Source organism: Amblyomma mixtum, chromosome 2 (genome assembly GCF_055824585.1).
Source record: "Amblyomma mixtum isolate Tamu chromosome 2, ASM5582458v1, whole genome shotgun sequence".
Lineage (NCBI taxonomy): Eukaryota > Metazoa > Arthropoda > Arachnida > Ixodida > Ixodidae > Amblyomma > Amblyomma mixtum.
In genome coordinates this window covers 66,747,113-67,900,545 of record NC_143013.1, presented here as the reverse complement: position 1 = coordinate 67,900,545, position 1,153,433 = coordinate 66,747,113, and the positions used below count along the sequence as shown (strand labels likewise).

General features: G+C 47.7%; 19 protein-coding genes, 2 long non-coding RNA genes, 2 other non-coding genes and 4 pseudogenes across 31 annotated transcripts in view; 15 read left to right on the top strand and 12 right to left on the bottom strand.

Moving 5' to 3' along the window:
- LOC149359643 (hepatocyte growth factor receptor-like) overlaps positions 1-27,017 on the top strand; it is a 46,861-nt gene extending 19,844 nt beyond the window's left edge. Inside the window, exons 9-22 of the mRNA XM_089571782.1 lie at positions 119-230; positions 1,397-1,636; positions 2,998-3,134; positions 6,802-6,990; positions 12,456-12,567; positions 15,695-15,919; positions 17,377-17,584; positions 18,329-18,469; positions 20,337-20,423; positions 21,567-21,751; positions 23,893-24,002; positions 24,076-24,238; positions 24,338-24,474; positions 24,590-27,017. Coding sequence (XP_089427908.1) covers positions 119-230; positions 1,397-1,636; positions 2,998-3,134; positions 6,802-6,990; positions 12,456-12,567; positions 15,695-15,919; positions 17,377-17,584; positions 18,329-18,469; positions 20,337-20,423; positions 21,567-21,751; positions 23,893-24,002; positions 24,076-24,238; positions 24,338-24,474; positions 24,590-24,761 — 2,218 coding nt within the window. The 3' untranslated portion in view covers positions 24,762-27,017. The remainder of the gene's footprint in view (positions 1-118; positions 231-1,396; positions 1,637-2,997; positions 3,135-6,801; positions 6,991-12,455; positions 12,568-15,694; positions 15,920-17,376; positions 17,585-18,328; positions 18,470-20,336; positions 20,424-21,566; positions 21,752-23,892; positions 24,003-24,075; positions 24,239-24,337; positions 24,475-24,589) is intronic.
- Positions 27,018-31,882: 4,865 nt separating this feature from the next.
- On the bottom strand, positions 31,883-33,959 carry LOC149359642 (peroxisome assembly protein 10-B-like). The gene has a single exon (XM_089571781.1). It carries the CDS (start codon positions 33,733-33,735, stop codon positions 32,935-32,937), a length of 801 nt encoding a protein of 266 aa, XP_089427907.1. The 5' UTR covers positions 33,736-33,959; the 3' UTR covers positions 31,883-32,934.
- Positions 33,960-36,679: 2,720 nt separating this feature from the next.
- LOC149359641 (histone acetyltransferase KAT8-like) lies at positions 36,680-52,799 on the top strand. The gene is made up of 9 exons (XM_089571779.1): positions 36,680-36,874; positions 36,976-37,053; positions 37,160-37,329; positions 37,425-37,478; positions 37,665-37,829; positions 38,836-38,925; positions 43,003-43,237; positions 48,407-48,557; positions 52,152-52,799. The coding sequence occupies exons 1-9, from the start codon at positions 36,685-36,687 to the stop codon at positions 52,369-52,371; spliced, it is 1,353 nt and encodes a 450-aa protein (XP_089427905.1). The 5' UTR covers positions 36,680-36,684; the 3' UTR covers positions 52,372-52,799.
- Positions 52,800-58,830: 6,031 nt separating this feature from the next.
- Positions 58,831-117,807, bottom strand: LOC149359638 (hepatocyte growth factor receptor-like; annotated as a pseudogene).
- Positions 103,054-104,574, top strand: LOC149359640 (uncharacterized; annotated as a pseudogene).
- LOC149359639 (uncharacterized) lies at positions 104,950-105,749 on the top strand. The gene is made up of 2 exons (XR_016288792.1): positions 104,950-105,169; positions 105,493-105,749. It is a non-coding gene; the product is annotated as an uncharacterized LOC149359639 (long non-coding RNA).
- A 16,088-nt stretch (positions 117,808-133,895) lies between the features above and the next one.
- On the bottom strand, positions 133,896-175,448 carry LOC149359637 (hepatocyte growth factor receptor-like). The gene is made up of 20 exons (XM_089571784.1): positions 174,999-175,448; positions 171,858-173,052; positions 168,151-168,343; positions 164,988-165,119; positions 160,503-160,676; positions 157,982-158,130; positions 157,135-157,285; positions 156,673-156,809; positions 151,445-151,636; positions 149,634-149,745; positions 148,183-148,452; positions 147,327-147,482; positions 143,539-143,782; positions 141,379-141,513; positions 138,931-139,017; positions 137,032-137,216; positions 135,771-135,880; positions 135,528-135,687; positions 135,283-135,419; positions 133,896-134,385 (listed from the first exon to the last, which is right to left on the bottom strand). Exons 2-20 carry the CDS (start codon positions 172,955-172,957, stop codon positions 134,157-134,159), a joined length of 4,053 nt encoding a protein of 1,350 aa, XP_089427910.1. The 5' UTR covers positions 172,958-173,052; positions 174,999-175,448; the 3' UTR covers positions 133,896-134,156.
- Positions 175,449-193,219: 17,771 nt separating this feature from the next.
- LOC149359636 (histone acetyltransferase KAT8-like) lies at positions 193,220-197,461 on the top strand. Its single transcript, XM_089567717.1, has 3 exons — positions 193,220-193,286; positions 193,621-193,771; positions 197,242-197,461. The coding sequence occupies exons 1-3, from the start codon at positions 193,220-193,222 to the stop codon at positions 197,459-197,461; spliced, it is 438 nt and encodes a 145-aa protein (XP_089423843.1).
- A 4,812-nt stretch (positions 197,462-202,273) lies between these two features.
- Positions 202,274-252,760, bottom strand: LOC149359634 (hepatocyte growth factor receptor-like). The gene is given in 22 exon segments (XM_089567716.1): positions 202,274-202,544; positions 202,614-202,750; positions 202,889-203,048; positions 203,128-203,237; positions 206,543-206,727; positions 208,263-208,349; positions 211,454-211,600; positions 213,942-214,155; positions 218,785-218,940; positions 220,121-220,155; positions 220,158-220,380; positions 223,813-223,924; positions 224,322-224,513; positions 225,434-225,570; positions 226,785-226,923; positions 228,684-228,832; positions 242,238-242,414; positions 245,640-245,771; positions 249,701-249,875; positions 250,434-250,444; positions 251,384-251,388; positions 251,635-252,760. Coding segments are annotated over 22 exon segments (4,080 nt in total).
- On the top strand, positions 239,642-240,711 carry LOC149359635 (uncharacterized; annotated as a pseudogene).
- A 17,540-nt stretch (positions 252,761-270,300) lies between the features above and the next one.
- On the bottom strand, positions 270,301-313,789 carry LOC149359633 (hepatocyte growth factor receptor-like). Its single transcript, XM_089571783.1, is given in 20 exon segments — positions 270,301-270,751; positions 270,851-270,987; positions 271,096-271,255; positions 271,339-271,448; positions 272,646-272,830; positions 274,823-274,909; positions 277,671-277,805; positions 279,832-280,075; positions 283,944-284,099; positions 284,801-285,070; positions 285,641-285,752; positions 287,452-287,643; positions 293,648-293,784; positions 294,110-294,260; positions 294,960-295,108; positions 297,475-297,648; positions 301,951-302,082; positions 305,110-305,289; positions 309,125-310,320; positions 312,264-313,789. Coding segments are annotated over 19 exon segments (4,041 nt in total). The 5' UTR covers positions 310,226-310,320; positions 312,264-313,789; the 3' UTR covers positions 270,301-270,522.
- Positions 313,790-333,628: 19,839 nt separating this feature from the next.
- Positions 333,629-368,044, top strand: LOC149359632 (hepatocyte growth factor receptor-like). Its single transcript, XM_089571786.1, has 18 exons — positions 333,629-333,728; positions 339,132-339,332; positions 340,461-340,634; positions 344,054-344,202; positions 344,792-344,939; positions 346,952-347,088; positions 348,705-348,896; positions 350,664-350,772; positions 351,603-351,863; positions 352,921-353,076; positions 356,334-356,583; positions 359,232-359,378; positions 359,948-360,034; positions 364,392-364,576; positions 365,061-365,164; positions 365,240-365,402; positions 365,505-365,641; positions 365,733-368,044. Exons 2-18 carry the CDS (start codon positions 339,174-339,176, stop codon positions 365,923-365,925), a joined length of 2,751 nt encoding a protein of 916 aa, XP_089427912.1. The 5' UTR covers positions 333,629-333,728; positions 339,132-339,173; the 3' UTR covers positions 365,926-368,044.
- Positions 368,045-397,504: 29,460 nt separating this feature from the next.
- LOC149359630 (cathepsin L-like peptidase) lies at positions 397,505-414,877 on the top strand. Its single transcript, XM_089571778.1, has 7 exons — positions 397,505-397,607; positions 398,164-398,306; positions 401,240-401,431; positions 403,290-403,481; positions 404,256-404,421; positions 409,770-409,875; positions 414,778-414,877. Exons 1-7 carry the CDS (start codon positions 397,505-397,507, stop codon positions 414,875-414,877), a joined length of 1,002 nt encoding a protein of 333 aa, XP_089427904.1.
- LOC149359631 (uncharacterized) lies at positions 405,788-407,686 on the bottom strand. The gene is made up of 2 exons (XR_016288791.1): positions 407,257-407,686; positions 405,788-406,429 (listed from the first exon to the last, which is right to left on the bottom strand). It is a non-coding gene; the product is annotated as an uncharacterized LOC149359631 (long non-coding RNA).
- A 3,592-nt stretch (positions 414,878-418,469) lies between the features above and the next one.
- On the bottom strand, positions 418,470-442,992 carry LOC149359629 (uncharacterized). Of its 6 annotated transcripts, XM_089571773.1 has the most exons (6): positions 442,864-442,928; positions 437,150-437,316; positions 430,392-430,459; positions 429,612-429,844; positions 427,319-427,387; positions 418,470-418,657 (listed from the first exon to the last, which is right to left on the bottom strand). In XM_089571773.1, exons 3-6 carry the CDS (start codon positions 430,450-430,452, stop codon positions 418,565-418,567), a joined length of 456 nt encoding a protein of 151 aa, XP_089427899.1. In that variant the 5' UTR covers positions 430,453-430,459; positions 437,150-437,316; positions 442,864-442,928; the 3' UTR covers positions 418,470-418,564. The 6 variants fall into 6 exon arrangements, with proteins under 6 accessions (XP_089427899.1, XP_089427898.1, XP_089427901.1 ...); XM_089571772.1 differs by lacking the exon at positions 437,150-437,316 and having other exon boundaries at positions 442,864-442,992; XM_089571775.1 differs by lacking the exons at positions 437,150-437,316; positions 442,864-442,928 and adding an exon at positions 441,015-441,436.
- A 17,871-nt stretch (positions 442,993-460,863) lies between these two features.
- On the top strand, positions 460,864-474,496 carry LOC149359628 (acetyl-CoA acetyltransferase A, mitochondrial-like). Its single transcript, XM_089569093.1, has 10 exons — positions 460,864-460,959; positions 463,022-463,122; positions 464,578-464,670; positions 467,171-467,221; positions 468,671-468,772; positions 469,999-470,146; positions 471,093-471,206; positions 472,047-472,111; positions 473,536-473,693; positions 474,362-474,496. The coding sequence occupies exons 1-10, from the start codon at positions 460,896-460,898 to the stop codon at positions 474,480-474,482; spliced, it is 1,017 nt and encodes a 338-aa protein (XP_089425219.1). The 5' UTR covers positions 460,864-460,895; the 3' UTR covers positions 474,483-474,496.
- A 2,653-nt stretch (positions 474,497-477,149) lies between these two features.
- Positions 477,150-500,873, top strand: LOC149359627 (acetyl-CoA acetyltransferase A, mitochondrial-like). The gene is made up of 13 exons (XM_089569092.1): positions 477,150-477,273; positions 483,290-483,351; positions 485,147-485,264; positions 485,405-485,500; positions 486,431-486,531; positions 487,869-487,961; positions 489,717-489,767; positions 490,555-490,656; positions 492,826-492,973; positions 496,275-496,388; positions 497,320-497,384; positions 498,190-498,347; positions 500,753-500,873. The coding sequence occupies exons 2-13, from the start codon at positions 483,316-483,318 to the stop codon at positions 500,871-500,873; spliced, it is 1,203 nt and encodes a 400-aa protein (XP_089425218.1). The 5' UTR covers positions 477,150-477,273; positions 483,290-483,315.
- Positions 500,874-521,839: 20,966 nt separating this feature from the next.
- Positions 521,840-522,901, top strand: LOC149359626 (MIF4G domain-containing protein-like). The gene has a single exon (XM_089569091.1). It carries the CDS (start codon positions 521,985-521,987, stop codon positions 522,816-522,818), a length of 834 nt encoding a protein of 277 aa, XP_089425217.1. The 5' UTR covers positions 521,840-521,984; the 3' UTR covers positions 522,819-522,901.
- Positions 522,902-527,185: 4,284 nt separating this feature from the next.
- On the top strand, positions 527,186-963,465 carry Acat1 (Acetyl-CoA acetyltransferase 1). Of its 4 annotated transcripts, none has more exons than XM_089571767.1 (14): positions 527,186-527,302; positions 539,168-539,224; positions 540,210-540,327; positions 541,124-541,219; positions 542,042-542,142; positions 543,535-543,627; positions 545,730-545,780; positions 545,978-546,079; positions 549,336-549,483; positions 552,792-552,905; positions 554,285-554,349; positions 557,297-557,454; positions 558,689-558,805; positions 561,355-561,686. In XM_089571767.1, exons 1-14 carry the CDS (start codon positions 527,264-527,266, stop codon positions 561,635-561,637), a joined length of 1,542 nt encoding a protein of 513 aa, XP_089427893.1. In that variant the 5' UTR covers positions 527,186-527,263; the 3' UTR covers positions 561,638-561,686. The 4 variants fall into 4 exon arrangements, with proteins under 4 accessions (XP_089427893.1, XP_089427895.1, XP_089427896.1 ...); XM_089571770.1 differs by lacking the exon at positions 527,186-527,302 and adding an exon at positions 527,712-527,810; XM_089571768.1 differs by lacking the exon at positions 527,186-527,302 and adding an exon at positions 537,704-537,966.
- LOC149359624 (chitotriosidase-1-like) lies at positions 561,962-576,562 on the bottom strand. The gene is made up of 5 exons (XM_089575291.1): positions 576,004-576,562; positions 575,105-575,466; positions 566,400-566,717; positions 565,492-565,667; positions 561,962-562,503 (listed from the first exon to the last, which is right to left on the bottom strand). The coding sequence occupies exons 1-5, from the start codon at positions 576,560-576,562 to the stop codon at positions 561,999-562,001; spliced, it is 1,920 nt and encodes a 639-aa protein (XP_089431417.1). The 3' UTR covers positions 561,962-561,998.
- Positions 564,115-564,187, top strand: TRNAF-GAA (transfer RNA phenylalanine (anticodon GAA)). Its single transcript has one exon. It is a non-coding gene; the product is annotated as a tRNA-Phe (tRNA).
- On the bottom strand, positions 624,560-626,680 carry LOC149359623 (scoloptoxin SSD14-like). The gene has a single exon (XM_089575290.1). It carries the CDS (start codon positions 626,678-626,680, stop codon positions 624,560-624,562), a length of 2,121 nt encoding a protein of 706 aa, XP_089431416.1.
- On the top strand, positions 878,012-885,654 carry LOC149359622 (uncharacterized; annotated as a pseudogene).
- A 2,965-nt stretch (positions 963,466-966,430) lies between the features above and the next one.
- LOC149359619 (chitotriosidase-1-like) lies at positions 966,431-977,766 on the bottom strand. Its single transcript, XM_089567715.1, has 5 exons — positions 977,208-977,766; positions 976,361-976,722; positions 974,366-974,683; positions 973,413-973,588; positions 966,431-966,935 (listed from the first exon to the last, which is right to left on the bottom strand). The coding sequence occupies exons 1-5, from the start codon at positions 977,764-977,766 to the stop codon at positions 966,431-966,433; spliced, it is 1,920 nt and encodes a 639-aa protein (XP_089423841.1).
- On the top strand, positions 970,281-970,353 carry TRNAF-GAA (transfer RNA phenylalanine (anticodon GAA)). The gene has a single exon. It is a non-coding gene; the product is annotated as a tRNA-Phe (tRNA).
- Positions 977,767-1,031,799: 54,033 nt separating the features above from the next.
- Positions 1,031,800-1,033,920, bottom strand: LOC149359618 (scoloptoxin SSD14-like). Its single transcript, XM_089567714.1, has one exon. It carries the CDS (start codon positions 1,033,918-1,033,920, stop codon positions 1,031,800-1,031,802), a length of 2,121 nt encoding a protein of 706 aa, XP_089423840.1.
- A 56,772-nt stretch (positions 1,033,921-1,090,692) lies between these two features.
- On the bottom strand, positions 1,090,693-1,096,601 carry LOC149359617 (uncharacterized). The gene is made up of 2 exons (XM_089567713.1): positions 1,096,535-1,096,601; positions 1,090,693-1,092,029 (listed from the first exon to the last, which is right to left on the bottom strand). The coding sequence occupies exons 1-2, from the start codon at positions 1,096,599-1,096,601 to the stop codon at positions 1,090,693-1,090,695; spliced, it is 1,404 nt and encodes a 467-aa protein (XP_089423839.1).
- Positions 1,096,602-1,153,433: the final 56,832 nt, after the last annotated feature.

The following is a 1,153,433-nucleotide window of genomic DNA, read 5'->3' as shown; positions in this document are numbered from 1 at the left end:
CCACAGATGTTCCAGCTAGGGGTGGCCCTATAGATGTTTCGATTTTAAAACATATATAGGAACATTGCAAGGACATCTCAATTATTTTACTTATTACAAAACTTTGTGATTTTTGCAGCGAGCAACCCGCTATTGTGGCGAACGGCATCCATTTGCACAGTGTCTCCAGACCGATGATGACGACTCGAGTTATTTCCATCGACAAGCAGGAACAGCAGTCCATTATAAAAGTAAGGAAAAGATTTCGCGGCTACTAACTTTGAATTTTCCCAGTGAACTTCTTTTCTAGCCATTTTATGGAATATAGAGAGGTCTATTTTATGGAAGAGAGGTATAGCAGCGGCAGATCTGCAGATATATAATGATTGTTGTAGTAAAATATTGCTATATATTAAAAAAATACGCTCATAAACTCTTTTCTGTCCAAAAAATTATTTTGTCCAGAATCGTTAGGCATGCATATGCATACATAATAAACATTTTATACTGTAACTCAAATCCACTTGCATGATTCACTTTTGCTAGCGAGAGTAAATTAATCAATTGCTGGAGAAGAAGCTTAACACAAGGAATCAAGTACGTGGTATTTTTAAACAAACAAAAACAAGCAACAAGGACTTCGTAAATGGTGTCGAGATACTACACAGCTGCGCTCACTAGCAATAAACCTTAAAAAAAATAACTGTGCGACACAGCTCGTGTAACGCAAACATAGAAAACACTGCAAAACATGTTGAAATTCGTGCACATGTGGAAGCCGCGGTTCCGGCGCTACTAAGCAGACATACCTTGTGTGGTGAAAAAAAAAATTGTTCCAAAATAAGGGACTGCTCAGAAAAATTGGGGAAGGCGGGTAGGGGCGGTAAATCACTGTACACGCTGCTTAAAGATTCCCCCTCGTAGTCATGACCCCGTCCCTGACTCGGTCAAGGCTGCTGTATTCTGTCTTGTCCAGCAGTGTTGACAATTCGCGAGACAGAATAAACCCACATTTCCGGCATACAATCCGCGCATAGGCATGTTTAAAAGTAGAAATCTTCTGCTTCCCCATCTGTCTATGGGTGCGGAATATAAAGTATTTTTTCTCAATATCCCTGAGTATGACATGGAATTCCCGATGCTAATTTTATTACGATGCATTGCGACATTTCCGCTGTGCGCGCACATGCTTTATTTCTTGCTGATTGCATACCTGGCTCCTGCGGGCTATACTCCGGGTGTGGATAGTCTACTACGGGCCTTAGTTTTTTTTCAGCAAAAATTGCGCCCGGCGGACTCCACGCTAGTGCGGACTGTATAGCAGAAATTACGGTTGACGTGCGTCCAATATAAAGTCTAGCTAGTATGAAGGCCTCACAAATTCTTTTTATCTCACTACCAAGCGCTTCTCTTAAAGGCATGTCGTGTCATGGAGCGCGGTCGGCGGTTGCTGTGTCCTGGGCCATCACTGACGGAGTTTTCCGTGATCAGCAGTGACGAGCTGCGCAGGCACCAGAGCAACATACTGGCGCAAGTCAGCCTTCAAATGGACGGCCTGCACCTGCCACCACACAGCACAGGCTCCGAAGGATACTTCACCTTAATCTACCGACCACCGCCGGCATCTTACATCCCTAGGAATAGAACTGGGACCAAGGTCGGTGTGTGTTCTCTACTTGGCATTTTCATGCCTCCATTATCGTACTTAGCCTGTCGCTGAGCACTATCTAAATTTTCATGATTGAAATGATTTCTGAAGAAGCGCTGCTGTTGATCTGCTAGTGTTTGCTGTTACCATTTTTGTTTTTCTTTCATTTTTGTACATTATTTTCTGAGTTGTTGCTTCCGGAGTGAATTTAAAATTATCGCGAAGATACAAATGAAAGGTATTGGGGTTTAAAACAATGTTTTCATTGGTGTACGTACACATTCCAAAAAAACCTCCAATTTGTCTGGCAACGACAAGCGTAAAATAGCTAGAAATAGTATTTTAACCGTCAACTGCGATAATCACCATATCCACTACTCAACAATAAAATGCACTCAGTGCTCCTTCATCAGGCATCTTAGCACCCAATTGTCAAAAAGAGAAAACAGCTGCCTGTTCGAACGAAGACTGCAGATTTTGTGTTTATTTTTTTTAATTGGCCGACGTTACATCTAGTAGCACAGACTACTATTTCCACCATATATCGCCATCAACAACATTTTGGGCATTGAAGCGAGCCACACTGATGAGATGAGCGCTGTGACAATCATGCTCTATTCGTTCAAATGGGTGCTTGCTTATTTGTATGTACAAAACTAAAGTATCAACGCATTGCTAAAAAATTTTATGACACTTTTTTTGTACTTTTTGGCTTCATCTAAATTTTTTAGAGCTTGGATAAGAGCATGCAAACATGTCTCATGTTCCGGTGCTGCACAGGCCTGGGGCTCATTTTCGCCCTCCTAAGCACAAAGAAAAATTTAGGCAAAGATTTTTGTAAAAAAAAATTATGGTTACTCGCCGTTATTTCTGTCAAAATATAAAGTCAGACAACTGCATCTATATTTTAGGCGCATGCATTCATCAAGGCAGTTCAAATTAAGCAGCAATTATTTTTTCAATGCATATAAGATGTTAAATGAATGCAAAAATGTTTCCTCAAATAATGAAGTCTTGAAGAAACGCACGGTGGGCCCCTCAGTTAAGGCAGGATAAGGAACTACACTTCTTAAAGTATAAAGCTTTCAAATATGCATTAGCAAGGAAAATAAACCAGAACTAGAAAATTTAAGGTTATTTCATGGCACAGTCTGTCTTGTCTCTATCAGTACTTTTTTTTTTGAAGTTTTCATTTGTAACCATTACGAATAGTGGACAAATAACTTACCACTATGCGACACACTCACCTTGCATATTAGCGAGATTAAGAAGAGAATAAGAATATTTTAACGATATATTTCTTTGCCAATGTACTGTCGGATACTTCTGTTCTACGAGGCTGGTCTCATATTAGAGTGTTCTTTTTCTAGACTGCGAAAATCACAGGTCTCGTGCCACGTTGGGGGCCAGTAGCCGGAGGAACCAGCCTGACTCTTCTCGGGATGAACTTAGACTCGGGTTCGCAAAGAATTGTGACTGTCGGTGACAGCATTTGCAGCATAAACAGGTACGGACCACGGACAGAAATAGGATGCAACCACCCACATAGTACGTGGTTTTTAAGTGCGAAGTTTTTAACATACCTTTTCGCGAAAACCCCCTGCAAAATGAGAAAATTATCGCTCATTAAGCAATTAGGATTGAACGAATTAAGGATGAGATTGGCACACGAGCAATTAAATTGTTTAGGCAAGAGCAACAAATCTCTCCATAACTGTTCGGACCTAATGTACGAATTTCATTGCCTGAATTAATATTGTTGTGCCAACTGCATACCTGCTCCAGTTTAATTGTTGGGCCGCCGCGGTGGCTCAGTGGTTCTGGCGCTCAGCCACTCACCTGAAAGACGTGGGTTCGATCCAGGCCGCGGCGGTCGAATTTTGATGGAGGCCCGTGTACTGTGCGATGTCAGTGGACGTTAAAGAGCCCCAGGTGGTCAAAGTTTCCGAAGCCCTTCACTATGGCGTCCCTCATAGCCTGAGTCGCATTTGGACGTTAAACCCCCAAAAAACCTATAAACCAAACCAGTTTAAAATTTGCACTAGCTTTATTCGCTTTATTTCTAAATCACATCTTTGAACACAAGAACGAGCAACTTCTTTTCGTTCTCGACTATGAGTCGCACTGAAGTTCGATAGTTCTAACCAAGCCATTATCATTGGTAGGGTAGATTCCACATCCAAGAACAGTAGTAGACCTCAGAACCAAAACCATGTCAGAGATACCATCGATGGTGTATAGTATACCCAGCAAATCTGGACAAAAGTCTTGACCGGGAAAGAGTTTATGAACATAGATTTTTCATATAATGTAAGATTTCACTATAACAATCAATATATCTGCAATCTCCATTCGGTAGACTTGCATTTTTTTTGCTTTTTAAAGTTTTCGCTATCGTGAAAAATGTTTCCCATTGCTTTTCCATGGTAGTCTTAACTTCTCATTGCAAGCTACTGGTAAAAGAAAGAAGTTGCTGTGAACGGAGGAATAGACCATTGCTTCAATATTTAGGTAACAATAGCTTACAATATTCTAATTTCCAAAATTTTTGTCCAAGAATGCTGCGATTCAGCTAGTGTGGTCGGGAATTCGAAAAGATGAGGAAGCCAGAGACGATCAGGGTTCAGGCAGCGTAGACGGAAAACTTTGTACGCATTATTTACATCGCAGTGAGTTTTAATAAAAAATGACTATAGTAAGGCGAGAGAGGCATACGTAACACAATTCATTTTTCTGTTCTTCGAAAGTGCTCCTTGTTCCCAGGTCCCCGGACACTCTAGGTCTAAAAATTTTCCCGTAACTTTCGGCTGCTGCGAGATCAGTCTTCGCTCACTTCAGAAGTTGTGACGAACACACAGCTTTGTGAGAAGAGAGAAAACCAGCGCCTGTCTGTGCGCTTCCCAAGAAGCCTGACACTCAATGTTCAAGGGAGATGGGGCTATGGATACGGGAGCGCGCGGAGACGTGATGGCGACGCTGATGGAGTAGACTGTGTGGCAAAGCGCAGTTAGCAAAGGTCACTCTGCATAACTTGGGCAGGTTGCGGCGCCTTCGTCCTTCACGAAGAGGGAGCAAGCAACTGCCATTCCTTCAACAGTAGTATCACCTGGTCTACGCAGCAGCCTGCGAAAGCAGTGGCCACAAGAGTGGCAATATATACTCATAACAGCTGGAACACACGCATATTGTACAGTGATAAATCATATCAGTGACACCTTCAACCAGATCAGGCTCTAGGGTTTGGTACTGAAGAAAGCTGAGCTTTGTTATAATCCACCGTGGAGTTGTCTGATTTAAACAGCTTTGTGGCCATGGGAATGGTCTCCTCATACTTTTCTTCTCCGCCGCCGCGGTGGCTCAGCGGCTATGGTGCTCGGCTGCTGACCCAAAAGACGCGGGTTCGATCCCGGCCGCGGCGGCTAGAATTTCTTTGGAGGAGAAATTCTAGAGGCCCGTGTACTGTGCGATGTCAGTGCACGTTAAAGAACCCCAGGTGGTCGAAATTTCCGGAGCCCTCCACTACGGCGTCTCTCATAGCCTTAGTCGCTTTGGGACGTTAAACCCCATAAACCAAACCAAACCAAACTTTTCTTCTCCCAGTACGAAGTGTCGGTGGTCATAATGTACCTTTCTTCGGCGCAGACATGCGTGGAAAGCCTGAATTCATAAATAACAAGCTAAACTAAGAGTTTGAAGTTGTTTCGTTGTCAGGTATTATCTTAGTTTCTTGAATTGGTTCTTGCGCGTAAAGAAAACTTGAGCCAAGAAAAAGTCGCCTTCTAGAGCTCAAGGTAATGCATGCAAAGGCCATTCATTACCTTCAACACTAGTCTTAGAGGCAGCGCTAAAAAACGGGGAAGAACAAATTAAAAGTGAAGATAAGCGATTTTGTTCTCATGGCAACTGATTTGTTACAAAGCCAACCAAATAAGAATATCATAAAATACACGTCATCAGAGAACAATCTCTTGCAATGGATCTTCCCTATCAACACAATGCTGTGCTTTAAATTCTGATATTCCAGTGATTTTCATGACACTGCGCAGATTGCCTAACCCTTATTGTTGCAGCCACACTTTAGTTTCAATGTAGGAGAACACTGCAAAAGCAAAGACACATCGCAATACACAGATTCGGCTGTGCCGCTCGAGAACCAAACAGCTACATCCTCTACGAGTAAAACTGTCTCGGTGCTTGCCATCACGTCGCTCGTTACTGGGCAGTGTTTAATATTATTCATAATAAGCTTAATTTCACACTCAGCTTTGAGCATGACCCCTTTGCCAAAAGTAACCGATCAACAGGTTTTTGCTTCTCAACCGTACAAACGGAGCCGTTAGCGCACCCGTTAAGACCGAAAGGTGTCAGAATATGAGGACAAGGGCTCACCTTACTATACCCAGATTCAGAGCTTAAGGGATGCCATAAGTGCTTCGCTACGTGGCTAAGAAAAAACCACCTGTGCCCGGTTACTTTTGGCAAAGATGGTACAAACAACAGGAGCCTGTCTAAATCCACAAAAATTGTACAGCACAGGCGAGAAGTGGGCAAACGAGACTCTTTGACAACACTGAACTCAACACGACGTAAGGTCTGATTATTAACATGTTGCGAATAAACATGAAGTGAATGTTACAAAGTGCACTGCAGCTAAAAATAGAGACTGAAAGAGAGAAAACATGCCTGTATCTTATTAAAAATAATAATTCATGCAAGGCCAGAAAAGGAGCTTTGAATCTTTCTACTATGGTGGTCACTTGAACCGCACCAGCAAGGAAGAGTGGAGGGATAAAAAGGGAGAGAAGTAGAGACGGCACAGTACAGGCCGGTGGATTAATTAGACCTCCTGCACTCCTTTGACCCCTTCGACTTTTAGCATTTTAGCATTTAGCATACACTGAAGTGCGATTGCTGAGGTCAGAATTTGGCCCCGCTGCCTGGACTGCTCAGCAGTCGAACCTCATTGCAACTCAGCCACCATTGAAGACAAAGGCAGTCCTTAGCATTATATTTGCTTTAGGACTGCATGGAAAGTTCATACCAAGCATGCCCCCTTTTTTTCTTGGCGCTTGCTGAGCAAAGAATGCAGGCAGAGCGTGAAGCATGGCATAGCGAATTATTCAGGAGCCAGCTAGCATAACCCTGAGCCTGTGTATTCACTGCTCTCATTACAGGGTCGAAAGTGCCTTCCTGGACTGCACAACGAGTGCCATGACCAGAGACCATGAGCACCAGGAGATGCGAGTCACTCTGAAGATAGACGGTGTTAATGTTCCGGTCATCACGACAGAAAATTTCACATCTACATTCATTTACAAACCAGACCCTATGATTTTTGGAATTTCACCAATGGAGGCTCACAGGCAAGTCTTTAACGACGTATATGTCTTGTTTTGTTGCTTTTCTTGCGTGGGGGTAATAAACAGAGGAGATTATCACCTAAAGTATATGAGTAAAAATGCGAACACGACAAAAAAATTGGCACCCAATTTACCTCGTCAAGCTAAATTTGACTTAAGGTGCACTAGCACGTTTGCCCTTGTTTAGCTTTGTTTACCTTAGTTTTGCTTTTTATAAGCTTGAAAACGCGGGTTGCACTCAAATTTTCTTGCAGCCGTTCCTAGGCTTTTCCCTTGCGATAAGTCACCTTAGCTGCTCGTTACGATTCGAGTCGTCGTTCTCTCTGTTCGGCATTCTCTGAACCACCTGTACTCTGTGCTCTACTGCACATTACTCTGGCGATTAATCATTCGCCTCTTCTTCCTCGCTCTTCGCGTTTCTCATTCTTCATCTGCTTCCGCAAACCGTTTAGCAAGGTTCTAGTGTCTTCGCCACTCTGCTCTAGCTTCCGTCCTCATTATATCCCCTTCATCTGTTGACACACATTGGCTGTCTCTTCTTTTGCGCTGCTGTTTAGCTCGCCGTGCACGTCATTCGCCTTGGAATCTGTCGAAGGACCGGCTTTATGCTTTACCGTTTACTGCACTGCGCCTGCCTCTGGCGAGTTCATCATTCGCCTTTTCTTTCTGGCATTTATCTGCATGTACACACAACCACGCTCCAGGTACTATCGCGCTCAATATGAGTTGCAACGCGCGGTCATCGACCGGGGATCGTTCCGTGGTGTGCCTCCTCCAAACAGTCGCTCGGAATTCTGGGAGAAACTTTTTCCAGAGCGGGGGTGCTGTTGTTTCCTGGAACAGTAGTTTCTCCCAGAATTCCGAGCGACTGTTTAGAGGAGGCACACCACGGAACGAGCCCCGGTCGATGACCGCGCGTTGCAACTCATATTGAGCGCGATAGTACGTTCCTCGCTCTTCATCTTCACACCTGCTCTCCACTCGGCTGCAGCTGGCGCGACACTCCTTCGAGCTACTCGAGTTACTTATAGGCTTCAATTGCACATCATGGCTTTTGTAGTGTGAGCTACGTTGGTCACAGTCTCGCCGTTTCGCGTGCTCTCTTGCTCGACCATACTGCGTATACGCGAGGAACGTCACTACGAACAGCTGGCGTACCTCGCCGTGCGCGCTCAGCGTCCACTGACCCAGGGAGCCATTATGCATACTTCCTTTCCTTAAAATGACCGGAGTGTAAAACATTGTCAACGCCAACGCCAATGAACACAACGAACGCCGACGGCCTATGGCTTGAGCGCCGCATTTCTGGCACAATGTTGTCAATGCCAACGCATGCAGAGCACACCTGTCACTACCACCACTGAGCTTAAAGCAGGATTGAGGTGTCCACTGTTCCAAGAATGCAGTTATGCGCCTTCCCTCTGGTTCAGGTGACATCTCGCCGCTCGCCGCAGAGGGCTACTGCGCATGCGCGATGAGATTGCGCCGTGTGTATAAATGTGGAGGGATGCACAGCTACTGCGCTGTGTTCCATGGAGGAAAAAGAGAGTCGGGCTGCTGCTGAGCGGCGCAGCTAGGAGATTTGAAAAACTCGGTTCATCGGACCCCGAGATTGTCCCGAGGCAGTTAGCCATTGAGCGTAGGAAAAATGACACCAATCTGCCAATTTCACTGCCAATGACAACTGATACTGCACATTGTGTTGTCTTTAATTCAGTCATAGTTGTACGCACCGGATTTTCAAGGTTTAACAGGGGGAAAAATAACAACAAGCTTAACTAAGATATACCAATACCTCACGCTAGGTATAACCTGGCATAGCAGAGCTAAGCCACTGCCAATTTTTTTTGCTATTGCCCCATTTAGTGCTGGTGCACTAAAAAAATTTAGGTTCCTTGCCGTATTCTTCAAAAAAAAACAGCAGCGGTAGCAGTCATATAATGCTCTGCTGTAAGCTGTGGAGCACACACAGTTATACTGCTAGACCACATACTTCGACGCTCTTAAAAATTTGTCTCTCCACTTAATAGGTATGAGATAAGTGAAGTGTGTCAACAAATTTAGACCACTGGCACCAGAAAGTCCTTTAGGCGATTGGTCGTGGTTGCAGCTGTGTCAGCATTGTACATGTGCCTCCAAGCTCGCTATGGCCATGCCAACGCCTTCACTGGCATGCACCTATTGAGCACGAGGACACGCGATGAAATCTGGCCGGCTGTCTTCTCGCCACCATGGTGGCCGCATTTAAAGGGAGGCTCAATGAAAAACACACCCATGTGCTGGGCGATGTCACCGCATGTTACAGAAACCAAACAGGGTCGAAATTATTCTGATGTCTTCCACTACAGCGCCTTTTGCTTCGCAGACACCCTCCTACATCCTTTCTTCAAAGTATATAGTTGAGATACTTTGAGTGAAGCCATTCACTCAAAGCCAAGAGTGAAGCCATTCCTTCGTCTTTCCTGATAACCAATTAACCAATTACCTTAGTCTTCCCTCTTCGCAATTATCTTCTCCCTTCGCACCTCTCTTCCTCACAAATAGCGGATAATCCTCTGCAAGCACACACTCATCCGCTTGGTGCGCTCATCTTTGCCGGCTGTCGTCTGAAAAGAAAAAGTCAGTGGGGCCATTGAAATCGCCAAACAGATGAACCGTGTCGAATTGAGGCTACTCAAGATTGCAATTCTATCATACTGTGCCGTTATTCGGTCTCTGCACCTTTTTATGACCATTACATAGGCTGCGTATGTTATGAAAAGCGTTCCTCAGAGTGTCGGAAGGACTGATGGATTTCGTCCTTCTATAGTGGATATATCAGTGATTCAAGGGAAAGTAACAAAGAAATCAAGAAACAAAAATTATTTGCTTGCACTATAGTTCACAAAGTAACTATTTTAACTGCCAGAGCCCAGTTTTTTGCTTAAGGAACATTTATTTTTATGCTTTTAATGTCATCAATTTAGTAATCATAGTTTGTGCTGGCGTTTATCTTGTCAGCTCACAGTACGCTGCTCCTAGATGGTAGGAATTAGTGAGAAAAGTAGAAAAAAAAAGGAACTTTGCCAGATTTTCAAATATTTTTGGTTAATATGTGCCCTTAAATTTCTTGTGCCAATTATTGTGCTTACAGCTACAATAAACTTAATCTAAAATAATGAGAAAACCAATCATAAGTCAGCAAAATCCGGAAACCGAAGGAGAAATTCAGTTTAGACCTGTGAAATGTCAGGATAGACCAACTATTGACATCACTGATACAGACAGTAAACTTATGTGCGCTTCATTGGTAAAAGTACCTGTGGCTATGAGTCATTGCTTTAATCATTATTTGTCAAAAATTCCCCCCCCTAAAAGTTCGCTTTTTTGGGGGGATCTCGGGCACACGTAGAAGACTAAGTGCACAGGTCACACACACTAGGCAGCCCTCAAACGCCGCTCTTAGTGAGATCATGGAACGGCAGATTTTAAAACTCATTCAAGCAGAAAAATAAAATGCCGCCCCGTTTCCAAATTTGGAGCATAAGATCAGAGGACTGATGAAACGCTGCCGTAAAAGTTTCAGTGAAGTGCGTGGACGTCAAAAAATAAGTGCTGGAGTTGCCGTTTATCGACACAGTACATGCTTATGTGGACTTGAGGAGTATGGATCAATGTGCTTTAGTAGGTAAGAAAACATTTAGGGGCGATTAATTGGATTGATGCAGATTAAATGCGACAGCATTTTTCTTTCACTCGCCAATCTATTCCAGTTGTTTCTTTTCTAATCTTTACTTGATTTACCTTTCTTTCTCCAATATATTCATATACTGATTGTACTCCAATTATGATTCTATTCTTATTCTATTTCTATTCGTAGTCGCTTTTTCTATTCATTTTATTGAGTCACGACAGTCATTACCTTTTTTGCTAATACAATCTTAACAAGTAGTCTTCCTCACTACCATACAAACGGAGAGGGGAAAGTTGGCACATGGCAAGTGGAGGCAATTGCATTGCAGTATTCACGGACAAAAACACTGAAAGAGATGACAAATGCCCATTTCACCTTCCGGTCTACTCAACGCGCTGCTTGCAATAGTAGCTTTGAATATAAACGAACTGAAGAAGGTTAGTAAAATAGCCTTTAAGATCCATTTTTGCTTTTGAAAAGAGTGCATGTTTACTACTCTTCGATGTTCTTGTGTGTGAAAGCGAATTCATATCATTATAATTAGTTCGAGAGATTCCGTGATGCGCTGTGTAAAATGCACATGCCAATAGCGATTGTGAACGTACTAATGTGCCAAAATTTTCGGACTGTAAGAGCTTCAAACGAAACTTTTATTTTGTTAGCTTCAGAACAATATTTCTCTCATTGGCCTAATGGAGGCAGGAATTGATGTGTGCGGACAATTATGCACGTGAAAATGCTTGCACCCTGCATTTTTGTGCTAAGCTTGCCAAAGCATATCTGGAATTGCGTCATTGTCATTCTCTGTCATTCATCAAGTTTGCAACCGGGTGCAAAAAGTTTTAACTTCAGTATGTCGGTGATCATTTCAATTGGCACTCAGTAAATTTTGATAAAAATAGTGCAGCAGATAGGTATAACAAGCATTAACTGTATTCCGACGTTTTGTGTCCAAAAATACTGCCTCCGCGGCTTGTATTGTCCTCTTGATTCCAGTGTCATCATTGGTGAAGTGTGTTTCATCATTATGATGTTCTAAATGCGAGTATATTTTAGTCATAAAACTTCAGTTTTCATAATTGTGAAGGCTGAGAAAGATTCCACACCAGCAGTCATATCTGTTGCTGTCATTTTGGTACCGATTTTTGCCCTTCATATTGCCACACACTGCAGGTGTCACTTTGATAAACAGCGATATAACGAATATAACAGTAAACTAGGTCAAAATTGCCGCCATTGTAAGAAAAGTATTGCCCTACAGGAGGTCACACTTTTATTCAACCAGTTTTTGTGCCTAGAAAATCTAAAACACAGGTTAAATACTATAGTGCCACAGGTGAAATTTTGGGCCAAGTGTGCAGCTACGTATAGATTACTCTTTACAGGTATTCAAAAATAGGCCTGTGTTTGTGGTTGCTTGTGTGCTCCACCGCACAAGAAAAACTTTGCTTCCCTATAGTAGGACACAACTTAAAAAAACAGCAGTTGCTAACAATGGGCCGTGGTCCGGGGCTTCCTGTATTACTGCACTGGCCAATCGCAACTGTAAACGAAATCAACTTTTTAATGTTTCGCTACAATAAACAATCCATGTATCAAAATTCTAGAGCTCGTAATTCTCTTTCTTGTGATAAGCGTCTTGTTTATGTAACAAGAAGAGTAAAACCAGCGGACTACTTTTTCGTCGTGGAGGAATTCTGTGTGCGGAGGCTGAATGTGGGCGGAGCTTCACTGCAGACTTACGTTGCATACGACTACAGTGTTGACAAAATTCTTTACATTTCTTTTTTTGCAGTAATACTTCCGTCATTGACATTCGAGGCAAGCACCTGGACAGTGTTGCCAAGCCTGTAATGGTGACTCGAGTGACCTCTCTTAAAAACAGTGACCAAGATTCTATTACGGGGGTAATGCACCTTTGCTACTTTATCCACTTGATTGGTGTCGTGATAGTTAGCGCTGAAAAATATTTTTCATGTACATGTGCGGCCAAAATGTTACGCAGCACGCTTCGGCGTTTGAAATTTTCTCATGCGCTTCATAGAGAATGCATAATGGTTTATTCAGTTTATGCTACAGCACAGCAGCGGCATGTGGTAACATACTTATACAGTATTTCCTAATGCAGCAATGTAAAGCGAGGCAAGAGATTGATCGCCGATGCTTGCCCCGTAATATTATGGTCGCGACTCTACGTACAGTATTGTGCATTTTTATCATGAATATTTTTTAAAATTTTCCCGCCTCAACCACTAGTTCGTTTGCGGTGAGACTGCACACAGAGCTTGCGTATTATGGTAACTTTTATATTGTAGCAAGTTTTACAACGGTACTTACTTAGTTGAGCCATGCATGATGCGAAAACGTATCGTCTGCGTAGAGGTCGGTAAACCAAAACCCGCAAATGCAGTTTTTTTCGCTGAAGGGCGACGGTGGCGCCATCTGTTTCCTGCAGTGGAAAGCGTCACGACAAGGTGCCAAGGCGAGCGTTGTAAACAATATCCTTTGAATGGTAAAGACTCGTTAAATCAGTTATGATATATTTTTCTGCTCAGTTAGCCGAAAATGTTGGAAGTGCTACGGTTGAAACAGACTCAAATGCTGGAACGGCATATTCAAAGGGTCCGCGCATCTTGCAACGCTCGCCTCGGTGCCTTGTCGTGACGCTTTCCACTGCAGGAAACAGATGGCGCCACTGTTGCCCTTCAGCAAAAACACTGCGTTTGCAGGTTTTGGTTCATCGATCTCTACGCAGACGATTACGTTTTCGCATCATGCATGGCTCAACTAAGTAAGCACTGTTGTAAAACTTGCTACGATACAAAAGTTGTCATAATATGCAAGCTCTGTGTGCAGTTTCACCGCAAACGAGCTAGCGGTTGAGGCGGGAAAATTTTTTTTAATATTCACGATAAAAATGTACAATACCGTATATGGCAGCATCAAGACATAAAAAATATATTTGGACTGACACTCTGAAACCTAACTTTTGCTTTGGTCTGATGAAGCTATTTCATTTACTTGAGAGAAAAAAGTTACTACTGCAATAGTATTTATACAACTATTATTATTATCATGTTTACTGTTTAGTCTGCAGGAAATTTCAAAGAAATGCCGTCAACTTTCGTCATTGTGCGCTACCAAAAAACCTGCCCCCCCCCCCCCCCCGCTCCAAACCTCTCCTCCCTCCAGTTATCTAAAACAATATGTACAATTTTCACTGCATCGTTCGTTACATTTAACAAGAGCGGATATTTGGGCAAGTCAGTAATCCACGACATACGAGGATAGGGTATAAAATACGAAGGACAAAAGAACCTGGACGCGCACAGCAGACGCAAACTTCCGGCTACCTTATTTCCAAGAGAGTCATGGTGAACGTGACATGTACGTGTCAACATCGTTCGCCATGGTTGTCTTGGAAGTAAACCAGTCGGAAGTTAGCTCCAGCTGTGTGCGTCTCGGTTCTTCGTCCTTTGTATTTTTTGCGCTACACCCTTATTCGCTGAGCAAAACTGCAGCAAGTATGACGCAAACTGGGCACATTGCGTGAGCAATGTTTTTTCCCAAGTGATCTTTCTGAATACAATGCACTACCTTACTCGCACTACACACCAATTAAGCCCTAGATGAAATAAAAACTGGTATGGCGCAAGAAACGGGGACACAGAAGGCACACAAAACACAGGACTGTGCCTTCTGTGTCCCCGTTTCTTGCGCCATACCAGTTTTTATTTCATCATGGACCAACTCGCCCAAACTAGAGTTTTACTTAAGCCCTAGATGTTTGAGCTCCTGCACGAGTGTAATTGTGTGTGCGGTCACTGTTCCCTTCCTTTGTCCACTCTCCTTCTTTAATGCAGCCGCTCTCAGGGTGCCTAGAGGTGGCATATTGCCAAGAACCTGAATTTATTTCCCAGATGTAAATTCCGGTGCCGACACATCTGCTTAGAAACATTTTCGGCTTCTGACATCGCATGGAGTTTTCATTCGCCTGCCGATGGGCAAATCTGGGCAGAAAAGGTTGTCAATGCAGCCGTCAAAAACATACAGAAAAAGCGGGGACGAAGAAATGCCGAGGATAAAATTATAGCTCCTTGAAAGCCGTCGTCACCTCTAGTCACTTCTGACTGCTCTTAACTCCCAAGTCGTACACTTTTGAGAGTTGTTTCTGCTGTTAATTTCCGCCTTTTTTGAGCGAGTAAAGGCAGCTCATTGGTAGCAAAGGCTATGGAGGAGCATTTCACAAGCAGTTGGGCCCCTCATTTCGGGCCTTCATTTACTGGCACCAAAACGCTTTTTACAGATGCCGCACCAATCGCTGTACAAATTACATGCGAACAAGGCACATAAATTTGCAAACACACGCCCATATTCATTCATTTAAAATTATCGCTCTCTCTCAGATTAAAAAAGTTACAGCTCGAGAATCAAACACCAAAGGTCGACTTGCATTTTAAGAGCATTAGGTCCCACGCCCACTTTTACAGCGACTAGAAAGGTGACATTCTCCACAGCTACAAATGCATCACCCACATGTCACTTAAATGAACATGGGCCTTATCCAAGTTGGTCTGTATCGACGGAACATTGCGTCCTAAAGACAAATATGCTACTTTTACTCAAACCGATTTTTTCCTAAGCTAGAAGAGCTTACAAATGAAATGCAGGCGACGTCACCTTCAGCCATTTTAGCAGCAAAAATTCTGTTTTTCTCTGGGAAGACACCTGAAAGCAATCTACACTGCCGTTTTCGTTCATACGATGCTCAAGGAGTTCTTTTAGGGTCATTAAAAATTACGTCCTTGAATCAAGCAGCGCAAAAGCTGCAGTTCTACCAGCTGTGTCGTTTTCTCCCGAACAACCAACAATTGCCTGAGGGGGCCATATTTTCGATATTTGATCCAAACAAAAAGTGGATGAAATTTTCCTCAGTGCCCCTTCAAGACTCAACTCTGCCCAGACGATGCTGTAAGAGTGTAAGCGAATAAGGTGTTCGTTCATTCAACATAACACAGTCGTTTATTTATGCAGGCCTGCCGAGTTTCACCGGGTGGCCTAAAGATGCAGTGCTCCCAGGCGTCTCTCATGGAGTTGTCTGCCATCGGCAACACCGACCTGGGACAGCACAATCTTCCCATCATGGTGCAGATCAGCTTCCGAATGGACGGGCTACATCTGCCACTAAACAGCGCTGGCGAGAAGGGCTACTTCAACTTCACATACCTGCCTGAGCGAGGTCCCGTAGTACCTTCCAAGGTAGTCACTATTAACTGTCTCTATAGCAGGTCGCATATTTCCTTGACATGGGTAGAAATGCGGTTGTGTAACAGAGAACGTTTTTTCCTGAACTCACAATCCTTTTGCAGAAACAGCAGTTGGAAAAGATTGGCAATAGGGTACTTCTTTTCCATTTCATTGTTTTGTTCTCTTCTGCGGTAGCGAAGTCAGCTCCAGACAAAGTTTCCGACATAGGATTCTGCAAGGCAGCAAGCTCGTTCTGGAACAATAAGTTTTCCCGCTATAACAGTAGAACTCACTACAAACACCTTTTATACACCCAGTGTATGTGTGCTGCACTCGGGGATGGCAATTATGATGTTATCATTACCAAAAAAAAAGATGGGAGCTGCCAGCGGCTACGGATGGCAAAGACTGAAACCATCTGGAATGCCATTGGTGAAAACACACAAATAGTTTATTAGCAGTTACCTTGCCCAAAAGTTGAAGAAAAACGAACATTTGGTATCTAACGAGGTGAGAGAGCGGTTTGTGTAAAGTAATAGAGAGGTTTTATAGCAATGTAAATCAAACAGCCAGGAATTTCAGCGTCGACACTATTGTCACGTTATACTGTTGTATTTGATAACGAGATCTAGATGAGTGTGGCAGCCCTCGAACTAGTGTGACGCTGAGTAAACGTTTGCATAAGTTTTTCTTTGTTTCTTTCGATGCCAAAATAAGCATATCATGCGATGCTTTACTATGATAAAACCATGTTACCAGCGTCGACAATTGTCAATACTAGACGCAATCGATATCAGATGTGATCACATTAGTCAGAAAATCCTGGCCTGCTTCATGAGCACTCAACAAGAGGCAGCAAATGGTGTCATGTACTTGTTGTCTGTTCTTTGTTTTTGGCAGCGCTGAGCAGTCAATGCAAGTTGCATGAGAGCAGCTAACTGCAAAGTTTTTCGAACAGTCGGAGTGCTGTATCCGCATGCATAGGCCTCATAAGAAGATTCCATGTAGCAAAACCAGCAAAAGGCGCAAGTGGAGGATGTAACAAGAGCTTGAGGAGGTATATAGCGAATTCCTTTCTGTAATCTCGTGATATCCATCGCCTAGAAATAACGATTGCGAGCTGGGTGAGTTACTCTCACCGCCATTTTTGTGGTAGCAGTGCTACAAATAAATCTTAAATGGCACGTCCGCGAATAGGCCACACATGTCACTAACGTACATGCACGACGCTGCAGTATTGAAATTTCGGTTGGAAATCTGCAACGAGGCCTCTACAGGCTGTAGTCACATGTCGCACTCATTCGGTGAATGTAGTAAGTTCTCTTTTCTCTTGTTACGGATCTTAGTATCACGCAAAGCATCATGCGAATATGGAAACTCAATTTCATATGCAGGAACCATCAGGTATTCTTTGAAATTATCTTTCATCCGGAGCCTTATTCAATAATGGCCATTCCCTTTGCTTCTAGCAGCCGGCGTCCAAAGAGGACGTATTCAAGCTGCATCCCGCCATCATCATCGCAGCCGCGTCACTCCTCGCTACAGTGCTCACTTCTGTTCTCGGTGTGTGGATTTCCTACCGACGTTGCCAGACTAGAAAGTCGAAGCTGCCCAAGTGCGATGAGAGTCTTGACCTCATGAGAGCCGACAATGGAGTGCGCACTGGCCAGGGGCCAGGTAAGTGAAAGTGCCTCGTAATTTAGGTGTGAGATTCACTCATAAAAATGTGACTCGTGGGAATGCTACCCTCAAGTTTCTATTGTACTGCCCTGAATAGAAAGCGGTTAGCAATCACCAAGCGAACATACGTAGGAAAAGAGACCTAACTCGCAAGAGGTGCGTTTTTATTACTTTTGCTTTATACCAATTGACATAACTTCAAAAACAGCTTATAGATGAAGCTTAGACTGTTCTATTGTACATGCCAAAAAAGTTGTACATGTCAGTTTATTTATTTGTTTATTTATTTATTTATTTAGGTACCCCAATTGCCCAGCTGAGCATTACAAATGACTTTCAGCTGATAAATCTTCTCACATAACCCCGTACACACACGCATTCCATTCGCAATAATTGTGAGCCAAGTAATATAGGTAGCTGGTAGAGACTATGGGAAAATTGGCTTTCACACATGAACGTAAGGAAACACAGGTCTTCGAAATTCCTGGCTCGTAGGATACGATGTCCCTGCACACTGGTTATCTCTATGAACATTGTGTTCTCAGATATCGCGTCATACAAGGCTGCGAGCTTGCGAATAGAAGCTCTGGGCTGATCTCCCCCGCCCCTTCTACACAGTGCAGCAGCTGCATGCACCCGGAGCACTTCACCTGCTACCATATGCGGTCCCCTTAAACACTGTTACTCCCTCTGCGACCTTTGAAATGGTTGACCGTGTCTTTTTTATTCATTTATTGTCAGGAGACACTCAGTGTACAAACGACTCTGAAGGACAGGCCCTCATAGTATCTGCCTTCCAAGAAGACACAAAGGCTGTGCTCGAAAAGAAGAGACTGCTAATCGATAGAGAAGCTATCTCATTGGGTCCCATCATTGGCAAAGGTAAGGCACTTCGTACAGGCTTTTCGAAGACGTGCACTGTGTTATGCTTCGCACTATGCGCATGCTTAGTTATCATTGTTAGTAGCACGGCCATTATAAATTTTGTGTCACAGTCAGTACGTTTCACATGAGAAAGTCTTATAATGTAAATAACCCCTTTACAGTTCCAGAATGCACTTGGGACATATTCACAGAATAACAGCGCAACGGCTCCAGGCCAAAGAAGATAAACAGAAGGAAGGGCAGAAAGGACAAACACAGCACTGCGTTCATCCTTTCCGCCCTTCCTTCTGTGTCTCTTCTGTGGCCTGTAGCCGTTGCGCTGTTATTCTATGAATATTTCCCAACTAAATTATCAACTGGCCCAACAATTAGCATTTCTGAAGTACTTCCAGAATGCACTTGTGCTGTTTCCCTTGCCTGCTTGCCATCCTCGATTGTAAAGTGTAGAGCTGTAATGTGTAACTTGCTCTATAATATCTCAGCTTTTCATGCATTCCACTTTAATACACAATCGCTGTTTCTGCTAAACATTGCAGTTTTTGATCCAGCCACCCACTGGACTGAATTCAAAATGTAGTTCATTAAAGCCTATTTCACTTGCATTGTTTTGCTGTAAAAATTTGATGGAACATTTTTTTTTACTTTTTTATTTATTAGTCCTCAGAGGCTTCTTGCAGAACATTACATGAAGGGTGGGCATAACACATTAAATATAACTGTACATTATTTAAAATGTTTTGCGCTCTGTGCTGTTTCATTCAAACACTCAGCCCCGTCAAAAAAAACATTGGAACCAATTGGATTTCCAACTGATTCCAGATGGGCTAGATGAGTTTCCAAGTGGTTCCAATTGGAATAGTGTTCCAATTGGACCACAAGTTTCCAACTGGTGGGCCCAATTGGTCTTACCCATTGCATCCAATTGGACCACCCAACTGCACCCAATTTCTCCAATGAATGTTTGCATATTTGACAAAAAAGGTAAAACTAATATGGTTCTTACAATAAGAGCTATTAGCAGGTTAACCTACTAAATTGTATTCATCTACACCACCACTGCAGCTGAAATTAAATTAAATAACTGCACTCAATGGGCAAGCACCACTGGCCCCAGCATGAGAGCATCATAAATTGGGTATATAAGTTGGCGCAGAAGTATGTTCTCTGGATGTACATATTGAGCTAATATATGCTACTAGTGCCTGAATGTGCAGTGTTGTGTTGTGTGGGATGTATGTGTGCCTGTTGGCTTTGATTTCCATAAAAACATGTTAATTTCAATTCCATAGAAAAATGTTGATTGGCACTAGGTACAGCATCTCTCTGCAGTCCTCAAAAATTAGTTTTCCTTTCGCACATTATAATATGTTAAGTTGTAGAAATATTTATCCAAGATTCTAGAGCATATTATTCACAAACATTTAGCTACCTCTCTCAATGAACATAACATATTTTGTGAATATTTTCTGGGTGAAATAACTGCCTGGCCAAATGGGTCCAATTGGCCAGTCCTGTTGGGTCCAATTGGTCGGGTGACTAAAAACACAACTGGAACCAATTGGTTCCAACTTAAACCAATGGGAATGTCCAATTGGTACCAATGGTGTTTTTTTTACTGGGAATGGCCAACCTATAATGTGTGCCTGTCAAGCACACCTACAGATCGGGAGTATTTTAAAGTACTTCGCCACAGCAAAATACCATTTAAGAACTCAATGCAGATCTGCTTACAGAACTTTGGGAAATAGAGTAGAGTTAGCGATGGGCCCCATAAATGAAGAAATCTGAGCACTGTGTATTGAGCAATATTTGTACTATTTCTATTACTCTTTATCACTGAAATGTGCTTTTCTTTTTGCTTCAGGGCACTTTGGTTGTGTCTACCAAGGTGTTCTACAGCTCGAACCAGAGGGGGATGCCATCATGGTTGCAGTGAAGACATTGCGCCAGAGTGAGTGCCAGGCATGCCTACAACTTGGGCAGGGTCACATGTCTTGCATTTTAGCCGACTTAACAGAGAAAATGTTGTGCTTAAGAAGAACTTCTTGTTGGGCGAGTTGATGCATACTGTTGTAGGTACGAATTGCGCACAAAAGACACACACAGGAAAAGAAACACGAGGGAGACTGAAAGAGCACAAACTATCAACTGGTGTTTATTCGATTCAGTGTCGCTTTATAGGCAGTGTGCACATGTGCCTACAAAGAGGGGAAAGAGAGGATAAGGAGGCAAATCAAACCCTGCGCGACAATCCATCAAAAACGCTCCAAAAAATTCTTTTCCGCATTGTACAATGAAACGGAGGTGTCACTCACACAGTTATCACCTTTATAAAGCGGCACTGAATCGAATAAACACCAGTTGATAGTTTGCGCTCTTTCAGTCTCCCTCGTGTTTTTTTTCCTGTGTGTCTTTTGTGCGCAATTCGTACCTACAACAAAATGTTGTGCATTTTTCGAAATCTGCGCTGATGGCTTATTATGTGATTGCTTTTCTATATTTATTGAGCATTTGCAAAAGAATTCTTTGAGAGATTTCGACACTCAGGAGTAAGAAGATATAGCAACGTGCCATTCAAATGTAAAGGCTGTCTTTATCCCCGTGGGTCCTATGCTCGCCGTTCTGTCCACCACATGGACTCTATATTAGACACCAAATAGATGGCCAGAACAAGGGATGAGATGCGTCAAGCTTATTCAGTGCCGGAGATTCATTTCTTCTTCTGTTTTCTATACTGGATGAGTTTTGTCTCATACATGCCAATGGGTGCTTTGATCACCCAAATGTACACAACTCAATCGAGTCACCATTAAATAAAATCAGCGTCCAAGTTTCTTTTCTCAGTTCAAGTCCCGATGCCATTATCACGCGACCAATCGCTGCAACACTGCTTACATAGGAAGCGCAACATAATCCTCAGTAACTTCTCACCTCATCGAGCTGAAATATTGTGATAAATACAGTTTCACACCTTATGAAATGAGGCAGAACAAGGCCCAGTGCTGTAACGGTGTGCTGTTAGTAATGAAAAAAGTGCTTGAGGAGTTTCACGCAATGGTGTAACATGGTTTTCTATGCTACCATGGTTTTTCAGGTTATGCGGTCAGGGAAACTGGCCAAAAAACTTTCCTCGAAGAGGCACTGATCATGAAGGACTTCTGTCATCCGAATGTGCTTCATCTTCTTGGGTTGACTATAGACGAAAAAAATGGACTCATGTTGATCACACCTTATATGAAACACGGCGATCTCCACACCTACGTACAAGACGAAAGAAATGTGAGAACCATTATGAAATCATATTCCTTCCTGTAGCACTAAAGAAATTAGTGTATGTCCGTGACAGCACGCTGGGTCTAAGGGTACTACAATCTGTGATGATTTTGTGGCCTGTGATAATTATATTTGGTGGTTTTTCTTTTTGAGGAAAAAAAACGCATGAAAGTCCTCGCAGTCCAGAGCATCGCATTATTTTGAGTATACCAAGCTTATTTCCGAGGGATGCTAACACTACCAAACTTATGTTGCTTGCAAAACGCGCTGCTTGGCTATCTCTTGGCGCTTTCTTATCTTCCCGGCCACAAAATACGCGTTTATTGCTTGGAATTTTCTTTTGCGATTCATTACTCACCACTCTAATTGAATCTCGGGCTGTTCTGGAGACGCCGAAAATGCTGACTTACTTCTGGCAGACAAGCGGTGTGTTTTAGTTGCAGCCAATACGAAGGTTGCTGACACGTGTGCTTTGCAGATGTGAATGAGTCGTTACGACTCCTATAACTTTTGAACCTCACTGGCATCACTCTCCAGCACGCTTTCGATACAGACTCCAGAGTCTTCGCGAGAAACTCGGGACTGAACTCCACCGAACTATATCCTAGAGATTGCGCGATGCTTTTGAGCACTGAAGCGGCTGAAGTTTTATGACTGATACGAATATCGTCCAAACTAGATCTTGCCGATATGTCACCTCATTGGAGTTAATACGTTTTCGCGCTTTGATATTCGTTGTTTTAGCAGTCGGCATAATTGTCTGCCCAGATGCAGTAGAATACTCATGGATCGATGGATGGAAGATAGGAGCATCCTTTTTTGAAACGGGTAGTGGCAGCTGCCACCATGCTCAGCTTTTTTTTTCTTTATATTAGTTTAACTGTGCTGTAAATTGTCACTAAAATTCGCCATTTTCTTTCAGCACGTTTTCCTACACTTCTAACCTTATGGCAACTCTGTTTTTAAGCCCCCTAATCTTCCAATCGCAGAAGTGCTCTCGTCGCCCTCTACTGGCAGCTGCTGTTCACTTGGTACAGGCAGTACGGATAGAACAGTGCTTGGTATGTTCTGCGAAGCTTTTAGGGAATTAAAAAAAAAAAATAGCTGAAGGCTGTATTAGATACGTTGTCTTACGAACAATAATGGAGAAAGCACAGTTACGCATACGGCAATATCCCACATTTCAGATTTCACAATGGCATAGCTATCAAACCATTCATCTGTCAAAGCTCATCTGCTTCCACTTCGTAATAATCCCCTAGACACTAGCAATGCTAGTGCCCTACGCTGGGAAACATACGGTAAAAATAATCAAAAAGAACGGTTTGCAGCAGCAACCTGAGGGATGCACGTCATCCAAGGAGCACTTTAAGAAAGTCTTGGATCTCTAATTCTCCCCTGCAGTTGAAACTACAGTCACGTCAGAAATGGAACTACTACTCGACTATGTGAAGCGCACATCTTGAGCGCTGAAACGGAACTGAGAGCATGGGGCGCCGTGTAGCGTAGGTTTTATTTGGCTTCCACCATTTAGGTTATCTGCATTTCTCCTCCCTTTTGTGATAAAAGTGCACTAGCGGTTAAGAAACAAAACTTGCTTCTATGTTCATAACCGTAACATTCATGCACATACGTCATCCTCGACGATGTGTTCAAAATTCATGAAGGACGCCTGCAATTCACCTCTTGCTGTTTTCTGCCTTATATGTCCGCTGCTTTCAGTAAAAAGATTTTTTTTGCAATTGTGAAAAGGCAATCAATCGATTCTAACTAATCACAACTTATCCCCATTTCCTTTAACTTACACTGACACCGCTCACCTCCTCAGTTGTCCTTTATATTTCGCCTGCACCGAAATGCAGCCGCAGAGGCAGGCGTTTGGTCTGGCCATTGCGTGCCCAGCATCCGAACGCCATAATCAGTGTCTCACTCCAGCGGGCCTTTGAAATACGTTTATAATTAAAGCCATAGCCCAATATATGGCACAAATCATTATTTGAAACCCATGTAATAATTGCACTAGATCTTGAGAGATCGAGCACTTAATGCAACTAAATGGGCCCATGCAAAACAAATATTGCAACAAGAGGTAATTTCCATTATTTCAAATTTGTTGACATACTTATGTTTATATTTTATTATTTCAGGATATAAAGCTACTACAGGCTATAACGTTTAGCAGACACGTGGCCGAAGGTATGAGATATCTTGCAGAAATGAAGTTCGTGCACCGAGACCTCGCTGCTCGGAACTGCATGTGAGTTCAGTACACACCTCTTCCTCTGAGGTTGTGGTCAACATCATTCCATTAAACACAGCTACCTTTCCAGGCTCAGCGAGGATCTCGTCGTACGCGTTGCAGACTTCGGACTCTCGCGTGACGTCTACGGAAAGGAGTACTACAGCAACCGAAACAACAGGACTAAGCTTCCTATACGATGGATGGCCCCGGAAAGTTTGGAGAAGGGCATCTACAATTACAAGACTGATGTGGTGAGCCTGATAGGCAATACATTTAATTGATGATAGGCAGGTTTCATTTAAGTTGCATCGTAGGCCTTCATGCCATGCACTTAATCTCCTGTCACTCAGTGGGCTTACGGCGTCCTGCTGTGGGAGGTGATGACGCGGGGAGCGATACCATACCCGGCGATGAACGACTGGGACGTCCCAAAATTTCTGAACCAAGGGCTTCGTTTACACCAACCGAAATCCTGTCCACCTGAGCTGTGAGTGTCTTTGAGCTTTTTTGCCTTACAATCGTGATTTCAATCACGCAAGTAATGGTAAGCAAGTTCTTTCTACTGCTGTCTGAAACATAGCCTGCATTTTTCTCAACCACAGATATCAGATTATGCTCCAGTGCTGGCACCAAGACCCAGCAGAACGACCTCCCTTTTCTAAGCTTGTCACCGATATCACTGCCTGCACCAGCTCTTTAAGGAAAAGAACAAGAAACAGCACAGTCAGCTTGAATGCTGGCTATCTAATACCCAGGCAGTGCAGCCCAAGATGAAATTATGCCGTAGAAAGAACCAAGCACATTTAGCGGTGTTTACCATTACCTATACGACCAACTTCTGCTTTGGCATAGATCTAAAAGCTGGTCTAAGCTCATAGTTTATATGTACAGAGTTCTAAACATGCAGTCGCAACTACTTACGTGCTGTGAATGCGAAAGCATGCACGCGGGGTGTTTGGCTCAGCCGATGACATACTACTACAATGTGTTGGCCAGCGAAGCTGATCTGTTCGTGTCACCCTAATGGAAATTTATGAAAATAATGATGCACAAACCCAGAGCGAAGTACTGGCAGTTTAGCGGCCCGAATTTTCGATACCATATTTGCCACAGTCATCTACCAAAAGTTTTATTGTCTTAACACCAAAAACCAACAATAAGGAAAAACTATGATTTGTAGGTGGCAGCAGACCTGTCACACTTTCTAATGTCGATTACGAAATTTTTGCTAACATCCTTTGACATCGGCTACAGTGTGCAATGTCTACTTTGATTGGACCTCATCAAACGTGTAGTTTGAGGAGATGGTCAATGCAGTCTAACCTACATGAAGCGTGCGGTATTATAGTATTGCAGCGACATTCGTCAACAATTGGCACTGCTACAGGTTGACCTAGCAAAGACGTTCGATCCAGGGTCCCATTCATTCCTTTTTTCTCTTTTAAATCGAGTCAATCTTGGTTCAATGCTTCCTGCTGGAATACATCTTTGTTGTAGAACTGCTGCACGGGCGTGACTCTGTATGGCTGTTATTCACAACTCGTCGGTATTCCGTCCTCTATAGAAAGGGTTGCCCATTGTCCCACTCCTGTTCGCACTATAGTTGGAGCCACTTTGCATGGGTGTTAGAAACAGTAGAGCCCGTCAGTGGTTTACGCATTGTGCGTCACGAACTGTTGGCATGATGATATGCAGATGACCTAGCGTCCAACGTCCAACGGGTCTTAGGCTCAGTGTCAGGAGCTCGGATTAATCGTTTTAACAATTAAGTCTGGTTTGGTATGTGGGGGCGACCGCAAGTAATCTGTCTCTCACCACAAAAATTTATTATGAGCTCCAAACTATTTATTGCACAAGTTTTTATATCCAGAGCTTTCACAAAGTTTTTGCCCCTTTTGTACGTGATTCGTCTTTTGAATCAATAAGGCATGATAACCTTTTCCAGCCTGTAAGCACTGGTGGCCTTCGTTTAGTCCACCCCTATGTCCAACAGATCGTTTCGCGTTTCATGTTTTTCCGGGATAATTTACACCCCTTACTGAGTACATTCTTGCAAGCCAATTTAGGCCATTTTTTACCGAGCCTCACTGTGCCTTCTGCAATTTCTGATCATCCGTGTTTTTTGGGGGATTAAGGCACGAGGTCTATTTCTATTTGGCCGTTCGTTTCCTACGTGTTCATTTTTCCTCGGAGTTCCCGTTTTCAGTGTCGAGGAAGCGTTTGTACAAGAATTTGTAACCTCTTCCCTCCACCAAAGTAACAGTCTGTGTATTGTTCTGGTTTACCGGGATATGATGCACTCAAGACAGTATATAAAATGAACCTCTCGCCGAGTACAAAGATATTTTTCTATATGATTCACAGAGACCCTACCCATTAAAACACGGTTAGAGAAAAATTGTATTTTTGTGTCTGCAGTAAACTGCTGCCTTTGTGATGATCCCGAAACAATTCAGCATTGTTTCAAAAATTCATGCAGTATCATGAAATGAACATAAAAACAAGACTTAATTTGACATCACATTCTGTACGATATCTCACTGCGCTGCCGTTTGTTGATGAACCCTTAGACATGTTTTTTTTTTTAATTGAGTTACACAGCCTCTTGAAAACAGTCATGATTGAATGACATCGTAAATCTGTTGTTTCTGCAAAAGAGCACTACCTGGTTGTAGCACTAAAAGAAGTGTAACCGCACATCGAGCTCGAAAAGGAGTTGCGCTCACTCTTGGTGCTGTGCCCTTCATCGCATTTTTTTAGTGCTTTTTGCTTATTTGTGTCGTGTCATGGATCGTTTTGGTTTCCCACTGTTTTCCTACTATTTGTACATAGTTCATGTTCATCCTATATTTGTACATAGTTCATATACATTGTATTGCATCACTGTAATAAATACCATGTTGAAAGAAGAAAAGCTGGCGCAGTGCTTTATTTGAAGTAGCCAGTGAAGCTGACCTATTCGCCCTGGCTGAGGTTCAAACCTACTTCGGGATAAATTTTATTTTTGTTCCTTTTATAATGATGTAGGTAGTGCCGATGTCGTCATGAGGTCATGTGGGTTTTTTGTCTCACAAGTCATTTAATGCTTTCACATTAAAAAGGAAGATCATGACTCACTCCTTATGTCGACTGTTCACGTTTGCCTCTGACCGCCTTCATCATGTGAACATTTATAACTACCAAGGAATTTTCAGGATATTGGCGCCAGATAATCACAATAACCTCTTGGTGCATACACAACCATATATGTATTGTGTGCTCGTATGCTATACCTATGTATTCTGTTATTCATGGGTAAACTTTTTATTACCTTATGCCACATAAGCAACTATCAATACTGTGTTCATATCCTTTACGCTGTTCTTTCATGATATTTATTGTATGCATCGTTTCTGTATAACTCATTTGGCAGTCTTGCATTTCTTCTTTTGCTGTTCCTTACACAATGCTGTTTTCTACAGCTCCTTCATTGTGTTTACTATTTGTATACGTCACAGCTTTATCGCATTTCCGCTTTATATTCTTTGCTGTTTAACATTGTTCAGCTACCCATGCAATAATCCCAAATGGGGTAAAAAATACGTGCAAATAAATTAGTAAATAAGGACATGGATGGTATTTGAGGTTATTCAAAATATCCCCCAGTGCAGACGCTAAAATTTCACCACGAAGTGTGGACGCAAAAAAAAAGGTAAAAAACTGATGTGGATCGAAACTAGGTTCACTGCAACGTTTACTGGGATCAATCGTTGCGAGCAAACCTGTACGCACCAGGGAGTCGGCGCGAGTACATAAGCTCATACTGGCCGCTTGTCGGCACTTCGTTCATCAGCATCTAACAATCTGTTCACTTAATTACGAGTCTTAGTAAATCTACATTCTGAATTTCTACTCAGACTTTGTGAAAATTCATTAAGTACCACAAATCAGACATGCCAAATTGCCATCTGCCGCCGTCTACTAGTCGTCACCTGTGCGGTAACATCGCCGACCTGGAAGTCCTGCAGCTCATGCATAGAACAAAACTCGTGCTATCAGGTGATAGTAAATTGATCTCAAGGTACTGTAGCGAACAAAAAATATTCTATTTTTATCATGAACTTTGGTCTGTACCAATATGAGTGTTATTTGTATTTCTTTCCGATGCCGGAAGCAGCTATTACTCAACGCTTCCAAGGGCCGTTTCTGATCAGTAAGTTTGATTCTCTGCCTCCACAATCAGTCAAAAGTCACTGAAGCAGGAAAGGAAAGGCAGTACTTTCTCCTGGCTGCAGTGCGGGCACCATATTAGGGCGTTAGCATCAGGAGCCTCATCCTGAAGAAAAAGCGTCGTCCAGAGTTATGCTGTGTACTCCTGCCGCATTTGGAAGGTGGCAAATTGGAGAAAGTGAAAATCCCCTCTCCGGTTCTAGGGAAGATGGCCGCCACGGGAAGAACTCCTAAAAACAAAGGATTCGTTACACTGATGCTGACTAGTAAAATAGAAAATATGCAAGAAAATGCGAGATATATGAGAACATTATACAAGAAAATAAGAAGACAAAGCAAGAATAAGAGAACCAATTAAAAGCAAGGAGAAGATCTAATACTAAAGCATTGTTGTCACATAATGATTAGTAAGTATAGGAACCTTACGGCACCCTTCACCTAATTGAGGGAGGGTACATAAGACAACTGTACTGTCTCCCAAATTGTTTAATGCGGTGAATAAGCATCTAAATTTCCCGCTCTCATAAATGCACATAAAACACACCACCTTCGAGGGCAGTGTCACTCTTTGGCATTAAACAGACACACCTGCTCAGAACATCCTCCAGCAAGAAGCTAACACAACCTAACCTACAGCCCACCGACCACACTAACTGGTTCTTAGCAAACAGTGTATATTTTTGTCTGACAGGCGGGGCTCCATGGGTTATGGACTGCAAGCTGACTGCGTCATGCCTAACCAGTCAATCGCTTCCAATTTGCCACCACATTCTAATTTTGAGGTGCTGGTTAAAATAGTAGCAAATAGGATGCGGACTCAGAATTACTCTAGCAAATTCATGAAACCTGATGTGCTGCTCCAACTCAGGGGACGGCATCATGGAACATGACAGAATTATCGCTCCACGAAAACCTTCATTTTTTTTCGCGCCCACAACGAGCTTCAGGTAAGCCATCCAAAAAAGACTGAGCAATGAATCTAGAATGACGCCTCCAAAGATGCCACCGGACCGCGTTGGTGTAACCCAGCTTCGCTGGGTCTCTTCAGCCTGCTAGAAGACAGAAGCAATGCACTCCTAAGTGCAATCTCAGAAAAACTGTCTCCAGGCATAGCGCCATGGTAAGATAAAGTACAATGAAAAACTGGAATATTTAGTCAATACCTTGTTCAAAAATAAAAACAATATTTGTTTTAATGGCTGCTTACTATAGGAGGCATTCATAATGTGTCATTCACAAGGGGCGCTAACAGCCGGCACAGCATTCGACATGTTTGCGCTTGCCTGCGCGGCTGCCGCAGCCAGCCCCAGCATTTTACCCCTGCTGATCTTCAACTGTGTCTTTCGTGTCTCAACATAGATAATTTCTGTCCCACCTGGTCTGTCAAACTGTGTGACTGAATGGCTGTGCCATGAACTGCACGAAACTGAGAAGAGCAGGCAGGCTGAAAATGTTCCACTTTTTGAAAACCTCGACCTGTACTGCTACAGAGGTGCTGGAGCAGTGTGCGATGCACAGGACTGTGGCTGTGCGTTGAATTCACCAACAGTGATGCCTGTTTTGTGAATGGCTTAAATGTGGCGATAGGCGAAGAAATTAAAGCGTACAAACCTATGACAGGGTGCAACTGCTTGACAAATGGGCAAGCCGGCAAGAGCCGTGCATTAGGGTTCCGACAAGAGTGCCATGATTGGAAAGGTGAATAACTTGACGTGTCTGTTCTCTTAGCTAGCTTAATTTGGCATCTCTATTTACCGAAAGCAACATGTTGCTACTGAACCTAGCTGAATCACTGCATATGGCGTTTCTGTGAACCTAGATTCCAACCTAGATTCCAAGTCTTTGGCATTTGTAGCAGCTTCCAGACAACATCAAACGTCCTGAAGACGACCAATTGGTCAGAACATCCTCATCCCGAATAGGACAGTCTGAGTACATTTTGAGTGCTTGGTTTGGTTTATTGGGGTTTAACGTCCCAATGCAGCTCAGGCTATGGGGGACGCAGTAGTGAAGGGCTCCGGAGATTTCGACCACCTGGGGATCTTTAACGTGCACTGACACCGCACAGTACACGGGTCTCGAGAGTTTCGCCTTCATCGAAATTCGGCCGCCGCGACCGGGATCGAACCCACGTCTTTCGGGTCAGCAGCCGAGCGCCGTAACCACTGAGCCACCGCACCGAGGCCATTTCGAGTGCATCATGGCTAAATGTCCTCATGAGGATATCCTCGGTTTGTACATTGCTGAACTGCTGAACGACTTGAGGATGAAAATTCTTCAAATGTCCTAAAATCGTCCCATCACAAGACAATATTGTGGAATTTAACCAAGTTCAAAGCAGCTTTATATCTCGCACACTGCTCTCATTGCTTAAAAACCACAGGTTTATTAAAAGATTTGTGTGTACAACACTGATGCAATCGAGGGAACCACTGTGACACCAAAAATTACGTCTTGAGAGGATATCAAGATATTTTTGCTTTTAAACCTTGTTCCATGTACGACCTGCTTCTGGTGGGGTCGAACTATTTCGATTTTTACGTCACTTGTCTTTCCATTTAGGCAACAGAATTTATAGCCCAGAAAGCTATAGCTCTCTGTGGCTCTGGGCATGGTAAACCCGTGCTGGGCCTCTTCTTTTTGCTTATTCTGGTTAGCTTCTGTTACATTAGCTATGAATATGGCATTCCTATGGAGAAAAAAAGAGTTTTAATGTTGTTAAACAGGCAATGTGTAAAAGTACTTGGTTTCGAATTAGCTTGACTATTGCCTACACTTGTCCCTCGAATTTGCTCACTCTTGCCTAGACATTGCCTTACGTTGTCTTCCAAGACAATTTATTTTAAACTTTCCTAACACGTGACCTTCCCCTAGCCCGCAGCCACATCGTGTTCACCTCATTGCATCTCAAGGGTCAAAGGTCGAGGCTTCAGAGACCCATCGGCTATTTCAGGACCATGAGTAGTGTTTTCGCACTAAAAAGCTCTTGATGCAGATCCTGAAGTAGTACTGAAAATTGCCCCAAACATGATCCTCAAGACATTCAGAGTATGTATGCGCAACGGACGGACAAATAGATCCCAGCTGGACTGCTTGAGGCCCAGTTGGAGACAACCTGAGGACGCCTGGACATCCTGACATGGGCATTCTGAGATCATGTGCCTTTGCGTTGTCTGGGGCGCTATGTTTATATACAACGAAAACTGCAAAACATTCTCGCTGGGTCTGCAATTCCTGCTGAGAGCCCATGACAGTATTGCTCAGCCACTCTGTTGCATAAATAAGGCAGCTATGATGCTTTCCCTCTCTGCTGAAACAGTGTCTGTGTAGCTACAGCAGCTCGCAGACTACTGATGCTGGAAATATCGGTTCGCAGTGCCAGTTTTAGAATTGGGCAATTAATCATGCACTGTTTACCTAGGCTTTATACCGGATCATATGAAAGCCTGCAAGCCGTGTATATTGGTGCGTGCAGTGCAGCCAGCCAGTTTCGCTGTCAAGTTTGCGGCACAAGCTAACTGCAACACTGAACAGGCAGCATGGTTATATCACAGCACAGAATTCTGCTGCAAACTTCATGCACACGAAGCATTTCACAAAGAAAAGTGGACGTCGATGCATTTAACAACGCGCAAAAATGTCTGCAGTCAAGTTGAACTGGTCAGACCGAAAAAAAATTCAGCATAGACACTTCAGATCTGTTTATGTGTGAGAATGTGAAAGCATTATATGTAGAAGTGCAGAAGGTAAACGGACAGATTAGTGTTTCGCATGCTTCTGATGCTGCCACGCCCAATGACTGCGAAGCAAGCACTAAGCTCGTTTATAGCTTGATTGCACTGTATTGGCCACCTGGACTCCAGGTGCACAGTACTCTGTGCATGTTGACAAAGAGTGATAATTCAGGCACCGCTACGGGCTGCATACTGGCGGGCGAAACTCATGATCCACACGTCCAAGCAATGCATGGTGGTCATGCACAGACACACTGGCCAAGATGAAGCAGCACCGAAATGAAATTTGGCGCCGCGTCAAAAGACGTTCCGATATCTTCCAAATTCCATGTCATAGACAGCGGAAGCTGGCTTTTGTGCTAATGGGAAATAATGCTTCCATATTAATAACAAATTTTATGAACCAGTCTTATAAAACAGTTTACTAAAGCTCAGAAAATTTATATACTGAGCACGTTAAATTTGACAGCATTTTCTCTTTAGCCACAGATTGCTGACATAATAAAGGAGTAAAACTCATTAACATCCACCCGAGCACAGCCATACGGCTACAAAGGAAAGCTATACAGCTTGATCAACATTGATCAAGACTGATCAACACTTTGATCAACACTGTTCCCACTTCGAGTTATTGATCAATTCGCTCTCGCCCTACCATAAGCTTGCCGTCCCGGTTAGCTCAGTTGGTAGAGTGACTGCTCCGGTGAAGCGGTGGTCCCGGGTTCGAACCCCGGACCAGAACGAATTTTTCTTTAACTACGAAGTTTCTGAGAAAGCTGTACAGCTTTCCTTTGTAGCCGTATGGCTGCGCTCGGGTGGGTGTCAATGAGTAATTACTCCTTTATTACAACTCTACTCCACCTTGGGGGTTTCCCCTAAAACATTTGATCATGATTGCTGACATGTTCAGAAACCTGAAAAAAAAAAAAAAAGAATTCCTACCACCTAGTCTGGAAACTGGTTCCAGGCTGGACTGTTTATGTTACGTAGTGTGGACAAAATAATTAAACATTCTGAAGCAGCACAGTCTGCTGAGGTTCGCAGGGCGTCCTACACAGCGGGCAGTGCCTGTTAGTTCTTAACCAGTCTGTAATGCAATACCAGCAGTAGATGTGGCCGCACGGGATCGCGGACGCATTTTTCGCACTGTCCACGCACATTGAGCAGGTGTACTTTGACGACTCGACGTCGGTGTCTTCGCGGATTCCCGACGGTTTCAGTGACCGAACCGCCGACTGAAGAGACACACCAAACTCTATAAGTGAAAGCCAGCCTAACAGCTTGTAGTACCTGGCGACGTCTGGCGTGGAAAGCCAGTTCCTTATCAGCACGTATCTGATTCCCGCCACCCGCTTGGCAGGACTGTAGTAGCCGCCGAGAAGATAAAACAGTATTACGTGCAGTTGCAATGCTCTGGCAAAGAGCGTGGCCAGCGTTGCACTGTCAACGTTGCGTTGCTTTCTGAAAAGCTTCAGAGCGCCGCTAATAAGATTACCACCACACGATTGGAGAACGACGAATGTCAGCCTCTGTGCAAGCGTCGGAACGTTCTTGAGGGATCGGTTCAGCTGCACAATGTGCACATATTCCTCGCCCAAAGTCTGGAATCCGCTCAGCGTTGTGGCGCAGTAGTAGACGAGGCTGGAGACTGCGTCGACTTGTAAACGCCATCGCATCCATCGCTGAATTCCTAGAACTGCTCGGACGATTTCCGAAACGTCTTTCTGCAACGATGCGATGTGTTGTTCGTCCTTCTGATGGGCGCGCAAGATTTCTGGCTGTAGAGCAGGCTTGAATCGAGGCATTTTCACTCACCTCACTTCGCCTTTCTGCTCTAAAGCCACAACGAGACACAGTTTCTGATGCACATGACACGGACACAAAGCCACTTGATATGTTTTTCGCTACGTGAATCCTTTCACGAGTCCTCCACCCTGGCATCAAACGTCGAGCATTTCCTTGTTCTACGCATTTTTCCTCCATGAAATCATTCTCCAGCTGATTAGCCACAAGCCACAAGTGGTCGCAAGTCACAAGGATCACAAGTCGGCACAAGTCATAAATAGCACAACGTTGCTCTATGGCGTTGATGCTTTTGTTTTGTTTCTGCATGAATGTTTTAAAACATTAATAAATTATAAAAAGTCTTGTTTTGTAAGTAATATGGGGTTTGATTAGTTTCTTCAAAATCCTGTTAGCGCACATTAAAAATTAGTTCGAGCCATCAGTAGGCCTAGCCAGCCTAGCCGAGCCAAGCATGAGCCAAGTATCATGTCTATAGTGAACTAGAATACTATCCTAGTGGCGCGAACGGAAGGGCGCGGGCGTGCTCTTTGGCGTAGAAGCCACCAGGTGGCGCCACTGCAACTTTTTCCAGCGGCGTCGTCGCGGCTCCGTTTGGAGCTTGTGTATGTTCGTTTTGTCGGTGTGGTGCTCTAATACGCCTGTAGTTAATAAACATGCATGCCATTTGCTTCAAAGTAACCTGATAGGCACTTTTTTTTTCCCCCGCCGTGCCCCTTTGATCAAGCAGTTCGGCGATGATGAAAAACCGCGTCGTTGCATGCCGTATGCTACTGAGAACGGGCAATGAGAGAGGCTCACGGTTTTGCCGGTGGGCGTTAGTTGTCTAGATGCATCGCTTACCAGGCTCATTTTGTTTACCTGTGATTATAGTTTGGTACTATGGGGTTTAATGTCCCAAAGCAACTCAGGCTATTAGAGATGTCGTAGTCGAGGGCTCCGGATAATTTCGACCACCTGAGGTTCTTTAAAGTGCACTGACATCGCACAGCACACGGGCCTCTAGCATATCGCCTCCGACGAAATTCAATCGGCGCAGCTGGGATCGAACCGGCCTCTTTCGGGTCAGCAGCCGAGCACCATAACCACTGAGCCACCACGGCGGCTTACAGTCATAGAAAACTACATTGCTCATTCATCTGTCCGCGCGCCAACGTGTCATCTAGTTTACGGAAATCAGTTTTTTTCTGAGGCGGTTAAGCGGCCTCAGAAACATATTTTGTTCACTGAATGTTACTTACGATTGAAAATATTTCCACCCCAATTTGCGGCAAGTCTTGCAATGTATGCATGACATATGCCAAGTTGAGAAGACACGGGAGGCGAGCATTATACCTTTATTGGCAAGTGCAGACATGTGAAAGAAAAATTGAAGTGAATATTTGTTTGATGGGAGGCACATTATTGGCGTAATCAGGCGAAATTAGGTTACATAGCAATGTCATCCGCGGAATCAAGGCTGGGCTTGTAGCTTTTCTAACAAGGTGCTTCGGAGATCTAAGTGCAACGACTCATTTTCAGGTACTTAGAAGCTTGGCGCTTCCGGTTGTTGCTGCTATTGAAGCTTTTCATAAAAAAGTTGGTTGGTTTGCTTTGAAGTACTTGTATTTGGGCGTGTTGGTTCTTAACTTTTCAGGAGGACACAGGGGCGCAATAAAAGACACGGACAGAGACGTAGACAGGGACGAGCGCATACTATCAACAGGCTTTATTCGACGTAGACCATTAATATACGGTCTACGTTGAATAAAGCCTGTTGATAGTAAGCGCCCTGTCTACTTCTCTGTCCGTGTCTTTTATTGCGCCCCTGTGTCCTCCTGAAAATGGTTTGCTTTGGTTTATGGGGTTTAACGTCCGAAAGACGCCGTAGTGCAGGGCTCCGGAAATTGAAGGCGGGTTGTTATATAAAAAGCAGTGAGCTCTGCTGCCTCATTCTCACAGTGGTCAGGACAGCCAAGCCGAAGCTCTGTTTTTGCCTTAACCACCTGTACAATATCAACGATACTGTCTGCATGTAGTTCTAGGAGGCTAAAACATGTCGTGAAGGCATTTTTTAGGTCAGCTACAAATTTGTAGAGGGGAGCAGCGGGATACAGAAGACCACCGTTGTCTTTCATGCGAGTGAACGGGGCTAGGTTTTAGTTCCCAGCCGCCTCTTTGGTCAGCAAAAGCAAATTCAGGCAGCTTTCACAGCCCGTCTTCAGGACACATTTTCTGGCGACATAACCAGCTATATAAAATATTAACATTATGTACAGCGCGAAAAACTAAGACAGGGGAAGAAACACGCAAACAAACAAGCGCTGACTATCAACTGAAATGTTGAACGTTCACCAACTCGCCCAGTTTTCGGTTCTGCATAAAATATTAGCCGGCTGTCACTTGATGCCACAGTGCAGGTGACACCCTCTGAACCTCAAAACTGTTTGGGTTGGTGTGGCTAGATGTGATCCCGTACAGGTCTTGTAATGCAACATTTTTGCCATGTAGAGCAATGGCTCTACGGACACTTTCCAGTTACACCTGAAATGTAGAAAATATACTACACAGATGTTCTCTTCCTGGTAAAAATACTGTGCGGGGAACAAAGATGCCTTAGGAGCTCCCGGATAACTGCTCCGACAGCCCGGAGCAAAGCAATGGGAGTCCATCTTCCTTTTCGGCATCATGCCTCTCTGTAGTATATAGCACCAACTTCGCACATGCAATACGATTTCCTCCAGATCACTCACATCTCAAGGAGTTACACCGAAACGTAAAACGCACACAAAACACTTCGGTTTAGCGCCCGGAGAGCCGTTCTGAACGTGAGAAGCAGCACGGCAGCGGCAGCGCAGGCTGGCGCAGGGCTAGTAAAAGGCGCAGTGGCGCCCCTTGCGGCGAGGAGCGGCGTTTTGCTTCAGCCGCTACGCTGCCGCGCGCCTCCGTTCGCGCCACTAGATGATGTCAAAATGTCGGTGGACGGTCGTACCTCAGTCGCTCAAACAAAAGATGCGCGTTTTCAGTCGGAAAACACGAACCCGAACAAAACACACGGAACATCTGAAAGAAGCCGTAATAGGCAAAACGCGGAACAGATCATGGAAGGAGCACCTAAAATAGGCGAACACTACATGGTGCGCCGTAGCGACGACACTTGGCGTAAGTTTGACGGTTTCAAAAGTTCATGCGTGTCATGCAGTCATCTTTGACGAATAATGGTTCAGAAGTAACGCGTTACTGTGGTACCTTGTGACATGCAGACCCTGCCGAGATTATTCAAGTTCGTCAATGCGATCAAGACGAAAGGAAGTGGGAGTACTATGTTCACTACGAAGGATGTAAGTATCGCGTCGCCTGTCGGAGCGTACTGTGAGATTGATTTTCACCTCGAACTGTCGCTGATTACGTATTTTTGGCACTGTCTCTATGTGTTCGTTTATGCAGATAACAGGCGCCTTGATGAGTGGGTTGACAGGGACAGGTTCAACTTGACGTCTTCGCAAACCGAAGAAATGAAGAACCCAATGACGCAGACGGACTGCATAGAACAGTCGGATCGAAAGATTACGCGCAACCAGAAGCGGAGACACGATGAGATCAATCATATTCAGAAGGTAGTTATTCTCCCGCTAATATATGCTGTTTACGCTGGCAACAAACGTTGCAATTTAGCAGGAAATGATTGAGCTTTGCATTGTTCCCGTTTCAGACTTACGCCGAAATGGACCCGACAACTGCTGCGCTTGAAAAAGAACACGAGGCAGTAAGTTCCGTACCCCATTGTATCTTTAATTTTGCAGATTAACAGAGTATCAAAGCGCTTGTTTCTTGCGTACCACCACTTGGGCACCTGTTGATTTGGGAGATTTAAGTGCTTTTGTTATCTTTTTTTCTGCACATGGGTTAACTCAGTTATTTATGGTTCTTTTTCTCCATTCCTAATCAACAGATCACAAAAGTCAAATATGTTGACAGAATCCAGTTTGGCAAGTATGAAATAGATGCCTGGTATTTCTCGCCTTTCCCTGATGAATATGGAAAAGTGCCAAAGCTGTGGATTTGTGAATTCTGCCTGAAGTACATGAAGCTTGAGAAGACCTACCGATACCATCAGGTAAATAAATAGAGGGCTGCCATGTTAATGCTATCACATACAGCTTATCTGTGAAAGAGGCAGATGTCAAATTTCCGTCAGGTGCTCTAAGATCCCTTCAGTTGTGAATGGATATGCGCAGTAAGTAGGCTCAGTGCCATGGCACTTGCTGACGTTTCCTTGGGACAAGAATATGAAGGCTTTGGATGACTAATGCATTTGTTGCTGCAAGTTACTCTGAACGAGGACTTATCTCCTTAAGACTGTAATTATTATCCAGTGGAAGAAAACTTTCAGAAGTTTTTAAGCAGCGTGCAAAGTTTCATAGGGGTTGCAGCAGAAAGGTTATGACGACAACTCAGAAAGGAATGAACATATAGACGTGGATACAACTGCTTTTCTTTCTGCTGCAACCACCATGAAATATGAACAGACTAGCTCAGTTGAACACCCTTTTAACATGCCAGGACTGCACAGAAAATATTTCTACCTTTCCCAGTGACTAATTACGCAATTTCTGTTGGGTCTTCCTATGTCTGCAGCATTACTCAAGCCAGCTTTCAAGGTTTCAGTTATACTTTTTTTTTTTTTCTCATTCCTGTCATACGAAGTCTTTATGTAAAGATGCCAGAAAAATTTATGGACTCACTGCAATCATACCAGAGAGACTAGTAGACACGGAGGTGTCTATTTTAAAAACAACTTTCTTCGTCCATTTCACGTTCCTGGCTTGATATTTTTGTGCATTTGATTTTTTCATCTTTCAGCACATTTTATTGCCTCCACATATGTGGCCATCATACCTTGTACACTAGGATTTGATAGTGTTGAGGTTACAGCTACAAATGTGCCATCCCCTGGCCTGGAGAAGGCTGAAGAGCGTAATCCAGTGCATGAAAGCCAGCATTGTGTTTGTAGTTGTTTAGCAGGGTTTGATTCTGCCATCCTTCTCCAGATTTGTGTAATATGTCTGATGGTTTCGCTATTGTGCTGATGTGTCATGCTTGGTGTCACTTTTTTTCCCCAGAGCGAGTGCACGTGGAGGCAGCCTCCTGGCAAGGAGATCTACAGGCAAGGCACTGTCTGCCTGTGGGAGGTCGATGGCAGAGATCACAAGGTAATGAGGCAACATTCTGTCCTGGCATTATAGCCTAGTTATATCAAAATGTGGCCGTAAAGCTTCATATTGAACTTGAGATTATCAGTGGTGTTTGGTGCATAGAAGGTGCTGGTTAGATACAAATTCATTTACAAAACTTTTTCTCGGGAATCTAAACATGCGGCAGTCCAAGTAGCACCGCATATAAGTCGACTCCAAATAATTAATGTTAACCCCAACCCCCCCGCCAACTCACACTCCTCGCTTGTCAAAACAAAAATGAACTCCAAGTGCAAGTCGATAGCCCTCTTCTCCCCGTTTGCAGCTCCAGATATTAAAAAATTAAGAATTTTGTGTATTATGACGTGCTTCTCAGAGAAGCAGCTGTTTGCACTTTCATTCTTACTTGCCATTCTCCTTGCCATTGATTTTCCTCTTATTTGCAGACTTTTCTTCAGTGCTTTGGCAAACATATTTCCCGTGGGATGACATCATAGTGTGCATGTGATACGGTAGAACCCATCGATAGTAAAGTCATTCAGACTAGCAAAAATTTTTGCTATGTCAGTGTCTTCACTATATCCGTTTTTTTGTGATGGCATGGCTCTGAAAAGCCGTCTGTTAATTGAATGGCTGCTTATTAACTCAATGTGCCATACTACTATGCACATAGTGTCGGTTTATGAAGAAACACTCAGGAATACCATCCATCCTTCTTTTATCATTCCTTTAGGTAATACAGTCAAGCCCACTTATAACAATATTCAAGTGCCATGGAAATACCATTGTTATAACCAATAATTGTTATAACAGGGTTGTGCCGAAAAAAAGAAAGGATGACAAACTTCAGAGCATTTATTGACAGTAAATACCCAGAGGGGTTTGATTGTTCTAATGCCTGTAAAAGCTCGTTAAATTGAACTTCAGGGAACCGGAACAATGTTCACCGTTCACCGATGACCAAAGCACCGCCATCACTGCGCCACCGGGAGCTTTGCGCACCTCCACGTCACAGGAATCAAGCCAGCTTTTTGGAAGCTATTCTTATGGGAAATTCAAGAAGCATGCAGAACCAAGGGTGCGGTGACAGCTGACAAGAGAAAAACCGCGCTGGCTGCATGCACGCGCGCTGCGCTGACTGATTAGGGGTACGCATGGCGTGCGTAGCCAATGCAGCAATGCAGCAGCTCTCCTGACACGATGACGCCTGCCTCTTTTGCTTTCGTGGTGTTGCTGCGCCAGCTTAGTCCATTGGTCGGCCCCACACATGCACGCTTTCAATGTGTTGTAAGCATGGTTTTGCTGGTGTGGTTGTAGCATTTCTTTTCTTTTTCTGTAATGGTTGACACTCAAGTACCAGATTTAATTGTTATAACCAATAATGTGCCTTGACAGCATTGCTATAAGCAGTTTATTTTACCATAGAACACATGGCAAAGCTGATGGTGCCATGACCGACCATTGTTATATCCGATACATTGTTATAACCAGTATTGTTATAAGTGGACTTGACTGTAACTAATTTCCAGTTATTACATTTCATGTTATCATGTTTTCAATTTTGTTTACATCGTGTGGAAATATTGCATTTTCACAAATACAATGTGGCTACGAGTATATGGTTCCATGTGAAAATGAAAGCTTTGCGTGAACAGAGTGTTGTCTTCCACAGCCTCGGTGGGGCAGTAGTAGTTGAGAAACTCTCGTGACACAATCAAGTGCGGCAAAACCATCCCTGCAGTGCCGCCACATCTCCGCTTTGTGTCGCCACCGTGTCGTGCATTGTGCTGCTCAGTGCTGTATGCCCTGTTCTTCTCTTTCCTACTTCTCACTGCATTTTTACTGTCTCTCATATCTCAGTGGCCCGTGCCGCTTATGTGTTCATAGCCAGCTTGACTTTTTTTTTGTGCACCTCAAGCGCTTTACCTCACGGCCCCTACGCCATTGAAAAGTTGGTTTCCCCTCTTAGCTCACAAGCCTGGTGGCTAAGCCATCTAAAAAAAAAAAAAACAAACCGTTTGGTCCTTGCAAATGTTGGCCTCGAAATCCTATACTGCGCGTGTGCCGCAATGTCATCAATCCGCGGAAAGTGTGCCGCCAGGCCCACATCATTTCTTGCAGATCTCTTCGCTGTAATTGAAAAAAAAAAAACGAACAAACAAACTGCATTCGTTTGTGGAAGGTGAAATACATAAGCTCTCTTGAACAAAAAGAGCAAATCTGTCTTCAGCGAAGCATTTGCAGTTTTAGTAAATTTTTCGCTGTGAATGGTTCATCTATGTTCTCCATTATCGTCAGCCAGATAGTATTCTTCCGCCTCTTCAGGGGTCAGGGAATTTTGGTTGAAGTAGTCTGAGAAAACGTGGAAAATTAGGGAATTTGAAAATAAAAAAACTCTTAGGTTTGACACCCTGTAACAGCGTCTGGTTAGGCTCATCTTGAACAAAACAAAAGCTGAGAAGAAGCACTGCCTCTCTTTCCTGGAGTTGCACCAGATTCACCAATTACCTTATTCTTAGGGAGGTAAAATTAATATTAATTCATAATTGCTGCACATAGGGGCCTTCAGTTGGGAACACACTTATACACCTAGGGGGAAAAGCCCGAAGTATTACCTGATCATATCGGACAGGCCGCCTTGACTCATTAGGATTGGTGTTCGATCTCAGCCATGGTGGTCTGATTTTGACGGAGGTGAAATTCTAGAGGCCCGTGTACTGTGCGATGTCAGGGCACGCTAAAGATTTAACCCCAGTGGGTCGAAATTTTCGGAGCCCTTCACTACGGTGTCCCTCATAGCCTGAGTCGCTTTGGGACATTAAACTCCCATAAACCATGAATCATTAGGATTGGTGGTTTCATTTTGATTGCAAAAGCGCTAACCCGGAGGTGCAGAGCCTAGCAAAATCGTCTCGTGTATGTTTGTGCACCTCGGGGAGCATAGAAAAAAAGAGGTAGGAAAAAAAAGCACATCAAGCGGTGCAAACAGATCAGCTTGAAAAGCCGCTGTGCGAGACCACTAGGCCATCGCCACAGCCGAACACACCTCGTGTTAAACTGCACCAAAATCTGGCACTGCGCATTGCTGAGCGTCGTCTTCATCAACTTCCATCTACTCCGTCCCGCGGCACTACCCGCTCATTGTTGTCTTCTATGTAGCACAAATCCATGCTTTTGCACTGATTCGATTGTAGTGAACATTCTCTCTAGTTTTTTTTACTTCAGGTGTTAAATGCTCTCTTGGAAAAATGTTGACTGCTAGCTTCGGTCACTGGCATCTCAGATTCATAACCTGCAGTCCATTTCACTGCAGTTTTTGAAGAGATTTTGGCTTTGTTCAACCCACTGTTGTAAAGGCTGCTGTTTCACCACTGGAAGTTTTCTATCAGGACATCAACAGATGGAGAACTGAGAGTAACCTTGTTATTGGAGGTTGAGCAGCCTCTTCTGGTGAGAAACTTTGTGTGTGAAATCAAGAGTTCCTTTTCTTTTCTCTATTATTTCATTGCCTCTCTGAACAACAACTAGCATTAGCATCTTCATCACCGCCACCTTGCAACAGCCTTTCTGTAGAATTCTTCTGACCCTTAAGAACTTCATTATGGGCAGTTATATTTTGTCAAGAGTAAGTCTGCATTAATCATGTGTTCTACATGCTGTACTTTTACGTCACTTGCAACCTGTACAAGAAGATTGCGAAACTTATTCTAATGCTTTTTCATAATTCTGAAATTCTTACAACAGTCCATGCACTCAGCTGCTCTTAGCAAATGCTTTTGAAATTACAAGCATTGTATTCAGCGCCATCTCCTTTGGGTTGTGTTCCTGTCAAAAGAACAGAAGGTTGTCCAGTTATTCGCTATGTTAAACTGAATGAAGTTTAATAATCATGACATGCCAACGTTAAGCACTGGTTCTGGTGCCTTGCCCAATGGAAAATCTATAGTGAAGTAGTGTAAACAGTTAACGGTGAGTCAGCATTTGGTTCAAGTTTATTCATAGCCTTGTGTACGAAGTTGATAGACAGTACTGCTCTTTGTTAGTTGCTCCAGTCACATGGCTACCTTGACTGGTCGGGTGCGTGTGTGTGTGCAGATCTACTGCCAGAACCTATGCCTGCTGGCCAAGCTGTTCCTGGACCACAAGACGCTGTACTTTGACGTGGAGCCGTTCATCTTCTACGTGCTGTGTGAGGTTGACAAGCACGGGGCCCACCTGGTGGGTTACTTCTCCAAGGAGAAGGAGTCGCCCGATGGCAACAACGTGGCCTGCATCCTCACCATGCCCCCCTACCAGCGCAAGGGATACGGGAAGTTCCTCATTGCTTTCAGTGAGTGGACACCTTTACATAGCACGACCTGTGCTTGAGGGCCCCTTGGATCTTTTTATGCGAAGCATACTACTTTAGCTACCACTTCAGCCCTTCACCGTGGTTATGCGCCTCCAAATCACGTGATACATGACGTCACACCACGTGACACGATGACGTCACGACAGTAGAGGAACGGGGGCCCACCTCGCGCCGTCGCTGTGGTTGTGCGCCTCCAAATCACGTGACACGATGTCACACCACGTGACACGATGACGTCACGACAACGACGTCACACCACGTGACACGATGACGTCACGACAGTGGAGAAACGGGGGCCCACCTCGCGCCGTCGCTGTGGTTGTGCGCCTCCAAATTACGCGACACGATGATGCTTCGCATTCTCCAGGCTTAACCAAGTTAAGCCTCAGCCATTTTTTCTTTCTTTCTTTATAATGTTCTTGGCATTTGTCTGGTTTCGGGAGACATACACCAGTGTCATTGTACGCAGTTTGTGTGGTACGTAGAACACTTTCTATCAAAAGAGCTAGAATTTGAAAAGCCCCGAGCCCTGACGGCTCCAGCTCTACTTGAGGCATTCATGCAACAAGTGGGGGGCTTCTGGTGACTAGAAAAGATCAAGGGTAGATGATTAACCCTTTGAAGGTTTTTGCCGTATATGTACGGCGGTGGTTTTCTGTCCCGCAAGGTCTTTGCCGTATGGGTACGGTTTCGATCTTCCGTTTGAAATTTTGCGCCAAAAGAACAATGCGTGCTCACTGGGGGGTGCTGCCACCTCTTAGGACTTACAAGAAGTGTTTGAATTTTGTGCTGCCTTCTTACGGAGATAAGCAGAACTTATGTCTAGCTTTAGCGCGGCGGCACAGACTGCGGCAACACCCCTTTTGTAGTTTTGGTTTCGCCGCGTGATCGCAACGGAGTCGCGCGAAATTTGAGTTTTCTTTTTGTCAGCACTATCTTGCAGGGGCTGCCGAAGTTGATTTCTATCTTTATTGGCGCTGCTCTTGGCTTGCTTATCACCGTTGCTATTCTATTCTATCGAACATTTCCCAGTTGTGAGTGATGCTGTCACCAAAGTACTGTTCCTAATTTTTTTTTACTATTTATTCTCGATTATATACATTTTGTAGATTCAAGATCCGCAATAAAGTAATTTGACCACCTGGGAAAGTTTTCTTCAAAATAATTCGACCCTCAAAGGGTTAAGTGGTGTGTTTGTTGGTCCTTTAGCTTTTCTTTGTCCGTGTTCTTGTTCTGAATCTCCAAGTTCGTTGGCATAATGCAGTGGAGCCTACTTATAATGGTGGCATTTGATGAACACGCCTGTTATGAACAGAAGCGGTGTTACCGTCGCAGTATGTACAAAGCAATGGCGCTGCGTCTTGGGTAAAACAAACAACTATAGCCGCAACACTCAGTTAAAGTGAACTAGGAGGCACTGTAAACTTACGCCGTAGTCGAAAAATGCGCTTCCCTCGAAGACAGAGGCCAGAAGCGTCTCCCAGCACCTGTGACAACCCTGTGCCTCCCCCTGAAAGGATGTGGCAAGCATAATAGAAATCAAAACGGCCATTGAGGCTGCTGGCAGCCACTTCTCTAAAGTACCTTGTCAGCACCGTGTACCTTGGTAAGAAGCAGTGACCACTCTGGAGAACTTAGAAAGCATCGTGGTAGTCTGCAGATATGTATACCAGACATTCTTTAATTCAGACACAATAGTATGTTTCTGCTTTTGATTGCTTTAATATAAATTGTATGTGTTTAAGGTTGGACATTGGTCTTGAAAAAAAATTTTTTATTAATGAAGTCACAGTTATGAAATCTTCAGGGAATATGTATTTTTGTGTGCTGATTCTAAATATGTCATTTAAATTCATGTAAAACAATTCCTTGAGCACTTATGCACTTTTTATGCTAGTATTTTGTGGAGAGTTTTGAAGAAAATTTGCTGCGGGAAACTCGCTGAAATGTATGCCATTGGGTTCTCTTGACACCAAGGAATACAATAAGGGTGAAAATGTCTTCCTGCCTATCATAGAACTTAAGTTATAGAGTTTTGAAGTTGTCGCTTCAGAAATAAGAAGGAAAGTGTGTATTCCTGTTTCTGAAGTGGCAGCTTCAGTACCCTATTAGTCGAGTTCTATGACAGCCAGGATTATAATTTTACCCTTATTGTATTCATTGGTGTCAAGAGAACCCAATGGCATACATTTCAGCGAGTTTCCTGCAGCAAATTTTTTTCAAAACTCTCCGCAAAATAGTTGCATAAAATGTGCATAAGTGCTCAAGGAATTGTTTTACATGAAATTAAATGACATACCTAGAATCAGCGCACAAAAATACATGTGCCCTGAAAATGTAATCACTATGACTAAATTAATGAAATTTTCTTTTCAAGACCAGTGTCCCCCCTTAAAAGTGCAAGTTTTGTAATGTTCACGTTAGCACTACAATCATTGACGCATTACTGATTGCATTTTGAGTCAAAATAATGTTAGGCAGGATAGTTGTCATCATGTAGCCATTACTTCTGCATTTAGTGCTGTAATCATTCAGCGTCAACTAAAATGAAAATGCCCAATTATATATAGACCCTGATGCTTATGTGGATTGCGCTTTTTGTATACAGTGTTTATAGTCAGTGGGCCTCCCATATTAGAGCCAAAAATGCAAAGTCAGACACAACTGATGTTTATTTCATAGAAGCAGTGGGAGCATAGCTATGCAACTGACGTGATTCAAGAAGGCACCCAATTTAATTCACACCCATTTAGACATTTCAACTTTGTGGGCACTTCCAGAATATGCGCCCAAGTTCGTTATAAGTGAGCTTGACTGTTGTACCCCTTGTATACTTGCTACTGTAGTTTTGGAATAGGTGGCAACATTTTAGTTTACGGTGTGTGTAGGTGATGGAAAGTGGAATTGGCTAAGGTCATGTCTATTTCAATTTTTGCTTTTTTATGAGCCACGTGTACAGTCAAACCTGGATGTAACGAACCTCCATGCAGCAAATTCCTCGATATTACGAATTTTCTCGATTCCCCCACACCGCACCCATTGAAGCTTGAGTATTTGTGAACTCCATGTAATGAAGGCGTTGAACTGGATGACCCTGATATAGCGAACTCACTCACCGGCTGCATATGAACTACTGCTGTGTTGTTCGAAATTTAGCGAACCACGCAATAATTTCATGATATGAAGCATGAACTGCCATGATCAGGAGTATCTGCAATGGCAGTGAAGGAACACAGTGAACGCCTTGCGCCGCGAAACCTTAGTATACTTAAAGGGACACTGAGGAGAGCTCTATTAATGTTTTTTTTATAGCAAAATCCGATAGCTCGGCATTTCATGGCTTTTTTGCCACTTGGCTGGCAGGGAAAGATGCGTTTATTTTTAAGAAATTTGGATTCGAAGTTGAAAAAGTTTTTCCCGCCGCTCTGATTCAAACTTGGGATTCTCCTATGACGACATAGGACTAAGTGACGTGAAACATGACGTAACGCAGACTCCGTGATTTCTGGCAGCCAGCAGTGCGGCCTCGCAGCAGCTGGAAAGAAAGCTATCGCCGGCCGCACGTTGAAGGCATCTATCGGCTATTGGGGCCGTCGCTACCGTCGCTTCGTTTACGTTTGCGCCGGCGTTTTGCCAGCGTTACGATGGATCCCGTTCTTGAAGTCGTCAACGAAGTTCTCGCTAATAGACACCTTTAGCATACCGGGTACCTTGTTACCATTAGCGGAATACCGGGATCCCGCCTAACACCGGTGACCAGGCGCTGATTGGTCCCGATGCTGCAAGCGCGCGCGTAGCTGCCGGGTACCTGGCGCCATCTGGCGACGTCAAGGAGATTTGCGCATGCATTTGCTGCGCCTCAGTGATTCGTGGCTTCTCGTGTCCTAGTGTTGCTAGAACTATTGGTTCTAGCAACACTGTTTTGTCCTATGACGTCAGCACTCTTGTACTTGCGAGTTTGGCCTGTGGCGGCGATACCAGTATTTTGGTTCTTGCTCTTTTCTACGTTACAGGAGTCAGTATGAGTGGCGTTTTTGTAATCAGGAGCTGGTATTCTGTCGATACAAGCCAACTTCAATATCTCCTCAGTGTCCCTTTAACTGGCACGAGCCAGCAGGCTTTTTTTTAAATTCTTTTTAGTAAGTCCCATTATACTAAAACCAACACACCGTCAGTGCATCTACGTGGTAAATGTGGCACTACAACTGTTCACGCTCACAAGCTGCGGAAGGTGCCCTAGAGGTCAGAAGCTGCAAAAAACATCAGAACATAGCAAAGAATACACAGGACGAGCAGTGCATTCCCATAGCCGCCACTCGGTTGCTCGCGTGATTCCAACACCGATAGCACATGCACGCCAGGAACGCGGGTAGTGGAGGGCTTTGACGACGTGAGGTGAAGAGTCCGTCTCCAGGAAGGCAGAGCGAGAGAGGGGACCTGTGGGAATAGGCAGGTGCCTCTGTCCGCTCCACCTCCCCCACTCTTTCCATGCCATGCATAACAAGAAGATGGTGTATTTGGTGTATTTGGGTTTAATGTCCCAAAGCCACTCAGGCTATGAGAGACGTCCTAGTGAAGGGCTCCGGAAATTTCGACCGCCCGGGGTTCTTTAACGTGCACTGACATCGCACAGCACACGGGCCTCTAGAATTTCGCCTTCAAGAAATTCAGCCGCCGCGGCCGGGATTAACCCGCGTCTTTCGGGTCAGCAGCCGAGCGCCGTAACCACTGAGCCACTGCGGCGGGGCGCATAACAAGAGTAGTAGTATTGTGACAGCCATGGCGGAGATAGTGGCGGCTGTTGCCGTGGTTGCATTATGATCACGAAATGTTTTTTCGCATTTATGACTTCAAGTACTTACGGGGATTTACTGTGAACATTTTCAAGGTGACTGCCCCTACATTTATTCCTCATTTTGGTTCCCATTCTGCGTTGTCTTTTCAAGACTTTGCACGAAATCTGCATGTCGCATCATCGCATCCAGGTTTTACTGTAATACAAGAGTGGTGCCAGCAGGGCACATTGTTCAGTTTTCGTTGTGAAACTGGTATGAAGTCGGTCCCCATTGCTGGCCAGGCATTCATGCGCTTGGTTGTGATGATCCATGCTAGTTTCTACTTTTGCTGCACCTTCTTCTTCCCAACCAGGCTATGAGTTGTCCAAGCTGGAAGGCACAGTGGGATCTCCCGAGAAGCCCCTCTCAGACCTTGGCAAGCTCAGCTACCGCAGCTACTGGTCCTGGGTGCTGCTGGAAATCCTGAGGGATGTCCGTGGTGCCTTGTCCATCAAGGACCTCAGGTGAGACCAGCAATTCCCTCCGCCACTACCTTTTTCCTTGGCCTCAACATGAGGTCAACACAAAAGGCAAACTAGCAACACAGACGTCAGGTGCTGTAACGACACGCCAGTCTGCCTAGCAACCCTACCTGCTGTGCTTTCTTGACAGCCACCAGCATCACTGGCGAGTGCGTGTGGGTGTGGTGCGAGTTGAAAATGCATTTTGTCCCACGTTTGAAACATGAAAAGCACCACACCACTGTTGCTGCTCCAGTGCAGTGATTTCAAACGAGAGGAATTGGGAAACATTTGGAAAGCAGCTTAGCATAAATACGTGGGACAAGGAACATGCCATGATCACTCTTGGCAATGTTTCTCTCTCTTTGTCCTGTCTGTTTGTACTAAGCTGTTTGCCAAGCTGGACCAACAATTCTACACTTTTGCAAATTGTTATGTTATGCATAGTTGCATAACAAATTGTTTGCATAGTTGCAATTTTTGCAAATTGTTGATGTTATGTATACTGTTTAGGCATCTCAATTTTTTTGCAATGAATGCCGTTCATTTAGCTGCATTTTGATGCATGTTGTAGTGCATCAAATTGAGGTAGTGCAGCAAATTGGTAGTGCAGCAAATTGAGTGAATAAAAAATATTTTTTAACATGTATCAGAATTCCCTTTTTCTCAGGCGGTCCATTATTTTCTGATGTCTGCCAGAGCACGCATTATTGTGCCGCAAAAGCTGCCTTCATACCTCAAAGAGCCTATTTGTAAATGTTCTGGTTCATCTTCACTGAGACACCTGGTGTACCGTATTTACTCGCATAATAGACGCTCTCGCATAATAGGCGCACCCCTAGTTTAGGCCCGAAAAATCGGATTTTTTTTATTGCCGCGCATAATAGGCGCACCCTGAACTTGGCTCTGTGATCAATACTGTATTCACACGATTGCAAGCCGACGTCTCGCCGCCCCCCGCCCCCAGTCTTTAATTTAACAAAGTTTTTGCTGAACTCACTACTAGTCCTCACTAGTGCTGCTGCCGTCACAGCTGCTGCGGACCCACAGCATGTACAACGACATAGCGTAGAACAGCCGCACTTCGTTTTCAGGGATGCTCACTTTAAACGACTGTTTGGAAAGCTTCATCTCCAGCTGGAAACGTTCCCGACTTAGGCCCGCGAAAACCTCGGCGCCTGGAGTCGCGTACGAAAATTTAGGCACGCCGCAGTCGCAACTGCCGCACTTCTCGGCCACGTCGAATTTCCGACCTGCCGCACGCTCGCCGTGTTCGAGAGCAAACTCCCAGCCGTGTAGCTATTAAGGTGTTTGCCCGTCGAGCTGAAACAGCAACGCTCGACGATAAAGTCGCAAGCCACGATGAACTAACGCACTAGCGCAGATCCCGGCGCTTGACAGCAACAAAAAAAAAAAACTGGAGCTGGTGATGCTGATGGCGATATGAATAGTGAAAGCTCGCAGCGGAGGAAAACGTTGATGATGATGATGAGCGTGACCTCGGGCGCCCTCCGTGCGCGGCGTCTGGAAGCTCCTGTGCGCGTGTGTGGCCTCCGCGATCAAGCGCCTGCCGGAGCTGATCGCGGAGGCCACGGCGCATGCATTTCGAAGGCTATTCCCGCGTGGGTCGTAGAAAGTTTCGGTACGGCCCTTACATAGATTTTTTTAAAAATATTTTCTTCGGGAAAACGGGGTGCGGCCCGTACCTGAGTGCGTTTATGCGGTATGTTCAGTTTCGCGAGTCGTAAAATTTCCGGAAATTTTACCTCGCGTAATAGGCGCACCCCGAACTTTGAGCCGGATTTTCTGGAAAAAAAGTGCGCCTATTATGCGAGTAAATACGGTATTAGCAAGTCAGGACTAAGTGCCAAAAGCACTGTCATAACTGTGTTTAAACAGACACTGAGGACAGCTCCATTGTTGTTGTTCTCAGTAAAAAATTCTTGTCCTCAGTAAAAATGAATTCTCTGTCTCATTCTGGATGAGTTGTTTTTTTTTGCAGCAGAAGGCACTTTTATGGCCAAGAAAATTGAGTTTAAAAATCTTCCCACCAGTCGATTCAAACTCGTGACGTCCTTGTCGAAAAGGACGGGTTGTCGCCGTTTTGAAGTGATTGGCGGTTTGCCGTACCCTCTGGGTTCCGCGCCCAAAACTGTTTTCAATGCACAAAATTGGCCAGTGGTGGCGACACCTGCATTTTGTTTTTAGGAGCGGTAGCTCTTACTCACCACGTTTCGAGATTTCGTGGGGTCTGCTACCACCCTGAGATCACAGCTCCATCTGTGGCAGCAACTAGAAAACAGCACATCTCGCATTGAGACTTGTAGCGCCATCTACAATAGCATTGTAGAAACAACCACCTGCAAGTGAAATGTTTGTGAGTGTGTTTATCATATGGGGAAATAAACGTACAAATTCGTATTCCCATTGGTGTACCTCCCTTTAGTCTCATGCATATCATTTCTAGTAAACCAAACAGGTAATGTTCGTTACTTCGTCTTCTAGACAGTGGTGGCCTTTTTTGACCTTTTCTACCTTATGAAAGCTCCGTTTTTCGTGAAGTGGTCTCTTCGTAATTAGTATCGGTACAGGTCAACTTCTATTTGTCCTCAGTGTTCCGCAAGGGAGCCAGGCGAGAGGTTGCAGTGGCAGCTGTCATGCAGCCCCACACTGCTGCGTTCGAGACAAGCTGCTGCACTGTTATGCTTTGTTAACTGCCTGGCTCTTTCAGATTAATCGTTGCTATGCTCATTCATTTTAATCACTGGCCATTTTTGCCACTGCAATAGTACATGTGATCTTGTCGGAACTGAAGCATCAGTTCGAATGAGCCAGAGGTTTGGAACAAGCAAGCATAAATTGATAAGATAGAACTGCATTGCCATCCCAGCTGATTCCTGAGTAAGTTTGAGAATGCTTTTAGAGAGATTGCTACACGAAAAGATGGCAGTATTTATGAGGTGCGGCCTACCTCGGGATGTGAGAAGTCACCCTTGGATGTGTTCATGTGTCTTAATGGCTGATTGGAAACATTCCCTACCATTTGTTAAAACCTGTAAGCAATATCATTCATATGTGTTCATTAGTTTTTGGGGGTACTATCTTACCATTTCACACTTTCCAGTAACCCTTTGATAACAAAAAATCAAATGTCTCGCAGCACTTTCCTATCCTCTGCCAACTCTGTTAGAAGTTGGCAGTCATGGTGATTCCTGGCTTACGCCATCATGTCCCATGGTGATTTTGTTTGCATTCTATCCTGTGTTCACTTCCTCTTCAATATTATTTTATTGGCTGAAGCACCACCCCTCTCAGTGGCAACACAGGCTCTTGTGTTGCTTGAGCCAGTGAGAAAGCAAAAAAGATAGCAGTCAGATGAAATTTGAATAGAATCTTTCCATTCTGCTGGCTCATAACTACCAGCAGGACAAAGCAGATGCCCTGTACTTTGTTAGTGAAAGTTGGGCAGAAAATTGGAACAAAGTGTTGGTGGTTCTAAAGCCTGTACTCTGTAAAGTTGTGCTTTGGTGTGACATATCTATGCTCACCGTGCCATTTTTTTTGTACTTAATGGTTTCGGTGTGGATCTCATTTCAGCCAGATGACCAGCATCACGCAGAGTGACATAGTGACCACGCTGCAGAGCCTCAACATGGTCAAGTACTGGAAGGGCCAGCACGTGATCTGCGTGACGCCAAAGCTTGTGGAAGAACACCTGAAGAGTGCCCAGTACAAGAGGCCTCGGCTTGAAGTCGACTCCGCGTGCCTCCGATGGACGCCTCCTAAGAAGAGGCCCAAACAGGGAAAGAAAGTCTAGGGAGTGCATGCCTCTACACTGGCCTGCACGAATCTGTGCACTGGGAGAGGCTGGTGCTCATGGCTTAAGCATTTCTTAGCAATGCATGTAGGCCACATCCTATTGCAGGCGCTGGCAGAAGCAGTCAAGCTCCATATAGGAGACATCATGGACTGTCAAGAAGCAACATGCAAGAGCTAATTATAGTTGCTCGGGAAGAATATCCTGCTCATTTCTTTGAGTTCAGTGCTCACTCATTTAGTCGTGTCCACATGTGGCCAGTTTTTATTCTGAAGAACTTGTGGAGCACAAAATGCTTTGCGAAACACTGCGCTCAGCTCGTCATTTTTTTTTCCTCATTATTTAATAGTCATCGTCATTCCTGCAATGGGAGTTGTATTATCTTGTAATATAGTGAAAATAAAGTTTAAGGATGTTTATTACAAGCAGTGCAGTGTGAAGTTTTGGGGACGCATCAGTGCTACAAAAGCCTAAGGGGACAACAAGGGGACAACACTACCCTGAAAAGTGAATTTTGAACCGCTTTCTCGATTTCATTGAAACTTGTGAATATCACTGCTGGGACCACCCCTGCCAAATTTTATTATTCAGCGGGGGGTTTGTCTTGAACATTGTAGTGCTTAAAATAAAATGGGATGATTTTCAATCATGTGACTCTATTTTTCTCATCTCTTGTTTCTTCAGTAAACTGTCAGCTTAGAGAAACTATCATTCCAATATTCCAATATTACTTGATAATATTGGTATTGTAGCAAGTTTTCTGGAGCGAAATTTTGTGAGGAACACAACTGTGTGCTCAGTTTGTCTATTTTCTCCCTCTTTTCACACTAAAAAAAAGGCTTTAAAAAATTGATGCAAAATGAAAATCTAATGTCATTCTTTATATTATCAGTCTTTCAAAATATAGGATAACTAAGCAAAATAATTCCACAGTTGTGTGCTCTGGACATTCCCAATGCCACATAACACAAAAAATTGAAAAAATTACACTTATTTTTCAAACAGTAGTTTTCCTAAGCAATCATAGTCATCCTTGGCATGAAGGTTGCATAGCCTGCTTCATACTTATTCTAGAATAATTAAATCTGGCAGATGTGGTCCCACCAGTAGTATAAACTAGCCCCACAAGTTTCAATGAAATCGAGCAAGTGGTTCAAAAGTTCACTGTTTAGGGTAGTGTCCCCCTTAAGTTGTCTTAAGAGTGGAATGCGATAGCTGTAGATTTCACATTTATTGCAGCTTCTTTTGAAACTTCTTGTGTGTTTGCTTCAGTTTCTTTGAAATTTTTGGTCCATCAACCGCCATATTCGGACTGCTAGCTGCTGTAGCAGTGTTCGCTGTGCTGTGATGGTGCTGACGTTGCTTCGTTTCTGATTTCGACTATCTAGGTTGCTGTCTAAAAAATGGGTTGCTCACAGTTTTAATGTGCAGGTTTCAATGACATCACAAGGTCACGTGACCTCTTTTAACCAATCACGGTGGTCCATCATGGCGGGTTGTGACAATGGCACAAGGTCACGTGACCTCTCTTGGCCAATCAGTGAAGTTCGTCTCGGACAAGATACTGTATCAAAAAGATGACACGTGCAGTCTGTGGTAAATTTGTAGAAACAATTGTACCTCTTATACTAGAATGGGGTGGCATCCATCCTGATGTCAATGCAGGCACAGTCACTCATCCTAAGGGCCTAGGGATTAGAGATAATGATCATATGAATGACTCGGCAGTAGAAGATAGCGAAAAGAAATTGGAAGATTCGTGGCTCAAAAGGGGGGGGGGATTTGTTTAAAGAAAATGGCGAATTTATAGACCGATTTATTGCGCAGTTAAAAAAAATTAAAGTAAAAAAAAGCCAAGCGTGGTGGCAACTACCACCACCCCATTTCAAAAGGGGCTCTCCTATCGTCCATCCATCCACTGCTCCAACCATCCACGAGATACCCAGACTGGCAGGGTACAAATATCTCGGGGTTTGGATAAACGCCTGTAGTATGGGCAAGCGCCTCTGTTTCCTTGGCAGAAATTTGTTGCGAAGTCGAAATTTCTCAGGATATGACTCAAAGGGACGCCTGAATGTAGGACCCTCTCTTCAAACCCCATCCTTGTACTGCCTGAATTTTGCATGCCATTCAAACTCTGCACTGACACCTCGCAGTACGGAACGGGAGCGGTCTTATGTTGCCAAGGTGAGACATGTGCCTCATGGCCTCCTTGGCTCATCGCTGAAGGCTGTGTGGTTGGCCTGTTTCGGCGTACGCGTCTTTGTCTTCTTCCAGGTGCGAGCAAGTGCTTCCACATGCAGCACTATGGCAGTACTTCGTTATAGCCCGAAAATGGCAAAAATCAGTCGAAGGGCGGCAGGTTTGCTCTGCGATCATCTGCTGTACACTGATTTGAGTTGGGCTGACATCGAAGATCTATTTCTGCCGTTGCCAGAAGCGATTTACTGACGACATGGCCGGTGGCAGGATACGTCTCGCAAAGGATGGCTTGACGTCGAAAGCATTGAAGACTGCGTCTTTCGGAGAATGTGACGTTTTGAGAAGGAAAACATTGATGAATTGTCATCTGCTCTCTTAATTCTCTCTCCTGGCTATCTTGCAACTTCTCGTCACTTGCGAGGGTGACCCAAGACGGCTTGGGGGCCCACGCTAGTTATCGATTTTTGGGTCTTGGGTTAACGTGAACGCAAAAGCCCAAGACTGGATTGGGTTCTGCGTATGCACACTTGCGGCCGGCAATTCTCTTGGGGTCCCAAGCCGCTTGGGCCTCCAGTTCTAAAACTCTCTTTTATATCCATTACTTCTTTATAAACCATTTCTTTATAACGAGGTTCGACTGTATTGTGAAAATTTTTGAGACTGCTTACGTAGTAGGCGCCACAGTGACAGAGGAATCGGTACCACGCAAAATCTTTACTTTTATTTTTGTTTAGTATGTCGAGTATTTTATTGTTCAGGGTTTTCACAAGGTTTGTTTATGAACAATCACCCGAGCCCAGCTGACAGCTCACGCCCACAGGCACAATTGGACCCCTCCCTGACGAACCAACATCCACCTCTTTTATCTGAGCAATAGAGTTTACTCTCCTCTCTCGCAAAATTCATATGTAATGTGAACGTTAGACTGTTTGGATGCTTAAACTTCAGAAAAGCATCAAATACCACTAATGAACACTGGCCAGGAGGGAAGGCTCAGTTCACTAGCCAACGTCTCCAAAGAGGACTTGTCTTCCTCTGAGCCAGAAGAGGACAAGTGTTCTTGTCAATACACTGGCTAATGGGAGGAAGCCCCCCTCTCGACTGTTGTTCATTTTTTTACTATTTTATATAAATTGTGTGTAGCAACCGTTTGTCATAACAGGTGGGACTTAAGATCCTACCATAAAATTCCGAACAAGCGCCCCCACCCATGCAAGGGCCCCCCTCTAACATCCCTGTCAATTTCACATTTCCGCGCCGTTCCGGGAAAGCGCCCCCTCCCCCGGACCCAGTAACCCAGCCAACAGGACAAACAACGTGGTCGGCGAAGGCACCATACGGATTAGTGCACTGCACGGGCTCGGGCCGGCCCGAAAGCCCGGGCCCGGCCCGGCCCGCGGGCCGGGCCGGGCCGAGACATGATCTGTTTTGCCGGGCCTGGGCCGGGCCCGGGCCTGAAGTTGCGGGCCCGGGCCGGGCCCGGGCTTAAAGCTGCGGACGCGAGTGGGGCTTGGGTCCGTACAGAAACGGCTGGTGTCCGACTATTCATTCACTATTGCAGAGTGAAGTACACAACTGCGACATTGGAGCAGCGACACGGATGAGCTATGGGTTATAGTAAGCGCTGAGAAAAAAACTAAACTTTATTCATTGACTTATTTATTTCCTTATTTCCACGCCGTGGTGGCTTAGTGGTCAAGGCGCTTGATTACTGAGCCGGGGAACCAGGGTTTGCTCCTATCCTCAGCGGCTGCATTTCTATTTAGGCGGCTAGCATGACAGCCATGTACTTTGTAGTATCATTGCTCGTTGAGGAAACCCAGGTGGTCGAAATGATCCGGAGCCCTTTGCTTCGGTATCTCTCACAGCCTGACTCCCCTTGGGCCCTTAAGCCCCAAAAACATAGCTTTAATTGTATAGCTAAATTTTTCTCATGTGAGAAAATTCACAAACTAAAGCGCGTTTGGTTTTCTTTTTGATGAGCTGTCCGGAACGTCTCGTAAATGCCACAAAGCTCGCAAATAGCCACAAAAGCTCGCGAGAGTTTGTAAATCTCATCGAATAAGCACATCTATCTCTCCTCGCTTCTTCAGCCTGGTTGTCATGACAAGGGTTTTGCCCTGTTATCACGTCGTTCGCACGTTATCTTCTGCTCCACCAGTAAGAGTAAAATTCAACCGGCCTTAATTGGCCATTGATCATTCGTCATCCCAAAGTTTAGGACGCTTATAGTCTTCAAAACACACACCATGAAATACTCAAGTCTTTTAGCTTTTCGTTTCTGCTGAAAGGCGACCAGTTCGGCTACGATTTTAACCTGTGAGATCGCGTTCACTAAAAAAATGTCATCCCACTGCTTGCTAAGCAGCTTTATTGTTCATTCTACGGGGCGGCAAAATATAACGGATTAAAATCATGGGGGAATGCAAGGTAGTCTATTACGCGCGTATGCAGCCCTTTTTATTTCGCTTTCGGAACTTCCGAGTTTATCTAATTTGCGCACCTACACGAGATCACTGTCCAAAAGAGGGCCTGGCGAGCACGACTCTTAATCACTTCCTTCTGGGTTAAAAAGAACCAACTTCCTGCAAACCAAACTGTGGTTTCAGAACCTTTGTCGGCCAGTTCCTTATCGGTATAGTAGCAGTCTACTTGCTCAGAGTGAGCACTGTACCTCAAGCGTTACTGTGTAACTGGCCGGGCCGGGCCCGGGCTGGGCTTCATTGCGGGATTCACGGGCCGGGCCGGGCTCTCTGGAGCGATAATTTAGCGGGCCTGGGCCGGGCTCGGGCTTCAAGTCTCGGGCCCGGGCCGGGCTCGGGCCCCAGATTGAGTCCCGTGCAGTGCTCTAATACGGATCGCAAACACAATGTGCCCGACGGGGCTTCACGGTTTGCCTAGCCGCACGCGCCACCGGCCACAAGCTCCCGGCCTTCGTTATTTTCAAGGAACAAACCGGGAAAATTCCAGCCAGGGTCTTCGCGAGCCTTCGCTACCAGGTGAGAATGATTCTTTTTTTTCAATGGGGCGAGGAATCACGATGTCGCTCAGTTCGTTCTATCAAAACGCTGATTTTTTTTTTCTTTTATTCGTAGCAAATGTTCGTCTCACCGCCACAAAAAATGGCTGGATGACATCAGAAAAGATGCAGGATTGGCTGTCAAGAATCGGGCTCAAACGTCGATGACGTGCGCCGCTTACTGGTACTGGACCAGGCGCCCACTCATAAAACAAACTGCCAAGAATGCTTTCGAGGAGCGCGTTACCGACGTGCTCTATGTGCCTGCGGGGTGCACGAGCATCCTGCAGCCGGCTGACGTCTAGTGGAACAAGCCTTTCAAGTCCACCCTACGGAGTTTGTGGGAAGAGTATATGCGCTAAGAAGAGAGGACGCCCAAAGGAAACCTGAAGAAGCCGTCGCGCCAGCATGCTCTTGATTTTGTTGCCGAGGCATGGGCTGCTGTACCTGAGGCGACTGTGGCACGCTCCTTCAAGGGATGCGGAATTACTAACGCACTCGATGGCTCGGAGGACGGCGACCTGCATGGCGGACTGGCAGACGTTGGGGCCGTGGCACCAGAAGACCGGGGTGCGCTTCAAGCGGAATGTTGTGAACTTTTTTTGCGACTGACTCGGAGGATTCTTTTGATGGTCTCGAGAGTAATCGACATAGCAATCTTTCGCTCAATAAAGTTCATGTTTCTAGAGCTAAATAAAATTTTAAATCCATGTGCACTGCGCTTTTTTTTTTCCTGGCGGGAAAATGTCGCCGCCATCTTGAATTTCGGCGCTGTTCCGGGATAGCAACCCCCCCCCCCCCCACCCTCCTCCCCTACTTTGCCAGTGATTTCGACTTGCTGGGGGGGGGGGGGGGGGGGGGGCGCTTGCTCGGAGTTTTGCGGTAATTATGCTTTCAAAGCTATGCGCATATGTAAAACTTGTCACACTGAGGTCGCATATTAATAGCTCATATTTTGTTTCGAACTCTCTTAACAAGAAGGACGAGGTTACGCTGGCTCCACACGGAATCAGGAAGTTATTCTAAGACCAACTGTCATAACAGTAGTCCTTATCATAGTCCTGCGTTAAATCGAGACGTGTTCTAGAGGCCAGTTTACTGTGCGATGTCAGTGCATGTAAAGAACCCCAGGTGATTGAAATTTCTGGAACCCTTCATTACGGCGTCCCTCATAGCCTGAGTCGCTTTGGGATGTTAAACCCCCATAAACCAAACCTATTTCTTACGAGTGAATTAGCTCATAAGACACTCTCGTGAACCTGAGGAAACTCTGTGCCACCTCCGTCGGCAGTGGAACTGACTGAAAGAAGGTACGATATGACTGGTGGCTCGGCAGCGTTGGTAAGGTCCAGACGTTTGCTGCTGACGTAATCGACGTCCAAGTTGGCTCTCTTTTCTCTTTCTCTCGTCTCAAGGGTGACAATTACGCTTGCTACTTCTGTGACGAGCTTCTTGAACGGAGGCTGCATTTTGGGGTTGTTGTGCCAACACTGCAGCATGATGCTGTACCTGTGTTTAAGGAAGGAGCAATTAGGGCAGTGTGGGCCGATATGCTATAAAATAGGGCATCAGGGTTGAATGCTTTCCATAAAAAAAAACAAAGAATAAAACTAACAGCTCCCTTGGACAGAAATCTGGTCTCTGCATTCGGCGCCCTCGCTTCAGGAAGTCGACAATTTCAAAATGGTCCACATCCGGATACGGCGTCACACCACGCGTTATCAGCTCCCAGAGCAGGACACCGTACGACCACTGGGAAAAATAACCACGTGAACTATTTAACACGTTTTCATAAAACTAAGTTTTAAAAAAATTTTGAAGATTTCTACGCTTGTGCTAAACCTAAGGAAGGTTGTTAATGAAGCAGCTGGTATGCCGCATCTTGTGCAAGACTCACGACATCCGTCTTGTGGCTGTAGATGCCTTTCTCCAAGCTCTCTGGAGCCATCCATTTTACCGGAAGCTTGGTCTTGTTATCGCTGCTGTAGTAGTCCTTCTCGTAGATGTCACGAGAAAGACCGAAGTCGGCCACACGTACGACGAAATCCTCGCTCAACCTGTAATCAGTTAGATAAGTGAATCCACTGCGTATGACACCGGCCGCATAAATCCGGACGAAAATGTCGCTCCACTCACATGCAGTTGCGAGCCGCAAGATCTCTGTGCACGAACCTTATATCGGCCAAGTACTTCATGCCTTCTGCCACGTGGATGCCAAATGTTATGAGCTGTTTCACTGTTGGTTGCTGGAGAATAGCGAATGCAAATATGGGAGATTTTTAAATGACCTTTGAAGGCTGATCTAAATCTGTCAGGTTGCGAGTAAATAAATGCTGTGAAAAAGATTTGCTGTTGTTGCGATTGATAAATATTTTTCTTGGCTGTCGAATTGCTCTACCGGCCTTCACTTGCACTGAAGATCAGGTTACACGCAGGCAAATAATCAATAGGTAAGTTGCAGATCTCATAAATATATGGACAGTTTATCTCGCCGAGCAGATTACACGTAAGGATGAAATGCATTGTATAGGAAAGGTGTAGAACATACTAAGACGTCTCATAGGTCCGCACTCGAGTCTTTGCCTCCGTCTTCAGTTTTCTAAGCTAGCAAGCGCGCTCGGCGTCATTCGCCACTTATATGTACCGACCTCCGTAACCAGTGCCGGATTACCGAAAAAAAGGATGTGGCGGCACCACGCGCTATGCAAAACACTGGGACCTTCGCCTCAGCCGGGCTCTGGCTTCGCCGCTCTGTCGACCGCCACGTCGACTCAATTACAATAGATGCGCAGTTGACTGCAGTCGTGCAGTCAACCCCGACTTTGACCTGGAATGTGTGCTAGGGTCAGCTCCTCTTCTTCAGCACGAGCCGGAGCTGGTCACGTGGGTGGTCACACGTACTCTAATTGCCGCCGCTTCTGTTTGTGGTGCTCGGAAGCGCGTTAAACATCTGTTGCTGAATTATTCAGGCTAATTTTGAACTGCCATATATCTCTCGCCCGCTCTCGAGGTCCAGAACGAACGCACGCAAGATAATGAAGACGACAACATCCAACGCATTGCGCGAAGAACTATCATTTACAAAATGCAGCGCGAGAGGTTCCGGTGATAGTCGATTCTGTATATACCATAATTTCCGGTATGCAGTCCGCACCCTGTGCATGGACCACGGGCCTCAGTTTTTGCTGAAAAAAAAAAACCAGATTGTCCGCACCCGTTACATAACCAGCAGGAGCAAGGTGTGCCACCATCGCATAGAATTATTTCTATATGCGCTGCGCAACTGCCACAACACTTGGTATCGACTAAAGGTTGGGAATTTCGTGCCCTATTCGGCGACATAAAAAAAATAAATACTGGATAGTACGCACCTACATGTATTGCACGAAGAGCAAATTTCCAACTTTTATACATGTATAGCTCGTGCACTTTATGCCGAAGGTTACGGTGCCGGAAGTTACTCGGCCATCAACGCAGCCTTTTGCGGGAAGTCTGAAGCAGCAAGACAGACGTCTTGAGTCTGATGGACCGCATTGTACTGAAAGTCCATTAGACACAGTTGGCTGCCAAGGGACACGACAACCATGATCTTTTACTTCTGTGCTGTGTTCTTGTGCGAACTCAAGCAACAACAACAAAAAAATAACAGCGATGCCCGAGTTGTTTAAGGCGTCGGGGAAACAAAACATTTTCTGTTCGCTGCACCTACGGTTGGAATGGTGCTGGGGGTCAGCTTTCTTTTTTTTTTTTTGCTGGATACCATTAGGACAAAAAGTTTCGGAATATTTTGAATGAGTACTGCTTCAGGTTCGCTCTCATGTGCGGCGTCAGGCTCGTCCACATGTAGACCTCAGTGTCCCTCGGTTTCCGAACGATGCTGGGAGATATGCTTTAAAACTTCTGGTGCTCTATATATGTAGAGAACCCTGAAGGCTCAAAGTGCCCATGCATGGTAACATATATTACCATGCACGGGCACTTTGGGCCTTCAGGGTTCTCGATATATATAGAGCACCAGAAGTTTTAAAGCATAGCTCCCAGCATCGTCCGGAAACCGAGGGACACTGAGGCCTAGTTGGTATTGTTTAGCCACTGTATTCTGTACGGTTTATGCCTGTCAGATCATCTGCTTTACTGTAGCAAAGCAGCAATTAAGTTGGGCGACTTGGAACTGGCTCATGATTGAAAGAATATTACAGTGTTAGTCCTTATCTTTGTTGTAGCGCCGTAACGTTCTTTCAATCACCTGCTTTACAATGACAGCAGCGCGCAGCCCTCGTTCAGCGGTCATCCATGATTTGGTGAGCTACGGCGGGCGCCCACATTACTTCACTATGGCTGCGGTGCCCCATTGTGCTTTCTGTTAACCACAGCGACGCGACGTAGGTCAGCTGGTGTTTATCAAGTAATCCGTTTTACAAACGAGCAGCGCGGATATGCCCATTTCTATGGTTATTCCTGATCTGGGACTCTCCATCTGGCGTCCTGTGTTGTCCGCCTGGGCTGCGGCATCGCGCGGCATCTGCACACAGCCTCCGCGGCGTCATGTAAGTTCCGCGCCACCCTTCATGACCAACCTAAGCTAGAAGTGGAGGGAAGGGCAAGAGAGAAAAGCATGCACTAAAGGGCTTGATTGGCAATTTTAGTGGCATGACAGCCATTGAAAATAGATAAGGTGATGGCTGAAAACAGGAGTACTATCAAGATCTCTTGATTTTTGAAAGGGAAGCCCTAAACTTTTAGTCATCCAGCATGTCCTGTGTTTTTATTGGCATATGAGCTCATCATTGAAGAGCGCGAACTGCTTGGTACCGAAGAATTCTGGCCTGGAGGGTGAGCTTACGTTCTGCTCGTCCCGTATGTAGGAGAGCAGGTCCCCGTGCTTCATGTATGGTGTGATCACCATGAGGCCGTCTCTCTCGTCCATGGTCAAGCCAATGAGGGGAAGCACGTTGGTGTGGTGGAATTCCTTCATGATGAGCGCCTCCGAGAGGAACGACTGGCTGTCATCGTCGCCACTCCGAGAGTCTGCAGAGTCCCGTTAGAGAGACGTAGAAAGGTAAGACTAGGGCATTCCAAGTGAATTTAGCATCTCTTTTGACACAAACAGAAATGAATTATTCATGCGGAAGTAAAATAAAGGCGCACAGCCCTATAGGCGTGGATGCAAGTTCATAAAGACGAAGATATCCAAAGCACAGCGTGATAGGCTGGCAGTATAACACGTGGGTGGAAAGGCTGCGCCGATGTCCGATTGGTCTAAAGCAGCAGCCAGTGAACCGCATTCGATACCCGCTTGAGGCCATCAGTACGGTAAGTTTTTTTTTTTTTCTGCTTTCTCGGAGGGTGATCACCCACAGACGGCGACCGTTTGTTTTTCGTTCGCATAAACATTCTAATACGAACGCATTAATACCGTCTTCCAGGTGGTAGGTACGGACTTCTGGCACGTCTCTGGTTCTTCTTGCACTGCTATCGCTCTGAAAGCACTGCATCTGAGTTGTATATGCAAAAAAAAAAAATGCATACTGCATGGCAAGCGCCTCTTTGCAAGGTGACAGAAGTACAAGTAAAATATGCTCCAAAGTTCAACTACTTAATTACAAATGGATCACCGCCCCTCATATTTTCTCCCTTAGCGTGGACCATACAGTGCGCAGGGTACATGGGTGTCACCGTACAGCCGAACGTTCAGCTCGAGCTTTGCGATGAATTTAAGTCACGACAAACAAATATAGCTGAGATGCAGTACGGTGCTTCACATAGAGCTTAGTCGGTGAATCAGCACGTTCCTGTTGCTTGGCCATACACAGCATCTGCACCGGTCTGTTGCTTATAACTCTTGCCGAGAAACGGGCGCCGACTGCATTAGTGTGCCAGCCTTGTTACGACATGTGGAACACTGAAGATGCTGCCGAGGATCTACGCGCAATCAAAATCACGCCTTATTTTTTGCAATGTCGTCAAATATTGAAGGAGCTTTTGATGAAAACTTGAAGAGCTGAAAGCGATTGATCAGAAACGCAAGAATTGTGAAGCATTTAACACGAGCATAGAAAAAGCACAATAATAACGACCGCCATGCTGAGTTGTCAGAACACTAGATGAGACGCCTTCTCGTGGTTCGTACAGCAAATACAAGTTATAGTAAAGTGAAATTTCTTATGACGCCACTAAAATGCAAATCTGCAAGTCACTTCCTTGTTGCTCTTTCACGAAAAAAACAAACAAAAAACATTGCACTCTTTTCGTAATTTACCCACCACGAGCCAACATAAATCTACTGTAGTGCTTAATTGTTCCTATTTTGGCAAAAACGGTTACAAAACAAGGATAGTGACATCTTTGCGTGCTGTTAAACACTGAATGCATCATTCTTAATCAGAGTTAAATGTACCTCACCTTAAAAACTGGACAATTTTCCCACTACGATCTGAAACTGCACTGAATGCTGCGCTAAACCAGGTCTTACAAGTCTACTCCAGATATTTGGAATGAGTTTCAACATTAATTTCATTAATCGACACATAGCTACTTAAAGTGAAGGGTTATATATACGCACTGTTGCGGAGAGTTTTCACAGCAACTTCCTGGTCTTCTTCTCTCCCTTCCACCTTCAAGGTACCGATGTAAACACAACCAAAGTGACCTTTTGGCGGAGGGAAAGATAATGCGAAAAACGTGAAGTTAACACTCGAAAGCGGCTTAAAGAAACTCTGAGCCAGATCTTGAGCTTTGCGCGGGAACAAATTCAGAGTAGACCACCCTGCATATAAAAACCAGTCTAGCCTAGGTCTACACTATGACTTCCAGAAAATCTAATGTGGTCTTGTCCACTTTATTCTTTGTCGAAAGGGCACTCAGGAATAAGCAACACAATTATTTTCTCAAGAATCCTGGACCAAGCTATTTGTTTATTTGGATGCTTTGAACCAGAAAGTAACACGTGGGAGATGCAGATTCTAATGGCCTTCCATCAAGTTACCTCGCCCACATCGTCGGGAGGTGTGAGCCAATTCATGAGGGATATAAGGGGAGCGACCAGATTGGCTTGCAGAGATGGCTGGCTATGCTGGCAGTCTCAAGGGCACATACATAGGAGAAGGGCCATTGGGTATGCTAGAGAAGTGTGTGCGGATGATTGTGAAGCGTTAGCCAAAATGGGGAATGTGAAGTGACTTTCGTTACAAGCCTTTAGTACAATGCGCTCGTGGCAGCTGTAGTCCGAGTTAAGTACTGCACTATACTAATGGTGACGTTTATGAATGAAACACGGATCTTGCTTTGTCTGCCACTGGTTGTTCGTCCGATAGTCACTGTACAAAGTCTTGCAAAATGTTCTTAATTGTAGAAACTCTGCCGAAATTATGCACAAGGTTATTTCCATTCAAAAAGAACCGTGGTTGCAGATGATGCTCACGCCTGCTCCGATATAACCGCGTTTATTCTGAACCTTGTTGTCTACTTCTGGCTGATCAAATGCATAGCTGTTTATTCGCTTTCCAGTGTTGGCTTAGTAAGAAACAGTTTCATAATGTTCGGGGTTGCATTTACTCTGACGTCACAGATTGGCGGCGTGTGTGGTGCGTCGGGGCGCGTGGCTCGCTAGCGTGCCGTCACTCAATAGCCCGCTGCCGTGGCAGAGATTGGTCGCCCGAAGCAGCACTCGGTAGAATTTCGCGACGATCGCTATGAAGGTGAGCGGAAATAAGAAGTACGTAGAGATGTGGAGCGAAACAGTCACCGGCAAGGTAACTCTGACGGGAGAGCTAGTGATGTCTGGACGATGAGACAATGGCGCCAAGATCAGAATGCGCGCGCCCCCGAGAAGCGGAAGCTACCTGACGCAAGAGACGGGCGAACCACGATGGTGTCACTAGGGTGTTCAATCGTCAATTTAGAGCCAGCGTGGTCCAGATTACGGGCTAAGTGTGCGAAAGAGTTTCAATGGGTTTACGAATTTGAGCTGTAGCCATCCGCTTAATCGCTTCATTCATCAGGAACAGCATAGTAAGACGTAGTTAAGCGACCGGCAGGCGCTGAAATTCACCGCATCTTGATGGTTACCAGGCGCTGTTTTCCTTTTTGTGCACTCAGTGTGCAGCCATCAGTATTACGGTAACTACCGCTGCTGCCACTGCTGAAAAAAAAAATGCACATGTGGTACCATGGGACAAATGGGTGAGGAAAGTAGGGTTCTTCTTGGCAACTATGACCGGATCCGGGCTTTGGTAGCGCTACTGCTACGTTAATGGTGCATGTCAGTAGAGAAACAGTACATAAGGTTCAGAGATATGTCGAATGCTAAATGCTGCATCCTGAATTTGGTGAACCTAAAGTCAAACCTCGATATAACGAACACGGATATTACGAATTATTGGCTATATCGAACTCTTCGTAAATATTTTTGATTAATTCATGCAATTTCTACTTTATATTGTCGCGAGTGGAAGAAAAAGACGAGGAGTGTTTGCCGCGCGCCGACGACGACGTTGCTGCTGGTGGACCTCCCTGTTTTTCTGTGCTCCCTGTCTTCACCCGTTCTCGCCGCCGGCCTGTACGTCAAGCCGTGACATTTGGTGGAGGTGCTGGGTAACGCATCTCATGCAGCGCACCCCGCCTCGTAGTTCGAGCCCCGTCCTAAGGCCTGGCCGTCGAGTTTTCTTGGAGGAGCCCTCGGCGGAAACTGAGACTCGCGCTAGCCGACGCCAGCAAGGCCAAGCGCCGGAATTCGGACTCTTGCCCGAGGGATCGCGGACATCTAGGACAGCCAACGTCACCATGGCGTCCCAGTCACAACAAACCGACCCCGCGATTGCATCGAGGATCGTCTACGTGCCTCTCACTCCAAGATCTGTCGTGCCGTTCCGTGGCGATGGCCTTGACGATGTTGAAGACTGGGTCCAAAACTATGAAAGAGTAGCGCGACATAACGGGTGGACTCCAGACCAATGCCTGCAAAACCTGTACTTCTCCCTGGAAGCCACAGCGAAGTATTGGTTTGAGAACCATGAGGCTTCGTTAACATCATGGGAGACGTGCAAGAGCGAACTGGTACGCACGTTCGCGAACCAGCACCGGCGACAGCAAGCTGAAGATCTGCTCCACGCTTGCATCCAGGGACCTACCGAAAGCGTCAGGAGCTTCGTCGAAGACGTGCTGCGTCTGAGTCCCCGCGCCGACCCGCGGGCTACTGAGGAGAAAAAGGTACGGGCGTTGATGAGGGGTGTCCGGAATGACATCTTTGGAGGCCTCATCCGCAATCCTCCGACCACAGTGGCCGGATTCGTCGCCGAAGCTACCAACATCGAGCAGGCATTGGCGACAAGAACCAGTCACTTTCAGAGACTGAGCGCCCTTCCTGTCGTCTCAAGTCTTGCCTCGTCTGACCTGGGCGGAGTTGGTCTCGCCGATGTTCGAGAAATAATTCGCGACGTCATCCGCGAGGAGCTGAAAAAGCTCTTCCCTACTCCTGAGCAGCCCGCCTCTGTCTCCATCGCGTCGGCCGTTCGCGAAGAACTGCGACATGCGCTGGCGCCAGAAGACGTCCCAATTGTAGCTGCAGCCGACCCACCAGCTCTGAGCTACGCCGCCGCAGTTCGTCGTCCTCCTCCCGCCCATCGCCAGGACCAGAGCGCTCCCGATTCCGGCCTTCGACGCCGTGAGTTCCTGCACTCGTCTGATGCACGCCTGGGACCGCCGAGACGCAGGAAGACCGACATCTGGAGGACTGCGGACCGGCGCCCACTGTGTTTTCACTGCGGTGAGCCTGATCACATGTATCGCTCCTGTCCATACCGCGAACTCGGCCTAAGGGGTTTTCACCGGGCCGATCCGTGCCCCCGCTACGGTGAGCAGCCCCGCGACATATAAGACTACCTTCGACGTTCTCCATCACCGGTTACAGCTGCTCCTCGCACCTCTCGGTCGCCACCACCTCGCCGCCCACCATCCCCTTCTCGCGGGTCTCGCCGTGAGAGCCTTTCGCCACTTCGGGAAAACTGAGTACGGCGACGCCTGGAGGTGGCGTTGCCGGAGTCGCACGAAGCAAAGAACCTCCGTCTACGTTAGTGTGTCCCAGCTCGACCGATGGTATCCTTGGAAACGCAAACCGTTTTGTAACCTCTAGCAATGTGAACATTCTGATCGACGGGCGCGACGTAACGGCGCTTGTGGACACCGGCGCTGATTACTCGGTCTTCAGCGGCAGTTTCTCTCGGCGTCTTCGCAAGGTTACCACCCAGTGGGACGGACCGCCCATATGTACCGCGGGCGGCCACATCGTAAACCCTGTTGGCAAGTGCACTGCCCGCGTCGAGATGCACGGTGAGACGTGCCCCGCCACTTTCGTGATATTGGAGAATTGCTCTAAAGATGTTATTCTGGGCATGGACTTTCTCCGTGAATATGGCGCCGTAATCGACATAGGGCAGAACAGGTTAACCCTCCGCGCACGTTCTTCATCGCCAGTACCGCCCCGGGCCACAGGCTTTGCGATGAAAGTTGATGCCGACCATGTCCACTTGCCGCCGTTGTCGACAGTTTTCCTGCCGGTCCGAGCCGATACAACAGCATGTGGAGAAGGCGTTCTGGAAGGCAGTGTCCAGATGTTACTTACGCGCGGCATTGGTGTTGCGCGAGGGGTCGCAAATGTTCAACGAGGGCGAGCCAACATCTTCGTGACCAACTTCAGGAACGAGCCGCAGCACCTGACGAAAGGGTCAGTAATAGCCCAAATGGAAGAGCTTAGCGACGTTCGTGAAGCAGTTGCGCTGCCTAAGGAGGCGGCCCCGCCCGGGTCACGAGACCCTACAACGTTGCCCCTGGATATCGATCCCAAACTTGAGCCTTCCCAAACACGCGAACTGCTCTCCCTTTTGCATCGGTACAACGACTGTTTCGCGACGACATCCCGAGTTAGACAGACGCCAGTCGCCAAGCATCGAATTATTGTCGACACCGCAACGCACCCGATTCGCCAACCGCCGTACCGCGTTTCCTTGAAGGAAAGGGAAACCATCCAGGAGCAAGTGCGCGAAATGATACGCGACGACGTCACCCAGCCATCCAACAGTCCGTGGTCCGCACCTGTAGTGCTGGTCAAGAAAAAAGACGGGACCCTTCGATTTTGCGTTGACTACCGGCGACTCAATAAGGTGACCAAGAAGGACGTGTATCCACTCCCACGCATCGACGACACCCTCGACCGTCTTCGTCATGCCCGCTATTTTTCGTCCATCGACTTGAAGAGTGGATACTGGCAAATTGAAGTGGATGAGCGCGACCGCGAGAAGACCGGATTTATAACCCCGGATGGCCTCTACGAGTTTAAGGTGATGCCTTTTGGCCTGTGTACAGCGCCCGCGACATTTCAACGAGTCATGGATACTGTGCTAGCCGGTCTGAAGTGGCAGACATGTGTCGTGTATCTAGATGACGTTGTCATCTTCTCAAGCACTTTCAGAGACCATCTGGTGCGTCTTGAAGCAGTTCTTCAAGCTCTTCTGAACGCCGGACTTACGCTCAAGCCTTCGAAGTGCCGCTTCGCATACAGTGAACTGAAGTTCCTTGGTCATATCGTCAGCCAAGTGGGTGTGAAGCCAGATCCCGAGAAAACGGCTGCCGTTGCATCCTTCCCTCCACCGTCGGACAAGAAGACCGTCAGAAGCTTTCTCGGTCTTCGCGCATACTTCAGGCGTTTCGTTCGAAACTTGCCCAGATCGCGGCGCCACTTTACCGCCTTACGAAGGATAGCGTTGTCTTTGAGTGGAACGAGGAGCAACAATTAGAATTCCGCCAATTAAAACACGCCCTTGCAACATCCCCCATACTAGGCCATTTTGATCAAGACGCCGACACTGAACTCCACACGGACGCCAGAAACAAAGGACTAGGAGCAGTGCTTGTGCAATTCCAGGATGGCGCTGAGAGGGTTATTGCGTATGCCAGCCGAGCTCTTTCGCAGGCGGAGGGCAATTACTCGACAACTGAAAAAGAGTGCCTCGCTGTCATCTGGGCCATCACCAAATTCCGGCCCTATCTGTACGGTCGCCCTTTTCGTGTCGTCACCGACCACCATTCGCTGTGCTGGCTCGCCAATATTAAGGATCCTGCAGGCCGCCTTGCTCGGTGGAGCCTTCGGCTACAGGAGTACGACGTCACCATCACCTACAAGTCCGGCCGCAAACATCATGATGCTGACTGCTTGTCTCGAGCCCCTGTGGAGCCGGCACCGGGAGGCGAAAATGACGAAGAGGACGGCTTTCTTGGGGCATTGGACACAGCAGATATGGCTGCTCGGCAACGCAGTGATCCTCAGATTGGTCAGCTGATGGCGCACTTGGAAGGCCACGAAGCTGCGGTGCCTCGCGTTTTCCAGCGCATGCTGCCGACGTTCAAGATAATGCACGGCGTATTGTAGAAGCAGAACTTCGACAGCAGCCCGAGGTCGTGGCTCCTTGTTGTGCCGGAGGACCTGCGCTCCGAGGTCGCCCAAGCTTGCCACGACGATCCTACAGCTGGTCACCTTGGCTACAGCCGAACGCTTTCACGTATTCGAGAACGGTACTACTGGCCGACACTTCCTAAGTACGTGCGTCACTACGTAAGAACTTGTCGAGAGTGTCAAAGGCGCAAAACACCACCCATACGACCAGCTGGTCTTCTCCAACCACTCGAACCACCGCTTGTTCCGTTCCACACCGTCGGAATGGATTTTCTTGGTCCATTTCCGACGTCGCAGTCGGGCAACAGGTACATTATTATAGCGACGGACTACCTAACGCGATAGCACTTCCGTCTGCGACAGCTGTTGAGGCAGCCAAATTTTTTATTGAGTGCATTGTGCTCCGTCACGGTGCCCCTGCCGTTTTTATCACTGACCGGGGTGCCGCGTTTCTGGCCAAGCTCACACAGGAGATCCTCCGTCTCAGCTGCACCAGCCACCGCCGAACTACTGCGTACCATCCGCAAACGAATGGGCTGACGGAGCGGCTGAACAAGACCATGGCCGACATGATCGCCATGTACGTGGATGTCGCCCATCGCAGTTGGGACTCGGTACTGCCCTACGTTACATTCGCTTATAATACCGCTGTCCAGGAGACGGGGGGGGGGGGGGGGGGGGAATCTGACTGTGCAGCCTGCTCGTGGCCCCCCCCCCCGCCACCGGATACGGGCCGGTGTAGTTTCGGCTACTAGGCTTTGTTTCGGTGCAATGCCAGCAGTGGGGATGGGATGGCCGGGACCCATCCTATGGGGATGCAAACCCCCAATGGGAGTGGCAGCGACTCCCAGACGACTGTGAGGGCCAGTCGTGCACGTGAGGTCCGATGCCTGAGCGGAGGCAGGATTGGGTTTATACTCAGGTTGGACCCACGAAATCCAGCCCGGAAGGCATGTCAAAACGCCAAAAGGTTTTCAAATACATGCTACCTTCCTCTGCGCGCGGGGGCGTGCAAGTCTGGCTACCGACGCGTCGGTTTCTGGTTACGGAGAAACCAGGTCCGCGCGGGGGTTCATAGTGGCCAGGCTCTGAGGACCGCCGCCTCGGGGAAGCGGCCTTACGGTCGGCCGCAGGCTTAACCGCCTGCGGGATGCCGGGGGATGAGAGCCTAGTACTTCCTCGTAAGAGTCTGGCGAAAACCGAAGATGTGTGGAGTACCGGTGGAGTAGGCCCGGGTCATCCCATCCTAAGCCACGTTCTTGGTTAGTGGCCCGGTCGCCCAGCCTTGAACACTCTCTCCTCAGTAGGAGAAGAGCAAGCTAGGAGAGGAAATAAGTGCATGGATGGTTGGAGGAAGCACAGATGTGTCCCCCCGGAGCGACCAGTTCTGAGGCCGCGAGGCCGTTGACGTTCTGGACCTCTACTGGCCGGGACTATCACACATACTTCCGGAGTCTGAAAAACCGCGAAAAACCTTCGACGGCTAGTAGCCGGCAGGTGGGAAAAGCCCTCTAGCGAGCGAAGAGGAGTCCCAGGTAGCTACTGACCCCGTGTTAGGTTTTCCTGTCTCCGACGGTCGGAGCCCGTTGCGTTTGGTGGGTGGTCGGGCATCCCGTGAGTGGGGCCGCACCATTGGGCAATCTCGATGCTCTCCCTGCCCTGGCCAGGCAGGCCAGTAATGGAGTCGAGATAATTGAAGGATCAGAGCAAAAAACTCGCTGTCCCCATTCCCTTCCCACGTCCCATTTCCCTTTCCGCTACTTCCCAGGGAAGGTCAGGGGAGCCTCCCCGGGCCCGCTCTCTCGGCTGTGGGTCGCTACAGTAGCTTTTCCCTTTTATTTTACTTTTCCACCTACGGGTGGTCAAATTACAACTTGCCTACGGGCCTCCTCTTTTATTTTTCAATTGGGTTAAGCCTGTTGTGTGTAAGCGGTGCAGGCAGGGGCCTATTATTTTTATTTACTTTTTGGTTGCCCCAACCTATTCAATGTCCAGGAGACGACCGGTATGACCCCTTTCCAGCTGGTCCACGGCAGACAGGTCACCACGATGCTTGATGCTATGCTACCGCACGAGCCGCCTGTCGACGTAGACGATGGTGCCCGAATAGTATGCGAGCGCGCGGAAGAAGCTCGGCGACTCGCTAGACTCCGCATCCAACACCAACAGCATGCCGACGCTCGTCGGTACGATCTCCGTCGACGCGACGTACATTTTTACCCTGGAGACAAGGTCTGGGTGTGGACGCCAGTACGCCGTCGAGGTCTCTCCGACAAACTCATAAAGCGGTACTTTGGCCCGTATACAGTTCTTCGCCGCATCGGTGAACTTAACTACGAGGTGCTGCCCGAAGGAACACGACCGTCATCACGTCGTTCACCCCGCCCTGAAATTGTGCACGTAGTGCGGCTTAAGCCGTATTACGCGCGATGATCGTCTGCCCCGACCTGATTTTCCCACCTCCTTCTACACTGGCCAGCAGGAGTTTTTGTGCGCATGTGCGGTTTTCCGCCCTGTGCCTTTGTTTTCGTGTTAGCATCGGGACGATGCTTCTTTATAGGGGGAGGTAGTGTCGCGAGTGGAAGAAAAAGACGAGGAGTGTTTGCCGCGCGCCGACGACGACGTTGCTGCTGGTGGACCTCCCTGTTTTTCTGTGCTCCCTGTCTTCACCTGTTCTCGCCGCCGGCCTGTATGTCAAGCCGTGACAATATATCGAACGCGGTTGACCCATGAAACGGGTATATCGAACTCCCCGGCGCCAAACTGCCCGTTCGGATGGCAGGCGGCAGGCTTCGCCGCACTGCACAAGTGACTGGTAGTGATGCGGCACGCGTTCGCACCAAGGTTTTCACTTTAATCTCGCTCTCGCCAACAGCGGCGTGTAGGGTTGCAGTCCGGTAGTCAGCACGCGTTCACGCCTCTGGCGTCTGTCGACAGCGCCATGGAAGCAGCACCGGTGGTTGTGAGCTTGCAGTAACAATCCTGCGCTCATGTCGGCTGTCGCGGAGGTGGTGAAAACGGCGACAGCTTTTGCTTTGACGTACCGCTTTCTACGCGACACAACTGTAACGCGGAGAAGCCACAGTAGCCGGCGCTTACCTGCGCTTGTGGTGCTGTGCGAGGGAGCCAACCTAACTGGCGGTCTTCCTAATAGCCGCGAGCGTCTTCGAAACGCCACCAATACCTGGGAAAACATCTATCCGCTTCTCTTGTAAGGATCGCCAGAATTTCTGTCCTTTCAATGACTAAATTGCGCCGTTATTGCGCTTGTTTTGGACGAAATGTTATGTTACGAATTTCGGCTATAGCAAACTGTTTTACGATTTTTTACTAGTTCGCTATAACGAGGTTTCACTTATTTCTGCACTAGACGAAATGCTCTCCACACAGCATCATTGGCAAGCGCTGTGCTCACCCCGAGGCGCTCCATAGGCGTGGTACATATATTGTTGTCTTATAGCCCCTTTTCACATATCTTCAGGGTAAAAGGGCAGCAATATGTAATGGGATGCAGCTGGCCATGAATTCCTATGCTTTGCTGTGCCACATCCGTCAGGTTGATTTCATTTCTTGTACACTGAATATCATAATCAAATACAGGAGTGAGATCTGATGCGGGAAATCTTGCACAAATCACAATAAATGTTAAATTAGGTTGTACACTGTGAAACCAGCGCACGTGAGCATTAATGCTAAAGGAAATACACAGGAATGAATAAGCAATCAAGAACAGTGCATTCCAGTAAAAGGGAATCCACGAAGAAACCTAAGTTTCGTATTGGGGATGTCGAAAGGGGGGAATGAGGATCCTGTTTTAGCGGAATATTACATTCGGTGCCCGCTTAGCGGTGCACATGCGAAGTTTTAAACCACCGTCATAAAGCAACGCTTTCTAAATAGAGCGTTATACGCCATTTTAATACTCTGCACCTTATGCCTCTAATTTCACGGGTATCATAATTCTTTCTTTATACTTAGTATCGTGAGTAATGACTAAATTTATCTGTTTAAGGTACCTTGACCGATGACCGGACCCAGTTGCAAGAGCTCTCTCTTGAAGAGAAGCTTTTCGGCTTCAAGTATGGCTTTAGTTTCCTCATCAATTTCAAAAGCAGGTTCTATTTGAGGCTGCTGGGCGGCAGAGTTGCTTGCTTGCAGGGAATCTGTGGGAAAGGAGAATGAAAAAGACTGAGCAACTTTCATCTGGCACCAACGAGAGTACTTTAGGCCTGGCTCACTAGGTCCTACTGGTCACCTAGAAGGTTCCAGGCGTTCCGTGAGGAAAGAATGGGCAAATGGAAAGCGTTCGTTCAGAATAGTTACGAGGCAGGAATGGCCTCCAGGTTAGCTTCTAGGTTTCCGCCCAGCGGGCAGTTTACTACTGGTAAGATGCAACTATTATACACTCTCCTATTGAGGGATATATTGGTAGCCTGTTAATGACCTAAGACTACCTGCCAAATGCAGTTCACCTCGTTCTTATCCTCCTAACTACTTCACTATCGTGGCCTGGGCCACTATTGTGGTCTCGAGTTAGGGACTGAAGTCCTTAACTGCCCTTAGCAGACTTGTACATTGCCTGAGTTTTTTTGTCAGTAATCAGTTTATAAACATTAATATTTATCTCCAGCCTAGATCCGTCCACTAGACGTCCCTTAAAATAATTAGCCGGGCAATGTCACCAGTGAATAGACTACTAATGTATTCTTTTATTAACTTTTATAGTGAACCCTTTCCTGTCCAGTTCTCTGAATGGCTCGTATGAAAACGGGAACGGGATGCATATCAGTGGGAGATTGTGATTTCCTGCCTGCCGCCTTTCCTGATTTGGATTTTATTGCTTTCGTTGTGGATGACTGTGGTCGGTGTGCAGTCCCGATAGATATTTCCCAACAATATTGTATGTGCCCTGTCTACACACTGGTTCCGTAGTATCTGCATAACTGCTTGTGCTCCAACTAAATGGTTTCTCGTAAGCTATATGCAGACTATATATAAAATGTTTTCTTCACATTTTTACATCGCTTGTTTGATGGTTCATAAATGGTGCACTGTTGAGTATCCTTTACGGAAGCCAACCTAGAACCTTTGCTGTCTGGAGTCTAAGCATGCCCTGATTCTATTAGCGATTATCTTAGTAAATTGGTCTCTAATATTTCAGAGCCTTGATACCTCTTTCTTATGGATTAGTATAAGGCTAGTGTTCTTCCAAGCAGGTGGTATGAGCGATGCCGTGAGGCAGTGCGTATTCAGGCTGCGAACTTTTTGTAGCACAGTTTCATCGTCTTTAACAAATTTGCCCTTCGTTGATCGCCACCTGTGGGCTGTTTGATTTGAATTGAATTGCCTGTAAGCCATTTTTGACTTCCTCTTTCGTTACTGGCAGGATATCCAGTACCTCGACACCTTTGCCTTTGTCATTAGCGCCGGGGTATCCGGCTATTGTGAAAACCTGTGTAGGATTCCTCGGTGACCTTGCTTATCTTTTACATGTTCGTAAAGACATTTCGAATTCCCTCCTTGTTTCTTAGAGCGTAAGTGACTCGAGCCTTCATTTATATTGACCGATCATCTATTTTTTTAATGCGGAATAATTAGATGGCTCATATCGACACGAAAACTCGATGTCCTCCAAAGAGCGGCAGCTTTACAAAGCTCGCGATTGGTCGAAACGATGTGACTTCATGAAAGGGCGAAAATACAAAGTGTTAATCAGTAATAGCCAGTACTAGTACTTACCACTGCACCAACTATAAAGGAATAAAACAGAATTGGAGTGGAATGAAAACCGAATTAAAATAAAATAGGAGTATAATTAAAATAGAATTAGAACAGAATTTGAATAGAATCGGAAAAGCATTGGAGTAGAATTGCAATGTCTTCACTTTAGTCGCACGTAAGTTTCTTAAGTGCCCCGGCAATTTTTATTTATCGCACTCCAGCTATCCTTTTTGCGCATCCTTATGACAAAGACGGCAATTAATAGTCTTAAATTATACTCATCGATGATTGTATTCAATATGCCGTAGTACCAAACCTTGTCTGTAGGATAGAGCAACCTTAGTAGCTTTCCAAACGCCTAGCACTGACGCAGAACCTTCGGCGCGGATTTTGCTACAGAAAGTGTGCGTGTGCATCTATCTACCCGTCTATCCGTCCGTCCATCTCTTCATTTCTCCGTCCCTCCGTCCGTCTCTCTGTCTGTATTCCACCTGAATAAAAAGCTAGCATATCAAATTTACTCATTGATTCCTTCATCGGCACCTTTATTTTAGAGGGATTCATCGGTACCGCTCACTCTCTTAACTCTTTATTTTATTGACTTAATTTAAAGCTCTTAATAAGGTTAATTTATGCGCCACTAAGGCATTAAATCATGTTCCGTTTTCTATATTTCTTCTCGTGCCACGTCCCTGTAGTGGTAACGGGTTTCTCAGACTGACAGCTCATTTGCTGGCTCAACGAAAGACGTAAGGATAATGGGAAGTAGATAAGTGCTCTCACTATTGCTTGCGCTGTGCCGAGAAATGTTCTCGTGGATACGGCAAGGCGGCGAAGTCCTTCTGGACTTTAGTACCCTTAGGATAAAGCAGCATATGGGTAATATTAGTATCCCCAACATTGCGATGGGTACTAGAGCGATGGTGGGAAGAGTGCCAGACTCTTTGTCCAACAGGGTCAGTTTTCCCATCGGGTAGCTTTGTCCGGCGTACACCACCTGCGGAGGAGAGCGATGGGTACGGATCAAACAGAACAACTCTTTTTAGAAATGTCATACGAGAAACATCGCCTTGAAGTGCAAGGCGAACACAAAAACGCAAGAATATATTTGGTGCTGGAGAGGAAATACAGGGGAGGCTCATTAACACACTGAAATACCAGTCCTCGCGCCTTCGAGATGGAACTCAAGTTCAGTAGTTTTCGGTGTCCCTTATTTAAGACCTTGTTTTGCTGTTCATTTTATTGCGAAAGCAACGGCCTCTCGCGTAGTGGCGGCGACTTGGCACGTTTGACCTTCAGAGTGACCCCTGACGTCATACCATACCTAGCGACGTCACAACATGACGTCATACCAGGAGCGAGAGACGGGCTACCAACTCCGCTCGTCCGGTAACGACGGTCGCTTGGTACGGCACGCGCCGCGCTCCTCCCGCTAGAGGCGCTGCATATGCCGTATAAAACACATGCTTTCGCAACCTACCAGGCTTGACCAAAGCTAAGCCCCCGCCAATTTTTTCGTTGCTCACGCGTAATCTGGTGCGCACTGTATGCGTACAGTTGAGTGAAAAATTTATTGGATCTTTCAAGGGTTTCGCGGGTGTGAAGTCTCCGTCGTCTTCTCTGGCGCTGGCGACTTGAGGCTTCTCGTCAGCAAGGGTGGGCCCCTATTCCAAGGCTCCACTGAGTCGTGCTGCATCAGTCGCGTGCTGCACGAAGGCCCTTTGGGTCGCGAGCTCGCCGCTGGTGAGCCGACTCTCCCATTGCTCCGCACTCGGGTGTTCGTGTTGGTGGTATAGCGCCCGGCGACGCTATAAAGCGCCCTATAAAGAGGGCGCATTCTGACGATGGTCGACCGCTTCACCCGTTGGCCCGAAGCCGTGCCCATTCCGGACATTACTGCGGAAACAGTTGCCAGAGCCTTCGTTTCGACGTGGGTTTCCCGCTTCGGCTGCCCCGGCATTGTTACCACGGATCGCGGCCGCCAGTTCGAATGCGCCCTTTTCACTTCGCTCACTCGGCACTAAACACTGCCGCACCACATCGTACCATCCCTGTGCCAACGGCATGGTCGAGCGGTTCCATCGCCAGCTCAAGGCTGCCCTTACTGCGCGCCTAGATCGCGAGCACTGGGTAGATCACCTCCCTATGGTGCTCCTAGGCCTTCGCGCCGTCCTGAGTCGTGACCTTGGCTGTTCGGCGGCCGAACTCGTCTTCGGTACCTCCCTGCGGCTTCCCGGAGACTTGTTCGTACCTTCGGCTCCCTCGTCCCAACCCCTGCAATACCTTCACCGCCTACAGGACTGTCTCCAGCACCTGCGCCCAGTGCCGCCTCGCTCAACTGCCCATCAAGTCTTTGTGCACCCGGACCTTGCTTCCTCGACGCACGTTTTTCTCAGGCGAGACGCTGTAAAGGCGCCTCTTACCCCTTCATACGATGGCCCGTACCGCGTCCTCACCCGGACGACAAAGTCAGCGACAATCCTGCTTGATGGTCGTCAAGAGGTCGTCTCCCTCGACCGACTCAAACCAGCGTACCTCGAGACACCTCCCCAGGAGCTCTCCTCAGATGTTGCCGGCCCACCTGCAGACCTGCTTGCCGCTGTGGCTAATCCATCTCTGCCCCGTCGGCGCGTACATTTCGCCGTTCCGTCTAGGCGGGGGGCCCTATAGCGCCCGGCGACGCTATAAAGCGCCGGCGCTAAGATCGGCGTTACAGCGCGCGCTAGGAAGAGAATAAAGATGGACCGCGCGTGCTCGGGGCGCACGCCCGGCACGAGCAGTCCGGAACTAGAAGCCTGCCACGCTGGTCGTCTCTGTCTGGTGCTCCGCTGCGACCCCGCTAATACCTCAACAGTGGAATGCTTTGTTGCGTTCGCATTCCCACGTGATATGATAAAGTGTAGGTGTGGCATCGCCCTAAGGGCAGGTGGCTCTGTATTGTGTCGGGAACATCTTATTAAGTATGTGTAGGTTAGGAAAGGAGTTGGTCTGTAATCTGCGCCAGCCGGTCGCTTCCTCCTTTGTTAGGGCTTTGTGTGGTGGTGGATATCTAATTCTAGCTCCCCTATGCAAGTGCAAGGTCTCTGCGTATCTCCCCTCGCAAGCCTGTAGGCGGAGCTCCGGAGCATTTGACTGCCCTGCTCGGAATGCGTTACGTGGGACCATTGCCGAAAAACATGCGTACAGTTGAAGAAAATGGGATGTAAGAACTGCTCATAATCTTTTTTTCTGGGGGGGATATTCACACGTGACCTGTGACAAACGTAAAAGATTTGTATAATACTTCAGCTATGTGTTATGAGATGCAAGAATTCCCCTTAAATTTTTGGAGTCATACTATTACGTGATCCATGATAAATCTAGAAGCCATGCATAATATTTTGACTGTCAGTTTGGCTATTATAACGAGGGAGCAGTTTGGCTATTATATGCCAAGTATACCGTTAAAGAGCATGTTGAGTGCGCGATGCCTGGAGGCATTAGCAGTGGAGGTAGCGTGGAAGGAACGACATAGCACAGCATAGACAGTGAATATCACGCAAGATGTGTTTTGATTACCAGTCTGCTGATGCAGTTGAATCATGGAAGTAAAACAAAAAAAAAACAAAAAAAAACGTGACAGCTTTGAAGCCCACTCATAAAAAAATAGAAGAGAGAAAGTCGCACCCCATGTGTGAAGGTATGGCGCGTTCTGTTGTCGAAGGCTGGGTCTCGGGTTTCAGATCAGGCCAGCTTTGGCGTGCTTCGAGAGAGAAAGGGAAAAGGAAACTGTTTGAAGAGCATTTGGGTTGCGGGGGCTGACTGCACGACGCGACACTCTTTCCTGAGTTTCTTTCCCAGACAACACCAAACGTACTGAGGACGTCCTCAAATGTTCAGAACGTCCTCATCCTGAACAGGACATTCTGGGTACTTTTTGAGTGCATCACGACCAAACATCCTCATGAGGATGTCCTCAGTTTGTACTTTGCTGAACGACTCGAGAATAGAAATTCCTCAAATGTCCTACAAACGTCCTATCGCAGGACAATATTGTGGCATACTGAACTGAGATAAAACAAGCTTAATCCCTCACACTCTGCTTTCGTTGATTAAAAATTGCAGGTGTATTCAAAATAAATTTGCGTACAAATATATTGATGGAAACCGTTATGTCTAAGTATGTGCCTTCAGGAGGTATCAAGATATTTTGGCTTTTAAACCTGTTCTTATGTACTGCATGCTTCTGGTGGGGTTAGACTGTTTTGAATTTGGGGTATTCTTCCAAGTGGCTTTTGCACTGAATTGGCAGAGTTCAACTCCTGAAGGAGTTGTAGTCATCGCTGTATGAACATATTTCACGAAGAACAACCTGTATGTACCAGCAAACGCAGTAAACAAACCAGTGCAGAACATGGCGAAACATTTGCAAGATTTGTTTGCTAAAATCCAAGACAAATGAAGCAAAATGAAGCTGTTTCACAATCCCTGTGCACACTTCGTCCAATCATTAAGCAAATAATGACCCACATTCCCTGGGCTAAAACGTCCTCTGATGTCCTGAAAACATACTAAGAAGCCCCTTCAGAGGAAATTTGAGTATGAGGACATACTCAGGCCGAACAACAGGACTATGTGAGGACTTGTTGAGGACCAGTAGAGGCCGTCCTCAGGACAATGAAATGTACTCAAAAATTAGTCCTCAGGACGTCCTGAGGATGATTTTTGTTGTCTGGGTTTTGTCCTCCATTATTTTAATGGCTCCCAACGAGGAGAGCGGGGCATGATTGCTTTTAGAGCGCAACTCTTATGCGCCCGTTCGTGGGTTTAGCCGCGTCGCCGTTGGTATAAACGAGCGCGAGGGGAGGGAAGGAGGGCGAGGGAAGCGCACCCGCGCTTCCCTCGAGACGAGTTGTGCCGAGCGAACGAAAGTACCGCCACACGCTCCCCCTCCCCCCCTCCTCCCACTCGTCCCAAACACTGTAGTCATGTGCCTCACACGGCGGCGCCCCGCGATGACTACAAGCACGCCCACTGTGACCGACGCGGCGGCCGCTCCTCTTTCCCTGAACACTGCAGTGGGCCAAAAAGGTTAAAAAAGTGTGTCTCTTGTTCGCACCCAGTCAGCCCTGGTGAAGGTGCCGATACGGTGCCGAAACATCGGTTTTCTCATGAGCCTTTGGTCGGAGTGTCCTTTTTCTCCCCTGCAAATCTGACCACGCCTTCCTTGGTCCGTGGATGCACAGCTTTACAGTCTGGTTTGCTTTGGTTGATGGGGTTTAACGACCCAAAGCGACTCAGGCTATGAGAGACGCCGTAGTGCAGGGCTCCGGAAATTTCGACCACCTGGGGTTCTTTAACGTGCACTGACATCGCACAATACACGGGCATCCAGAATTTCTCCTCCATCGAAATTCGACCGCCGCGGCCGGGATCGAACACGCGTCTTTCGGGCCAGCAGCCGAGCACCGTAGCCACTGAGCCACCACGGCGCCTCGCTTCACAGTCTACCAGAACATGTTTAGTGTTTGCTACACTTTTCTCGCATGCTACACAAATGTCACCTCCCTGTTCGTGCTTACTTCTGTGTTGTATCGTTCTAAAAAAAAAAAAAGGAGCCTACCGCTTCTTGAATTATTATACAGCGTTCACTTGCGGATTCCGCTCTTTCCGGCTCTGAATCCACGCTATAATTCTTAGTATTGATTTTCACTGTTTCGCATTATCTTTTTTTTGCGAACTTTCTTTTCTGTGTTCCTGGTAACTGCCTATTTCTTGTTGTCTTGTAGCCTGTCGTAAGCTTTGTAGTCGTTTTATTCCATGACGTGTCCATGTTTTCACTGAATCACCAACCATCATCATCATCCGCCTGACCACGCCCACCTCAGGCTAAAGGCCTCTCCCATATCAGCACACATCGCCTTTTACGGCTTTTTTGTCGTTCTATTAGCGCCTAGAGGCAATTGTTCTCTAATGTGTAGTATTTATAGCACCTCTGAGATTTCAAATAGAGTATCGCGTTTGCAAGTTTCAGGTCAGGAGTCATTGCACCGTTCTAGAGCTCTCGTACTACTTCATACCTGTTGAATTCCCATAGTGATCTATGCTTTATTATGGCCATGTTCCTCTTTCATTTTGTCTTGAAATGTTCCTTGTGGATATTTAAATATTCTATTTCTTCATTAATCCACTCTCCCAGAGATCCGTACTTCTCTGCACGCAGTATTTCTCTTCTCTATTCAAGTACTGTTCCAGTACACCTATAATTTAATACAGTTGCGCCAGTTGTTCCAACGCTGAATTCCAAACGAATGTTTGCAGGCTAAATATTTTCTTCGGATTGTACTGTTCCAGCACACCTATAAGTTAATACAGTTGCGCCAGATGTTTCAACGCTGAATTCCAAACGAATGTTTGAAGACTAAATATTTTCTTCGGATTGTACTGTTCCAGTACACCTATAAGTTAATACAGTTGCGCCAGATGTTTCAACGCTGAATTCCAAACGAATGTTTGCAGACTAAATATTTTCTTCGGATTGTACTGTTCCAGTACACCTATAAGTTAATACAGTTGCGCCAGATGTTTCAACGCTGAATTCCAAACGAATGTTTGCAGACTAAATATTTTCTTCGGATTGTACTGTTCCAGTACACCTATAAGTTAATACAGTTGCGCCAGATGTTTCAACGCTGAATTCCAAACGAATGTTTGCAGACTAAATATTTTCTTCGGATTGTACTGTTCCAGTATACCTATAAGTTAATACAGTTGCGCCAGACGTTTCAACGCTGAATTTCAAACGAATGTTTGCAGACTAAATATTTTCTTCGGATTGTACTGTTCCAGTACACCTATAAGTTAATACAGTTGCGCCAGATGTTTCAATGGTGAATTCCAAACGAATGTTTGCAGACTAAATATTTTCTTCGGATTGTACTGTTCCAGTACACCTATAAGTTAATACAGTTGCGCCAGATGTTTCAACGCTGAATTCCAAACGAATGTTTGCAGACTAAATATTTTCTTCGGATTGTACTGTTCCAGTACACCTATAAGTTAATACAGTTGCGCCAGATGTTTCAACGCTGAATTCCAAACGAATGTTTGCAGACTAAATATTTTCTTCGGATTGTACTGTTCCAGCACACATATAAGTTAATACAGGTGCGCCAGATGTTTCAACGCTGAATTCCAAACGAATGTTTGCAGACTAAATATTTTCTTCGGATTGTACTGTTCCAGTACACCTATAAGTTAATACAGTTGCGCCAGATGTTTCAACGCTGAATTCCAAACGAATGTTTGCAGACTAAATATTTTCTTCGGATTGTACTGTTGCAGTACACCTATAAGTTAATACAGTTGCGCCAGATGTTTCAACGCTGAATTCCAAACGAATGTTTGCAGACTAAATATTTTCTTCGGATTGTACTGTTCCAGTACACCTATAAGTTAATACAGTTGCGCCAGATGTTTCAACGCTGAATTCCAAACGAATGTTTGCAGACTAAATATTTTCTTCGGATTGTACTGTTCCAGTACACCTATAAGTTAATACAGTTGCGCCAGATGTTTCAACGCTGAATTCCAAACGAATGTTTGCAGACTAAATATTTTCTTCGGATTGTACTGTTCCAGTACACCTATAAGTTAATACAGTTGCGCCAGATGTTTCAACGCTGAATTCCAAACGAATGTTTGCAGACTAAATATTTTCTTCGGATTGTACTGTTCCAGTACACCTATAAGTTAATACAGTTGCGCCAGATGTTTCAACGCTGAATTCCAAACGAATGTTTGCAGACTAAATATTTTCTTCGGATTGTACTGTTCCAGTACACCTATAAGTTAATACAGTTGCGCCAGATGTTTCAACGCTGAATTCCAAACGAATGTTTGCAGACTAAATATTTTCTTCGGATTGTACTGTTCCAGTACACCTATAAGTTAATACAGTTGCGCCAGATGTTTCAACGCTGAATTCCAAACGAATGTTTGCAGACTAAATATTTTCTTCGGATTGTACTGTTCCAGTACACCTATAAGTTAATACAGTTGCGCCAGATGTTTCAACGCTGAATTCCAAACGAATGTTTGCAGACTAAATATTTTCTTCGGATTGTACTGTTCCAGTACACCTATAAGTTAATACAGTTGCGCCAGATGTTTCAACGCTGAATTCCAAACGAATGTTTGCAGACTAAATATTTTCTTCGGATTGTACTGTTCCAGTACACCTATAAGTTAATACAGTTGCGCCAGATGTTTCAACGCTGAATTCCAAACGAATGTTTGCAGACTAAATATTTTCTTCGGATTGTACTGTCCCAGTACACCTATAAGTTAATACAGTTGCGCCAGATGTTTCAACGCTGAATTTCAAACGAATGTTTGCAGACTAAATATTTTATTCGGATTGTACTGTTACAGTACACCTATAAGTTAATACAGTTGCGCCAGATGTTTCAATGCTGAATTCCAAACGAATGTTTGCAGACTAAATATTTTCTTCGGATTGTACTGTTACAGTACACCTATAAGTTAATACAGTTGCGCCAGATGTTTCAACGCTGAATTCCAAACGAATGTTTGCAGACTAAATATTTTCTTCGGATTGTACTGTTCCAGTACACCTATAAGTTAATACAGTTGCGCCAGATGTTTCAACGCTGAATTCCAAACGAATGTTTGCAGACTAAATATTTTCTTCGGATTGTACTGTTCCAGCACACATATAAGTTAATACAGGTGCGCCAGATGTTTCAACGCTGAATTCCAAACGAATGTTTGCAGACTAAATATTTTCTTCGGATTGTACTGTTCCAGTACACCTATAAGTTAATACAGTTGCGCCAGATGTTTCAACGCTGAATTCCAAACGAATGTTTGCAGACTAAATATTTTCTTCGGATTGTACTGTTCCAGTACACCTATAAGTTAATACAGTTGCGCCAGATGTTTCAACGCTGAATTCCAAACGAATGTTTGCAGACTAAATATTTTCTTCGGATTGTACTGTTCCAGTACACCTATAAGTTAATACAGTTGCGCCAGATGTTTCAACGCTGAATTCCAAACGAATGTTTGCAGACTAAATATTTTCTTCGGATTGTACTGTTCCAGTACACCTATAAGTTAATACAGTTGCGCCAGATGTTTCAACGCTGAATTCCAAACGAATGTTTGCAGACTAAATATTTTCTTCGGATTGTACTGTCCCAGTACACCTATAAGTTAATACAGTTGCGCCAGATGTTTCAACGCTGAATTTCAAACGAATGTTTGCAGACTAAATATTTTATTCGGATTGTACTGTTACAGTACACCTATAAGTTAATACAGTTGCGCCAGATGTTTCAATGCTGAATTCCAAACGAATGTTTGCAGACTAAATATTTTCTTCGGATTGTACTGTTACAGTACACCTATAAGTTAATACAGTTGCGCCAGATGTTTCAACGCTGAATTCCAAACGAATGTTTGCAGACTAAATATTTTCTTCGGATTGTACTGTTCCAGTACACCTATAAGTTAATACAGTTGCGCCAGATGTTTCAACGCTGAATTCCAAACGAATGTTTGCAGACTAAATATTTTCTTCGGATTGTACTGTTCCAGCACACCTATAAGTTAATACAGTTGCGCCAGATGTTTCAACGCTGAATTCCAAACGAATGTTTGCAGACTAAATATTTTCTTCGGATTGTACTGTTCCAGTATACCTATAAGTTAATACAGTTGCGCCAGACGTTTCAACGCTGAATTTCAAACGAATGTTTGCAGACTAAATATTTTCTTCGGATTGTACTGTTCCAGTACACCTATAAGTTAATACAGTTGCGCCAGATGTTTCAATGCTGAATTCCAAACGAATGTTTGCAGACTAAATATTTTCTTCGGATTGTACTGTTCCAGTACACCTATAAGTTAATACAGTTGCGCCAGATGTTTCAACGCTGAATTCCAAACGAATGTTTGCAGACTAAATATTTTCTTCGGATTGTACTGTTCCAGTACACCTATAAGTTAATACAGTTGCGCCAGATGTTTCAACGCTGAATTCCAAACGAATGTTTGCAGACTAAATATTTTCTTCGGATTGTACTGTTCCAGCACACATATAAGTTAATACAGGTGCGCCAGATGTTTCAACGCTGAATTCCAAACGAATGTTTGCAGACTAAATATTTTCTTCGGATTGTACTGTTCCAGTACACCTATAAGTTAATACAGTTGCGCCAGATGTTTCAACGCTGAATTCCAAACGAATGTTTGCAGACTAAATATTTTCTTCGGATTGTACTGTTCCAGTACACCTATAAGTTAATACAGTTGCGCCAGATGTTTCAACGCTGAATTCCAAACGAATGTTTGCAGACTAAATATTTTCTTCGGATTGTACTGTTCCAGTACACCTATAAGTTAATACAGTTGCGCCAGATGTTTCAACGCTGAATTCCAAACGAATGTTTGCAGACTAAATATTTTCTTCGGATTGTACTGTTCCAGTACACCTATAAGTTAATACAGTTGCGCCAGATGTTTCAACGCTGAATTCCAAACGAATGTTTGCAGACTAAATATTTTCTTCGGATTGTACTGTTCCAGTACACCTATAAGTTAATACAGTTGCGCCAGATGTTTCAACGCTGAATTCCAAACGAATGTTTGCAGACTAAATATTTTCTTCGGATTGTACTGTTCCAGTACACCTATAAGTTAATACAGTTGCGCCAGATGTTTCAACGCTGAATTCCAAACGAATGTTTGCAGACTAAATATTTTCTTCGGATTGTACTGTTCCAGTACACCTATAAGTTAATACAGTTGCGCCAGATGTTTCAACGCTGAATTCCAAACGAATGTTTGCAGACTAAATATTTTCTTCGGATTGTACTGTTCCAGTACACCTATAAGTTAATACAGTTGCGCCAGATGTTTCAACGCTGAATTCCAAACGAATGTTTGCAGACTAAATATTTTCTTCGGATTGTACTGTTCCAGTACACCTATAAGTTAATACAGTTGCGCCAGATGTTTCAACGCTGAATTCGAAACGAATGTTTGCAGACTAAATATTTTCTTCGGATTGTACTGTTCCAGTACACCTATAAGTTAATACAGTTGCGCCAGATGTTTCAACGCTGAATTCCAAACGAATGTTTGCAGACTAAATATTTTCTTCGTATTGTACTGTTCCAGTACACCTATAAGTTAATACAGTTGCGCCAGATGTTTCAACGCTGAATTCCAAACGAATGTTTGCAGACTAAATATTTTCTTCGGATTGTACTGTTCCAGTACACCTATAAGTTAATACAGTTGCGCCAGATGTTTCAACGCTGAATTCCAAACGAATGTTTGCAGACTAAATATTTTCTTCGCATTGTACTGTTCCAGTACACCTATAAGTTAATACAGTTGCGCCAGATGTTTCAACGCTGAATTCCAAACGAATGTTTGCAGACTAAATATTTTCTTCGGATTGTACTGTTCCAGTACACCTATAAGTTAATACAGTTGCGCCAGATGTTTCAACGCTGAATTCCAAACGAATGTTTGCAGACTAAATATTTTCTTCGGATTGTACTGTTCCAGTACACCTATAAGTTAATACAGTTGCGCCAGATGTTTCAACGCTGAATTCCAAACGAATGTTTGCAGACTAAATATTTTCTTCGGATTGTACTGTTCCAGTACACCTATAAGTTAATACAGTTGCGCCAGATGTTTCAACGCTGAATTCCAAACGAATGTTTGCAGACTAAATATTTTCTTCGGATTGTACTGTTCCAGTACACCTATAAGTTAATACAGTTGCGCCAGATGTTGCAACGCTGAATTCCAAACGAATGTTTGCAGACTAAATATTTTCTTCGGATTGTACTGTTCCAGTACACCTATAAGTTAATACAGTTGCGCCAGATGTTTCAACGCTGAATTCCAAACGAATGTTTGCAGACTAAATATTTTCTTCGGATTGTACTGTTCCAGTACACCTATAAGTTAATACAGTTGCGCCAGATGTTTCAACGCTGAATTCCAAACGAATGTTTGCAGACTAAATATTTTCTTCGGATTGATTCGGCGATGCACAGATTACTCGAGGTCTACCAAGGAGACAAAGAGAGAGAATATTGTGCTGCTACCTGATATGAAATTAATAACGTTTATCTTCGTGACGTTGCCACTGTATTAAAGTTGTACCGGTACTTTATTGCTTTCAGTTGACCTCAACAAGGGGAATTTCTCTAAGCAGTGAGAAAATATGTGTTAATTGTTATCACATGCCGCTTTAACTCTTCGACACGAAAGATCAGGGACAACTCGAAATCAACGACTTTACAGTGCGTGGAATTCAAACAGCAACTAGGTCGTTGTTGTGCTAGAGGCATCTTTACGATGAGAAAATTACAGGTATGCTCTTTTTGAGGATTGATGCTTACCTCAAATGTGTTAGATGAACCAGGGACTAAAAGGTCACTGCTAAGCCGGCAGACCACTGTGCGAGGAGTTATCTTGGTGAATATACATTCGTGATCGACGCCATTCACACGAACGGGAAGCTTGTCACTACCAGTAAAAATGTCCAAGTTCTTTCCCTAAAAAAGAGTGCATGCGGCAGCGTGAGCAACACGGGAACAGGTACTGCAGGCAGAAAAATATACAAGCTTATTACATGACTACTTTGTCAGACATTAGGGGCACACAAAATCGAGGTGTAGACCACGATTTACTGATTAGGCTTCTGAGATAAAAGATGAGTCATTTTCACCGAAAACATGAGCTTCGAAAATGTAGAAAATGCCTTAAAGGTATTGTACTGGTAGCGAAAAGAAAGTTGAATTCCGGCATCGCTCACAGGAATTCTTCGCGGGTCAAGATTCGCCGAGGCTGCTTAGGTGCTTTGTGAAAGTTCTGTTCCATAAATCTGCTCTTCTTCTCGCTACAAGGAAGTGCCACTTGCGTGTAGCAGGCACAGACAAAGAGACAGACAACGTGTTTTCGCCGAAAGTTGACAATACTGCTAGCGCAGTAAAACAAAAGGATATGGACTTCACTAATACAATGTTCAACCTGGAAATTAACATGCAGAAAACCAAAGTAATGTTCAACAGCCTGGCAAGGGAACAGGTGTTCATAATTGGAAGCCAGGTGCTGGAAGTAGTAAGAGAATATGTCTATTTAGGGCAGGTAGTGACAGCTGGTCCGGATCATGAGAGGGAAATAACTAGAAGAATAAGAATGGGGTGGAGCGCATATGGCAGGTTCTCTCAGATCATGAATGGCAGTTTGCCAATATCCCTCAAGAGAAAAGTATGCAACAGCTGTATCTTACCGGTACTCACCTATGGGGCAGAAACGTGGAGGCTAACAAAGAGGGTTCAGCTTAAGTTAAGGACAACGTAGCGAGCTATGGAAAGAAAAATGATAGGTGTAACGTTAAGAGATCGGAAGCGGGCAGAATGGGTGAGGGAACAAATGCGAGTTAATTACATCCTATTTGAAATCAAGAGGAAGAAATGGGCTTGCGCAGGGCATGTAATGCGAGGGCAAGATAACCGCTCGTTCTTAAGGGTAACGGAGTGGATTCCAAGAGAAGGCAAGCGTAACAGAGGGCGGCAGAAAGTTAGGTGGGCGGATGAGATTAAGAAATTTGCGGGAATACGTTGGCCGCGGCTAGCGAAGGACAGGGTCAGTTCGAGAGACATCGGAGAGGCCTTTGCCTTGCAGTGGGCGTAGTCAGGCTGATGATGACGATTGAAGGAGTCAGTGTCCACACCTTGATTTCAATTGATGGATCGCTGAGGTTGACGCTCTTTACTCCCTCAGGAAAAGAGTGAAATTGAGGCGGGGGCAGATAGACGAAATCAAAGTGTCGCCTCTCTCCTAATGGCAGATGCAGCTCGTCCATACGAAAGCTAATCTGAGCCAGAATGTGTAGATCATTTGCTTCCAGCTCGTCATTGCTGATTACAGAGAACTCCACCAGTGGTGTTCCAGGGCACATCATCTTCTGGCCGTTCTCCATGGCTTGGCATACCTACAAGGCAAAAGAGGAGTGGACATATTTTCGAAGGACGGCGAGTGTTTTGTGTGCATCATGTGTAGTTATATTTGAGGTGTGCAGTTACAACCGCGCATATTCAAGGTCCGATAATCCACCGTCAGAGAAGTATGGCGGTATATAAAGTAGAAAGCTTGCAGCGTTGCTAATGGCAAAGTCAGGAATGGAAGCTCGAGGCTGATAGTGGTGAATGTACTCTTGAACGTTCACTGCTATCCAAAATTCGCTCTCCTTTATTGCTGATACATTTAACGATATACGATTGACAGCAGCTGTATATACGAAAATAGGGCTCTCCTTCTCTAAGCGATTTTTTCACTGTTAATAAGTATGCTGTGGGAAAAGCCTGTTAAAAAGTCGGATCTTCTCTCGCCAGTGTATTTCTGGATGAAGAAAGTGCGCTGAGGCCTCAAATCTTCCTGTCTTTCACTGGAGCTTACTTAAAGTCGCGATGAAGTTGTCACTTAGACTGCGAACGCACCCCGCCTCGTAAATTTTGCCTCATAAAAGACAGCCACACAATATGACTAACTATTCTTTTTTGTCATGTTCTGGCTGTATCTTCTGTATCTTAATGAACACAAGGAGTGTAATTATTAAATGGGCGTGTCCTTAAAGATAAATACTCTTGAATAGGAAGCAGGTTTTCTTCAGATGGGGATCTGAGTTTCACAGGAAGCGCGGTCGACGGCTGCAGAGGTGGGACAGGGTTGCAGAGTTAGGAAGTTTCTTAGGATAGGATGGGAGAGGCTGCTTTGAGACACGCAGTTATTGAGATTAATGAGAAAGTTCTTTATTTTTATCATGCTTAGCTTCGTTGATAATGGCGACTATGAATAATGTTTCCTTTCTGTCCTTTGCGGGAAATAGGCCACAAGGACGGCCGGTATACTGTAAAATACCTGGCGAAAGAAATACCGCCGTGATAGTCCACAGGAAGAATATTTTGAATCTGATCCCTGTAGGATATCGGCAAAGCAGTCTTTTGAAACGGGAGATCTTATTTTGTACAATAATTTTTTTTCAGCATCAACGAGTCAATGCGCATCGATACAAATCCTTCTAGCTTTCCGTGACGCATATCCCACCCTGAGTTCAAGGTTCTTTCTGGATGGTGGTAACGGTCCATGTCTTGAATTTGTTTCAAGAGGAGTGCGCCACATAAGATGCCATTATTTTAATCATACGTAGCCGGATATGGATGACTGTTCCCTGAAGCGTCTGCGAACCGGATCCATTTCTGTAATCTCCGGCGTAGAACTGGCGGACCATAAATGATTAAAAGTTAAAATGCCGTGCTTTGCGGACTATCAAAATATGTTGACTTCCATCATTTTAATTTAAAAAAAATGTCATACAGCATTCTCTCCAACACGATCTTGGTTGTTTCAATGTTTTTTTGTTTTTTTTTTACGACCAATCTTTCGCTGTGCTTCTGTCACCATCGCGCAGCCTACTGCTTGCACGCGTGCTGAGTGGCATCTACTGCCATCTTGATTACGCAGAATATGGTCTCCCACATTGTCATTCAAACGCAAATATCGGCCATGGCTAATCGAAGCATCTGACTTGCATAACGAATATATTTCTCAGACTTTCATACTGCAGGAAGGAAGGTAGAAAAAGAATATGCGTGCAGATAAGTCTCGATGCCTGTGAAAAGAGAAGCGTTCAATGTGCTGTGCACACCTTATTACTAACGCAGTTCACATATTCATTGTGGTGAGCTCTATGGATTACAGGCTAGGTGCGGACATTCTAGAATATTTTGTTTTATTTGGCAGAATCCAGTCTTTCGGACTTTGGGACGTGTGTGGACTGTAGTATGAAACTAAAGGCATTTTCGAATTGCAATGAGTACATTGATAACGAAGATTGATTAGTTTAGAGGGACATCATGTGAAATCCAAAGCAGATGAAGGTTGCAAGGGCAATGTAGATATGCTGAGCCAGGGAGCTTATCTTGTGGGCGGGAGCAGCCTCCTCAAGATAAGGACAAATGAAGATCAGCGAGAAGGTCTTGGTTCTGTATTAGACGTGCTTGGATGATGCTTAATATGATTACTATTGCGCCCTTTGAGAGGATAGGCAGCAAAGAATGTATTGGTTCTTTGGCCGAGAAGGCCGAGAACATGAAAATAAATCGGCGCGTCCATTTTGACGCGTGAACTCTTCCATTAGTATCATGCACAGATTCTTAACTGCCGAATAGGCAAATGCCAAGCATACATAAATGAAATTCAGAAGCGTGTTGCCCTGTTCTAGACAAGAAAGCAACCGTGACCGCTGTGCTGCCTGTTTTCACGTTATAACCCGCACAGTAAAACGGACAGCCCACCGTCCTAGTCCCCAATCATTTTGGAGAAAGTAATAACGTAATTCGGCAGGGTTATGTCATTGAGGTTTCGGTTTGCGACAGGGATAATACAAGCTATTACTATCACCATCAGCAGTTCTATTACTGTTACTCCAACACTTCCGCTCTTGCAACTGCGTTTACTAGCGCTAGAATTTGTGATGCTGCTAGTATTACTACTACAACCGCTGCTTCTTGTAATATATCCCAAAAACTTCAACTACTGCGCTGCGAATTGTACTGTGATATTAAGCACTTTACAGGAGGAGGAGGTTGTAGAAGAGGAAAGGCAGGGAGGTTAACCGGAAGAATAATCGGTTTGCTACCCTACGATGGGGGAAGGGGTGAGGGGATAAAAAAATTAAAAAGAAAGGAGGGTAACAGAAAATTGAAGCCACGTGAAAGTTAGCATTCGTGAAGTCACAGCCTATCATGCAGGCCAGAAGTCCGCAAGAAGCGGAGCAGTGCCTTGGAGGCCATCACCGCCTACGACTGCCGCGGCCAGTGGCCGGGAATCTTCATTTCTGTCAGTGGGCATGGATCTAGACGCCCCAGCGCACGGCTGAGAGGCTGCCTTTCGATGCCGTAGGCAGGGCAGTTACAAAGAATGTGGGATATAGCCTCATCATACCTGCAGATGGCACATGCAGGGCTATCAGCCATACCGATCAAGAAAGAGTAATCGTTCGTGAGAGCTACACCAAGTCACAGGCAAAACAGTAAAGTTTTTTCGCGTCGTGGTAGGCCGGATGGAAGCCGGAGCTTCAGATCTGCGTGCAAGGATTTTAAACGTGAATTGGAAAATTGGCCGGAATTCCACGCAAGCACTTTACACATTCTGACAAAACTATCATTGCAAGTGAAACCTACTGATATTACTTTCTATTTTATTACGAGAAACCTTGCGGCTTCACATTGCTCGCAGTTGAATCTGCCTGTGGCCAGTGTAAGCATCTACGAAGGTCTTCTCCACAAGGTTGCTTGAACTACCTCTTACCTTACAAACTCACGATTTCTGAACTTCCTGCCTTCCCGTTCAAAGAAACCAACTCACCTTTTTGATCTCTTCTTGCTTCGTACCATTCAAAGAGCTGATTCGAGTTACAATAACGAGATTAGAGATGCTGTCAAGGTGGGCGCCCTTCACAGCAACAGTGAAGCGTCCGCTGCAAACGCGGTACAGCACTTTTTACAGTGACAAAATGGAAGAACGCTCAAACACTTAGAAGAAGTCACTCCTTAGTAGCCTTGAAGCAGTATTCACCGCATATGCATTTTACGCACAGTTCCAGAATGAAGACATCAAAACTGCTTTGGAGAAAATATATCGTGCTTTCATCTAAGTAGTTGAACTCCCCACTGCTTGAAATTTGTTATTAAGCAATTTGAAAGTTCTAGAGCTCTGTTTATTCAAACAGTTACCTAGCTGCCATATGCCCACGGTCGACTTAAAAGTGTCTCTGACTGCTTGGAACAAAATGTTCGCTTCTGTTGAAGCCTAATGGAACTTTGTTTGAGGAGCTGGTTTTTTAAATCAAATTAGCATGGGTCGATTGTTTGCCACTTGCCTGTAGGTTGACCTCTTGGGTGCAATGTCGTTCACCATAACGTTCGGCTTGAAGGTGGATTTGTTGCCGATATTTACTGCCTCTACGAAGGGAACCCGGACGTCATCTATTGTCACGGTGACAGGAGCCTCCTGCTCCACTTCGTCTCCAGCCACAGCACTTGTTGAACATTCCAAAAACGTGGCGTTTATCCTGTTTCAGGCAAATCAAACTTTATCTAGACCGAGCTGGCAGTTCAGGGTAATTTCGCAGCGCTTTATTAAAATGTACGCGCTTTATCTTCTTCAGCTCCAAGTACTGCGAAAATGGGAGTCACCGGCGACAATGAGGCAACATTAGCGCTTGCATTCAGCTCTTTGCCAGATTTTACCCAATGGTTCAGGCCAACTTTCGCTCTTCATGCCACTTTGGACCCGCCTCAGATGTCGCTTAAGCTGATTTTGCGAGCGTGCACATGAGAGATTTTTGTCGTTTAAATTTTACGGCCAACGTAGCTGAGAACCGGTTTTGTTACGTACAGCAGAACCCTGCTGTCCAATTATTGAACATTGCTGCAAATGTGAGCATGCCGACAACAAAGATCCGTCGCTGCAGAAGGCAATGCAAATTTTACGTTTGCTTTGCCATCCTTAACCAAGATGATGCAACGATGGCTCTGGATAGCCTTTGTCAAAAGTTACAAGCCAACTGGTTTGTGACAAAAAAAAAAAAAAAAAAACTTCGGGCGGCGTCCCCTAGAAGCCATAGGCGCTAACGGATAGATGATAATTGCTAATTGCTTTCGTAAGCGCAGATACTTTGGCAGAGTAGGCGATGAAAAATTAAGCAGCGCATCACGGCACACATAAGAACACGGGAGCCTCAAAGCAGAAACACGTCGGGACAAAGAGAATGAGTAAAAACGCTTTGACAGAGCGACGCCAGTGATCCCTTGTCTCCTCTCCGGCACTGAAAGCCCGTACACGACTTTCAGTTCGTAACGGGGATACACAGGCTATGGAGGAAGTAGCGATAGCCCTAGCCGCAACGCACTCCGCATCGAAATACATAGTTACAGATTCCCAGGCTGCTTATAGAAACTATATGCGTGGCAGAATCACGCCGCTAGCCTGCAAAATTCTTAGTCAATGTAGGACTTCAGCTGAACGGAAGGAATTAATATGGGTACCAGGTCACCAGGGAGTTGAAGGAAACGAGCACGCACACGGTTCGGCCCGAGCTTTTCTTCACCGGAATCCTTCTACGTCCTCCCTTACTGATTCAGGCTCCCCCTCTCCGTTAACAACATATTCAGAAATGTTACAACATTTGCGCCTTGAAAGGCAGACACTCTCGAGGCCCGCTAAGGGTCTTAGTAAATCAGAAGAATGTCACCTTCGCAGGCTACAAACAATGTCTTTCAATAATCCACCTACGCTTCACGCCATTGAGCCCGAGTCCTTTTCGGCACAGTGCAAATTTTGTGGCCAGAAGGCAAACTTGTACCATATGGTATGGGCTTGTCAGGCAAGTAACAGTATTGACATCATAAATCAGCCAACGCGGGAGGGCTGGGAGGCGGCTCTGTCCAGCTCAGACCTCGAGGAATAACGAGCCCTCGTCGCCAGAGCACGGGCAGCGGCTTTTGCCAACGGCGTCCCGGACTAGGGACCCGATCAGCCTTCCCTTCAACTAAGACATTGTGGCTTTAATAAACGTTTTCATCATCATCTCCGGCACTGAACAAAAACTATAATAGAAAGTTGAAAAGACACGTGCGCATTCCGGCTACAGTGGGTTCAATGTCTGCTAAATGCTCCAGAAACAGCAAGCCCTAATCATGGTGTACGTTCGCAGGTTCAGAATAAGCCCGCCTTACATGCCAGAAAAAAAAAGACATGGGTACCTGTCTATGCGGCACACACTTTTGCCGATTTTCACGGAGCGCTGTGACCCTAAGTCGAGATTAAAGCCGCTTATAGCGACTTTTGTCTTCCCGGATACTGGGTCATAAATTGGCGTCACATTAGTCAAACTAGCGGCCTAGAAAAAGAAAAGAAGAAATTAAGACGTTAAAAAATGCTGAACGCAGGCAAATAAAGAAAATCCTCCAAAATTATGTTAATTCAACCAAGTGAACTGCCTGTGCTTTTGCAGCAAAATGAATGGACAGGCAGCGTTATGCATATTAAAGGGGCTCTGAAACACCTTGTGAGGATAGAACAATAACTGGCTTGATCACTACAATCTCTCGCCATGAATACTTGAGCCAAATAGACTTGTACACACAGCACAGAACCCACAATCTCGCGCAAAAGTGGGCGAGTCTTTTCGGGCGACCTTTAAGTGCTTGTGCCCTCCGCCGTCGCTCGTTCCTGCATGCGTAATTCTGTTCAAAGATGGCGTTAGATTCTTTCGGGTGTCACGCAGCTACCATGGCCGCGGCCAGTGAGCAGCATCGCTCGGGCGGGTCAGGAAGCTGCGTCTTCGGGGAATTCGCCCCCGGGGGATTACCGCACTCGTCTGAGGTGGGGCCGGCGGAGGATCGCCGACTTTTGAACGCGGAAAAGGTGAGAGAAGAGGGAAAGGCGCGAAGATGCTAAAATTCAAATTTTGAATGCAGGCAACTCAGCGCCTACAAAACGCGTTGAAAAAATTTCTGCTGTAGCATATTTGTGTAGCGGCGTCATTTAGCATCCCATGCACACCGCACCCTTAAGGAAAGTCCGTTTCAGAGCCTCGTTAAGGATTCGCTACATTGTAACAAGAAATATGCGTTTCTTTGTTAGACGATAACAGAAGATAATAACGTCTTTCTTAAGACTGACTTCAGCATATGTGCACTTATGTCTCAAGCAGAGAAGGACACTTAGGATTTAAGCAAAGCCGAAAGTTGGGCAAGTTGGATAACGTTCATGATGTAAAAATAGCGCAAAAGGAATAAGAGGGACGGAAATGAAACATTTCCGTTCCGTCCCTTGTGTTCCTTGTGCGCTATTTTTTCATCATGACACTTAGGATTTTACATGCTCTAGTTGTTGGCCAGGTCACTACGAGTCTTTGACCAAGCTTTCTGCTAGCTTATTTATTTTCATACATTAATTATGCCTAGCCTTAATTATGTTCTCTTATCCTTTGTCCAGACTACAGCGACTTGGGTTAATTAACGACTTTAGTCTCAATTAACTTTTGCCCTTAGTTATTTCAGCGATCATTTTGCAACTGGAATCACCAAACTCCAGGAAAGTGAAGTCAAGACTATACATATAATGAGTCTGTCTGGTTGTACAAGCTCAATTTGGTATTTGGCGTAAGGCCTACGAGTGTACTAGTCATGAAACTTAAGCCACGTCACACAAAGGAACCGGCATTAGCATGCACCATTAAAATGCAAACAGTTAAGCTCTTCGCCACGCGTACCTTGTACTCGAAGCCAGTATGAATGGTGCGAGTTTCCAGCACATCGTACATTTTGGTGGAGTTCCTGTACATGTCGTTTACTGTTAGAACTATGTCCACTTTCGAGTTGTTTCGTCCAGGTGGAGTTGTGCACATCACTCTGAAAGAGGGAAAGTGAATCCATTTACTAGCTTTTTTTGAATAAATACAAGAAACGAAAGAAACAAATATGAGTCATATCGATCATCATCATCATCATCTTCCTAACTACGCCGAATGCACGGCAAAGGCCTCTCTTATATCTCTCTAATCAACCCTGTATTGTGCCAGCTATGGCCACCTTATTCCCGCAGACTTCCTAATCTCATCCGCCCAATTAGCTTTCTGCCGCCCCATGCTACGCTTTCCTCCTCTTGGAATCCAGTCTGTTACCCCTAAGCTGGTTGTTAATCCGGGGCTAATCACTGCTAAATGGATGACTACTAGCTGTATTGTAAGTTTTTTTGCATAACATTGAATTGAATGTAAAAGTTACGAATGCCGCATCATTTTTATCTTCTGTTCGCGTCACCTGCAAGAGTGCAGCTTCTAGTTTATGGGCGTAGACAAAATCTGTTTCCTGAGCGTAGAGCACGTACTATGGAACCCTAGCCAGAGAAACGGGACGCCTGCGGGACTCATTTAGTCTCGAGTTCGAAACTGACGTGTCATGGCTCGGACATCAGCTCTCATAAATTGCCGTTCTTCGTAGTGCTTTTTGTGCAAGAAAAGCCACAGGAGTTCTTAGAAAAGCTCTCCTTGGAGCTGAGATATAATACATAAATGCGATTCTTTCATTATTAGCTAAACATTAGTCTAGCCGCTATCTGTCATTTTGGCGCTAAAAAACAATGCATGGTAATTCATGAAGTGCGAGGATCTGGCACACGAAGAAGGCGCTCTTGTCACGTTGGCTAAGTACACATTTAGCATATGGCCAGTCCGGAGTTTCCGCTTTGTAGTACGCGGCCTTTAATGTCGGCATTTTTTAATAATCATATAGGCGTTCTGACGTTCTAACATTGCACGGACGACTACCCCACGGCCTCTTTGTGCACTTAGGCTAAAGCCCAGACATGAACCTATATAAACTCGTGCCTGCTGGTGTTAACTGAAGTTCTGATAGCAGAGTGAGTTGAAGATGGATGCATTTTTTTTTTGCAGCTCCTTTAAACCAGGATGGTGGCAAGCCCCAGTTTCTCTAGAAAGTTAGATGCTCTGTTTATTTAGCGCTTTTAATGCTCCAATGCTGTTCTATCTTTTATTTTTTTGCCAGTTCAAGCTTCTTTCTTCGGAGACACGAGAGAACAGTGCAAAAAATAGATCTCGGCCGTGGCGGTCGAATTTCGATGGAGGTGAAACTCTAGAAGCCCGTGTGCTGTGTGATGTCAGTGCAAGTTAAAGAACCTCAGGTGGTCGAAATTTCCAGAGCCCTTCACTACGGCTTCCCTCATAGCCTCAGTCGCTTTGGGACGTTGAACCGCCATAAGCCATAAACCACAGCGGCTATAGAAAAGGTACTCGCGTCTCTTCAAGTGCAACACGATTTATCGCAAATGAGACAAGTTGGATGTGCTCCACCAGCTATCAATTAGGATATGTACCGCAAGATTGGTGTATGGTTGGCGTGCATGTATACTGACCGTTTTGAAGTCCAATGCACGATGTCGCACTCTTTGCCACCTACCAGGATCACAATGCTGCTGTCAGGCTCGTGCTCCGCTGCTCCAAGATTTTCGCCCTCTATCGTTAAAGGAGTGCCGCCAAATATAGACCCGTTCACTGGACGCACCTGAAATGAAGGCCGGCTGTACAAGCTCCAGAGCACCTCCGTTTATGACGCCGCAGTTTTAGCTCTAAGCTCTTGATTAGCAGGTATATAGTAAGCGTTAATATACTTTAAACATTTTGTTTGTTGCAAGAAAGACAAGTTACGGTCACGTTTTCTCGAAATAATTTTGATGCTGAATAATTAGCTTCTTATAAAGTGTCGCCTTGCGACGTAAGTTACGGTGAAGCGGTGGTCCCGGGTTCGAACCCTGGACCAGGACGAATTTTTCTTTAAGTTTCTGAGAAAGCTGTATAGCTTTCCTTTGTAGCCGTATGGCTGCGCTCGGGTGGACGTCAATGAGTAATTACTCCCTTATTACAAATCTACTCCACCTTGGGGGATTCCCCTAAAACATTTTGGTCAACACTGTTCCCACTTCGAGTTATTGATCAATTCGCTCTCGCCCTACCATAAGCTTGCCGTCCCGGTTAGCTCAATTGGTAGGGCGACTGCTCCGGTGATGCGGTGGTCCCGGGTTCGAACCCTGGACCAGGACGAATTTTTCTTTAGGTACGAAGTTTCTGAGAAAGCTGTATAGCTTTCCTTTGTAGCCGTATGGCTGCGCTCGGGTGGACGTCAATGAGTACTTACTTCCCTATTATAAGTTATCCTCGCATATTATCGTCGCTTTACCGGCGCGCACTTTATGATTTCTTTTCCTCTGTCTGATTACTTCCGCTGCCATTATATCCCTGCTTTCTGTCATGGTGCCTTCGAGTTCCACGCTTGCAGGAATTAGTGTCAGGTCTTAGCGTTAGCTGAGAGGTACAATGAATATTGCCGAAGTTATATTTAGTAAATTCGTGTGGAATTGGTTTCTGAAACAGGTTGCGGCCTTGCAGTAGAAATGTTGTAGGCAGTGCGTCACGGAAAGACCCTGGAAAAGCCGAGATTAGGAAAAGAATATATCTGTTAATGGTACGGACCTAGACCAGCGTGCACTCATGACTCTCACTGAATGCGTATTGTTAAAAATGATTGGCATGCAATATTTTTGTTCAAAAATTAATAATTCCTGCACATGCTCAAAGCCTGACAGGATGCAGGGGGGGGGGGGGGGGGTGAACTGTATGTGGTACTGGTAAACTAAGTTCTTTTTTTTCGCTTCCGTCGAAACGCGGCCGCCGCGTTTCGATGGACGCGAAACGTAAAAGGCGCCCGTGTGCTGTGTGATATTGTCACGTTGTAGTGACGGCAGTCCAGCGGTCGGGAAGACACCAAGAAGACTTGGAAACGAAGCTCTTAATTTGGGCTGACTTGCGCCCGCAAAAGAATTGAATCACTCGGCGGCGGCGTAAGCAACAAACGTGCTCCTCGGTCGCCGAACTACGAACGCCCGCTGCTCGCGCATCGTTCAATTTAAAGGCGGCAAGGAAACTTCGAGATAACAGGTCGAAATCATCTAGAATAATCTGGAAACAAGTAGATGCCGCTGTTCATGGCTGTGAACAATCGAGATTAGTCCGGTCGCTTCTCGCGTTAGGAACAAAAATGATAACACCCCTTTTCTGCGGCCTTGCGCGAACGAAGGGACGCTACAATGATACGTGGCATTACCCCCCTCCCAAAGAAGCATCGTCTCGATGCTTTAAAGGGACACTGAGGAGAAATTGAAGTTGGCTTGTATCGACAGAATACCAGCTCCTGATTACAAAAACGCCACTCATACTGACAACAAAGCTCTTGTAACGTAGAAAAGAGCAAGAACCAAAATACAGGTATCGCCGCCACAGGCCAAACTCGCAAGTACAAGCGTCATGACGTCATATAACAAAACAGTGTTGCTGGAACCAATGGTTCTAGCAACGCTAGGACACGAGAAGCACAAATCACTGAGGCGCAGCCAATGCATGCGCAAATCTTCTTGACGTCGCCAGATGGCGCCACGTGCCGGGCAGCTACGCGCTCGCCTGAAGCATCGGGACCAATCAGCGCCTGCTCGCCGGCGTTAGGCGGGCTCCCGGCATTCCGCTAGCGGTATCAAGGTACACGGTATGCTAAAGGTGTCTATTTGCGAGAACTTCGTTGACGACTTCGAGAACGAGATCCATCGTAACGCTCGCAAAACGCCGGTGCAAACGTAAGCGAAGCGACTGTAGCGACGGCCGCAATAGCCGATAGATGCCTTCAACCTGCGGCCGGCGGTAGCTTTCTTTTCGGCTGCTGCTAGGCCGCACTGCTGGCAGCCAGAAATCACGGAGTCTGCGTTACGTCATGTTTCACGTCACTTAGTCCTGTGTCGTCATAGCCGAATCCCAAGTTTGAATCACAGCGGCGGGAAAAACCTTTTCAACTTCGAATCCAAATCTCTTAGAAATAAATGCATTTTTCGCTGCCGGCCAAGTGGCAACAAAGCCATGACATGCTGAACTATCGGATTTTGCTATAAAAAAATATATTAATAGTGCTCTCCTCAGTGTCCCTTTAAAACGAAAATAAACATGGAGAATGCTAACTTCGAGTCCTTTAGCGTTCATAGTAAGGTTTAAGTGCAGCGGTAAAAGCTTCAAGTCTGGCAGTGTCGTCGTCGTCGGTGTTGTCGAAGTTTTCGTCGTCGTAGTTGTCGTCGTCGTCGTCGTAGTTGTCGTCGTCGTCGTAGTGGTCGTCGTCGTCGTAGGGGTCGTCGTCGTCGTAGGGGTCGTCGTCGTCGTAGGGGTCGTCGTCGTCGTAGGGGTCGTCGTCGTCGTAGGGGTCGTCGTCGTCGTAGGGGTCGTCGTAGTTGGGGCATAGTCTTGTGTTTTCCTCGATGGAGGATCGTAGTTCTTGCGCTCAGAAGCAACCTCACCTCCAGAGGCTGCTTTACTCAGTTTAACCATTGGGGGCTGGGGGAGCGTCCCCGCACTGCGTAGCCTCGGCTAGGAGATACATAGCGCGGTGACAATGGCGACGGGGAACGTGATAGGCGGCTCGGTGATGAGTATTCTTCCCGACGCAAAAACTCCTCGATTTTGGCTGGTCGCTGGCCGCGTCGGGGTCGTGGGGCGGCGTAAGAGAACCCTCGGATTCTCCTGTATGGGCAGTACCGGAGAATGTGACCGGCTTCTCCGCAGTGGAAGCATAGTGGGCGGCGCTGGTCGGGTGTTCTCCATTAGTCGCATTTCCTAGGCAGTGTGCGACGCTCGTAGGACGGGCGAGTTGGGGCGAGAGGGCGGCGCTCCAGCGCAGCTGGCTCTCGTCGTCGAGGCGCAGGACTGAGCACTGCTGCGGCGTAAGACATGGCTGGAGGCTCCAGAGGCTGCGTGGTATACTGAAGTCAGGTCCTCCGGTGAATGACTCAGAGGGCTGGCGTCACGACTTGTAGGGGTGTCCGGAACATGGAAGGCTACCCCGCACCTCCACCAGATGTCACGTTGTAGTGACGGCAGTCCAGCGGTCGGGAAGACACCAAGAAGACTTGGAAACGAAGCTCTTAATTTGGGCTGACTTGCGCCCGCAAAAGAATTGAATCACTCGGCGGCGGCGTAAGCAACAAACGTGCTCCTCGGTCGCCGAACTACGAACGCCCGCTGCTCGCGCATCGTTCAATTTAAAGGCGGCAAGGAAACTTCGAGATAACAGGTCGAAATCATCTAGAATAATCTGGAAACAAGCAGATGCCGCTGTTCATGGCTGTGAACAATCGAGATTAGTCCGGTCGCTTCTCGCGTTAGGAACAAAAATGATAACACCCCTTTTCTGCGGCCTTGCGCGAACGAAGGGACGCTACAATGATACGTGGCAATATCAAAGATCTCCAGGTGGTCCAAATTTCCAAAGAAAACAATGGTCATATAGAAGAAACTCTTCAAATGGCCATAGAAGTTGAAAAGTATATGTAAAGGACAGGGGACTTAGATACTCCTCGCAAAAATCAGAAATGATTTTATATCAACCCAAAAGTAAATCGCGGTCGGATTCCCCGCAGATATCCCTGAAGGTTCAGGGACTTGATATCCCGAAGGTGGACAGGATTAGAGTCTTAGGGCTGTACATTTAAAGCAACGGTTTCAATGGGGATACATTAAAGAAATTGGATATATATTCGCGAACAGACTATGCGACTCATTCGCAGAATCTCAAATATGCGATATGGAATGAAAGAAACTAATCTAATGGGATTAGTTCAAGCCTTCGTAATAAGCAGGACACCTTACATAGCTCCCTTCCTTAATCTCAAGGCGGCAGAGAAGACAAGCTTGAAGGGATCATCCGCAGAAGTGTCAAGCAGGCTCTGGGTTCACCCATTCACACCCCCACCGTAAAACTACCACAACTAGGCCTCCACAACACCCTGGATTAAATTGTAGAAGCCGTACAAATCTCGCAGTATGAGAAGCTGTCGGGAAGCGTCTCAGGCAGGAAGATCCTAGTGAGACTAGAAATAAACTACGAGAGTCAGCGAGGCCACGAAGTGGACTTGATTAAAAGCGTGCTTGATAGGCTAATGATCCCGCCACTACCAAAAAACATGCATCCCGTCAACGACAAGGATTGCAGAGAGAAACGGACTGAAGCCCTCGGCAGGCATTTCAAAAACTATCCGATAGAATACGTGGCTTACGTGGACGCAGCTAATTGTGGGAAGGGGAAAATGGTGATAGCGGTCGCTAGCGCCGCAGCACATCTCCGAGTCGGCGCCTCGATCACGTCGGGCAGTCACGAAATTTCGGAAGAAGACGCCATCGCGCTCGCGATAGCGGGCACAGGGGCGTCAACGATAGTCAGCGACTCCAAGGTTGCAGTGATGAACTTTGCCAGGGCGAGGGTCCCCCCCTGACGGACGAACGAAATCCTGCGTACCGCAACAGACGACAGCAAAATTCCCATAGTCCGGACATCTGCACACGCATCTCTGGCTGGAAATGAAGCAGCTCACGAACTGGCTCGAGGTCTCGCTTTCCGAGCCAGTGGGCCTACCGAGGGCTTCACAGACAGGGATCGCCTTGTTTGTTACAGAGAGATCACACAACATTACAAACTCAATAGAGCTAAGTACACCCCGGCTGATAAATCATTGACAAAGAGTCAGGCCACGTAGCTCTTGGCGCCGTCTCTAAACCCATGCATTCCCGAACCTGGTTATGTGTAGTCTTTATTATCCGGGACAATATTGAAATGAGTGCAAGCTATGTAACGACAAAGCGGAACTCAATCTTTTTGGAAATGCCCTCTTACCCCCCGGGAGGGGGAAAATAAATAAAGTCGTTTGATCAATGGGATCTACTCAGCTCCGATCCGGAGACTCAGACAAAGGTCGTCCAACTGGCCAAAGATGCCGCCAGGAGCCGAGACCTTCTGGCTGTTGTTAAAGCGAGGGGCCTCAAGCCCTTCGAACTGTTGGAAACAGGGACTCCGGAACCGGGGGAGCAGGGGGGGGGGGGGGGGGGGGGGTTGGCGGCCGCCGATGGCGGCGCCCCCCCATGGATCTTTTCTGATAGCTGATGCGGTTCGCCCGATCGGCGGTGCTCACCGCTTCGGTCTAAGCCTGCGACATCCCACCCCTGTCGCACGCTAGCCCCAAGGGTAGCGTTGACCTGGCGGTCCGGTGTCCCGCGGAGAGCAGCGGCAGGTTCCGGCAAAGGACAATGGCGTCGTGTAACAAGAACCTGGTCTAATACTGCACCTCGTACGAATGACAAGATAAGCTGGCTACAGAGAGAAATCTGACACGCCCACATAGCAAGTGTCTCGACGGCGACATAGCGGCGGGAGCGTCCTTCAGAGGGAAAGGAGGAAGGTTCCGAAGACGCGCACGTGCCGAACCAGCGGTCATGTTCATGGCAAGCGTCGCTGGCTCAGACCCGGCGGCGCCGTGATCCGGATCCATCCGGCCCGGGGCGAAAATTCTCTCCACGACCGCCGTGCTCTCACAAGCGTTTGCACACACGCACGCACGCACACGACGACACGTGGCAAGTGGATCTGTCTGGACACGATTCCCGAGACGGCTGTGGGCGCCAGACGGCCAAGTGAATTGTCCGTAGCTCGGAATGATACTCCTGCGTCCACTGCAGCCACGTTGATCTCGCACGGCGGTGGCGATACGTAACACGGTCTACTTGCACGTCTCTAATCCCTTGAGTGTATATTTTAATAACTACAGATTTGCAATGTCGTTGCCTCGGAAGATATCTGGGTCTCAAAAGAAGATCAACAACTCCTTCGTGCCTGAGACGAAACGTTTAGGCCATGGAAGCGAGGTTGCACAAGGTACATTGCGTCACATTTTTTGTCACCACTTTGATTATTGATGTGTTTCTAATGCCCCTTCGTATTTGTATTATGGCTGACAGCGGGAAGCACCTCTCATAAAAGTCAACCAGATGAACGTGCAATAGGAGCTGCAAATATTGACGGTACGTTTTTGCAATGTTTTATTTCCATCATGCTCTTCATTTGCCTTTCATGAACTTTTTTGCGTGTCATGCATGTTTTGCATATCTTGCTATATTTCTTTTTTTGAAGGAATAAGTCAAAATAGGATTCATACAGTGTTGATCGGCTAATAATCCCTTTTATCTCACTTATTACAGAGATCCCAGCAACCGTAGCACAACGTGGAAGCCCCTCTTGGCAACAGACTGGGCTTCGATGGAAAGCGCAAGCCATGACGACACGCCCCTGGATGTTCGATCACTGCCGCCAGAGAGCTACAAATTGCAACAAACCAGACCGGAAGGTCCTGTAATTATGCATGGTTTGAGAAATTCACGTGGCTGTCGTACGACTACGAACGCGACGTCGTGTTTTGCAATTTGTGTAGCTTTCAAGGAAAGAGGAGAAAACGTTACAGCAGTGGAACTGTGCTTCATTCACAACGGGCTCAGTAATTGGAAAAAGGCTGTTGAAAAATTTCAGTGCCATGAGAAGAGCCAATTTCACTGCGTTTCCACCAGCCGCCAACTGTCGAAAGAAAAAGGAATGCGTGTACTGCAGCTATTACCGCAACGCAGCAGCAGACAGCAGGAGGAAGCCAGTCAGGTACTGCGTGCAATAGCGAGTTCGGTGCGTTACCTATGCCGCACAGGTCAAGCTTTACAAGGGCAAACGAAGGGCAAAGGCAACCTCCTTGATCTGCTAGATGAACGATCGCAAGACGTGCCTGCTTTAAAGAAATGGCTGGAGAAGCGAGAGAGGTGGCTGAGCAGCGACATACAGATTGAGCTGATAGAAATTATGGCGCACAGCGTTCAGCGAGGCATCACCAACGACATCAGATGCAGTCCGTTTTATGGAATCATTGCTGACGGTACCACCGACGTAACAGGCAATCAGCAGTTCACATTTTGTGTGCGTTGGGTAGACGGGATGGCACTGGAATTTCGCGAGGAATTTCTTGGCATGTACAATGCACCAGACAGCAGAGCCGATACGTTGTGTAAAACCTTGAGAGACATGATTTTGCGCCTGGGACTGGACTTTCAGAACCTAAGGGGGCACTGTTTTGACGGGGCCGCGAACATGGCAGGCAGATTTACTGGCGTGCAGCAAAGGATTACAGAATCTGAACCACGGTCAATATTTGTGCACTGCAGTAACCACTGCCTAGACTTGGCACTCCAGGAGGTCGCAAGGAATTGCGATGTCATCGACGACGCTCGCAACATTGTAAAGGATGTTTCCAATGCAATACTCGACTTGAAGAACAGGAAGACTGCTTATTCGAGCTTTGTACTTCCCCCGGGTAATGATGCCGGTGAGCAAGATTGTTTTAGGCAGAACACCCTACTGCTACCACTGTGTCCAACGAGGTGGACAGTAAGAGTGAAATCAATGGAAAGGTTCGTTGAGAACTTTGAAAAGGTGCAGGCAACTTTGCAGGAACTGGTGCAAGCTCAAAGCTCTCTCACTGGCACCGGCAAGACAGCGTTAAAAGGATATGAGAAAGTAATAAAGAAGTTCGAATCTTTATTGGGGCATCAACCTTTCTCTGTTTGGCCCGTGCGAGGAATTAGCCAGGATGCTTCAACGCCCAGTTTACCGCGCTGCAGGAGCAAAAGAAGCAGCAGAGGCTCTTTGTGACCGCTTGTTAGGGCTACGGTCTGACGCCTCATTTGACGTCCTGTGGCAGCAGACGAACTCAAGAGCAACAGAGTTAGGTCTAAAGGAACCTCGAGCGCCCAGAGTTTCGCAGCCGCCCTGAAGGCTTCAATTCACAGACAAGCCTGAGGAGCTTGTAGCGCTTGACGGCAAGCCATTACAGAGAAAGGAGTTTTTTGCCACTATCGATCGTATTACCACTGAGATCCGACGGCGATTTGAACAGCCTGGCATGGAGCAGCTGATTAGCCTCGAGCGCATTTTGACTGACGCCCCTGAAGGTAGGAACTTCGCGTCAAACGACCTAAATGAGCTTTTAGGAGCACACGCTACAGATTTTGACATCAGCAGGCTTTCAGCGCAACTCGTGCTGCTCCCAACGCTCCTGCGTGACGAGGGTCCGGTCGCAAGTGAATGCATTTTACAAATTCTGCAGGGGAAGTCTGCAGACATGCGTAATATGATGTACCAGGTTGTCCGGTATCTGCAACTCGTGTTTTCAGTGCCTGCGTCAGCTGCTCAATCGAATGACGCAGAGGAGGCTGAAACACCTTCTCCTCCTCCACGAGCACAAGAAGAGAGTTGCGGACCTGCATTTGAATGCCGTTATGAAAGAGTTCGTATCTAGAACGGCGGTACGAACAGCAACCTTCGGCCTCTTTTGAAAACCTCTCCTGCCCAACGTCCTCTTGTCATGCTAGCCTTGAAGCTCGTCAGTCTGCGATACTATAGCTTTGTACCGAGTGCCTACTTTCATGTCTACTTGCATGAATATATCAGTTCACATTTGCTTCAGTGCGAGCGCGAATTCAGGAATTTTTAGTGTTTTTTTTCGCAGCTTTCGAATTCGTTTACTCCCTTGCGCGTTATGTTCAGGTTTCAGTAATTATGAAATTTCCAACTATTTTCAAAGTGTATATACCCATGTAAAATAAGCGAGGATGCAATTATGTAAAATGGAAACGGCTACAATGAATTGATACATTAATAATTAATAAGAATAAAAAATTTGCAGGAATCAAGTGGATGCAGCTAGCACAGGACCAGGTTAATTGGAGGATTATGGGAGCGGCCTTTGCCCTGCAGTGGGTCTAGTCCGGCTGGTGATGATGATGAAGCAAAGACAATACTTCCCCCCCCCCCCCCCCCTTCCAAACACGTTCCGGAGTCCCTGGTTGGAAATAAAAGTTTTACAATCCAAATCCGGGGACCTCCACTACGGCACCTCTTTCTTCCTTTCTACTTTCACCCCCTCCTTTATCTCTTCCCTTACGGCGTAGTTCGAGTGTCCACCGAGATATGTGAGACAGCTACTGGGTCATTTCCTTTCCTCAGAACCAAAACCGACCACAACCGATCTCCAGCGGTGGTTCGAATTCTGCTCAGAATTCCGCCCAGTTGGCCTCTCTCTGGCCGCTCTGGAAAGAAGTGGTGATGACGTCTAGACTGGCAGGACAATGCTATACAAAGGGAGTTGCCAATCCCTGTGTCTTCTTCTATCATTCCATCATTTTGTTAGCTATTCCCAGCTATATGGCAACTGTTGAGTGAAAACAACGTTACGTTTCACCCGGGAGTTACGTTAATTATTGCTGTAGTCGTTTGTGGTATAGAGCGGGCAGAAGATGTGTTTCTTGACCACACAAAATCAACAAGGGAGGGGGTAGCCTCAGGGTGCTTAGCCAATGTTTCGGAAAGAGGACTTCGTAACTGTGACACATACAAGCGCCATTTTCCTTACGCACAACCACAGCTGGCTGACATCAGGTGCTGGTTATTCATTGTACGGTGTCTATACTTTCGGGTAATGATATGAAATCTAATTTGTCCTCTTATGCGTATATTTATCTTTCGATTTAAATAAATGTCACAGCATGTAGCAATTCTGAAATCTTAGTACAGGTTTTCTGTGTGTCCTCAGCCAGAACAAGAAGAATCTCACAAATACGGCTATTGAAACAAATCTGAAAAACGTAATTCCGGACCATTGGTACATCACCCACATCTGTATCGTACAGGCGCAATATGTAGTTATATCTCTACGCTCTTATCTTCAGACAAAGGAAGAGTTTACGTATTTATTGAGATAAAATTAACCAGGATGACTTTTGAGGAATATTATGTCTAACAGTAACATAGAACGAAAAAATGAAACAAACATGAATGGTACTTACATGCGTAATTTTTATAGGGCAGCGGTCCATGGAAAATTGTTGACGATGCGGGCATTCCGCGAAATGGGCACAGTGATCTTCACACCAACCGCACTCAAGCGGGTCATCGAGGCTATGTTGCATGCATTGTGAACAGTGGTCGTATATGGTGCACGAGCCAACAGGAACTCGCACGACCTGCGCACAAAACAAAAAAACACTTGTGTTGTATATGGCCAGCTTTCCTGGACGTCAACGGCCGCCAATAACAAACCCTGCGTACCTCACGGGAGGGGGGGAAGGGGGGGGGGTACGACTTTTCCTCCGAGCTGAAAAATGTGCCAATAAAATGCTTCTTCCGCGCACACCGCTTAGTTATGACGGATGCAGAAAATCAGTCGGATTTGTCGAACATTATAAAAAACTTATGGGGTGTAGTCAAGTTTCCTTACGTGCGAAAATGCGAAAGCTGTGTGCTGTCCGCCACTTGGGCCATCTTGTGGGCCAGCGCCGTACACTTCGAGGGGCGATTTCAGTGGGTGCCGCATGATGGCGCTACGAGTGCACGCCAAGCACGGGGGAAATTTACCGGAAACGGAATAAATTGGTTACTCGCGTGATTGCGACATCTCTAGTTAACACGCTCATAATTACTCCTGTCGACCGGAGTGTATATCTCGAAGACATTTTTAAGAACTGTGCATTCACTAGACGCGCCTTTATTCAGCCTCAAGCGCCGGGGCGTCGTGGCGGAGTGACAGCGTTTAAGTACAGTGGCCAGTACGCCTCTTTAGAACGGTCGAACCGCGCGATTCTTAAGGCACAGACGTCTGATTATATGCCTGGCTTCAGAGAGCCTGCATGCGAGCATGTGCTGCCAAATTGATGGGACTTCCGTCATCTTTTTTGTATTGCCGGTTCGCAGCTTCGATCGCCTTCGATCGTAGGAGAAAGCGCTGCAGGACCGCAGAACAAAAGTGGAGATAGCAAGTCCCGGCGCGCTCTGTCCTGAAATTTTTGCGCGCAGTAACTTAGACGCAAAGCAATCACTGCCTTCCCTGTTATGGCAACCTCTTATAATTGTTCTGTGTGCACGGAGCGTTTGCTTTCGGAACTCACCGTATTTACTCGATAGTAACGCGCCTTCGACTGCTTGACACACTCGTTTTCAAGGTCAGAGCAAAAATGCAGTAACTACGATTGCAACGCGCATTAGATTTTCATTTTTAAAGAAATACTCACGTGAGGCCGCCAGATTGCCACTTGCCTCTGTACACTGATCACCTTATTTTAATAAAGCGTTTTCTTTTCTTAGCCCGTTCCTGCGCGTCATCGTCGGCATGCGCGGTGTAGACCTTGGCAGTGCCCAGATGCTGCGCTTCGATATCATGACTCGTTTATCCTTGCACGGAAGCTCCGGTGGTGGTGGCGCGCTCGGCGTACTCGGCGAGAGCCAAGACGCATCTGCGCCCAGGACAGCGTTCTACAAGCTTATTGTCTCTAAACACGTAACATTCGCTGTAATGATCACTATTATCGGATGCCTTACGCTGTTCGGCGTAGTCAGTGATGTCGGCTCAAAGCACACTAGGCGACAAAGTACAGTGTCAGCAGCGATGAACAATTAACAAGCTTGGTGCAGGAAGCAATTACGCGGTGGCCGCAGAATAGTAATCTCCGAACAGTAATCGAATAGTAATCGCTGTGATCGCCGGTGGTCACAGGACATCGCAGCTCCTGGCAGGCAAGGCGAAAAAGGTGCAGGCAATCCCACCAGTGTGGCTGCGCATGCTCACAACGCAGGCTATATCAGGCCAGGCCTTATTCGCAGATTTCGTGGGTGCATCCCAAATCACGCTGTTCGTTAGCAGTACTGTCCTGTACTTACTGCGCGACAACTATGCCAGTGAAAGCTACCATATTAACTTAAATTAACCCTTGAAAGTGAAGATATAGCGGCACAAGGCTATCTTTCGTATAATGTTATCGTATTTCTGCCGGAAGCTAGCAACTTTATCAACGTAAAAAATAATTTATTATCGCTGCTCCGCCAGCTCCGTCGTGCTAGTAGACATGTCTTATTTATTGCAGTATATTAGTCCAGCTTTCGAGCAGTTTTATAGCGTTCGCCGGACCCGCGAGGTATGTCACCTGCTTGTGGTCAGTTCGGCACTCTAGATAGCGTTAATTATACATCAACTAAGCAGTTCCGTGGTAACAAAATAACCTTGCTTTATTATATATTTGGATAACAGTAACTTCCGTCTTTTAACGCACACATTGAGTTTCTAGCTATTATATTTTATTGTTATACCTACATCTTAGACGGAGGAGGTGCAAACGTCCTTTTGGCCTCTTTAGCATGTGCATCTTTACTTCCGTGCGAGCTGCATCCGGAAAGTAATCGGACTTATGGTTAAAACGCTCGGCTTGAAAAGAATCTGTGCTCTGGTTATCTGTGCCCGTCGAAATAAGGCTGCTAGTAATACGCAAAACTCTCAGTGCTTATATAATTTTTGATAGCCTTGCTGAAAGTTAATCTTGTGACCGTCTCATGGAGCCGATATTTTGGTATTTGGACATTGATGCTGAGTGCAAAGAGTATCTTTCGAATGGGGCTATTAGTTTAAAAAAACAACAGGAGATTCATATAGCCTATTCAAGATATTAAAATAGGTTTCGAACCATCGAGATTGACTTTCTAGCCAAAAGCTGGGCCATCTAGTGAAGTGGGAGTCGATGCGCCATAATGAGCAAAGATGCATGGAATTATGATGTAATCCAGATTACGCAGCACTCATTTAACACAACATATAGAACTTTCGATCAAAACTATTTATTTGTTACACCGGCTTACAAAAGCACTGTGGACGACTTCTCAAGGACATAAGACAGTTCACGACGACAGTTAATTCTTCTTCTTTAAGGCTAGAATTAATTTAAATACAATCACGTGCTGCTGCGATGCCGAGGTGCATTTCGAGAAGTCATTAAAGAAGCGACAATGACATCCGCAAGTTGTCAGCGTAGCGGCGTTATAAGTTACCTCTTGAGTTGCTGTGTGATGAATTACCTTGTCGCCTATCAAGAAATAGCCATGGACTCCCCTTTCGTCAATGGCTGTGCTGGGTCGTACTCCCTTACTGCCGATCCTGGAAAGGTTCAGTGATGCGAGCAGATCGGCTGACTCATCCCACAACGCAACCTGCATCAAATGAGTAAAAAGACACACAGTTTCAGGACAACCCCCAAGCATATACCTCCAATGCCGCAAGAGACGCACGCAACGCTCAAGATCATCAGCTATAATTTTCACTCAACCTTTTTGAATTTTTCCTAACCTGTCCACGAGGAGCGAACATACCGAAGTCCGGTATTCCCATAATGCTTATTATATCTCTTAATTTTCATTAGCTAAGCCATCCCAGCAAGAAAAAAAATGATTAACTTCTTATTTCACTTCTTCATGCAATAACTGTCCTTAACAGCCGTTCCAATGGCTTCGGCTCTGAGAATATTAACAAATTTTTTATGTTTATTGTTTCTTTTCTTTTCTGTTATGCAAAACTCTTTTTTTATTATTATTTGTTATTATTGTACTTCGTATTGAATTAAGCCAATTAAGCTCAGAGGCACGGGCCGGGGCACTTTTTCATTCAAATCGTTTTCTTAGCTCAATCATAGTATTAAGTCTTGTCCGGCTCGCGTTTGTGCAACACAAATTTCCGCAGCTGGACTTCAGAATAGGCGCATTAGAGTTTACTCGGAGCTCTTTTTGAGGAACAAAGAGCAATGTTACTACGATGCTCGAGCCTTATTGGTTGGCCTAATTTTCAAAGGTATTTACAGAATCACGACACTTTAATCACAGCAAGTACTTTCCTTTCACGACGGTATTGCATAGGAAGCATCCGTATTATTTAAGAAGAAAGTTTTGAAAGCCAGCGCAGCCTCGGAGTTTTAGCAATGAATTGTAGCTAATCTATTATCTCCTCGCTGCCGCGCACGAATCCAGTGTCCGCGCCATTTACAAAGCGGCTTCGAGGGGTTTAAGGCAGAATGCTGCGGTTCTAGCACTCTCCAGTGTAGTCCAGCAATTGAAAAAATGTATGCTGTTCATCGGTGCTTTTTATTCGATCAGTTCATCAAAATGTAAGTTCCAAAGCACAGAACGTGACATTTCATTTGGAACACTGAAGTTCATGAATATAACCAAAACAAGAAGATAGCACCAAGAGTTAATGTCATCTTCGACGGCACCATTTCAAATTATTTCGTGACGTTTTTATCTTAGTTTGCCTTTAACTCTATGGTGAGCTGGAAAACAGAAATAACTCGGCGTGAACATTGCACCCTTTCAACCTACGCCTCTGTCCGCTAAACGTCTCCAGGGAAGGCTAGGAGTCATTAATTAAAGTTTGCTCTGGATATGGTTTATCTCGATTCAAGATGTTAGCCGCCACAAGGTAGTAAGTTAGCTAATTTGAGGCTTTATAGCTCGTCTAAGCATGAGAGACTAGTTCGTATTGAGTTCAGTGATATTGTCAAGCAACATAACAAGGCACCACGCAAGCTTACTGTGTGCTTGTCACGTGTGGGTCGTGCTCGCACAACAGGGGAAAACACGATTGCTCAATGAGCAGCAGACCATACAAGCAGTACGCGTATGTTTCTTTACTGCGAGAAATTACTCGGCCCGAGTGGTATTATTACAAATTATCTCACTCTCGCGCCTTCCACTCAGTTTGGCAGTGAAGATGTCAAGCTCACTGATGTTTTTTTCTCGTAATCTCGTACTCGGCCTTATCCAAAAGTGTCCAAGAAAGTAGGAAGAAAGTTTCTTGATAATAACTGAGTAGTAATGAGCAAATGTTACGCAGTGTGAAGCCCCATTTTACGCTCGACTGCTCTTGCTATTCTCGACATCAGCTATGTGGCGTCTATCCTGACGATGCACATAAACATTCACTGTGCTCACCAGCTACTTAGTTTTCCTATCAGCTTTACTTACTCCCAACCACACCCGCAAACATCCTCCTTCCACAACACGTCTATCTTTCCTGGAACAGCTGAGCCGCTTCAGCTACGAGACGCTGCCTAACGTTATGGCCGATGTAGGTAATCCGCATTACCTACGTGCTATGCACTCACCATCCCAAACGTTAGCCTCATCAGCCCGACTGCTTTATTTGAGTTTTGTAATGTTTTCGCTCTCTCAAGTGCATGTAGCTCCCTGCAAGTGTAATATCATTTGTGCATGAAATAGGCCCTGACATACCTTTTTAGAGGTGACTATAGTACATAAACGGCCAAAGAAAGACCATATCCGTGCTTAAATAACTTTTTCATCCTTTGAGACAACCATTGCTTGCTCGCAGTTTTGTCGGCAAGTCAAGGTTTCGATGAATGGCTATCACCAAAATTAAAAAAAAAATGGCAATAATCCACCTACCTTGTGAAGAAATCCCTGGCTGTCGCCCAGCCAGGCAACGACGGTGCCCTTTTGCTGCATGACGGTGAGGGAAGATACCGTCCTCCCCGCTAAAGTCAGTTTCGCACGCTCGGTGAGCGGAAGCAAGCTTTCGATATAGATGTTTTCGCCTGTTGATGTGCACGCGATGTCGCCGCTTGGTTGCTAAAACACAAAGCAAAAAAAAAATCACTGTCCATCTGGTTGCCGAGAGAAAATGTAAGCATGAAACGCAATGCAGGAAAAGCGCAGCGCATTCTAGGATCGCTCATAGGTGGTGGTGGTGAAAAACATTTATAGTCTATTAAACTTACACAGAAAGGTGATTGAGGTAGGACCCTATTGGCCCTTTCTCCTCATAATACTAGGTGGAGCCCCTATTCGCCCCATTGGCAAGCAACGCCGCCCGCGTCCGGTGAACCAAGGCCTTTTGGGTCTTTAGGTTTTGACAACCGAGCAGGGCCGCCTCCCAGTCCTCTCTGGTGGGGTTGGGATTGGGGGGGGGGGGGGGGGGGGGGGGGATAGATGGGTTTGATTGACACGCCCAAACCATGTGAAAGGTGTCAGCCACCTCCCCACAGAACTGGAACGCGCCATTAAAGGATGTATTGAAATGTTTAAGCACCGCCGGGCACAGTACAGTGTTAGTAAGAATTTTTATGAGGAGGCGCTCGTCAGCGCGATCCAGTCCTTTACAAAAGGGGCCGAGTAGCGCCGGTGCTCCTCCTTGTAGTAATCGGTGATTTGATTGAATGTAAGGGCCAGATTGTCTGATTGGGAGTACCCTTTCAAGGACAGGGAGATAGCCTGGGGAGGGAGTGCGCGGGCGGCCTGATCGGCCTGCTCGTTTCCCTGGAGTCCCTGGTGACCGGGGGCCCAAATCAGGTTGTGTGGAGTTGGATCTTCGCTTCGGCAGCTATGTTACAGTACGCGCAGTCAACCAATACACGCGGGCGTCTCATAGGTGGTGGTAGCCTCACTAGAGTCTTGACGAGCCTCCATCGTCCACCGCTTTCTTTTCTTAGCTTTTTCTAGCACTCGGCCACCTTCGCTGCTTTTGGTGTGGGGCGACCAACGTGACCGGCGTTGGCCACGTGCCGAAGAGGAGGTGGCGTCAGCACGTGTTACGGACAAAGTACGCTGGGACATTCACCTCGGCCGAACGTCGCCGCCGCCTACTTGTTCATCTCTATACGTCGACGGAACTGTAGCGTGTGTTGACGGCACCTCCATTTCTTCGCCACGTGGTCGGCGCTGGTTCCACGTGTCGCCACTGTTGCTTTAAGTGTCGCTGAGCTAGGCTCTTTCTATTTTTGTGCTAGGCAGTGTGTTCAACATCTCTCGCTGCATTCTTTAGGTTCCTGTCGCTGTTTGAAGCTTCGTAACGTTCATTCGCTCTGCAGCGGCACCCGCCGCTGTGGCTTAGTAGTAACGCGTTCGGCGGCTCAACCGGAGGACGCAGCGTGAATTACCGGTCGCGGCGGCCACGTTTCGGTGGAAGCGAAGTGCAAAAGGGGCATATGTAACGCTACATTCGGCTTCAGCAGTTTGCGGGATCCTCTGCGTTGCCCCTCGGCTATCGGGGCACTGGCACATCGAGGAAAAATGATCGGTTTGGTTTGGTTTATTGGGGTTTAACGTCCCAAAGCAACTTGGGCTATGAGGGACGCCGTAGTGAAGGGCTCCGGAAATTTCGACCACCTGGGGTTCTTTAACGTGCACTGACATCGCATAGCACACGAGGAAAAATGAGAGTAAAAGTATCGACGTTTCGGAGCCGCCACAAGCCCTTGTTCACAATACGAGACGAAAACTCATCGGCTGTTTCATACCGCATCGCGAGAAGTATGGACCGCCCGCTATTGCGAAGAAGAAACAACGGCCCATTAGTTTTCCTTTTTTGTGAACAAGGCACGCGCAGGGGTGCCGAAAAGGTTATGCTGTTATCCTTATTTTTCTTCGATGAACTTGGCGGGTGCTTGTTTTTCCTCATGCGTATTGAATTCCCCCACCGCACTGGTTCCCGTCAAACTAAGAAATAAAGAAAGTTCAATTCCACTTACGTGACGTTTGCACGCTAATTCATCCTGTTTCTCGTGGTAGAGAGACGAGAGAGTGGCGTTTGTCTTGCCCATGTTGCATTCTTCAATAACCTCTCTGAACGCATCCTCGACGTTAGCCATGTCAAAGAAGCATAACGCAGAGCCCGGGTCCCACTTCATTTGATTCGTTCGGTTCCTGACGAATGTCATAAAAGCGACAGCGAGGATCTTACTCATTTTACTGCTGGCTTTGCCACCGGCGTCTGATGGTCCCGCCGAAGCGCTCATTGCGATAAGGGATGGCACGCCGTCCTTACTGGTACACTGAATGGACACCTCCATGTACGTGCGGAAGGACTTGTCGCTCTCTCACACACGAGCCAGCCGTGTCCTGACGGTGTCCGGAGATGTGACATTTGTGCGCAATGTGACGAAGTAGGCGAAGCCATTGTGACTGAAGCCGTACAGGTAGAATATTTGGTGAGACATCTTTAGTCGGTCAACCACGTCCACGAAAGACTTCTCCGCGTCCGTGGAAGAGAAGAGCCTGAAGTGTCCCGAATTATTCAGCACCCTGGCGGACACGGCATAAGGTTGGAACTCAAGAGGTCGACCGTCGTAAGTTGACGCGACGAAAAGGACGTTCTCGTTGATTCACGTGCCAAAGAAAGCAACAGTGCCATGTTTCGAAGCAACGTAGTTGTCCTTGAGTTCCTTGTCCATCTGTGTTGTAACATTCAAGTCCTGAAGGAGGTCATGAATTGAACACATGCCTTGTGACGTAGTTCCGCAAGCCAGAACAACGGGATCCGCGCCTAACTGCAGCAGGACCCGGTTGTAGTTGTCCGTTGCCGTCCTGTTGTAATCGTAGTCGCATTCCACGGGGTACGGTGGGCACAGCACGCTGTCATTTTCGGGGCCTGTTTTGTAAATGGCCGTGGGCGACAAATCGTCAGGGGACAGCATGTAGAGGGCGTTTGTCCCACCCACGACAACCGCGCCGCCATTGTGAGAGAGATTAAGGTAGATGACATTTTGTGCCGGTCCATCGGAAGTCTTGAATGTCTTGATGGTGAAGCCACTTGAAAAATGCACAGCCGCTAAAAGCGCCGATGCTCGCATCACTGTAGTTGGCATGTGCATCGCGATAACCTTCCGCCTTCGCCGATGACAGTTTAGCGCCTTCTGGTTTTATCAGACGTCCTAATGCAGCGGCGATGACAGGGAAAGGCAAAACAGCCCCTAGAAGAGATATGATACGCTCAGTACAAGGCTTGAAAAGATTTTTGTTGACCTGGACAGCACAACACTCCACGGCGTTTTTTTCTTTTTTGGCCACTTTTGCATTTCCAGAATCCGACGATGGTGGTGTTATGCTTCAGACACATTTATTTCTTTAAAGCTGGCTTTTTCCGCGTTAGGAAATATGCTACGACAGGAGCGCAGTGAGGCGACTCGTCACTGATGAATATTTTCTGTAGTTAGTTAAAAGTGCTTCTTTAAAATCAACCGCTACGAGATGACCCCACAGCATTGCAAAAAAGCTACGACTATAATCACAGCGGATTTAAATTAATGTGTTGTTGGCTCTTTGTCTTGATGTTTCTTCCAAGAGAAATGTGCGGTCACCCATGCGTTCGACTTGGATTCACTAGATTCGCATCTAGCGGAAGGAGTTAATGCGCAGTTTTTGCAAAAAAATAAATGTTACCTATCTTATACCTGCACTGTGCTGTCTAAGGAATAACACTATGTAAGCACGCAAAGCGACAGCGCGCTTGTAGCGTACTAATGTTAAATGTGTGGGCTGCTGTACACTCATGACTGTAGAATAGAAGCAAGAACAGCAGTTATTACAAATTGAAAAAAAAAAAACGCAGCCTCCCCTCTCTATCAAGGCGATGAATAGTTTCGGCATAATGACTACAGAGACACTCAAAGTCAAGGCCATGATAGGTGGATCCATAGATTCGTAAATTAACGTAAAAAGACAACACCGCAGACAAGGCCGCAGTATAAAGAAGACCCGCACTGAGCATTTTACCTCAGAGGAATATAATAATATGCTGACCAGAACCAAACATAGCATTCAAGCCGCTTGTAGAGATCAACATGTAAAAAAGCAGCCTGCGGAAGTCCAACTGACGCAGATGCGTCTGAAAAAAACAACTTTGTATTACGGCATCGTCCAGAAGTTTTTTTTCTTTCAGAATAGCTGGAATGATGGCAGAAGAATGCAGATACTTGACGCGGTTATCTTATGTTATTAATGGCCTTATTAAAAAAATAATTTCGCATGGATACAGCATAAACAATACAGCAACTGAAGATGTGCAAGTATCACTATTTTAATTTTTATTGATCAATATGCAAACGAATCCTAGACCACAAATACGACTTCTATCAGTATTATACGGTAAACCACGTTTTAAAGACAGCTAGGGAAAGAAGTGCGTCCAAAGAAATGATTGATAACTCTTAACGCTTTTTTGAAATACTTTTAGTTGTGAAATTGACATTGTATGACCTCGGATGATTACATCATAGTTCAAGGGTGGTCGAACGGCCGCTTTAGAGGCACGAAACTTCCGTAAGAAGTGCAGATATAAAAGTGCGCCCCGACAATTTTGCAATAAGTGTTAGTTGATACAATAGAACATGTGTTCTCCAGGAAACATCATTTATAGCCCAGAAGCAGAGAGAGAGAGAGAGAGAGAGAGAGGATCTTTATTCTTTTGCTTCTTAGGGGTCCTCTTAATTCACACCTAGCGCATGCTGCGATGACACGTATACAGCGGACCAGCAAGTATTGGTGCCCGGTCAATAGAAGGGCACAGAATAGAAGGTAAATAGAAGGTCTCACAGTGTTACTGTGAGACTTGGAGCGGCCTGATCGCGGTTAAGGGGCACTCTCGCATTCCCAGAACATGTGATGGAGGTGGGGGGTTCACGTAAAAGCTACAGGTTTTTTATTTATTTATTTATTTATTTTCACAATACTGCAGACCCTCACTTGGATCCAGGCAGGGAGGGCAGAAAAACACATTCACACAACACTGTAGCACAGATACAATCTAAAATAGCTCACAAAGTGCATTGTCCAAATCAACAGCCGATATCACTTGTAGAGGTAGGGCGCTCCATTCGTCAATAGGTCTCGGGAAAAAAGAAAATTTAAAAGCGTTAGTATGCGCGAAGTACGGTGCTAAAGTGTGATTATGATGACGACGAGTTCTACGCGTTTCAGAAAACTGCACATGGGGGGTTGGAGAGATGCCTAGTTTTCCATGGATTAGTTGGTGAAGGAAGGATAGGCGGGCTATCTTGCGTCTGACGTGGAGAGGTTTAATATCATTTGCTGCCATTAACGAAGATGGGGAATCAGTTCTCTTGTACTTATTAATAAAACGTACTGCGTGCCTCTGTTGGACATGTGTAAAAGAGGGGGATTTTCATGTCGGGTTTGGGGATAAAAATGTTTAGTCTATGCGTAGATATCGACACAGGGCAGCTTCCTCTCTGGATAGAGTGGGATGTAAGGGGAGCGGTTAAAATGCGACCACCGTCGCTGCTTACGCGCAAGTACTCCGCATAGAAGTGCGCACTCTACCACTGCCGCGCGGCCGCCGCCCCTGCTCACTTAGGGGTGCGCCCTTAACAAGTCCCAAGGCAACCTTGTTCCGTGCTTATTCCAAGGCAACGTGTTCGGGCTTGTCGTGGACAGCCGAGTGCTCAGGCACCTAGGTGATACTGTATCCTGCACTGTTCCTAGAAGTCCGTAAGAATGGTTACCGTCTTGTGAGTACTGTTGAGTGTGTGGTGTGAGTGGCGCGTTATATGTGGCTCTATATCTTTGGTGAACTCCTCGAAGTCCGCGCCAACGCTGGCGCGTGAAGTGGCTACGCGTACTGGGGAGGTGGTGGGAATTCTGCGCCAGCAATTGCTCTTGACCTGTGCACTCGAAGCAGGGAGCGTCTGTGCACGGTACGCACTCACGTATGCCTGTCTCTTAGGAATTATCTCTTTTGAATTAAGCCTGCGCAAAGTTGTCTTGAAGCCTGGTGTCCACCTGGGTGCATATTTTCGAGAGGCCGAGATACTTGTGAGTTGTTACCTCCGAAAGTCAGCACATTGGTAAAGAGGATTATTTCGAGTTTTTTTTAAAACAAATACTGTTTTGCTAATCTTATTACCATTTCTAACATTTCACATCAACTCACCATCTGATGACATCTTGAAAATCATAATTTAACCTAACTTGATACTTAATGAATATATTGCCGCTCATCTTGTCTTCAGGAGATTTTATGGTCAGACGAATGAACTAGAGAAATTACTATCACCAGTCGACGACCCGACTGCTAAGTTAAGGGAAAATATGAAAAGAAAAAAGAATAAAACGTATTTTGGGAGGAATGCGCGCGTTAGCATTTTAGGCGAAAATTTTGAAAAGGAACTCTAGAAGTCGGCGCGGCATCCGAGAGAACTAAAGCATGGCCCAGAAATGAAAGTTTGAGGTGCAGTGCCGCTAACACTACGAATTCCCAATTACTCATGCAATTTTCGGCACTTCACAACAGTGTGCATACGGAAAAAAATTCATATTATCTTACTATTGGGGTGATGATGGTAATTATGACCTAATACTGATGATTATCGTAGGTTCGGGAGCAAAAAGAAATCTTAGATATCTGGGATATCTAAACGAAAGCACTAGAATAAGCTGTTAGACCATGCTGTAAGTTAAAGCCACGCTTCCAGGTCTTCAAATGTTAGGTAAAGGACATGTGTACCAGGTCTGTTCGAAGATATCATGAGTACTTTTTCTTCAGCGCAGAAACCGACGTATTTAAAGACTTTGTATCACTATCACATCTAGGCATGCATCTCATCCTGAGATTAGGACCTTGAAACACGCAGATTAATGTGAATAATCTGAATGGAGGTTGCAAAACAATAGTCGTGGTTGCAAGTGAACGCAATGAAGTATGCAAAAATGAGGACACCGTGGCGTGCGTTTAGAGCAAGGAATCAGCGAAGCAGGCTGAGCCTCCCTAACAAAAGCTCACATGAGAGGATGCGGGGCTAAAGCATGTAGATTAGGAACGGCGAGCACTGTCATAGAGCTGATTAGCACATGTGAGCCCGTCTTCTCTTCAGGCTTCATAATGAATATCGTAGGCTACTTTTACATAGAACGCTAAACTGTTCCTTCGTAACATTGTGTCATCTCCATGTTCAACAGGCACAAGTTGGTGTCCTCAGCACAAAGCGGCGAAATATCATATTATCTCCAACTACGTCCCTCAAAGGCAACAGATAAAGATAATTTTATCGCAGTGGACAGGATGGGCGGGCGGATAAGACAAAATCCGTGCTACGTAAAAAAAAGTCAAATATTCGATGCAGCATGCGTTCTCTATCGCAGGGGTTTGGCACAAATTGAATGTGTGTGTCAGAGGATGATTTATGTCTGTGTACCTAGTCTAATGCATTCAAATGCATTAGGAATGCATTCAGGCTGCATTCCGTGCAAAAATGGCTGATTGTATTCGGGTAAAGGTCGATCTAACCTAATTCTATCACCTAGAGTAGAGTTTTAATCATCAAGCTAATGCCAATTTCTTCTCGTAAATGAATAAAAAAAAACGTGTAGTTTCTCTCTGAACAATGTGAAAACCCCGCACGGATTTTAGAGGATGTAGTTTACTCGATTTTTGCGGGCTAATTTTGGGTTAGCTGAAGATTATTTTTAACTTATGTTAGGGCTTATTCACGGCATGGTTAACTCTGTGAATAAGCTCGTACAGTACGTTTAATAAGCGATAAACCACCAAACAGGAACCAACGGAGCGTTTAATTGGCATGATCCTATCAAGCGTTGCCCAGGCTAAGACTGTTGGGCGTTTCAAGTCGCCGCTGTAATCTTTGAAGTTTTTGCAATGTACCGAGGGAGAAAAGATCAGCAAAGAGATCAAGGATAGCGATCTACGTGACGGAATAGTTGTAATCACGAAAGAAAAGAAATGCTTGACTAGACTTGAGAGAAATTTCCTGCTGCAGCCTGCCATTTCTAGACAGCGTTTGAAAGTATTGAGCGGAAACAGCAATGTTCATGTTCCGGATAACAATGTGCACTAATAGTCGCTTATTTCTTTTGAAAGAAAAAAAAAGCTAAAAATCTCGCATTTTGTAAAACTTTGCTGCATAACGCGATTTGCACCCGAAAAAAAACATAAGAACAATAAATACCTGCGCAAAAGGGACGAGACAAGAGAGAAGCACACAGGACGAGCGCAGACGAACTGGTTTATCGCACCAACGCCTCCTTGCTTCAACAACAAAGCGCATGCGCAACAACAAGACAATGTCAAGAAACTGTAATCATCTCGTCAACCCTAGAAATTCCAACTCCTTGCGGTACAAGTTGTGCCAAATTTATACCCCCAGAATTGAATATAGACCCCAAACAAAGGGTCATACGAATAAAGTGCCTTGAATCAAGATCATTTTCAATGTGATCATAAGGAGGCAGGTTTAGGGCCTCATATTATGAGAGCATTAGACTGATTTAAAATGCAGGGAATGACCTGCTACGTTCCCGACCGCACACGAATACTTCCCTTTCAAAGAAATACTGGGATGTCATGAAGAGCTATTTCAGGGTGCAAAGCAGCATAATCTCATTACGAGGTCAATGCGGAGGTAAAGCCTAATGATATCTTGCATTGTAAATGGAGGAAGCCTTTTTCCCGCTCACTTTCTCCCACTGGATGTCCCATTCCGTATTGCATTTAGGATTACCATATCGAAACTTACCCTGGTGAAGTTAGATCCCAGAGGCAGCAAAGTGTTCCAGGGCGAAGAGGCAGCACAGTTGCGTATGGTGGCGTTGCACCGGAGAGACGCATCGAAGGGAAGGGGGAGTGGGCGCTTCCGGTTGGTAGATGTCCAAGAAAAGGAGTCCCCCATGTATCTCGGAGATAGGCTCGAAGAAGCATAATGAGTCATTTTCACTTTGCCCGACAAGGAGAGAGTACAATGCACCGTAGTCGAAGATTCCTGACCAGCGATGTGTAGAAAAATTAAAATTGGTTTTTGAAGAAAGAAAATGGCAGAGCAACTGTCGTCTCACTTCTCAGCGAAAACCTCAGTCGTGCCGTGGAGAAATGGAGGAAGGAGGGAGTGTGAAAGAAGAAAGAGGTGCCGTAGTGGAGGGCTCCGGAATAATTGCGACCACCGTGGGATCTTTAACGTGCACTGACATCGCACATAACACGGAAGCCTTTTTGCGTTTCGCCTCCATCGCAATGCGGCTGCCGCGGCCGGGTTCAAACCCATGTATTCCGGCTCAGTAGCCGAGCGTCCCAACCACTCAGCCACTGCGGCGGGTACGATATACCGGCTGTTTTTTTTTACATTCTCCGAAAGTGCAAGAAAACTTAACTTGCTTTAGATTTATTATTGCTCTGGAGCTGTATTAGGATCTACGGCGGGCACCAGGTAAGAAGCAGAAGGCTTCAATTTGTTCATTGGTTAACCAAATATGGTAATTAACTTTTCTATTCTTATATTAGGTGGTATGTTGTATGTGCACAATTATAGACGTCCTCCAAACAGTCTAGACAAGGGAAAAAAATTCATGCACACATTTTTAGCGCGCGCTACGAGGCGAGGGAAAGACACTGTGGTTGGCAGCTTCACGCCGTAACTAAGCGACAGTGAGCGCCTGTGACTTCACCGCTCCGCACTGCGCTTTACATCATACTGTTGACGCCACCTGAGGTGCAGACGGGCGGGTCGGTGATATCGCTTCTATCAGCTTCGCTCTGCGGTTTCGTGGATTGCGGCCGCGTCGGAACCCGATGCACGCTGTCATTGCGCTTGCAAAATGACCTCAGTGCGACTGCATGGCCATTGACGTTTGGGGAAGCGGCAGAAAGGCTCATGCCATTTCCGCTTGTGGCGTGTGACAACATTGGCCTCGGAATGGCGTCGTGAAGTGAAGGAAGGTTATCCACAAAAGAATAAGTGGACACGGTTTTCGCATATGCAACCATGAGGAAGAACAAGAGACTGGAGGCCCATTTCTACGCTTCCAAGCACGCGGGACGCCGGCTTCAGGAGGAGACTTCATTTGTGAGGATTTTCAACAAATTTGCTTCTACGGGTTCTGTGGCGTCAACGAAGCCTATAGCATATGTTCTGGACGAAGTCTTTTAATCGGCGTGCTTGATTTCGTAAGAGCCAACCAAGAGATCAACATTCGACAAATAACCCAGTGTGCCAGTGAAAACATGTCAGTGGGAGAGTCCTTGTCAAGCAATGCATATGTCCTTTTCATGTGAGTCTGCGCCTGCAGCTGAGTGCGACAGACTTTGAACAAAGGCAGGATTTCTGTAACTGGACCATGATTCAGTTAGAGATCCTGGCTTTTTGCAGAAAGTGAGTGTGACGGATGAGGCACAGTTCAGTAGCAATTCGTCTGTCTGTTTGTTTATGGGGTTTAACGACCCAAAGCAACTGAGGCTATGAGAGACGCCGTAGTGAAGGCTCCGGAAATTTCGACCACCTGGGGTTCTTTAACGTGCATTGACATCGCACAGTACATGGGCCTCTATTATTTCGCCTCCATAGAAATTCGGCTACCGCAGCCGGGATCGAACCCGTGTCTTTCGGGTCAGCAGCCGAGCACGATAACCACTGAGCCAATGCGGCGGCAGCAATTCGTCTGTGAACCTGCACAATGCCCATAACTGGGCTGATGTAAATATTCACTGGCTTCGAGAGCACAAACACCGACAAAGGTGGGCAGTGAATGTTCGGTGCGGCATTTTGAACGACCGAATCGTTAGCCACTACTTTTCATTTATGAAGAGTCACCGACTGGAAAAAAGTAGTGCAGAGAACTTCTGGAAGGGGAAGTTGAAGATTTTGTTGCGGACCTACCTCTCAAAGTGTCCACGGAAGCGTGGTACCAGGGCAATATGGAGCGCCAGCGTTTTCTTCTAGACGTGCTGCGAAGCATCTCCATGTAAGTTTTCTACTGCGATGGATAAATTGAAACTACCTCGTCCCATAGCCGCTAAGGTCTCTAGACTTGACCTCCTTAGACTTCTTTCCGTGGGGTTACAGACGTTTACATAGATGAACCAGCCAGTGCAGAATTCCTTAAGGCGATTATCATCACAGCACGCTCTGCAGTGGGGCCTGTAATGTTGAGGGGGTACTTGGTTCTGTGCGCGAGCGATATATGTTGTATGTTTCTGCGGAGAGACAGTACTTCGAGCGTTTTTTGTAAAAGTTCTGTGCGCTTCTCGCACCACTTCCTAGTTTGCATGTCAGTCCGCAAATTGTAATTTTTCTACTAAAAAATGCTTCAATAAAGTGTTTCCGTCAAACCTCGACATGTCGCTTAACTGCTGGAGGCAAACAATCATTTTTTTTTTGCCTTTATAATCCCAGGTTTGAAATTTTATTTGTTGAATATATTCAATGTCGGAAGATTGCTTCCTATCAACCATGTTAGGTATGATTGCTTCTAAAAAAACTTGCGCTAAGTATGTTTTTAAAATAGGCAAGTTTACTGTAGGACGCGATTAAGAAAAATTTTTTCACGATTGAAATTTATCAGGCACTGAACGTTACATGTGCTCTTAACAAGTTACTCGTTAGCCCCTAAAGGTCACTTTGAACACCATCTTGTCCGCTAACATCGGAGGACAGCTCAGTTATCGAGATTTCGCATTTACTTTGCCTCGAGTGGAATATCTTCCTTGAACAGAAATTATCTTCCGCGAAAAGGTCAGCTTCGCAGGCCGCTGCGCGAGATCTGTATGCTATCGCCAGAGCCGATAACGCCTCGTGTTGAACTGCAACACATTCTCGCGCTGTGCATTGCACATTGTACTCTGTCTTTTCATCTGCGGCGCGAACAGATCAGACCAGCTTAAGCTCGATCAGAGCTTAGCCTTCCTTTCTTCTGTGCTCATCCAGAAAAATGTAGCACTTAATAAGCATCAGCATCATTAATGGCTTCCGGGAAATCAAAACTGACAGAAAACTTCCTTGCTTTCGCTTTCTCAAGGTGCTTTATCATCGCGAAAGCTTGCCTCGGTATTGCGTATCTCCGCCGCCTGTTCACTTCATTTAGGACGCCTGGATTAGATTCAAATGGTGGCAGTTGTTGCTGTGGTTGTTATGGTCAATTGGAGAGACATGGGAGAGGCCTTTGCCTTGCAGTGGGCGTAGTCGGTTTCATGATGATGATAATGAAACGCCGCATGCCCACGGCCGGGCATCGCCATTCATAGCACGCAGACTATCTTCTTCAGCGGTGCAAACGAGTGACACCCGGAACTCCTGTATTTTACTCCGCACCGCTAATACGGCACACCCTTCATCAGTTCTTTACCTTGTTCTCCTTTAAAATATACGCTTATGGAGATCTTACGGTTGCATGATTGCCGCCTTGTATTTTATTGTTTAGCCATGAGAGAGCCCTAGTAGAAAAAGGGGCTGCATCACCTATATGTATACACTGCCTGCTACTACAAATACAAGTTTTTGGACTTTGGCACTCGTCTAATGAGTCTTGTAACACATGCTAACGCCCGTACGACCATTTCGCTGGCTGTAAAAATAACGGTCATCAAAACATCTACATCATGCGCAATGCCGAGATCAGCAAACATTGCGACGCTCATATGATTTTTAGTTTCGGCATTAGGCTTCTCCATGTCTATTTACTTTCGTCGCGGTCGTCAAATAAGGTATTCGATATCCTCAAAGCAGTTCTTTTGGCCTTCTCTGGTAATATTTTTCACCTGTAATACCTGAGAAATATCCTTTACTTTCTTGCAGCCAGGCCACCTTTTTACTCGCAAAAAAACTTTGTATTGAAAGCGTGCAAGATGTAAAATGAAATGCACACCAGAAACTCCTAAAAATTGGAAAAACTGCTTAAAAAACACCCGAAAGTAATACAATTACCGCATTTTCAACATTCAGTTAGCGTATTTATCCGCGCAGGACGTTTTTAACACTTTACGACTGTTCTCGAGTGGCCGCGCGCTCTCGCGAGTGGTGCATGAGCGTTACGTCACATGCAGCGCTCCCAAACGGAGTCCGCTGCTGCTCTTATCGATCGGCATTGGTTGTGCGGATATGACTTGTACATGTGGATGACGTGGACGCTTGCGCCCTCTTAAGTGGGAGTGTAAGCAAAGATGGTGATTCAGTTTCTTCACGAGCATGCAAGATAAAAGGGTTGTTATTACTGCCGAACGAGAAGAATGACGAGGTTTGCCGCTCCCTGCTACTGATTTATCCTGCTTCGCCGGTGAATAGCAAGGTACGTCAAAGTCGAATGCAAGACACTCCAGGCGTGAGAGATGCCATAAATAGATGCCCTTATCTCTGTGTCAGCTGCGTGAAGATTGACACCGACGTAGTGGCAAGAAGTGCATGTCTTAGATAGACAGTGGTATATCAGCCGTTGCCGGCGCCGAGGAGTTATCCTGAACGCCACTGCTGGATGCAGGGCCGCAGCCAGCGAGGGTGTTTCGGTGTCAAACCCCCCCCCCCCCCCCCCCCCCCCCCCGAAATTTTCTGAGTGCTTTATTTTCCCCACGTTCTCCTTCTGGCCTTTTTTCACTGGGCTATTCACACTGCATCTATATATTAAACTGTAAAAACTAAAATAAGCAACGCATCGGTTTGTTGACGCAATAGTTCCTATCCTAATAGGAAGCAGACGTTAGTGTAGAAAATAACTCTTCGCCATCGCACGATGTATGGTATGGTTTAGTTTATGCGGGTTTAACGTCCCAAGGCGACTTAGGTTAGGAGGGACGCCGTAGTGAAGAGCTCCGGAAATTTCGACCACCGGGGGATAACGTGCACTGATATCGCACAGTATAGACGGGCCTCTAGAATTTCGCCTCCATTGAAATTTGACTGCCGCGGCCGAATCAAACCCGCGTCTTTTGGGCCAGAAGCCGATGTATGGCACTCCCTTTAATTGTAAGTTCATCCAATAAAACATACCTTTTCAGGCTAGCCTACTTTCCTATCCTTTACATTGTCTTTAAAGGATCATTAACTAGCGCGAAAATAAAAAAGTGAATTTTTTTAAAGAGCTTCTGCATCCTGGCGCAAGTTCACATGCATGGGGAAGAAGTTTTGATAAATGCCATTCGTTCGCAGCTGCTGACATTCGGAAATTTCGAACACCTGAGGTTCTTTAACGTGCACTGACATCGCACAGCACACGGGCCTCTACAATTTCGCCTCCATCGAAATTTGACTGCCGCGGCCGAATCAAACCCGCGTCTTTTGGGCCAGAAGCCGATGTATGGCACTCCCTTTAATTGTAAGTTCACCCAATAAAACATACCTTTTCAGGCTAGCCTACTTTCCTATCCTTTACATTGTCTTTAAAGGATCATTAACTAGCGCGAAAATAAAAAAAGTGAATTTTTTTAATGAGCTTCTGCATCCTGGCGCAAGTTCACATGCATGGGGAAGAAGTTTTGATAAATGCCATTCGTTCGCAGCTGCTGACATTCGGAAATTTCGAACACCTGAGGTTCTTTAACGTGCACTGACATCGCACAGCACACGGGCCTCTACAATTTCGCCTCCATCGAAATTTGACTGCCGCGGCCGGGATCGAACCCGAGAGAAAATGTCACGAAGGAAGCCTCTCTGAGAACTTAGTTCATTTCCTTGCTTTTATCGCTATGCATACTTACGGCGATATTCTCAAATGAGGAAAACTATATGCTCTTGCTGCTGCATGTTTTTGTAAGTATTATCTCTAAGGTGTTGAGTATTGCTTTAGGCCACTACAAAAGAGCACTGCGCGTGCTCCTAATCGCTTTTCAAAGGAATAAAGAACGATGGGGAGAACCTTTTGCAGCAGAACATCAGTCAGTTGCAATTATTCAGCTGCTATACATCGGCAATCTAATAGCAAGCGACTAAGCTGTCCCTTAGCTTTCCTTACGGTATCTTTCTCGAGCGGCAAAACGAAAATAAAAAAAGAACCAAGTGGTATATAAAATAGTATGTAGTTGCATGAGAATAACTCACAGAAACTTAATAGTGCTATGATTCTGGGCATTTTCTAACTTGCATCTGGTGCTCAAAACAGGACTTTGCTGAATTTTCTGAAAACAAGCCATCAGATGTACACGTAAGCAGTTTTCGCACGCAAGTGGGGCGAACAGGCCCATAAAAAGTTAGAGGATAATTGTCACCGCCAAGCTCGTAATCAAATATAATAATAAATGTTGTGGCCACTGCAGCTAGCGTGGATATAAAAATTGAAAGGCAGTCGCATTTCTAGACCACTCTGTCAGATCCTTCTAACTCGGGTGTCCAAACATATTCAAGTCCCAGGTTTGAACTCAATTCGCATATTTCGTGTGCAAGGCGCTGGTTATCTACGCGGAACTCCTCCTCAGCGTTACGCAGCTGTTGTGTATGGCATTTCTTCAGTTTCGCTAGATGAGAGTGACAGAGAACCAGAAAATGATAATTTTCCATGAGATACGCCGCAATGGCTGACTTTACTAGGGACAATGTTTATGGCGCCACCATTGCACGCAGGAACGGAAATCGCATCAAAAGGAAGAAGTAGGGCAGAGAAAACGAAAAGTTACAGCTGTACACTCTTGACCTGGTTGTACGTAGGTTCCAGCTAGTAAACGGAAGTTATATCGCAGTTTTTGAAAAAGCTATATCTAAATAAATGGAACCGCGTTAAAGATACAGACAGTTGTGAAACGTTGTTTCAATTTAATTAAGAAGTTTTAGGTGGCTCAATGTTTCATATACTCGTATCTGGAACGCTGTTCCGGCTACATTTCGAATACGGCTACGCAGAACCGCGTCCCACTTGCGGTCTGCTTGGAGGGGCGAAACCAGCAGGCAAGGTTTCTTTTAAAAATTGGCCTCTACCACTGATCTGCGTGCGTACGCATCCTCTTTTGCAGCTTACCAGTTTTACATCGTTCTTGCGACTCAGTACTGTTGGGCAGGACTTAACTCAATATAACTCTATCTAGAAATCGACGATTTACCATGATTGGTAACACCTCGGTCCAATTAGTATTGGCAACCCCAGTGTTCCACCCAAATGAGTCTCCTTAAATGAATTATCACGTCCCTGTGGCGAAACATTTGAGGCCAAACGCGAGAACGCGCGTGTGCTCTGTGAGGTAAGCGCATGTTGAAGAACCCTAGGAGGTCGAAGTTAATTTAGAGTCCTCCAGTAGACCGTCTTTCATGACCCCCCGCGTCGTTTCACCGCGTTGGGCCCCAGACATTAATACTATTATTAGAAAATAAAGGCTGCATAAACCATAAACTGCTTCAGCTTTCTTTTTGAGAACCCGGACATTATTCTTTGCAAGCAACGGAAATAAGGAAGGAAACACGGGCTTGTTTGAGCCGGAGTACCCGGGTTGGAACCCGCGTTTCGATGGAGGCGGAACGCAAAAGGCCCCCGTGTGCTGTGCGATATGTCAGTGCACGGTAAAGATCCCCAGGTGGTCTAAATTATTCCGGAGACCACTACGGCACCTCTTTCTTTCCTCTTTCACTTCCACTGTCCTCTCTTCTCTTACAGCGCAGTTCAGGTTTCCACCGAGATTTGGGACAGATACTGCGCCATTTCCGTTCCTCAAAAACCAAACAACTAATTTAAAGACTGGCTTGTCGTAGAACGACGCAAACAAATTGAATAGCCATTGCACAAAGGTATCATGCGAAAATACGTATGTTCGCTGGCGTATGTATAAATCATTAAGTAGAGAAGGAGTCTTTCAAAATGAATTGTAACTAAGAAGAAATCATTTCATACTATGCCGACACGCTTAAATGGTGCTGCCTATAAAAGAAATGAGATGCCAAGCGCTTGCGGGCGGTTTCGTCACGCTGTTCTCGAACTGATGGAGACTGATTTTTTTGTTTTGTCTTGCGTATTTTACATGCCTCTCGCTTTCGCACTTCGGGTTCTTGGTGTCTGAGACTAGCGGCCTATGCTTATTGGCGTTTTTCTTGAACGCTTGGGCGACAGCACTTGTGGAGCATTCAAAGCCCACTTCGGCTGCTTTGAATCAAATGTCTTAAGCCATTAGCCTTACTTGCCCCATTGAGCGAAAACCCGTCTCTGTATGTGCATTGACACTCGATGGTACCCATAAAAGATGGCATCCTCGTGCAACCTGGCAGGTGGCTGTTAAATTAATTATTGGCCGCGCGAGGTTGCACAGGAACAGCAATCTGTGTCTCACAAGCCCCACCGATGGTGGTGGTGGTGAAAAACATATATCGCCTATTAAATTTACACAGAAAGGTGATTGGGGTAGGATCCTATTGGCCCTTTCCCCTCACAATACTAGGTGGAGCTCCTATTCCGGGGCCCCATTAGCAATCAACGCCGCCCGCGTCCGCTGAACCAAGGCCTTTTGGGTCTTTAGGTCTTGACAGCCGAGCAGGGCCGCCTCCCAGTCCTCTCTGTTGTAGTTGGGGTTGGAGGGACAGATGGGTTTGACTGACACGCCCAAACAATGTGGAAGGTGTCAGCCACCTCCCCACAGAACTGGCACGCGCCATCAAATGATGTATTGAAATGTTTAAGCACCGCCGGGCACAGTACAGTGTTAGTGAGAGTTTTGATGAGGAGGCGCTCGTCAGCGCGATCCAGACCCTTACAAGTGGCCGGGTAGCGCCGGTGCTCCTCCTTGTAGTAATCGGTGATTTGTTTGAATGTAAGGGCCAGATTGTCTGACTGAGAGTAGGCTTCCAAGTGCAGGGAGATAGCCCGGGGAGAAAGTGCGCGGGCGGCCTGATCGGCTTGTTCGTTTCCCTGGAGTCCCTGGTGACTGGGGGCCCAAATCAGATGGCAGCGCCTGCCATCGCAGGGCAGTGGCGCATCTCTTAACCACTGCACCACTGCGCCAGAAAGGTGTGCGGATTTACCAGCGATTTATAAATGCAAAGTGGAAATTTGCGGGGATAGGGTGGGCGCTGCTGGCACAAGACAGGGTTAATTGGGAGAGGCTGAAGTGAGCGTAATCAGGCTGATTGTGGTGGTGGTGGTGATGATGATGAATTTGGCATATATGGGCACTAAACCATTAACGCTTTCACATTATGCCCTTAGCAGGGAGCTTAAGTTTGATTTTGCTGATCGTTGTCTGAAGACTGCCAGGCCTTGAAATGACGTCCTCTGACCAAAACCGAAGTGAAAACCAGAGTGCTAGTGCAAAAAATTAGCATTTGATCTAACCAAGCTCAATCGTCCGTCCTTTTTTTAAAAATCAAAATGCGCGTTCGAGAAAATAGAAATGCTGCAAAGCACGAGAGCAATAAGCTTACGAACAGACTTCTGGCAGTATTCGAGATGTAAACGGTACGGAAATCCTGACTTGTTTGCCATGCATGCATGATTTGGAGCCCTTTAATAGACCCTTTCGCAAAGAGTGCTCAGCGGCGTGTGTAAATAGGCTCCCGTATAGAGCTTACGAGTAGCTCAAGCAGCGTCAGTGTAGCGAACGGCGAAGCGGCTCATGAAACGCGTTGCTTCAAAGGACATAGATGAAGTCAAGGTAAAGGCGTAGATTGGAACGCTGTATGTACGCCGAGGATAAAATTACGGAAACGACCGGTCAATCAAGTGCAAGAAGAATACGCTGAAAACACATCCCACAAAGGCTCTACGAGAAAAAATATGCCAGTCCGTGCCAAGGCATTTTTGAGACCAAAGGGTACTAATTGTAAACCCCGATAATATAAATAAGGTAAATCTTCGTGTCATTACGCTTAACGTAATCATCACGGTAAACATTTCGGCAACAAGCTTGCGCTGATAGCTTGTGGAATCCATGAAGCTTGTTAACTCCTCTAGACAGATAGCCGTTCCTCTGTGGATCACATACAGAGCGTATTCATCCAACAACATGAATTTTTCTGATCATAGGATTTTAAGCGGTACGGCGACTACGGCTATTGCCACACACATTCTTAAGGCCAAGGTTCCTAGACGTTTTAATCTGATACTAGCACTTGTTGAAGCAGCGAGTCCTTCATTTCTTATGTGTTTTATTTGCGCAATGTGCTAGACGCACCACAACGATGCCGCATTTGCTCAGCATAAACTCTTACCACGCTTTACCGCTCATTTTGTCCTAAACAGTGCGGCTTTTTTCTTGCGCTTGAGGTAGGGTTTTATTCATTTATTTACAATACTGCAAGCCCTTCGCGGGCTGTTACAGGGTGGGAAAAAAGAAAATGCAATGTAAAAACACATTGCTACATGAAGCACAATTCCAGTTTCTTTTCAAAACTCACAGGTCAATTAGTAAGTGAATTCGTAAGTGAATTCGTAAGCCTCTTCGTAAGTCTCTTAGACCTAGAGCGTCTCTGGATAACGACCGCTTTCGCAATCCACCCTGGCACGACTTCGCCAGTTCAGCACTGTCTCAAAAAGATGTCGATTGCTCCGAAAGGGGATGCAGTTCGGCGGATGTTCCGGCAGCACTGCTGATGTCCAGAGGCGAGCAGTTGACGTAAGTCACGTTCAAGCTGACTCTCCTGTCTCTGCTTCTCTTCTCAGCAATGGCGATTATGTTCGCGACTTCTGTGACGAGTTTCTCGAACGAAGGTCGCATCTTGGGGTCGTTCTGCCAGCACTGGAGCATGACCATGTACCTGGGTTGAAACCAGGATGTACGAAAAGATGGTTATTCTAAAAATGCGCCACATAAAATGCGCCAAATGCGTCTATAAAATGCGCAAAATACATTACCAATGACTTCTCATGGAAAACGCATATCGAACACATAACTAACAATGCTAATCGCATGCTTGGTTTCCTTCGCCGTAACTTTTCACTTGCTCCGGTTAGTTTAAAACTACTACTGTATAAAACGGTCGTCCGATCTAAAATAGAATACGCGTCTTCTGTATGGGACCCTAACATTAAGTAACTGATTAACACTTTAGAATCAGTTCAGAATCGTTCAGCCCGTTTTATTTGGTCTAACAACTCGCGTTTCTCTAGCGTCACACTCATGAAGAGAACTCTAGACCTTCCAGATCTTTCACTCCGGCGTCATCTTTCTAGACTTTTCACTTTCCAGAAAATACATTACACAAATCAATCGCTAAAACAAAGTCTTTTCGCTGTTCCAAGTTATGTATCATCTCGCATTGATCACCGACTCAAAGTGAGTGTTCCAAGTTGCAGAACTAACCAGTATTTTTATTCTTTCCTGCCCAAGACCAGCTCAGACTGGAACCACCTGCCCGCCAGCATCGTCTCCATCTCTGAACCAGAAGTTTTTAGATCTGCTCTTCTTCATCGCCTAAGTTAACTACTCTCCTTATTGTATTTTATTTGTATAAGTATACTTACCACTACTATCTGTAAAGCCTCAACGGCCCTGATAGTACCGAAATAAATAAATAAATAAATAAATAAATAAATAAATAAATAAATAAATAAATAAATAAATAAATAAATAAATAAATAAATAAATAAATAAATAAATAAATAAACTCAGTTTGAACGTTTTTCTTTTAAAGAAAACACGGAAGCAAACCAACAGTTCTTTGGGGCAGAAATCAGGCTGCTGCAATCGACGCCCTTGCTTGAGGAAGTTAATGATGTCCCAGTTATCCACATCCGGATACGGCGTGACACCACGAGTTATGAGCTCCCAAAGCAGGACACCATATGACCACTGAAAAAAGAAAGCAAAAACGCATGTGCATCTTTGAAGCTGCTAGCAAAACCGAAGCAGAAATGCTTATTGTAATCGCCGGAAAACTGCATCACATGCGACACTCACAACGTCTGTCTTGTGGCTGTAGACGCCTTTCTCCAGGGTCTCTGGAGCCATCCATCTCACCGGAAGCTTGGTTTTGTTATCGCTGCTGTAGTAGTCCTTCTCGTAAACGTCACGAGAAAGACCAAAATCGGCGACACGTACCACCATGTCTCCACTCAGCCTGAAATAAGAACGTCAACGGAACGCATTGTGTATGGAACTGAGCAGGTAACATAAATTTTGGAGAAAAACAGTTCCACTTACATGCAGTTGCGAGCAGCGAGATCTCTGTGTACGAACTTTACATCAGCCAAGTACTTCATGCCTTCGGCCACGTGGATGCCAAATGTTATCAGCTGGTTAACTGTTGGGTTCTGGCGAAGGGAAATTCGATTTGTAAGAATAAAAAAAAAACATCCTGAAGACAAAAAATGGCAGTGGCGGCTGCTTCCCGCTAACGCACCCTACACTCTTGCTCCAGCGCGGCCCTCCTAGCACGAACCTCGTCCTAGATGGCAGCGGGGTGCCGCTCGCGATCGCTGCCCCCGTATGGCCGTTTTCACCGGTAGCACAGCAGCTTGAGATTCAGATTTTTTCTCTCCTTTCTGTTTCTCTCTCCTCAACAGCTTCGCTTCATTTTCCACCCTTCTTGTCTTCTTTCTTTCTTGGCCGGTCTTCTTGTTCAATTGTTTCACTCTCCTTTATCTCTTTTGAACAGCGTTTTTTTTTAAATCTTCCTCCTACCTCTCTTGGCAGCACACATTCCTTCCATTTTTTTCTCCCTACTTCCCTTCTTCCTCCCATCGCAGCCTCTCTCTTTGTTCTGTCATCTTTCTCTCCTTGCCGCTTTGATCGGCTGCCTTGGACGCATATCATGCACACGAAGGCTCACTCGGTAAAAAAGCATCTATAAAGCCTAAAAGGAAGGAATGCCTCTCATTCTACCACTAAATGGATGTCCCCCCGAAAAAGGTGCTTTACTGTCATTGTTGTTCGAGACCTGTTGTGCAATGCATTAACGTGAACACTGCTGTGGAGATCCCGATTTGGGGAAAATATTCACTCATACCAAGAACGTATCCAAGGGGAAGATGGTGAGGGAGGGGGTCGGAGGGGGCCCGGCATGCCCCCCCCCCCCCCCCCCCCCTCAACTCTTTTAAGCATGTACTGCCCAGCACTTCCCCCTCCCTCTCGATATAAGACGTTACCTCTGGTCACTTCCGAAAAAAGATAAATGGCTGAGTGCATGGCTCACATTCAAGAACAAAATTAGCTAGGCTGGCTAGTGGTGCCACACAACCTCTGTCTCACTGGCTGTGCCAAACATTGGAGGGTAGAAGTGCTCATACTTGTCATCAAAGATAGTACGGCAGACCACAAAGGCACTCAGCAGTTTTGCTTTAGGAGCTATGAATCTCCTGAAGGACAAAGAATCCCCTTTTTATTTTTACGCACTTGTGAGCGCCGCGTTGGAGAGCGGGAACTACTGGGCACTGAATAACGTTTGTTAGAAGGGCGACCTTACGTTATTTTCGTCCCGAATGTAGGACAGGACGTCCCCGTACTTCATAAACGGCGTGATCACCATGAGGCCGTCTCTCTCGTCGATGGTCAATCCAATGAGCTGAAGAACATTGACGTGGTGGAAGTCCTTCATGATAAGCGCCTCCTCGAGGAATGACCGGCTGTCGAGTTCACCACCGCGAGAGTCTGCAACATCACATTAGGGAAGGCAGCACACATCAATTAAGCGCAATCGTTCAACGCCGATAGAAATAATTGGCCTCATTTCTATAAAGTAGTAACTCTGAAGTTAAAGGCAGTCACCCTACCCTTCTTTTGATTTCTAGCATAAAACCTACTGACACCACCGTTGTGAGCGTGGATGTCGGGAGATGCCAGCTTAACACTGTTTTTTTGCAGCCGAGATTCAGAACTGCACCCTATACACCGACTGCAGACTCTATACCGGAAATTAAGGTACCAGAATGTGTCGAGTTGGTGAATGTTCAGCATTTTATTTTAGTGCAACGGTACAAAAAGGACAAGCAAACGTAGCTCTGCAACCCAACTCTGAGGCGATGACCGGCGGAGCGCTTGAAAGCGTTGGCGTTTTCCGTTGGTGCTTATTTTGTTGTAGCTAATGCTCATACCTGCCAAATTGTTCGTTTTATACTTTGCATTCATATATCGCGGGCAGTCCTCATACGACTCTTGGCGAAGTAACGCAGTGGTGCAGCGGTTAAGCGATGCGCCACTACCCCGCCAGGTGGCTGTTTCAAACACAGCGCAAGCTTGTGAGACCCAGGTTGCTCTTCCCGAGCATCATATCTCAACTAATCGTTAATTAGCTGCTACCTGCAATGGTGGGAAGTTCTCTCACACTCTGTGGGGCAGGTTGCTGCCTACCACGGTGAGCAGGTTTTGATGACGTCAGAAAGTCACGCGCTGCGGCGGTTGCCATTTCAGGGCGGAGACCCTTTTAATGCTACCGCATTATTGAAATCGACCTTTCCCAACTGGCACATTTTTTGAACTGTTGAACTTTATTACTGGTTCGCTCTTTTTTACGTTTTACTTTCTTTCTGCACATTACGACGTCAAAGGCGGATCTCATGACACGTCGGACAAAAGTCGTTGAGAGCTAGGAAGGGTTCTTAAGAGGGAGCTTCGTTTGGCTACATGTACAACATTTTGCTACTAGTAACCTTCGCTGGAAAGCCTGCACCAATTGCTGTGGTACTGCGCATGAAAAAGTGCAGATGTTTTGGGGACGTACGCGAAAGTAACATTGGTCGTTAATTTATAATTATTCAAAATGATCTGACAGGCAGAACTTAAATTCAGAGAGCTTTAAGTTTTCCCCATTACGTTTAAAACTTCTTTAGAAAAAATACCGTAATAGCGACTTTCCGTGGCTGCCTCAGACGAGCATATTAATACTATTTTGTCTTGTCTGCACAAAATACGTATTATTGTAATGTGGAGTGTAGCTTATGCCAGTGGAACGTAAAGCTGCAACTAATTTCCATATTTATCGTTAAAGTAAAAAAAAAAAGCATTGCGTTCTTGTCACATATGCGCCACAAGGCAACATTATCTTACTGTAATGCTTTTGTGTATTGTCCAACTTTTTGGGGAAAAAACTACACGAAGGTTTCACTTTTACCAGCTGTTCAACTCTGACTGCTGTGTACCTATTTTCGTGTTAAGTGTCCGCGACGTGAAAAATTATGACCATACTTTCAATCTGCTTTAACGCTGGAGACACTGTTGCACAAAGGGAGGAATATCATGCTCCACTAAGTTCTATCATTGCAATAAGTTCTATCATTAATTTAACTGTAAAACAGGGAAAAATTTACCCCCCTCCCCCCATCCCCAAACACACACATCTAAAAGTGGGAGGTGAAGAATTACTCACTGTTGCGGAGAGTTTTGACAGCAACATTCTGACCGTGGTCTCTCTCTGACGACTTCAAAACACCCCAGTAGACGCAACCAAAGTGACCTGTTGTTGGAGGGAAGATAATGCAGTAAATGTCACACTGAAACTCGGAAGCGTCCCGATGAAGCGCTACAATACCAATGGAGCATTGGGAGGACACACAGGAACTTTATGAAGAAATGCAGTGGTCATGTCGGCATGGTAAAAAATAAAACAAAGAAAAAGGCATTCGTTACTCAGAGGGCCTAGACGTTTGCAAGTGTGTGCTCAAAATTAGGATCTTTTTAGCTTCATAGTCGGCCGGTGGTTGTTCCAATTTTAAGCAAGGAATATTGATCAAAATACATGAAATCTTTAAAAAGAACTGATAAATGTACAAAATCCTTCAAAATCTGATACATGTACTTTTTTTCTATTAAAAAGAAAGCGAACCTGATTGTTCATTTGCACCTTTCGCTCTGTTATCTGCGCCCTCTGGTGGATGTGTTGTGTAGTTAGTCTCGTGCTTTCCACTTTAGCTTTAGTAGGTCGCTTTTACAAAAATAGGTGTACGCGGGAAGGCACACTGATTTCACGATGTTCTGCACATCCTTCACTATTACGTCACGTGCCCATAGCCTGCGTGGCTTGTGCCTCTGAATGGGGACACAGCTGCGCCACTTGGATGTTTTAGGATAATTCGGCGACAGCCAATCTTCATTACGAGCCAAGTCTGTGTGTACTCTCAATGGCTTTGCGAATTCCTGCACTAAATGTACGCGTAACCGCCTCATTCATCAGGGACATTGTAATGAGTCGCGGTTAAGTGACCGGCTGTCACTGAAATTCCTAGACAACATGATGGCTGCCTCGCAAATTTTTTTCTCTCTTCAGGCATCCCGAGTGAAGCCATCAGGCTAACAATAACTGCCTTTCCTGCTTATGAAAAAAAGGTAGTTTGGTACAATCGTGCACCTGAGTACAGATGGCAGAGGAGCGTTCCTGTATAAAACTAGCGCGGCTTGCTACTTTGTTCGGTACCGGTTCGCTACTTGTAGCGCAGCCGAAAAAAAAGAGATGTCGAGAATGCCCGTTTAAGGGCTGCCAAAGGTTAAACTCCTCTTGATATTTTTCGCTATGACTCACGACTCTTCAGGATCACAACAGGAACAGTGATGCAACAGGATCACAGTTGCACAACATGCCCATCCCAACACGTGTTGCAAACCCTCTTAAGCGTATCTTGGGAGGAGAATACACTGATGTAGGATAAGCTATAGCTGGTTATAAATTGTTCACTTGGTGCGCTAGTTTCGAAATGCAAGAAAAATTTGTTTTCTGGAAAAGATATGACGCACAACTGTCTCACTTATCTCGGTGGACGCCCGAACCGCGCTGTAAGGAAAGGGTTAAAGGAGGGAGTGAAAGAAGAAAGAAGTGCCGTAGTGGAGGTCTCCAGAATAATTTCAACCACCTGGGGATCTTTAAAGTTCATTGACATCGCACAGCACACTCGTGCCTTTGCGTTTCGCCTCCACAGAAACGCGGCCACCATGGTCGGATTCGAACCCGGGTACTCCAGCTCAGTAGACGAACGCCTTAACCACTGAGCCACCGCGGCGGGTTTTCAAGATAAGCTCCGCTTCATTTAAGCCCTGTTTTATTTTTTGGGGGGTGAACTTCACCATATAGACAACGAATGGGGTTGCACTCAGCAAATGTTACGCAGGGCACATTAAAGGTTGGTATCAGAGAGATTAATACTCTGTAAAGACTACCAACTCAAGAATCACGCAGCCACATGAATATGATCTTACAAGGAATATGGAGAAACCGAACTTTGCCACTGGGAGGCCTGCATGCTTTAAAGATACGGCCCACGTTCATCTCTTTCCTGTTCACATAAAAGGTATTATATGACATGAAGAGCTATAATGCATTCGCAATGTAGCGCATTTGGCAAGTAAGTTTACCAATATCCCTCAAGGGAAAAGGATATAACAGCTGTATCTTACGTGTACTCACCTATGGGGCAGACACGTGGAGGATAACAAAAAGGGGTTCAACTTACGTTAACTTAGTTTAGTGAAGATAAGCGATGGTCGTAAGAGTAACGGAGCGGATTCCAAGGGAAGGCAAGCGTAGCAGGGGGCGGCAGAAAGGTGGGCAGATGAGATTGAGAAGTTTACTAGGATGGCGTGGCTACGGCTGGCGCAAGACAGGGTTAATTGGAGGAATACGGGAGTGTCTTGCCGTGCTGTGGGCGTAGTGAGGCTGCTGCTGCTGATGATGATAATATTATGGGAGACGCATTTGCCCTGTACGAGTTGTAGCTAGGATGAAGTTGATGATATTCGCCTCCGATTCCACGCCTGCCATGACGGCTTATTCTATTAAAAATGAAAAAAAAAAATGCTGTCTTATCACTGTGACTTTATGAGATACCTTGTCCGATGACACGCCCTAGATGAAGGCGTTCTCTCTTCAAGAGGAGCTTTTCACTTTCGAGCATGGCTGTTGTCTCTTCATCAAGTTGAAAAGCTGGCTCCTGGGCAGCAGGGTCACTTCTTTGCACGTAATCTGTCGGGGAGAAAAAAAAAAGAGAAGGAGGAACAGTGTAGCAGAGCACCAGGGTGCAGGTGATGATGTCTCTAGTTCACCGGGGCACCTAATCGCACGGCCATTCTCAGGAAAGCCAACCGTCCCATGTACGAGGGGCGAGGAGGCGAGAGCGGGTGAAGCGAGAATGGGCGCAGTGAAGAAGAGGGACGAGAGAAAACAGGAATGCTCGAGAGTCAGGCGGGAATACCGACAGCTAGTACATGATAATAAGGGGTGCTATCCGCTTAAATGAAATCGTTTAGTATTAGGAAAGTGTTGAAGTACGTTTTTCTCAGCATTCTGTTCTGGAAGGGTTGAAAAGGAGGGGTTGGAAAGCCGATGAGCTGCGTTTCGATTATGTGGTCATAAAATCGGCTCCAGCCTCCCAACAATGAAGCGACATGTTGAGGTTGAGGCACATGGCCGAGAAGTGTCACATGAGAGAGTATGAGGCAGAATCTGGCTACTAAAGGGCGCGGGATAAGTCGAACTTTGAGCAGCCGCTACCTCCAATGTCTGGAGGAAAGAGACTGAAAACCATTTCTACATCATGCTGGAATAGATGCACGAGCTGCCGTGTATATCTCGCAGTTATATCTGCGAAGACCCGCTGAGTTAGCGCTCCATGTGGCGTCTGAGGGTCAGGAGGATATACATATATTCAGAACTTCTCATTGTTAGCCACCTCCTCGGAGCCCAAAGGATTATAGAAAGATGGTAGTGACAACTAAACAATGAAAAACAGGTATTCCTTCACAGTCGTCTGCACAGGTATTAATGTGTTAGCATTACAAGGGTCTATGCAGTTCGATATGGCGACCGCCGTCTATCAGCAGTCAGTGACAGGTGGGTCCCCTGTAAGTTGGGCAGGTGGAAAGCTGCACACAGGTCTACGAACCAACTTATTATAATACCTATACGAACTTGGTATACTTCCTCGTATAAAACCAAACAGCATGTCATGTGTGTGTCAACTACGGATATAACGATCTTTAGTATGTTAACCTCAGGTGCATCGATTCTAAGTATGCCACCAGACCTATGGAACTTTCGTGTGTTGCATCCGATATAACGTAGTTCTGTGTGTTAGCATCAGATATAGAGGACTTTTGTGTGTTACCTTGGTTATAATAAACATAAGTATGCAAACTCGGATGAAATGAACTTTCGTGTCTGGACGTAGGATGTAAAGAGCTTAGAGTGTTAACACCGATGATCTATCGAGCCTAAATGCATACCCACCTCGTATATAGCGAACTTTAAGGAGTCAACCTCGGATATGAAGAACATTTAGCCGCTAACAGATTGAAACGATCCACTGAGGATCAACTAAGTGATTTATTTTCAAAAGCTGCATTTAATACTTCATGTTGCTAGCGAATATAATGATTTTATAAGTAGAGCCGATTCCTATCCGCTTGCACTGTGTGGCTAGCCTTAAATTTAGATGAAGTACCCGCATCACCGTTTATATTATTACAAAATTATTTCTTTTTTCGAGCCTTCATTTCGTTCTTTTAAAAGGAAAATTTTTCTATTCATGCAGTAAATGCATTACTCCCGACCGCAAATACAATGTCGCCTAAGGGGTAGCTTAACTTGAGTTGCGCTAGCGCTGCCAGGCATTGATGTCATTTGAATGACTGCGGCGTCTTATCAAGACAGCACGTGTGCATTTGAGCTGTGTATAGGTTTATGTGTGTGTAATTGTCAGTGCCATCAACGGGAAACGGGGGGCGTGTAAGCTTTCTTCGACTGTTTCCTTGTTTATTTTATCTTGATTGTTTTTAGCATATCTGTATTCACTTACGGTATTTTTTCTTATATGATTATGTTCAGTGCATCTCATACTGGTGACTCAAAACGACCGTAAAGGGTGCATCAATTCGAGTCCTAGTTATCTTTCTCCTAATCTATCTTTCTTGCATATTTATCACGCGGGAATCTTGCGTAGAGATTGAAAGAGGCACGTTAGGCTAATGAAAGGAGAAAAAACGCTCTCACTGTTGCAATTACCGCTACGGGTGTCGCTCCTGAGGCGCAAGTCATTGAAATCGGAGAGGTAGGTAGGCTGAAAAACGTTTTTGGCACGACTGCATCGTCGGAAAAGCAAGAATATCCCGACTCCGAAGAGCACCAACAGGACGGAGGCGACCACTGCGGCTGAGACGAGACGCCAATCAAGGCTGGTGTCTTGGGCCACCTGCATCACTTTGCCCAAGGGGTAGCTTTGTCCAGCATACACCACCTGTTGAGGTAAGCGCAGGAGGGGAACTAAGCACACAGTAGTGCAAAAAAGATATACATGTACAGCACGGTCCACTGTTAAAGGGAACATGCAATCGCGCGGCCTCCGCACTTCACGGAGCGCTGCTGCCGAGAACTTGAGAGAATTGTCGGCACAAGAGGCATGCGCAGTAAGCATGGTGGCTGGTCGTTCCGCGCATGCGCCTGATGCCGCCTATCCTCGCCGCATCTGGACGGCAGTGTTTCGTGAAGCGCGGAGGGCACGCGATCACTTGTTCTCTTTAACAATGGACCGTACTGTACGTAACGCGCAGTATTTAAATACATGTGCTAATAAACGTAATAGTCAACTAAGAGAAGTGGCCATCTCTTTGAACTAGGTTTCCGAGAAGAACTTTTCCGTAAAGCCGATATTAAAGATCTCGGTTAGTGTGTTGGCCTAGATATTGCGAAGGTGCGCAGTTGGGATGGGCTGAACCCTAATAAAGATTGGAGGGGACACTCAAGCTCCGCCTTGAAGGTATGACGCGATAGCTTTCGTTGGCGCATCGTTCTCGACAAACCCGATGCCACGAACGCCAGCATAGATTCCGCGGCGAACGAACGGGCAGCAAGCCGCAAGCTTCGCGGTGAACGCGCCTTGGATGCGCTCTGCGTTGTTCGCCGCTCACCGCGCGATTTCCGAATCCCCGCACGGCCCCACTGCACCCGAACGAGATGAGCGGAGGGCGCTGCCGTCGCGCGCTATCTGCCGGGGCACTGGCGTACATTGCGAGGTGGAGGAGGAGGGAAAGGTTTTAGAGGGCGCCGCCTGATGGCGCTATGTGCGCGCCAAGTGAAGAGGAAAAGTAGCGTAAACGTACTTTGCTATTCGCTTAACAGCGACTTTTGTAACTTTCGTGCTCATAATTACTAGTATACACTACAGTAAGCGTTTCTAAAGCACCATTCGAAGACAGCACCGTATTCACTAGACACGCCATTGTTCATTCCAAACCATCGAGCTGGCGTGGCGGAATCGCGTCATTGCACTTTTGTTTTGGGATGTGCTGCAGGGGATACTACGGAAAGATTTTCTTCTAAACTCCTACAGTGTGCGCTGCCTTGTTGTTTCCAAACCTGACTCGAAACCCTGAGACATGATTCTTAGATTGGACTTCATAGCCTTTGGAAAACTCTCATGCAAGACCGCAACGTTGAACCTGTTGTTTCGCCCAGAATTCATTTTAGCCGAATGTTTCTTCAGGTAGCGGACATTTCCGAGAGATTGGACTTTTTACCGGATTGGATTCCTTTCCTGATGCGCTGTATATCATTGCTGACCTTTTAGTTGTATTATGTTTTTATCAATCTATCAAGCTTGTGCCGTAGTGCCTATCTAGGTGCTCTGTAAATAGTTTTGTTTTTGTGTGTATACACGCACCCATATATATATATATATATAATTATATATATATATATATATATATATATATATATATATATATATATATATATATATATTCTTGAAAAAGACCAGTCCCTGGTCGAAACGTTGAATAAATCTGTTAAGTTTTTCAATGTGACTTCCCCAACTTATTATATATATATATATATATATATATATATATATATATATATATATATATATATATAAAGACAACACCGGCTTTTCTGCGACACGGGGCCCTTAACGCTTTCGCGTTAAAAGGGCTATGCACACGGCAATGTACACCAGGCGGGGCAATAAAAATCGTTACATTTCCGTCGAAGACAGGCAGAAGAGACAGCTGTCAAAGATGTTTCAAATGTGTTCTTAACTGGCATGTGGGTCCGGAATGGTTTGGAAGTGGCCGCTTGTGAGAAAGACCTGTTTGCAAATATGTATCACATACGATTTGTTGATTGCTTCTCTTTGGGAAACAGTGCGCGACGGCAGCTTATCTTAGCATTCCTGCCGGACGGCAGATTATATTAACATTTCTTGGATTACATGGTATTACCCATGGAATGCGCTTTATCAACCCAGGTGTCGTCGCTTCTGCAAATTCTACCTTATCAGTGACACGGGACACCTACGGTGCCGAAGCGTACGGAAACACGCTTTGGAAACCATATAACAGGTCCGCGCTTTTTTTGAAAATGAACAATATCTTTGCCTCGCTGCAGTTAACCGTTTTCCCGCTTATTCTCTGCTTTAAGCTACCCTTCAAGCTGTTTCAACCGCAGAAGAAGGGAGAGCAAGACACCACTGGGCGTAAATAAACCTAGGCAGCCAAAAATAAATCGCACGAGCTTTCTGAAACCTGTCCACCAGACTAAACAGTTTGAATGATCTGACAGCACAGTTTCAGCTGCGACTAGACGATTTACCGTTGCTGATGTCTTCTCTCAGCGGGAAGCGCATTTCAAGGACAAAGCATAGCATTATATGCGGATGAAATATTTTGTGTCATGTTGAGCTCGGAGCCAAAATGCTTTCTCAAAGCTTTAGAGATTTAGAGGCCAGACGTATTTCATGAGTTATTCAATGAAATAAGCGTCAAATATTGTGAGTAATATTTAAATAATATCTATTGAAAAACTGAAGCGCAATTAAAAGCAATTAAAAAATGCTGAGAAGATTGCAATCATAAGCATTTCAGAAGTATCTCCCAGCGTTGAAAATTTCAAAGCAGTCAAGTATAGTAGAGGCCGCAAGCGTACGCAGCAGAAGGAAACGATACGGGTGCGGCCATGTTGTACTGACTATATCTAGGCTGAAAAGCTTGGTCAGAGACGCTTTTTAATGACCTCTTCGTTTTGGTTGAAAACTTGCATCCTATTAAATTTTCTGGATTGGAGGTTAGAATTTTGCTCGCAGGTGACCATTTCGATGACTACAGCCCTCCCAGGTTCGATGCATTGCGCAGGGTATGTCTATATAAGCTTGTCATCCCGTGAGGAGATACACTTTTCAGGCTAAGTGTTCGAAACTGATAAACCCCACAAAACATGTAAATAAGCTAGGTGCACTTGAGCAGCACAAACGAAATTTTCTGGCTTTAACTGGTCTTAAATGAATAATGTTATGCTTCATCGAATAATTGAGGGGATCCATGATGGAGGAGTTAGCATCCACCCGCGCTGAACCATACGCCTGCAAAGAAATCTCGTATTTGAAGAAAGACTGGCGTGGTCTGAGAATCGAATCCGAGAATGCTGCGAACAAACCAGGGTAGCTGGCAGATATTAGGGCCAGCGCGAACAACTTGAATTGGAAGTGGTGCCTGTCCAGTGTTTAGGGGAACTCTCCAAGTTGAAGCAGGTTTGCGATTAAGGTATGCTTCAGGCCACCGGATCTATGTGGTTTGTGTTCGTGCTTTCTGCTCACGTTGATACCGAAAACTCTACTGAAAACCGAAAATTTGTTCCCCTTTCACAACATTGTACCTCCTCGTTGCAAACACGCAGGAGTGACACAAGGCTTAACAATATCCAGCCACCAGCTCACAACACGAGGATTATTGTGTTATAAAGAGCAAAACTTCTGTAATAGCATGTTTCACTCGGCAGCTCTTCCTTACCTCAAATGCCTGAGGTGAACCATTGGCAAGGATGTCGCTTCTGATCTTGCAAATAATTGAGTGAGAAGTCATGTTTGTGACATTACACGCCTGATCCACGCCACTCACGCGAACGGAAAGGTGATCGCTGCCTACCAGAGGTTGAAAGCGCTTCCCCTGAAAAAGAGTAGATGCCGCAGCGTCAGCAACATCCAGAGAAGTAATACACACCGTAAAATGGGAGGCGCAGAAAGCGAAACCAGTTTTCCAGACTTTAAACGGAAAGTGATGGTCAGTCCATTCAATTTTTGTTCCTTCCAAGTATAAATTCTACTCTTATTTCTTGCTGTACTGACGTTTTTTCGGTGGCAAAAGGCATTCATTGTTGAGAATATTTGAGTTTACAATTTTCCCGCCAATCCTACAGCTATCAATGCTACAGTTCTGCTACTTCATCCATAACCACTTGAAAAGTGAGCTAACCAAGTGCCTGCCGAGGCGCAGTCGTCCAAGCGCATCTCTTTGCACGCCTGGAAGTAGAACTAACCCCACGGGTTGACGATCAACCTGGGGAATACTGCAGTACAGCTGAGGAAACGCCACTTGATATTAGTTTTATAACTATACTAGGCCTCTCATGTTCTTGTCTCGGAGGCATCTGTAATTATTGCTGTGGTCACCGCGTACAAGAAGTTTTTAAGTAGAAGGAAAAATGATTAAGTTAAATTGGGAGTTAGCCTACAAACAAAACTAGCTCTATGTTGCTTCAGACAAATAACGGGTGTAAAATCTCCCCCCCCCCCCAAAAAAAAAAGAAAAAAAAAACTCAGAAAGGATTGCTCCAGACAGGACGTGGGAAGCTTATGTAAGTACGTGCCGTTATTTCAAGTGAAGGTTCGTTGAGGTCAACTTTCTGTACTCCTTCCGGAAAGCGGTCAAATTCTGGTGGCGGCTCGTAGACCAATGTGAAGTGTCTCCTCTCACCAAACCGGTCCAAAGGCAGGTATAGCTCGTCCATTTGAAAGCTGATCTGCGCTACAATGTGAAAATTGTTCGCCTCCAACTCAGCACCAGTGATAACAGAGAACTCCGTCAGCGGTGTTCCTGGGCACCGCATTTTCTTCCCGTCCTCCGTCGCTTGGCATACCTGCATGTAAAGAGAGGTTCCCGGAACATTTTAATGAGTGGCTGGAAAGCTATGAACGTTATATAGGATACGAGACAACACCTCTGTTGTTACGACAAGGCTGCGTTCAAGGTCCAAGTATTTTACTAGAGAACACGCCTGTACATGCGATAGGCATCATTGTTCAGAAGTGCAGCCTCTCCTGTGAGAGTGGTGAATGAATTCTTGAAGGGTCACATCTGTCGAAAAATCACTCCCTTTCCTTAATCTATCATATACCTAACACAACTTTCTTTAATGAATTCTATACCTCAAGAAAGAAAAAATAACAGAAGTGACACCGGGAAGAAGTGATCTTTTTTGCAATGTTTATTGATTCAAGCATAAAAGGGAGTGCTCATATAAATGGAAAAATTTTGCTGATCTAGTGATGTTCGAAATATACTTATTATTAATGTATTAAAGGTGCACTGAAGAGGAATCTGAACTCGTCTTTTTGCCGCGGGAACTCAATCTGCACGTTCCGAGCATTCTTAGAAACTTCGATTTATTGCCCTGTGTGGCTGATTTTCCTAATTAAATCGAATTAACGTCCGGCTCCCGCCTTTTTTTTTAAATTCTCCCTCGTACGGTGGGCGGAGTCGACCAACGCGTGGAGTGCTTTTCAGCCAGTCACGCGGCGGCTTGCCGCTCTGCCATCGGCGGAGTAATACGTAGTAGTCCGTAGAAGGAAATAGTCCGCGCGTATTTTTATTTCTGCGGGCTTATTTTGCGGCTATATTATCTGCGAATGAAACTATTTATTCACGGAAACCTAAAAAACAAAATAAAGCGAAAGCAAAGCCTCCACGGAGCTGGCTGCAAGGCACTTTATGCGTTGGTCGACTCCGCCCACCGTACGAGGGAGAATTGAAAAAAAAAAGGCGGGAGCCCGACGTTAATTCGATTTAATTAGAAAAATCAGCCACACAGGGCAATAAATCGAAGCTTCTAAGAATGCTCAGAACGTGTAGATCGGAATCCCGCTGCAAAAAGACGAGTTAAGATTCCTCTTCAGTGCACCTTTAACATACACGTACCCCATACGCCCCAAGCCCTCTGGGGGCGTACCCCACATGGTTGCAGAAACTTTATCTTATCTTAAAGAGACATCAATTAACTCTAAAGTATTTCCGTTATATCTTTCTGGGAAATCAACTCACCTTCTTAATCTCCTCGTGCTTCGAGCCGTCCAGAGAGGTGACTCGAGTCACAATGACGGGATTGGAGACGCTGTCAAAGTGAGCGCCCTTCACAGCAATAGTGAAGCGTCCACTGCAATGCGCGAAAGCACAGTTTCATCAAAACACTTGTGCATAGCTGTGAGGCGCTGCTCAATGACCACAGCCAGTGGGACCTGGGATCCTACACACTTCTGCATTCTTAGTTTTCAAGCAGTATTTTAAGCAGGTGCATTCTTACGTGTAAAATGTTTTCAAACTGCTTCGAAGACTAACTCTGCTCCTGTTATAATAATGAATCTCTTTACCACATTAAATTCGATTTTAGGCGTTTGAAATTTTTTAAGAGCGTTTTAATGATCCAGTATTTTGCAAAACTTCTGATAAATGATTACTCGCACCCTCGCCAAAGAGAAACTTACGGTAGCAATACAGTAAAATAATTCAAAAATATGTATATATCTGGTCTCTGCCTTCCGGTTCCCACGATCTCTATTTTGCCATCTTGCCATAGTGCTGTCATGTAACGGCATTAATTATCTGAAACGGCGTTTCACTGTCGTGCGGAAGATGAAAAAGTGATAAGGTGAAGCTGGGTTTAAAATGAAGACCTTGCTGCCGAAATTGAGATGAAATTCGGAAGGTGAAATTGAGAAAAATTGCCTCGACATTTAGTCTTCAGGTCATACAGATTTCACCGACTGCTGTGGTCGGGCGAAATGCTAATGCCAATCGGAGTACCGTATTTTCAAAGCGGAGACAAAGACCAAGAACAAGCTCTTGTCCCGTCCAGTTCTATTATCCTTTGCAGTTATCTGCGCTTTCAGAATTTGATATGCTATACCAACTAGCCCAGTAGACAAATTTGATAAGCAATTCGGAGTGTTTATTAACTCAAGGTGCAGGAGTCTTTTTGCTGAGAGCGTTAGAGTAGCCAGGTGCTGTAACCTGTCATATGTGTGCAGGTTAATGTGAGGAGTGGATGTGGCGGTAAAGTATGGTGCATGTGTGCATGCGTGCGTCACGCATGCAAAGGCACTTTATGCAGGGTCATGCATGCTCATTTCTTCATTCTTATTCATTGGCATACAGCGCGCATCGGCGTGATAAGTTCAGCAAGGGACAGAGGTGGAAATAGGAAGAGGGGGTCTCGTGACGTCACAAGTGTCGTACGAACTATGTTCCGATCAAAGAGCGTAGCCTGTTGCCGTGACGTCAGGTTCCATAACGCTAAGTAAAGCGACACTGCAAAAGCAAGAATGTTTGCTTGACAGCTGTGCTGTAAAACAAAGAAAAATTTAAGCAATACATTATTGCAACCAGCGGCCTGCAAATGACACCAGGCGACACCTATATGCCACAGCTCATGTGTGGTGTATGATACAGACCTCTGCTGTAGATTCATCCTTGGCCTTGAAGAGGGGAGAAAGAGAAATGTCGCGTGCGGACAGAAGCCCTTTGTCATGCTGAAGAAATTTTATACGGAAGAGAATGGCAGGGAAAGCGCGGCAGACCTTCATGACTGCCACGCCTGTAATTTCTTACTGCAATTTTCCTGAAGTAGTCATCGCTGGCGTGCATTACTTAAAGAGTAGCCCGAAATTTGCGGAGCAAATTTTTGACGAGAAAAGGTCCGAATATACCTCATTCAAATCACATCTCTGAAAGCAATGAGAAGCTCAGTTGTACTATGGGCGAGTACGGCCAGGTTCGAGCCTTAGATTCATGCAGCAAAATGTCTTGTTACATTAAATCATACGGAATGAAGCACAAGTCAATTCTGTGCCACTTGCCGGTAGGTTGATCTCTTGGGCTCAATGTCGTCGACCACGGGTTTCGCCTTAATAGTGGGCTTCGAGCCGGGATTTGCGGCAGCGACGAAAGGAACCTGGGCGCCGTCTATCGTCAGGAAGACTTGCATTCCTTGTGGCACTTGATCTCCAGCCACATTGTTCGTTGAGCATTCCAGGAATGTAGCGTTTATCCTGTCACATGAAGGCAGATGCAGATTGGTCGGGGGCAGGCCAATTAATGGTAATATTTGCTGCTCACGCTAATCTAACCAAACATAAACAAAACTGAAATATTTTGCTCAAGCAATTCCTGCAGTTTGTAACGTATGAGCCTTACGGATAGTTCTGAATACATGACGGGCCAGCCGTATAAAAGAAAAAAACGCCTGAAAAAAGAAAAGGCCCAGGCTTAGCTTGGTTAAGCCAAGAATGCGTTGCATATTGCGCGGTCTTTTTGGGCGTGGTATTGCTTGGCGGCAGTCGATTTTCTCAGCAGCTTTTCCTCCGTGACGTATGGATGGATGGATGGATGGATGGATAGGAGCGCCTCCTTTGAAACGGGGCGGTGGCAACCGCCACCATGCTCAGCCGTCCTTTCTTTTTTATTTTTTTGTGTGTTTTTCCTTTTTTTCTTTTTCTCTTTTTCTTTTTTTACGTGGTTTGGTGACGTCACGTCACCAAACCACGTGACGTCACGTCACGTGGTTTGGTGGCTGCCCGGCCGCGCCCAAGGGCTGAACTGAGTGATTGCAATATGCTACGCATAAAAAAAGAGAACGTTTACGGAGCCCTGAAATCTATCCTGGGTCAAAAGTGCCTTACCCAATGAGGGCTTGCATATTTTAGGGCACAGCGGCGGAAAGGCTAACAGAGCCGAATTTTAGGCAAAGCTTATAGGGGAGTATTAAAATTCTGAAGCAGTGGAAATGGTAGAATCTTTTTGGTACGTGCCTAATAGTAGCTCTTTCCTGGCTGTCATGTAGGAACCGCGGGATTGCAGCTCAAAGCACACAGGCTGAAAAAGTTCACGAGTTGTCCTTCTCCACATTCTAGCATCATGAACTGAACGTTGGTGGGGACATAACACAAATGGAGCGGCGAAAAGGAAATCCGCGTGTATTGCCCAATCACAGTGCAACCGATTGGCGACCGAGCCTCTGAAGGCAAACTGAGAAACACCCAACGACTGCTGATGTACGGCAGTGAAGACCGGAGGCAATCGACGGTTTTGAAACCAGCGTATAAGTAGCTAACAGTATCTTTCGCTTGCGCTTCCTGTTTGTCCGCCACTTCATTATCCCCCCCCCCCCCTTCCCCGTATTGTGCCCCGTGAGGAAACATGTGAGCATAAGATAGACCGCAGCAGCCTTCGTGCCTACCAGTGGGAACTTTGTAGAGGCGCCGATTACTGTGCCGCCGTGATATTGCCGCATCCTGAGCAAGTTTGTATCCTGACCGCCGCCGTCATCGGCGCGGAAGTCGCGTGAAAGAAAGATAAGGTACCGCTTCGCAGCTGCAGCTCACCACAGGCTGCTTTCCAATTCAGCCATTTGCCGTATCCTTTCGGCTTTCATCGCAATGGCAGTAAGCGTGGCCAATTTTTGAGGTTGCTCTAGAAACCTTAAAAGCCAACACAAATACATAGTAAAGAGAAATCCGATCGGAAGTGCATGTGTGAGAAGCATTTTCTTACTGATTTGATTCCCTGTGTCGATCTTCACTTTGTTCTGCTCTCTTATAAAAAAGCTAACTGGAGGATAAATTTGCGCCTGCCGCGGTGGCTCAGTGGTTAAGGCGCTCGTCTACCGAGCTGGAGTACCCGGGTTCGAACCGACCGCGTCGGCCGCGTTTCGATGGAGGCGGAACGCAAGGCGCCCATGTGCTGTGGGTGGTGGTGAGAACATTTATTTAGAAGGGGCAGAAGGTATGTTTGGATCAGCCCCTAAGGAACCGATCCTTACAAACACAAGGTGGAGGTCCCAAGTTTTGAACACCAGTGGCGGTGGCCGCCGCCCGGGCGCGCCCGACTAAGACTTGTTGGTCCTGTAAGTAGTGGCAGCCGAGCAGGGTCTGCGATGTCAGTGCACGTTAAAGCTACCCAGGTGGTCGGAATTACTCCGAAGACCTCCATATGGCACCTCTTTCTCTCTCTTCTTTCACTCGCACCTTCCTCCCTTCCCTTACGGCTCGGTTCAGGTGAGACAGATAGTGCGCCATTTCCTTTGCTCAAAAACCAAATTAATAATATTATTATTATTATAATTATTATAAGTCTGCATTGCACCAGAGACAAGGCAAACGCACAAAAAATCTGAGGGTACTTAAATCTGCTTACGTGGAGGAATGCGATTGGTAAATTGGTAAATTGGTTTTTTGATGAAAGGAAATGACGCAGTATCTGATGTCTCACATATCTCGGCGGACACCTGAAACGCGCTGTAAGGGAAGGGAGGAAGGTGGGAGTGAAAGAAGAAAGAGAGAAAGAGGCGCCGTAGTGGAGGTCTCCGGAATAATTTCGACCACCTGGGGATCTTAACGTGCTCTGACATCGCACAGCACACGGGCGCCTCTTGCGCTTCGCCTCCATGGAAACGCGGCCGCCGCGGTCGGGTTCAAACCCGGGTACTCCGGCTCGGTAGACGAGCGCCTTACCACTGAGCCACTCGAAGCATGCGTTTTGAGGAAATGCAAGGGCGAAGTAGCTCTCAAATCTCGACATCTCGGCGAACACAACCGCGCCTTAAAGCATGCAACTGAAGGTGCATGTGTCAGCGGTCCGAACCCGTGCCGTAAGCTAGCTTTCAGCTTCATATCTCGACATATCGGTGAACACCACAACCGCATCTTAAAAGGAAATGTTTTCTCACAAAGCATGAAATCGAAGGTGCATATGTCATGGCTCCGAACCCTTATCGCAGGCTAGCCCCTAACCTGACGAAAACATTTAAGCTATATGCAAAGAGAAATGCTTTGACACCACTTGGAATGCTGTGTGACGAACGGTTGCTGAAGATTTTGGTGAATGTATTCGAGAACATTGCCACCACATTAAGGTCAATCAGTGATGACATCGCTGGGATTTCGTTGGCTCCTGCGATATCTATTGCGCAAACCAGCGTCGTCGCTTCGGCGGACCCGGTTTTGCGCTGCGCGAGAGACAGCCGCGCTGGCTGGGTTGCAATCTGATTCCAGAGGCAGGCCCAAAAGGAAGCTGATTTCTGCGGAGCCGAACGTATAGTTTACAGTTACACGTTGACATTTAATTACGAAGATCTATTGTGACTCCGGACAGCCTTTGGCAAAAGAATGCAGGTGAGTTTGTTTTATTAAGTCACAGTGCGAGGGTTGTTGCAGCACAGCTGGAACCCATAGGCCCTGGCGAAAGAAGGGGATAGCTCCGTTCATCATGAAGAAATTTCAAGCCTTCGTGATGCAGAAATGAGGTGAAATAGATGGCAGAGAAAAAGAAATATTTCGGGCCTTAATCAAGTGAGCTGATGCATGAGAAGCGATGGAGATTGTTTGGTTTGGTTTATTGGGGTTTAACGTCCCAGATGAACTCAGGCTATGAGGGACGCCGTAGCGGAGGGCTCCGGAAATTTCGACCACCTGGGGTTCTTTAACGTGCACTGACATCGCACAGTACACGAACCTCTAGAATTTCTCCTCCATTGACATCCGACCGCCGCGGCCGGGATCGAACCCGCGTCTTTCGGGTCAGCAGCCGAGCTCCATAACCGCTGATCCACCGTAGCGGTCCAGAAGAGAAGGAAAGGAAACACGCAATACAGACAGTCGCTGCATGCGCTTTCTTGCCTTCAGTTTTCGCGTTGCTTAACTCCAATAAAAAGTCGTTTATATAACATCGAAAAGTCCACATAAGACATATACTAGATATCCTGTATGTTTTTGGTTAAACCTGCAGAGCATGGAGGACGTAGCTTCATTCGAAGACACCCGGAGATACGAGTGTGCTGCGATTCGTCTCAACCGCACTCTATGCCTGCGGGTTGATGGGCTATACGCCTGAAGGTGTGGGTAACTAGGTGCGCATCTGATGCTGCTGGTCTAAATGCGCGGAATGTCACCCACCCAAGCAGCACTGGAAATCGGCCCAGTATTGGTAACGTATTGGCAAATAAAGGTCCTACGTATTGCCAATACGACCAGATTGGTTTATTGGTATATTGGAGTTTAACGTCCCAAAGCAACTCAGGCTGTGAGTGATGCCGTGGTGAAAGGCTCCGGAATTTCGACCACCTGGGGTTCTTACGACCAGAGTGAAATCATCTATTTGCAGTATTGGGCTGATTACCTGTGCTGTTTGGGCAGTGGTACCAGCAAGCTTCATAGCATGGGAAAACTGGGAGCATACGCAGGGGGAAAGAGTCTGAACAGGAAGAATCATGGCGAGCATGTGGCGCTCCCTTCACAATGAAATCCGACTGCGGCGCACCTTCCACACACCCATATTACGCTTCCAAATGCCGCAATCGCTTCTTCCCTTTCCTCGCCTCCGGAGAGTTGTTTGTTTTAAAAGGAAGACTCTCACGCCACGCTGACGGCTTGCGTAGAGGAGTGAGGTTGGGAACGCCCGTGTGATATCCTCAGCCAGGCACTCAGGTTCTTGGTCGCAAAAACAAAGAGAGGAAAGAAACGCTGCGAGATTCTCATAAGCAATTGGTAGCAGAGTAGCCTGATTTTTATTTTCGTTTGGTACACCTGTAACGATGAACAAACACTTCTCGTTTAACCCACCATCTCAAAGCAAACTATATATTTCGAAAGAAAAACAGCATTTTATGCATATTTGTGACATTCACGTGCTTCAAGAAATTCACCTATTTTTTATAGTGTTGCCTATATCATGCAGCATAATGATTCATGGGTTCTAAAATATCTTAATTTCTCTCATTTTATTTTTACCTTGAAGACAGTAATGCTCGACCTGAAATTTATTAGCAATAATTAATTGCCTACTGTATCATCTCTTTCCGTTAGCGTATTGAGTTATTAGTATTCGCTGTACTAGAAAACCTATACAGAGAGCAGTTTACAAGGCTGGCGTGAGTTGGGACATACAACTACAAGATGACCTTGTTCTTGTCCCAGGCTAAATATCTTATGCATGACAAGCTTAAATAGTGGCCTCAGAAGCAGTGTTCGCATGATTCAGAGAAGGATCAGACGCATATTCCAGAAGCAGCAAAAAAAAGTATCCTAGTTACCTTTCAATTCCGCATATACTTTTGCCGATTTTCACAACCTGTTGAGACCCTATGTTGAGATTAGCGCCGGTGATAGTGACGTGCGTAGTGCCGGATGCTGGGTCATAAACTGGAGTGATGCTACTGAACCCCGCCACCTGGAAAAAGAAGTTAGCAATGCCTTAAACACGTGCCAAGAACAGGCAAATACAGAACTCCTCCCCAGAATGAGTCGCTGCTGCCTTCGCATCAGTGGAACTCATCAGTCAGGGTTATGGATATTGACGTTTTGCTGATTAGCATCGCAACAATGTATTTAAAGTGCTGCAGTAATAAAAATAAAGCTGGAATGCAAATTTCATAAAAGTGGAGACAAAGAGACATGAACATCTGTCACAAGGAACAAACAGTTGGGATTGCTCAGGCATTCATCGGCTGAACGTTAAATCCCATAAAGCAAAGACCAATCTTTATCACACTTACCTTGTACTCGAAGCCAGATCTAATGGTGCGAGTTTCTACCACGTCGTATGTCTTGACCGCGCTCTTTAGCGGGTCTCTTACACTGTCGCTTACTCTTATAACAATGTCTACTTTCGAGGTGTCCCGTCCAGCTGGAGTTGTACACAACACTCTGAAAGATTGAAATGAAAACCCTGTACATGCTTTCTGTCTGAAATTCAATAAAAAAGAGTGAAAAATATCAGCAATATGCATGCCAGTGGTTAACCGGTCTCTAATAGGTAAGAAGGTAAACACTACATCTCGTATATACAGCTCACCGTATAGCTATGAAAGAGAAAAACCTTAAAACTTGTATCCTTTTCTTTCTTTACGTCACGGGCAATAGAGGAACTTTTCTGAACCTTGTCATTTACAGGGACCAACATAAACCGTCTCCTGAGGGCGTTACATATAGTACCTAGCACTCGGCCAAGAAACTTGTCGATTCCGGTTCAGGCGCAGCTTTGACCACGTTATCTTTGCTCATTATTCAACTTACGTATTGTTGCAATCCTAGGATCATGTCGATTCTATGTAAGTACAGTGGGAATAGGTCTTACAAAACGCCCGCTTTTAGCTTAAAAATATTACACCGCGATTTTATTTTATAAGGAAAAAATCCGGAAAAATGCGAGAGCTTGAGCTGCAATAAGCAGTAACTTCCTTTATGCAGATCAGCTACACGCTGCACGTATTATTGGCGATTGAGTGCACTGATGACAGATTTCGTGAGTGGCCACTTTCTGGACGTGCCGCCTTGCCGGACGCCAGACACTAAATGATGTAACACAAGCTTTGTGCACGCTTTGTGCGCATTCATACTGACCGCTTGGAGCTCCACTGTACGATGTCGCACACTTTGCCGCCAACTCGGATCTCAATGCTGCTGTGAGGTTTGTACTGCGGCGATCCGAGATTGTCGCCCTCTATTGTTAAGGGGGTGCCGCCAAATAGGGACCCATTCACGGGATGCATCTGTAACAATTGCACAAAAGGCAAGGGCTAGGCAGTTCCAGCTTATGAAACCAGAGTATTTGTTACAAGTTGTTGAAAAGCTGTCAATGAATAAGGGAGACAATTAAATAACATTTAATGTGCCGTAAATAAAGAAAACATGTACTGAAACTTGTGAACACTTTTGGTGCAGTATTAGGCACTTTGTAATGAGTGGTGAGTGAATTACTTTATTAGAAAGCGTGCTTTTCTCTTAGCCTTGGTCACTTGCCTGCTTATCCACTGTATAGAGGTTATGTCGTTGTATCCTTTCATTCGAGCACTACACATTCACAGGTAAATGCTACAGAAAATGCACCAAATTCTCTGCTATTATGATACCACAGATTACAAAGCTTGGCTGCTTTTCGAAGTAATGGCCGTACCTTTTTTAACTTGGACTACAGTCTAAATAACGTCCCGCATGTTTCAATAAGACTGACTGAAGGTCCACTGCTTTGTCTGTTCAGCTGTCATCCTGATCCAGATATTTTTTTTAGGCTTAAAATGTACCCGGAAACAGAAGCAATCCTATAATTCATAATCTTTAGTGAAGTATATTGCACTGAGATGATTGTGTGCAAAATTGTGTGCACCAGTTGCGGTGACTGCAGGGAACCACTCAAACAGTGAGGCTATTCGTTCGAGTTAACCGTTTTCATACGACCCCGCCGTAGATATGGGGAAGAAATCTACCGTAACGTGGGTGTGGTCCCGTGCGCGTCCCCATTCATAGCCCTGGCTCTCTTCCATCAGTGATCTCAGTAGCGCGGCAAGCGAGCCAGAAAGTTCTAGTAGGCTCTTAAAGACTCGTAGAAAGAGAGGCTTCTTCACACGGGTTGTAATGTACTGGAGACTCCCCATTGCAAGTAGCCCCAAAGACGCCGGCGGGTTCGTAAGTTTCTCGGCTGTTCTTGTCCTGTTAGAGCCCTCATGACTATGAGATCGCTCACCTCAGCAGCACGCGGAGAACTATTGTTTACTAGAGTAAATTGCTTGGCTAGTTTGCTCTGTTGTGTGTGCCTCTTTGTTCTTGCCCAGCGTCTGCTTCGCTGGTTCCACTATTGCGCAACCATTGTTTCGGCGGGTGCGGCACATCGATATGGCTAAGAAGCTGCGGTGCCTGCCAGCCTGGAAGTGATTCCAACATCAAGGTTGCACTAGAGTGAACGTCATCGTCACGCCGAACGAACAGACATTGCGGATCTCTTAGGGAAAGGCGCTTCGCTCCGCTACTCCTGCTTTGTGCCACCGCCGCTAAATGTGTCGAACCAGGGTAGGAAAGCGTGCCACTCTGCAAGTCAACGTGTATGGAAAGCAGACATAATATATTGTGCAACATCCCTCCTGCGAGATCTTTCGTGTAGCACCTGCTCTCGACGACGATAGAGGCTATAATTTTAACCACATAGCATTAATGTACCCGTCCCCCAGAAAACCCAGTGTCGGCATTGTGATCGAAAAATGACCGGCATGACTGTGGCATGTGGCCCCCAAAAGCAACCTAGGAGGCAGTGGGCCACCTAGTTCCCGTGACCTTGCCGAGTCATCTCAGCCTGCCCACCGGATAGTGAGCAAACTGGTCGCCGATGCAGGTGGCAGTTAATTATCTGTCGCTCGGGAAGAGCAACCTGGGCATTACAGGGCCCATTGCTAGGAACACCTGCCATCGCAGGGCAGTGGCACTTCGCTTAACCGCTGCACCACTGCGCCAGGAGGGGTATGAGGGCTGCCAGGGATCTATGAATGTAAAGTAGAGGGTCATCTTTTGCATATTTGGGAATTAACCCATTACACTCTCGCGTCATACCCGTAAGGAGAAACTTAAGTGGCCCCTCCAATATTTTGGAAGGCTTCGGAGACTAAGGTAGATGCCCCCTTCCTTCCACCCCCCCCCCCCCCCCCCCCCCATGGGAATTCGCGACTTTGGTGAGCTGTTTTAGCTGAGCGTGAAGTTTCTATTACTATAGGGCGAACTTTAGGGATTGGATTAGAATAGATTACATTAGATTACATTAGATTACATTGGATTGGGTTGCATTGGATTGAATTGGATTGTGTAACAGATGCATCGCCACAAGTCTAACCACAAGCACCACCACCAGCTACACTACCAGCTGAACCATGGCGTAGGTACGGATATTGCTTTCGCAATTACGGGGCTTAACCAAGCTAAGCCACAGCGAATTTTTCTTTTATGAAGTTATTTTATAACGTTTAGTTCCTGTGCTTTCTGTATGTCAGCCCTTCCTCGTGATCACGTGCAGGTTGCCGGCTGCGCAGTCCAGAGCCAGATCACATCAGCCTGAAGGAAGTGAGGCGAAGAAAGAAGCTTAAACAGTATTGGTACTCACCTGGGAAACCTCTATGGGGCAACGACCTAAAGAGAATTTTTCGCGATGAGGGCATTCAGCGAAGTGTGCACAATGATCTCCGCACCAGCCGCACCGAAGCGGGTCCCCACGACTTCGCATGCACTGTGAGCAGCTGCCGTATACTCTGCACGAACCAACAGGAATCTGCGCGACCTGCGCCCCGAGAGAGAATAGCAGATACACCTTAGAAGAGTTACGGAAACTGGGTTAAATATTCCGTCGAAAGTGCGTCTGGGGCTCTTCAGACGCACTTTCGACGTCAGCAGAATGTCAGCATATCAGCACTAAAAGCAGAGGCAGGATTAACATCCCTGGCTTGTAGGCGTCGTATTACTAGTATGTGCTTGTTTCACAAATTTTATTTCAGCTCACTTCGTCGTCCTCCCTACATCAATCCGCCGGCACGCATTTCCCTCCGCATTGGTCATCCCCTTCAAGTAGCCCGGCCATGTACGCGTACAACTACATTTGCATCGTCATTCTTTCCACGCTCAGCCAAAGACTGGAACAGCCTTCCACACGACATCGCCGCAATCACCTGCCCATCAACATTTGCGAACTGTTTAACTGCTACCTTTAACAGCGAATAATATTTGTATCTTACGTTTTTTCTTTGTTTATTTAATCTGATTTTTCAATGTAACCCACCCCTTATGTAATACCCCCAATCCTGGGGGCCTTTAAGGTAATAAAGTGAAGTGAAGTGAAGTGGAAGTGAATCTGATTTTTCCTGAAATGCACGTGAAACCGAAACGTAACGTTTCTTACTGGATTTCCTTCTCTGTGGAAACCTCAGTTGCGCAACAGCGTTGTTTTTTACTGTTTTTTTCGAAGAGATAGCGTGCATGAATGCATACTGGAGCAAAATTTCAGTACTGCAAGAGATGTTTAAAAAGAACACTGAGTGCGCAAGAACCAGCCGCTGCTGCGATTCAGGGAAATTATAACGCATTTTAGCGACATCCACCGCCTTTTCCCGGCCCCTGAAAAGGGGCTGAGTAAGACGGAGGAGCGAACTTTAAGGCGCCTGCAGACAGGGACTCTACTCTGTCCTGCAATCTTAAAGCATTACGATCCTAACACGGACGGGCGATGCCCGCACTGTGGGGAGACCTGTGATATCTTCCACATGGTGTGGGCATGTACTCAAAATCCCCACCTCCCCCCTTCCCCTACCCCTTCCAAAGAGGCATGGGAGACTGCCCTCGTCAACTGCTCCTCGCTTGAGTCCCAAAGGGCTCTGGTGAAACGGGCGAGAGACGGGGCATTGTCATGCGGTGTCCCGGACTAGGGACGCCGACCATGTAGCGGGGCCACTCTGTGGCTCCCAAACTCTATTTCAGTAATTAAAAGTTTTCTCCACCACCGCAAGAACAAACGCGCGTTAATGGTATCCTAGTTGAAATCAAGAGGAAGAAGTGGGCTTGGGCAGGGCATGCAATGCGAAGGCAAGATAACCGCTGGTCCTTAAGGGTAGCGGAGTGGATTCCGAGAGAAGGCAAGCGTAACAGGGGGCGTCAGAAAGTTAGGTGGGCGGATGAGATTAAGAAATTTGAGGGAATACGGTGGCCGTAACTGGCGAAGGACAGGGTTAATGGAGAAACATGGGAGAGGCCTTTGCCCTGCAGTGGGCGTAATCATGCTGATGATGATGATGATGCAGTCACCCCTTGTATTTTTCAGCCGGTGGTTCGAATTTTGATGTTTTATGGACGCCCGCTCATTGCCTCCTCAAAAGCGATTCCGACACCTTGACGCTACAACACCCACTTTAGACAGCTAGCAGGCCGCGGTTATTTAAGGCGAGCAGTCGTACAGCTGTATAGCATAAAACCTATGTTTGGGGGCTGCGGAATTCATTACACCATGGATAATTATGTCTCTGCAGATAGGGACACTTTACATAAATTAAAAGAAAAAAACTAAAGGGGCTGACCGCTATGAACAATAGAGTTTTTAAATATTGTCAGGAGAGAAAGCTGGCGCCACTGTGAATGCGAGTTTCTTAAAGAGCACTTCATCCACCGCTGGAATGCCGGTAAGACAAGGTTTCTTACTTAGCTTTGCTGTTGTTTGCTCCAAAACACTACTGAGACTGCAGAAATTCAAGTTTTCTCAAAAAACGGATGGCAAGAAAACTTTGTTATACGATAAAAATGTATAGCAAGATCTGTTAACTGTAATTTGGAATAAATGAGCACCAAAGCAGATAGGTGTAAACGAGCACCGAATTTGTGCACTGTGAGAGAGTGTCCTGTCTTCATATCACCGAACATAGCTAACAGTTGAAACCATTTTTGAGGCAAACGCTTCGCTATGCTATCTGCGGAGCCTTTCGCCGGGTCGGGCGCAGGGCCACATATGCTATCTGCGGAGCCTTTCACTGGATCGGGCGCAAGGCCACATCTGCGCATGTTCCGTCTCCATCGCAAGCGATTGCGCTGAGCCACAGGTGTTCGCCTCGCGCTGTCACTTCGCCGCTGCGCCGGTCTCCTCCGCGTAGCCGCGCGTGACGTCACTACTAAGCTACGTTATCATTCACCTATGCGCCTCACTGCGCTTGGGCTACTACTCTGACCATAGAAGTGTCTTCGTAGCGATTACCAGCGAAACCAATGCTGTTGAACAAAACAACTTTACCATGTGTAACCATGTGTGAGAAGCTTTCGCGTACACACTAGGTTCAACCAAGCTAAACCATCAGCAATTTTTTTTGTTGCATTCACAAATATTCTTTCCAAAAAAACTGTTGCGCTTAAAATAGCCCCCTTTAGGAGGTTCAATTTTGCTTTATGAAAAAAAAAGGAAAGGTTCGCGCCATGAGAAACTTGCCCGAACCCTCATCCCAGTATGAGAAACGTGTTTGCGGTCGCAGTGTCCCGGTATTTATCATGTCCTGTCGATTGACACGCGGATTTTTAAAAGAGAAACATGAAATGGGCAGGAAACCTATGGTACGAGGGCTGTGTCTATGCTGACAATTGCGGCATGCGGCAATTTTCATTAATAATTCACGAAGTGAAAGTCGCTTCTCCGCGAAATGCACAGCCACTGCCGAACTTCGAAATCAAGAAAATTCAATCATCGACGAGAGCTGTTAATATAAATAGCGCTTGGCAAAATTATTTACCCTTCCATCGGATAAATGTCTTCGACACTCCCGACGAGAGGTGTGCAGAGTAGTCACTATAGCAGGCTGCTTGGTTTTAAGTTATCAATAAACCTTTCTCCTTCTTTCAGCTTTCGATACCCAGGTTCGCTGAGTTGGTATAAAGAACATTCGCATTTTTTTTTTTTCGAAAAGAGACAACTCTACGAAGTTTTCCCAGCAGCTGCCATTATTTATGACGTAATCAATGAAAAGTTTCGTCAACGTCACTAGTTCCTCACTGAAGTGCGCGCCAAAGCGAAACAAAAGATTATTTCCATTTCTCGATCATACAATCAGAAATGCAAGAGAGGCGGGTAAGCTCATGCGCAACTTACTTCACTTCAAAAGATCGTTGCTCTTCACAGTGAAAGCAGATTACATGTGTGAATTTTACCACGAAGAAGCACAGTTACTCTACTTGCTCATTCTTTACTTTGTCAGTGTCCGTTGCAGTGCAGTTATTGCAGCCTTCGGATACTGCGAATCTGAAATGAACTGCGTTCGTAGCTCGAGAACTACAACACCACCGAGAGCACAAATATGAACGAAAACGAAACTCAACCAAAACTCCAATCAATAGAACAATCGACAAGCCACCAGATGTCAGCAGGAAGCCACGTATTCCCGGCTTGCCTAGAGCGTCATAGGTGGATGAAGGGTAGCACAACCAACTTTCCCTATGATTACAATTTAGAAAATGTATGGTACGAGCTTTCTGAGTCGAGCCATACGGAACAATCAGGAGTACAGAACATGCCGGTTAGGCAGTCGTGGGGAAGCAGTATCGCATACTTAGTGCACAATGACAGCCATAGTCAAAACAATATTACGAAGGATGTTAAGGACTCGAGATAGCGAGCGAAGTCGAGATAGAGAAATAGTCGTTGCGGTTCAGTCGAAGCGGCAGTCAACCGCTCTTCACCGAATTGACCAAACAAGTTGGAAGGATGGCATTCTAGCGCTGTCACTGCAAATACATCGCGTAAAGACAGTGTGCTTGATGCGTCTACTGAAGGCTTTGGAAGGAACAGGGCTAGTTCAACGGAATCCACGCTCAATTAAAATCGCTTCAGAACAAAGAAAATAAACGCAAAAAACAACGTAACAGCAAAGCTTTCTAGCATAGGGCAACGGGTTCAAGGAAACATTTGATTTCTGTTTGCTTAAAGTTCAATAAATTTGAAGAGCGTTCTGTTCTTTTGAGGTGGAAGAACGATCGTTTCAAGAAAGCAGTAAAGAAGGGACAATGAGAGCAGCGAATTCTAAGTATGGCAACCTGTGAAGGATCATGAGTGCAAAAACTTGGGGGTTACCTTTTCACCAATCAAAAAGTAGCCATATGTTCTGTTGTCGTCAATCGCTGTGCTCCGCTGTATTCCCGTTTTCCCGAGATTGGAAAGGTTCAGCGATACCAGATAATGGGCCGTGTCGTTTAGTAACAAAACCTGCAAAATTGATTGGAAAGAAAGTCACGCATTATACGTGGAATGCGTATGCCTGCAAAACTGCTGACAGTAAGCGCGTTGTTTTTTTAAGGCGAAAGCCTTTAATGCCTCATCGTTGTATACAGAAGGTTGTCAGCGGAGGTGTCACGTTTTTTCTGGGCAGACCAGAAAAAGAACTCTTTGTGAACGATGGGATTCGATCCACCATCCATCCGTTCCGCAGCCGAGCGTGCTAATGGCTACGCCACTTCCTGCCAACGCATATGTAGTTCTCCTTGTATAGGACGCCGGAGAGTGTTTGCAGAAAGGCGCCGAATCAGACGTGCTTCCCAAACGCCCTCCAGTGTCTCCAGCATTTAAGATTCACAAACAATTGCGTACTTAATTAACATCTTAACCACACATCAGTGACACAAGCAGGAACACCGCGCTAAAGGCTTTCGCCTCAGAGCACTTTAAGTCAGCAAAGTGCCCCCTATAAATTTTTTTCGGTGCATACTTTGAGGAATAACGAGGAGGAATGCTGGGATGATCCAACTAATATTTTTCTTGAAAGGTTTAAAAAAAGCTCGCTCTTTTGAAGACCACACTGGTTTCTCCGACCACATAGTATGCACATAAACTATTTGAAAACAAAAATGCACTCTTTGGGAGCACAGTCTAGGAATAATTAGCAGAGCAGCGCAGATAGCAATGTGTAATAGGTCCTTCCTTTGCTACGTAATACTGTATAATGATGCTGCAATATTTTAAACTTCATGCGCTCATTATTACAGGAAAAACCTGCTCAGCATTGTTCTTTGGTATCACTTTGCAACCGCCTCCACACTCCCCTTTCGAATGTTCTCTGCATGAGCCTTGAGGGGACTTGAAGTAAAACAATAAATAGATAATTTATCATGCTTTCTGTTATCACCATTAAGCAGGAAACCTGTGTCTTCGTAGTTTTAAAATATTATCGGCTCTGTAAGAAAACATGCTCGATGATAGCCTTGGTTGTTAGTCCCGTCCAGTGACTGAGAACCTTCATAATGTTCATCGGGGATTTTTTGATCATTTGGCGAAATTGAAAGCGAAACCTCTAGAACAGAGCGATCATAGTCAAATACAGAAATGTAACATATATTAACAGATACCCTATCCATATTTAGATAATCCAAGGCATACAAAGTACTCCATCAAAGTGCCATTTTAAGTTGTTTCATTATTTTGAGCTGACATACAGAAATCAGTGTGCAAGAACAGTACACCTTTCCGGCCTTTTGATATTGGTGCCCAAAACTAAAACTATAAAGAAGGTAAGCGGCGAATAAAAAAAAATCTTTTTGGGGCAAAGTTCCTATACCTGTTGATGGAAGCTGGTATTTTCCGCGGGCAAGTCAATGAACTACGCTTTGGCCTTGGTTCACAGTATTAGGATTAAGACGCTACTTCGGACTGATTAGAAGACCTTGACAGTCAAGGTAACGTTAGAAAAAGTGGCAAAACAATTTTGTGTTTCTTACGCATCGCCGAAGCTTCGGGAACATACGATATACATAACCGCACAAGTGACAGTATTAAATCTACGAAATATAATAATTCCATGCGAAAACTTATCCGTCTGAAAGAATTTAACATCTGCTGTGTTCAAAAATTACCTCCAACGCTATGCCGACAGTTCAGCTGCTAAGGTTAACTCAGCACAGCGATGGTGTAAGCCGATAAGCCTAACTCTCGGCATGTACTAAACACTGTCCACGAGTTGATTCAGATAGTCCAAAGACAACTGCGTTATAATACCTGGGGGCTTTAGCTAAGCGCGCCGGCGAGCAGAATAATTCATAACTAGAACAGACACCAAACAAAGGACAGATGTTATTTTATTGAGCAGAGAGACCTCCTGGCTCGTGTCGCATGATTAGTATCGCTTCGTCATCTTCTAGCCGTTACGGAGCCAGTGGTGCAACAAGCAGCTCCTAATGTGATGCCCCACCACATACCAAACCACACAGGCCACTAACGATTTCCAGTATGATGCGCATAACTTTACGACGGCCAAAATCCCGCACTTCGGCCGCAACTGTGGCTCAGTGTTTATGGCGGTTGGCTGCTGACCCGAACGACGCAGGCTCGATCCCGGCCGCAGGGAACGAATTTAAAGAGAGGCTAAATTCTAGAGGCCCGGGTACTGTGCGATGTCAGTGCAAGTTAAGGAACCCCAGGTGGTCAGTATTTCCAGAGCCCTTCACTACGGCACCCCTCATGCACTAAGTCGCTTTGGGACATTAAACCTTCATAAACCAAACCCTCCCACGATCCAACCACTCAGCCCCAGCCCGTCTCTTCTCAGGCCGCCGGGGTGGCTCAATGGTTGTGGTGCTCGGATGCTGACCCGAAAGACACAGGTTCAATCCCGGCCTTGGCGATCGAATTTCGGTGGAGGCGAAATTCTAGTGGCCCGTGTGCTGTGCGATGTCGGTGCACGTTAAAGAACCCCAGGTGGTTGAAATTTCCGGAGCCCTTCACTACGGCGTCTCTCACAGCCTGGGTCGTTTTGGGACGATAAACCTCGTAAGCCAACCTCCCATCTCTTTACAATGTCTTTACCTTTCAGCTTCCTCTCAATATTCTCCCACACGAAGTCTTTTTCAAGCTGAGTTGTGCTGATCCACATTCAAAAGCCCCGCCCAAGGCTATGGCTACTCTAGCTAGCCCCATAAACCACGTGCTTAATACCATCATACCTCCTCATAGGCAAAGCCTGTCAATACACCTGCTTATTTTAATGATCTGTACCTGGTGCGTTCAATGAAGTTTCTTCACTTACGCCATGGCGTTCTGTGGATATAATAACAGCTAATCATAAAATGTAGGGTTTATATAGCTTCAACAAAATAAACATCGCTCACAAAGATGTGTACAGAGAAACAGTGCCCCGGCTCGATGTTTTTCCCCCCTTTTCGACATCTCTCATACACAGAAATTTCGCATAAACTCACAGTTGGTGCGGCAGCCGCGCCGATTCTAAAAGAGATCATATTGTACCCACCTTGTGAAGGGAGCCCTGCTTGTCGCCCACCCATACAACGGTGGCGCCATTTTGCTGCATAACCGTGAGTGAAGTAGCCAATTTTCGCGCCAAAGACATCTGCGTCCACCCATTTAACGGAACCAAGCTTTCAATGTAGCTGTTTTTGCCAGGTGTGCAAGAGATGTCCCCTTCGGGTTCCTGAAAAATTATCAGAAAAATGCGTCAGATATACGTCGCGCCTGCCTTACGACAGCGTCTCTTCTGCACTAGTTCGGAAGTTTCTTCTATCAACTACGTGTATCGAAAATAAGTGAACAATTCAAACTTTTCTTGCACTGTATGTGTATATTGCGGTATTAATTTACTCCTAGCAGTGCTCCTCGAGAAACTAAAGGTATCGATGGGATGTCGTAGGGCTTAGTGAGGTGAGGGTAGATGTGTGGTATGCAGTACTGAGGGGCGGGCATGTACTGCGCTATCGTGGATTAGCGGTCAGACGAGAACAAGGTGACGATCAGGAGATTGCTGGCAATATAGAGAAGCTCTGTAGTATCAATGATCTTGGAAAGCAAAGGAAAGCCTCATAACTGCCCCCTTGGAACAGTGGACACCTCAGTCGTGCTTTAAGCTATACGTGGCGGTAGTGATAGATTTTCGCTGCGTGCGTTGGCATTGACAACGTTGTGCCATTTTAAGGAAAGGAAGTGCGCATAACTGGCTCCCTGGGTCTGTGGTCGCCAGAATCGCGCTTATAGGTACGTAGGGTGATGAGAGAGAGATGTGGGCTGCAGGCATTGACAACGTTGTGCCAGAAACGTGGCGCTTACACTCCGCACAGCGTTTACACTCCGATCATTTTAAGGAAAAGAAGCACTTATGCGGCAGCCCGTTCCTCTCGCTCACTTTCAAAGCCTACAGCGCAACACACGCGGAGGAGATTGCCATTGCTCTTGCTCTCACTACTCCCAAGTCGAAACACATCATCACCGACTCGCGAGGGGCCTGTCGGAACTACGAGTTGGGCTGGGCTCCCCCGCTTGCCTGGCGCATACTGGAATATAGCTGTCGATCTGAAGATCCAACTCCACGCAACCTGATTTGGGCCCCCGGTCACCAGGGACTCCAGGGAAACGAACAGGCCGATCAGGCCGCCCGCGCACTCTCTCCCCGGGCTCTCTCCCTGTCCTTGGAAGGGTACTCCCAATCAGACAATCTGGCCATTACATTCGAACAAATCACCGATTACTACAAGGAGGAGCACCGGCGCTACCCGGCCCCTTGTAAGGGTCTGGATCGCGCTGACGAGCGCCTCCTCATCAAAATTCTTACTAACACTGTACTGTGTCCGGCGGTGCTTAAACATTTCAATACATCCTTTGATGGCGCGTGCCAGTTCTGTGGGGAGGTGGCTGACACCTTCCACATGGTTTGGGCGTGTCAGTCAAACCCATCTATCCCCCCCAACCCCAACCCCACCAGAGAGGACTGGGAGGCGGCCCTGCTCGGCTGTCAGGACCTAAAGACCCAAAAGGCCTTGGTTCACCGGACGCGGGCGGCGTTGCTTGCCAATGGGGCCCCGGAATAGGAGCTCCACCTAGTATTGTTAGGGGAAAGGGCCAATAGGGCCTACCCCAATCACCTCTCTGTAAATATTTATTGCATTATAAATGTTTTTCACCACCACCGCTCGTAACGCCTTGCACCGCTGTGACAACCTCTTGAAATACTTGCACAGACCTCGTCTTTGGTGGTGGTGAAAAACATTTATAATGCAATAAATATTTACAGAGAGGTGATTGGGGTAGGCCCTATTGGCCCTTTCCCCTAACAATACTAGGTGGAGCCCCTATTCCGGGGCCCCATTGGCAAGCAACGCCGCCCGCGTCCGGTGAACCAAGGCCTTTTGGGTCTTTAGGTCCTGACAGCCGAGCAGGGCCGCCTCCCAGTCCTCTCTGGTGGGGTTGGGGTTGGGGGGATAGATGGGTTTGATTGACACGCCCAAACCATGTGGAAGGTGTCAGCCACCTCCCCACAGAACTGGCACGTGCCATCAAAGGATGCGTTGAAATGTTTAAGCACCGCCGGGCACAGTACAGTGTTAGTAAGAATTTTGATGAGGAGGCGCTCGTCAGCGCGATCCAGTCCCTTACAAGGGGCCGGGTAGCGCCGGTGCTCCTCCTTGTAGTAATCGGTGATGTCTTTGAGAACCAAGCATTGGCGCAACAAGTCGAGCATATATCCATCTATTTCTCCGACCTCTAAGCTTCCTTCATGACAAGACCTGTTAGTGGACTGTTTCTTGAAGAAGAAAAAATGGGTGAAAAATAACAATTTGTCTGCAATTGTACATACGTGTCTTGCTCGAATTCTTTGCCTCAATATATCGAAAAGCTGGAACAGCTGATGAGCTGCGCTCAAATTTCGCAGTAGGAAGAAACGCAATTGTCGGCAATTTCTTTTCTCACTATTGGCTACAATTGTGAGTTTCCAAATTTTAGACACCTTATTCAGTGTGTCCCTGATGATAAGCGCTTTATTACACAAACCGATAAGGGTAGCCAAAATTAATTATTTAGCTCTCCATTTAGCTCATCCCTTGAATGCACAATATTGATAATTATGGTGCTTGGATGCTGGCCCGAAAGATGCGGGTGCGATCCCCGCCGCGGCGGTCGCATTTCGATGGAGGCGAAATGCTATAGGACCGTGTACTCTGCGATGTCAAGAACCCTAGGCAGTCGAGATGATCCGGAGCCCTCCATTACAGCGTCGCTTATAGCCGGAGCTGCTTTGGGATCTTAAAGCCTAAAATACCAATCAAAGGCCTCGTTGCGCTATTTTAAAATATGCTATGTTATGGTACGGTTTGATATGATGTGATATGTGCTAGGATATAGCGTACCATGGCATTTTGTGGTACGCCTGGGTATGGTGTTCATACTGGTGAACAGCGAAAAAAGGCGGGACAACGACAAGACAAGCGCTGTTCCCGCCTTTTTGCGCTGTTCACCAGTATGAATGCATACCAACTCGCCCAGATCTCAGCTTTACTAAATGGGTATGGTGTGTTTTACGTCCCAAAGCTGCTCATGATCTTTCAGACACACCGCAGTGGAGGGCACTGGGTCACGTTCGAATAACTGAGATCTAAACGCTCACTGACATCACACAGCGCTCGTTTACACCAGCGTTTTTGCATATTTCTCCACTGAATTTCACCGCCGCGACCAGAATTTGATCGCGCGTCTTTGTACTCAGCACGTCAACTCCTTAGCCACTAAGCAACGGCGGTGGATGCTACACTGCTACCTGGGCACATATGCAATCGCCATATGAGACTACTAAGGCATTACAACGAACATAGAGCACTGCATTTTAGCCACACTGCTCCATTCAGACGCCTCTTTCTACGAGCGTGGAAGCATTTTTGTTTTCCTCGTATTGAGGGAATAATTACTCTTTGATATCCACCCAAGCGCAGTCATATGGCCGCAAAGGAAATCTTGCGTGGATATCAGTGTGTAATTACGGCCTTATTACAAATATACTCTACGTAGGGGATTCCCCTTAACATTTGGCCAACACTTCTATTTACTTTTGCTATCACAAAATCGCAAATTAAACAGCCAGTGGCAGAGGCTTGAGATATTAGACGTTACATAGCTACCTGAACCTCTAGTTTTGAAAGCCAGAGTTATTATAGAGTAGGATTAAATCTACTCACGGCAGGTTTGCAAGCCAGATCAGAGGGATTTTTGTGGTAGAGAGGTGACAAAATCGCGCTTGACTTTCCCATACTGCATCTTGCGACAACATTCGTGAACGCATTCTCGACGCTTGCCATGTCGAAGAAGCATAATACAGAACTTGAGTACGAATTCCACACTCTTCTTTCGCTTGTGAAAGCCACGGCGAGAACTCTACTGCTGGCGTTGCTTTCGACCCCTGGCGGTCCCACAGACGCGCTGGTTGCAATGAGATATGATCGATCACGGGGACATTGAATGGGCATCTCCATGTAAGTACGGAAGGACTTGTCACTCTCGCAGACACGAGCCAGCCACGTTCTGATGACTCCCCGGGATTTGGCGTCTCTACGTACAGTGACGAAATAGGCGAAACCATTGTGACTGAAGCCGTATAAGTAAAATATTCGGTGGGAAGTCTTCAGCCGCTCAACTACGTCCACGAAAGATGTCTTTGTGCCATTGGAAGATAAGATGCTGAAGAATCCTGAAGAATTCAGCATCCTGGCGGACACGGCATAGGGCTGGAACCCAAGAGGACGGCCGTCATAGGCTGACGCGGAGAAAAGAACATTCTCGTTCATTCCGGTTCCAAAGAAGGCAACGGTGCTTTGCTTCGAAGCCACGTAGTTGTCTTTGAGTCGCCTGTTCATATTTGTTGTTAGGTTCAAGTCATGTTGGAGGTCATGGATTGAGCAGATGCCTTGTGATGTAGTTCCGCAAGCCAGTAGAATGGGATCGGAGCCCACCTGTAGAAGAACCCTATTGTAGGTATCCTCTGTCGTTCTGTTCCTATCGTGATCACATTCTACTGGGTACGGTGGGCACAACACACTGTCTATTACGGGACCCGTTTTGTAAATGGCCTTGGTCGACAAATCGTTCGCCGAGAGCATGTAGAGAGCGTTTCGTCCACCCACAATGAGGATAGCGCCTCCATTGTGAGGAAGGTTAACGTAGAGGAGATTTTGTGCAGGTCCTTCGGGAGACCGGAAGGTCTTGATGACAAAGCTTTTTTCAGATGACAGTTTCCCTGAAAACGTCAACACTAGCACGAATGCTACTGAAAATTGCATCATGCTGTTCTTGCGCTGATACTTGTCACGGTTCAATGCTTTCCGTTTTCACCGCACTCATAATCCAACGATGGCACCCGGAGAAGACGCATCAGCTCCTGGAAGAAGTGCGGGACATGCAAATGAAGGCTGGAACAGATTATTGGTGATTACACGAGCAGGAAAATGCACGCATAATCTTATGGGCAGGTTTTTGTTCTCAGAATACAGAACTGTTGCTTAGCGTAACTCGCAATTGTTTTGGTTATTTTGCCTACGGCACCTTCTCCAAAATAGACAACGCAGGGGTGTCACTTAAAAACAATAATTGAGGATTGAATGTGTTTTTCAATTCGTTTTTACGTGCAATAAATGAAACACATATTTGACCTATTGGACCGTGAAGCAGTCCTTAAGAAGAAAACATTACGAACAGTTTGAGCGGACGTTGAATCAAGATGTTGCCTTTAACGTTTGCCTGGCAGTAAAGGCTAAAGTACAGTCGCGATCAGAATGACGTGCAACGCTCTGGCGACCACCTTCTCCTGGTTGGCGTTCGATAGAAAATGAATACGCTGCGCTGCACAGTACCACGCACGTAAACATGCTGCTCGGCTCATATTTACGCAACATTGCAGCAGCGCCCAACTCGCATTGGTTCGGGACATCAGCTTGTACCACCTGATGCGTGTTTCAAGTCATACTGTGCACAAAAGTACGTCTATCTTTTTCCTCTGTGAAGAGTGTTGTTCATAATAGCGTCCTAGTTTGGAAGGTTCTTTTTCATGCTAGTGTTATTGATGTGTTATTTCAAAATTTATTACCATGTGTAGCATACAACAGCAGTTTACAGCCTTTCTTGTGTCCTTATTTACTCTAACTGCACCTTCAATGCACATAAAGGGGCAGTCTACTTATTTTATTGACAAATTTTTTTTAGGGGTGGGGGGGGGGGGGGGAGGGGAGAATCGAAAGCCTTATTCCGAATTAAAAAATATCCGGTTATGACGCTCGGAAATTCAGGAGTCAAATTAAAAGGTAGTTTTTCTGATATGTTAATGTCGCTTTTTAATCGTGGACGCCGTCTGGAAACCATGGCTTTTTGGACGCAAAATACAGTGAGTGAACTGACATTATGCAAATAAATGAGCACGAGGACTGCCAGGTCACGTAGGTGGCGTGCAATGACAATGCTGAGCCTGAAAGTTAAATAAAAATGCTTTCAGGATTTATTGAAACTACAGTTGAGCGTACTAAGGAGGTTTTAAGAATACTTTACAAAGAGTAATTCGGGTGGTATCGATCACAGATGCTAGAAAACACCTTCCCCGCAGCAAAATAGCCGACAGCAGTGCCGTAGCAAGTATAACAGCGGCGTCAGTTGTGTGATTTTTACAGTTACCGTTGTTTGGTGCAAAATGTTTTTCGAAAACGTTATAAAAGGCAATCAAAAGAAGCTAAAAGAAAAAAGAAGCTGTAATGTTTTCAACGACCGACTATTAGGCTGTCTTCAGCTGATATAGACAAAAACTACCTGCCTGACTATGGCGCATAGTCAAGAAATGTAGTATATTCGCACCAAGAGACTTGCAAGTTATCTGCAAGGAGAGAACACAGCGTGGCGCTACCATCCGCTTAGATCTGACTTACTTTGCAAACTTAAAATATCAATTGCTGCCTAAGTAATGAGTTCAGCCCTCGTTATTGACACATTCTGGTGAAGTCAGCAAGAATAAGCCAATACTTTTATACTCTTCTCCGACAGTGGAATGCATTTTAATTGTTGTCCATTTAGTTTTCAAAGAAACTCTCAGCAAAAAAAGTGGCATGAATCAAAAGGCCGGGTCATTGGTGAAGAGAAAAGAGAACAAAAATCTTTTTGCGTGAATTGCGCGCATTAGAGTTGGCGGCAAGTGTACAGATTAATGCTAGAAGGCGGTGGACCTTAGGGAAGAGCTAAAGCATTGTGTTATGGTGCGGGCAGCATGCCAAAATGTACGTTCTTTTTTTATTATTATGCAAAATGCGGGTAATATTTACGTAATGATAGTACTTTTCTCCTTACCCTTGAGCCTCGTCTCCATGTCCAGCTGTGACAACTCGATGTGTCCAGCGCAGAGCGACGGCGTTTCCGCTTCTTCGCTCCAAGACGATCTATACGACAACGTTCACCGTGGAACAACGCATGTGCAGACAGATTGCACCGAACCCGTGCTTCGTGACGAACAAAAAATAACCGATCAAGAGCGCGTTCTTTATCCGAAGGGCTGCACTCTAGTGGCGTATATATTCTCAGCGACGCCTCAGATGCGAGACGCGGAACATGTGACTTTTCCTGCTTTCAACTCCGTTCGAAGACGCGATTGCGAGAGTCGATGGGTGAAAGGATGCGATACGTACTGCTATCCGTTTAAACATTAAACGAATTCATGTTCCGACTTTTCGCCGGTTGCAGACATGGATCTTAAGTTAGCTGCCATTGCCAGCTTTCTCTGTTCCGCTTTCGCTCGATGGTTTGTCGTGTCGGCACCCAGCGCGCTTGCTGTTTCTGTTGAACTTCGACGGTTACGTAATCGTCTGTTTGCATGGCCATTCTACAATGCGCGCTAACTTGCTTTAAATCATTCGTCGCATAACTGGAGCTTTCTTTTATGATAAGCATTTGACTGCTGTGCCGGTGCTCAAAAAAATTAAAAAAAAAAGAAATAGAAGCGAGAATTCTAAACCGGATATTCGGTATTGTTTCTCCCCAATATGCCAGGCTGCACGCGCATTCTCCGATAAAGAACGACGGGATTATACTTTACTTAAATAATCCCAGGTGAATGCATTCGAAAACAATGAAACTAAGAACTGAGGGCTTCCAGACCACCGAAGGTCCAGAAAATTAGGCAGCGTTTAACCATTGTTTATACTCAAAAGGTCTAGTGATAGCATATTTACAATGGGCCGAGTCAAATTTGGGGGTCGCAGTCGGGTAAGGCATGCTTAGTTATGGCTGGACATCGTTTATGGCCGAAATCGGCCAAGGTCAAATTTTGGGGCAGGGCTGGGCCAAATTTTACAATTACGGAAGGTAAAGAGATTGTTTACTACATTCGAATCAGTGCGAAAGCACGGATTTGTGCTAAGTAGAAGACGACGATGAGCGAACAGTACCGCTGGACAGAGCAGACGGAAGTTAATGAAGACACTCTGCAATGGACGGCGCGAGTGAGTGGTGCAGTTTAACATTAGGTGTGTTCGGCTGCGGCGGTAGCCTAGTGGCCTCGCGGAGCGTCCTGGGAAGCTGATCTGTTCTCGCCGCTGAGGGTTGAACTCTCAGTCGTGGATGTGACTAGTTTCTCTGTCTTTTTTCTGTCTAGGGGCATTTTGACCTTGGCCAGGCTACAGTGAACTAGAAGTATTGGGTAGTGGAAAAAGCGGCGGCCGCGGCGCGAAGCATATTGTGTAGAAGCTCGCCAGGTGGCGCGCGCGCTCACTTCCCGAGCACAGCTGCGGCGAGCGGCTGACGCGGCTCGCGAGCAATACGCAGTGAGGAGATCGGCGGCGCGGGCTTTTATAACTCCGCTTTAAATTTTTCTTCAGGCAGAATATGTCAGTGTAACATTAATGTAAATATTATCAGGATTCGGAGACCAGAGTATGCAGCGCTTTGCATTTACTTGTAACTTTTTTTTTCGTAACTATCGCCGTTCGTCCAGCATATTTTTTTGCAGCGGCAAACCGCGCTTTGAAATTAAATTGATGTTTTCTTTTTTACTCTGCTGAACCAGATCCGAGGCATGTTGGAAACAGAACAGGTCGATGGCCCAAAAGCATGCATAATGCTGTATTTCTCCAGCAACATGATTGAAGCACGCGATGAACATGCGCATTTAGGAAGGATGAGCCTTCTGCAGACAGATGTTTATTCAAAGTCTCAATAAAAATTTTAAAAAATACTGCAAGAGAAGAGCTCCATGGCAAAGTGTACACAATACTATATGCATACTTATGTGCAGCGGCTCAACTTCAAATATTTTGAAGTATCCCGACTCTTATTTTTGGACCGGTTTAGGGACTTCACAAAGAAGTGCAGCCTTGTGGTAACATAAAAAGCTACAACCTGCGCTGTCAATGATTGTGCATGGCTGCCGCATCCTATCCTGTCTTGCTGATTGCTCTTAATAAGAGCGAGAACATCCATCACGCTCTCATGATGCAGCTCTTGTGTGCTGAATGTGGTGGTGAAAAGGTTTTCCAACCTTCGAATAAACCTAAAAAGCCATCCGGTTGGGTACAGCAGGCCACCATTGTCACGTAGCCTGGTGTATTGAGCTGCATCAAGACGACTCACATCCTCCTTCTGAGTAAGAAGCAATTTGTGACATTCATCACACTCTAACTTCGGCAGAAACTTTCTGGCCACATAACCACAAATGTAGAAAATTAGCCGATCGTCGCTTCTTGCAGACACATATGAAGTGTGGTCTAGTAGAGGGATCTGCTCTTGATGTGTGCTAGGAATGTCCTGATCATTAAGAATGCTCTCAACCATATCAGTCTTGCCTGTCTTGGAGCCTTCAATCATGTCTGGCTCAAGGAGGGCTGTGAGAATACCAGGCTCAGCATTTCCACTGCTAACTGATCTCGCAAGTCCGTAAAAACTTAAACAGGATACAGTAATTGCAAACTGCTGGGATGTCGGGTGGGTATTGCAGCCGCTTGACTGCCTCACTATACCGAACAGATTTTCGATTGGATCCTGACTCAGCTTTGAAGTCATCAGCTCTTGAAATTAACATTCTTTGTCAGATAAGTCAGCAAAGAGAGAGTGCTTGCGACCGTTACTCTCAAGCCAACTGCAGTAGAAGCAGAAAGGAAGCCGCCTCAACCCCCTGCATGGAGCTCCCATTCGGTGATGTACGTCAAGAACGAGAGCAGCTTTTCTTCTGAAGCTGAATCTGGCCGCAGGGCTTGGCTGGGGAATCTGGATGTCATTATTTCGATGACGTCTCGGATCATCCTGCAACAATAAAGCACAAAGAAGGCATTTATTTTCTTATATCTACTTTATACCCAAATAAACAGCGATGTAATTTTTACAGGTATGAGATGGTTCCGCCTAAGAAAAAGTTGCGAGCTTAAACTTACCCAAAGAAGATGAGCACTGCTTGAATGCTTCCACAGTAGCGTTCCAGCTCCGTCTCATAGAGTCGAAGGCCACTCAGCACCTTGTCACTGAACAGTTGGAACGCGTAAGTCACTCTCATCTTCTCAAAATTATTCGGGTTGGTATGGCGACTTGTTATTCCCGGCATGGCTTGGAGAGTGACATTGCAGCCGTCAAGCTCTAGTGCCTTACGCAGTGGACGGAGGGAGACCTGTAGCAGAAACATACAGACAAAATAATCGATGGTTTTACCTTACACTAATACAAACCTATGCATGTAAAGAAGAGCTGCTAGCAAAATGTGAAATGCAAAGAAAAAGTTGAGCTATGTTACCTCGCCTGCTGGTGTGTTGAAGCTACTCTTCATGAGCCCATTTCTCAGACACTTGATGAGGTGCGGAAAGTCAGACACAAAATGAAGTGAGCGGCTTGCATCAACTGGATGCTGCACTTTGCACTTTGTGAGTGAAGGAGATGCTCCAATGCCCATCAAAGACCACATGTTTCTATTCCAGGTCGCCCCATCACTTGTGATGAAGTCGACAAATAATCCTGCATTTTCTGCCAGGATAACTGCCTCTGTCATAATTTTTGCAAGCAAGCTGCCTTTTACATTTCCATGAGTGGCAAATACAGCCAGGATCTGTGTCCACTTCCCAACAAATGGCACAAAACAAATGACCATCCCATGGTCACATATAACGTGCTTATCAGTTCTTGGTGTAAACTGGCCTAGGTCGACAAATCCTTTAATCAGTGCACCGGATGTAACTGCAAGGTTTTCTGAAAGCTTCATCTCATCAACAAGCAATCCACCATGCCTTTTAAAAGGATCCATCGTGCTTGTTTTTTCCTTGAGTACTCTGAAAATTTTGGTGTTAAATCCAAATCCGGTCCTATAAGATTTTAAGTAATTGGACAATGTTGTTCTTGTTGGGAGAGCAAGAATATTTTGCTTGCGCATGTGCTCATAGAGTTTGGGGCCTTTCATCTTCATAATTATGCATTCTAAGACCCAGCTCTTTGTATAGCTCATTCCCTGCATGCCTTTACGTTTAGCTGCTGCAAACATATGAATAGCAGCCTCTTTCTGTTTTGATGACAGTGTTTGAAGTTTGTTCTCAAGGGCTTCTTTACTGATTTTTGAGCTTTCAGTTTTCATCTTGGAAACCATCTGTTGAAGGGTGCTCACATGTGAGCCCAGACGCTTCGTCCTTTGCCGGGCAAGCTTCAAGTGCTTTGAAATATTCCTCTTCAGAGGCTTTCTTGCCTTGAGCCCGGCACTGTCTTGATTGTAGGCTTTTCCTTAGATAGCGGCATGGCACACAGGTGGCACCTAAAACACAAAGAAAAAATTAGAAGGGGCTAGTCATTCTGTTTCAGAACAGTTACGCACCGTCCACTACAATACTCAAAAAATAAAATGACACAGCAGACAAGGCCACAAGCCAAGATTTTATATTTGCTTGTGGCATTGGAACATCATTTTTACAATCCAAACATATATATCACTTACAACCTTTAATAATGAAAATCACAGGCAACATTGTTGAATTCGAATGGGCAGTTCCCTGTTAGTGCTGTAAACAGCTTGTGAGAGTATATTCCTAGTTTGTACTTGGATAGGCAGAATGGCTTTATGATGTGATATTCATGGGAATTGCTGATATAAATGATGAGCCTTAAAGACAGGTGAAGTTTGGATATGAATGGCAGCTGCCCTACAAGAAAGTTGAGAGTGGTTTTTTTCAAATGTTTCAAAGCATGCGTTATTCCACAGACGAAAAAGATCAATTGCACACTGTCACAGTGCTAATTGATTTCTTACTAGTGAACGAGTGCTTACCTTCTTTGCTTACTAGTCCCGAGCAAGATCGGCTGAAAACAGTGCCTTGTGCAATGTCAACAGATTGCTTGAGGTGGCATGTGATGTCCCTACTGTGGTTGTTCTCAAACTCTTCTCGGTCCATTGCACCCTTGCAGGGAATAGCAGTATCTGCGTCTTTAAACATCTCTTCCGCCTCCTTTATCGATCGTACAGTAACATCCTTGCTTTCTTTGCCATGTAAGTAAAAGCGGGCGGTAACAGCGTTTGCGCAGTCACTTGTGAACATCAACACTCTTTCGTGAAAAAGCGCAAATGGATTTCTGCTCACGCTTGTCGTGGCAAAGAGAACTCCATCGAAGTCCGCTGCGTCCATTCTTGACCACCTATTTGGGACGCTCACACTGTTTGCGATCGTTTGGAGATCAGCATGCTCGGCTACTGTCACATCGAGGCTGTCGTTGTCATCTGAAATAACACCTGCCGGCGTCGACTCGTGGACATCAGAACGAGACAACCGCGCCTTCTCTGTGCGTGCTGTTGGGCACACAGCAACGCGTTTTCTCTCCGGTCTTTTCTGGCGCATTTCCTTTGAGAGATAGGACGGCAAATCGGGCAGGAGCGTGGGCACCGCGTCGTCGGTTAGCGTAGGTTTACCACGAGGTATTCTTACCTCCTGACCATTAATAAAATGCACATAGTCGCGCAAAATAAAATGCGCTTCAAAGTGCCTCTCGCATACGGCTGACGTCTCGGAGAGTGGCTTATCTTTGCGGTGAAGGTTCCTCTCCCATTGTTTCCGCCGATCATTGTCTTTAGGTACTCCAAAAAGCGACAATGTGCGCCCGTCTGATTCTCGAAAACCGGGATACCCGCTCTTGCATCCGGGCGCATAGCAATGCGTATCAACTTTCTTCCTCTTCTTTTCCATGATCCAAAATAGAAGAGAGAAATGGTCACACTCGGCGCTTTCGATAACTTCACTTGTGGAAATCTGCAAAGCACAACACGCTGACTCGTAGCACCAACCGCGAAGAACGATGCGACAAGGCACTATCGGCTATGCAGAAACGTCAGGATCTCGCGCGGTCTCCTCGGGCATGTCCTCGGGAAGAGCACGCCAGCGCCCCTAGCGGCAGTCTGCGCTCGCGGCTTCACGCGGCCAGTGCGCCCACCCCTCCGCTTTTTCCACTACCCAATACTTCTAGTTCACTGTAGCCAGGCTGAACGTCAAATTCAGACAGCGAACAGGTCACGTGGTGTTCAGCGGAGTTGGCGCATCGAATAGAGCTATCGATCTAAAAAAATTACTAACGGAAACTTAACTGCATAATAGCGCTTCTTACAGAGAAAAGCTGGCATTGCTCCGCGGACGCATTTGTCGTCGTCTATGGGTCATTGGTGCTAGGTGGCGCCAGGTAACAACTGCGACGCTCCATCACCCGCTTTCTTGATCACTGACGGGCCAGGCATGGCCAGAGCGTCTGGCCGCTGTCGCTTCCAGCGTTCATCCCTCAAGTATCGGCCACGCTCGGTCCGGTCTCAGCGACGAGTAGCTGCACGTTAAGCGGTACGCGGCAATGGCTTGCCGGCTGCGCCTTTGTCTTTATCGCTGATGAGCGCGATGGTAATCGGGCGTCTTAAACTGGCGCTGCTGGGATGAGCATCTGCCTTGACAGAGTGCGTTCTCAGCGACGTTGTTGGCACGCGCCGACTGCAGCGCCGGTGGGTGTTAGCCATGCTAAGGAGCTACTGTGGCCGACTGATTACAGAAGGTCATCGCGGATGAGGTCCCCATATGGTCTTCTATCTGCAAACACAAAAGCAAACAAGCAGCAACCAGTTAGCGACGGCCATGGCAACAAAAGCAAAAATACATCCAAGGGCGTCCATATTACATGCTGGCTGTATAGCCCTAACGACGTTTAGCCTCTGAATAGACTACACAGGTGGCGGGAAACATTATTTCCAGCAGGTATGGAGGAGCGACCCGATGTCGTCCCCCGCTTAAACGACGGCCGCTATCTCTTGGGCAGCGGCGGCGTCTTCAGCCAGCTGGAGGAGGACAACACAGGAGAAAACCTACTGGATTGTCAGTCACCTGACGGTACAGTTCTACCAAGGCAGCACGATTTACCCTCGGCAGTTTGATACTTTTACTCGAAAGAACGCTGTTACTGTAAGCCGAGGCTTAACAAGCGCGTCAAAATTTTTTCTGGGGTGGAGGTGGGCAGTGGTGGAACCAGCGAGTGGTAGGTGGGTAGGCAGCCCCTTAGCTGGGGATGGGTGGGAAGGTGGCGCAAGGATGGAGCTTCTGTAATGAGTGAGTGAAAATATATAATGGAAACTCTTTAGGCGGTTGTAGCGGTGGTTTGAGTTCTCAGTCCGGAACCCCATTGGCATATACGCTGCTGTCCGTGATCATTCGGCGAGTTCTTTTTGACTCGTTTCACCCGAGCTGGTCAGAGCTGCCTCCCACCACTCCTACGTTGGGTGGCTATTAATACTCATAGTCTGATTTCGTTGGCAGGCCCGTGTCCCCGCAGAAATGGCATTGCGGGGTCAATTGACTCCGGATCTATTGTGTGCAGTTTTCGTGGGTTGCTGCAAGTGTTGGTCTGTAGCTTGCAGAGTTCCTCCCCTTTGCCTGTTGCCTCAGCCGGTGGAGGGTAGACCCGAAGGGGTAGTTGTAAGTGATAAAGTATGTCGGTGTTAGTTAGTAGTGGGTTCCACGACATCCGTATTGGGTGTGCGGGTGAGAAATGCTGAGGCTGGCTTGTGCTTCTGGAAGGAAGCTGGCTTTTACACTTAGTATTCTGATTTTTTTTTCGCCATTTCTTTTTCTTTCCGCTGCTACGTGGGCTTCTAAGGCTCGGAGACCTGGAGGGGGTAGGCGGATTGGTTTCGGCAGGTACTTCTGGAGGGTAGAGTTGGGTGGCGGAGGTATGGTGGGTGGTTGATCGAGGGTGGCTTGGCTAGAGGGACCGGTGGGTAAAGGCTTAATGGGTGGTGCATCTGAAGGGTCGTGGTGCAATGCGCATGCTCCTCACTTTGGCTAGAGGCTTTACTTCAACAGACACCCGATTACCGGGGGGTTACAAAAGCAATTCTTTCGTAGGAAAATAAAGACTTCATGCCTTCCTCCCTCTCTCCATCTCGAGGCAGGAAAAGTTTAAGTGCGATACTACTTATAGTGGCCATATACCCGTATTTATCCATTGGATTTGTTTTTTATTTGCTTGTTTGTCGGAAGCCTGCTTTGTGGAAGGTTGCTCGTTTTCCCAGAGGGTTGCGGGAAGCCTTCATAAAGCAAATGTTTTCCGCTTAAGGAAAAATGTAAAGAATTTTAATTCTGACACGAACCTGTGCTATTTCGGTTAAGAATCATTATCCTTGCTCCCAGACCAAGCAAGCTCGCTTGTACGGCTTAGGTACAAGAGGGCCTTGTAGTATGTGTGTCGTGTGGTCTTTAATGTAAAATTGTAGCTTTCGACTGCATGCTAATGAGTATTTTATGATTATTAAGAGGTTATAATTATGAAGTTGTAATTAAGGGAGAAGCAAAATATGTGTTGGAGTTTCATGTAGTCGTTGCTTGACGCGGAACAGTGGTCCTGGCATACGGCGGCCATGGAGAAACCCTGACGATCTGATGTACGCCGTCTCCCTAATAGATGGCGCGCGAGCAGCATAAAGTCTTCGAGAGCGGAACCTGTATCTAAAAGAGCATTGTCCTTGTCTGTGAAGTGATATGCAAGGACGAACGCAGGCTGCTGAAGGGACCCATTCACGCTATTGCGTCCTGTCTTTAAAGCAGCTGGAGATCAAGGGTCCCCAGAATTTTTTCGTGTAACGTCGACTAGAAAAGTTAGAACGTCGCTGTTCTACCAAGAATGCCTGCGAGATTTCGTTTACGCTTGATAAAAGCTGGCCAGTCGGTCTGGAGACGTGACATTGCAAATTTCCCTCCTGCCAATAGTTGACCATTCGCACATGCTGCGAAACCAGATGGCCAACATCTTTCATTCCTTGTAAGCTTATCTGCCTGTACTTCGTCGCATTTTATCGGAATTTGCTGAAGGCCGCTTCATAAAGGGAACAATCAGTAGAAACTTGACGAAATTCTCTTTACACAGTGCCTCCACCACAAGGGGCTCGGCAGCCGTGTACTTTTAATGCAGAAATCTATTGTTCGGCAACACTGACACTTTACATTTACGGCGTCCGGGTTATAAACTCACCCACTTGACTGTGCCTACTAGGGTGCTTCAATTTGAGCGCCACCTTTGAATTGTGATTTGAAATAACGTTCGATTCCAGGCTCCAGTATTAAAAGGTTCCATGCTTCAAAGAAACGAAAATTCTGTTCTCTGCAAACATATTTTGGTGTTGATAAGTTTAGCCCCTGGCCCAGAATGTCTTGCCTATTCAGGTGGCTTAGCGGTTAGTGCGTACTTTGTTGGGGAGATGGCTTGAGGGCGGGCATGCAGGTATCTGGGGAGTTAAGTGTTTTATCATGTCTGTCCGGAAAGGGACAGCGTGTTGTGTGTAACATAAGTGACATTGTTTCGATAAATTTTCCTCGAATCTGGATTTGGCCTCAGCAAATCTTGTCGCTGCAATGCAGGTGGCCGCGGTTCGTTTCTGTTCTTCTTTTTTTCTCACGTCTTGATCTTTTCAATTGCCTATAAGTACAGGTTAATTATAGCAGCCTTTTTAGTGGTAATCGACAGGCTCAGTCACTTTCATTTCCTTTTCCTAGATTGCATACACACACGCATCTCGCGGGCTCGGCTGCTGAGCCGCAAGGTACCGCTGATGCGGGCGAAATGAAAAAATATCCAGGATCCATTCCTGAGCCTTTCACTAGAGCGCCTCTTTCTTTCTTTCTTTCTTTCTTCCTTTCTTTCTTTCTTTCTTTCTTTCTTTCTTTCTTTCTTTCTTTCTTTCTTTCTTTCTTTCTTTCTTTCTTTCTTTCTTTCTTTCTTTCTCTCTTCCTTTCTTTCTTTCTTTCTTTCCTTCTTTCTTCCCTTCTTTCTTTCCTTCTTTCTTTCTTTCTTTCTCTCTCTCTTTCTTTCTTTCTTTCTTTCTTCTTTCATTCATTCTCTCTTTCTTTCTCTCTTTTTTCTTTCTTTCCTTTTCTCTTTCTTCCTTCCCTTCTATCTTTCCTTCTTTCTTCCTTCCTTCCTTCCTTTCTTTCTTTCTTTCTTTCTTTCTTCCCTTCTTTCTTTCTTTCTTTCTTTCTTTCTTTCTTTCTGCCTTGCTTCCTTCTTTTCTTTCTTTCTTTCTTTCTTTCTTCCTTTCTTTCTTTCTTTCTGTTTTTCTTTCTTTTTTATTTATTTCTCCCTTTCCTTCTTTCGTGCTTCCTTTCTTTCTTTCTTTCTTTCTTTCTTTCTTTCTTTCTTTCTTTCTTTCTTTCTTTCTTTCTTTCTTTCTTTCATTCTTTCTTTCTTTTTTTCTTTCTTTTCTGCTTCATTTCTTTCTCTCTTCCTTTCTTTCTTTCGTTATTTCTTTCCTTCTTTTCTGCTTTCTTTATTCCTTTCCTGAATAGCACTCGGTGTAGCTGGTAAGAAACGGTTTAATAGCTACCTATTGTAAAAATTTCCCAAGTTGTTTAAACGAGATGCTACGTCGTTACTCTTGCTCTTATAAGTGTTCTTTTTAAATGCAAAAAAATGAATTCATGAAGTCTGCCTCAGGCTTTATGAGCTTGCCCCGTCGAAATGGGCGCGTGAAGACGACGCCAAGTGCCTGTAAACGCCTCTGGAACGGTGTGCGGGCATCTACATAAACGACATTAGTTAAATAAATTGTAAATTGTGTGGTTTAACCTTCCGCAGGGACACGTGAACTATAGGGAAGCCGTAGCGGAGGGCTGCGGAATAATTAGACCGCCTCGCATTCGCTCAGCATATCCGCCGCTGCTCGTATTTCGCCTCCATTGAAAGTCGCCCGCAGGCGATTGACATCGACGCTTTCACACTGTAGTAGCACCGCAAGATGATGTATACTTCGACTCATGCTTCGCGGCCAATCACGATGCTTTACAGGGATTTGGCAGTATTGTGTTCCTCGAACTGGAGCATCGCCCACTTCTAGGGAGCGCTTTTCTTCGGAAGGTGGCTTCGTACCACATTTACGCAACTCCCGAAGGACATAAAATATTTTAAATTAGCGACTTCACTACAAATGGCGACAGCTACAAGATAGCCCCCTCTGACACTGTGCACAACTGCACTCCTTAGCCGAAAGGCACTTACTGAGAATCTTTGCTGGAATATATCACTTTTTAGGACTGCCCATAAGGAGACCACTTCATTTATGTTGAGCGGATTCAGCGACGGATCACAAATGTCGATATAGCTCCGCTGCCTGAAACAAGCAAAGTAAGTAAACATCTTCCAGCTCCTTTTTTCCCGTGGAGAGAGTGCGCTGAAACTTCCAATCTCAGCCGAAGTTCACTGCTCAGGGGATATGGGCTGCCTAAACTGCTTCTATAGAGAGTGCAGTAGCCGGTCTAATGTTTCGGATAGAGTAGCAGTTCTCCGAGTTTAACTGAAAGCTCCCGTTTAGCGCTGAACAAGTTGAACCTAGTTTCCGTGCCCTGCACAGTCTCCATGCACACGGACACACAAAAAAGCGACAAAGTTCAGGAGAAAATGCATGGCGGCTATCTACTGACGCGCGCAGAACTCAGATTGCTGAAGGAACCAAAGGAGCAAGCGGAATCTTTGGCGAACAAGGCAGCGGCAAGAGTTGAATAAATAGGATTGCGCCACGCTTGCAGCAACGGGCGACCAGGGCACAAACCGGCGAAAAGGAGGAACATACACTATAAGAAGAAACAAGATGCCGGTAGGAGTCGCGCCATCACGCTTATCGGCTCGCGCACTTGTTCGACGAGTGCATGGAGGAAAAAAAACTGAGGAGGGAGCGTCCGGCGACAGCCTTGAATTCAGTCATAAAAAGTAAAAATAAAAAGGAGAAAGTCGGTCCCCCCGTGATCACGCCACGTTATAGCGTGCGGTAATATCTAGCTCCGTTGCGCGCGCGCATGTGCGGACTAGCGCGGCAAACTAACTAGATCGTGTAAATCACCCTCTTTGTTGTAGACGCCCGCTCGAAGTGCCGCGTACGCTAAAACATACCAGAACCAAAACATAAAGGACTGACTGGGAGAGCGAAAAACGGAGGATTGAGCGGCTTCATGAGCAATTGGCTTGCGAAAGCTGGCCGCTTGGCGTCGCGCTCCCTTCTCAGTTTTTTTTCCTCTATGGACGAGTGGCACTGATACTACGAAAAACCATGCGTTCCTTTTTTGGCGTTTGAGGCGCCGCTTGCAGGACGTAGGAAGAGGCTCAGGAAGCGCAGAACTTCTCGGTTTTTAAGACCACATTCTATAGAAAGTGTTGGGTAATACGATGATGTGTTTGCGCCTGATTGCACGAACAAAGCTTGGAACCCCCCGTAATGAGAGCATTGGCTTGATTTTCACCGCAGTGAACAACAATAACACTCTATTTTGAGCAGGTAGTGATCGCAGATGCAGACGGCGATAGTGAAATAACTAGGACAATAAGAATGGGATGCTGTGGATATGGCAGTCCCATTTAGGTGACGGTGACGTACAATAGTTTCGCAGTGTCCTTAAGGAGGAATGTGTATGGCAGGTGCATGTTACCGGCACTCGCCTGTCAGGCGGAAACTTCGAAGCTAACGAAAAGGGTTCAACTTAAATTTAGGTCAACGCAGCGAGCTGGCACATGAATCGCAGGGATATTGGAGAGGCTTTTCTCTTGCAGCGGACGTTGTTAACTGATGATGATGATGAACAATATTCTCTATCGCATACAAACGACACCACTTTCAACAGATAGCACATCCTGCCACCAATCCATCTAACTTCACCATGTCTTCAACCGCTAGAATCCTACGTAGCAGCGGAATGAAAAAGAAACAGCGAAAAAAATGAAAATAAGTGGAAAAAACAGCTTCCCACCAGAATCACAAGAAAGCCCGAGATTTTTTCCCCAGCCCACACAATACAGATGTCGTGGAACCAACTACTAACTTACACCGACATACTTTAGCACTTACGACTATCCCGTCGAGTCTACCCTCCACCGTCTGAGACACTGGACAAAGGGTAGGAACTGCGACTCTGCAAGCTACAGACCAACGCTTGAAACAACGCACGAAAATAGCACGCAATACAGACGGAGTCATTTAACTCGCAATTCAAATTCTTTGGTGATGCGGGCCTGCCCACGAAGTCGGAGTATCAGTATTCATAACTAGCCAATGCACTAGGGTTGTGAGGTAGCTCTGACTAGCTCAGACTAAACGAGTCAAAAATAAATCGTCGAAAGATCACAGACCGCAGTGTATACTCCAATAGGGATCCGGACTGAGAACTCCGACCACCGCTACAACCTCCTAAATAGTTTCAACTATATATTTTCACCCACTCACCCCAGGAGCCCAACCGTCTAGCCATCTTCCCACGCATCCCTTAGCTAAGGGGCTGCCTACCCACCCACCACTCGCTTGTCCCACCATTGCCCACCTCCACGCCAGAAAAAACTATGACGGGCTTGTTAAGCCACGGCTTACAGTAACAGAATTTTTTAGAGGAAAAGTATGAAAGGGTAAAAATGTCACCGAGGGTAAATCGAACTGCCTTCGTATAATTGTCGCGTCACATGACTAAACATCAGTAAATTTTCTCCTGTCTAGTCCATTGAGTGGTTAAACTTCGTTAGGGTTATACAGCCAGCAGGTAATATGGACGCCCCAGATGTATTTTTGCTTTTGATGTCATGGCCAACTGGGTGCTGCTAGTTTGCTTTTGTGTTTGCAGGTAGAAGATCATATGGGGACCTCATCCGCGATGCCCTCCAGTAATCAGTCGGCCGCAGTATAGCTGCTTAGCGTGCCTAGCACGCTAAGCAGCTCGTCACGGTCCGCGTGCCTAGCACGCGGACCGTGACGATCGCAGTAAATAAAAGCATGATTGGGCATGTCTTACGTTCACGTAACGGCCGCTTTCTATTCAGTTGTGTTGGGACTGGTAGAAAAATAGAAATTGGTCAAATGTTAGCAATCCTTGAAGCTGCGTGTTTGCGGCGACATGCGTGTTTACATCTCAAATGAGCTATTTTAAGTGTCACTGCGTAAACTTAGAAACCTTTAAAACGTATTCTTTTTCTTTGCCTCTTTATTTGGGTGTTTCAGCTTAATAGGGAGTTTTAGAATAGGGGGCCCCAACGCTTGGGGGCCCCAAGGAAATAGCGGGCCCCAGCGCTACGTACGAGTGCGCCGGTGAGTTTTAGAATAGGGGTCTCCCCTACGCAGCGGAGCCAGGCTTGCGTTTATCGACTGCAGCGCCACTACGGCAAACCAAAAAGATACTCTTAAAAAAGATTTTAAAATATGCGTTCATTTCATCGTCAGAAACTGTTATTATTGCAGACATACGATTTAAGAGTAAAAATTATAAGTGTGTTTTTACTGAGTCGAAGAACTCCATTCGAACGTCCCACCAAGTCATCTCTACGGCAACCAAACGATGCGTACTCGCTTAGCCTAGCAGCTTTGTAAACACAGAAGCAATCTGAAAATATAGGGCATTTCATCGCTAAAATTTTGCGGTGAGGGCATCATCAGACAAAGCGATAGCTTCGTGTGACTTTTGTTTGCCGTTAACTTAATACACAGAGTAGCGGCGACAACGAATCGGTGGTGAAGCGGAAGGCCCCGCTTCGACGGGTGCCGCCATGTTGCCTGTACATACGTAGAGCGGCGTTGGGGCTCACGCCTGTTTGAACCTCGCGCGCTCTCTGACGTCAAACGACGTATACTCGCTAAGCCTAGCAGCAATGTAAACACAGAAGCAATCTGAAAATCTGGGGTGTTTTATCGCTAAAACTTTGTGGTGAGGGCATCATCAGACAAAGCGATAGCTTCGTGTGCATTTCGTTTGCCGTGAACGTGGGGCACAGCGCAGCGACAACAACGAATCGGTGGTGTAGTGAGAGGCTCCGCTTCGACGGGCGCCGCCATGTTGCCTGAACGCAGAGCAGCGTTGGGGCGCACGCTATTTTGGCTAAATAGCGTTCGCCGCTAACGTTAACCCAAGACGCAGGGCGGGGCTTGCGTTCTGCGCATGCGCACTTCAACGCCCCAAACTTCTTGGGGCCCCCAAAGCTTGGGGCCCCCTATTCTAAAACTCCCTATTATTACAGCTATATTCCATGTTTTTCTTGTTCCACATATTTGAAACAGGGCTTCACTCGAAAAAGCCCTGGGAGCCTCCTAGGGCAGCCCAGCATTCTGGTGACCATCATCGCTCTTCTAACTGTACAACAAACATTTGCAGGACCACTTTTGCGCTGAAGACTTCGAGAAGCCTAGAGTGGATGGGAAGAAGAAGCTAATGTCAAGTATTTTCGTCCTGCTTGAACTAGACGGCGGTCCCATGGCGGTCCACGATGATCACTGCCCAAAAGCACGAGCTTGTCTCTTTGCTGCTCGGAGTGGCGAAATGTTTCCTTCGTAGCTTGCTCCGCGGAAGGGGAAAAAGAGGCGTGCACAAGCTCCCGATAGCAGCGCTAAGATGCTGCTCACAATCATAGTACAATTCCTGCAGTAAACGCAACCGCGGAGTAAAACAACCGCCGACTGCATTACTTCGCACAAAATAACAATATTTTTTTCTCTTCTGATTAACCATTGTCTCCGAGCACGAAGTATTTGCGCTTCAGTGAACACTTAACCCGATATGTCACCGAATATCAAGCTCTTTCAACACGGCGACCTTCCTGCGACGCAGTCGGCTTGGAAGGTAAATGGCAGTGGCCGCTCAGTGTTGCCAGTCAAATTCCGACCTTTGCGGTACTCTGAAATTTTTTCCAGTGACTCTAGGCAGTGTACGAGCAAACCGGAAACCGCCGGAGACGGAAACCGGAGAGGTGACGAGGGGAGGAGGAGGAGGAGGGGAGCATTGATGCGTACCGCGATGGCACTGCGCTTGTCCAACTAGTTGCGGTTTCGAGTTTTTCGGTTCCGTTAACGCGGTGGTCGCAAAATTTGAGTTCCGATTAACGAGATTTTTTTTACATTGGCTTAATACAAAACCAACCAATCGCGAGGCGTTTGTTCCGTTTAAGCGGTAGTTCCGTTTAACCGATTTCCGTTTATCGAGATTCTACTGTATATATAGACCCTGATGCTTATGTGGATTGCGCTTTTTGTATAAACAAAGTTTATAGTCAGTGGGCTTCCCATATTAGAGCCAAAAATGCAAAGTCAGACACAAACAACTGATGTTTATTTCATATAGGCAGTGGGAGCTTCTATGCAACTGACGTGATTCGAGAAGGCACCGAATTTAATTCACACCCATTAAGACATTTCAACTTTGTGGGCACTTCCAGAATATGCGGCCAAGTTCGTTATAAGTGAGCTTGACAGTTGTACCCCTTGTATACTTGCTACCGTAGTTTTGCCATAGGTGGCAACATTTTACTTTACGGTGTGTGTAGGTGATGGCAACTGTAATTGGCTAAGATCATGTCTATTGAATTTATGCTTTTTATCAGCCACGTGTACAGTCAAATCTGGATGTAATGAACCTCCATGCAGCAAATTCCTCGATATTACGAATTTTCTCGATTCCCCCACACCGCACCCATTGAAGCTTGAGTATTTGTGAACTCCATGTAATGAAGGCGTTGAACTGGATGACCCTGATATAGCAAACTCACTCACCGGCTGCATATGAACTACTGCTGTGTTGTTCGGAATTTAGCGAACCACGCAATAATTTCATGATATGAAGCATGAACTGCCATGATCAGGAGTATCTGCCATGGCAGTGAAGGAACACAGTGAACGCGTTGCGCCGTGAAACCTTAGTATACTTAACTGGCATGAGCCAGCAGGCTTTTTTTTAAGGGGGGACCCTGGTCTTGAAAAGAAAATTTTATTTATCTAGATATAGTAATGAAATTTTCAGGCCACATGTATTTTGTGTGCTGTTTTTGAATATATCATTTAATTTCGAGTAAAACAATTCCTTGAGCACTTGTGCAATTTTTATGCAAGTCTTTTGGAGCGAGCATGTAAGAAAATTTGCTGCAGGAAACTCACTGGAATGCATGCCATTGGGCTCTCTTGACACCAAGGATTGCAATAAGGGTAAAATTATCATCCTGGCTATCATAGAACTTGAGTTATAGGGTACCGAAGCTGCCAATTCAGGAACAGGAATACAAACTTTTCTTCTCATTTCTGAAGTGACAACTTCAAAACACTATAACTCAAGTTCTATGATAGCCAGGATGATAATATTACCCTTATTGCATTCCTTGGTGTCAAGAGAACCCAATGGCTTGCATTTAAGCGAGTTTCCTGCAGCAAATTTTCTGCAAAACTTTTCCCAAAATACTTGCATAAAAATTGCACAAGTGCTCAAGGAATTGTTTTACACGAAATTAAATGACATATCCAGAATCAGCGCACAAAAGTACATGTGGCCTGGAAATTTCATAACTGTGATTTCATTAATAAAAATTTTTTTTCAAAGACCAGGGCCCCCCTTAAATTCTTTTTAGCAAGTCCCATTATACTAAAACAAAACAACACACCGTCGGTGCATCTGCTATGTGGTAAATGTGGCACCCTCTGCAGTGTTCTCTTTTCCAACGTCACTCCAAATGGCACTACAACTGTTCATGCTCAAAAGCTGCGGAAGATGCCCTAGAGGTCAGAAGCTGCAGAAGACATGAGGACATAGCAAAGAATACACAGGACGAGCAGTGCATTCCCATAGCCGCCACTCGGTTGCTCACGTGATTCCAGCGCCGAGAGCAGACGCGTGCCAGGAACACAGGTAGCGGAGAGCGTTGGCGACGCGAAGTGAAGAGTCCGTCTCTAGGCAGACAGACCGAGAGAGGGGACCTCCCCCACTCTTTCCACGCCACGCATAGTAATAACAGTATTGTGAAAGCCACGGTGGAGATGGTGGTGGCTGCTGCCCTGGTCGCATTATGATCACGAAATGTTTTTTCGCATTTATGACTTCAAGTACTAACGGGGATTTACTCTGAACATTTTCAAGGTGACTGCACCTACATTTATTCCTCATTTTGGTTCCCATTCTGCGTTGTCTTTTCACGACTTTGCATGAAATCTGCATGTAATGAAAAATCGCTGACTTTTCTCAGTTTCGTCGCATCCAGGTTTTACTGTAATACACGAGTGGTGCCAGCAGGGCACATTGTTCAGTTTTCATTGTGAAACTGGTATGAAGTCGGTCCCCATTGCTGGCCAGGCATTCATGCGCTTGGTTGTGGTGCGCGGAAGCGGGCAGAGTGGGTGAGAGTACAAACGTGGGTTAATGATATCCTAGTTGAAATCAAGAGGAAGAAGTGGGCTTGGGCAGGGAATGTAATGCGAAGGCAAGATAACCACTGGTCCTTAAGGGTAACGGAGTGGATTCCAAGAGAAGGCAAGCGTAGCAGGGGGCAGCAGAAAATTAGGTGGGCAGATGAGATTAAGAAATTTGCGGGAATATGGTGGCCGCGGCTGGCAAAGGACAGGGTTAATCGGAGAGTTATGGGAGAGGCCTTTGCCCTGCAGTGGGTGTAGTCAGGCTGATGATGATGATGCTAATGTCTACTTTTGCTGCACCTTCTTCCCGCCCAGGCTATGAGTTGTCCAAGCTGGAAGGCACAGTGGGATCTCCCGAGAAGCCCCTCTCCGACCTCGGCAAGCTCAGCTACCGCAGCTACTGGTCCTGGGTGCTCCTGGAAATCCTGAGGGATGTCCGTGGTGCCCTGTCCATCAAGGACCTCAGGTGAGACCAGCAATTCCCTCCGCCACAACTTTTTTCCTTGGCCTCGACATGAGGTCAACACGAAAAGAAAACTAGCAACACAACACAGCCCTGCCGTGGTGGCTCAGTGGTTATGGCGCTTGGCTGCTTACCCGAAAGACGCGGGATCGATCCTGGCCGCGGCGGCTGAATTTCGATGGAGGCGAAATTCTAGAGGCCCGTGTACTGTGCGATGTCAGTGCACGTTAAAGAACCCCAGGTGGTCGAAATTTCCGGAGCCCTCCACTACGGCGTCCCTCATATATAGCCTGAGTCGCTTTGGGACGTTAGACCCCAATAAACCTGAACCAAACTAGCAACACAGACATCGGGTGTTGTAACGGCACGTGAGTCTGCCTAGCAACACTACCTGCTGTGCTTTCTTCACAGCCACCAGCATCACTGGCGAGTGCGTGAGCATGTGGCATGAGTTGAAAGTGCATTTTGTCCCACGTTTGAAATATGAAAAGCACCACACCACTGTTGCTGCTCCAGTGCAGTGATTTCAAACGAGAGGAATCGGGAAACGTTTGGAAAGCAGCTTAGCGTAAATACGTGGGACAAGGAACATGCCATGATCACTCTTGGCAATGTTTCTCTCTCTTTGTCCTGTGTGTTTGTACTAAGCTGTTTGCCAAGCTGGACCAACAATTCTACACTTTTGCAAATTGTTATGTTATGCATAGGTGCATAACAAATTGTTTGCATAGTTGCAATTTTTACAAATTGTTGATGTTATGTATACTGTTTAGGCATCTCAATTTTTTTGCAATGAATGCCCTTCATTTAGCTGCATTTTGATACATGTTATAGCAAGGTAGTGCAGCAAATTGAATGAATAAAAAATATTTTTTAACATGTATCAGAATTCCCTTTTTTTCAGGCAGTCCAGCCAACTAAACATTATTTTCTGATGTCCGCCAGAGCACGCATTATTGTGCCGCAAAAGCCGCCTTCATACCTCAAAGAGCCTATTTGTAAAAATTCTGGTTCACCTTCGCTGAGACACCTGGTATATTAGCAAGCCAGGACTAAGTGCCAAAAGCACTGTCATAACTGTGTTTAAACAGACAATGTGGACAGCTCCATTGTTGTTCTCAGTAAAAATGGATTCTCTGTCTCTTTCTGGCTAAGTTGGTGTCTTTCCAGCAACAAAAGGCGCATTTATGGCCAAGAAAATAGGGTTTAAAAATTTTCCCACCAGTCGATTCAAACTCATGACGTCCTTTCCGAAAAGGACGGGTTGTCACCGTTTTGAAGTGATTGGCAATTTGCCGTACCCTCTGGGTTCCGCGCCCAAAACTGTTTTCAATGCACACATATTATGTGCAATATCGGGCAGTGGTGGCGACACCTGCATTTTGTTTTTAGGAGCGGTAGCTCTTACTCACCACGTTTCGAGATTTCGTGGGGTCTGCTACCACCCTGAGATCACAGCTCCATCTGTGGCAGCAACTAGAAAACAGCACATCTCGCATTGAGACTTGTAGCGCCATCTACAATAGCATTGTAGAAACAACCACCTGCAAGTGAAATGTTTGTGAGTGTGTTTATCATATGGGGAAATAAACGTACAAATTCGTATTCCCATTGGTGTACCTCTCTTTAGTCTCATGCATATCATTTCTAGTAAACCAAACAGCTAACGTTCGTTACTTTGTCTTCTAGACGGTGGCGGCCTTTTTTGACTTTTTCTACCTTATGAAAGCTCCGTTTTTCGTGAAATGGTCTCTTTGTAATTAGTATCGGTACAGGCCAACTTCCATTTGTCCTCAGTGTTCCTCAAGGGAGCCAGGCGTGAGGTTGCAGTGGCAGCTGTCATGCAGCCCCGCACTGCTGCGTTCGAGACAAGCTTCTGCACTGTTATGCTTTGTTAATCGTTGCTATGCTGATTCATTTTAATCACTGGCCATTTTTGCCCCTGCAATAGTACATGTGATTTTGTCGGAACTGAAGCATCAGTTCGAATGAGCCAGAGGTTTGGAACAAGCAAGCATAAATTGATAAGATAGAACTGCATTGCCATCCCAGCTGATTCCTGTGTAAGTTTGAGAACGCTTTTAGAGAGATTGCTGCACGAAAAGATGGCAGTACAGTAGACTCCCGTTAAGACGAACTTGCTTAAGATGAACCCTTGGTTAAGATGAACAGTGGTGGTCATTTGTTTGGTTTCCCATAGAGTCAATACAAAAAAAATCTGCTTAAGATGTACACTGCACACGTGCTAATTGGTTAAGATGAAATTTCACGACCAGCCGTGCCCAAGCCATGCAGCTTTACTCGACCATTCGAGCTGTATTTCAGCGGAAGGAAAGAAAAAAAAGCTAAAAAATTGAAAGCTTTTTTGCACCGCCGACGATCCATGCGACGCGGGGAGGCACAGAGACCTAACCACGTCTCCGTTGAAAGGGCGATTCTGTGAAAGCAGAACTGTCGCTGCTCCTCCCCTGTGAGGGCACTGAAGGATATCTTGAAAGGTTAAGTGATATGCTTACGCTTGTAGCAAGCAGACGATTTTCTCGACAGACACAAAAAAAAATAAGACTGGGCAACACTCAACAGTGCCTGATGCACTGTACTAGTAGTGCAATAAATGCTTATGTTGCAATTATTTTTTCCTAAAAGACTATTTCATGGCTTTGTTCACATATACGAAGTATTTGGACACACACTGCATGCTCGAACATCATTTTAAGAAGCACTCCTAATTAGATGAACTTCTGATAAGATGAACAGTCTTCATGGTCCCTTGGAGTTCATCTTAAAGGGAGTCTACTGTATTTATGAGGTGCGGCCTACCTCGGGATGTGAGAAGTCTCCCTTGGATGTGTTCATGTGTCTTAATGGCTGATTGGAAACATTCCCTACCATTTGTTAAAACCTGGAAGCAATATCATTCATATGTATTCATTAGTTTTTGGGGGTACTATCTTACCATTTCACATTTTCCAGTAACCCTTTGATAACAAAAAATCAAATGTCTCGCAGCACTTTTTTATCCTCTGCCAACTCTGTTAGAAGTTGGCAGTCATGGTGATTCTTGGCTTACGCCATCATGTCCCATGGTGATTGTGTTTGCATTCTATCCTGCGTTCACTTCCTCTTCACTATTATTTTATTGGCTGAAGCACCACCCCTCTCAGTGGCAACACAGGCTCTTGTGTTGCTTGAGCTAGTGAGAAAGCAAAAAAGATAGCAGTCAGATGAAATTTGAATAGAATCTTTCCATGCTGCTGGCTCATAACTACCAGCAGGACAAAGCGGATGCCCTGTACTTTGTTAGTGAAAGTTGAGCAGAAAATTGGAACAAAGTGTCAGCTTCTAAACATATATTACAAGTGTTGGTGGTTCTAAAGCCTGTACTCTGTAAAGTTGTGCTTTGGTGTGACATATCTATGCTCACCGTGCCATTTTTTTTGTACTTAATGGTTTCGGTGTGGATCTCATTTCAGCCAGATGACCAGCATCACGCCGAGTGACATAGTGACCACGCTGCAGAGCCTCAACATGGTCAAATACTGGAAGGGCCAGCACGTGATCTGCGTGACGCCAAAGCTTGTGGAAGAACACCTGAAGAGTGCCCAGTACAAGAGGCCTCGGCTTGAAGTCGACTCCGCGTGCCTCCGATGGACGCCTCCTAAGAAGAGGCCCAAACAGGGAAAGAAAGTCTAGGGAGTGCATGCCTCTACACTGGCCTGCACGAATCTGTGCACTAGGAGAGGCTGGTGCTCATGGCTTAAGCATTTCTTAGCAATGCATGTAGGCCACATTCTATTGCAGGCGCTGGCGGAAGCAGTCAAGCTCCATATAGGAGACATCATGGACTGTCAAGAAGCAACATGCAAGAGCTAAATACAGTTGCTCGGGAAGAATATCCTGCTCATTTCTTTGAGTTCAGTGCTCACTCATTTAGTCGTGTGCACATGTGGCCAGTTTTTATTCTGAAGAACTTGTGGAGCACAAAATGCTTTGCGAAACACTGCGCTCAGCTCGTCATTTTTTTTCCTCATTATTTAATAGTCATCGTCATTCCTGCAATGGGAGTTGTATTATCTTGTAATATAGTGAAAATAAAGTTTAAGGATGTTTATTACAAGCAGTGCGGTGTGAAGTTTTGGGGACGTAGCAGTGCTACAAAAGCTGAAGGGGACACTTAAGTTGTCTTAAGAGTGAAATGCAATAGCTGTAGATTTCACATTTGTTGCAGCTTCTTTTGAAACTTCTTTGTGTGTTTGCTTCAGTTTCTTTGAAATTTTTGGTCCATCAACTGCCGTATTCGGACTGCTAGCTGCCGTAGCAGTATCCGCTGTGCTGTGATGGAGCTGACATTGCTTCGTTTTTGATTTCAACTATCTAGGTTGCTGTCTAGAAAATGGTTCCTCACAGTTTTGATGCGCAGGTTTCGATGACATCACAAAATTGCATGACCTCTCTCAACCAATCAGGGTGGTTCATCATGGCAGGTTGTTAGGACGGCACAAAGTCACGTGACCTCTCTTGACCAATCAGTGAATTTTGTCTCAGACAAGGTACTTAACCAAAAAGACGACACGTGCAGTCTGTGGTAAATTTGTAGAAACAATTGACCCTCTTCTACTAGAATGTGGCGGCATCTATCCTGATGTCAATGCAGGCAGAGTCACTCATCCTAAGGGCCTAGGGATTAGAGATAATGATCATACTATTAATGACTCGGCAGTAGAAGATAGCGAAAAGAAATTGAAAGATTCGTGGCTCAAAAGTGGGGGGGTGGGGGGGAATTGTGTTTAAAGAAAATGGCGAATTTATAGACCGATTCATTGCGCAGTTAAAAGAAATTAAAGTAAAAAAAAAGCCAAGCGTGGTGGCAACTACCACCACCCCATTTCAAAAGGGGCTCTCCTATCTTCCATCCATCCATCCACGAGATACCCAGACTGGCAGGGTATGAATATCTCGGGGTTTGGATAAACGCCTGTAGTATGGGTAAGCGCCTCTGTTTCCTTGGCAGAAATTTGTTGCGAAGTCGAAATTTCTCAGGATATGACTCAAAGGGACGCCTGAATGTAGGACCCTCTCTTCAAACCCCATCCTTGTACTGCCTGAATTTTGCATGCCATTCAAACTCTGCGCTGACACCTCGCAGTACGGAACGGGAGCGGTCTTATGTTGCCAAGGTGAGACATGTTCCTCATGGCCTCCTTGGCTCATCGCTGAAGGCTGTGTGGTTGGCCTGTTTCGGCGTACGCGTCTTTGTCTTCTTCCAGGTGCGAGCAAGTGCTTCCACATGCAGCACTATGGCAGTACTTCGTTATAGCCCGAAAATGGCAAAAATCAATCGAAGGGCGGCAGGTTTGCTCTGCGATCATCTGCTGTACACTGATTTGAGTTGGGCTGACATCGAAGATCTATTTCTGCCGTTGCCAGAAGCGATTTACTGATGACATGGCCGGCGGCAGTATAAGTCTCGCAAAGGATGGCTTGACGTTGGAAGCATTGAAGACACGGCGTCTTTCGGAGAATGTCACGTTTTGAGAAGGAAAACATTGATGAATTGTCATCTGCTCTCTTAATTCTCTCTCCTGGCTATCTTGCAACTTCTCGTCACTCGCGAGGGTGACCCAAGACGGCTTGGGGGCCCATGATAGTTATCGATTTTTGGGACTTGGGTTAACGCGAACGCAAAAGCCCAAGACTGGATTGGGTTCTGCGTATGCACACTTGCAGCCGGCAATTCTCTTGGGGCCCCAATTCTAAACCTCTTTTATATCCATTACTTCTTTATAAACCATTTCTTTATAACGAGGTTCGACTGTATTGTGAAAATTTTTGAGACTGCTTACGTAGTAGGCGCCACAGTGACAGAGGAATCGGTACCACATAAAATCTTCACTTTTATTTTGTTTAGTATGTCTTAAGTATTTCATATTGTTCAGGGTTTTCACAAGGTTTACTTATGAACAATCACCCGAGCCCAGCTGACAGCTCACGCTCACAGGCGCAATTGGACCCCTCCCTGACGACCCAGCATCCACCTCTTTCATCTGAGCAATAGAGTTTACTCTCCTTCTCTCTCGCAAAATTCATATGTAATGTGAGCGTTAAATAGACTCTTTGGATGCTTAAACTTCAGAAAAGCATCAAATACCACATATGAACACGAGCCAGGAGGGAAGGCTCAGTTCAATAGCCAACGTCTCCAAAGAGGACTTGTCTTCGGCTGAGCCAGAAGAGGACAAGTGTTCTTGTCAATATGCTGGCTAATGGACTGAGGCCCCCCCTCTTGACGTTGTTCATTTTTTTACTATTTTATATAAATTGTGTAGCAACCGTTTGTCGTACCAGGTGGGACTTAAGATCCTACCGTAAAATTCCGGACAAGCGCCCCCACCCATGCAAGCCCCCCCCCCCCCCCCCCCCCCCCTAACATCACTCTCATTTTCACATTTCCGCGCCGTTCCGGGAAAGCGCCCCCTCCCCCGGACCCAGCAACCCAGCCAACAGGACAAACAACGTGGTCGGCGAAGGCACCATACGGATCGCAAACACAATGTGCCCGACGAGGCTTCACGGTTTGCTTAGCCGCACGCGCCACCGGCCACAAGCTCCCGGCCTTCGTTATTTTCAAGGAACAAACCGGGAAAATTCCAGCCAGCGTCTTCGCGAGCCTTCGCGTACCAGGTGAGAATGATTCTTTTTTTTCAATGGGGAGAGGAATCACGATGTCGCTCAGTTCGTTCTATCAAAACGCTGATTTTTTTTTATGCGAAGCATATTACTAGAGGTACACTACAGCCCTTCGCCGTGGTTACGCGCCATGTAGTTCTTTCCTTCCTCCATGTTACGCGCCGTGCACACCACGTGACACATGACGTCACGACAGAGGAGGAAGAAGGTCCACCTCGCGTCGTCGCTGTGGTTGCGCGCCGTGCAGACCACGTGGTACAGTGACGACACACCACGTGACACATGACGTCACGACAGATCGCCGTTACGCGCTGGGAGAGGGAGAACGATGCCATCGCCCAGACACCGGAATGTCCTCGAGCGGCATTCCCGCGCATTTCGAACGCGCGTTCACACTCGGTGTAGGTGAAACGCTCGCCCCACCGGGCAGGCGGACGCGGCTTCCGTGGCAATCCAGGCGCCCACCCAACGCGCGTCTCGGGGTTAGTCGGCGTTCCGCTGTAGCCATGCCGTTGTCTTCCCCCGCGACGAAGGCTTCTAGTGGTTGTATTAAAATGATCAAGTATTCAACCAAGGAAAGCCATGTATTACCAAGCCTAGCCATCAATATGCTTCGCATCTGACCAGGGTTAACCAAGTTAAGCCTCAGCCATTTTTTTGTTTTATTCGTAGCAAATGTTCGTCTCACCGCCACAAAAAATGGCTGGATGACATCAGAAAAGATGTAGGATTGGCTGTAAAGAATCTGGGGCTCAAACGTCGATGACGTGCGCCGCTTACTGGTACTGGACCAGGCGCCCATCCATAAAACAAGCTGCCAAGAATGCTTTCGAGGAGCGCGTTACCGATGTGCTCTATGGGCCTGCGGGGTGCACGAGCATCCTGCAGTCGGCTGACGTCTAGTGGAACAAGCCTTTCAAGTCCACCCTACGGCGTTTGTGGGAAGGGTATATGCGCGAAGAAAGGACGCCCAAAGGAAACCTGAAGAAGCCGTCGCGCCAGCATGCTCTTGATTTTGTTGCCGAGTCATGGGCTGCTGTACCTGAGGCGACTGTGGCACGCTCCTTCAAGGGATGCGGAATTACTAACGCACTCGATGGCTCGGAGGACGGCGACCTGCATGGCGGATTGGCAGACGTTGGGGCCGAGGCACCAGAAGACCGGGGTGCGCTTCAAGCGGAATGTTGTGAACTTTTTTTTTGCGACTGACTCGGAGGATTCTTTTGATGATCTCGAGAGTAATTGACATAGCAATCTTTCGCTCAATAAAGTTCATGTTGCTAGAGCTAAATGAAATTTTAAATCCATGTGCACTGCGCTTTTTTTCCCTGGCGGGAACATGTCGCCGCCATCTTGAAATTTGGCGCTGTTCCGCGATAGCGCCCCCCCCCCCCCCCCCCCTACTTTGCCAGTGATTTCGACTTGCAGGGGGGGGGGGGGGGCGCTTGCTCGGAGTTTTACGATAATTATGCTTTCAAAACTATGCGCATATGTAAAACTTGTCACACTGAGGTCGCATATTAATAGCTCATATTTTGTTTCGAACTCTCTCAACAAGAAGGACGAGGTTACGCAGGCTCCACACGGAATCAGGAAGTTATTCTAAGACCAACTGTCATAACAGTAGTCCTTATCATAGTCCTGCGTTAAATCGAGACGTGTCCTAGAGGCCAGTTTACTGTGCGATGTCAGTGCACGTAAAGAACCCCAGGTGGTTGAAATTTGTGGAACCCTTCATTACGGCGTCCCTCATAGCCTGAGTCGCTTTGGGACGTTAAACCCCCATAAACCAAACCTATTTCTTACGAGTGAATTAGCTCATAAGACACTCTCGTGAACCTGAGGAAACTCGGTGCCACCTCCGTCGGCAGTGGAACTGACTGACAGAAGGTACGATATGACTGGTGGCTCGGCAGCGTTGGTAAGGTCTAGATGTTTGCTGCTGACGTAATCCACGTCCATGTTGGCTCTCTTTTCTCTTTCTCTCGTCTCAAGGGTGACAATTACGCTTGCTACTTCTGTGACGAGCTTCTTGAACGGAGGCCGCATTTTGGGGTTGTTGTGCCAACACTGCAGCATGATGCTGTACCTGGGTTTAAAAATAGGGCATCAGGGTTGAATGCTTTCCATAAAAAAAAAAACGCAGAATAAAACTAACAGCTCCCTTGGACAGAAATCTGGTCTCTGCATTCGGCGCCCTTGCTTCAGGAAGTCGACGATTTCAAAATGGTCCACATCCGGATACGGCGTCACACCACGCGTTATCAGCTCCCAGAGCAGGACACCGTACGACCACTGGGAAAAATAACCACGTGAACCATTTAACACGCTTTCATAAAAATAAGTTTTAAAAATTTTGAACAGTACGCTTGTGCTACACCTAAGGAAGGTTGTTTGAAGCAGCCGGTATGCCGCATCGCGTGCAAGACTCACGACATCCGACTTGTGGCTGTAGATGCCTTTCTCCAAGCTCTCTGGAGCCATCCATTTTACCGGAAGCTTGGTCTTGTTATCGCTGCTGTAGTAGTCCTTCTCGTAGATGTCACGAGAAAGACCGAAGTCGGCAACACGTACGACGAAATCCTCGCTCAACCTGTAATCAGTTAGATAAGTGAATCCATTGCGTATGAAACCGGCAGCATAAATCGGGACGAAAATGTCGCTGCACTCACATGCAGTTGCGAGCCGCAAGGTCTCTGTGCACGAACCTTATATCGGCCAAGTACTTCATGCCTTCTGCCACGTGGATGCCAAATGTTATGAGTTGTTTCACTGTTGGTTGCTGGAGAATAGCGAATGCAAATATAAGAGTTTTTAAAATGACCTTTTAAGGCTGATCTAAATCTGTCAGGTTGCGAGTAAATAAATGCTGTGAAAAGAAGAGATTTGCTGTTGTTGCGATTCATAAATATTTTTCTTGGCTGTCGAATTGCTCTGCCGGCCATTACTTGCACTGGAGATCAGGCTACACGCAGGCAAATAATCAATAGGTAAGCTCAGGTCTCATAAATATATTGACTTTATCTCGCCGAGAAGATTACATGTAAGGATGAAATGCATTGTATGAAAGGCGTAGAACATACTAAGACGTCTCATAGGTCCGCACTCGAGTCTTTGCCTCCGTCTTCAGTTTTCTAAGCTAGCAAGCGCGCTTGGCGTCATTCGCCGCTTCTGATATGTACCGACCCCCGTAACCAGTGCCGGATTACCGAAAAAAAAAAAGGATGTAGCGGCACCACGCGCTATGCAAAACACTGGGACCTTCGCCTCAGCCGGGCTCTGGCTCTGCCGCTCCGTCAACCGCCACGTCGACTCGATTACAATAAGTGTGCAGTTGACTGCAACCGTGCAGTCTTTGCAGACTTTGCCGTGCAGACTTTGACCTGGAATGTGTGCTAGGGTCAGCTCCTCTTCTTCAGCACGAGCCGGCGCTGGTCACGTGGGTGGTTACACGTACTCTAATTGCCGCCGCTTCTGTTTGTGGCGCTCGGAAGCGCGTTAAACGACTGTTGCTGCATTATTAATATAGCTGTTTTAAGTGCCATATAGCTCTCGCCCACTCTCGAGGCGCAGAACGCACGCACGCAATCAAGACAACATCCAACGCAATGCGCGAAAAACTATCATTTACAAAATGCAGCGCGAGAGGTTCCGGTGATAGTCGATTCTGCATATACCATAATTTCCTGCATACAGTCCGCACCCTGTGCATGGACCGCGGGCCTCAATTTTGGCTGAAAAAAAATACCAGATTGTCCGCACCCGTCACATAGCCAGCAGGAGCAAGGTGTGCCACCATCGCATAGATTTATTTGTATATGCGCCGCGCAACTGCCACAACACTTGGTATCGACTAAAGGTTGGGAATTTCGTGCCCTATTCGGCGACATCAAAAAATAGATACTGGATAGTACGCACCTACAGATATTGCACGAAGAGCAAATTTACAACTTTTTTACATGTATAGCTCGCGCACTTTATAACGAAGGTTACGGTGCTGGAAGTTACTCGGCCATCAACGCAGCCTTTTGCGGGAGGTCTAAAGCAGCAAGACTGATGTCTTGAGTCTGATGGACCACATTGTTGTACTGAAAATCCATTAGACACAGTTGGCTGCCAAGAGACACGACAACCATGATCTTTTACTCGTGTGCTGTGTTCTTATGCGAACTCAAGCAATAAAAAAATAACAGCGATGCCCGAATTGTTTAAGGCGTCGGGGAAACAAAGCATTCTCTGTTCGCTCTACCTGCGGTTGGAATGGCGCTGAGGTCAGCTTTATTTTTTTTTTCTGGATACCATTAGGACAAAAAGTTTCGGAATATTTTGAATGAGTACTGCTTCAGGTTCGCTCTCATGTGCGGCGTCAGGCTCGTCCACATGTAGACCTCAGTGTCCCTCGGTTTCCGAACGATGCTGGGAGCTGTGCTTTAAAACTTCTGGTGCTCTATATACCGGGTGTTTTTTTTAGAAGGTCCAACATTTTTAAAGAAAGGTAAATTCCTTTAGATTTATTTTAACCCTGGGGCTATACTGAGGGCTACGGCGGACACCAGGTAAGAGGCAAACTACTTTAATTAGTTCGCTGATTAACTGAATACGTTAATTAACTTTTATAATTTTTATTTTAGGGGATATGTTGTAGTAGCAGAATTGGAGATCGTCTTCCAAACAGTCCAGCCAAAAAAAAAAGATTTTCATGAAAAAATTTTTTGCGCGCGTAACGAAGCGAGAAAAAGTCACCCTGGTAGGCAGCTTCACACTGCAACACAGCGTCTGTGAGCGCCTGTGACGTAGCTCGCTCCGCCCTGCACTTTGTGTCAATGCGTTTTTGTTCCAGCGCGGTATTCCGTGAGGCCGCGGAGCGAAGCGAGATAAGCAGCGATAGCGCAGGCCGTCAGTCCGGGACGCGTGACACAAAGCGCAGGACGGAGTGATCTACGTCAGAGGCGCTCCCGCCGCTGCGTTACGGTGTGAAGATGCCTACCAGGGTGACTTTTTCGCTCCTCGTAACGTGCGTGAAAAAATTTTAATTAAAACTGTTTTTTCTCGGTTGGACTGTTTAGAGGACGATCTCCAATTTTGCTAATACAACATATCCCCTAAAACAAAAATTAGAAAAGTTAATTAACATATTTAGTTAATCAGCAAACTAATTAAAGCAGTTTTCCTCTTGCATGGCGCCCGCCGTAGCCTCCAGTATAGCCCCAGTGCTAAAATAAATCTAAAGCCATTTACTTTTTTTTTTAAATTTTGGACCTTCTAAAAAAAAAAACACCCGGTATGTAGACTCAAAGTGCCCATGAATGGTAACATAGTTGGTATGGTTTAGCCACTGTATTCTGTACGGTTTATGCCTGTCAGATCATCTGCTTTACTGTAGTAAACCAGCAAGTTGGGCGACTTAGTACTGGCTCATGATTGAAAGGATGTTGCAGCGTTAGTCCTTATCTCTGTTGTAGCGCAGTAACGTTCTTTCAATCACCTGCTTTACAATGACAGCAGCGCGTAGCCCTCGTTCAGCGGTCATCCGTGATTTGGTGGGCTACGGCGGGCGCCCACATTGCTTCACTCAGGCTGCGGTGCCCCATTGTGCTTCCTATTAACCACAGCGACGCGACGTAGGCCAGCTGGTGTTTATCAAGTCATCTGTTTTACAAACGAGCAGCACGGATATGTCCATTTCTATGGTTATTCCTGATCTGGGACTCTCCACCAGGCGCCCTGTGTTACGCCGCCCGGGCTGCGGCATCGCGCGGCATTTGCACACAGCCTCCGCGGTGTCATGTAAGTTCCACGCCGCCCTTCACGACCAACCTAAGCTAGAAGTGGAGGGAAGGGCAAGAGAGAGGAGCACGCACTAAAGGGCTTGATTTGCCATTTTCTAGTGATATGACAGCCATTGAAAATAGATAAGGTGATGGCTGAACACAGGGGTATACTATCACGATCTCTTGATTTTTGAGATGGAAGCCCTTAGCACTCAGTCATCCAGCATGTCCTGTGTTTTTATTTACATATGAGCTCATCACTGAAGAGCGCGAACTGTTTGGTACTGAAGAATTCTGGCCTGGAGGGTGAGCTTACGTTCTGCTCGTCCCGTATGTAGGAGAGCAGGTCCCCGTGCATCATGTATGGTGTGATCACCATGAGGCCGTCTCTCTCGTCCATGGTCAAGCCAATGAGGGGAAGCACGTTGGTGTGGTGGAATTCCTTCATGATGAGCGCCTCCGAGAGGAACGACTGGCTGTCATCGTCGCCACTCCAAGAGTCTGCAGAGTCCCGTTAGAGAGACGTAGAAAGGTAAGACTAGGGCATTCCAAGTGAATTTAGCATCTCTTTTGACACAAACAGAAATGAATTATTCATGCGGAAGTAAAATAAAGGCGCACAGCCCTATAGGCGTGGATGCAAGTTCATAAAGACGAAGATATCCAAAGCACAGCGTGATAGGCTGGCAGTATAACACGTGGGTGGAAAGGCTGCGCCGATGTCCGATTGGTCTAAAGCAGCAGCCAGTGAACCGCATTCGATACCCGCTTGAGGCCATCAGTACGGTAAGTTTTTTTTTTTTTCTGCTTTCTCGGAGGGTGATCACCCACAGATGGCGACCGTTTGTTTTTCGTTCGCATAAACATTCTAATACGAACGCATTAATACCGTCTTCCAGGTGGTAGGTACGGACTTCTGGCACGTCTTTGGTTCTTCTTGCACTGCTATCGCTCTGAAAGCACTGCATCTGAGTTGTATATGCAAAAAAAAAAAAATGCATACTGCATGGCAAGCGCCTCTTTGCAAGGTGACAGAAGTACAAGTAAAATATGCTCCAAAGTTCAACTACTTAATTACAAATCGATCACCGCCCCTCATATTTTCTCCCCTAGCGTGGACCATACAGTGCGCAGGGTACATGGGTGTCACCGTACAGCCGAACGTTCAGCTCGAGCTTTGCGATGAATTTAAGTCACGACAAACAAATATAGCTGAGATGCAGTACGGTGCTTCACATAGAGCTTAGTCGGTGAATCAGCACGTTCCTGTTGCTTGGCCATACACAGCATCTGCACCGGTCTGTTGCTTATTACTCTTGCCGAGAAACGGGCGCCGACTGCATTAGTGTGCCAGCCTTGTTACGACATGTGGAACACTGAAGATGCTGCCGAGGATCTACGCGCAATCAAAATCACGCCTTATTTTTTGCAATGTCGTCAAATATTGAAGGAGCTTTTGATGAAAACTTGAAGAGCTGAAAGCGATTGATCAGAAACGCAAGAATTGTGAAGCATTTAACACGAGCATAGAAAAAGCACAATAATAACGACCGCCATGCTGAGTTGTCAGAACACTAGATGAGACGCCTTCTCGTGGTTCGTAGAGCAAATACAAGTTATAGTAAAGTGAAATTTCTTATGACGCCACTAAAATGCAAATCTGCAAGTCACTTCCTTGTTGCTCTTTCACGAAAAAAAAAAACAAAAAACATTGCACTCTTTTCGTAATTTACCCACCACGAGCCAACATAAATCTACTGTAGTGCTTAATTGTTCCTATTTTGGCAAAAACGGTTACAAAACAAGGATAGTGACATCTTTGCGTGCTGTTAAACACTGAATGCATCATTCTTAATAAGAGTTAAATGTACCTCACCTTAAAAACTGGACAATTTTCCCACTACGATCTGAAACTGCACTGAATGCTGCGCTAAACCAGGTCTTACAAGTCTACGCCAGATATTTGGAATGAGTTTCAACATTAATTTCATTAATCGACACATAGCTACTTAAAGTGAAGGGTTATATATACGCACTGTTGCGGAGAGTTTTAACAGCAACTTCCTGGTCTTCTTCTCTCCCTTCCACCTTCAAGGTACCGATGTAAACACAACCAAAGTGACCTTTTGGCGGAGGGAAAAATAATGCGAAAAACGTGAAGTTAACACTCGAAAGCGGCTTAAAGAAACTCTGAGCCAGATCTTGAGCTTTGCGCGGGAACAAATTCAGAGTAGACCACCCTGCATATAAAAACCAGTCTAGCCTAGGTCTACACTATGACTTCCAGAAAATCTAATGTGGTCTTGTCCACTTTATTCTTTGTCGAAAGGGCACTCAGGAATAAGCAACACAATTATTTTCTCAAGAATCCTGGACCAAGCTATTTGTTTATTTGGATGCTTTGAACCAGAAAGTAACACGTGGGAGATGCAGATTCTAATGGCCTTCCATCAAGTTACCTCGCCCACATCGTCGGGAGGTGTGAGCCAATTCGTGAGGGATATAAGGGGAGCGACCAGATTGGCTTGCAGAGATGGCTGGCTATGCTGGCAGTCTCAAGGACACATACATAGGAGAGGGGCCATTGGGTATGCTAGAGAAGTGTGTGCGGATGATTGTGAAGCGTTAGCCAAAATGGGGAATGTGAAGTGACTTTCGTTACAAGCCTTTAGTGCAATGCGCTCGTGGCAGCTGTAGTCCGAGTTAAGTATACTAATGGTGACGTTTATGAATGAAACACGGATCTTGCTTTGTCTGCCACTGGTTGTTCGTCCGATAGTCACTGTACAAAGTCTTGCAAAATGTCCTTAATTGTAGGAAATCTGCCGAAATTATACACAAGGTTATTTCCATTCAAAAAGAACCGTGGTTGCAGATGATGCTCACGCCTGCTCCGATATAACCGTGTTTATTTTGAACCTTGTTGTCTACTTCTGGCTGATCAAATGCATAACTGTTTATTCGCTTCCCAGTGTTGGCTTAGTAAGAAACAGTTTCATAATGTTCGGGGTTGCATTTACTCTGACGTCACAGATTGGCGGCGTGTGTGGTGCGTCGGGGCGCGTGGCTCGCTATCGTGCCGTCACTCAATAGCCCGCTGCCGTGGCAGAGATTGGTCGCCCGAAGCAGCACTCGGTAGAATTTCGCGACGATCGCTATGAAGGTGAGCGGAAATAAGAAGTACGTAGAGATGTGGAGCGAAACAGTCACCGGCAAGGTAACTCTGACGGGAGAGCTAGTGATGTCTGGACGATGAGACAATGGCGCCAAGATCAGAATGCGCGCGCCCCCGAGAAGCGGAAGCTACCTGACGCAAGAGACGGGCGAACCACGATGGTGTCACTAGGGTGTTCAATCGTCAATTTAGAGCCAGCGTGGTCCAGATTACGGGCTCAGTGTGCGAAAGAGTTTCAATGGGTTTACGAATTTGAGCGATAGCCATCCGCTTAATCGCTTCATTCATCAGGAACAGCATAGTAAGACGTAGTTAAGCGACCAGCAGGCGCTGAAATTCACCGCATCTTGATGGTTAACAGGCGCTGTTTTCCTTTTTGTGCACTCAGTGTGCAGCCATCAGTATTACGGTAACTACCGCTGCTGCCACTGCTGAAAAAAAAAAAACAATGCACATGTGTTACCATTGGACAAATGGGTGAGGAAAGTAGGGTTCTTCTTGGCAACTATGACCGGATCCGGGCTTTGGTAGCGCTACTGCTACGTTAATGGTGCATGTCAGTAGAGAAACAGTATATAAGGTTCAGAGATATGTCGAATGCTAAATGCTGCATCCTGAATTTGGTGAACCTAAGTCAAACCTCGATATAACGAACACGGATATTACGAATTATTGGCTATATCGAACTCTTCGTAAATATTTTTGACTAATTCATGCAATTTCTACTTTATATATCGAACGCGGTTGACCCATGAAACGGGTATATCGAACTCCCCGGTGCCAAACTGCCCGTTCGGATGGCAGGCAGCAGGCGTCGCCGCACTGCACAAGTGACTGGTAGTGATGCGGCACGCGTTCGCACCAAGGTTTTCACTTTCATCTCGCTCTCGCCAACAGCGGCGTGTAGGGTTGCAGTCCGGTAGTCAGCACGCGTTCACGCCTCTAGCGTCTGTCGACAGCGCCATGGAAGCAGCACCGGTGGTTGTAAGCTTGCAGTAACAATCCTGCGCTCATGTCGTCTGTCGCGGAGGTGGTGAAAACAGCGACAGCTTTTGCTCTGACGTACCGCTTTCTACGCGACACAACTGTAATGCGGAGAAACCACAGTAGCCGGCGCTTAACCTGCGCTTTTGGTGCTGTGCGAGGGAGCCAACCTAACTGGCGCTCGGTTTTCGCGGTCTTCGGAATAGCCGCGAGCGTCTTCGAAACGCCACCAATACCTGGGAAAACATCTATCCGCTTCTCTTGTAAGGATCGCCAGAATTTCTGTCCTTTCAATGACTAAATTGCGCCGTTATTGCGCGTGTTTTGGACGAAATTTTATATTACGAATTTCGGCTGTAGCAAAATGTTTTACGATTTTTTACTAGTTCGCTATAACGAGGTATCACTTATTTCCGCACTAGACGAAATGCTCTCCACACAGCATCATTGGCAAGCGCTGTGCTCACCCCGAGGCGCTCCATAGGCGTGGTACATATATTGTTGTCTTATAGCCCCTTTTCACATATCTTCAGGGTAAAAGGGCAGCAATATGTAATGGGATGCAGCTGGCCATGAATTCCTATGCTTTGCTGTGCCACATCCGTCAGGTTGATTTCATTTCTTGTACACTGAATATCATAATCAAATACAGGAGTGAGATCTGATGCGGGAAATCTTACACAAATCACAATAAATGTTAAATTAGGTTGTACACTGTGAAACCAGCGCACGTGAGCATTAATGCTAAAGGAAATACACAGGAATGAATAAGCACTCAAGAACAGTGCATTCCAGTAAAAGGGAATCCACGAAGAAACCTAAGTTTCGTATTGGGGATGTCGAAAGGGGGGAATGAGGATCCTGTTTTAGCGGAATATTACATTCGGTGCCCGCTTAGCGGTGCACATGCGAAGTTTTAAACCACCGTCATAAAGCAACGCTTTCTAAATAGAGCGTTATACGCCATTTTAATACTCTGCACCTTATGCCTCTAATTTCACGGGTATCATAATTGTTTCTTTATACTTAGTATCGTGAGTAATGACTAAATTTATCTGTTTAAGGTACCTTGACCGATGACCGGACCCAGTTGCAAGAGCTCTCTCTTGAAGAGAAGCTTTTCGGCTTCAAGTATGGCTTTAGTTTCCTCATCAATTTCAAAAGCAGGTTCTATTTGAGGCTGCTGGGCGGCAGAGTTGCTTGCTTGCAGGGAATCTGTGGGAAAGGAGAATGAAAAAGACTGAGCAACTTTCATCTGGCACCAACGAGAGTACTTTAGGCCTGGCTCACTAGGTCCTACTGGTCACCTAGAAGGTTCCAGGCGTTCCGTGAGGAAAGAATGGGCAAATGGAAAGCGTTCGTTCAGAATAGTTACGAGGCAGGAATGGCCTCCAGGTTAGCTTCTAGGTTTCCGCCCAGCGGGCAGTTTATTACTGGTAAGATGCAACTATTATACACTCTCCTATTGAGGGATATATTGGTAGCCTGTTAATGACCTAAGACTACCTGCCAAATGCAGTTCACCTCGTTCTTATCCTCCTAACTGCTTCACTATCGTGGCCTGGGCCACTATTGTGGTCTCGAGTTAGGGACTGAAGTCCTTAACTGCCCTTAGCAGACTTGTACATTGCCCGAGTTTTTTTGTCAGTAATTAGTTTATAAACATTAATATTTATCTCCAGCCTAGATCCGTCCACTAGACGTCCCTTAAAATAATTAGCCGGGCAATGTCTCCAGTGAATAGACTACTAATGTATTCGTTTATTAACTTTTATCGTGAACCCTTTCCTGTCCAGTTCTCTGAATGGCTCGTATGAAAACGGGAACGGGATGCATATCAGTGGGAGATTGTGATTTCCTGCCTACCGCCTTTCCTGATTTGGATTTTATTGCTTTCGTTGTGGATGACTGTGGTCGGTGTGCAGTCCCGATAGATATTTCCCAACAATATTGTATGTGCCCTGTCTACACACTGGTTCCGTAGTATCTGCATAACTGCTTGTGCTCCAACTAAATGGTTTCTCGTAAGCTATATGCAGACTATATATAAAATGTTTTCTTCACATTTTTACATCGCTTGTTTGATGGTGCATAAATGGTGCACTGTTGAGTATCCTTTACGGAAGCCAACCTAGAACCTTTGCTGTCTGAAGTCTAAGCATGCCCTGATTCTATTAGCGATTATCTTAGTAAATTGGTCTCTAATATTTCAGAGCCTTGATACCTCTTTCTTATGGATTAGTATAAGGCTAGTGTTCTTCCAAGCAGGTGGTATGAGCGATGCCGTGAGGCAGTGCGTATGCAGGCTGCGAAGTTTTTGTAGCACAGTTTCATCGTCTTTAACAAATTTGCCCTTCGTTGATCGCCACCTGTGGGCTGTTTGATTTGAATTGAATTGCCTGTAAGCCATTTTTGACTTCCTCTTTCGTTACTGGCAGGATATCCAGTACCTCGACACCTTTGCCTTTGTCATTAGCGCCGGGGTATCCGGCTATTGTGAAAACCTGTGTAGGATTCCTCGGTGACCTTGCTTATCTTTTACATGTTCGTAAAGACATTTCGAATTCCCTCCTTGTTTCTTAGAGCGTAAGTGACTCGAGCCTTCATTTATATTGGCCGATCATCTATTTTTTTAATGCGGAATAATTAGATGGCTCATATCGACACGAAAACTCGATGTCGTCCAAAGAGCGGCAGCTTTACAAAGCTCGCGATTGGTCGAAACGATGTGACTTCATGAAAGGCCGAAAATACAAAGTGTTAATCAGTAATAGCCAGTACTAGTACTTACCACTGCACCAACTATAAAGGAATAAAACAGAATTGGAGTGGAATGAAAACCGAATTAAAATAAAATAGGAGTATAATTAAAATAGAATTAGAACAGAATTTGAATAGAATCGGAAAAGCATTGGAGTAGAATTGCAATGTCTTCACTTTAGTCGCACGTAAGTTCCTTAAGTGCCCCGGCAATTTTTATTTATCGCATTCCAGCTATCCTTTTTGCGCATCCTTATGACAAAGACGGCAATTAATAGTCTAAAATTATACTCATCGATGATTGTATTCAATATGCCGTAGTACCAAACCTTGTCTGTAGGATAGAGCAACCTTAGCAGCTTTCCAAACGCCTAGCACTGACGCAGAACCTTCGGCGCGGATTTTGCTACAGAAAGTGTGCGTGTGCATCTATCTACCCGTCTATCCGTCCGTCCATCTCTTCATTTCTCCGTCCCTCCGTCCGTCTCTCTGTCTGTATTCCACCTGAATAAAAAGCTAGCATATCAAATTTACTCATTGATTCCTTCACCGGCACCTTTACTTTAGAGGGATTCATCGGTACCGCTCACTCTTTTAACTCTTTATTTTATTGACTTAATTTAAAGCTCTTAATAAGGTTAATTTATGCGCCACTAAGGCATTAAATCATGTTCCGTTTCCCATATTTCTTCTCGTGCCACGTCCCTGTAGTGGTAACGGGTTTCTCAGACTGACAGCTCATTTGCTGGCTCAACGAAAGACGTAAGGATAATGGGAAGTAGATAAGTGCTCTCACTATTGCTTGCGCTGTGCCGAGAAATGTTCTCGTGGATACGGCAAGGCGGCGAAGTCCTTCTGGACTTTAGTACCCTTAGGATAAAGCAGCATATGGGTAATATTAGTATCCCCAACATTGCGATGGCTACTAGAGCGATGGTGGGAAGAGTGCCAGACTCTTTGTCCAACAGGGTCAGTTTACCCATCGGGTAGCTTTGTCCGGCGTACACCACCTGCGGAAGAGAGCGATGGGTACGGATCAAACAGAACAACTCTTTTTAGAAATGCCATACGAGAAACATCGCCGTGAAGTGCAAGGCAAACACAAAAACGCAAAAAATATATTTGGTGCTGGAGAGGAAATACAGGGGAGGCTCATTAACACACTGAAATACTGGTCCTCGCACCTTTGAAATGAAACTCAAGTTCAGTAGTATTCGGTGTCCCTTATTTAAGACCTTGTTTTGCTGTTCATTTTATTGCGAAAGCAACGGCCTCTCGCGTAGTGGCGGCCACTTGGCACGTTTGACCTTTAGAGTGACCCCTGACGTCATACCATACCTAGCGACGTCACAGCATGACGTCATACCAGGAGCGAGAGACGGGCTACCAACTCCGCTCGTCCGGTAACGACGGTCGCTTGGCACGGCACGCGCCGCGCTCCTCCCGCTAGAGGCGCTGCATATGCCGTATAAAACACCTGCTTTCGCAACCTACCAGGCTTGACCAAAGCTAAGCCCCCGCCAATTTTTTCGTTGCTCACGCGTAATCTGGTGCGCACTGTATGCGTACAGTTGAGTGAAAAATTTATTGGATCTTTCAAGGGTTTCGCGGGTGTGAAGTCTCCGTCGTCTTCTCTGGCGCTGGCGACTTGAGGCTTCTCGTCAGCATGGGTGGGCCCCTATTCCAAGGCTCCACTGAGTCGTGCTGCATCAGTCGCGTGCTGCACGAAGGCCCTTTGGGTCGCGAGCTCGCCGCTGGTGAGCCGACTCTCCCATTGCTCCGCACTCGGGTATTCGTGTTGGTGGAATGCTTTGTGTCGTTCGCATTCCCACGTGATATGATAAAGTGTAGGTGTGGCATCGCACCAAGGGCAGGTGGCTCTGTATTGTGTCGGGAACATCTTATTAAGTATGTGTAGGTTAGGAAAGGAGTTGGTCTGTAATCTACGCCAGCCGGTCGCTTCCTCCTTTGTTAGGGCTTTGTGTGGTGGTGGATATCTAATTCTAGCTCCCCTATGCAAGTGCAAGGTCTCTGCGTATCTCCCCTCGCAAGCCTGTAGGCGGAGCTCCGGAGCATTTGACTGCCCTGCTCGGAATGCGTTACGTGGGACCATTGCCGAAAAACATGCGTACAGTTGAAGAAAATGGGATGTAAGAACTGCTCATAATCTTTTTTTCTGGGGGGGGATATTGACACGTGACCTGTGACAAACGTAAAAGATTTGTATAATACTTCAGCTATGTGTTATGAGATGCAAGAATTCCCCTTAAATTTTTGGAGTCATACTATTACGTGATCCATGATAAATCTAGAAGCTATGCATAATATTTTGACTGTCAGTTTGGCTATTATAACGAGGGAGCAGTTTGGCTATTATATGCCAAGTATACCGTTAAAGAGCATGTTGAGTGCGCGATGCCTGGAGGCATTAGCAGTGGAGGTAGCGTGGAAGGAACGACATAGCACAGCATAGACAGTGAATATCACGCAAGATGTGTTTTGATTACCAGTCTGCTGATGCAGTTGAATCATGGAAGTAAAACAAAAAAAAACAAAAAAACGTGACAGCTTTGAAGCCCACTCATAAAAAAATAGAAGAGAGAAAGTCGCACCCCATGTGCGAAGGTATGGCGCGTTCTGTTGTCGAAGGCTGGGTCTCGGGTTTCAGATGAGGCCAGCTTTGGCGTGCTTCGAGAGAGAAAGGGAAAAGGAAACTGTTTGAAGAGCATTTGGGTTGCGGGGGCTGACTGCACGACGCGACACTCTTTCCTGAGTTTCTTTCCCAGACAACACCAAACGTACTGAGGACGTCCTCAAATGTTCAGAACGTCCTCATCCTGAACAGGACATTCTGGGTACTTTTTGAGTGCATCACGACCAAACATCCTCATGAGGATGTCCTCAGTTTGTACTTTGCTGAACGATTCGAGAATAGAAATTCCTCAAATGTCCTACAAACGTCCTATCGCAGGACAATATTGTGGCATACTGAACTGAGATAAAACAAGCTTTATCCCTCACACTCTGCTTTCGTTGATTAAAAATTGCAGGTGTATTCAAAATAAATTTGCGTACAAATATATTGATGGAAACCGTTGTGTCTAAATATGTGCCTTCAGGAGGTATCAAGATATTTTGGCTTTTAAACCTGTTCTTATGTACTGCATGCTTCTGGTGGGGTTGGACTGTTTTGATTTTGGGGTATTCTTCCAAGTGGCTTTTGCACTGAATTGGCAGAGTTCAACTCCTGAAGGAGTTGTAGTCATCGCTGTATGAACATATTTCACGAAGAACAACCTGTATGTACCAGCAAATGCAGTAAAGAAACCAGTGCAGAACATGGCGAAACATTTGCAAGATTTGTTTGCTAAAATCCAAGACAAATGAAGCAAAATAAAGCTGTTTCACAATCCCTGTGCACACTTCGTCCAATCATTAAGCAAATAATGACCCACATTCCCTGGGCTAAAACGTCCTCTGATGTCCTGAAAACATACTAAGAAGCCCCTTCAGAGGAAATTTGAGTATGAGGACATACTCAGGCCGAACAACAGGACTATGTGAGGACTTGTTGAGGACCAGTAGAGGCCGTCCTCAGGACAATGAAATGTACTCAAAAATTAGTCCTCAGGACGTCCTGAGGATGATTTTTGTTGTCTGGGTTTTGTCCTCCATTATTTTAATGGCTCCTAACGAGGAGAGCGGGGCATGATTGCTTTTAGAGCGCAACTCTTATGCGCCCGTTCGTGGGTTTAGCCGCGTCGCCGTTGGTGTAAACGAGCGCGAGGGGAGGGAAGGAGGGCGAGGGAAGCGCACCCGCGCTTCCCTCGAGACGAGTTGTGCCGAGCGAACGAAAGTACCGCCACACGCTCCCCCCCCCCCCCCCCCCCCCCTCCTCCCACTCGTCCCAAACACTGTAGTCATGTGCCTCACACGGCGGCGCCCCGCGATGACTACAAGCACGCCCACTGTGACCGACGCGGCGGCCACTCCTCTTTCCCTGAACACTGCAGTGGGCCAAAAAGGTTAAAAAAATGTGTCTCTTGTTCGCACCCAGTCAAACCTGGTGAAGGTGCCGATACGGTGCCGAAACATCGGTTTTCTCATAAGCCTTTGGTCGGAGTGTCCTTTTTCTCTCCTGCAAATTTGACCACGCCTTCCTTGGTCCGTGGATGCACAGCTTTACAGTCTGGTTTGCTTTGGTTGATGGGGTTTAACGACCCAAAGCGACTCAGGCTATGAGAGACGCCGTAGTGCAGGGCTCCGGAAATTTCGACCACCTGGGGTTCTTTAACGTGCACTGACATCGCACAATACACGGGCATCCAGAATTTCTCCTCCATCGAAATTCGACCGCCGCGGCCGAGATCGAACACGCGTCTTTCGGGCCAGCAGCCGAGCACCGTAGCCACTGAGCCACCACGGCGCCTCGCTTTACAGTCTACCAGAACATGTTTAGTGTTTGCTACACTTTTCACGCATGCTACACAAATGTCACCTCCCTGTTCGTGCTTACTTCTGTGTTGTATCGTTCTAAAAAAAAAAAAAAGGAGCCCACCGCCTCTTGAATTATTATACAGCGTTCACTTGCGGATTCCGCTCTTTCCAGCTCTGAATCCACGCTATAATTCTTTAGTATTGATTTTCACTGTTTCGCATTATCTTTTTTTTGCGAACTTTCTTTTCTGTGTTCCTGGTAACTGCCTATTTCTTGTTGTCTTGTAGCCTGTCGTAAGCTTTGTAGTCGTTTTATTCCATGACGTGTCCATGTTTTCACTGAATCACCAACCATCATCATCATCCGCCTGACCACGCCCACCTCAGGCTAAAGGCCTCTCCCATATCAGCACACATCGCCTTTTACGGCTTTTTTGTCGTTCTATTAGCGCCTAGAGGCAATTGTTCTCTAATGTCTAGTATTTATAGCACCTCTGAGATTTCAAATAGAGTATCGCGTTTGCAAGTTTCAGGTCAGGAGTCATTGCACCGTTCCAGAGCTCTCGTACTACTTCATACCTGTTGAATTCCCATATTGATCTAGGCTTTATTATGGCCATGTTCCTCTTTCATTTTGTCTTGAAATGTTCCTTGTGGATATTTAAATATTCTCTTTCTTCATTAATCCACTCTCCCAGAGATCCGTACTTCTCTGCACGCAGTATTTCTCTTCCCTGTACAAGTACTGTTCCAGTACACCTCTAATTTAATACAGTTGCGCCAGTTGTTTCAACGCTGAATTCCAAACGAATGTTTGCAGACTAAGCATTTTCTTCGCATTGATTCGGCGATGCACAGATTACTCGAGATCCACCAAGAAGACAGAGACAATATTGTGCTGCTACCTGATATGAAATGAATAACGTTTATCTTCGTGACGTTGCCACTGTATTAAAGTTGTACCGGTACTTTATTGCTTTCAGTTGACCTCAACAAGGGGAATTTCTCTAAGCAGTGAGAAAATATGTGTTAATTGTTATCACATGCCGCTTTAACTCTTCGAAACGAAAGATCAGGGACAACTCGAAATCAACGACTTTACAGTGCGTGGAATTCAAACAGCAACTAGGCCGTTGTTGTGCTAGAGGCATCTTTACGATGAGAAAATTACAGGTATGCTCTTTTTGAGGATTGATGCTTACCTCAAATGTGTTAGATGAACCAGGGACTAAAAGGTCACTGCTAAGCCGGCAGACCACTGTGCGAGGAGTTATCTTGGTGAATATACATTCGTGATCGACACCATTCACACGGACGGGAAGCTTGTCACTACCAGTAAAAATGTCCAAGTTCTTTCCCTAAAAAAGAGTGCATGCGGCAGCGTGAGCAACACGGGAACAGGTACTGCAGGCAGAAAAATATACAAGCTTAAGACATGACTACTTTGTCAGACATTAGGGGCACACAAAATCGAGGTGTAGACCACGATTTACTGATTAGGCTTCTGAGATAAAAGATGAGTCATTTTCACCGAAAACATGAGCTTCGAAAATGTAGAAAATGCCTTAAAGGTATTGTACTGGTAGCGAAAAGAAAGTTGAATTCCGGCATCGCTCACAGGAATTCTTCGCGGGTCAAGATTCGCCGAGGCTGCTTAGGTGCTTTGTGAAAGTTCTGTTCCATAAATCTGCTCTTCTTCTCGCTACAAGGAAGTGCCACTTGCGCGTAGCAGGCACAGACAAAGAGACAGACAACGTGTTTTCGCCGAAAGTTGACAATACTGCTAGCGCATGAAACAAAAGGATATGGACTTCAGTAATACAATGTTCAACCTGGAAATTAACATGCAGAAAACCAAAGTAATGTTCAACAGCCTGGCAAGGGAACAGGTGTTCATAATTGGAAGCCAGGTGCTGGAAGTAGTAAGAGAATATGTCTATTTAGGGCAGGTAGTGACAGCTGGTCCGGATCATGAGAGGGAAATAACTAGAAGAATAAGAATGGGGTGGAGCGCATATGGCAGGTTCTCTCAGATCATGAATGGCAGTTCGCCAATATCCCTCAAGAGAAAAGTATGCAACAGCTGTATCTTACCGGTACTCACCTATGGGGCAGAAACGTGGAGGCTAACAAAGAGGGTTCAGCTTAAGTTAAGGACAACGTAGCGAGCTATGGAAAGAAAAATGATAGGTGTAACGTTAAGGGATCGGAAGCGGGCAGAATGGGTGAGGGAACAAATGCGGGTTAATTACATCCTAGTTGAAATCAAGAGGAAGAAATGGGCTTGCGCAGGGCATGTAATGCGAGGGCAAGATAACCGCTGGTTCTTAAGGGTAACGGAGTGGATTCCAAGAGAAGGCAAGCGTAGCAGAGGGCGGCAGAAAGTTAGGTGGGCGGATGAGATTAAGAAATTTGCGGGAATACGTTGCCCGCGGCTAGCGAAGGACAGGGTCAGTTGGAGAGACATGGGAGAGGCCTTTGCCCTGCAGTGGGCGTAGTCAGGCTGATGATGACGATTGAAGGAGTCAGTGTCCACACCTTGATTTCAATTGATGGATCGCTGAGGTTGACGTCTTTACTCCCTCAGGAAAAGAATGAAATTGAGGCGGGGGCAGATAGACGAAATCAAAGTGTCGCCTCTCTCCTAATGGCAGATGCAGCTCGTCCATACGAAAGCTAATCTGAGCCAGAATGTGTAGATCATTTGCTTCCAGCTCGTCATTGCTGATTACAGAGAACTCCACCAGTGGTGTTCCAGGGCACATCATCTTCTGGCCGTTCTCCATGGCTTGGCATACCTACAAGGCAAAAGAGGAGTGGACATATTTTCGAAGGACGGCGAGTGTTTTGTGTGCATCATGTGTAGTTATATTTGAGGTGTGCAGTTACAACCGCGCATATTCAAGGTCCGATAATCCACCGTCAGAGAAGTATGGCGGTATATAAAGTAGAAAGCTTGCAGCGTTGCTAATGGCAAAGTCAGGAATGGAAGCTCGAGGCTGATAGTGGTGAATGTACTTTTGAACGTTCACTGCTATCCAAAATTCGCTCTGCTTTATTGCTGATACTTTTAACGCTACACGATTGACAGCAGCTGTATATACGAAAATAGGGCTCTCCTTCTCTAAGCGATTTTTTCACTCTTAATAAGTATGCTGTGGGAAAAGCCTGTTAAAAAGTCGGATATTCTCTCGCCAGTGTATTTCTGGATGAAGAAAGTGCGCTGAGGCCTCAAATCTTCCTGTCTTTCACTGGAGCTTACTTAACGTCGCGATGAAGTTGTCACTTAGACTGCGAACGCACCCCGCCTCGTAAATTTTGCCTCATAAAAGACAGCCACACAATATGACTATTTATTCTTTTTTGTCATGTTCTGGCTGTATCTTCTGTATCTTAATGAACACAAGGAGTGTAATTATTAAATGGGCGTGTCCTTAAATATAAATAGTCTTGAATAGGAAGCAGGTTTTCTTCAGATGGGGATCTGAGTTTCACAGGAAGCGCGGTCGACGGCTGCAGAGGTGGGACAGGGTTGCAGAGTTAGGAAGTTTCTTAGGATAGGATGGGAGAGGCTGCTTTGAGACACGCAGTTATTGAGATTAATGAGAAAGTTCTTTATTTTTATCATGCTTAGCTTCGTTGATAATGGCGACTATGAATAATGTTTCCTTTCTGTCCTTTGCGGGAAATAGGCCACAAGGACGGCCGGTATACTGTAAAATACCTGGCGAAAGAAATACCGCCGTGATAGTCCACAGGAAGAATATTTTGAATCTGATCCCTGTAGGATATCGGCAAAGCAGTGTTTTGAAACGGGAGATCTTATTTTGTACAATAATTTTTTTTTCAGCATCAACGAGTCAATGCTCATCGATACAAATCCTTCTAGCTTTCCCTGACGCATACCCCACCCTGAGTTCAAGGTTCTTTCTGGATGGTGGTAACGGTCCATGTCTTGAATTTGTTTCAAGAGGAGTGCGCCACATAAGATGCCATTATTTTAATCATACGTAGCCAGATATGGATGATTGTTCCCTGAAGCGTCTGCGAACCGGATCCATTTCTGTAATCTCCGGCGTAGAACTGGCGGACCATAAATGATTAAAAGTTAAAATGCCGTGCTTTGCGGACTATCAAAATATGTTGACTTCCATGATTTTAATTAAAAAAAATGTCATACAGCATTCTCTCCAACACGATCTTGGTTGTTTCAATGTTGTTGTTTTTTTACGGCCAATCTTTCGCTGTGCTTCTGTCACCATCGCGCAGCCTACTGCTTGCACGCGTGCTGAGTGGCATCTACTGCCATCTTGATTTTGCAGAATATGGTCTCCCACATTGTCATTCAAACGCAAATATCGGCCATGGCTAATCGAAGCATCTGACTTGCATAACGAATATATTTCTCAGACTTTCATACTGCAGGAAGGAAGGTAGAAAAAGAATATGCGTGCAGATAAGTCTCGATGTCTGTGAAAAGAAAAGCGTTCAATGTGCTGTGCACACCTGATTACTAACGCAATTCACATATTCATTGTGGTGAGCTCTATGGATTACAGGCTAGGTGCGGACATTCTAGAATATTTTGTTTTATTTGGCAGAATTAAGTCTTTCAGACTTTGGGACGTGTGTGGACTGTAGTATGAAATTAACAGCACTTTCGAATTGCAATGAGTACATCGATAACGAAGATTGATTACTTTAGAGGGACATCATGTGAAATCCAAAGCAGTTGAAGGTTGCAAGGGCAATGTAGATATGCTGAGCCAGGGAGCTTATTCTTTGGGCGGGAGCAGCCTCCTCAAGATAAGGACAAATGAAGATCAGCGAGAAGGTCTTGGTTCTGTATTAGACGTGCTTGGATGATGCTGAATATGATTACTATTGCGCCCTTTGAGAGGATAGGCAGCAAAGAATGTATTGGTTCTTTGGCCGAGAAGGCCGAGAACATGAAAATAAATCGGCGCGTCCATTTTGACGCGTGAACTCTTCCATTAGTATCATGCACAGATTCTTAACTGCCGAATTGGCAAATGCCAAGCATACATAAATGAAATTCAGAAGCGTGTTGCCCTGTTCTAGACAAGAAAGCAACCGTGACCGCTGTGCTGCCTGCTTTCACGTTATACCCCGCACAGTAAAACGGACAGCCCACCGTCCTAGTCCCCAATCATTTTTGGAGAAAGTATTAACGTAATTCGGCAGGGTTATGTCATTGAGGTTTCGGTTTGCGACAGGGATAATACAAGCTATTACTATCACCATCAGCAGTTCTATTACTGTTACTCCAACACTTCCGCTCTTGCAACTGCGTTTACTAGAGCTAGAATTTGTGATGCTGCTAGTATTACTACTACAACCGCTGCTTCTTGTAATATATCACTAAAACTTCAACTACTGCGCTGCGAATTGTACTGTGATATTAAGCGCTTTACAGGAGGAGGAGGAGGAATAAGAGGAAAGGCAGGAAGGTTAACCGGAAGAATAATCGGTTTGCTACCCTACACGAGGGGAAAGGCGTGAGGGGATAAAAAAATTAAAAAGAAAGGAGAGTAACAGAAAATTGAAGCCACATGAAAGTTAGCATTCGTGAAGTCACAGCCTATCATGCAGGCCAGAAGTCCGCAAGAAGCGGAGCAGTGCCTTGGAGGCCATCACCGCCTACGACCGCGGCGGCCAGTGGCCGAGAATCTTCATTTCCGTCAGTGGGCGTGCATCTAGACGCCCCAGCGCACGGCTGAGAGGCTGACTTTCGATGCCGTAGGCAGGGCAGTTACAAAGAATGTGGGATATAGCCTCCTCATACCTGCAGATGGCACATGCAGGGCTATCAGCCATACCGATCAAGAAAGAGTAATCGTTCGTGAGAGCTACACCAAGTCACAGGCAAAACAGTAAAGTTTTTTCGCATCGTGGTAGGCCGGATGGAAGCCGGAGCTTCAGATCTGCGTGCAAGGATTTTAAACGTGAATTGGAAAATTGGCCGGAATTCCACGCAAGCACTTTACACATTCTGACAAAACTATCATTGCAAATGAAACTTACTGATATTACTTTCTATTTTATTACGAGAAACCTTGCGGCTTCACATTGCTCGCAGTTGAATCAGTCTGTGGCCAGTGTAAGCATCTACAAGGCCTTCTCCACAAGGTTGCTTGAACTACCTTTTACCTTACAAACTCACTAACTCTGAACTTCCTGCCTTCCCGTTCAAAGATATATCAACTCACCTTTTTGATCTCTTCTTGCTTCGTACCATTCAAAGAGGTGACTCGAGTCACAATAACGGCATTAGAGACGCTGTCAAGGTGGCTGCCCTTCACAGTAACAGTGAAGCTTCCACTGCAAACGCGGGACAGCACTTTTTACAGTGACAAATTGGAAGAACGCTCAAACACTGAGAAGAAGCCACTCCTTTGTAGTCTTCAAGCAGTATTCACCGCATGTGCATCTTACGCGCAGTTCCAGAATGAATGTGTCGAAGCTGCTTTCGAGACGATATATCGCGCTGTAAGCTAAGTAGTCTGTCTCTCCACTCCATGAAATTCGATTTTGAGCAGTTTGAAAGTTCTCAAGCTCAGTTTATTAAAAGTTTAACCTGCCATACGCACACGGTCGACTTAAAAACGTCTCTGGCTGCTTTCAACAAAATGTCCATTTGTATTGAAACCTAATGAAACTTGTTTGAGGAGCTGGTTTTTATAATCAAATTAGTATGGGTCGATTGTGTGCCACTTGCCTGTACATTGACCTCTTGGGTGCAATGTCGTTCACCACGACGTTCGACTTGAAGGTGGATTTGATGCCGATGTTGACTGCTTCTACGAAGGGAACCCGGACGTCATCTATTGTCACGGTGACAGGAGCCCCCTGCTCCACTTCGTCTCCAGCCACAGCGCTCGTTGAGCATTCCAAAAACGTGGCGTTTATCCTGTTTCCGACAAATCAAACTTTATCTGGACCGAGCTGGAAGTTCAGGGTAATTTCGCAGCGCTTTATTAAAATGTACGCGCTTTATCTTCTTCAGCTCCAAATACTGCGAAAATGGGAGTCACCGGCGACAATGAGGCAACATTAGCGCTTGCATTCAGCTCTCTGCCAGATTTTACCTAATGGTTCAGGCCAACTTTCGCTCTTCATGCAACTTCGGACCCGCCTCAGATGTCGTGGAACTTAAGCTGATTTTGCAAGCGTGCCTATGAGAGATTTTTGTCTTTTAAATTTCACGGCCAACGTAGCTGAGAACCGGTTTTGTTACGTACAGCAGAACCCTGCTGTCCAATTATTGAACATTGCTGCAAATGTGGGCATGCCAACAACAAAAATCCGTTGCTCCAGAAGGCAATGCGAATTTTACGTTTGCATTGTCATCTTTAATCACGAGCCTGCAACAATGGCTCTGGATAGCCTTTGTCAAAAGTATACAAGCCAGCTGGTTTGTGACAAGAAAAAACTGTGGGCGGCGTCCCCTAGAAGCCATAGGCGCTAACGGATAGATGATAATTGCTTTCGTAAGCGTACAGACTTTTGCAGTGCCGGCGATAAAAATTAAGCAGCGCTTCACGGCACAGATAAGAACACGGGAGCCTCAAAGCAGAAACACGTCGTAAGTGACAAAGAGAATGAGTAAAAACGCTTTGACAGAGCGACGCCAGTGATCCCTCGTCTCCTCTCCGGCACTGAACAAAAACTATAACAGAAAGTTGAGAAGACATGTGCGCATTCCGGCTACAGTGGGTTCATTGTCTGCTATAAATGCTCCAGAAACAGCAAGCCGTAATCAAGGTGTACGTTCGAACGTTCAGAATAAGCCCGCCTTACATGCCAAAAAAAAAAAAAATACAAGGGTACCTGTCTATGCGGCACACACTTTTGCCGATTTTCACGGAGCGTTGTGACCCTATGTCGAGATTAAAGCCGCTTACAGCGACTTTTGTCTTCCCGGATACTGGGTCATAAACTGGCGTCACATTAGTCAAACTAGCGGCCTAGAAGAAGAAAGGAAGACATTAAAACGTTAAACCAATGCTGAACGCAGGAAAATATAGAAAATCCTCCAAAATTATGTTAATTCAACCATTTTGCCTGTGCTTTTGCAGCAAAATGAATGGTGAGGCAGCGTTATGCGTGTTAAAGGGGCTCTGAAACACCTTGTGAGGATAGAACAATAACTGGCTTGATCACTACACTCTCTCGCCATGAATACCTGAGCCAAATAGACTTCTACACACAGCACAGAACCCACAATCACGCGCATAAGTGGGCGAGTCTTTTCGGGCGACCTTTTCGTGCTTGTGCCCTCCGCCATCGCACGTTCCTGCATGCTAATTCTGTTCAAAGATGGCGTTAGATTCTTTCGGGTGTCACGCAGCTACCATGGCCGGGGCCAGTGAGCAGCATCGCTCGGGCGGGTCAGGAAGGTCCGTCCCCGGGAAATCCCTCCCCCCCCCCCGGGGGGGGGATTACCGCACTCGTATGAGGTGGGGCCGGCGGAGGAGCGCTGACCTTTGAGCGTGGAAAAAGTTAGACAAGAGGGAAAGGCGCGAAGATGCTGAAATTCAAATTTTGACTACAGGTAACTCAGCGCCTACAAAACGCCTTAAAAAAATTTCTGCTGCAGGATACTTGTGTAGCGGCGTCATTTAGTATCCCAGGAACACCGCACCGTTAGGGAGAGTCCCTTTCAGAGCCTCTTTAAGCGTTCGCTACATTGGAACAAGAAATATGCGTTTCAGTGTTAGATGATTACTGAAGGATACTGACTTAAGCATATGTGCACTTGTGTCTCAAGCAGAGGAGGACACTTAATATTTTACATGCCCTAGTTGTTGGCCAGCTCACTGCGCGTCTCCGACCAAGCTTTCTGCTAGCTTATTTTTTTTCATAGACTAATTATGCCTAGCCTTAAATATGTTCTGCTATCCTTTTTTCAGACTACAGTGATTTGGGTCGCTTATCGTCACAATTAACTTTTGCGCTTAGTTATTTCAGCTATCTTTTGCAACTGGGATCACCAAACTCCAGGAAAGTGAAGTCAGAACTATACATACAATAAATCTGTCAGGTTATACAAACTCAATTTGGTATTCGGTGTAAGGCCTGCGAGTGTACTTGTCATGAAACTAAAGCCACGACACGCAAAGGAACCGGCATTAGCATGCACCATTAAAATGCAAAAAGTTAGGCTTTTCACCACGCTTACCTTGTACTCGAAGCCAGAAGGAATGGTGCGAGTTTCCAGCACATCGTACATTTTGGCGGAGTTCCTGTACATGTCGTTTACTGTTAGAACTATGTCCACTTTCGAGTTGTTTCGTCCTGGTGGAGTTGTGCACATCACTCTGAAAGAGGGAAAGTGAAACTATTCACAAGCTTTTTTTTTAGTGAATACAAGAAACGAAAGAAACAAATCTTAGTCATCTCGATCATCATCATCATCTTCCTAACTACGCCGAATGCACGGCAAACGCCTCTTTCATATCTCTCTAATCAACCCTGTCCTGTGTCAGCTATGACCACCTTATTCCCGCAGACTTCCTAATCTCATCCGCCCACTTAGCTTTCTGCCGCCTCCCGGTACGCTTTCCTCCTCTTGGAATCCAGTCTGTTACTCTTAAGCTGGTAGTTAATCCGATGCTAATCACTGCTAAATGGATGACTACTAGCTGTATTGTAAGTTTTTTTGCATAACATTGACTGTAAAAGTTACGCATGCCGCATAAGTTTTATCTTCTGTTCGCGTCACCTGCAAGAGATAATTTAATGTGCAGCTTCTCGTTTATGGGCGTAGACAAAATCTGTTTCCTGAGCGTAGAGCACGTACTATGAACCCTAGCCAGAGAAACGGGACGCTTGCGGGACTCATTTAGCCTCGAGTTCGAAACTGACGTGTCATGGCTCGGACATGAGCTCTCATAAATTGCCGTTCTTCATAGGTGTTTTTTTTTTTGTGCAAGAAAAGCCACAGGAGTTCTTAGAAAAGCTCACTTTGGAGCTGAGATATAATACATAAATGCGATTCTTTTATTATGAACCAAACATTAGTCTAGCCGCTATTTGTCATTTTGGCGCTAAAAGACAATGCATGGTAACTCATGAAGTGCGATTATCTGGCACACGATGAAGGCGCTCTTGTCACGTTGGCTAAGTACACATTTAGCATATGGCCAGAGTCCGGAGTTTCCGCTTTGTAGTACGCGGCCTTTAATGTCGGGGTTTTCCGCGGTAGCTCAGTGGTTATGGTGCTCGGCTGTTGACACCAAAGACGCGCGTTCGATCCCGGCCGCGGCGGTTGAATTTCTTTGGAGGAGAAATTCTAGAGACCCGTGTACTGTGCGATGTCAGTGCACGTTAAAGAACCCCAGGTGGTCGAAATTTCAGGAGCCCTCCACTACGGCGTCTCTCATAGCCTTAGTCGCTTCGGGACGTTAAACCCCATAAACCAACCAACCAATAATCATATAGGCGTTCTGATGTTCTAACATTGCACGGACGACCACCCCACGGCCTCTTTGTGCACCTAGGCTAAAGCCCAGACATGAACCTATATAGACTCGTGCCTGCTGGTCATAACTGAAGTTCTGATAGCCGAGCGAGTTGAAGACGGATGCATTTTTTTTTTTGCAGCTCCTTTAAACCAGGATGGTGGCAAGCCCCAGTTTCTCTAGAAAGTTAGATGCTCTGTTTATTTAGCGCTTTTAATGCTCCAATTCTGTTCTATTTTTTTTTTTCCCAGTTCAAGCTTCTTTATTCGGAGACACGAGAGAACAGTGCAAAAACAGATCTCGGCCGTGGCGGTCGAATTTCTTTGGAGGAGAAATTCCAGAGGCCCGTGTACTGTGCGATGTCAGTGCACGTTAAAGAACCCCAGGTGGCCGAAATTTCCGGAGCTCTTCACTACGACGTCCCTCATAGCCTCAGTCGCTTTGGGACGTTGAACCGCCATAAGCCATAAACCACAGCGGCTATAGAAAAGGTATTCGCGTCTCTTCAAGTGCAGCGCGATTGATCACAAATGCGGCAAGTTGGATGTGCTCCACCAGCTATCAATTAGGATATGTACCGCAATATTGGTTCAAGGTTGGCGCGCATGTATACTGACCGTTTCGAAGTCCAATGTACGATGTCGCACTCTTTGCCACCTATCAGGATCACAATGCTGCTGTCAGGCTCGTGCTCCGCTGCTCCAAGATTTTCGCCCTCTATCGTTAAAGGAGTGCCGCCAAATACAGACCCATTCACTGGACGTACCTGAAATGATGGCCGGCTGTACAAGCTCCAGAGCACCTCCGTTTATGACGCCGCAGTTTTAGTTCTAAACTCTTGGTTAGTAGGTATATAGTAAGCGTTAATATACTTTAAACATTTTGTTTGTTGCAAGAAAGACAAGTTACGGCCACGTTTTCCCGAAATAATTTTGACGCTGAATAATTAGCGTCTTATAAAGTGTCGCCTTGCGACGCAAGTTATCCTCGAATATTATCGTCGCTTTACCGGCCCGCACTTTATGATTTCTTTTCCGCTCTGTGTGATTGCTTACGCTGCCATTATATCCCTGCTTTCTGTTATGGTGTGTTCGACTTCGACGCTTGCAGGAATTAGTGGTAGGTCTTAGCGTTAGCTGAGAGGGACAATCAATATTGCCTAAGTTATATTTAGTAACTCTGTGTGGAATTGGTTTCTGAAACAGGTTACGGCCTTGCAGTAGAAATGTTGTAGGCAGTGCGTCACGGAAACACCTTGGAAAAGTCGAGCTTCGGAAAAGAATATATCTAGTAATGGTACAGACCTAGACCAGCGCGCACTCACGACTCGCACTGAATGCGTATTGTTAAAAATGATTGGCACGCGATATTTTTGTTTAAAAATGAATAATTCCTGCACATGCTCAAAGCATGAGAGGACGTAGGGGGGGGGGGGGGGGGGGGGGGGGGGAGGGGAGCGAACTGCATGTGGTACTGGTAAACTAAGTTTTTTTTTTTTTCGCCTCCGTCGAAACGCGGCCGCCGCGTTTCGATGGACGCGAAACTTAAAAGGCGCCCGTGTGCTGTGCGATGTCAAAACATGCATCCCGTCAACGACAAGGATTGCAGAGAGAAACGGTCTGAAGCCCTCGGCAGGCGTTTTAAAAACTATCCGATAGAAGACGTGGCCTACGTGGATGCAGCTAACTGCGGCAAGGGGAAAATGGTGATAACGGTAGCTAGCGCCGCAGCACATCTCCGAGTCGGCGCTGTTATATTTGTCGATGCTAGTTGCGTGTCCCACCAGGCATCGGGTACAGGATCACCGCCTCAGTGCCGAAGGAGGAAGGAACGTGGGCCGGAGACGGGGAGTAGGGGAAGTGAAGGAAAAACTGTATTCACATAATTACATTATTTACATAGAGCGGGACTGAGAATGGCTCTCAGTGGAAGGGGAACGTCTTCGTCAACCGTAGTCGACTGGAGCTAGCAGGCTTTTTTCAGCCACACTCACGGCCGAGTTAAATATCGTTCGGTTTCCCCAGATCCCTGGCTGGGGAATAATGGTCGACGAGCACTGTCCAATCCGATGGACCGAAGGGGACGTTCTTGTTACCGCCCACGGCTGGGCAGGTGCGAGCTTTTCCACTCTCCCGCAGCTGGGTCGATGAGAGGAGGAGATGCCGACTCATCCAGCCCTGCGGGAAAGGAATCTCCCGAAGACCTCCAGCAGGTGAATGAACTTGCTTCCCCGCCGATTGCCCAGAACGCGAGTCGGAGACACAGAATTCTTCAATTATCCGCCAGCGTGACCGGCGCCGGCCCGTCGCCTCCTCTGTGGTCGCTCGTACAATACCTCCGGCATTCCTGCTACACTAATCCGCTCAAGGAATTTCGCTGGGGTTATTGCTGACAATGGCCCCTGGCATTCTTGCTACACTAATCCGCTGAGGCTCGGAGGGGCATTCCAAGCATCCCACTTGCCATGGTCGTCGCGAGGTTGTCGACCTTGGTGATTGTTCACGGTAGCGTACTGATATATTTTGCCGTGCTAGTGGCGTGTCCCACCAGGCATCGGATCCAGGAGCACCGCCGCAGTGCCGAAGGAAGAAGGAAACGTGGGCCGGAGACGGGGAGTAGGGGAAGTGAAGGAAAAACTGTATTTACATTGTTACATGATTAATTACATTATTTACATACAGCAGGACTGAGAATGGCTCTCAGTGGAAGGGGAACGTCTTCGTCAACCGTAGTCGACTGGAGCTAGCAGGCTTCTCTCGGCCACACTCACGGCCGAGTTAAATATCGTTCGGTTTCCCCAGATCCCTGGCTGGGAAATAATGGTCGACGAACACTGTCCAATCGGATGGACCGAAGGGGACGTTCTTGTTACCGCCCACGGCTGGGCAGGTGCGGGTTTTTCCACTCTCTCGCAGCTGGTTGATGAGAGGAGGAGATGCTGACTCATCCAGCGCTGCGGGATAGGAATCTCCCGAAGTCCTCCAGCAAGTGAATAAACTTGCTTCCCCGCCGAATGCCCAGAACGCGAGTCGGGGACACAGAATTCTTCAATTATCCGCCAGCGTGACCGGCGCCGGCTCGTCGCCTTGGTGTGGTCGCTCGGACAATAACTCCGGCGCGTTCCCGGCCTTCGCCTCTATAGTGGTCACCTCCGCTCAAGGAATTTCGCTGGGGTTATTGCTGACAATGGCCCCTGGCATTCTTGCTACACTAATCCGCTGAGGCTCGGAGGGGCATTCCAAGCATCCCACTTCCCATGGTCGTCGCGAGGTTGTCGACCTTGGTGATTGTTCACGGTAGCTGCTTGATCGGGCCCACGTGGTCCGAAGTACAGTCACAACAGCACGTCCGCCGCCCGAAGAGGTCTCGTAGTGGTTGCAGCCAACGCTGCTGCGCGCAGAGACCTGGAGTTGTGTCCGTTCGGCTTTTGGTCACAGCTGGGCCCAAAGGTTCTTCTTGCTTCGTTGACAACTGTAACGGTCTCAACCAGCAAGGTACACAGCCCAACAAGCAGAAAGCGCCAAACCGACTTTAAGAACTGCCAAGCTGTTTTCGGTCGACAAAGTCTGTTTAGAGAAAATGAGCTGTCGCGTGAAATTTACGTCCTCCTCCGAAAGTTTCCAAGTTTGACCAAACCAGAATACACAGAGCTTGTTTAGCCAAAAGGGAAAAATTTCGTAAAATTTTGGAGGGGTGCCGTAGCACGATTGATGTCACAGAAAGCCACCGCCCGTGAGAGCACAAAGGGAAGGTGGAGCTGCTGAACACACATACAAAACAGACAAAAATGATTCCCGCTAAAGCAAAAAAAAAACAAAATACAAATTTGCATAGCGGATTAACGTCCGGGGAGTCAGGAAAGGGCATTACACGGGAAAGCTTCGGCTGAGGCCATCAGCGTTGCCATTACTCGCACCTTTCGGCAACGCATGTGACTGAGTCCCGCAATGCCAAGCTCCGAAATTTCGCTCTCATTTCGCATAGGAGAGTGCAATGAACAAAAGACAAAAAACAAGCATTAAACTCAATATGAGATTATGCGTCATATCCGCCCCTTGCGCGGCAGCGGTCCGACAGCTGCCTTAGCAGATGAGACATTACATAATGCTAGGAATTTCAGCTTGCATTTCTGTACAGGCGAGTTAAATGAACAAAAAGAAACAAGCAATAAACCGAACAGGATTATTCCTTGAAACCGTCCAGAAACAGCGTTACGATTCGAGGAATTTACTGGTTCCTATTCTTCAGCCGCCCCCTGCGCGGCCGCGGTCCGATAGCTACTCTAGCAGGTGCAAAATGACACAAGGCTAGGAATTTCAGCTTGGGACCCTTAACTGTTCCTCGTCCAAGTCTCGCGGTTCTGAAGTTTGGCTGACGCTCAGAAAGCAGAATGCGAGAAGGGAACGAACGGGTGCGAATGCCGTGCCAGCGTATCCGTCTCTCTCGGATCGGGTTCGCGCGTTGCGTTCTCTTGGCTTGTGTTCCCACGGGGCGGGTGCGAACTCTTGAGCACCGAGGTGCCAAATTGGGGCGGCCACGCGGTTCGGATTTCAGTCGAGCAGTCAACAAGAGCCGCACTTTCCCCTTAATTAACTCTTCCCGTTTGGCCACCTCTTTACGCTGCCGCTCCGTGGAAACCCTCGCTGTTGGTTTGCGGGGCGCGTCACTAGCCATCGCGGAACCGTCACAGGTTAAGTCGTCGGCGTTCGCCTCATTTCCAATTTGTGATCCAGCCTGCTCTGGCTCACTACCGTGAGAGTTTATAAGGGTTACAGGGTCACGTTTGCCCTCTTCACCCGCGTGCTCTGCTGGCGCTGCGAATTCTGGAGCCTTCGAACTGGTGAAGACCTGCGCAGCGTTATCTCCAAGACTAAGGCCCTTTTCTTTGGGCAGCCTATCCAAGCGATTTGGGAAAATCGAGGGATGCTGCATAGGCAGGTCTTGGGAGACGGCTGCCTCGGTCAGACGCAGCTCGAGCGGGCTCTCGATCGCAACACGGGCAGTAAGTTGGTCGTGTTGGATACCTTTCCTATCCTTATACTGGCGGTACAGCAGGCCAGAACGGAGCTGGAAAGGTATGTTCTTCCGTGACACACATATGTCACTTTGGTGACTCAAGTTGCGTAGAGATTTGTCTTTCTCTTGCTCAGCGGTGAACGTTTCCCTGTCCACACGAAGGAGTTCGAGAAAGCCATCTGAGTGGGGCAACACTAGATTGGTATTCAATTCCTCACCTAGCCCCAGCTCATCACTCGTGCCTGATTCGGAAGACTCACTATAGCTTGCACTACTGTCGGTACTCTTTACCCCTGTGCTAGCAGTGAGTAAGTCCTGGGCTGGCTCGTCATTAGGTAGCGCGGAGCCGTCACGGCTTAAGTCGCCGGCGTTCGTCTCATCGTCAGTTTGTAACAAAGCCTCCTCTAGCTCATCACCGTGAGAATTTACAGGCTTCGGGCTTACAGGTTGAGGTTTGCCCTCTTCAACCACGTGCTCTGCTGGCGCCGCGAATTCACGAGCCTTCGAAATGGTAAGGACCTGCGCAGCGTTATCTCCAAAACAAAGGCCCTTTTCTTTGGGCAGCATATCCAAGCGATTTGAGAAAATCGAGGGTTGCTGCTTAGGCAGGTTTTGGGAGACGGCTGCCTCGGTCAGACGCACCCCGAGCGGGCTCTCGATCGCGACGCGGGCAATAGGCAAAGACACACTGGTTTCATTGGAGCATAACTCAATTTCGGGTGTTTGGTCGCGAGCGGCTGCAGTTCCCTGATCGTTGAACTGATCATTGTTTCGAGGCAGCGCTGAGGCGCATTCCTCGCTTACAATAGAACTTGCAGCTGTCGCTTTCAGCGCGCGACTGCTTTCTGGAGGACTACATCTCGGCGCTGCGCCTACACCTTTCTGGGTTGCAAGTGCAATCTCTGCGGCATCCCGCTTTTCAGCCAACGCTGCGCTTTGGCTTGGAGCGCCATAGTCGCTGTCAGGTGACTGACAACGACGCTCCGTGCCGCAGATTATCACATCAGCTTCCCGACTGCCACTGTTCTTCTGAGCAACTACAATGTGCGTAGCTGACCAAGCGGGGCTCTTTGGCTGGTCGCTGACGCACTGATGGGAGCGCTGCCCGCTGCTAGCACTTCGGCTTTTAGATTCGGTCTGTACACGAATTCCGAAGTATCGGAAGAGGGCACTTTTCGCTTTGTCGTAGTTGCTGGCATCCTCATCGGACAGTCGCGCTAATACGGCGCTGACATCGCAAGGAAGGATGGCCAGCAACATCATTGACCATTCGCCCTGATCTAGCTCCTCTTCCGTACATATCTGTTCAAAATTCGCGAGGAAAGTTCTGAAGCTCTCGCCTCTCTGAAAAGTCCTCAACCGATCTCGGGCCCTTTTCCGTCTGAGAAATTGAGTCGTACGTATGAGCTCCTGCTGCTCTCGTTTACGTAGTTCCTCGAGCTCAGCGCGTCTCTTACGGCATTGCTCCTGCCATTCTTTTTCAACCCTGTCGGCCTTCTCCTTGCGTTCCTTTTTAACCCTGTCGGCCTCCTCCTTTGCGGCTTCCTTGCGGTAAAGGCGTTCTCTTTCAACCCTGATGGCCTTCTCCTTGCGTTCCTTTTCAACCCTGTCGGCCTCCTCCTTAGCGTTCCTGATTCCCTCCTGAATGACTTCCCAGGTCTCCCAAATTTTGTCACCCTCCTCCTTAGCACCACATTCCCTAATAGCCTCAATCAGCTGCGGCTTTCTGTGACTTTTCCTGGCCTCAATACCCAGCTTTTCACACAGCAACATCAACTCTGGCTTCTTTAGCTTGCTCAAATCCATGGCAACTTCCGAACGAGGACTTTCATAAAATAAGCTGCTACGTGAAATGCTTAAGCGAGCACGTGCAGAAAAACAATCTACAGGTAGTGATAAATTTCCAGAGTTATCAAGCCTGGCAGATTCTTAAAGAAAGTCAAGCGCTCACCACTGCTGAAGCCAAGACCAAGCGTGGAAGATCCCACCGCTGCCACCATTTGATATATTTTGCCGTGCTAGTGGCGTGTCCCACCAGGCATCGGATCCAGGAGCACCGCCGCAGTGCCGAAGGAAGAAGGAAACGTGGGCCGGAGACGGGGAGTAGGGGAAGTGAAGGAAAAACTGTATTTACATTGTTACATGATTAATTACATTATTTACATAGAGCGGGACTGAGAATGGCTCCCAGTGGAAGGGGAACGTCTTCGTCAACCGTAGTCGACTGGAGCTAGCAGGCTTCTCTCGGCCACACTCACGGCCGAGTTAAATATCGTTCGGTTTCCCCAGATCCCTGGCTGGGGAATAATGGTCGACGAACACTGTCCAATCGGATGGACCGAAGGGGACGTTCTTGTTACCGCCCACGGCTGGGCAGGTGCGGGTTTTTCCACTCTCTCGCAGCTGGTTGATGAGAGGAGGAGATGCTGACTCATCCAGCGCTGCGGGATAGGAATCTCCCGAAGTCCTCCAGCAGGTGAATAAACTTGCTTCCCCGCCGAATGCCCAGAACGCGAGTCGGGGACACAGAATTCTTCAATTATCCGCCAGCGTGACCGGCGCCGGCTCGTCGCCTTGGTGTGGTCGCTCGGACAATAACTCCGGCGCGTCCCCGGCCTTCGCCTCTATAGTGGTCACCTCCGCTCAAGGAATTTCGCTGGGGTTATTGCTGACAATGGCCCCTGGCATTCTTGCTACACTAATCCGCTGAGGCTCGGAGGGGCATTCCAAGCATCCCACTTCCCATGGTCGTCGCGAGGTTGTCGACCTTGGTGATTGTTCACGGTAGCTGCTTGATCGGGCCCACGTGGTCCGAAGTACAGTCACAACAGCGCCTCGATCACGTCGGGCAGTCCCGAAATTGCGGAAGGCGTCGCCATCGTGCTCCCAATAGCGGGCACAGGGGCATCAATGATAGTCAGTGACGAAAATTAACCTACATATCTATAACTCGTTATTCTTGTCTCAACCAAACTACTGTTTCCTTGTATGGGGTACAACTACACAAACAAATTTAAATCGAATATGTGCACTACAAAAAAAAGACTATTCGCCATATAGCTGGAAAAGACTACTGCACTCTTACCGCGCCGTTTTTTAAGAATTTTAAAATAATGTCAGTACACTATCTCTACTCGTATAACTTGGCAGTTCGCTACAAACAGCACATATATATCTGTGAGAGTACAATGCTTACGATCGCCAATTTAACAACACTTACACGAGCATATCCTTCGCGTTCTGCTCATAACTGGACGGTACCTTTCGTACGAACGACGTTTGGCCAGCAAATGCTCGCCCATACTCTGCCCACTCTGTTAAACTCATCATCATCATCATCAGCCTGACTACATCTACTGCAGGGCAAAGGACTCTCCCATGTCTCTCCAATTATTCCTTTCCTTTGTCAGTTGCGGCCACTGTATCCCCGCAAACTTCTTAATCTCATTTGCCCACCTAACTTTCTGCGGTCCCCTGCTAGGTTTGCTTTCTCTTGGAATCCACTCCGTTACCCTTAAGGACCAGCGGTTATCTTGCCTTCGCATTACATGCCGAGCCCAAGCCCATTTCTTCCTCTTGATTTCAACTAAGATATCATTAATCCGCGTTTGTTCCCTCACCCACTCCACCCTCTTCCGATCTCTTAACGTTACACCTATCATTTTCCTTTCCATAGCTCGCTGCGTTGTTCTTAACTTAAGCTGAACCCTCTTTGTTAGCCTCCACGTTTCTGCCCCATAGGTGAGTACCGGTAGGATACAGCTGTTGTATACATTTCTCTTCAGGGATATAGCTACCATTCATGATCTGAGAGAACCTGCCATATGCGCTCCACCCCATTCTTATTCTTCTAGTTATTTCCCTCTCATGATCCGGATCTGCGGTCACTACCTGCCCTAAGTAGACATATTCTCTTACTACTTCCAGCACCTCGCTACCAATTGCGAACTGCTGTTCCCTTGCTAGGCTGTTGAACATTACTTTGGTTTTCTGCATGTTAATTCATAGCCCCACCGTTCTGCTCTGCCTGTCTAACTGATTGATCATGCTTTGGAGTTCTTGTCCTGAGTGGCTTAGCAAGGTAATGTCATCAGCGAATCGCAAATTACTCAGGTATTCTCCATTAACTCTTATCCCCAACTGTTCCCATTCCAGTCCCCGGAATACCTCCTGTAAGCAGGCAGTGAAGAGCATTGGCGAGATCGTGTCTCCCTGTCTGACACCTTTCCGTATTGGAATTTTATTGCTGAATTTATGGAGAACTATAGTAGCTGTGCAATCGTTATAAATGTCTTCCAATATTTTCACATAACACTCTTCTACACCCTGATTCCGCAATGCCCGCATGACAGCTGAGGTTTCCACTGAGTCATATGCTTTCTCGTAATCAATGAAGGCTATATATAGGGGTTGGTTATATTCTGCTCCTTTCTCTATCACCTGATTGATAGTGTGAATGTGGTCTATTGTCTGTTAAACTATTTTCGCCAAAATAAAGTTAATATTGAAAATTTTAATAAAAAATCAATACGTCCATTATTTCTCTCGCAAATGAATTTTTTTCCTGGTTTCCTGCAGTGCGTTCCTCCAATGTCTTTTAGTATTTTTGCGGGTTTGTTGCTATGCACAATTGCTGTTATTCGCTCATCATGTTTATCATTCACATTGTGCCTTTATCCTTAACACACACACACACACACACACACACACACACACACACACACACACACACACACACACACACACACACACGCGCACACACACACACACACACACACACACACGCACGCACGCACGCACACACACGCGCACACACACACACACACACACACACACACACAAAACTGAACTATGTGTAGTAAGAGCTACAATGTCTGGTAAATGTACTGGTATAGCTGTTATTACCGACACCTCGCTGTTTTGCTATGTAATGGGGCCCGAGCACCGTCAAGTGAATTAACGTTCACTTTTTATCTCGGGTTCCTCATTTCTTGCTGAAATAAAAATAAACTTCAACTCCAAGGCTGCAGTGATGAACTTTGCAAGGGCGAGGGTCCCCCCCTGACGAACTAAATCCTGCGTACCGCAACGGACGACAGCAAAATTCACATAGTCTGGACACCTGCACACGCATCCCCGGCTGGATATGAAGCAGCTCACGAACTGGCTCGAGGTCTCGCTTTCCGAGCCAGTAGTTCTACCGAGGGCTTCACAGACAGGGATCGTCTTGCTTGTTACAGAGAGATCACACAACATTACAAACTCAATAGAGCTAAGTACCCCACGGCCGATAAATCATTGACAAAGAGTCAGGCCACGCAGCTCTATAGGCGCCGTCTCTAAACCCATGCATTCCCGAACCTGATTATGTGTAGTCTTTATTATCCGGGACAATATCCGGGCCGAACACTCTATCCACGAGCGCCGTGCTCTCACAAGCGTTTGCACACACGCACGCACACGATGACACGCGGCAAGTGGATCTGTCTGGACACGATTCCCGAGACGGCTCTGGGCGGCAGTCGGCCAAGCGAATTGTCCGTTGCTCGGAATGATACTCCTGCGTCCACTGCAACCGCGTTGATCTCGCACGGCGGTGGAGAAACGTAACACGGTCTACTTGTACGTCTCTCATCCATTGAGTGTATTTTTTAATAACTGCTGATTTACAATGTCATTGCCTCGGAAGATATCTGGGTCTCAGAAGAAGATCAACAACTCCTTCGTGCCTGGGACGAAACGTTTAGGCCATGGAAGCGAGGTTGCACAGGGTATATTGCGTCACATTTTTTGTCACCACTTTCATTATTGATGTGTTTCTAATGCCCCTTCGTATTTGTATTTTGGCTGGCAGCGGGTAGCACCTCTCATAAAAGTCAACCAGGTGAACCTGCGATAGGAGCAGCAAATATTGACGGTACTTTTTGCAGTGTTTTATTCACCGTGCTCTTCATGTGTCTTTCATGAACTTTTTTGCGTGTCATGCATGTTTTGCATTTCTTGATATAATTCTTTTTTTTTGAAGGAATATAGTCAAAATAGGATTCATAAAGTGTTGATCGGCTAATAATCCCTTTTATCTCACTTATTACAGAGATCCCAGCAACTGTAGCACAAGGTGGAGTGCCCTCTTGGCAACAGACTGTGCTCCGATGGAAATCGCAAGCCATGACGACACGCCCCCGGATGTTCGATCACTGCCGCCAGAGAGCTACAAACTGCAACGAACCAGACGGGAAGGTCCTATAAATATGCATGGTTTGAGAAATTCACGTGGCTTTCGTGAATTTCTCCGTGACGGGGAATTCCGTGACGGGGCCGCGAACATGGCAGGCAGATTTACTGGCGTGCAGAAAAGGATTACGGAATCTGAACTACGGTCAATATTTGTGCACTGCAGTAACCACTGCCTATAGACTTGGCACTCCAGGAGGTCGCAAAGAACTGCGATGTCATTGGCGACGCTCGCAACATTGTAAAGGATGTTTCCAATGCAATACTCGAATCGAAGAACAGGAAGACTGTTTATTCGAGCGTTGTACTTCCCACCCGGGTAATGATGCCGGTGAGCAAGATTGTTCTATGCAGAACACCCTACTGCTACCACTTTGTCCAACGAGGTGGACAGTAAGAGTGAAATCAATGGAAAGGTTCGTTGAGAATTATGAAAGGGCACAGGCAACTTTGCAGAAACTGGTGCAAGCTCAAACCTCTCTCAGTGGCACCGGCAGAGAGCCTTAAAAGGATATGAAAAAGCAATAAAGAAGTTCGAAACTTTATTGGGCATCAACCTTTCTATAGCCCTGCTTGGCCCGTGCCAGGAATTAGCGAGGATGCTTCAACGCCCAGTTTACCGCGCTGCAGGAGCAAAAGAAGCAGCAGAGGCTCTTCGTGACCGCTTGTTAGGGCTGCGGTTTGACGCCTCATTTGACGTCTTGTGACAGCGGACGAACTCAAGAGCAACAGAGTTAGGTCTGATGGAACCTCGAGCGCCTAGAGTTTCGCAGCTGTCCTGAAGGCTTCAATTCACAGACAAGCCTGAGGAGCTTGTAGCGCTTGACGGCAAGTCATTACAGAGAAAAGAGTTTTTTGCCACTATCGATTGTATTACCACTGAAATCCGACGGCGATTTGAACAGCCTGGCGTGGAGCAGCTGATTAGCCTTGAGCGCATTTTGACTGATGCGGCTGAAGGTCGAAACTTCGCGTCAAACGACCTAAATGAGTTTTTAGGAGCACACGCTGCAGATTTTGACATAAGCAGGCTTTCAGCGCAACTCGTGCTTCTCGCAACGCTCCCGCGTGACGAGGGTCCGGACGCAAGTGAACGCATTTTACGAATTCTGCAGGGGAAGTCTGCAGAGATGCGTAATATCATGGACCAGGTTGTCCGGTATATGCAACTCGTGTTTTCTGTGCCAGCGTCAGCTGCTTCAGGAGAGCGATCTTTCAGTGCTCTCAGGAGAGTAAAAAACATTTCTGCGCAATCGAATGACGCACAGGAGGCTGAAACACCTTCTCCTCCTCCACGTGCACAAGAAGAAAATTGCGAACCTGCATTTGGATGCCGTTATAAAAGAGTTCGTTTCTAGAACAGCAGTACGAACAGCAACTTTCGGCCTCCTTTGAAAACCTCTCCTGCCCAACGTCCTCTTGTCATGCTGGCCTTGAAGCTCGTCAGTCTGCGATACTATTGCTTTGTACCTAGTGCCTACTTTCATGTATACTTGCATGAATATATCAGGAATTCAGGAATTCAGGAATTCAGGAATTTTTAAAGTGTTTTTTTCTTCGCAGCTTTCGAATCCGTTTACTCACTTGCGCGGTCTGTGCAGGTTTCAGTAAGTATGAAATTTCCAACCATTTTCAAAGTGTATATAGCAATGTAAAATAAGCGAGGATGCAATTATGTAAACTTGAAACGGCTACAATGAATTAAAACATTAATAATTAATATGAATTAAAAGTTTGCAGGAGTCAAGTGGATGCAGCTAGCACAGGACCGCGTTAATTGGATGAATATGGGAGCGGCCTTTGCCCTGCAGTGGTCTAGTCCGGCTGATGATGATGAAGCAAAGACAATACTTGGCCCCCCCTCCCCCCCCCCCCCCCCCTTCCCGCACTTCCAAAAACGTTCCGGAGTCCTCCCTGGTTGGAAATAAAAGTTTTACAATCCAAATCCGGGGACCTCCACTACGGCACCTCTTTATTCCTTTCTTCTTTCATTCCCTCCTTTATCTCTTCCCTTACGGCGTGGTTCGAGTGTCCACCGAGATATGGGAGACAGCTACTAGGTCATTTCCTTTCCTCAGAACCAAAACCGACCACAACCGATCCCCAGCGGTGGTTCGAATTCTGCTCAGAATTCCGCCCAGTTGGCCTTTCTCTGGCCGCTCTGGAAAGAAGTGGTGATGACGTCTAGATTGGCAGGACAATGCTATATAAAGGCAATTTCCAATCCCTGTCTTCTTCTATCATTCCATAATTTTGTTGGCTATTCCCAGCTATATGGCAACTGTTGAGTGAAAACAACGTCTCGTTTCACCCGGGAGTTACATTAATTATTACTGTAGTGGTTCGTGGTATAGAGCGGGCAGAAGATGAGTTTCTTGATCACACAAAATGAACAAGGGAGGGGGAAGCCTCAGGCTGCTTAGCCAATGTTTCGACAAGAGGACTTCGTAACTGTGACACATACTGGCGCCATTTTCCTTACGCACAACCACAGCTCACTAACATCAGGTGCTGGTTATTCAATGCACGGTGTCTATACTTTCGGGTACTGATATGAAATCTAATTTGTCCTCTTATGCGTACATTTACCTTTCCTTTCGATTTAAATAAATGTCGCAGCATGCAGCAATTCTGAATTCTTAGTATAGGTTTTCTGTGTGTCCTCAGCCAGAAAAAGAAGAATCTCAAAAATACGGCTATTGCACCAGATCTGAAAAACGTAATTCCGCACCATTGGTACATCACCCATATCTGCATCGTACGGGCGCAATATGTAGTTATATCTCTTCGCTCTTATCTTCTGACAAAGGAAGAGTTTACATATTTATTCAGATACAGTTCACTAGGATGACTTTTGAGGAATATTATGTCTAACAGTAACATAGAATGCAAAAAATGAAACAAACACGAATGGTACTTACATGCGTAATTTTTATAGGGCAACGGTCCATGGAAAATTGTTGACGATGCGGGCATTCCGCGAAATGGGCACAGTGATCTGCGCACCAACCGCACTCAAGCGGGTCATCGAGGCTATGTTGCATGCATTGTGAACAGTGGTCATATATGGTGCACGAGCCAACAGGAACTCGCACGACCTGCGCACAAAACAACAAGCACTTGTGTTGTACATGGGCAACTTTCCTGGACGACAACGGCCGCCAGTAACAAACCCTGCGTAGCTCACGGGAGGGGGGGGGGGGGGGCACGACTTTTCCTCCGAGCTGAAAAATGGGCCAATAAAATGCTTCTTCCGCGAACATCGCCCAGTTATGACGGATACAGAAAATCAGTCGGATGTGTCGAACATTATAAGAAAACTTATGGGGTGCACTCAAGTTTCCTTACGTGCGAAAATGCGAAAGCTGTGTGCTGCCCACCACTTGCGCCATCTTGTGGGCCAGCGTCGTACATTGCGAGAGGTGTTTTCAGTGGGTGCTGTATGATGGCGCTACGAGTGCACGCCAAGAACGGAGGAAATTGGTTACTCGCTTGATTGCGACATCTATAGTTAACATGCTCATAATTACTCATGTTGGCCTGAGTGCATATCTGAAAGACATTTTTAAGAACTGTGCATTCACTATACGCGCCTTTATTCAGCCTCAAGCGTCGGGGTGTCGTGGGCGGAGTGACAGCGTTTAAGTACAGTTGCCAGGACGCCTTTGTAGACCGCTCGAGCCGCGCGATTCTTACGGCACAGACGTCTGATTATCGCCTGGCTTGAGAGAGCCAGAATGCGAGCATGCGCTGCCATATTGATGGGACTTCCGTCATCTTTTTTGTATTGCCGGTTCGCAGCTGCGATCGCCTTCGATCGTAGGAGAAAGCGCTGGAGGACCTCAGATCAAAAGTGGAGATAACAAGTCCCGGCGCGCTCTGTCCTGAAATTTTTGCGCGCAGTAACTTAGACGCACAGCAGTCACTGCCTTCCCTGTTATGACAACCTATTATAATTGCTCTGTGTGCACGGAGCGTTTGATTTCGGAACTCACCGTATTTACACGATTGTAACGCGCCGTCGATTGTAGCGCACTCATTTTTCAAGGTCAGAGCAAAAATGCAGTGACTACGATTGCAACGCGCATTAGATTTTCATTTTTAAAAAAATACTCATGTGAGGCCGCCAGATTGCCACTTGCCTCTGCACATTGACCACCTTATTTTAAAGCGTTTGCTTTTCTTAGCCCGTTCCTGCCCGTTCCGTCATCGTCGGCATGCGTGGTGTAGACCTTGGCAGTGCGCCCAAATGCTACGCTTCGATAACATAATGGCGCGTTTATCCTACCACAGAAGCTCCGGGGGTTGCGGCGTGCTCGGCGAATTCGGCAGAGAGCCAAGACGTATCTGCGCCCAGGATTCGTTCCATGAGCTTATTGTCTCTAAACACGGTACATGAACCGTAATGATAATGATTATCGGATGCCTTACGCTATTCGGAGTAGTCAGTGACGTTGGCTCAAGGTATGTGAGGTAGCGCAAAACGGGACAAGGGACAGAGAAAGACGTGCACAACACAGGCGCTGTGTTGTTTTGCGCTAACTCACATACCATGAATCACAGTTACCGACTCGCCCAAGTTTCTACCCTCGTGAATCATACTTCGGCTCAAAGCACGGTAGGCGACAAAGTCCAGCGTCAGCAACAATGACCAATTACCAAGCTCGCGGCCGAAAGCAAGAACGCGGTGGCCGCAGAATAGTAGTCGCCGAACAGTAATCTGATAGTAATCTCTGTGATCGCCGTCGATCACAGGCGATCGCTGCTCCTGGCAGGCAAGGCGAAAAAGGTGCAGGCAATCCCATCAGTGTGGCTGCGCATGCTCAGACGCAGGCTATCTCAGGCCAGGCCTTATTGGCAGATTTCGTGGGTGCAGCCCAAAGCACGCTGTTCGACAGCAGTACTGTCCTGTAGACTGCGCGACAACTATGCCAGTGACAGCTACCATTTTAGCCTAAATTAACACTTGAAAGTGAATAAATAGCTGCTCAAGCCTATCGTGCGTATAATGTTATCGTATATGCCGGAGGCTAGCAATTTTATCAACGCAAAACATAATTTATTATCGCTGCTCCGGCAGCTCCGTCGGGCTGGTAGCCATGTATTATTTATTGCAGTATATTCGTCCAGCTTTCGAGAAGTTTTATAGCGTTCGCCGGACCTGCGAGGTATTGTCATCTGCTTGTGATCAGTTCGGTACTCGAGATAGCATTAATTATACTTCAGCTAAGCAGTTCCGTGGTAAGAAAATATCCTTGCTTTATTATATATTTTGATAAAAGTAACTTCTGTCTTTAACGCACACATTGACTTTCTAGCTATTATATTGTATTGTTTTACCTACTCCTTAAACGGAGGAGGTGTAAACGTCCTTTTGGTCTCTTTAGCATGTGCATCTTTACTTCTGTACGAGCTGCATCCGGAAAGTAATCGGAATTATGCTTCAAACGCTCGGCCTGAAAAGAATCTGTGCTCTGATTTTCTGTGCCCGTCGAAATAAGGCTCTTGGTAATACGCAAAAATCTCAGTGCTTATATAATTTTTGATAGCCTTGCTGAAAGTTAATCTTGTGACCGTCTCATGGAGCCAATATTTTGGTATTTGGACATTGATGCCGAGTGTAAACAGTCCTCTTTAGAATGGCGCTAGCAACTTAAAAAACGACATGAAATTCAAATAGGCTATTCGGGATATAAGTAGGTTTCGAACAATCGAGATTGACTTTCTAGCCGAAAGCTCGGTCATCTAGTGAAGTGGGAGTCGATGCTTCATCATGAGTAAAGATGCATAGAATTGTGATGTAATGCAGATTGCGCAGCACTCTTTTTCACATCATATAGAGCTTTCTATCAAAACTGTTTATTTGTTACACGGGTTTACAAACTCCCTGTGGACGACTTCTGGTTGGTTTATTGGGGTTTAACGTTCCAAAGCGGCTGAGGCTATGAGAGACACCGTAGTGAAGGGCTCCGGAAATTTCGACCACCTGGGGTTCCTTAACGTGCGCTGACAACGCACTGTACACGGGCCTCTAGAATTTCGCCTTCATCGAAATTCAGCCGCCGTGGCCGGGATCGAACCCGCGTCTTTCGGGCCAGCAGCCGAGCGCCGTAACCACTGAGCCACCGCGGCGGGGGACGACTTCTCAAGGACATAAGACAGTTCACGGCGACAGTTAATTCTTCTTCTTTAAATACGATCACCTGCTGCTGCGACGCTGAGGTGCGTTTCGAGAAGTCATTAAAGAAGCGACAATGACATCCGCAAGTTGTCAGCGAAGCGGCGTTATAGGTTACCTCTTGAGTTGCTGTGTGAAGAATTACCTTGTCGCCTATCAAGAAATAGCCATGCGCTCCCCTTTCGTCAATGGCTGTGCTGGGTCGTACTCCCTTACTGCCGATCCTGGAAAGGTTCAGTGATGCGAGCAGATCGGCTGACTCATCCCACAACGCAACCTGCATGAAATGAGTAAAAAGACACACAGTTTCAGGACAACCCCCAAGCATATACCTCCAATGCCGCAAGAGACGCACGCAACGCTCAAGATCATCAGCTATAACTTTCACTCAACCTTTTTTTAAATTTTTCCTAACCTGTCCACCAGGAGCGAACATACCGAAGTCCGGTATTCCCATAATGCTTATTATATCTCTTAATTTTCATTAGCTAAGCCATCCCAGCAAGAAAAAAAATCATTAACTTCTTATTTCACTTCTTCATGCAATAACTCTCCTTAACAGACGTTCTAATGGCTTCGGCTCTGAGAATATAAACATTTTTTTTATTTTTATTGTTTCTTTTCTTTCCTGCTATGCAAAATTCTTTTTTTAATATTATTTGTTATTATTCTACTTCGTATTGGACTAATCCAATTAAGCTCAGTGGCACGGGCCGAGGCACTTTTTCATTCAGATCGTTTTCTTAGCTCCATCATAGTATTGTCACGTTGACGTTGTAGTGACGGCAGTCCAGCGGTCAGGAAGACACCAGAAAGACTTGTAAACGAAGCTCTTTATTTGGGCTGACTTGCACCCTCAAAAGAACTGAATCACTCGGGGGCGGCGTAAGCAACAGGCGTGCTCGGCGGTCGTCGAACTACGAATGCCCGCCGCTCGCGGCATCGCTCAATTTAAAGCCGGCAAGGAAACTTCCAGATAACAGGTCAAGATCATCTACGGTAATCCGGAAAAACCTAGATGCAGCCTTTCATGGCTGCGAACAATCGAGATTAGTCTGGTCGCTTCTCGCGTCACGAACAAAAGTGATAACGACCCTTTCCTGCTGCCTTGAGCGTGAACGAACAAACACTGCAATGATACGTGGCATTATTAAGTCTTGTCCGGCTCGCGTTTGTGCAACACACCTTTCCGCAGCTGGACTTCAGAATAGGCGCATCAGAGTTTGCACGGAGCCCTTTTTCAGGAACAAAGAGCAGTATTACTACGATGCTCGAGCCTTATTGGTTGGCCTAATTTTGAAAGGTATTTACAGAATCTCGACACTTTAATCACAGCAAGTACTTTCCATTCACAATGGTATTGCATAGGAAGCATCCGTATTATTAAGGCGGAAGCCTTTAATGCCTCATCGTTGTAAGGAGCAGTTGTCGACAGAAATGTCACGCTTTTCAATTGGTCGAAATGGTCGTGACGTCACAGTGCGCGAATTTCAAATGGGGCCAATTGTACTTTGGCTAGTAACCATGCAACCAATTAAAGGGATGGTATAGTGTTGCTCCAAGTAAGTGGGAATGAGTTTAGTTAATAGCTTAATCATCTAATTAGCCTAATTAACCTTTCTAATCAGGCCAGATAAATAAATAAAACCGGACAGTAAATTGGTCGAGTTCGGCAATCGAACCCCGGTCGCCGGAGTGCGAGACGAGCATGGACGCCATCGCCCACTCCGCCATTCCAGCTCGATGGTTTGGAATGAAAAAAAAAAATGGCTGAGGCTTAGCTAAGGTTAAGCTAAGCCCAGCCTAGCTAGATGCGAAGCATATTGATGGCTAGGCTTGGTAATACATGGCTTTCCTTGGTTGACGTTCATCCCGCTCTTCATCGGTCTCTGTGGCACGCTGAAGCTTTCGCTTCTCGTTCAAATCAGCCCTGCTTCTAGGCGGCATCCCAACACCTGGCCGCCTCGTAAGTGCCCGGAGATGTTGTTGTTGTGACTGAGAGAAGGATGAAAAGGAAATTACACGAGGCAAGCTCAGCTTTATACCGCTGCTGTAGCGTCACGTGGTCAGCTGCAGCGCCTCTGATGTGGAGCCTCCACCGCCGCGGCCGACCGCGCGAGCCGGCAGCCCATCTCTCCTCTGCTGTGACGTCATGTTGTCACGTGGTCAGCCGCCGCGCCACTGATGTGGAGCCTCCACCGCCGCGGCCGACCGCGCGAGCCGGCAGCCCATCTCTCCTCTGCTGTGACGTCATGTTGTCACGTGGTGTCACGTGGTCACGCTAAAGCAATGGTAGCTCGACCGCCGCGCTCGACGGGCTGTAGTGTAGCTCTAGTAATATGCTTCGCATAAAAGGCGCGTCTAGTGAATACGGTGTCTTCGTTCACTCCCATCTTCCTCCCTTCCCGTTACGGCTAGGTTCAGGTGTACACCGAGGTATGCGAGAGCGATACATTTCCTTTCCTCAAAAACCAATTTACCGACGAGCAAGGCGTAGAACCGAACGGGCGATGGCGTCCAATGGACTCCCTGGTAGCGTTGCAGGACGTTGTCGCGTTTCACTCTTAGCGGCGAAGCTTAACATCTTAACAACACATCAGTGACACAAGCAGCAACACCGCGCTTAAGGCTTTCGCCTCACCGCACTTTAGGTCAACAAGGCGCGCCCCTGAATTATTTAAGAAGGTTTTGATAACCAGCGCAGCCTCGGAATTTTAGCGATGAATTGTAGCTAATCTATTATCCCTTCGCTGCCGCGCACGAAGCCAGTGTCCGCGCCATTTACAAAGCGGCTTTGAGGGGTTTAAGGCAGAATGCTGAGGTTCAAGCACTCGCCAGTGCAATCCAGCAATTGAAAAAAATGTTTGCTGTTCATAGGTGCTTTTTATTCGATCAGTTTATCAAAATGTAAGTTCCAAAGCAGACAACGTGACATTTAACTTGGAACACTGAAGTTCATGAATATAACCAAAACAAGAAGATAGCACCAAGAGTTAATGTCGTCTTTAACGGCACCATTTCAAGTTATTTCGGGACGTTTTTATCTTAGTTTGCATTTAGCTCCATGGTGAGGTGGAAAATAGAAATAACTCGGCATGAACACTGTACCCTTCCAACCTACGCCTCGGTTCGCTGAACGTCTCCAGGGAGGCTAGGAGTCATTAATTGGAGTTTACTCTGGATACGGTTTTTCTTGATTCAAGATGTTAGCTGCCACAAGCGGGTAAGTTAGCTTATTTGAGGCTTTTTTACAGCTCGTCTAAGCATGAGAGACTAGTTCGCGTTCAGTTCAGTGACATTGACTAGCAACATAACAAGGCGCCACGCAAGCTTACTGTGCGCTTGTCACGTGTAAGCCCTGCTCGCACAACAGGGGAAAACACGATTGCTCAATGAACAGCAGACCATACAAGCGGTATGTTTCTTTACTGCGAGAAATTACTCGGCCCGACTGGTATTATCTCAAATTATTTCACTTTCGAGCCGTCCACCCAGTTTGGCAGTGAAGATGTCAAAATAGCTCATGATGTTTTTCGCCGTAATCTCGTACTTGGCCTTCTCCAAAAGTGTCCAAGAAAGTAGGAAGAAAGTTTATTAATAATCGCTAAGTAGTAGTGAGCAAATGTTACGCAGTGTAAAGCCCCATTTTACGCTCGACTGCTCTTGCTGTTCTCGATACCGGCTATGTGGCGTCTATCCTGACAATGCACATACACATTCACCGTGCCCACCAGCTACTTAGTTTTCCTATCAGCTTTTCTTACTCCCAACCACACCCGCAAACATCCTCCACCCGCAACACGTCCATTTTTCCTGGAAGAGCTGAGCCGCTTCAGCTACGAGAAGCTGCCTAACGTTATGGCCGATGAAAGTAACCGCATTACCTACGTGCTATGCACTCACCATCCCAAACGTTAGCCTCATCAGCCCGACTGCTTTATTTGACAGTTTTGTAAAGTTTTAGCTCTCTCAAGTGCATGTAGCTCCGTGCAAGTGTAATATCATTTGTACATGAAATAGGCCTTGACGTGCCTTTCACGAGGCGACTATCGTACATAAACGGCCCAAGAAATACCATATACGTGCTTAAATAATTTTTCACCCTTTGAGACAACCATTGCTTGCTCGCAGTTTTGCCTGCAAGTGATAGTTTCGATGCAAGGCTATCACCAAAATTAAAAAAATAAATTGCTATAATCCACCTACCTTGTGAAGAAAGCCCTGGCTGTCTCCCACCCAGGCAACGACGGTGCCCTTTTGCTGCATGACGGTGAGGGAAGATACCATCCTCCCCGCTAAAGTCAGTTTCGCACGCTCGGTGAGCGGAAGCAAGCTTTCGATATAGATGTTTTCGCCTGTGGATGTGCACGTGATGTCGCCGCTTGGTTGCTAAAACACAAAGCAAAAAGAAAATCACTGTCCATCTGGTTGTCGAGAGAAGGTGTAAGCATGAAACGCAATGCAGGAAAAGCGCAGCGCATTCTAGGATCGCTCATAGGTGGTGGTGGTGAAAAACAGTTATAGTCTATTAAACTTACACAGAAAGGTGATTGAGGTAGGACCATATTGGCCCTTTCCCCTCACAATACTAGGTGGAGCCCCTATTCCGGTGCCCCATTGGCATGCAACGCCGCCCGCGTCCGTTGAATCAAGGCCTTTTGGCTCTTTAGGTCCTGACAGCAGAGCAGGGCCGCCTCCCAGTCCTCTCTGGTGGGGTTGGGATTGGGGGGGGGGGGGGGGGGGGGATAGATGGGTTTGATTGACACGCCCAAACCATGTGGAAGGTGTCAGCCACCTCCCCACAGAACTGGAACGCGCCATTAAAGGATGTATTGAAATGTTTAAGCACCGCCGGGCACAGTACAGTGTTAGTAAGAATTTTGATGAGGAGGCGCTCGTCAGCGCGATCCAGTCCTTTACAAAAGGGGCCGAGTAGCGCCGGTGCTCCTCCTTGTAGTAATCGGTGATTTGTTTGAATGTAAGGGCCAGATTGTCTGATTGGGAGTACCCTTTCAAGGACAGGGAGATAGCCTGGGGAGGGAGTGCGCGGGCGGCCTGATCGGCCTGTTCGTTTCCCTGGAGTCCCTGGTGACCGGGGGCCCAAATCAGGTTGTGTGGAGTTGGATCTTCGCTTCGGCAGCTATGTTACAGTACGCGCAGTCAACCAATACACGCGGACGTCTCATAGGTGGTGGTAGCCTCACTAGAGTCTTGACGAGCCTCCATCGTCCACCGCTTTCTTTTCTTAGCTTTTTTTAGCACTCGGCCACCTTCGCTGCTTTTGGTGTGGGGCGACCAACGTGACCGGCGTTGGCCACGTGCCGAAGAGGAGGTGGCGTCAGCACGTGCTACGGACAAAGTACGCTGGGACATTCACCTCGGCCGAACGTCGCCGCCGCCTACTTGTTCATCTCTATACGTCGACGAAACTGTAGCGTGTGTTGACGGCACCTCCATTTCTTCGCCACGTGGTCGGCGCTGGTTCCACGTGTCGCCACTGTTGCTTTAAGTGTCGCTGAGCTAGGCTCTTTCTATTTTTGTGCTAGGCAGTGTGTTCAACATCTCTCGCTGCATTCTTTAGGTTCCTGTCGCTGTTTGAAGCTTCGTAACGTTCATTCGCTCTGCAGCGGCACCCGCCGCTGTGGCTTAGTAGTAACGCGTTCGGCGGCTCAACCGGAGGACGCAGCGTGAATTACCGGTCGCGGCGGCCACGTTTCGGTGGAAGCGAAGTGCAAAAGGGGCCTATGTAACGCGACATTCGGCATCAGCAGTTTGCGGGATCCTGTGGATTGCCCCTCGGCTATCGGGGCACTGGCACATCGACGAAAAATAAGAGTAAAAGTATAGACGTTTCGGAGCCGCCACAAGCCCTTGCTCACAATACGAGACGAAAACTCATCGGCTGTCTCATATCGCATCGCGAGAAGTATGGACGGCTTGCTATTGCGAAGAAGAAACAACGGCCCATCAGTTTTCCTCTTTTGTGCACAAGGCACGCGCAGGGGCGCCGAAAAGGCTATGCTGTTATCCCTATTTTTCTTCGATGGACTTGGCGGGTGCTTGTTTTTCCTCATGCGTATTGAATTCCCCCACCGCACTGGTTCCCGTCAAACTAAGAAATAAAGAAAGTTCAATTCCACTTACGTGACGTTTGCACGCTAATTCATCCTGTTTCTCGTGGTAGAGAGACGAGAGAGTGGCGTTTGTCTTGCCCATGTTGCATTCTTCGATAACCTCTCTGAACGCATGCTCGACGTTAGCCATGTCAAAGAAGCATAACACAGAGCCCGGGTCCCACTTCGTTTGATTCGTTCGGTTCCTGACGAGTGTCATAAAAGCCACAGCGAGGATCTTACTCATTTTACTACTGGCTTTGCCACCGGTGTCCGGTGGCCCAGCCGAAGCGCTCATTGCGATAAGGGATGGCACGCCGTCCTTACTGGTACACTGAATGGGCACCTCCATGTAGGTGCGGAAGGACTTGTCGCTCTCACACACACGAGCCAGCCGTGTCCTGACGGCGTCGGGAGATGTGACACTTGTGCGCAATGTGACGAAGTAGGCGAAGCCATTGTGACTGAAGCCGTACAGGTTGAATATTTGGTGAGACATCTTTAGTCGGTCAACCACGTCCACGAAAGACTTCTCCGCATCCGTGGAAGAGAGGAGCCTGAAGTATCCCGAATTATTCAGCACCCTGGCGGACACGGCATAAGGTTGGAACTCAAGAGGTCGACCGTCGTAAGTTGACGCGACGAAAAGGACGTTCTCGTTGATTCCCGTGCCAAAGAAAGCAACAGTGCCATGTTTCGAAGCAACGTAGTTGTCCTTGAGTTCCTTGTCCATCTGTGTTGTAACATTCAAGTCCTGAAGGAGGTCATGAATTGAGCACATGCCTTGTGACGTAGTTCCGCAAGCCAGAACAACGGGATCCGCGCCTAACTGCAGCAGAACCCGGTTGTAGTTGTCCGTTGCCGTCCTGTTGTAATCGTAGTCGCACGCCATGGGATACGGTGGGCATAGCACGCTGTCATTTTCGGGGCCCGTTTTATAAATGGCCGTGGGCAACAAATCGTCAGGGGACAGCATGTATAGAGCGTTTGTCCAACCCACGACAACCGCGCCGCCATTGTGAGAGAGATTAAGGTAGATGACATTTTGTGCCGGTCCATCGGAAGTCTTGAATGTCTTGATGGTGAAGCCACTTGAAAAATGCACAGCCGCTAAAAGCGCCGATGCTCGCATCACTGTAGTTGGCATGTGCATCGCGATAACCTTCCGCCTTCGCCGATGACAGTTTAGCGCCTTCTGGTTTTATCAGACGTCCTAATGCAGCGGCGATGACAGGGAAAGGCAAAACAGCCCCTAGAAGAGATATGATACGCTCAGTATAAGGCTTGAAAAGATTTTGTTGACCTGGACAGCACAACACTCCACGGCATTTTTTTCTTTTTTGGCCACTTTTGCATTTCCAGAATCCGACGATGGTGGTGTTATGCTTCAGACACATTTATTTCTTTAAAGCTGGCTTTTTCCGCGTTAGGAAATATGCTACGACAGTAGCGCAGTGAGGCGACTCGTCACTGATGAATATTTTCTGTAGTTAGTTAAAAGTGCTTCTTTAAAATCAACCGCTACGAGATGACCCCACAGCATTGCAAAAAAGCTACGACTATAATCACAGCGGATTTAAATTAATGTGTTGTTGGCTCTTTGTCTTGATGTTTCTTCCAAGAGAAATGTGCGGTCACCCATGCGTTCGACTTGGATTCACTAGATTCGCATCTAGCGGAAGGAGTTAATGCGCAGTTTTTGCAAAAAAATAAATGTTACTTATCTTATACCTGCACTGTGCTGTCTAAGGAATAACACTATGTAAGCACGCAAAGCGATAGCGCGCTTGTAGCGTACTAATGTTAAATGTGTGGGCTGCTGTACACTCATGACTGTAGAATAGAAGCAAGAACAGCAGTTATTACAAATTGAAAAGAACAAACAAACGCAGCCTCCCCTCTCTATCAAGGCGATGAATAGTTTCGGCATAATGACTACAGAGACACTCAAAGACAAGGCCATGATAGGTGGATCCATAGATTCGTAAATTAACGTAAAAAGACAACACCGCAGACAAGGCCGCCGTATAAGGAAGACCCGCACTGAGCATTTTACCTCAGAGGAACATAATAATATGCTGACCAGAACCTACCATAGCATTCAAGCCGCTTGTAGAGATCAACATGTAAAAAAGCAGCCTGCGGAAGTCCAACTGACGCAGATGCGTCTGAAAAAAACAACAACTTTGTATTACGGCATCGTCCAGAAGTTTTTTTCTTTCAGAATGGCTGGAATGATGGCAGAAGAATGCAGATACTTGACGCGGTTATCTTATGTTATTAATGGCCTTATTAAAAAAATAATTTCGCATGGATACAGCATAAACAATACAGCAACTGAAGATGTGCAAGTATCACTATTTTAATTTTTATTGATCAATATGCAAACGAATCCTAGACCACAAATACGATTTCTATCAGTATTATACGGTAAACCACGTTTTAAAGACAGCTAGGGAAAGAAGTGCGTCCAAAGAAATTATTGATAACTCTTAACGCTTTTTTGAAATACTTTTAGTTGTGAAAATTGACATTGTATGACCTCGGATGATTACATCATAGTTCAAGGGTGGTCGAACGGCCGCTTTAGAGGCACAAAACTTCCGTAAGAAGTGCAGATATAAAAGTGCGCCCCGACAATTTTGCAATAAGTGTTAGTTGATACAATAGAACATGTGTTCTCCAGGAAACATCATTTATAGCCCAGAAGCAGAGAGAGAGAGAGAGAGGATCTTTATTCTTTTGCTTCTTAGGGGTCCTCTTAACTCAGGCCTAGCGCATGCTGCGATGACACGCATACAGCGGACCAGCAAGTATTGGTGCCCGGTCAATAGAAGGGACAGCCAGTGTTACCGCGAGACTTGGAGCGGCGTGATCGCGGTTAGGGGGCACTCGCGCATTCCCAGAACATGTGATGGAGGTGGGGGGTTCACGCAAAAGCTACAGGTTTTTTTATTTATTTATTTATTTTCACAATACTGGAGACCCTCACTTGGATCCAGGCAGGGAGGGCAGAAAAACACATTCACACAACACTGTAGCACAGATACAATCTAAAATAGCTCACAAAGTGCATTGTCCAAATCAACAGCCGATATCACTTGTAGAGGTAGGGCGCTCCATTCGTCAATAGGTCTCGGGAAAAAAGAAAATTTAAAAGCGTTAGTATGCGCGAAGTACGGTGCTAAAGTGTTATTATGATGACGACGAGTTCTACGCGTTTCAGAAAACTGCACATATGGGGTTGGAGAGATGCCTAGTTTTCCATGGATTAGTTGGTGAAGGAAGGATAGGCGGGCTATCTTGCGTCTGACGTGGAGAGGTTTAATATCATTTGCTGCCATTAACGAAGATGGGGAATCAGTTCTGTTGTACTTATTAATAAAACGAACTGCGTGCCTCTGTTGGACATGTGTAAAAGAGGGGGATTTCCATGTCGGGTTTGGGGATAAAAATGTTTAGTCTATGCGTAGATGTCGACACAGGGCAGCTTCCTCTCTGGATAGAGTGGGATGTAAGGGGAGCGGTTAAAATGCGACCACCGTCGCTGCTTATGCGCAAGTACTCCGCATAGAAGTGCGCACTCTACCACTGCCGCGCGGCCGCCGCCCCTGCTCACTTAGGGATGCGCCCTTAACAAGTCCCAAGGCAACCTTGTTCCGTGCTTATTCCAAGGCAACGTGTTCGGGCTTGTCGTGGACAGCCGAGTGCTCAGGCACCTAGGTGATACTGTATCCTGCACTGTTCCTAGAAGTCCGTAAGAATGGTTACCGTCTTGTGAGTACTGTTGAGTGTGTGGTGTGAGTGGCGCGTTATATGTGGCTCTATATCTTTGGTGAACTCCTCGAAGTCCGCGCCAACGCTGGCGCGTGAAGTGGCTACGCGTACTGGGGAGGTGGTGGGAATTCTGCGCCAGCAATTGCTCTTGACCTGTGCACTCGAAGCAGGGAGCGTCTGTGCACGGTACGCACTCACGTATGCCTGTCTCTTAAGACTTATCGCTTTTGAATGAAGCGTGCGCATAGTTGTCTTGAAGCCTGGTGTCCACCTGGGTGCATATTTCCGAGAGGCCGAGATACTTGTGGCATGTTACCTCCGAAAGTCAGCACATTGGTAAAGAGGATTATTTCTAGTTTTTTTTAAAACAAATACTGTCTTTGCTAATCTTATTACCATTTCTAACATTTCACATCAACTCACCATCTGATGACATCTTGAAAATCATAATTTAACCTAACTTGATACTTAATGAATATATTGCCGCTCATCTTGTCTTCAGGAGATTTTGTGGTCAGACGAATGAACTAGAGAAATTACTATCACCAGTCGACGACCCCACTGCTAAGTTAAGGGAAAATATGAAAAGAAAAAGGAATAAAACGTATTTTGGGAGGAAGGCGCGCATTAGAATTCAGGCGAGAATCTTGAATAGGAACGCTAGAAGTCGGCGCGGCATCCGAGAGAACTAAAGCATGGCACAGGAATGAAAGTTTGAGGTGCAGTTCCGCTAACACTACGAATTCCTAATTACTCATACAATGTTCGGCAATCCACACCAGTGCGCATACGGAAAAAATCCTTATTATCTTACTATTGTGGTGATGATGGTAATTATGACCTAATACTGACGATCATCATAGGTTCGAGAGCAAAAAAAAAATCTTAGATATCTGGGATATCTGAACGAAAGCACTATAGTAAGCTATTAGACCATGCTATAAGTTAAAGCCACGCCTTCAGGTCTTCAAATGTTAGGTAAAGGACATGTGTACCAGGTCTGTTCGAAGATATCATGAGGACTTGTCTTCAGCGCGGAAACCACCGTATTTAAAGACTGCATCACTATCAAATCTAGGCATGCATCTCATCCTGAGATTAGGACCAAACAAATAGTCACCTTGAAACACGCAGAGTAATGTGAATAATCCAAATGGAGGTTGCAAAACAATAGTCACGGTTGCAAGTGAACGCACTGAAGTATGAAAAAATGAGGACACCTTGGCGTGCTTTTAGAGCAAGGAATCAGCGAAACAGGTTGAGCCTCCTTAACAAAGAGCTCACATAACATGACGGGGAACTAAAGCAAGCAATTAACTGTAGCAAAGCAGACATTTGGGCTAGTTGGTGTGTAATTCATGGTGGAAAAACAGCGCAAACTAAGGCAGAGAACACAGAACAAGAGGGGAGACACTACAAGCGGTACAAGGGGAGACACTCAGCGCTTGTAGTGTCTCCCCTCTTGTTCTGTTCTCTGTCTTAGTTTGCGCTGTTTTTCCACCATGAACTAAAGCAAGTAGATTAGGAACAGCGAACACTGCCATAGAGCTGATTAGCATGTGAGCCCGTCTTCTCTTCAGGCTTCATAATGAATAACGCAGGCTACATTTACATACAACGTTAAACTGTTTCTTCGAAACGTTGCCTCATCTCCATCTTCAACCGGCACAAGTTGGTGTCCTTAGCACAAAGCGGCGGAATATCATATTATCTCCAACTGCGTCGCCCAAAGGCAAAAGATACAGGGAATTTTATCGCAGTAGACAGCATAGGCGGGCGGATATGACAAAATCCGCGCTACGTAAAAAAATGTCAAATAATCGACAAAGCATGCGTTCGCTATCGCAGGGGTTTGGCACAAATTGAATGTGTGTGTCAGAGGATGTTTTATATATGTGTACCTAGTCGCATTCAGGCTGCATTGAGTGTAAAAATGGCTGATTGTATTCGGGTAAAGGCCGATTTAACCTAATTCTATCACCTACAGTTGAGTTTTAATTATCAAGCTAATGCCAATTTCTTCTCGCAAATGAATCATAAAAAACGTGTAGTTTCTTTGTGAACAATTTGAAAAACCCCGCGCGGATTTTAGAGGATGTATTTTACTCGATTTTAGCGGGCAAATTTTCGGTTAGCTGAGGATCATTTGTAACTTACTTTAAGGCTTTTTCACGGCATGGTCAACTCTGTGAATAAGCTCGTAGAGTACGTTCAATAAGCGATAAACCACCAAACAGGAACCAACGGGGCATTTAACTGGCATTATTCTATCAAGCGTTGCTCAGGCTAAGGCTGTTGGGAGTTTCAAGTCCCTGCTGTAATCTTTGAAGTTTTTGCAATGTACCGAGGGAAAAAAGACCAGCAAAGAGATCAAAGACAAAGTCTAGCAAGAATAGCCATCCACGTGACTGATTAGCTGTAATAACGAAAGAAAAGAAATGCTTGACTAGTCTTGAGAGAAGTTTTCTGCTGCAGCCTGCCATTTCTAGACAGCGTTTGAAAGCATTGAGCGGAAACAGCAATGTTCATGTTCCGGATTACAATGTGCCCGAATAGTCACTTACTTCTTTTGAAAGAAAAAAAGCTAAAACTCTCGAATTTTGTAAAACTTTGCTGCATATAACGCGATTTCCACTCGAAAAAAAATATATGAACAATAAATAACTGCTCAAAAGGGACGGTACAAGAGAGAAAAAGCACACTGGACGAGCGCAAACTTGTTTATCGCACCAATGCCTCCTTCCTTGAACAACAAAGCGCATGCTCACCAACAAGACGAAATCAAGAAACTGAAATCATCTCGTCAACCCAAGAAATTCCAACTCCTTGCGGTACAAGTGGTGCCAAATTTATACCCTCAGAATTAAATATAGACCCCAAACAGAGGGTCCTACGAATAAAGTGCCATGAATCAAGATCATTTTCAATGTGATTATAAGGAGGCAAGTTTAGGGCCTGAGAGCATTAGGATGATTTAAAATGCAGGGAATGACCTGCGACGTTCTCGATAGCACACGAATGACTTCCCTTTCAAAGAAATACGGGGATGTCATGAAGAGCTATTTCAGGGTGCGAAGCAGCATAGTCTCATTGCGAGATCAATGCGGAGGTAAGGCCTTATGATGTCTTTTCGTTCGCACTGTAAATGGAGGAAGCCTTTTTCCAGCTCATTTTCTCCCACTGGATGTGCCATTCCGTATTGCATTTAGGATTACGATATCGAAACTTACCCTGGTGAAGTTAGATCCCAGAGCAAGCGAAGCGTTCCAGGGCGAAGGGGCAGCACAGTTGCGTATGGTGGCGTTGCACTGGGGAGACGCATCGAGGGGAAGGGGGAGTGGGCGCTTCCGGTTGGTAAATGTCCAAGAAAAGGAGTCCCCCATGTATCTCGGAGATAGGCTCGAAGAAGCGTAATGAGTCATTTTCACTTTGCCCGACAAGGAGTGAGTACAATGCACAATAGTCAAAGATTTATGACCAGCGATATGTAGAAAAATTAATATTGGTTTTTGAAGAAAGTAAATGGGTTAGCAACTGTCGTCTCACTTCTCAGCGAAAACCTCAGTCGTGCCGCGGAGAAATGGAGGGAGGAGGGAGTGTGAAAGAAGAAAGAGGTGCCGTAGTGGAGGGCTCCGGAATAATTGCGACCACCGTGGGATCTTTAACGTGCACTGACATCGCACATAACACGGAAGCCTTTTTGCGTTTCGCCTCCATCGAAATGCGGCTGCCGCGGCCGGGTTCAAACCCATGCATTCCGGCTCAGTAGCCGAGCGTCCCAACCACTCAGCCACTGCGGCGGGTACGATATACCGGCTGTTTTTTTTTACATTCTCCGAAAGTGCAAGAAAACTTAACTTGCTTTAGATTTATTATTGCTCTGGAGCTGTATTAGGATCTACGGCGGGCACCAGGTAAGAAGCAGAAGGCTTCAATTTGTTCATTGGTTAACCAAATATGGTAATTAACTTTTCTATTCTTATATTAGGTGGTATGTTGTATGTGCACAATTATAGATGTCCTCCAAACAGTCTAGACAAGGGAAAAAATTCATGCACACATTTTTAGCGCGTGCTACGAGGCGAGGGAAAGACACTGTGGTTGGCAGCTTCACGCCGTAACTAAGCGACAGTGAGCGCCTGTGACTTCATCGCTCCGCAGTGCGCTTTACATCGTACTGTTGACGCCACCTGAGGTGCAGACGGGCGGGTCGGTGATATCGCTTCTATCAGCTTCGCTCTGCGCTTTCGTGGATTGCGGCCGCGTCGGAACCCGATGCACGCTGTCATTGCGCTTGCAAAATGACCTCAGTGCGACTGCATGGCCATTGACGTTTGTGGAAGCGGCAGAAAGGCTCATGCCATTTCCGCTTGTGGCGTGTGACAACATTGGCCTCGGAATGACGTCGTGAAGTGAAGGAAGGTTATCCACAAAAGAATAAGTGGACACGGTTTTCGCACATGCAACCATGAGGAAGAACAAGAGACTGGAGGCCCATTTCTACGCTTCCAAGCACGCGGGACGCCGGCTTCAGGAGGAGACTACATTTGTGAGGATTTTCAACAAATTTGCTTCTACGGGTTCTGTGGCGTCAACGAAGCCTATAGCATATGTTCTGGACGAAGTCTTTTAATCGGCGTGCTTGATTTCGTAAGAGCCAACCAAGAGGTCAACATTCGACAAATAACCCAGTGTGCCAGTGAAAACATGTCAGTGGGAGAGTCCTTGTCAAGCAATGCATATGTCCTTTTCATGTGAGTCTGCGCCAGCAGCTGAGTGCGACAGACTTTGAACAAAGGCAGGATTTCTGTAACTGGACCATGATTCAGTTAGAGATCCTGGCTTTTTGCAGAAAGTGAGTGTGACGGATGAGGCACAGTTCAGTAGCAATTCGTCTGTCTGTTTGTTTATGGGGTTTAACGACCCAAAGCAACTGAGGCTATGAGAGACGCCGTAGTGAAGGGCTCCGGAAATTTCGACCACCTGGGGTTCTTTAACGTGCATTGACATCGCACAGTACATGGGCCTCTATTATTTCGCCTCCATCGAAATTCGGCTACCGCAGCCGGGATCGAACCCGTGTCTTTCGGGTCAGCAGCCGAGCACGATAACCACTGAGCCAATGCGGCGGCAGCAATTCGTCTGTGAACCTGCACAATGCCCATAACTGGGCTGATGTAAATATTCACTGGCTTCGAGAGCACAAACACCCACAAAGGTGGGCAGTGAATGTTCGGTGCGGCATTTTGAACGACCGAATCGTTAGCCACTACTTTTCATTTATGAAGAGTCACCGACTGGAAAAAAGTAGTGCAGAGAACTTCTGGAAGGGGAAATTGAAGATTTTGTTGCGGACCTACCTCTCAAAGTGTCCACGGAAGCGTGGTACCAGGGCAATATGGAGCGCCAGCGTTTTCTTCTAGGCGTGCTGCGAAGCATCTCCATGTAAGTTTTCTACTGCGATGGATAAATTGAAACTACCTCGTCCCATAGCCGCTAAGGTCTCTAGACTTGACCTCCTTAGACTTCTTTCCGTGGGGTTACAGACGTTTACATAGATGAACCAGCCAGTGCAGAATTCCTTAATCATCACAGCACGCTCTGCAGTGGGGCCTGTAATGTTGAGGGGGTACTTGGTTCTGTGCGCGAGCGATATATGTTGTATGTTTCTGCGGAGAGACAGTACTTCGAGCGTTTTGTGTAAAAGTTCTGTGCGCTTCTCGCACCACTTCCTAGTTTGCATGTCAGTCCGCAAATTGTAATTTTTCTACTAAAAAAATGCTTCAATAAAGTGTTTCCGTCAAACCTCGACATGTCGCTTAACTGCTGGAGGCAAACAATCATTTTCTTTTTGCCTTTATAATCCCAGGTTTGAAATTTTATTTGTTGAATATATTCAATGTCGGAAGATTGCTTCCTATCAACCATGTTAGGTATGATTGCTTCTAAAAAAACTTGCGCTAAGTATGTTTTTAAAATAGGCAAGTTTACTGTAGGACGCGATTAAGAAAAATTTTTTCACGATTGAAATTTATCAGGCACTGAACGTTACATGTGCTCTTAACAAGTTACTCGTTAGCCCCTAAAGGTCACTTTGAGCACCATCTTGTCCGCTAACATCGGAGGACAGCTCAGTTATCGAGATTTCGCATTTACTTTGCCTCGAGTGGAATATCTTCCTTGAACAGAAATTATCTTCCGCGAAAAGGTCAGCTTCGCAGGCCGCTGCGCGAGATCTGTATGCTATCGCCAGAGCCGATAACGCCTCGTGTTGAACTGCAACACATTCTCGCGCTGTGCATTGCACATTGTACTCTGTCTTTTCATCTGCGGCGCGAACAGATAAGATCAGCTTAAGCTCGATCAGAGCTTAGCCTTCCTTTCTTCTGTGTTCCTCCAGAAAAATGTAGCACTTAATAAGCATCAGCATCATTAATGGCTTCCGGGAAATCAAAACTGACAGAAAACTTCCTTGCTTTCGCTTTCTCAAGGTGCTTTATCATCGCGAAAGCTTGCCTCGGTATTGCGTATCTCCGCCGCCTGTTCACTTCATTTATGACGCCTGGATTAGATTCAAATGGTGGCAGTTGTTGCTGTGGTTGTTATGGTCAATTGGAGAGACATGGGAGAGGCCTTTGCCTTGCAGTGGGCGTAGTCGGTTTCATGATGATGATGATAATGAAACGCCGCATGGCCACGGCCGGGCATCGCCATTCATAGCACGCAGACTATCTTCTTCAGCGGTGCAAACGAGTGACACCCGGAACTCCTGTATTTTACTCCGCACCGCTAATACGGCACACCCTTCATCAGTTCTTTACCTTGTTCTCCTTCAAAATATACGCTTATGGAGATCTTACGGTTGCATGATTGCCGCCTTGTATTTTATTGTTTAGCCATGAGAGAGCCCTAGTAGAAAAAGGGGCTGCATCACCTATATGTATACACTGCCTGCTACTACAAATACAAATTTTTGGACGTTGGCACTCGTCTAATGAGTCTTGTAACACATGCTAACGCCCGTACGACCATTTCGCTGGCTGTAAAAATAACGGTCATCAAAACATCTACATCATGCGCAATGCCGAGATCAGCAAACATTGCGACGCTCATATGATTTTTTGTTTCGGCATTAGGCTTCTCCATGTCCATTTACTTTCGTCGCGGTCGTCAAATAAGGTATTCGAAATCCTCAAAGCAGTTCTTTTGGCCTTCTCTGGTAATATTTTTCACCTGTAATACCTGAGAAATATCCTTTACTTTCTTACAGCCAGGCCACCTTCTTACTCGTAAAAAAATATCGTATTGAAAGCGAGCAAGATGTAAAATGAAATTCATATAAGAAACTCCTAAAAAGTAGAAAAACTGCTTAAAAAACACCCGAAAGCAATACAATTACTGCATTTTTCAACATTCAGTTAGCGTATTTATCCGCACAGGACGTTTTTAACACTTCACGACTGTTCTCGAGTGGCCGCGCGCTCTCGCGAGTGGTGCATGAGCGTTACGTCACATGCAGCGCTCCCAAACGGAGTCCGCTGCTGCTCTTATCGATCGGCATTGGTTGTGCGGATATGACTTGTACATGTGGATGACGTGGACGCTTGCGCCCTCTTAAGTGGGAGTGTAAGCAAAGATGGTGATTCAGTTTCTTCACGGGCATGCGAGATAAAAGGGTTGTTATTACTGCCGAACGAGAAGAATGACGAGGTTTGCCGCTCCCTGCTACTGATTTATCCGTCTTCGCCGGTGAATAGCAAGGTACGTCAAAGTCGAATGCAAGACACTCCACGCGTGAGAGATGCCATAAATAGATGCCCTTATCTGTGTGTCAGCTGCGTGAAGATTGACACCGACGTAGTGACAAGAAGTGCATGTCTTAGATAGACAGTGGTACGAGGGGCGTTCAATAAAGATTTCCCCTGACTCACTTCTACTTATTGCAGGATGCTGAAACTGCGCATGTGTAATGACTTAAGTCCCTATAAGTCATGTGCTAATATGCAACTTTTAACTAATAACGGTCTTCCTTTCACAGGTGCTGAAGTGGTGTGAGGTGTGATAATGGATGCAGTGGAATACAAAGCAGTCATCAAGTTCCTGTACTTGAAAGGCCGCACTCCAAGGGATATTTTCGATGTGACAAAACAAGTTTATGGGGAGGATTCCCCATCATATGGTGTAGTAAAGAACTGGCATCGTCAATTCAAATGTGGTCGGACTTTGGTGGAAACAGCTCCGATTGCAGGGCGACCTCACTCCATTATCGATGAACACACCATCCAGCAAGTAGAGGCCGCCATTTTATAAATTCGCCGCGTAACCGTTCGAGACCTAGCCTAAAATATCAAGATTAGTGTGGGGTCCGTGGAAAAAATCATTCAGAACCATCTTCGCATGCGTAAGGTATCCTCTCGCTGGGTTCCCCGGCTGCTCACACCTTTCCGAAAGCAGGAACGAGTCGAATGCTCCCAGGCTCTTTTGACCATGTGTCATGGAAACGAGGAGGACTTTAACAAACTGATTGCACAGTATGAAAGCTGAGTCCATTACTATGATCCGGAAACTAGTGTCCAGTCGGTGCAATCGAAGCACTTGGACTCACCGCCTACAAAGAAGTCACGCGCCCAGCCCTCGGCGGGCAAGGTCTTGCTCAAAGTCTTTTGGGACCAGCACGGAGTAGTCTTGATGGATTTCCTAGCAAATGGTGCCACGATTACTAGGGCATACTATGCTTCACTGCGGCGGAAATTGCGGGAGTGCATCAAAAGCAAAAGACGTGGCATGCTCACGAAAGGTGTCCGCCTTCTGAAAGACAATGCCTCAGTTCACAACTCTCATGTTGCCCAGATGGAAGCACGCTGCTGCGGCTTTGAAATTCTACCGCATCCCCCTTATTCACCCGACCTCGCACCATCGGACTGCCTCCTCTTTCGAACAATGAAGTCATATTTGAAGGGCAAGCATTTTCCAGATGATGAGACTCTGATTTCCGAAGTCACAACATGGCTTTTGGAGCTACGTGTTGACTTCTACAAGCAAGGAGTTTACAGATGCATAAAAAAATGGGAAAAGTGCGTGTCCTTGGGTGGCACATATGTACAGAAGGACTAATAAATCTGCAAAGTTTCGTTGCTCTCCGTCCAAAGAAAGTGGGTCAGGGGAAATCTTTATTGAACGACCCTCGTATATCAGCCGTTGCCGGCGCCGAGGAGTTATCCAGAACGCCACTGCTGGATGCAGGGCCGCAGCCAGCGAGGATGTTTCGGTGTCAAAACACCCCCCCCCCCCCCCCCCCGAAATTTTCTGAGTGCTTTATTTTCCCCTACGTTCTCCTTCTGGCCTTTTTTCACTGGGCTATTCACACTGCATCTATATATTAAACTGTAAAAACTAAAATAAGCAACACATCGGTTTGTTGACGCAATAGTTCCTATTCTAATAGGAAGCAGACGTTAGTGTAGAAAATAACTCTTCGCCATCGCACGATGTATGGTATGGTTTAGTTTATGGGGGTTTAACGTCCCAAGGCGACTTAGGTTAGGAGGGACGCCGTAGTGAAGAGCTCCGGAAATTTCGACCACCGGGGGATAACGTGCACTGATATCGCACAGTATAGACGGGCCTCTAGAATTTCGCCTCCATTGAAATTTGACTGCCGCGGCCGAATCAAACCCGCGTCTTTTGGGCCAGAAGCCGATGTATGGCACTCCCTTTAATTGTAAGTTCACCCAATAAAACATACCTTTTCAGGCTAGTCTACTTTCCTATCCTTTACATTGTCTTTAAAGGATCATTACTAGCGCGAAAATAAAAAAAGTGAATTTTTTTAATGAGCTTCTGCATCCTGGCGCAAGTTCACATGCATGGGGAAGAAGTTTTGATAAATGCCATTCGTTCGCAGTTGCTGACATTCGGAAATTTCGACCACCTGAGGTTCTTTAACGTGCACTGACATCGCACAGCACACGGGCCTCTACAATTTCGCCTCCATCGAAATTTGACTGCTGCGGCCGAATCAAACCCGCGTCTTTTGGGCCAGAAGCCGATGTATGGCACTCCCTTTAATTGTAAGTTCATCCAATAAAACATACCTTTTCAGGCTAGCCTACTTTCCTATCCTTTACATTGTCTTTAAATGATCATTAACTAGCGCGAAAATAAAAAAAGTGAATTTTTTTTAAGAGCTTCTGCATCCTGGCGCAAGTTCACATGCATGGGGAAGAAGTTTTGATAAATGCCATTCGTTCGCAGTTGCTGACATTCGGAAATTTCGACCACCTGAGGTTCTTTAACGTGCACTGACATCGCACAGCACACGGGCCTCTACAATTTCGCCTCCATCGAAATTTGACTGCCGCGGCCGAATCAAACCCGCGTCTTTTGGGCCAGAAGCCGATGTATGGCACTCCCTTTAATTGTAAGTTCATCCAATAAAACATACCTTTTCAGGCTAGCCTACTTTCCTATCCTTTACATTGTCTTTAAATGATCATTAACTAGCGCGAAAATAAAAAAGTGAATTTTTTTAAAGAGCTTCTGCATCCTGGCGCAAGTTCACATGCATGGGGAAGAAGTTTTGATAAATGCCATTCGTTCGCAGTTGCTGACATTCGGAAATTTCGACCACCTGGGGTTCTTTAACGTGCACTGACATCGCACAGTACACGGGCCTCTACAATTTCGCCTCGATAGAAATCCGACCGCCGCGGCCGGGATCGAACCCGAGAGAAAATGTCACGAAGGAAGCCTCTCTGAGAACTTAGTTCATTTCCTTGCTTTTATCGCTATGCATACTTACGGCGATATTCTCAAATGAGGAAAACTATATGCTCTTGCTGCTGCATGTTTTTGTAAGTATTATCTCTAAGGTGTTGAGTATTGCTTTAGGCCACTACAAAAGAGCACTGCGCGTGCTCCTAATCGCTTTTCAAAGGAATAAAGAACGATGGGGAGAACCTTTTGCAGCAGAACATCAGTCAGTTGCAATTATTCAGCTGCTATACATCGGCAATCTAATAGCAAGCGACTAAGCTGTCCCCTAGCTTTCCTTACGGTATCTTTCTCGAGCGGCAAAACGAAAATAAAAAAAGAACCAAGTGGTATATAAAATAGTATGTAGTTGCATGAGAATAACTCACAGAAACTTAATAGTGCTATGATTCTGGGCATTTTCTAACTTGCATCTGGTGCTCAAAATAGGACTTTGCTGAATTTTCTGAAAACAAGCCATCAGATGTACACGTAAGCAGTTTTCGCACGCAAGTGGGGCGAACAGGCCCATAAAAAGAGGATAATTGTCACCGCCAAGCTCGTAATCAAATATAATAATAAATGTTGTGGCCACTGCCGCTAGCGTGGATATAAAAATTGAAAGACAGTCGCATTTCTAGACCACTCTGTCAGATCCTTCTAACTCGGGTGTCCAAACATATTCAAGTCCCAGGTTTGAACTCAATTCGCATATTTCGTGTGCAAGGCGCTGGTTATCTACGCGGAACTCCTCCTCAGCGTTACGCAGCTGTTGTGTATGGCATTTCTTCAGTTTCGCGAGATGAGAGTGACAGAGAACCAGAAAATGATAATTTTCCATGAGATACGCCGCAATGGCTGACTTTACTAGGGACAATGTTTATGGCGCCACCATTGCACGCAGGAACGGAAATCGCATCAAAAGGAAGAAGTAGGGCAGAGAAAACGAAAAGTTACAGCAGTACACTCTTGACCTGGTTGTACGTAGGTTCCAGCTAGTAAACGGAAGTTATATCGCAGTTTTTGAAAAAGCTATATCTAAATAAATGGAACCGCGTTAAAGATACAGACAGTAGTGAAACGTTGTTTCAATTTAATTGAGAAGTTTTAGGTGGCTCAATGTTTCATATACTCGTATCTGGAACGCTGTTCCGGCTACATTTCGAATACGGCTACGCAGAACCGCGTCCCACTTGCGGTCTGCTTGGAGGGGCGAAACCAGCAGGCAAGGTTTCTTTTAAAAATTGGCCTCTACCACTGATCTGCGTGCGTACGCATCCTCTTTTGCAGCTTACCAGTTTTACATCGTTCTTGCGACTCAGTACTGTTGGGCAGGACTTAACTCAATATAACTCTATCTAGAAATCGACGATTTACCATGATTGGTAACACCTCGGTCCAATTAGTATTGGCAACCCCAGTGTTCCACCCAAATGAGTCTCCTTAAATGAATTATCACGTCCCTGTGGCGAAACATTTGAGGCCAAACGCGAGAACGCGCGTGTGCTCTGTGAGGTAAGCGCATGTTGAAGAACCCTAGGAGGTCGAAGTTAATTTAGAGTCCTCCAGTAGACCGTCTTTCATGACCCCCGCGTCGTTTCACCGCGTTGGGCCCCAGACATTAATACTATTATTAGAAAATAAAGGCTGCATAAACCATAAACTGCTTCAGCTTTCTTTTTCAGAACCCAGACATTATTCTTTGCAAGCAACGGAAATAAGGAAGGAAACACGGGCTTGTTTGAGCCGGAGTACCCGGGTTGGAACCCGCGTTTCGATGGAGGCGGAACGCAAAAGGCCGCCGTGTGCTGTGCGATATGTCAGTGCACGGTAGGAAGGAAGGAAGGAAAAACTTTATTTTACTCTAGTCCTTTTTCCTGCGGTTTGGGAGCATCTTCAGAGACGTTTTCTCCTTGATTTTACCCCCAGGAGTCTTCTCTGTCGAAGTCGTCCGCCTCTAATCAGTGGTCGGTTGCCCTCAGTCCAGGGCTCCGCTGGCCACTGCCGCCCGTTGAGCTCGGTAAAGATCCCCAGGTGGTCTAAATTATTCCGGAGACCCCTACGGCACCTCTTTCTTTCCTCTTTCACTTCCACTGTCCTCTCTTCTCTTACAGCGCAGTTCAGGTTTCCACCGAGATGTGGGACAGATACTGCGCCATTTCCTTTCCTCAAAAACCAAACAACTAGTTTAAAGACTGGCTTGTCGTAGCGGTAGAAGGACGTAAACAAATTCAATAGCCATTGCACAAAGGTGTAATGCGAAAATACGTATGCTCGCTGGCGTATGCAATAATCATTAAGTATAGAAGGAGGCTTTTAAAATGAATTGTAACTAAGATGAAATCATTTTATAGTATGCCGACACGCTTAAATAGTGCTGCCTAAAAATAGAATCAGATGCCAATCGTTTGCGGGAGGTTTCGGCACGCTGTTCTCGAACTGATGGAGACTGATTTTTTTGTTTTGTCTTGCGTCTTTTATATGTCTCTCCCTTTCGCACTTCGGGTTCTTGGTGGCTGAGACGAGCGGCGTATGCTTATTGACGTTTTTCTGGAACGCTTGGGCGACAGCACTTGTGGTGCATTCAGAGCCCACTTCGGCTGCTTTGAATCACATGTCTTAAGCCATTAGCCTTACTTGCCCCATTGAGCGAAAACCAGTCTCTGTATGTGCGTTGACACTCGATGGTATCCATAAAAGATGGCGTCCTCGTGCAACCAGGCAGGTGATGGTTAAATTAATCATTGGCCGCGCGAGGTTGCACAGGAACAGCAATCTGCTTCGCACAAGCTTCATCGGTGCCAGCGCCTGCCGTCGCTGGGCAGTGGCGCATCTCTTAACCGCTGCACCACTGCGCCAGAAAGGAATGAGGATTTCCCAGAGATCTATGAATGCAAAGTGGAAATTTGCGGGGACAGGGTGGGCGCTGCTGGCACAGGAGAGGGTTAATTGGCAGAGGCCTTTGAGCTGCAGTGAGCGTAATCAGGCTGATTGTGGTGGTGGTGATGGTGATGAATTTGGCATTTATGGGCACTAAACCAGTAACGCTTTCGCATTATGCCCTTAGCACGGAGCTTAAGTTTGATTTTGCCGATCGTTGTTTGAAGTCTGCCAGGCCTTGAAATGCGGTACTCTGACCAAAACCGAAGTGAAAACCAGTGTGCTAGCGCACAAAATTAGCATTTGGTCTAACGAAGCTAAATCGTCCGTTCTTTTTTTTTTTAAATACAAATGCGCGTTCGAGAAAATATAAATACTGCAAACAACGATAGCAATAGGCTTACGAATAGACTTCTGGCAGCATTCGATAGCTATACGGTGCGGAACTCCTGACTTCTTTGCCATGCATGCATGCTTTGGAGCCCTTTAATAGACTCTGTCGCAAAGAGTGCCCAGCGGCGTGTGGAAAATAGGCTCCCGTATGGAGCTTACGAGTAGCTCAAGCAGCGTCAGTGTAGCGAACGGCTAAGCGGCGTATGAAACGCGTTGCTTCATAGGACATAGATGCAGCCAAGGTAAAGGCGTAGATCGGAACGCTGTATGTATGCCGGGGATAAAATCACGGAAACGACCGGTGAATCAAATGCAAGGAGAATAGGCTGAGAACACTTCCCGCAAAGGCGCTACGAGACAAAATATTCCAGTCTGTGCCCAGGCATTTTTGAGACCAAAGGGTACTAATTGTAAACCCCGATAATACAAATAAGGTGAATCTTCGTGTCATTACGCTTAACGTAGTCATCACGGTAACCATTTCGCCAATCAGCTTGCGCTGATAGCATGTTGAATCCATGGGACAAGCTTGTTAACTCCTCTAGACAGCTAGACGCTCCTCTGTGGACCACCTACGGAGCATAATCATCCCACAGCGTGAATTTTCTGATCATATGATTTTAAGCGGTACCGTGACTACGGCTCTTTCCATACACATTCTTAAAGCCTAAGTTCCTAGACGCAAACAACAATAGCTTTTAATCCGATTCTAGCGCTTGTTAAAGCAGTGAGTCCTTCTTTTTTATGTGTTTTATTTGTGTAATGTGCTGAACGACGATGCCGCAATTGTTCAGCACAAACCCTTACCGCGCTTTACCGTTCAATTTAACCTAAACACTTTGGCGTTTTTCTTGTGCTTGAGTCAGGGTTTTATTTATTTATTTACAATACTGGAAGCCCTTCGTGGGCTGTTACAGGGTGAGAAAAAATAAAATACAATGTAAGAAAAACATTTCTACATGAAGCACAATTCCAGTTTCTTTTCAGAACTCTCAGGTGAATTCGTAAGTGAATTCGTAAGCCTCTTCGTAAGTCTCTTAGACCTAGAGTGTCTCTGGATAACGACCGCTTTCACAATTCGCCCTGGCACGACTTAGCCAGCTCAACACTGTCTCAAACAGATGTCGATTGCTCCGAAAGGGGATGCAGTTCGGCGGATGTCCCGGCAGCATTGCTGATGTCCAGAGGCAAGCAGTTCACGTAAGTCACGTTCAAGCTGACTCTCCTGTCTTTCTTTCTCTTCTCAACAATGGCGATGATGTTCGCGACTTCTGTGACGAGTTTCTCGAACGAAGGCCGCATCTTGGGGTCGTTCTGCCAGCACTGAAGCATGACCATGTACCTGGGTTGAAACAAAGATGTACGAAAAGAGGGTTATTCTATAAAATAAGCCACTTAGTTTGAACGTTTTTCTTTAAAGAAAACACGGAAGCAAACCAACAGTTCTTTGGGGCAGAAATCAGGTTGCTGCAATCGACGCCCTTGCTTGAGGAAGTTAATGATGTCCCAGTTATCCACATCCGGATATGGCGTGATACCACGAGTTATGAGCTCCCAAAGCAGGACACCATATGACCACTGAAAAAAGAAAACAAAAACGCCTGTGTTTCTTTGGAGCTGCTAGTAAAACCAAAGCAGAAATGCTTATTGTAATCGCTGGAAAACTGCATCACATGCGACACTCACAACGTCTGTCTTGTGGCTGTAGACGCCTTTCTCCAGGCTCTCTGGAGCCATCCATCTCACGGGAAGCTTGGTTTTGTTATCGCTACTGTAGTAGTCCTTCTCGTAAACGTCACGAGAAAGACCAAAATCGGCGACACGTACCACCATGTCTCCACTCAGCCTGAAATAAGAGCGTCAACGGAACGCATTGCGTATGGAACTCAACAGGTAACATAAATTTTGGCGAAAAATAGTTCCACTTACATGCAGTTGCGAGCAGCGAGATCTCTGTGTACGAACTTTACATCAGCCAAGTACTTCATGCCTTCGGCCACGTGGATGCCAAATGTTATCAGTTGGTTCACTGTTGGCTTCTGGCGAATGGAAATTGGATTTGTAAGAATAAAAGAAAACAGCCTGAAGACAAAAAATGGCAGTGGCGGCTGCTTCCCGCCAACGCACCCTACACTCATACTCCAGCGGGGCCCTCCTAGCATGAACCTCGTCAGAGATGGCAGCGGGGTGCCGCTCGCGATCGCTGCCCGTGTATGGCCGTTTTCACAGCTAGCACAGCAGCTTGAGGTTCAGATTTTTTTTGCTCCTTTCTGTTTCTCTCCCCTCAACAGCTTTCCTTCATTTTCCACCCTTCTTGTCTTCTTTCTTTCTTGGCCGGTCTTCTTGTTCAATTGCTTCACTCTCCTTTATCTCTCCTCAACAGCGTTTTTTTTTTAATCTTCCTTCTACCTCTCTTGCCGGCACAGCATCCCTCCATTTTTTCCTCGCTGCTTCCCTTCGTCCTCCCATCGCAGCCTCTCTCTTTGCTCTGTCATCTTTCTCTCCTTGCCGCTTTGATCGGCTGCCTTGGACGCACATCATGCGCACGAAGGCTCACGATGGGCTCCGTAAAACGACTCACTCTGTAAAAAAGTATATCTAAAACCTAAAAGGAAGGAATACCTCTCATTCGACCACTAAATGGAAGCCCCCCCCCCCCCCCCCCAAAAAAAAAGAAAGAAAGAAGGTGATTTTCTGTCATTGTTATTCGAGACCTGTTGTGCAATGCATTAATGTGAACACTGCTGTGGAGGTCCTAATTTGGGGAAAATATTCGCTCACACCAAGAACGTATCCAAGGGAAAGATGGTGAGGGAAGGGGCCCGGCATGCCCCCCCCCCCCCCCTTCCCTCAACTCTTTTTAAGCATGTACTGCCGACCACTTCCCCCTCCCTCTCGATATAATTAATTACCTGTTGTCACTTCCGAAAAAAGATAAATGGCTAAGTGCATGGCTCACATTCAGGAACAAAATTAGCTAGGTAGGCAGGGGGTGCCACACAACTTCTGTCTCGCTGGCTGTGCCGAACATTGGAGGGTAGAAGTACTCATACGTGCCATCAAAGACAGTACGGCAGAGCACAAAGGTACTAGCACTAAGCAGTTTTGCTTTGGAAGCTATGAATCTCCTTAAGGACAAAAGAATTCTCTTTTTATTTTTACGCACTTGTGAGCGCCGCGTTGGAGAGCGGGAACTACTGGGCACCGAATAACGTTTGTTAGAAGGGCGACCTTACGTTATTTTCGTCCCGAATGTAGGACAGGACGTCCCCGTACTTCATAAACGGCGTGATCACCATGAGGCCGTCTCTCTCGTCGATGGTCAATCCAATGAGCTGAAGAACATTGACGTGGTGGAAGTCCTTCATGATAAGCGCCTCCTCGAGGAATGACCGGCTGTCGAGTTCACCACCGCGAGAGTCTGCAACATCACATTAGGGAAAGCAGCACACATCAATTAAGCGCAATCGTTCAACGCCGATAGAAATAATTGGTCTCATTTCTATAAAGTAGTAGCTATGAAGTTAGTCAAATGTTTAGGGGAATCTCCCAAGGTGGAGTATATTTGTAATAAGGGAGTAATTACTCATTGACGTCCACCCGAGCGCAGCCATACGGCTACAAAGGAAAGTTATACAGCTTTCTCAGAAACTTCGTAGTTAAAGAAAAAGAAAGTTAAAGAAATTTTTCTTTGACGACGAAGTTTCTGAGAAAGCTGTATAGCTTTCCTTTGTAGCCGTATGGCTGCGCTCAGGTGGACGTCAGTGAGTAATTACTCCCTTATTATAACTCTTAAGTTAAAGGCAGTCACACTACCCTTCTTTTGATTTCTAGCATAGAACCTACTGACACCACCGTTGTGAGCGTGGATGTCGACAGATGCCAGCTTAACATTGTTTTTTTTTTTTTTGCAGCCGAGATTCAGAACTGCACCCTATACACCGACTGCAGACTCTATACTGGAAATTAAGGTACCAGAATGTCGCGAGTTGGTGAATGTTCGGCATTTTATTTTAGTGCAACGGTGCAAAAAGGACGAGCAAACGTCGCTCTGCAACCCAACTCTGAGGCGATGACCGGCGGAGCGCTTGAAAGCGTTGGCGTTTTCCGTTGGTGCTTATTTTGTTGTAGCTAATGCTCATACCTGCCGAATTGTTCGTTTTATACTTTGCATTCATATATCGCGGGCAGTCCTCATACGACTCTTGGCGAAGTAACGCAGTGGTGCAGCGGTTAAGCGATGCGCCACTACCCCGCCAGGTGGCTGTTTCAAACACAGCGCAAGCTTGTGAGACCCAGGTTGCTCTTCCCGAGCATCATATCTCAACGAATCGTTAATTAGCTGCTACCTGCAATGGTGGGCTGTTCTCTCACACTCTGTGGGGCAGGTTGCTACTTACCATGGTGAGCAGGTTTTGATGACGTCAGAAAGTCACGCGCTGCGGCGGTTGCCATTTCAGGGCAGAGACCCTTTTAATGCTAGCGCATTATTAAAATCGACCTTTCCCAACTGGCACATTTTTTTGAACTGTTCAACTTTATTACTTGTTCGCTGTTTTTTTACGTTTTACTTTCTTTCTGCACATTACGAAGTCAGAGGCGGATCTCATGACACGTCGGACAAAAGTAGTTGAGAGCTAGGAAGGGTTCTTAAGATTGAGCTTCGTTTGGCTACATGTACAACATTTCGCTACTAGTAACCTTCGCTGGAAAGCCTGCACCAATTGCTGTGGTACTGCACATGAAACACTGCAGATGTTTAGGGGACGTACGCGAAAGTAACATTGGTCGTTAATTTAAAATTATTCAAAATGGTCTGACAGGCTGAACTTAAATTTAGAGAGCTTTAAGTTTTCCCCATTATGTTTAAGACTTCTTTAGAAAAAACACCGTAAATACGACTTTCCACAGCTGCCTCAGACGAGCATATGAATACTATTTTGTCTTGTCTGCACAAAATACGTATTATTGTAATGTGGAGTGTAGCTTATTCCAGTGGAACGTAAAGCTGCAACTAATTTCCATATTTATCTTTAAAGTAAAAAAAAAGCATTGCGTTCTTGTCACATATGCGCCACAAGGCAACATTATCTTAATGTAATGCTTTTGTGTATTGTCCAACTTTTGGGGAAAAAACTGCACGAAGCTTTCACTTTTACCAGCTGTTCAACTCTGACTGCTGTGTACCTATTTTCGTGTTAAGTGTCTGCGACGTGAAAAATTATGACCATACTTTCAATCTGCTTTAACGCTGGAGACACTGTTGCACAAAGGGAGGAATATCATGCTCCACTAAGTTCTATCATTGCAATAAGTTCTATCATTAATTTAACTGTAAAACAGGGAAAAATTTACCCCCCTCCCCCATCCCCAAACACACACATCTAAAAGTGGGAGGTGAAGAATTACTCACTGTTGCGGAGAGTTTTGACAGCAACATTCTGACCGTGGTCTTTCTCTGACGACTTCAACACACCCTAGTAGACGCAACCAAAGTGACCTGTTGGTGGAGGGAAGATAATGCAGTAAATGTCACACTGAAACTCGGAAGCGTCCCGATGAAGCGCTGCAATACCCATGGAGCATTGGGAGGACACACCTTGGTACGCAGGAACTTTATGAAGAAATGCAGTGGCCATGTCGTCATGGTAAAAAATAAAACAAAGAAAAACACATTCGTTACTCAGAAGGCCTAGACGTTTACAAGTGTGTGCTCACAAATTAGGATTTTTTTAGCTTCATAGTCGGCCGGTGGTGGTTGTTCCAATTTTAAGCAACGAATATTGTCACGTTGTAGTGACGGCAATCCAGCAGTCAGGAAGAGAGCAACAGAACTTGGGAAACGAAGCTCTTTATTTGGGCTGACTTGCGCCCGCAAAAGAACTGAATCACTCGGCGGCGGCGTAAGCAACAAACGTGCTCGTCAGTCGTCGAACTACGAATGCCCGCTGCTCGCAGCATCGTTCAATTTAAAGCCGGCAAGCAAACTTCGAGATAACAGGTCGAGATCATCTAGAGTTATCTGGAAACACGTAGACGCAGCTCTTCATGGCTGTGATCAATCGAGATTAGTCCGGTCGCTTCTCGCGTTACGAACAAAAATGATAACACCCATTTCCTGCTGCCTTGAGCACGAACGAACGGGCACTACAATGATACGTGGCAATATTGATCAGAATACACGAAATCTTTGAAAAGAACGGATAAATGTACAAAATCCTTCAAAATCTGATACGTGCACATTTTTTATATTGAAAGAAAGCGAACCTGACTTTCCATTTGCACCTTTCGCTCTGTTCTCTCTGCCCTCTAGTGGGTGTGTTGAATAGTTAGTCTCGTGCTTTCCACTTTAGCTATAGTAGGACTTTTTTTACAAAAATATGTGTACGCGGGACGGCACACTGCTTTCACGATGTTCTGCATATCCTTTACTCTTACGTCACGTGCTCATGGCCTGCGTGGCTTGTGCCTCTGAAGGGGACAAGAGCTGTGCCACTTGGATGTTTTAGGATAATTCGGCGACAGCCAATCTTCATTACGAGCCAAGTCTGTGTGTACTCTCAATGGCTTTGCGAATTCCTGCACTAAATGTACGCGTAACCGCCTCATTCATCAGGGACATTGTAATGAGTCGCGGTTAAGTGACCGGCTGTCACTGAAATTCCTAGACAACATGATGGCTGCCTCGCAAATTTTTTTCTCTCTTCAGGCATCCCGAGTGAAGCCATCAGGCTAACAATAACTGCCTTTCCTGCTTATGAAAAAAAGGTAGTTTGGTACAATCGTGCGCCTGAGTACAGATGGCAGAGGAGCGTTCCTGTATAAAACTAGCGCGGCTTGCGACTTTGTTCGATACCGGTTCGCTACTTGTAGCGCAGCCGAAAAAAAAGAGATGTCGAGAATGCCCGTTTAAGGGCTGCCAAAGGTTAAACTCCTCTTGATATTTTTCGCTATGACTCACGACTCTTCAGGATCACAACAGGAACAGTGATGCAACAGGATCACAGTTGCACAACATGCCCATCCCAACACGTGTTGCAAACCCTCTTAAGCGTATCTTTGGAGGAGAATACACTGATGTAGGATAAGCTATAGCTGGTTATAAATTGTTCACTTGGTGTGCCAGTTTCGAAATAAAAGAAAAATTTGTTTTATTGAAGAGATATGACGCACAACTGTCTCACTTATCTCGGTGGACGCCCGAACCGCGTTGTAAGGGAAAGGATAAAGGAAGGAGTGAAAGAAGAAAGAAGTGCCGCAGTGGAGGTCTCCGGAATAATTTCAACCACCTGGGGATCTTTAAAGTTCATTGACATCGCACAGCACACTCGTGCCTTTGCGTTTCGCCTCCACAGAAACGCGGCCACCATGGTCGGATTCGAACCCGGGTACTCCAGCTCAGTAGACGAACGCCTTAACCACTGAGCCACCGCGGCGGATTTTCAAGATAAGCTCTGCTTCATTTAAGCCCTGTTTTATTTTTTGGGGGGCGAACTTCACCAAATAGACAAAGGCTGCGGTTGTACTCAGCAAATATTACGCAGGGCACATTAAAGGTTGGTATCAGAGAGATTAATATTCTGTAAAGACTACCAACTCATGAATCACGCAGCCACATGAATATGATCTTACAAGGAATATGGAGAAACCGAACTTTGCCACTGGGAGGCCTGCATGCTTTAAAGATACGGCCCACGTTCATCTCTTTCCTGTTCACATAAAAGGTATTATATGACATGAAGAGCTACAATGCATTCGCATTGTAGCGCATTTGGCAAGTAAGTTTACCAATATCCCTCAAGGGAAAAGGATATAACAGCTGTATCTTACGTGTACTCACCTATGGGGCAGACACGTGGAGGATAACAAAAAGGGGTTCAACTTACGTTAACTTAGTTTAGTGAAGATAAGCGATGGTCGTAAGAGTAACGGAGCGGATTCCAAGGGAAGGCAAGCGTAGCAGGGGGCGGCAGAAAGGTGGGCAGATGAGATTGAGAAGTTTACTAGGATGGCGTGGCTACGGCTGGCGCAAGACAGGGTTAATTGGAGGAATACGGGAGTGTCTTGCCGTGCTGTGGGCGTAGTGAGGCTGCTGCTGCTGATGATGATAATATTATGGGAGACGCATTTGCCCTGTACGAGTTGTAGCTAGGATGAAGTTGATGATATTCGCCTCCGATTCCACGCCTGCCATGACGGCTTATTCTATTAAAAATGAAAAAAAAAATATGCTGTCTTATCACTCTGACTTTATGAGATACCTTGTCCGATGACACGCCCTAGATGAAGGCGTTCTCTCTTCAAGAGGAGCTTTTCACTTTCGAGCATGGCTGTTGTCTCTTCATCAAGTTGAAAAGCTGGCTCCTGGGCAGCAGGGTCACTTCTTTGCACGTAATCTGTCGGGCAGAAAAAAAAAAAGAGAAGGAGGAACAGTGTAGCAGAGCACCAGGGTGCAGGTGATGATGTCTCTAGTTCACCGGGGCACCTAATCGCACAGCCATTCTCAGGAAAGCCAACCGTTCCATGTACGAGGGGCGAGGAGGCGAGAGCGGGTGAAGCGAGAATGGGCGCAGTGAAGAAGAGGGACGAGAGAAAACAGGAATGCTCGAGAGTCAGGCGGGAATACCGACAGCTAGTACATGATAATAAGGGGTGCTATCCGCTTAAATGAAATCGTTTAGTATTAGGAGAGTGTTGAAGTACGTTTTTCTCAGCATTCTGTTCTGGAAGGGTTGAAAAGGAGGGGTTGGAAAGCCGATGAGCTGCGTTTCGATTATGTGGTCATAAAATCGGCTGCAGCCTCCCAACAATGAAGTGACATGTTGAGGTTGAGGCACATGGCCGAGAAGTGTCACATGAGAGAGTATGAGGCAGAATCTGGCTACTAAAGGGTGCGGGATAAGTCGAACTTTGAGCAGCCGCTACCTCCAATGTCTGGAGGAAAGAGACTGAAAACCATTTCTACATCATGCTGGAATAGATGCACGAGCTGCCGTGTATATCTCGCAGTTATATCTGCGAAGAACCGCTGAGTTAGCGCTCGATGTGGCGTTTGAGGGTCAGGAGGATATACATATATTCAGAACTTCTCATTGTTAGCCACCTCCTCGGAGCCCAAAGGATTATAGAAAGATGGTAGTGACAACTAAACAATGAAAAACAGGTATTCCTTCACAGTCGTCTGCACAGGTATTAATGTGTTAGCATTACAAGGGTCTATGCAGTTCGATATGGCGACCGCCGTCTATCAGCAGTCAGTGACAGGTGGGCCCCCTGTAAGTTGGGCAGGTGGAAAGCTGCACACAGGTCTACGAACCAACTTATTATAATACCTATACGAACTTGGTATACTTCCTCGTATAAAACCAAACAGCATGTCTTGTGTGTGTCAACTACGGATATAACGATCTTTAGTATGTTAACCTCAGGTGCATCGATTCTAAGTATGCCACCAGACCTATGGAACTTTCGTGTGTTGCATCCGATATAACGTAGTTCTGTGTGTTAGCATCAGATATAGAGGACTTTTGTGTGTTACCTTGGTTATAATGAACATAAGTATGCAAACTCGGATGAAATGAACTTTTGTGTCTGGACCTAGGATGTAAAGAGCTTAGAGTGTTAACACCGGTGATCTATCGAGCCTAAATGCATACCCACCTCGTATATAGCGAACTTTAAGGAGTCAACCTCGGATATGAAGAACATTTAGCCGCTAACGGATTGAAACGATCCACTGAGGATCAACTAAGTGATTTATTTTCAAAAGCTGCATTTAATACTTCATGTTCCTAGCGAATATAATGATTTTATAAGTAGAGCCGATTCCTATCCGCTTGCACTGTGTGGCTAGCCTTAAATTTAGATGAAGTACCCGCATCACCGTTTATATTATTACAAAATTATTTCTTTTTTCGAGCCTTCATTTCGTTCTTTTAAAAGGAAAACTTTTCTATTCATGCAGTAAATGCATTACTCCCGACCGCAAATACATTGTCGCCTAAGCGGTAGCTTAACTTGAGTTGCGCTAGCGCTGCCAGGCATTGATGTCATTTGAATGACTGCGGCGTCTTATCAAGACAGCACGTGTGCATTTGAGCTGTGTATAGGTTTATGTGTGTGTAATTGTCAGTGCCATCAACGGGAAACGGGGGGCGTGTAAGCTTTCTTCGACTGTTTCCTTGTTTATTTTATCTTGATTGCTTTTAGCATATCTGTATTCACTTACGGTATTTTTTCTTATATGATTATGTTCAGTGCATCTCATACTGGTGACTCAAAACGACCGTAAAGGGTGCATCAATTCAAGTCCTAGTTATCTTTCTCCTAATCTATCTTTCTTGCATATTTATCACGCGGGAATCTTGCGTAGAGATTGAAAGAGGCACGTTAGGCTAATGAAAGGAGAAAAAACGCTCTCACTGTTGCAATTACCGCTACGGGTGTCGCTCCTGAGGCGCCAGTCATTGAAATCGGAGAGGTAGGTAGGCTGAAAAACGTTTTTGGCACGACTGCATCGTCGGAAAAGCAAGAATATCCCGACTCCGAAGAGCACCAACAGGACGGAGGCGACCACTGCGGCTGAGACGAGACGCCAATCAAGGCTGGTGTCTTGGGCCACCTGCATCACTTTGCCCAAGGGGTAGCTTTGTCCAGCATACACCACCTGTCGAGGTAAGCGCAGGAGGGGAACTAAGCACACAGTAGTGCAAAAAAGATATACATGTACAGTACGGTCCACTGTTAAAGGGAACATGCAATCGCGCGGCCTCCGCACTTCACGGAGCGCTGCTGCCGAGAACTTGAGAGAATTGTCGGCACAAGAGGCATGCGCAGTAAGCATGGTGGCTGGTCGTTCCGCGCATGCGCCTGAAGCCGCCTATTCTCGCCGCATCTGGACGGCAGTGTTTCGTGAAGCGCGGAGGGCACGCGATCACTTGTTCCCTTTAACAATGGACCGTACTGTACGTAACGCGCAGTATTTAAATACATGTGCTAATAAACGTAATAGTCAACTAAGAGAAGTGGCCATCTCTTTGAACTAGGTTTCCGAGAAGAACTTTTCCGTAAAGCCGATATTAAAGATCTCGGTTAGTGTGTTGGCCTAGATATTGCGAAGGTACGCAGTTGGGATGGGCTGAACCCAAAATAAAGATTGGAGGGGACACTCAAGCTCCGCCTTGAAGGTATGACGCGATAGCTTTCGTTGGCGCATCGTTCTCGACAAACCCGATGCCACGAACGCCAGCATAGATTCCGCGGCGAACGAACGGGCAGCAAGCCGCAAGCTTCGCGGTGAACGCGCCTTGGATGCGCTCTGCGTTGTTCGCCGCTCACCGCGCGATTTCCGAATCCCCGCACGGCCCCACTGCACCCGAACGAGATGAGCGGAGGGCGCTGCCGTCGCGCGCTATCTGCTGGGGCACTGGCGTACATTGCGAGGAGGAGGAGGAGGGAAAGGTTTTAGAGGGCGCCGCCTGATGGCGCTATGTGCGCGCCAAGTGAAGAGGAAAAGTAGCGTAAACGTACTTTGCTATTCGCTTAACAGCGACTGTTGTAACTTTCGTGCTCATAATTACTAGTATACACTACAGTAAGCGTTTCTAAAGCACCATTCGAAGACAGCACCATATTCACTAGACACGCCATTGTTCATTCCAAACCATCGAGCTGGCGTGGCGGAATCGCGTCATTGCACTTTTGTTTTGGGATGTGCTGCAGGGGATACTACGGAAAGATTTTCTTCTAAACTCCTACAGTGTGCGCTGCCTTGTTTCCAAACCTGACTCGAAACCCTGAGACATGATTCTTAGATTGGACTTCATAGCCTTTGGAAAACTCTCATGCAAGACCGCAACGTTGAACCTGTTGTTTCGCCCAGAATTCATTTTAGCCGAATGTTGCTTCAGGTAGCGGACATTTCCGAGAGATTGGACTTTTTACCGGATTGAATTCCTTTCCTGATGCGCTGTATATCATTGCTGACCTTTTAGTTGTATTATGTTTTTATCAATCTATCAAGTTTGTGCCATAGTGCCTACCTAGGTGCTCTGTAAATAGTTTTGTTTTTGTGTGTATACACGCACCCATATATATATATATATATATATATATATATATATATATATATATATATATATATATATATATATATATATATATATATATATATATATATATATATATATATATATATATATATAGTGTGTATATATATATATATATTGCCACGTATCATTGTAGTGTCCGTTCGTTCGCGCAAGCCCGCAGGAAAGGGGTGTTATCATTTGTGTTCGTGACGCGAGAAGCTACCGGACTAATCTCGATTGATCATAGCCATGCCGAGCTGCATCTACGTGTTTCCAGATTACTCTAGATGATCTCGACCTGTTATCTCGAAGTTTCCTTGCCGGCTTTAAATTGAACGATGCCGCGAGCAGCGGCATTCGTAGTTCGACGATTGACGAGCACGCTTGTTGCTTACGCCGCCACCGAGTGAGTCAGTTCTTTTGCGGGCGCAAGTCAGCCCAAATAAAGAGCTTCGTTTGCGAGTATTTCTGGTGTCTTCCTGACCGCTGGACTGCCGTCACTACAACGTGACAATATATATATAAAGACAACACCGGCTTTTCTGCGACACGGGGCCCTTAACGCTTTCGCGTAAAAAGGGCTATGCACACGGCAATGTACACCAGGCGGGGCAATAAAAATCGTTACATTTCCATCGAAGACAGGCAGAAGAGACAGCTGTCAAAGATGTTTCAAATGTGTTCTTAACTGGCATGTGGGTCCGGAATGGTTTGGAAGTGGCCGCTTGTGAGAAAGACCTGTTTGCAAATATGTATCACATACGATTTGTTGATTGCTTCTCTTTGGTGAACAGTGCGCGACGGCAGCTTATCTTAGCATTCCTGCCGGACGGCAGATTATATTAACATTTCTTGGATTCCATGGTATTACCCATGGAATGCGCTTTATCAACCCAGGTGTCGTAGCTTCTGCAAATTTCACCTTATCAGTGTCACGGGACACCTACGGTGCCGAAGCGTACGGAAACACGCTTTGGAAACCATATAACAGGTCTGTGCTTTTTTTGAAAATGAACAATATCTTTGCCTCGCTGCAGTTAACCGTTTTCCCGCTTGTTCTCTGCTTTAAGCTACCTTTCAAGCTGTTTCAACCGCAGAAGAAGGGAGAGCAAGACACCACTGGGCGTAAATAAACCTAGGCAGCCAAAAATAAATCGCACGAGCTTTCTGAAACCTGTCCACCAGACTAAACAGTTTGAATGATCTGACAGCACAGTTTCAGCTGCGGCTAGACGATTTACCGTTGCTGATGTCTTCTCTCAGCGGGAAGCGCATTTCAAGGACAAAGCATAACATTATATGCGGATGAAATATTTTGTGTCATGTTGAGCTCGGAGCCAAAATGCTTTCTCAAAGCTTTAGAGATTTAGAGGCCAGACGTATTTCATGAGTTATTCAATGAAATAAGCGTCAAATATTGTGAGTGATATTTAAATAATATCTATTGAAAAACTGAAGCGCAATTAAAAGCAATTAAAAAATGCTGAGAAGATTGCAATCATAAGCATATTCAGAAGTATCTCCCAGCGTTGAAAATTTCAAAGCAGTCAAGTATAGTAGAGGCCGCAAGCGTACGCAGCAGAAGGAAACGATACGGGTGCGGCCATGTTGTACTGACTATATCTAGGCTGAAAAGCTTGGTCAGAGACGCTTTTTAATGACCTCTTCGTTTTGGTTGCAAACTTGCATCCTATTAAATTTTCTGGATTGGAGGTTAGAATTTTGCTCGCAGGTGACCATTTCGATGACTACAGCCCTCCCAGGTTCGATGCATTGCGCAGGGTATGTCTATATAAGCTTGTCATCCCGTGAGGAGATACACTTTTCAGGCTAAGTGTTCGAAACTGATAAACCCCACAAAACATGTAAATAAGCTAGGTGCACTTGAGCAGCACAAACGAAATTTTCTGGCTTTAACTGGTCTTAAATGAATAATGTTATGCTTCATCGAATAATTGAGGGGATCCATGATGGAGGAGTTAGCATCCACCCGCGCTGAACCATACGCCTGCAAAGAAATCTCGTATTTGAAGAAAGACTGGCGTGGTCTGAGAATCGAATCCGAGAAGGCCGCGAACAAACCAGGGTAGCTAGCAGATATTAGGGCCAGAGCAAACAACTTGAACTGGAAGTGATGCCTGTCCAGAGTTTAGGGGAACCCTCCAAGTTGAAGCAGATTTGCGATAATGTTGTGCTTCAGGCCACCTGATCTATGTGCTTTGTGTTCGTGCTTTCTGTTCACGTTGATACCGAAAACTCTACTGAAAATTGAAAATTTGCTCCCCTTTCACAACATTGTACCTCCTCGTTGCAAACACGCAGGACTGACACAAGGCTTAACAACATCCAGCCACCAGCTCACAACACGAGGATTATTGTGTTATAAAGAGCAAAACTTCTGTAATAAAAATATTTAGCATGTTTCACTCGGCAGCTCTTCCTTACCTCAAATGCCTGAGGTGAACCATTGGCAAGGATGTCGCTTCTGATCTTGCAAATAATTGAGTGAGAAGTCATGTTTGTGACATTACACGCCTGATCCACGCCACTCACGCGAACGGAAAGGTGATCGCTGCCTACCAGAGGTTGAAAGCGCTTCCCCTGAAAAAGAGTAGATGCCGCAGCGTCAGCAACATCCAGAGAAGTAATACACACCGTAAAATGGGAGGCGCAGAAAGCGAAACCAGTTTTCCAGACTTTAAACGGAAAGTGATGGTCAGTCCATTCAATTTTTGTTCCTTCTAAGTATAAATTCTACTTTTATTTCTTGCTGCACTGACGTTTTTTCGGCGACAAAAGGCATTCATTGTTGAGAATATTGGAGTTTACAATTTTCCCGCCAATGCTACAGCTATCAATGCTACAGTTCTGCTACTTCATTCATAACCACTTGCAAAGTGAGCTAACCAAGTGCCTGCCGTGACGCAGTCGTCCAAGCGCATCTCTTTGCACGGCCGCAAGTAGAACTAACCCCACGGGTGGACGATCAACCTGGGGAATACTGCAGTACAGCTGAGGAAACGCCACTTGATACTAGTTTTATAACTATACTAGGCCTCTCATGTTCTTGTCTCGGAGGCATCTGTAAATATTGCTGTGGTCACCGCGTACAAGAAGTTTTTAAGTAGAAGGAAAATGATTAAGTTAAATTGGGAGTTAGCCTACAAACAAAACTAGCTCTATGTTGCTTCAGACAAATAAGGAGTGTGAAATCCCCCCCCCCCCCAAAAAAAAAACAGAAAAAAAAAAACTCAGAAAGTATTGCTCCAGACAGGACGTGGGAAGCTTATGTAAGTACGTGCCGTTATTTCAAGTGAAGGTTCGTTGAGGTCAACTTTCTGTACTCCTTCCGGAAAGCGGTCGAATTCTGGTGGCGGCTCGTAGACCAATGTGAAGTGTCTCCTCTCACCAAACCGGTCTAAAGGCAGGTACAGCTCGTCCATTTGAAAGCTGATCTGCGCTACAATGTGATAATTGTTCGCCTCCAACTCAGCACCAGTGATCACAGAGAACTCCGTCAGTGGTGTTCCTGGGCACCGCATTTTCTTCCCGTCCTCCGTCGCTTGGCATACCTGCATGTAAAGAGAGGTTCCCGGAACATTTTAATGAGTGGCTGGAAAGCTATGAACGTTATATAGGATACGAGACAACACCTCTGTTGTTACGACAAGGCTGCGTTCAAGGTCCAAGTATTTTACTAGAGAACACGCCTGTACATGTGATAGGCATCATTGTTCAGAAGTGCAGCCTCTCCTTTGAGAGTGGTGAATGAATTCTTGAAGGGTCACATCTGTCGAAAAATTACTCCCTTTCCGTAATGTATCCTATACCTAACACGACTTTCTTTAATGAATCCTATACCTCAAGAAAGAAAAAAACCGAAGTGGAACCGGGAAGAAGTGATCCTCTTTGCAATGTTTATTGATTCAAGCATAAAAGGGAGTGCTCATATAAATGGAAAAATTTTGCTGATCTAGTGATGTCCGAAATATACTTATTATTAATGTATTAACATACACCCCATACGCCTCAAGCCCTCTGGGGTCGTACCCCACATGGTTGCAGAAACTTTATCTTATCTTAAAGAGCCATCAATTAACTCTAAAGTATTTCCGTTATATCTTTCTGGGAAATCAACTCACCTTCTTAATCTCCTCGTGCTTCGAGCCGTCCAGAGAGGTGACTCGAGTCACAATGACGGGATTGGAGACGCTGTCAAAGTGAGCGCCCTTCACAGCAATAGTGAAGCGTCCACTGCAATGCGCGAAAGCACAGTTTCATCAAAACACTTGTGCATAGCTGTGAGGCGCTGCTCAATGACCACAGCCAGTGGGACCTGGGATCCTACACACTTCTGCATTCTTAGTTTTCAAGCAGTATTTTAAGCAGGTGCAGTCTTACGTGTAAAATGTTTTCAAACTGCTTCGAAGACTAACTCTGCTCCTGTTATAATAATGATTCTCTTTACCACATTAAATTCGATTTTAGGCGTTTGAAATTTTTTAAGAGCGTTTTAATGAACCAGTATTTTGCAAAACTTCTGATAAATGATTACTCGCACCCTCGCCAAAGAGAAACTTACGGTAGCAATACAGTAAAATAATTCAAAAATATGTATATATCTGGTCTCTGCCTTCCGGTTCCCACGATCTCTATTTTGCCATCTTGCCATAGTGCTGTCATGTAACGGCATTAATTATCTGAAACGGCGTTTCACTGTCGTGTGGAAGATGAAAAAGTGATAAGGTGAAGCTGGGTTTAAAATGAAGACCTTGCTGCCGAAATTGAGATGAAATTCGGAAGGTGAAATTGAGAAAAATTGACTCGACATTTAGTCTTCAGGTCATACAGATTTCACCGACTGCTGTGGTCGGGTGAAATGCTAATGCCAATCGGAGTACCGTATTTTCAAAGCGGAGACAAAGACCAAGAACAAGCTCTTGTCCCGTCCAGTTCTATTATCCTTTGCAGTTATCTGCGCTTTCAGAATTTGATATGCTATACCAACTAGCCCAGTAGACAAATTTGATAAGCAATTCGGAGTGTTTATTAACTCAATGTGCAGGAGTCTTTTTGCTGAGAGCGTTAGAGTAGCCAGGTGCTGTAACCTGTCATATGTGTGCAGGTTAATGTGAGGAGTGGATGTGGCGGTAAAGTATGGTGCATGTGTGCATGCGTGCGTCACGCATGCAAAGGCACTTTATGCAGGGTCATGCATGCTCATTTCTTCATTCTTATTCATTGGCATACAGCGCGCATCGGCGTGATAAGTTCAGCAAGGGACAGAGGTGGAAATAGGAAGAGGGGGTCTCGTGACGTCACAAGTGTCGTACGAACTATGTTCCGATCAAAGAGCGTAGCCTGTTGCCGTGACGTCAGGTTCCATAACGCTAAGGAAAGCGACACTGCAAAAGCAAGAATGTTTGCTTGACAGCTGTGCTGTAAAACAAAGAAAAATTTAAGCAATACATTATTGCAACCAGCGGCCTGCAAATGACACCAGGCGACACCTATATGCCACAGCTCATGTGTGGTGTATGATACAGACCTCTGCTGTAGATTCATCCTTGGCCTTGAAGAGGGGAGAAAGAGAAATGTCGCGTGCGGAGAAAAGCCCTTTGTCATGCTGAAGAAATTTTATACGGAAGAGAATGGCAGGGAAAGCGCGGCAGACCTTCATGACTGCCACGCCTGTAATTTCTTACTGCAATTTTCCTGAAGTAGTCATCGCTGGCGTGCATTACTTAAAGAGTAGCCCGAAATTTGCGGAGCAAATTTTTGACGAGAAAAGGTCCGAATATACCTCATTCAAATCACATCTCTGAAAGCAATGAGAAGCTCAGTTGTACTATGGGCGAGTACGGCCAGGTTCGAGCCTTAGATTCATGCAGCAAAATGTCTTGTTACATTAAATCATACGGAATGAAGCACAAGTCAATTCTGTGCCACTTGCCGGTAGGTTGATCTCTTGGGCTCAATGTCGTCGACCACGGGTTTCGCCTTAATAGTGGGCTTCGAGCCGGGATTTGCGGCAGCGACGAAAGGAACCTGGGCGCCATCTATCGTCAGGAAGACTTGCATTCCTTGTGGCACTTCATCTCCAGCCACATTGTTCGTTGAGCATTCCAGGAATGTAGCGTTTATCCTGTCACAAGAAGGCAGATGCAGATTGGTCGGGGGCAGGCCAATTAATGGTAATATTTGCTGCTCACGCTAATCTAACCAAACATAAACAAAACTGAAATATTTTGCTCAAGCAATTCCTGCAGTTTGTAACGTATGAGCCTTACGGATAGTTCTGAATACATGACGGGCCAGCCGTATAAAAGAAAAAAACGCCTGAAAAAAGAAAAGGCCCAGGCTTAGCTTGGTTAAGCCAACAATGCGTTGCATATTGCGCGGTCTTTTTGGGCGTGGTATTGCTTGGCGGCAGTCGATTTTCTCAGCAGCTTTTCCTCCGTGACGTATGGATGGATGGATGGATGGATGGATGGATGGATGGATGGATGGATAGGAGCGCCCCCTTTGAAACGGGGCGGTGGCAACCGCCACCATGCTCAGCCGTCCTTTCTTTTTTATTTTTTTGTGTGTTTTTCCCTTTTTTTCTTTTTCTCTTTTTCTTTTTTTACGTGGTTTGGTGACGTCACGTCACCAAACCACGTGACGTCACGTCACGTGGTTTGGTGGCTGCCCGGCCGCGCCCAAGGGCTGAACTGAGTGATTGCAATATGCTACGCATAAAAAAAGAGAACGTTTACGGAGCCCTGAAATCTATCCTGGGTCAAAAGTGCCTTACCCAATGAGGGCTTGCATATTTTAGGGCACAGCGGCGGAAAGGCTAACAGAGCCGAATTTTAGGCAAAGCTTATAGGGGAGTATTAAAATTCTGAAGCAGTGGAAATGGTAGAATCTTTTTGGTACGTGCCTAATAGTAGCTCTTTCCTGGCTGTCATGTAGGAACCGCGGGATTGCAGCTCAAAGCACACAGGCTGAAAAAGTTCACGAGTTGTCCTTCTCCACATTCTAGCATCATGAACTGAACGTTGGTGGGGACATAACACAAATGGAGCGGCGAAAAGGAAATCCGCGTGTATTGCCCAATCACAGTGCAACCGATTGGCGACCGAGCCTCTGAAGGCAAACTGAGAAACACCCAACGACTGCTGATGTACAGTCTAGCGCGATTTGAAGGTTATCGCGCGAGCGTCGACCAGCCTAGCACTCCAGGCACCTAGCGGCCGACTTTGGAACAGGAAAAATCATGATTTCGCACTCTCCTCTTCCTCGTTCGCTGTTCCGTGCAACAAGCTTCACCCCCGTGACGAGATCACCACCCTTTCTCTCTATTCTAAGCTTTCCATTGGTTGCGATAAAGTGTGGACTTGGTTACCTCTCGTATCTTGCGGCCGATAACAAAATTGGTGGGAAAGAAAAAATTACCGACGATTACGTTACTTCCTAATGCGAAATTTGAGCGCAGCAAATAAGCTGTTTCACCTTTTCGATAGTGAGTCAACCCCAGCTGCGGAGTTGGTTTCAGGGACAACGCCGCCGATGCCGACACAAACAATATGATACCCTCGCTTCCGCAGCGCTAAGAACCAGGTCTAGCCGTGGGAAGGTGGTCACGTATTCGTCGACGTGCCGGGGCCTACGTGAAATAACTGGCGCGTCGGCAACTGAAGAGCACCCTATCCGCCACACAAGAACGGGGGGGGGGGGGGGGGGACCCTTTCCTCCTCTTTCTGCATGGCGGCGACGGTGTTCTATGCAATCACGTTATCTTGACTCTCTAGCGGCGTCAGCGGCATCCAGCGGTATCAGTCGGTCGCTGCTAGCGCTGGGGGGATGAAAGGGGGGCGGAGCTGGTTACGAGGCCGACGACAACGCCGACGACGACGCGAAACCCAGGAACGGACGCCAAAGAGCTGCGCTCTAAAAAAAAAAAACTGATGGCCCAGAGGAGGGAGTGACAGCTGCTGAAGGAACAGCAAAAAGAGTGAGGGAAGCTGGCCTGATACCTCCCTCGCCTCGGCAGAGAATTCTGGGCCATGGCGCTGTTCATGTTCTCGGCCGACGCTCGCGCGATAACCTTCAAATCGCGCTCGACTGTACGGCAGTGAAGACCGGAGGCAATCGACGGTTTTGAAACCAGCGTATAAGTAGCTAACAGTATCTTTCGCTTGCGCTTCCTGTTTGTCCGCCACTTCATTATTCCCCCCCCCCCCCCCCCCCCTTCCCCGTATTGTGCCCCGTGAGGAAACACGTGAGCATAAGATAGACCGCAGCAGCCTTCGTGCCTACCAGTGGGAACTTTGTAGAGGCGCCGATTACTGTGCCGCCGTGATATCGCCGCATCCTGAGCAAGTTTGTATCCTGACCGCCGCCGTCATCGGCGCGGAAGTCGCGTGAAAGAAAGATAAGGTACCGCCTCGCAGCTGCAGCTCACCACAGGCTGCTTTCCAATTCAGCCATTTGCCGTATCGTTTCGGCTTCCATCGCAATTGCAGTAAGCGTGGCCAATTTTTGAGGTTGCTCTAGAAACCTTAAAAGCCAACACAAATACATAGTAAAGAGAAATCCGATCGGAAGTGCATGTGTGAGAAGCATTTTCTTACTGATTTGATTCCCTGTGTCGATCTTCACTTTGTTCTGCTCTCTTATAAAAAAGCTAACTGGAGGATAAATTTGCGCCTGCCGCGGTGGCTCAGTGGTTAAGGCGCTCGTCTACCGAGCTGGAGTACCCGGGTTCGAACCGACCGCGTCGGCCGCGTTTCGATGGAGGCGGAACGCAAGGCGCCCATGTGCTGTGGGTGGTGGTGAGAACATTTATTTAGAAGGGGCAGAAGGTATGTTTGGATCAGCCCCTAAGGAACCGATCCTTACAAACACAAGGTGGAGGTCCCAAGTTTTGAACACCAGTGGCGGTGGCCGCCGCCCGGGCGCGCCCGACTAAGACTTGTTGGTCCTGTAAGTAGTGGCAGCCGAGCAGGGTCTGCGATGTCAGTGCACGTTAAAGCTACCCAGGTGGTCGGAATTACTCCGAAGACCTCCATATGGCACCTCTTTCTCTCTCTTCTTTCACTCGCACCTTCCTCCCTTCCCTTACGGCTCGGTTCAGGTGAGACAGATAGTGCGCCATTTCCTTTGCTCAAAAACCAAATTAATAATATTATTATTATTATAATTATTATAAGTCTGCATTGCACCAGAGACAAGGCAAACGCACAAAAAATCTGAGGGTACTTAAATCTGCTTACGTGGAGGAATGCGATTGGTAAATTGGTAAATTGGTTTTTTGATGAAAGGAAATGGCGCAGTATCTGATGTCTCACATATCTCGGCGGACACCTGAAACGCGCTGTAAGGGAAGGGAGGAAGGTGGGAGTGAAAGAAGAAAGAGAGAAAGAGGCGCCGTAGTGGAGGTCTCCGGAATAATTTCGACCACCTGGGGATCTTAACGTGCTCTGACATCGCACAGCACACGGGCGCCTCTTGCGCTTCGCCTCCATGGAAACGCGGCCGCCGCGGTCGGGTTCAAACCCGGGTACTCCGGCTCGGTAGACGAGCGCCTTACCACTGAGCCACTCGAAGCATGCGTTTTGAGGAAATGCAAGGGCGAAGTAGCTCTCAAATCTCGACATCTCGGCGAACACAACCGCGCCTTAAAGCATGCAACTGAAGGTGCATGTGTCAGCGGTCCGAACCCGTGCCGTAAGCTAGCTTTCAGCTTCATATCTCGACATATCGGTGAACACCACAACCGCATCTTAAAAGGAAATGTTTTCTCACAAAGCATGAAATCGAAGGTGCATATGTCATGGCTCCGAACCCTTATCGCAGGCTAGCCCCTAACCTGACGAAAACATTTAAGCTATATGCAAAGAGAAATGCTTTGACACCACTTGGAATGCTGTGTGACGAACGGTTGCTGAAGATTTTGGTGAATGTATTCGAGAACATTGCCACCACATTAAGGTCAATCAGTGATGACATCGCTGGGATTTCGTTGGCTCCTGCGATATCTATTGCGCAAACCAGCGTCGTCGCTTCGGCGGACCCGGTTTTGCGCTGCGCGAGAGACAGCCGCGCTGGCTGGGTTGCAATCTGATTCCAGAGGCAGGCCCAAAAGGAAGCTGATTTCTGCGGAGCCGAACGTATAGTTTACAGTTACACGTTGACATTTAATTACGAAGATCTATTGTGACTCCGGACAGCCTTTGACAAAAGAATGCAGGTGAGTTTGTTTTATTAAGTCACAGTGCGAGGGTTGTTGCAGCACAGCTGGAACCCATAGGCCCTGGCGAAAGAAGGGGATAGCTCCGTTCATCATGAAGAAATTTCAAGCCTTCGTGATGCAGAAATGAGGTGAAATAGATGGCAGAGAAAAAGAAATATTTCGGGCCTTAATCAAGTGAGCTGATGCATGAGAAGCGATGGAGATTGTTTGGTTTGGTTTATTGGGGTTTAACGTCCCAGATGAACTCAGGCTATGAGGGACGCCGTAGCGGAGGGCTCCGGAAATATTGACCACCTGGGGTTCTTTAACGTGCACTGACATCGCACAGTACACGAACCTCTAGAATTTCTCCTCCATTGACATCCGACCGCCGCGGCCGGGATCGAACCCGCGTCTTTCGGGTCAGCAGCCGAGCTCCATAACCGCTGATCCACCGTAGCGGTCCAGAAGAGAAGGAAAGGAAACACACAATACAGACAGTCGCTGCATGCGCTTTCTTGCCTTCAGTTTTCGCGTTGCTTAACTCCAATAAAAAGTCGTTTATATAACATCGAAAAGTCCACATAAGACATATACTAGATATCCTGTATGTTTTTGGTTAAACCTGCAGAGCATGGAGGACGTAGCTTGATTCGAAGACACCCGGAGATACGAGTGTGCTGCGATTCGTCTCAACCGCACTCTATGCCTGCGGGTTGATGGGCTATACGCCTGAAGGTGTGGGTAACTAGGTGCGCATCTGATGCTGCTGGTCTAAATGCGCGGAATGTCACCCACCCAAGCAGCACTGGAAATCGGCCCAGTATTGGTAACGTATTGGCAAATAAAGGTCCTACGTATTGCCGATACGACCAGATTGGTTTATTGGTATATTGGAGTTTAACGTCCCAAAGCAACTCAGGCTGTGAGTGATGCCGTGGTGAAGGGCTCCGGAATTTCGACCACCTGGGGTTCTTACGACCAGAGTGAAATCATCTATTTGCAGTATTGGGCTGATTACCTGTGCTGTTTGGGCAGTCGTACCAGCAAGCTTCATAGCATGGGAAAACTGGGAGCATACGCAGGGGGAAAGAGTCTGAACAGGAAGAATCATGGCGAGCATGTGGCGCTCCCATCACAATGAAATCCGACTGCGGCGCACCTTCCACACACCCATATTACGCTTCCAAATGCCGCAACCGCTTCTTCCCTTTCCTCGCTGTCACGCCTCCGGAGAGTTGTTTGTTTTAAAAGGAAGACTCTCACGCCACGCTGACGGCTTGCGTAGAGGAGTGAGGTTGGGAACGCCCGTGTGATATCCTCAGCTAGGCACTCAGGTTCTTGGTCGCAAAAACAGAGAGGAAAGAAACGCTGCGAGATTCTCATAAGCACAGAGTAGCCTGATTTTTATTTTCGTTTGGTACACCTGTAACGATGAACAAACACTTCTCGTTTAACCCACCATCTCAAAGCAAACTATATATTTCGAAAGAAAAACAGCATTTTATGCATATTTGTGACATTCACGTGCTTCAAGAAATTCACCTATTTTTTAGTGTTGCCTATATCATGCAGCATAATGATTCATGGGTTCTAAAATATCTTAATTTCTCTCATTTTATTTTTACCTTGAAGACAGTAATGCTCGACCTGAAATTTATTAGCAACAATTAATTGCCTACTGTATCATCTCTTTCCGTTAGCGTATTGAGTTATTAGTATTCGCTGTACTAGAAAACCTATACAGAGAGCAGTTTACAAGGCTGGCGTGAGTTGGGACATACAACTACAAGATGACCTTGTTCTTGTCCCAGGCTAAATATCTTATGCATGACAAGCTTAAATAGTGGCCTCAGAAGCAGTGTTCGCATGATTCAGAGAAGGATCAGACGCATATTCCAGAAGCAGCAAAAAAAAGTATCCTAGTTACCTTTCAATTCCGCATATACTTTTGCCGATTTTCACAACCTGTTGAGACCCTATGTTGAGATTAGCGCCGGTGATAGTGACGTGCGTAGTGCCGGATGCTGGGTCATAAACTGGAGTGATGCTACTGAACCCCGCCACCTGGAAAAAGAAGTTAGCAATGCCTTAAACACGTGCCAAGAACAGGCAAATACAGAACTCCTCCCCAGAATGAGTCGCTGCTGCCTTCGCATCAGTGGAACTCATCAGTCAGGGTTATGGATATTGGCGTTTTGCTGATTAGCATCGCAACAATGTATTTAAAGTGCTGCAGTAATAAAAATAAAGCTGGAATGCAAATTTCATAAAAGTGGAGACAAAGAGACATGAACATCTGTCACAAGGAACGAACAGTTGGGATTGCTCAGGCATTCATCGGCTGAACGTTAAATCCCATAAAGCAAAGACCAATCTTTATCACACGTACCTTGTACTCGGAGCCAGATCTAATGGTGCGAGTTTCTACCACGTCGTATCTCTTGACCGCGCTCTTTAGCGGGTCTCTTACACTGTCGCTTACTCTTATAACAATGTCTACTTTCGAGGTGTCCCGTCCAGCTGGAGTTGTACACAACACTCTGAAAGATTGAAATGAAAACCCTGTACATGCTTTCTGTCTGAAATTCAATAAAAAAGAGTGAAAAATATCAGCAATATGCATGCCAGTGGTTAACCGGTCTCTAATAGGTAAGAAGGTAAACACTACATCTCGTATATACAGCTCACCGTATAGCTATGAAAGAGAAAAACCTTAAAACTTGTATCCTTTTCTTTCTTTACGTCACGGGCAATAGAGGAACTTTTCTGAACCTTGTCATTTACAGGGACCAACATAAACCGTCTCCTGAGGGCGTTACATATAGTACCTAGCACTCGGCCAAGAAACTTGTCGATTCCGGTTCAGGCGCAGCTTTGACCACGTTATCTTTGCTCATTATTCAACTTACGTATTGTTGCAATCCTAGGATCATGTCGATTCTATGTAAGTACAGTGGCAATAGGTCTTACAAAACGCCCGCTTTTAGCTTAAAAATATTACACCGCGATTTTATTTTATAAGGAAAAAATCCGGAAAAATGCGAGAGCTTGAGCTGCAATAAGCAGTAACTTCCTTTATGCAGATCAGCTACACGCTGCACGTATTATTGGCGATTGAGTGCACTGATGACAGATTTCGTGAGTGGCCACTTTCTGGACGTGCCGCCTTGCCGGACGCCAGACACTAAATGATGTAACACAAGCTTTGTGCACGCTTTGTGCGCATTCATACTGACCGCCGCTTGGAGCTCCACTGTACGATGTCGCACACTTTGCCGCCAACTCGGATCTCAATGCTGCTGTGAGGTTTGTACTGCGGCGATCCGAGATTGTCGCCCTCTATTGTTAAGGGGGTGCCGCCAAATAGGGACCCATTCACGGGATGCATCTGTAACAATTGCACAAAAGGCAAGGGCTAGGCAGTTCCAGCTTATGAAACCAGAGTATTTGTTACAAGTTGTTGAAAAGCTGTCAATGAATAAGGGAGACAATTAAATAACATTTAATGTGCCGTAAATAAAGAAAACATGTACTGAAACTTGTGAACACTTTTGGTGCAGTATTAGGCACTTTGTAATGAGTGGTGAGTGAATTACTTTATTAGAAAGCGTGCTTTTCTCTTAGCCTTGGTCACTTGCCTGCTTATCCACTGTATAGAGGTTATGTCGTTGTATCCTTTCATTCGAGCACTACACATTAACAGGTAAATGCTACAGAAAATGCACCAAATTCTCTGCTATTATGATACCACAGATTACAAAGCTTGGCTGCTTTTCGAAGTAATGTCCGTACCTTTTTTAACTTGGACTACAGTCTAAATAACGTCCCGCATGTTTCAATAAGACTGACTGAAGGTCCACTGCTTTGTCTGTTCAGCTGTCATCCTGATCCAGATATTTTTTTTAGGCTTAAAATGTACCCGGAAACAGAAGCAATCCTATAATTCATAATCTTTAGTGAAGTATATTGCACTGAGATGATTGTGTGCAAAATTGTGTGCACCAGTTGCGGTGACTGCAGGGAACCACTCAAACAGTGAGGCTATTCGTTCGAGTTAACGGTTTTCATACGACCCCGCCGTAGATATGGGGAAGAAATCTACCGTAACGTGGGTGTGGTCCCGTGCGCGTCCCCATTCATAGCCCTGGCTCTCTTCCATCAGTGATCTCAGTAGCGCGGCAAGCGAGCCAGAAAGTTCTAGTAGGCTCTTAAAGACTCGTAGAAAGAGAGGCTTCTTCACACGGGTTGTAATGTACTGGAGACTCCCCATTGCAAGTAGCCCCAAAGACGCCGGCGGGTTCGTAAGTTTCTCGGCTGTTCTTGTCCTGTTAGAGCCCTCATGACTATGAGATCGCTCACCTCAGCAGCACGCGGAGAACTATTGTTTACTAGAGTAAATTGCTTGGCTAGTTTGCTCTGTTGTGTGTGCCTCTTTGTTCTTGCCCAGCGTCTGCTTCGCTGGTTCCACTATTGCGCAACCATTGTTTCGGCGGGTGCGGCACATCGATATGGCTAAGAAGCTGCGGTGCCTGCCAGCCTGGAAGTGATTCCAACATCAAGGTTGCACTAGAGTGAACGTCATCGTCACGCCGAACGAACAGACATTGCGGATCTCTTAGGGAAAGGCGCTTCGCTCCGCTACTCCTGCTTTGTGCCACCGCCGCTAAATGTGTCGAACCAGGGTAGGAAAGCGTGCCACTCTGCAAGTCAACGTGTATGGAAAGCAGACATAATATATTGTGCAACATCCCTCCTGCAAGATCTTTCGTGTAGCACCTGCTCTCGACGACGATAGAGGCTATAATTTTAACCACATAGCATTAATGTACCCGTCCCCCAGAAAACCCAGTGTCGGCATTGTGATCGAAAAATGACCGGCATGACTGTGGCATGTGGCCCCCAAAAGCAACCTAGGAGGCAGTGGGCCACCTAGTTCCCGTGACCTTGCCGAGTCATCTCAGCCTGCCCACCGGATAGTGAGCAAACTGGTCGCCGATGCAGGCGGCAGTTAATTATCTGTCGCTCGGGAAGAGCAACCTGGGCATTACAGGGCCCATTGCTAGGAACACCTGCCATCGCAGGGCAGTGGCACTTCGCTTAACCGCTGCACCACTGCGCCAGGAGGGGTATGAGGGCTGCCAGGGATCTATGAATGTAAAGTAGATGATCACCTTCTGCATATGTGGGAATTAACTGATTACGCTCTCACTTCATACCCGTAAGGAGAAACTTAAGTGGCCCCTCCAATATTTTGGAAGGCTTCGGAGACTAAGGTAGATGCCCCCTTCCTTCCCCCCCCCCCCCCCCCCCATGGGAATTCGCGACTTTGGTGAGCTGTTTTAGCTGAGCGTGAAGTTTCTATTACTATAGGGCGAACTTTAGGGATTGGATTAGAATAGATTACATTAGATTACATTAGATTACATTGGATTGGGTTGCATTGGATTGAATTGGATTGTGTAACAGATGCATCGCCACAAGTCTAACCACAAGCACCACCACCAGCTACACTACCAGCTGAACCATGGCGTAGGTACGGATATTGCTTTCGCAATTACGGGGCTTAACCAAGCTAAGCCACAGCGAATTTTTCTTTTATGAAGTTATTTTATAACGTTTAGTTCCTGTGCTTTCTGTATGTCAGCCCTTCCTCGTGATCCCGTGCAGGTTGCCGGCTGCGCAGTCCAGAGCCAGATCACATGAGCCTGAAGAAAGTGAGGCGAAGAAAGAACCATGAACAGTATTGGTACTCACCTGGGAAACCTCTATGGGGCAACGACCTAAAGAGAATTTTTCGCGATGAGGGCATTCAGCGAAGTGTGCACAATGATCTCCGCACCAGCCGCACCGAAGCGGGTCCCCACGACTTCGCATGCACTGTGAGCAGCTGCCGTATACTCTGCACGAACCAACAGGAATCTGCGCGACCTGCGCCCCGAGAGAGAATAGCAGATACACCTTAGAAGAGTTACGGAAACTGGGTTAAATATTCCGTCGAAAGTGCGTCTGGGGCTCTTCAGACGCACTTTCGACGTCAGCAGAATGTCAGCATATCAGCACTAAAAGCAGAGGCAGGATTAACATCCCTGGCTTGTAGGCGTCGTATTACTAGTATGTGCTTGTTTCACAAATTTTATTTCAGCTCACTTCGTCGTCCTCCCTACATCAATCCGCCGGCACGCATTTCCCTCCGCATTGGTCATCCCCTTCAAGTAGCCCGGCCATGTACGCGTACAACTACATTTGCATCGTCATTCTTTCCACGCTCAGCCAAAGACTGGAACAGCCTTCCACACGACATCGCCGCAATCACCTGCCCATCAACATTTGCGAACTGTTTAACTGCTACCTTTAACAGCGAATAATATTTGTATCTTACGTTTTTTCTTTGTTTATTTAATCTGATTTTTCAATGTAACCCACCCCTTATGTAATACCCCCAATCCTGGGGGCCTTTAAGGTAATAAAGTGAAGTGAAGTGAAGTGGAAGTGAATCTGATTTTTCCTGAAATGCACTTGAAACCGAAACGTAACATTTCTTACTGGATTTCCTTCTCTGTGGAAACCTCAGTTGCGCAACAGCGTTGTTTTTTACTGTTTTTTTCGAAGAGATAGCGTGCATGAATGCATACTGGAGCAAAATTTCAGTACTGCAAGAGATGTTTAAAAAGAACACTGAGTGCGCAAGAACCAGCCGCTGCTGCGATTCAGGGAAATTATAACGCATTTTAGCGACATCCACCGCCTTTTCCCGGCCACTGAAAAGGGGCTGAGTAAGACGGAGGAGCGTACTTTAAGGCGCCTGCAGACAGGGACTCTACTCTGTCCTGCAATCTTAAAGCATTACGATCCTAACACGGACGGGCGATGCCCGCACTGTGGGGAGACCTGTGATATCTTCCACATGGTGTGGGCATGTACTCAAAATCCCCACCTCCCCCCTTCCCCTACCCCTTCCAAAGAGGCATGGGAGACTGCCCTCGTCAACTGCTCCTCGCTTGAGTCCGAAAGGGCTCTGGTGAAACGGGCGAGAGACGGGGCATTGTCATGCGGTGTCCCGGACTAGGGACGCCGACCATGTAGCGGGGCCACTCTGTGGCTCCCAAACTCTATTTCAGTAATTAAAAGTTTTCTCCACCACCGCAAGAACAAACGCGCGTTAATGGTATCCTAGTTGAAATCAAGAGGAAGAAGTGGGCTTGGGCAGGGCATGCAATGCGAAGGCAAGATAACCGCTGGTCCTTAAGGGTAGCGGAGTGGATTCCGAGAGAAGGCAAGCGTAACAGGGGGCGTCAGAAAGTTAGGTGGGCGGATGAGATTAAGAAATTTGCGGGAATACGGTGGCCGTAACTGGCGAAGGACAGGGTTAATGGAGAGACATGGGAGAGGCCTTTGCCCTGCAGTGGGCGTAATCATGCTGATGATGATGATGATGCAGTCACCCCTTGTATTTTTCAGCCGGTGGTTCGAATTTTGATGTTTTATGGACGCCCGCTCATTGCCTCCTCAAAAGCGATTCCGACACCTTGACGCTACAACACCCACTTTAGACAGCTAGCAGGCCGCGGTTATTTAAGGCGAGCAGTCGTACAGCTGTATAGCATAAAACCTATGTTTGGGGGCTGCGGAATTCATTACACCATGGATAATTATGTCTCTGCAGATAGGGACACTTTACATGAATTAAAAGAAAAAAACTAAAGGGGCAGACCGCTATGAACAATAGAGTTTTAAAATATTGTCAGGAGAGAAAGCTGGCGCCACTGTGAATGCGAGTTTCTTAAAGAGCACTTCATCCACCGCTGGAATGCCGGTAAGACAAGGTTTCTTACTTAGCTTTGCTGTTGTTTGCTCCAAAACACTACTGAGACTGCAGAAATTCAAGTTTTCTCAAAAAACGGATGGCAAGAAAACTTTGTTATACGATAAAAATGTATAGCAAGATCTGTTAACTGTAATTTGGAATAAATGAGCACCAAAGCAGATAGGTGTAAACGAGCACCGAATTTGTGCACTGTGAGAGAGTGTCCTGTCTTCATATCACCGAACATAGCTAACAGTTGAAACCATTTTTGAAGCAAACGCTTCGCTATGCTATCTGCGGAGCCTTTCACCGGGTCGGGCGCAGGGCCACATATGCTATCTGCGGAGCCTTTCACTGGATCGGGCGCAAGGCCACATCTGCGCATGTTCCGTCTCCATCGCAAGCGATTGCGCTGAGCCACAGGTGTTCGCCTCGCGCTGTCACTTCGCCGCTGCGCCGGTCTCCTCCGCGTAGCCGCGCGTGACGTCACTACTAAGCTACGTTATCATTCACCTATGCGCCTCACTGCGCTTGGGCTACTACTCTGACCATAGAAGTGTCTTCGTAGCGATTACCAGCGAAACCAATGCTGTTGAACAAAACAACTTTACCATGTGTAACCATGTGTGAGAAGCTTTCGCGTACACACTAGGTTCAACCAAGCTAAACCATCAGCAATTTTTTTTGTTGCATTCACAAATATTCTTTCCAAAAAAACTGTTGCGCTTAAAATAGCCCCCTTTAGGAGGTTCAATTTTGCTTTATGAAAAAAAAAAGGAAAGGTTCGCGCCATGAGAAACTTGCCCGAACCCTCATCCCAGTATGAGAAACGTGTTTGCGGTCGCAGTGTCCCGGTATTTATCATGTCCTGTCGATTGACACGCGGATTTTTAAAAGAGAAACATGAAATGGGCAGGAAACCTATGGTACGAGGGCTGTGTCTATGCTGACAATTGCGGCACGCGGCAATTTTCATTAATAATTCACGAAGTGAAAGTCGCTTCTCCGCGAAATGCACAGCCACTGCCGGACTTCGAAATCAAGAAAATTCAATCCTCGACGAGAACTGTTAATATAAATAGCGCTTGGCAAAATTATTTACCCTTCCATCGGATAAATGTCTTCGACACTCCCGACGAGAGGTGTGCAGAGTAGTTACTATAGCAGCCTGCTTGGTTTTCAGTCATCAATAAACCTTTCTCCCTCTTTCAGCTTTCGATACCCAGGCTCGCTGAGTTGGTATAAAGAACATTCGCATCTTTTTTTTCGAAAAGAGACAACTCTACGAAGTTTTCCCAGCAGCTGCCATTATTTATGACGTAATCAATGTAAAGTTTCGTCAACGTCACTAGTTCCTCACTGAAGTGCGCGCCAAAGCGAAACAAAAGATTATTTCCATTTCTCGATCATACAATCAGAAATGCAAGAGAGGCGGGTAAGCTCATGCGCAACTTGCTTCACGTGAAATGATCGTTGCTCTTCACAGCGAAAGCAGATTACATCTGTGAATTTTACCACAAAGAAGCAGTTACTCTACCTGCTCATTCTTTACTGTGACAGTGTCCGTTGCAGTGCAGTTACTACAGCCTTCGGATACTGCGAATCTGAAATGAACTGCGTACGTAGCTGGAGAACTACAACACCACCCAGCGCACAAATATGAACGAAAATGAAACTCAACCAAAACTCCAATCAATAGAACAATCAACAAGCCACCAGATGTCAGTCGGAAGTCACGTATTCCCGGCATGCCTAGAGCGTCATTGGTGGATGAAGGGTATCGCAACCAACTTTCCCTCTGATTACAATTTAGAAAATGTATGGTACGAGCCTTGTGAGCCATACGGAACAATCAGGAGTACAGTACATGCCGGTTAGGCAGTCGTGGGGAAGCAGTATCGCATACTAAGTGCACAATGGCAACCATAGTCAAAACAACATTACGAAGGATGTTAAGGACTCGATATAGCGAGCGAAGTCGAGATAGATGAATAGTCGTCGCGGTTCAGTCGAAGCGGCAGTCAACCGCTCTTCACCGAATTGTCCAACCAAGTTGGAAGGATGACATTCTAGCGCTGTCACTGCAATACATCGCGTAAAGACAGTTTGCTTGATGCGTCTACTGAAGGCTTTGGAAGGAACAGGGCTAGTTCAACGGAAACCACGCTCATTTAGAGTCGTTTCAGAACAAAGGAAATAAACGCAAAAAACAACGTAACAGCAAAGCTTTCTAGCATAGGGCAACGGGTTCAAGGAAACATTTGATTTCTGTTTGCTTAAAGTTCAATAAATTTGAAGAGCGTTCTCTTCTTTTGAAGTGGCAGTACATTCGTTTCATGAAAGCAGTAAAGAAGAGACAATGAGAGCAGCGAATTCTAAGTATGGCAACTTGTGAAGGATCATGAGTGCAAAAACTTGGGGGTTACCTGTTCACCTATCAAAAAGTAGCCATATGTTCTGTTGTCGTCAATCGCTGTGCTCCGCTGTATTCCCGTTTTCCCGAGATTGGAAAGGTTCAGCGATACCAGATAATGGGTCGTGTCGTTTAGTAACAAAACCTGCAAAATTGATTGGAAAGAAAGTCACGCATTATACGTGGAATGCGTATGCCTGCAAAACTGCTGACAGTAAGCGCGTTGTTTTTTTAAGGCGAAAGCCTTTAATGCCTCATCGTTGTATTCAGAAGGTTGTCAGCAGAGGTGTCACGCTTTTTCTGGCCAGACCAGAAAAAAAAGTCTTTGTGAACGATGGGATTCGAACCACCATCCATCCGTAGCCGAGCATGCTAATGGCTACGCTACTTCCTGCCAACGCATATGTAGTTCTCCTTGTCTAGGACGCCGGAGAGTGTTTGCAGAAAGGCGCCGAATCAGACGTGCTTCCTAAACGCCCTCCAGTGTCTCCAGCATTTAATATTCACAAACAATTGTGTACATAATTAACATCTTAACCACACATCAGTGACACAAGCAGGAACACCGCGCTAAAGGCTTTCGCCTCACCGCACTTTAAGTCAGCAAAGTGTCCCCCATGAATTTTTTTCGGTGCATACTTTGAGGAATAACGAGGAGGAATGCTGGGATGATCCAAGTAATATTTTTCTTGAAAGGTTTAAAAAAAGCTCACTCTTTTGAAGACCACACTGGTTTCTCCGACCACATAGTATGCACATAAACTACTTGAAAACAAAAATGCACTCTTTGGGAGCACAGTCTAGGAATAATTAGCAGAGCAGCGCAGATAGCAATGTGTAATAGGTCCTTCCTTTGCTACGTAATACTGTATAATGATGCTGCAATATTTTAAACTTCATGCGCTCATTATTACAGGAAAAACCTGCTCAGCATTGTTCTTTGGTATCACTTTGCAACCGCCTCCACACTCCCCTTTCGAATGCTCTCTGCATGAGCCTTGAGGGGACTTGAAGTAAATAAATAAAAACATAATTTATCATACTTCCTGCCATTACCATTAAGCAGGAAACCTGTGTCTTCGTAGTTTTAAAATATTATCGGCTCTGTAAGAAAACATGCTCGATGATAGCCTTGGTTGTTAGTCCCGTCCAGTGACTGAGAACCTTCATAATGTTCATCGGGGATTTTTTGATCATTTGGCGCAATTGAAAGCGAAACCTCTAGAACAGAGCGATCATAGTCAAATACAGAAATGTAACATATATTAACAGATACCCTATCCATATTTAGATAATCCAAGCATACAAATTACTCCATCAAAGTGCCATTTTAAGTTGTTTCGTTATTTTGAGCTGACATACAGAAATCAGTGTGCAAGAACAGTACACCTTTCCGGCCTTTTGACATTGCTGCCCAAAACTAAAACTATAAAGAAGGTAAGCGGCGAATAAAAAAAAAATCTTTTTGGGGCAAAGTTCATATACCTGTTGATGGAAGCTGGTATTTTCCGCGGGCAAGTCAATGAACTACGCTTTGGCCTTGGTTCACAGTATTAGGATTAAGACGCTACTTCGGACTGATTAGAAGACCTTGACAGTCAAGGTAACGTTAGAAAAAGTGGCAAAACAATTTTGTGTTTCTTACGCATCGCCGAAGCTTCGGGAACATACGATATACATAACCGCACAAGTGACAGTATTAAATCTACGAAATATAATAATTCCATGCGAAAACTTATTCGTCTGAAAGAATTTAACATCTGCTGTGTTCAAAAATTACCTCCAACGCTATGCCGACAGTTCAGCTGCTAAGGTTAACTCAGCACAGCGATGGTGTAAGCCGATAAGCCTAACTCTCGGCATGTACTAAACACAGTCCACGAGTTGATTCAGATAGTCCAAAGACAACTGCGTTATAATACCTGGGGGCTTTAGCTAAGCGCGCCGGCGAGCAGAATAATTCATAACTAGAACAGACACCAAACAAAGGACAGATGTTATTTTATTGAGCAGAGACCTCCTGGCTCGTGTCGCATGATTAGTATCGCTTCGTCATCTTCTAGCCGTTACGGAGCCAGTGGTGCAACAAGCAGCTCCTAATGTGATGCCCCACCACATACCAAACCGCACAGGCCACTAACGATTTCCAGTATGATGCGCATAACTTTACGACGGCCAAAATCCCGCACTTCGGCCGCAACTGTGGCTCAGTGTTTATGGCGCTTGGCTGCTGACCCGAACGACGCAGGCTCGATCCCGGCCGCAGGGAACGAATTTAAAGGGAGGCTAAATTCTAGAGGCCCGGGTACTGTGCGATGTCAGTGCAAGTTAAGGAACCCCAGGTGGTCAGTATTTCCAGATCCCTTCACTACGGCACCCCTCATGCACTAAGTCGCTTTGGGACATTAAACCTTCATAAACCAAACCCTCCCACGATCCAACCACTCAGCCCCAGCCCGTCTCTTCTCAGGCCGCCGGGGTGGCTCAATGGCTGTGGTGCTCGGCTGCTGACCCTTAAGACACAGGTTCAATCCCGGCCTTGGCGATCGAATTTCGATGGAGGCGAAATTCTAGAGGCCCGTGTGCTGTGCGATGTCGGTGCACGTTAAAGAACCCCAGGTGGTTGAAATTTCCGGAGCCCTCCACTACGGCGTCTCTCACAGCCTGGGTCGTTTTGGGACGTTAAACCTCGTAAGCCAACCTCCCATCTCTTTACAATGTCTTTACCTTTCAGCTTCCTCTCAATATTCTCCCGCACGAAGTCTTTTTCAAGCTCAGTTGTGCTGATCCACATTCAAAAGCCCCGCCCAAGGCTATGGCTACTCTAGGTAGCCCCATAAACCACGAGCTTAATAACATCATATCTCCTCATAGGCAAAGCCTGCCAATACACCTGCTTAATTTAATGATCTGTACATGGTGCGTTTAGTGAAGTTTCTTAACTTACGCCATGGCGTTCTGCGGATATAATAACAGCTAATCATAAAATGTAGGGTTTATATAGCTTCAAAAAAATAAACATCGCTCACAAAGATGTGTGCAGAGAAACCGTACCCCTGCTCGATTTTTTTCCCCTCTTTTCGACATCTCTTATACACAGAAATTTCGCATGAACTCACATTTGGTGCGGCAGCCGCGCCGATTCTAAAAGAGGAGATCGTATTGTACCCACCTTGTGAAGGAAGCCCTTTTTGTCGCCCACCCATACAACGGTGGCGCCATTTTGCTGCATAACCGTGAGTGAAGTTGCCAATTTTCGCGCCAAAGACATCTGCGTCCACCCATTTAGCGGAACCAAGCTTTCAATGTAGCTGTTTTTGCCAGGTGTGCAAGAGATGTCCCCTTCGGGTTCCTGAAAAATGATCAGAAAAATGCGTCAGATATACGTCGCGCCTGCCTTACGACAGCGTCTCTTCTGCACTAGTTCGGAAGTTTCTTCTATCAACTACGTGTATCGAAAATAAGTGAACAATTCAAACTTTTCTTGCACTGTATGTGTATATTGCGGTATTAATCTACTCCTAGCAGTGCTCCTCGAGAAACTAAACGTATTAATGGGATCTCGCAGGGCTTAGTGAGGTGAGGATAGATGAGCGGTATGCAGTTCTCAGGGGCGGGCATGTACTGCGCTATCGTGGATTAGCGGACAGACGAGAACAAGGTTACGTATTCCTCGTCGATCAGGAGATTGCTGGCAACATAGAGATGTGGTGGTGGTGGTGAAAAACTTTAATATTCAAAGAGAGTTTGAGGGTCAAAAAGCCTGCTGCATGGTCGGTGAAGCTCTGTAGTATCAGTGAGCTTGGAAAGCAAAGGAAAGCCTTATAACTGTCCTCTTAGAACAGGGAAAGAAGCCAACAGCCACAGAGACCAAGGGGCACAGGGGATTTTTTTTAAATTAATTAATTTTATTTTGTGGTGTTGATCAATTTAATATATTACTGAATATGTTATCGCTTAAAGCTAGTTGTTTAGAAAAGCAGAAGAAAAAACAACCACATGCCGCCGGTGGGATCCGAACCCACGACCTCCGAATTACGCGTCCGGTGCTCTACCTCTGAGCTACGGCGACGGCTGTCAAATCTTCTGCTTTCGGGGGTATTTATGTTTACAAGTAACCTAAACTTGAGAGTGTTCATCAGCGCCACCCACGTCCATAAGCGGCGGACGTAGAACGTCCTGAGTTACCGCAGGTGTGACGTAGAACGTCATCCAACGGAGAGGGTGGAAGCTGCGTGAGAACCCTCTTATGCTTCCTATGGCGTCAAGGCTGCCAGAACCGAGGCCCTCGTTAAGCAATTAAGCAAACAAGGGAAGGGGAATGAGGGGCTCGTTATAAATATGAAAGAAGCCAACAGCCACAGAGACCAAGGTGCACAGGGGATTTTTTTAATTAATTTATTTTATTTTGTGGTGTTGATCAATTTAATATATTACTGAATATGTTATCGCTTAAAGCTAGTTGATTAGAAAAGCAGAAGAAAAAACAACCACATGCCGCCGGTGGGATCCGAACCCACGACCTCCGAATTACGCGTCCGGTGCTCTACCTCTGAGCTACGGCGACGGCTGTCAAATCTTCTGCTTTCGGGGGTATTTATGTTTACAAGTAACCTAAACTTGAGAGTGTTCATCAGCGCCACCCACGTCCTAATTTTTCTTCTGCTTTTCTAATCAACTAGCTTTAAGCGATAACATATTCAGTAATATATTAAATTTATCAACACCACAAAATAAAATAAATTAATTAAAAAAATTCTCTGTGCCCCTTGGTCTCTGTGGCTGTTGGCTTCTTTCATATTTATAACGAGCCCCTCATTCCCCTTCCCTTGTTTGCTTAATTGCTTAACGAGGGCCTCGGTTCTGGCAGCCTTGACGCCATAGGAAGCATAAGAGGGTTCTCACGCAGCTTCCACCCTCTCCGTTCGATGACGTTCTACGTCACACTTGCGGTAACTCAGGACGTTCTACGTCCGCCGCTTATGGACGTGGGTGGCACTGATGAACACACTCAAGTTTAGGTTACTTGTAAACATAAATCCCCCCGAAAGCAGATTTGACAGCCGTCGCCGTAACTCAGAGGTAGAGCACAGGACGCGTAATTCGGAGGTCGTGGGTTCGGATCCCACCGGCGGCATGTGGTTGTTTTTTCTTCTGCTTTTCTAATCAACTAGCTTTAAGCGATAACATATTCAGTAATATATTAAATTGATCAACACCACAAAATAAATTAAATAAATTAAAAAAAATCCCCTGTGCCCCTTGGTCTCTGTGGCTGTTGGCTTCTTTCATATCTATAACGAGCCCCTCATTCCTCTTAGAACAGTGGACACCTCAATCGTGCTTTAAGCTACGTGGAGGTAGTGACAGATGTGCGCTGCATGCGTTGGCATTGACAGCGTTGTGCTATTTTAAGGAAAGGAAGTGCTCATAACTGGCTCCCTGGGTCTGTGGAAGCCTGAATCGCGCTTATAGGTACATAGGGTGATGAGAGAGAGATGAGGGCTGCAGGCATTGACAACGTTGTGCCAGAAACGTGGCGCTTACACTCAGCACAACGTTTAAACTCCGATCAATTTAAGGAAAAGAATCACTTACGCGGGAGCCCGTTGCTCTCGCTCGTAACAGCCTTGCACGCTTATGACAACCTCGCGAAATACTTGCATAGACCTCTTCTTTGAGAACCAAGCATTGGTGCAAAAAGTCGAGCATAAATCCATCTATTTCTCCGACCACTAAGCTTCCTTCATGACAAGACCTGTTAGTGGACTGTTTCTTGAAGAAGATATAATGTGTGAAAAATAACAATTTGTCTGCAATTGTAGATACATGTCTTGCTCGAATTCTTCGCCTCAATATATCGAAAAGCTGGAACAGCTGATGAGCTGGGCTCAAATTTTGCATTAGGAAGAAACGCAATTGTCGGCAATTTCTTTCCTCACTATTGGCTACAGCTGTGAGTTTCCAACTTTTAGACATTTTATTCAGTGTGTCCCTGATGATAAGCGCTTTATTCCACAAACCGATAAGGGTAGCCAACATTCATTATTTAGCTCTCCATTTAGCTCATCCCTTGAATGCACAATATTGATAATTATGGTGCTTGGATGCTGGCCTGAAAGATGCGGGTGCGATCCCCGCCGCGGCGGTCGCATTTCGATGGAGGCGAAATGCTATAGGACCGTGTACTCTGCGATGTCAAGAACCCTAGGCAGTCGAGATGATCCGGAGCCCTCCATTACAGCGTCGCTTATAGCCGGAGCTGCTTTGGGATCTTAAAGCCTAAAATACCAATCAAAGGCCTCGTTGCGCTATTTTAAAATATGCTATGTTATGGTACGGTTTGATATGATGTGATATGTGCTAGGATATAGCGTACCATGGCATTTTGTGGTACGCCTGGGTATGGTGTTCATACTGGTGAACAGCGAAAAAAGGCGGGACAACGACAAGACAAGCGCTGTTCCCGCCTTTTTGCGCTGTTCACCAGTATGAATGCATACCAACTCGCCCAGATCTCAGCTTTACTAAATGGGTATGGTGTGTTTTACGTCCCAAAGCTGCTCATGCTCTTTGAGACACACCGCAGTGGAGGGCACTGGGTCACGTTCGAATAACTGAGATCTTAACGCTCACTGACATCACACAGTGCTCGTTTACACCAGCATTTTTGCATATTTATCCACTGAATTTCACCGCCGCGACCAGGATTAAGCTCAGCACGTCAACTTCTTAGCCACTAAGCAACGGCGGTGGATGCTACACTGCTACCTGGGCACATATGCAATCGCCATATGAGACTACTAAGGCATTACAACGGACATAGAGCACTGCATTTTAGCCACACTGCTCCATTCAGACGACTCTTTCTACGAGCGGGGAAGCATTTTCGTTTTCCTCATAATGAGGGAATAATTACTCATTGACATCCACCCAAGTGCAGCCATACGGCCGCAAAGGGAAGCTTGCGTGGATGTCAGTTTGTAATTACGGCTTTAATACAAATATACTCTACATTGGGGGTTCCCCTTAACATTTGCCCAACACTTCTATTTACTTTTGCTATCACAAAATCGCAAATATAAACAGCAGTGGCGCAGGCTTGAGATATGAGAGGTTACATAGCTACCTGAACCAATAAGTTTTGAAGGCCAGAATTATTATAAAGTAAGATTAAGTCTACTCACGTCAGGTTTGCAAGCCAGATCAGCGGGATCTTTGTGGTAGAGAGGTGACAAAAATGCGCTTGACTTTCCCATGCTGCATCTTGCGACAACATTCGTGAACGCATTCTCGACGCTTGTCATGTCGAAGAAGCATAATACAGAACTTGAGTACGAATTCCACGCTCTTCTTTCGCTCGTGAAAGCCACCGCGAGAACTCTACTGCTGGCGTTGCTTTCGACCCCTGGCGGTCCCACAGACGCGCTGGTTGCAATAAGATATGATCGGTCTCGGGGACATTGAATGGGCATCTCCATGTAAGTGCGGAAGGACTTGTCACTCTCGCAGACACGAGCCAGCCACGTTCTGATGACTCCCCGGGATTTGGCGTCTCTACGTACAGTGACGAAATAGGCGAAACCATTGTGACTGAAGCCGTATAAGTAAAATATTCGGTGGGAAGTCTTCAGCCGCTCAACTACGTCCACGAAAGATGTCTTTGTGCCATTGGAAGATAAGATGCTGAAGAATCCTGAAGAATTCAGCATCCTGGCGGACACGGCATAGGGCTGGAACCCAAGAGGACGGCCGTCATAGGCTGACGCGGAGAAAAGAACATTCTCGTTCATTCCGGTTCCAAAGAAGGCAACGGTGCTTTGCTTCGAAGCCACGTAGTTGTCTTTGAGTCGCCTGTTCATATTTGTTATTAGGTTCAAGTCATGTTGGAGGTCATGGATTGAGCAGATGCCTTGTGATGTAGTTCCGCAAGCCAGTAGAATGGGATCGGAGCCCACCTGTAGAAGAACCCTATTGTAGGTATCCTCTGTCGTTCTGTTCCTATCGTGATCACATTCTACTGGGTACGGTGGGCACAACACACTGTCTATTACGGGACCCGTTTTGTAAATGGCCTTGGTCGACAAATCGTTCGCCGAGAGCATGTAGAGAGCGTTTCGTCCACCCACAATGAGGATAGCGCCTCCATTGTGAGGAAGGTTAACGTAGAGGAGATTTTGTGCAGGTCCTTCGGGAGACCGGAATTTCTTGATGACAAAGCTATTTTCAGATGACAGTGTCCCTGAAAACGTCAACACTAGCACGAATGCTACTGAAAATTGCATCATGCTGTTCTTGCGCTGATACTTGTCACGGTTCAATGCTTTCCGTTTTCACCGCACTCATAATCCAACGATGGCACCCGGAGAAGACGCATCAGCTCCTGGAAGAAGTGCGCGACATGCAAATGAAGGCTGGAACAGATTATTGGTGATTACACGAGCAGGAAAATGCACGCATAATCTTATGGGCAGGTTTTTGTTCTCAGAATACAGAACTGTTGCTTAGCGTAACTCGCAATTGTTTTGGTTATTTTGCCTACGGCACCTTCTCCAAAATAGACAACGCAGGGGTGTCACTTAAAAACAATAATTGAGGATTGAATGTGTTTTTCAATTCGTTTTTACGTGCAATCAATGAAACACATATTTGACCTATTGGACCGTGAAGCAGTCCTTAAGAAGAAAACATTACGAACAGTTTGAGCGGACGTTGCATCAAGATGTTGCCTTTAATGTTTGCCTGGCAGTAAAGGCTAAAGTACAGTCGCGATCAGAATGACGTGCAACGCTCTGGCGACCACCTTCTCCTGGTTGGCGTTCGATAGAAAATGAATACGCTGCGCTGCACAGTACCACGCACGTAAACATGCTGCTCGGCTCATATTTACGCAACATTGCAGCAGCGCCCAACTCGCATTGGTTCGGGACATCAGCTTGTACCACCTGATGCGTGTTTCAAGTCATACTGTGCACAAAAGCACGTCTATCTTTTTGCTCTGTGAAGAGTGTTGTTCATAATAGCGTGCTAGTTTGGAAGGTTCTTTTTGATGCTAGTGTTATTCATGTGTTATTTCAAAATTTATTACCATGTGTAGTATACAACAGCAGTTTACAGCCTTTTTCGTGTCCTTATTTACTCTAACTGCACCTTGAATGCACATAAAGGGGCAGTCTACTTATTTTATTGACAAATTTTTTTTTTAGGGGGGGGGGGGGGGAGGGGAGAATTGAAAGCCTTATGCCGAATTAAAAAATATCCGGTTATGACGCTCGGACATTCAGGAGTCAAATTAAAAGGTATTTTTTCTGATATGTTAATGTCGCTTTTTAATCGTGGACGCCGTCTGGAAACCATGGCTTTTTGGACGCAAAATACAGTGAGTGAACTGACATTATGCAAATAAATGAGCACGAGGACTGCCAGGTCACGTAGGTGGCGTGCAATGACAATGCTGAGCCTGAAAGTTAAATAAAAATGCTTTCAGGATTTATTGAAACTACAGTTGAGCGTACTAAGGAGGTTTTAAGAATACTTTTCAAAGAGTAATTCGGGTGGTATCTATCACAGATGCTAGCAAACACCTTCCCCGCAGCAAAATAGCCGACAGCAGTGCCGTCGCAAGTATAACAGCGGCGTCAGTTGTGTGATTTTTACAGTTACCGTTGTTTGGTGCAAAATGTTTTTCGAAAACGTTATAAAAGGCAATCAAAAGCAGCTAAAAGAAAAAAGAAGCTGTAATGTTTTCAACGACCGACTATTAGGCTGTCTTCAGCTGATATAGACAAAAACTACCTGCCTGACTATGGCGCATAGTCAAGAAATGTAGTATATTCGCACCAAGAGACTTGCAAGTTATCTGCACGGAGAGAACACAGCGTGGCGCTACCATCCGCTCAGATCTGACTTACTTTGCAAACTTAAAATATCAATTGCTGCCTAAGTAATGAGTTCAGCCCTCGTTATTGACACATTCTGGTGAAGTCAGCAAGAATAAGCCAATACTTTTATACTCTTCTCCGACAGTGGAATGCATTTTAATTGTTGTCCATTTAGTTTTCAAAGAAACTCTCAGCAAAAAAAGTGGTATGAATCAAAACGCCGGGTTATTGGTGAAGAGAAAAGAGAACAAAAATCTTTTTGCGTGAATTGCGCGCATTAGAGTTGGCGGCAAATGTACAGATTAATGCTAGAAGGCGGTGGACCTTACGGAAGAGCTAAAGCATTGTGTTATGGTGAGGACAGCATGCCAAAATCTACGTTCTTTCTTTAATATTTTGCAAAATGCGGGTAATATTTACGTAATGATAGTACTTTTCTCCTTACCCTTGAGCCTCGTCTCCATGTCCAGCTGTGACAACTCGATGTGTCCAGCGCAGAGCGACGGCGTTTCCGCTTCTTCGCTCCAAGACGATCTATACGACAACGTTCACCGTGGAACAACGCATGTGCAGACAGATTGGACCGGACCCGTGCTTCGTGACGAACAAAAAATAACCGATCAAGAGCGCGTTCTTTATCCGAAGGGCTGCACTCTAGTGGCGTATATATTCTCAGCGACGCCACAGATGCGAGACGCGGAACATGTGACTTTTCCTGCTTTCAACTCCGTTCGAAGACGCGATTGCGAGAGTCGATGGGTGAAAGGATGCGATACGTACTGCTATCCGTTTAAACATCAAACGAATTCATGTTCCGACTTTTCGCCGGTTGCAGACATGGATCTTAAGTTAGCTGCCATTGCCAGCTTTCTCTGTTCCGCTTTCGCTCGATGGTTTGCCGTGTCGGCACCCAGCGCGCTTGCTGTTTCTGTTGAACTTCGACGCTTACGTAATTGTCTGTTTGCATGGCCATTCTACAATGCGCGCTAACTTGCTTTAAATCATTCGTCGCATAACTGGAGCTTTCGTTTATGATAAGCATTTGAATGCTGTGCCGGTGCTGAAAAAAAATTAAAAAAAAAAGAAATAGAAGCGAGAATTCTAAACCGGATATTCGGTATTGTTTCTCCCCAATATGCCAGGCTGCACGCGCATTCTCCGATAAAGAACGACGGGATTATACTTTACTTAAATACTCCCAGGTGAATGCATTCGAAAACAATGAAACTAAGAACTGAGGGCTTCCAGACCACCGAAGGTCCAGAAAATTATGCAGCGTTTAACCATTGTTTATACTCAAAAGGTCGAGTGATAGCATATTTACAATGGGCCGAGTCAAATTTGGGGGTCGCAGTCGGGTAAGGCATGCTTAGTTATGGCTGGACATCGTTTATGGCCGAAATCGGCCAAGGTCAAATTTTGGGGCAGGGCTGGGCCAAATTTTACAATTACGGAAGGTAAAGAGATTGTTTACTACATTCGAATCAGTGCGAAAGCACGGATTTGTGCTAAGTAGAAGACGACGATGAGCGAACAGTACCGCTGGACAGAGCAGACGGAAGTTAATGAAGACACTCTGCAATGGACGGCGCGAGTGAGTGGTGCAGTTTAACATTAGGTGTGTTCGGCTGCGGCGGTAGCCTAGTGGCCTCGCGGAGCGTCCTGGGAAGCTGATCTGTTCTCGCCGCTGAGGGTTGGACTCTCAGTCGTGGATGTGACTTGTTTCTCTGTCTTTTTTCTGTCTAGGGGCATTTTGACCTTGGCCAGGCTGAAGGTCAAATTCAGACAGCGAACAGGTCACGTGGTGTTCAGCGGAGTTGGCGCATCGAATAGAGCTATCGATCTAAAAAAATTACTAACGGTCACTTAACTGCATAATAGCGCTTCTTACAGAGAAAAGCTGGCATTGCTCCGCGGACGCATTTGTCGTCGTCTATGGGTCATTGGTGCTAGATGGCGCCAGGTAACAACTGCGACGCTCCATCACCCGCTTTCTTGATCACTGACGGGCCAGGCATGGCCAGAGCGTCTGGCCGCTGTCGCTTCCAGCCTTCATCCCTCAAGTATCGGCCACGCTCGGTCCGGTCTCAGCGACGAGTAGCTGCACGCTAAGCGGTACGCGGCAATGGCTTGCCGGCTGCGCCTTTGTCTTTATCGCTGATGAGCGCGATGGTAATCGGGCGTCTTAAACTGGCGCTGCTGGGATGAGCATCTGCCTTGACTAAGTGCGTTCTCAGCGACGTTGTTGGCACGCGCCGACTGCAGCGCCGGTGGGTGTTAGCCATGCTAAGGAGCTACTGTGGCCGACTGATTACAGAAGGTCATCGCGGATGAGGTCCCCATATGGTCTTCTATCTGCAAACACAAAAGCAAACAAGCAGCAACCAGTTAGCGACGGCCATGACAACAAAAGCAAAAATACATCCAGGGGCGTCCATATTACCTGCTGGCTGTATAGCCCTAACGACGTTTAGCCTCTGAATAGACTACACAGGTGGCGGTGGTGGGGAAACTTTATTTCCGGCAGGTATAGAGGAGCGACCCGATGTCGTCCCCCGCTTAAACGACGGCCGCTATCTCTTGGGCAGCGGCGGCGTCTTCAGCCATCGAGCTGGAGGAGGACTACACAGGAGAAAACTTACTGGATTTTCAGTCACCTGACGGTACAATTCTGCCAAGGCAGCTCGATTAACCCTCGGCAGTTTTATAATTTTACTCGAAAGAACACTCTTACTGTAAGCCGAGGCGTAACAAGCGCGTCATAATTTTTTCTGGGGTGGAGGTGGGCAGTGGTGGGACGAGCGAGTGGTGGGTGGGTAGGCAGCCCTTTAGCTAGGTAATGGGTGGGAAGGTGGCGCGAGAATGGAGCTTCTGGAATGAGTGAGTGAAAATATATAATGGAAACTTTTTAGGAGGTTGTAGCGGTGGTTTGAGTTCTCAGTCCGAAACCCCATCGGCATATACGCTGCTGTCCGTGATCATTAGGCGAGTTCTGACTCGTTTGATCCGAGCTGGTCAGAGCTGCCTCCAAACCCTAGTACGTTGGCTGGTTATGAATACTGATAGTCTGATTTCGTTGGCAGGCCCGTGTCCCCGCAGAATTGGCATTGCGGGGTTAATTGACTCCGGATCTATTGTGTGCAGTTTTCGTGGGTTGTTGCAAGTGTTGGTCTGTAGCTTGCAGAGTTCCTCCCCTTTGCCTGTTGCCTCAGCCGGTGGAGGGTAGACCCGAAGGGGTAGTTGTAAGTGATAAAGTATGTCGGTGTTAGTTAGTAGTGGGTTCCACGACATCCGTATTGGGTGTGCGGGTGAGAAATGCTGAGGCTGGCTTGTGCTTCTGGAAGGAAGCTGGCCTTTACACTTAGTATTCTGATTTTTTTTCGCCATTTCTTTTTCTTTCCGCTGCTACGTGGGCTTCTAAGGCTCGGAGACCTGGAGGGGGTAGGCGGATTGGTTTCGGCAGGTACTTCTGGAGGGTAGAGTTGGGTGGCGGAGGTATGGTGGGTGGTGAATCGAGAATGGCTTGGCTAGGGGGGCCGGTGGGTAAATACTTAATGGGTAATGCATCTGAAGGGTGGTGGTGCAATGCGCATGCTCCTCACTTTGGCTAGAGGCTTTACTCCAACAGACAACCGATTACCGGGTGGTTACAAAAGCAATTCTTTCGTAGGAAAATAAAGACTTCATGCCTTCCTCCCTCTCTCCATCTCGAGGCAGGAAAAGTTTAAGTGCGATACTACTTATAGTGGCCATATACCCGTATTTATCCATTGCATTTGTTTTTTATTTGCTTGTTTGTCGGAAGCCTGCTTTATGGAAGGTTTCTCGTTTTCCCAGAGGGTTGCGGGAAGCCTTCATAAAGCAAATGTTTTCCGCTTAAGGAAAAATGTAAAGAATTTTAATTCTGACACGAACCTGTGCTATTTCGGTTAAGAATCATTATCCTTGCTCCCAGACCAAGCAAGCTCGCTTGTACGGCTTGGGCACAAGAGGGCCTTATAGTATGTGTGTCGTGTGGTCTTTAATGTAAAATTGTAGCTTTCGACTGCATGCTAATGAGTATTTTATGATTATTACAAGGTTATAATTATGAAGTTGTAATTAAGGGAGAAGCAAAATATGTGTTGGAGTTTCATGTAGTCGTTGCTTGACGCGGAACAGTGGTCCTGGCATACGGCGGCCATGGAGAAACCCTGACGATCTGATGTACGCCGTCTCCCTAATAGATGGCGCGCGAGCAGCATAAAGTCTTCGAGAGCGGAACCTGTATCTAAAAGAGCATTGTCCTTGTCTGTGAAGTGATATGCAAGGACGAACGCAGGCTGCTGAAGGGACCCATTCACGCTATTGAGTCCTGTCTTTAAAGCAGCTGGAGATCAAGGGTCCCCAGAATTTTTATCGTGTAACTTCGACTAGAAAAGTTAGAAGGTCGCTGTTCTACCAAGAATGCCTGCGAGATTTCGTTTACGCTTGATAAAAGCTGGCCAGTCGGTCTGGAGACGTGACATTTCAAATTTCCCTGCTGCCAATAGTTGACCATTCGCACATGCTGCGAAACCAGATGGCCAACATCTTTCATTCCTTGTAAGCTTATCTGCCTGTACTTCGTCGCATTTTATCGGAATTTGCTGAAGGCCGCTTCATAAAGGGAACAATCAGTAGAAACTTGACGAAATTCTCTTTACACAGTGCCTCCACCACAAGGGGCTCGGCAGCCGTGTACTTTTAATGCAGAAATCTATTGTTCGGCAACACTGACACTTTACATTTACGGCGTCCGGGTTATAAACTCACCCACTTGACTGTGCCTACTAGGGTGCTTCAATTTGAGCGCCACCTTTGAATTGTGATTTGAAATAACGTTCGATTACAGGCTCCTGTATTAAAAGGTTCCATGCTTCAAAGAAACGAAAATTCTGTTCTCTGCAAACACATTTTGGTGTTGATAAGTTTAGCCCCTGGCCCAGAATGTCTTGCCTATTCAGGTGGCTTAGCGGTTAGTGCGTACTTTGTTGGGGAGATGGCTTGAGGGCGGGCATGCAGGTATCTGGGGAGTTAAGTGTTTTATCATGTCTGTCCGGAAAGGGACAGCGTGTTGTGTGCAACATCAGTGACATTGTTTCGATAAATTTTCCTCGAATCTGGATTTGGCCTCAGCAAATCTTGTCGCTGCAATGCAGGTGGCCGCGGTGCGTTTCTGTTCTTCTTTTTTTCTCACGTCTTGATCTTTTCAATTGCCTATAAGTACAGGTTAATTATAGCAGCCTTTTTGGTGGTAATCGACAGGCTCAGTCACTTTCATTTCCTTTTCCTAGATTGCATACACACACGCATCTCGCGGGCTCGGCTGCTGAGCCGCAAGGTACCGCTGATGCGGGCGAAATGAAAATAAAATATCCAGGCTCCATTCCTGAGCCTTTCACTAGAGCGCCTCTTTCTTTCTTTCTTCCTTTCTTCCTTCCTTTCCTTCTTCCTTTCCTTCTTTCTTTCCTTCTTTCTTTCTTTCTTTCATTCTTCCTTCCTTTCTTTCTTTCTTTCTTTCTTTCATTCATTCTCTCTTTCTTTCTCTCTTTTTTCTTTCTTTCCTTTTCTCTTTCTTCCTTCCCTTCTATCTTTCCTTCTTTCTTCCTTTCTTTCTCTCTTTCTTCCCTTCTTTCTTTCTTTCTTTCTTTCTTTCTTTCTTCTTTGCTTCCTTCTTTTCTCTCTTTCTTTCTTTCCTTCTTTCTTTCTTTCTTTCTTTCTTCCTTTCTTTCTTTCTTTCTTTCTGTTTTTCTTTCTTTTTTATTTCTTTCTCCCTTTCCTTCTTTCTTGTTTCCTTCCTTTCTTTCTTTCATTCTTTCTTTCTTTTTTTCTTTCTTTCCTGCTTCATTTCTTTCTCTCTTCCTTTCTTTCTTTCGTTATTTCTTTCCTTCTTTTCTGCTTTCTTTATTCCTTTCCTGAATAGCACTCGGTGTAGCTGGTAAGAAAACGGCTTAATAGCTACCTATTGTAAAAATTTCCCAAGTTGTTTAAACGAGAATGCTACGTCGTTACTCTTGCTCTTATAAGTGTTCTTTTTAAATGCAAAAAAATGAATTCATGAAGTCTGCCTCAGGCTTTATGAGCTTGCCCCGTCGAAATGGGCGCGTGAAGACGACGCCAAGTGCCTGTGAACGCCTCTGGAACGGTGTGCGGGCATCTACATAAACGACATTAGTTAAATAAATCGTAAATTGTGTGGTTTAACGTTCCGCAGGGACACGTGAACTATAGGGAAGCCGTAGCGGAGGGCTGCGGAATAATTAGACCGCCTCGCATTCGCTCAGCATATCCGCCGCTGTTCGTATTTCCCCTCCATTTAAAGTCGCCCGCAGGCGATTGACATCGACGCTTTCACACTGTAGTAGCACCGCAAGATGATGTATACTTCGACTCATGCTTCGCGGCCAATCACGATGCTTTACAGGGATTTGGCAGTATTGTGTTCCTCGAACTGGAGCATCGCCCACTTCTAGGGAGCGCTTTTCTTCGGAAGGTGGCTTTGTACCACATTTACGCAACTCCCGAAGGACATAAAATATTTTAAATTAGCGACTTCACTACAAATGGCGACAGCTACAAGATAGCCCCCTCTGACACTGTGCACAACTGCACTCCTTAGCCGAAAGGCACTTACTGAGAATCTTTGCTGGAATATATCACTTTTTAGGACTGCCCATAAGGAGACCACTTCATTTATGTTGAGCGGATTCAGCGACGGATCACAAATGTCGATATAGCTCCGCTGCCTGAAACAAGCAAAGTAAGTAAACATCTTCCAGCTCCTTTTTTCCCGTGGAGAGAGTGCGCTGAAACTTCCAATCTCAGCCGAAGTTCACTGCTTAGGGGATATGGGCTGCCTAAACTGCTTTTATAGAGAGTGCAGTAGCCGGTCTAATGTTTCGGATAGAGTAGCAGTTCTCCGAGTTTAACTGAAAGCTCCCGTTTAGCGCTGAACAAGTTGAACCTAGTTTCCGTGCCCTGCACAGTCGCCATGCACACGGACACACAAAAAAGCGACAAAGTTCAGGAGAAAATGCATGGCGGCTAACTACTGACGCGCGCAGAACTCAGATTGCTGAAGGAACCAAAGGAGCAAGCGGAATCTTTGGCGAACAAGGCAGCGGCAAGAGTTGAATAAATAGGATTGCGCCACGCTTGCAGCAACGGGCGACCAGGGCACAAACCGGCGAAAAGGAGGAACAGACACTATAAGAAGAAACAGGATGCCGGTAGGAGTCGCGTCATCACGCTTATCGGCTCGCGCACTTGTTCGACGAGTGCATGGAGGGAAAAAAAAACCGAGGAGGGAGCGTCCGGCGACAGCCTTGAATTCTGTTATAAAAAGTAAAAATAAAAAGGAGAAAGTCGGTCCCCCCGTGATCACGCCACGTTATAGCGTGCGGTGACATCTAGCTCCGTTGCGCGCGCGCATGCGCGGACTAGCGCGGCAAACTAACTAGATCGTGTAAATCACCCTCTTCGTTGTAGACGCCCGCTCGAAGTGCCGCGTACGCTAAAACATACCAGAACCAAAACATAAAGGACTGACTGGGAGAGCGAAAAACGGAGGATTGAGCGGCTTCATGAGCAATTGGCTTGCGAAAGCTGGACGCTTGGCGTCACGCTTCCTTCTCAGTTGATTTGCTCCATGGACGAGTGGCACTGATACTACGAAAAACCATGCGTTCCTTTTTTGGCGTTTGAGGCGCCGCTAGCAGGACGTAAGAAGAGGCTCAGGAAGCGCAGAACTTCTCGGTTTTTAGGACCATATTTTATAGAAAGTTTGGGTAATACGATGGTGTGTTTGGCCTGATTGCACAAACATAGTGTGGAACCTCCTGTAATGAGAGCCTTGGCTTGATTTTCACCGCAGTGAACAACAATAACACTCAATTTTGAGCAGGTAGTGATCGCAGATCCAGACGGCGATAGTGAAATAACTAGGACAATAAGAATGGGATGCTGTGGATATGGCAGTCCCATTTAGGTGACGGTGACTTACAATAGTTTCGCAGTGTCCTTCAGGAGGAATGTGTATGGCAGGTGCATGTTACCGGCACTCGCCTGTCAGGCGGAAACTTCGAAGCTAACGAAAAGGGTTCAACTTAAATTCAGGTCAACGCAGCGAGCTGGCACATGAATCGCAGGGATATTGGAGAGGCTTTTCTCTTGCAGCGGACGTTGTTAACTGATGATGATGATGAACAATATTCTCTATCGCATACAAACGACACCACTTTCAACAGATAGCACATCCTGCCACCAATCCATCTACCTTCACCATGTCTTCAACCGCTAGAATCCTACGTAGCAGCGGAATGAAAAAGAAACAGCGAAAAAAATGAAAATAAGTGGAAAAAACAGCTTCCCACCAGAATCACAAGAAAGCCCGAGATTTTTTCCCCAGCCCACACAATACAGATGTCGTGGAACCAACTACTAACTTACACCGACATACTTTAGCACTTACGACTATCCCGTCGAGTCTACCCTCCACCGTCTGAGACACTAGACAAAGGGTAGGAACTGCGACTCTGCAAGCTACAGACCAACGCTTGAAACAACGCACGAAAATAGCACGCAATACAGACGGAGTCATTTAACTCGCAATTCAAATTCTTTGGTGATGCGGGCCTGCCCACGAAGTCGGAGTATCAGTATTCATAACTAGCCAATGCACTAGGGTTGTGAGGTAGCTCTGACTAGCTCAGACTAAACGAGTCAAAAATAAATCGTCGAAAGATCACAGACCACAGTGTATACTCCAATAGGGATCCGGACTGAGGACTCCGACCACCGCTACAACCTCCTAAATAGTTTCAACTATATATTTTCACCCACTCACCCCAGGAGCCCAACCGTCTAGCCATCTTCCCACGCATCCCTTAGCTAAGGGGCTGCCTACCCACCCACCACTCGCTTGTCCCACCATTGCCCACCTCCACGCCAGAAAAAACTATGACGGGCTTGTTAAGCCACGGCTTACAGTAACAGAATTTTTTAGAGGAAAAGTATGAAAGGGTAAAAATGTCACCGAGGGTAAATCGAACTGCCTTCGCAGAATTGTCGCGTCACATGACTAAACATCAGTAAATTTTCTCCTGTCTAGTCCATTGAGTGGTTAAACTTCGTTAGGGTTATACAGCCAGCAGGTAATATGGACGCCCCAGATGTATTTTTGCTTTTGATGTCATGGCCAACTGGGTGCTGCTAGTTTGCTTTTGTGTTTGCAGGTAGAAGATCATATGGGGACCTCATCCGCGATGCCCTCCAGTAATCAGTCGGCCGCAGTATAGCTGCTTAGCGTGCCTAGCACGCACCGGCATGGCGGCCGGCGTCTCCCGAAGCGTCGCTGAGAGCGCACTGTGCCATTGCAGATGCTCAGCCCCAGCAACGCCAGTTAAAGAAGCCCGACTATCATCACACTCAAGAGCGATAAAGACAAAGCCGCAACGTGTAAGCCATTACCGCGTGCCGCTTAAAGGGATACTGATGCAAAATCTTAAAATTGAACAAAAACGCTGAAAATAGTTTCTCGGAATTTTACTACACCAAAATACAGTCGTCACTTCGCATATTTTTCAGGGGATTATTTTATTTTGGATGTTTTATGAGCGCGCGCCAAGCCCTCCCGACCGGCGCGAGGCGAAGAGCGTGACGTCAGGACACCCTCGTCCCAGAGGCAACCGGTCGCGTCACTCGAAGCGCGATGTCGCGCTGCAGTTTGGGTAGCCCAAGCGATAGGGCTCCCAACATCCGACGCTGCCGACGCAAAACTGGCAAAACCCGAGAGTAGCGATGGCAATCGTGCTCCTGCGGGAACAGTGGACGCGAGTTTGTTATGACGTCTAGTCGCAGCTTCCACAGGCGACCACCAGGTACAACGATACGACAATAAATCGCGAAAAAAACGTGCTATCGCCTTTTTTTTCATTGAAATGCTTGTCGCATTCATCAATTTTAGCAGTCAACCTCTTGTTTACATGCAAAAGAGCAGCTCCAAAAGTTTGGTTCAGTATCCCTTTAACGTGCAGCTGCTCGTCGCTGAGAACGGCCGAGCGTGGCCTAAACATGATGGAGTAACGTTGACAGTGACAACGGCTAGAGGCTGTGACCATGCCTTGGCCGTCAATGATCACCAAGGCCGATGATAGAGCGTCGCAGTTCCCACCTTCCGCCGCGAAGCACATTATGACCCATAGACTACTGCAAATGCGTCCGGGGAGCCATGCCAGATTTTCTCTGTAAGAAGCGCTGTTATGCAATTAAGTGGCCGTTAGTAAGTTTTTTGAGATCGATAGCTCTACTCGATGCACCAACTCCGCTCAACACCACGTGACCTGTCCGCTGTCTGAATTTGACCTCAAACTGGGCCAAGGTCAAAATGTGCCTAGACAGAAAAAAAGACAGAGAAACAAATCACATCCACAACTGGTCCAATCCACGGCGGCACGAACAGCTAAGCTTTACAGGACGTAAGAAAAGAACAGTAGCGCAACTAAGACGAACACAAGAGAGGACCACACAGGACTAGCGCTAAACTTCATCTAACTTTATTCACTAACAGCGCAGCAAATATACAACATCTTTTCTTACAACATGCACCATCTAGCCCAACAAAAAGTTCTTCTAAATTCACAGGACGCTCCGCAAGACAACTAGGCTACCGCCATAGCCGAACACACCTAATGTTAAACTGCACCACACACTCGTGCTGTCCATTGCAGAGTGTCTTCATAAACTTCCGTCTGCTCTGTCCAGCGGTACTGCCCGCTCATCGTCGTCTTCTACTTAGCACAAATCCGTGCTTTCGCACTGATTCGAATGTAGTAAACAATCTCGGTAGTTTCCGTAATTGTGAACTGAAATTTGACCTTGGCCGATTTGGGCCATAATTGATGTCTAGCCATAATTTAGCGTGCCTGATCTGAATGCGACCTCCAAATATGGCTCGGACCATTGCCAATATGCTATCGCTCTACCTTTCGGTATAAACCATCATGGTTAAACTCTGCCTCATTTTCTGGAGCTTCGGTTCTCTGCTAGCACTCAGTTCTTAGTTTCACTGTTTCCGGAAGCAACCCCCTGGAATTATTTAAGTAAAGTATAATCCTGTCATTCTTTATTGGAGACTGCGCGTGCCACCTGGCATATTGGGGCGAAACAATACCGAACATCCGTTTTAGAATTCTTGCCTATATTCCTTTTTTTTCTACTTTCCCTCAGCACCGGCACAGCAGTCAAATGCGTATCATAAACGAAAACTCCAGTTATGCGATGAACGATTTAAAGCAAGTTAGCGCGCATTGTAGAATGGCGAAGCAAACAGACGATTACGTAAGAGTCGAAGTTCAACAGAAACAGTAAGCTCGCCGGATGCCGACAAGAGCAGCAGTACAGCCGTGAGCGGAAGGCAGAACAGCGAGCGAAAGCGCTACACAAAAGAGCCTGCAGCCGCAGCTAAAGAACGACTGTCCCGGCCTGCAACCGGCGAAGAGTCGGAACTTTAATTCGCTCAAATTTTTAAACGGATATGAGTACGTATCGCATCCGCACACTCATCGACGCTCGCACCCGCGTCGCCTAGCGGAGTTGAAAGCAGGAAAAGCTACGGGTTCCGCTTTTCGCATGTGAGTTGTCGCTGAGAATATAGAGGTCACTGGTGCGTAGTCCTTCCGGCCGAGAAAGCACCCCTGACCGGTTATTTGCCTCTTGTCACGTAGTGCGGGTTTGGCCCAATCTGTCTGCACAGGCAGTAGTGTGCCACGGTGCACATTGTCTGTCTACATCGCCTTGGAGCTAAGGAGCTGTAGAGAAACTGAACCTCCGTCGCTCTGCGTTGGAGACATCGAGCTGTGACAGCTAGACACGGAGACGAAGCACGACGGTAAGGAGTGAAGTGCTATCATTACGTAACTATTACCTGCGGTTTGGAAACTGATACCAAAAAGGAAGTGGCTTTTGACGTGCTGCCAGTGTCGTCGTTCCTAACAAGCAGCAGCTGAGTAACGATTCAGCTTGCGCAATCTCTTTTCAGTTGCCACTCTGCTCAAGTCGCTCCTCCTTTCTTCTTGCAGTGAGCACACTCTGCGTTGTCATTGTTTTCGTGTACTGCAGTGCTTTGACTTCTATTAAGGTGGAAGCCTTTAATGCCCCATCGTTGTAAGCAAAAGTTGTCGACAGAAAAGTCACGCTTTTCAATTGGTGGAAACGTTCGTGACGTCACAGCGCGCGAATTTCAAACGGGGCCAATTGTACTTTGGCTAGTAACCACGCAACCAATTACAAGGATCTTATAGTGATGCTCCAAGTAAGTGGGAATGAGTTGAGTTAATTGCTTAATTACCTAATTAGCCTAATTAACCTTTCTAGTCAGGTCAGATAAATAAATAAAACCGAGTAGGAAACTGGTCGAGGTCGCGAATCGAAACCCGGTCTCCGGAGTGCGAGACGAGCACGCTACCACTACGCCATGCCAGCTCGATGGTTTGGAATGAACAAAGGCGCGTCTGGTGAATACAGTGTCTTCGTTCACTCCCATCTTCCTCCCTTCCCGTTACGGCGAGGTTCAGGTGTCCACCGAGGTATGCGAGACAGATAATTCCCTTTCCTCAAAAACCAATTTACCGACGAGCAAGGCGTAGAGCCTAACGGGCGATGGCGTTCTGGGGACTCCCTGGCAGCGTTTCAAGGCGCTGTTGCGTTCCACTCAGATGCGAAGCTTAACTTCTTAACCACACATCAGTGACACAAGCAGCAACACCGCGCTTGAGGATTCCGCCTCACCGCACTTTAGGTCAACAAAGTTCCCCCTCAATTTTTCTCGACTACAGTTTTTTAAATAGCCATTCTTCTATTTTGGGATTCTGCGCGCTTCATCGTGGCCTTCTGTTTGACCCTCAAGTCACGATCAGATACATGCCCACGAGCGAATGGCAGCCCTAGCTTTCTATGGTTAGGCGTCTCTGAATGAAAGTGAAATATTCATGATCTCCTCGCACAGTACTCAAGCGCGTCTTTTGTCTGAAGTGCAGCAGAAGGGTTGAATGCTTAAGTGTGGTTTGCACCACCATATATCATAGCTTTCCTGTCGCCATCTTTCAGATTTATTTCGGTGTATTGTAAATTGTGCGATGTCTCTATTATCGCTGATAAATATAAACATTACTCTTAATTTTATATTCATAATGAAAGTACTTATGATTAGCCTGACGGTGTTGAATTACTGGTAGATTCCTTGACTGCTGAAGCGAGTGCACACTGGTTGCATACCGAACATTGCATTCATTAGCGTTAAATCACAGTGTTAACGGCATTGCATATAGGAATACTAGTAGTAGTAGTGGTAGTATTAGTAGTAGCGGTGTAGTAACTTAGTATTTATATGGATGGCCCCGATTCGAGGAAAAGGAGGCACAGAGAGCATGCCTCCCGACGAGGCCAGCACCGCAGATAACATGTCAGGAAACGGGTACGTAAACAGGCAAGCACATTCAGAATTATTGAGTAGATAAAAAAAAATGTTTTCAAAAATTAACAGGCTCACGCAGTGGCATTTAAAAATAATTAAAGAATAACAAGGGGGGTAAGCACTAAACTTACTGAACAGAAAAATCCATACACAACTGTTCAATAGAGAACGAAGCGATTCTCAACAACAAATACGCACACTGGAGTAGGAAAAATAAATTCGCTGTGAAAATACATTAGTAAGAGAACAGTAACACAGAAATGATATTATTTAGCTCAATATTAACGATTGTTCGCATTGATAAGGCTAAAAAAAGCAACTGCTGCCGTCTCCTATATAAAAACACAGGGTCACTTTCTAGAGCTATTTCTACTACAGATCAGTGCCCATTAAACAAAGATTGAATTTGGTTCTGTTTCCTTCATACTACATAGTTGGTTCTGGATCTCGCAGCGTATTGGGAAACAACACGTCAATCATATGTTATCTCTAGAAAGATAAGTATTACGAAAGAAAAGCAATTCTTCTTGATTTTATAATCATGAAACGACAAGCTAGACTTCTAACAATGAAAAAATTGCGAATATCGAATGTTTCGAAAAGGTTTGTTTCGTTACCTCTTCGTGTGCACAGTGCACATAGGGCTGTTTTGCAAAATGAAAATAAAAACGATGGAAATCTGTTTTATTCACGCTACCCCGCACAAGATTGCACTATATATATAGGGGAACGAACAAGAGAAAAATGTGATAGCTCTTAACCAGCTTTGCAGGAAAACAACTTATACTGTGTCACACAATTAAATCTGGCTACTCTCTGTCCACTATGTCACTGCATAAATGCACACCAAGAAATCGTAAGCTATTCTCTTGTTTAAATTCCACGTTATGTAGTTGGAATTCTGTGTGATGGCCGAATGAATTATTTTTTAAATGGAAAATTGGGAGGCGGTACGACAATGTGACTCACAGCCTTAACCACTCACCCCCTACCCTCCTCCCCATGCCTTTCGCCTCACAGCTTCCGTTCTTTGGACCTCCTGCTCCCCTCCATGCAAACTTAAAGAGGCTAGCTACTGCCCCCAGTCACCCATGAAGAAGGAGCCCGGCTCCGAAATATTGGGTTTCTATTTAAAGTTCTTGCTTGGAGATGTGTTGGAATGTATTATGTATTAAAACCCAACCATCCAGGCGAATCTGTCAAAATGTTTAGTTTTCATAACATTACAATGCATGCCAGATACGCAATGGTGTTCGTTTGAAAAGCCGTCACTGTGGATGTGCTGGAGCTCCTTATGGAAGTGTTCCAATATTTTCATATCACTATTTTATTTCTTAAAATAAATGTTACATAAGAATCGTACTGAAATAATGATCTTTGTAACGATGAAGAACAGTACAGTAGCAGCATCGATGACAAAGCAAAAATCATGTGCAACGAAATGGGCAATAGTAGTAGTAGTAGTAGTAGTAGTAGTAAAGACTTTTAATCGACCATAATTTACAGGCCCAGCATTTCGACCGCCTGGGCGACCAGAAGCCGCTGTTCTTCTTCCCCTTCAGCGCCAAGCCAGTCGAGCCAGGTGGTGATGGATAGAGAGGGTGGGGGGAAGGAACCCGACTGCTGAGCAGCCGGGCAATAGAAGAGGCAATGGGCCAGGTCCGCATAGATACAGGGGCAGTTGGGACAGGAAGGGTCCGATCGATAGCGATAGAGGAAGAGGCGGGACGGGGTGATAACTGCATTCATCTGAATGTGCCGAAGAAGGCGAGACTCCGGCACCGTGAGTGATGGATGAGGGGGAGGGTAAAGGCGTTTGTCGAGGCGGAGCTCAAGGTAGACCTCTTTTATGGTGCGTCGAAGGGTGAGTCTCCCACCGTCCTCCGAGGGCTTGGGCCACGGGATCAACGGTATTTCTTGTTTTGTTCAGCAAGCTATTGTTAACTTGCAACATTTCGTGTTTGGTGCGTGAGGCAACTTTTTTTCCGGCATGCAAAAACCGCCGTCATCAAACAGACTGTGCCACCTGTAAAAAAAACTACAAAACTAACACTATAAACGCACCAATTGACTCCGATAAGTACACCTATGTGTGCAGAACAATACTGACTATCCGGAATAATCTTACTATTTATTCAGTAACACAAACTGACTAAAATTATTTGAAGCCTACCTTTAATTTCCTTGCTAATTGCACTGGAATGAATACTTGCGTCCCAGTGTATATTTCTATCTTCGCAATTCTGTTGCTCATGATTTCTTTGATTCTTGTTTTGTTAAACATATTCCAATTCTGCTTCTTGTATCCGACATTCGTTGACTTGTACAATGCATGCTCACTGTGCTAATGTCTCATAAAATTGTGACAGTATCAACGAATAAATAAAAGACGCATGCATTTCATCCTATCTTGACGGCCAGACGGTCGCTGGGAAACACTCCAATTGGCAGTGGTTTAGCTCTGGTTAAACCTGGAGGATTGCGAAAGCAACGAGGAGAGAGAGAGAGGCGATGGAGAGCGCGCGGCAACGGCGGCGGCCCCGGCATGCTAGCTATGCGCCGCTACTGCGCATGCGCAACTGGGGAGGGAGGCGGCGCCACCTCTGAGTCACTCGCGCAGCGACGGCGGCGGCGCGCCAGCTGTGCGCCATGTGACGTGACTGCTCCTCGCGCATGCGCAGTATGGCCTTTCGTCAGTTCCGCGAAATGGCTCGACGACTCGCACAGTATTGCTTTCGCAACAATAAGCGAATAGCAGGTTGCAGAACTCTGCTCACGGTTTCATGTGAAGGCACTAATGAACCCGAAAATATGGAAGACACTTTAGCATACCTTTACAGAACAACGAAAAAGCAAAACGGGGAGAGCAACCACAGAAATGTTCAGGACGCGGCGCAGTACTCAACTTATTTTTGTTCGGAACGATGGCACTCCCACTGAGCTGACAATATCGTGAGCTGTCGCTTTCTTCTTCTGTTTCGTTTGGCATAGCACAGGCGAGATTTACGTGCATTGATCGACTCTTCTATGTTACCGCCGTGTTTCGTATCTGTGCTCGGTGTTTACAGCCGGTGCCTCCCGCACGAAGCAGCGGCATATTAGATTCAGTAAAGCTCCGACTCTGTCAAGTGACACTCACGAGTTATTTTATCGTAGCAAACTGCCTATGCTGGAGGAAGAAAAAAATTGTTATTCCTTAGGGATGCGTGTTCGCTGTCGCAAGGGTGCTGTTGAAGTGGTATGCGTACAACAGGTGGACACTCTGTAACCTCCGCAGTCCGCAGCTGTTTGGGGGTACTGCGTAGGAAGCGCCGTGTAAAAAATTGCGAGGATACTTTCCCAACTAAAGTGTTGATAGGCGTAAGCCGAGGATACTATGCTGGACCGACTTCCGGTGGATGTGACGTCTCACGATTCCCGTGGCTATGTCGATACTCAAATTGTACGTATTTCGGCGATCTTAAGGGTTAATTACGCTTAATTACACAATTTTCTTCTAATTTGACACAAATTCGACGTTTTCCCTACCATTGTGGGACAATTTTTACGACTTCCGTTTTATGTGACGTCACACCGTTCCCGTGGCTATATCCACGTCCGCGCTATTTCGACGTAACTTCAACATTTTTCCATATAATTAAGTATTTACTCTTAGTCATCAAAATTGGCTTCTAGGTTCATTTCTTCCTCCTTTATCTTCTATCTTTTTTAGTTCCCGAGTTAAACGCGTGTAACACGGTTTGTTAACGGACGGACGACAGTATGAGCCATTAAAGGCTTTCGCCTTAATACATTTTTTTGTTTGTGCGTGGTCACAGAAGCAAAATGTACGACTTCATATTGATGACCATTGGAACGAATTTCCACCCAGTGAAATATCTAATTTCTCGTTTACATAGAAACAATTCCCATTTCAAACAAGGGCTGGCATGCCAAAAAGAAGGGTATTTCGGGGAACGATCCCGGCAACAAGGATAAACACATGGGAGAGGGTGTGTAAATACCTTCAGTAAGCGTTGCCACCGGTAATGCGAACTAAACCTCGGATTTCTGCTTTCGCTACCAGTAGATGTCACTTCTGGGGCCACCGTTGAAATTCATCTGCTCTTACTCCTGCTGGGGCAAGGTACACTGAGTAAACTGTGTCAAGGAGGGCGAAGCAGTAGCGTTCCTATTGCAAGTGTTGAAACCAAGGAACGTATCACGAAGAGGATGGGGTGGGGGGTTGCACTCCCTGTTTACAGGTGGCAAACAGACAGGAGATATAGATAGCAACGCAGCCTCAGAACGGGTCCTCTCTTCTTGACTAGACAGGGAGCGAGTGCGGTACGCAATAGTAACAGCATGTGCATCGGAACATTTAGGGAAGCTGATGGCGCTGCCTTACCAGGGCCATAGCCCAAATCGTTCACGCAGATTGAACCTTGTCAAGAAGGGTAACGCCCTGTATTTGTTAAAAGATCCTTTCTTGCTTGGAAAAGCTTCCCAGCATGCTCCCCTTCTGCCCTTCCTCCTCCTTCAGTGCCTACACTGTGATCGTAAGGTCGTCACTCAGAGCCGGAAGGCTGCCTTCCTCTGTGGGGAGAGCGGTGTATCCGTTGTCAGGAGAAGTTCGGAACTCCTGGGTTTTACCCCGCCCAATAATTCGTTCATGTACTGTTTGCCAACGACAGTTCCTTGTACTATCTGAAGTCTATATTTAATCTAAATGTTGCCATCCTATAGATTTCACATTTTGTAACTAGTAACGCCATGGTACATCGTTCATATCCTGTTTGCTAACGACAGTTCCTTGCACTATCTGAAGTCTATACTTAATCCAAATTTTGACATTCTATAGATTTCCCATTTTATAACTAGTAACACCATGGTACATCGTTCATATCCTGTTTGCTAACGACAGTTCCTTGTTCTATCTGAAGTCTATACTTAATCAAAATGTTGCCATCCTATAGATTTCACATTTTATAACGAGTCACACCATAGTACATCCTCCGCGGTGCCAAGAGTGGCAAACTTCACGAATTCTTATTTTTGTCGCCTTATTTAATCTGCTTCACATCTTGTTCCTCTTGTCCCGTCTGCAAAAGAAGATATTCCAAATTATTAGATTCCTTCTTTTTGCGCATTCTACTTATAGTTATTGCTTGTTATTGGTCAAATGGCTTAGAAGAATCGCCCAAGGTGGAGTAGAATTTGTAATCAGCGAGTAATCACTGAGGGAATCCACCCAGGCGCAGCCTTACGGTTACAAAGGGAAGCTATACAATTGAAGAATCGTAGCTTGTTGGGCCAGTTGGTGCATGGTACGTAGAAAACCAGCGAAAAGCACGCATTCACAAGGAGGAGAAGTACACAGGACAACGCTGGAAACCGGGCTTTGCAGGAGAGGTAGTAGGAGAGGTAGCTACGCTTCTTCAATACTATGCATCCTTTCTGGGCATCTTTCTACATGTTCAGCCTCCATCAGACTAGGCTGCCTTCTGCGTCAGCACCATTGCCTAACTCTCCTGCAAAGCCCGGTTTCCAGCGTTGTCCTGTGTACTTCTCCTTGTGAAGCTATACAACTTCCACAAAAACTTCGTAGTTAAAGAAAAATTCGTACTGATCCGAGGTTCGAGCCTGGGACCATCGCTTCATAAGAGCGGTCACTCTTCAAACTGCACTAACTGGAACGGCTAGCGTGTGATAGGGTCAGAGGGAACTGATTAATAAAGCGAATTAGTAACGGTGTTGGTCAAACTATTCGATGTAGCAGTATGGCTGCGGAGGGATGGATACCAGTGAGCAATTGCTCTTTTCACTTGCTTGTTATTCCTGGAACTTAGCCGATATTTCGCTGGACCTTGCTCGCCTGCCTTGCTATAGGTGCACTGAAATACAATGGGAAGTCAAGTTAAAAGCATGAAGTGGGTTAGTTTCTTTATTGTGCTTTTGGTATTACGTAAGTACTGTCATGGAGCAGAGGCATAATGGGACAAGAATGATCGCCTTGCTAAGTCCCTAGCTCCAGTAGTAACTTCCAGCAGAAGCTGGGCAGCAGTTCTGACACAGCGCGGTGATGGTACAAATTTACTAAAAGCAAAAAATAAAGAAAACCAGACCATCGCATACCGTTCAATTTTATCAAAAGTGCAGAATTTATATATTCAACTATAAAACCTCCTTTTGAAGTTAATTGCAGTTCAGTAAAATAACAGTGCATATAAAGCAAAACACTCTCATGGAAGGAAGAGGCAGTACTATTTGCAAAGTAAAAAACAACAACAAACCAACGTTGCAAGCAGCCCAAGTTATTAGAAATATGCAATATTTTAACAAAATGTATTCAGTAACAATTATCCATACGGCCTTGAAAATAACAAATAAAAAAATCCTTGGAAAAATTTTACACAGTGGAAAGAAGGTGGCCGACTGCTGAAAACGAACTGAACAAATAAGGTTATCTAATGATGCCGCCATCATTTCTCGTTTTTTTTTTTTTACTCGAATGGCAAAAAATGTTTACGAGTTTCCAGTGTGCCCAGCAGACTCCATGTGTTCTCGCACGCTGTGCATAAGCATGGTGACTCATGGCGACTGGCCACGAGCGTCCTCAAGACACGCCGCACGACTAGTGGTGGCTTCTGTTTTTCTTCCATATGGAGTTAAGGAATCGGCGATGCGCCAGAGCCCATGACACATGCGACGGAGCGAATGATAACCCACTGGAAGGAATAAGGTTTTTACATATTAATCAGATTAAAATTTAGTCGCAGGAAGGATGGAATCTTCGCGTCTTTTCATAACTGCCGATAAAGTTACACTCAATATGGGCCCATCTGAGAAATAAAAGGCATGCATGTTCGTTGAGTAAACCGGCGAAAAGGAGACTGACACTCTCATCTGAGTGAACAAACCACAGAAAAATGTTGCCATATTTGTAGTGCAGTCTCCGTTGGACTTCACCTGCGCACATTGGGTTCTTCAAGCGCATACTTAAGACGCTCATATCGCTCCTCAAAACGACGTCATGCCTGGCAGACACACTTGCTGCATTATCTTATCGGACTTGTAGCGCCGATGTTGTCAGCTAGCGTGCACAGTCACATCCAACATTCACTTCGGTTTTCTCATTTGTGTGCAACTGTCGTGTCTAGAGGCTTTTAATGCGTTGCTCTCATTTAGACGTCATTGCCCCCCCACCCTTCTATATATTGCGAAATTCGTAAAGGTTAAGTAAATGAAATTAAGTATACTTTCGTAAGAGGTGATTACTTTGTTTTACTATCGGCTTGTTCGGCAAGAATAGTTTCACAGTGGGTACTTAGTTTTTCTTTCAAATTGGACTCGTCATATGGGACGTATGTGCATTTCTGTGGCACAATGTTGTGTCCTCAAAACAAGAAAAAGAAGGTTATTAGTCGGTCTTAATTGGTTATTAAGTAAATGTGCTTTCCAAGAGAGACAGGGCTCATCTTTGTCTAATATTTACTTCCACAAACTGAGCTGTTGCAGTTCTTGCGCGTACTAAAACAGCATATGATGGAGGGAAATGAAAAACCCCCTTTAGGAAAGAGATGCCTCGTGGCACCGGGGGCAGGTGATTGAAACTTTCATTGGCATTCAAGTTTACTCATTGGCTCAGTAATTGCACTGCAACATTCTAGCAGAAAAGGCTTACCAAAAATTCCCTGGGGAAGCCTAAATGTAACAAGTGAAGCGGTATCAAGACATAGCAAGCAAGAAACAAACCTCATTTCTTTACGATATTAACCAACAACTTACACGTCGAACAGAGTTTCATAGACTTCGTAGTCTGCCACCCCTTAATTTAAGCATTGCCCTCCGTGTGACGCATGTCTTAAACACACATTTTTTTCCAGGGATATCGTTTGGAAAATTCCGGAGTGATAAAAATCTTTGCTGCGTCGAACCAAAGCTGTATCGCCACATAATACGCTGTCCCACTTATAGTTCCTGTATTACCAAAAAGTCCAAAGACCTGAACACGAAGAGACGACATAGACAGGGCACTGGTGAAGCCCTCCCGGTCTGCGTCTTTGCGCTTTTCTGATAATGCTTAACCAACCCGCTAACACTTGCACTTTAATTCCTGTAAACCCGTTAGAAGCGTCATTCCACTCAACAGAGCCCTAAAACGTGAGCCTTATCCCTTTTTTAGAACGCAGTACTCGAAAGGCTGCTAGTACACAGAACCCTTCTGAGAAAGAACGCCCACTTTATCCGTTATTTGCCAATCTTCAGAAAGCGCGGGTTTTATCTTCTCTGCGTGCTAGGCAGCCTGCTGAGATAAAGCAACCTGCATGTGTCGCTCAGTCACTCACGAGGGACGGCGCTCTAGAGGAACTAAAGATCCGCCGCTCGGCACTAGGTACGCCGAGCTGTGCCTGCTGAACATGCGGACGGAACAGCGTGGTAAGAAGGACGCTCACGACCATTACTTGTAAACATCGTGCAAGGCGGATGTACTACAATGGTGGCGAAGGCTGGGCCCCAAAACGGTTTAGCGCTACTGAAGCACAACCAGAGTCTGGGAGGGCAAAATGCTCGTATGAATATGCATAAAAGTACAATTTAAAATGCTATACAACCACAAAAAGAGATTAATATTTTTTGCTAGGTTTTATAAAATAGGTAAATTATTTTAGCAAAACATTATGCCGAATTTTGTAATTTTTTTGCAACTCTCTTTTTTTCGCCCCCTGTTTATGAGTGTGTGCATTCGCAGCGCGACTATGCAGGCCTTGTTTCGTTTCGCGGCCAGTAGCGGAGCTTACGAAGCGATTCCTTATCGCCAGCTGTCTGCAACGGCGCGTCTGGGAAACCGTATGAACTAAGTTCGCCGGTCTGAAAATAGCCCCTATGACAAGTTTCTTCGTCCTTGCTCGTCGCTTCTCTGTCACCGTTTGGTACGATTTGCACCCCGCTGCACCTCTGCAGCACTTTTATTGGTTCTATCGTTTCCTTCGGTGTGCGGCCAGTGCGAAACCTTTTCCGGTCGTTGTGTCACGCTTGGAGCTCTTCGTTTGAAGCGCTAAAGCTCTTCATTTCAAGAGGAGCTTGCGGCACGTGAAGAAAATTTGCTCCGTGGCACATTGCGACAGCGTGGACTGTACCGTCGGTGTTTTACTACACCGTCTGGACTTTCGCAGGTGAGCTCTTGCCGTTGTCGTCTGCTCTAGATATGTTTTTTTTTTGGCTTTTCGCGCCTTGTTTCGTAGCTTTATCCGTTTCATGCGTACTTCACTTCATGTTATCGGGGATATTTGAGTAAACCGCAGGGCACGCACTTGTAGTCCTTTAGGTTGCGCGATAGAGGCCCACCATTTGTCTTATCTATAGTTAGCTTCGTGCAGCCGACTGTCACCAACGTTAACCTGACACCGGGCTCTAAGGAGCACCCACGTGTCTTCTACTGACCGCAAGGCCAATTTAAAACCAACTCTGCTGCCTAACATATCTGAGCATGACATTAATGGGTTTGCTAACACCGTGAAGCCAATTTTAGGATCCTCTCGCAAAAGATAGTATCGAAACTCAAACACGTGTGTGTGCGCCGCCTTGACGGTGCCTTAACTGAATTCGGTCCGCAGTAGCTACTGCCGCTGTACATGTAAATGACCGTCAACGTAGTTTTAAACTCATTTCTCTGCTTAGCTCTTCTCACTCTGAGCATACAAAAGCAGCTAGCCAGCTGGTATCATGGCGAGTGTAACGGCACTTTGAGGCGCGGAGGATTGGAGCGAGCATTTGCTGCCACAGTTAAAATGTAATGTACTGCATTTAGGCGAAAGGAATCATAGCATATTGACGTTTGGAGTATATCGTATTTATTTCGGTGTAGTTGTATAAGGTGCACGCTGCATCCTGCCCAGGTGCGAAACGTGGGTGCAGTTCTGCCACAACCTCAGCCTGGAGAAGACGCCGTGCTAGCTGCGATACCTTCGAACCGTCCGCGTATGTGCGGCCAGGATGGCTGTGTCACGATGCTGTGCCTACTCGAGGAAGGACTGGCCGTATATTTTTTTTATCGAGCAATATGCCAATCTTGAAATGAAACTTCTGTCAACGAATTTTTACATTTTTTACTGGCTGTATGTGGTGATGAAGTTTATAATGGTTTGTTTGCCCTGTTCGTCAGGGCGAGGCTGTATTGGCTTGCACGCAGGAAAAATCTCGGAATCTGCAGTGCAACTTCTAAACGGAAAGATACATAGGAAGCATTGAGGCTAAGCTTGAAAAAGGGTGCAATTCCCAAGCTGTCGGCGGAATGTTTTGTGGAGTTGCAAGCTGTTTTGAAATGTGTGTGCAACATATCTATTAAGGCCGGTGTAAGGGCTTGTATAGGCTCCAAATTGTTTTTTTTTTATTCAAAGGCTGCTCATAATCTATTCCTTTTTTTCTTGTGTATTTTGCTTTTCTAGGACGTGACATTGTCGCTCAGAAGGAGTGGTTTCACAATGCCAAATCTTTCATTGCACTATGTCACTCTTTTAGGGTACTTTTATGGAATGCATTTGGATTGCATGTCCTTATGCACTGTTTTGGTTATTGGTTTGGCTATTGGGGTTCAACGTCCAAAAGCAACTCAGGCTATGTGGGACGCCGTAGTGAAGGGCTCCGGAAATTTCTACCATCCAGTGTTTTTTAACGTGCACTGACATCGCAAAGCACACGGGCGTCTTGAATTTCGCCTGCATCCTAATTCGGCCGCCGCGACCGGGATCGAACCCGCGCCTTTCGGGTCAGCAGCCGAGCGCCGTAACCCGTGAGCCACCGCGGCGGAGCATGTCCTTATGCAATGTTGTCGGATAAAACACCATTTCGATAAAGCGAATGGCATTCAAAGGACACCCTCTAGGCAATGGATTCAACTGGTTTCCGTGATGTTAAGGTTAATCTTTACTCCTTCCTGCCTACTGCCGTGCCGCGCTTGCCCGTATTATGAACTCAACCATGTCATCATAACTACCACTCAGCACCACCTACAAAGCAATCTTTACGCAGGCTTGCTGCATCTCTTTAGTTTTTAACACGATCTTTCGGAGCACAGCGAGGTTACAGTATAAAACACACAGAACAGCGCTTGAGCTTTATCTGGCTGTGTTGTAACGTAAAGTACAATGATTACATCCTGTACAGCCATGTGAATGTCCTTGCACTTCACTGTCAACAGCACTTCATGTATGCATTAGTTTGATTGGAACTGCTTCAAATTACTACGGTTAGCGATAAGAAGCAGGTCTCGAGGTAGTCCGCAGGCCCTATGTATGGTGTAATGCTCTAGCGTTGAACAGGTTTATTGATGCTAAAACTTGTGTAATATTGTCATGCAGGAGTAAACATAGCTGTTATATTCTTTCAGTTAAAGAAATGAAATGTGAAGTGTAGTCCCAGTGCTCTATGCCCCATGTGTATCTTGGTGCGCCTATTTGGTGTCATTTTCGCCTCACTTGAAGTGGTCATAGCATGTTCCCGGTGATTGAAATTTTCAATCTGGCAACATTTGAAGCACTTTCTGTGTGCACCTACCTTGTCTGCACTGCGACCATTGACATGATTAGCGAGTTTAAACAGTGCTACTTTTAGTGCTGCATGTGACATGCGTTTTTTGTTGATGTGCTTTATCACTATTTGTTTGGTTGTTGCAACAAACCAACAATATAAAAACAATACTTGCCGTACACTCTGTTGGGAACTGTGCAGATGAGCAAGTACTTTGTGGATCATACCTTGCTATACTCAAAGACCAAGTATTTGTAAGGGTACTTGCACCAGTATTTGCGCTGCGATTTATGCATGCTTAGCCTGTGTCTGGAAGGGTTGCTGCCTTTCTACGCGGCCTTCTTTGCGAGCCACTTTCATTGGGTTTCCAATTGCTCATAAATAAGCACATGACTAGCAGGGAACTCGGGCACATTTGACCGGCGAATGTCGGCGCGCGTTGAAAGGCAACAACCGCCAAGAGACGTGGCCTCGAAAATGGGGGGTCTACGAAAAGACTGGTTTATAATTCGCGCCAAAAGCATACGTAGGTGTGATGTCATTAAACGTCACGCACTCGTGTGCCCCTCAAAATCCAGGGGTGCTGGGGTGCCCATGAGCCGCCATTTTTGGACCAATTGGCGTGTATGGAGCCTTCGTTACCATATTATATCTACCTTGCATCGTGTGCGTAGCGGATGCTCAAACGGGAACAAAGTATGGCTGTTAATATGCTGACCAGTTCAATTGGAACCCTCGAGAAAGGAAACCTCGAGGAAGACTCGCCATGGAAGTAATAGACGCAAAGCCAGTGAATTCTAGCTCGGGAGAGGATAAAAAACTTGAGCTTATGTGGCCAGCATGTTCACATGGAACAGGCTTATTGCCGATGATGATAACATACTCCTATGCTTAGCTCCGCGGCCTTTTGAGCTTGGACATTTTGTTACTTAAAGCCATGCCAGAGTGACTATATTTACTGACTGTGTGTTTGTGAATGCACGCGTGCATACGTGCTTGCCCGGTTGTGCGCATAGCCTTTTTAAGAACGACGAATGTCGTTTTGCATTTGTCAGTGAAGTGTTCAAAGCCTTACGATTCAGCAATCAGAATTCGAAGCGTTTTATTGTTAGTCCATGGTTTTGCACGGTTATACAGTGGTGATTCATATGGTCCCCCCAGATGACTGCATGGATGTGTAAGACAGCAGGAGCTGTTCGCGTGCGGTCATTGGAGGATGTTTGGTCTGCAGGCACCTTCTCTCCGATAGTTTCTGCTGTGCTGTCATGGTCATGGGTGCTCCGAGTTTTAAGGCGAAAGTCTTTATTGCCTCATCGTTGTCGACAGAAGGTTGTCAACAGGAGGTTGTCAGCAGTGGTTTCACCCTTTTTCGAGTGAGACCAGAAAAAAAATCATTGTGCACGATGGGATTCGTACCACCACCCTTCCGTTCAGCAGACGAGCGTGCTAATGGCTACGCTACTTCCTGCCAACCCTTATGTAGTTCTTATCTAGGACGCTGGCGAGTGATTGCAGAAAGGCGTCAAATCAGACGGATGCCTCCCAAAGGCCCTCCAGTGTCTCCAGCATTTAAGATTCACAAACAATTGTGTACTTAATTAACATCTTAACCACACATCAGTGACACAAGCAGCAACACTGCGCTAAAGGCTTTCGCCTCACCGCACTTTAGGCCAACAAAGTGCCCCCCCCCCCCCCCCCCCCCCCCCGCCCTCTGAATTTTTTTTATCGCGGTGTTAGTTTCCGAAACCTTGAAATCGACCCATATGTACACACTGCCGGCTATCAAAATCTCTTGTTTAATGGGAAATCATCCACTGCTAAGTACAGTAGCTCTGCGTAGTCAATATTTACTGGCTGCATGTTATTAGTTCACAGCTATGGCGCAGAAACTCCTGTGGGCTACTGTACAGTCGTCTACGTACCTATCTAGAGCGCTCGAACAGTAAATTTGTGTCGTTTACGAGTGGCCTAGGGCTCGGAACATGACCTTATCGCGCGCGCACATTCCCGTGGGTCATGCCTATCTCCTATCATCTTTAAAAGCTGTAGGGCCCGCCTAGCAGCGGCGATTGCAATAAACGCAAGACAGCGCGCACCGCTCGAGCTCTATAAACAAGTGTGTGGGCAACTGCAGAATGCTGACTGAAGCAACGACAAGAATGGGAGTATGATGAGCTCACGGGCACCCTATACTAAGGCGATGTTAAGCGGTTGTACATGTTTGGAATGAGGATGAGTCTAAACAAAACAGTGTGCAATGCCCTTCTTACCATGTCACTGATGATTTATTTTCCATGTCTTTTCTTATAGGGTCTGTCACAGCTTCTGCGGTCATAATCAGGGTATTATGACATGCTGCGAAAGTGGAAGACTATTGACGGCTATCAGAATCAGCGCCAACTCAGCAAGATGTATCTACGAGCAACACTGTTGCAAGTCCTGACTCTCTTAACGGCAGCATGTTTTCAAGCCGGCTTTTGGATCAAAGCCTTGGAACCTACTGAAGGGCTGGTAAAAAATGTGATCTACCTTAATACTCCCTCTAATGGTAGTGTTCTCGTCGCTTGGGGAAAAACGCGCTATATATGCTATCGCCGGACGATTTGTCGGTCAGGGCTGTTCAGAAAACAGGATCCGAAAATGAGTGTGTTATGCCCACCCTACCCCTTTTCATGTGACTACAACTCTTATAGGACGACAACGGACAACTACAACCGAGTTCTTCTGCAGCTCTAGGCCATCACACTGTTTGATACACCAACTGAACACATTAAACATCTTTGAAAAAAAAAACAGGAACAGTTGACATTTTATGTAATTTTTCAATCATGGGAAACACATGAGAGTGAACTGGTTCTGCATAACGTTCGCGCGAGCAAATTGCCGAAGCCTTCCACAAAAGTGGCGACGCCTCTTGTCAATTTAAAACGTGACAACAAATGAACACATTAGTTTACTGTTTCAGTCAATGCAATTTACAGGCGAGGGACAACGCATGCAACATTTTCATTGATTTACAAAGAAACACTCTAATGATGCCGTGTTCACCGGTACCTATAAGAGCGCTTAAAAGTGTTCCATATTCAACAATCAAGTTTCTGAAAACCTTGGGGATACCTGCAACAATGCTTGGTGGAAAATAAAGTTCTATCAGTTGTGTAGCCCAGTATTAGGAGCGTTGCAAATGCTGCGGAAAACACGTTCCTGCAGCTGCGAAGACGGTAGCACCATCGAGAGGAGGAAGAAATCTGCATTACACGGAGGAAGGAAAGAACTCAGGAGAGGCGGTTGCGTCACATTTTTTGGAGCCGCTTCCCCTGCACTCCCCCCCCCCCCCCCCCCCCCCTCCCACCTGCTATTAGGCCGCTGTCTCAGCGCGTTTGCGCATGCGCAGCAAGAAATGCAGCAGGCGAGGCAGCAGCGCAAAGCGTTACTATTAGATGCGCCGTCTGCCACAGACTCCCAGTGTTCCTTGCGAAAGCACATGACTTCCGGCACGCTTTTTGGCGTGGAGCTCGGATAGCGAGGGCCTCTTCTTAGCTTTGCTTCCTCCACGCTGTATGATGATGGGATGGGAAAAACTGATGCTTTATCATCGTGACAATATCTGACGTTACCGCTTGCTCTCATTCTGAACAGGTTGTGCAGGATCCGGTTGGCTCGTGCAGCGTATATAAACGGTGCTCACAATGTCTCCAAAGACGAGAGAGCCCGGTTGAGTGCGGCTGGTGCGGAGATGGCTGCTCCCGTTTCGACGAATGTCCGGAGAACAAAAATTTTTCTCTCGATCGCTGCCCCATACACATTGACCGTGTGAGTGCCCTTTACCTTTGCTTCGTTTCCTTCACACTCGCTTTGAATAATTCGATATTTTCTTTTTCTTTTATCGGAAGGTTGCTCGTGCATATCAGCTTGCAGGCTAGGCCACTATAATGCAGAGGAGATTTGCACTTACTGAGTAAAAGGCCGTTTCTGGGTTAGTTTTGGCTAACGCGTGTGAGTTTCTTTAGTTTTTGTTAGGATGTAACAGCAACCGCGCATGTTCATAGAGCTAAGAATGACAGTGTGCTGTGGCCATAAACACAATTGGCAGGCTTATTTGCAACAAAAAAATGCATAGAGGTGATCAGATGATGTCAGAACAATGTCAAAATACGTAAACGATCTGAGACTATATCAGTAGAGAGTTAAAATATTCTGACAGGAGTGATGATGCTGGACCTCATTGCCAGGAAATATGGACGCGGAGTTTTCAGTAATAGACACCCATTGTTTGCCAGTGGTTGTTGTGCTTCGAAAAAAAAAATGGTTCTCGTACTCGTCGCTCTTTCACGATTGGCACTGTCAAAACATTTTGTGCGTCAGGAGCATTGCAAAGCTACATGTTTATGCTGCAGAAGTTACGTTGCTTGGAAGTAGGATGTAGCCGAAAATGGCATATATTAGGTTTGGCTGCCTAAAAATAAATAATAATGAAATTGACCTACCTGCACTGCCAGACGCAAACAACAGCAGAAGTCAACATGTCAGCATTTTTTAAACGGAAGAGCACGATTTCTCAGTTCTCGCCAATATACATAGAGTTCCTTACTATTACCTAGAGGGAAAGCTGGCAGCCCGTCTATGGGAGTTTGCATGGAGATCCCTCGAGACCACTTCAGCCACCATGGGCGCTCAAAGCATCATGGGGCGCTGAGCTACCGACTGCAGAACTTCAACTTTTGGCCAAAAAATAATGCAAAAATAAACGCTATTCGATAATCAAGAATGTCCTAACGTTCAATATCCTGTCTAATGATTGCAACAAATGAGCAGAAAAGCATTTAAGTGCAAAGTTCGCCCAAAATAAGGGATGGCTAGCTCTCCTATTGGCCAATTAATGAACACTACAAAAACTAATTTCGTAATTAACAGGCGCACTTTTAAAAGTAAATATGTTTAAAAACATGTTGCTGCGTAAACAGTATAAGAGGTTTTTAATGGCATTTCAGAAAAGTGAAACCTTTTATTGGAGTCGTGTGTCGTCGCGTTTTCACTACCATGGTTTCTGCTCATTGCGTTCGCGCGAAAGTCGTCTGCGCACACACGAACAGCGTTTTTGGAATGAAACATCTTAGTAGTGCCACTCCGTGTTCTCGAAAAATTACGACCGTCCCGCAACAAGTAGCTCACCGCCCCATGATACTTTGAGCGTCCATGGTGGCTGAAGTGCAGCGTCGCCAGCTTTCCCTCTAGGTAATAGTAAGAAACTCTATGCCAATATATTACGGAAGGTGAAAGAAGGGGTAGTGTGGAGGAAGAAGAGGTCTTTCGAACTTTTGCACCATACATTTTTTCGTTTTTTTTTTTGCGGGGTCGTTACGCACAAACGTTATTGGACCCAGGACACATTTGATTAGCTAAGCGTCCAAATACAAGATAATCTCAAAAGTAATGGCAGACATTCATACAAGAAATACAAAAAGACGCTAAACACATTATTCATGGCATTGTAAATGTGACAAATGCAGAAATGTAGCGCAGAAATAAGAAGTGTAAGAAAAAAGCGCAAAAATGAGTTTACAAATGCACAGGTTCCAGTGCAAACATGTTCTCTCCCACTATTCCGGCAGTCAAGAAAAAACGTTTCAATAATGCTGGAAACTTTGACTTTGAGGTCATCGGGAACCTGATTCCTTACCCGGGCACTATTGTATTCTAACAGCCTTTGACCATAAATGCTGTGGCATGGGGTTAGGTTAAATCTATTATTAGCAGCGGCTGTCGTTTTTCTCATCGGTGATCTAAACACTGTAAGAGGCAACGAATCATTCCTTCTAAATAGTATTTATTACTTGTGCTATCATTAGTTTGTGTTCAACTTACACAAATAATATTCCCAGTTGTTGAAAGAGTGGCCGGAGAAGGGCAGTTGCCCTTGCGAAGGTTATAGTCTACAGAGGTTATGGTCAAATGTCTACAAAGGTGAACCGCCACGACAACAGCAACATTTTTTTTTTTTTCAGGTCGTGTGGGTGCTGCGCGCTCTCGCGCGCTCCATCTCTCGCGTTCTTCGTGCACTTTTCATCCTTCCTCTCTTCTAGCGTCAGTAATGAACAATGTTGCCAAGCGTGCAAGTTTCCGCTACCCGGTCGACTTTTTTCTGTGAAAAGTCTTGACTGACAGGCCATAATTTAATTATCGATTGAAGGGTAGAGGGGGCCTCAAGGCGTCTCAAAATAATTTGAAAATGTTTCTGCACTTAACTGCTTCTTCTACTATTATGAAACAGCGGCAAAACTAAATTTCCGTATTTCATCTATGCAGCTTGTCTTGCACAGTCTTCCGGAAATGTGTTGTGTTCACACAAAGAAGCCTGTTTCCTATCAGCAGAGAAGGTCTAATGGTCTCTTTGCTTCGGGTATGTCGCCAATAAAACCGTTCAGCAGATCTACCTTACTTGGAATGCAAGTTTTTTTTTTTCGGGTAGGAATTTGGCACTTAAACCCGTAGTGATAGCCTATGTCTAAGTTAAACTCTCGGCAAACTACGTATCTGACAGCCATTCGCACATTTTCTGGTTACCCTCCTTGCCTATCATTCCTTTAGCCTCTTCTTTATCCAAACCTTTCAGCCAGAAGCTTAGCGCAAACAGCGCTTGAAATATTATAGTAGACACACAGTACGGGTCGTTCGTGCACCTAGGTGTGCTAGACTCTCCTTGGAGGCTTCTCTAACGAAAGCAGGTTCATGTACTTCTAGGGCTAAGCTTTTTTCGTTTCTTATGCAGAAACTGCTGCGCTCCTACAGAGTGGCTTGGCCTGAGTCCGAAACCAACTCTACAGAGAGTATTAATTGTTCAACACATCGGCTTATTTCCGCAAAACCTATCGTCCACTGGTCAGGTTTCACAGCAGTGCCGAGGCTCGTACTTGAATATAAATCGCTTGCGTGAAACAAGAACTTATCGCGGGAGATCCGAGGCGATGTCGAAACCAAGTGTCAAAGTGCGGTTTGGCAAAGCTGAGACATCTGGGACCGATGGGTCACAGTATTGAAAAAATGCCTCGTTGAGTATCCAAAATTTTGAGATAAATTTTTGAAGCTCATTTTCTGTAGCGGTGCACAGGAAACGCACGAATTTATTTTTACGCTGAACTGTACACCATCTTTTCAACGCCTTAGAACCTGCACGCTACTTTTGCGATATCAAAAGAGAGGCCTAGTCCTAGTACTGAATGTGATCGTTTCAGGTGCGCCCAGAGAGCGGCTTCACAAACGGCGGCACCCCTATAATAATAGAGGGCGAGAACTTAGGAACACCGGGCGACAAGCAAAACAGCAGCATTGAGATCCTCGTTGGCACAAACATATGTGATGTCGTACAACACACTTCCAACAGGTGAGAATATACCAGGTTGTTCGGAGAATCCCGCCACTAATTTATAAAATTGGGTGTTTGAGGTGAAGAGAGTTGTTTTTGCGGTGCAGTGATACCAGTTTTGGGTGACTTCAAAAAGTAGGCAAACTTTGTTAACTAGTAAGGTGATTGACTAAAATCTAATAGCTTTTTAACTGTTACAGATAGGTGTGTTGTAGCCGGCATTAAGTAATAGCTATATCGCTTTTTAGAATTCGGGAAACGCGATTATCCTCGCCACTGTGGCTCAACGTATTCGGGCCGTTTCTCGCACCATTCGAAAACTGTGGGCTTGCGGGGAGCGCTTAGCGTGTCCATCAAATCGCAACCCTTCCTGGCGCCATACCGCGTGACAATCACTGCCCGCCTGCGCTGGAGCAGTGTCGCGAGTAGATGTGTGTCATTTCAAAAAAAAGAAAGAGTTCAGAATTGAGAAATAAATAAAAATGAAAGAGAAATAAAAATAAAAACAATGCTTTCCCATTGAAAGCAAGTAGTAGTAGCAAGCGCCCTTCGTAATTTTTTTGTTTCAACAAGAAAGCAGGAAAATTGTTTTGTATTCCACTTTCAGAGTTGTGTGCAATACCAGTCCCTGGACAAAGAAAGCCGATGAGTTGAAAGTCGACATAGTTATAACGGTAAACGACACGCACAGGAGCAAGGACAAAAATTATGACGTTCTGGACAAGTACGTCAAAACTTCCGGCTTCGAATACAAGGTAAGCGGAGGCAACCATTTAACTCTTTCTCTTTCCGCAACTGCTATGACTGCTCGATTATCTAACGTCCCTTTGCATTCGCGCCTCGTACGATGAAAAAGCTATAGCCCTACGGTGGATACGTATTTTGAAAGTAGAAGAGCATGTTACATTTCGTCCAACCTAAGCTTCCATTTTTTGTGGTCCTTGATACTTTATCCTCGGAAGTTCAAGCCACAGTGTACACAAGCAACTAACAAGCAAAACTTAACCTTGGCAACTTTCGCAACAACATCCATTCACTGTGGTTGACACTAAGTAGATACGAAGAAAAAGCGGGTATTAACACCTGTGGCAAAAACGTTGTTTCCATGAGCACTTGGACGCAGGTCCAGGCTGGGCTGACCGCCATAAATGGGCCCCAACACAAAGGCCTTATGAAATTTCATTCCAGTTCTTCTCTGTCTGCATTATGTTTTATTTTCAGCTTCGATTTTACACAAACTGACGATTACCGGTTTTGTTATTACGCCAGTGTTGTCAAGCATTGGCGACTCGTTGTCATACATGAAGTTGCGCATTATTAGTCATTTTTCGCTCATTCCACTGAGCTGCACATTCATTGGAGATATTTTGTGTGATTTTTGGAATACAATCCGCCGGCAATGCATGTTTGAAATACCAGATTTTTATCTGGAGGTTTATCTACAGGTGCGGAATACAGTATAGTATTTCTGTTTTCAAGGTTTCCCATAATGCATCTCCCATGCTGTAGGATTCTATAAGCATGTATTCTTTTTGAGCGGCAAAATCTTTACTGTGCTCCCTTTGTGCTTACGGAGGTGAGTGGCTTTGATTTCGAAGAAAGTTGTCCGCTCGACTTTACCTTAAAATTAGGGGTGTGCGAATATCAAATTTTTTGTATACGAATACTTTATTCCGGATATTGAATCGAATATTGAATAATCAAGGACATGCGCATTTAACCACTTATTTGAGCACCCAAGAACATCACAGTCCAACTATCGATGATTAAATGAACAAAAAAGGTGTGTGTGGCTGCACAAAAAGTATCAAAGTCTCGAACATTATTCTTAGAAGACTGAAAATATCAGAGAGGATGGCTAGTACACAGCATTGATTAGGGCTAGCTTGACATCAGCACAAAAGCTCGTTGCTGGGATGAACATAAATGGTTATCATGAAGGAAAACCAGCTGCTTCACGTGGTCAGGCAGAAATAGTTCCCTTCTAGCTGAAACGACTCCTCCAGCCACAGAAAATGCCTTCTCACTTGGCACTGACCTGGCACGTATTGCGAGGTACTTCGTGCACAGCTCTGACTATAGCAGCTTCGCAGGTATAGCCGCAAAAAAGCTCACCAGCGCAGTCAGCTACGGCTTGGCCCTTGGAGGAATGAAAAAATTTCGTTCCTCGAAGGAAAAATTGGAAGGTAAAGTTTTCCTTCATCCATGCTCATAGCTCTGGGCGCCGCCATGATGTTATGTCTCTGTCGATAGGGCTTGCGGACCGAAATGACCGCTGGTGCTCATAATGAATATTCGGCTAGATACAAATATTCGCATCGGGTCGAATATTCGAAAGGACACGAATACTAGGATTTCGAATCGAATACGAATACTAAAAATACAATATTCGAAATATATTCGAAAATTTCGTATATTCGCATACCCCTACTTAAAATGCAAAAAATGAGCGTGTTCCCGTTGGCGACTGTTGTCTTTAGTGCACGCAGATCTTAGTTTCGGCCCATATACCGGAATGTAGTGAAGCGTAAGCGTGTAGAAGAAAAACACGACGCTTCAGGAAAAAAAGAAAGTTTACCGCTGTATTGCTTTCACGGGAATGTCGCAGCAATGTACAAGTGGACATAGTCGACTACATATTGCCACATCGGAAGCTATAGCAGAAAATTTTGTTTTCTTAAGCAAAATTGAGCCTTGCGGACTATTCACCGTGTGCTGACAACTGTCCGAACTCCAGAATACATGGTACTTCTTCTTTTTCTCCTAGATCGTGAAGTACACTAACCTGACCCCAAGTTATGGCCCAGTATCTGGGAATACCGTCCTCACTATTACAGGCCGTAACCTAGACGCGGGGATCCAACCGACAGTGAAAATCGGCGAAGCTTCATGCCGCATACAAAGGTAACTAAACAGTTATCTTTCTTCCCGTTCCAGTACAGAATAGTTATTCCAATATTGCACGCAAATCACCGTAGCCCGTTTTAATGTTGCGCCGTGTTCAGGGTATGCTAAAGGTATTCAGTAAAGGATGGCTAGGAGGTCACCTTGGCTGTCTGCCGCCGGAAGAACCGCGTGCCCTTTCAAATGCTTCTTCAACTGCTCCTCATAGTGCGTATTCAAAGAAGGCTGTGAGAATATGCTGTTACCAGTGGACACTCAGTATTACATCGAAATTTGTAGGTGTAAAAGGGTTAATATAATAACCCTTATAATAATATAATAACATTTAGCAAAAGTACTTCACGAATACGAACACATTTTATTTCGTCGAGATTATGGAGGAGACTAAAAGCGCAGGTTGGAAAAACCTCACCGCCTGCACTTTATGCCGACTGCAGCACGCAAATAAAATACGAAAGACAATTGTTTTTTTTGTTTCGCTACATACAGCAATTGATACAAATGCCAAACGTGTACAAATCAAACAGCCGCGAATAAGTTGAAGAGATAGGAAAAAGTCATAAGAAAATGCGGAAGAAAATGAATACATACGTGATATTAACGGCACGGGCATAGACTACAGCTCATAAGATGCCAGAATTTGTTTTAGGTAGGCGTCAGTACTTGTCTAATGTGTAGCTAGAGCGTTCAAGGATGGAATATGAACAACGTATTGCAATGTTTGCTTTTCGCGTACAGTATAAGGCCGTTTACATTGTAATAATGCCGAGGTAAAGCGGCAGGCATTCGTTAACTTAGCCGTTAACCTAATTAAAAGAAGGTAAACAAGTACAACTCGAACGGATGACTTGTAGAGAACTCTTGCAAAGAGTCCGTTTATTCATTACAGAAAGAGAGAGAGAAAGGAATTTTAATGAGGAAAAGGTGGAGAGGTCGGCCGGTGGTGACATAGCCCTGGCCTGCTACTCCACAACATTGCAGAAACATTGCAACATTGCAAACAATGCAGAAAGGGAATGTTGCAACAGCGGGTGTTTGAGCATCGCCAGTGCTCTTACAGGTTTCAGTGATGCCACAAGCGCATTACATTCTGATGTTGCAACAAACTCGCTGGCGTGTACAGTTCTGACAGGCTGCCCAGAACCAATATGGCCAGCGTCTTGTACAAAGATGCCTTCGTAACTGTACGAGGTGTATGAGTGTCTGCATCAGGTGCCTTTATCTGGGCATGCATATTTTTTAGAAGCGTTCATTTCTTTGCGTCAAGATGGCTGTTTGGCGTAAGTACACTAGTTCCTAGCTGGGCTGTGCGCACGATGGCCAGCGAAGAACACCGGATGCTGCTAAGGCCGCCACTATTAAAGCTACACGGAGCGTAATCCACATGAAATTAGGACTGAAACTGAAGCTCGGAACCTTAATTGTATCCTTACTCACGGTAGAGGGATCATGGATTCAGCCAAGTGGCGCGCCTGTAGATCTCCTTAAACTTGTAGGTCTTAAGCTTTTAAGCTTAAATCTCTAGGTCTCCTTAAGCTTCAAGGTTATTGTGGCTTGCTTAGAGTTCTGTGCTCACTAAATGTTCCCGTGAATAAGGATTGGCATCCTTGTGACAGGCGAAACTCCACACGTGTGGAGTGTTCACTGGAAGCTGTGGCTGTTGATGAAGTGGACCAGGAGAAGGAACTTAATTTCACGATAGATGGCATCAAGGTTCCTTTCGCCCCGGGAAACTACCGAAACTCCAAATTCACCTTCAAGCCAGATCCCGTCGTCGCCGACATTACACCGCAAAGGGCAACCTTCAGGCAAGTGCCACTGTGTCTACCTATGTTCAATCAAGTAAAAAGAATAAGAACTTTGAAACGCGGTTCACAAGATCTTTTTTTTTTTTTTGCAAGAGAAAACGTTACACAGCGAAAAGAAAGGTCCGAAATCGATCTCGCTGATACTTTTTGAAAGTTGTCAACTCCAGATTCTTATTTAAATCCAGTTCTTTTGACGCACTTCTCTGATAGAGAGGCCTCACTCCAAACATTTCCTTTATCCTTGTCTAAAGGGCAGTGACAAGCCGACACAATATATCTGTATCATACAGCTCCCGACGTGCGTCGCCTTTTGGCTCCTGAACGAGGCCCATCCCAATACCGCTCCTCGTATCGCGCGAGAGTGTGTCACAATAATCAAAACGGCGGCGCAGATAAATAAGTACGGTTCGGCAGCGGCGCTGCGTTGGTTCGTCTGTCCTGCTCCAGAAAACGACGTCGCGGGATCTAATGGCACCACGAAAGAAGTATTTTTGTGGCACTGAAAGACAAAAACACTACAATAATATGAAATTTCGGAACTCGAGAATCAATAAAAATAATTTCTAGCTCTTCATTATGCCATCCAAAGTATCAAATGGCTGCATTCGAGGGGTTCGCTCGCCATGAAGTTAATTAGATGGAAATTTGATTACCATAACAATGTGATCATCTCGCGCTGTTTTGGAGGGGGCTTTGATAAATGTTAGTTATCAGGACGGAAGTATTACCGGTACAAGTAAGACAACCATTGAAGCTAAGTGAATTGATAAAGGCGAGCTTCTAGCACACCCGTAACGCAGCAAACTCATCTGCATGCGGCCGCCGCGGTGGCTCAGTGGTTATGGTGCTCGGCTGCTGACCCAAAAGACGCGGGTTCGATCGCTGCCGCGCGGCTGGAATTTCTTTGGAGGAGAAATTCTAGAGGCCCGTGTACTGTGCGATGTCAGTGCACGTGAAAGAACCCCAGGTGGTTGAAATTTCCGGAGCCCTCCACTACGGCGTCTCTCATAGCCTGAGTCGCTTTGGGACGTTGAACCCCATAAATCAAATCAAATCAATAATCTGCATGCACACCTGCCTCCTCTCTAGCGTAATCACTGCAGTTGCTAGCTGTCGCCTTTTCGCCTTAGCTTTTAGATAGCTTTGCGTTTTCCTGCGTGACAAAAATCTTTCTCTTTTTTTTTGTAATAATTTTTAAACTAATTGTCCATGCCTGAAGCCATCCCTGCGCTTTACTATTTTTTCTTTTCGGCGCTGGAAAAACAGAAACGGCAAAGCGTGTGCAACATAGAATGACCCAACGTCACATTTATTGTAGAAACGACGCGCTAGCAGTAACAGGGTAATGCTGCTGCAAAAGAAGGACAGAACAAATTGTGGAAATAGCAAAGCCGGTAGCTGAACTCTCAGAAGCAACTGAAAAAGAAAAAAAAAACATTTCCTTGAATATGGCGCAAAACAACGGCCATGCGAATGGGCGAGAAATTTCCAAGCAGGTGACCTATGCTTGGACACTTGTTCGAGCTCGAATTTCATTCGGGGGGACCACTTGTACTAAGCCGGTAGCACAAAAGCTTGTTTTTAGCGCGCTTTCGACAAACCGGTGCTTGAGTGGCGTGGGAGGTGCCGTCTTCCAGTGGGTACTCATTTAAAATGAACACCCCACAGCTTTTACCGCGTGTTGAGACATGAGAGAGGCATTTGCTCTGCAGTGTTTGTAGTCAGGATGGTAATGATGATGATGCTGAGACGTTCCTGGAATTGCAGCGGAAACTTCACTGTTGCTGTTATGGGCACCCATCTGGACAGCGTCGACAAGCCGACTATGGTTACCCGAGTGACTTTTCCCAACCAGACGAACGAAGATAAAAAGGAGGTAAGGGTCAATTACAGCGGGCGAGGAAAACTCCTATTGAAGTTTGGAATAAATGTAAGTTGTAATAACAGTTAGTTCCGTGAACTCCTATGTAGTAAGGGAGTAATTACTCATTGACGGCCACCCGAGCGCAGCCATACGGCTACAAAGGAAAGCTATACAGCTTTCTCAGAAACTTCGTAGTTCGCAGTTCGAACCCGGTGGTCCCGGGTTCGAACCCCGGACCAGGACGAATTTTTCTTCAACTACGAAGTTTCTGAGAAAGCTGTGTAGCTTTCCTTTGTAGCCGTATGGCTGCGCTCGGGTGGACGTCAATGAGTAATTACTCCCTTATTACAAATCTACTCCACCTTGGGGGATTCCCCTAAACATTTGGCCAACTCCTATGTAGGTTTCTGTTGCACACCTCCACATAAGTTCGCTTTGGCCGCAAGGACGTTGTGTCGTAATGTGCGTGTAGTTGAAGCCGCGAAGTGACCCGCAAGAAAAATGTAAGCAAGCAGTGTCAGTGTTTATTGTTTTACAAAGGCAGCTCTATCATCATATGTTTTTGTGCGTTATTATGTCCACTCATTAGAATCAGGCGTAATGCAGTCGTAACCAGCCCTAATTAACGAGAGTAGTGAACGTTTCAAAACGCATTCGTACCCTGCCATGTGCGAGGTGGTATCATAGCCACCGCGATTACCATCATAATTCGCAGAAATGAATGTGGTTCTTCAAAGTGACCTTTGTTTAACAAGTGGGTTTTCTGGCATCATTTATCGTTACATTGTTTATGTGCTCAAGCAGTCCATTAGAATGTCACGCTCGCCGCTTTTACCGTGTAGGAATGCCAACCGATGGAAAACGGCCAGAAGATGATGTGCCCTGGAACACCACTGACGAAGTTCTCCTGGTTTCGCAATAGCGGGTTGGAGGCGGTTGATTCAGACATTGAGGCCCAGATCAGCTTTCATATGGACGGGCTGCAGCTGCCTTCCGGTGAGAGGAGACACTTCAGTTTCGTCTATCAGCCCCCGCCTGAGTTCGACTCGCTTCCTGAAAGAGTGCAGAGCGTTGACGCCAACGATCCTTCAGTGGTAATCACGGTACGGGCGCAGATTATCCGCTTTGCCTCTACCATCTTTCATTTCGCGAATGCGGCGCCAGTACTGCGTCCAAAACTGATATAAGCTGGTCTTATTTGCACTGATGACCGCTGCACGAGAGCTGCCCGATTCGCTTTCATTTTTTTGTTTTGATTTGGGAGTGGGGATCCTTTCAGCAAGCTTACAAAACTGACCGTCAATGGTGACTTGACAGCGAGAACAAGTTAAGAGGTGGTAGGTCGGGTGCGCCTCATATTTCTCTAATCTATGCAGTGACAGTGCACACAGAACTTCACTGATGGCCATAGTACCATAGTAAATGAGACGTTTGATTTTCTCATTCGGCGAGCGGCTATTCGGGTGACAGAGAGAGAGAGAACAAATATATTAAACGCATATGGAGTGAAGGAACGGGGTTTTATCTTTACGGCCAAGTCAACGGGTTGCAAGGCTAGAGCCCGCGACAGAACGCGTCACAGGACTGTTCTTTCGTTGCGTGGTTCTACATGCACGACATCACTCACGTGACATACGGCCTTCAAAGTTCCTCTGAAAGTTGGGAATCGTTCCTCCGTAGCGCCGACGGTTCGCTTTAGAATCAATCGACAGAATGCGAAAGCTGGTTTTCTTTCGATAGGCCTGCCCGCTCTATCGTCTTTGATGAGGTGTGCGTCCGCTTTATGGAATGATACTTTTTATTGCATCTTTTACGTGTCACCGATGATATTGATGGAAACGCGGCATTCAAAGGAAACTGAGCAACGTAGTAAAATATTTTCCGGTGAATTCGCGGCGATAAGACAGGGTTTCGGCTGTTTAATCGCTACTAGTATCGCACCATCACAGAAATTCACGACTTGCCAAAGTTCACTTTGCTGCGAAAATGGTACGCCGGTCTTGTAAATATTTCGTGCTATCCATTAATTTCTTGCTAGTGTTTAAGTTTACTGCCTCCTAAAGCTCTGTCATGTCGGTCACGTTCAGTGCGCTTTTCCTCCTTTTTTTTTTGTACTACTAACGCGTGTGTTGCTTCACTGTCTTATTGGCTCTTTTTCAGGGAAAGCACCTTGAAATTCTCACCAGCACTGAGCAGCTTTCCGTACGCGTCAGGGGCGTGAATCACACTTGTAATCTCACCAGCATAAGTAATCACCTTGTCGTCTGCAAGGTCAGGAGTGATATCCTTTCCGAATCGACACCTTATGCTTTTGAGGTAAGCACGACTCTAAGGTTGAGCAGACTAGTCTAAAGGTGATGTTCTGTTTCGCGCTATAACACATAAATAACTAGCCGCCGCGGTGGCTCAGTGGTTATGGCGCTCGGCTGCTGACCCGAAAGACGCGGGTTCGATCCCGGCCTCGGCGGTTAAATTTCGATGAAGGCGAAATTCTAGAGCCCCGTGTACTGTGCAATATCAGTGCACTTTAAAGAACCCCAGGTGGTCGAAATTTCCGGAGCCCTTCATTACGGCGTCCCTCATAGCCTGAGCTTCTTTGGGACGTTAAACCCCTATAAACCAACCAAACCAAACCAACATAAATAACTATGTTGCTAGCAAGAATTGTTGCTATTGAAGCCTGTGTTATAAGTGGGTGCTAGGCGTTAACGTGAAATAATCTCGAATAGTACTCGTATATTGTCTATGGAGGTCAAGAGAAAGAAACATAACCTTGAAACGATAATACGGAAGAGATGTCAAGAAGCACGAGGCTATATCAGTCCAGGTGATATCCAAATACTTAGCATGTGACACATTAAGTTAGAATAGATCATTATGCGCATCGTCGAATCGGTCATTTAAGAATACAGAGTGTGCATAAAAATTAAGCGGACACTGACTGTCTAAAGCGAGTGGAGGCCAAAGCGTTTTCCGCACCACTTTAACTGCCTCTGCTGCACTGGTGACGTCACCACTGAATAACGTCACACCTATTCAATGTCTAATTACTAGTTAATGACTCATTACTAGTTACTGACGCTACAGCTTAGCATTTAGGAGTGGAACGCGACACCACGTTGTAGCGCTGCCAGGGAGTCTACGGATCGTCATCGCCCGTGCGGCGCGATGCCTTGCCCATTGGAAACGCCTTTGAACTCAACGCATTCCTGAGGAAAGAAATGGCGCAATAATTCTCCATCATCTTGTTGGACACCCTCACCGCACTGTAAAGAAAGGGAGGAAGTTGGATTGAAAGACGAAAGAGAAAGAGGTGCCGTAATGAAGAAAATGAAAATTGCATTTGAGGAAAGGAAATGTCGCAGTAACTGTCTCAGATATCTCGGTGGACACCCGTCATCCGTTTGGTGGACAGCTATAGTGTGAGAGAATTTTGGCCGACAGTTTGAACCATTAAAGGCTTTCGCTTAAGTATGGTTCTTCGCACGGCATTACGTGCTTATTTGATGGTGGTGGTGGTGAAAACATTTATTACGAATGAACAGGAGGTATGTTTGGATCAGCCCGTAAGGGACCGATCCTTACAAACACTAGGTGGAGGTCCCTAGTATGGAACCCCAGTGGCGGCTGCCGCCGCCCGGGCGCGCCCGACTAAGGCTTGTTGGGCCTGTAAGTCGTGGCAGCCGAGCAGGGTCACCTCCCAGTCCTCCCGGGTTGGGTTGGGGATGGGGGAATAGCGGGGTTGGAGGGGCAAAATATTATTTGATGCAGATGTTACGCAACAATGAGCGAAACTCTGAGGCCAGAGCTCCAGAAAGTCCTTGTTATGTAGACCCGCTTTGCGTACAAAAAAAAAATGGAAACAGCACTAAAGTCGTGACTTCACCAATTACCTCATGTAAACCATCTAATACGTTTGTAGCAATATTAGTTATTGCAGCAGAAAGAGGCTGCAGTAGGAATGAGTTCCCTGCAACGAAATATCACCTGCAAAACAACTCGCCTATCTAAAAGTTATAAAGGTTGCCTCATACCTGTTTTTGTCAAAGTCAGTTGTCAAAGTTGGCCGTGGCCTCAATCATCAACGCTTAGCTTTTTATACGCAGCCGTATTAAACAAAAATGTTCGTTTTGTTTTGGCTCTTCTTTACCTCATTTATCAGCAGTTGTTTTTTCCAGAAATTCAGTGAAATTTTCTTATTCCCCACTAACGCCATACTGAAAGAACAAATAACCGTTGTGGAGAGTGCTTCGACTTTTTCGGCATTTTCGTGGCTGTACCGGTTTTCATTTCCGCGTGTTGCGCCGTTGTATTGTTTGACCGTAAGAACCTTCGGCAGATTTCTACAAAAAAATTGGAAAGCTACCTCGCAGTTGAGGTAGACAGTCCACTGTTAGGCAGTTACGAATAACACAAGAAATGGTGCGGGTATGCAAGCACGCGCGGGCAGCGTTGGAATTGCAATTGAACTTCTTTCCCAAAGTGCGCCATACACATACACATGACCCAACCCTATTCAGCCCATCCTCCGAAAGACAACAAGCAATAGAGCTAGAAAACATTGCTCCAAATTAGCATAAAAAGGAACACATTGACTTATAGCGTATGTGAAAGCCATCTCCTGCCGTAAAGTTAATCACGTTAGGTTATATTAATCAGTTGGGTACTCAATCTATGTTGGGACGCGTGGCTCCCTACCTTACCCTTTTTGCCGCATATGCTATTTACTCTGTGAATTGATCTCGATGTTCTATATCAGCCACTCCCCCAAACAACTGTTTTCAAACATGTCCACGACAATAAAATGTGGTGCGGCCACTCCCTGGCTCTGATGTGGTGCATGAGGTTGATTTAATGATATTTTTACACATTCGTTGAACATAAGTTTGAAGTGAAAGTCCAACGGCGCTTCAGTGCGCGTTTCTTCTGTCCTCGTGCCACTTCATCTTTTACTTGTAGACGCCAGTGTTGTCAGGCAGTCTCTGTCGGTGGTATTTGTACGTGGTAATCTCTAGAGGCAAAACCCTCGGTCCTGACATATTACGGGGCTCACGGATGTAGGCCCAAAGGGGTCGCATGATCATGCAAGGCATTATTACTTTATGCACCGTTACTCTTTTCTGAGATAACACTGTTAACGGCCAAGTTATTGAAAACTCTCTGAGGCTTTCTTAACGCACCGTGCGATTGGAGATAAAATTAATTCTATAACACGTTTAACTTGTATGCTTTTTGTGCGAGTCTTCTGGTTGCACATTATAGCTCTGTTTGCATTTCTCTTATTGGCCGGCGGTTTGCACCCTCTACATTTCTATCTTAATAAGCTAAATTGGCGTTCCTTTTTTAGCTTTTCTTTGCTTTTTTTCTGCAGCTTATGCTTCAGAAGCTTTTGATTTTTAGCACATTGTCCTTACCTTTATCACAGAACTTCCCTAGCATCACACTTAATAGTGACCTGTTCAAAAAGTTATGACAAGTTCTGTCTTTATATCACCACAAATTCGAGTTGTATTGCACTTGTGTTGCTAATAAAGCTGTTATGATCGGATAATAACCATGATTTTCCTCTGCAGGTGATATATGAGGGACGGAGCTACCTCATTGGCCGTGTGATCGGGCTTGCCGCGGGTTCCGGTCCGCATGTGGATCTGGTCTTAGTCGCAGTGGTCGTCTCTTGCCTCCTGGTGGCTGTGATCGCTGTGGGGTTGTTCTTACTTTTCCGAAGACGCCACTGTCGGTCGAAAATGTCTACGCAGCCTGTTCACCCCTACGATATTGAAATCCGCCATCTCACACCCAGCACCCGACGCAGTGTGGACAACAGTGAGATCCCTTATCGGCCTTTCATTTGCCTAACGTCTTCCGTTCACTATGTGGGCGGTCTTTCACCGTGATAAACTATTCGGTACGAGATGGCTATAGTACGATAAGTTAGCAGTCACGACGCGGCTTGTTCGAAGTTCTTTTTGAGCAGCATGTGAATTGAGAGATTCAAAAATGTTAAGGTTAAAAAAAAGAAGGCGTGCAGTAACCGGATACCCAAGCCGACTAGACCTCAAATCACATTTCAATAAAAAGTCTAGCGTGCCGATATACCTAATAAGTCCACATTTTACGCAACTGACACTAAAAAAATACGAGCTGGCTGGAGCAGATAAGGCGTATGCCAAATATAGATTCCCGGCTCACTGCCTTTTTTACTCCTCTGCTCTTTTTTCCCAACCAGGAGTGTCACTGATTGAAACCAGCAAACGGACACGCCTTTACGTAAATGTGCTCACATCGACTCTAGACTCGACAGCAGCTGGTGCCTGTAACAGGCGCGGGTGTGCAGTCCAGCTGAATTTTAAGTGCTAAACACCACTTGTGCTCACGGCAGTGCACACATGCGTAGATACATTCACACAGGTATATTTATGCAGGCACGTATACCTGCATACATACGCAAGAGTATCAGTTGCACTGCAGCACAGCATTACGACTACACATATTAGGATATTCTGCGTCTTAGATTAGCTTTGCTGTCGCTGCATATTAAATTCGCGGTTAGGATAAAAAAAAATGCGATGCAGCCTGTCAGCGCCCGTAATCGCATTTATGAAGCAAGCAGGTATAGAGTTCTCGATTTTCGTAAAGGACGGCGCGCGTTGAATGGCTTTCAGAGGAAGCTCACAGGCCGTCGTCAGCGAGAACCAATCGTGTCATTTTCTGTCAGCAGTATACAGGGGGGTCAATGTTAAGTGTTAAAGATTTCTTAAATATAGGCTCTGATTGGTACGATGAGGTTGGGATGAAGCGCGAACACGAATATGCAGTATTTTTCCACATTGCTAAGAGATATTTCTTTACATATGGTTTATGAACACGCACTTAGACTCTTCACCCAGAAACATGAATCAGACTGTCTCAGAATACATGAAATCAACCTGTGCAAATAAGTTATGCGACCAGGGAGGCACCAAGCAATATCAGTTTCCTCTGTAAGGCCGCTGCCTATTTAAAGTAGATTAATTAACTTTTTATTAGAGGCAGTAAGCGATCATGTTTACATCGGAAAGTTAGAGGCAGTGGTATTCCTACACAGTTCATTTTGTTATGAATTGGTTTTTGAAGCGCACAAACACAGCACAGAAAAAAATGAACTTCGCAGGACAGAGCGCAAACTCATGTTTCGAGTTAAAAATTAAGTTAGAAGTTAAAAAATAATTCAGGGGGCACTTTGGCTCTCAAAAGTGCTGCAAGACGAAAGCGTTTCCTGGCCACTGTTTGTTTTTATTTTTTTATTTTTCATATTTTGTTTTTATTGATTTTCTTGCTCAAACCCCATAAACCATAAACCATTTTCTTAATTTTATTGTTCTTATTTTTATTTTCACATCTTATTTTATTTTGTGTTTATTTTTGGTTATTTTGTTATTTTTATTTTTATTTCCCTTTTCTTGACTTTTTTCCTTTTATTTTATTTATGAAGCCCATGCATTCACTAGATGCGCCTTTATTCATGCTGGAACCTTGAGCCTTTTAAGCAGTGACGCCGAAAGGTGGACGAATCTGCCGACGCGTCTGTCGACACGGCTGCTGACGCGTCTGTAGACACGGCTGCCGACGCGTCTGTCGACACTCCTGCCGACGCATCTGCTAACGACAGTATGAGGCATTAAAGGCTTTCGCCTCAATAAACAAATCATGCAGCAAAATGGTTGATCATATTCGAGCATGCGCTGTCATCCTTGAGCCACCGGAGATTTGCACAGGTGCAAGACGCATTTAGGAAGAGAGATAATAAAAGCTGATGAGATCGAAAGCGCTGGTAACACGTTTGTGAGCAATCTTTCAGTTTTGCCCCCCCCCCCCCCCCCCCCCAAACAAACTCGAACATCATGCGCAGCAATAGCACTGGAACACTGCAATCCATCTCATGGGATGATCGGATCTCAGTTGAATTGATGTGTGCGTGTGTGATTTCTTTTGTTTCATTTGGTTGATAAGAGCTGATGCATAAAAGCAAGTGGTGTGTTGATAGTTAGGGCTCTTGTCCTGTCAAGAACATTTTTTCCTGTGCTGTCTTTCTGCGCTTAAAAGAATAAATTCCAGTAATGCACCGTCCAGCCTGCAAAAACGTCCTCGCGAGCGTCTAATTCCAGTGATTTTTAATGAAACTGGGCACCATATATCTCTCTGCACCTCGAGGTTCCCTTGCTTACCTAAAGGATGCTTTATAGATGCTTTCATGGTTTTCTGTGCTGACGTTACAGGTACCTGCGTTTGACAACATTAACATTATTAAAGTTCCACCCCATTGGCTAGATCCTGCTCCTTGCCCTCGTATATGGTATTTCACCTAAAGGAGCCTCCTCTTGAGATTTACATTACATAGAAAAAGAGAACCTCTGTACGCGTGTTAGTGCACGTGCGTGCATTGTTATGTAATCAGATCATCGAGGTGTATCTTTTGTTTTCTTCTCAAGCAGGCTACCTCCGAGCAGGGGACTCTGGCGCGAAGAAGCCTTTAATGAAGGCTGCTTTTGAACTGGATGAAGAGACTAGAGACATGCTTGAAAGAAGCAGACTCCTCTTCAACAGAGAACTGCTCATACTGGGCCCTCTCATCGGCCAAGGTATCCTCGATTGCTAATTTCGCACTGAACGCACTGAATATGTGTCAAATAGGGCTAAATAGAGCCGAAAGAGTATTTATTGTCGCCGAGCATACAGACACATCGACATGTAGTACATGCTGTTTAGCGACCCGTTGTTCCACGAAGGATAAGAGAAAGCGGGGGACCTCGGTAATAATTTAAAGAATCTGGGGTTCATCACTGTGCACTGACGTCCAACAACACATGGCCATGACCGGACACACTATGAAGTAATACAACTTTTTTCTCTACATATCAAATTCCTTGTGGCCGGTAACAATAAAATCTTTTCCTCCAGACCCGAGCCCCTAGGGTTTGCTTTCGGCATCTTGCTTAGTACAGTTTTCTTGAACGCACAAACCCTCATGCGACGGCATTTCTGAGCCATGATACCAGTTTTAAGGCTTAACCAGCTCAAGTGAGATGTTTGTAGGAGCTTATTTGCCAAATCTCTTCGCTCAGTATGCTCAACGCTTTCTTCACAGGACCTTAAGTCAGTGCAAATTTTAATTCGAAATTTTCTTAATTATTATTCTCTGCACCCAAAGGTTACTTCGGTTGTGTCTACCGCGGTACCTTGAAGGTGCCAAGCAGAGGCCAGGTCAAGGATGTCGCCGTGAAAACTCTTCGCAACAGTACGTAACCCTTCACTTTTCCTGCATAAGCGTCGGATGATAGTACCCACTCGGCATCCCAGCAAAATAAATGCATGAACGTGCTGCGAAAGCTGGATGGATTCATTCTGATAGAATGTATTCGATCGGGAAATGGTGGCTTGCCTACATAAAGTTAAAAAACGGCCCAGAAATTTTGAAGCGCAGAGAAAATTTTTGGCACTGATTTAGATGTCAACCATAAATTAATCCAAAATAAGTACGCATAACAGACCACATTCAGGCCATCAGTCAGGGAGTAGAGAAATGCGTAGAATATAAACAACCCCTAAACAATGCCTTCATATATTACGAGAAAGTATTTCACTGAGTCGTAACCTCAGCCCTCATGAAGGCACCGAGAAACGAGAAGAGGCATATGCAGCGATACTGGAATATATCTAAAGCGGCTGCACGTCAGCCATAGCCTTCTCATTTAAAAAGATCAACTCAAAACCAAGAAGGCTGTCATGAAATAAGCCACGATTTCTTCACCACTAATCCCCAAGTGTTTAGAGGAGGTATTCAGGGAACTGAATTCAGTAAAAAAGTTATTGAAAATACCTTATTCAGCGCTGATTCGCTCGTGAAGTTGCTTTTCCTGAGTAACTCCGGGGCCAAACTGAAAAACTAAAGATCAAAGACAAGAAAATTGGTACGGTTGGCTTAAAAATGAATACAATAAATTCGAAGTAGCTAGCGTTCTTTGAAGGGAACAATAGTTTCCGATAGACTGTTAAGCACAATATCGGTAAGGAAAGGCTTTGTTAGGACAGGTAGTAGCGGCTGACCCGACCCGCGAGAGTGAGATAGCTAGTAGAACAAGAAAGGGGTGAAGTGCGCTTAGCATGCACTCTGAGGTGGTGCGTAGCAGTTTACCAATATATCCCCATTGAGAAAAGGAGGTAACAGTTGTGTCATACTCGTAGAAAGCTATAGGACAGAAAAGTAAAGCCTAACCTAAAGGATTAAACGTAAATTGAAGAAACCGCAGCAAAATATAAAAGGAAAATAAAAGAGACGGGAGCAGAGCAGAATGGGTCAGGATCAAACGAATGTTAATATAACTCAGTCTAAATCAATCAGACGTTATCAGGGCATGTAACGCAAAGGCCAGGTAACTATGCTTCCTTAAGATAACAGAGCGGTAAAGCTTTATGAATGTCCCTTTAAAGGTGACGTACACCGATATTCGTTTTTTCTGCGAACAATACGCGAATGGAATGCAGTCCCGCCACATATTGGTAGTGTTCTACCTACTGAAGCTTTTTTCCCCCGTTAAGTGTGAAAGTGCCCCCTGCTGTAATGCCGAAAGGGGATGCAGGTACCAAATAAATAAATAAGAAGAAATCTGTTCCAGGAGAGGAACAGCGTAGCCGGGGGCCTCGGAGGGTCAGGTGGACGGATGCTATTAGGAAGGTTGTGGGAATAAAGTTCCCACAGTTGGCACGGTAGAGGGTGAATTCTATATATATTGGATGGTCTTAGTCCTACAGAGGACGTAGACTGACGATGGTTATGAAGAACAAGCGTAAAACAACGATTATTTATTGTGTCAGTTCTAAGAAGCCCCACAGCACATTTATAATTTCTTAATTGCAGCGCACAACATCTTTAAAACATAAAAAGTCCTCACGAAAGTTATTTCATGGTGTATCAGCCGCTTATTTCTTTCTAGGTGTCCGGATAAAAATAAAAATTTAAAAGAAGTTTAATAATAAACACTCAAAACAGGTTTAATCCGTCTATCTGCGGCTCCTTGATCTATGTTCCGCCTTACCAAACTGGTCCTTCCTGAACGAACATGAAAACACTTTACAGCCGCTTGCCTGACTATGCTGTCATGAGTGTTGCTGATATTGCACAATTTAATTATGATAGCCGTACACCGGAGATTGCGTTTGACGTGGGGTTTATGTATTCGTAATTTTATGATTTTCGCAAACAAAGCTGCTTTATTTCCGGAAACCCGGCGAAATTAGCGAGTGCCTACTTTCGCACAGGAGTAAACCGGCGTTTCCATTGTTCCGTTTCTCGACACAAGCAAGGTGCATTTTAGGTCTGTTGGTGCATGCTTTTCCAAAACAAGGTACAAATAATCAACAGTTGTGCGAGCGCTGAATGACGGAGCAGAGAGAATGTGTGGCTCCGGCGACAAAGCTATTCCTGAGCAACCGTTATAAAGCTCAATGCTCTTAGTGCATTGTGATGTGGGAGATATCGGACTGCTCGAGCAATGCAGGTTGTTTTAGAGAGACGATGGCCTGCTTACGCACCAGTGTCAGCAGAGAGATTCACAGAGGCAGCCATCCACTTCTAACTAAGCACTCTGTGAAGTGAGTAATGTAGATACACTTTAGTGGTTTGAGTGCCATTACAGCCTTGTCACTAAAAATACAATGCATTTTTGCACATTGCTGTGTAATTTGACTTAAAGTGTTTCATGTTTAATGAGATAGCATCGATAAATGGCGAAGGCGCACAAGAACAGCATGCCTCTCACCTAGATGATCTTGCCCTCTCAAAGTTTCCACATTACGACTTTCATAATTCTATACCTTTCCATAAGAAATTTTGTGGACACAGCATGGAGCATAAGATGTCGATATCCATGGACTATATAGAAGCATGTATGGAAGCTTACGGACTCTATATGACGTCATGTATACTCTATAGAAATCGCATAGAAAATATATGTAATGGTTATGGACACCGTACAAACAAGGTATGAACTTCCATACATATTTTTCCATAATTTATCGACTCCATATTCTCATTATTCCATACGAGTGGCTGTTATGGAACGTTTCAGTAGGGTTATCATAATTTTTCTGTTCCGTGCCATGCTTTGCGTCTATTTCGCAAGGTACTTTTTGCCGCAACTGTGGATAGACGTTCAGTTGCGGCAACATGTACTCTGTTATTAATGCTTACAAAATTAAATAGAGCTCTCACATTATAAACGTTCTCGAACCACCTTACAAACCGAGCTTATGAACCGGAAACTCAAATTCGCACAAAGGGAGCTCGAAGGTGCTTCATCTCGCGTTTCAGGTACTTTCAGGTGAGGAGTTTTGTTAGGTTTAGTGGTAAAAAGTAAATTAAATATTACCTAGCCCATACCGCTTAGCTGACTACTATTGTTGACTTGGGACTGCTCTAAATAGCTGTAAAATAAAGAGCCCGAACCTGCACAGCTCAAAGCAAAGCAGGCTTAATTCAATAAAAAACATAAAATAATTCGTTCAAGGTAGAACAACTGTTCCTTATGCGCCAGCGGGCGAAAAATACAAGTGAATGTCGGACAATGTTACGAGTGACAACGAAACCACACGCCAGAATGCGGGCCTGGGCAGAATCCTTTGACCTGAGCTGGGAAACGATGGACGGAGTGGATGTAGGAACGAAATGTTGGCTATCAGGTTAGGGCTGTGGGACCTAGGAAGGGCAGGGATGAGGACTGCGTGGGCTTTAGGGAATGATCCTCATTCAGTCGAGCTCCTCTTCAGGCCTATATAGAGGACGAGCACTCGGTATTAGCCAAACGTGGGACCCTCAGCCTCCAAGCGCATTTCCATACCACGAAACATTTGCCGAGATCTTCGACCCTCAGAGACAGGTTGCCCTACCAGGGACGACGACCAAGATCCCCGCCCCAAGCCAGTTTGTGCCATCCCGACCTTCTGCTTGTACTAAGAGAACAGTTTTCGCGCCGCTCGTTTGGCGCTTCGGTTCTTACTCCAAGGCACTCGTTTGAAGCGGGAACCTTAGGCGGCGTCGCAAGCAGCGTCAGACGCTTATATATATTTTTCATTTCTGGCAACATCGGAAATGTCATGGATACATTAGTTGTGTTTCTGATGAAAATGAGTTCAAAGAAGGGCTTGTCGCGCATCAATTTCTTATTTGCAAAGGCGACGACCATGATTGCAGTTATTTCTGTGCTGATCAAAACATTTCGACCTAGCTTCCGTTTGTACTGGACTTATGTGTCAATAAGAAGGGCTTTACATACGCATATGAATCTTCGAGACATTGTCTGCACTCTTATTCAAAACATTCGATGCAGTATGACCTAGACATCTCCAAAGTCAAGTTCTCTACTCTGTGTGCTCGATGTGAACACGGTACTGAAAGCGAACCTGACATCCCTCTACCTCCACGCTCAACACACTGACGATGACCGGTTTTATCCTAACAGTCTCATAGGATGTCAGACCATCCCACTTCTTTCTTACCACCTGCTATACAGAAACTAACCTACTTCAAGCCAAGCAGTCAGTTTACTTCGGCTCACTTCATTTTGGCCTTCGCTGTCTGTTTTAACCTCACGCTGCAGACTCCAGTGGCGGCGATATTGACAGCCGGTCGTTCCTAGAGGAGGCTCTCATCATGAAGGACTTCCACCACGCCAACGTACTTCCGCTCACAGGGTTGACCATCGACAGTACAGACGGCCTAATGGTGATGACACCATACATGAAGTACGGCGACCTCCTCTCCTACGTACGGGACGAGAAAAATGTAAGGCCGCCTTGTCTACATTTTTCCCTCGTTTGGGGCAGAAGAAGGCAGTCACGTACAATCGTGCGAACAAAGCTAATGAAAAAAATGGAGCTTGCGAGCACTTACCTTGAGTGCGAGGTTTGTTTTGCTAACCTTCATCGATGAAAGAATATTTTGAGATGAAATATGGCACGCTTCGAGCTTATAAGACACTCTCCGTTAAAGAAGCTAAATATAAGATTAATAGAGCCGTTTTCCGCAGTCATATCACGCTGCGCTTCTGCACCTGGAAATAATTATTCCTGAACGTGCCCAAGAGATACCGCGCATGTTCATGAAAATTCTCTTGAATCATGCACTGTAGTGAAAGCTTTCACCGCTGCTATTAATGAATAGACCAATCTCTCATCATTCTGAAACGTATTGAATTGTGTTACCAGAAATTTCCTTCGGTAAATGAACCTGATTTCCGGTTAATGCATTTTATTTTCCGCTTCTTCAGCATCCAACAGTGAAACAGCTGATAACATTTGGCATCGACGTGGCTGAAGGCATGAAGTACTTGGCCAGCATAAAGTTCGTGCACAGAGATCTCGCTGCATGTAAGTGCAGACGGATTTGTGAGTGGCTGTACTGCATAAGTGTCTCACGCGATGCGCTGAACTCTTGGACTGATTGCAGGCTGGACGAAAATTTTGTGGTACGCATCGCTGACTTCGGTCTTTCACGTGACATTTACGAGAAGGACTACTACAGCAGTGATAACAAGAAGACCAAGCTTCCCGTTAAATGGATGGCACCAGAGAGCTTGGAGAAAGCCATTTACAATCATAAGACTGATGTCGTGAGTATTCCTGCCGATGCAGGCGTTCGGTTCATTCCCAAAATTTTTTTTCCCCTAGTGCTGGGAAAGTACGCCGCAAACTGGCATGGTTTTTTCCGCCAGTGGTCGTACGGTGTGCTGCTGTGGGAGCTCATGACGCGTGGTGTGACACCGTACCCAGACGTGGACAACTGGGACATCGCAAACTACCTGAGGCAAGGGCGCCGAATGGAGCGACCAGATTTCTGCCCGAAAGAGCTGTTAGTTTACGAGAACCTTTTTTCTTTCTTCTTCAAGCAAGACTTAAAAACTTAAGATTTCGTGCATTTAATCGCTTCTTCTTTAATGCAGGTACGACATCATGCTCAAGTGCTGGCGAAACGACCCAAAAATGCGACCTACTTTCGAGAAGCTCGTCACCGAAGTCGCCGGTGTGATCGACAAGCTGGCAAAGAGAAACAGGGACAAAAGAGTCGTCTTGAACTCGGCCTACATGAATTGCCCGCCTAGGGACCTTACTTGCGCTCCCGAGCCATCCGCGTAATCAGTTCGAGTTTCGGACCAAGTCACATCCCAAGAAGAAAGCTCTGAGGTCCTTTAGACATGTCAGAGCAGCTTGTCTCCAAAATGAGCTCTGAAGGAAAGCGCATTCATTTACTCAGGAACAAGAAGAAGACCCACTGTCCGCGATGTGCCCATGGTGTTCATGCATATCCCTCTTGGACAGTTTCCAAAGCAGCGTCGTGTTTTCATGCTAGAAGTGCGTTGCTGGAGAAGCAAAGTTTTTACAGAACAACCGCGTACTCAAACTCTATGACCTAGTTCAGAATTGTGCTTTAGCAATATGAGTTAAGTAGAAAATGTGCCGTCTTCGTCTAAATTTACGAGCCTATCGTATCCTTGGCTGAAACAATACTGAGGGAGCACTTACCTGGCTGTACACGCGTGGCTATAGTAAGCTATGATACATTATAACAGCGTACCACGTAACTACCAACAGGTGATTCGAGGGGCATAAGCCTAAACAAGGACAGGAACGAGTAAGGGCAGAGTAGACATCGTGTCTCCTGACGTTGACAGATACCGAAGAGCTGATTCCATTCAGTACTTCGCTTGAAAGCACAGACAAAAAATGGACTAAAGTGCGGCTTGGCAAATCTCAGTCAAATAGCTCACGCATGTTCGATCGAAACCGCTCAACGTCTACAATCACAAAGCCAGGTAGTAGTTGCGCAACCTGTATCGCCCACTGCGGTTTGAGGGTCTTGCCCTGGGAGCTCGTGCAGTATATACAGGGTCTGTTCTGAAAGTAGTAGTACTGGTTCTTTCCTGGGCGAACGGGCGGACGAGAGGTGGTCTCCGCGTGCAGAATCATTTAAAGGGGTTATTGGGAATGCTGGGGAAAATCGGCAGTCGGCTCTCGGCCGTTGAAGAGAGCAGGTCGCTTGTACTGTGAACCCCTGTCGAAACGTCTCGTCACGCAGAACCAAGGAGCGTTTACTTGATCAGCGATGCGCGATCAAATTTTGTGTAAATCTTAGCAAAACGGGCAAGGAGACTCGCGAAATGATTAAGGAGGCCTACGCTGACGCTGCTATGGGTAGATCAGGTGTTTTTTGAGTGGCACAAGCTGTTCCGAGAAGGTAAGGAAAGAGTGGAAGACGACGACCGCTCCAGGCACCCTTCGACCAGCAAGACCAACGAACATGTGTAGCGAGTCAGACACTTACTGAACAGTGATCGTAGGATGAGTATCAGAATTATTGCTGATGACTTGAGCATTCCTCAAAACCCGAGTTTTTGAGATCGTGACCGAAAACTTAGCCATGAAGAAAGTGTGCGCGAAGTTGACGCCGGGAGTGTTGTCAGAGGAGCAAAAGGCCAACCGGAAAGCGATCTGTCAGGATCTTCTTCATCACGTGAATGAGGACCCCGATTTCTTGCCCAGCATAAGGCGGCAACGCTGCCTCAGTCCCCCTACAGCCACGACTTGGCCCCACCAGACTTTTTTAAATTCCCGAGAATAAAATCGACGCTCAAGGGGAAACATCACGGATCGGTAGACGTGGTTCAACAGGCCGTGACGAGGGAGCTAAGCAGCATTCCGTCCAGGTGTTCCTGGAGGCGAACGAAAACTGGAAAATTCATTGGCAGCAGCATGTAGGTGCGGAAGGGTGCTACTTTTAAAAATTCTAATCGTTTGTACTATTCTCATGAATAAATTTTATTTTAAAAAATGAGTCCTACTACTTTCAGAACAGACCTTGTATTACTTGTGCATATCTGCTCTCTCAATGAAATGGCTTTCAGTGGGAAAACTTTGTGCTTAGCAGCGATGATGCTCCTATATGCTCGTATAGTGTTATGCATCCGGATCACTGGAAAGTACCGTGAAATTCAGTGTTCACTTGGTTAAGAGGCTCTGCAAATCATCATTTTACATATCATACTGCTCGTCGCTTGAATGGCTTAGAAGATTTTATATTGCTCTCTTTTGTGCACAACAGGTGTGAAGTCAATGCGCAAACGTGCAGGAAAGATGTCATTAAGTGATGAAATCAAAGCCACTGCTTTCGGATCACACCCATCTGAATTTCTCAAACTTACCTTTGTCCGTCGTGTGATATCCCTTGATAAAAATAAATATTGCTAAATTAATATTACAGTACCTGTGCTGGACAAACCTCTATAATAGAAACAAGCGGAGGCAGAACTACTAGTTCGGCAATGCAGAGTTACGCCGCTGCCGAAGTAGCAACTTCTGCTAGCAAATGCGCCATACAGGCGCCCGAAATCCACTCTGGTGATTCAAACTATGACGACAGCTCTCGTGTGGATCTCCATGGGCGAAGCGGGGCAAGTGACCGAGTTCTGCCTCGTCTCAGGAGTTTGATTACACGATACTCGCCGGGCACAAGCCTCGATGTAGAAGGCTGAAGGACAAAAAAACACTTCAGCCCTGGAAATCAAGGCGAGAAATGTACAGCCTTCAGGAAAAGTATGCTGAATCCCCATGGATCGCCGCCAAACATCGTGGATGCCTGACTTCTGGCAAGAATTAAAGCGCAACAAGACGACACAAAGGAGGAGAAAAAACGACAGGACAGGCGCCTGTCCTGTCGTTTTTTCACCTCCTTTGTGTCGTCTTGTTGCGCTTTAATTCTTGCCAGCTGTCAACCAACATGCCCCGGAGAGTGTTTTACTAATGCCTGACTTCATATCTAGTTTTATTTATTTATTTATTTATTTATTTATTTATTTATTTATTTATTTATTTATTTATTTATTTATTTATTTATTTATTTATTTACAGATACCTTACAGACCTCCAGGAAGGCATTGTGTAAGAGGGGAGCAATAAATATGTGCAACAGTAGCTAGAAAAGACCAAAAATGGGTAAAACAAATACTGTTACGTTCTAAAAGCTGATTACAAATTATCACGACAGTACAAAATACATGCAGAAAAACATTGGATAAAAAAAATTGAATATAAATACGACATAATAGTAACGAAAAAGAAAGAACATGAGCAAATACACAGGAAGGCAAATGGGCTGATAAACAGGGTGTGACAAAAAAAAAAAAAAAAAAAAAAACAGGCATGACTCGGGCAAAGAAGAAAACGTGCTAGGTGTTATCGATATAATGTTTGACCAGATGATTGTTGCGCTGCGATGGAATGCAGTTTGGAAGATAATTCTATAGACATATAGCACGTGGGAGCGGAGAAAAGTTAAAGACGCGAGTACTGATATAAATGCGCGTGTAGCTGAGGTCATTGTGCGATCTGGTGGTTGGTCGTCATGGCAAACTTTGAGGAGCTTATCATCACATTATTGAATCTCTGGTAGCTCTAACTAGTGATGCTACGCCGGCTGTTTTCAGGACATGCATGGAGTTTGTTACGGTGCATTAGACTAAGATAGAAATTGACCAGTACGCAAAGGAGGCCTTGAGGCCTTTTTTCTAGGAGAAAAATATTTGTTCGTGTTCCGAGCGGTGTGTATTTTGGCAAGTTGCTTTGTGTTTCTTAAAACACTGCCTTCATCCCTACGTTACATAATCGTTCGACGAAGATATGCGGCATATATGTGCGATCTTAAATAGTACGGCGGGTTGTGGAAGGCCATCAACGTGCGTGCTTACAGTGATCGGGTGAAGTGGTAGCATATTTTTATATTAATAGGTATCTCCTCGGCTGTGTCCGTTTCGCTGCATCCACAGCAGGCCATAACTGTGTGTTTGAAGCAAATTACCGCAGTGGCCTCTGCCAGAAATCTGATATGGACCCTGGAGTTCAATCATGTCTTAGTGAAAACGCAGTTTTAATCTACGATCGGCAGTCTTGCACCTTTATACAACTTATACAAACCTGCCACATTCATCCTTGCCGAATTTACATATCTGCTACGCGTGATGTAAAGCCTATTTCTTCTATAATCAATGTATGGTCTCTGCGCGGATCGGAGAATGCGCTTGTCCCACGCTGTAGCATGTGGACGCTTTAAAAGCTTAGTGCTTCGCTGGTAAGGAATGTGCACTGTAAAGACTGAGTGACGGCAGCGTTGGATATTATGGATGTCATCTGAATTTTATTATTATGATGGTAGATGTTGAAGAGAAAGCTCGACGCATAGCCATAAAGATCGATCCAATAAGGTCTTATTATAAAAAATCTGCCAAAAAGCAGCTGCTGAAGAGGCTTTAAAATCTTCACTAGCTTGAACGCGATGTTCCTGGATTGTGTGCAGAGGAAATTTCCGCTGTAAAACAACCTTTACAAGTTTGCTGTACAAAGCTTTCGCACTGAACTAATGATATCCGGTCTCGCCTTAGTCATGCTTTGCACTATATTAGACAGTCTTTTAATCAACTAGACAGGCTTTGCTTGATGACCATCGGCAAGCAGTTGCCAAGCGAATCCCGAACATCTGTTGTGGTGGAGCTCTGGCCCTCAGTACAGGTGAAATAAATGCGGAGTTTGAAAAGTAATACACCTCTCTCTTTGCCGCCACTTTAGTAAATTCTGACGGTGTTCTCTGAGCCCGCTTCGCGTCTTTTGTAAAGCCCCCTTCGAAAGATCGGCACGCAGCAGTAAGTTGTGCTATAACCTTACCAATTTGGAAGACGCCATTGATCAAATTCCGCTTCCCAGAGTTCCAAGACTTGATGACCATTAAAGGCAAATTTTATAACCTTTTAAATCTGTCGCAACCCATGTTCCATTCCAGGCTTTCACGGGCGAGACTGACGTTGGAAGTTGAAAATCTGCCGCAATATTTTATGAAAAGTCATGAAATTTTAATTTCAAAAAGTGACGATAGAGAAAGAGCTGTGACATGTGCACGGCTACAGACTTATCACGCTTACTAAAGTATATTATAAGATGTTTACTATAGCCGTACCGAATCAGTTCGCAGTTTATAGTTTCATTGGACGTCACAAGATAGTGGCTTAAGGGTCTGGCCTACAGTCTAGCCTACATGTGCGAGACACGTCATCAGCCTCAGCTTTGTATTTCGCCATGCGGACCGAAGCGTCGCGCTGCATGGGTAAGCCGTCTTAGCCGATATCCTGCGCGACGCTTAGGCTAGGACCCGGAGTCTTGCTTCCCCAACGCGTGGGATGCGTATGGACTGCCGAGCGTCACCACCGCCTCCGCAGTGAACGTGAAGGGCTGCCATCGACTGCTGCGTCACAAGCGGTCAGTCACTGTTGCGAGTGCCCGGCTTTCGCGCACACATAAAACACTGTGTTGTAGCCGCAGGGATCTCGGGCTCCCCAGTGCTTGCGCCAAGGACCTACAATATCCGCAGGCCTCCGTACTCAACACACGCCGGGCTCATCGACTACTGTTTCTCTTCTATCACGGATCGCATCTGAGACGTGCCTTTACTTGTGTGCTGGGCTGTGCTGCCACCGTTCCCACGTCAGTGTTGTGCGAGGGACGTGGAGCCCAGAAAGGATTTTAGCGCGGGCCACACGTTCAACTCCAGCAGTTCGCTCGACTTTGCGTGTCGCACGGAGCCCCTCTGCGGTTTCTCTTCCCACTTCTTGCTCCGATACCCGTTCTCTTCGCACTTCGTCTTGTGTGCTCGTCCCTCAGTACCTTTTTTTTTTTTTGCTAGCGCTCACCAACACCCGTTCTCTGTGCTTCCTCTTTAAATCCCCTCCCTGTGTCGCACAGTGAGGGTGTCCTCCTGCAGAGGCAGTTGCACGGGCACCGGAACTTTTGTTTGCCCATTTCCCATGTTTCCAATTGCTTCTCTGTACGCTGCGTCATCTGATATGCGAGTAAATTTGGCATAGTTCGTCTTTGTTTGTGCATAACATCCAATTATGGCGTCAAGAATGACTTCCCCTTTATTGTGGATAAGAATGTATTACATTCGTGCAAATACGGCAGGTTTATTTGGACATTACTTGCATATTTTCTCATTACATGTAGACTTAAGTTGTTCAGATTCAATACGCATTTATGCGAACTGCAATATGTAAACGTTAATTCAATTTTCTTGCTGTGTTCTTCAGAGCTTGTTGTAATTTCTTAGCTGGCGATATTTGTATTTGACTATATATCAGGCTTGAGCCCGATACTACATGCGCTGCGAACAAGCAGAGGTAGCTTCTGCGCTTGTAAATTGGGAGTTGGCGACGAGGCTGTTCGCTGCGAGATCAACCTAAAACCAGTTTCAAAAGGTGATGCGACAAAAATACTCGTGCAGACGGCAAAACACATGTCTAGAACGACGGAGCTTTATACTCCGAAGCTCCCAAAGCCGTTGCGACCAGAAAGCCAAAAAATGTCGATGAGATCCTATGAGTTTTACTGCATAAGCTTACATCCAGACCATTTTAACCAAATGATACGAGTTCCATTAAGTTCCATTAAGGAACCATTAAGCAATAAACCTCAGTTGCGAGTATTGCTTTTTTAGGTCGTCCTGTGCGTCCTTCGTGTTCCCTTTGCGTTTTTCTTTTCATCATAAACATACATTAACTCACCCAACTTTCAGTATTGCATAATGAATTACACTTTCTCTAGAACGGCCACTGCCTGTTCATCTCGAGATAACACCCCAGGTCAGGTGTAGCAGTATTACCGCCAGCTAGCACCAGTACTGGAAGGACTTAACATTCAGGAACTGTATTTGTGCTGTCACATCGGCAAACGACAATACTGAACTGTCCGTCATGTGTCAAATAGCTAACGAATCGTTTTCGTCACGAACCCGGTTACGATATCGCTATGGTGTGTCTTAAAGGAAAATGCGTATTAAGCTGTTGATCAGTGGGATGGTTGCGAACCCACAAATGCAGCATGAGATGTAAAATGGAAGGACAATTACTACCAAGCGCGCGGTCGTCTCATGCTACGCCGCGGATGATATACAAGGTGTGTTATTATTAAGTGTGTGGATTCTTCTTTAAAAAGACACGAAAATACGATAATGCGGCCTGTGTACGTTCGTGGCGCGGCGTGGTGGATGCTCATTCAGGCGCTGATGCAGAGTTCCTTGACTTACCAGAGAAGAAGTTGTTCAAGAGATGCTGAAAGGGTTTGCTTGTTTTGGGAATTCAAATATTCTGTTCCTGTGAGAGGAACATAAGATATCGGGCTGGGAAATGCAAGAAACCGTGCGGAACTTCATTCTGAAGCGTCCGTTCAGGACTCAATGTACTCATCGTCGTACTCTCGTTTCTCAGCCGGAGGATGTTGATGTCCCTGGGAGCCCACAGGTGAGGTATTCTTTACCCGGTCGCAGGTCTGAAGTTCGAGGACTGTAAAAAGTAAATGGCAAATGGCAGGTAGGACTTCATAGTATACAACCAACATGCCACACCCCTCAGCTTCTTTCTCAGGTAAGCTATGTGTGCATTCCAGTGTAAGTCTGTTCCTATATAGGAAGAAGTTAGTTGGCTCTCTCGCGCGCGCTCGAACCACTAGGGGTCCGCCGCAGGTTTTTCGTCTCTGCGCGGGTGTTCTTTTTGGGTTGCACGCTACAGTTTGGTGGAGCAGTGCTGGGTACGCTTCCCGACCTGCAAACTCCGTACAGCGTCACTACGGACCTCACACCGGTTCACCAGCGACCCAGCCGCCGTCTCCGCGGAGAGTCGCCTGAATTTGGGCCCCTTCCCCCGCCAACAAGGACGACGCAGCCTCGACCGCCGAGTCCAACTGACATGGCCACTGACACCAGGACCCAGCCGCCGATCCAGCCTCTACCGTCGAGTCCAACTGCCATGGCCATGGCCACTGACACCAGGCCCCTAGCGCCGATCCTTTGCCACCCACCGCGAACACCGCCATCTTTTCACGGTGACGTGTTCGAAGACGCTGAGGACTGGCTGGAGACGTTCGAGCGGGTCGCACGCTACAACGGCTGGTGCGACGAGCGCAAGCTGAATAACGTCTACTTTGCCCTGGAAGAGTCTGCTCGGACGTGGTTTGAAAACCACGAGGCTACACTTCCCACCTGGGAGACGTTTTGCCGGAGTCTCCTGGCTACGTTCCCCAACGCTGACCGCCGGGAGAAGGCCGAAGCTGCGCTGCACTCCCGAAATCAGCGCACGAACGAAAGCGTGCGCATGTACACCGAAGACATGGCCCGTCTTTTCAAGCGCGCCGACCCCAACATGACAGAGGAGAAGAAGCTGCGCCATCTCATGCGTGGGGTTAAGCAGGAGCTGTTCGCGGGCCTCGTGCGCAGCCCACCCCGCACGGTGGCGGAATTTCTAACCGAGGCGACCACGATGGAGACGACGCTGCAACAACGGGCCCGCCAGTACAACCGGGACATCAACTGCATGGTGCCCGAAGGCTTTTCGTCGTGTCTCGGCGGCAGTGCAGACACCTTGCGTGAACTAATTCGCTCCGTTGTCCGGGAGGAACTGCAACGGATCCATCTGCCTCAGGTTGCACCTGCGCCGCTGGCAGCGCTGTCCGAAGTTGTCAGGGACGAGGTGCGACAGGCTGCGCAGGCACCTCCTGTCCCCGAAGCGCCATCCCGGTTCGATGACCGACCCACGTACGCATCTGTTGTACGTCGCACGACAGGCTACGGTCCCATTACCCCAACGCCTGGCGTGAGCAACATCGGCACATGTCACGCAAGCGTGCCTGGCTACGGTGTGACCCCGTCGACCTCCGTGAGTAACATCGCCACGTATTCTGCAACCGCATCTGCTACAGCTGGGCCACGCCCTCGCAAGTCGGATTTGTGGCGTACACCGGACCGCAGGCCTCTCTGCTACCACTGTGGGGAGCCTGGTCACCTCTACCGCGCCTGTCCGTACCGCCAAGTGGGCCTTCGCGGTTTCCATCCCGACGCACCCTGCCCTCAGAACGGCGAACGACCGCATGAGATTGCACAGCATCTCTGGGCACGCCAGAACCCTGCCTACTCTGGAAGGCGCGAGTCCCGTTCCCCTTCGCCTCTCCGTTATCGCTCTTCCAGCCCTGGCCGCCAGAGTAGCTCTGCTGGCCGTCGCTCGCCGAGTCCGCGTCGGGAAAACTAACACCAGCGACCTCTGGAGGCAAGGCCGCTGACGTCGGGACGTGTCAAGATCCTCCATCGCGGAACCCTCGAGCCGACGATACCCGGACAGAGAGAGACAGCGACAGTATCAGATGCGCTGCATCCGATTTGCGTGTGACAATTGATGGCACTGACATTACCGCGCTGCTCGATACCGGTGCTGATTACTCTGTTATGAGCCGTGCCTTCGCTGGAGAACTTAAGAAGGTTCTGACACCGTGGACGGGGACCCCCATTCGCACCGCTGGTGGCCACCTAATTTCCCCTGTGGGCAAGTGCACGGCTAGAGTTGGGATTAGTGGTTTTACGTACGTTGGTGAATTTGTCGTACTCCCCGAGTGTTCCAGAGACTTGATTCTGGGGATCGACTTCCTGCAGTCGAACGGCGCTGTGATTGACTTTCAGGAGGCACGTGTCACGTTCTCGACCAAACAGGCCGTGGCGCGCTTTGACTGCCGCGATCCCTGCAGCAACGCTCTGCGCATTGTCGAGAACGACGTCACGGTGCCGCCGCGGTGCAGTGTTCTGGTGCTCGTGCGGAACGACCTCTTTCATGACTACGAGGGCCTAGCGGACAGCCATAGTCCACTGCTGCTTAAGCGGGGACTTGCCGTTGCAAGAGGTCTCGTCCAACTACGTGACGGCCGCACCCACGTCCTCCTGACTAACTTTGCCAACGAATATCAGCACCTGGCCAAAGGCATGGCTATTGCCTTCCTCCACGACGTTGCTGAGGTTCCAGGTTTGTGCACCGTGGGAGGACCCTCTCCGGAGTATGCTGGCCCACATCACGTTCTTCAGTCAGTCAGAATAAATCCTGCCTTGCCGTCGGTTCAGAGGGATCTTCTGTCGGCCCTCTTGGCAGAATTTGCGGACTGTTTCGCTACGTGCTCGAAGGTCGGCCGAACTCCACTCGCCAAGCATCGTATCATCACTGACGAGACTACGCGACCCGTCTGCCAGCGCCCATATCGTGTTTCCCCGGTGGAGAGAGAAGCCATTCAGAATCAGGTTGCCGAGATGCTTGCAGACGATGTCATTCAGCCGTCCACCAGTCCGTGGGCATCGCCTGTGGTTCTTGTCAAAAAGAAGGACAATACTCTGCGTTTCTGCGTGGACTACAGGAAACTTAACAGCGTGACCAAAAAGGACGTTTACCCGCTGCCCAGGATAGATGACGCGCTCGACCGATTGCGGAACGCCAGATACTTCTCGTCATTGGATCTTAAAAGCGGGTACTGGCAAATCGAAGTGGACGAGAGAGACCGGGAGAAGACGGCTTTCGTGACGCCTGACGGCCTCTATGAGTTTAAAGTGCTCCCATTTGGTCTGTGCTCAGCACCGGCTACTTTCCAACGCATGATGGACACTGTCCTCTCCGGCTTGAAATGGCAGTCCTGCCTGGTGTACCTGGACGATGTCGTTATATTTTCGCCCACCTTTGACCAACACTTGGAGCGGTTGCGCATTGTGCTACAAGCGCTCAAATCCGCGCAACTCACCATCAAAGCCGAGAAATGCCATTTTGGCTTTGAGGAACTTCGCTTTCTTGGTCACGTTGTCAGCGCACAAGGTGTTCGCCCGGACCTTGACAAGAGTGCTGCCGTCTCAGGTTTTCCACGCCCAACTGACAAGAAGGCCGTTCGCCGGTTTTTAGGCCTGTGCTCCTATTATAGGCGCTTTATTCAAGATTTCTCGAAAATCACGGAACCGCTGAACGCACTGACCCGTGACGACACGCCCTTCCTGTGGGGGACCGACGAAGAGGCTGCATTTGTCGAGCTTCGCAGCCGTCTGCAAAGCACTCCGATACTCGGCCATTTCGACGAGCATGCTGCCACGGACATCCACACTGACGCCAGCAATGTTGGCCTTGGTGCAGTACTGATCCAGTGGCAAGACGGTGCAGAACGGGTCATAAGTTATGCTAGTCGGACACTTACGCGCTCCGAGACCAATTATTCTACGACGGAGAAAGAATGTCTTGCAGTGATATGGGCCATCTGCAAGTTCCGACCGTACCTCTACGGACGACCCTTCCGTGTGGTAAGCGACCACCACTCCTTATGCTGGCTGGCGAGCCTCAAAGACCCCTCAGGACGCTTGGCTAGATGGAGCTTACGCTTGCAAGAATACGACTTAACAGTAGTTTACAAGTCTGGCCGCAAGCATCAGGATGCGGATTGTCTGTCGCGCGCGCCTATCCCAATCAATACCGAAGAAACCACCGATGATTTTCCTTTCCTGGGCTCTGTTAGTACCACCCAAATGGTGCAGCTTCAGAGGGCGGACACGGAGTTGGCGCCGCTCATCGATTACCTCGAAGGCAGTGAAGCTCCCATTCCGCGTGTTTTTCTTCGAGGGCTTCACACCTTCACTTTACGGTCTGGTGTTCTCTACAAGCGCAACTTTGCCAACAGCGAAGAAGTGTTCCTACTTGTCGTACCATCACAGCTGCGGTCTGAGATCTTGAGTGCCTGTCATGATGCACCATCCGCCGGCCACCTTGGAGTCAGCCGTACACTCGCGCGGATTAGACAAAAGTATTATTGGCCCAGGTTACTCCCATCGGTGCGGGCCTACGTCAAAACATGCCGTGAATGCCAACGTCGGAAGACTCCTCCATTGAAACCGGCCGGATTTCTTCACCCCGTCGATCCACCGAAGACCCCTTTCCATCAAGTGGGCATGGACCTCCTTGGCCCATTTCCGAAGTCTTCGTCTGGAAAGCGTTGGATAGTCGTTGCGACTGACTACCTCACACGGTACGCTGAGACCACGTCTCTTGCCAAAGGCACTGCTGCTGAAGTGGCGCAGTTCTTCGTCCACAACATTGTCTTGCGTCATGGAGCACCCGCCGTTGTTGTTACTGACCGGGGAACTGCTTTCACGGCCCGCTTAACCCAGTCCGTGATGACTCTGACGCACACGAGCCGCCGACGTGCTACGGCGTATCACCCACAGACAAACGGGTTGGTAGAGCGACTCAACCGCCCACTAGCCGACATGCTATCAATGTACGTTGACGTCGAGCATCGAACTTGGGACGCCATTCTGCCGTACGTAACGTTTGCGTACAACACCGCCCTGCAGGAAACAACCCGACTGACCCCCTTTCAGCTTGTCTTCGGTCGCCAGGTGACCACTCCGTTGGATGCTATGTTGCCCGTCGACCCTGACTGCGACTCTGACGCTGACATCGACGTAGATACCTTCGTTCAGCGTGCTGAGGAAGCGCGTCAACTGGCCCGCCTGCGCATCCACCGTCAACAGGAGGCTGACGCCACTAAGTACAACTGTGGACGCCGTTTCGTCAGTTATGCTCCCGGCGACCTTGTGTGGATTTGGATACCTGTTCGTCGCCGAGGGCTCTCTGAAAAGCTGCTGCGCCGATACTTCGGCCCTTACGAAGTAGTGCGCCGCATCAGTGATGTGACTTATGCAGTTGCTCCCGCCCTGACAGCTTGTTCATCGCGCCGGTCGCACCGAACTGAAGTCGTACACGTTGTTCGCATGAAGCCTTACCACGACCGGCTACCTGACTGAACTGCGGTCCACTGCAGCTGTGTTCTACCCTTTCGCTGACTTTTCACTCCCAGCCGCATCGTGTCGATGCTGCAGAAGAGGGGGGCAGTGATACATGCATTCGAAGAAGAGACAGAAGTAGCGCATGCGCTAGAAGAGGAAGAAGTTAGTTGGCTCTCTCGCGCGCGTTCGAACCACTAGGGGTCCGCCGCAGGTTTTTCGTCTCTGCGCGGGTGTTCTTTTTGGGTTGCACGCTACAATATATACCAAAATATTTCACAGGAGGATAATAGGTAGTAGGGCACCGACAACATGAGGTGCAGCTGGAATTGCGCAAAAAAACACATGCATTACTGGGGGCCAGTTTGTGCGTACATCTGAAGTACACTGGGCGTCCACTCCCAAGCAAAGTCACCCGGCATGTATTCCGCGTGGCATCGGCGTAAATTTTAGCCTCAGGCACCTGTGCGCTGCTGGTTTTTAATGGGCTACCAGTTCAGGCTTCGTGCTACTCCCGCGCACGGTAGGTAAGGGGCGACGTCAATGTTCTCTTCATCGGTAATGGGCAGCATGGCGCCGAGCGTGGTGGCGCCCTCCACGCTATAACGAGCCTAAAGGGCGCCATCTGCGTGCTCTCGCACTGCGGTGTTATAGGCGAAGGCGATGTAGAGAAGAACATCCCAGGTCTTCAGTTCCGCGCCGGCTTACACAACCAGCATATCTGCGATTGTCTTGTTCAAGCGCTACATAAGACCATTGGTCTGTGGATGTTACGAAGTCTTGCTCCAGTGACTTATTTGACTGCAAAATATGATGGCTTGCGTCAACCCCGCCGTGAATGCTGTTCCTTCTCCTGTGATGAGCATTTCGGGGGAGCCTTGTCGCAGAAGGAAGCATTTCACAAAACATTTGGCGACTTCTCCTGCTGTTTGGTTCGGCAGTGCTTTTATCGCGGTGTGTTAGGTCAGGCAGTCGGTTGCTACGGTGAAGCCACTCCTTTCCAGATGCTAACTTTGGTAAAGGGCCCAGCAGGTCAATGTCGATGAGCTGGAAGGGCTTTGGCGGGGATTTAATAGGGTTCAGGAATCTTGCTGGTCAGGTGGGAGCACTCTTTTGTCGCTGATAATATCAGCAGGATTTCATATAACGTCCTACATCTCGGCGGTTTTCGCATAACGTGCTACATCGGCAGGTAGTCCGGACCAGTAATACTTGCCTTGAAAGTGGCGGAGCGTGCGAGAAAACCCGAGGTGCCCAGCAGTCGACTCGTTGCGTGAAGCATGTAGATGTTTTTCGCGAAGTGATGGAGGTACAAAGCGGTGAAAAACTTAACAAGCCCTGACACAAGTCTGCGCTTCTAAAAAACAGTGACGTCGAACACTTCGCGTCGAAGCTCCATCGAGCGATGCGGCTAAAAGGGTCCTTGAAGTTGGCGAGTCAGCACAGGGCCTGACGGTGTAGTCGCAACTTTGAAGAGCTTACCATACAAGTACAGGCGGAATTTTGAAGCGGCCCCCACTGTCACATGGCACTCCTTCTGTGTTGCGCAATAGTTGGTATTCGCCTTCGTCACAGAGGAGCTGTCGTACTCCGTTACCCTTTAGCGGCCTTGCTCCTTCTTGACGAGAACGGCGCCTAAACCTACGCTGCTTGCTCCTGCATGAATTTTGGTCTCGGTGTTTTCGTTTTAGTGTCGAAGCACGAGGACGCTGAATTTAAACAGCGCTTCAGTTCCTGGGATGCTTCATCTTCCGGGCCTTCCCTTTTGAATGACACCTCCGATTTCCTTAGCTGCATCAAGGTTCCGGTGATGCGCGAAGACTTCTGTAGAATTCTTCTTCTGTAGAAGTATTCGGTAATAAGCACAAAGCCCCAGAATTATGCGCGCAGCTTTCTTGTCGGTCGGCTGGGAAGCCTGTCCGATAGTGGTGGTTTTTGGGCGGGTCGGGTTTTATGCCATCGTAGCTAATAACGTGGCCTAGTAGCAGCAGCAGCTTCTAAGCGAAAAGGCGATTTTATGTCTTTAGGGTGAGCCTGATGACTTAGGCAAAAGTCATGACCTGGGGTCCTGTAGCCGTTGGAGTAGGAATGCCAAGTGGATGTTGCACTTCTTCTCGTACTACATCGATGACAGCTGATGTTTTAGGCTGCGGGAAAGTTGGCAGCCGTCGTCGCAGTTCTTCGCGGACGATTTCGCGGAAACTTCCCGCAAGTTGTCCCTGGTGGTAGTCGCCTTCTCGGGATGACTTGTGCAGACTTTAGCCGGGCGGTTGTACTGTCGGCTCCGACCGTCGAGGATCTTTTCAATCGTGGAGTCTTCCTGAGTGAATTCGGTGCGGCTTGCGGGCGGCAGAAGGGTTTGTGCTTGACGCCCCGCATTAAAATCTTCTCGCGATCGGCACGATGAAAGAGGCGCTTCATTTCTTCGACGTAACCGAGGGCAGACTCGTTCGGGAGCTAGGTCTTGAACTCGAGGTGTCGTTCCGCTTTTTCCTTCCCCACAACACTCAAGAATTTGATCAGTGCTCCTTGAACGTCCTCCATGTCATCAGAGAAGACTCGTTGTTCTTATTTCTCATGCGCGTTTCTAACAGCCTGAATAGCTTTGGGACGTTAAACCCCCTAAACCGTCATTTTTCGTACTACGTACATGATGAGGCCTCCAGTGAGTAGAAGGTGTGTCTGAATTTTGTCGCATCATACTAATTGTTGGTCAGTGCCGCACGATCAAACGGGTCCATACATTTCGCAGTGTCCTCGCCTGAACAGCCATCGAAAGTTGGCAGCAGCCGCGTCGGCTGCAGGATGGTTGGGGTCGACGTCAGTGTCAGACTCACGGTAGACGTTGAGCACCCTTTCCCTACTGCGTGCGCTCACGTAACGTCCCAAAGTGAGGTTGCTCTCCTTGGAGACGTCGGCTGGCGGGATGGACTTGGTTAGGCCCTCCGATGAGTAACGAGCAGGGGAACTGCAGCAGCGGCCTAGTGGTTGACCATCCGCCTCGCATGCGGGAGCTGCGGAATTCGATCCCCAGTGCCCCCGGGTACTCATCGGTGATACAATGAGTACGAGCTTCCCCTGGCCTGACGCTGAGTTTAATCAGGGTGAAATGCTTGGGAAATGAGTCTCTGACCCCACCTTGTGGAAACGATACTACCTTGTGCCATGGCGCTCTTTGGTTGCAGATGCCCTTGGGCCATAAAAATTCACTTTCATCAGAAATGAACAGGGCTGACGGCGCGGCTCGAATAGCGGGTCCAGTAGAGGGACTGCAACCCCGCACATCCACCAGATGTCACAAGGTGGCGACGTCATCGTGGACAACGTGCGAGCGAAGACGAGGTAAAACCAAAATTTTATTGGGTGGGCTTGTGCCCACAACGAAATGAACAGCTCGGCGGCGGCGGTAGTAGCAAGCACCTCGGTGGTCATCGATCAGAATGCGTGCTGCTCTTGGCCACGCTTAAAGTTTGCAAGGAACCATAAAAATAAGGCATTAAAGCAACAACAGAAATCCGGAGTCAACTGAGAGCTGTTGTGCGTGGTTGCAATCATTTGAGATAAGTCTGGATCTGACGTCACAAACGAGATGATAAACCCGAGTGACGACGCCTTTGAGTGCGAACAAACAGTACAAAGATTGGAGCCCATGTGAATGGTCTGGAGCAAGTGTTGAAGGCACCCTCTGCTAATGAATAACAGTTTGCGAGCATGTCTTAAAAGAAAGTATACAACTGTATGTTACCGACGCTAGGCTATTTGGCAGAAAGCTGGAAGCTGATGAAAAGAGCTCCCAATACTGGGGGACGCACAACGAGCTATAAAGTGGAGCAAGATAGGTGTAACGTTAACAGATACAAAAGAGAAAAGACGCTAAGGGAAAGAGCCACAGTTAATGATATCGTAGTCGAAATCGTCGAGGAATGGGGATGGGCAGGGAGTGTAACTCAAAGGCAAGATAACCGATGGTTCCTGAAAAGAACACAGAGAACGCCAACTAACCTGAATTATGCGTGTAAATTGATTATCTGCCTCTTGCCGGTCATGATGACATTTTTAGGGCAGGGAAAGTTAAAACATGTTCTGTTACTCTATTCACATCCGTGGCGTCTACGGCGAAAAATACTGTTTGGCACCTTTTATTGTGAAAGCAATACTACTTTCACTTTCAGCTCCTAGCGTGGCGAGGCCGCGGTAGCTACCATTGACCTTTAGCTTGACCTCTGCTATGACGTCATGCCATCTGCCGCAAAAACCAGGGGCCCAACTTTCGATTGGATTGGATAGGATTGGATTGGATTGGATTGTATAACCGATGCATCACCACAAGTCTAACCACAAGCTCCACCACCAGCAGCACTACCAGCTGAACCATGGCGTAGGTACGGATATTGCTTTCGCAATTACCGGGCTTAACCAAGCTAAGCCACAGCCATTTTTTGAAGTGAATAACAACGTACCTGCGCATAAAATTCGCGCATAAAATTCAACGGCAGATGCGAAATCTGCCGTTGATGGTACATCAGCATTTCGTCGTTTGATATTTACTAGCCTATAAAAACTTCGCTCTCGCTGAATGTGGTCTGTCTGCGATTATAAAACGAGACCCATTAAACGGGACCCCTCAATGTCAGTTTAAAGTAGCGAAGTGGACTGCAAGGAAGAGCAAGCCCATTAGAAAACGTCAGAGAAAGACGGCGGACAAAATCAAGAATTGTGCGGAGTTAAGTTAGCCGCAGCTGGCGCAGGACATGGTAATTAGAAAGATGTGGGAGGAACCTTAACCTTTCAGAGGCATTAGTGTTGTGTCCCCTTATTGCTTTTGTGTGTGTGCGCCCCCGCATCCTCCTCCTAACGACCACTCGCATCCTCCTCCTAACGACCACTTGCCCCTCGTCGCACGCTGTCGCCAGATGCCCCCCCACGGTGCGCCCCCGCACCCTCCTCCTGTTCTGGGAAGCCACTCCCTCCCGTGGACGCTTCTCCGCTCCCTCCTTTCTTCGGGCGGCCAGTTCGGCTCCTGCCTCGGTCGACGCTGGTCGCACCCTCATCGGCTTTAAATAAACGAAGTCTTAAAGTACCGTGTGCGTCTTTCGCTGCATTCAACACAGCGACCGGACACGACAGTGGCGACGAGGGTGGGACGAGGGGCAAGTGGTCGTTAGGAGGAGGATGCGAGTGGTCGTTAGGAGGAGGATGCGGGGGCGCACACACACAAAAGCAATAAGGGGACACAACAATTAGTTACGCTCATGATCAAGAGCGTTGGTCAGCACCCGCTTCGTGCCTACTTGCATTTAAACCCATTTACAGCGAAAGCATTTCTACAGCACACAAGAGATGTACGTCATGAGGCGTTACAATCTACAATCTATCTACAACCACCTTATCAATGCCCATCTAAATAATCTAGCACCCGTCTCCTTTTGCCAGATTTTTGCGATACGCTCTGCACTAAGGAAAAGCCTGTGGGTATGTAGCGAGGTAAAATTGCCACCTGATAAGAAAAGTGTGTGGAATCTTTCTTTTTAATTATTTTGTTTTTCAGTGATTAGTTACTTTGTGCCATTTTGTACACCTCTCCATTTTTCCAAAACGGCATGTCCAATAACATTTTATTGTTTCCGAAAAAAGCTCTTCATATCAGTACCTGAATACGCATATGATGTCATGTCTCACATTATCATGAACTTATTCACCGGTGCCTCGGAACAACCTGAATTAACGAAGTAACGCTCTAATACTTTCATAAATGTTAAGGAACGATGGCAAAACACCTGCAAAGACTGGTATTTGAAGTGCCGCAATTTTAAAACTCCTTGTGTTTAGGTGCATGTTTGAACGCAAAAACGTCTCCAGCGTCCGTGCTCTACGCAAAGGAAATGGCAGTTTGCCAAAGGTCTGAGGAAGAGCTTGCGAAAGCAAACGTAGCGGTTCTTGCCGCTGACTAGAAATCCTTGGTTCTAAATTTCGCAGTAACTGATGTTCTGACGCACATGTGGGCTCAGTCGTTTCAGAATTAAAACGAATGAAATGTACTTTCACGAACGCATTCTCATTTGCCCGTATGGCATTATGAAACCTTGTACAGCGCATGAAAGTCAATTTGGAACAATCCAAACACACGTGAAGGGTTTATTCATACGCACTATTCTCGCGTTTTACGAGGCACTATATTTTACAGCTATCATGGGATCTGGATTTTGAATCATTCTGTCTATGCTTGCAGAGCCTTTTAGCTCAGCATCTTCGGCGCTAGAATACACGATGGTAGTTTTTCGCAAAAATTTATTTATTTATTTATTTATTTGTCATCATACCCACAGCGCCATTGTCTGCATTACAGGGGCCGGGGGGGGGGGGGGGGGTTAAAAAGAAAAAGTATACAAATACCACCGCGTGCAGGAGGTTACAAAAAATAACATTGAGATAGAAAGAACACGGAATTATTATACAAATAAAATGTCACAGCATGGAAGAAAATGCATCATTTGATAATATGGACACTACTTCCTCAGGCAGCTTGTTCCATTCAGAAATCGTTTTGCGGAAAAAAAGACATTTTGAAAAGATCAGACCGGCATCTAAATTCTTTAACTTTAAGTGAATGCTCTCCTTAAAGACACATAATCAGGGTTGACCATATATATTTGCTTCTGTGTATTCCAGTTCTTGAATGAAACATATTATGAAATAATTTTAAACGCAGAATTTTCCTACGTTTTTGAAGTGTGTCCCAACCCAAAGCTTTTTTCGCGTTCGTTACACTAAAATATTGCCCATGGTTATTAAAAACAAAACGAACGGCCAAATTGTGAACTCTTTCTAGCTTTTGAATGTCAAGAAAGGATTTCGGATCCTAGACTGTGCAAGCATACTCGAGTATGCTTCTAACATTTGTATTATACAAATAAAGGGAAAAGTTTAGCGTTACGTCGAAGAAAGCCCAAAACACGACAGGCTTCGGCAGTAACAAAATCCACGTGACGATGCCAAGACATTGAACTGGTTAAATATACTCCAAGATATTTAAATTCCAATACTGAAAGCAGTCTGCTATTATTTATGTTATAAGTGAAATTATGGGGAACCTTCTTTTTAGTGAAACACATATGTACAGATTTTTCTAGATTAAGATTAACAAGCATTCCCCAGTTCTTACACTAATGAGCTACTTTACACAAATCCTGTTGTAATGCATCGCAGTCACTTCGATCGTTAATAATTCTGTACAATACACAATCGTCCGCAAAAAGACGCATGTATGAAGAAATACATGAAAAGATGTCATTCATGTAAATTATGAACAGTAATGGGCCCAAGACGAATCCGTGAGGCACCCCTGATGTTACAGCCACCTGATGCGACCGTTTCCCGTTGACAACATATTGACGCCTAAACCTCAAATATTCCTTTATCCCCTTAATAACGTTCTCATTTATGTTGTACCAGTACAATTTTTGTATTAATAAGGAACGTGATACAACGTCAAAGGCCTTTCTAAAATCTAGAAATATACAGTCGACAGAATATCCCTTATCCAACGCACTTTACAGGTCATGTACAAATTCGGTAAGCTTGGTGACACACGAGTAACCACTGCGAAAGCCACGCTGATGAGTATTTAATAATGAATCTATACTAAGATGATTCATAATATTAGTATAAAGCACGTGCTCTAAAACTTTACATAATACACTGGTCAAGGACACTGGTCGATAACTTGAAACAACATTTCTAGGTCACAATTTATGTATAGATACAACATTAGCAAACCTCCATCCTCCAGGCAAATGGCCGTCCTGTAGTGACTTTGTGAAAAAAATGTGAAGGTACCTTGACAACGCAAAAGCGCAAGAAGAGAGCAGGACCGTAGGTAAGCCGTCCGGACCGGTGGCACTGTTATCTTTTAAGCTTTCTAAGAGCGACACAATTCCTCGCTGATCCAATTCAATGCTCTCCATAGGTGCGGTACTGTTCGAGCCCGGGCGAAAATCGGCAGGGCTATTGCTGTTCTCAGCAGAAAACACTGAGCTGAAAAACGCGTTAAAGCATTTGGCTTTCTCCAGATTAACATGAACGATACTTCAGTTGTGAACGAGTGGTGGGATAGACAATTCATCCCTTCTGATTATTTTTTTAATGTACTGCCAAAATTCTTTAGGGCGATCTTGGATACGCATGTCGAAAGACTGAAAGTAGGTCAATTTAGCCTCTTTGACCGAAGCATTCACTTCCTTTGTAATCTTTTTAACTGATCCATGTTATCTTTCGACGGATTTCTTTTGAAGCGCGCATATAATTGTTGTCTCTTTTCAACGATTCTGCGCACCGCTTTTGTAAACCACGGCTTGCTTTTGCTGCGACGTTTCGTCATCACCCATGAAGGCACATATTGCTCACGCAAATCAAAAAGTTTGTCTCTCAGTGTGCGCCACAGTTCATCAACGCTGAGTGAATCAGACAATGTTTCGTGCACATCGACATAGGATTCAAGTGCCCAGGCTGTCTCGCAGAAATTTGCTTTTCGATAACTGCAAATGCGCCGATTGCCACAGTCTTCAAGATTAACATACTGAAAGTTCATTTCCGCAAAAACATAATTGTGATCACTGATACCAGGCACTACAAGGGTAGTATAAGCTGTCGATGGTTGGTAGTCAATAATAAATCCAAAACATTTTTACCACGGGTTGGCTGCAGCACTAATTGGGATAAAGTAAATGAATTTCATATATTTAACATTTCTTTGCCTACTGCAGTGTTGACTCTAGACGGAAGACATCCTGAGCTCCAGTCTATTTCAGGAATGTTAGAATCTCCTCCAACAACTAAACAGTCAGTTTTAACAGTTTCAATCATATCAGTTAGGTCGCTGATCGGTTCAAACTGACTTCCAGGTGGCCTGTAAAACGAGCATACGGATAGTAATTTACCATTTAGAAGTCTCATTTGAGCCCATACTGCCTCACATGTCCCAATATCAATTTCCATCTTACGAGAACTAACTAAGATGTCCACTCCAAATCAGCCATAACAAGAAAGAATAGCTGAATAGTTTTGAAACACAGTCCTGACATTTTTAAAGATATTCGATTTGTAAAGTGGTCTTATACCTTATTAATTGACACCTGCGCAAACAATTAGATAAAGGGGATAAAAAATTGGCGGTAACTTCTAACCGTAATTTCTGTCTGGTGTTTGCAAGAAAACTATTAATGTAATCGCTAATTCAATTCAATGGACCCTTAACTTCTGCAGCCAAAAGATCATCGTGGTTTTCAGGAATGCTGCTCACAAACGCTGCTGGACAATAGACTGAATTCACGATGTAAATCGCGTTAGAGAGAAACGTCTCGAATGCTGCCAGCCTTTCTAAATGCAATTTATGAACTATAGAAATAATTTGGCTCAGCCCAAAACAGAGAATTCATAGAGCGATTGCGAAATCAGGGTTCAGAAGAAGCAAACCTAAAACTATCGAAACATATCTGAAGCAGTTGCAAAGCCACCATACTACGCGACAGCGAGACGAACGGCATAGCAATCAAGAGGGTGCTAGGCACAGAGACACAATGCATATATTGATTTTCAATGCGTGTTTGCAGACGGTATTCAGAAAATTTGATTGGAAGAAGTTGGAGCAAAACTTATTGCAGAATTCCTTAGTTTTTCAGGTTAGATGACGGCATTGCCTTGTTAAGTAACTCAGGGAAAGAATTGCGAAGCAAGGGTGCTTCACTTAGACATCAAAGGGCAATGGTTTCTCTAAGTAGGAGTATGAAGTTTCACAAGTTCTTCTACAGCACCCACGACTACGCAGGCTATATCACATCGCCAGCTCGAATATCGTATTGCACTGGTCATATTTTTCAGGTTGCCCGGCCTCGGACCCATAGGACCACGTTCGCTGCCTCCTTCTTCCCCCAAGCAGCGTTAGATTGGAACAAACAGCCTTTCCCACAGCATCGCCGCTATCACCTGCTCATCCAACTTTTCCAAAACAGTAACAGATCATATTATATGTTGAACCCACATGGCAGCCATTGTACTCATTTTTCTGTATAACCCACCCCTTATGTAATACCCCTGCTGGGGCCTTTAAGGTAATAAACTGAACTGAACTGAACTCAAGGAAAACATAGCAATTTTCAACAATCTCGCTAGGGATCAGCAGATTACGTAAGGCAGCTAATTATTGGAAGTGATAATGGAGTACATTTATTTAGCCTGAAATAGCTAGTACAATATGAATGGTCTGGATTACTACTGGAGGCACCCACTTGTAATGAATTTTAGTTTACGACTACGCCTTAAAATTAACGAATACAGCACCCATATCCAACCGGCGCTAACCTAGGGGGCAGGAACGTGCAGTCTCTGATGATGATGAGGGGCATCTGTGAAGGGCTATGAAGGGTATCTGTGGTCAAAGAGCGCCATGGCACAAGGTTTTTTCTTCTTTTCAAGGCGTCGTTAAAGACCCATTTACAAGTATTTCGCCCTAAAGAAGCCGAGCAGCAGCCAGGGGAAAGCTTGTACCCATTCTATCACCGGTAGGTACCCGGCGGCACTGGGAATCGAACCCCGCACCTCCCACATGCAAGGTGGATGCTCAAACTTAAGGCCACCACTGCGGTACAAGGTGCAGTCTAATGAAACGGGCTCAACCTAAACTGAGGGCCGCGACCCAAATTACGGGGTAGAGAAAAGCAGGTGGAACGTTGAGAGATAGCGAGAAAAGTGGCTCAGGGAAAAACCATAGTTTATGATATGTTCGCGGAAATTGAAAGGAAGTGGGAATGGGCCGGTCATCTAACAGTAAAGTGAGATTAGCTATGGTTCCTGAAAAATACACAGTGCAGAACTCCATCCCGTTATTTCTATGCGGAAAAACGGATTCTCGGCATCTTAGCGGCTATGAAGACCGTTGTCGCGCAGTGAAATACGTTTTGATGGCTACTATGAAAATTACTGTTTGGCATTGTTTTAAAGTGAACGGCGATATAGCCTACCCTTTAGTATGTTTCCACAAAATTTCGTGTCAGTGCACTTATCTTGTTTGCGAAACCTGCCCGTGATGGCGACACCTATATTTCGTCTTTTGGTCTCTGCTAGTTTAGAAAGGTCTCTGTGATTGGGACAGGAGGCGCTATCTATATAGGTTAACATATATTAGCCCTCATCGTAACTTTAAAGTACCGAATTGATTCCAAGAGAGGGCAAGGTGCAATTAGGTGCTCTTTTTAAAGTAAGAATGTCTTTTGCTTTTGTCTCCTGTGTAAAGGAAGTGACACCAAAAAGCCTAAGGAAGAATTTCAGAAAGCAAGCGCAGTGGTTCCCGCTGCTGAAGTGGAACTACTCGGTTCTAAGTACGCAGTTGCTGAGGTACTGACACATATTTGGGCTGAATTGATTCAGGACTGGACGAATTAGCTATACTTTCAAAAATACCCGCTCTTCTTTTCCTATATTGTGGTATAAAATCCTGCACAGCGGCTGATAGTCGTTTTGGAACATCCAAAACGCTCGTGAAGACTTCATTCAGACGCCCTCTTTTGCACGTTTTCTGAGGCATTAAATTTTACTGCTATCATGAGCGCTGGGCTTTGAGTCATTGTGTATACTTGTAGAACCTTAGAGCTCAGCTTGTTCGGCGCTAATCTACACAATGAAAGTTTTTCCCAGAAACGAGCTCTGATATGGAATAATAGCTGAATCGTTTAGAAACACTGCCTATATGTCTAAAAGCGGAATATACAAAAAGTTTGCGAGACTTTGTCGAAAGCAACGTGAAAAGTGAAAGAACCCCGCATAGCAAGCAAAAACGACACGTTGTATAAAACGTTGCCCAAAACTGAAATATTCAGGTTACAGGAAATTTCTTCATAGTTACGCAATTTCAAAACCTATTTTACTGTATAGCTCGTCGAACTCTTCGTTACTAAATTGTACTAAATTAAAAGCTGTCTTATTGCACCCAGAATATGTCCCATATGATCTCACTGATATTCTAGACTGAAATGACTCTGTGATTGAAATCTGTCCTGCAACTAAATTCCTCGCAGTAGTTTTAAGGAACAGTGAATATGTACCATGACACTTACTACTTGCGCGCAAGAATTTCGAAGGCTTTTCAGCATTCTACGAAAGTGTAAGTTTTCACTCCCAGTCTAACAAAAAACAGCCATCACGCGTGGCGAAACAGCGCTGAGATGGCAGGCACAAGCTACTTCAAGTGCAAAAAAAAATGCTCTATGAGCGATTGCAATGCGTTGCTATCATGTCTGCACTGCTCCTTTACGCACGCAACTGAATTGCGGCCTCAGACTAGTTGCATGAGTTGAAGCTACTATCAACACTTCAAAGTGAAATACACACGCAAAGTGAAGGACACACACTTTTAGAGCATTGGGAAACTTACCGGACAGCAGTCTTTACTCTTAATTAACCGCGCAAAACTTTGACAACTCATGACATCTGGCTGGAAATATTGATTTCAGATGATGCTGTCTAGTGTACAACAGTTTAAATAAGTTGCGCCTCAGAATATATAAATAGCGGTTTTTTTTAAGGGTTTATACGTCCTGCATGCGTCATACCCAGCAATACTGGACAAAAGCATTTTTCAACAGGAAAAAGTTTATACATGCAACTTTTTCATATATTGTAAGATTTCACTGTATATCAATCAATATATCCGCAGATCTTTCGTCGGCAGGCTTGACTACATAACATGAGCCCGCGGCCTTGTCATGTAGTCAAGAACTTGCGGCCGCCGCAATGCGATTGCCCCAGAAGGAGCGCTACACCCAAAGCGTCAGCTCTAACCTTCATTGCAAAATGCTTGATCTATCTTCAGTATCGATCCACGCTGCAGTGAGGACCAAATTTTACTTACAAGTATGCTTGTCGAAATGTCAAGACATCAGGAAGCGTTGGATGATTTACGGTTCGCCAAATTGGCATTTACCACAAAAAAGGAATGCATGAGTAAAGAAGCTCGCAGAAAACAGTACACACGGGCTCTTGGTACTCCTTTTGTATTTCCACATTGGTTCATCGCTTGTCGGGCTATTCTCTTCTTTGTTTCAATGTCCTTTGTGGAGCTGATTCTACTTGGCCGGCGCGGAAAGATAGTGGGCGCATGCTAGCTTCTTTGTATGCAACGTTTGAAACCTGCGATGAAGCTACCTGGGCGCGGTAACGACTATAATTCAGTGGCGTCAGGTATATTTTTCAGGTTTCTGATGATAGCCTACATTATTCGTTTCTCTCTTACAGCGAAAGTTGTTCGTATATGGCTGATATAAAGGTCAGTGCTACGTCGATCGCATTGGTTTAAGAATGGTGGACTCGCCCTTATGAACGCTCGAAATAATCACAACTTGCTCCATTTTCGAAACACGTTCAAAGAAAACAGCTGTTATTGCTCAATATTTTTCATTTGCCCGATGTATCGGCTCCCAGTTTCCGTAGTGCCGGCTATTTCTAAAGTGATACTGGGACCATTGCTGTCCTAACCTGTGGAGCGCAAGATCGAGAGCCTTGAAGGATATCCATTGGCACATCCAGCCTGGTAAAGCATATTCCAGTGTTTCGACAGTTGAACCAGCGCGAACACTGTCTTGCCATTGAAGCTCGAGTGAATTTCACCGACCGCCAGTGTCTCCAGCAAACAAGAACGAAAGACGTACTGCTTTCGCGGTAGAAGACGCCGGAGAATGCTGGCTCTTGAAAAATGAAAATGTTTTCTATTTCAGACTAATCTTTCTGAGCACATCACTTCGAAACAACTGCAACAAAATCTGACTGATATCGAGAAAGGAGATGTGTGCCCTTTTATGAAATGAGTGACGTGTTTTATGTTGTGATCACAAAATGAACAAGGGAGGGGAAAACCTCAGATTGCTTGAGCCAACGTTTCGACAAGGGGACTTGTCTTTGTCTGGGCAAAGCGTTCATCATTGGCAGGGATTAAATAGGGCCTTCGCTCCGAGGAGGAAGGCCCGGGGGTGGGGAAGGAAAGTGGTGTGAGAGGGGATGCGTGTCAGGAAGGGGAGGGAGGTGAATCTTGATTCGTTAAGCTGAAATAGTGAAAAAACATATATCACGGGGGTGTGTAATGAACAAAGGCTTTGAAGGGGCTGCGACGGGGGGTTGGCGCTGGATGGACCTGAAAAACTCAGATAAGAGGATTAGTCAGCGTGGTACAGGGAAATGATAACAAGGCAAACAAAATAGGCTGACCCTGGAAGGAGAAAGAAAAGGGCGGGGGGCATTTCCAAGGAAGGAAAAGACAGGGGGGGGGGGGGGGGGGGGAATGGCTCGAGTTCAGAGAAAGCCAAAAGGTGGGGGCAGAGGGGGTAACAGGAATGTCATGGTTTCCGAGAACTGGTAGTAGGGGATTAGGAGAAAGAAAAAAAAGTGAACAAAGGGAGAGGGTGAGAAGGCCGGAAATGTGGTGGAAGATATGACGTGGGAAGGGTGCAAAGAGCGATAGTATACTCAGAAGTACTTGTATTTGGGCGTGTTGGTTCATAACTTTTCAGGAGGACACAGGGGCGCAACAAAAGACACAGACATAGAAGCAGACAGGGACAAGCCCTTGTCCCTGTCTACCTCCACGCCCGTGCCCCCCATCCCGCCCCTGTGTCCTCCTGAAAAGATAATATACTTATGCGAGGTTCTAGGAAATGCTCTGAGCACTTGCAAGACATTTGTTAATTTAAAATTATGCTAACCCTGGAATGTACCTGAGAGATTCCAGGTTTCCTCTAGACATGTTAATCCCTGTTGGTTGCAGTGTTTTAAATTTGTGGATTAGGAATGCTTCTCTGTATTTTCTGTCCCTAGTCGATTTGAAGCCTGACTGAAGAATGAACAATTTGAGTTCGTCGAATTTGTGATGGTGTTGATTAATATGGGTCGACACTGCCTTCTGTTCATTCCGTGTTATGTCAGCCCGGTGCCCGTTTAATCTGGCACTCATTGTTTGCCCGGTTTCCCCGATATATTGTTTCTGGCAGAAGGAGCACTGGAGCATGTAGATAATATTGGACGATGTGCAGTCAAAACTAGTCTTTATATCGAAACTGAAATCGTTTGCCGTACTTTTAACCGTAGTGTCCCTTTGTAAATGGCCGCCGCGGTGGCTCAGCGGTTATGGTGCTCGGCTGCTGACCCAAAAGACGCGGGTTCGATCCCGGCCGCGGCGGCTAGAATTTCTTTGGAGGAGAAATTCTAGACGCCCGTGTACTGTGCGATGTCAGTGCACGTTAAAGAACCCCAGGTGGTCGAAATTTCCGGAGCCCTCCACTACGGCGTCTCTCATAGCCTTAGTCGCTTTGGGACGTTAAACCCCATAAACCAAACCAAACCCTTTGCAAATGTTTGCATGTCTTGCATCTAGGTCGAGAGCATGAAGTTACTGTCGGTGGTGGTTTCTTACCGAGCCTAGCATGCACCAGGATGTCCTTCAGGTTTGTGTTGCGTCTGTATGTTACCCTTGGTGCGTCGGGAAATATTTTCTTAAGACGGTCGTTACCAGTTAAAATAGGGTGGTATTTCGGCAGGATATTGTTTATGATTGGAAGCGCGTTTGAGTATTTCGTTATAAGTGCAGGAGGTCGTTGACTGTTAGCTTTTGTTCGTTTTTTAAGAACTACACCTCGTTTCAAAGTGGTTGCTCGTTGGAACGCATTATTGAGGGTTGTCTGTGGATGGTTTCTGATGATTTGTGTGTTTTTTAGCGAGTGTAGGTGTTTCAGGTAGTCGTCGTCGTCGCTACATATTCTTCTTAGTTTCGTTGCCTGTCCTACGAATATACCTTGTTTGCAGTGTCTTGGATGATGGCTAGTGAAATCTAAGTAAACACTGCAACCAACAGGGATTAACATGTCTAGAGGAAACCTGGAATCTCTCAGGTACATTCCAGGGTTAGCATAATTTTAAATTAACAAATGTCTTGCACGTGCTCAGACCATTTCCTAGAACCTCGCATAAGTATATTATCTTTTCAGGAGGACACAGGGGCGGGATGGGGGGCACGGGCGTGGAGGTAGACAGGGACAAGGGCTTGTCCCTGTCTGCTTCTATGTCTGTGTCTTTTGTTGCGCCCCTGTGTCCTCCTGAAAAGTTATGAACCAACACGCCCAAATACAAGTACTTCGGAGTATACTATCGCTCTTTGCACCCTTCCCACGTCATATCTTCCACCACATTTCCGGCCTTCTCACCCTCTCCCTTTGTTCACTTTTTTTTCTTTCTCCTAATCCCCTACTACCAGTTCTCGGAAACCATGACATTCCTGTTACCCCCTCTGCCTCCACCTTTTGGCTTTCTCTGAACTCGAGCCATTCCCCCCCCCCTCCCCTGCCTTTTCCTTCCTTGGAAATGCTCCCCCGCCCTTTTCTTTCTCCTTCCAGGGTCAGCCTGTTTTGTTTGCCTTGTTCTCATTTCCCTGTACCACGCTGACTAATCCTCTTATCTGAGTTTTTCAGGTCCATCCAGCGCCAACCCCCCGTCGCAGCCCCTTCAAAGCCTTTGTTCATTACACACCCCCGGGATATATGTTTTTTCACTATTTCAGCTTAACGAATCAAGATTCACCTCCCTCCCCTTCCTGACACGCATCCCCTTTCACACCACTTCCCTTCACCACCCCCGGGGCCTTCCTCCTCGGAGCGAAGGCCCTATTTAATCCCTGCCAATGATGAACGCTTTGCCCAGACGAAGACAAGTCCCCTTGTCGAAACGTTGGCTCAAGCAACCTGAGGTTTTCCCCTCCCTTGTTCATTTTGTGATCGCAAAGGACCATCTACCACACCCTCTCTCTACCGTGTTTTATGTTGGTCAGTCATAAGAAAGAGTGGAAGGTTATCACTGATGTGTGCGCAAATAAAGCCAGAAAGTGACTCAGAATGAGGACGTTGTGTACTGCGTCAGTGTTGTTTTGGACTCAAATAGCAAGAAGAAATCAGGTTGTAACGGTGATGTGTTTAGGAAGTTAACAATTAAATGGCAGCATATAACCCACTTGATCTAGTTTCATTTGCCCAGCATAAAACATTATTCAGAGATGTTAACAAGGCTACTGCATTGCATTTTGCGGTATGTTATAAAACAGAAAAAATATTGTTACTACTTGATGCTGTTACGATTATAAAATCATCCGTTGCCTTTGTGAAGCCAGGAACGGCATTCAGGTTAATAAATTTTTGGCAATTAGTAATATCCGCCTCCTTTTTCTCTGCGTAGTTTAAATAATGTGTGGTGCGCATCCAATAATTTTCGTTCATCGTAATATTTTTATTACCAGCTTTCGGAAAGCATAACCACAACGTAAACAAATATAAAACGTGAAATGAAAGCGTGCGGGTGATCCTCTTTGTTGCGCCGGGTTCTGCGTGTAGAAGATAGTTAATGTACTCTTTACTGCTTGTTTTGGGTGGAGATCGGTATTATTACGCTATTACTACTGACACCTGCTTGAGTGCGCGTAACATCTGAAAGTTTTATTTTTATTTATTTATGCCACTCACTCAAGTTAAGCTCAGTCCACGCAATGTGTAACTTTTCACGAGCAAAAGATTTCCTTATTCAATGCGAAAGTACTTCCTTTATGTCTCATTCTTGCTTGCAACAATTCGACCAAGGAGCTTTTTGAATGTCCGGAGGGGATGTTAATTTACAAATAACGGCCACTGGCCGGGCAGCTGAAGCTGAGATATGTCCACTCGCTTCTTAAGCGCTTCATTGACCACCGAATCCCGCTTTGTGCGATTTACAAACATTGCAAATACATTTAGGCATCCGTCATCCTTACTAGTGGCACGATGGCCCGCATCTATAGCAAGTAATGCTACCAGCTGAGGAGTCACGTTGTCAATTTTGCTCAGTAGGCCTAAAAGGTCCTCGTTTTGCGAGCGCATTGCAGTCGACAAGGCTATTTCCTTGGCTAGTTGGCTGCTCATATTAACGAAAACGTACCAAAACCGTGTCTCTTTCAAGTCCTCGTCTTCTTGTGTGCCTACGTTTTCGTCAGTATTACGCTTGCTCGCAGTGCAATAAAATACCACGGTGAGCTCACTTTTCAACACCAAGACTTTTGAAGTCAAGAGGGCTACTTTCTCCTTAAAGAGGGCTATATTGGTATAGAACAATTCAGAATATTTTTGACGTAAGCAAAGTAATGCTGTTTTTTGAGCGCCCTCCACCAATAGAGCGCAGTCGAGAGAAACCGTAGCTTCTTGCTGTGTTTTAAGTTTACGTAAGTAATTATGTGTGGACACGACACTTAATGTAGGATGCGGAATTGCACCTAAATACTTTTCATGCAGCTATCGCACTTCTACTCAGATGTCGCTTAAACGTGACCGCTTTTCTGAAGCGGTACATTGCCAGCATGTTTTGCGTCCCAAATCGCCAGCCACTTAAAGGCCAAGAACTCAAACCTCCATCGTTTAGCAGACTGAAATTGCATAGAATCGAAAGATTACAAGTGGCGCTAATATGAGATTCGTGCTCGTTGGCATCTTGAGTGCGTATACACCGCCTTTAATAATGATATACATAAAGATACATCGACACAAGGAGTGTTTATTGACTGGAAAGGCTCTGAGGCTGTAATGGGCACCATTCGTAATTCTTGACTTTAGCATTGTGCATAGACGCATTGACGTAAGCCCACATAGGCGAGAACTCGAAATTCAATGAAATTAGAGAACGTTGGTGTCGTGAATATCAGGAAATATAGAAAAGAATCCTAAGGATTTTGCATACCCGCTTTCTCTCTGTGTGAGGAGTGCTAAATAAAACAAAGGGAATACAAGGAAAGGTTCTAAAAGATCTAAAAGTTTGAGAATTGAATAGGCATCATAAATTTCTTTCTTCTGAAGTTCTTTTCCAACTTGAGATGAGCGAAATATAATCATGCTCTAAGAACAAAATACTACGTTGTATGTGGAAACTCCTAAGCAATAAATCTCCGCCGAGGGTGGGCAATGCTTTATATACCCGTACTTCATGTACGGAACACGCTCCGTCAACTCTATCATGATGCTTCTGGTGCTGATCCTATTTGCTGCTGTTGCCACCACCTATTCTACAGAAGATGAGGGTCTGCAAGCTGAATGGAAGGACTTCAAAGAAAAATATGGCGAGTATTGTATTTCGCACAAAAAGTAATATTTTTTCATTTGGCACACTCGACATTGTCAGTCATGAAGATTAATTGGATGAAATGGAACTTACTGTTGGCAAAGGGCAACTCTCTCTGGAGCTCAGCGCGAATAAACAAAACCTAGCAGATGTTCGGTGTCAGCACACACTTCTTCAGCTAGATTCAAAATAAAAGGCTAAAATGTCGCATCAAATATACAGTTAGTTCTCGACAAGCACTAGAAAAAATTTCTTGTACTATAAAAGGTTTCTTATCTTGCCAACAGGTATGACAAAATGGTGCGCGAATGTCACCTGAAAGGAAAAGGCTAGGTTGTGGGAGCACAAGTGCAAGCGGGGATGTTATCAGTGAAAATGAGCGTCCTTATAAAAGCCCAAATGAAGCATTTTCACTGTACTAAAGTCATTACTATCTCTGCAAACACAGACAAAATCTCCCTGAAGAAAGAAAATTCGTTTAAAATTTTTGGTTCCGAACAACCTTAATGGGCTGGAGTTGAAAGAACGAATATTTCCGCTCACCCTTCAACCAGGACGACGGTACAAATCTGCTGCTGAAGAAGAAGAGAAATATAAGATATTTGCCGCCAACATGAAATATATCGAAGACCACAACAAAAATTTTACAAATGGTAAAACCTCCTATAAACTTGGAATAACCCAGTTCGCAGACATGGTGAGTAAACAACTTAGTATTTTTGATGTTAACAGTTTCAGGATTCTGTTACTATGTACAAACGCACTTACATAATTTGGCACGCATTACTTGGTTCCTGTTACGCGGTTATTTTTTATTAATAAAGATTTTGCATTAAGATGTGTGAGAGATGCGTCAGTTCATTTTCTGAATTTAGATTGCACAGAAATTCGCACATTACGTACTGATTTAGCTAAACAATTATTTGATGACAAATACTGAAGATAAAATAAAATCAGTGTGCTAGGACTAAGTCCCTCACTCACTGATTTCTCCGCCGCCTGTCGGGCTCACCCAGTCACCCTCAATATAGAGCACCAGCCTCAGCTTCGGGAGGGGTGGCAATCTAGGCCGTCCACCTAAGTTGGTAACCAGATCACGTGACCGTTCGACGTCTTTACAAAAAGAGCAGTTGCGCGTCGCTTAACCGCATCACCACTGTGCCAGGAGTGATATGAGGAGACTCCCAGGGATCTATGAATGTAAATAGAGAACAGGCACTTCCGAGTATGTGGGCATTGATCCATTAAAACTATCGCGTCATGCCCATGAGTTTTAGTGCTAGCACTAAGGCACCCACTCACCACTTTCGTCGATCTTTGTATAAAGCCTGCTTCTGTAAACCAAGCCTCAAACCGAAAGTGATACCGATGTGGAAACCGAAGCGCTATACGCACCTAATTAGCATTTGGCCTAAATCTCCCACCACGCTAAATCGCCAATTTTTAATTTTTTTTCTTTTAGAGCCTAAGAATATGTTACAAAATTAGAGGCCGTTAACGCTGAAGGTCCACCCAGTTTTTAAATCTTTATCGAAAATGTAGAACGTGAAAATTACGCATTTCCTAGCTTTTTGAACTCATGATCCCGCTTTGCATATACAGGGTGTTTCGCATAAGACTTTACAACTTTTTTTAATAGGCTTTCTGAGTTAGAAGAGCGCTTTCTGCGGCATAGCATTGTCAGCGGTGGAGTACATAAGAATTCAGCGGAAATGTGCTAACTAGCAGGATGGTTAACTAATATTTAATAGTCAACTTTTAACTATTACTGCTACTTTCCTTAAATATTGAGAGGCGTGTAGCCAACCGTAATTAATATCCATATCAGTTTTTAGAATTACGAAAACGCAGTTTCCCTCGACGCTGTGGCCCAACGAATTTTGCCCACATCGCGTCCAAATACAAGCGTTTTCGAGAAACTTGCGTGGAAAACAACCTGTCTAGTGCACGTGGGTCGTCGAAATAGCCAAAATATGTTGGGCCACAGCGCCGAGGGTAACCACGTCTTTCAAAATTCTAAAAACTGATATGAATATTACTTGTGGTGTGCTACACGCCTCTCAGTAATTAAGAAGCCTAACAGTAACGGTTAAAAAGTTAGCTATTGAATATTAGTTAACCAGCCTGATAGTTAGCACGTCTTGGCTCTAATCTCACGCACTACGCTGCTCGCAATGTTATGCAGAAGAAAGCGCTTTTACAACTCAAACAGCCTAATTTTATAGACCACCTAAAGTCTTAGGTGAAACACCCTGCATACAATATGGTGTCTCTGTGTATAGTATCATGGCCGAAATCACGTTAACAGCTTCTACGTCATAAAATACACAAACAGTGCTGTACGTTCTGCGTTACAATTGCGAGAGACATCATTTCATAAAAGCGCAATGTGCAAAACTCATATCAATGAGCTTTTAGCTATTTTTTACGTTTCTATCTCGAACTACATTGGCGACGGCAAAAATCAAAAATTGGGCACGCCATCGATGGTGACGGCCTACCATTTCGCTCCTGATATAACCTTGCCGCCTAAAACCAAAAGTAAAAAGTTTGTTATTTACAGTCAAATAAATGTCTAATTATTCACCTCTACCACGAACAAAATGTCCGCCATGTTGTAATTAAGCGGCACAGACAGCCCCGACGTATCAAATATTGTTCTAAGAATGAAAACATTCGATCGTAAAAAAAAACAGCCGGTTAAGCATTCGCAAACAACTGCAGTTGTTGCCGCTTATCTTTCGTTGACTGCATTTGCCTTTTTTAACAGTCCTTTAAACACCTAAAAACTTTAATTGCATAAATATCAGCTTAAGAACAAAGTAAGAACACGGTGCTATGTGTTCCCTGCACGTTAAAAACACCACTCATCATTGCTGAGATCAGGCTTAGCGACACTACTTGAAATAAATTCATTCTACCGAAGTGCTGTGTTGTCAAGAAAGTTATCTACGTGCCGTCACTTCACCAGAAATAGGTGTGCAATGTTGTACAAAAATAGTTTTCAATGATGACCTCTTTGACTGGTTGGAAGCGACAGGTTTCTCCGAACTCTGTCGACCGGTTGATAATTAACAGCAGGATATCATCACAAAAACTTTTTTTCTAAAAGCACTTCCTTCCCCCCCCCCCCCCAGCCACCGTAACGAGAACAGGACACAGGAAACCTAAAGTTTATTATGCTTATTAGACAATTAAAAGGTAACGGAAGTTTCAAAAGTACTCTTCTGCCTCTCGGGTTATGATATTCCATGTAACTAACGTCAGAAAAAAACAACAGTTTCGCGCCAACCGCGTTAGTTTACGCAATCACCGATGCCACCAACGCTCCTTCCGATTTCACCTTTTCTCTCATGTGCCGATGCACATTACTGCGAGACGGAGAGGTCATCGAATGTCTTCTGAGGCTTCTGCTTGCGCTACACCTAAGCAACCCAGGTAATTGGCTCAATATTGCAAATTGATGTTTTCACTCTTGTCTTTTGTAGGATAGACATTTGCCAATACGTTCCCAATAATTGGGCCAATTACCTGTGGTGCTTGGGCACCTCGTTACTTGTAAAAGCCCGATTGGGGTTTGAAGTTTTTTAGGCGCCAATTGCGCCACGCAGATGTTATAATTTTTCGCAGTCGCACAGCGAGTTCGTTGAGACGATGACTTGCATCCGCGGCAACCTAACCAGAAGTGATGGATCCTCCAACCTGACCCCGGCTAACTTGAGTGACAGAAACCTGCCGGACACGGTCGACTGGCGTACAGAGGGGGCCGTGACTCCAGTCAAAAACCAGGCCGGCTGTAGTGCCTGCTGGGCCTTCAGCGCCGTAAGTTTGCACTCGTCAGAATGCGACACCGCCTCTTTTAAACGGGCCCATGCGACGTAGATAAACCATGAGGTCCTTATTCTTTGTGAGCAGAGTAAGGGGCATTGTGACTTCTGAACGCCCAAAGAGATCGCCGAAATCGTAATATTTAATATTTTAATCTTCTCCAAAAATGCTCGTTTCGAGCGGATGGTGTCGCGACGCAGCGGCCATTTTCGGAAGCGGAAATGAGGTGGCATCCAGATTGGGCTCTGCCTCTTTGATTGGTTGTGCGTCCATTTTGCATATTGTTCCTTTACACTCATGATATGGATCCAAAATGTTATGTCCCCAAGTACTCAAAGCTGATTCCGTGCCACAAAAACTAGAAAGAAGCAGTGACAGCGAACGAAAACTAATATGAATAACGCTAGGCGGCGACCCTTTCCGTTCCACTTCAAACCTTCGCGGGGGCGAGCGCTGTGGAAACCACCCCAAGGAGGCAGCGAAGAGAAAAAACAGCCAGTCGATACACCTTGCCTAAAATGTGAAAAGGCCGGACAGGAGACGGGAGGCGAGTTAGGGAGGGGGGGGGGGGGGGACAATTTTGCGATTCGCCGTCAAAATGCGCGGCCGTGGGCTGCCCCAACAAAGCAACAATTGCATGCAAGCTTGCTCTGCGTGTGCGCTAGGCGCGGTTCTGATTGGTGGCGCCCAATCTAAGTACTAGGTGAGTGAAATGGGTGAGTGAAACGCGTTTTGTCTGATCTTTTCATTTCGAATTTTCAAACTGCAATAACATTCGTTTGCATGCTCCGATTTCAATAATTCTTTTTGCAAAAGTCTCAGGAACTCATGATAAATCTACTTAATGATATCAATCGGTACCGAGGAAATCATCGCAGTGCTCCTTTAGATCTTTGTATGCTTGCTGTGTTCAGCCATACAGGATTCCAATGTTTACCGATCTGTTTTATGAGACTCACCGGCGTAATATCTTAGCTTCTGTTCTGATGCTACTTCAATGGTGATAAAAACTATAAAAACACTATAGAGAGCCATAAGGCTTACCACAGATGGCCCAATTATAGTCCCGAAAGCCACGAAGAAAACCTTTGTTCTAGAATAAGAAGGAACTCAAATCTGTAACACCTCTCTGATCCCTAGCTACAAGATAGTTTAATAATCTACACGCCTCCTAATAACTAGGCCTGACAGAATCGGTGATGGCCTTACCATGCGTAGAACTAACCTCGTGTGCATTAGGATCAGCGGTAGTATTTTTTTGCAGATGTGAAGTGTGTCAAGCTACTATGGGGATTTCTTTGCGATGTGCGAAGATTGCCTGTGCTCTACATAAATTTACAGACAATCCAGTGAGCACTACTCATAGCATTTTTTTGGACGGGACATGCCTGACGGAGGACAAGTTGGTAAATCCTAACTATAATCCTTCTCCTGCGCACATTGTAAGTCGTCCTTTTTAAACGTCTCCAAGCTGGTACTCAGTAAAATCTGCGTAATAAATTCCTCAGGAGATTCGTTTAGTTGATTTATTGGGGTTTAATGTCCCAAAGTGACTTAGGCTATGAAGGACGCCGTAGTGAAGGACTCCGGAAATTTCGACCAACTGGGGTTCTTTAACATGCACTGACATCGCACAGTACACGGGCCCCTAGAATTTCGCCTCCATCGGAATTCGGCCGCCGCGACCGGAATCGAACCCGCCTCTTTTGGGCCACCAGCCGAGCGCTGCCACTGAGCTACCGCGGCGGGCTAATTCCTCAGGAGAGGTTTATCTAAACTAGCCATGTGCTGCCAACTGATCGCAACTTGTAATTGTTAACTGCTTTGCAAGTTCGTCTGTTTCACAACGCAGACTGGATCTCTGGAGGGTCAATATTTTCGCAAGACTGGAGAACTCGTCTCCCTTAGCGAACAAAACCTGGTCGACTGCTCCAGCGATTACGGCAACTATGGGTGCAGAGGAGGAATCGTCGGCCAAGCTTTTGAGTACATTAAAACCAATGGTGGCGTTGACACCGAAGAAAGCTACCCGTACGTAGCCGAGGTAAGTTCACATCACCTGTGTAATCGCCACACGGGGGATAAAAATGCCCAGATTAACACGATGAAATCGTCTAGGAGCTAGCAGATGTGTGGGTAGTTTACCAAGCTAGTAACAGCTGTATGCTAAACCAACTTTTACAAAGACAGCGAATGGTCTGCCAGTGAAAATGGCATGGGGGTTTCCGGACATGAACCGATGAGGCTCGTGTAAGTTGCACTTTTGCGTAAACGGCTGTTTAATGATGCCGGAGTCCGCAATGTTTCAGTCTCATGACCACAGACAGTATAAGCATTTAGAACCCTAACTGATATTTTATGTACTCGAAAACATGTCGGTTTCCAGGGATAAAAAGTTATGCTTTCGAATCTAGCTGCTATTCATTCGATTAATATTTTATTTTCCCGGTTGGTAAGTGTTCCCACGCAACAAAGCAACCCTGCGGACAAACGAATTCACTCAAGTGGGGGCTCCAAATAATTTCGACTACATGAAATTCCTTGAGGTGCAAGCAAACATCCACATACGGGTGGTTTTGCATTTCACCTTCAACGAAGTCAATCAACAGCGAACGGGAATGAAACCCTGAATTCTTACTCCGCAAAAGAACGTTGCATCCGCTTGATTATTTCGTATGATGCTTCTTTATCAACTATTGCCTTCAAGTTCTTGGCAAGGGAAACACAGAGCTGACAGCGCTTTCCTGCGCTTCCTGCTCTCAACACCACAACTGCTCCGAATGTATTGTGTTATTTATCCCCAACATTTGGCGTGCAGGACCAAGACTGCGCCTTCAAACGAGAGGACGTGGGAGCGACTTGCACAGGGCACACGGGCCTTGAGTATGGTTCCGAGGATGCCCTGAAGAATGCTGTTGCTACTGTTGGTCCCGTTTCTGTTGCTATTGATGCGCGTTTTCCGAGCTTCCAGCACTACACAGGAGGTAAAGCATTTGTCTCGTTTTATGCGGCAAATAAGCAAATAAGGAATGCAGCTATTTTCATAGGGGTTTGCAGACACAAAATTTCGAACGTAAAGAAATTACATGAAATATTTTTATTGACCTAAGGAGGCGCCTTCCAGTAAGATGCAGTCGCAGTCGTTGAGAGGAAAATTATTTATTATAATTTTGAATATTCTCCGAGGAGCCGCTCGGTGTTTCCACCGGAGTAAAGTTACGTCAAGGATTTCTCACCCCAAATATTGTGACCTTACCGAACTCGCTTGTGAGCGACCAGCGCGTTCCGGTGACGCCGACGTAATCAAGAATGGTTTAGTCCAGGTTTTCCTGTAGACCGCGGCGTGATTGGGCACTTCAGCGCTGGCACCGACCGGTACTGAAGCAGACTGGGCAAAACAGTTGGTGAATAATTCTTTACGCTTGTCACCGGTGTTGTGGGCTGAATCTCATATTTTCTAGGGCCCGTTGGTCTGCTTCAAGGAAAAGGAACGACAAACCAAAAATTTTACATCTGTACAGTTGTAATCTATGCAACATTATTCTCCCTTCGTTCAAGGACGACAGATACATTCGGAAACGTTCGTGTCCAGTACAAATGCTTTTTTTTTTTTGTATTGACAACGAGACCAGCTCATCCATTACACTCTTCATTAAGTAGAAAAAGTTAGCCGACGATCACGCTTCTCCGTTATGGGGTTTTTGAACGCAGCTGCTGCGCTACTCTAAACGTAGGCAACCGAATGCGGAGCACGCACTGCTGAACGGAGTTTGCTCTAGATATCGACTTTGGCGGCACGCATAGCGTTCCCCGCCGATGGGCCCTAACCAATACCTCCTAGAAAGACTTGAGGCCTGCGCGCTGCGCGAGTGACGTCACATCCAGTAGGCGGATGGCCGCGTCGCTCGCTTCCTCCGCAGCGCTTGGTGTCGCTTTTTTAGGATGGTTTAGTCCCTCTCTATCGACCGCTGTATTAAGCGCGAGTGCGACCGCTTTACAAGCGTACAAAAAGATAGGCGTGCGCTCATTTATAAAGAAAGGAAGAGCCTGCTGTGAAATAACTAGGGGTCTGGTCAGCTGCAGTGCACTTTTTAGAGAAGTAAGATTGACAAACTACTCTAGGTGAGCGAATAACTGATACAAAACGCGAGAATTCTGCAGTGCAGTTGTTTCGCTTCGCTGGCTTCGGCTTCAGCGGCGTGCGTCACGTGAATTCGGGATGATGGAGGCAACAGCAACTCGATCGTCACCTTCATGCAAAACTGTGTAATGGTGCCTATTGCAGCATTCTACAATTACTGCTCCCATGGGGAGTTTATTGTTTGCTGAATATTCAAGAATGAGGCAAAATTTAGTCGTCAACCAAAAGACAAATTTCGGTTTATTGGTCATGGGCATGCAAAGGCGCTATAAATAAATGTAAGACAATATAATATACATACAGTACACAGAACTAATGAAGCATCAAGGTAACAAAATTGAACTGCCAGGTAGTAACCACAGATTTGTAAAACAAACATACCCTTTAAATATGAAAACATAAATTGTACTCATGGTCACACTTAAGACTTAGACCATGTCACATACAGTAGAACAGGTCACTGCAACAAACATCAAGGAAACGAAGGCAGTCATGGTTCGCAGTCCAAAATAACACAAAACATTTAGCAACATACGGTTAAGCACAAAACATATATGATGAAAAACAATTGCAATCGACTAGAATGAGGAACTTGGTTACTTCACATAATATGGCACTGCGAGAACAAATCAAAGCAATAAACACTCCACATACAAACAAGCACATGCTCCTCTCTTCTTTTGGAACACTGTCGTGTGGACAGGTACGATGGGCAGTCCTTGAATATTGAAGGCACAGCGCTAGGGTCCAGTCGTGGCACCGGCAAAGTGGTCTCGATAACCTTTCCAGTCCTTGGGTCATGATAGACTGTTTTTTTTAATAAAGCTCTCATGGAAGTGCAGCGCACAGACCTGCAAAACCGAAAACAGGGGACTGTACCACAAAAAGATATCACAGTGTCTCCGAAATGACATTAATTATGTATACGTGCTCAAGGTAGTTTTTTTTTTGGTATTGGCAGATTCTTTCCTGATGCAAGCACAGGCTGAACGAACACTTTTCGCAGAAAACACATGGTATTTGGTGTTTAACGTCCCAAAGCAGCTCAGGCTACGAGAGACGCCTTAGTGGAGGACTCCGGATAATTTCGACCATCTAGGGTTCTTTAACGTGCACGCGTCTGTCGACACTCCTGCCGACGCGTCTGTCGACACGGCTGCCGACGCGTCTGTCGACATTCCTGCCGACGCGTCTGTCGACACGGCTGCCGACGCGTCTGTCGACACGGCTGCCGACGCGTCTGTCGACATTGCTGCCGACGCGTCTGTCGACACGGCTGCCGACGCGTCTGTCGAAATTCCTGCCGACGCGTCTGTCGACACTGCTACCGACGAGTCTGTCGAAATTCCTGCCGACGCGTCTGTCGAAATTCCTGCCGACGCGTCTGTCGACACGGCTGCCGACGCGGCTGTCGAAATTCCTGCCGACGCGTCTGTCGAAATTCCTGCCGACGCGTCTGCTAACGACAGTATGAGGCATTAAAGGCTTTCGCCTTAATATGAACACGAAAGAATTTCGCTTGTCAGCCGTAGGAAGCATTCTGAGAGTCGCCTCGTCCTTCTATGCGGCACAACGGATTCTAGGCCTAACGCTCAATATGCTCGCACTGACATTGAACTTTGCGCAGCGTAAAAGCGGGCATGAAGGTACACAACAAGCTAATTAAAGCAGTTCTTACCCTTGAAGAAGCTGTAACTTGGTAGTCCTTGCGTGGTATTGCACGCAGCCAGTTGTTCCGCTGGGCATCGTCCTTCGGAAATCAGAAGACTTGAATTTTCGAGTCTTCGTCGTAGTTTCCCCGGCATTTCGGCACACAGCACTTGTAAGGCATGCTGATAGCCGCACTTCACTCCTTGACAACCACCACGCGCGCCGATCATGCGCAGGAACGCGCACCCAGTGCAGAAACACAGAACGACGCCAGAACGATGCACGCAACGGCAGGCTTCCTGCCGCTGGTCCGCGCGCGCCGACTGCGGGGTTCGTCGGTTCGTTTCGTGCGCGCGCGCCTCCCGACTCTCGAAGAGGCGATCGCCTACCGGAAATGACGTTGGTCACGTGACATTTGGGAGCGCGCAGGCCTGAAGTCTTTCTAGGAGGTATTGCCCCTAACCCTTATGAGCCTCGCCTCGGGCGGACTGCAAGCGTGCGTACACAGCGCGCTACTCTGGGGCCATCTCGGAGGAGCGATGCATACCTTATCGGGCACGTCATCGGCGAGCAGACGACGGCGTGCGCTCGTCTTCTGTGCTCTTCACGCTGTCGCCACTCCCACCTCTCTCCTTCGCTTTCTTTATAGCGCGTTTTTGGCTATCACCGTCTTCTCTCCCCTGCTGCAATCCGCTGGTTGGTTGGTTAGTTTATGGGGTTTAGAGTCCCAAAGTGACTCAGGCTATGAGGGACGCCGTAGTGGAGGGCTCCGGAAATTTCGAACACCTGGGGTTCTTTCACGCGCACTGACATCGCACAGTACACGGGCCTCTGGAATTTCGCGTCCATCGAAATTCGACCCCCGCGGCCGGGATCGAACCCGCATCTTTCGGGTCGGCAGCCGAGCGCCATAACCACTGAGCCACCGCTACGGCTCAACCCGGGGAGCGGGCGAGTGCCTAAGAACTGCATTCTAAAAAAACTTTAGATTAGCTGGTAATACAGAACGCAATTAGGCTTCCTCCCTGAAGTTTCCTCTCGACAGTTTTAGGAGCATAAAAATATTTTGGCATTTCTCCGCATTGAACGCTTATAATGAATGCAACCAATACACATAAACAGACGCAAGTTGTCTCACTGGGAAGGCCACCTCTGTTACGTAAATTGTAAATTGTGGGGCCTACCGTGCCGAAGTCACACATGTGCCATAGAGTCATCGCACTTCGGGCGTTTGAAATAATTTTGGCCAACACGTTTTCTTCAACATACACTGACATAACACAGCACACGGCCATTTTTGTATTTCGCCTCCATCGAAATACAGCAGCCACGGCCATGATTCGATGCGAAGACGTTTGAATTAGCAGCTTAATGTTAAAAAACATTTATCACAATCTGTCCGGTAAATTTTATGTCTCTAATAAAGGTCGTATTACATTGAGGTTATAATGAAAATGTGGTCGAAGAGAAACAACGCTCGCAGTTGCTCTTCCTTCGTCTCCTCTCCCTTTGTCCTTGGTCTGCTTTTATACGAGCGGCCGATTAGGGCACACTCCGGACGACGACGACGACGACGACGACGACGATGATGATGATGATGATGATGAGGATGATGATGATGATGATGATATTGTCCTCAGGCTTAAGGGCGGGGGATGCGCTGCACCGCGGTTCGCTTGTTTTGTCCCCGTCCTCTTCTGTCCTCCCATTTCTCTTTCTAACCTCAGGCTTCCCTCTACACGTCCGTTAAATGGAAATGACATCTCCGGCAGGAAGTTGCACAAGGAGGAAATCGCATGGCAGTTTTTTTTTTTTTGTACTCCTGCTACACACATGTTATTGAGCCTGCGCACAAGGGTCACTTTAAGAGAAGGAACATGTGAGGCCCATAATTAAGGGATGCCACCCAGAGAGTGTGTTGACCCCGTAAGCTAAAGGTAACAAAAACAAATTCAACTACAATTAAAAAGTTTTTTTTTTTTACTCCCAGCAGCTGAAAGCGCAGCATAAGGTTAAGCAGCGTCTGAACACAACCGTTGAAATCTCGAAATACAGTTTTATTTGTTTATATTTTCCGTACGCCACGCAGCGCCCTGGGAAAGAATTATCACTTCATGTACCTCATATTAAAGATGATTTCACGTATTTAAAAATTTTGCTCCTTCCTGTTTGAAATATACTGAGGTTCTTCGAGCCATGTTTGTTTTTTGCTTATTAATGCTTGTCGAGCTGATGTACAGGCGCGGCCATAAGTAAACGGAGCACGCTATTGCGTTCGAAGTGCAATCACGCTTTCTACATTGGTAATGAAGAAGCGTTGTTTGTCTACAAGAAAGCCCACCAACCTCCTCTACCAGCATGCGCGCACCACTGCTGGAAATTTCAATCAGGTGACGCGTGAAAAATATTCGAAAACAGTTGCTGCTCCGTTTACTTTTGTCCGCACCTGTACATGAGTGCGGAGGTTCCATCCTCGGCTTCTGGCGTCTTTTATATAGCAGTTTTACGGTTTAAATTTACTTCGTGTTTAATTTTCAGAAGGGGTGTACAATGAGCCTCGGTGCAGTACGACGCATCTGACCCACGCTGTTCTAGTCGTGGGCTACGGTTCCCAGGACGGCGAGAACTACTGGATTGTCAAAAACAGGTAAAACCTCTGTACAGCTCGACTTCAGGCTAAAAGAAATTAGCGCAAATTCCTTAGTTGATTTCTCAACCTGCGGCTTCTAAAGCCGCGAAAAATTTCACCTGACCCCTTCTCTATTCTATCCCACGCAAATTGCGGCCATTGCAGCGACGCATTTGGGATACCAGGACGCGGCCACATCACAGGTGTTTTCCACTTTCTCTTCTAGGGAAAAAAAGATAGACGCATTAACCTAGCAGGTGTCATAAAAACTCTTTGTTGATGCGTTCGTCACTTTTTGGTACCTAATATCACACAGGCATAATGAAACATCTTCGTCAGTTTTCTTTTAAGTATTGGGTGATAGCCCATTCTACAGGTGAGCGCATCATGAAAAATTACAAATGTTAAGATATTACGTTAGTGCAAAGGCAGTCATTAAGACTGCCAATAACTAAACTGGCTGGTAAGAAAAAAATTCAGGGGGCAGTTTGACTGCCTAAAGTGCGTAGAGGCGGAAGCGTTTTCCGCACCACTTTGACTGCCTCTGTGGCACTGGTGACGTCACCACTGGATGACGCCACACATAAATAATGACTAATTACTAAACAATGACAAATTACTAATAATGGCTAATTACCGATTAATGACTAAATACTGATTAAATGCTAATTAATGACGCTTAAGCTTCGCCTTTAGGGGTGAAACCCGACAGCGTGTTGTAGAGCTGCCAGGGGGTCCACGGAACGCCACCACCCGTTCGGAGCGATGGCTTGCCCCTTCAACGCAACGCTTTTTGAGGAAACGAAATGGCGCAGTAATTCTGTCATCTCGGTGGACACCTGAACCGCACCGTACACGAAGGGAGGAAGTGAGAGTGAAAGAAGAGAAAGAAAGAGGGGCCGTAATGAAGAAAATGAAAATTGTATTTGAGGAAAGGAAATTACGCAGTAACTGTCTCGCATATCATAATGGACACCCGTCAGAAGCGTGACACCTCTGCTGAGAGAGAGAGAGAAAAAAAAACTTTATTGTACAAGGAATTCGGGGCACGCCCCAGGGTCCCCGCACGACCCCACTGCACTCAAGTGTTTATGTTCCTAAGGTCCATAACACTGGCAGCCCGGCCGGTGGCGATGGTCTGCACGGCCGGGTCCTCCGAGCGCAGCAGGGTCTCCCAGTCCTCCCAGGTCTTGAGGTTCTCTAGGTCCCGCGGGGGAGGGTCCGCCGGGCAGAGGGAAAGGGTGTGGAGGGAGGAGGCGAACGGTTCTGGGCATAGGACCCATGCCGGAGTGGGGAAGGAGGGATGATAGTGGGCTAGGGTAAGGGGTGAAGGGAGAGTGTGTGTCTGTAGTCTGCGCCAGAGCGTTGCTTGTTTGTTATCTAGGGAGGGTGGGGCGGGGGGTAGAGCTGGCGTGAGGCTCTGTAGGCCTGCGTCAACTCGCTGAATGAGTGCATGCCCTCCTTCGCGAATCCCCGATCCGAGGGCACCTGAGCCCGGTTTAAAGAACCTCGGGTTAAAAGGTTGGCGGCCTCGTTTCCGGGATTCCCGGAGTGCGCGGGCACCCATATCAGCTCCACTTGGCGGGGCGGGGGTGCATCGGGCGAGTCCAGTATGCCAAAACTAGGGACATGGACTCGGCCTCGAGCAAAATTTAGAATCGCAGTTTTAGAATCACTTAAAATGTAACGGGCTTCCGTGCGGGTGATAGCAAGTGCTGACAAGATTCTGCTGACAGCCTTCAGTCAGTCAACAACGACCTTTCGCCTTAAAAACCACTTCAGCGGCTGACTGCTGTGGTGCTTCTCTTCGCGATGTGTGCTCCCGGGCTAAGCCTTCGTTTTTCTAGTGCGCCTTATTTTGACCACTAATTATGTCATCGGATAAGAATTCTAGCGAGTTAAAAACGTACCTAGATATAAATTCCGAAAGAAGACAGCTGGACCCTACGCAGTATTTTTAATACGGACTATTTTCAGTGTGTTTGCTGAAAACGCAATGAACCAGGAGTGAGTCTACCATAGAATTAGTACCATTCACAACAAGCAAACCAAATATGAACAACAGAAAGAAAAGCCATGCTTCACATTATTTTTTCTTCTTCGGAGCAGAAAGGCAGGAAAAGGCTTGAGCGCGTAAGGTGTATTTAGTATGCATGCGGATGAGCTCGGGATGAGTAAGACGCAAAGGCGAGGTTGTTAACTGGTTAAATGGCCGGCTGACGACCTTACACAACGTGAACAAGATGAGTATTACCAGAGTTGGTATGCCGCAGCTGTAGAGCCCGGCGCCACTTTTAAAGTCGGTGTTTCCCCGGCGAGGTAACGCAATTTTAAGAGGTGGGACCAACTTCAGACGAATAATCGACCAGCTTCGATGAATGAATGAATGAATGAATGAATGAATGAATGAATGAATGAATGAATGAATGAATGAATGAATGAATGAATGAATGAATGAATGAATGAATGAATGAATGAATGAATGAAACGCCATCTCAAGAGGTGGAACCAACTTCAGACGAATAATCGACGAGCTTCGTCGTGTGGCGTTCGTCTGATGGTCGCCGCCCTTCTGGACTTCGCAGACTGACGAGTGACGTCGGACGGACCTAGAAGTGGCTTCTCGCTCGAGCCCGTGGCAGCGCAGAAAAGTCTTCTTTTTCCGATTTGTCTCTCTGCATCGTCAGCCTTTCACAAAGAACAAATATGCCATAGCATTCACGATGCGCACTCAGGACAGCAAGGAATCCTGATTGTCGTGTTTATAAACCGTTGTTTAAGAACAAAATAATACTCCTGTGAAAAAAAAAAAAAGATACTCTTCTCGGTTGTAAACAATCGTGTTTACTACGCGCGAGCAAAATGCGTCGATGCCAAGGGCGTTGTCGGAAACCGCTGCGGAGCGGCCGTTCAAATAACGGTATATCACTCTTTGCAGCAAGAAATTCTTTATACAAGAGCTGCATGGGCAGTGACGCAGTCGAGGTGAACTATTTGATCATTTTAAGAGAAGAGTCAGCGTTTCTCCGCGCTGAGGTCGTTTCGTTAGTGCATTTGGCACTTGTGGATCGTATTTGCATTGGAGACCAACACCGGCGGCACAGCAGCCGCTTCATCGCTCTTCATGGCCTAGCCTAAAACACACTGGGCGCCGCGCTGCCGGTGCCCTTGTGAACTTTGTTCAAAAAATTTATTCCATGTGGGTTTTTGGGACTCGCCCTGCTCTGTCTCATTCGGTTTGTTTCTCCATGGTGCGTTCTCCCTAGTTGCCTCAACTTACAAAGCGAGGCGCCTGCGTTGCAGCGACACGAGCGCCACGGACGGCGTTATTGCTGCGCGCACAGGGGGAGACAGCCCTCCCTCTCTCTCCGGCTTGGGAACTCGTCGTGTGCAGACGTTTCGCCGCGGCCCTCCGCTCTCCGCCAGCGTAGCAAGGCTTACTTCTCGCGAGCTCATCTCTGGCGTCTTCGTATTTTTTCCCCTGCCTTAGCGTGGGTGAACATTCAATCCTAACCTTGCTAGTGAGTCGGGCGACCTCCATTCCTTGTCGTATTTTGTTGCTAGACGGCAATATTAGAGAGTTTTAGTATAGCGTACGGAGACATACGCAAGGGCATAGCGAACGCAATAAAATAGCGTCATTCGTACTGCGCATGCGCCAAACGCTATTTCAAACCGAGGTTTTACGTACGTTCGCATTACGTGCGCTATTTTTCAAATTTAGCACGCGTGCTCTTGCGTACGCTAGGAAAAACAGCGTTGTCAACATGGCTGCACCCACGTCGCCCACTTCGGAGAGAAATTGTCAATGTTATTGGGTTTTTAGGCATATCACTGCCCTTAAATGAAACATGTGATACTCGCTTTGCCTCCTCTCGCTGACAGCAGAACGAATGAGTGATAAACTTGCCCTATTTTGCATTCTGTGTAACGGTTCCGCCGTTCCTAACCCTAACAAAACACCGCCGACTGTGCATTGGCTTGATTTGGATTCTTACGCCAAGGAAGTCATGGCCTTGCCAAAAGTAGCCGTTTCGGCGGTCGGCTGGCCCGTCGCAGTGCTCGTAGCACGTGTTGGTGCTGACATTGTCGCAGTACTCGTAGCACGACTCATTTGGGGACGCCATGCAACCGGTTACCTACTTGCAACTACTTGGATAAGCTCGGCCAATGCCTTGGCGAAGGGAAAGTAAGTGCGCAAAAAGGACGATCACGAGAGAAGAGACAGGACGGGATCTCGTGATCGTTCTTTTTTGCGCACTTACCTTCCCTTCGTCATGAACCAACTTGCCCAATAACGTATCCTGCTGAATGCCTTGGCTAAGCGCTAAAGATATGACAAAATGTTTTTACACTATAACACCAGATGGCGCCAGCGCGGCCTTGGCTAATAATAAAGAAAAGCTGAGCATGGTGGCAATTGCCACCACCCCGTTTCAAAGGGGGCGCTCCTATCCATCCATTCCATTCCATTCTATCGCTGCGTTCGGGTTGTTTTACGGTAAACTAAAAGTGCTCTTGCGACTTCTGCATTAACCTGCCGCTAAATGCTTGCGTGTAACGTACGTAAGCGCTCATACGCTGTACTATTGTTGTTGTAGAGTTAAATGCATTGTTTGCCTCAGCCAGAGTGTCGTTCCTTTGTTTCCTACAGAGCATGGCCCGGCGTGGTCGGCGTTCTCAAGGTAGCGCTCGCGATCACTGGATAGGGTCGGTGATTTGGACTGTGAGCCGCGGTTAAGCGGAGAAAACTTATCCCGTTATTTCAGCACCACAGGGCAGCATTCACGAAGAATCACGTTGAGGCAGCCACTTCAAGTTGTAGTGTGTAACTACTTCAATTATTCAAAAGAACTTTCATAACTTTCTCGAACAAGCACTCATCTGCTGCACAAAATTTTTTCATCTTTTTTTTTCCAGCTGGGGTGAAAACTGGGGTCAGAACGGCTACATCCTCATGTCTCGTGACAAGGACAACCAGTGCGGCATCGCCACTTTTGCAGTGTACCCCTTCGTCTGAGCTAATCCAACAGCCACAGGAAAGCATCACGCCGGAATGGTCATAAGTTATTGACGAATCAGTAAATATAAAAAACAAAACACCATCGGCATCGCTTTTCATTTCTTGTCTCGTGTGCACAGTAGCTACACATGAGAAGATGCTACTTCATTTTGTAACAAAAACACCAAGTTTTTTATAGGCGATCTTCCAGGGCACCAGCGAAAAAAACCTATGACCTCATAATTTATTTAAACTTCTATTATGAGGCCAGAAAATCAACTATGGCCCAGAATGAATTGTATGTGCTGCTAAATGTTGCGGTGGTACTCGCTGCAAAATTCTAGTATCAGGCGCTTAGCTCTTCGGCTACTTTTCTGTAAACGGTGTAAATATTTATGCACGCATTTGCTGCGTTTCATGCGATGGAATAAAAAAATACGCTGTGCGCCTTGGTATCAGACTTCATGTTGAAGAGGAAGTCTTTAAGTAAAGTGGAATGCCTGCCAGTAAACTGTCTTCTTTCTTTGGCGCAAAGAGTAATCAAAAATAGCTGCACATTACCAAATCGTCCAGTAGTTCTGCATGAGAAGGGGTTGCAAGAGCATAAGTTTTATTTCTCTTTTTGGACATTTCTGTTTCCCGAGGTTTACTTGAAGGCGTTCTTTTGTGATCTTTTCGATGTTTCACATACCCTTCCGTACGTGCTCTAGTCCTAAAGAATGTATGCGCTATAGAGGGGACAACGGCATTTACAACTATTTTCTTCTTTTATAATAAAGGGTTGCCCAGTTTAGCACAAAATACTTTTTCAGTTGATTTCATAACTCATCTTAATGTAGGCGATCTGTTAGAGTTGTTGAGCAGTTACAAAGAACACCCCTGTAAAGTGAATTCCGAATTATTAAAAATCTAAGGGCAAAGTGCACAAGCCCATTGCGTCGGCATGTTTTTGCGTCGGCAGGAGTCTTGTTCAGTGCTGTAAAACTGTCAGTTTTATGTTTTCATCTCTAGTACCCAGGAAAGTAATTGCTACTCAAACATCCATAATTAAATCGAAATGTTTCATAGAAAATTTAAAACTATCAAGCATGTAATAAACAGTGAAGTTTGTTGCACTCTTCATCGTCTCAGGATTTATGTGCAAAAAAAAACAGAATCATTGAACTGTCATTCGTTAAAAATACCGAGTGTATGAGTGATTGCAGTTAAAGAAAAACTTAACTTAGAACTGAGAAAATCAATAATACAATTTATTCCTTCTCTAGCTTTGTTTATAGAGTCCGGGGAAATGCGTCGGAGAAAAAAAAAAGAGAAAGCAAAGGGTAGCGGTGGTCACATGTTTAGGGGAAACCTCAAAGGTGGAGTAAACTTTCTCCATCTTGAGGAATTCCTCTAAACGTTTCCACCAAGTGTTCGCACTTCGATTTATTGATCAATTCGCTCTCGCCCTATCACATGTTAGCCATCGTGGTTAGCTCAGTGAGTAGAGCGACTGCTCCGGTGAAGTAGTGGTCCCGGGTTCGAACCCCGTATCAGGATGATTTTTTTCGTGAACAGCAAAGTTTCTGTAGATGCTGTATAGTTTTCCTTTCTATATTATCGTTGCGCTTGGGTGTATGTCAATCAGTAATTTGCTCCCTTATTACAAAGGGCAGTGACGCCGGCCGCGTGAGGCGATGATATTGGGTGTTGAATGCCCCCTTGAGACAATTCCATACTCTGATACCACTTCTCTTGTAAATACAGCACGCCAGAGGCTATGATACCAGCAATACTCAAAGCGGATGAGCAATGCTTGAGCGTGTGACTGCACGGAAGGATAGCAGTTTGAGGAGTGCAGAGGCTGTTTTGTTCACTGAAGTGACACTACAGGGCAACCATGACTGATGGTGCGGCATTCAACATGAAAATGTTTTTCTCAACTAAAAAAATGGCCACGATAAAATTTGCTCAAAAAATTACAATTAAATGGGCTACTAGTTCCTCTGTAATGAGTATTTTTGCTAGGTACACCTCCGTATTAAATTTAGCGCTAAATATAGAGCACTGCCCACTTTTTTGTAAATTTGTCATTTTTTCTCAACGTTAATTCAATTTAATTCTAGTGTAAACATTTATTTCGAGTAATACATGCTATGGAGAGATGTTTATGGAGTTATATTGATCATGAAGCCAGGCAGATTTTTCAAAAAGGTCAACATGGCTAAAAGTTGTGAAACTGGATACATTTGTCCCGTCTATTTATTGATGCATGACACGGAAGTTATACATATTGTTTCGAACATTTCTGACACAAAATGTTTACAAATATTTCTTTCTAAACTTTTTATAAAGACCACGTTGTGCACAAGTTTGCAAAATTCAAACGGTTGTCTTATGCTGCGGAAGTTTTTTTTTCCCCGAGAGATATCTAGAGAAATTGCTTAGGGCCGAGCACAAATTTTGATGCATTTGGCATTTACTGACCCAGATTGATTTGCTTACAAATATAGACAAAGCGAGCTAAAAAATTATGATTTGTTAAATTTATGAAGCATATTTAGCTCGCGTTTTGAGGGAAGAAAAGGGCGCAGTAGATGTGAAGTCTCGACATCTCGGTGGACACCTCAACCGCGTCTTAAAGCGTGCAACTGAAGTTGCATGTGTCATCGGTCCAAACCATTGTCGCAAGCTAGCATCCAACTTCACATCTCGACATGTTAGGGAACACCTCAACCGCACCTTAAGAGAAAATGTAGTCTCACAAAGCAGTCATTTCATGGTGCATATGTCATTGGTCCGACCTCCTGCCGCAAGCTAGCATCTGTCTTGACTAAACATGTAAGCTATATGGGAAGAGAAATCCTATGACACCACCCGGAAGTTGTACGACAAACGGTTGCTCGAAATTTTGCTAACTCACCTCTGTCTGCACGTGACAGCCATTGTGGCTCAGCCCGAGCCACCGGGTAAGCCCGTGTGCTTTCCTGTTCATCCTTCTTTTAGTCGCAACAACGACAACAGCTGCGATGTCTTTTCTTCAAACCAGCGTCGTCGCTTCGGGGGACGTGGTTTTGAGAAGCGCGTTTCCATGTTTCTACTCTCTCTAGATCCGTGGGAGTCCTCGTACCTGGCGCACTGGTGTAGCGGTTAAGTTGTGCGCCACTTCCGTGGGATGGCAGGTGTGCGATTCAGGTTGTCCCACGCAACCTCGCGCGACCAATGATTAATTTAACCGCCAACTGCCTGGTTGCATGAGGACACCATCTTTTATGAGTCCCATCGAGTGTGAACACACTCACACACACACAAACGCACACGCACACGGACACACACACACACACGCACGCACACACGCACGCACACACGCACACACACACGCACTGGTTTTCACTCAATGGGGTAAGTAAGGCTTACGCCTTGAAATGAAAGCGATTGTTTCAGTTCGGCATACAGCGCTGATAGGAAGCAAAAAGCAGTCTACTTCGCACAAAATCATTGATACAACTTACGTAGTACTCACAAGGGGGAAGTTCCATAGAAAGATCATAGCTAAGAGCTCGAGCTGTGAATCTGTGTCACTGTTAATGTTGGATGGAGCCCAGTAAGGCCCCTGATAAAGCTTGCTCTCTTGCTGTACGTTCTCGTTTATTTCTCAGCTCCGTTAATTACAGACGTCCGTCGATTTGCACCTGGCAGAAGTTCCTCTCGAATAAGCAAAGAGTCTTAAACGTCTTCGCCAGTCAGGATTCGGCGCATAAAAATTCTAAATGTCATTGGTCCCATGTTCTTCAGGAACTGCACGATTCCAACGGCGAGCTGGAGGGAGTCAAACAAACGACATATTAGGATGACCAGCATAAACAACGAGTTCACATTGCGGATCATGTGGATGCCCGGAAATCACAGAGCGAGCAGCAACTAATGAATGGCTGAAGTTAAAACGCCACCCTCGACCCGCCACCTCCGATCTCTAGAACCGCCGCCCACCACCTACCCACCTACCGGCACCCTCCACGGGGCCTCCACCCGTTCGAAGCCCGCTCAGCAGCGAAACGAAAAAGTTACGGTGAAATTGAATTTAACGATGCTATGTAAAAGCCAGCTTCCATCCAGAAGTAACTCTCACCATCCATCTCCCTACCCCGCCTCCACCCACCCAGTAAAATCATTAGAGTGAAAGCATCAGAGTGTTCATAGAGGTTAAATCTAACTGGCAGCGTCCTCGCGTCAGGTTTCATGATCTTCCTATAAGGTTTGTTTGTCTGTCTGTCTGTCTGTCTGTCTGTCTGTCTGTCTGTCTGTCTGTCTGTCTGTCTGTCTGTCTGTCTGTCTGTCTGTCTGTCTGTCTGTCTGTCTGTCTGTCTGTCTGTCTGTCTGTCTGTCTGTCTGTCTGTCTGTCTGTCTGTCTGTCTGTCTGTCTGTCTGTCTGTCTGTCTGTCTGTCTGTCTGTCTGTCTGTCTGTTTGTTTGTATGTTGGTTTGTTGGTTTGTTTGTTTGTTTGTTTGTTTGTTTGTTTGTTTGTTTGTTTGTTTGTTTGTTTGTTTGTTTGTTTGTTTGTTTGTTTGTTTGTTTTGTGAGCTGTCCTGTATCTGGTATCTCAGAATACCTATACGCGCAGATGTAATCGCGACCAGAAATTTCAGTCACGAATATGATTGTTAGCAAGTGTTCAAACCTGTCCTTATAATCGGCTCGCAAAGAATGTCTCACATTGCGGAGTGTTAACCCATCAATCCTCATCCATTGAAAACGACAGATAAAAGTGATGAATTTCTAGGGCTTCATCAATAATATCTCTTTAATCTCATAGATCTAAGAACTTTTCGATTCATTAAGAACAATTAATTACATATCAGTTTATATGAGCTAATTTTTATAATATGTCGGTGCCTAAGATCGCAAGAGCCATGTGCTAACACGCAAACACATGCACGAATTGAAGTGCAAAATTCATACCTGCTTTAACATCTGTGAATGAAGCATTATGACCACATACATTTTAGGCTGTTTCGCGTTAGGGCTAGCTTTTGCCCGAATTTATCTTTTCGCGGGTCTCCTGCATCTCTGGCAGCTTATATTTTGTCCTTGCGCTGATAAATATGTTCGAGAAGACCGTTACTTGAAGCATGCAAGCAGTTCAAGTAGATGTGAGAGCAGAAATCAAATTAATCACATATTTTTAACTGTGTATTGTATACGCAACGTCCAACGTTAATGGATTAAGCTTGTTATGATTTCAAGGTGAGTGCCGCATAAGCTTGTACACACGTGTCCATCTTAATTGGTTAATGTATGCCACGTACCCCACACCGAAGCACAATAGAAAGATACAACTTCGGCCACACTGTTCATTTTTCTGTATAGTACACTGTTACGTTTCGCCTCCTTCGTGAGAAAAAAATCGGCGTGGTAGCAGCGGAATGCCGATGAGTCGCGAAAGGCATGCGGGGTCAACGCCTGAATTAGCCACGGAAGCGGCGTCGGTCATCCACCCCGCATTTGGCCAGCCAGCTCTGCAGTACAGAAAGAAGTTAGCTGCCACGGTTCGCATTACTAGACATTCCAAGGGGCACATCAAGTTGACAGCAGCAGCCGTCTTCCAGGGAGAAGTGGTCATCGACCGTTTCCCCTACCCCGAGCACGTGCGACCACATGAAAGGCGCAGGAATGCTGTTCGAGAGCATTCCAGAATCTGCGCGACGCAGAGTGCATCCTTCTCTCCCAACACGTGACGGGGACGTGTTCCCTATTGAGTGTGTGTGTGTGTAGGTGCCACAGTGAACTTTCAGGACCCTCCTTTCCCGACAAGCCCGCCCCCATCTAGGGAGCCCAGGGACAAGGAAGGATATAAAACTCGGCGCCTTGGACGGCCGAGTAGCTCCTGACCATCTGAGCTCATCGTCATGTAGCTTTGCTCCTTGTTTGCGAGACTTTCTGAGAGTTCTCCCAGTTGCTGTTTGTATATATGTAAATTCCCTTGTATAAAGTTCTTCTCCTTGTCTTTCCCCGTCTTAAACCTCGCCTCCGACCTCCCTCATCCCCTCTTCGACCCGACCATGCTACGAGAGCCGCAATAACTGGTTGGCAGCGGTGTGATGAACCGGGTGACATGGTGCTGCATCTGCGGGTGAGTGTTTGGTTTTTGCTTTGGATCCTCCAGGCTTCAAATTCTGGGTTAACAATTTGAACTGCTGGTTGATCGGGTGTTTGTATGTCTGTAGCACAGGGGTAGTTGCTCAGAATCACCATGAGCGAGCAAAGCCAATATTTAAAAGCAGCGACCGTGGACCTGACGAGGTTGTCGAGGACAGAACTGTTGTTCTTGTGCGATGAGTTAGGAGTGGATGTGGAGGAAAGAGCGAAAGATTCAGATATTGTCCAGGCAATCCAAAATTTGGAAACGGAAGAAGAGGATGATTTTGAAATTGCTTGGAATATAACGCACGAGTGGGTAAAAGAAGAGCAGCTTAAAAGAGCTGAGGAAGCGGAAAGACAGGAGCGTAAAAGAGCTGAGGAAGCGGAAAGACAGGAGCGTAAAAGAGCTGAGGAAGCGGAAAGAGAGAAGCTAGAGGCACAGCACCAGGAGCGTATGGAGAAACTAGCAGCGGAGATAAAAGAAATTAAACTCGAGGCTGAGAAATGGCGGCTCGCAAACCTCAACGGGCTTAATGGGAACGAAGTAGCAATGAGCGACGCTATCTCCGTCCAGACAGGGCCCTTAACGTTCCAGTCCATCGCCGAGTTGGAGAGACGTGACGCCGTAATACAGGATTACGAAATGGCGCACTACCGGCATGGATGGTACGCGACAGAGCGCGGCCAAAGTAGAGAGGCTACAGAGACAGTCTCAGAGTTAGCTAGGAGTAACTCCGCTAGAGCTCGTTCAGAAAACGAGTGGAGAAGGCACGGATGGCGTCGGACAAAGCCGAGCCAAAAGAGACCTCCCAAGCTAGCCATACAGCCCATCGCCCTGCTCGATGGTCGGAAACCTGCGATTAAGGGCAGAGAAACGGAGTCTAACCGGCACCCGCGGTTTAGAAAAGAGAGAGCTCCGAATCGAGGCTGTGCAGTGACAGTAGGAGCCGTCGCCGATTTGGTTAAGCGCGAGGACGCTAGAAAGGGGCCTGTACAGGCGACTAACCGGCGCAGATGTGAAAGGGATAACTTCCCCAAAGGCAGAGGTTTCAAAAGGGAAACAAAGGGGAGCCCTTTAGAAATTGCGAATCGTGGCAACTCCGATTTGAGGCGTCACCGCGGTGCCAGTGACCAAGCCAGGGTTGTGGCTACCTCGGCAAAGCTGGCGTATAAAGAATGTGAAGCTGCTGTTGAGTTAGAACACAGTATTGAACGCCATGCTGAGACAAAGGACGAGAGCCCGATTGTAGATGATCAGTGCGTTTCAGAGGAAAGCACTGTGAGTGATAAGCCAGCTGCGGAGGACTACCTTCAGGGGAGCGAACTGCTCATTTCCGGGGCAGCTGAAGGTCCGTCTGTCAGCTCTGTAGAGATGACCACCCGTTGCGAAGGCAATGAGGTCAATTTGCCGCCTAAGGAAGGATCAGGCGAGTCATGTCAAGGACTGGAGGAGACAGTCTTGTTTCAGGCGGTGCACGCGGAAAGTCCACAGCGAAAAAGGAAGAGGGCAAGGACAAAAAGGAAACGGATGAAATGTCAGGCCCTTAATTCAGGCGCGCGGACCGGTGATAATGTTATCACAGTTGGAAATGCGGCAGAAGGGGAAGAAAAGCCTTCCCGCATTAGAGCTCGTAAGTTTGCGGCTAAAGTTAATGGTCAGGCGACACGTGTAGATTGTTCTAAACCTGACCGCCGTAACAGAAAGGAGAGACCGCATCTTCGAAGCAGAACAGGAGCGACGTTTTTCAAAGGTCATCGGCCTACGGGAAGACCACACCGACTTGACAAGGCGGTAAGGAAAAGGGCAAAGCGGCCCGAGAGACCGGAAGACGCTAAGTTGCGTGACCCTCGGAGCATGCGAGCGCGGGGATCAAACAGAAGAGGCGACGCAGGCAGGCATGTTAAGCGCGCGCCATTGAAAAAAAAGATGCGTCCTTCACTTTCGGCACTGGATTCCGGGAAGCGCGCAGGGCGAAAGGATAGCCGAGCCTCGTGGTGGGGGCGAGAACAAAGAACAGCTTCTCGCGCTGGTCGCTGCTCGTCGCCAAGAGCCGGTTCTCGACTTTGCATGCCCTACCAATGCTTTCTGAGCGCCTCGAGGGGGCGCGGAGACGACAGTGAGGGTAGGATATGGCTTTTTTCAGGGGCCTTTTGTAACGAAATGACAGCAGTGTCATCAGCCAGAGCGCGACCCCAGCGGGCGCGTCTGAAGGGCTAATCTCTTCAACGCGGCGGAGGTGAGTCAGTTTTCACCCCCGCGAAGCCATTCGAAGTAGCTGTTTTTTTTTTGTTCCTTTTTTGTGTGTGCCAAATCAAAAAGGGAAAGACTACTTCGTTTTGGGCTGAAGATTTATAGTTGATCGGATAGGGTTGTACTCCCTCATATCTTCAGCAAAGATTATCGTCTCGCTGAGTTAAAAATGAGTGTCAGTTTGCCATGCTACCGAGAAATAAGGGCACTTAAAGAAGTGTAGCTAATACCTTGCGAAGGCAAAGAAAGTGCGTGTATTTCTGCCCATTTGCGTACTCGTGTTTACTAGCACGTGGTTAGTTATCTGATGGCGGTATTTGCAGACTAACCAAATGAAGTGAGTGCGGAATTTTGTAGAGAACAGCTGTGGCAGCTTTATGTCTGGATGGTGAGGTGTAGTACTGACGCAGTGAGTTTAAGAGAAGCCTTTGGAGTGAGTAGGGACTCTGATGCGCAGTCGCATCTGTGAGGTTAACTGGAGCAGTTGATTCTCAGTCTTGAGTGATCAAGGTTCTTTGAGAAGAGCCAGTGGATTAAACTGAGCATGGGCCAAATTTTAAGCAGACTTTCGATATCCGGGTGGTATTGGGGATCAGAGCTTGATTGATAAGGAATGGAGTTTCTATTCAAAATTTGTAGGCTTTGACACACCACCGCTTATCGTACCACGTGGCAGTCTGTCTCTGGCGACCTCAGATGTGACGCGGACGCTCGCTTTGACCCTAAATTGGAGCGAAATTGAGGGGTCAGTATTCTGGAGCAGGATTTTGTTTGATACTAAAAGGAAGCCTGGTGGGTCTTGAGTGGAATCCGAACGCTTGCGCGTGGAACGGTGCTTTGTTGTTTGGAACGTCCCATCTGTGCTTTCCTTTGTTGTTGGTTTGGTGTTTTGGGGTTGCCTTGGAAGTTGATGTTGCAAGCCAGGATATCAACATGGACGCGAGCCCATCTCTTCCTGCCCAGCGGTGGGGAACGCTGGCCCTTCAAGATTTTCCGGGCCGCGAGAGAAGCCTTCAAGGTTCGCTGGACTCAAGAGGCGCCGAGAGACGACCGACTCCGGTTAAGAGCAGCCTCGAGCGACATCCCTCCGGACAGCGGATGCAGTCCCCTGTCCATCGGGATCTCCTTCTCCCGGCGGGGCAGTCTGTTACGTTTCGCCTCCTTCGTGAGAAAAAAATCGGCGTGGTAGCAGCGGAATGCCGATGAGTCGCGAAAGGCATGCGGGGTCAACGCCTGAATTAGCCACGGAAGCGGCGTCGGTCATCCACCCCGCATTTGGCCAGCCAGCTCTGCAGTACAGAAAGAAGTTAGCTGCCACGGTTCGCATTACTAGACATTCCAAGGGGCACATCAAGTTGACAGCAGCAGCCGTCTTCCAGGGAGAAGTGGTCATCGACCGTTTCCCCTACCCCGAGCACGTGCGACCACATGAAAGGCGCAGGAATGCTGTTCGAGAGCATTCCAGAATCTGCGCGACGCAGAGTGCATCCTTCTCTCCCAACACGTGACGGGGACGTGTTCCCTATTGAGTGTGTGTGTGTGTAGGTGCCACAGTGAACTTTCAGGACCCTCCTTTCCCGACAAGCCCGCCCCCATCTAGGGAGCCCAGGGACAAGGAAGGATATAAAACTCGGCGCCTTGGACGGCCGAGTAGCTCCTGACCATCTGAGCTCATCGTCATGTAGCTTTGCTCCTTGTTTGCGAGACTTTCTGAGAGTTCTCCCAGTTGCTGTTTGTATATATGTAAATTCCCTTGTATAAAGTTCTTCTCCTTGTCTTTCCCCGTCTTAAACCTCGCCTCCGACCTCCCTCATCCCCTCTTCGACCCGACCATGGGACGAGAGCCGCAACAACACGTATGTTTGTAATCCGTTATGTTAAGGAACTAAGTGTATTCAAATAATTTCATAGGTGTTGCCCTTCGAGTTAAAATATCAGTGTTAATTGTACAGCGACCAAAGAAAAAAACATCTAGTTCCTCAATTTCCATCGGACAAGCGTTTAAGATTCGTTTTCATCGCGTTAAAAAGAAAGCCCGCGAAATATTTTTAAAAATCTCGCGTGAGCATACACCCATGCGTTGCAACAGCAGTGTTCCCAAACGAGCAGCTGGCAAGTGAATCCCATTTCTAGATGAAAGCGCCCATGCTGCAAAACTGACAGGGTGAGGATGATGGCGCAGACGATGGCCGCGAATTCCAACCTCGCGCACTGAACTGTTCGCATGCAGTGTGCGAAGAACGCCGGATGCTACAGTTCCCATTATAGTTAAGAAGACACAGTGCGAAAAAGAACACCCCGGGAGTCCGGCTAGCGTTTTCTTTCTGCAGTCTCTGAGCTCAGTTTTTCACCCCCCCCCCCCCCCCCCCTCGTGGCGTTCATGGTTTCAATCCGGCGACACCAAGCTACGAGACGCCAACCAAAGAACACCTCTTTCCGTGGCGGCTCAGTGGTCAGGGCGTTCGGCTACAGAGCCGTAGTTCCCGTGTTCGAACCCGGCCGCGGCGGCCGTGTTTCGATGGAGCGAAACACAAAAGGCGCCCGTGTGCTGTGGGATGTCAGTGCACGTTAAAGATCCCCACGTAGTCGAAATGATTCTGGAGCCCTCCAGTATGGCACCTCTTTCTTCCTTTCTTCTTTCAGTCCCAACTTCCTCCATTCCCTTACGGCGCTGTTCGGGTGTCCACCGAGCTGTGAGACAATTACTGCGCCATTTCCTGTCTTCAAAAAGCAATTTTCAGTTCTGCCCTTCATAACCATACTGAGAACTGTCGCGTCCTGCGTTCACTGGCGTGAATCAGTTTACTGGCTTTCACAGTTCACTGGCGTGAATCCGGAGTTCTGCACCATCGTTTTCGTAATTTTCATCCCTCTGTCACTTTCTCAGCACAAGCGACCATGGCTAGGGGGAGGATTCCTCATCATCAGCTGCTCTTGTGAGAACCCTGATGGAGCGGAGTGCGAGCGCGTAGCCGCGGAGGATTTTTTTAACGTGATAGCGTTAGGGCTTCCATTGATGATGATGATGGTAATGTCCTCAGGCTTAATGGCACATATCCACGGCGGGGGATTGGTCAGGGTGCATCTGCAGTATATTCGGCGTCGTCGTCCGCGATGTTGTGAGCGAAACATACCCGGAGAAGCAATGTAGAGGGGTCATTAAGCCACGTGGCCTTGTGACGTCATCACAACCTGCCCACCGGATTGTGAGCAATCTGCCTACTGTGGCAGATGACAGTTAAAGTAATGATTGGTCATGAGAGATTGCTTGGGAAGTGCAACCTGAGTCGCACAAGCCCCACCGGTGGCAGCACCTGCCATCGCAGGGAGTGGTATGAGGAACCACAGGGATCTATGAATGTAGAGACTGATCATTTCCGCATATATGGGCATTAACCCAATAAGCTATCGCGTCATACCCTTAAGGCGGAGCTTAAGCGTCCACTCCAATTTTTCGTATGGCCTGGACTTTCTTTACAAAGCAATAAACACGAGTCCATAACATACTAAATACGGAAATTGGTGAATTACATGTTTTCTGGCATGCTGTGCAATTCAACACTGGAATTTTGGACATGAATTGCACTACCTAAAAACTAATTATTTTTATTATTCTTCAAATAAGATATCTACAACACAAATTGGTTTACTCCACTGAATGGCCAGCAACATTTGATGTCCCCTCCTCCTATTATGCGCCGTCATATCTTTAATCTTTGGCTAGAGTTATGTGGGACACCTGGTATACCTGAAAGCATTTCTCAGAATGCCTTTCGGCTTCAGCGTGTCAATACGCTCGGCCGCCACGGTGGTGTGCATTCGAGAGGCTCATCAAGATTTTCCTTCGACTTAACTAATTATGACCATGCATGATGCAGCATCGACGCGGCATAAATTTCGCGTCTAGGTCCAGGTCCAACACAACATCCTGAAATGACCATTAAACGTCTACAGCAAGTCAAAGGTCTGTCTCATTGACGTCCAATTAGCGCCGTCTTGTACCAGCTGCGGCTACCGCATCCTTTCAAACTTGTCTCAGGCGTCTTTATCATATGCAGTTACGGCAGTCTATGATAGAGAAGGACACTCACCGAGGAAGCCTCTCCGAGAACTTCGTTTGTCTTCGCGATTATGTCCGCAGGTGTGATTTCACCGGTAATCTGGAAAGAGGGCAGGAGGAAATAAGCATCACAATCTGCTGTCTACTAGCGTTCTTTTTTTTCTAATATTCTTTGAACATTTCATCAGGAAATTAAAGCATAATTCTGTACCGATATACCGATACTTCTTAGCGATATACAGCAATTTTCTCATGAAGGCAAATGACCAGGCTCTCTATGAGTTTCCTTTTCTCGTTGTTAGCCCAGCGAAGCAAGGAAAAGGAAGGATCCCAGTGAAGTAGTAATTAATACTTGTAGGTAGTTGGGTCTTAGTTATTTACTAGCATCATATGCCGCCGCGGTAGCTCAGTGGCTGTGGTGCTCGGCTGCTCCAACAAGCGGGGCGGATTACGAAGCAAGGATGCACTGCGGCTTGCCCATGCTTTCGTAACGAGTAGAATCCTCTACTCAACCCCCTACTTGCACCTGCGCAAACATGATGATGACCAACTGGAGGTCATCCACCGGAAAGTCATCAAGCGGGCTCTCGACCTCCCGGTCACCACGTCCAACCAGCGACTTCTGGCCTTGGGCGTGGTGAACACATTTCGGGAGCTTCGAGAGGCCCACTTAGTCAACCAATACACGCGTCTTGCACAGACCACGTCCGGTCGCCGCCTCTTGGACCGGCTACACATCAAACATGACTACCATATTGAGGAAAGGGAGAGAGTGCCAGCACCCTGGAGACGCGCCCTCCGGGTCCGACCCCTTCCCCGCAACATGTCCAGAGAAGACCATAGCGGTCGTCGCCAGGCGCGCGCGGAAGCGTTGGCACGATACTATGGTAACCAACAACATGTGTATTACGTGGACGTTGCCGGCCCACACCACGGGGTGTGGTACACGGCCGCAGTCGTACACAACACAAACACAGTCAACGGGCTCACTTTCAAAGCCTACAGCGCAACACACGCGGAGGAGATTGCCATTGCTCTTGCTCTCACTACTCCCAAGTCGAAACACATCATCACCGACTCGCGAGGGGCCTGTCGGAACTACGAGTTGGGCTGGGCTCCCCCGCTTGCCTGGCGCATACTGGAATATAGCTGTCGATCTGAAGATCCAACTCCACGCAACCTGATTTGGGCCCCCGGTCACCAGGGACTCCAGGGAAACGAACAGGCCGATCAGGCCGCCCGCGCACTCTCTCCCCGGGCTATCTCCCTGTCCTTGGAAGGGTACTCCCAATCAGACAATCTGGCCATTACATTCAAACAAATCACCGATTACTACAAGGAGGAGCACCGGCGCTACCCGGCCCCTTGTAAGGGTCTGGATCGCGCTGACGAGCGCCTCCTCATCAAAATTCTTACTAACACTGTACTGTGCCCGGCGGTGCTTAAACATTTCAATACATCCTTTGATGGCGCGTGCCAGTTCTGTGGGGAGGTGGCTGACACCTTCCACATGGTTTGGGCGTGTCAGTCAAACCCATCTATCCCCCCCAACCCCAACCCCACCAGAGAGGACTGGGAGGCGGCCCTGCTCGGCTGTCAGGACCTAAAGACCCAAAAGGCCTTGGTTCACCGGACGCGGGCGGCGTTGCTTGCCAATGGGGTCCCGGAATAGGGGCTCCACCTAGTATTGTTAGGGGAAAGGGCCAATAGGGCCTACCCCAATCACCTCTCTGTAAATATTTATTGCATTATAAATGTTTTTCACCACCACCACCACCCGAAAGACACGAGTTCGATCCCGGCCGCGGCGGTTGAATTTCTTTGGAGGAGAAATTCTAGAGGCCCGTGTACTGTGCGATGTCAGTGCACGTTAAAGAACCCCAGGTGGTCGAAATTTCCGGAGCCCTCCACTACGGCGTCTCTCATAGCCTTAGTCGCTTTGGGATGTTAAACCCCATAAGACCAAACCTATTTACTAGCATCATGTTACTGAATATCCGCTGAGGTAACCATTGGTTATAATCGAATGCATTCATCAACTGTTGAATTTCGTAGACCTGTGTTGGTTGCTTAGCTGTGAGAGACATGAGAACAAGGGACATTTCTTGAAATTCCAGCGTTAATACCTAATGCTCCTGACACAAACAAAGGTTTTTTAGGAAGGGATGTCGGCAGGTAAGTGACTTCTCTCACAAATTATAAAAGGGGCGCTAACATAGATTAAGTCATGTGGTTGGTTAGAAATCGTACACACTAAGACATCTTTGCCCGCGCGGTCTGTCGTTATACATTGAGGTGCGTAGCAACCGATAGGCGCTCATTACCGTGTCCCGCATGGCGCCCAGGATGGTCCGCACATTGAGGGCGTACACAAACTTCTCGAGCAGCCTGCGGAACCGGTACTCCTCGGTGTCGTCGCCCAAGTGGTCGGCCGACAGCTCTAGCAGCTCCTGCTGGCGCCGTATTTCGTCCACCAGGCGCTCGCGGCGTTGGGCCTCAAGCACCGACGACGCCTCACCGGGCGACCGCTTGGCAGCATGGTTGTCCTTCAGTACGGCTGTGAAGGTCAACGCACGCCTTTAGCTTTTGATCCAAACGTCCTGGAGGGCAAGATGTGGCCCCTGTTCGACTCTCGCCTATAACGGCGCCGAAATGAGCGAAGGCGGTGGCGAACGAGGCAAAGAGTGAGTGAGCAAGGGAATGAGACAGCAAGCGAGTGAGTAAAAGTGCGAGTTAGTCAGCATGTGAGTGGACGAAAGGGCGGATGCTTCTTTAGGTGAGTGGGATTGGCAGAAGCGTTCACGCATTGCTTAAAGAATGAGAAATAAACCTTCTCTCCACGAATTCCCCGAAGATCTTATCTGCCAAACAAGCAAGCATGCAATGGTGGGCAAATAAGGGGATGTTTGCGACATGCATAAAATATGAATGTTGGGGGACGAGTGTTAGCTTCCTTCATACATCTGCCAAGCAGTACTTTATGTCATCAAGCCTTCTAACGAACGATATAACCATTCGTAAAACATGACCTTATTCATTTATCTGAATTGCCTTTCTGCTTTCCGCTACACACACGTAAAGGCACCGGTGAAGTGCGTACGTACCGGCTTGTGCTAGAGTGCTGGCTGTGATGACACTCAGAACGAAGAGGACCGCTCGTGCCATGACGAACCTAAGTACATGAGAAAAAAGCATTTTTTTTCTTTCTGTAGGCAAGTACTGTCACGAGTGGCAGTTATGAAACACCAAAAATGTCAGGACACCATTTATACGACAAAATTATTGCCTGTACTGAAGTAATACAACGCCTCTGTGACAGAAAACCTAGCTGATGCGATGAGTGATCGGTCAACTTAACCTTCCTCTGCGTAATTCCGTGCTGTTTACCTCTACTCACCGCCGATAAACGTTCGGAGGCTTTCTTGTTGCAGCTGATGTGATAAGCGCGAGTGTTGACGAGCGGCAAACGAAAGGCCAGCTGAGATAAAGGAAGGGCACTGTAGGCGCTTCAAGGAAGGGTGATGAATGGGATGATAACGGCACGCTCCTACGAGAAAACAAATGTACCACGCACCAACAGAGCGTCATTTAAGCTCGCAGATTTTCTATTCATTGTTGCGGTGCACCGGCCATTCTTGAACGGCATATCGACAAGTGGTCTTGTTAGCCACTTCAGTCACTTATACATGGTGTCCGCGGCTTCCAGCCCCACCACGTTCCGTCAGAGGGAGCGATATTTATGGGCATTGGCATTATACTTTGGCACCGCTTCAAAGGCGAATATGCTACGCAGGTTATATTTCGACTTTGTTATATTTCAATTCCTTCCGCATTTCGCTTTATGGAAAGCAGCACTGCGCCGCTGGCATATATAGGATCATCCTGCTGCTACGGCGGGTTGTGATAATAGATAAGAAAGATCGGAACAGAATATATGTGTGGTATACGTCTTAAATTTATAGTGAAAATCTCTTAAAGCATTATGCTGGTCTCGTGCATGTCCTGTAGTAGAGAGAGTCCACCCCGGATACCACAAGACGGCGAGGAGAGCCAGCAGACCTGAAGTAGGGTTCGAAACGGCGTCTCTTCGCCTTAGTGAATGCCGCTTGCTTCTCTGTTTGGTTTCGCCCTTCCTTTATTTTTTGTTATTCCGCATTGAGGAAGAGGCGGGGAAGAGAGAGGCTAAACAGACGTCGCCCCCCGCTGAAAGCACGGGTAACAGAAAAAAAAAACCCGCAGGACACAGTAGCCACAAAAGTCTTGCAGGCACAGCGTATACCAATTCATCTTCAACTATTAACCTGTTCTCCTTCGCCAGTTCTGACAATTCTCTAATGGGCATAATGTAGAGAATGATGTTTTCGCTTGGTTCAGTCGCACTGAGAACTCTAACAAGTGTACCGTACCATACATTCAGCTAACCGGTCAGTCAACGTCGCTAACACATTAGGAAACTGTGCCACTTAAGGAAGAACTTCAGCTGACAAAAGTTCATCGCCGTCAGGCAACGTAGCCTATGAGATGCTGGTATGCTCGTACATGCACTTAAATGAATAGTAACACCAAAATTTTAGATACGTGCTTTTTCCTTGAACTAGAACACAGTGTAATAATAGACATCAATAACGACATGAAATTCGCCTAGGCCAACTGAATCATTTATAACCGAACGAAATATTTCGCACGTCGTTTCGGTTTCACTTTCAACAGCCGAGAGGGAACTGTGACGTAAAAGCCGTCTAGAGATCACGTGATGCGTACAAAAACTGCGATATTAACACTGCTCGTTCATGTTTTCTCTTCGCAACAGTATGGGCAGGCAGTTTCGGTGCATTAAAACGAAGAAAGCAGCGACAATAGTGCGGTTTTCACAAGCTTGGCGTGATCTGCTAGGCTGTCCCCATTTTCTGAAGCCGTGAGCATGATTCCAAGGCAAGAACACACACGATAAGCAGCATGCTAAATAAAAATCAAGATGGCTGCTTAATATTACGTTCCGATATCCTGATATTAAAAGCAGGTGCCTAAACCACCAAATCCAAGAATCTGCCAAAAATAACACCTCGAATAATAACGGCGGAGTAAATCTTTTGCGTCGATAGGCACCCAGAGACCTAGAGCATTTTTCTCCTGCTTACAAGGTCATACCTGCTCGAATAAATCAGTGCACGGCCGCATATAACTCTATATATTATCTTTGCAAACGATTCAACAGCTTATGAAAAAATTGGAGGGGACACATCAGCTCCACCTTAAGGATGTGCTCAACTGTCATACTCAACTTTACATTCATAGGTGCCTGGGAGTCTTCATACCACTCCCGTTGCAGTAGTGCAGCGGTTAAGGGATGCGCCACTGCCCAGCGATGGCAAGCGCTGCCACCGGTAGGACTTACTTGTGCAATTCATGTTGCTGTTCTCAGCAACCTCTCACGATAAACCATTCTATTCAACTGCAACCTGCTAGGGTGGTTAGTTCGTTCATAACCCGATGGGTAGGTTGCGATGTCACAAGGTCACGGGACCTATATAGCCCGCCTAGGTTGCTTCTCCTGGAGCGACTGCCTAGGGAGCCGCCCTCATCATCATCATCATCAGCCTGACTACGTCCACTGCAGGGCAAAAGCATCTCCCATGTCTCTCCAATTAACCCTGTCCTTCGCCAGTTGCGGCCCCCGTATTCCCGCAAATTTCTTAATCTCATCTGCCCATCTAACTTTCTGGCGCCCACTGCAACGCTTGCCTTCTCTTGGTATCCACTCCGTTACCCTTAAGGAGCAGCGGTTATATTGCCTTCGCATTACATGCCCTGCCCAAACCCCCTTCTTCCTCTTGATTTCGACTAGGATGTCATCAACCCGCGTTTCTTCACTCACCCACTCCGCCCGGTTCCTATCTCTTAACGTTACACCTATCATTTTTCATTCCATAGCTCGCTGCGTTGTCCGTAGCTTAAGCTGAACTCTCTTTGTTAGCCTCCACGTTTCTGCCCGATAGGTGAGTACCGGTAAGATACAGCTGCTGTATACTTTTCTATTGAGGGATATCGGTAAGCTGCCATTCATGATATGAGAGAACATGTCATATGCGCTCCACCACATTCTTATTCTTCTAGTTATTTCCCTCTCATGATCCGGATCAGCTGTCACTACCTGCCCTAAATTGACATATTCTCTTACAACTTCCAGCACCTGGCCACCAATTGCGAACTGCTGTTGTCTTGCTAGACTGTTGAATATTACTTTGGTTTTCTGCATGTTAATTTTTAGCTCCGCCGTTCTGCTCTGCGTGTCTAACTCATTGATCTTGCTCTACAGTTCATGTCCCGTGTGACTTAGCAAGGCAAAGTCATTTATTTATTGATTTATTTATTTATTTATTTATTTATTTATTTATTTATTTATTTATTTATTTATTCCTCGCAACGCCGTCAACGCCGACGCCGGATTTTCTACGTAACAGGGCCTTCAACACTATCGCGTTAAAATCTATTTCAAATATCCCAGTAAAACGTGAAACATAATTTGGTCATGAGTAGATCTGGACTGTGCGATGTCGCTTTGCTTTCGGGACATCCAGAACACTGCCCTTGCGTTTTGCTTTTCCCATCGACTGGCATTGGCATCTGCTCCACTCCTGAACTATGCCAGCAGAGCGTCAGGTAATACACTAGAGACATGTGTAATATTCTAGAAAGCGCGCTGTACAGCCAGTCCGTAGACGTGAGCAACGGTTTCCCTTTTTTATTGCATGGACAATGCTGCACTGACCATAGAGAAGACAGGTTAAGGTGCAAGATCTCATTGCACTGTACGCGGTTCCCAAAGGCCGCAACGAAGACGATCCTATCAATGTTTTAGTTCTTTGAGCTTAACAATAACGAAGAAGCGCATCGGAAATTACATTATGCGCATTGCCTGTCTTTGTGTACAGCCATTCTGGAGCGTAAAATAGTTGGGTACTGGAGAGGGATTCAAAATTCAGTAGAAAAACGTGAAATACACGAGCACTCAGAAGAAGCGATAGAATGAATTTGAAGAAATGCGCGCCTTTAACTGTTCATAGATCATGTACGTAAACACACACACAAAAAAAAATAATTCATCCCCTGACGCCGGATGAACTCGCGTTTCTGCAGTCGAGCAAGACGAACAGCAATTTTGAGGACTCTGACCACTGCTCTCTTTATTCTCCCAGCTGTTCTTGTTCTTCCTATTCTCTGTTTCTCTGATTTCTGCTGCTTTTCTGATCGACATTTGTCTGTCCAAAAGTGATGGAAGCAGCTCTTTGTGGCAAACACCTGGGACTTGCTTCGCGCGAAGTCCTGGAATGATCTGAATTGCCCGGGAATGGTCTCTAATGTCTCAAAAACAGGTTATATTATATACCTTAGTTTCATTACATGGGCTCAGTCAGCTCTTACTTTTTCGGAAACATGTTTTTTTTTTTTCAATACTTTCTTCATTCCTTCCCCTTCATATCATTTGGTGGTTTCATCAATAACTGGAGAGTTAATGAAATAGCCTCAAAGTACATGCTCGGTTCTCAGAGAACTATGAACTAAGACAGAATATACGTAAGCACCTGTGGTAGTTACGTATGGAAGTACATTATTCGTGTGAACTGTACCCTAACACGAACACACAAAGAATGTGCATGGGCGCCCGGTGAAAGCTGGAAGATGCCAGGCGAGAAAGGCTGTGTATGATGCCCGGATTCAACATGGCAATGAAGAAAATGGCGAGGCGTATATGCGTGCACATATGAATGGCAGTGCAAAATGCAGAGGAGTATAATGACAGGAAACCAAGCATTTTACGCCTGCGCCTTCCGCAAGTGCCGGGGTAACATTTCTTGCGTTTTTCAGCCCTCTCACACCCGCTTCACGGTAAAAACATCTTCACGCTGCTTATATTGCCACCTGTAGACGCAAACCTTATTGTAGAACCCCGGCACCCCAGCGGCAGCCTTTGAGCTCAGAGGCCACAGAAGCGTCAATCTGATAGGACTGACATCGCGCATTTCCAAGTTGACTGCGTATACCTTTCACTCCGCTTGCCTTTCACTCCGAGTGCATGCATGTGTCTGCTGTGTCTTTCCTGTTTGCTTCCATTCCCCGTGACCCCCGTTCGCTGCACAGGTCCGCAAATCAGAATCTAATTTGGTTAACCTCACACCATTTCTTTCCTTTCCTCCCTCATTTTGTCTCTTTCATTCTCTCCACTCCCTTAGCCCGCTAATTACCCTGACAGGGTCACATTCCTCATTCTACCGGCGGGGTCAGCAGAGGTCTGGCTAGAGAATAAGCGGTAATTTCAGGCTCTATAATATGCATCCGGTTCAGTTTTTAGGAAAGATTTGAACAACTACTGGCAATGTTCGAGTAATGTGAACTTATAAACACGGCTAACTTTCTTGATCAGTTCCTAAATCGCGGCTTCACTGCGAGAAGAAGCGCCAAGACTCTGGTTATTACTTTGTCCGTTAATACGGTCAATTTATTCGTTTCTGCAAACCGTCAGCAGCGTCCAATTCATATGAAATCACTGCAGTTGCAGGGGGCTCGAGCGGGTATAAGCCTTACTGAATAAAGTTTAATATAAGCCGTCTCGGTGGCTAAGTGGTTATGATTCTCGGCTGCTGACTCAAAAGACGCGGGTTCGACCCCGGCCGTGGCGGTCGCTGTTCAATAGAGGCGAAATGCTAGAATCCCGTGTGCTGTGCGATATTAGTGCACGTTAAAGAACCCCAGGAGATCGAAATTATCCGGAGCCCTCCACTGCGGTGTCCTTCATAGCCTGAGTCCCTTTTGGACGCTAAATCCCATAAAACCAAAACAAAGTTTAATCTGGTCTACCATTTCTATCTGTGGGTTATGAGCATGTCTGAAAACTCTGTTTTACCTTTTGACTTTGATCGGCCCTGCAGATCAACAGGGCCAGAAAAGCACATCGTCATCATGAACGTGAGAGAATGAGGGCGGAATATTGCCGCTCTACCATCGATGTTGTTTCAGCGCCCACCTCGACAAGTGAAGAACCTGGGGAATGCGTTTGTTTGCAACACATCGTACGAAAAAGTAAAACATTTGACGCAATATTGGATGTAAGGCGCCGTCGGTTTATTCCCCCTTTTTAACGCTTGTGAAAACCGAGATTAGTGAATTCTGAGGGCGGAGGGGGTTTTTAACTCTTATTATTTCGATGTTCAGTCATTGGCAACTTCATGACCGGCCCGCAGTCATGCCGGCGAGGGAATGACGGCGATTAGTTAAGCACGGCAAAGAGCCTCACAAGGAGGAGTGAAGCACGGTTGCTCTTTCAATAAATGGCCATGCCACGCTAAATTCTTCCAGATCATACAGGACGTTTCGCAGACTGTGCAAGCATGCTAATCATCTTTAAAGTTCATGCTGTATCAACGCGCGGTTTTGACAGATGGCTGTAGGCTCACATCACTATCACTAACCGCACCCCCCCCCCCCCCACACCTCCAAAAAAATGAAGCAAAAAGGGCAAAGGAGATCAGTACTTACGACGACTGGGTGCGTAAGAACCCTGTAGTGTATTTGACAGGATGCAAGTTTACCGCTTATATAGCAAGCTACCCGCTTACAATCTGGCGTTACCTCGCAGTACGATGTGCATGTAAACAAATCTTGGCTAACACCAACGAAACAACCACTTCGCCGAACTCCGGGCTTCGCTATACTGCTCCTTCCACGAGAGGCTCCCGTCATGCATTGCCTGAAAAAACCCGCACGCGCAGCCTTCCCGTCATGCACATGGCACAAGCTAGCAGTGGCAGCGATGCGCAAAAACACACGAACAGCACTGTCTGCTAGACACCTTGCTTTTTGTTACCTTGTTGCCACAGGGTGCTTTTGCACTTGTCCTGAGCTGATGAGCTGCTGCCTATTTGCTACCACTCATTTCTGGCTTTGTCCCGTCGATTGTAGCCTTTCAAGTGGACGAGATTGGGCGCCCTCATTGTCTTCCTGCGTTGTTTTCAGCGCTAACGAGTCCGTGTGCTGAAAAAGCAGTGGGCTGCGGGTGAGCTCAAAATACTCGCAGTTGAGCATGGCGATAGGAACAAGCGGGAACTGCGGGAAAAAAACAACGCGCTGCGGTCCGCCCATAGATACCGCCCGTGTCGAGTAGGAAAACAATTATAAAGCCTTTCTCCTTTGCTGCTATAACGTTTTCAGTGATGTACTCTCTTTCGCTAAAGTAACCGAGCCACAAGTTTTTACTTCTCAACCGTATAACGGAGCCATTTCAGCCCACCTTAAAGAGCAACTGCGGCACTTTTTTGAGAATTTCGGGATATTCAAGTATTCAAATTTATATAAGCTGTAGGTAAAGCATGCCAAGTTGTTTTGCACTAGCATTTAAAATAATGACATAATCGACGATTCAATTTTGCGCTTCTCCTCAGTACACCAGAGGAGTGCAGGAAACCTCAGCTTAACGTCACGTAAGGTATCAAATTACCGCTGTCGTCAGCCGCACCCTGCCCTGACTATCTGCAGGGTTTGCCTTCGGTGGCGTTGTTTTTTTTCCTTCAAATCAGGCGTTTGTGCGTTCGAAATATACCGATACCTTCGATGACGTCATCATGCACCCCCCCTCCCCCCCCTCCACTTGGCGTTGTGCGGTGTGGAGAAGCTTCAAGACCATCCGAATTTTAATTCGGATGGTCTTGAACTTCACTATTTTAAATGCTGGCCCAAAAAGACTGCATGCTTTACCTGCAAGTTTCACACATTCGACCCCCTTAAGGTCGTTGATTTCTAAAGCCTATGCAGTTTCCCTTTAAGTCCGAAAGATGTCAGAACGTGAGGACAAGGGTTCACCTTACTTTACACAGATTCAGAGATTAAGGGCTGCCTTATGTCCTTCGCTACAAGGCTAAGAAAGAAACCGTAGTTGTCCGGTTGCTTTTGGCAACAGTACCTTTAACCGTACCTTTTTTCCAGCCGCTTCCTGTTGTAGGTATAGAAACAGATTAGAGTAGCCCGTTCGAAGGTGACCTCTAAACGACATTTTTGGATGCATGAGATTTCGCAAAATGCCTGTTATGCTTTACCGGCCCTCTTTGAGAACGCATTCGCACTGTTGTTGATTCTGATCTGGTTTTATGAAGCTTAACGCCCCAAAGCGACTCAGGACGGCGTAGTTAAGAGCTTCGGACAATTTCGACCATCAGGACCGATGACCATCAGGGGTTCTTTAACGTGCACTGACATCGGACAGAACACGGGCCTCTTGAATTTCGCCGCCATCGAAATGCGACCGCCATGGCCGGGATCGAACCGGCGTCTTTCGGGTCAGCAGCCGAGCAACACAACCACTGAGCGACCGCGGCGGTTTCCTTGTTGCTTCTGAAAAGCTTAGACCTCAGAGATGCAAGACGCCTGCAGAAGAAAATCCAGCGCAGAATTCAAGCCCTGCAGACACAACGTTGGAGAACATTTTGCGAGACACTTGACCCACGAAAGCCTTTGTCACGCATTTGGAATGTGATCCGTGGCCTTCGTACGTCCCCTCAACAGCGCCACCCGTTTAAATCCCTCGCGCTCCACCAAAGACGCAGCGAGGTCGCGGTAGCCGAAGAATTTTGCGCAAGGATAACAGGCCAACCGAACCCATCCACAACGCTGCACTGCAGTGATGTCCCACCCTCGTGGGATTCACGAATGGATAACTTGTTCTCCACGGAGGAACTTGACGCTGCGCTGGCTTGTTGCAGAAGGTCGTCATCGCCGGGGCCCGATGGTGTGACATACTCCGCGCTCGCCAACCTTGGCCAAGAGGCTCGACGGGTTCTTCTGGACACATACAACAAGTCATGGTGCGAGGGCATAGTTCCTAATGCATGGAAGACCAGTCGTCTCGTACCACTCCTTAAACCGGGAAAATCACCACTCGACATTTCAGCATACCGACCAATTGCACTCTCCAGCAGTGTAGGGGAAGTCATGGAAAGAATGCTGTTAACACGCGTGGAATGGTACCTGCAGCGATACCAAATTTACCCTGCATTTATGTCTGGGTTTCGACGTGGCCGCTCTTCCATTGACAATGTGGTTGACCTTGTATCGTCCGTCCAGCACCAAAAAAACTTGAAAAGATTGACTGCGGCACTATTCTTGGACATCAAGGGCGCCTACGACAACGTAACGCATCAGGCCATTTTGGACGCATTAGAAGCTGCTCAGATTGGAGGCCGCATGTTCAGCTGGATACGCAGCTATTTGTCAGGGAGGTCGTGTTTTGTCCAGACTGAAGACGGACCAACCTCTTCGCATCTAAATTCGCGCGGAGTCCCGCAGGGTGGAGTGCTGAGCCCAACTCTTTTCAACATAGCTCTCGTCTTACTGGTTGACTCATTGCCACAATCAGTCCAGATCTCAATATACGCCGATGATATCTGTATTTGGGCATCAAGCGTGACCCGTCCCCAAGTTCGTGCGAGACTACAAAAGGCGGCAACGATACTGACGTTATACCTTCGTCAGCAGGGCCCAAATATTTCAACCGAGAAGTGTTCCCTCGTGGCGTTCACGCGAAAAAAAATGACAAGTTACCCCATATATATTAATGGCAACGCCATTCCCTATGAGAAAAACCATCGCTTCCTTGGCGTTGTTATCGATAGGAACCTCTCGTGGAGTCCCCATCTTTACGACATGCGAAAGAAACTGACAGCGATTGTTCATATTCTCTCCTTCCTCGGGGAAAAGTCCTGGGGTGCATCTGTACGCTCGATGCTTCAACTGTACCGTTCGCTGTTCCTGGGATACATGCGGTATAGCTTTCCCATTTTAAACAATATCAGAAAGACAAACCTTCAGACACTCCAAAGTGTTCAAGCGCAAGCTCTACGAATCTGCCTTGGGCTACCTAAATGTGCCTCAACGGCAGCCACTATTCTTGTCGCTGGGGAGCATCCTGTTACTTCATACATTGCTGTTGAAACCATGAGAACACACATGCGGCACCTCACGCGAGTTCCGAGTCATCATCTTGCAGCTCTTCCCGTACTCAGACCACATACTGCATTTGCAAATGTAATTCAAGCTCACCGTGCCTATCTTCCTTCGCAGTTCGCCCACCCATCAAGATCATGCTCACCCGTATGGAGTCTCCATGAACCCCGGGTGCACCTATCTATTCCTGGAATTAATAAGAAATCTGATTTATCATTGCCTGCTCTCAAGCAACTGACACTGCATCATTTGCATTTTAACCATAAACACCGCATACATGTCTACACAGATGGCTCAGTGACTTCAACAAGCTCTGCTGGGTCTGTGGTGATACCGGCCAGGTCTATTTTAATGAAGGTGAGGACTACCTATCTCACCTCTTCAACTGGTGCAGAACTAGCTGCCCTACGGGCTGCAGTTCAGTTCATTAGTCAGGAATCTGCAGATGACTGGACAGTTTTCACCGACTCTAAAGCAGCCCTTCAAGGCCTGCAAACTGCACTACGCCGTGGGTCACACGAACAACTCGTTGCCGAAATCCGCAAGCTCTACCATGACGCCACATTGAAAGGACATAACATAATTTTCCAGTGGCTGCCGGGCCACTGCGGCATTCATGGCAATCACCAGGCTGACGAAGCTGCCCGTTCTGCCCACAATGATGGAATCCCCGTTAATATCCCCGTTACGAGAGCTGACGCAGCGTGTGGGCTTCGTTCTTTGAGGCTGGAGCTCACACTTTCGGCGTGGAACTCTGGTGAGTTGTGCAACCGTCGCCTCAGGACTTTGGACCCTGGACTGCGCCTCCGTCTTCCGTGTAATGTAGCGCGTCGTGAAGCAACACTACTGTGTCGTCTATGGCTCGGTGTTGCCTTCACGAATAAGTATGCTTTCCGGATCGCGATGGCCGACAGCCCTTCTTGTGTGAACTGCGCCTGTGATGAGACAATCACCCATATCTTGTGTGAGTGCCCTGCCTTTGTAGCCGAAAGACATAAGCTGCGATGTGCTTTGGACCGCCTGGACCCTCGCCCTTTCACAGAGGCCAAGATCCTCGGTCCGTGGCCACAACAGTCAACTGCCATCAAGGCTTACAAGGCACTCTTTCGCTTTTTGAGAGCGACTGCCTTAATTGACAGACTGTGATTATTTCCCTTTACTTCTCTCTTTCCTCTTTAATTCCCCTCATTCCCTTCCCCTGCGCAGGGTAGCCAACCGGAATCCTTTCTGGTTAACATCCCTGCCTTTCCCTCTCTCTCTCTCTCTCTCTCTCTCTCTGAAAAGCTGTGTGCTGCCTTTGCACTGCTTTGCACAAAATTGGCACCTATGCTGTCATTTATATGTAGCAATGTTTTTCACTTCTAGACATTATTTTGGCCGAGAGAAGGGTTAGCTAAATGAAAAAAAAAATTGAATTTCTAGAAGAAAACGCACTTTTTGGAGTGGCCGGTGATTCGTCATCATTTTTCTGTTTTCTTTTGCTTTCGTCAACCATGGGGTGAATAAAGCGCTAAAGAGGGGGCGTCAGACACGACGAACGTCTCCTTATTATGCTAAAAGTATTAAACTTCGGCAGAAGAATTGAGGTGCAGCTTTATCAAATTAACGAGCAGTTCTGCACACAATCTCCAGTTTACTAGAGACTTACAGGAATCGGGGTTGCAAAGAAAATGAAGTCAATTAATTATTGAAACTCGTTTAACACTCGTCAGTGATCATCCCACTACTATTATAGTCGCACGATCGAGGTGCATCTATTTTTCAGTACAATCGTAACGAAAAGACCTTTCCCTTTAGATCTTTAAATCGGACGAAGTTAAGCCACCGTACCTACTTCTTTTTCTTTGCTCACATCAATAGACTTTCCTGCTCTGCTTCAAAAAATTAGATTTCCTAAACACAAAAGTTGTTTTGTTTGACTGTGTTCTTCGCAATCGTTGTTTAAAAGCTTGTCTTTGGCAGCTCCGCGAAGCTACTTTGCTATCTTCTTTTAGTTTATTTCATACAAAAGCTATCGCACTGAATCATAATACAGCTTTCTCTTTAAGAAAGAGAACCCTTAGGAAACTTAAGGCTAACGCCCGATAGACCTCTGCTAACAAAAACAATGCTGGACACTATTTTTTATCTGCCCGAAAGAAGCGGGTTCGATCCCGGCCGCGGCGGCTGAATTTCTATGGAGGCGAAATTCTAGAGGCCGATGTACTGTGCGATGTCAGTGCACGTTAAAGAACCCCAGGTGGTAGAAATTTCCGAAGCCGTTCACTACGGCGTCCCTCATAGCCTGAGTCGCTTTGGGACGTTAAACCCCAATAAATCAAATCAAATCAAATCAAATCACTATTTTTTATCTCTAAACGTCTCTCCCCCTCAGCTAGAAATAAAAGGATACGCTTTTACCCACTAATCTACGGAAGGAGAAAAAGGCAGTGAGGACGAGCGAGTCTTCAAGTTCGCGCTATTGCGCGAGCCGTTTCTAAGGAATTTTGACAAAAAATAGCACCCACAAAAGAGAGCAGCTGAGGTCACCCATATCGCGCAGAAGAGAAGCTTCGCTCTCGCTCCCATTGCGCCGCCGCATCTTACCTGGCCGGGAGCGCGCTGGCGGACGAAGACGGGATTAGGCGTCGATTGCGCCGCCGCAGCGGCGTAAATTGCCAAAGTCGAGGCAAGGTCGAGCCTTTCTTGATAGGCGACGATAGAGCGGCCGCATCGAGTGCCGCGCTCTCGCTGTTATCTGCAGGGCGCGCGCAGCGCTGCGCCACGCCGATAAGGCAGGCGCCGAATACTCTACGATTTCTGGGGCACTGGGGGAAATCTTACTCTCAAGGCGCGCGAGATGAAAACACTGCCGCGATGGGGTGGTTGTTCTGATTTTGGTTATATCTTCGTCCGTGACCCTGGACTGCGCTATCGGGGTGTTTTGTTCGGAGGCGAAAACTGCCTTGGCTTCAGGCACAACAAAACGAACAGCGCAAAGAGGAAAAGTATACCAACGGCGCTGCTAATGTAGAGTCGTATAGGCGGACAGACTGCCTAATGGTAGAGAGATGTGCAGAGCGAGAGTCTGCACAGAACTCATTTGTGCGCCCGTGTGCTCTGCGATCCCAGTGCACGTTAAAGATCCGCAGGGGGGGTCGATATTATTCCGGAGACTTCCACTACGGCACCTCTTTCTCTCTTTCTTCTTTCACTCACACCTTCCTCCCCTTCCCTTACGACGCGGTTCAGGTGTCCGCCGAGATATATGAGACAGATAGTGCGTTATTTCCTTTCCGCAGAAACGAATTTATCAGTTACTGTGCAAATTAATTCCCCATCTGCACGTCTACGCACGCATTACGCACCTACGCACTATGCGCCATAGTGCGACTGAGGCACAGTCATCCGACAAGACTGCCGCACCATAGTGCTGCGTGGGATAGTTGTAGTTTTTAAGTCTATACTGATTCAGCTTCAGCAGGCACCTGTGCTTACAGTCTGGCTCCATCGAAGGGTCCTCTCTAGTGATTCGAACACAGGTGTAGAGGGAAATAGACAGGAACAGAGAAGGAAGGAAGGGAAAACTTTATTTCTACTAATGCTTCTTCCTGCGGTTTGGGGGCATCTTCAGAGACGTCTTGGTTCTACCCCCAGGAGCCTTCTCTGTCGAAGTCGTCCGCCTCTAATCAATGGTCGTGTTGCCCTCAGTCCAGGGCTCCGCTGGCCACTGCCGCCCGTTGAGCTCGCTGTACCAGACCTTGGTCTTCACAGCGGTCGCTGGACAGCAGAGTCTCCCACTGCTCCGCACTCGGGTTTTGTATTTTGGGGACCACGTCTATGTTTGGGCAGGCCCATGTGATGTGGTATAGAGTAGGTTTTTTGTCGCACCAGGGACATTTGTCCGCGTATATCGTAGGGTGAATTTTGTTTAGTATATGTAGGTTTGGGAAAGAGCCTGTTTGTAATTGTCTCCAAGTGACAGCTTCCTCTCTGCTGAGAGATTTGTGCGGTGGGGGATATCGCATTCTTCTGCCTGTATAGTTTTGTAGTATGAGAAAGCGGCTGGCGGCCTTTTTTTAGACATCATTTTATACGAAGGTCAGAAATCACTTTTAAGTGTCGTTGTTTGCTCAGTTTATGTCATAGACCTGAAACAAAAGAACCTCACGATCTGCCAGTGTGCTCGTTGTTGTTGTCCAGCCTTGGAGCTGAGCGACCACCTCTGGACTGTCTGCTGGTCTGAGGGCACGGTATTCCCTTTTTAGCCTTGGAGCTGAGCGACCACCTCTGGACTGTCTGCTGGTCTGAGGGCACGGTATTCCCTTTTTCTTCCACCCTGTGTGTAGTGCTGCCAAATTTCGATTTTCCTCCGTCTCGGGTTTAAAGGGATGCAGAACCAAACTTTTGGAGCTGCTGTTTTACATGTAAACAAAAGCTTCACTGCTGAAATTGATAAATGCGACAAGAATTTTACCGAAAAAAGGAGGATAGCACGTTTTTTTTTTCGCGATTTATTGCTGCATCGTTGCACTGTGAGAGCTGCGACTAGACGTCATAACAAACCCGCGTCCACTGTTCCCGCAGGAGCACGATTGCCACCCCTACTCGCGGGTTTTGCCAGTTCTGCGTCGGCAGCGTCGGTGTTTGGGAGGCTTATCGCTTGGTCTACCTAAACTGCAGTGCGACATCGCGCGTGACGCGACCAGTTGCCCGTCGGACGAGGGTGTCATGACGTCACGCTCTTCACCTCGCGCCGGCCGGGAGGGCTTGGCGCTCGCTCATAAAACATTGAAAATAAAACCATCCGCTGAAAAATATGCGAAGTGACGACTAGATTTCTGTGTAATCACAATCCGAGAATATATTCTCTGTTATTTTGTTCAATTTTAAGATTTCACTTTTAAAATACTTGTTACGATTCCTACTGAAAATCACAGCAAAATTTTCTAAACTACAGAGAAGAAATGTTTCGACCACCACTGATAAGGAAAACAAAAAATGTTTGCTTACTTCGGATTCATGCAGTCTTTACATTCTAGCACGGGGGTTCTAGATCCCTTGCCAGTAATAGTGGGGAGGTCTGAGACCCCCCGAGAGCCCCCTGACTTTAAGCCCTGTGCCTGTACTCTAGCTCTTTCTGTATGTTTTGTGTGCTTGGAATCGGCAATAAAAAAGACTAACGAATAAAATAGGAAATTAAATTCGCCTATTGCTAACCTTTCTGGCTTAATTTAACTTTAGTCATGCTGGCACAGTGCAAAAAGCATTTGTAAAACGCTTTGCAAAGCACCGGAGACCACTGTGCCTGCAATTCAGGATATGGAGCAGTTGTCACAGAACAGCTACTATTGCAGCGGTCGGGATCTGAACGTGAAAACGCACAAAACTGAGCCACTAAACACAACGTAAAGCTATCTTGGAACAACTCAATGTTCTCGAAGTGTCTTCTTAGGGCTCGCGTCAAATTTTAAGTGTAACGTGTTGAGCAGTGAATATCTTAGTGCAGAGTGGTCCCCAATAAGCAACACCGTTCGATGGCGCAGAAAACAATTTTTCAAAAGCTATTTATGATATGATTGACGCGCTCAACAGTATACAAAAAGAAGTCTGCCGGTATACAGGTATCAAGTGGAGTCGATGTTTAAGATCTCGGAGTTACGATGAACGAGGATTCTTTTCTAGAAAAAAAAAGTTCTAACCAGTGTCTTTGAAACCAGTGGGGTAAATCTCACTTTTTGACAGTGTCGAAGCACACTGTCAGGCCTTCGCCTTTTCCTTGTCCCTGAATGTATGGAGATCGCCCTTTCAGCAACCAAGGAAGATAAAAAAGAAATGCGGCAATCTCTTTCGGCCATAGTACACGAGACGGGCAACCCTCGCAGCCGCCTGTGCCTATTTCGCAATGGGTGCACACGCACCGGCATATTCTGTAAGCGCTTGTTCTGAGAGGCAGTTCGTCTTGGTTGCCCAATACGCCCAAAGGGCGTCTGCTTCTTCTCTGGCGCTCGAGTGGCGGGTAGGTTGTCTAGCATCTCTGTCGGTCCGCCTGTGAAACGGAGTGAAAACGCTTTGAGAGCGGTGGCGATACGGTGTCGCTGGTCCGACGAGCAGAAAAACGCGTCTTCAGTGTCCAACACGCCGGCGAATATACGCGCTCAAGCTAAGCAGCACCAGGTTCTGTTTTAACACGAAATCAAGTAACCACGCAGAGTCAAGAATCTGACCATAGTGCGATAGCATGACGGCGCTGCTTAACGAATACATTACAATTCTACAGACTACTCCATTCTCGCTCTGTTCGTATTCCGTCTCTCACTGAAGCGTTGTCGTTGCACCGGCTACTAAACACGGCTAGTGATAAGCGTGGGGTTAAACGGCCAACGGAAGCAGAGATATCTTTACGCGACAGTTGTTGTTGTTGTTGTTGTTGCGACTGTAGGAAGGACGAAAGGGAAAGTGCACGGGCCTGCCTACTGGCTTGGGCTGAGCCACAACCGCGAACACGTGCAGAGAGAGGAGAGTTGAAAGATATGAGAGGAAAGAATGAAATAACAGACGCGTGTCGCAACAACCGCATCCGCCGAAGCGGCGACGCTGGTTGTACAGATAGCCAGACACCCCCACAGCTCGTTCGGTCGAAAAGCCGTCGGTGTCGTAGTAGTTGTAGTTCTGAGCACCACGCGTCGGACAACATCGTATCATGCGGACCGTTTGCCGCAGAATGTTCCGGATGGTGTGATGCGATTCATCGTTTCGTGAGCGTAAACTTACTAGTTAAGTTAGAGCCTAGCTCACGGCAGTGATTCGAACCGGTGGCCTCTAATTGGGGGCTATGTATCATGCGGGGTTCGGCTGTCCATCAATACAAGTAAGACTGTTGGTGCGTCTTCCTCAAAAAAAAAAATATTGCGGCTTGTCCAATGGGCAAGGCGTCGCGCTGAGCAGGCGATGACGTTCTGTGGACTCCCTGGCAGCTCAGTGGTAAGGCGCTCGTCTACCGAGCCGCAATACCAGGATTCGAACCGACCACGGCTGCCGCGTTTAGATGGAGGCGGAACACAAATGGCGCCCGTGTGCTGTGCGATGTCAGTGCACGTTAAAGATCCCCAGGTGGTCGAAATTATTCTGGAGACCTCCACTAAGGCACCTCTTTCTCTCCATCTTCTTTCACTCCCACCTTCCTTCCTTCCCTTGCGGCGCGGTTCAGGTGTCCTCCGAGATATGCGAGACAAATACTGCGCCAGTTATTTTCCTCAAAAACCAATTTACCAATCCTTTTTACTTCAAGAAGCTGTCGCGTTCCGCTCTTGTGGCCCGTTGGTCTAGGGCAGGGGTTCTCAAACTTTTTTGCTTGGAGGAACCCCAAAAGCCGTCAATAAGTTCCAGGGAACCCCCCCCCCCCCCCCCCCCGCCCTTCGCCCCGCTTTCACTTACCAGCAATGTGGTCGAGTACATTTTTGCAAAGAGAGAATTGCAAAAGTTAAATGTTTATTGCTTAGATTAATACAAACACTAATGTGATGGGTGGTACTGCTTCTCTTTTAAGAGCAAGTCAAAGCGTGGCTCAGTAGCACTCAGAGCCAGTCTCATATCAGCTGCCGGGTCAGGGCCGGTGAGGGTTCTCGCGGAACACAAGAAGACAGCCCGCGGAACCCCTGTGTTCCGCGGATCCCAGTTTGAGAACCCCTGGTCTAGGGGTATGATTCTCGCTTTGGGTGCGAGAGGTCCCGGGTTCTCTCCGCTCTTAAAGGCGAAGCTTAAGTGCCCTCCAAATTACTAGCTAGAAAACAGCTTCCAGCGAGCCGACAACAAACTGCGTGTACTCTGCGAGTGCTCCTAACGTTACCGACAACCTCTTGATGGTTTGGTTTATGGGGTTTAACGTCCCAAAGCGACTAAGGCTATGAGAGACGCCGTATAGGAGGGCTCCGGAAATTTCGACCAGCTGGGGTTCTTTAACGTGCACTGACATCGCACAGTACACGGGCCTCTAGAATTTCTCCTGCAAAGAAATTCAACGGCCGCGGCCGGGATCGAACCCGCGTCTTTCGGGTCAGCAGCCGAGCACCATAACCACTGAGCCACCGTGGCGGCTCAACAACCTCTTGAGTAGACACATGCTCTTCCATAGGGACCGAAGACCTCAGAGGTCGGTTATAAATCCAAAGTGCACTTCACTGAGCCCTTGTGCCGCTTGAGCGGCCATCTGGGTGCAGCTATCGCAGGATAGGAAAAAAAACGGATTTCCTTCATAAAATGGAACTCGGGGCGGCGTTGACCGAAATAAATAACATGCGAGATCACCGCAGCTGCACTTCCTCTAGCGAGTGAGCAATTTCCGCCGCGCTCAGACTGCATTTCCAGGTAAACACCCGCACGAATTGAATGAAACGGGAAGGACAGAAATGGGCGACTGCAAGAGCTTTCATTTCAGATTGGTTTATTCAAAACCAGTAAATCGCTCACAGCTATGCAAAGTGCGCGCGAATGAGTACGCATGCTTAAAAGTAAATATATATTTTTTTTTTAATTTCTGGCGGCTAAGAGAGAAAAAGAGATAAAACTTTATTTGCAACGGGTGTCGGGAATTAGGGCAGGTGGTCCTGTGTGGCCCGCAGGTGGGGGCGGCGTCCTGGGCCCACGAAATGAGTGCGAGTGGTCTTATCTGGCTGGGTGAGGAGTTGGTCCCAGCTTTCCGCAGACAGAGCTGGCAGGAGGGCTCGTGCGAGCGAGTTATCTTCGCATCCCCAGAGGATATGCGGCTGAGTGGCGAGTTCTCCGTAGTTGCAATTTGGGCATGTGGAGTCACAGTCCCCGTTGGTGATTAGTGACAGCCTGGAGTGTGTCTGCAACCTGCGGAGCATGCAGGGTGGCTTGCACTCGGTCGAAGTCGGGGTGGGGAGGCGGAAACGGCGTCTCCCTTAACGGGGGGCTCCACCGAGGGCGTCTGGATCCATGGGGCCGGCCGCCCGGATTGTTAATCCTCGGACAAGTCGGTCGGCCCCTTCGTTTGCACAGTTATCCGAATAGGCGAGTACCCTCATTATAGGTTAATTTTGCGACCGGAAGCGCAGCCCCGCAGGTTGCGTGCGGCGGGAAGGCAGATGTAGCCTGCCGAGTAATTTAGGATTGCTCGCTTTCAGTCACTGAGGTCTGTGCGCGTATGGCGGTCAGCGATGGGCAGTGCTATGGCATTTTCTTCCACTGCGGTGGGGGAGGGGGCGCGCACCGTGGCGGCGGAGATAAGAGTAGATTGCAGCGCGGTAGAACAGACCACGTAGGTTGTATCTTGCCTTGCCGCGTCCATATATGTTGCGTGTATCGTCGGCACGATATAAATCATCCAGGGCTTGGGCTTTGTGCTGACGGCGAGCTGCGTGTCGGCCAGGGGCATGTTCTTGGCTAACGGTTTGACAACGAGGCGGCTATGTATGCCTGTCGGGAGGGGGGCCGTGGGATGGGGATCGCCTATTGCGTCGATGTTTAGCCAGTCAAGGATGAGACGTTCGTGCTTGGTTAAAGAGAGGCGATCAGTTTGGGCTGTCTTGTGTGCCTCTATAAGTTCCCTAAGAGTGTTGTTATACCTAGTTGGAGGAAGTGTTGTGTGCTGGCGTACTGTAACAGCTTTAGGGCAGCCTTGTGCACCGAGCGGACGATGCTGTTTACTGCCTCGTCATCTTTTCGGCGAAGGAGATAGTAAGGGTAGGAGTATACTATCCTGGTGATGAGAAATGTCTGTGTGGAAATACGGCGGATAAGGCCCATTAATTGGTAAGCTGCGGTGCGGAGACGTTTATTGCTTCTGAGTTATGTTTATTGTTTGTTGCTCCGCCTCCGCCTATCGTAGCCCACGGGCCAGCCCTCAAGCTGAACAGGCAAACAGGAGCATTGCTAAACACGCAAGATTATACGAAAGCGGCTTTTGTCAGGTGGATACCGACGCCACGTACATAAAAGCGCGATCGAGATGTCCACTGATCCAGGGAGCCAGCTATGCGCCTTTCCTTTCTTCAAGATCACTACAACGTTTTCAACGCCAATGAAGCCATATTTTCAAATTTAAGCCCGTACCCCCGTATGCACCTTGTGCTTCTAATTCTCCTATCATGCCCGGCGTCCACTCCCCTCTCCGAGCCGGAGCCCCTCCGAACCTGGGAGGACATCACTGCGGTCAGCGGACCTGGCCAGGCGGAAGATCGCCGTCGGCCGTGCCGCATAGATCATGGAGCAACACCACATGAATGTTTAGACAGTGGGGTAGTGCGAAGACCCAGGGTGCTTGCGTGCCTCGAATTCTCTAGCAAAATAAAGCTTTGTTACTACTACTACCACTACTACTACTACTACCACCACCACCACTACTACTACTACCACCACTACTACTGGTTTGGTTTATGGGGTTTAACGTCCCAAAGCGACACAGGCTATGGGAGACGCCGTAGTGAAGGGCTCCGGAAATTTCGACCACCTGGGGTTCTTTAACGTGCACTGACATCGCACACTACGGGCCTCTAGAATTTCACCTTCACCGAAATTCCAGCCGCCGCGGCCGGGATCGAACCCGCGTCTTTCGGGTCAGCAGCTAAGCGCCTTAACCACTGAGCCACCGCGGCGGGGTAACTACTACTACTACTACTGCTACTACTACTGCTACTACTACTACTTCTTCTACTACTACTACTACTACTACTACTACTCCTACTACTACCACCGCTACTACTACTACTACTACTACCACCATTACTACTACTACCACCACCACTACTACTACTACTACTACTACTACTACTACTACTACTACTACTGCTACTACCACTACTACTACCACTTCTACTACTACTACTACTACTCCTACTACTACCACCGCTACTACTACTACTACTACTACCACCATTACTACTACTACCACCACTACTACTACTACTACTACTACTACTACTGCTACCACTACTACTACCACTTCTACTACTACTACTACTACTACTACTCCTACTCCTACTACTACCACCGCTACTACTACTACTACTACCACCATTACTACTACTACCACCACCACTACAACTATACTACTACTACTACTACTACTACTACTACTACTACTACTACTACTACCACTACTGCTACTTTGCGCACACATTGACGTTTATGAAGACGACGACGTGGAATGCACAGAGCGAGAGTGTCACCAGTTTAACACGAGGCATGATCGCCTGCGATGATAGCATAGTGCTCTGGTGCAGTGGCTAGCAAAGCTGATCTGTTCGCGCCGCTGCGGGTTTGAAACCCAGTAGCGGGAATATTTATTTTATTTCTAGAGGTATCAGAGAGACTTCAGATATGCATCGGCTTTTCCAGGATTGCTAGTGACGTAGTACTTTCGCACTAAAAAGGCTCATCCATCGCCTATATAAAATCATCAATACACCATCGCTTCTGCCAGAGGCGTACCCGATGGGCGGAGTGAACTGGTGGCGAAGGAACAGTTCGCATTAAGGCTGGTGCCACCCTCGTGTACTTTTATACTTCTACTCTACCAGTGAACCGCGGTTCGTGTGTGTGCGTCTTGTATTTGCTCCGAGCGCATGTGCGGCCTCAACAGTGCCCTTAAACTTTTCACGAGCCAATACCCGTTGTTGTTTCCAATCACGTAGCGGATGCCCCAGGCAGGTCCTCGACGTTTATACCTTAAATGTTCGCAGCGTACGAACAAAAAATGCCGGAAACATGTGCACTCTATAAGGCATGTGCTTAGAGCTTAAGTGCTCTCTACGGCGATCGCACTGTTCCGACGCTGGCCCACGGGATTGGCACATCTCTCCGAGTAAGTTGAAGCCCGCGTGTAAGTTACCGTATGTTTATTTACTGTGCATACTGCCGATTTCACCACTAATACCAGATGTTTCAGAAAACACTTTATGTGATTTTCAAAAATAGGTTGTTGTTTTTTTTCTTAGGAGAGGGTTGGGGGTGTAAAATTAGGGTTTTTTCAGCATAGTATTACCAGTGTTGGCAGACATCAAAAAGCGGTGAATCGTCTTAAGAAGCTGATTAACTAATATTTTACAGTTAACTTTCTAACTATTATAGTTAGGCACCTAGTTGCAATTAGGGGCTTGTAGAGGCGGTCGTTAGTAATAGCCATATCAATTTTTACAGTTTAGAAAACATGATAACCCTTGGCGCAGTAGCTCGACAAAATTTGGCTTTTTTGACTAGTTAAATGCACTGCGAAGGGTGCTTTGCCTGCGGGCTTTTCGAAAGCGTATGTTTTTGGCACGATGTAGATCCGCAACGCTGAGGATAATCGTGTTTTCGATATTCTCTGAACTGACTGGCTATTACTAACGACCGGCTACAAAGCGCAAATTGCCCCCTGTTGCCTTACTCTGATAGTTAAAAAGTTAATTGTCAGTGATTAGTTAACCAGCTTACTACTTAGACAATTCACTGGTTTTCCGGTGTCCGCCAACACTGGCAATACTATGCTGCAAAAGCCACATTTTTACCTCAAAAAGTCTATTTTTGAAAATTGCTTCCAGTCTTCCCTGAAGCACTTGGTATCGACAAAAGGACACTAGCAAGGGCAACGGTCTTTTCGAAGGATAGTATATATGCCTGAACGCAAAAGACAAAATGACAGTTTGGTATGGTATGCTGAGTCTGACGTTTGGAAGGCAATGCACAGGCTATGAGAGACGCCGTAGATATGGGCTTCAGGTTAATTTCCAACATCAGGGAGCCTTTTAACATGCGCGGGAAGCGCACAGCAGTCGGGCGGTTTTTAATTTCACCTTCATCGAAATGCAGCCGTCGGAACCCGAATTCCATCCTGCGTCGTAATGCTCAGCTGCCGAACGCCATAGACCCTAAAATAGCAGGTACAGTCTTTGTCAAAAGTAATCAGGCTGCATAGTTTGCTGCTAGCTCGTACAGTGGAGCCCTTACAGCTTCCCAGAAGCTGAAATGGTCGTTAAAGATAAGGACTGGGGGTCTTCTTACCTTCCATCACCTTTTCATCTTTAGGAAAGCCACAAGGGCTCCGCTATACAAGCTAGACGCAAACCCTGCAGCCTGGTTACTTTTGACAAAGACGGTACGTCCAGCAGCACCATGCCCAGCTATCCTTCACATCAGCAACTAGAGCTAGCTGTTTGCCGCTATCAGCTTACACAGCCGAACTGCATGGGTATATTTTAAACTTGTAATTTTTAGAAAACTAGTCACTCCCGAAATATTCTGCGCGAACTTGATGATTATCGTGGCCGACTCTTCCTCCTTGGTGCAAAATCTGTAATAAAAAAAAATTTGAGGAGACACGTAAGCTCCTCCTTAACGGTATGACACGCTAGCATACTGAGTTAATTCCCGTACATGCGCAAGCTAATCCTCTACTTTACATTTATAGATCCCTGGGAGTCTTCATACCCCTCCTGGCACAGTGGTGATGCGGTTAAGCGATGCGCCACTGCCCTGCCATGGCAGGTGCTCCTATCGGTTGGCCTTGTGCGACCCAGTTCGCTCTACCCGAGCGACCGATCATTAATTTAACTGCCACCTGTCACGATGGGCAGTTTTCTCACTATATGATGAGCAGATTGGAATGACGTCACGAGGTCACGTGGTCTAGGTGGCCCACCTGCCCCCTGGATTTCTCTCTGGGCACCACCTACCAGAGCCATGATCGTGATTTTTCGCTCACAACGCCAACGCCCGATTTTCTGGGTAGTGGAGCATTTAACGCTATGGCGTTAAAACTACTTCTGGAGCTCGCACTATAATTGAAAGCCGCTAACAATTAATGGGACGTGCAGAAAAATCGAAACTTCTGCGGTGGTATTGAGTAATCAGTGCAGCGTGGAAGCTGTGCGAACTAGTAGCTTTTCTCTAGACTTTCTATGCTTGCTGCTATAAAGTAAAGATACGCCAAGAACATACGAAAAAGAACTGAGCTAAAAAAGGCATATGAGGAAACATCCTGAGCTGGAGCAAAAAAGTGTGACAGCTCTTCTCAGCTCCAAATCATCGCTAGTCAGAATGGAACGGAAAATATTTTTCTTTGTTTAAATCTGCACATGCGCGTCGCTTCCTGGATCGGTGCGCCTACGTGGATTTTTTTTTTTTTTTGTCCTGGTGACCTAGGCGGATGTTTATTTGACCGCCGTGTCGACTGCCATAAAGCACTCCGCACGGGATGTCGCACTCACACGAAAAGAATTTGAACCATAAAAGTTCGCCAGGGGTCGTCCACAAGTTTCCACACAACATTTGAGCACGAACTTTTGCAGAACATGGGTGACGTGTGAAATGAGAGCTAACGCGGATTCCAAGAATAAAAACCTTAACTTTTCTTAAATGCAGCTAGTTAGAAAGAGCTGTAGCTGTTGCGGTTTTCGCTTCCGACGACGGTGAAAGACGAGGGTTCTTTTTCTGTCCTACGTCCCCTTTTGCTTGTCGCACAATGAATGTTAACACTGGCTATACACTGGCCCGAACCCTCACATTGCTAACTTAGGAAACTAAGCAGCTTTGTTTAGAGGGACAGTGTTAAAGGCCCCGCTACCCAGAAATTCAACCGTCAGAGTTCTTGAAGTTGTGAGCGAAAAAACACGAGAATGACTGTGGCAGGTGGTGCCCAGAGAGCAACCTAGGAGGCGGAGGGTGCCGGTTTAGATACTCGCCAGGAGGCCTTCGGTCCCTGTGGTGGTGGTGAAAAGATTTTATTGCATAAAAGAAGTGAGGCTCTTTAAAGAGCCCCGCAATGGGTGGAGCCCTTATTTCGGGACCCCAACTGGTCGAAGCCGTTCGCTTAGCCCTCTTAACCAAAGCCTTTTGGGCCTGAAGGTCCGAGCAGCCAAGCAGGACCGCCTCCCATTCCTCTCTGGTAGGGTTGGGGGGGGGGGGGGGGGGGGGAGCTGAGTTGCGCTGGCAAGCCCAAACCATATGGTAGGTGTCAGCCACCTCCCCACAGTGTTTGCACCTGCCAGTGAACGCCGGATCGAAGTGTTTTAGTACTGCTGGGCACAGCATTGTATTGGTGAATGATCGGAGCAGAGCGCTTTTGTTTGCTTTCCTCAGTCCCCTTGCAGGGGCTGGGTACAGGCGATGCTTATCCTTATAACAGGATGAGATATCTTTGAAGGAGAGTAAACAGCCTCCTTCAGGTTCCAGGTGCCCAGGAGCCAATGGGAAAGCCCGGTGAATGAGTGCTCAGGCCGCCGCGTCTGCAACTCCGTTTCTTGCTAAGCCCTGATGGCCCGCAGTCCAAACTATGCAGCGGCGAGTAGGGCCGGACCCCGGCTGCAGTTCCTTAGTATTCGTTCAGCTAGCGTATCCAGCCAGCCTCATAATTGCGACATGCCGAACGCGAATCTGTTATTATGTGTTTGGATTTTGAATCAGAAGCAGCTCTTCAGCCACTTTGACGAGCAGGAGCTGAAGTTCAGGGTCCGAGCTGCGCAGCAAGGTCTCCCATGTTTCTCTACTACCTATATTATGCGCCCCCCGTCTTCCGGGAGGCTACGGGCATCACCATAATGCGTGGTCGAGGATCCCTCTCGCACCACAAAGATTACACCTACCGCTCCTGGCCTCGGGGAACATGTGGCTCGTCATAACCGGATGCGGATACGTATAGGTTTACAGTCGCCTCCACGCGACTGCATCAGGGACATCAGGGACTTCCTGACGGGTAGAACGGCCGGCATGAAGTTCCAAACGCTGAAGTTCTCACAGTTGAGCTAGGGAGTAAGGGTACACCCCAGGGATCGGTGCTGTCTCCCCTAATCATCAGCGTGGCTATGAGGGACCGCTCCGAACAATTGCCAAATTCATTAGTCACAACAGCTCAGGAAACATGGACAAAAGGGAAGAATAAACAAAAAAAGCGTCGACTTCAACTGAAATTTATTAAGGGAAGGGAAGTGTATGTAGACACCTTCGAAAAAACAAACATAAACGGAACCGGCGTACAAGGCATGAACTAATGCGCACGTGTCCAACAACAAAAACAACACTCTGGCCAGGGGAAGATAACACTGGACGCGTCCTAAATTGCACTATCAATCAAGATGGGCACCCTTGAGGAAATCAAGTTCAAGCACAATTTTGGCAGGCTCTCTCAGATCATGAACAGCACTTTACTAAACCCCTGAAGAGAAAAGTATACAACAGCTTTATCTTACGGGTATACACCTGCGTTGCAGAAACGGAAGGCTAACGAAATGGGTTCAAATTAAGTTAAGGACAGCGCAGCGAGCTAAGGAAAGGAAAATGATCCGAACCCACGAGCTCCTAATTTCTCTAAATTCGAAGATTGTGGGTTCGGATCCCACCTGCTTTATGTGGTTGTTCTTCTTCATAAAATCTCCCACTGATGAAAAGCTACAAATTAAAAAAGACATCACCTATGCTGATTGGTTTTGGTGGCTGTTGGCTTCCGTCATGCACACTGTTTTTTTTTTCTTGCACTCTCATTTCAAATGTGCCTGCTAGCGCTTTTTTGTTCATGGTTGTTTACATCTTCGCATTGATTTTGAACAGTATCTTAACTATAAAACCAACATTAAACTCGGGTTTCATTGCCGCGAGCGGTATTCTTCTATAAGGAGCGAATTATCTTATCTTTGCACCTTCGTTTGTTTTGTTCAACCATTGTTTTCTGGCATCTAATTTCATACACTGCTCTTGCAAAGTCCATCTTTCGAAAGCACTTTTGAACAATCAAAGGACGGCGCAACCTCTTACTTATTATGCTGCTGTAGAGACTCGCCGTAAGAACAGGGTTTTTTTTTATCTTTCCCGGTAACCTGCTTATCTTCTGGAGAGGAAAGAATTTTTTCCGATAACTTGGGAGCAGGGACAGATTGCGACAGATTACTAAAACCTCCAAGTACGACTCGTCAAAGATAGCTTTCTTCCCTCGATTATTCTTTAAACGTCAATCCTGGTTGAGTTACTTATTTCGGAGGGCGTGATGCGAACTCAAACTAGCGGTTTGCTTCAGGATACAGTTGTCCTTCAAGAACAGTTTTGGTAGGTTTTGTTTATCATGTTTTATTGCTTTCCACAAGGATAATATCTTTTTCGTTAGTTTATTTTATGGGGGTTTAACGTCCCAAGACGACTCAGACGACTCAGGCCGTAGTGAAGGGCTTCGGAAATTTCGACCACCTGGGGTCCTTTAACGTGCACTGACATCGCACAGTACACGGGCCTCTAGTATTCCACCTCCATCGAATTCAACCACCGCGGCCGGGATCGAACCTGCGTCTTTTTGGTCAGAAGCCGAGTGCCATAACCACTGAGCTATCGAGGTGGATACGTTACATCTTTTTTTTGTGTGTGATTCTGCGGATGTATGCCGTTGCTTTTTTAGTCGTTACATGGTGCCTTTTGGCGCCTACGCATTTTACCCTCGGGCTTTCAAAACACCCAAAGCTCATTATTATTTATTTTGTGCCTGGCTGAGCAAACAAATTATTCGTTGGTCAAAACAACACGTAGGCTTTTGTGTACCGTGTAACTTGCTTGGAAGTGCATTTTTGCAATGAGAGTGCTTGAAGCTACTCATCATACGACGATCATCGTTTTGAAAGAGCGTCTCTATTCCTTCCAATGTGTTGAACTGAAGCTCAGTGCGCAGAGCTGCAGAGGGAGCAAGAAACATGGCCGAAAAAAAAAGGAGCTCAAAACGACATGTGCATGCGCTGAGGCTGCAGTCAGCACATGTCCTCATTTTGCTACGCTTTCTATGCTCTTGTTTCGCGTGCGCGTTGCATCTTTAGCGCAGTCGAGTTGAGCACTTGCCCAGCCCACTATCCTGCTTCAGTGAACTGAAGCTGCAATGTGTGCCACGCTTTGGGACGAAACTGAATCCCAAGAGCTTAATCACGCTTCTCTTTAAAGGCACTGTGATGTCATACTCTACCCACAGAATTGCTCTGCATGTAGCCTTGGGATACGGTTGGTGCTCGCAGAGCATTTGGAGCGCTAACCAGTCACGAGCACAAGCGTAGCCAGATACGCGCTCACTTTTTGGGGGTACACGCATGTCTAACAATTAAAAGAAAATTTTTCTCGAGCTGTAAACAAAACGAAGAATTTGTTTGCAAACTTTCATGAACCGCGCAAACTTTGCCTTTTATAGAAAGGCTTTTCTTTTCTTACCACCTCCACGATGATTGTTTCATTGTTTTGTCTGCTCTTCTTTGCCTGGCCGCCACGGTGGCTCAGTGGCTATTGGACTGCGCTGCTGGCCCGAAACACGCGGGTTCGATCCCAGCCGCAGCGGTCGAATTTCGATGGAGGCGAAAATCTACAGGCACGTGTATTGTGCGATGATAGTGCCCGTTAAAGAGCCCCAGGTGGTCGAAACTTCCGAAGCCGTTCACTACGGCGTCCATCATATCCTGAGTCGCTTTGGGACGTTAAACCTCCATAAGCCCTATTCTTTGCCTGTTCTTTATTGAAAGGAGTGGGCATAAAAAACATAGGCGCGAGAAAGGCGGCCACGTCACATGAAGTTGTGAGATATGGTCGTTATGTTAGTTTTAATTTAATTGTCGTCAGCGGCGGAGGCTATTTGAAAGATGCTGGTGCACGTTTCGATGATGTGACTATAATACTGTTACTATGGACTGCGCGTTCTTTCTGTCTGTGTTCGTTGCAGGTTGCCACTGTCTATTTCCACAAGATATGACCAGCCACGAAAGCGCCCGCCGTGGTTTGAATGTAAGAACATTCTATGTACTGTCCTCGCGGCTCTTCCATAAAAGCCGCGCATAAGCGGAGGCTTTACATCACCCACAGGCTTGATCCAACACGCACGGCTAGCGGCTTCATGCAACAAACTTGACTAGAGGTGTAGGGCAGTTGATGAAACGCAATATGGGTTGCACAACAGAGGTGAAACGTGAAATGAGATACTCAAAGGCTGAAGAACCAAACCCTTTGGCCTGAAGACTTTTGGCCTACGTTCCACGTGCCTTCTGCGAAAGGAGCAAGGACAGATTAAGCAACACAAACTACATGTCTAGAGTAGTAATTCGGGCTGGATGGAAGTATTCCGCGCTGGAATTAGCACAAAAAGATGGTGACACGAGCCCTAAGGGAAAGGACAGTCCAGACTTGTTCCTCAGCTATCGTATCGCCGTCATTTCACGCCACTGCCACCATGGAAATGGGATGTACTGTGCGCAACTTCCAATTAATTTCATTTCATTTCATTTATTGTTTCCTTAAAGGCCCGAAGGCATTACATAAGGGGGGGGGGGGGGGGGACATATTGGTTTACAACGGCGATGATGAGAACATGCATAGCAATAAAAAGAACAAACATACAAATTTCGTCCTACAAAGGCTGCCACATTTATTCACTGAAAGTTTTCACCTCCGGAAAACAAAACTATGAAAGACCAGAATAAAACACTTATAAATATAAAATAGTGACCCTGAAAAGCGACGGTGCGACATTTTACCCTCGGACCAGGACGAAATGTTCTTAAAGGCCAATTCACACGACATTCCATTAGCCCGCGGCCCGCGCATCACCAGTTCATACGCCACTAAAAACTGGCCCGCGGATGCGACGGACCAAAAGAGGAGACGACGCACTGGGTGTACAACAGTTGCCCGATTATTTTAAAGTGTTTGGCAGCGCTGGTCGAACTGTTTTTTCCTCCAAATCTTGGAAGTTACACGTGTTGCAAATACGCAGCCTACTGGGCACAAGTGTCGAAGCGAGAACAAAAGCAAAGTATGCATTGATGACGAGGCATACAACCCCTTTGTCTGGTGGTTTCCTTGTCATGTTTAGTACGCCAACGTAGTGTCTCTAACACCGCCAAAGCGAGCCGAATTAGACTACGGATCTCCCTCGTGATCCAGGGGTTGAGGGCCATCAAGGTACAGTCTTTGTCAAAAGTAACCAGGCTGCATGTTTTGCTTCTAGCTCGTACAGTGGAGCCCTTACAGCTTCCCTGAAGCTGAAGTGGTCGTTGAAGGTGAGGACTGGGGGTCTTCTTACCTTCCAACAACTTTTTGTCTTTAGGAAACTCACAAGGGCTCCACTATACAAGCTAGAAGCAAACCATGCAGTCTGGTTACTTTTGACAAAAACTGTACTTACTGCAGTTTTTACCTCACCTTCCTGGAGTTTTTTTAACTGTAATTAAACGCGATACAATACCGCGCACCGCACTGCAATTTTTTTACATGTTTAAATGTTAACATATGGGCTTGTATGAGTGCTTTTTGTAGAATATTTTAAAACTTTCTCAGTCGTCGGCTTCGTGACTGGGAGGAATCATTGCTTTCCTTTTCTAGGAAGTTGTGATTGCTTCGTTCGCACGGACGCCCATCGGAGCATTTCGTGGTTCACTGGCCTCCCTGCCTGTTACGGAACTTGGCTCCATCGCTATCAAGGGAGCAATCAATAAAGCAGGTGAAGTGTGAACAACCTGAACGACTTCGTTTAAGTCCTAAACAGTAATTACGATAGCAAAAGTGGTTGCCAGGTTTTTATTTACCTGCGCCTTGCTGCCCACCTGTGCTAATGTCACAGGGGCTGTTAACAATGGTCTACGTGCGTATGTTCTCGATTTTCAGGCATAGCATTCGAGCATGTAGAGGAAGTTTTCATGGGAAACGTTCTCTCGGCTGGCGCCGGCATGAATCCCGCTAGACAGGCAGCGCTCGGAGCAGGTAAGCATGAAAAAAAAATTGGCGGGTGCTTAGCTTTGGTTAAGCCTGATAGGTTGCGGAAGCAAAAGCGCAGCGCCTCCAACATAAGGAACGCAGTGCGCCGCGTCTACAGGTCACGCGTGGCTACCGGCCGCCGCTGCGCTACGTCTCAAAGCGTCTTCGGTAATTTTTTTTATATTTTGTTTTTGATGTTGTTGCGACTGAGAGAAAGAAAACATAATCCACAGCTGGTATGACGTGACAGCGGCAGTAGCGCCACAGGTGCGCAGCGCGGCAAACACACACCGTAACTGCAGCCGGGCTCTCTGAAGGAGCGAGTTGGTCGCCCATAATCTACAGCTGGTATGACGTCACAGCGGCAGTAGCGCCACAGGTGCGCGGCGCGGCGTAACTGCAGCCGGGCTATCTGAAGGAGCGAGTTGATCGCCCATATTCACTCCGCTAAAGGTCAAACGTAACTTCGGCCGGGTCACGCGAAGGCTTGAAAGTGCGAGTAGTATTGCTTTCGCAATAAAATTCTCCGCCAACGCTGCCTCAGCGTCTGACTTAAGAGCGTTATCTACGGAAGCTTCAAGTGTTTACATTGGTGGGCTCAGCAAACGTAGAGAAGACCAAATCCAAACATCCGCGGATGTTTCTTTTCCATTATTTCTAATAGACAAGCACCGTGATCAACCCCATCGATTTTGCGATATTATTGCGATTTACAGCCATCTTCGCTATATCCGGTATATTTTCTACTTATATAAATTTTATAAACGCGTGCATCACAACACGAGGAATCGTTTGATACTATCCGGAACCCCCTGCGACAAGCGGTTCGGCCATTTGGCCGTCTGAGGGCCCTCAGAATGCACGATTTGGGAGCGGAAAGGTCGTCTTTGCGAATCCCGCACATATTTTGGGCTTCTTCTCAATTAGTAATTTTGTCCTCAGGAATTTTACACCACATGGAACATCGTGCGTCAAACGGGTGGCCCCCAAATTTTATGCAAATAGTGGCCCCTGGAGCGGACGGGAGTCCCATTTTGATGGCCGCTGTACTTGCACATATATAACGGACCGAAAGTATTGTTATCAATTGAGGCGCTACGCGGCCACTGTTGCCATGTGATAAAGTGTGGTCTCGTAGTTACTGGTTTTGTCAATTTGACCTTCATTGCAGACAGATACGTCCTTGACAAACGTAAGCAGCAAGAGCTCGCGCTCTTCAAAAGTACACTTATAACCTGTTGCATGAGACGCCGTGCAATTACGGCTTGTCCGCAACGGGTTCGAGCGGCATAAACGGCAGAAAACGAAACTATGGAAATAGCATAACATGTCCCACGCATTAAACAGTATTCTGTAAGAAACAAAAAGAAAAGAATTCCACACCTGTTACGCAGTGAAATCCCAAGTTTACCTCCTCCATAGCCAAGAAGAAAGTAAGCGCACCAATTTGTGTGCTGTAATATTTTAGCTTCTGTCATTTCGAAACTCTCACCAAGAAGCTTGAAAAGCAGTTTTTGCTAAATGTTAAAAGTTAAACGCGCCAGATGGCCAGTTTCGATTCGCAGTAAAAACCCATCAGCACTGACTATCGACACAAGGCGTCTACATAGTAAATGAAGCCTCGCCCTATTGCTGTAACAACTCTACAAGTGTGATCGTTATAATACGACACTTATGAGATTCGTGTCTGCACTATTGAGATGTGTTCCCTGAGTTATTAAACAAGCAACACCGATTTTAGCGCTGAGAGCAGACAGCTTAATCCGCACGCCGCATATTTGTCGTCGGCTCGTTAACTACATTTTCTTGCATTTCCATACTGATGCGAACATTCGATTAAAAGTGTGCGCTAGAACTCCTAGTATAACCTTGAGACCATGCAGGGATCAGTAAGATACAGTCAGTAGCTTATGGTCAGACGAATAGTCCAAATAGTTGTAATAACTTTTCGTCTCCGTTCTCTTGAATGTCTGTTTTGTTTTCTTTTTGGTAACAGCAAAAAGATACAATTACCTTTCTGGCCAGCCTGTCACGAAGTCATTAAAAGCCGCGTGTCTTCTCTGCACAGGTGTACCAGAGTCAGTGCCGTGCACTACAGTCAACAAGCTCTGTGCCTCGGGAATGAAGGCCATCATGCTTGCAGCACAAAGCCTGATGTGCGGCTCCCAGGTGAGGCCTGTCACAATCCAGATATCGTGTAGTCAGTGCAAAACTTGAATGACGGTTGAATAGAGAAATATTTACCCCGCCACAAACAAAGACTGTATCTCCTGCTTGATGTGAAATTAAATCCGGTAGAAGCTGCTTGCGGCCGTCGCCGCTACTTTGTCTTCAACTTCCATCTGGCCACAGTTCACCGTATCGCTCCTGTGAAGGCAAGATTATTACCTGCGGTACGAGAAATTGAGCATATAACAGCAATCATAAAACTCGTACACATTACGCACCATTGCTTAGTGCTGCATTAAAAGTTTCTTGTACACGTGGCGTGTTATGTGAATGACATGATAAGTGACGGCGGTGAGGCGTGCAGTTTTTCTGCAGCGCTTAATCTTCACTGCCTTGTCTTTCAGTCGTGCGTATCTTGTAAGCGACACTGTGTTATTTTATACACGTAAGGATGAAGTGAAAACATTTGTTCGGACATTTATTCCGATTGTCTTTCAGTGAGTGTTCAACGACTTTGTTCTAAATGTTTCCTCTGTACGCAAACGTAAACGCATTGCCTGTTACACTACGAATAGACGTACAAAAGTGGGTTTCAGTAAATGTTAAATCTTTGTTTAGAAGATATCTTTTTGTCAAGAATTGCGATCATGATGACGAAAAAGTGCAGAGCTAAAAGCCAGTTAAATAATATTATTGATCACCATCATCAACCTGATTACGCTCACTGCAAGACAACGGCTTCTCCCATAACTTTCAGTTAACCCTATCCTGTAGAGCGGTGGCCACCTTATTCCCACATACTTTTTTATATCATCTGCCCACCTAACTTTCTCCCGCCCCTACTACGCTTGCCTTCTCTCGGAATCCACTCCGTTACCCTTACGGACCAGCGGTTATCTTACCTTCGCATTACATGACCTGCACAAACCCGTTTGTTCTTCCTCATTTCGACTAGGGTGTCATTAACCCGCGTTTGCTCCTTGACCCACACTGCCCTCTTCCTGTCCCTTAACGTTACACCTATGATTTTCCTTTCCATAGCTCGCTGCGTTGTCCTCCATTTTAGTTGAACTCTCAAGCTCAACGCTCCTCCGGACTGAGCTTTCTGTTTCTGCATGAGAGAATTACAGCGAACTGTACGCCTTGCTCTTATTTTAGTTCAATCATCATGTGATTGCAGAAAATGCAGCTTATTCAAGTCAGACATTAGCCAGCCTGCCTATGCATAAGCATCTTAAAAATTTGGCAATGAAAGTTATGAGCCTAGGCTCTGCGACATCATCGAATTTGGTCAATCAAGGCATGCCAGCGACTCTGCATACAGTGCTAAACAAGAAGAATGATGCGCGGAAGTCTGCAATATTTTCAAGTTGTCACAATATCTGCCTACATAGTCCTGACTGAAGGCCATAGGTCGGCTGACACCAACCGCAATATCGTCCCCTTTTTCTGCAGGAAGTCATGGTTGCCGGAGGTATGGAGAGCATGTCGAATGCGCCGTACTACCTGAAGCGAGGAGATACGCCATACGGCAACATCCAGATGCAGGCAAGTCTGAGTGCTTTCTGGAACGCAGTGCTACTCTAAAATCAGAATATGAGCGAAATGTTCCTGCACATCGACCCATGTGAGGATGACGTGACAATGTGTGGCGGCTTTGGGGATAAAAGTTGACGGAGAATACCTTAGTAATCTGCGATTCGCTGATACGTTGCCTTGCTAAGTAACTGTGTGGAAGGACTGCAAATCCTGAGCAGTGATATGGGCACGCAAAGGAGAACGGTGTGCCTGAAAATTAAAATGCGGTAATTTATCTCATTTAATGATCAACAGAATAGGAAGGAAACAACAGTTTGCGATAGGCAGCGATGCACTGGGAATTGAAAAGAAATACATCTACGTAGCGCAAAACGGAAGATCCGGACAACGAGGGTGGAGTAACTAGAAGGATAACAGGGGGGGGCGCTTTTGGCAGGTGTACTCTTGGATCATGACTGGCAGTTTGCCAGTATCCCTCAAGAGAAAAGTGCACAACATCTGTAACTTACCTGTACTCACCTAGAGGACAGAAACATGGACGTGACGACAAGGGTCCAGCTTAAATTTTGAAATACGCAGCCACCTATGCAAAGTAAAATGATAGGTGTAACGTTAAGAGAGAGGAAGATAGCAGAGTAGGCCAGGGAAGAAACTCGAGTTAATGACATTCTAATTGAAATGAAGGCCAACTTTCTCGGGTAGAAAATTATAAGATACTGTTATAGAAATAATGAAGGCAATGGTCCAGCCTTGTGATAGGTAGCAAATTTTTTCTTTTGAAGTGTTTCCATCAATTGCATCGAACAGTTAAGACTGCCCTGGAAAACCAATGAGGAACACATTTGAAGACAGCAAAAACGTTAATAGAATAAAAAATGTTAGACTGCCCTAGGGCGATCTGAGGATATAATTGATTGTTATAGTTAAATCTTGCATCCTATGAAAAAATTGCGTTCATAAACGGTTTCCCGCTCAAAAATTCCTTCGTCCAGAACTGCTGGGTATGCAAGAAGAAATGGGCATGGGTAGGTCATTTAATCCGAAGGCAGGATAACGGAAGATCGTTAAGGGCAGCGAACTGGATACCAAGAGAACGCAAGCGTAGCAGGGGCGGCAGAAAGTTAAGTGGGCGGATGAGATTCTGAAGTCTGCGGGACTAAGCTAGCCGCAGCTGGCACAGGCTCGTTAATTGTAGAGATAGATAAAAGGCCATTGTCCTGCAGTTGGCGTAGTCCGGCTGATGATGATGATGACTCGAACGCTGCATTGAGGAAGGCCAGCAGAGAGAAAGAGGGTGAAAGCTTTCAGCAGTTAGGCTGTTCCTTCATCATAACACGCCAGTGCACATGTCCGCTTAAAAGCTTAAGCTTCATTCAGCAATATTGGTTCCAAGAGTTAAATCCTGCACCCTACAGTCCAGGCCTAGCTCTGTCAGATTATTTTTTACTCCGACATGTCAAAAAGTTTCTTCGGGGCCAAGTATTTTTGAGCGATGAAGATGTCAACGGGAGAGCAACAACTTGGTTTGTAGAGCGGCAAGATTACTTTTTTCCTAGTGGCATAAATTCACTACGGCAAAAGTTGGCGAACTGTATTGAGTACTCAGGGGACTATATTAAAAGAGTTTGTTGTTTTAAAAGAGTTGTCTTAAATACTTATTTCGGCAAGTTCTTTCATTACTGTTCAGGTTGGTAAAGTATTGAACGCCCCTCGATAAAAAAAAAAACAAATGGATATTGCAGACTTTGTGGAGCGCTGTGCTGATTCCCATGCATGTCGTGCGGATAAAGCGGGATCATATTCTGATGCTATTCATTCAAGTCAGGCTATAGTCATATACCGCAGCGCTGTCATACGTTAGGCCCGGGAATACAATGTGGCGGAATTGAAGGTTACCTACGGTAATTAAAGCCCGAATCTTTACACTGTGGAGTTACCGTTCTAGAAAGAAAAAAGAGCAAATAATAAAGGCAAAATGGTGCAAAAGATAGTTTTAATGATGGCAACAAACAATATACTTGTTTAAACCTTTTGATCAATCCTAGAAGCGGTGTACCGACAATGTCCTACTGAAATGCATCCCAGGTGGCATACCTGAATGATTTTTAAATAAATGGAATCTTACACAACTCTAGTAGGGGGTGCCAATCCACGTATTAAATTTGGTTACGAGCTGTAACTGTGTCATTAGGAGAACAAAAATATTGCTGATGGTACGTAGACTGTCAAAACTCGCTGCTGAGCATATCACAAAAGACGAGAAACTGAGTTCCACGCTCCAAGTCTAGGGAGACACATAACTTAGAGCAGTTCTCTCCTGCTTTCTGGAATCCTGCATTCTGTTCACAAAGGCGTTGCCTTTGCAAACAGCAATTCTCCGAGCGTACTTGAACTCACAAATACAAGGCTTACAACGTTTTCTCTCAGAAAAGCACGCTAACTGTTGTTTAGTTTTTTACTATAACATGCTCAACCTGTTATTTCACATTATTCACGATTCTAATTTCAGGATAGCCTTTTGAGCGACGGGTTGACCGACGTCTTTCACAAGATCCACGTGGTATGTATATTGCCAGTTTTTCATCCGGCACTCACCACGTGCAGAAGATGCGCCTACATGTTTTTTTTTTCTTCAGTAATACTTAGAAATAGCGCCAGCAAGACATCAACGCCAGAAAATACGTATAGACAAGCGACATAAGTACAAAGCTTCCTTGTGTACGTCTCTTTCTTTGACCTTGTCTTGTTTGCGCTGTTCTAAGCAAGAGCAACTACCAAGTTGTCCAAGCTTCCACAGGTTCTTTAATGAGTTGCAACGGAAGGTTTGTCACCGCGATGTGTTCATTTCACATACTGCTGAGTGGAGCTAAAATTTCGATGGAAGTAAAAATTACCATTTTTTTTATTCAGCAACTGTTATGCGCCTTTGAGAATTAGTATGAGAACGCAAACACATGAGTATGATGAAAAATATTCAATTAACCGACGCTGGTGTTCCCAGCATGTGGACAGCTATTTAGTTTCGGAATACCACAAATTTCTATGCGCACATGCTTTCATGGGGACCGCACTTTTCTAAGAGAGCACATCTGCCTTCGTTTAAAAACTGGGACAAAAAAGAGCTTTTTTTAGACATGTAAAAAAAAATGACTGAGGCTTAACTTGGTTAAGCCTGGAGAATGCGAAGCATCATCGTGTCGCGTAATTTGGAGGCGCACAACCACAGCGACGGCGCGAGGTGGGCCCCCGTTTCTCCACTGCCGTGACGTCAACAAGTCACGTGGTGTGGCATCATCGTGTCACGTGATTTGGAGGCGCACAACCACAGCGACGGCGCGAGGTGGGCCCCCGTTTCTCCACTGTCGTGACGTCATCGTGTCACGTTGTGTGACGTCATGTATCACGTGATTTGGAGGCGCACAACCACGGCGACGGCGCGAGGTGGGCCCCCGTTTCTCCACTGTCGTGACGTCATCGTGTCACGTGGTGTGACGTCATGTATCACGTGATTTGGAGGCGCACAACCACAGCGACGGCGCGAGGTGCGCCCCCGTTTCTCTACTGTCGTGACGTCATCGTGTCACGTGGTGTGACGTCATGTATCACGTGATTTGGAGGCGCATAACCACGGTGAAGGGCTGAAGTGGTAGCTAAAGTAGTATGCTTCGCATAACAGGTAAAAATGACGAGCAATAAAAGATTGGAACCGAAATAAAGAGGTTTTAATAAAGTGCTAAAATATCCAATGAGAAAAAACCGGCTTGCCAACGCAAAGCCACAACAGTGGAATGTAATTGCTTGAAATCAGATTACGCTTGGCAAGCGGATCCCGGTAAAGCTGTCGACAAATTTTTATTCTTCATTTAGCTCTTTAACTATTCCCGGTTATGATAAACCACAAAGTACTTATTTGCAAGCACAAGTAGAGAGTCATTTGTTCTTTAAAGGGTGTCAAGGTATAATAGGCAGATAAGTGTTTCATGCTTATCAGCACCTGCTTTCTTTTCAGGGCGCTTGTGTAGAGCATACCGCCAGGAAATACGAAGTAACCAGGGAAGACCAGGACCATTTCGCCATTGAGAGCTACAAAAAGGCTGCCGCAGCAGTGAAGGTAAAACACCGATTTAACTGCTGCTTGTTTGCATGAAATTGAAGCTCTTAAGAAGGCGAGCCGCAATTAAATCCCAATGAAAATTTTCTTAATTTCTTCTTTCAAACAGTGCGTCCGTACAATGACCACAAGTTGATCTTATTTACGAGCAGGTACTTCAGCCGCTTCTATCATCTCTCAATGCTCCTCAAATCTATTCGTTCCTAATTTTAACGGTCACCACGCCCTTCGGTTCTGAGTTAAACCCTATTTATTTCAATGTTTCCATCACAAGCATCATTAGTAAGAAACCAGTTGCACCCGTTCTCTTGCGTTATTTCTCTTTCCGAAAAGTATTTTGCACCTCATGTCGCCTAAACACGTCCAGAAGCCACATGTGACCTACAAGGGACGCCGTAGTTCAGGAGTAGGATTAACCTACATAACCTTTGGTTCTTTAATGTGGGCTGACATCGCCCGAGAAAGGTAGATGTTGTAATTGAAAGATGTTGCATTCGAGCGAATATGAAGTTCGCAAGTTTCTATGAACCTTTCACCCTTCACCGTAGTCTTCACCACCAGTCATACACTTCCAGTATGATGCCCTACAATCTGCATGCATGGTAGCTGCTAGGCATGGCAGCTGTCACCCACCTTACCGCTAGAAAACGCAAAAGGCACCTAGAGAAGGATATATCAAAGCAATCATCAACGCAATCCTTCAGTAGAGTCGACAATAGGCGCCTTCAGCCAGAGCGTAAGGACTCTTGCAAAGCTGCCGAAAGTGCATCATCGCTAGTGGAAGCTATATCGAAAGGAGACCTCCTTTTGAGAAAAAGAACATCCCAAGTTCAAACAAAACACATCCACAGTTTCCCCCTCCACCGAAAAAAAAATGTAACCGCCCAGGAGGCATAACTTATCGAGCACCCCTTGTATAATTTTAGCTGCGCCGACATGGCTAGTAAGTCTTGAGGGCTCTGAAAATATCAACCTTACTTGCACAGCCGGTTTCTCTCCTTGATCACCTTCAACGTCATATGATGCAGCGATTCTTTAAGAATTTCCAAGTCGGTGAAGTATTGAAAACTTCTGATAGCACCATTCTGCGGTAAAGACTGTGCTGCTTAACTTAACAAATTTTAATATCTGTTCGCATGCACATGATGCTGCCGTGGGCGGCAAGTGTCATCAACGTATACCTTTCTTTCATCTCTTCGTCTCCACACGCCGACACCGGAAAACAGGACGGGGTGCTATCCCGGGAAATTGTGCCAGTGACCATACCGGGCAAGCGTGGCAAGCCGGCCGTGGTGATCGCTGAAGATGAGGAGTACAAGCGGGTTGATTTCGATAAGCTCAGAACCATCTCGCCTGCATTTGACAAGGAAGCCGGTGAGATGATCTCTCCATTGCTTTTGACTCTAACCAGAACACAGATCTGGATCCTGGCCGCAGTGGCCGCATATCCGGATGATGGAAGAGAACTACGAATTACAGAATAGGAAAGAGGAGGAGTGTATTCAGTAGGTACTGTCAGGTCATGAGCGTCAGGTTACTAGCATCACTCAAGGGAAAGTTGACTACTTGCGTCTGGCAAGTACTTACCTGCGGAGCATATAAGAATTCAGGTTGGCGAGCTATACCTAGGCACAAGGGCTATTTACAAAAAACAGGACAAGACAGGTACGTGCGCAATACCTTCTGAAGATGACAAACCAACTAGCCGCCATTACAGCATTGTAGATAAGTATGCCTGGAGGCATACGCAAATGTTGGAAATGAAACTAAGGACAGCGCAGCGACCAATTGAGGACAGTGCTGTGAGCTGTAGAAAGTGACAGGGCCAACTTAAAGACACAGGAAGGGGGCGCCATTGGTCAAGAAATAAACACGAATTACGGACATGGTAGTAGAAATCGGGAGAAGGAGATAGACATGAGTGGCACAAGAAATGCGGAGGAAGGATATCTGATGGTCCGCTTCTAAGAGAACCAAACGTAGCAGGAGGTGGCAGAGCGTCAGCTAGTTAAATATGAGATTAGGCAGTTTGCGGGGATAAGGTAGCCGCACCTGTCGCTCGACGTGGCTGATTGTAAATCAGTGATGATGATGATGATGATGTCCTCAGGCGTAATGGCACATACCCATGGCGGGAGATTGGCCAGGGTGCATAGCGGATACAAACGAAGCAGGCGTTTCTCCTGCAGCGGACGTAGTTGGCCTGACGGTGACAATGGTGCTTTTGGTGGTGGTTGTGATTATGGTGATGATGATAGGCGTAAGCGATGATCCTGGTTCTGGTGGTGGTGATGGTAGATAACGAACTTCGTCCCTGCAGGCACAATCACGGCAGCCAATGCTAGTACGCTGAGTGACGGAGCAGCTGCCTGCGTGTTAATGACTCGCCAAGCAGCCGACAGGCTCGGGGTGAAGCCGATTGCGCGCATCGTGGGTAAGTGAAAAATATATAGGCCAGGGCCCAGAGTCGGTGCACGAATGTCCGACGCACGGACGCCGGCCAGTATACGGTTGACTACGGCATGATGGCTCAGTCATGATAGGCCAGAGATATCGGGCAAGCCAGTTACGGCCAACGCTCATTCTACTAAATTTTTAGAACTTCGCATGACGGAAAGGATTTACACAGCTCCTCATACGAATGCGCGGCTTGTGAGCGCATGGCATCTTTCTGCACATCTATCATTACTAGCCGACTAGCGTGACAGGATAGTGCGCTGTAAGTGTGGACTGCGAATGCGTACGGCAAGACCGTGGACGCCACGTGAATGGAAACCTAGCTTTGGAAGCAGTGAGTAAGACACTAAGGTGGGAGAAGTAACGTTAGGAAACTCTTCGGGATATAGGGCCCGCAACTATGTAGGGCAAGACTGATTGCAGGCCTATAGGCGAAGACGAAGGTCTATAGACGGTGATAATGATGACAATTACGATGATGTCAAGCGGACCGGCAACGAATTATGTCGAGATTCTGCGAGAGCATGGCTTGAAAAGTGGTCGGTTCTCCCGAATGTATGTCATGCCTAAAAGACACAGAGATGAAAAGACACAGGAAACACACAGAAGAGATAGACGTGCCACGCACATACGAGCGAACTACTCCTTATTGTTACGCGTGCTAGTCTGAGCGTCCGCTTCTCCTGAGCACCACTCGTACCTGAAAGCACAGTGCATGCTACTGTAGATGGAGGAAATAACCGAGGTTCTTACCATACGGCCCGTAAGAAACACGGTAGTTTTTCCACCGCTTCTTTCTTTTCTTTCTCTTGCCCAGGCTTCGCCGATGCAGCGCTGGAGCCACTGCACTTTTGCGTTGCACCTGCATACGCAATGCCCAAGGTCAGGTCTGCTTTCTTTCTTGTTTCTTTTTTTGGGGGGGCAGCGGGAACACTAATGTTTCTTCGTTGATCTTGAGAAAGTTGTGCTTATCATTAAGTATCGAACTGTTAGCACCCATGGTCAGGAGTAACCGCAGGGCACTTATGCATTGTTAAGGACGAGGTAGCAGCATCCCACCGCCACCACCAGTTTGTTACGGACGAGGTAGCATGGTCGTGTGCCGGAGAGAGAATGAGGGACGTCTGAGACGAGGCTGCTGGAAAAGATAATTAGAGGACTTTATACAGGAATATTTACAAGTGAGCTGCAGGAACGCTGCCTCACGACAGCTCAACAGGAGACCATGATGACAAAGAGCTCTTCGGCCGTGCCGCTGCCGGCTTTTTAAGAGTTCCCTTCCCTAGGGTCCCTAGATGGGGGCCGGGTTTCACTGGCACCAATCACAGACACACACGCACTCACTCACTCCCGAGAGATCACGCCGTCGGCACGCGCTGGGAGAGGGGAACGATGCCATCCACGTAGCGCAGACGCCGGAATGTCCATGAGCGGCGTTCGCGCGCATTTCGAACGCGCGTTCACACTCAGTGTACGGGAAACGCTCGCTCAACCGGGCAGACGGACGCGGCTTCCGTGGCAATCCAGGCGCTCACCCAACGCGCGTCTCGGGGTTAGTCGGCGTTTCGCTGCTGCCATGTCGTTGTCTTCCCCACGACGAAGGCGAGACGTAACAGCATGTTCCCATCAAACCATCTTTCATTTACTTCATCTTTCGGATAATTCATTCGCTAAATCAACTAAATAGAAACCTACTTACCAAGTGCAATCGAAATTGATGGAAAGTGGGAATATTAGCACAGAGTATTTAGGGAAGGGGTTGGGGGGCATGATAACCCCCGCCCGCTAGCGAGAAAATGTGTTTGGAATAACCGCACTAGTCCCCACTTTTTAAGCGAAGGCCAAGATATGCACAATGCAAATATGCGCACCGTATACCCTTTAGTGGCCAATAAACGCACCGCTGTTTTAAAAAGTATTGCTTCACTAGTAACAGGGTAACAGGGTAACTAGTAAAAGCTTTCTTCCGGCCGTAGACTGGATTTTGCTTACGCGGACATTCAGATTCGAAAAGTGGGCAGGTGCAACAGGATAAAGTGTGCAACATAGTTCAAGTTGTGATTGTTTTGGACGTGTGTGATCGATCTACTATGACCTATGGAGGAATTATATTTTGTATATCTGCAGCTCTACGTCATGGTGATGTGAAAGTGACGTAGAATTTTGCGACGAAGGTCTTCATTGTGGTTCAAGGCTTGCTAACGTTTCAATAAGCTGGACGCGGAGACCATGGACGTAAAAAGCGCCATGCACGGATATTTCCATCAGCTTCGCTGACTGCCTTCTTGTCGTTTCCCTCCTGGTAGGTGTTGAATCAAGCTGGTTTGAAGATGGGGGACATGTCTATGATAGAAATCAACGAAGCCTTTAGCGCCGCCGTTCTTTGCAACACGAAGCATCTCAGTCTGGACGGCTCGAAGGTCAACATTCACGGGGGCGCTGTAAGCCTTGGTCATCCCCTTGGGTAAGTGGACTCGTCAGCGTTGGTCTTCGCGAAACAAATGTTATGACTATAGCTCTCCCAGGGGCTCAATGGTGCATGGCACCAGACGGAGTCCACTGGAACAGAAATCATTTTTCCTTTCTTATGAGATGCTGCGGAGTGCTTATTTAACCCACCACAACACCCCACCCTCCTCCCCTCACATAAGGCATCAATAATAAATACATGGTTCCAATGACGTCACACAATGGCTGTGTTTGTGCCGGAGGATAATGCATTAGATACGAGCTCTTCGTCAGAAATACAAGGGTCTGGCCACTGAGCTTCCTACAAGGCCGCACTGTGGGAATCCTTTAGCGCAAAGTTTTATCGCTAGCTATTTTCTATACCATTTTATGAGACGTTCAACACAACTGTTTGATTACGATTACGTTGAGTTATTGTTGTCCCCCTGGAAGGGTGAAGACAATAGTATCCTTGCATTCGAAATATATGAAGCGCTGATGATGCCCAATGTGCCAGCCACTAGACAATGCTGGCTTAAATATTTTTTACAAAGGCTCCATATTTTTCTAACCGGATCATTTACAGCCGAGTTGAGGGCGATATGAATCATATTACAGATTTTGTACTCGATTTTACAAGGCTAAGCAGCTTGGCGGGTGCGCTCACGCAACACGCGCACGCAGGATGTCCGGAGCACGGATCGCGGGCAGACTGGCTCTGCACCTGCAGTCTGGACAGTACGGCTTGGCGGGCATCTGCAACGGTGGTGGCGGTGCCTCGGCCATCCTCATCGAGAAGCTGTAGACCGTCTTCTAGAAACGATCCCACGTCTCTTAGTGCAATAAAAAGAAACTCAATGGCGCTCGCTTGAGTGGCACGACTGAAATTCGAGAGCGGTAAGCGTCACGAACTACGCTCATTGGCAACACACCGATTTCTTCTTAATTTCTTTTATTTCTCGTTCTCAGCGTCTTCGTTCTCATTACCTTCTTTTAAAACCGCGACAACGGTCATTCTTGGGCCACCCTGGATTTTTTTACCGGGCAATCTCTCACGACCAATTTAATTCATCTTCCACCTGCCGTGATGATCAGTTTACTCACAGTCCTGTGGGCAGGGATTCATTCCTAGGGCTTCTCCTAGTGCTTTACTTGAGGATTAATTTTGTCCCCTTTAATGGACACGTATTCCAAAAAATGTGGTTGATGGATAACAGTGAAAGCTTTATTCTAACGTCGGTTTGTTCGACATACGCATAAGTTCACGAGCACCCCGCTTGACAACGAAGTTTTTGAGCGCACCGTCCTGAAATTATTAAACAGTCGGACTGGTTACCACATTGCGATAAGGTTATGGAAGTCATTTATTTCTTATCACATGGAATATATCTTTCGGCAGTCGATGTTGCTCCTAGCGCTGACACATACGTGCTTGTTTCCTTATGCCATGATTCACCAGGCAACAACAAAGGCAAAGTGGAGGTGCTTTATATCTCGACTGCATGCGGATAGTACTTCGTAGAAGATTAAAAGTATTGTCATTCATTGTATTTGCACTGCAAAACAGTACTGGTGCAGGAAGGGGCTAGCTTCTCTCTCCCCAGCCAAATTTTTTCTACATTTTCGCCTCACTATCCACTCTCCATTTAGCCTTAAATCACTTTTATTTCACTTACTAAGTTCTTGCTATGGGGTAACTATTATTATTGTCACCTATGCTCTATCGAGTAAGTTCAAAATCAAGCCGTCCGCATAATCATGAACAGCTCCTTGCGCTGTAAAACCAGTCTTGTTCTCCGTGGAAATAACATTTTATCATTTTTTTATTGGCCCGCCTGTAATCTTGGTGCTATTCTTTTTGATCATGTCAGCAATCAACTACTCTACAAATTAATTGATCACGATACTCTCTTCAATCATAACCCCACAAAGTATGTTGCAAATAATGATTCTCTACTGGCAAAGGTTCGTACTGATAGCGTAGAAATGACGCTTGCTTTGCTGCGAATAAACAGTGCCATATTTTGCCATTTCCCAATTAAATTCTGATTCTATTGAAATTCAAGCTATCGCCACAGACGATGGGACTAACTGAACGAAATAGATGGCTGGTGCATGCTTGTGGCTTGAATGCCATGTGTGCCCTGGTTGGTCTTTGCCCTGTGCCTACTTCTTATCTTGTGTTCTTCGCCCTGAATGCATACTCCACCACGTAACAATATTTTGGAAGACTTTTCTTTCAGACAAGTGCCAGGTTTCGCTTGAGTTGGTTCTTTCGGTCTCTTTAGTTTATTGTTAAAAGTTGGCACCCCTGTTAAATCGACCCTGTTGTTAAAGGCTAGTTGCTCGGGAAGAGCAACCTAGGCCTAACAAATCAATGAGCTTCTGTTTTGATTCACTATTCTCACAAGTCACCATACAAACACGGCTCTTTTGATATTGTCCGATATAAAAAACGTCCATAACATGGGCAAGGCAATCCCTGAAATCAGGAAGTGGATACGGTTGCACCGGCTGCTAAAGACGGCTAATGTTAAGAATGGAATTCAACCCCAAACAGAATTCGAGGTATTTTATTTTTAAAAGCTCAAGCACGCAAAAGGCTTTCAGTGAAGCGAGAACGACCAACGTATATATTCTGGAAGTTAGTCTGATGTTACCGACAACGCCTTGAACAGAGACATGCTGACCGGAGACCTCTCACACGGGCAAGCAATTCCAGAAACCAATGGTTAGCTACAGTCTGATTACATTTTTTTTTAATGACACCGACGCATACACTCTTGTACAGGTGCATTCAACTCTTTTTAGCCCTCAGCGGTTGGTTATATGAATCGGAAGTGCATTTCACTGGGACGTCACTCAGCCCATGAGCAATTTGCGCACCCAGCTGCATTAACCGCGATGAAAAACACACGGGTCGGCGCAGCTGCCGTTCCTGCCCCGACAGAGCAATTTCCGCCGCGGTCTGACTGCTGTTCCATACAGCAAAACGCCTGTAGGAATTGAGAAGGATATCTGTGATCAAGGAAATTCGAAGCAACACAAGCTTTCAGATAAGCTTGGTTTATTTAAAACCATGAAATTGGTCACAGTTCTGCAGTGTGCACAAGCAACATTACGCGCGTGCTTAAAAAATATTTTTAAATAGGCTCAGTACTTCTACATATGAAAAAAAAAACTGCACAGTTTTTTCCTGCCGCAGTCACACGCGATGGCTGGAGCGAACCGGCGATGAAGCAGGGGTTCACATTTTGCCGTGCGCCACCCCCGGATCTGTACTCAGTGAACATATGTGTCCTGTGTTTGCTGTCAGCGCATGTGTGGCCTCCACAGCGCCCTTGAACCTTTGACCAGCCAACACACGTTGTTCCCGAGCAGTTCGCGGATGCTCCAGGCAGGTGCTCGAAGCTTTTACTTCCCCCCTACTGGCAGAATAAATTTTCGCAGCGTAGGAACAAAAAAAAATAGAGAAAAAAACCTTTTTTATATAAGGCATGTGCTTGGAGCTCGAATCATACTCTCCACGGCAGTCACGTCGTGCCGCCGCTTGCCCGCGGTACTTGCACATCTCTCAAGCGCTTAGGAGTCCGACTGTAAGTGGCCGTATGTTTATTTACATCACATTCTGCCCATGAAAACTGCGCTTGTATGGTAGGGGGACACAGAAAAGCGCAACGGTCTTTTCATAGTAAAATATTAAGGAAAAAAATTGGTAGTGGTGGAATAGTAGAAGTGACAGAACACAAAAGAAGATACACAGATTTCTTACGGCATGTTGGGTTTAACGTCCTGAAGCTTCACAACGGCTAAAAGAGACGCCACAGCGGAGGGCTCCTGTTAAGCAATTTCGAGCCCCTAGGGTTCTTTAACTTGCACTGAAATCCCATAACACTCGAAGGTTTTTGCGTACGATGCTGGTATAAGCTGTTGCAGTGGCGAGGGCTGCGGTATTGATATGTAGGACGTGTCCGCCTCACATTAATCATGTCGGCAGTCGATGCGCATGTACCTCGAGTTAGCGGAAAAGTTGGCCTCTCCTCCCTTTGTCTCAGAAGGCTACCTTTAAACTTGAGGAGTAAGAGAGCTTCAGTCCCTGCTTCCCAATTTTTTCTTCTTAGGGATCACAAATCTAACAGCGCTGGCTCTAATCGTATGCCCCATGTACTCAGATTCGCCATGAAAGTTTTGGCAGTGGTAATGATAGCGTTGGATAAGTATGCTTGAACGAAAATTTTTTTAGACAATCCTATGGACAGTGAAACTTTTCTCTAGTACAACTCTCATAGATGCTCTTAAAAAGCGTCCATAACTTTTGTCCTTAACTTCTCATAGACATTTCGACAAGTAATCTTTAGAGCCTCCTCTTACAGACTAAGCGTAGACAGTCCGAAGACTACAGACTAGAATACGATACTCTCGCACCGGAAACCGTTCGCGCATACTCTCAAACCCAGGCATCAGGGGTCATCTTCTGACGGGCTGCCAAAACGCCACGAAGTGTCTTTGCGCCATGCACAACAAGCAAGCTTTGTAGCCTCTCAGAGTGCTTGAACGGGTCCGTGTCATCCTCCTTGAAGTACAAGAAATCATTGGTCCCACTGTGTTCTGTACGTATGCATTAACAGCCGCAAGGAAAGAAACGCCGTGTTTTGGAGCGCTCTGTGCAATGTGCTCGACGTGTGTTGAGAGCTCTGCCGCTGTGGAGTGTTCAGCCTGCATAGTTTCGAATCAGGCGCTAAAAATGCCGACGTGCGTCAAATATGGATTGCTGCAGTGCATAGACTGAAATTCGAGGCAAGTACGAGAGCACGAGTCAGTACCGTGTTTGAAACGGTTCACCTAACTGCGGGGCCATCGCAGTACGTTTAGCATTCAGTGATCGTGTTGTGGGAACATGCTGGTATGCTCGGATCATTCGGGAAGGAGTGAATAAACGTCTCCTTTGTGCCTTTGAAGCAGTGGCGTCGGAACTATTTTTCGAATGGGGGAGGGAAAAAATGCCGTCATAAACGCTATCATTATCGTCACCATTTATTTGCCTGGAGGCCTCATGCAGGCGCTGTACAGTAGTGTTACAGAACAATCACTATACTCCCAGGGTCGCTGGCTACCAAAAAGGAGAACTTCAGGACTAGAACTGAGTATCGTGTGATCCTCAAGTATTTTGCTTTCTGCGTAAAAAGCCGACATTCCTGGCGTGCTGGGTCTCAACAGGTGCCCTTCGACTGGGGGAGCCGTGCTACGTCATCTATAAATGAGGGGGGAAACCGTCGCTCCCCCTGAACCTCCTGTTCCAGCGTCCCTGCTTGGAAGCCTGTTTCCTTGCTCCGTGTCGCTCTGCCGCTCTCCTTTCTGCGGAGCTTGCGTACGCCGCATCGGTTTCACACTGTATACATGTGGTGACGGCTGGTTGGGGCCTTCGGCTCGCGCGAAGCTCGAACGCACGCTGGTTGATGGCCTGTACCCATCGTAGTAATCACAACAATAATAAGTGTGCATCGTAGTAATCGCAACAATAATAATAGTTTGCTTATTTTCAAAGAACATAATACAGATTCAGGCCTGCCTAAGCCAAAGAAGGCTTGAGGGGCAGTCCCTGGCAGTTGGCGACGACAACGAGAAAAAAAAGAGAAAAAAAGAAAAAAACACACACAAGAGGCAGAAACAAACAGATCATGAATTACTGTTCAAGAACAGTTTGTTTTAGAAGTTTCCGGCTCGTTAAAACAAAGGCATCATCGGGCAAACTGTTCAATACCAACGGTACATAGTACGATCGTACACGTTCTTCGTACCTGGAGAACAATGATCGAGTGAACGCCTGTGCCAATGCTACTGCTCGGCCACGCAAGGACAAGTGTAGCCAGAAGCTACAGCGCTGTTTTTTGTGTGTTCAGACGTTAGCGGCATCGATCTACGGGGTCGCGCTGAAATAGCGCGGTGGATTGCAGTATGACCGGTAGAAGTTAATCAGTTTCGTAGAGCGGGGCGATCCGCTATGACCCAATTTTGGTCGTTTGAATCGGCTGGAATTTGTCGCTCGAGTGTTCAAGTGCTATACAAGTGGGTAATGCTTCGCCAGAATTCCCCGAATTATCGTATACCCCGGATTTCGTAATATCGTGGCTACACACGTTCGTAATTCGTGGCTTGCAACAATTGCCTGCCTCTGAGGGTTTGGGACAGTAGCTTGACAAAACCATATCAGACATTAAGTGTGTACACGTATTTCCGCATTACCGCGCAAAGAACTGGCATGTTGATGAACAGTTTGTTGCATCACTGAACCCTGCCTCATCGTTCCGCCGACTTCTAACAAAACCTGGTTCGAGAAAATCGCAGGTGAAGTTCTTACACTCACCGGAGGCATTTGCCCCAGTGGTGGACAAAGGGCCGGCAAACCCATATCGCCAGTGGAAACAATGGCCTCGATCGCTGAAAGTCGCAGGATAATAAACTCGATCACTTCAAATTATGTCTTCAATTACGGCGTCGGACAGCGTTTACGTAGTGTCGTTTATCCGTTGCTCACGTATGCGCCCCTCTTTCGTGTCGTTTCAAGCGGCAGCCCGAAACACCGCGTTCAACTGGTGGCGCCACTTGCTTTAAAATTAGTGGCTCTCAAATATATTTCATGTTCTGGTCTGTAGTTGTGGAGATCACGAAGGCGAGGCACATGTTCTACAATACGTGACTATGTGCTGTAGCCTCATTTCCAGCGCAAGCGAATTCGGAGCCATGGCACGGCATACTCTCGCGGCGGAAGCAGGTGCCCGCGCAGACGATGCAATTAGAGCAGCTCGTCAGCTTGCACCGTATATCTTTTCTTTTCATTCGCTTTTGATGAGATTTCCGTTCCGCGAGTCGGCTGGTTGGTCCCAGCAACTCCTCTGAGCAAACAGCATGCTTTTCACACGCCAGTCTGCGGCGCTTCCATATCCTTATATGCCCTAGTTTATATGCCCTACATGCCCTAGTTTAGATAATTCACTGCCTTGCTATTCGGGGCTCAGTGCGCACCTATACGCTCTAAACATGAATACGCCTGTATGGGAGTTAAAAGTAAGTAAGCTGTCGTCTAGCGCACTGTCCTTTTATAAAATGGAGTATGGTAGAGGACAGCTTAGTCCCTTTTTATTCCCTTCTGTTTAGAGTGTAGAGTAAGCGCTCGCTAAACATCAGTCGTTAACCACCCGTAAAATGCGTTCGGCTGCTGAGCTGACGGGCCCGGCATCCGCTACACTTCAGTGCAGACGAAACTCAAACGTGGCCATATGCTGTGCCATGTCAGTGCATAGTGCAAGGCTGATGCGTCCCGGGGAATGTGTGCATCTCCAGTGTTCACTTCATTACATATTAAGGCGAAGGCTTTTAATGCCTCCTCATGACGACAGAAGGTTGTCAGCAGAGGTGTCACGCTTTTTCTAGTCAGACCAGAAAATAAAACTTTGTGCACGATGGGATTCGAACCACCATCCTTCCGTTCCGCAGCCGAGCGTGCTAATGGCTGCGCTACTTCCTGCCAACACATATGTAGGACGCTGGAGAGTGTTTGCAGAAAGGTGTCGAATCAGACAGATGCCTCCCAAACGCCCTCCAGTGTCTCCAGCATTTAAGTTTCACAAACAATTGTGTACTTAATTAACACCTTAACCACACATCAGTGACACAAGCAGCAACACCGGACTTCAGGTCAGCAAAGTGCCCCCCTGAATTTTTTTCCCTTTCCCTTGGGTGTTTTGGTGCAATGTCAGCGCACGTTGAAGAACCCCAGGTGGTCTACATTAATGCGAAGCCCTCCACTACGATGTTCTTCATAGCCGACATGAGCGACTGGGTGTTAAGCCCACGTACCGCACCACCAGTGCATATGTATATAGCGCCTGCCGGCAAGGCAATGCTTGCAAGAAATGCAACTAAATTTGTTGCGGTAGTGTTGGGACACATACTGGCACACGAACGGACATGTGACAGGAGTGATGGGTCTGGATTTTTGTTCACGCGAACACACGCAGTGCTGGACGCGATGATCGTGGACAAGCTAATCACTTACTGGATGTTCAGGTAAATTCGTAACATGAAATTTTTTTAACTTCATTTGCAGTGTCAGCGAATTGTGAGTCAAAGGGAAGTTACTAACAAGTGTTCTGCTACTGCAACACTGTTAACGTGACCTTAGCTGGAGTGCAGCACATGTTCTTATCGGAAACAGCTGCCAACTCATACGATGCTGTTAAAGCAGCTCGTCAGGTTCGAACGCGGTTTTTAAGTGCGAAATCACTATTGTCCTCATAACCTGGAAAATGCCAGTGCGTGTCAAAGCATCTGAAGTTAGTCACATGATGAGAGAACGGGGGGAAACAAACGAGACTTTGAAGGAGGGTAACCCTGGCCAACCTGGAGAAATAAAATAATAATTGCCTCGTCTGGGTTTCGAATCTGGGACGGTGCAAACAGAGCAGCTTCGCTGGCCACTGTACGAGAGCACTGCGTTATCACCGCAGCCAATCACGCATCTTCACGCAGCCAATCACAGCAACACACACACGCGCCGTGCATTGCACGCCGTCGTCTTCATCAACTTTCATCTGTGCGCAAGTCTGTGCGAAAGGAAAGTAAACGAGTTTTCAATCACGCTTTCAGGTATGTGGCGTTGGTGTCCACCGACAAAAACCTGTTTCCAGGCAATAATTCGTTGTTAACAATGCTAAACCAGCAGCAACTTTTTCAATCCTTCCTGTTAGTTGGCTTTAGATGGAATTTCCATTCTGTGAGTTGGCCGGTCGATCTCCGCATCTTTTCCGAGTGAGCATAGTGCTTTTTACGCGCCATACTTCGGCGCCTTCAAATCACTTACTTATTCCAGTTTGGCGAATTCACCGCCGTGCGATTCGGGGCCCAACGCTCATTCTAGAGTGCAGCGCTCACTCAACACCAGTTCTGAACCGCTCATCTATGCAATGAGCAGTTGCTTCCGAAATTAGAGCAGCGATTTTCAGCCTCTGGCGGCCGCAATTCCAGGTTACGCAACGCAAAAGCGGCCATGTGCTGTGCGAAATAATTGCCTCTGAACTAACTCCAGGTCATATAAAACAATGCGGAGCCGTTCATTACTACGTCCCGTATAGCCTACGTCTTGAAGCTGCAATGCACGACAAGCTTTAGGCCGAAGGTGGATCCCTCAAACCTGATCACGCTTCGCTGTGGAGGCACTATGACACCACACAGAAACCGCAGAATTGCTCAGATTGAAAGATTGGGCTATAGTTGGCCTTTGTACAGCGTTACAGTTTTAACCATTTGTTCGTAATATTTCGTGAAACAGGGACGCTTTGCTTTGACGCACCTTTTTTTTCCGCACCTGTAAATTGCATTTGTTTATTTTTCTCTCTCTCTCTCGGTTGCATCAGCATTAACAAGAGTGGGAAGAAAAAACAAAGGCGCGAGAAAAGCTGCAGTGTCACACAAAGTTGTAACGTAGGGTTGTTTTAATTGGGTTTTCGTCAGCGATGAATGGTATTCGAAATACATTGGTACACATTTTTGATAGCGTGAATAAAATGCTGCAATGTGATGAGGCGCTGTCCGCTATGTATCTCTTCGTTCCAGGCTGCCACAGTTGCTTTTTGCCCAAGATGACCAACAGCGAAAGCGCCCGTCACGGTTTAAATGTAAGAGCATGCTACACTGTCCTTACGGCTCTTCCTTAAAAGCTGCGCATTCATAGAGGCGTTAGGTCCCCGATAGGCTCGATCCCAACACGCAGGGCTAGCGGCTTCACGCAATGTACTTGACAAGCGGTTTAAGCTAGTTGATGAGACGCAATATGGTGTGCACAGCAGAGCTGAAACTCAACCCGAACTCTTGTCCTTTGTCTCTGTTCTGGCCTCATCTTTTATCCTACGCTATGTGCCCTTTATTTGGACATGAAAAGGAAATAGTAACGGTCTTGAAAAGAAAGCCGCCACAAAGTACACTGCATTGGCGTCGAAAAGCTCGAACAACCCCGCGCCTAGAATAACTATGGCTGCTCGAACACCTGCTGAAAGCTGTACAACTTTATAGCATCTGTCCTCCTTTCCTCCCTGACTGTGTTCCGAGCTACAAATTTTGTGCACTGCGTTGTCAACTTGTCTAAGCTCACGCGCTCTAACAGTGCGCAAGTGGTGTCAGCAGCAAAGAACGTTGCTCTGATATTAATGTGCACCGGCATGTGACAATAGGAATATTCACAAGGAATTCGAAGCTGTGCACTCTTGCTCAAAAGCAGCTTCCAGCAACGTCAACTCATCCAAACATAACTCAGCTATTCAGGACACGGGGTCTCACTTTGAGCCCCATCCCCAGAACCTTAAGGGGAATTAGAGTAATGGTAGTCCTTCCTCTCCGGAGTTTTCCAACTGGGGGAGGGGGGGGGGGGGGGGGGAGTCGCTGAAGCCTCTCAGCGGCAGGGCTCAAAATCAAACCCTTTGGCCTCAATACTTTTGGCTCAAGCTGTACGTGCGTTCGGCAGAAGGAACATATACAGATTAAGTCACGCAAGCGAGATGTCTGGAGAGGTGATTTGAGTTACTTGGAAGTATTCCATGGCGGCAGCAGCGGGCAAAGATGACGACACAAGAATTAGGGTACTGGACAGTGCAGTGCTGTTCCTTAAATCACATGTCGTCACCTTTTCACGCCGATGTCGCTATGGACACGCCATCTATGGTGCGTAGCTTCCAACTAGTTTATTCGTTGGAAAGCAGCTAGATTTACGCAAGCGGGAGCCTCCGCCACTTGAAAAGACATGAAAGAACATGGCAATACAAGCTTGAACATTCCAAAATCGCAATCAAAATTATGCGTACACTATACTACGATACTCGTCGACAACACCGCCACAAAAGTCGAATTGGAACAGGACACGAAGTAACCCGTGCTCGATGCGCAGAAAAAGTAAAAAAAAACATACCTTGGAGGTTATGCGTGTTCCAAACGCGCAACCAACGGGACAAAAGTGTCCAAGCAAAAACAGCGCCAAACTATGAAATGATCAAAAGGCGTACAACGACCCAATGTGGTGGTTTCCGTGTCACATTTCGGTATGTCAACGTGCTTAGAGCCTCCAACATCTCCAGCGTCAGCTCAATTAGACAATTAGCGCTCGTGAACGTCTCTGTGTCCCTTACTTCGTCCCTTGTCCGTTTTTTTGCGCTGAATTCAATTTAACATCAATTAGACTGCTGGCTTCATTTGTCATCATTGGGTTAAGGGCCATCAATCTACTTGCTTGATGTCCTTTTCCCCATTCTTCTTAACTAGAAACACGATTATATTCAATATACTGGAATACTTGTACACTTAACGCAGCGTTTCAATGTTGCAGAAGCTGCATGCGAATATGAGTCCCTTTTCTGGAATGGCTGCAAACAGTCTCAGTCGTCAAGTCCTTGACCGGGAAGAATGGTCGTTTATCTTTTCTAGGAAGTTGTGATTGCCTCATTCGCAAGGACACCCATGGGTGCTTTTCGGGGTTCGCTGGCCTCCCTTCCAGCGACAGAACTTGGCTCCATTGCTATCAAGGGAGCCGTCAGGAGAGCAGGTGAGGTGTGACCTGAGCACCTTCGTTTAAATCCCGAGCGAAGCTCTATAGATTTTTTATGCCTGGCTTCACACATCTACTGAAGTCACCTGGTACCGTTAACAGCACCCTACATGCGCATGCTCTCCGGGATTATGCAGGCATAGCGTGCGAGCATGTACAGGAAGTGTTCATGGGCAACGTTCTCTCGGCTGGCGCAGGCCAGAATCCGGCAAGACAGGCAGCGCTCGGAGCAGGTAAGCCCCGAGAAACGTAGGCCTAGGTCCCATTGCCCGAGACGCCGAGCTATGAGCCTATGAGTGTTTGCCCGGAATGTGTTCGAGCGGTGTAAACGGCAGGAAAACGAAACTATAAAGATTTCCTCCGGATACCACTAAGACTTATTCCACGCATTCAACTCTACTCTTTAAAAGCAAACGCTTCCATATTCCCCTCCCCCCCCCCCCCCCCCCCCCCCAAAAAAAAAAAAACGCAGACTCCTGTACTTCTAACACCTTGATATGACAAGTTGATCTCGTCCATGCTAGCCAAGAAGAAAATGAAAATAGCTGCACCAATTTTTGTGTGGTATTTTGTTATCGTCTATTTAGATGAAAAACTCCCCAACAAAAGATTCGCCCGTCAGCTGGGCAGTTTCGAGTCACGGTAAAGTTCATTTACTGCTGACTACCGGGAGGAGGCATTAAGACCAAGGCAGTCCAGGCCTTAAATGAAACCGGGGCGTGCAGCTGAAGCAACTGCCTAAGAGTTGTTGCTATAATGCATTTACTAGATCTATGGCAGCATTACCGAGATATGTTCTGAGTTATTAAACAAGCAGCAAAGATTTTAATACAGAAATTATACAGTTTTGTCTGCGCCTCACAGCCCTGCCTGTAGATCGTTGACTACACATTACGTTTCATACACATGCAAACATTTGATTAGAAAAGAACGCTAAAATTACTAATATAACCCTTGAGCACACGCAGTCAACAATAAGGTGTAACCAGTCGCTCATCATCAGACGAACGCTCGAAATAACAGTAGTTAATGGTAGACTGCTTTCTCTTGGCTATCATTTTTTTATTTTCGCTAAAACGGTAAAAAAATCTGTGGAAATTTACCTTGCTGACCAGGCCCTTCACGAACTGATTAAACAATCTGCATTTCTTCTCTAAGCGCAGGCCTGCCAGATTCGGTGCCGTGTACCACGATCAATAAAGTTTGTGCTTCGGGAATGAAGGCCATCATGCTTGCAGCCCAAAGCCTCATGTGCGGCTCCCAGGTGAGACCTGACACGTTTAAGATACCAGCTAGCCAGTGCAAACCTGTCTGACGGTTGGGTAGACAGCCACCCCCGGCAAAAGTTATAGCTTAGCTCCCGAGTGATGAGCAAATAATTCCATAAGCCGCTGTATTGTGACCGTCGCTTCTACTTCACCTTAAACTCTCAGCTGGGCGTTCTTCTCTGTACTGCGCCTGTGAAAGTTAAGGCAAAATTACAAAGGGGTCAGAGTTATTTGAGGATGCATCAATTGGATTAAAACTCGCACACGTATAGACACCAGTTCTTAGTATTTCTTCCGTCTTCTCTTGCATATGTCGTAATATTTTGTGAACTGTACGATGAGTGGAATTTGTAACGGTGGTCAGGCGTACCATATTTCTGCAGCGCTTGTTCTTCACTGCTTTGTTTCCCACCTGTGCGTATCTTTCAACCCACGCCGTTTCATCAGACAGAGACGAGAACTACGTGAACGCAGTTCTTTGGACATTTATTCCTATTATTTTCTATTACTGTTCAAGAAATATGTTTAAAATAAAACAACTGTGTGTGTGCGTGTGCGTGTGCGTGCGTGCGTGCGTGCGTGCGTGCGCGCGCGCGCGCGCGTGTGTGTGTGTGTGTGTGTGTGTGTGTGTGTGTGTGTGTGTGTGTGTGTGTGTGTGTGTGTGTGTGTGTGTGTGTGTGTGTGTGTGTGTGTGTGTGTGTGTGTGTGTGTGTGTGTGTGTGTGTGTGTGTGTGTGTGTGTGTGTGTGCGCGCGCGCGCGCTGGGAGGGGGGGTGGCGTGCGCGCGTGCAGGCGGGCGGGTGTGCGTGCGCGCGCGCGCAAGTGTAAACTCCTTGCCCGTTACGCTACGTATACATTTACTGAAGTATAATTTACAAAGTGTTCAAGCTTGGTTTAAAACACTGTTCTATAATACCTCGGCCTATCCACGTATCCTCTCCTGCGCCGTGAGTTTTCATCTTCAGTCTGTGAAAAGTGCAGCGGACTGTACGACTCACTAGAATTATCCATCGATCAGTCAAGAATGTTGTTAACTTAGTTTAAGAATGCTGTGACTGCGGAAAACGCAGCTTACCGCTCTGGGCCTTTAGTCCCCTTGGCTAGGCAAAAGGATCTCAACATTTTACAACGTAAATTATGAGCTTAGGCTCTGCGACATACCCGCATTAGGTAAACAAAGGAATGCCACGGACTCTGTTTGCTGTGCCAAACAGTAAGAATGATGCGCTTAAGTCGACAATGGCCTTAAATACCGCAACCGCTGCATACATAGCCCTGGCTAAAAGCCGTTCGTTGGTTGAGGATCCCCGCATTTTTGTCCCCTTTTTCCGCAGGAGGTCATGATTGCCGGGGGAATGGAGAGCATGTCCAATGCGCCGTACTACCTGAAAAGAGGCGAGACGCCACTGGGCTCCATCCAGATGCAGGCAAGTTGAAGTGCTTTCTCTAAAGCTGTACAGAACTAAATTCATAATTGGAACGCGATGTTTCGGCACGCTGCAACCGCGTAAAGATGGTCTGATGATGATGATGGCCTCACGCCCAGGAGCCGTATTTTCGATCCCGTACACTCAAATTATCGGTAGTGCTGAAACGCATAGAGTTCGGCAAGGCTGGCGGTCTGCGCCAGCCCGTAAGGTCTGACAGGTCATTACAGAATGCCAATCCTCTTACTGTACTGCTTAGCATTGCTATTCCACTGAATTCGGCGAGCGTACCAGAAGCATAACTGAAAACTATGTCCTTTCTTTGTGCTAGAAACCTGCTAAGAGCTTGCTGTCATTTCTCAGAATGCAGCGGAAGGATTACTTCCCCAACAGTGATCGCATATGAAGGCCACACTCCGGTGCGAAGCACAGTTCCGCCAGTGCATACTGTAAGCAACCAAACACAGGTGCTGTATTGAATGTGAGGCATTCATAGATAACGTTTAGTTTGCAGATCGCTGTGCAGATTTCAAAGCAGTCCGTACAGATAAAACGTGCCCGTAGTGTCCCACTATCTATTCAGATCTATACTAGTCACCTGTCACAGCGAGGTCATTGGTTAGCTCCGGGAATCCATTGTGACGGCATTAAAGGGTACCTCGTTCATTCATTGTTTCACTCTTTTTTTTTTCACTATATAGTTAAAAAGAAACCAAACAAAAGACCGTTCAAACACAATGCTTGGGGCACGAATCTGCACCCTGTGTAATTTTTTGTGTAGAAAAAAATTGATAAAGGAAGAATGGTAATAAAAGCAGCTGTAAGAGCAGGAAGAAACAGTATAATGCTCTAAACCTTTTTTCTAGGCCATAAGAGCGGCGAGCTGACCATGTCCTACTTAGGAAGTAGAAAAGTATGTCGGCTACGTTTATAAGTTTTTTCACTTCAGTGTACATCTCAAACTTCTAACACGACCATTCTGCACTTCATCACGCGTTTACCAACATCACAAGGTATACGAAGTCCATCACGTTGTACTGAATTTCGAGCACTTCTAACAGTTGGAATAGCCTTGGAATTGGAGTTGGAATCGCAGATGCCATTTATCTTATTTGTTTGTTTTTTGCGCCATTTACTGCTTTGTTCGGCTGCTGTTGAGTTCGTTCTTTGATACCTTGTTGCGAACTGGTGGATATTTATTGTATAATCGACATTTATTTTTGTGCCATCTATTTCCTGTTTTGTGCTATATATATTGGTTTTATTCAACCACTCACCTCTGTAATGCCCTTGGGCCCTCTGGTAAATAAACATATAAATAAACTCTGACCCAGGGAATGTATATTTGCATGAATTTTTAAAAAATGGTATCTTACGCAAGTCTTCTACGATCGTATAAGTACGCGTGCTAATGTTGGCTTAGAGCTAAGAAACATGAGTTATGATGCCGTAAACTCTTTGCATGAACTCTGCATTGCGCATATAGCAATGACGAGAGGTCACCTGCATGGACCACGTCGCTTCTTGAGGTACGCAGAACTTAACGCCGTTCTCTCGCGAACTCTGTTCACAGTCACGTGACCTCGAGCGATATTTCCTTTCCAAAGAGCAAAGCTTCCAAAGCATCTGAATTCACCAACAAAAGGCCGGCAATATTTGATCAAGGAGAGTTACACTAACTGGGCGTGTGCTTTTTATTTAGTTGTTTAAGAAAATGTGCTGAAGCCTTCACTTTATTCGATCTTCTAATTTCAGGATGGTAATTTGATCGACGGCTTGACCGATGCCTTTCACAAGATTCACATGGTATGTCATATTGCCAATTTTTTTATCGCGTACTCATCATATGGAAAAAAATTTAACCAGTGTTCTTTAGCGATGCGTAAAAACAGGTCAAGCAAAGCCTGGACGTTGGAAGAGACGTAAAAACGGGCGATACGTGCCCATAGCATTTGTTGTCCGTGATCCTTGAGAGGTCTCTCATACTGAAGAACCTGGCTAAATATTTGTGGCCATTCAAAATGCCACGTATATCAGCCAGTGACTGCCATGCGCTTTTAGGCATCTATGTGAGTTGAATATGAGCGCCAAACACATGAGTTCAATTGAAAAACATTATTAACTAATCCGGGTGCTTCCAGAACGTGGGTAGCGATTTGGTGTCAGTAGACCACCACTTTCTAAGCGCACAAGTTTTCGGTATACTGGGGACAAAATTTTTCTCAGAGAGCACATTTTGTGCCATCAATGGAAAACGGGGACAAAATGATGATTTTTTTCATTCATGAGTCTAGGGGTACATGATTACCTGAAAGTAAGCTCTGGGGAGAAAAACTCGGCTAGCTTACACAGTGTCAAAAGAGCCCAGTGCAAACGTCTGAAATCAGATTAACCTTGACCAGCGGATCCCGGCATAGCTGTCGAAAATTTTCTCTTAGTCACTCAACTCCTTGATTAACTATACCCGATTAGAATAAACTACAAACAATTTTCTTGCAAAGGAAATGGCTAAAGCCCTTTTTTTCTTCTAGGATGTCAGCGTTGGATGGGCTGATTTATGTTTCATGCTTATCAGCATCCGCTTTCCTTTCAGGGCGCTTGTGTAGAGCATACCGCCAGGAAATACGACGTATCCAGGGAAGAACAGGACAATTTCGCCATCGAGAGCTACAAAAAAGCTGCTGCAGCAGCGAAGGTAAAACGCGCTTTAAGTGTCCGTTTGCTGCGGGAAGTTGCAGCTGCAATTTACTAATAAGTGAATGCAAAACTGGCAATAATTCGACTTTAATCAAAATTGGCTGAGTTTCTGCTATAAAGCCCTGTGTTCTATATTGACCACAAGGTGTCCTTATTCACTAGTAAATACTGAATGCATGCCCCCTTTTGCGCCTTTCAAAGCTCTCCAAAGCCTTTCTTAAAGGTGCACTGAAGAGGAATCTGAACTCGTCTTTTTGACGCGGGAAATCGATCTACACGTTCTGAGCATTCTCAGAAACTTCGATTTATTGCCCTGTGTGGCCGGTTTCCCTAATTAAATCTAATTAACGTCCGGCTCCCGTCTTTCTTTTTTTGAATTCTCCCCCTCATGGAGTGCCTTTCACCCAGTCCCGTGGCGGCTTGCCGCTCTGCCATCGGCGGAGTAATACGTAGTAATCCGTAGAAGCAAATAGTCCGCGTGTATTTTTATTTCTGCGGGCTTATTTTGCGGCTATATTATCTGCGAATGAAACTATTTATTCACGGAAACCTAAAAAACAAAATAAAGCGAAAGCAAAGCCTCCATGGAGCTGGCTGAAAGGCGCTCCACGCGTTGGTCGACTCCGCCCACCGTACGGGGAGAATTCAAAAAATAAACGCGGGAGCTGGACGTTAATTCGATTTAATTAGGGAAATCGGCCACACAGGGCCATAAGCCGAAGTTTCTAAGAATGCTCGGAACGTGTAGATCGAGTTCCCGCGGCAAAAAGACGGGTTCAGATTCCTCTTCAGTGCACCTTTAATTTATACAGTCCCACGTCATTCCTTTCCGAGCAAAATTCTCAATATCGCGGCCTCTAACAATCTTTCCAAAAAAGGGCTTGTACCTGATTTAAAGCCAATAATTTCCTTTCTGAAAAGCATTTTGCCACTCAAACCACCTGAATATAGACAGAGATTCCTTAAACACGTACTAAAGCGACGCATGGGTCGAGACGGATGCCGTTGGGCTCCGGATTAATTTAGAACACTTTGAGTTCTTCATCTCCCTCACATCGCACAGAAAGGCTATAGTATGGATTTGAAAAAGTTGCATTCAAGAGAACATTTGAAACGGGCCAAATTTTCCGGGACACATCACCGTTCTCTCTGGTCCGAACTACCAGCGATGTACAGAGGTGAGCAGGCTTTTTGATAGTGCGCTCGAGTGATGTGCTGCCGAGCAAATGAAGTGAACTTCTAAACTACTTTATTATTACAGTCAAAATTATTCTGCTTGCATGGTTTGTATGTCTGTCCGGCTGCGCTCGAGCGCGAGTAGCGTCTTTCAAACTCAGCAGCTCCTTTCAAATTTCGCCACCTTTCCTCCACTCAACACCGCTCGGGCGCTCTAGACAAGCGTGCTTATCTGTGTACTTCCGCCACCAATGCACGACATTCTCTGCATACATGGCGCCCTACAATACTGAAGGCAGCTGTTTTGCCTCCGCTATCAGCCACCTTAAAGGTAGGACCCGGCGCCATCGAAACTCCGTTTGTTTCTGAACATGAAAGGACACCTGAAATGTCATCAATGCAATATGTAATTGGTGTTGTCAACAGGCGCCTTCAACTAGCGTGCGAATCAGCCACAACTGGAGAAAGAGCATCACCGCTAGTAGAAACTGTTTCAAAAAGCGATCTTCTCCTGCGAAAAAGAACATCCTGGAGTTTCTTTTCTAGGTAACGCCTAAGCTAAGCGGGCAAAGCTTAATGAACAACCCTCGTATAATTCGAGTGGCGCCGACATTGCTCTTCAGTCTCGAGTACTCGAAAAATATACGGTTGACTTGCAGAGCTGGTTTCTTTGTTTTGGCACGTTGGGCGCTGTACACTCTTAACAAGAATAAGCCCATATTGGAGTTAAAGGGGGAGTAAGCTGCTCTCGAGCGCACTTATTTTTCACTGCTTTCTGTTTAGAGTGTATGGCGCGACGATTCCGCAAGCGCGACCAAGTCGCCGAAATATTTAAAAGTTCTGACGTCACCATTCCGCGGCATAGACTACACTGCTTAGCTTAACAAAGCTGGATATCGGTTAGCACGCTCACTTTGCTGTCGTAGACGGTGGCATCAACGTATACCTTTCTTTCTTCTATTTGTCTCCACACCGTGGCTCTGCAAAACAGGACGGGGTGCTAGCCCGGGAAATTGTGCCAGTGACCATACCGGGCAAGCGTGGCAAGCCGGCCGTGGTGGTCGCTGAAGACGAGGAGTACAAGCGGGTTGATTTTGATAAGCTCAGAACCCTTTCGCCTGCATTCGACAAGGAAGCCGGTGAGATGATCGCTCCATTACTATTGACTCTAACCAGAACACAGATCTGGATCCTGGCCGCAGTGGCCGCATATCCGGATGATCAAATCGAACTAAAAATTGCATAATAAAACAGGGGAGGACTGCATTTGGCAGGTACTCTCAAGTCATGTACAGTCTTTCTCAAAAGTAACCAGGCTGCACGGTTCGCTTCTGAGTCGTATATTGAAGTTATTATGCCAGCCCTCAAGCTCTCTCTGTATGGTAAGTGAACCCCTGTCCTCACCTTCAGAGAACTTTTTGATCTTTAGAGAAGCTGAGAGCTCTGCCATACGAATGAGAAGCAAACTATGCAGCCTGGTTACTTTTGACAAAGACCGTACATCAGGTTACTAGCATCACTCAAGAGCAACTTAATGCTTGCGTCTTGCAAGTACTCATCTCTGGAGCTTATGCTTGGAGAGAGCTGAAAATGTGTGAAATTAAACTGTGGAAAGAGCATCGACTAATAGAAAGAAATATTATTTGGATAATGTCAACGGGATAATATCGGCGTGGAGATAAAATCAAGAAAAACAACACAGCTGCGTGGAAAATATAGCGCGGAGAATAGATAACCGATAGTCCGTTATCGGCGAGGGGCATTGATGGTATGGTAAAGGAAACTACCAGGGTACGGTGGATATTCAGATGAGAAGATGAGATAAGCAATTAGCGGGGCTGATAAATATTATGCTGATAATTTTATATTTTACTCACGGGGTGTCTGAAGCTACATAATGGTCCTTTTTCTTCGCTTGCATAATTATTTCAGAGCGATAAGCCCGTGAAAGTCCTTTTTCCGAACGTAAGCGGCACTGGCGCCGTATAATATGGCGCAACCGATAACCGAGCGCTTGCCTACTCGGCGATAAGAATTTTATTTAAGCGTAGATGGCCGCACAAATTTTCTTAAAATTTTGCCCCAACATACATGATGGCTGGTAAATTCGTAACTTGTGTTTAGCTGTATAAAAGATACAAGGACTTTGAAAAGTACCGTATCTTTAAAACATGGACATTTTGGATGAAACATTGAAGTACCAATGTTTGCGTATATCTTCAAGCAAAAAAATATAATAAATATGGCTCAAACTGACGCATTCATGCCCAGCAATTGTGGGCGAAAGTGTTCTTCAACGGGATATAGCTTATGAACGAACTCTATTTTTACATAAATTGTACATTTCGCGATAACAAATTATATATCCGTAGATCTCCCCTCGGCAGGCATGCATTTTTTTGCTGTTAAAGCTTTCCAGATCCTCCAAAACGTTCCCCATTGGTTATCTACGGGAGTCTTTAGCTCCTCGATGCGAGCGAGGGAATACGTTTAAAATAAAGATTTTGCTACGCATCAGAATCACTGAAGCATTACCTTCATTATTTGCATAAGAGTACCTTAGAATAATCCGAAGTTCAAAATTTTTGAGTAAGAATGTGGTCTATTCTGTGCGTCGCCCATGCTGGCCCAGGGCTGCTTCCAGCATTCAGCATTTCTGTGAGGAGAGCATTGTTTCACGTACAGCGGAGCTAGGACTTCAAGAAAGGGTTCCTCAGTGCCCGTTTAACTGCGATTTGCGGTTTCGTGCACATATGTCATTATGATGTTTTCACCAGTCGCACTGCCCACAAAGAATGCACGACTGGTAGAAAACAACGATCATTTTTTCGCCAGAGTGAATGCTGTATTCCTGCCATCTTCAGATGCCTGCCTGCGTTTCTCCAGGAGCTAACACTAAATTGCTGCGAAATCTACATACACGTAGCAGCATTACGGTAGCCCAACACAGCCTGTTGGAATATCGCGTTCCTGTTCGTGATAACGATAGACGTCCCATGGAAGCCGAGTTATCATGAGCCGCCGCATGGCGGTTTCGAGTTGCAGCCACGCACACGCCCTAAGTGATACCCCGGCCATGGGTGCGTATAGGGAACCAGTCTTATACAGAATGTTTATCAATTCAAGTGAATTAAATTCACATCATACTGGCATGTGTGTGGGGTTCAACATCTTGAAGTGATACATGGGCTATCAGGGTTGCCGCAGAGGAGGACTTCAGATTAATTTAGACCACCTGGGGCTCTTTAACCTGACGCCACATAGCACATGGCCGTTCTTGCATTTCGCCCCGATCAAAACGCGGCCGCCGTTACCAGTTTTGATTCCTGCGACCATGGGATCAGCAGCGGAACACCAAAGCTATTGAGCCACCGCGGACGGTCCAGTTCAGATGAAAGCAGCGGCTGACGTAAAAATCCCAGCAACATAACCGAAGCTACGTCATGCCCACGGGATGTCGTTAACGTTATACAGCGTGTTTAATTTTATTAAGTAAAGATTTTGTCTAAGAGGGCAGTTTAAAAGGTTTTTAAACAGTTCTTGAATAAGGTAGCACAATATTTTTGCTGCTATTCGTTGCATGTCTACAGGAGGTACTCATAGCTTTTAATTTGGAAGGGCTAGCCTTATCTGTTATTTAACAGCATTTAATTAACCCGTGAATTTCAAATGACTACAGCGCATAATTAAAGAACTAGATGCGCAAAGTAGAACGATACTAAAATATTTTGTAGAACTATAACCTATTTATCAGCAATATGGGAATGGAAAAACAGATAAGAATAGGCAATGAAGTATTAGAAGCCGTAATGGAGTGCAACTAACGTCTAGGCCAAACGGTGAACTCAGATCCCGAACATAAGAAAAAGATGACTATAAGGAGTGTAAAAATGGGGTGTAGTGTATGTGGCACAAAGTCTCAGGTAATGGATATGAGCTTACGAACACGCCTACAGAGTGTAGTATATAACAATTCGATCTGGCCAGTATTCACCCGCAGGGCTGAAACTTGGAGGTTCAAAAAGGCTTGAAATTTAATTCAGGGCAGTGCGGAGAGCGGCGAAAAGTAATAGAGGCAAAGTAAAGAGACATGAAGCGGTCGCTGTGGGGCAGGAAATATACCCGACATGATATTGTTTAAATTAGGAAAGGGAAATGGACATGAACGGGACAAGGGACGTGGAGAAAGTACAACCGACAGTCCGATTTTAAGATAACGAAAGCGTCGGAAGAGCCAGCAGAGGGTAAGGTAGATAAATATGTGACTAAGAAGTTTGCAAAGATAAAGTGGCCGCACCTGGAGCAGGACGTGGCTGCTTGGAGATCAGTACAGAGAAGGCCTAACGATGAGGACGATGATGATGATGATGATGATGATGATGATGATGATGATGATAGCGGTATGGTGATTATAATAGGTGGCGCACTTCGTCTCTGCAGGCACAATCACGGCAGCCAATGCGAGTACGCTGAGTGACGGAGCAGCTGCCTGCGTGCTCATGACTCGCCAAGCAGCCGACAGGCTCGGAGTGAAGCCGATTGCGCGCATCGTGGGTAAGTGAAGGGTAGAGGAAAAGCAGTAACTAAAACTCTTATTTAAAAGTGCTCTGTGCACAAGTGGTCAGCTCACAGACGCCAGCAGGCAGGATAATCTGGGACACGATGTCTTAGTCATGATATAGGCAACGGATATAAGGCATGCCAGTAATGGACAACGGTGTTGATTAGTAAGCTTTGATAATCTCGCCAAGAGGCAAGGATATACAAAGCTCCTCGTACGAAAGCGCGCCTTGAAGATTAGATGGCGCCTGTCTTCGTGGCTAACATTGCTTGACGGCTAGAGTAACTGGATAGCGCTCGTGTGTGTCCCCTTTCTCTCGTCGCCGTCTTTATTGCGCTATTTTTTTTTTCAACACGTAACTGGATAGTGCGTTTGAAGTGGACTGAGAATGCGTGCGGCAACTGAGCGGGCGACGCGTGAAGAGAATCGTATAGCTTTGAGAGGCTGATAGTCATGTGAGAGGAATAATATCGGCAAATTGTTCTAGATTTAAGGACCACAGATGACATAAAATAAGGCTGACTGAAGATAAATAGGAGATGCACTAGTCCGGCAGTTGACTTGATTGCGATGTTAATGATGGCTTTTGTAATTGTGCCATGCTGACCGGCAGCGAATCATGCTGGGGTGAAACACCGCGAAAATTAAGCGTGGCTATAAACGGGGTTCGTTTTTCAGGAAGTGCTCGTGCTTAAAAGACACACAGTAAAGAGAGAGAGAGGTGCGCATACACGAGAGGGACTGCGTATTGATACTCGTGTTACGCTGTGTAGCCTTTCGCTCCGCCTGAGTGCCGCACTCAGGCGAAGGCGTGGTGCGTGTCACTGTGGGCGGAGGAAGAAGACAGGTTTTAAGGTCTTGCCATCGGGCCCGACAAAACACGGCAGATTTTCCGCCGTTTAATTATTTTTTCCTCTTACGCAGGCTTCGCTGATGCGGCGCTGGAGCCGCTGCACTTTTGCGTTGCACCTGCGTACGCAATGCCCAAGGTCTGGTGTGATTTTTTTTTCCCTTTTGTTACTTTTTTTCTGGTAGCAGTCGTGTAAAAGTTTCCGCGCTGATATCGAGACGGTTACGCTTCTCATAAAGTATCGAACAGAAAGAACGAATTATTTGCTGTACCCACAAGGTTTTTATAGTTTTCACCAAAACATCTTTCATTAGTGTTATCTTACTGATAATAATTCATGGGAGAAATCAACAAAAGAGAAGCCTATTCGCCACGATCAATTGAAACTGATGAAGAGTGTAAATCCCTCCCCCCCCCCCCCCCCCCCCCCCCCCCCGACGAAAAGTATTTTAAGAGAAAACCGCACAGGTGCTCAATTTTTACACACAGAAAGGTCAAGAAATGCATGATGCAAATAAGAAGAACATCCCACTCCTAGCGCTGCCCATAAATGGGCTCCTGTGTTAGAAAGTTCGGATTGTGACAGGGCTCACTGGCGATCACCTAGAGCAGTTTTCGTCCCGCAGTACACTCAGACTGGCTTACGTGGACATTTCAGAGTTAGAAAAGCTGGCAGATGCAGCAAGACAAGCTGTGGAACACAGTTTCAGTTGTGGTTGTTTTGCACGTATGTTGTCGATCTGCTGTGGTCAATCTGCCGGGTTGCTCCTCAGTGATGCGCAAGTAACACAGACGTTTGCAGAGAAGAACTTTATGGCGAGTCATAGTATGCTCATGCTTGAATCAGCTGGGCATGGAAACCATTCCTGTTAAAAAGTAAAAAAACGGTAACCATCTTTCCGGCTGTATTCCTGAGTGTTTTCTTCTCATTTTCCTCCTGGTAGGTGTTGAGTCAAGCTGGCTTGAAGATGGAGGACATGTCTATGATAGAAATCAACGAAGCCTTTAGCGCCGCCGTTCTTTGCAACACGAAACATCTCAGTCTGGACGGCTCGAAGGTCAACATCCACGGGGGCGCCGTAAGCCTTGGACATCCCCTCGGGTAAGCGGTCTAGTCATGTATGGTCTGCGCGAAGCACGCATTATGATTTTAACTCTACGTGGGGCACAGAGGTGGATAACTCTGAACCGAGTCGGCTGAAACAGAAATCATTCCTCCGGTCTTACTCGATACAGCGCGATAGGAATTGTACTCACAAAAAACCCCAGCCAACAGGCACGCACCTCTAATAATTATGCGGCTTGATGTGACGCCCCCACAATGGTAATGCTGGTACCGGAGGATAATAGAAAAGTATGAGCCTTTTGTCTGATATTTAGGTGACAAGCCGCAGGTCTTCCTAGTGCGCCACAGTGGAAATCCTGCAATGCCAAAACACCGTACAGACGTACGCTGACGCGAAATATTAATTACGAAGGAGACATTCGACACAATGGCCCAATTACGTTGAACTAGTATTGTCTTCCAGGAAGGGCGAAGGCAACAGTTCCCTCACCCTCGAAAGATAAGCAATGCTGGCGAGCCACATGCACCACAAGCAAGCCACATGCACCGCAAGGCACTAGAATAAGATGGCTTACATATTTTTTTTTCTTTTAGAAAGGCAGTATGTTTTTCTCAACCGGCCAATTTTTAGCCGAATTAACAAGGCTGCTATTGTGCTCAAGTGCAGCTGCCAGGACGTCGCGCGCAAAATGTGTTTAATCACGCGTTGCGAAGCAATTTGAATACAGTAAGTACTCATACGCGAAATCCGTTATTATAAACATTTTGAGGACACATTTCACCAAGCCTTTGTTTGTCCTGGAAACCATGGAACCATGAACCTGATGAAATTCTCAAAGTACTAACGGTGGATCATACAAAGATTAACTTAAAGATTCTCGACCAGTACCGCAGTGCACATCACTTGTTAACGTTTTTCTGTGTGAATAGTGCTGAATAAGCGGCAGGTGACACACTAAGCTGTAGTACAAGATCACTCTATGTGGTTGCTGTCAGATGATAAAAGAATTAATCTTTCAATAGTATAACTTAACTAAGAAAGCCGTCTAGAGGAGTGTAAGATATAAGAACATCAATCAATTTACCCGCCAAGTCTTTGAGTTAATTAGTCATGTCATATTCTAGTAGTTACAAGCTATCGTTTTTGTTCTTTGACACGAAGCCCCTAGTTAATGGTATATTTATTGTGCTGATATACATTGATAAATCTATATGTACTTACTGAACTATGTATACTGATAAACTCAGTGTTTCACTTAAGACTTTACAGAATTTTAAAAGATAGGCTTTTTGCGTTAGAACAGCGCTTTTTTCGGCATAGCATTGTAAGCGGTCTGGTAAAACGAAATACGGCTTAGACGTGCTAACAGCAGGCTGGTTAACTAATATTGAACAGTTGGCTTTTTATCTATTACTGTTAGGCTCTATTCCTAATTGACTAATGTGTAGGGCACCTTAAGTAATACCATATCAGTTTTTGACATTTCGAAAACGCGGTCACCCTCGGCGCTGTGGCCAAACACATTGTGGCTACATCGCGTCAAAATACATGTGCTTTCGAGAAGCTTGCAGGCAAAGTAACCGTTCCAGTACACGCAACTCGTCGACTAACCAAAATGTGTTGGGCCACAGCACCTAGCGTAACCACGTTATCGAAATTCTATAAACTGATATAGATATTACTTCCGGTGGGCTACACGCATGTCAAGAATTAAGGAGCTTAACAGTAGTTAAAAAGTTAGCTGTACAATATTAGGTAACGAGTCTGCTACTTATATCGGCTTAGCCGTATTCCGATGTACGACACCTCTGTCAGTGTTATGCCGAGAAAAGCGCTCTTGTAACTCAAAAAACCTATTTTTAAATATTGTGTAAAATCTTAGGTGAAACACCCTGTATATTAATATCCATACTGGCTACGGGTGTGCTGACATACGTTTCGTCCCCGGGTTTCTTTTTTAAGAGCGTTAGCTCTTACTCATCACGTTTCGAGATTTCGTGGGGCTTTTACCACCCTGAGATCACAGCGCCATCTGTGGTAGCAACTACTCATCACGTTTCGGGCCTTCGTGGGGTCTGCTACCACCTTGAGATCACAGTACCATCTGTGGCAGCAACTACTCATCACGTTTCGAGCTTTCGTGGGGTCTGCTACCACCCTGAGATCGCAGTGCCATCTGTGGCAGCAACTACTCATCACGTTTCGAGCTTTCGTGGGGTCTGCTACCACCCTGCGATCACAGCGCCATCTGTGGCAGCAACTAGAAAACAGCACATCTCGCATCTCATTCATATCAATCCTAGTAAACCGAATAGCTAACGCTCGTGACTTCAACGTCTTCCAGACGGTCGCGACCTTTTTTTGTGTTACTAGGCTAGAACATGGGCTCCAAGCAGGCTAAGAAGCTTCGCGGGTGCGCTCACGCAACACACTGTCGCAGGATGTCCGGAGCACGAATCGCGGGCAGACTGGCTCTGCACCTCCAGCCTGGACAGTACGGCTTGGCAGGCGTCTGCAATGGGGGCGGGGGTGCCTCGGCCATCCTCATCGAGAAGCTGTAGAGCGTCTTCCCAAAAATACACATCTTTTTGCGCAATAAAAAGAATATACTTTGGAAGGTCGCACTCCGGATTTTCCTACCTACATGCATCTGCATGCATTTGCACGTATCTATATCTCTGTCTCTATATTTACACCCTCATGTGTAGCCACATTTACGTGTATATACATGAGCATGTACAAGTATCTACATGTGACCTATATTTACTTGTATTGACAAGTAGAAAATATTCCCGCTGTGCAGTTCTAGCAATGTAGGTACTTTTAACTATCTGCTACACAAGCTCAAAGCGTACCCTCGTGTAGTTTTTGCAGCGCGACCACAATTTTGCGCGTATTTTTGCCGCAATTCTCGCCTCTTGCAACAATCTTGGCGTGGACGCCCATTCCGCTAAGATCCAGAGAACGTGACCGTGATCGGTTCTCTGAGTCTGCCGTAGGAGAGGGCTCGAGGTAGACCGTTTTGCTGAAATTCGAGGAAAGTGTACGGGTTGGTTTAAATCACTGGTGGAAAGGTACAACGTGCACAAAGTAGTCCTAAAATCATCGTCTTCATACGCCCTGCTAAGGTAGACCGATCCTAAGTGACATGAAAAATCAACAGTTCACCTACTATACATCCTTCACAAACTTCTACCTCGGGATACTTTTTCGGTGATGTCTGTTAACCCCACTCCGCGCTGCATAGATACAACCGACATGCAGCGAGACGAGAACCCAAAGCCTGCTTACCTGAATCGCTCCTCCAATAGACAGAGTCAGCCTTCTGTAATCACTCAGCAGCCACCGCTCGTATAAAAGAAAGCATCTGTGTAATCCATACTTTGTGCGACAATGTACCCATTCTTCTGGAAGTGGGGCTACTGGCCTTCATGCAGATCACACCTTTTTCCTCACACCTGACTCCGGGCATGCTCATCCGAACGGCCAGCAGGTATACCTGCAAATAAATACACCCCACCATGCTGAATTCAGTTTAAATTGAAGAGATCTGCCTCAAAGTCGCGCATCTTACACCGTGGTTCAATACCATGTCTTTCCACGGTTTCAGGGAATGAATTCAACGCACCTTGACTTTCAGAATTGCACGAGGTCCATTCCCATGACCCAACGAACGTGTACCCCAAACAAACCTAAACCTTTTTAGGGAACTACCGAATACGATTCTTAAATAGCAGGGATTCAAACGAAGCCCTTTACGCGCCTCCCACCATTAATTCCCAATCGCGCCAGGATAGCAAGGACTGGCTAGGTGCTAGAACTTGCTCCCTCGACATCGACCACTATACCTGCTAAATCCAGCATAACCGTGGGTACTCCCACTGCATATTAGTGTGGGTAATAACCTCATAACACCCCCTGCGTTCTTGAAAGGACTACAAATCCAAACCAACCTCTCCCACTCCGTGTCACAAACCACGGCTAGAAACGACCTATATCGTTACCGAATTAGCTCACTCCACAGCTCGGGCAGCTCTCGTTACGCACGGAAGAAATACCGTGACGTCATTACTCTGGGCTTGGCATTTCGTCAAGAAAGTTTTTTCTCTATATTCTCGCTCCACTACGGAAGCACACTAGGCATCTGCGCTTGCTCAGAATGAGTTAGTTACTAATTAAAAGAGTAATGATTTATTCCAATTAATTAAAGCCAACCACACGACTGCATAGCTAAGGTCCAAGCGTTTGTTGGGATTTAACGCAGTTTCGGAAAAATTCGTCCTGGTCTGGGGCTCGAACGCGAGACAACCGCCTTCCCGGGGCAATCACTCCACCAATTAAGCCCACTGGCACTTGTATCAGACGGCAGGTGGAGGCCTAATTGAGGGTACGCTCCCGAGAATCAGAGTGACGATAATTGATTCGAAATGCGTACAAAATTAGTCCAATCTACTTTCATGGAGCTTCTCAAGGTTGGCTATATTTCATTTGAGAGCACGTACTCATTGCTGCTCCCGCGTGTATGCTGAGGAGCACTTACTCTCCTAAATGAAATGTACTCCGCCTCGGAGAATTCCCTGGAAAGCAAGAATGACTTACTATGCTGTCGCTCTGTGTCTCGGGTAAACTTGATCTTCAAGTGCTACTTCTCTAAAGTGGTATGTGTGTTCCATCACTGCCATTGAACCCAATCTTCCCGGTCTCCTCATTGGCTTCCAGAACAGACTCAAGTGCACATCTACGTCGACATGGCGCCTCTCTGAGAGTCGACAGTGGGTTACTACCCTATTGCTTTGGGGCTTTGGGCGACAGCATCGCTGAAGAAGTTTTTTTTTTTTTTTTTTTTAGAAAATTGCGGGCGCGTCCACAATTGCTGTACGAGGAATGTATGCGCTTTTCTCCACCTCATAGCCTCTTAATGCTAACGAGAGAGCAAACGGGAAGGGTCTCGCCTCCATCGGAACGCAAGTAGTGCCCGTGTGCTATGCAATGTCAATGCACGTTGAAGATCATGCAGCGATGAAGGAGGGAGTGAAAGAAGGAAGAGATAAAGAGTATCCGCCGTAAAGGGCTCCGAAATAATTGCTATCACCCGGAGCTCTTTAAAAAAACCGACTTCGCAGAGCGCATGGCGCCTTTTGCGTTTTGCCTACATCGAAACGCGGCCGCTCTGGCCGGAATTTCATCCCCTACATGCATCCCCAGCAGCCAAATCCATTAAAAGGCGCCGCCGCGGCGGTAGCGAATTGCAACTGCACGTTTATAAAGCTTACCTACAAGTAACCAGTAAAAAAAGCGCTACGTTTGGCTTGGTTTTAGCACAAAAACTTTCATGATGTCGACTGTTTACATTTAGCGCCACACTGTAGCAGTACCGGAGGATTCGGTCTGGCGCTCTGAGTCTGTGTGCTACAGCGTACAGCAAAGCGTGCAGTGTTTCGGCTTGAAGCGTTTCTTTTTGTTCTTTGCTTTTTAGTCGCCATATTATCCGCCTCTCGTTGCTGCCCTTCAGCAAGGCCGTTACGGTCGACGCGACTAGATTTTCACAAAGTGAAATAGGCCTTCGTGTTCTCCAGACCTACCCAAGACAGTGTGTACTTCTCGCAAGCAAACTCCCAGCGGGTCTCATCCATTTTGCCTTCCTGGCGTTTGCTTATACAACTTACTTCCCTGTTTGAATGGGTGTGTGGGCCGTGTTCTTTCTTCATCAGCAAACATACTGTGCTATATAGCTAGCGGAGTTTATATATGAAGGTAAATACGCCTTATTTTACATTTCTACCGCGATCCGTCTTTTCGGTACACTGTTTACCCGCTCTTTTTTTCCACTTGTCGGAAACACGATTTCTGAACCCGTATAGCGCCATTCAGCTTCACAATAGAGCCCGCGCAGGCACTACATTAAGATGACCGAAGCAACTGCCCATTTTGTTTTCGGAGGCTGCTTCGAATTAGAATGCCTGGAACCAGTTTAGAAGATTACGGGTGTCGTTTGATTTGAATTATATTGTTTATATTTCCCGTTCTCATTAGCACTGATGCAAGAAAGCACTTCTGTGCAGCTTGTCCTAAAAGGAAAAAAAAACGAATTAAAACTCACATTACGTAACAGATACACATCAGCATTCGAACCAAACTCTTTTCTGAATCTCATAGGTTATGTATTCCTGCGAATAGTAATTAGTTTTTAGGTCATTTCTACGCAGTCATACTCTTAAGACGAATATGACGCAGCCGGCAGGCGCTTGAGGTTAGAAAAAACGATAAAAAAAGTTCTGTATTCGACTCACGCCCTTATTCTCCAACAAAATAAACTCATTGCTCTACCAAGTTTCACTGCGCCAGTCAGCTTAAATCTATGCCGGATCACATCTACAAAATACCGCAATATATCTCACTATCAAAATCCTGTCCTAAGAAAATGCAGTCTGCAATCGCAATCAATGTGTTACTATACTTAATATAGCCTTCGTAACATTTTGCCGAGGTTCCTCAGCATTTAAATGCGATATCGTTAAAGTCCCCGTTACCCACAAAATCCGGCGTCGGCGTTGTCGGGGTTATGAGTGAAAAATCACGAGCATGACTCTGGCAGGTGGTACCCACAGAGCAAACTGGGAGGCAGGGGGGGGGGGGGGCACCCAGGTCACGTGACCTTGCGGTGTCATCACAACCTTCCCACCAGATAGCGACCAAACTCTCCACCTTGGCAGGTGGGAGTTAATGATTGGTCGCTCGGGAAGAGCAACCTCACCTCCATCGCAGGGCACTGGCGCATCGCTTAACCGTCACACCACTGCGCCAGAAAGGGTATGGAGGACTCCTAGGGATCAATGAACGTAAAATAGAGAATGACCTTCCGCATATATGAGAATTAACCCATTACGCTATCGAGTCACACCCTTACAGAGAAGCTGAAGTGTCTCCTCCAATTTTTTAAGCATAACACTTGCGAGCGTCGCTTCATGTTTGTTTTTCCTGGCCGCGCGCGCTGAATGTAAACGCACAAACGGGCGGCTGCTATGCTTTCACGTGCTTGTCTCGACATCCGGCACCAATGAACCCGCTTTCCTCATTTGCTATCCTGATTTAGCCGGCGCCGTCGTGAGGTCGTAAATCTCGGAGCCCCACGGCCAAACGAGCAGTTGCTGCGCAAATAGGAGGAAAAAAAACAACCGCTGGCAGCACGGAAACTGAAGTGGTTCACGTATAGGCCGCACAGGCCGAAGTCAGCGGTGAGCTATGCGAGCCAACCGCACAAGCCAAACTGTTGGCAAATGGAGGCGGCCAGAGACGACTATGTGTGCGTCTGACGAAAGCATTCCTTCATGAAAATTCCTTTTTACAGTCCGTAGACGGCTTATGGAACGTCCATTGAAAATTTTAGTATCTTATTCGTGTATCTTTGTATCTTATGCGCTACCTGGTACCCATCTGTTTTTTAATGGGTGTTAGATATACTCTGCTCTGGTGCTCGCTCCTCTGAAGTGAAATTCTTAGAAAACAGGCCTTTGACCCCCAACTCGAGTCGGATATTCTTTTTTTTAATACATTAGCGATGACGCTATTTGGCCAACCTGACCTTTCGCCATTGAAATAAATTATCATCATCAGGAAACGTTTACAAGGGAATGAATCGTGCATCGTATTAACGATGTACTACACCGCAGAGGTTGGTTTCTTGTGGCACGCATCTGAAGACTAGAAGCAGCATCTTCTGTCTAACGACGCACACAGCCCACTCCGAACTCGACCATTATATGATTAGGCGCACAATAGAATTTATGCCTCTGTCACATTTATGTTAGCAGTGCCGCGGTGGCTCAGTGGTTATGGTGCTCGGCTGCTTACCCGAAAGACGCGGGTTCGATTTCTTTGGAGGAGAAATTCGAGGCCCGTGTACTGTGCGATGTCAGTGCTCGTTAAAGAACCCCAGGCGGTCGAAATTTCCGGAGCCCTCCACTACGGCGTCTCTCTCATAGCCTTAGTCGCTTTGGGACGTTAAACCCCATAAGCCAAACCAAACCAAACTAAACCAAACATTTACGTTCTCCCAGTAGTCGAAATGGTAAGCCTGACAAGAACTCCTAGCTGTGTAAATGGCATGGGATACGAAAACCTGCTTTTTTACGGTCTCATCACGCCATGTAATAGCGCCATAGACATCAAGTTCATTTCCAACGCCGATCAACACCTTCACGTTCTGTATCTTTTTTACATCAATATTCTATGGCAACGCGTACATATTTATGACTGGTGAATATTTCGGGCGATAAACATTCGCGACTATGTTTCGTCTGAAAATGTGAGGAATATCAAGGTTTTCTTCATATTTTTCGGCCCACCTGCTCCTCGGCAGCGAAAGAGAATTCACTAAACTTATTTTTTTCTTTACATGCATAGGACGCTTTGATTAAGTAACGAATAAAAATATTTTTAACTCTTGTGTTTAAGAATTTGAAAGCTTAAAATTCGTTCTGTCGGGGTCCTCACAAGTGTCTTTAGAAGTCAGAGGTTAGGAACGGGCGTTAAGTTTTTTTTTTATGTTGTTTTTAATCCGGCAACGCCAGCGGCGTGGGAACTGGTGGCAAGTGTCGACCCGATGCATCACTCAGACACGCATCACTGTACTCCCAAAATCTTCACTGCGCCAGCGTCCTTTGATTCGGTGATTAAACCGATTTAGTGTCGCGTTAAGAACGTACTGGGGCGGAAGGTGTACCCGCGGCCGGCCCGCACTCTTTTGCTCTACAGCTTAACGACGCCAGTACTGCTCAGAAATTTCTACGGAACAGGAAGGCTGCTCCCAGTTTTCGCAACCCGTATACACCAACTCCAGACGTCCGAAAGTGCGTACGAGTTGCACAAAAAAAAAAAAGCTGCATGCTGCAGGCACCCTACTGAGCCCAAAAAAGTTCTGCACCTCATAGCAGCAGAGGGAACACGGTAGCAGCGATAATACTAGCCTTAGTGCAGTACAGGCAGCTCCAATATGAAAAGAACGACTTTGAAATGGAGTTTAAAAATTTGGCTGTACAGCGGTTGTAATAAAACCTATCGTCAGAAAATTCGAAAGGAATATTAAAGATAGATGCAGCTTGCATTAGAGTTAAAAATTAGTTTTAAATTTTAAAGCAGTGTTTTTATTTTTGTTTTTTACTTTTTTATACGTTTGTACTTTTTCTTTGAGATCTACTACCCACAGAGTGTTCCAATTTTATACAAAGGTAGCAACAAATGGTTCAGAGAAGTAGAACTATAATTATGTTCCTACAACAAAAATCTAGATTTTTTACGTCTTTTTTTGCTTTTTCTGAAATTTTTTCTGCAATATTTTATGAAACATAAAGAAATTCTCTATCAGATGACTGAAAAATCTCAAAACTAAATTTTTTGACCAAACGAACTCTAACCCCACCTTAACAAAAGAGTGGATTTTGTTCCTTACGTACATTGAATTCGAAAACTGCTGGTGAGCAATATCCATCCAGAGGAAAAGTATTTGAAACAAAAGGAAAAATTGTGACTTTCACTCGTTTCTTTAGAGTAATTCATCGCTTGAATGCGGGCAATGTGACGTCTTCCATATTAGAGCTACCTGGATTTATCGGGGCAGCAATTTCGAAGCTACGGGAGTTAATTTTTGGGATTAATCTGAGGGCCTTTTAAAAGACCACAAGCCTTAACTGTATGAAGTACTAAATATAGCCCATACTCCAAACACGAAAAAGCTTATTATGGAAGTGAAAAGGAAGTAAGTTCTCCTGTAGCGCACTATCTTTTAAGGGCAGGGTAGGCCGCCCAAGTTTCGCGGCAGATTTTGAACACTAAATATACGGAATGCCTACTCTTAGCAACGGATGCGTATTCCCACTACAACGCATAGTCACTTCATGCAGTTAGCAATGGTACGAAGCTTTTAAACACAACAACAGAGGTCTTGAGGTTAGCAAATAGAGGAGATTGAAACCTCAGTTGTAATCTTCATAACTACTCTAACTTCACATGTTTTGAGGAGAGATTATGTTTCCGCTGCAAACCTTGACGGTGCACTGAAGAGGAATCTGAACTCGTCTTTTTATCGCGGGAAGTCAATCTACATGTTCCGAGCATTCTTAGAAACTGCGATTTATTGCCCTGTGTGGCTGATTTTCCTAATTAAATCGAATTAACGTCCGGCTCCCGCCTTTTTTTTTTAATTCTCCCTCGCACGGTGGACGGAGTCGACCAACGCGTGGAGTGCCTTTCAGCCAGTCCCGCGGCGGCTTGCCGCTCTGCCATCGGCGGAATAATACGTAGTAGTCCGTAGAGGCAAATAGTCCGCGCGTATTTTTATTTCTGCGGGCTTATTTTGCGGCTATATTATCTGCGAATGAAACTATTTATTCACGGAAACCTAAAAAACAAAATAAAGAGAAAGCAAAGCCTCCACGGAGCTGGCTGCAAGGCACTCCACGCGTTGGTCGACTCCGCCCACCGTACGAGGGAGAATTTAAAAAAAAGGCGGGAGCCGGGCGTTAATTCGATTTAATTAGGAAAATCAGCCGCACAGGGCAATAAATCGCAGTTTCTAAGAATGCCTAGAACGTGTAGATCGAGTTCCCGCGGCAAAAAGACGAGTTCAGATTCCTCTTCAGTGCACCTTGAAGTATTCCGTAATTTCCGGGATGGAAAGCTACGCCAGGGCTTGGGCAGCATACCCTGCACCTCAAAGGGAGTGCGCTAAAGGACAGCTTCCTCCCTCTCTACTCCTGTATAATGTCATTCGTATTCTGAGAGCATGATTCGTTTATTTCACAAAATCTCGAGAAAAAAAAGCAAAAACCGTTCTCATCTTCACTGAGATGAGAAAATCGAAAATAAACGGGTTTACGTGTCTTATGAGTTATTGCATTCGTCTCTTGAGAAAAGTCCAGGCATCAGATTCTTAAACACGGCCGCAACATGCATTGTCTCTTCAACATAGCTTGTCCATTTCATTTCATTTCATTTTATTACCTTAAAGGCCCCTTAAAAGGGGTGTTACTTAAGGGGTGGCAAGAGTAAAAGCACAAATTCACAATGACAGGAAAGTTTCTACATTATCAGTGAAAAGACTTGGGCAAGTGATGATGGCAACGTTGTTTGGAAGGCCGTTCCAGTCTGCGGCTGCACGAGGAAAGAAGAAATTAGAAAAAGTGACGGTGCGTGATCGTGGACGGACAACTTGTAGGTGATGGCTGGTGCGGTGAGATATGCGTGCGGCTGGAAGAATATAAGGTGCGATGTGCTTAGGGCTGTGGAAGAATTTGTGAAATAAAGACATGCTGGCAATGCGACGGCGGAGCGATAAGGGTGATAATCCGGATGCTGATATCCTAGCTCTCGCGAGCTAGGATATCAAACATCTTTTCGGGCGCAGGAACGGGACTAAATGCGTAAGACAGGGTAAGGGTACGACAGTCGATTCGAAGAGCAGGCAATCATGGAAGGGGAGGGATGTAGAGAGTCAAGTGGGCGGTTGAAATAAAAAAGTTTTGGGTGTATAAAGGGATCAAAGCTGGCGCAGGAAAGATTTAATTGACGAGATGAGAAATAAGTCTTTGTACTCCTGAGGAGATAGCTACCTAGTATGGTGGTTATGATATCTGTAGACCCACCTAATTGTGTATATTCTGATTTCAAAACAAGCCTGCAAGTCGCGAAGCAGCGCATAGTTCACCTTCTTCGTTCCGCTTCCTGTGGCTCTTGTCTGCGCTGTTTCTGAGATGAATGTGCAAGCGAGCCAGCGTACAGCTTGGATGTGATATGCATGGTGCTTCCACTTTCACTCGTGTGCTTCTACGGGTGCTGATGCTCCACCCTGTTGTGGTACCATGAGGCGTTAGAAAGATTTGGTACAGCAAATGTAAGTGCGGCATACGACGGTGTGCATATTGGCTACTGCTCATGGATATACCTGAGGAGGTTTAGTACTGCATTGTGCGTGCCTTGTCTAACGCATCAAACACAAGCTTTTCCCTACAACAGTATTCCGAAGGCAATCATGGGCAGCAGACCGGATCAATTCCCTAAAGGAATATGGTTTGTTGTTTTTTCCCCTCAATAGAGCTTTTCCTATTTTATACAGAGGCCCGGACGCAGCAAAAGGAAAAAAAATTGTAAACCTAAGCTTACTGCCTTAGCGCATTAATCAGCTAAAGCTGTTACAGCTTTGGTTTAGCCATTTAGCCCTGCGTTTGGCCGTGGAATCCGCACCTTCAGCCTTAAGAGAAATCCAAACCGGGCTCATGCGAAGCAGCCAAATCTGGTCTGGCCATCTGTCACATTCTACCCTCTCTCTCTCTTTCCTCTCTCGTTTCCCTCTCCCCGAAACGTAGAAAGGGGATTTCCTTGTCTAGGGACCCTGTCTCCACCCTTCACGTGCCCCAGTTGGTTGGTGGCAATTTAGTTTAATTTAATTATATCTAATAACTCACTGTGTAATAAAGGTCTTACAGCTGACGCCATAGATTCCAACGTAGAATGCAAGGTAGAAGGCTGTATGGCTAAACCAAAGCTACGACGGCTTTCGCTGTAAAAAAAAAAAAAAAAGCTTTGTTCCTTGTGGGCAGTTGCAATGAACTTTAGCGCATCCGATGAGGCAGCATTTGAAGCGATGAATCAGTAAGGTGTCATCATCATCATCATCATCATCATCATCATCAGCCTGACTACGCCCACTGCAAGGCAATGGCCTCTCCCATGTCTCTCCAATTAACCCTGTCCTGCGCCCGCCGCGGCCACCATATTCCCGCAAATTTCTTAATCTCATCCGCCTACTTAATTTTCTACCCCCCCCCCCCCCCCCCCCCCTGCTACGTTTGCCTTCTCTTGGAATCCACTCCGTTGCCCTTAAGGACCAGCGGTCATCTTGCCTTCGTATTACATGCCCTGCCCAAGCCCACTTCTTCCTCTTGATTTCAACTTGGATATCATTAACGTGTGTTAGTTCTCTCACCCAATCCGCCCGCTTCCGATCTCTTAACGGTACACCTATCATTTTTCTTTCCATAGCTCGCTGTGTTGTCTTTAACCTAAGCTGAACCCTATTTGTTAGCCTCCACGTTCCTGCCCCATAGGTGAGTACCGGTAAGATACACCTGTTGTATACTTTTCTCTTGAGGGATATTGGTAAACTGCCATTCATGATCTGAGATACCCTGCCATATGCACTCCACCCCATTCTTATTCTTCTAGTTATTTCCCTCTCATGATCTGGATCAGCTGTAACTACCTGCCCTAAATAGACATATTCTCTTACTACTTCCAGCACCTGGCTACCAACTGCGAACTGCTGTTCCCTTGCTAGGCTGTTGAACATTACTTTAGTTTTCCGCATGTTAATTTTTAGCCCCACCGTTCTGCTCTGCCTGTCCAATTCATTGATCATGCTTTGCAGTTGATGTCCTGAGTGACTTAGCAAGGCAATGTCATCAGCGAATCGCAAATTATTTAGGTATTCTCCATTAACTCTTATCCCCAACTGTTCCCATTTCAGGCCCCGGAATACCTCCTGCAAACAGGCAGTGAATAGCATAAGCGAGATCGTGTCTCCCTGCCTGACATCTTTCCTTATTGGAATTTTATTGCTGACTTTATGGAGAACTATGGTAGCTGTGCAATTGTTATAAATATCTTCCAATTTTTTCACATAACACTCTTCTACGCCCTGATTTCGCAATGCCTGCATGACTGCTGAGGTTTCTACTGAGTCAAATGCTTTCTCGTAATCAATGAAGGCTATATATAGGGGTTGGTTATATTCTGCGCATTTCTCTATCACCTGATTGATAGTGTGAATGTGGTCTATTGTCGAGTATCCTTTACGAAAGCCTGCCTGGTCATTTGGTTGATTGAAGTCTAAGGTTGTCCTGACCATATTAGCGATTACCTTAGTAAATGCCTTGTAGACGACAGACAGTAAGCTGATCGGTCTGTAATTCTTCAAGTCCTTGGCGTCTCTTTTCTTATGAATTAAGATAATGTTAGCGTTTTTCCAAGCTCTAGGTACGCTCGAGGTCCCAAGGCATTGCGTATACAGGGTGGCAAGTTTTTCGAGCACAATCTCCCCTCCATCCTTCAACAAATCTGCTGTTATCTGATCCTCACCGGCTGCTTTCTCTCTCTGCATTGCTCCCACGGCTTTCGTAACGTAACTCACGAGATCATACTCACACATTTGAGTCAAACTCACTGCGGCACCAATACCTTCAATTACGTTAAACAATTTCTGACGGACAGACTATCCTACATCAGAATACAGGACGAAGAGCACGGACCTTTCCTGCTCGGCACGAGGGGGACTCCACAAGGCACGGTGCTGTCCCCTCTGCTATTCAACATTGCCATGATGCGCCTACCCGCCCTACTGGGTGCGGTCGAAGGGGTCCAGCACGCGCTGTACGCCGACGACATCACCGTCTGGGCTACGCAAGGGCGCCTGGGGGATATGGAGACCAGCCTGCAAACGGCCGCCAGCATAGTGGACCGCTATGCTTGAGACTGTGGTCTGCAATGCTCCCCGCAGAAATCGGAATTCGTGCATTTGCGTCCCTCGCGCACATGCTCGACCCAAATCAATCTCTCGTTGCAAAGCGGTCCCACTCACGAATCCAAGGAAATCAGAGTCCTCGGACTTTTCATACACAACCAGCGACGCTGCGACACAACACTCGCCAAGCTCCGGCAGGTGGGGGACCAGGTGGGCCGCATGGTCCGCCGGGTTTCCAACAAGCGCGGTGGGTTACGATGCGAAGACGCCTTGCGGCTGGCGAACGCATTCGTGACCAGTCGAATCTTGCATTCGACTCCCTATCTCCACCTGCGGAAACAGGAGGAGGGTGCCCTCGAGGTCATCCTCCGCAAAATCATGAAACGAGCGCTGGACCTCCCGGTCTCTACCTCTACCAGCCGCCTTTTGGCACTGGGGATGGTTAACACTTTTAGGGAGCTTCGGGAGGCCCACCTCAACAACCAACAATACACTCGTCTCACAAAGACAGGGTCGGGTCGCCGCCTTTTAGCCCGACTTCCCATCCAGCACACTCAATTCACAGAGGAGAGATGCCGCCTTCCCGTACACTGAAGACGCGCCCTCCACGTGCGGCCTCTCCCCACCAATATGTCCAAAGAGGATCATAATGGCAGGCGCCTGGCGCGGGCGGAAGCCTTGGACCGCCATTTTGGGAGCAAACCAGGAGTCTTCTACGTGGACGCGTCCGGCCCGGACCCCAAGGGATGGTACGCGGCCGCGGTTGTCCACGAGGGTAAAACAGCAGACGCCCTTACTTTCAAGGCCCAGTCAGCAATTCACGCAGAAGAGGTTGCCATCGCTTTGGCAGCCTCTCACACCTCCTCCAAATACATAATCACCGACTCGCGAGGGGCTTGCCGTAACGTCACGCAAGGGTGGGTTACTCCCCTAGCTTATCGCATTTACCAAAATTGAAGCCGAGACTCGGATCCCGCGCACCGATCTCTCGTTTGGGCTCCAGGTCACCAAGGCGTCCACGGAAATGAGGCAGCCGACGCCGCCGCCCGCGCGCTCTCTCTCCGGGCATTTCCCACGGGACCCGACGCCGACCAGGACACTGATTTCAATCCGATTTATACTTTTAAAGAAATATGCGAGTATTACAAATCCACGCACCAAACTCTTCCCACCCCGTGCAAAGGGCTGGGGAAGGTCAACGAGCGGGTACTCCTGCGCCTGCTCACCAACACGATGTTGTGCCCGGCAACTCTGCAACATTTCGATCCTCAATTCGATTCGACGGGCGGTGCTCACACTGTGGGGAGGTGTCTGACACTTACCACATGGTGTGGGCCTGCCAGCAGAACCCATCCCTACCCCCTATCCCAAACCCCACTAGAGAGGACTGGGAGGCGACTCTGTCCGGTTGCTGCACCCTCGAGGCCCAAAAGGCCTTAACGCAGCGCGCCCGGGCTGCGGCAAACGCCAATGGGGTACCGGTCTAGGCATCCCACCTAGTGGTTGTAAGGGCGTGACCCTTCAGGTCACGACCCCCAACACCTCTCCCTATGATTTAATAAATGTTTTCACCACCCCCACGGCTTTCTTTACTTCCTCCTTCGTCCCATTGCTGTGTTCCACTGCCTCTCTCAGTAACATTCTGATTGCAATCGCTACTGTAGAGATTTGTGTAAAATTCTTCGGCTACTTTAGCTATCTTATCCATATTGCTAATGACATTGCCTTCTTTGTCTCTTATCGCATGCATCTCGTTTTTACCTATGCTTAGTTTTCTCTTCGCTGCTTTTAGGCGACCTCTGCTCTTTAGAGCATGCTCGATTTTCTCCGTGTTAAACTTCCTGATGTCGGCTACCTTGCGCTTATTTATTAACTTCGACAGCTCTACTAGCTCTATTATATCTATGGAGTTAGAGGTCCTCATGCTTTGCCGTTTCTTAATCAGATCCTTAGTCTCCTGAGATAGCTTCCCGGTATCCTGTCGAACCATCCTACCGCCTACTTCTACGGCCCACTCCGTTATGATATCTGTGAGACGATTGTTCATTGTTTCAACATTACGGTCGTCATCTTCAGTTAAAGCGGAAAATCTGTTCTGCAGCAAAATCCTGAATTCATCTACTTTCCCTCTTAATGCTAACTCGTTAATAGACTTCCACTTCACTAATTTCCTGCGCTCCCTTTTCAAATCTAAGCTAATACGAGATCTTACCATTCTGTGGTCGCTACAACGGACCTTTCCGAGGACCTCCACATCCTCTACGATGCCAGGCTGAGCGCACATTATGAAGTCTATTTCATTTTTAGTCTCACCATTGGGGCTCTTCCACGTCCACTTCCTGTTGGCTCGTTTGCGGAAGAAGGTATTCATGAACCGTAAATTATTTCTATCTGCGAATTATACTAATAACTCTCCCCTGCTATTCCTAGAACCTATGCCGTAGTCACCTACCGCCTGGTCTCCAGTTTGCTTCTTGCCTACCTTCGCATTGAAGTCGCCCATCAGTATAGTGTACTGTGATTTTACTTTGGTCGTCGCCAATTCCACATCTTCGTAGAAGGTTTCAACGATCTGGTCATCATGGCTCAATGTGGGCGCGTAGGCCTGAACCACCTTCAGCTTATACCTCTTATTAAGCCTAATTACGATAGCTGCCACCCTCTCGTTAATGCTATAAAACTCATCTATGTTGCCAGCTATGTCCTGATTGATGAGGAATACGACGCCTAGTTCTCGTCTATCTGCTAATCCACGATATCCCAGTACGTGCCCGCCCTTTAGTACTGTATGCGCCTCATCTGTCCTCCTAACCTCACTAAGCCCTATGACATCCCCATTAATACCAGCTAATTCCTCCAACAACACTGCTAAACTAGCCTCACTGGATAAGGTTCTTACGTTAAACGTTGCTAGGTTCAGTTTCCAATGGCGGTCTGTCCGGAGCCAGGGATTCTTAGCACCCTCCGCTGCGTTACAGGTCTGACCGCCACCTCGACCAGCTGCTCCGCAGCCACTGGGGACTGAGGGCCTAGGGTTAATTGGGTTGTTCATAGAAGGTTGCGGCCAAGTGCTACACCAGGGTGGCCAAGTGGCGCCGATACGTGTCGTCTGTTACAACCATCATGACGAATACCTTCGCTCAAGGCCGCCTAACGGCGCCAAGGTACCCGTTGGTTTGACACATTTGTGGATTTGCCATGTTTTAGAGCGAAATCTCTACTCCTCCTGCACAAAGCTGAACGTCATGTGGCTATGAAATTTCACCTTCAGACAAGGAGGAGCGCTGGGTTGGCTCTGACGTCGAGCCACGTGACTCGCCAATAACTTAAATAAACAGCAGTTGCTAACACTGAGCCGCGGTCCACGGCGTCTTGTATTACTCCGCTGGCCAATCGTAACTGTAAACAAAATCAGCTGTTTAATGTTTGACTATATCAGACAATTCATGTATCAGAATTCTAGAGCTCATAATTTTTGTTGTTGTGATAAAACTTCTTGTTTAGGTAACAATCAAGAAGCGTTTAAGCAGCGGCCTATGTTTTCGCCGTGGAGGAATTCTGTGCGCGGAGGCTGAATGTGGGCGGAGCTTCACTGCCGACTTGAGTTGTATCCGACTATAGCGTTGAGCCGACGGCGCTCGCTCACCTCGCAACTATCGAATTATGCGTGAATCGCTGCACCTCCCCACAGCTGCGTATGCGGAACCTACGGCACTATCATAACTGTCGGGAATTGCGTGACGAGCCGTTCGCTATATAAAAGCGTGCGGCACGTGTTTGCCTTCACACTATAGTGAACTAGAATACTTTCTAGTGGCGCGACCGGCGGCTGCTGGGGCCAGCTCGGGTGAAGCGAATTGACACTGACGGCCGGCAGGGGCGCTGCTGCGCCTTTTCCTAGCCTCCGGCGCGCGCGTTGGCAGGACATGGCAATGCGGTGTGTGGTTTAGCTCACTTTGGGCGCGCGCTGTTACGCAGATAATTTCACTTCAGCGTTCGTATCTTGCTGTTAAGTAGTGATAGCAGTGAGCAGGAACTTTGTTGCACCAATGACAGGAAATTTGACGAAGCTATGGCGATAAGAAGAACTGATTCCCACTGTTTTGCGCCAGGCTGCCGCACCGCCTATCCGGGCTCGTCAAAAGCATCGTTGTTTGCCGCAACAATATATATCGGATAGCTTCGGTTGAATATCATTTCATTGGGTAAATTTAAGTCTTAATTAGCTGCCAATAAAAAGTTACTTGTGATTCGATAATGAACTTCATGCTGTAGTTTCAAGACATATATCGATGGATAGCTTATTTCGAGTACGATTGAAGTACGCTAATTGCAGGTCCTAATTAAGTTCCGTTAGTTAATTATGACAAACAAATTCGCGATACAGCAGCAACTCATATCGTTTAAAAGGTCTCAACGAGTAGAATCCAAAAACAAATGATAAACCACGCAAAACCGAGCTATCGCTCATCTATCTCGGTTGAACCATGATTAAACCACTTCCACTTCGTTGTTTAGCTAAATCTTGTATTAACGTAACACTTTGAATGGTTCTTAGCTGTACATGCATCTCATTGTAAGATTGTTCTTGCAGGACCGTTCATTCATGGTGTTATTCAAGTCATGACATCACGCTTTCCAGCTGAAGCATTGCCTCCTCTGCATCAGCCAAGAAGTTGAATTGTTTTCTGTCCTTTCTGTCAGAGTGGGAACGCCACACAAATGGGCAGCGAGGCTTTCTAAGTCATTCCGCAGTAACTGGACTGCGTGTAACACTATGCAGTACCTTATCGCTGTTGAAGTAATGACAAGCAGGGTGAGCCAAGACCCCGTGGAACATCTTTTTGGCATCGTCAGGCAGTCATCAGGATGCAGTACTCATCCTACACTTCAGCAATTCATTGCTACAGTGAACTGTGTCAGCTTCAGCAACCTTGCGCACTCTGTGTCAAGAGGAAACTGCGAGCCCGCTGTTCTAAGTTCACTCTTGAATGCAGATGCTGGTGAGCAGGACACTTGCTCTGGGAGGGAGAAACTGATTGACATATTTCTCGATGCCGGAAACTTGAACGCAGCCGACGCACTGCTCGCAAAAGCTGTGCCTGACCATTCTTCCGTTGTTGTGGCATCAAGCGACGGCAGGCTAACCTTTTAAATTGCTGGTTACGTCGCGCGAAAGTTCGTTATTCAATTGGATGCCCTGAGCACGCTCAAACCATAGCTGCAGAAATAACTGCATTTTACCTCACAACTCGTCTGCATTTCTTCACGAAGTGCATTAACGGAGCCAGCGATAGCAGGCGTCTATGTTGTGTGTGTCCTTGTCCCGTTTTGCGCTAACTCACATACCGCGCTTCAAAGCACCTTAAATTAAATAGGTGCTGAACCAGTCAATGGCAGGGAAGTTGTGGATTTTCGCAAACAATATTTTTTTTCTTATCATTTCTGCACTGAAGTCAGTTGCAAATAAAAGCTTCATATGGTGTTCATGTGTACATACATCAATTTAATAATTATTACTAAATCAACAACACCACCAAAACTCACATCATAGCGGTAAATAGATCGTATCTACAAGCGCATTGACTTCTCTAAACCATATATGAGCTCAAAATTCCGCATAAAATTTAACTTAAACGGTTTGCTTCTGAAAGTGGGTGAGCAATAAATGACGGTGGGTACACACTCTAAATGGCATTGCTTTCGGGTTTTGATCTTCAAACCACAGTAATGGTCGCGCAAAGAATCTGCTCCGCATGTGATGCTGACCGCTTGGCATTCTGCGATGGCATTTCGCGCCACAAAATCACTCTGCAAGTTGGAGTTTGGTCAACGACGCGACAGTAGTAACGTTGTATCCTCGCTTAATTACGTGGTTTTCGGACACGCGTTTTAATCCTTAACAAGGCTAGTCATTGTAACTAACAGGTGGAGAACAGCAAGAAAGAATAAATGAGCGATTCTAATTAGTAAATGAGCTGAAAAACGCAAGATAACAGACGAACTTTTCAACACTCCGCGAATTCCCGTGCCTAGGAAAAGTTGCGGTGGCGCCATCTGGTGGCGTCTGTTGGAAAATGGCTTGCCTGCGCCTCGCCGCTCGCGCCACTAGAGAGTATTCTAGTTCACTATACTTCACACAAAGCCATGGATGAGCCTCAGCGCACAGAATTCCTCCACGACGAAAAAGTAGTCCGCTGCTTAAACGTTTCTTGTTACCTAAACAAGAAGCTTATCACAAGAAAAAATTATGAGCTCTATAATTTTGATACATGGATTGTTTGATATAGTGAAAGGTTAAAAAGCTGATTTCGTTTACTGTTGCGATTGGCCAGCGGAGTAATACAAGACGCCGTGGACCGTGGCCCAGTGTTAGCAACTGCTGTTTTTTTTTAAGTTGTATCCTACTATAGTGCTTCGACGATGTATCGTCGCCGTCAAGCGGAATACGATGATCTTTACAGTATGAAAAAGCGTCAGGTTAGACAACCATTCTTGACAGAGCTTTCGCTCGTCTTATTGGGTTCAGCGGGATTGAACCACTGCTAATTTTTTTAGGGTTGCCTGAACCACCGTGACCTGAACCACAGCCTGACCTAAACCGAACATTTAAAGGGGTCGTGAAATGTTTTCCGAAAATTTTGAACGACGTATGTGTTTGGAATTCTGACCCTTCATTCTATAGTATACCTTGGTTCGTTTCACCATCTGGGTGGACTAAATAGCGAAAAAAACTAAATTTCGGTTGCCCAGCGCGCGTCCCCCTCAACTCACAGCAAACGTCATCTTAAGAAGCCAATCAGAGGCTTCTGTCGTCAACACAACATGGCGGCTTAGCGAGGCCTGTTGAGCCATAGTTGACCGAGGTCACAGAACTATATTGATTCGAATGCGGCGTCAAAATGACCGTCGCCTGCTCAGAATGGAGCTGCTAGCTGTTAAGCATACACATGCGCGAAAACTTGGCCGGCGCGCCGCACCAGTCGCCGCTTGCGAAGTGCCGCCTACTGCAAGCCGGGACACACGGAGCGGCAAGCATCTTTGCGCCGCTGGACTCAAGCCCGGCCCACATCCGGTGTAACACTTTGCCACCGCACACCAGCGCCTGCGCGCTGCTTGGCTTCTGAAGTTCGCACCAGAAAAGACAAAATAGTGATGTTATCAGAAAGACTGCCTGCTGTACTCGAGCGGCGACAAAGCGTGCCTGCCCGTGTAGCGCGCTTTCGGCAACGGCTCTGGACGCGGGCGCGCCGGGCGACGAACTGCACTGCTCTCTGGCTGCCCTGGTCGTCGCTAGGCCTGTTTCGCATCGAAGCCGCGGTGGACAGCACTTCGGAAGTAGCCTGGGTTATAATAAAATGCCTACTCTTGGCATCGCTTTACTGTCAACAGCATCGTCTCACAACAAAAAATATGGTCATTTTTGCGATGCGTTCGGTAGCGGAGCTAGCGGACGCCAGGCGCGCGAGCCGGACCGCGACGGCCGGGCAGCGGCAGCTGAGCGGCGGTTGTGACAAGAAATTTGCTCGTATTACAGTTGCTACTTCTACCAGCAACTCGGTATTGTTCAACGATCCTAAAAAATGATCTATTTTCCACACTTCTTGCTCCCAGAGTTTGTTATTTACGCGAAGAACAATCTTTAGCTCATTTTTATGACGCCAGCGGACGGGATCCAGGCTGGCCGGCCGGCCTGCAGACTCGATGTATTTCATATTCGCACCAGAAAATACAAAAAAGCCATGCTATCAGAAAGGCTGCCTGCTATATTCGAGCAATGACAGCATGTCGAGCTTTCGGCAACGACGCCGCCTGCGGGCGCGCCGGACGATGAACTACGAGGCTCCCCGGTGGCCCTGGTCGTCGCTAAGCCGACCTGGTTTTGCATCGATACCGCAGCTGAGGGAGCTTTGGAACCGGTCAGCGCTGTAAAAGGTACTACTCTCGTCACTCCTTTAACTGTGAACCTGTCCCATAATAAAATAAAGATATTCTCGATTTCCGCGACGCCTTCAGAAGCGGAGCTAACAGATGCCAGGCGAGGCGCGACCAGGCAGCAAAGCGGCCATCGGATGAAATTTGCTTGTATCGCAGTATTCAATACTGTCAGCAACTCGGCATTGGACAACGATCCTCAAATATGGTTCATTTTTGGCATTTATCTATCCCAGGGCTTGTTATGAACGTGAACAAATAATACTAGCGTGTTTTTCTGACGCCGGCGGCCGGCATGCTGACAGGGCGGCCGGCCGCGCCCCTATGTCATTATGACGCTCGCATTCTGCTCCTTGTCACTGCGACCCGCCGCGTGGGGCCTGTAATTGACATCGGTTGGGCGCAGACGGCGAGCTGCTGTCGGTCGTTGTTACGCCGTTCTCAACGGCGCGTCGCGCGCCCGGCAAGTAGCAGTCATGCCGAGAGCCTGCGACACCTCTGCCTGCGGAAGCCCCGACCGTGAACCTCCCGAACCCGGTCGTGGACTCGAGTCCTCATCTCCATCGCAAGGGGCGGTTTGATTCGCAGCCCCCCACGAAAATTACGCCTAATCCTCTTTAACGCTTGGGGAAAGCATTTTTTCTGCAGCGAAGAAGAGAAGCGCGGAGCCGATGCGCGCCACGATAGCCGACTCGTTCGTATCGAGTTCATGTAAACAGAAAGGCGTCGAGATGGGCTCACCTAGCTCAACTCGATTCTCTGACTCAAACCGCCGCTGTCAAGGAACACTACCTAAACAAATTCACGTAAGCAAGGCTACATCGAGCCGCTGATACTGGAGCCACGGAATATAGAGAAGCAGAACCGAAACCGAAACTGATCCCGGGTCAGTGATCGATCTAAGACCACATGCTGCAGCTTAACGTAATTGGAAAACTTTGTTTTACTTTTTGATTATTTTATAAAGCTATTATTTTAGGGCAAATGACAGTTAAAGATATCTGTACGTTTCTAAAGATCTTAAAATGACGTAGTCGAGTAATGCGTAACGGTGGCGCATGGTCGTTTCATGGACGGTGTGGTGTGCTGGCGCCAGCGGTCGAACAGCGTGAGACTGCCACGTTCGAGTGCGGCTGCAGTTACGGAAACGCCGGGACATACTGGCTGTCATCGTCGTATCTCACGGTCGTGCTCTGCTGTCTTCTTCTTTCAAGTTCCACCCGCGATGCAATCTTCGAAGCCGCCAACAATGAACGACCAGCAGTCGGCGGAGAAGAGCCCTCTTCGACACCCCAAGAATGCCACGCGTGACGAGCCTGAACCCTCTGCCTCCTTGCACGCCGAGCACCAGGATATTGTCATGGAGGTGTTGCAAAATCCGAACGCCCTCAGCACCGAGCAGATGAGAGAGCTGGTGCTTTCTATCTGCCAGAAAGCCATACAGGGCCCCCAGGAAGCTGATACAGCTGTTCAGGTCAGCCGCTTCTTTATCGAGAAAGACAGTGGTGAGATGTTTCTAGACCTACTTCTAGGCGCCTGCCACGAATGGTTCGAGAAGCGGAATGAGCTCCTTATGCCACTGAACGCGCCCAATCAGGTGCCGCATCGGTGGACGGGCTATGTGTCTTTTGTGGCCGGGCTCGTGCTGGAACTGCGGAGACACAGCAAAGCAGGAGGCCGCAGGCTGTTCCTGGCCAAGCTGTTCTGCGACTGCTGCCACGCCATCCTACAGTCCCCGTCGCTGGGCAACGCAGCCGAGATGGGGTGCTTGCGGTCAGCACTGACGAGTACCGGGAAGGCCGTCGAGCGTGACGCCCCCCAGCTCATGCGGTCCTTGATGGTGCGGCTGCGGGAGGCATGCGTTGAGCCCGGCCTGTCAGGCGAGGCGCGTAAGACTTTGCTCGAACTGGTCGAACTGCGCGCCTCTGGATGGGAGTTCAACCCCAGCCAGCAGGAGTACTACCAGAACACACCCTCTGATGTGAGGTGTGATGTGTCAGCAATGATTGCTTTGCTGGCAGGCAGCTTTTCTTTTTTTTTCGGAGTGAAAACCCTTTGACAGTACTGGGAATGTTTTTTGTTTGCTTAGCAATGTGTGCAGCCATTTGTAACTTTTAGTCATTAAAAAGTACATTTTGGTAAAAAAAATAAAAGATGTCCAGGCTTAGCTTGGTTAAGCCAAGAATGCGTTGCATATTGCGCGAGGTATTGCTTGGCGGCACTCGATTTTCTCAGCAAAATGGATGGATGGATGGGTGGGTGCATAGAGTTTCTTACTATTACCTAGAGGGAAAGCTGGCGGCGCTGCCCTTCAGCCACCGTGGACGCCCAAAGCATCATGGGGCGGTGAGCTACTTGTTGCGGGACAGTCGTAGTTTTTCGGGAACACAGAGTGGTACTACTCAGACGTTTCATTTCAAAAACGTTGTTCGTGTGTGCGCAGACGACTTTCGCGCGACCGCAGTGTGCAAAAACCATAGTAGTGAAAACGCGACGACACACGACGCCAATAAAAGGTTTTACTCTTCTGAAATGCCATTAAAAAACCTCTTAAAGTATCTAAGCAACATTTTTTTTTAAAACATATTTACTTTTAAAAATGCGCTTGTTAATTACGAAATATTAGTTCTTATAGTGTTCATTGCTTGGCCAATAGGAGAGCGAGTCGTCTCTTATTTTGGGCAAATTTTGCACTTAAATGCTTTTCTGCTCGTTTGTTGCAATCATTAGACAAGATTTTCAATGTCAGGACGTTTGTAGTTATCAAACAGCTTTATTTCTTGATTATTTTTTGGCCAAAAGTTGCAGTTCCGCAACAAGTAGCTCACCGCCCCATGATGCTTTGAGCGCCCATGGTGGCTGAGGTGGTCACGTGGGGTCTCCATGCAAACTCCCATAGACGGCTTGCCAGCTTTCCCTCTAGGTAATAGTAAGAAACTCTATGGGTGGGTGGATAGATGAATGGATATGGATGGATGGATGGATGGATGGATGGATGGATGGATGGATGGATGGATGGATGGATGGATGGATGGATGGATGGATGGATATGGATGGATATGGATGGATATGGATGGATGGATATAGATGGATATGGATGGATGGATGGATGGATGGATGGATGGATGGATGGATGGATGGATGGATGGATGAATGGATGGATGGATGGAAAAAACTTTATTGTCAATAAATTGGTGTTCTTGGCCCTTGCGGGTCACTGGGCGCCGTGGTCGATCCTTGGTCCAGGATGCCGCACTTGACTGCTGCCATCGTGGCTCGGCGCACAAGGAATCTGCGCTTCCTCGTCCTCGCTGGCCAGTAAGTGCTCCCACAGCATCACACTCGGGTTTATTCTTGGCTCTAAGTCTCCCTTAGGGCAGGTCCATGTGATATGTTCTAGTGTAGGTTTACCCTGACACCACGGACATTCGTCTGCATATTGTGGAGGGAAAATCTTGTGTAGTTTGTGCAGGTGTGGGTAGGTATACCGGTTTGTAGTCTGCGCCAGTCTACCGCCTCCTCTTTGGTGAGCGTTTTGTGTGGGGCTGGGTAGCGTTTCCGCTGACCCCTGTAATGATCGAGTATATCTGAGTACGTGGGGGTAACTGGGTCAAAGGTGCCTGTGGTGCAAAGTGCTGAGTCTGCTCGGTTGACGTATCCTCGAGCTAACTCGTCTGCTGACACGTTGCCCCTCATCCCCTCATGTCCCGGAACCCAGACTATTCTATGTCTAGTGTCTTTGTGTCTTCTCGTCGTGTGTAGAATATGATTGGCGATGCTGTCGATCCTGCCTCTTGTGTAGTTTCTACATGCTTGTTTGGAGTCCGTCACTATATTGAGGTTGTGTCCTGTTGCGTTGCCTTGCGATACTGCAAGAGCAATGGCGGCTTCTTCAGCTGCTTCTCAGCAGCTTTCGCTCCGTGACGTATGGGTGGATGGATGGATAGGAGCGCCCCCTTTTTTCCTTTCTTTTTTTTTCTTTTTTTACGTGGTTTGGTGACGTCACGTCACCACGTGACGTCACGTGGTTTGGTGGCTGCCCGGCCGCGCCCAAGGGCTGAACTGAGTGATTGCAATATGCTACGCATAAAAAAAAAAGATCAGCACTAGGTGCCCACGGCAAAACCACAAACGAGGCAGTACAAGGGGATTATGGGCTGGGCATCGAAGCACGGGAAGCTAAGAGTAAAATGCTATATGAAGAACGCCTGAGGAAATTGGTTGATAACAGGTGGGCAGCTAAGGTATTTAAATATTTATACACAAAGAGCGTTGACTCAAAGTGGCGGAAAAGAACTAGAAAACTAACGAGTAAGTATGCCGGTCATGAGGACGGAGAAAGAAAGCATTAAACGACAGGTTAAAAACGCGGAAGTTAAAAATTGGATGAATTCAATGGAAAAGAAACATAGTGTAGAACTATATCGATACTGGAAAAGGCAGATCAGGAGAGAATTTTTCTATGATAACTCTAGAGGCAGTGCCCTACTTTTTGAAGCTAGGTCAGGCTGTCTTAGAACGCGCAGCTACAAAAAGAAATTTAACGAAGAAGATGACACATGTGCAGTGGTGCAGTGCGTGGTAGATCTGTGGAAACAATTGAACACCTCATAATCAAATGTGATGGTATCCATCCGGATGTCGATGCGGGCACAGTCACTCTTTCTGAGGCCCTAGTGTTTAAAGATAGCAATGGTCAGGTAAATTAATCTGCAGTGGAAGTTAGCAAAAAGCGATTGGAGGATTGGTGGCTGAAAAGCAGAGCTGTGGCATAAGGTTAGAATTTTAGGAAACCGTAGGTAAAGATGATGGCGAATCTTAATGAGAATTCATACTGGTGAACAGCGCAAAAAAAGGCGGGACAACAACAAGACAAGCGCTGACTATCAACTGGGTTTATTGAAGGACGGAAGGGTATATATACAAAAACAAAAACATAACACAAAGAAGTAAGAAGATAGTGTGAAAAGGGCCGTGAAAATCAAAACTTATGTCACATGTGAAGTGATGTAAGCCAATTCCTTGTTGCTAAGTGCCACGGAAGGACTGCTGATGCATTCGACACCTTGCCTGTGGATGTGATGCGCTTCCATTATTTCGCGCGTGAGTTTATCTTTATGGCGGAACAGAACTTCAGTTTTCTTGTACTCCGGTGCGCACTTGCACTTTTTGCAGCGGAACTTTGTGCGCGGAAGCCCGCCGTCCTGTTCCAAAAGTTCCGCTGCAAAAAGTGCAAGTGCGCACCGGAGTACAAGAAAACTGAAGTTCTGTTCCGCCATAAAGATAAACTCACGCGCGAAATAATGGAAGCGCATCACATCCACAGGCAAGGTGTCGAATGCATCAGCAGTCCTTCCGTGGCACTTAGCAACAAGGAATTGGCTTACATCACTTCACATGTGACATAAGTTTTGATTTTCACGGCCCTTTTCACACTATCTTCTTACTTCTTTGTGTTATGTTTTTTGTTTTTTGTTTTTGTATATATACCCTTCCGTCCTTCAATAAACCCAGTTGATAGTCAGCGCTTGTCTTGTTGTTGTCCCGCCTTTTTTTGCGCTGTTCACCAGTATGAATGCATACCAACTCGCCCAGATCTCAGCCTTACTTAATGAGAATTGCCAACACAGTAAACAAAAAAAATAATAAAGAACGAAAAGCTGGGCATGGGGGCAATTGCCACCACCCCGTTTCAAAGGGGGCGCTCCTATCCATCCATCCACCCATCCACCCATCCAACGCAAAAAGGCAGCGATTTCGAACGGGCTTTATTAAATGCAGACTCAATATTGAGCCGAAATATTTCGGAATTAGCATGTCTAATGTAGCAGTAAAAATTGAAACCTGGCAGCTTCATTTTCTTTTCACAACCCCTTTAAGATTGCCGCATGAAATGCCAAACCGCATGTTCATGATGTAACATGTAAGAAAATTGAGGAAGCCGCCGCAGTGGGTCAATGGTTATGGCGCTCGGCGGCTGACCAGAAAGACGCGAGTTCGATCCCGACCGCGGCGGCCCAGTTTCGATGGAGGCGGAATTCTGGAGGCACTTGCACTGTGAGATGTTAGTGCACGTTAAAAACACCCGGTGGTCGAAATTTCAGGAGCCCTTCACTGCAGCGTCCCTCATAGCCAGAGCAAGACCTACTAAACTTGAGCCAGAGTCGCTTTGGGACGTGAAGACCAACGTTACTAGATTACTGGTGAAGACCCTATAAAACCAAAACCAGAAGTTCGAAAGGCTAACTTTTTTATTTATTGCTGTAAACTGTATTAGTAAATGTTATTTTAATTTATATAATATTTTGTTTTGTTTTAATTATTTTTTTAAAAACGACTTTATTTAGTTTTACCCGTGTTGGTAAGCTACTAGCGCCCTCAAACTTCTTGTCTATTTAGCGGTTTGCTAGGCCTAGGAAGAAAAGGCCACATCGTCCTATCGTCTGGCAGCGGACGGTTTTTATATCAATTGTGACGCGTATTTCTTTGTATTGTTCTGAATGCATGATGGCGCTATTCGTGACGGCGAGGTGTAACAGAAAGGTGAGGCACCTGCTGTTCCCGTTTGAGGTTATTGCATGCAGCAGATCTGGATTTTTCTGTGTCTATCCAACTCTCTTATCTGTGTAGTTTTCCATGGCACCACCGGTCTATCATCCAATTGCAGACTTCTCTGGTTCTTCCGTGTGCCGTTTCTCGTTAGTTCTTGGCGGATGTCTGGAGATCATTTGTCAACGACAAAACTGACGCGGTGCATATGCATCATGTATGTTTCCTACGATTAATGCTGCCGGCGCAGCGGCCGAACGCATGTGCTCCGACGTGAGCTCCGAAAGCCACGAGGAAACCGGTTTACGGCGCCCGACAGCCTTTTTTTTCTTTATCTCACCCTAGACACACACACAAAACCGAAACCACAAACACACTCATATTCGCGCTTCCTCGTTCTTTGGCTTCTGCTCTTGACGTTGTTCTCGGTACGGAACATCACTTCAGCCGACGTTTCGTCTCCAGTCGCATCGAAGAGCTAAAGCCTCGCTCTTTTCCGAAGGTATGTCGTAGAGTCCTTTCTCTCTTAGGATGGTCGTACGGTTTTCAGTGTCAAGTTCACCAGCGGTCAGGTCTACGGGGAGTGGGGTCACTGACATAATTGGAGCGACCCTACTGAGCGCCGCCGTATTTCGAGTGTTCGTTGGCTTTTCAATTTTCCCTGGAGCTTCTCATCATGCTCAGGCACTTCTTTGACTGTCATGACTGCTAAAAGAGCATAAATGTGCAAAATGTATTCGTCGAGCGGGACGCTTTTTGGAGAAACCCAGTGAGTACGATGCGACGGGGGAACGTTTGCACGTTATGCGACCTGGATAAACTTAACGCGTATGCAGAGTTCAAGTTGCGGGCCTGTAGATGATGGATAAAGCATCCATTACTAAAAGCAACAGTATGAAATAGCTTTCCTGGCATGAGAATTAGATTTGCTGAGAAAGTGCTATGTGTAACTATCATTTAAGAATGGTATGCCTTGCTATACTGCAAAAGGTTGCTTATTTCACAGCAGTCACTGTTGACATCTTCACTTTCCCCCTTAAAAATGTAGGTTCTTTCATGCACTTTGAAGTCCGAGTCAGCTGCTGTATGTGTCCAACGTGTGATCGTGCTTTACTAAACTGCTGTAATGCAGAAAAGACATACCAGCTCAGATTTGGTGCCACTTATGGAGGGTTATGTCTATAATATTTTAACCCAATCACGTATGATGAATTTCACTTACGAATTAAAACGTATAGTGCATTGAAGTTTCAGTAAAGTGCTATGTCCATGGCATGGTTACAAATTGTTAGTTAAGTAAAGCAGTGGCCATGAAACTGCCCAGTTCCAAAATAAAGCATTTCAGGCTTCAGCACATAGTGATACATATGCAAAGGTATCCTCAGCTTTTCATTGGGCATGAATAGTACTTGTTTGTGATTGGACCAAGGAAAAATTGGTGCTTGGTAAGTAGAAGGCACAAGCAGCTGAGCATTATGTCTTAAATACCTGTCAAAAAAGATGCATCTTTGCGCACCACCCTATTCCTTGTTGAAGGTGAAGAAGGGGCAGCGGCGTCTGACATCCTCCCCTATGAATGGGCCATGTGAGCACCCAGTCAAAGGTGCACATTGATCTCGTAACCAAGCAAGATGCATGACCGCTGCCCGGTCCACTTGTATAACATTCTTATTGATTATTGGCTTGACAAGGGAGTTTTCAGTTAAGAGAAACACTGCATTTGCAAAAGGATAAATTTTTTGAGCTAGCAAGTGCATCAGTGAAGAAGGAAGGAAACTGCAACTTGGACGAGCTGAGAGCAACGAAGGTGATGCACAGAGCACTGTCTAACGACTGCTGTAAAGATAATCAATTTCTAGCCACCAGCACTTTATTCATCACATTCTTTGCTCTTATCCCGTCCAAGTTATGCTCGTTCCTTCATTTGTTGCCATTTAACTGTATGGAGTTAGTGCTCTTATAGAGCTGTCTAGAACAGTGAAATATCTGAAGCAAGCTCATGAGGCGAGGGAGCATAAGTTGAAAGTATAGTTCAGAGGTGATGACGCTTTATACCTTATCTAAAGCACCTGCTTTGATGGCTATGTGGCTTTGCCATTTGGTGCCCAAGCCCAAGAATATTGATTGAGGCATGGCCACTGTGACAGCGTTTCACTGGAGGTGAAATGCGAACGCACCTGTGCGCTGTGCAATGTCTGTGCATATTATTGGTTGAAGTTTATAAGCGTGCAATGTTTCTCATAGCCTATATGCAGCTTTGTGACATTAGACCCCATGCATTGTCGGCAGCAGAGGTGATCAGGATGATGATGTGCAGCAAAAAATTTATTTTGGAGTAGTCACGTCGGCCACTTGCATGAAATATCTGAAGGTATAAGAGGATGTGCATTCATCATTTGCTGATGACAATACTAGGCAACTGAGTTGCAAGGCAGCTCTACAGTAAGTTTTCTTACGAGAACCTGCATACTGTGAACTTCTGCTGGCGATTGTACATACATACGTCCTTATTGGTAGAGTGGTCAGTAGATACGTTACATTTTTGTCCCTTTGCCAATGGGCATTTGTGCATTTTATGTGGGCTGTGATGCACCTTTAAAGGGACACTGAGGAGAAATTGAAGTTGGCTTGTATAGACAGAATACCAGCTCCTGATTACAAAAACGCCACTCATACTGACAACAAAGCTCTTGTAACGTAGAAAAGAGCAAGAACCAAAAGACAGGTATCGCCGCCACAGGCCAAACTCGCAAGTACAAGCATGCTGACGTCATAGGACAAAGCAGTGTTGCTAGAACCAATGGTTCTAGGAACACTAGGACCCGAGAAGCCACAAATCCCTGAGGCGCAGCCAATGCATGCGCAAATGTCCTTGACGTCGCCAGATGGCGCGACGTGCCCGGCAGCTACTCGCGCTCCTGAAGCATCGGGACCAATCAGCGCCTGTTTTCCGGTGGTAGGCGGGCTCCCGGTATTCCGCTAGCGGTAACAAGGTACACGGTATGCTAAAGGTGTCTATTTGCGAGAACTTTGTTGACGACTTCGAGAACAAGATCCATCGTAACGCTGGCAAAACGCCAGTGCAAACGTAATCGAAGCGACTGTAGCGACGGCCGCAGTAGCTGATAGATGCCTTCAACGTGCGGCCGGCGGTAGCTTTCTTTTCGGCTGCTGCTAGGCCGCACTGCTGGCCGCCAGAAATCACGGAGTCTACGGTACGTCATGCGTACATCATGTTTCACGTCACTTAGTCCTGTGTCGTCATAGGAGAATCCCAAGTTTGAATCAGAGCGGCGGGAAAAACTTTTTCAACTTCGAATCTAAATTTCTTAGAAATAAATGCATCTTTGGCTGCCGGCCAAGTGGCAACAAAGCCATGACATGCCGAACTATCGGATTTTACTATAAAAAAAAATATTAATAGTGCTCTTCTCAGTGTCCCTTTAAGAGTGAAGCTTCCACTTTCTGTGCATGGCCATAGTTCTGTCCAAACAAACATGAAGCACAGGCTCTTGGAGCATACATCTAGCTGACACTAGTGCATTAGGATCCTTATAGGTTGCTAGTGACTCCCTTTATAATCTACCCACCAGTACCAAGTTAATCAACATAGCAGTACGGCAACATGCAATGGCACGGTGGCATGAGGGGAGAAAGATGCTGATGCAAGTAAAGTAATTGCAACAGGAAAGCTGGAGAGGTAATTCTCTTGCTCTTTGAGCAGCCCGTGTACATAAATGTGCTGAAGTGTGGGTGTGTTCGTCTTGTGTACAGCTTGCTTTGTGTTTCACTGTTACACAAATGCCTGCATTGTGCTTCACCAGCTGTTCAGAGGTTGTTTGATTAATCAAGGGGCCATTTATCGTTTCGATTCAAAGCAAATATTTTTCAGCCTGAATGTAGCATATCTAGACCTCTAGAAAGTCAGTTGTTTAGTTTGCCAGTGGAAAACACCAGCAGTTCATTTTTCACATGCATATACAATTTTTTTTACAAATTACCAAGAAAGTTCGAAACTAATATAAAACCACCAGGATTTGTGAAATCGACACCCTATAGGTATGGCGAAATCATTTTGTTTTTCAAAGACGCATATGACGCAAGAATTCCAGAAAAAGAAAAGAGCTAGATATTAGTAGCGGTGGCATAATCTGTCAGCAAGAAAGCGACTGAAGATGTGCGACCAAGCTAAATGTCTTGAGATATTTTTTTCTATGTTCACTAGTTGGCATAAAAAAATTGCCGTATATGCAAGGTGAAGGATGCTCATTTCACCGGAAACAAATAAGAATAAATTAGTTCGAGCTAGAGAACACTCTGAGAAAAAGCTGTGAGTTCACAATGTACAGAATTTTGTGTAGTGCACCGTAAATGGTTAGGAGGTAGAGAATGTAATGTCAGTTGGATGTGGAAAGCCTGGAAAAGGGAGCTGTTTTAATTGGTACTCTAGCAGGTGCCTTGAATGACACTGTACGGTGGTACTATGACTCCATTGTACTTATTATGGCCAACTCAGTTAGTCTACTACTGGACAGAAGCCTTTTATTGGCCTCCAGTTACTGCTCTCTTGTTTCAGCCGCTTCCATTCTATGCGAGCGAAGTTTCCTGGGTATCTCACTCCATCTGACTCCTTCACCTCTCTCTCTCTCTCTCTCTCTCTGTAACCATTGATTATCTGTTTCCTGGATTAAGTACCCTGTTCAAGTCCACATACTCTTCTTAAATCCATCTGGAATATGTAATAAGGGAGTAATCACTCATTGGCATCCACCCGAGTGCAGCCATACGGCTACAAAATAGCTACAGGACGAATTTTTCTTTAGCTATGAAGTTTTTGAGAAAGCTGTATAGCTTTCCCTTGTAGCCACATGGCTGCGCTCGGGGGTGGATGCCAATGAGTAATTACTTCCTTACTACAAATCTGTTCACCTTGGGGTTTCCCCTAAACATTTGACACCATCTGGAATATAACCGTGTGTTAGTTCTCTGACCCCAACTGCTTTCTTTCTACCACTTAATGTTACATCTATCACTTCCTCTCCCATAGCATCATGCATTTGGACAGTTAGTTTTTTTTTTATTCGTTTGTGTCCTTCAGCCCCATATGTGATCACTGGTATGATACATCGGTTACGTGCCCTGCCACAATGGCTCAGTGGTTATGGTGCTCGGCTGCTTACCCGAAAGACGTGGGTTCGATCCCAGCCACAGCGGCCGAATTTTGATTAAGGTGAAATTCTAGAGGCCTGTGTACTGTGTGGTGTCAGTGCACGTTAAAGAACCCCAGGTGGTTGAAATTTCTGGAGCCCTTCACTACGGCGTCCCTCATAGCCTGAGTTGCTTTGGGATGTTAAACCCCAATAAACTAAACCAAACTCAGTTACCCAGTTTTCAGGGATATCAGTAAAGTACTGTTTATTTCTTGCGAGTGCGTGCCAAATGATCTTCAACATATTGTCATTATCCTGCTGAATTTTCACAATCCCCAGACCTGCGCTTACTGCTTGGCCTAAATGTATGTATTCTATCACTGCTTGCAGTTTTTCACTACTTCCAGTGCAAAACGTTAATTTTCATCATACTTATTGGTAAACCTGCCATTGCATTTATCCAGTACGTCTTCAGTAGTGAACTGTAATCTATCTGCGGAGTTACTTAGTAGCACTTTGTTGTCACCTTATGGGGTTCTGGAATAGTCATTCAATAACGCTTACGCCGCCGCGGTGGCTCAGTGGCTATGGTGCTCGGCTGCTGGTCCGAAAGACGCGGGTTCGATCCCGGCCGCGGAGGCTGAATTTCTTTGGAGGAGAAATTCGAGGCCCGTGTGCTGTGCGATGTCAGTGCACGTTAAAGAACCCCAGGTGGTCGAAATTTCCGGAGCCCTCCACTACGGCGTCTCTCATAGCCTTAGTCGCTTTGGGACGTTAAACGCCATAAACCAACCAACCAATAACGCTTACACACAATCCTTGCCATTCAAGCACTCTAATGCTAACTGTAAATGTGCAGTGAATAACAGCAGAGATTGTGCCTCCCTATCAGGCGCTCTTTTTAATGGGTATTTGCTTCTTTTGTGCATGACTAGGGCTGCCGATTAGCTTTGTAAATATTTTATATTTTCTAGCATATTCTTGTATGGTTCCTCAATTCATTGGTTACTGTAAACCTGCACGTCTGCTCATGTTTCCTCTCACACAAAGGCTTTTCTCACCTTCAGACAAAGCTCCGTCAGCACTGGGTCTATGACGTTTAGCTAGACCCAAAGTTGTGCATTCTGAGAAGGTGCATAAACACTGCAGCTGGACACTACTGCAGATCAGGTCGCACATATGATCCGGTGGGCATCGGGCTGGAAAATTGGGGGTCAAGGAGAAAGAAGTTATAAAACTAGTTCGTGCCTTCATCACCAGTAGGGACACGTATCCAGCACCCTGCCTAAATCTTTCCCTACCGCGCCCATTGAGCATCGTTAGCCCACTAACGATCATTTCATGCCCCTATTTCAGAACCTTCTGCGTTGCTAATGACCACGCTGCAGATGCAGTTTGTAGGCCAGGAACCAAAGTTTTGTTTCCGATGTAGTTTTCTTTTGTCCCGCGAGGGGGCACTTTCTAACGCGCTGCGAAGAAATGAAGACGCGGACCTGCGCTCATTGCCCGCCATGTTGCCCGCAGATGACGCCTTCGCCGCTCGACTTCAGAGCCTTTCGCTTTGCTTACAGGCACGATGCGCATCTGGCTTGTAGCCAAAGAACTGAAGTTTTGTTTGCGATATAGTTTTTTTTGCCCCTACAAAACGGCATTTTTTTAACGCACTCCGAAGATGCGGTACCATCAAAGTCGCTTGGCAGCCTCTGCATGCGTTGCACGCGCTCTAAGACATAGCAAATCTCAGGACTGCGTTTCGTCTGCGAGTGATTTAATCGACGTCCTGTGCAACAACGAGCCTGAAAATATTGCAAGGTGCTGAAGATGGTTCAGTTTTCACATCAGTGATGATGGAAACCAGCCTGAAACACAGGCGGCCGCACTCCGATGTACAACTATAGGGTTTCCAGTCATTGTTTTGTAGCAACAATACTATTCAAGATAGAAATGATTTTTTTTCGCAGAGAGTGGCCAATAGAGTAACCAACATTTTGCATATTTCATAAAATTTTTAACATTTTTTTTTAAAATACAAGCGTGTTTTTGCAAGTTTTGTTGAATTTTTTTTCTCAAATCTTGTTTTTAGCAAAAAAGTTTTTTTGTGGCAACATAGAATTTGTTGTTTAAACGTAAATTAATACGAAGCACCTTTATTCAGCTCTGTTTTTGGGTATTGCAATCAATATTGAATGCAACAGTTTTACAGAAAAAAAACTGTACTGAAACCTTCAGAAAATGGTAATTTTCCCCATGGTAGGGAAAGAGCTAAGCTAAAAGAAGGGCGACAAGGAAAAGGTAAACACAGTCGTACGGACAGTGGTCAAGAAATCATCAGGCCTCCTAGCCAACTCCAGCACCACTAAGCTAAGGAAATTGGAGTTCACAGCACCCTAGACGCTATCATTAGGGGCCAGATCTCCAGATTGCCCAATAAGTCAAAAACAGCCGTCTAGTACTTGCAAACTCCTCCACATGAAGTGTCAGCCTACACCCAATAATCTTATAGACCACCTCAGTCCGTTCGATCCCTTGGAACATACACCCAGAGTTTTCCAGCAGCAGAAGATTGGCCAGAGCAAAAGCTATACGAAAAGCATGGGGTACCCAAGAAGACACAATACATATAGATGCAGCTGAATCCATCGAAGAGGTCATGACTCTGGCCTGCACTGACCGAGAGGCTAAACTCCTAAGTGCATCTGTCATCAAATACTCAAGATGCCATGCAAGCACAAGAAGCAAGAAATGCAGAAACTATAGGAGAGGACGCCTAGGCAAGATACATATATTAGTGTGGGCAGAGAAAAAAGAAAGAAAAATAATGTTGCCTAGCCCACCAGCAAGATACAGGCTTTGGAAGACTGAGCAAGATACAGACACACTTCCGACCATCACATGGACTGACTTCAGGACACTTCTTAGACGAAGGGAATGAAGGAACTTCTGCCACATCCCTTACCCTCCCGCTCTGAGGATACCACACTGGTTCCACTTATAGGATACAGAGACAATCTCCAGCAGCACCTGTTAAGTATAAGAAGATATGTTGCAATGGACCCTTCCCTCACCAGGGAACAAGAAACAACATTAAGACACCTACTGTCAAACACATGGCTAAGATCAGCTGGACTAGCCTATATGGAGGGGGTTGGACTTTTCGATTTAAACAGAAGAAAAAAATGAATATTCAGTTTCTGAAATTTGGTTTTAACCAAAAAAGGTCACTATTCTTGGCATGTAAGGCATAGCTGGCTGGCTGTTGTGTAACAGTTACACTTGGTCAGAATTGGAAATGAACTAAGTAGAGAAGTTGGACATGGGATGTGACGGTGCTTCTGTTAGATAAGCAGTGCAGTAGTGTGATTTGAAATATTGCTCCAGTAGCTTCGATGCCTCTGGAGACAGGGAAGGACCACCTCCTCGCCTCCAGCTAGCTAAGCATTGTTTTATCACTGTCATTACCTGCTTAAAGCAGTTAGGCAGTTAAGTGGGTTTTTTTAATTTATTTATTTATACCTCAAAGACCTCGATGTGAGACATTACATGAGGGGGCCGCATGTGTACAGTCATTATAGGCGTGGTGACTATAGCGCACTTTATGTAGAACGCTAACACGAAACCGTGCATGAGCGTCGCAAAAAGTATTGTTTTCTGGCAGCGATTTGGTGGCAGTTCTGTCGCTGCCCCAACACGGAGACCACACAGTATCCCGTCTTCTCGCTCAACCCAACGGGACAACCCAATGATAACATGTCAACCTAGTTCTTAGAAGTAAACTTCCACTTGCGTTTTTGCCTCTCTGCTTTCTCATTTCATTAACTTCGTCACTTTTTGAATGACAGTCGCAATTCCTTCTACAAGCACAGTTCCAAGTACTACTATTTGTAGCTTAATTTCTGGTAAATAACCTGTTTATGTTGACGAAAACACCAATACAGACTGTATGCAACTTTTCACAACTCAGGATTGCCGCATTAAATCCCCGAAAAAAGTCAGTAATTCATTCATCCCCCCCCCCCCCAAAAAAAAAAAAAGACACGTTCTGAAAGAGGCACCGAAATGTCCGCCATGTTTTCAAAAAATAAAAACCGAAAAGTTCAACCCCTACCTTTTGGTACCCAGAAGACATTAACTCACACTGCATATCCTGTGGAAGGATGGCCTCTCTTTACATTATGGTATAGGAGTGGCAGAAAAATCCACTACTAGGCTGGATTAAAAACCCTATAGACAGAGGACTGGGAGGCAGCGCCGTCCAGCTATGGCTGGTGTGCAGGGCCAGGACATCAGCCGATGGCGGTGGATTCCCTGGCAAAGGAACCAACCAGACATCTTAACCAAAATCCAGAATAAACGTATTCGTTCAGTCAATCAATCTAGTGCACAAAGATACTCTTGCAGCTAATTGACGGAACGAAATGGGGACATGCGCGAACGAAAAAATACTCGTGTGTACCAAACAGTCCAGTAAACGGAATAAAAATTACTTTGCATCATAGCACGCTACTAGAGCAACGTGCAAAATTGGCATTTTACCTTCTCTTTCATGGGTTACTTCTTGACTGAAGTAACAGAAAACATGTTTTCCTGTTGTAAATAAATGCAAGATTGCTGCATTCTTTGTAAAAGATTTCCAAAGTTATGGGTGGGGATGGGATCCAGACTGTTTAGATGTGTTGCCTGCAGTCTATGACTGACTTGCAACCCTGTCTCGTCACAGAGCGTTACGTAATCTGAGTGCCACGGGATTTAATGAATGCGGTACTGTAAAACTGAAACTTTAGCTGCGTACCGATCCGGCCTGCCCATGACAGGCAGTACTAGAACGCACGCCCGATGCAAACTCTCCTGTCGCCGCGTGTAGAGATATATGCATATATGCTGTCACAGAGTTAGTCACTTATAATTATTCTGTTGTCGCTGGTAACGGTTTTCCTTTACTTCGCGTTACAGATAACCTATTTTTGTTTTTTTGCTTATTTGATTTATGGAGGCTTTGAAATATGGGACAGTACCGAGGGGCGTCCAGCCAGCTGCGCGTTGTTTCAAGCCGCAGGTGCCAAGTCAGCGCCTAATAGAAACAAACATCGGTTAGATATAGCGTGCTCCAACATTCACGCCGTGTGCGCCCGAATTTGTTCTTTCCTGCGTTTTTTTTTTTTCTTTGTTCGCGTGAGGTCCGTGTGAGGTCTTGTTTAGCGAGTTCTGGTGCGCAGTCTGGCAACTTCGCAACGAATCCAAAGCCCGAAAAGAAGCCAATAGCCAATACAAGACAAGTTGCGCGGGCTTTGTCGCTGTCCGCGTCTGCCACACTCCTCTGTCGCGCCATGCGGGGACTGCGGGCAGTTGTGTCTCGCGATATCAGTGTTTGCTTTGTTCTCGCCGTTCTTATGAATTGTAACGAAATGGGAAACGACGTGTCGCGCTCGATGGGAGGCGCTAGGCTAAATTGCAAATGTCGCGTAACTTCGGTGTCGCCATTTGTTAAGCCGCGGTTGGGCACACCACGTGGTAAGTTCGCCGGCAACTTTGGCAACGATTTTTCGTCCTTGGTTGAACGTTTGTCGCTAGTTTTTTCTTGCTATCGCGTGGGTTCATACCCGCATTAATAGTAATGTGGCCGGATAAGAGCGCGGGAGAAATTTGGAGTTATTTGACTATGCAAATGCTCATTCCTCTTCCACGTGGTAGCTAGTGGCCGAGTTCGGTTGTCGATTCCTTGTGGCATCGTTCTAACGGTTTTTCGATTTTCAACTTCGCTTTGTAAAGCAGATTTATTTTGGCTTCGTGCTATTATATGATATTCTCATTCATCCGGGGGTCGAGAACATGTTTCACCTCACTGTCCGCGTTGCAGCGTGTGTCGTGTGCACGAGCAGAAATTTGTGCGTGGCACATTTCTGCGTTTCCAAGCTAATCTTCGTATTTAATAAGCCAGGGCGTTGAAAAGCATCGCGCCAAGCCTACATCTGTTTGGCTTGGAGCTGATTAATCCCTGGCAAAATCGAAGTGTTCGGTGTTCCAAAGAGCCAGCGATGGCACCAGTTGCTTGGCTCTACCAAAGCCGAACAACATTATTCATACTGCAGAGTGTCTGCTTACTGATATGGGCATAGCTGTTAACCAACCTGTGGGTGAAATGTAAAAGAGATCTGGTTTAATGGATAAGAATAAAGTTGCCTGCTTTTAGTGTTGAAGTGTTATTCAAGGGGCAAATTGATGTGGACCTCTCCATAATCTGCTCCCCACCATGTTCCTCATACTGGGATGTTTTGTGCAGCTGCTTGCAGCAGTCCAAAGAGTAGGTCTTCAGACATTTTAGGTGTATAGTTATGCAATTGTTGAGACCACAGTTTTCCACTCTGGCAGTCAGGGCAAGAGTTGGGAACATTTTTAGGAGCTCCTAAATTGCCCTTCTGGGACCTTTTTCTCTTGCTGGCTTGCATATTTTGCATGCATTAAAAAGTTAATACCTCTGCACATTTGCAGAGCTTGTTAATGGCGCTACTTTTTAAGAGGCCCCATTGCTTTTCCATGCAGCATGAGGTACACATAGACGCAGTTTTTGTATTTTCATTGTAACTTTGCTTTGGTTTCTAATTGCAGCCCTTCAGCCTCATTAAACCTATTTGTGTTTGTTTAGCTTAAAATGTGCAGTGTTGCACGCACTTGAAGAATTGAACTCACTGCTCTCCTCTCTTGCTCTTTTCAGCTCGCCACTGTTCTGTTACATAGGATGTACTGCAACGGCAATGCAAACACTTTAAATGTAAGTGCATTCAAGTTCTCATTCCTTCAAAGGCAGCATATTTGAAGCCCTAGAGTTGTCATATCTCGAGAAGCATGAGCCTCTGCTTGATGGGTGAGCTTGCAGATGACCAATTTCATGAACTCATGGTTTGGGTTTTCATAGTTTGGGTGCACGCGCCTACGCCTGTTGCAGTATGTTTATATTGCACAGTGTTATAGAAGTGCAGCCTGATGCACTTACTTCAGTGCAGTGGTGGTTAGGGAATGGGTCGGCCAGAAGTCATTCATGCGCGTTCTTGTAAGGGTGTATTTTACGAACATCCATGATTTGAGATTAAGACAGTTTCATTTAGAAGATAGAGGCCGACCTGATCATAGCTCATTGTTTCCCACCCGCCATAAATTTCTCCTCTGAGAGAGTCGTTTCAGGTGGTGTAAAAGTTGTCAATTCCACTTCTTTTTGTAGGCGAGGGTGATAGAGTAGTTAATATTGTTTATAAATGCATCAAGCGCTTGTGGCTGTTTAGAGCTATGTAGGCTGCACAATATTAGTTCACAGGTTCAGTAGGTTCAATCTTATCTCAGCTGCCAAATTTCGATGTCAGCAAAACGAAAATGCGTTGTGCTATTAGTTTTGTTCCTGAATCAAAAAACCGAAGCAGTCAAAAATGATCCAAAACCCACAACTACAGCGTGTTGGATAGTCTGTGTTCCTGCTTTGACACGTAAAAATTGATGTAATCGTTTCATCGATCTCAATATTGGAATGGGCAGGGCGTTCTGAGTTTGCATTTGAAAATGTAATATTACTTTATTGCAAATGTGAATCTGAAAAATTGTTTACTTAGGTACAAAATTATCCAGCACTTGTGCCAGGGCCACAAGATGTGAATATTCATGAGCTTAGTGTTGCTGTTGCTTATGGCTGTTGCACTGGTTCTTAGACTGTTAGCCGAACACCTTCTGAATGGAAACTGCCAAGATGTCTTGCTTGTTAATTCCAGGAAGTGGTTATAGCCTCGTTCGCAAGGACACCAATTGGTTCATTCCGGAGCTCTCTAGGATCTGTGCCAGCCACAAGACTCGGCTCCATAGCAATCAAAGGGGCTATTGAGAGAGCAGGTGAGCACTTCACTATTTGTAGGGTACTTCGCTGCAGCGTTTGGATGCGGCTACTAAATAAGTTGGACATAGCTTTGTTGCTTTTCGAGCTTCTTGCTGTTTTCTGACATTTTGTCATAGCTGCTTGAGTGGCAAGGCTGCAGATATGCAGTCTACATACTGGGTACTCCAAGCTTGGTGCATTTTTCTGTCATTGATGAGTTGGTGCTGAAGGCTCCTTTATTTTATGCGCTAGTGTGGTTGCCGGAAGTGATGCATACATGGGAGGCTGTGAACACTACAGTGTGCGCAATGCCTTTGCTAGATAGTATCTGATCTGGCAACTGCCCTTTAAGCTGTCCTGTTTCATGGCTACTTGTATGCAGTAATGTGAGCCGTGTGCTTTTAATGCATGTTGCCGCCGCAGTGGCTCAGTGGTTATGTGCTTGGCTGCTGACCCGAAAGACGCAGGTTCGATCCCGGCCGCGGCGGTTGAATTTCTTCGGAGGAGAAATTCTAGAGGCCCGTGTACTGTGCGATGTCAGTGCACGTTAAAGAACCCCAGGTGGTCGAAATTTCCGGAGCCCTCCACTACGGCGTCTCTCATAGCCTTAGTCGCTTTGGGACATTAAACCCCACAAAACCAAACCAACCATGTTGCCGTTATATGCACTTCTTCCCCAATGGAAAGTATCTTGCCTTTGGTGTGAGCGTTGCTGTCAGCCCTTGCTTTTATGCCTGAGGGCAGTGTAGCACACAATTTATTGTTTGTTTGTAGTTCACGGATGTCTCCCTTGTCTTTTGTCGCTTGCTGCAGGGATCAAGAGTGAAGATGTTCAGGAAGTGTTCATGGGCAATGTGGTCTCTGCTGGTGGCGGCCAGGCACCAGCAAGGCAGGCTGCCTTGGGAGCAGGCAAGTATTTTTTTCTGTCAAAGACAGTCTTCCGTGCACACAGCCGTTGTCGTGGCAGAACATGCAGTCAGAGAGTCGGTAACGAAAGCTAAAGACAAGTACTGTCAAGCCAGATTGTATTAGTTTATTCATGCAAGTCCTCTGTGGCATTACAAATTCTAGGCACAAAACTGGCATAAGACTGGGTTCCAGAACGATTCATTACATGAAAAATGGATGTGTTGAGGTTCAAAGCATAAATATCCGGAGGCAGTGTTTTCAAAGGATGTACTAGGATATGTGGTAGGGTTGTAGGTGTTTGGGTTTCTCTTGCTACCCAGGGTATGTTGAGTACCCTAGGCTTGGCTCCATCCAGCCTAGTGGTAATTAAACCCTGGCAGAGAAAATCTGGTTCGGCCATCCACAGGGTCAGTGATGCTGCAGTTTGCTGTGCCCTACTAATGCCGAACTACAGTTTGCTCAACTGGAGCATTGATGTTGGAACTTGTGATGCTGCGCAAGACGCATTGCGGTTGCATTGTTACATTTTTCTGATCATCTAGGATGCATTTTGGCTTTGATTCAAAGGTGGCAGGTACCTAGGGAAGAAATTTAGAATCCTAATGTTTGTTTTTGCGTACAGTTTGGGAACTTCACATTGTTTATGAACATTCGCGTGTAGAAACAGCATGTGAGCTATCATAGCAGTGTATGTAATTGTGTATTTCCTGCAGGTACAGTTCTTATGCCGCGCTTATTGCAATGCTTATTGGCTCTTGTGAACTTGGCAGTTTGGGTTTTTTGTTCCTGTTCTCACGGTCTGTAATGTTGCCTTTGTCGCAGGTCTCTCCGAGTCCACACCATGCACGGCGATAAACAAGGTCTGCGCATCGGGCATGAAGGCCATCATTCTGGCAGCCCAGAGCCTCATGTGTGGCTCCCAGGTAAAGTGGCCTCATGTTACCAGAATGTGGACTGTTATGTTTGAGCTGATTCCAGTGCGCACAAGCTGTTTTGAACTCCTCCGTATGTGAGTGGCTGGAAGAAAGTGAAATGCACTTCGCGTTTGAGGAGCGTTAGTCTTGGGCAAATAGAAATGTGCGTTTTTGTTTTGAGATTTGCTTCTAAGGGATATCCTTGGTTTTGTTGCTTGCACCTAGAGGGATGCAGTAAAACCTCAATGATTCATAGTCATTGAGACTGCGAAAAACATTGGAATTAACCAGGTTTTCACATTAATAGAGCACAGCAAAAAAATTGGGCCCAGGTGAATACTAATCCACTTGCGTGAACCATGTGAATACGCTAATCTGCTTGCGTGAATCATGTAAATACAGTATTGATCACAGTGCCAAGTTCGGAGTGCGCCTATTATGCGTGGAAATAAAAAAAAATGATTTTTTGCGACCAAACTGGGGATGTGCGAGTGCGCCTAATATGAGAGTGCCCCTATTGTGCGAGTAAATACAGTAGTTTAAAGTGTCGGAGTTGAATTCTGGAGAAGTTCGTCTTAGGGATTCCTAGGTGTGAATTCTTGTGCGCACCGCATGTAATGAGTGGCGGCAGCGTAAGTAAACCCTGCCAGCCGAAAAGTCCGTGTAAATTCTGCATATGAATTTTGTTCATTTTTGGATGATACACATATTTTGTGACCCCTTGACATTTGTACGATCGGATTCAACCATACAACCATTGTACGCCAAACTCGTGAAAACGGTTACCACCGGTTGTCTATGTACACAGAGTGTGCGTGCAACTACTGACCCCTTCCCCCCGTATATTGGCATAAGTCTGACATTTTTGGTGAAATTTGATTTTTTTGGATGTTTTGACTGTCCCTAGAGAGTCAAAAAAATGCTCGTCGACTGTATTCACACAGCCCTACTAAAAAGGTTGACAATGCTGGCTCTCAGACCTGGTTACACAGGTTTTAAGGCTCTGGTTATGGCTTTGATGAAACTCAGTTGTGCTTCAAGCTAACTTTTTTTTTTTTTTTTGCTAAAGCAGGTCGATCACAAGTTCTCCGTTGTGGCTGGGTATTTAAGATCCCATATTTTAAAGAACAAAGTCTGCCGGGGGAAGTGTTTGTTCTCGTTGAGTGTAACTGAGAAACGGCACCCAGGACATGTTGAGTACTCTAGGTTCTTTGTTGTAGAACCTGGCGGTAATTAAGCCCTGGCAAATAAACACAGGTTCGGGCTATCCACAGGGCCTGCAGTGTCATCTGCTCTGCCCTACTAAAACCGAACGACATATGCTCGTCAGTAAACCTAAATATATGGAGGAGTCCGCTCATGCATTGACTCCTTGGATGTCTTTTTCATTTCTTCTTTCAGGAGATCATGGTTGCTGGAGGCATGGAGAGCATGTCCAACGTTCCGTATTATATGGCCCGGGGAGAAACTCCATATGGAGGGGTCCACTTACAGGTGAGTGCATGCAAGTCGAGGCATTTTGGCGTACTGGTGTTTGTTTAGAAGGGTGTTCGTCCAGTGAGATGTGCAGTTAGGTTCTGGAAGCAGTTTGTGGAGTGTGGTCTTTGTCGGAAGTGACCAGGCCACTTAGCGAACGTTCAGCGTATCTCCATGCATAGCTGCTGGCCACTGAGGGCAACTCCATCAATTTATTGTTCTTGGTAACAACCGATTCCATCACGTTTCCTGGCTATGTGTTGATGTTTGTCTGGCAGCAAAAGGCTCGTTTATCCCAGAAAAAATTGTATTTGGGTATCTTACCTCCGGTTGATTCAAACTCCTCAGTGTCCTGCCGCCACGGTGGCTCAGTGGTTATGGTGCTCGGCTGCTGACCCGAAAGACGTGGGTTCGATCCCGGCCGTGGCGGTTGAATTTCTTTGGAGGAGAAATTCTAGAGGCCCGTGTACTGTGCGATGTCAGTGCACGTTAAAGAACCCCAGGTGGTCGAAATTTCCGGAGCCCTCCACTACGGCGTCTCTCATAGCCTTAGTCGCTTTGGGACGTTAAACACCATAAACCAAACCAATCCTCAGCGTCCTTACCGAAAGGGACACATCGCTATTTTCAACAGACTGGCGGTGTTGTGTAGCCTCTGAGAGCGACGGACAAAGAAAGACCTGTGTCAGCGCTCACAATTTACTTGCAGGGGTCACCATCACCACCCGATTTAGCATTTCGCTGTGTGCTCTATTCTTGCTTTATTGGCGACAGTCACCCTCTGTGATCAGGACGCGGTACCCTCTTGGCACAGGCTAACTGTCTTCCCGATCGCTTGAAGAGAGCAAACAATGGTCTGTGCCGTCTCTTGACTCATGAGTGCAAGCACGCGGGTTCGATCCCGGCCGCAGCGGCTGGAATTTCTTTGGAGGAGAAATTCTAGAGGCCCGTGTACTGTGCGATGTCAGTGCACGTTAAAGAACCCCAGGTGGTCGAAATTTCCGGAGCCCTTCACTACGGCGTCTCTCATAGCCTTAGTCGCTTTGGGACGTTAAACCCCATAAACCGACCAATCATGAGTGTAAGCACGATCAGTGCACTCCTGCTGAGCTACACAGTTCATTGAAAGCTCCAGTGATGCTCCACGTACGGCCATAATACTTCGGGCTGAACAGTAGAGCCTCGTCGATATGCGCTTTTAAAAAATTCTGGGGTCAAATGTGTGTGTGATCCAGAAGAAAACGTGTAGTCCAAAACCACTGAACTTTGGCAAGACGTTGCTCGAGGATGAGATGCAAGGCATTTATTGACACTTCTTCTGAAGGCTGGTCAGCACTTTATGCTGGTGCTGTTGACCTCCGTATCGGCATTTTCGCATATTGGGTCCATGACTGCAGCTGGGAATTTCATATGTCACATTGTGAAGAAAAATCTGCTGGTCAGAAGTGTTTGTTCTCGTTGAGTGTAACTGCAAAACCAAACCCAGGGCATGTTGAGTACTCCAGGTTCTTTGTTGTAGAACCTGGTAGTAATTGAGCCCTGGCAAATGAACACAGGTTCGGGCTATCCACAGGGCCAGCAGCGTCATCTGCTGTGCCCTACTAAAACCGAACGACAGATGCGTGTCATTTGCCCTTAATCTGTGGAGGGGCCTACTCTTGGATTGCCCTAAGTGCAAAAATAGCTTTGCTGCAAAGTATCTAGCCCAGTGATGGAAGGAATGAAAGTAGCTGGGATTTTCTCATTGTTGCTGTTATCGTTTCTAGAGTTGCGCAAATATTCCAGTGTTTCGAGTATCGAAGCGGAATATTTTTCTGAGCATCCAAAGAGTATATTTCCGAGTATTGAAGCGGAATTTAGCACAGTAAGTCACAATATAATTCAAAATCTTTGAAATCCATGAGGAATGAAGAAAAATTAGTTGCATATTTGTTTTTAAGGTGTGAAAGTATGGTAGACAAGAGAATTTAATCTAAGTCAGAAATAAAGTTTGGTTGACGACTAGGGTCTCCCCTCAAGTATCGTCCCAAATTTTATGGCTCAGTGTATCACAAAATGAAGCTTTGCTCAAACTTCATCTTAAGGAGTGCTGTACTAATTAGTTTTTTTTTTTATTTCAGGATGGCATAGTGTATGATGGCCTGACTGATGCCTACAACAAGCTTCACATGGTACGTAACAGTTCTTTCGTCTTTCAGACCAGTTCTAACTGCCTGCCTTGGTGTGATGTATAAACTGGGCTGTGATTCCAGCATGAGCACGAAGCCTTTGCTAGATAGTATCTGACCTGGCTCCCCCGTTGTTTTCAACGCTGCAGCGGTCGTCCTTGAGTTGCCTGTACAGAGATTTCTGCACCTTGCAATTTCAGGGAGCTTGCGCAGAGCAGACTGCCAAGAAGTACGAGGTATCGCGGCAAGACCAGGACAACTTCGCCATAGACAGCTACAAGAAGAGCGAAGCGGCTGCCAAGGTAATTTCGAGGTTGCGTAATGAGAACGCATCTGTCTGGCGCAGTTACTGACCATGAGAGGGAAAGGGGCGGGAAGAGATGTGAGTGGGCTAGGGAACAAATGCTAGTTGGTATTCTAGCTGAGATCGAGAAGACGAATCGGGTATGGGCAGTGCATGTAATGCGAGGGCAAGATAAGTGGTCTCTTAGTGTAACAAGGTGGGCTGGTTCCAAGGGAAGGCAAGCGCAGCAAATGGTGGATGATATACCGTATTTACTCGCATAATAGGCGCACTTTTTTTCCTGAAAATCCGGCTCAAAGTTCGGGGTGCGCCTATTACGCGGGGTAAAATTTCCGGAAATTTTTCGACTCACAAAATTGAACACGCCGCGTAAACGCACTCGTGTACGGGCCGCACCCCGTTTTCGCGAAGAAAATGTTAAAAAAAAAAAAGATCCGTGTAAGGGCCGCACCGAAACTTTCCACGACACACGCGGGAATAGCCTTTGGAATGCACGCGCCGAGGCCTCCGCGATCGGCTCCGGCTGCGCGCAACGGGCGCTTGATCGCGGAGGCCACACACGTGCACAGGAGCTTCCAGACGCCGTCCACGGAGAGCGCCCAAGGCCAAGCTCATCATCATCATCATCGTTTTCCTCCGCCGCGAGCTTTCGCTATCTCTATCGCCATCAGCATCTCCAGCTCGTTTTTTTTTTTGTTGTTGTTGCTGTTGCAGTCAAGTGCCGGGATTTGCGGTAGCGTGATAGTTATCGTGGTTTATGGCTTTGCCGCGGAGCGTTGCTGTTTTAGCTCGACGGGCAAGCACCTTAACAGCTACACGGCTGGGAGTTTGCTCTCGAACATGGCAAGCGTGCGGCAGGTTGGAAAATACGACGTGGCCGAGAAGCGCGGCAGTTGCGACTGCGGCGTCCCTAAATTTTCATAGCGCCGAGGTTTTCGTGGGCCTAAGTCGGGAACGTTTCCGGCTGGAGATGAAGCTTTCCAAACAGACGTTTAAAGTAAGCATCCCTGAAAACTGTGTGCGGCTGTTCTACGCGATGTCGTTCTACGTGCTGTGGGTCCGCAGTAGCTGCGACGGCAGCAGCACTAGTAGGGACTAGTAGTCAGTTCAGCAAAAACTTTGTTAAAATAAAGATTGGGAAGCGAGGGGTGGCGAGGCGTCGTCTTGCAATCGTGTAAATGCAGTATTGATCACAGTGCCAAGTTCGGGGTGCGCCTATTATGCGCGGAAATAAAAAAAATCTGATTTTTCGCGCCCTAACTAGGGGTGCGCCTATTACGCGAGTAAATACGGTATAAGGGGGGATACTGGTCTTGAAAAAAAATTTTTATTAATGCAGTCACAGTTATGAAATCTTCAGGGAATATGTATTTTTCTGTGCTGATTCTAAATATGTCATTTAATTTCATGTAAAACAATTCCTTGAGCACTTATGCACTTTTTATGCAAGTATTTTGCGGAGAGCCTTGAAGAAAATTTGCTGCAGGAAACTTGCTGAAATGCATGCCATTGGGTTCTCTTGACACCAAGGAATACAATAAGGGTGAAATTGTCTTCCTGCCTATCATAGAACTTAATTTATGGAGCTTTGAAGTTGTCGCTTCGGAAATGAGAAGGAAAGTGTGTATTCCTGTTTCTGGAGTGGCACCTTTAGCACCCTATTAGTCATGTTCTATGAGAGCCAGGATGATAATTTTACCCTTATTGTATTCCTTGGTGTCAAGAGAACGCAATGGTATACAGTCGCCGACCGTTTATTCGGACCTCACGGGGACCGCGGAAATGTCCGAATAAACAGGTGTCCAAAAAAACAAATTCAGAAAAAAAAAGAGAAAGAAATCGTTTATTTACATGCAGTGGCTGATCCCGGGCTGGCGTTGCATATGCAAGCGAATATGGTAGCGAATCCTGCCGCCGCGATGGAAAAACCTGTTCTGAGTCGTCGCTGCGACGAGCGGCGAGGTTTCAACAAGTTGGAAAACTTTCGCAGCGACGCGCCGCTCAATCGCTTGTATGTGAACCGGCCTCGCCCAACGCCGCCTCTCCTCCTCCTCTTCTCCGGTCCTTCTTTCACCACCTCCTCTACTTGCCTCCTCCCCCACATCGTTTCGAGAGCCGTCGGGACTCGGGCTTCATCGCATCTGCACCGCTGCGTGCTACCACGGCGCTCTCGCGGGCTTGCTGCCGCCGGCCTGGCGTTGCATAAGTCAATGCTCATGCGCGCTTCAACGAAACGTCTTGATACTGCTACTCGGGGTTCAACAGACCCCTTTCGATGACAAAACGCCGGCTGTAAGCCGCCCTAGGCTAATATCGCATCTCCAGTGCTGCGTGCTACCACGGCGCTCTCGAGGGCTTGCTGCCGGATAAACAAACAAAGCGGCTCCTGGATTGCCTTGAGATGGCTTACTAAGCTGCGGCCGGAACTGGTGTGGCGCGCCACCATGCGGCGCGCTACCGAACCACGCGGAAACGATGATGATGAGCGGGAATTTGCAGTAGCGCCACCTCGCGGGGCAGCAAGGAGGCTCAGTTCAAAACAAAAATGGCGTTGAGCGAAGTGAACCGCGCGTCGGTGCGGCAAGTGCTGCCGGTCGAGTTGGCTCGAGGAGTGTCCGAAAAATCAAACGAGAGGCTGCAAGATGTCCGAACTTTCGGCAGTTGTTATACATTACGGTCTATGGGGAGAGTGGCGGTGCCACGAAGCAGTCTGAATAATCGAGCATGTCCGAATTTTTGTGGAGTCCGAAAAATCAGTCGGCGACTGTACATTTCAGCGAGTTTCCTGCAGCAAATTTTCTTCAAAACTCTCCGCAAAATACTTGCATAAAATGTGCGTAAGTGCTCAAGGAATTGTTTTACATGAAATTAAATGACATATCTAGAATCAGCGCACAAAAATGCATGTGCCCTGAAAATTTCATAACTATGACTAAATTAATAAAATTTTCTTTTCAAGACCAGTGTCCCCCCTTAAGAAATTTAGAGGGGTGGGTAGCTGCAGCTGGAACAGGGCAGGACTGATGAGATTGTGAGTTTCCCTCCCTCTGTGCTGACATAGTCGGGCTGATTGTTAGATTCAGAATGGCAGCAGCGCGTAAGGGGTGAAACATTAGCTGTTATGTCAAAGCATTTAGTGTCCTCGATCCCATCCCACTTTCACTGTACTTAGGCGCACTTGACCTTGGTAGCTGTGCGGTGAGTTTGCAGTCGCAAGGCATGGCTGAAACATTGCTTTGCTTGCATGTGTGCAGGAGGGCATTTTTGCCAAGGAAATTGTTCCAGTCACAATCCCGGGCAAGCGGGGCAAGCCCGATGTTGTGGTGGCTGAGGACGAGGAGTACAAGAGGGCCAACTTTGAGAAGTTCGGCACCGTGCCAACTGTGTTCCTCAAGGAAGGCGGTGAGGAGCTTCGTGTATCTTTACTTCGTACCAATCAACGGAACCTGGCACAAGTGAGGTCGCACGTCCCACTTTGGGCTTGGTGCTGTGATCGGGTGGACTCTGGCCTCGTTCTCGACTTTTTCGGCCCAGAGCAATTACTGTCATGCGTGCAGCTTGGGACCCAGGCCTGGTGATGAAAGTCATGAGGAATGGGCCGAGGAACACAAGGCACTCTGCCAAAGAAACTTTTCGGGCTTTTCGAATGCCATGGAGGTGGAGGCTGCTGGCATTTATACTCAGCAGGTCCATAGAGCTGCATGCAATATGTGACAGTGCTAAGCGATGGAGATAGTAAAGCTTTTTTGCATGTCGTTAAGCTGTGTCTTTATAAGGACATCATCAAAGAAGATTGTGTGACTCATGTCGCCAAACGTGTCTTTGCGGGCATAGAAAAGCTGAAGGAAGGCCTGGGGGGCAAAGGAAAGATCACAAAGATGGTCGCTAAGAAACTGACAGCATACTATGCATCTGCATTGAAGGAGAACGCCCCCGACGTGAAAAGGATGCAGAAAGGTGTTATGGCCAGCCTCTTGCATTCGTATTCCACTAATGACAAGCCGCTACATTTTGCCTGCCCACATGGAGAGGACTCCTGGTGCCATTACAACAGGCACTAAGCCTTGCCGCAGGCAAGCCCACCCAGCATTCAGCAGGGGTATTGCTAAAGAGCTCGTGCCCCTCTATAGTACCAGGCTAGCGAGCTCTGAGCTACTAGCACGCTGCCCAAGAATGCAGACGCAGAATGCCAGTGAGTCATTCAACTCATTGGTGTGGAAGAGATGCCCAAAGACAGTTTGCCTCTCAGAACTGTAGAGACAGCTGCAGCACTGGCTGTTCTGCAGTTCACCAGGGGTTCTGAAAAGGGTCTTCGACCTAGCTGAGCATTTCTTGCGGAACACACACTGCTGAGCAGCGTAGAGTTGAAGAAGGACCAACATATGCAGCTGGGGGTTTTCTTGAACATTGGAGCTTCAGAAATAAAGTGAGGCGATTTTCAATCTTTGAGCCCCATTTTTCTCAATTTCTGTTTGGGTAAACTGTCAAATTAGGAGCACTGTCGTTCCGCTTTTACTTGATAATATTAGCATTGTAGTGGGCTTTCTGGAGCGAAATTTTGTGAGGAACACACCTGTGTGCTTAGTTTGTCTAGTTTTTCCTTTCTTTCATACTAAAAAACGAGTTCTAAAGGTAATGGTGGTAATTAAAAACCAATGTCATTCTTTATATGGTAGCTTTCCTTTAAAATATAGCAAAACTAAGCAAAGTAATCCCACAGTTGTGTGCTCTGGACATTCCTGAGGCCATGTAGCACAAAAAAAAACTGAAATTTCCTTTCTTTTCTGCACGATAGTTTTTCCTAAGCAAGCATAGTCATTCTTGTCACATAGGTTGCATAACGCTCTTCATGCTTATTCTAGAATGACGGAATTTGGCAGAGGTGGTCCCAGGAGTGATATAATCTACCCCTTCAGATTTCAATGAAATTGAGCCAGCGGTTCAAACGTTCACTCTTTTGAGCAGTGTCCCCCCTTAGCGTTGTGCAGTTTTTCTGCTTTCGCCAATCCCAATAGCACATCGGAATCAAAGCATTTGACGGATGTGTAAGCAGTTGCTGTTGTTGCATAGTTTTCTTTTTAAAAGGGGACCGATTTCCCAGGTTCCTACCAAATAAATTTCGCTTTCGTGCAAACGGTTTTTAGCAGTTTTGAGAGGCCACTTGATAGCTCGACATTCGGATAATTCAAACGTTTTTTTTTTCGACTCCCCTGAAGTCTGAATGAACGTGGTTTTACTGTAGTGAATTTGCACATTGAGGGATGCAGTTGGCAACTGTGATTTGCATTTCTGGGTAATAGTTATTCAAGTTGCTTGAAACTAATGAAGAATGGGTCTGGAAAGTCTAGTCACAGTCCAAGCAGTGGAAGTGGGCTGAGGATCGAATGCACTGAGGGGTGCCTAGGAACAGTTCCTATGGAAAAATTCTGTTCGAGGATGGTACACCTAATGAGGACAATTGCAAAAGCTTAGACTGCGAGGACGCTACTTGGGGAAACACGCATATGCCGGAGCTCGCACACCTTGCACTGCCATCCCGTGCTTGCTTAGGAAGTGGCACATCGGTTTACATGTTTTGAAGGACCGCGTGGCTCCCACAAGTGTTGGGGCGAGTGTGAGCTGCTCTTGAAATGTATATTGCAGCATAAAGGAATGTGTAATCAGGGCTGCGCTGTAGTCTGAAAAATGATGGTCCTGTGTAAGGGCCGCACGCTGTCAAAACCGCAGAAGAGAGGGCTACCCTTAACCCTTTCACTGCCAAGTTTTTTTTACTCACATCTGCACACACCCTGCCGGGATTTTTTTGCATGTTAGTTTCCTGGAAATTTTTTGCTAGTAACGCACTAAAATGCTCTGCAGGACTTGTAGACATGTTTATTGAGGATAATCTTATAGATATTAGTTGTAATGAATCAAATCTTCCAGCACCAATCTAGCCTGTCGGATTTCCTCTTCTTACGCGGATTTTTCGGTGGCAGGGGGACTTCATCGCTGTCATCACTCGACAAGGCACTTAGGTGGGCTCCTTCCTCGTTCTCATTAACATTGGACTCCGAATTCACAAGCAATTTTGAATTTCTTCGTCCGTCAAAGCGCGGACGAGTGTGGCACATAGCCTCATGGCTGCTGTGCGCGCAGACCGAAACGAAGTGACTCTGATGTGGAAACATGCTCGCCATCTGTTGTGTAAAATTTACCCTACAAGATCTATGAATTTATGGAGTCTCTCCATAGATGGCACTACATGTTTGCATAGTTCTTTTTTGCACGAGTATTATCGGGAGCGGCAGGGGGTGAGTTAAAAAGTCAAAACGAGTTAACTCGGGAGAGGCAGGGGGTGTGCATGTGTGGTAGCCCGAGTTATCTCGGGAGTGGCAGTGAAAGGGTTAAATGAGCATATGTGGTCAATGCTTTGGATGAGTTTTCCTCACTGTCGTGGTGCTGAGATGAAAACATTTTTTCCTTTTTTTTTCTTTTGCTGTCACCAGATTACACCTTGTATTATGTGCGGGTAAGTTGTTGCGGTAGTTTTGGTCAAAGGTTGAGGACTAGACTTCATGCTTCCTAGCCGTCCTGCTATTCAGTGACGTGAATCAGCCACATGGGTTTCATTCTGTCATAAAGCTCGCTGCATACCAGGGGGCGTTTAACCTGTCTAGTTTTCGTATGCTTGCAGTGAGTGACTTCCCTTCTTTTTGTCCCTCTTGTAGGCACTATAACTGCAGCAAACGCTAGCACCCTGAACGATGGAGCTGCGGCCTGTGTCCTGATGACCCGTCAGGCAGCGGACCGGCTAGGGGTGAAGCCACTCGCACGCATTGTCGGTGAGTCTGCTCTTTTTGACTGCTCCGTTGTGAGTCATGGCTTGTGGAAGTTACTGATAATGTGAGGTCTGTTCGGTTCTGGTCTGAATATTTCTGTTATCATTGTAGTCGAATGTTTCATACAATTGTTCTTTTGGTTGTGGTAAAGTTTGTTCAGACTCAGATTGACAGCGCTGGAGTTGAATCTGATACAAAAATTGCCGCTGTTTCTACCACACAACAGTGTTGTTCATTCCACATGATCAGCTAATTGCAGTAATTCCACAGTCCAGCAAGGCACTCCTGAACAAGTTTCTAGTCTATGAACGAAGTGGTTATGAAGCTCTTTTAACGTACCCTGACATCACACACCACACAGGTCTTTTTGCATTTACAGAAATGGGATTCGATCTTGTGGTCTTAGGATCCGTAGCTGAACACCATTGAACCCCTGCTGTGGGTCCCGCTGAAAATATTGTGTGCCAGCACTGATGTTGAAACAGCAAAAGCTGCCAAAACTGATCAGTTCCTGTAAATAAGAGCTAATCAATGTCTAATCCAATCTGTTGCTGTTCTTGGCTGATTTAATGCTTAGTTTCCACTTCAGCCACACTGATCAACTTGTCCTGTGAATTTGGTTGTCGCAGTGTTCAGCTATAGCTGCAGTGTGCAACATTAGTTTTGATCACTTGAGTGTTGATCACGTGGTTTGAGCATCTGCCTCATATGCGAGAGTTATGGGATTTGATCCCCAGTGCAACCGGGTACCCAGCATTGAAACAGTGGTTACGAGCTTTCTCCTGACCTTGTTCTCGACTAATCTGGGGTGATACTGTATAATCTCATGTATGGGCCGCAACCCCTGTTTTGGTGTGGATAATTGAGAAAAAAAAAAATAAGGTTATATGTTCATTTTAAATTTGTGTATGGTGGGCTGCACTTTAATGTTCACACCAGAATTTTTTTTTTAAAGTGCAGCCCTTATACGAGTTTATACAGTATGCTTGGAAAATGGGTCTAAGATCCCCACCGTGTGTGAACAAACATACCTTTTTCCATAAAAAATTCATCCCATCAGTTTCAGTCAGCCGTTTAAGATGTTTTGCTTTGTGGAGGTGCAGCTTAGCTATTAATATTGCCTTTCAGTGATGTCTTGATGGCCTTAGAGAGTTTTCTTCTTTCCGCAACGTCACCTGGTTTTTCTGCAGTGCACGCTGTGCCTGTGGTCTTGCGTGGCTGTTGCCAAAGGAACCACTCTGCCAGTGTGAAACACCTTCCCAGACCTACCTCTCTGGGAGGGTTCTAAGGAGCTGGCACATTTCCTTGCACTCGCTGCTATGTTGAGCACACGTGAGCACAGAGTGTGTCGACATCAGTTTCTCTCGTACTTTTTCTCACAGGCTTCGGGGATGCAGCTGTGGAACCAGTGCACTTCTCCATTGCACCAGCTTATGCGATGCCAAAGGTGGGTTTGCGTGTGTGCTTTTGATGGGAAGGGGTTGTCTAGAGATCGCGCACTACTTCTCTTCGTTTTTTGTGATCTATGTTGGGTCAGAGCCCAACTCGGGGGCAGCTTTCTTCTGTGAGATAAGTGCCCACATGCATATCACAAAAAAAAAAATGTGAAATGATGGCCTTGTGATGATATAAAGGGATCAGCCAGCTTTAGTGTTTGTTTAGTTTTAGCAGATGCAGAGTTCTTCGTGACCACATTGACAAGCATTTTAGTAAATGGCATCGGGGCTCTGATGTAGTTGGAAAAATTTATAAAGGAAAATTGCGAGTGCTGCACCCGGTCGAAATTGTGAAAATAAAGTGTGGCCCTTACATGGGTTTGTATGCTAGTTTGAGGTGTTGTGCAGTTACTTACCTGTTACATGCCATTTTGTCCATCGGTCAAAATGATACACTATCCCCCTGGTATATGGAGTGGACTCTTGGGGGGACATGGCTCTTAAACCAACTTTTTTTATTTTTGACTAAACCTGATGAAATTTTCTGCGGTTATTCCTTTTTTTTCCACTGGTTTCAATTTTTTTTTAATATGCCAATTAGTTACAAAAATAAATTACTCATAATCTTCAGAAACGGAAAAAATAGCTACACTACAGAAATTGGTACTATTAGCATATAGGTAGACACCAGAAAGGATAAGGAATACTATGTTAGGAGTATAGCGATGCTGTAGTTCACTGTTCCAGATGTGGGTACCCTACTGTCTGGTCTAGAGCATAATAGCAAAATTTTAAAGCATAAATTCCAAAATCCATTCCTAGCATTGTGTGCTTCGCCTTGTTAGCTTCGTGCCACAATAAAAATTGCGGTCCTAGCTGCCTTCAAGGCTAAGATATAGACCTTATGCGAAATGCACTGCCATCTAGCGGTCGCCGCGCGCGATCCGCCATGTTGGAGGATAGCCGCCGGATTCGCAGCACGTAATGGTACACGCTCGTCGCGCGCGCTCGAGTTTCACCGTCCTCAGTATGCCCACATATTGCTTAGTGCCTTGCTGTACTCGGAAGGGGTCACAAAGACGCCCAGGGAAAAAAGGCAAGAGCACTTGATTTGAGCGCATTTCTATTTTTGGACTGCGATCCCCGACATCGGCGACACAAATGTTGCAGTACCGTCCCTACATGTCGAGACGTCGCGAAACGCATTTCGTTATCGCTATGTAGCAAATGAAATTAGAAATAAGCTTTGTAGGCACGAAGAAAATATCACACAATGCCTGTTTTTCTCCTGCGATTGCCCGTGAAATGCTGCGATTATCGGCCTCGCAAGAGAGTAATCTTGATCAGCTGTTCAGTGGTACGGGTCGCGCTTTGTGAGAACCGTCGCTCCTAGCGTTATCCGCCGCAGCGGTTACACGCGTTAGTTTTAAGTGTGAATATTTGTTTCGACGGAAACACCAGCAAGTATCAAGTGCCCGTGGCACGGAACGTTTGTGCACTGCAAGTCAGTCAATCGTTTCTGTTAGACCAGGGAAAGGTGCCTATTTTGTGGAGCGACGGCTTGATTGCATGTAGCGATTTCACTTAACCGACCGTTTTCCACGAAACCGTGTGTTGTGTAAAAAAAAATAAAGGACCGTAAGGGAAGCCGCTCAAGCGGTACCATAGTTCCAACTAGTAGCGGGAATGCATAACGCATGTATAATCCTCCAAAAATCTCAGTGCACAACTGCTTGCTCGTCGTGGTAAAGCCATAGACACTGCTGCATTCACGGGCTACGTGTTTTTAACGGCGATAGTCCAAGAATGGTAAACAGTTGTGTAGTGGGGTCGTGCGAGGACCTAGGGGTCTATGTGCCCGGTAATAATAATAACGTGTTTTCTTTCTCTGTCTAGGGCACTAGGGCGAACTAGGGGCTCTGGGCGCTAGAGCACTAGGGCAAACAAACAAATGCTGTATGAACTTTTCAAGGAAAATGAAACGTGTCGCATGTTGACAGGCTACTTTCTTCGACACTGCCACCATGAGCGTGAAGTTTACTATCGTTTGTTTTCGGTGTCGACGCAACACACAGAAAACGCTACCACAACAGCAGCAATTCAAGCGGCATGCCCGTTCGCAAAAAGTATCCAACCAAATAAAAACTGACTCAAACTAGACTGAAATGCGCACATTTTTAGCCGTAAACGAAAATTACACTTGCTTCGTACATTTCTTGGTGTTCAGCGTCGGCAAACTGACGTAGGACTCCGTGAAAAACTTGTATCTCCGTACCCGGTGGCGTTCGGAAAGTGTTTTGGACGCGTAGTAAGTGTATGCGAAGTCAGTTGGAAACTTGGGCAGCAGAAACAGGTCGACTGACCATTCAGTCATGTTTACAGGCTCAAGTGACAGGAAACAAGATTTTCGAGCCAGCACAGCAGTAAGGAAGCTAACGCAGGGCACGCCTAAATCCAGAGAGCAGAGGCGGAACGAGCTTCAGTCATCCTCCAACATGGCGGATTTCCGCTGGTTCTTCTTTTCTCCGATAGATGGCAGCAATTTTGCATAAGGTCTATTGCTGCCTCAAATTAGCATGAAATCAAAAGTGGCTGTTTTGAGAAAAACGTTTTTGCATGGAATTCATCTTACATTGATGTTATAAATTGGTCCTGTGGCCAAAATACTGAGCCACAAATTGGGAAACCTGGTGAATTAAAGGGAGAGGGAGATTTGCTGTAGAATTTGAAATTGTAATTTTAAAAAATATTTGTTTGGGATAACTTTCATTTCAAAAAGCCATGTCCTCCCTTAACACAAACTCTCTTTGACCCCATCAGTATTGAATGTACTTCCAATGTGCTGTAGAGCTCTACTTAATTTTAAATCTGCAACATTCAAACTTTTTGTCCCCTTTGAGTTCGCATTAATGAGGGAGAAAACGAGTGCAGGTCTCAACGGACAGTGTTTGCTTGCAGGTTCTGAAGCAGGCTGGTGTAAAGGCGGAAGATGTGTCCATGTTTGAAATCAACGAAGCCTTCAGCTCTGTGGTGCTGTGCAACATCAAGCACCTCAAGCTGGACCCCTCCAAGGTGAACATTCACGGAGGTGCCGTGAGCCTTGGACACCCCATCGGGTGAGTGTGCGAGTCTGTCTCTTGCAGTGGAAGCCTTTGATGAAAATGCCTTCTATCAGAAAGTCTTACCTTTATACTTTATTGTTCTAAGTTACAGTACAGAACTCTTCATGCGAAACTTGCCCATCACTAAAAGAAATTGCTTGTGCGAAGTGCTTTGGGCTACTTGGCAGTGCAATCGTTCAGGTTGTTCAAATTGAAGCAGTGTTAGGGAAAAAAAAATATTTAGTCGTCATAGGGGAATAGCATGTAGTGATCCATGTATGATGATGCCGCATGCATAATTTCAGAGAAGAAGAAAAAACAACTAAAATTAGATGTCTGTAATATTTTACTATGTATTGTGACCCTATGCACATGCCTTAGCTGCTAAGGCTGTCTTCAGGACAGCAGCATTCACTTGTGTGGACAACTTCCAGATGTGGCTGCACCGTATACACTTGGCGACTGAAAATGCGGACCCCTGATTTTTCGGACAAGCATGACTATTCAGGCTTTTTCGCGGCATGGCCCATAGAGCCAATGTAATAAGAGCACCTGAAATTTCGGACACACTGCAACTGACCGCTGCAGCTGCATTCATTCTTGGACGTCTTCCACCACACAAACTTGAATGGTAGTCACAGTTCGTGGAACTCGCCTTTGCCGAGTCTTTCATCCTGAATGCAGAAAGAGGTAGCTTCGAAGCGTGTGGGAGGCTTATGGCCTTACGGAGACTGCAAGTTCGGAAGAAACTGTCAGGCCATTTCAAAGCGAGGTCAGTGTACCCCGGGGCAGAACGCACGGCAATATGCCTCTCGTTATAGGTAAACCGCCAGTGCATACAGCCGGTTACGATGCAGATTTTGGCTCTGGTCGCTAGGCCTAATTACAAAGGTCAGCACCTATCAGCCGTTGGTCAGTTGTTACCGTTTCGCTATCCTCGCCTTCCCATTTCAAGCCCTTTGTATGCGGGTGCAGCAGTCGGTTCGCTTTCCTGTCTAGACTTTGGCGCAACTCGGGCATTCATCGGCGACATGCCAAAGGCAACACAGCCATCGTAGGCCGAGCTCATGATAGCAGTTGCCGCCGATCGTCTGTGTACACGACACATGGCGAGATTGTCACGAGAAACTTAGAATGTGCAGAACGCTACAGTTGGATGATTTTGTGGGGGCAATATGATTTTTCGAGTGTTTTCATTGTCCTCAAAGCATGTAGTTGACAGTGCATGCTTCCAACCTTTGCTGTGCAGGATGTCTGGAGCCCGGATAACGGGGCGCATGGCGCTGCACCTCAAGCCAGGGCAGTATGGCTTGGCCGGTATCTGCAATGGTGGCGGTGGGGCCTCTGCCATACTCATTGAGAAGCTGTAAGTCTGCCCATTTTGGAGGGGCAGATCCCCGACTGAAGGAAGCGACAGGCCCTTTAGGGCCATAATGATGTATCGAGATATGCCTGGACCATATTTCCTTTTATAATGCCGCATTTCGTACTACGTATGACATTGCCAGTGTAAAGATTCTCTGTACAACCTTCGATAATATAGGGATTCTAATATATTGCTTTTGTAAAGCAATTTCTTCTGAAATAAATGTGTAGCAGATTTTTTATGTGGCTCTGTGTTCCTTTTTTACTGCAAGACTTTTTTTCAATGCAGTATTCTGAAATGGTTACCTTCATTAGTCTATGATGCCGTTTTCTGGCATCGTGCCTTCGGGCTGATGTGGCATTCGTTAGCATAATGGCATTGCTTTTGGCCAACTGTGTTCAATGCAACCCACCCGGCACATCGAATTGAAGGTGTAAAGTTCCTTTCCCAATGAAAGTTATTGGTTCTTCGGCAATGCCACCTGGGCTGAGCCGTTGAGCAAGAGCGGAGAGGCGAATGCAACGTGACGGAAGTTGCATGCACAGGCATGAATATGGTCTCTTCTCTTGATGCGTGCTGAGAAAGATAGAACACAGCCCCACCTCATTTCTCTTTCCAACCTCCAGCTCTTCCCAACTCTTCCAACTCTTACCAACCAGAGTTATTACATCAAGCGCGGGCGTTTGGGACTTGTATCTTGATGGTGCTGTCCGAAAGGAGCACGTGTAAAGAAGCGAAGGGTCAAAATAGCGCTAATTATCGGTCCTGCTAGATTTGTCGGCCTCTTGTGCAGCACCATCATGCGCATCCCATAGAGACAGTGTATTACCGTGAGTAAGGTTCCGCTTCGCAGTCACATTCGCGAAGGAAGACGGCCCACCTATTGTGTGGGGATGGTTCCAGGGACCTCACACTCATTGTAGCAGGGTTGTCAATGTTCAAGCTTATGGTTTGTTTTTTTGTTCAATAAAACCTCACTAATTCGAACTTGCTGGTTGGGAAGTTGGTTCAGTTAGATCAGGGCGCCGAAAATTTGAATCACTTCTAATGATGGGTCGTATTTTCTGTTGCTTGGCATACAATGGCCATATTGCATGCGTATCATCTCGAGCTAGTGTTGTTGCCAGATGTCACAGTGGCAGACTGGTATTTTTGTTATTGGGTGTCTGTTGTAGAGTGGCTGTGGAATGTGGCAGCCATCTTCTTCATGCTGGAGTAGCTTCAGAAGCATTTAAGCACACACGTCTCAGGGCAGTGGGGCAGAATTGTGTTAATGGAAGCGGATGGGTGCTAGCCATAAAAGAGGGAAGAAAGGGGAGAAGCCTGCAGGTGATTGTGTAGCAATGTTGTCGGTATACATATTTCCCTATACACTCTAGTAAGAGCTGCCAGCCCCAACTTCGCGCGTGCCCCTCCCCCCCCAAAAAAAAGTCTCCATAGAAAAGAGGAATTGCATATCATGTGAGGACATTTTTTTTTTTACGTAGCATGTTCTACAGGGAGCTGACAGTAACCCACCTCGCATTAAACTCAAAGTGCAGTTAATTACTGGAATAGATATAGTTGTGGCCGCCGCGCTGGCCAAGCGATTATGGCGCTCCGGTGCTCACCCGAAAAATGTCGGTTCAATCCTGGTCGCCGCGGTTGAATTTTGATGGAGGTGTAATTCTAGAGGCCCGTATGCTGTGCCATGTCAGTGCATGTTAAAAAAACCGAGGTGGTCGAAATTTCTGGAGCCCTTCACTACGTCCCTCACGGCCTGAGTCGCTTTGGGATGTTAAACCCCCATAAAAAAATATAAACGAGATAGTCGCATGGAACTTGCATCGTTTGGTTGAAATCTCTTTGTGCCCTCCTGCAGGTGTGCTTTTTCGAACGGCACGAGCAATGGCTCGAATTAGTAGCCACAGCGGCGAGGGTAATCACGTTTTTGAAATCGTAAAATATGATGTGGCTGTTACTACTAACTGCAGGCTCGAAATCTAATTGCAATGGAGCACCTGTCGATAATGCAGTTAAACTTCGATTTAACAGTCGGTAAAATCGGCAGTTTACTTCGTAATATTGAAATTTTGCTATGTCGAAATTCGTCTCTTAATGGGCTAACAATCCACCAAAAATGCGTGGCGGGTAACTTGGGAATATCTTTAGTTGCGATGGAAATCATCCTTTATTTCTGCCCTCTCTTGGCCAGCAGCAGGGGCATTATGTGTGTCTGATGTTATGAGCTCGTGACCCGTTTCAGTGCGTCTATCACGCCAACGACCGCAGGTGACAGGTGCGACGCACTCGTTTTGGTTTTGCTGTCATCATACTCTTGTAAGTGCTCTGAGCACACCATCAACATGGCTTATTCTGCCGCTGGCACAATTACAACCTCGTGGCTATCAGCAGCGGCCTTGCAGCAAGCAACTGTTCTAATAAGCATTCAAAGTGTACAGTGGCAGGGTGTAGAAGCATGCACATACAAAAAGCAAAGTACCCCACAGTTTCGTGTATGGGATGGGGGGGAGGCCTTCCAACACCCTGGCTCTCCCTTTTCTACACAGGCACGAACCCAGGGAGTGTGTGGACATGCTTCCTGTTCTCACTCTGTACACTAAGCACCCATGTCCCCTCTGTGACGTTGCAAAAGAGCAGCTCAGGGAGCTGCTACCCAGAGTCCAGCTCGTTGAAGTCGACATTGAAGAGCCAGGCAATGAGGCTTGGCAACGATGCTACCGTTACGACATTCCGGTCTTCCATCTGAATGGGCAATTCCTCATGAAGCACAAGGCAGACCCACTGCTTTTGGAGGAGCATCTCAATTCCTTATCTTCTGCAAGTGGATGAGCCCTCAGATCTGTGTTGTATAAATAAAGCGGCTATCATTTTGAATGTAGTTCTTTGCCATGTTTTTTTTTGTGCCATAATCGCAGTTTCCGGTTTGTTTATGCATGCTTGTGAGAGGGAATGGTGGAGGGAGTCTAGAGGGATTGCCTTGTTTGAAGGTTGCAGACCTGTCTTAATAGGCCGGTGCATGTATGCATGAAAAGGGGGTGGAGACCTCTCAAAGGATATCTGCTTGAAGCGTGCTGTTCTGTATACAGTCAATAAGCACAGTGTTGGCAAGTGCTCGGAGTGCATTCAAAATGGGTATTTTATCAAACAAAGCAAGTTGCAGCGCTGACAGCTGTGCATATAATGGGCCGCGCTATCTATTGGCGGCGCTGCCCCTAAAACCCATCCATGGCTTGGCGCGAGAACTGAGCGCCTTGTTGATGGCCCTGAGCAGGGGCGACCGGGACATTCCGCAGTCGCCCTTGAAGTCGTCGAAGGCCAGGTCCCAGACGGCCAGGCAGAGTCCCGGCGTGCCCATGTCTCGCCGCATGCGCGACAGCTTGACGGGCAGCGACTTGGTGCCCTCGTATGCCACGAAGTCCCGGAAGCGTACAGCGTAGTTGCACAGGCCTTCCGCGTCGAGGCTGTCACGCAGCATGTACTTGCACACGAGCGGGTATTCGACGAGGCCCCGGGACTGGCTGCCCCCCATTGCGGGCGCAGCCTTTCGGGCGGGGCTTCCCACGTGGAAGGAGCCCGACGAGCGAAGCGTCCAGTGCTGTGCCTTCAGGGACACGCTGAAGCACAGCCGTTGCCGGTGCTCGCGAGGCACCTCGTGCTTCAGCCTGCGGAGCACGCCTTGGACGGTAGGGCCGGTCCTGGCAACGAAAGCGGGTGATGCATCAAATGCGTAGTAAAACGTGTGCTGAGCGCGTGGAGTTACCCAAAGGTAAACCGCATATATCGTGTGACTCCAAGGCTAGAGGCAAATGGCCTCTGAAGTTAGGCACTTGATGCGGGAAGTAAATGAGACTGAGGATGACCTTGACCAACTTGCAGGAATAAAATATTGCAACGGCTGGTTTTGGAACCCGTGGCGGCGCGAACAAATCGGCTTCGCTGGCCACTGCACGAGAGCACTATGCTATCGGCGCAGCCGATCATGCGTTCGTGTTCAACTGCAACATACTTTCGCGCTGGGCATTGCATGTCATTGGGACAAAAGACCTCCAGGCCAGCATCTAAAGCGGTGTCTCCTGCCTCCCGGCCGAGTGCAGAGGGGGTGGGGGAATACCATTTCTGTTAGACGGTAAAAGTTCTTTCCTCCTGCTCCTTCTGGACACGTCGGTCGCGAGATGTCGCCAGTGTATCCCACGTGAGCGTACTTTTTAAGCAGCACATTGCTTTCGTACAGTTGCGCTTGCGTATCATTGGAATTTCTCAACAGTAGAACATTGCGACGTCCAGGAAGTGTACTTCACTGAAGAACACTAATGCTGGCTCGGGCGCCCGCCTTCCCACTCCTACCTTCGTGATTATGGCTTTTCCGCATTTTTTTCTTGGTGACAGTAGCAGTAGTATTTTGAGCATTCATTCATTCGCGCCTCTGGGAATAGCAGAAATATGCGAAACCCTGACGCACGTCGTCATCCTTGGAAGCACTGCGTTCGCGCACGCCGCAGAAACCGAACACCAGCTTGCTGCTTTAGAACGAGGCCGCTTGACGCCGCCACCATTGCTGGAGTGACCGCTGACCAACGCTTCCAGTACGTACGATAACTACTGCAACTGGGACCATGCGGAAACTGACTGTCAACGCGTTACCGTATTTGCCGCGCGGCTCTGCTAAAGTGACGTCATAAGCGGCCGCCATCTGTGGTTCCTGCAAGCGCAGCGAAAGCCACGGCGTTTTGTGAATCCGGCCGTCGCCAGCCTGTTCCCGCGTACCCTGGAAGCTAGCCTCAATACCAAAGGAAGGCGCCCGTGCAGTTACGTCAAAACTGTCTATCTGCCTTCGCAACGTCGTCATATGCGTATTTTAGCACAGCTGGCACCGTAGAGCAAATATGCTCACGCGTTGCCGTTGCCAGGCTTGCCTAGCCACATTTACCATAAGGCGATGATGAAAACTTGCTATTGCGTTAGAACTCCTGCCTAGTTGGGATCGCCAATTTCGACTATATCGTGAACACTTGGAATGAACGGAAAAAATTAAGCATTGAACTTCCTTTAGGCAGCACCTTTGTGCACTTATGCAGGTTCCGGAGGACAGCCCAGAGTCATTTGAAGGGGGTCTTTTGTTCAATTTAATGCTATTAAAGAGCTGGCTTCCCAGTCGCCATTTCAAGAGGCTAAGCATTTGTTTAACCTTTTCACGCTTGCACCGAAGTTTCAGAAAAGCGTAGCCGTTTTAATCACTAGCCCAGTGCTCTTTGTTTTCACAAAAATTGCGGCATCCTTGCCGCATGACAAAGCCTTTGTAATCACGTGCCGAAATAGCTCAGTTGGGAGAGCGTTAGACTGAAGATCTAAAGGTCCCTGGTTCGATCCCGGGTTTCGGCAGCTGTTGTTTTCGATTTTTTTTTTTTTATTGTAGTGACCGTAATTTTAAACGTCACCGCAACGAGGTTTTCATATCTGAAAGATTTTTCCAGGTCCAGAGGCTCGGTCCTCACCTATGGTCCCTAGAAGTGCTTATTAGTATCCTGAGTATTTCTACAGACCATACCTCACCTCATGCAAGAACCAGAAAAAAACGACATAAATATGCACTGATGTAGAAGTCGTTTACAGTAACTGTATTTCTTCCTTTTGCGGTTCCAACGGTCGAACGGGGGCTATGACGTAAGAGGTAAGTTCGTGATATAATCTCTACTTCGTAGTAGGGCACAGGGTAGGCCTTATACTTCCAGCTTATTTTAAGGTACATTTAAGTTAATTTTTCTCTATAAAAAGACCCACTACATATATGTCTACCATTCTAGTTCCTATTCTATAGCTTTTCAACGCTGGAAAAAATAAGCCTTCTACCTTGTATTAATAATGGGTAAAATGTAACAAATTAAATTTTAAAATATTTGCGGTCAAAGACAAGAAACAGATTTTTTTTTTTTTTGGCTGAAACAACGAACTGAATCATCTATGCAGTACACTTGCAATGTCACTTGTGAATTTGCTTCTGTACCCTCCTTTGTGATCTGGTCAGCAGCGCTACCAGTAAGGTACTTTCGACGACAGTCCGCCTCACGCAACCTGTCACAATGTAGCGCCTAGTTTATAGTTGGATACAACTTTAAAAGAACGGCAGTTGGTATCAATAGCTCGTGGTCCATGGCGTCCTGTATCATCCGCTTACCAATCAAAACATGTAACAAAATCAGCTTTTTGATGTTTGGCTATTTATTCAAAATCATTGAGCTTATAATTTCGTCTGATGGTTCTTGTTTTTTTAACAGCGGACTCCGTCACCGGAGGAGTTCTGTGTGGCGGTCACTGCAGGCTTGTATTCGACTATAGTGAACAAGAGGCAATATTCAGTATATTAACAGTGTGCTGAGATGTCGCCCACGGTCGTTACCACTTGTACGCTACATGACAACACTGCCCACGACCAGAAATTTATTCTTCAGCTGCACGTGGCGGACTTCATCCTGACATGGTCACGTGCTGTGCAAGTTTTAAAATTCTTATGACTACAGAACTACAATTTCCTCAGCCTCCACGCAGCGTCCACAGGCGCTTCGCATCGAAGGTAGTGGGCAGTGGTAGCGCCAGGTGATAGACGCGAGGCAGTTAGATGCTGGGAGCATCTATTCTAGAATGTCGGCATACAATTACTCTGGAGTCGATCGAAATTTGCACTCTACCCTGACGTTCTGGGCTTGCCACGGCCTCTCGTGCCATCGGAGGCCGGGTCGGAGTACGGGCTTGGGCAGTGCGTGTGGTGCTCGCTGACGTTATAGAATCCGTGCGTGGTGGCCAGCAGGAAGTCAGCCTGGTCCGCGATTCCCGGCAGGTGGTAGCCGCGGTACCGCCACGAATCCTGTTGTGGGAGGCCACAGGTTAAGGTAGTTTCACACGCCGGATGCACATCGGCCCGCGGACCAGGTGTCACGTGACGTCTCACTTCCGCTCCGTGAGATTCCCGCTTAGCCCGACATGTCCGTAACCGTAGCCCGTCGAAAGACCGTGCAAAGGAGAAGGTCGGAGCAGGCGGCGCTAAGCAGATTAGACATGCGCGCAGCCTATCTCCGTGCTCGGGTCATCAAAGACCTCGCGGAGCAAACGTCACGTGGCTCCTGGTCCGCGGGCCAATGTACGTCCGGTGTGCGAATCCAGTTTAAATGGTGCCGCCATGATCATGCACACGCGATGCGCTTTTTGCTCGTCGTCGATGTAGAACGTTACGCCTAGCAAGGCGAGCTTGAAACTGGCTGGCCTTCAAGCCAGTTATGAACAGAAACTTTCAGTGTTCAACCTGACAATATTACTCGTAGAAACAAACAATACACCACTCTTTGGAATCCTGGTACGCCCTCCCTTACTTATCTGCAGTGTCTTTACATCGCGGTACTTTATCCTTTTGTGCATTACTCAAGGAACTGAGAAATTTTGACAGACATAATGACGCCATGCACGTCATGACTATGGGCAGGCAGGGTGACTTCGACGATTCGCCCGCTATATGCGACCAGAAGCCACACCCGAGCGCGATCCAGTCTGAACCGTTTATCGCGATTGGGTAACTAGCACAGTACTGAAAGGGAGCTCGTGCCTGGTAAGGCACGCCGACAGTGATGATGTAGCGCAGCCCGAAGCGCTCGCGCAGCGTCTCGACGAGAGTCAGGAAGTTGTGCTTGTCGGAGCGCGAACCGCACGGTCCCCCCGGCCGGCGCCAGTCCAGGTGGACGCCGTCGAAGCCGCGGTTGACGAGCCACCAGTACGCCTTGTCGGCGAAAGTGCGCGAGCGGTTCAGGTCGCGGGCCACGCTCGAGAACTGGAAGGTGTCGCGGTCATCTGGGCCGCCGCCCAATGACAGTAGCACCTTCAGGTGCGGGTACACGCTCTTCAGCTCGGCCGCCTGCTGGTAACCCTGCATGCAGTAGTAGCCGTCGTGGGACGTTGGCCAAACTGCATGCCCTGAGACATGGTGGCCAACTGAGCGCGAAAGCAGTTAACAAGACGGCTGGTTGTTAAGAACCCGATTAAAGTTATCAGATAATTAAGCTAAGGCAAGTCTATGAGCTATGGCCGGATAGCTTTGGCCAGGAGGAAGTTGCTTAAAAGAAAAATAAGCAGTCCCAAAGTGCAGTGGGCTGCAACCGTCGATTTGAAAGTTAGGTTCATTTCAGCCTTAAAGCACCAATAATTATTTCCGGTTGGGGTGGTCGCTTCGTATGCAATAAAAATTACGATGCAGGATGGAAGAATCCTCCAAATACCAAAAGTCATCCATTCTTTAATTCGTCCGGTGAAAAACTTCATTAGATGAATATATATAGTGCGAGTAGTTCAGTTTCAAACCACTCCAGACTATACAGGGCGTGATATCCGGTGGGTATACAGGGAAGTCGCCGCTGCGCTCCGTATCGTACACGGGAGCACCCTGACTTTTTCTCCTTCCACCAGGGCGAAACAGCGGAAGCGGCAACCGTACATACACGGCTCCTTCCCTTAGCGCCCCAAGAGAGCACCTGCACCAAAAGCCACGCTGGTATACGCTGGGCCTAGTGAGATCACATGTCCTCACAGTGCGCATATTCGAGTAGTGTTCCACCTGGGGGAAGTGCACGGTTGCATAATACTTACGCCGCTTACTCCGGAGCGTGGTGCTCCACAGCGAGTATACCGTTAACGCTGTAATCGGCGGATTTGCACTACCGTGAGTGGTTATATTAGTTTCCTCTTTGCGATGGGCGTTGCGTTGTTGCAACCGAAAACCCCTGCGTGCAGCTGCTGCTCAATAGAAATGTAATCCAAGTGGCGCTCTCTGATGTACCTTGTGTGGTCGTGTGATCTGAGTGGGCTTGGCTTCATAACGGCTGTCATATAACTAGCACCTCTTTCCACTTCCTTTCTACATTCTGAAGAGAATATCAAAATTTTACTGGCGCCGCTAAGTTTTAAGGAAGCGGTCCATATGCCGGCACTTAGCTACAGTTAACATTTGGCCTAGCTTGTGCTGCTTGTTCTAGTTGTTCAAAAGGACAAAAGGAAAGTCTCGAACCAACTCGAAGGCTCAGAGACATTTAAAAAAAAATTACCATGGCGCTCGCTTGGGCGACACGACGGAAATGCGTGAGTGGTCCCCGTTACGAACTGCACTCGTTGATCACGCAGATATTTTTAATTTCTTTTATTTTTCGTTTTGGCGTCTTCGTTCTCGTCACCTTTTAACTCCGCAACATCAGCCATTCTGTGCTTTACATTCATAGATCGCTGGAAGTCATACTACTCCTGGCGCAGTGGTGAAAGCGGCAGGTGATGGCAGGTGATGCCATCGGTGGTGCTTGTGCGACCCAGGTTGCTCATCCCGGGCAACTTCCCGAGCGACCAATCTTTAATTTAACTGCCACCTGCCACAGTCGGCAGTTTGTTCACAATTAGATGGGCAGGGGGGTGGCGCTGCAAGCAGCCGTCTCGAACAGACGCACGTTCGCATCGCTCCGACTTTTTCAAGCTTTTTGGCCCGGACGTTTTTGGGCTAGGCTCCCAAAAATGAATGGGCCACCGCCATCGTGTTCCTCGTCACCTGTGGACGACGGTTTCAACGCTTCCGCGTCAACGACTACCCCAGGAAACCATCCGGATGCATCGGATACGCCTACCGCCGAAGCCGCCAACATGGCTTCGCAGCAGCCTCGGCAAGACGCCGCGGTAACATCGCTTTGCAGCGGCACAGATAACGCAGCGGCCGAACCTGACGCCGTGCTCGGAGCCGACGAAAGCATGGCGGATGACGAAGCCATTCAAGTGGTTGCGACGATACCTGTCTCCAACCCATTCTCTGTTCTTTCCACGGAAAACAAGCCGGGAAGCGCCCCTTCCGAGGTAGGATCTTGCACTTTTCCGTTTTCGAAATTTGCCGAGCAACCTAGGATGGGGTCAGGCACCTCGCGGATGGCCCAAGAAAGCACTCGCTTTGAGAACAAACGACACGGCGTAAAACATGCCCACTCGCCGATAGCTATAAATGCTCGCTTCACGGATGCGCATTATCGATCGCTAGGCTGTGCCTCAGCGTCCATAGTCACCCCAATGGGCAGAATCGATCACTTGGCTGATAATGAACATACTGAAGAAGATGATTGGCAGCCTGTTAGGCGAAAGAACAAGGCCGCAGCCGCCGATCCAATCAGTGTTAAATACACTGTGATAATTAAGCTAACCTCACCTGGACAACTAGGGACACTCCCCGCACACTGGCTGCACGAAGCTGTTGCCAATGAGCTTCGAAAAATTCATTTTCACTCTGGCTTTCAAGTACGGCCTCTTGAACGCAGCAATCAGTTTGCTGTCGACATATCACATATGCATGCCAGAGACCATCTAATTGGACTGCAGTCTCTCCTAATTTCTGGAAAGGAGACACCTATTCAAGCTTATGAAACCATACGCCCCGGCCAGATCCGTGGGGTCATTTATCGTGCCAACGGGTTAACAAGCGAACAGCTCATGGCAAACCTCACGTGCTACTCGTGCAGGATAATAAACGCCAGGCCTATGGGCAAGAACGGAGCAGCTCTAATCACGTTTGAGGGCTCCAGACTTCCCCGAAAAATTCATCTGTACAGCATACTCCTCCCGGTGACACCTTATCACCCGAAGTCTATCATATGCGAGACCTGTCACAAAATCGGACACAGGGCAATTTCGTGTCCACTAGTCGACCAACGTCGATGCTCGTACTGCGGTCGCCTTGCACATGGAAACCTCGAGGTTTGTCCGACGGAACCACTTTGCCGCAATTGCAGAGGTCCCCACGTAGCCACGGACCCAAAGTGCCCTGCTCGGCGGCAGGCCACAAAAACATTGAGGAATGGCATTTTCCGTCGTATCCGAGTATCGCGACGAAAAGAACGCAAACAACAAGCCGAGATTCTACGTGGTAACCAAACGGTGTCGACGTCGGTGCACAAGAGCCCTGTCAATACGCAGCAATCAGCCTCGGAGTCAGTTGTGCTTGTTAATCAGGACTTCCCTCCACTACAAAGTCAGCCGAAGCAGAAGACACGAGACAGCGAACATAAATCTAAACGGCAAGGCGCGCACAAGCCCTCCACACAATCTGAGAGCAATAGTGAAAGGAATGCCACCTCATCTCTAGCCGCAGTTTTTGAGCATACCGCGACGGCACCAAAGCAAGCGCGCATTCATCGGCTTTACGCCGAAACACTCCGTGATACGCAACGCGGCGCGCAAACGAATCTTGCAAAAGATAGTTCGCGTGCGCTACACTTAGATGAAAACCAGCTCACGCGCATTATCGAACTGGTCACTGCCGACGTGATCAAGCGTATGCTCCCACTCTTGGGAATGTCACAGGTTTCTCCGAATCAAGAGCCCGAAATTGGGCACACATCATCTTCACTCCCGCGTACCTTCCAGTTTAATAATGGCAGGAATTAGCGCGAAACCACATGACATTTTTGCTTCGGACTCTCCTATATGGTTCTTGCAATGGAACTGCCGGGGAATCCGTCGCAAACAAGCGGAACTTCAGAGGAGACTGTCCATCACGCCAACGCCTCCTATAGCTATCCTGCTTCAGGAGACTGGCCTTAATAACCCCAATTTAATAGGGTACAAACCTTACTGCACCCCTTCCATAGGGCACCGGCGTCCCGGGCCAGGATCGCGATCTGCGCCTCCAATGGCCAATGGGCAGGCATGCGTTCTTGTTCTGTCGCGCACGGCCCACACTGAACTAGATACTTCCGCGTGGTGCACGCAGACGCAGGAGGTAGCGGGAGTACGCCTTAGCTTAGATGGCGACCAACAAGCCTTAGTTTTTTCAATTTATGCGCGATCATTCGGTACTACGACATATCGAGTGGATATGTCTTTTGTAGAACACTTCTTAAGGATATATCCCCAGGATCGCGTTGTAGTTGGGGGTGATTTTAACGCCATGCACAGCAGCTGGGGATATCATCACTCAGATGCTAGGGGAAGGCACCTTTGGCAGCAAATTGTCAGAGCGAAACTGACCATAGCCAACGACCTCACGCTACCTACTCGCCTTGGCCAGCACAAAGGTCAACAAGACACTTCCCCAGACTTGACACTAGTGTCTCATCCCAGTGAGATCCTATGGTCGAGGGCTGATGATGTCATGGGCAGTGATCATTATCCCGTGGTGGTCTCATGGGCTCCTCGAGGGCGAAAGTCATTACAGCGGCAACAACGCCGTCGAATAGAGGAGCATGTCTCGTGGGACGATTTTCGTAGAATGCTCGGTACGGTGAACGTTCCCACAGGGTTAGACGAGCTCATTACTCAGATCAGCGATGCCAAGAAGAAAGCTACAACGAAGCTTTCAGTCAAGTTTGATGCCCCAAAGCCGGACTCCCACCTTTTGAGTCTGTGGAATCGTAGGCTTCGTGCTCTCAAGGCGTATCGCCGATCAGGCCGGACACCCCATCGGAGGCGTGCTCTCACTCGCATCAGTCAAGAAGTTGAGAAGTATACTCTGCAGCTCGCTCTCCAAGACTGGCAGCTGCTGTGCCACTCACTCAATGGAGCAGCTAACTTATCGAAGGCCTGGCACATCTTTCGAGCCATCCTTGGACGCAAGAAGCCAATTTCCCCTGCCCAATGCATGGCCTTGAAGTTGAATGTCTCCCCGGCGAAGTTAGCTATACAAGCAGGGAAGGTATTTTTTCCCCAACCTGAAAATGCAGATGCCTTGCCTGCGGACCCCGTATCAGGTACATCAAACGATTACGACGTTCCCTTCACATTAGACGAACTGGAGGCAGCCCTGTATGACTCCAATCATAATAGCGCCCCAGGGCCGGATGATATACGCTACTCAACACTCCTGAACCTTCCCAAGTCACATAAAGTTGCCCTCTTGAAAGAGATGAACAAGTACTGGGCCAACGGTGATCTTCCTCTTGCCTGGAAGAAGTCAGTGGTAATACCGATTCCAAAACCTGGCAAGCCAAGTCGAACATTACAAGACCTCAGGCCAATATCGCTGACGTCCAACCTTTGTAAGGTCATGGAACGTATGGCTCTAAGAAGACTTGAATGGTACTTAGACAAGTACAACGTCCTGTCTCCTATGCAAGTAGGTTTTCGTCGAGGGCTCTGTGCCCAAGACATTCTCAGAAGGCTTTATAACGACGTTCTCGCATACCCTAGCAGCGCACAGCTCCGAGTGGTTGTTGGGGTAGACGTCAAAAAGGCGTTCGATTCCGTGCCCCACTCGACCATACTTCGCCGGCTACAGGAAGTGGGGATAGGCGGCAACCTCTACCGCTTCGTGAAAGCCTTTCTTGCAGAAAGAACTTTCTCAGTAATGGTTGGAGATACTCAGGGTGAATGGCAACGTAACCAAACAGGTGTTCCCCAAGGCGCTGTCATATCACCGGCTCTTTTTAACATTGCTATGTCAGGTCTCCCGCCAATGCTGTCGTCGATACCCGGTCTTAATTTTGCCGTGTATGCGGACGATATAACGTTGTGGACTAATTCAGGGTCCCCTGCAGAGCAAGAACTAGCCCTACAAACAGGCCTTAATGCCGTCCATGAATACATCAAGAAGTGTGGAATGGAAACCTCTCCCGAAAAAACCGAGTATGTGGTTGTCTTAAATGGTTCGCGAGTACGAGCCGAGGTCGAACGCAAACTTATCTCTCTTCATTTAGGGCACTCAGTTATCTGCCGGAAACCAACAATCCGTATACTCGGCATGCTTATTGACGAGGACGGAGGAGCCAAAAGCTGGCTTCGTAACACGATGCATAGCTGCCATCAGGCTTTACACCTTATGCGCCGCGTCTCTGCGCGTGGATGGGGAATCAAGGAGGTGGGGCTCCGTCAGATTACCCTGGCACTCATAACATCAAAAATCCTGTACGCATATTCGTACATGCGGCTTAACGCAACCCAACGCCTTCAGCTTGAGCGAATCAATCGCAAGGCGATGCGGCTGGTTACTGGTCTGCCGCAGTACTGCCCAGTAGTGAACCTACACGCTTGCAGCAAAATCAATGCCCTGCAGGATCTGGCAGAGCAGCAATCGCTAGCCCAGCGAGTCCGTCTCTCCACAACGGCGGCTGGCCGACAGATCCTGCGGGCATTAGGCTACAACGTTGACAACTTAGAGCCACTTGCGTCCGCTGCGCCGCCATGGGAACTGATCGACTTAGTAGACGGTATGCCATTACCAAAGAATATGAGTTCGGCTAATCCTCAAAGGCGCAAAGCTGCCGCCAAACGACACGAGAAGACATCATACAAGCTAGCCCAGGAAGGAGCCATCCAACTATACACAGACGCCGCTCAGTTTCAACACTGCGCCGCTATAGCTTGTCACGATTCTGTGTCAGATACCTCTGTAGTTCAACGGCTTTCCAGAGGAACACACCGTCACCAATCTCGAACTCATTGCCTTACGACTTGCCATTACTCGAATAGTAGAAAGGCAAGATCCGGCTCCTTGCACCTACCATGTCTACACAGATTCACAAGCAGCGTACACCGCCTGCCGCGCAGGGGGAGCTGACTATGCCGTTCTCAACACTATTCGAACAGAAGCCCGTCGCCTGCGAGAGGAGGGCTACACTGTCATTATCAAATGGATTCCTGCACACGAAGGAATCACTGGAAACGAAAAGGCACACCAGGCAGCGCGCGCAGCAGCTCTTTCCGCACCTTTGCCTGGATCCACATTCGTTTCCGCTTCTTGGCCCCCTAATGACGTTGCGCACCCGTCGTCGCCCCATATGGATAGGGCGGAGACATGGCATCGCGCACAACGCTATCGTCGCAGCATACTACAGCACTTGGCCAACCCTGAGCAACTATATCGCCGTCCACATAGCGCATTCCGGAGAGTGGAGGCAGTGCTCCTTCGCCGAGCCCAGACCGGCCAGCTTCTATCACCAGCGAAGTTGCATCTCATAAACCCGCGCTCATACCCGACTCCTCAGTGCCCGACGTGCCCTGCCAGAGGCACGGCCGAACATCTCCTGTGGAGCTGCCCTACCTTTGACGCAGTACGGGAGAGAGCACTCAAGTCCCTCGGCGGGCTTCGACCTGGAACCCTGCAGGAATGGGTCGATCCGCCATCGCACATCGGGCCATCAGACGCACTCCAGCTCTGGCGAACTTTTCTTTCCTACTTCAAGGAAGATGAAGGGCCAGGCCATCACTTCGCGGAGCCGACCTCGGGACGACACTACCTCGAGGAAGAAGCGGACACCGGTCCCCCACCCGCACTCCGACCTTCACCCCCACCCCCATCCTCACCCCCACCCTTAACCACTCCCCCACCCCAACCTCCATGAAGCACCTTAGTTCTGCCGCAAGGTATCGGCCTACTAAATGCAGAAATAAAGACGTTAAAAAAAAAAAAAAGATGGGCAGGGCTTCATTCCTAGGCCTTCAGCTAGGGCTTCACTCTGTTTATCGCGACATGTCCCCTGTAATGCTCACGCATTAAAATGTTTTTGCAACAAATGTCTTCCTTATATTTCCACAACAACACTTGCTAGAAAATAATAGACGAGGAATCTTTGGACACTGGCTCGAAGACGCACTTACGTGGCCCCTTTTTCTTTACACTGCTTGCTCACAGTGATGGCACTGTGACCAGATAGCGCTGGCTACAGAAATCATCTTGGCACCAAACTTTGCACGCGAACGCCATTTAGCAATATGTACACGGCATGCAAACGATTTGTGGCGAATTCACTACACTGGGCGCTAAAGACAATTTTCCACACTTGAAATACCTATAATATTTGCACAGCGCCCAGCAAGCTTAATTGTTTTGTCTGTCGCAATATTTTTATACTGCACGCAGCCTGGTGGCACACAGCCGTTCTTCTAAGCGCTTACACCCACCGAAAAAAGTTTCTGGAAGGTTACTCGGTCCTTAAAAAATAATTTGCATCTAAGATGTGTTGCTGGATATGTAATAATACACTGTGTAATCTGCACAAAGACAATTAGACTGCATAAATCTATCCCCATGATGCAAAGGAAAATGATGCGATTAAATCGAATTTTACGCGTTGTTACCTTCCAGTTGCTTTTGGCTGTGAGCATCCAGTCCGGTCGTGCTCTTTCGGAAGTTGTCGATTCTGACTACGGTCATCCCTTGCACATCTTTGGTTGCATTTTTTTCATAGGTTTATCCGCGAACGCTACAAGTGGAAAACTTCCAAAGCACACAACTGAAGCGAACTCTGTCGCACGCAAAGCTGTAAATTCTGCACAGAAGAGTGGTAATATATGGTTCCTCGCCTTGTACGCCTCGTCGAATGTGGGGTCCTTGCTGTAGATGAAACCGTCGGCCGTGACACCAGCCGAGTGGTATATGAGGTGAGTACAGTAGGCCCCCGGAACATCGACCACGCGGTAACGCAGCTTGGGAAAACGTAGGAACACGTCGTTCTGGTAGACGCAGAAGATGGCGTTTGCGCTCACGGCCTTGGTCGTGTACGGGGCGAAGTCCTCCGTATTTACGAAGGACAGCTCCGCGTACGTAGGACCACTGTTCGCCAGCGGATGGAAGTAATTGCAGGTCCCTGTCTCGAAGCCTGCCTCGGACTCGATGCCCATGTCGAGGCCCTCGCCCGCAGGGAACGCTCCTTTCCGAGACAAGCCTGCAGCGGAAACGCGGAACACATTGACTACCTGCATGGAGCTATTTCTCATGCCGCGAGCTTCAAAATATCAAACTTTTTTTCCGCGTCGAAACTGCACCTGGGGTGACTTCGACTAGAGTTTCTGATTGATATCTAACACTACTAATGCCCATCCGTGCTCGTAAGCCTCCTTCCATTTCTCCTACGTCAAATCGTGGCTTCCGCAGAACGGTACTGAACCCGAGCTCTTAATTGTGCTTGGAAGCAGGTCCTGAAGCATCTCCGACTAACACTGTAGTTGGTCTACAAAGTGTTTACAATGCAGGAAAAAGGCGCCTGGGGAAGCGCCAAACTCTGTGTACGAATGATTCAATTTGGCGTACATTGTCGTGCAGTTGTGGAAAGAAACTGTCAATGTTCCTAAGTGCTTTGTCTGGTGAAGTTTTGGTGCACGTCTCAGCAGGCAAGTACGCGAAAAAGAAAAGACCATCATTCTAATATCTGACTTGGGACCCATGATACAAAATTATTGTTCACCTCAGCTGCCATACTAACCTGCTGCCATGGTTCCCGCCATGTAGTACACTACACACAGAGGGATCAGCAGGAACACCGTGAACGCGGCTACGAGACTCGTGACGAGGTTGCTCTTGTTGCGGAGCGCGAAAGACGTCAGCCGGCCTGTCCCGGCCCGTGCGCTGGACGGAATATGGAGCCTCGGCAGGAACGGCAACGCGTTTTGCAGCCTGGCACCCCGGCGCGCCGGGTGTTTGACTGCCCGCTCGCCGCCAGACGTGGGCTGCTGGAGAATGCACGAGCAGGCACGGGGCAAGTCTTCCAGCTGGCTGTCCAGTTGCAAGAGGCGCCTGTGCGGAGGATTCCCGGTGCCCAGCGTCGCCTCCGTTGTGTCGAACTGGGTGTCGATGGTGGTCAGCTGGGTGTCGATGGCGGACAGCTGGGCGTCGTCCGTAGTGCAGCAGCAGCGCCCCGACTCCGAGTTCGAGCATGAGCTGAGGCTTTCTGTCTCAGGCAGCGTCGTGTCGCCTGAGGAAGAGTCTACGCGATGCCTCGTGCTTGATGAGCGACTCGTGCGCTTACTCCGAGTCTTTGGCATTTGTGAGCGCTGGGAGTAAACTAGGCCTTGGAGTGGACGCGCTGGCAGCGCCGGTAGGAAACAGCTTCCTCTTCTTCTTTTAATGCCTGCACGTGCCCTCGAGGGCAGCTGCTATTGGTCGCTCTTCTTCGTTCTCTAAAGTCTGCAAATGCTTCGAAGGGGATGGTGGTCGGAAGTTTACTGCAGCTCAAGAGAGAAGGGAAATCCCTACGACTTGAGTAAGAAAGCAATGTTGGACAGGATATTCAGAGCCTACTATAGATTTTGGCATAGCTGATGTTGGGAGGGCTTGGATGATGTGAATCCATTGTGCGCCGCTTCTCGTCGTCAGGTTGCGAAAGGTTGCTGTCGGCTCCCGTGGTGACCCGACTGTGGATACGAAACAGCGCTGGACATCTCTAAAGGAGGTGTCAGTGGCGTCCGGAGCCGAAAAGCGTTATGGACAACAGAGCAATAGCGGGTTTTACGTTGCCCAGAAAGCTACGTCTTAAGCTAGTACCTTCCTTTATAGATCATATAATGCCCCAATATTACAATGCCTCTGCTCTGCGCAATAGCTGTCGCTTGTCGTCTAGTTCATTTTCATTTCATTCATTACATGCAGCGAGTTTTTAGAAGTGAAAGATGTCGCTTCAGGTATAATAACAAAGAGAAACCTGGCGCCACATGTGAGCTGACCGCGCATACGTACAAAAAATTTTGCCGACAGTTACCACGTCTGTGGGTTTCGGCATTCTGCAGCAGAATTTTGCGGTGGTGACCGTAGTCATTTATTTAGGTCTTCTTTCCTTTTTCTAGTTGGGATCTTCTTGGTACGTGCTGCTTTCATCATCATCACCATATCAGCACGACTACGCCCATTGCAGGATATAGGCCTATCATTTGCCAGCTGCGGCCACCGTATCCCCACAGACTTCTTAATCTCGTTTACCCACCAGACTTTCTGCCACCCCCTGCTACGCTTGTCTTCTCTTGGAATCCACTGGATCCGTTACCCTGAATGACCATCACTTATCTTGCCTTCGCAATGCAAGTCCTGCCTGAGCCCATTTCCCCCCCTTGATTTCGACTAGGAGGTCATCAACCCGTATTTGATCCTTGACCCACTCTGCCCTCTATCTATCTCTTAACGTTACACCAACCGTTTTTCTTTCTATAGCTCGCTGCGCTGTCCTTATGCTTTATGCTGTTTCTATTGCTACGCTGCCTTTAACGTGAGCAGCGTTGCTATACTGTCCGTGCAGTGGCAGCTAAAGTATTGGCTCATAATTTTAGCGCATATGCTTTAGCATAGCATAGCACAGAAAAACTTAATTAATAGAGCTCAGATCAAGTGTCAGGACGCGTGAGCCGAACGCGCTACGCGTGAGCGGCGCAAGCAACGTTACTAGATTCTTTCTAACGTTGAGCGCAAGCACAATAGTTCGCGCCGTTGCGCACAGAGGACTCCACTGATCCACAGAGCGTAGGATGCGAGAGCCCAGTGGCCAGATCTCCACTGATGGCCCAGGTGGCCAGTGTGGGCTAGTAGAACGTGTTATATTAACTGTATGAGGACGTGTTGGGGTGGTGTGGAGGGTAGACTTTAGTAGACTTACTTGTAGAGCGTGTGGAGTGGTGCTTGGTGGAAGCGATTGCTTGCGCCGCTCCACACAGAGGGCGCCACGAATTCGTGGAGCGTGTTGGCGTAGCGCCGCTCCCTTTCTTCCTCTGTTTCCTCTTCGCACTCATTTGTGTTGCGCTGTCTACGAACATGCTGACACAGCACTACCGTGAAACGTGCCCTTTACTCTTATCGCAGTAAAACATATATAGGCAAGATTCCCCCGGGTGGTGACATGATGCTGCCGCATATGCTGGCACAGCTTCTCTGAATACGTCCGCGGTGTCGCGTTTTGACATGTACTAAAAGCGGCTAAGGAATAATTATTATTCAGACGAAAACTAGCAGTCTAAATAGTTTTCTTTTAGACTCATAATATGCAGCCTTTTCAAGTCCGATCTCAAAAACGAAAACTTAGCGAACGCCTAGTCAATGCCCATCTTGGGTTGCGATAGCTGAAGGAGCCCGTCGCGCCGTTGTTGGAACGCGCCTGGTTCGTTTACGTCACTTTAGGTTTGGGGACGTCACGCTCGCTCGGTCACGACGAGTCATGACCTGACATGTTTGTCATTACCACGCATCGCGTGTCTTTGATGACAACATCAGATGTGACTCGAGACGGTGGCACTGCCAATAACACGACGAGCGCCTTATGATCTCGCATAAAAACAAATTTAAATTTGGATGTTGAGTGTGAGACTTACTAGATACTGTGACCACTACTAGGTGTGCATAAGCATCGTACTAGCGCTTTTTTTTTGACCGTATGGTATGTGGGGTCTAACGTTCTCAAACTGAACGCGGGCTGGCAGGGACGCCGCAATGGAAGGTTGTGGTTCGATTTCAGCCACAACGTGCACTTACGCCTTTAAGCTTACATACCGGTTTGCAGTTCGAATTCATCGAAATGGGGCCGCCGTGGCCTGAATTCGTTCCTGCGACGTTGCATGCGCTAAGGAGCAGGAGCCCACAGCCACTTATAGGATAATGATGATTTGACTTAGATGGCGCACAATCACCACGCATTCTCTTAGGCGCAGTGGTTGGTTCTTTAGATAACATTTCGTTGCGTGCTTCGTTGCACAACCACGGCGGACCTCCACGCGACGTCTAAAGAGCTCTGCGCGAGTTCATGGTCACCATCCGGCCTGCTTCAATCTACTTTGTCAGCTGACGTCGGTGCTTCCCCTCTCGCTAAATGGCCACCACTTTGCGCACTCAGAACTCGACTTGGTCCCTTCACCAACAATCTACTCCCTCCCGTGGCATAATCTAACCCTCGGTGACTTAACCTCTGAACTCGTCCTCTGCCCCTGCACAAAGGCCACGGTCGCCCATCCCACCGATTCGCTACAGCAGGGCCTTAGAAGAAACGAGGAGAGGAGAAGGACGTTGGGAAAGGGCGAAATAACGGACTGGGCGTCCATTTTGTTTTATGGGCGCCGTAAAAGGCGCGGCGGGCGACCTGCGTTCTCGTGGCCGGTCGCGCCCGAGTCGTGGTCGCTCGGATGGATGGATGGATGGATGGATGGATGGATAGGAGCGCCCCCTTTGAAACGGGGTGGTGGCAATTGCCACCATGTTCAGCTTTTCTTTATTTATTATCTTTTTTGTTTACTGTGTTGGCAATTCTCATTAAGATTCACCATCAACTTTGCCTACGGTTTCCTACTATTCTAACCTTATGCCACATCTCTGCTTTTCAGCCACCAATCCTCCAATCGCTTTTTGCTGACTTCCACTGCAGATTTATTTACATGACCATTGTTATCTTTAAACCCTAGGGCCTCAGAAAGAGTGACTGTGCCTGCATCGACATCCGGATGGATACCATCACATTTGATTATGAGGTGTTCAATTGTTTCCACAGATCTACCACACACTGCACATGTGTCATCTTCTTCGTTAAATTTCTTTTTGTAGCTGCGCGTTCTAAGACACCCTGATCTAGCTTCAAAAAGTAGGGCACTGCCTCTTGAGTTATCATAGAAAAATTCTTTCCTGATCTGCCTTTACCTCGGCTTTACCTCGGCGCCGCCCTCTTGCGGCAAACGTGGTTCGTCAGATGAGCGCTTAATAGGAGGGTGAAATGTCCTTCGTCCAGTCCATGCAGTTGACAAATTGTCAACCGTCTATTCTCTTCGTGGGACCTGGCCGGCTTTGCACCTTTAGCGCGCTCCGTAGTTGGTCTCGGATATTTTTGTGCAGAAATGCATTGCGAGGCTTGCATAAAGATTTTCTTGGCAATAATCGAAGAAGGCATCTTGTCGGGCCAGTTGTTGATGGTTGTACGTAAAGGGAAAACACGAGAGAACCAGGAAAATCGACGGCACTGGCGCTGACCTTCAACTAAGGTTTACTGACTGAAATAAGGGAATTTATTTGTACAAAAAGCGAAAGGAAGACGTCATATCAAGCTACTATGTCAAGGAAGCAGCTTGACACGGGGCCTTCCTTTATATCTTCCGCATACAATATTCCCTGCCTCTGTGAGCAACCTCGGCGTCGAACGTCAGCGCCCATGTCGCCATGTCTTGCCCTGGCTTTGGACTGTTTTACTGCGTTAGCACCATAGCCGTGTTTTGGAGAAAACCCGCTGGTTTTGAACACTTTTATTTTCCATTCTTCATTAGGCCTAACATATGTCTGTCCGTCCTTTCAGATTCCGGACAAATCGACATCTGTCTGTATACGGGCACCCTCTGGGCCGAGAAGGTGCCTCCTCCGGAACACTCATCGGTAAACATGTAGTAAGTACCTCGTATACCTACGAGCCACCACTCACCTCAACTCTCCAAAGCCACCGCCCGCCATAAGCCCACGCAGCACCAGAGGGAAAAGGTACGGCGAAATCAAATTCAAAGACGCAGTATAGGAAGGCGATCAATGTAAAAGCAAATTGTACAGGTGGCGTCAAAAGTTCTCAGGCCACAGCGTCTGCTTTTGAGCCATGTACTGGGGCACTTACGACACCCCTGAAGCTGAAAATCTCTGTACGGCGTAGGAGAAGTATCATTCTGACCTTTGAAGAACGTGGTGACCTCTGACGGTCGTAAGCGCCAGAACACAGCCCAGGAAATCAGTTCCTGTGGCCTGGAAATTTTAGGAGCTCACTGTGCAACCAGTATTGCTAGCGCAGATTTCTGGCATCACATCGTATTTTTTCCTGTGGATATTTTCCCTTTCACATATCATTCTTAGAAATACTTCTGAACCCGTCATGCACAGAAGGTCACCTGAACAACAGTCCAAGTCCAAGGTCACTTTGGTAAGAATAAAGGATACTCATATCTTCAAACGCGAGACACGCACAGAGATTTGCAGAACAGGCTATTCATATTTATCCATGTTAGCTTGGAAGAAGAGAAATACGAAGAAGCAGCCGGTGAAAAAGAAGACGGCCTAAAAATTTCATTTGAGGACATCATCGACATCATCACCAACGATTACAGCTTAATTACGTCAGTGTGTTATTAGTGTTTGAATGTGCAACGCACCCTGGCCACACCCCCACTGTGAGTTATGCGCCACTGCACGGGAGGCCAACAACAACAACAACGTAGGTTTCTTTGGGAATTCGGAGAGAATGCATTTCTACTGCACTTGCACTTAGCGTTTTGCATGTGTATCTGTAATTTCTTTTTATATATTTTTATATTATAGAAAGCTTTGCGAGTGGAACAGTTAGAGAAAATTCTGAGTCGCCTATTTCCTGCGAACTTGCTTCTTGCGTTCGTACCAGGTGAGCGCTGAAAGGAACATGAATAAGGGCCCATTTCCTTCAGCTCTAAAGTTGCTCTCTTGGAACCACATGGACAAACTTTTTGGCATTAGCCATTATGCCTCGCTTGTATATTTAACGGAGTTTTCCCCTAGTTCTCGCCAGCGGAGAGGTCGCAAACATGAAAAGAAGACTATAGATGAAGATCAAGTGCAAAACTGTTGCGTTACATTTTAGATTTTGAGTTTTAACATTTTCTTATCATGGGCTAAGATTATTTAGCCCCAAAAAACGCTCTTTTCAATTCTTAATTCGGTCACCGCAAAATGAACGTAATTTCGAAAAGAGACGGCAGCATTTGCGGTTTTGAGCTTGAAGCTCGTTGGCTTATGCAAACGCTATTACTGTTAATGCCATGCTCACTGTTGACTGTCCCAACAGTGAAGGGCATTCCAGTTCTGCTGAAGGTGTACTGACGAGCGAACAATATACTTTTATACAACATTTTCTCTCAAAATATTTGCACTGCCGGCTGTGAGATTTATAGCCCTTCAGAACTTGGACGCATTCTTTCAGATTGGATCATTTAATGACCTCAGCCGGCTATTGTACCAACACGACAGTGTCGTTGCATGTCTGTTCTACTCGATGAAAAACTGCCAAAGACCGCCTTACACCAGGCAGATCGATCACCTGAAGGTTTTTTCAGCTGACTGGGAGCTCCCGCTGTTTTCACGGTGCAATCCATTCGCGTCTCCTTTTTAAATAATTCACATATCAGCACTTTCACGACCGTTGATTCAAGACAACTTTATAAGTCTGGGTTAATCTGAGTTGGCGCTTGATTTCTCACCTTAACCTACTGATGGACTGTTCCCTCGGGTGGTAACACGCCGAAATGTATACATAGCAGAGGTTGTTGTTGTTGTTGTTCACCTTCTGTATGCCATAAGAATAACGACGGCGCGTGCGGCTGTGATCTGTGTGTCTTTTTTTTTTCTCTCCTTGTCTTGCACAGGTAGCTTTTTCATCCTGTGTGGTCTGCGTTTACCTTCTCCTGTAAGTTTATTTACTTATTTGCTTATTTTTACATACTGCAGCTCCATTCGGAGCTATAGCAGGAGTAGGAGGTGTACATAGAAAATCCAAGATAAGTTATACAGTGCAATGAAACAAACAAGAAAGCACAAGAATTCAACAAAGCAGAAATTTAGTTACAATTTAAGAATCGGGAGTGGGAGGAATGAGCATGTAGGTACACTCATTAAAGGGCCCTAATCTCAGTGACATGGCTAACTAGAGGCTAAAACGACGTCGAAGCGTCTGATCACACGTACCCTGACTTGAGCACTTCGGCTAACAAAACGACGGACGCTGTAGCGGTAGCGCCAGAAATTATTCAAATCAGCTCGCCAGGCGCACACTTGCGTCACTGAGTGGCGACTGATAGCTAGAGGCCTAAGGAAACAAGGGGTCATCGTCCTTTTACGCAGTCCCTTCTGGATGTTGAACTCTGCTCCCCTCTCATTACGCTGTGTTCATTCACGAAAGACGTGTTCCAACTTGTGCACATCTCTCCTTCCTTTCCTGTCTGTTTAGCAGGAACCATGAAGATTTATTTGCTGTTGTCTCCTATATGGAGGCTTTCGGTGTTCTCTCCGAGCTATACATACGTCGTGCTGCAATGCAGACAGTCCCGCCGTAGCGTATATGCTGTTAAAAAGAAAAGCGAATAAAGCGCACAGATCTTAGCAACCAATGCATTACCGCCGCACCCAGTTCGCGAAGCGGTTTATTCAGAAAAAAATATAATAATAACCTCGTCTCTTACCGCGCCAAGGTGTGTTTGTTGGGGTTGGAGCTGAAGCGGCGGCGAATGCCTCTGTTGATGACACGTGACCACCCAGACGACTTCCTGCATCCGTTACGACGACACCCCGCGCGCATTCGCCCCTTTCCTGACTCCGCTACAGGGCTGGGCTCGGCTCTTTGGTGGGCCGCTAAACCCTCGCTCGGGCGTCGACGTCTGTGTGGACGCGGTAAATACACGCGATCTAAAGTACAGAGATTTTTTTGCTCCCTCGTTTGTTCATTTTATTTGGCACATCTCTTGCTTCGCGTGGCTGCGCGAATGCTTGCCCTTTTGAACCTGGGAGAAGTGACACGACGAGTATGCAGCCATGCAGCGGAATGCCATTACGGCACCTCGCTTGCTTTTAGACTGCCGAGCACGCGGAAGGAAACGAAATACTCAAAATCTCCACATTGCACTGTTCGCACGGTCAAGACAAACCAGTTCGCATACACGCGCACAGTGCGAGGACAGCGCGGCAGCCCGCAGCGCAGTTGACGCTAGCTAATCGAGTTCGCAAATAATCAGATTGGCCAAAAGACACCCACGCACGCGACGGCGATCAATGGTGCAGGCTGCAGGTCAGCCGGCGACTGAGGGGGGAGTACGGCAGTAGACATGATTCATTGAAGGGCCGCGCGTCGGTGCCTTCTTTTTCCACGTCAATGACAGCAGCGGCGAGACGAGCTTCCTATTCGCGTGCGAGCATGGAGCAGCAAGAGCTGCTCCTGCGTACGGTTGCCAATCCGAGACAACGCGCTTGTTCCTGCATGGGCATTCTTTCTTTCCATTCTGTGATCTCCTCGACGCGTAGATAAACTGACGCTTTGGTTCGGAACAACCTACTGCAGTGTTGTGTTCAATTACTTTTTTTTTGCCTTAACCCCAGGTCGCGCGAGCGACGTCTGGATGGGAAAGGCGAACGAGGACCTTACAGCGACGTCATTATTTCCGACATTTTCTCTTCCTTCTTTTTTCTATCATCCTTTTTCTCCTACACTGGTGCGCATCTAGACAGGAATTTATGTCCAGCGCCTTCACAGGCTAATCCCTGCCCACCGCGCTGTGCCGGTGTGTATGCACAAGCCGGGGACTCATCCCCGCCTTTCTTGATGCGATCCTTTCAGGGCCGCTTTATCTCTCGCCCTGACGCTGTCCTAAATCTTGTGTCTGCGGTAGGGTGGCCGCCTGCCAGTGTTCCGTGAGCGATGAAGATTGCAGGGCGGGCTTGGTGTTGCGGTCAAAGTGTGGGCGGTCCGCGCGCCGAGGTGCATGCAACTCAGACAAATGCGCGGCTTGTTGGTCTGACAAACGCGGGTCGTCGCGCGACCCAGCTATATGTATATGTAGAAACCCTGTTCGGGGCGTTGCTGAGGCAGCTCCCGCATGGCCTTTTACTCACAGTGTGTGTCTATACACAGTAGTTGCACGTGTACAATGACTGAATTCCTCTTTGCCACGTGCAGCACTTGCTGCCCCGTGCTCGCACGCGTGTAGGAAGCGCGTCTCGCCGCAGCTGTCATTGACGTGGAAGAAGAAGGCGCTGTCCTTCAGTGAATCATGTATACTGCTGTACTTCCCGCTCTGTCCCTGGAAGAAGCCGATGAAGTATCGGCTTTAAGATTTTGAAATGGACGTTGTCCGCGCTTGTACGACGCCACATCTTGATTATGACAGCACTTTATGATTTTGTGACAGCCCTCTCATCTTGTAGCTCTCAGTGCCCATGATGCGCAGTCCTGGTCCCGCTGTGGTTGGGCACTCTATCGCAAAGACCGGGAAGACGAAAAGACATTGCTTTTCTGTTATTTAGGGAGCGATCGGTGCCTCGTGGCCGTGCTGTTACAAGGCTTTCCATTTTTGATTCAACGTCTGTAATGGTCGACACCGCCGATTCTTGCGCACGTCTTGCTTTTTTTTTTTTTAAGCAGCTGAAAAGGAGCGCTTTGGTGCAAGAAATGTGCTAAGTTATGGACGCGGCCTGATCTTAATGTTGCGACGAGAGAAGTTATCTTTATACTCCCGGTCCATACTTTGCAGCGGCATGCGCTACTCTGTAATTACGTATCGCTAGCAACATCACATTAAAGGAATGGAACGGAAGGAATAGAAGAAGCTGCAATTGCTTCGCTTGAATAAAATAGAAGTTCAAATGATGAAAAATACTTCAAGGCTAAAAATAAAGTCTGAGGCCGCAGGCGAAGCAAACAAATGTACAAAAGTGCTAAGATTGGCAACACAAATGCCACTCATTTAATGGCTGCCTCTTTGGCGTGCCCCGAAAGCATCCTAAATGCTTGGCATTTACAGGGTGTCCAGGGAGGGCGGCAAGAAGTCAGATGGAGAGATAAGATTAGGAATTTTGCGCGGACAGGGTGGTCGGGTGGCTGGCGCGATACATAGATAATTGAAGAGCTTTGCTTAGGGGCACTAGTTATGCAGTGGACGGAAGGCTGATGTTGATGATCATGCTACTGATGCTGTTGAGTGCACGCACAGGTCTTCTAGCAGGAAGAGAAATCAACGCAAAGTGTAATGTGCTGGCCTACTAAAAAAATGTAGCTTGTATTTTTCGTCTGTTCCATACTATGTTTGTCGCCGCGACTTGAAAATCTCAGCGATAGCGGGGGCATAATGTTGCTGGAATCAAAGAAAGCGAATTGAGGAAAGAGATTTAACAGACTGCAGTTAGAATGAAATAGTTCCTATATAACCGCGTTGAGACGATGTGACCAGACAGGGATGATGTTTTTGTGCGTGAAAACGTCGCCTGTCATGGGGCGGTCCTTGGTTAAAGCGTAACTACAGGAGAAAATATTCTGCAATTTTACTTTTACGAATTTTACGGAAGTGACCTGTTACGATCAAAAGAAAGAAAACGCCAGGTTGTCTTTTTTTTTTTTTCTCGAAGCTATACGTGTTTCATTATGTCGAAAGCTTGGAGAGGCAGGGGCGGAGAAACCCATATTTCAGTGGGAAATTGTGAGTTGTCTTCGCCTAATCGCTACAAAACTGACGTGGGTCCGTAGCCTCCGTCACGGCGGCTCCATGCCTCCCAGGGGCTACGCCTCTCGACCTCGTTTTAATTAATATGCCCGCCGACAGGCATGTGGCGCGATTACGCTGTAATTTTGTGCACTACGCATTACGTTTACTGGCTTCAAATTTTTGCGTTGTTTTCTATCGCTTCCGTGCCGGCAACCAGCATCAGCCTTTAGACCTCTAATGCGCTCAAAAAGTTTGGGCAGCACTTGCCGCGGTTTGCATGCCACTCGCTGAACTTAACCGCATTACTTTCGCACGTGAATTACATAGCGTAAACCTTGTTATTAGCGGTGAGTAATGTAATTATTCGCATTTTGCGGTGAGTAATCAGTGATTATACCGCGAAAACCAACTTGCTTTGCTTTCTTCTTCATCGATTACATGTAGTTTGGCTCGGTTGATCACCTTTCCTGTACTGCGTGCTTAACCAGCACCATGCCGCGTTGAGAAACCTGAAATGTTTCGCCTGAAGCTAAAGGTTCAAGGTTGGATTCCCCTCGTAAGCGTAAATTAAACATGCTAATTTGGGTGGCGCATTGTCATCTATCGCACGTTGTTGGTCACAGCGGTGTACTCGTGTACAAGTTTTTCGCTGAGTTTTTGGTTTCGTTTTCTAAAACCCTTCCGTAAATGAAGAGCATTATGAATAGCCGTAGTATAGCCTTATAAAGACCGACAAACGGGACACGAAGAAGGAGATGATCCTCGGCGGTTCCTATCGCGCACTAACTGCAAGTACTTCGCTTGAGAGGCCCGTGTACTGTGCGATGTCAGTGCACGTTAAAGCACCCCAGGTGGTCTAAATTATCCGGAGCCCTCCACTACGGCGTCCCTCATCGCCTGAGCCGCTTTGGGACGTTAAACCCACATAAACCACAAAAACTTTTAGCATGTCCAGATCACGAATCTAGGTCGCCATTTCTGGCTCGAGGAAGAGAACAGTTCAGTTCAGTTTTATTACCTTTTAGACCCCCATTCAAGGGGGTGTTACATAAGGGCTGGGATTACAGTTGGATATAGGAATGTAAGCGGCAGTGATCATATTTACCATTGAAGATGATCAGTTGCACATTCTTGCAAAGCAGATGAGAGAATATTCACAAACAATTGTGTACTTAATTACCATCTTAACCACACATCAGTGACACAAGCAGCAACACCGCGCTAAAGGCTTTCGTCTCACCGCACTTTAGGTCAACAAAGTGCCCCTCCGAATTTTTTCGTCGTCAGTGTGCCTTCAAGTGCGCTTTAATGCTGATTAGTTTTATACAGTTCACTGAGATCGTATTTTATTCCGGAACCCGGGACTGGAATAACTTTCTAGCTGTGAGCTCTGGCGTCACAGGAAAAGCTACGGATAAATAACACTCGGAGATACTGAGTAATCACACAAAGAATCACTGATATAATCAGACCCGTGACAGGAATGGGCGCGATAAGCCCCAAAACACACTAGCGTTATCTGTAAAATTCAATTACAGAGATTTTGGCGATTGATGGAATTAAAACTCTCTAGCAGCTTCATTTGCTGGCATAAAAATACAGAAAAAAAACAGAGGAGGCTAATGGACGACCACATTCAAAGCATGCGCTAGGAATGCGCTAGTCTACCGCATATGAACAACAACAACAAGAAACATCATCCTAGTTAATAGTAAAATGCTGCATCACGCTCAGACTATCCATAAATGCAACACTTGAAATACTGTCACAAAACAAACTCAGAAGGCTCCGACGCCCTCAAGAGCTCAGTTAGTGCCTTAGAACGCCGCTGAATGTAATAAAATAGACATACAGGTATTCCGCTCAGCAGTCAACTGTCATTCATCTGTGCCTTCTCCCCTTAAAGCAACAGGAATCCATAAGCTATATACGGTATATATACCATCCCGCGCAAAGCCTCTTCGTGTAAGCGGTGAAGCGCCCTTTTCGGGGTGCCGTCGTAAGCGGGAATAATTACACCATACCGCTTTTGATGTTTGCTTGCTGTTCCGACAGCAGAGGAAGCCCGGCATATGCATGCACGGTCGTGGACACAGATCCCGAGGCTCTGTTCCCCGGACACGTCCCTCGGTGTGTACGGCAAGCACCAACGCAACCGCTAGGATGATGAATCGTGCGTGGTCCTAGGGTGTCGCGAGGCGCTACCAGAATCACCATGAATCAGTTCTCTCGTATGATCAATGGTGCGTTAAACGCACCCCAATCACACGGCAGCTTCGCCGCCACTCGACCTCCCACCGAAAAATTACGGTTCTCGGGAGAGACGATTCACTAATTGACGACAGTTTCACGTCATTTCGCGCAGCTGCCTTAATGACCGGAAGAATTTCTGATCGCTCCAGAGGTACCACACGATGAACCCGCGATGTTCGCGAGAGGAAGGGAACCATTCCCATTTCACTTGCCACGTTTAAAGCGTTTCACTTCTCCCGCTCAGAGTCTAGTGCTTATTGAAAAATGCGAAAAGCCTGCAGTTTTTAACTCCTCCTTGTTAAAAACTCCTCGGAGTTTTTAACTTTCTGTGATTGTAGTCATATGATCACGAGTTCATACCAACACAGCTTTGGCCATACCACCGCGCAGTTAAGTTCGGTTTGACCTTGAGAGGCGTTGAAGGTCATTGTCTCATCCACATCGAAATCGGAAGTTATACCCCAAAGAGTAGAGCTTTCGTTCCAAAACATACCGAGCAATTCTGGGCAAAAGTATTTTTAAACGGGAAACCGCTTATGAAAGAAATTTTTTCATATCATGTAAGATTTCAATATAACAATCAATAAATCCGCAAATCTCCCCGCAGGGGCGTCTGCTTCATGCAGACATTGGTGAGTTGCGACACCACGGGTTCCTGAGCATCCGCAGGCACATCCTCGCAGCGGGATGATGGTGAGCAGTGCGTCACCACGGACCCGAGCACCCGCGCTTAGCCATGCGTGGTATCGCCGTGTCAGGGGAAAAGGGGATCCTGGTGGTTGAGCCAATGCCGAGCGTTTGGACCTTTAGGCCCGTCGGCTGCGGCAACACACCACTTTGGCCCCAGCTTTGTTCAGACGGCACCTCCGGCCTGACCCGACCCCGGGGGAAATCGGCAGTCGCCTTTTCCTGTCTTCCTCTCCATCTTTCACTTTCCTATCGCTTTCTTACAACTCTCCTGCCTCCTCCTCCCTTCTTGGGTTTTCCTTTTTTCCTGGCGGCTAGGGTTAACCTTGTGTGGCGAAGTACCCTGGTTTTCGTCATATTTGGTTATAGCATTGGTGTACAGCTGGCGCGGGCAGGGCTTGTTTTTCAAGTTCATGTCCCTCCCCTTGTTGAGCTCCATGATGGGTGGCCGGCACCATGACCGAAGAACATCTTTTTTTCTATGGCTGCCTCCTTACTTTCAAATGATCGTCCTCGGAAAAGAGGGTGGACCGATGTAACCTCCCAGTTCTTTAACAAAAAGCAAACAACTTTCGCAAAATTCCACATTGCTCATAGTGAACGAAAAGAAAAACCAGCCAGACTCACATCTCCATTCACAGTCTCAAAAGTCCTCACGGATTCCTTGGGTCCGAAGTACAAGGTGACCAAATTGGCTAGTGGAGATCTCCTTCTAGAACTCAAATCTGGAAACTAGCAGACATAGAAACTTTCGGTGACATCGCTGTGTCTGTCACACCTCACAGATCGTTAAAGGTGCACTGAAGAGGAATCTGAACTCGTATTTTTATCGCTGGAACTCGATCTACACGTTCCGAGCGTTCTTGAAAACTTCGAATTATTGCCTTGTGTGGCCGATTTCTCTAATTTAAATCGGATTAACGTCCGGCTCCCGCCTTTTTTTTAATTCCCTGCAAACGGTGGGAGTAGTCGACCAACCTTTCACCCAGTCCTGTGGCGGTTTGCCGCTCTGCCATCGGCTGAGTGAACGATACGCAGTGAACAGCGAAAGCAAAGAGTCCACGCGGATATTTATTTCCATGGGCCTAATTTGCAGCTATGTAGTCTCTGACTAAACCTATTTATTTACGGAAACCTAAAAGAAATAAATTAAAGGCGAAAGCAAAGTCTCCACTCGACTGCCTGAAAGGCACTCCGACTCCTCCCACCATATGCGAAGAATTCAAAAAAAAAAAAAAAAGGTGGGAGCCGAACATTAATCGATTTAATTAAGAAAATCGGCCGCACAGAGCAATAAATAGCAGTTTCTAAGAATGCTGGGAACGTGTAGATCGAGTTCCCGCGGCAAAAAGACGAGTTTAGATTCCTCTCCAGTGCACCTTTAAACACAGTACGTGGTGTCATCTCTGACAACGACTTTTTACACTTGACAGAAGAGGAAATGCTGGAAGGACTGTCCAAACAAAATGTAACCAATATATATAGAATAAAAATACGTACAAAAAAACAAAGAAATTCCGACGAAATACCTCGTCCTGACCTTTGCTTCCTGCCCGAATCAATAGAGGCAGGGTATGCAAAAATCTCTGTCCGACCATATATTCCTAACCCTAGACACTGCTTCAAATGCCATAAGTTTGGCCACGGCTCCCAAAGCTGCCGCGGCCGCGATACATGCGCCAAATGTGCTACAAACGATCACAAATTCGAAGACTGCGACGCTGCACCATGCTGCGCAAACTGCGAAGGCGATCACGCCGCTTATTCGAGGTCGTGTCCTGCATAGAAAAAAAGAAAAGGAAATAATTACCATCAAGACCAAAGAAAATGTAACGTTTAAAGAGGCAAGACAGCGGTACGCAATGACTCGAGGCACTTCTTCTCTCACCGCACATACAAACTTCGCCGATGAGGTCCGCGGGCGCGGCACACCACACCGGCCTTCGGCACCTGCCCAGCTCACACACAGTGAGACTGAGGCAGGGCCATCCGCGCCCTAGGCAGATGCAGCGAGAGCTGCTATGCCATCCCCGGAGAAGGGCCAGCCGGCCACCAAGTCGGCAGCCCGCAATGCTTCCCTCGTTCGGGAGAAGCCCATAACACCCCTACCCGCGGGTTTCCCCGCGGAACTCCAACGTCTCTGGCGAGGCGATGGACACAAACCAGAGCTCGCCTCCGCCGCAGCGGCGACGGAGCTCTATTGATTGCAAAAAAAAAAAACCCTAATAACAGACCTTCAACAAGGAGGGACCTAAATACCCCCCCCCCCCCCCCCCCCCCCCCCCCCAAACAAAAAAAAAAGTTATCATGGCGTTCCTTATCCACTGGAACACTGTGTCTTCAGGAGACCAATTTGGGACCTTTACACAAAAATATTTTGAAGAAGTAAAAAGTCTTTCGCCGTGACCGTGAGGAGGCGAATAGGCTGACTGGAGGCGTTGCTGTTGTAGTTCAGAGCGATGTTGCAACGCATGACATCAAGCTCCAGACACCCCTCAGTAACACTCCATGACCTAGAAGCACTGTTTAACCAGTTACCAGCGCCATATCAGGTAGTCGGAGATTTTAATGCGCACTCTCCGTTTTGGGGGAGTGAACAGACAGACACTAGAGGTGGGGTTTTAAAAGATTTTATTCTATGCAACAACGTTTGCCTGTTCAGTACGGGCAAACCTGCATATTGCACGCTATCCTCAGGAAAGATGAGCTGTATAGACTTGTCTTTTAGCTCTCCATCCGTTTTGACCAATTTTAAGTCGAATGTTTTTGATTACCCATACGGAAGTGACCACTTTCCAGTTTTAACTTTTCATCACCACCACCAATCATTCCAACTAAACCACGCCGTTGGAAGCTGCACTTAGCTGACTGGCCACTTTTTCAAGAAAAGGCCTGTGTGGAGAAAGTATTTTCTGATAATCTTAGCGTTGACGAACTAAATGAAATTTTAACAACATGTATTATTGCGGCTGCATGTCTAGCTATTTAGCAGTCGTCAGGAGTAGTGCGCCAAAACCACAAGGTCTCGTGTAACCAAGATAGCAGAGACGCAAAAAAAGAAACAGAATTAAGCCTGGGGAACTTTCCGAAGGTACCCCACACACGACAACATCATAAATTTTAAAAAGGCGAGACCAAAAGCAATGCTTAAAAAACATCCTGGAGAAACTACTTATCATCTATAAATAGTTCTGTTACAGCGAAACAAATGTGGGAACAAGTCCACAAACTTAATGGAAGCTTTTCTCCTTTCACAGTTTCCTTCCTAACACCTTCGGATACACAAACAAGTATAGAGGAACAAGCAGACATCCTAGGTTAACATTTCTCAAACGTTTCCAGTTCTTCACACTACACAGAATCATTTTTAAAGTGTAAACATGCTGTGGAGAAACATAGACTTCCAACAACTGGTTGCACAAAGGAACTGTAGAATGGTTTAATAACAATACAAGAAATGAACAAACTTCTCTCGGCCGGAAAAAGACAGCACCTGGCCCTGATAATATGCACTACGAAATGCTGGCACATCTTTCCCAACCGTCTGTGGAAGCACTTTTGAAATTTTTTAACAAAATATGGGTACTTGGAAAACTACCAAAAGCCTGGAAGAAAGCAGTTATTGTACCATTCCTGAAACCTGGAAAGCAACCAACATCCCCGATTAGTTAGAGGTCAATAGCCCTTACCAGCTGTCTTGCCAAATCATTCGAAAGTGTACTGAATATAAGACTAACTTTTGTCCTCCAATCCCGCGAACTTATTGACATCTATCAGTGCGGTTTTAAGAAAGCATGCTCAACAACAGACCACTTAGCCCGCCTAGAAAATACTGTCCGGGAAGCTTTTATACACAAACAGCACTGTCTTGCAGTCTTTTTTGACCGCGAGAAAGCATACGACACAACCTGGAGGTTCGGCATCCCTCGTTACATAGCAGAGCTCGGCATCCGTGGCAGGATGTTATACTGCATAAATGATTTATTATCCAACCGTTCCTTTAACGTACTCCTAGGTTAAATTCTCTCAAGGAACTTCGTTCAAGAAAACGGAGTACCACAGGGGTGTATTTTAAGCAGACTGCTCTTTGTTATAAAAGTGAATTCCATAGCCAGAGTAATCCCGAAGTCCATTATATATTCAGTCTATACTGACGATCTGAAAATAGCCTGTACATCCTCAAACCTGGTAACATGCGAGAGACAAATACAGTTGACAGTGAATAAACTAGGGACATGGGCAGACGAGAACGGTTTCCTGTTTTCCACACAGAAAACAATGGCCATTCTTTTCTCGCTCAAACGATGCCTACAAGCCGACCCATTCATACACCTGAACAAAACACAGCTGCGCGTAAAAAATGAACACAAATTCCTAAGCGTAACCTTTGAAAAAAAAAAAAAAACTCCCTTTCCTGCCTCATATAAATGCACTGAAAAAGAAAGCCTCCCGATCCCTTAACTTACTCAAAGTATTGTCACGAAAACATTGGGGTGCCGACAGGACGTCTTTTAAAAATTTACCGCTCTGTAGTACGCTCTACCCTTGATTATGGATGTATAGTGTATGGGTCAGCGAGACCATCATACCTTAAAGGACTAGATCCAGTACACAACTTAGGTTTGCGCCTTTTCACTGGTTCATACAGGACGTCACCCACAAACCATCTTTATGTAGAAACCAACGAACCAACACTTACAGACCGAACAACCATGCTCACATGCTCGTACGTTTTAAAAATCCGTTCGCTGCCCAAACATCTATGTTACCCCATGGTCACAAAGTGCCTATCAAGAACACTGCATAACAACGAACCGCTAGCTATAAGGCCACTCTTCCTGCGTTTTGAAGAGATCTCCCAAAACCTCTGCGTACTAGACACATTACCTGCCATTGCTCGAAGACGAGATCCACTGCCTCCATGGTACAATTTTCCTGCAATCTATGATTTCACTCTTACACAGTTCCGTAAAAAACAAACCCCACAAAATCATATAATATAAGAATCCCTTGCACTCGAAGGAAAATACAGTAGTTTTACGGACGTTTACACTGATGCTTCAAAAACGGATGTTTACGTAGGAAGCGCAGTGGTACGAGGGAATTTGGAGAAAACAATACGACTTTCACAGCGCTCATCTATCTTCACTGCAGAAATTTACGCAATCTGTGTGGCCGTAGAAAAGATAGTTGAGAACCTCCGAAACAGTATTATTTACACAGACTCCTTAAGTGTACTCACAGCTCTCCACTCTGGAAACGCAGTCACTCCTATACCTGGTGATCTCATACACAACATCGCAACAGCCACAGTTCGAGGACAAAACATAAAACTCTGCTGGGTCCCGAGTCATGTCGGAATAAAAGGCAATGAATGATAGAGCAGATTTGTGTGCTGCTAAAGCTGTTGGCAAGGAAATAAAGAAAGTAAATATACCCTGTAATGATTACATGAAATCAATAGAAAGGAAACTAAGCAAAAAATGGCAGCCGGCTTGGAACAGTGAAGTAAATAATAAACTGCACCTGGTAAAACCGGTTTTAGGTGAATTTAAGAACTATGTGCACCAGGAACGTTTCAAGAAAGTGATCTTATGCTGTCTCCGAATAGGCCATACGCACCTTACGCACAACTTTCTGCTAACAAAACAAGACAAACCTGTTTGCGAAGAATTCGGAGATGAAGTTATGGTTAACCATAATTTATTCTCTTGTGTTAAACTGGAAAAACTAAGAAAAAAGTAGTTTAGTAAATTTTATAATGAATGCATTCCTTTTCATCATTACTGCTTTTAGATGATAACGCCATTGTTAACATACCTTCTATTTATAGCTTTTTAAAAGAAGCAGGCGTACTTGAAAAACTGTAAATGTTGAACCACTGGCCCACTTTATTGCATGACACACCTCAGCCACTTTCTCATTCCTGAGAAGAAGGCTGAGGTTTCTATTTGATTGGTTGGGAGCCTCAGGATCCTTGCCCAGCGAAGGAAAGCCGCTGATTCTACCTGACCTTTTTAAGGCTTTTACATTTAGGCAGACTTAACTGTCCGATATGATAGTTGGAAATACTTTAAAATAAAGATTTTGCTACATATCAGAAGAATGGACCATTACCTTCAATATTTCTTTTACCGTTACTAGCACTATTACAATATTCAAAATTTTTGTCCGAGAAAACTGGGCTTGATAAGTTTAGAACACGCAGAGGTGCGCGATGCATGCGCGCGTTAAGACCCGCGTCGCTTTAACCGTGAGCCGACAGAAATCACGTGGTCGAGCAGCGTTTTAGCTCTTAACTTCCGCCTGGAGGAGGGGAGGTAGTGAAAGATCCTTGCGTACTACGCACGCCAACGTGCTGTGCATACTGCGCAATACATGTGGGCGCTCGAGTGTGACGCGCGCTTGGGGGCAGCTGAACCGCCGCGCGCCTTCTTTCCGTATGAGGTGCCGACCCGTGAAGGGCCGAAGCTGGCCTCCGCTGTGAATCCACACGTTTCTGGCTCGTTCTTTTATTCCGTTTGTCCTTTCCTTTCTGGCGCCTGACGTCCGTGCAATGTGCGTACTCGACGTAGACTCGGAAAATGCGTGCTGGGGTGCACAAGCACGTTTGGTGCAGAGGTATGAATAAAGGCGTTTCTTTCTTGCGGTTAGTGCCCCCTTCCATGGGCGTCCGGAGGGGGGGGGGCAAGGGGGGCGGCTGCACCCCCCTGGAAAATCACTCCCTCGAACCGTGAGTGATGGCCGCACGCCAGGGGCCGTGGTGGGCTCAGCCAAAAGGGTAAAAGCAGCCCCGCTTCCACGCTTTGGGTCACATCTGCGAAATGCCGCGTCCGGGCACGCGTCTTTATGCCGTTTTCAAACCACGCCATCGTTAGCTCTGCTGAAGGGCGACCTGTCGCAGACATACAGCGGCACCGGCGAGCATGTGTTTCAAGCCGTCTTGAAATGGGTGCCTGTTTCTTTGATCTCTAGACAGATAGCGACACGGAGGCAGACAGTGCACAGTGCATCTTGTTTTCGCCTTCGTTATGCCGGCCACCGATGAATTCTTCAGGAGGGAAAGACAAATCAGCCGTGTCCACCCCCGCTTTGTCGGGCTGCTCATGGGCAAGCGGGCGATCAGTTGGCGCCGCCGCCGCTCGCTGTGCCTCCGATCCACGGGAGAGCGCAGTGCGGTAGAAGCGCCGCTATCAGAATCTTCGGCAAAGGAGATTAGCATCTTTTGTTCACGGCGACGCAGTCTCCAGAGGCGCCCCCACACCAGCGTCCCTTGCTTCTTCTCCGAAAACCAGCGCCTTTGGTCAACGCAGCCCGATGGCGCCTGGCTGGCTCGCCTGTCACCTCTGGCTGGGCCTCAAATGACAACAGCGCCCGTGTACTGTGCGAGGTCAGTGCCCGGTAAAGAGACCCAGGTGGTCGACATTATCCGGAGCTCTGTACTACTCCGTTCCTCATAACCTGAGTCGTTTTGGGGCTCTGAACCCCATAAAAACACACAAAACAAATTTTCCTACCGGAGTGGCGAGTGTCCCTTCCCCTTGGAAGTCGCACGGAAGTAAGCCCTTGCACGTGTGCGCGCCTCTGTATTTGTGCTTCGGTGTTTTTAGTGGCCGTTTGTCAACGAAGCTGAGAACAACCAAGACAGTGGACGAGAAAACTACGAGCGGCGAGCAGTGTGCGTGCGGTTGCTCGACTGTGCGGATGCGCGAGCAAGATGGAGCGAGGTGTATGAAGCTGCGAGCGTGCATTTATCTTGTAAATAAGTTTTCGTTGTATGTATAGACATCTTTTGTTTTCAACGTACGCGTTCAACCGTTTTTCCCATCAATGTGTGTGACGAGTGTGCACCGAGAGCGTGTAATGAAGCACAGAAATGAATTTATCACCCGTGTAATCACGCAATTCGCCCAGAAAAATCCGTGGAGTCTACAGTTGCTGTTCAAGGAAGACTGACTGAGTGACTGTAGTTGCGTGTTTGTGACCATATTGTGCTGTGTGCTGGTCATCAATCCGGGTGAGTCGAGAACCCGTATGCAGCAATACTGAGCACTCTTCTCCACGACGTGACAGTATATTTTTGGATTTTTTATTAATTTTAATTGTTTCTTCGTTGATAAACTGCAATGTATCTCTCCTAGCCACACTTTAATTTGCTGTTTGTAATTTTTATTTCATGTGTGTATTTCACTTATTTTTTATTTATATATAAATAAATAAATTCATACCGCAAATAGTGCCTTTCTGCTACGAACATGCCCCCCCCCCCCCCCCCTCCGGCGCCAACAACCAATGGGGCCCCCCCCTGCAAAAAATTCTGCGGACGCCCTTGCCCCCTTCCGTGCTGTGAAATATTCGAGCAGCCATTCCGTGTACATTGTACGGACAGAGACGACACGGCGTGTTTGTATACCTTGCGTAAATCACTGGCGCCTGTCATGTTGAGTCTGTTGCTCCCCTGACGTGTTGCTCCCCTGGTCATAAACACGATCTCGCAGGCTGTTTCTGCCGCAGGGAGTGACGCTGCGCACTTTGCGTTTTTCGAGCACGTCTGCCCTTTACTAGGTGCACTCGTGCGAGCTAATGCAGATAGGAGCAGCGAATCAGTAATGGCTTTTCTCTCAAATAAAAAAAAAATGAAAGATTAGAGGTCACGCGGACACTCAGAAATGAAAAAAAAAAATCCACAGAGAAAAGGTTTTGTCGACCATGTTGTGCCCATAAACTTTTTTTTTCGTTACAGCTGTCTAATATCGCAGACGTGGGCGAGACTAAAGAAGTGCTCAAACCCACCAGGTAACCTGACGTATTATCACATAATGGTGTATACTTCCGGTCTCAGCGATTTATGCACCCCTTTTGGTTTCCCCAGTTGCTGCGAACAAGTGAATACATGGTCGAGAAGCTCCGCAGTAAAGCGTCTTCCCGAATAACTGAGCCTTTCTCGACGCGACTGGTCGTAGTTTGACCAGCGCCAATCACCACCATTCTAACATTAAACAACCGTCGTGCGTTACGTGCCCGGAAAACAAGAGTGGCGTCCAGTGTGCGACCCGGAACAGCGGAGCTAGTCGTGCGTGTAAACGCCGTGGATTGCGCGGGTGTGGAGCCTCGTCTCCGCCTGCGGAAGATGGAGAAGGCCTTGAGTGGGAACGTCAAGTGTACATGCGCGTAGGCTGCTGTTCCCAAGCGTCCTGCTTTGCTCTTCTCCCAGCACGAGAACGCGTAGGGCCGTAGAGAGGGCGAACAGTGCAGAGCCGTTGGGGAGGGCAGCCAGGCGAACACGCATGCCTGGAGATGGAAGGCGATGCATTTATTGTGTACATGTGCACCGAGAGTTGATTCTGCGGAAGTTAGTCTTAGACCCGACGTGTCTCGTCGAATCCAATGGAATGCGTCGGGGTAACCGAGCGCGGAGAGAGGCTCAGTGATCGCTGAGGGCTTCTCTTTTTGTTCTTGACTGCGTAGTTCGTACTGCCTTATTTTTTGCTATTTTCTTTTTCAAGGTGAGGGGGTGGCGAAAAATATCGCCCTTATTACTGCCATCGCCCTTATTGCTGCCATATTTTCATTTGGAAAACACCACGGCGGGGCCCCAGTTAGGCAGCCGTTCTTATTGCGATGCATGGGACGACTATATTTTCGCCTGTCTTTTTCGAGGGATTTTATCCGTTCGTCCGCACCATGAGACAATGCGCCTACTGCTCATGAGAGAAGGCTAACAAGAGCGATTAGGATATAGCGATTACAAAAAAATGGTTGGTTGGTTGGTTTATGGGGTTTAACGTCCCAAAGCGACTGAGGCTATGAGAGACGCCGTAGTGGAGGGCTCCGGAAATTTGGACCACCTGGGGTTCTTTAACGTGCACTGACATCGCACAGTACACGGGCCTCTAGAATTTCTCCTCCAAAGAAATTCTAGCCGCCGCGGCCGGGATCGAACCCGCGTCTTTCGGGACAGCAGCCGAGCACCGTAACCGCTGAGCCACCGCGGCGGCCAAAAAAAAAAATGTACACAAAAATAAAGCAATACTTATTGTAACTTTGAAATCGCGTGTCGTTGATACATATTCCCATCGGTCGCTGCAAGGGTTTAAGGCAATTTTAGGACTCCAGTGAAATACCTTCACAGCTGAAAACACCGAATTTCTGCCATATTCTGCTGCTGCCATGTGCGGATACATACGACAGCAGCATTAGCTATTGATCTGCGGTCCAGAAAATGTCACATTTATGTGTCTGATTAACCGTCGTGTCTGTTGCAGTACGGAGGCAATAGTATTAGAGATGCGATTTGCTTGTCGAGGAATGGGAGATTTTATTCTGTTTCTTTCTCAGATAAACCGCGGCCCCCTTTCCTCCAGGTTATCAGCATTTTTTTTCCCCCGCTGGCGATGAACCCTCACAATGTTGTTTGGATGCTTCACTGCTGCGGACTGTTAGCGGGCGCCATTTTGACGTGTTTTCTATTTGTTTCTGCGAGGACCGTCCGTCCCTTTTCTTTTTTTTTTTACGAGCGACGTGGTGCGTGTCTTACCCCCCCCCCCCCCCCCCCCCCCCCGAGAGTCGGTGGGCGGCAGCTGCGGCGTTGCGCGCTGTGCCCAAAAGCAGTGTTCCCGTTTCGGAGGGGCGGCCGGGGCTCGGACGCTGGACCGCTCCTACCCCCCGGCGTTTCTTGGAAGAGAGACTCTCGCACCTGTTCGTCTTTTCTCTGTGTGTTCACGTGCTTTCTGTTCGCATTTGTGTGTTTGTAACTGTGAGAGTGTCAACTTTGACACAGAGCAGACGCCCCTTCGTGGGGCCCAGAAAAAGAGCGGGAAACGAGCGAGACGAGTTTTGTTCTTAGTGTGTGTCCGAGCGTGTGCGCGTGCGGTTCGTTGAGCGGAACGTTGTTCTTAGTGTGTGTATAAGTAGGCTTTGTACATTGTGTATACATTAAACTTGCATATTCTTAAGTGTAATTTGTAGTCCGTCTTTCTATCTACATATATAAATATTCCTTCATTGTATATTAGTTAGCCGAATAAGCTAACAGGACTGAGAAATATGATGAAAGAAGTGAAGAGGTAATTTGGTGGGCTCGAACTTATCGGTAGTCCCTCCTCTGGCTTTAGACGAAAAGGGCGGAGTCCAACCCAAAACGCATCGCCGCGCTGGGCGTTACATGATCACATCGTAAAGACAGCCCTCAGGAGGACGCTCGCCGAGTCGCTATTCGTGTTGATCGTTATCCGTTTCAGGAACGCGTCGCGTTCCCGTACACTGTCGTCTCTCCCCTTCAATTCCTCCGCTCATCGATTCGGCATCGTCATCAGTCCTGCGGTCCGAAGAGTCCGATAATTAACTCCCCTGACGCGTGCGCTGGTAGTTCGCGGTTGTCTTGTTGGCGCACGTGGCCTGGAGACCAGAGACGACAATTTGGGCGCCAAACAAGATACACATCATGGAGGGAAGAGGAGAAAACTGTAGAGGTCGAAGAAAGGCGCAAAGACACAGTGTAGCAGATGTTTCCATGAGTCATCGCGTGAGACGCGGCGTACAGGCCTCGGGGGACACGCGAGCCATTCGTGCGAGAACGGAGCGTCGAGCAAGCTTCCTCGTCGTGACGCGGGGGCTGCTGTGCGATTGCATAATGAGACCTTTGCCCGTACAGGCGTGGGCGAGGGTCCAGCGCTTTAAGCTTTTCTGTCGGAGCAACGCCCTTTTAGCGCGTAAGTAGTTGCTCTAACGTGTGTTTATTGTAGAAGTGGACTTCTCCGTGTATACCCTATCAGCCCTTCCTACATGAGATGGAAAAGTATGGTGGTCAGATGGCGTGGATCATATTGTCTTCAAGAGACTTCGGTGCATGCGCAGGTCACTAAAGCAGGAAATTTCGGATATTCCTGCTTTTTTCAGGCGGACCACCAAGATATCTATCACTCCTCGCTCAAAGCATTAAGAGAAGTGCATTGAATGTGCACCGAGCTCGCTCAAGGTGCTTGTATAAACTTAGCGCTTGTCATGTGTGTTCCCAACCCAACATTTCTGTTTCCCAACCTAACAATTCTGGACAAAAGCATTTGTGAGCGGGAAACCTTTTACGAACGCAATTTTATTATAGAAAGTAAGATTTCACTATAACAATCAATATACCCAGATATCACCCGACGGCAGTCTAGAATTTTTTTTTCGAATAACATTTTTGCTATCGTTAAAACCGTTCCCCATTGGTTTTCTATGGGTTTCTTTACATTAAAACAAATGTTTTGCTACATATCAGAAGAATGGGCCATTACCTTCAATATTTCCGTAAAAGTACCTTATAATTTTCTAATTTTTTAAATTTTTGTCCGAAATTGCTGCGCATAAGTTCGTGCGCGAATTGTTTTACCTCCTCTATAAACATTCGAGTTCGCATAGCAAGAGACCTTGCGGTTGCAAAAAATGAGCGCGCCAACAGAACACAGCAGTCTTCGACACAACCGTAAAGTCAAAGTTATGTTGTGTACCATACAAACATAGGCTGCCAAAAATTGATGTGTGCTATTTGTTCCGGCTTGGGCCATCCAATTTACGAGCGCCACCACGGTTCGACGGCGTCGCGTTTCGCCTCTAACTAACCTCCTCGCACCGATGCAGACAAGCAGATTACCGAGGGTCGAGCCACCGGCGCGCCTTTGTGGAAACAGGCTTCTCGCAGCTGGGATTAATCGAGATCGAACCGCATCTCACATCTGACTCGGATGTAGGAGACGATCAGGAGCGGGATGCTTCGATTCTTATTTCTCGCTCACGTTCTTAACGTGCTCTGTCTTGAGGTAGCTCTTCATCTTTTTTGCAGCAGCGGTGTTCCAGTCTTATTATGCGGTAGGTTCTTCCCCTGATCTCCTCGAGTACGATTGAATGCGCTAATTCGGGGGCGCGCCGTGCGTGACTGCATCCCAGGCAGCTGTTGCACAGCTACCGCTGGAGTGCACTTAAGGCCTTGTACGGCTTCCCGGCGCCAGACTGGTCTAAGTGATTGCGAACGCCTTAAACAGAATCCAGGCGCGATCAATGGATAGAGCCTATTAGGCACACCTCATTTGGCATGCGTAAATGTGCTATGTATGTGCGCTTGAATTTCTTTTATTTTATTACCGTTTTTCTGCGAGCATGAGGCGGCGTGATGTATATAGCGGGCGCGGGGGAACTATATTGGACCTGGCTGATTGCGTATAACGAGGCCTTGAAGCCGCCACGATTCGTTGGCGCAACGCTGAGCGCCGTTATATCAACGGTTACTTAGTTTTGGAACGCAGTGTGATTTCGGGCCTAAGTTACAGCGATCAAGATCACCCCTCGCTGGCAACAAGCCTGCGGGTCTACTCCATTACTGCGTCGGGTTCTGCTGTGCAACTACTTAAATCTGCATGGACGAATTCCTGCAAGTGGGGAGTGACGGCCAGTCTCCTGTAAAAGTGTACGGACCACGGGAGTTGCGAAAAAGTGACAAACGATTTAACTTGGTTCGGTCAAATGCGAATTAGGTGCACTAGCACTTCGGTTTTCACTTCGGTTTCGTTTTGGGTTCGAGGCTCAGTTTTCAATGTTAAACAGGCTTGAGGCAAGGATCGGCGAAATCGGTGAGTGGAGGATCTTCGGGTTAGCGCTCTAAAGGCTAATGCGCGATAGCTTTAATGGGTTAATGCCCATATATGCGGAATTTTCAGTTCTCTATGTAACGTTCACGGATCGCTGGGAGTCCTGGCGCAGTGGGGGTGCAGTGCTTAAGCGATGCATTGCCCTGCGATGGCAGATGCGGCCGCTAGTGGGTCTTGTGCGACCCAGGTTTCTCTTCCCGAACCACCTCTTGCTAGCAGTTATTAATTTAACTGCCACCTACCACGGTGGGCAGGTTATTTTTAGGTTTTAAGCTGATTCTGTGGAAATACACTAGCGCTGTTAAAAAAAAATGTTTTTGGAGGAACGGAAACGGCGTACTGACCCACTTCCCGGTGGTCGCCTAAGTCGCACCTTGAGGAAAGGGATGAAGGAGGGACAGAAAGAAGAAGGAGAAAACAAACGCTCTGAACTGAAACAGCAGCCCCGCTGCCTCCTTCACTACAACCGGCTTCGCTATATTGCTCGAGGCCAGCGGCCTCCAGTCGGTCATGTTCAGTGGGATAGCCAGCGGTATGTCAGAGGCTGGCTGTGGGAGAGCTAATATCGAACCAAAAGACGCTGGGGATAAGCAGAGACATATCTGGTTGCCTATCCTGTAGTGGAGTAAGGAAAGTAAAAGGTGAACAAAAGGGCCAATGAGAGAAAAATTTTCAAGCACAAACCTCTTTGTTTGTGTTTGAGACAGAGGGGCATTCTGTAATACAGCTGGAGAGGGTAGCCAGGCAGTGCGCCTGTGACGCTACTCCAAATGAGAACAAAAGTGAGGTGTCCGCAGGGCACTGATCAGCTCTGCGGTCCCGAGAAGAGTCGGCAGTCCCTTTTCGCGAACCAAAAGGCGACCGTCTCCCAAGGCTCAGGGCCATGTCGCACATCGGCGCACGCAACTAAGTACGGAGTAACAGTCACGGCCTGTCACGCAATGTTAGTAGAACTGAATCACAAAAATAGCAGTCTGTAGTTTAATAGCATGCTGTTTTTATCCCCTTCTGTATAAAGCGGCTGCAGCCGAAGGCTTCAGGCTCTGTTAGGCTCTATGGGAGTAGCTGGGCACACTGTGTACGCTTTTCTAACTTGTTCTGCATCAGTTCATTCCCCACCTGGTAGCTATGTTATATGCCATTATACTATGCTTTCGCGGTCATTTTGCGAGTTTGTACACGAAAATTCTTTGCGGATCATTTTGATATGCGCCCATGAGGCATATTCAGGCGCAAAATAAATCTGCTGAGAGTAAAAAGTAATAATGCATAAAACATGATATGCAGACTTTTTGGAATTTAGTCATATAAAAAAAATTTGAATATATTCACAGTTAGGAATGAATGCGATACTTTTAGGTTGAAGTACTTCCTCGGCGTACCGCGCCTCCTCGAAGCCTTTCTTTCTTATCATTTTTGTTTGTTTGTTTGTTTGGTCACGCAAGATGATCAGTGCGGAGAGCACAGCAGTGACGTGCATTGTGCTTCGTTCCTCATATCTGTACAACCAAGAAGAATCTGCGGCTGCCGTTGTTGCACTAGTTGCAACGTACACTCCTGTCGTCTGAAGGCCATAAAAGAAGAAACAAAACCTCCACATTGTCTGCATGATCATCCACTCAGGGGAAAGCGGTGGTGCGTCTACGGCGACGCATACGCGATACAAGGCGCACAAAGCCTGATTTCAAAACCTGTTACAAAGTCGAAAATGCTGGACTTAGCAAACAAATGCAACTAATTTTCTCCGATCAGAGGTGGAGTTCCGGGGCATGCATCCAAGAGGAACGCAGGCTAAACCTTCGCATATCGGCGCACGATCGAAGGTGTTGGGCACACACCTTGAACGCCTGGCCCGTTTTTTCATTTCTTCGTTTAGTGTAATAAGGAGCCGTAGTATCTACAAGAATCTTAATGAAGATGTCGAGGTGCGGACTCCAGAGCCACGCCAGCCATGCACAGAGCAGACACGAGTGGCCTCCGGGACGGAAGCGGGAGCGCCCAGACCACGCCTGGCCGCTCTCCCGTGCGCGGATAAGACTGTTATGGGCTACGCCTTCCGGTCAGGTTGCGCGTTCAGAAAACGAGGTTTATGAGATTCCCATCGAGTACGTTATTGCTCATAAGCCGGGTAATACGGAGATCGGGTCTTGCTTTTTTCGGCGCTGTGAGCGAAAAATCACTAGCATGACTCAGGTTGGGGGCATGTGGGCTAACATGACCTTGTGGCGTCATCACAACCTGCCCACCGGGTAGTAAGCAAACTGCCCACCGTTGCAGGTGGCAGTCAAATTAATGACTGGTTGCTCCAGAAAAGTAACCTCGTCCGCACAAGGCCTACCGCTGGGCGCACCTGCCATCGCAGGGCAGTGGCGAATTGCTTAACCGCAGAACCAGTGCCCCAGGAGGGGTATGAGGCCTCCCAGTGATCTATGAATCTAAAGTAGAGAATGACCCCCTGCATATATCAGAATTAAAGGGCTGCTGAAGCGGTTTTGGAATTCGATGAGTTTAAGGTTGGCGAATGTGTGAAACGTGCAGGTAAAGCCTGTGAAATCGTTTTGCTCTAGCATTTGAAATGGTGGCGTAATCGCTGAATAAAGTCGTCGTCGGCGTTCAGCTTCTCTGAAGTGCACAGCGACGGGCAGAGGCCCCGATTATGACGTCACGTATGACGGCACTACATTTCCAGCGAAGAAACAGTTATTCCATGGAAGAAAACCGACGCCATCGAAGGTGAACCTCACAATGCATTGTTTGGCGCCATCTGGCGACGCACAGCAGCATGCAGGCGTATGCAGCGGACAGTGAAATTTCAGCAACAATGACGTCACTGCCGAGTTTCCCCGCACTCCTCCAACGTAGTGAGGAGAAGCCTAAACAAAGTCGTGGTTTTAATCGACGATTATGTCACCATTTTAAATGCTAGTGCAAAAATACTTTGCATGCTTTATATAGAAGCTTGATGGATTCGAATTCTTGAATAACCTCTAATTTTCAAAAAACCGTTTCAGCTTCCCTTTAACCCACTACGCTATCCCGTCATACCCTCCAAGTGTCCACTCCAATTTTTTATTATGTACTAAAAGCGCGGAGATACTGCGGAAACAAAGGCTTCCCGCATGTACCGACCGTGTATTATTGCTTCTCATGCGAAACCACGACTTCCACAGTGCGTGCCACGAATAGGAAATGAATTCTTTCTGAAGAACCGTGTACCATGCTCGGCTCAACGGGCGCTTCGCAGAAAAGCCAAACTTTTACCAGCAGCTGCACTAAAGAACAGAGTGTGGTGGCACCAAGGTGATGATGCTTCTTACTATTTTGTGAGCCTAGTCAGGTGGAGTTACGTTGTCGCATTGCCGCAGCTCACATGCCAGCGGACGGATGTGCTGTGTCAGGCGCGTGCTCCCATGAACAAGCGAAACATGTACCGACAGCGGAGTCGTTCTCTCGCCGGGCGGTTCAGAAGACAGAATTCACACGACAGACCACTGTGGCCTTCCTAGGACGTTTTGAACTTCATACGCACACAATTCGCTGCTCGACAATATATAGTTTGGCGTATTGAAAACATGTGGTCATACGCAAGTGCCTTTTGGGGTCGTGTAGCTTGCCTTGGTATTGCTGCTCATCATATTAGTCGTGCCATAGGCAATGCGGGCAGGTCATTTTTTTCTTATTTACTTTCATCTTATTTACTTATATACTTATTTATTTACTTTCTTATTTTCTTATTTTCTTTTTACTATTTATTTAATTTACTGCGCAGAAGGGTAAAAGAACAGGAAGAAACACATACGGCACTAATATTATCCTTCACAAAGGTTCAGACGGGCAGATAACAGCCGCCAGGTGCAGGGTAAAGTCGTGTCAGAGGTGCCTACTTGCTCGATCATGCCTGTCCTGCACTCAGCTTTGAAATTGTACGCAAGTTGGTTCCAGTATAGAGCAAGGTCCCACGGGTAAGAAACCGTAGGGGTCACCTAGAGTAACGCAGTGGATTCCAAAGTAAAGTAACCTAGTAGGTGGCGGCAGATTGCCGAGAAGGCAGATCGGGTCAGGAAGTTCGAGGGGATACGGTGTCCACGGCTGCTGTAGAAGAGGGCTACCTGGAGATCAACGGGAGCGGGCTTCTTCGTATAGTGGACGTATCTAGCCTGGTGGCGACGGTGATGATGACAGGTATGAGGCATTTTTTCTTCTCTTGTATCCAAAAAAGAGGCATTTTCCATTGGCTGTTGCATTCTGCGATATTTAATTATGTATCCTTACTAAGAGACACGAACGGCAAAGAGAAGCAACGTTTTCGCTTTATTAGTCGCGTTACGCGTCAGTGTCACGGGCTACCAGGGAGCTAAAGACACTACATGTTTCTTTCCATCCTCAAATAGGTGTCGAAATCCGACCTTCCTCCATAACCTGATACAATCTACACCTTCCGCATTCAGCCAATTCCGAAGTAGTCTAACAAATGTTTCATCGCTTCTCCCCCATTACCCGCCTGTTTTCCTTGCAGATTGATGGTTCTCCAAGAAACGCGTACCCTTGCATGCACGGACGGCTATACCGAGGCCCCCGTTTGCTCACCGCCGCACCCTTAATGTCTTCTCCAGATTCGATCAGTTTCTGTAGGAAGATATAGGTAAAGTCTTAACATATAAATGACGTGAAGCATTAGAGCTCCGAATTTAGGAGAAGTAAAAAAAATAGACTGAGATGTCCGCCAGGCAGCCCGGAGCATGAGTGGAGGTGAACGATTTTGGAAGGCCCTGCAGGAATTTGATGTCGGCCATTTGCCACGCCCAGGGATTCGTCTTCGGGTGCCTGCTCCGAAAACTAAGTCATGTAACGAAGACTTTATTCATAGTTGACTTGCCGCACTTATGGCGACGCCTGGAGGCCGATGAAAGGGCTCGGTTTTAACGGCGCTCTTGCCCGGATGAGCGGAGCGAACACCTCGATCGCTTGCGGGTCTGTTCGCGTGGTGGTGCGATATGTATAATGAAGGACGGTCGGCCTCAGCAACCGAAGATTAGAGGCCAGCCAACATGTGCGTGCAACACCTCTCAAACTACCCTACGTACACCGCCAGCTACCATGCAGTGCGTGCGATCCTAGTTTGAGAAACTACCCTTCCTCACACCCCCCCCCCCCCCCTCTCGTCATTTTACTCCCACCATGCCTTGGTATGTTCGAAAGGGAGAAGATTCTGCGTATACTTGCTTACATGCTTACGCAAAGTGTCAGGTACAATTCGGCGGAGAACTGTATGTGTGCCCGACTCGAATTACGCTCGACGCTTCAACCTTCTGGCGCGCAGTTATCTTCGCCCCGTAACGGTGAAGTCGTTTTCCTTTTGTGGAGCCGCGCTGTAGCCCCAGCGTTCACACATTTGTCCATAGAGCATAATCACGTAAGAGGGAACGGCGCACCGTGCAACAGCGGTTATGCGGCCAGGCGCGTTCACGAGTAACGTCTGTATATCCCGGCTTCTGCCATCAATGTAATTTCTGGGCCGGGCTGCCAACAGGCGAGGTTGTGCGATGCGCGCGTGATGCGCCGTGTACTGTTCATGGTTGGGATCGGCACGGGTGTTCATTAAAATATTGCGCATGCTTGCATGCGTGCTTGCATGCGTGCGTGCGTGCGGCGTGAACACCAGGAAAGCGTGCAGCCCAGGCTACTACGATCAATGCGCTTTCTAGTCTACAGGTTTATTAGTTTACATGTTGCAGGTCGTATTTCCGTAGTGCAATTATAGGTCACATTTACATTTTTTTGCTTGCTTCTGGTTGTGTGCAGCAGCAACGTATGGGTTCTCAGCGTATGTTCATACGAGATGTAACTGAAGCCTTGGAGTGAAGCAGTCTGTAACATATTCAAAATGTGTTCAATGTAGTTTTAGTTCACACTGGCTTTGTTTGATATAAGCTCTCGCTATTCGTTTTTCAAATGCGCATTTTTCATAATTATGTCTCACCTGAGATTTTTATTAAAGGGGTCTTTATGGCACCCACCTGCCCACATCTCAGCAACAAAAACACCACAGTGTCAACGCAAGGGCATATGATTTATCCTTCTACGGTGGGTTATGCCACTTTAATGAAGCGACTGAAGTCTCGTTTAATCGGCGTTGGTATACCACTGCCTGGAAGAAGGAAAAAAAAAGCACACACTTAAAACGCTCGGTGCGGTCTGGCTACTTAGTCCTTCGAGAAGTGGCAATGAAATGAGGACGCGAGGCTGCTGATAGAGCGTTGACTCTATGCCACTCTAGCTTGAAGGCAAGTCTTTCTCTCTAGATGAACATTTAGAGCCTCAACTCAGCTTCTGTAACGAGACCGGAACACTCAGCGTGGTGCAGGGATGTGTTTTACATTTCATGTTTTTTTTTTTTTAACACGGCAGGATTCGGACCTAACGGTGTCACCCTTCTCGAGCATTATCCGATAGTGTCGTATATTCTCTCGATCTCGTCGAAACACATGATCACTGGCGATTCGATGCTAGAGCGAAGCAAACGATGCTACACCAGTCGAATCGGAATAGATTTCACTAAAATCGTTGTCACTCAGAGTTGCTTGCGAAGTTATATTGTCATGGAAGTGTCTCTATTGTGCTTTATATCATTATATGAATATGATACCCCTTTCTCTAGAATAGGCTGCCACTTCATTCAATAGAGCCATTCCACCACCCCCTCCCGTTCTCTCCCTTCATTCTTCACGCCCGCGCTTGCCGTGCTGGAGGTTAAATCGAATTATCGAAATGCGCATTCGAACCGTGTCAGCCAGAGGACTTGACAGGCAGCAAGGACGCGCGGAATGGCTGACCCCATCGCCAAGCGTAGTGCGCTTGGCGCTGAATTATGGGAGAGGCGATGTGCCGGTGCAGCAGAGGCGGCCATTTTGGGCTGCTGATTACAACCCGCGATTCCGTTCGTGCGTCCGGTGCGCTGGGGGTCGGGTGTGCGGAAAGCCTGAAACAAGGACGACACCCACTTGTGTGGTCTTCGACGCGCAGAAGCTCTTCCGCTGGTCCGGGTGCTAGAGCGCGGAGTGCCCATTCGATCACTCTGCCGCGGAGTATGCGGCGGGGACCGTCTCTCTCTCCATCGTAGCTAATTGATTAGGCAGCTACGTTAGCCTATGACAGTGCCGGGGGCGCTTATGCGCGTACATACACTGCCTTTGTATGTCCTTACCTAGTGAAAAAAAAAAGAAATTGGCTGGTGGTTCCGCCTTGTTAAGCACGAAATATTGTGCAAAAGCGCCATTTTTTTATTTTGTTTTGCGTGGACACCACCGCCGCGTACAGACTTTTTCCAAAATGTACTCAAGGCGTTTGCTTCCAAGCCATATAGCGGGGCTCTTAAGCACATTTGACAGTCCTAATCTTGGGAGGATTGAGGATGCAAGAGGCTTTGCAGACACATTTACTGAGAGTGTGAGCGCTAATATACATCCCGCTTCCTAGCGCCGTTGCTCAATGATTCAAACTGGAATGATCCTCAGTAACTAGTTGCTTCAGTGAGTTTGATAACGGGCCTTATTGATCTACTAAAGCGAGATGTTTATGTATTGTTTTTACTACAAAATTTGCAATGTAAGGTCACTGTAGTGCTCAGTTCCTTTCGAAGCCCCATTTAACAGCTCGTACACTGACCGATTTAGTGAATGTGCTCCCACCTCATCCCAATGCTCCCATGACTTGGTATAACGATCCGAAGAGCCTTTGCTTGCTTCGACGACGGCGCGCAAGGGGGTAATTGAGTTAGGTGGCTGGCGGGAAGCATTTATGCAGATTAGTATCACGTCCGCACCTAATTATCTATCAGCTTGACGATGGTGCTCAACTTTCGCGTAGCAGGGCGACCAGCCATTATCAACCTGACGCTCTCGGCAGTCCAGTCTCTAATCTGCGGTGGGAAGAAATGGTCCCTCTTCATTATTTGCTCTCGGGTGTGAAAAGTTGACCTAAAACGGTGTCGTTTTTATGAGGAAGAAAGTACAGTGCTACGTATACTGCGCGGATGTAGCGGCTACAAATATTCGCAGAGACACTTATTCACATTGTGTGCTGACGAGGCAAAAGCATTAGCAGTTGTTGAAGCCTTTATTGCCTGATGTGAAGTCACTTCTGGTCTGGTGGCGTCACTTGAGCCAATGAGCAAATTTTGTTATCAAATTTTATAGCGCACATTACAGCACTCATATCAGTTAGATGATAATCTTGTTGGTAATTATTTCGAAATATTACTTTATTGCTCTTGTCCAAAGTTTGAACAACTACACATTTTCAGAGCCAAAAACTGAAATATTCGCCGCATACATTTCTTATAAGAGGCAGATTTTAGTTAGGAAGTGACTGCAACTTAGACGTCGCTTGTTCAGAAAAAGCGTGTGGCCGCGTTAGGAATCTTGCCGCTCAGATTTGCTGCTACCCCACAGTCATGTATGCAAGGTCATGACTACAATCGCGATATTGGTTCATGGATTTCGTAGTGGAAGATGTGAACTAAATCTTCTGCATATGCTAATATAGTAGTATGGTAGTATATAATAGTATACGTTTTAAGCGACCCTTTCCATACGAATCTTGTCTGCTGGGGTGCTCTGCGAGTGAAGGGTGTCTACGAATACGCTTCGTGTGGTAGCTTTTCTCGAAAATGAAAGTGAGGGTTGAACTACAGGAACGAAGAGAAGGCTGAGATTGAGTTGGCAAATAATTATCTGGCACAAAATAAAACTGACAGATTGTTAGCTTAGGCGAACGTCGACTGAGTGTATGAACGCTTATTGGGCATGCATATTAATGTGCCAGGGATAACATTCACTCAGAATGCTTAACAACAATCAATGTTTCATGCACAGAACAGATTAGCTCCGAGACGCTCTGATATAGTGTGCAATTGTAACTGAACGTTTTCCCCCTCACTATATCTCTATTTATCGTTTAATCATTTATTTCCTTTGGGAGGTAGGGAAAAACCTTCCTTGGTCGCTTCCTCATTCAGTATGTACTTTTGGGGCATACCACAGAGACAGTAGGTTTTTCTTCGGCGCCTTCTCTGGCGAACTAAAATACCACTAATTCCAAGTTCGGTTTTTGGAGGTTTGGACGTACTAACCGCGTAGATAATTCATGCTCTTATAGCGCAGTTCAACTATGGAGTAAAACTATGCGGACACGACAACTGCTCCTGCCTGACACATTGAAGTCATCGGAAAATTACATATTTTCAAGACATGCTGGACTAACGCAGCGGTAGCCCATATTATTGGAAAATAGGATTAGAGAAGCCTTGACGACGGTGACTACGCGGCTGAAAACATACGGCTCGTATATAAGCATGGACCCTGATGAACACCTTTTGGTGGGCTTGTACGAGGCTTCAGACATATGCAGTGTCGGACGCTAATTTTGTCCTTCGAAAACCAGCAAGCAACAGCTTCCACCGTTAAAATGAAGGACCGAAAAAGTGTCATGAGAGCAATGCTAATGCGAGGTGCCACAAGGATTCATCCTGGTCGCCACAAGCCATTCGCTGATTACACAGCCTCATCCTCTACATAGATCAAATCTGTCTGCCTTTACGGTGAGGACAATTAAAGGGGACAAAACGCAACACAGAAAGGACGTTGCTCGGCCAAAAACGTGTGGAAGAGCTATATATCATGCGTAACAAAGAAACACAAACGGAAATGCATAACACGTTAATAGGGAGGGAGCTTCGACTCATTTCACAACAGTTGGCGCCACGGACGCCGCACTCTAAAGCAGTCGTTCCTGAGATAAACGTGGCAATTACAGCTTAATCTGGGTGATCATGGTGCCGCATCATCAACGGATGACGCCCGGATAAATAAATCTACTGGATCGGCTCGGTCGGCGCCTTCGACGTCAGTCGGCCGTGCTGAAAGACACACGTCTCCCGCGGCGGCTTCGGCGCTATATCAAATGGTGTCATCGGCGGGATTATTCGCGCGTCTGTAATGAGCACAGCTTGAAGTAGCGTCAGACAGGAGTTAGTTCAGGCGCATACGTCTTGCGGTCTTCGAAACTGTGGTTAATTACGCGCAGCACCCGCGTCCCCTAGCTTTTCTCTGTTCGTGCGAAACGCAAAGCTTCCTTTTTCTTCTGGTAGGTCGGGCCTTTTCGGCTTGTTTTTAAAGTTTCTGCTAGTATTTCTTTTTTTTCCTTTTGCTGTTCTTTATCAGACATCTGCTGCCCAACATGCTACAGAGGGCAGTACGCTTGTCTAGAACGGCCGAAGACCAGTGACCACACACGACAACTAGGGATAACGCCCCGCTCGATACCGGCTATATGTGAACATGTGGGCTGTCCTGTCAATATGGAAATGTAGTAATTTAAATGTACAGGTAGTTCTGATATTAATGAAAACAGACTATCCGCATTTAACCAATCATCACTAACTTAAGTTGGACTGAGAATCACACTTTTACCTCTGGTCTCAACAGACCTTTGAAACCTGGGCGTTTCTACATTGCTCGCTTGGCTGCTGTGTGCATCTGGCGTTCCGCAAAATGAATACAGGTGCTATAGTCTATAGTTGACCTCTGAACGGATAATGTGCGTGCGACATTTTCAAAATCAGTGCAGTGTTTACAACAGAACCCGTTCGTGATCTCAAATTGACCGCTTCTTCTCATATTCGAACTATCAGTACACACAAATAATGAAGGATGAATGGTTACAATGTAAGTGCTTGTCGGCAGTAAAGCAGCCTGAGAAAGCAGGCCACTACAAGACCGCGCTAAATGACCTAACATTTGCACCAGTTATACACCCTTATCACGTAGCACCGTAACAAAATTGAAACAGCGCCAGTGAACAGTCAGAGTAATGAAGGGTGAGTTTTTCAAGGCTTTGCTGCTGTTCTCCGTTAACGCAAGTTACGGAAGCCCATTACGGAAAATACCACAGGAAGACAGAACAAGAAGAGAAGGAGATAAACTATGGCTATAGTCGGATACAGCTTAAATCATCAGTGAAGCTCCGCCCACGTTCACGACCGCCAGACACTATATCTGCGCGACAAGGAAGTGGAATACTGAAAAGCTTTTCTTGTTGCCTAAACAAAAGACTGATCGTAAGACTTAATTATGAGCATTTGAAGACGCTCTCCATAGAGGCCGTCTTTTCTAGTTAGTACCTGACTTGTAAACAGCGAGGATTTGTGCGCCGTTGCCTCATACATCGAGTGTTGACTGACCAGACCGTTGTTCAATACTCATGCATCTGTCGGCTTTCATTGAAAAAAAAAAAAAAAACACACCCTAAAATGGGGTAAAGACTCGCGCTACTGTGACCGCTGATATCCACAGCTGCAGCGTATACCTGCCACACGTTCAGCAAGTAACATGGTGTACAAGAATAGGGAGGGACACACGGCCCACGCGGCTGGATAAAAAAAAAATAAAGTGTCGAGCCATCCCCAACCCTTTATCGCATCTTCGCTCATTACGGTACCGGTTGTGAACATTTCAGTTACGCCGTCATCGAACAAGCCAGTAACACGTCTCAGGCATAGGCGCTGACAAGGACAAGATTGCCGACCAGATGGTCAGCGGCGCGATGTTCTTCAGTCGGGACCCGGTGGCCCAGCCTAAAGTGCCGGCGTGGTGATCAGCACGCCGAGTATCGAATGGCCGGTTGAACCTGTAATTACTGAATCGCGCAGCGGAATTCTTAATTCGTCGACCTTCCTACAGGTGGCGCAGTGCGTCTGCACAACCGCCGCCATTTTGACGGCGATGGTTCCGGCTAGAGCCACTCCGTTGACTTTAGCTTTGGTGGGTTACATCCGTATCAGTCTTTAGAACTTTGAAAACGCGGTTACCCTCGTCGCTGCGGCCAAATAAATTTTTTTTTCTATGTCGACGAGTTACATCCTCTGGACGGGCTGCTTCGCCTTCAAGCTTTTCGAAAGCGCGGCGGACGCGTGTGGTGCTGCACAGGTGAGCATTTGCAGCTGCTCACGATACTCCAACTTCGACCCCGTCTTCGCCAAGTGCAGTATACTATGCGCGCAGCAGGGCATTTCGGCGTATAATGTTCAATGCGCACGCAGCAGGCTACCTCATACATGTCTTTTGCTTTTCGTCATGTGTTCGCCCCTTGTTCCGACCGCCTGTGGCCCTTAAAGCATCCTGGACACTCCCCGCGTTTTGTACGGCTCCCGGACGCATTGACGATGAGTACCTCCTGCATTTCGCGACCGCTTAGGACGAAACGTTTTAACCGTCAGCTCATCGAAGCGTGGCACACGGGACACAGTTTTATGGGACAGTGAGCTTTGAAGCACAGGCAGTAAAATGCTCGTTTTGGTGTCCGTGTTTCCGGTCTTTGAGGAAATTATGCGCAGCGGTAGAACGACTTGGCGACGAACGACATGCGTTTATGCTCATCCTAAACGGCTGGAATCGTGGTGCTGATCACCACCGCGTCGAAATACTGTCAACAAAAAGAGTTCATCTCCAGTAAGAAGGTTTGTCTCTTTATGACTTCATCGCGGTGCAGTGTTTGTCATGTTTGGTTTGATTTGCTTCCTGTCTTGCTTTCTCGAAATCTCTTTGCTGCTTTCCCTAGCTTTATGTAGGTGATTTTAAATCAATTTTTTACTGTTTGTGCAAACAGCAAAGGGGGGTGGGGAAAAATTGTAACCCTACGAGATTTGCAGTTCAAAAAAATTTCTTGCTTCCCCAAGTTTTTACTAATTATGGAAAACGTCATTCACATTTTGCATGTATCTCCCTGTGGAATAATTTACCTCTGAGTTTAAAATTGCCTATGTCTTGCTGCTAATGCAATAAAAAAAAAACCGTACGGTGCATATTGGACAGGCCACATCATAGAGTTGACCACAAATCCTCCCATGGCTGCAAGAAGAGGGAAGGTAGAGGAAAAGTACAGGCGCTGTCGGGGAAAAAAACCTCCATAATGCGTGAATCTAAAAGCGATATAGCCTGATATGTGCAATGTCGCGAACAATCGCTTCATTTTACGCCCTGACTCCCAACCATCAAAATTCAACCGGGCGTAATGCATGCCCTTCTACAGGTAAGGTTCGGTTAACGAACACAGAATATCCGTAATCGCGGAGTTGCACTATTTTTCTCTTCAGCTTTCGCGTCAGAAACTAAGCACACTTTAAAGTTGACCGCCGATCACAGGATGCAGCTTACATGTAGCACCAAGTGCCCATATGCTGGCACAAAATTGCTTCCTTCGTCTCCAAATCTAGACTTCGGGACGAGACCAATTTCTATGTTTGAAAGGGGCCGCAGAGCGTGAAGGCTGATGGATTCAGCCAGAACGCGCCAAATGTAGAAGCAATGCCTGCCGCCTAACCATGCATTACAAATTAAATGCATGAATGCCAATTGCGCTCGCGTGCCCTCTTTCTCTCCCCGAAGCAACAGCGCAGTCTCACCCTTTGGGCCATCGCTTGCGTTGGCTGTCTGCGTGCCATCCTCTGCGGCGTGCGGCCGCCCTGTGTTTTGCTGACGTCCGCTCCAGCCCCAAGCGCGCGCCCCCATCGACGACTTTGGGAACCCTTCAATTTAACCTATAGCTGAGGGGCACTCGATGCTGACCTTCCGCATTGCAATGCATCCGCCCATTTCTTCTGATAACCGCAAGACGCCGTATTATTCGAGTCTATATGTGGGCGGCCGATTCTTGCGTGCTGAGTTCGTGTTCGTCCGAGTGTTAAGGGAGTAATTCAGGGTGTGAGGTCGAGGTCTTCGCACTGCGGATGAGGACGCATAGGCGCATTCGGAACTTTTTAACACCTCACCTGGCTATCAGGTCCCTTTCCGTGTGTTCGATGGAAGCATACTCTGTTCTAGTATAAGATGCGACGATGGTTCGCCTGTGCGCTGCGCATGCGCCTATGGTTTAGAGCATTCCACGCGTGGGTGGCCTTTCCCAGGAGGTCACAGGTCGACGCGGTCACGGCCACGGTTTTTTTTTTTTAATATGTTCTCAGTCGCTGGTCGGCATGTAAAGCAACAAACACAGCCGCGTGTGATTCTCCCGGAACACAAGCGTCGACGGAATCATAGGCCGGCTGGGATCAGAGGGTCTGTTCAAGTCAGAGGTCATAGGTCGCGAGGTGAACGCTCTTTATGATCCTGGTGTGCGGATATTTGTTTGCAGGGGCGCTTTTCTTTATATCTTTACCTCTCTAAAAACGCTTAAATATGGTGAAACTTATCAATCGTGGCGCGCACCGTGCAGTAATGGTCAGATGGGTTGGATTGCATTTCAAAATCGGAGGGGACACTTATGCTCGGTCTTAAGCATATAACGCGATTCGCCTGTTAATCTGTTAATTCCCATATGCGCAGAAGGTCATTCCCTACTTTACATTCAAAGATCTCTGGGAGTCCTCGTACCCCTGTTGCAGTGGTGCAGCGGCTAAGTGATGCGCCACTACCCTGCGATGGTAGGTGCTATAACAGCGGTGGGCCTTCTGCGGCCCAGGTTGCTATTCATGGGTGACAAATAATTAATTTAACTGCCACCTGCAAAGGTGGGCCGTTTGCACACTATCCGGTGGGCAGGTTGTGCTGACGCCGCAAGGTCTCCTGACCCAGGTAGCCCACCTGCCTTCTAGGTTACTCTCTAGGCACCACCTGCTAGAGTTATGCTCGTGATTTTATTGCCAAAGCAATACTAGTTGCACTTTCAGCCCGTCGCGTAGCGAGGCCGGTAGCTACCATATTAGCATATTGGATTGGATTGGATTGGAATGGATTGGATTAGATTATATTAGATTGGATTGGATCAGATTGTATAACCGATGCATCACCACAAGTCTAACCACAAGCACCACCACCAGCTACACTACCAGCTGAACCATGGCGTAGCTACGGATATTGCTTTCGCAATTACCGGGCTTAACCACGCTAAGTCACATACAGTTTTTCGCTCACGACACCGACACCGGATCTTGCGGACAACGGGGCCTTTAGCGCTATACCGTTAAAACTGGGATGGTTGCCTTTATCACGGTGGTAGGCATCTCTCCCGTAGTCGTATGTATTCCGTCCATAATGATATTTGTGCGTAGAGCAGAACAAAATTGCTCCGGAGTCGTTTCAACAGGAAGTCAAAAAAGCGTCCCTTGCCGGCTCACCTGGTTAAAACTCTGATTGACCAGCATGCTAACACGAGTTTTTGTTTATTACCTGCTGCATCGACGGTGAGAACGACGTTGTTTTGCTCCGGCAAAGCCCGCTATACACCTATCACTGCAAACTGCAAACTTATTACTGCTGTCGTTGCAGTACAGACTCCAGCAAGAGGTTTCTTCTTTACGCGCGCAGTTCTGGACAGCGAGCAACGCGTCGAATGCAGCCCGTTTTTCTAGCATCGTGGCCGCCTACCCGAACTAGAACACGTCACTAATCAGGTCCATCAAGAGTGATCATTTCTTGATCACGGGACATGTATCGGTAACAGTTGCGGCACATGTGTATAGCGCGAATGCGCTAAGGCCTTACTGCAAAGCAACCCTCATATACGGGTCAGGCATAGCGATCGCGTACAGAGCAGTGCTGACGGCATCCACTGCGACTCCGGCAAACTGCCTCGTTAAGTTCTGATACCTTCGATCTCAATGGTCGCTGTTAACCAAAAGTACTGAAAGAAAAGTGAAAGGAAAGAGAAGGCTGTTTCTGTGCACAAAGTCATGCCAGCGAAGAATAAGAAATCGAATAGAGGGCGGCTGAGTAGATTCGAAGCAATGATGTATCACCTCCCGTTATCTGATATGTGCCAGCTCGTCTATTCAACCGTCTGATTAGCTCAAGGTGCCCATTGGTTCGCAGAATGCAGGAAGGCTACGATGCAGGCAATAATACATTATAGGCGAGGACGCTTATTTAAAACGCTAGCTGATCGAGACTGCATACTTCATAATTGCTTTTTGAGGCGTCACATGTAATGGTGGTTACCGAGTCGACATCTCAATCTCTCAAGGGATAGAGTGCGGCTTGTCAAAGGCTGTTAATTGTCTTGGACCAGACGGCCTCGATACAGGGTGATTAATGAGACCGCCTCTCCACCGCTCAGATCATATCCGGGCATTCTTTTCATGTGCTGAGCAACAGTCGCCTACTTATTTAGATCAAGAACAATCAGAAGCAATAGTTCTCTCCTGATGAGAAGTTATGCGAGCAATATTTGCTCTTTCATGTAAGTTTTTTGCTCGTTTAAAGGCAACGCCTTCTTTCCGAAGAAATTAAACGAAGTACATGTATACCAGGCTATAATTACTCATGAGCCCTAAATGGAAAACTGTACGTGACATAGTATTGTTTGTACACCTAAAATATTTGCTAGATTTCCTTGAACACTTTGAATGCCTTATACTTGTTCAGCAAAGCCACTGAACATACAATAAAATAGTAAGCATGGCGATGAAAAAAATGTGTGCGCTTCAAATTTTTGCTTTTCATCTTCTTTCACGGCCCCGCTATGAAATAAAAACAAAAGAAATGAAATGTTGTGTGGCTACACAGTGGAAAAATGTACTGCTTTCGAGAAGCTTGCAAGAAAATCGAACTCTCCAGAACAAGTAACACATCGAAATAGCCAAAATTTCTCGGGCCTCAGCAGCGAGGGTAGCCGCGTTTTAGAAATTCTAAAAACTGATATGAATATTACTTAAGGTTGGCTACATGATTTTTAATAATGATGAAGCCTTACACTAATAGTTAAAAGTTAACTATTCAATATTAGTTACTACCTATTCAATATTGTAATGTACTACATCAGTGGCAATGCTACGCTGAAAAAAGAGCTCTTCTAACACAGAAAGCGTAAAATGCATCTCTTGCGGAGGAGTGACCGACAAGGATCACATCATCAGGAAATCGAAGAAACTCCAGGAAAAAGCAAGTAAGAAGATGATAGAGTGTGGAATGAGGCATTAAGCAGCCCAGATTCTTGGGTGCAAAAGGAACTGACCCAACTGGAAGCTGCAGCATCACTTAAATTTAAGTGCTAGTCTAGTAATAAATAAACCCCCTACTCCTCTCCCGGAGGCCTGCGTGTCGTGGCGGAGAGGGTAGGTAAGGGGACCGGTTGAAACAATAAAGTTATTCTGAATCGGAACCCGAAAGTTGTGAACATCTGAGATGAAACACCCGCTTTATGACGAAATAATAGATATTTTTCTCTGCCATGGCTGCGATAGATAATGGCATGTGCCCCGTGACCGAATAACACCCATAGCTACCGTGTATGGCTTTGTATGTATGCGAGTATGCATGCGCAACAGGCGACGTCTGCGGCCGTTGGCACTAGCGTCCAGGCTTCCGTGCGTGTACGCCGATAACAACGTTTATTTTATACGCGTTCATAACGGCAAGTGACACCTTCGAGGACAAAAACTGGCCCGTCGAAGCAAAGGCCAAGCCTATTTACCAAATGTTTCACCTAAGGTGTTCTGCAGTTTTTTGCAATAGGCTTTTTGAGTTAGAAGAGCGCTTTCTATTGCGTAAGCAATACTGCGCCACGTTTCGAGCCGTCGCGTAGCTCCCGGCGGTAGACGAGGTCAAACAGACGGAGCGCCGTTGCCATAGAAACCGTTTCAGCCGCGCTCCACCAGGCGGCAGGACCGTCGCTGCCGCGCGCCTAGTCGCGCGCTCTCGACACATGTGTCGGAATGTGGAGAGAGGAGAGAGAAAGCAGGGAGGGAAACGGGGAATAAATACGCGCGTTCGCCTAGGGCAAAACAGTTGCTGCTTGCTTACGCAACTTGCCTGGTTTAACCAGAGCTAAACCTCAGCTAATTTTTTTTCGGCATAGTATTGCCAGTTGTGTAGCGGAACAGAATACAGCTAAGACTTGCTAACTAGAATAGTGGTTACGTAATATTGAGTAGCTAACTTTTCAGCTATTATTGTTGCTCTCCTTAATGAGAGGCGTGTAACCCACCATAAGCATATCCATGTCATTTTTTGAGCATTTTGAAAACACAGTTACCCTCCGCGCTGTGGCGCAACAAGTAATGCCTAGATCGCTCCAAAATACATGCGCTTTCGGAAAGCTTGCAGGCTAAGCAACCTCTCCAGTGCACGCAACTCGTCGAAATAGCCTAAATTTGTGGGGCCACAGCGTTCTCGAAATTCTAAAAATTGATATGTATATTACTTAGGGTGCGCTGAACTACTCTGTTAGCTAGGGAAGCTAACGTTTATAGTTCAAAAGTTAACTATTCAATATTAGGTAACCAGCCTACTAGTCAGCATATCTTAGCTGCATACTGACGCGCTACACCGATGACAGTGCTATGCCGAAAAAAGCGCTCACCTAACTCAAACAGCCTATTTTTAAAAATGCAGAATATCTCAGGTGAAACACCCGGTATATACAGCAGCAGGTTTCGTTCATCTCTCCATGGATCTTAGCTCAACCGACATCGCCCTCCTGTAACATCGCCTGAAAGCGTATATATAAGCGCTGCCCTGCTTTTCTTCACCCTGTCAATATTCTCAGAATCCCTCTAGAAGCCGGAACCCGTTTGGGTATGAAAGCCAGAAGCATTGCACCAAAAAACAGCCTGATAAAATATAAAAGAAAGACGGAACGCAGGTGTGTTCAGCTGTCGCGCTAATATTTTCAAAGTTCCTAGTCTCTTTTTGTGAGACAAATTCACTTAAGTGGAAACCATTCTAAGGCAGCAGTGCGCGCCGACCACTGGGCGAATTTTTCCTCATCTGACGACTTTAATGGGCGACGAGTTCTTTCTTCTCCGTCCGGATGTCTGTGACGGCTAATAGCTTCTACTTATCCAGATTCTGATCGTTTTATCAATATTTCTTTCTGCCTTTGCATACTTAGTCTCAGAATGTGCGTTAGCTTTCCACTAAAACACGTCAGTAAAATTGGTAAATTGGTTTTTGAGGAAATGAAATACCGCAGTATCTGTCTCACATATCTCGGCGGGCACATCACCGGCGCCGTAAGGGAAGGAAGGAAAGTTGGAGTGAAAGAAAAAAGCGAGAAAGGGGTGCCGTAGTGGAAGTCGCCGGAATAGTTCAGACCACCTGGGGTTCTTTAACGTGCACTGACATCGCACAGTACACGGGCGCCTCTTGCGTTTCGCCTCCATCGAAACGTGGCCCCGTCGACCAACTCGGGTACTCCGGCTCGGTCCCTATTTGGCATACCGAATACTTCAGAACAGCAATTATGTCGGGGCTCCCGCGTCCCGCACAATAGTATGGACTTCCGCGCACACGGGTCTCGAGGGCAACGAAGCGGCCGGCGCCGCTGCCCGCGCGCTCACTCTCCGGGCATCGCCCTCGCCTCCCCCCGATGCGGACTCCGACGCCAATCCGGCTTTTACCTTCAAGGAAATCATCCAATATTACCAATTCGGCCAATCAATTTTCCCTAAGCCCTGCAAGGGACTCACAAAGGCGGAGGAACGCTTACTTCTTCGCCTTTATACTAAAACACTGCTGTGCCCGGCAGTCATCAAACATTTCGGCCCTGCGTGCACAGGGGAGTGCCCGCACTGTAGGGAAAAGCCTTCGGACCTTTACCGCATGGTGTGGGCATACCAATCAACCCCGCACCTTCCCCCTATCCCCAACCCTACCAGGGAGGACTGGGAGGCGGCCGTGCTCGGCTGCTCTGACCTGGCGAGCCAAAAGGACCTGGTCGGGCGCGCCCAAGCAGCAGCTACAGCCAAGGGGTCCTGTTATGAGCAGCCCACCTAGCGTTTGTTAGGGACGGCCTCTTAAGGACCGATCCCCTCACTCCCTGTACATATTTTATATATAAAGTTTTTCAGTCAGTTAGTCAGTAGTGGTAGTCGCCGGAATAATTCAGACCACCTGGGGATCTTTAACGTGCACTGACATCGCACAGCACACGGGCGTCTCTTGCGTTTCGCCTCCATCGAAACGCGGCCCCGTGGTCGGGTTCCAACTCGGGTACTCCGGCTTGGTATAGCGCCTTACCACTCAGCCAACGCAGCGGGTTACGTAAGTTTCTCTATTCAGTTTATGCCTCGCTCATAAAGATAGGTAATTTGATGGGAATGAATGACAAAGTCATGGCAGTGATAGGAAAGAAGCGTTGCATAGGCGATATTCCGTTCACTTCGCGTAGACTGGATGGCGCCTGAAACCACGTACCTTTACGACAGATACGAAAACGGGAAAAGGTGCGCCTTTCACCTACGACCGCGAAAACGTGACAGGAAATGTATATTTTACGCAACAGCGTATGCAGCTCGTTCGGTCGAAAAGCCGTCGCCGTGAACGAGGGTTGACAAGAAGGCCTCAGAAACGCGACGGAAATATTCCAAGAATCAAAGGAAAAAAAATTCGTCGGCATTGGGTTCGCACCCAGGTCTTCTGCGCGCCAGGCGGCCACGCAACGCGAATGTCACGAAGGGTTTTTTTTGTTCCTTATTGCGTTTTACTGGAAGTACAAAAAACACCCCAACCGTGTCGGTTGCTATGACTTCAAAATTTTGTTGGTTCAAGCGTGTTGGCGGAGCACGAAGTGAATTTGTTGTCTACGACAGTAAGCTTTGTTGGGGATGTGCACTGATGCTATAGTAATAAAAAAAAAGAAAAGGCGCTGTCATGTCTTCTCTTGAGGCGAAGGTTAAACGTCCTCCTAGTTTTTCACAATACGCTGCCCTCCTACCTCATTGGTCAGTGCCTGCAGGTGTTTTGTAAACTGTTTTGATAATGCCCAGAAATTCACTGCGCAAATAGGACACCTCCCTTCAAGAGTCAATCATTAACTCCTGGGCTCGAGGCTGGCAGGCTGGATATGAGCATATACCACATTGGCGGGATACTGCCTAGTCTTTTCTTGTTTTGCTGGTCACCCACAGAAGCGCTGACTGCTGTGCAGTTTGCGAACCAAAGGCGATGGCTCAGTAATCGCGAATTATTTCTTTTATTTTCCGTATGTATGAAGAAACTTTCGCTCTCAGCATTTGGTTGTTTCGACGTCCAGTCAACCTGCGACACGAGTGTAACGTGCACCACATCGTGGAACTGCAGCCTAATACCCAATTCACAGAGAAACCGTGGTAGGTAACAATAAAAAGGCGCCGACAATTTTTTTCGGCCTTTCAGTGACAAGAGGGGATATTTTAATATACATATTCTTCATTCAATAAGCGCAATTTACTTTATGCGGTTGGTAGAATCTGTCCTTAACTTCACTCATCTATTCCTGTGAATGAACACAGGCACCGCTAGCGCAGCGGTCCCCCGTCCAGTCCTCCGTCGCCCATGGTGCGGAAGTCGTACGAGCCGCTGTATGCAACGTTCGGCCCGACGCGGCACAGGGCGATGACGTCGCCTTGCGAGTCGTCGGGTGAAACACTGTGGCCGTGCTTCCCGAGCCACCAAACAATGTCCTTGTCCGCGAAATCCTCGTGCTTGACCACGTTGTCCGGCACGAGCTGGTTGTGTAGGCGCCCGGCGTCGATGGCCTGCTTCACCGTGTGGCCCATCCACAGAGACCGGATGAGCACCTGAGACAGGGAGGTGGCGATTCTAGCGCCGCCCGTCGCTGACCCTAAGAACTGGACGTCGCCGTTGCGGTCGACCACGACGATGGGCGATAGCGAGGACATGGGCCTCTTCCCTCCCTCGATGTCGTTTTGCTTCGCCGATGGAAGGCCGTGGACGTCTCGAGTGTTAGGCGTGGAGAAGTCATTCATTTGGTTGTTGAGCACAATTCCTGTCGACATGGATGCGACCATGGCGCCGAACTCGGTGTTGATGGAGCTGACGAGGACAATGGCATCGCCGTCGGGGCCCACGATGCATATCTGCCCGGAGCCGTGGTCGTCGACGCTACCTGCCACGAAGCCGTAATCAGCGGGATCCTTGTGCGGCTTGTCGGCGATCTTCTGATGCGCTATCTGCTCGGCTGCCTCGCGGCTCGTCAGGCCACGCAGCAGGGAACCAATCTTCATCTTCAGTGGGTCTCCGAGGAGCGGGCGTTGAGCGAAGGCGAATTTGAAAGCCTCGACGACACTGTGCCAGGTCTTGGCGTCGTCACGCAGAGCAGAGCCAGCCCGAAATTTATCCACGATGGAGACCACGAAGGCGGTGACCACTCCACCCGAAGGTGGGGGTGGCGTGAAGAGCTGTTCACTGTCGGATAGCGGTATGGTCAGCGCATTTGTCACCGAGGGCTCATAGTTCTGTAGGTCGGCCATGGTAATATATTTGGAGCCGCCTTTGTTTATGTCTCTCACGATGGCTGCCGCTAGTGGGCCCATGGACAAAGAACTTCCCCGCAGAGGATTTTCGGAGATATTCCTGAGTGTTTCGGCCAGGATCTTATTCTGGAACAGATCTCCTTCCACATAAAGCTTACTCGTGGCAGTGTTAAAGAACACGCTCTTGATTGTCTTGGTGTATTCTTCGGTGATGGCGGAGGCATGATCTTTGATCGCTTTAGCCAGTGACGCAGTCACCTTGAAGCCGCTGTCGGCGTATTCGATGGCTTTGGCGAAGAGCGCCTTCCACGGAACCTGAGTGCCCGTCAAGTTAAGCAGTGCTTCGTAGCCACGCAGCTCGCCAAATACAGCTACTGCCAAAAATCCTTCGAGCGAGGCGTTGACACTGTTTTGGTACATGTCTGGAAACGCAGTCGATGGAGCCACTTCCCTGGCAACCACAGCTTTGGCCTCCTTGGTTCGCCTGTTGTAGTACGTCGCGAAGAAGCCGCCGCCGAGGCCACAGCGGTGGGGCATCACGACGCAGACGCAGAGGATTGTGGCCACGGCCGCGTCTCCGATGGTTCCGTTCATGTCGAACATCCTCCGGGGCACAGCCTCGCAGAGCTTCGAGCCGGTGACAGCCATCCAGCCGCCGAAGGAGGCCATCGGCGTTGGGGAGACGAAGCGCGGCTGCCGCTCTACGCCGTGCTGGCGCATGGAGAAGGCGACGTACAAGATGGTGCCTATGAACGCCCCGCCCAGCGCAACCATGACGGACAGCAGCACGCCGGCTTTGAAGCCTGCACTTCTGTGGCCTCCTTCGTGGGGCTTCTTGTGTGTGGACCCGCTCATGGTGAACATCTTGTACTCGCTCACCCTGCTCAGGCTCCTGCTCATCTTTCTGCTCATCCTTCTGTCGGCATTCGTAGGCCCGGCGCCCTCGGGTCCGTGGGAGGGCTGCGCCGCGCCGTCCGGGCTCTCTTGCGCCGGCTTCCCAGGGGAGACCGCATCGGTGGATGCCTCAGGACGAGCAGCTGCATGCCCGGTGACCTTGGCCGGCTCGTCGCCCGGCTTGCGCGATTGCCTGCGATCCTTGAGGGCCCTCTTGGCGACCGACGACTTGCGTCGATCGCGGTTCATGTTGCCGCTTGCTGTCGTGGCCCGCTTTCCACCTGCGTCCTCTACGCTGCTCCTATCTGGCTTCTTCCTCCTTCGTCTCTTGGTGTGCGGTTTGGGCGCGTGGCGGTGCCAACCTACGGATTGGTTATGACTCAGTGCCAGTTTTCGGTTCTCGGGAGCAGTTTTCTGTGTAATCGCATTTTTGCGATAATGTGTTTATAATTTACTGGCCAATATGAAAATATACTTGTGCACTACAAACGTCACACGGCCATAACACAGTCTTATCCATAGTTTTTGAGGAGCAGGAGTAGGAAGAGGAGGAGGAGAAAAAACACCTATTTTCGGTAAAGGGCTACAAGTTATTTCATATCATCACATGTTAAACAAGTGCGTTTTCAATGCGTACCTGGTCATTGCTCTACTGCATCTAATGTGATCGCTGACTTTTTAGCAGCCTACACTATGTGGTCGTGTGGTCACGTTTATTCCAAACGCTTTGCACATGGCAATAATTCAGGGGGCACTTTGACTGTCTAAAGTGCGTAGAGGCGAAAGCGTTTTCCGCACCCCTTTCGCTGCTTCTGTGGCACTGGTGGCGTCACATGTAATTGAGTACTAATTACTAAGTTGTGACAAGTCACTAATTAATGATTAATTACTCATTAATGCCTTGATACTAATTAACTGCTAATTAATGATGCTTAAGCTTCACCTTTAGGAGTGGAACGCGACAGCGTGTTGTAGCCCGGCCCCGGAGTCCACGGAACGCCACCACCCGTTCGGCGCGATGCCTTGCCCTTTGAACGCAACGCTTTTTGAGGAAAGGAAATGGCGCAGTAATTCTCTGTCATCTCGGTAGACACCTGAACCGCACCTTAGAGGAAGGGAGGAAGTGGGAGTAAAAGAAGACAAAGAGGGCCCGTAGTGAAGAAAATGGAAATTACATTTGAGGAAAGGAAATTACGCAGTAACTGTCTCACACCCGCCAAAATTCAGAGGGTCACTTTCTTGACCTAAAGTGGGGTCACTTATGTGTGGTTAAGATGTTAAGCTTCGCCTCTAAGAGTGGAACGCGACAGCGTCTTGCAGCGCTGCCAGGGAGTCCATAGAACGCCATGGGGGTGGTGGTGAAAACTTTTATTTCAGGAAACGCCCATTCGGTTCTAAGCCTAGCACGTCGGTAAATCGGTTTCTGAGGAAAGGAAATGTGTCTGTCTCTCATATCTCGGTGGACACCTAAACCTCACCGGAAGGGAAGGGAGGAGGATGAGAGTGAGCGAAGAGACCGTATTCACGCGCGCCTTTGTTCATTCCAAACCATCGAGCTGGCATGGCGGAGTGTATAGCATGCTCGTCTCGCACGCCGAAGACCGGGGTTCAATTCACGAGCACGACCAATTTCCTACTTGGTTTTATTTAGTTATATGGCCTGACTAGAAAAGTTAATTAGGCTAATTGGGTAATTAAGCAATTAACTAAGCTCAGTCCCACTTATTGGAGCATCACTATACGATCCCTTCAATTGGTTGCGTGGTTACTAGTGAAAGTAAAATTGGCCTCGTTTGAAATTCACGCACTGTGACGTCACGAACTTTTCGACCAACTGAAAAGCGTGACATTTCTGTCGGCAACTGCTGCTTACAACGATGAGACATTAAAGGCTTCCGCCTTAATAGCCCGCTTTCAGTGTTTCCTGCATCTGCACTCCTTGAGTCATGAGCCTATCCTTGCTAGGACGGATTTTCAGCATTTAGCATCTCCTTGGACCGTCCGCTTATGCAATTCTCGGCAATGCGAAGTGTCCACGACGCTCTTGCGCTACAAGTTATGATTAAATCTTTATTTGAGCCGCTCAGAGTTCTCTATTTCAAACCTTCGCTGAAAACAGTCATTTTCAAGTACGCCCTTCAATAAAGATATTAATAATGAACATTTTCGAATCCTTTAAGAGCACTTCGCTCTGTCCCAGCCGTGGCAAGAAATTAATAGAGAAAGAATGGAGAACTTGGTTCACGGACAGCGCGTCTCTCAATTCTGATTGAAAATATGCACCTGAAAAGTGTTATTGTAGCCTAAGGTGTGTTATCTACTGCGGTGGTCGGATTGTCACACTTGCGTGGTGTCTTAATTACTCTTGACGAATTCACTGATGTGGGCCTCTCGGGGGTGACTTAGTGATATTGTTGCTGCTAGGTAACTGCAAGTTACAAAAAAAAAAAACTCATGAAATCTTTCTGTACAACTAGCCCAACTTTCAGTTCTTCTCCATTTCATTATAAGCGGCTGTTACCAGTCGCCGACAAGGCCAACTGGTTTTTGCGACAACCTGCGCGACTCTTCAAGCCAAATGACTTTTAAATTTCCTGGACCTCAAATCGGGCTCGTGGGGGCCTTAAATTTTCCGAAAATTGCAATACCCACAATTTGCTTTTATCTAGCCCTTCTTCCTCTACTTTTACTATTTCGTTGCTATGTAGGGCCTTACAGTGGCCTGTCGGTAATTGCTCCACCTGAGCCACTGATTTTATTGACTGGTTGGTTTATGGTTTATGGGTTTTAACGTCCCAAAGCGACTAAGGCTATGAGAGACGCCGTAGTGGACGGCTCCGGAAATTTTGACCACCTGGGGTTCTTTAAGGTGCACTGACATCGCACAGTACACGGGCCTCTAGAATGTTGCTGCAACACCTGTCCGCAGATCCATGATGATGATTATGACGGATTTACAGAACAGTGGTAGAGCAGCGATCAATCCAGTGTCCTCTAAAAACTGAAAGAGTGATTGCGACACTGACAGCGATTAATGTCTTGAGCGCTCATGGAACACGATGCGCGAGGCGTCGTCTTCTCAGGTTTTCCAGGAGTGTCTCACGCTCGGCACAAAAAAGTGGGCACGCTAAAACGAAATTGTTCCCATCACCCACAGCATCTAGTGTACGCGCAGCACAGGTGAGGTGGCGCAGTGAATCAGATGTATCCATACTGTTGTACAGGCAGAGTTGATGCGCATTAGATGCAAGAGAGTAGCTCTGTTGTGCGATGAGCATCGGGTAAAGGAACGGAGTTGCAGAGGGGGTCCCAGTGCGGAAAAGTTTTGCACGATTATCACTGGCCATTGCACGGTCGGTTAAACGCGTGTCATCATCATCATCATCATTTATTGACCCTTAAAGGCCCCTGGGTGGTGGGGCAATACATAAGGGGGAGGCGTTACATAACAAAAAATACACCAGGTCACAATCAGTGCCATATACATGTACTGGAAGTGTGTGATGAGAGGCTAGTTGGTAAGACAAACCATAGAGACTCATGATTCTGTCTGTCTGCCAGCCTGCACTAGAGCGCCTGCAACAAGAGACGCCCGTTGATCATTTTGTCTTTCCACTAAAACCAGGCTGAGGAAGCTACAGTTCAAAGGATTTGCAGTTTGCTTCCACTGGCTGCCATCTCACGTTGGAGCCGCTGGTAACACGGCGGCAGCTGTAACTTCTTGGCCAAAAGCCCGGTCTTATCCAACAGCAGTGGCTGTCGCAAAGGACGAGAACTTCGTTGCTGCGGTGTCGGTTTATAAGATGTTGTCGCTTCTTCAACCGCAGTGGCATCGCAGAAATCCTTCTCGCAAATCCTGTTCTTGGATCACCCGAAATCCTCGACCTGACGTCATGAATAATGAACTGACTGGGTCTCCGTGTTCATGAAATTCTACATTTCACTCGAAAAAGCACCGAATCATCAAACATTACAGAAACATGAACTATTCTGCGAATAAAAATGAACTTCTTGATTTAGAGCCGCCTCTTTACGCAATTATCTTAAACACTAAGTTTAAGCGAATTGGTTGACATTCAAAATGATTCGTTGCATGACTGACCGGTCCGTACATTTCAGTTGACAGATCGATCATCTAACGAGAAATACGTCTTATACGCATAGCTAAACTGTTCGATGACAACTGGTCCAAGAATGGCGGAGCGCTTAAACACCGCTTATACAAAGAGCCTATAGCTACTCTAATGTCATCGCCACACCACTCTGTTCTCTCGATTCCAGCGTTATCTAACCTGGAGATTACTAAAAAGTTTGCTAAAACGGCCGCAGTAAAGAATCATATCCACTACAGCTGCAACTGTACACATGCTTTGTTACTCTCCGCGTCCTTCACAGACCAATGTTATCAGAGAGAGAGAAAAGCTTTCAGATGTGCAAAGGTTTCCAGTCTTCCTTCCCTTAGAGAAAACTGTTACGAGAATAGCTAATACGGGATGATATTTATATGGTATTTTGAACACATTTTGTACTCATGAATACACTAAAAATATGTACCAAATAGGTTCCTCAAATTTTATATTCTTAAAATTGGCAAAAAATACCTTACTTAAAGGATACTTTGAGCACGTTTCAAATAGGTGAAAAATATGTGTGCAGTTTCAGCATCTTGCCAATGTGTTAAAAGTGTACTTTCGTAAATATGAAATGAATTCGTCCGAAGTATACTTCAATTCTAACAAACGGGCAGTCCATTTAAACGTATTTGCAGCACACTTCCAGCTGCCTTAGAACAGTCGAGTGCTCGAAATCGCGTTTCAGGAAATGTTATTTCTGTGTTGGCGATGTATTTGAAGAGTACTTTCGTAAATACGCATTTAATTCGTCTGAAATATTCTTCAATTCTAACAAACGGGCAGTCTGATTAAGCATTGAAGCGTACATACGTTGAACAATCTAATTCTCGAAATCGAGTTTCGGGAAATCGAATTTGGATGTTAGCTACGTATTTAAAGTGTGCTTTCGTAAATACGCAGTTATTTCGTCCAAAGTATACTTAATTTCTAACAAACGGGCAGTTCGCGTAAACATATTTGCATCACACTTCAAGCTACCGTGGAACAATCTAGGCCTGTGAAAACTCTCCCTTTCCTGTCGTCCTTTCGTAGACGGTAACTTCTAGCAGGAAGGCAGTCACCACTTATTTACATTACGTGGGAAGAACGTGATATCATTATACCGGCAAGGGTGCCAAGTGTACCGGAACATGCCAGCGAAAAGGACCCCGACTGGCAAGGCTGACCGGCTCCCGTAGACGCCCATGTATTTGTTGGTAGACAGTTAGACTCCTCACCTGCGCCTGATGCAAGTTATGACTAGCAGTTCAGTTCTAGATCGCCCCCAGATTCGAACGCGATCAGTAAGGCACTTGTGCGATAGTTTGGGGGCCCACAGTCTGCGCGAAAAACGCCTCAACTGCAAGATAATGCATCGTCTCTGGGTGGGTATATATAACGCAAGCCAGGTATGGTGCTTGTCGGAGCTCTTCTTGTTTGCTGGCGTCACACTCTGTCGGCACAGGCTGTGTAGCGACATCTTTCACGTTCCAATTCTGTAACGTGGCCTTGCTATGTCACAGTCCTCTTGATTGATCGTAACTCCGCGTCTTCTCACGGATGGGCTTCTTATGCTTATCGCTTACAGCCGCGTCAGTGATTAGTTCAGACGTTGACAGCATTTATTCGTCATATTCGGTGAAGCCGACAAGTGACCTTTTTTAAACAGCCGAAGTGAATATATTTTTCAGGCATTAAATGCATATTTTAGTCTATTTTTAACGTAGTCTAATCTATTTAGTGTACATATTAGTATATTTTTAATGCATTATAAATATACTAAGCGGGCAAAAGTTTATTTTTGACGTATATATAAGAACGTTCAAAATATTATTCCTACTATAATTAGAAAGCGTCCGTAGTGCAATTAAGCATAGGGATAAAAATACGAAATAAATATGAAATTAATAAAATATGTTCGGAATACATTTTTATCACATCCTTTTTTCGCTAATGGTTGTTATGTGCCAAGGATAGATGTTCTTTTTTGCATACATTTCTGGCACCTAATTACTATTATTACTATGCATTAATGAAAACAATGCAACATAGAGGACTTTTACGGGTCCTGTCTGCAGGGCGGTCTGGAAACTAACACATCAGGCGAAATTGGCCAACGTATAGCATACAAAGTCCCCCTGTATGTACAAATGTATTGTGAAAGCAATGTGTTTGCGCTGAACCTGCGTGACGTATTCCTTTTCTTACCGCCGCCAGGCCACTAGGAAAACTCTTGGCTGAAGGATCCAGTTGTGACCGAGCTTAAAATTTCCAATAACAGTGCATTACCTCCCCGCAGAAGTGGCAACAGCATGAAGAAAAACTGGCTGGCATTGCAAGCCGTATTTCCAAAGCGCGTGCCCTTGCAGAACCGCCTCACGTCGTAGGCTTACATTATTTCCCTCGCGATGAAAGAACCAGAGCGCCATCACGTGCGGTCGTCCTTCCCGAGAAGTGCATCCTTTTCCCTGTCAGGAAATGTCAAGTTTCGAAAGCGAAATAACAGCCCGCTCAGTCGAGTCAATCAGCGCGAGCGTTTTCGAATCGGAGCAATGTTTGCTTCCATCTACAGGTCTGGAGTGGCCCCTTGGGTGCCGCGAGGCTGGTCGTGTACACCGCCAAGACATGCTGTGGGGTGCTCTTTGGTGCGATGGACTCGAGGGCACTCAAAACGTATTAGCCTTCTGACCCAGGATAAGCGGGACTGAAGGTCGAGTCAATAAAGTTCTCTTTCGTAACAGCGGCGACTGAGCGCTTGTGATGCGTGTGCGCGTTCTGCAAGCCCTCCACACGGCGCCACGGCATGATGGAATGCATAGAGAGCTTCTCAGCTGAGCTGCTTGAGTGATGAGTCGAGCAAATACTCATCCTGAGCCTCGTACTTGGCCGCGGGAAGACGATAAAAAACATGCGCAAGAAATGCAGATATGTCAATATGTGATTCCATAAGAACGAACAAGCGAGGAGTGATCCACAAGTGGAGTGGAAGTACGGGCGCTTTCACACGTCTGGAAAGCATGGGGGCACAGTGCCATGCGTATTCTTGAAATAGGTAAGGATTAGTACTGGTTGGTTCTGCCACGGAGAGCACATCTCCAAGGTAGCGTTACATAGGGTGTCTTTGAAGTTCTTCGGCAAATCGGTGATCCTTCAATACCGCCTGCTTGCGTTGTTAGTGATGTTTGCCGAGACTTGCCGTTTTATTTCGCCCAGTTGTGCTGTCTAGAATGTCCAGTTCCCACCTTGTTGTAAATATCAACAAGCAGGCCGAAAAGGGGCTGAAAAGAAAAGAGCTATAGCGCTTTCCATCAGCGAGAAATTTTCAGCGGGAACATTATGTAAAACTCTCTCATTTTGGAAACAGTAAGAACAAGAAATCCATCGGGCAGGTCCTGATGGTGGGCGACACAACAGACGCAAGTCCACTCTGGAGGGCAACTGTTTATGAATCTGCAGAATAGAAGACACTAGCGCGAGGTGACTGCTCTCACAACCCTGCTGTTCTCGGGCGCTCACGACTCAACCCCGCAAAACTCGACTCAGACGACTCACGCTGGCTTCTATACGGCAGTGGAGTGGAACCGTTTTTCCGACTATAATGGTGTTCAAGAGAAAAAATATATTTCGTTTACCTAAACATTGTAGTACGGATCAAGCATTTAGCATTACACCAAGCACGATTGAAGAGGTCGATCGGTTTGCGATGACCTTTTTCTGGTGGTGCTGCGCCACGTCTAAAATTCGGTCATCGCTGGGGCTGATGCTTTCACGTGCACTCAAAACATTGCGCTTCCATTCCAGCAGCTCCGGCCGCTGGTGCACATGTGCTCTTCACTTTTGAAACAGGAGATGGCCAATGAGGAGGCCCTACGCACGCAAGCACGCACGCACGCACACACGCACGCACGCACACACGCGCACAGACTTATGCCGGGGCGGCAGTTTGGAGACGAGGACAAAAGAAAACAACAGAGGTGTACACGCCCCGGCCATTTACCATCCTTGACCCCGCAAGCTTAACTGAAGCAGCGGCGGCCGCTTCCTTGGAACTTGCTCTGTTTGACACCCGCGAAGAGTGCTCGAGAGCGTCGAAGAGGTCATTCGAGGGCCATTATGTGGGGTGGGTGGGGTGGGGGCCCGAGCTTTCAGGTCTTCAGGAAATGGGCTCGAAAAGCTCAAAAGTCGCCCGTTCCGGCTGCTCTGTCTTCCTTCCATTTTTTTTATGTTTAATTTTTTTTTGTATGTGTGCGTTTTGAAAGTTTACGAGGCCACTTAATAGGGGCCTGCGCAGGAAAACGCTCGAGCTGGGCGTAAAGCAACGGGTACTTCTTTTAAAGTCTTTGTGAGCGACCGATTTTGAAGGCTGCTCCCTTACAATTGTCTTCGGCTAGCTGCTTTCCGTCGGGCGAAACAAAGCAGTTTTGTAGTTTGTTGAGCAACTACAGATTTAATAGCTATTGAGGTATCGAGGTATGGTTCTGCATTGCCTTTTATCCCCAACAGTTTTATAACCAGGTCTCTTCCCAAAGCAGGCAATGCAGAATATCGTACTAAAACTGCCTTGCTAAGTCACTCAGGGCACGAACTGCAAAGGATGATCTAGGGCCTGGACACAGGCAATGTGGTAGGCAGCCAAGCATTGGAAGTGGTAAGAGAATACATCTGCCTGCTGCAGGTAGTGACCGGTGATCCGGACCACGAGAATTAATTAACTAGGAGAATAGGAATGAGGTAGTCCTTTGAGTCAGAATGGGATGGTCAAGTGATTATGAATGGCAGGTTACTAGTATCCCTCAAGAGGAAAGTATGTAACAACCGCATCTTACGAGTACTCACCTGCGGATCGGAAACTTGGAGGCTAACGAAAAGGGCTGAACCTAAATTAAGGACCACGCAGAGAGCTGTGGAAAGGAAAATGACTGGTGTAACTTTGAGAAACAGGAAGAAAGCATAATGGATCAGGGAAGAAACGCGACTTACTGATATTCTGGTTGAAATGAAGAAATGTTGCTGACCAGGCCACATATTGCGAAGTAGAGATAACCGTGGGTAGTTAAGAGTAACGGACTGGATTCCAAGAGAAGGCAAGCACAGCAGGAGGCTGCAGAAAGCCAGGCGGGCGGATGAGATTAGAATGTGTGCGTCAGCAAGATGTCAGCAGCTGGCACAGGGAAGGGCAGGGGTAGCTGGAGGTATATGAGAGAGGCCTTTGTCCGGTAGTGAACGTAGTTTGGTTGTCGTTGATGATGATCACATAACGCTTCGTAGCGTAAAATCCTTGGCTCGTCCAAATATGCCTTGTCGTACAGCTACGACGTTCCGCCGCGCACAAGGGCGCCCTTAGTTCACGGTCGCCATGCACCCGGCCAGCTTCGTTCCATCTTGACGGCTTACGTCGGCGGCCCGTCTCTCGCTAAGTGGCCACGGCTTCGGGCACTCACAAGTCGACTTGCCCGCGCGCCCCAACAGTCGCGACCCCTTGCCGTGATCTAACTCCTCAGTGACTTAACCTTTGAACCTGACTGCTGCCCTCCTGCAGAAGGGCCGCGGTCGTCCATCCCATCGCCTCGCTCTAGCGGCCACTCGGTTGAAATAAGAGGGGGAGGGGGAAACGAGAGAGAAGGCGAGATAACGGCCCCAGTGTCCATTCTGTTCGATGCACGTAGTGCGAGGTCGTCAAAAGATGGGCCAGACTACCGGCAGGACACACGGCGGAGACAGCATTAGAGGAGGCGTGGCGGGTGACCGCGTTGATCTGGCCGGCGGCATGCGTCGCGGTCACTTAGCCTCACCTCGGGCGGCTCTTAGTGCGAGCGCGGTTCGTGAAATGAGCGAGCGATAACGATGGTGAACTCTTCCTTCCTTGTCCAGTCGGTTTAGGTGTTCGTAGCGGTTAGCCCCCTATTCTTTTCGGTGTACGCGTTCTTGGTTTAGCAGCTCGAGCGCGCTCCGTCGTTGGCACCGTAATGATAGAACGCATCCTATAGAGCCTTCGTGTAACATTTCGGTGCTAACCATTTTCCCTCCGCATTGCACAGATCACTTGAGCAGTAGTCCAGATTCGAGCTGGCTTTTACAATATTACAAAGCTCTTGCGTCCCCATAAGAGTACAATGTACTATGATACATAGCCTTGTATATAGAAGGGTGGATTATCCGTGCTATCCATATTATCTTGGAAGAACAGAAAGATGAAGTGTAGGAAGAAGAGATGGAATGCCTGGGCTTCAATGAGAGCTCACGAAGGCAGACTAATGCCGTGGAAAGGCGTCAACATATGTAAGGGCCATCGGTGGAAACATTTCTACATGCACCGGTAGAACCCATCGTTTTCCTGGTGTAGAGCATCTGCATTTGTGTTCGTGCCGGTGTGCGTGGTGCGTGCGTGCGCGCGCGCGCGTGTGTATGTGTGCGTGTGTATGCGTGTGCGTGTGTGTATGTGTGTGTGCGTGCGTGCGTGCGTGCGTGCGTGTGTGTGTGCGTGCGTGCGTGTCAGCAAGGCTTGAGGCGGGAGGACTTACAATGTGACAATGCCTGAGCGAAGTTGTCTACTTCCTGGGAATTGTGTGGCGTCTTTTGTTCATGGCACGTGTGCTCAAAAACCAAATGCGAAGTAGCGTCTAATTATGAGGTCACTCCCATGGGGCTCTACGGACATACTTCATAGTAGTAGCCTTTATTCCCTACTTTTATTTTTATAGAACTTTTTAAGTCCACTGCCCTGCGATCGAGAGGTCGGAAATGTGAAAAGAAGGCCTAATAACACCCACACGAACTGTAAAACTGTTGTGCTCCAATTTAAGCTTTTAGCGAAGATAGCTGTAAGGTTTCTTACATGCTTAAGTATTTTTTGAGAAAAAAAATCTTTCCTTTTCATCTTGCATTCTATCGGCACAAAATCACAAAATTAACATACAAAAACAAAAAACAATGTTAGCGGTCTTTGGCTTCAAGCATGTCGACATAACATGTGCTGACGTTTTCAGTACTCGTGCCATATTCTCAGTTAAAACTTCTTACATTTAGAGAATTCGAGTTATACCGAAGATCAAAGTACTGAAGTTATCCTGAGCTTTCATGGCGCTTTTGTTTCACACATTCGCAATATGGCACGGGCGTCGTGTCTGAAAATTATAGCCGCCCAGGAGTTGCACCGCATTCGTCTATCTGTGGCCAATGAATGGCTTCAGACGATCATTGCGATGTGCTACGCCAGCACGGCACGAGGGTTGCTTGGCTGTTCTGATCGGTGAAGAACTGTAAACGAGCCCGCAGCGCCAGGGAGACCGTGTAGCTTAAGATTATACCTGCTGAACAGAAACTTTGCTTGTTTTCACATAGGAAACCATTCAAGTGTTCTGTTTTAAAGCGAGAACTGTTTTACGCACGGAGCCCTTCCCAAGCGAAGCTTCAGCGGGGGCTGGCGACATGGCGGGTTACTGGGATAGCCATGCAGAGGGTTGCGCCCCGGTGAGTAGCCCTCCTGAGAGAGCACCCACACGGGGTGGGGGATGATTGACACAGTACACAGTACATTGACTCAGTCCCGGGCCGAGTTGACATAGGATTGTTTTTGGGGCCGAATGTCTTTCGGATGCTTAAAGGGACACTGACGACCACTCAAAAGAAAAATGTTCTCAACAGAAATTAATTTTCCGGCGCTTTCTGTGTATGTTAAAGTTTGTCGGGCAGCAAAAGATCCATTTATGGCTTTGAAATTTTATACAAAAATTTTCCTGCTACTAACCGGAAGTCAATGGCGATGGAACCTCGGCTATGGGATCCGTGCCGAAAACTTGGTGCGGACGCAAGCAGTTTGCCTGTGAAATTGGCCCGAAAATTGTAACATGTATTTCTTCTTCATGTCTTTTGTAACTTATAGAAGCTATGTTTTTTGTGACAGTAGTCTCTTTGCCATTAGGATGCCGTAGTCCACCGACGCAGGCCAACTTGAGTGTGTCGTCGGTGTCTCTTTAAGCATGGTGTGCTGTTTTATACGGAAGCGTTATTGGAACATTTGCAGTTTAATAACAGCCATGCGGATTTATTAATGTACTATCAGCGTCAAATGAAATGCGAACAAAATACCTGAAACGCGAGCACAAAATATCAAGCATATTAGAAGCTGGAGATGAAATACAGGCGTGGGCTATTAACATTTCAGAAGAGCGGTCTTTTCGGCTTCGATGGGAAAATCAACTGCTCATGTATTTTGCCTCCCTAGTATAATATCTGCGAGTTGTGCTGTTTCCGTTTCAATTGGCTTGTTCGCGTTTCAATTGACGCTGATAGTACCTAGCCCTTCCGCGTTGAAGAAGAGCTACATGCATCGTGGTGCATCAAAGACCGCTGGGACACACCTCCCTGTAACGTGTATATGGTTTGTAAAAAAAAGCAAGCAAAGCGGACTCTTCTCAGCCAGCCATGCATTAGTGCCACATCCAGCTCGCGAAGCGGTTTCTCTCAGCCTGTGGCGGCAAATTCAGAAAGAGAAACTCCTCTCAAGCCGAGTTAGGGTGGTGGGGTGTGGGTAGCGAACCAGCGGCGAATGCCTTTGTTGATGACACGTGCCCGCCCAGACCACTTCCTGCATCCGTTACGATGACGACTACGGGACCTTCTCCAAGTATATAACACGGGCCTTCTTTCCTTCCTTGACTCCGCTATGGGGCTGGGCTAGGCTCTTTGACGCGCCGCGGGAATCAACGGCCTCTAAACCTTCGCTCAGGCAGCGGGGTTATGGGCACTGTACATGTTTGTCGTCTAAGGGCGAGACTAGTTTTTTTTTAGTGTTTTCTTTGCTTTTTTTTAAGTCTGTTTTGTGCTTCGCGTAGCTGCGCGCCAGCTCTCGGCCTTTTGAACCCGGGAAGACTGACCCAAGGAGGGCGCAGCTTTACAGCTGAATGCTTTCACGGCACCTCGTTTGATTTCGGACAGCATCTCTCACTTGCGCGCCCCGCTGAAAACCACGCCTCGCCGTGATGCTTTCTGGCCCTTGTCATTGGTAGGAATACCAGGCTGGCCGCCCGCTCAAAACGACGTGTTTGGCGCCTAGAGAAGAAGCACTTTTCCTACCGCCGCTGGCGCCCAGCTGAGCTGTGAACTGCGGCATGCATTCTTGCGAAGAGAGCGACCAGCCCCTTCTTTGACAGTACACGCAATCGGAGTTGCTTTTTGCTTGTATTAGCACTGGAAAGACAGCTCGGTATGGTGCTTTTCGCGCTGGAATTGATTTGCGGAGCGCTTTAGAAAGCATCTCCACGCACGTGTTGTGCATCATTGCGCCGCTCTTTGCATACAAATAACGGCATATTTTATCCATAGGTAAAATTATACATACCGTAAAACACTAACCAACGATGGAGGTTCATAGGTTACTGACAAGTTTCATAAAACAAACTGACGTTTGATTTATTGTGAACAGGGGAACCCTAGATGCACCTTGTTAACAATAAATAAACCAACCTGACGCATCCGGGATTTGTATCATAGAGTAACGTTTTTATTGCTTTGATGTAGATAGGGTGTAACCCATCATTGATCCTCTTTCGTGCAGGATGGGAAGCTGGGTAGTATGTTCGACGAAGCGCGAAACACGAGCACGCAAAAAGCGGGCCGACACAACTGCAGAGATGTATATAGTTCGTTAGGAGTGTACGAAATGTACACTCCTAACGCACGAAATGTACAACCAGTACTGTGAACGCAGGTTTGTTAAATCACATCACATGAGCGTCTGGGCATTTTCCTCAAAAATAATGTGCGAGCGCTTGCTGTTGATAGCCACGACTGCGCATAGGCCGGGAACTTTCGCCTCAAGAACTAGCGCTCGAGAAAAGTCTACGTACTTCATGATCGTTGTCCCTTCCCACTTTCGGGATTAAGGCCGTCGTTGAGCGAACACACTTGGTCGCCGTTTACATTTTTTTTATTTCACTCAATAGCAAATTATTGGTCTTTCTTTGTAGGGCCTTGTCCCCTTCGTTTTGTACCTTGCTTTTTTTTTATTCCTTACTTTTACTTAACGTCGGGAAACTGCTTTCAGTTCGTTCTCTCATGTGTGAAGAGAGGCGCACGTATCTCGGAATGAGAGGTTTAAGAGATAGTTCCTAGCCGTTAAGATATAAAATAACGCTTTTAGGCTATCAAAAAAATAAAAGAAAACCTAACATTATAATAAAATGAAAGTAGAACTCCGTACCAGCAGCTTTGATGAGCTCGAAGTGGTTGATACGAAAGCAAGACACGCAAAATCCAATCTGCAAGGAACACCTCACCTAATAGTGATAGCTAGTCGACCTTTCTGGAATATTTTTGTTCAGAACAAAGCCGGAATTAAGTTGTTAGACTTGTTTTGTCCTCGGAACTGCAAAACTGCGTTGCAATGATTAATCGTCACCGTCGTGGTCAATATTATCACGCTGCGTAAACAGGACATGAATGCTCTGCTACAGGCATTAGCTGGGAGCCTCTGCACCAGTTTATAGTGAACTTCTTGTTGCTTGTTTTTCACGAAATAGCAAGCTAATAAACAGAACATATCAAACCAGCCCGCAAAAAGCGCCATTGTGTCACTGTGGCGTTGTGAGTCCTGACACCGTCCTCTTTTGTCACTGTGCTGCATTTCCCTATGTTAATTCGTTTTGTGTGCGTGATACCCTGATGCGTACTATTTCTTTGTGCGCTGTTGTTTCACAGGGCTGTTTGGCTCTATATATGTTTTAGAGCGAAAAGCTCTACTCCTCCCATGATGAGCCTGAAGGTCATCTCGCTCTTAGATTTGACCTCTAACGGGAGGCGCGCCGCATGTGCAAAATCGCGCGTGGCAGATGCCTCGATCTTCTTCATCGACTCCATAGCTGTGCGCTGAGCTCATCGGGTTGGCACGCTTATGGTAGGAGCTAATCACGCCGGCAAGCTTCCTTTTGTTGTGGGTTCTCTGCTATCTTCTGTGCATTCAAGTATAGGCTAAGTCGCTTGTACATCAGTCTGACAGCTGTAGTCACCTATTCTGTGTTTATACCTGTATCTAAGCGGGGCGTGTGAAGAACCCTAGGGCTTTTTGCTCTTACCCGGGGCAGGAGGAGTTGACAGCGATAATTGTACTGCTGCCGTCCACTCGCACCCCCCCCCTCTCGATGAGAGCCCCTAATGCAGGCGCCATATGAGTTATAGGGCCACCAGCATAACGGAACCACACAAGGCATATTCTCGAAATCGTCCACTGCATAATGTACTGGCTTAACATTCTCAATAGTCAACATGTGCACACGATAGTTTTCGGTTGAGACATCGTGCAACGGTGGCCTCATTTACCACGGGAACTGCCCGCTGTGCAGATATATCCCTCTGAAGCAGTTGCTCCCATAGCGTGAAAAATGGGAATGATTAGAAAGAGTGCATTGGTAATTCGTGCACCGCTTCTGCCTGTATGTCAACGGGGCAGCTGTGCTTGCAGAGTAGCCGCAGAATTCGTTGTGGCTCTCGGTCATCACCTGGCGCAGGGGCGAGTAGCCGCAGTGTTGGTAAGGACAGAGAACGCTGACTTAATAGCAGCAGCCATAAATTCGTACAAACGGAAGTCAACTTCGTCCTCAAGGAAAACCGAATGTCGAGAACGCTTAATTCAAACGCTGTTAATGTGAACACTGCTAACTAGCAGTGTTGAGAAGGAATCGGACTTAATGACGTCTGCAGGTGATTAAAGCAAATGCAGGTCAGCCGCACAGTGAAAGGAGCGCTGCTCTTAAAGTTGTCCGTCGCAGTTGTGCATGTGAGACTAATTGCGCGGCCAAGGCGAGAGATTCAGTCGAGAAAAAAAGGACCAAATTTGGCTGAACGAAACATAAACGCTGTCCGTATTACGAAATCAGACTGAAAATAACTTCACCTGTCCACAAACTGAGCAGAATCAGTAATGAAGCAACCCTATTTGCTGAGAGGAACATTTACATGCTAAGCTGAAATATTACCGTTTTGATTAATTGTGAGCGTTCGCGAGACGACACCGTTGTAGCATTCACTCAGTTGGAGCTCGTTAAGAAAAGCATAAAGGGGGCCAGCCCGTGTTTCACCCGCTGTGAACGAAAACAACACAGCTTAACATGAGTTTGCACAGGAAAGACTAACCATTGTACTCGCACGCGAGCAGCGCGAGCGCAGCATCAGTCAGTGCAGTTGGCGCTAATCCAGTTCGCATATGTATAATCAGATGCGCCACGAGACTCCTATGCATACAACGGGCATCCACGGGACAGAAAGGCCAACCTCTGAGCGAAGATGAGTGCGATTGAGGATACAGTTCACTGAAAGGCCGCGCCTCAGTACCTCTTTCTTTCACGTAAAATACAGCAGCGAGATGCATGTAGTACGCCCACTTCCCGTCCACGTGCCATCATGGAGCAAGGGCAGCTCGTGCGGACGGTTGTCATTCTGCGACGGGGCACTTTTTCCTTCATAGGCTTTCCATCTATCTCCACCTTGAGGTCTTCGGCGCAGAGGCGCACTGGCCTCTCCGTTTCGGAACAACCAACAGTGCGTCATCATGTTCTACGAAGTCTTGAGCTCAGTAACTTTTTTTCTTTTTTGCCTCCGCCCACGTCGCGCCAGCGAGGTCGGGATGAGAAATGCGAACCCAGGCCCTACAGCGGTGTCATTATTTACGCACCGTTTTCTTCTTCTGTTCATCTCCATTTTTTCTCTCTCATGCACTGGTGCGGAGCTAGGCCAGAATTTATGTCTTGCGCCCTCGGAGACTAATGCCAGCCCACCGCGTTGTGTCATTGTGTATGCACAAGCCGGGGTCTCTCTCATTCTCGCCTTGTGTGATGCGCTCCTCCTAACTGGGACGCTTTATCTTTGGCCCCGTCTGCTAGTCGTTATCCTCAATCTTGTGTCTGCGGTAGGGTGGTGTTGGCCGGGTGGTCCGAGCGCGACGAAGATAGCAGGGCGGGCTCGGTGTTGCCCTAAGAATGTGGGCGATACGCACAGCGCCCAGGTCAAACTCAAATTCGCTGCTTGTTGCTCCGACACGTCCGGGCCTTCGTGTGCCCCAGCTATATGTATACGCTTGACCGTACGGAAGAAAGCACCTTTGAAGGCGTTGTTGAGACTGCTTCCGCGTAAGCTTTACTCGCAGCGTGCGTCTATATAAAGCAGCTGCACGTGTCCCTGCCTGCATTTCTCTTAGCTCCATAGAAGATGAAGCTGCGGCGTCAGCGATTCCTCGGGTCGGAATGTCACCTGCTCCATCACGGTTTTGCACAAGCCTCGCCTTGCGGTAGAAGGCAATGAAATGTAGGCTTTGGGATCTTGAAATGGGCTGTGTTTGAGACGTAAAACACCGTGCCTTGATTATTTCATGACAGCCCTCCCATCTTCGAGCTCTCAGGGCCCATGATATGCAGTCATTGATCCGCTGCCTCTGCCCACGTCCTTGCAAATACTGAGTTTAGCTGAGGCTGTTGTTAGCTGTACGTAGGGTTAGCCTTGCGTTAAATGTGCCGGCAATTGCCCTACCGTAGCGACGCATTAAAGATAACGCAAGAGAATTGTGTATGGCAGATCCCTGTGAACTGGCCACGTACACAGGAACCCCCAAGAGTCAAACTGACACTGGCACCATTTGGTCTGGCTAGGTTCCCTAGAGAAGGTGTAGGAGAACGTAGGAATTCTCCCTCTTAAATGGCCGTTGCCACGCTGATAAACAATGTCCTGCAGAGATCCATGAGGCGCCCTTAGCCTCCTGAAGGAGGCATGCAGGACCCAACCCTCCACGTCGTGATAGGGCAACCCATCAGGTAATGTTGTAAATCACCGCAAACACCACTAGATGGGGATCAGTGGGGAGAATGTCGGTTCTGTCTCATTCATCCACGCAGGAGGGTGAACAGGAATACGAGAGAGAACGAGCCGTTACTTTTCAGTGACTTCAACATCACTTGGCACCGTGGCTCGTGCGGCTACGCCGCTTCCAGTTTCAATCCAAGCCGCGAGTTTTTTGTTAAAGCAATCATGGTTCTTCACGGATGTATCAACATTAACGCGGAGTGACGCAAGAGTCCAACGAAACAGGCGTTTGCGGGGTACAGAATTAAATGTTTCCAAGAGCCAGCACAGCTCTTGCCTGTCGGTCATGCTTCCTTTTCTGCTTCTTTTTTATTCCTTCGAGGGAGATGGTGGCAGCTGGGAAGTAGCAATTTGGAGGAAAAAAAATGAACGATGCTAGAGACGCTACCCTATCTTAATGTTTCATCTAGGGAGCTTATATCCTTGTGATAGCGGTCCCAACTTTGACGTGTCTCAGGATTAAAAACGACGCTTTTTTTTACTGAATAATTCTCCGTCTAGCGCTCCTCTGTAATCACGGGTCGTAAGTCACCTCGCATTATATGAACTGTAACGCTTACGCAAGACGCGTCATTAACCGAAGATGGAAGGCGCCTCTCAACCACAGCCACCGTCTTGCTTCATCTTTTGAAGACACCCACGAAGATTTACCCTATTCCGACATTTTTGTCCCTCTGTGTATCGTCTGCAGTTGGCTCTATGCGCAGGAACTTTTCAGCTTAAGTGCTTACGATGAAGGTTTCTTCCACAGTACTCGGTAATTGTTATCGATGGATAAGAACACATTTCAAGCAAGTTTTCACGGGGATGTCCTTGAATGGATGGTCAGGTTCAGAACAGTGGCACATTGAAGAGCCTAGAGTATAGCCAGGTTCGATGAAATACAGGGTCAGGTTCAGGAAACTAAGATACTGCAAGAGTAAAAATAATTAAGATTAGAGGCAGTGATGAAGGAAACAAATTAAAAAAGGGCTAAGGCTGGCCGCATTAATGACTGCCTCTGCGGCATGTCCCAAATGCGCTCTAAATACTTGGCATTCATAGGAGCCCGAGACGTGGCACCTACAAGGTAAACTGTAGGATGGGCACTGACGTAATAAAAGGGAAGTGTTCTGAACATGTATAAGGACTTGTATGCGAATTGCAGCGGCAGCTGTCATAGAGGCTCACGTATTGTAAACAGAGCCTGCCTTATTGAGGAAGCTATCTTGCATGCCCATTTATACTTCCGCACCACAAGGCAATTTATTTTATCTATTCGAGAAATCAACGACGCGGTGGAAATTGAAGACGGCGGGTAAGTATGCTTGTTGGGAATGTCGATGTTTTCTGCGAAACCAAAATAGCGCAGCTGAGCTTGAAGACTGCTAGAAACTAATCGCCGCAAATGCTAGGGCTTGGAGCTTTACTCTAGCGCACAAGATGAGGTGATAATCTTTCCAGTAGCGCTCACTGCACACTTCCTCCGCATTCAGCTAGAGGAATAGGGAAGGTGCAGGATACAGCAAATTACATATAATTCATAGAGAACAAAAAAGAATTCGATTAAATTGAAACGTGAGCAGCCAAGTAGGCTTTCCGAAATCAAGGCCTGAAAGAACCTCATGTAACAATGCTGGAAAATTTCTGGAGGGACTGCACAGCGATTATAGCTCTCCAAAGAGATGCCAGAGTTGATAATGTCTCCCCATTGACGTTCAATACATTGCTTACAAAAACTATTGATTGAGTTGAACAGGGATGAACTAGGCAGAAGAATTAGCGAAAATAAATGAGAAACTGTGTAACCTCTGATTTGTTTAGTAACAGCGTTGGGAAAAACACTTCGGCCAGTGGTGAACGTAATGTTCCTGATGTTAATGATGATATTGCCGATGTTGCTGACTACACGCACAAGTGTTTTGTAGCACGAAGAGAAGCCATTGCTAGGTTTAGTGGAATGTTACTATACGACTATTATTTTTCTTCGATTATGTTCCCTACTACTGTCGGCCGCTTCGAATTAACGGTCCTCTTGATAGCAGCAGCGTGGTGTCGAAAGAATAAAAGACAATTTGTGAGAAGGACATACCGTATTTACTCGCATAATGCTCGCACTCGCATAATGCTCGCACCCCCCACATTGCCTATCGAAAATTGGAATTTTTTTTTTCCTCGCATAATCATCGCATCCCCAACATCACTCGACAGAACTAAGGAAAAGTGCATGCACTATCAAAATATAGCATTACCAAACTAATGATAAAAGGACTAACAGATACAAAGGAGCGGATGACCCAGCGGATGACGCGACAGAAGACCACTTGGTGTGGGACGAAGATGAAGAGGGTGAAGCTGAGGAAGCCGACGAAGCAGCGACCAGCGATAGCGATGGCAATGTCGACGTGGACTGAGTGATGGTGATGTTGCGGGCGGCAAGCCTTCGCAAATAAAGTGTTTCTGCAGCTAGTGTTTGTCGTCTCTGTGGTTTTATTACAAACGTAAGTCCTGCTTGCAATTGAAGTTTTGGTTAAATTTACAATAGCTGGCTTGAGAACCCCGGTTCACAGCCTATTTACATTTACTTTCAGCACTCCAAAGCATTGTTCAAAAATTTTCCCCGCGTAATTATCGCACCCCCTAACTTCGCACCGATTTTCTGCGAAAAAAAGTGCGAGGATTATGCGAGTAAATACGTATAGGGAACCTGCACTGCCCAGGTGGTATTGCAGTTGTTCCATCATGCGGCTAAAAATTGTTGCCATCAGCCGCTTGGACCACTACAAACGCGAGAGCACATTCTGAACGATTAGATGCCCGCATTTACCTGATAGCAGTCATTGCCTAGCTTCTCCCGGCGTAGCCCAAATAGCTGACGCACGGCACGTATGGCTTCAACAAAGCGCGGCAGCCAAAAAGCGCAAGGAAGTGGCATGCAAAAGTGAGGGCACCAAAAACTGCTTGAACCTCTCGCCGGGCTGTGTGCTTAGGCGCTGCAATCGACACGCAAAACTTCTGCGCAGGTTCCCGTAAGGAATGCTTCGCTCATGGTTGAAGGGGTTTAACGTCCCAAAGCGACTCAGGCCATGAGGGATGCCGTAGTGAAGGGCTCCCGAAATTTCGACCACCTGGGGTTCTTTAACGTGCGCTGAAATCCCACACTACACGGACCTCTAGAATTTTCGCCTCCATCGAAATTCGACCGTCGCGGCCTCGGTCGAACCCTCGTCTTTCCGGTCAGCAGCCGAGCACCTTAACCACAGCCGCATTAGGAATGCAGCTAGAATGCAACTTTTACATTATACCGGGATTGAGGGGAAATTATCCTGACAGCGATGACGTTTCTTTTTTTTTTTTATGTGTAAGTAAAATGCCTACTTTGTTACGATGAACTTTAAGGAAGAAGTAATAAACACTTTTACGAATTTTGCCGCCATCAACCGAAGTAATAGAAATCAGCGTGCAAAAAGTGCTCCAGGCTCATGTTTTCCTCCTTGAGGCTAAGCACGCTGCACTATATCGAAAAGGGGGACAGGCAGGGGTAGACAAACCCATTTCTCAGTTCGAAATTGCTCGTTGTCATCGCGTAATTGCTGCGAAACTGACGTAGGCCGGAAGCCTCCGTCACGACGGGTCCAAACGAGAAGTGCTTCTACAGGTGCTACGCCGTGCGCGAACGCTTAATTAATAGACCCTCCGACTTGCATGCAAAGTCGTTAAGCGCTAATTTATGCACTGCACTTTAAGTTTACGGGCGGCGAATTTACGTTGTTTGCCTCTTCCGCGCACTCAACCACCGGTAGTCTTTACACCAGAAACCCGCTTATGGCAGCCCTCGGACAGCGTTGTGGTTATTTGCATGCCGTTTGCTGGAACTTAACCACACTGCTTTCCCATGTGAATTGCTCGACTTAAAATTCGTAATTACGGACGTGTAATATAATTATTCGCTTCTTGTGGTGAGTCATTGCAAATTCATTCCTGACATTTTGGGTATGAATTTATGGACGCAATTTGTTTATCTATTGTAAGATTTCAATATAACAATCAATATATCCGCAGATCTCCATTCGATTGGCTTGGATTTTTTTTTTTGCTATTATATCTCTGCTATCGCCAAAAGCGTTCCCCATTGGTTTTCTATGGCAGTCATAACTGCTCGATGTGAGCGAATGAAAGCGCTTAAAAGAAATATTTTGCTGCACATTGGAAGAATGGACCATGAGCTTCAATATTTCCATAACAGTACCTTATAACTTTCCAATATTCAAAGTTTTTGTCCAAGAGTGTTGGACATATTTTCCTTTCGACAATGGCTACAGTTTGGCCTTGCTCACCTCCATACTTGTACCGTGAGTTTAACGATCACAATACGGCATTCTGAATCTTAAAGCCGGCGCCAGCTATTCACTGTCCTGAATTCACTCGCAAGAAGAAAAAATGTTTGGTCTGCACCTTGTAATCTCACTGTTAGCTACATTTCTAGACTTGTGCAAGAGCAGAAATGGCAATGATTAAATTACTGCAATAAAATTACAGTAATTTAAGTGCTGTTTGAGCCATTTTTAATGTAACACATTACTTTTCTGTCGTAGTAAAACAGTAATGTCATGAATTACTTTGGGACTGTAATTCAGCACCAAAAGTAACAAATTACTTTAAAACTATTTTTATTAACTATGCAAAACTCCTCTTTGTGCCGGCAAACACTTCACATGTAGTTTGCTGGTCCAACGCCTCGAAAGCAGAAGCGACCTGCCGAAAACCTGGGCCTGCAACCACGCGAAGTCGCACTCGTGAACGATTGTCGATGTTTCCTCAGGTGTAATCCCCCACCTTGACGACTTGAAACCCGAAGAGTAAGTAGCTTCTGGTCCTGCCTGATAAGCAGGCACAGCGACACCCGATTTTACTATCTTTGAGTTCAAAATCAAAAACTGCGAAGCCTTTTCATCATGCGCGAAAGGGTGTTACCCTCGGCTGCATCACAAGAGCAGCTATTGAACATTATGAAGGGCACCAATGCGACCAAATACATGCGCTTTCGAGAAGCTTGCAGGCAAATCAACCTCTCCAGTGCACGTAACTCGTCGAAAAAGCCAAAAGCTTTTTCAAAATGCTAAAACTGATAAGGATATTACTTGCCGTGGGCTACACGCCTCTCTGTAATTAAGGAAACTAACAGTAATAGTTAAAAGGTTAACTACTCAAAATTAGTTAACCGGCCTCCTAATTAGCACATCTTGGCTGTATTCGGGCGTATTACATCGCTTACAATGCTATGACGAAAAAGCGCTCTTCTAATACAAAAAAGCCTTTTTTCGAAAATTGTTCAAAGTCATACTTGAAACGCTTTGTATAGCTTCGTGCACACTGCTCCCCGAACAAGTTCGTTCAGCGCACAGCAGGCACCGATGGAACCACCGCGGATGATGGATTATGTGCTGCCCTATGAGTGTAGCGCGATGCTACCGGAATTACTCTGCCGCGCTTTTCTACGTCTTGCGTATGATCAATGGTGCTCCACTTGGCCTCTATCCGAAAGATTACTGCGCTCTAGGGGGGCACGATTCACTAACTGACCATGGTTTCGCGTCATTTCGCGGAGCTATCTGAGAATCGGAAGCGCTTCAGCTCATCCATGATGCCCCGAACCTGATGGGAGGACGACCGATTGCATTTAGTATTAAAATAGTAGGGAAATTTCGTTTATACACCACGGAGAGTCTGCAATTGAAAGAAAGAAAAAAAAAGCTTGCAATGCTAGCGCTGCATTTTTAATTCTGTGTAGCAGAAACTGAGGCCCGTTTCTGCTGAGAATTAACAACGGCTTCCCAGGTTAGATTGGTGCAGTGCTTCAGCGGCGCCATAAAGAGTTAGGCGCTACACTCTAAACACGAATACGCCTACATGGGAGTAAAAAGGGAGTAAGCACTCTCTTATATAGAAAGGAGTGCGCTAGAGGATAGCATAGTCATTTTTTACTCCATTTCATTTGAACACTTACTTTACACGTCCTGGCTGTAGTAAGGTAGTAACATATGTAACAAACAGTTATTGTACCGGCTTTGCAACGACGCTTTCCTTTTTTTCGAAGAGCGCAATGCCCGCGAGAGCGTATTCTTTCGTCTCTCGAAAACTCAGTCATGCTTGAAAATCTGCGCAGTTCGTTTAAATTATCGAATTCACGAGACTGCATTGCACACGACTCTGACAACTGAGTTTATGAAACTTCGGAAACGCGCTGGAAATCAGACTTCTTTAGCAGCAGGAAACGCAGAGAGTGGTTAGAGAGATAGAGAGAAGTGTAAGCAGGAGAACAAAGAGGGGGGAGGGGGGTGCAGAACGCGCGGATGTTTTGTAATACACAGCTTGCCCCATTAGTACGTGCACCATCGCAGTGCAGGTCACACTGAATTAAGCCCCTAATATTACGGCTCGCAACGTAGTTGGGGAGATTGTACTTTCCAGGACTGGGATCCAACCGGGCAACCCCCCTTCCTCTCCGCTGCTCGGTGCATGCGACCTACGACTGCTGCTCGGTCCTTTGCCGGGCAGAATCGCCGCTTGGCTGCTGCTGTCTCGGCTGCCGTCGCAACTATGATGCAGATTCAACAGCCCCGGAACGCATACAAGCACTGTGTAGTCTGTCGTAGCCGACAAACATGCCCTCGCACCAGCGCCAAGAGCGGCCGCTGTATTCAAAGTGTAATCACCAGGCAGTGTCAAGCATTGTCTTTGAAAACCGGCGCCTAAATCAGGAGCGTGTAATCTGGGTACATAGAGTTAGAGACAGCCGTGACTACTCTAGCGCTACACAGTCATCTTTGCTGTTTGGACAATCTGTTAGGTCCTCCGGCAGAGTAAACGGGGAGTGACGTTGACTAATGTAACTCCAAGAGAGTGGTGAAAGAAGACTTCCGCCTCTTCACGGATGGTTGGCGCTTCATCGTGCTTGTCCCACAGGATGCGAAGCCGCTTGCTCGTGACGTGCCGGCTCGGAAAAAGACGTCGACATATGTGTTTCGATTTCGGAAACTAGCGGACAATGTGTATGTCCACGATGAATAAGTGATCGCTCGGCGCTTAAAGGATCCAGATACTCGCTAGTTACAGCGTACGCCTTCAACCGAAGCCATTGCTGTTCATGGGTAGAACGACGCAACTCGGTTTTTTTTGTTCCCGATCAAGGAAAAGATGACACAAAACGTCAACAGAGATGAGAGATGCACAGCATTTCATGGATCTTGACACTTTTCGGCCCTTGCGCAGCACGCGACTATATAACTTCAAGGCTTTTGGCCTATCCCACTGGTCACGTGTCACGTGTTCCGCTGTGAGTCTGTAAGTTTTCGTTCTTTTAATAAATCCTTTAATTGCGAAAGAGCGCGCGTCCTGTCGTAATCTTCTTTTGTGCCGCCGTCTCACTTGGCACTCATATCGCTTAAAATGGAAGACAAACTAGGCACTGCGGGATTCTCTTTTTGTTTTGCACTGCGTGAATTCGGACGTCACTGAAATTAACGTACATTTTTCATTAAAATTTGATATTAAGGTAAAGTGCCCGTCCTTAAGTTAGCAGGCGGCACAATGCAACCTATGAACTGAACACACCAGCTAGTTGCTTCAAAAAAGCGATCACACTGGCGATATATCAGTTGAGGCAGCGGAAAGTGTGACGTGCTTATTTACACCCGCGTCACTCTAACCACAACCTGAAGGAGGCCGCGTTGTCTTGTCTTGTTTCCCTTCCTTCCCTCGCGGATGGAGGGAGAGAAAGAACTTCGCGTACTACACACGGCGACGTTCAGGGCGTAAAGCATGTGTGCGCTCGGCTGTCACGCGCGCCATCTTTGTTTATGAGGTCCTGACCCCCGAAGAGCCGATGGTGGCCACCGCTGTGAATCCCACTTCTCTGGCTCGTTTTATCATTCCTTTTCTTTCATTTGTCCCGTTTGATGAACGTACGTACACGACGTATACATACAGAGTATACGTGGTGGGCGGCACAGGCACGTTCGACGCAGCGGGATGAATGAACGCGTTTCTTTCCGTCGGTTGATGGCCCCTTCCGCGCTATGAAATATTCGAGCGGCTTTTCCGTGTGCGTTGCACCGACAGAGACGGTACGGCGTATGTGTATATCCTAAGTAAATCACCAGTGCCAGCCAAGTTGCGTCTGTTCACTGTTTGGCATATGAATTTGAGAGAGGCGTCTGGCGTGGTCTGTCCACCTCGGGAGGGCTATGACGCTCTGAGGATGACGATCGAAACAGGTCGGCTGAGGTCGGAAAGAGAGGTGGTGGTGGATTTCTTGCTGGAAAGCGTCGCAAGAATACATCGAAATCTCGCAACATATCTTCTCTTACCATCTTGTGCTCTGACTGCCAGAATGTTGGGGCCTTCGTCTCGGCCGGACATCGGCACCGAGGCTCCATCGCCGCCGCCGCTCCGTCGACGCCGACGCGACTGCAATAAATCTGGTTGCGGTCGTGTGCCTAAGCGGGATCAATGTTGTTAGTGATATGGCCGAGAATCGTTCTCAAACGCGCCAAGCAATCAGAGCTATCCGTCCTGACATAATCATATATCCGGACTCGGCGATTTCTGCACCTATGATGGTTCGCCCAGTTTCTGCGAAGTTCCGCGGTGACGCGCCCAAGTGAGCGTCACCGTAGCGGGAGAGGATCAGGGTCACTCCAAGAGACTTGCCTTATTGACCAGCAGAAAGCACTACTACAACAAATGCGTGTCGTGCGTTACGTGCCCCCACCCCCTTGGGTACGTGCCTGGTGCATACCCTGTGGCCTGGGAACGTTTGCGGTCTGTACATACGGCCGCAATATTAGCTATTCCTGTTTTGTTCAGGCAAACAGTAATTTTCTGTGGTCCGTTAACCATCCTCTTACGGCTTCAAACCCAGGCCATTCGATGGAAACCGGGACCCTGTATACGAAGTTGTAGCGAGTGGATTTGATTTAGGCATGTCCTTAGATGGGCTTTTTCTCTAACCGATGGTCGGTAAGGGTAAAGGATTGGATACCAAGAGAAGGCAAGCATAGCAAGGGACTGCAGAAAGTTAGGCGGACGGGTGAGATAAAGAAGTTTGCGGGAATAAGTTAACTGCCGCCGGCACAGGACAGGGTTAATTGGAGCGATGTGGGAGAGAGAGAGAGAGAGACTCTTTAATGAAGAGCAGAGAATTTAGCCGGCGTTTAAAAATCACTGGCATGCTACTCTGCGTAGGGAGGGGAATTTGGGATAAAGACAGAAGGAGAGCAGAGTGGAAGAGGTAAAAAAAAACGAAGATAAAATGCGGCCATGAAATGGGTACTAAGGATGCAATGGCGAGTATTGATGTAACCTATGGAGTGATGGAGTGCATAGTCCGTCAAATGGGCTGACGAAGTTCACTGCATGAAGAATGCATGAAGGTGACGTGCAAGTGAATTTAAAGCTTATCGAGATGTCCAATGTCTTTTAAATATGTGAATAGAAAAGTCATTGCAAGTCTCTGTTGCCTAAGGCAGGCTAAGGGACCTAAAACTTTGTCCATTGCAAGGGGCACTGAGCAGAGCTTCTGAATGCAATGTGCGTAGTACGCACGCTCGTTAGCATATGCAGGGCACTCAAGCAAGATATGCTCTACAGTTTCTATCGCGGCACAGTTGTCACAGTGCGGACTGTCCATTTGTCTAAAACGGTATCGTAAGCCGTTTGTATATGCAGCATTAAGACGAAGTCGATGATAAAGTGTTTCCAGATGTCGAGGAATTCTGGGTGAGAGTCTTGATCTAAGATGTGGGTCGATTGAGTGAAGAAATTGGTACTGATATGTCGGCAAACTCCAAAGCCGATACATTTCTTCGGAAGCAAAACTTTTGGCCACCTGGGACGCATCAGATTTCGTAAAAAAAGTTCGAATGTATTTCCGATGTTGATGGCCCTTACGAGCCGCTTCATCTGCTTTTTCATTAGCCTGAATGCCACAGTGAGCAGGTACCCACTGAAATGTTATGCAGTGGCCTGCGGCAATAGCTAGATGATGTAGATATCCGATGTCCAGGGAAACTGGCTGGTGATTCGTTTTCTTCAGCAGGTTGGCCAGGATCTGGAGAGATGCTTTCGAATCGGTGAAGATAACCCAACGGTCGGCGGTTCGGCGCAGGATGTACGAAACAGCTTCCTTAATGCCGTGAAGCTCAGCTGTCGTAGAGGATGTCCTGCGCTGTAGCCGGTAAGAAAGGGCATGGCCTGTTGAGGGCACATAAAGGCCACATGAAGATGTTTCTTTAGTAGTTGAACCATCGGTGAAGATATGGGTGTGCTGCCTATATTCCTCCGTTAAGTAGGCGAGAGTAGTTTGCAGAAGCGCTGCCTGTGGCATGCGGCTCTTTGCATTCACACCTGGAACAAACTTCTTCACCTTTAGAGGAGAGAGTGTCCATGGAGGAAAGGCCAGAGGTAGTAGTTTCTGTGGCTGATTAATAGTAGGGATGGGCAGGAGCTGCACTGCCTGGCCAAAGCTAGAGTTGCTGTGAGTTAGGTGGACACGGTGCAGGAAGTGCTTCTTCCCTTGAAGAACATGGCGGAGATGGGTACGCATAGTTTCCTGGGCGGCAATCACCTCTAGTGGGAGACATCCTGCCTCCGAAACTGTTCCTGATGCAGAGGAACCCTTTGGGAGGCCAAGGCATATTCGCAGGCAGTTGTTCCGTGCGGCGCGATGTGGGAGAGGCCTTTCTCTTACAACGGGCGTAGCCAGGCTGCTTGTGCTGATGATGCTGATGCTTCCGCCGAACTGTCGAACTTCAGCCAAAACGCACCGCTCCTCTGAGGGTTGCGAGATGGCAACGTAACGACAGTCAACGGGTGTTTCGGAACTGCACTCGCCGGACAACTATCTCTGTTCACCGCTCGACTTCTGCAAGCAAGACTGCACTACATTCCTGTAGACCGCCTTCCCATCCCTCAATCTCCTGCTCACCGATTCGGCATCGCCGTATTTCCATGGTCTCGTAATTGGCTCCCGCGAGCGTGCGCCGACAACCCGCTGCTGTCTTGGCGGCGCACGCGACCTTGCTACCATAAACGGCTATTGGGGAGCCATGCTAGACAAGCATCATTGCATGGGGAGAGAAAAATGTGGAGGCAAAAAATGGACGCCGTGACACAGCGCAGCAGCGGCTTCCGCGAGCCATTGCGCGAGGCGGCTTCGTAATGAAGCACGGTGCGCAAGCCTAGGGGCAAATGAGAGCCCGCTCTACGGACAGGGAGTTGCGAGGAACCAGGCATCAAAGAAGCTTCTATGTCGTGACGCGGGGGCCACAGTGTGGTTGCGTAATGGGACCTTTGCCCTCAGACGCGCGCGAGAGGGTTCAGCGTTTTCAGCCTTCCGACCGGAGCAATGGCCTTGGAGCGTGGAAAGGAGCTGCGGCCTCGTCCAGCGGGGTCCCGGACTAAGGACTCCACCTATGTAAAGGGCCATTTTTGGTCTGCAAACTCTCCTGTTGTTTATTAAAAAGTTTTCACCACCACCACCTGAAACGTATGTTTGCTCAACGGGTGCACTTCGTACCGTACGCTGTCAACCCTTTCTTAAAAGGACGGATGGGTGACCCCTGTTAAATGATTCGTAGCAATGCATACATATACAAGATTAAGGTATACATATATAGTTCTTGGGCATGGGAACAGCGAATTTATCTCCCTTCTGCTACATGTGCTCCTCACACACAAGAAATGCGCTTAATGTACGCCGATGTAGCCGAAGGCGCATACTTGGCTGAACTTAGCTTCGCTGCCATGCATGTTCTCTACCGGCTGCTCAAGGTGTGTGTTGTCAGCTATAGCAGGAGTGCGTCGTGAGGTGTGGCTCGCGTCTCATGTAGTAGGGCGTTATGTGGACCGACACGTTTTTAAGTGCGAAAGCAGTATTAAGGCGAAAGCCTTTAATGCCTCATACTGTCGTTAGCAGACGCTGTCGGCAGCCGTGTCGACAGACGCGTCAGCAGCCGTGTCGACAGACGCGTCGGCAGGTTTGTCCGCCTTTCGGCGTCACTGCTTAAAAAGAAACTGCGCCGAGAGTGGGAATCGAACCAGAGCCTTTGACATTTTAAGCGGAGACACTACCACTGCGCCACGAAGGCTCAAGGTTCGAGCATGAATAAAGGCGCATCTAGTGAATGCATTGGTTTCATAAATAAAATAAAAGGAATAAAGTGAAGGAAAGAGAAAATAAAAATAAAAATAAGAAAATAAACAAAGATAAAAAATAGCAGTAAAAAGGAAAACAAAAATAAAAACAATAAAAATAGGAAAAAAGAAACGCAATTTGAAAATAATAAATAAATAAAAACAAACAGTGCGCAAGGAAACGCTTTCGCCTTGCAGCACTTTAGAGAGCCAAAGTGCCCCCTGAATGTTTTTGGCCTCCTAACTAGAAAAATGCCGGCGTATGGTGAAGCCTCTGAAGTTAGACACGTGATGCGGGAAATGGCGGGAAAATAACTAGACAATGAGTGAAGGTGACCTTGGCCAACCTGGAGACATAAAATAAATATCGCCGCGACTGGGGTTTGAACCCGAGGCTGCACGAAGAGTTCAGCTTCCCTGGCCACTGCACGACAGCATTGCGCGATCGCCGCTTTTCTTAAAAAAAAAAAAAACGATATCGCCGCAGTTGATCACACCTCGTGTTAAACTGCAACACACCTCGTGGTAAACTGCAACACGCCTCGCGCTGTGCAAGGAAAGGAAACGCGCTTTGAATCGCGCTTTCTAGTATACGTGGCTTTGATGTCCTGTAAAAACGTGCTTTCGCACAAGATTTCATGGTTAGCACCGCTAAACCGCCAGCAGTTTTTTTCTCCTTAGCCAAAGAAAATAAAGGACCTTTTAGAAAGGAGTTCCCTTCATTAGATTCTCAGTCTCAAGTGGCTGCTTGAAAAGCAAGGCAAAATTACGGGAATATGAACAGATGATCAAGATATATTTACCTAGATTTTGCCTCACTCACTCTTCTGCTCTCTCTCACACACACACACACACACACACACACACACACACACACACACACACACACACACACACACACACACACACACACACACACACGCACACACACACGCACGCACACACACGCACGCACGCACGCACACACACGCGCACGCACACACACACACGCACGCACGCACACACGCACACACACACACACACGCACGCGCGCGCGCGCGCACGCACACACACACACACACACACACACACACACACACACACACACACACACACACACACACACTCTCTCTCTCTCTCTCACCGTTGTATGTGCGAATCACCCGATGAGCGCGCCACGTTGACTCTGTGCTCCTGTCCGCCTCCCACTAATGTGATGGCGACAGGAAAAAATGAGAGGGACAAGCAACGGCGCGCGCTCGCAGGACACCTGAGTGACACCAGGGCTGCCATCATCGTCAGTTCTTGTGCGCCTCGTAATTGCCAGCCCCATCGACGCTGCGCCCGCCAACCACAGGCGCTCGGTCAACAAATGAGAGGACATCATCAACAGAGAAATAAATCACTACCCGCCTGTCACCTGTCCGTCTAGAGTGCGACGACCCGTGCAAGTAACGGCAGCACGGTGTATGTAGTACGCACACACATCCGCGATATTTGCGCCACTCAAGCGATGGCCGCCGCCAGCAATATGCAGTTCTTTTGATTTTTTAGAGGTTCTCGCGAAAGCGCTTGCGAACATTTCTTTAGACAGTATGTAGACTTGCCAGCACGGCAGATTGGACTTGTTGGTCATTCATTTGTGATGGAACAGCGTCTCATTTTGCGCTGTTCCACAGCAAAAGTCTATAGACTGTCCAGAGGCTTTTGCCTATAAACTCTATAGACATATCCTATAGACTAGTTTATAGATTCTACAAATTCTATAGAAAGTCTGCAGAAAATCAATATATTTATGGCCATACGCTTTTAGTAGACTTTTGTTTATAGACAGTCCAAAGAGTATGGGTTGACAAAAGGAAATATGTACAGGAAGCCACTGCAGTTTAAGAAATATATGGGAAGTCTACAAACAATTTTTAAAAGGAAGGGCCTCCACGGAAAACTTTGAGATTAATGCATGGAAGGTTGTTCGATATAACGCTGCCTGTGGAACCCAGTTTTTTGCAGTAGAGTATGCCTCGAATTGAGGAGCGCACGGTGAATTTCTGCCCTGCTATGGTGACGCGTCGCTGTCTTATAAACTCGTACCTCTATTTTTTTTTCGTTTTTTTCGTACTCTACCTCCGCTCAAACTGCTAAGCGCCCCCGTTCGCGCACTTCCTGTCCATTTTCATATTTATGAGTGCAGGTACAACCAATTTCTTGTTTCGTTTATACTTCCTTCTTTTCCGGATGACGACTCCGACAAAGCTCCGCTTTCATGAAAGCGCAGCACGCTTGATAATTCTAGCCATTGTATGCAGAAATGTTGTGACGCTCTACCTGTTCTTCCTTTGCAGAGACCTGATTTTCTTTACCTGGATGCACCCTGAGGCTGGGCATGCACGCTAAAGCGTTTGCGTTAGTTTTAACCTGTGCTTAGGCAGAGCAGAGAGCAGAATTAGAGGAGGGAGACCTGGAGTAGACAATGTCAAATCATTTGAGGATTCGAGGAACTCTGGCCCAACTTAAAATTTGTATACTGAGCGTTGACAGCTTCTCTCTAGCACCGCAAATTTGTCTTTTGAAACAAAAAAAAATGAGGTGCGAACAGGACTAAACGCGGAAGGAGGATATTTTAATCAGTCAAAGACAGCATACATGTACACGAAGATTAACAAAAAGCAAAACAGAGAAAAATTTCTTTCTAGCATATTAAATCTTGCTGTTGTTAGTCGGGGCTTGTCCTGCGTGCTGATTTTTTGTACCAACGCCCCCAGCTCGCAGCACTTCTATATACAGTAAATCCGTTGCCTGAAGAGCACGCGTACGTTCGCTTGTAATTTAGAGCGAATTGAAATACGACTAATGTGAAGCTCACTCGGCCTTTGGAATTTGTTTATATTTTTTGCGAACTTCAACCTAGTATTGCGTATTTGTTTTTCTTCGCATATCCTGTGTGCTCATGTTTGCTCACTAGCAGGCCGCTATAGCCATGCAACCAGATCACTATGGACACTTTGACCTCGGGACGCATTGCGTATGCGTTGCTCTATCACTTCATTCACTCATAGAAAATATATGCCATGCGGACACAGCTCGGCGGGCGATCAACGAAATTCGATTTAGCTGTCCATTCACTTAAGGACTGATTAAACGGATCCGTTCATCCAGCGGCAGGGCAGTCAGAAGCACCGTTTCGCCCGAGAACCGTTTAGGCTGCGCACAGGGAAAGCCCATCCGAGTACGCAAAGCAGACGGTCTAGCAGCAGCAATAAACGAGCGCCTAGAGAGCAAACGGCAGTCGTTGACGCACCCTCGAGGTCCGCGCTGTGTTGTGTAAGATACGCACACAAGGTGCACAAATTGATGGGCGCGATGTGTTTCCACGGGGACCATCCAATTAACTTGCGCCAACGCCATAACGAGAAGCCACGAAGGGACGAGGACGACGCGACTCACCGCTAACCATCTTACGCCGATGCAGGCATACAGGCTTATAGATTATCGACAGTCTAGCCAGCGCCGCGCCTTTGTGGAAATAGGCTTCGCGCAGCGGGGATTAATCGAGATCGGATGTAAAGAACGGGAGCGGGACGCGCAGATTCTTTTTCTCACTCCTGGCCTGGGTATATTGTTTGTTTCTTTTCTTCTTCCTTAAGCAACGGTGTTCCAGTTCTATTATGCGGTCGGCTATCCTCCTGATCTCGTCGAGTACGATGGAATGCGCTAATTCGGGGGCGCGCCGCGCATGACTGCGTCCCAGGCAGCAGCCGCTACTGGTAGCGCAGCGGCCGCGGAATTGCGCTTAAGACTTAAGCGATTACGAATGGATTGAGAGCGGCCGCGGCGCGATCAATGCAGTTAGGCAATTGGACACATCTCCGCTGACATGCATATATGCGCCTTATGCGCTCTTGTAATCCTGTTAATATATTATTGTTACGGATACGGCATTAATGGCGCGCACAGCGGAAACTGCTGGGCCTATAAGGACTGCCTATCATGACGACTAGACGCCGGGATTCGTTCGTGCGATGCTGATCGTCGGTATCAGCGGTTATTTAGTTCGGAACTAGATGTGATTTGTTCTGCACGGAAGTTGCATGTATCACCCGTGATGACTGTGCAAATAAGAGCTGTAGAACCCACAAGCTCAGTCAGCCCAACCTTGTGTACACGCAAGTACACACATGCACAAAAGAGAAAACAAAAAGCATGTTAACGAAAGTTCTCTTTACTCAAGCTGCCCTTGCGTTCATTAAAAACCAAATCATCATAATCAGATGCTGTGTATTTCCACTGGCAATCCTCGATGCCTCGGGTGTCAAGAGAACTCTCAATTCAGTGCAGACAGGCCTTTGCTCTGGCCACTTTCTCCAATACCGTAGAGACTGAAATATAATTAATTATTGATTTTTATGCTGACACGCACTGTTGAGCAAAAAGCGCGTTGTGTCCTGTTCTTGCAGTGAGGCATTTCGAGGTACGCGATAAAACTCAAAATAAAACAAAAATATTACGGGGAGAGAGTGGATAATAGTGTAATATTAGAGAGGGGGTAATAGGGTAATCTAACTCGTACTTCTGGCTGTATATCGTCTTTCTGCGAGGTTATTGTCATTGTTTTGTTGCCACTCGTTTACATTTTCCCGCTTCTGTGTCGCTTAAGCATTCTGTACTTTTTTGCGGCATGGGGTGCCAGGAATATCCCTAATGTTATCATTTAGACTAAACTAGTAAAATGATTAGAGCAGTACTTGTACAGAAAGCCAGCATGCCACTTGCTCATTGCACCGCATAAAAAGAAATGTTCTGTGCAACAAAACACCACAGAACAGCTGTTAACAGGTATAATACATACGTTTCAATTTTATACATTTCGACAGTTATCTAGGAATAGAGCCCAGCTAAGTTGGTGCACTAGAAGGCATTCACAAACCAGACCAAGGAACTTGCGCATTTGTATGCTTCATGTTCATGAAAGCTCGCAGGAAGAGATAGAAGCCGAAGGAGGCGCCCCGCCTCAAGAGATAAGATTTCTGCAAGTGCATGGCGTCAGATAATTCGATGACGAATGGGAGAATTCTCTCGCGCTATCGACTGGTACCCTATAGAGGCGGTCATTAATAACCGCCTCATGGAATGGCCTCAGCTGACAACACATTGCCAACCCTTTTCGAAGCACATCTTTATTTGGGCTTCTGATACGCGTCCGCAGTCCTTCTTTGGCAGTGTGAATAGCTGCTGTGGACCAGACCAAGATCGACAAGCCTCGAATATCTTACTAAATCATTATTCTTCGTCCAGGAAAAACGAGGCGACAGGTGCTCCTCCGGGTGGACTGGTCTATCGATTACTTATCTGCTTATCGGGAGGGAAGGAAGCCCTAAACACGGTCTAAGCTGCCGGCACGTAGTACACAATGCCCTGCCCGGAGAATTTCTCTTTTCATTTTTTGTTAACTTACAGCTTGTATCCAAGTGATGAAAGAGAAAAGACGTAAAGAATGCAAGGCGAAGAGTAAAAATGAAATGGCTCAGCTGGACACGACAAGTAATAAATAGCAAGAAAGGGGCACAGCCTGGGAGAGGGTGCTTAAGAATTATAGAGGTAGCTACGAGGGTGCAAAAAAAATGAACAAAGGTAATATTCAGCTACACGTAGACGCAGAAACATCGACAAACACAAGTTTGGGTGATCATACTGATTTACGGCACGAGTGGACTTATGGGTGTCGTTTGGAAGGAATGGTTGAGGGCACACTCACGTGTTGTCCACGTTTTCCGAGAGAGCATCTGCTCCTCAACAGAAAAACAGATAATGCAAAGTGATCTATACCGGGACTAAGAGTAGGTGAAAAGTACGGAAATTCTTTACTCCACTGCTGGACGCCACAAGCCGTATTCGCCTTTATCGAATCCCTTTCCGTACTAATATTCACCGTCGACGTCTTCATCAGATAACTTTCATTCAATGCTTACCCATTCAAAGGTAGCAATACTATGCGTGTTCTGTCTACACCGTTAGCTTTGCATCGGACGTGCGAACAGATTTAATAAAAAAGTGCAATGTTCAAACCGGTTCATGCAAACGCAGTTTGTCTTGAGCGTGCTTTCAAGGGGAGTATACGGAAATTCGTACATGCTCTGTCTCCGTTTCGCTCATATTTTAGATTTTTCGCAGTATAACTACAGCCAGGGATGACATGCGTAAAATTAATGAAATCGGGAGAGGTTAGGTGTAGTAGGAAATGGAATGATATATTAAAAACGTCTTGCAAAAAAAGAACTACTCTGCAGTAATGCAGCCTTAGTACGTGGCGTTACTTAAGTAAGATACGGGATTTTCAGTACTACTCTTAGGTGAAGTAAAGACGGCGTTAACGATATATCCAACCCCCCTTCCAACAAGACACCGACTGCCTATGGTACCTTCTCGGCAGTGTCCTCTGCAGGGCATTTCTGGGCCAAAACGCGCCCATGCCACACGTCCGGCAGAACACATTCACAGAACACATGCAGAACACAGGTTGGTTTATGGGGTTTAACGTCCCAAAGCGACTAAGGCTATGAGAGACGCCGTGGCGGAGGGCTCCGCTAATTTCGACCACCTGGGGTTCTTTAACGTGCGCTGACATAGCATAGTAAACGGGCCACTCACATTTCGCCTCCATAGAAATGCGACCACCGCGGCCGGGATCGAACCCGCGTCTTTCTGGTCAGCAGCCGAGCACCATAACCACATAGCCACCGGGGGTGGTCTTGAATAAAAGGGATTCTTTTAATGGATGCGTTGTTAACGGGAACAAAGAGTTAGCTCCTATAAACCGGAAGCTCGAATTAAGCGATATCGAATTAACAAGGCTTCTCTGTACTATGACACAGTGGGCGCCGTTTACCCGGAAAAAGTACCACTGCATTAGTCACTATGCATCCTGGGTGGGAGAGCGGGGAATAGGCATATCACTCAAGTTCGCGCATGAGCAGCGGGCGATAGCGTCTTTTCTGCAAAGCAGCGGCGTCGAGCAAGGAAGAAGCAACAATTTTATAGCACATATCTTTCTCTTCTTTACTACAGGCGGCGGCGCGACGCTGCTATACAGCGCGAGGTCAGCGGCCGTTTGGCGGTTGCCGCATGAGCCGTGCTCGGTACGACGGCTGAGGCTGGCCGCTGAACTAAAGCAGGCCTTTCTTCCAAACCGGTTGCAGTAGCGCCTAACTGCACACACGGTCGAATAAGGCTCCGTCACTGATGCAGCCGGCCCGAAAAGCGCACACAGGGGCGTCCAGTCGAGTGTATGTGTGTGCGCAAGCATCTTGCTTTCTTCACGCGCTGGACCGACTCCCGGCAGTAGCACGTCCAAGTGGTCATTCTCAGGGGGATAGACGACGGTCCTAGAGGGGATGGCTGAGGTAGAGCTAGCTATACGGAGATAACCAGCGGATCCAACTAAATTAGACTCTGAGGATAACCAGAGCCATTTCTGGTTGCCTGCCATGCACTGGGGCGATGAGATAGAAGGATGAACAAAACAGTCGAAGACAAAGAAATGCTCCCTTACAAACAAGAAGGGAAAGAGGGGGTCTCTTTGTAAGGCTGCTGGAGTTGATAGCCAGCGGGCGGTTCACATGACCCGCTACTCCACATAAAAACGATGAGGGATGAAGGATGACAAGAGCGCACACGGCACGAACCAAAAAAGAAGTCTCCCCGGGGTATAAAAAAAATCAGCTATGTGTCCCTGACAAAAAATTAACAGTGCCTTCGAAGGCAGTGCATTTGCGCTCGAAAAAGGCGGCCGTCTTCCAAAGCCCTCAAAAGTTCCTTCCACTGCGTTCACAAATAGCAATGGCATGCACAGTAACAGTGACGGTCAGTCGCGCGGTGTTGATGCCTCCTCTAAGCCAATCAGGGCCTTAAACGTGGGTCTCGGTCAGAGTCTTACAACTGGCGTATTTATTTATAAGAGACAAATTACTTCCATACCAATCTGATGAGTCCCCTTGAGGCGCTCAAAGGCGACAAATAAAAAAATTATTTTATCTACAAAACGTGATCCGAAAATCGCTTTGATCTGATGAAAAAAAAAAAAAAATATTGCGCACGACTTTTCTCATTTCAGCATATTTTTATTGCGTCCACATTTGTGGCCTTGTGTTCAAGAATTTGATGATGTTGAGTTCACGTCTACAAGCTCGCAGTTGTCGCATGAAGGGGATATTTTTAGGCTCACGTCCTTTGACGCTATTTCTTGCATAGAATTTTCTTTCCCATTCGTTTCTTCTTTTTCTTTTCTGCCGCGGAGGAGGCAAATGCCTGAGGCAGGCTTGGGTACACTCAAATGAAATGCACAGTGTATCAAATTCTTGCTCAATCTCAAAGACATGAGTCTGCGGCTTAGTTGTGGAACTCGGTAAAAGCATTGACTCGTCTACATTGCAGGACACAAAACAAGAAAAACCCGAAGCATCGATAGTATAACGCTTCACTAAGTAGAAGGCGGAGTCGAGCAGAGCGCGGGGAAATGCGATGCAAAGCATACGAAGGTATTGGTTGGTTTATGGTTGGTTTATGGGGTTTAACGTCCCAAAGCGACTAAGGCTATGAGAGACGCCGTAGTGGAGGGCTCCGGAAATTTCGACCACCTGGGGTTCTTTAACGTGCACTGACATCGCACAGTACACGGGCCTCGAATTTCTCCTCCAAAGAAATTCAGCCGCCGCGGTCGGGATCGAACCCGCGTCTATCGGCACCGTTTACTACACTTACTTATGTGGGACCAAGAAAACGAAATTGATTGGGTCGTGTCAGAGGTGAACTCCTGGTGCATGCTTGGTGAAAAGCACGAGCTGTGTCTTTGCAGATCACAGCATGGTCGAAGGCGTAGGGTGCATATATATCACACGCCAGGTTTGTTTCTGCGATCTCTTCTGTGTAGTGTGCAGAGAGGCCTCAGCGTCTTCAACCATCTTAACGAAGATGCCGAGGTGCAGACGCCGAAGCCACGCCAGCCGATGCACAGAACAAACAAGAGCGCTAGCCAGGGAGGAGATGGCCACGCCCTGACCGCGCCTGCCCGCTCTTCTGTACACCGTTATCTGGGTTACACGCGCCCAGCAAACGAGGTTTACGAGATTCCCATCGCGTGCGTTATTGCTGATCGAGTGGGCTGCTTAGAGGTCGGGCTTTTCGTTTTTTGTGATGCGCTAAAAGCGGGGAGGATGCAAGAATGCAAAGCCTCCCGCATGTACCGACCGCTTATCGTCAGTTGTTACGCGAAGGCGGGACTTTAGCAGTGCGTGCCACGAAGAATAAACGGTGTGCCTTGTCATGAAGCATGGGCTTTGCTTCGGTGAATGGGTGTTTCGAAGGAAATAGAAATTTGGACCAGGCGCGCTATAATGAGTATTGTGCGGCGGCGCTGAGGTAATACTGATAACGCTTTTGTTTCTTTGCTCGCAGTGGCGGCAGGTCGGATACTGATTCCAGGGTCACAAGATCGAATCACGGCCGCGGCAGCTGCATTTCGGAGGAGGCGAAATGCATAACATAGCCGTGTGTTGCTCGATGTGAACGCGCTTTAAAGGACAGCAGCTCGTCTACATTAATCCGGGGCCCTTCACTACGGCGTCCTTCATGCCCACGTGTCACTTCGGTGTGTTACGCCCCGCCATTTACAACTGACTTTTTCTTTTTTATTTTCTTGAGCGAAGGCGAATTCAAGTATGAGGGTAGCTTTCCGCCGCTTCTTATGCGACCCGGCGGTATCGGTGCGCGCGAAAAATAATGAAACTAATGAAAACCACAAGCCTCAAAAAACTTTAACCTGATTTTGATCATTAAAGTTTACCCCTACGGGCACCGATGTCATCCTTTGGGGAGTGGTTAGAGATTGTCGACAAGCCACCTTGGCATACTCAGTACAGTTCGAGCTTGTGATTATATGACAGTTGTCAAGCGGCGAAGTTAGCGAAAGTTTTGTACCTGCTTTGTTTTACGGGTAGCCTACATTAACCCGTAGCCTGTTATGATAATGGGTTGCCTATTTGGATAAAGTAGCTGATTCCAAGGGCAGACAAGCTTAAATGTGGACGCAGAAAGGCAGATGACAGGATGAGATTAGAAAATGAACAAGGGAGGGGAAACCTCAGGTTGCTTGAGCCAACGTTTCGACAAGGGGACTTGTCTTCGTCTGGGCAAAGCGTTCATCATTGGCAGGGATCAAATAGGGCCTTCGCTCCGAGGAGGAAGGCCCCGGGTGGGGGAAGGAAAGTGGTGTGAGAGGGGATGCGTGTCAGGAAGGGGAGGGAGGTGAATCTTGATTCATTAGGCTGCTATAGTGGAAAAACTTATATCCGGGGGGTGTGTAATGAACAAAGGCTTTGAAGGGGCTGCGACGGGGGGGAGGCGCTGGGTGGACCTGTAAAACTCAGATAAGAGGATTAGTCAGCGTGGCACAGGGAAATGAGAACAAGGCAAACAAAATAGGCTGGCACTGGAAGGAGAAAGAAAGCGGGGGCATTTCTAAGGAAGGAGAAGGCAGGGAAGGGGGGGGGGGGATGGCTCGAGTTCAGAGAAAGCCAAAAGGTGGGGGCGGAGGGGGTAACAGGAATGTCATGGTTTTCGAGAACTGATAGTAGGGGATTAGGGGAAAAGAAGAAGAAAAAAAAATGAACAAAGGGTCCGCTTGACTTTGGGTCCGCTTTGGATGAAAGCTCGCACTGCGTCGGCGTTCACGGCATGTGATCGCAAGGGATACTATTTTATTACCAGTGCACAGACCTGTTGCACGAGCTTAATTGAGTTAGCCAAGCTGCTTGGTCGTCAGACAGGCCCGCATCCTTTATCCGATGCTCGCGATATTCGTCACTTGATTGTTCCACACCATCTAGAGGACTACCAGAATCACTGAGTATTTCTCATTCTTCCTTCGGTTGAGGAAACGGTAAGATCGGTAGAAATGCGTGGCTGTACCTTCCTAGCTCGCTAAAACACGCCAGCTGCTGTTTGCAGCCATCGTGAAACAGTCAAGTAGGTTTTCATACTTAAACTGTCATGCACCCCTATTTCAGCATCAACATGCGCCTGCCGTTTATCCTTGCGCCCAATAAGAACACGCCGTCTTGCTTTTTTCCTTCGTTAAAAGTCTCACCGTTTCTCCGCACGGCGTACGAAATATCGTCGCACTTTCTTTCGAGTAACAAATTAATAACTGTCCCGTCCACCAGCACGAAATAAATCAACATCGGTTTGGGAATAACACATGTCTGCAGGGCCCCTGGGTGAAAGAAAGCGTTTTCGAGGCTCACACGCCTTGAAAGCATTCCGCCGACCCTGCGGTCAGGTTCTGAGGCTTATCGCTACATTTCCTACTCCTGTGCTCCGCAGGCCCGTATCAATGGCACGATTATTTTTCTCTACTCTTTTATTCTACGTTTCCTGCCCCTCTTCCATTTTTCTCCCGTCACACTAATCTCTTCTGCGGTCTAGTTCCTCACTACCGTCTTTCTTATCTTCTCGGAGAGACAGCATGGGGGCCTATATGCCGAACTAATGGCATATAGCTCTTTCAAGCTAACGATTTCGCTTTTTCAAACTTTCCCGGTCGGCCTGCCCACCTGGCTGCATTTCAGAGTATTTCGGTCTTTGGCGCGTCGGACTTGGAAAAAAGAGCATATGTGAGCGCTTAGGAAAAGAAATAGGACGACTCTGAGAGACAAGCAATTGCGTAACGCAGATGCCCCAATTTAAGCGATGAGCATCGTCTTCCTTCGGCCCATCACCATCAGCAATTCTGAGTTTGAGATTGGAATTGCGAATGTCCGGTAGTACAAGATATCAATATATTCATGCACTGCGCGTGGCTTGGAACTCGCATACGGGACCATCGCTTGCGATTACCAGGCAGGTGTGCTTGCAGCCTAGCGTGCCAGTGCCTAATAATTAGCCCTAAGACCGACCGTAAACTCAGCGTTGCCAAATGGCGCGCAAGAGAAATGCCAGCTGCAAAACTGCTGGCAATTTTATTCGCCCCAGAATCTTAATGAGGTGGAGCTGTCAAGGACCCTTCTCATTAATCTGACGTGACTAGATCGAAGGACGCACTTGCAGAAATTCTTTGGTATATTCGTAATATGCTGTCTTCTGTTCTGTGGCCCTTAGGCTCTTTTCTCGCAGTTTGGGTCGTTGAGAAAACTGGCTCTTGCTGTTCGTTCCACATCGCCACATGTATGACACGCAGCGACTCAGGTCGTGTCGTAGAACGCGGCAGAAAGAAAAATATGCTGGTAGCCTCACTTGCGATAGCCGAGATGTCGCCCCCTCAAGTGCGAATCTTACCCACGAGCGGTTATTTGCATCTGAAGTGCCTGCCGTTTATACACGGTGTCCCAGCTATCTTGGACCTAGATTTAAAAAAAAAAAGAGTTATTCAGTACTGAAATCGCGTGGACGTTGTTAGGGTTGATATAAAGCTACAGTACCATTTATTGGGCTCGTCCTATTTGATTAATAAGTCGAAATAAACAAATTAACTTTTTAAATACAGCTTGAAACGTTCAGGCGTCAATAGGAAAGTTGTGGAGCTCCAAAAATATTGTTTAACCCAAGCACTTCCAACCAGATCGACTTAGCGTGGCCGTTTTTATTCGGAAAAAAGAATGCCCGAGGAGTTTAAAAAATACCACGTGACAGCGCGCTCCGTGCGCCCGAATACGCCGCGATTACAGCGAGCTCATCCGTGCGTCGTAAAAAAACACCACTCGCTTCGCGCCTTTAGTGCTGCCCAAGACAGATCTTCGCGTTGTGCTTGGTTCCAAGATAAGCGCCGGTCGGTTCGGGCGGCAGTTGAAAGAAAGCGCCAAAGAGGCGCCAAAGGATTTTATAAAGTGTAGCCTAATGTTTTATTCACCTCACAGTTAAATGACTGTTCCTTCCTCAGTGCTGAGCTAACATGTCCATGAGCCGGGCAATGTGCGCAGCGTATTGCTGCTGTGTTGCTTCCTTAATGAAATTATACTGGAGTTTTTCGATACACTACATACAAGGTTTGCAAATGAACTCGCTCTATGATAGTTCTTGCAATCCTTTATGCACTTTTCGGATTCTCTGCGAGGGCCACTTCTGCTTCCGCTATTTCACTGCGTGTCGTCTTTATTTCCTCCTTGGTGTATTGTTTCCACAAGCCAAGAAAAGGAATGACTTTTCATATCTTCAGAAACGCGATTGTCTTCATTCATCCGACTGATAAGAAATGTGCTGTACAAGTATTCTTGCTTGTAAGGGGCACATGCTGCACTGTAATGTTCTGGTCCATACTTGCACTCTCCTTAGCGGTACGAAATGTCTTGAGTTTTATGTCGAATGCGCATGAACAGAAGAGGAGCAGGAGCGAGCCATGAAGGGCTATGATAATTCAACGTCAAGGTCAGATGAATTACAGGCGGCAAACGGTGGCTGGAACGAACGCTCGAATTAATAGAAAAACGACGTTAACCTGGGCATTGCAATGCAACGTATGCGATCTCAATGCTGAAGAATTTAGGGCAGCTCACCGTAGCCGAGACACTACAGCGCTGCGCACAGAATGCAACGACCCTAATCTAAGCATATGTGGCGTCCATTACGAGGTTTTATTTACAGCAACTAGAGGGAAACAACGGGGCTACGTTCACGCAGTAGGCTTTCCTTGCGTGCATAGCGCGTTTCCGACATTGAAGGATGCGGGTATACACCCGAAAGTACACGCGCAGATGCAAATACGCGCCTCTTGCTGAGGAGGCATGACAAGAATACAGGCCGCTGTAGCGCCCGCCCAGCCGTTATATTTAACGGCGCACCCAAGTCGTAAGGCGCCCGGCCAAGGCAAATATTTAGACGCAGTGTGTGCATGCGCCGCAGCAGCTCCCCCCCTCCCTTTATTGTCCTACGAAGAGCATGGTATCAGGAGGCTGCGCTGGTGAGTAAAGCAGGCCCGCCTGCGTGAACAGCCCTGACTCGCCGCCATTGTTCCAAGTGGGTCACGTGCTCTTCCTGGCTATAGATACAGCGTTCTCCGCGAGGGCTAGCCACGAGGCTCTGAGCTCACTGCGAACTGTAGGTGCTCACTGGCCATTCACTGTCGTTTGCAATATCTAGGTGAGCAAATGAATTTTTTAAATGTCTGCTCAATATAGTGTAGCGAAGCGTACGTCGGGACGGAACGGTGGCTCCGCCGCATCGAAGAAGGGGACCAGCAGGCGTCGATTAGATGCATTGGTCAACTTAATTTATTGAAGATAGATGCGAATCACTTGTTAAACTTGGAAACTGAGACAAAATATAAGAGGTCACATAGTAAAACAGTCAGTCATACCCCGGGGCGTGCAGCATCTTTGGAGCGGAGGTCCCGAGCAGCAGCCGGGAGGCAGCCGTTCCTCTCCCGAGTCCCTCTTCGCGCCAAAAACCCCGCTCTTAAATACGTTTGCCCAGGATTCTGGGGACACTTTTAGTAGCCAATCGGAAATGCTGTTGTCGGAGCCAATGACAAGGATTTCTTTAAAACAGAGCAGCCAATAGCACGCCGGTGCCCACGAGGTTGTTTACTCGAGAGCACCGCGTAAAATTCCCCGAAGAAGTGCGCATTTCCACTCGGCACACAAATACAAACACACAAAACGACACCCGAAACACAGGGAACGCAAACCTCGCAGTCGGTGCACCACGCGACCCGCCGTCCGCGCCTTCAGCCCTCGCGGCTCGTCTCCGGCATATCTGGTCCGCCGGGCAGTGTGCCGCCCGAGGCAATCACTTCGCGCGACTCTCCTGCAAACCACAGGGGGTCCGCGCGCCCGCTCTGGTGGCCCGGACGCGGCCCTGGGCGACCTCGCCCCCTCGCAGTTTACTGCGTTTTACTCTAGCTAAACATTCACACAAGGCCGGGGAGGAGACGCACAATGCCTGCTTACAAAGAGCCCCAGAGAAAACGGCTCTGCCAAATGTCGGAGTGTGAGCCCCTCTAATGGCTCTCCGCACAGCAGGGAGCACACGGACAGCAACAGTCGCAACACATTCAGCTTGTAGAGAAACTGGCGCGCGAAACCTGCGAAGCTCGCTACGCGACACCTCCCTCCTACGAAAAAGAGTGTCCCACTCGTTTACAAGAATCGAATACAAAGGAAGGGCGTGCACACTTGATACAAGGCAATAAAATAAAATCCGCCAGACAGTAACGCGCAACCGGACTAAACTTAATACATCGGCTATTCTAAACAAGGCATGGCAAAACGAACGCGTAAATTATTTGAATTTACATGACACGGGCAGGATGCACAAACATACAGATTTAACAGTGCAATCGAAAACCTTACATCGCACTCTCAAAATGTTCGTATGTACATTTTTACACAAAACACAAAATGTCTGCTGGAACGGGCAGTCCGACAGTTATTTTAGTTTGTTCCTTCATCTGCACTGTAGTACTCCTCGGTGTCACTTTCGTACCCGTGCGTCTTGACCACTTTGGGCTCGGTGTGAGCCCCCGCACGGCCACAATCAGGGGACGACCGGCTGTAAGAGTACACCTCAGTCGCACTGTCATCCGACGTTTCGTGATCGCTGGGTCGCACTGTAGGGGACACAGCCGGTATTGATTTTGCATACACACTAGCACTGCGCGCGAAATCACGACCACCATCACCACCGCAATCACTGTCGGGTGACTCGTCGTCGGCGTCTTCATCGGAACCAACACGAGTGTGGCAGGGCTTCAGACGTTCAACGTTAACGACGTCTCTCTTGCGTCCGGTGCGATCGACGACCTCCCAGTTGTTCTCGGATACCTTCCGCAGCAGGCGGAAGCGGAACGGCCCGTGGTACCGATGGAGCAGTTTGGTGATCTTTCCTTTCGCTCGAGAAGGCGTCCACACGTACACGAGGTCTCCCGGATAGAAAACAGCATTACGTCGCCTCGAGTCGTATGCCTTTTTGTTCTTCTGCTGCCGCTGCTTCTCGCGCTGAGCGACTACTTCGCGCGACTGTTGAAGCCGCTCTGTCAGAGGAATAGGCTGGAGAAACTCGACTGGCCTGTCAGGTGGGGCTTTCCGCGTGTGGCAGTTAGGGCAAGAGAGCACGTAGTTCGTCACCTGTGCGAACATCTTAGGCCAGAAGTAGCGCTTACGTATTTTCTCCCAGGTGCGCTTGACTCCGAGGTGGCCCGCTGTGAGATCATCGTGGCAGCTTCTTAATATTTCAGCTCGCAAGCTTTTTGGAATGACCATTGCTTCGTAGTCTTCCTCGAATCCTTTCGCCCTCCTGTGCAACACACCATCGATTATTCGAAAACACCGTGCCGTTCTTCTCAGTGCTCTGACAACAGGTGAATCCGGGTTCTCGAGGTGTTGGATCATCTCCTTCATCCAAGGGTCTTCCCTCTGCTTCCTACCTATATCCACGCGACCCAGCACAAGCAGCGGTGCAAAGTTTTCTTCACTAACCGGTGCCGGTTCATGTGGCAGGCGAGAAAGAGTGTCGGCATTTGCATTCTTCACACCAGGGCAGCGTTTCAGCGTCATGTCGAACTCTTGTAATAGCAGGGACCATCTCATGAGGCGTCCGTTCGGATTCTTGACATTCATCAGCCATGCGAGGCTGGCTTGATCGGTGACTACGGTGAATTGGCTTCCCAAAATGTACGGGCGGAACTGCTTGCAGGCATACACGACAGCCAGGCATTTCTTTTCTGTTGTGCTGTAGTTGGTCTCTGCCTTGTTAAGATGACGGCTGGCGTACGCGACGACATGCTCTCGACCGTCTTCCCTCTGTACCAGCACGGCACCAATGCAGTAGTCGCCGGCATCGGTATGGATTTCGACTGGCTTGCCGGGCTCGAATTGACGTAAAACTGGCGATGTAGTCAGCTTTTCTTTGAGCGCTTTCATTGCCGCCTCGCAGGCCGCATCCCACTCAAACGGAACATTCTTTCTGGTCAAGTTAGTCAAAGGCCGGCAAATTAGAGCAAAGTCTTTGATGAAGCGTCTATAATAATTGCAGATTCGCAGAAAACTCTGAACTCCTTTCTTGTTTTTTGGGGCTGGGAGCTTTTCGATCGCGGCTATTTTCTCCGGATTTGGTCTAATGTTGTCGGAGCTGGTGTCAATCAAGTGGGTGGTCTTCGAGTTGTTAACCTCGACTGGGACTGTGAGAAACTGTTTCTCATTCATCGCACATATTGACCGGCTGGGCTGACCACCTAGGCCCGGCCGTTCCCGTTTCCCGAACTGGGGGCTTGATCGGCGCGCACATTTCTTTGCTCGCGGTCTTCGTCTCTCCATCGCTGGCGACAGTTACGAGCTATGCGGCCGCTTCGATTGCAGTAGTTGCACCGTGGTCGTCCGTCGTCGGCACGCGACGTACTTGGGGGCCACGGGGCACGGGCACGAGAGAGTTCTTCCTCGATCCTCGTTAACCGCGCGAATAATGACTCAAGGGAGGCGGCAACTGACTCAAATCTCTTCTCACCTGCTTCCGCTTGTTGTTGCCCGTGGGATGTTGCGGTGAAGGTGGGCAGCACGTGAGGCTCTCCGGAGACGGCGTGTGCTGCAGGGATGACCAATCCCCAAGCGTTATGCTTGGTTGTCAGGTAGGCGGCGTTGGCTTGGGTCGGCAGACCTCGAGCAGTGAGTCCAATCAGCGCAGCTTGGCTGAGGCGCTGCAGTGTCTGCAAAAAATCGGCGCATGTGCTCGGGTTGGCGATTATCATCTTCTCCATGGTCGCCGGTTGGAGGCCCCGCAGCAAATGACGCAGTCGATCCCCTTCCGGCATCTTGGCGTCCACCCTCGCACACAGCTGCAGAACGTCATAAAAATACTGCTCCGGAGACTCTGACGGCAGTTGCACTCGATTTTGAAGGCGTAAGTAGGCGATTTCTGCAGCGTGGCGACTGCTGAAGCAAGCTTTGAGCTTTGCCGACCATTCGATCCACGAACTTGGCGCACCAATCAGTAATTGCGTCGTATGCCATTTTTTTGCATCGCCGTCCAAAGAAAGATAAAGGCATTTCACCTTTGTGGTGTCGTCCCATGAGTTGAGCGAAGCGACGTGCTCGTAACAGGTTAGCCACTCCGCCACTGACTCCTCCGGGGTTCCCCTGAACACAGGCGGGGCGATAGATGGTCTCTGTTGTGGGATCGTCATCGTAGCGATGTCTGCGGGCTTCCGGCTTTGCTCACTTCTCAGATTGGGGCGCATTTCGAGTAGAGCGGGGTCTTCGATACCACGCAACCTCCACCACTTGTAACGAAGCGTACGTCGGGACGGAACGGTGGCTCCGCCGCATCGAAGAAGGGGACCAGCAGGCGTCGATTAGATGCATTGGTCAACTTAATTTATTGAAGATAGATGCAAATCACTTGTTAAACTTGGAAACTGAGACAAAATATAAGAGGTCACATAGTAAAACAGTCAGTCATACCCCGGGGCGTGCAGCATCTTTGGAGCGGAGGTCCCAAGCAGCAGCCGGGAGGCAGCCGTTCCTCTCCCGAGTCCCTCTTCGCGCCAAAAACCCCGCTCTTAAATACGTTTGCCCAGGATTCTGGGGACACTTTTAGTAGCCAATCGGAAATGCTGTTGTCGGAGCCAATGACAAGGATTTCTTTAAAACAGAGCAGCCAATAGCACGCCGGTGCCCACGAGGTTGTTTACTCGAGAGCACCGCGTAAAATTCCCCGAAGAAGTGCGCATTTCCACTCGGCACACAAATACAAACACACAAAACGACACCCGAAACACAGGGAACGCAAACCTCGCAGTCGGTGCACCACGCGACCCGCCGTCCGCGCCTTCAGCCCTCGCGGCTCGTCTCCGGCATATCTGGTCCGCCGGGCAGTGTGCCGCCCGAGGCAATCACTTCGCGCGACTCTCCTGCAAACCACAGGGGGTCCGCGCGCCCGCTCTGGTGGCCCGGACGCGGCCCTGGGCGACCTCGCCCCCTCGCAGTTTACTGCGTTTTACTCTAGCTAAACATTCACACAAGGCCGGGGAGGAGACGCACAATGCCTGCTTACAAAGAGCCCCAGAGAAAACGGCTCTGCCAAATGTCGGAGTGTGAGCCCCTCTAATGGCTCTCCGCACAGCAGGGAGCACACGGACAGCAACAGTCGCACGGCGGGGAGAAGAACACATTCAGCTTGTAGAGAAACTGGCGCGCGAAACCTGCGAAGCTCGCTACGCGACAATAGTATGTTTTAGAACTATTTTCCGATTCGTACGACAATCGAAACGCAGCCGCCTCGGGCGGTGAAAATATTATTAGAGGTTTTTGAGGGAAGGAAAAGGCGCAGTATCTGTCTCACATATCTTGATGGACACCTCAACCGAGCCGTGAGGGAATGGAGGAAGGCTGGAGAGAAAAGAGGAAGAAAAGAGGTGACGTAGTGGAAGGCTCCGGAATAGCTCCCATCAACTGGGGATCTTTAACGTGGGCTCTCGTCGCACAGCGCAAGGAGCCTTTAGCGTCTTGCCTCCATCGAAACGCGGTAGATTGACTGCAGCACGGAAGTCGGAAAAGGGGATTATGGAAAAAAAAGAAAATGTGGCACAACTTTCCCATTCGGTCTAGGTAGGCACCTGGACCAAGAAGCGATATAAGGGATGAAGCGGCAACAAGAACGAAGCCATAAAAACGTGCACATATATTACACGAATTGCTCCTCTTGTACATTACAACCGGTGCGTCACTGGCACTCAGAAGCAAAAGGCAGCGTTTCAAGTTGGTTGCACACTTTACCAGTGATCCCAACCGTCGTTGTACACGCCTATACAGAGATGAATCGGAATACAGCTTCTGCAACCGTCGCTCTTTCTAAACGCCTCTTGGCTGCCATCATTGCCTTTAACAAATACGCTGTGATAAAGTGCCCTTCAAACAACCCTCTAAGTGCCTCTGGCGTGCTTGCAGGCCGGGCGACGGCAGGTGCACGGAACGTCTGCAGCAGAGGTGCGTCCCTTTTATTTGTTGGGCGGAAGAGGCCCCCAACTGCTCGCGAGCAAGCCGCAGTTCTCTCTAACCAAAGAAGAAACAAAGGAAGGAAGGTGGCGGCATGGGTGTTGCCATCTCTCATTCCAGGGCCACCGGATACACGCAACGCCCTTGGTCAACTCCTACTTCCCCAGTGCAGAGAAGCGGTGGAGCTTCTGCACATGGTCCACTTGTTGTCGGTGCTAAACCTCGCTAAATACCCAGCCCGATAGGCGGCTTGAAGCCGCCTCGCTGCCAGAGGAGGAGCGGTGGAACTTCCTAGGCCTGTCTATGGAGACTCTCGAGTTTCCATTGTCTTTCCTCGAGCAGCGCTGCAACTGAGTCGTACTTTCATTCTCGCCCTTCGTGCATGCCCGCAGTGCTTCGTATTAAAGAACGTTTATCGCGAGCAGGAACTCTACCGCCGTTTGTTGCGTTGGATCGAAATGAAGTCACCTATTGTTACGGGCGTAAAACCTTTACACCAGGCGTACCAAGTTAGCTCCCAAAAGCATTCAGCCGCCCCAACTTCGACCTCTTTTATACTCCTCCTACTTCGTCTTCGCTCGTCCGTGGCAATGTGAAACGCTCTTACGCTTTACATGAGTGCTCAGTGACTATGAAAAATTAATTACGTAGCAGCGTATCATTAAAAAACAGAGAAAGAAGGGCCAAGCCTCTGTATTTGTCCTCTTTGTGTTTTTTTTCTGGAGCGCTGCTCCTGAATTATGGCAAACAAACTAGCCCAGTCTTCCGCTGTACTCACTATGAAAAGACGGTGAAATGGTGAGGCTGACTTGATTTTAATGGCGCAAGAACAACTTGGTCAAAAAGCACCATGGCTAACGTGTCTGTATGGCACATGCTGGGTTCAGAGAGCAATTGTCCGAAGCATACCAGCACAGAGGAGTCAACCACCAGGCCCGGAGAAAGCTTGTACATATTGCAAACCTGAGAATAACTGGAGGCACTGGGAGTTGAACGTTGCACTTGATGGAACCCTTCAGAGAGGCGGATACTGCAAACCATAAGACACTGCTGCGTGATATAATAATATGAAACATGGTAGGATACTTTCCAGTTGCGATGGGATATTACAGTGCAGTGCTCTAAAGTAAAAAGTAGTCCATTTTATAACATGCAATCTAAAGATTACGATAACGAACGACAACAGTAGCCGCAACGAAAAACAAGCTGTCAACTGTATAGCAATTGGATATGTTCGTTATGTGTTGAAGTCAATCAGAGTGATCATTTACACAAATAAATTACGGCTTAATGCAGTTTAAAAATACCATCATTCGCGATGAAAGCTTAGATTATAGAAGTAGAGAGAATTTGAGCATTCAAGCTGAATATTAGCTTAAGTATTGGAGTAACTAAAGTGGAGTGTAAAGTTCAAACCAGTTAAAAATTTCTGAAAGATGTTTCGGGGTTCAGTTCAGCCGCCGCTTCAGAATTCATCCCATTATAAAACAAGACAATAATTTATTGATCATCAGCCCCCGCAGTGATCTACATAAACAAATTAACAACACACAATAAAAAAGCTGATCCCAGAAGTTGCCAGCTTCCAATGCTCGAATTCCTCAAAATTCCATCCTCTAAGCATTCGTCGTCTTTTTGAAGTGCATTAAGCCTTAATTTATTTGCGGAAATTATTCACTTTGATGAACCTCAGCACGACCGGTAAAAATAATTTACCTCGTAGTTCTCACAAACTCCGTTTTTGACCTCCTGAAATATTACGCACCCAAGAAAGGGGCACTAAAGGAGGATAATAAGTCAAGTTTGACGGATAGATTGTTCTGCGGGCGTAGTCAGACTGATGATGATGGCACTGCTGTCGATTTTTCTGTGCGAAAAGGCGGCTGCGTTGCTGAAAAGGTCACAAGTGAGGTTTCCAATTCACAAATTTCCCGTGCTTACCATGTGCACTCGCCAGGTTTCGTAACTGTTTTGATGTGTTCTTTCCTGAACACCTTGTGGTGAAGATACCGAAAGCTAATGGCCGATCGGGAGCCGTCCCGAAGCACGCCGATACAATTAACGAAGATGGCTGATGGGCGGCGATGTTTTAAAGCGAAAGCATTGTACGGCTCTATCGCGTCAGCAAAAAGTGTTCGCAAAACGTGTCCGCAAGTTTTGTCCGCACGATTACGTCGTTCTCTTAAGGTAAATGTGTGAAGGTGTGGTTGTTATATATAGTGTGTGATAAAATGTTGCAGTGGGAAAAATTTGGTAGATGAGGTGTAATTAGTGAATTAATTAAACGCGAGAAAACGCGGAAAATACACTTAGACGCCAAAATAGCCATGGACATCGATATACCAGATAGACGTCAGAACAGCCACAGACGTCGATATAGTGTGTGGACGTTTTGTTTTTGCATTGCTCCAATGCGGGTCGCGGCAGTGATCTCAATGCGGTCGTGCTCGTTTTAAAACTTTTTTTTTCGTAGTCAGTAGCTGTCCACGGAAGTGAACCTATATTTGTCGACAAATGACAGTCCCGTGCATCTGCGGTTATCACCTATCTGCGTTTTGGCGAGGAACACCTGAATACTTTTTTTTTATATGAGGCGAATCCGCAGGATCTGAGGAAAACGCGAAATTTTAATGTCAGCGTCAACAGTGGCACTATACAATATGCTTTGCACGTTAGTCACAGTAACTGTCGTGTAGTAAAAAAATTAAGCAAATAGTTTGGTCGTTACCAAAATGTAAACTTCCGGTTTTGGCTGTTTTTATCCCGGGTGCTGTAATTAGAAGTCATCGTTATCGCCGCCCGATATGTTTATCTTTTATGGCGCGGTGTAACTTGTTATATAGAAATAGGGGGAGATGTCAAATCCTTCCTGCCTGACACGCCGAAATAAGTTGGAAATTGTACATTTAGCATCTCCGGCTGACGTAGCTGCAGAACGAATTGTAAGAAAGCATACAAGTATATCCATGACGGTCGCGACTTCACAACGATACGGTTCTACAGCCCAGGCTCAGATGAACATCTTTCGCTGTCCTGCCTTTGCTGGCTTCTATAAGGCATCAAGCATGCAGTGCCGAAGTCCATTCGCCTTTAAAAACCAACAGGCAACGTCCCCGACCATCCCATATGCCAAAATGGCGTCATAAAAAAAAACGGCCATACAAAGTGCCACACGGATTTGTATACTGGTTGCGGCAGAATTCATCAGTTGCACTGCCTCAGGCTCTCATTCAAAACTATTGACGCGTATGCGTCAAAGACAAGGCAGCCAAAACGGAAGAAATAAGGGGCTTTGTTCTCCAGCGAACAGGCTGACCATTTTATAATTTGTCTATAGACAGTCTCTAGACTTGTTATAGACTCTGTCGCCCTTCTGTAGATATTTCCTAGTGTCTATTTACAGTCCATTGACAGTTTATAAAGAAAAGTCGACTAAATATATGTATGGCTATAAATGCATAGATTGTCTATAGGCTTTCTATAGGATTTGTATTGCCTATAGACTATTTTCCAGGATTTGTATGTTGACGGTTTATAGATTTTACAGACAAAAGTATATGGACAGTCTATACACTGTCTAAAAAAAAATTATGTGAGGTGAACAGCTATACATCACGCGCAATAATACCAAACACGAGCGGAAACACACAGCGCCCTCAGAATAGGATGGGGGAGCTCGATACATTCCATAACAGTCGGAGCAACCAACGCCAAGGTGCTCATATAAACGCGGCAATTACTGCCAAAATCTCGGTGATCTCGGCTCCACGCCACCAGAGACTACGTCGGCATGATAGAAACGATTGCGACGGCTTGCTCGGTGCCTTCGGCAGTCGGCCGCGGTGAAGACACGCGTGGCCTGTGGCGGCGTTGGGGCTATCCAACAGCTACATTGGTCCATTCACGCCCGCGTGTATAATAAGTGCTGGTCCAATCAACGCCTGACAGGAGTTTGTTCGGGCGCCTACGCCTTGCGGTCTACGAAACTGCGGCTAATTACACCTACCTCCATCGCTCCGTATCTTCTCTCTTGTACCAGCCGCAACGCTTCCGTGCGGTCGGAACCTTTCGTCTTGGTTTGAGAGTTTCTGCTGTTAAACGTTTCTCTTTATTTTCTGCTGTTCCTCAGACGTTTACTGCCCACTGCGCTGCAGTGGTGAAAGCGGTTGTGTATAGAACGCTCAGGTCAATGCTCCGGAGTGCACGCGTAAAGTCTGTAGCGCTAAAACCTGGTTCGAGGAAGGCTGAATGTGACCTCGGGCAATGCCTTCAGTGTGTCAACGAATAATGCACACTCATACAATGTACAATGAATAAATTATACACTACAAGCGCTTGATAATACACTGACGTCAACGCACGCGTTAACGCAGCGGAGCATGTTATGTTTGCTTCAAGACGTGCCTGTACGGTTCATTGAACATACATATATTCTAAACCTGTAATGCAGTTGTACACGGAGCCAAACTGCACTGTTGATTTCGCTTCGGCTGAATGGTTTAGTTCGCTGTGCTGCGCAAGTTTTCTACGCAGTGCGACGCACGGTCGTTGCCACTGACGACACTGAAGCTGCCAGCATTGCGCTGCACTTAATGACGCCCATGTGCACGTAAAGGCCGGAGGTCAATTACAACGCCTCTCACAGGCTAGCCGTTCTTTGGAAAGTATCCGCGGAAGAAATGAAGGATATGATCAATAATTTTAATGCACTTCTCTGAAGGAGTCTTCGTTAATTATGCAGGCTAAATAGTGTTTCTGTAGCACAAATCTGCGTGTAATCGGCGGGCCCATCAAAACAGCAGCGGTCGCAGTAGCTGTTTATGCAAATGCTCTAAGGTGAATGCTCTGCGAATGTTTCCTGGGACATTTCTACGTGTCGTCCGCGTTGCTTGGGGCGCTGCCCAAGAGCGGGTATGAGCACCGAAAAGCGGCTGCTAGCCTCTCACATCCTGAGGCCGCGTTGCCTTATCAGTGGTGCGCGCTGCTTTCTTTCGTCGCAGCCGCGGTGACCTTTTGGCGACGCTTGCCGCCGCAGTGGCCCGCTTCTTTTCACGCTCGAACCCGTTGAGATGAAAGCCTAAGCAACCCGCGGCACGCGTGCTACGGAAGTCAAAGATCACGCCCTTACAAGAATTGCGGTGTGCTGGCAGTATGTTGCCAGTGGGCGCATTTGGTTTTCAGTCCCGGACTGTCGGGGACTACTTGCGGACTCGAGTCCTGTATTTGTTTTTCTCGGGCAGCCCGAAAGCTCCGCCCACCATCGCGCATCGCCATAGCAACACGTTCGTTTTTCGCCTATGGCAGTCCGCGGGCTACTTGGGGCTTCGGGGAAGTCAGCAGACGACAGCTACGCGCCGCGCTGGCAGCCATATTAAGTTAGACTCTGTGTGCATTTTGCGTACTTTTCGTGTTCCTGGAGGACGATATCGTGCGTTAAACCTTCACATGAGGTCCGTAGCTGCTCTCTGAGCCATCATAAGACTTTTGTTCTTGCATCGTCGTTCTATTTCCTTGAAATTCACCGCCCACAGACGCGCATTCGGAGCTGCGAGCGCGCATTGTTTCGTATGAGGTTCTTGTTCGCTTGTTTTGCGACATGCTGTCCGCGCGCTTACCTGAAAGCATACCATGAGAGTAGCGCAAAACCAGGACAACGGACAAAAGGGGGAGAGAACACACAACCACAACACAGACGCCTGTGTTATGGGTGTGTGTTCTCTCCCCCTTTTGTCCGTCGTCCTGGTTTTGCGCTACTCCCATGGTATAGATCAGTACCGACTTGCCCAAATCTCCACCTGAAAGCATCCCAGGTGATAAACTCGTATACTGGAGCATCTATAGCGCTCGTTGTCAACATTTTTGCGAAGACTTGCGTCTATCTGCCTATCCGTAATAATTCTTATTCTTAAGTGCGTACTTTGTGCGCACTTCGCTGCGAGCAGTAGAGGCGAGCATAACCCCGAAGCTGTGTTCTGCGTGCTAAGCTGACACCTACGCTAAGCTGACAGTATGGTCTTCGAATCGACTCAGTATCATGATCAAGCGCACGGCGTTGCTTCGGCGTTGTGGTCGCCATGGCTTGCGTCGTCTGCTAGCAGATGACAGCGTCCAGGTACGCGGTAACCGAGGGGGTGCCCGGCTCTGGCGGCGAGTCCGCAAGCAGCCTATGGCAAGTAAGTCATGTGACCATGACGCTGTTTCCTGTCAGGGCGGAAGCCGAGACCTGTCAGCAAGTAGTCCAGGACTGGAAAAACAAATGAGCCCAGTGTTTTTCGAGGCTGTATAGATGCCTCCCCGTCCTTGGGTAGTAGATTGGGTGGCTCCGAAAGGGAAGCCGCATTTATGAAGGTCACTTTGATGAACGTAAAGCTTGTGAACAATGAAAGGACGGAATCTGGTAGTTAAATCACGGATCAGATACCTGATTTAAATGCTGACAGTTTTGTTATCAGATGACAATGGCAAATGTCACAACCTGGCAGAGTAACGTAATACGGGGAGGGTTTATGAACTGTAAAACAACACAGGCTTCCATTGAAGCTCCGTCCACATTCGTAACCCTCATGCACTGTTCCGTTGCGCTGAGAAACCGCATGACGAGATGAACGAGGGGAGTGCATGAGGATGGTGCTTGGTCTCTAGTACTAAATAAAGCTTATCCAAAGCCCTCGCGTGGAGTGCTTCGCTGCCGAAGGCACTGAGGTAGGCAAATGTACCTTGCTTTTATTGAGCGGTAATTTAATTTGTAGTGTACTGCTAACAGGATTAGTAATCTTCTAATAGGCTATGGCTCATTCCAAAGCACCGTCCGCTGCGGCTTGGACGCGAAGCAGATTAGGCCTAGCAAAGTCCAGCGAGCGGTGCGCCGCCATCAAGCCAGCGGGCGGAATGTCGGTGCAAGGAGCGCGTCACAATAGCTGGGTGCACCGTATTCTTGATTTGATGTTACAAATAAACTTATCGATCACCATTTCTGTTATATAGAATTACTGATGTATATAAAACTATTTCGCGATCCTTTTCTTTCCACCGCGCAGCCAGTGCCTGCCCCGGCACACCTGTAGTGCTGCACGGATTATAGCCAGACCGAGTGTGCGAGGGGTCCTCTCTGCTGCTGTCGTCTGCTGCTTCAGCGCTGCACCAGACCGGAGCCGAGGGTCCTGGACGTTGTCCTGCAGCCTTGCATAGGGAGAGAGCCGTGTTAATGAGGCGCCCTACAGCCGTGGCTCCTCTAAGACGCGAAGTTGATGCATCGTCGCCCTCACGTCTATTCTTCTGACAGTGCAGATGGCATGTTTCCGCGGGAGCGATTCCCTAAGTCCTTAGAATGACAGGTCACCGTGGTGCTGCTGACGTGGCCAAGGCGGCGTCGCAATTATTCGACGTATCGGAGACCAGGCAGATGTTATCTGCATGCGTGTAATTCGAAAGCTGCTGTGACAATGCTGTCATGCTCCGGCCTTTATTCTTGCAAAGTGAAAAATGGGACGAGAGAGAATAAGCCATTAAACGCGACCGAGTATAGCAGCTGAGCCCTTTATTACTTGTATGGCAATGTGTACGTTGAAAACAAAGCGTATGTACTGAAATTTTTTCCCACGGGTTCAACTGTTCTGTTTATTGTTTCATTTTCCTAATTGTCTAAAGCAACCTATCCCCCGTTGCCAGTTTATCTTCTGATTGGAAACGTTTGAACGGTGAAAGAATCAAGTTTGCCGCGTAACACAGTCCGCGGCGTTGTACTGTACATTGTGTTCAACCATGCAGACGGCACCGGCATGTTTTCACCTCAGTGGACTAGGCCCATCTCTCTCCGTTACAGGGTCTCTTCGACATCCGTGACTCGATGCCATGAAATACGAAAGGCTGCACATGGACAGTTCTTGCCAATGTCACACGTGAGTCGGAAAAATTGACATGTATTGAGTACCCTTATACAAGGATAGTGGTCCTGTCACCGTACATATAGGAGGCGTCCGCTCCAATGTACTGACTTCACCGGGAATCCCGGAGTGTTCGATGAAGCCAGTACCTGCAGGAGACGTCCACCACGCTTAACGAGGGAGCAGCTGAGGGCAGGTACTCACGCTTCTCCGACTTTTTCCCCGTCATCACAAAGTGCCGAATAGTTCCCAGGGTTTTCCGACGTATTGTTCCCTGTGCACGCAGTTGGCTGTCATTCGTGTGCCATTTTTGTGTTTGTGTCTTCACCGATGTTTTAGACCATGTATCTCCAGCTAATCACCCTGTGGACGCGCCCTGTGTTTTGTATGCTTTTCGAGCGCCGTAACGATGATTGTCTTTTGCCTTTCGCGGACAGTTTAGGACAAAGCGGTTGTACCACCAGCTCATCGAAGCGTGGCATCACGACACTGTTTTATGTGACAGTAAGCCTGAAAGCTCTGATTGCGGGTAATAAAATGCTCGTTTCGGTGTCCGTGTTTCCGGTATTTAAGTAAATGATGAGAAGAGGTAAAAGGACTTGACTTCTCACGACAGGAGATTTGTGCTCAGTTGGCTGGAGGCCTGCTGCGGATCCGAACCGCGTTGAAATATACACAATGAGACTTTTTTATTCGAGATCTTTGCTTATTCTTTCTCTTCTTTTCTCATTATGCACGATGCGAGTTTTCAAAGTAAGGTTTATCTTTTCTCTGCTATGATCGCACTGCTTCTTTGCTTCTTTTCCTTCATTTCCTTTCTTTAAAGGACCTTCGCTGCCTTCATGAAGAGCATTTTGCACTGTATTTCTTTGGGTGGCACGTGGTATAAGACTCCTTCTGCGTACGTACCGGCGCGGGGAAGGGTCATGAGGAAAGAAAAGTGGTAGTAACAAATTTACACACGATGAACACCTGAACACCGCTGTGAGGCAAGATATGAGGGGTGAAAGAGAGGAAAGAGAGGAGGAGACGAACCGACAATCTAGTTAGTTAGAGAGAGAGAGAAAAACTTTATCATGGCAAGTGTGTTTAGACCCCCCTTGGGTCCCTGGACCACCGCACGGTCCCACTCCACGTCGGAACGTTCATGCGGTGTTTGTTCATGACGTCGGCACCCCGAAGCACCGCAGCAAGCTGCGATGGCGGGTCCGGAGACGAGAGCACGACCTCCCAGTCCTCCCAACTTGATAACGCGGGCTGTCCCTGCGGGGGAGGATCAGCAGGGCAGCCGAAAAGGATGTGGGAGAGTGTGGCGTTAGAATCATAGAAAGCAGAGAAAAGAAGAGTAGGGATATCCAGCTGGTTACACTGCTCTAGGCGGAGGAAGATATAGGGGAAAAAAGAGCATGAAAAAAATTGCCGACGATTGCGTTACTTCCTAATGCGAAATTTGAGCGCAGCACATCAACTGTTCCAGCTTTTCGATCGATTGAAGCAAAGAATTCGAGCGAGACATGTGTGTACAACTACAGACGTTATTTTTCACACATATTCCCTCCTTAAGAAACACTCCGCTAACAACCTATCCTTTATTCATTAAAATTTCTCTCTCTCTCTCTCCGCGAACAGCTCTTGATTGTCATAAAGGAAGCTTTGCGGTCTGAGAAGTAGATAAAAAACTTCAGGGGCACTTTGACTGTCTAAAGTGCGTAGAGGCGAAAGCGTTTTCCGCACCACTTTGCGTATGTGACACTGGTGACGTCACCACTTGATGACGTCACACATAATTGGTTAGTTTATTGGGGTTTGGCGTCACAAAGCAACTCAGGCTATGAGGGACGCCGTAGTGAAAGGCTCCGGAAATTTCGGCCACCTGGGGTTCTTTAACGTGCACTGACATCGCACAGCACACGGGCTTCTAGGATTTCGCCTTCACCGAAATTCAGCCGCCGCGGCCGGGATCGACCCCGCGTCTTTCGGGTCAGCAGCCGAGCGCCGTAAGCACTGAGCCACCGCGGCGGGGCTGATGACGAAGTAATGACAAACTACTAATTGGTTGGTTGGTTTATGGGTTTAACGTCCCAAAGCGACTAAGGCTATGAGAGACGCCGTAGTGGAGGGCTCCGGAAATTTCGACCACCTGGGGTTCTTTAACGTGCACCGACATCGCACAGTACACGAGCCTCTAGAATTTCTCCTCCAAAGAAATTCCAGCCGCCGCGGCCGGGATCGAACCCGCGTCTTTTGGGCCAGCAGCCGAGCACCATAACCACTGAGCCACCGCGGCGGCCACAAACTACTAATCAGTGACTAATTACTTATTAATGAGTAAATAATTAGTGACTAATTACCGATTAATGAGTAAATACTAATTAACTGCTAATTAATTACGCTTAACCTTCGCCTTTAGGAGTGGAACGCGACAGCGTGTTGTAGCGCTGCCAGGCAGTCCACGGAACGCCACCACCCGTTCGGCGCGCGATGCCTTGCCCTTTGAACGCGACGCTTTTTGAGGAAAGGAAATGGGGCAGTAATTCTGTGTCATCTCGGTGGACACCCGAACCGCACTGTACAGGAAGGGAGCAACGCCACCACCCCCTTCGGCGCGATGCCTTGCCCTTTAAATGCAACGCTTTTTGAGGGAAGGAAACGGCGCAGTAATTATCTGTCATCTCGGTGGACACCCGAACCGCACCGTACAAGAAGGGAGGAACGCCGCCAACCTTTACGCGCTGCCTTGCCCCTTGAATGCAACGCTTTGTGAGGAAAGGAAATGGCGCAGTAATTATCTGGTATCCCAGTGGACACCCGAACCGCACCCTAATGGAAGGGAGAAACGCCACCACCCCTTCGGCGCGATGCCTTACAGTTTGAACGCGACGCTTTTTGAGGAAACGAAATTGCGCAGTAATTCTGCGTCATCTTGGTGGACACCCGAACCGCACCGTACAAGAAGGGAGGAACGCAACCAACCGTTCGACGCGACGCCTTGCCCTTTGAATGCAACGCTTTGTGAGAAAAGGAAATGGCGCAGTAATTATCTGTCATCTCGGTGGACACCCGAACTGCACCCTAATGGAAGGGAGAAACGCCACCACCCCTTCAGCGTGATGTCTTACAGTTTGAACGCAACGCTTTTTGAGGAAAGGAAATTGCGTAGTAATTCTCTGTCATCTCGGTGGACACCCGAACCGCACCGTACAAGAAGGGAGGAACGCCACCAACCGTTCGGCGCGATGCCGTGCCCTTTGAAGGCAACGCTTTGTGAGGAAAGGAAATGGCGCAGTAATTCTCGGTCATCTCGGTGGACACCCGAACCGCACCGTAAAGGAAGGGAGGAACGCCACCACCCCTTCGGCGCGATGCGTTGCCCTTTGAACGCAACGCTTTTTGAGGGAAGGAAATGGAGCAGTAATTCTCTGTCATCTCGGTGAACACCCGAATCGCACCGTACAGGAAGGGAGGAACGCCACCACCCGTTCGGCGCGATGCCTTGCCCTTTGAACGCAACGCTTTTTGAGGACATAAAATTCTCTGTCATCTCGGTGGACACCCGAACCGCACCGCACAGGAAGGGAGGAAGTGGGAGTTAGAGAAGAAAGAGAAAGAGGGGCCGTAAAGAAGAAACTGAAAATGGTATTTGAGGAAAGGAAATTATGCAGTAACTGTCTCGCATATCTCGGTGGAGACCCGTTAAAACGCGGACACATCTGCCGACCCGGACGGAGACACGGTGCCGACCCGGACGGAGACACGCCTGCCGACACGGACGGAGACACTGCTGCCGACCCGGACGGAGACACGGCTGCCGACACGGATTGCTAACGAGAGCATGAGGCATTAAAGGCTTTCGCCTTAATACGTGCTCGACTTGCTGCACCAATGCCTGGTTCTCAAAGAGGTCTATGCAAGTATTTCGCGAGGTTGTCACAGCTGTGGGAGACGTTACGAGCGAGAGGAACGGGATGTTCTCCCACATGAGTGGTAAGGAATTCCTGTTTGTTTGTCTTTACATCTAGATTAAAGTCCCCACCCACCCTGCCACCCTGGCAGGTGGTAGTTAATGGTTGATCGCGAGAGTTCGTTCGCCGTTGCCAGCGCTAACGCATACAGCCCACATCTCTTTCTCACCACCCACGTGATAAGCGTGATTCAGGCGTCCACTGGCCTAGGGAGTCAGTTATGCGCACGGCCTATGGCTTCAGCGCCGCGTTTCTGGCACGACGTCGTCAATGCCTGCAGCCCACATCTCTCTCTCATTACTCAACGTACCTTTAAGCGCGATTCACGCGTCCACTGTCCCAAAGAGCCAGTTATGCGCATATCCTTTCCTTAAAATGATCGGAGCTTAAAACGTTTTCAGCGCCAACGCCAGTAAACAGAACGAACGCCGGCGGCCTATGGCTTCAGCGCCGCGTTTCTGGCACAACGTTGCCAATGCCAACGCATGCAGCGCCATCTGTCACTACCGCTTAAAGTGTGGGGAGCTGTGAAACTGAGTTGGCTTAAAGCAAAGCACGATTGAGGTGTTCACTGTTCCGAGGGCAGTTATGCGCCTTCCCTCTTCCAGGTGCGCCTTCCAGGTGTCCACGGAGATGTGTGAGGCAGATAGTGCGCCATTTCCTTTCCTCGAAAACTAATTTCCCAATTTTGCCCTCTGCTTTCCAAGCTCCCGCTCCATTCGTTTCGCAGCTTAGAGCGTGACTAAGGTCTCCCCTGCAACGGCGACGGCGACGCCGCGAAACGGGCACCAGAGCTGCGCTCTAAAAGGAACAGTGAAACCACCGATACATTCCACACGCACAAAGTTGCGCATGAACAGCCTCAATCGTAACGCTTTGCGCAGTCTTTTCTGCGCATAATAATAGCTGTGGCCTCAACGTGATACACATGGTGCAACATTAACGGTAACCCGTTCCACAGTCGGGGTCTTGACGGACTACCTGCATTTTTTATCAATCCTAATCACGTCAGAAACCAAGCACGCTGTTCCACACAAGCCGACACCACTTAAAGGACCGCAGACATCAGTATTAGTTGCATGTTTTCTTCCCTGAAATGATAATTAGCCATCAAATTACAATTTCACAATGTGGTACTCTACGACCACTACATAATTTATTATTCAATTTCTTCATGACGGTTTCATGAACCGAAGAATAGATGTGGCATGTAGTTGATGTTCAGGTCACGTGGACCACGGAAAAAAAATGGCTGAGACTTAACTTGGTTAAGCCTGGAGAACGCGAAGCATCATCGTGTCGCGTAATTTGGAGGCGCACAACCACAGCGACGGCGCGAGGTAGGCCCCCGTTTCTCCACTGTCGTGACGTCATCGTGTCACGTGGTGTGACGTCATGTATCACGTGATTTGGAGGCGCACAACCACAGCGACGGCGCGAGGTGGGCCCCGTTTCTCTACTGTCGTGACGTCATCGTGTCACGTGGTGTGACGTCATGTATCACGTGATTTGGAGGCGCATAACCACGGTGAAGGGCTGAAGTGGTAGCTAAAGTAGTATGCTTCGCATAAAATCAGGCAACGGCTTAGCTGTGGGTAAGCCTGGATATACAAGCGAAAAGCTGTTGTGCTTGGTTTGACGTCATGGCTGTCGCAGTTGGCGCACAATGCACTGGGAGCACCACGATAACGGTGGAGGCGTTCGGCCGTCCACACACTGCCTGTACGGAGGCGGAGGGGGAGACGCGTGGTGCTGGCTTAGAAGGTTGCTTTAGAGATGTACTGTGGTGTCCATTCATTTCGGGTGTACTTACACCAACGCGACACCCTCAATATGACAAATGCACTAATCATTAGCCGCATTACATACCACCTTCCATACCACATACTCACTCAGCGGCAAAGACAACAGGCAGATACGCACGGCTGTCACCTCTGACCTGCGCCTTCCACGGACGGTTAGCACGAAACGTCTCCTAGCCACTGGTACCCACAATACAGTGATCGAATTAATAGAGGCTCAACGCACTGTGACGACCCCACATAATGCGCAGGTCCACACGGGACGGAGAGGCAAGAAGACACCGTATGGCTCAGTTTAAACAAAATGATATAATCTATAATTATACATTGTACATCAGAGGCTGGGGTGTCCGAGCTTACGTGGCGACGCCGTCATGGGGGCGATGGAGGGGCTCCGGAGTTGCGATCCGTCGGTTGCTGGCAGAAGCTGCGCGCCGTCCGGCTTCGGCGCTGAAGGACCCTTTTTCGTCCGATCTCGTCCTCAGCGTGCCTTTCGTCCGCACTGGCCAGCTGTATGTGCTCCGCCCCCCACGCCCTATCTCCTGTCTCCTAGGCTGGATGGTTTCTTTCTTCCTCCTTTCCACGGCGGCGCCGCGGCACCCCCGACCTCCCTCGTTGGAATGTCGTTTGTCTCCCGCCGGCAGCTTTCTTCTCTTGTCGGGTTGTCAGCCTCTCCTGTGTCCTTGTACGGCCAGGCAGCCTAATTGGGCTGGCTTTCCCTCCCGCCGGCGCCTTTGTACCATTGTACCCCTTCAGTGGCTTGCCGCCGCTGGGGGCTCCGTCTAGGCGGCGCCGCCGAACGCGGACCGTTTAAGGGGAGACAAGGGAGTAGGACGGTTGAGCACAGAGGAGATTCCGCCGAAGATATGGGCCCTGGTAGCTCACGCACGGAACGTCACAGCACCAACCAATTAGTCAGCCTGAGTCGCACGGAAAGAGGACAATGCCTACTGCAACAGCTACGTCTCAATCCAGCAATTCCCACCCCAACAAGTCCTACACCTTACATGATTTCTCTGCGCACGCAGGATTACATATATCAGAAGCCCCTACCGCGCAATATGAGTGCTAGTCTCCATCACGGTAGGCGGCAGGCATGAGCGAGCTATTACACGAAAACATACAGCAACCGCTCCGATACCCTTTACGTCGACGCGGCACAGAATTCTAAAGCAGGATATTTCACGGCAGTCGCAGCCTATGAAGACTGCACAGTGGGGGCCGCCGCTACTATCCGAACTAATTCGCCTGCAGAGGCGGAAGGAGCCGCCATCGCACTTGCTCTGGCCCACTCCGTCATTGACAAAAGCATAACCGAAATTTGCACAGATTCCCAGGCCGCGTACCGCCACTACCTAAAGGGCGTGGCGACGCCGGAAACACACGGTATTCTTACCACGGCCACCTCTCTCGACCGAACGGTTACTCTGTCGTGGGTCCCTGGGCATGCCTCGATCCCCGGTAATGAGCGCGTTCATGCGCTGGCCCGAGAACTCTCCTCCCGGGCCTCGGAGGATCAGGCACCCAGCCCTGCACAAGAAGCCCCATCGGTCCTCTCTACATATCACCAAATCACCACATTTTAAAAACTCAGCCGCATGACACTGCTACTACCCCACAGTACCTTGTCGCCCTTATCCAGCGCCACATGGCGACAATTACAGACAGGCTGCTTTATTTCATCCCACCGTCTCTCATGCTTTCACCCCACCTTTCCTCCTGATTGTAACACCTGTGGCGTGCCCAAATCCACACTTTTCCACTACCTTTGGGAATGTGCTTCTCCAAAGGCAGTATCCCCCATCCCCAATCCCACTCATTCTTCCTGGGAGGCTGCTTTACGGACCGCTCAGCCCGCCGGCCAGAAATGGCTGGTGGATCGGGCTTTACATGAAGCACAAGCCCGTGGACTCCTGGATCAGTAGGGGATCACCCTGGAAGATTTTTTAGAGAGCAGCTCTTTGGCGTCCGTTCCTGGGTTTCGCGTCGTCGTCGGCGTCGGCGTCGGCCTCGTAACCAGCTCCGCCCCCAATGTCACGCTTTTCAATTGGTCGAAATGCTCGTGACGTCACAGTGCGCGAATTTCAAATGGGGCCAATTGTACTTTGGCTAGTAACCATGCAACCAATCAAAGGGATCGTATAGTGATGCTGCAACTAAGTTGGACTGAGTTTAGTTAATTGCTTAATTAATCAATTACCCTAATTAATATAGAGGAGAATGAAGAGGTCAGAAGAAAAGAAAAGAAAGACGCGCGCCGCAGCGTCCGCGGAAGGAGACGCTGCTAAAAAAAAACAGATAAGTACGAAGCCGCGTTCCCTCCACCACCACGCACTTCCCCACTCAGTAAGACGTTTCTCGTTTCATATACGTTGTGTCGAACATTCTAGACAGTTCCAACAATTGACAGGTTAATGACAGAACACGATGGATAGAAATACAATAATATAAATATGAAATAGCCTAATTAACCTTTCTAGTTAGACCGCATAAATCAATAAAACCGAGAACGAAATTGGTCGAGTTGGGGAATCGAACCAGGGTCTCCGGAGTGCGATACGAGCACGCTAGCCACTCCGTAATGCCAGCTGAATGGTTTGGAATGAACAAAGGCGCGTCTAGCTAATACGGCGTCTTCGTTCACTCCCATCTTCCCCCTTTCCCTTACGGCGAGTTGCAGGTGTCCACCCAGATATGCGAGAGAGATACATTTCCTTTCCTCAAAAAATAAATTTACCGTCCAGCAAGGCGTACAGCCGATTTGGCGATGGCGTTCTGTGGACTCCCTGGCAGCGTTGCAAGACGCTGTCGCGTTCCACTCTTACAGGCGAAGCTTAACATGTTAACCACACATCAGTAACACTCGCAGACAGCCAATGGACGCGTCATTCGCTGGCAGCACTTGATTCATCATTCACAACCACATTCTTAACGTACGCTCCCTTGCCGCACATGCCAAGGGCGTACACCACGATCACATTCTGCGCCATTCCTCTGTACTTTGCTTTGCTGAAACCTGGATGGATCCCGAAGAGCCTCTCGAAATCATAGATTTCCTATACTGCTGTGGTGCTCGCAGAGACCACAACAGAGCGGCGGGAGTCGCTATCTACTTGCGCACAGGTCTCTCTGCAATACCAGTCGAAATGTTTGGCACGTCACATGAAGTTGGCGAACTGTGCGCCGCAAAGTTGCCCAACGGCTTGCTGGTAGTAGCTGCCTACTTCGCCCCTACCGCACTCACGAAAGACGTCGTGCACTTCCTGCAACTCGCATTAACCGTCCATCGATCCACACCGATGTTAGTAGTGGGGGACTTTAATGTTGACATAAAGACAAACAGCAATTTCCTAACACTTATGCGGGAGACCATCCCGTTCCTCTCGCTCGTAACGCGTCCCACGGCTGTGACAACCTCGCGAGGCACTTGTATACATCTCGTCTTTGAGAATCAAGCATTGGTGTACCAAGTCGAACATATATCAGTCTATTTCTCCGACCACAAAGCTTCCTTCATGACTGTCAAGAACTGTTAGTGGAGTCTTTGTTAAAAGAATACGTGTGAAAAAAAAAAAAATCTGTGATAGCGCATACATGTGTTGCTCGATTTCTTTGCCTCAATCTATCGAAAAGGTGAAACAGCTTATTTGCTGCGCTCAAATTTCGCATTAGGAAGTAACGTAATCGTCGGTAAATTTTTTTTTTGTGTGTAATGAAGTTGTTTCCATCCAAGATATCAGAGACAGGCATTTCGTTTCCTTAAAACCAATTTTCATTTCATTCCATTTTCCTTAAGGCCCTTACAGCGAGGTTCGGGTATCCACCGAGATATGAGAGGGACAAGCGTCGTTTCCTTTCCTTAAAACCAATTTTCTTTTCATTTTCCTTTCCTACGGCGCGGTTCGGGTGTCCACCGAGATATGAGTGTTTGTCTTTTATTTATTTTTTATTTGTGCCGCGTTTGACGTCACTCGGTTTCGCGCATGCGCAGCTGTGGCAAATCTTGGCTCCGACGGATCACGGGAAGCGCGGCTGTGGTGCGAGTAGTGAAGCTTTTCGCTTCCATATATGCTCGAGTTGCTGCACCAATCCCGTGTTCTCAAAAAGGAGGTCTATGCTAGTACTTCGCGAGGTTGTCACAGCCGTGGGAGGCGTTTCGAGCGAGAGGAACGGTATGCTCTCCCACGTGAGTGGTAAGGAATTCCTGTTTGCCTGCAGTCCACATCTCTCTCTCACTACCCCACGTACCTAAAAGCGCGATTCAGGCGTCCACTGTCCCAGGGAGCCAGTTATGCGCATTTCCTTTCCTTAAAATGGTCGGAGTATAAAACGTTGTCAGCGCCAGCGCCAGTAAACCGTGAAATGAGTATCTGTTCCTGCTTCGGCGTGGTGGTGGTGGAAAACATTTATTTACAGATAAACTTCGGGAGGTGAGGTATGAGCTGACCCAAAGGGGGCCAGCCCTCACAAGTACTAGGTGGAGGTCCCTAGTTCGGGACCCCAGTGCGAGCGCGGCTTCGGCCGCTTATCTTTTTAAGCAGCGTCCGCTCCGGCGGATGCAGTTGTTGCTGCGACGCGCGTCTTTTTTTATGCGAAGCATACTACTTTAGCTACCACTTCAGCACTTCACCGTGGTTATGCGCCTCCAAATCACGTGATACATGACGTCACACCACGTAACACGATGACGTCACGACAGTAGAGAAACGGGGGCCCACCTCGCGCCGTCGCTGTGGTTGTGCGCCTCCAAATCATGTGATGCATGACGTCACACCACGTGACACGATGACGTCACGACAGTGGAGAAACGAAGGCCCACCTCGCGCCGTCGCTGTGGTTGTGCGCCTCCAAATCACGCGACACGATGATGCTTCGCATTCTCCAGGCTTAACCAAGTTAAGCCTCAGCCATTTTTTTCCTTTTTCCTCTGATCTTTTAACTCTCCTCTGTCTGCAACGTGGCAGCGGTGGTGGCTCGGCTCGAGCCAGTAGGCAGGCCCGTGCAATTTCCTTTTCATCCTTCTCTCAGTCACAACAACAAAAAATGGCTGAGGCTTAGCTGAGATTAAGCCTAGTCAGATGCGAAGCATATTGATGGCTAGGCTTGGTAATACATGGCTTTCCTTGGTTGAATACTTAGTCATTTTAATACAACCACTAGAAGCCTTCGTCGTGGGGGAAGACAACGGCATGGCTACAGCGGAACGCCGACTAACCCCGAGACGCGCGTTGGGTGAGCGCCTGGATTGCCACGGAAGCCGCGTCCGCCTGCCCGGTGGAGCGAGCGTTTCACCTACACCGAGTGTGAACGCGCGTTCCAAATGCGCGGGAGTGTGACGTCACCATACCACGTGATTCACACGGCGTGCAACCGCAGCGACGGCACAAGTTGGAGCCCCGTCTCTCATCTGTCGTGACGTCATTGTGCCACGTGGTGTGCACGGCGTGTAACCATCACGAAGGTTTGGTTTTGGTTTGGTTTTGTGGGGTTTAACGTCCCAAAGCGACTAAGGCTATGAGAGACGCCGTAGTGAAGGGCTCCGGAAATTTCGACCACCTGGGGTTCTTTAACGTGCACTGACATCGCACAGTACACGGGCCTAGAGATTTCTCCTCCAAAGAAATTCCAGCCGCCGCGGCCGGGATCGAACCCGCGTCTTTTGGGTCAGCAGCCGAGCACCATAGCCACTGAGCCACCGCGGCGGCCCATCACGAAGGGCTTGGGTTACCTATTGTAATATGCTTCGCATAACAACAACAACGCCAGTAAACACAACGAACGCCGATGGCCTCTGGCTTCAGCGCCGCGTTTCTGGCACAACGTTGTCAACGCCAACGCATGCAGCGCCATCTGTCCCTACCGCCATGCAGCGTAAAACACGGTTGAGGCGCCGCACCCCTCCCGAGATAACAAGCAACACTCTGGCCGCATTTGTTTTAGAGCGCAGCGTCGTTTTAGAGCGCAGCCCCTAAGAGATCACGTACGACAACGAAGTGTAACGTGGCACTTATGTGCTTTCTGCACGCGTTATTCTGAAATCGGAAATTATAATTCCGTGCATTATCAAACCCCCAGCTCCACTGATATCTTGATAAACATTGAGAAGGCACTGGCAGCAGTTATTTTTTGCCTCGTTTGGAGACCAACCGGCGCTTGCATGCCGGTCGCGTAGGAGGGCTTAGAGAGTCTCGTTAAATCTCGTTAAGTCTCGTACGGTGCCCGGATGTTCTCGTTTCAGAGCCCGGATGAGTGGATTTCAGTGCCCGGATGAGTGGATTTCAGTGCCCGGATGACTGGATTTCAGTGCCCGGATGACTGGATTTCAGTGCCCGGATGACTGGAATTCAGTGCCCGGATGACTGGAATTCAGTGCCCGGATGACTGGAATTCAGTGCCCGGATGAGTGGATTTCAGAGCCCGGATGATGGCTCTCGGTCTCGGCGTGACGTCACCACACTGCCGACAACGGGGGCTAAAAGCATTCCATGCTTAATACACGTTCGTGCCAGCACGTGCGCGAATCGGTACCGCGGGGCGGGGTGGACACCCGTACTTATTGGCGCGTTCGCGAGCGGCCGCGTTCCAAATAGGAGACGCTCCGCTTTGAGTGCCCCCAGCCGCGTTCCAATGACCCCCGCGAACGCTACCGATACCTTACACGCCCTTCCCAAGATTCTACAAAGGGCTCAAATGCCACTTTTAGAATTGTAACAAAGGGATCGGTACGGGTCACAAAACCACCCTGTGGGTGACATGCCGCAGCTACACCAACACTGGCACCAACAAAACCAAACAGCAAAAAAAATGCACACGAGCACCAAAACAACACAAGCAAATTGCGCACTCAAATACACGCGGTGACACGCTTGCTGTGCGCCGTAAAACGGAGTCCAAGTTAGGCTACTCAGTTCACTTGCATGCTCACTGTCGTCCTGCTCGCGAATGAGCACACATACGCACCGACACTCGCGACTGGAGCGTTCACTAGCACTCGTACGATGTGCGTAAGTGGCCACGTGAGCCTCCTTAGTCGCACCGAGCGTCCCTGTGTCCATTCGAGCCACCACGTGTTGTCAGTAACACAATTAACGCCTAAACGGTAACTCACTCATTAGGCTGGCGCCACAACGGGGCGTGAACTGAAAAGCCGGTGCCCTCCAGGATCAAAAACCTCGTGGTACTCGAAGGGTCTAAATCCCTGACCACGCAGCGCCCTTGAGGGCACGCTCGCTCCGGCGCGCCAGTACGAGCCGTGTCCTGCGTAAGGGGCATATCTCCTTCTCAGTCTAACCTTACCAGTGAGGCCGGTTTTACTACACTTGATCTGGCGTACTGCGGCACGGAACGTACTATTCCACGCGCCGACTTTCAGTGTGAAAGCTACCCACCTGCCTCCTGCCACTCCACCTCGCCCGGGGCCATCTGCACCTTTACTGCACGAGCAAACTTTGAAACCGCCGCTCCGTGCTTGATCAGCGCCCGCTGGCCCCGTGGCATAGTCTGACTCCGAGGCTCCATGAGCTCCCTGACAGTCACTTGACCCGGGCTTGCCTTGCGGCAAGTCGCCACTCATTTCCGGGTCCTCAACTGACCTGGTCGGGCACACACCGGGTGCGTTCAACAACTGCGCGGCGTTCTGCCCGGTCGGCCCAACAGGCCCACCTCCGCTCTTTGCCTCGGATGAAGGGCTCTTGCCACCAGAAACGCTACGGGGCACTTCATGCTCCATACCCGACACAGTGTGCGGTTGCGGCAACGCCAGATTTTCACTGGCTGTTACTAGCTCCGCGTCAGAGGTCACAATCTTAGTTATAGAGCCTACAGGAATTCCACCGCTGTCCTGTTTGTTATCGGACACCTTGGTCACAATTGTCCCTAGATCACTAGAATTGGGCTGCTCCTGTTCTTTGCTAGCCGCCCGCGGTGGCGGAAAAGCTGTGGTATTTCCGCGTCCTTCAGGAATCCTGTTTTCACTTCCTGAACCTTTCGCGGCGTTTCCTAAGAAAGATGCGTTCCCGCATACCGGCTGATTGCTTTCAGCGTCCTCACTGCTTTTTCCCTGACCTGTGCATGACAAGCATAATTCTTTGTCTTCCAGCACAGGCTGCCTCACCTCTCGGGACTCGGAGCAGTTCTCCCTGGTTAGTTCACTAGCTTTCCTAGACGCCTTGAGCTCAGCGAGCTCCAGCGCTAGCTGCTGGCGCTTTGCTTCTAATTCATCCAAGACGCACTTAACATCCTGAGGTTTCTCCTCGCACAGCGGCGCCTTTCCTCTATTCACTTTCGCAAGTTCAGCCTGAAAGTACGCTAAGCGCGCCTTTGCTAATTCCACTTGGTACCTCACATCGAGTGAGGGCCGGCATGGATAGCCCTCCATACCGCCGTCTGTACTCCTCAACTGTCCTACCGGCTCGAACACATGCACAGGGACGCTAACAATGCGACGAAGGAAACTCACAGTTTCGATGCGCCGATCCGCGTTGTCAGCTCTTTGGCGTCGCAGTCCACCGCCACTTGCACCGGACGCTGCGATGAGCTGTCGCACGCCGCTGGTCCTGTGCACGTTGTCACTTGCTGCGACCCGCCGGTGACCGTCGAGTTCTCGACGCTCTGCCTTCCTTGACCGGACGCAGTCCCGCGTCGCTGGTCTGCTGCCGTGGTCCTTGCGTCCTTGCCGCCGTCTCTCCACAGGTCCTGCTTCGAACGCTGACCTGTTGCCTGACCGTCGCCTTTCACCCTGCCTTCAAGTCTTCTTCCTGCGCCGTCTTCCGATGGCCGCAGGATCCTGTCGACTGCGCCAGTAAATTCTCACACAGGTTCTTTCGTCTTCCTTATTGCACCAGCGGTGCCCCGCCAGTGACGGTTTGTTCCAACTGGAAGACTGAAGCTCTTCGCACCAGGGGTGCCCGTCAGAGACGGTCTTGTGTTCAGTTGAGACGCAGGGGTAAGAAAGGCAATAACTGAAGATTTATATACAGCTTTTTACATTGCATATACAAGTTAAGGCACTCGAGACATTAAGCAGCAAAAAGGACAAACCAAACAACAAAAAGGTGGATCTGGCTAATACTAGGGGAGGCCCCTACTCGGCGTTGCCGAAGATGCGTTGCATCTCATCTTAGCCCAGAACCCCGCTTCCAGCTCCGGGGCCCGGTTTTAAAGACCTAAAGGCCCGGCCCACATTTGGTGCCTTCCAATCATGTTACGATGTTCACCTGATTGGTTTATCTAGAGCCTGGCCAGCCCTCCAGCTCCCGTAAGATGAAGCACCCTCTCCACGACAAAATAAAAACAAACACAAATACACGTTCGTGCCAGCACGTGCGCGAATCGGTACCGCGGGGCGGGGTGGACACCCGTACTTCTTGGCGCGTTCGCGAGCGGCCGCGTTCCAAATAGGAGACGCTCCGCTTTGAGTGCCCCCAGCCGCGTTCCAATGACCCCCGCGGACGCTACCGATACCTTACAGGCTGCTTTCGAACTTCGGCGCCAGAGCCGGGCTCCCCCTCGGTTACCGTACAAGGACGCTGTCATCTGCTAGATGACGACGCAAGCCACGGCCACCACGACGCCGATACAACGCCGTGCGCTCGATCATGATACAGAGTCGATTTGAAGACTACTGTCAGCTTAACGTAGGTGCATTACAGAACTCAGCTTCGGAGGTATGCTCGCCGCTACTGCTTGCGGCGAAGTTCGCACAAAGTAGCCCAACTCGTTGCGGAAAGGCGGATAGACGAAAGCCTCCGCAAAAATGTTGACAACAAGCTCTATAGCTGCTCCAGTATACGAGTGGTTCACCTGCGATGCTTTCAGGTAAGCGTACAGACAGCATGTGGCAAAACAAGCGAACAAGAACCTCTTGACGACACGAGCAAACAATACGCGCTCGCAGCTCCGAACGCGCGTCCGTGTGCGGTGGATTTCAAGAAAATAAACGAAGATGCAAGAACAAAAAGTCTTGCGATGGCTCAGAGAGGAGCTACGGAGCTCATGTGAAGGTTTAACGCATGATATCGACCTCCAGGAACACGAAAAGCACTCAAAATGCACACGGAGTCTAACTTAATATGGCTGCCAGCGCGGCGCGCAGCTATCGTCTGCTGCCTTCTCAGCAGCCCCAAGCAGCCCGCGGACTGCCATAGGCTAAAACCGAACGCGTTGCTATGGCGATGAAGGCAGGTGGGCGGAGCTTTCGGGCTGCCCGAGAAAACAAATACCTGACTCGACGCGGGACACCAGAATAATTCTTGGACTCGACCTGGAAAAGGCCTTTGACAATGTCAGACATGATGCGATCTTGGAGAACCTTCATGAACTCGGGGTGGGAGCCCGCACCTTCAACTACATCCGCGACTTTCTCTCAGGTAGAAAGGCGCATTTTCAAGTAGGAGGTCTCCACTCGCGTGACTTCCCCCTCGGCAACAAGGGTACCCCGCAGGGATCGGTCCTGTCACCCTTTCTCTTCAACGTTGCAATGTTGAAACTTCCACACCAATTAGCGCAGATCCCGCAACTCCACCACAGCCTCTATGCTGACGATATCACCTTGTGGACCGCCGAGGGCAGTGATGCCGAAATCGAAGAGAGACTCCAGCGTGCCATCGATATCGTGGGGAGCTATGTAGACCCCAGGGGGCTGCGGTGCTCTCCAGCCAAATCTGAATTTCTCATATACCGCAAAATCAGATCCCTTGCGCAACCCCCACCGGCCATCGAACTCAGTATTCGTGGAGTCCCCATTCCTCGAGTACCCAAAATTAAAATCTTGGGCCTAATTCTACAAGAACACGGCTTCAATGGTGACGTAATTCAGAAGCTTCAGGGAACCTCGCAGCAAATTATGCGACTCATTCGCCGCATTAGTAACCGCCACTCGGGCTTGAAGGAAAGCAATACTCTCCGTTTAGTACAAGCCTTTGTGATCAGCCGAATCGCTTACGTATGCCCTTACTTACATCTCAAGTCAGCTGAAAAAGAGAAAGTGGAAGCCATAATCAGAAAATGCGTAAAACAGGCAGTTGGGTTACCCATGCACACAGCGACTGAGAAAGTCTTAGGTCTCGGTCTTCATAACACCCTAAGTGAGATTATTGAAGCGGTAACCGTCTCGCAGTACGAACGACTAACGGCCACCCCAACTGGCAGACACATTCTGTCCACACTAGGCATAACATACGAACGACAAGGCGGACCAACAACTGACCTTCACAAACATATACGCCAGCTTCTGGTCATTCCTCCACTACCTCGGAACATGCACCCCGATTTCCACGCTGAACGTCGTGCAGAGAGAGCCAAATCATTAGGCAAACGCTTCCTTAATGATACCTGTGTGGTATATGTTGATGCAGCAGATTCTTCGGCTGACAAGATGGTAGCTGTGGTCACCACGGAATGTGGTACACTCATAACGGGGGGCACTATACGCACTCAGCACACACATGTTGGAGAAGAAACAGCCATTGCTCTAGCCATTGCGGGATCCTCGGCAGAAACCATTGTCAGCGACTCAAAATTGGCAATACGTAACTACACGTTTGGAAGAATCTCTCCACAAGCGGCACGGATTATGCTAAATTATCAGCCCACGCGGCGCATTCGCCTAATCTGGACGCCTGCTCATGCCTCCCTTGCTGGTAATGAGGCGGCTCATAACCTAGCTCGAGAACTATCCCGCCGAGCTGGGTCGTGCAGTACACCCGCCCTATACTCCGGCAAGGACAGGTTGTTTTCTTACAGAGAAATCCTGCAGCACTACAGGCTTGCAAGACTCAGATTTCCCCCAGCAGATAAAACGCTTTCCAAGCAACAGGCGAAAGCCTGGCGTAAACTTCAAAGTAAAACCTATCCAAATCCCCAATTGTGTAGCTTCTATTCGGATGGACTGTACTCAGACAAATGCAAAAATTGTGATGCCAAAGCCGATCTAAATCATATGATCTGGAACTGCCCGCAGTCCCTACCCGCGAGTCGCTTCATTACCGACTCTGATCATTGGGAGGCTCTACTGCTCAGCCCTGACCCGGGGACACAGATCAAGCTCCTCCAGCTGGCTGAAGACGCCGCCGCTGCCCAAGGGATAGCGGCCGCCGTTTAAGCGGGGGGCGACTTCGGGTCGCTCCTCTATATCCGCTGGAAATAAAGTTCCACCACCACCACCACCACCTGACTCGAGTCCGCAAGTAGTCCGGGACTGAAAAACAAATGCAGCCTCTGGCGCATACTACAGACACACTCTCTCCCCTCACCCCTTACCCTAGCCCACTATCATCCCTCCTTCACCAACCCGGCATGCGCCCTATGCCAACACCACTAGGTGGTGTTGCCTATGCCCAGAACCCTTCCTCTTCCCTCCAAATCCTTTCACTCTGCCCGGCGGACCCTCCCCCGCGGGACCTAGAGAACCTCAAGACCTGGGAGGACTGGGAGACCCTGCTGCGCTCGGAGGACCCGGCCGTGCAGACCATCGCCACCGGCCGGGCTGCCAGTGTTATGGACCTTATGAACATAAACACTTGAGTGCAGTGGGGTCGTGCGAGGACCTTGGGGCGTGTCCCGAATTCCTTTTACAATAAAGTTTTTTTTCTCTCTGTACACTGTTCCAAGAGGGCAGCTATGCGCCTTCCCTCTGGTTAAGGTGTCCACGGAGATGTGTGAGGCAGATAGTGCGCATTTCCTTTCCTCAAAAACCAATTTACCAATTTTGCCCTCTGCTTTCCAAGCTCCCGCTCCATTGGTTTCGCAGCTTAGAGCGCGACTAAGGTGTCCACTGCTGGTTACAACGGATAACGGCGACGGCGACGCCGCGAAACGCAGAAACGGGAGCCGAAGAGCTGCGCTCTAAATGTAACAGTGAAAGCACCGATACATTGCAAATAAAGGTGCGCATGTAAGTTAAAATTGGTTTTTGAGGAAAGGAAATGGCGCAGTATCTGTCTCACATATATCGGCGGACACCTGAACCGTGCCGTAATGGAAGGGAGGAAGGTAGGAGTGAACGAAGGAAGAGAGAAACACAGCTTTAATCGTAACGCTTTGAGCACTTTTCTGCGCATAATAATAGATGTAGCCTTAATTTCAAAAACATGGTGCAACATACACGGAACACCGTTCTACAAAGGAACCTTGACAGAACTGGAGTTTTCATCGAACCTGGTTTTGCGTAAGAAGCTAAGCACGCTATTCTGCACAAACCGACGCCGCTTAAAGGACCGCAGAAATCAATTTTAATTGCACGTTTTCTTCTCTCAAAGGAAGCATTAGCCATAAAATACATAGTTCACAATGTGATATTCTACGACCACTAAATAATTTATAATTCAGTTTCTTCGTGACGCTTTTTTCGGTTTCATGAACCGAACGATAGCTGTGGCGTTTAGTTGATGGTGAGGTCATGTGGACGACGAAAAAACTTAAAACATAGTCCCTGTCACGTAGATTTACTCTAACAACCCTTAAAACAGCCTGCTTCCAGAGCTGGAATGACAATAACAGACGCATCAGTACTTATATTGCCATTTTTTTTTTCATGCCTCATGGGACCTGAACATACACGTCACAGCCATAGTTCGGCTGATGAAAATGAAACCTATTCAGCAGAAAGGAGAAATTCAGTTATAAAATCAATTAGCAGTCATAGGAGAATACCACACAATGATTCATGTATACTAATGTCTAACTTCATTTGAAAGAAGTTAACACGCAAGCAAGCATTTTCCTGTCTATAGTCCCTTAGGGCTGACCGCCGATGACAGCGTCTAGCTTACTTGTACCACCAAGTGCCCACATTCTGGCACAAAACTGCTTCCTTTGTATGTACATGATTCCCAATTCCGGGACACGACAAATTGCTACGTTTAAAGGCGACCGCGACGTGCGCAGGCTGACAGATTCACCCCGAGCATGCCAAAAATGGAAGCGCAGCAAGGCCCACAGCCACGCATTACAAATTAAATGCATGAATACAAGCCGTACTCACTGGTCCTGTTTTTCTACTCGAAGCAAATGTGCTGTCTTACTCTTTAGGCCATCGCGTGCGTTCGTTGTTTGCCGCGCCTTCCTCAGCGGAGTGCAGTCGCCCTATGTTTTGTCGGCACTTCTACCCCCCACATGAGAGCGCGAGCCCCCACAGACGACTTTCCAAAACCTTCAGTTTAATGCGTCTAAAGGGCACACGCTTCCGACCTTCCGCCTTTCAGTGCATGCATCCGTTCACTTCTCGTCACAAACGCGAGGCACTGTATTATTCGGGTCTATAGATCGATGACCGATCTGTGTGGGTGTTTTGTCCGTGTTACCCCAGTGTCTGGACGTAATTCGCGGTGTGTGGTCGACGCCTGCGCACTCTGAATGAGAACCGACACAGGTTTTCGGAACTCTGGCGCACCTCACCTCTGTGGCAGTTATGTTCCCGGATATTCAAAGGAAGCCACCTGCGCGCTCTTATCAGATGCGACAATGGTGCAGTTGTGCGCGGCGAAAGCGCCCGTGCTTTGTAGCATTTCGCGCGGGTGGCCTTTTCGATGAGGTCGGACATTCGTGCAGCCAGGGTTGTAGATTTATTTCATCTTTCCTTGGTGACACGCCGAAACGTGCAGCAACAAACGCAGCCGTGTATGACTGTTTCGGAAACGTGACGACAGGATAACAGGCCGGCTGCGATTAAAGACAGCGGTCATTCTGTAGGTCAAAGATGGTGACGTGCAACCACTTCGCGCGTCTATCAGTCTTACGTGTGCGTAAGTACTTCCCGGTGTTTTTCATTACTTGATTCTTTTTTTTTCAGCTCACTAGAGTTTATCGTTAGTTCAAACTTAAAATGGTTGATATTATTTGAGCGGTGCTTTCACATCGTCGCAGTTCGTATTCCATCGATAATGATGTGTATGCTCATATAGCATAATTCCGAAATTCGTCAGAACTAGCTTACACTGCTCCGCCTTTACTTTCTCCGGAGTCGTTACAAAATACAGCCCACCGGAGCTCCACTTTCCGCTACAGATGTTTATAAGAGAATTTAACTTAACTTTATAACGATGGCGTTCATCTCGGATAAAGTCCTTAATGCAACCCTTATTGTAAACGTAAATAAAAAATGGCTGAGGCTTAGCTTAGGTTAAGCCTAGTCAGATGCGAAGCATACTGATGGCTAGGCTTGGTAAAATTACGAGGAACTTTAGCGGCTAAAGTGGTGAAAGGCGAAAGCCTGAGTGCTGCATTCTGCTACGCGATTGTTCACTGCACATTTTGTTGGTGCATTAACTGTAAATTAATGACGCTTAAGCTTCGCCTTTAGGAGTGGAACGCGACAGCGTGTTGTAGCGCTGCCACGGAGTCCAAGGAACGCCACCACCCGTTCGGCGCGATGCGTTGCCTTTGAACGCAACGCTTTTTGAGGAAAGGAAATGGAGCTGTAATTCTCTGCAATCTCGGTGGACACCTGAGCAGCACCGTACAGGAAGGGAGGAAGTGTGAGTGAAAGAAGAAAGAGGGGCGTAATGAAGAAAATGAAAATTGTATTTGAGGAAAGGAAATTACGCAGTAACTGTTTCACATATCTCAGTAGACACTAGTCGAAAATTGTATTTGAGGAAAGGAAGTTGCGCAGTAACTGCCTCACATATTTCGGTGGACACCCGTCAAAATTCGCGCGTGGTGACGTAACGACAATTTGGCCTAATCTGAAACGCGGACAAATACGCCTTGCTCGTCGGTAAATTGTTTTTTGAAGGAAGGAAATGTATCTGTCTCTCATATCTCGGTGGACACCTACACCTCGCCGCAACGGGAAGGGAGGAAGATGGGAGTGAACGAAGACACCGTATTCACTAGACGCACCTTTGTTCATTCCAAACCATCGAGCTGGCATGGCGGAGTGGTAGCGTGCTCGACTCGCACTCCGGAGACCGGGGCTCGATTCCCAAGCTCGGCCAATTTTCTATTCGGTTTTATTTATTTATCTGGTCTGACTAGAAAGGTTAATTAGATTAATTGGTTAAGTAAGCAATTAACTAAACTCAGTCAAACTTACTTGGAACATCACTATACGATCCCTTTAATTGGTTGCATGGTTAGTAGCCAAAGTACAATTGGCCCCGTTTGAAATTCGCGCACTGTGACGTCATGACCGTTTCGACCAATTGAAAAGCGTGACATTTCTGTCGACAGCTCCTGCTTACAACGATGAGGCATTAAAGGCTTCCGCCTTAATACATGGTTTTCCTTGGTTGACATTCATCCCGCTCTTCATCGGTCTCTGTGGCACGCTGAAGCTTTCGCTTCTCGTTCAAATCAGCCCTGCTTCTAGGCGGCATCCCAACACCTGGCCGCCTCGTAAGTGCCCGGAGAGTTGTTGTTGTTGATGTGACTGAGAGAAGGATGAAAAGGAAATTGCACGGGCCTGCTACTGGCTCGAGCCAAGCCACCACCGCTGCCACGTGCAGATAGAGGAGAGGTAAGAGATCAGAGGAAAGAGGAAAAGGAAAGAAAAGACGCGCGTCGCAGCAACAACTGCGTCCGCCGGAGCGGACGCTGCTGAAAAAATCAGATAAGCGGCCGAAGCCGCGCTCGCCGAATCGTGCCCGGAGAGCGAGGCAAGCTCAGCTTTATACCACTGCTGTAGCGTCACGTGGTCAGCTGCAGCGCCTCTGATGTGGAGCCTCCACCGCCGCGGCCGACCGCGCGTGCCGGCAGCCCATCTCTCCTCTGCTGTGACGTCACGTTGTCACGTGGTCAGCCGCCGCGCCTCTGATGTGGGGCCTCCACCGCCGCGGCCGACCGCGCGAGCCGGCAGCCCATCTCTCCTCTGCTGTGACGTCATGTTGTCACGTGGTGTCACGTGGTCACGCTAAAGGTCAATGGTAGCTCCACCGCCGTGCTCGACGGGCTGTAGTGTAGCTCTAGTAATATGCTTCGCATAAAATATGTTGCTGTCGTTTCAGTGCAAGCCCCAACAACGGTAGCCCGCAAGAGGTTCTCTCTACACATACACATTACAAAACAGCAAGGTGTGCATTGATGATGATGATGGCGATGATGTCCTCAGGTTATCCACCATGTGTTTGTTTTCGTCACAATAAGGCATTCTCTTCGAACACACCACTAGTTAATTTTTAAAAACTAACTGATCGCTTAATCTTCCAGTGTGCATTATTAATCACTGCGGCATCTGCGAAAACTGATTCCGCTATGTCCGAGCGCCGCACAGACAGGCTTACGAATTATGTAAAACAACCACGCATAAGCGTAGAGCTGGCCGCATATTCAGTGCGATCCCGGCAGACTCTTTTACTGAACCCATTTCCCGTCGATCCCGAGTGCTCTTAATCACTGACCTAAAAGAAAATAAAAGGAAGCAAAGTACGCGCTAGGAAGTGCATTTCCCAGATAAAAGACATACAAACGAAGAAGAAATTGAACCAAAGTTTCAACTGAGGGTAGCAGTACTCGCAAAAAAAAAATAGAAAGAAGAAAAATAAACGAATGTTTGACGGTTACTTGAAGCAATGACGTATCACCTCCTGTTATCTGATATGCTGCAGCGCGTCCATTCAATCGTCTCCTTGGCTCCAAATGCCCACTAGTGCGGGGTCGGCCGTACCGCGGTACGATGCGGCTTATAATATTTTGTGCGCCTGCTCCTTTGTGTGGGCGCTTTTGTGTTGTGGCGCCAGCGTGGCGTCGCGTCTCTACAGGGCCGACCGCAGCGAGCCATGTTCCCCCTGCTCCAGCGGGTTCGGGCGCGCCTCTTGCAACAGGCGTGCCTGGACCGAGTGATGCTCCCCGAGGAAGAGTTCCTTCGGCGTTGGAGCACTCGCTTCATCGCCGTCGACAGGGGCCGCGTGACCGTACGGCTCCTGCCTTATTGAGTGTGTGCAGTGCGCGGTGTTGTTGCGCGTTTCTTATTTAGTTAGGAAGCGTGCTTCCCCCGCGGCATCCGGACATTATGGACACTGTGGACATTATTACGTGCAGTGAATGACTTTTGTTTGCAGGGCGACAGGAGTCGCCGTCGTGTCTTGAGTGATCGCTTTTCCGTAATCGAGCGACACTTGTCGCGAACTGTACTCTTGTATTTTTTGAGGGACTGTGGTCCCTTATCGTGTAACCATGGGGTCCAATAAAATTCTCTTGGAGACATTATATACATGGAAGCTTCATTAAGCTACAGGCTGGATGGATGGAAACAACTTTATTACACAAAAAAAAAAAACATCTTCCAGGGTGGTCCCCTAATGGTCCAGGAGTCCACGGGCTTGTGTTTTACGTAAAGCCCGATCCACCAGCCATTTCTGGCCGGCGGGCTGAGCGGTCCGTAAAGCAGCCTCCCAGGAAGGATGAGTGGGATTGGGGATGGGGGGTACTGCCTTTGGGGAAGGACATTCCTAGAGGTAGTGGAAACGTGTGAATCTGGGCACGCCACAGGTGGCACAATCAGGAGGAAAGGTGGGGTGAAAGCATCACAGACGGTGGGGGGAAATAAAACAGCCTGTCTGTAATTATCGCCATGTGATGCTGGATGAGGGCGGCAAGATACTGTGAGGTGGTGGTAGTGTCATGCGGCTGTGTATGTAGAATGTTGTGATTTGATGATATGTAGAGAGGACCGATGGGGCCTCTTTCGCAGGGTTGGGTGCCTGATCATCCGGTGTCCGGGTGGAGAGTTCTCGGGCCAGCGCATGAATGCGCTCATTACCGGGGATCGAGGCATGCCCAGGGACCCACGACAGAGTAACCATTTGGTCGACAGAGGTGATTGTGGCAAGAATACGATGTGTTGCCGGCGTCGCCACGCCCTTTCGGTAGTGGCGGTACGCGGCCTGAGAATCTGTGCAAATTTCAGTTACGTTTTTGTCAATGGTGGAGTGGGCCAGAGCAAGTGCGATGGCGGCTCCTTCCGCTTCTGCAGAGGCTAATCGAGGTCGTATGCTTCATAATTACTTTTGGGGCATCGCACGTAATGCGGGTTCCCGAGTCGACATCTCAATATTTCACTGGTAGAGAACCGCTTGTGGTAGGCTGTTTTGCATATCCTCGCGTGCGATCCTGGTCAAGTTCTAAGGCTCTGCCCGGCGCTTGTTTTCATTCGTTAAGAAACGATCAGTAACGCATCTAAAAACACAGGGTTCAACTCGCCAGATAAACAATAATTCGCTTCGGATGAGAAATTTTGCTCTTAGTGTTAGCCCCTTGCAACTACGTCGCACATTTAGCGGCAGTCTCTTATTTCCTAACATGACTCGAGAAATCTCGAGCTTATTAATCCGAGAGCGTTAGTACTCCATATAAGAAAAAAAAAATTACCGACGATTACGTTACTTCCTAATGCGAAATTTGAGCGCAGCAAATAAGCTGTTTCACCTTTTCGATAGATTGAGGCAAAGAAATCGAGCAACACATGTATGCGCTATCAGAGAATTTTTTTTTTATTTTTCACACGTATTCCTTTAACAAAGACTCCACTAACAGTTCTTGACAGTCATGAAGGAAGCTTTGTGGTCGGAGAAATAGAGCGATATATGTTCGAATTGGTACACCAATGCTTGATTCTCAAAGACGAGATCTATACAAGTGCCTCGCGAGGTTGTCACAGCCGTGGGACGCGGAACGGGATGTTCTCCCGCATAAGTGTTAGGAAATTGCTGTTTGTCTTTATGTCAACATTAAAGTCCCCCACTACTAACATCGGTATGGATCGATGGACGGTTAATGCGAGTTGCAGGAAGTGCACGACGTCTTTCGTGAGTGCGGTAGGGGCGAAGTAGGCAGCTACTACCAGCAAGCCAATGGGCAACTTTGCGGCGCACAGTTCGCCATGTTCATGTGACGTGCCAAACATTTCGACTGGTATTGCAGAGAGACCTGTGCGCAAGTAGATAGCGACTCCCGCCGCTCTGTTGTGGTCTCTGCGAGCACCACAGCAGTATAGGAAATCTATGATTTCGAGAGGCTCTTCGTGATCCATCCAGGTTTCAGCAAAGCAAAGTACAGAGGAATGGCGCAGAATGTGATCGTGGTGTACGTCCTTGGCATGTGCGGCAAGGGAGCGTACGTTAAGAATGTGGTTGTGAATGATGAATGAAGTGCTGCCAGCGAATGACGCGTCCATTGGCTGTCTGCGTGTGTTACTGATGTGTGGTTAACATGTTAAGCTTCGCCTGTAAGAGTGGAACGCGACAGCGTCTTGCAACGCTGCCAGGGAGTCCACAGAACGCCATCGCCAATTCGGCTGTACGCCTTGCTGGACGGTAAATTTATTTTTTGAGGAAAGGAAATGTATCTCTCTCGCATATCTGGGTGGACACCTGCACCTCGCCGTAAGGGAAAGGGGGAAGATGGGAGTGAACGTAGACGCCGTATTAGCTAGACGCGCCTTTGTTCATTCCAAACCATTCAGCTGGCATTACGGAGTGGCTAGCGTGCTCGTATCGCACTCCGGAGACCCTGGTTCGATTCCCCAACTCGACCAATTTCGTTCTCGGTTTTATTGATTTATGCGGTCTAACTAGAAAGGTTAATTAGGCTATTTCATATTTATATTATTGTATTTCTATCCATCGTGTTCTGTCATTCACCTGTCAATTGTTGGAACTGTCTAGGATGTTCGACACAACGTATATGAAACGAGCAACGTCTTACTGAGTGGGGAAGTGCGTGGTGGTGGAGGGAACGCGGTTTCGTACTTATCTGTTTTTTTCAGCAGCGTCTCCTTCCGCGGACGCTGTTGTCGCTGCGGCGCGCGTCTTTGTTTTCTTTTCTTTTCTTCTGACCTCTTCATTCTCCTCTATATTAATTAGGCTAATTGTATATTAAGCAATTAACTAAACTCAGTCCAACTTAGTTGCAGCGTCACTATACGATCCCTTTGATTGGTTGCATGGTTACTAGCCAAAGTACAATTGGCCCCATTTGAAATTCGTGCACTGTGACGTCACGAGCATTTCGACCAATTGGAAAGCGTGACATTGGGGGCGGAGCTGGTTACGAGGCCGACGCCGACGCGAAACCCAGGAACGGACGCCAAAGAGCTGCGCTCTAAAAAAGACCGGCGCTGGCGTCGCCGTTTGAAGCCTGGCAGCCAGAGCGGCTGGAGCAAGCGTCCGCCCCAGCAACCTAAGTGGCCGGGCCACCTAGGTCACGTGACCGTGTGGCGTCTTCACAACCTTCCCGCCGCAATGTGAGCAAACTGACCACCGTGGCAGGGCACAGCAAAATCAATGATTGGGCGCGAAAGGTTGCTGGGGAAGAGCAACCTGGTTCTCACAAGCCCAGCTGCAATCGCAGGGCAGTGGCGCATCGCTTAACCGCTGCACTACTGCGCCAGGAGTTGTTGGAAGACTCTCAGGGATCTATGAATGTTGAGATGGCCAATTCCACATATGTGGATATTAACCCATAATCGATATCCGAACAATTGTCTTCCGCGAACCCTGGATCCGAACGCCGGAACCGAAGTGAAAAGTGAACTTCTCGCGTACCTAATTCGCATTCGGCCTAGCTACGCAAATCGATCATCATTTTTTTTTTCAATCACATCCTCTGGGAATGCTCTCAGGCTCGCTCTGAGAGAAGAAGCATAAAGTCTTTTGACCAATGGGAGACCTGATTCCTAAGCTCCGATCCGGAGGTTCAACTGAAGACCGTCCGATCGACTGGCCGCAGCCGCCGCTAGAGTCTGAGGACTCCTGGCTCTCGTAACCATGTGGGAACGCTAACACCGGAAAAAGCAATGCGGCTTGCCGAAAGGTTTGGCTGCATAGGATCGGCCGGGAAAACAATGATAATGAGCTGGATCCCCGTCTTTACGATGTGAGTGGCTGTTCTTCAGTCGTCGGTCGCATTTTTTGGGAGGATTTGTTGTGAAGAGCGAGCGACTGCAGTCTATCGTCGCAGTTAATGCCGTTTGGCATGTTGCAGATAGATTCGTTCGCTCGCGGGCTACGAAAGCCGTGCTTGTCGTTGTCTTAGCCCCGCCCTTCACGTTGCTGGCTCTGCAAGGCTCTGCAGGTGCAGTTTCATGTCGCACGCATTACGGGGCGTATTTGTTTGGTCGTAGTCTGACTCGTTCGCGGGCTCGATTGAAAACTTGCGCTTCATGTTGTTTCAGGTTCTCCGTTTACGCTTCTCGCGGTGCAGGTCTAGCTTTCATGTTGCGCGCATCACTAGACGCATTTGTTCTGTTGTATTTGGACTCCATCGCTCTCGAACACGATACCAAAAGGGTGTTTCACGCTGTTGAAGCTCCCGCTGTTCATGCTGCTCGTGGTGCAGGTCTAGCATTCATGTTGCGCGCAATGCTGACAGTATTTTTTCTGGCAGGGTTCAACCAAAATCGGTCTTTACTGTGCCTAGCCACAGGGACTGAACTATAGCTTGAATGCTCGATATCTGCGTGGTTAATACTTGAGAATGCAAGCGAGGACCTCCGTCAAACATAGTTGCATACATTTGTTTGCGTTCAATTTTCGCGTCAAGCAACTTGCTAAACGAACGGTTTGCATCGAGCAGGACTGAGTAAATTCGAGTTTCGCTTTTTCAGCGCTTGAATTTTTTTCTTCGTGCTCGCTGCTTCGACCGAGACCGATTAATTAACTGCGGCCGTCCAGGCTGTTGCGCGTTAAGCATGGTAATTACACGAGGGACGACAATGTCCTCTTATAAGCCATTATTGAACATGATGACCCAGGATGACAATCACTCAAACAAACAACATTCTAGTGAGTCACGCAGCGCTGTAGCTGCGCGTGAAGCAGCGGGTAAAAGCCTGTTTTGATTGCTGTTACTCCACCGAAACAATTAAACCTGCATCAAAATTCTTCTGGTCACAATCGTGTTACAGTGCGCTACTAGGACATCGTATTCGCCTATTTACAAACAAACAGTAAGGGACTACCGTCAGTCGGGACTTTTTACCGTTTAGCTTTCGACGTGTCCGAGGTATATAGGAGCTCTAAAATAATTGCGAAGCTTTCCTGCACTACAAAAAAATTAAAACAGAAGAGTGGGCGCCTACGCACAGCCGATTGCACGAGCAAACGCGCCTTTGATAGCAAAATATATTATCCTAGCATTACACCGCCATCTGTTCATATAATGCCCAGGCCAGACGTCAAGACGTATGTCGCACAACTTCCTCTTGGCGGAGTTCGATTTTGAATAAGATTCGACAAAAGAGGCTAGTCGAAAAACAACATTCCGAGGATATTGACTTTTGTGGCTCGAGCTCGCTCGTTCATGCCATTTCCACAGTGTCCACCGCAATCAAAGCGATCGCAGTACAAAAAGTTCCGATAAAACAGTGGAACATGGGTCGGGGCAGTTGTTTACTATAATTTTTTAAATCTCCCATGCCATGATCTTATTGCGGCTGAATCGAAGGTACAAAATGCAAACAATTGTTTCGGGCGCGAGGTTCGTTACGCGCCATAGCGCGTTCTTTGGGAAGCAACACTCCGAGGATACTCTCGGCTGCCCACTGCACCTCCACCGCGTGCACCGCAATCAAATCAATCGCAGTACAAGAACTTTCGATAAAAGAGTGCAACGTTGCTCGTGCCAGTTATTTCAGTAACTAATTCTTTTTCGCGTGCCATGATCCGTTTCGAGCGAAGCCGCAGCGGAAAACGCATGCGCGCGGTCAACTGCGCGCCAAAGGGCTGGAGTTGGGAGCGTCTGCTAGCTTCCCCCGGCCTAGGTGCCGCCACCGTCGGCGTCCGGGAGGAGCCGAGAGAAGGAGCGCTGGGAGAGGAGGAGGAGGGAGATGCCGTTGCTTTTAGTCAATTGAGAGATTTAGCTGTTGCTAAAGTCACTGGAACCCTGCTCTCCGCAGCTGTGAGAACCGGGAGTATAGAAGGGGAGAGCTTGCGTCGCTGCAGCCATCGTTGAGGCCGCAGTATGGATGGTGAGAAGTCGGCCAGCCTGAAGGAGGCCAGGGATCACCGTAGAAATGAAGTGAAGATAACGCGCTGAAGAGACTCAAGAGGGGCCTCCCGAACGGTTGGCCAAACGCCGTGACAACGATGCCGCTAGACGGGCTCGCTTAGCCTCTAACGATGAATCTACAGCGCGGACCTCTAATTATGAATGTAACTCGAGTTTTGTGTCTCTGTAGGCAGCGAAGCCTCAGCACAGCCGGGGGTCTGTAGCTGTTGGTACTCGACTAGGTTTAACCACAGCTAAACCGCAGCAAATTTTTTTCGAGGTCATAGTCCTGCAGCACGCGACCTTGTCTTTACATGGCGTCTTTACTTGTCTTTACTATACGTTGAACGCGACAGTGTAAGACTCCGGATCAATTTAGCCCCCCCCCCCCCCCCCCCCCCATCGAGACCCTGAACCCTCGCGCGGACATCGCACAGCCCACGGGCGGTTTTTGCATTTCGCCTCCATCGAGATACGCCCGCTAAGGGCGAGATCGAATTCGCTACATTAAGATCAGCAATTCGACACCAAAGCTACTGAGCCAAAGCAGCGGGTCCTAATGCTTATTTACGCATTCCTCAGATATCAGAAATAAAAGAGAAAGAACATGTTATTAGATTTAGAAACTGCTCTTGGCTTTATTTTTGTCAAATATGACAGCTCACAGTGGGGAACGGACCGCTGAGACTTCTGGAGAATCTTCTGAATTGTTTCTTCAAGGAGTCTAGAATTCGCCACAGGTCGCTGAAATTAAGGAAATTTAAACGGGTTATTTTGGTTGCGTAAGGAACGCCACCTAGCCTTTCGCGACTGCACGATATCTTATTTTCACATACATGCTTATGAAAATTATATCTATAATTTATAATAACACCTATGCTTATAAAATTGTAGTTTAAATTGCTTTATTGCCGCCTATAAGCAGTCAGTTTTTCAAGTCTATCGCATGACAATTACTTGCCGAGTATTCAGTGTAAAACCAACTGCGGCGACACGAAAGACTTTAAGGTCGGGGTATGTCTACATAGGGGTCAAGCCACCTCACCGCCGCGACATAGAGAAGAAGAGCGCATCACTATGAAGACCTCTTCATATTTACACGGAACCTGCAGCGAGCGTACGACAAAATAAAGTGGCGCAGATAGGCTGAGCTCTCTTTCGTAAGGTTGTTTTGCAATTTATTCACGCTGTCATCACACAGCCACGTGTGTAACGTTATCCTAAGCACACCTCCGCGCGGCCAGTGATGTCGGCTATGTGACTGTGGCAAGTGCGACGTTATTTTCGGAAATGTCGCTCAGAAATAGTGTTGATGAGCGGTCGTCACCTCCAGGGGGCAGTTGGAGAACAAACGTTCGAGAGGATTTGAAATGAGATGATTAGCCGGCGTGACCTTCAGGAACAGAGTTTAAGAACAAATTGTCATAAATTATTTCAAAAGAGATGGACTGCACGGGGTAAATGCGGTGTATGTCGTTTCGGAGCAGTTGTTCGGGTAGACATCGCTCATATTGTGGGGCATTCCTCTGACGGCTTTTGCTGTGATTACGAGAAGGTGTTTCGGTACCCTTTTAGCATTAGACCAAAGAGAACATGGAAAAGAGATTTCACCTAGGATACCTTGTGGCAGTACCGGAAGTTATGGCGCGAACACGTGTGCTAAACTATGGTGAAGCTAGAGCTGAGACACAGGCCGTCGATGAACTTTGGAAACAAATAGTTATTTGAAGTTATCTGAACCGTGTATGACCTCGAGGCCATACCTCCTCGTGAGCATAACAAGCATGACGAATGTTTAAACTTTGCGTAGATTTATTAACACGGCGATGCTTAAACTTTCTTCTTACCTTGGCTGGAATACTGTCTCCAGGTAATAATGACTCCTCTTTACTGTGTGAGAGTGTCAGATGAAGTGGACGACCTAGATATAGAAAAATTATGCAGATAAAAACATAAACAATCGAGAAAAATTATAAGAATTTTTCGCCTCCCTCTCTCCACCCCCGGATGCAAAGAACAAGCCATAAGCTTCATGAATTACAGGTATCAGGTCAGATCGAATTACTGTTCAGCGGCTCGGAAGGTAGTATCTCTTATAGTTATTTCATTGGACGGTCGTTAAGGACACATGACATAGTCGGAGACTTTTTGGATGGTGCCTTAGATGTTTTAAAGGATATTGCTTTTTCTAGATCGGCTGTAGTGCTTAGGATTTTAAGCCTTTGTTTCTTAGTTGCAAGTACTGTATATAGCCGAATAAGAATTTCTAGGCCTCTTACCCAGTGGTTGAACTGGAAGCGCTTGACGGACTGGCTCCTGACCCGCTAGCATAACTTGCGCTAGTCATGGGTGCTTGGAGAGCTCCGACACCAAGGCTGCCGGAATTTCCACCGTAGAAGTAGGGTTCCTCGGAGTTTGCGCCGAAAGAATCACCGAAGTAATTACCGTAAGGAGCGCCGAGAGAACCACCGAAGAGAGCATCGTAGGGAAGAAATTCGTTGCTAACTCCATAGAAATAACCACCAGAGGCGCCACCATGAGGTCCATATGGCCGATATACAGATCTGCACAAGTTACCGCTTCCAAATCTACTTTCGCAGTTGCTGTCAACGTAGCCATTGTCACGGAAACCGAAGACGAAGTTGGTTAAAAAGTACCTGTTGCCAAGGTACTTGAGCCCGGTACGGCTCTGAGAACCAGCGTCTCCAGAAAGGTGGGTGCTTGGGGTGCCAAAAACTTGGCTTGACAGCCTTCCACCATTTGCTCCACTGGGTTGTCCTGGATCCGCACCAAAGTTTAAAGAAACACCTCCAGAGCCTCCATGGACTGTGCCCATGCCATTAGGAGAAGATCCAAATTCAAGGCTTGCACCGCTGTCAGGCCACGACCCGACGGCACCACCAAGTGTTCCTGCGCCGGCCGTTCCAGCTAGACTACTGCTGCTTCCGGCCCCGAAGCTGCTTTTGCTGCTTCCAGAGTTGAAGCCGTTAGGTCCGAAGACACCGCCAGCTCCCAAGCCACTGACACCTCCCAAGCTACCTGCACCTCCAGCTCCAAGGGCCCCACCGAAACCGCTTCCTGAAGGGCCATTTGATCCAACGCCAGCGAAGCCAGTTTCCAGAGGGAAGCTGTCTCGTAGTGAAGTACCAGAGCCCCTGGAAGTACCCGCCTTCGCTGATGGCCTAGGCCCAGCATGAGCCAGTGACGCTGGAATAAAACAAAACCCATTTTAATTTACAAAGTTGCTATACCATTGGACACACTGTGGAATTCCTTCAAGAAAAATAATTTTTAATGCTTCCATTCCCCGAAAAGGTATTCGACCGAAGACCACGCTTTTACTTTTAGAGCGACAGCTATGCAGGGTGGTTTCTCTGGTGCAGACGGAGTCGCAATAAGTAGTAAACTTTCGTCTCCTGCGCAAAGATAGAGTTTTAGTAGAGCATTACCGTGACTCAAACCAAAGGGAAATTACGCTAGCGTGGCGCAAGCATCTTATCCTCACAGAGAGTTTGTGGGGTTGGAAATCGGGGGAGATATATCCGTTCTCCCCGCTTAAGCGCGGCTGACTCAGTTCAAAACCGCGCTGACCCCACCCCGTGGTCGCGTACGCTACCGAGCGCACGCCGACCACGGCGGGCCTTGCTCTGCGGGAACAAAGGAACGACACACTGGCTGACACAAACAAGGCATTTATTGCTATAACAACAATAACGCCAGCCAGCAACAAAATACACTGAGGAATCGAAGATGTCCGACTCACCAGTACGGCTACGAGCGAACGTTCGCCCACGGTAGGGCAGAGTGAATATCTCCGAGGCCAGACGGGACGAGCTGAGGGGAACAAGTTTCCACACGAGGACGCCCGCGGCAAAGAGCGGAGCTGCGAGCGAAACGTCCGGTCGCTTCCCGGTGCCGAGCAGAAGAGAGCTAGCCTAAAGTCCCTAGATCAGCTTTTTTTTTAGAAAAGCTCATACAGGGACTTTAAGCTAGCCTTCCCCCGCGCGCGAGCGGCAAAACACGCCATCCGTGGCGCTGCTGTCGCTGCGACGCGAGCGCCCTCCCCTGTTAGCTAGAGTAACCAAACTAAAGGGAGTGCTTTGCGGAGGAGCTAACTACAGTAGGGGGTGCAATGCGGAAAAGTGAACGCAGGGGACGAAGGCGTCCCCACAAGTTTTAGTTCAGCGTTTCTAAAACGTTAAACGCTAACTGCTTCATTAGGAGGTGCAAGGTGCTTTTAAAATCGTCGCCATAAGCCGCAAATTTCCGAAAATATTTTATTTCAGATTCTTTTGCAGCAACTTAATACGCTTATTTCGGTTAGCGAAATGCCCAACGATTTCCTATAGTCCTGTGAAATAAGAAACGTAAACACATTGGTGCCAACTAGTCAAGGCAATGCTAAGCATAAACCACTCGGTCAAGATTGCTTCCCATTACATGAAGTGTTAAGCTCTAAAAACGTCTGTAGATTTTATCTGAATTACTGCGTTATAACATGTAAATACATAAAACACTTTGGCAAAGCTCGAAACCAATCTTGGTTACATTCCTGGTGGTTGTGTTACGTTCCGAGCAGTCGCACACGTTTCCAGCGCAGCTTTAGGCCCCATAGAGTGCGGAAGCGCCAGAACCGAGATTGGACGTTAAAGACTGGGCTGAATTACAACTAGCTTGCACTTTGTCGTTGGAGCAAGGTCAGTCATAGCGGCGAAATGCAACAACGCCATTAGTCGCCGGTAAGCGTACCGACCAGAACTGCAACGGCCACTTATTCGGCTGTAGCGTGCACCTCTCGCTTCGAAGGAAGCCACTATGTTTTCGCGCTAAATGCGCCAAAGCCTCAACGCCAACTTTTGAAAATTACGTGAATACCCTAACGTTACTTTTTCGTTAGCTTTCTGCACATGCGCACTTGGGACCCGTTATTCCGCTAATCACGCAGTCACGCAAAGCCAACAATACCAAAAACCTCTAATGTCGGCCAGGTGGGCGTGAGCGTCAGGCCATGCGGGTCAGGCTGTGGGCGCTCTAGAAAATATGTCTTCTTCAGGAAAGACCGCAAAACTACGAACACGGATGTAGTCACGAAACGCGATGAGCGCGCTGTGCGATCGCAGTGTCTCTTTGCGAAGAAATGCGACTGCTCAGGCTAACCAGTGCCGTGAACAAATCTCAAAGGAAGAGATTTTCGGTTTTTTTTCGCCGGGAAAGCGAAAAAGAGCGAAATACCACTGCTGACTGTGGTAAGCGAAAGAGGCACCTGGCATTGGAAAGTAAGTCAGTGGCCACTCAAACACCTGAAGACACGGCACGTTGAAGACCCCTTCGCACAATGGACACTGATGAAGTGATGGCCTTCCTTCAATCTGGCAGAAACATTAGGTCTGGATTTTCAGTTGATGGTCAAAATCCTTCATACTGCGTTCCGCAACGGCGCCTCCTTGCAGCTGTGAGTGATTGCATAGATAAAATGGCGTCACAACTTTTCAAAATGCTGCAGGTTTGAATGTGGATAAGTTTATGTTACTTTTTAGCTTTAATTCGCGGACACTTTTATTCATTTAACAAACAAACCTATCTACAAAAACAAAGATTTTTTATAGGCACCTGTGTAGCCCCTGTACTTTGTAATATTTTTTTATCTGACATTGACGGCCCTTCGAGCGAACCGCTTGACATTGACCGTATAGTTCACGTATTCAGATTTGTAAATGATTTCCTCCTGTACAGTTGTGGATGATTACCTCCTTTTAAAGGGAAAGGATATTAGTCATGGCGAGTGAAGATACATTTGGTCGAAATGGCATGGGACTCATATACATACTAATGAACTGCGTAGAACTTTTCATTTTTAGACGTTGTCTTAAACTTTCACCCTTCGCATGTTCGCTGCAGATACTGTGCAGTCGAAAAGAAAGATTTGCTGCCATATTCGAATCATTCTAAGACGTTCAATAAGGATATCGCATCTCATTGTATTTTGTCCGCGCTAACGAAGTCCTGTCAGCACGGAATGCGCGTAAGCTTTACGTCACAGGTGCCTAGGTTGCAGAAGGCAGGTTTCTGCACATCTTTAGTTCTTGCCGTGACGCAGTATTTGCTTAAATAGTTGAAGGGCAGCCACAAAACAACTTTCCGCTAGACGAAAAGAAGCTTTCAAGACCGGAGGTTCTGCACTACCTATACAAACCTCCCACAACTTCAACGAAACCTCACCGGCCTGTGCTCAAGCAATAGAGGAAGAAAGTTCAAGATTGTGCTGTAAGACACAAAACGTTCCACGTAGGTTGGAAAAAAGGAGTCGTATATGAGTTCCTCTCGCCTGCGGCAAGGTCTACGTTGGGCAATCCGTACAATGCCGTAATGAGCGCCTGCATGCGCACAAGCGTTCATTATATAAAAAAAAGGTTTCTATCTTCCAGATCACTGCCGAGCCTGGTCGGAAAAGAATTGTGTAGCCTGCGAGCCCCGCCTATCGGATTGTAAAGTGTTAATTGGGAAACGTAACGTGAACTTCTACAAACCTTTTATATCAAGATACGAGATGATTGCACTAGAGATGGTGCAGTAGTTCTTCGCCGAAGTGAAATGATTTTTTCTGAACATTATCTATAAACACAGGCGCTTATGGGTAAACAAGCTGCTATATAAACGCTAGACGTGTAATAAAACTTACTGAAAAAAAAAAGCAGCGGCAGACCTTTTCCCTCGCTACGTCAGTGTTCGTATTTTTGCGCTCCTCTGTCTTTCCTGAACGTGCACCAACACGCCCAGCTACAATTAGTTCCCAATATGTCGTGTGTAGGTAATAATCAGAGTATGCGATAGGTCAAAGTAGACGGTGCCACTTCCGTTGTCTCCAACAGGGCGTGCTTTTAAGGTATGACGCCACCTTTGAAAAATCGTTTTTTTGCAAAAATGACACTTTTTCTTTTTTATATCTAGGGAATCCCAAAACATTCGAAAATGTTTTGCAGCATGAATAATATTCGTATCTTTATTTGTTCAAAAGTTATAGCCAACTTTCGAACAGGTGGTGTACAGTTCTGAAACCGAAACTGATATGTTTTGGTAACAAAAAATGATTACTCAGCGATAATCAGCGTCGTATATTGAAAATTTTCCTGTTTTGTTTTAGTCTGATATGTAAAGGATTATTCAAAGGCAATTTGTAAGGCTTCCTTTTTTTAAAACATTGCTTTAAATTTCCACAAGAGGGATGCAAGACGCTACAAGCGTCTCAGTTGTTTGCTTTGCGCGCACTTCACGCTATCGCTTTGAATGCTACCGGATTCGTCCTTCAATGATGGCAGCAGAAGTACAGCAGATATTTTCAGGGAAGCAGGCATCGAATCTGGCCACCACACTCTCGTAGCATGTTGCACCAGTGACCATTACCCTGTGACGAAGGCCCAGCGTCAATCAAGGGGCGAGGCAAAACATCTCCGCAAGAAAAGACGGGCAGCAACAAATGCCAAAAGAGAGCTCGTGTCAGCTAAGGAGGGCCCTAGCTATGAATCTGGAGGATTTTAACTTCCTAGGGCATAATGATCTTGTTTCTACAAGGATTGAAAAACTTTAATCTTGTTTTTCTCAAAACTTTATTTTTCGCAATTTCGTGTTGCGCAAACAGTGATAACTTCCAAATGCATAAATATTTTTCAATGAAACTTTGCACGCTCGTTCCTTTGTTACTAGCCTGTGCAATGAACTAGCATAAATGAAATCGAATCGTGAGTTTTGATATAATCATGTTTTATGTGGAGGAATGTAGGCAAAAATGACACATTTTTTTGTTTTCTTTAGCATTTTTGCTATAACTTTTTTCTTAATTATCGGATGGCAAAGATCCTAGTTGGTTGCACAGTATGGTTAGTTGGCTAACGCTGTGCCGAAAAGTTTGCAATTCCTGCTTTTCATTGACAAGTTATGACTGTTTGCATAACAGCCATGTTTGGGCAATTTTTTGTGAATAATAAATGCCAGCATGGCTTTTTTCACTCTTTTGTGCTTTTGAATATCATATAAAATGGTGCTTTATAAGGTCCATAACTACAGCGCAAACGACAGGACAGAGATGAAGAAGGGACACCACACAGCGCTGACTCACAACTAAAGTTTATTGGATGCCAGAAGGTATAAATACCTCCCTGGCGGCCAGAAAGAATGCAGTCGACACTTACATGCGTGACTGACATAATAGTAAATGTACGAAAGAGACGAAGAAAAGGAAGATTGTTGTGGTGCCATATCTTCACAAAGTGTCGCACAATCTGAAAAGAATCGGAAAACATGCAGGCGTTGATTTCGTCTTTTCGGCGCCCAAACGACTGTCCAGCCTGATTAAGAATGTCAATTCAGAGATTAAAGAATCGCGCAAGTGCCCGATAAAGCACGCAAAACAGTTCGTACCTTGCCAGGAAGGGGTGATATATTCGCTGCCACTGTCTTGTGGTAAGCGATACATCGGCCAAACCGGCCGATGTTTAAACGAAAGACTCAGAGAGCATGAGTACAATGTCTCCCGTGTCGCTATCTCTGGCCACGTGGCGAAACATTGCAGGCACTGCAAAGGCAATGAAGATGACGATGACACCTACGTCTGTGCGCCAAACTATCAGGAAAGTGCAGTGTTAGAAAAGAACCGTGACTCGTTAGCAAGGGAGATCATTGAAGCCCACTTAATAGGTAGGCTCTCGGAAGAATGCATCAGTGCTTCATCTGTCGCGTTGTCAGAAAAAGAAAGAAGATACCTTGATTGCGAATATTGACAAGTGCTTGCTCACTGATTATATTGTATTCTGTCACTGCTTATATTGTATTCTCGCGCATGTGATTTGCTTGGCGGCATATGACTGGTACACTATTATGTAAAGTCACGCATGTAAGTGTCGACTGCATTCTTTCTGGCCGCCAGGGAGGTATTTATACCTTCTGGCATCCAATAAACTTTAGTTGTGAGTCAGCGCTGTGTGGTGTCCCTTCTTCATCTCTGTCCTGTCGTTTGCGCTGTAGTTATGGATCATCAAAAACACCAACTCGCCCAACAAATGCTTTTGTCGAACTTTATAAGGTAAATGTGAAATAAAAATTTAATGCTCAAAATTTTAAAAAATTTTGAAAAAAGTGGCGTCATACCTTAACATGGCAGTTCAGATAAAATGTACTCAGTGCAATGGAATAAAGAGAAATTTTTAAGATACTTATGCATTTTCTGCGCTTTCTAGTGGGTGTTTTTGAAAGCAACCTCCGAGGGCTGATTAATCTTGAATGCGAATGGCTTAATGGGTTGTCTTGCTTGTGTTGTGTCCCTCTCTTAAAGGCGACTATAAGGTATCTCCTAAAATTAGACCACGATGTTGGTTTTAGATACACCTTTTGTGACGTTTTTGGGATGCAAGTTGCCATTGTTTGCTAGAGAAATGATTGAAGTGCTTAGTTTCTGTGCGCTATAGTTGAGGAGAGAAACAGCTTGTGTACGTTGACTTCGAAAATCACGTTTGGTGTGAGACTATAGTTTAAAGTTGGGCACAGAACTGTTGGAAAGAATAAATTTATTGTTGGTTGTGTTATTGGTGCTAGAATGAGGACGAAGGTAAAATCGCCTATGACGGAAATAAAATTTAGTACGAAGGGGAAAAGGGCATAAAAACGATTTGAAACAGTGCTTACCACAGAAGGTTACAATAAGCTTTCGGTAGTTTATTTCAAAAAATTACAAGGAAGAAGAAAGAAAATGTTTTTCGAAGTTGTTTTGGGTTGAACACAAGGGATCAGAATCTTGATTACGTTCTGTTACTCTCCTAAGAAGAACCGAAGTTTCAAACGTGCGTAGAAGCAGCGCAATATTTTCCCTCCGGAAATAGTTAATAGTTTCTGGTCGTTCAAGCACATGGAATAGGTCTAATGAAAAAGTTGTGCATTTCGAGAATATTGCAAGCCATGCCATGTAGTACGTTTGCGGAGAAAGGTACCAAACCTACATTATAAGAGCTTATATAATTAGAGCTAAGTGGAATGCAGCAGTGGTACAGCTGGGCAAAAGTTTGAAGCACAACAGAAAGAGCGGATAGTAACCCTGGAGCAGGCATGATAACACGGGCACCTCACCGCCAGAAACAATTACTGTTCAGTTACTGTTTGGCTCTTTTGCTGGCGGCCACCGAAAAGATGCGAAGAGCTAAGGTGGCTCTTTCGAGGCTGGCTACTGAGCAGTTCGTACAAAAGCTGATATGGCGCTCATTTGCCTGTTACGATAATCATAATTACCTTAATCGAACGGATTAAGTTTCGACAAAATAAAAAGAAACCTATCAGTCCTGTGAAATGTGTATTGAATAACGCCGGATGCTCTGAAGGAGCACTGTTCGCAAAAGGTCTTTAGCTTGCGAACCCTAGCAACAAAATATCATTGCAGAAGACGCACACAGAAGATGCCTTGAAAGTTATTTCTAAAAAATACGCTGCAGTATTTTATGCTCTATATTTATATAACTTGGGGATGAAATATGCGGCACACTGTGGAGTTCAGCAAACGTTTTGCTACCCCGGCTAAGGAAAAAGACGGCGCAAAAATGTTTATGTGTCAAAACGTTCAAAGGTAATTGAAATACTAGTTCTGGTTAGCGGTAAAGCCGAACTCTTGAAATTGATCATCATTATTTTACACTGCAAGCGATAAAGTTTACGAGTATCGAAGCAGTTCGAAATTTTGGAAAAAATAGAATAACTTGTGCGTGAAATAGAAGGATGACTACCTTATTGCAGCTTAGTAAATTTTATAAAACTGCGTTTGGCTTCGCTGCATGTGGTAGCGTTTAAATGAGTTGTTTTCACAACATTAAACGACAACTCAGAATCGTCAGCATTTGGATTCAAGATTATAGGCCCTGCAAAGCGTTGAAGTTATGATAACCGAATAATAATAAAAGCAACACACACACTTTTATAAACGTGCCTAGTGACTGTGCACCTTGTTATGCACATGAGCTACAGCTTCTTGATGGAGAAAAGTGTAAAAAAGAACGAAAAGTACCATTAACAGCAAAGCTACAACCGAAGTTGACCATTTACTGAAGAGCAGCAAAACTTGTCGCCAATGCAGACTCTGGTAGAGAAGGAGCCCCACATATAAGCTGATGCACTTAGGTATTTACCGCTGCTAACTCGGCTTTTGAAAGGAGTGGTGAAAATTAAGACTTTCGGCAAAGCAGTGATGTTAGCCGTACAGTTGCTGAGGTTCCGTAGCCTCACCTGCAGACAAGAGGACGATGGCAACGAAGGCCTTCATGGCTGCGGTGTTCTGACCTGTGTCTCTTCTCTGCCGACCTGCAGAGGTATGAAGTTTGCACGATGCGAGCCCTTAATAGATAACGCGCTGAGGTAGCAAACGTCTTATTGGAAGAATAATCCAGCTGTGCACTCTATTTTCGTATATCTTAAGTCGCTTACACAGGCGCTGTCTTTTCTTTAGTTGCCTCTTCTTCGGTAAACAAAAACTACCATTTTTATTTCACAATAGAGCAGGAGGTTTGGACATATTGAAGTGAGCTGTCGTGAAGTACAAATTTCCTGTGCTTTTTGTGTTTCAAATTTTTGTTGCAACAAGCAGATAAAGTGATTTCCACAAGGTGCGAATTTTCCGCGAAAGCACAATAAGCACACAGTGAGCAGGTAAAACAACATTTTTTGCCTTTGTAATTTTTTCTCATGTCGCCGCCAAAACAATGATGTCTCCTTGTTCACAAAGCTTGCTCCTTGTTCACAATATTTGTTGGCCTTCCCAGCGAGCTGCGAACTTACGCGCCCAGTTTTTTTGTTGGGCTCTGTTTGTCTCCCATTTGATTCGCGTTTCAAAGGTGATGCTGCTGCGCAAAAGGCCATTTCCGTGTCCTTGGTTCAAAATCTCTCTGCTAACACTGTTTAAAGGACCTTACATCACGCACTTGGGCAAATCTGTCCTATTTTATGTGCTTTTCATGTTGTCCTGGTAGATCTTCTGCGGCTTCCCTAAAATGCAAACCGGTATCAGCAATGCCCTATATGTGGTTCTCTTTGTTTATCACTTAACCTAAAATTTTTTCCACCAGTTATACGATAGTTATGTGACAATATTTAACAGTACAAGACGTGAACCTAACCAGCGCCTTTTCTTGGGTTGTATTCAAGAAAATTAAGTATGCGTATTCGGATTAGTATCGGAATTAAAGATGTGCATCATGTGGCGAACCTATTGCAATGAGAAAGCCAAAGTGGCTCTGCAGCCTACGTATCTCTTCTTCGCAGCCTGAATTCTCTCAAAATCTGAAGGAACAATTATTTTCCCTATTTACTAGATTACGTGAACACTGGCAGATTTCTCCGAGTATATCTGACGTGGTGTGTAGCGAGCCGAACAATTAGGAACCCCACAAACCAAGCAACCAACCATTTATATGTTCTTCCAGAGGATAATTACTGGGTCAGCCAAGGAAGCAGGCACATTTTTGGTAAGAATATAGTGGACAAGAAACAATATTCAATTATTTAAATATTCGACTATACAGGATTGTGCACAAAATAGTCAGCCCCATACGTGGGTCTCCTTGATAATGACAAAGCGTCAGATAAGGCAAAACTCCTGTAGTACAGCAGGCATGACATTACAGGGGTGCAGAGGAGGCATAAAAAAATCTTCTTGCAGATATTTGTAAGAAATGTACACAAATCATGCTGGTCCGCTTGAAAAATGACCCAATTCCAATCGTGAAAGCTCTTAGGTAACGTGACGCAACTCCTTCACTGATACACACCGGGTCTATACACTACATTTTCAGGGTGCTGGATCTAACAGAGGTGAGTTGTGTATGGGAGAACACTATAGCCTCAAATATGCTTATCAAGCTGCCGTGCTAAGTAATTCTGGGGAGGATCGGTAGCTCTGCATGCGCAAAACATCGCTAATCTGAGCTCCCCGGATCCGGATCTTACTCAACAGGTATGCAACATCCAGGCAATAAATCTAGGAGGAAAGGAATATTCAATGAATGCTTATACAGCCTCACCAGACAACTCATCTAAAGGCACCTCCAGGCGCCTTACCGTTAAGGGGAATTACTAAACTGCACGGAAGCATATCCCCAACAAATAAACATCATTCGAGCGAAGCCTTTCGGCACAAAGGGGGCATGTCTATACACCTTTGAAGGCAAAGCTGTACCACAGTTTGTCTACCTCAGTGGCATAGAATACAGGTGCAAACCATTCCGACCAGTGATGCAGCTTTTCGGATGCTGCCTGGAAACAGGACACCGTGCTGACATTTGCCCCACTCCGCAGGAGAAAAGATGCTACAATTGCGGAATACGCAGTCCTCCACCTGAACATGTCAATTGCAAAAAGCACTGCATCGTATGCGACACATCCAACCACTCCACCACTGACACGAACTGCCCTGCAAGAGAGAAGAATTACACAAAACGAGGGAAAAAGCCAGGCAAAACTGATGACACCGTGATCAGACGCCATCCTTATGGGGATATTGCTGCCCAGAGCACCCTTCTAGATGTTCTGAAGAAGCAAAAGACTGAGCAGAAGCAAAATACTGCGCAGAAGCACAAGAGTGAGCACGAGCACAAGACTGAGCATCGATCCAGGAATGAGCATCGGCCCAAATTGAACCAAACCCTAGTCGACCAGCGGAGAGAACCGCAAAGATGTAGCAACAGCACAACACTGACCACAAAAGTGAATCAGAACAATGGTTCAAGCGAGGCACTCACCGTTGATCCAAGGAAACTATCGAACCGAAACACAGAAGAATGGCCACCCCTCTCACCGCTGAGGAAGCAGAACCCAGTGGACACCACGGCCGCCCAGACACCTATTGGGGAAGCCCGAGACCGACCGAGAACCCGGAACCGTCGCACAAACAGGATAACAAAAAACACACGGAAAAGCAGAGTGTGGAAACCGTGAACGCCGGACATTAAACTTTGGAACGCGATTTTGCGCAACTTCAACCCCTTCAGGGGCCCAGTGGTACCATGATAGGCGCCACCGAGCCACGGCCCTCCTCATCGAAAGCCAGTGATTCCGCAGCCCGCATCCAGGAGACAGGGAGACGCGGTCACTCCGGAACGCTACACCCAAGAAAGGAAGCGGCCCAGCTAAAAAGGGTGAGTTGTGCGCCAAAGCAACCTCCACTACTACCCCTTATCCAACCCCTCTGACACCCCATTACACCTCAAGATGCGGTAAAGCAATGCATACGTTCCGGTGAAGTTCGCCCAGAAATCTCTAGCATAATCAACACTACAGCTGCTGAACAACTCGGAGCGATGCAGCAACACTTCATACAAGCCCAGGCGCAGTTAATACAGTCCATGACTGACAGGATAAAAGCTACGATCAACACACGCTTGGAAAAACATGAAGCCGGCATCAACAAGCTCTTCAAACTTGTACCTCATCAGTAATTGCCTCGCAAGCAGCAAGCTGTTCAACCCGCTGCCTGTCCTCATACAATATCTCCAGACCAGTAACATGGCACAGAACAATAGCACAAGATAAGTTCGGAGGTGACGCCAGTCCACTACACCAACAGAAACAATTATATGGCAAAGGAACTGTCGCAGCATACGCCGAAAACAAGCGCAACTAGCAGCATATATCGCAAACTCCCCTAATTTCCCTCATGTCATCGCTCTGCAAGAAAGAGAAACAAATCGCATTCTTATCCACGGTTATCACACGACAGCCTTTAAGCCACGTACGGCATTCCTGTTGCTCGCATCCATGCCGGTGACACCGACAAACACGCCCGACAGCAAGGGTACTCAATATACCACGATAGAGCTCAGCCCACTCGGGCACACATATGACCTCACTATTCTTAACATATACAGCAATCCCAAAAATAAAGGCAGAGTTCTTCCAGGTATCCTGAGCTTCTTTCGTTCTTCAAAGCTCCTCGTGGTGGGTGATTTTAATGTACAGTCGGGGACAAAAGTCTCCGGACCACGTGTTCCTCTAACGAAGCCGATAGCTCTGCTATTAGACGGCGGCTGGAGACCACACTTGAGGAGGTAAAAGATAAATTTTTGTTCTTTCATCTTCACAAGTGTGGTTTCCAGCCGCTGTCTGGTAGTAGAGCTATGAGCTTCGTTTGAGGAACACGTGATCCGGAGACTTTTGTGCCCGACTGTACGTCACACGCACTGGGGATACACCTCGGATAACCCCAAAGGTAGCCTCATTTCTACTGCAATGGCTGATTACAACCTTGGCCTGATCACAAGCCCTAACGTACCCACTCGCATTGGCGCAAGTGTCACCCGCGAATCCACACCCGATCTCACATGGGCCACACCGAATATAATCGTTAAATCTCGCACTGTGCTCCAAGACAGCCTTCGGAGTGACAACTTTCCAATCTCCACTACTATTGCTTATGATTCCAAGATTTTCAACCCTAAATCACAGCTTGTCACTGGCTGGGATAAATTGCGCTCATACTTGGCAGCTGATTCTACCGAATCCCGTACTGTCACAGACTGGACACCTCGGCATTATGCGCACGCTTGCGCTTCTCTCTCTATTATGTTTTTCCCAGGCTTGAAATACTTTAATTATAAGTTTCCTCGTTCGTGTGCCGGCGCACCCATTCGATATAATGCGGTTTTCCTGCACTAGGCCAGCCTTATATGATGCGTACGTCCGTATTCTTTTGGCATGCTGGAAACCATTTAAGTATTTAGCACGGCTTTCCTTTAAATAAACGCAGTAAGGCGACCCTCTTTCTTAGCGCAAACACACGCGTGCCACGTCGCTCCCAACCGTCGTTCTCCTGACTGAATAATACTAGTAGCTTCCGGGTGTTTTGCTTTGTGTGTCTACATACTTTACAAGCAGCGTCTTCAGCCGTTGACACTCGCATATGGCCTAGAGCTTAGCGTAGTACTCCCGGTGCGCCCTATATTTTCCACGTGTCTGTAATGACAGACGACACCTTCGAGCGCCGGGACAGACCCGCCGAAATCAGCGGAGCCGCCAAACCTATATACAGCAGCAGGTGGTGTCGTTCATCTCTCCATGAGGCCTTTGTTGCGCCTATCACCCTCGCTCTCCTCGAACGTCGTCTGGAGCCGTATATATTGCGCTGGAGCTAACGTGCTTTTCGTTTTTCTCCTTAGAGGTCCTAAGCCATCTCTACCTGGTAGCCCTAACCAGTTCGAGCATGAAAAGCAGAAGCGCTGCCCCAGAAAAGAGTCAGCGGAAAGACAAAAGAAATACCGCGTGAATGCGTCTGCGATGGCATCGCTTATCCTTTTGAAGTGCCACCCTTTTGTTTCTTGTATTGCTTGTCGCTGCTGGTTTCGTGCGTCCAGATGGCAGGAGGATTGTCTCTGTGAGACGAACTCCCTGAAGCGACCTGAAGCGGCGATGTGCGCCGACTACTGGACGAGGCTTTCCTTATCTGGCGCACTTGAACGAGCAACGACTCTATCTCCCGTCTTGGTCTCGGTGACCGCCGCCTACGAATTTCTATTTATTCGTCTTCTCATTGTTAATTCAAAATATATAACTACCTTTGCATGCTTAATATCAGAATGTGCGTTAGCATTCAGCTAAAACGGGGCAGTTGCTCTTTCCAGCTGACGCGCTGGTGGTGTAGCTTAGTAACTTGCTGGAAGTGTAGGCTTTCCATCGGTGGTTAGAGGAAGAATGTGCCATGCTCAGTACTATCCAAGCGATCTTTTATGTGGCCCCAGTTTTCAAACAGGACTCACAAAACGGGGACAGGAATACGTGGGATTTAAAGGTCCGTGATCTGAAGTGCAGCATGCACTACTAAAAAAAAGCAAACATGTTAGATATCTTGTGATATTCGCTTCCATCGAACACCCCTACGGAATTGATTTCATTGGTTGTAAAATTGTTTTTTTTTCTATGTACCACTTCGTTTTTTAATCAGATGCGCATATTACACATACCGCACTTATTGGTGCACTTAATAGATTCTGGTGTTCGCACGAATATGTGGGACAAGCAAAAATAACTCACCTATAGACATGATGTAAAAAATAGCGCACAGGGAACACACGGGACGGAAAGTAAACGACGCACACATCATGACGCTATTTTTTACATCATGAACGTTATCCAACTTGCCCAACTTTCCGCTTTGCTGAATGTCACCTATAGACCTTTGTAGGAAATGTCATGCCACGTTATGTATAGTGATTTTTTGTGTTATGTTGTGCGCTATGATGGGTTACGTTGTCTGATGTTATGTTGTGTTGTGTGGCGTAGTGTGGTGTGGTGCGCTGTGCTTTTGTGTGGTGTGGTGTGGTGTGGTGTGGTACTTTGCGATTGCGTTGCGTTGCCTTGTGTTGTGTTGCGCTGTGTCAAGTACAAAGCAAAATGCATGATGCCCTCGCCACCGACTCGCAGGCCATGCCGGTGAGCGCGCACTGCGTGATGTGTCGAGGAAGGGTCAAGCTGTGTACGCGGACCAACAGAACCGGACACAGATGCAACGTAGCGCTCCAGGGAAGATAGAACAACGCATGCAGCGGCGAGGCTCCTTGCTCTTTCCGGTGGGAGGGCACATGCGTTTGTTCGGCGGACCGTGCCAGGTTTGCCAATTAACTGGCGCCGCAGCATGAGGGAGCCTCAGAAGAAGCACTAACGAACAAAGCAAATAAATATAAACGACTAGCACTTTGAGTCTCCTTTATATTCTTTTTGCCCCTGTGGCCTTCCATTTTCTCCCATTACCGTCTTCTTGCACCAAGTGTTCAACATCTCTCACGACGAACAAAACAGCGAAGTCTGAAGGCCAATTCACTCCGGTCAGACGAGTAAGCCGCGGAATAATTAAGGATGCGACCGCTTAGAAAGACAATTTTAGCCAGGGAAAAGCAGCAACTGTGTTTGCTATAGCTGGCCGACCGTCTTCTAAGGACTGGCGGGGAGGGCGAGGGGGAAGAAGTCATTGTCTTCAGTCTGAAGCGTGGGATGAGGAGACGGTCCGAAAGTTGCCATTCCGTGAATGACGGCAGTAAACACCATTTGTGAGGAAGCGCAAATTTCGCTGGCCCTTGTACTGTTTTTAAGGCTTTTTTGCTGGTCCTCACTGAAGGGGGGGGGGGGGGGGGGCAGCAATATTACTGACTCTGCGAGCCTCACTGTGGCTGCAGAGAAGAGCTGATGCTTGTTGTGTGAGTGCACTAGATGTCACTCGGTTTTTCCTGTATATTTTGTGCCAAGGCCATCAATAAGTCTGTTCTTGAAAGACCTACTATTTTCCTCCAACTTGAAGATTACCAGTCAAGATATGCATCGCTGTTCTTTGTTTGTCCACGCTCCTGTCTGGGTTCGTCCAATCTAACGCATCCTCAAGCTATAAGCCCAGGCTGATAAGGTGATTTTAAAGGGGCAAACGAGAACTGATCTACACTATCGTTGCTTTTCATGGCGTTTCGCAAGAAATGCCATCATAAAAAAAAAATATTTTTCTCTTCGATTTGGTGTGCTTGCAACTTTTCGAACGCGCTCGATGATGTTTGCACCCGATGTCGAGTTCGTGTGCTTGACTTAGTTCTTGAAAGTGCCTGTAACACAATAAGCAGCCAAATGTTTGCACTTGTATTGGTTTCAACGAGGTTTATTAGTGCTGCTATGCTAATTACACTATATTTTTCTGGAATAATACCACGCCGTGTCGGGTATGCTTTTTTGCTCTAACTTTTACATATATCGTACTGTCCGGCCCATCCCTATTGTTTCATTGTCGATATATTCAACTCAGTGGCACTCCCAAATTAACGTCCTCTGTAGCATGAGGTAACAGAAGTAAGTAACGAGCAAACTATAATCATCTCCTTAATCAAAATGCAGCCGCCACGGCCGGGATATACTCTAAGAAGTTGTACTGCACGGACTAATGCAGTGTCGACTCAGGCATCACCTTTTTTATTTATGTGATACTCGAGTTGTCAGCTCTGTTGATAAACAAGAGCCATAAACACTTGGGTTGAGCGGTCGCTGAATAAAAGCGAAAGGGGAGGTGAGATAGCAGTGGTAGGAGAAAGACAAAAAATGAAAAAGTTAAGACAGAAAAGTCGGTAAGCGTAGGATGTCTAAACTCGAAACGACTGTTTGCTACATACAACGTGCGGTGCTCGGAACGTTGCATCGAGACGCGCTCCTTGCTATGAAATAACGGAGAAATAAATAGAGCCAGTGTTTTGTATAGGAGGCGGAGAAAACGCATTTCGCTTTTTCCTTAATGTTGTCGGTGTGAGTGGCCATTTTTTTGTGTCTTTACTTGAGGGACGCTCTGCCCTGCTCCATATTTTTCGCTCTCAGTATTACTCCATGGACCACAAGAGATGGCGGAATCGTCGTGAAGTGTAGCATTAATTTCTATATATTCTAAAGAAACTCATCCGCCACCGCTGGAAATAATCGAACACAATCGTTCTCCTTTTAACCTCCAGCTGTCGGGAGCCACTGTGTAGCGGGCGATTATTGTTTCCACGCAAAAGGTAGTTGAAAGCGCATTTTTATTCGTCAAACGCGGTCCCTTATGGGTGTCTGGCTACGAATCGAAGCGTCACGTATAAGCGTATTTGTGTTTAAACTAGCCCCACAGTAAAGCACTCAGTGTACGCCCTTTCGTGCCGAGGAACAAAGAGAATATCCATCGTCCACATTCGTTGTCAAACATAACTGACTGATCTCGTCGCATAACGGGTGAAGGGCTCATATACTATGCATGCAATGCCCGACCACACACACAAAAAAAGCGCTTTCTCACCGTCAGGTCTTCGAGCTAAATTGCCAGCCTTGAGGCCAGAGGCCGCGCTGCACACTCCGGTTTGCGAGCGAAGAATGGGTTGTTAAAGCATTTTCACGTCACGCTGTTCAAAGGGCGTTTATAATGTTTGTTAACCGCCGAGAGGCGAGGCTCCTCAACCAGCCGAAACAAATCGCTACTAGCCTCAGCATAGAGCGGAACGAAGGCGCGAAGCGGTTGCTTGCGCCTTTCCTTCAGCCGCTCATTGCTCCACAAAGGCGTCACGGGAAGATTGAAGGGCACCTGTTTCTTCCTTTTTGTGTGCGCGCGATGCAGTGCGTGTGTAAGTGCGCATGTAATATAAGGACAAATATAGGATCGGAGAGAAAGACTATACGTTTTTTAATTTTATCGGTTTTTACCCTACAACCTCCATAGTCCTCAAGTTGCAGTCTAGCTGGCACCAGGTCGGCATAGACACTTCACGGCACAACAAAAGCTCAGGCGTACCGCTAGAAAAAAAATAAAAGCACGATAATAGAGTAAGCAAAACCAAACCAACTAAATCCTGGCGTCTTTGCAGCACGTTTTATTTTATTGAAACAGAATCTGTTCCGTGTAAGCGCTTTGTGTGGTCGGGCAATCTTGCCGAAGAGGATTCCTCTTTGCAAGGATAACCGACCTTGTGGCTCAAGCTGGGAAGAGAGTGGCCATTTTTCTTTCAGTTCTGCAAACGCTCCACTCCATCTGAGCTTCAGCACAGACCCGAGAACATGTCGAGTCTCTCCCCCTCTCCCCTTTTCAACCTCTTCGCGCTTTCCTTCGCAATGAAGTTTTGGTGTTCGCTTAAGTAGCCACCGCACAACTCTTTCTTCTAGAACTTTCTGCTAGAAAAGGGAGAACACATGACCCCCAACAAAGACAAAAACGAAAAAATTACCTTTGTGGGCAGTCATTTTTCAGCGCTGCGAGACCTCCAAGTGAAGAACATGACCCCGATAACTCTCTCTGAAAACATCATGACTGTTCTATTCCGCTTGTTTGCGCGAAGACGCGAGCTCACGGTTAGACGTGCACATCATATATGTGTACCACATCCCTGAAAACTAGTCAGCGGTGCCTAATCAAATCAGAGCTACGCGTGGAAAATTGCAACGCATCGCCAAAAAAACAAAGGTTCGTCGCCGCAGCGCTTTCCCGCATATTTTCCAGTTTGGGAAGCGTGCGGCGCATTTACTTTCAAGCGCGTTTCCTCAGCCGGTGCCAATTACGACGGCGAAAAGCGGCGGTTCATAGGGACCCCAAGACAGAAGATAGGCGACTCTGCCTGGGTCACAATACCATGCAGCTCGAAGGTAATGCAGTATTAGTCTCATCTTCTTGACGTATACAGCGGTGACTGCTAACGCATTCCTTAGCCCAATCCAATAGGGTCGATTTATTCCTCTGAACAGTCGGTGATTTACAACGGAATAGAAAATTGGGAGAGGCTTAGCTTGGTTAAGCCCGGTAGGTTGCGAAAGCAGTCGTGTGCACGTCGTTTAGCTACACGTTCTTCCCGTTCTTCATCCGTTTCTCGGCCACGTCGTTGCTTCCTAGTTGCGGCAAATCGTTGCAGCTTCGCCTTGTATGTGTCGGTCGACATGGTCTGGTTGAAACACCTATGCAATACGTGCTCTTCCCTTAAAGCGCAAGAAACAGAGAGCACGAGAGAAGCGGCGTGGATCCGCTGGGACGACTGTGACGAGCCGAGCTGGGGCCCCAGTTTTCTCTCCGTCGGGCGTGACGTCATCACAGTGAGCGCCTCCTCGCGGCAGCGGCGTGGAACCGCTGGGACAGCAGTGACGAGCCGAGCTGGGGCCACAGTTTTCTCTCCGTCTGGCGTGACGTCACAACAGAGGTCAAGCTAAAGGTGAAACGTGGATCCGCCGGGACGACGCTGAAGGCTCAAAACCTAGCGCAGTATTGCTTTCGCAATAAAAACCAGCAAAACAGGACGTGTTCACACGGCGAAGAGGTGCGCGGTGATTTGCACCGTGCCGCCGTCTCTCGACCGCCTCTTTTCTGTTTCATAGCGAGCAAATATCGATGCTAACTATACGGATAGCCCGTCTTTCCCGATGGGATACCGGTCACCGCATCACGCCTTGCGACTGAGGCGTTGTTCACGTACGCTCGCCGCGTGGTTTGTGGTATATGTAGCCGTGCGCACAACTCGTTCACAGGAGCACCCGTTCGTGAAGGCACAGACTCGGTCTGCCTTGGCTTTTGTATAGGAAGAGAGGAGTAAAAAAAGGGCGGGAAAAAAATGTCTTGTTGATGACTGGCCCACACTGTTAGATAAGAACGTCACCCGCACGTTACTGCGTGCAATGATGGTCTCAATCCCGGCGCCACTGGGTATTCCTGTGCAGATTTCCCATGTGCGATTCTTTAGCATATGCTGCATGCTCTCCGATTCCACGCTTTGGAGCTTAATATTAAAGAATTGTTGAAGTCTTAATAATAACTTTTTATTCAACAGTTGTAAGCATGAACACCCATGCTGGTAAAGATCATTCTGGACTCTAGCGAAGTTGGAGTCAGGGGAAAGATGGAGAAGGAGGAACCGTCTAAGACGATGTATGGTACGGAAGGGCTTCCGAAGCGACGTAAATGCGTGATTAAAAAATCGATGCTGAAAGGTGTCAGAAAGCAGGGAGGGGCTGTGATCGTCAGATACTGAGCAAGCAATGTTTGCCCCAATATATCAGAGTAAATCATATTAACACACCTCTTCAAGCCTCCCGAGGCCGGAAATACCGTTTGAAAGAGAATGATTAGCGGTCCGGAATCCGCATATATATTTGTGGGTAGTTATTTTTTAAGCTGAAGAAGAAACCCTTAGCATCTTCTCTTCTCCAGATGTAACATATCTGCGCAAAGAGCAGGTATATTATAGTTTCTCACAAACAACGGGTGCAAGAATGCTAACGCGGGTGTGGCTGAATAAGAACGCACAGCAAGGGCCACTGAAACGATTCTGGGCTTTATAACGACTGCCACAAGCACATTAATGCGCTTACTAACGTGTATAATAGCACCACATAAGGCTCAGTCAAAATTAAAGCTTCAACAAAGACTGGATGCTTACGAGGAAGGCTTGGTTATAAACACCACAACATATGCCCCACCGTGAGCGTTGCCAGAATAAAACACGGGGATTTAGGTTCACAACTACCGCATTTAACTTACTTCCACAAAAGCAAGTCCGCGTGCGACTGCGCTCGTAAAAACCCGCCGTGCAACCTCGAAGATTAATTTCCAGCTACACCTCTGATGGATGGCGGCGGGGCCGAATCTCGGCCGAAGCGGCACCTCCGGTCGAGAAGCCAAGAAGACCCGGGCACTAGGGATTCAATAAGCCCTGTGTGCCCTCCGGGCATGAGTGGGTAGGCAAGATAGGGGTGACAGAAGGAAGGAGAAGAGGAACGGGTGCTGGGGCTGGCTCGGTACAGACAAGCTGCAGGAGAAGGAAGCGGCTAAAGAGACAAGAAACGATGCTCGATAGAAACCGGTATACATAGCAGGATACCTTCATGCAAGAGGCCGCATCGATGCCGGCGCGCCATTGCCTTTTATAGCTTACGTTCATACCTTTTTGATTCCTCATGCTACTCTGCGATGGTATACCGAGCACCTCGTCGTGACCATCCCTTCGCTCTCTTATATATGTCCGCCTCATCCGCCCCTGCGACAGCTTTGCACGTTTCCACTGCCGCGCTGTCCGTCATGTCGAGTGCAGTAATGATCGTTCCCCCGTGTAGGATCCCTTGTATACAAAGACCCTGGAACAAGCAGAGAAGGTGTATAATTGGACGTCATCTTCGTTTACCGCCGATGAAAGGGTCGACCAACGCCTCGACATATCATTTAGCATGCGCATCTCCTGTTTGTGCACGCCCACGGACATGGTCATCTTGACAGTGGTCAACGAAGCGGCAGAGCCAACTGCCGTTCAGCGTTTGCAGGTGGTTATAGTTATACCTCGATCATCCCGACTTGACAGCATAAAGACTACGAATGCGCCGCAGGCAGTGATCATCCTGATAATATAGATGTGCAGCGGGAAGAGCACACAGGGTGTATCCAGACTAGACTGGCCGTACAGCCTTAGGCCCAGCAAGTTCCGTTGACTAACAAAGCACATTAGCACCTGGCCCTCGAGCTGCCATCTAAAACTAGCCTGCTTCTAATCCGCTTGCGCGCACACACCTCAGCACAAGACCAGGCGTCATCCTATTGCCGTGAGAAATTACGCGCCAAGAAGAACGGCCCGCGGCGGTACAACGACCAATTTGCGGCCCCGCTCGCATCACGCGTCCGTGCACGGTTAGCCGGCTGTGGTGTCATCGAGGCACGAGATAATCACAGCCAATCTCTCGCGGCTGCATGAGCGCAGGCCGAGCGCCCGCCTTTAATGGCAAGCGGCGTACAGAAAAGAGAATGTCACTCGAGTCTCCGGCACTCTTCCGCACACACAGCCTGGCCCGAGACTTTACCCCTGTTAGGCCTGACTGCCTGCGCTCTGTCTTCGAACGCGATTATTGTGCAAGCATAGCCGTGTCTATATAATAGTCGCTCTTGCAAATACACAGATGACCATCACGCGCACGCAACATCGTTAATCGCCAGCGCCTCTGCTTCTGTAGCTCGTCGGCATTAAGCTTATGGCCGTTGGAGTCGAAGAATAAGCATTAGGAGTTGCGTGACTGCGGCCTGAGGATGAGCGCTCGTGCCTCTCTCGCTCCCTCTATCTAGCTGTGCGTACGTGCCTCAGTGTTCGATCTGTCAGATGCAGGTGAAATGCTCTCTTGGCCGTTCGAAAAAAAATTAAAATTTAAAGGTAACTGAGCGCGTACGTGATTGGTTTTCTCGAGGTGAGGCAGTCAGGCGATTCCGCCAATGCTTTTCCGCTACACGGACACTGGGGGACGAGCAGTGAGTACTGAGAGCGAGAGGCAGCCTTCACCGCGATAACTAACGAGCGTTTCGAGCTCCGCCCTCTCTAAGCGCGCTTTGAAAAAAATTCAGAAGGAGCACGTTGGAAGCAGCTCTCGCTTGACCACTTAAGTTATGCGTGAGCGGCTAAATAGCCAGAATTGGCTGTGTTATATAATGTGAACAGTGCGCATCCATTCATTGCGTGCAAGGCCACTCTGATCCTGTCAGGAGCTAACCGATTGTGCGAAGCTCCAGAGACGACTCAGTTGCCAGAGCAAGCAACGCAGATACGACGACATCACGACAACAGTGAAAATTATTTTGCGCAATATTTGCCCACTTCTTCGGTATGGAAACCTCGCAAGCATCATGTACATCTGCAAGGAAGCAGAACATTAACTGCAAACCGTTACTGTCCTGCCGTTTATGGAATCACACACTCACTGTAAATAAAAAGGAAATAAAAATTATATCGCTTACATTGTGACACCAAGACGCACGTACGAAAAGCACAGCAGTTGAAGCGGACTGAAATGCGTAATCGGGGCTGGATGACCGAGGCCGTGGCGAAAGGAAGATGGTCCGGAGTGGGAATAAATTAAAAAAGCAAGAACACTCCGAAGTGCGATGGAAAGAGGAAGAAAACTGAAGGCGGCGGACATCCGCCGCGGTGGCTCAGTGGTTACGGCGCTCGGCTGCTGACCCGAAAGACGCGGGTTCGATCCCGGCCGCGGCGGCTGAATTTCTTGAAGGCGAAATTCTAGAGGCCCGTGTGCTGTGCGATGTCAGTGCACGTTAAAGAACCCCAGGTGGTCGAAATTTCCGGAGCCCTCCACTACGGTGTCTCTCATAGCCTCAGTCGCTTTGGGACGTTAAACCCCAATAAACCAAACCAAACACACATGTGCTGCCAACTTCCTGTCACCCGCACGCGACCCAAGATAGCAGCGCGCTGAGCTAGCTGTGGAGGAGAGGGCATAGTACGTCTCGTCAGGACACATTGTCTCTGCCTCGTAATTAGGAGCAGTCCCGGTGGGGTATGGAGGGTGCGGGTAGCAATCAATGTGGCAGGGACCCTTTCCCGCCTGGCACGTCTTCTCTGAGGAGATCAGAGAGCGTCCGGTCCCAGGTTCGTTGGCTTCGAGTGACCCCTGTCCGCGGCGACAGCGCGCTTGATGTTTTCGCGCAGACTGACACTGCTTGGTTGAGCGATGACTACTGCGATGCATGGCCGACGTTTTGGTCGTGTTCCTGTCCTTTTCTTTTACCTTATGACCAGTTGAATTTTACTAGCGGGAGAAGCAAACCACTCCCTTCGACGCATTTCGTGCTGCAGAGGTCAATAAACCAGGCACCGGAGTGGATGGTTTGCAATTTCTTTCCTAACGAGCACTCTGGCGCTGTGCCTGGGACTTCCGCTTCCAAGATATTGAAGAACCTCTGAAGAATAAACCGGGAAGTTGCGAAATTGGGCTGAATGTGCAAGTGCGCGGCTTGTCAGTATATGCCACAACCCGCCACTTGCCACTAGCTAGAGCAAAAAATATAAAAATGGTGGCATGCTGTTCTGCAGTTTGTGGAAGTCTCAGTTCGTTAGACAGATCCTGGCGAGCCACTTATCCTGCTTACGTTAGTTCAGGAGATAGTCTGTACGGGCTCTTATTGGCCTGAATTTTTTTTTTTATGCGACAAGATATGCTCTCTCAAGTAAACTAACGCAAACTAACCGGCTGTGGGCTCAGTGAGACGGAAGAACAATTTAAAACGTTTTTTTTTTTTTTTCAGTATGGAAATGTCCCTCTCTTCTGATAGTCGGCGTCTGCAAACGCTGTAATTACTGATGCGACGACTGTACTCCCCATAGGCGCAGAGCAGTCGTCGCATAATGAGCGTGATATCAACCAAGATCCATAGGATTTATTGAAGGTATAGTTGAGAACTCTAATCTGGTTTAAAAAGTCCTCTCAATAAAATAAGGTTGCTGGCACCTATTACAGACACCAGCAACTATTTTTAGTGTGCTGTTACTCGTAGTGGCCCTTTCCCGCATTTAGGCGTTGTGCGTTTGTGTGTTTGTTTGTTTGTCTGTCTGTCTGCTTGTCTGACCAGTTCCGCATATATGGACATTAACCCATTATCGCTATCCGAACTGCCATCAGTGAACACTGAATCTGAACACCGGAACCGAAGTGAAAACCGTACTGTTAGCGCACCTAATTCGCATTTGGCCTAACTACGCAAATCGGCCCTCCTTTCTTTTTTTCCAGCAGCGGCACTGTCGAGGGCATCGCCACTCTTGTCAAAGCGTCATTCTGCCTTTTCAAAACATTTTAAGAGATTTTCAGAAAGTAGGGCTGAAGAAAGCAAGTAACGGTGACTAGCCCCTAGCAAAAAAAAAAAAGAAAAAAAAATATTAGCCGGCGCCTAGGCAATGCCCAACGTTTGTCAATAATCATGCCGGGATCGCCAAGCATGACCTGGCACTACCACAAGTGTTCCATACACGGATTGAAATAGATTAGCCGTGATTTAGTGCACGAAGAAGACGGTGTGCAATGCACTGCACATGAGTGCTTTGCAGTTTAGCACATAGGCGTGTTCAGCTGCTTGACTTGAAACCTGTCAGGGTGGGTGTACTTCCATGCAATAAAGAAAAAACTTAGGCGAATGCGTAGTGCTTTCGTGCAGTGGCCTGCGCAGCTGATCTGTTCGCGCCACCTGGAGTTCGACTCACAGTCGTGAATGTTTATTCTATATGTAGATATTTATTTTTTTATTTATTTAATACTCTCACTTGGCACAAACCCACAAACACGGCAAACATACAAACATCTGAAGATTTTTCTCGGGGCTGTCCTATCTCAATACTGCTTTGTTACTAACAGTTCTTGCTAGTTCTCGCGAACTCTTACTGCACTTTTCTGCGTTCATCATTGTTGTGCAGTGCATTTCGTATTGTAATTGTTGATCCGCAATGTTACAGGATGTTGTCTCAACTGATAAGTTCGTTCTTTATGTCATTAAGCGCTTATACGTGGCGTTCACCTTACTCACCGGTCTTTTCTGCTGCACATTTATATCAGTAACTAAATGAAAGCCTCGCAGTCACGTAGACACACCAAAAACGTTGGTCGAAGAGTCAAGGAAGGGAAAACTTTATTTACAGTAATGGTTATTCCTGCGGTTTGGGGGCTTCTTCAGAGACGTCTTGGTTCTACCCCCAGGAGCCTTCTCTGTCGAAATCGTCCGCCTCTAACCAGTGGTCGGTTGCCTTCAGTCCAGGGCTCCGCTGGCCACTGCCGCCCGTTGAGCTCGCTGTACCAGACCTTGTTGGTCTTCGCAGCGGTCGCTGGACAGCAGAGTCTCCCACTGCTCCGCACTCGGGTTTTGTATTTTGGGGACCACGTCTATGTTTTGGCAGGCCCATGTGATGTGGTATAGTGTAGGTTTTTCGTCGCACCAGGGACATTTGTTCGTGTATATCGTAGGGTGCATTTTGTTTAGTATATGTAGGTTTGGGAAAGACCCTGTTTGTAATTGTCTCCAAGTGACAGCTTCCTCTCTGCTGAGAGATTTGTGCGGTGGGGGATATCGCATTCTTCTGCCTCTATAGTTTTGTAGTATGGCCGAGTATTCCCTGGGTGCTGGCGCGAGTTCCGCGGTCTCGTCGGAAGCTCGGAAAGTAATGTATCCTCGAGCTATCCTGTCGGCCTCTCGGTTCCCTGCAACCCCCGTGTGCCCCGGTACCCACACAATTTTGTGTAGGATCTTGTCGTTTTGTTCTTCCCGGTTTTTAATTCTGTCACTCGCTGCGAGGAGTATACGGAGCGCGTGACGACCTATCCTGCCATTCATGTAATTTCGGCAGGCTGTTTGAGAGTCCGTAAGTATTGTTAGTGACCGCCCGGTTCTATAGCCCTCCGCCACCGCTAGAGCAACGGCTACTTCCTCGGACTCTGCAGCTGTGCAGCCTCGGAGAGACGCGCTGGTCATTTCGCGTAAAGACGAATCGACCACCGCCGCTACAGCGATTTTGGTATCTCCTCCTCTCCAAGACGCGTCTGTATACACGGTCGTGGCTTGAGGAGCGTATGTTTTCTCGATGAATTCGGCCCTCACTTCTCTTCTGCCTCGATGGAGGTTGGGATCCATGTTTTTTGGTATTGGCGCTACCTTGAGGGTCTTGCGAAGCTCGTCGGGGATCGTTGCCGTCCTCGACATTTCTCGCATCTGCTCGCGGTATCCGAGCCTCTGCAGGAGCACTCTTCCTGTCGTTGTTTGCAACAGCCTGAGTTTTTGCGACTCATGCTGCGCCTCTCGTAGCTCCTCAAAGGTGTTGTGTAATCCCAGGGCCATGAGTTTTTCTGTAGACGTGTTGCGTGGTAGTCGGAGCGCTGTCTTATACGCTTTGCGTAGCAGGGCATCCGCTTGTTGTATTTCATTTTTGTTGAGGCACTGGTAGGGTAGGCTGTACGTGATTCGACTAACTACTAGGCTTCTGACTAGTTTTAGTGTGTCTTCTTCACGCATGCCATGTCGCCTGTTGGTTATGCGGGTGATCATGCGTGCGACTTGTAGCGTTGTTGCTTTCAGTAGGGTAAAAGTGTGAGTACTGCGCTGGTTGGATTGAACCCACATGCCCAAAATTCTTATTGTTGTCTTTTCGGGTATGGGCGTCCCATCTAGGTAGACGTTGAGTTTTAGGTCCTCGTTGGTTGGGACGGTCCGGTTTTGCTTGCCTCTCCAGACTCTCAGCAGTTCCGATTTCTCGGTCGAGCATGCGAGTCCTCTTTCTGCGAGGTATTGCTCTACACAAGAGGCCGCTTGCTGTAGCCTTTGTTCCTTCTCTCCGAGACAGCCCGTGTTTGTCCAGACTGTTATATCGTCAGCATACATTGCATGCCTGATGCCTTCGATGTTCTCTAGTTTTCGAGCTAGGCCTATCATAGCTATGTTGAAGAGTAGGGGTGAGATAACTGACCCTTGGGGTGTTCCTTTGTTTGGAGTGCGAATTTTTTCCGATCGAAGGTCTCCTATGCCGATGGTGGCAGTTCTATCGGACAGGAAGGCTTTGACGAAGCCGTGGATTCTGCGTCCGCAATCCAGGTTGTCTAGGCCCGTAAGGATCGCTTCGTGGCTGACGTTATCGAATGCCCCCTTGATGTCCAGGGCCATTATGACATTTTCTCCCGTCCGAGGTACGTTTCGCAGGACATATTCTTGTATTTGGAGGAGAACGTCCTGCGTCGAGAGCTTCGCTCTGAAGCCGAACATGGTATGTGGTACACAGTCGTTGTCTTCCATTTAATTTTGCAGTCTGAAAGTTACAACCCGTTCGTAAAGCTTGCCAAGGCACGACGTGAGTGATATAGGCCTGAGGTTTTCAATTTGTAGCTTTTTACCAGGCTTAGGTATCATTATTACTTCGGCGTGTTTCCAATCTTCGGGAACCGTCTCCGCCTCCCAATGTTTGTTAAGAAAGGTGACGAGCTCTTTTATGAGGTCGTCGCTCAGGTTGCGGATTAAGGCGTTGTCGATTCTGTCCGCTCCGGCTGCCGTGTTTCTGATGGTGTTTCTTATGGCCGCGTAAACTTCTTCCACAGTTATGGGGCGGTCGAGTTTCTCGTTTTCGGCTCCTCGATACGTTCCTTGGTATCGCGGGGGGTTGTGATCGCCGAAACATTTTTCTCGTGCCTTCTCCAGTAGGGCGATGTCTGATCCCTCGAAGGAGTGGATGAACCGGTGGACGGCTTTATTGTTCTCTGATTTTATTTTGGTCGGATCGATTAGTGCTCTTAAGAGATTCCAGGTTCTGGCCGTGCCTAGAGTTCCCCTAAGTGAGTCGCTGAGTTGTTCCCAATTTTGTTTCGCGAGTTGCATCGCGTATTCTTCCGCCTTTGCCGTAATTTCTGCTATCTTTAGTTTTAGTTTCCTGTTGTGTTTTTGCTTCCGCCATCTTTTTGTGAGACTGCGTCTCGCTTCCCATAGTCTGAGGAGGTGGGCGTCTACTTCAGGCGTTGCTGTCGTTCTCCTTAGACTTTTTGTGCATCGTTGTCGCGTTTCTCTCAGCATGCCGCTCCATTCCTCCAGTGATTGGATACCGCCTTCAGATTTGTTGCAAGCCCCGCGAAACGCGTTCCAGTCAGTGATTTTCGCCTGTCCAATCTGGCGTCTTATGGTGTCGGATGCTATTCGTGTCCGGAGGATAAAGTGATCGCTGCCTAGATTTTCCATCATGTTTTCCCACTGTGACTCCCTGCTGTTCCTTACGAAGGTGAGGTCCGGGCATGTGTCCGTGCTCACGCTATTCCCGATTCTCGTGGGGGTCGCAGGATCTGTGATTAGACTGCAGCCAAAGTATTCCGCTACTTCCACTAATGTCCTTCCCTTGATGTCTTGTTTCTGGTATCCCCAACTCCTGTCCATGGCGTTGAAATCTCCTACGATGATGAGTGCATTTTCTTTGGCCAGCTTGTGCGCTCCATAAAACAGTTCGAAGAGTTTGGCTTTTCTTTGTCTCGGCGGGCTGTACACGTTCAGTAAGAACGTGCTGCGTCCCTTTCGCTTTTTCGGAATAAGTTCAACAAGCGCGTGTTCAACGTCGGTGTCGGCGATGGTATCGTGCCTGATGGCGGTAATGGTTTTGCTGACTAGGACGGCCGCTTTACCTTCGTTTTGACTCTCGTAAACCTCGTACCCTTGTAAGGTCGGCTTGATTCCGCTCTCTTGGAGCGCAATTACATCAGGAGGTGTGAGTTGTGTGTTTATATATTGTTTTAAGAGGGCCTGCTTTTTGCGGTAGCCTCTGCAGTTCCATTGCCAAATATCTAAGTATTCTTGTTCTTGCCGATACGTATTGATCATGTTTACGCGTTACTGCTGTTGCCTTGTTCGCTTGCGAAAGCTGTTAGCGCTGGACGGTTGTACGCCCTTTCCCTAATGTTTTCGGTTGTTTTCGAAAAGCGCTTCTCATCTCTGAGATTTGCGCTTGGAATTGTACTTGCATCTGTTGCATTTGCGATTGGATTTGCTGCATCATATCCTGCATCATCTGCTGCATCATCTGTTGCATTCGTGTTTCAAGGTCTCCTTCGTTCGATGCCTGTGGTTGTCGTTTTGGAAGGGCTCTTGTCATGTCGAGTTCCCGCTGTTGTTCCTTTATTGTTTTTGTGAGTTCCTCAACTTTGCGTTCGAGCTCGTTTTGTTTGATTCGAGCCAGTTCTAGCTCGCGTCTGAGCGCATCGCTGTTCGCGTCCTTCGGTTCTGTGACACGACTGTCTTTGTTGTTTGTGTTGTTTATGTCACTACCCTTTCCTACCGAGTGCGAAGCAGTGGTAGAAGCCCAGCTCACCTTGCCGCCGCTTGTCTGGGAAAGCTTCTTCTTTTTCTTTTTCTCTTGTTTCTCCCCCTCCTGTGGGCCGGCTGGTGGTAGAGGCGGGAAGGAGTTGGACCTCGATCGGCTCCTCGATGTCTCTCCCTCTGAGCTGAGCCATCGCTTGGGTGGTCGCCCGCGTTGGTCGCTCCGTCCTCTTCCTCCTGTGGGTTTTGGCCTTGCTTTTTTCAATCTCTCTCGGCACTCCTTGGATCCGGTCCGGTGTGCCTCGCCACAGATTATGCACTTGGGCGCGCACTCGTGGTCGTCGGGCGGGTTTGAAACTCCGCACAGTCCGCACACAATAATGTTCGGTGTGGGGCAGACGTCGGAGCGGTGTCCTTGCTGGAAGCAGACGTAACACACTTGCCTAGTGGGGCGGTACTGGTAGCATGGTACTTCTCCTCCGTAATATATGACGAATTTCGGCAAGACCGGGCCGTCGAACGTGAGCACTGCCGTCTTGGATTTTCCGAGCATCCTTGCCTGAAGTATGGTCACTCCTTGAGTTATGACTCGTAAGTGTGCTTTGAGTTCTTCGGGAGGGGTACCTGGGTCTACACCGTGGATCACGCCGCGCAGGACGTCTTCCGGTGCTGCCACGTAAGCGTTTACATCATAAGTCTTTCCGTCGAATTTGAGACGGGTAATGTGCCGCACTAGCTGGGCCGTTTGCTCGTGAGGGGTGCTAACGATAATGATATTGGATCCGGTGCGAAGCCTTACAAGTAGGTCATCGTCCTTGCATTGCTGGCCGCACGCCATGACAATGGAGCGCGCTACTAGGTGGGTGGTGAGGGACTTCACCATGAGTCCTTTCTTAGGTCGAATAATGATCTTGTAGTCGCTTCTGGGGAGTGGCGGCATTCTTCGCCTAGGCCTGCTCTGCTCCCTTGATCCATTGTTGTTGCAGCCGGTCGCATCACCCGGTAATTTTCCATCTTGAGGTTTGGCGGCCGGGCCCGTTCCCGTGCCTTTGCGTTCTTTTCGCCTTTGAAGTTTTCTCTGGCGCTTGGATTGTGCAAGCTCCCAGCTGGCATCCTTGTTGTACCCGGCTGGCCTCGACGAGGAGTCGGACGGGATCTCGTCCTCACTTCCGAAGTCGGCGTCTCCGAAGTCGCCTTCATCCATCTCTTGGAATTCGTTGAGAAGGACGTTTGGTGATTGTAGTGGCACATCGTTGTCTTGGCTGGGCCCCGCCATTCGGTCTGTCGTTGAAACGGCGTCGAAGCTAGGCGTAGGCGTCGTCGACAAGGTTAGCGGCCCATGCTCTCACGATGTCGAGCTGGGTGGCCCGTTAGGGTTAGCGGGCCGGCGCCCGCTGTATAACTTTCAAGTCCGGTAGAAAGCCGAAAACGGGTCCTACCGCTTGAAATTTCTATCCCGGGGATCCAGCACTTGATATCTTTCCGTTCCGAAGAAAATCCGGTGGCGAGAATGATTCGGTCCGGTCGAATTCGGCCAAAATGTGCGGAACCGATGCGACGCGCGTCCGCTTGCTTGAACCGCCATGTAGCGTCCCCTCGAAGAGTCAAGAAAATTTCCTCCGTTCGTGCAGACAGCCTTTCAGCTCAGCATATATTCTTTTAGAGCGCAGCTCTTTGGCGTCCGTTCCTGGGTTTCGCGTCGTCGTCGGCGTCGGCGTCGGCCTCGTAACCAGCTCCGCCCCCAATGTCATGCTTTTCAATTGGTCGAAATGCTCGTGACGTCACAGTGCGCGAATTTCAAATGGGGCCAATTGTACTTTGGCTAGTAACCATGCAACCAATCAAAGGGATCGTATAGTGATGCTGCAACTAAGTTGGACTGAGTTTAGTTAATTGCTTAATTAATCAATTAGCCTAATTAATATAGAGGAGAATGAAGAGGTCAGAAGAAAAGAAAAGAAAGACGCGCGCCGCAGCGACAACAGCGTCCGCGGAAGGAGACGCTGCTGAAAAAAAAAACAGATAAGTACGAAGCCTCGTTCCCACCACCACCACGCACTTCCCCACTCAGTAAGACGTTGCTCGTTTCATATACGTTGTGTCGAACATCCTAGACAGTTCCAACAATTGACAGGTTAATGACAGAACACGATGGATAGAAATGCAATAATATAAATATGAAATAGCCTAATTAACCTTTCTAGTTAGACCGCATAAATCTATAAAACCGAGAACGAAATTGGTCGAGTTGGGGAATCGAACCAGGGTCTCCGGAGTGCGATACCAGCACGCTAGCCACTCCGTAATGCCAGCTGAATGGTTTGGAATGAACAAAGGCGCGTCTAGCTAATACGGCATCTTCGTTCACTCCCATCTTCCCCCTTCCCCTTACGGCGAGGTGCAGGTGTCCACCCAGATATGCGAGAGAGATACATTTCCTTTCCTCAAAAAATAAATTTACCGTCCAGCAAGGCGTACAGCCGAATTGGCGATGGCGTTCTGTGGACTCCCTGGCAGCGTTGCAAGACGCTGTCGCGTTCCACTCTTACAGGCGAAGCTTAACATGTTAACCACACATCAGTAACACACGCAGACAGCCAATGGACGCGTCATTCGCTGGCAGCACTTGATTCATCATTCACAACCACATTCTTAACGTACGCTCCCTTGCCGCACATGCCAAGGACGTACACCACGATCACATTCTGCGCCATTCCTCTGTACTTTGCTTTGCTGAAACCTGGATGGATCCCGAAGAGCCTCTCGAAATCATAGATTTCTTATACTGCTGTGGTGCTCGCAGAGACCACAACAGAGCGGCGGGAGTCGCTATCTACTTGCGCACAGGTCTCTCTGCAATACCAGTCGAAATGTTTGGCACGTCACATGAACTTGGCGAACTGTGCGCCGCAAAGTTGCCCAACGGCTTGCTGGTAGTAGCTGCCTACTTCGCCCCTACCGCACTCACGAAAGACGTCGTGCACTTCCTGCAACTCGCATTAACCGTCCATCGATCCACACCGATGTTAGTAGTGGGGGACTTTAATGTTGACATAAAGACAAACAGCAATTTCCTAACACTTATGCGGGAGAACATCCCGTTCCTCTCGCTCGTAACGCGTCCCACGGCTGTGACAACCTCGCGAGGCACTTGTATAGATCTCGTCTTTGAGAATCAAGCATTGGTGTACCAAGTCGAACATATATCAGTCTATTTCTCCGACCACAAAGCTTCATTCATGACTGTCAAGAACTGTTAGTGGAATCTTTGTTAAAGGAATACGTGTGAAAAATAAAAAAAAACTCTGTGATAGCGCATACATGTGTTGCTCGATTTCTTTGCCTCAATCTATCGAAAAGGTGAAATAGCTTTTTGCTGCGCTCAAATTTCGCATTAGGAAGTAACGTAATCGTCGGTAATTTTTGTCCTCCTGATTCATGACGCGGGTTTCATTTCAACAAAAAAGCGCGAGAACCCGTCACGTTGGCAAAGAAATGAAAAAAAATAAGAAGGCAAAAAAGCAACGCAAAGGAACTGAGAGCGGCCCAAAACGCATTCGCACAGCCTGTGCTCGTACCCCTGCATGGACGTATAAGACTGGTGTGGCATCGTCTCTGCTGTGTTCCACATGTGGTGTGTGCGATGATATAGAGCAATATCTTATGTGTTGTCCAGTATACAACGCGGATAGGTGTGTGTTGTTCGCTTCCCTCAAGAATACAGGATCCCCTCATAGTTTGCTTCACGACATTGTCCACCCGTGCCGAAAACGGTCGTGTAGAAGGGAGGCTTCATGCCTTTTTTTAAGGTTCCTCCTGGACTCGGATTTCGACTCCAGATGGTGGCAGCAGGAGTTGACTATTAACTTATAGCTGATCGTGTTTACAGCTATGCGGATCAGTCAGGTCTCCGTATGTGCTTGATCTGTGGACCTTATTTAGCGCTTAAATGTCGCTACGATGGAGCAGTTGCCAGCAGAATCCGCAAGGCCAGTCCCACCAGTAGCCTGCAACAACCTCAACCTCATGATGCATGGTAGCGTGGATTGCGAGCACTGTGGAAAAACGTCTCGGCCACGCCGTGCTTCACAGGAACGAAATGAAAAAGTTCAGGGGGCACTTTGCCTCTCTAAAGTGCGTAGAGGCGAAAGCGTTTTCCGCACCACTTTGACTGCCTCTGTGGCACTGGGGATGTCACCACTCGATGACATCACACATAATTAATGACAAATTACTAAATATTGCTAATTATTGATTAATGACTGAATACTGATAACTGCTAATTAATGACGCTGAAGCATTGCCTTTAGCAGTGGAACACGAAAGAGTGTTGTAGCACTACCAGGAAGTCCACGGTTTTGGCGCGATGCGTTGCCCTTGAACGCAACGCTTTTTCAGGAAAGGAAATGGCGCAGTAAGTCATCTCGGTGAACACCTGAACCGCACCGTACAGGAAGGGAGGAAGTGGGAGTGAAAGAGAAAGAGGGGCCGTTATGAAGGTAATGAAAATTCGTATTTGAGGAAAGGAAAATACGCAGCAGTAACTGTCTCACATATCTCGCTGGACACCCGTCAGAAGCTTGACACCTCTGCTGACAAGCTTCTGCCGACAGCATCCGAGTCCGTCAAAAACGATGAGGCAATAAAGGCTTCCGCCTTAAAATACGCCGGCAGAGCGGGAAATGGAATTCTGGAATTTCGTTGGCGGTTCCCTCCATTCCGATCGGGCGCCTTCGTGTGTGGTCTGAGAAATGCCGAGCGTAATCCATTCTTGCTCGGCCAATTTGGCTCGACTCAGAGTACTGAGTGCAATATATGCAGCAATCGTCGAATTCAGCGCAAACTTATTATCTCTGGCTTCAGAGCCGCAAATTACAACACCTATTTTAAGATACAATATGCGGCGTGTAAATTTGTCGCCTTCGATCTCGTATTACGTCGTTACCAAAAACGATTGAGTTCTTCTGGCAGTCAATATGAGGAGAAAGAGGGGAAAACTTTATATACGGGGCCATTATTGATACAGCCCAGGGAAAAAGGATTGCGCTTGCTGCGCTATGGCCTGTTGGTCATCTGCAGAGTCTGAGTGAAGCTAGCACTCTTTTAAGCTAAACGAAATACACTCTCTAAGCTTTGACTTTGTATTGGCCCTTACAAAAGAGCTTTAAACAGTCTATAGAGTGTCAGTAGACTTCTGTCTATAAAGTCTATAGATTGTCTATAGATTGTCTATAGATTGTCTATAGACGAATACTAAAGAACAGTCTATAGGCAATAGAAATGCCATAGGCAGTCTGTTGACAATCTATGTGTTTATGGCCATACACTTTTAGTGGACTTTTATCTATAGGCAGTCCATAGACTATGAATAGACAAAAAGCAATATCTATAGGAAGTTTATTCAATAAGAAGTCTATAGATTGTCTATAGACCAACGCCGCCGCGGTGGCTCAGTGGCTATGGTGCTCGGCTGCTGACCCGAAAGACGCGTGTTCGATCCCGGCCGCGGCGGCTAGAATTTCTGTGGAGGAGAAATTCTAGAGGCCCGTGTACTGTGCGATGTCAGTGCACGTTAAAGAACCCCAGGTGGTCGAAATTTCCGGAGCCCTCCACTACGGCGTCTCTCATAGCCTTAGTCGCTTTGGGACGTTAAACACCACAAAACCAAACCAATCTATAGTCCATTTTTATAAGGGGGTCAGGTACCTTGAAAACTATAAATGAGGCTCTATCCCTCAGTTTAGAACATCGTTAACTACAGCGCTTACGGAAGGGGGCAAAACCACATATTGAGACAGACTAGAAGACGACGAACTGTGCAGCGGCGCGGGCAGGAGTGCTCGCGGCAGGCCGTTAACCATTAAACGATATCATAGCCATCTTTCATCACGCCCAGCTGTTCGGCTTGCTGCCACGTAACAATTTATTTACGAGGGAAAGAGCAGTGTGGGCCTCTACGGGCAGGCCGGCTATAGCAAATCAATATGAACTGCGTGGCGCGAGCGCTTGCGGTCAATTGCTTTCCTTAAGAAGCCTGTTTTTCGGAGAACCTATTTCTTTTATGTCTATTTTTTGTGCGAAGAAAGTAAGCGCGTGCAATATCCCATGCCAGCCCTTGAATCAAGTGGCAACGCGCCGTACCTGTATATAATCCCGCTTACGTCGACTCGGCTAATCGCCTCGCGTGGGCGCGAGGGATGAAAAACGCCGACCTGGGTGGTGAATTACGGTACGTAGAGTGCTTAGCGCATAAGCTTGCGCACACAGCAAGGTCTCGTTTGCATCGGCTGGTATACGACTCCGGTCTGCATGCAATCGCGGCCGACGCTCAGTATACGCGCTATGCGGACGATATTCCGCATCAACCACCAGTCGACCGCCTTGCGCGAGCAGTCACGGCCAGCTGGCCGATTTCGGGAAATATTAAGGCGAAAGCCTTTAATGTCTCATCGTTGTAAGCAGCAGTTGTCGACAGAAATGTCACGCTTTTCAGATGGTCGAAACGGTCGTGACGTCACAGTGCGCCAATTTCAAACGGGGCCAATTGTACTTTGGCTAGTAACCATGCAACCAATTGAAGGGATCATATAGTGATGCTCCAAGTGGGACTGAACTTAGTTAATTGCTTAATTACCCGATTAGCCTAATTAACTTTTCTAGTCAGGCCATATAAATAAATAAAACAGAGTAAGAAATTGGTCGAGCTCGGGAATCGAACCCCGGTCTTCGGAGTGCGAGACGAGCATGCTATCCACTCCGCCATGCCAGCTTGTTTTTTTCTTTATTGACTCCGCCATGCCAGCTCGATGGTTTGGAATGAGCAAAGGCGCGTCTAGTGAATATGGTGTCTTCGCTCACTGCCATCCTCCTCCCTTCCCTTCCGGCGAGGTTTAGCTGTCCACTGAGATATGAGAGAGAAATAAATTTCCTTTCCTCAAAAACCAATTTACCGACGAGCAAGGCGTATTTGTCCGCTTTTCAGAGTGGCCAAAATTGTCGTGACGTCACCATGCGCGAATTTTGACGGGTGTCCACCGAAATATGTGCGATAGTTACTGCGCAACTTCCTTTCCTCAAATACAATTTTCTACGTGTCTACTGAGATATGTGAGACAGTTAATGCGTAATTTCCTTTCCTCAAATACAATTTTCATTTTCTTCACTACGGCCCCTCTTTCTTCTTTCACTCACACTTCCTCCCTTCCTGTACAGTGCGGCTCAGGTGTCCACCGAGACGACAGAGAATTACAGCGCCATTTCATTTCCTCAAAAAGCGTTGCGTTCAAAGCATCGCGCCGAACGGGTGGTGGCGGTGGCGTTCCGTGGACTGCCTGGCAGCGCTACACGCTGTCGCGTTCCACTCCTGACGGCGAAGCTTAAGCGTCATTAATTGGCAGTTAATTAATGCACCAACAAAATGTGAAATGAACAATCGCGTAGCAGAATGCAGCACTCAGGCTTTCGCCTTTCACCACTTTAGCCGCTGAAGTGCCTCGTAATTTTTGTGCATTAATATCGGTGGCCGCAAAAGCGAATACAGCACATTGCGTGTGCGCCATTCAGTATGTCGATTCAAAGTGCCATTTACTTCAGATCGCGAACCGCGGAGCTCTATCTATACTTCCACCCATGTGATCGGGAGGATAAAAAAAAAATGTCTCTAAAAAGGATGAGAAGTTGAAAAAAACCCGGGCTGTTTACATTTCAATAGAGACAGAGAGACTTTAATGAATAATGGAGAGGTCTGCTTGGTTATTGGCCTGGCATGCTACTCCAGATGGGGCTGAAAGAAGAGGGTGAAAAAGAGACAGAGAAAAAAGCATGACAGTGAGAGAGAGTTAATAAAAAATGCAGGGAGGTGCACCAGGCAGAGAGAGAGAGAGAAACAACTTTATTGCCATAGATTGGCAGGATTTAGGGCAGGTGGGCTTGGTGTGGCCCCCAGGTGGGGGCGACTTCCTGGGCCCACGAAATGAGTGCCAGTTGGATGCTCTTGTCTGGCCTTCTGAGGAGTTGGTTCCATCCGTCTTCGGAGGGAGCTGGCAGTAAGGTTCGAGGGGGCGGATTTTCCGCGCAACCCCAGAGGATGTGAGCCTGGGTGGCGATTTCTCCCTTGTAACAATTTTGGCAGACGGGGTCGTATTCCCCGTCTGTGATGAGTGAAAGTCTAGAATGGCTAAGGATGGAGTGTGTCTGCAACCTGCGGAGCAAGGTGGCTTGCGCTCGATTCAAGTCGGGGTGTGGAGGCGGGAACTGGCGTCTCATCTCTCTGTAGAGGTTGGTAATTTCGGCAAAGGTCTGGGGAGCCTCGGCAAGAGCGTCTGGGTCCGTGGGGCCGGCCGCCCGGTTGGTTAGTCCTCGGGCTAGTCGGTCGACCCCTTCGTTTCCAGAGTTTCCCGCGTGGGCGGGTACCCAGACCAGATTGATCTTATGGTCGGGAGTGCAGCCGCGAAGGATGCGTGCAGCGGGGTGACAGATAAAACCTGCCGAGTAATTTTGTATCGCTCTTTTGGAGTCGCTGAGGACTGTGCGCGTACGTGGGTCAGCGATGGCCAGCGCGATGGCGGTTTCTTCTGCCGCTGTCGGAGAGTGAGCTACTACTGTGGCGGCGGTGATGATAGTAGATTGTGGCGTGGTTGCACAAGCCACGTATGTGTTTGCACTTCGCCGTGCAGCATCTACGTATATTGCGTGTTCGTCGGCAAGGTATGTGGCGTCTAGTGCTTGGGCTTTCAGCTGACGGCGCGTATCATGGCGGCCAGGTAGCATGTTTTTGGGGATTGGTTTTATAACTAGGCGGCTATAGACCCCTATTGGAACCGCAGCAGGTGGCTCACGCCCCCACATCCGACCCCGTAGGTGATCCACGCATGGACACTGAGCAGTCTAAGCGCACGAAGCGTAAAACACCCCCCCCCCCTCCTCACAAGCAGACATAGATGCCAAATTCGAGGCAGCTGATACGCGAATGGCCCAATTCGAGGGTGCCCTCCTTCGACTCGCCCCCACTATTGACCGTCTAGTAGAAAGCTGCGCCGCAATGGCAGCCAACATCCAAACCCTTCATGCCAGGCTCGATACCCTCACGAATCCCCCGACATCCGCAACCCCCTTAAAGTCGACAACCCCTCCTAACTACCCAGCACCCATTATTGTCGCTACATCGGAGAGTGCAACCGCGCGCTCACGTGCAGGCGGCATTCTTAAATCACCCGTCGTGCTATCACAGCGCCCCGAACCCTACGGGGAACGCGATGGCTAGCTCCCCCTTCACAGTTTGGCAATGGAACTGCAGGGGCTTCAAGGCGAAGCGGCGAGCCTTGGAGCACACCCTGCAGGCCCAGCCGCACACCCCCCACATCATCGCACTTCAAGAAACCTACATGGACACGAAACTTACCAGCTACGCCGCATATAACCAACAAACGACACCAGACCACCGGCCCAACACCGCCATCCTGGTCCACCGAAATTTAGCAGCTAATCATATAGACCTTAGTTACCCCGAGGTTCCGCACACTTTCGTACAGGTCCTACCGAACAGCCGCTCACAAGCCCCGCTCCACATCCTCAACGTCTACAGCCCCCCTAGCGACAAAAGCACACGAGTGGCAACCCTCGTTCGTAAGGCCTGCGCGACTGCACAAACAGGGATGCTACTCATCTTAGGTGACTTCAACGCGCCGCATACCGAGTGGGGCTACCCCCGCAAAGCATGCGGTCATAAGGGAGCCAAATTGTGGGAGACAGCCCAAACACTGGGCCTGGCACTACTCCTAGACCCCGACAGGCCTACTCGGATTGGAGACAGTGTCTCACAGGACAGCTGCCCCGATCTCACTTTCGCCCGCAACATCCCAGACGCACGCTGGGAAAACCTCGGCATGAACATAGGTAGCGACCACTATGTTCTCAGCACAACCTTCACGGCTACACACAGCAAAGCCCCCAACCGAACAATCAGGCACACTAACTGGGGCGCCTTCCGATACGTGCGCGCCAAACGCACTTCGGCCCCCATAGACGACCTGGACACATGGACAAACTCGCTGCTCGAAGACACCGCCAATGCCACCTCCACGACTACCCAGGACGAGGATGGCCCCTCTCCCGACGCCAAACTCATACACATGTGGGAGGCCCAGCGCAGTCTTAGCGCTCGCTGGCTCCGCCAAAAACACAATCGACCCCTCAAGCTCCGTCTCGTTCGCCTCGAGCGAGAGATCGAAGCTTACTCCATCAAACTGAGTCAGGAGCAATGGCATCAAACCTGCGACCGTCTTAACGGCCAGTTAGGATGCAAAAATTCGTGGTTCTTGCTCAGACATCTACTGGACCCAACTCACACCAAATCCACATCTCACAAGAACCTCACCCGTGTCATACACGCTTTTCAGGGAACAAATGAGGAACTCCTCGCTACCCTGAAAGACAAATACATCAATACTTCCACTGAAATTCCCATCCCATCAGGATACACGGGTGCTCAGAACACCAACATGGACGCCGACATCACGGCAGGAGAAGTCCGCGCCGCACTCAACCAGATTAAAACCACCGCGGCCGCTGGCGACGACCACATCACAAACAAGATGCTTCGTAACCTCGAAGATCAGTCCGTCGAGGCACTCACAGACCTCTTCAACCAACACTGGCATGAGGGTCGCCTTCCAGACACTTGGAAGCATGCCAAAGTGATTTTCATACCTAAGCCAGGCAAACGACTCGAGCTGGGCAACCTTCGGCCCATCTCGCTCACGTCCTGCCTGGGAAAGGTCATGGAACACGTCATACTCAATAGACTCCACACTCACGTAGACCAAGAGGACCTTCCCCCCCCCCCCCCCCCCCCCCCCACTATGATCGGCTTCAGGACCGGCCTCTCCACTCAAGACATTACGTGGCAAATCCAACACGACATCCTCGATCCGAGACCCATCCGAGCTACACGAACCATCCTAAGCCTAGATGTCAGCAAAGCTTTCGACAACGTGTCACATGCTTCCATCCTGGCAAACCTCTCACAAATGAATGTAGGCACTCGCACTTACAACTACATCGCCGACTTTCTTCATAACCGCACAGCAGAACTTCACATTGCAGACCTCCACAGCGAGAAGATCACACTAGGCATCCGAGGAACACCACAAGGAGCAGTCCTATCTCCGTTCCTTTTCAACACTACAATGAGAGGCCTCCCTCCGCTCCTGGAAGAGATACCTCACATTAAACACTCAATATATGCCGATGACATTACCCTGTGGACCAACTCTGGCTCTGACGGGGAAATCCAAAACTCCCTCCAAACAGCAATCAATAAAGTACACTCCTTTGTACAGGCGAACGGGCTCACATGCTCCTCCACGAAGTCCGAATTACTAGTCATCAGGGACAGACGAGCTCGCCTGCCGGTACCCGACCCGCAAGAACCTATTGTGCTTCAAGTCGACACCCATCCCATACCTCCGGTCCGCACCATCCGCGTTCTGGGTATGTTAATACAGAACAACACGCAAAACTCGGAGGCCATTCAGCGCCTCCGCACCACAGCCAATCAGATCAACGGCCTTATCCGCCGCATCAGCACCCGCCGGAGAGGTATGAAGGAGGATGACCTCTGTCGGCTCACGCAAGCTTTCCTCATTAGCAGGATAGTCTACTCCTACCACTATCACCTCCGCCGGAAGGACGAGGAAGCTGTGAACAGCATTATACGTTCAGCGTACAAAGCGGCACTGGGGCTACCTCAGTACGCCAGCACACAGCACCTCCTCCAACTCGGCATCTACAACACGCTCACAGAACTCATAGAGGCACACAAGACCGCCCAAATCCACCGCCTCTCACGCACTAAACACGGGCGGCTCATACTTGACCGTCTCAACATCAACCCCATAGGCGACGTCCACCCCACGACGCCCATACCAGGCAAAAATAAAAATCTCCAACTCACGCAGTTTTACTATTTTTTACTTTTTATGGCTAGGGTTCAAGGCTGTCGCCGTACACTCCCTCCGCAGTTTTTTTTGTTGTTTTTCCTTCATGCGGGTTTGTAGGCATGTGCCAAAACAGAAGGCGCTGCGGAAAGCGTTGTGCAGACGACGCGGCGCCAAGGCTACGCCCAACCTTCTCCCGTCAGTCAGAACGATGCACCAATGGAGTGCCTTTAGCGAAAGTAACCCCCATGACGTCAAGGGGGTTAAGAGTAGTAGGGCGGGGACGTTTTTGTTGAAGGAAAGAACGCGCGGGCTTTGATTTCAATTTTTGCAGCTTTTCGGGGCGCGCATGGCTCTAGTATTTTGCAGAGGTTATCTTCGATGCCTCATCTATGCAGTGAGCTTGTTTTTCAAAAATGTCCGGACACTGGTCAGTGGCCCTTTAACCTTTAGGAGTGGAACTTGACAGTGCGTTGCACGCTGCCAGGGAGTCCACGGAATGCTATCGCCCGTTCGGCCCGACGCCTTTTCCGTTGGAAACACCTTTAAACGCAACGCATTTTGTAGCGTGAGCAACATTGACCACAGACTCGCCGTTTCGCATGCTCTCTTGCTCGACCATACTGCGCATGCGCGAGAAGCAAGTGACGTCACTGCGCACAGGTGTCATGCCTTACCGCGCGCGCTTGCCGCTGCGGGCTACTGCGCATACGTGAGGATATAGCGCCGCGTGTATAAATGTGAAGGGATACACAGCTACTGCGCCGTGTTCCATGCAGGGAAAAATTCGCAGTTGCTTAGCTCTGGTTAAGCCTGCATATGCAAGCGAAAAGCTGCAGTTATGCTTTGTTTGACGTCATGGCTGTCGCAGTTCGCGCACAATGCACTGGGAGCACCACGATAACGGTGTAGGCAAGCGCGTTATATTGTCACGTTGTAGTGACGGCAGTCAAGCGGTCAGGAATACAGCAACAAGGCTTGCAAACGAAGCTTTTTATTTGGGCTGACTAGCGCCCGCAAAAGAGCTGAATCACTCGGCGGCGGCGTAAGCAACAAACGTGCTCGTGAGTCGTCGAACTACGAATGCCCGCCGCTCACGGTATCGCTCAGTTTAAAGCCAGCAAGGAAACTTCGAGATAACAGGTGAAGATCATTTACAGTAATGTAGAAAAACGTAGATGCAGCTCTTCATGGCTGTGATCTATCGAGATTAGTCCGGTCGCTTCTCGCGTCACAAACAAAAATGATAACACCTCTTTCCTGCTACCTTGAGCGCGAACGCACGGACACTACAATGATACGTGGCAATATAGCCATCCTTCCGCATGCGTAGTAACTGTGGTAAACACGCGGCTGCAGCGAAAAGTCAAACGGTGGCGAGGGGCTAGCGCGCAGTAGTAGCGGCAGTGAGGAGGCGGCGCACATGCGCAGTAGCGCGGGGCTGCGCCGAAAGGTCAGGCGGCGGAGTCGCGGCGGCGGTTGCGGCGGCGGCCGCTCCGACCACCCGCGCCTCTTCTGTGGCGTCACTCGGTTCTGCGCTTGCGCAGCTGTGGCTGCCAGACCCGGTGTTGACTAGCCTAGTGAAGCTTTTCGCTTCAAAACGCCAACGGCAATGAACAGAATGAACGCCAACGGCCTATGAAATGAAAATTGGTTTTTCAGGAAAGGAAAAGGCGCAGTAACTCTCTCACGTATCTCGGTGGACACCCGAACCGCGCCGTAAGGAAGGGATAAATGAGGGAGTGAAATAAGAAAGGCAGGAATCAGCGCTGCGTTTCTGGCGCAACCTTATCACTGCCTGCAGCCCACATCTCTCTCTCGTCACCCCACGTACCTGTAAGCACGATTCAGGCGTCCACTGACCCAGGGAGCCATTATGCGCACTTCCGTTCCATAAAATCATCGCAGTGAAAACGTGTCAACGCCAACGCCAATGAACACAACGAACGCCGACGGCCTATGGGTTCAGCGACGCCGATGGCCTATGGCTTTACCAACGACGAGAACAAGAGCAACAATTAAGAAATAAATGAACGCTTCACTACTGGGGCGCGATTACGAGTTTTCGTCTCAATTTTGAGACTCTGACGTCAAAATGACGACACCGCAAGATGCGAACGCGGAGTCAACCAATCAGCGGTGGCCAGTGAAGTCCCTAGCTAGGGGCTTTAGCGGCTAGTAGCAGGGCTCCACCCAGGAAGCATTTAGTTGCGCAATAGGAGACCGTATGCAAACGTTTTGCTGTAAACAAGCCGTTAATAAAATGAACAATGCTTTATTTTCCCAACAAACTATGTTTCAAACCTAACAACATTAAGCAAAACAAGAAGCGTCCTCAGTTCTGCAATTAAGTTTGCTCTTCAGTCACTTTTGCTGCCGCGAGGGCGCACTGACGCTGGAAAAGCGTCGGCTAGGTGGCGTGAGCTGCCGCCTGATTCAAAGAATTCAGCTACATTCAGCCTTATCCCTCCACCCACATATTCACCCATCGTAAACATGGCAGCCACAAAAAACAAATCAGCTGATTCGACGGCTGTCCTCTTTTTTTACACATTACGCAGAATCAAAGTATTGCGCAGACGTCTTAAGTGCGCGGAAAAATCTGTTTAAAGGCAGTGATTGCTACGAGTCTGCCGAGATCAATTTGGAAGGAGCGCTTGGCTCGAAAACCGGCGAAGGCAGCGTCAAGGCAAGTTCACACTGGCGAGTTGCAAACGTCGCGCTAGTATTCTAGGCGACCGATTTCGGTCAATTAGTTACGGTTTGCGAAGCACATGTAAAGCGGGGAGGAAGCGAAACAAATCGATTTAAGCCTGTCGCGCGACCTCCGCGACTCGCCAGTGTGAACTCACCTAGCCTGCTATCGATGGCAAATGTGCTACAAGGGCGATGCGTGATTCTATTTATTTTTGTTCCGAAAATACCCGGCGACCATGAATAATCACACTGCAGCAACTGCCGACACACGGGAGCAGACCGGTGCAGCTGCTGGGAGCTTGCAATCTCACTGCGGCAATTAAGGCCGGCACGCGCCCGGTCACTGCGCCAACAATCACTCACGACGCCTCGTAACCAACACATGCCGCCCGCTTCGGGTTAAGCCCTTGACATTCGTGTTGGTGTTGTTGCCGTTCCGTTCGGATGATGCTCGGATGACGCCGCCGGGGATACTGCGGTGGCGAAAGTTTATGCGAAGGAAGTCCTCCTTCGCCGCCGCCTTGTCTTGGGGGTCTCGTCGGAAAGCGCGCACCTTCTGTGACTTAACTTTGACAGTGGTCTCCGCAACTCACCGCAAACACTTCCACAGTCGGTTGGGCTACGCCGACGTTTACTTCATTTCCTACGGTGTCTTGAAACCCACCGGCGGCGAAGGCGCGCACAGGCACTTGCCGCTCCACTGACCGCGCACTCACCCGCACACCTCCAAGTTCAACGGCGAGTTCGTCGCACAGCCGTTATGCTCCTTCCTATGTCAAAACGTCGAAACAACTCGTCCGGCACGTCAAAACCGTCTTCATGCACCCTCTTACACCGCTGCTCGCGCGGCCACCGGCCATGTAAACAACCGCCATTTTCTGTCTCGAGCGGTTTGAGACCACTCGTTCCAGTCTCAAAAAATCGTCTCAATCGGCTCGCATAATTAGGCAAGCAACGTCACCACTTCTGGCGCACTTCTGACGTCGGCCGGTGACGCAAAAAACCAATATGGCCGCTGGTCACGACCGACCAATAGGAACGGGGCAAATGAGACACTTTTTAAGGCGGAAGCCTTTAATGCCTCATCGTTGTAAGCAGGAGTTGTCGACAGAAAATGTCACGCTTTTCAATTGGTCGAAATGCTCGTGACGTCATAGTGCGCGAATTTCAAATGGGGCCAATTGTACTTTGGCTAGTAACCATGCAACCAATCAAAGGGATCGTATAGTGATGCTCCAACTAAGTGGGACTGAGTTTAGTTAATTGCTTAATTAATCAATTAGCCTAATTAAAATAGAGGAGAATGAAGAGGTCACAAGACAGAGGAAAAGAAAAGAAAAGACGCGCGTCGCAGCGACAACAGCGTCCGCGGAAGGAGACGCTGCTGAAAAAACAGATAAGTACGAAGCCGCGTTCGCTCCACCACCACGCACTTCCCCACTCAGTTCGACGTTGCTCGTTTCATATACGTTGTGTCGAACATCCTAGACAGTTCCAACATTTGACAGGTGAATGACAGAACACGATGGATAGAAATACAATGATATAAATATGAAATAGCCTAATTAACCTTTCTAGTTAGACCGCATAAATCAATAATACCGAGAACGAAATTGGTCGAGTTGGGGAATCGAACCAGGGTCTCCGGAGTGCGATACGAGCACGCAAGCCACTCCATAATGCCAGCTGAATGGTTTGGAATGAACAAAGGCGCGTCTAGCTAATACGGCGTCTTCGTTCACTCCCATCTTCCCCCTTTCCCTTACGGCGAGGTGCAGGTGTCCACCCAGATATGCGAGAGAGATACATTTCCTTTCCTCAAAAAATAAATTTACCGTCCTGCAAGGCGTACAGCCGAATTGGCGATGGCGTTCTGTGGACTCCCTGGCAGCATTGCAAGACGCTGTCGCGTTCCACTCTTATAGAGAGAGCTTAACATGTTAACCACACATCAGTAACACACGCAGACAACCAATGGACGCGTCATTCGCTGGTAGCACTTGAATCATCATTCACAACCACATTCGTGGCAGACTGCTGTACTCAGGCTTTCGCCTTGCACCACTTTAGTCGCCAAAGTGACTCCTAGTTTTTTGAGACACTTTCCGATTGAGACGATTTTGAGCAACTCGTAATCGCGCCCCTGATACTGCACACTATCTCATCTTTAATTTAGTCATAGTTACACGTACCGGAATTTCAAGATTTAACAGGGAGGAAACCCAGCTAATAACAACAAGCTTAACCAAGATATACCAATACCTCACGCCTCACGCTTACGTATATCCTGAGGTGGAGCGAGTGCGGCTTCGACCGCTTATCTGTTTTTAAGGCGGAAGCCTTTAATGCCTCATCGTTGTAAGCAGGAGTTGTCGACAGAAATGTTACGCTTTTCTATTGGCCGAAACGGTCGCGACGTCACAGTGCGCGAATTTCAAACGGGGCCATTGTACTTTGGCTAGTAACCATGCAACCAATTAAAGGGATCGTATAGTGATGCTCCAATAAGTGGGATAGAGTTTAGTTAATTGCTTATTATCCAATTAGCCTGATTAACCCGTCTAGTCAGGCCAGATAAATAAATAAAACCGAGTAGGACATTGGTCCAGTTCGGTAATCGAACCCCGGTCTCCGGAGTGCGAGACACGGAACATGCTAACCACTCCGCCATGCCAGCTCGATGGTTTGGAATGAACAAAGGCGCGTCTAGTGAATACGGTGCCTTCGTTCACTCCCATCTTCCTCCCTTCCCTTACGGCGAGGTTCAGGTGTCCGCCGAGGTATGCGAGACAGATACATTTCCTTTCCTGAAAAACCAATTCACCGACGAGCAAAGTGTACAGCCGAACGGGCGATGGCGTTCTGTGGACTCCCTGGGCTGTCGCGTTCCACTCTTATAGGCGAAGCCTAGCATCTTAACAACGAATCAGTGACACAAGCAGCAACACCGCGCTTAAGGCTTTCGCCTCACCGCCCTTTAGGTCAACAAAGTGCCCCCCTGAATTTTTCAGCCAGCCTCCGCTTCGGCGGACGCGGTTGTTGCTGCGACGCGCGTCTTTTAAGGCGAGGAGGAGGAGGAGGAGGAGGATAAACTTTATTTTCGTCGACAGATGTATCTGACGGTGTGGGGTTATAGCCCCATCAAGTGGCCATGAGCCCGTGGCGTTCGGCGACTTCTAGGGCTCTTGTCACAACCCGGATCTGTGTGTCCGAGTCGGAGCTGAGCAATGCGGCCTCCCACTGGTCTGGATTCGAGAGCTGCAAGCCTCTAGGGGGGTAGTCCCGAGGGCAAGCCCAGAGTATGTGGGATAGAGTGGCATGTTGGCCACACATTTGGCAGGAAGGGGAGTAGACCCCAGGGTACATGCGGGCATATATCGCGGGGTTGGGGAAGGTGTTCGTTTGGAGTTGCCTCCACGCAACTTCTTGGGGTTTGGTGAGAGAACTATGTGCGGGGGGATATAGAAGTCTACCTAAGCGGTAGTGCATGGTTATGTCATGAAATGTGACCATACGATCTCTCGCCGTCCGCAGGACGGGCGACACCACAACCCGGTCGACGAATCCTCGGGCATAATTGTGGGCCGCCTCGTTGCCTGGATGCGACGAGTGCGCAGGGACCCAGATCAAATGGATCGGGCGGAGTTGAAGTTTGGTGGAGTGGAGGAGAGAGAGGGTGACAGGGGAGACCCGGCCTTTCGTGAAACTACGAATCGCCGATTTAGAGTCGCTGAAGATGGTTTCTGCAGAGGTGGAGACCATCGCCAAGGCTATGGCCGCCTCCTCGGCCTCTTCAGGCAATCTGACGGGAATGGAGCACGCAACTAGCGGCCGTCCACAGTAGTTTACAACCGCGAGCGAAAAAGCTTCGCGGTCGGGATATTCAGCGGCGTCGACATAGACTGCTGTCTGATCTGTTAAATATTTTTTGTGCAGAGACTTAGCCCTGTGCTTGCGGCGAGCGACATGATACTCTGGGTGCATATTTTTAGGAAGAGGGGTAACGATAAGGTTACTGTGGATATGGTGTGGAAGCTGGACCCTGTCGGGTGCGGTTGTTTCGAAGCGTATTCCAAGCTTGTCGAGTATGTGACGTCCCGTGGAGGTGTGAGTGAGACGCTCGTACTGAGAAGTGAGGTGAGCTTCCGAGAGCTCCGTCACAGTGTTGTAGACCCCTAATGCTAGTAGTTTATACGTGGGGGTCCGGTGGGGGAGATGAAGAGCCGCCTTGTAAGCCTGTCGAATAAGGCAGTCAACGCGGTCCTGTTCCTGGCAGCTAAGGTAGAGGTAAGGGAGGGTATATGTGAGGCGACTGATAACAAACGCCTGAACAAGACGTCGGAGGTCAGCCTCTCGCATGCCTCTATGTTTATTAGCAATGCGACGAATTAGACGAATGGTCTGCGATACAGAGACTGTAAGTTTAGCTAGAGTGTCGGTGTTTTTCCGATTGCTCTGGATGAGGAGCCCCAATACCCTAATGGTGGATACTTCGCGTATGGGCTGACCACTAGCAGTAATGCAGATGGGAGGATGGCCGTGGAGGCCGGGTTGACCTCGGATGAGCAGCAGCTCGGATTTCTGAGGGGAGCACGAGAGGTCGGCTGCGGCTACATGGCGCTCAATGACATCGACCGCTTGTTGAAGTGCGGATTCGACCTCAGCATCGCTGCCTGTTGAAACCCAGAGGGTAATGTCGTCTGCGTATAAGGTATGGGATAGCCGGGGGATAGCGTCTAATTTAGAAGGTAGCGTGAGCAAGGCGACATTGAAAAGAAATGGGGAGAGAACGGATCCCTGGGGGGTGCCATTGCTACCGAGGTTTATAGGGTCTGAGAGGAGAGAGCCAAAGCTAAGTTCAGCTGTACGACCAGAGAGGAAAGTACGTATATACTCGTAGGTACGGTGACCAGGATTTAACAGGGAGAGGTTAGTGAGAATAGCTCGGTGCGAGACGCTGTCAAATGCTTTAGTTAAATCAAGCCCTAGAATAGCCTTTGTGCCCGCTCTGGTAGAGGGGCACAGTATCTCTCGTGAGAGCTGGATCATAATGTCTTGCGTAGAGAGATTTGAGCGGAAGCCAAACATGGTGCGAGGTAGGAGATGGTTATCTTCAACGTAATTATTGAGACGGTTGAGAATGACGTGCTCCATCAGTTTCCCAGCACAGGAAGTGAGGGAGATGGGGCGGAGGTTTTCGAGAGCTAGTTGTTTGCCTGGCTTCGGTATGAAAGTCACGCGTGCATGTTTCCATGCTGCGGGGATTTTACCCTCTCTCCAGCAATCATTCATAAAGGCAGTGAGGGCCTCAATGGACGGGTCATCTAAATTACGGAGAGTTTTGTTGGAAATGCCGTCCGGTCCCGGGGCAGAGTTAGGACGGAGCTGAGTGAGAGCGAATCTTACCTCAGCTTCCGAAATCTCCTGATCGAGGGCAGGGTTGGCACCGCCCATATAGGGGGGGAGAGGGTCCGGGGAAGTAGTATTGAGATAGCGTACACGAAGTTCATCGAGAAGATCCTGGTCTGAGCCGGGGTGTTGATGGACTATGCGGGAAATGGTGTCTCGTTTGGATGTTTTGCAACCGTCTGGGTCTAAAAGGTAACGGAGAAGGTGCCAGGTGCGAGTTAGCCCGAGCTGTCCACGCATGTTGTCACAAACTTGACCCCATTGCTGGGTAGTCAGTGCGATAGTGTGCGCCTCAATCTGTTTGTCTATCTGAGCTACTCTACGCCGAAGCGTTCTATTGTGGCGCTGTTTTTTCCAACGGTTCTGAAGGCTTTCGCGGGCCTGCCATAGGTGGAGGAGACGGCTGTCTGTATTGGATTGATCAGCCGTGATAGGTGATTCTTGAGTAGTAGCAGAGACATCTGCCTGCAGTTTGGAGATCCACTCGTCCAGGTTATTAATCCGGGTAGGGGCGTTCTGAGCGCGTAGGGAACGAAACTTGTCCCAATCCGTGATTAGGGTCGGGCGACCTCTCCGGCGGAACGGGGACATGCTGAGGGTGGTCGCGAGGAGATAGTGGTCGCTGCCGAGGGTATTCCCAGTGTTCAGCCACTGATCGAACCGTACGTTTTTGCAGAATGTCAGATCAGGTGAAGTGTCAACAGAAACGCTGTTTCCTACGCGGGTGGGAGTGTGAGGGTCAGTAACAAGGGTGAAGCCCAGTTCCTGTGCTCGCAACCACAGTGTGTTACCCTTTCGGTTGGCGGTGCGGTAACCCCAAGCGGGGTGGTGGGCATTGAAATCTCCTACAATGAGGAGACCAGAATGGTGCGCAAGCCTGTTGACCCGGGAAAGAAGGGTGGTGAAGTTGCGTCTTCTGTCTCTTGGAGGGCTATAAAGGTTAAGAATGAAGAGGCTTTGGTCGCCCCTTTTACGAGGGAGGAGTTCGAGCAAGACGCAGTCTACCCCAACGTCGTCTAAGGAGTGTTGGACGGCCGTCAGGTTGCGTTGAACCAAAATAGCGGTGTCGGGAGTGGTGACATCTAGGGGGGAGTATGGTTTATAGCCAGGTAGTTTCACTGGGCCATGAGTTTCCTGAAGGGCGATGATATCAGGGGGGATGTCGGAACTTTGGACATACTGCTGCAGGTTGCCTCGCTTGCGGCGAAACCCCCTGCAGTTCCATTGCCACACATTAAGTAGGTGGCGGGGCGCCATGGTGAAGTGTGGGTAAAGCTAAGATGGGTTGGGTGGTGGGAGCGTGTGGCAAGCGACCGTATGGTTTACCGCGCGTCGTGTGGAGGGCGGCCGTTGCGTCTCCCCTAGCTTCAAGGCCTGTGACGCGTGTTTGGATCTGTTGCATGAGGATGTTAAGTTGTTGTTGGATTTGCTGCTGCATTTGTTGTTGAAACTGGAGCATTTGCTGTTGGATTTGTTGGGAGAACTCAGCAAATTTCGCTTCGAGCTTAGCATCAATTTTAGCCTCTAAGTTTTCCTCTAGGCGAGCCTCAAAATCCTCAAGGTCGGCAAAATTAACATAGCGTTCTGAGCGGGAGGTAGCTTTCCGCTTAGAGGGAGGACTAGAGGTAGTATCTTTGGGTTGCGGGGGAGTAGATGGGGGCGCCTGAGGTGACATGGTAGGAACAGGTTGAAGTGGTAGAGTGGCATTTGTTTGAGGTGGTGGATCGGGTGCAAAGGGTGGACGCTTTAAGGAAGCGTTTTGTTGTTGGAGTCTATGATTGCTAGCTTTAAGGGCTGTTATCTCGTCGCGCAGGGCTTGCAGCTCTGAATCACGAGACTGAGATTGCTGAGAGTGAGAAGCCGCAGTTGCCCAGCTCACCTGGTTTTTCGTGGAGGGCTCTCGGTGAGGAGACGACTTGGAGTCCAGGGGTGGGAAGGACTGGGAGCGATTCCGGCTGGAGCGCCGGTAAAAGGAGGAGGAGCGGTTAGAATCCATTTTGGCCGAGGTGTTTCCAGACCCTTGGCGACGGGTCCGGGATCGGGAACGATGGGAGGTGGAGGCACTGTCTGAGTCAGCTTGTAGCTGGCGTTTCAGTACGGCAGCAGGCACTTTGTAGCGGCGTTTACACTTGGAGGAACCAGTCTGGTGAGGACCAGAACAAACTATACAAGTGGGGGTGCATTCATGGGTTTCGTCAGGGTCGCAAACTCCGCAGTGAGGACACTTGGAGAACTTGGGAGACGGGCAAACGTCCTCTCGGTGTCCCGTTTTGCGACAGTTAAGGCAGGCTTCCACTTTGTTCTTGAAGATGTAGCAGCGCACAGCACTTCCTGCGTAGGAGACTTGGCGGGGGACCTTTGTCCCTGCGAAAGTGATGACAATAGATTGGGTCTTGCCTAAACGGCGGGCGTAGAGAATGCAGTGTTCTGGATTCTGGGGTATCAAGTACTCCATGATTTCCTCCTGGGTCTCATCCACGTACTGGTGGTGAATGATACCTCGGACGTATGCGCCTGGTGGGGCCAAATAGGTGGCAACTGGGTAGCTTGTCGGGCCCAGGATGATTTCCTGTAGCTTCGTGTAAGTGATGGCGCGGTCCCGGTTCGGGGTGCTAAAGGTGAGGGTGTTGTGAACGAAATTCACCCGAAGGCGGTCCTCTGCGGTATCGGAGTAAGTCAAACGAAGGCTTGAGGTTATTGCTCTGCGAAGAGCGTTCTCGCCCCAGGAACGCAGATTGAGGCCCCCGCGAGGGCGAATGATGACTTTAAAGTCTTCAAGAGGGAGACGTGGCAGTGACGGTGCACCTCGAGGTAGCTTACGTGTCGTGGAGGGAGGTAGCTGCTGGGACGCGGTATGCTGGGCGGACGCGGAAGGCGTCTCCGTCAGCGGTGGCTTGGGAGTGCGTTTCGATGAAGCGGCGGCGGAGCCGCGTTCGTAGCAGCGGGCTACGTAGGTCCAGTCCGTGGGTATATAATCTTGAGGGGCTAGATCCTCCCCCTCCACGGTGACGACGTCCATGCTTGGCGAAGCACTGGGCCCGGCTGCGAAGCAGAGCCTATCGCCAGCGGCGGTAGGCTTAGCGAGGCTGGCGCTGGACTCGGTGGAAACAAGTGTCCATGCAGGTCACAAAAACGGAGTGCCGGTCCCGAAATTGGGCTGGGCAGGTGCCGAGCACCTTCGTGAACTTCGGGAGACACAATAAGATTCGGCGGAAGGTCAAAAGTCGGTCAAAATAGCAGAAATGGCCGGAGCCCATACGCACACGCGTCTGCACACCAGGCCAGGAACGCCGACCTTCTTTTAAGGCGAAACCTTTAATGCCTCATCGTTGTAAGCAGCAGTTGTCGACAGAAATGTCACGCTTTTCAGTTGGTCGAAACGGTCGTGACGTTAGTGCGCGAATTTCAAACGGGGCCAATTGTACTTTGGCTAGTACCCAGGCAACCAATTGAAGGGATCGTATAGTGATGCTCCAAGTAAGTGGGACTGAGCTTAGTTAATTGCTTAATTACTCAGTTAGCCTAATTAACTTTTCTAGTCAGGCCATATAAATAAATAAAGCCGAGTAAGAAATTAGTCGAGCTCGCGAATCGAACCCCGGTCTTCGGAGTGTGATACGAGCATGCTATCCACTCCGCCATGCCAGCTCGATGGTGTGGGAAGAACAAAGGTGCGTCTAGTGAATACGGTGTCTTCGCTCACTCCCATCCTCCTCCCTTCCCTTCCGGCGAGGTTTAGCTGTCCACCGAGATATGAGATACATTTCCTTTCCTCAAAAACCAATTTACCGATGAGCGAGGCATAGAACCGAATGGGCGATGGCGTTCTATGGACTCCTGGAAGCGTTGCAAGACACTGTCGCGTTCCACTCTTAGAGGCGAAGCTTAACATCTTAACCACACATCAGTGACCGCACTTTAGGTCAAAAAAGTGCCCCCCTGAATTTTGACGGGTGTCCACCGAGATGTTTGAGGCAGTTACTGCGTAATTTGCTTTCCTCAAATACAATTTTAATTTTCTTCATTACGATCCATCTTTGTCTTTCTTCTTCCCCTCCCACTTCCTCCCTTCCTCTACGGTGCGGTTCAGGTGTCCACCGAGATGACGGAGAATCACTGCGCTATTTCCTTTCTTCAAAAAGCGTTCAAAGGGCAAGGCATCGCGCCGAACGGGTGGTGGCGTTACGCGGACTCCCTGGCAGTGCTACAACACGCTGTCGCGTTCCACTCCTAAAGGCGAAGCTTAAGCGTCATTAATTAGCAGTTAATTAGTTTTCAGGCACAAATCAGTCATTAACCATTAATTAGTGATTTGTCGTCACTTAGTAATGAGTACTCAATTACATGTGACGCCACCAGTGCCACAGAAGCAGTCAAAGTGGTGCGGAAAACGCTTTCGCCTCTACCCACTTTAGACAGTCAAAGTGCCCCCTGAATTCTTTCTTTTCTTTTTCTCTTTCCTCTGATCTTTTAACTCTCCTCTATCTGCACGTGGCAGCGGTGGTGGCTCGGCTGGAGCCAGTTGGCAGGCCCGTGCAATTTCCTTTTCATCCTTCTCTCAGTCGCAACAACAATAACAACAACACAACGTATATCCTGGCATAGCAGACAGAGCTAAGCCACTCCCAATTTTTTTGAGGAAAGGAAATGGCGCAATTAGTAGTCTCACATCTTGATGGACACCCGAAGCGCACCGTAAGGGGAGGAAGGAAGGTGGGAGGGCAAGCAGAAAGAGAGAAAGAGGTGCCGTGACGAAAGAAATGAAAATTAGATTTGAGGAAAAGAAATGACGCAGTAACTGTCTCGCATATCTTGGTGGACACCCGCAGCAACGCCCCCCCCCCCCCCCCACTCCCGATTATAGGTCGCCGGTTGAAATTCCTACCGCAGGCTAGGCTATAGCTGAACTAGTAAATTTATGCTGCACGAAACGCTGAATGGTATGACACCAACCGGAACACTCTGCTGCAAACGGTTGGCATGATACCATTTTTTCCGACGCGCGGTGCGAACTACAACTACGACGCCGACGGCTTTTAGATCGAACGACCTGTCAACACTTTCTCGCAATATTTAAAGAAAAGGTATGTCGCTGTAGCCCGCTCCGTGTCCGTTGATTCTGTGAGTGATTTTACTGATCTTCAATATGCTATGACTTTGGTTTTGTGGGGATACATATGAATCTCCTGCCCCATTGTAACGGCCGCGCGTAATTATCACGCGATGCTATGCGCGCGCCGTTCGGGAGGTTTTGCGAGGGAGGGCCCTCACGCCACCCCCGCTTCCTTTCGCTCCCCACCGCGACGCCGCCGCGGAGACTTTCCCCTCTTACAACGGAGAGACCTCCTCTCCACAGCCCGGGAGGAGACGCGTTTCTCCCGAGGCTCGCTTGTCTTCTGGCGGGACCCGTGCACACGCATGGATCAGAGATCTGCCACGGAGACCGCTGCCCTTATCGCCCGGCCACCGTGTGTGACTTGACCGCCGCGGGCCGTGAGCGAGGAGCCACGCGAGGTGAGCGGAACCTTCTTCCCCCCCATTTTGCGTGCATTCTTTCCTTTGTGCTTTTCACCCCCATACGCGAGCGGAACACTCACCCTCGTTACGGCGGTTGTATTGTTGCTGCTGCATTGTATTGCTCGGGAGCAATAAACGCTCCTCCGAGTAGCATACTCGTGTTTGTTCCCTCTGGCCCGAACCCACCGTGGTTGCGACTCACCGCACCGCGGGTTGGGGGTCACAGCTCTGACTGCAAGGGCTGGCACGCTGGTGCTAGAGAGCGACAACTGCTTCACTTCACTTCACTTCACTTCACTTTATTTTCCTTAAAGACCCTTTTCCAGGGTGTTACATAAGGGGTGGGGTTTACAAAATGCAGGAATCAACAGTGCTTGAAAATGATGATGAACATGTTATGGCAGCAATATTATGGGGAAGGCCGTTCCAGTCAGCTGCTGCACGAGAAAAAAATGAGTTGGCAAAAACAGTGGTACGGCCTCGTGGACGCAAAACTTGAAGAGAATGACCGATGCGATGGGACCTGCGTTGTGGAACTGCTTCTAGCCCTTTGAGCGTTACTACAAGAATAACCCCCATATTCTTGAGGTCTCTCCGTTCTAAGAGGGGAAAGAGGGAAATTCTCCGCGGCGGCGTCGCGGCGGGGAGCTAAAGGAAGCGGGGGTGGCGTGAGGGCCCTCCCTCGCAAAACCTCCCGAACGGCGCGCGCATAGCATCGCGTGATAATTACGCGCGGCCGTTACAATGGGGCAGGGGATTCATGTGTATCCCCACAGTTTTAACAATTTGTTTTAGAGCGCAGCTCTTTGGCGTCCGTTCCTGGGTTTCGCGTCCGCGTCGGCGTCGGCCTCGTAACCAGCTCCGCCCCCAATGTCACGCTTTTCAATTGGTCGAAATGCTCGTGACGTCACCGTGCGCGAATTTCAAATGGGGCCAATTGTACTTTGGCTAGTAACCATGCAACCAATCAAAGGGATCGTATAGTGATGCTGCAACTAAGTTGGACTGAGTTTAGTTAATTGCTTAATTAATCAATTAGCCTAATTAATATAGAGGAGAATGAAGAGGTCAGAAGAAAAGAAAAGAAAAGAAAGACGCGTGCCGCAGCGACAACAGCGTCCGCGGAAGAAGACGCTGCTGAAAAAAAAAACAGATAAGTACGAAGCCGCGTTCCCTCCACCACCACGCACTTCCCCACTCAGTAAGACGTTGCTCGTTTCATATACGTTGTGTCGAACATCCTAGACAGTTCCAACAATTGACAGGTTAATGACAGAACACGATGGATAGAAATTCAATAATATAAATATGAAATAGCCTAATTAACCTTTCTAGTTAGACCGCATAAATCAATAAAACCGAGAACGAAATTGATCGAGTTGGGGAATCGAACCAGGGTCTCCGGAGTGCGATACGAGCACGCTAGCCACTCCGTAATGCCAGCTGAATGGTTTGGAATGAACAAAGGCGCGTCTAGCTAATACGGCGTCTTCGTTCACTCCCATCTTCCCCCTTTCCCTTACGGCGAGGTGCAGGTGTCCACCCAGATATGCGAGAGAGATACATTTCCTTTCCTCAAAAAATAAATTTACCGTCCAGCAAGGCGTACAGCCAAATTGGCGATGGCGTTCTGTGGACTCCCTGGCAGCGTTGCAAGACGCTGTCGCGTTCCACTCTTACAGGCGAAGCTTAACATGTTAACCACACATCAGTAACACACGCAGACAGCCAATGGACGCGTCATTCGCTGGCAGCACTTGATTCATCATTCACAACCACATTCGTGACAGAATGCTGTACTAAGGCTTTCGCCTTGCACCACTTTAGTCGCCAAAGTGACTCCTAATTTTAGAGCGCAGCTCTTTGGCGTCCGTTCCTGGGTTTCGCGTCGTTGTCGGCGTCGGCCTCGTAACCAGCTCCGCCCCCCTTTCATCCCCCCAGCGCTAGCAGCCACCGACTGATAACAACCGACTGATACCGCTGGATGCCGCTGACGCCGCTAGAGAGTCAAGATAACGTGACTGCATAGAACACCGTCGCCGCCATGCAGAAAGAGGAGGAAAGGGTCCCCCCCCCCACCTGTTCTTGTGTGGCGGATAGGGTGCTCTTCAGTTGCCGACGCGCCGGTTATTTCACGTAGGCCCCGGCACGTCGACAAATACGTGACATCCTTCCCACGGCTAGACCTGGTTCTTAGCGCTGCGGAAGCGAGGGTATCATATTGTTTGTGTCGGCATCGGCGGCGTTGTCCCTGAAACCAACTCCGCAGCTGGGGTTGACTCACTATCGAAAAGGTGGAACAGCTTATTTGCTGCGCTCAAATTTCGCATTAGGAAGTAACGTAATCGTCGGTAATTTTTTAGTTCCCCTCTTTTGGTTGAGGCCTGCCCACTGCTTAGACTGTCTGACTCTGATTTTTACTAGCACCTGTACTGTGCTGTGGCAGTGATTTTCTCCGCATTGAATGCGCGGCTTAGAAATCTTGTGCGAATAGCACTTGTTCGTGAAATAACTTCCAATTAATCAATATTGAGAGCAATTGCTTTCCTAAAATAGGCACTGCTTTTGCAGGAACCAAATCACAAGAAAGGAAGCAAGGATTGATATAAATGGCACCGTAAGCAACAAACTGACCGTCGCTTGTGAATCCGCACTATGTAAGAGGGTTGCCTACGCTTCGTGATCCGCTGTCTGTTCCGTTCGAGCACTAGTTTCGATCCTCCTCCGCGTGATATTGTCTGCACCTTGGGCAGATTATGTCCTCAGCCGTGTACTGTACACTACCCCATACTTACAACTATCCAAACATGACATAAACGCTTTGGATGCTTTGATTCGCAAGGCATTCAGGGTAGCACTTCATCTTCCCCTCAACACACCCACAGACAGATTACTAGGCCTGGGCTTCCACAACACGATCGGGGAACTGGTGGAGGCCCACCGACAGGCCCAATACATCAGGCTCACAAAAACTTCCACAGGTCGGTATATCCTGGACTCCCTGGGAATCAAAATACCGGCCAACGACCCAACCCTTCTCGCCATCCCACGATCCCTTCACCGAGAGCTTCTCATCAGGCCGCTCCCGAGGAATATGCACCCGTCCCACCATGAGCAGCGCCGCAGAGCCCGTGCGAAGGCACTCCATCGAGCGTACGGCCCCCAGCCGGACGCCGTATGGGTGGACGCTGCCTGCACGGGTGATGAAGCGACAGCAGCTGCGGTGGACTCCTCTTCATCCACCCTTCTCACACTACCTCTCCCTCCAGATACGTCCCCAGAGGCTGCAGAGGAAGCCGCCATTGCACTTGCTATAACCCGCACGGAAGCCCGCTATATTTTAACTGACTCTAAAACTGCGATTCTAAATTTTGCTCGAGGCCGAGTTCATGTCCCTGCTTTTGGTATACTGGACTCGCCCGATGCACCCCCGCCCCGCCAAGTGGAGCTGATATGGGTGCCTGCGCACTCCGGGAATCCTGGAAACGAGGCCGCCAACCTTTTAGCCCGAGGTTCTTTAAACCGGGCTCAGGTGGCCTCGGATCGGGGATTCAGGAAGGATCGCATGCACTCATTCAGTGAGCTGACCCAGGCATACAGAGCCTCTCGCCAGCTCTACCCCCCGCCCCACCCCTCCCTAGATAACAGACACGCAACACTCTGGCGCAGATTACAAACACATACTCTCCCCTCGCCCCTTACCCTAACCCACTATCATCCCTCCTTCCCCACTCCTGCTTGCGCCCTATGCCCAGAACCCTTCGCTTCTTCCCTCCACATCCTTTCCCTCTGCCCGGCGGACCCTCCCCCGCGGGACCTAGAGAACCTCAAGACCTGGGAGGACTGGGAGACCCTGCTGCACTCGGAGGACCCGGCCGTGCAGATCATCGCCACGGGCCGTGCTGCCAGTGTTATGGACCTCAGGAACATAAACACTTGAGTGCAGTGGGGTCGTGCGGGGACCCTGGGGCGTGCCCCGAATTCCTTTGTAAATAAAGTTTTCTCTCTCTCTCTCTCTCTCTCTCTCTGTGCTACGATGTCCGAGTGCTCTGTCAAGTTCTGTGTGCGCGAAGGGGGCGTCTAGGGCTGGGCCATGATATGATGATTTTAAAGAGGATTATCAGGGTGGGAAATATAGTCGTTGGAGGTTAGTGGAAACCTCTGGTGGAGTATGGGATCCAAAGAAGCGTTCGAGAGTGGATGAGGTTGACGTCCGAGAAGGGAGTGGCGAAAGTATGAGGATGATTTTCGATGTAAAGTTCCTGTGTCATTGCGGAGTGCTTGCATTCTCTCGCGGAGCTGTGTGTTTTGTGACCTCGGTGAGCTACCCGGTGAAAATGTCTCTGGCAGCCACGCCGCTGCGTTAAGCCTCGCCGGCGCGCCGCGTTCCTCCCTACCCAACAGCCATGGAGGAGCCCGTGGATGCAGAGACCTCTAACCCGTCGGACTGCCACCCTGGTGAGTGAAAAACTGTGCTCCATGCATACCGTAATCGGACCGTGGATTCGAATTCGCCCCCAAAACACCCGGCATCGGCCTCCGTTGAACCAAAGCCAAGCAATGCAAGAGCGGGGCTAGTTGGCGCTTCATACTGATCACTTCGCGCTAAAAGGCACAGACAAACAAAAACACAAACGGACGCGCTTCGTCCGTTTGTGTTTTTGTGTGTCTGTGCCTTTTAGCGCGAATTGATCGGTGCAAAGCCAAGCCCCAGCAACGCCGGTGCGCCACCGGACGCTGCGTCTGGGAGCTCCCGAAACGCGTTCAAGGAGACGCCGCATCTTCTACGCATGACGCGCGCCGTCGTCCATAGAAGTAAGCAACTCGCCGCACTGCCGGCGGGAACCATCAGAGTCGTCTTTCGCCCGCGAGGCGGCCTCTCCCTGGAGAAGCTCCCGGCTCCCAGTATCCTGCAGGCACTTCACTCGACGCTCAGCTGTTCAGTGATAGCCGAGTTGCACATAAGAATCCATCCAACTAACACCTTCACAGTGACGACGGTAGCAGAGGCAACAGCCCTGGCATTGGTCAAAATTGAGCAAATTACTTTAGAGGGACAGCAATACCCGGTAGGCGCGTACTTCGCGGCCCCTCCAGCGGCAGTCAAGGGTGTCATTTCCCGGGCGTACTGGAATGAGACACCTGAACAAATCCTTAGTGACCTGCAGTACAGAAACCCCGACGCTAACATTATAGCGGCCCCACGCATGGGAAAAACAGCATCCATCCTAATCACCTTTGCCTCACACAATTAAATATATGTGTGTGGTACACCGCTGCACCAATTACAAGGGTAGCCCCGACGCCTGCACTAACTGCAGGAAACCTGGACACAGGTACGACGTGTGCCCTCTCCCGAAGGCTGGACTCTGCCCGCGGTGTGGCGAGAAGCACACCCTTCGAGAGACCCCGTGCACGCCAAGCTGCATTCTGTGTGGTGGTTCCCACCTTACCGGCACAGGCTCGTGCAAAGCCAGGACCCCTGCACCTCGTAGACAGACCGCGCCGAAACCCAAGCAACCAGTGCCCACGCCAAAGGACTTTCCACCGCTAGTGCCTCATCAAGATCGCCAGCGAGCCTGGACCAAACCCACCGGTACACCCCAAACCTCACAGCGGGAGGAAGAGATAGCTCTCCTGCGGGAACAGGTAAGGCATCTTAGGACAGCCATTAATTCTATCCCTCCTACCGTTTCTCCACCCACTCCTTCACCAACACCCCAAACCTCTTTACCTACACCCCAACCCTCCACACCCCCTCCACAAAAGAAACGCAGGCCAGACGACATTCCACACATGGATTCTGAATTAAAAAAACTTCGCCCAGCAGCTCGAAGCCAGTATTCTGGCCCAGACTCAAAATCACATTGAAGCCGCCATCACTAAGCTTACAGAAACGATTATCAGTCAGGTAACCACTGCCATTTCACAACAAATTCCACAAAAACTGCTGGAATGTCTTCACATATCCCAGCTAGCAACCCCATAGCTGCTCCCATCCTTCGCCCCCCCCCCCCCCCCCCACCCTCCAGCATGGCCCAGTTGACGGGCAATAATCTCCAATTCAGCATCCTACAATGGACCTGCAGGGGGTTTCGTCGCAAACGAGATCCCCGCTGAAGTGAAACTTACAGGACAAGACGAAATTTTTGCGGATCAAACATTTCTCATGAAATAAGCCCAAATCAGAAGCAGATTGGACTGGATAGCGCAGGAACAATGTTTATTTCCAATGATCAGTCATCTTGGCATCTTCTGCAGTTTCGCCGTCAGTACTACTCGATTTTCACGCTCTGTTCACACCTGGATCGTTACTTCGCCATTGCCTGCGGCCCTACCATCTAAGACCCTACAGAAAGCGCGGCCTGATTTCGGAAACCTGATTTAAAAATTTGTGATAACATTTAATTCGACAACAACAACAAAGTCAACCTGAAGCTTTTACCTTACAAGTGGCTTGGAGAATGGAGATCAGTCGCTTCCGCATCATCCAATTGGTGCGGACGTCAACAAGCATCTTGTCGACACCATAAAAAGATAATAGCGATGCCGCCGCACTCACGCGCTTCACACTCCGCGGCCTAATCGCTGCACCACAGATGACCCCATGTGTTAAGTCGAGCTTAAAATGCACAAGGGACCATGAAGTAGAAAGATAACTAGACTAGACATAGGTTCGTGAGTCAAACTGGTAGACACATCCACGCCAGGCACTCTCTCAGCTTTTAGTTTCGTTATTATCGCACTTCGCGTCAGCGATCTCTGGCTGCTTACACTTTGGAAATTGGATGAAATGAACATAAGCGAATCGTCAGTTAATATTGGTATCGGTGGTGAAACTCTGGGCCATGAAAAATCATGTTCCGTGTGAGTGATGGCTACTTTTAAGAAGACCGCCATTTTTGTCTCTTCATGGTCTGGCGTACCTAAATGTTTTCCAAGATGCTCCACTGCCTCCTCTCCGTGTATTAGCAAAGGTGTTACCAAAGATTTCCTCTGGCTGTAACTACAGCTTAAATATAAGGACATGCGGTAACACAATGAGCAAGGTTTCTCACATCCACAGTGAGTTTACTGAATGAGAGCCCAGTGGGAATGACAGTGACATCAGTTAATATCAGCCACTTTTGGTGAAGCCAAATGATATGGTGCTCAGAAGGCCTTCGAAAGAGTTGAAGTAAACCAATTAGCGTGATGTTCCCTCCTTGCATCATGTAATAAATTCCAAGGTTTACGTTTAGTTCGCAAACTTTGTTGGAGCGGAAAACTGGTATGTAAATTTTTCAAGGGCAAAAGCAGTTACATTATGTTGGCATTATAGTACCATGCAGTTAGCTGATTCGGAAACTGCGATAAGTTCTTGTAGCTTAAATTTCGCGGTCATGCAATTTGCTGTACCTGTATTGCACTGTGGTGCCTGATCAAACTGCGCAAGAATCAATGGACCTACATCAATAGCATTTATGGCAGGAGGAAGAAGCGGAAATGTGCGCACCGAGATTTGAGCAAACGCTACATTTTTTCCCCGCAGGGAGGCGTCTGCTGCATGCAGACGTTGGTGAGTGGCGACACCACGGGGTTAACCCGAGCATCCGCAGGGACATCCCCGCAGGGGGATGATGGTGAACAATGCGTCACCACGGACCCGAGCATCCGCGCTTAGCCGTGCGTGGCATCGCCGTGTCCGGGGAAAAGGAGATCCTGACGGTTGAGCCGATGCCGAGCGTTTGGACCTTTAAAGGGATACTGAAGCAAAATCTGAGAATTGAACAAAAAGGCTGAATATAGATCCTCGGAATGTGATTACACCGAAATCTAGTCGTCACTGCGCATATTTTTCAGCGGATGGTTTTATTTTCGATGTTTCATGAGCGCGCGCCAAGCCCTCCCGGTCGGCGCGAGGTGGAAAGCGTGACGTCATGGCACCCTCCCGCGGCGACAAATATGGCGGCGCCCTTCGATGCATGAAACCTCGCTTCGGACTGGTTGCGTCGTTGTTACTGGCTTCTTCAGCGCGTTCACTGGCCATAAATGGGCCACCAGTCTTTCGCTTCATCTGCTGTTGCACATAAGAAAACTTGAGAGTAATAAATTTGCTTTATTTTTTATTTAGAGTGATGATTCTGCCCCCTTTAGGCTAAGAGGGGTGTCGGTTTGTTGACAACAATGCTTCCCCTCCTAACCACCAGATGGCGCCACTAGTGTGAACATCGTCGGGCTTCTGTTTTAAAGGCTAGAATGCTAGAAATGGCACAAGGTCCGGACAAAGTAGCTGCATTTAGCGGAGGTAAGCATGCATAATGTTATGGTATGTAGACAGCATCGATTAACATTTTGGCATATCTGTGTACGCCGTGAGCAGACGACAGACATAGAAAAGCAGCGAGTAGCGATGGCAATCGTGCTTCTGCGGGAACGGTGGGCGCGCGGGTGTTATGACGTCTAGTCGCAGCTTCCACAGGCGGCCACCAGGTGCAACGATACGGCAATAAATCGCTAAAAAAAGCAAGTTATCCGCCTTTTTCGCTAAAATGCTTGTCATATTTATCAATTTTAGCAGTCAAGCTTTTGTTTACATGAAAAAGAGCAGCTCCAAAAGTTTGGTTCAGTATCCCTTTAAGGCCCCTCGGCGGAGGCAACACACCACTTTGGCCCCAGCTTCCTGTAGACGGCACCTCCGGCCTGACCCGACCGGGGGAAATCGGCAGTCGCCTTTTCCTGTTCTTCTCTCCATCTTTCACTGTCCTATCTCCTTTCTTACAACTTCCCTGTATCCTCCTCCCTTCTTGGTTTTTTCCTCTTTTTCCTGGCGGCGAGGGTTAACCGTGTGTGACCAACTACCCTGAGTTGAGTCATATTAGGTTATAGTTAAGGTGTACAGCTGGCGTAGGCAGGACTTTCTTTCAAGTTCCTGTCGCGTCCCCTTGTTGGACTCCATGGTGGGTGGCTGGCACTATGACCGAAAAACATCAATTTTTTATGGCTCCCCCCCCCCCTTTCCAAACTTGATCGCTCTCTCAAAAGAGTGCGGAACGAAGCAGCAGACTTTTTTTCGAAAAAGAAACCGACATTCACTAAGTTTCATGTGATCCATGTTGCGACGCAAGGTAGCAGATCCCACCGCTGCCACCAGTTGTTACGGCTCGAGGTAGCGTGGCCAGTTGTTGCGTCACCAAGGGGGCTCGTCCGGGATGAGGGAATGGTCTGAACTTCAGATGGTTGGAGATTACAAAAACAAGCAGATTTAATGGCAAGAAACTGAGACACTTATTTACAAAAATTTACAAAGGAAGAACAAGGAATCAAAATTTAAGAGTTCATAGCGTCGAGCGTCTGGATGAGCCTGATACTCAAGGCTCAGAGCCACTGGATGAACCTATTACCGAAGGTCCAGAGCGTTCGTGCCCACTTTGGTCGCAGGTTATATAGCCCAAGACTCCGCCCCTGCACTAGGCGACATTCCATCGCGACACAAAAGATCGGCACCAGCACCGCCATCGAAGACCTGTTGAGCCCCCTCACTAGGCGGTAACTCATCGTGGCACAAAAGATCGCCACCACACGTGATTGCCAACTAAGACACCTGCTTAGAGCCCGCACGTGGGAACTGGCGGGGAAGATGCTAAGTCCGCATTCCTATAGCATTGTGTCAGCCACTCCCGTCCTTCAAACACAGGTGTGGCAGGATGACGTCACAGACGCAGCTGGCCAAGACACCTGTCGAGAGCCCGCACGTGGGAACTGGCGAGTAAGATGCTAAGTCCGCATTCCTATAGCATTGTGTCCTGTTGACGTCACAGCCGCAGCTGCACAGGCTTCCTCTGATTCGTTCCGGGTTTTTTTTTAAGACGAGGGACACCCTTTCTTCTCCTGTCGTCGGTTGCTTCTCGAAGGGGAGGTCGTTTTCACCGAGCCGAGTGTGGGAAGAGCCCCATCGGCCACTTCCCAGAAAGTCGCCCTTTTCTGTGAGGTCATCGAGGGGTCAAGTTGAAGTCAAACGACCCGTCAAAATTGCCGCTACGTTGAATCTCCCTCCGTTTCATCTCGGGTCTCAAGATGGGTCGTAACATCCACAGCAACAGTGACGAAAAGCAAGCCCGAATAATATCCCCATTTCTTGTTACCAAATGCCTAACAGATACCTTAGGGCCTGGCTACAAGGTATCCAAAATGTCCAGCGGCGACCTACTCCTTGAACTGCGCGAGAGCATCCAGTGCTCCAAACTTGCAAACATTGTTTCTATAGGGGACATCTCTGTCTCCGTAACTCCCCACCGATCCCTCAACACAGTCAAAGGCGTGATCTCAGAGGCTGACTTTATCCACCTTACAGAAACCGAAATGCTTCAAGGACTCTCCGACCAAAATGTCATTGACGTCCATAGGATCAAAATCCGCAAGGATAACAAGGAAATAGACACTAAACACATGGTCCTTACATTTAACACCAGCAGCTTACCCGAAACAATCGAAGTAGGATACCTGAAAGTCAACGTAAGACACTACATACCCAATCCCCGTCGCTGTTTCAATTGCCAGAAGTTTGGCCATGGCTCACAGAGCTGCCGCGGCCGCAAAACCTGCGCGAAATGCGCATCAAAGGACCACCAGTCTGAGGAATGCGACGCAGCACTACGCTGCGCAAACTGCGAAGGAGACCATGCTGCATACTCCAGGGCGTGTCCGTCCTGGAAAAAAGAGAAAGAAATCATTACCATAAAGACAAAAGAAAACATTTCATTTAAAAAAGCCAGAAGGCGTTTTGCACTTACAAATACATTCTCCTTCTCAGCAAAACCAAACTTCGCTGATGTGGTGCGCAGGGGCGTAGCACCACACAGCACTCCGGCACCTGCCGAGGCCAGTTCCACTGTGCCTGTAGCAGGGCCACCCACGCCCCAGGCAGAGACAGCAAAAGCTGCTCTGCCAACTCCAAGCCAGGGAGTGCCGGCCCATGGGTCGACATCCCGCAGGACTTCCCCCCGTCGGGGGAGACCTGACACTCACACACGCGCGGCTTCCCCGCGGTCGTCCAGCACCTCGCGAGAGGTGCTGGACGTATGCCACAGTCCGCCTGCTTTAGAGCGGCGGAACAGCTCTCTTGAGCGGAAAAAAGGCAGGGCCACCATAATGGCCCCAGAAAATAAACTCCCAATCGTTCCTATCCCAAACATAAATATGGCTTTTCTAGTTCAGTGGAACTGTAGAGGAATGTTGAGGAACTACAATGACATAAAAGATATCCTAGGGTTAATCTCGCCCGTAGTCTTATGTCTTCAAGAAACAAATCTAGGTCCACAACATACAAATATCCTCAAACATTATAAAACTTTTAGACGCGATCATGAGCACGCAAATAGACTATCTGGAGCCGTTGCGATTGTCGTGCAAAGCGGCGTCCCTGCTCGAGAAATCACACTCAAAACAAAACTTGAAGCCGTTGCGGTCAGTGTTGTCAGCCATAAAACAATTTCTATCTGTTCTGTATATATTCCTCCACATTTTACATTAACAGTCCACGATTTACAAAAACTTATCAATGAACTTCCAGAACCGTATCTAGTAGTTGGGGACTTCAACGCTCACTCCCCTTTTTGGGGAAGCGAGCGCTGTGACTCTAGGGGTCAAATAATCGAAGATTTTATCATCACAAACAATGTATGTCTTTTAAATACAGGAAAAGCCACCTACTGCTCCCCTACCTCGGGGAAAATGTCCCTTTTAGACGTCATTTAGCTCACCTTCTGTTTTTAATGATTTTAGATGGGATATATCATTGACAACCCATATGGCAGTGACCACTTCCCTATACTAATCACTTTAACATCCCCACCGGAAATAATCCCCACAAGGCCACGGCGCTGGAAGCTTCACCTCGCCGACTGGTCACTTTTTAGAGCAAAGGCAAATTTAGAAAATATACTTTTAGATAATCTCTCCATCGACCAGATAAATGAAAAGTTCACTAATTGTATCATAACTGCCGCACTCACAGCTATTCCACAGTCGTCAGGAGTGGTGCAACAAAATCATAAAATATGGTGGACAAAAGAGTGCAAGGAAGCAAAAAAATTACAAAACAGAGCTTGGGGTAAATTTCGCAGGTATCCGACACATGAGAATCTCATAAATTTTAAAAAAGCAAGAGCTAAAGCTCGGTACGTCCGTCGTAGTGCCGAGAAAAAATCTTGGCAAACTTACGTCTCTTCTATAAACAGTCACATCACATCTAAAAAAATGTGGGAACATGTGCCAAAATTAAATGGCAACTTTTCACCATTCACAATTCCTTTATTGACAACACCTGGCACACAAACAAGCATAGGGGAACAGGCAGACATATTGGGGGAACATTTCGCAGCAGTTTCAAGTTCATCACACTATGCGCAGTCTTTTTTAAAATACAAAAACACAGCCGAAAAACAAAGACTTCCAACTAGTGGAGGAGCAAACCAAAAATATAACAGTGTGATTACCCTCCAAGAAATAAATACAGTAGTCTGCTGGTAAAAAAACCGCTCCAGGACCCGACCAAATCCACTACGAAATGCTGGCCCATCTCTCTCAACCTGCCGTAGAAGCACTTTTAAGGTTCTTTAACACAGTTTGGATATCGGGAAAAATACCTGAAGCCTGGAAAAAAGCTATTATTGTGCCGCTTCTTAAACCTAGTAAACCCCCAACCTCTCCTAGCAGTTATAGACCCATAGCCCTGACCAGTTGCCTCGCCAAATCCTTCGAAAGTGTCCTAAATATACGACTAACCTTTGTTCTTCAATCCTGTGAACTTCTTGATATCCATCAGTGTGGTTTTAAAACGGGATGCTCCACTACAGATCACCTAGTCTGTCTCGAAAATACAGTCAGAGAAGCTTTTATACACAAACAACACTGTCTTGCAGTCTTTTTTTATTTAGAAAAAGCATATGATACAACCTGGAGGTTCGGGATCCTCCAGGACTTAGCTGAACTTGGCATCCGTGGCAGAATGCTGAACTCCATTAAAGACTTTTTATCTAACCGTTCATTTAATGTCCGTCTAGGCTCAACCCTTTCGAGGGATTTTATTCAGGAAAATGGAGTGCCTCAAGGATGTATTTTAAGCACAACTCTTTTTATTGTAAAAATGAATTCTCTTAACAAAATAATACCAAAGTCTGTTATGTATTCACTTTATGTGGACGACCTCCAGATAGCTTACACATCCTCCAACATATCAACATGTGAAAGACAAATACAGCTGACAATAAATAAACTGACAACATGGGCAGACAAAAACGGTTTCCGATTTTCACCACAGAAAACAGTGGCCATTCCGTTTTCACTCAAACGAGGCTTACAGGCAGACCCCACCCTACACCTGAACGAAATAGATTTGCCCGTAAAAAATGAACATAAATTTCTAGGCATAACATTTGACAGAAAACTCACTTTCCTGCCTCATATTAACGCATTAAAAAAGAAAACTTCCCGATCACTAAACATCCTCAAAGTCCTTTCGCATAAACACTGGGGTTCTGGCAGGGCAAGCCTTCTAAAAATTTATCGTTCTGTGATACGATCCTCATTAGACTATGGTAGTATAATATATGGTTCAGCAAGGCCCTCGTACTTGAAGCGACTTGACCCAGTGCACAATTTAGGTTTACGTCTTTCAACTGGTGCTTATAGGACGTCGCCTATAACCAGTCTTTATGTTGAAAGTAATGAACCATCACTTACAGACAGACAAATCATGCTCACATGCTCATACATTCTAAAAATCCGTTCCCTACCGAAACATATCTGTTACGAAATAGTTACAAAGTGTCCATCCAGAACACTTTTTAATAACAAACCACAAACTACCAGGCCACTCCTCCTGCGTTTTGAAGAGAGGTGCGAGAGTCTCGGGGTACTGAACACGTTGCCTAACATTGCGCTCAGAGGAGAGCCACTACCTCCATGGTACAACTTTCCTGCAATATGTGACTTCACTCTTACACAGTTTCACAAAACGCAAACCCCACAACAACATATAGTACAAGAATTTCTCGCACTCGAGGTAAAATACAATGGTTTTACGGACTTTTATACGGACGGTTCAAAAACAGATGCCTACGTAGGAAGTGCAGTAGTACGGGGTCATGAGAAAGAAATAATCAGACTTCCACAGTGTGCATCAATTTTCACAGCCGAATGTTATGCTGTAGGCTTAGCCGTAAAAAAAGTATTAAATGAAAACCTCAGAAACAGTATAATTTACACAGACTCCCTTAGTTTACTTACAGCTCTCCATTCTAGAAATGCAATTACTCCGATGCTCGGTGACATCATACACAACATAGCAAAAGCCATAGCTCAAGGAAAAGACATAAAACTTTGTTGGGTGCCGAGTCACGTCGGAATTAAAGGCAACGAGAGAGCAGACCTCTGCGCTGCGCAGGCTCGTGGCAAGCAAATAACGAAAGTAGATATTCCCTTTAAAGATTGCATGAACTCGGTACTTTGTGAAATAAAGAAAAAATGGCAGTCTGCCTGGGACAATGAAGCCAACAACAACTACACTTCATAAAACCAGTTTTAAGAGAATGGAAATCCTGCACCCACCAAGAACGCTTCAAAGAAGTCATTCTTTGTCGTCTTCGTATAGGACACACTCACCTTACACACAATTTCCTACCGACAAAAAAAGATCAACCTATTTGCGAGGAATGCGGAGTTGAAGTTACGATTAACCACATTTTATTCTCTTGTACGAAATTGGAAAAAATAAGGAAAAAGTACTTTACTCAATTTTATAACGAATACATCCCTTTTCACCCTAAACTGCTTTTAGGAGATAATGCAATTGTTGATATATCACATGTTTTTAGCTTTCTTAAAGAATCAGGATTTCTTAAGTGTCTCTAAATGTGTTTTACCCACTGGTCTGTTTTAATTCTAATGCACCTCAGCCACTTTCTCACTCCCGAGAAGACGGCTGAGGTCCCTATTCCATCGGTTGGGGACCTCGAGATCCTTGCACAGCCAAGGATGGCTGCTGAGGTTTCCGACCCTCTTTAAAGCTTTTACTAAAAGTCACTTCTAAAATTTTGTCTTTTTTTTTCTAGGTTCCATGAATTAACTTTTTAGGCCCCTTACACCGCCGTTCATTTAGTATTTTGTATAACATCCTATATAAAACAATTTTCTTTACCCTGAGCTTGGCGCATGATAGCCTTAGTTGCTTATGCGCCATTAAACACAACACAACACAACGCTACATTTTTAACAAGCAGAAGCTACGATAAGCATGCGTCTGAAAGACAATGCAGCTACGAAGAGCTGATTCACCGGCTATATCTTCATGGGGCTTCACCCCTGACCGGTCCGCTGCCTGACGAGTCAAGCCACAATCCGCAGCTACATTACTGTACTCGCATCTGATGCAGTTGTACCGCCTACGACAAAACAGAATATACACCCAGCTACTGGATATTGACTTCTCTTGAGTTCTTGTGAAGAATCTGAAGATACAACGCTTTAAATATATTGCTTATTCCTTGGTATCTCGCATCCAGTTCTTGCATTGGGAAGGGGAGGGCTCTTTCGTGAAAGGCACGCATAGCTGCCTGCGAGTCTTAGACCACGATTGTGGGGGCGGGGGTAGGGTTGTGAAGGGTGTGGTGAGCAGCCTCGGAGCAACCTAGGAGGCTGGTGGGCTACCTAGGTCACGTGACCTTGAGGCATCATCGGAACCGGCCCACCGGATAGTGAGAAAACTGCCCATCGTGGCAGGTGCCAGTTTATTGAATGATTTGTCTCTTGGGAAGAGCAAACTGGGTCGCACAAGGCCCATCGCAGGGCAGTGGTGCATTGCATAACTGCTACACCACTGTGCCATGACGGGTATGAGGACTCCCAAGATCTATGAATGCAAAGTAGAGAATGACCTTCTGCATATATGGGAGTTAACCCATTCCGATATCGCGGCATACCCTTAAGGTGGAGCAAAAATAAAAGCGGGAGGAAGAAGAGGAAGAGGGAAAGCACAGATGTGTGCGATAGCTAGGAAGGGCAGGGGAGAGTCGGAAATGCGTGTGAACATTTACCCAACGCGAAAGTAAGATGGCTACGAGTAGCTTCGATCTCTCCGACTCAGGACCCTTCCCGACAATCAGACTACGAGAGGAAAAGAGCAAAGGCCGGAGAATGAGAGCAGAGTAGGAGCGGCGCGGCGCCGGTTACAGCAGCAGCACCAAGAGCAGCTGCTTACGGAAGCCTTGTATTGTGCAGTGAAGAGCCCGGCTCTGTAAGAAACACTGCAACAGGTTCGGCAGTGACGCGCGCTGTTGGCGAGGAGAACAAGTGGTCTTCGCCGGCAGTCCCTATGAGCGTGCTGGTTCCACTCGGCCGTGCGGACAGCGTCTTCACTGAGGAACGACGAGGAGGAAGAGCTGGAGCGAGGGAAGGGAGCCGCCCTTGCCTACTCCTCCATCTGGTTTGGGGCACTTGCTTGGCGTGGATCGCTGCCAGTCGCGGAGCGGCCGGCATGCTTCGCTCGTCCGCGGCGAGCTCTGTGGTCGAAGCAGGTTATGCCTCCTTCCACCGTGCTCCTCGCGTGGTGTAATGGCTCCCTTGGTGGCTCCGTTCAGAGCGTGCTGTTGACTCCCGGTTAGAACGTGCTGCAGCGTGCTCACGGGGATACCCCAGCCAGATAACTTGGCCTCTGAGTGGCAGTGTTCCCGGCCAGTGCTGCATCGTTGGGATACCGACGACGCTGACGATGGTGAATTTTTATGGGGCAAGGGCATCTGTGGCCAAGGAGCGCCATGACACAAGGTTTTTCTTTTACTCAAGATGGGGTCAAAGACCCATTTCCCAAGCATTTCAACCTAAAGAAGCCGAGCACCAGCCAGGGGAAAGCTTGCATCCATCGTTTCACTGGTGGGTACCCGGTGACACTGGGGATCGAACTCCGCACCTCCCGCCTGCGCCTCCTGCCTAGTCAAACGACTAGGCCACCGCTGCGGTCTGCATCACTGGGATACCGTCGGAGTTTTGTAAACCTCTCGGGATGTGTACTACGTCTTCCAGACATATCGTGTTGCCTTCTTAAGACCGGAGAAGAAATAAGACAGACCAATGTACCCTCGTTGCCTTCGTTCGGTGGCCCTAGATGGCCGTGGCAAGGAAAGGCAGTGGTAGGGCGCACCTGAGTTGCTTTTTGTGGATGCAGCCATGTAAGCAGGTGAGTTTAGACTCCTCTGAGTTATTCATTGTGTGAATGCTCTTGAGCGCAATTTTGTATGCTGCATGCCCTGATTTCCAAGGCGGTAATCAGCTGTGTTTCATTAATGGCTGGATTGCTAGGCTGACGCGCCCTCTTTTGAGCGATAGAATAAAACAGGAATTGGCGATGATTAAGTGGGCGCTTGAATGTTAACACCTACTCGTGTAGTCAGGCTACCGCCATGCGCTGTGGGCTGCAGGTGGCGGTGGATTACTGTAGGGTAAACTATTCTCTTCTACGTCCAACCGAACATTCTAGAAACCTTGTCGCTCACGCAGGTGGTTATATACAGGCAGGGGGCACATGGCAGTTTAAAATCGTGCTGACGCGAGAAAACAAAAACAACACATAAAGACAGGACTGGCGCCTGTGTGTACGCAATCCATAATTTCGTCCAGTCTCACTTGTCCTCGGTAGGTGCCCTACTGTGAGTCATGGTGTTGACACCAACGTTCCTGTGCGCAGGAAGGCCTCCCAGCAAAGAAAACCCTACTTCTTATAATACTAGACAAGCGTAAGAAGCTGAGGATGAAAATGCCAGAGATCCGAGTTCGAAAAATTTAGCACCGTAAATTCATTGAGGGCAGATTTCAGGAGAGGTTTATTCCACTAACACCCTTTCAACTTTCGAAGCATAGTTATCATCAGAGTAACACTTTTTGACGGAGTAGTTGGTTCATCATCTTTGAAAAAAAGCTGTGTGCTTAACAGACGAAGAGAGAGGGTGCCAGGTATGTGTGTTGTGCATGCTCATCCTCTGTCTTCGTCTGTTAAGCGCACAGTTGTTGTTTTTTCAAATATCGTGAGTGTTCTTCATTTGTACGTGAATGTTGTAGGCTATATTAGATTGCGAAGCGTAAGAGCATGATTGCTGCACCTCTTACTAGCTTCCGAATAACCTGAATCCACTGCATCAGCTTGGTTCCTCTGTAAATTCGGCTGTTTCGTTTCGTTTTGTATGCTTCTTATCAGTGACCCTTGTATTCTGTTTTGTCGTAGGCGGTATAACTGCATCAGATGCGAGTACAGTAATGTAGCTTCGGATTTTGGCTTGACTCGTCAGGCAGCAGACCGGTCAGGGGTGAAGCCCCATGAAGATATAGCCGGTGAGTCAGCTCTTCGTAGCTGCTTTGTCTTTCAGACATTTGCTTATCGTAGCCTCTGCTTGTTAAAAATGTAGCGTTTGCTCAAATCTCGGTGTGCACATTTCCACTTCTTCCTCCTGCCATAAATGCTATTAATGTAGGTCCATTGATTCTTGCGCAGTTTGATCAGACATAGACGTTCAGCGCCACAGTGCAACACAGGTACAACAAATTGCATGACCGCGAAATTTAAGCTTCAAGAACTTATCGCGGTTTCCGAATCAGCTAACAGCATGGTACTACAATGCCAATATAATGTATCTGCTTTTATCCTAGTGAACAATTTACATACCAGTTTTCCGCTCCAAGAAAGTTTGTGAACTAAACCTAAACTTTAGAGTATATTGCATGATGCAAGGAGGGAACTGCAGGCTAATTGGTTTACTTTCACTCTTTCGAAGGCCTTCTGAGCACCATATCATTTTGCTTCACCAAAAGTGGCTGATATTAACTGATGTCACTGCCATTCGCACTGGGCTCTCATTCAGTAAACGCACTGTGGATGTGAGAAACCTTGCTCATTGTGTTACCGCATGTCCTTGTATTTAAGCTGTAGTTACAGCCAGAGGAAATCTTCGGCAACACCTTTGCTAATACACGAAGAGGAGGCAGTGGAGCATCTTAAAAAACATATAGCTAAGCCAGACCATGAAGATACAAAAATGGCTGTCTTCTTAAAAGCAGCCATCACTCACACGGAACATGATTTTTCATGGCTCGGAGTTTCACCACCAATACCAATATTTACTGATGATTCGCTTATGTTCATTTCATCCAAATGTAAGCAGTCAGAGATCGCTGACGCGAAGTGCGATAATAACGAAACTAAATGCTGAGAGAGTGCCTGGCGTGGATATGTTCACCATCCTGACTCACGGTCCTATGTGTAGTCTAGTTATCTTTCTACTTCATGGTCCCTTTTGCATTTGAAGTTCGACTTAACACATGGGGTCATCTGTGGTGCAGCGATTAGGCCGTGGAGTGTGAAGCGCGTGAATGCGGCGGCATCGCTATTATCTTTTTATGGTGTCGACATGATGTTTGTTGATGTCCGGAGCAATTGGATGATGCGGAAGCGACTGATCTCCATTCTCCAAGCCACTTGTAAGGTGAAAGCTTCAGGTTGACTTTGTTGTTGTTGTTCTGACAAATTTTTAAATCAGGTTTCCGAAATCAGGCCGCGCTTTCTGTAGGGTCTTAGATGGTAGGGCCGCAGGCCATGGCGAAGTTACGATCCAGGTGTGAACGGAGCGTAAAAATCGAGTAGTACTGACGGCGAAACTGCAGAAGATGCCACAGATGACTGATCATTAGAAATAAACATTGTTCCTGCGCTATCCAGTCCAATCTGCTTCTGATTTGGGCTTATTTCATGGGAAATGTTTGATCAGCAAAAATTTCGTCTTGTCCTGTAAATTTCACTTCAGCGAGATTTAGACGACCCGTAAGAAGCAACGTCATTTTAAAAGCAGTGTTTTAGTGTGTTTTGCTCTCTAGTAAGCAGAAGTCTGCACATACGGTCCTCTGTTCGTTTATTTCAATCTTTTGGATTTGTAAAAGACATGGCCGCATTGCTGGCCTGTATTATTTTAAAATAGAGATAATATCACCTGGCGCTCCAGTGTGCCTATAGTTTAGCCTGGCTATCGCCAGAGAAACTTTAGGCCTAAGTGAAACGCCTTCACAGACTGCCCTCGCTGGAGTTTTCAAAGAGCGGGTGCATTAGTTTGCAATGAAGACTCCTAAGTTTGCTACGTTCAGGGCTATTTAGTGCATGTGTGTATAAGCACGGGTGCATACTTGTGTCCCTGCTGCCAAGCAGCGCTTCCCTTTGTCTCTTGCATAAGATGGCAACCAGGAGAAGTGTTTAAACTTCATTCGCGTGAAAATTTATTGCTTAGCTGTAGCGGTGGCCTGACTTTTTAGGAGAGACGAATGCGCCCCTTTCTTCATGGTTTGCTCTGTAGAAGGCGGCTTTTATTGTCCCTGACCTGCTCATTTGTAGGCTACTACCTCCCAGTCAAAATAGCAGTTTATGCAACTGTAGCAACCTGAACTCTCCTGCTGCTGCAGAGTGCGTGAGCCTGAACGTGCGGGGAACCTGCTTTCGCTGTCTGAAACAGCCAGTTCTGGAGACACTATCTAAAAGGGTCGAAAAGTGAACGAGATGGAATACATTCTTGTTTCCGCAGTGAGAAATGATAGGGTCGAGAGGAAAGGGACGACGCAGGGTCCGTCGTCGTCCTTTTAACGCAATGGCGTTAAGGGCCCTGTTCATAAATCTGAGCGTCATTGTGAAGCATAACGCAATGGCGTTAAGGGCCCTGTTCATAAATCTGAGCGTCATTGTGAAGCATAACGCAATGGCGTTAAGGGCCCTGTTCATAAATCTGAGCGTCATTGTGAAGCATAACGCAATGGCGTTAAGGGCCCTGTTCATAAATCTGAGCGTCATTGTGAAGCATAACGCAATGGCGTTAAGGGCCCTGTTCATAAATCTGAGCGTCATTGTGAAGCATAACGCAATGGCGTTAAGGGCCCTGTTCATAAATCTGAGCGTCATTGTGAAGCATAACGCAATGGCGTTAAGGGCCCTGTTCATAAATCTGAGCGTCATTGTGAAGCATAACGCAATGGCGTTAAGGGCCCTGTTCATAAATCTGAGCGTCATTGTGAAGCATAACGCAATGGCGTTAAGGGCCCTGTTCATAAATCTGAGCGTCATTGTGAAGCATAACGCAATGGCGTTAAGGGCCCTGTTCATAAATCTGAGCGTCATTGTGAAGCATAACGCAATGGCGTTAAGGGCCCTGTTCATAAATCTGAGCGTCATTGTGAAGCATAACGCAATGGCGTTAAGGGCCCTGTTCATAAATCTGAGCGTCATTGTGAAGCATAACGCAATGGCGTTAAGGGCCCTGTTCATAAATCTGAGCGTCATTGTGAAGCATAACGCAATGGCGTTAAGGGCCCTGTTCATAAATCTGAGCGTCATTGTGAAGCATAACGCAATGGCGTTAAGGGTCCTGTTCATAAAACCGAGCGTCATCGTGAAGCATCCTAGGCAGGTCCCCTAGGCCACATGACTTTGAGACGTCACCAAAATCTGTCCACCGGATTTGGAGCTAACTGCCCACTATGGTAGATGGTATTTCAGTTATTGATAGGTCGCGAGTAAGTTGCTCGGGAAGAGCAACTTGAACCTCAGAAGCACCACATTGGCAGCACTTGCCATCGCACGGCAGTGGCGCATCCCTTAACTTCTGCATAACTGCACCCGAATTGGAATAAGGACTCCCAGCGATTTATGAATGTAAAGTTAAGAACGACCAATTCCGCAATATAGGCGTTAATTCATTAACACTATCGCGTCATACCCTTAAGGCGGAGCTTAAGTACTCCCTCACCTTTATTCTCGTTTCCTCGTTACTTTGCACGGCAGGAAAGTGTCATATGCGCGAGGTTAGATAGTGAGCATAGATATCGCGAAATCAATGTCGGGTGATGTGTAAACTGTAGCACTGGCCTCGCGGCAGAATTGTTGACCCACAAGACACCTGGCCTGGGAAATACGGTTCTCCTCTAGCCTCAAGACGGAGCCTGCGTATACGAACGCATCTTATCTGCTTGAGCTGTCCATGTGACTCAGGAGGGCAAACATAATTTGTGTTGGTGCGTTTTGACACCTAAAAGGCTTGCTAGCAATAGATATAGCTCACAGTGCATTCTATCAAATTTTGCTGCGCAGGATACTTGGGGCATGGAGAGCTGAAAGCTTGGCACTGCACCTCGAGCGAGGGCATTACGGCTTGGCTGGCGGCAGCAAAGATGGGGGCGATGCCTCCACCGTGTTCACTAAGTTACTGCAAGTTTGCCCCTTTTTTGGACGGACAGATTCCCAAAGCAGAAATGAGAGCTTCCTTGTCGGGTTCAATCAGTGTTCGAGACATGCCTCTACCAGATTTTCTTTTATAATGTCCACAGTTCGTATTGTGCTCTTCATCGCCTATGTAAAGACTTTTTTGTGCAATAAAACCTTTGATATGATTGCTATGCTAATGTATTACATTTGTACAGTGTTTTGTTTCCGAAATAAATACATAAGAATATCCATGCGTTTCTCTCTTCATTTTACTATAGGTCTCTTTTCAAATGCGCAGTTGTTTTTTTTTTTTTGTCTGGGCTGTGTTCTGTAATGCTCACCTTCGCTAAACATTCTTATTGACATTTTCTGGCATGACCCTTCCTTGCTCACAGAGACATTCATTAGAATAGTGACACTCCTTCTGGTGAACAGTGTTCAATGTAACTCACTCAGAAGATCAACCTGACGGTGTGAAGTTCAAATTTCCGATACCAAGTAGTTGGTGCTCGTCCGGGAATGTCATCCAAGCAACAATAGTGAGGAAAGCATCATTATGTTTCGCGTACACTTCACTGCCTTTTGAGACACTGGCTGTTTCATGTTGAAATTCAATAAAACGCCGCTGCTAGCTTTGCTCACTGAAGCAGTTGTCACATTTGGCGTCCCTGTCATGAAGGCACTTTTCATGTCCACTGAGAAAGGATTGAACTCGATGCCTGCTGACCAAAACTAGACTGTCACCTGCAATAAATATTAGTGACCAATATTCTGAAATACTCTCAGAAACGGGCTGTGTCCCACTAGGCATAAAGGAAGGCTGCTGTGTATATTTTGGTTCCCTTAAGACACCGCCACCCTAGCTGTAGAGAGGAACTGCTCATCAAGCATGCCCTGTTGATAATGATCGGGTTACAGCCAGCTTAAATTTCTGCTGTCCCATGGCTGCTGTTATCTGAAGGGCGCTGTCTCAGTTCTGAAAAAAAAAATCATAAGAAAAAGTCGACGCTTTTCATATACACCCCGGAAATGATCATGAAAGAAATCTAGCCTATGCAAGTAGCACAAAGCCGCTAAAATTTTATAAACAGTGCAAACGCTAGAAAAGTACAATAATCAATTCAGCGGGTAATATCGGCTTTTTTCTTCACTGTCAACATTGCCACATCAGAACGCCTTCGATGGTCTCCATGTCTGATGGCAACTGCCTTCTTTACTAACAAAAGTACCATTTTTCATTACCTGAATCTACGAGCTTATGAAACGTGAGCGTTCCTTTTTAGGTGAATCTAAATATTATAATTATTGAAACACAGTCGACATACGTGCAGCTGACTAAGGCAGACGTCTGTGAATTAGCTTGAAACTGCAACAACGATACAGAAGTTCACGCAAGCACGAGTTGTCCCGTCGTTGGCACGGATAAGTGGCGGATGAAGTTGAAGGATGCGAATCTCCGTGGAAGGAAGTTATAAGTGGTTTTGTTTCTGCTTGAAAACACTGAGAAAATGGCGCTCAGCGAAGAGCGAGAGTGAGAGCTCTGTATCACCTTGTTCACTTCGCTGGCGTTGCAGAACGCGCTCATGAGTATCCAGAGTACCCCGGCGTGAGGTCGTATGCAAAGGCGTGTCGCCGTATTGGAATAATGAAAAAAAAAACAACACATTTCGGCTGAAAGCTCCAAAGGATTCACCGGAAGCGCGGAACCTTTTCTTCCAAACACTGAAAAAGACGAAGATTAAAGGGACCATGAAAAGAATTAAAAGCCGCTTCTAAATGTTAGAAGTTATGCTCAGAAGCACTGACACCAAGTATGAGTCTTCGGAACTGAGCCGGCAATTTATTATGGCTTTTTAAAAAACGCGTTTTTTAAAATTCGCGGGCCGTTTGGTGTCTTCGTAGGGAGCGATTTTGAAGCCAAAACCGGGAAAACAGACGTCACTAGTCCCATGACGTCGGTAGGCCACCACACGCTGTCATTCGCTCGAGCCGCGGCAGCTACGACGTCACGGGCACACTTCCGGTAGCGGTGAAAATCGTCTGCTCGAGGCGCCGCGCGACCCCCTCGGGCATGCGCGGGCCAGGGCATTGCCTTCACGCATGTCTTCAATTTACCTCTGCCGCCTCTTTCTGCCGGGAGTTCGGGAGCAAAGAAAGTGCCGAGACCGGAGAGACGCTGCCGACGCACGCTGCTCCTCGGGAGTGCGACAACCGGAAGTCGTAAACCGAACGTCAGCGAATGACGTATTCATGGGCGGAGCCCAGTCCCGGAGCTGTTTTCTTTATTTTTTCTTGGTGCTCCGCGCGTATGAGTTGAGGGGGGAGAGGAGGAGCGTGATTTGTAATCATCTATAACTTCGTTGTTATTCATGCTAGCTCGAAAATTCTTTCGCTGGGGTGACGAGTGATGGATTGCCTATCTTTACGTAGTCTCAATTAATTTGTTTCATAGTCCCTTTAACAGCCGCACTGTTTGTTTATTTAGGCACCTCCGCCCCCCCCCCCCCCAACGCACACACCCTTCTAGCAATAAATCACTGGGTTTCTCCGTAACGAAATTTCCTGATTAGTCGGCAGCGTCATGGTGTCATTAGCATCTCCAAATTCGAAAACCTAAACAGTAGAATGTTCGAGTACCTTCCATTATATTATCATATGTGATTATACAAGCCAGACCAACTCTTGCACCTCAATCCACCCACTAATCCCCTGTAATCCACTTAATCCATTTTCTGGGGTGGGTCTAATTCCAAAATATCGAGGGTGCTTTGGAAGAGTTTCGTTTCGTGTGAGCCAATTTCCAAATACTGTCGCAATTTCTTCTTTAAGATTGTGGTTAAAAAGACTCCAAGTTTTTGGGATGTGAAGTTTGACCACGGGCTCAAAGTTAAACGGTTCAAGGAAAGTTTATGACTGGGTGATCAAAAATGAACGCGTACGAAATGCAGTTTAACACCGCATTGTGCAGTTTAACAGGCCACTTTGTTCGATGCCATCTATAGAAATGCACTACCCTCCCTCAGTAGACTGGCATGGAACAAAGTGTGGGTCAACAAGATTCAGGCAGCTCGCGCAAGGCAAGCAAATGGCTCCCTTTATAATGTGGGGGTTATTAAGATCGACGTCAGCGGGTCTCGTTTGGAGCCAGCCAGCACACCTGTTTCTACTGTATAGATATGGCTGCGAGCAACTTCAGCGTGATTACTTTCGGGCCTGCCGCCATGGACCGCACGCACGGAGAGGACCCAGGTGACAGCTGACTTCAATTACGGAGTTTGCCCGGTCGGAGTACAGGACCAAAACGAAGGGGCTGAGTTTAAGCAAAACCAGGCCCCCTTTCCGAAGTGCCTGCACGTGTAGAACGCCGCCGCCGCCTCGGGGAGACGAACGTTATCTTCCCCATTTGCCGTGGACATGCCGGGGAGCAAAGGGCCTCGTTTCCTGTGGCTCTTTGGCGTGCCAGGCACCGCGACAAGCCGGCGGGCATCATCTCCGACCCTCGCGAACATCTCTAAGCACGAGGAACCACTTTCGGCCTTTTCGTGACCTCGCGTTTCGGCCTCGAGCGGCGACAGCAGATGTCGGTGACCCGCGGGATGGCCGGAAAGCACCACCTACCGCAGTCGACGCTGCTTCGACGGAAACCTTCTTTCCCTCAGCCTCAACATGTGACGGGGGCGTGACCCTAGGTGCAGTGGTGTGTTTGTGCGCTCAAGTTTGTGTTGTTTGTGATCTGGGCCCCTCCCACTCGAGCGTGGGCGTCCTCAACCTAGGGACTTTGGGAAACGAGAAGGCTATAAATGTCGACAACGAATGCGGCAGATCAGCCCCATTGTGAGCCTCATTTTGAGCCTGACTTTAGCCTCACTAGCCTCACTACAGCCTCATTTCAGCTTCACTTCAGTCTCACTTCTAACCATGATGTAAAAATGTAAATAAACCCTCTTGTAATCTTCATCCCATCACTTAACTCTTTGACTTGGCGGCACTCCTGTCCTGGTGGTGGTGGGAACGGGTGTCGAAGCTTGACCACGGTTCCGTCAAGCAGCAGCGAGCAGCAGCAGCGAGCTAGCAACGACCCCGAACCGACCCCATAGCCAACAACTGGTGGCAGCGCCAACAGGGTACGTATATATATCCAGATCGGCTGATTTATACAAGAACCAGAGGGACGAGAACAGTTTATTGAGAGTAGCTTGAGGGTCAGCCAGCAGGCCAAGGTTATAGCTCTTCTTTATCGCTTACCGATCGATTACGCTTTGCATTTGCCAAAGGAACAGCACTTTCGAAGGCTGCTTCCGTTCCAGGTTCACCGTGTTCTTCTGGATAGGGTAAGTGCAGCTTTCCTGGACATCACGTTTAATTGGTAGACAAGTGTTGAATATTATAAGATACAGTTATGAACATAGTGATGGTAATAGTCTAACATTCCGATGCATGGCAAAACATTGGGTGTAAAGGTTGTCTTGCGCTCACCGGGAACCAAAACCAATGAGGTGCGTTTTTTACTATAAATAACAGGAAGCTACAGTCACCCCGAGGAGGCATCAGCGGATATATTGGTTGTTATGCTGCATTCTTACGATATGCGAAAAAATTGCACTTATAAACAACTTCCAGTTGAAAAAAAGAATGCACTTTTTTCAGAATTTCGGGGTATGCTCGGAGAACATTCTTTTACAGTAACAACCATAACCGGATATTACCCAAAAGCTGGCCGTCGTTTCCGCGTATAAAGGCACGAAGGACGTTATGCCGACGATACCATCTTCAGGCGCCTTTAACTGCGTGGAGGTCACTCTCCCAAATATGCTTCAAGATTCACTGCCGCTAAAAACAAAAACAAAAACGGAGCAACAAACCCAGCAGGAAAAACTATAAGACGGAAGTGCTGCGAGCATGCAGAGGATGTCGGAAGGATTATTCCATCGCGCCTCCTCATTCGTGAGTGCCTATTACGAGCACTTTCTCAGAGACATGCTAATTGGAATGGGTGTGATGCTACGGCTACAGGCAGAAGCAGTCACGCAGAGTTCCGATCCCAGCCTTAAGGGGCAATTCGCTCAGTATTTATTGCCGATTACAAAAAGGAATGCAGAGCGCATGCTCAAGCCCCCGGCAGACACACTGGGCATTGCAATATAGCGGCAATAATAAAATTAGAACTGCTAAGCGTCATAACGCGATCCCTTTCTGCTGTTTACTTTTGGTCGGCTATAAATACTGCCGCGTCTGCCAGTTAGGATCCCTAATTTCCTAGCAGAACCCCTTTGGTAGCATCTCGCTTGCGCGCTTTGGCGTGCTGGTTGGTCGTGGGCTGTGTTTTAGTGCCGTAGACCGCCCGCTGCGATTGGAGACAAACTCGTTCTTCGCACGGATGGCTGTAACACACTGTTTTAAATGGAAGTAAGTTTTATCTTAAGTGCGTTTCTTGAAGAAGGCTACAATGTTGGTCAAATGTTTAGGGGAATCCCCCAAGGTGAAGTAGTTTTGTAATCGTGGCCTAGTGGTCTGGGCGTCCGCTTCGGCTGCGGGAGGTGGTTGGTTCGAAACCCACCGCCGGACACCCACCGGTAAAAATGGGTACAAGCCACCCCCGGCCCGGCGCCCGGCTTCTTCAGGGGTGTGCGCTTGGAGGAAGCTCCGTAAACCCCGCTGCGCCCCTTCGGGGGCAACCTAGTTTCGAGCACTCAGCCTGCAAAGGTGGTTCGTGTTTCACTGCAAAGTGAGGAGTTCCGACTCAAAACTCGTGCGCTCTAACCAGCGTGTCTCAAGACAAACACTGTAAGCGATCCTTCGTTCCGAAGAGAAAACTTCAGAGTATCACAGCTGACTAGACATGCCGGTTTTTCCGGCTGTCTGACTTGCGAGAAAAAAAAAAGGCCACAAATTGGGCTTATGCCGCACGAGGCGGACTTCTGGTTGCTTGGCAGGGGAACTTATCACTCATCCGCCAAGGCAACTGTTTGGTCTAAGACCCTTTTCCCAAGCATTTCACCCCAGAAGAGCCGAGCACCAGGCCAGGGGAAATCGTGTACCCATTAAAGAAACCGGTGGGTACCCGGCGGCACTGGGGATCGAACCCAGCACCTCCCGAATGCGAGGCGGATGCTCTACCACAAGGCCACGCTTCGGTGCTAAAAATGATGACGTGCAGCTTTTGCTGTGGAGCAGTGCCACTGAACTCACGTTAGAGCGAACTCACTTCGTCGAGCTCTCGACACTCCGTTGAATCTCCACAGTGTGTTCGAAACCTGTTTTGCCCCCGAAGGGCGCAGCGGGGTTTGCGGAGCCTCTTCCAAGCGCACACCCCTGAAGAAGCCGGGCGCCGGGCCGGGGGTGGCTTGTACCCATTTTTACCGGTGGGTGTCCGGCGGTGGGTTTCGAACCAACCACCTACCGCAGCCGAGGCGGACGCCGAGACCACTAGGCCGAGACAGGGAAAGCAGGAAGCTTTCTCGCATACGCAGGGCGCCGTCTCTCCGATCCAAATGGCTAATTCGCTATTGCTATGCAGGACGCGTGGATCAGGAGCTGAGTGATCCTTCGAAAGCAAGCGAACTACAAATGCGCGTCACCGAAGAAAAAAATAAAATGGCATAGGAAGTTCAACCAATCCCTAAGCACCTAATTTACCGGACGGGGTTTATTGCCAGTGGTTTTGCTTCTCGGCATCTCGGCAGAGATAAAGATGTGCTTTGGAAGGCAGCTGCAATGAAGCGTTTTACGACATTGGGGAGTGCCGAAGAAGTCCACCCGGATGGTGGAAAGAAAATCTACGGTGGCCAGGTTGTCTCTATATCGACGACGTAACCTGAACGTGTCTGAACCTTATGTATGGTTCCCGGTTCCAGCCGGACACGATGTTATCTGCTTGCTGAAGGGACTTTGTAGTATACGGTTCAGTGACTCCGCGAAGTTTCGTTTTCTAAGTAGGAAGGATCAAAGCGGGCCAAAACACAGACACCAGTGGGCAAGCTGCCGTGGCACCAATGTTATTCTTGGTGTCCGGTTTGCAGCCGGCGAGGGGGAGAAAGAGGCTCGTACTCTGGTGGTTGTGGCGGCCTGGCACGCCAAGTGCAGTGGCGAGAAGCCGCACTGTTAAGCGCCAATGAAAACTGTTCACTCACCAGTAATCTAATGGCGAAGTTACGCAAATTAGCGATGAAATTAGGTGTGCTTGCTGGGAAGAAGAATCGGAGAAAATCTCTGTATAGTGTCCTTTTATATATTTCAGGAGGGAGCTGGTCAATGCAGACAGAACACTCACCTTGATTTTTTATTCATATTTTAACCACGCAAACAAATAGGGTCGCAATAAAGAGTACTCTAGACAAAAAGAAGTAAAAAGAGAGTAAGGTGTCCTCGTGCACACTCCCTTTTATGAAAGGGTATGAAGACAGCTTATCCCCTTTTTACTTCCATATAGACGTATTCGTGTTTATAATCAAGGGACAGAACAAGGTGGTTAAACTATGCATTAGAATTCGAGTCATCAACTAGCCCGCCTTTCTGTGTTAACTTTGTGCGCACGATAGTTTTGTGCTTGCCGAGAATTCCAATTGTCAGACTGTAGCTTTTCCAGGCAGCTTCGTGCGGAGCAGTATTCCCATTCTCCATTAAAGCTATAAAAGGATGCCATGCACACTGCTCGCATGCAGTTGTCACGATGTTTCGAGAAAAGTCTGGGAGCGTTGAAATCTGCAGTAATACAAGGAGAATTCTTATAGAACCCTCATTTCAAACCTAGGCAGTCATCAAAATCGTGGCATGCGATCAAAAAAACGTGCCCTGACCTCCTTACTTAATTTGATAAACATTGGACAAAACACCTGACATTTCTTTTTGCACGTTCTCTAACGACATGTGAGTTTTTAGACCACAAGGATGCCGCTTCAGCAAATAAAAAAAAAAGCCCATGGCACATTTGAGCGGACCGTGTACATGTATAAAAACCTGTTGGCAAGATGCTCCAGCGCGGCGAACTGACGCTTCCACATCGCGAGCATAGCTTCTCCGAGTGGGCGCTCCGCGTATCGTCTTACAGGTACAGGAAGCGACCCGCGAATAAATGGTTTTTATGTGCCTTCCGCACCCTGCGGCACAGCCCACTGAAGCCCGCGGAAAGGTGCCCCTTTTCGTCGGTGCCTTCACCTCGGCTGCGTAGGGTTACGTACTCGCAAGGCCGTGTTGATGAGCCTGACAGCGATGGCTGCACACTGCGCAGTGACCCCCCTGCCGGAAACCAAACCACCCGCACCTCACTCTTAACGTGTACACGTTGAAGCAATACATAAGAAAACACTTATCAACATGCTACCCAGGATAACTCACACGTTATGATCGGCGAGTTTCGCATTCTCGTTTTTGTAAGTGAGAGAATTATCTTTATGAGAGCGCATATTCACTGTGCTCGCATGCACTGCGCCCATGGATTGCGCAAATTCTTGCTGCTTGAACATGATGAGGTGCCCCAGATGAGAAGAATGAATTTCGGCATGTCTGTCATTTATATTTGACTAGGAAACCTAGCCCTTAAACTAAGAAAGGACGAGAGACGACAAGTTGACAAAGGCTTATCCACGTCTAGTTCCGTCTTCGCTTGCGCACTGCTTTCATCTTAAAATTAACCATCCAATTTTCTCAGCCCTCCAACTCCACTAGTGCCAATCATCTGTGTTCTTGCCGACTGCATTCAAACTGCGGAGGTATGACACATTCCCGAATTCAGCAACAATCCAAAATTCAAAACTCATATGAGTAATTTTATTTTTTCTTTAACTGGAAGACAAGATGCACCGGCAGAGCGCAGGACTCTAGCGAACTATGGCTGCATCGTAAGAGTTAATAGACCGGCCACGCATAAGAGAACATCATGTCTAACTAGGTTCCTGTTGGCAAGCTCCAAGAACAGGTGCACCGCGCAGTTTTGAGTGCAATCGGCAAAATCTCCGCTGACAGTAGCGATACAGCACCGCTTCCGTATGCATGATAAGCGATTAACTGTTTTCAACACAAATGTGCGGTTGGCTTCAAATAACCCAAATACGTCCCAGAAGCGTTTATCTTCCAACCTTTGCAAGTAAGTAAGCGGTTTGGTATGCGGAGGTTCACCACCTCGTACGTACGCCTAGAAGACGCATGTTGGCGACGAGAAACGTCTTACTGAAGCACTCCGGATTAACTGGATTAACGCGGTGCTTCGCAGTGTGGCCATCGCTGCCGAGATGCGATCCCTCGACCATGTGTTCAGCAGCCGAACCCCAGTGCATGAGGGCCAGGCTCCTGAGATGAACTTTACAGCCGGAAGTATATAACGCTTCAATGGATCAAATGCTCCTCCTGCCCAAGCATGCCTCCTAGTAACACTGCGTACTGTCTACAACGCGACAGGCTCAAAGCGTTGCGAGTTCACGGTCACTGGCCTGCTGGCTTCATTTCATGTTGTCAGCTTACTTCTGCGGCCCCCTCTTTCGCTAAATGGCCACGGCTTCCCTGACTCACCTGCACCAACAATCGAGCCCCTCTTTGCCCTCATCTAACTCCTAGGAGACTTAACCCCAGGACCCGTCCGCTGCCCCCTGTGCAAGGACCACGGTCGCCCATTCCATCGCTTCGCTCCAGCGGCCGCTTGGAAGAAATGAGAGGAAGAGGGGACAGGTGAGAGAAGGGGTGAGGTAACTGACGTGGTGCGCACTTTGTTTTATGGGCGTCGTGCATGGCCGTAAAAAGAGGGGAGGGGGAGGGCGGAAGCAAGTGCTGACACGACGCGGTGGGGACAGCAGCATTAGAGGTGGCGCGGTGAGTGACCGCCTTCACCTCGACGGCCGCCTCGAAGGCAATCGCTGGGCCTTCAGCTCCGCGCTATTAGAGCGAGCAATGAGCGTTGGTTAACTAGGATGAAGTGTCTTTTGTCTATTCGGTGCAGTTCATAGTGGTTAGCCGCCATTTCTCCTAGTGGAACATGTGGGTGTTTGCGGATCCATCGAAGGTACGACGAACGGCATTTCTTGCCAGTCAACACTGACGCCACAAGGGGACCTTGCGATCATAAAAAGGGGCAAATGAATAGTTCACGAAAAGAATTTTTGAAGAATACGGCCCCAGAAGCTCCTCTGGTTTTTACGGAAGAAGCAGGCATTCGAGTTTTTCTTTTCTGAATGCTTTCAGGATGCCGTTGGTTTCAGAAAAAAAAAAAACGAAATCATCATTAGTCCAGGATAGCATTTTCAGTCAAAGTTGGCGCTTGAATGATCAGCCTAAAAGAGTAAACTGCGTGAATTGTGGGTTTTAAAGTCCCATGCGACACTTTGCTTTACGAGGGTGCGGTAGTGGAGGGCTCCGGATTAATTTAGACTCCCCCGGGGGTTATTTAACGTGCGCTGACATCGCACAGCACACGGGCGCCTTATCCGTTTCGCCTCCATCGAAATGCCGCTGCCGCGGTAGGTATTGAACCCTCGACCTTGAGATCAACCGCCGAACGCCAGGTTGATAACGTTAGAACCGCTGCTGGACGGTTCTATATGGGCAGTAACGCACCGGAATTTTTGCATGACGGAAGCTTATGCAAGAAGGACTTTGACGGCTTGGGCTCTCATAACTGCACTTTTCTCCTGATCTTCGTCTCAGGCAAATGCGATTATCCGTTCTTAGACCGGCCTGCGTTTATTCTGTCTTGCATGAGCCGGATTAAGAATACGGTGGTGCATATAGACAAACTAAATATATAAAATACAAGTATTCACTTTGACCGGAATCAGTGCCAGGTATGTGCAGCACTCATCTTGTCGTTTTATTTTGTGTCCCTATACTTTTTTGGCGGTGATACAACTATCAGTGGGGGTAAACCTGATATATAAGTACGCTTGCTGTCGTTGGTGTGGTTAACTAACGGCCTGATAGAGTGAGGTGTGACTGGACCACTTCGTCTCAGAAAGCGAAACGCGCTGCAGTGTTCACCTTCAAAATTAATTCTTCAAATCAATTCGTCATGTGCACACTTGCGCCTCCCAGTGGACAGTGTCATAAATGAATACGGAGTCGTCTTGGCGCAGCCCTTTTCGGAAGCTTAACTGCTCTTCAGTTTGTACCGAGTTCTTTTTATGTATTCTTTTATGCAAAAGATATGCTGCAGCTTTTGCCCACTTGTCCTTCTTTTCCTGGAATGCAATTTAACAGCAGCCATAAAAATTTATTTACCTCCAATATAAGCTTTCGACTTTGGCGAAGATATATGAACCATGGTGCATCACAGAAAGCTTGCACGCGTCTCACTCCATAAAGCGTATACGCGGTTTAAAGCAATAAAAAAAAAAGAAAAGACTCTCAAAGCAAGCAAACCATCCATACATTAGTGCCTCACCCGCTCGCAAAATGGTTTCCCTCGGCTCGTGGTCGCAAAATCAGAAAAAAGAAGCTCCTCTCGGACCGAGGGAGTGCGGTGAGGGTGGTGGTGAAACAGCGGCGAATGCCTTTGTCGATGACACGTGCTCGCCCAGACGACTTCCTGTACCCGTCACCTCGACGACGAGGCAACTCTTCACTATGGCCGGGCACCTTCGCCTCTTCCCTGACTCGGCTACAGGGCTGGGCTTGGCCCTTTGGCGCTCCACGGGGACCATCGCTCTCCGAAACCTCGCTCAAGCGTCGGCGTCTATGTGGGCGCGGTTAATACCCGCGGTTTAATGGCTAGGCTTTTTTGTTGTTGTTGTTGTTGCTCATGTGTTCTTCTTTTTAAGTCTGCTCCTCTTCACAGTAATGGTTGGCCTTTTGAACCTGGAAGAGTGAACCCATGAGGGCGCAGCCGCATAACGGAATGCTTTTAGGGGACCTCTTTTGATTTTTGACCTCAGCTCTCACTGACGCGCCCCGCTGAAAGCCACATAACGCCACGCGGGTCTTCGCCCTCGGCATTTGTATACGAAGAGCTGACCGGCCGCTATTTCAAGACGACGTGTTTCGAGCCCACAGGCGAAGATATACTGCCGCCCCCCGCTGACGACTAACTAAGTGCTGCTCACGGCGAGGCGCAGTCTTGGGAGGAGAGCGACCACCCCTTTCTGTGAGTGCGCATATTCGGAGTTGACTTTAGCAGTATGACGCCTTTGGTGAAGCATTTGATTGACAGAAGAGGCTGGAAACCATTTCCACGCTCGTCGAGCTACCCGACGTTCATGCTCGTAGGATGAGCAGTGCGGTTGCTTTCACCTGCCAGCACTCCAAATCTCTCGAGTTAATCGAACGATCTTCTTCGTACTTCCAGATATTATAGTTACAAGCGCATAAAAAGACCGCCACTGGGTGACCCAGTCGCAGTGCCTATAACTTTTTAGAAATTTTGTTTTTGCGCTTTTCCCTTTTCCCCCTTCATACGTACCCTCATTGAGCGGTTCAGGTGTCCACCCAGAGTGGGACACTTACCACACCCCTCTGCTTCGCCTCATAACCTGCTCTCACCAGCTCGGGTAGCGTTTGTTTTTGGAGAATCTCATTTCTCAATGCTTCATCATCTTGCCGACCGTAGCGGCCATGTATCAGTGGAGGAGACACGGGAAGTGTCCGTGCGTTAACCGGTTGGTCGGACAGAATACATGGACGCTGTGGCCCTACCATTTAGGTATATGACACGACGCTCTTCTGGCGCGCAAGAATGAACTGGTTTAAACCTAGCGGAGCATTAGCGGCCTTCTTTTGCCGATGTATATACCAGGTGTCCTTGCTAAATGTAACCAAGCTTTTAAAAAACACGGCATGTCCTAGCCGTCTGAAACCAAATGAGGGTTGTTTAGAGTCGCGTGTCCTAGTCTGCAGTATTTTTTTTCGTTCTTCAAGGTTGACTAATTAGTTAAGCTTAATTAGCTAACTTTTTAATTATTGACTTGAGGAACAAAGTGTCAATGGAAAAGTTGTAGATCACTTTGAGAAACAGCTTATTGAGACATTTTCAGCAAAGTAATATATACGTAAAATAGTTTTTTTACCGGCCTTTAGCCATAACCCGCACAATAAGAAAAAGCTTCCAGATGACAACTGTGCCACTTCAACGTCCCAAGACGTGCCTTAAAGAATAAAATCCATTTTTTGTGAAGTCCTCTGGTCGATGAGTCTTTGGGTGCACATTGGGGCAGGAAAGTGAGCGAGCAGCTGGTCACGTGACAACTTTTTTTTAAGGCCAATAAATGATTGGTTTGGTTTGGTTTATGGGGTTTAACGTCCCAAAGCGACTAAGGCTATGAGAGACGCCATAGTGGAGGGCTCCGGAAATTTCGACCACCTGGGAGCTACGTAAATCATAACTTGACGGAAACAGCACTACTAGCGGTTTTTCGAGGTGATCTAAAACTTTTGCATGGACACTTTCTTCCGGAAGTTAATAATTAAAAAGTTAGCTAATTAAACTTAACTACTTAATTAACTTTGAAGAGCGAAAAAATACTCAAGACTAGGCCACACGACTATGAACAACCCTGAGTTGGTTTCACTGGGGCTAAGACACTTCGCCTTTTTTAAAAGTGGTTACATTTAGCTGGGACACTCGGTATATTGACGCTAGCGCTCGTGCAGATGAAAACACCTTTGAAGAAGAGAGGAGGAAGTGTGTGTGTGTGCAAGGGTTCTGGAAGCGTACGTCCTGGGGTACGCCGCTGGGGTACATATATTTGAATTTCAATAAATAATAAATGACCGGCCTGTCTTTAAGGTGGCTAAGTGGCTTGCTGCCAACGTATAATTTTCGCTCATTTTTTCCTTCCAGATGTTTACCTAAAGTCACGTATCCGTTTTCAGACCTCTCGAAGGTGTCTAATCAGAGGCAATCACAGCTCAAAATCAAAGGCTTGTACGATTGTTCCTACTGGTTAATACCACTTTAAGTCTATCAAGAACAAAAAAAAGAGCGAAAGAGAGATGAAGAAAAACAGCGTGATAACAGAATAAAACTAACTCCCCACCGGCAGTTTTGATCAGCTTGTGGTACAGGCAGACGTGGAAGCAGGACGCACGAAAAGCAGTTTAGAAGAGATACCGTGCATAAACTTCGCAGCTAGCCGACCGGTCAGATTTCCATTCACCAAGGACCAAACCAAAAGAAAGCCTTCCCTAAAGTTTTGTCCTGAGGCGCCGCAAAACTGCGTCGCAGTGACTGATCATCGCCGTCGTGATCTTATCGCGGTGCGTAAATCCGACACGAAGGCGCTGCTATACGGGCCGCAGTTGACAGTTCTCGCACCTCTTTGTAGTGCACCGAATCCTCCTTGCCCCCTCCCCATCATTTTATCGGGAAGGACAAAACAGTAAATTATTGAAGAGTACGCGTTCAAAAAGCATACACAAAGCAGCGTGGAGACACTTTGCTCTCCTGTGGCCATGCTGTTTCGTCGCATTGTTGTTTTGTCGATGCAGTGTTTTGACGGGTGTTGTTTTGACAACATAATGCTTTTTTTTTATTTTGCTGTTCTAGCACCATCTCGCTTTTTCGGCAATGTTCTGACAAGTGCTTTTTTGTCTTTATCTGAGTGACTCCCTGATACAGATATCCCAATCAGAAAACTAGGGGTGATCACAAGAGGAGCGCTCATAGTGCACGCACTATTTCTTCCTGGATGTCGACGAGGCAGCGGTGCTGTCTGAGCAGCCGCACGACTTCCTCGTGGGTCTCGGTCACCAGCAGAGAAGAGTAGCTGCACTGCGAGAAACAACAGAAAGGGGTCGGGGGTTAGCACTTCGCGGTCCCGTACAGATGGCGCTGATTTAATGGCAGCAGTCGCCGATGCAGACAACCAGAAGTCAGCTTCGTACTGAACGTAAACCTAATGACGTGACGACTTCTGCTAATAAAAATAAGCAGTTATCGGTGTTGTGACGAATTAGCTATGTCTGCAGTTGGTTAAAGAAAATGGAGGTCAGCCGTGGTGAGATGAAATGCTGCTTCATGGTGTCCATCGGTGGTGTTGACAGCAGTCAGCGCTGCGCAGGTAAGAGATTCAACCGGAGAAGAACATATGAACTTTTCTGTGTGAAGCATCAATGCCATCCGTTGTAACGAAACTAGTACAGAAAGAACCTCACCGGTCAGCGAAGCTCAAAAGATTCTGAAGTGAAGTAGCCCTTTCGGTTTTGCAACCTTTCGCAGTAAGCTGAAACAAACCAGTTTACGTAAGCAGTAAGAGGTCTCGAAATGACAGCGCAGTACAGGTCACTTGATGCTCGTTGACACCCTAGAGGGCGAGTTTCAGTTCCATTATTTGGGGACAAAAACTAAACTGCGCAGCGGCAAGAGAGGCATGATTGTTTGCTCAGAAAAGACAAGTCCGCGAACAGGCGCGCAGCGCGAGTACTGCGCATGCAGTAGCCTGCTGCACCGTTAGCCTTTATCGAATTTGCATATAACCAGATTTGGCACAAGACCATCACTCGCGTGACGGCGGTAAAGAGTGCAGGTAGGTCAGAGTGAAGGGAGAGTGCGATCGACATGATTCACTGACGGGCTGCACGTCGGTCCTCACGCGTCAAATCCAGGAACCGCCGCTTCCTTTTCCCCGTGCGAGCACAGAGTAGCGAATGCAGCTCGATCGAGTGGTTGTCAATCCACGACGACGCGCTTCTTCGTGCGTGGGCCTTCCTTCTTTCCTTACCGTGAGGTCTTCGAGGCATAGCCGTACTTGCCCCTGCTCTTCGGAGCAAGATAAAAGCAGTGCTGTCGTTCTGTTCTACGCAGTCTATAAGCTGAACAACACTTATTTTTTTTTGCCTCTGCTCGAAGACTGGTTTAGGCACGCTTACGAGGGCTCTGCAGCGACGTCATTATTTACGACATAATCTCTTCCTTTTTTTTTGTCACCCTTTTTCTCGTGAACTGGCGAGCAGCTAGACAAGAATTGATCTCCTCTGCCCTCACAGGCTAATCCCAGCCAACCGCGCTGCGTCATTGTGTATGCAGAAGCCGTGGACTTTTTCATTCCCGCCTTCCTTGATGCGCTCTTCAATGGGCCGCTTTATCTCTTGTCCTGTCGTTGTCCTAAATCTTGTGTCTGCGGTAGGGTGGCCGCCTGTTAGTGTTCCGTGAGCAATGAAGATGGCTGGGCGGGTTTGGTGTCGCCGCCAAAGTGTGGGCAGTCCGCGTACTGTGGCCAGGAACGCAGACAAATGTGCGGCTTGTTGCTCTGACAAACGCGGGTCATCGCACGCCCCAGCTCAATGTATACGCTCGGTTGTGCTTGGAATCTCCGTTGGAGGAATTGCTGAAGCAGCTCCCGCCCAGCTGTTACTGGCAGCGTGTGTCTATATATGATATAGTTGCACGTGGCCGGCCATGGACCTCTCCTCGCCCGCATGCAGCATGAAGCTGCGCGAAGAGCGACGCCAAAAGAAATAAAAATAGATACCCATTATACTGGGATTCGAATCCGCAGCGCACGCACACGCACACGCACGCACGCACACGCACGCACACGCACGCACACGCACGCACACGCACGCACACGCACACGCACGCACACGCACGCGCACGCACACGCACACGCACGCACGCACGCACGCACACACACACACACACACACACACACACACACACACACACACACACACACACACGTGCGCGTGGTGTGCGCATGCAGAAAACAGTGCTAAACCGACAGCCACGTTTTTGACGTTGTACTTGTAGCTGCAGTATGGAACTGGCTTGATTCATACGTCTGGGTTAAAGGTCTACCGAAGTACAGCCTTTGTCAAATATACACAGCCCAAGGGGTTTGTTTCTGAGCCGTGTAGCGGAGCCTTTAGCACATTTGACAGCCCTAAGCTTGGGAAGGTTGCGGTCTTTAGTTCCTCCCGCCTCCGTGATATTACGGTCCCTGAGTTTGCAAGAGGAGCCGCGCTGGAGTACTCAGAAGCAGACCCCTTGGGCTGTATACTTTTGACAAAGACTGTACATATGCATAAACAGGTTTGTATGGGATCTTATTTTTTATTTGTTTACTTATTTATTTATTGATGTACATACTGCAGACCATGGTTAGGTCCAAGCAGGACGGGCACTGTACAGAAAGCGAAAGTCAGAAAAATCACATGGCACCTTGTAGTTTACAAAAAGAGAAAAAAGAAACACATGCATTCAGTGACAAAGCGTGCCACGTGTCATACAAGTCAGTGTTGGTCCGTGGGGGACAGAGAGTTGCAGTCCGCTACTGTACGGGGGAAAAAAGAAAATTTGAACAGATTTGTGCGTGCGAAGTAAGGTGCTATCAGGCTAGTGTTATAGCGTCGCGTGCTTCTTGCGGGTTGAGGGAAAAGATATGATGATGGCTCAAGTCCCAACTTACGGTTGAGCAACAAGGAAATAAAATCTAAACGGGCGCTTTTTCGCTGATACTCAAGGAGGAGGATACCATGAGCTTGCATCATTTCGGAGGGTGAATCAGATTTAGAAAATTTGGAGAACACAAACCTAACAGCTTTCCTTTGTATTCTTTCAATCTTCTTTGTTAGAAGTCGTACGTGGATCCCAGACTACACACGCATATTCGAGTTTTGGTCTGATCAAAGCTAGAGACTTAAGAAGCAGTCGGTGACGCACGCATGCGCACTAACCACCAGCCAAGCTTTGGGTAGCACGCCACTATCCGATGCGCGATAACCCACTCGCCCTTTTACGCACCCAGTGTGCTATCAAAACACTCGCAGAATAAAGCCGTTCGTTCGCTGTTCTCTGGCTGCGTCCACGCTTCACTTCGGCCAGTCTCGAAATGATACATGGTGTCAGAAGTGGGATGATCCTCAAGCCTGCTGTTCGCGGATTCCACTCGTTGTGCTCACCCGCCGAGGGACGACCCGGCGCAGCTTTGCAGACATGGAAAGCATCAAGCCTCCAGAACCACTGATCCTGCCCGGCAACGCCGGAAGAAGCTGGAAGCTGTTCCACCAAAGGTTTGAACTCTTCTTGGAGGCAACGTCACCTGAAAAACCAAGGACTGAACCAGCGAAAACTGCGCTCTTGCTCAGCGTAGCAGGCGAAGATACGATAGAGATTTACAATGATTTCTCGTTCTTGGAGACAGAAGGCAAACAGGACTACAACGTGGTTGTCGCCAAGTTCCAGGAATCCTTCGCCGAGCAGGAAAACGAAGTGCACGAAAGGTATGTGTTTTGTACAGGCGTGCTGCAGCCGGCTGAACCTTTGGAACAATTTTGGCGAGAGGTGAAGGAACAGGCGAGGTTCTGGAATTTCGGGGCCGTAAATGACGACGTGGTTCGTGACCAGGTGGTTTTCGGCACACACTCGCCCAAGCTACGAGCGAAAATGCTTAGAGAAAATAATTTGTCGCTCCAAAGGGCTGTGACCTGATACAAAGCAGCTGAAACCGCCGCTCGCCAAAATGAGATATTGTCCAAGACAAAGGAAGAGACCGAAGTCGACGCAGTAACTTCAAGAAAAGCGTATCAGCCAGCAACGTGCACCCGTTGTAGCCGGACACAGCTGCCAAGGCGCTGTCCGGCATACAGAAAAACTTGTCGTTCGTGCAGCAAGCAAAACCAGTTTGCCTCGTGTTGCAGATGGAGAGCTAATGTTGGTGAGGTACAGCAAGACGGTGACGACGACTTCGAAGTTTTAGATGTGGCGGTCGATAGCATTCCGAGTGGCCGCGACTGGCTTGTGGAAGCCACTATTGGAAGAAAGAACGTCACATTCAAAGCTGCCATCGGATCCCAAGCGAATCTCGTCCCGTTATCAGGCTATCGAAAGTTAAATGTCACGGTGCTTCGGTCAAACGGAGCAGCCCTGCGCTCGTGCAACGGTGGCGTTATCAAGGACTGCGGAACCTTTTCGACGTCCGTCGTCGTTGGCAATGGAAATGAAAGTGCTGAGTTCTTCGTGGTAAAAAAAAGAAAAAAACACCACCAGGCTATTCTTGGATCGGAGGCCGGCTAGCGTATTGGTCTAGCTCATAGGAATATCGACGCTGTAGCCACAACCACTTCTGAGGAAATTGCCCGGTAGTTCCTGCACTTGTTTCATGGAAGTGGGCGCCTCCGCGGGAATACAAGGTAGCGCTTTCCGAGGATGCTCCGCCCATCGTCCAGCCGGCTTGAAGAGCGTCCCTCTCTTCAGCGGCCACTGCGTGCCGAGCTGGACCGAACGGAACGAGAGGGCATAATTCTCAAAATGAACGACCCGACGGACTGGGTAAGTCCACTCGTCATAGTGTGTAAAAAGACAGCAAGCTAAGAGTATGCCTTGACACGAGAAAAATTAATGAGTCTAAAACGGGAACACTACCAGATGCCAAGGCGGGAAGATATTGAGGCAGAGCTCACAGGCGCAAAACTTTTCCCGCGTTCGGACGCCAGCGCCGGTTTTCATCAAGTTCCCCTGGATGAGATTTCATCCATAATATGCCCATTCTCCACACCCTTTGGGCGTTACTGTTCTTTGCGGCTCCCTTTTGGGCATTGCGTCAGCCATTTAAAGGTTTCAGAAAGCACTACACGAGGTATTTGACGGTCTTCCTGGTGTTCGCGTGTATGTTGACGATGTGTTGATTTGGGACGAAACCCGAGAAGAACATGACGAGCGCCTACGATGTGCACTAAAAGCAGCTGAATCCGCAGGGATTAAGCAAACATAGGCATAAGCAAACAAGTCTAAGCCGCCGTTCTTTGCCCCCCCCTCCTTCTACGTAACGACGTTGTAGGTGTCAAAGGGACGTCGTGGTCAGAGAGAGCCAAGGTATCAATTAGCCCCAGCTGCACAACGACCCTTCTGCGTCCGCACAGAGACACGGAAAATACTACGCCGAAACCGCCAGCGCTTGTTGGCCACAAAAGAATCGTTCAATACAGACATGTCGGCAAGTGACTCGGACGATGAACAAGATGACCAACATGCCCGACGGTCTGACGGCGCACAGACACCATGGATTGCATCCCCATTGACGAGTGCGAGAACCGCGATTCCTCAAAGTTCTCCCCAATGCTACTGAGGAGATCGCAGAGACAAGCCAGGCCACCAGAACGTCTTGCATATGACTCCAATTTCGAGTAAATCAGCTCAAGACGCTGAAACATCTATTTTCCGCGAGAAGGGAAGATGTCCCGGATCTTCAGACCGTGACGCACGCATGCGCACTTACCACCGGCCAAGCTCTGTGGAGCACGCCGCTATCTGAGGCGCGATAACTCACTCGCCCTCTTACGCACCGAATGTGCTATAAAAACACTCGCTGAATAAATCCGTTCGTTCACTGTTCTCTGGCTGCGTCCACGTTTCACTTCGGCCGGTCGTGAAACGATACAAGGTTGTCAAGCAATATCTCGCTGCAAAGGAGGAAAGTACAGTATATGCGTTTTCGCGTTTCAGTCCGGCCTGACTGTGCACGAACTCACTGACAAAGAGTACACGCGTCCATGATGCTGTTATGGAACCCAGATCATGCTAGCTCCTGCCTATGAGAGGACATTGATCACCTTCACGGTCGATGCGGGAACACGCAGCGGTGGCACTTCCTAGGCCGTCGAAGGCTCGCGGAGAAAAACCGCTATTCTTCGAACAGTGGCCTTACGAAATAGCGTAACAACGCTGGCCAGCCTCCTTGCTCCCCGCATGTGGCAGCATTGCCAGAGAGGACGGGGACAAAAGGCCGCTCTTTCCCGGTTTCGCGGGCTTCTTGGTTCCTGGGCGTTCTCTGATGGCATTAAGTTATCTGCCCCATCGCCTCCGGCCGCGGCTATAAATCCCTTCCCACTACTGTGAAAAGGCAAAAATAAATCAACGGGCATCATTTACCGGTAAACATGAACAGTGTGACAAACTTTACAGGTTGGAACCTTTGATCCAATTGTAATGTTTGGTGCCGTGGGCCTTTGTCATGCAGCGATCGTTGTGAGGAGGATGATGGTGATGACACCAGTGAATTGGCACCACATTTAATGTTTTTCCCGCGATCCATTCTCTTCTTTCATGGACACTTGTCCGCCCAGACTTTGGCGCCGTAGATCCTTGGCGACTAGTAGTACTTGTTACAGCTAAAAACGATTACGTTGTAGGCGGAAACTATAAATAGCACAAAGGCGAAGACGAAAAAAAAAAGAAATGGAAGAATAATATTTTTTAAATACGGCCCACTGCAGGACCGGACAAGACAAGCAAAGTGTCTCGGATGTTTCATAATAAAATATCGATTTTGGTAACTTTAGAGGATGCCGGTAGCAAACTGCTTGTGGCATGCTGGCATGTTTTTTTTTTGTTTTTTTAACGGGAAGAAATCCGCCGAGAAAAGAATCATTGACGGAGACTGATAGTGGACGACCACATTCCAAAATGTCATGTGTGACACCGCGCAGCAAAGCATAGAGACAGAAAATGCTAATGAAACGCGACATCATGCTTACGACAGCCACTAAGCAAGTCTCCAAGTTGTCCCGATCAAACCAGCTGTAACGGCTCCAGTGCACGAAAAAAATTTGGTTAAAGGGATACTGATGCGGTTTTCGAATCAGCTAATTTTTTAGGGTTTTGAAGTAGTGTCATTGCTGATCACGTCTGTGAAATTATTTTTTTTTATTTTGGCCAAAACAGTGGCGCAATCACCAATTAAAAACACGATGTATAAATCTCCCGCGCCCCGCGCGACCGCAGGAGAGGAGAACAGCGGAGAGGGAAACCTCGTCCATGTCGGCCAACGTGACGTCACGTTGAGGAGCCGGGATACTTCGGCGCACTCAAGAGAGCTTTCAGCGCGCGTTGTTTCTCGTGCTGCATGCGTTGTTCCTCGTACTGCGTGCGTTGTGACGTACAAAGCGTGTCAGCCGACCTCGAGAATCAGATTCAACACGAGGTACTACTCTGTTTTCGTGTCCACGAACTACGCCCGCGACTGTATCGTCTTCCACTGTTTTCCGCAAGATCATACGCTCGCAGCACAAGCGCTCGCTGCTGTGACGAAGAATTCAAGCCGACCAAAGCAAGCATACTCTGCTCGAAGCACTTTCGTGAGACCGGCTACATGCAGAGCTTGTCCCTAATGTGATCTCTGGAGATTTCTGTCGCGGCTGAACCATGACGCAGTTCCTTTCATTTCCTCGCTCATGAGAGGCGTGTCACCATTTCGAAGAAGCGCCCCTTCTAAAAGTAGAAACATGCTCACTAAGCCCCTGCAGAGACCTAATAGAGGCTCAAGCATGTGTTGCTCTCCTCAGCTTAGGTGCGGCCAGACCACTTGAGGCGTGCTCAGCAAGGCTCGGTTAGGGATTTTATACTCGGTTCGACGTGTCCAAGCAAGCAAGCAAAGCAAAACACAATCAAGCAAAGCAAGCAAGCATCGAAGCTCTTCATATGCGGCATCTCGTTTAATCGTAGCTAAGCGATTAAAATGAAAGCGTTCGACGTTCTGATTTCGGATGCAAATTTAACAGAGAAATGAATGCCAACCAAGTTTTTGCAAAAAAAAAAAACACCATGTCTCGCAACCTTAGTCGGTTTCTTCATCAAGTTGTGGCAGCGAACGAGTTGCAGCTAGCTTGGCTTTTAAACACACATATAGTTGGCCACTACTTCACTGAACCTAAACTGCAAATCTAGGAAGGGCGAACGTTTCCGAGGCCGCGATTAATATTTTCTGGCACCTGCTGAACGCGCCACGAGTGAAGCAGCAGCCTTGTGCGCGTAATTAGCTTGGTTTCCAGCGCACAATGATTACTTCAATATCCTGTGGTCACATGCCTCGCAGTGCTTGGCCGCTGCGCTTCGCTAATTTTGACATCAGCTTTGTGCTGCTTCATCGTTTCCTTAAAGTACTTCCTACGCCGGGTAGTGAGAATAGGATTTTTTGTACACAGCGCTTTGGGACTTTTCTTTAGATCAGGGGTTCTCAAACTTTTTTGCTTGGAGAAACCCCAAAAGCCTTCAATAAGTTCCAGGAAACCCCCCCCCCCCCCCCCCCCCCCCACCACCTTGCTTTCACTTACCAGCAATGTTGTCGAGTGCATTTTTGCAAAGAGAGAGTTGCAAAAGTTAAATGTTTATTGCACCGATTAATACAAATACTAATGTGATGGGTGGTACTGCTTCCCTTTTGAGAGCAAGTAAAAGCGTGGCTCAGTAGCACTCAGAGCCAGTCTCATATCAGCTGCCGGGTCAGGGTCAGTGAGGGTTCTCGCGGAACACAAGAAGACAGCCCGCGGAACCCCTGTGTTCCGCGGAACCCAGTTTGAGAACCCCTGCTTTAGATAACGCTATTTCGGGCGAGCCAGGAGGCGTCCGGTGGTGGTAATTGACTTGAGTATTGTTCGCACCGCTTCCTTTCCGAGAATACCAGCCGAGGTTGTGCTGGCACCTTTTACGCATGGTCTGCATACGTGTCTTTCACGCTAGCGTATGCTTGTGCTAGGCGTAGAATTGTTTGCTCGTGTCTTTTTTGCTTTCAGGTGATACGTGGAATGACCAAACTGTAGTATACTTTTCTTCGGAGGTCAGTAAAAAAAAGCCGCCGTATTCGCTTTTACAACACCGAGGAGAGCTGCGATCTGCACTCAGCGCAGCGCCGGATCCGCATCGGCAGCTTCTCCAGTCCTCAAAGTGACGTCACGACCTCTCTTGACCAATCACGGGCGGCGGCGCGCCGCGCGGCGTGCCCCGCGGCACAGGCCGCATATTTCTGCTAAAAAAGGCAATTCGCGCTTGTTTTTGCCTTATTTGGATGCGATATTCGAGCATACAGCATGAAAAACTATAGGACGCCGCTGCCAGCCGGATTTCCAAAAAAAGTGCTTCAGTCTCCCTTTAATGCTTCAAAACGACGCTCAAGGTAAAAACGAAGGAAAATTAGCGCTCTGCAGTCAACAATCATCAGTCTACGCATAAGAAACGCCTCGTAGTGAACTATAGACACACATACCTTCGTGCAAAGCGTCCACCCTGCGTAAGCGGTACCGCGTCCTGTTCAAGGTGCCCGTACGCGGCTGTAGTTATACCGCATCGCTTTTGCTGTTAGCTTGCTACATCGACAGCAGAGGAAGCCCTCCATATTCATGCACTGTCCTGGACACGGTTCGGCAAGCTGCTCTGCTACATTCGCGTGTACGCTGTTCCCCACGCTTCTTAGAAGTATGCTGGACACCCATGGAACCGCCTCGGTTGATGAATATCGCGCGGTCCGAGGCGCTAGCGGAATTACCATGACGCGGTTCTCGCGCATGATCAATGGTGCATTTAACGCGGGCCGATCATACGGCCGCCTCGCCGCCACTCGACCTCCCACCAAAAAATTATTACTCCCAAAGGACATTATTCTCTAACTGACGACAGTTTCGCGTCATTTCGCGCCGCTGTCTGTGAGTCGGAAGCGTTTCTGCCCTCCCGGAAGTCCCACGCGATGTACCTGCGATGTTCGCGTGCATGGAAGGGTGACCGATTGCCGTTAGGATGGTAATGAGTGAGGAACTTCACTTACACTGCTCGGAGACTCTAGTAGCCAGTGAAAAAAGCAGAAAGCTTGCGTTTCCAAGCACTGGAATTCTAATTCCGTGGTTATTAGCCGTTTCGTCAGCATTTATGCAAAAGCCAGGGCATGATGCGCGGCCGCCCTGGAGAGTATAGAGCAGAGGTTGATGGACCGCTGCGGTAGTGTTGATTCCGACCTCTCACGCCAATCTAGCGCGATTTGAAGCTGGTCATTTCAGGCTTAACCTATCCAGATTAAACTGCTCTAATACAGATAATTTTTGCATGAACGCTAACGTGGCTAGCCGCTGAATTAATCTATTTTGCATCTCATGGTTGTTCCGGAATAAGTGACCCTCACATCAGGGAAAATTCCTTGGTTCGCTTCAGCCGGAATGGATGTGATAATCTTCAAATTGTGCTACACTGCTCGTTAGGTGCATGCAGTTGTTCTGCGCAAGCACGCTACGCTGTTTAATCGTGCGTCTTTTCCACTGTTTTACTGCAAGCTACTGTGCTATGAGATCAGAATGAAGAGTGAACTCGCCTACGAACAAAGAATAAAATTTTAGCTTTCCACTTTCCGCTTAGTATACAACTAGCGAGATTATGTTTCTCTGTAGAGAGGCCAGCTAATTATATATTCCTAAACCAGTTGGAGGTGAATATTTTGCTGCACAGCAGCGAATGCAGCATAGGCGTGTTAAGAGTTCAATATCGGCCCTATAATACATTTGCTGCTTCTAATTAAACTTTAACCTTCAGTCCACTATGGAGCTCCAGGCTCCACGCAGAAGTTCTGGCTCGTTTTCGCTGTGCTATCCTGTTCTTTATTTCAGTTTTTTTTTTCTGTGCCGTTTTCCAATCCTAGAGACAGTTTGCAATTGAAGCATGTGTGAATCGTATTAGTATCCGAGTGCAAGCTACCGGCAATCTCGCACTCAGTCTTTTTCCTTTTTAATGGGGTAATTTCGGCTGACATGTTAGTTGCCTCACGCGTTTTTCTGTGCACTTGAATATAAGAGTGGGCCATGACCCTTCTCTAAGCGTAGCTCATTGCATACACTTATAGGATCAAGAGGCCCAGTCAGGCAAATGTTCGCATCAAGCCCGACCCCGGGAATGATGATGTAAATATTGAAAATAAGCAAAAAAAGAAACGGTATCGGAAGTGCATATTTTGGAATCCTTGCTGCTTAATCATAATACTTCGCTTCATAAGCTGACTACAGACAAATTCCTATGAACGAGGCCACCCAGAAACATTTGTAAGTTTGTGTTGATGGCAACCCCTTATATCTCAGTTTGTTGAGGAGCCAACTGCAGAGGAACCAATAAAAGAAGAACGCTCTAGGGCCTTATTCTCTCTTTGCGCTCTGAGATGAATACCACAATTGCGCGGCCACCCACCTGAAAATAACAGCCCATATTAATGACCGTTGCTTAATATCATTGTTTGGTGTGCATTCAGCACGTCTGAGGAGTTCCGCGTTATTCATAAACGTTACGGCAGGTCCACCCAAGAGTCCTCATACCCACAGGCGTTGTTTTCTTGCAGGGAACGACCATTAGTTCAAGACGTCATGATGCCCTTGGCGATCCCGAGCAAGGGTTAAATGCTGGTTGTTCTCCCTACTGTAGATCGCGAAAAAAGCCGAGGTGCTATTAACGCAGACTTTCTGGGAGCACGATTCCTTGCCCTCTTAGTTCTGTGTGGTCCTTCGGAGCTCGTGGAGGCCATATCAGTTCCTCGTTGTACATCCGTGACGCTATAATGCTGGTGAGTGTCCGAATGGAGAGGTGTTCGAAAGGGCGCATTCAAGAGCCACGCCTCACGACACTGCTAGCAGCTTTACGAGCGAAAGCGCCACTGTTACGAGGCTAACTCTTCCGGCACGACTCCATTATTCTGGGCTATGAGTCCGCGCCGAATAACAGTTTGGCTGTCTATTTCTTGGTCATTATGCTTGGTAAATGGTTCCGAAGTAAGAGACGAGACATCAAATTTGATAGCGAAGTGATGGGCTGGTATATTTTATCTGTATACGTGATGTTACAACAGAGCGTATTAGAATGTCAGGGTTGATGCTTTCTCCGATTTTAAGAAAGATTTTCGACACTCCCGTATGCCCTAAACTCCGTTTATTGTCGAAATGATGTTCCAAATACACCGCCACCATCGGAGCTGGCTGTGCATGTGCTTACACGCATACGCAGTTCCTTGAAGCACGGGTTGTACGCGGTAGATGTAGACAGGTAGTGGTGAGCTTAAACCTTCTACTAACGGCGCATGCTTTCGGTACTCATGCATATCTAGTGACTTTCCGGTAGGCGGCAATGGAACGCTAAAGCTTTGCAACATAACCCAGAACTAAAACTAAAGCTCGAAGGAAGCGACGATGCTTATAGACAAGGGTATACGGGCGATGTGATTTTGGTATGAGAGGCACTGCCCACGATATTCCCCACAGTGGCTCGACACAGTGCCTCCGCCGAAAGTAGGACTGCATTTATGCGCACCGATAACATTGTAAGACCGATATCGGAAGGAGAGGGACAGAGAGAATGGGCTAAACTAAAGACTCAAGTAAACTGACGTAAAGAAACTTGCTATCTCAAACAGTGTTGGTATAGGTGACGCCACAGCTGCCACTTGATTCGAACGTGTCGACTCTTTGATGACCTTCGGACTCACAGCGTAGGTCTCAATGGCGAACAAGCAAAGAAACTAACGCTCTTGTTGCGCTCCTCAGAGGCGATCCGACAGTGATAGAAGAGCAGGTCCCTGCGCTCCACCATTGCGTGGAAAGTTAGCTGTCGGTGTAAAAAGTTCCAGGCATAAACCCATATACCGCAAGGAAGTAAGCTTCAAGGACTGACCGTAGCTGACCACTTTGACAAAAAAAGAAAAAAAAAGAGCCTGCGGGAAGGAAAAGATCCTCGCTCACTGCGCACGCCAACGTGCGGCGCGTAATGCATGTGGGCGCTCGGCTGTGACGCCCGCTTGGAGGCAGATCTACCACCGCGCCTTCTTTCCTGATGAGGTCCTGACCCGCGAAAAGCGGAAGGTGGACGCCACTGTGAATCCCACGTTTCTGGCTCGTTTTATGGTTTCCTCCGTTCCGTTTGTCCTCTCCTCGCTTAACGCCCGGTACCTTTGCGAAGTACTACGTACAGTCTTTGTCAAAAGTAACCAGGCTGCATGGTTTGCTTCTATCTTGTATAGTGGCGCCCTTGTGGCTTTACTAAAGGTCAAAACGTGTTGGAAGGTAAGAATACCCCCAGTCCTTACCTTTAACCACTTTTTCAGCTTCAGGGAAGCTGTAAGTGCTCCACTGTACGAGCTAGAAGCAAACCATGCAGCCTGGTTACTTTTGACAAAGACTGTACATGCAGTAAATTCGTGTTAAACGGCACAGGCACATTCGGCGCAGTGGGAGAAAGAGATGCCTCTCTTCTGGACGGCACCTAGCCACGCTATGAATTATTCGAGCGCCCTTTCTGTGCGCGCAGTGAAGACAGACGGCACGGAGTGTGTGTATACCTTGCGTAGATCACTGACGCCAGCCGAGTTGCGTCTGCTAGGGAGCGCGCATTTGAATTGGGTGTCTGGCGTTGTCTGTCGACGTGGGAGGACCGTAGCGTTACGATCAAGAGAGCTGGGTTGAGTCCTGCGAGAGAGGTTAGCAGTATTTCTCACCGGCTATCTTCGCACGACTCCATCGCAATCGCATGGTATGACGTACTCGGATTGTGTTAGTACTTCAGAGGAAGTGTCCAGCCCACTCGCTTCACAAAGAATGAACTTTTTATGACCTACACCTAGACATTCCTGGACCAACAAGCAAAGAATCACGGATCCAAGCACGACACAGCCATCTTCGCCCCCGCTGTCCCACGCTCTAGACTCTCCTCTTTGGTTCTTCGAAGGGACGCAACTGGAAGACTGGATCTAGAATCTTCCACCTGCTCCCCTATCCCTTCTGCCTGGTCAGTTCCCATTCCTCCTTTCCTTCTCTGCATAAAACACGTTGACAAACGGCAGTGGAGAACGTTCGTAGTAAGCATATCCCTCGCTCTCCTAATATCTTTACATCAGCGACGTTGTTGGCCTTTATTTGCGTTGCGAACCACGGATACATTCCTTTTGTGTCTCTTGAGAGACAGCACTCGTCAATGTTCTCTGAAACTTGTGCGTCGTCGTCAGGAGTAGCCTGATATGCTCGTTGGCCTGTACCTGGGAAGCATATATACATGAAATAGCACCTACCTTTCTCGTTATGTCATCATTTTCGTACACACATCCTGTCCCACTGTGCAGAACTTGCATTTTTAGCGTGCGTATGCCCTACAATACAAAACCTGCACTGATGCAAGCTGACAAGGGCAGCCGGTCAACCCTTAAAGTGGCTTCTCTTTGAATATAATGGTCGCGAACGCTGATTTATGGAAAGCAAGGAAATAAAAAAACAGCCCTATTTACGAGACGTGCAATGCACATCCTTTCCCCATTTTTTATCAAGTTGATCCAGCAGAGGCGGTCGCGTAATGTCGCTTAATCGGACATAATTGGGCATTTAGACTCGGCGATTTCTCCGCCTCTTAACATTTGCTAGTTGCCGCGATTAAGTGCGCGCAGTCACGAAGACCCGCGCAAAAACATCAATGTGGACAGCCGAGCTACCAGCGGGCAGTCTCCGTGACGAGTGTAGTCCAGCGAGTTTCCAGTGGGAATCTCGCTGGACGCGATTCGTCCTACCTTGATCAGCGCCAAACACTAGCATTCTGAACAAAAAAAAAAACGCTCCTTGTGCGTTACGTGCCCGGAAGACAAGAGTGGCGTCGTCCAGTGTGCGACCCGGAACAGCGGAGCTAGTCGTGCGTGTAAACGCCGTGGATTGCTCTGGTGTGGAGCCTCGTCTCCTCCGGCGGAAGATGGAGAAGACCCTGAGTGGGAACGTCAAGCGGGCGCGCGGTTCCCAAGCACCCTGCCTTGCTCTTCACACAGTGCGACTACGCGTACGGCCGCAGAGCATGCGAACAGCTCAGAGCCGAGGTGGGAGGGAAGACAGGCAAGCACGCATCCCTGAACATGGAAGGCAATGCAGTGAGGACGTAGTACGCGCCGAGCGCGGATTCCACGGAAATTAGCCCGAGACGTTACCTGTCCGGTCGAATCACGCAGATTGCGTTGGGGGAACCGAGCGTTGAAGAAGACTACAATTCATAAAGCAGTACTACTGCATCCGCTTAGCGGTCAGGGTAGTGCCGTACTGCCTCCGTAATGTCACAAAGAGGAGGGTTAACAGATCAAGAAAAAGTTGTAGGGTTTTAACGTAGTCAAACCGAGTAGACATGCGAAAGCATATGTTTAGCCTGGTTGGCTCATGGTTTTGCTTTCTTGGTTGGTCGACATGTCTGGCGTAGATATTAGACTCAGGTTAAGCTCTCATCGAGGTTAATCTGATCTGATCTGATCACGCCGCGGATGGAAGACGACGATATGCAATGCACAGCGCGAGAGTGTTTTGCAGTTTAATACAAGGCGTGACCGGCTGCGGCGATAACCCCCTGAGAAGTTGATATGTTCACGCCGCCGCGTTCTTTAAAAACAGTTTCCTCTGCACCCTCAATGGACGCCACAAGATTTTTGGTTGAGTTTGACCCCGTGAAGGAGTGCTTTCGCACAAAAATTACCGTTTTTTTCTGAAACCAAGAACAATACTCAATGCTGTAGCCGCAAGCACCCCTCTATGCACTGTCTATGCCTACATAGTGCCAATGGTCTGTTTATTGAACATTTGCCTGGGCGCATGCGCATGCAACGAGGCGCGTAGCACAGGTGGAAAAACAACTCGCTGACTGCAGTGAAAAGACGACGTCGACAGAGCCAAACGAGCAATTGACGTTCCTGAAGGGAATATTAGTCTATGTCCGGTTATGAATGTTTCGTGTGTTTTATACTTTTTATTGATTATGTGATTGTTTGCTGGTAAACAAATATGAAAAGATTCTTGCATCAGTGTCGCGTGTTTTCAGCTGCAAAAGTATCTGACCTCTTAAACTCGCATTCAGTGTTTGCAGACACTTGAGAGTATACCTTGTTTCATTCAACAGCAAATGATTTCAGAGTGGCAGTTATGAATTTTCTTTACTTTTTTTAGACTTTTGTATTCACACTGCACCAGAAAAAGGCCTGTACGCTGTTGTGAGCTAAACAACTAACGACATGAGGTTGCATTATATGATTACTTTACTTCGGCTGTGGTATTACGTGAAGTGCATCTTTCATCGTTTTTTTAGGCAAGTTAATATTACACTGCGTGCTGAAGTGCCAAACTTTTTCCAGGGAACAGCATGATTGTATCGAAGCCCATTGTCCAAAATTTTGCGAGAAAACTGAGCAGAAATTTATATTTTTATTTTATTTATGTTCCTTTGAATAGCTTCGCACCGACAATTGGGCATCTTCCAGGATTATTTCTGCCATGAGGAAGTAATCGTCTTAACCAGTCACGTCTGAACGGCGCTGCGATGCACTACGTCTGCTGTGTCGCCATGGTCGATACAGACGTAAACCGTTTTCACCAGAGGCAACCAGGCTGTATGGTTGGTTTCTCACTCATACAGTAGAACTTTTACGGCTTCCCTGAAGATCAATTGGTCTTGGAAGGTAAGGACAAGGGTTCTCTTTACCTTACAGAGCTTTAGAGCTTGAGAGCTGGCATAAGCGCTCCACTGTAGGAGAGAGAAGCAAACCATGCGGCTTGGTTACTTTCGGCAAAACCGGTATGCCTTGTGCTTTCTGCAGCTCATGCGGCATAACGCAGCCGGTGGCGATTTCCGGCGTCAAAACATCTCGCTATGCCTCTGTCTTAATACGAAGTAATTAACAGATGCGTTGCTTAACATGTGCTTCGTAGTCATGGAATGGTCTTGCGGAATTCATTGTCACAGCTCATGATGTCAACGAGTTGGAGAACCTTTTGGAATTATATTACAGGCAACAGGGGAATTGACAACTGATCATGCTGTTGTTATGATTTCCCTCATCCTTGTTTGTTAAGTTGTTAAGTATTTGTGTTTTGATTATGTTTTTTGTGTCTTGTCGGTGCCTGACGTTTTTGTTCCTCTGTAATTAAAATAAAAACCTCTCCTGTTATGGCCCTCAAGTGAGCGCTACAGTATTCCCAAATAAATAAATAAATATTTTTGAAATAAAAATGTGGCAGCGATCTGAGTGGTATTTCTCACCGCTCCTTCCTTTCTTCAAAAAAAGGCAAACAGAAATACAGCGAGAACCACGCAATGAACGTAAAACAGAAAGGGAATCCTTGGCGTACACTGAGCATCACAGACCATTGACACTATGCAGACGAAGACAGTCCACAGCTCGGCACATGCTTGGGCAGCAGCATTGGGCGTTTCTATTGGTGTCAGAAAAGCGGCAATTATTGTTTGCCTGCTAACAGTACTCTTTGTGACACTGCAGAGGCAATACAACACTACCCCGCCCGCTGAGCGGATTCCATGACACAGCTTAATGAATTATTGTGAGGTGGTTTTCTTAAGACAATTAGACCTGTACAAATATGGACCTTTTCCTCGGTGTTTCTGTGTTTTTTTTTATTAGCATGCTTAGCTAAGACAAACCGGGTAAAATGTGGCAAAGCTCGAGAAAGAGAGAAGGAGAACTTTACCGTACCCATACTTATCGGTAGCTCTTTTTGACCTTAAACAGAAATTCCACTGTCCAACAGTAGTCAAAAGAGATCGCCACGCTACGCTCTACAAGATGGCATCGTAGAGGCAGTCCACGGAAGTTTCGGCAGGGCGCTCATCAGACCGCTATCCTGTCGACCGCGCAGTTAACTCCTCCCCTCAATTCCGCTGCTCATCGATTCGGCATCGTCGTGTGTGATGCGGTCCGAATAGTCCCGTAATTGGCTCCCGCAAGGCCTACGGCGGCAGCTCGCGGCTGTGTTGTCGGCGCACGCGACCTGGCGTCCAGGAATGATGATTTGGGTGGCAAACAAGGTACTCATCGCGGCGGGGAAGAGAGGAAACCGCGGAAGCCGAAGAAGGACGCAGAGACACAGTGTAGCAACTCCTTCCGTGCGCAATCGCGTGAGGTGGCGTCGTAATGAGGCACGGTTCACAGGCCTCGGGGAGGCTTTAGAACCAACCATGCGGGCGGGGCATCGCGCTGGACCCAAGATTGAGAAAGCATCTATACTATATATATGTTGTGATGCGGAGGCCGCTGCGCGGTTGCATAATGGGACATTTGCCCGGAGAGGCAATGGATGGTTAAGCGCTTTAAGCCTGCTGGCCCGAACAACGTCGCTCGACAGAGGCTTAAGGAGCTGAGCTGTAAAAGATATTTATTCTATAGGTGCACTTCTTCAAGCCTTTCGTATAGAGAGGAAAGGGTGCGATCTGTAAAAATGGTTTTGGGGCAAAGTAAGCCTACTTGAGATTTGGGTAAATATACGGTACTTGGGCATTGCTGTCCCAGGCAAAAAAAAAGTGCAACTGGGCTTTCCAATTCAACAATTTCAAATTGCGTAATTGGACCTAACGGGAAGCTCTAATCCGTGCGTCCAAATGGAAATCCTGCCCCGTTAAAGAAAAGGCATTGGCTTCCAATTGGAAGATTTCCAATCCTGAAATTCTAATCAACTGGAGGCTTCGACTTGAAAGCATGCCTCATCAAAAAAAAAAAGACCATTGACTCTCAAGTATTAAGTTTGAAGTTCTGCATTTAGAACGAATTACAGATCCATTCTGAATTTGCTTACGGGGAATTTCAAATGGACCTTACACCTGAGGGCTCAGACTGGAACACTTATAAAATTGGCTCTCAACTTAAATACTTCTCCAAGTAGGCCACAGACATGTACGCACGACACGTACACCATAAGGACACTATAAACCTAAAAAGGCAGAACGGCATAAAAGAAGCAGCATATCTCAACAGAATTAACTATTCTTTTCAGACTTATATGCCCCATGCATGGGATCCTCCCCCCAATGGTGCCTGTCCGTCGAGCGAAATTATTTGATTTAATGAGAAATGCAGTGACGGTGAACATGATGAAAACAGTTCGGCACATCAATCATCCGACATTAATAGCATTAATCTTTTCACAAGAACCTAATTAGCTCACTGTTATGCGTTTGTATGGAACGATATGCAGATGTCAATCAAGGAAAACATTCGACATTTGTAATTGTACTTTCTAATTAGAAAATGTCCAGTTTTGTACATTGAAACAATTAAAAGCTCTAACTGCAACGTACAGTTGGGCATTCGAATAGCACCACCCAATTGGACGATCTAAATGCATTGGCAGAACCAATGGAACAAATTTGGCTACCTTATTAGATTCATGAGTCCAATTGGCTCTCCTGCCGGGTCTGTCTGATTCCAACTGGAATGCTTAATTGTACCCAACCTCCTTTTTTTCTTTTTGGCCAGCAAATTTAGCAATTTCCTGCTCTGTTCTGGTCGGCCATCGTGTAATCATACATACTGTCCTCGAATACAAATTAGTGGCAGGAGAAGTGCGCTGATCGCACACCCATGTTGTGTAAGGATTACTTCTGTGAACCTAGCACTACTGATTGCGTTCTTTAGCGCGTCACCTTTTAGCGCAACTTCCTTCCCATGCTTCAACGCAATCAGGAGTTAAAAGAAACCACGGTCTACTTAACTCTCCTTCAGGTCTCTCAAAACCACAGAGCACAAGAAAAAAAAAACAGGAAACTTGACTTGCTACAACTCAAGTGTTTGCTTTTCTAAATAGGATCACAAAATGAGTGGAGATGTCTTCGAAGACAAGCAAATGGCAAAAAGTTCTATCATTTGGCTGATTTCATTTCATTTCATTTATTTCTCCCTTAAAGGCCCGAAGGCATTACATAAGGGGGGGCGTACATACAGGTTGGAGGGTAGTGGCAGAGAACACAAAAAAAAGAAAGGGGGAAAAATACACGGGGTACAAAAAGAGTACAATAATATACAAACTAAAAGCAAGAAATAAACATACAAAAAGAAAACAAGGAACAGTTGGCACTTCGGTGTCGCAGTATGGATATGTTTATGAGAAGTGATTAGCCAGTTTCTCGCGGAAAAGGCGGATTTCTTTATGTGCTTCTCACTCAGAACCCAATTCGTCCACTAACACAATCTCTTTCATCCGAAAGTGCGCGACGGGGATCATGCCAATAAAGTAAAGTTAAAATAGCATCGATGCAGTCCTCTGCTTCGGTCGCCTGCAGCAGCCTCACCGGTTTATGTGCGAATCTAGTGACGTCCACTCCACAAGAGCTCAGCGCTCCTGCACACCGCCAACTAAGGTCAGCGCAACTGAAAAGAGGAGAGGGACAACTAACGGCGGGCGTTTTTAGCGCACCTGAGTGGCACAGGGGTGACCATCATCATCATGATGATCATCATCTCCTCTCAATTTGCAGCCCCGTCGACGCTGCACCCGTCGGCAACAGGAGCTCTTCAGTGAATTAGAGGACCACACCCTCAACAACACCAAAAAGAAATCTCTACTCGTCAAGTCATCAGTGTGTCTAGGATGCGATGACCCGAGTGAGCAACTGGAGCAAGTGGTAAATCTGCAATTTATATTCACAGATCCATTCCCCATACTCCGCTAGACCTTTCACGGTGGTGCAACACACGTCAAGAGGTCGTCGCCATTCTTGTTAAACCAGCACGCACCCTTGTTATTCTAGTTTCTTTTCATGGCCGTCCTAGCTCCGCATCTCCCAATCTTAGATGGGTACGTTTCGTTCGTTGTACCAACCCGGGTATTCCTATTCTAGTTGGTGGAGACTTCAACGGCGCACACACTTCGTGGGGTTACCCAGCAGATTCCTCAAGGGGTGCGCACATACAAGGCAGCTTTTCAGATAATTCCTTTCAACTTTTAAACCACCCGAATACCTCTACCCGCCCAAGAGGTGGCCCGTATTCACCTGACTTGACTTGGTGGTTAGGGCCCGGTAACCCTCGTTGGGATGTTGAATCAGACTCTTGGGGTAGTGATCACTGCCCTATTTTTATCTCCCTCACTCCTTCGCGTCTACGGAAAGTACGCCGCAGCGTACGCATAACATCATGGGACTCTGTACGCGCTGACAATCGTTTAACTACATTCAACCCGTCTTCAGCAGTGTCTACCCTCTCTGATGTTCTCGCAACTCATACTATTACCAGTACTGTAAATGAAGGCGACCCAAACCCGGACATACACCTCCTGAATCTGTGGGCTCTTCGTCGCCAGGCCGATCATTATGCTTCTCGCAACCCTGAGGACCCCTTGGCTCTTCCCTCTCTTCACCGAGCTACCGCCCAAGCGCGGCGTTATGCAAAGCAACTAGGCGGGAAACGCTGGGCTGCATGGTGTGCCCGCCTGTCCTCTACGCTGGGCAATCGACATCTTTGGAGAGTGTTTCACGCCATGGAGCGCCCTTCTCAAGTTGCAGATTACACTGAAAGTATTCGCCTCGCGCTGAATGTGGACGAAGATACATTTGCACAACAAGCGGCCCGTCAGTTTTTTCCACACCATGACTGCACCCCTACATCTCCTCCAGTCTTATCGGTTACAGAGCCTTCCGATGAGGTTACTTCTGATTTAACCATGGCAGAATTGCTAGCCTCCATTGAACGCCTCAAAACTACCACTTCTCCCGGGCACGACGGCATACCAAACTCTTTATTCCGTAACTTGGATGGGTCTGCTTTGCAAACCCTACTGGATACTTTCAACCAAGTGTGGCGTTCTGGTGTCATCCCTGGAGAGTGGAAGCATTCTACTGTGGTCCCAATACCCAAGTCAGGTCAGCCTCCAGTATCTCTTTCGGCCCTTCGACCAATTTCTCTCACGCCTACCATCTGCAAGCTTTACGAAAGCATTCTCGCCGCACGCTTGTCGTGGTGGCTAGAATCACACGATTGTTACCCAGATTCCCAAATAGGTTTCCGTCCCCAAATTGGAACGGAGGATGGTCTTGCTACTTTGGCTACTGACGTGCTTCACCACTCTCCGCATAGTCACCTCGTTCGAACGGTGATCGCGACAGACATAACAAAGGCATATGATAACATCCTTCACTCTGCCATTCTTGCCTCCCTTCAAACTGTTGGTCTCCCTCACCGGTTTCTCCTATCCATTCACGCCTTTTTAACAAATCGTACCTTCAGTGTACGGGTCCATGGAAAGCCCTTTGGTAACTTCACTTCCAATAGAGGAGTGCCCCAGGACTCCGTTCTCGCCCCCACATTATTCAATGTGGCTTTTATTCCTCTTGTTAGAGCCCTAGAGACCATCCCTTCTATCCGTGTGCTTGCGTACGCCGATGACATAACCTTGTGGTGCTGTCACCCAGATGCGTCTATCCATCAGTCGGCCCTCCAACATGCGCTAGATGTCTTGACATCTCGCCTTCCACCTCTGGGTCTAACCCTATCGCCTACTAAGTCATGTTTCATTCGCATTGGTAACAAAGCCGGCTTACGGAAAGCTGCCCCTTTAAACTTTACAGTAGATAGTTCTCCGATACCTCAGGTAGAAACTGTTCGTATTCTTGGCCTCCTCCTTCATACCTCTGGGACTGGCACCCCTTGGCTGACAGCCACACGTAAATCAGCTAACGCTACTATAGGTCTGATTCGTCGCATAGCTATGCGATCTGGTGGCGCACGTGCTCATACGGCCCGCCAGCATGTGCGCTCTATCCTTCAGCCACGGATAATATATCAGGCACAATTTCAACGTCTCACCCGCAGACAGTGGGACTCCCTTGAGGCTATCAATCGTGAGGCTATGCGCGCCATAACATTTTTGCCTCGTTTGACACCCATACCCGTGCTTCAGGAGTTCGCCAAAATTAATACTCTCAGTGAACTCATCGACCAGCGGGTGGCAAACAGAGCTTGCAAACAGTCTCTACAACTTCATCGTTTAAAGACGCTCCCTCCGTGGTCGTATTGTCAGCTCACAGACAATCGCCCCACTGTTTCCCCGTCGGTATCAGCCGCGCATCTGCCTGAAGGGTGCATATTGTACACCGATGCATCACATACTGCAGAGCGGGGAGTTACTGCTGTATATAGTCCCTCCCATCCGCATCTCAACTCTCGTGCGACGTACACCGCAGATACATGTACCCCCCTGGCATTGGAACTTCAAGTTATTTACAATGCCATTGCTTCCCTTCCGCTCGTTCCCACATTCAATGCAGTTCATATTTATACAGACTCCCTCGCCGCCCTTAAACAGTTTAAGGCTGTTCGACGCACATTCCAGATTACACAATCAATTCACCTACTCTGCGCAAAATACCCATGTCCTGTACGCATACACTGGATTCGCGGTCATGCTCACGATCCACATAACATTCAAGCAGATGCTATGACTCACATTGACACATCAGACGATTCGCCACCTTCCCCTCTTCCCCCAGATCCGTTCCTGTCCCATGTCTCCGATTCACAAGCTCTGCGCCAGCGAACACGCGCTCTAATTCCTCCGTGTTCGCACCCTCTCCCCCGTAGTCTTACTCGGCAGGAGGAGGTATCAGTGCGCCGGATTCGGGCAGGGGCGGCCCTGACCCCATCTGTCCGTTATCGGTGGGGTGATAAATATCTGCCAGCAACTGACAGGTGCCCTCACTGCGGCGCTGCACCGGACATTTGTGATGTGCGGCACCTGTTGTGGACTTGCCCAGCGACGGCCCCTATTAGAAAACGGCTCCTCAGGGAGGTCGGCCTGTGGTGGAACCGCGACGGGGACTATGTGAAGTGGACTATGGACAATCACTTCACAAGCAGCCTATGCGAGTACCTCACCGAAACTGGTCTACACTCCTTCTTTTAACTTTCTGTAACCTACATTCCACTCCCCCTTTTCTCAACTTATGCCTCATGGCAGACTTCTCGAATAAAAAAAAAAAACTGGAGCATGGATAGTGTGGGCACACTTCCGCGATATTTGCGCGCTCTCAGCAATGACCGTCAGCAGCATCAGAGCTCTTTTGTTCTTTTAAGTCGGAAGGGGGGGGGGGGGGGGGGGGGGGAGCGCCCGCTAGATAACTGTCCATGCTTGGGTGGCTGGCTGCCCGATATGACGCTGTCAGTGGAACAGTCTTTCTCTCTGTATTATTCTTCATTCATTCATTATTACAGCGCAAAGACGGCACAGAACAAGAAGGGGACACAACAGCGCTGACTGTCAACTAAGTTTTATTCGAGACCAGTAGGGTTTTTATACACCTGGCGATCAGAACGGGAAAACAAACATACAAGAATAGCTGTAGGCATGCGCAAGGGTACAGTATTATGTACACCTCGAATTAAGGACGGCGCGATCAATTTTCTGTGTAACGATGGTAACACGTCCCAGTCCTGTACACTCCTACACGTTTTATCTCTCCCTCTCTCTCTACTCTCACTGTTTCGTGCTCCCAATTCGTGCACTTCCGCTTTTGATGAATTTATGACTGCCGTCACAACCTATTTCTTGTTTTTTTTTTCTTTCTTTGCTAGCTGCGCGTCTCCGTCATCTCAGCTTCAATATGGGATGAATCTGTATATTTTATCCACAAGTTGTTGTGCCAATGCGGTTATTCTTTTTTTTTCTCCTGTGACATAAAGCCAGGACTTGCTATATGACATAAAACAAAAGAAACAACAGTCTATTCCTATCCCGCACACTCCTGACTTCCCCTATTAGGAAAGGACGGACGCTGAACATTAAATCTGTACACATTATATACATATATACAGCGCACAAAACGAATGGGTGCATAGGGGGACCCGTGATAGGTAATGTTAAATAAGAGATGGGTTGGAGCGGAACTGGCTTAACCAAACAGCATATATAAGCGTTAGCCACAGCTGCTTGCCAATGTTGAAAATTCCTAAATATTTCAAAACGAACAGATATAAATATATTTTATTTTCCGGCACTCGTTCCTTCTTTTGATCTATCGAACTTCTTTCTAGTTTTGTTTTCATTGTTCGTGCGTGAAAATAAAAAAATAATGCGTATTTTTTTTTTTTTTCTTAGCAGATCGCGTTCGTTCACTGTTGAAGGTCACTAAAGGCAGGTAACCACTCCTTGATGGATCCCTGTGATCGCCGAAGGACACTGCGCCTGCGCGTAGGTCTGTTAACGCCTTTCACTGTAATAGCATCTATGCTGGTAGACACAGAAACAGGCTACGAGGTACTATAACAAATGAAATATAACCGTGCGCTCGCTCAACAATATTTATTTAACTCAGCCGTTCACGCATTCGAAGACGGGGCGATGTGAAGCGCTCTTTAATCAACGAGCTTTTTATGCTACACACAGTATAGGATGGGCGCATTAGAACGCGTGTAGTAAGACAGGGAGCGCCCCCTAGAATTGCAATGAGTGAGCGTCTACTGCGAACGGCATTCGGGTACGCAGCCGCGAAGTCCGAAAGGAGTACACTATAAGCGCACACACCGTTGAGGCCAAATTGATCGGCACTATTCGTTTCCGCCAGGGCCATCCAATTAACTCGCTCCAGCGCCATAACGAGAAGCCACGATGAGATGACGGCGACGACGACGCGTCTCTCCGCTAACTTCCCCCCGCCGATGCAGGCATACAGGCATATAGATTATCGATATTCCATTCACAGCCGCGCCTATGTAGAAGCAGGCTTCACGAAGCGAGGATTAATCGAGATCGAACCGCGTCCCGCATCTGGCTCGGATGTAGCACAGGATCGGGAGCGCGATGCACCGATTCTTTTTCTCACCCCTGTTCTGGGTATGCAGCGCTGATCATGCTCTTTTTTTTTGTTGTTGTTTCTGCAGTAGCGGCGTTCAAGTTCTATTATGCGGTCGCTTCTTCTCCTGATCTCGTCGAGTACGATGGAATGCTCTAATTCAGTGGCGCTCCGCGCATGACTGCGTCCAAGGCAGCTGCTGCTTTTTTTGCGCAGCGGACTCGGAAGTGTAAGACCCTGTATAGGTTCTCGGCGCCGGACTGGTTTAGTGACTGCGAATGGATTAAAAGGAGCACCTGCGTGGTCAATAAAGAGAGAGCTCGTTAGACATGCCTCATCTGGCATGCATATATGGGCCGTGTGCTCACGTGTAGTTCACATTTTTTTTTCTTATGAGCACGGAGGCGGGCGTATGGCGGGCCGTGTATGGCCGGCGTGTATGGCGGGCGCTGCGGTAACTATTGGGTGTGGCTGACTTTGTATAATGAGACCTTCCAGCCCCGAATTTTATTAGTGCAGCGCTGAGTGTCGGTATTAGCGTGTATTTGTTTTGAGAACCACGTGTCAGTTCTTCTCGGAAGTTACGTCCATCACCACAATGACTGCTCAAGAAAAAGCTGTTGGACTAGCATGACCTGTCGACCTCGCCTTGTGCCGAAGCAGGAAAAACAAAAGGGCACGGTGAAAACACATTAGCGATGATGCTATTTCGACACACTGGCCTTGTTCCACTAAAATCAAGTCATCATCATCATCGTCTAACGATGTGTCTTTCCTTTGGCAGACGTTGGTGCCTGGGATGGTCAGGACATTTCAAATAGTAGTGGACAGTCGCAATACTCATTTCCAGAAGCTCAGGAGAAGCGTATTTTTCCACCGGATTTTTTCTTTTTTTATGAACGCAGCTTTCTTCTACTTACGGTAAAAAACTCGAAACGTTGGTTTCCTATGGTAGATTTAACAACTAGGTGCAAGCGCAGGACACACTTTAAAAGCGAGATTCTGCTACGCATGCGAAGTTTAGGCCATCCACATCAATGTGTTCTTAACATTATCTTACAATATTTCACAGCTGCCTCACAAAAAAAAAAGTTATGTCCAAGAAAGCTGGAGCTGTGTGACCAACGAAATCAAAGTAAATACTGATTGCTACACTACAGAGGGCGGTTTTGAAAGCAAATTTCGTTGTGTCCTATTTCTGCTGTTTTCAATATCGAGACACCAGGAAAAGCAGAAGAAGACTGAAAGTGCGAAAACGGGGTGGAGGGGGCGGGTAGGGGGAGGGGGGTGTAATTGGACGTGTGCTCCTAGTTATCTAAGTGCATTAAAGCAGTCCTGTTAAACCTGTGCTCCAGGCGGCGAACACAATATGGCGGACGGTGAAAGTTACGTTTTCAATAGTGATACGGTCTGGTGATGAGAGCTGGTAAGGGCTCGAAGCCGAAGAAGATGCTTCGTGTGAGCAGCTAAGAATTCTGCAAGAGCACAGCTCCAGACGTTTCGATCAGGAATTGGAGAAGTTTCTCCCGCTTTCAAATAGTCCCCTCGAGAGGCCATCATTAATAACCGCCTCGTGGAATGGCCTTAGCTGACAAGCACATGACCAACCCTTCTCGGGATTTTTTTTTTTTTGTGTGGGTGCTTCTGATACGTGTCCACGCTCCCTCCTTGGCACTGCGAAAAGCGACTCTGTATCGGACTGGTTTCAACAAGCTACGCACCTTTTACTACGCCATTATTTTTCGTCGTGGCGATGTGTGTTGAAGAAGTGCGCCTGCGGGTGGAAAAGTCTGGCGATAACTTCTCTACTGAGGGACATAGAACGGCACCCGCGCATGTGGACGTTCATCCGGTTTCGGCATAGTTTTGTCAAGTTTGGAACTTTGCTCGACCCACGTGGTGTCCGGAGTTCACTTGTTTGGGAAGCTTGGCTTTATATGAGTGTTGCAGAGTAGTCAGGCTGGGAGGCGCCGTGTACAGCGTTCGGGTATGGCATCCGGGCTGTGGCTGCCTATGGAACAGCTGTCGGCTTGTCAGTGCTGAGCTGACAAGCTGGCCCGAGCGCTGGGCCTCTGTGAGCTTGTCTAGGCTGCTAGGGAGGCCCAGGCTGATGACTCCGACTGCTGCTTCGCTCAGCACTGACAAGCCGACAGCTGTTCCATAGGCAGCCACAGCCCGGATGCCGAACCCGAACGCTGTACACGGCGCCTCCCAGTCCGACTACTCTGCAACGCTCACATTAAGCCAAGCTTCCCAAACAAGTGCACCCCGGACACCACGCGGGTCAAGCACAGTTCGCAAACCTGACAAAACTATTCCGAAATTGGGTGGACGTCCATATGCAGGGGTGCCGTTCTATGTCCACAGACGGAGACGGCTTCGTTCGCGGCCAAGTACCTTAACGACCGCAGTGCCCCCCCCCCCCCCCACACACACACACACAGCCGACGTATACGAGACGGAATGTAAGACTATGGTCCTCGCCATAGAACACGTTTTCAAGGTACAAAGCCACACTTGCAAGGCACAGAGGGAGGCGAGAAAATCGCTCCCGCGAAGCGACAGCAGCAAGTAAGTAAGAAGCCATGTTTTTAAAACGCTTCCCGCTACCATAGACGCCCCGCCTCCTTCACTACAAGCGGCGCTGCAAGCGCCGCTATACGGCGCGAGGTCAGCGCCCTCTGTGTGGCTGCCGGACGAGCCGTGCTCGGCGGTGGCGGCGACGGACCGCTGAAGTAATGCGAGCATTTTTCTAAAACCGGTTGCAGCAGCGCCCAACTGCAAAGACACGACAGCAGAAGGTTCCGCGCTAGTCGCTGCTATAGACGGCCCGAAAAGCGTTCACGTGTGCGTGTGCGAGCATCTTGTTTGCTTCTCGCGCCAGCCTGACTCCCGTTACGTCCAAATGGTCATTTTCGGAGGAATAGCCAATGGTCCTTGAGAGGCTGGCTGGGATAGAGATAACTATACGGAGCTACCAGACGAGCTAACTAGACACGCTAGCTTGCAGAGACAACTGAAGACGGAGTGGATAACCAGAGCTAATTATGGTTGGCTACTCTGTACTGGGGTGAGGGGATGAAAAGATCAACAAGGCTGCCAAGAGGTGCCAAGAAAGGCTGCCACGAAAGAGGTGTTCACGCACACACAAGAAGAGAAAGACACGACGCTGTCGCTGCAAAACTGCAGTCAGTCTGCAATGTTACTGGAGAAGGCATACAAGGTGATGCATCTGACGTAACGACGCCGCCACGGTGGCTCAGTGGTTACGGCGCTCGGCTGCTGACCCGAAAGACGCGGATTCGATCCCGGCCGTGGCGGCCGAATTTCGATGAAGGCGCAATTCTAGAGGCCCGTGTGCTGTGCGGTGTCAGTGCACGTTAAAGAACCCCAGGTGGCCGATATTTCCGGAGCCCTTCACTACGGCGTACCTCATAGCCTAAGTTGCTTTGGGACGTTAAACCCCAATAAACCAACTAAACCTGACGTAACGATGAGGGATGAAGGGTCACACGCGCACAAAGCACAAACACAAGGGGTGGCTCCGCCGGGTACAAAAATCACCCCTGCGTGTATGCGTGGACAACATTTAACGAAAACGAATAAATCGAGGTTAGTTGAGTGGGCCATCATACCAGAAATTCATTGCAGTTTGCCGCCGCTCTTTCCCGCTTCACAAGGCAAAGCTGGTCTTCCGAGCATCAGCTGGACAGCGCCACCTTCCAGTCCTCTATTGATAGGTCTTCGATTCGCGCAATAGCTGAATTTTTCTGGCATGCCCATACCATGTGATATAAGTTAGCCACTTCTCCGTAGAAGGCCCAATACAGATCGTACGAATGTTGGAACGTATAGCTGAAATTGGTTGGTCCGTGTTCCCGTGAAAAGATGTCTCTCAATGCCGAGGACCATTTCGCATTTATTGCACACTCAGCGGGGTGCACATAAACAGCCGCGACCTGTGGCGTAATGCTGATAGTTACAATATCAGCATCTTTTTAAGTTTTAAAGTAGGCTCAGATTAGAGTTTCCGGAGCTCGCATTTTTATAGCGTATGGTTTTTCCTGCCGCTGTAGAATAGTCTTCTTTCGATGAAAATGACGGCGGCCGACGGCCCGTGCGCTTGGCGCGTTGCTCACGGTTGTTCCGATCGCTGAAGGTTCGATGCATTGCTGACACAGCTGGCGCCATCTGTGGGAGTCTCTCGTAAAAGCCGCTTTTTTAACAATCCGGACTTTTCGGTACCGCCGACGGCAACGCCGACGCCGACTTTTCTGCAGAACAGGGCCCCTACGTTGTCGTTCAATACACGCCTGTGGCTGCTCTCTGGCACTTGTTACAAGCCTCCAGTCGTGTAGACAGCAAGGCATAAAGCGTGAAAAACATCGGGATGGATTGCACAGCGGTTCACGCACTGAAAAGCGGGGGCGCGCCGAGGGCTGGCCACTGGATACAAAGCGTACGAAGGGCACTTGTAAGGTCCTTAATCAAAAAAGCTGATGAGCTAAGCAACTAAGCAAACAAAATAAGTGGTTGGTGTCAGAGGTGAATTCCCGGGGGAGGCAGGCTGAGAAACTCGAGATATAGCTCCGCATATCGGCGCTGAATCGAAGGCGTAGTCCACATACATCAAACGTCAGGATTTTTTTATGCGGAGTGTTTTGTTTAGCGTACTAAGAAAGAGGTCTCAACATCTACAAATATCTTAATGAAGATATTGTCACGCCTACGAGAGACACACGCCGGCCCGTGCCCAGAGCAAACATGAGCGTTCTGCCGAGGCGGAGACGGGCGCTCCCAGACCGCGCCTGGCCGTTCTCCCATGCGCGGAGGAGACCGCTATCTGGGTTACGCCTGCCTGGCCGCGCGCCCAGCAAACGATGTTTACGAGATTCGCATCGCGTGCGTTATTGCTGATCAGCCGGGTTACGATCAGGTCAGATCTTCATCTTTTTTTGTGTGTGTGGTGAGTTGAAAGACGGAGGGGAGGCTGGGAGGGGGTACACGTTAGGGCGAAAACGTAGGGACTCCAGCATTTACTCACCGCGTATTATCGGTTCTCACGCGAAAGCGGGGCTTCAGCAGTGCGTGTCACGAAGTCACGAACGACTTCTTGTATAGGCAGTAGCGAGAAGGACGAAGAACATAGGGAGCAGTGTGACACGACACGATTCGCGACCAAATATTTATTGGAAGAACACAAATATATAAACTGAACTTGCAAAAAGATAGCAAGAAAAAAATACGAATGAACATACATTTAAAGATAATAATGAGCACAAAAGAAAAGGTTTGTCATCAAAAAGCCTGCTTCTTGTATTTCCTCCCGTTGTCCTCGTTCTTCAAGTAGCTTCCATCATGAGTAAGGTTGGACAAGCCCAGATTCCCGCATTAAATCTGACGAAACATTGGTCATACTTCGGTCGACGGGCGTTTTCATTGTCTGTGCCAGGGGCTTTAATGAGCTCTGCGCTAGGACGCCTAGGTGATAATGCTTCCTTTTTTTTTTTTTCGGAGTGAAGCCAAGCTGAAGTGCGTTGGCGCACTTCCCGCATCTTATACGCCAGCTGGCGGACGCCCTGAATTAGGCGTATGCGCCCAGGAACCAGCGAAACATGTACGATCAACGGCGTCGTTCTCTCTTCGGGTGGTTCAGGACAGAAAATTCTTGACTAACCATCGAGACATTCCCCCTACGTCCCAAGCTTGACCTGTAAGCTGTCCGCAGCCCAATAATATATAGTTAAGCATTTTGAAAGCTTGTGGAAATATGGAAATAACCAACTGGGGAGCTTTACTAAACTAAAATACTTTTACTTGGGTTTGGCGTTTAATAGCCTACCACATATATCATCAGCTTAATCCCATCTACAGAGTTAATGATGAATCAGCGCCGCATGGCACTCTTAAAACAAGTTTTGCGACATTGCACGGGGTCATATTTTGCAAGTGGGTCTTTGCAAATTCGTGCTCCTATCCCCCTCCCTCTCCCCAATACTAATCACAACCGTCTGTGACGTCACGGCTGGCGTCAAGCAAAGTATCCGGGAGAGTATCGGATTCCGGTATCCGAGGTGGTGCACAACTAAATCAAACAACGTACAACAAATCGAACGAGTCACAAAATACGGTGCATTGCGATTCTTCTTCAGTTCTGCCCCTTCGCAGCGTGCAATGCCATCTTAGGCAGGGTTGGCCAATGAAAAAGACAATAATACCACGGATCAGACCGAGTCTTTCTCTATCTACAGAGCTTTTACGGCAGCTGTATAGCTTGCTTTGTAGCCGTATGGCTGCACTTTGGTGGACGCTAATAAGAAATTACTCCCTTATTAGAAATCTACTCTACCTTGACGTATTCCCATAAAAAAAAAACTTTAAGGACGAATGAACTGGAAAACGAATATTTCGAAAATACGGCTTACATTCCCCAGGTGTTCGCATCACCATCAGTTCATTCTCTCCTTGCGCACTGCCTAACGCGTATACCGCATGAGTATCGTATGTAGTATGTTCCGGAATATGTATGTTTTACATGTTTTACAGAAAGGAAAGCGTTGTTCTGTGTCCTGCGTGCTCTTCGGCAAAATGCATTCTCGATGAACAGTCGTTAGATCTCGTTTGTGCATCGCTGCTGCTATTCCCGACAGTCCTTAATCCCGGGGAGAAAAAAGAACCGGAAAGGACGCTTAAGCTCTGCTTTAATGGTATGACGCGATAGCCTTAAAGGGGTAATGCCCTTAAATGCGGACTTGGTCATTCTCTACTTTACATTCAGAGATCCCTGGAGTCCTCGTACCCCTCCTGGCGCAGTGCTGCAGCAGCTAAGCGGTGCGCCACTGCCCTGTGATGGCAGGTGCTGCCACCGGTGGGGCTTTGTGACACATAGGTTGCTCTTCCAAAGTCCAAACTCCAAATTCCGAAATTCTGTAAAAATCCATGCAAACTCTTGCTTTCCAGAAGCATCATTTATTTACACAGAGCACACGTCGCTTGACCGACGCACAGCTGGCGCGAGCCAAGAAACACCGCGCAGGCGACAGTAGTGCAAGATAGAATCTCGCGGCTGCAGGAGCGATGTTCGATTAATGTTGTCTTTAAAAAATGGCTGTGGCTTAGCTTGGTTAAGCCCGGTAATTGCGAAAGCAATATCCGTAGCTACGCCATGGTTCAGCTGGTAGTGTAGCTGGTGGTGGTGCTTGTGGTTAGACTTGTGGTGATGCTTGGTTTGGTTTGGTTTATGGGGTTTTAACGTCCCAAAGCGACTAAGGCTATGAGAGACGCCGTAGTGGAGGGCTCCGGAAATTTCGACCACCTGGGGTTCTTTAACGTGCACTGACATCGCACAGTACACGGGCCTCTAGAATTTCTCCTCCAAAGAAATTCCAGCCGCCGCGGCCGGGATCGAACCCGCGTCTTTTGGGTCAGCAGCCGAGCACCATAACCGCTGAGCCACCGCGGCGGCTGTACTTGTGGTGATGCATCGATTATACAATCCAATCCAATCCAATGTAATCCATTCCATTCCATTCCAATCCAATCAAATCAAATCAAATCAAATACAATCCAACCCAACCCAACCCAACCCAACCCAATCCAATATGCTAATACGGCAGCTACCGGCTTCGCGTTCCAATCCATTCCAATCCAATCCAATTCAATCCAATCCAATATTTTAATATGGCGGCTACCGGCCTCGCTACGCGACGGGCTGAAAGTGCAACTACTATTGCTTTCGCAATAAAAAAAATCCGCCACCCAAGAGAGAAACACTCAAAAGAACACGACTACGTACTTGAGCGGGAGCGGACGCTCGTGCTTAGACAAGCACAGCTGCGGGCGGCCCCACAAGCCAGCGTGGCAGTCATGAATGCACCAGCAACTAGACGGCGCTACTTCTTTGATATGACAGCGCACTTGAGAAAATGGTCTATAATGAAGCCTCTGTTTTGTGTTTCTGGCTGTGTCTCCGTTCGGCTGTGTATTGATGATGAAAAAAATGTTGAAGAAAGAACAAATATCTGTCTGTTCTGCCTTACTACCGTTGCCAGAGTTCCACGAGCTGCAGCTTTGAAATTGGGTGCAGGTTGACCCTTGCGCAGGAATTGTTGAGGCACTGACCTGTGCCAAACCAGCCATGGGTTTTAATGAGTCAGCACTAGGGCTAGTAACCACAAAAATTGTTCGACGACTGAGGACACCGATGGGGCAATGAAAGAGAAAGAATCGAGACATGTAAAGATGCGGAAAATAAGATTCGAACCCACAACCTTCAGGGACGGGAACCGAGCACACGTCCCACTAAGCCAGAGCCCACGTCAATTGGTAGCAGAAAAGGAATACCTTTACGCTGAGGCGGCACCGGTTGTCGTCGCGCCACGCGCTTAAACGAAAGCAATTAGCAACAAAGTTTAAAGAAAAAAAACAATGCAACCAGGCCTGTGTGTCAGCCTACACAGAAGCAGAGAGTCATGCTCATGCATTAACGTCTAATCAATCAACCGATCACCTGTGATTTTTTTTTAGAAAATGGTCCACTAGGATCACCGAGTGGATTCCAAGGGAGGTTAAAAGTTGTTAAAAGGCGCACGGGTGGCATAGGGTGAGGGAGAAGAATGCGACCAGGATGTTATCGGGTACAGCATGGCCACAGCTAGGCCAGGAGAGGGCTAGCTGGAGACCAGCGGACGAGGCACACGACGAATGGTTTCGGCGATTTTCTTTTTCTGCGTAATATAGAAAAAAAGCACCCTTCGTTGGGTATTCCATTCTGCCATATTAAATTATATCTAGTTAGTGAGCCAAACTAACTAAGGATAAGAAATTTTTTCGCTTTATATATATGCCTATTATGGTGCAGTGGGACCGGAATCCTGATAGCTATAGCTACTATATTTTCCACTCCGACCTCAAACCGGTTGAGAAATCTGGTGTCGCCGTGTAATATGATACAGTCTATAGCTCCCGCCCTCTCCAGATATCGAAGTAATCAGAAAATTGTTTCATCTTTCAACCCATATTAGCCGTATGTTTACTGTGCAGCTTGATGGCTCTCAGAAACTCGTGCGCGTGCGTACGTACCCTTGCTTACATAGAAATCTACCGCGACGCGATGCCAAGAGCCCGCCACCCCACCTTTAGTTTCCTCTGCAGATTCTATCAGGCTTGGTAGGCCCGAATAGATGAAGTCTTAATATATAAATTACGAAAAGCCTTGATACAGCGAGTTTAGATGTCGAGAAGAAAAAAAGAAACGAGATATACATATACTGGAGGCACTCGGAGCATAAGTGCAGATGCGTGATTTGGAAGCTGCTGAAGGTACTGGGCGTCCGCCACATGCCACAGCCACCGATTCGTGATGGTGGGCATGTAGTCGGAAAATTAAGCCGCGTAGCGGAAGCCGTATGCAGAGCTTGGTTGCCGCGCTTATGGCGACGCCTGGAGGTGGAAAGAAGAGGCTCGGCTCTAACGACTCCGTTGCCGCGATGAGTGGAACAATCACCTTGAGTCGCTCGGGGGTTCGCACGCGTGGAGGTGCTATACGTGATGATGTACGGCCGGCCGCAACAGCCGAAGATTAGAGGCCAGCCAACATGTGGTGCATGCCAGCTAACACCTCTCGAACTACCCTACTATAGCGCCTCCCCCCCCCCCCCCCCCCCCCCCCCTCCTTACACTTCTCCATACAGCGTCCTGGTATACTTGAATGGGTACCGCTTCTCAATGTATACGCACACCCGGCGAGTGAACCTGTAGTTCGGCGGCGAAATCTTGTATGCCCCGTTTGAAATTACCCCCGCGCTCCATACTTCTCCGGTGTTGTTCTATTCGACCGGCAACTGTTAAGTCTAGCGACTTTTGTGGAGCCACATGATCGCCTGCGCGTTTAGAGGTTTTTGCACGGCGCATAATGACCTAACAGTGAACGAGCTCTCTTACATGGTCAGGCGCGCCTACAGGTAACGTCTGTATTTCCTTGCTTCTGCGATTAGCGTAATTTCTAAGCTCTGCCGCCGCAGCATTGAGAGCAAGCGAGGGTGCGCAATTCGTACATAGTATGCTGTGCGCTGCGAGTTCTACAGACTAAGAAAAGTTTTTCTCGGTCATGATCGGAGAGGCTTGCGATTCACTTGTGTTTGCTTGAGTTGTTTTTGTGTGCGAGAGAGAGAGAAATGAATTTTAATGGGGGAAAGGTGGAGAGGTCGGCCGGTGGTAAGTTGTCTTTATGTGTGTGCGTGCGTGCGTGCGTACCCTCTGGTGACACCGCTAAGAGAATAATGAACGCTCACGAAAACTGCGCACACGAATAAATGCAAAAATAACCGACAGCCAATGCTGTGGCATTCAAATTCAAGGAAGTGCCCTGACGCACGAAACTACTAAATCAGAAAAAGTGCACACTCGACGCATGGTCAGTGTGTTCATACCGGTTTCTGGTAGGTCTGCATGGCTTTGTGCTCGGATTGGCTTAGTGCTGCAATTACAGTTCTGCTTCCTTGTGATTAAGAAACTTAAAGAGCAAGTAATGAGTTCGACAAAGCATGTTTTAATAAAGCATAAATGAATGTTAGTAGTATAGCCAGCTAACGGAAATCAAAGCGTGCCGAATCTTGTGTTCACGTACCATTATTTAACTTTATTCCGGTTTCTGCTGTTGATTTCGGAAATGCCCATGTCAATGATGTAATTATTGATGCTAAAGTACTTGCTGTTAATGTCAGAGGTTTTGATTATATCGGTCTTTTTGTTATCTACCTGGCAATTCGCAACTTCATCCAAAACACCATGGTATCAACAAAGGAAAATGCGCAGTTGAACATGCAATGTGGTGCGAGAAATCTGCGTTAGCAGGATCGGTCGCGTATTGCGCTTCTATTATTTCTATACTGATAGCCCCTCACTTTCCTCTTTGAGGTGTATTTCGCCGTCACCTGTTCGTTCCAGAGCTGCGCCGGCCTCTCGTGGGTGGAGTTGTATGGAAGATGGAAGTTAATGGATGAGTGGTAGCCTGGCCCATCTGAGGGTTGGCTGTGGGTGGTTGGTGGTGGGTGAAGCTTCTCTAGTCTGTGGTGGGTGGCGGCTTCTGGGCGGTGAAGGGCAACATTGGATGGGCAGTGGGTGGACGTCTTATAGAGGGTTAGTGGTGGGCGCATGGTGGAGACAAGAGGAGAGCAAATGTGGAAGGTTGGTTGGTTGGTTTATGGGGTTTAACGTCCCAAAGCGACTAAGGCTATGAGAGACGCCGTAGTGGAGGGCTCCGGAAATTTCGACCACCTGGGGTTCTTTAACGTGCACTGACATCGCACAGTACACGGGCCTCGAATTTCTCCTCCAAAGAAATTCAACCGCAGCGGCCGGGATTGAACCCGCGTCTTTCGGGCCAGCAGCCGAGCACCATAGCCACTGAGCCACCGCGGCGGCTTAAATGTGGAAGGTCGAGGGGGACGTCACACAACACCAAACGGAAAGCTTTTGCGAATATAAGGGCAGTAATGCTAACGCTTTATGAAGAAAAAAGGACCATCTGTCAGTGCAGTTAGCGTATCTAGATCGTAGCAGAGTTACACAGCCCAAACAATCGATTCATAGTGGCATTTTTTCGAAATAAAGGGGCAAAAATGAGGTTGACTTTACCGTAGGGTAACAAGAATCACTGTTTTCTTGTAACGCAGGTTTTCCTAGTGGCAGTCAATGGGGATCACTAGCCGGTAGATAAAAAAAAAAGTAGTAAAAAATAAAATGTGTCGTAAAGAGCAGCTTTTCGGTAGTGTTATATGCATAGGCTTCCGATAGGCTCTGCATTGAAGCGCATGAATACATGCGTTCTCAGTCTTCCCGCATTGGCGGCGAACGAGGCGAATCACGGGGGCTCTCGATCCCTGGCCCGGATGCGGACAAGGCCGGTGTCCGGCACTTAGCCTCAGCTGCATGGTTCACAAACAGCGCGTACACAGTTGTCACTCCTTGGAGAGGCGGCGAGAAATACGCGCCGTAAATGTACGTGCAGTGCCAACAAAAGCAGAAGCCGTTCCTTCCACAACGTTTCTCGATTCTCCCGCGATCTCCGCGATAAGATTCTAAAGAAGGACCGACCCAGCGAAGTCCTATACGGCCACAATATTATCCCCGCAATATCTTTGGTCCTGACGAAAAGTGTTCAGAACCACGCAAACGGCATTGCGATGCCGGACACGTTTCCAGACGGTGCAGATAATAAGCACGCTCCCTTGGCCAACTCTTTGAGGGTTGGCGAAAAGAAGCTAGGCTCAGGGAGGTAGTAGAAGTTTTGGGGTACCCGATGGGCTGTGGAAAGTATGCTCAAAGTAAGAATAAAACTAAGAACTGTAGCTTTCCGGAACTGTCGCCGATGGAAGCGGTTGACTAGTGCACCGTAAAAAACACACTCATTTGCTCGCTGTTCGGCTCCACCGCGGCGGGGCACTCCGTTTTCAAGCTCCGCGAGCGTAAATTTAACGGCTGCGCAGCCGAGATCGTAGATTCGTGCGTGACATTTACGCGTCCAGACCTCGCGGAAGTCCTTGCGGCCATGTCAGACCGCGCCGCGTCGAAGGCGTAGTGTTTATACTGCTGCGGTGGTGTACGTCAATTTAATGAGGAGAAGGTAGCTTCGACGTCGCAGTTTCAATCAGCGAGTCGTGGCGGTGCATAGTATTTGCTACCCAAAAGAATAAAAGGAAAACAAGACACGCGTAAAATGCTGGGTGGGGCCAAGCTGCGTAAGCCTTCGAGGAATGGCAATAAATTCGAAATGCGAGGCGGCTCTGAGAGCTACGACTCTGTACTACTCCAGTCCTCTCCTGCAGATGAAAATCTCGAACCTGAATTCAGTTAAGCCTGCAAATGACTGCAGAGAACTCAACATCGTAGACTTTCGTTTTACAGCTGCCGCACTTATTAAACTCGCTTTCAGCGCGGGCCACAGTATTAGCGTTCTCTAAGAATCTTTAACAGTCTTTCATATCATCGCAATTTTGCCCAATCAGACAGTGATCAGTAGTTGCCAATAATTAGACATTGAAGTGGAGATAACAATGCGCCACCTGCTCAGTCCTGCATTGATTTTTATGGAACCGTTGTGATTAGAATTAAGTCGCTTGCGAAGGCGCCTTGATATTCAAAAGTCACGGTTATGCATTAGAGGGCGCGCCCCACCTCTCGAACCTAAACTCGATCTGAACTGTCGGCTTGCATATTCCAACGAAGGCATGCTACGTTCTAGCAAAGTCAAGATCCTATGAGCATGTCATTTCAGTTGGCAGCACTCATGCTTGCAGTGTATAACGTTGCGATGTACCCAGAAGGAAGAAAATTTTCGAACTTCGTAAAAAGCAAGATGGTGTTGAAATGATCTCGTTTACTTATCCTCCAGCAGTGGTAGTCGGTAATATTCTGTGAAACCGGATCCATCATTTCGTTGATCAGCCGAATTAGGCTTAGTCCAGGACAGAGGCCCAGCCATCTCCTCCAATAACTTCCATGTAGGGCAAGCAACCGGGAGCTTATCCACGCGTGGGAACTGCCCATGCCACTTCTAATCCGAGATATAGAGATCGCTTTGAAGCCAAAGGAAGGAAGTAATGATGTTGCATGGGGCAGGTTGGTCAAAAGTCTCTAGACCACGGGATCTGCTCAATGAAGATGAAGGTCCTCAAGGTCTTTAGAGATTAAGACGGCAATCCTCCACACTTTCCACAGGTTCGGGCCTTCGAGCGGGTCATAAATACCCCATTACAAAGCTGACACAGATATCCCGTGGCCTGGGGACTTTGACCAGTCCTGTACACCAGCATGCTCTGATTATTTTTAAGTCATGGAGCAAGTCCAAACTAGTTTTCAACCCGCGGAGAGCCTGCAGACTCCCTATCGAAACCGTGCACTTGCCCAAACGCAGTCCACGTGCAGGCCATGCATGAATGAAATGAAAATGTTATCGGTACGGCACCCTCGCTAACGATACGAACAAAGTTGTCATAGCTAAACAATGGGTTCGCTGCAATAAGCATAGCGCCCTTTCTAGAAGTAAAGGCATGGAAGCCACAATGTATCCGGCACCCACCTTGACAGGCCGTTGAAAGGGTCCCGACTCGCAGCGCACGCGTGTGCAGGTGAGAAGACAGAATCGAATTGCGCATTCCAATGGCGTCGACAGGAGGACATGACAGGCAGTAAGGGCGCGCTGAATGGCTGACCCCTGCGCGTTGGATTACGGGGGAGGAACGAAGCGCCTGTGCAGCGATGAAGGCTGTTTAGAATTGCTGGCTCTGACACGCGTTTCTGTCCGTCCGGTACCCGTGGAGGACGGAGTGCCTGCCATAGCACGCATGTGTGGCTGCATAATATTGCTGCGCGGACGGACGGGGCCCACCTGTGTGGAGGCGCAAAGCGAATTTGCTGGTTCCAGCGCGGGAGCGCGAAGTGGCCATTCGATCACGCTTGCGTGGCGTGCGTGGCGAACGCAACCCTCTGTTTCTCTCTCCTTTGCCGATAACTGATTACATAGCTACGCTCGGCAATGGAAGTGTCGGCCGCGCACATGCGTAGTACACACCTCCCTATAGACTTTTTACTGTTCACAGCTTGACTGAGCGCGCGTGCGTGTTGGACTGTGCTGTGTATGTGCAGTAGATGCCTGCTTGAAATCCGCCAATCAGAACGCTGCCGGCACAATCAAGTGGTAATACGGCTGCGCTCAAAAAGGCAAATGTGAAAAGGTCTACATAGGTACATGGCACAGTCGCTCGGCAGGACACCTGCCACGTGTTTATCGTTTGAGGACAGGAGTAACATAGCACCGCACCGTTTACCATTCGTTTTTTTTTTGTTTTGACTCTCCGTGTTTATCCCTATGAATAGCTTTTTAATATTTCCAGCTGGGCATCGTATGGCATCGGATGGGATTTCCCATACGCTCTTGAATTGTTGCTCCATAGCTCCATGGGAACCTTCGGGTGCTGGGACGCTAGCTTAAGCTAGCATTGCCTAATTAGGCAATTGTTGTGTCATTACTCGAGCGTGTGGATGCTGGGTGCAACGGCAGCCGCAGGAACGAATGGTTTGGCAACACCGTAGGTGCGGATACATACGATATCCTGCAGTGCGATATGTCCGAATGGCGTCTTTCGAAAACGTATTCGAGAGATCGATGAAGACGAATTGTGGAATGTCCAGCATCGTTTCGGCAGTACTCGACTACGCGTACCACACAGATTGTTTGTTTGTTTGTTTGTTTGTTTGCTTTTGGTGAGACACCACATCTAACTCTAGACAACCACGCCAGGGCTCCATGTCTATTGACCTCTGCGCGACGATAGTTCGAGTTGAGTCGACATCACAGCCGGGAAGAGAAGCACATAGCTGAAGCTGAATTCCAAAGGTTTCAATCTCAGACGCGCTTGCCGTAAGTACAGGTTCGGTCAAAGTCCAAGGTTCTCACGTCTGAATGCGGCAGTCCTCCTCACTCTGAAGAGATTTTGAGAGGGCTATAATAAACGGCCCACTACATGGCTCAAAAATAGACCCCGAGTAGCCCGGGGATTTTATGCGAAGCATATTAACGTAGGTTTCGGGCCTTCGCGCGACGCCCGGCGGTGGCCACCATTGACCTTGAAGTGAGATCACATGATGTTACGTCACGTGATGACGTCACACCGGCTGCAGATGGGGCCTCATATCGCGCCGTCGGACGTCGCCCGGCGGAGGCCTCCACGCTTCGGTTCGCGCCGTCACGCGGCGGCGGCGGCGCCACCATCGCTGCATCACGTGATATGTGACGTCACGCCAGGGATGAAGCGGCGCGCGCCCGCCGTCGCGTCGGTCTCTGTGCCCGCAACCGCGCGAGCGTCTTTGCGCCGGGCGTGTATGCGGTCCAGATGCCTCCAAACGCTAAGGACGTTAATAATAAGAATGCAAAACGAAGGCTGCTTCGCATCCACGGGGCTTAACCTTGATAAGCCTCCAACTTTTTGATAAAACCTGCACATATAGCAATATACCGTTGGACACAGTTTCTCTACCTTCTTTTACTCAACTCGAACGGTTTTTCTGCAAAGTGGCTTTTGCTAACGACAATTTCTGATTCTCGATCAGCCTGTGTCCGAAGTCTGCTATCAGCGGATGAGGCAGTGCGCATAGTTTGTTCTCGCAAACGCTGACTTTCCCTTCACCGCTGTGACAAAGAATAGAAACACGACAGATGGTCTTGTTCGTGTCTCGGCAACAAATATGGTTTTCGCAAGCGCTTTTAACGGCTGTGAACTGAACGGGCAAAGAATGGCGAGCACCGTCACATCAGAGATTCAAGAAGACCGAACACGCGAAGAACGTGCGGCACGATGGAGGAGAGTTTACGTCGCCCTGCGTCCCAAGAACAAAGAGCCAGCTACTGCTTCTCTGCTCTTCCGAAGCGTAGATGAGGGTGTTCCGGGCCAAATATGGGTCAAGCGAGCATTAACACCGGCGCCGTCGGGCCTCCCAAAGCAAGAGCAGTTGGAGCTACCGCAACGGCCACCGCACTTGCATTCCAACGGACGCGGCTACGCCAGCTCCTAAGTGTGTCAACGGAGGCGGGAAGACGGTGCAAAGCTTACGCGAGCACTGTTTTAAAGAGACCGTGCACAAATGGGTCTGTAGGCTTTGGGGCCTGCTTATAGAAGAATTGTTTACAGGCAGCTAGGTTAAGTTAGAAAACAGAAAAAGAATTGTGGTCGGGCCGGCAAGGTCGAGCTCCACTGGGAGCACTGTTGTCTATTCATGTAACCGAATGGATGAAAAACTTAAAAAGTGTTAGAGTTTTGACGTAGCTAAGACCAACAAACGTACGTGCGAAAGCATGTTTTCAGCCTGGGTGGCTGATGGTTTTGCTTTATTGGGTCTCCGGTACGACTGCCGACGATATTAGACTCAGGTTAAGCTCTGATCGCGGTTAAGACGATCCGATCTGTTCGTGCCGTAGACTAAAGTTGATGAAAGCGACGACGGGCGGTGCAAAATGCGAGAGTGGGTTGCATTTAACACCAGCGCGGCGATAGCATAGTGCCCTCGTGCAACTGCAAGCGAAGCTAATCTGTTCGCGATGACGCGATGCCACGATGGCTGCATCCAGCCCGTATTTATGGCTTTCTCTTACGAGGAATAACCGGGCCATTTATTTCTTTGCCATTTCCTCTAGGACCACATATTCAAAGTGCCCGCTATCCGCGCAAGAGAAATTATTCGCCGAACAAAACTTTTTAACAAGAACCAGAACCGACAGGTCGCGTAAGCGGCCTCAAAAGCACTGATGCGAAGCAAGAGACCCGGCCTAATTTTCGTGAGTCGCCTGAACGGGCCGAAAGCGGCTCAGTACTGCTTGCACCGCTGGGTACGTCATTGACACCTGTTCTGCCTCTTCTTTTGGTAGTCGCTCGTCAGAAAGCGCTTAAAGTCCACTTCTCCGCATAGCAAAGTGAAGGCATGGCTTTACTAATGGCAACCTGCGAAATGGACTACGCTTAGTGCGAGAGCAGCCAACAAAGCGTTTTTTACAGATCATGCAGCGGACGCACTACCCACGAAAATTAGGGACGTACGTTCAGGACCCAATTAGCAGACAATCCCTGCCGCTGCTGCCGTGTACTCCGCCGTATACGTGTCTGTGATGCGTTCTATGTGAACCTCTCTTCCCACAGAGGGAAGTTCCCTCCACACTGTCTCACTGCATACGCAACTGCGGGGGGTCATTACACCGATGGCTATTCAAATATAGCCTGTTTTCCTATCTTTTTCTTTAGTTTCAAGGGTGAGACGCGTGCGTATACGCGTGTAGTGCCCTCTGGACATCGCCCGCGCCATTTTGCTCGGCTCTGGTTGTGCTGTTTGCATCAAAGATGCCTGTCAACTAATGCGCCGCCCGACTGGGTTCGGTACACAGATAGCACGTATAAGCAGCTCCGTTGATAGCCGGCACAACGACATATAAACAAAGGGCCGTTGTCTTTTCCTCGTTGTAACCTTCCACGTCGTCCGCGCGTAACTGCAGCCTGCGCTGAAGGGTCGGTAGCCCTTGATTAGCGGAACTAGTGTGTCTGACCTGTCCTTGTGAGTCTTCGCTGCTGGCCGTGTTTTCTTTGTGACTTCGACAGGACCCGTTCGCTTCCCGCTCCTGCTTCTTGTCCGTCGTGTAGTTGGGCGCCTGTCTGGCCATTGTTTCAGGTGACCGTTCTGGTCCTTGATACGTCGGTAGAAGTCCCAGCTGATCCTAAGGCGTGGACGATAACGGCACCGCGAGTGGACGGACTGAATGAGGCGTAAGTGGCAGGTCGCGGATTTCTAGACGGACATCGTGAGAGGCACGCCATAGGTTGGGACCCCCAAATTACAGCGGTCCATCCGAATCACCTCACCGTGCGGCAGAGGCTGGGTCAGCACGGAGAAGGTTTATTACCGCGCCGAAACTAGTATGTTGTTGTTTGTGTTTCAGATGTCCTAAACCACGTTGCTTGTTTTACATAGAAGGAAGCTGCCTCGATGGCTAAACCACAGGACTTTTATTTTTGTGCTGGTTAGCTCAGACGCCGTCCTGCCGCTACTACAGCGTGTCCCGGGGTCATGGGAGCTGAGCACTCTTCTTTATCACGTGGTCCCGTGCAGTTGAAGAACAGCAGTCGGGCGCATACGCCTTGAGAGCTTTCCAGCCGCTTACTAAAATCGGGTCGCAGCTGAGCTATAGGCGGTGCGTAGGGATTGAATGGTAATTGAATTTGCTGATGTGCGGCCTAAAAGCAACCTGTTATAGCGAGTCAGCGAATGAGTCTTGAGTTAGTGAAGATAAAGGCGAGTGACACATATCACAATCAGTTAGGAGAGAACGCAACAGTGTTTAGAGGGTGTCGTAGAGGGTAGGCAAGTGCATACAGCAGCATGCAAGGTAAGGGAGGGAGGGCTATCGAGCTGTCAGTGACCGATCCAGCGACTGCGATTCCGAGTGAGTGGTTCTCTAGGCGTAAACACTGAAATATTGATGGCCGAGAAGACACAAAGTAGCCACTCATATACAACTGTAACATGATTATCACATAGTGTGCCCCACGAGCAGGGAAAACCGTATACGCTAACATAAAATAAAGCCAAAGGTCATATCGTTCTGACCAGGATATAGGTGTCCATAAAAGATGACATCCTCACGCAACCTGCCAGGTGGAGTTTAAATTAATGAATGGTCACGCGAGGTTGCTCGGGAAGAGCAACCTGGTTCACACGAGTCCCACCGGTGGCAGCACCTGCCATCCCCGGGGCAGTGGCGCATCGCTTAACCGCTGCACCACTGCGCCAAGACGGGTATGAGTACTCCCAGGCACCCATGATTGTTCAGTAGAGAGACCAATTCTGTATACATGGGCATCTGTATGCATACATAAGACCCGAATACGCTAACATAGCTTGGTTCCCCCATACTAAAAACAACGTTAAAACGCTCGAGATGGTGCAAAGGAAAGCCGTGCGCTTTATCTTCAACTGCTATGGCCGCATGCATTCAGCCACAGATCCTTTACGCACGGCAGGGCTTCACACGCTGACCAGCCGTGCCAAATTACACCATTTAAAGTTTTTGTATCTACTTTTTAATAACGCCTTAAAGATGTCTCCCACAGACTTTGTTCGTATAAACACTACACGAGGAACACGTCACAAGCATGCACTCACCTTTGGAGAATATTTCTGTCGCAGTAATACTTTCCAATATTCTTTTTGTCCACAAGTTGTTCGATATTGGAATCACTTGCATCCATCAGTCACAGCCCAGCGCACCATAGACAAATTTATTACCCTCGCTGAGAGCTCTGTACTTTCATTCCTCTCTTCATAACCTTGCTCGTATTCTTGTATTACAGTACTGTTCTCAGTGTATTTATTGTAATCAAGTCCCATCATCAGTTTGATGCCACGATTGCTTTATTTATTATTGCCATTTGTAGTGCATGTTTTGCCTTTACTTTCTACTCTTAAAAAAAAAATTAGCACTGAACCTGTATTTGTTTGTTTTGCCCTCTCCTGTAAAAATCCCAAGTTGAGGTTGACAGTATTCCGAAATAAATAAATAAAATTAAGCCATTAGCTATCGCGTCATACTCTTAAGGCGGAGTGCGGGCCGCGATACGGCGGCGACTGTCTTCATAAAGTTAGCCGTTAGCACGGACGCTTGGTAGCACCCTTGCAGAAATGGGCGTGGTCTTTAAATATTGAAATTAAAGTTTCTCTCTCTCTCTTTCTTCATCACTCCTCTTTCGGCAATAGGGAATTGTCCTACGGCTTTCTTCTCGCTCTAAAAGCACTTTATCTGCTAAGAACTGCTGAGAAAAACGGTGGAATCCAGTTGTCGTTGATAACATCACTCCAAACCAAAATCCCTTCCAGTGGCCTCAGTCGTTGGGGATGGTCGCAGTTCTTCGCTACATGTTGCTTTCGCACTTTGCCTGAATTGTTAGCACACCATGACATGGGGTTAAAAATTTTTCTGAGAGAAAATATTTTTACACGCCAAAAGAACATCCTGTTCCTTTTATAGTTGCCAAGTCTATGGACTTGCTTGACAAGAGGTAGACGCGATTCGATCTGGACGAAGCCTGGGCTTCTCTTGGCCTCATATTTTGCATTATGGCTAAACTGGAATAAATTATTTGAAGCATGCACAGGCGGCGCGCCAGTTCTAGAAGGCCCCACGAAGATTTGAATTGGAAGACGGAGGTGCGACACGAGCAAAGACGCAATCTGCTTCAACGTTACTGCAAGTAGCTTCCTCGACGTGAACACGACATTCGTAAAGGCAGTAAAGCGTATTCCTCGGTCCCCCCCCCCCCCCCCCCCCCTTTTTTTTTTTCAGAACATATGCTTACGGGACAGGCGCACCAAAAACGTATAACTGCTGCATGCTAGGACTGAAGAAATGCCTCTGCAATCACGCTTTCTCATTCCTGCGTTTGACGAGCCCAGCTGTTTCTCAAGCGTATTTCTTTTTCTCTGAGCTTTTGTGATCTGCGATTACATAAAGAAACTTCACCAGCGTCTCGGCCGAGCGCGGTCGGACAATTATTTGCTGATGGTGACGTCACGTACCCTCAAGTGACATTCCACGTGACCGGTCTCGTGACATCGTTAGGTCACGTGAGCCGTGCTGGTCACATGGTGTGCTACGACAACGCTAGACTAGAACGCTCGCACCACAAGTAAGCCAGTACTCTGTAACTCTGCCCGCTGCTCCAGCTCAAGAGCATTTAGCACAATGTAAACTTTTCGGAGCGCTGACGTCAGCCAGGAGTTCGTGACACAAGAAACCCAGGACTGCGGCTCCGTACATTTAGAGATCCCACTGTGTAGGGTACTACACACTCAAATGCCGAGACGTCTGCGCCGGAGCATTCATCACGCTGGCCTTGGAGTACCCCAGCGCGGGGTGTGTTCTAAAACTCCATATGCAGAGTGTTCATGCCATCGTCGTGGCATACGTAGTCTCCGCCTTCGGTGGTCACGGCGGTCATGATCGTACGTCACACCGAGTGCATGTTCCACACTCTCGCGCTGATGGTATGCACCCTTCTCTATATTCTCCCTCAGCCTCGTCGCACACACTGGACATTCTTACACCGCGACCAGTCTTCCTCCTCTTTGGCGTTTTCTTTTTCAACTGATCTCTTTCGCCGCTTTCCTGCCTGTACAGCCTTCTACTTCATATGCTTTGCTGCGAGCGCTGACGGTGAGGAAATCGTATGTACGGCGCGGATCCAAAACCCGCTTGTCTTATTCTTGTGGTTGATTTTTCTCTACCACAACCCGCAGATATTATAATCGATAACACGACGGCACTGCAACTGCGAGGCTCTTTGTGGAGTGTGGAGCTTCTTCGTATGACGCGCGGTGCTTGGAAGAAGCGCGCCGGATTCGCGTTTTGTTACAACAGTTTCTTTTTTCTTTCTGGCAGTGCTAGAATTCTGATGACAGTGACGTGCCTATTTCCCTGCGCTCGATGTTCACACCCATGCAGACGTCCTGCGATAAGCCTATCTCTCGAAAAGCAGTCGCAGAAGGAGTGCGAACGGTTTGATACGAATATCCCCTGTAACAACAACTCGAGGAGCTGCACCCAACTCAGCGAAGTATGTCCCGCTAACTGAGTGGCCGACTGGAAGTGAAGACTCAGCCAGTATGTGAAAGAGCTGCTTCATTAAAATTTTGTTGACGGAACGAGCCACATTCCCACCTGCAATCCCCTCGTTAGACAAACGTTAGGCAGCGACATGATATTAGGAGTCATGCAATGGCTGGGGTGATCTCAACCATATGATATGGGGATGCCCAGAGGCGCCACCTCAGAGTCGCAATAGGTATTAGGACGCTAGAACGATGGGAGACTCTACTACTCAGCTCTGACCCAGAGACTCTACTGCGGATAGTCCGACTGGCCGAAGATGCCGCTGGGATCCAAGGACTCCTAGCCATCGTCTAGGCGGGATGGCTAAAGCCCTCCATGCATTTGTTGGACATTAAAGTTATTCCATCCATCCATGAGTAAAACGGTGCATCTGTGAACTGGTGCCACTTGGAGCGTTCATCGTGTTAGTCCATAACCGAAAAGCAAAGTACAAAAGAACGATCGTGTTAGTCCATAACCGACAAGCAAACTACAAAAGAACGAATGGCAGATGAAGCGAAACACACGACCTCAATTTAAACGCCACCAAAAGAGGTGGATTAAAAGAAACACAAAATACATTCCTTTCTTTTCACTTTTCACGTGCTGTAAGAAAGATGGTATGTGCATCTACAGAATGATGCTTCGCCCGCCGGTTCATTACAGTAATTCACCGCCTTCGTACGGCGCTGAGAGATGGTGTCTGAGATCCAAGTGATGGCAGCGATGTCCTGCAATGCGTGCACCACTTCAACCAATAAGAAGAGGGTGAATAGCACTTACAGCATCCAGAATGCTGACTTCGGGTCCGGTTAGGATGAGTGCTAGGGCTGTGTCCATGTAGCCGTTGGCTGTGGCCATGTGCAGAGCCGTCCGACCCTCCTTAGGACACAGGAAGACATGGACATCGATTACTCGTTGCCGCACCCTTTCTTTAACCTTTTCAGACATTCTTAACTTACACCTTTGGCCAGGTTGCCTTATTTTATTTTATGAAGTAGGCATCAGCGCCAGCAGAACGTACAGGAAGCGTTCCGCTGACTGTGCTGGTTAGGTTTTAGCAAATGAACTGGAATATATTCCTGGTGTTCACTACCATTGCGTTCTGACCGCTGAGAAGTGCAATGAGCTTGAGTGTCAGCCGTATCTAGATAACACAAAGGTCCTCTCCAGGGCTAGAACTGATACTGAAAGGTAGATAACTGAGGCTGTTCTTGTTGCGAAGAATGTGAACAAATTTGTCGGCACGCCGTTCATTCTACTTTCGGCTGGAGAAATCGCGTTTTTAGATGGTGTGACTTCGCACCGTCAATTTCACTACTGTGCTTCGTTGGAATCTTCATCATCTCCTTTACTCTTGTTACTTCTTGTTTCCATCGTGTACGCCCATTAGGCTTTAGATTTGGTTTAACTCCGATTTTAATTGTTTGCACCCTTATTTTTTACCGCTGTTGATGTCATCCCTCGCATCCATGTTTTCAGCAAGTGTAACTTTACTGCGGTTTCTTGCTGTTTCCATCTTTCTTTCTCAAGAGAATTATATCTCCCCTCGTAGTTTTTTCCGCCGGTGTTTTTTTTTTTTGTCTACCGGTTCTTTCTGTTTCGGTTTACTGATTTTAAGGTTCTTTAACGCCTCTCTCGTGTTCTTCTCATCTCGGCATATCGATGCGTGCTGTGTTCTCTTCCGGTTGAGTTTTTGCTGTTAAGGCATCCCGGCGTCTAGTGTGGGTCCGTCAGATTTTTATTTTTGTTTAGTCGTTCTGATTTTTTGCGCTTTTTCCGGCACCTATGTTGCTAATTACTGTAGTCAAGCTTATAAAAAGACTGCTTGTCACCACTTTTGGAGTTAAAGTTGGAAATCTGTGTTACGTGCGTGCCCTCTTTCCTACTGGCACGAAAAATCGTGCATTTTTGAAGACGAACTGGGAACAGAAACGTCCGTAAACCTTTATGTTTATGCCCTCCTTGTTCACAAACACCTGTCATTGTCTGTCGGCGCCACGGTGAAGTAGTCAACAAGAGGACTGAACGCTAACTGCTACGCTACGCTATTTTAACAAGCACCTGCGCTTCCAACTTTGGTACACGGCACATTGTTTTGTAACTTCTCTGGCAATCTTCCCGGTTATCCACGGGGCGCATGAAATCTCTTCGCACTTTCTTTGAAGGCAGAAATCAATAACTGCCCCGGCAACACGAAATAAGTTGACGTCAGTTCCGTAATAACGCGACTGGCCCTAGGGTGGAAGAAAGCATCTTCGCGGCGTATGCGGGCCTCGTAAGCATCGACCTTGCGTGTCACGTTTTGCGGCTTATCGCTACAGTTCCCACTCCTCCTGTGCTCCATCGGTGTCCTTTAAATTTGCACTGTTATCTTATGTCTTTTCTTTTCATTTCTACCGTATTTACTATCCATCTTTGCCCCCCCCCCCTTTTTTTTTTGCTGTCACACTAATATCTGCCGTCTAGTTCCGCACTATCACCATTCTCATCTCCTCAAAGAAGACAGGAGGAGAGCCTTCGCGCCAAACTAATGGCAAAATGCTGTTTCACTCTAACGCTATACATATTTTCAGAGTTTCCGGTCGGCCCTCTCACCGGCCTGTATGTCACTGTCTTTTGCTTTTTAGTGTGTAGAACCGGAAACAAACAAATCATTAAATACGCGTAGATACATAGGAATGTGCGTTAAACAAAGAAATTGGAATTGAAGAGACCAACAGTGGGCATACGCAGATGGCCCACTTTAAGGGATGCGCATCGCTTCACCTCGAGCAGTAAGTAAATGCCGAGTTTGAGATTGGGCCTCGCCTCTATTGCGAGCATCTCATACACAATATGGATATAGTGATGCCTTGTAGCACGCGTACGTGACCGTCGCTTGCGATTCCGTACAGTCACGTATATGGCAGCAATCTCTCGCGCCAAAGCGAAATCTTAGGCTGTGGACGGATCTGGTGCACTTCATTCCTTAATGGCACAGAAGAGAACTGTCGGCTCATAACTGCGGAGAGTTTTGATTTAGTGGCCGAATCTTAATGAGGCGCAGTTGCCGAGGATCCTTCTTATTAATGTGGCATGGCCAGAGTGGAGTACATACTCGCAGATATTTTTTTTAATATGTTAACTGGTTTTTTCTTTGTTTGGGTCTTTAAAACGTGCACGACATCCTCTACGCTCTTACTTCGCCGCTTCGTTTATTGTGAAAACTTACCCTTGCTGTGAGTTGCACGTCCCCACGTGTATGTTTGGCAAGCAAGCGCTGAGATCTTCCAGTTGGATGCAAGAGAAGAAAGAAGGAATGGTGGCAGCATCATTTCTTAAGATACGTTGCTCGCTCATGTAAACGTGCATGGGGTTCAAATTTGGTCCCAACATCAGGGCGCGATTTTAAAAAAAATTATTAACCTTGGAACTGGATTTCAACGTTGCTCATAGATTGAACCGTGCGTCGGGCCTTGCTGACGTACTCGCGTTCTGACCGATAGCGGTTGCCAACCAGGCCATTCTCAGCTATTTGAGACGATCTACTACTAGAGGTTATGTACCTGTAGATGTGTGTCTGTGCTGTTTATATAAGCCAGATTTCATAATCAAAAGATAAACGGCAGTGTTAGTTGTGCAGATACCTTTTTGTATCCGAACGGCCATAAAGGAGGCAAAAATTAAGACCAGATTCTGATCATACAGCGGAAGTGAAGCCTAGACATGACATTCAAATATTGGTGCCGCGTCACCACTGACGCCAATAGAAAGGGTTAACAACTGAACGGCTTGAAGTAGTGTTCAGTAATATAGAAACCAGCGTAGCTTCTAAGCGCAATTTAGAAACTACGCCAGATGATTTCTGCTTGCTTAATCACAGTGATAACGTGGGTTGCGCAAGGGTCAATGCTCTTTGTAAGATGTATTCTAATTCTCTGCTCGGCCAAGAATTTATTAGCTGTGTATTCTTAACAGCCTCGACGATATGTTGTCCATTAGTGTGATGTTGAGCATGGTTTATTATTGTGTTACTTTCCTAATGGTGTACTAATCATGTTTTTGCTGACGTCGATGTAAGCGTTACAGTGAACTCGCTCCAGAACATTCCTTACAACACTTGCTGTTTTTGTCGGAACCTTGTGGCTAGTCCTCATCGCGACCTTGTGAGTAGTCCTCATCGGACTACTGTCTCTTTCACTCCATGCGGCCTTTACTGCTCCCTTGGCGCATTTCTTCACACAAACCAAGAGGGAAAACAGTTGCCGGTGTTATCGAGTGTCTTCATTCAAAGCAACCCTCAGGAAGTGGGGTGTGCTTTGCCCTATGTTGCACAATGGGCGCCTTCTCTACATTTGCACTCCACTTACAAGGCATGAATCCTTATGTGCTAGGTGGAATACACATGAAAGGAAGCACGAGAAGCCGCTCGTGGTGAAAAAGTTATAAATACTGAATAATAAGCCTGCATGAAACTACATCTAGTATACAGTGATTGGCGTCAACGCACGAATGAATTATAAAACCCTGTTTGTCTCGACACTTCATAAAGTCACATATGAATCAGGGCAACATATCAAGGCCGAGTCGCTACCAGTGCCGTGCCTTTAATACAATGAGCGCAATCAAACATCTGCGGCGTCCATTATGATGATGCTTTATTTACATGAGCTAGCGGAGGATCAACGAGGCTACGCTGACGGAGTGGGTTCTGCTCGTAAGCATAGCGAATTTCCGGCATTGAAGAAGGATGCGTAAGGTACAACCACTCGGTCGTCGTATAAACTCCCGCGCAAATGCGAACAAACACACACCTCCTGCTGAGGAAGTACCCGCCCAGAAGTTGTATATAACGGCGCACCCAGATCGGAAGGTGCCCGGCGAAGGTAAGTATATAGACGCAGTACGCGGCCCACAGAGTAAGTCCTCTCTTTACGAAGAGCACGATGGCAGACTGGGCTGATGGCTGTGGCGGGCCTGCCTGCGTGTGTGAGCTGCCTTGTCCCGCCGCCATTGCTGCAAGTGGGTCATGTGCTCTCTTTCTGGCCGGAGATAGCGCGTTCAACTCTCGGGCTAACCACGAGACTCTGTGCTGTGGCCGTATCTCGGTCGTCAGAAAGCAAACTATGCAGGCTGGGTAGTCTGCGTGCACAAGTAAGAAAAAAAGTGAAAAGGAAAGCTCATTAAACTGCCGTATTGAGCCCGACGGCACCTCAGATCACCTGACGGACGAAATCGAAACCTGCAACAGAGAAGCGATGCATCGTGATTAAAACTTTGAAGCTGGAAGCCGTAACATTTTTTAGAGCGTAGCTCTTTGGCGCCTGTTTATGCGTTTCGCGTCGTCGCACAGCGTTTCGGGGGGTGTCATACGATTTATCGTTCCATATGGCTTACATGTGCTGGGCGAGTTGGAGGCTAGCTTACGACAATGATTCGAACCGATGACATATGCACGTTCAGTTGTATGCCTATCCCGGTTCTTTACCTGTTCCTTTATAATAGGCAGTTGATGTATCCACCGAGATGTGAGACAGCTACTGCGCCATTTCCTTTGCACAAAAACCAATTTTCGAATCGAAGTTGCGATGCAATGATTCGTCGTACAGCGTTCCGAGTGCTGCCATGCGCGCATGGGTGTGTATTGGTTGTAGGTGTGTGGTGAGTGTCAAAGCACTGAGGGACGCTAATACTACACGTAGGCAGCCTTAAGAGCCTCTGCCAAATTTTTATTTCAAAATAAGGCACGCCATCATTTGGGCCCATGCAAGACGGACAATACAAATGAAGAAAACAAACAGTTGCACAATAAAAGCCTGTTCAGATGGTTGCAGTCAATAAGACCAAAAAAAAATAAATAAAACTTTCATTCACTCAAAGAAATGCTGTTCAAGATCTTTTCCAAGACTCGAGGACTGAGAAATGACTCCTGAAGATATGCACGTTACAGTCGGAAATGGTCCGCGGGAAAAAAGTGTGCTTGAATTTCGTAGTCCTTGAAAAAAATTTGTTCACCCAAATGCCTTCTTTACTGTCTTCTCGATAGCTGTTTAAGAATTTGGGGATGAGCTATGCTTAGTTTACAAGTTGAAAAGTTATGTCTAAGCAACAAACGGGACATTTTTCAATGTATTTCAAATAGTGATAAGTGGTTGGTTTTCATTAGTTTCGTAGGTGAACCTAACCTCCTCTATTTTTGTAAACAAACCTAATTGCTCTCCTTTGAATCATCTCAAGCTGGTAAACGTTTTTTTTTTTATGTACGGGTCCCGTAAGACCGAAGCATAGTCTAATTTTGACTAATAAATGTTCTGTAAGCAATACGCTTGAGCTTACTTGGAGCACTTCTAAGCTGCCGCCTCAGGTAGCACAACTTGGAAAATGCTGAGGAACAAATGTCTGAATAGAGGCAGTACAATGTTAAATCGTTTTTAAAATAGCACCTTATCATTTATGATGTGTAGCCACCATAATGGAATGATTTAGCAAGCTTTGATGTAGAGACTACAAATCTTTTCATGCAATATTCGTAAAAGGACCGTTTTATCTAGGTTTTATTCCACATCCCTTTCAACACATCATTGATGAAGAGCTCAAAGCCAATTTTTTAAAGAGATAGTGATCATTCTCTCCATTATGCTCTTAAGAGGAATGGAGTCATTTGCAAAATACCTGTCAGAGACATATACCACGCACCAAATATTATCACTCTTAGATTTCTCTATCCTCCCCGCGACCTTACTCCTCTAGCCTCTTGCTATGCATGAGCGCACTCATTCACGTCGCCACCTCGACCACGTGACCATAGATAGCAAATTGTGAACATTGTGGTGAGTGCCTTCTGGTTGGTTCTGACCCTATTTGGACGGGCAGCTGGATTTCTCCTCAATTTCTCTTTCTCGAAGGCTGGCCGTCGAGTAGCGTGTTGAGCGACAATGTGACAATACTGTTTTCGTTCGTATGGCCGATGCACCAACGGCACTATAGCAACTAGCAACAGCCTTTGACTGTGTTTAACCAAGCAAGTTACCCACGCCCTACTGCAGGGGTTTCAATGCAAGGGTCACAATAGCCCCGCCGCGGTGGCTCAGTGGTTACGGCGCTCGGCTGCTGACCCGAAGGACGTGGGTTCGATCCCGGCCGCGGCGGCTGAATTTCGGTGAAGGCGAAATTCTAGAGGCCCGTGTACTGTGCGATGTCAGTGCACGTTAAAGAACCCCAGGTGGTCGAAATTTCCGGAGCCCTTCACTACGGCGTCCCTCATAGCCTCAGCTGCTTTGGGACGTTAAACCCGAATAAACCAAGCCAAACCAAACCAAAGGTCACAATAACCAAACAATAAGTATGCAACAAAAAATAAACCAAACACTGTTGAACGAACGCGTCATAAACAGGAATTGGCCGCCGCGTAAGCTCAGTGGTTATGGCGCTCGGCTGCTGACCCGGAAGACGCGGGTTCGATCGCGGCCGCGGTGGTTGAATTTCGATGGAGACAAAATTCTAGGCGCCTGTGTAATGTGCGATGTCAGCGCACATTAAAGAACCCCAGGTGAACTATATTTACGGGATCCTTCACTATGGCGTCCGTCATAGCCGGAGGGCTTTTGGACTTTAAATCCCCATTAACCGATAAACCTAAACTGAAGTCCGGCCATTTAATTGTGGTATAGATCGGTCACTGACGGGCAACCCATGCACAGTGGCCGTTTAAGTTTTTGGCATCACACTTTTTTGTTTATGTTTCGTAATTCTTTACGAGTGCAAATCGTAGTAACACTTCCAGAGTATCGCGGGAGCGGAGATTTAAGACAGTTAAGATTTGTACTCTGATATATCACAAAAGGTGGTCGTCACTGGCGCACAAAAGCAACACAAGTCTTCCAAACAGCGCTCCTATATTTATCACGGCTACCAATCGTCGTCGTACACACCCGTAGCCACAAACTTCCGAATTCCGCTTTTATAGCCACGATAGGTTCTAAATGCCCGCTTGCTTGCGCCGTCGTGTAGAGCAAATAAACAATGATAAAATTTCCCTTAAACTCCTTTTAAGGGCCCTCCTTCTCACACCCTGACAGACCAGGCGACGGCAGGTGCAAGAAACTACTTCAGCGGAGATGGTTCCGTTTTACTTGTTGGGTGGGAGAGGCCCACTCTTCTCGCGAGCCAGCCATTGCTCAATCTAACCAAAGAAGAAGAAACAAAGGAAGGAGGGTGGCGGCACAGGCGTCGCCCTCTCTCATCCACGGCCACCGGATACACGCAACGCCCTTGGTCAACTGCTGCTGTTGCTTCGTTGCCTGCAGAGAGAGCGGCGCAGCTCCCGCACCTGCTGCACTTGTTGCCGGTGCTAAGCCTCGCTAAACACCCGGCCTGATCCGTGGCTTGGAGCGGGGCATGCAGGCTACAGGGCCTCAGGCTACGAACGGCTCCCTTCGTGGCCCGAGGCGAGGTGCCTTTAGTGATTTCCCCCTGCTGACGACGGAGGCTCACAAGTTTCAGGGACAGCGTTGTTGGGCGAGTCGGTCAGACATTTCAACAAAGGGTGCTGCGCACACACAAACAAGCACGAGAAGATTAATACAAGCGCAGAATCGCGACTCACAAGTTTCTTTTGTCTGTAGCAGAATGGAAAGTTGGGCCAGTTGGTATACGTTCATTTTGGGTGGAAAAAACAGCGCGAAAGGGACGGAAGACAAAGATGAAGGAAACCTCGCTCGTCCGTGTGGTTTCCTTCATCTTTGCCGCCGTGGGTATGTGCCATTCAGCCCGAGAACATCATCATCATCATCATCTTCATCTTTGTCTTCCGTCCCTTTCTTTTGTCTGGCATCGAGCAGCGCTGCAAGCCAGGGTCGTCGCTTCGTTTTCTTTCTTGCATGCCCGTGGTGCTTTGCATTGGATACCGTTTATACTGAGCCGCAACATTTCCGCTGCTTGTAGCGCTTGGTCGAAATTAAGCAATACATGATAAGAACACACGCTTGGTATGGGTGCTCATTGACAAAGAAAAGACTGTCTGCCTAACTTGAGGCCAGATGATGTCGCGGATTTGATTGTAATGGCGCGCGACCAAGTTAGTCAAATAACATCATGGTTGCCGTGCTTGTTCCGCACGTGGGGGAGGGGGGGGAGTGAAAGGCCCATTGTCTGGAGCATATCACCCCAGTGAAGCCGAGTACCAGGCCAAGGCAAAACTGTACCAGTTGTACAAAAGGCGGATACCCAATGGTGCTGAGGATAGAATCTCATACAACCCGCATGCGAGGCAGACCACAAAATTTCTAGGCCACCTCTGCGGTGACGTCTAATGAAATATGAAGGGCTACTTTCCTCTTGCAATGAGGTATAAGAGGGTGGTGTACAACAGGAGTCTTGTGTTTAATAATTCGGGTTAAAAATAACGCTGTAGCGAATGAAAGAGCAAATAAACTGTTGACTATTGCTCATTACTACAACACTGGATGTAAGTGGCCGCGAGAACAAATCCACCTATACTGTGGGAGCGCGAAAACGGATCCATCCCTAGTGCCGTTAGACGGTGCGTCACACTGGAGTGACCGCTTCCTAAACTGATTGCTTCACATTTTGAAAACTACGTTCATCGATCTGTTAAGTGTTCGAGCTTTATATGTAGCCTAGCTTTCTTTCGCACACCCAACAGCGAAAGCTCCTGGAATCAGTTCCACAGAAAACCTTAGTAAACAGCTCCCATGAGAACTGATTTGGCGCGTCTGCCGTTGCAGCCCAAAGCTGCCATCAGTCCGGTCAACGATCCGAAGCGCCCTTGCTCACATCGACGATGTCCCACAGGGGGTTATTTAAATTAGGTGGCTGGCTGGAAGCACTTATGCGAATTAATCTCAAGCCCGCGGCTAATTATTTATCACTTCGTAGATGGTGCTGCACTTTCACGTAGCGGGGCACCCAGCGGACACTGTGCAGTCCAGCCTTTAAGCTACGTACACGGTGAGAAGAAACGTTGCTGCTTGTTTATTAGTTTTCGAATGTAAAACCCGATCGAAAACGAGCTCGTTCTCAGCCTTGCCAATAACCTTCTCAGAAGGAAAGAAAGTGTTGCGCATGCGGCACGCATGCAGCGGCAACATTACGATGAAATGTTAATAATCGCGCATGCTATACTCGGCAGCCCTTCTAGCTAGTTTGGTCTACTATTGAAATGCTAGACGGAGGACAATGGTCAAAGAGAGGCACCAGGCAGCTAAGGCCTTTTGAAATTGCACGCGTAAACACGTGAATCACTGAAGCGCCCTCGGTGTTGTTAATTGGATCGAGTTCCTCCCAGCTTGTACGGATTATACCTGCTATGTTGTACGCAGCTCTACACACGTGGACTGACTTCTATTAAACTGAACGACGTTTATCTGGACAAGCTTTATTCTCTTCTTCTTTTTTTTTTGAGAATGCGGGTCTACTACTCCGAGATAACCTATATTTTTTTTTTCTTTGAGCTCAGCGGGTCATCATCGTGTTAAGCCAGCGTTCTTCATTTTATACCATCTTTGAAGCACAAGATAACATCAACTATTAGACGTGTGCGGCGGGCTGATGGATTCTACGCAATAACGATAACGAAGGTGTCGAAATAGAGCCGTTTATGGCAGTGCTACCGAATATTCCAAGCTCAAAAGGGTTGAAAATTGGGCGAGTTGGTACGAATTCATACTGGTGTGGCACCACAGGGACAGGGACAGAGACAGAGTGACTACAACACAAGACTGTCCCTGTCCCTGTGGTGCCACACCAGTATGTATTCCAAGCTGCAGTGTGTGGAAATAAAAAGCTACCGAAATCAGGTTTGGTGGTATTGTAAAACACATAAAAAACGTTGCCTCTAACTGCCTCTTCACTCTCCAAAGAGGAAGGAAAGGGAAATGAATGCCCTTACGCGATTACATAGGTATAAAATCGTGTCCGCGAGGCATTAAAATAGACGTCAATTTACGCACGCAACGCCACCCAAAGTAGCCTAGGGGCGAAAACATAAATCTTGTTGCCGTTGCTGTGCCTCAGCAGGAGAGCTCAACGTTGCGTCCATAAAAAAAAATGCTCCCGCTTCGATCGCTTATAAATGTGCGGCTTCACCGAGATGGGCATAGCATATATATACAGGCAAGCTTGCGAAAAGCCGATAATGCATCCGCCATAATTTTCGCCATTCTAAACGAACGCGCGCATCCCTTCCCCCAAAAAAGGGCATAGAGGCGCGTACACACTCCTAAAATTAATGCCCTGGCAAGGGTACCCGACAGGACCGGGAGCCGCGCTTTCACGGAGGCCGTTCATCCTGTCCCTTGAACTTTTTTTTTTCTTTTTGCCTTTCGAATTGATGGCGGTGCTTTCACTATACTGCCTCTACACTCGACGTATTCTTCTGCCAGGTGTGGAAGCGTCTATAATGGAAAGTGACGGTGCGAGCTTCATTGGGCATTCGCGACACTTGTATACGCGTAAAGTGTGTGCGTGAGGGTATGTGCAGGTATTTTCTGAGTTTCTGTTGCGTTTCCGAATTTTTCGCTGGGACAGTTATGGCACACGGTACTTTCACGCACTGTTTGGGTCCGTAGCCAAAGACTAGTTTCGGGTCTAAACAGGGGTGTTACATGATGCAATATACGTTTGAAAAAAACAAATGGCATGTCTGCCTGTCATGACTGTCGGTTAACGGTTGAATGCTGCGGCTTTACGCTACGTAAAGCAGTGACGGTACTGACGTCACAACCATACGGTTCCTACACTTTCCCGTAACTTCAGACTCTCGGAGACACAATAAATACATTCCAAACATACAGAACGCTTTTGGGACATATTAAAGAGACGATAGTTTTGCTCTCATAGCCTCAGTCGCTTTGGGACTGAGGCTATGATGGACTGATGACCTCAGTCTGCAGGGTGTTCTCTTTGAACGTACTGGAGAGCTCTTGAGTGGCCGCACTAGAGAAGTGAGCGCATCCCTCCAATTATTTGACCACTCTTCCAGTATATGTATTCCTTCATCCGTAACAGCAGTCAAGTACACAAAGCTGTTTTAGCGTGCTAGATATCCACAAAACCAGCTGCAGCTTAACTAGCCATGCACTAGCCCTTTGGTTTCCAATCACTTTTACTTTAGTTTTCCCGAATTTCAACTCCCAGTTTTTGAAGTTCTTTACATCTTTCTAGCGCAACTTTTTCGCGAGCATTACTGGCAGACCACCAAATACAATGGTTTCAGACGGCTTCTATATATAGCGCAATACAGCGGTTTGAATACATAAGTCTGACTTTTTTTAACCAAAAAGGAACTTTCAGAAAAATCTCGCCTTGTAGTTCCATCTGTTTAGAAATTTGCAAACTCTCCAACCGATAGGTCGGGATCCTTTCACAATATACGTGAAGCAAATGGGTCAGAGCCCACTATAGAAGACGTCTGTAAAGAACGATGACGCCTACTCCATCCGCTGGGTATATGTTGTCGAACTTGTCGCGAAAGTACGAGGTTCTGTCGAATCTCGTGGTTAACCCGTACTTACATTTTTTTTTCTGAGTGACTTGATGCATCCCTTGATGGCACCAAGATTGATTGATTGATTGATTGATTGATTGATTGATTGATTGATTGATTAAAAACATCTTTATTTGATCAATATTCTTAGAACATGTGGGTGGGCCGCCTAGTCCGGTAGTCCACTGGCTGCTGCTGCTGCTGCGCTGGCCCTCCCCACCAGCCAGTGCTGACGGTCAGGATCATCGCTGAGCAGAATAGCCTCCCACTGGTCCTCTGAGGGGTTTGGAATGGGGCCAACTAAGGGATTAAATTGGCATGCCCACACCATATGGTAGAGGTTAGCTACCTCTCCATAGTGTGGGCACTGCGGAGAGTATAGTGTAGGGTACCACTGGTGTAATTTAGCTGGTGTTGGGTATGTGTTGGTTTGTAGTCTCCTAAGGGGGTTTGTTGTCTTCTAACTTATTGAGGGATTTGTGTGGTGTTGGGTACTCCTTTCTGGCTGTTCTGTATGGCGCGAGATTTTCAGCATACACTGCTAAACCTATCAGATCGCGGCACCCTTCATGGTTATCAGGGGGAGACGCCCGGTATAGAAGCGCTCGGGCATGCCTGTGAGCGGCTTCGTTTCCTCCTGGTAGTTCCAGGTGACCGGGAAACCAGATGACTGAGGCTTGGTTGGGTGGATGCTTAGTCAGCAATGACAACCCTGACCTATGAATTAATCCGTAATTGAAGTTGCGACAGGTGCTCTGGGAATCAGTGAGCACAACGGCGTTGGGGTTAAATGCTACAGCTAATGCAATAGCTGCCTCCTCTGCGTAAGTGGAGTTAGATGTTCTTACCGAGGCGCAGTTCACCATCGACCCTGAAAGCGTTGAGACTACAATAGTCATGACTCCATTCTTTGGTCCTGCTGCGTCCACATAAAGGGTGTTAATCTGCTTGTCCCATTTCTTCTGCAGGGCTTCCCCTCTTGCTTTCCTCCTCTTGATGTTATATGCGGGATGCATATTCCGCGGAATGGGGTGCACGTTGATGCGTCTTCTCACATCGCGTGGGACCTCATCCCTTTGGTTACTGTATAGGGCTGATTAACATGGATCTTCTCAAGCCGGGTTTTGTAAGTGCGAGCCTATTGATTTGCGAGAGCCATTGTGCTTCCCACATCTCTGAGGGTATTTTTCCGACCTGGAGAGGTTAAGGAATGCCGTCCCGTACATTATCCGCGAGATCACGAAAGCTTGCACTAACGTATGGTGTCCATTTCCTTCATGCCATGGTGTTTATTTCGGATACGATGTACAATCCGTAGGATTTTCTCGGTGGATGTTGTAAGCTTCTTCATAGTGGTGGTGTTCTGTCGCCCCTGCGTGATATACTGCCCTAGGATCTTGATCTCCGTGGGTTTCTGTACTGGGTGGTTCTCTATATACACCGAGATGTTCCGCGCTAGGGGTATCCTCGGGTTCTTCAGGATTAGCAGCTCGGACTTTTCCGGCGCACACTGGAGGCCTCTTTCCCTAGCGTACCGGTCCTCCGTGTCCCCTGCTGCTTGAAGACGCTCCTCGATCTCGGCGTCACTCCCCGAGTTGCACCAGACAGTGATATCATCCGCATACAATGTGTGTTTGATGCCGGGGATCTTGGAAAGAAGGCCTGGTAGATCTTCCATAGCCAAATTGAACAAGAGGGGTGACAGTACCACCCCTTGCGTGGTTCCTCTCGGGCCTAGAGTGATGGGATCCTTGAGACACCTTGATCCTTGGATCCTTGAGTGAGGTGTCCTTGAGACACCTCCCAAGTCACAAAGAAGGGCCATCCAGGCACTTGATTTGAAAGGAGCGTTCGATAACGTTCTACATAAAAATATCCTGCAAAGCCTCACCGATACCAACTGTGGCGCAAGAACCTACAACTATATGAAAAACTTCTTATCAGACAGGCAAGCCATTATAAACTTTGGTGGCACCAAGAAGATTATGGAAGAGTTCAAAAAAAGATTCCCCCGAAATCAGCGCAGTGGTTGCGGTGATCAACCTAGTATATGCACTACAAAACATGACAATGGTCTGATTTTTCCTCCCTGTATATGGCTTATGGTTTAAATGGTTTAACGCCCCAAAGCGACTCAGGCTATGACGGACGCCGTAGTCGAAGGCTCCGAATAATTCAGACCCCCGGGGGTTCCTTAATGTGCGCTACATCGCACAGTACACGGGCCGCTAGAACTTCGTCTCAATCGAAATTCGACCGCCGCGGTCGGGATCGAGCCCGCGTCTTTCGGGTCAGCAGCCGAGCGCCATAGCCACTGAGCCACCGCGGCGGGTCCTCCCTGTGTAGCCAAGCTCTGTTCTTAGATAGATGTGTCAGGGCGACTTGGTTTGGTTTGGTTTATGGGGTTTAACGTCCCAAAGCGGCTAAGGCTATGAGAGACGCCGTAGTGGAGGACTCCGGAAATTTCGACCACCTGGGGTTCTTTAACGTGCACTGACATCGCACAGTACACGGGCCTCTAGAATTTCTCCTCCCTCTGCCAAACTTACCGTTTATAGATCACTGGCTCCTTCGACATTCGAATGAATTGTAGGGATTTGGAACCATCCAACCAAATCACTCCCATCCGCTTTAAAAGTTTACAACCTTGCAGCTAGTTTGTTGTTAAGAACAGTGGCCAGGCATCACGTCTCACACTTGCGACAAATACGCGGTCGTTATAAAACCTCTTCTACTACGTAAAAAGGTAACACACCCCTGCTGTCTTTTTGTTAGGATCCACAACCAATATCCTGCTTTATAAGGTGATGACCTAGTTCTGCTCACTTGTGTTTCATCATGACTCGATCTTCCGCATTACAGCACCAATTCACTAATATTCACTAATAATTCACTGCCGCCGCGGTGGCTCTGTGGTTATGGTGCTCGGCTGCTGACCCAACAGACGCGGGTTCGATCCCGGCCGCGGCGGCAGAATTTCTTTGAAGGAGAAATTCTAGAGGCCCGTGTACTGTGCGATGTCAGTGAACGTTAAAGAACCCCAGGTGGTCGAAATTTCCGGAGCCCTTCACTACGGCTGTTTCTCATAGCCTCAGTCGCTTTGGGACGTAAAACCCCATAATCCAATCCTATTTTTACCAGCGATTAAACGAGCGAATTATTTAGTCCTTACCACTGAATTCGAACGCTCTCAGAGAACTGGACAATATACTGCACTCTAGTGAAACATAGTTACAAATGCATTTTATTTTCTCCCCTGTCACCGCGTTAATATTGTGCTCACCTGCGGCGTCCAGTTTCTTTTCCAAATGATTTTTCTACTAAACTATGGAACGGAGTTTGTTTAAGTGCTTTACTACCTTTGCAGTTGGCTGGTTTCGTTGTACCGTCCCCAATCTGTACTTCTCTTAAGAGCGCCCTAAGGGCCACGACAGCAGCTTTAATGAAAACAAGAAAAAACAGTCACTGAGAATGCAGCGAAGTTTGTTCCTGAAAACTTTTCTCACTCCAATATCCGCATTTTATGAGGCGACGGATGGGTAGCATAGTGGAATTTCGAGCGAGTGTTCAATCCACTAAGGCGCTCCGCACGAAGAAAAACCCGATTCAACGGCGGAAGCGCGCCGCTCCTGCATAACAACGGCCGCCACAGGGAAGCCGGCGGACGCCAAAACAAAGCGACAGCAGCGCTGAACGAACGAGCGGGCGCGTGATGAATTGTTCCCGGCATCCAGTGGAATGGCCTCTGAGGCTATGTGCTCTGACGGCGCGCCAGCGAATAGATGTCAGTGGAGCGAAACATTGTCCCGGAAGAAGTGAGGTTATAGCGATCTCCCTGACAGAAACTCTCACTGTGACATCATTGGGAATTCTTTCGTTGCGTCGCGAGTCCTCCAGGGCTTTAGTCTATTAGAGTGAAAGCCCTATTCCGATGGTTAAACACCGAGCAAGATATTACGATGTTTGTCTGTTTGCGATGTTTGTGGATTTGCGCCAAGTGAAAAAAATTAGAAATAAATTAAATAAATATCCACCACTAGGAATCGAACCCGCGGTGACGCGATCAGATCTCCTTCGCTGGCCGCTTCGCGAGAGCATTATGCTATTTTTTTTCTTTCATGGCATTTATTCTACATGGTTCTGTACACAAAGGTTTTTGTGTGTCACACCCTTATATATATATATATATATATATATATATATATATATATATATATATATATATATATATATATATTTAGTTTGCGAGAGCATGAAGTACTTGACTGCTTACACGAGTATTTAGCGAAGTATACGCTTCGTTAAAGGAAACATATTTATTCGACTCGACATTTCGATCGGAAGACCGATCTTCTTCTGATCGGTCTCCCGATCGAAACGTCGAGTCGAATAAATATTCTGCCTCTACCTTGAGTCAGCTCTCGTGAAGTCGTGTCACCATGCTATGCAGGCGAGTTTTGATAGGCAGGTTGACCGGTTGGTTTCGGCGGGGTTCCCATGCACGGTTACCACAGCAGTTGCTGAAGCCCTCCTAAGAAAAATTAAGTGTGCGATGTTTCAGAAGTCGACTGAGCCAAACAAACAGTCTGTGAGACCAGAAGTGGTGCCTTATGTGCACAGGGTCGCGCACAATGTGAAGAAGGTAGCAAAAAGACATGGCGTGCCGGTCGTGTTTCCTTCCCCACGAAACCTTGGCCAGCCATGCGCGCGCATTGGGAGCGATAAAAACAGCTCCTGCAACAAAAAGCATGGCAAGCAGTACGTGAAGTGCTGCACAGGTGTGGTGTATGAAATACCACTGACCTGCGGAAAAGCCTATGTGGGCCAAAGGGGCCGGTATGTTAATGACCGCGCGGCTGAGCACGCACGATCGCTAACAAGTCTAGGACGCGCACATCTTTCGCACCACTGCGCTGAATACTTCGTGTGTAATCGTGCGGCAGAACAGGAGCCGGGGCAAAAATGATGCCAGCAGTGCAAGAAGTGTGAGCCACGGCTTCGGGAGATAAAGATTCTGGGCAGGAGTGGAGATATGAAGGCGCGGGAGCTTTTGGAAGCATTCCACATTAGGAAAAGGGGATTAGATTGCGTGAGTGATACCCCGGTCCGCCTTTTTAAGGCTGAGATATCATATCTTGAATCGTTTTGTTGATGCCTATTGTACCGGTGTTTTTTGCGCATGCCTTGAATTTTTCTATATATTTGCTGGCTTTGCAGTAAATAAAATCAGATGAAGTTAGCGCATGTCCTGTGTCAGTCTTTCTTGTGTACGTCTTATTACAGCGCTATTACCATTTCTGTCTGGAATAAATATGTTTCCTTTAACGAAGCGTATTCTTCGCTATATATATATATTAGGGGTTTGCGAATATCAAATTTTTCGAATACGAATCGGATACGAATACTGGGTTCCGAATATCGAATCGAATATCGAATAATCAAGGACAGACGCATTTAACCACTACAAAACATTTATTTGAGTACCTAAGAACATCAACGTTCAACAACACTATCAGTGATGAAATGAGCACAAAAGGTGTGTGTGGCTGCACAAAAAGTATCAAAGTCTCGAACATTGTTCTTAGAAGAGTGAGAAATATCAGAGAATATGGCTAGTACACAGTATTGATCAAGGCTAGCTTGCCATAAGCACAAAAGTACGCTGCTGGGATGAACATAAAAGGTTGTCGTGAAGGAAAAGCGGCTGCTCCACATGGTCAAGCAGAAGTAGTTCCCTTCTAGCTGAAACGACTTCGCCAGCCACGGAAAATGCCCTCTCAATTGGCACTGAACTGGCACTTATTGCGAGGTATTTCGTGCACAGCTGTGACTATACCAGCTCGCAGGTATAGCCACAAAGAAGCTCATCAGCGCAGTCAGCTACTGCATGGCCCAACGTTACGCATTGCTATGGGCGCCGCCATGTTGTTATGTCTCTGTCGATAGGACTTGCGGACCGAAATGAACGTCGGTGCTCGCAGTAGAATATTCGGCTAGATACGAATATTCGAGTAGTGTCGAATATTCGACACAACACGAATACTTGGATTTCGAATCGAATACGAATCCTAAAATATGATATTCGAATTATATTCGCACACCCCTAATATATATATATATATATATATATATATATATATATATATATATATATATATATATATATATATATAAGGGAGTGACACAAAAATTATTTACAGAGCACCTAGGTAGGCGCTACGTGGCACAAACATGATAGAAAACATACCAGAACGAAAAGGCCGGCAAGGATATACAGCGCGTCAGGAGAGGAAACCAATGCGGTAAAAAGTCAAATTCTTTGTAAATATCCGTTACCTGCAGCAACATTCGCTAAAATGAATTCTGGGCGAAACAACAGGTTCAACGTCTTGCATGCGCGTTTTCCGAAGGCAATGAAGTCCAATCAGAAAAATCATATCAAAGGGTTTCGAGCCAGGTTGGGAAACAGCAACGTCGAGCACACCGTAGGATTTGAGGAGAAAATTGTTCTGTAGCGTCCTCTGCAACACATCCCAAAACAAAATCGCGTCTTTGCAGTCTGTAAAACAATGTTCAATTGTTTCAGGCACATTGCACAAGCGGCAGTTTACAGAAGACGCAAAAATGTTTTTTCTATCGAGCCACGTGTTGACAGGCAGAGTTTCGGTGTGTAATTTATAGAAAAATGTTTTGGTGCAAGGAGGAATTGGCATTTTACGCACTCGCTTTCAAACATCATGACCCATGAGCCCAAAGTAGACAGAACGATACAGTGGGGGCGGGAAGAGCATCGTTATTAAATCCCTGTATAGATTTTTGCTCGGAACCGAATATAATACTAATTTGAAAAACTGAACTTTCAAAAAACGCACGGAGGCATAAACTTCCTGCATAAAGCCTAGTAAACGGGGGCGTTCAGTAAAATTGGAAGAAACTACTAAGTTTCAAAGTATAGTCATGAAGTTAACCTGCAAGATTGCTCTAATAATCGGATGGGAACAATCACGAAAAAAAAGGACAAACTAGGCACTAGAACTAGAAGAACTAGAAGAGCGCTAGGCAACGCTGTTACATGCAGGTTAAATAACAGGGTTTGTATAGGCTCGCATTTGTTCTGCGTTTATTTTCGCAAACTCCACGTGTGCACGGGAGAATACATACGGGAAATATTGTCGAAAATATGTAGCACATGGAACTTATCAGGTCATGGCGAAGACATGAAAAAAAAAAATACTAAGCAGCAATGTTAAACGAAAGAATCGACGATAGTGCTTTCCGTATTTTGCGATGGCCACATTAAACTTCCCGAGGCGAGAGAAGCATGCAGTCACTTCCTATCTGGCATCAAAATTTATCACATACGAAAAGCGACTTCGAACGCAGACACCGAAACGCTCCGCGCCTCGTGTCGCCGCAGGACTCGTGTCTCTAACGGCCCCCGCTGGAGTGCCATTCGCTCGGCGCTTATCACCAATCGTATCGCTGGAGGCCGCTGGCGCTCGCGTAGAACCCGCGGCCAAGGTCAACAAACCACTGAACTCAGCTCTCCCGTCAGCTTCGCGATCGTACCCGTCATTCTACCACCGCGGCGGCGCCCAGCGTGTTAGGATCGTAGGGTGTGTCGCCTGTGCGCAACACACCTGCGCGGGAAGTGTTCGCAAACACGGATCACTGAGCTGCGGCCTGCTTCGTTTCATTATTCTTTTCGGCACCAAACCGGCAGGTGCTACGTTCAGCTAAAGGCGGATATGCAGCAGCAACTCCAGGGGAGCGCATCGCACCGCTTGCCGCGGAAGTTCAAGGAATGTTTGTACTTTCTTGAAGAAACATTTAGTGAAGAACGACGCGCCGTCTGCTAAACATGAGTTCTCCATAGCTTTGTAAATTTCGCCAGTAACACGGGGTGTCGCAACGCGATGTTGCAGGCCTCGCAATTACATAGTCCCTCGAAAAAGCTTCGCCGGGCTTGTACAGTGCTTGCAGCCTGCAAAAGAATGGAGCGTAGTAGTACCTGCGCATGACATCCTGTGAATCTGATCCGCGTAGAAGCATAGACTCTGAGCGGAGCTGAATAACGTGCGATGAATGCAGGCACTCTCGCGGATTTTCTATTCAAGCTCATTTTCAGGGAAAATCTTACCACTGCGCCTCGCAAAGTGGTCTGTGCTATTTAAGACGCACGCTTGTAACTAACCACGATCACAGGCCACGGCTACACATCTTTCCGGAACGTTTCGACATAGCGTGCCACACAAAGAATAGTGAGATAAAACTGCGAACAATATGATATCAGTCATTTTGATAATCTGAGGCATTTTATGTTTATTCAGAAAATAACTTCCCCTAACATTTTTGTTTTCATAACGGCCATTGCCTGGCCTTGTTCAAACGCACATTTTCCAAACTTCGCTCGACATTAAGTAAAAATTCAGGGGGGCACTTTGTTGACCTAAAGTGCGGTGAGGCGAGTGCCCGGTGTTGCTGCTTGTGTCACTGATGTGTGGTTGAGATGTTAAGCTTCGCCTCTAAGAGTGGAACGCGACAGCGTCTTGCAACGCTGCCAGGGAGTCCACAGAACGCCATCGCCCAGTGATGAAAGCCACTTTTCTTCGGGAATGAAGCGTCCAGGCAGCCACTGTCATGCCTAGTTAACAGGACGGCCTGCGTCAGTAGAAGTAAACGTGTGAATCACAGCACTGACATTTCGCCGGTTCCACGCCCCCCTCGTAAAAGGGGCGTGGTTTCAATCTTTTCCCGACTCGTAAAAGATTGGAAGTTTGCACTGCTGAAGGGAGAGCCATTATCACTACACAACTTGGCTGGGATGCCATGCGTCGCGAATATTTCCGCACTTGCATCGATTACGTACAGCAGCAGCGGATGTCCGATTAGGCGTTTGAATCTCGAAGAAAAACGAGTAAGCGTCTACAAGTATGAGGTACTCATTGCCTTAGTGGTGGAAAAGGTCGGCACCGACAATTTGCCACGGCAAATTTGGTAACTCATGGCTAAGCATGGGCAGTTTTGCATTTCTCTTTTTGTACTTGTCGCAAATGGTGCATGACTTCGCTACAACAGCTATGTCCGCGTTCATGTTTGGCCAGTACATTACCTGTCTGGCTCTCGCCTCCATTTCATCTTCGCCACAATGTGCAGTGTGCAGCAGGCCAAGAACTTCTCTGCGCATGGCTGGAGGAATGACAAGCTTGTTGCTTCTGAGAAGCAGCCCATCCTTGACGTGCAGCTCATCGTGGTAGCTCCAGTAGGCCTTTAAGGCATCCGGCAGTTCTTGCTTGCTTTATGGCCACTCTGTGCTTGCATAACGGCATAGCTCGGTCATGAGGGCGTCGTTATTGGTCCCATGCTTGATGTTCAGGAGCTGTTGATCTGAAATAGGCAGCGTAGAAATAACGTTGACGTGAAATTGCTCCGTTTCGCCCACCAGCTCAGTTTTACACGGAAAGCGCGACAGGGCGTCGGTCAAAGCGACTTCTTTTCCAGGTGTATAGATCACCCTGATTGGGAACTTTTGAAGCACCAGCCTCATGCGTTGAAGGCGGAGAGGGCAGTCGCAAAGCGGCTTCTTGAAAATTGATTCAAGTGGCCTATGGTCGGATTCTACTGTGACCTCTGGTTGCCCGAGTATGTAGTCCCTGAACTTCATACAGCCATGAACAATGGCTGGTGCCTCTTTTTCAATTTGTGCGTACCGTTGCTGCGCGTCAGTTAAGGAGCGGGACGAATAGGCTATGTGATGGTTGTCTTGTAAAATCACTGCGCCAACACCGTACTGGCTCGCGTCCACAGACAACTTTACAGGCTTTGATTGGTCAAAGTATGCCAGGACTGGCGCTGTGACAAGGCAATCTCTCAACCTTTGGAAACTGCTTTCCTGTACTTCTGTCCACGTCCATGCGACGTCTTTATTCAGTAGCTCTCGAAGAGGCGCGGATGTAACGGTTAGATTCGGGATGAACCGCGATACGAAGTTTATCATACCAAGGAATACCTGCAGCTGCTTACGGTTCTCTGGCTCTGGCACTTGCATGGTGTCTTGCACTCTGCCAGGGTCCAAGGAAAGTCCTTCTGTGGTGAGGATGTGGCCCATGTAGCGTACTCTGGACTGCAAAAGTTGACAATTTTTTTTTATTAAGCTTTAGGTTGTGTTGTCTGCAGCGTTCAAGCAAAGCGGCGAGGTTCCTGTCGTGTTCTTTCCTTGAGGTCAACCAGACCAGTATGTCATCCATCACGACAGCTACGCCTACCAACCCTCCAACCACCTCGTGCATTGCGCGTTGGAGAACCTCTGGTGCCGATGTGATGCCGAATGGCATCCGCAGAAGCCTGTACCTTCCGAAGGGAGTGCTCATGGTGCAAACACGCGAACTTTCTTCATCAAGGGTGATTTGCCAAAACCCTGACGCCGCATCGAGGGTGGGAAAATATTTGGCTCCTTGCAGCCGCGGTAGTACGTCTTCCAAAGTAGGCATGTGGTAGTGTTCTCTTAGAATCGCCTAGTTTAAATCTGAAGGGTTCAAGCATACGCGCACCTTTCCATTTTTCTGCATTACAACCATATAACTGGACCAAGAGCACGGCTCTGTCACTTTTGCAATGACGCCGTCGTGTTCCATCTCATCTAGTTTTGCTTTCACGGGCTCTTGCAGGGCAACAGCAATTAATCTTGCTGGTTTTACGGTGGCTCGTGCTTCGGGCTTCAGCTGCAGGCGATAGGTGATACTCTTAAGTTGTCCTAGGCCTTGAAAGACGTCTTCAAATTCCTTTACGAAGTCCCGAGAGTATTCTGCGTCGACCGCATTTATGCGTTTTATCAGGCCCAATCGCTCAGCAGCATCTCCGCTCAACGTAACTGGCACATTTTGAAGAACAACGAAGAATGTTACTTCTGTACTTTGCGTCTTGTTAGAGGCGAGAAGGTTTATCTTCGCGATAGCCTTTTTTTTGTGAGGCCAAAAAACGTACGTAATGTAGCCGAGCAATTTTGCGCTGGCGCTGTTGCTACCTTTCGAAAGATCGTTTCTGGCATGACAGAACAGTTGGCTCCGGTGTCTATCTTACATTTCACTGCGACACCGGCAACATTTACCGTTGCTGACCAGTGCTCGTCGCTGGCTACTGCATGAACTTCCAACGTTTGAAGAAAATATTCTTCGTCCTCGGCGATTTCTACTTGCCGTATGCGCCGTCCTTCTGGCGGCGCTTTCGAGCGGGATGTGCGGCACACACTCGCAAAATGATTTCGGTCGTTACATTTGTTGCAAAGCCTTCCTAATGCGGGACACCTTCCGGTTTTGTGCTGTTGTAAGCCACATCTTGAACATAAGGTCGTCTTTGCTTTTACCGCGTCTATGCTTCTTTCTGGCGCAGAGATGGGACGGTTGTTGCTTAGATCTGCGCGAACTGCTCTTTACTCTGTTTCTTAGCACGACAGATTTCTACTGTTTTGGTATAGGATGGATTTTCTGAGATGTGTCTTTGCTGCAATTCCTTGTCTCTCATACCGAGGATTATTCGGCTACTTAGAAGCCTGTCCTCAAGTTCTCCAAATTCGCATGGCCTCGCGAGAGTCCTGAGCTCTATGAGCCAATCGTTGAATGACTCGCCATCCCGCTGGTTCCTGGAACCAAACCGGAACTCGTTGAACGTGAGGTTTGTGGCCGGTTTGTAATACTCTTCAAACTTCAGGATTAAAGACTTTAAAAATCCTTTTTCTGCTCCTCTTTTTCAAACTTGAAGGTACGGAATGTACGCCTTGCCTCTTCGCCAATAGCCATCAAAAAAGTAGCGGCCTGAACATCTTCGGGTTGTTCATTCAGCTTCGTCGCAGTTGCAAAAAGTTCGAAATCACATTTCCAGACAGTCCAGTTGTCGAAAATGTCGCCTGTAGCGTCGAGAGGCCTTGGCAGAGGGAACAGCGTCGAACTCATCGTTGTGGCTGTGTTCTAGAAGACCAGCTGTCTCGAACTGGGGCCTTAGGGACACACGCCGGTCATTAACGTGGAGAGAGTTTATTTGTTTCGATGGCAACAAAAATACAAAACAAAACGGCTGAACTCAAAGGTCTGATCATACAAGCACATGCGCCGTGCCGCTACACTGAGCACGTCAATAGGGCAGTAATGAGGCCGACACTCGACCGCTGCGCAGGACGATGAAGTATGTCGACCATTTGCGCAAAAACTCAGCCTCGTTCGTTGACAGAGCGTCCACGCATGCTTGCTCAAAGAGGCGCGTGCGGAGGCGCTGCAACATTGGAAACATTGTTCTTTGCGGACGCCCATTTAAGGAAGCCACTCCACGCTGCCGCCACAAAACGAACATGCCGACACACAAGAGCATATATTTAAACACTTCGGGTGAACTAGTGCGCGATTCCAGGCGGGTTAAAAACATGCGTGCACTAGAATCCAAAAGGTTCGCGCCACAACACACTCAAACATTGCGTGCTAAGGTAGCAGCAAAATACGCGATAGCATTTTCGCGTGTTCTGCAGCGGTGTCATTGGTGCTAAAAATATGAGGGTAATTTGTGTCGTGAACTAAGATTTGCAGCTTTGTGCCAAAGCTTGGTTCCATGATTTTTCTTTCTTTTGATGTCGAAAAAGCCCAGTAACTAATTAATGGGTGCATTTTTCTTTATTTGATTCCTTTGTCATTACCAGCGGTCTAATTTGCGCAAGGTCTGCCTCCATTGGGTCCCTAAATATAAGATGCCGCCTGTGGTCGGCATCAATGGCTTATCGCCGGATGCTGCCGGCGAGCTTCGCCGCGCTTCACTCTCTCCTGAGGTGCTTCAAGAGGCCAAGAAATCAGCTTCGCTGGGCAGCTCTGAAGAGCGGCGATATCTTTCAAGGCGATATATATATATATATATATATATATATATATATATATATATATATATATATATATATATATATATATATACCTAGCAAAGGAAGGGGAATGAGGGGCTCGTTATTAATGAGGAAGCCAACATCCACAGAAATCAAGGGACACAGGGGATTTTTAATTTATTTTGTGGTGTTGATCAAATTAGAATATTACTGAGTAATATTCTAAATTGATCAAGACCGCAAAATAAATAAATTAATTAAAAACCCTCTGTGTGCCTTGGTTTCTGTGGCTGATGGCTTCTATCATATATATATATATATATATATAAAAGTTGCGAGAGCATTAAGTGCTTGACAGCCTAAAAGAATATATTGCTAGGTATACGCCGTTAAAGGGGCCCAGAAACACAATCTTAGGTAACTGTTTTGCCTGTTGATTGCATACAGTGAGTTATAATGGTGCTATTAGCGTCGGTAATACCGCGTATATTCCGTTTTTTAATATTTTAATGTCCTCCCAAAAACAACTTCATGGCTCTGATGGTGTCGCCACACAGTGGCGGGTTTCTAGCAGCGGATATGACATCACCTGGCGCGAGCTTGATGATCGGACAAACAGTAAATATACTGCAAATTGTGTGAATAAATAGACACATTTTGCACCTGTCTGCGTTTTATATTAGATCAACAAAAACAACTTGTTTGTCTTAGATAAAAGCCCTGCAAAGCAAGTAAAATAAAAATACACCATCAGGGGCGCTCTGGCACGGAAACGACGCTGCCAGTCTCAGCAAAAACGAGTTACAGAGAGCAGGCAACCATGGAGTACAAACTTCCGCGACGTGCTCTGGCTGGCTGTTTTGATTGGTTGCGCCAGGTGCCGTCATTGGGAGAGCGAAATAGGAGTGGGAAGCCCCGCCAAAATCGAGTTGAGGGCAGCGTTTTGTTTGCTTGTATTTTGAAATTTCTCCACTGAATAACTCCCGTTCCTGTGCATTGATTCCTGTAATTCTTTTTAAGTCAGCATCTGTGTGACATAAAGAACCCACCTGAGGTATAGCCGGTATCGCCCCAAGCAGTGTTTCGCAGCCCCTTTAAAGGAAGCATTTATTTGACTCGAGGTTTCGATGGGAGGATTGAGCATTTTCAAGAGTGATTTGTCTCTGCTGATGTTTCCCCTCTTATATATTTTTTTGCTTTCACTTACTACCATTGTCTATACGTATGCCTGTTCAATCTTCTTTCAGAGCAAAGGACAGCTTGGAATTCACTTCATTAATACTGCAAGGATGTGCTAACCCGTTGAATTTTGATTGCTTTTCATTTATCTTAATTTATTTTGTACCTTACTTGGAAGTGCTTAGTACCATTTTATTTGATTTGTTGATCAGCACGTGTTATGCAGTGTTTCGTGCTGTTTTTCATAGTTTTCTTCCCCGTTTTTGCATAAGAGCTGCGTACCTAAGTACATGTTAATAGCGAAATATATCTTCGCTTTCTATATTCAGAGATATCCTTTACTTCTTTGGCTATGCAGGCCCGAAGGTAACCGGCGAGTCTTCCCTGGACTACTTCTGGCACAGGCAAATACCCGTGTTCCTCATCGTCTTTGTGCCGAACCTTCTAGTGTGTGCCATCTCCTTCGTAGTCACTTACGGTTCATCTGTGTCAGAAGCCCTCCAGCATGGATTTGTGTCATTCTGGTACGACGCCTGGACTCTACACGGCGCCGGAACGCCACAGACCTGGGTCTTCTTGGCTATCTTCACCGCATACAGCGGCCTATCTATTTTGGTTCTACCAGGAGAAGTCTACTACGGGCCGCCAACATTAACAGGACACAGGCCAGTCTACCGGAAGACAGGTTTTCTGTACTACGTCATCACTATGGCCATAGCCGCCTTCATCCTTCTAGTGCAGGATGCACGGGCCTGGTCAATATACAGAAACCTGCCGGGAGTCGCTGTTTCTCTCACGGTCATCGCCTACGTCGTTCCGGTACTTTTGTACATAAAGGGCAGACTTAAATCATCCCCAGGAGAGCATGGAACCACGGGTAGCTTTATTTTTGACTTCTAGTGGGGCTTGGAGCTGTACCCTCGCATCGGAGAGCGGTTGGACATCAAGCAATGGACGAACTGCCGGTTTGGAATGATCTGGCAGCTGCTCGTGCTGGTCAGCTGGAAGGCCCAGGTAGAGACGTCGGGTTGGAATTGGTCCATGGCAACTACGGCTGTGCTGCAGACAGTATACATCGCCAAGTTCTACTGGTGGGAAGATGGTTACATGCAGACCATCGACATCATGGTGGACAGGGCAGGTAAGTTATTATTATGAGGATCGACCTCGAGATGACCGCTCGAAACATATGCGACCGCTCAGCTCGTAAATGAAAAGCTTACGAAATAGTTGCGCACTGCCTTCTTCGTAGCCTGCTGCGAAACACAGAACCGCCACAACTGTCGCTCTGTCGAAGCAGGTGAGGGGCAGCTAATGCGTTACTGTCTTGTGCGCACATGTGCTTTGTGGCGGTTTTTATACTCGAAGAAGAGCATAAAACGTTGCAGTCGGCCTAAATCAAACTCATTTTTTAACTGCTGCAGTATATCATTTCGTTTTGTTCCGAGGTGATCTATCTCCACGCTTCGTTAGAACACAAAACAGAACCTGCTTCCTTCGTGTCCCAACTAGTTTAATTTCGAGAAAATGCCGAAGCACAAGCGTTACCTCTTTTAGTACCTGATAGCTATACAATTAAACTTTTTTTTCAAAACATTTAACCTCATTTTTATGAAGGCTTACTTTAGTCACACCTATTTTCTAAAACTCTAACTAAACCTATACCGATGCGTAATAGGAGGACGAATACGCTCAAGATAGGCGACGTAAAAAGAATCATCAATTTCGAAGTAGGCGCCTCACGTCCAATGTTTGTCATACGAGAAACGCAAACGGCACCAGCAGAACAGTGTCATCTGCCTCAGTCAGTTTTACTTGAAGGCAGATTAGCTGTCCACTTACATGTTCTTTTAGCTCCTGCATTTACATGCGATTGTAACCAGAACGTTGCATTTATCGATTTGCAATCTACTTAATATCCATATCTTTCTTTTTTTTTCACGGTACTACATATGTTGGGGTTGCATCTGCTTCCTGACTCTCTGGTACTCGATCCCGAGTCTTTACATGGTCGAGAACAGTCCTGATTCTAGCCCACTGCAAGCAGCCATCATTTTCATCATGGGGGTCTTCATGATAGGCCTGAACTACTGGACGGACTGCCAGAGGCAGGTCGTGAGGGCCACGAATGGAAAGTGCACCATCTGGGGATCTCAACCGAAACTAATCCAGGCCTCGTATCGGGACTCAAGTGGCAAGCAGAGGACCAACTTACTCCTGGCGTCTGGATTCTGGTCGCTGAGTCGTCACGTGAACTACGTGTTCGAGATTCTCGGCGCTCTCTGTTGGGTCCTGCCCTCCGGAGCTTCGAGCATTGTGCCGTACCTGTACGTTCTCTACCTAGTCGGACTGCTCGTGCACAGAAGCTACAGGGACGAGGAAAAGTGCTCGGCAAAATACGGAGAATACTGGAAGCAGTACTGCGACCTAGTGAAGTGCCAGCTTGTACCCTATTTACTTTAACGTGCGCGATCATGGCCACTTTCAAAAAGAGTGAGCGTCTGTGTGTGTTCGAACCTTTTGTGTGGTTAATTACTGTATTTTGAAATGCTAAAGATGTAAATATACTCTAAAGGAACATATCCGAGATTTCCGTGGTTTTCAGCACGAATCTTCGTTAATTGACTTTTTTGCACTCTCTCATCCTGTCAGTTTGGCTTTCAGTGCATAATATTTAGCCTTTGTATTTGTCCTCGAGAATATAGCAAGCTTGGAATCTGTTGCATGTACATGTGGACATTAAATTTCAAAGGCTGGTTTTATAGTCTTCTTTCGCGGAATGAAATACGCGCTGAATAATTCCATATTAAGGTTACTTAAGTTTGCGTTATCGTTCCCCGAAGTATTCGAACGATTATTCTGTGGTGTAACTCGGGAAAAAGAAATGAATTAAACGCTGACTCCTTGCCTGGCATGTTAAAATTAGGTGAGAATTTACATCTGGCTCGCCACATCTCCAACTATAGGGCAGCTGCAGCACAGAGTTTTGGAAACTGCCAGCTAAAGCCTTAGCGGTGACGACTTTCTACAGGCATATGTTGCAATGATTATTATTGTCTTGGTTCTGTGAGCCTATGCACGCCACTTTGTATTTAAAAATCGATGGGCAACGGCTTTCGCCGTTAAAAGAACAAGCGAAGTAATGTCGCCATATAGCGGTAATGCGAAATATCACAGGATTACACTTTTCAAGGCAAACCATTTTTCGATTACTCGGCCGCTGGAACCATTTCAGTCCAAGTGTCCGCGTATATTTGGCAACAACAATGTGGTTAATTTGAAGAAAAAAAAGTGGCGTTCGCCGAGGAATGAGAAACACCACCCTTCTGATAAACGCGCTAATAGCTAGTTACCATACGCAGTAATGAGGCGTGAGCTGAAATATATAGCGCCTTCAGTAGAGGTGCAGGGACTCGATTCATTCCACAACAGTCGGCGCGACAGACGCCATACTAACGGTCGCTGCTGCGATAAACGCGGCAATTGCGGCCAAAATCTCGGTGATCTCGGCGCCGCGTCAGCAACGGACGACGAGCGGATAAACGAATGGATTGTGTCGGCTTACTTGACGTCTCCTACAGTCGGCTGCGGTGAAGACTCGCGTCGCCCATGGCGTCGGCAGCGCTATCAAATGGTGTCATCGACGCGATTGCGCCCACGTATGTAATGAGCACTGCTTGAAGTGAGTGCCTGACAGGAGTTTCTTCGGGCCCCTACGTCTTGCGGTCTCCGAAACTGTGGCTACTTACGCTCACTTCCATCGTCCTATCTTCTCTCTGTGGCAACCGCAACGCTTCCTTCTGGCTGAATCCTTCCGTGTCTTTAGGGCCTTTGGTCAGCCTTTTTTATTTCGCTTTAATTTGTTCTTCCTCTGACATTAGCGGCACAACGCGGGCAGAATACTCGTCTAAAACGCCCCAGCCGCAAGGGCCGGACTGCACGCGTGACATAGGGCGATAAGGCCTGGTTCGGCGAACGCAGCTCGTACTACGTGATCACGTGCAGTGACATTGACGGCACTGCTCACATGTTCACATTAAGTTATCGCCAAATGTAGCTGGGGCTGTCCGGAGAACGTAGCCGCTAAACCAACTCTCCAAGAGGGTATCAAAGGAGGCCTGGATGTGGTCTTGTTGGACATTCACCGCTTAGTATTTACCCCCTCCTCTTTTGTGCGCAACCTTTGACCCCATGAGGAAACAAGCCCAGGTTACGCGCCTTGTCTTAGACAGTAGTCTTTCCCTCTGTATTTGTACGCGGCTATTGCAGCAATGTACCGCGGAGAAAGGCTTGGTGCGTCCGCGAATTTTCTTCGGTGTCGCAGTAAAAGACTTCTACTTTTTATCGTACTCAAACACAATGCAGTGAACTTTGCATTGCATTACGAGCCATGGAAAGGGCGACTGCCAACTAACCCAGTGTACATAAATATTACCAGCATATAGGAAGCTCTCATTGCATTTTGCGAATGCCAGTTGGAAGGCATGCACGCATAAAGCCAGAAAGCAGACCCCATCGTCAGTCTGCATTGTTTTTGCTATTAGTGTTTTTGCTATCGTCAAAAGCTTTCCCCATTGGTTTTCTGTGGCAGTCCTAACTGCTCGATGTTCGCTATGGAAACAATTTAAAAGAAAACTTTTGCTGCACATCGGAAGAATTGGCTATTACCTTCAATATTTTCACAACACTACCTCACAGCTTTCCAATATTCCAATTTTTCTCCGAGAATGTTGGACGTGACTCGACACTGGGGCATAGGCCGCAGGCGTACATTGCCATTGACAATAAAAAGCTAAAGACACGCATAACTGATTCCCAGGGTCAATGGACACCTTAATCGTGCTTTCAATCAGGTACGTAGCGCTGGTATCCATCTGTCAAAAATTGTGCTTTCGCACAATTTTTCGTGCTTCACAGTGCTAAACCGCCAGTCATTTTTTCTCTTCCATAGAAAGCGTTCTGTCAGCCTGGCCCCACACAGTGGACAGGTATTTGAATACGGCTTATTGAACATACGAATATTATTAAAGTATAAATGAGCAGTTAAACTGAGTCGCACATTGACGCTGTATTCAACTCGGCGCAGCGAATCAGGTCAAGGCGCTACTCAAGTTTTACTCAGCCTGTGAGGTCCGGCCGTTGCCACCAACGGCATTGAAGCTGCCAGCCATCAACATAATATATGTTTAATGACCTTAGGCTGCATATAAAGACGACCAATTACAGCACCTACCTGAGGATAAAGAGGCACTTCTGAATCTATGCATCTTTGAAAAGAGCCCAGCAAACTGTTATTAGTATTAATGTGTTGCACTGAATCAATGCTCCAGCGAATAAGCTGTGTTCTCGTGGTATGTCTTTACACCATCAACGAGGTCATCTAAGCAGCAGAAGCAGCAGCTGTTTGCGCAGATGCTCTGCAGATGCTTCCTGTGACGTCCCCTGCGTACCCCGGGTCCCCGCTAAAGAGCAGGCGAGCACCGAACAGCAGCTGAACATCGCTCAGGTCGCGAGGCCGCGTGTCCTATCAGCGTTGTTGCGCGCTGTTCTCTTTTGTCGCGGCAGCGGTGACCCTTTGGCGACGCTTGCCGCCACGGTGTCCCGCTTCCTTTGACGCGCGAACCGGTTGCGACGAGAGCGAAGCATTCCGCGGCGGACGCACGGCGTATACGTCAAAGATCACGTCCTTACAAGAGATGTGGTGCGCTGACAGTGTTTGTCGAGGCTGTACAGATGCCTTTTCGCCCTTCAGGGGTAGATTAAGGGAGGAGAACGTGGGGGGGGGGGGGGGGGGGGGACTCCATAGGGGTCTCTAGGAGGATATCCTCCTTGAAAGGACGTAGTCTTTGTGGAGACAAATTTAACTAAGCTGAGCGCAAAACCAGGAGACAATAAAACGTCGTAATCGACCAGTTAAATCTCATATCAGATACATGGATTAAAATTCGGCAGTTTTGCTATCAGCTGATATAATAGTAGATTCAAAAGAAGAGAGGGAACAGGAGGCTGAATTAAAACTAGCAGGCCAACTGTAGCTCATTTCCAGCCAATTGATCAAAGATTCCCACAGTTTCCCCTCTCTCACTGAGCAACCTAACAGCGATAGCTTTTCCCCTTACTCTTTCCCAGCACCGCGTGACGGTCCAGTCCACTCTAAGGTCTACATGGAACATCGCTCTCGTGATGAAACTTTCTCGAAAACTCCCTGCTTTGACGGCACGTATAACATACTCATTGTCAATGAGGCGACGGTGAGAGTTTTCAGTAACAAATTATTGCAACCGCGACGCCGTTCATTCCAAAGAGAGTCCTCCGTACACCCCCAGTAAGATCCATGTCATGCACTACTATGCTTACTTCTCAAACCGAAATGATTAGTCGCACTTAATTACAGCTCGACAGTTTCTGAGACAGAATAAATGAAGTGGCGCATAACATCACTCATTAATTTTTTTAACTTGATGCCGTGCACCAAACAAAACTTCCTTGTGGTCAACTTATCGGTGTCAGATCTGTCAAGCCAAAACCCTCCCCTGGTGGATTGCTTCCTGCTTATTAATAACTCCACGTGTGAGCTGCGTGAATTTCCTTTAGATAAGTCAATAAGTCAATAAGTTTATTTTCCACTTTCAACTGGAGGGCTTCCTGGCTAGAAGGAAGCTGTAGCTCCCATTTCTATATTTGTCCGCCCTTCTTCACATGACCTGCCAGTGCAAGACGATCTCTACTGCCTCAATCATTCCCAAATCCACCCCAACCTAGCGGGAGGAGCGGATGACCGACCAATGCAGCCTCTGGGAAGTCACGTCTGGTGTACCACTTTGAGGCTGCGGCCGGCACCTCTTTGGTCCAGGGATAGAGGCACCACCCAGGGGCTCAGCTAGCCATCCATCCATTTTACAATGCTTATTAGAACTACCTTCAAACTATCACTGACAAAACTCCAAGAGAAAAAATGAAATGCTACGCTGTTGCACTTACTGATGTCCACATCCGCAGTATCCCCGCCACGTGATTTCGAAGTTGTAAGCATGGTTCTAGCTAGGCGAGAACATGGAGTACACAAATAAGGAGGGCACTAAAGCGCGCGCGGCTGCACACACACACACACACACACACACACGCACACACACACACACACACGCACACACACACGCACACGCACACGCACACGCACACGCACACGCACACACACACACACGCACGCACGCACGCGCGCACGCACACACACACACACACACACACACAAAATTGGTGCGAGAGCCATCCCGAACCCTTTACCGCACCCTCGCTAATTGGGGCACCGGTTACAAACATTTCAGTTACCTCCCAATGAAGTGAGTGGCAACACGTCTTGGGCATCGACGGCGACAACAATGAAAAGATAGCCGACCCGATGGTCAGCAGCGCAATGCGCTTCTTTCAGTCGGCACCCGGCCGCCCGGCTTAAGTGGGAGCGTGATGATCAGCCTACCGGACATCGAATGGTTGGTTGAACCTGTAATTAATGAACCGCGTAGCGGCACTCTTATTTCGCCGGCGTTCCTACAGGGGGCGCAGTGCATCGGCACTACTGCCGCCATTTTTGGCTGTACGGCTTTGGTAAGCTGACGGAACTGTACACAGGGCCGCGGGATAGCACAGGGTGTGGCATTCGGCATTGGAGGCCTCTGTGGTGCAACACGGGCCAAGATTACACGCCTCTCTCTCCCTCAATTTCTCAATTCTTCCATCCACATTTTATATTTGTGGGTATTATTTTGAAGCTTGCAGGCCGGCCAAAGCCGGGAGAACAGAAGCGGCAATTATCTTTCTCCCTCCCGCTTATCTCGTTCTCTGCGTACATTGAGGGCGTTCAGTTATTCGTCGCGTGAACAGCACGCGAAGATGCCTTCCTATCTGGCTCATGTAGAAGCCTGCCGCGAATGGTTTCGTGTTGATCGTTCCGTACAGTGCACACGAACGCGCTTCAGACGTCCTATCGTTTGCACTGCGCCCAGCGGATGAGAGCGTCACTTCTTAGCACAGAGTGCTAGTTCATTGTTTCCTAGCGTTCGCTTGTTTCTAAGCGTATTTGTGGATAGGCCGGGTAGAACGGTATTAATACCCTTCTTTCCGGGAAGAATGGCATGCTCTACGGATATTTAGTTTCAGACCACGATTACTTCCCGCGGTTTTTGCAGTCTCTCATACAGAATAACGCAGTAGTCTGCCGGAGATGCAGCGGCAACGCTCAAACGAAATGAAGCACAGCTACGCGCAGATAAAATTGTTATGTTTGAAGCGTTCATGTAATCGGCACGTCCCGAACTGTGGCATTCAACCCACAGTGTATCGCGTAAACCCTGGACTTTTTCCATTCGGAAACTTAAACAAATTATAACTGATCGAGTAAATTGTGTGTTTGTAGAATCAAAAGGCCCAACAGATCAAGTGAGCGTCTAGTGGCGAGCTTGCGTTCCATAACAAGGCCATGTGACAGTTATCGCTGCAGAATAAATTAAGCTTGCTTGTTAGCTTTAAAAGCCGCTTGCTGAGTACACATGTGCTCATCCACTGCTCGACACTGCTTTCCCCTTTCTTCCTCTATCTCTCGCTCTCTCGTTTACCAGTTCGCACTACGGAACTCTACAGCAAAAATACCTTCTCTTCCACACAGCGCAGTAATACAGCTCCTTAAAATTACTTTCAATGGAAAACGGGGTGGCACATTCCTGGTGGCTTTCGTTGAAAGCACTCAATCCACAATGAAAATGGCAGTGCGAAAGGGAACGTCGTATATGCATGTCTTCAATAGTGTTTGCCTGAAAATATAGATTCGGCTTTAAATATTTTTTCGCCGCGATGGTCCACACGGTGCACAGAGTAAATTATATAGATCATACGATTATTACTATCCTGTTAAATTAATTGCAATTAAATATTTGATATTTGGCCTGTATTGAATTCAACAATGCATTCCCAGAAGGTTTGCTACGAGAAAAGTCGTATTATACCAATTGAATCCATGTTTTATCATCATCATCATCATCAGCCTGACAACGCCCACTGCAGGGCAGAGGCCTTTCCCATGTCTCTCCAATTAATCCTCTCCCACCCAACTTTCTGCCGCCCCCTGCTACGTTTGCCTTCTCTTGGAATCCACTCTGTTACCCTTAAGGACCAGCGGTTATCTTGCCTTCGCATTACATGCCCATCCCAAGCCCATTTCTTCCTCACTCCCTCCTCCCGCTTCCGATCTCATAACGTTGCACCTATCATTTTAGAGCGCAGCTCTTTGGCGTCCGTTCCTGGGTTTCGCGTCGGCGTCGGCGTCGGCGTCGGCGTCGGCCTCGTAACCAGCTCCGCCCCCAATGTCACGCTTTTCAATTGGTAGAAATGCTCGTGACGTCACAGTGCGCGAATTTCAAATGGGGCCAATTGTACTTTGGCTAGTAACCATGCAACCAATCAAAGGGATCGTATAGTGATGCTGCAACTAAGTTGGACTGAGTTTAGTTAATTGCTTAATTAATCAAATAGACTAATTAATATAGAGGAGAATGAAGAGGTCAGAAGAAAAGAAAAGAAAGAAAGACGCGCGCCGCAGCGACAACAGCGTCCGCGGAAGGAGACGCTGCTGAAAAAAACAGATAAGTACGAAGCCGCGTTCCCTCCACCACCACGCACTTCCCCACTCAGTAAAACGTTGCTCGTTTCATATACGTTGCGTCGAACATCCTAGACAGTTCCAACAATTGACAGGTTAATGACAGAACACGATGGATAGAAATACAATAATATAAATATGAAATAGCCTAATTAACCTTTCTAGTTAGACCGCATAAATCAATAAAACCGAGAACGAAATTGGTCGAGTTGGGGAATCGAACCAGGGTCTCCGGAGTGCGATACGAGCACGCTAGCCACTCCGTAATGCCAGCTGAATGGTTTGGAATGAACAAATGCGCGTCTAGCTAATACGGCGTCTTCGTTCACTCCAATCTTCCCCCTTTCCCTTACGGTGAGGTGCAGGTGTCCACCCAGATATGCGAGAGAGATACATTTCCTTTCCTCAAAAAAATAAATTTACCGTCCAGCAAGGCGTACAGCAGAATTGGCGATGGCGTTCTGTGGACTCCCTGGCAGCGTTGCAAGACGCTGTCGCGTTCCACTCTTACAGGCGAAGCTTAATATGTTAACCACACATCAGTAACACACGCAGACAGCCGATGGACGCGTTATTCGCTGGCAGCACTTGATTCATCATTCACAACCACATTCTTAACGTACGCTCCCTTGCCGCACATGCCAAGGACGTACACCACGATCACATTCTGCGCCATTCCTCTGTACTTTGCTTTGCTGAAACCTGGATGGATCCCGAAGAGCCTCTCGAAATCATAGATTTCCTATACTGCTGTGGTGCTCGCAGAGACCACAACAGAGCGGCGGGAGTCGCTATCTACTTGCGCACAGGTCTCTCTGCAATACCAGTCGAAATGTCTGGCACGTCACATGAAGTTGGCGAACTGTGCGCCGCAAAGTTGCCCAACGGCTTGCTGGTAGTAGCTGCCTACTTCGCCCCTACCGCACTCACGAAAGACGTCGTGCACTTCCTGCAACTCGCATTAACCGTCCATCGATCCACACCGATGTTAGTAGTGGGAGACTTTAATGTTGACATAAAGACAAACAGCAATTTCCTAACACTTATGCGGGAGAACATCCCGTTCCTCTCGCTCGTAACGCGTCCCACGGCTGTGACAACCTCGCGAGGCACTTGTATAGATCTCGTCTTTGAGAATCAAGCATTGGTGTACCAAGTCGAACATATATCAGTCTATTTCTCCGACCACAAAGCTTCCTTCATGACTGTCAAGAACTGTTAGTGGAGTCTTTGTTAAAGGAATACGTGTGAAAAATAAAAAAAAAATTCTGTGATAGCGCATACATGTGTTGCTCGATTTCTTTGCCTCAATCTATCGAAAAGGTGAAACAGCTTATTTGCTGCGCTCAAATTTCGCATTAGAAAGTAACGTAATCGTCGGTAATTTTTTTCTTTCCATCGCACACTGCGTTGTCCTTAAATTAAGCTGAGCCCTCGTTTTCTGCCAAATCTTATAGATCAGCCGTATGCAAAGCAAACACTTCCCGACATGCCTGCGGCAGATAATCTACAGCAGTGCCGCCTTTCCCTGTAGGCAATTTTGAGAAAGTTCACGTGTTCAGTGAGCTATGTCAGAAGGAAGATTACGCTAGTTTTTCCCGCAGCGAGTTGCGACGAGGAAAAGATAAGCGCAGCTCTCCCTCCTAGCTCTGGACGTGTGGCATTACACCAGCACAAGTGCTCAACGTAGGACTTGGCGCAGCACAATTTGTTTCCACTTTACAGCGCTGCGCCTGCTCTCACCAGACTGTGGCTGACGTCGTCGCTTTCCTTGTCACGTTGATGAGCATCAATGTCTCTTTTCGTCGCTACAGCTGTATGTGGGGCTTTCTAAGGCGGATTTTATTATAGTCAGCACTTTTGTGTGCCGAAACGGACCCCTGCAGCCTATACCCAGTCCCCAAACTCTGTTCTTCTCTCTCTCACGCATGATTGGGATGTTTTTCAAATGGGTTTTGGTGTTAAGACTTCACCAAGGAAAAGTGGTTTTCTAGTCCTTGGTAATGCGGTAATGATAATTATAATGCGGTAATGATAATGATAATGGTAATGCAATGGTAATGATTAGTGATCTTGTGGGAGTTGGGTATTACCAACGTTTCCACTTTTTCACTGTGAGGAAGGATGACGAAAACTTTTAAAGGTATGTATACATACTATATTTGTGGCTCGTCGAAGTGTCTGCACGGTGATCTCGGGCCGGCGGAGAAGGTGCATGCAGTCAGCGCTTGCGAAGGGCTTCACGCAGTCGAACCAACGCATGATAGCAGAACGAGGACACGTCCCTCAAAGGCAGCGGTTCAATGCTTTGATGCGAATAAGCGGATGACGGGGGATGAAGGCAGGCTCTTCCGTTATGAATGCTGTCCGGATGGTGTCAATGACCGGCCGGAGCATAGCCGAGGGCTGTGCCGATGCTTTGTGGCCAAGTACGTGGTACACGCCTTGGGGGTCGCTGGTAGATGTTAGTGAGTGACGAACAAAATGCTGCGTTTGTCGTCATCCTATAGTCTGACAGCCACATCTACTACTGTGTTCAGTGCCTATGGCGATCGGCTCTATGCGTGAGGCTAAAGTAGTGCACTCCGTAGCGGCCGCATTTTCAGGAAGGCGAAATCCAAAGACACATGTGTGCTGAAATTTAGGCGCAAAGAAAATAATTTAAGTGGTTGAAATGAATCCGGAGTGTGCCGCTCTACGGTGTCCCTTAAGATCAAAGCTCTTTCTACAGCAAGTGCAGACTAATAACTACGCCGATTAGTCAGCGTAAACAATCACTGTTGTTTACATACAAGTATAGTTGCTCTACGCATGATGTTATGTGCAAAACTGTGCAGAAATTAATGTATACAAACTTTATTTCAGCGCCACCTACCTTTGCTTATAAGCTTTCCTTTGCTAGGTTTTTCATGCCTTCGGTTCACTGCATTTTTTTGCACAAGTGAATTCGTAGAACTGCAAGGTGTTACAGCATTAAACAACAGATGCAGAAGATTTAAATCACAAAATATAAGTCGCGGACTCACGGTGTGTTAAGACTGCATGGTAACCGCAATTTGGTGTCGAGTCGTAGTTCCGAGCAGAGAACACGCGTTTAAAAGCCGCTGCGGTGGCATTTCGATGGAGGCGAGATGCTAGAGGCCAGTGTGCTGTGCGATGTCAGTGCACGTTAAAGAACCCCAGGTGGTCGAATTTCCGGAGCCCTCCACTACGGCGTCCCCATAGCCTGAGTTGTCTTTGGATGTTAAAGCCCCCTAAACCATTAACCACAAAATAAGCAGCCTGTATTGCTTTACTCACAAATGTATTAACAAAGCGCTCGCAAGATAAATTTACTGGAAGGAAAGATACTTGCATCGCTAAGCGCACTTTACTATGGCCGCAGCTGAGCAGATTAATCATCTCATGGGATCGTCGGCTCGTAATGCTGTCTGTCTGCCAACTAGCTCGCTCCCAATAGCCCTGGCTCTCTGCAGACGCCATCAAAATACAAATAAGCTCGTCAAGACTAACATGGCCTCATAGCATAAGACTTGTCGTTCATTTAAAGAGTTTATTTCTTTCCAAGAGAAAAATACTTGTGTGTATTCACGATAGCTGACACTGCAAATTAGTAGAGAAAGGTTCGCCAAAACGGAACGATCACTTTGTGGGCTTAGCGGCAATATTGCCGGTTTTGGTGAACTATATATACATTCCATTAAGTGTAGACATATTTGCTATAAGAAATAGCTTAAAAGACATAGAAGGAATGATTCACGAAAATAGAGGAATAAAGCGGCTCTAGACTTTGTATGCTTGGTCAATCTTTTATGCTAATACAGCATTTGGCCTAAAAGGCCGCATAAAGAGGTTGGACCACAACCGACATGAACTCATCTGGGCGCAGATAAACCGTTTTTTTTTTGTTTTTTTACAGCAGCCTCGGTGCCAAATTAAAAGCAAGTTTGACACAAATTCCAACCCCATTTAAAAGGCTGCGCTCTAAGTTAGCCGGAGAGAGCCGGCTCTTTGAGCTGACAGCTTGTTAACGCATAAAGAGAAGCAGCACGCGCAACATCAGTAGCATCCATTGCACTCAGAACGTCCGCACTAGTCGCATCAGGGCAACTCCGCGTACCCAGAGACGTTGTCTCCCTCTAGCGCCCGCTTGCGAGGAATGCCCGGTGTCCCCGTTTGGAGCCTTCGTGCACGATGCCGTCCGCAGTGACTTTTGTGCATGTGTTTCGGCTGAATCGTGACCTGCCACTATTTCGTCCAGGGCGGTGCGCGCCTCTTCCAACGTCACATCAGGCGTGCCGTATGGGGATGCGGAAGCGATATATGTCTGCCCATCCGTTTCTCAACGGATGGAACGGGCTTCAGGAAAGGGTTTACACACAGAAGGCGGAAGGCTGCATGTCATGTATGCCTGCTTCAGTGTACATATGGGCTTATCCGTATATTTGGAGGGAAATTGTGAGGAGGAGAAAAGAGCTGTGGAAAGGTGTAGAAAATACGCGTGGCGGTTCAAGCCGATACCCACGGCTACTCGCAACGAAACGAAAACTTGGCACCAGAAGACGCTCCAAAATCCCGTTATCGACTCTGTTACTGCTTTGGGATAACCTTTGGAGCGCAGCCGTCGCTGCCTGCAGACCGAAGCGTCGCCATAAGACCGCCATCCAACTTTTTCCGCAGAGACTGCGCTCTGGTTAGTTTTGGCAAAGATGACACCAACTCGCCCACTTTTCGCCCTTCCAGTGCTGTAGCAGCTCGCCATATACTAGTGTTCACCGACCGTGATCTTTTGTTTTATAACCGCTTCTGACCCCTCTCTTCTTCCATGATTGCGAGGAATGCGAACCTCGCTACACCGCGACTGAGGCTGTCAGCTGCCGCTCAGAGCAAACAATGATCAGCAATAATTATCAACAGTAACTGGCCCTTATTTCATTGATGAGCTCACTCCACGTCGAAGATATGACTACGCAAGAATAATACGCTCCAAAGTTGCCATCAATTGTCGTTATTCGGTATTTAACACGGATTACGGGAGAGAGAGCGATAAAGCCTGGGATCAACACTTGAAAAACACTCGGTAGAGAGCACACAGCCTCCATCGAAGAGCCAAAATGAACACTAACTTCCCAATGCATCAAAAAGCGTCTAAACCACTCTTTCCTTAGCTTCTTTTTATTTTCTCGCTCGATTCGTCTTCGATGGCATGCCATGCGTCCTTCAGAACGCTGATGCGCTGTAATTGCTGCCTTGAATTACAGCTGACCTACTGATGGTTAGCGGTTTGGTGCCTTCACAGATTTCGTATCTCCGAGTATCTCCCTGTGCTGAGGCTGAACCAGTTCCTCGCCCAGGGAGGGATGCTGTTTTAAGGCGGAAGCCTTTAATGCCTCATCGTTGTAAGCAGGAGTTGTCGACAGAAATGTCACGCTTTTCAGTTGGTCGAAATGGTCGTGACGTCACAGTGCGCGAATTTCAAACGGGGCCAATTGTACTTTGGCTAGTAACCATGTAACCAATTAAAGGGATCGTATAATGATGCTCCAAGTAAGTGGGAATGAGTTTAGTTGATTGCTTACTTAACCAATTAGCCTAATTAACCTTTCTAGTCAGACCAGATAAATAAATAAAACCGAGTAGGAAATTGGCCGAGCTCGGGAATCGAACCCCGGTCTCCGGAGTGCGAGACGAGCACGCTACCACTCCGCCATGCCAGCTCAATGGTTTGGAATGAACAAAGGCGCGTCTAGTGAATACGGTGTCTTCGTTCATTCCCATCGTCCTCCCTTCCCGTTACGACGACGTTTAGGTGTCCACCGAGATATGAGAGACAGATACATTTCCTTTCCTCAAAAACCAATTTACCGACGAGCAAGAGCCGAACGGGCGATGGCGTTCAATGGACTCCCTGGCAGCATTGCAAGACGCTGTCGCGTTCCGCCCTTAGAAGCGAAGCTTAACCACACACCAGTGACACAAGCAGCAACACCACGCTTAAGGCTTTCGCCTCACCGCACTTTAGGTCAACAAAGTGCACCCTGAATTTTTCGTTTTTGTCACCGCTCTCACAGCGCCAAACCGCAGGGAGATAAGGAGCGAGGAAGATTGAGGGGATTTTCGGACATCTAGCGTCCTTAAAGTCGCGGCCAAGCATGACAAATCGCTGATGCCACTCTCGCTGAGGGGTGTTGTGCCATAGAGGTGGTCCCGTTGCGCTCGCCACCCGTTTCGTGACTGAGCGTTGCCAGCTCTCTTAGCGGTAGCGAAGACTCCGAGTCAGGCGTCGGTGAGACTAAGAAAATGCTTTATACATTATGTACAGGGAATAATATAGTTCAACATCGGCACGGGGGCCGAGAGCTACACAACGCGACTGTTCTCGCACAGCGACGATCAGCGAGATACCAGCACGTCACACCATCCGACTCCACTCGTGAGCAGCACTCGACTCATGGTGGGTCGGTCACTCGGTCACTCCATCACACACTTCCAAGCTGTTGTTGTTGTTGTGACTGAGAGAAGGATGAAGAGGAAATTGCACGGGCCTGCTACTGGCTCTAGCCAAGCCACCACCGCTGCCACGTGCAGATAGAGGAGAGTTAAAAGATCAGAGGAAAGAGAAAAATGAAAGAAAAGACGCGCGTCGCAGCAACAACTGCGTCCGCCGAAGCGGTCGCTGCTCAAAAAGAAGCGGCCGAAGCCGCGCTCGCCGAAGCGAGAACAGATACTCCTCGTGGCCGAAGCCGCGCTCCCTACCACCCCCTACACTTCCAAGCTGCAGCGTTGGGGCTTATATAGCCTGAGGAACGGTGGCCCCTCAGAACTGGCCAATCCAAAGGCAGCACTCGACGGCAGTCCGAAAGGACCAATCAGCGATCGCGCGGGCCAACTGCTTCAAATTTTGCCGCGTGCGGTGGCGTCCGGAGAGAAGGAAAACTGGCGCCTCGCTGTCTGGCCTCTTGCGACAGGTCCAGGCGTGTTGCTTGCAGATGCTTCTCCTTAGGACTCCGCTGCCGTACGGCGCAGCATCGTGGCTTGTCAAGGGAGCGTTAGGGCGCGTGCCTTGCGGCGCAGCACCAGGGCTTGTCAAAAGGGACGCTCGTAGAAGAAAGTTAGCGGCCGGCAGAATTGGAATCCGTGCGGGTTTCCCGGCATGACAGGGGCACGCAGAGATAGAGAGTGGGAGCGGACAGTTGGCGGTAGGTCCTCTATGCCTCCCTTCTCATACCTGAGGCATATTTAGCTGCGAGCAGCATGCGCTGTCCAATCACCTACCATTTCCCGCTTTTTTCTCTCCCTCCTTTCTGTCTCTCTATCTCAGCAATTTAATTCTGCGGCTCTCGACGCCATCTTGGTCGCGCAGGGCGGGAGGCCCCGGGTGGTTCCTCTTGTGGATGGAAGTTGATGCGTTATTGCCCTCAAGTCTATGCCCCTGGCAGCGTTCAGGGTGTGTTGCCATCTTAGCGCTTCGCAAGTGATTAAAACGACAGGTGACAGCGGCAATGCTGACGAGTCAGAGCTGCTGCCTCAATAATTTGACGTATCGAATACCCTGAAGGAGGTAACTGCATACAGTCTGTTGGAGCCTCGGTGACGGTGCGAAAAGGCAGCGGTCTCTATTATTGCGAACAGCACGAAAGATAAAACCAGGGAAAAGGGAGACATCACGCGGCGCGTAGTGCCGACCAATTGCGATTTTAATTACACGGACACCATTACGCACGCTTGAGGAAACAAAGCGTATGTATTGCAGTTCTGACAGCCCTCATCTGCCCCGGTCCCTACTGTTCTTTTATTTTCTTAGCTCTGGAACTAATGTTCCGCTTGAAATTTTTCTAATGGTGGAATGATTAAGTAAGCGGTGTAATATAACGTGGTATGCTGTGCCCATTTTGCTGAACCAGATATAAACTGCATGTTTCAAGCTCAGTGAACGAGATGGACCGCGTGAGGGTGCTTTTCGGCACCCGTTACACGCTATCATCAAAACTGACAGCCGGAAGACTACACATGAATGGTTGCTAATATTGTATCCAGTAATTCTGGATAATTGGCACCAATTGCGTGTCCTACTACAAGGCCCGTGCTCATGTCATTGTAACGTGCAAGAGACGTCCGCTCCAATGTCTTGATTTCGCCCGGGCATCCAGAATGCTTTGTTGAAGCCCGCGTTTATACAGCAGACGCACGCGGGGGTGTATGAACCGCCCACGGTTGGCCAACTTCGTCCCCACCTTTGCAAAGTACACTATATGATGCGCGCAAGGTTTTCCGGCTTGATGTTCCCTATGCATTCAGATGGCGGAATCATTCGTGTCTCATTCTCTTCTTGTCTTCACCGCTGCCTCTGAGCACCTCTCTACCGCAGAGCATCCTGTGGACACGCCCGGTGTTTTGTACACCTTCCCGGACGCCTTAACGTTCAGTGTCTTCTACCTTTCATGTACCGAATAAGACAAAACGTTTGAACGATCAGCTCATCGAAGCGTGCCGTACACGAAACTGTTTAATGTCATTGTGCGCTTGCAAGCCGTAGCAACCAGCGGTGAAATTCTCCTTTTGATGTCAGTGTTCCGGTGTCAGAGGAAATGGTGCGTTGTGTTATAACGACATTGCGACACACGGCAAGCGTTTTATGCTCACTCTACAACAGGAAGCTTGGAACACGTCGCCACCACGGGCAACAAACACGAAAATATGTCTTCTTGCTATGACCACGATGTAGTGTTCCTTTTCGCCTTTCTTTTCCTCAACTTTCCTGTCTTTATTTTAAAGCCCGCTTGCAGCCTTTCTAAAGAATTTTTCATCGGTAATGAACTCGTGCTGCGACCCCACTTTCACGAACATACCAACAATGGGGCCACGGTGGAAGTTCAGGTGGGGTGCTGTTATGATGGAAATAAAGGTGCAGTATATAGGCTTCACTCAGACTGGACACCTGAACATTTCCTTGTGGGAGGTTATGGATGATAGAGTGAAAGAGTGGGAAAGAGAGAGAGGGAAGCGCTGGTGCCGTATACAGCAAGCAGCAACAATTGGAGCAAGAGTGACTCAAAGAGAGGAGATAAAGACAAAGCAGATAGGGTAACCATTCTTACGTCCAGTTGGCTACCCTGCATTGGACGAAAGGGTGCTAACGAACAAAAACGCATTACAACGAAAGAAACCGGTGGTAGAGTATACATCGCACACACAGGAAAGTGCACATGAACTGAGTCGGTCGACTGGCTTTCGATAAAATGGATTGGTGAAGTCATTGTCCATGTATCTGCATAGAGAACAAAGAAACTAGCCCCAGCGCAGTCTTATTCAAGGAAGCGGGAAACAAGAAAAATGTTCGAAAAATTTGTTCGTGCTTTCCTTTCAAGACGTGTTCTAGAAGTATCCTCCCTAAAAGACGAACCCGCGCAAACAATCGACGCATGCAAACCTTTCGAGCGTGTATTCCGTTTTAACATCTCTCGATGCATGTAGCGGACATTTTTTTTTTATGCTGACTTCGAGTTTCATTCGAACGTCTCTTGCGATCGCACGAGAACACCTCAGCCACCAAAGAACACGCATTTAAATGTTTATACAGTATTCAACGTTGTTACATGCGTTCTCGCGTGGTCCCTTCAGCGCCTAATCATCGAAGTCCTCACTGCCCGGAATGGATGAACATAGATAATGCATGCCGTTGTGGAGATGGGGTTCATTTAACCAAGAGGTTATAAGCCTTACCACTGCGATTCATTTTTGTTTGTCCAGCTTTCGCATAGAAGAAAAAAAAAAAGCACGTCGGCCCGCATAAACCGACAACGCTTAAAGTTTACCGCCGATGTCAGATGCCAAATGAGCATATGCTGGCACAAAATCGCTTCCTTTATCTCCCGTTCCACTCTTCGGGACTCGATACGTAAATTGCTATGTTTAGAAGTGACCGCAGCACAGGCCATAGATGGAAGGGCAGCAGAGCCCGTAGCCGCGCATTATCAATTAAATGCATGAATGCAAAGCGTGCGCTCGGGTCCCCTTTCTCTTCTCCGTAGCAAATGCATAGTCTCATCCTTTGTGTCATCGCCTGCGATGGTACTTTCCCGCGCCTTCCTCTGCGGCGTGCGGTTCCTCTATGCTTTTTTTATCTTAGTTCCAGCCCCGCGCTGGCGCACATCCCTATCGACGGCTACGTGAACCCTTCAGTTAAATGTGGCTGAAAGGCACGAGCTCCTGACCTTCTCCGTTGCAGTGCATCCATCCAGCTGTCGTCACAGTCGCGAGACACTGTATTATTAAGGTATATAAAGCACGACCGATTCATGTGGGCGTTTCTGTCTGTGCTCACTCTGATGTTTGGTAGTAATTCGTGGTGTAAGGTCGAGGCTTTCGCACTCTGAATGAGAATACACACTTACGGGACCCCTGTACACCTCTCCTTTGTGGCAAGTCTGTGTTTTTGAACTTTCAATGGAAGCATCCTGTTCGCTTGTATCAGAGGCGACGATGGTTCAGTTGTCCCGTGCTGAGAATAGCCCCTATACAATGCTTTGAAGTACTTCTTTCGGGTGACCTTTCTCAGGTGGTCGGGCGTTGATCCGGTCTCGGATGCCGGTTTATTTAATATTTTCTGGACGACTGAGCTAGAATGTGCAACAACCAACGCAGCCGCACGTGATTCCTGCGGAAACACTGGCAATGACACAATCGCGGTCCTGCTCGGAGAAGATGCCACGGTCAAGAAGTCAAAAGGCTCAAGCGGAGCGCACTTTGTGAACCTCGTGGGTTCGTTTTATATCATCGCATTTTATTTCTTTCTTTCTTGTCTTTATTAAGAAGCGAACAAAACTGGCGCAGGCAGTGGTAATGGTTAGCTGAGTAATCTAATCCAGATTTAAAACTGGATTTGTTTATTTCATTCTCGGTACGTCATCTATCGCGACAAGCTTTCTTCATTTCAGTTGCTTCGGTGATCTTTCTTGAGCCCATGTCTTCATTCCTTCCAATCTAGTAATTTTCAGAATGCGCGTGACATGCGATGCGATAAAGTGGCTAAGCGCTGCATCTTTATTCCAATCAAATTACGAAACTATTTTCTTTGGGACACAAAAAGACACGTAGAGAGTCTGTTAGGAGGACTCTGAAGACTTTCTTGTGCTTGTTTATAGCAATATCGAGACACTGCTGTCAATAAAATGAAAAGCTGAAGCAAGCTTTTGCCCTTTATTTGCATGCATCCATAAATTTCACTGCCTGCGCCTTCATCTATGCCCTTAAAAAGCTCTGCCGTACCGTCCATTCCAATAGTCTTCACTCACAGACACCATCTGCTAAATGTAAAGTTAAGAATCAGTTCACGCATGTCTCCTCTTTCAAACAAAACATCTCAGCGACACGGCACATAACTGATAGAATTAACAACTCCCTGCCGCATCTCTTAATGTCTGCATCTCTTAATCTGCACACAGTGAGTCCGCTGCGAGCGTACCGCAAGGGCATCCTTAGAACGGAAACTATCAGTGCTGGAAATATTCACTGCGATTCAGACAAACCGTTTCGTTAAACTCGTAGCCCATCGATTCCGACGAAGGCTCTAAACCGCCGACTTGGAAGGAAAATGGAGACAAAAATGGACGGCGTGCTCGGAAGCGCACTACTGAAATTGAAGGTATTTAAGCGAAAAAAAAAAAAAAAAGAAATGGTACCAAAGATGTAGCCGCAGTAGATTCGAAAAAGTGACGTATCACCTCCCATTATCTGATAAATGCCAGTTCGTCAATTCAACCGTCTGATCGACTCATGGTGCCCACTCGTTCGGTGCATGCGTTAACGCCACGGTGTGGCCAATAATACAATCCCAGCCTCGAAGCTTATTTAAACTGCAAGCTAATCGAGGCTGTGTACTTCATGATCGCTTTTGGAGCGTTGCATGCTATAGCGGTTCCCGAATCGACGTCTAAATCTCTCACGGAAAGAGAGCGGTGTGTGCATGGCGGAGCTGGATCGTTGGCATTGAAGGGCACTGTGATTAATGAGTACCGCTCAAGAGCTCAGGCTCTGTCCGGCGCTCCTTTTGATCCTCTAAGCAACGCTCCCCAACTCATTCAGTAATAAAGTGCGCGCCTCGCTAAATGAGAAGCAGTAATTATCCCATGATGGAAGTTATGCTAGCAATAGCTCCCTGTTCGTGCAACTTCATTCCTAAAATAATTGCAGTACGTTTTTTTTTCTCCTAACGGCATACACACACACACACGTGCGCGAACTTAATTTTCGCCGAGCGAAATCGGTCACCCATATTTTGTACGCATCGTACAACCGCGGAATTCTAAAATAGGTCAGAGTGATTCTCGGTACGCACTTATTCTATTTTATGGCCATAGAAAAAAAAATCGGTGGATACTGCATTTTTCCTCCCTTCTCCTTTCCTTCTAGTACGTTGCTGGCACATTAAGCATGCCGCAGTCAGTGTCCGACGGGCCTTTTTCGTAAACGCTATGACAGCAGCTATAATAAGAAAAAAAGTTTGTGCGCCAAAGGAATCGGCGCACCCACAGGTACAGTTACACGTAGGTGCACTTATGTGCGCCTATGCATCGATACACTCAGGTAGACTTACGCAAATTTAGTTTTAGTACACTAGTTATAGTGCACACACATTTAGCAATAGAGCCGCCGCGGTGGCTCAGTGGGAATGGCGCTCGGGTGCTGACCCGAAAGACACGGATTCTATACCGGCCGCTGCGGTCGAATTTCGATGGAGACGAAATTCCAGAGGCCCGTGCACTGTGCGATATCAGTGCACGTTAAAGAACCCCAGGTGATGGAAATTTCCATAGCCCTTCACTGCGGCGTCCCTCATAGCCGGAGCCGCTTTGGGACGTTAAGCCCCTATAAACCCTTAAAAAACTTTTAGGATTAGCTGTGCATGGTACTAATAAAAAATTAGACAAAGAAGAAAAAGTATGAATGATACTTCGCTACGATACCCTTGTTTTGAGCATGCTGATCTTGCAGTGTGCGTTCTATTACACGCAGCCTTTGCCGCAATTCTCACGCCCCGGGCTCCGCTAGAGTTAGCCGGCATGCAGCTGCACCCTTCGACAGCCTTTGGACCTCGGGTAATTCGTGAGCCGCGACAGCGGGGTGCACACCATACAAAGGTGCCTTTGACTACGCCCAACAACAGCTACGTGGCCGGTACTGCATATATGCACAAGCAGCGGGCGGGCAACCACCGTGGAACGTGACAACCCTTGCTCCGGAACGTGCTCGCGACAGCCACGCAGTGGTTCCCGTAGTTGGTATACGAACGCCACGACGCCTTTCGCCAGAGAAACTAGATTGCACCCGAACCCTGCTGAGTGGAGCACGATAGCGTTCACAGCGTGCGTGCGTGGACGCGTGCTGTGGACAGGGTGTCGAACCGGAACTGAACCCGAACCCGAAACCGGAACCGAACCCGAATTTTCGCCCGGAACCGGAACCGAACCGAACCCATATTTTTTTCGCCATCTTGGAACTGAACCCGAACCGGAACTATTCAAAGGAACCGTTCAGAAACGGTTCGGTACCCGGTTCAGCCCCACTTTTTTGCATCCCGGCATACGTCTTGTTTTTCGACATAATGATATGATCTATCGCATAGACTTACCCACCCGTAGCTGTCTGCACTGGGAAGTGCGAAAATGGTACCCAGTATATGCGACAGCAAACTTACAGGAGGTCTGGTGCCTGAGAAGATGCGTAATTGACGCTTCTGTAATGTACTGCCGCCAATTCTAAACACTTGTACGTCAGGTTTATGTGAAATCTTGAGTTGTTACACCCCCCTTTTACATATTTGCGTAAATATTTAATCAAAGTGTTAGGACTGCTTTAATATAGACACGGAACTCTTTCTTGCGTACTTTCTTCTTTCAAACGATGCGTTAGACCTTGGTGTACATGGAGCACCGCGTGGTATTCACCAACACATAATAAATAATTTATGCTTGAATTTCTTCTTGATCCTGTTTCGGTTTCACCAACATAACAATGGCTGTGACGTGTAGTGGAAATTAGGTCACGTGAGGTGCTACAAACGGCAATATAACTGCTGATACGTCGTTCGTTGTAATTATAGGTCTTGAAGTCAGCTGATATAAGTGCTACAGTGAGTCAAAACAACGTATTAGCGTTTGTATTAGTTTTCCCGTGCCTCACGTGACCTAATGTTGAACTCACGTCAAAGCCATCATTCGGTTGATGAAACCGACACAGCATGGGAGAAAAAATTATTTCCTAAATTATTTAGTGGCATTAGGCGAATACCACACGGTGATCCACGTATTCTAATATCTATGGCGTCATTTGAAAGGAGACTTCCAGGTAAAGTATGCGAAGTCCTTTTGGCCTAGCATTTGTAACGGTGACGTAATCACCAATTAAAATTGCGACGGCCTTCAAACTTCTCCGCAGCGCACAACGCTAAGTGGAGGACGCATGATGACGTCATCGAACGTATCCGTACATTTTCAACGCATAAACGCCTGCTTTGAAGGAAAAAAAACCCCAACGAAACCGAAGTCAAAGCCCGCCGAACGTTGTTTGGAAGCGTTCAACGAGGAGCGGCAGGGCGTGGTTGACGGCAGCAGTAATTTAAATCCATACCTTCCGTGACATCACACTGAACTTCCCCGCACTCCTTTGTTGCTTTGAGAAGTGCAAAATTTAAAGCCGATTACGTCACTACTTTAAATGGTAGTGCAAAAAACTTAGTATCCTTTACCTACAGCCTGTATAGATTTGAATCCTTGAGTATCGCGAAATTCTCAAAAGGTGGCGCAGTTGCCCTTTAACTTGCACTGAAATCGCGCAGCATACGGTGCCTTTTGCGTTTTGCTTCCATCGAAACGTGGCCGCCGGGAACGAGTTCGAACCAAGGTACATCAAATAAGTAACCGAGCGCCCTAACCACTGAGCAACCGCAGTGGGTAGTGCAACATTTACTTTTGTAGGCGCTCATTGTCTTAGACAGCAAGTTCTAAATAAAACCGCTCACGATGAGCCTGTAGGGCAATAAAGAAAAAAAATGGCTCAATGGCAGTGGAGCTCGGCTGCTGATTCCAAAAATACAAAAACCAGCGTGCTCTGTCGCGCGTCGAAAATCCCCAGCTGGTCTCCATTAATCTGGAGCCCTCCACAACACAGTCTGTCATATAGCCCCAATGTCTACTCGACACGTTAGACCTGAGATATTACTACTAGTATTACCAAAAGGAGGATGTATAAATTGGTGCAGCTTCTTTTTTTTTAGAATCCGCATATTCTTGTTTGCGCGCGACGGAAATAAACATCGAAAGGCCTGCTCTTGGCTACGGTGGAGATGTTCTAAAAAGGAAAAAAAAAAAAATACCGATTACACAAAAGGGCAATGCGGAAATACATGTGCTCGCTGGCATGCGATAGTGATTACGCCGAAAAAGATGCTACTGTGATGCAATGTAACTACGATGAAGTGATTTCGTTTTGCCGATTCGCTGAAATTGTTCTGCTTCTAAGAAAAAATTTCTGCCAGCCGCCAGCGCGCGGCTCCATCCGCTGTTCTCGCTTTGCTCGATCTTGAATTCTCTGTGTGGCGACTTATATCTACTTTTCGCAGTCATATTTCCCGTTCTTAGTGCCTGACGCGACAAGCTTATGATTGTTAGTGTTTTTTTTTTCTTAGAACGCTTGAGCGATTGAATACGTTGAGCCCTCACAACAATCTGCCTCGGCTATATCGGGTACAGGTGGGCATTGGGGGGTGGTGAGATGGCTGAAAGTTTTTGAAGGTGCATTTTTTACCAGTGAATGCCCTGATGTGTCGTCCACCGGAGTGTGCATCAAGGATGGAGGCTGCACGCGCGCAGCGCGGTTATTTTTGGGAAAGCAGGCTATACTGCTAACGCAGTAAAAAGAACAACTAAAAGAGTATGCATAGTCTTACCTCTGACTCCGAGTGGGATTCGTACTAATGGCGGCGCAACAGAAAACTCTGTTTACAGATGCTTTAGGCCGTTCGGCTGTATTGTAGGCTTCTTTTTATGGTTGTTTCATGGAATATTTGGAACCTCTCTAACCCTCCTCATGCCTTACTTGACCGCGTCGAATTCAGCGATCTCGTCATAAGGCCTCACGTCACCATAACTCCCTGCGTCCGCTCGCACGTGAAAATTCCAGACGGTGCACACGCCGTGAAAGGGGAACCAGTCAGGAGGTTGAACTTGAGCAGCATATTCCTCCTGCGTTAAAGTGCACTATGTCTGAACAGTGACCTCGTGGAACGCGGCGGTTCTGCGTCCTACGAACACGAAGAGTTTTTTCATCGCAGACATAAATGCTATAATGAAATGTATGATGTCAATGGGTTTTTTAAGAGACTGCTTAGGTATTTTCTAAAAGAATACAGCATCATGACAAAATTATCATTTTATTGCTGAAATTGTTTCGCGTTGCTCGCACAGGTTGAAATGCACTGACTACGGCACAAACGCCCCTTTGGCGCGAAGGCAGTACGTCCAAACATGTAAGGTCCATGTCTGAAGGGTGAAAAAGGTTTTCGTGGCCGATGAAAACTAAGTCGAGCCCACTTATAACGAACCTGACGGTCCCGCAGGTTCCATTCGTTATATCTGATGTTCGTAGCAAGCGAAAAATACTAAGGCAGCTAAAAGTGGCAGTTATTTGTTACAAAGCTGCGTTATGCGTGCCTACTTGTGCAAAGCAGAGCCTACCGCGGCTCTTTCCAGGCTATCTAGGGTGGTCATTTAATCCTCGTCGAGACCTTGCTGCCAACTATGAAATTTAGGGACGGGGTATAACTAATCATGGATGAAGTGTGCATGGCAACTGGTGGCAGGTCGGCCACGTAAATGAGATTCCTGGCAGTAGGAAGAGCTCGCACTTGGTGTTCAACATCTCCATCAGAGCAGGCACTTCTGCGATTTTGTGGTCCACAGGAACGTAGTTATCCGAGGAAACATCCGGTCGGCTATGGATCAACGAAGCGTTGCCAGAAATCTGCAATCATCTGGTCACGCGTGTTTTCGAGCTTCTTCTGTCGTTACTGGGCTGATGCAGCGACGAAGTAGTGCAGCGCTTGTGGCGCAGAATGCATCCGTTGCACTGTCAGCTATATGACAATGCCTGCACATTGCAGCGGCGCCAAAGATTGAGACAACTGGGCAGGCTATGCATACCACGTGACCGGGATGGCCAGCAAGGATTTGAAAAATTATCTAATCGCTGTTTTTAGTTGATCCGCGAGATTGGTCAGTAGCTTCGCTTTTGACGATGCCCCTGTCTCACGCGCACCGCGCTTCTTCTACTCAGGATGCTTTGCCGAGCCGGCGAACGCGTAGGCAATGATTGCCCTCGTTGGCCATCAACGCGGGTTTAGCCGGCGGTTACTTACTATTTCAATAGAGAATTATAGCATATCGTTACCGTGTTTACATTAGCATTTACAGTGATACCGCACGCCGGACTTTCCGGTTAGCGCTGCGCACAGCAGTGCCGCCTTTTAATTCCATTTCTGGGTTGACATATTCTTTCCGGGGCGGTGTAATGAAGGTCGAGAGGCGCTATTTCATCTGCGTGCTTAGCGGAAGGACGACCTCTACAACCTCGGGGTAGTTCACCACGCCACCTCGTTCGCTATAACCGAGTGGTGTGGCCAGAGTTCTTCGCTGTATCTGTGACGAATTTCCGTTGCCCTTATGCATATTTTCAGGGTAGCACCACACCCGCTCGAAATAAGCGAGCGTTCGTTATATCTGTGGCCATTAAAGTGGGCTCCACTGTACATCCGCTGACTTCTCTTTAATACACTAGTATCAAGAAAGTGTAGGTAAGGCTGTAGGTGTATGGGTAGAGGAAGTAATGACCCATTGCAACATTTGTCCTCTGCCTTGTGGAAAGGCTGTACAGGTAAGTAAAAGCCAAGAGTGAGAAAACAGAATGAATCAGCACTCGCGAATATGTCCAGAAAAGACAGGCAAGCACTTACTCACCTAATAAGCATAGCTGCCAGAAAGGGGTTGTTTGTAGCTTTGGAAATAAATTCCTGAAACAAGTTGGTGGACAAATGGTGCACGCCAGATTAACCCCTCTGTATCACTCTGTCAAGGGCGCAAAAAATTCTGTGGACGCAAAGGTTGCCTGTGATAGCGCCCCGGGAAGAGTCCAAACATTCTATCAAAAATTTCTTACTTTACTATAGTGAGAAGCCACGATTAGCTGAGTTTTTGAAGATACTGAGCTATAGGGGCTCAGGATATATAACGTGGGTCACAAAGGCGATGTCGAATAGGTGATTTAAATAAAAAATGTTTGGTAAGTTCTTTATTTTAGGGAGAGCCAGTGCTCCCACGAGGCTCTAGTTGGGTGGGGGATGGGCGGTGGAGGGATTCTCGAACATTTTCTTACCATGTAGTAAAGGAGGGGGGACTGGCAAATCAGTTTCGGTGTGATGGAAAGGTATCTGTCTGTATGTATACGTGCTGATACATGACAGTTTGATTTCTCAGTAGTGCGCGGGAACGTAGCGGGCGCGTGCGGCGGCAATTTTGGGGCCCCGTAAGTACACTGCGTACTTACAGGGCCGTAAGTACACTGCGTACGAGACCTATTACTCGCGCTACGGGGTCTCCCAAACTGCTCAAGCAGGAGGGTCTTGTAGATGCAAAATGTATCGGCTTTTCGTCCTACACCTCATAAGGTGGGTTATAGCGTATACACACAGCCGATTTTCATTTATTTCGAGTTCATCTTATTTTGCGGCTCTTACCGTAAATTCGTCTTTTTTCTGCGCACAATAAATAAAATGGGTAAAGTAACGCAGTAAACACGACAAACGGAAGAAAGGACATGACACGAGCGCTGACTAACAACTGGTGATTTTATTCAAGAAAAAGTATATAAAGGCGCAGGGCACAGGAAACAAACCCCCCCCCCCCCCCAGAAAAAAAAACAAAATCAAAACAGAACAAAGGTTAAAACTTAAAAACCATACTGCGCATGCACATCACAGTCGAGTCGTGATGTCTTTTTCAACCAAATTCGAAGAGTATCTTCGATAGTAGACGGCACTCCCCTATCTCCTGGACCTCACACAATGCCAAGAAAGCCTGACTCCTTAACTACCAAACTGATAGATGTTGTAGCAACACGCTGATCTGCTTCCCCACTTAAAAAGACAAGTCTCCTGTTTAATCACTCTGATCGAATCTTTAGAGACATGGTGGAGGCCTTTATGATCAGGAAGGATGCATATGATTCACTTGCCACATTGCGCTAAAAAGACACGGACACACAAGGAGACACACAGGACGGGCGCTAGCGCCCGTCCTGTGTGTCTCCTTGTGTGTCCGTGTCTTTTTAGCGCAATGTGGCAAGTGAACCATCACCAACTCGCCCAAGCTTCTACTCTCACTATACTGACGCAGATGAGCGTGTTGCTTCACCATACATCAATTTCGTAGATAAGGAGCCAGGCTTTCGTGGCAACTGTATAAGGTCAAGGAGATAGGGGAGTACCGTCTACTATGGAATAAAGTCTTCGAATTTCATTGAAAAAGATGTCATGACTCGACTACGATGTGTATGCGCAGTATGTTTTTTAGTTTTAATTTTTGCTCTTCTGTTTTCTGGATTGTTCACTGTGTCCTGCGCCTTCATATACTTTTCTGAGAATGTAATAACCAGTTGTTAGTCGGCGTCTGTGTCGTGTCCAGACTTCCGTTTGTCCTGTTTTCTGCGCTGCTTAAGCAACCGTTACCAAATAGCCCACTTTTATGTTCTCGTAAACAAATCTTTACATTTTTTTTTATTTTGTATAGGGATGTGCAAGAAAAAGAAAATTCATATCACTGCAACCCTTCGTTCTATTTTTTTTCTCCTGAACCCGTTTGAACCCGTTTGAACCGGTTCGAGACGGTCCGAACCGGTTCGAACCGGAACGGAATGGCCCTCTGGAGCCGAACCCGGAACTGAACCCGAAAGGCGGGAACCCGAACCCGAACCGAACCCGAAAAAATACCGGTTCGACACCCTGGCTGTGGACACAGGTCGTGGGCTATCTGATTTCACCCCACAAGGTAGTCGAAACCGGGTTCTCCGTTCAAGACGCTTGTTGGCGCTGACAGTTGTCCGCCTGATAAAGGAAGGCCGTGTAGAGAGAGAGCTAGATAAACGGAGTGGGAGAAAGGTATATAAGAATTAGAGTCATTGAATCAGGGAGGTGGAGACAAATGTGCTTATGTTAAAATGAGGGTTTCAATGCCGTAAATTTGATACAGGTTTGGGAGATGCAAGAGCAAGTTCTGCGGTAAGGTGTCTCAAGTTAGAAAAATATATAAACAATAAATAGCAATTTTAAACTTCAAGAAATACAGCTGAGACTAACTGGAATTTGCATGTTTCTTCTATATATAGAAAGCAGATGTCATAGGCGTTCAATGGCAACACCTGTTTTTCTTGGTCCGATGGGCTACATTCCAATAGAAAGCATTGCACGAACAATCAAGGAAGAAAAACATGCTCGGCAGTCTATTGTTTTCTCCTTGCTGGTGCTCCTAGTGAAAGGGATGCACTGAACGCTAAACGGGCTCAGCCGAAGGCCTACTCGAACGGTCTCACCTCAGGTCTCATTCCAGGACACCTACGATCTTTTTTTTATACCAGGTGTCCCAGCTAAATGTAACCAAGCTTTTAAAAAACAGGGGATGTCCTAGCCGTCTAAAACCAAATGAGGGTTGTTTAGAGTCACGTGACCTAGTCTGCAGTATGTTTTTCGCTTTTCAAGGTTGGCTAATTAGTTAAGATTAAATAACCAACTTTTTAATTATTGACTTGAGGAACAAAGTGTCAATGGAAAAGTTGTAGATCGTTTTGAGAAACAGCTTATTGAGACATTTGCAGCAATGTAATATTTACATAAAGTAGATTTTTTTACCGGTCTTTAACCATATAACCCGCACAATAAGAAAAACCTTCCACATGAAAACCTTGCCACTTAACGTCCCAAGACGCGCCTTAGAGAATAAAATCCTGTTTTTCCGAAGTCCTCTTATCGATGAGACTTTGGGTGCACATTGGGGCAGAGAAGTGAGCGAGCAGCTGGTCACGTGATAACTTTCTTTTAAGGCCAATAAATGAAGCTACGTAAATCGTAAGAAGTGCTTGGGACTGGGCTAGTTGGAACATCTTCTCATAAATGCTGCGCTGCTTAGTTGAACACGGACAAAGAAACTGGACAAACGCTGAGGTTAAGCGCAATGCGCTTAACCTCAGCGTATGTCCAGTTTCTTTGTCCGTGTTCAACTAAGCAGCGCAGCATTTATGAGTAAACCGTAACTTGACGGAAACAGCACTACTAGCGGTTTTTCGAGGCGATCTAAAACTTTTGCCTTGACACTTTCTTCCTGAAATCAATAATTGAAAGGATAGCTAACTAAACGTAACTAATGAATTAACTTTGAAGAGCGAAAAAAATACTCAAGACTAGGCCACGCGACTATGAACAACCCTCAGCTGGTTTCATTAGACTAGGACACTTCGCCTTTTTTAAAAGTTTGGTTATAGTTAGTTAGTTAGTTAGTTAGTTAGTTAGTTAGTTAGTTAGTTAGTTAGTTAGTTAGTTAGTTAGTTAGTTAGTTAGTTAGTTAGTTAGTTAGTTAGTTAGTTAGTTATACGGAGTTTTATGGCGGATAAGCAACTGTGGCTATCATGGTTATATTTAGCTGGAACACCCGGTATATGGGTAGCTAGCCGAGCACAGCGGAGCGCGCTGAATACTGTGTGGAAATATCTGGTCGAAGCGCGAAGGATCAGCAGTCTAGAGGTTTGTTTTCTTCTCGGCAGCTGGGGCTACGTGGATAACTATTTTCTGCCAAGTTTCGCTCCTTAGGCACAACAGCTTGGCCAAGTTTGCTCAACGTCGTGAGCAGAGTCATTACTTTCTTACTGCCTTACACGCAACGCTCGCTAAAAAACCAGCCATGCATAACGCGGTCAGGAGTAAACTCTCGAACTTGCGCACCTGCACCCGGCACGTATAGCTTAGGTGCCCTCACACAACCGCATACAACTGCCAAAGTAATCGGTTAAAGTTGTTCTGCAGGGCCCAGTTTTAATTATTCTACTCGATTCATTATTTCTGCTTATCTGTTTACGCGTTAGTTAAAGCGCTTACGGGAGCTCGCACTGTACGACCCCGGCGGCGAAACCGGTGCGATGCGGTCCAGAAAGGGGGCCCGTAGTCACGAAGTTCGTGACTGCTCCACCGCAGCTCGGCGCCTGAGCGTGCCCGCTCTACTGAGCTTCCACCTCGGGTGAACACTTGCCTTAGCCTTCCCCCTCTTTCTCTTCTTGTGCGTGCCTAATCTCGCCGCAGAAGGCGAAGTTCCCTAAGCCCGACCCTCAGAGCTGCCGCCGTTCACGCACGCAGGATGTGTTACGGCTGCTGCCGTCGCTGTGCTGTTCAAGGAGCACAACAGTCGCCCTAAGAGCGGGAAAGACAGTCGTGTATTCTGTAAGGCGGTAGTAGAATACACGCCGCCACCTTAAAGCTGACGCTTAGAGGAGTAAGCCTCGCACGGTTGTGGTTGTAAAAAAGGAAAGGGCATGCATTTTTCGGGCATTCTTCTTCGTGAGTGCGTTCTCCTGGGATAAGGATACCGAATTCCATATGGCGATCCATACTGCGGTGAATAGAATTAATTCGGTATTATTCGGACGCTTGCGTTTCCGTCGTCTTTCTTTTTCTTTCACCTGTGCGGAAGAGGCTCCGATGTACGAAAGGTGGCACGCATGACTGCTGATCTTAACGCTCTGAAATGAACCTGCCCGCGCGACCCCCCCCCCCCCCCCCCCTTGAGTTGGCGGTAGTAATATACGCAGTTTTATACGTGATCCCGCGTTGTTTCCAGGCCTTCTTTAAAGACTTTCACGTGGAATTATGAAAAGACAAGAAAAGGTTGGTTGGTTTATGGGGTTTAACGTCCCAAAGCGACTAAGGCTATGAGAGACGCCGTAGTGGAGGGCTCCGGAAATTTCGACCACCTGGGTTTCTTTAACGTGCACTGACATCGCACAGCACACGGGCCTCTAGAATTTCTCCTCCAAAGAAATTCAACTGCCGCGGCCGGGATCGAACCCGCGTCTTTTGGGTCAGGAAAAGACAAGAAAAGGAAAGGAAAATGAATGAACCAAGAGGCAGAAGAAGAAGAAGACGAAAAACTCCAGAACTGTGGAGCACGAGTGTGGTTCTTGAGGGCCCAAATGGAGATCTATCGAAGGAATCTATTTTTATTCATGTCGTGCATAGGTACACTTTTTCGGCCGCAGGAAACCTGTTGCAGAAATGGCTGCGAAAAATGGAGTTCGCACGCTCGGATATAATCTCTCCTTGAACCTCGGACTGTGTTCCAGTTCCTCCGCTAATCGGCTTATTAGACGACTAATTAGCCGGCCTTAAGCCATGTTACATTTCCCACGCGGATAGCGAAGTACCACGGCACCGTATGACGCGCATACCCAGACATCGTATACATGACTGTACCGGATCAACAAGCCTTATATAGACAACTTCCGGCCAAATAACAATGGTTGCATTGCCATAGAAGATTTGTTACGCAGCCTTGACTGCTTCGAATTCCTAATAGTTGTTCACCCAGGCGACAAACCATTAAGGAAAATCCTTGCGATAACAAAATCTGTTTACTTGAACTTCTCGCTTGTTCACGTCTTCCAGGGCCCATCAAACCAAGCTAAATTGAATTTAAAATTTTTTCGTCGCTTGCGATATTCAGTCTGCCACTGCCAGTGTATGGTTTTTGAATCGACTATATTCGACCATAATTCCGAAGAATGACATACCTCCCCCCCCCCCTTTTTTTTTTCACTGAAATCATCAAACAGTGGAAATAAACTCCCTCATTTACCTGCCGACGCACTCACTGTATGTGACGACTTCAAGGTAATTTTTTATAGTATGTCCCTATTTCTTGCGCATCCTAGAGGATAGTTAAACATGCCGTTCATTTTAATGAATGTGTCAAGGCGACCCAGTATGCACGTGTATATGTACTAAGTGCCCACAGAAGTTTTTGGAGTACTGAAATCACAAGCAACCTTACTTAGTAAGGTGCAGCCAGACCTTGAAGGATCCAGTATGCAGATCCTGCAGGAAAGTGCAAAACACACTCTTCAGTTCGAAGGTATACATGCTTAGATGGCCCAGCAGTTAAGATTCGTTGCAATTTTCATGTTCTGAAAATTTCGCACGCATTCCGCATTTCACCCGTCCGCCTATCCCCTGACTGAATAATATGCGTAGGCTGTGCGTTTTGCTTTGTATTCCGGCATGCGTGACAGATCACGTACGCGGTCTTAGACACTCGCGTCTTGGCTGCTGTGTATAGATTGGTACGCCCGATGAACCGTATATTTTCCACGCCTTCATGCCAACAAGCTACGCCTTCGAACGCTGCGATAGGCCCTCCGCTGAAGTCAGTGCTCCAGCCCAATCTATATGCATGGTGTTTCACCTAAAATTTTGCACATTATTTTAAAATATACTTTTTAGTTAGAAGAAGGCTTTTTTCGGCAGAGCATTTTCAGCGGTGTAATGCATCAGAATACAGCTAAGATGTGCTAACTAGCAGACTGATTAAATGACACTGAATAGTTAACTTTTTAGCTGTAGCATTTTTTATAATTTCGAAAGCGTGGTTGCCCTGGACGCTGTGGCCCACCCTTAAGAAAACATCCAATGACTTTCTTTAGAAAGTCTAGGGACTTTTTACATCAAGGTCCTATTTCTTTCTCATGATTTCCTGGTGATTTCCCTAATGAGTTCCTGATGGCTTTCAAAAACGAATTGGCCACCGTAGTTCTAGTGTGTTCTTAATGTATGCTTTTCTAATGACTTGTTCTTGACTCTCTCATGTCCTACCAGCCGTTGCGAAACCCGATCCAAATATGGGGATCACTGACCTTCAACACCATATCTTACCACACTAACACTAAGCCACGCCTTTTTTTTTTCTTCCTTTCATGGTATTTATTTACATGTGGTTTACAAAGCATATGTATATATATGCTTTGTAAACCACGCCACCCTACACTAACGAGTTAACTTATCTGCCGTGATACGTGTGGCGGCTACACTTGTTTCCTGTTATTTCCATTGCGCGCAAATGTAGCAGCAGCTTTCATATGCTTGCACGGGAAAACAACATTTTTCAGAAGGTTCTATCAGGCCTGTTGGGAGTGCCAACTTATTCCGAGCCTTGGCGCGCAGCGCATTGGCCGTGTCAAACCGCTTGGGAAACTACAAGTCTCAGAGCGACAGCTCTCCGTTTTACTGTCTTCACTCTCCTAATCCTTGGTACAGACCACAGCGTTGTGCAAAACTGCGCTGCGGGGCATAAATTACTGGAATAATGATCTAGGTAGCTACACAACATGCGAGCATGGTAGCGACACACATCTTTCTACTCCAGCAAAACGTTTAAATAATCTAAACACACATGATGAGGTGACTGAAGATCGAGAGATTGCGCTGTCTTCTTTTTTATCTTGTTAAATGGGTACATCGCATGCTTGTCACATGGCTTTTTTTCTTGTTGCGTTCCTTTTTGCATAGTTCGGAGTTATATCGAAAACAGCGCGTGCTTACGCTCGCAACGTGACGCACTATATGGAGCCTGCGATTGAACGAGCCTTTCATATTAAGTTGTTCGTTGCTGTATCACAGCGTCTTCGAGCCTATATTTCGCACTTTGCAGACAAAAAAAAATTTCTTCCTTTCACTCTTGCTAGTAGTACGTTTTTTAGTCACTCATATTAACGCCACTGCGCGATACGTTCATCGCATTGCATAACGACCAGAGGTAACAATCACTCATCTGGACACTAAAGAACACAACAAAAAGAGGCAAATTTTCCGTGCAATGTTTCAATAGCTGTAGACAAGCATACTGTTTTGTTGTTTTTTTCCAAGAAAACCTTCACTGGCGAGTACCCAACCTCTTTCTTTCAAGACCGCGAGACTGTCATAAAAGCATAAATTATAAATTAAAATCAAATGTCTTTGTGCGTACCACAAAGGAATGCATGAAAACAACATAAGAGTTCTAACATAACGAAATCTTCTGTATTATTGCAAAAGAGTCTCTGCTGAGTTTTTATTTTTGAAAGACATGAATGCCTGACTTCGTAGTGACTCTCTAATGTGTCACGAGGAATGCATGAACATGACACCAGAAACTCAACGCTCATTTTTGTACGGGCAGCAAAGTTTGGTCATTTCGACGAGTTGCCTGAACTGGAGAGGTTGCTTTGCCAGCAAACTTCTCTAAAGCGCATGTATTTTGGCGCGATGTAGCCAGCATATGTTGGGCCACAGCGCCGAGGGTGACCGCGTTTTCAAAATTCTAAAAGCTGATATGGATATCAATTAAGGTGGGCTGCAGGCTGTCAATAATTAAGCAGCATAACTGTGCTAGTTAAAAAGTTAACTATTCAATATTAAATGTATTCTGCTGGGCTATATCTCGCAATGCTTTGACGAAAAACGCTCTTCTAACTCAAGAAGTCTATTTTTAAAAATGATGTAAAATCTTAGGTGAAACATCATGTATATACAGCAGCAGGGTGTTGTCATTATTCACTCCTTCAGGCCTTTGTTGAGCCAACCGACCTCGCTCTCCTCAACCCTAGCCGTTAAGCTTATACATACATAAGCGCTGAAGCTACCGTGTTTCTTCTCTTCCTTGTCGTTCATACAGGGTCTGTTCTGAAAGTAGTAGGACTCATTTTCAAAAAAAAAAAACATTTATTCATGTTAATAGTACAAATGATTAGAATTTTTCAAAGTAACACCCTTCCGCATCTACACACTGCTGCCAGTGAGTTTTCCAGTTTGCGTACGCCTCCAGGAACGCCTGGACCGGAATGCTGTTTAGCTCCCTCGTCACGGCCTGTTGAACCGCCTCTACCAATCCGTGATGCTTCGCCTTGAGCGTCGATTTTATTCTTGGGAATAGAAAAAAGTCTGACAGGGCCAAGTCGGGGCTGTAGGGGAGCTGAGGCAGCGTTGCCACCTTGTGCTGGGCAAGATACTCAACTACGCTGAACGCTGTATGGCTCGGCATGTTGTCATGGTGCAGCCGCCAATTGTTTGCGATGGCTGGGCGGACACGAACAATGCGTTTTTGCGGTCTTTTGAGGACTTTAACGTAAAAAACTGCATCAATTACTTGTCTGAGTGGTACGAACTCTTTGTGGATGACTTCATGTCGATCAAAAAAGAAAATGAGCATGGACTTTTGCTTGGATTTGCTCATTCGCGCTTTCTTGGGGCGTGGGAAAGAAGCGGTGTGCCATTCTGAGCTCTGCCACTTGCTCTCAGGGTCGTACTCAGACACCCACGTCTCTTCACAAGTCACTACATTGTCCAAAAAATCGGTGTCCTCATTCACATGATGAAGAAGATCCTGGCAGATCGCTTTCCGGTTGGCCTTCTGCTCCTCTGACAACACTCGCGGCACCAACTTCGCGCACACTTTCCTCATGGCTAAGTTTTCTGTCACTATCTCAAAAACTTGGGTTTGTGGAATGCTCAAGTCATTCGCAATCATTTTGATACTCATCATACGATCACTGTTTAGTAAATTTTTCACTCGCGAAACATTTTTGTTGGTCTTGCTGGTCGAAGGGCGTCCGAAGAGGTCGTCATCTTCCACTCTTTCTCTACCTTCTCGGAACAGCTTGTGCCTCTCAAAAACATCTGATCTACCCATGGCAGCATCACCGTAGGCCTTCTTAATCTTGTCGTAAGTCTCTTTGCCCGTTTTACCAAGTTTTACACAAAATTTTATCGCGTATCGCTGGTCTAGCAAACGCTCCATGATTCTGCGTGACGAGGCGCTTCGATAGGGGTTCACAGTACAAGCGACCTCCTCTCTTCAACGGCCGAGAGCCGACTGGCGATTTTCCTCAGCATTCCCAAAATCCCCCTTCAACGATGCTGCACGCACAGACCGCCTCTCGTCCGCCCATTCGCCCAGGAAAAAAAACAGTCCTACTACTTTCAGAACAGACCCTGTATTTCCAGCTGCCCTCTAGCAGTCCTCATACGTTCCAGCATGGAAACCAGAAGCGATGCCCCAGAAAATGAGTGGAAAGACAAAAGGAGGACGTCGGGCAGGCGTCGGCGACGGTCGTTCTTATCTTTTTTTTTTTTTAAGTGCTGCTGCTTTTCTCTATTTTGTCCCTTGTCGCTTCTGGTTTTAAGCGTGTGTCATGTCGATAGGAGAGTAGCTGTAAAAAAAAGAAAAAAAAAGGAGAGTAGCTGTCTTTGTGAGAGCAACTCCGTGGAGCGGGAGCCATTCGGAGACGGCACTGTGCGCCGGTCACTGAACGAACCTTTCCTCATCTGGAGCATTTGAATGAGCGATGACTCATTATTCACTCATTGTTAAACATCATCCACTGCATTCATTTCATTGTGTATCAACCCCTGTTCTTTTTCTTGCTGAAGTCTCATTTTAGAATCAAATGAGCAGGTTTAAAATTCTTAATCGAACGTGATGTCGATACCAATATGTGGGACAGGTAACCGTAGCTAGACAATAGACCATTGGAAGGAACAATAGGAAACAGACCAGTAAAGCTGCACGATGTGCCATGTACACGCATCAGTGACTCCTCCCAGAAAACAAGGCCGACAACTTGACGCGTGCTCAGAAAACAAGAAACACTCAGAGTATGCATAACGTGATAGCAGTTAGCTACGAGCTTCTAGAAAAAGCGCGAAGAAAGGCGATCCGCCATTTCGTTTCTCCTGCCATCAGGAAGCGCATCAAGCGTCAGGAGCGCTGGTGCGTCCCTTCTTTTGCACACCATGAATCACCGTCGTGTTTTCCTTACAGGCGAGTTTTTCTTCCTATTTTTTTCTCCTTCCCTTCTCGCCTCGTTGGAGTGAGTTATGTGCCGCGCTCTTCTTACGGGGCATTGTTTTCGCTATCGTGGATCATCGGCGCGTGCAGAAGCGCCTCGCCTCCTCGGCGCCCGCGGAAGTCGCCGACACGCCTTCTTGTCCTGGGAGAAAGTCTCTGTCGACTTCATAGAATGCGGTTGTTGCTCACTGCTTGGAAAACGGGGCAGGTCGTTTTCATTGTCTCACTGAGTTCCTCAGATGTGTTGTTGCGCCGCTGTGGATGCCATGAATGGGACGAAACATTTTCGAAAGTGCACGAAGTAAATGCACGAGCAAACGAAGCAAATGAGGGGAACAGGGCATGTATATGTTATGTTATGTTATCTTGTGTTATGTTGTGCTATCTTGAATTATGTTGTATTATGTTGTGTTATGTTATGTTTTGCTATGTTGTGTTATGTTATGTTGTGCTATCTTGAATTATGTTGTATTATGTTGTGTTATGTTATGTTTTGCTATGTTGTGTTATGTTATGTTGTGTTATGTTGGGTTATGCTGTGTTAAGTTATGTTGTGTTATGGTATCTTGTTTTATGTTGTGTTATCTAGAGTTATGCTGTGTTACGTTATGTTGTGTTATGTTATCTTGTGCTATGTTGGGTTATCTTGAGTTATATTGTGTTATGTTGTGCTGTGTTATGTTATGTTATGTTATGTTACGTTATGTCATGCCATGTTATGTTAAGGTTGGTTATCTTGCGCTTTTTGTTGTGTTAGGTTGTTTCGTTAAGTTGTGTTGCGCTGTGTTGTGTTTTGTTGTGCTGTTTTGTTTGTGCTGTGTGCTCCGCGGGCGCCGTACATTTCCTTCACTCGCCATCGGCTAGCTGGCGGGACTGGCGAGTAAGCACGGCATGCTTCGTCGAAGAGGGATCATGCTGTGTGAGCGTTCCAGCAGAAATGAACACAGATGCACCGATGCACTCCCGCAGAGGTGAAACAACCTCGTGGAGAGACGGAGCCCATTCTTTTTTTCCAGCTGGAGGGCGCGTGCGTTTGTTCTGCGGACCGTCTCCGGTTTGCCAATTAACTCTCGCCATTGCTCGAGGACCCTCTAGAAGAAGCAACAGCGAAACAATCAAAGCACAAATAAAAAAAAAACAATGTTCTAGCGCATGGCCACTTTTTTGGTCTCCTTTTTTGATCCTCTGTCTTCCATACTCTCTCCCATTATCGTTTCCCCGCACCAAGCTTCTCAACCTCTGTCAGGACGAACAAAGGAGCGAAGTCCGAAGACCAATTGGCTCCGGTCAAACGAGTTGGCTGCCGAATAATTAAGAACGGGACTGAGTAAAAGGAGAATTTTACTTGGCGAAAAGCGGCGTCTGTGCGTATACTACACGCCTCCTGCCGTCTTTAAACAAAGAAAAAAAAGGGGGGGGGGGAAGAAAGCGGTCATTGTCTCGCCCTCAAGAGTGCGGGGAAGAGACGCTGTGAGAGCCAGTATTCCACGACTGGCTGTCGCAAACACCACCCGAAACGAAGCCCCAATTGCGCTGCTCCTTATACTGTCTTGCCCGCTTGTTAGCTGGTGTTTGCTGTGTGGTGGCAACATGATAACCGCGGCGAACCATACTGCGAGTGCAGGGAAGAACCGATGGTTATGTGAGTGCAGGAGGTGCCACTAGGGTCTTCGCGATTAAGTTGGCAGCGTGGCCATCAATCTGTCTAACTTGAAAGTGCTGATATTAAGGCGGAAGCCTTTAATGCCTCATCGTTGTAAGCAGGAGCTGTCGACAGAAAATGTCACGCTTTTCAGTTGGTCGAAACGGTCGTGACGACACAGTGCGCGAATTTCAAACGGGGCCAATTGTACCTCGGCTACTAACCATGCAACCAATTAAAGGGATCGTATAGTGATGCTCCAAGAAAGTTTGTCTGAGTTTAGTTAATTGCTTACTTAACCAATTAGTCCAATTAACCTTTCTAGTCAGACCAGATAAATAAATAAAACTCAGTAAGAAATTGGCCGAGCTTGGGAATCGAACCCCGGTCTCCGCAGTGCGAGTCGAGCACGCTACCACTCCGCCATGCCAACTCGATGGTTTGGTATGAACAAAGGTGCGTCTAGTGAATACGGTATCTTCGTTCACTCCCATCTTCCTCCCTTCCTCCCTTCCCGTTACGGCGAGGTTTAGGTGTCCACCGAGATATGCGAGACGCATTTCCTTTCCTCACAAACCAATTTACCGACGAGCAAGTCGTATTTGTCCGCGTTTCTGATTGGTCCAAATTGTCATGACGTCACCATGCGCGAATTTTGACGGGTGTCCACCGAAATATGTGAGACAGTTACTGCGCACCTTCCTTCCCTCAAATACAATTTTCGTCTAGTGTCTACTGAGATATGTGAGACAGTGAATGCGTAATTTCCTTTCCACAAATATAATTTCCATTTTCTTCACTACGGCCCCTCTTTCTTCTTTCACTCACACTTCCTCCCTTCCTGTACAGTGCGGCTCAGGTGTCCACCGAGATGACAGAGAATTACAGCGCCATTTCCTTTCCTCAAAAAGCGTTGCGTTCAAAGGGCAAGGCATCGCGCCGAACGGATGGTGGCGTTCCGTGGACTCCCTGGCAGCGCTGCAACACGCTGTCGCGTTCCACTCCTAAAGGCGAAGCTTAAGCGTCATTAATGAGCAGTTCATTAATGCACCAACAAAATGGGAAGTGAACAATCGGGTAGCAGAATGCAGCACTCAGGCTTTCGCCTTTCACCATTTTAGCCGCTAAAGTTCCTCGTAATTTTTTTTGCCTGCAACTTGGATATTTCCATGCAAAAGGCAATGTAAGTGAACCGCCGTTCCTCGTGTCCACACGTCTATTTGGATTCGTCCAATTCAATGCACACCCAAGCTGTAAACCAGAGCCGATTTGAACGAAAACCTGAGCGTAAAAAAAGGTATAATCAACAATAGCGTTCCCGAGCTCCACGTATGTTGCTGTACGTCTGCAAGTTTTCTCACGCACTTGATATTGCTTTCATGTAACGTCAAATTCGTGAGACTTCTTAGATTCTTCAGTCCTCTCTTCAAAATATAAAAAAACCAAATCACAACACTTGTAACATGTCCAACAATTCTGGACAAAAGCATTTTTGAACGGGAAAGACTTTATGAACGCAATTTTTTCATATATTGGTTTTCGACGGCAGTCTTAACTGCGAACGATGGAAAAAATGAAAAAGAAAGATTTTGCTGCACATAGGAAAAAATGCACCATTACCTTTAATATTTCCATAGCAGTAAGTTGCAATTTTCCAATATTCCAAATTTTTGCCAGATTGTTGGATGTGTTGCCACGTTTTCTCTCAATAATTATGCCCGCTTCCCTGGCGCGCAGTTTTCGCTAACTTGTGTTTCCACCCCTTCTAGCCACTCCTCTTTTGCTCTACTAATGGATGTATTGAACTCTGTGTCACTCCGGAAATAATGCCCTCAGTGAGATGAGGACGACAAAATAAGTGTCATCGAAAAACGATAGAAATTTCAATAAATGAAAATTCACCTACATCGAATGGGAAGTCGGGCTCCGCAAGCCGAATGCCGTAGCGACACAGCCGAAACTCTTTATTTCTTGCGCCACCACATCCGATAAGAAGCAACCATAAACTGAATGGCCCAGAGGTCGTTGGATGGAAACTGAAGGGGACATGAGAAAGCAGAGGTAGGAGAAAGGGGTAAAATAAGTTGAAACAAGAAAAGAAGAAAGAGCGAAAGGGGTCCAATAAATATGATAAAAAACAAGAAAAAGCAGGCAAGGAAAAGTGGGTAAGCGTGGCACGTCCAAGCGCGACACAGGTGCCGGTTGCATACAGCACGCGCCACTCCGCACCGTGCGTGAAGGCACGTTCCTTACTCCGAGATAACGGAGCCGTAAAAAAGACGACCGTTTTGCATTCGAGGCACAGAAAAAACAATTATGTTTTGTTCTGCACTTTTCTTGGTCAATGCAAGCGTCCCGATTTTTTTTTTTACCGGAAAGATTTCTCTTGTTGTATCTTCTAAATTTTGAGCACTTCCTCAGTAACGGTTTCTAAGCGCTGCGTGTATGCTGCTATGTTTTCATTTGAGAGCGACATGTGGATGAGGGACTCTCTAAGGCAAAACCTAAGTCCTAAGGTTCACCATTAGCACGAAGGGAGATATGACCCCGCGTGACATTTTGCCAAGGGATATTTATCTCATGGGGCACGTGCAAAACATGTGTTCAAAAAAGATGTGCCCAAGGAACAAGTTCTCCTTGTGAAACGAGGATTGAAACTGCATCCTAAGCCAGAAAGGACTACCATAAACATGTGCCCTAAGGGCATGTGCCCTAAGGAACACGTGTCCCAAAGAAGCTGTGACCCAAAGTACATACATCCATTGGAATATGAGGGCTGAAGTTGCACTGTTAGTCAGAAAGGACTAACACGGTTAATCATTTGCTAGTTATCGCAATTTTACAAACATCAGTTTCCCAAAGAGAACGTTTTACTCCCTCAGTAACAAACTGCAGAGAGATAAAAAAACACAGCCATTCCATCCTGCTGATGGCTGGCCCTTCATCATGAGGACTAAGTCAGCAGTGTGCCCCGTTTTACTCGTTTATTTTAAAGTGCCCCGTCCAGAGCAGCCATCAGTGTTGCTTCTTACCCAAGAGAAATTAAAACTCTGGGAACTTTTCTTTTATTTAAGGTGAGGGAAGGGAGGGGGGTGGCTTATAACAGAAATACACTTGCTATAATCACAGTACTACACAGCTAGATCCAAACGCAAACATCCAATACAAACCGAACAGGACCAGTTCGAGTTGGTGCTAGCCGATCGAAATCCTTCATCCTTTCTACATCCGTATATCGAGAACATCTAGCGTGATTATTGTTTTCCTGTAAAAGGTCTTGTTGAGTGTACATTCACCAAACGGTACTCCATCGATGCCGCGCTTCAAACTCGAGGAATCGGGTACAGGTGTGCTGGTGTGTACGTTCAGCGCGGGTAAGCACATAATATGTATACACCCGTTCGTATTAGAGAAAATTATAGGATATACATCGCCAATATTCCTTGTCAAATTTAAACGACCAATTTTTACACTTTAAAATTGAAAAAAAACATCAGCGGTGTACACGACCAATAATTATACATCCGAGTTCGTGTCGTGATCAGATAGTTAAAAAGCAGCATTAAAAGAAAGCTCTGGATCACAGTTACTATCGAAGGAAGTGTGTAAATGGTTCAGTTTCCGAGCTGCGCACTTGAAGGTAGGGAGGGCAGAGGGTTCCGGGCGAAGAACGGGTTGTAAAAAGGTTTGCATGCCGCGATGGTCAAAGGACGCACATTAAGATTCTTGAACGTATTAAACTCCACGAGGGGCGGGGCCCCTGAACCTGGGAAAGAAACAAATACATAAACGCCTTAGCATGAAGTGCAGCGAAGGTACGAAGCGATTGCCCGCGCCTTTCCCAGAACCATTCATTGCCTGCACGAAGGCGTCACGGCCAATTGAAGGTCGCCTTCGTTTTTTTTTTTCTTTTTTATGCTGGTGTAATGTTGCGCGAGTGTAAGTGTATAAGTAATATGTGAGACCGGAGCGGAAAGCTATACTTTTTTTTAATGTTATCAGTCATTACCCTGGATTTCAATCTGCATGACCTCCATGGTCAGTCACACAAAGACTATTCACGCCTAACAGCAGCTTACATGTGCAACGAAAAATATAGAAAGCGTGAACCTTAAAAGAAGCCCGAGCAAAGAACCCAGCTGAAGATGGGTTCCTTTGCGGCAAAATTTCGTTATCTTCTTCAAGCATATTCTGTTACATGCAGACCCCTTCTCTTGGACAAGGGACATGTGCAGCATTGTGGGACGAAAATTTTGAATATTGGAATATTGTAAGGTACCGTTATGCAGATATACAAGATAATGGTCTATTCTTTCGGTGCGTAACAAAATATTTCTATTAAAATTTCTAAATCGCTCGCATCGAGCAGTCAAGACTGCCATAGGAAACCAATGGGGAACGATTTTGACAATAGCAAAAACGTGATAATAGCAACAAAAAAAATTCAAGTCGGCAGACGGGAGTTCTGATGATATATTGGTTTTTATAGTGAAATCTTACAATTTACGAACAAAAATTGCGCTGATACTCTTTCCCGTTAAAAAATGCTTTTGTGCGGAATTGCTAGATATGAGCCGGCCGTCTGGCTCAGGCCAGAAACGAAATGGGTTTTCTTTTTTGTCAATTTCGCAAACTGTCCATTCCATCCGCGCTTTAATTACTGCATACCCATGGACATGTCGATCGTAGCCTTCCGCCTGTGTCCCAAGCTAGGGCGCGGTCTCCACTTATGCGTTGTTTCTTTCCCCCTTCCAACCGCATCACCCTTCTTTTCCCAGTGTCATTGAGTTGTCCTCTTAGGCCGTCGCCGCGCCACTGCTTCCTATAGAACCTCCTGCGAAAGAAGGGAGAGACTCATGGCCCCCCGTGAAAGCAGAAAGATAAAATGATTGTCGATTTACGTAGTTAAGCTAAGTACGAATTAAGTGCGATCGCACTTCGGTTGTCACTTCGGTTCCGGTGCTCGGATCCATTGTTCACGGATGGAAGTTGTTCAGATAGCGATAATGGGTTAATGCCCATGTACGTGGAATCGATCATTCTCTACTTTGCATTCATACATCCCTGCTTTGCATTCATAGACCAGGCTGTAGACGTTATGAATTTGTCCCGTATATTCATTGCAGTTACTGATTATTATATATGTCACTTCTCAAAAGTTGCTGTCATTCGACTGCGGACTGCCCAAAAACAACAGCAACCCCTGCGGCCCACCAGAGGGAAAAGTGGGGTGGCACCCAAAAATATTCGCCAGCAGATCAGTCGGCACCATTCTTCTGAGCTACGACCACACAAAATGGAGTACGAATGAAATGCTCCTTTGAAAACGATCGGTGCGCTATAGATTGAAATAGTTTTGGTTTCGATAGATTGAAATAGTTGCACTGACTGCAGTTGGGTGGATCAAAAAAAGTGCTTTGAGTATGAAAGGATGTTGAATATTCAGGCACTTTTCCTCCTCTTTAAGGCCGCTAGAAAAGAATCAGGCAAGGGCCAAAACTGCGAAATTGAATTCAAGTCCATGCCAGCCTCTTGCAACTTACAGAATGATGCCAATATCAACGCATGGAACAAGGAAGGTGAGATAGTACGGTGGAAATGAAATATAAACAAACCGAATATAAAAGAATTGGGCTCAATTCCGCCATGGGCCTTACAGCCAGTGACATGCGATGTAGCACCTACTACGCCCCCCTCTCCCCCCCCCCCTTCCCGCCCTCCTCCCTCGGTCTTTCCCCCCACCACTGAGGGCAACTGCTAAATTTACTGCTGGCCAGTCTCTCCCTCGGTGGGAAACAGGTCACCGCATCACGCCTTTCTGCCGAGGCTCCCTTCGAGTACGGTCCATCGCGTTGTTTGTATGCGATATATGGAGCCATGCACACAACTCATTCACCGGAGCAGCCGCACGTGACGACACAGATTCAGCCCGCCTTGGGTTTGTATCTACGGGCGAGAATAAAGAGGGAGAAAGAAAAATGTTCCGTGGATGACTGGTCGACCAGCACCGTCAGATAAGAGCGTCGGGCACACACGACTGCATGCAGTGGCGGTATGCAACTCGGCGTCCCCTTGTATTTGGTTTGGTTTATGGGGGTTTAACGTCCCAAAGCGGCTCAGGCTACGAGGGACGCCGTAGTGAGGGGCTCCGGAAATTTGGACCACCTGTTCTTCCAAGTGTCGATGCGGATTGTATGCCGCTGTCCGGCTCCATGCTGCGGAGTTTCATATCAAACAACCGCTGACATCTTAACAGTTTTCGTCCAATATTTAGGGGAATCCCCCAAAGGGGAGCAGATTTCGTAATTATGGCATCCTGGCATTCGCTGGCATCCACCCAAGTGCAGCCAAACGGCTCCAAAGGAAAGCTATGTTTTTGCCGCTTCATTTTTCCCTTTCACGATAAACGAATGGAATCGTCTGCCTGAAAGAATTGGCAATGTTCCTTCTACGATGTTTTCCTCAACTCTGCTTGAGGCATGTTTTCTATGAGTTTCGTTATATTAGTTACACTATTTAGTATTTTTTGTTCTTGTTGTGTTTTGTATTCTTTTTCTTTTGTCCTTCACTTTTGTATATTACTATCTTTATAATCCCCTTGCAATAATGCCCCATGGGTGATGTAGGTATATGCATAGATAAGTGAATAAATAAAATAAAATAAAAATACCGCTCCCGCAGAAACTCTGTGGTTAAAAAAGAATCCGTCTGTTAGATTAAGCGATCTTAATACTAAACACCCAAGAAGCTAAAGAAGAACGGAGACGCTGGCCTCAGGGCAGAGCAGGAAGATGTACCATCTAGTACCAAGGATATGGTGAAAAGGCTCTCGAAGCGACGTAAATGGGTGACGAAAAGATTAATGCCGAAAGGTACGTGAGAAAGGAGGGCGGGGTTGCGATTGCGGGATAAGAAGCCAGCAGTGCGTGCCTCGGATGATCTCAGTAAATCACCTGAACACATCTCTCTGTTAACCCTCTCTGAAGCCAGGAACAGACACGTCCGTGAAGCAACATATATTTTTGTTACTGGTTTTTTATTTCGGAAGCAGCACGAGCCCGTAGCACGATCTCTCGTTCAGTCTTGTTATATTTCTGCAGAAAACAGGTACTGCATAGTTTCTAACTAAGAATGGGTGCAACTCCATAATCGTTCACAGTATTGGCTACAGAAACAAACACAAATACGTGAAACTTGTAAAAGAATGCGCAACATCAGATAAGCACAAAACACGGATGAAGACGAAATAAGACGAGAAACGCTTAATTTGGAAACGCACTCTCCATGCTGCAGTATTGACGCTCTCGGAATAAGGCACGGCGACTCAAGTTCAGAACTACTCCACTTAGCTACTTCCACAAAGCCAAGCGCGCGGAGGCACTGATATGAAATCCGCCGGGCCAGCTCGAACATGCCTTCCGCATTGCCTCTGATGGATGGCGGTGCGGTCGAAACTCGCCCGAGGAGGCTCCTCCGGTCGGGCAACCAAGAAGGCCCGGGCATTCGAGATTCAATAAGCCCTGAATGGCCGCCGGGCATGAGTGGACAAACAAGATAGGGGTGAAAGAAACAGGAGGCGGAAAGGATGCTGGGATGGTCCGTTCCACACAGGCCGCAGGAGAGGTAAGCGGCTCCGAGAGTAGGAGCGATGCTCGATCGAGACAGCTATACGTAGCAAGATACGTTCATACAGGAGGCCGCATCGATGTCGGCGCGCCGTTGCCAGCTATGGCTGACGTTTGTACTTTATTCATTCCTCACGCAACTCTGTTTGCGGAGGGCCAACGCGTTGGGAAACCAAAGGAGTGGTTTGCTCATTTTCTCGGTTTTGATCGAAGATGAGCCAGTCTTAACCGCAAACGCTGTGATGATATACCCGGAACCCCGTCATAACCTTTCCTTCGCTCTTTTATACAGCCCGCCTCATCCGCCACTACTACAGGTTTGTATGCTTCCAATGCTGCGCTGTCCGTCATGCGATGTACAGCAATAATCGTTCCGCCGTACAGGATCCGTTGTACACGATTACACAGGAACATGCCGACCGGCAGTATAACCGGATGTCGACAGTGTTTACCGCCGAGGAACAGGTTTGCCGTTCACTTGGCGTATCCCTTGTCATGCGGATTCTCGGTTAGGTCACATCTACTGACGAGGCCATCATTGGTACTCTTCAAAGTGGTCAACAAAGCGGCAGAACCGAACGATCGTTGACCATCTATAGGTGGTTATAGATCCACCTCCGTAATTCTTGAGTAATGATGCAAAGGTTGTGTATACGGAACAGCCTTGGGACATCTTGGAAATGTAGATGTGCAGAGGGAAGTTATGGGAGGGCGTAACCAGACTGGACTGGCTGTACACCCTTGGGTTCAGCAAGTTCCGTTGACTAACAAAGCACATTAGCGCCTGGTCCCGGAGCTGCCGTATGCAAACGATCTTGAAGTAGCCTCACCTCACCCTTACGCACTTATATACACACAGCGATATCCGCACACGCTCGAGCAGTGCAAAATGTCGCGCCACGTAGAACGGCCTGCGGCGGTACAAGGCCTATTCGCGGGCGCGGTCGCGCGATGCGTCCGCAGGGAGCCGACAGTGATGTCGCCGCGAGGCGGGATAATTACAGCGCTTCCGTCACGGCAATGCATGCGCGGTTGCACTTACTCGGGAGCAGCGATCAGAAAAGAGAATATCACTCCAGTTTAGCTCCGAGCGGTTTTCCGCACACGCCCCAGCCCGAGACGTTATATGTGTTAGACCTGCCTGCGCTGTTTCTTCGCACGCGATTATTACGCAAGCAGTGCTGTGTGTATATTAGCTCACTCTCACATACGCGCACGCAAGGACGTTAATCTCCGGCGCCGCTGCTTCTAGAGCACATCGTTATTACGCTTAAGGGCGTCGGAGTCAAAGCCTGAGCATCGCATATAAGGAGGAGGAAGAGGCAGGATTTGCGTGATTGCGGCCTGAGGTTGAGCGCGGGCACCTCCCTGCCGGTGTGCGTGCAAGCTTCTTCGTTCCATGTATTTGGCGCAGTTGAAATCCTCACTGCTTGGCGTGTTTGAGAAAGGCAAAAACGAAGAGCAACTGACCGTTGACGTAATTGCATTTCGCGTGCTGGAGTGTGTACAGACGCGCGCTGGTGCAATCATCTCGTATTGCCAACACTATCTCGCTACGAAGAGGAGAGAATACAACGAGCCGTCAACGCGATAACTAATGGGAGTTGCGATCTACATACTTTGTGCGGGACGCGTTGGTGTTTGTCGGTTTGCTCGCGTGCGAGCAGTCTCGACAGTTGGAGGATTAATGTGAGCAGGTTCAGCGTCTTGTCGCGCGCATCAATTCCGGTAGCAAGACCGAGCTCGGCGCAAGAATACGTGCAAGAAGGCAGGAAGTGCCTCTGATTAGGAAGCCGTAAATAAAGGCTGGCGGGAATGTAGGCAGACCGGACGTTTCAGATGTCTCGCATCCGTCTGTATGCGACAGTCAATGAATTACCACGTCGCGTGTCTTCCGAGATATGCCTTTTAGTATTCAGAGGGTCATGCAGTGCTTAACGCATGCCGGTGAACGCGCTGCGTTTCTTTCCTTGACAGATATAAACTACTTGTTTAGGAAGGAGCAAGTACTCGACAGGAATTATGCCCAGCTCGAGAGCTTGTCCAATCTGAACGTCCGGACACATGCTGATTCTCAGCCGTACGCGACAGGCTTTGCAACTGTAAACTAAACTCCCTGGGAACATTTTCTCATGTATACATTGACACCCGTAAGCATGGCTGCGATTGTTCAATGAAAGGTATACCTTGAGAGAAAAATATTAAATGAAAATAGGCGAGGAAAGGCTACATAACAAGCGTCCTTAAGAACGAGAGCGAGGTGACTTCAACAGGTCCAGCGTTATCAGGTCGTGATTGCCTCGGCATGTTTAATCGCACTTGCCAATATGCGTGATGGGCGGACAGCCAGTACAGTGAGGGACTCCATAAGAGCCGACGGTGTCCGTATGAAGTGTATAATTCATTAGAAAAGCAGAAGAAAAAACAACCACATGCCGCCGTTGCGGTCTCGCCGTACCCCACTCCTATACGGTAACCATCCTCCGTTTGGGGATTCCTCCGCTCTCGTCACATCCTCCTCCTTGCACGGTAACCACCGTGCGGATGGTTACGGTAGTAACCAGTGACCGGTTACGCATTGCTCCACTAACGTCACACACTTTCGGTGCGTGGCCTTGTAGAAGGGCGCGAGTACTCAGTTTAGCTACGTTAAAACCGTACCACTTTTTTCAACCCGGCATATTCCCTTTATGCCCTGATCTCAGCGCGGGATTGATTTAGAACAAGTAGCAGAGAGAACCCCTCACATCGGAGCAACTAAATAAAAAATTGGCAGAAGCTTAGCTTGGTTAAGCCCGGTAGGTTGCGAAAGCAAAGTGCAAACTATCTTTGTACACAGTGAGAAAGATCCACCGTAACTACCCGCCGCGCTCTGCCGACGGATCGAGCTGGGGGCCTTATGCAGCTGGTATGACGTCACTCCGCGAAAGGTGAACCATAACTACCGCCGCGCCACGCTGAAGGCTCTAAACCTAGCGTAGTATTGCTTTCGCAATAAAAGCGCCCTGTAACTTCGCATGACGATGCCTACCGAAACCACGGTTCGCTGCACCCGCACCCACGAGCAAGAAGGAAGGAGACCAAGTTCGATGGGCGAGCTGCATTTCGAGAAAGGGGCAGTTTAACACCGCGAGTAAATATGCGTAGTCCAGGGGGCGCTGCGCGTCTGCAAAAATGTCTCGCTTTTTTCGAACAGTTCGCACGCACGGCCACGTCGTGAGTTCACGGCGATGCATTCAAGTGAAGCGTGAAACGAAGTGCTCACGTCGCTCCCGCTTTATAACAAACCTCACGAAGCCTGCAGCAACGCAGCGGCGCCCAGGAAGCAAACTGCGTAGCACCCAACCCCGGCGGGTACCTACGCCAGTTTAAAAAAGAAAAGCAATGACGTAAAAAGTAGCCAGAGAAAAGGAGGAACGCGGGAATATCCTTGCCGCCTTAATCCGATTCGCGCTGTCGCCGAGCCGCGGACTTTCATGGCCGAAGCAACAGCACCTAGATGTTGAAGCGACCCGACGGCTATGCCGGGTCTAGAGGCACGGCGTCGGCAACCAAGGATCGCGTGGAACGCTTCACGGCGCACGTCGATTTGCCTTCGATCTTGGCATCAATGGGCCCATTAGGCGGCCCCTGTGAAATCATGCGCGGTAGCGTGAAAGCGGGAACCGTGAAGAAACGTCTCGGCCGCGCCGTGCCCCGGAGGAGAAAAGTGAAAATACGCTCGCGAGCAAGAAGACACGTCTTCACATGCGCCCGTCGGCGGCTGCCGCGTTGATTCCGATCGGACGCCTTCGTGTGAGGTCTGAGGCACACGCTTAGTGCCGGTCAGGCTTGCTCAACTTTTATGCATTGAGCATTTGGTTCAGTATATAGCAACCGTCTAGTTCGACGCATGCCTTCTGGCTCAGTCCTCACAGCTCCAAATTACGACCATAATTTTACGCTCTAAACAACAATACGCCTATATTTGATAAAAAAAAGAGTAAACTGTCCTCTAGCGCACTTTGTTGTAAAAGGGAATTCGCTTTAGAGAACAGCTTGTTCCCTTTCCTCACCTTTCTGTTTATAGTGTACGAGCTAAACACTTTCTTCGGCATCAGCTGCGCCTCTTCCGGTGTTGTATTATATCGTAACCAAAAACACTTGCGTTTATGTGATGGCCATTATGAGGACGTTGTCCAGGATCACGTTTGGTCCCGTAACGGGAGGGCAGTGGCGGTGCATTTACTGGTGCGCTCAACTGGAGCACATAGCGAAGACTAATGCCGGGGGAAGAACAGCGACAACGTGACGCCTTTCAGACGCATTCTTTACATTGGATGCCATACGTTGTGGCAAAGAGGCTACGCCTACAAATTCCATGCGCGTTCCGAGAGGATCACGATGCAGTCAAATCTCTGTATAACTTGCAACAGAGATCCGTGGTGAGAACAGCGCAGGCAGTTGTTTTCTTTATACACTCGGAGTGAACAAGGGAGGGGAATGCCTCAGAGTGCTTTCAAACGTTTCGACAAGAGGATTTGTCTTCGTGTGGGCAACGCGTTCACGAATGGCGGGTCTTAAATAGGCCCTTCACTGCGAAGAGGAAGGCCCGCTGAACTACGGCAGCGAAAAACTAAAGCCAGGATTCGTTAAACCAGCCAAAGGAAAAGCACCAGAAGTCAGAGACGAAAACCTCTATAGGTGGTGGAAAACACTTATTTGCTCTATTTTACAATTTTTTTTTTTTTTTGCGGCTTCAGATGGAGTCTTCCATCTTATCATCACGGTCGGTTCCGCTAGTCCAGGGCTCCGCTGAGGGTAGCTGCCCTGCATGCACGCCTTACTAGTCCTTGTTGGACTTTCAGGATGTCGCTGGATAGCATCCTCTCCCACTGTTCCGCACTCAGGTTTTCAATTATGGATAGCTTGTCTATTTTTTGGCATGCCCATGTGGTATGGTATAGTGTTGGTTTGTCTCCACACCACGGGCACTCGCTCTTGTACTGTGTGGGGTAGATTTTACTTAGGAGGTTTAGGCACGGGAATGTTACCGTTTGTAACTTTCGCCAAGCTACGGCGTCTTCTCTATTGAGTTGTTTGTGTGGGGGCGAGTATTTTCGTATGATCCCTCTCTAATAGTTAAGAATGTCTGTATAGCTTTGGGCTACCGGCTCGGGTTCCTCGGCGGGGTCGGGAATGTTGGATGCTCGGTTTGTTGCGCACCCTCGAGCTATCCTATCCGCCTCCTGATTTCCCGTAATGTCGGTATGTCCCGGCACCCAAACTATCGTGTGTTTGGCCTGGTTGTTTTCGATTTTTCCATTTGAGCGGAGAATGCGGAGCGCGCTGTGGCTGATTCTGCCGTTTAGGTAGTTGCGGCATGCAGCTTGTGAGTCGGTGAGTATTGTTAAGGACCTGTTGGGTATAGGTTTCCCCCTTCAGCGGTCTTTCCTCAGCTCGCCCTCTCCCCAAAGGCCGGAGTGTATTTTAGCTAAGTTCACCTGCTGGTACCGTCTTTACCAAATGTAACAAGGCGGCGGGGTTAGCTTCTGAACAGTAATTCTGGGCACCCACGGTCTCGAAAGCTGAGGACTAAAGGTCTCGAAAGGTGAGGAAAAGGGCTATCCTTAACATACGCAGGTTTATAGCTCTTAATGGGCGCCATAACTTTTCCACTTATGGCTTATGGTTAAACAACGAAGCAACCGCGTTGATTAGTTATTTTCGACAAAAACGATACTCTTCTGTTTTGGATGATATTTTGCCCCTATGAGGATCGAGACAGTGCCTGGAGTTTAAATGCTACTAATCAACTAAAATCTTGCTACTGCTAGCCGAGTCACTTCGGTTAAACGAAACCCTCTTCTTTCTCAGTTACGAGTCTGCACTAGTCTACATGAACGCCTGTATATTTAAAACAAATCTGAGACTACAATCACAGTTTTCTTGCAAACTAGAAAAAAAAAGACGGAAGAAGCTGAAATAGGCTGCAACATGCCCTCTAAACAGAAATGAATAAAACGGGAGTAAACTGCCTTCTATAGCACGCCCTTTTATAAACGGGTGTGCGCTATAGGAGAATTTACTCCCTTTTTTACTCCCATGTAGACGTATTCGTGCTTGCAGTATATTATACCTACGAGGAATAAGGCACTGCGCGATCGTAGGGAAGGCGGTGATTACCGTAATTTTCGGCACACTGTCTACGGGCTGTACAGTACATGTTTAAAAATGAAATTTACGTTTTGCATTCTATGTATAGGTACGGAGTTTACAGCATTTTTTTTTTTTTAGTATTTGAGGTGCTTGCGGTGCACGTGCAAATTTATACATTTCTATTGGCGGGCTGCACACTTGGCTCCTGCGACTAATCTAGCCGACGGGAACGAAATAGAAGAATATTTTTTTTAAAGAAAAAATTAGTCCTGCCAGCTATACACTGGATGTGGACTGTATACCGAAAACTACGGTTTTAGGAATACATGCTCCGCATACGCGGCGGGCAAGCTTGCGCTCAGTAACTTCCCGTAGGAACGCGTGAGCTCTCGTGGGAAGCATGTTCTTCGGAGAACCTTTCCTTTTTTGTTCTGCTGCAGCGAACGAACCAGCCCGTGCACTATAGCGTGTTCAGCCAGCACAGCCCGTGAGTCAGGAGGCAGCGCGTCGTGCTCATAATCCAACTTACCTCGATTGGCCGGTTTCCTCGGCGGCTCAGCTGATCGCACCGCGTGGACGCGGGACGTGAAAAACGTCGACCAGGGTGCTGAATTACGGCTCCGCGCTGTGGGCGAAGGACGTGCGTTGAGCAAGCCTGCGCACACAACAAGCTCTCGTTTGCATCGAGCGGTGCATGCGGCACGGTTTTACGGAATAGAGGCCGACGTTCGGTATACTATACGCGCTCCGTGCACGATATTCCGCAACAACGGCCAATGGAACCACTTGTGTTGCTGTGCCGCTCAACTGGCCGATTTCGGTGAAATAGAGCCATAAATATCGGCCGGCGTTAGAAGTGAAGACAGCCCTGTAATTTCCCGTTCGTGTGCGTACGTGCGCGGCATGTCGATTCTGAAGAGATATTTACTTGAAACCGCGAATCGCGTAACTTGGTCTACTTGCAGTCCTTCCCTCGTGAACTGCTGCACCAAGCGGAGGTGTTTTTTGAAAAATGGAGGGAGAAGTGAAAGACGTAAATACGGTGCATTAAGGCAGGGTGATTTTAGGGCTTTATTTAAGAAAAAAAAGAAAGAGTTGCAGGCAGTAGAGTTGTTGGAGTTTTTTTGTTTTGTTTTTTTCACCTCGTGAATAGGCGAAATTCATTTTTTTTTCTATATATACTGCGAGGTTATTCGAACAGGCGTCTTTATTCTGGGAACAGCTCGGCACACACCGCGTTCTGTCGAAAACAAAGAGCAACGATAACCATTATGGGTAAGGTTCCTCAGCGCGCTGACGATATATTCAGAACCGTTGGTAACTTCGATACTCGAGGATTCAAAACACCACCTTGTATCATTGCGACGGAATAAAGAAGAGTGTATTGTTTCAGCTCATCAGAAATGACTGCCGCAAAGCACGCAGGGCAAAGAGGTGTTCAGCTAATTAGAAAGCAAGGAATGAAAAAACGACTGCTGTAGCTACCAATGTCAACAAAATTACGGCACTCCCTCAAAAATGGCCCATCTTGTCGTCGAGAGTATATGTATAAACATGAGGTGTATTGCAGGAAAGGCGTATCTTTTTCTAGACAGTTCGTATAAGATGGTATCTGCACTTGAGTATTAATCAGCCCCCCCCCCCCCCCCCCCTTCCCACTCTTGCGCCCTTTTGTAGTCTTGAACCGGTGGTGCTTGAAGAGACTCCGCAATCGGCCATTTTTTCTTAGCTCGATGGCGTGCTCCACTCCTTTCTGCTCTTTTATTGCGATACGCATCGCCGCGTTCAGGCGCTACTATTTAACTTTGGGTAGCGCACTCGGCATTTCTCTCTGTTTTCATTCGACGACTTGCCACAGCCCACGCCTGCTCTCCAGCAGCGCTGGAAAACATTAGTGGCGCAGAAAGGACGGATGAACAATGACGAAGGCATCGAATACATTGCCGGAAAGGCTATCGGTCAAAACAAGCAGCGTGAGAGGATACGGCAATGGCCTATTTAGTGGTATAAGACACCGGGATCCAAAGCTGTTCCGTTTCTACCGCCATTAGTTGAGATCCTTTCCGCGCCCATATTTTGACAAAGTTTATCTTGTACTGTTTTGACTGAAAAGTTCCGAATTTTCCGGATAAGTTCGGCTTGAGGTTCGCTGCGATTTCCCGGGGAATGTTCGCCTTAGTTTGCCGAATATGGCGCTAGAAGCCTTTCATGCTCAGTACATTACTTTTCAAACGATATTACTACAGAAAAACGTCTTCGCTGATACCTTTGCGGCAATAACCGCACATAGCTTATTAACTGCACATTAGTGTAGAAAAAAGAGCAGAACAGATATGAATCGTATTAAAAGGTTCATGGTGGCAATGGTATTTCTCGGTAAGCTTTTCTCACGCGCCTGTTCAGACGTGGCGTATATTGCGTATTCATCTTTCATCTTCCTTTCTGGACTGTTTATTTACTTTCCTGTTCTTGACTCTAAAAACCGGCACCACCAAAAGTACACACTTCACCAAAACCTGCACGTCGACTTTTAGTATCCTACTCGCCAAAATGAAATCGGTGACACTAATCCTTGAGAAAGGTTCCTCCACACATGTTGCGTTTTGAAGTAATGTGCATGAAAAGCGTAGGAAATTCATATTTCATTTTCTGTGTCACCCGCCACGAGTTCCTGGTACTGAGTCATTTGTATAAAAGATGACCCAAGTATGCACGTCCTCGTTTCGTCCTTCGTTGCCTTACACTAGGTTGTGCTTGTTTGCAGCGTCTGCACTAGAAAGCGAAAGCAGTAGCCAAAGGGTTAAAGTGGCCTCGCTGAACAATTTATCAACTTGTGTCTATTCCAGGTTTGCGAGTTTTTATAGTTGTAGCAAACACCGGTAGAACGATAAACGTTCGCCATTCTGCGATGTACCCGCTAGGACCCCCTAACGGATGATAAACACGTTTTTTATTGAGCGGTTCGAAGGAAAAGTGAATAAAACTGCAAAGACTCGACTTCTAAATGTGCGGCCATGTGCAATAGAGATTCCTTCTCTCAACTGTGCGCGAATGTTAGACATTATTGCGCTAGCCAGCCTTTTACGTACTGCCTCTGACCGCTGACTAGTGAGTGAGTGAGTGAGTGAGTGAGTGAGTGAGTGAGTGAGTGAGTGAGTGAGTGAGCGAGTGAGAGTGTGAGAGTGAGTGAGTGAGTGAGTGAGAGTGAGTGAGTGAGTGAGTGAGAGTGAGTGAGAGTGTGAGAGTGAGTGAGTGAGTGAGAGTGAGTGAGTGAGTGAGTGAGAGTGTGAGAGTGAGTGAGTGAGTGAGCGGAGTGAGTGAGTGAGTGAGTGAGCGGAGTGAGTGAGTGAGTGAGTGAGCGGAGTGAGTGAGTGAGTGAGAGTGTGAGAGTGAGTGAGTGAGAGTGTGAGAGTGAGAGTGAGTGAGTGTGAGAATGAGTGAGTAGTTTGAGTGAGTGAGTGAATGAGTGTGAGTGGGTGAGTGAGTGGAGTGATTGAGTGGAGTGAGTGAGTGAGTGAGTGAGTGAGAGTGTGAGTGTGAGAGTGAGTGAGTGAGTGGAGTGAGTGAGTGTGAGTGAGTGAGTGAGTGAGTGAGTGAGTGAGTGAGTGAGTGAGTGAGTGAGTGCCATCCAGGATTGATTTTCCGAAGAAAAAGAGACATACCACCAGCAAGCGAAACGTTATTCTAAACCAATTGGTTCAGCAGCGAACAGCTCAAGTCATAGTAACCACCCCCTTCATTCTTAATTCACGTACGCGCCGTTATAGAAGTCGCCTTCAACTTTCAGTCCTGAGAAATAGACTTCCAGCCTATCGGCAGCGAGACGGGCACGCCAGCGCAATAACTACAGTAGCCTGGGCAAGCCAGGAAGTCCACGCATAAAGCCTGCACTGCGGGCCGGAGAGCCAAGTCTATCCGATCTCGCTCGGGCTCTCCGTCTCTCGAGCGGTCGGTCGAGGTCGCCAGCCCAGCCTCGATTTTTCTCTTGAAGCCTGTTACGTACGTCAGGTACTGCTGAAGCCTCTGGGCTGCCGGTCTCATCCGCTGCGGTGTGACCGCTCGGGAGACCGTGTCGAACTGATCGCAGAGTACGTTGCCTTCTCGAATCGTCGTCAGCAATGGTGTCGGCGGCACCGATCAAGGCCTGCACTGGCGGCGTGTTCCGTACACGAGGGGGTTGGGGGTCGTACAGTGTACGTATTAGGGCGCATGCATGAAGAACCCCAGGCGCCGACCGGGACGCCTTCTTCGCTAGAGGAGATTAACGATCGCTTTGCCGCTTAGGCTTCCAGCGCGGCCTCCGCTGAGCGCTGCTGCCGCCTTTTTCTCGTTCCGAAGACGCCCACACTCCAGAAGAAAAACGCGAGGTCAATCCGCTCCCAGCTAGCGGCGGCGTCGATTAAAAGCGTATTAATCAGTGAGCGGCCATTAGGTTGTACACACCGCCGTGTGTTGGGGTGGTCCACCTGTAGGTAAGTACTAGCCAATACACAGACTGGAAGGTGTGGTGCAACGTGGCGCTGTAAGCGCTTCCGCGATTTACTACGTGGTGGCGTCGACTTCGTGGTGGTGCAAATACCGCTGGGATCTGAAGCTTCCTTTTCTATATATATATAAAAAAGACGGCTGCTAATGGAGAGAGAGAGAGAAAACTTTATTTACAAAGGAATTCGGGGCACGCCCCAGGGTCCCCGCACGACCCCACTGCACTCAAGTGTTTATGTTCCTGAGGTCCATAACACTGGCAGCACGGCCGGTGGCGATGGTCTGCACGGCCGGGTCCTCCGAGTGCAGCAGGGTCTCCCAGTCCTCCCAGGTCTTGAGGTTCTCTAGGTCCCGCGGGGGAGGGTCCGCCGGGCAGAGGGAAAGGATGTGGAGGGAAGAAGCGAAGGGTTCAGGGCATAGGGCGCAAGCAGGAGTGGGGAAGGAGGTATGATAGTGGGTTAGGGTAAGGGGCGAGGGGAGAGTATGTGTTTGTAATCTGCGCCAGAGTGTTGCGTGTCTGTTATCAAGGGAGGGGTGGGACCGCCCCACCCCTCCCTAGATAGCTAATGGACCTCAGCTGGCCGAACAGTATCCGCACTGGAGCAAAATGGTAGTTTGAGCTAGTTGGTACATCTTTAAAACTTCACCAGCGCTGCGACGAGGAACAAAGACAGAGAAGGAAGGACAAGGACAAGCGCTACTAACAACTGAAAGTTTATTTGATAAAAACACAGATTATATGCACACAACTGACAACCCAAAGCGCCGGCGCTTCCCGCAAAAAGCACGCAAAAGAAAGTTACGAATCTAGATACAATATTTCACACTCATGTATGTTTACAGATGATGTGCTAACGCACGTGTCGCTGTTCTTGTGAATATGATAGGCTTCACACAACTCCCTAGTCAGCTGATCTTGTTGTCTAAATTTAATCTTAGCCCTGTTAAGCAGTGGAAAGCATGCTTTTTTTATGACACCTTTGTTCCTCGTCGCAGCGCTGGTGAAGTTTTAAAGTATCCGCACAGGTCTTGCGGTCACGATATACGCTCTCAATCGGAGTCTTTGTAACTGCGTCTTCGCTCCTTCGCGGCAGTACGCGTGCGTGTACTCAAGAATGAAGATTACTGCTTTGACTTACGTGTTCATAATGACAAGAAACGGCGCCATAAGCCCCCAATCTCTGCACCCATCTTCGGTTCCAAATTGCGCTTCGCTACACCCGGAATACGCTCACTTCCACTCCAGGGATGACCACGTAAGCCGCGTGCGCTCGAGGGTGGTCTCCTTCTGAGTGTGTGAAGAAGCCCGCGCAGGCCGTGGAGGCGACTACACGTTTCCCATATAGCCGCTGGCGAACGTTGGACACCGGGTGTTTTCCCTGTATCGCAAGCGGCGACTGTGACGTGGAGCAGGATACTTCTAATTTCGCCAAATCGGTGCCCGACCTTGGTCCATTAGAAAGCAGCTTAAGAAATCGCGGTGGGAACTGCTTTGGCCATTATCTATCCGTATTTGGCGATGGTGTCTGCCTTGACCACCGCAACGGCTGAGCTTGAAACTGCAGGCAACTAGCAGCGGAAACTTTAGGAGCACCGCTGGAGCTTTCCCTAGTGGTAGTTTGGATACTGAGCGGGAATTTGAAAAGGTGCGCATGCGTCTCAACGAGGATGAAGAGAGGGTAAACTTAAAACCACGATCAATGGTTCGTATAATGCACAAAGCCTCTTCCGCTGCACGAAGTATGAGTACTGAGTACAACACGGTGCGCAAATCAACAGCTAAAAAAGGACAAAAACAAAGTGACTCAAGGATGCAAAGGGCACAACAAGAACAAAAGCATGAGCGTAGTTTTGCTGCATGGCTGAGTTTTCATTTCTTGAGAGAGAGAGAATTCAGCCGCCATCCTTTCTTGCAATATGCCGTATTCTTTGGAGTTAACTTCGAAACACGCTGTGAAGAGATGGTGGTGAAAATATTTTAATGAAATGGTTTAGGAGGTTGTAGCCGTGGTTGGAGCTCTCAGTCCGGAACCCCATTGGCGTAGGCTGCTGTCCGGGCTCTTTCGATGAGTTGCTTTTGACTCTTTCCGTCCGAGCTGGACAGAGCTGCCTCCCACCCCTCCTGCGTTGGCTGGTTATTAACAGTGATCGCCTGATTTCGTTGGCAGGCCCATACCATATGGTACAGGTCCGCCTTCTCCCCGCAGAATTTGCATTGTGAGTCAAATGACTCCGGGTCTATGGCGTGTAGTCTTCGTGGGTTGTTGTAAGTGTTGGTCTGTAGCTTTCGGAGGTGTTGTTCCTCCCCTTTATCTAGTGTCTTAGCCGGCGGAGGGTAGACCCGACGGGATAATCTTAAGTGCTGAAGTATGTCATTGTAAGTTAGTAGTGGGGTAGGAGGTTCCACGGCATCCGCACTGGGTGCCCGGGGGAGAAATGCTCGGGCTGAGGCATGTGCGCTCTCGTTCCCTGGGATGCCCTGGTGACCTGGTACCCATATTAAGTGTTTGTGTGTGGGTTGGTAGCCACGGATGTAGCTATCTTGCAGGATTTTAGCTGCTAGCGGTGCGACCCTGCCCCTGAGGTAATTGCGATACGCTGTCTGTGAATCTGTGAGAATGTATATTGAGCTAGTGTGTGTTGCAGCTAGAGCAATCGCCACTTCTTCCGCAGCCAGTATGTCCTGGCTAGCCAGTACTAGTCCGTCGACTGTTGTATTTTGGTGCACTACCGCGACGGCCGTCATTCCCTGCTCGGGACCCGCAGCATCGACATAGAACACGCCCTCGCGCTCGCCGTAGTGTCTTTTCATGGCTTCGGCTCGTGCTTGTCGTCTTGACTGGTGAAAATCAGGGTGCATATTCCTGGGTAGTGGAGCTCCCTTGAGTTGTCCTCTCCATGAGGCTGGGATGTCGGTTTTGGTGTCTAGCTGTCGGGGGCAATTGATGTTTAAATCACTCAGGACTTGTCGGCCAGTTCGAGTTGTGGAGAGCCGTACCACCTGCGCCGTAAGGTGTGCCTCTATCAGCTCATCGATCGTGTTGTGCACACCCAGTCGCAAGAGCCTGTCCGTCGATGTCGCAAGAGGGAGTCCCAGGGCCTTCTTGTAGGCAGTTCTGATTATGATGTCGAGGTTTTTTATGTCACGCTTCTTAAGGCGGAGGTAGGGCGCTACGTAGACGACGCGGCTTACAACGAAAGCCTGCACCAGTCGCAGAGTATCGTCTTCTCGCATCCCTGATTTGCGCGTCGTTATCCTGGCGATCATCCTGGCGACTTGCTCGCTCACGAGCCGTAGTTTCTGGAGGGCAAGAAGGTTGTTGCCGTCGCTATTTATGTACAGACCCAGTATCTTCAGGGTCTGAACTTCCTTGATGGGTGAGTTGTCTACGCGGATATTGATGGTGTCTTGATTCTTGCGTTGACGGAAGACTATGAGTTCGGATTTTTCGGGTGAGCACGTTAGTCCACACGCCCGGGCATAATTTTGAACTGTTGTCGCCGCGGTTTGTAGTTGTTCTTCAATCATTCCCATACTTCCCGTGGTTGTCCAGATGGTTATATCATCAGCGTACAGGGCGTGGCGTATTCCCTGTACCTGATTGAGAAGAGGTGGGAGGTTTAGGAGTGCTATGTTGAAGAGAAGTGGGGATAGTACTGCCCCTTGCGGAGTGCCTCTCGTGCCCATCTTCACTTGCGTTGTGTGTTTTGAGCCGGTGCTGATGTTGACGGTTCTGTCCGTAAGGAAATCGCAGATGTACGAGTAGGCTCGCTGTCCGCAGTTCATGCTGTGGAGGTTGTTGAGGATTGTGGAGTGTTTGACACTGTCAAACGCTCCCTTGAGGTCAAGTGTTAGAAGCGCTCGGTTACTGTTTGTGCGTGCGGGATCAATGACTTCACGTTTGATTTGCAGAAGCACATCATGGGTGGACAAGTGTGCCCGGAATCCAAACATCGTGTGTGGCAGTAGCTCATTGTCCTCAAGATAATTGGAGAGACGGGTGTGGACTGCCTTTTCCATGAGTTTGCCTGCGCACGACGTGAGGGATATGGGGCGCAGGTTTTCAATGCTGATTTTCTTGCCGGGTTTGGGAATAAAGTGTACATTGGCTGTTTTCCATGCTTGTGGAATGGTGCCGGTACGCCAACATTCGTTTATGTAATCCGTGAGTTGCTGCAGAGCCTCCGTGCCGAGGTTGGCCAGAAGTCCGACAGTAATTTTGTCTTGTCGCGGGGCTGTGCCTCGGCGCATATCTGCTAGTGCTGCAATGATTTCCTCTGAAGTGAAATCTCTGTCTAGGTCTTCGTTCGGTTCCCCACGGTACTCCTTATTGTAGGGTTGTGGGTCTCGCGCGGTGCAGATATAGCGACGCGTGAGTTCATCCACGAGTTCATGATCCGTGCCTTGAAAGCTGTGTAGGGCTCGATGCAAATTTCTGTGTTGTTCACTCTTCGCTTTCGGAGGGTCAATTAGGCATCGCAGAAGGTTCCATGTAGCCTTGGTGTCTAGGCGGCCTTTGAGGGATTCGCACTTCGTTAGCCAATTGGTGCGAGCGAGGTCCCATGCGTATTGGTCTGCTTGAATAGTAAGCTTGGCTATTCGAAGTCTTAGTTTCCGATTGTGTCTTTGTTTTTTCCATCGTTTTATAAGACTACGTCTTGCTTCCCAAAGGTGTAGGAGGTGGTTGTCAACAGCTGGGTGGTCCTCCGTGGTGGCAAGAGACTTTGTGAGCTTTTCTTTAAGGTCGAGAATGGAAGCCGCCCAATCTTCGTAGCTGGTTATTTGTTCGGATGTGGTTAGTTTGGTGTCCTTTCTGAATGTCTCCCAGTCTGTAATTCTGGCTTGCCCTCGTGGTTTGCTGTGCTTGTTGCTTTCGAAGATGGTCTGCAGCACGTAGTGATCGCTGCCTAGGGTCTCTCCTGTTTTGAGCCACTCATAGTTGCGGGCATTGCGGACGAGCGTGAGGTCGGGAGAAGTATCCCGCGTTACGCTGGTGACGACTCGCGTCGGGTGCTGCGGGTCCGTGAGTAGGGTCAGGGCCATGTCAGCGATGGCGGATGCTAGTTTTCTGCCTTTCGTGTCTTCCCTGGGGTATCCCCATAGGGGGCTAGAAGCATTAAAGTCGCCAACTATAGCTAGGGGAGCTTTTTGGGCTTCTCTTAGGGCTTTAAGAAAGATCACGTCGAAGGCTACGCGGTGCTGTTTGGGGCGACTATATATATTGAGTATATAGGTGCCCTTGCTGTTTCTGTGCTGTGGCAGTATTTTTATGAAGGTATATTCAATGTCGCTGTCTAGATTAAGGTCTACAGTGATTGCCGTGCATGATTTGTGGACCAAGATGCATGTCGAGGGATTTGTTTGATGTGTTGAGTATCCTCTGATCTTAGCCTCCATATTCACTTCTTGCAGGGCTATTATTTGCGGCGTATCGGGATGAGAGTCTATGTATTGCTGTATTGTTTCCCTCTTCCGTTTTAGTCCTCTGCAGTTCCACTGTAGGATAGTAAGTTTATGTCTACGTTGTGGAGCCATGCTGAACACTAGAAACTTGTGCCTCATCATGTGGTGCGCCCTCAGGTTGTTGATCTGGCTGAGTGCTTGGCAGACGACGAGTTCCCATTTTACCCTGCAGCTTTGTGCCTCTGTTGTGAGAAACATCTGATAATTCCTGAAGTTTGCGGTCAATTCTGATCTCCTGCGATTGCATCCTTATTAAAACTGGTTCGAGGTTTTCCATCATGGGTTTAATAACTGATTCGAACATACTTTTGATTGTCGTCTCGATCATAATTTGTAATTTATTTTCAATGAGGTCTTGAACTGTTTTTTCCAAGCGAGTGATGCGTTCCTGGGTTTGGGGGTGCTCTGTATATTGCTGCTTTAGTGCCTGCGATGGTGGTGCCTGCGGAGTTGGTGCCTGGTGGGGTGCGTCTGGTGTAGTTGCTTGCCTCTCGGGGGTGCTAGCATCTAACTGGTGTGGAGACGGAGGGTGTAGCTCTGCCCTATCTTCTTCCATCGGACATGCCTGTTGCGTCGATGGAGGTAATGTGTTGTTTGGATTGACTGCGATGACTAACTGCTGTTTCAATGTGCTATTTTCTGATTTTAGTTGTTCAATCTCTGCTTTAAGTCGTTTGTAAGCCAACGCTTCGGGGGAGGAGGCAGCTACATCTGCCCAGCTCACCTTGCTGCCGTTGCGCTGCTCCTTGTTATGGGGTCCTGTTGTCTTCTCGGCTGGACGACTGCCGTTGTTGTGCGTCACATTATCGGTAGTCCCCGGTCCATTGCTTGAAGAGCGTGAGCCGGGTGGTGCTGAGTTGTTGCTGGACTGGTCCTGGTGGGTCAGTCGGTCCCCGCTGCTCGATGGACCTCTGCTGCCGGACCGGTTCCGAAGCCTGGATCTTGACCGGTGGTTGAATTCTCCTGTCTTGGGCTTGGTTTTTTGTGATGTTCGGTACTTGTACTTGAACTGATTCGACCCTATGGGATGTGGACCTTCGCAGACCGTGCACTTGGGTTGGCAGTCGTGGGATTCTGGAACATCTTGCTGACCGCACTGCGGACATCTTGACTTCGAAGGGCAAGGGCAAACATCCGCCCGGTGTCCAAGTTTCCCGCACAGTGCGCAGGCTGGCGTTGTTTTCTTGTATAGGCGTACTGGAACCGCCTCACCGTAGTAGAAGACGTGAAACGGAACCTTTCTTCCTTCAAACGTGATGGCCGCCACGTTGGAGGAACCTAATTTTCTCACGCTCACCACTGGTGCGTCCGGGGAGCGAAGCGCGTTCGTGATGTCTTCGTTGGAAACCCTCGGGTCCACTTGTATTACTCCTTTGCAAGTGTCGTCGGAGGGGCGGAGGTAGGAGTACACTGCCTGTGCCTTGTCCCCAAGCTGAATTTCGTGAATTGCCAGGATCTTTCTGATTATTTGGGCGTCTCGCACCCCGACGACGATGATGTTCTGTTCCCATATGGGCCAAACGCTGAGCTCGGCTGAGCCCTTGTCGACGCCAGCAGCAATGTGCAAGGCGTTTCCGACCGCGTTGCTTCCCCTGAATTTGCTGAGATCCAGCGTTCCTTTAGGTTTGATTATGATCACTGCGTCTTGCTTGTCCAGACGCGGCTGCGGAGGTGGCTTCCAACGCTTGACTTGCGTGCGGGGCGTCTGCTGCAGCGGCGTATCCCCTGCCGCGGTGACGCGTCCATCTGGCGTTCGACCTTTTTGCCGTGCCGAGTGGTCGTCAAGGGCTGATGCGCGTTCCCACTCTTCTATCTTGCGTTGGATAATCGCCTCCGTAACCTTGTCGAAAACTGGGGTTTTCGCCTGCGGCATGGTGACAATCTGCATCCCCTCCGGGTCGTATCCCATCAGGGTCGTCATGGTTTGCGGCAGAATTTGCCCGCGGAGCCGCGGCGGGCAGCTGAGTCGTGGCCTAACTGTTAGGCTTAGCAACTCGCGCGATCCGCTTGGTCTTCAAATTCTCGAAGGATTTGAGAAAACGGTCCCACCTGAACAAGGGTGAGTGGTCTCCTCGTTGTTCTGGAAGTGTAGCCAGATGGTGTCGCAGCGCTTCGGCAAATGCTTCGGGAAAGGATCATAAAATTCGGCGGAGCCGACGTGAGACACGTCCGCTCGTCCCGACTGCTGAGGCGCGTCTCCCCGCTGTGAAGAGAAACAGAGGAGGAAATGCGCGGTGTTAGGTAGAAGAGCTAGTTTTGTGCTAACCGAGAAGAAAGGACATGTTTTATGAAGTTTCTCGATGCTTACCGACCACATGTACCTAAGTTAGGTGCTAGAGATTCGCTTGGAGATTTCACACCGATTAGATATACGGAATACTTAATAAACCGCGCCTGCAAACGGAAAAGGAAGCGTGCTGCTCTCACAAAGCATTAAAGATTAGCTGCGGTAACTACTGCTGAACCTGGTTAGAAAGCGAAAGCTGTGGCGTATCGGGCAACCATAAGCGGCTTGGCGCCCGTAACGTTCAGTGCGTTCCGGACACTGGACGGGACGCGCACCCTGCCACCCTTGCAGGTGGCAGTGAATAGTTGATCGGGAAAGTTTGCTCACCCAATGAACGCTGCGGCCTATTGCAGCAGTTCCGCGTGTCTGCCACAACGATGTCAGCGCTAACGCATGCAGCCCACATCTATCTCTCTCTCATCACCCCACGTACCTTTAAGCGCGATACAGGCGTCCACTGACCAATGGAGCCAGTTATTCGCACTTCCTTTCCTTAAAATCATCGGAGTGTAAAACGCTGTCAGCCCCAACGCCAGTGACCACAATGAACGCCGACAGCCTATGGCTTCACCGCCGCGTTTCTGGCACAACGTTGTCAATGCCAACGCATGCAGCGCATATCTTCCACTACCGCCACGTAGCTTAAAGCATCACTGAGGCGTCCACTGTTCCGAGAGGGTAGGTATGCGCCTTTCCTTTGCTTTCCAAGCTCCCGCCGTTGTTGTCTGTTGTTGTGACTGGGAGAAGGATGAAAAAGAAAAAAAGCCGAGCCACCACCGCTGCCGCGTGCAGATAGAAAAGAATGAAAAGGTCAGAGGAGAGAGAGAAAAAGAAAAGAAAAGACGCGCGTCGCAGCAACAACCGCGTCCGCCGAAACGGACGCTGCTGAAAAAACAGCGGCCGAAGCCATTGGTTTCGTAGCTACTGTCACGGCAATCAAGACCGGAGCAGGGCGTTCGTATTAAAGGGAATGAATTGGTGGGTATAGTTCGCCATTTAATTTGGAGGTATGAGCGATACGTTGGGACAGGTCTCCCCCGCAGCAAATAACACCACTTAATTTGCCGTAGCCTACGTAAGTGGATAGGTGCTGGAAATGACCTTTCGTTGCAGCGGAAAGGATGCATGGGCTATGCCTCGTTAAATTTATTGCATAGCTGTAGCTGAACAAGGGGCATTCCTGGCGCTAAACGGTGTCATAATATGTCGTGACTAGAAACCCCTGGGCTCAACTACTGTCCGAAGGAGACAGTTGTACACGCGACCCTGAGTCATTAGCTGTAGTCCATACCAAAGCCGGTGTGACTAGGCCCGAGCGTGGGCGTACAGCGAGGTGAGGGAAAGGTTTAGCGGCTCTTGTAGAGTTTGGCGCCGGTTATTATCTGTAGTTACAAGCTGTCGGTAGCGGTGGTCAAGGGAACTACCACTGCCTGGTACGTATAATTGACGTGGTGGTGGTGGAAAACATTTATGTACAGGTATAATGCAGGAGGTTATGCATGAGCTGACCCAGAGGGGGCCAGCCCTTACAAATACTAGGTGGAGGTCCCTAGTTCGGGACCCCAGTGGCATCGGCCGCCGCCCAGGCTCGCCCGACCAAGGCCCGTTGGGCCTGCAGGTCAGAGCAGCCGAGCAGGGTCGCCTCCCAGTCCTCCCGGGTTGGGTTGGGGTGAGGGGGGATAGCAGGGTTGGAGGGGCAGGCCCACACCATGTGGTAGATGTCCGAAGACTTCTCCGCACAGTGCGGACAGCTGCCCGAGAAAGAAGGGTCGAAGTGTTTCAGAGCTGCCGGGCACAGCAAAGTATTAGTATACAGGCGGAGCAGAAGCCGCTCCTCCGCCTTTGACAGACCTTTACACGGGCGGGGACAAAGACCATGGCCAGATTGATAGAGTAAAACGATGTCTTTGAAGGTGTAAGCTGGAATAAATTCGAGTTCCTGATCGTCAGGGTCGGAGGGGAATGTCCGGTGAGAGAGCGCGCGGGTGGCGGCGTCAGCTGCCTCATTTCCCTCAAGGCCCATGTGAGCGGGAGCCCAAACGATACGCCGGTGCGCGGGGTCACCGGTGTCGACGCTGTTTTGAAGAATGCGGTAGGCTAGATACGGTACCCAGCCCTGCTCGACGTTCCGACATGCCCCTCGCGAGTCGGAAATAATTGTTTTTGAATTGGAATCAGATGCAGCCAACGCAATGGCGACCTCCTCCGCGTGTGTTATGTCACGGGCTCGGAAAGTAAGGCCGTTCACTGTTTTGGATTGGTGGATGACTGCGGCTGTGTACCATCCCCCATGGTGGGGGCCTGAGGCATCCACGTAGAATACGCCGGGTTTCGATCCATAGTGGCGGGCCAGGGCTTCCGCCCGCGCCAGGCGCCGGCCGTTATGGTCCTCACGGTTCATGTTCGCGGGAAGAGGGCGCACGTGGAGGGCGCATCTCCACTGGGATGGAATACGTACGCGCTCTTCCATGAGAGCGGTATGTTGGATGTGTAGTCGGCAAGGAGGCGGCGACCCGACGATGTCTTCGAGAGACGTGTGTATTGGTTAGTCAAGTGGGCTTCCCGGAGCTCCCGAAATGTGTTCACCATGCCTAGCCCCAATAGGCGCTTGTTGGAGGTGGTCACGGGGAGGCCTAGAGCCCGCTTAATAATTTTGCGGAGGATGACTTCGAGCGCATCCTCGTCTTGCTTCCGCAGGTGGAGGTATGGAGTCGAATATAGAATTCGACTGGTTACAAATGCATGCGCCAGCCGCAAGGCGTCCTTACATCGTAACCCCCCGCGCTTGTTAGAAACCCGGCGAACCAAGCGGCCCACCTGGTCCCCCACCTGACGGAGTTTGGCCAATGTTGTTTCTGACCGTCTGTCTTGATGTATAAAGAGCCCCAGTACCCGGACTTCGATATTTTCAGGGATTGGACCTGTCTCGAGAGACAATGAAATTTTGGCTGTGCACTTTGGTGAGGGGCGTATGTGCACAAATTCAGACTTTTGGGTGGAGCATTGGAGGCCGCAGCGGCGAGCATAACGGTCCACTATGGTCGCCGCCTCCTGCAGGTTAGCCTCAATGTCTGCAAGGGAACCCTGCGTGGCCCACAGGGTGATGTCATCAGCATACAGCGCATGCTGCACACCGGCGACAGCGTCCAGCTGGGCCGGTAGGCGCATCATAGCCAAATTGAATAAGAGGGAAGAGAGCACCGCGCCCTAGGGTGTACCCCTGGTTCCTAAATGAAAAGGGCCATGTTCTTTATCCTGGATCCGAATGTAAGATTGTCTGTCGGTTAAAAATTGCCGAATGTATTGAAAGGCATTTCTGCCGCAGTTAGTTTGAGAGAGGTGGGTGAGAATGATCTCGTGGGCAACGTTGTCGAATGCACCCTTCAAATCCAAGGCGAGTACGACTTTGTCATTGTGAGGGTATTCCACGGGGTCGAGCACAGCCCGATTGAGTTGTAGCAGCACATCTTGTGCAGATCTGTGTGGGCGAAACCCGAACATGGTGTCTGCGAAAAGGTGTTTGGATTCCATGAACTCGGACAACCTGTCACGTACCATCGTCTCCATGAGTTGGCCCACACAGAAAGTCAGAGAGATGGGGCGGAGGTTGTCCGTGTTGATGGCCTTGCCAGCTTTAGGAATGAAGGTGACCAGGGCGGTCTTCCACTCGATGGGTAGTGGCACTTCCCCAAGCCAGATTGAGTTAATGTAATTCAATGAAGACAGGTATGCTGGGTCGGGGAGGTTGGCTAACAATTTGACTGTAATTTTGTCCCGACCCGGAGCGGTGCCACGTTTCATTTTTGCCAGGGCCGCCCTCAGGTCATGGAGCTGGAACGGTTGATCCAGCTCAACGTTCTCAGAACCTGCATAAGAGTACGCCGGCCCGCGGGAGTCCTGGGTGGTGCACAAGTACTGGTCCCGGAGCTTGTGCGCCAATTGATTTGTGTTGCCCTGAAAGCTGTGTATTGCTCTTTGGAGGTGTTTTTGGGTTTCCGTGCGTGTTTGCGTTGGGTCAATTAGGGCGCGAAAGAGTCGCCATGTGTTCTGGCTGGACATTTGCCGCGCGGCCGTATTGCATCGGGCCACCCAGTTGGAGTCGGCGAGTTGGGCCGCATACTCAGCCGCTCGTTGAGTGAGCTCGGCGATGCGAGCTTTAAGTTTCCGGTTGTGCTTCTGCCGGCGCCACCGACGGACGAGGCAATGCTTGGCCTCCCAGAGGTGGAGCAGGTGGTTGTCCACGTCCGAGACCGCCTCTGAGAGCTGAATTTGAGTTTCGGAGGAGCGAAGGCCAGAGACCAATTGTTGTGACCAAGACTGGTAGCCCTGCTCATGTATGGGTGTGACATTGTTATAATTCTGCCTGAACTTGGTCCAATCTGGGAGTCGGGCTTGTGTTGTTGGTCGCGCGAAAGGAAGGGTCCTAATCGTAGTATTCAGGAGGCAGTGGTCGCTGCCGAGGGTTTCCTCGGTGTTGACCCAGTCTGCATATTGAATGTTGCGGGTGAAGGTCAAGTCCGGACATGTATCCCTAGTCACGGAGTTGCCTATACCAGTTGGGTGGACTGGGTCAGTGTGAAGAGTGAGGCCCAGCGTTGACGCAAGCTCCGCCAACTTGCGTCCCCGCTTCTCTTCACGGCAGTAACCCCACATCCGAGCGGGAGCGTTGAAATCGCCCACAATCAGGAGGGTGTCTCGACCCGCAACTCTCAGTGCGCGGCTAAAGAGGTCCGCAAATGATACATTCGGCAATTTCGGATTGCAGTATACATTGAGTATGTGTAGCGGTGGGTCCTGTTTGCGGAGTGGGAGGAGGGTCACCATTACATAGGAGTATTCAAGTTGCATGTCTAAGTCGACCTGGTTGGCTGTATAATTTCTATGGACTAATAGACAAGACGAGGGATCCTGCTGGAACGTCGTATAATTTGTTAGTACGGCGCCTTTCCCTGGCTCTTGGAGGGCAACTACGGCAGGCAAATGCTGAAAGGTTGAAAGGAAAAGTCGGAGGTCGGCCCGCTTGGAACGGGACCGGAGCCCCCGACAGTTCCATTGAGTAATCGTAATGGGGAAAGCCGATTTGGAAAGAGGGGAGCGCCTACACCGGTGGTGTCCCGCCATGATCAGATTTAGAGGTGAGAGGTGGAAGTGAGGTTGCCCCCGAGCCAGATACCAGGGGCTGAAGCTCAGCAACTGGAAGGGGGCAGGTGTCTTCGTCATCGTCAAGGTCATTTACTCGGCGGGACAATCTGGAGGGCCGACCAGATACGTCCTTAAGAGGACCGGTTCTGCGAGAAAGGCGGGTATTAGTCGCGACGTGTTGAGCGATCATAGAGGGGATGGCCTCCATGACTCTAGCGATGAGGCGTTCCATCGCAGTTTCCAACAGGGTGTCAAATTTCGCATTAAGACGGGCTTCGAGTTCGGCAAGGGAAGGTTCCAGAGCCGGCGCCACTGCCGTCTCGCTCTCCATAGCGTCCGCGTCGGGGGTACTAGGGATAATTGACGGCCGAAGCTGTACTCGCCACCAAGCGAGTTAGCCGATTCCACCACTATACATGCGGCCATGGCCACGCTGTCAAAGCAAATTTCTTATTGCCATCTGTTCATCTGAGTTTCTGTCGTTACCGCGCAGCAAAAATTTTATTTACATATTTACACATGCCGAGGTTATCGGATACATTGGCATACAGAAATAGACATGACGCTTCAGCCTCGCTGTGAAGAGAAGTTTATTTGGACCTTGGAGCATACAAGGGACAGCCGTCCCTCTACAAAGCAGAAGAAACACTGCGGCGGCCGATGTCGCCCGATGCAACACATATACATACACTCACAAGCAACGCAAGTGTCCGAAACACAAAGTGTCCAAAGTAAAAAGTTCAGGAGGGTCCAAACGCGCGGGGGAAGCACGCGGGAGGAAGACCGCGCACCATTTCCGCGCAAAAACATCGAGCCTCGCTTTCCATCTCTCATTGCCTACTCCACTGCACAAATGGACTATCGGCTAACTGTTCTCCCCGTTAAATCCACCGCTCATGTAACCACGCTGTCCTAGTTACCAAGCGGTAATTCTCGAGCTAGTAACGTCATCCAGAATAACCGCTCGTTTGCCTGTTTTGATCGGCCTCGCCTTATGTTTTCGACTTGCTTCGCACTCCTTCGCGTCGCCGCCTTTCTTTCTCCTTTCTTTTTCCTTTCGCCTCTTTCTCCTTTCTCCTCTCTTTCTTTCTCTTTCTCATCTCTTTCTGCCACGACGTCATATGAATGCCTTTGGGCGCTTCGTGTATGCGCACAGGCGCCGCGCGGCCATGGCATGCCATGCATGTAAGCGTCTCTGCTGGGGCATAGCTTGAGAAGAAAAAAAAGACCGCACGCGGGACTCGACGCCCACGTAAACGTCTTGCTTCGTTCGTCGCTCCTCGCTCGTCGGCCGACAGACAGCAGCAGCTTCTCCGAGCCGAGATACAGACAGCGGTGTCTGTCTCGAGGCCACCGGCCTCAAGGTGCCGCATCTCGGCCACATAGCACATTCATAACCGTACGAGGTTAGCTTAGGCTGAGGTTGTAGGCGCCGTCGTATAAAGACGCACTTTATATTCGCTATCTCTCTTTGTTACTCTTAGCCGCGCGGTGGCTCAGTAGTTATGGTGCTCGGCTGCTGACCCGAAAGATGCAGGTTCTGACCCGACCGTGGAGCTCGCATTTCGATGGAGGCGAAATGCTAGAGGCCCGTGATCTGTGAAAGGTGGTGTAAATTATCATGAGCCCTCCACTACGGCGTCCCTCATAGCATCAGTCGCTTTCGGACGTTAAACCCCAAAATCATCTTTCTTTTCATCTAAGCCAGTGCAGCTGAAGAGGTATGACAACGTCCATTTTACTATGTTTTCTTTATTTGCTGCAACCATGCCTCCCTGTGCACCATCGATGCTAGCGGTAAGGGGGAAGGGAGGAGAGACTAAGTAGAGAGGAGGATAAGGAGTAACAGAAGATTAATCTAGACAGCACTGACGTCTTGAATGAAGGCTAATTACACGTCCGCGAGGCGTTTGTGTCCGATTCGTCGCAGATTACAGAAGGCGCAGGTGCAAGTCACTGCAGGCTCGCTTAGCGTAACGTCCACGACAGGGCCAGACGCGAAGTTCGTTCACGGCTCTGCCTGCATGCGAGCGCACTCTGGAAAGAACGTCCAACTATCTATGTGGCAGGAAGCCTACGATCACCGTACGATTACGACTGATTGTACAGCTCTGCGCTCGCTTTAACGATCTGCGTTCTACTTTTTATCCTCTATTTCTTCCTTTCGCGAAATTGAGCCTCTGCTCTTGATTATTTTTCTTCTTTACAGACTGAGACTTCCTCCGGCAACGATAACTCTTCCTGGTGCTCCGCACGCATTCGGCTTTGAGAGTGAAACAACCGGCGCTATTATTCAACCGCTGGCGCGAAGTGCGGAACGAGAAAGTGCTTCGGTTTCTACAATGTGCTTACGGCGAGGCTGGCGTGACCCACAAACTTTTTCCAAGGAAGGAAAAGTAGAATCGCCTCCGAGCTTCTGTGACGTGTGAACGAGATACAATCGCTGAGGCTTCGCCTATGAAGCGTGCCATGATTTATTGAGTTCCTGTCACCCCCGAGTCCGCCTGCTTTCGTATTGCTGAGAGAAGTATGGATGGGAAGGAGGCAGCTTCGCCTTGTCAGTTCATCTGAGCGTGACGCTGAGCCGCCTCTGTAGTAACGAAGGAAAGGAAAACAATTTAATTTGGAAATGCAATTAGCATGGGCAGTTGCGAGTGTAGAGATAGAGCCCGAAGGTTGATTTCTTTGTTTTTGTTTTGTTTTTGCTGCATTCGAGGTATTCGCTTTGCGTGCCTGGTGAATAAACTGAAGAAAGGGAAGTTTTGTTCCCTCTAGGGTAGATCTGAAAACTTTTCTAATTAGCTGAAAAATAGGAAGACCTACTGACAGGGAGTAGCTGAGCGAGAAGCACTATACAAGAGAGTTCCTTAGCGGGCTTTCATAGGAAGAGCGACTTTGACTATACCTTTAGAGGGGGCAACTGTCTACCAACAAAATAAATCTTCAGATACTTTGTAGAAAGCAACCGTGCAAAAGCAATAAATAATGCGACAGGAAATGAGCACGAGCGAAAATGCAAAGAAGACTATCCGTGTCCCGGTGCAAATTCTGTGCTTGTCTACGCTATCGACACTTAGCGGTGCCGTTTCTAAGAAATATCATGCTCTGTGGAACGTGACCGCAGTGCTCCGCAGTCAAGATTTTCCAGAATTCGGATTGTCGCTATACTAGCCTTATCTGTCATGCGAAACATACACCGGCTTGACGGAACCGCTGTTCGTTAAATTCCTATCTGTCTCCCTCACAGATCAGCCTTCGCCTAGAGAGGAAAAATTTCTGATCTGCAAAGTCTTCCACTGTTTCTTTCGTCCATGCCACGCAAAATCTTTCGTTTTGCGTACATTAAATTATCCTGATGACTAAACTTACATTAAAAACTTTGGAACGGAGAGGTAATTTACAGGTCATTTCTTCGCGGCATTCCGGGAAATCAGACAGGCGGCGGAATAAGTGCAACACGCTAAGTCTTTTTGCAGGTAAGGTTTTCCGCTCCTTCTGCATGTTTTCTTCGTTTCATTCCTCTGACAAACAACCAAGGAACACTTCCCTGAGGGTGCCCATTATTGCAAAATTGAAAGTTGCAAAGAACACAGCTGAGCCCCCATATGCACCGAGGTGGTAGGAACATGAAAGAAACTGGCCGGTATTGAAGGTCGTACCGCTAAATAACGGCCTTGCACAACCGCCTCGCGCTGTAAGTTTCCATTATTTCCCTCGTGATGACCGATCCAGAGCACAGGCAGGTGCGGCCGTCAATCCCGGGAATAGCATCCTGTTTCCTCCTCCTAGAAAACGCAAGCGTCGAAAGCGAAATAGAGGTCGCGTCAGTCGACGCAATCAGCGCAATCGTTTTCAAATCGCAGCAATAATTACCTTCCATCTACGGGAACTACGGCGCTTCCTTGGGTGCCACCAGGTTTGCTGTGCGCACCGGCAAGCTCTGTTTGGGCGCTCTCTGTGCCGACGGGCTCGAGAGAGCGGCTACTCAGGCCTGGTGTAGTGTGTGTAAGTGCTGCAACTTTTCTACACTACGCCATGGCATGATTAAAAGTGCTGGCGCAGGACATGGCTGCTCAGAGCCGGCCGTGCCAGGAGAACTAAGCTACTTGAGTGATGAATCGTGCAAATACTCGTCCTGACCCCCCTGTGCGGCCGCGGGAAAACGACGGAAGGCACGCGCGAAAAATGCACAAGTGGCAACATGTAAGGCAGCCTGAACGATGAAACGAGGAGCGCTGTCCAAATGGAATGGAAGGCTCCGCGTTTTCGCGCGTCTGGAGCGCAAGATGGAGTAACGGTACGTGCCTTCTTTCCAAAAAGTAACCAAGGCTGCAGCGACCGCGAAAAATGCAGAGTGGCGGCTGAGCGGTGACGCAGCGATCTCCCGCTCTTGTCCGCGGCAAGGATTACCTTCATGACTTGAACCTGCGCCTTCACAAGCTTTCTCTCGATAATAATAGGTCCACGTATAGCATGAGAAGCAGTAATGACAGCCTGGATACACTTGGCAAAGACGATGCATATCGCCGTGATTCGTGTCCTTGAGATCGACAGCCACCCGTAACGCTTTCTCCTGGTAGCCACCACATCGTGAAGGTGGCGTCACGAACTTACTACTTTACTTTACTCGCCACTTTACTTGTGTGGCGAGGCCTCCATTCTCTGCATTATCCATCTTGTACTGTAACCGGTGTTGGTCAAGCCTTGCCCTTTTGCCCTTTCGCCCAATGTCTATGCTTCCTGCTGCTGTCTGTGTGATGCAGCCTGAAAGAATGTCTTAGAAATTTAGTCTACAAGATTGTTTTCCCCTTGCCTTCATTCTGAGCCCCGTAGTTCTTATGGGGCTACGCATGCCTCGCGCTACTGAATACGCTGAAAGCTAATCTAGTTCTAGAGAAAAACTAAGTTTAATTCGCCTCAACACTGGAGGCTCTATCAAACACGCAGCTTTACTACAATCGTGGTTGAAGACACCAAAAGCTTTGCCGTCACTTCTGTCTTTTGGCAATGCACAGCGCCTGGAACTTGGATTACGCCTTCCGGTCTAGGAACTTAGGGTGCGAACGCAAGTTAGGTGCTCACCACTTTTTATAAACATGGCCAATGAAAAGGCAGCATACACACGCGCATGCACGAACTCATCGCTGGGCTGCGGCAGTTTAAAGAGGCGCCGCACGACAGTAGAGCACAGAGGTTACCGCGGACCAAAGCCATTTACCATCCTTGACCCCATAAGTTTGAGTAATGCCACGGCAGCCTATTCTGGGGGACTTGCTCTGTTGGAAGGCCCGCGCAGAGTGCTCGCGCTGCCTGGAAGAGCTCATTTCGAGGGCCATTATGAAAAGGGTGGGGGCGGGGAAGCAAGCTGCCTGCTCTTCTGGAAGGACCAAAGATGCGTGTAACGGGTGCTCTTTTTTTTCTTCCTAACGTGAAAATTTTATTTTCCCATTTTGAAAGTTCCAGGAGTGGGGGGGGTGGGGGAGGGGAAAGGGGAAGTGGGGGAGGGGGGCTAGCGACCAGCGGCCCGTGCAAAAAAACCCACGAACCGAGCAGGAAGCGACATTCACATCCGCGAGGCACTTGGAAGCCGTTTTGAGAGAATGGTTTCGATGGGTGCTCACTCCATGCGCCTAGACGGTTGACTGCCTCGAAAAGGGGGCAGCAAGCTCGTAAGCACTTTTTCAACAATTTCCTGAGGAACTAAATGAAGAAACAGCTACTGAAATATGACCGTGCTTGCTGTATACGAATTTAATACTTTTGTTATCGTTCTTGTCGCCTGTAGATCGCCTATTAAGAGTGTTACAAACATGGGTTTGTATGCTAGTTTGAGGAGTTGTGCAGTTACTTATGTTACATGCCATTTTGTGCATCGGTCAAAATAATACAGTAGACTCCCTTTAAGACGAACTCCAAGGGACCATGAAGACTGTTCATCTTATCAGAAGTTCATCTAATTAGGAGTGCTTCTTAAATTGATGTTCGAGCATGCAGTGTGTGTCCAAATACTTCGTATATGTGAACAAAGCCATGAAATAGTCTTTTAGGAAAAAAATAATTGCAACATTAGCATTTATTGCACTACTAGTGCAGTGCATCAAGCACTGTTGAGTGTTGCCCAGTCTGTTATTTTTTTTTGTGTCTATCGAGAAAATCGTCTGCTTGCTACAAGCGTAGGCATATCACTTAACCTTCCAAGATATCCTTCAATGCCCTCACAGGGGAGGAGCAGCGACAGTTCTGCTTTCACAGGATCGCCCTTTCGACGGAGACGTAGTTAGGCCTCTGTGCCTCCCCGCGTCGCATGGATCGTCGGCGGTGCAAAAAAGCTTTCAATTTTTTAGCTTTTTTTTCTTTCCTTCCGCTGAAATACTGCTCGAATGGTCGAGTAAAGCTGCATGGCTTGGGCATGGCTGGTCGTGAAAGTTCATCTTAACCAATTAGCCCGTGTGCAGTGTACATCTTAAGCAGATTTTTTTTTGCATTGACTCTATGGGAAACCAAACAAATGACCACCACTGTTCATCTTAACCAAGGGTTCATCTTAAGCGAGTTCGTCTTAACGGGAGTCTACTGTACATGACTATCCCCCTGGCATATGGAGGGGGGACATGGCTCTTAAACCTACTTTTTTTTATTTTTGACTAAACCTGATGAAATTTTCTGCGGTTATTCCTTTTTTTCCAGTGGTTTCAATATTTTTTTAATATGCCAATTAGTTAAAAAGATAAATTACTCATAATCTTCAGAAACAGGGAAAAAATGGCCACACTACAGAAATTGGTATTAACATATGGCTAGACACTAGAAAGGATAAGGAATACAATGTTAGGAGTATAGCGATGCTATAGTTCACTGTTCCAGATGTGGATACTCTACTGTCTGGTCTAAAGCATAATAGCAAAATTTTAAAGCATAAATTCCAAAATCCCTAGCATTGTGTGCTTCACATTGTTAGCTTCGTGCCACAATAAAAATTGTGGTCCTACCTGCCTTGAAGGCCAAGATATTGCTGCCTCAAATTAGCATGAAATCAAAAGTGGCTGTTTTGAGAAAAACGTTTTTGCACGGAATTCAGCTTACATTGATGTTGTAAATTGGTCCTGTGGCCAAAATACTGAGCCACAAGTTGGGAAACCTGGTGAACTAAAGGGAGATTTGCTGTAGAATTTGAAATTGTAATTTTAAAAAATATTTGTTTGGGATAACTTTCATTTCAAAAAGCCATGTCCTCCCTTAACACAAACTCACTCTTTGACCCCATCAGTATTGAATGTACTTCCAATGTGATGTAGAGCTGTACTTAATTTTAAATCTGCAACATTCCAACTTTTTGTCCCCTTTCAGTTCGCATTAATGAGGGAGAAAACGAGTACAGGTCTCATCAGGTGGTGCATTATTGCTTGCAGGTTCTGAAGCAGGCTGGCGTAAAGGCGGAAGATGTGTCCATGTTTGAAATCAATGAAGCCTTCAGCTCCGTAGTGCTGTGCAACATCAAGCACCTCAAGCTGGACCCCTCCAAGGTGAACATTCACGGAGGTGCCGTGAGCCTTGGACACCCCATCGGGTGAGTGTGCCAGTTTCGCTAGTCTGTCTCTCTTGCAGTGGAGGCCTTTGTTATAAATGCCTTCTATCAGAAAGTCTTACCTTTATACTTTATTGTTCTAAGTTACAGTACAGAACTCTTCATGCGAAACTTGCCCATCACTAAAAGAAATTGCTTGTGCGAAGTGCTTTCGGCTACTTGGCAGTGCAATCGTTCAGGTTGTTCAAACTGAAGCAGTGTTAGGGAAAAAAAATATTTAGTCGTCATAGGGGAATAGCATGTAGTGATCCATGTATGATGATGCCGCATGCATAATTTCAGAGAAGAAAAAAAACTGAACTAAAGTTAGATGTCTGTAATATTTTAATATTGTGACCCTATGCACATGCCTTAGCTGCTAAGGCTGTCTTCAGGACAGCAGTGTTCAGTTGTGTGGACAACTTCCAGATGTGGCTGCACCGTATACATATGGCATCCTAAAATCCACACCCCTGATTTTTCGGACATGCATGACTATTCAGACGTTTTCGCGGCACCGCGGCATGGCCCATAGAGCCAGTGTAATAAGAGCACCTGAAATTTCGGACGCATTGCAACTGACCGCTGCAGCTGCATCCATTCTTGAGCGTCGTCCACCGCACAAACTTGAATGGTAGTCACAGTTCGTGGAACTCACCTTTGCCGATTCTTTCGTCGTGAATGCGGGAAGAGGTAGCTTCAAAGCGTGTGGGAGGCTTATGGCCTTACGGAGACTGCAAGTTCGGAAGAAACTGTCAGGCCATTTCAAAGCGAGGTCGGTGTACCCAGGGCAGAACGCACGGCAATATGCCTCTCGTTGTAGGTAAACCACCAGTGCATACAGCTGGTTACGATGCAGATTTTGGCTCTGGTCACTAGGCCTAATTACGAAGGCCAGCACCTATCAGCCGTTGGTCAGTTGTTACCGTTTCGCTATCCTCGCCTTCCCATTTCAAGCCCTTTGTATGCGGGTGCAGCAGTCGGTTCGCTTTCCTGTCTAGACTTTGGCGCAACTCATGCATTCATCGGCTACATGCCAAAGGCAACACAGCCATCGTAGGCCGAGCTCATGATAGCAGTTGCCGCCGATCGTCTGTGTACACGACACATGGCGAGATTGTCACAAGAAACTTAGAATGTGCAGAACGCTACAGTTGGATGATTTTGTGGGGGCAATATGATTTTTCGAGTGTTTTCATTGTCCTCAAAGCATGTAGTTGACAGTGCATGCTTCCAACCTTTGCTGTGCAGGATGTCTGGAGCCCGGATAACGGGGCGCATGGCGCTGCACCTCAAGCCAGGGCAGTATGGCTTGGCCGGTATCTGCAATGGTGGCGGTGGGGCCTCTGCCATACTCATTGAGAAGCTGTAAGTCTGCCCATTTTGGAGGGGCAGATCCCCGACTGAAGGAAGCGACAGGCCCTTTAGGGCCATAATGATGTATCGAGATATGCCTGGACCATATTTCCTTTTATAATGCCGCATTTCGTACTACGTATGACATTGCCAGTGTAAAGATTCTCTGTACAACCTTCGATAATATAGGGATTCTAATATATTGCTTTTGTAAAGCAATTTCTTCTGAAATAAATGTGTAGCAGATTTTTTATGTGGCTCTGTGTTCCTTTTTTACTGCAAGACTTTTTTTCAATGCAGTATTCTGAAATGGTTACCTTCATTAGTCTATGATGCCATTTTCTGGCATGGTGCCTTCGTGCTGATGTGGCATTCGTTAGCATAATGGCATTGCTTTTGGCCAACTGTGTTCAATGCAACCCACCCGGCATATCGAATTGAAGGTGTAAAGTTCCTTTCCCGATGAAAGTTATTGGTTCTTCAGCAATGCCACCTGGGCTGAGCCGTTCAGCAAGAGCGGAGAGGCGAATGCAACATGACGGAAGTTGCATGCATAGGCATGAATATGGTCTCTTCTCTTGATGCGTGCTGAGAAAGATGACCGATGGAACACAGCCCCACTTCATTTCTCTTTCCAGTCCTTTACCAACCAGAGTTATTACATCAAGCGCGAGCGTTTGGGACTTGTATCTTGATGGTGCTGTCCGAAAGGAGCACGTGTAAAGAAGCGAAGGGTCAAAATAGCGCTAATTATCGGTCCTGCTAGATTTGTCGGCCTCTTGTGCAGCACCATCATTCGCATCCCATAGAGACAGTGTATTACCGTGAGTAAGGTTCCACTTCGCAGTCACACTCGCGAAGGAAGACGGCCCACCTATTGTGTGTGGATGGTTTCAGGGACCTCGCACTTATTGTAGCAGGGTTGTCAATGTTCAAGCTTATGGTTTGTTTTTTTTTTGTTTTTTTTTTTGTTCAATAAAACCTCACTGATTCGAACTTGCTGGTTGGAAAGTTGGTTCAGTTAGATCAGGGCACCGAAAATTTGAATCACTTCTAATGATGGGTCATATTTTCTGTTGCTTGGCATACAATGGCCATATTGCATGCGTATCATCTCGAGCTAGTGTTGTTGCCAGATGTCACAGTGGCAGATTGGTATTTTTGTTGCTATTGGGTGTCTGTTGTAGAGTGACTGTGGAATGTGGCAGCCATCTTCTTCATGCTGGGGTAGCTTCAGAAGCATTTGAGCACACACGTCTGAGGGCAGTGCGGCAGAATTGTGTTAATGGAAGCGGATGGGTGCTAGCCATAAAAGAGGAAGAAAGGGGAGAAGCCTGCAGGTGATTGTGTAGCAATGTTGTAGGTATACATATTTCCCTATACATTCTGGTAAGAGCTGCCAGTCCCAACTTCGTGCGCGCCCCTCGCCCCCCCCCCCCCCCAAAAAAAAAGCCTCCATAGAAAAGAGGAATTGCATATCATGTGAGGACATTTTTTTTTTTACGTAGCATGTTCTACAGGGAGCTGACAGTAACCCACCTCGCATTAAACTCAAAGTGCAGTTAATTACTGGAATAGATATAGTTGTGGCCGCCGCGCTGGCCAAGCGATTATGGCGCTCCGGTGCTCACCCGAAAAATGTCGGTTCAATCCTGGTCGCCGCGGTTGAATTTTGATGGAGGCGTAATTCTAGAGGCCCGTATGCTGTGCCATGTCAGTGCATGTTAAAAAACCCGAGGTGGTCGAAATTTCTGGAGCCCTTCACTACGTCCCTCACGGCCTGAGTCGCTTTGGGATGTTAAACCCCCATAAAAAAATATAAACGAGATAGTCGCATGGAACTTGCATCGTTTGGTTGAAATCTCTTTGTGCCCTCCCGCAGGTGTGCTTTTTCGAACGGCACGAGCAATGGCCCGAATTAGTAGCCACAGCGGCGAGGGTAATCACGTTTTTGAAATCGTAAAATATGATGTGGCTGTTACTACTAACTGCAGGCTCGAAATCTAATTGCAATGGAGCACCTGTCGATAATGCAGTTAAACCTCGATTTAACAGTCGGTAAAATCGGCAGTTTACTTCGTAATATTGAAATTTTGCTATGTCGAAATTCGTCTCTTAATGGGCTAACAATCCACCAAAAATGCGTGGCGGGTAACTTGGGAATATCTTTAGTTGCGATGGAAATCATCCTTTATTTCTGCCCTCTCTTGGCCAGCAGCAGGGGCATTATGTGCGTCTGATGTTATGAGCTCGCGACCCGTTTCAGTGCGTCTATCACGCCAACGACCGCAGGTGACAGGTGCGACGCACTCGTTTTGGTTTTGCTGTCATCATACTCTTGTAAGTGCTCTGAGCACACCATCCACATGGCTTATTCTGCCGCTGGCACAATTACAACCTCGTGGCTATCAGCAGCGGCCTTGCAGAAAGCAACTGTTCTAATAAGCATTCAAAGTGTACAGTGGCAGGGTGTAGAAGCATGCACATGCAAAAAGCAAAGTACCCCACAGTTTCGTGTATGGGATGGGGGGGAGGCCTTCCAACACCCTGGCTCTCCCTTTTCTACACAGGCACGAACCCAGGGAGTGTGTGCACATGCTTCCTGTTCTCACTCTGTACACTAAGCACCCATGTCCCCTCTGTGACGTTGCAAAAGAGCAGCTCAGGGAGCTGCTACCCAGAGTCCAGCTCGTTGAAGTCGACATTGAAGAGCCAGGCAATGAGGCTTGGCAACGATGCTACCGTTACGACATTCCGGTCTTCCATCTGAATGGGCAATTCCTCATGAAGCACAAGGCAGACCCACTGCTTTTGGAGGAGCATCTCAATTCCTTAGCTTCTGCAAGTGGATGAGTCCTCAGATCTGTGTTGTGTAAATAAAGCGGCTATCATTTTGAATGTAGTTCTTTGCCATGTTTTTTTTTTTTGTGCCATAATCGCAGTTTCCGGTTTGTTTATGCATGCTTGTGAGAGGGAATGGTGGGGGAGTCTAGAGGGATTGCCTTGTTTGAAGGTTGGGGACCTGTCTTAATAGGCTGGTGCATGTATGCATGAAAAGGGGGTGGAGACCTCTCAAAGGATATCTGCTTGAAGTGTGCTGTTCTGTATACAGTCAATAAGCACAGTGTTGGCAAGTGCTCGGAGTGCATTCAAAATGGGTATTTTATCAAACAAAGCAAGTTGCAGCGCTGACAGCTGTGCATATAATGGGCCGCGCTATCTATTGGCGGCGCTGCCCCTGAAACCCATCCATGGCTTGGCGCGAGAACTGAGCGCCTTGTTGATGGCCCTGAGCAGGGGCGACCGGGACATTCCGCAGTCGCCCTTGAAGTCGTCGAAGGCCAGGTCCCAGACGGCCAGGCAGAGTCCCGGCGTGCCCATGTCTCGCCGCATGCGCGACAGCTTGACGGGCAGCGACTTGGTGCCCTCGTATGCCACGAAGTCCCGGAAGCGTACCGCGTAGTTGCACAGGCCTTCCGCGTCGAGGCTGTCGCGCAGCATGTACTTGCACACGAGCGGGTATTCGACGAGGCCCCGGGACTGGCTGCCCCCCATTGCGGGCGCAGCCTTACGGGCGGGGCTTCCCACGTGGAAGGAGCCCGACGAGCGAAGCGTCCAGTGCTGTGCCTTCAGGGACACGCTGAAGCACAGCCGTTGCCGGTGCTCGCGAGGCACCTCGTGCTTCAGCCTGCGGAGCACGCCTTGGACGGTAGGGCCGGTCCTGGCAACGAAAGCGGGTGATGTATCAAATGCGCAGTAAAACGTGTGCTGAGCGCGTGGAGTTACCCAAAGGTAAACCGCATATATCGTGTGACTCCTATGCTAGAGGCAGAAGACCTCTGAAGTTAGGCACGTGAAGTGGCAAGTAAACGAGACTTTGAGGATTACCTTGACCAACTTTCAGAAATAAAATAATGCAACGACTGGGATTCGAACCCTCGGCGGCGCGAACAAATCGGCTTCGCTGGCCACTGCACGAGAGCACTATGCTATCGGCGCAGCCGATCATGCGTTCGTGTTCAACTGCAACATACTTTCGCGCTGGGCATTGTATGTCATTGGGACAAAAGACCTCCAGGCCAGCATCTAAAGCGGTGTCTCCTGCCTCCCGGCCGAGTGCAGAGGGGGTGGGGGAATACCATTTCTGTTAGACGGTAAAAGTTCTTTCCTCCTGCTCCTTCTGAACACGTCGGTCGCGAGATGTCGCCAGTGTATCCCACGTGAGCGTACTTTTTAAGCAGCACATTGCTTTCGTACAGTTGCGCTTGCGTATCATTGGAATTTCTCAACAGTAGAACATTGCGACGTCCAGGAAGTGTACTTCACTGAAGAACACTAATGATGGCTCGGGCGCCCGCCTTCCCACTCCTACCTTCGTGATTATGGCTTTTCCGCATTTTTTTCTTGGTGACAGTAGCAGTAGTATTTTGAGCATTCATTCATTCGCGCCTCTGGGAATAGCAGAAATATGCGAAACCCTGACGCACATCGTCATCCTTGGAAGCACTGCGTTCGCGCGCGCCGCAGAAACCGAACACCAGCTCGCTGCTTTAGAACGAGGCCGCTTGACGCCGCCACCATTGCTGGAGTGACCGCTGACCAACGCTTCCAGTAGACAGTAGAGACTTTTTTTAGCATCGCCGTACGATAACTACTGCAACTGGGACCATGCGGAAACTGACTGTCAACGCGTTACCGTATTTGCCGCGCGGCTCTGCTAAAGTGACGTCATAAGCGGCCGCCATCTTTGGTTCCTGCAAGCGCAGCGAAAGCCACGGCGTTTTGTGAATCCGGCCGTCGCCAGCCTGTTCCCGCGTACCCTGGAAGCTAGCCTCAATACCAAAGGAAGGCGCCCGTGCAGTTACGCCAAAACTGTCTATCTGCCTTCGCAACCTCGTCATATGCGTATTTTAGCACAGCTGGCACCGTAGAGCAAATACGCTCACGCGTTGCCGTTGCCAGGCTTGCCTAGCCACATTTACCATAAGGCGATGATGAAAACTTGCTATTGCGTTATAACTCCTGCCTAGTTGGGATCACCAATTTCGACTATATCGTGACCACTTGGAATGAACGGAAAAAATTAAGCATTGAACTTCCTTTAGGCAGCACCTTTGTGCACTTACATGGGCGTCCGGAGGGGGGGGGCAAGGGGGGGCGGTTGCACCCCCCTGGAAAATCACTCACTCGAACCGTGAGTGATGGCCGCACACCAGGGGCGGTGGTGCGCTCAGTCAAAAGGGTAAAAGCAGCCCCGCATGGTCACATCTGCGAAATGCCGCGTCCGGGCGTGCGTCGTTCCGCCGTTTTCAAACCACGCCATCGTTAGCTCTACTGAAGGGCGACCTGTTCCAGACATACAGCGGCACCGGCGAGCATGTGTTTCGAGCCGCCTTGAGATGGGTGTCTGTTTCTTTGATCTCTAGAGAGATAGCGACACGGAGGCAGACAGTGCACGGGGCATCTTGTTTTCGCCTATGTCGTTACGCCGGTCACCGATGAATTCTTAAGGAGGGAAGGACAAATCAGCCGTGTCCACCCCCGCTTTGTCGGGCTGCTCAGGGGCAAGCGGGCGATGAGTTGGCGCCGCCGCCGCTCGCTGTCTCCTCCGATCCACGTGTAGCGCAGTTCGGTAGAAGCGCCGCTTTCAGGATCTCCGGCAAAGGGGATTAGCTGCTTTTGTTCACGGCGACGCAGTCTCCCGAGGCGCCCCCACACCAGCGTTCTTTGCGTCTTCTGTGAAAACCAGCGCCTTTGGTCAACGCAGCCCGATGGCGCCTGCCTGGCTCGCCTGTCACCTCTGGCTGGGCCTCAAATCACAACAGCGCCCATGTACTGTGCGTGTCAGTGCATGGTAAAGAGACCCAGGTGGTCGACATTACCCGGAACTCTGTACTACTCCATCCCTGATAGCCTGAGTCGTTTTGGGGCTCTGAACCCCATAAAAACACAAACAAATTTTCCGACCGGAGTGGCGAGTGTCCCTTCCCCTCGGAAGTTGCGCGGCGTTCCTTTCACCCCCAAAGTGCGCATTCGGGGATACTGCGGCAAGTAAGCCCTCGCACGTGTGCGCGCCTCTGTGTTTGTGCTTGGGTGTTTTTAGTGGCCGGTTGTCAGCGAAGCTGAGAACAACCAAGACAGCGGACGAGAAAACGACGAGCGGCGAGCAGTGTGTGTGGGGTTGCTCGACTGTGCGGATGCGCAAGCAAGATGGAGCGAGGTGTATGAAGCTGCGAGCGTGCATTTATCTTGTAAATAAGTTTTCGTTGTATATATAGTCATCTTTTGTTTTCAACGTACGCGTTCAACAGTTTTTCCAATCAATGTGTATGATGAGTGTGCACCGAGAGCGTGTAATGAAGCACAGAAGTGAATTTATCACACGTGTAATTACGCAATTCGCCCAGAAAAATCCGAGGCGCCTACAGTTGCTGTTCAAGGAAGACTGACTGAGTGACTGTAGTTGCGTGTTTGCGAACATATTGTGCTGTGTGCTGGTCATCAATCCGGGTGAGTCGAGAACCCGTATGCAGGAAGACTGAGCACTCTTCTCCACGAAGTGATATAGCATCTTTTTGCATTTTTTATTAATTTTAGTTGTTTCTTCGTTGATAAACTCCAATGTACCTCTCCTAGCCGCGCTTTAATTTGCTGTTTGTAATTTTTCTTTCATGTGTGCATTTTGTTTAATTTTTATTTATATATAAATAAATAAATTTACTCCGCAAATAGCGCCTTTTTGCTACGAACATACCCCCCCCCCCCCCCCCCCGGGGCACCAACGGGCCCCCCCCCCTGCAAAAAATTCTGCGGACGCCCTTGTGCACTTATGCAGGTTCCGGAGGACAGCCCAGAGTCATTTGAAGGGGGTCTTTTGTTCAATTTAATGCTATTAAAGAGCTGGCTTCCCTGTCGCCATTTCAAGAGGCTAAGCATTTGTTTAACCTTTTCACGCTTGCACCGAAGTTTCAGAAAAGCGTAGCCGTTTTAATCACTAGCCCAGTGCTCTTTGTTTTCACAGAAATTGCGGCATCCTTGCCGCATGACAAAGCCTTTGTAATCACGTGCCGAAATAGCTCAGTTGGGAGAGCGTTAGACTGAAGATCTAAAGGTCCCTGGTTCGATCCCGGGTTTCGGCAGCTGTTGTTTTCGATTTTTTTTTATTCTAGTGACCGTAATTTTAAACGTCACCGCAACGAGGTTTTCATATCTGAAAGATTTTTCCAGGTCCAGAGGCTCGGTCCTCACCTATGGTCCCTAGAAGTGCTTATTAGTATCCTGAGTATTTCTACAGACCATGGGCGCGATTACGAGTTTTCGTCTCAATTTTGAGACTCTGACGTCAAAATGACGACACCGCAAGATGCGAACGCGAAGACAACCAATCAGCGGTGGCCAGTGAAGTCCCTAGCTAGGGGCTTTAGCGGCTAGTAGCAGGGCTCCACCCAGGAAGCATTTAGTTGCGCAATAGGGGACCTTATGCAAACGTTTTGCTGTAAACAAGCCGTTAACAAAATGAACAATGTTTTATTTTCCCAACAAACTGTGTTTCAAACCTAACAACATTAAGCAAAACAAGAAGCGTCCTCAGTTCTGCAATTAAGTTTGCTCTTCAGTCACTTTTGCTGCCGCGAGGGTGCACTGACGCTGGAAAAGCTTCGGCTAGGTGGCGTGAGCTGCTGCCTGATTCAAAGGATTCAGCTACATTCAGCCTTATCCCTCCACCCACATATTCACCCATCGTAAACATGGCAGCCAGAAAAAAAAATCAGCTGATTCAACGGCTGTCCTCTTTTTTTACACATTACGTAGAATCGAAGTACTGCGCAGACGTCTTAAGTGCGCGGAAAAATCTGTTTAAAGGCGGTGATTGCTACGAGTCTGCCGAGAACAATTTGGAAGGAGCGCTTGGCTCGAAAACCGGCGAAGGCAGCTTCAAGGCAAGTTCACACTGGCGAGTTGCAATCGTCGCGCTAGTATTCTAGGCGACCGATTTCGGTCAATTAGTTACGGTTTGCGAAGCACATGTAAAGCGGGGAGGGAGCGTAATAAATCGATTTAAGCCTGTCGCGCGACCTCCGCGACTCGCCAGTGTGAACTCACCTTGCTGCTATCGATGGCAAATGTGCTCCAAGGGCGATGCGTGATTATATTTATTTTTGTTCAGAAAATACCCGGCGACCATGAATAATCACACTGCAGCAACTGCCGACATACGGAAGCAGACCGGTGCAGCTGATGGGAGCTTGCAATCTCACTGCGGGAATTAAGAGCCGGCACGCCCGGTCACTGCGGCAACAATCACTCTTCCGCCTCGTAACCAACTCATGCCGCCCGCTTCGGGTTAAGCACTTGATATTCGTGTTGGTGGTGCCGTTCCGTTCGGATGATGCTCGGATGACGCCGCCGGGGATACTGCGGTGGCGAAAGTTTATGCGAAGGAAGTCCACCTTCGCCGCCGCCTTGTCTTGAGGGGTCTCGCCGGAAAGCGCGCACCTTCTGCGACTTAACTTTGACAGTGGTCTCCGCAACTCACCGCAAACACTTGCACAGTCGGTTGGGCTACGCCGACGTTTACTTCATTTCCTACGGTGTCTTGAAACCCACCGGCGGCGAAGGCGCGCACAGGCACTTGCCGCTCCACTGACCGCGCACTCACCCGCACACCTCCAAGTTCAACGCCGAGTTCGTCGCACAGCCATTATGCTCCTTCCTATGTCAAAACGTCGAAACAACTCGTCCGGCACGTCAAAACCGTCTTCATGCACCCTCTTACACCGCTGCTCGCGCGGCCACCGGCCATGTAAACAACCGCCATTTTCTGTCTCGAGCGGTTTGAGACCACTCGTTCCAGTCTCAAAAAATCGTCTCAATCGGCTCGCATAATTAAGCAAGCAACGTCACCACTTCTGGCGCACTACTGACGTCGGCCGGTGACGCAAAAAACCAATATGGCCGCTGGTCACGACCGACCAATAGGAACGGGGCAAATGAGACACTTTTTGAGACACTTTCCGATTGAGACGATTTTGAGCAACTCGTAATCGCGCCCCATACCTCACCTCATGCAAGAACCAGAAAAAAACGACATAAATATTCACTGATGTAGAAGTCGTTTACAGTAACTGTATTTCTTCCTTTTGCGGTTCCAACGGTCGAACGGGGGCTATGACGTAACAGGTAAGTTCGTGATATAATCTCTACTTCGTAGTAGGGCACAGGGTAGGCCTTATACTTCCAGCTTATTTTAAGGTACATTTAAGTTAATTTTTCTCTATAAAAAGACCCACTACATATATGTCTACCATTCTAGTTCCTATTCTATAGCTTTTCAACGCTGGAAAAAAGAAGCCTTCTACCTTGTATTAATAATGGGTAAAATGTAACAAATTAAATTTTAAAATATTTGCGGTCAAAGACAAGAAACAGATTTTTCTTTTTTTTGGCTGAAACAACGTGAACTGAATCATCTATGCAGTACACTTGCAATGTCACTTGTGAATTTGCTTCTGTAGCCTCCTTTGTGATCTGGTCGGCAGCGCTACCGGTTAAGGCACTTCCGACGACAGTCCGCCTCACGCAACCTGTCACAATGTAGCGCCTAGTTTATAGTAGGATACAACTTTAAAAGAACGGCAGTTGGTATCAATAGCTCGTAATCCACGGCGTCCTGTATCATCCGCTTACCAATCAAAACATGTAACAAAATCAGCTTTTTGATGTTTGGCTATTTATTCAAAATCATTGAGCTTATAATTTCGTCTGATGGTTCTTGTTTTTTTAACAGCGGACTCCGTCACCGGAGGAGTTCTGTGTGGCGGTCACTGCAGGCTTGTATTCGACTATAGTGAACAAGAGGCAATATTCAGTATATTAACAGTGTGCTGAGATGTCGCCCACGGTCGTTACCACTTGTACGCTACATGACAACACTGCCCACGACCAGAAATTTATTCTTCAGCTGCACGTGGCGGACTTCATCCTGACATGGTCACGTGCTGTGCAAGTTTTAAAATTCTTATGACTACAGAACTACAATTTCCTCGGCCTCCACGCAGCGTCCACAGGCGCTTCGCATCGAAGGTAGTGGGGAGTGGTAGCGCCAGGTGATAGACGCGAGGCAGTTAGAAGCTGGGAGCATCTATTCTAGAATGTCGGCATACAATTACTCTGGAGTCGATCGAAATTTGCACTCTACCCTGACGTTCTGGGCTTGCCACGGCCTCTCGTGCCATCGGAGGCCGGGTCGGAGTACGGGCTTGGGCAGTGCGTGTGGTGCTCGCTGACGTTATAGAATCCGTGCGTGGTGGCCAGCAGGAAGTCAGCCTGGTCCGCGATTCCCGGCAGGTGGTAGCCGCGGTACCGCCACGAATCCTGTTGTGGGAGGCCACCGGTTAAGGTAGTTTCACACGCCGGACGCACATCGGCCCGCGGACCAAGTGTCACGTGACATCTCACTTCCGCTCCGTGAGATTCCCGCTTAGCCCGACATGTCCGTAACCGTAGTCCGTCGAAAGACCGTGAAAAGGTGAAGGTGGGAGAAGGCGGCGGTAAGCAGATTAGACATTCGCGCAGTTTATCTCCGGGCTTGAGTCATACAAAGACCTCGCGGAGCGGAAGTAAGAGGTCACGTGACGCCTGGCCCGCGGGCCATTGTACGTCCGGCGTGCGAATTCAGTTTAAATGGTGCCGCCATGATCATGCGCACGCGATGCGCTTTTTGCTCGTCGTCGATGTAGAAAGTTGCGCCTAGCAAGGCGAGCTTGACACTGGCCGACCTTCAAGCCAGTTATGAGCAGAAATATTCAGTGTTCAACCTGACAACATTACTCGCAGAAACAAACAATGCACCATTCTTTGGAAACCTGACACGTCCTCCTTGAACTCCCTCAGTCGTGTGCACGGATATACTATCTCTATAGTGTCTCTACGGCGCGGTACTTTATCCTTTTGTGCATTACTACTCGCAAAGAATTGAGAAATAGTTTCACAGACATAATGACACCATGCATGTCACTACTATGGGCAAGCAGGGTAACCTCAACGATTCGCCGGCTATATGTGACCAGAAGCCACACTCGAGCGCGATCCAGTATGCACCGTTTATCACGATTAGGTAACTATAGCGCAGTACTGAAAGAGAACCCGTGCCTGGTAAGGCACGCCGACAGTGATGATGTAGCGCAGCCCGAAGCGCTCGCGCAGCGTCTCGACGAGAGTGAGGAAGTTGTGCTTGTCGGAGCGCGAACCGCAGGGTCCCCCCGGCCGGCGCCAGTCCAGGTGAACGCCGTCGAAGCCGCGGTTGACGAGCCACCAGTAGGCCTTGTCGGCGAAGGTGCGCGTGCGGTTCAGGTCGCGGGCCACGCTCGAGAACTGGAAGGTGTCGCGGTCGTCTGGGCCGCCGCCCAGTGACAGTAGAACCTTGAGGTGCGGGTACACGCTCTTCAGCTCGGCCGCCTGCTGGTAACCCTGCATGCAGTAGTAGCCGTCGTGGGGCGTCAGTCAAACTTATAGTGAACTAGAATAGATATTCTATTCTAGTTCACTATAAGTTTGACTGACGTCCAACGTCCATGTCTTTATCCATGTCCATGACGTCCATGTCTTTATCCCACCATGGGACACAGCGACGCCAGCCAGGGGATCATCCCTTTTGCTGGCTTGACAAGGAGCGCCGACCAGCTGCCTTGTCGGAGGAGACCGAGAGCCCCCCCGCGAAATGTGTAATGAAGGCCGCCAGCCCCGCTCATAAAATGCCCGGGCAGGTGCCCTGACCCCCTGGAAACGCCGTGCTGGGATATCTCAGCCGACGACCTGTTTTCCCCTAGTATCGAAATGAATATTGCTCACGTAATCGTTAACATTCAAGGAAAGAGTTGTGGTATAACATCTATATCGTTCGCGATTTATTTTTCAACAACAAAGCGCACAGAAATTTTTGTGTAAATAAAATGAATAAAAAAATCGTTTCTATTTTTTTCTTTTTTTTGGTATATGGAAGCCTGTCGTACCCGTACACCCAAGACTCATCACCAGTGATTATGATGTTGATGAAGTCGGGGTCACTGTTTGCGGAATCCAGCGTGTCCTGTGAGACTTCAACACGAAGCTGCTTTTGCTCCACCGTGAGCAGCTTCGGCACGAATTTCGCCGCAACTCTCTCCATGGCCAAATCTTCGGTGATAATGGAATGTGCGGAGAAATTGCTCATGTCCACCTCTTCCTCAATTTCTCGGATAGTCACGCGACAGTCCCGCATCACCATAGCGTTCAGTTCGGCAATGACCTGGTCATTTTGGCATGTTGATGGCTGATTGGAGCGTGGCTCGTTCTCCACCGATGTGCGGCCATCTTTAAAACAATTGTAACACTGCATAAACTGTGTGCTGCTCATAGCATCTTCACCGAAAGCCGTCTGAATATTTCGAATGGTTTCCACTCGGCTGTCGCCAAGTTTATGGCAAAATTTGTTGCAGTAGCGCTGCTCCTTTCACTCCGCCATTTTCCTTGCAATAAAAAACCGACGAGAGCACTGCACACTGCCTCACTCAAACGCTGCTTCCCAGCGACTGACGCTATCGGCAGGCGGGAAAAAATTCATGCATGCGCATGAAGGTTCAAGGTCGCCTGATGCAAGCGCGCTTGTCTCATATCCATCAGGTGTTCGGAAAAAAAAAATAAAGTCGGATACTTTTCTAACAGACCTCGTATTTTTATAGTGCATGCAGACTAGTGGCACACAGCCGTTCTTCTAAGCGCTTACACCCACCGAAAAAAGTTTCTGAAAGGGAACTCGGTCATTAAAAATTAATTTGCATCCAAGAAATGTTGCTGGTTATGTAATAATACTGTGTAATTCACATAATGGCAATTAAACTGCATAAATCAATACCATGATGCAAAGGAAAATTTTACACGCTGCATTTCCTTCCAGTTACTTTTGACTGTGCGCATCCAGTCCGGTCGTGCTCTTTAGTAAATTGTCGATTCTGACCATAGTCATCCCTATGCGCTTCCTTGCTTGCATTTTTTTCATGGGTTGAGCCGCGAACGTTACAAGCGGAAAATTCCAAGGCACAGAGCGAACTCTGTCGCACGCAAAGCTGTAAATTCTGCACAGAAGAGTGGTAATATATGGTTCCTCGCCTTGTACGCCTCGTCGAATGTGGGGTCCTTGCTGTAGATGGAACCGTCGGCCGTGACACCAGCCGAGTGGTATATGAGGTGAGTACAGTAGGCCCCCGGCACATCGACCACGCGGTAGCGCAGCTTGGGAAAACGTAGGAACACGTCGTTCTGGTAGACGCAGAAGATGGCGTTTGCGCTCACGGCCTTGGTCGTGTACGGGGCGAAGTCATCCGTATTTACGAAGGACAGCTCCGCGTACGTAGGACCACTGTTCGCCAGCGGATGGAAGTAATTGCAGGTCCCTGTCTCGAAGCCTGCCTCGGACTCGAAGCCCATGTCGAGGCCCTCGCCCGCAGGGAACGCTCCTTTCCGAGACAAGCCTGCAGCGGAAACAGCACACACTGACGACCTGACCGAAGCTATTTCTCAAGTGGCGACCTACAAAATAGTATTTTTCCACACCAAATCTATACCCAGAGAGACTTCATATACAGTTCCTGATTAGTATCTACCACTACTAAAGCTCATCCGTGCACTTACTGAGCCTCGTTCCATTTCGCCTATGTCTTGGTTTTCGCAACCCGAGCTGTTGTGCTTGGCAGCAGGTTGTGAAGTCTCTTAGGCCTAACACCGTGGTTAGTTTACATCGTGTACACCGTGCAGGAAAGAGGCGCCCGGGAAAGCGCCAAACTCTGTACGAAGTGTTCGATTAATTTGGCGCACATTGTCGGGCAGTTGTGAAAAGAAACTGTCAACGTCCCTAAGGACTTCGACTAGGGAAGTTTTAGTGCACGTCGTAGTAGGCAATCTGACTCGGGACCTATGACGACACAAAATTATTGCTTACCCCAGCCGCTATACTAACCTGCTGCCATGGTTCCCGCCATGTAGTATACTACACACAGGGGGATCAGCAGGAACACCGTGAACGCGGCTACGAGACTCGTGACGAGGTTGCTCTTGTTGCGGAGCGCGAAAGACGTCAGCCGGCTTGTCCCGGCCCGCGCGCTGGACGGAATATGGAGCCTCGGCAGGAACGGCAACGCGTTCTGCAGCCTGGCACCCCGGCGCGCCGGGCCTTTGGCTGCCCGCTCGCCGCCAGACGTGGGCTGCTGGAGAATGCACGAGCAGGCACGGGGCAAGTCTTCCAGCTGGCTGTCCAGTTGCAGGAGGCGCCTTTGCGGAGGGTTCCCGGTGCCCAGCGTCGCCTCCGTTGTGTCGAACTGGGTGTCGATGGTGGTCAGCTGGGTGTCGATGGCGGACAGCTGGGCGTCGTCCGTAGTGCAGCAGCAGCGCCCCGACTCCGAGTTCGAGCATGAGCTGAGGCTTTCTGTCTCAGGCAGCGTCGTGTCGCCTGAGGAAGAGTCTACGCGATGCCTCGTGCTTGATGAGCGACTCGTGCGCTTTCTCCGAGTCTTTGGCATTTGTGAGCGCTGGGAGTAAACTAGGCCTTGGAGTGGACGCGCTGGCAGTGCCGGTAGGAAACGGCTTCCTCTTCTTCTTTTAATGCCTGCACGTGCCCTCGAGGGCAGCTGCTATTGGTCGCTCTTCTTCGTTCTCTACAGTCTGCAAATGCTGCGAAGGGGATGGCGGTCGGAAGTTTACTGCAGCTCAAGAGAGTAGGGAAATCCATACGACTTGAGTAAGAAAGCAAAGTTGGACAGGATATTCAGAGCCTACTATAGATTTTGGCATAGCTGATGTAGTTGGGAAGGCTTGGATGATGTGAATCCATTGTGCGCCGCTTCTCGTCGTCAGGGTGCGAAAGGTTGCTGTCGGCTCCCGTGTGACCCTGCTGTGGGTGGGGAACAGCGCTGGACATGTCTAAAGGAGCTGTCAGTGGCGTCCGGGGCTGAAAAGCGTTATGGACAACAGAGCAATAGCGGATTTTACGTTGCCTAGAAAGCTACGTCTTAAGAGGGTACGTTCCTTTATAGATCATATAATGCCCCAATATTACAATGTCTCGGCTCTGCGCAATAGCTGCCGCTCGTCGTCCAGTTCATTTTCATATCATTTATTAGGTGTAGTGAGTTTTCAGAAGTGAAAGATGTCGCTTCAGGTATAATAACAAAAACAAAGCTGACGCCACATGTCAGCTCACCGCGGATACGTACAAAAAATTTTGCAGACAGTTACCACGTCTGTGGGATTCAGCATTCTGCAGCAACATTTTGCGGTGGTGACTACAGTCATTTATTTAGGTCTTCTTTCCTTTTTTCTAGTTGGGATCTTCTTGGTACGTGCTGCTTTCATCGTCATCATCATATCAGCCCGACTACGCCCATTGCAGGATATAGGCCTCTCCCATGTCTCTATTAACCCTGCACTTTGCCAACTGCGGCCACTGTATCCTCACGGACTTCTTAATCTCGTTTACCCACCTGACTTTCTGCCGCCCCTGCTACGCTTGACTTCTCTTGGGATCCACTGGATCCGTTACCCTGAATGACCTTAACTTATTTTGCCTTCGCATTGCATGTCCTGCCTAAGCCCATCCCCCCCCCCCCCCCCTTTATTTCGACTAGGAGGTCATCAACCCGTGTTTGATCCTTGGCCCACTCTGCCCTCTATCTATCTCTTAACGTTACACCTACCATTTTTCTTTCTATTGCTCGCTGCGCTTTCCTTATGCTTTATGGTGTTTCTATTGCTCTGCTGCCTATAAAGTGAGCAGCATTGCTATGCTGTCCGTGCAGTGGCATCTAAAGTATTGGCTCATAATTTTATCGCATATGCTTGAGCATAGCATAGCACAGAAAAAAATTATTAATAGAGCTCAGATCAAGTGTCAGGAGGTGTGAACTCAACGGGCTACGCGTGAGCGGCGCAAGCAATGTTACTAGATTCTTTTCTAACGTTGAGCGCAAGCGCTACAGTTCGCACCGCTGCGCACAGATGACGCCACGGATCCACGGAGCGTAGGATGCCTGGAGCGCCCAGTGGTCAGATCTCCATTGATGGGCCAGGTGGCCAGTGTGGGCCAGTGCATGGAGGAAGTAGTTTTCCTTCCTCCATGGGCCAGTGGAACGTGTTGGGGTGGTGTGGGCGCCACGAATTCGTGGAGCGGCACTTGGCATAAAGCCGCCCCCTTTCTTCCTCTATTTCCTCTTCGCACTCCGTTGTGTTGCGCTGCCTACGAACATGCTGTCAGCGCACTACCGTGAAACGTGCCCTTTACTCTTGTCGCAGTAAAACATATACATGGTCTGTTCTGAAAGTAGTAGGACTCATTTTTTTTAAACATGACATATTCAAGAGAATAGTACAAACGATTACAATTTTTCGAGGTAGCACCCTTCCGCACCTACACTCTGCTGCCAATGAGTTTTACAGTTTTCGTACGCCTCCAGGAACGCCTGGACCGGAATGCTGTTTAGCGCCCTCGTCACGGCCTGAACCACCTCTACCGATCCGTGATGTTTCCCCTCGAGCGTCGATTTTATTCTCGGGAATAGAAAAAAGTCTGGCGGGGCCAAGTCGAGGCTGTAGGGGGGCTGAGGCAGCGTTGCCGCCTTGTGCTGGGCAAAAAATCGGGGTCCTCATTCACATGATGAAGAAGATCCTACCGGTTGGCCTTTTCCTCATCTGACAACACTCCCTGCACCAACTTCGCGCACGCTTTCCTCATGGATAAGTTTTCTGTCACGATCTCAAAAACTTGGGTTTGAGGAATGCTCAAGTCATCAGCAATCATTCTGATACTCATTCTACGATCACTGTTAAGTAAATGTTTCACTCGCTACACATTTTCGTTGGTCTTGCTGGTCGAAGGGCGTCTGGAGTGGTCGTCTTCCTCCACTCTTTCCTTACCTTCTCGGAAAAGCTTGTGCCGCTCAAAAAACACCTGATCCACCCCTGGAAGCGTCACCATAGGCCTCCGTAATCATGTTGTGAGTCTCTTTGCCCGTTTTACCAAGATTTACCCAAAATTTGATCGCGTATCGCTGATCCAGTAAACGCTCGACGATTCTGCGTGACGAGACGTTTCGACAGGGGTTCACAGTACAAGCGACCTCCTCTCTTCAACGACCGAGAGCCTACTGCCGACTTTACCCAGCATTCCCAATATCCCCCTTCAACGATCCTGCGCACGCAGACAACCTTTCGTCCGCCCGTTCGCCGAGGACAAAACCAGTCCTACTACTTTCAGAACAGACCCTGTATATAGGCAAGATTCTCCAGGGTGGTGACATGACGCTGCCGCATATGCCGGCATAGCTTCTCTGAATGCGTCCGCGGTGTCGCGTCTTGACATGTACAAAAAACGGCTCTGGAATAATTATTATTGAGAGGAAAACTAGCAGTCTAAATAGTTTTCTTTTAGACTCATAAGGTGCCGCCTTTTCAAGTCCGATCTCAAAATCGAAAACTTAGCGGACGCCTATTCAATGCCCAGCCTGGGTTGCGATAGCTGAAGGAGCCCGTCGCGGCGTTGTTGGAATGCGTCTGGTTCGTTGACGTCACTTCCGGTTTGGGGACGTCACGTTCGCTCGGTCACGACGAGTCATAACCTGACATGTTTGTCATGACCACGCATCGCGTTTCTTTGATGACAACATCAGATGTAACTCGAGACGGCGGCACCGCCAATAACACGACGAGCCCCTTTAAAAACAAATTTAAATTTGGATGTCGAGTGTGAGACTTACTAGATACTGTGACCACTACTAGGTGTGCATAAGCATCGTACTAGCGCTTTTTTTTTTTGACCGTACGGTATGTGGGGTCTAACGTTCTCAAACTGAACGCGGGCTGGCAGGGACGCCGCAATGGAAGGTTGTGGTTCGATTTCAGCCACAACATGCACTTACGCCTTCAAGCTTACATACCTGTTTGCAGTTCGAATTCATCGAAATGGGGCTGCCGTGGCCTGAATTCGTTCCTTCGACGTTGCATGCGCTAAGGAGCAGGAGCCCACAGCCACTTATAGGATAATGATGATTTGACTTAGATGGCGCACAATCACCACACATTCTCTTAGGCGCAGTGGTTGGTTCTTTATATAACATTTCGTTGCGTAAAATGCTCCGTTCGTCCAAGCATGCCTCGTTGCACAACCACGGCGAACCACCACGAGACGTCCAAAGAGCTCTGCGCGAGTTCATGGTCACCATCCGGCCTGCTTCAATCTACTTTGTCAGCTGACGTCGGTGCTTCCTCTCTCGCTAAATGGCCACCGCTTTGCGCACTCAGAACTCGACTTGGTCCCTTCACCAACAATCTACTCCCTCCCGTGGCATAATCTAACCCCTCGGTGACTTAACCTCTGACCTCGTCCTCTGCCCCTGCACAAAGGCCACGGTCGTCCATCCCACCGATTCGCTACAGCAGGGCCTTAGAAGAAACGAGGAGAGGAGGAGAAGGACGGCGGGAAAGGGCGAAATAACGGACTGGGCGTCCATTTTGTTTTATGGGCGCCGTAAAAGGTGCGGCGGGCGACCTGCGTTCTCGTGGCTGGTTGCGCCTGAGTCGTGGTCGCTCGGCTTTACCTCGGCGCCGCCCTCTTGCGGCAAACGTGGTTCGTCAGATGAGCGCTTAATAGGAGGGTGAAATGTCCTTCGTCCAGTCCATGCAGTTGACAAATTGTGAACCGTCTATTCTCTTCGTGGGACCTGACCGGCTTTGCATCTTTAGCGCGCTCTGTAGTTGGTCTCGGATATTTTTGTGCAGAAATGCATTGCGAGGCTTGCATTAAGATTTTCTTGGCAATAATCGAAGAAGGCATCTTGTCGGGCCAGTTGTTGATGGTTGTACGTAAAGAAAAAAACACGAGAGAACCAGGAAAATCGACGGCACTGGCGCTGACCTTCATCTAAGGTTTACTGACTGAAATAAGAGAATTTATTGGTGCAAAAAGCGAAAGGAAGACGTCATATCAACCTACTATGTCAAGGAAGCAGCTTGACACGGGGCCTTCACTTTATATCTTCCGCATACAATATTCCCTGCCTCTGTGACCAACCTCGGCGTCGAACGTCAGCGCCCATGTCGCCATGTCTTGTCCTGGCTTTGGACTGTTTTACTGCGTTAGCACCATAGCCCTGTTTTGAAGAAAACCCGCTGGTTTTGAACACTTTTATTTTCCATTCTTCATTAGGCCTAACATATGTCTGTCCGTCCTTTCAGATTCCGGACAAATCGACATCTGTCTGTACAAATACACATTACGGGCACGCTCTGGGCCGAGAAGGTGCCTCCTCCGGAACACTCACCGGTAAACATGTAGTACTTCGTATACCTACGAGCCACCACTCACCTCAACTCTCCAAAGCCACCGCCCGCCATAAGCCCACGCAGCACCAGAGGGAAAAGGTACGGCGAAATCAAATTAAAATACGCAGTAGGAAGGCGGTCAATGTAAAAGCAAATTGTACAGGTGGCGTCAAAAGTTCTCAGGCCACAGCGTCTGCTTTTGAGCCATGTATTAGGGCACTAACGACACCCCTGAAGCTGAAAATCTCTGTACGGGGTAGGAGAAGTATCATTTTTACCTTTGAAGAACATGGTGGCCTCTGAGGGTCGTAAGTGCCAGAACACAGCCCTGCAAATCAGTTCCTGTGGCCTGGAAATTTTTGGAGCTCACTGTGCAACCAGTATTGCTAACGCATATTTGTGGCATCACATCGTATTTTTTCCTGTGGATTTTTTCCCTTTCACATATGATTCTTAGAAATACTTCTGAACCCGTCCTGCACAGAAGGTCACCTTAACAACAATCCAAGTCCAAGATCACTTTGGTAAGAATAAAGGATACTCATATCTTCAAACGCGAGAACTGTACACATGGACACGCACAGAGATTTGCAGGAGAACAGGTTATTCATATTTATCCATGTTAGCTTGGAAGAAGAGAAAGACTAAGAAGCAGCCGGTGAAAAAGAAGACGGCCTAAAAATTTCATTTGAGCACATCATCATCATCATCATCATCACCACCAACGATTACAACTTAATTACGTCAGTGTGTAATTACTGTTTGAATGTGCAACGCACCCTGGCCACACCCCCACTGTGAGTTATGCGCCACTCCACCAGAGGCCGACAACAACAACATACGTTTCTTTGGGCATTCGGAGAGAATGCATTTCTACTGCACTGGCACTTAGCGTTTTGCATGTATATCTGTAATTTATTTTTATATATTTTTATATTATAGAAGGCTTTGCGAGTGGAACAGTTAGAGAAAATGCTGAGTCGCCTATTTCCTGCGAACTTGCTTCTGGCGTTCGTACCAGGTGAGCGCTGAAAGGAATATGAATAAGGGCCCATTTCCTTGAGCTCTAAAGTTGCTCTCTTGGAACCACATGGACAAACTTTTTGGCATTAGCCATTATGCCTCGCTTGTATATTTAACGGAGTTTTCCCCTAGTTCTCGCCTGCGGAGAGGTCGCAAACATGAAAAGAAGACTATAGATGAAGATCAAGTGCAAAACTGTTGCGTTACATTTTAGATTTTGAGTTTTAACATTTTCTTATCATGGGCTAAGATTATTTAGCCCCCCAAAACGCTCTTTTCAATTCTTAATTCGGTCACCGCAAAACGAACGTAATTTCGAAAAGAGACGGCAGCATTTGCGGTTTTGAGCTTGAAGCTCGTTGGCTTATGCAAACGCTATTACTGCTAATGCCATGCTCACTGTCGACTGTCCCAACAGTGAAGGGCATTCCAGTTTTGCTGAAGGTGTACTCACGAGCTAACAATATACTTTTATACAACATTTTCTCTCAAAATATTTGTACTGCCGGCTCTGAGACTTATAGCCCTTCAGAACTTGGACACATTCTTTCATTATGGGATCATTTAATCACCTCAGCCGGCTATTGTACCGCCACGACAGTGTCGCTGCATGTCTGTTGCACTCGATGAAAAACTGCCAAAGACCGCCTTACACCAAGCAGATCGATCACCTGAAGGTTTTTCCAGCTGACTGGGAGCTCCTGCTGTTTTCACGGTGCAATCCATTCGCGTCTCTTTTTTAAATAATTCACATACCAGCACTTTCACGACCGTTGATTCAAGACAGCTTTATAAGTCTGGGTTAATCTGAGTTGGCGCTTGATTTCTCACCTTAACCTACTGATGGACTGTTCCCTCGGGCCGAAATGTATACATAGCAGAGGTTGTTGTTGTTGTTCTTGTTGTACCTTCTGTATGCCATAAGAATAATGACGGCGCGTGCGGCTGTGATCTGTGTGTCTTTTTTTTTTCTCTCCTTGTCTTGCACAGGTAGCTTTTTCATCCTGTGTGGTCTGTGTTTACCTCCTCCTGTAAGTTTATTTACTTATTTGTTTATTTTTACATACTGCAGCTCCATTCGGAGCTATAACAGGTGTGGGAGGTGTACATAGAAAATCCAGGATAAGTTATAGAGTGCAATGAAACAAACAAGAAAGCACAAGAATTCAACAAAGCAGAAATTTAGTTACAATTTAAGAATCAGGAGTGGGAGGAATGAGCATGTAGGTATACCCATTAAAGGGCCCTGATCTCAGTGACATGGCTAACTAGAGGCTAAAACGACGTCGAGGCGTCTGATCACACGTACCCTGACTTGAGCACTTCGGCTAAGAAAACGACGGACGCTGTAGCGGTAGCGCCAGAAATGATTCAAATCAGCTCGCCAGGCGCACACTTGCGCCACTGAGTGGCGACTGATAGCTAGAGGCCTAAGGAAACACGGGGTCATCGCCCTTTTACGCAGTCCCTTCTAGACGCTGAACTCTGCCCCCTTTCTCATTACGCTGTGTTCATTCACGAAAGACGTGCTCCAACTTGTGCACATCTCTCCTTCCTTTCCTGTCTGTTTAGCAGGAACCATGAAGATTTATTTGCTGTACTCTCCTGTATGGACGCTTTAGGTGTTCTCTCCGAGCTATACATACGTCGTGCTGCAATGCAGACAGTCCCGCCGTAGCGTGTATGTTGTTAAAAAGAAAAACGAATAAAGCGCACAGATGTTAGCAAGCCATGCGTTACCGCCGCACCCAGTTCGCGAAGCGGTTTATTCAGAAAAAAAAAAAAATAATAACCTCGTCTCGTACCGTGCCAAGGTGTGTTTGTTGGGGTTGGAGTTGAAGCGGCGGCGAATGCCTTTGTTGATGACACGTGACCACCCAGACGACTTCCTGCATCCGTTACGACGACACCCCGCGCGCATTCGCCCCTTTCCTTACTCCGCTACAGGGCTGGGCTCGACTTTTTGGCGGGCCGCTAAACATTCACTCGGGCGTCGGCGTCGGTGTGGACGCGGTAAATACCCGCGGTCTAAAGTATAGAGATTTTTTGTCTCCCTCGTTTGTTCATTTTATTTGGCACATCTCTTGCTTCGCGTGGCTGCGCGAGTGCTTGCCCTTTTGAACCTGGGAATAGTGACGCGACGAGGGCGCAGCCATGCAGCGGAATGCCATTACGGCACCTCGCTTGCTTTTAGACTGCCGAGCACGCGGAAGGAAACGAAACACTCAAAATCTCCACATTGCGCTGTTTGCGCGGTCAAGACAAACCAGTTCGCATACACGCGCACAGTGCGAGGACAGCGCCGCAGCCCGAAGCGCAGTTGACGCTAGCTAATCGAGTTCGCAAATAATCAGATTGGCCAAAAGACACCCACGCACGCGACGGCGATCAATGGTGCAGACTGCAGGCCAGCCGGCGACTGAAGGGGGAGTACGGCAGTAGACATGATTCATTGAAGGGCCGCACGTCGGTGCCTTCTTCCACGTGAATGACAGCAGCGGCGAGACGGGCTTCCTATTTGCGTGTGGGCACGGAGCAGCCAGAGCTGCTCGTGCGGACTTTTGTCAGTCCGCGACGACGCGCTTGTTCCTGCATAGGCATTCTTTCTTTCCATTCTGTGATCTCCTCGACGCGAGCAACCTACAGCAGTGTTGGGTTCAATGACTTTTTTTTTTTGCCTTCACGCCAGGTCGCGCGAGCGACGTCTGGATGAGAAACGCGAACGAGGGCCTTACAGCGACGTCATTATTTCCTACATGTTCTCTTCCTTCTTTATTTCTTTTCTATCATTCTTTTTCTCCTTCACTGGTGCGCATCTGGACGCGAATTTATGTCCAGTGCCTTCACAGGCTAATCCCAGCTCACCGCGCTGTGTCGGTGTGTATGCACAAGCCGGGGACTCATTCCCGCCTTTCTTGATGCGCTCCTTTCAGGGCCGCTTTATCTCTCGCCCTGTCGCTGTCCTAAATCTTGTGTCTGCGGTAGGGTGGTCGCTTGCCAGTGTTCCGTGAGCGATGAAGATTGCAGGGCGGGCTTGGTGTTGCGGTCAAAGTGTGGGCGGTCCGCGCGCTCCGAGGTGCATGCAACTCAGACAAATGCGCGGCTTGTTGGTCTGACAAACTCGGGACTTCGCGCGACCCAGCTATCCCTGTTCGGGGCGTTGCTGAGGCAGCTCCCGCATGGCCTTTTACTCACAATGTGCTTCTATACATTTGCACGTGTACCCTGCCTGAATTTCTCTTCGTCACGTGCAGCTCTGGCTGCTCCGTGCTCGCACGCGTGTAGGAAGCGCGTCTCGCCGCTGCTGTCATTGACGTGGAAGAAGGCACCGATCTCTGCCCAACAGTGAATCATGTGTACTGCTGTACCTCCCTCTCTGTCGCTGGATGAAGACAATGGAGTATCGGCTTTAAGATTTTGAAATGGACGTTGTCCGCGGTGTACGACGCCACATCTTGATGATGACAGTCCTTTATGATTTTATAACAGCCCTCTCATCTTGTAGCTCTCAGAGCCCATTATACGCAGTCTTGGTCCCGCTGCGGTTGGGCGCTCCATCGAAAAGACCGGGAGACGATGGGACATTGCTTTTCAGTTTTTTGGGGAGCGATCGGTGCCTTGTGGCCGTGCTGTTACAAGGTTTTCCATTTTTGATTCAACGTCAATAAATGTCGAGCCCGTCGATTCTTGTTTACGTCCGGCTTTTTTTTTTTAAGCGGCTAAAAAGGAGCGCTTTGAAACAAGAAATGAGGGAAGTTGGAGACGCAGCCTGAACTTGATGTTGCGACGAGAGAGCTTATCTTTATACTCCCGGTCCATACTTTGCAGCGGCATGCGCTGGCAATATCACATTAGAGGAATGGAATGGAATGCAAGGAATGGAAGAAGCTGCAGTTGCGTAGCTTGAACAGAATAGAAGTTCAAATGATTAAAATACTTCAAGACCGCAGGCGAAGAAAACGCATTTACAAAAGTGCTAAGATTGGCAACACAAACGCCACTCGTTTAATGGCTGCCTCTTTGGCGTGCCCCGAAAGCATCCTAAATGCTTGGCATTTACAGGGTGTCCAGGGAGGGCGGCAAGAAGTCAGATGGAGAGATAAGATTAGGAATTTTGCGCGGACAGGGTGGTCGGGCGGCTGGCGCGATACTTAGATAATTGAAGAGCTTTGCTTAGGGGCACTAGTTATGCAGTGGAAGGAAGACTGATGTTGATGACCATGCTACTGATGCTGTTCAGTGCACGCACAGGTCTTCTAGCAGGAAGAGAAATCAACGCAAAGTGTAATGTGCTGGCCTACTAAAAAAATGTAGCTTGTATTTTTCGTCTGTTCCATACTATGTTTGTCGCCGCGACTTGAAAATCTCAGTGATAGCGGGGGCATAATGTTGCTGGAATCAAAGAAAGCGATTTGAGGAAAGACTGCATTCAGGACTGCATTCACTTAGAATGAAATTGTTGCGTTATAACAGCAATGAGGTCATGTGGCCCGGCAGGAATGGCCGTTCTTTTTGTGCGTCAAAAAATCGCCTGCCATGGGGCGGCATTTTATTACTGCGTAATTACAGGAGAAAAAAAAATTACATTTTTACTTTTACGAATTTTACGGAAATGACCCGTTGTAATCAAAAAGAGAGTAAGAAAAAAAGCGCCAGGTCGACTTTTTTTTTTCTCTCGAAGCTGTACGTGTTTCATTATGTCGAAAGCTTGGAGAGGCAGGGGCGGAGAAACCCATATTTCAGTGGGAAATTGTGAGTTGTCTTCGACTAATCGCTACAAAACTGACGTGGGTCCGTAGCCTCCGTCACGGCGGCTCCATGCCTCCCAGGGGCTACGCCTCTCGACCACGTTTTAATTAATATACCCGCCGACAAGCATGTGGCGCGTTTACGCTGTAATTTTGTGCACTACGCATTACGTTTACTGGCTTCAAATTTTTGCGTTGTTTTCTATCGCTTCCGTGCCGGCAACCAGGATCAGCCTTTAGACCTCTAATGTGCTGAAAAAGTCTGGGATGCACTTGCCGCGGTTTGCATGCCACTCGCTGAACTTAACCGCATTACTTTCACAAGTGAATTACACTGCGTAAACCTTGTTATTAAGGGAGATAAATGTAATTATTCGCATTTTGTGGTGAGTAATCACCGATTATATCAAGAAAACCAACTTGCTCTTTCTTTCTTCGCCAGCGGCTATATGTAGTTTGGCTCGGCTGATCAACTTTCATGTCCTGCGCGCTTAACCAGCACCATGCCGCGCCGCGAAACCTGGACGGTTTCGCCTGAAGCCAACTGTTCAAGGGTGGATTCCCCTCGCAAGCGTAAATTAAACATGCTAATTCGGCTGGCACCTTGCCATCTATCGCACGTTGTTGGTCACAATGGTGTACTCGTGTACAGGTTGACGATGGATGTAGAATCGCCGAGTTTTTGGTTTCGTTTTCCAAAACCCTTCCGTAAATGAAGAGCATTATGAATAGCTGTAGTATAGCCTTATAAAGACCGGCAAACGGAACACGAAGAAGGGGCTGATCATCGGCGGTTCCAATCGTTCATTAATCAGAAGTACTCTTAGCTTGAGAGTCCCGTGTACTGTGCCATGTCAGTGCACATTAATAAAGAACCCAAGGTGGTCGAAATTATCCGGAGCCCTCCACCACTCCGCTACGGCGTCCCTCATAGCCTGAGTCGCTCAGGAGCGTTAAACCCTCACTTTTAGCATGTCCAGATCATGAATCTAGGTCGCCATTTTAGTCTCGCGGAAGAGAACAGTTCAGTTTTATTACCTTAAGGCCCCCATTCAAGGGGGTGTTACATAAGGGGTGGGATTACAGTTGAATATAGGAAAACAAGCGGCGGTGACCATTTACCATTAAGGATGATGGGTTTCACATTCTTGGAAAGCAGATGATGAAGTGATGGCGTAGACGTTGCTATAGCGTCATTTGGGCTGGCGTACGGCTCCAATATACAGGCTGAGTGACAGTATCAGACACAAAATAAAGACTTGAAGTGCGCCTTCTTGAGCGATCCTGATATTATTAGGCGATCGAACAGGACCGTCACCAATCACCGCTAAACTGCTGGACGCACTGCTAACGTCGTCAAGCCGGGGGGCGTGCAGATTTTTCTTGCCTCAGCTCTTTTCCAGTGGTGTGTTCCGGAAGAGACACAATGCAGTTAATAATAAAACTACGCTTTCGTAACTTTGGTTGCGAAAGTGATATGCGAGAGGTGCGGGATTCGATTTCCAGTGCCAGCGAGTGCCTGCCGGTTTGCTAAAGAGTACAAGCTAACCTCGAGGCTGGTACACAGCTTCTCTGGGTAAAATGCTTGGAAAATGGGTCTTTCTTTGGCCCCAACTTGTGTAAAGTGAAGCTTCCCTTACACCATTAGTTTAGATCAACGTCATCAGGCTTTCGTAACTAAGTGTCGCAGGGATCCCTCGCGCAATTTGGCAACAGATGGAGCTGTAGTTCTGTCTGGCATCGCTTTTGTTTTGCTCGGCAGCGAATCACACTAACGCTTAAGACAGACCTTAAAAGGACACTGTGGTCAACTTCGCACAATTATTTTTCGGAGTAAAAATTAACTATTTCACCCTTTCTTTATTTATTCACGTTCGTTCGGCAGCTAAAGACGCACTATTCGCCGAGAAATATTGGATTTAAAAATTTTCGCGCCACTCAATTTAAACTCGTGACGTCCTTACCGAAAGGACGGACTGCCACCGTTTTGATCTGGAATGGCGACACTTTTAATTCGTTTCTTGGTGCTTCCTAGCGAATAAAATGTCCCATTTCAATGAGAATGGTCTATTAGTGATCAGAACGCAGTATCCTATCGATTCAAGCCAACATCTATTCGTCGTTGGTGTGCCTTCAAGCACGCTTTATTGCTGATTAGTTTTCTACAGTTCACTGAGGTCGTATTCGATTCCGGAATCTGGGACTGGAATAGCTTTGTAGTGGTGAGCTCTGGCGTCACGGGTAGAAGCTACGGATAAATAACATTCGAGGATACAAAGTAATCACAAAAAGAATCGCTGATATAATCAGGCCCGTGGCAGGACTGGACGAGATAAGCCCAGAAACACACTAGCGGTATCCGTAAAATGTAATTACAGAAATTGTGGCGATTGGTGAAAGTAAAACTCTCTAGCAGTTTCATTTGCTGGCGTAAAAATACAGAAAAAAAAGCAGAGGAGGCTAACGGACGACCACAGTCAAAGCATGGGCTAAGAATGCGCTAGTCTACACAACAACAACAACAAAAAAAATCACCCGAGTTAATAGTAAAACGCAGCATCACGCTCAGATAATTCATAAATGCAAGGCCTGAAATACTGTCACAAAACAAGGTCAAAAGGCACCGTCGGCCCCAAAAGCTGAATTAGTGCCTTACAACGCCACTGATGTGATGAAATACACATACAGGTATTCCACGCAGCAGTCAGTTACCATTTATCTGTGCCTTCTCTCCTTAAAGCAACGGGAATCCATGAGTTATATACGGTATATATACCGTCCCGTGCAAAGCCTCTTCGTGTGAGCGGGGAAGCGCCCTTTTCGGGGTGCCGTCGTACGCGGGAATAATTACACCATACCGCTTTTGATGTTTGCTTGCTGTTTCGACAGCAGAGGAAGTCCAGCATATGCATGCACGGTCGTGGACACAGATCCCGAGGCTCTGTTCCCCGGACACGTCCCTCGGTGTGTACGGCAAGCACCAACGCAACCGCTAGGATGATGAATCGTGCGTGGTCCTAGGGTGTCGCGAGGCGCTACCAGAATCACCATGAAGCAGTTCTCTCGTATGATCAATGGTGCGTTAAACGCATCCCAATCACACGGCAGCTTCGCCGCCACTCGACCTCCCACCGAAAAATTACGGTTCTCGGGAGAGACGATTCACTACGACAGTTTCGTGTCATTTCGCGCAGCTGCCTTAATGACCGGAAGAATTTATGATCACTTCGGATGTCCCATACGATGAACCCGCGATGTTCGCGTGAAGAAGGGAACCGTTGCCATTAGAGTGAGGATAACTGAAGCATTTCACTTCTGCCGCGCTCACAGTCTAGTGCCCATTGAAAAATTACAAAAAGAGTGCAGTTTTTAACTATTCGTGATCGTAGTGATATAATTACGTGGTAGCACTACCATAGCTTGGGCCATACCACCACAAAGTGAAGTTCGGTTTGACCTTCTGAGGCATTGAAGGTCATTGTCCCATCCACACATCGAAACCGGAAGTTGTACGCCGAGGAATAGAGGTCTCGCTCTAGAATAATTAAAGGTCCACTGAAGAGGATTCTGAACTTGTCTTTTTGCCGCGGGAACTCGATCTACACGTTCCTAGCATTGTTAGAAACTGCAACTTATTGCCCTGTATGGCCGATTTCCCTAATTAAATCGAATTAACGTCCGGCTCCCGCCCTTTTTTTTTAATTCTGCCTCGTACGATGGGCGGAGTCGACCAACGCGTGAAGTTCCTTTCAGCCAGCTCCATGGAGGCTTTGCTTTCGCTTTATTTTGTTTTTTAGGTTTCCATGAATAAATAGTTTCATTCGCAGATAATATAGCAGCAAAATAAGCCCGCAGAAATAAAAATACGCGCGGACTATTTGCTACTACGGACTACTACGTATTACTCCGCCGATGGCAGAGCAGGAAGCCGCCGCGGGACTGGGTGAAAGGCACTCCACGCGTTGGTCGACTCCGCCCACCGTACAAGGCAGAATTAAAAAAAAAGGGCGGGAGCCGGACGTTAATTCGATTTAATTTGGGAAATCGGCCATACAGGGCAATAAGTCGCAGTTTCTAAGAATGCTAGGAACGTGTAGATTGAGTTCCCGCGGCAAAAAGACAAGTTCAGATTCCTCTTCAGTGCACCTTTAAGTTTAGAGCACACAGGAGGTGCGCGATGCATGCGCGCGTTAAGACCTACATAGCTTTAACCGTGAGCCGACAGGAATCACATGGTCGAGCAGCGCTTTAGCGTTTAACTTCCGCCTGGAAAAAGGGAGGGAGTGAAAGATCCTTGCGTACTACGCACGCCAACGTGCGGTGCATACTACGCAATGCATATGGGCGCTCGTGTGTGACGCGCGCTTGGAGGCAGATCAACCGCCGCACGCCTTCTTTCCGCATGAGGTCACGACCCATGAAGGGCCGAAGCTGGCCTTCGCTGTGAATACGCATGTTTCTGACTCGTTCTTTTCTTCCGTTTGTCCTTTCCTTTCTGTCGCCTGGCACCCGTGCGATGAGCTTAAACGATGTACATGTAGCAAATGCATGCTGGGGTGCGCAAGCACGTTTGGTGCAGAGGGAGGAGTGAACGCGTTTCTTACTAGCGGTTAATGCCCTCTGCCGTGCTGTGAAATATTCGAGCGCCCTTTCCGTGTACATTGTACGGACAGAGACGGCACGGCGTGTTTGTATACCTTGCGTAAATCACTAGCGCCTGTCATGTTGAGTCTGTTGCTCGCCCGACGTGTTGTGTACAGAGGTTTTGGCAGTGTCACGTGGATTTGAACGGGTCGTCTGGCCGGGTCTGCAGCCGCGGGAGGACTGTGATGCTGTGATGATGACGATCGGGAGAGCTATGTTGAGGTTGGCGGGAGAAGTCGGCAGAGTGTCGTATATTCTTAGCAGGCAAGCAATGTCGTATGCCATTTTCCTCCATCAGCGCACCACAGAGACGATCACTATCAGCAGAGACAGCCAGGGCGGCGCCGTACATGTTTTTACTGGCAACATAACGGAGCACCAGAGGGGTCCCTCGACACATATATGTGTGAATAGACCCAATTGCAGGTCTTTTTGGAATGGATTACGGGCCATCACGGCACAGAGGGCAATATGCTCGCGAAACGCAATCACCGCGCAACCCTCTATCCTGGCGAGACATTCTTGGCCCTAAGGAGGAACGTGCACTCCACCGCAAGTAGCGAAGAACCAGACTCGGAGCTATTCGCAAGGACCTCTGCCGGTTGCCATCTCCTTCGTCCGATCTCTCACGACGTGATGCCACTTACATTTGCCGAGCTCAGGCGCACTCCTTGCCATGCGACATGCTCAACGATTAGATTACAAACTTCAAGGATATCCGCACTGCCAAGTCTGTGGGAGATTCCGAGACAGCGAACGTAATACTAGAAGTGTCCTAGGGTCACACAGTCACAATATTTTCTCTCCAGTACCCTCCTACCTCCCTACATCGTCCACGTATGGCGGAGCTGTACCACTCCGCCTCCGAAAAACTACAAGCTGCTCTGTGGCCTCGTCTGGCTGCACATATCCATAGCATTTTACACAGCCCCTCATATGGAACAACGTCTCGGTGCTCAAGTCACGCCGAGTACGCCCATACAAACCCTACTCGAACGTGAGTTCTTGTAATAAAGTATTTTTCTCTCTCTCCAACAAAGCAAAAGCCCCGCCCACCTCCATCCTTTAGAAGCGCCATCCAGCATCCACCACCACACTCCAGAAGCCCATGAGAGGAGCCCACCACACGCCTATCTCCGCCGCCCTTTCCTTTCCATCGTCCAGAAAGCCAGCACCCACCTCCACGCTGCAGAAGTTCCACACCCATCTCCACTCTCTAGAAGCCTCCGCAGCGTTGAACTAGAGGCACCAGCCGTTAAAAAAATGTTGAAATAAATGTTTTTAGAGCGTTAGCGCTGCAGGTTCCTCTCAGCCGCTTAGCCGCTCTCTGTGACGTCCCTCCGTGTGCCCGTCCGGTTTTGACCCTAGGTGACAGGGTGGTCACTTCTGTCACGTGACTCGCGACGTCATCACAACCTGATTGCGAGCAGACTGCCTACCGTGGCAGGTGGCACTTATTGGTCGCAGATGTTGCTTGGGAAGAGCAACCTAGGTCTCTCAAGCCCCGCCGGTGCAGCACCTGCCGTCCCCAGGGCAGTGGCCCGTCGCTTAACCGATGCACCACTGCGCCAAGAGTGGCATGAGGACTCCCAGCGATCTATGACTGTAAAATAGAGGATGTCCAGCTTCCGCATATATGTGCATTGACTCATTATTGCTATCGCGTCCTACCCTTAAGGCAGAGCACTTAATAATCAAGTTAAACTGAGCACAACCAGTGCTAACACACTTGTGACGCAGTTGGCTTAACCAAGCTAAATCGTTTGTCATTTTTTCTGTCTCTCTCCACCATCCAGACGTACATGCAGGAGCGGAATGAAAGAATGACGGTGAAATCGAATACAAAAGACGCAGTGGAAAGACGACTTGCGTAAAGAGAAAGACAAAAGCCCCTTCCTGTCGCAGCGTCGCCATATTAGTTAGTATGATCGACCGTTATTTATTATTTTTTTTCTGCTGTCTAAACGTGACTACAAACACAATGCCGTAGGCTGTTCCTGCCGCAGGGAGTGACGCTGCGCACTTTGGGTTTTTCGAGCACGTCTGCCCTGTACTCCGTCCACTTGTGCGAGCTGCAGATGCAGATAGGAGCAGCGAATCAGTAATATCTGTTTTCTCAAATAAAAAAAAAATAAAAATTAGAGGGCACGCGAACACTCAAAACTGAAAACAAAAATCCACAGAGAAAATATTTTGCCGACCATATCATGCCCATATAGTTCTTTCTTTCGTTACAGCTATCTAATATCGCAGACGTGGGCGAGACTAAAGAAGTGCTCAGACCCACCAGGTAATCTGACGTATTATAACATAATGGTGTATACTTCCGGTGTCGGCGATTTATGCACCTCTTACGGTTTGCCCAGTTGCTGCGAATAAGTGAATACACGGTCGAGAAGCTCTGCAGAAAAGCGCCTTGCCGAAAAACTGAGCCTTGCTCGACGTGACTGGCCATAACTTGACCAGCGCCAATGACCACCATTCTAACATTAAACAACCGTCGTGCGTTACGTGCCCGGAAAACAAGAGTGGCGTCCAGTGTGCGACCCGGAACAGCGGAGCTAGTCGTGCGTGTAAACGCCGTGGATTGCGCGGGTGTGGAGCCTCGTCTCCGCCTGCGGAAGATGGAGAAGACCTTGAGTGGGAACGTCAAGCGGGCGTACAGTTCCCAAGCATCCTGCCTTGCTCTTCACACAGTACGAGAACGCGTACGGCCGTAGAGCGAACAAACAGCGCAGAACCATTGGAGACGGCAGCCAAGCGAGCACGCAACCCTGGCGATGGAAGGCGATGCACTGGGGACGTATCCAGAGAGAGATGATTCCGTGAAAATCGTACTTAGACCCCGACATGTCCCGTCGAATTCAGCGGAATGCGTCGGGGTAACCGAGCGCGGAGAGACGCTTAATGATCGCCGAAGGCTTCTCTTTTTGTTCTTGACTGCCCCGTTCGGCGTGCCTTAATTTTTGCTGTTTTCTTATTTATTTCTGTTATTATATTTCTTATATATTTATTTAGAAAATACCACTGCGGGGGCCCGAGTTAGACAGCCGTTCTGATTGCGGGAATGCATTAAGCGGCTATATTTTCGCCTTTTTTTTTTTTTCGGATGTCCGTACATCCGCACCACGAGACATTGCGCCTAATGCTCATGAGAGCAGTCTCATCAGAGCGATTAGGAAATAGCAATTACAAAAAAAATGTGAACAAAATGAAGTATTACTTATTGCAACTTTGAAATCGCGTGTCGTTAAAGGAAACTTTGCAATGCATATTCACATCGGTCGCTGCTAAGGTTTAAGGCGATTTTAGGACTCCAGTAAGATACCTTTGCAGCTGAAAACACACAATTTCTGTCATATTCGGCTGCTGCATATTCCGCGGATACATACGACAGCAGCATTAGCTATTGACCTGGGGTTCAGAAAACGTCACCTTTATGTGTCTAATTAACCGTCGTGTCTGTTGCAGTGCTGAGGCAATAGTACTAGAGATGCGATTTTCTTGTCCAGAAATGGGCGATTTCCTTCTGTTGCTTTCTCAGACAACCTGCGGCCCCCTTTCCTCCAGGTTATCAGTATAGTTTTTTTTTTTTTCCGCTGGTGATGAACCCTCACAATGTTGTTTGGATGCTTCACTGCGGTAGACTGAGAAATATGAAGAAAGAAGTGAAGAGGTAATTTGGTGGGCCCTAACTTATCAGTAGTGCCTCTTCTGGCCCTGAACAGAAAGGGCGGAGTCCAACTCAAAACGCATCGTCGCGCTGAGCGTTACACGATGACATCGTAAAGGCAGGCACCCAGAAGACACGGAGGACGCTCGCCGACGTTCTCATACACTGCCGTCTCTCCCCTCCATTCAGCCACTCATCGATTCGGCATCCTCATCAGTCCTGTGGTCCGAAGAATCCGATAATTAACTCCCGCAACGCGTGCGCCGGTAGCCCGTGGTTGTCTTGTTGACGCACGCGGCCTGAAGACCAGAGACGACGATTTGGGTGCCCGACAAGATACTTATCGTGGTGGGAGGAGGAGAAAACTGCAGAGGCCGAAGAAGGGCGCAAAGACACAGTGTAGCAGAGGCTTCCATGAGCCATCGCGGGAGACGTGGTGTACAGGCCTCGGGGGACACGCGAGCCATTCATGCGACTACGGAGCGTCGAGCAAGCTTCCTTGTCGTGACGCGGGGGCTGCTTCGCATTTGCGTAATGGGACCTTTGCCCGTAGGGGCGCGGGCAAGACTCCAGCGCCTTAAGCTTATCTGTCGGAGCAACGGCCTTTTAGCGCCTAAAAAGTTGCTCTAACGGACGTTTATTGTAGAAGTGGACTTTTCCGTGTATACCGTATGAGCCCTTTCTATATGAGATGGTGGTCAGATGGCGTGGATCATATTATCTCCACGAGACTTCGGTGCATGCGCAGGTCATTAAATCAGCGAATTTTGGATATTCGGACCACCAAGAAAGCTATCGCTCCTCGCTCAAAGCATTAAGAGAAGTGCACTGAATGTGCAATGAGGTTGCTTAAGGTGCTTGTATGAACTTAGCGCTTCTCACGTGTGTTCCACGTGCTGCCAAAAGTGTGTGCTCAAACGCAATCTCTGTTCTATTCACACAAACACGAAAAAGTATATGCAGTCATGCCCGAATATATTGAATCCCGATGTATCAATGTATTGTTTATATCGGACGGTCAGAGCATACCCTCAAAAATCCCATGCACAAACACAGCACTACTGTTCACGTTTATCGAACTCCCGTTCATTGGAACCTTCGAAATACTGGACAAAACGACTCCGCGCCTCTTACTCCAAAACTCCAAAACGAAACCTTGATTATTCCATCCGAAGGGGCAGCATATAGACAGTGTGCCTCAACTCTATTTCGACAACGCTCCCATTGAGTATGTGGACACCTTCACATTAATCGGAGTGGTACTTACTGCTACTGTGTCGTGGGACGCCCACGTAAGCAAAGTGTGCCTATCCCTCTCCAGATATATTGGGATAATTTCGCGGAATAAACATATCCTACCCGCCAAAACTAAGCTGAATCTGTACTATGCGTTCTTTTGTTCTTATGTATCATATTGCTTCCTTGTATGGGGACAAACCACAGCATCCAACATCCAGAAGCTCCTAGTATTGCAGAAAAGAGTACTTCGCGTAATTGCTTATGTACCGCATGATGCTTCGACAGTCCTATCTACCTGCAATACAGAATAATACCTGTAACAAGAATGTTCGATTACAGGTTTGCATCCTTCTATAAAAAAATAATAGCCGAAGACGATACATTTTTTTTCTAGCATTATGACACTTACACGACATTGGACACCGTATACAACACGACAGCGTATGATCTATTCATTACCACGATGCAGAACAAACTATGGCTTTTCCACACTAAAATACATTCTTCCGAAATACTTGAGCACGCCATTTTACGACAAGTTGCACAGCATGTCTGTCTCGGCTATTCGAAATGAGTTTGCAAGCTAGGTCCCACAGTATGTGTAACCATGTGTAGAACTTTATTGCATTGAACCGTAGATGTTGTGTAAAACCTTTATTCTGTTGTGCGGGAGTACTACTTGTGCATGCAAAAAAAAAAAAAAGCAGTTTCCTCTTATGCATGTATTTACTCGCCTTGTCTTTCCGTGTGCCTTGTGTTACAAGCGAAAAAATAACCAACATAGTCGCTACCAAACTGCCTCTTTGTAGGGATGGCGAGGCTTGTCATGGGGTCGTATTCACTGCTTTTTTCATGCCGCCCTCAGTTTTTTCTAAAGAAATCTGAAATAAAGTGATTGATTGAAATTTATATATCGAATAATATACATATATCGAACTATTCGCCAGCCTTTTCGATTTCGATTTAAACTGGGTGCGCTACCGTGTAAAAGCTTCGTAAAGTTAGGATCACAAAGAAGAAGCAGATATGTCCTTAAAGCGGCCCAAATACCGAAGTTTGCAAAATTTCACAGGCGTTTTAAGCCGTTTCGTCATGAAACAATTTCTCCTTAGTAAACAGAGCGTACTTTACTTACAAATCAGGGCTCAGGTGATGTGCCTGTCGAATAATGTTAAAAGCGTAACGGTGTCGGTTAGCCGTGTCTGCGGAGTTACTATACTGAAACCTCGCCGCGTTATGTGCGAATCGGGTAACGTCCCTTCCGCGTGAACTCAGCCCTCTTGTGTGCCACCCACTGATGTCAACGTGACAGAAAAAAGTAGGGAGACGATTAACGGCTCCCATTTGCAGCGCACGTGAGTTATATCCGGATGGTCGACCATTATCATTACCATTTTCTGGACGCCTGATAATTTCTAGCCCCGTCGACGACGGGCGCCCCGTCAGAAAATAAGTGGATGGCATCAGCCATTGAAAACGAAATCGCTCGTCAAATCATCCGTCCGTCTAGACTGCGACGGGCCGATGAGTAACCGGGCCGCGGTATATGTAGTACGCACAATTTTCGTGACATTTGCGCCGTCGCTGCGATGACCGTCCAGCCTCACAGCCCTAAATTTGTTCTTTTACAGCCGCTTCCGGTCAAGCGGGCACGGAATTACTCTCCATGCTTGGGCGGTTGCCCGGTATAATTACGCTGCAAGGGGTACCAGTTCTTTTGCAGTACTGCAGTTCGAATTAAGAAGCATACGCTGAATTTCTGGTCCGTGAAGGTAACACGTCGTTGGTGTCTATTCACTTCATCCACCCTTTTTTTCTTTTTCCCCAATGTTTCGTGATCCCGACTGGTACACTTCCATTCCTTTGTGCTATTTAAGAGTGCAGGAATAACACACTTCTTGTTTCTTCTTTCCGTTTTATTCCGGATGGCACCTTCGTTACAGCTCCGCTTTTAACGCCATATGATGCTGCCCATAAGATCCTCAAGCTGTTGTGACTCTCTGCCTGTGCTGGTTTCCTTTATGCTTGCAGCTTTCTCGAACAGGAGGAGACGGGCGCTAAGGTTGCTTTATACGCACAAGTGCTCTTAATGGTTTCGAAGTCTGATGAAGGAAAGCAGTAAAAGGATGGTGGTACATAGAGTAACAATTAATAGACAGTGTTAAATGAGAGGGTGATTGTAGAAAAGCTGGCTGCAGTAAACGGTATATAGTCTATGCCCGTAGCTACTTCCGAATACTTCTAAAGCATTAGTCAAATGACATCAATGCGCTAGCGGTTAATTTTAATTAACAGGGAACAAGAAATCGGCTTATCTACAGTTGTTTTACTTACCGGCGGCCGCTCCTTCCTTCAGGCTATACAAACAGCGTTAAGTTTCTTTTCGTGAATGTTATAATAAAGTATCGCGCATTTTTTCTTGCCAAAAATTCTGCCTTCTTTGTTTGCTCAGCTCCGAAGGACGCTACATGCAAGCAATCATTCTCTGAAGTGTGGTTGTGATCGCCGAAGCCAATGATTTCTGTACGATTCTCCAATAAGCGTCTTTCACTTATAGGTAGTACACGACGCATGTTCAGCTTGGCGGACACTAAAACATAGCCAATTTAGCTGTCCATCTGCTAATACACTTTGATTTAACAAAGCTGTGGACACGGTCAGAACTAGACGGGATGACCAGGAACACCGCCATACACAACAATTACGGACAAAAGCATTTTTGAGCCAGAAACCTTCTAGGAACGTATCTTTTTTTTATAGAAAGTAACATTTCGCTATAACAATCAATATATCCACAGATCACTCGACAGCAATCTTCTTTTTTTTTTCTAATAACGTCTTTGCTAACGTGAAAAGCGTGCATGGCAGTCTTAAATGCTCGATGCGATCGATGGAAACACTTTAAAAGAAAACCTTTGCTACATATCAGACGAATGAACCATTACCTTCAATATTTCCGTAAAAGTATCTGACAATTAATCAATTTTAAAAATTTTTGTGCGAAACTGCTGCACATAAGTTCGTCCGCGAACTGTTTTACCTCCTGTATAAACAAGCGCATTCGAGTTCGCATGGCAAGAGACCGAGCGGTTGCAAAAAATGAGCGCGCCAACAGAACACAGCAGTCGTCGACACAACCGTAAAGTCGAAGTTATGTTGTGTACCATACAAACACACGCTGCCAAAAATTGATGTGCGCTATTTGTTCCGGCTTGGGTCATTAAATTTACTAGCGCCACGATGGGACGACGTCGCCTCTCGCCTCTAACCTCCTCACACCGATGCAGACAAACAGATTACCGACAGTCCAGCCAGCGCCGCGCCTTTGTGGAAACAGGCTTCTCGCAGCTTGGATTAATCGAGATCGAACCGCATCTCACATCTGACTCGGATGTGGGAGACGGTCGGGAGCGGGATTCTTCGATTCTTATTGCTCGCTCACGTTCTTAATGTGCGCTGTCTTGAGGTTGCTCTTCATCTTCTTTGCAGCAGCGCTGTTCCAGTCCTATTATGCGGTCGGCTCTCCTCCTGATCTCCTCGAGTACGATGGAATGCGCTAATTCTGGGGCGTGCCACACATGACTGCATCCCAGGCAGTTGTGCACGCAGCTGCCGCTGGAGTGCACTTAAGGCCTTGTACGGCTTCCCGGCGCCAGACTGGTCTAAGTGATTGCGAACGCCTTAAACAGAATCCAGGCGCGATCAATGGATAGAGCCTATTAGGCACACCTCATTTGGCATGAGTATATGTGCTATGTATGTGAGCTTGCATTTTTTTTATTTTACTACCGTTTTTCTGCTAGCGTGAGGCGGCGTGATGTATTTAGCGGGCGCTGGGAACTATATTGGACCTGGCTGATTACGTATAACGAGGCATTCAAGCCGCCACGATTTGTTGGCTCAACGCTGAGCGTCTGTATATCAACGGTCACTTAGTTTTGAAACGCAGTGTGATTTCGGGCCGAAGTTACAGCGATCAAGGTCGCCCCACGCTGGCAACAAGCCTGCGGGTCTACTCCATTACTGCGTCGGGTTCTGCTGTGTAATACTTAAATCTGCACGGGGGAACTCGTGCAAGTGGTAAGCGGCAACCAGTTTCCTGTAAAAGCGTATGGGCCACGGGAGCTGCGAAAAAACGATGAACGATTTAACTTGGTTAGGCCAAATGCGAATTCACTAGCACCTCGGTTTTCTCTTCGCTTTCATTTTGGGTTCGAGGCTCGGTTTTTGATATCAAACAGGCTTCAGGCAAGGATCGGCAAAATCGGTGGTTGGAGGTCCTTCGTGTTAGCGCAGTAAAGGCTAATGCGCGATAGCTTTAATGGGTTAATTTCCATATATGCGGAATTTGCAATTCTCTACGTAACATTCATACATCGCTGGGGGTCCTGGCGCAGTGGTGCAGTGTTTAAGGGATGCGTCATTGCCCTGCGATGGCAGCTGGCGGGGCTTGTGCGACCCAGGTTTCTCTTCCCGAGACACGTCTTGCTAGCAGCTAGCTGGCCTTAGCGGCGGCTCAGCGGTTATGGCGCTCGGCTGCTGACCCGAAAGTCGCGGGTTCGACCCCGGTCGCGGCGGTCGAATTTCGATGGAGGTGGAATGCTAGAGGCCCATGTACTGTGCGATATCAGTGCACGTTAAAGTACCCCAGGTGGTCGAAATTTCCGGAGCCCTTCACTACGGCGTCCCTCATAGCCTCATTTTTCTGCCGACAATGAATAGGAAGATTAGAGCCCGTGCGTCTGCTTAGCGAATTGTTGTGTTTCATAAGGCGGTTTTTTAAACACCGACCCGTCTGACCCACATAGTAGCCACCACAAGAAAGCGGTATACGGTAGACAACGCCTACTGCACAATCCACCATCCTAGTACCATGCCTTATACAGAGCAAGTGTTCTTCTCTCTCCTTGCATCCAGCTGCCGCCTTCGCCGCACTGCTGGGCAGATATTGACCAGTATATAGTGGTAGCCTGATTCGCTTTGGGGCTTTAAATCCCCATAAACAAAACCAAACATTGTTGTTGCTATCCCCAGCTTTCTTCAAATTCACTTCTTTGGCTAGGAAAGACAGAAAGGAAATTTCTTCACTACAGTTGTTTTTCACGGGTTAGTCACAGGCACTACATACTACACTACTGCCATCGTGTCAGTAAATTAGAAGTTAAAATAGCTATGAGTGTTTGAATATTTTTCAATAAGACTTACCGGGCTAGGTGGTTCGCACTGAAATACGGCTTTAATTTACTGCGCAGAAGGGTAAGAGAACAGGAAGAAACACATACGGCACTAATATTCTCCTTCACGAAGGTTAAAATTGGCAGATAACAGCCGCTAGGTGCAGGGAAAAGTCCTGTCTGGCGTGCCTACTTACTCGATCATGCATGTACTACGCTGAGCTTTGAAACTGTACCCAAGGTTGTTCCTGTTTAGTGCAAGGTACAACGGGTAAGAAACCGCAGGGGTCGCTTAGCGTAACGCAGTGGATTCCAAGGTAAGCCAACATAGCAAGTGGCGGAAGAGTGTCGGGTAGGCAGATGGGATTAGGAAGTTCGCGGGGATACGGTGTCCACGGCTACTGTAGAAGATTTCAATGGGAGAGGGCTTGGTCGTATAGTGGACGAATCTGGCTTGATGGCGGCGGTGATGATGACAGGTATCAGGCATTTTTTCTTCTCTCGTAGCCAAAAAAGAGGCGGTTTTCGTTGGCTGTTGCATTCTGCTATTTTTAATTATGTATCCTTACTAAGGGACACGAACGACGAAGAGAAGCAACATTTTCGCTTTATTAGTCGCGTTACGCTGCAGTGTCACGGGCTACCAGGGAGCTAAAGATACTACATGTTTCTTTTCATCCTCAAATAGGTGTCGAAATCCGACCTTCCTCCATAACCTGATACAATCTGCACCTTCCGCATTCAGCCAATTCCGAAGTAGTCTAGCAAATGTTTCATCGCTTCTCCCCCATTACCCGCCTGTTTTCCGAGCAGATTGATGGTTCTCCAAGAAACGCGTACCCTTGCATGCACGGACGGCTATACCGAGGCCCCCGTTTGCTCACCGCCGCACCCTTAATGTCTTCTCCACATTCGATCAGCTTCTGTAGGAAGATATAGGTAAAGTCTTAATATATAAATGACGTGAAGCATTAGAGCTCCGAATTTAGAAGTAAAAAAAATAGACTGAGATGTCCGCCAGGTAGCCCGGAGCATGAGTGGAGGTGAACGATTTTGGAAGGTCCTGCAGGAATTTGATGTCGGCAATTCGCCACGCCCAGGGATTCGTCTTCGGGTGCCTGCTCGAAAAACTATGTCATGTAACGAAAACCTTATTCAAAGATGGCTTGCCGCGCTTAAGGCGACGCCTGGAGGCCGAGTAAAGGGCTCGGTTTAGCGGCGCTCTTGCCCGGATGAGCGGAGCGATCACCTCGATCGCTTGCGGGTCTGTTCGCGTGGTGGTGCGATATGCAATGAAGGACGGCCGGCCTCAGCAACCGAAGATTAGAGGCCAGCCAACATGCGCGTGCAACACTTCTAAAACTGCACAACCTACACCGCCAGCCATCATGCAGTGTGTGCGATCTTAGTTTGAGAAACTACTCTTCTTCACCCCCCTCATTCTTCTTCTTTGACTCCCACCATACCTTGGTATACTCGAACGGGGGCCGCTTCTACATATACTCACACGCTTGCGCAACGTGTGAGGCTGCTATTCGGCGGAGAACTGTGTGTGCGCCCGACTCGAATTACGCTCGACGCTTCAACCTTCTAGCGCGCAGTTATCTTCGTCCCGTAACGGTGAAGTCGTTTTCCTTTTGTGGAGCCGCACTGTAGCCCGAGCGCTCACAGATTTATCCATAGAGCATAATCACGTAACAAGGAGCGACCGACCTTGTAACAGTTGTTATGCAGCCAGGCGCGTTCACGAGTAACGCCTGTATATCCCGACTTATGCTATCAATGTAATTTCTGGGCCGGGCTACCGCCAGGCGAGATTGTGCGATGCGCGCGTGATGCGCCGTGTACTACTCATGGCTGGGATCAGTACGAGTGTTCATTAAAATATTACGTCTTTAAGGAACGGAACAGCGCAACTAAAACGAAGGACCAAGAAAAAGAGAGACACAAACACGCGCTGACTTACAACTGAGCGCGTGTTTGTGTCTCTCTTTTTCTTGGTCCTTCGTTTTAGTTGCGCTGTTTCGTTCCTTAAAGATGCAATACCAACTCGCCCACTATGCTATGTTGCTACAAAATATTACGCATGCATGCATGCGTGCGAGAGTGCGTGCGTGCGTGCACATGGGTGCGTGCGTGTTTGTGTGTGCACGGGTATGCGTGCGTGAACTTCAGGAAAGCGTGCGGCCCAGGTGCCTAGGATCAATGCGCCTTCTAGTTTCTGTTGCAGGTCGTACATACTTCCATGATGCAGTTAAAGTTCACATTTACATTTTTCTGCTTGCTTTTGGTTGTCTGTAGCAGCAAGGCATGGGCTCTCAGCGTATGTTCATATGAGATGTAAATGGAACCTTGGGGTCAAATAACATGCAATAAATTCACAATGTGTTGAAAGTAGTATTCGTTCAAATTGGCTTTGTTCAATATAAGCTCTCGCTGTTCATTTGGCAAATGCGCATCTTTCATGATTGGTATGTCGGCTAAGATCTTTATTAAAGGGGTGTTTTTGGCACCTACCTGCCCACATCTAAGCAACACAAACACCACGCTGTCAACGAAAGGGCATATGATTTATCCTGCTACTGTGGGGTACGTCAATTTAATGAAGCGACTGAAGTCTCGATAGTGGGCGCTGGTATATAGTCTTCATTACCTGGAAGAAAGGAAAAAAAAAGCACACGCTTAAAACGCTAAGTGCGGTCTGGCTACTCAAGCCTTCGAAAAGTGGCAATGAAGTGAAAACGCGAGGCTGTTGCTGGAGCGTTGACTCTATGCCACTCTAGTTTGAAAGCAAGTCTTTCTCTCTAGATGAACATTTAGAGCCTCAACTCTATAACGAGACCGGAACACTCAGCGTGGTGTAGGGATGTGTTTTACATTTGATGTTTTTTTTTTAACACGGCAGGATTCGTACTTAACGGTGTCACCCTTCTCGAGCATTATCCCATAGTGTCGTATATTCTCTCGATCTCGTCGAAACACATGATCACTGGCGATTCGATGCTAGAGCGAAGCAAACGATGCTACACCAGTCGAATCGGAATAGATTTCACTAAAATCGTTGTCACTCAGAGTTGCTTGCGAAGTTATATTGTCATGGAAGTGTCTCTATTGTGCTTTATATCATTATATGATACCCCTTTCTCTAGAATAGGCTGCCACTTCATTCAATAGAGCCATTCCACCACCCCCTCCCGTTCTCTCCCTTCATTCTTCACGCCCGCGCTTGCCGTGCTGGAGGTTAAATCGAATTATCGAAATGCGCATTCGAACCGTGTCAGCCAGAGGACTTGACAGGCAGCAAGGACGCGCGGAATGGCTGACCCCATCGCCAAGCGTAGTGCGCTTTGCGCTGAATTATGGGAGAGGCGATGCGCCGGTGCAGCAGAGGCGGCCATTTTGGGTTGCCGATTACAACTCGCGATTCCGTTCCTGCGTCCGGTGCGCTGGGGGTCGGGTGTGCGGAAAGCCTGAAACAAGGACGGCACCCACTTGTGTGGTCTTCGACGCGCAGAAGCTCTTCCGCTGGTCCGGGTGCTAGAGCGCGGAGTGCCCATTCGATCACTCTGCCGCGGAGTATGCGGCGGGGACTGTCTCTCTCTCCATCGTAGATAATTGATTAGGCAGCTACGTTAGCCTATGACAGTGCCGGGGGCGCTTATGCGCGTACATGCACTGCCTCTGTATGTCCTTACCTAGTGAAAAAAAAAAGAAATTGGCTGGTGGTTCCGCCTTGTTAAGCACGAAATATTGTGCAAAAGCGCCATTTTTTTTATTTTGTTTTGCGTGGACACCACCGCCGCGTACAGTCTTTTTCCAAAATATACTCAAGGCGTTTGCTTCCAAGCCATATAGCGGGGCTCTTAAGCACATTTGACAGTCCTAATCTTGGGAGGATTGAGGATGCAAGAGGCTTTGCAGACACATTTACTGAGAGTGTGAGCGCTAATATAGATCCCGCTTCCTAGCGTCGTTGCTCAATGATTCAAACTGGAATGATCCTCAGTAACTGGTTGCTTCAATGAGTTTGATGACGGGCCTTATTGATCTACTAAAGCGAGATGTTTATGTAGTGTTTTTACTACAGAATTTGCAATGTAAGGTCACTGTAGTGCTCAGTTCCTTTCGAAGCCCCATTTAAAAGCTCGTACACTGACCGATTTAGTGAATGTGCTCCCACCTCATCCCAATGCTCCCATGACTTGGGATAACGATCCGAATAGCCTTTGCTTGCTTCGACGACGGCGCGCAAGGGGGTAATTGAGTTAGGTGGCTGGCGGGAAGCACTTATGCAGATTAGTCTCACGTCCGCACCTAATTATCTATCAGCTTGACGATGGTGCTCAACTTTCGCGTAGCAGGGCGACCAGCCATTATCAACCTGACGCTCTCGGCAGTCCAGTCTCTAATCTGCGGTGGTAAGAAATGGTCCCTCTTCATTATTTGCTCTCGGGTGTGAAAAGTTGACCTAAAACGGTGTCGTTTTTATGAGGAAGAAAGTACAGTGCTACGTATACTGCGCGGATGTAGCGGCTACAAATATTCGCAGAGACACTTATTCACATTGTGTGCTGACAAGGCAAAAGCATTAGCAGTTGTTGAAGCCTTTATTGCCTGATGTGAAGTCACTTCTGGTCTGGTGGCGTCACTTGAGCCAATGAGCAAATTTTGTTATCAAATTTTATAGCGCACATTACAGCACTCATATCAGTTAGATGATAATCTTGTTGGTAATTATTTCGAAATATTACTTTATTGCTCTTGTCCAAAGTTTGAACAACTACACATTTTCAGAGCCAAAAACTGAAATATTCGCCGCATACATTTCTTATAAGAGGCAGATTTTAGTTAGGAAGTGACTGCAACTTAGACGTCGCTTGTTCAGAAAAAGCGTGTGGCCGCGTTAGGAATCTTGCCGCTCAGATTTGCTGCTACCCCACAGTCATGTATGCAAGGTCATGACTACAATCGCGATATTGGTTCATGGATTTCGTAGTGGAAGATGTGAACTAAATCTGCATATGCTAATATAGTAGTATGGTAGTATATAATAGTATACGTTTTAAGCGACCCTTTCCATACGAATCTTGTCTGCTGGGGTGCTCTGCGAGTGAAGGGTGTCTACGAATACGCTTCGTGTGGTAGCTTTTCTCGAAAATGAAAGTGAGGGTTGAACTACAGGAACGAAGAGAAGGCTGAGATTGAGTTGGCAAATAATTATCTGGCACAAAATAAAACTGACAAATTGTTAGCTTAGGCGAACGTCGACTGAGTGTATGAACGCTTATTGGGCATGCATATTAATGTGCCAGGGATAACATTCGCTCAGAACGCTTAACAACAATCAATGTTTCATGCACAGAACAGATTAGCTCCGAGACGCTCTGATATAGTGTGCAATTGTAGCTGAACGTTTTCCCCCTCACTATATCTCTATTTATCGTTTAATCATTTATTTCCTTTGGGAGGTGGGGAAAAACCTTCCTTGGTCACTTCCTCATTCAGTATGTACTTTTGGGGCATACCAGAGAGACAGTAGGTTTTTCTTCGGCGCCTTCTCCAGCGAACTAAAATACCACTAATTCAAAGTTCGGTTTTTGGAGGTTTGGACGTACTAACCGCGTAGATAATTCATGCTCTTATAGCGCAGTTCAACTTTGGAGTAAAACTATGCGGACACGACAACTGCTCCTGCCTGACACATTGAAGTCATCGGAAAATTACATATTTTCAAGACATGCTGGACTAACGCAGCGGTAGCCCATATTATTGGAAAATAGGATTAGAGAAGCCTTGACGACGGTGACTACGCGGCTGAAAACATACGGCTCGTATATAAGCATGGACCCTGATGAACACCTTTTGGTGGGCTTGTACGTGGCTTCAGACATATGCAGTGTCGGACGCTAATTTTGTCCTTCGAAAACCAGCAAGCAACAGCTTCCACCGTTAAAATGAAGGACCGAAAAAGTGTCATGAAAGCAATGCTAATGCGAGGTGCCACAAGGATTCATCCTGGTCGCCACAAGCCATTCGCTGATTACACAGCCTCATCCTCTACATAGATCAAATCTGTCTGCCTTTACGGTGAGGACAATTAAAGGGGACAAAACGCAACACAGAAAGGACGTTGCTCGGCCAAAAACATGTGGAAGAGCTATATATCATGCGTAACAAAGAAACACAAACGGAAATGCATAACACGTTAATAGGGAGGGAGCTTCGACTCATTTCACAACAGTTGGCGCCACGGACGCCGCACTCTAAAGCAGTCGTTCCTGAGATAAACGTGGCAATTACAGCTTAATCTGGGTGATCATGGTGCCGCATCATCAACGGATGACGCCCGGATAAATAAATCTACTGGATCGGCTCGGTCGGCGCCTTCGACGTCAGTCGGCCGTGCTGAAAGACACACGTCTCCCGCGGCGGCTTCGGCGCTATATCAAATGGTGTCATCGGCGGGATTATTCGCGCGTCTGTAATGAGCACAGCTTGAAGTAGCGTCAGACAGGAGTTAATTCAGGCGCATACGTCTTGCGGTCTTCGAAACTGTGGTTAATTACGCTCAGCACCCGCGTCCCCTAGCTTTTCTCTGTTCGTGCGAAACGCAAAGCTTCCTTTTTCTTCTGGTAGGTCGGGCCTTTTCGGCTTGTTTTTAAAGTTTCTGCTAGTATTTCTTTTTTTTTTCCTTTTGCTGTTCTTTATCAGACATCTGCTGCCCAACATGCTACAGAGGGCAGTACGCTTGTCTAGAACGGCCGAAGACCAGTGACCACACACGACAACTAGGGATAACGCCCCGCTCGATACCGGCTATATGTGAACATGTGGGCTGTCCTGTCAATATGGAAATGTAGTAATTTAAATGTACAGGTAGTTCTGATATTAATGAAAACAGACTATCCGCATTTAACCAATGATCACTAACTTAAGTTGGACTGAGAATCACACTTTTACCTCTGGTCTCAACAGACCTTTGAAACCTGGGCGTTTCTACATTGCTCGCTGGGCTGCTGTGTGCATATGGCGTTCCGCAAGATGAACACAGGTGCTATAGTCTATAGTTGACCTCTGAACGGATAATGTGCGCGCCACATTTTCAAAATCAGTGCAGTGTTTACAACAGAACCCGTTCGTGATCTCAAATTGACCGCTTCCTCTCATATTCGAACTATCAGTACACACAAATAATGAAGGATGAATGGTTACAACGGAAGTGCTTGTGGGCAGTAAAGCAGCCTGAGAAAGCAGGCCACTAAAAGACCGCGCTAAATGACCGAACATTTGCACCAGTTATACACCCTTACCACGAAGCACCGTAACAAAATTGAAACAGCGCCAGTGAACAGTCAGAGTAATGAAGGGTGAGTTTTTCAAGGCTTTGCTGCTGTTCTCCGTTAACGCAAGTCACGGAAGCCCATTACGGAAAATGCCACAGGAAGACAGAACAAGAAGAGAAGGAGATAAACTGTGGCTGTATTCGGATACAGTTTAAATCATCAGTGAAGCTCCGCCCACGTTCACTACCGCCAGACACTATATCTGCGCGACAAGGAAGTGGAATACTGAAAAGCTTTTCTTGTTGCCTAAACAAAAGACTGATCGTAAGACTTAATGATGAGCATTTGAAGACGCTCTCCATAGAGGCCGTCTTTTCTAGTTAGTACCTGACTTGTAAACAGCGAGGATTTGTGCGCCGTTGCCTCATACATCGAGTGTCGACTGACCAGACCGTTGTTCAATACTCATGCATCTGTCGGCTTTCATTGAAAACAAAAACCACTAGAAAGGGGTAAAGACTCGCGCTACTGTGCCCGCTGATATCCATAGCTGCAGCGTATACCTGCCACACGTTCAGCAAGTAACATGGTGTACAAGAATAGGGAGGGACACACTGCCCGCTCGGCTGGATAAAAAAAAAAAGTGTCGAGCCATCCTCAACCCTTTATCGCATCTTCGCTCATTACGGTACCGGTTGTGAAGATTTCAGTTACGCCGCTATCGAACAAGCCAGTAACACGTCTCAGGCATAGGCGCTGACAACAATGACAAGACTGCCGACCAGATGGTCAGCGGCGCGGTGTTCTTCAGTCGGGACCCGGTGGCCCAGCTTAAAGTGCCGGCACGTTAATCGGCCCGCCGGGTATAGAATGGCCGGTTGAACCTGTAATTACTGAATCGCGCAGCGGAATTCTTAATTCGTAGACCTTCCTACAGGTGGCGCAGCCGTCTGCACAACCGCCGCCATTTTGACGGCGATGGTTCCGGCTAGGGCCACTCCGTTGTCTTTAGCTTTGATGGGTTACATCCGTATCAGTCTTTAGAACTTCGAAAACGCGGTTACCCTCGTCGCTGTGGCCAAATAAATTTTTTTCTATGTCGACGAGTTACATCCTCTGGACGGGCTGCTTCGCCTTCAAGCTTTTCGAAAGCGCGGCGGACGCGTGTGGTCCTGCACAAGTGAGCATTTGCAGGCAGCTGCTCACGATACTCCAACTTCGACCCCGACTTCGCCAAGTGCAGTATACTATGCGCGCAGCAGGGCATATAATGTTCCATGCGCACGCAGCAGGGTATACCTCATACATGTCTTTTTCTTTTCGTTATGTGTTCGCCCCTTGTTCCGACCGCCTGTGGCCCTTAAAGCATCCTGGACACTCCCCGCGTTTTGTACGGCTCCCGAACGCATTGACTATGAGTACCTCCTGCATTTCGCGACCGCTTAGGACGAAACGTTTTAACCGTCAGCTCATCGAAGCGTGGCACACGGGACACAGTTTTATGGGACAGTGAGCTTTGAAGCACAGGCAGTAAAATGCTCGTTTCGGTGTCCGTGTTTCCGGTCTTTGAGGAAATGATGCGCAGCGGTAGAACGACTTGGCGACAAACGACATGCGTTTACGCTCATCGTAAACGGCTGGAAACGCTGAGCTGATCACCACCGTGTCGAAATACTGGCAACAAAAAGAGTTCATCTCCAGTACGAGGGTTTGTCTCTTAATAACTTCATCGCGGTGCAGCGTTTGTTTTGATTTTCTTCCTGTCTTGTTTTCTCAAAAGCTATTTGCTGCTTTCTCTGCCTTGATGCAGATGATCCTAAATCTCTTTTTATTGTTTCTGTAGAGAGCAAGGGGGTGGGAGGAGAGGCACAAAAAAAACGGAGTAACTTTTCATTCGAAAGGGACACCGCGCTTGTGGGCATATAGGTGGTGAGCACTCCTCGGAATCTTTCGTGTTGCAACCACCTCACTCAGTTCCCATTTCTCTTTCGTCTTAAGCTAAAAGGGCATTCAGGTGATCATACGATGTGATGTGAGAACTAGCTCTGCGCTTGCAGAATTTCGCTTTTGCATTGATCGCATTCCCAATGCTTCTACAAATTTGATTTCGTGGTGGACTTTTGGGGGGTGGTGGCTTCTGAAGAATGGAGGTGGGTTGAAGGGGAGGGGGTGGGGGGCAGGAATCTTCGAACACACATACACACTACGGCTTTTTCGCCGGAAGAGATCTATGCTGCTAATGCAATATAAAGAAAAAAAAAGCGTACGGTACATATTGGACATGCCCCATCAAAGAGTTGACCACAAATCCTCCCATGGCTGCAAAAAGGGGAATGGTAGTGGAAAAACGCAGGCTCTGTCGGGGAAAAAAGCCTCCATAATGCATGAATTTAAAACCAATATAGCTTGATATGTGCAATGTCGCGAACAATCGCTTCATTTTACGCCCTGGCTCCCAACCATCAACAGGGTAACCGGGCGTAACGCATGCCCTTTTACAGGTAAGATTCGATTAAAGAACACAAAATATCCGTAATCGCTGAGTTGCACTATTTTTCTCGCCAGCTTTCGCGTCAGAAACTAAGCACGCTGCCTTGCCCAAACCGGCAAAACTTAAAGTTGACCGCCGATGACAGGATGCAGCTTGCATAGCAACAAGTACCCACATGCTGGCACAAAATTGCTTTCTTCGTCTCCAAATCCCGACTCCGGGACGAGACCAGTTTTTTTTTTTATTCGTGCTGTTTGCCATCAGGCATAATGAAAAAAGAAAGAAAGTTATAAAAAGGAGTGCAAACAAGCCTTGCTTAAAAAGCGGCACAAGTTCGTGATATAGCGATTATCTAGAGTCCACTTGGTATAGTCGTCTGCAACGTCCCATCGCAGGCCAACCTTTCTGTTGTGTCCCCTTATTGCTTTTGTGTGTGTGCGCCCCCGCATCCTCCTCCTAACGACCACTCGCATCCTCCTCCTAACGACCACTTGCCCCTCGTCGCACGCTGTCGCCAGATGCCCCCCCATGGTGCGCCCCCGCATCCTCCTCCTGTTTTGGGAAGCCACTCCCTCCCGTGGACGCTTCTCCGCTCCCTCCTTTCTTCGGGCGGCCAGTTCGGCTCCTGCCTCGGTCGACGCTGGTCGCACCCTCATCGGCTTTAAATAAACGAAGTCTTAAAGTACCGTGTGCGTCTTTCGCTGCATTCAACACAGCGACCGGACACGACAGTGGCGACGAGAAAGTGGATTCGACCCGCGCTACGCAACGCTATTGACAAGCCATGGCTACGCGAGGGTTTCCCAATCAGATACCAGAGTTCAACGGCTCATCGTGGTCATCGTGGGTTGGACGCCTTCAGTTCTACTTTGAAGCTAACAACATCACAGACCCAGCCTTGAAGAGGGCCAACCTGCTGACGCTGTGCGGGGAGCAGACCTACGATACTGTCTGCGCCCTTATTCAGCCAAGCACACCAGCGGCAGTGTCTTACGACGACATCGTAAAAGCGCTGCAAAAGCACTACGACCCAAGGCCATCCGAGGTCTACAGCCGGGCTCGCTTCCAACGACGAGATCAACTGGGAGGAGAAACTGTGAGCGCCTACGTAGCCGCGCTCAAGAAGCTCGCTGCCGACTGCAATTTTGGAACGCTGTCGACAACAGCTACCGGGCAGGAGGGAGACGCAGCTTCTTCTGCTAACACCACCATGCTTCCCTTGGACGTGATGTTACGCGACAGATTTGTGTGCGGACTGAGTGACGAGTCACTGCAGCAGCGCCTGTTCGCTGAGAAGGACCTCACATTCAGCAAAGCTTACGACATCGCCGTTCGAGCGGAGAGCGCCGGTCACCAGCAGAGAGGGATTCGCCGGAACACCGAGCCGGTACACCAGACAAGCAACCAGGTGCGCAAGCCTTCTGTTGTTGTAAAATCGGTCAAAAAGGCACAACGCTGCTGGCGGTGTGACGACCAACACAACCCCCAGGGATGTCGATTCCAGTCAGCCACGTGTAATTTTTGCCACAAGCGAGGGCATATCGAAAGAGCATGCATTACGAAACGGAGACTTGCCAAGATAAAGTCACCTTCCCAGCCTAATCACAGCGTCAACGCCTCAGAGAATACGCCGCTATCTGATCTCCATGGAACAACATCAGCAACACCATCTGTGTTGTACGACCTGAACACCATGAATCTCGGCACGCGACCGAAGATTTTTACAGAAGTAAGCGTACATCACCAGCTGATTAAGTTCGAGGTGGACTCCGGCGCAGCCTGTACTCTGATCAGTGAGGACACGTTCCGAACTTCATGGCCATCTGACGCACCCGCCCTGCAACAAGACGACACGCACCTGCGAACGTGGTCAGGACAGAATCTGCCACTATTGGGCTCTGCCAACGTGCAGGTTAACTACAACGGCCAGACCCATACGCTACCTCTGCTTGTTGTGAAGGGCACAGGATCAAGCCTTCTAGGGAGAAACTGGTTTTCTCCACTAGGCGTGATGATATGCGGCATACACCAGACGCCGAGCCAGAACATGGTTGAGCAACTGCAAGAGAAATACGAAAGAGTATTCTCGGAAGAGATTCCAGGAAACGAAGGGCCCCCGGTCACACTGGAGTTGTTGGACAACGCGCAACCCAAATTTCTGAAGGCCAGGCCGGTGCCGTTTGCTCTCCGAGATTCAGTTGAAAAAGAGTTGGACAAACTGGAGCAGCAAGGTGTCATCGAGCCGACGCAGCATTCAGAATGGGCCACACCACTTGTCGTAGTTCGCAAGAAGAACGGAACCATACGCCTCTGCGGAGACTACCGGAGCACCGTCAATCTTGCGACTAAAGCGTCCTCTTACCCGCTACCGACACCTGAAGAAGTATTCAGTGTACTACGTGGCGCAAGAGTCTTCAGCACATTGGACCTCACCCAGGCGTATCAGCAGCTGAAGGTGAGCGAGTCAACTGCTGAATTATTGGCAATTAACACACTGAAAGGCTTGTACAAAGTCAAGCGACTGCCTTTTGGCGTAGCTGCAGCCCCGGCCATATTTCAAAAATTCATGGAGACAGTGCTTCAGGGCATCCCAGGAGTTTGTGTCTACCTTGACGATGTCATCATCAGTGGCACTTCCACTGAAGAGCATGCAGTGCGCCTAGAGCTCGTTCTCGAAAGGCTAGCAAACGCTAATTTGTGCATAAGCAAATCGAAGTGCTGTTTTGCGGTGCCAGAGGTGCAATTTCTGGGACACCGAATTGATGCGGAAGGCATTCACCCTACCGAGGACAAAGTGCGAGCGATCACAGAAGCACGAGATCCAACAAACAAGCAGGAGCTACAGGCTTTTCTCGGACTCTTGACGTTCTACGACCGGTTCTTGGAACAAAGAGCTACCGTGGCCAACGACTTATACCAACTCCTTCGGAAAGATGTGACATGGACATGGTCGCCACGCCATCAGCAGTCATTCGATGCCCTGAAAGACCTGATTCGAAGATGTACAGTCCTCCGCCACTACGACGAAAGGAAGCCTCTGCTTTTGGCTTGCGACGCATCACCGTACGGAGTCGGCGCGGTTCTATCGCAAACTGACGAGCAAGGAAGGGAAGCTCCCATCGCCTTCGCCTCACGTACGTTGTCGCAAGCAGAACGCAACTACGCGCAACTTGACAAAGAAGGGCTAGCCATCGTCTACGCGGCGACACATTTTCACCAGTACATTGCCGGCCGGAAGGTGACCTTTATAACCGATCACCGACCGCTATTGGGCATTCTGGGACCACAAAGGCCTATGCCACCAACTTTGTCTCCGCGAATGACACGTTGGTGCATCAAACTCTCAGCGTACGACTACGCTCTGGTCTACCGCAATGGGAGTAAACATCAAAACGCCGATGCGCTAAGCCGTCTGCCACTAGACGCAACTGTTGACGAACCATTTCCACCAGGAGACGTTCTGATGTTCGAAGCACTGCCAGAACCTCCGCTTACAGCAGGCACAGTTGCAGCATCTACGCAGAAGTGCGCAGCTCTCCGGCTAGTTTACACAGCTGTTCAACAAGGCAACGTGCATAAACTCAAAGGGGACAACTTCGACGCTTACCGCAGGCGAGCTACAGAGTTGAGCACCCATCGCGGCTGCATCATATTTGGGTCCCGAGTTGTGATTCCGAGAGAACTACGCGCACAAGCTATGTCTCTCATCCACGCCGGACATCGGGGCATCGTTGCAATGAAAAAGTGTGCCAGAAGCTACATGTGGTGGCCTGGCATTGACAACGACATCGAAACAGTGGTGCGAGAATGCAAGCCTTGCCAGAGCAGCCGGAGCGCCCCGCCGAAAGCTCCTGTCCCAGAATGGGAAAAGCCAGACACACCATGGCACACACTGCACATTGATTTTGCAGGACCAATTGAGGGCTGCACTTTCCTTGTGGTCGTAGATGCCTACACAAAGTGGCTTGAGATAAGGCAAATGGGACAGACGACTTCGGCAGCAGTCATTGACAACCTCCGATCACTATTTGCAACGTTCGGCCTGCCGCGCAAGGTAGTGTCGGACAACGGAACACCGTTTGTGTCTGCGGAGATCCTCAAGTTTTATCGCGACAACGGGATCTCATCAGTTACATCGGCCCCCTACCACCCAGCGACAAACGGACAAGCCGAGCGCTACGTAGCCGAGCTAAAACGCGCCCTTGAAAGAGATCAGACAGGCTCGCTGCAGCGCCGCCTTGCGCGCTTTCTCTTCAAGCAGCACACGACGGTTCAGAGCACAACAGGCGAGACCCCCTCGAAAATGATGTTCGAGCGTGAAATGCGAACCCAGCTCACAGCCATCCTCCCCGAGCCAAAGGCAGAGACGTTCCGGGAAGAAAAAGCAATTCCGCGCTGCGGCACGCTTAATGAGGGGCAGCGCGTCCTCGCCCGACAGTTTCTGAAAAAGCCACGCTGGGAGGAAGCTACAATTGTCAGACGCATAGGCCTGCGCTCTTGGCTCGTCAACATACATGGCACAGTAGCACGCCGACATCTCAACCAGCTGCGTAGATTTACGACGCCGTCTGAGAGCTGTCCGCCAGCGGAGAGAACACGTGCACCATCTTCCCACATAGCCTGGCACCTCTTCCCGGAAGAAGAGACTTCGCCCAGGACAGACCTAGGAGACACAGCGAACAACAGCCAGCCTACAAGTGTTTCTCCCCCGAGCGCACAAAGCCAGCGCGCCTCCACGCGTGAGCGCCGACCCCCTGCACGATACCAGGCAACTTTCTAAGGGGGAAGGAAGTGTTGTGTCCCCTTATTGCTTTTGTGTGTGTGCGCCCCCGCATCCTCCTCCTAACGACCACTCGCATCCTCCTCCTAACGACCACTCGCATCCTCCTCCTAACGACCACTTGCCCCTCGTCGCACGCTGTCGCCAGATGCCCCCCCATGGTGCGCCCCCGCATCCTCCTCCTGTTTTGGGAAGCCACTCCCTCCCGTGGACGCTTCTCCGCTCCCTCCTTTCTTCGGGCGGCCAGTTCGGCTCCTGCCTCGGTCGACGCTGGTCGCACCCTCATCGGCTTTAAATAAACGAAGTCTTAAAGTACCGTGTGCGTCTTTCGCTGCATTCAACACAGCGACCGGACACGACACTTTCTTAGTAAACGTCGTCTCACGGAAGCTGTAGCCGGGCAAGTCCACAGCAAGTGTTTTTCATCACACTGGTCGGGCGCAGCACCACAATGGGGACACTTGTCTGTCACTTCGTAACGTTTGTCACGCCACCGATGACGCACACAAGGAGTCAGAGCCGCTCCTGCCCGAATCCGGCGCACAGATACCTCCTCCTCCCGAGTGAGACTCCGGGGGAGAGGGTACGAACACGGAGGAATTAGAGCGCGTGTTCGCTGACGCAAAGACTGTTTCTCGGAAACATGGGACAGGAACGGATCTGAGGGAAGAGGGGAAGGTGGCGGGATATCGGATGTGTCAAGGTGTGTCATTGCATCCACATGAATATTATGCGGATCCTGGGCATGCCCGCGAATCCAGTGTATACGCACAGGACAGGGGTATTTTGTGCAAAGTTGGTGAATGGATTGTGTAACTTGGAATGTGCGCCGGACAGCCTTAAGCTGCTTAAGGGCGGCAAGGGAGTCGGTGTAAATGTGTACAATATCGAAAGTAGGTACGAGTGGAAGGGAAGCAATGGCATTGTGTATCGCCTGAAGCTCCAAGGCCAGGGGGGAGCAAGTATCCGTGCTATATGTAGCGCGGGAGTTGAGATGAGGATGTGAGGGACTGTAAACTGCAGTAACTCCCTGCACTGCTGTGTGTGATGCATCGGTGTATATTATGCACCCTGAAGAAAGATGAGCGGCTGATATCGGCGTCGAAGCAGAGGGGCGATTGTCTGTGAGCTGACAGTATGACCATGGGGGAAGAGTCTGTAAACGATGAAGCTGAAGCGACATCTTGCGTGCTCTGTTTGCCTCACGCTGGTCGATAAGTTCACTCAATGTATTAAGTTGAGCGTACTCTTGCAGAATGGGTATGGGTGTGATACGCGGAAGATAAGTTATGGCGCGCATAGCCTCCCGATTGATTGATTCAAGGGAGTCCCACTGTCGTCGGGTGAGGCGATGAAATTGCGCTTGGTACACTATCCGCGGCTGAAGGATGGAGCGCACGAGCTGACGGGCAGTATCAAAACGCGCTCCGCCAGAGCGCATAGCTATGCGTCGAATCAGACCAAGAGTAGCGTGAGCCGATTTACGGGTCGCGTTTAGCCACGGAGTCCCAGTCCCAGATGTATGAAGTAGAAGACCTAGAACACGCACACTTTCAACTTGAGGAATTGGAGAATTGTCTACCGTAAAGGTAAAAGGTGCTGCTTTCCGTAAGCCACTTCTGTTGCCAATTCGAATAAAACAAGATTTATTACACGAGAGGGTCAGACCCAAAGGGGGTAGTCGTGATGTTAAGGCATCCAGCGCTTCCTGAAGCGCCGACTGTTGCACAGACGCATCTGGATTACAGGACCACAAGGTTATGTCGTCGGCGTACGCAAGGACGCGCACGGAAGGAATTTTCTCTAGGGCTCGGACAAGAGGTATAAAAGTTACATTAAATAATGTGGGGGCGAGGACGGAGCCCTGGGGTACACCGCGGTTGGAGGTAAAGTGACCAAAAGGCTTCCCATGGATACGTACACTGAAGGTTCTGTTTGTTAAAAATGAGTGAATTGAAAGGAGAAAGCGATGCGGGTGGCCGAGATCTTGAAGGGTACCAAGAATAGAAGAGTGTAGGACGTTGTCATATGCCTTTGTGATGTCAGTCGCGATCACCGTACGAACAAGATGACTATGGGGGGAATGGTTTAGTACGTCCGCAGCCAAAACAGCCAGGCCGTCTTCTGTTCCAATGTGAGGGCGGAACCCAATTTGAGATTCTGGATAACAATCATTCGATTCCAGCCACCACGACAAGCGAGCTGCTAAAATGTGTTCATAAAGCTTGCAGATAGTAGGCGTAAGTGAAATAGGGCGGAGGGCCGAAAGAGAAACCGGCGGCTGACCTGATTTGGGGATTGGGACAACGATGGAATGTTTCCACTCTGCAGGAATAACTCAAGAATACGAGACCAGTTACTATGTTTAAAAGCGGCCGCAGAGCGTGCAGTGTGACGGATTCAGGCAGAACGCGCCAAATGTAGAAGCAACGCACGCCTCGTAACCACGCATTACCAATTAAATGCATGAATGCCAATTGTGCTTCCGTGCCCTCTTTCTCTTCCCGAAGCAGCAGCGCAGTGTTACCCTTTGGGCCATCGCTTGCGTTGGTTGTCTGCGTGCCATCCTCTGCGGCGTGCGGCCGCCCTGTGTTTTGCCGACGTCCGCTCCAGCCCCAAGCGTGCGCCCCCATCGACGACTTTGGGAACCCTTCAATTTAACCTAGCTGAGGGGCACTCGATGCTGACCTTCCGCATAGCAATGCATCCGCCCATTTCTGGTCATAACCGCGATGCGCTGTATTATTCGAGCCTATATGTGGGCGGCCGTTTCATGCGTGCTGAGTTAGTATTCGTCCTAGTGTTAAGAGAGCAATTCGGGGTGTGAGGTCGAGGTCTTCGCACTGCGGATGAGGACGCATAGGCGTATTCGGAAATCCTGCACACCTCACCTGGCTAGCAGGTCCGTTTCCGTGTGTTCAATGGAAGCATACTCTGTGCTAGTATAAGATGCGACAATGGTTCGGCTGTGCGCTGCGCATGCGCCTATGGTTTAGAGCATTCCACGCGTGGGTGGCCTTTCCCAGGAGGTCAGGGGTCGACGCGGTCACGGCCACGGTTTTTTTTGTTATTATGTTCTCAGTCGCTGGTCGGCATGTAAAGCAACAAGCACACCCGCGTGTGATTCTCCCGAAACACCAGCGTCGACGGAATCATAGGCCGGCTGGGATCAGAGGGTCTGTTCAAGTCAGAGGTCATAGGTCGCGAGGTGAACGCTCTTTGTGATCCTGGTGTTCGGATATTGTTCGCAGGGGCGCTTTTCTTTATATCTTTACCTCTCTAAAAACACTTAAACATCGTGAAACTTATAAATCGTGGCGCGCACCGTGCAGTAATGGCCAGATGGCTTGGATTGCATTTCAAAATTGGAGTGGACCCTTAAGCTCCGTCTTAAGGATATAACGCGATAGCGTAATCTGTTAATTCTCATATGTGCAGAAGGTCATTTTCAACTTTGCATTCAATGATCTCTGGGAGTCCTCGTACCCCTGTTGCAGTGGTGCAGCGGCTAAGCGATGCGCCTCTACCCTGCGATGGTAGGTGCTATAACAGCGGTGGGCCTTCTGCGGCCCAGGTTGCTCTTCCTGAGCGACAAATAATTAATTTAACTGACACCTGCGAAGGTGGGCTGTTTGCACACTATCCGGTGGACAGGCTGTGCTGACGCCGCAAGGTCTCCTGACCTAGGTATCCCAACTGCCTTCTAGGTTACTCTCTAGGCACCACCTGCTAGAGTCATGCCCGTGATTTTTCGCTCACGACGCCGACACCGGATCTTGCGGACAACGGGACCTTTAGCGCTATATCGTTAAAACTGGGATGGTTGCCTTTATCACGGTGGTAGGATCTCTCTCGTAGTCGAATGTATTCCGCCCATAATGATATTTGTGCGTACAGCAGAACAAAATTGCTCCGGAGTCGTTTCAACAGCAAGTCAAAAAAGCGTCCCTTGCCGGCTCACCTGGTTAAAACTCCGATTGACCAGCATGCTAACACGAGTTTTTGTTTATTACCTGCTGCATCGACGGTGAGAACGACGTTGTTTTGCTCCGGCAAAGCCCGCTATACGCATATCACTGCAAACTGCAAACTTATTACTGCTGTCGTTGCAGTACAGACTCCAGCAAGAGGTTTCTTCTATACGCGCGCAGTTCTGGACAGCGAGCAACGCGTCGAATGCAGCCCGTTTTTCTAGCATCGTGGCCGCCTACCCGAACTAGAACACGTCACTAATCAGGTCCATCAAGAGTGATCATTTCTTGATCACGGGACATGTATCGGTAACAGTTGCGGCACATGTGTATAGCGCGAATGCGCTAAGGCCTTACTGCAAAGCAACCCTCATATACGGGTCAGGCATAGCGATCGCGTACAGAGCAGTGCTGATGGCATCCACTGCGGCTACGGCAAAGTTCCTCGTTAAGTTCTGATCCCATCGATCTCAATGGTCGCTGTTAACCCAAAGTCCTGAAAGAAAAATGAAAGAAAAGAGAAGGTTGTTTCTGTGCAGACATACCAGCGAAGAATAAGAAATCGAATCGAAGGTGGCTGAGTAGATTCGAAGCAATGATGTATGACCTCCCATTATCTGATATGTGCCAGCTCGTCTATTCAACCGTCTGATTAGCTCAAGGTGCCCATTGGTTCGCAGATTGGAACAAGGCTACGATGCAGGCAATAATACATTATAGGCGAGGACGCTTATTTAAAACGCTAGCTGATCGAGACTGCGTACTTCATAATTGCTTTTTGAGGCGTCACATGTAATGGTGGTTCCCGAGTCGACATCTCAATCTCTCACGGGATAGAGAGCGGCTTGTGAAAGGCTGTTAATTGTCCTGGATCAGGCGGCCTCGATACAGGGTGATTAATGAGACCTCCTCTCCACCGCTCAGATCATATCCGGGCATTCTTCTCATGTGCTCAGCAACAATCAGCAACGCATTTAGAGAGCGCATTTTGGTATATAAGGAACAGTAGTTCGCTCCTGATGAGAAGTTATGCCTGCAATATTTTCCTTTTTGATGTAAATTCGTTTCACGTTTAAAGGCAACGCATTTTTCCTGAAAAAGTTAACACGAAGTATACAAGGCTCTGCTTACTCATGGGCCCTAAATGAAGAACTGCAGGCCATATAGTACTGCTTATACAGCTCAAATATTTTCTAGATTTCCCTGAACACTTTGAATGCCTCCTTTCTGTTCAAGAAAGCCACTGAACATGGAATAAAATTGTAAACCATGGCGACGAAACAATGTCCGCGCTTGAAATTTTCACTTTTCATATTCGTTCACTACCCCGCTATAAAAAATAAAAAGTATGTTATCAGTCTACATCGCGGCAAAATGCATGCGCTTTCGAGAAGCTTGCAGGCAAAACAACTTCTCCAGTAGATGGTAGAGAGAGGGTGCGGTAGATGGTCCTTGGCGATCACAAAATTAACAAGGGAGGGGAAAACCTCAGGTTGCTTGAGCCAACGTTTCGACAAGGGGACTTGTCTTCGTCTGGGCAAAGCGTTCATCATTGGCAGGGATTAAATAGGGCCTTCGCTCCGAGGAGGAAGGCCCCGGGGGTGGGGAAGGAAAGTGGTGTGAGAGGGGATGCGTGTCAGGAAGGGGAGGGAGGTGAATCTTGATTCGTTAAGCTGCAATAGTGGAAAAATTTATATCCCTAGGGTGTGTAATGAACAAAGGCTTTGAAGGGGCTGCGACGGGGGTTGGCGCTGGATGGACCTGAAAGACTCAGATAAGAGGATTAGTCAGCGTGGTACAGGGAAATGAGAACAAGGCAAACAAAATAGGCTGGCACTGGAAGGAGAACAAAAGGGGGGGGGCATTTCCAAGGAAGGACAAGGCAGGGGGGGGAGGGGGGGAATGGCTCGAGTTCAGAGAAAGCCAAAAGGTGGGGGCAGAGGGGGTAACAGGAATGTCATGGTATTCGAGAACTGATAGTAGGGGTTTAGGAGAAAAAAAAAAAGGTGAACAAAGGGAGAGGGTGAGAAGGCCGGAAATGTGGTGGAAGATATGACGTGGGAAGGGTGCAAATAGCGATAGTATACTAAGAAGTACTTGTATTTGGGCGTGTTGGTTAATAACTTTTCAGGAGGACACAGGGGCGCAACAAAAGACGTGGACATAGAAGCAGACAGGGAGAAGGGCTTGTCCCTGTCTACCTCCACGCCCGCGCCCCCCATCGCGCCCCCGTGTCCTCCTGAAAAGATAATATACTTATGCAAGGTTCTAGGAAATGGTCTGAGCACGTGCAAGACGTTTGTTAATTTAAAATGATGCTAACCCTGAAATGTACCTGAGAGATTGCAGGTTTCCTCTGGACATGTTAATCCCTGTTGGTTGCAGTGTTTTAAATTTGTGGATTAGGAATGCTTCTCTGTATTTTCTGTCCCTAGTCGATTTGAAGCCTAAAATATTTTAGGGGATTCCCCTAAAATATTTGGTCAAGCCTGACTGAAGAATGAACAATTTGAGTTCGTCGAATTTGTGATGGCGTTGATTAAAATGGGTCGACACTGCCTTCTGTTCATTCCGTGTTGTGTCAGTCCGGTGCCCGTTTAATCTGGCACTCATTGTTTGCCCGGTTTCTCCGATATATTGTTTCTGGCAGAAGGAGCACTGGAGCATGCAGATAATATTGGACGATGTGCAGTCAAAACTAGTCTTTATATCGAAACTGAAATCGCTTGCCGTACTTTTAACCGTAGTGTCCCTTTGTAAATGTTTGCATGTCTTGCATCTAGGTCGAGAGCATGAAGTTACTGTCGGTGGTGGTTTCTTACCGAGCCTAGCATGCACCAGGATGTCCTTCAGGTTTGTGTTGCGTCTGTATGTTACCCTTGGTGCGTCGGGAAATATTTTCTTGAGACGGTCGTTACCAGTTAAAATGGGGTGGTATTTCCGCAGGATATTGTTTATGCTTGGAAGCGCGTTTGAGTATTTCGTTATAAGTGCAGGAGGTCGTTGACTGTTAGCTTTTGTTCTTTTTTTAAGAACTACATCTCGTTTCAAAGTGGTTGCTCGTTGGAACGCATTTTTGAGGGTTGTCTGTGGATGATTTCTGGTGATTAGTGTATTTTTTAGCGAGTGGAGGTGTTTCAGGTAGTCGTCGTCGTCGCTACATATTCTTCTTAGTCTCATTGCCTGTCCTACGAATATACCTTGTTTGCAGTGTCTTGGATGATGGCTCGTGAAATCTAAGTATTGTTGTCGGTCAGTAGGCTTCCTGTAAAGTGTGGTTTTGAGCTTGCTATTTTCTAAATGGACAGTGGTGTCAAGAAAATTGACGCGTTTTCGAGGAGTTGAAGGTGAATTTAATGCTGGAGTGGCATGAATTGAAATGTGTGACGAATGCCTTCAGGGTCTCAGCACCATGCTCCCATATCATGAAAATGTCGTCTATGTAACGCAGGTATATAAGTGGTTTTTTTAGAAATAAATTTACAAGTTTAGATTCTAGTAGCCCCATAAAAATGTTCGCGTAGGTGGGTGCGAAGGGAGTGCCCATGCTTGTTCCAAATACTTGAAGGTAGTAAGAAGAATCGAATTCAAAGTAGTTGAGTGTTAGTACCAATTCAAGTAGCGTGAGGTACACTTCAGTTTCGTGCGGGTGAGGACTTTGCGTTAGAATTTTGGCGAGTGCGTCGATACCTTCATTTATGGGAATATTTGTGTACAAAGCGGCGACGTCAAGTGTGACAAGTATGCTATCTGCCGGGATAATGGAAGCGTCATTCAGAGACTCTATTATGCGGAGAAAGTGCGGTGTATCCTCGACAAAGGAAGGGAGGTGGGTGGGAATATCTGCAAGATAGTCGTTCAGGAAAATTGATAAGTTCTCTGTGGGCGTGTTATTGTTTGAAACGATAGGTCTGCGGGGATATCTGCGGTAAACAAGTCTTCTGCGGGAACCTTATAGATTTTGGGAAGTAGGTAAAAGCGTCCTGCCTGTTTGTTTAGCGGATTTAAGAAGTGGTAGTCGGACTGCGTGATTAGTTCCCTTGATAATAAGTTTGCCAGTTTGTTCAGAATCAATTTGAAGAACTCTGAAGTGGGATCTGAATCTAATTTCCTATAATGACAGGGGTTGTTGAGTTGCCTGAAAGCTTCTTTTTTGTATTTTTCGGCCGGCAGGATAACTATGCTACCTCCTTTGTCTGCAGGCTTAATGACTATATCGGTTCTATAGAAGCTAAGTGGTTCAGAGTAGCCTGTTCCGTTGGGGTGACGTTTCTGCGTTTTCGAGCTTGCTTTGTTTGGTCTATAATTTCTTTCGAGACAGATTTAATGTACAAGTCTAATTCAAGACTGCTGCGCTTCCGGCGTCCACGTACTTTCGGCTTTGAGAGGGATGGGATTAAGGCTGGTTACTTCAGTAGGGTGAGCACGTGTTGACCACGTGTTACAGGAAAGAGCTAGGTTAGTAATCGGGGTGTTCGTTTTTTCGGCAAAGAATTCCTTAATTCGCAATCTTCGCGCAAATTCTGTGAGATCTCTGTGAAGTTCATACTCGTTAAAATTATTGTTAGTTGGACAAAATGTAAGGCCATGCTTCAGAATCCGTTTGTCGCTATCACTTAGGGATTTGGAAATATCGACAATGTTGCTGTCAGTGTCCTGCGGCGGAAAAGGCGTATCTTTTGTCTGTATCGAAATTGGCGGGCGGTTGTTAAACTGTCCAGGTGTATTCGTATCTAGCGGAAATGTATCTCTAATTTGTTTACGCTGTTGTTTATCGTGCAGCTTGCGTTCCTTTCTGGCTACAAAATCTGCTAGTGCCTGGCTTTCGTCCAAATTTAGTTCTATCTTACTAAGTTTATCATCGAGGGAATTTAACTGCTCTTGACAATGTTCTTTTAAAATAGCTATGAATGAAAGGGATGCGTCATTTGAAACCTTTTGCCATTGAGCGAGGAGTTCAGGCCTGAGCGCACCGAGGGAGCACCTAACATTAACTCGAAGTCCTTTGGGTATTGTCCTGTGCTGCGAGTAGGATTTGTAAGTGTGTAGGTGGAATTGGTAGTTAGTTTGTTTAGTTTGTTGCGCCCCTGTGTCCTCCTGAAAAGTTATGAACCAACACGCCCAAATACAAGTACTTCTGAGTATAATATCGCTATTTGCACCCTTCCCACGTCATATCTTCCACCACATTTCCGGCCTTCTCACCCTCTCCCTTTGTTCATCTTTTTTTTTTTTCTCCTAAACCCCTACTATCAGTTCTCGGAAACCATGACATTCCTGTTACCCCCTCTGCCCCCACCTTTTGGCTTTCTCTGAACTCGAGCCATTCCCCCCCTCCCCCCCTGCCTTGTCCTTCCTTGGAAATTCCCCCCCTTTTCTTCTCCTTCCAGTGCCAGCCTATTTTGTTTGCCTTGTTCTCATTTCCCTGTACCACGCTGACTAATCCTCTTATCTGAGTTTTTCAGGTCCATCCAGCGCCAACCTCCCGTCGCAGCCCCTTCAAAGCCTTTGTTCATTACACACCCTCGGGATATAAATTTTTCCACTATTGCAGCTTAAAGGGCCACTGCCCAGGGTCCGGACATTTTTGAAAAACAAGCCCACTGCATAGATGAGGCATCGAAGATAACCTCTGCAAAATACTAGAGCCATGCGCGCCCCGAAAAGCTGCGAAAATTCAAATCAAAGCCCGCTCGTTCTTTCCTTCAACAAAAACGGGCCCGGCCCACTACTCTGAACCCCGTTGACGTCATGGGGGGTTACTTTCGCTGAAGGCACTCCATTGGTGCATCGTTCTGACTGACGGGAGAAGATTGGGCGTAGCCTTGGCGTCGCGTCGTCTGCACAACGCTTTCCGCAGCGTCTTCTGTTCTGGCTCATGCCTACAAACCCGCATGAAGGAACAAAAAAAAAAAAACTGCGGAGGGAGCGTGCGGCGACAGCCTTGAACCCTTGCCATAAAAAGTAAAAAATAGTAAAACTGAGGGAGTTGGTTCGCCCCCCCCCCCCTCCCCCCGCCGTGATCACCTCACGAGACGCTCTGCGTACGCGCTCCCTTCTCAGATTTTTTTCTTCTATGCAAGCCCCCCAAAACAACGTTGTAATTACTAGTGCAGCAGAGCCTTTCCCTCGCTCGCCCACTTGACCGCTCCGCACACACACCGCTTATCTTTCGTGTATCTTGCGTACGCCTTGACTCCAATGAATGACATATGCTTTGGAGCGGAGAAAAGGCACAAACACACAGAACACAAACCCGCATGGAGAAAAGCTAACGGGCGCTTGCCGGGTCCGCGCTTTGTTTCGAACACAACCGACTTCCGCCCCTCCGCTCGTGAAACGGCGGGGAGGCCTAAAAGAAAATGAAAAGGTGGCTCGTTAACTGGGAATGACAAACAGATGTATGAAAGGATGCGCTCGCTAACAAGTCTAGGTGGTCGAGCCGATCGCGCCTCTCGATCGTTCAGTGTGCGGAGAAAATGCAAAAACCAAGAAAAGAATTCTATTGAAGGCGGGGCCATGACGTCGCCCTGTGACGCACTCCACAGACACCACGCCTCCGGCTTACACCGGAGAAGGAAAGGGTGATTCTGCCTTGCCGAGCCTACTCGACGAGGAGCGGGAGAGAAAAATTTCGAGGAGGGAATGGAAGGAGAGGAGGCACGCTCAAAGTGAGGTAGAGAGTGTTTGGGACCATGGGGTGGGCAGGGGCCCTTTAACGAATCAAGATTCACCTCCCTCCCCTTCCTGACACGCATCCCCTCTCACACCACTTTCCTTCCCCACCCCCGGGGCCTTCCTCCTCGGAGCGAAGGCCCTATTTCATCCCTGCCAATGATGAACGCTTTGCCCAGACGAAGACAAGTCCCCTTGTCGAAACGTTGGCTCAAGCAACCTGAGGTTTTCCCCTCCCTTGTTCATTTTGTGTTCTCCAGTAGATGTAATTCGTCGAAATAGCCAAAATTGGTCGGGCCACAGCGCCGAGGGTAAACAAGGTTTCTAAATTATAAAAACTGATATGAATATTACTTAAAGTGGGCTCCATACTATTTAATAATTAAGAAGCCTTACACTAATAGTTAAAAAGTTGACTATTCAATATTAGTTAACCAACATGCTAGTCAGCACTTGTCAGCTGTATTCTAATGTACTACACCGCCGGTAATGCCGTGTCGAAAACAGAGCTCTTCTAACTCAGAAAGCGTCGTAAAAAAGTATTTTTAGAAGTTGTGTAAAATCTTATGTGAGACACCCTCTATATGACGAAATTCTTCTCTGCCACGGCTGCGATAGATAATAGCATGCGCATTCGTATTCTTTTTGCATGTTGGAAAGCGAATAGTATACATTTAATTAGAATAAGTGTATCAAGACTACTCTTTTTTTCCTGCGCAAAGATTTGCATACTGCGGCGCACTCGGAACTCCTCCCCCTGACGGAATAACACCCACAGCTGCCATGTATGGCTTTGTATGCATGTGAGAACGCATACGCAACAGGCGACGTCTCCGGCCGTTGGCACTGGTGTCCTTGCCACTGTGCGTGTACGCCGATAACAACGTGCATTTTACACGTAATGGCAAGTGACGCCTTCGAAGGCCAAGACAGACCCGCCGAAGCCATGGCAGCAGCCAAACCTAGTTGCTGGATGTATCCCCTAAAATCTTCTGTAATATTTTAAAATATGCTTTTTGAGTTCGAAGAGCGTCTTTTTTTCGACATAACATTGTCAGTTGTGTAGTGCAACAGAATACAGCGAACGCTTGCTAACAGAAGGCTGGTTAACTAATACTGAGCAATTAACTTTTCAGCTGTTATTGCTACTGTCCTGATTTATTGAGAGGCGTGTAACCCACCCTAAGTATATCCATGCCATTTTTTAGAATTTCGGAAGCACAGTTACCCTCGGCGCTGTGACGCAGCAAATTATGCCTACGTCGTGCCAAAATACATGCGCTTTCGAGAAGCTTGCAGGCAAAGCAACATCTCCATTGCACGCAACTCGTCGAAATTGCCTGAATTTTTGGGCCAAAGTGCCGAGGGTATCTGCGCTTTCGAAATTCTAAAAACTGATATGGATATTACTTACGGGGGGCTAAACTATTCTGATAACTAAGGAAACTAACAGTAATAGTTCAAAAGTTAGGTATTCAAAATTAGCTAACAAGCCTTCTAGTTATTATGCCTTAGCTGTACACTGACGCTCTACACCGCTGACTATGCTATGCCGAAAAAAGCGCTCACCTAACTCAGCCTATTTAAAAAAAAATGCATAACATTTCAGGTGAAACGCCCGGTATATACAGGAGCAGGTGTAGTTCATCTCTCCATTAGTTTTGCAGCGCCAGCCGACTTCGCCGTCGTGGAGCTCCGCCTGAAAGCGTATATATAAGCGCTGGAGCTGCCCTGTTTTTCTTTAGCCTGTCGATATTCTCACACTCCCTCTACAAGCCGTAACCCATATGCATATGAAAGCCAAAAGCGTTGCCCCAGAAAACTGCCGGCTGAAAGACAAAAAAAAAAAAGACGGAACGCAGGTGTGTTCATCTGTCGCGCTAATATTTTCAAAGTGCCACGGCTTTGCTTATTCTGTCGCTCATTGCTTACTGTTTGGTGCACGTGTCTAGTCCGAGAAAGGCTCTTTTTGTGAGATAAACTCCCTTGAGTGGAAACCATTGTAAGGCGGCAGTACGCGCAGAGCACTGGGCGAATCTTTCCTTATCTAACGACTTGAATGGGCGACGAGTTCTCTCTTGACCATCCGGATCTCTGTTTTGGACTAATAGTTTCCGCTTATCTAGGTCCTGGTCGTTTTATCAATATTTATTTCCACCTTTGCATACTTAGTCTAAGAATGTGCGTTAGCCTTCCCTCTAAAACGCGTCAGTTCTTTTCAGTTTATGCTTCGGAGATCAAGATGGGTAACTAATTTACGAATGAATGGCTTTACACCGGTGCTCCGAGTAAGAATGAGTGATGCTGAGTAGTTTCCAAGCGATTTTTCGGGTGACGACAACCCGCTATACGCACGACGAAGTCATGGGAGTGATAGGAAAGAACCGTTGCATAGGCGGTATTCCGATCACTTCGCGTAGACTGGATCGCGTCGGAAACCGCGTACCTTTACGACAAATACGAAAACGGCATAAGGTGCGCCTTTCACCCACGACTGAGAAAATGTGACAAGAAATGTATAATTTACGCGACAGCGTATGCAGCTCGTTTGGTCGAAAAGCCGTAGCCGTGAACGAGGGTTGACAGGAAGGCCTCAGAAACATGCATGACGGAAATATTCTCAGAAGAATCAAATGAGATTCAGTTGGGTTCGCACCCAAGCCTTCTGCATGCCAGGCGGCCACGCAACGCGAATGTCACAATGGTTTTTTTTTTGTTCCTTATTGTTTTGCTGCAACTACAAAAAACACCCCAACCGTGTCGGTTGCTATATGACATCAAAATTTCGTTGGTTCAAGCGTGTTAGCGGAGCACGAAGTGAATTTCTTGTGTTGTGTATGACAGTAAGGTTTATTGGGGATGTGCACTGATGCTATAGTAATAAAGAAATAAAAAAGAAAAGGCGTTATCATGTCAGCTCTTGAGGCGAAGCTTTAACATCCTCCTAATTTTTGACAATACACTGCCCTCCTACCTCAATGGTCAGTGCCTGCAGGTTTTTTGAACACTGTTTTGATAATGTCCAGAAATTCATTGCGCAAATAGGACACCTCCCTCCGAGAGTCAATCATTAATTAACTCCTGTGCTCGAGGCTGGCAGGCTGGATATGAGCATATACCACATTGGCGGGATACTGCCTACTCTTTTCTTGCTTTGCTGGTCACCCACAGTAGCGCTGACTGCGGTGCAGTTTGCGAAACAAAGGCGATGGCTCAGCAATCGCGAATTATTTCTTTTATTTTCCGTATGTATGAAGAAACTTTCGCTCTCAGCATTTGGTTGTTTCGACGTCCAGTCAATCTGCGACACGAGTGTAACGTGCACCACATCGTGGAACTGCAGCCTAATACCCAATTCACAGAGAAACCGTGGTAGGTAACAATAAAAAGGCGCCGACAATTTTTTTCGGCCTTTCAGTGACAAGAGGGGATATTTTAATATACATATTCTTCATTCAATAAGCGCAATTTACTTTATGCGGATGGTAGAATCTGTCCTTAACTTCACTCATCTATTCCTGTGAATGAACACAGGCACCGCTAGCGCAGCGGTCCCCCGTCCAGTCCTCCGTCGCCCATGGTGCGGAAGTCGTACGAGCCGCTGTATGCAACGTTCGGCCCGACGCGGCACAGGGCGATGACGTCGCCTTGCGAGTCGTCGGGTGAAACACTGTGGCCGTGCTTCCCGAGCCACCAAACAATGTCCTTGTCCGCGAAATCCTCGTGCTTGACCACGTTGTCCGGCACGAGCTGGTTGTGTAGGCGCCCGGCGTCGATGGCCTGCTTCACCGTGTGGCCCATCCACAGAGACCGGATGAGCACCTGAGACAGGGAGGTGGCGATTCTAGCGCCGCCCGTCGCTGACCCTAAGAACTGGACGTCGCCGTTGCGGTCGACCACGACGATGGGCGATAGCGAGGACATGGGCCTCTTCCCTCCCTCGATGTCGTTTTGCTTCGCCGATGGAAGGCCGTGGACGTCTCGAGTGTTAGGCGTGGAGAAGTCATTCATTTGGTTGTTGAGCACAATTCCTGTCGACATGGATGCGACCATGGCGCCGAACTCGGTGTTGATGGAGCTGACGAGGACAATGGCATCGCCGTCGGGGCCCACGATGCATATCTGCCCGGAGCCGTGGTCGTCGACGCTACCTGCCACGAAGCCGTAATCAGCGGGATCCTTGTGCGGCTTGTCGGCGATCTTCTGATGCGCTATCTGCTCGGCTGCCTCGCGGCTCGTCAGGCCACGCAGCAGGGAGCCAATCTTCATCTTCAGTGGGTCTCCGAGGAGCGGGCGTTGAGCGAAGGCGAATTTGAAAGCCTCGACGACACTGTGCCAGGTTTTGGCGTCGTCACGCAGAGCAGAGCCGGCCCGAAATTTATCCACGATGGAGACCACGAAGGCGGTGACCACTCCACCCGAAGGTGGGGGTGGCGTGAAGAGCTGTTCACTGTCGGATAGCGGTATGGTCAGCGCATTTGTCACCGAGGGCTCATAGTTCTGTAGGTCGGCCATGGTAATATATTTGGAGCCGCCTTTGTTTATGTCTCTCACGATGGCTGCCGCTAGTGGGCCCATGGACAAAGAACTTCCCCGCAGAGGATTTTCGGAGATATTCCTGAGTGTTTCGGCCAGGATCTTATTCTGGAACAGATCTCCTTCCACATAAAGCTTACTCGTGGCAGTGTTAAAGAACACGCTCTTGATTGTCTTGGTGTATTCTTCGGTGATGGCCGAGGCATGATCTTTGATCGCTTTAGCCAGTGACGCAGTCACCTTGAAGCCGCTGTCGGCGTATTCGATGGCTTTGGCGAAGAGCGCCTTCCACGGAACCTGAGTGCCCGTCAAGTTAAGCAGTGCTTCGTAGCCACGCAGCTCGCCAAATACAGCTACTGCCAAAAATCCTTCGAGCGAGGCGTTGACACTGTTTTGGTACATGTCTGGAAACGCAGTCGATGGAGCCACTTCCCTGGCAACCACAGCTTTGGCCTCCTTGGTTCGCCTGTTGTAGTACGTCGCGAAGAAGCCGCCGCCGAGGCCACAGCGGTGGGGCATCACGACGCAGACGCAGAGGATTGTGGCCACGGCCGCGTCTCCGATGGTTCCGTTCATGTCGAACATCCTCCGGGGCACAGCCTCGCAGAGCTTCGAGCCGGTGACAGCCATCCAGCCGCCGAAGGAGGCCATCGGCGTTGGGGAAACGAAGCGCGGCTGCCGCTCTACGCCGTGCTGGCGCATGGAGAAGGCGACGTACAAGATGGTGCCTATGAACGCCCCGCCCAGCGCAACCATGACGGACAGCAGCACGCCGGCTTTGAAGCCTGCACTTCTGTGGCCTCCTTCGTGGGGCTTCTTGTGTGTGGACCCGCTCATGGTGAACATCTTGTACTCGCTCACCCTGCTCAGGCTCCTGCTCATCTTTCTGCTCATCCTTCTGTCGGCATTCGTAGGCCCGGCGCCCTCGGGTCCGTGGGAGGGCTGCGCCGCGCCGTCCGGGCTCTCTTGCGCCGGCTGCCCAGGGGAGACCGCATCGGTGGATGCCTCAGGACGAGCAGCTGCATGCCCGGTGACCTTGGCCGGCTCGTCGCCCGGCTTGCGCGATTGCCTGCGATCCTTGAGGGCCCTCTTGGCGACCGACGACTTGCGCCGATCGCGGTTCATGTTGCCGCTTGCTGTCGTGGCTCGCTTTCCACCTGCGTCCTCTACGCTGCTCCTATCTGGCTTCTTCCTCTTTCGCCTCTTGATGTGCGGTCTGGGCGCGTGGCGGTGCCAGCCTACGGACTGGTTATGACTCAGCGCCAGTTTTCGGTTCTCGCGAGCAGTTTTCTGTGTAATCGCATTTTTGCGCTGTGTTTATAATTTACTGGCCAATATGAAAATATACTTGTGCACTACAAACGTCAAATGGCCATAACGCAGTCTTATTCATAGTTTTTGAAGAACAGGAGTAGGATGAGGAGGAGGAGGAAAAACACCTATTTTCGGTAAAGGGCTACAAGTTATTTCATATCATCACATGTTAAACAAGTGCGTTTTCAATGCGTACCTGGACATTGCTCTACTGCATCTAATGTGATCGCTGACTTTTTAGCAGCCTACACTATGTGGTCGTGTGGTCACGTTTATTCTAAACGCTGTGCACATGGCAATAATTCAGGGGGCACTTTGACTGTCTAAAGTGCCTAGAGGCGAAAGCGTTTTCCGCACCACTTTCGCTGCTTCTGTGGCACTGGTGGCGTCACATATAATTGAGTATTATTTACTAAGTGATGACAAATTACTAATTAATGGTTAATTACTCATTAATGCCTGTATACTAATTAACTGCTAATTAATAATGCTTAAGCTTCGACTTTAGGAGTGGAACGCGACAGCGTGTTGTAGCGCTGCCACGGAGTCCACGGAACGCCACCACCTGTTCGGCGCGATGCCTTGCCCTTTGAACGCAACGCTTTTTGAGGAAAGGAAATGGCGCAGTAATTCTCTGTCATCTCGGTGGACACCTGAACCGCACCGTAGAGGAAGGGAGGAAGTGGGAGTGAAAGAAGACAAAGAGGGCCCGTAATGAAGAAAATGGAAATTGCATTTGAGGAAAGGAAATTACGCAGTAACTGTCTCACATATCTCGGTGGACACCCGTCAAAATTCAGTGTGTCACTTTCTTGACCTAAAGTGTGGTCACTGATGTGTGGTTAAGATGTTAAGCTTCGCCTCTAAGTAGTAGTAGTAGTAGAAAACTTTTATTTAGATCTTTTAAGAGATTCGCGGATTCGAAGCCTCCGTCGTCTTTCGTGGAGCCGGCGACTTGAGGCTTCTCTTCAGCAAGGTTGGGCCCCTAGTCCAGGGCTCCACTGAGTCGCGCTGCATCAGTAGCGTGCCGCACTAAGGCCCTTTGGGCCGTGAGCTCGCTGCTGGTGAGCCGGCTCTCCCATTGCTCCGCACTCGGGAATTCGTGTTGGTGGAATGCTTTATTTCGTTCGCACTCCCATGTGATGTGGTATAGTGTGGGTGTGTCGCCGCACCAGGGGCAGTTTGCTCTGTATTGTGTTGGTGACATCTTGTTATAGATGTACAAGTTGGGGAAGGAGTTTGTTTGTAGCCTACGCCAGCCGACTGCTTCCTCCCTCGTGAGGGCTTTGTGTGGTGGTGGGTACTTGAATCTAGTCCCTCTGTATAGCCTCTAAGAGTGGAACGCGACAGCGTCTTGCAACGCTTCCAGGAGTCCAAAGAACGCCATCGCCCATTCGGTTCTATGCCTCGCTCGTCGGTAAATTGGTTTTTGAGGAAAGGAAATGTATCTCTCTCATATCTCGGTGGACACCTAAACCTCGCCGGAAGGGAAGGGAGGAGGATGAGAGCGAGGGAAGACACCGTATTCACTAGGCGCGCCTTTGTTCGTTCCAAACCAACGAGCTGGCATGGCGGAGTGGATAGCATGCTCGCCTCGCACACCGAAGACCGGGGTTCGATTCCCGAGCTCGACCGATTTCCAACTCGGTTTTATTTATTTATATGGCCTGACTAGGAAAGTTAATTAGGCTAATTGGATAATTAAGCAATTAACTAAGCTCAGTCCCACTTACTTTGAGAGAGAGAGAGAAAACTTTATTTACAGAGGAATTCGGGGCACGCCCCAGGGTCCCCGCACGACCCCACTGCACTCAAGTGTTTATGTTCCGAAGGTCCATAACACTGGCAGCACGGCCGGTGGCGATGGTCTGCACGGCCGGGTCCTCCGAGCGCAGCAGGGTCTCCCAGTCCTCCCAGGTCTTGAGGTTCTCTAGGTCCCGCGGGGGAGGGTCCGCCGGGCAGAGGGAAATGATGTGGAGGGAAGAGGCGAAGGGTTCTGGGCATAGAGTGCATGCCGGAGTGGGGAAGGAGGGATGATAATGGGCTAGGGTAAGGGGTGAAAGGAGTGTGTGTGTCTGTAGTCTGCGCCAGAGTGTTGCGTGTTTGTTATCTAGGGAGGGGAGGGGTGGGGCGGGGGGTAGAGCTGGCTTAAGGCTCTGTGCGCCTGGGTCAGCTCACTGAATGAGTGCATGCGCTCCTTCGTGAATACCCGATCAGAGGCCACCTGAGCCCGGTTTAAAGAAACTAAGGGTAAAAGGTTGGCGGCCTCGTTTCCGGGATTCCCGGAGTGCGCGGGCACCCATATTAGCTCCACCTGGCGGGGCGGGGGGGCATCGGGCGAGTCCAGTATGCCAAAAGCAGGGACAAGGACTCGGCCTCGAGCAAAATTTAGAATCGCAGTTTTAGAATCGCTTAAAATGTACCGGGCTTCCGTGCGGGTTATAGCAAGGGCAATGGCGGCTTCCTCTGCAGCCTCTGGGGACGTGTCTGGAGGGAGAGGTAGTGTGAGGAGGGCGGATAAAGAGGAGTCCACCACAGCTGCTGTCGTTTCATCACCCGTGCAGGCAGCGTCCACCCACACGGCGACCGGCTGGGGGCCGTACGCTCGATGGAGTGCCTTCGCACGGGCTCTGCGGCGCTGCTCATTGTGGGACGGGTGCATATTCCTCGGGAGCGGCCTGATGAGGAGCTCTCGGTGAAGGGATCGTGGGATGGCGAGGAGGGTTGTGTCGTTGGCCGGTATTTTGATTCCGAGGGTGTCTAGGATATACCGACCTGTGGAGGTTTGTGTGAGCCTGATGTATTGGGCCTGTCGGTGGGCCTCCACCAGTTCCCCGATCGTATTGTGGAGGCCCAGGCCTAGTAATCTGTCTGTGGGTGTGTTGAGGGGAAGGTGAAGTGTTACCTTGAATGCCTTGCGAATCAAAGCATCCAAAGCGTTTATGTCATGTTTGGGTAGGTGTAAGTATGGGGTAGTGTACAGCACACGGCTGAGGACAAAGGCATGAATGAGGCGACATAGGTCGCGCTCCTTCATGCCTCTATGACGTCCCGAAACCCTGCGGATGAGGTGCGATATCGCGCCTACAACCTGCTTGAGTTTCTTGAGGGTGGTGGTGTTTTTGCCATCGTTCTGGATGTGCAGGCCCAATACACGGAGTGTTCCAACCTCAGGTACCGGGTCACCATTCAGTTCAATGGCAATGGGGGAGCGGGGGCAGCGGTGGTTCTTAGGCCGGATGAGGAAGAGTTCGGACTTCTCTGGGGAGCAAGACAGTCCGATGGTCCGTGCGTAATTTTGGGTGAGGGTGGCTGCTTCCTGTAAGGTGTTCTCTATGTCTCCGTCACTGCCGTGAGTGGTCCGCAGGGTGATATCGTCGGCATAAAGAGTGTGCTTCAGGTGGGGAATAGTGCCCAATTTTCGGGCGAGGGGGATGAGAGTAATGTTAAAGAGAAAGGGGGAAAGGACGGACCCTTGAGGGGTGCCGATACTCTTACTTGGAGCATCACTATACGATCTCTTCAATTGGTTGCATGGTTACTAGCCAAAGTACAATTGGCATCGTTTGAAATTCGCGCACTGTGACGTCACGACCGTTTCGACCAATTGAAAAGCGTGACATTTCTGTCGATAACTGCTGCTTACAATGATGAGACTTTAAAGGCTTCCGCCTTAGCCCACTTTCAGTGTTTCCTGCATCTGCACTCCTTAAGTCATGAGCCTATCCTTGCTAGGACGGATTTTCAGCATTTAAGCATCTCCTTGGACCGTCCGCTTATACAATTCTCGGCAATGCGAAGTGTCCACGACGCTCTTGCGCTACAGGTTATCATGATTAAATCTTTATTTGTGCCACTCAGGGTTTTCTATTTCAAACCTTCGCTGAAAACACTAATTTTCAAGTACGTCCTGCAATCCGTGGCAAGAAATTAAAAGAGAAAGAATGGAGACCTTGGTTCACGGACAGCGCGTCTCTCAATTCTGATTGAAAAGATGCACCTGAAAAGTGTTATTGTAGCCTAAGGTGTGTTCTCTACTGCGGTGGTCGGATTGTCACACTTGCGTGGTGTCTTAATTACACTTGACGAATTCACTGATGTGGGCTTCTCGGGGGCGACTTAGTGATATTGTTGCTGCTGGGTAACTGCAAATTACAAAAAAAATAAAAACTCATGAAATCTTTCTGTACAACAAGCCCAACTTTCAGTTCTTCTCTATTTAATTATAAGCGGCTGTTACCAGTCGTCTACCAGGCCAACTGGTTTTTGCGACAACCTGCGCGACTCTTCAAGCCAAATGACTTTTAAATTTCCTGGACCTCAAATCGGGCTCATGGGGGCCTTAGACTTTCCGAAAATTGCAATACCCCACAATTTGCCTTTATCTAGCCCTTCTTCCTCTACTTTTACTATTTCGTTGCTATGTAGGGCCTTACAGTGGCCTGTCGGTAATTGCTCTTCCTGAGCCACTGATTTTATTGACGGTTGCTGCAACACCTGTCCGCAGATCCATGATGATGATTATGACGGATTTTATAGAACAGTGGTAGAGCAGCGATCAATCCAGTGTCCTCTAAAAACTGAAAGAGTGATTGCGACACTGACAGCGATTAATGTCTTGAGCGCTCATGGTACACGATGCGCGAGGCGTCGTCCAAGGAAACGTTCAGTCTTCTCAGGTTTTCCAGGAGTGTCTCACGCTCGGCACAAAAAAGTGGGCACGCTAAAACGAAATTGTTCCCATCACCCACAGCATCCAGATTACGCGCAGCACAGGTGAGGTGGCGCAGTGAATCAGATGTATCCATACGGTTGTACAGGCAGAGTTGATGCGCATTAGATGCAAGAGAGTAGCTCTGTTGTGCGATGAGCATCGGGTAAAGGAACGGAGGTGCGGAGGGGGTCCCAGTGCGGAAAAGTTTTGCACCATTATCACTGGCCATTGCACGGTCGGTTAAACGCGTGTCTTCCTGCAAACCATAGAGACTCATGATTCTGTCTGTCTACCAGCCTGCACTAGAGCGTCTGCAACAAGAGACACCCGTTGATCATTTTGTCTTTCCACTAAAACCAGGCTGAGGAAGCTACAGTTCAAATGATTTGCAGTTTGCTTCCACTGGCTACCATCTCACGTTGGAGTCGGTGGTAACACGGCGGCAGCTGTAACTTCTTGGCCAAAAGCCCGGTCATATCCAAAAGCAGTGGCTGTCGCAAAGGACGAGAACATCGTTGCTGTGGCGTCGGTTTATAAGATGTCGCTTGTTCAACCGCTTTGGCATCGCAGAAATCCTTCTCGCAAATCCTGTTCTTGGATCACCCGAAATCCTCGACCTGTCGCCATAAATAACGAACTGACTGGGTCTCAGTGTTCATTAAATTCTACATTTCACTCAAAAAAGCACTGAATCATCAAACATTACAGAAACGTGAAATATTCTGCGAATGAAAATTAACTTCTTTTTTTAGAGCCGCCTCTTTATGCAATTATCTTAAACACTAAATTTAAGCAAATTGGTTGACATTCACAATGATTCGTTGCATGTCTGACCGGTCCGAACATTTCAGTTGACAGATCGATCACCTAACGAGAAATACGTCTTATCCGCATAGCTAAACTTTTCGATGACAACTGGTAAACGAATGGTGCAGCACTTAAACAGCGCTTATTGAAAAAGCCTATAGCTACTCTAATGCCATCGCCACACCACTCTGTTCTCTCGATTCCAGCGTTATCTAATCTGGAGATTGCTCACAGTTTGCTGAAACGGCCGCAGTAAAGATTCATATCCGCTTCAGCTGCAACTGTACACCTGCTCTGTTGCTCTCCGCGTCCTTCATAGATCAATGTTCTCAGAGAGAGAAAAACTTTCAGATGTGCAAAGGTTTCCACTCTTCCTTCCCTTAGAAAAAACTAATACGTTTTGAATGTGCGGCGGGATATTTATATTATATTTTAAACATATTTTGTACTCATGAATACACTAAAGATATGTACGCTATAGGTTCCTGAAATTTAGTATTTTTAAAATTGGCCAAAAATACCCCACTTAAAGAATACTTTGAGCACGTTTGAAATACGTGAAAAATATGTGTGCCGTCTTAGTATCTTGCCAATGTATTAAAAGTGTACTTTCGTCAATATTAAATGAATTCGTCCGAAGTATACTTTAATTCTAACAAACCGGCAGTCCATTTAAACGTATTTGCAGCACACTTCCAGCTGCCGTAGAACAGTCTAGTGCTCGAAATCGCGTTTCGAGAAATGTTATTTCTGTATTGGCAATGTATTTGAAGTGTACTTTCGTAAATATGCAATTAATTCGTCCGAAATATTCTTCAATTCTAACAAACGGGCGGTCTGCTTAGCATTCAAGCGTACGTTGTACAATCTAATTGCTCGAACTCGAGTTTCGGAAAATCGCATTTGGATGTTAGCTATGTAAAGTGTACTTTCGTAAATATACGCAGTTATTTCGTCCAAAGTATACTTAATTTCTAACAAACGGGTAGTCCGCGTAAACATATTTGCATCAGACTTCAAGCTACCATGGAACAATCTATGGCTATGAAAACTCTCCCTTTCCTGTCGTCCTTTCGTATATGGTAACTTCTATCAGGAGGGCAGTCACCATTTATTTACACTACGTGTGGAGAACGTGACATCATTATACCGGCAAGGATGCCAAAATTACCGGAACATGCCAGCGAAAAGGACCCCACTGGCAAGGCCAACCGGCTCCCTTAGACGCCCGTGTATTTGTTAGTTGACAGTTACACTCCTCACCTGTGCCTGACGCAAGTTACGACCAGCAATTCGGTTCTAGATCACCCCCAGATTCGAACGAGACCAGTACGGCACTTGTGGCACTTGTGGGGTAGTTTGGGGGCCCACAGTGTGCGCGACAAACGCCTCCCCTGCAAGATAATGCATCGTCTCTGGGTAGGTATATAACGCAAGTCAGGCATGGTGCTTGTCGGAGCTCTTCTTGTTTGCTGGCGTCACACTCCGTCGGCACAGGCTGTGTAGCGACATCTTTCACGTTCCAATTCTGTAACGTGACCTTGCTATGTCACAGTCCTCTTGATTGATCGTAACTCCGCGTCCTCTCACGGATGGGCTTCTTACGCTTATCGCTTACAGCCGCGTCAGTGATTAGTTCAGACGTTGAAAGCATTTATTCGTCATATTCGGTGAAGCCGACAAGTGACCTTTTTTAAACAGCCGAAGTGAATATATTTTTCAGGCATTAAATGCATATTTTAGTCTTTTTTTAACGTAGTCTAATCTATTTAGTGTACATATTAGTATATTTTTAATGCATTATAAATATACTAAGCGGGCAAAAGTTTATTTTTGACGTATATATAAGAACGTTCAAAATATTATTCCTACTATAATTAGAAAGCGTCCGTAGTGCAATTTAAGCATAGGGATAAAAATACGAAATAAATATGAAATTAATAAAATATGTTCGGAATACATCTTTATCACATCCTTTTTTCGCTAATGGTTGTTATGTGCCAAGGATAGATGTTCTTTTTTGCATACATTTCTGGCACCTAATTACTATTATTACTATGCATTACTGAAAACAATGCAACATAGTGGACTTTTACAGGTCCTGTCTGCAGGGCGGTCTGGAAACTAACACATCAGTCGAAATTGGCCAACGTATAGCATGCAAAGTCCCCCTGTATGTACAAATGTATTGTGAAAGCAATGTGTTTGCGCTGAATCTGCGTGACGTATTCCTTTTCTGACCGCCGCCAGGCCACTAGGAAAACTCTTGGCTGAAGGATCCAGTTGTGACCGAGCTTAAAATTTCCAATAACAGTGCATTACCTCCCCGCAGAAGTGGCAACAGCATGAAGAAAAACTGGCTGGCATTGCAAGCCGTATTTCCAAAGCGCGTGCCCTTGCAGAACCGCCTCACGTCGTAGGCTTACATTATTTCCCTCGCGATGAAAGAACCAGAGCGCCATCACGTGCGGTCGTCCTTCCAGAAAAGTGCATCCTGTTCCCTGTCAGGAAATGTCAAGTTTCGAAAGCGAAATAACAGCCCGATCAGTCGAGTCAATCAGCGCGAGCGTTTTCGAATCGGAGCAATGTTTGCTTCCATCTACAGGTCTGGAGTGGCCCCTTGGGCGCCGCGAAGCTGGTCGTGTACACCGCCAAGACATGCTGTGGGGTGCTCTTTGGTGCGATGGACTCGAGGGCACTCAAAACGTATTAGCCTTCTGACCCAGGATAAGCGGGACTGAAGGTCGAGTCAATAAAGTTCTCTTTCGTAACAGCGGCGACTGAGCGCTTGTGATGCGTGTGCGCGTTCTGCAAGCCCTCCACACGGCGCCACGGCATGATGGAATGCATAGAGAGCTTCTCAGCTGAGCTGCTTGAGTGATGAGTCGAGCAAATACTCATCCTGAGCCTCGTACTTGGCCGCGGGAAGACGATAAAAAACATGCGCAAGAAATGCAGATATGTCAATATGTGATTCCATAAGAACGAACAAGCGAGGAGTGATTCACAAGTGGAGTGGAAGTACGGGCGCTTTCACACGTCTGGAAAGCATGGGGGCACAGTGGCATGCGTATTCTTGAAATAGGTAAGGATTAGTACTGGTTGCTTCTGCCACGGAGAGCACATCTCCAAGGTAGCGTTACATAGGGTGTCTTTGAAGTTCTTCGACAAATCGGTGATCCTTCAATACCGCCTGCTTGCGTTGTTAGTGATGTTTGCCGAGACTTGCCGTTTTATTTCGCCCAGTTGTGCTGTCTAGAATGTCCAGTTCCCACCTTGTTGTAAATATCAACAAGCAGGCCGAAAAGGGGCTGAAAAGAAAAGAGCTATAGCGCTTTCCATCAGCGAGAAATTTTCAGCGGGAACATTATGTAAAACTCTCTCATTTTGGAAACAGTAAGAACAAGAAATCCATCGGGCAGGTCCTGATGGTGGGCGACACAACAGACGCAAGTCCACTCTGGAGGGCAACTGTTTATGAATCTGCAGAATAGAAGACACTAGCGCGAGGTGACTGCTCTCACAACCCTGCTGTTCTCGGGCGCTCACGAGTCAACCCCACAAAACTCGACTCAGACGACTCACGCTGGCTTCTATACGGCAGTGGAGTGGAACCGTTTTTCCGACTATAATGGTGTTCAAGAGAAAAAATATATTTCGTTTACCTAAACATTGTAGTACGGATCAAGCATTTAGCATTACACCAAGCACGATTGAAGAGGTCGATCGGTTTGCGATGACCTTTTTCTGGTGGTGCTGCGCCACGTCTAAAATTCGGTCATCGCTGGGGCTGATGCTTTCACGTGCACTCAAAACATTGCGCTTCCATTCCAGCAGCTCCGGCCGCTGGTGCACATGTGCTCTTCACTTTTGAAACAGGAGATGGCCAATGAGGAGGCCCTACGCACGCAAGCACGCACGCACGCACGCACACACGCGCACAGACTTATGCCGGGGCGGCAGTTTGGAGACGAGGACAAAAGAAAACAACAGAGGTGTACACGCCCCGGCCATTTACCATCCTTGATCCCGCAAGCTTAACTGAAGCAGCGGCGGCCGCTTCCTTGGAACTTGCTCTGTTTGACACCCGCGAAGAGTGCTCGAGAGCGTCGAAGAGGTCATTCGAGGGCCATTACGTAAAGGCTGGGGGTGGGGGCCCGAGCTTTCAGGTCTTCAGGAAATGGGCTCGAAAAGCTCAAAAGTCGCCCGTTCCGGCTGCTCTGTCTTCCTTCCATTTTTTTATGTTTAATTTTTTTTGTATGTGTGCGTTTTGAAAGTTTACGAGGCCACTTAATAGGGGCCTGCGCAGGAAAACGCTCGAGCTGGGCGTAAAGCAACGGGTACTTCTTTTAAAGTCTTTGTGAGCGACCGATTTTGAAGGCTGCTCCCTTACAATTGCCTTCGGCTAGCTGCTTTCCGTCGGGCGAAACAAAGCAGTTTTGTAGTTTGTTGAGCAATGACAGATTTAATAGCTATTGAGGTATCGAGGTATGGTTCTGCATTGCCTTTTATCCCTGATATGTTTTGCCGTACTATTAGCGTGTCCCACCAGGCATCGGGTCCAGGAGCGCCGCCGCATTGCCGAAGGAGGAAGGAAACGTGGGCCGGAGACGGGGAGTAGGGGAAGTGAAGGAAAAAAACTGTATTTACATAGTTACATGATTAATTACATTATTTACAAAGAGCGGGACTGAGAATGGCTCTCAGTGGAAGGGGGACGTCTTCGTCAACCGTAGTCGACTGGAGCTAGCAGGCTTCTTTCGGTCACACTCACGGCCGAGTTAAATATCGTTCGGTTTCCCCAGATCCCTGGCTGGGGAATAATGGTCGACGAGCACTGTCCAATCGGATGGACCGAAGGGGACGTTCTTGTTACCACCCACGGCTGGGCAGGTGCGAGCTTTTCCACTCTCTCGCAGCTGGGTCGATGAGAGGGGGAGATGCCGACTCATCCAGCCCTGCGGGAAAGGAATCTCCCGAAGTCTTCCAGCAGGTGAATGAACTTGCTTCCCCGCCGATTGCTCAGAACGCGAGTCGGGGCCACTGAATTCTTCAATTATCCGCCAGCGTGACCGGCGCCGGCACGTCGCCTCCTCTGTGGTCGCTCGGACAATACCTCCGGCGCGTCCCCGGCTTTCGCCGCTATAGTGGTCATCTCCGCTGTGGTCGCTCGGACAATACCTCCGGCGCGTCCCCGGCCTTCGCCTCTATAGTGGTCACCTCCGCTCAAGGAATTTCGCTGGGGTTACTGCTGACAATGGTCCTCGACATTCCTGCTACACCAATCCGCTGAGGCTCGGAGGGGCATTCCAAGCATCCCACTTCCCATGGTCGTCGCGAGGTTGTCGGCCTTGTTGATTGTTCACGGTAGATGCCTGATCGGGCCCACGTGGTCAGAAGTACAGTCACAACAGCACGTCCGACGCCCGAAGAGGTCTCGTAGTGGTTGCAGCCAACGCTGCTGCGCGCAGAGACCTGGAGTTGTGTCCGTTCGGCTTTTGGTCACAGCTGGGCCCAAAGGTTCTTCTTGCTTCGTTGACAGCTGTAACGAGCTCAACCAGCAAAGTACAAAGCCCAACAGGCAGAAAGCGCCAAACCGACTTTAAGACCTGCCAAGCTGTCTTCGGTCAACAAAGTCTCTTTAGAGAAAATGAGCTGTCGCGTGAAATTTACGTCCTCCTCCGAAAGTCTCCAAGTTTGACCAAACCAGAATACACAGAGCTTGTTTAGCCAAAAGGGAAAAAATTCCTAAAATTTTGGGGGGGTGCCGTAGCACGGTTTTTGTCACAGAAAGCCACCTCCCGTGAGAGCACAAAGGGAAGGTGGAGCTGCTGAACATACATACAAAACAGAGAAAAAAAATGATTCCCGCTAAAGCAAAAAAAAAAGAAAATACAAATTTGCATAGCGGATTAACGTCTGGGGAGTCAGGAAAGGGCATTACACGGGAAAGCTTCGGCTGAGGCCATCAGCGTTGCCATTACTCGCACCTTTCGGCAACGCATGTGAACTGAGTCCCGCAATGCCAAGCTCCGAAATTTCGCTCTCATTTCGCATAGGAGAGTGAGATGAACAAAAGACAAAAAACAAGCATTAAACTCAATATGAGATTATGCGTCATATCCGCCCCTTGCGCGGCCGCGGTCCGACAGCTGCTTTAGCAGATGAGACATTCCATAATGCTAGGAATTCCAGCTTGCATTTCTGTACAGGAGAGTTAAATGAACAAAAGAAACAAGCATTCAACTCAAGACGAGATTATTCCTCGAATCCGTCTGCAAACGGCGTTGCGATCAGAGGAATTTACTGCTTCCTATTCTTCAGCCGCCCCCTGCGCGGCCGCGGTCCGATAGCTGCTCTAGCAGGTGCAACAGGACACAAGGCTAGGAATTTCAGCTTGGGACCCTTAACTGTTCATCGTCCAAGTCTCGCTGTTCTGAAGTTTGGCTGACGCTCAGAAAGCAGAATGCGAGAAGGGAACGAACGAGTGCGAATGGCGTGCCAGCGTATCCGTCCCTCTCGGATTGGGTTCGCGCGTTGCGTTCTCATGGCTTGTGTTCCCACGGGGCGGGTGCGAACTCTTGAGCACCGAGGTGCCAAATTGGGGCGGCTACGCGGTTCGGATTTCAGTCGAGCAGTCAACAAGAGCCGCACTTTCCCCTTAATTAACTCTTCCCGTTTGGCCACCTCTGTGCGCTGCCGCCCCGTGGAAACCTTCGCAGGTGGTTTGCGTGGCGCGTCACTAGCAATCGCTGAACCATTACAGGTAAAGTCGTTGGCGTTCGCCTCATGATCAGTTTGTAAAATTGCCTGTTCTAGCTCACCACCGTGAGAATTTATAAGGCTTACAGGGCCAAGTTTGCCCTCTTCACCCGTGTGCTCTGCTGGCGCTGCGAATTCTGGAGCCTTCGAACTGGTGAGGACCTGCGCAGCGTTATCTCCAAAACTAAGGCCCTTTTCTTTGGGAAGCACATCCAAGCGATTTGAGAAAATCGAGGGATAGTGCATCGGCAGGTTTTGGGAGACGGCTGCCTTGGTCAGACGCAGCTCGAGCGGGCTTTCGATCGCGACGCGGGCAGTAGGTTGGTCGTGTTCGATACCTTTCCTATCCTTATACTGGCGGTACAGCAGGCCAAAACGGAGCTGGAAAGGTATGTTCTTCCGTGACACACCTATGTCACTTTGGGGACTCAAGTTGCGCAGAGATTGGTCTTTCTCTTGCTCAGCGGTGAACGTTTCTCTGTCCACACGAAGGAGTTCGAGAAAGCCATCCGAGTGGGGTAACAGAAGATTGGAATTCAATTCCTCACCTAGCTCCAGGTCATCACTTGCGCCTGATTCGGAAGACTCACTATAGCCTGTACTACTGTCGGTACTCTTTACCCCTGTGCTATAAGTGAGTAAGTCGTGCGCTGGCTCGTCATTAGGTAACGCGGAGCCGTCACGGCTTAAGTCGCCGGCGTTCGTCTCATCGTCTGTTTGTGACGAAGCCTGCTCTAGCTCATCACCGTGAGAATTTACAGGCTTCGGGCTTACAGGTTGAGGTTTGCCCTGTTCAACCACGTGCTCTGCTGGCGCCGCGACCTCACGAGCCTTCGAAATGGTAAGGACCTGCGCAGCATTATCTCCAAAACAAAGGCCTTTTTCTTTGGGCAGCATATCCAAGCGATTTGAGAAAATCGAGGGATGCTGCCTAAGCAGGTTTTGAGAGACGGCTGCCTCGGTCAGACGCACCTCGAGCGGGCTCTCGATCGCGACGCGGGCAATGGGCAAAGACACGCTGGTTTCAGTGGAGCATAACTCATTTTCGGGTGTTCGGTCGCGAGCGGCTGTCGTTCCCTCATCGTTGAACTGATCATTGTTTCGAGGCAGCGCTGAGCCGCATCCCTCGCTTAGAATAGAACTTGCAGTTGCCGCTTTCAGCGCGCGACTGCTTTCTGGAGGACTACATTTTTGCGCTGCGCCTACGCCTTTCTGAGTTGCAAGGGCAATCTCTGCAGCATCCCGCTTTTCAGCTACCGCTGCGCTCTTGCTTGGAGCGCCACAGTCGCTGTCGGGTGACTGACAACGACGCTCTGTGCCGCAGATGATCGCGTCAACTTCCCGACTGCCACTGTTCTCTACCTGCACCAGCGAAGGACCTCCTCTGGTTTCGTCATTTCGCTGACGTAAAACCTCATTGCAGCCTTCCTGGCGCGGTACCTCTGCCTTTAAATCAACAGATTGTGCCGCTGTTTCTGATGAACTGACAGTTCTTTCTGGGATTGACCCTGCCCTGTCACTGTTCTTCTGAGCAACTACGTTGTGCGTAGCTGACCAAGCGAGGCTCTTTGGCTGGTCACTGACGCATTGATGGGAGCGCTGTCCGCTGCTATCACTTCGGCCTTTAGACTCGGTCTGTACACGAATTCCGAAGTATCGGAAGAGGGCACTTTTCGCTTTGTCGTAGTTGCTGGCATCCTCATCGGACAGTCGCGCTAGTACGGCGCTGACATCGCAAGGAAGGATGGCCAGCAACATCATTGACCATTCGCCCTGATCTAGCTCCTCCTCCGTACTTATGTGTTCAAAATTCGCGAGGAAAGTTCTGAAGCTCTCGCCTCTCTGAAAAGTCCGCAACCGATCTCGGGCCCTTCGCCGTCTGAGAAACTGAGTCTTACGTGTGCGCTCCTGCTGCTCTCGTTCACGTAGTTCCTCGAGCTCAGCGCGTCTCTTACGGCATTGCTCCTGCCATTCTTTTTCAACCCTCTCGACCTTCTCCTTGCGCTCTTTTTCATTCCTGTCGGCCTCCTTTTTAGCGGCTTCCTTGCGGTAAAGGCGTTCTTTTTCAACCCTGACGGCCTCCTCCTTGCGTTCTTTTTCAACTCTGACGGCCTCCTCCTTAGCGTTCCTGATTCCCTCCTGAATGACTTCCCAGGTCTCCCAAATTTTGTCACCCTCCTCCTTAGCACCACATTCTTTAATAGCCTCAATCAGCTGCGGCTTTCTGTGACTTTTCCTGGCCTCAATACCCAGCTTTTCACACAGCAACATCAACTCTGGCTTCTTTAGCTTGCCCAAATCCATGGCAACTTCCGAACGAGGACTTTCATAAAATAAGCTGCTACGTGAAATGCTTAAGCGAGCACGTGCAGAAAAACAATCTACAGGTAGTGATAAATTTCCAGAGTTATCAAACCTGGCAGATTCTTAAAGAAAGTCAAGCGCTCACCACTTCTGAAGCCAGGACCAAGCGTGGAAGATCCCGCCGCTGCCAACCAGTTGATATGTTTTGCCGGGCTAGTCGCGTGTCCCACCAGGCATCGGGTCCACGAGCACCGCCGCAGTGCCGAAGGAGGAAGGAACGTGGGCCGGAGACGGGGAGTAGGGGAAGTGAAGGAAAAACTGTATTTACATTATTTACATAGAGCGAGACTGAGAATGGCTCTCAGTGGAAGGGGAACGTCTTCGTCAACCGTAGTCGACTGGAGCTAGCAGGCTTCTTTCGGTCACACTCACGGCCGAGTTAAATATCGTTCGGTTTCCCCAGATCCCTGGCTGGGGAATAATGGTCGACGAGCACTGTCTAATCGGATGGACCGAAGGGGACGTTCTTGTTACCACCCACGGCTGGGCAGGTGCGAGCTTTTCCACTCTCTCGCAGCTGGGTCGATGAGAGGGCGAGATGCCGACTCATCCAGCCCTGCGGGAAAGGAATCTCCCGAAGTCTTCCAGCAGGTGAATGAACTTGCTTCCCCGCCGATTGCTCAGAACGCGAGTCGGGGCCACTGAATTCTTCAATTATCCGCCAGCGTGACCGGCGCCGGCACGTCGCCTCCTCTGTGGTCGCTCGGACAATACCTCCGGCGCGTCCCTGGCTTTCGCCGCTATAGTGGTCATCTCCGCTGTGGTCGCTCGGACAATACCTCGGGCGCGTCCCCGGCCTTCGCCTCTATAGTGGTCACCTCCGCTCAAGGAATTTCGCTGGGGTTACTGCTGACAATGGTCCTCGACATTCCAGCTACACCAATCCGCTGAGGCTCGGAGGGGCATTCCAAGCATCCCACTTCCCATGGTCGTCGCGAGGTTGTCGGCCTTGTTGATTGTTCACGGTAGATGCCTGATCGGGCCCACGTGGTCAGAAGTACAGTCACAACAGCATCGGGCCCACGTGGTCAGAAGAACAGTCACAACATCCCCAACAGTTTTATAACCAGGTCTCTTCCCAAAGCAGGCAATGCAGAATATCGTTCCAAAACTTCCTTGCTAAGTCACTCAGGGCACGAACTGCAAAGAATGATCTAGGGCCTGGACACAGGCAATGTGGTAGGCAGCCAAGCATTGGAAGTGGTAAGAGAATACATCTGCCTGCTGCAGGTAGTGACCGGTGATCCGGACCATGAGAATTAATTAACTAGGAGAATAGGAATGAGGTAGTCCTTTGAGTCAGAATGGGATGGTCAAGTGATTATGAATGGCAGGTTACTAGTATTCCTCAAGAGGAAAGTATGTAACAACCGCATCTTACGAGTACTCACCTGCGGATCGGAAACTTGGAGGCTAACGAAAAGGGCTGAACCTAAATTAAGGACCACGCAGAGAGCTGTGGAAAGGAAAATGACTGGTGTAACTTTGAGAAACAGGAAGAAAGCATAATGGATCAGGGAAGAAACGCGACTTACTGATATTCTGGTTGAAATGAAGAAATGTTGCTGACCAGGCCACATATTGCGAAGTAGAGATAACCGTGGGTAGTTAAGAGTAACGGACTGGATTCCAAGAGAAGGCAAGCGCAGCAGGAGGCTGCAGAAAGCCAGGCGGGCGGATGAGATTAGAATGTGTGCGTCAGCAAGATGTCAGCAGCTGGCACAGGGAAGGGCAGGGGTAGCTGGAGGTATATGAGAGAGGCCTTTGTCCGGTAGTGAACGTAGTTTGGTTGTCGTTAATGATGATCACATAACGCTTCGTAGCGTAAAATCCTTGGCTCGTCCAAATATGCCTTGTCGTACAACTACGACGTTCCGCCGCGCACAAGGGCGCCCTTAGTTCACGGTCGCCATGCACCCGGCCAGCTTCGTTCCATCTTGACAGCTTACGCCGGCGGCCCGTCTCTCGCTAAGTGGCCACGGCTTCGGGCACTCACAAGTCGACTTGCCCGCGCGCCCCAACAGTCGCGACCCCTTGCCGTGATCTAACTCCTCAGTGACTTAACCTTTGAACCTGACTGCTGCCCTCCTGCAGAAGGGCCGCGGTCGTCCATCCCATCGCCTCGCTCTAGCGGCCACTCGGTTGAAATAAGACGGGGAGGGGGAAACGAGAGAGAAGGCGAGATAACGGCCCCAGTGTCCATTCTGTTCGATGCACGTAGTGCGAGGTCGTAAAAAGATGGGAGAGACTACCGGCAGGACACACGGCGGAGACAGCATTAGAGGAGGCGTGGCGGGTGACCGCGTTGATCTGGCCGGCGGCATGCGTCGCGGTCACTTAGCCTCACCTCGGGCGGCTCTTAGTGCGAGCGCGGTTCGTGAAATGAGCGAGCGATAACGATGGTGAACTCTTCCTTCCTTGTCCAGTCGGTTTAGGTGTTCGTAGTGGTTAGCCCCCTATTCTTTTCGGTGTACGCGTTCTTGGTTTAGCAGCTCGAGCGCGCTCCGTCGTTGGCACCGTAATGATAGAACGCATCCTATAGAGCCTTCGTGTAACATTTCGGTGCTAACCATTTTCCCTCCGCATTGCACAGATCACTTGAGCAGTAGTCCAGATTCGAGCTGGCTTTTACAATATTACAAAGCTCTTGCGTCCCCATAAGAGTACAATGTATTATGATACATAGCCTTGTATATAGGAGGGTGGATTATCCATGCTATCCATATTATCTCGGAAGAACAGAAAGATGAAGTGTAGGAAGAAGAGATGGAATGCCTGGGCTTCAATGAGAGCTCACGAAGGCAGACTAATGGCGTGGAAAGGCGTCAACATATGTAAGGGCCATCGGTGGAAACATTTCTACATGCACCGGTAGAACCCATCGTTTTCCTGGTGTAGAGCATCTGCATTTGTGTTCGTGCCGGTGTGCGTGGTGCGTGCGTGCGCGCGCGCGCGTGTGTATGTGTGCGTGTGTATGTGTGTGCGTGTGTGTATGTGTGTGTGTGTGTGTGTGTGCGTGCGTGCGTGCGTGTGTGTGTGCGCGCGTGTCAGCAAGGCTTGAGGCGGGAGGACTTACAATGTGACAATGCCTGAGCGAAGTTGTCTACTTCCTGGGAATTGTGTGGCGTCTTTTGTTCATGGCACGTGTGCTCAAAAACCAAATGCGAAGTAGCGTGTAATTATGAGGTCACTCCCATGGGGCTCTACGGACATACTTCATAGTAGTAGCCTTTATTCCCTACTTTTATTTTTATAGAACTTTTTAAGTCCACTGCCCTGCGATCGAGAGGTCGGAAATGTGAAAAGAAGGCCTAATAACACCCACACGAACTGTAAAACTGTTGTGCTCCAATTTAAGCTTTTAGCGAAGATAGCTGTAAGGTTTCTTACATGCTTAAGTATTTTTTGAGAAAAAAAATCTTTCCTTTTCATCTTGCATTCTATCGGCACAAAATCACAAAATTAACATACAAAAACAAAAAACAATGTTAGCGGTCTTTGGCTTCAAGCATGTCGACATAACATGTGCTGACGTTTTCAGTACTCGTGCCATATTCTCAGTTAAAACTTCTTACATTTAGAGAATTCGAGTTATACCGAAGATCAAAGTACTGAAGTTATCCTGAGCTTTCATGGCGCTTTTGTTTCACACATTCGCAATATGGCACGGGCGTCGTGTCTGAAAATTATAGCCGCCCAGGAGTTGCACCGCATTCGTCTATCTGTGGCCAATGAATGGCTTCAGACGATCATTGCGATGTGCTACGCCAGCACGGCACGAGGGTTGCTTGGCTGTTCTGATCGGTGAAGAACTGTAAACGAGCCCGCAGCGCCAGGGAGACCGTGTAGCTGAAGATTATGCCTGCTGAACAGAAACTTTGCTTGTTTTCACATAGGAAACCATTCAAGTGTTCTGTTTTAAAGCGAGAACTGTTTTACGCACGGAGCCCTTCCCAAGCGAAGCTTCAGCGGGGGCTGGCGACATGGCGGGTTACTGGGATAGCCATCCAGAGGGTTGCGCCCCGGTGAGTAGCCCTCCTGAGAGAGCAACCACACGGGGTGGGGGATGATTGACACAGTACACAGTACATTGACTCAGTCCCGGGCCGAGTTGACACAAGATCGTTTTTCGGGCCGAGTATATTTCGGATGCTTAAAGGCACACTGACTACCACTCTAAAGAAAAATGTCCTCAGCAGAAATGAATTTTCTAGCGCTTTCTGCGTATGTTAAAGTTTCTCGGGAAGCAAAAGATCCATTTATGGCTTTGAAATTTTATAGAACAATTTTCCTGCTACTAGATTCAGACCTGTGACGTCTGCACTGGAAGTCAATGGCGATGTAACCTAATCTATGCGATCCCTGCTGAAAATTCGGCGCTGACCCATGCAGTTAGCCTGCGAAATTGGCCCGAAAACTCTAGCAAGTATTTTTTCTTCGTGTCTTTTATAGCTTATAGAACCTATGTTTTTGGGGACAGTAGTCTCTTTGCCATTCGGATGCCGTATAGTGTACCGACACAGGCCAACTTGAGTGTGTCGTCGGTGTCTCTTTAAGTATTGTGTGCTGGCTATATACGGAAGCGAAATTGCAACGTTTCCAGTTTAACATCAGTAATGATGATCTATTAATGTACATAGCCCTTCCGCGTTGGAGAAGAGCTACATGCATCGTGGTGCATCAAAGACCGCTGGGACACACCTCCCTGTAACGTGTATATGGTTTGTAAAAAAAAGCAAGCAAAGCGGACTCTTCTCAGCCAGCCATGCATTAGTGCCCCACCCAGCTCGCGAAGCGGTTTCTCTCAGCCTGTGGCGGCAAATTCAGAAAGAGAAACTCCTCTCAAGCCGAGTTAGGGTGGTGGGGTGTGGGTAGCGAACCAGCGGCGAATGCCTTTGTTGATGACACGTGCCCGCCCAGACCACTTCCTGCATCCGTTACGATGACGACTACGGGACCTTCTCCAAGTATACAACACGGGCCTTCTCTCCTTCCTTGACTCCGCTATGGGGCTGGGCTCAGCTCTTTGACGCGCCGCGGGAATCAACGACCTCTAAACCTTTGCTCAGGCAGCGGGGGTGTGGGCACTGTACATGTTAGTCGTCTAAGGGCCAGACTAGTTTTTTTAGTGTTTTATTTGCTTTTTTTAAAGCCTGTTTCGTGCTTCGCGTAGCTGCGCGCCAGCTCTTGGCCTTTTGAACCTGGGAAGACTGACCCAAGGAGGGCGCAGCCTTGCAGCTGAATGCTTTCACGGGGCCTCGTTTGATTTCGGACAGGCTCTCTCACTTGCGCGCCTCGCTGAAAACCACGCCTCGCCACGATGCTCTCTGGCCCTTGTCATTTGTAGGAAGACCTGGCCGGCTGGCAGCTCAAAACGACGTGTTTGGCGCCTAGAGAAGAAGCACTTTTCCTACGTCCGCTGGCGCCCAGCTGAGCGGTGATATGCGGCATGCATTCTTGCCAAGAGAGCGACCAGCCCCTTCTTTGTCAGTACACGCAATCGGAGTTGCTTTTTGCTTGTATTAGCACTAGAAAGACAGCTCGGTATGGTGCTTTTCGCGCTGGAATTGATTTGCAGAGCTGTTTGGAAAGCATGCACACGCACGTGTTGTTGTGCATCATTGCACCGCTCTTTGCATACAAATAACGGCGTACTTTATTCATGGGTAAAAATTATATATACCGTAAAACACTAACCAACGATGGAGGTTCATAGGTTACTGACAAGTTCCGTAAAACAAACTGACGTTTGATTTATTGTGAACAAGGAAGCCTTAGCGGCACCTTGTTCACAATAAATAAACCAACCTGACGCATCCGGGATTTGTATCATAGAGTAACGTTTTTATTGCTTTGATGTAGATTGGGTGTAAACCATCATTGATCCTCTTTCGTGCAGGATGGGAAGCTGGGTAGTATGTTCGACGAAGCGCGAAACACGAGCACGCAACAAGCGGGCCGACACAACTGCAGAGATGTATATAGTTCGTTAGGAGTGTACGAAATGTACAAATGTACATTAGGAGTGTACGAAAGGAGTGTTAGGAGTGTACGAAATGTACACTCCTAACGTACGAAATGTACAACCAACTGTGAACGCAGGTTTGTTAAATCACATCACATGAGCGTCTGGGCATTTTGCTCAAAAATATTGTGCGAGCGCTTGCTGTTGATAGGCACGACTGCGCATAGGCCGGGAACTTTCGCCTCAAGAGCTAGCGCTCTAGAAAACTCTACGTGCTTCATGATCGCTGTCCCTACCCACTTTCGGGATTAAGGTCGTCGTTGAGAGAACACACTCGGTCCTCGTTTACAATTTTTTCGATTTCACTCAATAGCAAATTATTGGTCTGTCTTTGAAGCGCCTTGGCCCCTTCGTTTTGTACCTAGCTTTTTTTTTTATTCCTTACTTTTACTTAACGTCGGGCAACTGCTTTCAGTTCGTCTCTCATGTGTGAAGAGAGGCGCACGTATCTCGAAGCCAGAGGTTTAGGAGGCGGTTCCTAAACGTTAAGATATAAAATAACGCTTTTAGGCTATCAAAAAATAAAGGAAAACCTAACATTATAATAAAATGAAAGTAGAACTCCGTACCAGTAGCTTTGATGAGCTCGAAGTGGGTGTAGATACGAAAGCAAGACACGCAAAATCCAATCTGCAAGGAACACCTCACCTAATAGTCATAGCTAGTCGACCTCTCTGGAATATTTTTGATCAGGACAAAGCCGGAAGAAAGTTGTTAGAAATGTTTTGTCCTCGGAGCTGCGAAACTGCTTGGCAATGATTAATCGTCACCGTCGTGGTCAATATTATCACGCTGCGTAAACAGGACACGAAGGCTCTGCTACAGGTATTAGCTGGGAGCCTCTGCACCAGTTAGTAGGGAACTCCTTGTTGCTTGTTTTTCACGAAATGGCAAGCTAATAAACAGATCATATCAAAACAGCCCGCAAAAAAAGCGCCATTGTGTCACTGTGGCGTTGTGAGTCCTGACACTGTCCTCTTTTGTCGCTGTGCTGCATTTCACTATGTTAATTCGTTTTGTGTGCGTGATACTCTGATGCGTACTATTTCTTTGCGCGCTGTTGTTTCACAAGGCTGTTTGGCTCTGTAGATGTTTTAGAGCGAAAAGCTCTAATCCTCCCATGGTGAGCCTCAAGGTCATCTCGCTCTTACATTTGACCTCTAACGGGAGGCGCGCCGCATGTGCAAAATCGCGCGTGGCAGATGCCTCGATCTTCTTCATCGACGCCATAGCTGTGCGCTGAGCTCATCGGAGTAGCAAGCTTATGGAATGAGCTAACCAGGCCGGCAAGCTGCCTTTTGTTGTGGGTTCTCTGCTATCTTCTGTGCATTCAAGCATAGGCTAAGTCGCTTGTACATCAGTATGACAGCTGTAGTCGCCTATTCTGTGCTTATAGCTTTATCTAAGCGGGTGTGTGAAGAACGCTAGGGCTTTTTGCTCTTACCCGGTTCAGGAGGAGTTGACAGCGATAACTGTACTGCTGCCGTCCCCCCTTCCCCCCCTACCCCCCACCCCCCGCTCTCGATGAGAGCGCCTAATGCAGGCGCCATATGAGTTATAGGGCCACCAGCATAACGGGACCACACAAGGCTTATTATCGAAATCGTCCACTGCATAATGTACTGGCTTAACATTCTCAATAGTCAACATGTGCACACGATAGTTTTCGGTTGAGACATCGTGCAACGGTGGCCTCATTTACCACGTGAACTGCCCGCTGTGCAGTTCACGTGCTTTGCCGTATGCAAAGCACGTATGCAAAGCTTTGCCGTATGCGTGTACATATTATTTTTGTTTATTGCCCTGTGCACCATGCCCATGATGTATAAAAAAAACCGAATTTGATAATTAACACCTAGTTCTTTTGTTCTCTATCTGTATTATGCATGAAGTGAAGTTTGAGTAGTTGTGTTATTTGCTGTCCCCCCCTATGTAATGCCCACCCGGGCCCTTAGGGTATCTAAATAAATAAATAAATAAATAAATAAATAAATAAATAAATAAATAAATAAATAAATAAATAAATAAATAAATAAATAAATAAATAAATAAATAAATAAATAAATAAATCCCTCTGCAGCAGTTGCTCCTATAGCGTGAAAAGTGGGAATGATTAGAAAGAGTGCATTGGTAATTCGTGCACCGCTTCTGCCTCTATGTCAACGGGGCAGCTTGCAGAGTAGCCGCAGAATTTGTTGTGGCTCTCGGTCATCACCTGGTGCAGAGGCGAGTAGCCGCAGTGTTGGTAAGGACAGATAACGCTGACTTAATAGCAGCAGCCATAAATTCGTACAAACGGAAGTCAACTTCGTCCTCAAGGAAAACCGAATGTCGAGAACGCTTAATTCAAACGCTGTTAATATGAACACTGCTAACTAGCAGTGCTAGTTAGCAGTGTTCACTGCTAACTAGAAGTGTGGCGCAACACTGCTAACTAGCAGTGTTGAGAAGGAAGCGGACTTAATGACGTCTGCAGGTGATTCAAGCAAATGCAGGTCACCGCGCAGTGAAAGCAGCGCTGCTCTTCAAGTTGTCTGTTGCAGTTGTGCATGTGAGACTAACTGCGCGGCCAAGGCGACAGATTCAGTCGAGAAAGAAAGGGCCAAATTCGGCTCAACGAAACATAAACGCTGTACGTATTACGAAATCAGAATGAAAAGAACTTCACCTGTCCACAAAATGAGCAGAATCAGTAATGAAGCAGCCTCATTTGCTGATAGGAACATTTACATGCTAAGCTGAAATATTACCGTTTTGGTTAATTGTGAGCGCTCGCGAGACGACACCGTTGTAGCATTCACTCAGTTGGAGCTCGTTAAGAAAAGCATAAAAAGGGCCAGCCTGTGTTTCACCCGCTGTGAACGAAAACAACACAGCTTAACATGAGTTTGCACAGGAAAGACTAACCATTGTACTCGCACGCGAGCAGCGCGACTGCAGTTGGCGCTAATCGAGTTCGCATATGTATAATCAGATGCGCCACGAGAACCCTATGCATACAACGGGCATCCACGGGACAGGAAGGCCAACCACTGAGCGAAGGCGAGTGCGACTGAGGATACAGTGCACTGAAAGGCCGCGCCTCAGTACCTCTTTATTTCACGTAAAATACAGCAGCGAGATGCATGTAGTACGCCCACTTCCCGTCCACGTGCCATCATGGAGCAAGGGCAGCTCGTGAGAACGGTTGTCATTCTGCGACGGGGCACTTTTTCCTTCATAGGCTTTCCATCTACCTCCACCTTGAGGTCTTCGACGCAGAGCCGTACTGGCCTGTCCGTTTCGGAACAACCAATAGTGCGTCATCATGTTCTACGAAGTCTTGAGCTCAGTACCTTTTTTTCTTTTTTGCCTCCGCCCACGTCGCGCGAGCGACGTCTGGATGAGAAACGCGAACCCAGGCCCTATAGCGGCGTCATTATTTACGTCGTGTTTTCTTCTTCTGTTCATCCCCATTTTTTCTCTCTCATGCACTGGTGCGGAGCTAGGCCAGAATTTGTCTTGCGCCCTCGCAGACTAATGCCAGCCCACCGCGTTGTGTCATTGTGTATGCACAAGCCGGGGTCTCTCTCATTCTCGCCTTGTGTGATGCGCTCCTCCTAACTGGGGCGCTTTATCTTTGGCCCCGTCTGCTAGTCGTTATCCTCAATCTTGTGTCTGCGGTAGGGTGGTGTTGGCCGGGTGGTCCGAGCGCGACGAAGATAGCAGGGCGGGCTCGGTGTTGCCGTAAGAATGTGGGCGATACGCACAGCGCCGAGGTCAAACTCAAATTCACTGCTTGTTGCTCCCACACGTCCGGGCCTTCGTGTGTCCCAGCTATATGTATACGCTTGAATGTACGGAAGAAAGCACCTTTGAAGGCGTTGTTGAGACTGCTTCCGCGTAAGCTTTACTCGCAGCGTGCGTCTATATAAAGCAGCTGCACGTGTCCCTGCCAGCATTTCTCTTTGCTCTATAGAAGATGAAGCTGCGGCGTCAGCGATTCCTCGGATGGGAATGTCACCTGCTCCATCACGGTTCTGCACATGCCTCGCCTTGCGGAAGAAGGCAATGAAATGTAGGCTTTGGGATCTTGAAATGGGAGGTGTCTGAGACGTAAAACACCGTGCCTTGATTATTTCATGACAGCCCTCCCATCTTCGAGCTCTCAGGGCCCATGATACGCAGTCATTGATCCGCTGCCTCTGCCCACACCTTGCAAATACTGAGTTTAGCTGAGGCTGTTGTTACCTGTAGGTAGGGTTAGCCTTGCGTTAAATGTGCCGGAAATTGCCCTACCGTAGCGACGCATTAAAGATAACGCAAAGAGAATTGTGTATGGCAGATCCCTGTGAACTGGCCACGTACACAGGAACCCACAAGAGTCAAACTGACACTGGCACCATTTGAAGTCTGGCTAGGTTCCCTAGAGAAGGTGTAGGAGAACGTAGGAATTCTCCCTCTTAAATGGCCGTTGCCACGCTGATAAACAGTGTCCTGCAGAGATCCACGAGGCGCCCTTAGCCTCCTGAAGGAGGCATGCAGGATCCAACCCTCCACGTTGTGATAGGGCAACCCATCAGGTAATGTTGTAAATCACCGCAAACACCACTAGATGGGGATCAGTGGGGACAATGTCGGTTCTGTCTCATTAATCGCTGGAGGGCGAATAGGAATACGAGAGAGAACGAGTCGTTACTTTTCAGTGACTTCAACATCACTTGGCACCGTGCCTCGAGCGGCTACGCCGCTTCCAGTTTAAATCCAAGCCGCGAGTTTTTTGTTAAAGCAATCATGGTTCTTCACGGATGTATCAACATTAACGCGGAGTGACGCAAGAGTCCAACGAAACAGGCGTTTGCGGGGTACAGAATTAAATGTTTCCAAGAGCCAGCACAGCTCTTGCCTGTCGGTCATGCTTCCTTTTCTGCTTCTTTTTTGTTCCTTCGAGGGAGATGGTGGCAGCTGGGAAGTAGCAATTTGGAGGAAAAAAAATGAACGATGCTAGAGACGCTACCCTATCTTAATGTTTCATCTAGGGAGCTTATATCCTTGTGATAGCGGTCCCAACTTTGACGTGTCTCAGGATTAAAAACGACGCTTTTTTTTTTTACTGAATAATTCTCCGTCTAGCGCTCCTCTGTAATCACGGGTCGTAAGTCACCTCGCATTATATGAACTGTAACGCTTACGCAAGACGCGTCATTAACCGAAGATGGAAGGCGCCTCTCAACCACAGCCACCGTCTTGCTTCATCTTTTCAAGACACCCACGAAGATTTACCCTATTCCGACATTTTTGTCCCTCTGTGTATCGTCTGCAGTTGGCTCTATGCGCAGGAACTTTTCAGCTTAAGTGCTTACGATGAAGGTTTCTTCCACAGTACTCGGTAATTGTTATCGATGGATAAGAACACATTTCAAGCAAGTTTTCACGGGGATGTCCTTGAATGGATGGTCAGGTTCAGAACAGTGGCACATTGAAGAGCCTCGAGTATAGCCAGGTTCGATGAAATACAGGGTCAGGTTCAGGAAACTAAGATACTGCAAGAGTAAAAATAATTAAGATTGGAGGCAGGGATGAAGGAAACAAATTAAAAAAGGGCTAAGGCTGGCCGCATTAATGGCTGCCTCTGCGGCATGTCCCAAAGGCGTTCTAAATACTTGGCATTCATAGGAGCCCGAGACGTGGCACCTACAAGGTAAACTGTAGGATGGGCACTGACGTAATAAAAGGGAAGTGTTCTGAACACGTATAAGGAATTGTATGCGAATTGTAGCGGCAGCTGTCATAGAGGCTCACGTATTGTAAACAGAGCCTGCCTTATTGAGGAAGCTATCTTGCATGCCCATTTATACTTCCGCACCACAAGGCAATTTATTTTATCTATTCGAGAAATCAACGACGCGGTGGAAATTGAAGACGGCGGGTAAGTATGCTTGTTGAGAATGTCGATGTTTTCTGCGAAACCAAAATAGCGCAGCTGAGCTTGAAGACTGCTAGAAACTAATCGCCGCAAATGCTAGGGCTTGGAGCTTTACTCTAGCGCACAAGATGAGGTGATAATCTTTCCAGTAGCGCTCACTGCACACTTCCTCCGCATTCAGCTAGAGGAATAGGGAAGGTGCAGGATACAGCAAATTACATATAATTCATAGAGAACAAAAAAGAATTCGATTAAATTGAAACGTGAGCAGCCAAGTAGGCTTTCCGAAATCAAGGCCTGAAAGAACCTCATGTAACAATGCTGGAAAATTTCTGGAGGGACTGCACAGCGATTACAGCTCTCCAAAGAGATGCCAGAGGTGATAATGTCTCCCCATTGACGTTCAATGCATTGCTTTCAAAAACTATTGATTGAGTTGAACAGGGATGAACTAGGCAGAAGAATTAGCGAAAAGAAATGAGAAACTGTGTAACCTCTGATATGTTTAGTAACAGCGTTGGGAAAAACACTTCGGCCAGTGGTGAACGTAATGTTCCTGATGTTAATGATGATATTGCCGATGTTGCTGACTACACGCACAAGTGTTTTGTAGCACGAAGAGAAGCCATTGCTAGGTTTAGTGGAATGTTACTGTACGACTATTATTTTTCTTCGATTATGTTCCCTACTACTGTCGGCCGCTTCGAATTAACGGTCCTCTTGATAGCAGCAGCGTGGTGTCGAAAGAATAAAAGACAATTTGTGAGAAGGATATATAGGGAACCTGCACTGCCCAGGTGGTATTGCAGTTGTTCCATCATGCGGCTAAAAATTGTTGCCATCAGCCGCTTGGACCACTACAAACGCGAGAGCACATTCTGAACGATTAGATGCCCGCATTTACCTGATAGCAGTCATTGCCTAGCTTCTCCCGGCGTAGCCCAAATAGCTGACGCACGGCACGTATGGCTTCAACAAAGCGCGGCAGCCAAGAAGCGCAAGCAAGTGGCATGCAAAAGTGAGGGCACCAAAAACTGCTTGAACCTCTCGCTGGGCTGTGTGCTTAGGCGCTGCAATCGACACGCAAAACTTCTGCGCAGGTTCCCGTAAGGAATGCTTCGCTCATGGTTTAAGGGGTTTAACGTCCCAAAGCGACTCAGGCCATGAGGGATGCCGTAGTGAAGGGCTCCCGAAATTTCGACCACCTGGGGTTCTTTAACGTGCGCTGAAATCCCACACTACACGGACCTCTAGAATTTTCGCCTTCATCGAAATTCGACCGTCGCGGCCTCGGTCGAACCCTCGTTTTTCCGGTCAGCAGCCGAGCACCTTAACCACGGCCGCATTAGGAATGCAGCTAGAATGCAACTTTTACATTATACCGGGATTGAGGGAAATTATCCTGACAGCGATGACATTTATTTTTTTTTTATGTGTAAGTAAAATGCCTACTTTGTTACGATGAACTTTAAGGAAGAAGTAATAAACACTTTTACGAATTTTGCCGCCATCAACCGAAGTAATAGAAATCAGCGTGCAAAAAGTGCTCCAGGCTCATGTTTTCCTCCTTGAGGCTAAGCACGCTGCACTATGTCGAAAAGGGGGACAGGCAGGGGTAGACAAACCCATTTCTCAGTTCGAAATTGCTCGTTGTCATCGCGTAATTGCTGCGAAACTGACGTAGGCCGGAAGCCTCCGTCACGACGGGTCCAAACGAGAAGTGCTTCTACAGGTGCTACGCCGTGCGCGAACGTTTAATTAATAGACCCTCCGACTTGCATGTAAAGTCGTTAAGCGCTAATTTATGCACTGCACTTTAAGTTTACGGGCGGCGAATTTACGTTGTTTGCCTCTTCCGCGCACTCAACCACCGGTAGTCTTTACACCAGAAACCCGCTTATGGCAGCCCTCGGACAGCGTTGTGGTTATTTGCATGCCGTTTGCTGGAACTTAACCGCACTGCTTTCCCATGTGAATTGCTCGACTTAAAATTCGTAATTACGGACGTGTAATGTAATTATTCGCTTCTTGTGGTGAGTCATTGCAAATTCATTCCTGACATTTTGGGTATGAATTTATGGACGCAATTTGTTTATCTATTGTAAGATTTCAATGTAACAATCAATATATCCGCATATCTCCATTCGACAGGCTCGGATTTTTTGGCTATTATATCTTTGCTATCGCCAAAAGCGTTCCCCATTGGGTTTCAATGGCAGTCATAACTGCTCGATGTGAGCGACTGAAAACGCTTAAAAGAAATATTTTGCTGCACATTGGAAGAATGGACCATGAGCTTCAATATTTCCATAACAGTACCTTATAACTTTCCAATATTCAAAGTTTTTGTCCAAGAGTGTTAGACATATTTTCCTTTCGACAATGGCTACAGTATGGCCTTGCTCACCTCCATACTTGTACCGTGTGTTTAACGATCATAAGACCGCATTCTGAAACCTAAAGCCGGCGCCACTGGGCTGAATACACTCGCAAGAACAAAGAATGTTCGGTCTGCACCTTGGCATCGCACTGTTAGCTAGAGTGGTAGAGTTGTGCAAGAGGAGAAATGGCAGTTATTAAACTACTGCCATAAAATTACAGTAATTTAATTGCTGTTTAGCCATTTGAAATGTAACACATTACTTTTCTGTCGTCGTAAAACAGTAATGTCATGAATTACTTTGGGACTTTAATTCCGCACCAAAAGTTACAAATTACTTTAAAATTTTTTTGATTAACTATGCAAAACTCTTCATTGTGCCGGCAAACATTTGGCTTGTCGTTTCCCGGTCTGACGCCTAGAAAGCAGAAGCGACCTGCCGAAAACCCTGGCCTGCAAGCACGCGAAGTCGCACTCGTGAACGATTATTGATGTTCCCTCAGGTGTAATCCCCTACCTTGACGATGTGAAAAGTGAAAGGTAAGTAGCTTCTGGTCCTGCCTGCGTACGCTGGCACACCGACATTCGATTTTACTATCTTCGAGTTCAAAATCCCATACTGAAAAACCCTTCATCATGCTTAAAAGGGGGTTACCCTCGGCTGCATCAGAGGAGCAGCTATTGAACATTATGAAGGACATCAATTCGACCAAATACACGCGCTTTCGAGAAGCTTGCAGGCAAAGCGACCACTCCAGTGTGCGTAACTCGTCGAAATAGCCAAAATTTGTTGGGCCATAGATAGCATTGAGGGTAACAGCGTATTCAGAATTCTAAAACTGATATCGATATTACTTTCTGAGGGCTACACACCTGTCAGTAATTCAGGAGACTAACAATAATAATTAAGAGGTTAACTATTCAAAATTAGTTAACAGGCCTGCTAGCTTGCCCATCTTAGCTGTATTCGGATGTACTACACCGCATGCAATGATGTGCCGAAAAAGCTCTCTTCTAACATAAAAAAGCCTGTTTTTAAGAATTGTGTAAAGTTATACGTGAAAAACCCTGCATACCTTCGTGCATACTGTTCCCCGCACAAGTTCGTTCGGCGCACAGCAGACACTGACGGAACCACCGCGCGTGATGGATTATGTGCTGCCCTATAGAGTATCGCGCGATGCTACCTGAATTACTGTAACGCGCTTCTCTCCGTCCTGCGTATGATCAGTGGTGCACCACTTGACCTCCATTCGAAAGATTACTGCGCTCTGGGTGGACACGATTCACTAACTGACCATAGTTTCGTGTCATTTCGCGCAGCTTTCTGAGAATCGGAAGCGCTTCAGCTCGTCCATGATGTCCCGAACCCGATATACCGGTCATGTTGGCGTGCATGGGAGCAGGACCGATCGAGAATGAAAATAGTAGGGACATTTCGTTTATAGACCTCAGGGAGTCTGCATTTTAAAGAAAGAAAAAAAAAGCTTGCAGTGCTAGCGCTGCATTTTTAATTCTGTGTAGCAGAAACAGAGGCCCGTTTCTGCTGAGAATTAACAACGGCTTCCCACGTTAGATTGGTGCAGTGCTTCTGCGGCGCCATAAAGAGTTAGGGGCTACACTCTAAACACGAAGGCTCCTATATGGGAGTAAAAGGGAGTAATCACTCTCTTCTATAGAAAGGAGTGCGCTAAAGGATAGCTTAGTCCCTTTTTTATTACTTTTCTTTTGAACACTCTAAACACGAATACGGCTATATGAGAGCAAAATGGGCGGGAGGTCTTCTCTAACAAAAGCCTTTAATGCCTCCTACTGTCGTTAGCAGACGCTGTCGGCAGCCGTGTCGACAGATGTGCCGGCAGCCGTGTCCGCCTTTCGGCGTCACTGCTTAAAAAGAAACTGCGCCGAGGGTGGGAATCCAACCAGAGCCTTTGGCATTTGAAGCGGAGACGCTACCACTGCGCCACGAAGGCTTTTTTTCTTTATTTTCGAGATTGACATGAAAACAATAAGAACACTTCAGCTACACTTGAGCTCTCACTCCGCCACGAAGGCTCACGGTTCCAGCATGAATAAAGGCGCATCTAGTGAATGCATGGATTTCATAAATAAAATAAAAGGAATAAAGTGAAGGAAAGGGAAAATAAAGAATAACAATAAGAAAATAAACAAAAATAAAAATAAAATAAAAATGAGAAATAAAAATAAAATAAAAAAACAATAATGATAAGAAAAAGAGCACAAAAGAAAAAAGTCAAATATGAAAAATAAAAAAGTAAATAAAAACAAACAGTTCGCCAGGAAACGCTTTCGCCTTGCAGCACTTTAGAGAGCGAAAGTGCCCCCTGAATTTTCATAGAAGGGAATGCGCTAAAGGCAGCTTCCTCCCTTTTTTACTCCTTTTTGCTTAGAGTGTGGAGCGTGTAAACGTGGGTCTTTGCCGCTGTTTTCCTGCACGCTCAAGTACACCACTTGCTCCTGATTAATCCTCACTCCTTTATGCGGTGATAGACTATATCCGCGAGTAGTCTTTAGTGTTACTTTTCCTCAATGCTTTACTCTTTGTATTTTCTTTTATAAGCGTCGTTTTATATACTCCCGAAGGCGGTTTCTAGTACAAGCACGCGTGACTCCTTAGCGTCTGGGTGCGAGAGGCCGGCAAGCTGGGGCTGCGCTCACTTTTTTTAAAATGCAGGTTATGGTTGTGACGTCATCACTGCGTCGCGCTCTCATCTGTCTAGGGGACTGTATAAGAGTGGAGAACGAAGCTCCTGTCAGGGTGACACGATCCATGCTCTCAAATGAGGAAAAGTCACAGTCGTGGAAACGTCGGCCTTTGTCCGTGTTCCAAGAAGAATTCTATAAACTGTTCTGAATAAACCAAAAAGAAAAATAGTTGGTGAAGCGCTGTTTTTGACAGCCTTCTGCCTTACTAAAATACCTCTCTTAAGAGTTCAGTGCAGACAACTGCATGTGAACGAGGCCAAAAACTGTCTTACTTGACACAAATGGCTGTTAATTCGGGTCGATGGTGATTTTACATACCTCCCAGAGGGAACGTGGAACCAACTGCACAGAGGTCCATAAAGGAAGAACGCTCTCGGGGAGAGGCTCATTCTCTGCTTGGACTCAAAATGAGCACAGTCATTCGGCTGCCACCCGGCTGCAAATAATAGCACACATTAATGACCCTTACTTAGGATCGTGCTTATAAATAGGCGCGCATTCAGCACGGATAGGAAGTTGCACGTAATTCCCAACTGTTACATAAGTGCCACCGCTAGGCACACCCACAGGCATTTTCTACAGGGAGAGCACGTAACTTGTCGAGAACGCCAAATTTTGTAGAGCCACAGCGCTAAGGGTAATCGCGCTTTTGAAATTATAAAAACTGATAGCTATTATTAACGACCGGCTACAGATCTGTAATTGCAACCAGGCGCCTGACTCTAAATTATTAGAAATTAGTTAACCACCTTACTATAACCTTAAGATGATTCACCGGTTTTCTGGTGTGCGCCAGGCCTGGCAATACCATGCTGCAAAAGCCATAATTTTGCCGTAAAAAGCTTGTTCTTGGAAATTTTTGACAGTGTTCGCTGAAACACCCGCTACTTCATTGCTTCCAATTACTAACAAGGTAGCAACATGTGTAACAAACAATTACTGTACCAGCTTTGTAACGAAAGGTTTTTTTTTTTCTAAGAGCGCAACGCCCGCGATAGAGTGATCTTGGATCTCGAAAACTTAGTCATGCTTAAAGCCTGTTCACTTCGTTCAAATTGTCGCATTCAAGAGACAGCATTGGACAGCACAACGCCGTTTATGACACTTCGAAAGCGCGCTAATGTGCTGTTTCCAGACCAGTTGTATCTCTTGATTATTATGCGTTGGAAATCAGAGTGCCTTAACAGCAGGAAACGCAGAGAGCGGTTAGCAAGTTAGAGAGCGGTGTAAACAGGAGAACAAAGAGGGAGGGGGCAGAACGCGCGGATGTTTTGTAATGCGCAGCTTGCCCCATTACTCTGAGCGCTACCACGGTGCAGGTTACAGTCAGTTAAGCCACCTAATATTACGGCTCGCGACGGAGTTGTGAAGATTGCACTTTTCAGGGCTGGGATCCAACCGGGCAACTCGCCTTCCTCTCCACTGCTCGGTGCAAACGACCTACGACTGCTGCTCGGTCCGTTTGCCGCGCAGAATCCCCGCTTGACTGCTGCTGCCTCGGCTGCCGCCGCAACTATGATGCAGATTCAACAGCCCCGGAACGCATACAAGCACTGGGTACTCTGTCGTAGCCGACAAACATTCCCTCACACCAGCGCCAAGAGCGGCCACTGTATTCAAAGTGTAAACTCCGGGCAGTGTCAAGAATTGTCTTTGAAAACCGGTGCCTAAATCACGAGCGTGTAATGTGGGTAAATAGAGTTAGAGACAGCCGTGACTAATCTAGCGCTACACAATCGCCTTTACTGTTTGGACAAGCTGTTAGGTCCTCCGGCAGAATAAACCGAGAGTGACGTTGACTAATGTAACTCCAAAAAGATGCTGCAAGAAGACTTCCGCCTCTTCGCGGATGGTTGGGGCTTCATCGTGCTTGTCTCAGACGGTGCCAAGCCGCTTGTTCATGACGTGCTGACTCGGGACAAGACGTCGACCTATGTGTTTCGATTTCGGAAACTAACGGACAATGTGTCTGTCCATGATGAATAAGCGATCACTCGGCGCTTAAAGGATCCAGATACTCGCTAGTTACAGCGTACGCGTTCAACCGAAGCCATTGCTGTTCATGGGTAGAACGTCGTTACTCGGTTGTTTTTGTTCACGATCAAGGAAAAGATGTGACACAAGAAATCAACCGCAGCCTCTCTCATATGAGAGATGCACAGCATTTCATGGATCTTAGAGAGTTCTCGGCCTTTGCGCAGCACGCGACGATAACTTCAAGGCTTTTGGCCTGTCCCGCAAATTGAGCTTTTTGTTTTATTCCTTGCACTGGTCACGTGTTCCGCTGTTAGTGTGTGTAAGTTTTCGTTCTTTCAATAAATCCTTCAATTGCGAAAGAGCGCGCGTCCTGTCGTAATCTTCTTTTGTGCCGCCGTCCCACTTGGCGCTTATATCGCTTAAAATGGAAGACAAACTAGACACTGCGTGATTCTCTTTTTGTTTTGCACTGCGTGAATTCATACGTCACTGAAATTAACGTACATTTTTTCATTACAATTTGATATTAAGGTAAAGTGGCCGTCCTTACCTTTTTTTTTACATTCATTTGCGCTAAAAGTAATGCCTAAGTTGTTAGCAGGCGGCACAATGCAACCTATGAACTGAACAGTCCCGCTAGTTGCTTCAAAAAAGCGATCACTCTGGCGATATATGAGTTGAGACAGCGGAGAGTGTGACGTGCTTATTCACTTCCGCGTCACTCTAACCACAACCTGAAAGAGGCCGCGTTGTCTTGTCTTGTTTTCCTTCTTTCCCTCGCGGATGGAGGGAGAGAAAGAACTTCGCGTACTACACACGGCGACGTTCAGGGCGTAAAGCATGTGTGCGCTCGGCTGTCACGCGCGCCATCTTTGTTTATGAGGTCCTGACCCCCGAAGAGCCGATGGTGGCCACCGCTGTGAATCCCACTTTTCTGGCTCGTTTTATCATTCCTTTTCTTTCATCTGTCCCGTTTGATGAACGTACGTACACGACGTATACACTCAGAGTATACGTGCTATGTGGCACAGGCACGTTCGACGCAGCGGGAGGAACGAACGCGTTTCTTTCCGTCGGTTGATGGCCCCTTCCGCGCTATGAAATATTCGAGCGGCCTTTCCGTGTGCGTTGCACCGACAGAGACGGTACGGCGTGTGTGTATATCCTAAGTAAATCACCAGTGCCAGCCAAGTTGCGTCTGTTCACTGTTTGGCATATGAATTTTAAAGAGGCGTCTGGCGTGGTCTGTCCACCTCGGGAGGGCTATGACGCTCTGAGGATGACGATCGAGACAGGTCGGCTGAGGTCGGAAAGAGAGGTGGTGGTGGATTTCTTGCTGGCAAGCGTCGCAAGAATACATCGAAATCTCGCAACGTATCTTCTCTTACCATCTTGTGGTCTGACTGCCAGAATGTTGGGGCCTTCGTCTCGGCCGGACGTCGGCACCGAGGCTCCATCGCCGCCGCCGCTCCGTCGACGCGACTACAATAAATCTGGTTGCGGTCGTTTACCTAAGCGGGATCAATGTTGTTAGTTATATAGCCGAGAATTGTTCTCAAACGCAGCAAACAATCAGAGCTATCCGTCCTGACATAACCATACATCCGGACTCGGCGATTTCTGCACCACTGACGGTTCGCCCAGTTTCTGCGAAGCTCCGCGGTGAAGCGCCCAAGTGGGCGCCACCGTAGCGGGAGAGGGTCACTCCTAAAGACTTGCCCTACCTATACCAGCAGAAAGCACTACTACAACAAATGCGTGTCGTGCGTTACGTGCCCCCACCCCCTTGGGTACGTGCCTGGTGCATACCCTGTGGCCTGGGAACGTTTGCGGTCTGTACATACGGCCGCAATATTGGCTATTCCTGTTTTGTTCAGGCAAACAGTAATTTTCTGTGGTCCGTTAACCATCCTCTTACGGCTTCAAACCCAGGCCATTCGATGGAAACCGGGACCCTGTATATGAAGTTGTAACGAGTGGATTTGATTTAGGCATGTCCTTAGATGGGCTTTTTCTCTAACCGATGGTCGGTAAGGGTAAAGGATTGGATACCAAGAGAAGGCAAGCATAGCAAGGGACTGCAGAAAGTTAGGCGGACGGGTGAGATAAAAAAGTTTGCGGGAATAAGTTAACTGCCGCCGGCACAGGACAGGGTTAATTGGAGCGATGTGGGAGAGGCCTTTCTCTTACAACGGGCGTAGCCAGGCTGCTTGTGCTGATGATGCTGATGCTTCCGCCGAACTGTCGAACTTCAGCCAAAACGCACCGCTCCTCTGAGGGTTGCGAGATGGCAACGTAACGACAGTCAACGGGTGTTTCGGAACTGCACTCGCCGGACAACTATCTCTGTTCACCGCTAGACTTCTGCAAGCAAGACTGCACTACATTCCTGTAGACCGCCTTCCCACCCCTCAATCTCCTGCTCACCGATTCGGCATCGCCGTATTTCCTTCGTCTCGTAATTGGCTCCCGCGAGCGTGTGCCGACAACCCGCTACTGTCTTGGCGGCGCACGCGACCTTGCTACCATAAACGGCTATTTGGGAGCCATGCTAGACAAGCATCATTGCATGGGGAGAGAAAAATGTGGAGGCAAAAAATGGACGCCGTGACACAGCGCAGCAGCGGCTTCCGCGAGCCATTGCGCGAGGCGGCTTCGTAATGAAGCACGGTGCGCAAGCCTAGGGGCAAATGAGAGCCCGCTCTACGGACAGGGAGTTGCGAGGAACCAGGCATCAAAGAAGCTTCTATGTCGTGACGCGGGGGCCACAGCGTGGTTGCGTAATGGGACCTTTGCCCTCAGACGCGCGCGAGAGGGTTCAGCGTTTTCAGCCTTCCGACCGGAGCAATGGCCTTGGAGCGTGGAAAGGAGCTGCGGCCTCGTCCAGCGGGGACCCGGACTAAGGACTCCACCTATGTAAAGGGCCATTTTTGGTCTGCAAACTCTCCTGTTGTTTATTAAAAAGTTTTCACCACCACCACCTGAAACGGATGTTTGTTCAACGGGTGCACTTGGTACCATACGCTGTCAACCCTTTCTTAAAAGGACGGATGGGTGACCCCTGTTAAATGATTCGTAGCAATGCATACATATACGAGATTAATGTATACATATATAGTTCTTGGGCATGGGAACAGCGAATTTATCTCCCTTCTGCTACATGTGCTCCTCACACACAAGAAATGCGCTTAATGTACGCCGATGTAGCCGAAGGCGCATACTTGGCTGAACTTAGCTTCGCTGCCATGCATGTTCTCTGCCGGCTGCGCAAGGTGTGTGTTGTCAGCTATAGCAGGAGTGCGTCGTGAGGTGTGGCTCGCGTCTCATGTAGTAGGGCGTTATCTGGACCGACGCGGTTTTAAGTGCGAAAGCAATATTAAGGCGAAAGCCTTTAATGCCTCATACTGTCGTTAGCAGACGCTGTCGGCAGCCGTGTCGACAGACGCGTCAGCAGCCGTGTCGACAGACGCGTCGGCAGGTTTGTCCGCCTTTCGGCGTCACTGCTTAAAACGAAACTGCGCCGAGAGTGGGAATCGAACCAGAGCCTTTGGCATTTTAAGCGCAGACACTACCACTGCGCCACGAAGGCTCAAGGTTCGAGCATGAATAAAGGCGCATCTAGTGAATGCATGGGTTTCATAGATAAAATAAAAGGACTAAAGTGAAGGAAAGAGAAAATAAAAATAAAAATAAGAAAATAAACAAAGATAAACAATAGCAGTAAAAAGGAAAACAAAAATAAAAACAATAAAAATAGGAAAAAAGAAACACAATTTGAAAAATAATAAATAAATAAAAACAAACAGGGCGCCAGGAAACGCTTTCGCCTTGCAGCACTTTAGAGAGCCAAAGTGCCCCCTGAATGTTTTTGGCCTCCTAACTAGAAAAATGCCGGCGTATGGTGAAGCCTCTGAAGTTAGACACGTGATGCGGGAAATGGCGGGAAAATAACTGGACAATGAGTGAAGGTGACCTTGGCCAACCTGGAGACATAAAATAAATATCGCCGCGACTGGGGTTTGAACCCGAGGCTGCACGAACAGTTCAGCTTCCCTGGCCACTGCACGACAGCATTGCGCGATCGCCGCTTTTCTTAAAAAAAAAAAAACGATATCGCCGCAGTTGATCACACCTCGTGTTAAACTGTAACACACCTCGTGGTAAACTGCAACACACCTCGCGCTGTGCAAGGAAAGGAAACGCGCTTTGAATCGCGCTTTCTAGTATACGTGGCTTTGATGTCCTGTAAAAACGTGCTTTCGCACAAGATTTCATGGTTAGCAACGCTAAACCGCCAGCACTTTTTTTCTCCTTAGCCAAAGAAAATAAAGGACCTTTTGGAAAGAAGTTCCCTTCATTAGATTCTCAATGTCTCAAGTGGCTGCTTGAAAAGCAAGGCAAAATTACGGGAATATGAACAGATGATCAAGATATATTTACCTAGATTTTGCCTCACTCACTCTTCTGCTCTCTCTCTCTCACACACACACACACACACACACACACACACACACACACACACACACACACACACACGCGCGCGCGCGCGCACACACACACGCACGCACACACACACACACACACACACACACACACACACACACACACACACACACACACACACACACACACACACACACGCACACACACTCTCTCTCTCTCTCACCGTTGTATGTGCGAATCACCCGATGAGCGCGCCACGTTGACTCTGCTCCTGTCCGCCTCCCACTAATGTGATGGCGACAGGAAAAAAATGAGAGGGACAAGCAACGGCGCGCGCTCGCAGGACACCTGAGTGACACCAGGGCTGCCATCATCGTCAGTTCTTGTGCGCCTCGTAATTGCCAGCCCCATCGACGCTGTGCCCGCCAACCACAGGCGCTCGGTCAACAAATGAGAGGACATCATCAACAGAGAAATAAATCACTACCCGTCTGTCACCTGTCCGTCTAGAGTGCGACGACCCGTGCAAGTAACGGCAGCATGGTGTATGTAGTACGCACACACATCCGCGAGATTTGCGCCACTCAAGCGATGGCCGCCCCCAGCAATATGCAGTTCTTTTGATTTTTTAGAGGTTCTCGCGAAAGCGCTTGCGAACATTTCTTTAGACAGTATGTAGACTTGCCAGCACGGCAGATTGGACATGTTGGTCATTCATTTGTGATGGAATAGCGTCTCATTTTGCGCTGTTCCACAGCAAAAGTCTATAGACTGTCCACAGGCTTTTGCCTATAAACTCTATAGACTGTCTATAGACATATCCTATAGACTAGTTTATAGATTCTACAAATTCTATAGAAAGTCTGCAGAAAATCAATATATTTATGGCCATACGCTTTTAGTAGACTTTTGTTTATAGACAGTCTAAAGAGTATGGGTTGACAAAAGGAAATATGTACAGGAAGCCACTGCAGTTTAAGAAATATATGGGAAGTCTACAGACAATTTTTAAAAGGAAGGGCCTCCACGGAAAACTTTGAGATTAATGCATGGAAGGTTGTTCGATATAACGCTGCCTGTGGAACCCAGTTTTTTGCAGTAGAGTATGCCTCGAATTGAGGAGCGCACAGTGAATTTCTGCCCTGCTATGGTGACGCGTCGCTGTCTTATAAACTCGTACCTCTATTTTTTTTTTTCGTTTTTTTCGTACTCTACCTCCGCTCAAACTGCTAAGCGCCCCCGTTCGCGCACTTCCTGTCCATTTTCATATTTATGAGTGCAGGTACAACCAATTTCTTGTTTCGTTTATACTTCCTTCTTTTCCGGACGACGACTCCGACAAAGCTCCGCTTTCATGAAAGCGCAGCACGCTTGATAATTCTGGCCATTGTATGCAGAAATGTTGTGAGGCTCTACCTGTTCTTCCTTTGCAGAGACCTGATTTTCTTTACCTGGATGCACCCTGAGGCTGGGCATGCACGCTAAAGCGTTTGCGTTAGTTTTAACCTGTGCTTAGGCAGAGCAGAGAGCAGAATTAGAGGAGGGAGACCTGGAGTAGACAATGTCAAATCATTTGAGGATTCGAGGAACACTGGCCCAACTTAAAATTTGTATACTGAACGTTGACAGCTTCTCTCTAGCACCGCAAATTTGTCTTTTGAAACAAAAAAAAAATGAGGAGCGAACAGGACTAAACGCGGAAGGAAGATACTTTAATGAGTCAGAGACAGCATACATGCACACGAAGATTAACAAAAAGCAAAACAGAAAAAAATTATTTCTAGCATAATAAATCTTGCTGTTGTTAGTCAGGGCTTGTCCTGCATGCTCATTTTTTGTACCAACGCCCCCAGCTCGCAGCACTTGTACATACAGTAAATCCGTTGCCTGAAAAGCATTGTACGTTCGCTAGTCATTTAGAGTGAATTGAAACACGACTAATGTGAAGCTCACTCGGCCTTTGAAATTCGTTTATATTTTTTGCGAACTTCAACCTAGTACTGCGTATTTGTTTTTCTTCGCATATCCTATGTTCTCATGTTCGTTCGCTAGCAGCCCGCTATAGCCATGCAACCACATCACAATGGACACTTGTGACCTCGGGACGCAGTGCGTATGCGTTGCTCTATCACTTCATTCACTCATAGAAAATATAAGCCATGCAGACACAGCTCGGCGGGCAATCAACGAAATTCGATTTAGCTGTCCATTCACTTGCGGACTGATTAAAACGGATCCGTTCATCCAGCGGCAGGGCAGTCAGAAGCACCGTTTCGCCCGAGAACTGTTTAGGCTGCGCATAGAGAAAGCCCATCCGAGTACGCAAAGCAGACGGTCTAGCAGCAGCAATAAACGAGCGCCTCGACAGCAAACGGCAGTCGTTGACGCACCCTCTAGGTCCGCGCTGTGTTGTGTAAGATACGCACACAAGGTGCACAGATTGATGGGCTCGATGTGTTTCCACGGGGACCATCCAATTAACTCGCGCCAAAGCCATAACGAGAAGCCACGAAGGGACGAGGACGACGCGACTCGCCGCTAACCATCTTACGCCGATGCAGGCATACAGGCTTATATATTATCGACAGTCCAGCCAGCGCCGCGCCTTTGTGGAAATAGGCTTCGCGCAGCGGGGATTAATCGAGATCGGATGTAAAGAAGAACGGGAGCGGGACGCGCAGATTCTTTTTCTCACTTCTGGTCTGGGTATATTGTTTGTTTCTTTGCTTCTTCCTCCAGCAACGGTGCTCCAGTTCTATTATGCGGTCGGCTCTCCTCCTGATCTCGTCGAGTACGATGGAATGCGCTAATTCGGGGGCGCGACGCGCATGACTGCGTCCCAGGCAGCAGCCGCTACTGGTAGCGCAGCGGCCGCGGTATTGCGCGTAAGATTTAAGCGATTACGAATGGATTGAGAGCGGCAACGGCGTGATCAATGCAGTTAGGCAATTAGACGCATCTCCGCTGACATACATATATGCGCCTTATGCGCTTTTGCAATCCTGTTAATTTATTACTGTTATCAATGCCGCGTCCGTAACGGATGGGGCATTGAAGGCGGGCACAGCGGAAACTGTTGGGACTATAAGGACTGCCTATCATGACCACTAGACGCCGGGATTCGTTGGCGCGATGCTGATCGTCGGTATGAGCGGTTATATAGTTCGGAACTAGATGAGATTTGTTCTGCACGGAAGTTGCATGTATCACCCACGACGACTGCGCAAATAAGAGCTGTTGAACCCACAAGCTCGGTCAGCCCAACCTTGTGTACACGCAAGTACACACACACACAAAAGAGAAAACAAAAAGCATGTTAACCAAGGTTCTCCTTCCTCAAGCTGCCCTTGCGTTCATTAAAAATCGAATCATAATAATCAGATGCTGTGTATTTTCACTGGCAATCCTCGATGCCTCGGGTGTCAAGAGAACTCTCAATTCAGTGCAGACAGGCTTTTGCTCTGGCCACTTTCTCCAATACTGTGGAGTCTGAAATATAAATATATATTGATTTTTATGCTGACACGCACTGTTTAGAGGAACGCGCGTTGTGTCCTATTCTTGCTGTGCGGCATTTCGAGGTACGCGATAAAACACAAAATGAAACAAAAATATTACGGAGAGAGACTGGATAATAGTGTAATATTAGAGAGGGGGTAATAGTGTAATCTAACTCGTACTTCTGGCTATATATCTTCTTTCTGCGAGCTTATTGTTATTGTTTTGTTGCCACTCGTTTACATTTTCCCGCTTCTGTGTCGCTTAAGCATTCTGTACTTTTTTTGCGGCAATGGGCGCCAGGAATATCCATATTTTCGTAATTTAGACTAAACAAGTAAAATGATAAGAACAGAATTTGTACAAAAAGTCTGCATACCGCTTGCTCAAAACATCGCATAAAAAGCAATGTTCTATACAACAAAACACCACAAAACAGCTGTCAAGAGGTATAAGACATACGTTGCATTTTTATTCATATAGAGCCCAGCTAAGTTGGTGCACTAGACGGCGTTCACAAACAACCTTGCACCTTTGTATACTTCGTGTTCATGATAGCGCGCAGGAAGAGATAGAAGCCTAAGGAGGTGCCCTGCCTCAAGAGATAAGATTTCTGCAAGTGCACGACGTCAGATATTTCAATGACGAATGGGAGAGTGCTCTCGCGCTATCGATTGGTCCCCTATAGAGGCGATCATTAATAACCTCCTCAAGGAATGGCCTCAGCTGAAAACACATTGCCAACCCTTTTCGAAGCATGTCTTTTTTGGGGCTTCTGATACGCGTCCGCAGTCCTTCTTTGGCAGTGTGAATAGCGGCTCTGGACCGGACAAGGATCGACAAGCCCCTCGTATATCTTACTAAGTTCTTATTCTTCGTCCCGGAAAAACGTTCCGACAGGTGCTCCTCCGGGTGGACTGGTCTGTCGACTGCTTATCTGCTTATCGGGAGGGAAGGAAGCCCGAGACACGGTCTCAGCTGCCGGCACGTGATACACAATGCCCTGCCCAGAGGAGAATTTCTCTTTTCATTTTTTTTAACTTAGGCTTGCATAGAAGTGATGAAAGAGAAAAGACGTAAAGAGTGCAAGGCGAAGAGTAAAATAAAATGGGTCAGCTGAGCACGACAAGTAATAAATAACGAGAAAGGGGCACAGCCTGGGAGAGGGTGCCTAAGAATTCTAGAGATAGCCACAAGGATAAAAAAAAATGAACAAAGGTAATTTTCAGCTACACGTAGACGCAGAAACACGCCGACGAATACAAGTTTGGATGATCATACTGATTTACGGCACGAGTGGACTTATGGGTGTCGTTTGGAAGGGATGGTTGAGGGCACACTCAGGTGTTGTCCACGTTTTCCGAGAGAGGGTCTGTTCCTCCACGGAAAAACGCATAATGCAAAGCGGTCTATATCGTGATTCAGCGTAGGTGAAAACTACAGAAATTCTTTACTCCACTGCTGGACGTGACAAGGAGTATTCGCCTGTATCGAACCCCTTTCAGCACTTGCGTTCACCGTCGACGTGTTAATCAGTTAACTTTCTCTCGATGCTTACCCATTCAAAGGTAGCAATACTATTCGCGTTCTGTGTACACCGTTAGCTTCGCATCGGATGTGCGAAAATATTTTGGATAAAAAAGTACAGTGTCTAAACCGGTTCATGCAAACGCAATTTGTCATGAGCGTGCTTTCAAGGGGAGTATACGGAAATTCGTACATACTCTGACTCGGTTTCGCTTATATTTTAGATTTTTCTCAGTATATTTACAGCCAGGGATGGCATGGGTAGAATGAATAAAATCGGGAGAGTACAATTGTAGTAGGAAGTGGCATATAATATTGTTACGAGGTGGCAAGCCAAGGAAAAGCACGACATGATGACAGATGATAATATGGTTTAATGGCCGTGGGCCTAGCGCGAGCGCTCCGTCCCGCGCCACTGCCCTCTTCTTCTTCGTAACACTACCCGGGTCCTCCGAGCGATCGTCCCGATCGATGGCTTAAATTCTCGAAGATGAGGTGGCGATGACCATGAACACAAAGGATAGAAGAAGATGAAAGGCTTGCCACCAAGATGAACGAGATGATCCGATGAACGGTTGTCCCTGGAGCTTCAGGTCCAGCGGTCGGTCGCCCACAGCCGAAGGTCAGGGATGAAGGACTCGCCGCACAGCTTGGGCGGGGGTGCCGTCTTCATTCGGGTCGTCGTCGGGTCATAGTTCGTCTGGTCCTGGTCGTCGTGTCGTGTGGTCGGGGCTGGGGACGGGGCTGGGGAAAGCGGCTGGTCGGTTCTGGTCTGGTCGGGCTCGGGTTGAGCCGGCGGCGGAGTCCAGGTCCCCGCGGCCAACGACGAAGGCGAGCAGAAGGCGGCGATGCTCCAGGGTCCGAGATGACGAGGAGGAACCCGCACCTCCACCAAATGTTACGAGGTGGCAAGCCAAGGAAAAGCACGACATGATGACAGATGATAATATGGTTTAATGGCCGTGGGCCTAGCGCGAGCGCTCCGTCCCGCGCCACTGCCCTCTTCTTCTTCGTAACAATATATTAAAAAAGTCTTGGAAAAAAGAACTACTCTGCAATAATGCAGCCTGGGTACGCGGCGTTACTTAAGTAGGATACGGGATTTTTGGTACTACTCCTAGGTGAAGAAAAGACGACATTAACTATATATCCCATCCCCCTCCTCAACAAGACAACAACTGCGTATGGTATATTCTCCACAGCTTAGGAGGGTAGATGTGTAGGCCAGTTGGTGAGACATGAAGGAGCTAAACACCGCAGCGGACACGGGACAGAGAAAGAAGACGACACAGGGCGGTGTTCTCCACAGCGTCCTCTGCAGGGTATTTGTGGGCCCAAACGCGCCCATGCCACACGTGCACGCAGATCACATTCTCAAGAGTGGCCGCTTATGGCGCTGCTGCATGGTTAGCACACCCTGCTGCAGATAATTAGAACTCGAATGGGAATCCAAATGTGTACGAACTAAGAGGAGCTAGAATAAATGGTTTGGTTTGGTTGGTTTTATGGGGATTAACGTCTCAAAGCCACTCAGGCTATGAGGGACGCCGTAGCGGAGTGCTCCGGTAATTTCGACCACCTGGGATTCTTTAACGTGCGCTGAAATCGCACAGTAAACGGGCCACTCACATTTCGCCTCCATCGAAATGCGATCGCCGCGGACGGGATCGAACCCACGTCTTTCGGGTCAGCAGCCGAGCACCATAACCACAGCGCCACCACGGCGGCCTTGAATAGAAGGGATTATTTTAATCGGTATGTTGCTAACGGTAGCAAAGCGCCAGCTCGTATAAAATTGGAGCTCGAATTAAGCGATATCGAATTAACAAGGCTTCTCTGTACTATGACAACGTACTATGGCGCTCTTTATACGGAAAAAGTACCACTGCATTAGTCACTATGCATCCTGGGTGGGAGAGTGGGCAATAGGCATATCACTCAAGTTCGCGCTTGAGCAGCGGGCGATAGTGTCTTTTCTGCAAAGCAGCGGCGTCGAGCAAGAAAGAAGCAACAATTTTATAGCACATATCCTTCTCTCCTTTACTACAGGCGACGTCGCGACGCAGCTATACGGTGCGAGGTCAGCGGCCGCTTCGCGGTTGCCGCACGAGACGTGCTCGCCACGACGGCTGAGGCTGGCCGCTGAACTAAAGCAGGCCTTTTTTCCAAACCGGTTGCAGTTGCGCCTAACTGCACACATGGTTGAAGAAGGCTCTGTCATTGTTACAGCCGTCCGAAAAAGCGCTAACAGGGACGTCTTTTTCGAGTGTATGTGTCCGCACAAGTATCTTGCTTCCTTTACGCGCTGGACGGACTCCCGGCACTAGCACGTCCAAGTGGTCATTCTCAGTGGGATAGACGACGGTCTTAGAGGGGATGGCTGAGATAGAGCTAACTATACTGGATAACTAGCGGATCCAACTAAACTATACTTTGAGCATAACCACAGCCATTTCTGGTTGCCTGCCCTGCACTGGGGCGATGAGATAGAAGGATGAACAAAAAAGTCCAGGACAAAGAAATGCTCCTGTACAAACGAGAAAGGAAAGAGGGGGCCTCTTTGTAAGGTTGCTGGAGTTGGTAGCCAGCGGGCGGTTCACATGACCCGCTACTCCACATAAAAACGATGAGGGATGAAGGAAGACAAGAGCGCACACGGCACGAACCAAAAAAGAAGTCTCCCCCGGGGTATCACAGAAATCAGCTCTGTGTCCCTGAGAAAAAATGAACAGTGCCTTCGAAGGCAGTGCATTTGCGCTCGAAAAAAGCGGCCGTCTCCCAAAGCCCTCGACAGTTCCTTCCACTGCGTTCACAAATTACAATAACATGCACAGTAACGGTGACGGTCAGTCGCGCAGTGTTGATGCCTCCTCTAAGCCAACCAAGGCCTTAAACGTGGGTCTCGGTCAGAGTCTTACAACTGGCGTATTTATTTATAAGAGACAAATTACTTCCACACCAATCTGATGAGTCTCCTTGAGGCGCTCAAGGGCTACAAATAAAGAAATTATTTAATCTACAAAACGTGATCCGAAGATCGCTTTGATGTGATGACAAAAAAAAAATGTTGCGCACGATTTTTCTTATTTCAGCATATTTTTATTGCGTCCACATTTGTGGCCTTGTGTTCAAGAATTTGATGATGTTGAGTTCACGTCTACAAGCTCGCAGTTGTCCCATGAAGGGGATATTTTTAGGCTCACGTCCTTTGGCGCTATGTCTTGCAGAGAATTTTCTTTCGCATTCGTTTCTTCTTTTTTTTTTTTCTGCCGCGGAGGAGGCAAACGCTTGAGGCAGGCTTGGGTGCACTCAAATGAAATGCACAGCGTGTCAAATTCTTGCTCAATCTCAAAGACATGAGTCTGCGGCTCAATTGTGGAACTCGCTAAAAGTATTGACTCGTCTACATTGCAGGACACAAAACAAGAAAAACCCGCAGCATCGATAGTATAACGCTTCACTAAGTAGAAGGCGGAGTCGAGCAGAGCGCGGGGAAATGCGATACAAAGCATACGAAGGTATTGCACAACCCTTTACTACACTTACTTATGTGGGACTAAGAAAACGAAATTAATTGGGTCGTGTCAGAGGTGAACTCCTGGTGCATGCTTGGTGAAAAGCACGAACTGTATCGTTGCACGTCAGAGCATGGTCGAAGGCGTAGGGTGCATGTGTATCACACGCCAGGTTTGTTTCTGCGATCTCTTCTGTGTAGTGTGCAGACAGGCCTCAGCGCCTTCAACCATCTTAACGAAGATGCCGAGGTGCAGACGCCGAAGCCACGCCAGCCGAAGCACAGAACAAACAAGAGCGCTAGCCAGGGAGGAGATGGCCACGCCCTGACCGCGCCTGCCCGCTCTTCTGTACACCGTTATCTGGGTTACACGCGCCCAGCAAACGAGGTTTACGAGATTCCCATCGCGTGCGTTATTGCTGATCGAGTGGGCTGCTTAGAGGTCGGGCTTTTCGTTTTTTGTGATGCGCTAAAAGCGGGGAGGATGCAAGAATGCAAAGCCTCCCGCATGTACCGACCGCTTATCGTCAGTTGTTACGCGAAGGCGGGACTTTAGCAGTGCGTGCCACGAAGAATAAACGGTGTGCCTTGTTATGAAGCATGGGCTTTGCTTCGGTGAATGGGTGTTTCGAAGGAAATAGAAATTTGGACCAGGCGCGCTATAATGAGTATTGTGCGACGGCGCTGAGGTAATACTGATAACGCTTTTGTTTCTTTGCTCGCAGTGGCGGCAGGTCGGATACTGATTCCAGGGTCACAAGATCGAATCACGGCCGCGGCAGCTGCATTTCGGAGGAGGCGAAATGCATAACATAGCCGTGTGTTGCTCGATGTGAACGCGCTTTAAAGGACAGCAGCTCGTCTACATTAATCCGGGGCCCTTCACTACGGCGTCCTTCATGCCCACGTGTCACTTCGGTGTGTTACGCCCCGCCATTTACAACTGACTTTTTCTTTTTTATTTTCTTGAGCGAAGGCGAATTCAAGTATGAGGGTAGCTTTACGCCGCTTCTTATGCGACCCGGCGGTATCGGTGCGCGCGAAAAATAATGAAACTAATGAAAACCACAAGCCTCAAAAAACTTTAACCTGATTTTGATCATTAAAGTTTACCCCTACGGGTACCGATGTCATCCTTTGGGGAGTGGTTAGAGATTGTCGACAAGCCACCTTGGCATACTCAGTACAGTTCGAGCTTGTGATTATATGACAGTTGTCAAGTGGCGAAGTTCGCGAAAGTTTTGTACCTGCTTTGTTTTACGGGTAGCCTACATTAACCCGTAGCCTGTTATGATAATGGGTTGCCTATTTGGATAAAGTAGCTGATTCCAAGGGCAGACAAGCTCAAATGTGGACGCAGAAAGGCAGATGACAGGATGAGATTAGAAAATGAACAAGGGAGGGGAAAACCTCAGGTTGCTTGAGCCAACGTTTCGACAAGGGGACTTGTCTTCGTCTGGGCAAAGCGTTCATCATTGGCAGGGATCAAATAGGGCCTTCGCTCCGAGGAGGAAGGCCCCGGGTGGGGGAAGGAAAGTGGTGTGAGAGGGGATGCGTGTCAGGAAGGGGAGGGAGGTGAATCTTGATTCGTTAAGCTGCTATAGTGGAAAAACTTATATCCGGGGGGTGTGTAATGAACAAAGGCTTTGAAGGGGCTGCGACGGGGGGGAGGCGCTGGGTGGACCTGTAAAGCTCAGATAAGAGGATTAGTCAGCGTGGCACAGGGAAATGAGAACAAGGCAAACAAAATAGGCTGGCACTGGAAGGAAAAAGAAAGCGGGGGCATTTCTAAGGAAGGACAAGGCAGGGGAGGGGGGGGGGGGGATGGCTCGAGTTCAGAGAAAGCCAAAAGGTGGGGGCGGAGGGGGTAACAGGAATGTCATGGTTTTCGAGAACTGATAGTAGGGGATTAGGGGAAAAGAAGAAGAAAAAAAATGAACAAAGGGTCCGCTTGACTTTGGGTCCGCTTTGGATGAAAGCTCGCACTGCGTCGGCGTTCACGGCATGTGATCGCAAGGGATACTATTTTATTACCAGTGCACAGACCTGTTGCACGAGCTTAATTGAGTTAGCCAAGCTGCTTGGTCGTCAGACAGGCCCGCATCCTTTATCCGATGCTCGCGATATTCGTCCCTTGATTGTTCCACACCATCTAGAGGCCTACCAGAATCACTGAGTATTTCTCATTCTTCCTTCGGTTGAGGAAACGGTAAGATCGGTAGAAATGCGTGGCTGTACCTTCCTAGCTCGCTAAGACACGCCAGCTGCTGTTTGCAGCCATCGTGAAACAGTGAAGTAGGTTTTCATACTTAGACTGTCATGCACCGCTATTTCAGCATCAACATGCGCCTGCCGTTCATCCTCGCACGCAATAAGAACACGCCGTCTTGCTTTTCCCCTTCACTAAAGGTCTTACCGGTTCTCCGCGCGGCGTACGAAATATCGTCGCACTTTCTATCAAGTAACAAATTGATAACTGTCCCGTCCACCAGCACGAAATAAATCAACGTCGGTTTCGAAATAACACATGTCCGCAGGGCCCCTGGGTGAAAGAAAGCGTTTTCGAGGCTAACACGCCCTGGAAGCATTCCGCCGACCCGGCGGTCAGGTTCTGAGGCTTATCGCTACATTTCCTACTCCTGTGCTCCGCAGGCCCGTATCAATGGCACGATTATTTTTCTCTACTCTTTTATTTCTACGTTTCCTGCCCCTCTTTCATTTTTCTCCCGTCACACTATTCTCTCTGCGGTCTAGTTTCTCACTACCGTCTTTCTTATCTTCTCGGAGAGTCAGCATGGGGGCCTATATGCCGAACTAATGGCATATAGCTCTTTCAAGCTAACGATTTCGCTTTTTCAAACTTTCCCGATCGGCCTGCCCACCTGGCTGCATTTCAGAGTATTTCGCTCTCTGGCACATCGGACTTGGAAAAAAGATATGTGAGCGCTTAGGAAAAGAAATAGGACGACGCTGAGAGACAAGCAATTGAGTAACACAGATGTCCCAATTTAAGCGATGAGGATCGTCTTCCTTCGGCCCATCACCATTAGTAATTCTGAGTTTGAGATTGGAGTTGCGAATATACGGTCGTACACGATATGAATATATTCATGCACTGCGCGTGGCTTGGAGCTCGCGTACGGGACCATCGCTTGCGATTACCAGGCAGGTGTGCTTGCAGCCTAGCGTGTCAGTGCCTAATAATTAGCCCTAAGACCGACCGTAAACTCAGCGTTGCCAAATGGCGCGCCAGAGAAATGCCGGCTGCAAAACTGCTGGCAACTTTATTCGCCCCAGAATCTTAATGAGGTAAAGCTGTCAAGGACCCTTCTCATTAATCTGGCGTGACTAGATCGAAGGACGCACTTGCGGAGATTCTTCGGTATATTCGTAATCTGCTGTCTTCTGCTCTGTGTCCTTTAGGCTCTTTTCTCGCAGTTTGGGTCGTTGAGAAAACTGGCTCTTGCTGTTAGTTCCACATCGCCACATGTATGACACGCAGCGACTCAGGTCGTCTCGTAGGATGCGGCAGAAAGAAAAATATGGTGGTTAGCCTCTCTTGCGATTGCCGAGATGTCGTCCCCTCAAGTGTCAATCTTACCAACGAGCGGTTATTTGGATCCGAAGTGCCTGAGGTTTATACATGGTGTCCCAGCTAACTTGGACCTAGATTTAAAAAAAAAACAAGAATTATTCAGAACTGAAATCGCGTGGACGTTGTTAGGGTTGATATAAAGCTACAGTATTATTTATTGGGCTCGTCCTATTTGATTAATTAGTCGAAATAAATAAATTAACTTTTTAAATACAGCTTGAAACGTTCAGGCGTCAATAGGAAAGTTGTGGAGCTCCATAAATATTGTCTAACCCAAGCACTTCCAACCAGATCGACTTAGCATGGCCGTTTTTATTCGGAAAAAACGAAAGCCCGCTGAGTTTAAAAAATACCACGTGACAGCGCGCTCCGTGCGCCCGAATGCGCCGCGATTACAGCGCGCTCATCCGTGCGTCGTAAAAACCTCAACTCGCTTCGCGCCTTTAGTGCTGCCCAAGACAAATCTTCGCGTTGTGCTTGGTTCCAAGATAAGTGCCGGTCGGTTCGGGCGGCAGTTGAAAGAAAGCGCCAAAGAGGCGCCAAATGATTTTATAAAGTGTAGCCTAATGTTTTATTCACCTCAAAGTTAAATGACTGTGCCTTCCTCAGTGCTGAGCTAACATGTCCATGAGCCGGGCAATGTGCGCAGCGTATTGCTGCTGTGTTGCTTCCTTAATGAAATTATACTGGAGTTTTTCGATACACTAGATACAAGGTTTGCAAATGAACTCGCTCTATGATAGTTCTTGCAATTCTTTTTGCAATTTTCGAATTCTCTGCGAGGGCCGCTTCTGCTTCCGCTTTTCACTGCGTGTCGCCTTTATTTCCTCCTTGGTGTATTGTTTCCACAAGTCAAGAAAAGGAATGACTTTTCATATCTTCAGAAACGCGAGTGTCTTCATTCATCCGACTGCTAAGAAATGTGCTGTACAAGTATTCTTGCTTGTAAGGGCGGGGCACATGCTGCACTGTAATGTTCTGGTTCATACTTGCATTCTCCTTAGCGGTACGAAATGTCTTGAGTTTTATGTCGAATGCGCATGAACAGAAGAGGTGCAGGAGCGCGCCATGAAAGGTTATGATAATTCAACGTCAAGCTCAGTTGAATTACAGGCGGCAAACGGTGGCTGGAACGAACGCTCGAATTAATAGAAAAACGACGTTAACCTGGTCATTGCAATGCAACGTATGCGATCTCAATGCTGAAGAATTTAGGGCAACACACCGTAGCCGAGACACTACAACGCTGCGCACAGAATGCAACGACCCTAATCTAAGCATATGGGGCGTCATTACGAGATTTTATTTACAGCAACTAGAGGGGAACAACGGGGCTACGTTCACGGAGTAGGCTCTCCTTGCGTGCATAGCGCGTTTCCGACATTGAAGGATGCGGGTATACGCCCGTAAGCACGCGCGCAGATGCAAATACATGCCTCTTACTGAGGAGGCTTGACAAGAACACGGGCCGTTGTAGCATCCGCCCAGCCGTTATATTTAACGGCACACCCAGGCCGTAAGGCGTCCGGCCAAGGCAAATATTTAGACGCAGTGTGTGCATGCGCCGGAGCAGCTCCCCCCCACCACCTCCTCCCGTTCTTGTCCTACGAAGAACACGGCGTCAGGAGGCTGCGCTGGCGAGTATAGCAGGCCCGCCTGCGTGAGCAGCCCTGACTCGCCGCCATTGTTCCAAGTGAGTCACGTGCTCTTCCTGGCTATAGATACAGCGTTCTCTGCAAGGGCTAGCCACGAGGCTCTGAGCTCACTGCGAACTGTGGGTGCTCACTGGCCATTCACTATCGTTTGGAATATCTAGGTGAGCAAATTAATTTTTATTGCGAAAGCAATTACTGCTTTCACTTTTCTGCCATCGATGGAGGTTCATCCTTCGCTCCGGCGCAGCTGCGGCGCGCTACCACGTGACCGCGTGACGCCACGACAAGAGGAGAGCGGGGGGCCGAACTCGTCTCATCGATGGAGGCTCATTAATTAAATTAATTAATTAGTTAATTAATTTTACTTAATGCCGAAGAAGAATCTATGAGTAGTGCGGAGCGATATAATACGAGAGAAGAAAACGCCGTGCGGAAGAAACGCCGGAACAGAAAGAAGAGCGGCTTGCTAAAAGAAGATTGCAGTTTACAGCCAAGAAGAAAGAGCAGAGCATTGCGGTGATTCGAGACGGTGACATCGTGGCTCAGCGACGTGAAGAACAAGAGATAAGGGTTGGCGAGTTCCAGTCTGCAGCGCGTGAATTTGAGAAACGAAACCACCAGCAGAACCAAGCGCAGACAGCGCAGATTGCTTTCGCAATCAGCCAGGCTTAACCAAGCTAAGCCTTCAGCCAATTTTTAAATGTCTGCTCAATATATGTTTTAGAACTATTTTCCGATTCGTACGACAATCGAAACGCAGCCGCCTTGGGCGGTGAAAATATTATTAGAGGTTTTTGAGGTAAGAAAATGGCACAGTATCTGTTTCACTGTCTCACATATCTTGATGGACACCTCAACCGAGCCCTGAGGGAATGGAGGAAGATTGGAGAGAAAGGAGGAAGAGAGAAAGAGGTGTAGTGGAAGGCTCCGGAATAACTCCCATCAACTGGGGATCTTTAAAGTGGGCTGACATCGCACAGCGCAAGGAGCCTTCAGCGTCTTGCCTCCATCGAAACGCGGTAGATGGACTGCAGCACACAAGTCGGAGAAGGGGTATATGAAAAAAAAAGAAAATGTGCCCCAACTTTATCATTCGGTCTAGGTAGGCACCTGGACCATGCAAGCGATATAAGGGACGACGCGACAAGAACGAAGCCATAAAAAAGCGCACGTATATTACAAGAATGGCTCCTCTTGTACATTACAACCGGTGCGTCATTGGCACTCAGTAGCAAAAGGCAGCGTTTCAAGCTGCGTTGCACATTTTAGCAGTGATCCCAACCACCTTCGCAGACGTTCATACAGAGGTGAATCGGAATACAGCTTCTGCGTCAGTCACTCTTCCTAAACGCCTCTTGGCTGGCATCATTGCCTTTAACAAATACGCTGTGATAAAGTGCCCTTCAAACAACCCTCTAAGTGCCTCTGACGTGCTTGCAGGCCGGGCGACGGCAGGTGCACGGAACATCTGCAGCAGAGGTGCCTCTTTTTTATTTGTTGGGCGGAAGAGGCCCCCAACTGCTCGCGAGCAAGTCGAAGTTCGCTCTAACCAAAGAAGAAACAAAGGAAGGAAGGTGGCGGCATGGGTGTTGCCATCTCTCATCCAGGGCCACCGGATACACGCAACGCCCTTGGTCAACTCCTACTTCCTCGGTGCAGAGAACGAGTGGAGCTCGTGCACATGGCCCACTTGTTGCCGGTGCTAAACCTCGCTAAATACCCAGCCTGATAGGCGGCTTGGAGCCGCCTCGCTGCCAGAGGAGGAGCGGTGGGACTTCCTGGGCCTGTCTATGGAGACTCTCGAGTTTCCTTTGTGTTTCCTCGCGCAGCGCTGCAGCTGCTGGCCAGCGTCGTAGTTTCATTCTCGCCCTTCGTGCATGCCCGCACTGCTTCGTATTAAAGAACCTTTATCGTGAGCCGGGACTCTACCGCTGTTTGTTGCATTTCATCGAAATGAAGTAACCTATTGTTACGGGCGTAAAACCTTTACTCCAGGCGTACCAAGTTAGCTCCCAAAAGCGTTCAGCCGACCCAACTTCGACCTCTTTTTTACTCCTCCTACTTCGTCTTCGGTCGTCCGAGGCAATGTGAAACTCTCATACGCTTTACATGAGTGCTCAGTTTCTGAAAAATTAATTAAGTAGCAGCGTACCATTAAAAAACACAGAGAAAGAAGGGACAAGCCTCAGTATGCGTCCTCTGTGTTTTTTTTTTTTTGGTGCGCTGCTCCTTAGTTATGGCAAACAAACTAGACCAGTCTTCCCCTGTACTCGCTATGAAAAGACGGTGAAATGGTGAGGCTGACTTGATTTTAATGGCGCAAGAACGACTTGGTCAAAAAGCACCATGGCTAACGTGTCTGTATGACACATGCTGGGTCCAAAGACCAATTGTCCGAAGCATACTAGCCCAGAGGAGCCAACCACCAGGCCCGAAGAAAGCTTGTACGTATTGCAAAGCCTGAGAATAACTGGAGGCACTGGGAGTTGAACCTTGCACTTGATGGAACCCTGCAGAGAGGCGGATACTGCAAACCACAGGACACTGCTGCGGTGATATAATAATATGAAGTATGGTAGGATACTTGCCAGTTGCGATCGAATGTTACAGTGCAGTGCTCTAAAGTAAAAAGTAGTCTGTTTTATAACATGCAATCTAAAGTTTACGATAACGAACGACAACGGTAGCAGCAACGAAAAATACAAAAAACCAAGCTTGTGTGAACTGCGGAGCAATAGAATATGTTCGTGGTGTGTTGAACTCAATTAAAGTGATCGTTTACGCAAATAAACTAAGGCTGAACGCAGTTTACATATACCATAATTCGCGATGAAAGCTTGCAGTATAGAAGCAGAGAAAATTTGAGCATTCAAGCTGAATATTAGCTTAAGTATTGGAGTAACGAAAGTGCAGTGTAAAGTGCAAACCATTTAAAAATTTCTGAAAAATGTTTCGGGGTTCAGTTCAGCTGCCGCTTCACAATACATCCCATTATCAAACAAGACAATAATTTATTGATCATCAGCCCCCGCAGTGATCAACATAATCAAAATGACAACACACAATAAAAAAGCTGATCCTAGAAGTTGCCAGCTTCCAATGCTCGAATTCCTCATAATTCCATCCTCTAAGCATTAGTCGTCTTTGTAAAGTGCATTAAGCCGCAATTTATTTGCGGAAAATGAACCTCAGCACGTCCGGGAAAAATAATTTACCTCGCAGTTCTCACAAACTTCGTTTTTGACCTTCTGAAAGATTACGTACCCAAGAAAGGGGCACTAAAGGAGGATAATAAGTCATGTTTGACGGATAGATTGTTCTGCGGGCGTAGTCAGACTGATGATGATGACACTGCTTTCGATTTTTCTGTGCGAAGAGGCGGCTGCGTTGCTGAAAAGGTCACAAGTAAGATTTCCAATTCACAAATTTCTCGTGCTTACCATGCGCACTCGCCAGGCTTCGTAACTGTTTTGATGTGTTCTTTCCTGAACACCTTGTGGTGAAGATACCGAAAGATAATGGCCGATCGGGAGCCGTCCCGAAGCACGCCGATGCAATTAATGAGGATGGCTGATGGGCGGCGATGTTTTAATGCGAGAGCATTATCTGGCTCTGTCGCGTCAGCAAAAAGTGTCCGCAAAACGTGTGCGCAAGTTTTGTCAGCACGATTACGTCGTTCTCTGAGGGTAAATGTGTGAAAGTGGGATTGTTATAGACAGTGTGTGAAAAAGTGTTGCCGTGGGAAAAATTTGGCTGATGAGGTGTAATTAGTCAATTAATTAAACGCGAGAAAACTCGAAAAATACACTTAGACGCCAAAATAGCCATGAACATCGATATACTAGATGGACGTCAGAACAGCCACGGACGTCGATATAGTATGTGGACGTTCTGCTTTCGCACTGGTCCAATGCGGGTCATCGCAGTGATCTCAATGCGTGCATGCTTGTTTTCTCTTTTCTTTTTTTCGTAGTCAGTAGCTGTTCATGGAAGTGAAGTTATATTTGTCGACAAATGACTGTCCCGTGTATCTGCGGACATCACCTATTTGCGTTTTGGCGAGGAACACCTGAACACTTTCTTTTATATGAGCCAAATACGCACGATCTGTGGAAAACGCGAAATTTTAATGGCATCATCCACAGTGGCACTATCTAAGCTTTTACATAATATTCCATTCTCCATTCTCCATTCTCGGTCAAGAAATCCATCCCGAGAATGACGTCACGTGAACAATGTTCGAGTATAACAAACGTTGCCAGGTAGGTTGCGCCTTGAACTGCTAATCGTGATGTGCAAGTCCCGGTCGGTGTAACTAAGTGACCCCCGGCTGTACGAATCTGTGGGCCGATCCACGGAGTGGTGACCTTTTTCAGAGTTGCGGCGAAATTTCCACTGAGGATAGAGTAATCCGCCCCTGTGTCGACGAGTGCAGTGACGTCTGTTCCGTCGAGGGAAATGCTCAGGTTTGCTGTCGTAGACGTCGTGGGAGAGGTACGGCGCGGTGTTCGGTCACGGCTGCGGTGCGGCGCGGGTTCACTTCGATTCGTCAGCTGGCATTCACGTCGAGTCGGCGTATCACGGTGTTGGACTGCAGTCGCTCGGGGCATCGGGTGGCCACCTAGTTGCGGCGTAGGAGGGTCTGTTACATTTCGTCGGTGAGCAACCTCCCCCTCAAAGGTTGCTGCTTTCAGTTTTCCTGGCGGGGGCTTGGCGACCTTCCCCGAGGAAAGTCACCGTAAGACCGACGAGGAGAAGAGAAACGACGAGGGGATGGCGACCTGCGTGTCCCGCCGGTAGATGCGGCCAGATAGTCGTTGATTTCCCTGGGTCGCTGCCCAGGCTGCGGACGGGGTGCATCGGCAGGGAACCCCTGCAAGCCCATCTGACGATACCGGCAAGTGCGGTACAGGTGTCCCGGCTCACCGCAGTGATAACAGAGTGGACGGTAGTTGGGAGTGCGCCAGATGTCACTTTTACGGGGGGAATACCCTGGAGCAGGACGAGCAGGTGGTGGCGGCCGAAAAGGGGCCGGGGTTTCCTGAAGGCGACTCGGCGACGGCGGTGGTGCGCGACGAGCAACAGCGGCGTATGTCATTAGCGGTGAGGCTGTAGACGGCTGAAAGGGAGCTGGTGTTGTAAGCGCCTGTTGCACCTCTTCCCGAATAACCTCGGATAGAGCAGAAACCGTTGGCGCAGGCGGCGTAGCCGGGAACAGCTTCTGGAGCTCCTCACGAACGATAGCTCGTACAGTTTCGCGAAGCATGTGGGTGGTACTGATGTCCGTGGCTGCCGCAGTCATGGCCAAAGGCTGACGCTCGTATTGCCGCAACCGCATATCGAGTGTCTTTTCCATGGTGGTTGCCTCCGACAGAAACTCTGCGACCGTGCTCGGTGGATTGCGAACCAGTCCGGCAAAGATTTGCTCCTTGACACCTCGCATAAGGTACCGGAGTTTCTTCTGCTCTGTCATGTCCGGGTCAGCTCGACGAAATAACTTTGCCATCTCTTCGAAGTATACCAGTATGCTTTCATTTGGTAGCTGAGTTCGGGACTGAAGGAGCAGATCGGCCCGTTCTCTTCGAATCACCGTGGTGAAATCCTTCAGGAACTGGTCTTTAAATACGTTCCACGTCGTTATGGACGACTCCCGGTTCTCGAACCACGTACGAGCTGCGCCCTCCAGCGAAAAGAACACGTGTTGAAGCTTGGAGTCATCCGTCCATCTGTTGTACCGGGCCACGCGTTCAAATTTCTCCAGCCAGTCTTCCGGGCCTTCGCCTGGAGAACCTTGGAAGATCGGTGGCTCCCGAGGTTGCTGTAGCACAACAGAAGGTGAACTAATCGTCGTCTGCATGCCTATTTCGGGCTGGACGGTCGTCGATGATGGCGCTGAACGAACCGCTTGAGTTGAGCGAGACTCCAGAAGCCCAAACTCGGGTTGAAGGCCTTGGAGCCGGCGGCTGCCGTGGTGTACAGGCGTCACCTCGATGGCAGATGACCCTCGAGGACTTGAATCCCTGCTTGCTGGGGGAGTCCGAGGCATGGAATGCGTTACCCAGCACCTCCACCAGATGTCACGGGTGGTACAGTACGTCCGGCTCGGTTGGATTCGTCAAAGTAGGTGACTGCAGCGAACGTCGGTAGCAGTCTCAAAAGCGGAGCATTCGCAGCCAGACACTTCGACTTCTTTCTTTCTAAGGCCAGCTCGCGCGCGCATTCCGCGCTCTCGTGGTTATAGTAGAACGACGACGATGAATGGACGGTGTCAATATGCCGTGCGCGTTAGTCACAGTAACTGTCGTGTAATAAAAAAAAATGAAGCAAATATTTTGGTCGTTGCCAAAATGTAAACTTCTGGTTTTGGCTGTTTTTATCCCGGGTGCTGTAATTAGAAGTCATCGTTATTGCCGCCCGATATGTTCTTGCTTTTATACCGCGGTGTAACGTGATATAGAAATAGGGGAAGACGTCAAATCCTTCCTGCCTGGCACGCCGAAATAAGTTGAAAATTGTATATTTAGCATCTCCGGGTAACTTAGCCGCAGAACGAATTTGTAAGAGAGCATAAAAGTATAGCCATGACGGTCGCGACTTCACAACGATACGGTTCTAAAGCGCGGGCTCAGATGAGCACGTTTCGCTGTCCTGCCTTTGCTGGCTTTTATAAGGCATCAAGCATGCAGTGCCGAACACCCATTCGTCTTTACAAACCAACAGGCAACGTCCCCGATCGTCCCATATGCCAAAATGGTGTCATAAAAAAAAAAAAAAAACGGCCATACAAAGTGCCACACGGATTTGTATACCGGTTGCGGCAGAATTCCTCAGTTGCACTGCCTCAGGCTCTAATTCAAAACTATTGACGCGTATGCGTCAAAGACAAGGTAGCCAAAACGGAAGAAATAAGGGGCGTTGTTCTCCAGCGAACAGGCTGACCATTATATAAATTGTCTATAGACAGTCTATAGACTTGTTATAGACTCTGTCGCCCTTCTATAGATATTTCCTAGGGTCGATTTACAGTCCATTGACAGTTTATAAAGAAAAGTCTACTAAATATGTATGGCTATAAATACATAGATTGTATATAAGCTGTCTATAGGATTTGTATTGCCTATAAACTATTATCCAGGATTTGTCTGTTGACGGTTTATAGATTTTAGAGACAAAAGTATATGGACAGTCTATACACTGTCTAAAAAAATTTATGTGAGGGGAACAGCTATACATCATGCGCAATAATACCAAACACGAGCGGAAACACACAGCGCCCTCAGAAGAGGATGGGGGAGCTTGATACATTCCATAACAGTCGGAGCAACAAATGCCAAGGGGCTCATATAACCGCGGTAATTACTGCTAAAATCTCGGTGATCTCGGCTCCACGCCACCAGAGACTACGTCGGCATGATCGAAACGATTGCGCCGGCTTGCTCGGTGCCTTCGGCAGTCGGCCGCGGTGAAGACACGCGTGGCCTGTGGCGGCGTTGGGGCTATCCAACAGCTACATTGGTGCTGTCACGCCCGCGTGTATAATAAGTGCGGTTGAAGTCAACGCCTGACAGGAGTTTGTTCAGGCGCCTACGCCTTGCGGTCTACGAAACTGCGGCTAATTACGCCTACCTCCATCGCTCCGTATCTTCCCTCTTGTACCGGCCGCAACGCTTCCGTGCGGTCGGAACCTTGCGTCTTGTTTTGAGAGTTTCTGCGGTTAAACGTTTCTCTTTATTTGTTGCTGTTCCTCAGACATTTATTCTTCACTGCGCTGCAGTGGTGAAAGCGGTTGTGTATATAACGCCCAGGCCAATGCTCCGGAGTGCACGCGTAGTCTGTAGCGCTAAAACCTGGTTCGAGGATTGCTGAATGTGACCTCGGGCAATGCCCTCAATGTGTCAACGAATAATGCACACTCGTACAATGTACAATGAATGAATTATATACTACAAACGCTTGATAATACACTGACGTCAAGGCACGCGTGAACGCAGCGGAGCATGTTATGTTTGCTTCAAGACGTGCCTGTACGGTTCATTGAACATACATATATTCTAAACCTGTAATGCAGTTGTACACGGAGCCAAACTGCACTGTAGATTTCGCTTCGGCTGAATGGTTTAGTTCGCTGTGCTGCGCAAGTTTTCTACGCAGTGCGACGTACGGTCGTTGCCACTGACGACACTGAAGCTGCCAGCATTGCGCTGGACTTAATGACGCCCACGTGCACGTAAAGGCCGGAGGTCAATTACAACGCCTCTCACAGGCTAGCCGTTCTTTGGAAAGTATGCGTGGAAAAAATCAAGGATATGATCAATAATTTTAATGCACTTATCTGAAGGAGTCTTCGTTAATTATGCAGGCTAAAAGTGTTTCTGCGGCACAAATCTGCGTGTCATCTACGGGCCCATCAAAACAGCAGCGGTCGCAGTAGCTGTTTATGCAAATGCTCTAAGGTGAATGCTCTGCGAATGTTTCCTGGGACATTTCTACGTGTCGTCCGCGTTGCTTGGGGCGCCGCCCAAGAGCGGGTATGAGCACCGAAAAGCGGCTGCTAGCCGCTCACATCTTGAGGCCGCGCTGCCTTATCAGTGGTGCGCGCTGCTTTCGTTCGTCGCAGCCGCGGTGACCCTTTGGCGGCGCTTGCCGCCGCGGTGGCCCACTTCCTTTCACGCTCGAACCCGTTGCGATGAAAGCCTAAGCAATCCGCGGCACGCGTGCTACGGAAGTCAAAGATCACGTCCTTACAAGAATTGCGGTGTGCTGGCAGTATGTTGCCAGTGGGCGCATTTGGTTTTCAGTCCCAGACTGTCGGGGACTACTTGCGGACTCGAGTCCGGTATTTGTTTTTCTCGGGCAGCCCGAAAGCTCCGCCCACCATCGCGCATCGCCATAGCAACACGTACGTTTTTCGCCTATGGCAGTCCGCGGGCTAATTGGGGCTGCGGGGAAGTCAGCAGACGACAGCTGCGCGCCGCGCTGCCAGCCATATTCATTTAGACTCTGTGTGCATTTTGCGTACTTTTCGTGTTCCTGGAGGATGATATCGTGCGTTAAACATTCACATGAGGTCCGTAGCTGCTCTCTCAGCCATCGTAAGACTTTTGTTCTTGCATCTTCGTTCTATTTTCTTGAAATCCACCGCCCACGGAAGCGCATTCGGAGCTGCGAGCGCGTATTGTTTCGTATGAGGTTCTTGTTCGCTTGTTTTGCGACATGCTGTCCGCGCGCTTACATAAAAGCATACCATGAGAGTAGCGCAAAACCCGGACGACGCAGAAAAGAGGGGGAGAACACACACCCACAACACAGGCGCCTGTGTTGTGGGTGTGTGTTCTCCCCCCCCCCCCCCCCCCCCTTTGTCCGTCGTCCTGGTTTTGCGCTACTCTCATGGTATGGATCAGTACCGACTTTCCCAAATTTCCACCTGAAAGCATCGCAGGTGATACACTCGTATACTGGAGCAGCTATAGCGCTCGTTGTCAACATTTTTGCGAAGGCTTTCGTCTATCTGCCTATCCGTAATGATTCTTATTATTAAGTGCGTACTTTGTGCGCACTTCGCTGCGAGCTGTAGAGGCGAGCATAACCCCGAAGCTGTGTTCTGTGCTGCACCTACGCTAAGCTGACAGTACGGTCTTCAAATCGACTCAGTATCATGATCAAGCGCAAGGCGTTGCTTCGGCGTTGTGGTCGCCATGGCTTGCGTCGTCTGCTAGCAGATGACAGCGTCCAGGTACGGTAACCGAAGGGGAGCCCGGCTCTGGCGGCGAGTCCGCAAGCAGCCTATGGCAAGTAGGTCATGTGACCATGACGCTGTTTCCTGTCAGAGCGGAAGCTGAGATTTGTCAGCAAGTAGTCCGGGGCTGGAAAAACAAATGAGCCCAGTGTTTGTCGAGGCTGTAGAGATGCCTCCCCGTCCTTGGGTAGTAGATAAGGTTTCTCTGAAAGGGAAGCCGCATTTACGAAGTTCACTTTGATGAACGTAAAACTTGTGAACAATGAAACGAGGGAATCTGGTAGTTTAATCACGGATCAGATACCTGATTTAAATGCCGACAGTTTTGTTATCAGCTGACAATTGCAAATGTCACAACCTGGCAGAGTAATGTAATACAGGGAGGGTCTATGAACTCTAAAATAACACAGGCTTCCATTGAAGTTAATAAGAACGGTAAACTGGGCTAGTTGGTAGGAGTTGGTGTCGTGCCTTCTCGTTCTGTGTCTTCGTTTTTTTTTTGCGCAGTTTTCAGTATGAATTCCATTGAAGCTCCGTCCACATTCGTAATCCTCATGCACTGTTCCGTTGCGCTGAGAAACCGCATGACGAGGTGAACGAGGGGAGTGCATGAGGATTGTGCTTGGTCTCTAGTACTAAATAAAGCTTATCCAAAGCCCTCGCGTGGAGTGCTTCGCTGCCGAAGGCACTTCGGTAGGCAAATGTACCTTGCTTTCATTGAGCGGTAATTTAATTTGTAGTGTACTGCTAACAGGATTAGTAATCTTCTAATAGGCAATGGCTCATTCCAAAGCACCGTCCGCCGCGGCTTGGACGCGAAGCAGATTAGGCCTAGCAAAGTCCAGCGAGCGGTGCGCCGCCATCAAGACAGCGGGCGGAATGTCGGTGCAAGGAGCGCGTCACAATAGCTGGTTGCAACGTATTCTTGATTTCATGTTTAAACTTATCGATCACCATTTCTTATATATAGAATGACTGATGTATATAAAACTATTTCGCGATATTTTCTTTCCACCGCGCAGCCAGTGCCTGCCCCGGCACACCTGTAGTGCTGCACGGATTATAGCCAGACCGAGTGCGCAAGGGGTCCTCTCTGCTGCTGTCGGCTGCTGCTTCAGCGTTGCACCAGACCGGAGCCGAGGGTCCTGGACGTTGTCCTGTAGCCTTGCATAGGGAGAGAGCCGTGTTGATGACGCGTCCTACAGCCGTGGCTCCTCCAAGACGCGAAGTTGATGCATCGTCGCCCTCACGTCTATTCTTCTGACAGTACAGATGGCAAGTTTCCGCCGGAGTGATTCCCTAAGTCCTTAGAATGACAGGTCACCGTGGTGCTGCTGACTTGGCTTAGGCGGCGTCTAAATTATTCGACGTATCGGAGACCAGGCAGACGTTATCTGCATGCGTGTAATTCGAAAGCTGCTGTGACAATGCTGTCATGCTCCGGCCTTTATTCTTGCAAAGTGAAAAATGGGACGAGAGAGAAGAAGCCATTAAACGGGGGGGGCCGAGTATAGCAGCTGAGCCCTTTATTACTTGGATGGCAATGTGTACGTTGAAAACAAAGCGTATGTACTGAAATTTTTTCCCACGGGTTCAACTGTTCTGTTTATTGTTTCATTTTCCTAATTGTCTAAAGCAACCTATCCACCGTGGCCACGTTTATCTTCTGATTGGAAACGTTTGAACGGTGAAAGAATCAAGTTTGCCGCGTAACACAGTCCGCGGCGTTGTACTGTACATTGTGTTCAACCATGCAGACGGCACCGGCATGTTTTCACCTCAGTCGACTAGGCCCATCTCTCTCCGTTACAGGGGCTCTTCGACATCCGTGACTCGATGCCATGAAAAACGAAAGGCTGCACATGGACAGTTCTTGCCAATGTCACACGTGAGTCGGAAAAATTGACATGTATGCAGTACCCTTATACAAGGATAGTGGTCCTGTCACCGTACATATAGGAGGCGTCCGCTCCAATGTACTGACTTCACCGGGAATCCCGGAGTGTTCGATGAAGCCAGTACCTGCAGGAGACGTCCACCACGCTTAACGAGGGAGCAGCTGAGGGCAGGTACTCACGCTACTCCGACTTTTTCCCCGTCATCACAAAGTGCCGAATAGTTCCCAGGGTTTTCCGATGTATTGTTCCCTGTGCACGCAGTTGGCTGAGTCATTCGTGTGCCATTTTTGTGTTTGTGTCTTCACCGATGTTTTAGACCATGTATCTCCAGCTAATCACATTGTGGACGCGCCCTGTGTTTTGTATGCTTTTCGAGCGCCGTAACGATGATTGTCTTTTGCCTTTCGCGGACAGTTTAGGACAAAGCGGTTGTACCACCAGCTCATCGAAGCGTGGCATCACGACACTGTTTTATGTGACAGTAAACCTGAAAGCTCTGACTGCGGGTAATAAAATGCTCGTTTCGGTGTCCGTGTTTCCGGTATTTAAGTAAATGATGCGAAGAGGTAAAAGGACTTGACTTCTCACGACAGGAGATTTGTGCTCAGTTAGCTGGAAGCCTGCTGCGGATCCGAACCGCGTTGAAATATACACAATGAGACTTTTTTATTCGAGATCTTTGCTTATTCTTTCTCTTCCTTTCTCATTATGCACGATGCGAGTTTTCAAAGTAAGGTTTATCTTCTCTCTGCTATGATCGCACTGCTTCTTTGCTTCTTTTCCTTCATTTCCTTTCTTTAAAGGACCTTCGCTGCCTTCATGAAGAGCATTTTTCACTGTATTTCTTTGGGTGGCACGTGGTATAAGACTCCTTCTGCGTACGTACCGGCGCGGGGAAGGGTTATGAGGAAAGAAAAGTGGCAGTAACAGATTTACACACGATGAACACCTGAACACCGCTGTGAGGCAAGATATGAGGGGGTGAAAGAGAGGAAAGAGAGGAAGAGACGAACCGACAATCTAGTTAGTTAGAGAGAGAGAGAAAAACTTTATCATGGCAAGTGTGTTTAGACTTCCCTTGGGTCCCTGGACCACCGCACGGTCCCACTCCACGTCGGAACGTTCATGCGGTGTTTGTTCATGACGTCGGCACCCCGAAGCACCGCAGCAAGCTGCGATGGCGGGTCCGGAGACGAGAGCACGACCTCCCAGTCCTCCCAACTTGATAACGCGGGCTGTCCCTGCGGGGGAGGATCAGCAGGGCAGCCGAAAAGGATGTGGGAGAGTGTGGCGTTAGAATCATAGAAAGCAGAGAAAAGAAGAGTAGGGATATCCAGCTGGTTACACTGCTCAAGGCGGAGGAAGATATAGGGGAAAAAAGAGCATGAAAAAAATTGCCGACGATTGCGTTACTTCCTAATGCGAAATTTGAGCGCAGCACATCAACTGTTCCAGCTTTTCGATCGATTGAGGCAAAGAGTTCGAGCGAGACATGTGTGTACAACTACAGACGTTATTTTTCACACATATTCCTTCCTTAAGAAACACTCCGCTAACAACCTATCCTTTATTCATTAAAATTTCTCTCTCTCTCTCTCTCTCTCCGCGAACAGCTTTGATTGTCATAAAGGAAGCTTCGCGGTCTGAGAAGTAGATAAAAAACTTCAGGGGCACTTTGACTGTCTAAAGTGCGTAGAGGCGAAAGCGTTTTCCGCACCACTTTGCGTATGTGACACTGGTGACGTCACCACTGGATGACGTCACACATAATTGGTTGGTTTATTGGGGTTTGGCGTCACAAAGCAACTCAGGCTATGAGAGACGCCGTAGTGAAGGGCTCCGGAAATTTTGGCCACCTGGGGTTCTTTAACGTGCACTGACATCGCACAGCACACGGGCTTCTAGGATTTCGCCTTCACCGAAATTCACCCGCCGCGGCCGGGATCGACCCCGCGTCTTTCAGGTCAGCAGCCGAGCACCGTAAACACTGAGCCACCGCGGCGGGGCTGATGACGAAGTAATGACAAACAACTAATTGGTTGGTTGGTTTATGGGTTTAACGTCCCAAAGCGACTAAGGCTATGAGAGACGCCGTAGTGGAGGGCTCCGGAAATTTCGACCACCTGGGGTTCTTTAACGTGCTCTGACATCGCACAGTACACGAGCCTCTAGAATTTCTCCTCCAAAGAAATTCCAGCCGCCGCGGCCGGGATCGAACCCGCGTCTTTTGGGCCAGCAGCCGAGCACCATAACCACTGAGCCACCGCGGCGGCCACAAACTACTAATTAGTGAATAATTACTGATTAATGAGTAAACAGTTAGTGACTAATTACTGATTAATGAGTAAATACTAATTAACTGCTAATTATTTACGCTTAACCTTCGCCTTTAGGAGTGGAACGCGACAGCGTGTTGTAGCGCTGCCAGGCAGTCCACGGATGGACGGAAACAACTTTATTACACACACACACACACACAAAAATCTTCCAGGGTGGTCCCCTACTGGTCCAGGTGTCCACGGGCTAGTGCTTCACGTAAAGCCCGATCCACTAGCCATTTCTGGCCGGCGGGCTGAGCGGTCCGTAAAGAAGCCTCCCAGGAAGAATGAGTGGGATTGGGGATGGGGGATACTGCCTTTGGGGAAGGACATTCCCAAAGGTAATGGAAAAGTGTGGATTTGGGCACGCCACAGGTGTTACAATCAGGAGGAAAGGTGGGATGAAAGCATGAGAGGCGGAGGGGTGAAATAAAGCAGCCTGTCTGTAATTGCCGCCATGTGGCGCTGGATAAGGGCGACAAGGTACTGTGGGGTGGTGGCAGTGTCATGCGGCTGAATTTGTAAAATGTGGTAATTTGGTGATATGTAGAGAGGACCGAAGGGGCTTCTTCCGCAGGGTTGGGTGCCTGATCCTCCGGGGTCCGGGAGGAGAGCTCTCGGGCGATTGACTGCACATGTACGGGAACCCAGTGCCCATTGTGCCTCAGGTGAAGATTCTCGGCCTTCTAATTAACAACACACTCGATGCAACCGCCACCCTTCAGCTCTTGCAGAGACAGTCCAAACAGGTCGCTGCACTTATCAGGCGGGTGGCAGCACGCAATCATGGGCTGTCTGAACGCGAGACCCTCAATATGACAAATGCACTAATCATTAGCCGCATTACATACCACCTTCCATACCACATACTCACTCAGCGGCAAAGACAACAGGCAGACATCCTAATACGCACGGCTGTCACCTCTGCCTTACGTCTTCCACTGACGGTTAGCACGAAACGTCTCCTGGCCACTGGTACCCACAATACAGTGATCGAATTAATAGAGGCTCAACGCACCAACCAATTAGTCCGCCTGAGTCGCACGGAAACAGGACAATGCCTACTGCGACAGCTACGTCTCAATCCACCAATTCCCACCCCAACAAGTCCTACACCTTACATGATTTCTCTGCGCATGCAGGATCACTTATATCAGAAGCCCCTACCGCGCAATATGAGTGCTAGTCTCCATCACGGTAGGCGGCAGGCACGAGCGAGCTATTACACCAAAACATACAGCAACCGCTCCGATATCCGTTATGTCGACGCGGCACAAAATTCTAAACCAGGATATTTCACGGCAGTCGCAGCCTATGAAGACGGCACAGTGGGGGCCGCCGCCACTATTCGAACTAATTCGCCTGCAGAGGCGGAAGGAGCCGCCATCGCACTTGCTCTGGCCCACTCCATCATTGACAAAAACATAACAGAATTTTGCACAGATTCACAGGCCGCGTACCGCCACTACCTAAAGGGCGTGGCGACTCCGGCAACACACCGTATTCTTACCACGGCCACCTCTCTCGACCGAACGGTTACTCTGTCGTGGGTCCCTGGGCATGCCTCGATCCCCAGTCCACAGAACGCCACCACCCGTTCGGTGCGCGATGCCTTGCCCTTTGAACGCGACGCTTTTTGAGGAAAAGAAATGGGGCAGTAATTCTCTGTCATCTCGGTGGACACCCGAACCGCACTGTACAGGAAGGGAGGAACGCCACCACCCCTTCGGCGCGATGCCTTGCCCTTTGAATGCAACGCTTTTTGAGGAAAGGAAATGGCGCAGTAATTATCTGTCATCTCGGTGGACACCCGAACCGCACCTTAATGGAAGGGAGAAACGCCACCACACCTTCGGCGCGATGCCTTACAGTTTGAACGCAACGCTTTTTGAGGAAACGAAATTGCGCAGTAATTCCCTGTCATCTCGGTGGACACCCGAACCGCACCGTACAAGCGTACAAGAAGGGAGGAACGCCGCCAACCGTTACGCGCTGCCTTGCCCTTTGAATGCAACGCTTTGTGAGGAAAGGAAATGGCGCAGTAATTATCTGTCATCCCGGTGGACACCCGAACCGCACCCTAATGGAAGGGAGAAACGCCACCACCCCTTCGGCGCGATGCCTTACAGTTTGAATGCAACGCTTTTTGAGGAAAGGAAATTGCGTAGTAATTCTCTGTCATCTCGGTGGACACCCGAACCGCACCGTACAAGAATGGAGGAACGCCACCAACCGTTCGGCGCAATGCCGTGCCCTTTGAACGCAACGCCTTTTGAGGGAAGGAAATGGCGCAGTAATTCTCTGTCATCTCGGTGAACACCCGAATCGCACCGTACAGGAAGGGAGGAACGCCACCACCCATTCGGCGCGATGCCTTGCCCTTTGAACGCAACGCTTTTTGAGGACAGGAAATTTTCTGTCATCTCGGTGGACACCCGAACCGCACCGTACAGGAAGGGAGGAAGTGGGAGTTAGAGAAGAAAGAGAAAGAGGGGCCGTAAAGAAGAAACTGAAAATTGTATTTGAGGAAAGGAAATTATGCAGTAACTGTCTCGCATATCTCGGTGGACACCCGTCAAAACGCGGACACATCTGCCGACCCGGACGGAGACACGGTGCCGACCCGGACGGAGACACGCCTGCCGACACGGACGGAGACACGGCTGCCGACCCGGACGGAGACACGGCTGCCGACCCGGACGGAGACACGGCTGCCGACACGGATTGCTAACGACAGCATGAGGCATTAAAGGCTTTCGCCTTAATACGTGCTCGACTTGCTGCACCTATGCCTGGTTCTCAGAGGTCTATGCAAGTATTTCGCGAGGTTGTCACAGCTGTGGGAGACGTTACGAGCGAGAGGAACGGGATGTTCTCCCACATGAGTGGTAAGGAATTCCTGTTTGTTTGTCTTTACATCTACATTAAAGTCCCCACCCACCCTGCCACCCTGGCAGGTGGTAGTTAATGGTTGATCGCGAGAGTTCGTTCGCCGTTGCCAGCGCTAACGCATACAGCCCACATCTCTTTCTCACCACCCACGTGATAAGCGTGATTCAGGCGTCCACTGGCCTAGGGAGTCAGTTATGCGCACGGCCTATGGCTTCAGCGCCGCGTTTCTGGCACAACGTTGTCAATGCCTGCAGCCCACATCTCTCTCTCATTACTCCACGTACCTTTAAGCGTGATTCACGCGTCCACTGTCCCAAAGAGCCAGTTATGCGCATATCCTTTCCTTAAAATGATCTGAGTTTAAAACGTTGTCAGCGCCAACGCCAGTAAACAGAACGAACGCCGACGGCCTATGGCTTCAGCGCCGCGTTTCTGGCACAACGTTGCCAATGCCAACGCATGCAGCGCCATCTGTCACTACCGCTTAAAGTATGGGGAGCTGTGAAACTGAGTTGGCTTAAAGCAAAGCACGATTGAGGTGTCCACTGTTCCGAGGGCAGTTATGCGCCTTCCCTCTTCCAGGTGCGCCTTCCAGGTGTCCACGGAGATGTGTGAGGCAGATAGTGCGCCATTTCCTTTCCTCGAAAACTAAATTGCCAATTTTGCCCTCTGCTTTCCAAGCTCCCGCTCCATTCGTTTCGCAGCTTAGAGCGTGACTAAGGTCTCCCCTGCAACGGCGACGGCGACGCCGCGAAACAGGCGCCAGAGCTGCGCTCTAAAAGGAAGTGAAACCACCGATACATTGCACACACACAAGGTTGCGCATGAACAGCCTCAATAGTAACGCTTTGCGCAGTCTTTTCTGCGCATAATAGCTGTAGCCTCAACTTGATACACATGGTGCAACATTAACGGTATCCCGCTCTACAGTCGGGGTCTTGACAGACTACCTGCATTTTTATCAAACCTAATCACGTCAGAAACCAAGCACGCTGTTCCACACAAGCCGACACCACTTAAAGGACCAAAGACATCAGTATTAGTTGCATGTTTTCTTCCCTCAAATGATAATTAGCCATCAAATTACAATTTCACAATGTGGTACTCTACGACCACTACATAATTTAATATTCAATTTCTTCATGACGGTTTCATGAACCGAACAATAGCTGTGGCGTGTAGTTGATGTTCAGGTCACGTGGACCACGGAAAAAAAATCAGGCAACGGCTTAGCTGTGGGTAAGCCTGGATATACAAGCGAAAAGCTGTTGTGCTTGGTTTGACGTCATGGCTGTCGCAGTTGGCGCACAATGCACTGGGAGCACCACGATAACGGTGGAGGCGTTCGGCCGTCCACACACTGCCTGTACGGAGGCGGAGACGCGTGGTGCTGGCTTAGAAGGTTGCTTTAGAGATGTACTGTGGTGTCCATTCATTTCGGGTGTACTTCCACCAACGCGAGACCCTCAATATGGCAAATGCACTAATCATTAGCCGCATTACATACCACCTTCCATACCACATACTCACTCAGCGGCAAAGACAACAGGCAGATACGCACGGCTGTCACCTCTGCCCTGCTTCTTCCACGGACGGTTAGCACGAAACGTCTCCTAGCCACTGGTACCCACAATACAGTGATCGAATTAATAGAGGCTCAACGCACCAACCAATTAGTCAGCCTGAGTCGCACGGAAAGAGGACAATGCCTACTGCAACAGCTACGTCTCAATCCAGCAATTTCCACCCCAACAAGTCCTACACCTTACATGATTTCTCTGCGCACTCAGGATTACATATATCAGAAGCCCCTACCGCGCAATATGAGTGCTAGTCTCCATCACGGTAGGCGGCAGGCATGAGCGAGCTATTACACGAAAACATACAGCAACCGCTCCGATACCCTTTATGTCGACGCGGCACAGAATTCTAAAGCAGGATATTTCACGGCATTCGCAGCCTATGAAGACGGCACAGTGGGGGCCGCCGCTACTATCCGAACTAATTTGCCTGCAGAGGCGGAAGGAGCCGCCATCGCACTTGTTCTGGCCCACTCCATCATTGACAAAAGCATAACCGAAATTTGCACAGATTCCCAGGCCGCGTACCGCCACTACCTAAAGGGCGTGGCGACGCCGGAAACACACGGTATTCTTACCACGGCCACCTCTCTCGACCGAACGGTTACTCTGTCGTGGGTCCCTGGGCATGCCTCGATCCCCGGTAATGAGCGCGTTCATGCGCTGGCCCGAGAACTCTCCTCCCGAGCCTCGGAGGATCAGGCACCCAGCCCTGCACAAGAAGCCCCATCGGTCCTCTCTACATATCACCAAATCACCACATTTTACAAACTCAGCCGCATGACACTGCTACTACCCCACAGTACCTTGTCGCCCTTATCCAGCGCCACATGGCGACAATTACAGACAGGCTGCTTTATTTCATCCCACCGTCTCTCATGCTTTCACCCCACCTTTCCTCCTGATTGTAACACCTGTGGCGTGCCCAAATCCACACTTTCCCACTACCTTTGGGAATGTGCTTCCCCAAAGGCAGTATCCCCCATCCCCAATCCCACTCATTCTTCCTGGGAGGCTGCTTTACGGACCGCTCAGCCCGCCGGCCAGAAATGGCTGGTGGATCGGGCTTTACGTGAAGCACAAGCCCGTGGTGGTGGTGGTGAAAATATTTTAATGAAATGGTTTAGGAGGTTGTAGCCGTGGTTGGAGCTCTCAGTCCGGAACCCCATTGGCGTAGGCTGCTGTCCGGGCTCTTTCGATGAGTTGCTTTTGACTCTTTTCGTCCGAGCTGGACAGAGCTGCCTCCCACCCCTCCTGCGTTGGCTGGTTATTAACAGTGATCGCCTGATTTTGTTGGCAGGCCCATACCATATGGTACAGGTCCGCCTTCTCCCCGCAGAATTTGCATTGTGAGTCAAATGACTCCGGGTCTATGGCATGTAGTCTTCGTGGGTTGTTGTAAGTGTTGGTCTGTAGCTTTCGGAGGTGTTGTTCCTCCCCTTTATCTAGTGTCTTAGCCGGCGGAGGGTAGACCCGACGGGATAAACTTAAGTGCTGAAGTATGTCATTGTAAGTTAGTAGTGGGGTAGGAGGTTCCAAGGCATCCGCACTGGGTGCCCGGGGGAGAAATGCTCGGGCTGAGGCATGTGCGCTCTCGTTCCCTGGGATGCCCTGGTGACCTGGTACCCATATTAAGTGTTTGTGTGTGGGTTGGTAGCCACGGATGTAGCTATCTTGCAGGATTTTAGCTGCTAGCAGTGCGACCCTGCCCCTGAGGTAATTGCGATACGCTGTCTGTGAATCTGTGAGAATGTATATTGAGCTAGTGTGTGTTGCAGCTAGAGCAATCGCCACTTCTTCCGCAGCCAGTATGTCCTGGCTAGCCAGTACTAGTCCGTCGACTGTTGTATTTTGGTGCACTACCGCGACGGCCGTCATTCCCTGCTCGGGACCCGCAGCATCGACATAGAACACGCCCTCGCGCCCGCCGTAGTGTCTTTTCATGGCTTCGGCTCGTGCTTGTCGTCTTGACTGGTGAAAATCAGGGTGCATATTCCTGGGTAGTGGAGCTGCCTTGAGTTGTCCTCTCCATGAGGCTGGGATGTCGGTTTTGGTGTCTAGCTGTCGGGGGCAATTGATGTTTAAATCACTCAGGACTTGTCGGCCAGTTCGAGTTGTGGAGAGCCGTACCAACTGCGCCGTAAGGTGTGCCTCTATCAGCTCATCGATCGTGTTGTGCACACCCAGTCGCAAGAGCCTGTCCGTCGATGTCGCAAGAGGGAGTCCCAGGGCCTTCTTGTAGGCAGTTCTGATTATGATGTCGAGGTTTTTTATGTCACGCTTCTTAAGGCGGAGGTAGGGCGCGACGTAGACGATGCGGCTTACAACGAAAGCCTGCACCAGTCGCAGAGTATCGTCTTCTCGCATCCCTGATTTGCGCGTCGTTATCCTGGCGATCATCCTGGCGACTTGCTCGCTCACGAGCCGTAGTTTCTGGAGGGCAAGAAGGTTGTTGCCGCTGCTATTTATGTACAGACTCAGTATCTTCAGGGTCTGAACTTCCTTGATGGGTGAGTTGTCTACGCGGATATTGATGGTGTCTTGATTCTTGCGTTGACGGAAGACTATGAGTTCGGATTTTTCGGGTGAGCACGTTAGTCCACACGCCCGGGCATAATTTTGAACTGTTGTCGCCGCGGTTTGTAGTTGTTCTTCAATCATTCCCATACTTCCCGTGGTTGTCCAGATGGTTATATCATCAGCGTACAGGGCGTGGCGTATGCCCTGTACCTGATTGAGAAGAGGTGGGAGGTTTAGGAGTGCAATGTTGAAGAGAAGTGGGGATAGTACTGCCCCTTGCGGAGTGCCTCTCGTGCCCATCTTCACTTGCGTTGTGTGTTTTGAGCCGGTGCTGATGTTGACGGTTCTGTCCGTAAGGAAATCGCAGATGTACGAGTAGGCTCGCTGTCCGCAGTTCATGCTGTGGAGGTTGTTGAGGATTGTGGAGTGTTTGACATTGTCAAACGCTCCCTTGAGGTCAAGTGTTAGAAGCGCTCGGTTACTGTTTGTGCGTGCGGGATCAATGACTTCACGTTTGATTTGCAGAAGCACATCATGGGTGGACAAGTGTGCCCGGAATCCAAACATCGTGTGTGGCAGTAGCTCATTGTCCTCAAGATAATTGGAGAGACGCGTGTGGACTGCCTTTTCCATGAGTTTGCCTGCGCACGACGTGAGGGATATGGGGCGCAGGTTTTCGATGCTGATTTTCTTGCCGGGTTTGGGAATAAAGTGTACATTGGCTGTTTTCCATGATTGTGGAATGGTGCCGGTACGCCAACATTCGTTTATGTAATCCGTGAGTTGCTGCAGAGCCTCCGTGCCGAGGTTGGCCAGAAGTCCGACAGTAATTTTGTCTTGTCCCGGGGCTGTGCCTCGGCGCATATCTGCTAGTGCTGCAATGATTTCCTCTGAAGTGAAATCTCTGTCTAGGTCTTCGTTCGGTTCCCCACGGTACTCCTTATTGTAGGGTTGTGGGTCTCGCGCGGTGCAGATATAGCGACGCGTGAGTTCATCCACGAGTTCATGATCCGTGCCTTGAAAGCTGTGTAGGGCTCGATGCAAATTTCTGTGTTGTTCACTCTTCGCTTTCGGAGGGTCAATTAGGCATCGCAGAAGGTTCCATGTAGCCTTGGTGTCTAGGCGGCCTTTGAGGGATTCGCACTTCGTTAGCCAATTGGTGCGAGCGAGGTCCCATGCGTATTGGTCTGCTTGAATAGTAAGCTTGGCTATTCGAAGTCTTAGTTTCCGATTGTGTCTTTGTTTTTTCCACCGTTTTATAAGACTACGTCTTGCTTCCCAAAGGTGTAGGAGGTGGTTGTCAACAGCTGGGTGGTCCTCCGTGGTGGCAAGAGACTTTGTGAGCTTTTCTTTAAGGTCGAGAATGGAAGCCGCCCAATCTTCGTAGCTGGTTATTTGTTCGGATGTGGTTAGTTTGGTGTCCTTCCTGAATGTCTCCCAGTCTGTAATTCTGGCTTGCCCTCGTGGTTTGCTGTGCTTGTTGCTTTCGAAGATGGTCTGCAGCACGTAGTGATCGCTGCCTAGGGTCTCTCCTGTATTGAGCCACTCATAGTTGCGGGCATTGCGGACGAGCGTGAGGTCGGGAGAAGTATCCCGCGTTACGCTGGTGCCGACTCGCGTCGGGTGCTGCGGGTCCGTAAGTAGGGTCAGGGCCATGTCAGCGATGGCGGATGCTAGTTTTCTGCCTTTCGTGTCTTCCCTGGGGTATCCCCATAGGGGGCTAGAAGCATTAAAGTCGCCAACTATAGCTAGGGGAGCTTTTTGGGCTTCTCTTAGGGCTTTAAGAAAGATCACGTCGAAGGCTACGCGGTGCTGTTTGGGGCGACTATATATATTGAGTATATAGGTGCCCTTGCTGTTTCTGTGCTGTGGCAGTATTTTTATGAAGGTATATTCAATGTCGCTGTCTAGATTAAGGTCTACAGTGATTGCCGTGCATGATTTGTGGACCAAGATGCATGTCGAGGGATTTGTTTGATGTGTTGAGTATCCTCTGATCTTAGCCTCCATATTCACTTCTTGCAGGGCTATTATTTGCGGCGTATCGGGATGAGAGTCTATGTATTGCTGTAATGTTTCCCTCTTCCGTTTTAGTCCCCTGCAGTTCCACTGTAGGATAGTAAGTTTATGTCTACGTTGTGGAGCCATGCTGAACACTAGAAACTTGTGCCTCATCATGTGGTGCGCCCTCAGGTTGTAGATCTGGCTGAGTGCTTGGCAGACGACGAGTTCCCATTTTACCCTGCAGCTTTGTGCCCCTGTTGTGAGAAACATCTGATAATTCCTGAAGTTTGCGGTCAATTCTGATCTCCTGCGATTGCATCCTTATTAAAACTGGTTCGAGGTTTTCCATCATGGGTTTAATAACTGATTCGAACATACTTTTGATTGTCGTCTCGATCATAATTTGTAATTTCTTTTCAATGAGGTCTTGAATTGTTTTTTCCAAGCGAGTGATGCGTTCCTGGGCTTGGGGGTGCTCTGTATATTGCTGCTTTTGTGCCTGCAATGGTGGTGCCTGCGGAGTTGGTGCCTGGTGGGGTGCGTCTGGTGTAGTTGCTTGCCTCTCGGGGGTGCTAGCATCTAACTGGTGTGGAGACGGAGGGTGTAGCTCTGCCCTATCTTCTTCCATCGGACATGCCTGTTGCGTCGATGGAGGTAATGTGTTGTTTGGATTGACTGCGATGACTAACTGATGTTTCAATGTGCTATTTTCTGATTTTAGTTGTTCAATCTCTGCTTTAAGTCGTTTGTAAGCCAACGCTTCGGGGGAGGAGGCAGCTACATCTGCCCAGCTCACCTTGCTGCCGTTGCGCTGCTCCTTGTTATGGGGTCCTGTTGTCTTCTCGGCTGGACGACTGCCGTTGTTGTGCGACACATTATCGGTAGTCCCAGGTCCACTGCTTGAAGAGCTTGAGCCGGGTGGTGCTGAGTTGTTGCTGGACTGGTCCTGGTGGGTCAGTCGGTCCCCGCTGCTCGATGGACTTCTTCTGCCGGACCGGTTCCGAAGCCTGGATCTTGACCGGTGGTTGACTTCTCCTGTCTTGGGCTTAGTTTTTTGTGATGTTCGGTACTTGTACTTGCACTGATTCGACCCCATGGGATGTGGACCTTCGCAGACCGTGCACTTGGGTTGGCAGTCGTGGGATTCTGGAACATCTTGCTGACCGCACTGCGGACATCTTGACTTCGAAGGGCAAGGGCAAACATCCGCCCGGTGTCCAAGTTTCCCGCACAGTGCGCAGGCTGGCGTTGTTTTCTTGTATAGGCGTACTGGAACCGCTTCACCGTAGTAGAAGACGTGAAACGGAACCTTTCTTCCTTCAAACGTGATGGCCGCCACGTTGGAGGAACCTAATTTTCTCACGCTCACCACTGGTGCGTCCGGGGAGCGAAGCGCGTTCGTGATGTCTTCGTTGGAAACCCTCGGGTCCACTTGTATTACTCCTTTGCAAGTGTCGTCGGAGGGGCGGAGGTAGGAGTACACTGCCTGTGCCTTGTCCCCAAGCTGAATTTCGTGTATTGCCAGGATCTTTCTGATTATTTGGGCGTCTCGCACCCCGACGACGATGATGTTCTGTTCCCATATGGGCCAAACGCTGAGCTCGGCTGAGCCCTTGTCGACGCCAGCAGCAATGTGCAAGGCGTTTCCGACCGCGTTGCTTCCCCTGAATTTGCTGAGATCCAGCGTTCCTTTAGGTTTGATTATGATCACTGCATCTTGCTTGTCCAGACGCGGCTGCGGAGGAGGCTTCCAACGCTTGACTTGCGTGCGGGGCGTCTGCTGCAGCGGCGTATCCCCTGCCGCGGTGACGCGTCCATCTGGCGTTCGACCTTTTTGCCGTGCCGAGTGGTTGTCACGGGCTGATGCGCGTTCCCACTCTTCTATCTTGCGTTGGATAATCGCCTCCGTAACCTTGTCGAAAACTGGGGTTTTCGCCTGCGGCATGGTGACAATCTGCATCCCCTCCGGGTCGTATCCCATCAGGGTCGTCATGGTTTGCGGCAGAATTTGCCCGCGGAGCCGCGGCGGGCAGCCGAGTCGTGGCCTAACTGTTAGGCTTAGCAACTCGCGCGATCCGCTTGGTCTTCAAATTCTCGAAGGATTTGAGAAAACGGTCCCACCTGAACAAGGGTGGGTGGTCTCCTCGTTGTTCTGGAAGTGTAGCCAGATGGTGTTGCAGCGCTTCGGCAAATGCTTCGGGAAAGGATCATAAAATTCGGCGGAGCCGACGTGAGACACGTCCGCTCTTCCCGACTGCTGAGGCGCGTCCTCCACAAGCCCGTGGACTCCTGGATCAGTAGGGGATCACCCTGGAAGATTTTTTTTTGTGTGTAATAAAGTTGTTTCCATCCAAGATATCAGAGACAAGCATTTCCTTTCCTTAAAACCAATTTTCATTTCATTCCATTTTCCTTAAGGCCCTTACAGCGAGGTTCGGGTATCCACCGAGATATGAGAGGGACAAGCGTCGTTTCCTTTCCTTAAAACCAATTTTCCTTTCATTTTCCTTTCCTACGGCGCGGTTCGGGTGTCCACCAAGATATGAGTGTTTGTCTTTTATTTATTTTTTATTTGTGCCGCGTTTGACGTCACTCGGTTTCGCGCATGCGCAGCTGTGGCAAATCTTGGCTCCGACGGATCACGGGAAGCGCGGCTGTGGTGCGAGTAGTGAAGCTTTTCGCTTCCATATATGCTCGAGTTGCTGCACCAATCCCGTGTTCTCAAAAAGGAGGTCTATGCTAGTACTTCGCGAGGTTGTCACAGCCGTGGGAGGCGTTTCGAGCGAGAGGAACGGTATGCTCTCCCACGTGAGTGGTAAGGAATTCCTGTTTGCCTGCAGTCCACATCTCTCTACCCCACGTACATAAAAGCGCGATTCAGGCGTCCACTGTCCCAGGGAGCCAGTTATGCGCATTTCCTTTCCTTAAAATGGTCGGAGTATAAAACGTCAGCGCCAGCGCCAGTAAACCGTGAAATGAGTATCTGTTCCTGCTTCGGCGAGCGCGGCTTCGGCCGCTTATCTGTTTTTTAAGCAGCGTCCGCTCCGGCGGACGCAGTTGTTGCTGCGACGCGCGTCTTTTTTTATGCGAAGCATACTACTTTAGCTACCACTTCAGCCCTTCACCGTGGTTATGCGCCTCCAAATCACGTGATACATGACGTCACACCACGTAACACGATGACGTCACGACAGTAGAGAAACGGGGGCCCACCTCGCGCCGTCGCTGTGGTTGTGCGCCTCCAAATCACGTGATGCATGACGTCACACCACGTGACACGATGACGTCACGACAGTGGAGAAACGGGGGCCCACCTCGCGCCGTCGCTGTGGTTGTGCGCCTCCAAATTACGCGACACGATGATGCTTCGCATTCTCCAGGCTTAACCAAGTTAAGCCTCAGCCATTTTTTTCCTTTTTCCTCTGATCTTTTAACTCTCCTCTGTCTGCAACGTGGCAGCGGTGGTGGCTCGGCTCGAGCCAGTAGGCAGGCCCGTGCAATTTCCTTTTCATCCTTCTCTCAGTCACAACAACAAAAAATGGCTGAGGCTTAACTTGGTTAACCCTGGTCAGATGCGAAGCATATTGATGGCTAGGCTTGGTAATACATGGCTTTCCTTGGTTGAATACTTGGTCATTTTAACACAACCACTAGAAGCCTTCGTCGTGGGGGAAGACAACGGCATGGCTACAGCGGAACGCCGACTAACCCCGAGACGCGCGTTGGGTGAGCGCCTGGATTGCCACGGAAGCCGCGTCCGCCTGCCCGGTGGAGCGAGCGTTTCACCTACACCGAGTGTGAACGCGCGTTCCAAATGCGCGGGAGTGTGACGTCACCATACCACGTGATTCGCACGGCGTGCAACCGCAGCGACGGCACAAGTTGGAGCCCCGTCTCTCATCTGTCGTGACGTCATTGTGCCACGTGGTGTGCACGGCGTGTAACCATCACGAAGGTTTGGTTTTGGTTTGGTTTTGTGGGGTTTAACGTCCCAAAACGACTAAGGCTATGAGAGACGCCGTAGTGAAGGGCTCCGGAAATTTCGACCACCTGGGGTTCTTTAACGTGCACTGACATCGCACAGTACACGGGCCTCTAGAATTTCTCCTCCAAAGAAATTCCAGCCGCCGCGGCCGGGATCGAACCCGCGTCTTTTGGGTCAGCAGCCGAGCACCATAGCCACTGAGCCACCGCGGCGGCCCATCACGAAGGGCTTGGGTTACCTATTGTAATATGCTTCGCATAACAACAACAACAACGCCAGTAAACACAACGAACGCCGATGGCCTCTGGCTTCAGCGCCGCGTTTCTGGCACAACGTTGTCAACGCCAACGCATGCAGCGCCATCTGTCCCTACCGCCATGCAGCGTAAAACACGGTTGAGGCGCCGCACCCCTCCCGAGATAACAAGCAAGCAACACTCTGGCCGCATTTGTTTTTCCAGTCCCGGACTACTTGCTGACAGGTCTCGGCTTCCGCTCTGACAGGAAACAGCCTCATGGTCACATGACCTACTTGGCATAGGCTGCTTTCGAACTTCGGCGCCAGAGCCGGGCTCCCCCTCGGTTACCGTACAAGGACGCTGTCATCTGCTAGCTGACGACGCAAGCCACGGCCACCACGACGCCGATGCAACGCCGTGCGCTCGATCATGATACAGAGTCGATTTGAAGACTACTGTCAGCTTAACGTAGGTGCATTACAGAACTCAGCTTCAGAGGTATGCTCGCCGCTACTGCTTGCGGCGAAGTTCGCACAAAGTAGCCCAACTCGTTGCGGAAAGGCGGATAGACGAAAGCCTCCGCAAAAATGTTGACAACAAGCTCTATAGCTGCTCCAGTATACGAGTGGTTCACCTGCGATGCTTTCAGGTAAGCGTACAGACAGCATGTGGCAAAACAAGCGAACAAGAACCTCTTGACGACACGAGCAAACAATACGCGCTCGCAGCTCCGAACGCGCGTCCGTGTGCGGTGGATTTCAAGAAAATAAACGAAGATGCAAGAACAAAAAGTCTTGCGATGGCTCAGAGAGGAGCTACGGAGCTCATGTGAAGGTTTAACGCATGATATCGACCTCCAGGAACACGAAAAGCACTCAAAATGCACACGGAGTCTAACTTAATATGGCTGCCAGCGCGGCGCGCAGCTATCGTCTGCTGCCTTCTCAGCAGCCCCAAGCAGCCCGCGGACTGCCATAGGCTAAAAACGAACGCGTTGCTATGGCGATGCAGGCAGGTGGGCGGAGCTTTCGGGCTGCCCGAGAAAAACAAATACCTGACTCGAGTCCGCAAGTAGTCCCGGACAGTCCGGGACTGAAAAACAAATGCAGCCTCTGGCGCATACTACAGACACACTCTCTCCCCTCACCCCTTACCCTAGCCCACTATCATCCCTCCTTCACCAACCCGGCATGCGCCCTATGCCAACACCACTAGGTGGTGTTGCCTATGCCCAGAACCCTTCCTCTTCCCTCCACATCCTTTCACTCTGCCCGGCGGACCCTCCTCCGCGGGACCTAGAGAACCTCAAGACCTGGGAGGACTGGGAGACCCTGCTGCGCTCGGAGGACCCGGCCGTGCAGACCAAGAGTGCAGCTATGCGCCTTCCCTCTGGTTAAGGTGTCCACGGAGATGTGTGAGGCAGATAGTGCGCATTTCCTTTCCTCAAAAACCAATTTACCAATTTTGCCCTCTGCTTTCCAAGCTCCCGCTCCATTGGTTTCGCAGCTTAGAGCGCGACTAAGGTGTCCACTGCTGGTTACAACGGATAACGGCGACGGCGACGCCGCGAAACGGGAGCCGAAGAGCTGCGCTCTAAAAGTAACAGTGAAAGCACCGATACATTGCAAATAAAGGTGCGCATGTAAGTTAAAATTGGTTTTTGAGGAAAGGAAATGGCGCAGTATCTGTCACATATATCGGCGGACACCTGAACCGTGCCGTAATGGAAGGGAGGAAGGTAGGAGTGAACGACGGAAGAGAGAAACACAGCTTTAATCGTAACGCTTTGAGCACTTTTCTGCGCATAATAATAGATGTAGCCTAAATTTCAAAAACATGGTGCAACATTCACGGAACACCGTTCTACAAAGGAACCTTGACAGAACTGGAGTTTTCATGGAACCTGGTTTTGCGTAAGAAGCTAAGCACGCTATTCTGCACAAACCGACACCGCTTAAAGGACCGCAGAAATCAATTTTAATTGCACGTTTTCTTCTCTCAAAGGAACATTAGCCATAAAATACATAGTTCACAATGTGGTATTCTACGACCACTAAATAATTTATAATTCAGTTTCTTCGTGACGCTTTTTTCGGTTTCATGAACCGAACGATAGCTGTGGCGTGTAGTTGATGTTGAGGTCATGTGGACGACGAAAAAACTTAAAATATAGTCCCTGTCACGTAGATTTACTCTAACAACCCTTAAAACAGCCTGCTTCCAGAGCTGGAATGACAATAACAGACGCGTCAGTACTTATATTGCCGTCTTTTTTTTCATGCCTCATGGGACCTGAACATACACGTCACAGCCATAGTTCGGCTGATGAAAATGAAACCTATTCAGCAGAAAGGAGAAATTCACTTATAAAATCAATTAGCAGTCATAGGAGAATACCACACAATGATCCATGTATACTAATGTCTAACTTCATTTGAAAGAAGTTAACACGCAAGCAAGCATTTTCCTGTCTATAGTCCCTTAGGGCTGACCGCCGATGACAGCGTCTAGCTTACTTGTACCACCAAGTGCCCACATTCTGGCACAAAACTGCTTCCTTTGTATGTACTATCGCGCTCAATATGAGTTGCAACGCGCGGTCATCGACCGGGGCTCGTTCCGTGGTGTGCCTCCTCCAAACAGACGCTCGGAATTCAGGGAGAAACTGCTGTTCCAGGAAACAACAGCACCCCCGCTCAGGAAAAAAGTTTCTCCCAGAATTCCGAGCAACTGTTTGGAGGAGGCACACCACGGAACGAGCCCCGGTCGATGACCGCGTGTTGCAACTCATATTGAGCGCGATAGTACATGATTCCCAATTCCGGGACACGACAAATTGCTACGTTTAAAGGCGACCGCGGCGTGCGCAGGCTGACAGATTCAACCAATACACGCGGCTCATGCAGACGGCCCCTGGGCGCCGCCTGCTAAACCGCTTACACATCCAACACGACTGCACTCCAGAGGAGGCGGAGCGTATCCCAGTACTGTGGCGCCATATGCTCTGGGTCTCCCCGCTCCCCCGTAACATGGACACCGACATGCACGTAAACAGGCGACAAGCGCGGGCTCGGGCTCTTGAGAGACAACACGGCTCCCGACCCGGTGTATATTATGTAGACGTAGCAGGCCCATCGCCCACGGGATTTTACACGGCCGCTGTCGTTCACCAGGAAATGCACGTTGATGGACTCTCTTTTCGAGCCCCGAATTCAATGCGAGCCGAGGAAGTAGCGATAGCGCTTGCTGCCGCCCACGCCAATTCGAGAATCATCATTACGGACTCCCGAAAAGCATGTGATCATTACTTGGCAGGGGAGATCTCCCCCTTAGCTGCTTGCATTCTAAGACGGACTGCCACTGATCCAACACCCAAAAGAATCATTTGGGCTCCTGGCCACCAGGGCTTACGAGGTAATGAGGCCGCTGACGCGGCTGCCCGAGCGCTTACTCACCGGGCTCCTCATCCCAGCTCTTCTGGCTCGGAGACTAACCAGCCGCTGCTGCGATTCAAGGAAATTATAACGCATTATAGCGACATCCACCGCCTTTTCCCGGCCCCTGCAAAGGGGCTGAGTAAGACGGAGGAGCGAACTTTAAGGCGCCTGCAGACAGGTACTCTACTCTGTCCTGCAATCTTAAAGCATTACGATCCTAACACGGATGGGCGATGTCCACACTGTGGGGAGACCTGTGATATCTTCCACATGGTGTGGGCATGTACTCAAAATCCCCACCTCCCCCCTTCCCCTACCCCTTCCAGAGAGGCATGGGAGACTGCCCTTCTCAACTGCTCCTCGCTTGAGTCCCAAAGGGCTCTGGTGAAACTGCCTAGAGACGGGGCATTGTCATGCGGTGTCCCGGACTAGGGACGCCGACCATGTAGCGTGGCCACTCTGTGGCTCCCAAACTCTATTTCAGAAATTAAGTTTTCACCACCACCACCACCCCGAGCATGCCAAAAATGGAAGCGCAGCAAGGCCCACAGCCACGCATTACAAATTAAATGCATGAATGCAAGCCGTACTCGCTGGTCCTGTTTTTCTACTCGAAGCAAATGTGCTGTCTTACTCTTTAGGCCATCGCGTGCGTTCGTTGTTTGCCGCGCCTTCCTCAGCGGAGTGCAGTCGCCCTATGTTTTGTCGGCACTTCTACCCCCCACATGAGAGCGCGAGCCCCCACAGACGACTTTCCAAAACCTTCAGTTTAATGCATCTAAAGGGCACACGCTTCCGACCTTCCGCCTTTCAGTGCATGCATCCGTTCACTTCTCGTCAGCGCCAACCATGGCCGGCTGGTTTGGCAGGGATGTGCGAGCCGGTCGCGTTACGCGTCTGCATTCGGATTTTTCATTAGGAACATTTTTGGAACGTGCACTCTTCTTCCCTCCCCATTCTTCTCAGTGTAGCGTCATCGTCACCGGCGGCGCCCGCCCCGCCGTCCGCAAGACAGTATCGTCCATTCTGAGACGCACCCCACATCGGCACCGCACAAAGACAGCGGAATTCGCCAATCGCCAGCATCATCGGCCCAAATTTCACCATCCACTGATCTACGAATGTGAGTGCCGCACGCCATCAATTTTTGGCCCGCCTAAGCCATTTTTCGGGCACCCACGGCCCTTTCTTTGTGACCTCTTCGCCTGAGCTAGGCCTACTGCGTCAGACGCTTCCGCCACCAACACCATCATGGAGGTGCAGGTGCAGGGAGAGGTTCTTAACCCCCACGACTACGACCCAAGGGACTGGACGCACATTCTTAGTGTGCCTGCCCGCTCCAAGGACGTCCTTTCACCATCCCGAAGCCAGGAGGCCGCAGCCTCTGCTACCGGTGCCCCCAAGTCTGCGCGCCTTGACAAGTCAGCGCACCTACAAGCAACGCGCACAGCTGCGCAGCGTTCGCGGCAGCAGCCGCCGCTTCCTGCTGCAGACTACAAGGTCGTGTTCAGATCACGAGGCGGGCTGCAGCTGGACCTGCTTCCACCCCAACTACGGGAAGCCATCCTTCAAGCGGCGTCCCAGCTACAGGAACCAACGCGTACCCAAATCAGGGTACACCCCGTAAACAATACGTGCACCGTAAGCACGCCCATAAAAGCTGACGCGCTTGCCCTGGTTAGCGTAACCAGCATCAAAAACCAAGGCAAGGACTTCGCCGTCGCAGCTTACATAGCCCCGCCGGATGGAGCGGTACGCGGAGTCATCTCCAATGCTTATTGGAATGAGACCCCGACAGAGCTCCTGCAAGGCCTGATCACCGGCAACCCAGACGCCCTCATCGTGGACGCCCGCCGAATGGGCTCCACGCGTTCCATCCTAATCACTTTCCGAGCTGTACCTGTCCCACGCGCCGTCCTTTATGGAGGAGCCCTCCACAGGTGCACACCCTATCGAGGGCATATAGACGCCTGCACTAACTGCCGCGTCCCTGGTCACCGGGCAGACGTGTGTGTCCACCCAAGATCCCATAAGTGCCCCCGCTGTGGGCAGTCCCACCCAAAGGAAGATGTGCCCTCATGCACCCCCAGCTGCATTCTCTGCGGAGGCCCTCATATGACCGGCACCGGGAACTGCAAGGGACGGGGCCGCAAACTAGCGTCCCCGAAGAACGCTCTCTCTCCTCCGGGTACATCGCGGCTTTCCCGCTGCGATCAACCAGGCACAGCCAGCAGACGCAGCTCGACGGCTTCCCGGTCGCCTCCTCCTCCTCCCATTCCCCCGCCTCCCCAGTTACCGTCTCCGCACTCGACGCGGAATACAAAAAACAGATCGACGTGCTCCGGGCACAGAATGAGCTTTTGCTCAACAAAATTCAAAATTTAGAATCAAAATTGGCGTCCGCCGCTCCGAGCCCGCAGAACTCGGGCGCAATGGAGAGCGACGCGCAGATCTCGCCTGCCCTCGTGACAGCCATCTCCGCGATGGAGGAGCGCTTAACCTCTAAATTACGATCTATGATCGAGACCGCCATGGACCAAATCTTGACCAAGGTCAAATCTGCCGTCCCCGCGGTAGTATCAAAACACATCTTGGACAACCCCCGCCTCCTCCGTCGGACGGGGCCCATTAGGGACGTATCCCGTCCTTCAAAATTCAACCGTCTCATTATTGATTCGGACAATGAGGACAGCTGCCCCGCTCCTTCCATCATCACCCCCTTGATGGCGCAAGTAGCTGGCTCTGAGGCAGCCAATCCCTCCTCCTCCCCCCCAAGAATTTTAAATCATGGCGAGACACCTTAATCAAAGGAGTTCCGCCATCTCCAATTCGGCCATGTCAACTTCAATAACACAGTGGAACTGTAGAGGCTTTAAGGACCGCACTAAGCGGGCCAATTTCCGCCTCTACCTTGAAACTTTCGGGTCCTTACCAGCCGTGGTTGCCCTCCAAGAGCCAGGCCTGGGCGCCACAATTTCAAATTACACGACGTTCCAACAGGACCCCGCGTCTTGTCTTCTCGTTCACAAAGACTACACAGCCAACCTAGTGGATCTCGACCTCAAGCTCGAGTATTCCTATGTAATGGTGACTATCCTACCACTCCGCCGCAGGGACCCGCCGTTGCATATACTCAACGTGTACTGCGCTCCCAAACTCAAGCGAGTGACTTTTGCGGACCTCTTGAGCCGCGCGCTAAGAGTAGCGGGCCGCGATCCCCTGCTGATTGTGGGCGACTTTAATGCTCCCAGTCAGCTGTGGGGGTATCGCAAGGAGGAGTTGCGCGGACGTAGGCTGGCGGAGCTTGCGTCCACGTTGGGCCTCACCCTCCACACGGACCCCGTCCACCCAACACGGCTAGGAAACTCCGTGACACGGGATAGGTGCCCGGACTTAACCTTCACTCGTAACATACAACACGCAGACTGGCTCAACACCGAGGAGACCCTCGGTAGCGACCACTGCATCATTAACACTACACTACGCACACGCCCTCTCAAGCGTCCTAGAACACAAGCCCGTATCCCAGATTGGACGAAATTCAGGCAAAATTTTAACTCACTTGATAATACACCCATTTCCGCGCAAGGCTACACAGCATGGTCCCAACAGCTGCTGGCACACCTTTCCTCGCACGAAACACACATCCAGCTCTCAGAGGCGGTCACGGACGTGGATAACCACCTTCTACACCTCTGGGAAGCCCGTCGCAGTCTCGTCCGCCGTTGGCGACGCCAGAAACACAATAGAAAGCTTAAAGCTCGAATTGCCGAGCTTACCCAGAAAGCGGCAGAGTACGCGGCCCAACTCGCCGACTCCAACTGGGTAGATAGATGCAACACGGCCGCGCGACAAATGTCCAGCCGAAACACGTGGCGTCTCTTTCGAGCCCTAATCGACCCAACACAAACACGAACCGAAACACAAAAACATTTGCAGCGAGCCATGCACGCTTTTCCTGGCAACACGACTAAACTGGCACAGAAACTTCGGGACCAGTATCTGTGTACAGCCCAAGACCCCCGTGGATCTGCGTACTCTTATGCAGGCAGAGAGAACACGGAGCTGGATCAACCTTTCCAGCTCCATGATCTGCGGGCGGCTCTCGCCAAAATGAAACGGGGCACTGCGCCAGGACGGGATAAGGTCACCGTCAAGCTTTTGACGAACCTGCCCGACTTGGCATACCAGTCCCTCCTGGAATACGTCAATGCGATTTGGCGCGGGGACACCCCCCTGCCAATCGAATGGAAAACGGCTTTGGTCACTTTTATTCCTAAAGCTGGCAAACCAATTGACACAGATAACCTCCGCCCCATCTCTCTCACCTCATGTGTGGGCAAACTAATGGAGACGATGGTGCGGGATCGGTTATCTACATATCTTGAATACAAACATGTCTTTGCGAGCACCATGTTCGGATTCCGCCCACACAAATCCGCACAGGATGTCCTCCTGCAACTCAATCGGGAAGTCCTTGACCCCCTCGAATGCCCCCATAATGACCGGGTCGTACTCGCCTTGGATCTTAAAGGGGCATTTGACAATGTAACACATGAGATCATACTCACTAACCTAAGTCACACCGACTGTGGCCTCAACACTTTCCGATACATAAGCCAATTTTTAATGGATCGTCAATCCTACATTCGAATTCAAGATAGAGACCATGGTCCTTACCTACTCGGCACGCGGGGAACCCCTCAAGGCGCGGTACTTTCCCCGCTGCTCTTAAAACTGGCCATGATGCACCTGCCGGCCCAGCTGAGTGGTGTCGCCGGCGTGCAGCACGCCCTGTACGCCGATGACATCACTCTGTGGGCCACGCAGGGCAGCACAGGAGACATTGAAACCAGCCTGCAAACAGCGGCGACGATAGTAGACCGCTACGCCCGCCGCTGCGGTCTTCAATGTTCCCCTCAAAAATCGGAATTTGTGCACCTCCGCCCCTCACAGAAGTGCACAACTAAAATATCTCTTTCTCTCGAGAGTGGTCCCATACGCGAAAATGATGAGATACGGGTACTCGGACTCTACATCCACAAACACAGGCGGCAAGACACTACATTGGCCAAACTCCGTAAGGTGGGGGACCAGGTGGGCCGCATGGTCCGCCGGGTTTCCAACAAACGCGGAGGGTTACGAAGTAAGGATGCCTTGCGGCTGGCAAACGCCTTCGTAACTAGTCGAATTCTCTATTCGACTCCTTATCTCCACCTACGGAAACAAGAGGAGGATGCCCTTGAGGTCATCCTTCGCAAAATTGTTAAACGTGCCCTTGACCTCCCCATCACTACTTCAAACAGCCGGCTTATGGCTCTTGGGGTGGTGAATACTTTCCGGGAACTCCGGGAGGCGCACCTTACAAACCAGTACACGCGCTTGTCGCTAACGGAGTCGGGTCGCCGCCTTCTTGCTCGACTCCATATCCAACACACCCCTCCAATGGAAGACAGGTTTCGCATCCCGGAACTGTGGAGACGTGCCCTCCACGTGCGGCCTCTTCCAGCAAACATGTCACATGAAGACCATAATGGTCGGCGCCTGGCACGAGCGGAAGCGCTAGCCCGATATTATGGCAACAAAACAGGTGTATACTACGTGGACGCCTCCGGGCCTCACCACGGGGGATGGTACACGGCCGCGGTAGTTCACAACAGCAACACAGTTAACGGCCTAACTTTCAGAGCCCGCAGTGCAACACAAGCAGAAGAGGTCGCGATTGCTCTCGCGGCCTCACATTCCAATTCAAAATACATAATCACCGACTCGCGAGGGGCCTGTCGGAACGTCGAACAAGGCTGCACTCCCTTCCTAGCCTATCGAATATACCAAAATTGCATACGGGATACGGACCCCGCACACCGCTACCTCATATGGGCCCCTGCTCATCAGGGGTTGAATAACACCATCTGTCGGGCTAGTTGGTTGCGATCCATATGTATCAGCAGCGCGAACACCACACAGGAAGAAGAAGGAGAAGAAGGTAAAGAGCGCTGAACTTCCAACTTTTATTTGAGCAAAAATTGAACCCGCACTTTTATACACATACCAGGTAAAATCCCACCAGGGGGGTAATCAAGGCGTGCTATCGAATTTGGGACCAACACGATGTCCAGGGCATCAAAATGATAACTACTATCACACTATACAAAGACTTCCATGAAAAGCACGAATGACATGCGGAAAAAACAAGACAATGTAAAAACAGGGCTGAGTTTGCGCAAATGGAAAAATGGAAAAAACAGGGTTGAGGGCGCGAATTTTGCTAAAACCATGAGAAGGCAAGAACACGGTAAAAAGGTAAAAACAGGGTTGAGTGTGCGCAAATGGAAAAAATGGAAAAACAGGGTTGAGGGCGCGAATTTTGCTAAAAGAAAAACGTGAGAAGGCGAGACACGATAACAACGTAAGCGATGCGAAGGGATGAGCGCCAACAATTAACACGGCTAGAACTAAAATGCAGTGTGCCCCTAAAAACCAGGTAAAATCAGGTAAAACCAGAGAGAAAGGTGATTTCTTTTTCAGATAATGAGATGGAAGGGGTGCTTACGCAACCTTCTTTGAGCCCTGAGATGTAGGTAGCTTCAATGATTTCGCGTGTTAATTGGTTTTTATGTTTCTTTAAGACGGTTGCTTTCTTAAAATGAGGAATGCACTTCTTTTGGCTGTCACATACGCTGCAATGGGCGGGCAGGTTCCTCAACGGCGCCCCAGTTAGATCGTTCCTATGTTCCATTAACCTTTCGTTTAAGCATCTTCCTGTTTGGCCTATGTACGCCTTACCGCAAGCTAAAGGTATAGAGTATACAACACCCTCCGCACAAGGCACAAAAGGATCTCGGTGCCTGGTTGTACAGCCACTATTCTTTTTCTTTTTATTAACTTTGTTGCACAGGCTTGACAGGCGCAGAGGGGCTGAAAAAACTACGTCTACGCCTGCTTTTCTGCCAATTTTCTTCAGATTATGCGAGATTTGGTGCAGGTATGGCAGAACGGCGACCCTTTTGTTCCGCTGTCGCGTATCATCCGGGGCTTCACATTCATGCTTCATACTTATCAGGACTTTTTTTGCAACAGACGAAAGGAGAGATTGCAGGTATCCTGATTGCTTCAGCCTCAGCACTTGGCTCGAAAAACTGTCCTGCAACCTGTGGTGACACGATTTTGTGAGTGCGTTCTTAAAATTTGACTTCACTATGTTCCTTTTTACAAGTTTTGAATGGGCTGAATCGTAGGGTAGGATGGGCTTATTGGCTCTTGGTTCAAATAACCAGCACACATGGTTCTCTCCGAAAAACAACTTTAACTCTAGAAACCGCATCGCGTTTTGTTCTGGGAATTCATGAGTAACTTCAAGAGGTGATATAGTATTAGAAAAAATGTGGAGGACTTGAGTTGCTTCTGTTTTAAAGGCTTCAGTGTCGCAATCTAAGAGGACCAGGAAGTCATCGACGTACCGGAAAATTTTTAGAACGCTTGAAGACTCAAGCTTGTCCTTCAAGGATCTGTCATGCATAGCGAGGAAAAGGTCGCTCAAAATGGGGGCGATGCATGACGCTATACATATGCCTTGCTTTTGTATGAATCTCGAACCGTTCCACTCTGCCACTGTTGATTTTAGGTAAGCGCATAGCAATTCAATGAAGCCATCCGCAGAAACGCCACACTCATTTTGGAAGGCCACCACACCGTGTCTATCGATGGCGTCTTCTTCTCCTTCTTCCTGTGTGGTGTTCGCGCTGCTGATACATATCATCAGGGGTTGGCAGGAAACGAGGCAGCAGACGCAGCCGCCCGCGCGCTCTCTCACCGGGCTGTTTTCTCCTCCCCGTCCGATCAGGAACCCGATTTTAATCCGGTCTATACATTCAAAGATATTACAACATATTATCAAAATTGTCATCGCCTTTACCCTAGCCCATGTAAAGGCCTTAAGAAGGCGGATGAGCCCGCGGCTCCTTCTCCGCCTTCTCACCAATACATTGCTGTGCCCGGCAGCGCTAAAACATTTTGACCCCTCCTTTAGCGGCAGCTGCCCACACTGTAGTGCAGTGTCTTCTGACACTTATCACATGGTGTGGGCCTACCCCTCCAACCCCGCTATTCCCCCCATCCCCAACCCAACCCGGGAGGACTGGGAGGCGACCCTGCTCGGCTGCCACGACTTACAGGCCCAACAAGCCTTAGTCGGGCGCGCCCGGGCGGCGGCAACCGCCACTGGGGTCCCATACTAGGGACCTCCACCTAGTGTTTGTAAGGATCGGTCCCTTACGGGCTGATCTAAACATACCTCCTGCTCATTCGTAATAAATGTTTTCACCACCACCATGTCCGAGCGCCGCACAGAGAGGCTTACGAATTATGTAAAATAACCACTCATAAGCGTAGAGCTGGCCGCATATTCAGTGCGATCCCGGCAGACTCTTTTACTGAACCCATTTCCCGACGATCCCGAGTGCTCTTAATCACTGACCTAAAAGAAAATAAAAGGAAGCAAAGTACGCGCTAGGAAGTGCATTTCCCAGATAAAAGACATACAAACGAAGAAGAAATTGAACCAAAGTTTCAACTGAGGGTAGCAGTACTCGCAAAAAAAAAAAATAGAAAGAAGAAAAATAAAGGAATGTTTGACGGTTACTTGAAGCAATGACGTATCACCTCCTGTTATCTGATATGCTGCAGCGCGTCCATTCAATCGTCTCCTTGGCTCCAAATGCCCACTAGTGCGGGGTCGGCCGTACCGCGGTACGATGCGGCTTATAATATTTTGTGCGCCTGCTCCTTTGTGTGGGCGCTTTTGTGTTGTGGCGCCAGCGTGGCGTCGCGTCTCTACAGGGCCGACCGCAGCGAGCCATGTTCCCCCTGCTCCAGCGGGTTCGGGCGCGCCTCTTCCAACAGGCGTGCCTGGACCGAGTGATGCTCCCCGAGGAAGAGTTCCTTCGGCGTTGGAGCACTCGCTTCATCGCCGTCGACAGGGGCCGCGTGACCGTACGGCTCCTGCCTTATTGAGTGTGTGCAGTGCGCGGTGTTGTTGCGCGTTTCTTATTTAGTTAGGGAGCGTGCTTCCCCCGCGGCATCCGGACATTATGGACACTGTGGACATTATTACGTGCAGTGAATGACTTTTGTTTGCAGGGCGACAGGAGTCGCCGTCGTGTCTTGAGTGATCGCTTTTCCGTAATCGAGCGACACTTGTCGCGAACTGCACTCTTGTATTTTTTGAGGGACTGTGGTCCCTTATCGTGTAACCATGGGGTCCAATAAAATTCTCTTGGAGACATTATATACATAGAAGCTTCATTAAGCTACAGGCTGGATGGATGGAAACAACTTTATTACACAAAAAAAAACATCTTCCAGGGTGGTCCCCTAATGGTCCAGGAGTCCACGGGCTTGTACTTCACGTAAAGCCCGATCCACCAGCCATTTCTGGCCGGCGGGCTGAGCGGTCCGTAAAGCAGCCTCCCAGAAAGGATGAGTGGGATTGGGGATGGGGGGTACTGCCTTTGGGCAAGGACATTCCCAGAGGTAGTGGAAACGTGTGAATCTGGGCACGCCACAGGTGGCACAATCAGGAGGAAAGGTGGGGTGAAAGCATGACAGACGGTGGGGGGAAATAAAACAGCCTGTCTGTAATTATCGCCATGTGACGCTGGATGAGGGCGGCAAGATACTGTGAGGTGGTGGTAGTGTCATGCGGCTGTGTATGTAGAATGTTGTGATTTGATGATATGTAGAGAGGACCGATGGGGCCTCTTTCGCAGGGTTGGGTGCCTGATCATCCGGAGTCCGGGTGGAGAGTTCTCGGGCCAGCGCATGAATGCGCTCATTACCGGGGATCGAGGCATGCCCAGGGACCCACGACAGAGTAACCATTTGGTCGACAGAGGTGATTGTGGCAAGAATACGATGTGTTGCCGGCGTCGCCACGCCCTTTCGGTAGTGGCGGTACGCGGCCCGAGAATCTGTGCAAATTTCAGTTACGTTTTTGTCAGTGGTGGAGTGGGCCAAAGCAAGTGCGATGGCGGCTCCTTCCGCTTCTGCAGAGGCTAATCGAGGTCGTATGCTTCATAATTACTTTTGGGGCATCGCACGTAATGCGGGTTCCCGAGTCGACATCTCAATATTTCACTGGTAGAGAACCGCTTGTGGTAGGCTGTTTCGCATATCCTCGCGGGCGATCCTGGTCAAGTTCTAAGGCTCTGCCCGGCGCTTGTTTTCATTCGTTAAGAAACGATCAGTAACGCATCTAAAAACACAGGGTTCAACTCGCCAGATAAACAATAATTCGCTTCGGATGAGAAATTTTGCTCTTAGTGTTAGCCCCTTGCAACTACGTCGCACATTTAGCGGCAGTCTCTTATTTCCTAACATGACTCGAGAAATCTCGAGCTTATTAATCCGAGAGCGTTAGTACTCCATATAAGAAAAAAAAAATCTCTGCCTCTCCCGTAAACGAGAGTAGAGTAAGCATGAAATGTTTACGGGCCTAATGTCATCTCGGTGGACACCCGAACCGCACCGTACAGGAAGGGAGGAACGCCACCACCCGTTCAGCGCGATGCCTTGCCATTTGAACGCAAGGTTTTTTGAGGAAAGGAAATGGCGCAGTAATTCTCTGCCATCTCGGTGGACACCCGAACCGCACCGTAAAGGAAGGGAGGAACGCCACCACCCGTTCGGCGCGATGCCTTGCCCTTTGAACGCAGCGCTTCTCCCCCGGATCACGTATGGCAACGAAGTGTGACATGGCATTTATGTGCTTTTTGCAGGCGTTATTAGAAATCGGAAATTATAATTCCGTGCATTATCAAACGCACAGCGCCTGATATCTTCATAAACATTGAGAAGGCACTGACAGCAGTTATTTTTTGTGACTCCTTTGGAGACCAACCGACGCTTGCATGCCGGTCGCGTAGGAGGGCTTAGAGAGTCTCGTTAAATCTCGTTAAGTCTCGTACGGTGCCCGGATGTTCTCGTTTCAGAGCCCGGATGACTGGAATTCAGTGCCCGGATGAGTGGATTTCAGTGCCCGGATGACTGGAATTCAGTGCCCGGATGAGTGGATTTCAGTGCCCGGATGATGGCTCTCGGTCTCGGCGTGACGTCACCACACTGCCGACAACGGGAGCTAAAAGCATTTCATGCTTAAAAAGACCGGCGCTGGCGTCGCCGTTTGAAGCCTGGCAGCCAGAGCGGCTGGAGCAAGCGTCCGCCCCAGCAACCTGTGTGTGCCACCTAGGTCACGTGACCGTGTGGCGTCTTCACAACCTTCCCGCCGCAATGTGAGCAAACTGACCACCGTGGCAGGGCACAGTAAAATCAATGATTGGGCGCGAAAGGTTGCTGGGGAAGAGCAACCTGGTTCTCACAAGCCCAGCTGCCGTCGTCGGGCAGTGGCGCATCGCTTAACCGCTGCACCACTGCGCCAGGAGTTGTTGGAAGACTCTCAGGGGTCTATGAATGTTGAGATGGCCAATTCCACATATGTGGATATGAACCCATAATCGATATCCGAACAATTGTCTTCCGCGAACCCTGGATCCGAACGCCGGAACCGAAGTGAAAAGTGAACTTCTCGCGTACCTAATTCGCATTCGGCCTAGCTACGCAAATCGATCATCATTTTTTTTTTTCAATCACATCCTCTGGGAATGCTCTCAGGCTCGCTCTGAGAGAAGAAGCATAAAGTCTTTTGACCAATGGGAGACCTGATTCCTGAGCTCAGATCGGGAGGTTCAACTGAAGACCGTCCGATCGACTGGCCGCAGCCGCCGCTAGAGTCTGAGGACTCCTGGCTCTCGTCTATGTGGGAACGCTAACACCGGAAAAAGCAATGCGGCTTGCCGAAAGGTTTGGCTGCATAGGATCGGCCGGGAAAACAATGATAATGAGCTGGATCCCCGTCTTTACGATGTGAGTGGCTGTTCTTCAGTTGTCGGTCGCATTTTTTGGGAGGATTTGTTGTGAAGAGCGAGCGACTGCAGTCTATCGTCGCAGTTAATGCCGTTTGGCATGTTGCAGATAGATTCGTTCGCTCGCGGGCTACGAAAGCCGTGCTTGTCGTTGTCTTAGCCCCGCCCTTCACGTTGCTGGCTCTGCAAGGCTCTGCAGGTGCAGTTTCATGTCGCAAGCATTACGGGGCGTATTTGTTTGGTCGTAGTCTGACTCGTTCGCGGGCTCGATTGAAAACTTGCGCTTCATGTTGTTTGAGGTTCTCCGTTTACGCTTCTCGCGGTGCAGGTCTAGCTTTCATGTTGCGCGCATCACTAGACGCCTTTGTTCTGTTGCATTTGGACTCCATCGCTCTCGAACACGATACCAAAAGGGTGTTTCACGCTGTTGAAGCTCCCGCTGTTCATGCTGCTCGTGGTGCAGGTCTAGCATTCATGTTGCGCGCAATGCTGACAGTATTTTTTCTGGCAGGGTTCAACCAAAATCGGTCTTTACTGTGCCTAGCCACAGGGACTGAACTATAGCTTGAATGCTCGATATCTGCGTGGTTAATACTTGAGAATGCAAGCGAGGACCTCCGTCAAACATAGTTGCATACATTTGTTTGCGTTCAATTTTCGCGTCAAGCAACTTGCTAAACGAACGGTTTGCATCGAGCAGGATTGAGTAAATTCGAGTTTCGCTTTTTCAGCGCTTGAATTTTTTTCTTCGTGCTCGCTGCTTCGACCGAGACCGATTAATTAACTGCGGCCGTCCAGGCTGTTGCGCGTTAAGCATGGTAATTACACGAGGGACGACAATGTCCTCTTATAAGCCATTATTGAACATGATGACCCAGGATGACAGTCACTCAAACAAACAACATTCTAGTGAGTCACGCAGCGCTGTAGCTGCGCGTGAAGCAGCGGGTAAAAGCCTGTTTTGATTGCTGTTACTCCACCGAAACAATTAAACCTGCATCAAAATTCTTCTGGTCACAATCGTGTTACAGTGCGCTACTAGGACATCGTATTCGCCTATTTACAAACAAACAGTAAGGGACTACCGTCAGTCGGGACTTTTTACCGTTTAGCTTTCGACGTGTCCGAGGTATATAGGAGCTCCAAAATAATTGCGAAGCTTTCCTGCACTACAAAAAAATTAAAACAGAAGAGTGGGCGCCTACGCACAGCCGATTGCACGAGCAAACGCGCCTTTGAGAGCAAAATATATTATCCTAGCATTACACCGCCATCTGTTCATATAAAGCCCAGGCCAGACGTCAAGACGTATGTCGCACAACTTCCTCTTGGCGGAGTTCGATTTTGAATAAGATTCGACAAAAGAGGCTGGTCGAAAAACAACATTCCGAGGATATTGACTTTTGTGGCTCGAGCTCGCTCGTTCATGCCATTTCCACAGTGTCCACCGCAATCAAAGCGATCGCAGTACAAAAAGTTCCGATAAAACAGTGGAACATGGGTCGGGGCAGTTGTTTACTATAATTTTTTAAATCTCCCATGCCATGATCTTATTGCGGCTGAATCGAAGGTACAAAATGCAAACAATTGCTTCGGGCGCGAGGTTCGTTACGCGCCATAGCGCGTTCTTTGGGAAGCAACACTCCGAGGATACTCTCGGCTGCCCACTGCACCTCCACCGCGTGCACCGCAATCAAATCAATCGCAGTACAAGAACTTTCGATAAAAGAGTGCAACGTTGCTCGTGCCAGTTATTTCAGTAACTAATTCTTTTTCGCGTGCCATGATCCGTTTCGAGCGAAGCCGCAGCAGAAAACGCATGCGCGCGGTCAACTGCGCGCCAAAGGGCTGGAGTTGGGAGCGTCTGCTAGCTTCCCCCGGCCTAGGTGCCGCCACCGTCGGCGTCCGGGAGGAGCCGAGAGAAGGAGCGCTGGGAGAGGAGGAGGAGGGAGATGTCGTTGCTTTTAGTCAATTGAGAGATTTAGCTGTTGCTAAAGTCACTGGAACCCTGCTCTCCGCAGCTGTGAGAACCGGGAGTATAGAAGGGGAGAGCTTGCGTCGCTGCAGCCATCGTTGAGGCCGCAGTATGGATGGTGAGAAGTCGGCCAGCCTGAAGGAGGCCAGGGATCACCGTAGAAATGAAGTGAAGATAACGCGCTGAAGAGACTCAAGAGGGGCCTCCCGAACGGTTGGCCAAACGCCGTGACAACGATGCCGCTAGACGGGCTCGCTTAGCCTCTAACGATGAATCTACAGCGCGGACCTCTAATTATGAATGTAACTCGAGTTTTGTGTCTCTGTAGGCAGCGAAGCCTCAGCACAGCCGGGGGTCTGTAGCTGTTGGTACTCGACTAGGTTTAACCAGAGCTAAACCGCAGCAAATGTTTTTCGAGGTCATAGTCCTGCAGCACGCGACCTTGTCTTTACATGGCGTCTTTACTTGTCTTTACTATACGTTGAACGCGACAGTGTAAGACTCCGGGTCAATTTAGCCCCCCCCCCCCATCGAGACCCTGAACCCTCGCGCGGACATCGCACAGCCCACGGGCGGTTTTTGCATTTCGCCTCCATCGAGATACGCCCGCTAAGGGCGAGATCGAATTCGCTACATTAAGATCAGCAATTCGACACCAAAGCTACTGAGCCAAAGCAGCGGGTCCTAATGCTTATTTACGCATTCCTCAGATATCAGAAATAAAAGAGAAAGAACATGTGATTAGATTTAGAAACTGCTCTTGGCTTTATTTTTGTCAAATATGACAGCTCACAGTGGGGAACGGACCGCTGAGACTTCTGGAGAATCTTCTGAATTGTTTCTTCAAGGAGTCTAGAATTCGCCACAGGTCGCTGAAATTAAGGAAATTTAAACGGGTTATTTTGGTTGCGTAAGGAACGCCACCTAGCCTTTCGCGACTGCACGATATCTTATTTTCACATACATGCTTATGAAAATTATATCTATAATTTATAATAACACCTATGCTTATAAAATTGTAGTTTAAATTGCTTTATTGCCCCCTATAAGCAGTCAGTTTTTCAAGTCTATCGCATGACAATTACTTGCCGAGTATTCACTGTAAAACCAACTGCGGCGACACGAAAGACTTTAAGGTCGGGGTATGTCTACATAGGGGTCAAGCCACCTCACCGCCGCGACATAGAGAAGAAGAGCGCATCACTATGAAGACCTCTTCATATTTACACGGAACCTGCAGCGAGCGTACGACAAAATAAAGTGGCGCAGATAGGCTGAGCTCTCTTTCGTAAGGTTGTTTTGCAATTTATTCACGCTGTCATCACACAGCCACGTGTGTAACGTTATCCTAAGCACACCTCCGCGCGGCCAGTGATGTCGGCTATGTGACTGTGGCAAGTGCGACGTTATTTTCGTAAATGTCGCTCAGAAATAGTGTTGATGAGCGGTCGTCACCTCCGGGGGGCAGTTGGAGAACAAACGTTCGAGAGGATTTGAAATGAGATGATTAGCCGGCGTGACCTTCAGGAACAGAGTTTAAGAACAAATTGTCATAAATTATTTCAAAAGAGATGGACTGCACGGGGTAAATGCGGTGTATGTCGTTTCGAAGCAGTTGTTCGGGTAGACATCGCTCATATTGTGGGGCACTCCTCTGACGGCTTTTGCTGTGATTACGAGAAGGTGTTTCGGGACCATTTTAGCATTAGACCAAAGAGAACATGGAAAAGAGGTTTCACCTAGGATACCTTGTGGCAGTACCGGAAGTTATGGCGCGAACACGTGTGCTAAACTATGGTGAAGCTAGAGCTGAGACACAGGCCGTCGATGAACTTTGGAAACAAAAAGTTATTTGAAGTTATCTGAACCGTGTATGACCTCGAGGCCATACCTCCTCGTGAGCATAGCAAGCATGACGAATGTTTAAACTTTGCGTAGATTTATTAACACGGCGATGCTTAAACTTTCTTCTTACCTTGGCTGGAATACTGTCTCCAGGTAATAATGACTCCTCTTTACTGTGTGAGTGTGTCAGATGAAGTGGACGACCTAGATATAGAAAAATTATGCAGATAAAAACATAAACAATCGAGAAAAATTATAAGAATTTTTCGCCTCCCTCTCTCCACCCCCGGATGCAAAGAACAAGCCATAAGCTTCATGAATTACAGGTATCAGGTCAGATCGAATTACTGTTCAGCGGCTCGGAAGGTAGTATCTCTTATAGTTATTTCATTGGACGGTCGTTAAGGACACATGACATAGTCGGAGACTTTTTGGATGGTGCCTTAGATGTTTTAAAGGATATTGCTTTTTCTAGATCGGCTGTAGTGCTTAGGATTTTAAGCCTTTGTTTCTTAGTTGCAAGTACTGTATATAGCCGAATAAGAATTTCTAGGCCTCTTACCCAGTGGTTGAACTGGAAGCGCTTGACGGACTGGCTCCTGACCCGCTAGCATAACTTGCGCTAGTCATGGGTGCTTGGAGAGCTCCGACACCAAGGCTGCCGGAATTTCCACCGTAGAAGTAGGGTTCCTCGGAGTTTGCGTCGAAAGAATCACCGAAGTAATTACCGTAAGGAGCGCCGAGAGAACCACCGAAGAGAGCATCGTAGGGAAGAAATTTGTTGCTAACTCCATAGAAATAACCACCAGAGGCGCCACCATGAGGTCCATATGGCGGATATACAGATCTGCACAAGTTACCGCTTCCAAATCTACTTTCGCAGTTGCTGTCAACGTAGCCATTGTCACGGAAACCGAAGACGAAGTTGGTTAAAAAGTACCTGTTGCCAAGGTACTTGAGCCCGGTACGGCTCTGAGAACCAGCGTCTCCAGAAAGGTGGGTGCTTGGGGTGCCAAAAACTTGGCTTGACAGCCTTCCACCATTTGCTCCACTGGGTTGTCCTGGATCCGCACCAAAGTTTAAAGAAACACCTCCAGAGCCTCCATGGACTGTGCCCATGCCATTAGGAGAAGATCCAAATTCAAGGCTTGCACCGCTGTCAGGCCACGACCCGACGGCACCACCAAGTGGTCCTGCGCCGGCCGTTCCAGCTAGACTACTGCTGCTTCCGGCCCCGAAGCTGCTTTTGCTGCTTCCAGAGTTGAAGCCGTTAGGTCCGAAGACACCGCCAGCTCCCAAGCCACTGACACCTCCCAAGCTACCTGCACCTCCAGCTCCAAGGGCCCCACCGAAACCGCTTCCTGAAGGGCCATTTGATCCAACGCCAGCGAAGCCAGTTTCCAGAGGGAAGCTGTCTCGTAGTGAAGTACCAGAGCCCCTGGAAGTACCCGCCTTCGCTGATGGCCTAGGCCCAGCATGAGCCAGTGACGCTGGAATAAAACAAAACCCATTTTAATTTACAAAGTTGCTATACCATTGGACACACTGCGGAATTCCTTCAAGAAAAAGAATTTTTAATGCTTCCATTCCCCGAAAAGGTATTGGACCGAAGACCACGCTTTTACTTTTAGAGCGACAGCTATGCAGGGTGGTTTCTCTGGTGCAGACGGAGTCGCAATAAGTAGTAAACTTTCTTCTCCTGCGCAAAGATAGAGTTTTAGTAGAGCATTACCGTGACTCAAACCAAAGGGAAATTACGCTAGCGTGGCGCAAGCATCTTATCCTCACAGAGAGTTTGTGGGGTTGGAAATCGGGGGAGATATATCCGTTCTCCCCGCTTAAGCGCTGCTGACTCAGTTCAAAACCGCGCTGACCCCACCCCGTGGTCGCGTACGCTACCGAGCGCACGCCGACCACGGCGGGCCTTGCTCTGCGGGAACAAAGGAACGACACACTGGCTGACACAAACAAGGCATTTATTGCTATAACAACAATAACGCCAGCTAGCAACAAAATACACTGAGGAATCGAAGATGTCCGACTCACCAGTACGGCCACGAGCGAACGTTCGCCCACGGTAGGGCAGAGGGAATATCTCCGAGGCCAGACGGGACGAGCTAGGGGGACAAGTTTCCACACGAGGACGCCCGCGGCAAAGAGCGGAGCTGCGAGCGAAACGTCCGGTCGCTTCCCGGTGCCGAGCAGAAGAGAGCTAGCCTAAAGTCCCTAGATCAGCTTTTTTTTAGAAAAGCTCATACAGGGACTTTAAGCTAGCCTTCCCCCGCGCGCGAGCGGCAAAACACGCCATCCGTGGCGCTGCTGTCGCTGCGACGCGAGCGCCCTCCCCTGTTAGCTAGAGTAACCAAACTAAAGGGAGTGCTTTGCGGAGGAGCTAACTACAGTAGGGGGTGCAATGCGGAAAAGTGAACGCAGGGGACGAAGGCGTCCCCACAAGTTTTAGTTCAGCGTTTCTAAAACGTTAAACGCTAACTGCTTCATTAGGAGGTGCAAGGTGCTTTTAAAATCGTCGCCATAAGCCGCTAATTTCCGAAAATATTTTATATCAGATTCTTTTGCAGCAACTTAATACGCTTATTTCGGTTAGCGAAATGCCCAACTATTTCCTATAGTCCTGTGAAATAAGAAACGTAAACACATTGGTGCCAACTAGTCAAGGCAATGCTAAGCATAAACCACTCGGTCAAGATTGCTTCCCATTACATGAAGTGTTAAGCTCTAAAAACGTCTGTAGATTTTATCTGAATTACTGCGTTATAACATGTAAATACATAAAACACTTTGGCAAAGCTCGAAACCAATCTTGGTTACATTCCTGGTGGTTGTGTTACGTTCCGAGCAGTCGCACACGTTTCCAGCGCAGCTTTAGGTCCCATAAAGTGCGGAAGCGCCAGAACCGAGATTGGACGTTAAAGACTGGGCTGAATTACAACTAGCTTGCACTTTGTCGTCGGAGCAAGGTCAGTCATATAGCGGCGAAATGCAACAACGCCATTAGTCGCCGGTAAGCGTACCGACCAGAACTGCAACGGCCACTTATTCGGCTGTAGCGTGCACCTCTCGCTTCGAAGGAAGGCAGTATGTTTTCGCGCTAAATGCGCCAAAGCCTCAACGCCAACTTTTGAAAATTACGTGAATACCCTAACGTTATTTTTTCGTTAGCGTTCTGCACATGCGCACTTGGGACCCGTTATTCCGCTAATCACGCAGTCACGCAAAGCCAACAATACCAAAAATCTCTAATGTCGGCCAGGTGGGCGTGAGCGTCAGGCCATGCGGGTCAGGCTGTGGGCGCTCTAGAAAATATGTCTTCTTCAGGAAAGACCGCAAAACTACGAACACGGATGTAGTCACGAAACGCGACGAGCGCGCTGTGCGATCGCAGTGGCTCTTTGCGAAGAAATGCGACTGCTCAGGCTAACCAGTGCCGTGAACAAATCTCAAAGGAAGAGATTTTCGGTTTTTTTTCGCCGGGAAAGCGAAAAAGAGCGAAATACCACTGCTGACTGTGATAAGCGAAAGAGGCACCTGGCATTGGAAAGTTAGTCAGTGGCCACTCAAACACCTGAAGACACGGCACGTTGAAGACCCCTTCGCACAATGGACACTGATGAAGTGATGGCCTTCCTTCAATCTGGCAGAAACATTAGGTCTGGATTTTCAGTTGATGGTCAAAATCCTTCATACTGCGTTCCGCAACGGCGCCTCCTTGCAGCTGTGAGTGATTGCATAGATAAAATGGCGTCACAACTTTTCAAAATGCTGCAGGTTTGAATGTGGATAAGTTTATGTTACTTTTTAGCTTTAATTCGCGGACACTTTTATTCATTTAACAAACAAACCTATCTACAAAAACAAAGATTTTTTTATAGGCACCTGTGTAGCCCCTGTACTTTGTAATATTTTTTTATCTGACATTGACGGCCCTTCGAGCTAACCGCTTGACATTGACCGTATAGTTCACGTATTCAGATTTGTAAATGATTTCCTCCTGTACAGTTGTGGATGATTACCTCCTTTTAAAGGGAAAGGATATTAGTCATGGCGAGTGAAGATACATTTGGTCGAAATGGCATGGGACTCATATACATACTAATGAACTGCGTAGAACTTTTCATTTTTAGACGTTGTCTTAAACTTTAACCCTTCGCATGTTCGCTGCAGATACTGTGCAGTCGTAAAGAAAGATTTGCTGCCATATTCGAATCATTCTAAGAAGTTCAATAAGGATATCGCATCTCATTGTATTTTGTCCGCGCTAACGAAGTCCTGTCAGCACGGAATGCGCGTAAGCTTTACGTCACAGGTGCCTAGGTTGCAGAAGGCAGGTTTCTGCGCATCTTTAGTTCTTGCTGTGACGCAGTATTTGCTTAAATAGTTGAAGGGCAGCCACAAAACAACTTTCCGCTAGACGAAAAGAAGCTTTCAAGACCGGAGGTTCTGCACTACCTATACAAACCTCCCACAACTTCAACGAAACCTCACCGGCCTGTGCTCAAGCAATAGAGGAAGAAAGTTCAAGATTGTGCTGTAAGACACAAAACGTTCCACGTAGGTTGGAAAAAAGGAGTCGTATATGAGTTCCTCTCGCCTGCGGCAAGGTCTACGTTGGGCAATCCGTACAATGCCGTAATGAGCGCCTGCATGCGCACAAGCGTTCATTATATAAAAAAAAAGGTTTCTATCTTCCAGATCACTGCCGAGCCTGGTCGGAAAAGAATTGTGTAGCCTGCGAGCCCCGCCTATCGGATTGTAAAGTGTTAATTGGGAAACGTAACGTGAACTTCTACAAACCTTTTATATCAAGATACGAGATGATTGCACTAGAGATGGTGCAGTAGTTCTTCGCCGAAGTGAAATGATTTTTTTCTGAACATTATCTATAAACACAGGAGCTTATGGGTAAACAAGCTGCTATATAAACGCTAGCCGTGTAATAAAACTTACTGAAAAAAAAAAGCAGCGGCAGACCTTTTCCCTCGTTACGTCGGTGTTCGTATTTTTGCGCTCCTCTGTCTTTCCTGAACGTGCACCAACACGCCCAGCTACAATTAGTTCCCAATATGTCGTGTGTAGGTAATAATCAGAGTATGCGATAAGTCAAAGTAGACGGTGCCACTTCCGTTGTCTCCAACAGGGCGTGCTTTTAACATGGCAGTTCAGATAAAATGTACTCAGTGCAATGGAATAAAGAGAAATTTTTAAGATACTTATGCATTTTCTGCGCTTTCTAGTGGGTGTTTTTGAAAGCAGCCTCCGATGGCGGATTAATCTTGAATGCGAATGGCTTAACGGGTTGTCTTGCTTGTGTTGTGTCCCTCAAAAGGCGACTATAAGGTATCTCCTAAAATTAGACCACGATGTTGGTTTTAGATACACCTTTTGTGACGTTTTGGGATGCAAGTTGCCATTGTTTGCTAGAGAAATGATTGAAGTGCTTAGTTTCGGTGCGCTATAGTTGAGGAGAGAAACAGCTTGTGTACGTTGACTTCGAAAATCACGTTTGGTGTGAGACTATAGTAAGCTGTTTAAAGTCGGGCACAGAACTGTTGGAAAGAATAAATTTATTGTTGGTTGTGTTATTGGTGCTAGAATGAGGACGAAGGTAAAATCGCCTATGACGGAAATAAAATTTAGTACGAAGGGGAAAAGGGCATAAAAAAGATTTGAAACAGTGCTTACCACAGAAGGTTACAATAAGCTTTCGGTAGTTTATTTAAAAAAATTACAAGGAAGAAGAAAGAAAATGTTTTTCGAAGTTGTTTTGGGTTGAACACAAGGGATCAGAATCTTGATTACGTTCTGTTACTCTCCTAAGAAGAACCGAAGTTTCAAACGTGCGTAGAAGCAGCGCAATATTTTCCCTCCGGAAATAGTTAATAGTTTCTGGTCGTTCAAGCACATGGAATAGGTCTGATGGAAAAGTTGTGCATTTCGAGAATATTGCAAGCCATGCCATGTAGTACGTTTGCGCAGAAAGGTACCAAACCTACAATATAAGAGCTTATATAATTAGAGCCAAGTGGAATGCAGCAGTGGTACAGCTGGGCAAAAGTTTAATGCACAACAGAAAGAGCGGATAGTAACCCTGGAGCAGGCATGATAACACGGGCACCTCACCGCCAGAAACAATTACTGTTCAGTTACTGTTTGGCTCTTTTGCTGGCGGCCACCGAAAAGATGCGAAGAGCTAAGGTGGCTCTTTCGAGGCTGGCTACTGAGCAGTTCGTACAAAAGCTGATATGGCGCTCATTTGCCTGTTACAATAACCATAATTACCTTAATCGAACGGATTAAGTTTCGACAAAATAAAAAGAAACCTATCAGTCCTGTGAAATGTGTATTGAATAACGCCGGATGCTCTGAAGGAGCACTGTTCGCAAAAGGTCTTTAGCTTGCGAACACTAGCAACAAAATATCATTGCAGAAGACGCACACAGAAGATGCCTTGAAAGTTATTTCTAAAAAATACGCTGCAGTATTTTATGCTCTATATTTATATAACTTGGGGATGAAATATGCGGCACACTGTGGAGTTCAGCAAAAGTTTTGCTACCCCGGCTAAGGAAAAAGACGGCGCAAAAATGTTTATGTGTCAAAACGTTCAAAGGTAATTGAAATACTAGTTCTGGTTAGCGGTAAAGCCGAACTCTTGAAATTGATCATCATTATTTTACACTGCAAGTGATAAAGTTTACGAGTATCGAAGCAGTTCGAAATTTTGGAAAAAATAGAATAACTCGTGCGTGAAATAGAAGGATGACTACCTTATTGCAGCTTAGTAAATTTTATAAAACTGCGTTTGGCTTCCCTGCATGTGGTAGCGTTTAAATGAGTTGTTTTCACAACATTAAACGACAACTCAGAATCGTCAGCATTTGGATTCAAGATTATATGCCCTGCAAAGCGTTGAAGTTATGATAACCGAATAATAATAAAAGCAACACACACACTTTTATAAACGTGCCTAGTGACTGTGCACCTTGTTATGCACATGAGCTACAGCTTCTTGATGGAGAAAAGTGTAAAAAAGAACGAAAAGTACCATTAACAGCAAAGCTACAACCGAAGTTGACCATTTACTGAAGAGCAGCAAAACTTGTCGCCAATGCAGACTCTGGTAGAGAAGGAGCCCCACATATAAGCTGATGCACTTAGGTATTTACCGCTGATAACTCGGCTTTTGAAAGGAGTGGTGAAAATTAAGACTTTCGGCAAAGCAGTGATGTTAGCCGTACAGTTGCTGAGGTTCCGTAGCCTCACCTGCAGACAAGAGGACGATGGCAACGAAGGCCTTCATGGCTGCGGTGTTCTGACCTGTGTCTCTTCTCTGCCGACCTGCAGAGGTATGAAGTTTGCACGATGCGAGCCCTTAATAGATAACGCGCTGAGGTAGCAAACGTCTTATTGGAAGAATAATCCAGCTGTGCACTCTATTTTCGTATATCTTAAGTCGCTTACACAGGCGCTGTCTTTTCTTTAGTTGCCTCTTCTTCGGTAAACAAAAACTACCATTTTTATTTCACAGTAGAGCAGGAGGTTTGGACATATTGAAATGAGCTGTCGTGAAGTACAAATTTCCTGTGCTTTTTGTGTTTCAAATTTTTGTTGCAACAAGCAGATAAAGCGATTTCCACAAGGTGCGAATTTTCCGCGAAAGCACAATAAGCACACAGTGAGCAGGTAAAACAACATTTTTTGCCTTTGTAATTTTTTCTCATGTCGCCGCCAAAACCATGATGTCTCCTTGTTCACAAAGCTTGCTCCTTGTTCACAATATTTGTTGGCCTTCCCAGCGAGCTGCGAACTTACGCGCCCAGTTTTTTTGTTGGGCTCTGTTTGTCTCCCATTTGATTCGCGTTTCAAAGGTGATGCTGCTGCGCAAAAGGCCATTTCCGTGTCCTTGGTTCAAAATCTCTCTGCTAACACTGTTTAAAGGACCTTACATCACGCTCTTGGGCAAATCTGTCCTATTTTATGTGCTTTTCATGTTCTCTTGGTAGATCTTCTGCGGCTTCCCTAAAATGCAAACCGGTATCAGCAATGCCCTATATGTGGTTCTCTTTGTTTATCACTTAACCTAAAATTTTTTCCACCAGTTATACGATAGTTATGTGACAATATTTAACAGTACAAGACGTGAACCTAACCAGCGCCTTTTCTTGGGTTGTATTCAAGAAAATTAAGTATGCGTATTCGGATTAGTATCGGAATTAAAGGTGTGCATCATGTGGCGAACCTATTGCAATGAGAAAGCCAAAGTGGCTCTGCAGCCTACGTATCTCTTCTTCGCAGCCTGAATTCTCTCAAAATCTGAAGGAACAATTATTTTCCCTATTTACTAGATTACGTGAACACTGGCAGATTTCTCCGAGTATATCTGACGTGGTGTGTAGCGAGCCGAACAATTAGGAACCCCACAAACCAAGCAACCAACCATTTATATGTTCTTCCAGCGGATAATTACTGGGTCAGCCAAGGAAACAGGCACATTTTTGGTAAGAATATAGTGGACAAGAAACAATATTCAATTAATTAAATATTCGACTATACAGGATTGTGCACAAAATAGTCAGCCCCATACGTGGGCCTCCTTGATAATGACAAAGCGTCAGATAAGGCAAAACTCCTGTAGTACAGCAGGCATGACATTACAGGGGTGCGGAGGAGGCATAAAAAAATCTTCTTGCAGATATTTGTAAGAAATGTACACAAATCATGCTGGTCCGCTTGAAAAATGACCTAATTCCAATCGTGAAAGCTCTTAGGTAACGTGACGCAACTCCTTCACTGATACACACCGGGTCTATACACTACATTTTCAGGGTGCTGGATCTAACAGAGGTGAGTTGTGTATGGGAGAACACTATAACCTCAAATATGCTTATCAAGCTGCCGTGCTAAGTAATTCTGGGGAGGATCGGTAGCTCTGCATGCGCAAAACATCGCTAATCTGAGCTCCCCGGATCCGGATCTTACTCAACAGGTATGCAACATCCAGGCAATAAATCTAGGAGGAAAGGAATATTCAATGAATGCTTATACAGCCTCACCAGACAACTCATCTAAAGGCACCTCCAGGCGCCTTACCGTTAAGGGGAATTACTAAACTGCACGGAAGCATATCCCCAACAAATAAACATCATTCGAGCGAAGCCTTTCGGCACAAAGGGGGCATGTCAATACACCTTTGAAGGCAAAGCAGTGCCACAGTTTGTCTACCTCAGTGGCATAGAATACGGGTGCAAACCATTCCGACCAGTGATGCAGCTTTTCGGATGCTGCCTGGAAACAGGACACCGTGCTGACATTTGCCCCACTCCGCAGGAGAAAAAATGCTACAATTGCGGAATACGCAATCCTCCACCTGAACATGTCAATTGCAAAAAGCACTGCATCGTATGCGACACATCCAACCACTCCACCACTGACACGAACTGCCCTGCAAGAGAGAAGAATTACACAAAACGAGGGAAAAAGCCAGGCAAAACTGATGACACCGTGATCAGACGCCATCCTTATGGGGATATTGCTGCCCAGAGCACCTTTCTAGATGTTCTGAAGAAGCAAAAGACTGAGCAGAAGCAAAAGACTGCGCAGAAGCACAAGAGTGAGCACGAGCACAAGACTGAGCATCGATCCAGGAATGAGCATCGGCCCAAATTGAACCAAACCCTAGTCGACCAGCGGAGAGAACCGCAAAGATGTAGCAACAGCACAACACTGACCACAAAAGTGAATCAGAACAATGGTTCAAGCGAGGCACTCACCGTTGATCCAAGGAAACTATCGAACCGAAACACAGAAGAATGGCCACCCCTCTCACCGCTGAGGAAGCAGAACCCAGTGGTCACCACGGCCGCCCAGACACCTATTGGGGAAGCCCGAGACCGACCGAGAACCCGGAACCGTCGCACAAACAGGATAACAAAAAACACACGGAAAAGCACAGTGTGGAAACCGTGAACGCCGGACATTAAACTTTGGAACGCGATTTTGCGCAACTTCAACCCCTTCAGGGGCCCAGTGGTACCAAGATAGGCGCCACCGAGCCACGGCCCTCCACATCGAAAGCCAGTGATTCCGCAGCCCGCATCCAGGAGACAGGGAGACGCGGTCACTCTGGAACGCTACACCCAAGAAAGGAAGCGGCCCAGCTAAAAAGGGTGAGTTCTGCGCCCAAGCAACCTCCACTACTACCCCTTATCCAACCCCTGACACCCCATTACACCTCAAGATGCGGTAAAGCAATGCATACTTTCCGGTGAAGTTCGCCCAGAAATCTCTAGCATACACTACGGCTGCTGAACAACTCGGAGCGATGCAGCAACACTTCATACAAGCCCAGGCGCAGTTAATACAGTCCATGACTGACAGGATAAAAGCTACGATCAACACACGCTTGGAAAAACATGAAGCCGGCATCAACAAGCTCTTCAAACTTGTACCTCATCAGTAATTGCCTCGCAAGCAGCAAGCTGTTCAACCCGCTGCCTGTCCTCATACAATATCTCCAGACCAGTAACATGGCACAGAACAATAGCACAAGATAAGTTCGGAGGTGACGCCAGTCCACTACACCAACAGAAACAATTATATGGCAAAGGAACTGTCGCAGCATACGCCGAAAACAAGCGCAACTAGCAGCATATATCGCAAACTCCCCTAATTTCCCTCATGTCATCGCTCTGCAAGAAAGAGAAACAAATCGCATTCTTATCCACGGTTATCACACGACAGCCTTTAAGCCACGTACGGCATTCCTGTTGCTCGCATCCATGCCGGTGACACCGACAAACACGCCCGACAGCAAGGGTACTCAATATACCACGATAGAGCTCAGCCCACTCGGGCACACATATGACCTCACTATTATTAACATATACAGCAATCCCAAAAATAAAGGCAGAGTTCTTCCATGTATCCTGAGCTTATTTCGTTCTTCAAAGCTCCTCGTGGTGGGTGATTTTAATGTACAGTCGGGGACAAAAGTCTCCGGACCACGTGTTCCTCTAACGAAGCCGATAGCTCTGCTATTAGACGGCGGCTGGAGACCACACTTGAGGAGGTAAAAGTTAAATTTTTGTTCTTTCATCTTCACAAGTGTGGTTTCCAGCCGCTGTCTGGTAGTAGAGCTATGAGCTTCGTTTGAGGAACACGTGATCCGGAGACTTTTGTGCCCGACTGTACGTCACACGCACTGGGGATACACCTCGGATAACCCCAAAGGTAGCCTCATTTCTACTGCAATGGCTGATTACAACCTTGGCCTGATCACAAACCCTAACGTACCCACTCGCATTGGCGCAAGTGTCACCCGCGAATCCACACCCGATCTCACATGGGCCACACCGAATATAATCGTTAAATCTCGCACTGTGCTCCAAGACAGCCTTCGGAGTGACAACTTTCCAATCTCCACTACTATTGCTTATGATTCCAAGATTTTCAACCCTAAATCACAGCTTGTCACTGGCTGGGATAAATTGCGCTCATACTTGGCAGCTGATTCTACCGAATCCCGTACTGTCACAGACTGGACACCTCGGCATTGTGCGCACGCTTGCGCTTCTCTCTCTATTATGTTTTTCCCAGGCTTGAAATACTTTAATTATAAGTTTCCTCGTTCGTGTGCCGGCGCACCCATTCGATATAATGCGGTTTTCCTGCACTAGGCCAGCCTTATATGATGCGTACGTCCGTATTCTTTTGGCACGCTGGAAACCATTTAAGTATTTAGCACGGCTTTCCTTTAAATAAACGCAGTAAGGCGACCCTCTTTCTTAGCGCAAACACACGCGTGCCACGTCGCTCCCAACCGTCGTTCTCCTGACTGAATAATACTAGTAGCTTCCGGGTGTTTTGCTTTGTGTGTCTACATACTTTACACGCAGCGTCTGCAGCCGTTGACACTCGCATATGGCCTAGAGCTTAGCGTAGTACTCCCGGTGCGCCCTATATTTTCCACGTGTCTGTAATGACAGACGACACCTTCGAGCGCCGGGACAGACCCGCCAAAATCAGCGGAGCCGCCAAACCTATATACAGCAGCCGGTGGTGTCGTTCATCTCTCCATGAGGCCTTTGTTGCGCCTATCACCCTCGCTCTCCTCGAACGTCGTCTGGAGCCGTATATATTGCGCTGGAGCTAACGTGCTTTTCGTTTTTCTCCTTAGAGGTCCTAAGCCATCTCTACCTGGTAGCCCTAACCAGTTCGAGCATGAAAAGCAGAAGCACTGCCCCAGAAAAGAGTCAGCGGAAAGACAAAAGAAATACCGCGTGAATGCGTCTGCGATGGCATCGCTTATCCTTTTGAAGTGCCACCCTTTTGTTTCTTGTATTGCTTGTCGCTGCTGGTTTCGTGCGTCCAGATGGCAGGAGGATTGTCTCTGTGAGACGAACTCCCTGAAGCGACCTGAAGCGGCGATGTGCGCCGACTACTGGACGAGGCTTTCCTTATCTGGCGCACTTGAACGAGCAACGACTCTATCTCCCGTCTTGGTCTCGGTGACCGCCGCCTACGAATTTCTATTTATTCGTCTTCTCATTGTTAATTCAAAATATATAACAACCTTTGCATGCTTAATATCAGAATGTGCGTTAGCATGCAGCTAAAACGGGGCAGTTGCTCTTTCCAGCTGACGCGCTGGTGGTGTAGCTTGTTTAAGAGAATTTATTGTTTACCAAAAGATCTACAATTCAACAGACATGTTCAACAAGTTCACAATGTGGACTGCATTCAAAATCACATCACAAGTGGTCGATTTTTACAGTTCAAGATAAGAAGAGCTGGTTTTATGTAAACCCATCTCGTACTTATGTACAAACAGGCAAACGGAAAAAACAGAAAACACAGCACTTGTCAACCTTCCTAGTATGGAAGGATAGGCGTGGTGACTCTTTTGTTCACAACAACAATGAATCTAGTGGACCAGTGCAGGAGGAAGGCTTCCTCCCCCTGCACGACAAGTTCCTCATTTAAATGTTTCAAAAGCAACGTTCGGAGGCGATGCAACAGAGGAAACATAGCTCTCTGCGGGCGTCCCCGCAAGAGAGCCAGTCCTCTCCGTTTCCAGAGCACATAGGTGCCAATGCACATTATGAGATAAACAAAGGCGTCACGGTGGCGACTGTGCCATTGTACCCGAATTTCGAACATGCGGGTGTAGCTTAGTAACTTGCTGGAAGTGTAGGCTTTCCATCGGTGGTTAGAGGAAGAATGTGCCATGCTCAGTACTATCCAAGCGATCTTTTATGTGGCCCCAGTTTTCAAACAGGACTCACAAAACGGGGATAGGAATACGTGGGATGTAAAGGTCCGTGATCTGAAGTGCAGCATGCACTACTAAAAAAAAGCAAACATGTTAGATATCTTGTGATATTCGCTTCCATCGAACACCCCTATGGAATTGATTTCATTGGTTGTAAAATTGTTTTTTTTTTTCTATGTACCACTTCGTTTTTCAATCAGATGCGCATATTACACATACCGCACTTATTGGTGCACTTAATAGATTCTGGTGTTCGCACGAATATGTGGGACAAGCAAAAATACCTCACCTATAGACCTTTGTAGGAAATGTCATGCCACGTTATGTATAGTGATTTTTTGTGTTATGTTGTGCGCTATGATGGGTTACGTTGTCTGATGTTATGTTGTGTTGTGTGGCGTAGTGTGGTGTGGTGCGCTGTGCTTTTGTGTGGTGTGGTGTGGTGTGGTACTTTGCGATTGCGTTGCCTTGTGTTGTGTTGCGCTGTGTCAAGTACAAAGCAAAATGCATGATGCCCTCGCCACCGACTCGCAGGCCATGCCGGTGAGCGCGCACTGCGTGATGTGTCGAGGAAGGGTCAAGCTGTGTACGCGGACCAACAGAACCGGACACAGATGCAACGTAGCGCTCCAGGGAAGATAGAACAACGCATGCAGCGGCGAGGCTCCTTGCTGTTCCCGGTGGGAGGGCACATGCGTTTGTTCGGCGGACCGTGCCAGGTTTGCCAATTAACTGGCGCCGCAGCATGAGGGAGCCTCAGAAGAAGCACTAACGAACAAAGCAAATAAATATAAACGACTAGCACTTTGAGTCTCCTTTATATTCTTTTTGCCCCTGTGGCCTTCCATTTTCTCCCATTACCGTCTTCTTGCACCAAGTGTTCAACATCTCTCACGACGAACAAAACAGCGAAGTCTGAAGGCCATTTGACTCCGGTCAGACGAGTCAGCCGCGGAATAATTAAGGATGCGACCGCTTAGAAAGACAATTTTAGTCAGGGAAAAGCAGCAACTGTGTTTGCTATAGCTGGCCGACCGTCTTCTAAGGACTGGCGGGGAGGGCGAGGGGGAAGAAGTCATTGTCTTCAGTCTGAAGCGTGGGATGAGGAGACGGTCCGAAAGTTGCCATTCCGTGAATGACGGCAGTAAACACCATTTGTGAGGAAGCGCAAATTTCGCTGGCCCTTGCACTGTTTTTAAGGCTTTTTTGCTGGTCCTCACTGAAGGGGGGGGGGGGGGGGGGGGCAGCAACATTACTGACTCTGCGAGCCTCACTGTGGCTGCAGAGAAGAGCTGATGCTTGTTGTGTGAGTGCACTAGATGTCACTCGGGTCTTCCTGTTTATTTTGCGCCAAGGCCATCAATCAGTCTTTTCTTGAAAGACCTACTATTTTCCTCCAACTTGAAGATTACCAGTCAAGATATGCATCGCTGTTCTTTGTTTGTCCACGTGCCTATCTGGGTTCGTCCAATCTAACGCATTCTCAAGCTGTAAACCCAAGCTGTCGCGGTGATTTTAAAGGGGCAAACGAGAACTGATCTACATTATTGTTGCTTTTCATGACGTTTCACAAGAAATACCATCATAAAAAAAATTTTTTTTCTTCGATTTGGTGTGCTTGCAATTTTCGAACGCGCTTGATGATGTTTTCACCCGATATCGAGTTGGTGTGCTTGACTTAGTTCTTCAAAGCGCTTGTAACATAAAAAACAGCCAAATGTTTGCATTTTTATTGGTTTCAGCATGGCTTATTAGTGCTGCTGTACTAATTACACTACATTTTTCTGGAATAATACTCCGCCTTGTTGGGTCTGTCCCTTTTCTCTAACTTTCACACGTATCCTTCTCTCCGGCCCTTCCCTATTTTTGCATTATCGATATATTCAACTCAGTGCCACTCCCAAATTGTCCTCTGTAGCATGAGGGTAACCAAAGTAACTAATGAACAAACGATAGGCATCTCCTCCATCAAAATGCAGCCGCCACGGCCGGGATATACTTCGGAAAGTTGTACTGCACGAATAAATGTCGTATCGACACAGCCATCGCCTTTTTGATTTATGTGATACCCGAGCTGTCAGCGCTGTTGATAAAAAAGAGCCATAAACACTTGTATGGTCGCTGGATAGAAGCGAAAGGTGAGATGAAGTAGCAGTGGTAGGAAAAAGAAAAAAGAAAAAGTTATGAAAGAACAGTGGGTAAGCGTGGCATGTCTAAATTCGAAACGACACTCTTCTGCACACAACGCGCGCTGCTCGGGACGTTGCGTAGAGACACGTTCCTTGTTTTTAAATAAAGGAGACATAAATAGCGCCAGTGTTTTGTATAAGAGGCGGAGAAAGCGCATTTCTCTTTTTCCTACGTATTCCTTGTCGGTGTTAGTGGCCGTTTTTTTGTATGTTTTTACTTGAGGGATTCTCTGCCCTGCTCCATATTTGTCACTTTCAGAAATTACTACACGGACGACAGAAGAAGGGGGAACCGTTGCGAAGTGTACCATTCATTCCTATATATACGGGAAGAAACTCAACTGCCACCTGTGGACAAAATCGAAAACAATCGTTCTCTTTTTAACACCCAGCTGTCGGGAGCCACTGTGTAGCGGACGATTATTGTTGCCACGCAAATGGTTGCTGAAGCGTATTTTTATTCGTCAAAGAGTCACCCATCGACGACTCTCTACGAACTCAAGGCGTCAGGTATAGGCGTACTGGTGTTTAAACTAGCCCCACAGTAAAGCACTCAGTGTACGCCCATTCGTGCAGAGGAACAAAGAGAATATCCATCGTCCACATTCGTTGTCAAACATAACTGACTGATCTCGTCGCATAACGGGTGAGGGGCTCATATACTATGCATGCAATGCCCGGCCACCAAAATAAAAAAGCGCTTGCTCACCTTCAGGTCTTCGGTCTAAATTGCCAGCCTTGAGGCCAGAGGCGGCGCTGCACACTCCGGTTTGCGAGTGAAGAATGGGTTTTTAAAGGATTTTCACGTCACGCTGTTCAAAAAGCGTTTATAATGTTTCTTAACCACCGAGGGGCGAGGCTCCTCAACCAGCCGAAGCAAATCGCTAATAGCCTCAGCATAGAGCAGAACGAAGGGCGAAGCAATTGCTTGCGCCTTTCCTTCAACCGCTCATTGCTTCACAAAGGCGTCACGGGGAGATTGAAGGGCACCTGTTTCTTCCTTTTTGTGTGTGCGCGGTGCAGTGCGTGTGTAAGTGTTCATGTAATATAAGGACAAATATAGGATCGGAGAGGAACACTATACGTTTCATAATCTTATCGGTTTTAACCCTACAACCTCCATTGTCCTCAAGTTGCAGTCTAGCTGCCACCAGGTCGGCATAGACACTTCACGGCCCAACAACAGCTCAAGCGTACCGCTAGAAAGAAAATAAAAAGCACGTACCTGATAATAGAGTCCGCAAACCAAACCAACTAAATCCTGGCGTCTTTGCAGCACAAGTTTTATTTTATTGAAACAGAATCGGTTCCGTGTAAGCGCTTTGTGTGGTCGGGCAATCTTGCCGAAGAGGATTCCCCTTTGCAAGGATAGCCGACCTTGTGGCTCAAACTGGGAAGAGAGTGGCCATTTTTCTTTCAGTTCTGCAAACGCTCCACTCCACCTGCACTTCAGCACAGACCCGAGAACATGTCGAGTCTCCACCTGTACGCTGTGATTCTCCTCCTTTCAACCTCTTCACGCTTTCCTTAGCAATGAAGTTTTGGTGTTCGCTTAAGTAGCCACCGCACTACTCTTTCTCCTAGAACCATCTGCTAGAAAAGGGAGAACACATGGCCCCCAACAAAGAGAGAGAGAGGGAGAAAACTTTATTTACAGAGGAATTCGGGGCACGCCCCAGGGTCCCCGCACGACCCCACTGCACTCAAGTGTTTATGTTCCGAAGGTCCATAACACTGGCAGCACGGCCGGTGGCGATGGTCTGCACGGCCGGGTCCTCCGAGCGCAGCAGGGTCTCCCAGTCCTCCCAGGTCTTGAGGTTCTCTAGGTCCCGCGGGGGAGGGTCCGCCGGACAGAGGGAAATGATGTGGAGGGAAGAGGCGAAGGGTTCTGGGCATAGAGTGCATGCCGGAGTGGGGAAGGAGGGATGATAATGGGCTAGGGTAAGGGGTGAAAGGAATGTGTGTGTCTGTAGTCGGCGCCAGAGTGTTGCGTGTTTGTTATCTAGGGAGGGGTGGGGCGGGGGGTAGAGCTGGCGTAAGGCTCTGTGCGCCTGGGTCAGCTCACTGAATGAGTGCATGCGCTCCTTCGTGAATCCCCGATCAGAGGCCACCTGAGCCCGGTTTAAAGAACCTCGGGCTAAAAGGTTGGCGGCCTCGTTTCCGGGATTCCCGGAGTGCGCGGGCACCCATATCAGCTCCACTTGGCGGGGCGGGGGGGCATCGGGCGAGTCCAGTATGCGAAAAGCAGGGACATGGACTCGGCCTCGAGCAAAATTTAGAATCGCAGTTTTAGAATCGGATAAAATGTACCGGGCTTCCGTGCGGGTTATAGCAAGGGCAATGGCGGCTTCCTCTGCAGCCTCTGGGGACGTGTCTGGAGGGAGAGGTAGTGTGAGGAGGGCGGATAAAGAGGAGTCCACCACAGCTGCTGTCGCTTCATCACCCGTGCAGGCAGCGTCCACCCACACGGCGTCCGGCTGGGGGCCGTACGCTCGATGGAGTGCCTTCGCACGGGCTCTGCGGCGCTGCTCATTGTGGGACGGGTGCATATTCCTCGGGAGCGGCCTGATGAGGAGCTCTCGGTGAAGGGATCGTGGGATGGCGAGGAGGGTTGGGTCGTTGGCCGGTATAGACAAAAACGAAAAAAGTACCTGGGTGGGCAGTCGTTATTCAGTGCTGCGAGACCTCCAAGTGAAGAACATGACCCCGATAACTCGCTCTGAAAACATCATGACTGTTTTATTCCGCTTGTTTGCGCGCAGACGCGAGCTCACGGTTAGACGTGCACATCATATATGTGTACCACATCCCTGAAAACTAGTCAGCGGTGCCAAATGAAATCAGAGCTACGCGTGGAAAATTGCAACGCATCGCCAAAAAAGCAAGGGTTCGTCGTCGCAGCGTTTTGACGCATGTTTTCCAGTTTGGAAAGCGTGCGGCGCATTTATTTTCATTTCTGTACATGTGAAAGCATTTATTTTCAAGCGCGTTTCCTCAGCCGGCGCCGATTATGACGGCGAAAAGCGGCGGTCCATAGGGACTTCAAGGCAGAAGATACGCGACGCTGCCTGGGTCACAATGCCAGCTCGAAGGTAATACATTATTAGTCTCATCTTCTTGAAGTATACAGCGCTGACGGTTAACACATTCCTTATCCCAATCCAATAGGGTCGATTTATTCCTCTGAACAGTCGGTGGTTTACAACGGAATAGAAAATTGGCAGAGGCTTAGCTTGGTTAATCCCGGTAGGCTGCGAAAGCAGTCGTGTGCACGTCGTTTAGATAAACGTTCTTCCCGTTCTTCATCCGTTTCTCGGGCACGTCGTTGTTTCCTAGTTGCGGCAAATCGTTGCAGCTTCACCTTGTACGTGTCGGTCGACATGGCCTGGTTGAAACACCCATGCAATACGTGATTTTCCCTTAAAGCACAAGAGACAGAGAGCACGAGAGAAGCGGCGTGGTTCCGCTGGGACGACTGTGACGAGCCGAGCTGGGGCCCCAGTTTTCTCTCCGTCTGGCATGACGTCATCACAGCGAGCGCCTCCTCGCGGAAGCGGCGCGCAGCTGCTGCGCAGCGCGGCGTGGATCCGCTGGGACAGCAGCGACGAGCCGAGCTGGGGCCCCAGTTTTCTCTCCGTCTGGCGTGACGAAATTACAGCCCGGAGTGGATCCGCTGGGACAGCAGCGACGAGCCGAGCTGGGACCCAGTTTTCTCTCCGTCTGGCATGACGTCACAACAGAGGTCAAGCTAAAGGTCAAACGTGGTTCCGCCGGGACGACGCTGAAGGCTCAAAACCTAGCGCAGTGTTGCTTTCGCAATAAAAACCAGCAAAACAGGACGCGTTCACAACGGCGAAGAGGTAGCGCGGTGGTTTGCACCGTGCCGCCGTCTCTCGACCGCCTCTTTCCGGTTTCACAGGAACAAATATCGATGCTAAATATACGGCTAGCCCGTCTTTCCCGGTGGGATACCGGTCACCGCATCACGCCTTGCGACTGAGGCGTTGTTCACGAACTCTCGCCGCGTGGTTTGTGATATACGTAGCCATGCGCACAAATCATTCACTGGAGCACCCGTTCGTGAAGGCACAGACTCGGTCTGCCTTCGCTTTTGTATAGAAAGAGAGGAGTAAAAAAACGGCGAGAAAAAAATGTCTTGTTGATGACTGGCCCACACCGTTAGAAGAACGTCGCCCGCACGTTACTGCGTGCAATGGTGGTCTCAGTCCCGGCGCCACTGGGTACTCCTGTGCAGATTTCCCATGTGCGAATCTTTAGCATATGCTGCTGTCCGATTCCACGCTTTCGGGCTTAGTATTAAAGAATGGTTGAAGTCTTATTAATAATAGTTTTTTTTTTCAACAGTTCTAAGTATGAGCGCCCATACTACTAAAGATCGTTCTGGGCGCTAGCGAAGTTGGAGTCAGGGGAAAGCTGGAGAAGGAGGAACCGTCTAAGACGATGTATGGTACGGAAGGGCTTGCGAAGCGACGCAAATGCGTGATTAAAAGATCGATGCTGAAAGGTATGTCAGAAAGCAGGGAGGTGCTGTGATCATCTCGTAGATGAGCCACAGGCATTTTCAAGTTATTTTCTTTAGCTTTTGGCCTCTGGCTCATTCTAAAGAATGTGCACATTTGTGAAATAAATTTTGGATTCAATTCCATTCAATTCAGATACTGAGCAAGCAATGTTTGCCCAGATTGATCAGAGTAAATCATATTAACACACCTCTTCAAGCCTCCCGAGGCAGGAAATACCGTTTGAAAGAGAATGATTAGCGTTCCGGAATCCGCATATACATTTGTGGGTAGTTATTTTTTAAGCTGAAAAAGAAACCCTTAGCATCTTCTCTTCTCCAGATATAACATATCTGCGCAAAGAGCAGGTATAGTATAGTTTCTCACAAGCAACGGGTGCAAGAATGCTAACGCGGGTGTGGCTGACTAAGAACGCACAGCAAGGACCATTGAAACGATTCTGGGCTTTATAACGACTGTCAGAAGCACATCAATACGCTTACTAAAGTGTATAATAGCACCTCATAAGGCTAAGTCAAAATTAAAGCTTCGACAAAGACTGGATGCTGACGAGGAAGGCTTGATTATAAACACCACAACATATGCCCCACCGTGAGCGTTGCCAGAATAAAACACGGGGATTTAGGTTCACAACTAACGCATTTAACTTACTTCCACAAAATCAAGTTCGCGTGCGACTGCGCTCGTAAAAACCCGCCGTGCAACCTCGAAGATTCATTTCCAGCTACACCTCTGATGGATGGCGGCGCGGCCGAATCTCGCCCGAGGCGGCACCTCCGGTCGAGCAGCCAAGAAGACCCGGGCACTCGAGATTCAATAAGCCCTGTATGCCCGCCGGGCATGAGTGGGTAGTCAAGATAGGGGTGAGAGAAAGAGGAGGAGAAGAGGAACGGGTACTGGGGCTGGCTCGGTACAGACAAGCTGCAGGAGAGGGAAGCGGCTAAAGAGACAAGAAACGATGCTCGATAGAAACCGGTATACATAGCAGGATACCTTCATGCAAGAGGCCGCATTGATGCCGGCGCGCCATTGCCTTTTATAGCTTACGTTCATACCTTTTTGATTCC

Bases quoted from the DNA above. Each gene is read 5' to 3' on its own strand.
- LOC149359642 (XM_089571781.1), bottom strand. From the start codon at position 33,735: ATGCCTCGATTCAAGCCTGCTCTACAGCCAGAAATCTTGCGCGCCCAT.
- LOC149359641 (XM_089571779.1), top strand. From the start codon at position 36,685: ATGTCGGTGGACGGTCGTACCTCAGTCGCTCAAACAAAAGATGCGCGT. The intron at 36,875-36,975 runs GTAAGTTTGACG...TGTGACATGCAG, and splicing joins CCGTAGCGACGACACTTGGC to ACCCTGCCGAGATTATTCAA. The intron at 37,479-37,664 runs GTAAGTTCCGTA...CCTAATCAACAG, and splicing joins TTGAAAAAGAACACGAGGCA to ATCACAAAAGTCAAATATGT.
- LOC149359637 (XM_089571784.1), bottom strand. From the start codon at position 172,957: ATGATGCAATTTTCAGTAGCATTCGTGCTAGTGTTGACGTTTTCAGGG. The intron at 148,453-149,633 runs GTGAGTTGATTT...CTTTACATGCAG, and splicing joins AGCACGAGGAGATTAAGAAG to GTATGCCAAGCGACGGAGGA. The intron at 135,420-135,527 runs GTGAGTGTCGCA...TTCTTTTTTCAG, and splicing joins ACAGCCACAAGACAGACGTT to TGGTCATATGGTGTCCTGCT.
- LOC149359636 (XM_089567717.1), top strand. From the start codon at position 193,220: ATGAAGTCGGTCCCCATTGCTGGCCAGGCATTCATGCGCTTGGTTGTG. The intron at 193,287-193,620 runs GTGGGTGAGAGT...CTTCCCGCCCAG, and splicing joins GGTGCGCGGAAGCGGGCAGA to GCTATGAGTTGTCCAAGCTG. The intron at 193,772-197,241 runs GTGAGACCAGCA...ATCTCATTTCAG, and splicing joins CTGTCCATCAAGGACCTCAG to CCAGATGACCAGCATCACGC.
- LOC149359632 (XM_089571786.1), top strand. From the start codon at position 339,174: ATGCTGCGAAAGTGGAAGACTATTGACGGCTATCAGAATCAGCGCCAA. The intron at 340,635-344,053 runs GTGAGTGCCCTT...TGATCGTTTCAG, and splicing joins GCCCCATACACATTGACCGT to GTGCGCCCAGAGAGCGGCTT. The intron at 344,203-344,791 runs GTGAGAATATAC...TTCCACTTTCAG, and splicing joins GTACAACACACTTCCAACAG to AGTTGTGTGCAATACCAGTC.
- LOC149359630 (XM_089571778.1), top strand. From the start codon at position 397,505: ATGATGCTTCTGGTGCTGATCCTATTTGCTGCTGTTGCCACCACCTAT. The intron at 397,608-398,163 runs GCGAGTATTGTA...CCCTTCAACCAG, and splicing joins GGACTTCAAAGAAAAATATG to GACGACGGTACAAATCTGCT. The intron at 401,432-403,289 runs GTAAGTTTGCAC...TTCACAACGCAG, and splicing joins CCTGCTGGGCCTTCAGCGCC to ACTGGATCTCTGGAGGGTCA.
- LOC149359629 (XM_089571772.1), bottom strand. From the start codon at position 430,452: ATGGCACGAGCGGTCCTCTTCGTTCTGAGTGTCATCACAGCCAGCACT. The intron at 429,845-430,391 runs GTACGTACGCAC...TGACCTTCACAG, and splicing joins CAGCACTCTAGCACAAGCCG to CCGTACTGAAGGACAACCAT. The intron at 427,388-429,611 runs GTAATGAGCGCC...CCCTCTTTCCAG, and splicing joins TGGGCGCCATGCGGGACACG to ATTACCGGTGAAATCACACC.
- LOC149359628 (XM_089569093.1), top strand. From the start codon at position 460,896: ATGGGAAACGTTCTCTCGGCTGGCGCCGGCATGAATCCCGCTAGACAG. The intron at 468,773-469,998 runs GTAAAACACCGA...ACCGGAAAACAG, and splicing joins AGGCTGCCGCAGCAGTGAAG to GACGGGGTGCTATCCCGGGA. The intron at 470,147-471,092 runs GTGAGATGATCT...TCGTCCCTGCAG, and splicing joins TGCATTTGACAAGGAAGCCG to GCACAATCACGGCAGCCAAT.
- LOC149359627 (XM_089569092.1), top strand. From the start codon at position 483,316: ATGACCAACAGCGAAAGCGCCCGTCACGGTTTAAAT. The intron at 483,352-485,146 runs GTAAGAGCATGC...TATCTTTTCTAG, and splicing joins GCGCCCGTCACGGTTTAAAT to GAAGTTGTGATTGCCTCATT. The intron at 497,385-498,189 runs GTCTGGTGTGAT...TCCTCCTGGTAG, and splicing joins CTGCGTACGCAATGCCCAAG to GTGTTGAGTCAAGCTGGCTT.
- LOC149359626 (XM_089569091.1), top strand. From the start codon at position 521,985: ATGCAATCTTCGAAGCCGCCAACAATGAACGACCAGCAGTCGGCGGAG.
- Acat1 (XM_089571767.1), top strand. From the start codon at position 527,264: ATGATGGCGCTATTCGTGACGGCGAGGTGTAACAGAAAG. The intron at 527,303-539,167 runs GTGAGGCACCTG...TGCTCTTTTCAG, and splicing joins CGGCGAGGTGTAACAGAAAG to CTCGCCACTGTTCTGTTACA. The intron at 539,225-540,209 runs GTAAGTGCATTC...TGTTAATTCCAG, and splicing joins GCAATGCAAACACTTTAAAT to GAAGTGGTTATAGCCTCGTT.
- LOC149359624 (XM_089575291.1), bottom strand. From the start codon at position 576,562: ATGCCAAAGACTCGGAGTAAGCGCACGAGTCGCTCATCAAGCACGAGG. The intron at 575,467-576,003 runs GTTAGTATGGCA...TTTCCGCTGCAG, and splicing joins GGCGGGAACCATGGCAGCAG to GCTTGTCTCGGAAAGGAGCG. The intron at 562,504-565,491 runs GTAGAGTGCAAA...TTTCGTTGCCAG, and splicing joins GGCAAGCCCAGAACGTCAGG to GACCGGCCCTACCGTCCAAG.
- LOC149359623 (XM_089575290.1), bottom strand. From the start codon at position 626,680: ATGAACCGCGATCGACGCAAGTCGTCGGTCGCCAAGAGGGCCCTCAAG.
- LOC149359619 (XM_089567715.1), bottom strand. From the start codon at position 977,766: ATGCCAAAGACTCGGAGAAAGCGCACGAGTCGCTCATCAAGCACGAGG. The intron at 976,723-977,207 runs GTTAGTATAGCG...TTTCCGCTGCAG, and splicing joins GGCGGGAACCATGGCAGCAG to GCTTGTCTCGGAAAGGAGCG. The intron at 973,589-974,365 runs GCACGGGTTCTC...CTCCCACAACAG, and splicing joins CTGTCGGCGTGCCTTACCAG to GATTCGTGGCGGTACCGCGG.
- LOC149359618 (XM_089567714.1), bottom strand. From the start codon at position 1,033,920: ATGAACCGCGATCGGCGCAAGTCGTCGGTCGCCAAGAGGGCCCTCAAG.
- LOC149359617 (XM_089567713.1), bottom strand. From the start codon at position 1,096,601: ATGGCGGCGCACCGCTCGCTGGACTTTGCTAGGCCTAATCTGCTTCGC. The intron at 1,092,030-1,096,534 runs GTGCTTTGGAAT...GGACTCCCCCAG, and splicing joins CGTCCAAGCCGCGGCGGACG to CAAGCAGGGATTCAAGTCCT.